Source organism: Odontesthes bonariensis, chromosome 9, assembly GCF_027942865.1.
Source record: "Odontesthes bonariensis isolate fOdoBon6 chromosome 9, fOdoBon6.hap1, whole genome shotgun sequence".
Lineage (NCBI taxonomy): Eukaryota > Metazoa > Chordata > Actinopteri > Atheriniformes > Atherinopsidae > Odontesthes > Odontesthes bonariensis.
This window is the reverse complement of record NC_134514.1, coordinates 28,146,049-29,219,464: the sequence shown is the minus strand read 5'-3', so window position 1 is coordinate 29,219,464 and position 1,073,416 is coordinate 28,146,049. Positions and strand designations below refer to the sequence as shown.

General features: G+C 41.5%; 27 protein-coding genes and 1 long non-coding RNA gene across 51 annotated transcripts; 15 read left to right on the top strand and 13 right to left on the bottom strand.

Annotated features, from left to right (window-relative positions):
- The first annotated feature begins 6,686 nt into the window (after window positions 1-6,686).
- Window positions 6,687-24,898, top strand: LOC142388558 (TRPM8 channel-associated factor homolog). The gene is made up of 11 exons (XM_075473960.1): window positions 6,687-7,397; window positions 8,679-8,895; window positions 9,168-9,453; window positions 9,672-9,967; window positions 11,221-11,395; window positions 11,569-11,660; window positions 12,093-12,303; window positions 14,020-14,256; window positions 16,395-16,618; window positions 18,015-18,128; window positions 24,125-24,898. The coding sequence occupies exons 1-11, from the start codon at window positions 6,754-6,756 to the stop codon at window positions 24,365-24,367; spliced, it is 2,739 nt and encodes a 912-aa protein (XP_075330075.1). The 5' UTR covers window positions 6,687-6,753; the 3' UTR covers window positions 24,368-24,898.
- A 461-nt stretch (window positions 24,899-25,359) lies between these two features.
- LOC142388713 (uncharacterized) lies at window positions 25,360-28,225 on the bottom strand. Its single transcript, XM_075474258.1, has 7 exons — window positions 28,177-28,225; window positions 26,748-26,850; window positions 26,300-26,530; window positions 26,127-26,198; window positions 25,849-25,957; window positions 25,688-25,748; window positions 25,360-25,478 (listed from the first exon to the last, which is right to left on the bottom strand). Exons 1-7 carry the CDS (start codon window positions 28,223-28,225, stop codon window positions 25,360-25,362), a joined length of 744 nt encoding a protein of 247 aa, XP_075330373.1.
- Window positions 28,226-28,331: 106 nt separating this feature from the next.
- Window positions 28,332-46,604, bottom strand: LOC142388557 (TRPM8 channel-associated factor homolog). Of its 3 annotated transcripts, none has more exons than XM_075473958.1 (15): window positions 46,515-46,604; window positions 44,706-44,789; window positions 44,492-44,584; window positions 40,161-44,347; window positions 39,251-39,968; window positions 36,807-37,023; window positions 36,345-36,636; window positions 34,445-34,746; window positions 34,133-34,307; window positions 32,952-33,046; window positions 32,240-32,450; window positions 31,690-31,926; window positions 29,523-29,746; window positions 29,322-29,435; window positions 28,332-29,154 (listed from the first exon to the last, which is right to left on the bottom strand). In XM_075473958.1, exons 5-15 carry the CDS (start codon window positions 39,895-39,897, stop codon window positions 28,912-28,914), a joined length of 2,757 nt encoding a protein of 918 aa, XP_075330073.1. In that variant the 5' UTR covers window positions 39,898-39,968; window positions 40,161-44,347; window positions 44,492-44,584; window positions 44,706-44,789; window positions 46,515-46,604; the 3' UTR covers window positions 28,332-28,911. The 3 variants fall into 3 exon arrangements, with proteins under 3 accessions (XP_075330073.1, XP_075330072.1, XP_075330074.1); XM_075473957.1 differs by lacking the exon at window positions 46,515-46,604 and having other exon boundaries at window positions 40,161-40,224; window positions 44,241-44,347; window positions 44,706-45,000; XM_075473959.1 differs by lacking the exons at window positions 44,492-44,584; window positions 44,706-44,789 and having other exon boundaries at window positions 40,161-40,224.
- A 1,744-nt stretch (window positions 46,605-48,348) lies between these two features.
- LOC142388556 (TRPM8 channel-associated factor homolog) lies at window positions 48,349-58,476 on the bottom strand. Its single transcript, XM_075473955.1, has 12 exons — window positions 58,102-58,476; window positions 57,192-57,909; window positions 56,418-56,634; window positions 55,956-56,247; window positions 54,050-54,351; window positions 53,738-53,912; window positions 52,526-52,620; window positions 51,814-52,024; window positions 51,278-51,514; window positions 49,714-49,937; window positions 49,442-49,555; window positions 48,349-49,280 (listed from the first exon to the last, which is right to left on the bottom strand). The coding sequence occupies exons 2-12, from the start codon at window positions 57,836-57,838 to the stop codon at window positions 49,038-49,040; spliced, it is 2,757 nt and encodes a 918-aa protein (XP_075330070.1). The 5' UTR covers window positions 57,839-57,909; window positions 58,102-58,476; the 3' UTR covers window positions 48,349-49,037.
- Window positions 58,477-59,492: 1,016 nt separating this feature from the next.
- Window positions 59,493-67,738, top strand: pnkp (polynucleotide kinase 3'-phosphatase). 2 transcript variants are annotated; one of them, XM_075473953.1, is made up of 17 exons: window positions 59,493-59,851; window positions 60,264-60,310; window positions 60,571-60,849; window positions 60,960-61,250; window positions 61,465-61,544; window positions 61,697-61,754; window positions 61,978-62,085; window positions 62,179-62,250; window positions 62,423-62,471; window positions 62,768-62,838; window positions 63,850-63,942; window positions 64,470-64,566; window positions 64,652-64,713; window positions 64,864-64,973; window positions 66,803-66,890; window positions 67,000-67,067; window positions 67,286-67,738. In XM_075473953.1, the coding sequence occupies exons 1-17, from the start codon at window positions 59,731-59,733 to the stop codon at window positions 67,404-67,406; spliced, it is 1,815 nt and encodes a 604-aa protein (XP_075330068.1). In that variant the 5' UTR covers window positions 59,493-59,730; the 3' UTR covers window positions 67,407-67,738. The 2 variants fall into 2 exon arrangements, with proteins under 2 accessions (XP_075330068.1, XP_075330069.1); XM_075473954.1 differs by lacking the exons at window positions 67,000-67,067; window positions 67,286-67,738 and having other exon boundaries at window positions 64,827-64,973.
- LOC142388553 (complement C2) lies at window positions 67,515-73,411 on the bottom strand. The gene is made up of 19 exons (XM_075473952.1): window positions 73,320-73,411; window positions 73,126-73,238; window positions 72,362-72,509; window positions 72,069-72,254; window positions 71,692-71,865; window positions 71,416-71,514; window positions 71,169-71,311; window positions 70,924-71,065; window positions 70,620-70,748; window positions 70,395-70,499; window positions 70,171-70,308; window positions 69,893-70,002; window positions 69,688-69,814; window positions 69,370-69,529; window positions 69,112-69,185; window positions 68,912-69,003; window positions 68,685-68,817; window positions 68,555-68,604; window positions 67,515-68,472 (listed from the first exon to the last, which is right to left on the bottom strand). The coding sequence occupies exons 1-19, from the start codon at window positions 73,369-73,371 to the stop codon at window positions 68,308-68,310; spliced, it is 2,340 nt and encodes a 779-aa protein (XP_075330067.1). The 5' UTR covers window positions 73,372-73,411; the 3' UTR covers window positions 67,515-68,307.
- A 1,040-nt stretch (window positions 73,412-74,451) lies between these two features.
- mfrp (membrane frizzled-related protein) lies at window positions 74,452-81,727 on the top strand. Its single transcript, XM_075474485.1, is given in 13 exon segments — window positions 74,452-74,505; window positions 77,042-77,150; window positions 77,314-77,445; window positions 78,187-78,425; window positions 78,428-78,666; window positions 79,012-79,142; window positions 79,226-79,351; window positions 79,450-79,526; window positions 79,620-79,768; window positions 79,889-80,019; window positions 80,536-80,670; window positions 80,931-81,058; window positions 81,182-81,727. Coding segments are annotated over 13 exon segments (1,875 nt in total). The 3' UTR covers window positions 81,407-81,727.
- A 252-nt stretch (window positions 81,728-81,979) lies between these two features.
- On the bottom strand, window positions 81,980-85,957 carry nudt8 (nudix hydrolase 8). The gene is made up of 5 exons (XM_075473951.1): window positions 85,518-85,957; window positions 83,999-84,865; window positions 83,518-83,650; window positions 83,021-83,098; window positions 81,980-82,663 (listed from the first exon to the last, which is right to left on the bottom strand). Exons 1-5 carry the CDS (start codon window positions 85,538-85,540, stop codon window positions 82,475-82,477), a joined length of 1,290 nt encoding a protein of 429 aa, XP_075330066.1. The 5' UTR covers window positions 85,541-85,957; the 3' UTR covers window positions 81,980-82,474.
- A 151-nt stretch (window positions 85,958-86,108) lies between these two features.
- On the top strand, window positions 86,109-90,485 carry ftr86 (finTRIM family, member 86). The gene is made up of 11 exons (XM_075474484.1): window positions 86,109-86,785; window positions 87,017-87,112; window positions 87,281-87,514; window positions 87,623-87,785; window positions 87,871-87,966; window positions 88,094-88,144; window positions 88,281-88,322; window positions 88,449-88,490; window positions 88,782-88,847; window positions 88,953-89,155; window positions 89,931-90,485. The coding sequence occupies exons 1-11, from the start codon at window positions 86,276-86,278 to the stop codon at window positions 90,264-90,266; spliced, it is 1,839 nt and encodes a 612-aa protein (XP_075330599.1). The 5' UTR covers window positions 86,109-86,275; the 3' UTR covers window positions 90,267-90,485.
- Window positions 90,486-92,091: 1,606 nt separating this feature from the next.
- Window positions 92,092-93,112, top strand: LOC142388712 (C1q-related factor-like). The gene is made up of 4 exons (XM_075474256.1): window positions 92,092-92,098; window positions 92,214-92,318; window positions 92,422-92,562; window positions 92,676-93,112. Exons 1-4 carry the CDS (start codon window positions 92,092-92,094, stop codon window positions 93,110-93,112), a joined length of 690 nt encoding a protein of 229 aa, XP_075330371.1.
- Window positions 93,113-100,626: 7,514 nt separating this feature from the next.
- On the top strand, window positions 100,627-102,216 carry LOC142388911 (complement C1q tumor necrosis factor-related protein 3-like). Its single transcript, XM_075474483.1, has 4 exons — window positions 100,627-100,668; window positions 100,995-101,102; window positions 101,185-101,331; window positions 101,432-102,216. Exons 1-4 carry the CDS (start codon window positions 100,662-100,664, stop codon window positions 101,860-101,862), a joined length of 693 nt encoding a protein of 230 aa, XP_075330598.1. The 5' UTR covers window positions 100,627-100,661; the 3' UTR covers window positions 101,863-102,216.
- A 14,059-nt stretch (window positions 102,217-116,275) lies between these two features.
- On the top strand, window positions 116,276-123,101 carry tagln (transgelin). 2 transcript variants are annotated; one of them, XM_075473949.1, is made up of 6 exons: window positions 116,276-116,402; window positions 120,617-120,659; window positions 121,499-121,687; window positions 121,788-121,959; window positions 122,078-122,180; window positions 122,297-123,101. In XM_075473949.1, the coding sequence occupies exons 2-6, from the start codon at window positions 120,648-120,650 to the stop codon at window positions 122,433-122,435; spliced, it is 615 nt and encodes a 204-aa protein (XP_075330064.1). In that variant the 5' UTR covers window positions 116,276-116,402; window positions 120,617-120,647; the 3' UTR covers window positions 122,436-123,101. The 2 variants fall into 2 exon arrangements, with proteins under 2 accessions (XP_075330064.1, XP_075330065.1); XM_075473950.1 differs by lacking the exon at window positions 120,617-120,659 and having other exon boundaries at window positions 116,290-116,402.
- Window positions 123,102-124,113: 1,012 nt separating this feature from the next.
- On the bottom strand, window positions 124,114-142,754 carry pcsk7 (proprotein convertase subtilisin/kexin type 7). The gene is made up of 17 exons (XM_075473948.1): window positions 142,641-142,754; window positions 141,295-141,602; window positions 140,617-140,859; window positions 138,826-138,960; window positions 138,180-138,345; window positions 137,965-138,055; window positions 137,736-137,790; window positions 137,442-137,580; window positions 137,224-137,324; window positions 134,836-135,003; window positions 133,500-133,604; window positions 133,245-133,347; window positions 130,411-130,567; window positions 130,135-130,229; window positions 129,898-130,000; window positions 125,825-125,942; window positions 124,114-125,338 (listed from the first exon to the last, which is right to left on the bottom strand). Exons 2-17 carry the CDS (start codon window positions 141,541-141,543, stop codon window positions 125,051-125,053), a joined length of 2,316 nt encoding a protein of 771 aa, XP_075330063.1. The 5' UTR covers window positions 141,544-141,602; window positions 142,641-142,754; the 3' UTR covers window positions 124,114-125,050.
- Window positions 142,755-144,079: 1,325 nt separating this feature from the next.
- Window positions 144,080-159,511, bottom strand: bace1 (beta-secretase 1). Its single transcript, XM_075473947.1, has 9 exons — window positions 158,596-159,511; window positions 155,471-155,559; window positions 155,145-155,361; window positions 151,771-151,908; window positions 151,552-151,686; window positions 151,348-151,449; window positions 147,638-147,787; window positions 145,717-145,888; window positions 144,080-145,598 (listed from the first exon to the last, which is right to left on the bottom strand). The coding sequence occupies exons 1-9, from the start codon at window positions 158,938-158,940 to the stop codon at window positions 145,360-145,362; spliced, it is 1,587 nt and encodes a 528-aa protein (XP_075330062.1). The 5' UTR covers window positions 158,941-159,511; the 3' UTR covers window positions 144,080-145,359.
- A 1,832-nt stretch (window positions 159,512-161,343) lies between these two features.
- On the bottom strand, window positions 161,344-163,695 carry LOC142388711 (T-box transcription factor TBX1-like). Its single transcript, XM_075474255.1, has 6 exons — window positions 163,656-163,695; window positions 163,158-163,284; window positions 162,942-163,043; window positions 161,794-161,965; window positions 161,532-161,687; window positions 161,344-161,415 (listed from the first exon to the last, which is right to left on the bottom strand). Exons 1-6 carry the CDS (start codon window positions 163,693-163,695, stop codon window positions 161,344-161,346), a joined length of 669 nt encoding a protein of 222 aa, XP_075330370.1.
- Window positions 163,696-164,747: 1,052 nt separating this feature from the next.
- LOC142388547 (apolipoprotein A-I-like) lies at window positions 164,748-447,198 on the bottom strand. 3 transcript variants are annotated; one of them, XM_075473942.1, is made up of 4 exons: window positions 447,194-447,198; window positions 165,963-166,016; window positions 165,733-165,877; window positions 164,748-165,591 (listed from the first exon to the last, which is right to left on the bottom strand). In XM_075473942.1, exons 2-4 carry the CDS (start codon window positions 166,003-166,005, stop codon window positions 164,988-164,990), a joined length of 792 nt encoding a protein of 263 aa, XP_075330057.1. In that variant the 5' UTR covers window positions 166,006-166,016; window positions 447,194-447,198; the 3' UTR covers window positions 164,748-164,987. The 3 variants fall into 3 exon arrangements, with proteins under 3 accessions (XP_075330057.1, XP_075330058.1, XP_075330056.1); XM_075473943.1 differs by lacking the exon at window positions 447,194-447,198 and adding an exon at window positions 297,065-297,068; XM_075473941.1 differs by lacking the exon at window positions 447,194-447,198 and adding an exon at window positions 166,655-166,682 and having other exon boundaries at window positions 165,963-166,014.
- Window positions 168,853-201,220, top strand: cep164 (centrosomal protein 164). 4 transcript variants are annotated; one of them, XM_075473927.1, is made up of 28 exons: window positions 168,853-168,934; window positions 183,566-183,649; window positions 184,004-184,115; window positions 184,695-184,920; window positions 185,955-186,119; window positions 186,237-186,371; window positions 186,454-186,534; window positions 187,370-187,474; window positions 189,324-190,445; window positions 191,025-191,078; window positions 191,157-191,299; window positions 191,512-192,039; window positions 192,264-192,395; window positions 192,721-192,916; window positions 193,550-193,627; window positions 193,750-193,872; window positions 194,835-194,978; window positions 195,091-195,174; window positions 195,249-195,317; window positions 195,427-195,686; window positions 195,860-196,036; window positions 197,685-197,862; window positions 197,981-198,088; window positions 198,952-199,054; window positions 199,482-199,862; window positions 199,948-200,020; window positions 200,134-200,253; window positions 200,512-201,220. In XM_075473927.1, the coding sequence occupies exons 2-28, from the start codon at window positions 183,571-183,573 to the stop codon at window positions 200,606-200,608; spliced, it is 5,073 nt and encodes a 1,690-aa protein (XP_075330042.1). In that variant the 5' UTR covers window positions 168,853-168,934; window positions 183,566-183,570; the 3' UTR covers window positions 200,609-201,220. The 4 variants fall into 4 exon arrangements, with proteins under 4 accessions (XP_075330042.1, XP_075330040.1, XP_075330041.1 ...); XM_075473925.1 differs by lacking the exon at window positions 168,853-168,934 and adding an exon at window positions 182,959-183,124; XM_075473926.1 differs by lacking the exon at window positions 168,853-168,934 and adding an exon at window positions 182,959-183,124 and having other exon boundaries at window positions 183,563-183,649.
- On the bottom strand, window positions 201,285-217,485 carry sidt2 (SID1 transmembrane family, member 2). 4 transcript variants are annotated; one of them, XM_075473929.1, is made up of 26 exons: window positions 216,641-217,485; window positions 216,426-216,547; window positions 215,322-215,486; window positions 215,151-215,196; window positions 213,916-214,017; window positions 213,504-213,587; window positions 213,181-213,346; window positions 211,806-211,899; window positions 210,492-210,550; window positions 210,221-210,247; window positions 209,401-209,439; window positions 209,240-209,317; window positions 208,625-208,740; window positions 208,443-208,516; window positions 207,508-207,574; window positions 207,314-207,387; window positions 207,072-207,195; window positions 206,720-206,837; window positions 203,949-204,085; window positions 203,726-203,834; window positions 203,174-203,250; window positions 202,956-203,002; window positions 202,759-202,864; window positions 202,461-202,571; window positions 202,263-202,376; window positions 201,285-202,061 (listed from the first exon to the last, which is right to left on the bottom strand). In XM_075473929.1, the coding sequence occupies exons 1-26, from the start codon at window positions 216,887-216,889 to the stop codon at window positions 201,999-202,001; spliced, it is 2,568 nt and encodes an 855-aa protein (XP_075330044.1). In that variant the 5' UTR covers window positions 216,890-217,485; the 3' UTR covers window positions 201,285-201,998. The 4 variants fall into 4 exon arrangements, with proteins under 4 accessions (XP_075330044.1, XP_075330046.1, XP_075330045.1 ...); XM_075473931.1 differs by lacking the exon at window positions 209,240-209,317; XM_075473930.1 differs by lacking the exon at window positions 210,221-210,247.
- Window positions 220,462-257,290, top strand: sik3 (SIK family kinase 3). Of its 3 annotated transcripts, none has more exons than XM_075473934.1 (26): window positions 220,462-220,789; window positions 236,034-236,150; window positions 237,790-237,853; window positions 238,281-238,442; window positions 238,531-238,655; window positions 238,775-238,898; window positions 240,627-240,745; window positions 241,087-241,197; window positions 241,287-241,418; window positions 241,952-242,029; window positions 242,506-242,615; window positions 243,038-243,194; window positions 243,288-243,437; window positions 243,532-243,605; window positions 244,433-244,567; window positions 245,602-245,743; window positions 249,240-249,359; window positions 249,640-249,698; window positions 249,847-249,956; window positions 250,538-250,704; window positions 250,801-250,928; window positions 251,663-252,432; window positions 252,594-252,748; window positions 252,905-253,034; window positions 253,116-253,242; window positions 253,859-257,290. In XM_075473934.1, the coding sequence occupies exons 1-25, from the start codon at window positions 220,499-220,501 to the stop codon at window positions 253,235-253,237; spliced, it is 3,852 nt and encodes a 1,283-aa protein (XP_075330049.1). In that variant the 5' UTR covers window positions 220,462-220,498; the 3' UTR covers window positions 253,238-253,242; window positions 253,859-257,290. The 3 variants fall into 3 exon arrangements, with proteins under 3 accessions (XP_075330049.1, XP_075330050.1, XP_075330048.1); XM_075473933.1 differs by having other exon boundaries at window positions 220,465-220,789; window positions 241,949-242,029; XM_075473935.1 differs by lacking the exon at window positions 244,433-244,567 and having other exon boundaries at window positions 241,949-242,029.
- On the top strand, window positions 261,663-272,906 carry tmem25 (transmembrane protein 25). Of its 4 annotated transcripts, XM_075473923.1 has the most exons (11): window positions 261,663-261,985; window positions 262,083-262,237; window positions 262,321-262,420; window positions 263,033-263,146; window positions 264,595-264,939; window positions 265,035-265,325; window positions 268,332-268,463; window positions 268,552-268,585; window positions 270,676-270,785; window positions 271,800-271,883; window positions 272,007-272,906. In XM_075473923.1, the coding sequence occupies exons 4-11, from the start codon at window positions 263,068-263,070 to the stop codon at window positions 272,078-272,080; spliced, it is 1,149 nt and encodes a 382-aa protein (XP_075330038.1). In that variant the 5' UTR covers window positions 261,663-261,985; window positions 262,083-262,237; window positions 262,321-262,420; window positions 263,033-263,067; the 3' UTR covers window positions 272,081-272,906. The 4 variants fall into 4 exon arrangements, with proteins under 4 accessions (XP_075330038.1, XP_075330039.1, XP_075330036.1 ...); XM_075473921.1 differs by lacking the exon at window positions 262,321-262,420 and having other exon boundaries at window positions 261,664-261,985; window positions 263,030-263,146; XM_075473922.1 differs by lacking the exon at window positions 262,321-262,420 and having other exon boundaries at window positions 261,664-261,985; window positions 272,007-272,905.
- Window positions 273,618-278,790, top strand: LOC142388910 (T-cell surface glycoprotein CD3 delta chain). 2 transcript variants are annotated; one of them, XM_075474481.1, is made up of 7 exons: window positions 273,618-273,706; window positions 274,074-274,132; window positions 274,974-274,994; window positions 275,123-275,332; window positions 275,484-275,627; window positions 278,223-278,287; window positions 278,383-278,790. In XM_075474481.1, exons 1-7 carry the CDS (start codon window positions 273,666-273,668, stop codon window positions 278,431-278,433), a joined length of 591 nt encoding a protein of 196 aa, XP_075330596.1. In that variant the 5' UTR covers window positions 273,618-273,665; the 3' UTR covers window positions 278,434-278,790. The 2 variants fall into 2 exon arrangements, with proteins under 2 accessions (XP_075330596.1, XP_075330597.1); XM_075474482.1 differs by having other exon boundaries at window positions 273,630-273,706; window positions 274,042-274,132.
- On the bottom strand, window positions 281,704-287,582 carry LOC142388909 (T-cell surface glycoprotein CD3 epsilon chain-like). The gene is made up of 5 exons (XM_075474480.1): window positions 287,321-287,582; window positions 286,652-286,843; window positions 286,432-286,575; window positions 286,239-286,291; window positions 281,704-283,813 (listed from the first exon to the last, which is right to left on the bottom strand). The coding sequence occupies exons 1-5, from the start codon at window positions 287,382-287,384 to the stop codon at window positions 283,751-283,753; spliced, it is 516 nt and encodes a 171-aa protein (XP_075330595.1). The 5' UTR covers window positions 287,385-287,582; the 3' UTR covers window positions 281,704-283,750.
- LOC142388548 (myelin protein zero-like protein 2) lies at window positions 290,649-321,967 on the top strand. Of its 3 annotated transcripts, XR_012770314.1 has the most exons (6): window positions 290,649-290,966; window positions 311,951-312,120; window positions 312,474-312,684; window positions 313,481-313,655; window positions 319,075-319,187; window positions 320,702-321,967. XR_012770314.1 is itself a non-coding variant. In XM_075473946.1 (5 exons), coding segments are annotated over exons 1-5 (612 nt in total). In that variant the 5' UTR covers window positions 290,649-290,911; the 3' UTR covers window positions 319,076-319,986. The 3 variants fall into 3 exon arrangements, 2 of the variants coding, with proteins under 2 accessions (XP_075330061.1, XP_075330060.1); XM_075473946.1 differs by lacking the exon at window positions 320,702-321,967 and having other exon boundaries at window positions 319,075-319,986; XM_075473945.1 differs by lacking the exons at window positions 319,075-319,187; window positions 320,702-321,967 and having other exon boundaries at window positions 290,653-290,966; window positions 313,481-318,805.
- mpzl3 (myelin protein zero-like 3) lies at window positions 323,101-338,982 on the top strand. The gene is made up of 6 exons (XM_075473920.1): window positions 323,101-323,310; window positions 328,653-328,819; window positions 334,960-335,173; window positions 336,007-336,163; window positions 338,043-338,097; window positions 338,321-338,982. Exons 1-6 carry the CDS (start codon window positions 323,241-323,243, stop codon window positions 338,402-338,404), a joined length of 747 nt encoding a protein of 248 aa, XP_075330035.1. The 5' UTR covers window positions 323,101-323,240; the 3' UTR covers window positions 338,405-338,982.
- Window positions 349,856-352,271, top strand: LOC142388709 (uncharacterized). The gene is given in 4 exon segments (XM_075474254.1): window positions 349,856-349,895; window positions 349,981-350,155; window positions 351,694-352,063; window positions 352,065-352,271. Coding segments are annotated over 4 exon segments (792 nt in total).
- On the top strand, window positions 356,355-368,775 carry gap43 (growth associated protein 43). The gene is made up of 3 exons (XM_075473919.1): window positions 356,355-356,654; window positions 363,241-363,895; window positions 367,490-368,775. Exons 1-3 carry the CDS (start codon window positions 356,625-356,627, stop codon window positions 367,567-367,569), a joined length of 765 nt encoding a protein of 254 aa, XP_075330034.1. The 5' UTR covers window positions 356,355-356,624; the 3' UTR covers window positions 367,570-368,775.
- On the bottom strand, window positions 379,499-380,787 carry LOC142388908 (uncharacterized). Its single transcript, XR_012770339.1, has 4 exons — window positions 380,507-380,787; window positions 380,380-380,427; window positions 380,199-380,276; window positions 379,499-380,053 (listed from the first exon to the last, which is right to left on the bottom strand). It is a non-coding gene; the product is annotated as an uncharacterized LOC142388908 (long non-coding RNA).
- Window positions 385,169-990,827, bottom strand: lsamp (limbic system associated membrane protein). Of its 4 annotated transcripts, XM_075473938.1 has the most exons (9): window positions 990,610-990,827; window positions 651,657-651,735; window positions 468,514-468,658; window positions 465,838-465,925; window positions 436,056-436,181; window positions 416,166-416,297; window positions 415,001-415,121; window positions 397,061-397,209; window positions 391,380-393,574 (listed from the first exon to the last, which is right to left on the bottom strand). In XM_075473938.1, the coding sequence occupies exons 1-9, from the start codon at window positions 990,671-990,673 to the stop codon at window positions 393,477-393,479; spliced, it is 1,002 nt and encodes a 333-aa protein (XP_075330053.1). In that variant the 5' UTR covers window positions 990,674-990,827; the 3' UTR covers window positions 391,380-393,476. The 4 variants fall into 4 exon arrangements, with proteins under 4 accessions (XP_075330054.1, XP_075330055.1, XP_075330053.1 ...); XM_075473939.1 differs by lacking the exons at window positions 391,380-393,574; window positions 990,610-990,827 and adding an exon at window positions 385,169-385,317 and having other exon boundaries at window positions 651,657-652,083; XM_075473940.1 differs by lacking the exons at window positions 391,380-393,574; window positions 990,610-990,827 and adding an exon at window positions 385,169-385,314 and having other exon boundaries at window positions 651,657-652,083.
- Between the last annotated feature and the right edge of the window lie 82,589 nt (window positions 990,828-1,073,416).

The following is a 1,073,416-nucleotide window of genomic DNA, read 5'->3' as shown; positions in this document are numbered from 1 at the left end:
TGAGGGTGGAATCAATAAGACTTTCAAGAAAACTCTGAAAAGTAAAATCCAGTTCTATAGGGGCACATTTTAAATATATGTTTATATCGTTTTATATCTGCGTAGAACTCTTTGGAGTTATCCGAGACCTCAGTATAAAGACATTTTGAGAAGAAAATTCAAATTCGTTCATGAATTGGCCACGGGAGTTATTATAATGCTCCCAGAGCATTAGCGACTAGTCTTCTTTAATCACCACAAAGAAAATATATCAACACAATAGCCCGACCAGCTGCTCACAGCCGTCTGCTTCACACACACATCTCACATCAGCTGTTGTTCGCCCAATTTTTATCTCAATTCAAACATTCGGCTCCTCTTGGCCCAAAATTTCTCAAACAATGTCAACAGCCCCCCTGCGCAGAGGAAAACAATGAAATGCTTACCGAATGCAGAATCCATACTTTCTCCTGTGTTCTTTTAATTTGTGGAAACTGGAAAGAGCCGTCAGCTGTGCACCACCAACAGAAATCCGCTGTTTAATGGTTAGGAAAAAATCCCACCTGCCGGCTTTCACAGCTGATGTCGGTTGTCGGGGCACAGAAGACACGCTCCGCCGGGCTCCAGATGCAAAATCTCACGAATTCGGGGTCACCATTATGTTGTGGAGAAAAGGAGTCGAATATGCGTCGGTCAGCCTTTCATTGGGGAAGTTTATTTGAACAGCCGTCACAGCAAATGTGCGTACAGAATGTTCACAAATCTCCAACGACCTCATTTTGCGACAACCTTTTATACGCAATGGCCAGGCCCCAATCTTCTTGGAGGCGCCGGGCTCTTGCCATTATCATAAACAAGCTCATTCTAACTATCAACAATATTCATATGAACCAGTCAACAAGGCACACGATGTAATTAGGCCATGTCATGACATTTCTCTCCCACATCTTACAGCCCGTTTTAGAGAGCCCAGTGAGCAGGCCGTTACAGCAGTCTAACCTGCTGGAGACAAACGCATGGATCAGTCTTTCTAAGTCTGGTTTATACACTATCCCTTTGATTCTGGCAATGTTTTTTAGATGGTAAAAAGCTGCTGATGTTACTGATTTAATGTGGCTGTTAAAGTTCAGGTCTGAGTCCAATATTACCCCGAGATTTCTAACTTGATAATTAGGTTTAGAGAGAGAGTCTCAAGGTGACTGATAACACTTTCTCTTTGTTTCTGTGGGCCACAGACAATGATTTCAGTTTTGTCTGAGTTTAGCTGGAGAAAATTGCTTTGCATCCACACACTGATCTGTTCGATGCAGTGAGACAATGGCCCTCATTTATCAAGCCGTCGTAGAAAGCATCGTAGATATGAGCGGAGAACTCGTCGTACGCAGAGGCTCAAGTGAGATTTACAGAACATGCGTACCACACCAATCCCATCGTAAGACCGAGCGGCTGTTGATAAATCCGGTGGCTGAAATCCATCGTAATGATCCTAACCACGCCTTCTACAAAAGGCCGCACCTCTAGAATTTGCGACATGGAAAGACGAAAGGCGGCAAAGAAACGCTGCCAACAGCGTTGACAGCTGGACCGGCTGTCAACAGCGTTGGTGATGTAAATCGCAGACCGGACGAGTTATGTATTTTCCCCTACTGTGATGGTCAATATAATGTGATAAACTCCAGATTAAATTAAATCTAAAATTGAACGATGTTTTACTTTTTCTCCAATAAGATCAGGAAGAAGTGGTCCGATATGAAATTGGCCACAAAAAAGGTTGCAGCTCTCCGACGCAGCATGTCACAAACGGGGGGGGGGGGGGGGGGAATCCAGGTTTGGATTTGAGTGCCTTGGAGGAGAGGGTGGCTGGCGTGATCGGAGCTACGTCCTCATCAGGCGTGCCAGGGAAACTTGACACTGATGCGCCCATGCTAGAGCTCGAGAATGGTAAGAATGACTGCACACCCAAGACGTTTAAATAAAACAGTTGCTTTAATTTTCAACACAAATGAGGTTCCTAATCAAACTAATATTTTTCATTCACAGATGAATCTGAAGTGGCATCCGGGCAACCTGACCCGCGCAACGAATACGCGGCCCGTCAACATCCGAAGCCTCTGCCTCTGCCTCTGCCCCCCGGTCTGCAGCATCACACCGGCCAGCCGTGTTAACCACAGAGGTCCTAGAAAGACAAACAGAGATGGTGTGGATGATGGCTTTAACACACACCATGCAATCTATCGACAGTACATTGAAAGACATAAATGAAACACTGAAGTCACAGAATAAATGCTGAAAGAAATCGTTGTTCTCCTTTCTTTTTTCCTTGAATAACAGAATGCTTACCGAAAGTCAGAATCGCTGAATACGTTCCTCTCTCCTCCTGAGCGCTCTTGGCTGTGCAGGCTGGTGGTAGGGATCTCTGGGTGCGGGGTCCTCTGGATGTACATCTGGAAATGGCACTCCATTTTTTTGGGCAATGTTATGGAGATCCCCGCATGCAATAATAATATTGCATACCTTTTCGGGCGTATAGGGTTCCCCCCGCAGCCGAGAGACAGATCCAGCTTTAGGAGCCCTATACACCTCTCCACAGTGGCACGCGTGCGCGAATGCGCAGTGTTAAAGCGCCTCTCCTGTTCGGTGTGAGGGTGCGCGGTTGAATAATGAGCCATCACTCTTCCAATTACGGAGTTGTACTTGTTTAATTTATTTAATTTGCGTTTATGTTTATATTTATGTTGAAGTCAAATAAAACATGGGCCTTCTTTAAAGTGATAAGTCTGTAATTTTAACCTAGGGATTTGTTGCGACTCCTAAGCACGCACTAGTGACGCTGCTGTATTGCAGTCACCGCAAGTCAAAATGGAAAAGTGCGTACACGGCCTCAGACCTGTCGTGGCGATTTCATCTTTCCTGCGCTCACGATGGATTTGATAAATGCCAACCTTTGCGCAGAAAAGAACGTACACACGACCTACGCACGTTTTTCGTCTTACGCAAGTTTGATAAATGAGGGCCAATATATCTACAGGTGACCAGGGTTTAAATCCCCTGCATGAAAGGTACTACCTCCAGTTGGGGTACTTAGGCAAACCCCCCTAATCCTGCCCGCCTACCAGTGTAACTCGCTTTGGATAGTCTGCCAAATGCATAAACATGAAGATGATTTTAAGGAGGTGGATGACAAATAGATACCATCCAAGACCCTTGACATCACCCATTAAAATGCTTCACTCATCAACCAGAGCAGAAACACCTGGGTCCCAGTTTTGGAACCATATCAGTCTTTATGCTTTTTTTTTTAACTTTGAAGGCACTGGGTCAAGAGCACTTGCAGAATTCAATTGTTGTAATTCTTCATTAAGTTCACAAATGCGAATGAGTGCAAAACTGGAAAGAGGCTGTCAGGCCATCTCTCCTGCTTAGTCAAAAATCTTCAGTCATCGCTGTGCCACTACCGGCTGCCCTCTTTGTTGCAATTCAGCATCAAGTAGATCCAGAACTTTAATGTAGAGTGTCCCGTAATAATCTGCTGCGCTCTTGAATGTGTGTTCAGGTTTCTCCACCATCCAGGCATTTCTGTAGCCTGTGCAACATGGGGGCATCTGTCAGGTCTTTGGTGTCCCCTACCACTTTCTTGTAGAACACAGCAAAAGCTTGATCTCACCTCCTTCGCTGATTTAAAACTTCAAGTCAAAGCCATGTTTTCTGGGCTTTTTGTAAACATACAGTATGTTTACAATCTGTATTCTGATCGTTGACAGCTGTTCAGTGGAACACAAACATATCAGCTCAAAGTGTAGGCCAAAGAATGTGCTGGAGAGGTAAAGGCTGTAACTATGCTGTTGAATACATTAGATTTAATGGTACAATAATATTAGTAACATAAGTTATTAGATTAGTCATAATGTATACAAAGGTTGTGAAGCAATATTTCAAAAAAGCATGTGCCATACTACTGTGACATGAGCTTGCATTTCCTTGTTCAATCATATTTTAAAGCACTACAATGTAACTTCTCAAAAAGTCCATTATGGAGCTCCCCCTACAGGCGTGGAGGTAATGTACGGTTACACTGTCGTAAATACAACACCCTTTCGCTTTCACGTTTCACTTTTGTTGACGAACCGGCGAGGAGTCAGAAGGTGCAAGCTATGACCGAGAATGTAAGAGTAATCAAATGTACCTGGGAGCATGAGAGGGGTCTATTTGTTTTTGCGGTAGGTGTACCAGAAAGCAAGTCGAAGTACCTCCGCTCAGCTTCCAGGCCGGTCCAGCAAAGTTACATAGCGCAGTTATTCCAACTCAGACCCCTGAAGGGCATAGGAGACAGGCCAATCGTAATATTAAAACTCATTCTAGCCGCACATTTTTTTTCAAGCTGTTCTTTTAAGGTAGAAATGTTACATATAATTGCTTTAAGGCACTTGTACATTTATTACAAGTGTGGGGAGGAAGATAAAAGGCATATTGTGGCAAACCCAGTCAAGCTGTGTGTGCCAAAAAAATAAAGAAGAAAAGAAGCTGTATGTTTAAGTGATGTTTACAAAAAAAGTTTAGTTTCTTTGATGGAACTTTTTCTCTGTTCCTTTTAAATATACAGACTTTATTCATTCAAATGAATTCTTATATGCATTGTATTGAGTGTTACCGTGTATAACCTGTAGATGACCTCCCGCATATCAGGTATAAGGTGTAGATACCCACCTGTTTATCTCTTTCCTCCTGAGGACGTTGTGTGGTCATTATGATGAAACCGCCACCTTATAAGTGTGGAGAGCAATATAAAAGGCATATTGTTCAATCATAATGTGTTTTACATTACTTTATGGAAAGCTATTCTCTGTTGAATGAAATTCAAATTGTAGACCAGGTGATGTGGAAGACTGACCACAAACTGCCAGCTAGTCAGATAGATACTGGAGTGTACAGTATTGACACCATATGTCTATGTCTACCATGTGTCTATACTGTAACTTCCAGCTGAGTGTCAAGCTGGGACACAATTTGTTGCAGGGATAAAAAAAACATTGTAAAACAAAAATTTTGGAGATACACTTGATATCAAGCATGTCCCATACTACTGTGACATGAGCTTGCATTTCCTTATCTTATCATATTTTAAGGCACTTCTACATGTATTACAAGTGTAAAGAGCAATATAAAAGGCATATTGTTCAATCTGTGACAAAGTGGGTGAGACCATTTGTCTCATTTATTAATACCATCTTTAGTTCACCATACTTGTTTGTTTTCAATCATTTTACTATCAGTAATCATCATTTTACAGATACAGACTATCCCGGGTTTGTTTATGTTTTGTATTATGTTTGGTTATATTTCATAGTTCAACATCTTTGGTTTAAATAAACACTGACAAGTATTGTTAAATTCAGTTATAATCTATTGAATTATATTTCCTTAGAAAAAGTTAAATGAACATTTAAGTGTGCTACTCACCATACCCACCATGTGCTCAGAGACAAAGGGAGGAAGTGCTGCAATATTTCTGCATGATTGGGGAGGTCATTGGACTAGTCCACATCAGGAAGGTGAGACACATTAGGTTGAGATATTATTTAGGTTTATTTGGTATTTAATTTTGTATGGTTAACATGTAGATGAAAAGATAAAACAGGTAATAGTGTTTTTACTGTAATTTGTATGAATTGTGACATGTGAAACAGTGAAAGTTGAAGTTAAAAGCCAGTGGAGTCACCTCCTCTGTTGGTACAACCAAGGAGGCAGTGCCCAGTGAGGTGAGGCTATTTAAGCAGTGGCCTTCTGTCTGTTGCAGGGAGGGGGAGTGCAACCATCTGATCGGGTGTAGCAATTTACACTTGATTTGATTTATTTTTTTGTTTAGTTCTATGTTGAGTTTTATTTAGTTCAACTAACTGTTCAGTTATATTTTTTGTTGTATATATACATTTTTTTTGCTACACGTGAAGCAGAAGGCACGTAAATAAACACCTTGTGGGGATTTTTTTTTTTTGGACAAACTGCCATGAATCTGCCTCCTACTTATGCCACTCTGGTCAGCTTCCCAACACAATCATAACTGTTTCTATATTAATTTATGGAAAGCTCTTCTCTGTTGAATGAAATTCAAACTGTGGATCAGGTGATGTGGAAGATTGACCACAAACTGCCAGGTAGTTAGTTATAAACTGGAGTGTGCTTAAGGTAGACACTGCCCTCCAAAATGCTCATGCTGGTAAGCCAGATAGAGCCTTATATGGTTACTCCACCTAGACAGGTGTGCAGAGGTGTGTCCAAGTATGTGTGTGATTTGAACATGCTCTACTGAACAGTTATTTGTAGAATCCAGCTTGTCTGATCTTTCTCCATCTATTCATTGGCTGATGACTGTAGTCCCTCCTCATCATGTCTTTCTCTTTTCCTTTAAATAGTGCCTCCTCACTTCCTCTGCAGCTTCTGTGCTTTCTCCTCTCTTCTTCTTTGTGATAGAGCTCTATTTGGGAAACTGCAGTGCCAAGACTGGCTTTACACTCAGGTAAAAGTAACTTTTTTGCTTTGATAAAATCAAAACTTTGAAAATGTTGTGACTTTAAAGATGTATAATAGATAGATGTGTAGATGTATAAAATATTTTATTTTAAGCTTTGCCAACTTTCTCTGTTCTACATACAACAGGACATCCTCACTGACACAATATACTTCCATATCCATCTTTAATCTCCATTTACATCCAGGAACCTTTCCAATATCCATTAAACTTCTCATCCCACCTTTAGAGCAGTGATTCCTCTCACCATGTCTCACCAACCAAGCCAGTCTCACCATGAAGAGGATTACAGGTTTCTGATGAGAGGCCTAAGAGAGCTGGACCTACGGGGAACCTCTGTTCCCTGTAACCTGGTGTTGAATGGAGAGCATGCCTTTCCTTTATTAATGAACAGCCATGGCCATGTTCTGATGGCTGCTTCGCGATACGGCAATGGAAGAATTGTGGCTGTGGGCCATGAGACCTACTTGTTTGCCTTTCCTGATCTAGTAGAGAATGCTCTAACCTGGCTGAGAGGGGAATCTGGAAATCCCAATGTGGGGCTGCAAAAACAACTAAAGAGAGTTGTTGATAACCTCAATACATCCACCTTCCAAATCCGTGTTGTGGAGGCCTTTAGTGAAAATCCAGGGGTTGGTGTTTATGTAACAAATGCCTACACCGTTGGTGAAGACCCAAGAGAGCTGGTGGCTTTTCTGAAAGCAGGAGGAGGGGTGCTGATAGGGGGACAAGCATGGAACTGGGCTGCACATAACCCTGCTGAAAACACAATCCTTAAGTTTCCAGGAAATAAAGTGGCAGGTGTGGCAGGGATCTACTTCTCTGCTGAACATGCAGCTGCAGAAAACCTGCCAATCTACCCTGACATCCCATCCACCTGGATGTCTTTAGAGTAAGCATATGCTTTTTTTCATTCCATTTTTCAGATTTTTCTTTTAGTCAGATAATTATACCTTGCTCTATCTTGTCCGTAAATCTTACCAATACACAAAACACTACAGAAGTATAACCATTATAATGTATGAATGTTGTTACATCGATATATAGGGTTAAAATGTAACATAAATGTTAAAATATAACATTCAAGTGCCAACATTTATTGTTCTTATGAAGTTACAAAGAAACCAAACAAGCCTTTGCTGAAAATCTTATTTCTGAAAACTGATACTGTGCATGAAAAAGGGTTTATTTTGAAATGATTCTTTATGCTTGGTCTCCCCTTTGGGTTTCTGCCTCCATCTTCTTACCATAATATAGGCAAGGCAAGGCAAGGCAAGGCAATTTTATTTATAGAAAACAATTCATACACAAGGCAATTCAAAGTGCTTCACAGCTACATAAAATCACAAGAAGGCAATAAAATCATTAAAAAGAAATAAAAAATATATATTGATAATAATAATAATAATAATAAAAATAAAAATTAAAAAAAAATTAAAAAACCATTAAAAATAATAATTAATTAATTTAAAAGTGAAGAGTGCAGATAAAATACTTTCAGGTGTCATATGCACAGCTAAATAGAACTGTTTTCAGCCTGGATTAAAACATTGGCAGAGTTGAGGCCTGTCTCACATCTTCTGGAAGACTGTTCCAGATTTTAGGGGCATAAAACTGAAACGCAGCCTCACCTTGTTTAGTCCTGACTCTGGGCACCAGCAGGAGACCCCTCCCTGAGGTTCTCAGAGCCCGAGTTGGTTCATATGGCTCTAACATGTCAGAGATGTACTTTGGCGCTTGACAATGAAGAGACTTGTACACAAGCAGAGCTGTTTTAAAGTTTATTCTCTGAGCGACAGGAAGCCAGTGCAGAGACCTGAGCACTGGACTAATATGGTCGTATTTCCTGGTTCTAGTCAGGACTCGAGCAGCAGCATTCTGGATGTACTGCAGCTGTCTTACAGCCCGTTTTAGAGAGCCCAGTGAGCAGGCCGTTACAGTAGTCTAACCTGCTGGAGACAAACGCATGGATCAGTCTCTCTAAGTCTGGTTTAGACACTATTCCTTTGATTCTGGCAATGTTTTTTAGATGGTAAAAAGCTGCTGATGTTACAGATTTAATGTGGCTGTTAAAGTTCAATTCTGAGTCCAATATTACCCCGAGATTTCTAACTTGATAGTTAGGTTTTAGACAGAGAGTCTCAAGGGGACTGATAACACTTTCTCTTTATAGCGTTGGGAAAAGTTTCAAGGAAGACCTGGAGTTCCTGCTCAAAGGGATTTCAGAGTTTGACCTGCAGGGAGATTTTGCAGCCTCTGACTCTCTGGTCCACGGCCCTCTAGCCTTCCCCATTGGTGTCACTGAGGAGCAATGTGTGTTCTTGGCAGGATCCTACTATGGGCGGGGGCGAGTCATTGTGGTTACGCATGAAACTCTTCTGGGATTTGAGGTGCATTTTGAGTTAGTTAAAAACACACGCCACAAATATTCACAATTTTAAGGAAGCAATGATGAAAATTCCTCTATCACTTATAAAATACATTGTTATAAATTGTTGATCTTTTGTAGATTAATATGTAGTTACTTTTGACATCTTTTATCTAGACTGTAACTTATAGGAACATTTTGTTGGTTATATAAATGGTGTGCTAAAAAACCTTTTTGTCCTCATAAAAATTGATGATATCCCCAAAGTATTAACCACTATTTTTTTTATTACAGACAATGGCATCATTTTGGAAGAATGCAATTCACTGGCTGGACCAAGGTCGAAATGGGGTCATTGGTTTTGTACCAGGAATGAAGATTTTATCCAATTTAGGTTTAGAGTGTGAGAAGACAGAGTTTAGGCAAGACCTGAGTGTGTTTGTGTGTGAGGCATACAGCGACAAACATGTAGAGGAAATCCAAAACTTTGTGGCAGAGGGAGGAGGGCTATTGGTTGGAGGACATGCCTGGTACTGGGCATCAACACACTTTGGGCAAAACCCATTGCAAGACTTCTCAGGTATGTTAATGAACCACAAGATTTGGAGATCCAGTATTAACCATCAGGCAGCCTCTCTGATACAATAACATAGGAATGCATGGTGTATGTCTACCTCTGCTGGATGTGAATGTACACTGGACACTTAAAAGGCAAAGGGTTTGTGCAAAGGGAGAGAAAAATGGTAAACATTGGGGACACAACACATGCAATGTCAAATTTTGTATTTCCTGTTTCAGGAAACAAGATCCTGAACAAAATGGGCTTGAGCTTGCTGCCGAACACAATTAAAAGAGATTCCTGCAAGCCTATTGAGCTGGGCCAAGCCACACTATTCCACTTTCGCCATCTTCTGCGTCGCTTCGCTCATCATGTCACTGAGGGCAAAGAACTTACCAAAGAAGAGGAGGAACGCCTTAAAAGACTGGGAAAAGAGTGTAGCAACTACTTGAACATGAAGGCTTACGATAGCTTCGCCTACACACAGGTTCTGTCCATCCTCACTGACATCTTGAAGAAGTTGGGCATACCACAGGTGGGCAACATGAAGTTTAGCAAATTAAGTTTCTTTTATTGTAAGTCTTCTAAATTTTGTGAGTCGCACACAAAAGACACATATGTGGGATATAAGTTATTTCAAGGCAATACTTGAAATAGGTATTTCTTAGCAATAATTGAGATATTGAGATTTATAATAAAATTTTAATAATGACAATATTTTAGTATATAAACTCATCTACAACAAATGCTGTCCATTAAGCTGTCAGACACCCAGCTGTGATTGTAGCTTATTTAGTTTGCATAAGTGGACATAATGTACAGAGAACGCAGCATTGAATAGTTAAACGCATCTTTTTTTATTGCCACACATTTCTCTGTGTTGAGTTGGGTGGAGTCCTTAAATGTTGAGCAGTGAATGTGTATCAATGTTAAGAAAATTTGTCAAGGAAACAACCAAAACAATGGATAAGAAACCTCTAGGAAGATGAGGGAAATCATCAGCAGTTGCACAGCAAAACATCTGGACAGTACCCTGTTGCATTTTTGATTATCACTGGGTTTGCCTTGAAGTACCTGATTTTGACCAGTATGATACCGTACAGATCAGAGAAAGAAAGATTTTCCTTTATGAATATTCTAGTAAAGATTCCAGGCTACTATAAGGCCAATCCTAGCCCTGAGTTTGGTCACATGTCAATGGTTTTTGTCCCCTTGAAGGTGTCATTGGCTCTTGTGTTGTGCAAAGATCTTGATCTTGATATTAGATACAGAATGGTTTTTGGTTTTTCCATACGCTGATCTGGTGATGACTGATAACTTAAATTTAAACAGTTTTTTTAACAGTGGATTGTGGTCTGAAGAGATGACATGAGAACACCTGAACAAAAGAATTGAAGCTTCCCACGATGCCTTAGTGTTTCTGTGGTTTAATTTAAACCATATGAGAAAATTAAACTTACCTTACAGGTACAATGCAGTTGTCCTGACTTGATGAAGTAGGAGTCACCAAACTAACACCAAAGTGTTAAGTTCTGCAAAAGCTGCAAAAGAAAATGGCTAAACTCAGTCTGTTTTATGCGTGTCTTTGCTGTACCAAATACCCTGTTAGAGTTTTGCATTTTCTACATTCAAGATAGTATATCAGGGATCAAATCAGCAGTCTTCCTAATGAAAGATGGCCACTGTGCCTACTGAGAAACAGTCACCTGTTTTTTTTTTATTACTTATCCAGTCTTAAACGGTTGGCATTCAATCAACTCGGCAACTTCATATGCTCTATATTTCAAGGTGAGTGAGCAGAACCCTGTGAACAGTCCCAAAGACCACCTGCTTCTCCGCGTGGCATCCGAAGTTTTCAATGTGTCCCTAAACCAGGATGCCCTGCTGCCCTACCTCATCAAAGATAACCCATCAATGCCGGTTGTCTACAACCAAAGGATCAAGATTAATGCCCAGACAACAGGTCAGTTCACACCAATGTGAACAAATAAGTGAATTACAAAATTCAGAATATGTCTCTGGATAGTGTGTTGTGTAAAAGTTGCAATGCATTACATTATCATGAGAAAATCAAATCTTTCCTCTGCCTGTTTTACATGCATGAATTTAATGTCTGTGGCTCTACTGGTGCAACAGAATACGAGTGGATCAGTACAGGTCTGTACCTCCCCCCTGGCATGAAGACCGACATATTCATACCTCCAAAGCTTCTTAACAAGAGATGGAAGGTACAGTACATCATTTCAAATGATAATTGTGATCCTGTCAACATTTAGCTCAGTCAGGCTGCTATGTCAAGTCCATTTTGTCAAGTATTCTATCAATAAAAAAAAGGGAGAAAATGGCTTGTAAGTTTTGGGGAAGTTGCCATGCTGGAAAGAAAAGTTCTTTCCTTAATACAAATGTCAAAATTAAATGCAGCGAAAATTTTTGCTGACATTAAAGGATTATCATTATTGTGCAGAGGTAACTTTTAAAATGAGGAAATTAAATGAAAATATCCCCAAAGTTTTAGTTTTATATTGACTAAAAATATACTAACTCACATACTATACATCAGTGTTTCAGTTCATCCCTGCATCATTACTCACTACACTTATGAGTAAGCCTGTCATACAGCGTTAGTACAAGTTGTAACATATAGTCTTTGTCTTCCACAGATCCAGATTGGCTGTCAGTCTGATAAACTGAAACATAAAGAGTTGAAGAGAGCGTCTTCTGTTTGTGAGCAGTTCCCCATAACCTCAGAGGTGATGCAGGTGTGGAACCTGTGGGGGGGGCTCATTTACCTGGTGGCTCCAGGTGATATCAAAGTGGACGAGGAAGAGGTCATTGTGCAGGTGGCTGTGTCTGCCCCTTACTACAAGTCTGGTAAGTGTGTGTCACTATCTGCTCACACTTTCGAAGGGTTTGTGCAGAGAATCAATTTTCTCATAAAAAAATATGTCAGGTTGGTGGTGTGGAAGGGTGGACACGGATGCGGACTTCAAAAATAAGGAAGATTTATTAATTCAAAAAACAAAAGAAGTCAAAAAAAGCGTGGCTGAGCCGGATATGAAAAATGAGACTGAGACAAAACCATGAATATAACTGTGACTAACGAAAACATAAGACTTGGCATTAAACATGAAAAACACTTAGCTTAATCGTGGCAACGTGGCATGAGAACTAACAACAACACAGATCCGGCAAAACTGACAGGGGAGGCAGGAAACTAATAGGGAGTGAGAGTGATTGGGGAGTGAGTGCAGCTGAGGGAAAAAACACAGGTGAAGTGAGTGAACTATTAAACAGAGTGCAGGGAAACTAAGGCATGACAAAAAACTAAAGATGGACTGAACACAAAAGCATAACCTAAAGATTAAAACTAAAAACAAGAGTCTCTGGGCGTGACAAAATATATAATATTAGGATATGAACATGGCCCTGTGATGGACTGGTGGCCTTTCCAGGGTGTACCCTGCCTCTTGCCCATTGACTGCTGGGATAGGCTCCAACCCCCCGCGTCCCGACCGACGGATTCAGCGGTATAGAAAATGGATGGATGGATGGATAGGATATGAACAACTTTATGATCGTATTAACAGATCAGTTGGTTTGTGGGAGAAATGTGTTGATGGGTACATAATGATCTCACATCCTCCATCCACCCTCCAATTCCCCCTGTTTTGTGAACAACCCCTTAACTTTTAGTTGCTATGATTACAAAACAGAATGAACCTGCATCTATGCATATAAGACAAACCTGTGTGTGTGTGTGTGTGTGTGAGAGAGAATTTGGGTTACTGTAATTTAGATTTTTTTGTCGTAAAGTGGGTGTTACTGACGTCCTCGTCGTGCTACTGCCACAGACAGCCCACAGACCTGCTGCCTATTTATTCATTCGGCTAAAATTCAAAATTAGTAACACCGCCAGGACAGTAGGTGGAGTAGCGTTTTTTTCAATGACAAGCCTACTATGATGAAAGCAAATTCACCGCCAGGACCTCTTCGAGTGGATTCATGCTTCTTCTTCTTGTAAATAGCCGGTATTTTGTCAGATTTTCAACACCTTGGGGGTCTAAACGACTACTTTCTCGCCTGAAAATGTTTCAAATGTTGCTAAAGTTATATATTTACAGAGTTTATAGCTTAAGGGAAATCAGCTTTTCAGGCTGGCTGATTTGGGCTCGGACAGGAGTGAAGTGCACTGTGTGTAAACGCTCTGCATACTTTCAGATCGATGAGTATGCCGTTTTCAAGTAGTAGGCGGTTTCGACCACAGCCAGTGGCTTGTGCTTGCGTCTAGCGTAAAGTTTAGAAAATTGAGGTGACACACGCAAGGGGGGGCTTGCAACCGTGCAAGGGCTTGCGTTGCGTCTTGCGTTGCGTCTTGCGTTGCGTCTTGCGTTGCGTCTTGCGTTACCGACTATAAACCAGGCTTAAGTTTCATCATATAAAGATATGATTACATCTTTGTCAGAAGGTATATTTCACAGGGAGATCATGTTGTACCCTTATCTTGCAAGTAATGGGGCTTTTGCTGAATAATAATAATGCTTAAAGACTCTGTTTTCATGACAACACTCCCCCTTTGGTTCGCTTTAGGCGTGACAACAGCGGATAACTGGTCCTTGCTGAGTGCAGCTCCTTCACCATGGGCAGAATTAGAGTTTGACAACATCATCCTCACTGTACCATCACATATTGTTCGTGAGCTTCAGTGTCCTCAAGAGGTGGAAAAACTCTGGAATGATATCATGAAGGGAGTTGCAGATCTGGCTGCTATACCGCACAAATTTGGCCGCAAAGAACGCATCGTAGCTGATGTGCAGATTTCTGCTGGTAAGTTTGGTTAACTGACACATCTACTGATATGCAAAAATAAAAGTTCTGCTTTGGCATTCAGTCTTGTACTCAGGGGCATTGAATCTTTAGCTGCATGTGTTTTGAAATGTCCAACAAGGGAGGTTTGCATGTGCTGAGTAGAATTGTTCAGTATGCTTGGAAGTCTCTTGAACATCTGCCACTAGTCTGTAGTTGAATCCCCAGATCACAAACTGCCTCCCTTCTCAGGTTGCTTTGTTGCTGCATCACAAAGCTGCATAAAGGCTTATATTATCCACTGATGCAACATAGTCCAACTGAAAAGGTTCTCAACCACCTCAATTATTTCATTGAATCTGGTCTTTTTTAAAAACAGTTTTCACATTCCTCGATTCAAGGTAAACACAAGAAACTTGTGCTAAAGAAAAAAATAAAAATAAAAAGGACCAGACTCAGTGAGTAATTCCCTATACTCCCTATATAGACCAGTGAGCAGTGCTGATCAACATATCATCAGGTGGGAACCTCCTTTCATCAGTGTTTCGTCTAGTTGGGCCCACGACACCTCCAGGAGGCTAGACAATGACCACTGGCGTCCCAGAGTCACCCCCTAATGCCAGCCATCACTGCTCCTCACACCACAACCACCATCTTATTTTTATATTTTTCTCCCACAGCCACAAGCTACCTCAGCCTCTTCACCAACTGCACACCAGTAACAGCGGGGTGGGGATGCAAACCGTAGTTCGGGTAGGGGGAGAAATTAAAGAGGTTAAAGGGGAACTGCGGTATTTTCAACATTAAGCCTCTTTTATGAGTCGTCTGCAATGTTTTAGAACCCCCCTCACCGCTTTTTTGACTTTTACTGCTGTCTCCGGTATTTGCCTAATTTTGATTCATCTTAACCTGCTTCAGAATGGCAAGTCATGTGCATGTCCTAAAAGGTCCGTAAAAGCACCATAAACGTCCATTTTCAAAATCATCAACTCACCGGAGTGGTTACTGGTGTGCAGTGGTAATCCAAATTAAATTTCGTTGCGAAATTTGTGAGCGGGGTTCTAAAACATTGCAGACGACTCATAAAAGAGGCTTAATGTTAAAAATACCGCAGTTCCCCTTTAAGATAAGTAGGAATGGGATTCAAACCCTGGTTCGGGTAGGGGGTAATGAAAGTAAAGAGGGTGCCAGAGGTGGAGGCAGGACAAGACACACTAGCAGATTCAGCAGACAAACTCACCTAAACAGTCCTATAATCAGCAAAAATGCCAGCAAAAACTAAGCCATACAACTGACCCAAAATGGCCGCCTGATTTCAAGAGGATCACATGGGCCAAACCCTCCACTTAAATATCCTGAATTTCTTCTTTGCTTCTTCCAAGAGTGTTTACCCTAAGTGCTCCCCCTGCTGGGCCCCCAGCTGCTATTGCTTCTTCTTACCCAAATCCACTGACTGGATTTTACTGCTTCATCTGACAGTTCTTTCACTATTTTCCTCACATTCTGTCCACTTACACCCAGCTCCCTCAACAATGAGACAACAGACTTTGCAACAAATCCTCTACATCCTACTTCCACTGGACATATCCTAACTTTCTCGGTTAATACATTTTGTCATCATTGCAAACTCATTGAATAATAATAATAATAATTTCAGAAGAGAATTCTGCAGATGACATGGCTGATATGTTCCTGAAGTCTGACAAATGAAGGGTGAAAACGAAGATCAATAAAATAGTGCTTTGTGATGCTCTCTATGAAGTTGATCTAAAAGTAGTTTGACAATAGATGGGAAAAGAACGGGTGGCAGTGTTTTGCAGTCTGAAAGAAACGGAAAAATATGTGAATGAGATCAGTTGTATTGGTCATTTGTTTTTACAAAATGATGCAACCAAATGGAACTTTAGAGCATGTGCAGAGAGCAACTAAATCCAATTGAGTCAAGTTGAGCCACATTATCTGGGTGTGAGTCAGGCTTTCAGAAGATCAGTTTTGTACAACTTGGGTCAGACTAACATATTTACATGCGTCTTAAAAGTCTGGGTTTGGTCTGACCAAGACATTTTTTTTATATAACTGGATAGATCATGTGGGAAAGAAGTTGTGGAGTTTCTCTATAGTGCCAAAAACAGGATTCATTATTTTTTTTCTCTATCCAGGTTGGATGCATTCAGGCTATCCCATCATGATGCACTCTTCTATAGCATCAGAGCTGGTCAGACCAGAAGATGCCAAGACCAAAAGTATCTGGGGAGAAATTCATGAACTGGGACACAACCAACAGAGAAGTTGCTGGGAGTTTCCACCACACACTACAGAGGCCACATGTAACCTGTGGTCAGTGTATGTGCACGAGGAGGTGCTGGGACTCAACAGGGAAAAGGTGGAGTCATTTATTTATTTATTCATTCCATCAAATTAGGAAAAATGTTATGTTTCACTTTATTCATTTCAACTATCATTCATACATTGTGAATTAAAAACTCATAATAATGAGTTCAATAATTTCCCTTTTTTTTAACGTAAAACAAAATAGAAGTCTGTGGGAGGGGTCGAAAAGTTGTCCAATACGGTCAGACAGAGAGCACAGCAGCAGATCCACCTCAGTTCAGCACAATTAAGATCACTGAACAATTAAGCATAGTTTTCTGGTTTTCTTTGGAAAAAAGCATCTGCTAAATACATACACATAAACAATTTGACTCAGATTTGGTAAATACAATAAAACTATGAAAATTCCGTTTTAGTGGGCTTGCAGCTACTTTTGGAAATTGCAGAGTAGGGAAGTTAAGATTAGATTAGGCTATTATGTTTTCATTTGATGACAAGATCTGTGGGAAAGCCAAATAACCCACCACTGCTGTACATATCTGCCTTTCAATATGGCTGCTGCAGTTCAGACTTTGGCAGCCTTGAAGGTATTTGTCACAAGTTACATATGGCCCAGTCATATTTCTGTCAGAAAAGTAACAGGATACTGATTCAAATATGAGGACCACACGTTCAGCTGTTCAGATGAATGGAAAGTCTGAATGGCGCTTCAGCGGGTATGGAAAATTTTGCAGATGTTCCATATTTTTCACCATCACAACCATAGGCATTTCTGAATGAAGCCAAAAATGATATTGATGTTGTAACCCACCTGGTGTGTGTTTCACCAATCCTGCAGGTATAGCCATCATCTAAGCTCCAAGAGGAGACAGGCATTAAAATGAAGCAGTAGAATACTTGAAATCCTTTGATCCTTTCCGTAATGACTCACGGGTCAGTAACTCTGTAGCGGTCGGATGACTTCTCCTTCAACCGTCAAAAATTATTCTAACGTAACCTTGCTAACGTTATACTTTTCAACAAGTGGTTAACTTTAGTCACCAAATAACAGCTGTCTGCTGACGCTGCTAAGCTCAACTTGTCACACTTATGTCCGTCTCTATCAATCTAGAAAAAACTCGTCTGTGCACTATAACTTTTATCTGTTACACCACTAGGTGGCAGCAGCAAAACTAAGAACATAGATATTTCAATACAGTACCAGAATGAGTGTTCAGACCACCTGGTTACAATGTCAATTAGTTCAGTGTTTGGATGACTTAATGCCATCGCTTTAACATATTGATGAAGTCTTTAATATTACATATCTCCTATCTTAAAAAATCCTAAGTGTCAATATGTGTTGCAACATATTGGAGACAAGTGTTTCTATTTATTTACCTGTAACTTTGATCACATCATGCACATCTGTTTCTTTTTAAAAGATTATTTAAATGTCCTTAATACAGGCTCATCCATCGATGACCTTAGAAGAACGTGAGCGCCGTGTAAAAAAGTACGTTCAGGAAGGCAGGAAGCTCAGCAACTGGAAGGTTTGGACTGCCCTGGAGACCTACATGCAGGTGAGAGAAAACATGTGTATTACATTCTGCATAGAAAACGTGCTGGGGTCTTCAGCCTGAATTATTACTGAAGTACTGCAGTACAAATGCAAAAAAAAGTAAAGTTAAAGCTGAAGTAGTCTTGTAGACAGCTGCAGATGAAAATATTTGCGTTTGGGGATCAGGACAAAAAAATGTTTAAAATTGGCCTCACCTTATCGGTTGGTCATCCCTGAGCTCTGTAGGTTAGCTATACTTTGTGAGCCTGAATTCTAGGCTAATACATTTCATGTTAGTATTGTAGTTTACAGCGTAGATAATACCACCTTTCTGTCATACAAATGTTAAAAACAAATTTAATCACTCTCCAATTTATATAATATTTACAGTTTAATCACACAGGAAAACCGGGACAACAGACTAGTCATGAAATTCTAACTTACAGAAGTAAAGTGCTTATAATAATGACGCCATGGTCCTTCCAGTTGGCCAAAATAGAAAAATAAAAATTTTAACAAAAAACACAGATCAAAGCACATACATATTTACATCAAGTGTTGAAAGTCCAATTCAGTTCCCCAATCATTTGAAATGCCAAGTTAATTTAAGACTCACATTTCCCCAGAATATGCATCACATTTCAGCTGAAATATCCAACAAATAGCTGAATTCCCTATCTGAAACAGCGGTTTCAAATAAGCTGTTTTAATATCTGTAGCTTTAAATTCAACTGAGCTGCTTCTGTCTACACCTCTTTCAGGAAAAGGTATTTTCCTGCCATTGATGTGCTAATAAAAGCAATTTAGCAGATCAGTAATGCCAATACATACCTCACTTTAAAATGCGTATTAAGTGTTTTGATAACAAGTGGACTTCCCTAATTACATCGGTTCACATTTGACATTGGAATGCATTCTGAGTAAGCTAGAGTTGGCCCACCTCCACAAAAATGCAATTGCCTTTGCATCGTTGCATGCCCGTCGTCTGATACTATTGAACTGGAAGGGGAAGAACCCTCCTGCCTATGTTCATTGGATTAGAGAGGTGATGTTGGGATTGGCTCTGGAAAAAATTAGTATACAGTACACGGGTTAGAGGACAAATATGACAGAACCTGGTCACAGTTCATAACTCATATCAAGAGCCTGCCTTTTGCCTGACTCCTTCTTTTTATTCATTAATGTATTTATTTTTCTTTCTTTCTCTTTGACTGCCGTCCTAGTCTTCTCGATGCCCATATTCTCACTGTTGGGACTTTTGTCTTTCTTCTTATGCCAGAGGTCCAGAATGTTGGTGTTATGACCATAATGATCAAAGGGACACTATGTAATAAATTAAAGGATAAGACCGTTTTTTTTACATTGGGCCCTTGATTTCACTTTATAACATGATGTTCTACTCACCCCTGCTTGTTGTTGGTCATTTGGAGCTGTTCCGAAGATATTCGAGAGGCGTCTGGCTGCTCTCTTGAGATATTCGGCCATGAAACGGTTTCCTATGGGCAAGCTTATACAGGCACAAACTATGCTGTTTATAATTTATTAATTACTGTACACTAGCACTGATAACGTGGAGGTGCGTCGCTTACTTAAAAAAATCCGGGTTACTAATTTTGAATTTTAGCCGAATGAATAAATAGGCAGCAGGTCTGTGGGCTGTCTGTGGCAGTAGCACCACGAGGACGTCAGTAACACCCACTTTACGACAAAAAAAATCAAAATTACAATAACCCGGATTTTTTTAAGTAAGCGACGCACCTCCACGTTATCAGTGCTAGTGTACAGTAATTAATAAATTATAAACAGCATAGTTTGTGCCTGTATAAGCTTGCCCATAGGAAACCGTTTCATGGCTGAATATCTCAAGATTGCAGCCAGACGCCTCTCGAATATCTTCGGAACAGCTCCAAATGACCAACAACAAGCAGGGGTGAGTAGAACATCATGTTATAATGTGAAATCAAGGGCCCAATGTCAAAAAACCGGTCTTATCCTTTAAGTCATTTATTAGCTCAAATCAACATATTCATTCATAAGTTAGTTTTCATTGGTGTAAAATGATCTCTGTCAAAAATCTCACTTATCCTCCTGAGTGAAGAATAACTTGTCTGTATCTACATAGAGCAGGTCATAGACATATTATAGGTAGACGCCCCTTTCGCCTCTGGGTCGCGTTAAATGTCGCCGCCATCTTGCTAGGGGGTCAGTTGCGTCAAGATCGCCGGTCTGTATCGGGGCAAGCTGTCAGTGTGTCGGTAAAAGAGCAGTTTGTCCGGGCTGAAATTGGCTCAGATGATGTGTTTCTGCTCAAGGAGCACATTCAGGACACACAGTTTGGTATAGACAACCACCACTTTTCACTGTTGTCATTGGTTGTGTCCACATTTCACAAACTTCAGGCTGCACCACATAGCCAAACTCAGTACACTGGAATTACAGAGTGGCAGCAGCCGAAAAAGGCTTAGCAAAACTATACTTTTTAAAGGGTTCTAGCTCCAAGATACAAGCCTAGACACAAGCTTATAAAAACAAATATATACATACATATTTAAATTATTATATTATATTTTATATTACTATATGTGTATTAGAATTAAACTATTGAAATATTATGGTATTTATTTATAATAGCAGCAGGTGTTTTGATGTTTGTTTACATTTGTCTTCTGTATCAGAAGTTTTTGTTTGGGAAATTAATTTTTATTGTCAATTGCACTGTTGCTTAGATGTGAAAATCTTATGAGCATGATTGTGTGTGTATATATATAGATATATCTATATATCTATCTATCTATATATATATATCTATATATATATATATACACACACACACATATGTTATTCCATCACACATAATACTGAGTCATTATATTATATTATGGTATTTATATTAGACGATTTAAATTTTTTGAGATATGTATACTTTACTGCTATAGAGATATAGAAAGCTGCAGCTGTTTTGATGTTTGTTCACCATTGTCTTTTTTTGTAATGTTGGTTTGTCAAATTACTGTTTATTGTCAATTGCACAGTTCAAGGTGGTTGCTCAATGCACATATTTGAAACGCAACTACAAAAAACAGACTGACTGCCAGTGTCTCACTATTTGATTTGTAGGCTATTTCTCTTAATGATGGTCAATACGTAGTAGCTAAAGAAGCACCATTTTGATAGTTTAGATTTGTGCACGAGCTGTGGGAGTACAAGAAAAGTGAGCGTCTATCAGCGATTATAGAGCTTGAAAGTCCCGCCTCCTTGACGTCATTCAACTTCCTCCCCTCGGGACCACGGAAGTGTAATAATTTGCAATTCAAGTCAATGACGGAGCCAAGACGGAATAAAACTATTTTTTGCGCTTGATGGAATTGAGTCTTGCATTTCACATATGTTGTGTAGGACATTTTTTTTATATTTTTTCATACCAGTAGTGTAACAGTTTAGCGGGCATAAGTGCTTCATTGTTAAGTTATTTTTCTGAGCATTTCTCGAACTACAGCATGTAGCGTTTGGCACGGAAAATAAACGTCATCACGTTTGGGCGCGCGGAGGAGTGGAAGAATGGCGCTGTCGTTGGCCAGTTTCACTCAGTTTTTCGAGGGCGAACGAAAACTTGTGAGCCGAGGAGAGAACCACTACCAGTCGGGGCACGTGGAGAGCTTCTGCTATGCTGGTGGTGATATGTCTGGCTTCGTCTATGCCAGCCAGCGAGACCGCCGGTATACAGTTAATGTGGGATCAGTGACGTAGCATATGCGACGCAATGTAGTCTTTTTACCCTAACTTTTTTTTACAACGTTTAACCAGGCACTCCTACGACAAATCGCCAATGTTTTTGCATGAACTCATCCATATTTAACCCCAGAACATCATGCGTGTACTGTAAAAAGGCATATAATGACTGGGAACAGAAGACATCATCCTGCCCATGTTAATAGATCCAGGCATGAGGTCCCATGGGGACGACGGAAGTAGGAAGAAGAAGCAAAAAAGGGGGCGGGACTTTCAAGCTCTATTATAGACATATGCACATGTGTGGAGGTCAGAGCCTAATTAGCGAGATTCAAAGATTCAAACATTGAGACAAATCTTTTGGGGGGGGTACTCCACATAGATCATACACCCTTGAATGTAAAAACGACTCAGTGAAATCGGTTGCAAAATGTAAGACAATCGTGATTTTTATCCAGAAAAAACGATGCAACTTGCGCTTGTTTGACAGACCTCTGGTCCAAATGACCCCCCTAGCAATATGGCGGCGACGTTTTACGTCACGGCAACGGGCTGAAGCAGTCAATGGGGCGTCTACCTATATTATGTCTATGGAGCAGGTAAGCTCTATGGAGGCTGCCATGTCCTTCCGCTCTATGAAAAATGACGAAGTGCCGAGAGAGACATAAAGCACTTCGAATCGCGATTTCCCCACCAGGCCTACAAGCAGAAATGACGTCATTGTGACGTCATTTCCGCCAAATGGCTTATTACAGCCGCTAATGCTAAATAGATTTTATTCCTTGGCACATATGTCTTTGTGTTCATTAGCTTTCTTTTTGTAAGTGCATCATCTTCTTCTTTTTATTATTATTCCTATGCTCCCCCTGGATATCTTTTTTTTGGCGTCATGCTCACATTTGTAAACTGTTATTTTGTTAATTTACTAATAAAGTTTTAAAAAAAAAAATGCTAAATAGATTTTATCTAGTAAATGATCCCACTAATAATGCATTGATTGTTACCAAACTTCTGCCGTAGTACACATAGGCTTTTAGCTCACAAAACGAGGCATTAGAAATTTTGTAAGTTTACCGGGAGTTTATTTACCGCTGCTAATGCTCCTATTGCTAACACAGGCTAATGCTAAAGCTGCGTCAACGTCACTTCCGGTAACTCCCGGAATATGACTAATTGCATTGCTTGCACACCAAAGGAGATGTTATGTTATCTGACATGTTATCTGTCATCTGTATTCATAGTGTTGTTGTATGTGTGTTATATAATCCTTTGTACTGTGTGTCTTGATTTCTTTTTGTTTGTATGGACCTTGAGTCTGAAGCTATAGCTTCTTGAATCTTGACACATTCCGCTTGCCGTAGTTCAAGAAGTTGCAGCGCACATTTGAAAACGTGAGGCGCTAGAGAGCAAATTCATTCAACTTTGCAAAATAAAATTGCACCACTAGATGGGGAAAGAAATGACATAGTGTCCCTTCAACATAGATTGGTTTGAGTCTTTTCTGTCTGTCTGTTTTTGTATTTATGTATATTTGTTTTCTTCTTTTGGTGCTCTGTTTGCACGTTTGATACGTGAGTGTTTTTGTGGCGAAGCCACCTGGATGGGGTGGAGGGTGGGGCGGGTTCACAACTTTTGTAAGAAATGCTTAACTAATGATGTCAATGTTTTCAATATGGAAAAATGATAAATAAAGTTGTAAAAAATAAGAAAAAAAGAATGCATCCTGAGTGACTCCTCGTGATCGAGTCACTTCCCCATTATATGCAAATATTCATCTACATAATTGCTGTATACAATGATAAAGATGTCAATGTCAGAGTCCTGCACCTCTCATAGGCAACCAGAACTGAGCCATTACCCACAGAACCTCAAAATCAAATCCTGACCAAGGGACGATAATTCTAAACAACCTAACTCATGATTCTACGTATGGGCTGTACAGTTACTTACTGGAACGTGATTTATTTTTACTTGTGCGATAGCCCATCAGCCAACTGTAAAATGAATGGCTAATAGTGCCAATGATGTTTCACTGACGGGAGGCAGTTGAGTCAGTGGTTGATGAATGTTGCCCAGGTCACATTAATGCAAATACTTAATACTCCCTTGGTGCATTCATGCCTGTACCCACAGTTATCAGACATGCGTTAATGCCTGATGTGAGTGGAACACACGTGCAAATGACTGTGTGAGAAAAAGAAGACCGTTGTTTCTAACTTTCTCTCTGAGTCGCAGCTATAAAAACTGTATGTTACATCTCTCTCTCTCTATCTGTCTTCTTTCTCGTAGCTTCAAAAGAAGTTTGGCTGGGATGCCTTTAAAAAGGTGTTTGCCGCCTACCATGACATGAGTAACTTTCCCAAGGACAACGAAGGAAAGATGAACTTGTATGCTGAGACTTTCTCTTACTCTGTGGAGATGAACCTGACTGGATTCTTTAGGGCCTGGGGCTGGCCCATAGAAACAGCGACCGAGCAGAAACTCTCCAACCTGCCTCCCTGGAGTGATCACCCCATGGTCCAGTATGACTGAACTCTAGAATAACCATAATGTGTATCCTTATCAAGAAATTGCATGCGTTTGATAATGATCTTCTGTTTAATGTTGCATATGAGATTAATGAAAAGGTGGAAATGTTCTTTGAGAGGGAAGTAACTTTGGAAAAGATTAAATAGTTTACTTCACAAACTTAAATTGCACAGAAAGAGATTGTTAAAAGAAAGATCTGCTGACTATGTCGATTTATTATACTCATAAAAATGTTCAATTTTTAACATCTAGTGACAGTGAAAATTGATATTTCCTACACTGCATAAAGTGGCAATTTTAAAGTGTAATTTTTCTAAGATTCTAGTTAAAATGGTTTGGAATTATATAGACTTTTCTTCTGCAATAAAAAGGGAAAGAGTAAAGAAATACAGGCAGACATCAATTAAGTTATGATAAAGCCAGTAAAGGAGAAATCTATGATTTATAATCTAGTCCCTGCTTAATGTTTTGTCTTTTTGTTTGATTTGACATATTACTGCTGTTTAATTCTATGTCAGTTCAATAAAACACTGGTATGAGGGCAGATGACTTCTCTTTGTGTAAGCAACTCATTTCACTTTACATGCGGTAATTTGACCTGTTGATATTACACACAGGGCCTACTGATTAACCTTGAATGTTTTACAGGAATTATAAATCAGGAATTAGCAGAAATGAATACAGTAAGGCCTGTATCATTTCCTAGATTAGTCTGACAGAATTGGTAAATTACCACTACCGTCATCTTAAAGAGAAAAACATGGCTGCTGCCCAGTAAATATTTACATAATACCAATGGTAAGGTCCCACATTATCAGTGTGGCCTACATCTGAAAACAGACAGGAAATGTTAGTGAGCTCACTGTTTGTGGACAAAAGTAAATCAAACTATGCAAGAATTTGTATGACATCTGTTTGACCTGAGATGACGAGGTGTTTCCCTCTTGTTGGCTTACCTATCTCTAGTAGAATAAAACGTAGCAAGTTTTCTGACATCACTCACGAACAACAGCTCTGCTGGTCTCAAAGATGTCCCTGTCGTTGTAGTGGAGCCATCGGTCTGAATGGTTATGCAGGGCCTCGTCCGGGTGCAATCCCTCGCTCGTGTAGTGTCCTAACACGAGAAAAATCTATGTTAATGGAAACTTATGAACTGCAGCCATGTTTCCATCCATCTTTAGAACAAATTTTGTCAAATGTTAAGTTGTTAAAATGGCTGGAGTCAATCTTAAACACACAAACTCTATGTACAATACAGATCATTATGTTAATATGGTGATTCCATATATGTTTAAGGTGTAAACTCATCAGAAGTTGACTAACCACTATTTACTGTGGAGCCGAGATGGTTGATGACACTAACCAGGCTGTACCGACCCTCAGCCTGAGAAGAATCACAGACAACAGTTAGCTTCACTCACACACAATCCTGACAACAACACATGTTTACTTTTTCTTTGCTCTGGGGTGTGTAAATGCTTTACCTGGCTGGAGGTCACCATCAGCTCATTGAAGATGATGATGGGGTCGTTCAGCTTCCTCATCTCCAGGTCCTCGGTGAACTTGAACCTCTTTAGGTGCAACATCAGGTATCTGTATCCAGGAAAGAGGACAGCAGTTAAAGGAAATTGCTGCAGATTTCATGGGTCGATAACAGATTATGCAAGCAGAAAAATGAACAAAAATGATGTGCCGACTGGATCTGCTGCAAAAAACACATCTAACAAGCTGTTTATGAGTATGTGTGTGCAGATGTCCTCACCCGCGGCAGGAGATCTGCTGAGTCTGTGAGCTGTATGCACTATCAGGAGAGTTGATATAGAACCTCACACCTCTACATAGACACAAACAGACACACACACAGTCAATATGAGTGTATGTGAACACTGTGTATGAACAGTTGTCTGCTAAAAAATCCTGCAGTTGTGAACTTACTTCTCATCTGGTTTCTGGCACACAGTAAAGTCATCAAATGTGACTTTTTTCATTGTGACGTTATCTATAATTTTAGTCTTTTTCGGCTCATCTACAGCTGCAGGCTTTTCTTCTTTGTTGGTGTTTTCCTGCACTGTGTCCTCTTCTTCTTTGGGACATTTCAGCTCCACCACTTGGCCACCTTGGGTAGATTTATCGGGCTGTTGTGTCCCATCTTTAGTTTTAACAGGACTACAGTGTGGAAGGAGAGGATTCATTTTGTTAGTATTTTCTACATATTCATGAACAACAGCAAAACCAAACTGGAGAATTCAAAAGAATCGTCATGTATGAGAAACGTTTGATCAGAGGAGTACACTCAGCACACAAACACAAACACAGGTTAAAACCCTCTGTAATCTAATATTTCCTGAAATGACCAGGATACAGACTTCCCTTAAGAGCAAACCTGCTGGATTTTCTTTTTCTGCAATAATCACGTAAAACACCAGGACCTGACCCAACAGCCTGGACAGCCAAGTAGACCTCCCTTTGGTGTTTTCTGTGGAGGTCTTAGCTGCTGGAGCTTCTGAAACAGCAATTCTGATCAAAGAAACACAGCTGGTCATTCTATCCATGTTTAAAACAAAAAGAATAGAAAAGAAAATGTTTCTTCAACAGTTTTTAGGTGTGTAAAGACACTGATGTAATTTGAAAATTTTGATTCTACAGTTGGCAACACAATAGTAATACTTAGCAAACATTTACAATAAAATACAGGTGTGCTGATCTATATAAACTATAATAGTAATAATCTTTCTTTGAATCTTTTTTTATCATTAACATCTAATCGGAGCTTATATAGCTGGATTATCGGATCAGAAAATGTTAAAAGATTCTTCTTAAATTGTGTCTCTTTCACAAATGATGGGAGGAAATATTGCAAAGTGCAACCTATGGTATAGCACTGCACAAAACGGCACAACCATAAATTGTATCGCAAACATCAATATCTACAACACTGTTGTCAGTGAAGTCAAAGAAATTTCACAATTTGTAGTCACTGAGGTCCAATCAGTGTATAAACAGCACATCGTGTCAATATATCAACAATAACCACAGCTTGTTTGTCTCAAACTAATCATGATGTCTGAAACCGTAAAACAGAGTTGATCTTTAAAATCAACATCACTCTGTCTTGACTCTTTGACAGTTCAGTTTGATTTTGGTTCATTTGCGCTAACATTGTTATTTATATCATTATTAGTAGTAATAGTAGCAGTAGTATTGCTATTAACATTATCATTACTGCCATGAGTCAGACTTTTTAAGTTTAATACAGTTAAAAGCTACACATTTATATATACACACATATATATATATATAAATATGTATATATATTTATATATATATATATATAAATATATATACAGGCCACATGACCTACAGGGCCAAAGGATATATTGCTAACATCCAGTGTCCTTACCAGAAACTCCAGAAATCCCTCAGATCTTCTTTGTCCTCAGCGCTCTTTTGATAAGAGGGACCTATTCAAATATTCGTGGACATAATGTCATCAGTTATCCACATAGAAGTGTTATATCAGTGTCATGACAATTTCACGTAATCCAAAATGGAGTCATGTTTGCAATGTTATGCAATTTGCAAAAGAAAACATAGGCATGTCACCTTTGCAAAGCCTTGAAAACACACTTTTGATCATGCGTGACAGTTTCACATAATGCAAAAACCATGTTACAATTTGAAAAGACACATGTAGGCATGCAATGATTTTGAATTTTTTTTAAATGTAGTCATTTTACTATTTTTCAGCCTTTACTGTGAAAAACTACATTGTGTGCTTGTGTTGTTGTGAGACCACAATAACAAGTTGTGACCTGCTGTGTTAACGTCAGTCTTCATCCTTTGGACGCAGACGACTGCCATGGGCTAAATTTGATTAATCGTACATGTGTCACTAACTATTGTCCTTGTGTGAGAACTGGATAAATAAAGAGAATTATTAGAAAGGTAAACAAATGTTTATTATGCATCTTTAGACAATAATCAAATGGAGCAGATATATCATGTAAACATTCAAACTGATTAATAGTACAATAGTTTAATAGTAACTATGTTTCTACAGAGTAGCATTTCTCTAAGAGCATCTACGTAATCATGACTCAGAACAAAAGCTTCCCTTTATCTCATGAATGACTTTAAACTGTTGTTATTAAGCTATATGACTCCCTACTGTCTCAGGTATGGTTAAAGTGAAAATATCAAGAACCTGTATCTTTAAGAGGGTACGGGATCAGTAGCACAAAACAAGTGGCTCCAGGAGAGAGCTTAATGCAAAAGAAATATAAGTACTGAATTTTCAGTTTAAGCATAGTCATGTGTTTCAATGTTATAGTTTTAAATGATGTATTTATTTATTCATGCCTTCTATGTCTTTGGTGAAATACAGTGCATATTTTGTGTTTCTCTTTTTCAAATAACGCGATAAATATGGTCAAAATGCAGCAAGAGAGAGCAAAATCATTTTACCAAATCTCTCATACTATAGTCCATGCCAAGAAACGGATTTTCCCAACAATGTGAGTGATCCTTAATCTGCAGAAGTCTGAGATTCAGTCATACTGGACCATGGGGTGATCACTCCAGGGAGGCAGGTTGAAGAGTTTCTGCTCGGTCGCTGTTTCTATGGGCCATCCCCAGGCTTTAAAGAATGTCGTCAGGTTCATCCCCACAGACTGAGAGAAAGTCTCAGCATACAGGTTCATCTTGCCTTTGTTGTCCCCGGGAAAGTTGCTCATCTTGTGGTAGGCAGCAAACACCTTCTTAAAGGCACCCCAGCCAAACTTATCCTGGAGCTACAGAAGAAAAAGAGAGAAATGTGAAAAATAAAGTCATCATTTCTTCAAAAAATGTTCTGTCTCATATGTTATCAGCACTAAAAGTCTTGTTTACACTACTTATGATTATGACAGTGTGTAATTCTGTTTTGACTCCAGTGAGGTCTGAGCACAGTTTCTCTCACCTGCATATATGTCTCCAGGGCCACCCACGTATCCCAGCCGCTGAGATTCCTGCCCCCCTTTGCATACTGCTTTGCTCGACTGTTTCGATTTTCCAGAGTCATAGCTGGATGAGCCTGCATGAACCACAATAAAATATCCTGATTGTGCATAATGTAATCCCACCGGTCACCGGTTTCACGGACATAAATGATATACTCTACCTTTGCCCTGTTGATCCCCAGCACCTCTTCATGCACATACACTGACCACAGGTTGCATGTACACTCTGTTGTGTGTCTTGGGAACTCCCAGCAGCCTCTTTGCTGGTTGTGTCCGAGCTCATGGATGGGGCCCCACAGGCCATTACTCCGAGCATGTTCAACACTGACCAGCTCAGCTGCTGAGGACTTGTGTGCCATGATAGGATAACCTGCATGCATCCAACCTGAACAGAAAAAAACAACGAAGCTAACAGTGGTTTATATATATATATAAAATTTCTCTGAATCAGTAGCTGTGGTACAGACATATAATGTGTATTAGCATGTGCTCATTGGTGTCATCAGATCACAGGACATGGTTCCAGCAATCCATATCCTTAGTTTGTTTGTCTCTGATGAGACAATGATAAACAAATTTGCTTTCGATGGTGTCAAGCATGTGTGGTGGTAAAAAGTGATTTGTACAAAGAAAAGTGCCCCATGCTTAAAGTCAAGCATAGTAGTGGGAGTGACATGGTTTGGGGCTGTATGGATGCCATCAACAGTAGGAAGCTGAATTTCACCAAAAGAAACATGCTTGTCAACATGTACTGTGACTACTGAAGCAGATCATGATACTCTCCATAGGATTTCAGTCAAATCTCACACACGTCTCTTTTAGCCTGGTGCAGACTCAAAATGTAAAATTTCAATGTAAGGCAAGGATGAAACGCACAACGATGACCTCCCTTTTAATGCCTTTTCATTTCATGACATTTCGGGCCAACACGGCCCATTCTCAGGGAGTTTAACATAGGGGTGTACTCACTTTTGCACCAGCATAATTTCACAAAAATGGACAAATATGTCATTTAAGTTATATTATTGACCTTTCTTTTCTGTTGTAAGCTGAACAGATGTTGTATTAAACTTACTCTATGCACGTTTTGGGAATAACTTGTGTGTGTATTAAAATATTGTTCAAAATGTTACTTTTCAACAGGGGTGTACTCATTTTCACTGTGCACTGTAACTTGATTGCTCTAAAATTTCTGGAAATGATATAATATGCAAAAATGCTAAAAACAGAGGTAGCATATAAACATACAGGCTTGGTGAAACTGACTGTAAATAGCTGTCTTTGTCTTAAATCTTAACAGATTGGTCCATGTGTGCAATGCCTGTCTCCCAGTAAGATTCAGGACAGAGAAAGAAGCCTCATTTAAGCGGGACTCTTATAAGGATAAGTGAATATAAAGCAGTATCCAGTCAAGTTAAAGAAGAAACTACACCCATTTTCAGTACTAAGGTTTATGTTTTGGGGTAATTGGTCCTTACCAGCTCTTAAAATCAGGTGAATACAACATATTATATGTTTTCAAGTACCAGACAGGTGCTGATGATGTACGTGATTAATTGATCATCACTTATTGTGAGTACCTCTATAAAAGCAGAAGAAAGACATCATCAATTAACTTAAAAGAAAAAAATGTTGATTACTATCAGTCTAGAGAGGGTTATAAGGCCTTCTCCAAACCATTTGGAGTCCGTTGTTGACGATTATGTCTAAATGCAACACATTGCACAGTGATGATTTGGGCTTGCTTTGCAGGTACAGGACCTCAGCACCTTGCAATCATTGACTATGCTAAAGCTTGGCTAAAAGTGGGTCATGCAATAAGACAATGATCCACAGCACAGCAGCAAATCTACGAGGTGTTGCAATGGTCCAGTCAACTTGACTGAAATGCTGTGAGGGGGGCCATCAGAGAGCTGTGAATAAACAAATGCCTACATAGCTCAATGTACTGAAGCACTATTGTAAAGAAAAGTGGAAAAATAAGCGAATATTTCTACACAATGATGTGTGAGTGATAACATCACACAGAAAATAATTACTTCAAGTGAGGTCTGTTAATCTGCAAGCTACTGAATCATGGGCTGCTCTTGTTTTTTTTTTTTACACATTGCTTCTGCATTTTGTAAAATAACACAAAGCAATAAGTTGTGTGTTTTTCTTTTGAAGTAGATATGACCCCATTTCAAGACCCGTAAAAAAGACCAGAAGAGTTTTTTGTTCTGCTCCAATATGTAAAAGCTAAGAAAAAAAAAAAAAAAAGATGGTGCTCCTTATTTTCCACATGACTGTGTATGCACTTCAGCATTTAAAAAAGCCAAACACCCTTACCATGAGAAATCTGCACATCTGCAACAAAGCGTTCTTTGCGTGGAAACCTGTGAGGTATGACAGCGAGGTCAGCAATGCCCCTCATCATGTCATTCCAGTGGGTCGCCAACGCATCGGGGTGGTCTAGGTTCCGCACTGCTTCTGATGGTACAGTGAGGATGATGTTGTCAAACTCCAACTCTGCCCAGGGTGAAGGAGCTGTGCGCAGCAATGACCAGTCGGCTGCTGTTGTCACACCTGCAAAGAACAAATGAAAGAAAATGAGCACTTTATCAATAAAAATATCAATATCACAATATCATTTCTTTCTTATAAGTTTCATTATGTGTTCAACAATTGCAGCCACAGACCTGTTCAGAGGTTTTAGATGTGGCGTTTTAGAGTAAAAGTTCAACTTATCAGGATCCTTTTGTGTTTTTTAAGAGCGGAGAAGCTTGCTTTAAATAACAAGACAACGTGTTCCCATGATACACTGCTCTAAATCCTCCATCACTAGCCAGAAAACCTACACTATAAACACAAACCACAATTCCATCCACCACACACTTGCCGGATTTATAATAGGGTGCAGGTACAGCCATCTGCACTATGACCTCCAACCCCCCTGCTTGTGTTTTGGGTGGGGCCACCAGGTAGATGAGTCCTCCCCACAGGTTCCACACCTGCACCATCTCTGAGGTAACAGGAAACCGCTCGTGCACGCGTGGAGCCCTCTTCAACTCTGCAGCATTCAGCTGATCTGTTTGGCAGCCGATCTGAATCTGCGGATGAAATTAAGTGTTACTGCTTTGGAAATATGGTTCATCCCATCTCCTATCTCCAATGGCTATCTCTCACAAAGATGCATTTCATTTGATCTGCTCCTTCAGACTGCCCAGTTTCCTTAAGTACAGGCATTTTGTGCTATAATAACTTCCATTTCCTGCTGGGAAGTTGTAAAAAATAGTTACGTTTAAGAGTTATTGTGCTTGTTCCTACAAAAAAGGCAATGCCCTGAGATCAGATGTTTCTTCTATAGTTTTATTTTCACAATCCCGTCAGTGTGATTTAACAATATTCTCAAATCTATGGCTCACACTAAGAAATGAAACAGGTATTCCCCTGAGAGCAGCTGCTACTGTGGCTCACACATTCTATACAAATCTGTAAGGATTGACTTTCTCAGCTGTGCTGGGAGGTGGGACTGGGACAGGGGTTTGCATTGGGGTACGACATCAGAAAAACAGCTGACACAATTACCATTTGATTTTTTTGGAAAGTACCTGCCATCCCTTGTTGGCTATCTCCGCTGGCATGGCCAAAAAGGTCTTCATACCAGGAGAGAGGTAGAGACCAGTACTGATCCACTCCTCCCCTCCTGACACACACAAACACATAAATACAGCACCAAAGTTATAGTCAGCAATGTTTACAAAGTCTTTTGGCATGTTGAGTGATATCATAACTAGGGCTGGGCGAGTTAACTCGTTATTATCGCGTTAACTCGTTAATTACTTAACGCCGATAAATATTTTCTCGCGCATTAACGCAGATTTTTTTTTTATCTAAAAAAATAAATAAAAACAAAACATTTTGGGGGGGGGGGGCTTTTGTGCATTTAATGGATAGGAAAGTTGAGAGAGACAGGAAGCAGGGGGCAGAAAGAGGGGGAACGACATGCAGCACAGGGCCATCCGATGTGGGACTCGAACTGGGGCCAGCTGCAGTGAGGACTAATGCCTCTTGTACATGGGGCGCCTGCTCAACCCACTACTCCACGGACCACCCCTGTTTTATTATTTATTTTTTTATTGTAAAACTCTGTTGCTCACAGGCTTTTATTTTGTAAAAGTCTGTTGCTGTCTGCTGCGGTACCGGAAAAGAAAGTAATCGGCGGATCCACCAAACATGGAGAAGGGTACGGAACTTTTACTCGGCCATTTTCATTTTAAAGTTCTTCCAGACGGCTGAGTCGACAGAACCAAAGTCATCTGTAAACACTGCCAAGTTGAATTGTCTTATCATCGTAGTAGTTCCAGTCTAAAATATCACTTAAAGGCAAAACACACAATTGATACCAGCAAGTCATTCAACGAAACAGACAGTGGAGTGAGGCTTCTACAGAAAAACTAGAACACTTCTGTAGAAGTGTGTTTGCACAACAAATGTTATGGCACTTTCATTCATATGGCAGTACATTTAAAATAAAACTAAATGCTAAAAGCTATACACTACATTTGAATTCATTTTTGGATTCTGCGTACAAATGCGATTAATCGTGATTAATCAGGGAAATCACGTGATTAATTATATTAAAAATTTTAATCGTTGCCCAGCCCTAATCATAACACATCTGGAACAAAACATACAGAATCCAATAGTGCATGACAAATATGTGAATGAGACAATCACTTGTGTGCAAATACAAGCTGAACTCATGTATTGCACTTAGAACTGATCTCACCTGCTGTGTTAACATGAATCTTGAGCCTTTGGTTGTAAACGACTGGCATTATTGGGTTATGCTTGATGAGGTAGGGCAGGAGTGCATCTGGGTTTGGGCAAACCTTATACACCTCTGACCCTACATTGAGAAGAAGGTGGTCTTTGGGACTGTTGACAGGGCAGCTGTCACTCACCTTGACAACAATAATGAAAAACAAACGAGTGGTTGGGGTATAATAGTTAATGTTCATCAGGTACAGCATGATGTGTTGGTACAGTTTTGTGCAGTCCTACGGGAATGTTTCAGTTTGATTTCTCACTGTCTACTCACCTGCGGCAGGCCCGACCTCTTCAAGATGTCTGTGAGTGTGGACACCACCTGGTTGTAGAAGCAGCAGTCATGAGCCTTCATTTTTAAGTAGGTAGCACAGTCGTTGCCCAGCTTTTTCAGACATTCCTCCTCATGTTGGCTGAGTTGATCACCTGCAGTCACGTGGCTTGCAAATCGGTGTAGAAGGTGGCGGAAGTGGTAGGTATCTTTGATGGCCTGGCTGGGAACAGGGGCTTTGTATATGCCTCCTGAAATTGTTGCACCCAATATGCTCAAGCCCATTTTGTTCAAGATTTTGTTCCCTGAAAGATATTGCAATCTTTAGTTGATTGCAGTTCTGTTACATATGTACACTGTGGCGTATTAACATGTCGATTTATGCTCCTTTGGTTTGTGGTAGCATAACACCACTTGAGCTGCTTGTATTTACTTGAGTGTGTCTTGCAGTTCCACTCCTGACCTATTGGTGTCCTCAGCACCATTCTGATATCCTCACCATCTTTTCTCTCCCTGAGCAGTTGACAAGATAAATTGACCTACCTTGTGTGGCTGCTGTATCTGCAGAAATCCCCCTTTTTAGAATGCTTTTTCTTTCTTATCTCCAGCCAGCCATCATCAATGGTGCCATTGTATGTTTTTTTTATTTTTTTATATAGTTTAGGTATGCAAATGTAAGTATGCTGTTATGCTTTTATGGTTATAGAAAAGCATAGCCCTTTGTGAATGCTCCTCTGAGCAATCATTAATCAGGCACAACTAACTACTTCTTAGGAACTGAAATGAAAACATTCTACTTCAGTCACATAAAGCACCACATTTAACCACTACCCTGAGATGCCACCTTCCTGGTACAATGGTTCCCTGGAACCATATAGTTCCCATCCAAAAGCATTCTGTGTTCCTGCTCAGAAACAGTTTGCCTAAGTTCATACCTCACTTTGGATAGTGAAGTAAGCGAGGTTTATAGCACGCCGTTGAACATGAAGCTTCTGATCAAAATTAGGAGAAATGCAGATTGGTTTTCCGTATAGCACCTGGCTCTTAGCCTGGCTGACGCGTCCACATCTCGATGAGATGGTGGTCTGGGAACTAGGTGTGCATTTTCTCGTATTTGAGGTGTGGTTTACAAATGCCTAGAGCCGTTTATTGGGCGCTACGAATGTCTATCAAATGGCGTCTGGTTCTTCCCATTCTGCATTGCGCGTGATTCATAGCCAGTTGTATCACTTATACCAGATGACGTATGCAGAGCAACAGAAATTCGACGAGGAAGAAGCAGAAAAAAAAAGTAAAATAAAAGTAAACTTGCGTTCTAAGCTACTTAAAACACTTTCTAAGGCTGCATCGAACGGTAACGTTGTGTCCGCTGCCATGTTGGATTAACACTCTACAAGCTTCGGTGTCGCGCATAGACGTCGTCATCGTCTTGCTGTCCCCCCCCCGTTCTGTGATTGGTTCCCTAACTCAGGCAAAAGTAAGGGCGGTGGTTTCCAGGCTTCCTTTGCAGTGTGAATGAAATCGCGCGCAAAGCAGCATGGGAATTCCCAGGCTACCTGGCTCTAAGAATTCTGAAGAAGTAGAGCTTACTTGGTGAGAAAAGGGGATTAGTCTCTTGTTGTGGACCCAGATTCTTTCCAGCCTTTTTTTCCCCTCACTCGGACGGCTTATTTCCTCTGTCTATTGCCTCCTCATGCCAACCTTTCCTTCACTCTCATTTATTTTAATTTTTTGTTAAAATGACATTTGAATCACTGACACCATTTCCATTTCTCGTAAGAATGCCAGGTAACCAAAGTCATGCAAGAATAAATAACATTACTGGTTTGAAAACAAGCCAGAACTACCATGAACATACTGGGAATCGATCTTGTGATCTCATCATTCCTTAACATTATCATACCTGAGAAATCAACTAATGGGTTTTGCCCATAATGCGTCTGTGCCCAGTACCAGGCATGTCCACCGATGAGCAGGCCTCCTCCCTCTGCTACAAAGTTTTGGATTTCTTCCACATGGTCCCCGCTGTACGCTTTGCAAACAAACACACTCAGGTCTTTCCTGAAGCCTGTTTTCTCACACTTCAGGCCCGACTTGCTGAGAATTTTGAGGGCATGATCAGGCACCACGCCAACGACCCCTCTGCGGCCTTCATCCAACCAGTGAATGGCATTGTTCCAGAATGGAGCCATCGCCTGTGATAAAAAGCATTTTTTTTGCAAGAAAAGTAGTTGTTTCCTCATCACCAAAAACTAAACATGAAACTAAATAAGTAGTGAAAGCACTTCTAATTACTGTCTTAATCATATCATATAATCAATGAACAAATTCTCACATAATTGTTTGAACTTAAACTCCAGAATACCTCATTCCCCATTAGTCCTTCATGTGTAACCACAATGACCCGTCCCTGCCCGTAGTACGCTCCAGCCAGGAATGCCCGTCTACTGTCTACGGTCCCAATGGGGAAGGCTAGTGGGCCATGGACCAGAACCTCAGAAGCTACGAGTCCATTGGGGATGTTAAACTCTGAAACTCCCTGGAGTAAGAACTCCAAGTCATCCTCAAAATCTTTCCCCATTCTGTATACAACAGAGAGAGACAGAGTGTAAAGAATTGAAGTAAAGGATCAGTCTCTCACTGTCATTAAATCTATTTTTCATCATTTCACCACATGATATTTCATTCTGATACTTATTTTTACAATAATAGTATCATTTGTTATATGCATGCATTACTGTAGCTGTAAAAGAAAGCACCACAATCATCTGTCATCATTTTTATCTTTAAAACTAATCTTAATAATAAAGCTTGATGTTATTTTCACACACAAATCTATGCAAAATATGTGAAATATATTGCGCTGGTTGTAAGTTGACATTTTTTCTATTCAATATATCATAGGGGGATTTCATCTGGAATAAGAAGGTCGTCATTTGGTGTGTTGTAAAAGAAATATTATAATTATAGGACAGGCTTAAAGTGGAAGTGGAAACCAAGAATGGCAGCTCAGGAGGCAGAAGCAACTCTTAGACATACAGAGATTGTGGGTAATGTGCAAATAGGCCGGGGAGGCTTGGGGCTTGGCCCAGGCAAACCGGTGTGGAGTAGTGCAGGTCCAAAGGAGAAGAGAAAGCTAGTTGTTGAGCAGATTCGTAGACAGGAGGAAATGTTAAGGGGTGCAAAGGCAGTGGCTCAGGCTAAGCAGGGACGGTGGTTGAATTGGGAAGGTGTAGAGAAGAAAAAGCTTAGTTGGAAAGAGCTGTGGAGTATGGATGAAAGGAGTATTAGATTTTTGATAGGGGCAACATATGATGTATTGCCAACTCCCCAGAACCTAAAACTCTAGGTAAATGGAGACCCACTATGTTCGTTATGTTCAGGTACTGCAACTCTAAAGGCATATTTTGTCAGGTTGTAAGGTTAGTCTGTCACAAGGCCGGTATACATTGCGACATGACCAAGTATTAAGAAGCTTAGCTGCACTGCAGGTATTGAAGATAAACGAAGGCAGGTAAACTTAGGAGGGTCCAAGGTGAAGAGAGTTGCAATTCAGTTTGTTCAAGAGGGGGAGAAAGTTAAAAAGACGATAAGGAGGCACGGCAGCTACGAGGATGCTTGTGATTGGGAGATGCAGGTAGATTTAGGAAATAAGCTTGTTGTTCCCCAGGAGATAGCCTCTACAAACCTAAGGCCTGATATAGTCTTGTGGTCTAGGAGTAGAATGAGAGTCTATTTCATAGAGCTGACTGTTCCTTGGGAGGAATTAGTAGCAGAAGCATATGAAAGGAAAAAGCTTAGATATGTAGAGTTGGGGGCAGAAGCAGAGCAGCGAGGATGGAAGGTTAGAATCTGTCCAGTGGAAGTAGGATGTAGAGGATTTGTTGCAAAGTCTGTTGTCTCATTGTTGAGGGAGCTGGGTGTAAGTGGACAGAGTGTGAGGAAAATAGTGCAGGAAATGTCAGATAAAGCACTAAAATCTAGCCAGTGGATTTGGATTAGAAGATGCAATAGCAGCTGGGGGCCCAGCAGGGGCAGCACTTAGGGTAAACAGACTTTTGAAAAAGCAAAGAAGTTCAAGCTATTTAAGTGGAGGGTTTGGCACATGTGATCCTTTTGAAACCAGGCGGCCATTTTGGGTGAGTTGGCTTGGAGTGAGTTGTATGGCTTAGTTTTGCTGGCATTTTTAGTGATTGTAGGACTGTTCAGGTGAGATTGTCTGCTGAATCTTCTAGTGTGTCTTGTCCTGCCTCCACCTCTGGCACCCTCTATATTTTCATTATCCCCTACCCGAACCAGGGTTTGAATCCCATTCCTGCTTTTCTTACTTCTTTTATTTCTTCCCCTACCCGAACCAGGGTTTGCATCCCCACCCCGCTGTGACTGGTGTGCAGTTGGTGAGAGGCTGAAGTAGATTATGGTGGTTGTGGTGTGAGGGGCAGTGTTGGCTGGCATTAGGGGGGTGACTCTGGGACGGCAGTGGTCATTGTCTAGCCTCCTGGAGGTGTCGTGGGCCCAACTAGACGAAACACTGATGAAAGGAGGTTCCCACCTGATGACCCCAATGATATGTTGGTCAGCACTGCTCACTGATCTATATAATAGGGAGTGTAGGGAATTATTCACTTAGTCTGGTCCTTTATTTTATTTTTATTTTCTTTAGCACAAGTTTCTTGTGTTTATATTGAATATAAGCATTATGCTTCAGCCTATGCCTTTTCAATCACTTTAAAATGCTATGATTTTTGTTTACTGTGTGACTGAATAAACAAACATATTATCATTATTAAATATAGAATGTCCACTTACACTATGGCCATCCAGGAAGATGGGATCTGTGGGTAGATAGGAAGGGTCTCTACCTCACCTGGGTGCTTAGAGAAGTAGATCCCTGCAACACCAGACACCTTGTTCCCTTCAAATTGATGCAAGGTGTTCTCCTTGGGGTGCTCTGCAGCCCAGCTCCACGCCTGCCCTGCAATCAGCACCCCTCCTCCTGCTTTCAGAAATGCCACCAGGTCTCTCGGGTCAGCGCCCACACTGTACGCATCTGTCACATACACGCCAACCCCAAGTTTGGTATTAAAGGCCCCAGCCACTTCTGCCTGGAAGTGGGATCTGCTGAGGTTTTCTGCGACCGCCTTCACGTTTTTGTGCACCCCTACAGAGACGTTGTCTGATCCGTCACCTCTCAGCCAGGTCAGAGCATTCTCTACCAGCGCAGGGAAAGCAGTAAGGTAGCCCTCATGACCCAGGACAACAATCCTTCCACAGCCGTACAGAGAGGCAGCCATCAGGACCTGCCCGCGGCTGTTCATCACCAAAGGAAAGGAATGGTCTCCGATCAGCACCAGGTCGCTGGGAACGCAGGGGCCGCGGAGGTCCAGCTCTCTCATGCCTCTCATTAAAGACATGTAGGCCCTTTCATGGTGGTTTTGGATTGGCTGGTTAGACATGGTGTGGGAGGAAAGTGGAGGGCCGAATGGTAGCCAAAGTGCTTTTAAAAGAATTAGTCAGTCAATCTGTCCTGCAGGAAGAGAAACAGAGAGCTGACACATTAAAACAGAAACGTAGTCCTGATGGCAAACATGACCACTGAATTATAACAACAGCATGTCAACAACAACTAGTTAAAAAGTACTCATTGATTGTCTTTAGAGATAAACACAACTTAAAAGCACAACTAAAACTTGAATTAAATTTGAACTAATTGTCTTACTGGTGGTGTCATATGACTGCTGCACAGCAATTTTCCAGACAAGCGATTCACAGAAGGAAGCTACCTGACGGGACAGAAGAAAGGATGTAAATGAGGGCAGGGAAGGGAGTGAGTTGCTGAGGGAAAATGACAATAAGAGGAGGGACTTCAGAGAGGACACACCCAGAGCCGGCCCAAGCCTCCATGGGGCCCTAGGCAAAATTTGATTTTGGGGCCCTCTATTTCTGCCAATAATATTGATTGTTGATCATTCACACACCTACTACAGTATAAATTTAATGCGCCTGACATGTCTTTACACATTTAAGGGGGTGGCCTAGGTAATAACATAAATAATACCAATGCAAACATACAAATATTACCAATGAATGATGTTCAGGGTGCCACATATGGTTTTTAATCTAAAAATGTAGCACATTCAGCTACAAGAGTGGCCTGAGGTTGATTTTCACAACATTCCAAATGATTAAAGCTTTGCGTTTACTGTAAAAGTGTCATCTGGTTTCCAAAAACTGCAACAGCAATGTGCAAAAAATTGTAGTGCAAGAACAACAATAAAGTGCAACAACAAATAAAATCACTTAAATATATAAAAATAATAACAAATTCAATTCAGTACAAAAACAGACAGAATTAAAATGTCAAGCAGATACTTCAATAATGATGTAAATGAACAGAGTTACCTGAAACCAGGTAACAAAAATGCAAAAGCTTTGGTTTTACTCTGCTCTTCCTCAATACTCCACCCACTCCTTAAAACCTGTGCTTCCTGGCTTTTCTGGAGGCAAAGTCATTTATGACATCACTGTAAGAAATCTGATGGCCAACTTTGTTGTTAATGCTTATCACTGTCAGTCCACTCAGTCTTTCTTGTGCCATGGAAGATCTCAAGTAGTTCTTTATTAATTTGAGCTTGGAAAACCTCCGCTCGACAGATGCAACAGTCACAGGGAGAGTGCTATCCGTGGAGCTACCCATAGATTTGGGCATAGGCGCCGTCTGCGTGGGTGCTTCGGAGCCCAGGCACCCACAGGCATTAATGAGCACCCACGGAAAAATCCAAGCATTGAAGTGACACAATCAACCATTATATAGTATAGCTCGTCAGGTGTCTGGAAACTGCACGCTGGCGCAATTGCGTTTTCCAACCGGCGGGGAATTTTTCTTGGTCGGGGCAAAACCGGGCTTTCCAAAGCCATGTCATCTGCTGCTGCTGTAGTGTTTTCCCAAAATTCACAGAATCCTTCCCGAATAGCCTTCAGATCACCTCTCAGTGTGTCAATCATTTCTCTTGCGCTCTGTGTGTGTAGCTGGCGCTTTTGGAGAGCGGCGTTGACCGCCTCCACGCGAGAGAAGAAAGTGAGCATGAGCCGCAAAGAAAAAAAAGTTCCAAACTTCTGCAAGTGCACGAGCAGGCCACTGGCTTTACCCCCTGCATCACCTTTTTCATTTGCGCTCAAGTCCTCTAGAAAGTCCATCAAAGCACTGTAGTTTGCAGTATTGGATTGTAAAGAGGCCGCCTTCACAGTCCAGCGAGTGGGGCAGAGAGGTCTCAGCGATGGTGCATCTGTACCCTGAAACTCCTTGAACCAAGCGAGTCGTTTTGGTGAATTTCTGATCAGTGTGATCAACTCGCGGATGAGAGACATGAAGTTTCTACATGCAGGGATACTTTGGGCGACGTCATGTACCATTAAATTCAGTAAATGTGCGGTGCAATGCACATACTGCGCCCGGGGCTCCTGCTCCAGCATGCGTGCATTTTAAGAAGACGTACTATGTATGACCAATAAAGAAGTATAAGAATCTGAGTGGATGCGGTCTCCGAGTCATGAGTATAAGTTTCAGTACTAGTTTCAGTTTGTATAAATATATTTTCAGTTCAATTCAGTGCATGTTGTAATTATGTCATCGGTTTTTAAGTCGCTTTGTAGAAAAGCGTTTGCCAACTGTAATGTAGGCCTAATTCCATTATCAATTTCAATTCAAATATAGGCTATTTTATTGTAAAATATTGATGTGACATCCGCAGGGAAAATAAATAGGATACATTTATTACACATACAAATAAAGTGACCAACTCATGAAACGGTTATATTATTGGAAAGCAAGGTTTTATGCAAACGGGTCTTTCTGTGGGTCGCGACCCCCAGTTGGGAACCACCAGCACCCACCGGCATAAACATAAGTCGGCGCCCTTGGATTTGGGTACAACTCACAGATCTCATTTTGAGACAGGTAAGTGAGCAGTTCAAATGGGTTCATCTGTGCTTTAGGGAGAACTGGAAGGTTCTCCATCTCTGTAGCCAGTGCACTCCCATCAATATCAGACTGTTCTCCAAAGGTGAGTTTGTCTCTGAGACGTTTACACTGGTCCTTTCTTGTCTGTGCATCAAGCTGGCCAAAGTTGGAAAGCACTCCAAAAATGCTTCTGACCCGTCCTAGGGATTGGAAGCGGTCCTCCAAAGACTGGATGGTACAGTCTACCACAGCATTGAAAAAGGATACTTCCAGTCTCTTCATCGCATCAGATTGTGGCTCATCAGGAATCTCATAGGCAAAGTGCCTTTTTGTGGTTCGCAGCCTCTTCTGTGTTCATTTGTTCACATGTCTCTTTTGCAGATTCTCTGCATCTTTGAAACCAGTTGCCCTGTAACTGATTCAATTTTCTTAGTTTTTCTGAATGAGGCCCACTGCAACATCCAACTGCATGTTGGCTGACTGAAGTAGTTTGCTTGTGGTGTTAATCTGGGAGAGAATGTCATACCAAACCACACAGCAAATATGAAATCTGAATGACCCGATTTCTTCAGCGAGCGAGTGGGTCTCAACTTTTACCATGGGGTCAGTAGTTTTTTCCCTAACTTCTAACAAAGCCTCTCTCACCTTTTCTGTTTGGTAGCGTAACGGTTCGATACTTTTAACCCGGCTTTCCCAGCGTGTTTCACTCCAAGACTTTACTGTGATGTTCACATGCTTCTTCAAGATGGTCCACCTTTGAGGGGAACCTGAGAAGACTTTGTATATTTTTTCCAGATTTCAAAAAAAGCAAGTGGCATCCATGGACACTTTAGCAGCATCTGCGACCACTAGATTTAGGCTATGGGCTCCACAAGGCACATAAAAAGCAAGTGGATTTCTTTTTGAAAGCCTTGCCTGCATGCCTTTATTTGCACCTTTCATATTTACACCATTGTCATAAGACTGTCCCCTACAGTCGTCAAAGGGGATGTTCAATTCTTCAAGCCTCTGAAGAATTAGTTCAGATAGGCCTTGACCAGTAGAGTCAGGAGATAGGAGAAACCCCAAGAAGTGCTCTTTTATTTCTGGTGTTTTTCCATGATTTACGGTGCACACAACAACAGACATCTGTTCTTGATGACTAACATCTGGGGTGCAATCCAGTATTATGGCATAGTATTTTGAATCTTTGATTTCAGACACCAATGTCTCCACTATTTTATCACTAACACAGGTTATCAACTCATTTTGAATCGTTTTCCCCAAGTATGTGATATGTTCTGCTCCACTGTCGATGCGTCTCACATGATCTCTCAACACAGGATCAAGTTTAGCTATCAGTTCCACTTCTTTTAGAAAGTTCCCATTGTTGGCCTGATGTAATGTGTCATCAGATCCCCTCAGTGCCAGGTTCCTTTCGGCTAGTGACTGGATAATACTGATTAAGCGTGTGAGAACATCTCTCCAGCGATTCTTTTCTGCCTCAAGTAGGCCCATTTCTGTCTCAATAGTTTTCCCCTTTGACAGACGCAAGACAAATTCCTTCCATTTCACCATGTTGCTGCAATGATCTTCACCATTTTCATGCTGTTTTAGCAGAGCACCTATGTTGACCCAATCCCGCTGTCCCTCAGTTGCCAATTTTAAGGACTTTTTTGAAAATACTTTACTGCAAAAGCAATAGACTGCGTCTCTACTTTTTGAATAAGTCAGGCAGCTCCGCTTTACTTTTTCCCCATTGACTAACTGTCTGTATGTATAGTGATAATGGAAACTTTGGCCATCATGCCTTTTGGGGAATGAAAAGTTCTCCTTAATAGGTGGTAGCCCTCTGATTACCTGCTCAGTCCTGTCTAAATCTGAGAGGAAAGAAGGCCACTCAGCTGGATCAACTGGCAGAGCTGATGATGATCCATGGTGCGAAGGGGACGTTGTGGTGGAAGTTGCTGAGGAAGTGACCAAAGAAATACAATGATTAAAAAAGAAAGACTGATAAGGACATGAAATTACAGTTTTGGACATAATTATTAATTTCTGAATGTTCTGCAGTACAATGAGCCATTATAAAAGGTGTTTTGCTGTTAACTTACCAGGTAAATCAGCTGTGGTTGCAGACACAGAGGGGACAGTGGGAACAGAGGATGGAGGTGCGAGACAAGGCTCCGTAGAGGATGGAGATGGACCTAAGATGAAATACATATACACACATATTAATGAGATACTTTCACTAAATTAATTTCCCTTCAGGTGTAATTCTTATACTTAGAAATTAAATGTACTGTGTAGTGCCAGTCTTTCCCTGACCTGATTCATTTCCCACAGTTGAGCCTGAGGATGTGGACTGGCACTGGGCTGATTCTGTGCCTCCAAAGTACTTTAACAGTGCTCCTGGGGAAGTTTCACATTATGAGTTGATGTAAAAAATGAAATAAAATGAAAAATAAAATGTTTATTTTACTCACATAAATTACCATGCTCTGCAGCAAACAATTTGAGCAACATCTGCCTATCAGCCTGATCCAAAAACATATTGCTTGCACTGCGCTTGCTAGCAAACAGATGTTTACTATCAAACATTAGCAAGAACTTGAAGCCAAAAAGGAAAAGAAAAAAAAAAAGGCGGGGGGGGTGTATATAGGGCTAACCCAACCCCACAAATACAAACACGTTACTGTAGTATGAATATTAAGCCATAACAGGCCAGTTGAAAGATAAATCTCTTTAGTTTTTAACTAGCTAGCTAATATGTTATCAACAGCTTCACAAATCTCTTTGACTAACATTCAATGACATGCAAACATACCTTTATCTTGGCGTTTTTTTCTCTTCTTCCTCTTTCTTTTCTCTGCTCCTGACGGATATGTCCTTTTTTGCGACATTGTTTTGCCCCACAACTACCTGCGCTTTGGATGCTCAGTGCACATTGCGCAGCAGGAGGCACATAACGGTAGTTGAGCTTTGACGTAAAACGGCAGTATGAATCATAGGCCTACATCACCAGCAGCACTAAAAATTTTTACTTTATTTTATTTTTACAATAATATATATTTGATCATACAGAAAGCATCACTCATACATGCAAAAAAAAAAAGAAATTATTATTATTTTTTTATTGCTTTTGGTGGCCCCCTACTGGCCGCGGGGCCCTAAGCAGGCGCTTAGTTCGCTTATGCCTTGGGCCGGCTCTGGACACACCAATGACAATGTGTTTGGAAAATTACACCAGTCTGTCAACATTCTCAGTTTGTGACTATTGTTCCAATAACGAAATAAGATTTAGGTACACCCTGACTTGAGACCGAATCCAATCCAATAAGACTGCCAATAGTGTAGACTGTAGTTGTAGATTATGTGAACATAAAAGAACTTGTAGTCTGTAAAATTAAGGATATCTTATGTTTCTTAAAAAATAGAGGTCAAAGAGGTCTTAGAAAATCCAAGATCGTTTTTTCTTTCTGTACTTTAGTTTGAAAATTAAAAAAAAAAAAAAAAAGAAAAAACAATGAACAGTTTCTAAGAAATTAAACCATAGAACCATTCAGCATACTCAAATGAGGCCAGTGCATCCATCAATTTTCTAATACACGTACAGCTTGTTATGTCACAGAAAGCACATATAGTTTGTTTTTCAGTTTGGTATATTTTACTGCTTACAGAATAAGCAATGACAAACAATTAGTTTCTGCCATGTGGTTCAATTGTATCGCGGTATTGTCGAGAACAACGCCACCCCTTTCAGTACTGCCAGTCTCTGCTATAATTTTCCATTTACTCTCGTCAGTTCGTCAGTTGCATAGGGCAGGCTATGTAATAACTGTTTGGTCAAACATTTTAAATGCCACTGTCCGCCTATAATGTACAAAATTGGTTCAAAACAATGACCACGCCTCCAAAAACGCGTTCAACTTTCACGTTCAGAAGTTAACAAGCAGTGTATTCATTTTGCTTTCCTTCGTCTAACATCTGTTTCATCATAAACTCACAGTGTTTAGTTCGGTCTCCAAACCGGCTAAGTTCACGAGCTAAAGAATTTCTAATTTCCTTCAACGTGTTTATTCGCATAAAGTATGTCATCTGACTGGGTGGGGACTAAAACAGTAGCGAGTGACTCACCTATACTGTCCAAACGTGAAATCCTTCCAACTAGTGATGTTACCTCCAACACCGAAGCTCCGAAGCACGCTTCAAACTCGACAGGGTAGTGGTGGGCAGTGAAGCAGTGGGCCGGAGCTTGCTTCATGTGACGTCACTGATGACGTTTGAATCACTTCTCTGCTTCATTCAGACCGAGTCAGCTAAATAAAACCATTAAAGGGATAGAGCTTCAACTTTGTTGTTCAACTTTTTATGGAAGAACAAAATGCATTACATAAAAAAATCCGTTGTCATAAACACATATGAGAATGGAGGACTTAATTTTTTGGACTTTGCTTCTTTGAACAACACTTTTAAAATCAATTGGATCAAACAATTTCTAAAAAACCCAATCATATTTTTTCTAAAATTGGTGGCCTAAAATTCCTCTTAGCATGTAACTATAACATAGGGAAAATTCATATTTGTCTTTCAAACTTTCATAAACAAGCACTACTTGGTCAATGATATACAAACACAATTTTTCACCACACCGTTACTCCATATGAAATAACAAAGATATACTTTATAAGAACAAATCAATATTCTTAAGGGAGTGGATCAACAATGATATAATTTGGGTCAAACAACTATTCAATAGCAATGGTAGCTTATTTTCTTATGAGGAGTTCCTTCAATTTTATGGAATACCCGTAACTCCAAAACAATTTGCCATCATCTTTGATGCAATCCCACATGGGGTAATAATATTATTTAAAAGCAACACATCTGCCTCTATACTTGATGCTCCCTTCACTGAGGTAACCAACTCACCAGTTGGGAAAATATGTTTTAACCCTTCTTCTAGCAAAAAGAAAATTTGTAAAATTCGTGCTCTTTTCCAATGTAATATCAGATCTGTTTCTCCTGTAATTTTTCACTGGAATAGTTGTGTAAATGATTTATGCTGGGATAAAATTTGGTGTCTTCCTCAAAAATTATTTTCAAAAATTCAAATTTGGTGATCTTGATCTGAAGTGTGGTAATACTGGCAGTATTAGTAATTTTTCATTAGTATGATAGTTTTTGCTTTTCAACATGCAGTATGCTTTGCTCTACTCCCTGACTGACAGGAAAGAGGTGTTTATGGTAGTGGAAGTGGTTGGTATCTTTGATAGGCTGGATAAGCACAGAGGGCTTATAGGAACTCTGCCAAACTGTCCAGCAGGCTCAAACTGATTTTGTTACAGCTCTTGTTCTCATAAAGACAGCTGGGTAATGGTGGGTTAACCCATATCAAACCATCCACGTTTTTACAATTTTCCCCATTTCAAATTTTATTTAGCTCTTTTTATTTCCCCTTTGGTAAAGATGAATCAGAATAATGGATGCATTTCTGATGCTGGAGCCATTGGGCTAATTAATCTATATAGTAGCAGCTACTTTTGAGAAGGGGTGGTGAAATGACATTCTTTTGCAGGAATTCAAGAACGAGTCTGGGGCTTCAAACAGGCCACTTTTACATTCATACTCATCATTTTGATTTGTGTAGATATGTACTTGGTCTATAAGGTTCTAGTTACAGTGCAACTCCTCAAAAGGAAAAGTCACAAGGAATAGATTTATATATAATACATTTTAAACATCCATTGCTCAGCAAATCCAAAAGGGTGTAGTAGGTTTACCTAATTAGATGACTTGGTTAGGATCAGCTGACTTTTTATTATGTCCCGATAAATAAAACCTTGGAATTGAAAGAGGGAGCACTTCATTTTTCATATAAAAGTATACATAGTTGTCTTTGTAAATTTGATTAATCGTACATGTGTCCCTAACTATTGTCCTTGTGTGAGAACTGGATAAATAAAGAGAATTATTAGAAAGGTAAACAAATGTTTATTATGCATCTTTGACAATAATCAAATGGAGCAGATATATCATATAAACATTTAAACTGATTAATAGTACAATAGTTTAATAGTAACTATGTTTCTACAGAGTAGCATTTCTCTAAGAGCATCTACGTAATCATGACTCAGAACAAAAGCTTCCCTTTATCTCATGAATGACTTTAAACTGTTGCTATGAAGCTATATGACTCCCTACTGTCTCAGGTATGGTTAAAGTGAAAATATCAAGAACCTGTATCTTTAAGAGGGTACGGGATCAGTAGCGCAAAACAAGTGGCTCCAGGAGAGAGCTTAAAGAAAAAGAAATATAAGTACTGAATTTTCAGTTTAAGCATAGTCATGTGTCCTGTTTTGAATAAAAGAAAACATTCTGAAATAAAATAAAACATTTTAACTTATGCATGTTGAATAGTATCTTGTATTTCAATGTTATAGTTTTAAATGATGTATTTATTTATCCATGCCTTCTATGTCTTTGGTGAAATACAGTGCATATTTTGTGTTTCTCTTTTTCAAATAATGCGATAAATATGGTCAAAATGCAGCAAGAGAGAGCAAAATCATTTTACCAAATCTCTCATACTATAATTCATGCCAAGAAACGGATTTTACCAACAATGTGAGTGATCCTTAATCTGCAGAAGTCTGAGATTCAGTCATACTGGACCATGGGGTGATCACTCCAGGGAGGCAGGTTGAAGAGTTTCTGCTCGGTCGCTGTTTCTATGGGCCATCCCCAGGCTTTAAAGAATGTCGTCAGGTTCATCCCCACAGACTGAGAGAAAGTCTCAGCATACAGGTTCATCTTGCCTTTGTTGTCCCCGGGAAAGTTGCTCATCTTGTGGTAGGCAGCAAACACCTTCTTAAAGGCACCCCAGCCAAACTTATCCTGGAGCTACAGAAGAAAAAGAGAGATAAATGTGAAAAATAAAGTCATCATTTTTTTCTAAATTTTTTCTGTTATCAGCACTAAAAGTCTTGTTTACATTACTTATGATTATGACAGTGTGTAATTCTGTTTTGACTCCAGTGAGGTCCGAGCACAGTTTCTCTCACCTGCATATATGTCTCCAGGGCCACCCACATGTCCCAGCCGCTGAGATTCCTGCCCTCCTTTGCATACTGCTTTGCTCGACTGTTTCGATTTTCCAGAGTCATAGCTGGATGAGCCTGCATGAACCACAATAAAATATCCTGATTGTGCATAATGTAATCCCAGCAGAAAGTGAAATATTTTGACACTATGGCGTATTGAGAAACACGTAACGAAATGACCTAAGACTGATGTTTTAGTCACCGGTTTCACGGACATAAATGATATACTCTACCATTGCCCTGTTGATCCCCAGCACCTCTTCATGCACATACACTGACCACAGGTTGCATGTACACTCTGTTGTGTGTGTTGGGAACTCCCAGCAGCTTCTTTGCTGGTTGTGTCCGAGCTCATGGATGGGGCCCCACAGGCCATTACTCCGAGCATGTTCAACACTGACCAGCTCAGCTGCTGAGGACTTGTGTGCCATGATAGGATAACCTGCATGCATCCAACCTGAACAGAAAAAAACAACGAAGCTAACAGTGGTTTATATATATATATATAAAATTTCTCTGAATCAGTAGCTGTGGTACAGACATATAATGTGTATTAGCATGTGCTACAACACTCGTAATTTTGGATGGATATCTTTAAACTCCAAGACATTATCATTCTGGGTCATTCTGCAGTTTACACCTGATATAACTTGATTGCTCTAAAATTTCTGGAAATGATATAATATGCAAAAATGCTAAAAACAGAGGTAGCATATAAACATACAGGCTTGGTGAAACTGACTGTAAATAGCTGTCTTTGTCTTAAATCTTAACAGATTGGTCCATGTGTGCAATGCCTGTCTCCCAGTAAGATTCAGGACAGAGAAAGAAGCCTCATTTAAGCGGGACTCTTATAAGGATAAGTGAATATAAAGCAGTATCCAGTCAAGTAAAAGAAGAAACTACACCCATTTTCAGTACTAAGGTTTATGTTTTGGGGTAATTGGTCCTTACCAGCTCTTAAAATCAGGTGAATACAACATATTATATGTTTTCAAGTACCAGACAGGTGCTGATGATGTACGTGATTAATTGATCATCACTTATTGTGAGTACCTCTATAAAAGCAGAAGAAAGACATCATCAATTAACTTAAAAGACAAAAATGTTGATTACTATCAGTCTAGAGAGGCTTATAAGGCCTTCTCCAAACCATTTGGAGTCCGTTGTTGACGATTATGTCAACACATTGCACGGTGATGATTTGGGCTTGCTTTGCAGGTACAGGACCTCAGCACCTTGCAATCATTGACTATGCTAAAGCTTGGCTAAAAGTGGGTCATGCAATAAGACAATGATCCCCAGCACAGCAGCAAATCTACGAGGTGTTGCAATGGTCCAGTCAACTTGACTGAAATGCTGTGAGGGGGACCATCAGAGAGCTGTGAATAAACAAATGCCTACATAGCTCAATGTACTGAAGCACTATTGTAAAGAAAAGTGGAAAAATAAGCGAATATATCTACACAACGATGTGTGAGACTGATAACGTCATACAGAAAATAATTACTTCAAGTGAGGTCTGTTAATCTGCAAGCTACTGAATCATGGGCTGCTCTTGTTTTTTTTTTTACACATTGCTTCTGCATTTTGTAAAATAACACAAAGCAATAAGTTGTGTGTTTTTCTTTTGAAGTAGATATGACCCCATTTCAAGACCCGTAAAAAAGACCAGAAGAGTTTTTTGTTCTGCTCCTATATGTAAAAGCTAAGAAAAAAAAAAAAAAAGATGGTGCTCCTTATTTTCCACATGACTGTGTATGCACTTCAGCATTTAAAAAAGCCAAACACCCTTACCATGAGAAATCTGCACATCTGCAACAAAGCGTTCTTTGCGTGGAAACCTGTGAGGTATGACAGCGAGGTCAGCAATGCCCCTCATCATGTCATTCCAGTGGGTCGCCAACGCATCGGGGTGGTCTAGGTTCCGCACTGCTTCTGATGGTACAGTGAGGATGATGTTGTCAAACTCCAACTCTGCCCAGGGTGAAGGAGCTGTGCGCAGCAATGACCAGTCGGCTGCTGTTGTCACACCTGCAAAGAACAAATGAAAGAAAATGAGCACTTTATCAATAAAAATATCAATATCACAATATCATTTCTTTCTTATAAGTTTCATTATGTGTTCAACAATTGCAGCCACAGACCTGTTCAGAGGTTTTAGAGTAAAAGTTCAACTTATCAGGATCCTTTTGTGTTTTTTAAGAGCGGAGAAGCTTGCTTTAAATAACAAGACAACGTGTTCCAATGATACACTGCTCTAAATCCTCCATCACTAGCCAGAAAACCTACACTATAAACACAAACCACAATTCCATCCACCACACACTTGCCGGATTTATAATAGGGTGCAGGTACAGCCATCTGCACTATGACCTCCAACCCCCCTGCTTGTGTTTCGGGTGGGGCCACCAGGTAGATGAGTCCTCCCCACAGGTTCCACACCTGCACCATCTCTGAGGTAACAGGAAACCGCTCGTGTACGCGTGGAGCCCTCTTCAACTCTGCAGCATTCAGCTGATCTGTTTGGCAGCCGATCTGAATCTGCGGATGAAATTAAGTGTTACTGCTTTGGAAATATGGTTCATCCCATCTCCTATCTCCAATGGCTATCTCTCACAAAGATGCATTTCATTTGATCTGCTCCTTCAGACTGCCCAGTTTCCTTAAGTACAGGCATTTTGTGCTATAATAACTTCCATTTCCTGCTGGGAAGTTGTAAAAAATAGTTACGTTTAAGAGTTATTGTGCTTGTTCCTACAAAAAAGGCAATGCCCTGAGATCAGATGTTTCTTCTATAGTTTTATTTTCACAATCCCGTCAGTGTGATTTAACAATATTCTCAAATCTATGGCTCACACTAAGAAATGAAACAGGTATTCCCCTGAGAGCAGCTGCTACTGTGGCTCACACATTCTATACAAATCTGTAAGGATTGACTTTCTCAGCTGTGCTGGGAGGTGGGACTGGGACAGGGGTTTGCATTGGGGTACGACATCAGAAAAACAGCTGACACAATTACCATTTGATTTTTTTGGAAAGTACCTGCCATCCCTTGTCGGCTATCTCCGCTGGCATGGCCAAAAAGGTCTTCATACCAGGAGAGAGGTAGAGACCAGTACTGATCCACTCCTCCCCTCCTGACACACACAAACACATAAATACAGCACCAAAGTTATAGTCAGCAATGTTTACAAAGTCTTTTGGCATGTTGAGTGATATCATAACTAGGGCTGGGCGAGTTAACTCATTATTATCGCATTATTACCGCAACTCGTTAATTACTTAACGCCGATAAATATTTTCTCGCGAATTAACGCAGATTTTTTTTTATTTAAAAAAATAAATAAAAACAAAACATTTTGGGGGGGGGGGCTTTTGTGCATTTAATGGATAGGAAAGTTGAGAGAGACAGGAAGCATGGGGCAGAAAGAGGGGGAACGACATGCAGCTCAGGGCCATCCGATGTGGGACTCGAACTGGGGCCAGCTGCAGCGAGGACTAATGCCTCTTGTACATGGGGCGCCTGCTCAACCCACTACTCCACGGACCACCCCTGTTTCATTATTTATTTTTTTATTGTAAAACTCTGTTGCTCACAGGCTTTTATTTTGTAAAAGTCTGTTGCTGTCTGCTGCGGAACCGGAAAAGAAAGTAATCGGCGGATCCACCAAACATGGAGAAGGGTACGGAACTTTTACTCGGCCATTTTCATTTTAAAGTTCTTCCAGACGGCAGAGTCGACAGAACCAAAGTCATCTGTAAACACTGCCAAGTTGAATTGTCTTATCATCGTAGTAGTTCCAGTCTAAAATATCACTTAAAGGCAAAACACACAATTGATACCAGCAAGTCATTCAACGAAACAGACAGTGGAGCGAGGCTTCTACAGAAAAACTAGATAAAAATGCTGATGTTTTTCTGTAGAAGCCTCTGTAGAAGTGTGTTTGCACAACAAATGTTATGGCACTTTCATTCATATGGCAGTACATTTAAAATAAAACTAAATGCTAAAAGCTATACACCACTTTTGAATTCATTTTTGGATTCTGCGTACAAATGCAATTAATCGTGATTAATCAGGGAAATCACGTGATTAATTATATTAAAAATTTTAATCGTTGCCCAGCCCTAATCATAACACATCTGGAACAAAACATACAGAATCCAATAGTGCATGACAAATATGTGAATGAGACAATCACTTGTGTGCAAATACAAGCTGAACTCATGTATTGCACTTAGAACTGATCTCACCTGCTGTGTTAACATGAATCTTGAGCCTTTGGTTGTAAACGACTGGCATTATTGGGTTATGCTTGATGAGGTAGGGCAGGAGTGCATCTGGGTTTGGGCAAACCTTATACACCTCTGACCCTACATTGAGAAGAAGGTGGTCTTTGGGACTGTTGACAGGGCAGCTGTCACTCACCTTGACAACAATAATGAAAAACAAACGAGTGGTTGGGGTATAATAGTTAATGTTCATCAGGTACAGCATGATGTGTTGGTACAGTTTTGTGCAGTCCTACGGGAATGTTTCAGTTTGATTTCTCACTGTCTACTCACCTGCGGCAGGCCCGACCTCTTCAAGATGTCTGTGAGTGTGGACACCACCTGGTTGTAGAAGCAGCAGTCATGAGCCTTCATTTTTAAGTAGGTAGCACAGTCGTTGCCCAGCTTTTTCAGACATTCCTCCTCATGTTGGCTGAGTTGATCACCTGCAGTCACGTGGCTTGCAAATCGGTGTAGAAGGTGGCGGAAGTGGTAGGTATCTTTGATGGCCTGGCTGGGAACAGGGGCTTTGTATATGCCTCCTGAAATTGTTGCACCCAATATGCTCAAGCCCATTTTGTTCAAGATTTTGTTCCCTGAAAGATATTGCAACCTTTAGTTGATTGCAGTTCTGTTACATATGTACACTGTGGCGTATTAACATGTCGGTTTATGCTCCTTTGGTTTGTGGTAGCATAACACCACTTGAGCTGCTTGTCTTTTCTTGAGTGTGTCTTGCAGTTCCACTCCTGACCTATTGGTGTCCTCAGCACCATTCTGATATCCTCACCATCTTTTCTCTCCCTGAGCAGTTGACAAGATAAATTGACCTACCTTGTGTGGCTGCTGTATCTGCAGAAATCCCCCTTTTTAGAATGCTTTTTCTTTCTTACCTCCAGCCAGCCATCATCAATGGTGCCATTGTATGTTTTTTTTTTTTTAAATATAGTTTAGGTATGCAAATGTAAGTATGCTGTTATGCTTTTATGGTTATAGAACAGCATAGCCCTTTGTGAATGCTCCTCTGAGCAATCATTAATCAGGCACAACTAACTACTTCTTAGGAACTGAAATGAAAACATTCTACTTCAGTCACATAAAGCACCACATTTAACCACTACCCTGAGATGCCACCTTCCTGGTACAATGGTTCCCTGGAACCATATAGTTCCCATCCAAAAGCATTCTGTGTTCCTGCTCAGAAACAGTTTGCCTAAGTTCATACCTCACTTTGGATAGTGAAGTAAGCGAGGTTTATAGCACGCCGTTGAACATGAAGCTTCTGATCAAAATTAGGAGAAATGCAGATTGGTTTTCCGTATAGCATCTGGCTCTTAGCCTGGCTGACGCGTCCACATCTCGATGAGATGGTGGTCTGGGAACTAGGTGTGCATTTTCTCGTATTTGAGGCGTGGTTTACAAATGCCTAGAGCCGTTTATTGGGCGCTACGAATGTCTATCAAATGGCGTCTGGTTCTTCCCATTCTGCATTGCGCGTGATTCATAGCCAGTTGTATCACTTATACCAGATGACGTATGCAGAGCAACAGAAATTCGATGAGGAAGAAGCAGAAAAAAAAAGTAAAATAAAAGTAAACTTGCGTTCTAAGCTACTTAAAACACTTTCTAAGGCTGCATCGAACGGTAACGTTGTGTCCGCTGCCATGTTGGATTAACACTCTACAAGCTTCGGTGTCGCGCATAGACGTCGTCATCGTCTTGCTGTCCCCCCCCGTTCTGTGATTGGTTCCCTAACTCAGGCAAAAATAAGGGCGGTGGTTTCCAGGCTGCCTTTGCAGTGTGAATGAAATCGCGCGCAAAGCAGCATGGGAATTCCCAGGCTACCTGGCTCTAAGAATTCTGAAGAAGTAGAGCTTACTTGGTGAGAAAAGGGGATTAGTCTCTTGTTGTGGACCCAGATTCTTTCCAGCCTTTTTTTCCCCTCACTCGGACGGCTTATTTCCTCTGTCTATTGCCTCCTCATGCCACCTTTCCTTCACTCTCATTTTTTTTTTTTTTTTTGTTAAAATGACATTTGAACATTTGTATCACTGACACCATTTCCATTTCTCGTAAGAATGCCAGGTAACCAAAGTCATGCAAGAATAAATAACATTACTGGTCCGAAAACAAGCCAGAACTACCATGAACATACTGGGAATCGATCTTGTGATCTCATCATTCCTTAACATTATCATACCTGAGAAATCAACTAATGGGTTTTGCCCATAATGCGTCTGTTCCCAGTACCAGGCATGTCCACCGATGAGCAGGCCTCCTCCCTCTGCTACAAAGTTTTGGATTTCTTCCGTATGGTCCCCACTGTACGCTGTGCAAACAAACACACTCAGGTCTTTCCTGAAGCCTGTTTTCTCACACTTCAGGCCCGACTTGCTGAGAATGTTGAGGGCATGATCAGGCACCACGCCAACGACTCCTCTTCGGCCTTCATCCAACCAGTGAATGGCATTGTTCCAGAATGGAGCCATCGCCTGTGATAAAAAGCATTTTTTTTGCAAGAAAAGTAGTTGTTTTCTCATCACCAAAAACTAAACATGAAACTAAATAAGTAGTGAAAGCACTTCTAATTACTGTCTTAATCATATCATATAATCAATGAACAAATTCTCACATAATTGTTTTAACTTAAACTCCAGAATACCTCATTCCCCATTAGTCCTTCATGTGTAACCACAATGACCCGTCCCTGCCCGTAGTACGCTCCAGCCAGGAATGCCCGTCTACTGTCTACGGTCCCAATGGGGAAGGCTAGTGGGCCATGGACCAGAACCTCAGAAGCTACGAGTCCATCGGGGATGTTAAACTCTGAAACCCCCTGGAGTAAGAACTCCAAGTCATCCTCAAAATCTTTCCCCATTCTGTATTTGAAGGGGGGAGGAGGATACAACAGAGACAGCCAGAGTGTAAAGAATTGAAGTAAAGGATCAGTCTCTCACTGTCATTAAATCTATTTTTCATCATTTCACCACATGATATTTCATTCTGATACTTATTTTTACAATAATAGTATCATTTGTTATATGCATGCATTACTGTAGCTGTAAAAGAAAGCACCACAATCATCTGTCATCATGAGTTAAAAGTTTTTTTTTTATCTTTAAAACTAATCTTAATAATAGAGCTTGATGTTATTTTCACACACAAATCTATGCAAAATATGTGAAATATATTGCGCTGGTTGTAAGTTGACATATTTTTTTTATATAATATATCATAGGGGGATTTCATCTGGAATAAGAAGGTCGTAATTTGGTGTGTTGTAAAAGAAATATTATAATTATAGGACAGGCTTAAATATAAACATTATGCTTCAGCCTATGCCTTTTCAATCACTTTAAAATGCTATGATTTTTGTTTACTGTGTGACTGAATAAACAAACATATTATCATTATTAAATATAGAATGTCCACTTACACTATGGCCATCCAGGAGGATGGGATCTGTGGGTAGATAGGAAGGGTCTCTACCTCACCTGGGTGCTTAGAGAAGTAGATCCCTGCAACACCAGACACCTTGTTCCCTTCAAATTGATGCAAGGTGTTCTCCTTGGGGTGCTCTGCAGCCCAGCTCCACGCCTGCCCTGCAATCAGCACCCCTCCTCCTGCTTTCAGAAATGCCACCAGGTCGCTCGGGTCAGCGCCCACACTGTACGCATCTGTCACATACACGCCAACCCCAAGTTTGGTACTAAAGGCCCCAGCCACTTCTGCCTGGAAGTGGGATCTGCTGAGATTTTCTGCGACCGCCTTGACGTTTTTGTGCACCCCTACGGAGACGTTGTCTGATCCGTCACCTCTCAGCCAGGTCAGAGCATTCTCTACCAGCGCAGGGAAAGCAGTAAGGTAGCCCTCATGACCCAGGACAACAATCCTTCCACAGCCGTACAGAGAGGCAGCCATCAGGACCTGCCCGCGGCTGTTCATCACCAAAGGAAAGGAATGGTCTCCGATCAGCACCAGGTCGCTGGGAACGCAGGGGCCGCGGAGGTCCAGCTCTCTCATGCCTCTCATTAAAGACATGTAGGCCCTTTCATGGTGGTTTTGGATTGGCTGGTCAGACATGGTGTGCGAGGAAAGTGGAGGGCCGAATGGTAGCCAAAGTGCTTTTAAAAGAATTAGTCAGTCAATCAGTCCTGCAGGAAGAGAAACAGAGAGCTGACATATTAAAACAGAAACGTAGTCCTGATGGCAAACATGACCACTGAATTATAACAACAGCATGTCAACAACAACTAGCTAAAAAGTACTCATTGATTGTCTTTAGAGATAAACACAACTTAAAAGCACAACTAAAACTTGAATTAAATTTGAACTAATTGTCTTACTGGTGGTGTCATATGACTGCTGCACGGCAATTTTCCAGACAAGCGATTCACAGAAGGAAGCTACCTGACGGGACAGAAGAAAGGATGTAAATGAGGGCAGGGAAGGGAGTGAGTTGCTGAGGGAAAATGACAATAAGAGGAGGGACTTCAGAGAGGACATACCAATGACAATGTGTTTGGAAAATTACACCAGTCTGTCAACATTCTCAGTTTGTGACTATTGTTCCAATAACAAAATAAGATTTAGGTACACCCTGACTTGAGACCGAATCCAATCCAATGAGACTGCCAATAGTGTAGACTGTAGTTGTAGATTATGTGAACATAAAAGAACTTGTAGTCTGTAAAATTAAGGATATCTTATGTTTCTTAAAAAATAGAGGTCAAAGAGGTCTTAGAAAATCCAAGATCGTTTTTTCTTTCTGTACTTTAGTTTGAACATTTAAAAAAAAAAGAAAATAAAAAACAATGAACAGTTTCTAAGAAATTAAACTTTTAGGGTGACCATACGTCCGTATTTCCCGGGACACGTCCGTATTTCACTTCCTGTCCCGGGCGTCCCGTGAAATACGGACATGTCCCGGGAAATACGGACGTATGGTCACCCTAAACCATAGAACCATTCAGCATACTCAAATGAGGCCAGTGCATCCATCAATTTTCTAATACACGTACAGCTTGTTATGTCACAGAAAGCACATATAGTTTGTTTTTCAGTTTGGTATATTTTACTGCTTACAGAATAACCAATGACAAACAATTAGTTTCGGCCATGTGGTTCAATTGTATCGCGGTATTGTCGAGAACAACGCCACCCCTTTCAGTACTGCCAGTCTCTGCTATAATTTTCCATTTACTCTCGTCAGTTCGTCAGTTGCATAGGGCAGGCTATGTAATAACTGTTTGGTCAAACATTTTAAATGACACTGTCCGCCTATAATGTACAAAATCGGTTCAAAACAATGACCACGCCTCCAAAAACGCGTTCAACTTTCACGTTCAGAAGTTAACAAGCAGTGTATTCATTTTGCTTTCGTTCGTCTAACATCTGTTTCATCATAGACTCACAGTGTTTAGTTCGGTCTCCAAACCGGCTAAGTTCATGAGCTAAAGAATTTCTAATTTCCTTCAACGTTTTATTCGCGTAAAGTATGTCATCTGACTGGGTGGGGACTAAAACAGTAGCGAGTGACTCACCTATACTGTCCAAACGTGAAATCCTTCCATACTAACGTCAATGCCATCTTGTAATAAAAATGTAAATGTAAAATATTTCAATATCAATATATCATAACGTCTGCTGTTGCATTTAAAACTATTACCCGGTAAAGTACGGAACCTTAAAGGAGAGCACAATTCTATTAGGACATATTTTTCTGATGCACCCCTTGTACAATGCAATACGTGCTCCCCTGTTTATAGCCACCAATTCGGTTTTTGTTTGGCCTGTAACGAATAATATTAGAACAAGGCTTGTTCTATTATTCTATTATTGTTCTATTAGTAGGCTATCAGAGCTTGTTCAACAAGCTCTGATACTAAGTTGTGTTAGTTACATTTGACGTCCACAACACAGAGTCAATCTTGCAAAAAATAGTTCTCAAACAGCGTTGAAAAGCTACAGCTAGAATGTCGTGCACGCTGGTGGGCGCGTCGGGAGCCCGGATTCCTCTGCAGGATGGACGAGCTGTGATTCTGGGCCGAGGTCCGGACACCGGAGTCGTCGACAAGAAATGTTCGAGGCACCAGGGTGAGGCGGAGTGCGACAGTAGTGTTGTTATTCGCGGTAACGAACCAACCTCGTCTCCAGACTCTTCTAGTCCCTAAGCTGTTTTGGTTCTTTCAGTCCCCCATGAGCTGGCTGGAACAACTGAACTTTTATTAGCAATTTGTGGAGAGGTACTCAAGAACGTCACTTTGTTTACCATTACGGCCACTCAAACGTAAAGACTGTGGGATTTTTTTGTTTGTTTGTTTGTTTGTTTGTTTTCTGGGTTTCGGGGTGGTGATAGTTTGATTTAAACTGTGTAAAAGTTTTGCTTTGATGAACTATAACCATCGTTATGGATATTTGTTGATTAATCTTAAAACGATTAGTGTGGGGGTGTACTTTATTTTGCACGTGACTGTTAGTCATTTGATACTTCTTGTCTGTTTTTCAGTGAAAGTGGTTGCTTGTTATGCAGACCAGGATGTAGTTGTTAGTCAGGTAAGAAAACACACACATTTAAGCTCAGCCCTTCGATATTATCAACTTCCAAGTGAAATGACAGTTTCCATTGCCAGGTTATGCTTGACTCAGCACTATGCCTCAAAGCAAACAATATACAATCAGTTGTGTCATTTTTTTTGAAAAGCTGATGTCAGCATACCTTTATGGTTTACTTGTAGACCCACCCTGGTTGTCGCACAGCCCCTTAACTATATTCTACAGTCCAAAGTCCACATATGTTATATTTCCCTCCACAGCTGGGTCCCAATCCCAGTTTCCTGGGTAGCGAGAGGCTGGGCCGCAGCCAGTCTGGTAAACTCACTCACGGAGGCACCCTCTACCTGGTAAACCAAAGTCATCCATTTACACTCAACTTCTCTCTGAGCTCCAATGGAACAGCCTCCAGCATGGCAAAAAGAGGACTAAAAGCCACAGATAAGACCAAAGCAGGGAAGAACGGGAAAGAGAAAGAGGCTCAGGCGAGTCCGACGCCCAAACGCAGCATAAAGGATTTCTTTGCCACCTCTCCCACAAAGGTAGAACTTAAAGTGGCGTGTTATCTACTTATTCCTTCGATGTTACAACAAATATGTTTATCCTGTGAGGCTAAAATGTGAGATGGTGTCCATGTTGTTTTTCTGTTTAGTTATCCAAAAGGAAGCTGAGCCCGGAGAGGGGCCACGCTGAGGTGAAGCGACAGAGAAGAGACGAGGAGGCTTTAGATAAAGGGATGGAAGAGGAGGATGAGGAGGAGAGACTGGCTGAGGAAAAGCTGAGGCACCTGCAGGAGTTTGCTGAAAAGTCTTTGACCGAGGAAAGTAAAGGCATCCAATCTTCAACCTCTTCATCTTTGACCAAGGCGTGTACGACGAGCAGCTGGCAGCACATCAGCAACCTGATGCTTTATACTGCTGCAGGTGTCAAAGCAAGTAACAAGGTGGGGGCTGTTTTAAATTAACAGCTAATGAAGAATAATCCTGGATATGGGACAGGACTGGGGCTGTTTTTTCCTCTGTCTGATTTCATTGAATGACACATTATTTTGGTGAAAATAAGACATTTAGGTACAGTTTTGTGTTTTGTACACATTCTTGCTATTGTGCGATTTGTTTATTTATTTTTTGGCTTATGTGGCTCCTTTCTGCCTCCAGATTGCTGGGTTTGACATTGATGGCTGCATCATCACTACCAAATCTGGCAAAGTATTTCCTACTGCACCAGATGACTGGAGGTATGCTCGCTGTTCTGAACTTTCTCTGTTAATTGTTAGCAGCTTCAACCTTTTTCAGTTCTCCATAATTGAATTTCTACCTCATCTGGCCTAATATCGATTGTTTCTTATGTGCACGGTTTGTTTTGACAGTCCTTGTGTTTAATTACCAGAATCCTGTATCCTGAGATTCAGCCCAGGTTGGCCAGCTTGCTAAAAAAAGGATATAAGGTGGGAACGAGCCAAATGGATGGTTAACCTTTAAATCCTATTGCAATTTTGGATTTGTCCATTTAGAAAGTTGTACTTAGATATTTTTTACCTCCAAGTAAATTCTTGCCCACATCCATCCTTCCTTAAGTTGGCTACAATCAATGATAAAGTTGTTGATGTTACGAATAAAGCTAAACATTATCATTGGATCTTCTTCCCTGATGTCTCCCTCCCTCTGTAGGTGGTGTTCTTCACCAACCAGATGGGGATCGCTAAAGGCAAACTGAGACCGGAAGTTTTCAAGTCCAAAGTGGAGGATGTCCTCGCCACACTACAGCTGCCTGTGCAGGTCGGTCATGTTGTGCTGGAGGCTGACTCTCATCACCTATTTAGACACTTGGCTTAAAGCAGCATTTGGATCCCCTCCATGTTTGTGTTGCAGGTGTTTGTAGCAACCGGTCCTGGTATTTACAGGAAACCAGTGATGGGAATGTGGAATCACTTGTGTGAGAAGGTGAGAAGAATTGCATGGGCACACACGCCCATGTCAATTAATAGCCACACCTCCAAGACCATACAATGAATTACCAGTTCTGCTGAGTCATAGAAAATACAATTTTGTTGTTTACTGTTGTACACACACATTTTCACTAATTGTTTATGTTTCATATATGTTTCCTGCACAGACTAATGATGGTGTGACTGTTGATAAGGCTCAGAGTTTTTATGTAGGAGGTAAGTGGTCTCGTGTGGTTTCACTGCCACATTATGAACTACCTTTTAAGTACAGGAGGCTGTGTGATATTACAGATATCAATCTGCATTTTGTAAAATACACTTCAAGTTCAGCTGTTTTTCACTTACTTGTAAAAACAAGCCCTGAGCGGTCCTTACTGATGAAAAAGCGCTTAAATTCTTTAAGTTGAATACATTGTTCGCTGTAAACCTAACTCAAGCAAGCAAGCTGACAACCTAACTGACAGCAAGCGTAACCATACACGCACAATATCTAACTTCACCTCTGTGTACAGATGCCGCTGGAAGGCCAGAAAATTGGGCTCCTGGAAAGAAAAAGAAGGATTTCTCCCGCAGTGACCGACTGGTAAGAGCCACAGTATTTACACTGCTTAACTGTGTCCCCCTGCTGCTCTGACTTATGTGTGTCAAGTTGTTGATAATGTCAATGAATACATCTTAAAGTGATAGTTCGGAGAAGATTCACCCTAGGGTCATTTGAACCGTGACATCCAGCCAAGTAGCCCACCCGAAGTTTTTTCGATATTGGCTGAACATCAGCTGAGTTACTGAGTTATCCCGAATAGCTTAGTACAAGGGTTAATGGAACCTGGCAGTATCTCCAAAATAACCACACTAAAATCACATGCCATGACACCAAACTTCTACAGTAGTACAAATATGGTCTGTACTCACAAAACGATGCATTTGGAAGTTTGAAAATAGTCCAGGAGTTTATTATTATCAACACAAGCCTGATAGCTTCTCTGCTGCTAAAGCTGCGTCAAAGTCACTTCCTTGATCTGGGAGCTTCAAAGTAAGATGAGGGTTGATCTACTACTGTAGACAACAAAGCAAGGCTGCTCAATTTCTCCATTGATAAAATAAATGCACAACTTTACAACATAAAAAATCATGTAGAATATAGCATATACTTTGTTGTCTACAGTAGTAGATCAACCCTCATCTTACTTTGAAGCTCCCAGATCAAGGAAGTGACATCGACGCAGCTTTAGCAGCAGAGAAGCTATCAGGCTTGTGTTGATAATAATAAACTCCTGGACTATGTACAAACTTCCAAATGCATCGTTTTGTGAGTACAGACCATATTTGTACAACTGTAGAAGTTTGGTGTCATGGCATGTGATTTTAGTGTGGTAATTTTGGAGATACTGCCAGGTTCCATTAGCGCTTGTACTAAGCTATTTGGGATAACTCAGTAACTCAGCTGATGTTCAGCCAAGATCGAAAAAACTTCGGGTGGGCTACTTGGCTGGATGTCACGGTTCAAATGACCCTAGGGTGAATCTACTCCGAACTATCACTTTAAGCATAAATTGAACAGAGAACAAAGCTTTCTTCCTGTTTGTCATTGCAGTTTGCCCTGAACATTGGACTGCAGTTCCACACCCCTGAGGAGTACTTTTTGGGTTGGAAGAGCGCCCCCTACAGTCTGCCTGAATTTGACCCTGTGAGTGGAGTGTCAGCCTTTCCCCATTGTTTTTCAAGGGTAGCCCCTGCCCTGCATGTTTGAGATGGTTCCTCACTCGACGTGCCTGTTTCAGTTCCAACCTCCCTGTACAGGCTTAAACATTAAACTCTCAAAGACTTGAGCTGCATCATAAGTGGAAATCTTGAGTTCATGGCCCTTGAAAATGAGTCAAATGGTGGTACGCAGCAACTGTTATTCTCTGTTTTCAGCTCCAGAATTAACCATAGTCATGTCTATGTGGAGCCTATCCCAGCTGCCATGGTGAGAGATGCGGGTACACCCTGAATGGGCCATAACTGCCCTCATACACTTGATAATTTGACAGCCTTCACACACTTTTGTGGACAATTCTCAAAGTCCAGGATATGAATCAGTGTTGCTGGAGCACATAAACGTCTACAACATCTAGGGCCAGGGTTAGGAAACCTTGGTCTGTAGTGTCTGAGAGTATATTTGGGATCTGCGTCTGTACTCTGTTAAAATTGACTCTTTATCTGAATTAATAGAGGAAACTTGCTACCAACGCCAGGCTGTATGACCCACCATCTGCCTCTCTCACCTCCTCTAAGACAGAAGTCATTGTTGCCGTGGGTTACCCTGCATGTAAGCAAAGCCCTATGCCACCTTTCTGGCCTCTCCTCCCGTCAACACCCTTCTGATCTTGATCCCTCTTCTTTTTTCTCCGCAGCTGGTAAATCCACTTTCTTCCACACCCACATTATTCCAAAGGGCTACGTCTATGTCAACAGGGTGAGAGCATTTTAAATGAACACACGTCTGTCAACCGAATGAGTAACGTCACAGAAAGTTTGGTTTCATGTACAACAGTGTTTTATATGATCCATAGGTTTGTTTGTTATCAGAATGCTAATGGGCTCCAGCTTTTTGTGTGTGCACCAGGACACACTCGGCTCCTGGCAGAACTGTGTGTCAGCATGCGAGCGAGCTCTGAGGGAGGGCCGCAGCGTCGCCGTAGATAACACCAACCCAGATCCAGAGTCTCGCAAACGGTAGTCATATCTTTATGTATTTGTCTGTGTAACCTTGCTTGTTTTACTAATCTCAATATACTTATGCTCCACGCCACTGGAAACGCCCTGTATGTACACGGGCTTCATATGAGTGAGTCATACATTGATGAAAATAATTACATGCAGACAGTTGAGTGTATTTGGAGGGTGTGTGTGTGTTTACTTTAAACTTGGATTCACTCACTTTTGTTTTTGGCTCCGTATAACTTTATTACTTCATGTGCTTGACAGACTGTAGTAAAATTCATTCTTGCGTTTTAAGTCAGCTGTTCCTAAAAATAAAAATGTATTTTATAAAAATATATATAGATATAGTAGTATTCTACAATGGAGTATTAGGGCCATATTAAAAAATAAATAAATAAAATAAAATTCGAGAATTAATTACAAGAATAAAGTCCTTATTAAATATGGCGAATGGCCCGCTGATGCATCCACCGATAACCTTGCAGTCGACCACTTCCAGCCTTTTCCGCCTCCATAAAAGCATCGATTTCCTCCAAGTCCGCCTGGTTCTTTCTGTGGAAAAGATGCATTTTCTTGCATATTCTTTCTAAAGTCCTGATACTTATGACAATGTGTTGCTGATGTGCCAAAAGATTAAGTATCTCCTTGTTTGCGAATCCTATACTAAAGTACAGTTCCACAAAATGCTCCACGGCCCTCATTTTAACAACTCTCCTCCTCTAAAACAACAGGTTAGAATATTTGCTTTGAATTTAATCTCGAAATTTATTCTCAAATTTTTCTTTTTAAATGTGGCCCTAATACTCCGTCGTAAGTATACCAACCTTTTGATTTATATATTTTTTTTATTTATACTTTTATGTTTTCAAAGAAGGTATGAAATTAGACAACACCATTTCTAAAGATATTATCTAAGGCTGTCGATGTCCCCTTTAAAGCTGCCTGTGTGTTTTTCTCCGGGCAGCGCAGCCTCACATCCACCTTTCCATCTGTGTTTCTTAGCAACAACCTAAGCTGGACTTGCTGATAACTTCTCCTCATTGTTACCAACTTAAAAGCTTTATCTTTAATAAAAAAAAAAAAAAAGCAAACCTCTTACATAAAGCTACTTCTTGGACAAAATGTGGCTGGATGTCATGGAAGAGTGTTGCCAGAAAAGCCCTGAGAGAACACACATGCCTTCTCCTTCATGTCTCAGCCAACAAAGCTGCAGCTCTCTTAACTAGGAATACTAAAACTCTTCCGAGTCGATGAGCAGTCACACTTCAAAGCAGATAGTTGACCCCCAAATACATTTGGCGAACCACTCACATTATTTTTTTATTATTATTATTTATTTTTTTTTACAAGCAGAAACGGTGAAATCTACAGCAGAGCTCAGTGAAACGTTTCAATTCAGCCCAGCACTCCTCTCTTTCTCTCATACACACACGTTTCATCGGTCCCCACCTTTAAGGCATTCTGTTGCTTCTAACGTAAAAATGAGGGAAAATTTGAGTAAAAACAGCGTTTTAACTTTATAACTTTTGTTATAAAACAAAGGTTTGTCCTATATCTTTGAATAATTGACAAAATCATTTAATTTAGTGCTTGTTACACCATACATGCACTGAGTTAAAACTGAACATGTAGCTCAGTTTGCATAAAATACTGGTATGTATCGTACATCACCATTCAGCCTAGAAATACCAAGACATTTCATTTTGGTTCATATCACCCAGCCCTAATGTGTTCTCATTTTACAGGGAGAAATAAAATATATACATATATATATATATTATATAACACTTTTTAGAATCATTGCAAGAATGCTGATAGATTTAAGTGTGTGTATTTTGCAGATATGTGGACGTGGCCAAGGCAGTGGGGGTATCTTGTCGCTGTTTTCACTTCTCGGCCTCTCTGGAGCAAGCCAAGCACACCAACAAAGTACGACTCACCTCTCCACACGCCGCCCCTTTTTACCCATGACGGGGTTTTATCCTGACGATGATGACGAGTGTTTTCTGTTTTTTTTCAATATGATTGTCGTCCTCAGTTCCGTGAAATGGTGCCGTCAGACAGCAAACACGCAAAGGTCAATGACATGGTTTTCTACAGCTACAAGTAAGTTAGGCTCACCCAGATTAATACTTGTGGGTTTTGTTTTTTTTTGCCAAAAAGCCCATATTTTTAAAAACAGAACTCAATACTTGGTTAGAATTTGTTGTTACGCCTTTGCTACTTGTTGAAATGAGAGTGTCACACTATGAGAGGGAACTTCAGAGGAATGCATTCCTGATTGTGCGCTGACTTCTGTGATCTGTCTCTGTCTCTCCGGATAGGAAACAGTTTGTGGCTCCTGCTCTTTCTGAGGGATTCTCTGAGATCCTCCACATCCACTTTGTTCCAAGCTTTAAAGACAGCCCGTCTGAAACTTTGTTCAGACAGTTCTCTGAGGGATGATTGAACACTTTTTTCTATGACAAAAAAGAAACATATGCAACGTCCCTTTAAAGTAAGTGACGGTTACTGGGCTGTCTGGTGCAGCGTTGCCGTGAAAACAGTTAAGACTTTAAAGTCAACAGGTTCTTTATTCTCAAAGTATTACAAAAAACAAGTAAGCATATTAAAATGAATGTACAGATTTAGTTGGATTAACCATGCTGTGTACACACTGAACAAACAGGAGTTTGGTGGAAATAACAAAGAAAAATTACTTTTTTACTGCTTGTACTGCACCTCAGATGTAAAAACCTATTGTCACCCAGTATTACAATAAAGCTCTGAAAATCTGATCAATGTAGCCGATTCGTGATTTGATGGAAAGATTCCAGTATTTTAGAAGTGCGTGATGATGTTGGATCACCATTGTGTTGGCCAGCGAATTCTTATCAGCCCAAAATGAACTTTAAAAGATGGATGAGGTCAAAGTTGCCATTGTTGTGGGCATTGTCAGGATTGTATGTGGTGGGAGACATAAGCCAGGTAGAGCAGGATGAAGTTTGTAATTCTATTTGAAAATGTAACTATTTATATCTGTATGTCTTAAAAGCAAGCAATGCATTTTATGTCTGCATCTGCCAGTGGTTATCATGAAAATAGTGGGCATGCTAACATGCAAAATACACTAGAGGACAGACTTGATGCACTAAGGTTGAAACAATATATGTTCGTCGATTGATCGCAGCACTTGCAATTATCCAAAATGAGTAAGTATCACATTTTTTTCCATGCTTACTACATTATATGGAAAGACAGAATCCCTCTTCTCCTTCCCTGTTGAAATTTGCATCAGATCAGTTATCGATTAGTAAGGCCTGAACTAGGCCAAACCCTGTGGGTGGACACAGGGTTCTGGACCTGCTCACTTGATCTCAGGCAGGAACTGTATCTCCTCACCTAGATGCTTCTTCAGCCACGGCATTATCTCGAAGAGGTCGATGTGAAAATCTCGAGCATTGGCATGTTTCTCAGCAGCCGAGTACTTCTTACTACACACATCTAAGGTGCCCCAGCTCACGACTCCCACCTGAGGAGAAAAGCCCGAAACATTTGAGTCGGACAGCACAGTTCATCATGGGGATATCAGAAATGAAAAGAGGCATCCAAACCTGAAAGAAGCGCTTTCTTTTCTGCAGAAACAGGGATCCACCAGAGTCTCCTACAAACATAAAGACGTGTAACTGTCATCAGAATCCCACATAGTTAAAGTGCCATGGCAGTAACACGTGGATTCCAGACCTTTGCAGGTGACGCCATCTTGGTATCCTTCTGTGCCCCCTGTGCAGAGGAATCTGTCAGGTACATACTCATCCAGAGTCACATCTGTGGGTTGTTTCAGTGTTTTCCTGGCCTTTTCAACACAGGCAGGCCTCTGCAGACAGACGCATAATGCATGGTAACATTATGTGTATTCAAACCGTGCATTTTTAACACATTACAGATGACAGGCATGAAAAGTGCCTCACCTGAGTTTGTGTGTGGATGTGTGTTGAATAGCGGTTAGTCGTCATATGGATGAAAAACGCAGGAATCACCCAGTGAGGTAATAGTTCCTTCCCTGTTCACACACAGACATTTTACTCCATGAGAGCTCCAGGAGTACTTGGAGATACCCTGCTTTACACCCGTGGTTTAATTTGTTAACGATAGGTTAAAGGACACATACTATGCTCCGCACAGGTAGAGTTGATTTTCCTCATGGCTCGTGAGGCTGGCATAGTACATGGCAAGCAGATGGGTCTGTTGGACAACATTGAGTAAACACAAGTGAAAAGGTTTGGTAGTTCTTTTCTAAGCCTTGTAAAGAACACATTCCACATGCACTTCTTTTAAATGGGCCAACTGATGATGCTCCTAACCTAGCTCTTCAGTCAGATGCGTCTCTGGTTGACATTTTAAGATCTTTTCTGTGATCTTATCTTACCTGGCTGTCCAGGACAGTGGGATACTGCTGTTTGTCTGTACCAGAGCCACATCGTAGTCATAGAACTCGGACACGTTTCTCTGACTAAGTGCGTTGATGTTGTAGTTGGGGTGCATGATCACCTTGTTGACTTTCACTTGTCTCTGACCCTTACCCTGACCTGGAACAAACGGGTAACACAAAGAAAGGAGTTCGATCGGGTTTTAGAAATAAAAACAAAACTGGACCCCATTTTGTCATGTGAGTATATTTTTCTCTTTCGCAGAGTTTGCATCTCCAGATTATTTTCCTTTTTTTTAATTCTTTTTTTATACTAACCAAGGGTTATGCTCAGCCCCGTTGAGACTCTGCCTGTGCTCTCTCTGGCAAAGCAGTGAGCAGCCGTCAGCACCCAATTCTGACTTACAATGGTTCCAGAACAGCTCTTTATAGATCCCCACTCAAGCTGTTGGGGAGGACAGAATTATTATGTGACACAACCCACTTTAAATTTATATTGTGCTTTCAGGTGCAAAGCTCTTACTGATTGCAGAGTCACGTGCCAGGGTGAGGTGTAGGCTTTTTCTGGATCGTCCTTATCTTTCCTGGAGATGTCCTCCTGAGCGATCCCACACATTGTTACAGTACTGTCACCTGTTGTATGAAAAAAATTACCACCGCGATAGTTACACTCTACTTCAATATGTAACTTTCAGAAAGTAAGAAATATAAAAAGATTTTTATTTGAAGCTAAAGCTAAAAAATAACGTGATCGATTTAGTGATTTCTGGGGTTTGAAGTTGAGAGAATGCTGCTACTCACTAATGATGCTGTTAAACACTTCTCCCAGTGTCTTGAAGTCTTTCAGAATGAAGACATGCTGCTCGCTAGTTTTCTGTGAGGCCAGAGAGTTCAACTCCTCTTTCTTCACTGTGTCTCCAACACCAAATACGTAGACATCTGAAAAATGCACGGACACAGTAACATTTACACTGGGCATGATAACTTTTGTTTGAATACTCCTAGATTAATTTTTATCATGTTACCTAGCATTTTCTCTTTAGTATGATCGAAGGGCTTGTTATCGTATTCCAGTGTGTTTCGGATCTGGGCCAGAGCACTCTGAGGCTTTGCCCCTGTGTTGGAGTAACCTGCAGGGAAAAAGATACAGTACAAGGTGGGGATTTATACTAAAGAAAAATGCATACAGGGCTACAACTTCATAACAGATTGTTTTGAGCATTTGTTTATGACTCTTCGTGAGTTTTTACCATCTGTTTCTATGATGATGATGTGCTGGGTCTCATTAAAATGGTTATTTGCGCTCTTGAAGAAACTGATCCTCTCCCAGACTTGATGCAGTGCAGAGTGGAGGTTAGTGCCTGTCTTACGCCCATGGCCTGCAGAGGAACAAGCACAAAGGATTGAATTCATGATCCATTTGATTACATATTTAAAACATTGAAGATTCATGATTCTGGTGAACTGCACTGATTCAGCCCATCTTGACGAGATTATACCCGACAGGATGAAAATACAAGGTTATTTAATGAAGGAGGAAAAGATGAGTCCTACTGTGGTAGTCGAATTCCATCAGGGCGTCTATGACTTCGTCGGCATCACCGCTTATGTATGTTTCTCTGATTTCTACAATGACTTTGACCTCGGTGGCAAATGACACCACGTGGAAATTCAGCTGTACGTCGTAGCTGTCGAGCTGGAGAGACAATGAAGGAGACCAGCTTCACTTTTACTGAAAGAGTAAGACCGATGGAATATCACACCAAAAGTCTTTTACACTGAGCTCCTTTGTTGCAGACCTTTCTGATCAGAGCAATAGTGGCATTCCTGGAGACTTCAAAGTCTTCCTTTTTAATGCTCCCTGATGTGTCCAGTAAAATGTAGACATTCATACGGCTGACTTCTCCCACACGAAAGGCTCGGCCAAACGAAGGGCCCTCTCCTTGCACACACATACACAAAGCAGAATATTCCATCTTTTTGCTGTTGATTTATGTTCATCTTTAAACAACTTTATGCATGTGGAACGTCGTGTTCTATACCCACTTTTCTTTTTGGCCTCAGGAGAGAAAACATCCATCAATCCGGCGAGTGATCCTGCCAAGGCTGCAGCCACAGAGCTTGGGGAGTCGAAGGTATTTGGGCCTACAATTAAGCACCAAAACATTGCGCATCAAGAACAATTAACCTTTCTGTTGCTGCAGGGGAAGCTGGTGATGATAAGTGGAAACTAGTTGAGAATTATTTGTTCTGATCAGTTCTATTTCTTTTGTAGAGGAAAGGATTATTTCTAAACTAGGTTAAAAAAATCATTTTAATCACCTTGGCACCGTGGTGCTGAGCCACTCCACTCTCTGTTCTCCAGGCAAACCCTTTCAGCTGACCCAAGTAGATGCAGACCAGCCTGACACCGGTAAGTCACCTTCTCTCCCATAAGAAACTGGCCGACTGACCTCTTGCCCCCCGGGGGGATACCAGGGTCATCACAGTCATCAGCTGTTTTAAAAAATGTAGGCTAATTTATTGCAAAAGATTACTATGTTGTTACTATAATATTTTGAGATGATATACAGAACCTTAACTAAACTAAATTAAACGTTTCTTAATTTATACTCTATTGCACAGATGTTTGATGTGAAAATATAGCTGTTGCATGCATTTATGCTTTGTTATGAGCAGCATTTGAATTGTTTCCTCACCGTGATCATCACAGATGGGAGCAGCTCCCGTCCACTCTCCAGAGAGAGTGCAGTTTCTCTGCTCCGACCCGGACAGGGTGAACCCGTCCCGGCAGGAGAAAGTCTGCATCATCCCAACACGAAACCACTGATTCCTGGGCCAGATGTCCCCATTGTCCAGCTGGAGCTGAGCCGGACACAACACGTCTGTATGCAAAGAGAGAAGTACGTACAGAAGATGGAGGATGTTATAGGATGCAGCAAAAAAAAAAAGAAAGACCGCAATAATCTGAAGCCATTTGCAAAAACATTACCTTTGCATGTGGCCGTGGACGTAAGCCTGCCACTAGATAATCTCATGGGCGACCACTCTCCATCAGCACCACAGACCCTGTAGCTGACGGGGGACGGATACTTCCCCGAGTCACAGTGATAGGTCAGCACGCTGCCCTCTAAGCCTCCCTATGGTAGAAAAAGATGTTGGAAAAAGTAACATGAAGTTGTCCAGTAAAGATATGCTAATGTTTCATTTTCCATGCCTTCTACTTCCTTTTTGTCGTTGTTGAATATGAACCTACAAAGTTAGCGTTGTTCATTTTTTTTATTTTTTTTATTTTTTTTTTTCCCTTGTCCTGTCCAGCATTATGGCAGCAGAATTGTAATCTGAATACCGTTTATGCTAAACACATTTGCTATGCCAAGGGAAGCTTTATGAATGTAAAGCTCCCCTTGACGCCCATCAACTCCTCATTTTTATTTATTTATTTTTGTTACAATATTTAACATGATATGATAATAGTGCCGAACCGGACCGGGGGACAGAGAGCGTTGTTCATTTTTACATACATGCTTTACACCAGTTTTAACAGTTTAACTGTAATTCACCACTTCAGAAATTTAACTCGTGTGCCCTTTCAGCTGGAATTCTCTTACATATAATTTCCAAATTAAGACACAATACATCAGAGACGGCGACACCTGAAAACTGAATAATGCATTCACTATTTAATGTGTCATGCTGGTGTAAAATGGGAGGCTTGTTGAAAAAGAAAAGTGGTGTTCCACATGTCATTTTTACCTGTGAATAGGTGACTTGTCCGCCTTTGATGCTCTCAGCAGTCGAGCAGTTTAGAGGCTGTGAATCCTCGTATGCTTCTTCCTCATAATCATAGTTGTACTCCTGCAGAGATACTGGAGTACAAAGGGTAAATGCACATGCATGTGGCAATAACCCATATAAACTTGACTAAAATCAAACGCAAAAACTCTTACCCCCCTGGATGGAGATGGACAGTAATATCCACAGAGTAGACTTAACACACATGACCAGATTCTACAGCAGCTGATTGTTGTTTCGGAGTGGCAGGAAACATAACATGAATTGACCTGCAGCTCGCTGCTTTATTTGATCAATGATTACCCAATGATTAAGAGATTGAGCAATTCAGGACAGCACACAGATTTACTGTCACACTTTCATTCTTGGTGAAGCTTCCTCTTTCCCCTGCACCAGGATTCTGTGAAGCATTATGTTTTTGTACTAAGTACTAACAAAAGTGGCCACATCTTTTATCACTCAACCACAACCTCGTGAGTGAGCTTCACATCTGAAAATTACATCGACATTTCTTGCTGGTCTTTCCCATTTCCCACACCAGACATCACAATACAAAATAAGAATAATACTAAAGGACTGTGCTGTGCTGTGCTGTGGTGACTGTGTGCCAATGTTCTTTGGTTCAAAGGGCCATGTGTGTGCGTGACTGCTGAAGTTTATTTTCAGTGGGTTTGTGCAACTGCTTACCCTGGCTTGGGAATGCAAGTGTGTTTCATTTAAACATTGTAGGCGCTTAAAAGATAATTATGGAGATTATGGAGACTTAACAAGGACCCTCACCTCCACCCCTTACCCCTTCTCTGTCCCTCCTCAAGAGGCTCAGTCCTCTCAGCTGACTCGGCTTTGCTCGGCACTGTGGAGGACCTTCTAAAACTCTTTTGTAACCGGTCACACACAATAAAAAAAAAAGCCCAAGAGAAACACAGATTGCAGCTGCCCATGCCAAACATGACGAAAGGACAACGAGCAGCAAGCATGGACATTTTCAGAACTGGAGACTAAATCCTTTGATGCAAATTATATTGTTTTTATTGTTCATTTTCACATGGATTACGTTGATGGATCTGCGACAAAGCATTGGGCTGTGTCGGAGGACTGAAGGCCAAAGGCTGTCCCAGCCACAGTGGAGGTTTACAGTCTGTGCAAAATGAACAATGATAAGAAAACTCAGGAAAATCTTTTTCAAACACCCTTGCAGAGAAACAGTTCTCTTCATAATATCCTCCCAGATGTTTTCATCAAATCATTGGGGCCTTTGAGAGGAGATCTTTCCCAGAGAGACTAAAAATGTCTGACCTAACTCAAGTCGCTGTATACTCAGACTCCTCAGACATTTACAAGGTAAGCAGGACAGTTTACAGCTGAATGATGTTCTTCGGTTAAGAATTGATAAACAAACGTTTTACGGGAAGAGCTCTCTTTAATGACAATTGAATACAATGAATTCAAAGACTTCTGGAACTCTCTTATGTGCTCAGGGCCTAAAGAGACTCGCCAGGGTGATCACAGTCCACCTCTTTGCAGCATAGCACATGGAGTTTTGTAATTAATTGGGGGGAGTGAAGACCTTAGCTGTCTTAAGCAATGCCGGTCGCAAGTTCTACCAGAAGTTGCAAATCGTATCAAATGTCAGGAAGCAGATGAAGTCTGTCCAGTTCTCATGGAGATGAACCTGGTGAAGTGCAGCCATGGTGGCTTTTATCCTGTTGTAACCTATTTCTGCAAAAAAAATGACTTTTAGTGGGGATTGATGATTAATTACTTGTTCACAGTTACTGTGACTAAAGCTAAATATTGATTCTGGTTTGCAGCACGTATTTTCAACAAGAAACTAACCCAGTGTGAACTGTAACTGTAGCTAATGTATGGCTTAGCATTCAAAGTTCGACAAAGTAACAGTGACCAATTACTCTTTATGCATTGATAGCATGCTTTTTGCACATATTACAACTCTTCTCTACCCATAAATTTAAAGGTGCAATTTCTAATGGGCACTTGTTTCTGTTCAATAACCCAGAAGCTACTTTCATCAGGTTTGTATATCAATTAATGAATCAAAATGATATTTAGATTTATTTAGAAGGAACAATATGAATATGAACAGTAATTTTATCCTGGTATACACAGTTAAGCTAATTTGAACCTAGATTGCGATGGATACTAGTCTTTAGTTCTCAACATCACCTGATGGCTGTGGAGGAGATGCTGTAGGCTGTGTGCACAGAAGCATGGCATGAGGATGGGGATTCATGCAAAGACTGAAAGGAAACCATTGCAACCGTTTTTTCGGTTTATCCTGGCCTCCAGTGGGTGCTAGTCGTGGGCCTCAGCTGAGGTGTATGTGTAAATCTTCCACCTGAGAATTTTTAGAGGAATGTTTTGTTTGTTTGTTAAGCCACTTAACACTGACTTATGAATGATTTGAATGTATATATAAAAGTCACCTAACTCTAGAGATGAACTAGTACTGTGTCTACACATAACAGCCTGACAAAGAACAAAATTCAAATGGCAAAGTTAAAGTTTGACTGACATTTATTAGTATTTTTGGCATCAAAAAAGGGATTTCCAAAGAGCTCTTTGCCAAAAAAAACTGGAATATCTTGGCATCTTGTGCAGTGGTACGTAATATTTAAGGAAACAAAACCTCAACAGAAATGGTTTCCATGGAACCATAGAGTTTCCCTTACATACTGTATTTTCATTTAGGTTTGAACCTATTTCCCGTTGTCCTTGCAATATAAAGGGAAGTACCAAAGAATCTGCTTCAACCTGTGGCATAGTAAGACTTTTATCACCGATGATTTCCCCGTACCTCAAGAAATTGTGCAAGGGATGACAGATATAAGTCACAAATATGTACACATAATTACATACGAAGGTTTGCTTAGACAGATAGCAAAAAGGGAGTAATTATTGGGGGGCATTTAGATTCAAAGGAGTCTGATAACTTTCTCAGGTGCTGGCAGATCAAACAAAAGGAAATATGTAGCAACTTAAAAAATGATACAATTTGAATGCTATGGTCATATTAGAATAGCCTGGGCGAAAGCCGACTGTTGACTTTGTCAAACAGTCTGGGAAAACCCAAGAGGAATCCGTTTCCATGGAGGGCGGGACCTTACCCAGCAACTTAAATTCATTGGAGTAACGGAGTTCCCTTAACCAATCATAATGTTTAGAAATGACGTTGGTTATGCGCCGAGGTTCATGCTTACTCTCGCGAGGCTCTAGCTCGCGAATCACGCTTCCCACATCCGCTTTCATTATACCGGTACCATTTGAGAAATCAAACTTTTCCCAAAGCCAGTTGGAAGGAGAGCTACGACATCCTTGCCACTAACAAAATTGACGAGGCATTCCTCTTGCTCTCGTTTTAATTGTGTAATGATCTCCAGAGTTGAGACAACTTCATGGATAGCTTCTAGCATTCTTCCGTGGCCATGTTTATTTCCACTGTGGTTGAACTACAATTATATGGACTACAATGGACTCCGCGCGTGAGTTCTGCGTCACGACTCGCAACTGTTTGCTGATTGGCAAAACACTGAGCGAACCGAGGTAGGGGGATTTGGCCAGACTATGTGCGGAGCCAAAATCTTTGGGTGGAAGTACGTAGGATGGCGTCGCCAGGCTAATATTAGAAGTGATTTGACTGTGAATTACTGTGTCCAGTAACCTTAGCAACAAGTAGCTACGGCCTCACCTCATAAAGCTGTTTCAGCTTTTTTTTTTAAGGCAGAAGAAAGATATTTCTCCATCAAAAAGTTACAACATACTAATGAGAAATAGAATTTAAATTAAATTGATTATTCATATATTTTCATTTTCATTTCCAGTTCTCTCCTTTTTTTCCCCCCTGTTCTGCTTTTCTCAGAATGTGTTCTGTAACCCTGCCTTCGAGCTGGAGGGGGAGCGAGAAGACAGGGTGGAGGGATTCAGGACATCTTCCTCCGCCCCTGAACCGATCAAACCACCGGCAGCTAGTGAGTCACCTTGTCCATTACATGCTTAATCATTGAAACAAATTCAGATTCAACTTTATGTCCAATTTGTCTTGCTATAAGTATAATCATATATAAACCTCCAATACAGTCATAATGACTGTATAAGGATTAATATGTATACATGTTTGTGTCTGTCATTCAGGCCTAAGCCGTGGTCTTTTGGGGTTGTATGTGATGCGTCTTCGGGGTCCAGGTTGGGGCTTGGTGGTGGTCTCTGCTGCCGCCCTGCTGCTGTTAGCCGCCCTTGGACTGGCGCTGGCCCTCATTCTCACACGTTAGTCCCTTTTTCACCACAACTCGGTGGTGTCCCAGTCAGTCACAGAATAGATTTTAAAAGCCTGCTGATGGTTTACAAATCCCAGAATGGTTTAGGCCCAAAATACATCTGTGATATGTTCAGAGAATATAAACCTAGCAGAGCTCTTAGATCCAAGGACTCAGGTTAGCTGGTCCAGTCCAGAGTCCAGAGTCCAGAGTAAACATGGAGAAGCAGCATTTAGCTGTTATGCTGCAAACAAGTGGAACAAACTGCCAGTGGAGATTAAACTTTCACCAAATGTAGACATTTTTAAATCCAGGTTAAAAACATTTCTTTTCTCATGTGTCTATGCATGACATCTGCACGCTATCTTTTAATTTATCTGGACTGTTGCTTGTTTTTAAATTCATTTAAATTATTTTATTTGTTTCTCTTTATATTCTTTTATGTATTTTTAATGCTTCTTACACTCCCTGATGCAATGCTTTTATTTTATGTGAAGCACTTTGAATTGTTTTGTACATGAAATGTGCTATACAAATAAATTTGATTTGATTTGATTTTGATTTGACTTGTTTGTAGTGATCAGGGATTTTATAAACCTAGATTGCTACTTACTGTTGAGTTACCTTTTGTGAGAAAATGTAGGACGGAAGCCATGTTTCAATCAGTGCACATGCTATTCACAGTGCATTAACAGTCATTTCTTGATCAAAGATTTCCTTCATTTCAAATAAGTCTGTGTTCCCTTTTCAGAGATTAAAGGCCAGGCAGTGGAAAATCAGTTCCTGCCAACAGGCACTCCAGACCTGCAGAGTGCAGGGAATGAAGCATCCCATACTTTACCAACAGTCCCTGCTAACAGAAGTGAAATAGACAGCACGGACACCCCACAGCCTGCAAACATCCCCCCATCTGAAACAAGCATGTCTATTCTAACCCAACAGAAGCGTTGCCCTTTTTTTCCGTGTTTATTTGTGTTTACCCCAGATAAAGTTTTGATTTCTGCCTCTCAGGTTGTGGAGGTGTTATGACTGACTCTGAAGGCAGTTTCAGTTCCCCAAACTACCCAGGCTCCTACCCCCCCAACTCACTGTGTGTGTGGGTGATCCGGGTCCCGCCCCCTAACTTGGTCCAGATACATGTTTCCTCTTTGACAGTGGAAGGACCATCACCATGTCTGTTTGACTGGCTGGAGGTGCAGGAACAGATTGAGCAGAGTTCTGTGATCACCAGGTCAGTCAGGTCCCAAGGAAGAAGGAAAAAGTTGCACACTACTAAGTCAAGAAACAGAGCAACATTATTTCAAACTGCTGGTAGATGGCGCTAAAGGTCTGTGCAAATATCAAAAACGCTCTTCCGCGTGCTAAGGCCTTGTTGAAAAAATGTCAGTTCATGTGAATACTTTGACCTTTATGCTTACTTACATTCTTGGAAAGTGAGGCAGGAAGACATAACCCCTGCCCACAAATCCTTTCAGGAATTTCAGATTTTTAATGTTCAGGCTTAAGGTTCAATCAAAGGCTGTCCTAGAGAGATGAATAAAAACAAAGGTTTTTCCAATAAACTTCTTTCCTGCAGGTTCTGTGGTAACGTTGCACCACCCACAGTCAACACAAACAGTAGCACAGCGTGGGTCACCTTCCACTCTGATGGCAGCATTGCAGGCAACGGCTTTGCTGCACAGTACAGAGCCATACTGCCTGGACACAGTCAGTATTCCTGCATTCAAAAGCACGTGAATGCTCATGTCCATTCGCTTCTGCGTGTAAGTATATGTCGTGTGTGTCCTCAGGGAGCTGCTCCAAAGAAGAGTTCATGTGTGACAGCGGGCGCTGTCTGCTGCCTGTGTCTTTGTGTGACGGTCATCCAAACTGTCACGACCAAACGGATGAGTCAAACTGCAGCCATAAGCACAAGGGTCAGAGAGAATTAGCTGTGCTGAAAACAATAACCCGAGCTTAAATGTGTCCTAGAAAAGAACACAAGAGTAACCTTGTGAACAATGCTGCTTCACAGGATGTGGTGGCCAGGAGTTTGGGCCAAATGGTTACCTTGAAAGTCCAAACCACCCAAGGCCGTACCCTCATCAACAGGTACAGTCCGAATCATTTGACACTATACCAAACGGGCAGGAAGAGAACAGTGACACTAATCTCTCTCTTTTTTTTTTTTGGTCTTTTCTTTAGCTGTGCATATGGCATTTATCCGTTGGCGAGGGCCAAGTCATTACACTAAGCTTCAAAAACTTCAGCTTGGAAACTCAGAACGTGTGTGAGTTTGACTATGTGGAGGTGCACGACAGCGCCAACACTGCAGCTGGAAGGGCTTTGGGGAGGTGAGATGTCCCGCAGTAATCCTCTCTCAATCATTCAAAATTTGTCTGTCGAGGGGTATCTCAGGAGAAATGTGTCTCTTTTTTAAGTGAGTTGTATAATAATATCATATTCTCTACCAGGTTTTGTGGTACCACCTTCCCACCAGACCTGACCTCCTCTGGCCCCCACATGACAGTGGTGTTTGTTGCTGATGAGGGAGTGGCTGACAGTGGCTTCAATGCAACATACCAAGCTGTTTCTCTGCAGGACAGTGAGTTATTGCGTTAGAAAACCTAGTTTGAGTGTATATGACTGTTAAATGAACTATTTTCCATGTGTCTGTTTCCATGTTTTTGAGAGGGTAGCTTGTTTAAGAAAAAAATCAATAAAAAAACAATGTACTGTGTATGTGATGTGTTTTGTAGGTGGATGTGGATAAAATAATGCACATTTGATTTGGATAAAAAGTATTACGTTTGGAGTGAGGAATATACTACATTCCAGCATCAGAACCTAATTCCATCTGTGAAACATGGTGGTAGTATAATCACAGTTTGGGGCTGTTTTGCTGTATCTCGACAAAAAGGAAACATTGGGTTTCTTTTTCTAACATGCCCTCACAAGTTATGATTTGGTGCTAAACAATAAAACTGAACTTATCTAAATCAAAAAGTGAACTGTCAGGATATCTCTCTCTGAGCTGAATTGCAAGAGAAAGTGGGTTATGTACCGACCGATGTATTTTAGCTTTCTATAAACGTATACTTAAATCTTCTATTTATTAAAGGGACATGTGGCCCCAACCAGTTCACCTGCAGTACAGGGGAGTGCCTTCAGCACCAGTGGCTGTGTGACGGATGGAATGACTGTCCCGACGGAGCTGATGAACAGGGCTGTGGCAACTCCACCTACCCTCCCTTCAGTGAGTCTGTTATCACTGACCTCGATCAGTTAGCGCAGCAGTTTTTGTCTCCACAGGAGGAATTTGCTGTTGATGTCAAGGACACCAGAAAGAGTGCAATTGCTCAGTGATTAATAAAGCTTTTCAGTTAAAAGAAAGGTTGAGCAAATAGTCCAACTGCAAATCATAAAGGTTATCGGTAATTTCTGATTACGTTTTGATTGAAATCCGTCAGTTATTTCAGTGACTAATCCATTTTTTTCCACTCAACACAAAACCAGCTTCGTCATGTGAATTTATAGAAGTGGAGATGTGCCTGGGCCTCAGCTATAACCTCACCTCATTCCCCAATATCTGGCTGTCCATTGCTGACCAGAGAGAAGCTGCCACACTCCTGCAACAGTATCGGGTAGAAGCTACCTTCGTAACTCGTCTTAAAATTCAATCCACAATAAGAACTTATTTGACACCCAGTTTCTTTTCATGTTAGACATCTACCCTCACACTCCTTTTTCTTGGTTTTGTTGCCCAGGTGCTAATGGAGCTGGCGTGCTTTAAGCCTCTGCAGAGGTTGGTGTGTGGGATGTTTCTTCCTCAGTGCAGCCCTCAGGGTGGCGTCCTCCAGCCATGCCGCTCAGTCTGCTCCTCTGCTGAGCATCAATGCAGCCAGGCCCTGGATCTGTTCTCCTTCAGCTGGCCCTTCAACTGTCACCTTCTTCCTGACTCACAAAACCCCATGGAGTGTTCACAGCCTTGAATATTTTACTGTAACTATGCGACAAGTCCCCAATGTGATAGTATGTGAAGAAATCACATCCAGTCCCACCCCATACTAGTTCTTTGAATTAGGGAAACACTTGGCCTGCTCAAAGGTCTGTACTGGAGACACGTGGAAACCACACTAAAACCAGCAGGTTTTCAAGCAAGCACATTTTTTAACACGTGTCCAGAATACTGTGGACACAAAGCAATTAATGGTGCAATTTCAAAATAGATATTTAGAGGTTAAAATGGTTCAGAGTTGTTGTACAAGTCCTCCCAACAAAGCAAACTGTTCAGTTTACAAGCTCAGAAAGAAATCGGAATGTTCTGGGGCACCGGGTTGTGCAACTGGTTGAGGCTGAAGCTCCTGAAGCAGCCTGTGGGCCTTTGTTGCACACCATTCCCCTTCTCTCCATCTGACCAGTTTCCTGTCAAGCTACTTTTAAAATAATAAAGGCCACTAATGCCTCAAAAATTCCTTTAAAAAGATGAAAAAGTTCACTGTAAATTGTCTTTTTGCACCATTTCTTCTCTTTACATCGACAATGTTGAATGAATGAACACTGAAAAAGTAACTAAAATACTTTTATTGCATTTTTCTTCCACACACACACCACATCATAATCATGTGCATCTGTTACTTCAGTGTTACCAGCAGTCTGGCTATGATCTGTAGTGAAATAAAATGGGGATGAACAGAATCACACTGGAAATCGTTATCCCTCACAGCTGTGTTTCATTGGCTTCACATGGGAAAATTTTACAAAGATGAATCCCAAGAAAGCCGTGGCGCAGAAGTTATCTAGTGACTCAGATATTTAAGCGAATAAACCAGTGAGAGCTGGAAATAAATGGAAGGATTTGCAATTCAAAAATAAAAAATGTCCATATAAGAATCAGCCATGTATTTTTCTGGATAATGGCCCTGTTAGTCGATTCGTTTCTAAGATGAATGAAATACTTTATTTATAGCGATTTCCAACGTGATTTTATCATACAAAGCCAGAATGCGTGTGTCACAGTAACGCTTAAGTCACTGCATGCCAAAAGGGTAATAACCGAGCTACTCTGGTGGTACAATTATTTTCAGGGTATGGTCCAGAGCGACTGCAGTCAAGCCCCACACTCGATGTTTCCCATTACAAAACACTGGCAGTGTGTATCCGTACTTGTCACCAGTGCGGAAGTGTGTGTAGCCCCGGTTCAGAGGGTTGCACAGGTGTGACAAGGACACGGTGAAGATCTCTTCTACCTGGAAAAGAAGCAATTTACTGGTTTTGTTCTACATTGAAAAATAAAAGTTCTGCCGTTATAATGATAGATAAAAAAAAAAAATAAAAAACTGGAAATGTCTTTAACCATCCCTCATATATAGAAATGTATACATTTAAATGTTTGTGTTGACATGGCAAAACAGAGAAAAGAAGTCCAAAGAGGAAATGTTGGTTCACCTCATCTGAATCACCAAGAGGTCAAAGAAAAAGAAAAAAAAAAAAAAAAAAGAATCAGACGTGACCGTGGTGTGAACTCACCACCATGTTCAAAAGAAAAAGAAAACTTTGTCAGAATTTAGCCCCTTTAACAGACAGAAAATGTGGGATGACTGTACCTCCTCAGGGTTTGGTTTGAAAGTCAAATCCTCTAGAGGACCAAGGTTAGCAAGCACAGGAGCAATCATCATTCCTGACTGGAGACACAATGTGTACAACAGGGACGGAAGAAGACATGATATTAAAAATACTCACATTTTTGAAAGTCCCTTTAAAAGATTGGCTGCTCCCATCTAATAATAATAATTTTAATCAATAACCGTTATCGAGGTCAATTTAATTTAAAACAATTGATATAAAAAATGTGGGTGTTTGGACTCATCTTCAGACTAAATGGACAATTTAACAAAATCACCCATGGTTTTTAGAATTTCTGATAAGAATTTCTAAATTTAAAAAAAATAAGATGTTCACATATGAATTAATAATAAAAAAGACTGTAAACCAACGCTGAAAGAAAAAGTAATGACAACAGGTTCAAACAGAATTAAAAAAAAAAAAAAAAAAAAAAAAAAAAAACTGCTGTGCAACTTAAAATAAAAACAGTCCAACTCACCATGTCCCTCTGAGGTTTCATGACGCCCCAAACCCTCTCATTTGCCACATCAACACCCAGCTCCTCCCGGGCTTCTCGCAAAGCTGTGGCCACCACATCTCTGTCAGATGGATCACTCTTTCCTCCAGCAAAGCTAGGAAAAATAATGGAAAGAATGACACATACAGTACTCTGATAAAATGGACTGTACTTGTTTAGCGCAATCTGACCACTCTCTGCGCTTTCACATGTCACATTCGCCCATTCACTCCTACAACACACTACACAGTGCCATTTGTTCTCATCCCACACATTCAGGCACCTATTGGACGCATAAGTAGGCAACGTGGGGTTCAGCGTATTGCCTAAGGACACTTAGACATGTGGCCCGGAGAAGCCTGGAGTCAAACCACAGACTTTCTGGTTCGCTGCTCTTCCTCCTGAACTACAGCCGCCCCGTAATCCCAAAAACATTGTAGCTCATTTAAAGCATTCCACTAACCTGACATCTCCTTTGTGCCTGCCCTTCAGTGTGCTGGAGCGCAGAGTGAAGAGAAATGCAGGATCCCCTTCGACAGTGCAGAGACAGACCAGGATGGATGCCCATCGCCCCTGGTTCTTTCCCTGCGTCTGACTTGCCCCTTTTCTCACCTTGTCCGTCTCATAGAGCTTCCAGTTCGGTCCCAGCCTCTGTCGACACCTGTTTTCATTCTTTGGGGATAGACAGTCTCTCAAAGTATCTGCTACATAAGGGGCAGCCTGATGAACATCTCTGGCTTGGTGAAAAGAGTGACTATGGGGTAGTGGTTTCCAATTAAACTTGTTTAAAATCCCAGGCTTATGTGCTGATAAACTGAAGGGACTAGCGGAGTGCCTTATGTGATATAAATGACTTTGTAGAAGGTTATATTGAGTCTTATCGATGCAACTGAATGGAGGCTGGCTAAATTCCAAAGGCCTTCTCCAGCGCTCAAGGAGAGTCCTGTTGATTAAGCAGTGCCAGAAAATGCTTAGAGGATTAGACACTTGTTTGGTTTTTGCAGAGACCTTAGGATGATGGTGATGGCTTAACGAAATGGCTTTGCATAAAAGGTTTTCAGAGAAAGCATCACTCAGCTGATGGTTGTCACAGTTAGAGCTGAAAGAAGACAGCGGAGTGGAATAGCTTACAGTCTTTGTGGATAACAATAATTCATCCTTGCTAGTGCCCTTCCGACTTATTTGTTCATATTTCCTTTCTTTTGCGTGTCTTGCCCCTTGCCATCCAGAACCTGTGTGCTCAAAGAAAGCAGAAAGGTGGGATTCTCTCGACAGCAACAATGATCTTAAGGAGCAAGACCAAGTCGAGGTTTGTGGCGCCCTAAACATCCTATGAAAAGAAACAGAAACATACGAAGACAGTGTGAAGGATTATTCACGTTAAAGATGCCCGTGCCTGATAAAGTGAGCAGTGAATAGACTTGGTAGGTCAAAACTCAGCTGATAGCACCTAAAATGTTCATTGAAACTCAATAATCCTTCCAACGACACCCCAACGTTAAAGTCAATTGTTGCACAAAATTGTTATGGACCAAAGAAAATAAATTCATCACATTAACAATACTTATGCAATCCTACAAACTTCAGCTGCCAACCTCTACTATAAGGCTAAAGTTTGTGGCTAAAGTCAAACTTTACTATTAGCTACAACTGCATGTTAACCAACTAAATGTACCTTCTAAACTTTAATAACAATGTATAAATTACATTCTTGCTTCTCAACAAACACTGGTTATGTACCATTCAAGATCTTTTGTTCCAAAACTAGCTCTGCTCCGGTTAATATGCACGCGAACTAACTGGCTAAGCTAGCCAAAAACTAGCATAATAGAGAGATAGCATGCAAGAGCCATTCGTAAATTAAAGCGCAAGCTTTTATTTGGTTGATGACGAGTATCTGACATTCCCAACAAGAAGTCAGAAAATGTACCAATGACCTACTTATAAAAGTAAAACGTGTTTTGAAAGCGGAAAAAGCTCACCTTGTGAGTGGTATTGGCGACATCTAGTCCCTCGCCCAACTAGCCGGCTGCCACTAATCAAAGCACGGTAGCTTCACGCGCGTCAGCACTGCCATCATTGCGCTGTATGGACAACAAAATAGCAAAGTAACATTTTTCCATTCAGCTTGTTTTGGTTTTTATGCAAATAAATTAAGGGTGCGCTTGGGACAAAACGTTCAAATTATTTAGGGATGAAGTCATTGGAAAAAAAAAATCCCCTGCTTATTACATCATGGGTTTTCAGGGGTGAAAAACTAGTTTGTCTCGTTTCAGACTTAGTCCTTTTCCTATCGGAGGTTGACTTAAAACAAGTGTTCATCACATTCTTAGTTATTAAAAAAAGCATAACAATTGACTGGTTCAAATTTCTAATCAAGTTTTGCAAAACATTTAGTTCAAACAGTTAATTAAAAGTTCCATCACGTTGCCATTAGTTGAAGAGACCAAGAAAACGGAAACTGGAAAACACCGACAACATTAAGAAAGAGAAAATCCTCACCACACCTGTTTTCCCAGCCCCACCCTGAGTCATGGGTGCTTGAGTATTTGAGCAGCACTGATTGGTGTGAACTGGTATTTCAACCTTCCGATCCTTGGGTGTCTCTTTGCTTTACATTTTTTTGGGCTGATCATTAGATCTACAACCTTCAACAGAATTGACTGAATTTAACTTTGTGGTTATCCATAAATCCAGGGCGGACCTTCAGAATATCAAGCTTCATTCTTCCCAGCGCTATATGGCTTCAGCTTGGCCCGAGGAGGACAGCTTTGCTTGCTCAGTATGTCTGGATACCCTGAAAGACCCTACCACTCTGCCCTGTGGGCACTCATACTGCTTGGTTTGTATCCAAAGGCACTGGGACAGAGGAGCCAGCAAGGGTGGATACAGCTGCCCACAGTGTAGGCACATCTTCAACCCTCGGCCCTCCCTGGCCAAGAGCACTGTGCTTGCAGAGGCCATGGAGAAGCTAAGAACCAACAGCCTCAAGACAAGCTCCTCCACAGTGGGCTCATCAGCTCCACCATCAATGCCTATCTATTTGGAGGTCCTGCCAGATATAGGGCCAAGAAAGGGAAGCGTTTACCCACAGCTTCCGTCAGTGGAACCCAGACCGTGCCCTCAACACAACCAACCCCTGAATCTGTTTTGCCATGAAGACAAGGAGTGTGTCTGTGAGGTGTGTTGCCAACATGGACACAAGGGTCACCATGTACTCAAACCACAAGAGGAAAGAAAAGAGAGACAGGTACGTAACTGACAAGGATAATTTTCATCTGTATAATCTCTTAAGTGTGATTTTTATTTTTTATTATTATTATTATTTTTATTTATTTATTTTATACAACTGGACATGCTTTGTATAAGGATTTTCTGCCAAAAATATTTTATACTGTCTATGGTCATAGGGCCTTACTGATCCACGATGCCCGTGGCCTCTTTAACCAATTAACAATTGTATGTTGTTGTGTATGTGCAGAAAGAGCTTGTTCAGATGCAGGTGGAGGTTCAGAGAAGAATCCATGAGACTGAGAGGAAGCTGAAGGAGCTCCCACATGCTGCTCGTCAACACAAAGTTAGTAGACCTTGCTGTTGCTTATTGTAGTGCTTTTTCTACTAAGTTTCCTTTTCTGTCGCCTTGCTTGTAGTTTAATTTAGGACATTAAACGAGACGAGGTGGCAGTCTTTGCACCGCCACCTCGTAAAATCCTCATTCTTTTCTTCCTCTCTACACTCGTTGTAGGCATTGGTGCAAGCTCTGGAGAAGGAGAGCTCAGATTTATTCTCTGAGCTAGTTAAGAGCTTGAATCTAACAGGCGCTCAAGTTGGTGAGCTCCTTAGCTCCCATGAGACTTCCTTAGGGAGCAATGCTGAGGGACAGATCCAGCAACTAGAGCAGGAAGAGGCACAGCTCCGTTGGAAAAGTGAAGAAGTGAGCCGGCTGGCTGACATGCAGGACGACATCTGCTTCTTGAAGGTAATGAGCATGAAGGGTGATGTTGCTAGAAGGTGATTACATTCCACTTCCACTGAAAGAGGAGTTTTAATAGTGAAACTAAAGTTGTTGTTTTTTTTCTTTTTCAAGAATTTTCTCCTTATGGAGCCGCTGGGTCAGACAGGTGTCACAGGAAAGTCTACACTTAGTCAGGAGGAAGAAGTGGTTGCCTCCATCCGCTCCGCCATGAAAGAACTACAAGAGTCAATACAGGACCTCTGCAAAGCCAGTGTGGCTAAGATTGTCAAGTTAGGTTAGAACTTCTCTTGTCTTCTCTAGTGTATATATATATTTTTTCTCCTCTTCTCCTCTCTTGATGGTTTCCTTTTTCTTTGTAGTGAATCTGGAGGCTGTGGCCTCAACACCCAATGTTATGACAGCAGCAGATATGACAGTAACTGATTACTCTGGTCAGGCCTCAGGACAAAATCCAGGTTTTCTAACTTCCTCCAGTGCAACACTGACACAACATAACTTCAAGCTGAGAATCAAAAGTTGTTGTGACAGAATAAAAGTGGACCCTCACCCATGTTTGTCTCAACTCATTCTGTGTTCTTATAGTGTACGAAGCCACAACTAACCCTCCACCTTTGCCACTACCAAGACCTCAAGGTAAGCTACCTTTATCAAGTTTTTATTAAAAAAAAAAAAAGAAAGTAATTCAAAGTATTTCCGTTGTCTTAGAACCACACCAGTTGAATTCCCAGAGTAAATATATCGCTTCATCTCATTAATGTTTTCTCCCCAGCTACTAGGCCTTCAGGGCCTCAAGGTTCTGAGCGTCATGAAGGTAAGGTTGGGAGTTCTCATAGCAGCACATTGAATATGTTTTGCTGATGGCAGATGCCATGGAGTGGAGATCCTTTGGTTTACTGTTCTGTTTTCTGCCTCTCTCCTAATCTCTATCGGTACGAAGCCTCAGCCCCCCCTCCTCCCGTCCCTTTTCTTCGACCTCAAGGTAAATGCAAAGACATTACGAAATGTTATCATACATACAGTAGATATAATCAGCTTCTTCCGTTTCCCATAAAAGCTGAAAGTCTGCTTTTGACAACTTTTGCTCTAAGACTAAAACCTGCACAGAAGTGCTTCCTCCCACAGAGGCAAAGCCCAACTGGCCTGTGACTGCTCTACTTCTTTGGGTGGTAGTACGAGGAATCACTCCCTGTAAAGTTGTGCCAAGGGTTAAACTTTACTTGTCCTGTTCATAACTGCAATTGTGCAATATTGTTTATTTTCACGCTATTAGCATCTGGAACGATGAGAGTTGGACTGGTGAATCCAGAGCCACAAGCTAGAGAAGAAATGCTAAAATGTAAGTCTATTACACTCCACAATATGAAGCCAAATGCAAAGAAGACCACTTGACTGAAGCCATTGTGATGTAGAGTTTTCACTCAAATGTATCTTTTTCCTTCAGTTCGCTTTGTACCTACCATGAATCCCAACACGGCGCATCATCACATTCTGTTATCGGGTGAAGGTCATAAGGCCAAGATGCGAGCTGAGAACCTGAACCCACCAGACCACCCTGAGCGCTTCAGCTACTGGAGACAAGTTCTCTGCAAAGAGCCCTTGGCTGGGAGTCCCTACTACTGGGAGGTGGAATGGACTGGCCAGAGGGTGAACCATTCTGGCACTTTTGGCCATATTTTCTATAGCACACAAGATTGACAGAAAAGTTGAAAGAGGGAGGAATGAGATGCAGTAAGCAAGAACTGTGCTGCTATTTAAGTTCATGTAGTTAGCCTGGCCCTAACCATTCAACTACTGAATCTCCCAGTATGAGCCTTAGATTTAGAAGGAATCTGTTTCGATTAGCTATGACCTGGATGTTCTTTTCCCCAGACAATTTCTAACGTTGCTTTGATCAAAAGAGACTAATATCTCATTAGATGGTCTGAACTTAAGTTGGTATGGATGGTCATAAGGCTATTAATGACTTTAGTTATCCCCTAGCTTTTCCCCTTGCTCCACTAATCTTCACTTTATCTAGAGTCTGGCATTGAGTGGCCGGATTGACATTAAATTAGCTCCAAATTGTGACTTTTGAGATCCCAAATACCTGAAAATCTGACATTTCTGTTAGCTGCTGCTGTGTTTTATATTTGCAGGCTAATACATTATAAACACTGTATCTTCTAAATAGCGCATAGAGAGTGTAGGTTTGCGTACTAATGTTGTTTTGCAATCTGTAAGGGCTACATGCATGACTTTTGAGTCTCATTTCTGGCATAAATGAGACAAAGTATAAACTTCTAAGAGTGGTCTTCTTTTTAGGTTAAAACAGTTCAGTTTTATACTTGCCTTTCAGTCATTTTCAACTATCGTGGCATGATTTGCTCACTTCCTTGCTTATTTTATTTGTTTTGTTTTGTTTTCCTGTCCCAACATGCAGATAACCATCGGTGTTGCTTACAAGGAAATGGAACGCAAGGGTTCCGATGACAAAAGCCGTCTGGGCCACAATGCTCAGTCCTGGACCCTGTACTGGTCTGGAACGGGCTTTGCCTTCTGGCACAATGGCCAGGAAAAACTGCTGGGCTCACCTAAGGCCAGTAGGATCGGCGTCTATCTGGACCAGCATGCAGGGATTCTGAACTTTTACGGCATCGCCAAGAATCAGGCTGTCTTAATTCATCAACACCAGACACAGTTCACCGGCTCACTCTACCCAGGATTCAGGTTTTGGGGAGGAGTAGGGGATAAACTCACTGTTTGCCAATTGGACTGAGTTTAGAATAAATGTTGGGCTGCTGGATTTTTTTTTTATTCAACCAGCTTCTGTGATTGTTAGCATATGAAAATTAAATTCTAATAATTCCATGAATTTTCTTCTTGTCCTATAACACAGAAACAAAAAGGTTCAGTGACATCTTGTTTCCATAATGTTCTTTGTACACAAAACTGCATTTGTGTAACATGAATTTTCTAAGTAAATAAAGGAGTATTAAGCACAAATTAGTTGGTAAAGTCTTTTTGTTCAACATTCTTAAGTGAGTGCCCTCCATATTTTGAGTGAATATGGAGGGCAGATGGTTCAGTCCTAATTTATCACACAGGTTCCCTGAACCTATTTATGCCTTCTAAAGAAAGCAAAAGAAAGCGCACTAACCGGGATGAAACTAAAACACCCATCTTTGAACTCGGACCTTATTTTAATGATGGGATAGGGTCACATTCTGTCCATGGGCATCCAGAAATGCAAAGGCACTCAAAACTACCTTTGTGGCCACATTTTGTCGTGATGACACTCAAGCAGACTTGACTCTGAACGACAGTCTGAGACTAAGAAATCTTGGATTTACATCACTTTTGACTTTTTTAAAACAAAACAAATGATTCCTGCTAAGAGCACATCCTTCTCCAACACCAGTACCGTCTTACACAATTTTCCTAAAAGTGCTCTAAAACTGTATTAAAATTTATTTGCCCATGCTCCAAGTCTCCACAACGTTTCACAATGTGAAATTTGTCTCTGTAGTTTTTACATGGTCTTGTTAATAAATGGTAACAGTTACATCCTTCCAGCTGTTCTCGACCTAGTGGGGAAGCAAACGAACAAATCAACGACATCCTCCCTAGCAGAGGTAACACTATCACTTCAGCCACATTATCACAGCTTGAAACCAGCTGATTGCATTTTTGATTCCCTACACCGAAGCGACCTGGTTGACTAAGGTTCCTTCTCCATTCTGCTGTAGTCATGGCTAACATGAGTTCTCCCATGTGATTTGGAACATTTGTCATTTGTCGTTCGTCCAACTGCTTCATTCTGAAAAAAGATGACAGTGATTATTTGTGTTCAGATTTATTTACATTCAAATTCTTGCTTTCCAACCCGTAAGAATCTAGCAGGAAGCTACTTTGTCTTTTCTCTCTTACTCCAAACATTCTTAAATGGGTGTCTTGCTTTGTGTTTCCTTGTAATCCAAAACTATTCATCCTGTCAGAGGGCAAAAATCTCACTTTACAAGGGGTGGCAACAGCTCGTTGTGTCTTGCCCTGATTAAAGATTCATGACAAATCAGATACAATAATTGCTAAGGACATAGTGGCTTTTAGCATTTTTGGGTGCCAAACACTTTATACCGAATGGGTGATTGAAATTAGAGACCTGTTCCACCGCTGTTATGACTGCAAAACTGAATACTTCTCAGCACTGCAAACATCCTTCAATCTTTGCTGCTCAGTGAAATACTGCATGCATTTGTAAACATGGAAAGATGATGTCCTTGTGTGCTGATGGGAACACGGAATCACACATACAACCTGTCCCAAAGGATAGATGATACCCGACCTATATTGACAACACAATGACATTGAGGGCGTGTTTGTGTGTCTGTGAAGCTCTGAAGTGATAAAGAAATGAGTTAGGGTACATATGAATGTAGGCACAGTGAGGGGCTAAAGGGGAAACAGGGAGGAGCAATTTGAAAGCGAGAAGAAAACAACTGCGGGGAAATACATATATATATAGAAAGAGCTGAAACACTTGACCCTGCATCAGTCTATCCCATCTTCTGCCTTTCATCAGTCCATCATCAGTCAACATCACCATGAGAGGTAAGATTTACATAGAAGAAAATGTTCTAAGATTGAGTTGGTAGAGTGAGATGATTGGAACCCTTGAGACGAATGGATGGTTTAGAGCTATATAACTCTTGTTTTCTTCTCCCAGCTTTTCTATTGCTGTGTCTTCTGGAGGTAACTTTCTCAAAGACTTTTGATTATGAGTGGGGTGGACCTGGAAGCAACACCGAAAATGCAGGTGCCAATACAGAAGGTGAGAGATCAAGAGCATCAGTCAGCTGAGCAACAAGACAAACTAAGTTTGCCTGCATACGAGTGCTTTTGCAACCGATTTATCTGTGTGTATGTGTGATCAGTTTGCCTTACAGATCAGACATCGTGTGGTTGCTGTCTGATGCAGCAGCAAATCCACAGGATGAAGACGTTTTTTAACGTGAGCCTCAATGAGCTGGAGAAGGATTTGATGAAAACAAAAAACCTCCTCAACAGTGTCAGAGGTGAGATACATACACAACCTACAATAGGGTGAAAATCAGTGAATCAAACTCCTCTCAACCATTAACAAGCGCAACTTCACAACCTCTCCATCTCTTTTCCTCTCCATCTCCAGCCAGCCGCAGTGCCTTCTCTGTCGCTCTGACCAATGACAACAGCATGACCTGCTTTGGCCCCTTCCGTGGTGAAGACAGAGTCATCATCTACAAACATGCCTTCATCAACCTGGGAGATGGTTACAACGTGGACACTGGTATCTTTACAGTTCCCCGCTCTGGTGTGTACAGCCTCGCCCTCACCGTCTACAGCGACGCTGGCTCTCCGGGCAGCAGCTTGGCTGCCTGCGCCAGCCTGCTTGTTAATGGTCAGGTGGTGGCAGGACCCAGTGAGAAAAATACGCAAGACCAAGAGGACAGTGCCACTATTGTCATAGCCCTGCACCTGAAGGCTGGAGACAAAGTAGTGGTCAACCTGCCCATTGGATGTTTCCTCTGTGATGACAGCAGCCACTATAACACTTTCACTGGGTTCTTGCTGTTTGCTACTGACTAAGCAAGAGAAAGGTCAAATAGGTGTTTCATGTCAACTGTCATCCTACCGATGACAGTCATGTCTTGTAGACCTAAATATCGTTGATTTTTCTTGCTTGATTTGTTTTAATTATGTGTCATTATTACCATTTCCAGTTTATATGAGTTATTTGTTATGTTTGAAAATCAAATTGAAATCTTTCTGTGCATATGCTACATCTGTATGTGTTCTTGGCTATCCTTACATGTGAAACATATTGTACAGAGAACTCTCCTGATCATCAACACCGATTTTATGTGATGGAAATATGTAGTCTCCAAAATGACAAGAAAAATAAATATGGAGAAAAAAACAGCATAGTGAGGTATTTTGATTTAATCTCTTTAAAAGCACATTGCAAAGTTAATTCATAACACTAACTTTATCAGTATTATACTTACTCCATTGATGACAAGGGAACAAATGACTTGAGCCTACTCAAAATCAGAAGTTTTCAATTAGCACTCTGAGCCAATGGGCTTGGTCGGATCATTACATCTGGTTGTATAATGACTTTTACATCCTCCTCATGCAATGTGAACAGTCGTGATGGATACACATTATTCCCAGGTCAGCAACTGCCTAGCTGTATGAATGCTGCTCTGTGATCAAGAATGTGGTGGTGCTGATGTAGCGGTAACACAGAACTTTCCAAATCCAGATGTGCTGGCGCGGTGATGCTGACACAGTGTGATCAGCTCCAGATAGAGCAGCGTCCTCTAGACTTGCCAAAATGGTTTCTCATCAACACGAGCATTTTCTAATTTTAGCTTCCTGCTATGGGTTACTCCAGCATCGTTTCCCATTTCATTGTTGCATTGGTTATTTTAGGACTACTCAGAATTTGGTAATATGCCATGTCATAAAACAGTACGTTCACAGACCAAACCTCAGTTTAATTTCCTGTGTATTAATTCTCAGTCTTTGGCTGCAGATAATTTCCTGCTATCTGCCATGTACCACCTGACAACAGTAGGTCTGTGTAAGCACACTTATGTTACGTTGAAACAGGGTGAATAATTCTGGAAAACATTATGTGTTGCATTCACTTACACCTGGCCATCTGAGATTCACCCAAGCTAAACAGCAGTTTACACTCCACTTGTTGGTGCTTTTTTTTTGTCATGGTATGTCCATGCATAAGAAATGCATGTTCAAAAACATAACTTAATATATAACTTAAGTAAATATGAGGTGGACAGTTTCACTTGTTTGTGAACTGCTGCTCTGAAGCCTGGCACGTGACATTTGTCTGGAACCATCTTATTCTTTTTGGAGCTAGACGTGACCACATTTGGACACGATGGTTGAGCTGTAGTGATACTTTACAGCTGACTGAACAAAAATGCATATCTCTAAGGACTAATATTTATTTTGCCATTCAAATGTTTTCTGAAAATCACCAGAATAGGCAATCAGAAAAAGTGATTGTGACTTTTGGTCAGCTTGTCATCATATTGACTTTGTATTAGCCACAATAAACCTCTCACCTTAGTTTCAGCGTGTAAGCAACATGTCATAAAGATAGAGCTTATCTGTTATCATGACATTAATGAATGATTTTCAGTTCATTTCAGCAACTGAATGTGACTGTACTGAAGTTACAACTGGGGAACTTTCATGCCTTCATTTTTCAAGTCCTCAATTATAGATTAAGCAAAAATGTGTGTTTGTGGCCATTACCAGAGGCCTCCTGTGTTAAAAACAATTGTGCAGGCAGTCGCTGCAGCAGCACCACAGTGTTGTGTGAATACAACATTGTGCCGCAATGGAGCAGTTGAGCAAAATAACACCACGTTGCTGGTGTGAGGTCAACCTTAGTATTTTATGAGAGATTTCAAAAAGGAAGTTTTTATTGGGGCAGGGAAAGATATTTTGACCATCCGTTTTTGTATGGGAGTAGTGTTAAGAAATTACGTTTAGGCGCGAGGTCAGTAAGGTCAATCTGCTTCCTGATGTCTTCCCCTTATTCCCCGATGTTTCACCAGTGGTGTTTTCACTTCTGCTTTCCTACACTGTCAAACTCTTTCGAGTCAGTCAGTCTGATATCCAGTTTAAATCTCTTCTGTTCTGTCATGTCCCTCTCCAGACTGACTTTTGCACAACCCGTATCTTCCTCATCTCCACCTCTTCTTCCTAATACTGCTCATCCACCACCAGTTTAAAGTCCTAGCCTACCCTCTCCTTTTATTCATGTCAGTACTCCATTAAGATGATGCATGAGTCTAATCACAGCACACAATTATTTCAAATTCCTCTCTTGTCCATAGGTAAATTTTGTGCCATCCTTTCAACATCTTATCTCCTTATTGAACTACAGTTAGAGGGTGATATTTCAATAAGTTCTGTTACCAAGATAAAGAGGCAGGTTCCAGTTAGAACCATAAAGTCTAGTTTATCATTACTAATAATTATATAGTTTATAGTAAAAAGCTTAACTGTCGAGGATGTAACATTAAAGGTATTACCTGGTTGAATCACTGAGGGTTTAATGTGCACATGAAAACCAGTGTAGTATTACAAAGAGCTTTGTCCTGCTGATAAAAGGCTGCTGCCATTCTTGGTGTTGTTGTCATAAGGGGATGTTGTGGTGCTCGTGGTTTAGGTGGGCAGTATGTTTCAAAGTAACATCCACATAAGAGGCAAGAAGCCAGTGTTTCTTAGCATCACACTGTAACCAATGTGCTGACTTCACCCGTAAGTGGTTTTGATGTTGTGACTGAATTTTTTTAAAGGAGCAATAGTCCAGAATTGATTGATTTTCTTCCCAGAAAGGGAAATACATTCTTAGGTGCTGTTTACACATACCCGGGTATTTTGAAAAACGAAGACTGTTAAGGATACCCAATCGACTTTGCAGCAAGTTCAAGTTTTAGTCATTCATTGCTTTATTCGCTGAACACAAGACAGGTTACAACAACTTTCCCGGGGTTACTCACTTCCGGGTGAAAACTTCCTTCAAAATAAAAGTATTGCCTATAAACACATGAGTAAAGGCGCTTTCTTTAACATTTCTTAACACCCCCACTCGTCTTTAACTCGATGGGTTTCTTGAGAACACATTTTAATGTACCTTTATGTACCAAACATATCTTTGACAAACCTTTTCAGTTTTAGCTTAGTAGCTGGTTTTGTCATTACATCAGCAAGCATGTTGTCTGTAGGACAATATTCCAGTTGTATTTTGCCACTGTTTACAATGTCTCTTGTGAAGTGGTACTTAATGTCTATGTCCTTACATCTTTGCCTGTTCACTGGGTTTTTGGCAAGTGCAATAGTACCTTGGTTATCTTCGTACACTTTTGTTTGTGCGTACTGATATTTGTCCATTCCTTTTGGCAGTTGTTTCAAATATATACATTCCTGTACAGCTGATGCTAAGGCAATGTATTCTGCTTCACATCTAGACAGTGCAACTGTCGGTTGTTTTCTTGACTTCCACGAAATTAGAGAGCTTCCTTCACTTAGACTGACACGATACCCTGTGATACTACGCCTGTCTGCTCTCTCTGAGGCCTAGTCTGCATCACTGTACACTTTTAGACCTAGTTTGTTGGTGTCATTTCTTTTGAAGCATAAACCTTGTTCTGATGTACCTTTAAAATACCTGAACACATGTTTTACTGTGCTCCAGTGTTCTTCAATTGGATTATCAAAATGCCGTGAAAGTTTACTGACGACAAAACTTATGTCTGGCCTTGTGCAAGTGGACAAGTATATCAAACTTCCCACTGCTTCTCTGTATTTTCTTGGATTTGTCATTTTTTCAGCATTTTCTGAATAGTCAAGTTTTGACTCACATGGGGTCTCTCTGGCCCGACAATCTCCCATTTCAAATCTTTTCAGTATTTTGTTCACATATCTCGTCTGTGACATGACAACTTGACCTTCTGTTTGTTCAAAATCAATTCCCAGAAAATGTCTGAGTCTTCCCATATCCTTCATTTCGAACTTTTCAGTTAGCATAGTTTTAACACTTGATAACACACTCTCATTGCTAGCTGATACACACAATTATCAGCAGGGTTCTGTGTAAAACCATCTCTTATCAAACATGAGTGTAGCATAGCATTCCAGTTTCTACCAGACTACTTAAGACCATAAAGAGATTTGTGCAGTTTACACACTAGCTTTTCACCTGTGTCTGACCATGTCTCGTAACCTTCTGGTTGATCAATGTAAAGTTCAAAGTCAATAGGTGCATGCACATATGCCGTCTTAACGTCCATCTGATGCAGCAGCAGATTCTCCTGCGCTGCCTTCTGCATAATGACCCTCACACTGGTCATATCAGCAGTAGGTGAGAATGTCTCTTCGTAGTCAGTTCCTTGTTTTTGACTGTAGCCCTTGGCTACGTATCTCGCCTTGTATTTTTCTGATCCATCAGTGTCATTTTTGAGTGCAAACATCCACTTACCCCCCACTGCACGTTTGCCTGGTGGAAGATGGGTAAGGCTGAATGTTTCATTCTCCTCCAGTGATTGCATCTCCTCGTTCATAGCGTTAATCCACTGCCGTGAGTTGGATGATGCAATGGCCTCCTTATAGGTATGAGGAATGTCACATACTGCTCTGCAACAGAAGTCAATACAAGTCTGAAATTTGTCTACCTCTTCTTCTGTTTCAAAGTCCTGTAGGTAAGTTGGTTTCTTTCTCGTCCTCTGTGTGTTCCGCCTTGTGCTCTCAGCGTCGTCTCCTTGCTGAGGCGTTTCAGTCTGTTTTGGAGAAATCTCAGAGACATCACTTGATGCATTTTCCTTGCTTTCAACAACCTTTTCTCCATTGTCACGACTCACTGGCTGTATCTCTCATTCGCAGTACTCAACATGTGCTTCAGATGTTTGGGTCTCTTTTTCATTTTCTGTTTTGGTTGTGAACTTCACTAACCTGTGTTTTTGGACTTTTTCTGTATCTGGATAGTACACAAGATAAGTTGGGCTATTCTTATCGTAGCCAATAAAAACACCTTGCTCACACCTGGAATCTAACTTCCCTTTCCCTTTCCCTTTGTAGGCAAAACAGATAGACCCGAACTTGTGTAGCTTGGAAACATCTGGTTTCACACCTGTAAACATCTCATATGGTGTTTTTCCTGTGCGCCAACTGTAGCACCTGTTTCTCACATACGTGGCTGTTTGTTACAGCATAGTTCCACAGTCTATCTGGTAGTTTACTCTCCAACAGTAAACATCTGCTCATGTCATAGAGTGTTCGCTAACCTTTCTCTGCTGTGCCATTTTGGTGTGGCGAATAGGGTACAGATTTTTCATGCCTTATCCTATTCTTGGTTAACAGTTCTTGAAAGTCTTTAGTTGTGAACTCCGTGCCGTTGTCTGAACGGATGCACTTGACTTCGCCATAAGGTGCTATGTCTGCCAAAAATCTTTCTGTGGCACGAACTGCATCACTTTTGGCCTTAAGAAAATAAACAAACATGGTACCTGTGTAGTCATCTGTGAAAGATTGTGCATATCTGTGTCCCTCTATGCTTAAGGTTCTCATGGGGCCTGCTAGATCAGTGTGTACTAGCTGTAGGGGTTTTGTGGCTTTTCTGTCTGGCTCCCTATTTCTACTCTGTGTGAACTTTCCTTTTGTACACACTTCACATATCTGAGTTGGCCTGACCACACTCCCCTTTATCACCATGCCTTTTACAACACCTTGTAGTCTCTGTACATCTTCATAATTGCAATGACCCATGATCTCATGCCAGGTTTGTAAGTCGTGGCACGCTTTACACTTATCAACATTTTGCTCCACAGTTGATAGATAATACAAATTACCACTTTCATGAATGTCAAACCTGCTGCCATCTTTTGTGATCATGTGACTGTTCTCTTTCTTGAAGGTGACCGTTGCTCCTCTGTTCTCTGCTCTTGCCACAGAGAAAATGTCCTGAGGGTATGAAGGCATGTAGAGTGCTTGACGAAGCTGCGCTCTGTGCTGTCGTCCGGTGCTGTCCAGGAGATGAATCACCGCTGTCCCTCTGCGTTGAGCGGTCCCTTTGCACTTAGTCTCATCTGCCAGCTCGACTGAGTGGAAGGTGTCGTCAAAGCTCATAAACTTGCTCACGTCGTTCACGATGTGGGAGGTCGCTCCTCCATCCACCATGATGCCTTTCATCTTTATGTTGTCCGCTGGTCTCTCAGTCTTTGTATGTTTCGCCATGAAGAGATGATCATCATCTCCTTCTTGCTCTTATAAACACATGAGTAAAGGCGCTTTCTTTAACATTTCTTAACACATAAGAGGCAAGAAGCCAGTGTTTCTTAGCATCACACTGTAACCAATGTGCTGACTTCACCCGTAAGTGGTTTTGATGTTGTGACTGAATTTTTTTAAAGGAGCAATAGTCCAGAATTGATTGATTTTCTTCCCAGAAAGGGAAATACATTCTTAGGTGCTGTTTACACATACCCGGGTATTTTGATAAACGAAGACCTTTCCCTTCGTTTGTCCCTTTCGTTTATACACAAACGGAGTTTTTTCCTCCGAAAACGAAGCTAAAAAAAAACTCCGGCAAAAGTGGAGATTTTTTAAAAACTCCGTTTAGCGTTTGTGTGTAAACTGGTTGAAAGAGACGAAAACGGAGTTTTCAGAATGGAATGCGGAGTTGTCGTCATAGTACAGAGCCCCGCCCCTATCCGCCATATTGGCAGGATGCTAGCGTGATTACGCCATTCATTGTTTATCTGGCAAGCATGGAGGTACTAGCAGCATTTCTGTTGTTGAGAGCTATACTCGCTTGTGTGATTTTGAAAATTACAGCAATACAATGTATTGAACAATAAAGACATTTTTCATGGCTTTAGCAGTTTTATAGTCCAGCGCAATGTGTAAAAGTAGCTCAGTCTAGCTATCAGTCCACACACATGAGCCTGGCGCCATATTTTCTTCTTGAAAAGGATCCGGAAGTTCTTCCTGTCAGCGGTTCTCTATTAGGCTTCTGATTGGCTTGTGTGGAATTCTCATTGTTCTAACACTGCCACCGTCAGGCTTGGCGTAATTTAACAGCTCCTGATAGCGTATCAATGTAGACGTGTTTTTTTTTTAAAACGAAGGTTGGAAAATATGCATTTATCAAAATACCCGGGTATGTGTAAACAGGACCTTATTCAACTCTAGCCCAAGTGATTGGAGCAGACACAATGCACAGCCTCTACAAAATCCTTCCAGTGTAATGGCTCATGTTTGGCTGCTTGTAAGAAACCTGAACCCACATGATGAAGTGCACCTCGTCTGAGTTGATAGATGATATCTGGGTGGTATCAACAATGCCCAGATGCTTTTGTGTCTGCTCATGTCTAATTGTTGGGAAATGAGAGCCCCTAGCGGTGAAGAAATACATCTTCAATTATAAAGGCAAATGGAAAGATGAAAAAAAAAACAAGGAGGGGCGATGTTTGCGGGGGGAAATAAAAAAAAAATGAGGTGACATGGGAGGAGCTCAGATAAACATATAAAGTCTGTGAATATCAGTCTGCGCATTTTCAGTCCTTCAGAAGCATTTTCACCATTTGCCAGCATCACCATGAGAGGTGAGACAAGACTTTGGAGAATCATCTTTTGAAGGAACACGGTTGAAGCTTCATTGACAAAAGATTTTTTTAGTTGAAAAGTCAGACAAGGTCCCAAGAATTCCAATGGAGTCTCTGTATTTCTATGGTATTTTTTGTATTTGATTGTGTTTTTTTATTTATTTAAGCTTGAAAGTCTTCAACTACTATTTAAGTGTGAAGGTCTTTTTTTGCAAAACAGCAGTAGTTCAGAGTGAGCCTGTTGTCTGAGAATAGCAAAGGTATCCATGTAAAATTTTTATTGTGATATACATACATTTGTACTTTTATTCCCCCCCTCCCACCAGCAATTGTACTACTGAGTCTGCTCCACGCAGTGTTTGGTCAGAAAATGGACTTTTCCTGGAACGGACCTGTCCAGATAATGCCGAGTGCGGACCCCAATCCCGGCCCAGGTGAGAGACTGTCTGTCCATTTTGTCAACAGTCTCCACATTCAGTCATCGTCAAACTGAAATGTTTCTGTTTGCATGTGCAGGTACAGCATGCCCCACTGACCAGGCAGCGTGTGGCTGCTGTGTCATGCAGACACAGTTAAACAGGATGGAGCAGTTCTTTAACTTCACCGTTGATGAATTGAGCAAGAGGCTAATGGAATCTAAGATGGAGCTCAACAACATGAGAGGTTAGTGACTCCAAAAGTCACACACAACCACAATCAAGTGCAGAACGTACACAAGATCCCCTTTTTCTGTTTCACTATTTCCTCTTCTTTGCCTCTCCAGCCTCCCGCAGTGCCTTCTCCGTCGCTCTGAACAATGACAAAAGCTTGAGCTGTCAAAACACCCTCAACAGTAACAGAGTCATCATCTATAAACATGTCTTTATCAACCTGGGAGATGGCTACAACGTGCAGACTGGCATCTTCACCGTCCCACGCTCTGGTGTGTACAGCCTCACCATCACAATCTATGTCTCTGGTCTGTCCGGTAGCACCCAGGTCACCTGCGCCAACCTCCTGGTTAATGGCAAAACGGTGGCTACTCTCTTTGAAAAAATTGGTCAGGACAATGAAGACAGCAACTCTGCAGTTGCAGCTGTGCAGCTGCAGGCTGGGGACCAGGTCGCTGTCAGCCTGCTCGAGGGAAGCGTCATCTGCGACAACAACAATCACTATAACACTTTCACTGGCTTCCTGCTTTTTGCTACTGATTAATAGTAGCTTGTAATGTTTGCCTCATGGTGACAAGATCTAAGTCAGTCGATGTGAACTTTTTATATTGTTTTAGCCCCTCATCTGTTGTACTTTCACTCATTCTTCGCAATATTTCCCTCCCTTGTTTTGTTCTTTGTAAACCACCATGAGTCACCTGTTCGCCTTGACATCGAGTTCTATGAGTTCTTCTTATTAGGTTTTGAGGAAAGCTTTGTAATCATCTAATCTGGTTTCCACACATGCATTATCTTAAAAAATGCCCTTTATGTCTTCTTATGTTTAATGTCTCGTTTGTACTCATGCATTTTCAGTAACTAAAATACTGTAACGTGTTATATGTGAAATCTCTCAAACCTTCCAAAAAAATAAAACAAATCTTTAAACAGCTGGCATTATAAGTCATTTTGTTTCAATCTGAATTAAAGCAAAGATCCGAGCCTGTTATTTACAGACAGAGTTGAATCTGATGAATTATTCCACGAGTCCATTAGTTATGCATGTTTGGTCAGTTTTGACAAAGTAACTATATTCCTTATGGAATATGAAAGGAATTTTCTTTTTTTTCCCCATCATTTTATTTAACTATTGTTTAACCAGAATAGAAACTCTTGGGATTAAAATCTCTTTCCCAAGTCTTGAATTTGTTTAGTGAGACTGGCTCCTAAAAATTCTGGCGATTTTGGAGCTGATTCTAAGCAGAGGGAGCATATCTAATTTCCTGTTTTTTTAATCAGTTCAGTGCAGGCATTGGGGATAGAAAAAAAGAACAATTCTTTGGAACAAAGATGATAACTTTCCAAACTTTTTCGAAGGATGTAGTTCCACAAATAAATTGGGAGCAGACAGCGAATAGCTGTTTAAGTTCAGATATGCCGGTGTTTTTGTCTACCGGAGGACAAAGCCAATCATCAAACCCAAGCATACAATGTGCAATAGTGTGTAAGTTTTAAGGTTTGGGATCATCCTTAGTGTTTCTTGGTAACCTGTTTCCAATCCAAATTAAGGACTGCAAAGATGCACTCATCGAAATAATGTCGTCATATTATGTAACAAGCACAAAAGTGAGACCTGACTTGAATCTAAAGTTTTAACTCAAAAGAGAGGAAATCATCAATTTGGATTCAAAACTATTTTGTATTAGAATGGACGTATATTGTCATACAAATGAAAAGATTAATTGTGTCTAAGACATATGTTGTTGAACACACCCCAAATGAAAGTATAAAGAAGACACTGCGAGGCCTAAATGAAAGGTAGGATATAAAGTGTATCTGCACATTTCCATCTTTCAAAGAGCTGTGTCATGAAATTACCCTGGCGCACTGGGAGAAGATTCATGAAGGTGCTGATGCAGTTAATCTGTCAATCTCACTGAAAACAGTAGTACGACCATGACAGCCAGAGCCAGCTCATTTGTGACTTTCTGCAGTCAAAACTTGAATTGTAGCCATCACGCCGCTCTTCACTCCCTGTCTACTGAAGAGACACTGACACCTTTTACCAGGCGACAGTTGATACCATGCCTGCATTGCCAACTAAGGTCCCAAGGGCGTGTGTCAGCTTCTGACTTGTTTCGGAAAGTGAGAGTGCCAACCCATGCCAGTTTTTTTCAGTTATAAAAGCAAGTAGGGTGGATCCATTCTAAAGAACAAAACAAGGTGGAGCAATGCTGTAGGAGGAGAAATGAAAGAGATATAACAAGGGAGGAGCTCTCAGATAACTATATATCCATGGCTCTTCCTTAACAGATCAGTCTTTCACATCTTCCATCCTTCCTAAGCTGTTATTACTAGAGTCAGCATGAGAGGTGAGACTCAATATATCTGCATACAAAACAGTCATCTGGTACAGAACTCTTTCAAGGTTCAGTAGCTAGAGTTTTTTTTCCTCTTTGCCCCACAGTTGTTGTGTTGCTGTGTCTGCTGCATGCAGCTTCTCCTAATAATCTGTATAGCTGGGAGGGACCAGGCCGAGTGGCACCGGATATTGACTTCGATTCGAGGAGTGGTGAGAAATTTTGGCTGCATAATCAGCATGTCTGTGTAAATTCTCATCTTCCCCGTTTATCTATGTGCCCTTGTGTTCAGCCTGCAGCACAGACCAGTCCTCTTGTGGCTGCTGCTTGATGGTGCAAAAAACTAACAGGCTGAAGACACACTTCGACACCAGCCTGACTGAGTTGGAGAACGAATTTGTAAAAACAAACCAAAGTCTCCACAATATCAAAGGTGGGTGGTGCATCCATCGGCTGCAGAGAGGAGACGTGGGCTGGAAAAGTTTCCCTCTTGCATTGACTTTCTTGTGTTAATGAGAGATCACTTATCATGTTATTACGTCCTAACCTGTTCCCCTTTGTATTTTCAGCCCGCCGCGTTGCCTTCACTGTCTCTCTGTACAGTAGTGTTAATTTCAAGTGTTACGGCCCATTTCCTGACGACAGGGCCATCATCTACAAACATGTCATCCTTAACTATGGTGGGGCCTACAATACAGACACTGGTATTTTCACTGTTCGCCACTCTGGTGTCTACAGCCTGGCCGTCACAGTCTACAGTGATGCTGGTTCTCCTGGTAACATGCTAGCCGCCTGCGCCAGTCTGAAGGTTAACGGCCAAGTAGTGGCCGGGGCCAGAGACCTCAACAGAAACGACCAACAGGACAGTGCCACTATTGTTGTTGCCCTGCACCTGAAAGTTGGAGAAAAAGTGTTTGTTGATTTAACCAAAGGCTGCTTCCTCTGTGATGACTTTAGCCATTATAATACTTTCAGTGCTTTTCTGCTTTATGTTACTGAATAATTTAGAGAGGTGGTTTTCATACCAACTCTTGGCCCACTAACTAGGATAGAGTCTGCTGGATAATGTCTCTCTGGTACCTTAAATGCTCTCCTCTCATCTCAGTTTGATCTTTCTGAGTAACAGCCTAATTCTAACTGCTTGAGCAGTTTGAAAGGCTTAACCATTTCAAAATATGTATGTTTATTCTGTAACAGCCGCGTTTTGTAGTAAAGATAATGACAAAAAGCCTAAATCCACACAACTGTAAAATGACATCAAATTGAAGATTTCAGACAAAGCATTTGGCTCTATTTTTGACATGTCATGTCTACACTGGATGAACTGATGACTACATCAAATTACTGAAATATAAACGTCACGCTGTGGTTTGCTTTTTGTGTAATGGTGATTTGTTTTTGTTTCTTGGTTAAATAAAGATTGTTGATTGATTACACATTTCTATATTTCTTGAGTTAATCACGTCTTTTACAGTTTTGATTATGATGTGTATTAACTTTAACTAAAGAATAACAAGGTTAAAGATAAACCATATAATCAATTACACGAGTTTCCTCATTTCCAAATATGAAACACGTCTTTTAAAGATATTAGTAAAATATCTTTAGTTATACATATATGTATATATAAATATAACTAGGAATTGCATTCCATAACTGATGGAGAATTTTAGCTTTTTTTCCTTTTAGATAAATCATACGTTCAAAGAAATGTTTTATGCTGAAAACACATGCAGCCCTACAATGGACTGGCAACCCATCCAGGGTGTAACCCACCTTTCGCCCAATGGCTGCTGGAATAGGCTCCAGCCCCCCCACAACCCTGAATTGGATTAAGCGGGAATAGAAAATGGATGAATGGAAAATGCACACTGTGCTATTTTGTGTGTGTATCTTTAATGCAAAAGTTAAAAAAAACAACCTCTCCCCACTGCAAAAAATGAATGAGACAAAAGAAAGGTGCAACCCATATATTTTCAGTCATATTCAGAGCTTTCCATTGTTCATCCATCAATTTTTGGAATGTCAGAGTGACAAGTAATGCTGTGCATTAAGCATCTGCTTTGAAGCCCCCTGAAGCTCCAACTGAAGGAATTACAATTACTATGGAGATGAAGACAAGAGACCTGTATGAAAGCCTTGCCAATCTTTCTCAAATGACCACATGAAACAGTCACAGCTGCCATTCTTCAACATCCTCTTATAAATCGTTCAGGTCCATCTTTTTATTATTCCCCATTTCTTCCACATTGATTGATAGCGTCTAAATTTAGCTCAACTATTAACATTTGCATAAGTTGATGGAAACACTATTATCATCAAGTTCAAATTTACATTAAACTTTCATCAGAACAGTTACTTTTGAGAAAAGTGAGTGTGAAATAAAGCAGAGAAAAATGTGCGGAGAGCTCAGAAGCTGGACAAGCCAATACCCATGTTTTAGCTTGTCAAACAATGTTTCTAACTAATGGCGATATAATGCAGAGCTGCATAACCGTAATATCTGAAAAGAAACATGCATGTCCCCTCACATTTTTCTTGTAGCCCCAATTTAAAAGTCTCAAAGACACACAGGAGCCATGTGCTGTGGATCAAATGCACCTGACTGAATAATCAACAGCAAGTGTGAGCACCTCTATAAAAGCCGACATTTTGGCATTTCCTGATCTGGAGCATTCAAGTTTGGAAACTTTTAAATCATCCACAAGTAGAAAACATACGAGACAGTTGGCAATCTTTTCACGAGTGGACGTCTCAGAGAGTTCACTCTAAGGTCAGAGTGGATTTATTTGGCTATAATGCACAGCACCATGTTTGGTGAAAACCTCATATCAAACAAACACCTTAAACCAAGCCTGCGGTGGAGGGCTGATGATTTGGGCCACAGGACCCGGATACTTTGCGGTCATCGAGTTGAACATGAACTTCTGCGTATATCAAAGACTCTTGAGTCAAACTTGAGGCCATCTTTCTGACAGCTTGGCTGAAACTGGGGGATGCAACTGGAGAACGATCCCAAGCACAGCCGCAGTTCTACAACAGAATGACTGAAAAAGAAACCAATTCTAATATTCAGACTTGAGCTGTATCGAAATGCTGTGGTGGGACCATAAGAGAGCTACTTATAAATGAATGCTCACAAACATTTCTTTAAATACTTACAAATTAAAAGCTTCATACATTCTCAAAGTAAGACTTATGTAGAACCGCCATTATCTTTAATTGAACAATTTACAGTTGACCATTTACAGGACAGGGGCCAATTATCAAAGTTATATAACATACATGGTTCGAAGAAAAGAAAGCTCATAGATTTTTGTTTGCGACAAGTCAAGAGAGTAATAGCCTTAAAGTGGAAAGATGTTCAGAGTCCTAATCCTACCCAGTGGTTAAAAGAGCTGTCCTCACCTAGCTTTGGAAAAGCTAACATACATTCTGAGAGGTAAAGTTGAGGAATTTAATGACATGTGGACACCCCTGAAGCAATGTTGAAAGGAAGAGTGGGCCTAAATGAAAGACCGTTAACATCATACAGTAAAAGTTATTGCTTCTAGAGTTGGTTCTACAAGCTATTGAATCATGGGGTGTTTTTAGTTTTTTTTTAACACTGCCTCTGCAAAATTTTCTTAAATAGATTGATAATAACACATTGTAATAAGTCATCTGAGGATGTGTTTATTTTGACACCTAATAATGACCAGATGATTTTTTTCTTTTCTTTTTTTCTTTACTGTGTTTTTATGTCCTCATGCTAAACTCACAAGACACAACATCATGTATTCCTTATTCTCTTCCATGTTTTTTCTTTGCATTTTCATTTGTCTTATCATTCTTACACAAACAACAGCTGGATCGGTTAAAAAATAAATAATGAGCAATGTTATAACTCAGAGAGCAGGCTTAAAGCCACTTTTCTAGCTTTTTCATCATCCAACACCTTTTTGCCTGCATATCGAATCATCTCAAACAGACCAATGTGCAGTAATTCAACTCTCTGGTTTGAAATCCCATCTGACGTCAGAGAATAGCACATCAAAGGTCAGTTTTATCACACGCTGTTATGTGATTACTCCGTTTTTGAGAGGATGTGTACAAACCAGACATAAACACCTAATACATCCTGGCCTCCATCGAGCTGATAAGGAGAGAAGAACATAAAAACAGGTCGGCTGATATTGGGACTTGTGGCTAACAAAAAAACTCAGACAATGCACTGCCCAGAGAAAGAGGACAACTTTAAAAGCAGCTGTCATACCAGGAAACACCCAGTTGTCTAAAGAACTGAAGGAACAACAAGCCAGGGAACAAATGACTGTCCTACTTCAGGTTATAAACTTTCATTCAAGTGACATTCAAATGATCGACTTTCTGTTGGAAACAGCAGCACCGCCAGGAATATCTGTTTCTCTTGAGACTTTGCCCAAGTGTTATGAGGTCTGCCTACCGGTTGGTTTTTGCCATAACTGAAAAGGCTCAAAATAAGACACAAAATGAACAAAAATTAAACCAAAAGATAACGACAAAGGGATGCAAAATGACCAAATAGATAAATACAAACAAAAAATTTATATAAATCTTATCTACACGGTTTGTGGTTGTTGTCTCTTTTAGTCTAACTGGGGGAGGCAGCCCCCCTTGTAGCCCCCCCCCCCGCCTACAATTATTCATTTTGATGCCGTTACCTGAAGATCAGTTTGATTTTTCTATCATCTTGAGAAACCAAAGCTTGTTTTTGTATGATAACAAGTTAATTTATCTTGTTTCCTTGAGATAACAAAATTTTACTCTTACTAATGATAATGAGAAAACAAGCTTTGGGATCTGGAGGTGATTATGGTGAGCCCCTGTGGTAACACCAATTTAGTGGTTCATAATTGCGGCCGTGACAGTTGGGGAGGATTACATTGATGAAATTACATCAAGGCACGCATGTGTAGTTCTGTTTGCTGCAGGTAGTTTGTCTGCTCTTGGGAACAGACAGTTGTGTCTATGGGCATTGAAAAGAGATGGTGGAGTAAAAAATAAAGTCAAAGGCCTTTTGGAGATGACGGTGTCTAAATGATTATTTTTTAAAAACTACAATGAAGGTTTGAGCAACCAAATACCACTGAAGCTACTTTGTTTTGCTCAAACAAGTGAGTCAATGAGAAGTTGGCTTCCTTTCACTCTGTCAGTTATAAACAAGATAAGATGGACTTTTTTTTTTTCTTTGGGACTTTTTCCAGAAAAAAACTTCCCCCACAACACCAGATCTTTTTATTGATATGGTTATGGTGTATGCCAGGTATCTATCACATATCCCTCCTCGTGATAAAAATACAATGAAAATGACTGTGTTTCCAACAAAATCTTGGGTGAAAGTGTTAATGGGAGCATGCAGTATCACTTAATTGTGCTTCAGCATGAGAACCAGGTAACAGCACATTGTTGTCAGATTCAGGCCTTTATTGATGGACAGATATAACTTTCCTGTCAGACTCTTTTGTGATCCTTACTGTAACTTATCACATCCCCCAGTCATGCTCTCTATATCGAAATTTCTAAGCAGCGTCTCAGCAGCAACCAGACACCACTGTCCTAATAAGGGGTATTATGGTGCAAACAATGGGGTGCTGAAAGGTGTCATGACATGACCCGTTGTTCTTTCACACCACAGAAAACCATCTACTGTAGCTACTAAATTACCAAGGACATATTCTGTCTCTTTGTGAGAGGGAACCTATGTGTTAAAGAGTGTGTGTATGTGTGTGTTTGTTTATGCACTTACACGTTAGGAGGTGGAGTTTGTGTGCTTTTACCTCGTTGTTGGGTGGATCACCTGAAGTCCATCAATAAGAGGCTACAACCCTCCCCTGCTTTAAAGTCTTAGTTTCACAAAGTTACCAGAGCTTGACTTAATCTTTCAGAACAAGGAGACAAAGGCACAAGAAACAGTAAGTTTTATTATTCTATCCTAACAAAAATCTCACAATTATACCCATTTAAAAAAAAATAACAATAATAATAATAATAACAACAGCTGACATTTAAATTGGTCACTTCGGCTTTTAACTTACCAGTACTAACCTTTCCTGAGCCATGATTATTTTCATGATGTAATCACACATTGCATGAAGATGTAGCTTGAAGCAAAGTCAATGTATTAATGCAAATTATTTTCTATCAAAGTCATCTGTATTATCCCTTCTTCATGAAATTATTTCACCATTTGCTTTTATTCAATAAACTATTTTACGTACTTTCTGCCAACTTGTACTAATCTATTTATGACCACAATAGTTAAAGTGCAAACAACAAAACCGGTATGTAGGTGTAAAGCTAAAATATTAACATTAAGCCTTCTTAGACATCCAGCAGACACAAAATGACACATGTGGGCTATACTACTCACCCTGTGAATATTTCAAATACATTATCAGCTCTTCTTTTGTCTGTGGTTTTAGTCAAGATACACTAGTTTGTTGGTTTGTTTTTAGCTCACTTAATATTTTCTTTCTCAGCAGACAACTTAGCTGAACTCGCACTGTTTGGCTAGTTTGTTTCTAATATTATTTCATTCTTAACGAAAGATTTTAAGCAGTACGCTGAAATCACTGACCAAGAGGTCAATTGTTAATCACCAAATTTATGCTTAAAGTGTGTTGTTGTTCTCCCTTCATACAATGTATTTGTGAAGAACTGACAGAGAGTGTACACATCAAAAATAGAATAATGCACATTTTTCAACAGATTTGATATCAACTAATGCTGCTTCTCTGTCAGTTTTCTAATGAACTATGAGCATATGTGGTCCAAGCACTTGAAATCAAAGATGTGTGAGATTTTTTTTTTTCAATATTATGGCGGTAAAACGTGAATGGATTTTTTTTCTTTTTTTCTTTTCAGATGGATGTATTACCCCTCTTGCTCCTGTCAGGGTCACTGTTTCTCTGTGGTCAAGCCCAGCCATCGACTGTTGAAATGCTGAAACAAGCTGCACGTATGCCATATAAATTGCCATATTTCATTCTTTTCATCTACTGTTCATCAAGTCGATAGATGCAATTATAAATGCCATATAGATGGTTTTTGTTGTCAGCTAGACATCTTCTTTGAATGCTTTGCAGCCAAAATACAACCTGTCATACATATACTCACTGGCAGCAACATCCTGCTTCAAATAGACACACATCTCCTTTCCCTCTCACCACTCCTGTATTTCATTCCAGTCCAGTGGAAGGGACCTCTGACCTGTGACAAGTGGGACTGCAATTGTACTTTCAATCGTCAGCGTGGCTGCTGCTGCGCAGCCAATGAGATGTATGAAATAGAAAACGAAACTTTCATGAGGATTAAATATTTGTGGTCCAAAATCATGACACTGAATGAGAGAGTGAAGACTCTCACAGGTAAACACCCTTTTTTAGAACATCAGAGATCGTTCGCTGATGCTGAGCATAGCTGTACAATAAATCCACCACTCTTATTCTCAGATGGCTTCAAGGTTGCCTTCAAGGCCTCCATGGATCCAAATGTCGCCAAAGCAATTCCTGGATATACCATGCGTTGCTTTGGTCCTTTCAATACGAATGTGCCAATCCCATACTCCTCTGTAACTCTTAACACTGGCAACGGATACAACCCATCATTGGGTAAGAAGAAACGCATAAAAGGAGTGCACTGAGTTGATTTATGCAAAATTTACCCTCCATCGTGTAAGAAACTCATCAATAATTATTCTCCTCCCTCTGTAGGTATCTTCACTGCCCCTTGTCCTGGTGTTTATGTGTTCTCCTTCACAGCATACTCATCTGTGGAACCGAATGAGCGCCTCTACCATAAAGTAAACTCACACATCAGAATACAGTTCACGGCTCACCCTGCAAGTTGATACGTTTGTGTCTTAATTATTGGTTTTGTTGTGTGTGTGTAGGTCCAGCTGATGAAGAATGGAATGGTGGAGGTCAGTGTGTGGGAGAACAATCGAGAGGATGGTGAGGATAGTGCCACTCAGGTAGGCCATGTACAGAATGATGAAAGTGTTCTTTGGCAGGATTTTGTGAAGGCCGTGTAGAAGATTTTTACCGTGTGTCTTTGTTGTCAGGTTGTGACCCTGGAGATGCAGCAAGGCGATCAGGTCTACCTGGAACTGATGTCTGGGAGGAAACTCTGTTCAAGTCTGCAATACAATCTCTTTACTGGTTACATAGTGTACCCCTACACTGATGAGTGAAACACCTGCTTGAGGCCAAGGCCAACCATTGATTGATTTAAGGAACAGGTTCCTTAAATCAATCGATTCATCCTTGTACAACTGAGAATAAAACATTTTAAATAAAACAACAAATCTCCCACCAGATGTATTTCTGGTATCTACTGTCAAAAGCATGAATGCAAGCAAAAAAGTTGCATGCTTGGTATTTATAATGATGAATATAAGCTTTGACCACAACTACACTGACAGTCTGTGCAAAGCAGAAGCTTGACATTGTTTTGATTTGGACTCAATAAAAGTTTATCTGAGAGGTGTTGGACTTTTATTTTAAATCCTGTACAAACACACATGTGCATCATCTATGGATGGAAATAGGTGGCAGTGGGTCATAACGCTGCTGGTGCAGTGAGCCGTGGACAGTATAACACTGTCAACAAGTACCTTTCATGGAGGCTCGCTACTAATGAATACAAACCACTGCCAGACTAAGTAAACTCCCATCTATTGAAGAAACCTATGTTGTACATACTTTACACACACATTAAACATGCAGACATGCCAGAAATTCCAACACACAACTTGTCTGAGGCGCAGGAAGTACTGGCTTGAAGACCCAGTTTGCAAATTGAATGGTATAGTTCCATATCATGAGAAGATTTCTAGTACTCCTCTCTGTCTTCTAGTTAGACACCAAATTTAGTTAATCTATAAAGATATGCTAACACACTCCTCTAACCATTGGTAAGAATTCTTATGGCATGAATTGTCACACATCCAACACTTTGTCTTGACACCAGCCACCCTTTTCCTCATCCATCCATCCATCCATCCATCCTCCTTTCTTCTTCTTACTCAAAATTCAATTCCTTCCTGTCCCTCCTCCCCCGTCTCATCCCTACCCTACCAATACCTCCTCATATCCATCAATCCACTTTTCCATCCACCGCTCCTTTTACAAGCTTCATCTAAGGGTCTAAAGTTGGCACAGGTCAATCTAACAGGCATACTGTTAATACTCATACTGTCTAATTCTATGACCTCTCAATACACTCGAGGAGTTGAAGAGTTGAAGAGGGACTTTGTAATAATCAAGTCTATAGTATTACGTCAAACTTGTTTCAACATACGAACCTTTTTATTCATCTACACATTTGATTTATTAATCTAAAAACAATATTCCGTCCTCATTTTCTGAAAAAACATATTCATAATGTCCAGTCAAAGACTGCTGGACCAGATGTTGAAAAACTGTCTCAGAGACATTTGGAGACTTTGGCTCTTCAGCTGTGGAGGACGTTTTCTGTAGGTCAATTTGTTTGGATCATACAAACCAGTGTTTGTTTTAATTATTTTTTAAAGAAATTAGTCGATGAAAAGAATGATTCAGTTAACTCATTATGTTCGATTGTGGCAGACTGACATGGGCTTAACGCTAAAAACATCCCTGTCACACATCAGTATAGAACAGGATCTAAACATAAACACAATGAAGACGGATAGGTAAAAGAAAGTGAAAAACTTGATTGCTTAAAGGGATGGTTCGGAGTAGATTCACCCTAGGGTCATTTGAACCGTGACATCCAGCCAAGTAGCCCACCCGAAGTTTTTCCGATCTTGGCTGAACATCAGCCGAGTTACCGAGTTATCCCGAATAGCTTAGTACAAGCGCTAACGGACCCTGGCAGTATCTCCAAAATTACCACACTAAAATCACATGCCATGACACCAAACTTCTACAGTAGTACAAATATGGTCTGTACTCACAAAACGATGCATTTGGAAGTTTGTACATAGTCCAGGAGTTTATTATTATCAACACAAGCCTAATAGCTTCTCTGCTGCTAAAGCTGCGTCGACGTCACTTCCTTGATCTGGGAGCTTCAAAGTAAGATGAGGGTTGATCTACTACTGTAGACAACAAAGTATATGCTATATTCTACATAAATTTTTATGTTGTAGAGTTGTGAATTTATTTTATCAATGGAGACATTGAGCAGCCTTGCTTTGTTGTCTACAGTAGTAGATCAACCCTCATCTTACTTTGAAGCTCCCAGCTCCCAGAAGTGACGTCGACGCAGCTTTAGCAGCAGAGAAGCTATTAGGCTTGTGTTGATAATAATAAACTCCTGGACTATTTTCAAACTTCCAAATGCATCGTTTTGTGAGTACAGACCATATTTGTACTACTGTAGAAGTTTGGTGTCATGGCATGTGATTTTAGTGTGGTAATTTTGGAGATACTGCCAGGGTCCGTTAGCGCTTGTACTAAGCTATTCGGGATAACTCGGTAACTCGGCTGATGTTCGGCCAAGATCGGAAAAACTTCGGGTGGGCTACTTGGCTGGATGTCACGGTTCAAATGACCCTAGGGTGAATCTACTCCGAACCATCCCTTTAAGCAAAGTCCATAAAAACACAAAATTGCAGGAGGGGGCATTTACAAAATGAATAAATAAATAGATATATAACAATTGCAAAAATGAAGATAAACAGGATTCTCTGGCCATGACAAGTGCCAAACTGGAGGAAAAAATACAAGTGAGGTAATCAGTAAGAGGAAACAGGTGTGTAGATAACTAACAGAGAACTGGCATGGTTGGTACCAAGCTACCTCTGGTGATTAGAAAGGCTAGAAAAAATAAATAAATAAACAGAAGCAATAAAAGCCTAACACAAAAACTAATGAACTAACAAAAACCTGAACCAAAAGCCGTAAAAATGTTACCCTACAAATAGATATGTATACAAAGGATCCCCTCTGCTTCTGACAAGGACTAAGGTTTTCCCAGACACCCACATTGGTTATATATGTTTGTCTCATTGACTGTCCGTTTAGAAGTCTTTCAATGTACTGCATATGCTAAATCAATCTCAATAAGTTTCCACTCAAATGCTAAAAAAACTGACTACAGACACTCTTTGGATGCAACATGAAGTACGTGTTGAATAGTGTCCAATGCATGAGTTTTATGACACTTGACAAAATGTACAAAAAACATTATGATGATTTGTGGCATATTCTTTTGAATTCTATCATCAATTATGGACTGTTTTTCTGTCAACAAAACTTTTGTTTTGACTTTTGTTCTTCCAGAGTTCAAAGGGGGGGGCTGGTCAACTTCTGCTTGCCAGCAGTTTAGCAATATTTGCATGTGCTTTGTTTTCAAAGGCTCATTAAAGTCAACAAATGTTAATAATTGAAATGCCAGCGTGATCATCCACATTCTTCATCAGGACCAGCTGTCTCAAAGCAAAACCTATCACACAAATACACGCTCAGTGAAATGCATGAGAATGTGTGCGGCAACATCTGGCTCTGCTCTTGTTCCAGCAGATAGGAGCGGGACTAAATGAGTGGACCATGGCAGTAAAACCTGAACATTACAGAGCCAGAAATGTGGGCAGTTCAAATGGAACTGTCAGTTATCTTTTTGTTGTTTGGTTTCTTTTCTTCTCATCTGCTCACAAGAGTTATATTTCAAAATACCTGTAAAGGCAGTTTTCTTAATGTAACGGAGTCATTTTAGTAAATGCTCATTATTCACATCAAAAACAAAATGTGGGAAGCACTTACACAGGATTTGGACATCAGTTTATGGTTATCTGCAGTTTAGGACTGAACATTAATATGTCGTTGCTAAGCTGTTATGGAAAATATTTCTGAAGACTGAAATCTGATACTTCTTTGTCCATGTAGAGCCCACTCATGTGTTGAATAGTGGTTACAAAGGAGTTTCTCATCCAGAATGTGATCCGTCCACTTTCAAACTTTCCACTAGGAGCAACTCATAAGCAAACGTTTAACATCACATAGTCGAATGGGGGTGTCATGACACAAGATGTTTGTAATGGAATGGAAGTGATAGAAATGTCATGAGTGGTAGTGGGGCAAACACACAGCACCCAGGACTTACATGGAGTTTTCTGTCTAAATGATGACTATTACTCCACCTCACTCCTCTCCTCATCATCCTTTCAGTACAATGGGACAAGATACTAACAACAACTCGTCTCTCTTCCCCACATCCAGTTAGCTATAAGTTTCTCTATTTTCTTTCCATTTTCTCTCTCTCCATCCCCCATCCTGCTGCGTTTCGCCATCTTGCAGCCACTTTGAACGAGGAGTGATGTGGTAAAAGTATTTGGAGAATTCTCTCTGACCAAACCAAAGCTGCCTGGCTGCCGTCTCTCTCCTCCACACAGAGACGCTCTACCCAAATAAGGCTGGGCAATTTTAACTTGACGCGAGGGTAAGAAACGCAACAGGCAGGGAGAGGGAGCTGCTGAAAGGCTGTTGCCTTATAAGGATGAAGTTTCCTTTTTTCCTTCCCCTCTCTCTCCTATTACTCCTCTGTGCTCCCTCCTTCCTCCACCCTCCCTCCGTCTCTCGGCAGACTAGTGAAGTCATCTTTTCTCTTCTGCTCCCTTTAAAGCCGGCATTTTTGGGAGGGAGGTCCTTGTGTAGCATATACAAACGCTCAGTCAAGCATCCCCTCTCGTCCCACACACTGCACCAGCAGCCAGCAGAGAACTCACCCCTTCCTTCACACCGTGAGTATACCTCTCATCTATTCCTCCATAAAGGATCAAATTCTCCAAAACCGGGTTTTGAGTTGGTGAAAGATGCTGTCATCTGCATTCCTGCAGACTGGTCTGCTTTCGGGCCTTCCTAAATTCTTACCAAACAACGTCTCTTTGAATCTTTTGTCTATGAAAATAAGGTGACATCTGCAGGATTTCAGTGACAAAGTTATCAAGGAGGCAACTGTGGGAACATACAGACAGCTGAGCTCAATATGAATCTAAACTCAGCGAGTTACACAGTCGAGTAATTTCAGAAGTTCTTTAACTCATCTTCTTTAAATTCAGTCGTTTAGGGTAACAGTTATAATTCACTTAAAACTCAGTCCCACTGAACACAATGTACCTGTTTTTGTTTTATTTCTGTTTTTAATACAGACTGTATTTTACACTGAGTCTAATTGCAGATAGCCCCTCTGCTTGATTTAAAAGTGATTCTGGTGTTATTTGAACAATTTTCCATGCAAAGACAGTACAGGAAGAAGTAGAGAAGAGAGCCACACTGTGCTGCAGATCTCTTCTTTGCACAAGCAAATGTTCCACTCCCATACATGGGCTATGGAAGCATATGGGCGAAATGGTACGAGCTGTATAAACACTTCCTAATGACGATATAGATGCACAGTGGAGGAGCGAAGTATAATGTTTTTTTACACGGAAATTTAAAACACACAAATCAAGTTTTGGGATCTTTTTAGAAACTACAGCTTGAAGCCCAATGGCTGCCTGAAGTATCTAAACTAAAGATAATTAGCGAATCATTAAATATGGCCGCACCCATGACTCCAGTAAAAGCAGGCCAGCAGCAGTAAATGGGAAGTACCAGTGGGCAGCTTGGTTTCTAAACAGCAGCAACAGGAGCAGATAACACTATCTACGGTGCCAATCCTGTGGTAGCACATAAACAAACCAGACGCACGGCTGATTATAAAACCAGGAACTAAACATGTCTGTGTAAGAGGGCTCCAAGTCGTCAAAGACAAATCAGCTCTGACAAACAGCAGTTATGTAGTTTGTCAGAATAATCAGAACCATGAAGGGCCTTGGCAGCAATTTGAGAAAATACTTTCTGAGCTAAAGTCTGGCAGCTCAGGCCAAAGCAGCAGTTTTATGAGCAGCTTTCAAAAACCAGAGCCACAGGACAAACGGAGCGCTGAGGGGGAAGCAGCAGTCTATGGGACAGCTTCCTTCAACCAGATGATTCAACTGATACAGCTAAACTGATAAGCTCGAGTATATCTTGCTATTTAGCTTTATTACACACAACACACAACACTGAACAAACTCATTCTGAGGAATCAAATGTTTACAGTGACCTTAATTTGCACAGCAAAAGTTTATTCATACCAAATCATTATTTGGTGGTTAGCTGGTTAACTGTAGAGGAGGCAAGCCTGCATGACGCCACTTCCCCACAGGCTGCCACAGTTGCCACAGCCCTCAAACTGGTTTCCTGTTCTGGCATTGGGCATATTACCATGGTAATAGACAAACAGAGCTGGAATAACACAAGAAGGGAGAATGCGGGGACAAAAGTGATGAAGTCATGTCAGTGGGATTCAGTACTCTGGGACTTTTGAAAGGAGGCACTTGAGGCTTATTTTCCCCCATCTGAATAACTGTGGTCTAACTAACTTAGCTTTTCTTTTTTTCTTTAAGTATGATATGGTTTAATCTGGATTTGTTTCATTACCTTTGTTTTTTTTTTTTGTTGGTCTTGAAACTACTTACGTGTAATTATGAATTAGATCTACCAGTGGCAGCAAACTGCTGTACATGCTGTACAGTACCAGCACTAGTAACAATAGTTCTCTCTGACCTGTTTTGATTGTCGAAATTTAAAAGATGTTAAAACACAAAAGATAGCAGGAGTATTTGCATAGATATATGCTGGTTTTGACGAAGTTGTGTTAATGGAAAAAGTGGAAGAGGAGAAGCGGAAAGACAGAACAGAAGCTTGTTTAGCTGATCATCCTGACTTACTGGATCCTTGGCGGGATCCCAAGCATAGCAAAAGGCCCCTGGATACTCATAAATACCAGTCATAGATACAAGGCCCTAACGGACTCCCTTAACCTCTAAAAATATTATGTGATCTTTGTATGGTTGTCATGCAGCACACGTTTCGTCTCTTCTCTTCCCTTCCTTTCCCTTGCCTTCCTTTCGCCTCTCTTCTCTTCTCTTCATTTCTCTTGACAAGACATGGTGCTGAGCTAGCAACAGAACTTTTATGTTCTTTTCCCTCCACAAAGGGTGTATTGTGTGCTATTTGCAATTGTGGTTCACAGAGTAGTTTATGAGGCTAACAACTGGAGGCCAGTGGAAAAAAAAAGACAATTTAGGAGCATACCAGAAAAACACATACTCTGTAACAATGATTACATAATGATTCAAGTCAGTGAGAATAGCCTGGTGTATAACGACCTGTGTGCGCTCAAGAAAGAGACTATGATAGAGTATCTAAACTTGCGGAATGTAAGTTAGTGTGTTGCCTAGTGCGTGTGTTTGGTTTCTGGTGGTCTGGAAAAGCACCACAGGGAATGCAAAAAGTATTAGACAGGGATGTTTGGTGGTAAGACACTGTGTACCAGCAGCAACCCATTAGAGTCTTTGGCACTCTCTACATCCAGTATGTCTTTTTACCTAACTTATCTAAAACTAATTGAAAGTTCCTCCAAATAAACGTTTCTCACTGTCTACTGAATGTCTAAACAGACAATAGTAACAAATTTGGTGTGACAATTCTAATGGGCCAAATCCAGTGGGCCGCTACTGTTTTTGCACAAGGCTGTATCCCTCAGGGCTGAGAAATGAAGCCCACTCAGAGGTGCCAAAAAATGCAGTTCCTCATATGGCAACTCAAAGAATGAGTCCGTCCACCAGATCCCCGTTAACCAAGGTGATGAAAAATTAATATATTCCAGCCTTGTTAGACCTCTAAAACTAGCATCCTCCATTCATGACATTACCACAAACTTATTAAAGTGATTTACTTCCCCAGTTGTTGTTTATTGTTTAAGGTTACAGAAGCAATGAGTAACCATTCCCTCAGCCGGCTCACTCACTTCTGTTGGTATTCATTGCTCATAGACGGTTATACTGTTTTTCATTTGATCATTTCAGGACTTAAACAAATTTAATGTGAACAATGTTAGTCGCATTGGTCAACAATGATTTCATCAGCCACTGACAGAAAATGAGCAGAGCTTGAGATTGTGTGTTTCAAGCTAGATTAACAACGTTTGCTGATGCTAAAGCAACAAAATATAGCTATCCGTGTTGACATCTGTCACAATTGTCTTCACATGATTATCAATCACAAATTCAAATTTGGATTCAATGACAGGGAAGATAATTATCAGGATTGATGTTTACATCAGTGAAGAAAAGCTAAAATGATCCTGCAGGTTCGATGCATGCTAGCTCATGTAAAGGGTGGCTGTTAGTCAATTTAAGTTTCTGTAAATGATAATGATACAATGAATCATATACAGTTGAAGGCATCTGATTTTATATCATAATCCCAAAAATTATTAGCATACCCAAAGCCATGCTACGGTAATGATCCATTTTTGGTTGTTTTCTGTTTTTGAGGGAAATGTATGAGATTAAATACTTTGTATCAACTAAAGGCTTGACAAAAAAAGCCTAAAGGCTTTGGAGAAAAAATAATTTCATTTATGACACTTAAAGACTACAAAAACCTAAAATGATTATGGCCAAATTATAAGCCTATGAATTACCTCTAATGGCCATGCCCATCTTTTACGTACTGTACAGAGTATGCTTTGTCTTCTTACAGGTTTAACATTTTGACATCTCGATTATATTTTAGAATACATTTAAATAAAATTGAATAAAGAAAAATAAAGGTTGAGTTCTCATGTATTGGTTTTACACTGCTTTATGTGCCTGCCCGTTGTTTGGAACATGAAACATTTGAAACATCACTGTTTTATAAGACCGATGTATCTCAAACTTGTCTGACTTTGCACCACTTTGTATTCTGTCACTTGATGCAATTGAAACCACATCCAACTGGAAAAAAGTTATTTGATGATGCTCACAAACATAAGTGCGCTGTTGCTCCTGGCAACGAATTCCTCATCCTGAGCCAGAATTGAGACTCCCAACAGTCAGCTCCTCAGTTTAACCTTTAACATCTTAACTGTGAACCTCCCCAGGAACAGGACGTTGACGTGACCTGACATCAAGATGGCAACAAAGGTTGGATGGTGCTGACAGCACGTTGATATGGGTTTTGCACTTGGCTGTTAGCCCAAAGGCAATAAAGAGGCATAAAAAAAATAATAATAAAAAAATGCTGGCAGTGTGTATGCGCTGACAGAGATCCAAAAGCCTAAAGGGAGAGAATGCATCCATAGGTTTGTGTGTATGTGAGTGTGTTAAAGGATCAGAATGCAGCTGGCTGATACAGAGCTCCCACTGTACACCATTTTGCCTCAGACATACTGTAGGTTCTGACAGGGCTGAATGGAGTGCATTAGGAGACACAACACTGTTAATGCAAGTGTTCTGGGAAAGGTAATCAAAGTGCTGAGCATTTCCGCTTATATACACGCTTCTGCCATGCATGTCGTCAGTGTTTGTGCAGTATACAGTATACAAACTGCGTGATGGAGTGTCTGTAGGTTTGTTTGACAGTAAGTATGCCTTCATAGAGATTGTTCACTCAAATGCACAGTTGTGCAAGTGCGCTTGCTGCAAGCTCCATCTGAATTATACTGTGTAAATTATAGCTCTTGTTTTTATTGCCTAAAAGCGACCATTAAGGACTAAAAAGTAATAATAGTAGGATCACAGTGTGCAAGAAAGGGAGAAAATAACTTACAATTAACACGTATGGGAAATTGTCATTATGGGAGATAATGATTACATCTGAATTGCCAATCATCACACTTACATTCTCATACAAATACGATAAACTTAAAGGAGATTGATAATTGGAGATTGATCTTTTTACTTTGATTCTCTGATTTATTTCTCTCATTTCTCCGTTCATCGCCTACATTTCAGTTCACCTCCCCACTTCTCTTCCCTCACAGAGTGTCGGTATGGCTAACAAAGGTCCATCCTATGGCATGAGCCGGCAGGTTCAGGATAAGATTGACAGCAAATATGACCCAGAACTGGAGCAGATCCTGGTGGAGTGGATCAGCCGTCAGTGTGTCTCTGGCGGAGAAAAGCCAGAGCCCGGCAAGATGGGCTTCCAGGCTTGGTTGAAAGACGGCTCTGTGAGTGCACTGACCCTGTTTGCGTAGATTGTGCTTTAAGCTTGATATTTAATATCTGTGCTTCTCCTCAATCTCCCTGTGTTTATTCTTGCCTTGCCAGATCCTGAGTGAACTTATTAACAGTTTGTTCCTTGGCGAGAAACCTGTGAAGAAGGTCCAGAAGCCGACCATGGCATTCAAGCAGATGGAACAGATCTCGCAGTTCCTCAACGCTGCAGAGAAGTATGGCGTCACCAAAACAGACATGTTCCAGACTGTGGACCTCTGGGAAGGTCAGAGTGATTTCTCCATCCACAGGCCTTGGTTGCTGAAGACATTTAATGGCTAGCATACAAGGCTTCGGTGGTATGAATGATCCTTAAATACTCTATACTGTATGTACTGGTACAGGGAAGGACCTGGCAGCAGTGCAGAGGACCCTGTCAGCCCTAGGCAGCTTGGCCGTCACCAAGGATGAAGGCACATACAACGGTGACCCTAACTGGTTCTTTAAGTGAGTGCATTAAAAACATACTGGATTAACATAATCTAGCAAGAATAAGCACTGTACAAACACGAGAGTGTTGCAAAACTTTCTTCCTGTGTGACTGTTTTAATGTTGTGTTGCAGGAAAGCACAAGAGAACAAGCGAGATTTCAGCGATGAGCAGATGAAGGCTGGCAAAAACGTGATTGGCTTACAGATGGGATCCAATAAGGGAGCAAGTCAGGAAGGGATGAGCTACGGAAGAGCCCGGCAGATCCTGTAAAATCACTGAGCCACAAATATTCGAAACCTCTTTAGCATCCCTTTTACCCAAAGTTTCAGAAAGCCCCTTATACCCTCCTAGAGCCTATAAACATCTAACTGGTCCACTATAACTCCCCTGTTTGCTTTAGATTTAAGAGATTTTCTAACAACTATGTTCCTTTCTAGTCTTAACACTCCTATGTCCATGCTTGTATTGGTGACCACTGCAGAGTCCACCCTGCTTTGCCTTCCTGCAGCAGGACCACCAGTACAACTGACTACCATAAGGCGCAATCGTAACCTTGAAAACGACCAAAGAATTAGGTGATGAACCAAATCACCGTGTAGCTCAAACCATTTATCTATTTGTTACTCGTACAAAGTTTGACGTACAGCTCCCATGTCACAGTTAACTGACCAGATAAATCTCCGATCTGTAACAGATGTCGGAATCATGGCATCTACTTCGTAGATTTTTCAAACATTGGAGCTGGAAACTGGTAAAAATATAAATTTGTTTACAAAACTTGCAGAGGAGATATTCATTCCAAAGTGACAAGCACAACCCCGCTGTGCCAATATTCTTTTTACAGCTATAGTAGCCTACCACTTACCACAATGCTAAGCCTGTGTCAGTGCCAATATTTTTGTACGTTGTCTTATTAAATAATGCCTTTGACATACATTTGTGAACTGTCTTGTGACTCTGGCTATTTCAGTCTTATCATATTGAGAAATTAGACAGGTGGAACGGATTGTAGCTATGCTACCTTGCAAAGTGGAAACATGTCTTCTTCTTATTAATATTTCAAAGTTCTTTTTTGTTGTTTTCTCAATCCAATGCATGGCCATATGTACAATGGAAATGTGAAAAATAATCATCTTTAATTGGAGTTGGGCTAAGGAGAAGGCATGTAAAAGCCCATGTATGGAGTAGGCGACAGTATCTTGTCACATTTTGATTAACACAGACACATGCAAGTATTGATTTAAGAGAGGAGAAACAAATGTGAATGTCTCCTTTAACTAAAAAATGTATGCTTTCTGAAAGCTCCACCAGAATCTTTTTAAATATAAAGGAGTTTACATTTGAAATTTGATGCTGGGTACCAAAAACATGCAGCTAGTCGCAGTGTAATTTTAGGGTTTCTTTTTGTTCTGCAGCCATGCTACGTGACTGGAAATGCTTATAGCATTGCCAGTACTTTACAAGCAGATACGTGTTGAAGCTAACAAATAGCATTCTCTCATGTCAACCTTCACAGTATTATTAGTGTCAGTTAATGAATGTTTGCATGGACACAGGCCAACTGAAATGGTTTCAGTTGTCATCTCAGATGCTGAATGTTAGCCTGGTAGCGTACACGTCATCTCGGGTTTCAAAGACTCATCCCATCTTCACAATCTCGGCTGAATCTTTGGCTGTGACGAGTATAAACCTATCAACCGTACATTATCATGTTAGCAACTCTGTGTCCGATTTTAGCATGTAGTTCAAGGCTAATTTAGTCTCCCAGGCTTGCTCAAGAAGTTGGCGGCCATGAGCGTTACCATGTAAAATGTTTTCTATTAAGATCTTGCATTTGGTGTTATACCGCAGACAGACGTGTTCATGCAATCAGACAAAATGTTATCGTTTCACAATGTGTGCTTGAGTGATGGTGGTGGAGAAAAAAGCAAAGGTATCTCGCAAGGTGTATCAGCAAAAGTCTTTGTTTTTATTCACCAGCTATTTTCATTGAAATCACCTGTGACTTGCACAGCAAAACACAGATTCCAGCTGCACCCACTTGGACAAAGAAAAATAAAATACGGCTCTTTACACATTCTTAAAAACACTTTGTAGAAATTGTTAACACACGTGGTAAACAGTACATCTGTACAGCAGGCACACATCGTTTATATATTATACTTTGTAAAAAAAAAATGCAAATTGAAAATCCCCCACTTGAAAATCCCTCTTCAAGTTTATGTCAGTAGTTGCTTGATAATCCACAGATAATAACCCCAGACTTAAAGATTGAATGCATAAAATGACAACTTGGAAAATAATTCTCATTCGAAAAACATCGGTACCCTCGCGAAAATTTCACTTATCACCCTTCAGTGGAAGACCTTGCATGTTTCAAGTACACATTCACAATGTATCCAATTAAGCTTTTAACTCAGATATTCTTTGGATACACTTTTGACAGAAGAGCCTGTCTGAACTTTAACACGTTCACATGTGCAATTATACTGGAAAATTAATCCCCATGCCCAACACCCACCTTTTACATAAACTTAACTGTTAAAAAAATGTCACACCCATGACTGAAAGAAATATCCTCACTTTATCCTCATCCTTATTTTTGTTGTTGTGAGGATAGTTGTTCAGGGAGAAGTGTACACATAGAGATACACAGTTCAAATAAATACAAGGACACTTGTCTGGGAAATAAAGGAGAGTACAAAGAGTCCCCTCTTCATTCAAGTTCACCTGCAGTCCACTCCAAGGCTACCACCCCCACCACCACCACTGGGATTCTGGTGGGATCAAAAGCAGTCTAGGAGTGAGGAGAGGAAGGAAAAAAGCCTGAGAAGTCCCATGGGCACAGTGAGTGAGAAGGTTTTGACCTCTTAACAGGCTCAGTGCTATGTTGCAAGCTGTTCTCCAGTGATGAGGGGCACTTTGGTGTCAGAGTCCAGCACTGCCTGCAGTTCCACTCCCGAGTCCTGCGCCTCTTCCTCCCCATATTCCTCTGCCTCTTCCCCCATCAATGCTTCCTCCACTCCTCTCCCTCGGCGCTCCCTCCTAGCTCTGCGACTTGCTCTTCTCCTGGGCAAGCACAGTAGGCCCCTGAGGTCCACATGGGCCAGGGTGACCTCGAGTGTGTAGTAGAGGGACCAGAAAAGAGCAAAGCATCCAAGCAACAGCAGGAACTGGCAGGGGAGAAGAAAAAAAAAAGAGATGTCACATTACAAATCTGGAAATCTGAATGCATAGATGGAAGCAAAAAGAGCTTAAAAAAAAAAAAAAAAAAAAAAAAAGATGCAGGTGTGTCTATCTCAACGTTTATTGTTCTGCCCTGATAAAGCCGAGGCAAATAATGATGATTAAGTTGATGATAGGGTACAAATATTAGAATAAAACCTCTCTAAACAGCTCGTGTCAGACTCTTAGTGGGGTTAAAATTGTTGTCTGGAACAACAACCATCACTCCAACAACCATCACTCCATTTTCAGACATCAGAGAGTTTATCAGACTCCCATGACTGACTGAATATCAATTCATTTTAAAACGTGGGTGAATAATGTCACAGCTGACAAGCTTTCAGTTTTTCCAAACAATAACGACTCGACTAACAATCTCGAGCGAAAAGAAATAAGCTATTCAGCGTGTCTGTGGGAGTGAGGCTCGCATTTACCTTGAGGTTGTTTGAGGTGAAAGGGCTGACGATCTCTGGAGGGATGTCTAAGCCTGGAGGGCAGGGCAGGGAGAAGCTGCTGTCCAAATATTTACCACTCATAGCCTCCTCCACCAGCCTGCCAATCAATAATAATAATAATAATAATAATAATAATAATAATACATTTTATTTATAACGCACTTTACATTTACAATAAAATCTCAAAGTGCTGCAATGGGATAAGAGACAAATATTAGGTTCAAAAGCAGGGACAGTAAAATGCAAATAAAATACACAAATAAAAGTAGTGAGTCCTTTAAATGCAAAAACGAAATAAATACAGGATAGAGCATTCAAAGGGAGATCATAAAAAAAACATTGGGTAAAAAGAAAGGTTTTCAGGCCTGTTTTAAAGTGTTCCACAGTCTGTGGAGCCCTCAGATGTGGAGGCAGAGCGTTCCACAGCCGAGGGGCAGCGCAGGAAAAGGCCCGGTCTCCCATGGTGCGGGAGCGAGTTCTGGGAGTGTGAAGAAGGTTGGTGTTGGAGGAACGGAGAGAAGGTCTTTTAAGTAAGATGGTGCATTACCATGCAGGCAGTGGAACGTGACCAGAGAGATTTTGTAAGTGATCCGGGCAGAGACGGGAAGCCAGTGAAGAGATTGGAGAACAGGGGTGATATGTTCATGTTTACGCACTCTCATCAGGATCCTGGCAGCACAGTTCTGAACATACTGTAATCTCTGTATGTTCTTGCCAGGAATCCCAACGAGAAGTGCGTTGCAACGGTCAAGTCTGGAGGAGACAAAAGCATGGACGAGCCTCTCTGCATCAGAAAGAGAGAGTAAGGGCCGGAGTTTTGCAATATGCCAACAAGTGGAACAAACTGCCAGTGGAGATTAAACTTTCACCAAATGTAGACATTTTTAAATCCAGGTTAAAGACACTTCTTTTCTCATGTGTCTATGCATGAAATATCTTTTAACTTATCTAGACTGTTGCCTGTTTTTAAATTCATTTAAATGATTTTATTTGTTTCTCTTTATATTCTTTTATGTATTTTTAATGCTTCTTGCACTCCCTGCTGCAATGCTTTTATTCTATGTAAAGCACTTTGAACTGTTTGTACATAAAATGTGCTATATAAATAAATTTGATTTGATTTGATTTGAATATTTCGGAGAAAATAACACCAAGATTGGTGACCATACTGGAAAGAGAAATGTTGTGGCCAGAGAAAGTAATGTTGAGAATTTTTTGTTGTTGAATTTGATGTAAAGTACCAATTTGAATCATTTCAGTTTTTGAACTGTTAAGATGGAGAAAATTTTGCTGCATCCATGCCTTTATCTCCTCCAGACAAGCTGTAAGTGTGGAGAGAGAGGGCAATTGGCAAGGTGAGGGGGCTGGCAATGATGAAGATGAAAGGGGTGGGGTCTCAGGCACATTGCTACCTAACTTAAGGTAAAGCTGAGTATCATTGGCATAGCAATGAAAAGAGACCCCATAGCTGCTGATAATGCGCCCAAGTGGGAACATAAATAGATTAAAAAGAAGAGGTCCAAGGACTGATCCTTGGGGCACACCACAGGAGACAGGATGGCTCAGTGATCTGGCAAGACCAATGGAGACAAATTCGGATCTGTCCATCAGGTATGATCGGAACCAGTCCAGGGCTGTGCCAGTGAGTCCTGCAAGGTGCTGTAGGCGGTGGAGAAGGATGTGTTGATCAACAGTGTCAAAGGCTGCTGACAAATCAAGAAGGATGAGAAGTAAAGAAGAGCCACGATCAGCAGTCATCAACAGGTCATTTGTGACCTGGACCAAAGCTGTTTCAGTACTATGGGCCGCACGGAAACCAGATTGAAATTTGTCCAGAATTCTATTGTCATGGAGGTGCTCTTGAATGTAAACTGAGACTAATTTCTCCAGAACCTGAGCGAGAAAGGGGAGGTTGGAGATGGGTCTGTAGTTTTCCAAGTCCTGGGGGTCCAGGGTAGATTTTTTAAGGAGGGGTTTGATTATGGCAGATTTCAAAGTGGGGGGAATGTGACAAGATTGAAGGGATGTATTTACTATGGTAGTGATGAGGGGACTGAGAGGCAATATGGGCCTTAACCAGGGCTGTTGGGAAGGGGTCAAGGGCACATGTAGAGGGTTTCATGGCCCTGACAGTGGCCTCAACTTCCTTCACATAGACCTCTTGAAACGAGCAAAAGGGGGGAGAGCTCCTGAGCCGTAAATTGGTAGTAGGGCTAAGTGCTGGGGGGAGAGTGATGAGGGCTGATCTGATTGTCTGGATCTTATTATGGAAAAAGGAAAGGAATTTATCACATATGTCATTAGTAGGGTCAATGATAGAAGCTGTTCGTGGCTGAAGGAGATGAGTGATAGAGGAAAAAAGTACTTTGGAGTTACCAGGGTTATCTGAGACAACAGATGAATAAAATAGTGATCGGGATTTCTTGAGAGACCTTGAATATATCGTTCGATGCTTCTGATAAGCTAGCTTGTGGACTAGCAGACCAGAGGCTAAAAAGCGTCTCTCGAGCACTCGACCAGCTGTCTTCATTTTCCTCAGCTCAGGGGTAAACCAGGGGGATGAGTGTGAAAAGGTAACTGTTCTCTCTCTAACAGGAGCATGATGGTCCAAGATGTTAGCAAGGCTGGTGTTATAAAAGTCAACTGCATTAATGGATACTGGAAGGGAGACAGGGATATGAATATTAAGGTCAGTAGCTAGAAGTTCAGAGTTGATCTTTTTCAGATTTCTAAAAGAAATCTTCCTCTTTGGATTGGTGGCACGGTCCAGAGAGGGAAGCTCCAAATAAACAACTTTGTGATCCGAGACTCCCATGTCATAAACAGAGAGATGTTGCACAGTTAAGGAGTTTGTGATGACAACATCCAGAGTATGTCCACGAGAGTGTGTTGGCAATTTGACATGTTGTTCCAAGTTCAAACAGTCCAGAAGATGAAGGAATACAGCTGCTTGATGATTGTTGGGAGTATCAACATGGATGTTGAGATCTCCAAGTATGAGTGTGTTGGAATTTGTGGAACAGAACATTGACAGAGTCTCAAACATCTCAGAGAAAAAGGAGGAACGAGGTTTGGGGGGCCTGTAGATGAGGAGCACTGTCATTGAATATGGTGGTTTGGAGCAGAAAGCCAAGCACTCGAAGGAGGACAGCTCAGGCAGAGTCACAGGAGAAAGGTCAAAATGATCTTTAAAAATGACAGCTAAGCCACCGCCACGACCTGAGCTCCGTGTTCTCTGGAGATATTTATGTCCAGGAGGACAGGCCTCATTGAGAGTAAAAAAGCTGTTTGGCTGATGCCAGGTCTCTGTAAGGCACATAATATCCAGATCCTTGTCCTGGATGTGCTCTTGGATGAGGCATACTTTATTTGGATTGGATATAAGGATTGCACATTGAAGAGTTTGATTTTAAGACGAGCCTCAGACATGTGTCTTCCAATAGGCCTGAGAAGTTTAAAGTCCACTCCGTGTTTATTATCCGGCGCCCAGAGATAAGTAGGATCAGCTGTAGTCGCGTGAGGACTACAAATCCGAAGAGCCGCAGCACTCTGATGACGTGAACGCTGTGCGCCAGAGCACACAGCTGACCAGATGACCGGCACGGATGACCCAGTCCGATGGATAATAAATTTTCTCCGGGAGCTTCTGTGAACATAGCGAGGTCGTCGTAACAGGCCCAGCCTTTTGATGATGGAGATGTCCAGGGGACCGTCAGACACGTTGCCGTTATTGAGGCTCAACAACTCCGCAGCCGAATAGCTTAGCATCATGCTAGCCGAGGAGGGAGATTCAGCGTCACACAGTGGCAACTGGATGTTGAAGTATAATGTCCCCCGAACGGTTAAACCAATAACCAGGAACGCAGCGAGGTTCAAAGACAGCAGAATGTGTATCGCACATAATAAAAACAAAACGCTGTCATTTCGACGGAGAAGCCAATGAACAGCCAATCAACTTGCAGAACACCCCCATCGGTCAGTGCACTGAACCACTCACAACCGCCGCAAACGCCGTACATAATAAAGGAGCTGAAAAATCGTTAGGTCCTTACGTCTGCCTGTCCTTTATGTCACTGCTGGTCATTGATGAACCATAGAGGGTCAGCTTCCACTGCTTCAGCAGTCCTGTAACTCCACACTGGTCCGACACGTCCTCTGCAGAAACAGATACGGGTCAGGGATGAATCACAATTCACAAGCTGGTCCTTCAAAACTCTTAGACAAAAGAAATCAGAAAAGTGTGAGTTTGTAACTATTGAGTGTGTCGGTGTGTGTTAACAGCGTCTTACTGTGGTCGGATATCTTGAGGGTGTACTGGCCTTCAGCTCTCTCTCCCCAGCAGCGCACAGTGGAGAAAGTCCAGTCCTGGTAGCCTGCAGCATCTCTGTTGGCACATAACACGACACACATATTATAAATTATAAATCTTTCCTGCAGGATTATGTGGTACAACAATTACTCTACTTGTGACATCATCATGAATCATTTTCCTCTCAGTTTGACCATCAACACTAGATTCATATGTTACTCAGCACGAGGCAATAGGCATGAAGATTTGCACATACCTGTCCATGGCTCGGCGAGCCCCGATGACCGATGTCATGCCGCTGGGACAGACCAACACTATCTCCACATTGCCACGGCAGGGATGGGTTATTGTCACGGTAACGGCCACATGCTCAAGCGTTTCCATTCCAGACTGTTTCAGGTCAGCAGCAGAGACTGGAAGAGACAAGAAGAAGCTGGGTCGCATTTTTCAAGATTCACCAAATAAGCACGAAGCCTTTTAAAAAGAAGAAAAAAAAACCTTCTCTACAATCCAGATTAGAATTTCATGTAAAAAATAATAAAAAACAGCTCATTTCATACATCTTAAAACTTTTACTATGATGAAATCAGCCTTTTTCTAATAACTGTCCTTATTATTTAGGTTCCTCTGTTCAAATTTGCATTCAAATAAATATCTTTTTACTTTACTTTATTTTACATTATGCAACAGAGAAAGAAACTAAGACATCCAGGAGACACTGAATTCAGTCTTCTATCACACTCTGGTTCTCTCCTTGAAACGGTTATCAGTGAGTCTTCTGACATCTGTCTGCCTTCTAAGTGCGAATGACGGGTCATTTCTCAGCGTTTCCTCGGCTCCGACTACTAATGAGCAGCATTGCTCCCTGACCATGTAGGGCTGTACATATCCTCCGGGCAGGGAGAGGCACAGAGAGACAAGGGGAGAGGCAGTGTAAACGGAGGTGTGGAAGGAGGGACGGAGAGACAAAGGACAAAGATGGAAGGCAAAGTTGGTAATATTGTGAAATTAAGGGAGAAAAGAAGGGAACAGGGGAGGACCGCAGGGAAATGAGCCCACACAGTGTGTGCTAATTTGGACACACACTGTAGAATTATTATTGGTTTTTTTTTCATTTTCACCTTCTGAAAGTTAATATGATTTCCCACGATTGGTCCGTTCTGGCACACTGTTCCCAATAACAATAAGAGTTTCTATGACCAACTACACCACTTGCCTAAACTCTGTGGAAGTGTTTTAAGGAGCAATAGCAGCCACTAATTGCTGCTACGAGCTGGCTAGAAAACTTTTCTGGCTCCAACGATGTCCCATTAAATAATAAGTCTTTGCAGTTTCCCCAAAAGTCATTGTGATATCATTGGCTAGACGGCCTCGTTCGATTCAGTGCGCTGAATTGAATTTTTAAAATAGTTCTCCAGTTGAACAGACATGTATTGAAGACGCACATTCTTATCCTATAAGCTACCAATCATCACTCTCCGGCTCCACCCTCTCACCCAAATATGGTGACTTCTGGCTCCAAAAAAGACCAACATGGAGACGACCAAACGCTCCAAACAAAAAACAAAGAAACAGGGGAAGACAAATATCATATTAATTGTATTAAGATACATTCACTATCATCAGCCAGTCTTTAGGATACCTAAGGAGGTCAGTAAACTAAAAATAAATAAATAAATAAAATAAAAAAATAAAAAAATAGGAGCCCCTACAAAATTTTACAAAAATTGTCAGTTGCTTTGATCACTGTCATTTCCATAATTTAACCAGCCAGTGAAAAGCCAGTGAAAAGTTGGACACGCCCACTAATTCAAAACTAATGGGTAGGTGCGTCTGAATAGGTTTATCTCTGATGTCCTTTTATTTCAAATTTCAGTAATTCCTGAACAACACTGTATGTCACACGGAACAACAGACCTGGACTGAATTCCTTTTGTGTAAACATATTTGGCCAATTCAGATTAGATGAAACTAATTCTGCACGTGATCTCGGAGCATAGCTTGCGCGCAAGAAGCAGCGCTTCTCTTAGCCGTGTATTTTTGTCTGCTTTTCTTTATCTTTTTTAAAAGCACAAGTACAGTCAAGTTCTTCCTCTTTCCCACTCTTCGGAGAGGACTGTGGTCTAAGATTTCTACGCGCATGAGAATCGAACGTCTCAGCAGATACGCACAAACACAAACCTTTCACTGAAATATCCGACCCACTTGTAGCTGAAAGCACAGACTCAACATTAGTGGAGACGATGTTCACATGGGAAGCAGAATAGCTGAGATGCTTAAGAGGCCGTGCATTAGCTCAAGAGGCAGCCAAAACACATAGAAACTACAACAAACACTGAGCAGGGTGACAAGCAAATCTGAACGCTGTCGGTTCTAAAAAGTCCCCCAGGGGGCTGCCCGAGACAGACTGAGGATAGATTTAAAGGAGAAAATGTGAAGTATAGACACCCGATGGGATTTATCTTCTTGAAAATATATCTAGACACACTTTGTGAGTCTGATCCATAACTATCGGAAAATTTGTCTAAACATGCAAAAAAACCACACACACACACACACACAAACACGCACGCACGCACGCACACGCACGCACACACACACACACTTGTCAGTAGCAGTGCTCCTAACCGCAATGAGGCCATGAAGGAGGGAAGATAAAGATCAAGGGAGGAGAGCAGAAAAGAAATGAAGGAGAAGGAAATGCTTCAGCTAGTATGAGGTCATCATCACCAGCATTTGTGAAAGAAAGTGTGAGGGGGACGGATTGCATTCACAGACTGTTGAATAAGAAAATAAGAGTGAGAAGTAAGAAGTGAATAAAGAACAAAAGCTACTAAGCAGAATTGTTAAGTTTTTTTCGGGGGGATAATAGGAACAAATTAGAAAATAAATCTCACCAAGGAAACTCACAAACAAGTGAACATTCCCTAATATGGACAAGTAGACTGAGGGACCAGGCAGGCAGGGAGGGAGGGAGGGAGGGAGGGAGGGACTCAGTTACATAGTGCAAGCAATGAGTAACCGTGACAAGCAACTGTCCACTACAGAGCAGGGCGAGCGAGGAAGGAGTAGATAAATGGAAATCATTACCATTCCAGGTACGGACCAGCTTTCTGGGATATGTTAGGATGGACGCCTCCTCCTTCATCGCTGAGCTCTGATAGGACACAAGGAAAGGAACCGACTCCCACACCTGAGGCAGACACCAGAGAGACAACAGATGACTGTGGGCGGACATGAGGTGGAGATTACGACATCGATTTCTGATATAACCCCGAGTTACTGATTAATTTAGCAACATCGTTAGTGAATTATTTTCCCATAGGAAAGGACAAGTCTGTGTACCTTGGCTGCATTAACAAGTCTCCATGCATTGAGCAGACCAAAGCCATGCTGGTGGCTGTGGTGAAAACCTGCTCCATTTACGCCCCAGTCAGCACTACTGTCACACTGTAAGTAAAAAGAAAAGATTATAGCAAAGCAAAGCCATGACACACGCAGCCAAGTCTACATTTACGTACGTGTCTAGCAATGTAAATTAACAAATAAAAGTAAATTATAATCCCTCACCACAAGGCTGTTACAGGAAATGAACACAGGAAACAAAGAGTTCATTAGGTAGTTGTAAAGGTGCTGGCAGGCAGATTTCATCACCTTTGAACACAGCCAGGCTATCTGCTTCCCTCTATTCATTCTTTAGTCATTACAGTTATATAATATGCTTCAATTTATGACAGATACAGTCATAATATTATATTCTAGAGTGACAATAACTGGGTAAAACTGATGTCCATGAGGTGAGGTGTGTAACATATGGGCGAAAATGCCCATTTCTTACGATTTGGCTCATCGGAGCCTCCCTGCCGTTCTCCCTTTTCTGCTCTGTTTGTTTTTTTTTTTAAAACCATCTCTACGGCACTATCTAAATATAGGCAAAAAAAACGCCGGAAAAATATCATTAAAACAGTTTCTGGCTTAGTTTTTGAAAGAATAGGACTTTTGTCCGATACAGACAGGATTTATAACTGTTTGAAAACAGAGAGTTAACCGTGAGCTAATCCCTGCAGATTTGTAGGTTTAAATTACTCGCTGTCATCGTAGTCTCTCTAGCTTTTGATCACTGCAGTTTTATACGGTCATAACAAGCACCAGCTTGCAAACTGCTGCCATCTCAGCCCTACTTGGCTCTCACAGGATTACAAGGTTGTCAAAGTGAGAACATCAACAAATGTAACTGTGCTTGACCAGTGAACCTTTCAGCAACGCAGCTGCATTCAGTTTCACGATGAAAAGTTTCAAATAACTGGGAAGCCAAAGTTGAAACACAGTAAGTGGACAATTTGAGCTGTTCTAAACAGTGTGTGTGTGTGTGTGTGTGCGCGCGCGCGCGCTTTTTCCGAGTCAGTTTGAGTCTATAGTCGCAGTGAAAGGTTCACACAAAGGTTGTCGCACACCCATCCAAGAAAATAATCACTTCCTATCACTGACCCTGTCCATTAAATTCAAAACTTTCAGGCGGTTAAAAGTAGTCATTTGAAGCCCTTTAGCACAACAAAAAAACTGGCTTTCAAGGGTTCATCCTGATTTTTTTTTTTTGATGAAATCCAATATATAGTGGAACTGTCCCCCAAAAAAACACCCCCGCCAAATATTGTGATGACTGACGTTTCACCGGGTTTACCTTGGTAGCAGTGAAGGCGATGATGTGCTGGACATCCCTCCAGCTGAGGCAGGGCCGGACCTCCAGCATGAGGGCCACCATTCCAGCTGCCAGGGGGGCTGCAGCAGATGTGCCAGTGTGGCCCTCAGTACAGCCCGTCCCATGCTGCATGGACCAGTCTGATGTCACCTGCGGAACAGGAGAAATGGCATTAGAAGTGCTAAGGTGGAGTCTTAATGTAAAATGTGCAGAAGTATGCATTAACACATTTGCTTTTCCAAAAACCTAACATGTTATATTCAAAAGAAGGGATCTAAACTTGAGATTTGGTGCATAAACTAGTGCCTGCATCATGAAGCCATCTTGAAAATATGACAGATTTGTGGACAGTGGACAGAGTTCAGCGCTGTTGGTGTGAGGTTAATATACTGCACTCACTGGGCTGAGGCCCTGACAGATTAATGAGAAAATGAAAACAGACCAGTGTGATTCTTTTCTGTGGATTCGTCTCTAATCACGAAGTGTTTGTGTTCTGGTGGGCAGTCAAATCCAGTCACATGCAAGGCAAACACGTCACAAGTTTTCCATGTTTACAGCCAAATGGTTCCCAGAGCGCTCTGTGTTTAAGATCCACATGTGGGCCTCTGCACACAGCTTCCAAACACTGTTCAGTGTTGTGCTTGTGCCGTTTCACCGAGAGGCAATGTAAAAAATTAGCTTGACACTGGTAGATTAAAAAGAAAATATATTGAGCAAGCAGTATTTTTCATCAACCAGGCAAAAAAAAAAAAAGCCTGTTAATATCATTGAGGCATCGTTTCATCTTTGAGAGAAATCCAATTGTGCTGCACAATGGAATATCTTCTAATTAACAAGCTGGTGTTCTACCAAACTCTGATCCCTCCCAACACTGTTCACCCTTTTTTTGGCAACTTCTGTAAAGTAATTTAAATGTAATACTTTCAAAAGCTTTTGGCTATGTTTTTTTTTTTTTTGCATACTGATAATAGAGCTTTTTTTACTTTTAAAATTAATTTTAAAAAAAACTTAAAAAAACTTTGCTTCATTATTCTTTTCTTTTTTAACATTCAGGGATTTTTTTTTTTTTTGGTTTTGTTTGAGGAGTACAAAAATGGACTGAAACAGAGCTGGGCGGGATAGCAACTTTTTAATACACTCCGGTATCTTTTTTACAAAGCAGGCATGGAATCAGACAACCAGTGTAGCAGATTGCCTTCACATTATTTACCTGCCAAACACAAAATCCTCGTGGAATTTGGTACTTGGACAGTTCATTTCAGACCCTGCGAAAGGCTAGCCAGCTTCATGCATGGCAGCTGTGTTCAAGCACCTCTGCACCTCATAAACATGTTGCCATGGTCCACATTCCCTTTGGTAACAGTCACAGAGTATTCAATTCACTCCTGGTCTCTCCTTAATCATCTTTGATGGATCCACCAGCCACTAAATTGATCTCAGTGAGAGCACGATGTACAACACTGAATTTCTGCTTTCCCCATCACTCCTCCAGATGTTACACATGTTCACTTTCAAAGAATAACACACCAACAGGCAGTGCTTACCAAGTACTTAGTCAGGGAGTGTACTGTGGCTTGGTGGTGGTTCAGTGGCCTGGTCCTGAGTAAGCTATTCTCCTGCAGGCGATGACATCTCCGGAACAAACTGCGTTACCACGGTGACACCCTCAAACATTGGCAAACAGAGTTCAGTGGCTTCAACAGGCCCTTACTTCTGTCATCATCAGCCATCTTCAGAACCACTCTTTCACAAGCTTTCAAACTAGTGCCCCCGACACTACAACACCTCTTTAGGTTTCACAAAGGGACATAAAGTAAACCGGTCTACATTTCATGTTGACAACTACGCCCTCTCAGTGTTCCAGCTTTTCAAATCCACAGAGGAAAAAAACCCACCAGATTTAAATCCTTTTCACAGCCATCAGGTATGCATCACAGATACTCTTTGTACTAACATGTACAGCATGTGTCACTGTGGAAAGTAAACCGAGCAGAACTGTCTCTACAGATGACTCTCTCGCCAATTCCCATTCAGCAGACACATTTGATAGTAGTTAAGGCTTGAATACCAGCTGTAATTACATGTCGTCTAACCCACGATGCCGTGGTTGGTTTTGACTGCACCAGCATGTTGGAGGGAATCTCAGACCAACTGTTTCGGCTATAACTTTCGTGATTAAAAAACAGAAAAACATCCCAGAAACTAAACTGGTCCTGTTTAGCTGAATTTAATTTCTGGGATGTGGTGCTGATTAAAAACACGTGCTGACATTATCATACCTAGATTTTCTCTGGTCTAAGGTTGCCCATCGTCGACAACTCGCGCATTCGCTACTCTCATCAGCCCCGAGTTTGTTTCAGTTAGACTTACAATGCTCCTCAGATCGTTCCTCCCGCTGCTGAAAGTCACAGCCAGCATGGACGCACACTCCTCTGCATAGAAGGGCATTCTGCCTTTCTCATTGACGGCTCCTGCAACAAGCACACACACAGTCAATTCTTGGAACGTATCCACGACCCAAAACACACATGAACTTGCAAAAACTTGCAAGCAAAAGAACTTGCGAGCACCTCGTCTCTTCGTCTTACCAACTGTGATCGTGTAGATGGAGTTGGCGTAACCGTCATAGTTGCAGTTGTCATTGTATTGACCTCCGTTGCCGCTGGCGACCACAAAGATACTCCCGAAGCCTCGTCTGCCTGCAATCACACCGTGTTGCAGTGCTGCCTGTGAGTGAAAATTAAAAAAAAAAAAAAAAAAAAAAAAAAAAATGGAGAAATTCATCAACTGAAAACCCCCTGCATGTGTTCTCTAATGTAATTGAGACATTGCAGTATACTGCCCTCTGCAGGACAAAGAGTGCAATTGCCAAACTGACTCACCTTGCCAAGGGGATGAGGTCCATCCACTGTGTGTCCGTCATCATCTGGACCCCAACTACAGGACACGACAGTTTACATCAGAATCTGAGAAACACTTGAATATTATGCATATTAAAGGGTAATGCTTAATAGCTAATTGCAAATAACTTTCCAGTCACATTTCATTGTTATAAAAGCCACATTTCGAATGGAAATACATCATCAAATCAGGTAGAAACACTCCTGCTACCTGCAGCTGTATATGTCATTGACTTGGTAGTGCTTGTTGAAGGCTATCGCCTCTAGGCTGTCTGTCAGCGGGCCATCCAGGACCCTGATACCTGGGCAGCAAGCAGAAAGATTAGTGCATCACAACACGAATGTTCCCAATGACTCAGCGTCTATATAGCAGGTTCTTAACTCAACCTTCCAGTTTTTCAAAAACAATGCAAAATTGGCTGTTACCTGCCACCTTGCTGCCATAGGCCACACCCACGGCACAGAAGCTGTTGTTGGGAACAGCTGCGATCTCTCCAGCACATCGAGTCCCGTGGTGGTTGTCGCCGTGCACATCTGAGTGAGGCATGGGGTCTGGGTCGTTGGAGTTGAGGTCATAACTGCCCTCTGGACTCTTAAAGAGGAGCATTTGCATCAATCGCACGGGTTTTGCGGTTTACTCTCCGTAAAACTTGATTTTGTGTTGGACAAAACGGGTTTAACTGGAAATGATTTTACTCCATCTAAACTCGAAGCAGTGAGGACACAATAAGAACAACACTAAACAAAATTAAATTAAAACCCGGAGAATTTCCAAACATCTGTGTCCTCTGTCCTGTGAGTCACCTTCTCTAACCTTCCCAGTGTGTTGCAATGTTCACAGCTACACTCACAATAGAGGCAGCCACAGCAGTTTTCAATCAACAATGGGTTTTGAAGCTCCACCATGACTTATAAAACCCACTGGCAGAGTCGACAAAGCACAATGTTTAATACACCCATGCGAATAATTAGGCCCTGTATTTTTCCAAAAGAATGAGGTCACGCCTAGATAACTAAACAGCCAAAAGAGAAGGAATAATCAATAAGAGTTGCCGTCGCAGTTATGACTTACATAGTTGAGGTGAATGTCCTGGTGGGTGTGTTCCACTCCGTCATCTACAACTACCACTGTGACTCCCTGACCAGTGATGTTCCGCTCCCACACTCCTGTCACGTTGATGTCCATATCTCTGTTGATGTCATTATGCTGCGAGAATAGATGGAGGAAGAAAAGGAAGAGTTAATGGAATGGGAGGTTAAATCCTCCCACTGGTTTATAGTAAAAGTAAACCATCAACAAGAAAAAAAAAAGAGAGTGTACGGTTAAGGAAAGGTCAAGGTGTGTCTAGGAGCACAGGTCTTTATTACGTGCAATGGCACAGAGATTAATGCCCAGATTAATGCCCGGATCACTGCAAGGCGGTTAACCTTGACATGGATGTTTTTGTGACCACAGCACACCTGCTCTAACCACAGGAGATTTAGAGCTGTTAAGCTTGTGAATCACTGTTAATAGGAAACGAGACAATCCATCGAGATCATGTAAACATGATTAAGATGAGAAATAGAGTCCCTGCTTACGGGAAGGAGAGCACAATTCGGCAGCGGTTGCTTGATTCTAAAATACGAAGCTAATTGAACGCAGCTTTGGTGATCACTTCAGTCAAATTTGGTTGTCGGACTTCATCTTCATCCACAGATATAAATTCAATTTAAAAACGGCACTCCACCTGCATCTTATTCTCAGCCTAGACAACAACGTTACTTTTCTTCTCTCTGGTAAGTTGCTCTGACAATGTTTCAAAAAACAAATGTCACAGCAGTTTAAAGAACTTTCAAATGAGACTGTCAAGACGTTTGGCGTGTTTGCTGACAATGATTAATTTAGAGAAGTCAAAGATGAGATGGGCCAGTTTCTTGGTTTACAGTGTAAACAAAGACGCTGGTATTGTCCAGTACAGTTTTATTATTTGCGTTCTGATGAACTCTCAGAAGTAGATTGACTTTGCCCTGAGCTAATGTGTTGTGGACATCCTCAAATCTCTTCTTTAGTGCCGTTATCAATCAGTACTTCTGTTCTTACTACACACTTCAGGTTCCCTATGTTTCCTACAGGTCAGTTCCGCCTTCGTGCATCTAGTCTGCTCACAAGATTTCCACTGCAATACTGTACTGTACCCCCCCCACGACCCGAACGACGGATTTAACGGGTATAGAAAATGGATGGATCGATGGATGGAAATGGTATCAATTTACAAAATTGGCCATCAATTATTTTACAAGGCCGATAAATGAATAAGTGCAGTAACATCTGCACTGTAGCTGCCGTGTCGTTTTGAAACAATGCTTTCAGTTACCTTTGAATGTGAATTTTATTTTTTTATTTTGTTGATACAAGCATTGTACCTCTACGTAAGCAGACTTAAACAATGATAAAGCAAGTGCAGTACTGTTGAATGTTTAAGTTGCATGTATTTCAAAATGATAAAAAGACACACAACAACATGATGTCACTGTCATATATTGGCCATGAATCATTCTACTGTAATTGAAAACGGCAAATGATAAAAAACAAACAAACAAAAAAAAAACATATCGGTTGACCTCAAGTTTGTACTGGTGCTGATAAATGTAAAGAGTCATTATTAAACTAGTAAATGGCACAAGAAAGTAAAACAAACTACGTGGTCAGACAGAAGTTACAAGAGTTCAGAGACTGCTGCCAGGATCAAATTATGTGTCTCTCTGGCCCCTGATCATTTAAACTAGCACTTAGAAAGGTGAACCAAGTCCAAACCGGCACAAACAGTCGTCCAGAACCGGCACCTCAAAGTAATCTAAAGTGGTAAGTTTACATCCTCACCAAATGCCACTGCTTTGGGTAGTTGGGGTCGTTGAAGGCCATTGATCTCTTTGAGCGGCTCAGCACTCTCTCCTTTGAGTACCACAGGACATGAGGATGGGCAGCTAGAACATCCCCTGGCTGGACTCTTCTTCTCCAGACACTTCCCGCAGATCCAGCATCAGGTTTTACAGAGCACAGCAAGTAATGGCCTTGGAGCTGTCCAATCTGGCCCTGGTTCTGTAGTCCAGCCTGCTCCGCTACCTGTAATGGACAGAATACTGATGATGAGCCTAAAAGAAAAACCTAAACCTAAAAAATAAATAAAAAAAAAAAGAGTGCTAAATCTACTTTTAATTCAAACGCTTTAGGTTTAATGCAAAGAGAAAAAGGCAATACAACTCAAATCGTGTCAACCAGCAACAAATAAATGTAGTTGCCTTTTTCGTGGGATAATGTTTCAGTCTGAAAAATTAGAAAGCCTTTGAAATTCTAATTCGACTTGCTACAGTAACAGAAAAAAAATGTACCAGTGCAGTGCTTTGATAAGATGGACAAAATGATACTGAAAATGTTGAAAATGAGTTTCCCTAAAGTTTCACCTTCAAGATAAAATGCACGAGGTGTTTTAGTAAGAAAACTGGAAATAAAAACCAACTGTTAGACCTATCGGACCGAGTATAAATGAAGTGCTATTACCCTGTTGGCCATCCCATCCAGCTGCTTAGAGCCCTCTTCCCCATCCTCTTTCTCATGATGCAAGTCAGCCTGGAGCCGGACTGCCCAGGACTGGCCCGGACTACAGGAGTGCGACGGCCAAGGTGAGGAATCGGACGAGAATGCGAAGGGAACAGAGGGGGTGACGGAGGGCAAAAGGCTGAGCAGCAAGAGGGTGACGGAGGACAGAAAGATGAGGAGGAGGAATGTGGGAAAATAGGGTGTTGCCATGGCAAAGAAGGGTTACACAGAGGGTCAACCAGGCAAACCCTCTTCATCTGAGCAGCAATCTGGACACAAGACAAGGAGAGACACAGAGACAAATATTTTATTAATGAGGGCTGTCTGAGAGCGAGTGTCTGGTTGCTTGTCACCTGTGTGCTGAATTCAGAGACAACTTAGCAAAATTACAGCATCACACTAAGTGGAGGCCTGCTCATAGGGCTGTGGTTAAAGCCCACAAACATTCCAGCATGTATTCCTGTGAAAATGCTTTGCCATGTGACTGCTATACTATTAACTCAAATAATAAAACGTACCACAGTCGTGTTTGAAAAGACATAATATGGACAATAAACAGGTACAGTGCACACAGAATATTACGCATGTTTATTTTAATGTTTAGGAAACTATATTAGGCAACCACACCTGCTGTGGAAGGCTATGCGACACTGATATTACGAACAATTCGTTCAAAAGGTGTTCTAGAACGTAAATGGTCCCAAAGCAACCCCTATTAGCGACCCAGCAGTTACATCTGTCCTCTGACCTCATTAATAATGGATGTAAACCCCCTGTACAACCATATCGGACACTCACGTAATACAGAACTGCTGCTCTCCCTTAACTAATTGGACTGTAGTATCAGTTAAGCTATATTAGTATCAGCACTGGCTTTAATTCCGGCAGCTCACAACAATCAACGTTTATCTCTTTTGTGCGCTAACATAACGTTAGCTCTCAGTTTTGCTGATTGTTTAGTTTTTGTCTAGCCCGTAAGCTAGCTTATTTGACAGCCAGTTAGGAGGACAGCTGGGAAAGCTTTGTCTTTTAATTAACCGCGTCTCTGTAATGATTAGTACACTCCACGTATTTACAAAAAAACCCAGCTTTATCATTTTCTCATTAAGAATTAACAGAAAAAATATCTCTACACGTGGAAGAAGTAGTGGAATAAGAGTTTCACCCGCAGCGCGGTTGTTGTCATAGCTTTTGTAAGCAAGCTAGTGTCCTGACGGTAATGCTTCAGATCGTTGTTAGATTACAAAACAAGGTCGAACCGATAAACAGACGTGATTGTTTATGGCGGTAATACAGTTACGTCTTACTTTTCCACTGAATTCTCTCCTCTCCTCGTTGGCTTGTGAATATTTTTGAGTAATATCGCTGAGTTTGTCATCTCATTTCCGTAACACGCGAGTGCCCAAAAACGTACTACGTCATTCACTGTAAACGTAGTGCGCGATCTTTGATTGGCCCAGAGCCACGACATAATGTCATACAGGTAAGGGCCATAATCAGAGCTATTGAGTAATCGGAGTATTGCTCTGGTCATAATAACAACAGCTTTGCTAGGCTGCATAGGAGACTGCCACAGAATATGAGGGGCGATATGCTTTGATTGGCGCGTGGAGTTAGGGTTAGAAGTAGATTGTGCCTTTGACCTCAATTAATAAAATCCAGAGCGAATCTAGCAGCAGGATTTTAGCAATTTATCTGAACTATGCTTGTGTTTCCATTTTAGAGCAACCTCAAATAAAAAAAAAACAATGACAACATATGACGTATGATACAGTGTTATTATTTATTCAGCAAAAACTAAGCCAAAATCCAGAAGCAGTGTGAGTAAAACTAAGTGTACCTCGTGATTCAAGGTGCCCAGATCCAGTTTGTATGAGCTGTTCATGTTGATATGCTGTTTTGTTGTTTTACCTAATTTTTTGGTGCTGTGTATTTTCATCAAACACCTCTAATTTGAACTTGTTTGTGCAAAGGGCATTGTCCCAGATGTCTTGTGGTTTGTTCAGATGCAACTTTGCATACCCAAACTGGGGAGGCATGTTCTTTTTATTGAAAAGAGGATTTCCACTTGCAACCCATCCAAACAAGCTGTATTTTTTTTCAGCCTTTTTTTAATTGTTCTGTCATCAACTTTTAACAGTTAACACGCTGAGGCCCATAGAGTTTGAGATGGAGCTCTTCAGTTTTTTGCTGTCTCCCTGAACATTGCCAGTTGTCTTGAATGTGTCCCACTTGGGAATAATCTCGCTCACTGTAGAATGATGGACTCCAAATTGTTAGGAAATGGCCTTCTGACCCTTTCCAGATTGATGAGTGGCGACAATTGCTTCTCAGATACAGATAAAGAAAAGATACAGATCAAGGAAAACAGTGATGGACTAGAGTCCTGTGCAGGTGGGCACGCTTTTTTTAAAACCTACATCCTGTCCCGTATCCTCCTCTGTAATGTACGTGTAACTGCCTGATCCATTTCTAACAACTTTATGAAGATACACTCATAAATGGACTGAAGAAATGACTTACTCTATGTGACTCTGTGGATCAGAGATATTGATCCATTTGAGAGCAGTAAATGAAATAGGAATGGTCATTTTTCTTTACTTGGTTTAACAAGCTTATTCCTAAAGTGACACATTATGAACTGATAACGGCTCATCCGTGCACTAAATAACCCCAAGGGTGTGATTAGGTCTTAATGGGAGGAATATTTCTCTGAGTTTAACATTTTTCCAGAAGAAATGAGACGTTTGTAAGAGTTACAATAAGTACTTTATTGATTCAACAGTGCTGCCAGAGCCTGACAGATAAATATTCAGTTCTGAGTTGATCTATTTACAGCTTGTTTAGAGACAACACAAACTGTCCCACACAGATGTATATAATGTTCTTCAGTGTATAACATACTTTGGGCTGGCTTCCTTGTCTAAGCATATATGGTCCCGTTAAAAGATGTGGTGAGTTAGGCTGTTTGCGTATGTGAGAGAGAAGCCCTATTAAGTCTTGGTTTGTGAACATGTAATGTGTCGTTACATGTGCAGATCACCAAATGGGTGCAGGAGTAGTTTGCGAGGATAAGCACTCTGTGTTCAGTGTCAGTGCGGATAAAAGATCTGTAATGCACACGTTTTATGTACAACACCATAGGTTTATGCGATCGGTATAAGAAGAAAAAGTGACATCTGATATTGACTGCCATCAGTCGCCTCCGTTTCACACCGAGCGAGACTGGTCTTAAACTGTAAATGCTCTGCAGTCACATATTCAATCAAATGGCCTCTTTATGCATACGTCGTTAGCTTGCAGAATTCTTCGCTGGCTGGCAGGTGCAATATAGGAGTCTTTTTGTAGATGCTGGGTCATTTCTCTCATTTTCATAAGTAACAACTTGATTTCCTTTAAACGTTCTAGTATAATCTTCACTTGCAATAACTGTGCACATGTACACACACACACGCGCACACACACACACACATGCACACACAACTTGCTTCATTCACTCGAAAAAGCCACAAATATATGAGCAACAAGCACACGCACCACAGCGGACCAGTACAATCTGACTCCCCATCTATGCGCTCGAGTCTAGCTTGCGCTTTTGATTTTAGTCGCGTTTGTAAAGTATCTGTTTGCTCTTAATTCACTCTGCAGTGCTTATTTTTATACAATTTTTAACAAAGAACAGATTTTTTTTGTTTGTCCGTTTTGCATTTTTGCCCACATTGATTCCTCTAGCCATGCTGATCTGCACAGGTAGCTTAAACAGGCAAAAGTGATGCTGACGGCAGCACCTTCCCCCTGCTTCTCCTTTAAGTTCATAATGGCTTTAGTCACCCTCGCAAACAACTCAAGGGCAGCAAGGCTCACTGTGTGTCAGCAGTTTCTATACTTTTTATAACATATACCTGAAGAATCTTTTCAGCTGACTTTGAAACAGCACCTTCATTTTGTAACATCCCTTTAAACACACGCCGTCTCGGCCCCTGCATTTCGAGCGTCCACGACTCCTGCCTCCGTTTTTCCTCCTCTTCACTTCAGGAGTGAAATGTCGTCTCCAAAGTCCCCGTGTGGGTGGAGGCAGCGGGCGAAGCGCCACTGGCACACCATGAGACAAAGAGGCAGCATGAAAAGTGCGCAGATTCCCGCCATGATGTAGGCGATGGTCATCAGAGTGGACTCGTCTGTCTGGGGGATGTTGTAGCCACAGTCTTCCAAGTCAACGCCGTGGAATGGGCCCTCCACAGAGGCGGTGCGGAACTCATCATGCACTACAAATGGAAAAAGAGGATTAAAGGCGTTTGAATGTCTCAATCTTTATTTTCTCTGTCTGTTTTGTTTGCACATTAAATCTGTTTCTACTTCTCCCTTTTTTCCCCTCTCACTCACCGTGGCAGGTGCTAACAGCGAAGCCGATGCGTTTCTTTTCACGGTCGAAGACAACGTAGAAGCCCTCCATGATGACCGCCCCCATCACCGTACCGGTGCTGGACTGAGACACGGCAAACTTATAGCAGTCCTCCTGAGCGGATGCCACATCCTCCACGGGCCGCAGGTATTGCTGCATAGTTAAAAGCGACAAACAAGAAAGCACAGAGAGAAATCCCAGGTGTGGATTCAGACACAAAATATCACAAGAAGGAACCAGGAAAGCACACATCTTTACCCACACAGTGCGACTTAATGCCCACAGTAACAACCCACCTCTCACTTAGACTGGTAGAGTCGAGCTCAATCAACTGTTGTAAAGTCTTGTGAGGAAGTACAAAGACTTTGTAAAGGTTTATGTGCATAATTTTATAGTTTGCAGTGTCACGATTCTTTGACATTTGAAGGACCTGGGGACCCCTGGTAGTATCGTTCCCTTCTGCAAGTTTCTTGTCTTCCACACACCTCTTATTTCCAATAGACTCACTTCTTGTTATCCTGTTATAGAAGCTATCTTCTTTTCATCTTCAGCATTAAAAAAAATAAATAAAATTCTGCTAATCAACTGAATCCATTCTCCGGAGACGTGTTCTTTTCATTATATTCCGCACTTTAATTTCTCTGTGAATACCTTTGCTCTGTGAGGCTTTTTTCTGTCAACAGTCCTCCATTTTCATGGCTTTTTTTTTTTTTTTAAATCCTGAGCCAAGTGAAGACGTCAAAAGAACAGAAAGTCGGTTTCACACTCTGGACAAGTCGCCATTCAATCCCAGAGGAAGGAGTTTCCTTTAAAACTGTACGTAACAAAACTAATATGCTAATCTCCCTGATGATATTGGGAGAAATGTGTCTTCTTTACCTTTAAGCCATGTAAAACAGTTCATATTCTTAAATACACTTTAATATTTTCTTACCAATCTTTGGCGTTTATATCATTGGGCATATCTTTTAAGTCTGGACAGAGAAGAGCTGTGCAGGAGACAATCTGTGGATCTCCTGTTTGTTTCCTTGCAACTAAACACAAACGCAGTCCTGGGTTGTGAGCCCCTGTACGCAGTCGTTAATATTCAACCTGAAACCACATGTGGCAGTGGCCCTGCCTTATGCACCACACTTTAAGGAAAGAAGGCACAGTGGAAAGTGGTGGTTGATTGCAGTGACGTATAACTGCCATAGAGACAATGTAGAAACAGTGATGTAGTTACACAGTTGTCCACTACAGAGCACTCACTGATTTCCGTTTGTAAACACAAACATGCCTATCAGCTGATACACTGTCAGGTCATTCCAACTTTTAAGCAGTGATTGCACGGTCTCGTTCACAAAACGCTTCTAGCTCATTGCTGCATTCATTTATTGTCTCTAAGTGCTCTATTATAAACCCTATTAAGTGTAAATGACCTTCTACAGAATTAAGAACAGAAGGCAAAAAACAGAGCAGTCTTTTTATTTTTTTTTATTTTGCTGGCTGCATGAAGACCACGAGCTTCGCACAGGTGCCGCGTTTAATGACTTTTCAGCGTTAGAAAACAGTAATTCTTTCAATTATCATCACAAACACAATTATCAATGTTATTTTTTTGCACGTTTACCTGATGAGGATCGTATGGAGGGAAAATTCAAATTTTGAAATGAACTTCTATATGAGCTAATATTTTTTTAATGAAATAGCAGTCTTACTTCCAACATTTAATACGTTTCCAGCCTTTTATTGTGATTAAAATGTTGGTTTACGACATTTGCAAATCATTGTGTTGTCTTTTTTTGGAATTAGAGGTGACCTGATTTCACATTACAAAATTGATGTCTACTGACTTGAAGACATTTCTGATCACCTGATTACACAATCCCACGCAGACTGAGAACCTGACACTGTAATTACCTGTGGTAGGATGGAGATCCTGAAGGACTGGTTGCGGTTTTCACTCATCAGATAGAGGGAAATGACTGGGAAGATGTGCCAGGGTGTAGTGCCGGCCTGCCAACATACCAGCTGCTCCCCCAGCCAGAACCCAGAGGGAAACTGCTCTGTCTGAAAGGCAGGGTCAGAGGGACAATCATTCATTCCTCTCATTACATATCAGGGTCAGATGTGGGGGGCTGCAGCTTGTCCAATAAATATGGGGAGAAATTCAGGTTGCCTAAAAAACATTCATCCCTTTCTTATTTTCTATAATTCTAAAGAGATTTTCGGGCACTGTTTGTAACGAATGTTGACAGGAAAAAAAAGGGGGAACCCAATCAAAAGAGAAGAAAGCAGCACTGATTCAATATATAATTATATATATTATTATATTATATATAATAGTATAATTCACAGCTGCGTGCTTTAAAGCAGACTGCAAGAAAGCTGGAGAGACAGTGGCGTTCCTCTAATTTAGAAGAGTCTCAGTTAGTCTGGAAAGATAGTTTAACAATGTATAAGAAAGCCCTTCGTAAAGCTAGAACTGCTTATTATTCATCATTGATAGATGAGAATAAGAATAATCCCAGGTTTCTTTTCAGCACTGTAGCCAGTCTGACTAAGAGTCCGAGCTCTGCTGAGCCAGTTATTCCTTTAACTCTCAGCAGTGATGATTTCATGAGCTTCTTTATTAATAAAATTGTTTCTATCAGAGAGAAGATTGATGGAGTCCTTCCCACTATTATTAGTGATGTATCATCAAGTACAGCAGCTTTAGAAGTATCTTTAGAACCTGATTTGTATTTAGACGGCTTCTGCCCAGTTGATCTCTCTGAACTAACAACAGCAATAGTCTCTTCTAAACCATCAACTTGTGTTTTAGACCCAATCCCAACCAGACTGTTCAAGGAGGTTTTCCCATTAATTGACACTTCCATATTGGATTTGATCAATCTGTCTTTGTTGACAGGATATGTACCTCAGACTTTTAAGGTTGCTGTAATTAAACCTTTACTTAAAAAACCTACTCTTGATTCAGAAGTGTTGGCTCATTATAGACCTATATCCAATCTTCCTTTTATGTCTAAAGTTCTTGAAAAAATAGTTGCAGCTCAGCTTTGTGATCATTTACACAGAAATAATTTGTTTGAAGAGTTTCAGTCAGGATTCAGAGTGCATCATAGCACAGAAACAGCACTGCTGAAAGTTACCAATGATCTCCTCTTAGCCTCTGATAGCGGACTTGTGTCTGTGCTTGTCCTGTTGGATCTCAGTGCTGCATTTGATACGGTCGATCACAGTATCTTATTACACAGACTTGAACATGTTATTGGGATTAAAGGAACTGCATTAGGCTGGTTTAAATCATATTTATCTGATAGATTTCAGTTTGTTCTTGTAAATGAAGAATCTTCCTCACACACCAGAGTAAGTCATGGAGTTCCCCAGGGTTCTGTGCTTGGACCGATTCTTTTTACTTTATACATGCTTCCATTAGGTAACATTATTAGACAGCATGGCATAAATTTCCATTGCTATGCTGATGATACTCAGCTGTACTTATCTATAAAACCAGATGAAACCAATAGGTTGGTCAGACTACAAGCATGTCTTAAAGACATAAAGACCTGGATGACTCAGAACTGTCTGCTGCTAAATTCAGACAAAACTGAAGTCGTTATCTTTGGACCTGAGCGTTTCAGGGAGAAATTGTCTAGCTATATAGTTACTCTAGATGGTATTTCCTTGGCTTCTAGTTCTACAGTGAGGAACCTTGGAGTTATTTTTGACCAGAACTTATCATTTGACTCGCATATAAAACAGGTTTCTAGGACTGCCTTCTTTCACCTTCGTAATATTGTTAAAATCAGGAACATCTTGTCTCAGAGTGATGCAGAAAAACTAATTCATGCATTTGTTACTTCAAGATTGGACTACTGTAATTCTTTATTATTGGGCTGTCCTACATATTCTCTGAAAAGCCTTCAGTTGATCCAAAATGCTGCAGCCAGAGTTCTGATGAGAACTAACAGGAGAGATCATATTTCTCCAGTTTTAGCTTCTCTTCATTGGCTCCCTGTTAAATTCAGAATAGAATTTAAGATTCTTCTCCTTACATATAAAACTCTTAATGACCGAGCTCCATCATATCTTAAAGATCTCATTGTAAGATATTTTCCTAACAGAGCACTTCGTTCCCAAACTGCAGGTTTACTTGAGGTTCCCAGAGTTTCTAAAAGTAGAATGGGAGGCAGAGCCTTCAGTTATCAGGCCCCTCAATTGTGGAATAAGCTGCCAGTAAATGTCCGGGAAGCAGACACCCTTTCCACTTTTAAGACCAGGCTTAAAACTTTCCTTTTTTATAAAGCTTATAGTTAGGTCTGTTGAATCTGATAGTGTGTCTGCTAGTGTGTCTTGTTCTGCCTCCACCTCTGGCACCCTCTATACTTTCATTACCCCCTACCCGAACCAGGGTTTGAATCCCATTCCCGCTTATCTTACCTCTTTTATTTCTCCCCCTACCCGAACCAGGGTTTGCATCCCCACCCCGCTGTGACTGGTGTGCAGTTGGTGAGAGGCTGAGGTAGCTTGTGGCTGTAAAAAGATGGTTGTTGTGGTGTGAGGAGCAGATCTATATAGGGAGTATAGGGAATTACTCACTGAGTCTGGTCCTTTACTTTATTTTATTATTTATTTTTTCGTTAGCACAAGTTTCTTGTGTTTACCTTGAATAGGGATGGCTCATGTGATCCTGAAACATCCCATAGTTAAGCTGCTATAGGCCTAGACTGCTGGGGGGCCTCATCTGACACACCTTTCCTCACTTTACTCTCTTTATGTATATGTGATATTATTGTGGTCATTAACTCGTGTTTCCCTGTTCCAACAGATATCCTTTGAATGGTGTTACAGTGCCGCCGTCGCGGTGCCCCCCCCCCCGCCCCCCCCCTCCCCCCCCCCCTTTTTCTGTCTTCTCAAACCCCAGCTGGTCGAGGCGGATGGCCACCCTTCCTGAGTCTGGTTCTGCCAGAGGTTTCTTCCTGTTAAAAGGGAGTCGTTTCTCTCCACAGTCGCCTCAGGCACGCCGCTCAGGCCGGGAGATTGGACCGAAAAACAAAAAGTTTTCAGTGCAATCTGTTGGTTTTCTTAGCTAGGAAATTGTTTTTGAATTGGCTCTATATGAACGAATTGGATTATTTTATGAATTATGATTATTATTAATTAATTGAATTCCAATTGGCTTGAATTGGACTTACTATCTAAGTGCCTTGAGATGACATTTGTTGTATTTGGCACTATATAAATAAAAATGAATTGAATATTCAAAGCACAGATACAAGACTTATCGTGTTGCCTCCCCTCGGGCCAGTTAAGCGTTTGTCCACAGTTTTCTTCTAGAAACGAAAGCAAGCTTTATGAGATAAAGGTGAAGTGCTTTCTGATGATGTCATCAAACAAACATTAGCACAATGGTGCTCTGCACTGCCATAAATGAGCAAAATGGAGCACTGCTGTGACTAGGCATTAATAATCAGGCTAATAAAAGGCGTTCATTGTCATCTGTATCATCTACCTTCATGAGACATGTCAGGGGATGGGTGTGGACTGGAGCAGCTAAACCAACACAAGAAAAAGAGAAACAGAAGATCGGAGGATTAGAGGGTGTCTGCAGTATCGCAAGGACTGACCGAGGATGCCGCTTCGATGGCCTTAACTGCAGCCTGGAAGACCTTTCTAGGCAGGCGAAGGTTGGTGGTGCCGCTGTCCACAATGCTCTTATCATAGTTGTACTGCAGAAGACAGTTAAAATGGTCACACGTTAAATGTCTGTTGCATAGCTTTTATCAACCACTAAATAAATATTTCTTACTGCTTGCAGTATCGACTCCTACCTCTTTGCAGTCCATGTTGAGGTCCTGTCCATTGACCTCAATCCGTACAATAATGACCTCATAGTACCACTCCCTGCGGATGGGAGTGTACCAGAGCTCTCCCACATGGAGTGACGAGTCCACTCCTCCGATGATCTAACGGCACAGAGAAAAATTAAATCCAGCGCTCGCTAATGCGCAACATTCGATGATTTGTGTGTGGGTGTGTCGTTGCGTCACCATGCTGCCGCCAACGGTAGAGCTGCCCAGGGAGTAGTTTTGGGTGAAGCCTGCACCACACAGCTGGAGAGAGAAGAGGTTGGGGACAGAAGTCTGCCGAACCAAAGAGTCAAAGAAAGGCTCCAGCGTCTCATCGGGCTGGAAGGCAGAGAGGGAAATACAGCGAGCAGAACAGCTGTTTGAGCGACCAAAGCAAACTCTCATTCTCTAAAAATATCCTCCTCCTCCTGTCAACAGATCAACTGCCAAATCACGCACAGTGGTGCCTGAGGGTTTGTAACCCAGTTAGAATGTTCTTTGCTTCAACATACACATGGCTGCAAAACATAGTGAGGCTGACATCTTACTGCAAAATCTACTGATATTATTTAGTATTCATTGTTCCATGGTTGAACTGGGAATTCTGAACTCCACACATGAAGTATTAATGCAGCAAAACAGGCCCAAACCATGACACTGCCTCCATCATGCTGCACAGATGGGATAGATGGGTTCTTATGTGGAAATTCTTTAAACATACCGTGTCGTGGTCTGTGTTTTGTTTGTATTTTTGTGCTTTATATATAAATAATGCCATGTTCTTTCAATATCTTCCAGTTAGATTAGGTTTAGCTTTAATGTGTTTACTTGGCTGTTGACTTGCTCCTGTCTGCTCAGTTAGTTTTTTTACTTGATCTGTAGTCCGGTTAACTTTACTTCTGGCTGTTTTTTGTCTATCCATTTCAGCTAGTTTTTCTCTTGCATTTGCCACACACCACGTCTTTGCTGATTACCATCTACCTGTTGAGTTAGGCTACTAACCGACTCCTCTTTCAGTCTATATTGTATCCATTATATATATATATGTCTCAGCCTTCATGTCAAGCTTGTTCTGTTGCTCCATTCTGAAATTTTTAACTCATGTTTTTGGACTACCTGCCAGTGTAGTGCCTTTTGGTTGTATCCTTCATTTCATTAAAGACTCTTGAGTTCTTTATCCACATGCACATTTTGTCTTTCTCCATGCAGCCTTGTCTTACACTCTTCTGCTCATCGACGAGTCTAGCGCTTGTGTGCAGTACCCAATGATAACAACACATTTAATTGTATTTTGTACTTGCAAACACCCCACACATTTTAAGATTGGGGATAGGGAGGTTCTTCTGACTTCCTTGTTGCAAATCAAACTTGGGGATCATTCGAGTTGAGCTTTCCTGTTAGGAACCTTGAAATTCACCCTAAATACTGATGTATAGGAGAGCTCTTCTTGCTCCGCTCATGCTCCCTCTCTCTTCTTTTTTTTTATTGTATAATTTCATATCTTAATGTTGCTGAAAGTGATCTAAAGTTTTAGTCCCTTAATAATGAAGTAGCCCAGAAATAATATTCAACACAACATTGTTCTACATCATGTTCACATATGGCTTCTTCTTTACTTGACAGAGCATTAACCTGCATCCGTGTTCACATACGATGATTTCTGGAAGTGTTCCTTAGTCCATGCAGGGATGTCGTGACAGAATCACGCTTTTTTTTTTAATACAGCGCTCTCTGAGGGCCACAAAATCACAAGCATACAATAATGAACATTCCTTGTGTACAGAGAAGTCTCCAGATTCTTTAAATCTTTTAATGGTATTTCACCCTGTAGATGATGGAATATTTAGAGTAGAGGTGCACCGAAATGAAAATTTGTGGCCGAAACCGAAACCGAATAATAATTAATCACTTGGCCGAATACCAAAACCGAAACCGAATATTACAGTTCAGTTAAGTTATCAAAAGTTAGATTTTTCACCATATTTAAATATTGCTTAAATCTATGCCTTACAATAAATGTTTAGACATGTTTTTCAAAGAAAATAAATGTTTATTTGAAATCTTCAAAAGTTATTACTAATAACTATAACTAATAACTAGAGATGTTTCATTAATTCCCATTTTCAATTCATTCAGGTTTTTTTTCATTCATTTCATACAACAAAAAATACAACATATTATAAAAGCGTTCCAACACAAAAATGTAAAAACATGCAATATAACAAATTATCTGAGTGTCCTTTTTGGCATAGAGTCTAGGTAGCCTGCTCCTTCAGGAACAGTGGCAGCATTTTTTGTAGTTTGTGTGTTTTGCCTTTAAGTGATATTTTAGACTGAAACTACTACGGTGAGAAGACAATTCAACTTGGCTGTAAATGCAGGAGTTTTTATTTTTAATTTATTTTGAAATACATGCTTTTACGTGGAAACAAGTAAAACAGGAAGTAGCGTCGGTTAGCTCCGAGAGCTTCACACAGAGCACCTGTAGCGTGATGTTAACTGCTAGTTTATTTTTATTTTATTACTCCATGCTTCGTGGTGTTTGCTGTAACTGTTTGAATGTGATGCAGAGGAGAAGTGTAAGTTAAAGAATCCTAGTTCTGACCGTGAAGATTGCCCCTGGGGAATGACTCTGCCGTTGGTTGAGAAGCAGCTAAAGTGGCCAGTATTACTTTGATTATTTATTGGTACCAGCGACAATGCTGAGAATGCTATTTCTTTAATGATTACAACAACTAATGTTGTACTTTATTTTGTTTACTTGAACATTTAGTTATACGGTGTTGATGTGGCGTTAATAAACATCTGTGAAAAGAACCGGAGTTTCGCATCCAATCAATGGGCGGCATATTGGCAGAGTTTACAGATGACTTTGGTTCTGTCGACTCCGCCGTCTGGAAGTGGATAATTTTGCGTCACCACTATTCGGCCTCCGATTCGGCCACTCATTTGGCTTTCGGCCAAAAGCCGAATGTGTTTTTTTTTTGCGTTTTCGGCCGAATATTTTCGGTTGCCGAATATTCGGTGCACCTCTAATTTAGAGTACTCTGAATTCAGCATTGGGGAACATTGAAGATGCAGTTTTCAGCAGACAGCAAAACCTCTGTCCACCTTTACTCCAGAGAGACTTGGCCTCTCTACGGTGCTCTCTTTTATACCCAGTCCCATTACTGGCCGGTTGCCACTTAACCTAATCAGCTTCAACATGTTCCTCCAGCTGTTTCTTTTACTTCTCACTTTTTTCAACCTTTTCTTGCAACCTTTTTGAGACGACTTGCTGTGCTCAGCTTCAAGATGAGCTCATGTTTTGTTATGAAACAGTAAAATGTCTCACTTTCAACATTTAGAATGATTTCTATCTTATATTGTGAATAAATTGGACTGAGACTTGAAAATCATTGCATTTTTTTTTTTTTTTTTTTTACATTTTATCCAGCCTCCAAACTTTTTTTGGAATCGAGGTTATAGTTTCAGGGTGTTGACTTTGGTGTTTTTTACATAATTAGCGCGAAATTGAGGTGATTTAAGAGAAGATTTTTCCCCAGAATTTGAAGAACCAAGTGATGTGACCTTACCCGTGCTATATCAGCATAAGCTAGTCCCAAGATTCCCTCCCAGTTAGACCCATTGATAAAAAAGCGATCTGACTGGGTGATTGCAGCGATGTTGGCGCGCAGCGTGGCGTTGGGGCCATGCGGCACAGATACCAAGTCGGTGCCCAGCTCCCCTTCCCAGCGACCCTGAGTGTAAGGAACGTACACACTCCTGCCAAGGTCACGATATGAACTGGAGCTGTGAACGGAGAGAGAGAAAAAAAGAGATTCACTTTCCTTGAGCATTTCTCTGTAAGCGGCTGTTCAACCAGTAAAGCTGCGTGTCTGACAATCGTGTCACTACTCACAGTGAACGATGGTAGTATCTACGCAGAAAGGGATGAGCAGCTGCCCCGACAGCAAAGTTGCTGCTCCCGGTGTCTACGAGGATATTCAACTAAGGACAGAGAGAACCAAAAAGAATTACCACTGTGTAGAAATGAGTGGGCAAATAAGACCCCTGCATCGGTCCCTGGAAAGCTACTTAAATCCGTATCTGTGCTTCATAGAGACGCAGAGTTGTTGCTGATGTCTTCCATTTTCTTTACTTTTCCGCAGTGGTTCGCTCTCACTTTTCAGTTTGGACCGCTCAGACATTCTCTACATCCGCTTCTCTTTTGTTGTAGTGCCCTGTAATACTTCTCCATGACCTAAATGTCCTTCTCGGTCCCTCTGTCTCCACACTAACCCTCCCCTCCTCTCAGGTTGCCCATTCTACCCCCCCCCCCCCCCCTTTACCCACCTCTCTCTCATCTTCTCCTCTTTTGTCTGCACTGCTATGTGAGTATCATATTTTGCTAAATCAGCGAAAACAGAAAGTGAATGTGTGAATGGAGCACAATGACAGACGGCTGTGAAAGATAAAAGCACCATTTATACCACACAATTGTTTAATTCATACTCTATAAATGTCAATTTACTATGCATTGTCCGCTGTGCTATATGTTACAGGCAGCTTTCATAAAAGTATTTCATTTCAGAGTCAAAAAAGGGGATCATGACATTGGTATTGAGGATAAACACAGTAGCATAAAAAACACAGGCAGCCACAAAGCCAAAGCACGCTGTTCAATAATGGATTGACTCTTAAAATACCCATAGAAGTGCTACTGTCTCAAGGGCCAGTGCTGCCGGCCCAGAATAAATCCTGGCTTTGTGTACTTCATTTTTCTTCCTAACACACACATACAGCATTCCCATAGCCGTAATACACACAACCTGCATAAGCTCTCTCTAAAAACACCACTACTTTCAGACATAATGCTGTGCACTCTGCGTTCCTCTCTTGGACAGAAATGTGCTGACTGTCCAGGATTGAGCCGTTTCTTTCACACACACACACACACACTCCGAGTCACGGCGCTCAGCAGTGAACGCGAATGCTAAAGGTTGCATCCTGACACACACTGCGACCTCACGTCTTTCCCTGCTCTGTTTTTTACTTCTCTCCGTCTTCCTGTCTTCTCTGGCAGAGAGCCCATCTGTTCCAGCCACTAAATTTGCCCTTCCTCCATCATTGTGTTGGAGAAGCTATCGGGTGGTTATCTCAACATATCTGAGCGTTACCATAACTGATCGAGGTCCTTTCTACAGAAATGGATCTGCTGAAAAAAACTAACCACAAGGCTTTTCATCACATTCTTATATGCTATTGGCATTCGAGACCATTTTGTCCTCACTTATCTGCTGAATCCCAGAGGAAAGTGCTCAGACATCATAATTTAGAAAAACTGGTGTCACATACAGTACGTCCAACAAGGATTTAGAAGTATTTCACTCTTCGAATTATGACAGTGTTTTGGTGTCGCCCGTACATTTTCTAAAACACAGAACTGTGCACAAGTCTTGAGTTTTGTTTGGCTTCCAAGGAGGTAAGCTTTCTTGTAGCCTTTTCAAGTGGTCTTGAACAACGGTTCTCTCCGTGATTTCTGAAGTTTTTTCTTTTTCTTTTCTATTAGAGAAAAGGAAAGCTTGTCTAAGAGGGTTCACGCCGTGAGGCAGTACCGTCAACAAAGATTAATATGCGGCGTAGACCTCTGACACTTATCCAATAAACTTGGATTTTCCTCATAACCGCATTCATATTGATTATCCTGAGTCGGGGTCGTGATCCTGGTAGGAGTCAGGCTTCCATGGACAATAGCAGAGATTGTTAGCCTGACACTATCGGGTCTATGAAAAAAAATTATAACAATATACATTGAAATGACAAAAGATACGTATAGAAAACGCCCTGCCTCACACAAGCTTAACAGATCTCATTTAGAGACATTAAGGTACATGAAACATGGGTCTGTAGAGTATGCTGTCTTTTTCTGGGGGTGGAAGCATCAGTGGCTCTCAGAGACAGACTGACACTTCCATCCTGCACCTAAAAGCCCTCTTTTCCCCTCATCATCTCTTTCTACAGTCTTTCCTTTTGTTTCCTAAGAAACACCCTGTCTAACTCCCACATCCGCCTTCTGTCCCACTTCTTCCTCCTCTTCCCAACACCCACTCTCCTCTCTTTAACGCTCTTTCATTCTCTTCGTCTCCTTCTCATTCACGCTCGCGCCGTTCCCCTCCTCCCGCTCTCCGCTCTCATTCATTTATGTGTTTCACTCTCAATCCCCTTCTCGCTCTCCTTCTCCTCTGCCGGCTCATCTCTGTCTGACTCTTCCTCTGCCGTCACCCTCTGTGTGCCACCCTGTGCCCCGCAGCTGCACCCAGCTGGCAGTGCTCACTCCGAAGAATTAATGGTTCCATTATCTGTCGCTTTCTTTCAGTCCTTTCTATCGCTCTCACAAACAGGCCATCAGTCTTTAAAGGGCTAGCCACAGTACTGGACAGTCAGGCACTATATTTCTATATGCATAAGTACTTTTCAGTCAAGTGACTTTTCAAAGAAAAATCCCTGAAAAAAACCTAGAACTTTACATTGAACTAACATCCCATCAAATGTCTATGTATCTTCTATTATCACAAAACTTCTACAAACCATTGAAGTGTGTATGTGCTGCGCATATATGCAGGCACACATCTATGCAAGTAACAATAGAATGAATGCAAAATTATATGTTTCTAATGTTAGATTGGCTATTTGGCTCAGTTTTCACTGATGGCTCCTTACAATCTTAAAAAGAAAAATTCGTATGTGCAGGGGTCTCTATTGGCAAGATTAAGTGTACCTGATATTTAATCAAATATTCCCGAGATTGTGGCACAATGTATTAAACTGAAATACACGGGGAGTGAAACGCCAAAGAATAAATGATCATTTTTGCAAGAGACAGAAAATAATGCTATAACTGACCAGCCTTAACACTGAAAGCCATCCCTAAATAAATACTTCATGGTGAAATGAATTGAATGTTGTTGTATACCTGCGTGCATGGGGCAAATAAGATCGCACATGTAGCACAAACACTAAACCGCAAGGGTGTTAAACCCTTACCTTCTGTGGAGGAGATCCCACGGCCATCTCCACGTAGTAGCCCTGACCGGACTTCCCCCGCAGGTTATCAATCATGGCCACAAAGCTGACACCGTCCGCTGCCGCTTCTCTCCGTCTGCGCGCGGGGACGCGTCCTTGTTTCAGGGCCAGAGCAGCAGCTCGTGCTGCACTGGCAGGTGGCAGCGGCGGCGGCTGCTCACCGCGAGCGCCGTGCCGCAGTGGCACGCGGATAACTTGAGACAGGCCCGAGGAGTTCGGTGCGGACTGTCCGCGGCTGAGCAGAAACAAAGCCGTCCATATAAATACACCCGTCAACCTGCGAAGCTGTAACAACGACTCCTCCATGGTGTTACACGGTCGATTTGTCTTTCTGTTCTGTTTAGTGTTGGCGCTCCCCTCAGTTTGACATCCAACCTGCAGCGGCAGAGGAATCGAGTTTAGGTAGTGATGATGCTAAAATGACGGCTAAAACCATGACGGCAGTTGACCCACAACACGAGGAGGGACGGAGTCACTTGATTTATTTTGTGTTGAATATACGGTGTGGGGAGAGCACCAACTTTTGACAATTACATTAGCCCCCTACAAAAGAGCTGACGGCAGAAATCAAATCGTCCTCACGATAACGACAAGCTCTCCTCGGTGACACGGATAATTGGAGGCGATGCACAAATCACAGGCTCTTCCTCCGCGCTCCGTCTATCAACTAACCGCCGGCCTGTGTCAGCTTCTCTGAGCATCTTGTTAAAACCACCAAAGCTTCCGTCGGAAGGCAGACTGCTCTTTATGCTTCCGTAATCCGCATCCTTCTTTTTACCGACCGGTTCATTCTGTTCTCCACTTCCCTGTCTTTCACCTCCTCCTCCACCTCCTCCATCAACCCCGCCGCATCCTTTGGGGCTGAGACGACGTGAGTTTCATTGCGGTCAAGTCAATTAAAAAAAAAAATTCAATTTCCGGTAAGGTTTTCAAAATTACATAGTAAAAAAAATAAATACCATAATGAATGCTGTTTTATCTCCTTTTGAGGCGTATTTAGAACAACGGCTTCGGGTGTCCATTTTAAAGACAGATATAAAGGTAGCACCCAACGCCAATGGCGCCTTTAGCCAAAAGTAAAAAGCTAATTCAAGCCAATATATTTGGCCGGTGATGGAACTAAAAAAGAACAGTTTGGGCAAACTGTATATGGTATATATTAGCGGCAAGTACTGTGTTAAAACAGATAATGTACCCAACACTGTTTTGGGTTTTTTTTTTCGTTTTTTTTTTTGTTGTTATTGTGAAGGCAACTCAGTCGTCAGTCGTCGCATCTTCATGTTAAAAACCTAGAGAAACACTGCATCATGGGTAATGAAGTTTTCACCACGATTCCTATTAGAACCGCGGTATTTGTAACTTCTCTCATCACATATAGACAGCCAGGTTCAGTAAACGCCTTTGCTGAACGGTTACTGTGACCTAAATGAAGCTGAGAGTGAGATTTTAGAACGTCGTTTTATTTTCTCAGACGTCAAACTAATGCATTTCAGTTGCACAAACGTTATAACCACATCAACATTCCATTTTCATGAATACATTTGGAGCCTATTTCCTCTCACTTACAGGTTTGTTGATAATCTGTTATACTTCACATCTGTGACTATGCAATGCTCTTAATTCTATTAATAAGTATGTAATGGTGTATTACCATTTAGTCCACATGATGGTTTTGATGGTAGGCCTACTCTTGCATAATTTAAAGGATCCATATAACTTAATTCCGCGAGGCCAACCACAAACTGTATTTACCACTAATACACGAGTAAATCTGTATAATATCAAAGAAGTTATTCAACATGCTGCTTTCACAGGTCCACTCTCTCAGGTCCACATGACCCTGCACAGTCCCAGTAAGAGGGGATATGGAGGAAGGAGGCAGATGTTAACAAAGTGTCCTCGTCTTTCCTCTGCATGTTGGGTCCCATGAAGTCTTTCCCGTGATGAAACGGCTCACACTGCTTCACCAACAGTGGAGAAGGGCCTTTCTCTCCTGTCGATGTAGAGGTAAATATTCAAACTCTTATTTTTGAGCATTGTCTTATCCCCTATTTGTTCAATGAAAATTTTAAGCCGACTGCTATTTCAAAAACATCAGATTTTACCAGTTCAGCTTCATAACATTTGAGAGTTGAATATTTAGACTGATATATGGCGAGCCACAGTCAAAGCTGTGCTGGATACACAAAAAAATGTCAGACTTTCCAAGCCTGTATATTCTGTTTCAGATTAGATGTGTTACATTGTGAAGTACTCACTGGTTGAAGTCTTTGAGCTGCAGTTTCTTGTCTCTCCAGGTTTGGAGGTGGAAGGCTCATCTCTGCCCTCTGGTGGACAACACACAGCAAGGGGGGCTACATTACCATCCCTACACACACGAAGGAACATCATCAGTTATGGAGTCACATAGAAATGGTAGACAACGGTACACATCCCTGTGCAAACGTTTTTAACAAAACAACTTTTCCTCTGAATCACCATAATCTGACAGGTTTGCCGCACATGGCCACCAATGAGCCATGAATTAACCTTCACAATTCACATCCAAAGGTCAAAGATTAGCTATCTCCGTGAGGTGCAGCCTTATCACCATTTACCAGCTGATAACAGCGAAAAAGATCACCATGCTCCTGTCATGCTTTCGTCTGTAATGTCCAGACAAAGATGTCATTCTTAAACAGGCAAACTGCTGTCACAAATGACAGACATTCACCATGCTTGCAGGTCGGTAGTCCTGAAGCCTTTGGCAAATGGGTTGCTCGCAATTTTCAGATGAGTAATCTGAAAGAGAGGAAGATGAAATGTTTAACACACAAATTGCATCTTAACTCCATAATAGTCAAAGCTGCAGAACTTCACATACATCATTTTGAAAACTTTTTTAGTTGTCAGCTTACCCTGTGGTTCTGATAAGCAGTGACAGCCATGAAATGTGTCTCAGGGAAGGAGAAAGAGCAGAAGTTTTTGTATGCATTTAAATGGCTATTAGGTGCTGGGTCCACATACACTACATGGAAGCGCGGCTGGTAGCGATGCATGGAGTTCAGTATCATCTGGCAAGGACGAAAAAGAAGGAAACACACTATCATGAATATACTTTTTTTTTTCAACCCTCACAAGTGAAAGCATGTAGGCGTCATACGAAAGTCAGACACTGACATGTCCATTGTCATCCAGCAGGTTGTTAGTGAGCTTGAGAGTGTCGAAGGACACAGTCTGCTTCATCCACTGGGCTCCCGGAGCCGGAGAGTCTGGGTGGAAATGCATCCTGCTTGGAGCCGCAACATCTGCCCGCCCCGCTACCAGCCAGGACGAGCTGTGGAATGCATATCTGATACACACAGGTGTGAAAAATGTTAAAGGTAAGATTCAGCATGCAGACGGTCAACTTCAGTTCTATCTCGGCAAAACTATATGTTACATCCCACAACCAAAGTGATATTAATATCTTTTGTCTTTTTTTTATATTAAGTAGGGTTGTGAGCAGTCAGTAGCCGGGTTTCAGTTGGCATTTTTTAATTCACATTTAAAAGATGTGAAAAAGAAATGGTCAATTGAAAAAAGAAAAAAAAATGTGATTACTGCGCAAATAAGTTTATACGCTGGTGTGAGGTGTTTTTTACCTGTCTGAAAAAAAGGACTTCATGTGCTTTAGGGTTATCAGACACTTTTGCAAAGATTAAAACAATAAACTCACGTGACAGAGTCAAAGGACCCTCCCACTGATTTGCTTTGACACAAAATTCCACTGGTCTAATTCCAAAAAATATCAACTGTAAGACAGTAATGAATAAAAAAGTCTGAATAAAAAGCACATGGACTTGCCATCTTTTAAAACTGACGTCCAGCGATGAGCCGTCCAACAAGTCTGACAGCGCTCCAGACAGGCTTAACTGATCTGTGGTCGGATATGTTGTGCAGCTAAGTTAACGAGGAGCAACAGAGATGTTCTCCGGTTGGGAAAATAGTAACAAATTAAACAGCTGTCCCTTTTGTTCTGGCAAAGGGTACAAGGTGTAATATCCCACATATGTAGCGTTCACTTAAACCGATCTTACTTTTTTCATTTGAGTTATTTTAGATATAGAAAAATTCACTCCTCTGCGGCCCTGTTCTGAGTACCTCTTAGCTTATCTCCCCCCCTGTCAGAATTCCTCTCTGAGTCTCCAAAGAGAAAGAGCGTTCTGATCGCTGCTTACTGTAGATAAGAGACTGACTACTCTTAACTGCTTCACACAATCTGACTTTCAAAGGAAAAAAGAGAAGAAGAGAGAACAGCACTGCATCTCTTGCTCTGTACGTCTGACCTGTATCTCTTGTCATCAAGGGGGATGAAGTCCATGAGCAGAACATATTCAGCAGAGGGATCCATCCCAGAGATTCGCACCTGGAATGTTGGAAACATTCTCCTGCAGTTTAAGAACATGTAAAAGTAAATTATTATAAAAGACACTTCAGAAAGTACAAAAATGACACGCAGGAAAATGCATTTGAGGAAAATGTAGATGTGAAGTTTCTGTCACCGTCCAGATTTTGTAACAATCATTTCTGTGCCCAGCTGGTTAAACTGCTGCCAAAGTGCCTGCATCTCCAGCTGAACCCTGACCCCACTGACTTGGGGGGCCTTGGCGTTCAACAATGCCCCCCCATCTGCACAACAGGGCAAAGATAGTTCACAGCTGTGAGAGAGCCCGAGACCTGAAAAGACAGACATGTTTGTACAACAGAATTTGCCAAATTATCGGTGCATGAATGCATAGTCAACAGAGCTCAGGTAGTTTTGAATACAAAGAAACCCACTTACCATTCATATTTTCAGACTCTTTAGGATTATTGATTGAATTGAATAGTTTAGCCGCTTCCTCTAATGTTTCTGTTAACCCGCAACTTTGCTTTGCAACATAGAACTGACAGCGAACATATTTCTCTCAGTCCAGAGGTCAGTGCTGTACATCCAGATCTTCGGAGTGGCTGTTTGTGGCCGGAGAACCAGCTGGTTTTATACACCATGAAACTCTCACTGGGGACCTTGATGCTGGCCTCATCCATTACAATCCTCATAGTGCCACTGACATTCACTAATCAGAGCTACACGCGTCTGCATGCATGCAAGCGCAAAAATAGTGAATACACAAGCGCGTGTGTGTGCACGCGCACAATGTTTTTGAAGCATCTAGAGATCTCAGCTCTATTGCCTATTATGTTTTGTAGCCTGAAGGCCTTAGTGGATTAACATTTAGCACATTAATAACATCCCAATAAGCTCAGTGTGACTGGGCGTGGACAGATGAGGACAGGAACAAACCGCTTTTTATTATTTGTAGACTTTTTACTGGGAGCAAATTTTCAGCACCACACTAATTGGAGAAGCATTTATTCATTAAGTCTCACCGTGACATAAATTTCCCATTTTGTTCAAAGATTGTATTCTGGTATATTTATAAAAAAAAACGACATACAGAGTTTGGACATATCTCCATTTGTTGTGAATGATGATGTCACAAAAAGTAAGAAACAAATAGTATGATATGCAGGTATGAAAATTCAAAGTTTTAAGGAGCAAACTGAGCTTTTTGAGGGGTGTGTGTACATGTGTGGTGCACATGTGTGGTGCACATGTGTGGTGTGTGTTTAGTCTCATGTGGCTCTGTGATGGGACGGTGTTGAAGGGCTGCAGCCTGAGGGATCCAAAGCTGCCTGACAAGCCTAAAGTTTGTCAATAGGTTGGTTCGTTCTCTAATCAACTCATTAATCACAGCTTTCATCATCACAGACAGAAATATCTCATATGGAATCCTCAAGTAGATCTGATTGTTTTAATGTTGTTTTTCCAGAGGACCTCAATGATGACCTCTCAAAATGCTGTGTCTCTTTGTGATATTTGCCGACTAAGTCAACAAATACTCTTACAAAGCTAAATGTGTGCTGTTACCCGTGAGAGGGGAATTTTTGTTCTCAAACCGTGTTATGTATTAAAACTTCAAATAGTAACTCGACACCACATCTGGCTTGAGATGGAGCAAACTTGGGTGTAATGGTCAAATGAAATGCTGCGTGTCACCTGTGTATGTTTTGTCCTTTCATGTAAAACAAAAAGATTTCAGAGAGCAGAATAGTATAAACAGTCAGATGTTTATTGAGCTGTATTTCATCAAAGCACAGGTTTCATAATTGCACAGAGATTGGAACATTTGTGGTAATTCACATACAAGTCATACACAAAATCTTAGCAGTTGGCATGTGACGAGTAAAGCATGTGTGTGCTGGCTATGTATGTGTCTCTGTGTGCGTGCTGTGTGCGGAGAACAGATATAGAACAGGAAGTTGAGGTTAGTGAAAAGAACAGAGAGAATTTAGTTCTTGGTGAAGGTTTCGGCGATGAGCGCAAAGATGGCTGTGAACTTATCCTTGATTTCCTCTGCAAGAGGTGTAATCTTCTCCCTCAGGCCTGACAGATCTTCAGCTTTTATGGACTGTGCCTGGCTGTAGGCCTGCTTCAGCTGCTCCTTGTATTCCTCGACGTAAGGAGTGGCCATCTGCTTCAGGGTCTCCAGGCGCTCAACCAGCTTGGTGCGCACAGATTCCACAATGGGCATCAGGGCATTTCTGGTCTCGTCGATGTTGGTGGCCATCTTCTGACGCAGCTCTGCCACAATGGGCTCCAGCTTGATCCTCAGAGCTTCCATGTCAGCGGACTGCTTGGCGTAGTACTCTTTGACGATGGGCTCCATGTGGGAACGGTACTCCTGCATGTGCTTTTCCAGGACATTCCTCAGAATGGCGCGCTTGGGCTCAAGGTCAGCCTTCAGTGCGTCGATGTCATTCATAATGGAGACACGCAAGTCAGCGGTGGCGTCGCTGATGGTGCTGACGACACTGTCTGTCATGGGAGAAACAGAGGTCTGCAGGGCCTTGATTTGAGTGTGCAAGTCCTCCAGGCGCTGAGACAGGGTGCCCCTAGGAGAAAGCAGAGGTGGAATGCACATCCATTTTATTTAAAGGTGTCTACAGAGCTGTAAAAAGTGACTACAGCGAAAATCTAAACAAACTATCAGGTAAAGAAAATGAGACTGGGTTCCAGAACTGAAATAGGCTTACTTGAGCTCCTGGTATGGAGTGTCATCGAGCTGGTCCAGTGCTTTGATGGCACCTTCCTTCACTTGAACCATGTACACATCCACAGCAGACCGAATCTGGGCCAGCTGGGAGGGTGCATCAGCCTGCAGGCTAGCGGCCTGAGAGCCTGAGATGAGAGAGGCGGAAAGAAAATGTTAAACTGTGGATTTACAGAAGCTTCACATGCGAAAAAAGCTGTATTCAGTACTCACCGACGGCCAGCAAAACGGCAAGAGCAAGAGCCAGGAATTTCATGATGGTGGTCTACAGAGGGAAATAGAGGAACCGTGTTACAGTTAATGCAGTAAACGGCTTAAAATGTACAGAGAAATCAATCAGTCTTGAATCTCCCACCTAAAGCAGATTTAAATGTCTTAAAAGTAAGGGTGTTTTACAACACACTCATCCCTGAATTGCCCCAAATGAGCTAACACTTAACATATGGCTGCCTAACGAAAGAACCTGTAATCTGGATAGATTAGTGAGACAGTTTAAGAAGATAAACTCTGACCTGCTTCATAATCTAGTTTAGGAGGTTTACAGTAAAACACAGTCACGGAATTAGTAAATCAGCTGTCTGGACTGGGAGACGTCTGAGCTCGGAAGCACTTGAGTTTACAGACATCTTCCTTAAATTGGAAGTAACCGTTGCTTGAAGCCAAAAAGCATTCTCTACAATTTATAAAGCTTAACGTCTTAAAGTTGCAAGTAAAATATTTGCTGCAGCTTTTCTTCCTCCCAGAAAAACACATTCACAAGTTCACAGCCTCGTCAAAGCTTACACAAAGTTTACTCTGGCAGATTAAAGGGAGAAAAAAAAGAAGTCGTCCAGCACTTCTTTTTTTCTGACTTCCACTCTAATGCCCAAGTTCCACTTTCAATCACAGCAAGTTGCTTGTCTTACCTGGTGGAGTTGGTGACGAGACTGAGCAACTTCAGCAGACGCAGACTTTTTATAGTGCCCCGGACGAGGGATGACTCTATGTGGGGAGGAGGAGGAGGAGTGGAGCTGTGTCTCCGTGGAGGTGGACCTCACCCTCCAGCCATCTCCCTCAGCAGGACGACGGGGTTGAGGGTTCAACGGTCACCTGCCGCGAAAAGATCAGTCACCACACATAGCAACACACGTCAGCAGACTGGGCCACAGATGGACTATTTACTGTACACGATCAGGGTCAGACACATACTGTAACTGTCACAGGAATGTTCCATTCAATCCTCCAAATGATTGTCTCTTACAGGAGAGCTTTTAAATTGTAGATTAAGGCCTTATTTTAATAATTCTGTAGCCAAGCTGTCACATGGACATAAAAACAAAAACCTGTGGTGCAGACTCATAGCCAGGGAGTTTGGGAAGTTAGAAAGGAACCTGTATACTTTTACAGTTTCCGTATTGCCTCAGTGAAGTTGTTTTGCAGGCTTGTGTTTTTCAGGAAAGCCTTATTTTTTGTGTATGTAGTTCTTTCAAATAGCTGCCAAGGAAAACAAGCAAGAGCAAATAGAAGAAGGCTTCGACTTGATGCAATCAACTCTCGGAAATGCAATACTTAGCAGCCCAAAGTAATCCAGTTGTGGATAACAAACACACACACAGTAATGATACAAATGTAATGTAATGCCCTGATTAAGAAAGTACCAAAAGAGATCTGACTCTTTTTTCGATAACAAAATTATTCAGTGTCGCATGTGTGATGATTAATAGGTCAAAGAGTGATGTGTGCTCTCCTGTTGTTTGTTGTCCTATAACCACTGGACTTTGTCATCGTGGCTTCATGTGATTTGAGCAATTGAAGGGATCACAGTTGATGGTCCCAAACAATACTTGTATATGCATTTATTGTACCGTAGTAACAATAATAACAATGATAATAATAACAATAATAATAATACCTTCTGTCAAGTAAACCCAGCCATCATGACCAACAGAACCACATGGATTGTCTCCTTATGTAAGATTTCAGGAAAATGCCTCCACAGTTAATCTTTGTGTGTTTATGTGCTGTAGTAAAAGCAAGCATCTGTGTGTCGGTTCAGAGAAACGTCTCTTTCTATGTATCCGGCCACAGCAGTCTTCAGAGTGAAAGCTATTGAGTCACAGTACAGGGTTACCAAGTGCAAGTTTAGTCACCGTGAGCACTCGTCTACCTTTGTTGCATAACTCCTAGTCTCTGATCAATAACTGCATTCAACTATAACATGTCCAGTGCATGCCTGTCCATATGCAACACATGGCACGAAGCTATACGTATTTTAAAAAAAGTTTATTACTGCACAATAATCTATAAACAAGAACTGTGTTAAAAGCCTCCAACAGCTCACAATGAATGAAATAGGCCATTTTTTAAGGAATCCTTTGATATGAGGAGTTTGGAATGCTTGGATTGACTACTGTTTGAAAATAGGGTAAATAGTTATTTCACTGTGTTGCCTTAAATTATTGTAACTTTGAAAGGCTGTTTGTTGGAATCAAGAGATTATAGTGTCAAATCAGTTGTGCCACATTCTGGAAATTTGCTTAGCTACTCTAAAAGTACTTGATTGTGCAAAAGTCTTGAGCCACCCCTCATTTCTTTATTTATAGCCAGGGAAATGGGAAATAGGTACATGGTTTAATTGGAACATGCACACGTGTACAAGGAAAGACGGTATATAAGGCAAAGCTATAGTTTGTACACTTATAACAAGCTTGAAAGTCAACACTAACAAGAACTAGTCTAGTTTGGAAATCTCAGGATCACATTTCTGCTTTTTGCAGATGATGTGGTTCTGTTGGCTTCTTCAAGCCATGACCTTCAGCTTGCATTGGAGTGTGAACCTTTTCAAAATAAAAACAAATGTAAAAAGATGGAATGCTCCCTCCGGGTCACAGATGAGTCTCTACCTCAAGTGGAAGAGTTTCAGTATTTTGGGTTCTTGAATGTTGGCAAGTTGGAGAGAGAGAGATGGACAGACAGATTGGGGTTTCATCAGCCGTAATGAGGCCAGTGCACTGGTCCTTTGTTGTGAAGAGGGAGCTGAGCTGAAAGACAAAGCTTTCGATTGATTAGTGCATTTTCTTTCCAGCCCCCGTCTGTGGTGATGAGATTTGCGACAGGCTGCTAGTAACAAAGTGCCTGGGGATTCTAACTAATTTGGTTCTTTTCTGTTTTGTGTAGACACAGCACTGGTTCATCTCAAGAGTTAGGTACGCTTTTTTATGCATAAATGATTCACAGATAAGTGTTATGTGGTGTTAGCCCGATTCTTTTATTGGAAGCCCAAGAACAAGCTGGAGAAATCGTAAGTTAAACAAAGTATTTATTCGTGGTCACATGTGAAGTTTAGCCGTGCTGAACTCGGAGAGACAGAGCCCTCGCAGGGCCTCCATCAGAGAGAGCCCAAATATCCGGACACATTTCATATTTATGTCCACCTTTATCTCACAGAGGTTGTACTTACACTCGACAAAGTATAATTGGACATTTGCTAGTGATATGAGCAGGCCATCCACCGTCTTTGTCGTGTTCTTTGGATGTGATAAACAATGTGTGTGTGTGAGTGTTGTTTCAGGCGTGTATCTACTATACCAGACCTATCTGACATACATTTCGTTTGTATGAGCAGAGTGTAAACGTACAAACTAGGAACATAGATTATTTAGTGAACTACAGAATATGAATACATAAAGTTTAAGAATAAAGCCAATATATAACATTTCCCCCCTTTTGGCATGATTTTATCATGTCAATTAAAATGAGGTAGGAGTGTTATATTCTGTATTGTGTCACCCCTGTTAGCGGCAGCCAACTTAGCAGGGCCCCAAACTGCAAGGCCGCGGCCACTTTAAGGTGCAGCACAACCAGAGAGGAGATTTTTGTCGTCATTATGTGAGCGTATTTTGGGCATTTCATTTAGAGAACACATCACCACAGCGACACAACATAAGACAACACATAACAAAGACAAAAGAAGACAAAAACACACACAGAATTTTGTTGGGAAAACTTGAGAAGTAATTAATTGCCGAACTCCTCCACTGTCGTTTCTGCTCCTGTGTTGCTCTCTGCTGCAGGACAGAAATGTTTGTGGTTAGATTTTATATTGGGAGCAGCACAGCATCAAGAAAGCAGCCATTTCTTCTCAAAGACTAACTGATTTACCTGTTTAGGATAAATATTGTCTGTCCTCTCTTAATTCAGCTCAGAGTGTTAAGAGACAATTTCAGCATAATCAGTTTAATTCTCACTTGTTACTTGCTACTAAATGTTCTTAAATTCTTACCAGTGGCTGTGTTTCGTGATGCTGAGCCGTCCACAAACAGTTCAGGATCAGCATCTAGTTTTTCTGCTCCAGTTGAATCAGAAACACTTCATGTGGTACCAACAGTGTGACATCAGAGCTGTTTCCAACATCACGTGATACCATAACGTGTTTTCATACAGATTAGAATTAGCAACATAGGTTTATTTTATTTGTTAGTTGATCTTAATTCATCCTTTATTTTTTATCTTTGAGGTGAGCGTTGTGGCCTTGTGCTGCTGACTTTTTCCTCCCAGTATGTGTGGCGTGTGTGTGTGTGTGTGTGTGTGTGTGTGTGTGTGTGTGTGTGTGTGTGAGTGTGCGTGTGTCTGTATGTGGCCTTGGGTTTCACTGCTTTGTTTGATCTGCTTCTTGAGTTGATGTAGGTGTTTAACAGGGTGAGGCTGAGGTCACCAATACTTTTCTTATAAACGGATTAATCTACCTTTTCCAATCAAACCACATATAGTTTAGGCCATTGTGAACAAAGAGGATGGGTTCGGGGCCACATACACACAGAATAATATCAAGAAATATTTATACATGTAGTCCTTGCATACACGTAGAGGCGTGATACTTGATACTAGAAATGTTTAAAATGTTCTAAAATTCACTACTTTTCTCAGTTTGTTAATACGGTTGAGTGGAATCTCTTTAACTGTAAACAGCATTTTATTTCTATTTCACCCATTCTATCCAATGCCATACTGTTTCATTCACTTATCATTTATCTGCAGGGTTAGAAACTGCTAATCATGTTGATATATTGTTTCTCTTGTACGGCTCTCTGGTCACTGTGGCTGTCATAAAAGCAAACCTTATCTTGTCATATGGTCTGACTGTATGATCTCAGTCCTGCTTCAGGTGGAAATCATAAAGTCTCAATTTGTAGAACGTTTTGTTCTGACAGTTTTCAGCAACTGAATGTCTTGTTTTAAACATTGTATTCTTCCTGGACAAACTCGACAAAGTATAATTGGACATTTGCTAGTGATATGAGCAGGCCATCCACCGTCTTTGTCGTGTTCTTTGGATGTGATAAACAATGTGTGTGTGTGAGTGTTGTTTCAGGCGTGTATCTACTATACCAGACCTATATGACATACATTTCGTTTGTATGAGCAGAGTGTAAACGTACAAACTAGGAACATAGATCATTTAGCGAACTACAGAATATGAATACATAAAGTCTAAGAATAAAGCCAATTTATAACATTTCCCCCCTTTTGGCATGATTTTATCATGTCAATTAAAATGAGGTAGGAGTGTTATATTCTGTATTGTTTCACCCCTGTTAGCGGCAGCCAACTTAGCAGGGCCCCAAACTGCAAGGCCGCGGCCACTTTAAGGTGCAGCACAACCAGAGAGGAGATCTTTGTCATCATCATGTGAGCGTCAATGTGTAAGCTGTTCTTCTTTGCGTTTATCAGCAGCAAGCAAGTCTTCATTGCACAGGCATGTGGAAATGATAAATATAATAAAACAATTCTAATGCGTTAGCAAAAACTTTTCTATCAGGAGTATTCCATCATTTTGCTCGGAACAGAACCTCTTTCCGAGAAGGTTAAGACCTTCATATCTCACTGATTATAACTCTGCAAATGAGCACATTTCTAATATCAAGTATCACGCCTCTACGTGTATGCAAGGACTACATGTATAAATATTTCTTGATATTATTCTGTGTGTATGTGGCCCCGAACCCATCCTCTTTGTTCATAATGGCCTAAACTATATGTGGTTTGAGCAGTGCCAAGCCCTCCTCACCCATACCTGCTCACAACACATAACAATAATTAACTAATGCTACAAAAAAATTCTAAACTATTGAAACTCAAACAGTGCTTAAGGCAATTAACATTACCAGCTGGCTCGTCCACTGTTTGCAGCGAATAGGAGTGAAAACCCGATGGCTGAACCGGGAAAAATTCTCCTATGGCCCCATTTCCACTTGGCGACCGACCACCTCATTACCTTTCAGTGTCTAAGGTCCCGCTCCGAACAGCCGAGTCACACCACTGACAGTGGACATAGTCATGATTGGCAATTTATACACTTAAAATTATTCCGAATTAACTAAATGATTAAACGAAAAGCATTATGGCACAAAACACAAAACAATACAGAACATTTAACCATGACATGTACTGACAATTTCTTTTTAAGTGAATATTTTTATGATGACCATGCGCCGAGTCGTGTAGTGCAGCTCAGTTTCTTCTGGTCCAATCCTGTCACTGCTTGGTGCTCGGTTCTCCTCATGGCTGAACATCAGTTCAGCATTCTGATCCGGAACTAATCTTGGAAGGCGAGGTTCCCAGCACTTCACTTCCATAAAGGGATCTTTACCACCCCTTCTCCCTAACTAATCTGCTTTTAGGACAATTCAGGAGAGAATTCAGATGTATTATGTTGACCGTGGTTGAAGATTGTGTGATTGTTCAACCATCATCTTGGCATGATGGGCACGGCCTTCCAGAATTTCAGATGGACTCCTTGTCCGTTGCTTGGCTGTGAGTCCCGTAGTGGTTCTGAATCTGTGGATTAATATTAGTAGGAGAACAAATCGTGCAGCACACCAGAGCAATTTGTCATTTGCACTGTATTTTATACTCAGGACATGTTTTTCTTGACAGGTTCAATCCTAGTGCCCAATTTTTCCTTATGTCCCCCAAACCAAAACAAAAACCACCAAACCAAATAAAATAAAATGAAATAAAATAAAATAAAATAACCCAAAACAAAACAACTGGCCAGTTGATATAACCCCTGTGTGCTCATATAACTCAATGCTGTGCAGCATTACTGCAGAATTCAGTACCATCAATTTCCTTTTGCTGTGGAAAAAACTTCAAATCATTTAGAGAACACATCACCACAGCGACACAACATAAGACAACACATAACAAAGACAAAAGAAGACAAAAACACACACAGAATTTTGTTGGGAAAACTTGAGAAGTAATTACAGTGGGGACAAAAAGTATTTAGTCAGTCACCAATTGTGCAAGTTCTCCCACTTAAAAAGATGAGAGAGGCCTGTAATTGACATCATAGGTAGATCTCAACTATGAGAGACATAATGAGAAAAAAAAAATTCAGAAAATCACATTGTCTGATTTTTAAAGAATTTATTTGCAAATAAGGGTGGAAAATAAGTATTTGGTCACCTACAAAAGTTAATCTCAATACTTTGTACTATATCCTTTGTTGGGAATGACAGAGGTCAAACGGTTTCTGTAAGTCTTCACAAGGTTGGCACACACCATTGCTGGAATGTTGGCCCATTCTTCCAAGCAGATCTCCTCTAAAGCAGTGATGTTCTGGGGCTGGCGGCGGGCAACACGGACTTTCAACTCCCTCCAAAGGTTTTCGATGGGGTTGAGATCTGGAGACTGGCTAGGCCACTCCAGGACCTTGAAATGCTTCTTACGAAGCCACGCCTTTGTTGCCCTGGCAGTGTGCTTGGGATCATTGTCATGCTGAAAGACCCAGCCACGTTTCATCTTCAATGCCCTTGCTGATGGAAGGAGGTTTGCACTCAAAATCTCACAAGACATGGCCCCATTCATTCTTCCATGTACACGGACCAGTCGTCCTGGTCCCTTTGCAGAGAAAGAGCCCCAAAGCATGATGTTGCCACCCCCATGCTTCACAGTTGATATGGTGTTCTTTGGATGCAACTCAGCATTCACTCTCCTCCAAACACGACGAGTTGTGTTTATACCAAACAGTTCTACTTTGGTTTCATCTGACCATATGACATTCTCCCAATACTCCTCTGGAACATCCAAATGCTCTCTAGCAATCTTCAGACGCGCCCGGATATGTACTGGCTTAAGCAGGGGGACACGTCTGGCACTGCAGGATCTGAGTCCCTGGCGGCGTAGTGTGTTACTGACGGTAGCCTTTGTAACTTTGATCCCAGCTTTCTGCAGGTCATTCACTAGGTCCCCCCGTGTGGTTCTGGGATTTTTGCTCACCATTCTTGTGATCATTCTGACCCCACGGGCTGAGATCTTGCGTGGAGCCCCTGATCGAGGGAGATTAGCAGTGGTCTTGTAGGTCTTCCATTTTCTGATTATCGCTCCCACAGTAGATTTCTTCACACCAAGCTGCTTGCCTATTGCAGATTCAGTCTTCCCAGCCTGGTGCAGGTCTATAATTCTGTTTCTGGTGTCCTTCGACAGCTCTTTGGTCTTCACCATAGTGGAACTTGGAGTGTGACTGTTTGAGGTTGTGGGCAGGTGTCTTTTATACTGTTAACGAGTTCAAACAAGTGCCATTGATACAGGTTATGAGTGGAGGACAGAGGAGCCTCTTAAGGAAGAAGTTACAGGTCTGTGACAGCCAGAAATCTTGCTTGTTTGTAGGTGACCAAATACTTATTTTCCACCCTTATTTGCAAATAAATTCTTTAAAAATCAGACAATGTGATTTTCGGAATTTTTTTTTCTCATTTTGTCTCTCATGGTTGAGGTCTACCTATGATGTCAATTACAGGCCTCTCTCATCTTTTTAAGTGGGAGAACTTGCACAATTGGTGACTGACTAAATACTTTTTTTCCCCACTGTAATTGCCAAACTCCTCCACTGCCGTTTCTGCTCCTGTGTTGCTCTCTGCTGCAGGACAGAAATGTTTGTGGTTAGATTTTATATTGGGAGCAGCACAGCATCAAGAAAGCAGCCATTTCTTCTCAAAGACTAACTGATTTACCTGTTTAGGATAAATATTGTCTGTCCTCTCTTAATTCAGATCAGAGTGTTAAGATACAATTTCAGCATAATCAGTTTAATTCTCACTTGTTACTTGCTACTAAATTTTCTTAAATTCTTACCAGTGGCTGTGTTTCGTGATGCTGAGCCGTCCACAAACAGTTTAGGATCAGCATCTAGTTTTTCTGCTCCAGTTGAATCAGAAACACTTCATGTGGTACCAACAGTGTGACATCAGAGCTGTTTCCAACATCACGTGATACCATAACATGTTTTCATACAGATTAGAATTAGCAACATAGGTTTATTTTATTTGTTAGTTGATCTTAATTCATCCTTTATTTTTTATCTTTGAGGTGAGCGTTGTGGCCTTGTGCTGCTGACTTTTTCCTCCCAGTATGTGTGGCGTGTGTGTGTGTGTGGGTGTATGTGTGAGTGTGCGTGTGTCTGTATGTGGCCTTGGGTTTCACTGCTTTGTTTTATCTGCTTCTTGAGTTGATGTAGGTGTTTAACAGGGTGAGGCTGAGGTCACAAAAACTTTTCTTATAAACGGATTAATCTACCTTTTCCAATCAGAGCGGCTCAGACCTCTAATTATTTAAAATTATCTAAAATTCACTCCTTTTCTCAGTTTGTTAATATGGTTGAGTGGAATCTCTTTAACTGTAAACAGCATTTTATTTCTATTTCACCCATTCTATCCAATGCCATACTGTTTCATTCACTTATCATTTATCTGCAGGGTTAGAAACTGCTAATCGTGTTGATATATTGTTTCTCTTGTACGGCTCTCTGGTCACTGTGGCTGTCATAAAAGCAAACCTTATCTTGTCATATGGTCTGACTGTCTGATCTCAGTCCTGCTTCAGGTGGAAATCATAAAGTCTCAATTTGTAGAACGTTTTGTTCTGACAGTTTTCAGCAACTGAATGTCTTGTTTTAAACATTGTATTCTTCCTGGATTTATTTTGGGCATTTCATTTAGAGAACACATCACCACAGCGACACAACATAAGACAACACATAACAAAGACAAAAGAAGACAAAAACACACGCAGAATTTTGTTGGGAAAACTTGAGAAGTAATTAATTGCCAAACTCCTCCACTGCCGTTTCTGCTCCTGTGTTGCTCTCTGCTGCAGGACAGAAATGTTTGTGGTTAGATTTTATATTGGGAGCAGCACAGCATCAAGAAAGCAGCCATTTCTTCTCAAAGACTAACTGATTTACCTGTTTAGGATAAATATTGTCTGTCCTCTCTTAATGCAGCTCAGAGTGTTAAGAGACAATTTCAGCATAATCAGTTTAATTCTCACTTGTTACTTGCTACTAAATGTTCTTAAATTCTTACCAGTGGCTGTGTTTCGTGATGCTGAGCCGTCCACAAACAGTTCAGGATCAGCATCTAGTTTTTCTGCTCCAGTTGAATCAGAAACACTTCATGTGGTACCAACAGTGTGACATCAGAGCTGTTTCCAACATCACATGATACCATAACATGTTTTCATACAGATTAGAATTAGCAACATAGGTTTATTTTAATGGTTAGTTGAACTTAATTCATCCTTTATTTTTTATCTTTGAGGTGAGCGTTGTGGCCTTGTGCTGCTGACTTTTTGGGTGGGTCAGCAGGTATGGGAGAGGAGGGCTTGGCACTGCTCAAACCACATATAGTTTAGGCCATTATGAACAAAGAGGATGGGTTCGGGGCCACATACACACAGAATAATATCAAGAAATATTTATACATGTAGTCCTTGCATACACGTAGAGGCGTGATACTTGATATTAGAAATGTGCTCATTTGCAGAGTTATAATCTGAGATATGAAGGTCTTAACCTTCTCGGAAAGAGGTTCTGTTCCGAGCAAAATGATGGAATACTCCTGATAGAAAAGTTTTTGCTAACGCATTAGAATTGTTTTATTATATTTATTATTCCCACATGCCTGTGCAATGAAGACTTGCTTGCTGCTGATAAACGCAAAGAAGAACAGCTTACACATTGACTCACATAATGATGACAAAGATCTCCTCTCTGGTTGTGCTGCAGTACGATTTGTCCACTCACTCGGCCTGTTTTGCTCAAACACAGAAGTCAGGTCATATACTGAGGGACCACCATTTGCAGCCCCTGATCTATTCATGTAGATAGGTTCAAATGGTGCTTCCTGTGATTGGGTTTCTTTTGACCGTGATTCAAATGTGTCAGTTATGTTGGACGGAGGCGTCTTATCTTCTTGTGTAGTAGGATGTGTCTCTGGAGAAGATAACGTCTTGACTGGCATTTGATGTGGTAGTTGTGCAGAGGACTGTCTCTGAATATAGAATTTAACTTTTACCAGAAATATTTCTGCTTTTTTCTGCCATCTAGTCAAGGTGTCAAATAATGCCGACCCCAAAGAGCCGGGTTTACATGTTTTCTACTCATTGATAATTTTTTGTGACATATTCAAATTTTTTCAAATGTGTTTATACTTTACGTATCAACATTCAATGTGACCATCAGACAGTAAATTTATACTTGGATTTTTAATGAGGACATCTTAATTCAGACAACTTAATTTAGCATGACCAATGTGCAGAAATTTCACATATATTTATATAAGAGGTTTTCTACTCACCTTATGTTCGGGCGCCTCAAATTGTCTGAAAAAAGGGTCCCCATCACCTCCAGCAGTCCTCCCTCGGACAGTCTGAGTCAGCCAATCCGGGTCCACGGCACCAAATTGTTAGCCCGATTCTTTTATTGGAAACCCAAGAACAAGCTGGAGAAATCTTAAGTTAAACAAAGTATTTATTCGTGGTCACATGTGAAGTTTAGCCGTGCTGAACTCGGAGAGACAGAGCCCTCGCAGGGCCTCCATCAGAGAGAGCCCCAATATCCGGACACATTTCATATTTATGTCCACCTTTATCTCACAGAGGTTGTACTTACACTCGACAAAGTATAATTGGACATTTGCTAGTGATATGAGCAGGCCATCCACCGTCTTTGTCGTGTTCTTTGGATGTGATAAACAATGTGTGTGTGTGAGTGTTGTTTCAGGCGTGTATCTACTATACCAGACCTATCTGACATACATTTCGTTTGTATGAGCAGAGTGTAAACGTACAAACTAGGAACATAGATTATTTAGTGAACTACAGAATATGAATACATAAAGTCTAAGAATAAAGCCAATTTATAACAGTGGCTTAACATACAAATAAGACATTCCTCTGAAAATATTCAGGTTCAAGGATTGAAAAAGAAGTCAGGGTCCAAAGAAAAACTTGGAAAGAACTCGAGAAACTCTTTTTGGGATTTTCTTATCTGCAGCAATTCCTCTAAACTCCTTTTGAGTTCACATGTTAGCATGCCATGTCTCCCCATTTTTCCATATGCTTTTCCTATTGATGGTTTGCCGTTGTGTCTTCTGACTACATTGAGTTTTCACAGCGATTTCAAGCTGACAAGACAGAGGAGTCACGTACCGCTGCCACGTTCACAGAGCTGTTATTGACTCTGTTATCAGCTCTGACACCAATTAGCAAAATACTGCAGACGAGCTGAAAATGTAATAATGGAACCGTTATGATAGATGATGTCATATCACGTAGAAACATCCGCATTTAAACTGTATAATACTAAAAAAAATACATAATGTGGGTGTGTGATTAGTTTACTGCTCTTTCAGTCATTTGACAAAGATGAGAATCAAAAACAGTTATTTTCTCAAGCACATTTTCTCAGCAGTTTCTTTGCCTAATATCATTGAAAAATACTGTTTTTGTCTCTAACCCATAAGAACCCTGACCGATTTTTCTACAAAGAAAAAGTACAGGGAAGATAAAACAGATCAAATGGACCACATAGATCACATTTCTAAAAAAAATGCCACCACCAAGTGTCAAAGATCTGTAATGTTACATATGTTTCATTGCCCATTGTTGATACATTCATTTTAGTATTAATCATTTGTTACACCTGTGTCACCATGGGTCCTTATAGAAGCAGCTTGACAATGCCCTTCGCTATTTTGTGACACTTGTCAGACAGAACATGTTAGTATTAAAAAAAAAAAAAAGGAAGAAAGAATAATCTTCTATAGCAGGCATCCACTTCACACAGCAAGCAGAGCAGATTACACCACAGTGTGTCATTGTGCAGTGGTCTTTAGGGCTTTTGCCCTGGCCTATGAGATAAGAGTGTTCTGCATACAGTATCGACTGTTCAGAGCTGCTGACCAAGAGTGAAACAGGCCTTGTCAGAAGAAAGACTCTTATCAGGGACAGCAACCTTTGAGACTGCTTGCATTGCTGTGCATTGATTCAGCATCCACGCTGTGTGTCGTGTCTATTGATCACTGCCCTCATAACCGCTATCAATAGGTCTTTAGATCTTCTAGCTTGTAGGGGAGCTGCTGATGCTGCATGTCTTTTACCAAAGTTCAATTTATAGGAGGGGCAAGAATGAGCAGAAAAATACATGAGAATTAGAGATAATACATACTACTCAAATAGAGCTCGGCAATGGTAGCAACAACATTGAGGTGAAACGAGTAATCTTGTTTTAATTTAAGACAGTGACACCAAATAGACACCATTTAGGACATTCTTATCTATGTAAAAGGTTGCGGTGGTTTCTTCTAGACGTGATTTGGTCTATCAGTGCTTGTTTAAGAAAAGTAACTTCTATCCTTATGATCAAGAACCCCATATAGAAACAGAACCAGGGTAATTGCCTGGAGCTGATACATATTTGATCAGCAAATCCACCATTTGATCAGGCACTGGCGGAGGTTCAAAGGTCACGTCATTGTTCCAGCTGCCCCCGTGATGAAGCACTGTTCCCAGACCAGCAGGGGAGGTTATCTCAGCTGTGCGCAACAGTGTGGCGGGCGCGCTCACTCATTTTCTCTGACACACACACTCCACTTCAGATTGCTATTACCCGTCTACTTAAGTGTAGTGTCGTGGTTTTGCAATGTCACACCTGCTGAGGTTACTTCAATACTTTAATACAGATATTTGGAGCGAAGCCCAGCTTGCAGAGTCTCACTGTAGGTTGCATTGCCCTGAGGGTTGTGCAGCTTGACAGCAAGACAATCCAACCCTGAACTCAGATAACCAAGCACAATTCAGATGATACAGAAGAGTTATTATTTAATCCTAAAATAAGTGACGCACTGAGCCCCTCAGAAATGCTCACATAATCAGAATAGTGAGGACACAGCTGGGAGTGTTCTATGGCAGCATACATGGAGTGAGTTGATCAGCAATTAGGAGCATTATCTGCTTGGTTTATGGGTCTCCGCGGCAATTTGCTTCACTTAAGCATGTTCCCTAGATACTGCAGTTTACCAAAGTGTGTTATCAAAAGTTAGGACTCACCAGCATTCAAAAGCCCTTTACTGATTAAATTGTTAATGTCTGACAGTGTGAAAAACATGCAGTGATCCTGAGAGATTACATTACATATCTCCTCAAGAATGGCACCCCAGAGGTAGTTTTAGAGCAATATTGTCTACTATCACATTCCCAAAGACCTGAATCCATTGCCCTCACATTAGTCATATTTATTTTGCAGCAGTGCGTAGGTGTTAAGCATCTAAGTTTCAAGGCCTGTTTGTAATTCTAAAGCATTGCCCAAGACATAGAGGCCATTCACCCTTATGCTAAAAACAAGCCACCCACATAATAGATAAACACGGGATGGGGAATTCACCATTCACCACGCATTTCATAGAAAGATTCATCTAGAAGTCAAGGTTTCCTAATCTGCCCTCTTGTGGTCAAAAAGTTGAGTAGCATTACATGTTTGAAACTATGGTCCTGCAACCGTTTTGTGCACTTACTGTGCCATGCAGAAAATTTATATAAATATATATATTTGTGTAAACTTGAGTAATCTTGCTCTACTCTCCTACGTTTCAGACAGAAATCAACATCAGCTTGATTAAGACAGAAGTCAGCAAGCTGATATCACATCAGTTCAATTTATATATATTTATATAGCACCAAATTACAACAAATGTCATCTCAAGGCACTTAAATAATATAGTTCAATTCAAGCCAATTGGAGTTCAACTCATTGTAATCATAATTCATTTCAAAAGCTAGCTAAGGATACCAACAGATTGCACCGAAACTTTTCTTCAGTCAAATCTCCCTTCCTGGCTGTAGGACTGGACAAATGCATCACTTAGCAACACAGTGTTAATGTAGCACCCTGCTGAGAGTGGCAAGCTTGGAGAGAGAGATTGCCATTTTACAAGCAGGATCCTAGCATTTAACCTCCCCTAAAATAGCGTGTGCACCATCATCCTTTCAAGCCTGATTTATGCTTCAGGCGCAAAGCCTCCAACGCTGAAAAGAAGTTTCGGTGCAATCTGTTGGTTTCCTTCACTCGGAAATTATTTTTAAATTGGCTCTATATGTATGAACTGGGCAAATTTTTTATTTAACGAATTGGATTTGATTGGATTGTGATTAGAATGAATTGGAATTTAGTTGGTTTGAATTGGAATGCAATGATATCTGTGGTGTGCAATAATCTTCCTTTAATAATTTTAATCTTTCTTTATACTTAAATTTATATATTATTTATTATTATCTCCATTATTACTATTATTACTATTTTCATTACTATTACTAGTATTCTAATATTATAACATTACTATTATTATTATTTTTATTATCATTATTATCTTTATACAGGTGCTGATGTTGGGTGTTTTCCACTGTTGTGTCCTTTGTACATTTCTGTATATAACAGTGCTGAGTGCGAGTGAGATGTAGATTTCAATTTCCCTGAGGGAACCTCCCAAAGGGATTAATAAACGGACATAAAAAATAAAACGGACCGCTACAGGAAATCTTTCCTGCCCACAGCCATCAGCATTTATAATAACTCTTTGATTTAATTGAGCTACATCAACATTTAATTTCCCTCTGGGATAAATAAAGTATTTTTTAATTGAATTGAATTGAATAAAGTCGTCTCTCTATCTATCTGGACTGTATCACTGAAGTGCCTCGAGATGACATTTGTTGTAATTTGGCACGATATAAATAAACCAATTGAAAGTTTCACACTGTATAAATATACTTGCAGCTACTGAGCTCTTTTAACATACATCTTTAAAAAAACTGTTCTTTCACCCACATGTCACAATAAAGTGTTCAGTGGTGTTTTCTTTTAAATCATTTATTTCCTTACAGTCATAGTGAATCAAGGAGAGGCATGGCAAATTGTTCATAGACTTTATTTTTTTTCAAGTTATATTAACATTATTAATCTTTATCGATCCATTTCTAAATTGTGAAGAGCAGAGGCATTGCCTCAGTCTCTAAGTAGAGTAAAGGCTATCTTTTTGATACAACGTGCTAAGTGAATGAGATATTACATCATGGCAGACTGTTGCCCAGTGAGGGAAATGGGAACATGATAATCAGAGAGAGAAAAAAACAAAACGGAACAAAACAATCACTGTCCTTCTTTTAAGTCAGAGGGCTATCGGGCAGTTGGTCCCTTTGTAATGTCTTACTCACTGGGCTCATTGTACCTCAGACAATAACTTGATGTTGTGTTTTATGCACAACAGAAATATCTGTGACACATGAAAATGTGCATCTCCATTAGCGGACTCATTTCACAGGGCTGCTGAACTGGCAGCTTCTTCGTTCCATTTCAGGTTTCCTAATTCACGAGGGAGAAAAGTAAGTGAAGTGCAGATGCATTAGGTCTACAGAAACTGTTTGTAAATCTGGATTTCAGAGGCCTCCTACAGCCTTGAGACCCTTTAAATCTCTTCAACCCAGTGAGGAATCAAAGAGTGGAAAATTCTCTACTGGCCCTTGTAAACTGTCAATGTAATAAGGACAGAAGTTGATGTAGCTGTTATTAGTGCTTTCAAAAGCAGTATAAAATTATGAGCACTTAAATTCATGTTTTGAACACATTGATCTGCATAACAGGTATAAGGAGGAAAAAATCCCATTTTACAAATAATATATTTCGTCATAGGTTATTTTTATCTTTCAATACCTCAATAAATGATTATACGGAAGATATGTTTGATCATTTATTTCCAACCAAATTAAAAAAAACAAAACATGGTTCATACAATCTATGTAACACAACACGCACTTTAGTGCTGCGTATTTCGGCGAATATTAGACTTCTGAGCACACGTAAAAGCATCACGGGGCTCAGCCAATCAGAGCCATGCCTCTCCATCGTCAACAGAAAACGAGCGTAGCGTCCTTGGAGATGATGTTTGAGGAGTAACTTTCGCATGTTTTCCCAGTTTGGATACATCATGCATGTTTTAATGAACTGAAAGCTAATCGGCTTGGATAGAAGCGCTAATGAGCAACTATTTAAAGTTTGGAAGGTAAATTTCTTGCAACGAATCACCTCTTCCCCAACTACTTAGCTTGCCGAGCTAACCTAAAGCTAACGTTCAAATTAGCTGAGATGCTACCGTTGATTAGCTTAGCCCACCCCTTTACCTTCTACTGTACACATCAATATCATTACAAATAATTGCACGTCGATATCGTTATTATTCTGACTGTAGAGATGCACAATTTCTCCCAGGCTCAAGAACGACCTCTCTTTTATTTTGTACAACAGACATGTTGGCTCATTTGTTAATCCCATTAGCTAATCTTAATTAGTGGATACGATGTTCACTTTAAAAAAAAAAAATAGTGTTGAAGTTTTCAATCGGGACTAGCGACGTCGTTGTTTAATTTCCTGCATCATGTTACAACATGCAGGCACGAATCATTTGCCAGTCACCCTGTTTACCTCCTCCCACTTGTCTCAGCAGTAACCATGACTGCAGCTGCTCTCATTGGAGACCAGCTGATCCTTGAAGAAGACTACGATGAGACCTACATTCCTTCTGAACAAGGTACGTTTGAGTCATAGTTATAGCTTATTGTGACATTGCAGGGATGTAATTGGATGATACAGGTGTATGCACTTTCAACTCGAGCAAAAAATATGCACCTGCATGGTCAACTTTACACTGATATGTTAATTATCAGTGTATTACACAGTAATACGGTGCAGTGTCATGTATTTGACACAGTGGATAAATGAAGATCCTTTTGTGACCAGATTTACAGAAAGTATGTGCTTCTCACTCTCTTTTAATGTGCCTTTAAATTCAGCTTCTACAGCTCTGTTTGCAACATCACGCTGCACATTTGAGAAGATACATTCATTAAGCTCCTCTCATATCTTCTTTTCCCCCTCTGGTCAGAGATCCACGAGTATGCACGTGAGATCGGCATCGACCCCGACAATGAGCCAGAGCTGCTGTGGCTGGCCAGGGAGGGCATTGTCGCCCCTTTGCCTCCAGAGTGGAAGCCTTGGTAAGCAAGGAGAGAGAAGCCGTAACCAAAGACAGGAGCTTTTTGAATTTCAGCTATGTTAGTACCACGGTGCATTTTCATGTCTTAGATATTCAACAAAGGCCCATTTTCTATGATCTACCTTCTTTTGACAACATAACTGGGGAGATATTAGCTACAGTGCAGCTGGCAATGTTATACCTCCAACCACACAACACACAATATGAGGAATTTTTAATACTTGTACACAGGAAAGTACAATCTTGAATGCATCTTAACAAAGCCTACCTTGCACTGATTATTAATCATGGACGAATCAAAGGAATAAGATTAGTTTTTTTGGCCATTTTAGCTGCAATCTGAAGCTTTGATTCTATGCCATGGAAAATTAAGTGCCTTTATTAGCACTTCATGTCCAAATTAAAGTGTTATTTATTATTGTTTATGTTCTCATAAATGTTTGAGATGTAGTTAGATGGAATTATGTATAATTTTGTGAAGTACGATCATCCATCTATCCATCTACTGCTATTTCCTTCTCGTGGCCTTTTTGAGGTACAGAAGTGACTCCCCCTTTCCTTCTTCCTCTTCCTCTTATAGCCAGGATGTGACGGGGGACATCTACTACTTCAACTTCTCCTCGGGCCAGTCCACCTGGGATCATCCCTGTGACGAGCACTACCGCAGCCTGGTGAGCCAGGAGCGTGAGCGTGCCCAGCTCACGGCCACTGCCGGGGGCGCAGGGGCTAAGAAGGACAAGAAGAAGAAGAAAGAGAAGAAGGAGAAGAAAGAGAAGAAGAAAAAGGAGCCACTGAAGACTCCAGCTGTGAGTGCTTACCTTTCTTCTTTTTTTTTCTTCGGGCTGAATACTGTTTGCTTTACAGAGGTTTTCCCTCCTGAAAATCCCAGTCTGATGTGATTGGTCAGCTCAGCTCCACAGGTCTGAGCTGGAACTGCCCACCATGGTTACAGATCTTTTTCCAAAAGCATTTGGGCAGAATGTCTGAAAATCTATGGCACATTATCTTATTTTTTTAAGTATCTTTTTTTTTTTATCAGAGGGCAAATTGATATGCATGATATGCTTTTTTGCCAAACAAGAACAAAATCCCCATGAAGTAACCTTACACGTGCTGACAATTTAAAAGACATCCAGCATTTTATGCAAACTGTCAGCGTGGCTGTGACACAAATATTAATAAGTTGGTTTTGGTCATTATAACTATAAATTAAGCCCAGAGCTAAGTACAGACAGACCAACTGCTTTAGTCTTTTAGTACTTCTGCTGAAATAAGGCACGCTCAGAGCAAAAAATGATGGAGGAAAAAAAACAACTTATCAAGCAACTCATATTCAAGTTTATTTCTTGGACTGTTTGTCTGTTTTACAGTCTGCCGTGAAAGCCCGCCATGTTTTCAAACATACCTCCGATCATTTCTGTTGATGCACTTGACGAATAAATATGTGACGAGACGGTTGGATGAATTAATGAAATGTTGCCAAATGAAAAGGAAACCTCGACGTTAGTGACGAGCTTTGAATTTAAACACATTTGTGGTTGAACTGCCTGTCATTTGTAAGATTATCGAGTCTTCAGAAATACCGTGACATGAGAATGTTTGCAATCAGGACTGCCATTTATACACAGCGATAAGTCGTCTACAGCAGCTTTCAAACCTGCCAAGAATAGCTACTTGTTTGCCTGGAGTTGTGATCATTGAGTGGGATGGTTGCTAGTTTGTTTTAAATGGTCAGGTCTACTTTTATGAATGGTTTGGAGCTATCCGGATCTTTCCATAAAGTGATCTGGCTGTCTTCACCTTAGTGCTCCCCTTACTGACTGTGCCTCTTTCCCTGAAGGCACTGAGCTCCTCTTTAGGGCCTTTATCGTCCCCATTTGCCAACTTGGCTCCTCTAAGAGGTCTGGATGCTCCTGGGCAAGGCCCTCTCCCTGGATCTGCTCCTTCTCTCCGGGGGCCCCTCGGCAGCTCTGGGGGGCTCGATCCCCTCAAGACATCCCTTCGGGTAAGAACCTAACAAGGCTTTATTGCGATGTGTCAGACCATATAATCTTCCTTTGAGTTTTACTTGTCTTAACAAGCCTTTGTGCTTTGTGTCATTATTACGTTTTTCTTTTTTCAGGGTCCTCGAAGCAGTGGGACATCCAGTGTTTTAGGCACGCGGCCAGAGGAGAAGGTGTCACTTACTTTGCGTGGTTTAGATGATGATGATGATGATGATGATGACAATGATGATGAAAAGATTTCAGAAAATGAGGTTGGTTTTTTTGCTTTCTGTTGCTTTCAGAAATACACTTTTAAGTCCTTATTAAACCAGACGTTGTCTTTTTTTTTTTTAGCCAAGTCCTCGTGGTTCAGACAGGCTTCTGAAGAACCTCCACCTGGACCTGGATGCTCTTGGAGGAGGTCTACAATATGAGGTAGACCGGTTAAGTTCTTTTTTCACAACAATGAGTGGGGTTACATGGCACTGAAAGGATCGGATTATTGGCTAAATTACAATAAGACTGAGTTATTAAGTTCATGTAGACACCTTAATCGGACAAGAAATTGGATCGGATCGGATTACTCACGATCGGATTAAGACCCCTCGGTTGAAAGTCAAAATAAACGTGCTTGTAGACGGGTGAAGCACGTGGTGAATTAGACTTTGCGTTCTGCGCATGCTCGAGATTTTGTCCCGGGGTCGTAAACCGGAAGTCGGAAGAGATGATATTACTGTTGTAGTCGCCGTCAGAAAGAAACAAACAACGAGATGGAGAATGCGCCGTTGTGCGTCGCGTTTGTGCAATTAGCAGTTCATCACAAACGAAATATAGGCGCCGTAGCTTCATCTTGCTCTTAGTTCGCCATTTTCTTGAATACCTGAGTTTGTTGTTGGTGGTGAAGCGGTCAACCGGAAGTGGGTCTATTAGCAATAGTTGAAATGGGTACAGCGCCACCTATAGTACCGGAGTATGACATGCTTTGTGCCTCTGATTTGATTCATTCACCGCCATATATCCAAGGATAATTACCAACTTAGTCTTATTGTAATTTAGCCAATAATCCGATCCTTTCAGTGTCATGTAACCCCACTGAATGATTCTTTATCATTTGTGTCATACTCACTGCTATCATGTGACTCCTGCCCTCTGTTAGATAGATTTGATTTCAGTTTGATGAAAAGTCCACCGTGCATTTCAGAAAAGGCTATCTTGCTTTTGTCAGCTCCAAGGGAGAGTTTTTAGTGTCCCGTGTGCTTGTTTCGTTCAGGACAGCGAAGCCAGCGGCGCAGCTCCAGCCGAGGAGAGGACGGAGCCAGAGTTGCAGGACTTGGCTCTGTCCGGAGAACACAGCCCTGAACGGCCTTCCCAGCAGGTAGAAACATGCACACACCTACACACAAAGCTGCCGTTCCTGCACGCCAAACTGCACCTCTGATGAGGCTGAAATTCCGCACACTTTTTTTTATCCTTAAGGTTTGTTCTTCTGGAAATAAAAGCTGATGATGTGTGGAATAACTGCGCAAAAATTGAATATTTACATATTTTTAATTTGAGAGTTAGTCCTAATTATCTGTGTGTCGTTGGCATTGTGGCCTTTTCTTGTTTTCTCATGGAACTGTGTTTTCTAAATCCTCTGAAATTCATTCTCTTGTGTCTCTTTGATCTTTAAACCTCTCCCTTTTTTTCACTGACCCACATTTGTCCATGCAGCTGCTGTGCTGCTGGGAGCTGTCCCATGGGCACGGCTGTTACTGTGTCTTCCTCGTTGTCCTGCTGTCCTCCTATTGTCACTGTTACTGCTTTGCTGTCTGAACCAAAATAACCCTGGCATGTGTCATCACCATCAAAACAATGAATTCTAGTCTTATCCACTTGTATACTTATTTATTTGCCTTAAGTGAGAACAGTACCGCTCCCTCTCATCATCACTGAGCAGACAGTTCGGAGTCTTTGTTCTAAACCGACAGAATTTTTCCACTCTGTATGGTTACATGCAGAGTTAAGTAGAGCTACAGTTACAGAAGTTTATCCAACGCCACCACACTGTGAACTGTGTGAGAAATCATATAAGACATTCTGCTGCTTTTATCAATCTACGCTGGAGATCATTGCACATGTAAGTGTAGCCAAGTTCACTGCACAGATGTCATCTTTTAGTTACTTGGGGGGGAAAAAAGGATTTTATCAGAGCAGAGCGACGGTGTGAACCGGGAGTTGACACATAGTCCTTTTGGGCTGGTTTTCAATCAAAATCTGACGTAATTAGTCATCCGACAAAAGAACCATAGAGATGCATGAGATGAGAGTGGCTATATTGGGAATTTGGCAATAATAGTCAATCGCTGCAAACCTCCAAACTTCATGTGGCCTTCAGATTAGCTCAAGCTAAGCTCAGCTGCATCCAAGCCATACATCACCAAGGACAATGCAAAGCGTCGGATGCAGTGGTGTAAAGCACGCCACCACTGGACTCCAACGTCAGTGTCTGATCTCAGGAATGCGCTTCTGGAAGAATGGTCAAAAATTCCAATAAACACACTCCTAAATCTCGTGGAAAGCTTGCCCAGAAAAGTTGAAGCTGTTTCAGCTGCAAAGGGTGGGCCGACCTCATATTAAACCCTATGGATTAAGATGGGATGCCACTTAAGTTCATGTGCATGTAAAGACAGATGAGCGAATACTTTTGGCAGTAGAGTGCATGTCCAATTCAGCGTGTACATGTCTGTAATTAGATCTCCAACCGCATTATCTGGGGGCATTAGTCCTGTGTCCGTTGTAGTAACACAGTAATTAGTTTCTTTTTCTAGCGTCACGTAGACATGATAACTGATTTAGGGGCACAGGCTCATTGCTGAAACAAGGAATTCAAGTTCATAAACAACCTGCTCAGATCGGCCCCCGTGTGTGCATGTATTTGTGTGTGAGGGGGATCCAGAACTAGCAAGGTGACATATTTATTCACATGTCCATTTTTTTTTTTTTTTAAATAAATTTTTGTGTGTTGGTTCTAACATATTTAGTGTCCGTCAAATGCATGATCTGTTGGTTTTGCTCGCAGCTGTTCCAAGAAAATCCCACCTCCATCATCTTTCAGAGGAGGTCACGATCTTTTTGTCTGCCCCCCCCCCCCAATCCCTTCTGTCCCCTGTGTCTCTGCACGCCCTCCTTTGCGCCTCTGTTTGCCAACGGATGGACTCTACTTCCTCTTATCCTTCACAAAGGACTCGTTGAAGGGTCGCCACATCAGCCTGTCACCCAAAGCGGGCGCCAGAAACCAAGTCAGTGAGGAGGGGGTGGGCGCTACCAACCCTGAATCTGAACACTTTGCCGAACAGTCAGAAGAGGAGGTAGCCGAGGAATTAAGTGAAGAGGAGGGAGGAGAGTTGCAAGATGTTCAGAAAGAGAAGGGAGATGATGGAAGGGGAGGAAAAGTAGAGGAGGCAGTGAGGGAGGCGAAAGAAGGGGGAGGAATTGAGCTGGAAGATGGGGAGGAAGCGGGCGAGAAAGACGATACGAGCCGAGAAGAGGGCGAGGAAAGGGAGGAAGATCAGAGTGGAAGTGAAGTGGCCAAAGAGAGGGAGAAAGAGGAGGGAGAGAGTGATGAGGTGGAAGAGGAGTGCTGTGTTGGGGAAGATGTGGAACAGGGTGAAGGGAAAAGTGAAGTATCACAAAGCAGGAAAGATGGCGACACAAAGAGGAGTAATGAGCAAGAGGAAAATGACAGTGATGAAGAGATAGAAAGATTTGTAGAAAGCCGGGATGATGAAAGCCGAGACGAAGGGGGGACTGTGGAGAGCAGTGAGGTTCGCAAGAATGAAACTGAAGAGAGGAAAGAGGTGCAAAATGTTGAACATGTTGAACATGGAAAATTTGAAGAGGAAGTCGTGGAAAGTTGCTTAGAAAGTGATGGAGAAGGAGAGAGCGAGGAGGAGGGGGAGGAAGAGCAGGACAAACTTGATAAAAGGATAGGAAAAACCCATGAAGGACAGAGGGAAAGTGAAAAGGAGGAGGTAGTGATAGATGGCAGAGAGCAAAGAGGGCAAGAGGAGGACGAAGAGGGTAAGAGTGATGAAGCTCTGGAGAGATGCTCCATAAGCCAAAGAAAACTGACAGAGTCTCAGGAGGAGGTGCTCGAGAGGTTTGTGCAGAGCGGAGGAGAAGAAACGTTAAAGGAGGGAGTGGAGATTGAAGATGACTCGGAAGGCCAGAATCCCAAAGAAGCATCGGAGAGTGAGGAAGAACTCATCGAGGTTTTCAAAAGGGGGCCGTCTCATGTCCAACCAGCCGAGCTGGATGTGAAGAAGCTTTGCCAAAAGACTGAAAGTCTCTCCCTCGCTGCAGAGGTAGGGTTCGGTGTTTGCTCTGCCTCCCTCCCCACCGTCCATGACCCCACGCCAACCCTGGCCCTGCCTGGTTTGTGCAAGCAGGTGCATGTAGCTCCCAGAGTCCGACTCCAGTGCCTTAGGGGCTTGCTGTGATTTCCCGTTTGGATGCCATCGCTCATGCAGTGGATGAAATTGATCATCGGACAATCTGTTTGAGCCCCTGAGGACTGGATTGGAAAGTTCCGATCCCTCCTCCCATTGACAGCACAAACTTTTCACAGCTTGTCTGCTTTTGGATTGGAGGTTAATTTTTTGAGCTATTTGACCAGACACAAGACTTATCTCCCGGCATCACCTTCCCACTGCCAGAGTCTGCTTGCTTTGGTGATAGAATGCTTTACTTTGTGGTTTTACAGCCTGCCTGTCTCCACACTGACCCTAGTTGTGTTTGCATGTAGGCCCTGCTTCAAACATACACCGTGTGCTTGTCTTTGATATAAGCAGCTTGCTTCCATGTTCAGCGTTTCTTGTATAGCTGCACATGCTGGTTTCACTTCAGAACTGTCGCTGAATCTTTTCATGTGTGTTTTATTGCAGGAGTCTGAAGCCAGTAAAAACATTGAGGAGACTTCTTCCTCTATAGATGTCAAGGTAATTTGATAATTTCTTGGTTCGTTCGTCTGTTGAATGTCAAACGCGTCCTAACGGTTCTTGTTTTGTCTCTGTAAGCTGTCGCAGAAGGTTCTCGACATTAACGACCTGTCTGGGACAATCAGTCCACTGGAGAAAGTGGGCAGAGGAGAAACACAAGAGGACAAGGAGGAAGAAAGGAATGATGATGGTGGAAAAGCAAAGGCTGATGCCAACAGGAGGTTGTTTGTTGTTTTGTTATTGTTAAAAACAACTAATTTGTTCCAATAAGGGAGGTTGCATCTACAAAACTGGATCTTGTGAATATGATCTGGTGCCAAACGTTTTTTTGTTTTACAGAACCCTGCTTTTTTCCCAGAAGAAACAATCTGCATTTTTTTTTTTTTTTCAGAATTTCTGAGCTGCTGTAACACTGCCTTCTCTTTCTCTTTAGCCAAATGCTGGTTGAAGACGAGGACAACCCTCCATTGCGTGAAGTTGACCGACTTGTCCTCCACCAGTCCAGCTCGTCACCCTCACTTTCCATCTCATCCCACTCGGAACAAGGTGTCCCCCATCAACAGAAAGCACAAAACCTCGATGTGTCCCTGGGCTTCCAGAGACCTGAAACCTCAAGGGGTCGGCCGGTCCGAACTTTGGATGCTCAACTTGAAGACACCAAACCCGCCTTAAAAAAACAGCAGAACCTGGGAGAAGAACCAAGCTGGAGAATCCAGGAAGAGAGGGAGAAGGAGGAGGATGTGAAGAGGGCAGAGAGAGAGGAGAGGAGACGGAGAGAAAGAGTGGAGGAGGAGGAGGAGGAGGAGAGGGTAAAGTTGGAGGCTGAACGAGAGGTTGGGGCGGACAGGGAGCGTATGCTGAAGGAAAAGCAGAAGAGGATGCGTCTATTGCAGGAGAAGCTGAGCAGAGAAGAGGAGGAAGAGGAAAGGAAACTGAGGGAGGAAAATGAGGAAAAACTGAGGTAGGAAAAACTGAGTGACTGTAGTCATCATTAAAAACACAGCATGACACCTTATTACAGCTTATCATGTCACAGAAGGCCATTTGACTCAAATACTACAACTTAACACAGTGCTGTCGATGTTGCTTACTTCCCGTTCTCATGATGGTCTTTTTGGGTGGAACTTCTTAAATGTATCTATGTTTAGAACAGTTTCTTAATGTGGGTGTTGTGTGTGTGACCAGGGCTCTTAAGGAGCATCTCCTGTCTAAGAGGAGAGAGGAGGAGGCGAGGCTGAATGAGGAGTCTGACAGAACTCTGAAGGAACTCGGAGAGTCGGTCAAGAAGGAGACGGAGGAGCAGCAACACAAACTCAGGTCAGATTAACTTGCATACAGTTAAGGATTATAAAACAAAAGATATGTGTTCGAGCAGTAGTTCTCAAAGTGGGCAAAAGCTATTTTTTTTTTAAAAATCAATGCATTTGAATCCATTTATCTGTTAGCTATACCCGTGTTATCTTGCTTACTCTGAGTGAGAAGCGGGCTGAACAGGTGCTGTCCACTGCAGGATTGTGTCACATCTACTTACACAAGGAGATATCAGTATAACCTTTCAAATACCCGGTGTAAATAAAACATGTACCAAAGTTAATCTCTTAATGCCCTTATTTTAATATCGGTGTCGTCCGCATGTGCTTAGGGAGGAGAGCGAGGTCATTCTAAAGGAGTTCCGCATCAGTCTGGAGGAGGAACGAGCGGCGGCACGTGACAGACTGGAGGCCCAGAAGAAGCAGGATGTTGAACGTCTGAAAGCGGAATCAGAAGAGGAGCTGCAAGCTGAGAAGAGGAGAATCGAGCGAGAGAACGAGGAGAAGCTGAACTCTCTGAAACAGGAGGTGACCGAGCGTGATGAATGATCTTATTCCAAACGAGATCGGGGTGTCCAGCATAAGCAAATAGTGCAATTGTTTTTGGGTTTTTTGTGGATGGCTACTAATATTTTGTTTCAGCGACTGGCAAAAGAATGTCAGTCCTTTTAACCGCTTGACCACTACTTCTGTCATGTTTTTAGCAAACAGCAGAATGAAGGTGTTATCAAGTTTTACAAACACATTCTAGGTTACAGATCTTGTCAATTTGTTATTCCCAGATAGATGTGATGAGGTCGCATTGTTTTGAGTTGATCTGAATGCTTTATGTTTCAAAACCTCAAATGTTCTATGTACAGTGTGTGAGCACATTTTGTTAATGTGATCTATTCTTGCAAATCCAACTGAAAGCTAGACAAGAACCAAACACTTGCTCTGTATCGATGGAGCACAGTGTCTCTGAACCGAAGAAAAGACACAAACACCCAAAAATCCATTAGATTAGGTGCTGGGCCAAGTGACAGTCAACATGGAAAAGAACAGCTGGACCATACCCATAGCAAAATATCTATCTGTTTTTTTTTTTTTTGTAGAGTGCCAGTGAACCTGAGGAACATGGATTAATGATCTGTTTGTGTTTTCAATATTTTCTGTGTAAAGGTCAGGAGCACAGAGCGGAGGAGGGAGCTGATGTTGAGTCCACGACCTGAGCAGCAGCTGTCAGAGTACCACCGAGAGGTTGGGGAACAAGCGCATTCAAAGTTTCACAATCCTCATGTGTATCTTTGTGTAAACACGTTCATGTGCAATTTCCATTTTTACTTTGAGATTTAAACCGACCCTTTTCTGCTGCTGCACAGCTGACCGATGTGCTGCAGGAAGTGCGAGACGAAGCGCAGCGCGATCACGAGAGGAAGCTGGAGCAGATGAGGGACGAGCACAGGAGGGAGATAAACAGCATCAGAGAGAAATACCTCGATGAGGTCCGAGACTGTTCTGGAATTAGCTTATGCCCAGTAATGCTGTTATAAAAAGTACAATCATAAAAACAGTAGAATGTGTTGAAGTGAAAGGATGTCTTTTTTTTTTTTGTTTAACCAGTCAGCATCATTAAACAGTTGAGGCAAAATATTAAATACTAATTAAAGTACCCATCCACTAAAAATGCATTTTTTTAACCTTGGAAGTGAAACCACGAAGTGGAAAAAGATCTGCTTTGTGATTGAGTAAAGCTGACTGGTAAATATGGACGATTGTCTTTGGGCAGCTGTCCTTTGAGCTCTTTATCTGTGCTTCTTTGCTATTCATCGGCTCATTCGCTTCCACCTCTTTGTTATGAAATTGATTGTTGTCGACCCTTGGACAACGACCAATGTTTGAGCTAACCTGCAGCCAATCAGGGTTTGATCACCATATAGCATCATGGTGTGCTTTTCTTGAGGCCGCTTTGTCTTGTTATCTGCATTGAAACAAATGGCCAGCTGCCAAGGGTTGAGAGCGATGCAGATGAATGCCTCTGAAAAAAATAAAAGAAGCCCTAAATGCATTTTGAGCAGTCAGCAAGACTACAAAGAAAATGGTTAGCTTTCATGCTATATACTATATTTACTATATATAGTAATAATGTGCCTCTAGGGTTAATGGGTACTACCCATCTGCTGAGAGAGGTGGATTTGAACCCCCTAAAACGGGTCATTGTGATAAGAGGTGTAATTGCATGGTGTAAAAAGTCATTGTTGTACTGTATCATTTGGCATTTTGACCAAAGCCTCTCCCAAACATGTCATTAAGGCCTCAGGATGTCCGCCAAAAAAAACAAACGTATTTCTCCTTTAAACATAGCTCTTTTTTTGTGCTGTTTGCCTTCAGATTTTTGTGTTCATTTTCTGTAGTCAAGCAGCATGCTAATTATCATTGATGGGAGTACTATGTGTTTGTGTTCCAGGAGACCGCCTTGAGTAGGCGCCTGCTGTCCACTCTGCAGGAGGACCAAGAGCGACTCCAAGCCTCACACACTGTCCAGCTAGAGAAACTCCGCTTGCAGCTCAATGCACGGATACAAAAGACTGAGCTGGCACACTCACGAAAGGTGAGTCATCCCCAAAGTGTTTCTTTTCTAGCTGTGATGTGTGATGTGCACAAAGTATTCAAACGATACGATAGCTGCTTCTAAAATGAACTTGTTTTACTCCGTCATGTAGGAATCGGAACTGCGGGCTCTGGCAGATCAATTGGAGCTGAGAGCAAAGGAGTTGAAGAGCCAGGAGGCCATGTTGCAGACCAAGGTTCGACTTCCATACCGTACGTCCTGTTAAAACCACAAAAACCACATGGACTTATCGTTTCTGTCTCCCATCAGGCAGCAGATCTGAAGAGGAAGAGGAGGAAGCTCGGACAAGAAGAGGAAGACGTTGACAGACAGATAGAGGTGCAAACTTTACACCCCCCCCACCCACCTTCAAGAGTTGATTACATTCACCTGTTTGACCATCTTTTAACCTTTCATTTCTCTGCTTGTATTGTTCGCGTGCGTTCAGGCTTTACCGCGACTGATCCAGGAGAGAGACTGCCTAAAGGAGGAGCTGCAGAGGATGCGAGAGGAGACGGCTCAAGCTCGAGAACTTATCCATAGGGCTAGGGAGGAGAGGAGCGAGGCAAAGGAGGAGGAGGAAAGGCTGAGGGAGGAGAGAGACAAAGCCAGGGAGGAGAGCAGGAGAGCCAAGGAGGACAAGGAGCGACTGGAGAGCAAGGTGGTGCTGCTGCAGGAGAGATGCGACCGTTTCAGCCGCAGAGTCAGGTAAAGTTTTCTTACACAGGACTGTGACGTCTTGTAAGAAGAGCTCATCTTTTCTATGTTCTGTATTTTCATTGTCATTGTTAATAGTATTTCAAATGTGTGACTCAGTCAGATGTGAGAAAAATTGGAAATTTCAAGGTGGCGCTGTGTCTTCTGCGGTTTCTTTTTGTCAGTGAACTGGAACAAGCTGAAGGAGAGAGCTCTCGCCCAAAAACAGAGCAGAGCAAAAAGAAGGCAGAAAAGGCAGCAGCACCCTCCAGTGACAAGATAAACTCATCGCTCCATATGGAGGACCTGGACGACCCACCGACGTCCTCCCCTGTCCCCGACAGCCACAGCAGCGTCGACGAGTAAGGAGACACAGAGGACACATTTTTGTGGCTATTTAGTATTTGATACAGTTTAGATTTTTGAGCAGTGCTCAGCTCTTAGAGGACTAGCTGTCATTCGGTGATTGCATGTGGAACTCCTCACCCTCAGGGAGCTGCAGATAACTGTGAAATGTCTGTGAAAGTAAAGCACTCTGCTATTCTTTTGTTTTTATTGGATCACATGGTAATTATGTTGGTACAATCCCAATTCCATAAAAAAAAAAAAAAATATGGGATACTGTGTCCAGTATCTGCAGAGTGAGGTGATTTGAACATCTGATAAACCAATATTTTATTCACAACGGAACACTGAAAACATATCAAATATTTAAAGGGAGACGTTTTACTGTTCCACGAAAAATATTAGCTCATCTTGAATTTACACGTCTCTGGAAAGTTGGGGCGGGGGGGAACAAAAGGCTGGAAAGGTAAGTGGTTCGGGAAAAAAAAAAGCAACTGGAGGAGCGTGTCACATTTCATTAACAGGTCAGTAACATGATTGAGGATGAAAAGAGAACCTTAGACTGGCAGAGTGTGTCAGAGGTAAAGATTGGCAAGGCTTAGCAATGTGCAAAAAAAATGCATCCATAGGTTCTGCGATCAAACAAATCAAAATGTGAAATTCTTTGTGGAAATCATGGACGCTGCCTTGGCCGATGGTCTCGACCCATCCTGAGTCTGATCCTGCTTAATTTGACTGCATCTTTAAAGTGCCTTGAGATTAATTTATAAATAAGAGAAGAAAGAGCGGGACCATCTGGCTTGTTATCAGGGCTGAGTTCAAAAGCCTGCATCTCTGATGAGGTTCTGATCAGAGAGGGCCTTTCATAGTTCGGAAAGATAATAAGAATACGAAAACGAAGCATTTGGCACATCGTGAAATGCGAAATGTAACAAAGTATGAACCAGGACTGTAGAGCAGTTCGAATTTTATATCAGACAAGAATGAGACAGCATTTCTCACTCAAAGGTCCAGCAACTGCCTCTCCAGTTTCCAGATGTTTACAGATCATCATTAAAAGAAGAGATGATGCTACATAGTGATAAACGTGTTCTTATTCTGAATCTTGCTGCCAACAAATTCAAGATGTGCAAGTACATTGTGATGAAATAGTAGAACGTCTTCTTTCAACTTTCAATGTTTTCTATGCTCTATTGTTTGTTAAACATTGTTTTTACGAGACTTGAAAATCATTACATGCTGTTTTTGTTTACATTGTAAGTTACCCTTTTGGGGCTTGTCGAATGGCTAATGTTAAAAGTACAATATCTTTGAGGCAAAAACAACAACAAAAAAAAAAAAAAAACAGCCTTTGGCCATCTCAACCGTGTCAGTCTGAGAACAGTAAAGAAGAAATGTCCATCGCCTACGTGCTACTGTTTGGTTTTGCTGGTTTGATTTACAGGATTCATGTCAGTGAAAAGTGATTGGAAGAAACTCCACTTCGGCTCTGACACGTGTAAAAAGCTGTGACAGTTGCACGATGACAGCTGGAGAGGCTAGCGGTAGCGTAGATATTAATCACTGTGAGCTAAAAGCGGAGGTGCTCTGATAGTGCTGACCTTACTGGCTGTTTTTAGTGCGTTTCTAACCAAAATTCCTATCTCCACACCTTCACGCGTCCAGGTTCCGGCGGTACATCTCCTCGCATGGTTCATCCATCCATAAAACTAAACTCTTCCTGGAGAGGGAGAGCAGCCGTCTGATGGAGAGACAGGCAGCTCTGCGGGCGGCCCAGACCAGCTCCTCTCAGGTCCCCGCTCTCGGAGGAGAGACCGCCGACATCATAAGAACCCTTCAGCAGGTACAGGGAGGGGTGGGGCCCACCTCTAGTAGAAGCTTAATTGACCTCATAATTGGCTAATTTTGGTTGATTTTTAAGAGAAGTACGTAATGTTGGTTGCTCTTCTTGGTTCTGTCAGGAGGCCAGATATGTGGCAGATTTACAGCGGACAGTTCAGAGAGGAAACTCTCTTTTGCGGAGGAAAGAGGAGCAGCTTCAACAGCTCGAGACCTCTATGGCTGAAGAGGTCAGGAGAAACCATTTGTGGGCTTTGGTGATATTAAACAAATGAAACAAATCAAAACTATAACTCGATAAACTCACCATATCCATGTTGCTTATTATGCCCCCTGGTTCTGCTGCAGTTTAAAGACAGCAGCTGTCTTAAGGTGCTTAACTTGGAATAGTCCCGTCACCGCAGGTCGAAGAGCACCTCTTGACACTAACATTGGGGATTTACTTGCAAAGCCAAGCGTCACAGCAGCCCTGTGGGTGCCTTTTGATTTTAAATTGTCACAGCGTTGGCTACAGTTGTGCGATGTATCCATCTGAGTCCTGCACATGCACAGCCTTCCAAGTGAATTTGTTGTCATGCTTAAAAGGCTGACAAAGACACCTTCAGAGGCCACCAAAAATGTGGTGTAATGTTACAGGACCTCGCAAGAATAGGACTGCATGTTCTCATATGCTGTGATACACTGTATGTTATGAACAAACACTCACCAACTGAGGCCGAACAGGAGAGCTGATCAGTTATTACTTATCAACCGTAACAACGAGGCTAATTCTGCCTCTGACTGACTAAAGCAAAGGTACAATTGTTAATTGCAGTTATTGGTATGACAGATAAGAGTCAGCTAAAATCAGTTGCAGTTTATAATCAGTTTTACAATAAAGCATGCTTCAGATACAACCATGAAATATATCTGAGTGGACTGGCAGCAGATCATGGATTTCCCTGAAGGAATGTAAAAAATTCTCTTTCAATACCAGTTCTGCACATTATGGGCATTTCAATGTCAACCACTTGATTCCATTTCATTAAATCCATCTGCGAATCTTATAAAATGTCCCTAATAACAGTCTCCCTCCGTGTTTTTCTCTATTCAGCTGATATTTGACGACTTCTCTCGGCTAGCTGGAGATAGGAAGGTGACCTTTGATGTGACCGAGTCAGACCTCAGTAGCACTGTGGAGCCACCAGATGGGACAGGTGACACACACGTTTGTCTTTTTACGAAGCAAAAGGAAACTCCCCCCTGGCTTAAGCATTGCAACTGCAGTTCCTTTAATTTAGGGGTTTTGGGAGATGAAAACAGAAATGTATATGTTTCCATAGTCGGTTAGTTAGTTGTGTGCTGCAGGTAAATCTCCATTGAAAGTATGTAGCTATAGCTATTAGCATTCTCCAAGTACCCTCCAGGAGCTGCCTGCCAAAGTCAGTACTGCTTTATTGTTGTAAAAAGGGATAATCATCAATTAAAAACCTGTACACCTCCTTTTCTCCCCACTTTTTACTATTGTTTTCATGTCTGTCCCCCTTGAGGCTCCTGCAAACTCTTTTGAGCCTCCCTGAGGCTACCCATTGTTCAACAACTTTAAATGCTATCCGTCATCTCTGCACGTCTCTCTTTCATCAGGAGGTCATCCCACTGTCCCGGCCAAAGTCCAGGAACTAGCCGTGTCCCTGCAGCAGATCTCGGGCCAGCTCAACACTGTCCTGAGTGCACTGGGTTCACTGGCTCAGTCGCAGAGCACCACACCCTACGCTGCGTTCCCTCTGCCTCCGCCTCAGCCTCACTCCGCTGCAGCTGCCACGTCTGTGCCAGTCATTCCCCAGATGCACAGCCTGGCTCACAGCTCCTCAGCCCCACCTCCTCCTTTGAGGCTCTCTGAGCCACTCTGGAACTTGGCACCTCAGAGCAGCTCTGCAGCCACCCCTCTTTTCAGCACCCCCATCAGCAGCGGCCTGAGAGCCTCAGACGACCTCATTCACAGCAGATGGAGCCAAATATTCCCTGGTATGTCAGTGTATTGGTGACACATCAGCCGCAGCACTAACTTAGACCCTGCTCTTGGTTCCTGAGCTGTTGTTCTGTTCTCCAGGAGCAGCTACTGATCCGGTGGCTTCCAGCACCGCAAGAACCACCTCAGCTTACCCCTCGTACACTCCTGTCAGGTAATGCAACCTGCAATTCATCTTGAATTATGATTCTGTTAGATGACATCTAACAAAACTTAATATTTAAATGTAAAAACAATAGTCTTAATGTATGTCTGTTTGTATCCAAGTGAGCATGCCCGCAGCCTGCGGTCCATTCAGAAGTCAGTGGAGGTGGATGGCCAGAGGCTCCAGGGGCTGATTGATGGCAACAAGAGGTGGCTGGAGATGCGCAAGAAAGACACCAGCATGTATCCTTCTGTCATACGCACCGAGTTTCATATCATTAAATGCACAAATCTGTTCGCAGATCAAATCCCTTTACTCTTACGGACGGCCTCCAGTCTTCACTCGCTCATTTTATTTTTCATGTTTTCTTAATATTGACTCAGTTTTCCCCACATTCCCCTTTTCTAATAACCAACACTGCTTCATGTCACTGCCATCTGTTGTCTAATTCGCCTCATTAGGCCACAGTGCGTGTCATCTTCTTTAACTCTGCCTGCCAGACCTCTGTTCACTCGATATCAGGCTCCTTCCTCCAAGAGCAGCCTGGTCCAGCTGGGTCTGGACGATAACAACCAGATCAGAGTCTATCATTACTGAGAACATGACTCACAGTTCCGGGCTGGAGCACCGGGACTCTCGACGAGGACTTTGGAGCATTAATTCAACATGTCAGCACTTTTTTTTTTTTTTTTTTTTTTAAAGCTTCCAGTGCAAAGATCTTGAGGGAAAAGTCCAGGCCCCCGTGCTATCATTGGAGGAAGAGATGACTGCAGAGGATATTGCTGTTCAGGGGCCCACATGTGACAAACGGCCAAGGACTTTGGTCCATTGATTATAGCTCTGTGCCAGACTCAGATCAAACAATTTCTTTTGCGAGATGGGAGTCTGCATTACGTAAACAAGTGTCCGACAATCACATGTCCTAAACTTGACCATGTGAGTAACAGCTGCGCAGAGCCAAAATTCAGTCGTTACATTTTGTATGCACGTGTGAATCTGGTAGAATCGATGCTTTTGTGAATAAGGCGAATCCACTTTTCTAACGTTTCTCTTCCACACTCCCTCAATGTTTACACAGCAGCGAGCTGCTGACTCAAACCCTTTTTTTGTGCGCACAATTGTGTAAAAAAAATGAAAAACAAAGAAAAAAAAAACTGTATTTTTCTACGAGATATTTTAATAATCTAATTTTATATATTCACCTACTCATTTCTCGTCAGTCTCGTTATTCACAGATGACTCTTTTTTTTTTTCCCACACTGGGGAACCTCACCGCTGAAAAGGGAATCTTTATTCAGTAACCGCTCTTTGCGGTGTTTGACAGAATCCATTTTTCATACAGAACAGTGCAAAAAATCCTTTCGCAGTCAGACACGAGGGCAGTCGAGTAAATACAATCATCATCGATATTTTCCAATGCGAAGGACGGCTAGCTCGAGGTCTCTGACCAATCAGAGCACAGTATGTGAATAACATGACTACAACATTGAAGGCCACTGATAGACTGGACAGGATTCATGTTCACACAATTATGTTTGTAAACACACACACCTGTACCAACAAACACGCACACACGTAGCATTCACACAGTAATTCCAAAATGCATTGTTGCCTCGTGGGTCAAAGATAATACAGACAATATAAAATAAGTTAATTTGGACATAGGTTGTTATCGTCTTCACCAGCAGCAAGTAAACATTGATTACAACAGTAACATCGATGATGGCAGCAAGAGGACAAAACACTTCAGCATCACTCAACGTCGATCCAGCTCTTGATTGGCACATAAGTGTCCTTACTGGTGATGGGAGGGGCTGCCGCCCCGTCCCTGCCCGGCCGTGAGAGGTGGAGACGTGCTTAACGACAGCCTGGAAAGAACGAGCTGCTGGCTGTGCTTTTTGAAAATATGAAGGATATGCAAACCAAGAGGAAAAGGGCGATAAGGCAGAGAGGACAAGCCGAGCTTCTCACAGACGATCTGACATTTCTAGAAGACGTAGATCTTGTCTCTCTGCACGGTGTCGAGGTCGTCATCCATGGTCAGAAGGACCTAATGGGGAACGGGAAAGGAGAGGATGTAGTACACAGCCTCAAGCAGATTCTCATGATTCCAGTAAGACACAATCATGTAGGCCTGTCCACTACTGTATCAGCTTTTAGAATTGACGCCATTTGTTTAAGCAAAACTGTTCTGTTTCTGATATGCCCGATGGCTAAATGTGATAAAAGACAAACATGATGAAGATCATACCAGGAAAGAGCCAAACATAGCGATGGACGACAGGAAGTGCCAAATGTCGTGGTCGTCAAAAAATGACAACAAGATACACTCCCTGTTGTGCTCACGAGACTCTGCTGGGGTTTTCTGGAAAGTCGGGAAACATTCATTCATTCCATATGAAGTGCAACACAATGCGAACATGTACTCTCTTTAGTGTTTGTTGCTGACCTGCCAGGTGCTGAGGCCCTGGAAGAAGAAATACAACGCAAAGCCCCAGACCACTGCGGTGAAGAGAATACACACCAACGGCACACACTTGATTCTCTCACCACTCCGCAGCTAAAACACACAAAGAGCACAATTAGCTGAAAATACACCAACCACTTTGGCTCCTATCTGAACCTAAATGCTTCCTTAAAAGGTACTGAAAACACACACACACACACACACACACACACACACACACACACACACACACACACACACACACACACACACACACACACACACACACACACACACACACCTTCATGATGATGTAAAAGGCAAAGTAGAGCAGCAGGTTGCAGATGGCGATGGCCAGCAGGTAGGAGGCAAAATCATTGGGCCTCTCTATGAGGCCATAGGCAGCCCTGCAGACCAAACACAGAGGGAGATAAATATGCAGGTTCTCCTTCTGTTATCATTTAAGTAGAGCTCTCAAAGAAGAAACGGTTTACTTACAGAGACCAGTTGACGATGTTCCCCATCACAAGCAGAACCATACGATCCTAACAGAGATACAGCAGGGAAAAGATCTCCATTAGAGGAGTAAGAGCTCAAGTAACCATCAACTCAGTTACTGACTGAATACTGGCACAAGCACAGAAAGGACACAGCTTTATAATTAATTATCCAACTTTATATCATGACAACTCTTCAATGTAATGGTGGTTACTCACAATGTACATGGGTCCACTGCACTGTCTGATGCAATCAGTGTAGATGACGTACACAATCCTGCGCATGATACCTGCGTCTGACGTGCAAAAACGCAGACATGTTGATGATGAGACTCCGAGAAACATTCTTATAAGCTGGTAGCAACCTAAACGTAATTCCTCACTGATTTCTATATAATCTAAAATTAACGCATGTTTTTATCAGTGTGTTAAGAACTGGACAAATCTAATGCAGTAGATGGCACAATGCAGCAACATTAGAAACTGATCAAATGATCCCAGACTGCTTTAACTGCAGTTTAGTGTTTGTCTGAAGTGAACAAACCCGCAACATGTCACAATAAAGTCCTACGTATGGCTTACTGAGAACCTCAACTGACCCGTTACACCTTTAAAGGAAAATATTTCATCAAGTACGTTGCGTTACATCACACCTACTGCGACAATACTTCACGAAGTTCAAAAGAGCTCCGCATAACGTTCCACTGTTCAAAAATTCTAATTTCACACAATCTTGACTGAAGCTCGCTTGGTTTCTGGCAGTGATCTTACCGAGCCTCCATCGGCCCATGTAGTAGAGCTGTGTGCTGAGGAGGAGCGTGGCCAGTATGTGGATCACTGAGAAAACGATCCAGAACACCATGTTTCCTCTACCGAACACCTGAAAAAACACACACCATAATCATTACCAAATGTACACATTTCTAACCATGAGCTGGGCCTGGTCTTTTGTGTGTGTGTGTGTGTGTGTGTGTGTGTGTGTGTGTGTGCGTACCACTCCCAGCACAGAAAAGAAGATGACACCAGCCAGGCAGGCGTAGGCAGTGTAAGCACTTGCATTGATGTCTGGGTGTCTCTTCTGGTACAGCTTCAACATACACAGACCAGCAATCATATACATGAAGGAGGTGTCTGCAAGGGAGGGAAATATAAAGACAAAAAGCATATGTAACTTTGATTCTTCAGTGAACATTAGGGAGAAAATGACTGCAAATTGTCGTCACTGAGATACAGGTCAACCTCTTCCATTTTTATGACATATTCTCAGCTTTAGTATTTTACTAAATCCACTGAACGCACCTCTTTAGCACAGTGGCAACAGAAAGAAAAAGTAGAGCACTGCGTTCTCTCTGTTTTGGCAAAACATTGTACGCGCAGCTTTCAGAGACTTGCCTACTTGGGCTACATTTACACTGTCAGTTAAATGTTACCCAATTCCGATTTTTTGCTCTCATGTGACACAGATCGGATATGTTTTTTGACCATGTAAATAGGACAAGGACGCGTGCATTCGGATATTTTGAGATCGGATACAGGCCTCCTTCGTATGTGGAAATTTATCAGATACGAATCGGATATGTGACAATGCGACTGCCGTGTAAACAGGCAGATCGGATATTCTTACACATTGCATTCCACACGTCAACCTCGGAGGACGGTCTGTAGCTCATCAGCTCGTGGAAGCTGTGTGTACCGATGCCACAACTCGTCTCGCACGACTTGGCAGAAGTTGTTTACAATCAGGCACACCGATGCGCTGCTAATGCCAAATAGGTGAGCCAATGTGCGATACCTGGACATGTTGCGAGCCACCAAAGAGCGACACCGACACGCATTTCCAGTGGAATCGCCTGACGAAATGTGGTGTCTTGGTAGGAGAAGAATGGGGACAAACTCTCGCACAGCATATCAAAAGTTTGTCGGCTCATTCTAAAATTGCTGACCCACTGCTCTTCATCAAAGCCCGCCACAACATTCTCCCACCAGTCCTGGGATCGGTCTCGCACCCAGACACTCCTCTGAACAGCTGAGGAGGCAATAATTGCAGCGTGTGCACAGGATGCAATAATGGCCCTTTTCCTCCTTCTCTGCCTTAACCTTGTAGCACCCACAGTTGCAGATATGCAATAAGCTTTTTATTTACATTACATTTTTGATTTTTTAAATTTACATACATTATTTACATTCATGTGTAATATTTTTTTACGTTACATTTTATGTGCCAACAGCAATCATTTTCTTGGGTGAGTGAATTACATTCTGCTTTGCGTAGGTCTGTTCTAGTTCGTTCTGGTCTCGTTTGTTGTGGTCTGCTTTGTCCACCTTTCACTATACCTTTTTTGCCAAACGATCTGCAGAGAATGACTTGGTTTTGTGAACAAAATTAATCAGGAAAGCCCACAGTTGCAAATATGCAACATTGCCTAAAATGATCAAAAATAGCCCAATTCCAAAAATTCCAAAAATATTGGTTTATTCCCACCCAAAAAGATGCAAGAAGAGCCAAAATGATTTTTTTCAATGATTATTCATATGCTTGGGTGCTACAAGGTTAAAATCCTGCCAATGTTGGGCGAACTTCTCATGTACCGCAACACTAGCATCACACCTATTTCAACGTCGTCCATTTGCCTCAGCAGTAGAGTTTGGTTAACACTTAAAGGATAAGACCGGTTTTTTGACATTGGGCCCTTGATTTCACATTATAACATGATGTTCTACTCACCCCTGCTTGTTGTTGGTCATTTGGAGCTGTTCCGAAGATATTCGAGAGGCGTCTGGCTGCTCTCTTGAGATATTCGGCCATGAAACGGTTTCCTATGGGCAAGCTTATACAGGCACAAACTATGCTGTTTATAATTTATTAATTACTCTACACTAGCACTGATAACGTGGAGGTGCGTCGCTTACTTAAAAAAATCCGGGTTATTGTCATTTTGATTTTTTTGTCGTAAAGTGGGTGTTACTGACGTCCTCGTCGTGCTACTGCCACAGACAGCCCACAGACCTGCTGCCTATTTATTCATTCGGCTAAAATTCAAAATTAGTAACCCGGATTTTTTTAAGTAAGCGACGCACCTCCACGTTATCAGTGCTAGTGTACAGTAATTAATAAATTATAAACAGCATAGTTTGTGCCTGTATAAACTTGCCCATAGGAAACCGTTTCATGGCCGAATATCTCAAGAGAGCAGCCAGACGCCTCTCGAATATCTTCGGAACAGCTCCAAATGACCAACAACAAGCAGGGGTGAGTAGAACATCATGTTATAATGTGAAATCAAGGGCCCAATGTCAAAAAAACGGTCTTATCCTTTAAGTAGGCATGCGCGATGTTTCAGGTGATAGGCAAGTGTAATCGTGTGAATAAGATTTGAGTCACATTATTAAAGTACGTGTAACCACACGTTAAAAAAATAAATAAAAATAAATCGGATTTAGGCAAAAAAAAAAATCAGATCTGGGCATCAAGACTTGCAGTGTAAATGTAGCCTTGTTGTACCTGTCTGCTGCCACTTGGGGGCAGTGTCAGAGATGTGAAACAACCTGGAATGTCTTTCTGTGCCACTGCTGGTGCTTTAGCTTTGCCCTTCCTCTCATCGGGAGTTGCTGCTATTGTCTACAACTGAAAGTTAATCTCACAGGACTGCAGACAAACCTGTCTCCATAGCTTCTGAACTGGTTTAATTCCTGTGACCTTTAATCTGCACGGGCTGTGGACTACAACCTTAAATCCACCATTTGTTGGAATGCAAGCAGCCTTACCGAACTGGAAGTTGGTGTAATTGGGGCAGACATGGTAACAGGCACTGAGCAAGCCCTCCATCATCAGAGCAGTTCCCATGGCATAAAACAAACCAAAGTGCTTTGGAATACCACACTCCTGAAGGTAGAAAACAGACGAGCACAATAAAAATCCCTTTACTACAGTCCAACACCGCATTAGGCAACAACGAAAACATAGTTTTCCCTGCCCGCTCGGATTTTTCTTAATCTTTTTTCCATAAATGACAACAGAAAGCGGTAATGATAAATATCACAGCAACAGACAGTGAAACATTGACTGGCGGACATGAGGTCCTTGTGCTGTACGTCTGTTAGTGTGCATGTGTCTCACCAGCGCATTGAGACTGTTGCGAACCAGGGCTCGATTGTGAATGATATCTCTCCTGAGAACGATAAGCAGGAAGAGGAGTCCCAGCATCACGTAACCAAGGTTACTGAGGATGTTGTTGAACGCACTGTGCACAGCAGGTGAGAATTCAATTAATCTTGACATGCTTTCACACCGGTATGTCACTGGCTACATTGCCGTTATAAAACCAACACTTTTATACTTGGATGCTGACTGGAGCCCACCTTAGAGCTCCGAGGGGGTGGGCACAGAGGAAGTTGTAATAGCAGATGTCCTGATTCCCTGTGACGTTGACAACCTTAAGAACAGAGATTCCCACAACATATTAAATTGTTGAAGGCCCTCTGGAACCATTTTCGACCCAATTTCAGCATCACCACACTTGATCAGATCACTGCTTACTTCCCCATCAGCTTACCGTCTGATAGGTGATGACCAGCTGGATGACTGGCAGCGCGTAGAACACAGCAATAGTAGCAATGTTCCTGAAGTGATGAAAAAGGACTTCATTAGATTCTCTAATCAGGAAGAATTCATAAACATTTATTACATCATGTGACTACAAAGGACACAGAGGATCTATTTAATTGGACAAAGAGGCCGTTTACACCCAGCATTAACAGATAACACGTGGAAGGATCTAAATGCGTCACTTTAAGCCTTTAATTAAAATCAGACTCCACGCTGGTCTCCGGTGACCACTTGTGACGGGATGTCACATCCTTGTTATATATGCAAATGAATATCAAGAGAAATCGTGCAGCAAACAGGACATCAATAGATAGGCTTAAGGGTCTTTAAAATCCTGAATTACACTAAATTAGATTCTGTTTCAGATCAGCCTGCGTCACATTTATTGATCAAATTTTGTCGACACATTTCCGTCGACTTTGTTGTGGAATAGATGCAATGTGTGCGAGATGTAAGAGGAGCGTGAAGCTGTGGTAAAGTGGTGTTACAGAGCTCAGTGTCGGCTCTGCCCTGCTGGCGAAAGTCTCACCGAAAACTTTTAAATCCTGGATCCAAACGAGGTGTTTTCAATGAATCTGCATCTGGACTGAAGTTTTCCTTGTTTTTTTTTTTTTTCTACATTGGAACATGAAAAAGAAAATCCTTGCAGAGATCCTGCAGCTTGTGTGAGGGCTCGTCGTGCGAGACGGTGGAACTTCAATGAATCTGTGTTGGACACAACATGTCCCGAGTGTGTTTACACCCCTACTGTTAAGAGTACAGCTTGTGATCAGATCACACGGGAATCATGTTTATACCAGGTGTAAAGGAATGTAATGTTATTAAATGACTTTAGCTGACTCCACTCCCTGATTTGGCCTTTTGTCACTCTCGGGTCCTTACCAGAAGTAGATTTGGTATTTCTTGCTGAGGATTCTCTTGTCTTTTCGGGCGAGATCAGACACACACAGGTATTTCTGCCATCGGGGGGGAAATGCGAGACAGGAAAATGTCATGCCGACATTTTGACATTTCAAATGAATCCGCGGCACGAATTTGTAGCGGCTGAAGTGGATGGGACATACCTTGGTGCGGACGATGTTCTTGTCTGAGTTGATGTCGTCCAATGTGTCGTAGTCATCCTCCTCGACAGAGCTCAGAGACTCCTGCCTGCTTCGAGCGACACTGTCCAACGATTGCTCTGATGACAGGAGCGGAGAAAAGAAGGGGCGGTTTCAGCTGATTTATAGAGGAAAAGCGACCAACGACGCGAACAGACAGACGGAGAGAATTGCAGGGGGATGCAAAGCTTGTCAAACTCTTAACGGCTTTCTGGACTGATTTGCGAATAATTGTCGGTACTCTGATCTTTGCGCGGCCAGTATCATTTTGCATTCCATTGCATTTTCAGATCATTCTCTTGACATTTTCATTTATGTGCGATTATGACAGTGCTGATTAGTTTTGCGGCAGATCTGCGGACTGATTCGAAACAGTGTGTGGCAGAGTGTCACCGATGCGGACGGCTATGTGGTGAAGGTGATTGAGGATTGGTCGGCGTTTGAAAGGCTCGAGTCCTAATGAACAAAGACACACAGGAAACCGGTGAGGCCACGGAGGTGCGAGCCAGGCTGTGGAGAGATGCTGCAGAGTGACTGTGGTGGGCCGGAGACAGTGAGGGTGTCTGTGCATGTTCGTACCCATGTATCCATAGTTGTTGTCAGTTGATGTGGCGCTGTCAGTGACGGCCTCTGAACTCAGTGTGCTGCCATTGTCAGCTGGAGGGGTGCGCAAATTGGTTAGTTAATTCAATCTGCACTTGAATTAGCCATTAACTGGAGCTAATCTTTTCTAAACTCACCAAAGGAGCCATATTCATACGGCGAGGCTGGAGTCTTGCCTGTTGAGAGAGCACACGAGATTCAAAAAGCCCAAATGAGTACACGTTGGCAACGTTTTGCACATTCAAACAAGCAACACTACAACCAACGCTATATATCAGAATCCTAACATTGCACACTACAACACTATTGCACGTGGACAGATCATTCATGAACACACAATGATGAGAGAAACACACACACATGCAGGGAGCCAATCGGGGTGGGGGGTGGGGGGGGGGGGGGGGGGGGTGGTGGCTGTGTTTTTTAGGCTGGAAAGAACAGTTTGCACACAAAACACGTGAAGGCTGAGGACGGTGAGGGGGCGTGCCGTGCAGAGCAGTGACTGCTGCAGTGGATTAAACTGCAGGAGTTCTGTGGTTTAAAATCAAATCATGTCAGCAAACTCTGCAGGGAGCAGGCGCACACCGAGAGGCGGCGAGCGCGAGCAAACACATTCATCTCATTTCCTGTCTTTGGGAGTTTTTGGAACTATAATGTCATTTAATGCTGCTGATATTATTCCAAAACTTTACTTAAGTCCAACAAACCGGTCATTTGTCAAACCTAAAGAGCACCCAGATGAGTTTGCATCGCTTTAAAAATGTAGGTCTTCCAACAGAGCTACATTTAAGTTGGTGCAAAGCCTACAAAGCACTGCGGCACTATTCATCTTCCTCTCCACAGAGATTGGGTTCTTTAACTCTAGTTCAAGCTACTGCACACAGAGCACCTGCAGACAAGCAAAACAATGTAAGAAAGGGCAGCTAGTGCACAAGAGGAGTAACTGTGTCATTATACCATCTCCGTTCTTCCCAAGAAGAGAGGCTGATGCACACATTAGCATGAGGGGGAGAGAGTCAAAGACACACATTCAGTAAACACAAATGTATTATGCTGCATAAAAAAAAAACTATCAGGAGACAGTGGTTATTATCCAGCTTGTTATGTACAATTTTACAACTCAATTATTTAACAGAGCACGATGGCAGATTTCTATTTTGATAATTATGCGATTACACTTCACGGAGACCCTGACGGGCCAGTCCAGCACAGCTGGTTGCCGGGTTACCTGTCTCAGCGGGTGACATGTCGGCAGGATTCTGAAACAGCTCTCTCCTCTTCTTCATTCTGCAGAGACGGAAAGGATGCACACGCTTAGTGTCGCTGCTGCAGTGCAGCGCGCGTTGGGATTCAGAGACCCAGCTAACACTTTCCAGTGAAAATATTTGAACAATGAAAACTTTGGATTTCGGCTTTTACATACAGTTTGAATACATTTGCTGTCTTCTTATTTTTTAGGTGCCACAACTAATGTTTTCGCCACTGGTTGGACAGAAAGTCTCATCAGCAGAAACGCTTTCTTACATGTTGTCTGAGCCACAGTGAGAAATAAAATAAATAACTAATAACTCGATTACAGTGGAGATCTAATTTGGAGAAAGATTAATGAATACACAAGTTTGAATTAAAATCCACGGTGTGTATGACACTGTTCTATAAAGGGAACTGCCTGTAACTTAAACACCTCTGTGCTTTTTACATGGAGCTTAGAGGTCATGTCAGCACTGGGTCTTCTGCATTTCTGCAGCACAGGTACTTAAGTCTGAAAACGTCTGTCCTTGCTGGAATGTCAGGGCTGCAGTGCTGATCACACAAAAACCCGCACAGACAGTTACAGGAAGCATCACCAGGTAACTCCATCCTAAAAGTGACTGTAATAAACATATCTCCCCCAGATCGCCGTTTAGCCGCTACACCAGAAGAGATCTGGACTTCCCATCAATGCTCTCAGCTTCATACAGTGCTTTAATAGTTCTGCTGCATGAAAAAGGGCAACGGCTTGCTTTAAACTGCGAGCTGACAGCGAGATGTTTGCAGGGACGAAACCTGCAGGCGGCTAAAGGCGGCTCGGTCGTACATTAGCATTGGTCTCGCCGTGTAGCTGTAAAAGAAGCCTTCTTCAAACTTTACCGACCTCTTCGCAAGCTCTGGATCAGTCTTTCCCCAGTTCAACAGAAAATCTCTGCACTATTCCTCGTAAGACCGGTATTACGACACGCGAAGTCGCGTAACGTCGACCGGAGCTCAGCTTCCATCTCAACACTCGGCTTTCAGTCACCTGGAGCAACTCAACTTGCAACCACATACCAGATTGGCACAAAAATGCATCCCAAAGGGCTTTCTAAGAGCAGAGATTCAGATTTCTAACTGGGATTATTTACATTATGATATATATTCTTTTCATTTTCTCCTATTAATTTCAGAATGTCCTTAAATTGGGGGGAAAAACAGCAGGGAAAAAAGCAGGAAAACTTAAAATTTCTCTCCAATTTTGTTCTCTGCTGGTGATAAATACTCGGCAGAGGAAATTTCAAAATCTTACCGTCTGTTTTCCACACATGCCACCGGCAGGGTGAGGATGTAGAACGAGAGGAAGATACCCATGCAGAACAGCATGCCAATCACATACTTCTCAGCTGTGGAGACAGATACATTCTTTCAGATAACAGATGACAGATATACTCTAATAAAACTTGTTGCCATGAAACTCAGCAGCAACATTGTCAACATTATTCGAGTGGTTTTCCCATTGTGGAGACGGAAGATTCTTACAGAGAGACCACACATGAGGCAGTTCTCTCTAAATAAGCCGAAAACCTGTTGTACCATTGTCACTGTGGAGTAAAATTAAGAAATAGAATGTTTTTCATTGATCCTGCACAGAGTCCAGGAGAAGCCTTGATGAAAACAAGAGCAGATGGCATCACTCCTGTTGGAATGATGATGTTCATTTTAAGGCATCAGCCGCTGCGCTCTGACAGCTGCTACTCCTGTATTTTAACACAAAGCGATGTCCGACAGCATAACCATTGGCCGTTCTTGGCAGATGATCAAACTGACACACAAGCAACACGAAATGATTAATGTTTAACTTCAATAACTTGATAATACGGTGCAGGAAGCTGTGCTTAACATAGATAAATATGAAAATATTCTGGTCCATTCTGTTGACTGTAAAGTAACTTCGTATGGGCTTTGGTCAGGTGCAAATATTTGAATCATCCTCAGCGAACACCAGCAGCTGGCTGATGGTGTTGATAAGCTGTGTGTGTCGTTGACATGCAGGCAGTGTGGCATCATAGAGCAAGGCGACCACTGTGGTAACAGAGTATGCTGCTGCATGTCACCTGGAAGCTGCAGTGTGCATTCCACACATAGGATGCAACTCCAAAAGGTGGGAGATATGCTGCCGCTACAGTGTCCAGTCCCTGCTCTCAAATGGTTTCCTGCCTTTGACACAAACCTCTTTCCACCAGGACGTGGTCCTTCGTATTGGTTAGCCAGAAACTCTGGGCTATGACACCAGAGAGAAATGTCTGACCATAAACATTTTAGAAAGCATAACTCAAAGGAACATTCAGCACTGCAACCAGTCTGCCTACACAATGACAGATGGTTACACTCAAACAACAGGCAGTAGATACAAGCTAAAAGTCACACAGGTCATGTATGAATTCAAGGCAGCGTTCTAATTGAGCCCATTTGCATCAGATTTGCATACTGAGGACAGCAGCCAGCCACTTTAACGCAGCATCGTCCAGAGGAAAGTGATTTGGTTCGGCAGAGCACGAACACTGAAACGCTGTGGAATCTGCATAAGCTAATAAAAGCAGACGAGGTCAAGATCGACCACTTTTTTGATCTTGGCCCTGCCGCGTACATGTCTGAGCTCGCCGTTAAGAATGCATGTGACTTACTACTGATGGCAGGAGACACCAGCACATCGAGGACCTTGGTGCGGTTGCCAGCATCAATCAGCTCGTCGGGTCGCAGAGGGTAAAATCGCAGCGGTCCGCCACACGCCTCGTCCTCCGTCTTAACCACCACCACCACGTAGAAACTGTTGCTAGGAAAGTCCTTCCTCTGGATTACAGGAAGAGACACAAAAAGATATGACTGTGTGATAATGCTATCTATACTCAAATTATATATCTATATATAGAGAGAGAGCTTTGTCACCATGGTTTGCAAAATGTTTTGTTTCTTAGCATAACGCACAACACTATGTGTGTGTAATTACCTGCACAGTGATGGCACCTTTTTTTGTCATAGTCTGGTACATCCCAAGGAAGGCCACATTGTTGTCAAGATCATAGACAGGGCACTGAAATGAAAAACGAGTAAATTAAACACACGACACGTTGACAGATCATATCCTTTACGAAATTTATGAGTGGGATACATAAAAAAAAAGGCATGGTTATATAAAAAAGCAACGAAACTGTATGAAGAGTAAAACAGCAGTTTAGTCTTCTCAGTACATCATAAAATTTTAAATGATTGCTCAGCAAGGAATCTGCTGCAGTGCCCTCTGCAGTGCCCTCCTGTGGCCTGAGCATGCTACTGCATTCTGACCACAGAACTGAGGGCAGGGGCCACCTGAGGACAGCAGAGGTCTGCATGTAGAGAGCATAAATCAGGCCCAACCGTACCTGGATGTCCTGAACTGACATAACAGAGCAGGGGAAGGTCATGTCTGAAGTGACTTTGACAATCACAGTGTCCACACCGTCTGGAAAGACATATTTAAAATACTGCCAGAAAAGACAAGAGAAAGAAAAAGACAAGGAGGTATTATCAAAGGGTGATCCACCTTAGATTGACAATAATAGGATTTTATACTGTGTAACTTTTACAACGTGTAAGCCTTGCGACCAATCAACTCTGTCATTTTAGAACCCCATAAACAGAGATTTTTGGAAAAGCTGATGACTGTTAAGGTTCATCAAGATGGGCAGAAATAAAGACTTTTAGAAACAATGACAAATTAAGTAGTGGGCGAAAACATTACACCAACATTATTTATCAGTGTTCGGGGTATTCCTCTCCCGCTCGCCTGGCTTCCTCTTGCAATGGATAATCCTCGCAGTTCTGCTCCAAAACAATGCCATTTTAGCCTTGATGACTCAGAGTCTAAGTTTCTTTCCTCCATGACTGCATTGTGCTCAAAGTATGGCTCCAGTCAAAGCAAATAAATCTATGGTCTTGTTTTTTTTTTCGTTTTTTTTTCCCTCTGCATTTCTAAACCACCAGCTTCCTGTTTACAAAGGCACATGCTCGCTCAGAGAATATACAGTAACTGTATCCCTTTAGGGGATTTTTACTAGAATTGGAAATTATAGCGCTGGTCTGACCCAAAATGTATTTGTTTTAGAGCTCTTTCTTGCAATGCAACTGTATCAGTGCGGGAGTCGCTTGTTTGCATATTTGCCGACAACACAAGCATGCAGGTTCAGACCCAACCACGCGTTTTCTGTTTTTCACCACTACCTTGTGCATCTATGATGAAAAAAAAACTGTTACACAATGAAATGAAAGCAGATAAACTAAACACTATGTACGGAAGCATTAATAGTTGTCACACTTATCGTATCTGAAAGGGAAAATAAAAGCCCTTTGAGTAAACAGGAGTTTTCTCGGAATCGCTGAAAAGCAGAACTTGCAGGGGGGAAATAGTTCAAGATGAAACAGAGGTTTCACCATTCTGAGCTAATGGGTAAAACTGGAAAATCCCTCCATTCTTACCATCCTGTTTTAAGTCTACTACATCCCCTCCAACCCCTGTGTCAACCTGTGTGCTGTGGACATTTCTGTGGTCAAACATTCTGGGTGTAAAGCGGCCCCTCCTATCGCAAACACACACAGCTGGATTATCCGGCCTGATTACCTGAGGTTGGGATGGCGATGCAGTGAAGCTGAACTTCTTGTTTGTCCTGTAATTAAGTTGAACATAACATATCAGGCACAGCAGTAAGTCACTATTTGTTGACTACAGCCGCATTAAACCAAGAACCCTGGCAGCTTCTGTAGAGTGCCTTTGGGTTATCATATCACTCACTGCAGGGTGAAACTGTCAACACGGCTGACTCTGAGCTGGAAGTTTGTACCCTGGCTGGACAGGGTAGACACGTCAACAAAGAAGTACTGAGTCTCAGAGGCGGCTCGGGTTGGAGGTTGGCACAATGTCCTGCCCACGTGTTTGTAAGGATACTGTCTCTGGTAGCTGCAGAGAGACGCACACACACAAAGCAAGGCCAAGGCCAAAAGAAAATGAGACAAAGAACAAAAGATAAGATTTAATCAAGTAGATCTAAACTTTTTAACTATTAGACATAGATAATATTGAGCTGTCTTATGAGAACCAATGCTGTCTTACAGCATGAATAGGCACCTTGAATGAAGGCAAAAATAGAAGCAATAACAACTTTGGATTTTCCTCTACTAAATCAATAACATAGGAATTCCAAAACTCCCCATGTGCCAGTGTTTCAGAATGTGATGATCTACACGGATAATTCACACTCAATCCTCTGTGGGCATGATCAGTGACAAGAAATGAACAAGAAACGTCTTTTACGACGCAAGTTCCTTGAGGCAATTTTGAGGAAGATCATCAGTTTTTACAGTAACAGCGCTTCCTGTAATCGACACTGATGGATCGCAGAGGAGGAACTGAAAGTCCAAGGTTCATTAGTGATATGCAAAAACATGCCTGACCCCAAGACAAAAAGTGCAAGACTATGACAGCAGATGTTGCACAACCACAGAGTCTACCTCAAAGTGTGGGAGTCAAAGATCACATCACAAACTGCTCAGGGCGTCAGTCAGTCACCTGATTAAGTCAGATTTAATAAACCGTGTGTTCTCTGACCACAAAGGTAGAATGCAGAGCATATTTAAGACTTCGTTTAGTCTAGTTTAGTATAGTTTGGGTCCTATTGTTTCTTCTAACGCGATATATGGAATTACCTTACTGTATACAACTGATCCTCACCCACTCGGCACACCAGCAGTTAGGGACAAGGGCCTTCTATGAAAATTCAGTTGGCAGAAACACGCCAATCTATTGTTGTGTCGATTCGTTTATTGATCCCTTTCAAATTATGTGGCTCAGTTTACATTTTGTTCAAAACGTTCCCATTTGTGAATGTGGCTTACTCACAGGCCTCTTAGAATGAGAGGGACTTGAAAAGACATCACCGCTTGCTTCTGCCGCACTACAAACAGAATAGGACTCTCCAACTGCTGCTGCAATACATCCACCGACACGCGGACACCCTCGGTCTGAAAGTCACAGACATTAACAAGGGACAAGACTGATTTTCAAAATGTCATTGAGTAGTCGTCGCGTTTTCTGGATCGATGAAGGAGACTCACCTTATTCCTGGAGATGGTGTGATTGAAAGCATAGATGGTCTGATTTCCACTTGTAACAGTGTCATTATAGGTCACGTCGAACTCTGCTTCTTTTTGGACAACATGGTTGGTCTCCCCCACCATGCCAGTGCCGCAGGCTAACTGGGTCGCGCATAACCAGAACAGGGCTGCCAACCCCGGTCGGATCCAACGAGGCGCGGGTTCACAGCTGTTTTTATGTCGAGATTTCCAACAACTCCTTAACACCATTGTGTTTGAGACCGTTTCACTCAGCTAAGAACTGATACCGTTATTCTAGCCTAAATGGCAACACGAATGAAAAAAAAAACTCCTCCCAGGAACCGATACACGGAGAGCAAGCTGGGTAGCTTTCCTGAGCCACTTTCACAAAAACAGCAGCTGCGAAACGACTGACAAGCTAAACAGGTAGCGAAATGTTTACATTTCCTACAGGCTTGATCTTCGCCCTGTCGGCAAACGTAATAAAGTCAGAGCTAGCAGTTATGCACCACACAAGTTTTAAAACAATGACACTTAATTCCCCTATCTGAAACGCCGAAGTCTCCAAGGCTGCTGACTAGCTGTGCTAACATTAGCTCTGCAGGTTAGGACGCTTGCAAAGCTGCTCCGTGGTTTATCGGAATTCGGTTCCAGCGTCGCAGACACTCTCGAAAAAAAAAAAGAACAATGTTCCCTTTTAATTCTGTCCGGCGTTGACGTTTGACTGGGTCTAAACATGAGACGCCAATGCGCTCAATAAATATTTCTTCGCCTGAAAGATGTTTACAATCCCCAAAAAATCTCTGCCATTTGCGCCTCCTCCACGATCAGACAGTAAACAGAACGCCGTGCGACGTCATGACGTCACCGCGGGGTCCACCAATAGAATCCATTTATCCAAAGGAAACCTGACATGCAATTTTTCATTTCAGCTGCTGTAAATTCAACAGGGTTCAAGATTCCTTCTGTGGTCAACGTACTCATGGTAAACTGCTGGAAAAGAGTTTTTAAATCTGAAGAGTTTTATTCCCTGGTTTAAAAAAAAACTTGTGAAAATATATAATGTCATCTCAGGACAAATTATTTAATCTTTTTGCAGCTGAGACCAAAATATAATTTTAAGTTTATGTGTTTTCGTGCATTATCTCTGTAAATTTTAGATCCATGTCTTTGGTATGAAAACACATCCCTAGCATTACTGACAGAGATGACTTAATAAAATTAACTTTTTTTTCCAGTTGCGTCTCCTGGCCGAAGTTAAAATGTTTTTAAGTCGTCATGACCATGAGAAAGCCATCCATGCCCTAATAAGTTCAAGGTTAGACTATTGCAATGCACTTTATGTTGGCGTCTCCCAGTCTTCTCTCAGTCGCCTTCAACCTGTGCAAAACCCTGCTGCCCGTCTTTTAACCAACACTAACAGATGTGTGCACATCACTCCTGTTCTTAACTCCCTCCATTGGCTTCCTGTCCTTTATAGAATTGATTTTAAACTTTTAATGTTTGTTTTTAAAGCTCTTAACGGCCTCGCCCCATCGTATTTATCTGAGCTTTTAACAGTCCGCAATGCTGGTAGAGCTCTGAGGTCAACAAATCAATTTTTGCAGGTCAAACTACAAACACTGGGGTGACCGAGCCTTTTCTGTCGCTGCCCCCAGGCTCTGGAATAAGCTCCCCGTCGAGTTGCGTCTTATTTCTGACCTGGACCTCTTCAAATCTAGGCTAAAAACCTACTTATTTAGGATTGCTTTTAATACCCAGTAGTATGAAGGCACTTTTATCTTATTTTATCTTAATCGATTTTGTTATATTTTTTTGCTTTCACTGTTCTTTTATTGTTTTTATTTGTTTTTACTTATTCTTCTCTTTATTTATTACCTACTGTAAAGCATTTAGTACATCGAAAGGATTGTCTGTAAAGGGCTGTATAAATAAAGTACATTTACATTGACATTTACATTTAATATAAACGATCAAGTTTATAAGACACACTCACAAAAGAGAAAAAAACATTGAAATTGACATCCCCTCCCCCTCAGTGTTCTGCCTGTCTGTCCGTCTCCAGTAGTCAGGTTAAGAGGCAGCAGGATGGACAGAAACTGATCATGGCTTCTGATCAAGATGGTTAAGATTAGCCGGAGTCAGAAGAAAGTTTCAGTGGTGTGAAAGATGTCCTGCCTTGTTCCTGTTCCCAAAAAAATCAAATCTATCTGTTTTAAATGACAACAGACCAGTTACTCTAACATGCCATTATCAGAGTCCTGGAGAAATTGTTAATAGCCCATCAAAGACAACATGTAAGCACTTTTCAGTTTACTGATCAGTTTACTTATCGCCCTTAGGTTGGAGTTGAAGATGCCATTATCTACTTGTTTCAACAAGCCAACTCTCATACACTCTGTACAGTGGGGAGCATGGCAAAATGGATGTTCTTTGAGTTCTCACATGTTTTTGAAAAGAATCACTCCATACTGCTATTTGAAAAGTTCCAAAACAGAGTTGGATGCCTCTATAAGCACCTGATAGACAGAACACAGTTTGAAAGACTGAATGAATGTGTGTGGATTGAATCAATTTCTGCCATGACTATTTGTAGTTTTCTTCTGTAATTGTTTTGCTCATTAATATACTGCAGTGGTATCATTTAGTTTTGCAGCTAAAATTGCAGGAGCCGATTAACCAGGGACTGCTCCCTCCTTTATTCTAACTTATTTGTGATCTCAGCTTTTCCGTGGTCAAGTTCCTCATTCAAAACACCATTTAGAAGCATTAACCGTTTCCTCAAAACTGGATTTCGATGCACACGTATTAGCTTCATGTTACTTCTGATCCATATGATTTTAGCTGATGGTGTCATCTAATAGTGCATTAGATTATAGACACAACAGTGAATGAGATATTCTAATACTAGCTAACATAAAGGGAACCTGCTTCTTTTGGAGGTTTGACAGTTCAAGCAACAGCCCATTTTGGGATCAAGTTGACTGCAGGAATTCCTTTCTACCACTAGGTGGTACTGTCTACAATCTGGTGAGAAACTTTCCACTGGAACAGGTAAAAAAAAATGTAACATGATATAATATCAGTGGTAAGTTCAGTTACTTTTGTGTTTAACTATTATTATAATTATTGTATTATCATTATTATTATCATTATCATCCAGAATGATCTCTTTGTAAAATTCCAACTGTCACTGCATTTTATGGAAACATGTTGTTCCTCCCTACCCATTTAGAATGTCAAAGCCATCTCTCTGGCTATGCTTAAAAAATGAACGCTTGAAACAAATTAATGTCCTTTTTTAAAATTATTATTTGTATTTAGTTTTGTAAGGTTATTGGGGGAAAAAAATACATCTGAATATCTCAACATAGTAGTAGTACATCGAATGAAAATGGCCATGATTTTGGATTGACCTCTTTTTTTGTATTACAGAATCCACAGCTATAAACAAAGATAAACACTTTGTAGTGTTAATAATTTGTAATGTCACTTATTCAGTGATGTGACGGAGTGATTGTTTTCCTTCGCTTGATTGGTTTAACTCTGACATGGTAATGTTAGCACGGAGTACATCTTTAAAGCCTCATGAACCTGTCTGATCATACATAGCGCAGCAGTTTTGTAAGGAATCACTGAATCATGGGAACCACAGTGATAATGCGCACTTCTCTGTCTCCAAGGCAACCACAATACGTTTCTGTGGATGAAGTCATTTGTTACGTTGATCGTTGCCGTGGTTACAACCTAGAGAGGGCGCTGCGGAGGAGCGTTTCACGTAAAATGACGCAGGGCGGGGGCGTGCCCGCGATGCGCGCTGCGCAAGGCTGCTTGTTGTTCCCGCAGAGAGGCGAGAAGATGGCGGCCGTGTCTAGCGGAGGTGCTGCTGGGTCCGCTGCGGCTGGGATTACGCACTCTGCCCGACCGACCCACGCAGGAATGGGCTCCCAGAACCGAGCCCAGACATCCTCCGGTATCAACCACTCAGGTCGTCAGAGCACGTCCAGTGGGTGCATCACCAATCCTGGCCACACTTCGGCCACCAGGCCCCCCCCTGCCCGAGTGGGCCACTATGAAATCGAGCGGACAATCGGCAAGGGAAATTTCGCGGTTGTTAAACTAGCCACACACATCATTACTAAAGAAAAGGTAAGACGGCTGGTGTCCGAACGTTAGAGGTGAACAATTGTAAGTTGTCACTGATTAATTTTAAGCCTTTTCGTCCATGTACTCGGGATGACGCTGGGGCCTCCTTGTACCGGAGAATCAACAGCCAGTCCGCTTTGGTGACACCGCTGTTGGGTATACTGGGGGTTCGTTCGACACGGAACATCACCTTCAACTGTTGGATACAAAAATATGACTCTCATATTATCTCATATGTATCTTATATATCCACTTGTAGTATAAAAAAGGTGAAAAGGCCTAAGGTTTAAGTGTGGCAGAGCGCAGAGGACGGAGAGAAGGGTATTGACGGAGATGAAAAAGAGGGGAGACAGCGATCTTGTTGTAGCTAGCTTAGCTTATGGGCTAATTAGCAAATTGGAAAGATTTAGTTATTGATAAGAGAAGTGATAAGGCACAAATTAAACAAGTTTTGAGCACTAGACTGAAGAACATTGAGTTGACAATGAACTTTTGTACTTTATGTGTAGCTGTGTATCCAAAATGTTTGATGAATAGAAATAGAAAAATACTTTATTCATCCCCCAGTGGGGGGAATTCAGAAATTTTATGGACGTAATTGAAATGTATCATTAATGTACGACCGACAACTATGGCAGAGTCAAAGATCGTATACTTGTTTTTTGTTTTTTAACTTTCTCAATATAGAATCTTCGTAGACGTACAGACAACTTTTCATACGTTTTTCGCCTTTGGAAAGTTACTTACGTCTTTTCAAGTTAAACCACGCTGGTTTTGTGGCATTTAGATGCTCTTGTTAAAAGCTAAATTACATCTTGACGACCCCCTCATTAAGAGAAATGCATTGATCTGGATTTATTTGTGGTTTCTGAGCTGCCACCACACACTTTTGAGTATACGCAGATGCTTTTGCATAGAGTGGGCGCTTGTTAGCAGTGTTCTGGGCGATTGGCTACACTGATGGGAACGTCCTATTGTAAACAAATGATAGTCATGCAAAAAACACCGTTCAGGAGCAGATGTCTTGCATTGGGGCTAGCTACAAGTCTGTTATTTTTTTGTGGTCTCCGATGGTAGTTTGGGTACTGGAATAGCTGGAGGACGTCCAAATATTCTGATATTCTGAGGCTTCATTTGCCCACGAGCAGCATTGTCATTGGTTAGAGAGGTAAATGTAATCAAAAAATTTTTTAGACGATAATGATTTAGAAAGCTCTTGTTGGTTCATTGGACAACAGAAGGATGAATGAGATTTCTAGTAGGAGACACTTTGACTCGCAGCTCAGTATAGTGTTCCGTCGTTTCTCTCTGACGGTTGCATGGCTACTGGGATCAGTATGCTCTCTTAAAGTCGATGTACAGCAGAACATTTAGAGCCAATAGGATTTACAGGAACCCACACGTACAGCAGGTATCTGCAGTGTACCGTACCTTTTTTTTTTTTTTTAGGTGATGTGAAACCATTAATTCAGATACCATAACTAGAGGAGATCCAGTTCCGCTGGATGTGTTGCTTCACCTCTGTGCCCCTTGTTGACATAGACACAGACTGGCAGACACAGGTCATTTGGATACTTTGCACCACATGATTGAGTGAACCTGCATTTTATAGTTTCATGAGGCCAAAATAAACTTGGATCAGTCAGCCATGGAGTGGTAAAGATGCTGCATGAGGGACTTCAACTGTGCTGATATGACTGTGGTAGGATTTAAAGACTAGTTGGAGTGGTACAAGGGTTCTCTGTGTCATATAAGAGCAATGGACAGACAGTAGCCGTCCACGTTGTTTTGTTTACTTGACTGGATGTGCGTTGTCGTGTATCTGTCTGCGACTGAGAGACAGGAAAAGGACCAAATGACTCTGACAGGATGAAAGAAAGGTCTTGTTTGTTGATGGTAGTTACAGACAGACCGAGTGAGCTCATGATTTACATGAACACGCATAGGGTTTCCAGCGTCCCCAGTTGCCTGTAAATATCAGATGAAAAAGAGTGTGTTTTAACATGCCTGTGGATATCATGAATATGGATATAATGATCACTCATCCGTTGAATTGTGCTCCGGAGCCTTATTTCATGGTCCAGGTTTTATAACGACCAATGAGAAATGCTGACTAGTCAAAAATAGCCCAACAGCTCTCGCTGTTGTTATATGGAGGTGGATGTTATCCTGCAGTGCAGTCACACAGAAGAGGACCTTGCATTTATGCTCAATCGCTTAGAGGCTTACAAAGGGATGGCCCCTTTCAATGCCTCATTTCCTCTCTGTTGATTTTGTCAACCCTCAAAAGGTTCAACAGGTAAATACATTTCCCCAGTGCATGCAATCATTTTATCTGTGACTTTTGATAATACTTTGGAGGGCTGTAGTGGTTGCCAACTCGACGGCAGTCTCACAAACTCTAATCGCTAATGGCAGATAACCAGTGGGCTGCATGTGGTTGTAGTAAAAGTGAAAGTTCATCTCACCCGGACAAACAAACAATCATAACAAGAGTTTTGATGCCGCCACAGGAGGTCCAGCTATGCCACACGTTGCTGCTGTCTAAGTAAGAGTCAGTTTATGTGTTCAGACTGCTCATAAAAGTTATTGTGCAAAATGCTGTTAATTACTCGCTTGTGACTTCGGCCAAATCCCCATTCTTCCCAGGGTACCCCTTTAGTTACATCACTACGACTCTTTGTTTGATCCCTAGAAGAAAAGCGGTGCCTCAACTTTGCGAATCAAAGGGGTGGGGCCAAGGGAGCGAATGGGTTTGGTTCCTTACTGTATCTGCTCACTTTACCTATTGCTTAACAATGTATGAATTTGGGGACTACACCATTGTTCATTTTAGTTACTTTCTATTAAGGCAGCTCTATTAAAGCTGCAGTTGGCAGGTTTTCAAAATTCCGAGTATACAACTTTCAGGTCCCTCCGCCAACCTCTAAAGCCTCTAGCATGGTTGCCGCGTCTGTCACGGCGGTGGCGGACCGTGACGTCAAAATGACGTTTCAGGCATGGCGCTTCCCTTGAAAAGACGGCGCAGCGCGTTGTCGTGCACCAGTCGATTTTTGTAACTTGGCGGCGCCGAGCACAACGAACCGGATGGACCGATGTGAGACCAGGCTCAGTGAGGAGGTGCGTTTGTACAGACAGCTGTACGAAACTGCAGTGAAACAGCACAGGGAGCACGTAAACTCCCAAATCTGGTGCACAGAGATGGGCAGAACTTTGGGGAAAGAGGGAGAGTTCTGTAAGAATGTGTGGAAGAAGCTACGGGACAGATACCTGAAGGCAAAGAAGAGGGCAGAGACTCAGGTGATGCCGGGGGCTTCAAACTTTCACCTCTATTAACTGAATTAAAAACTTAAAATGATCCGAAAACTGCAGCAGTATCATTAATTACAGTGTTCCTGCTTTTGACAGCGGCATTGTTTTCTTCTCCACTTTCGTGGTTGTAGAGTAGCGGTAACCTTCACGTAGCAGCGCCACCTCTGTGACGGAGAAAATTGCAACAACTGGCGCGCAACGACTTGCGCCACTATATAGGGTCCTATGGCGGGCACGAACTCGTGACGTCATCAACACCGCTCGCGCGAGCAGACGCAGCAACCATGCTAGAGCCTTAACAAGCTCCGAATCGCCCCCCAAACCCCTCCCCCTCTGTGGACGAGGTTGTGCACGTGAGTTCACACCAATGTGAGCGCACACAAGCTGGGGCAGACTCACGCTCAGCAGCGTGTGCACAAGCTGTGATTGACAGGTAGGATTCCTCCACCCTAACTTGATTGGTTAAAAACAGCCGGGAGCGCTCGGTTTTTGCAAGCATGATTACAGGCTTCAGAGGGAGCTACAGAATTCGTTACTTTTTCCTAAACAGCCTATTTAATATTCTACTTCCAGAATCCCATGACAGTTCAAGCTAATATGACTAAAAAAAAGTTGCCGACCGCAGCTTTAAGAAACAAATTGTTCTCTTTTTTGTTGTCAAAGATTAGTCGTCTAGATCACCCCACAAGAATAACGGTCAATTTATTAGTCATCCAGTTCTGTGACCAATTGGATTTAATAGACAAGTTTATATAATGTTACAGCATATGGAAAGTAGTGGTGTTTTTAAGGTTTCTTCTAAACCGATAAGTCGTGAACATCTGTCAGTCTTGTCATTTTGGTGCTTAAGGCATCTTTGGTGTTGTTGAACCCCATCTGCGCCTCTTCTGGGTCATTCAACATGTTGAACTGGTGTCAGAGAGAGAGAGAGAGAGAGAGAGAAAACTCAAACATCATATGGATAGTTCAAAACAATCCATGTGATGTTTTAGTTTAAATAGAAACAAGAACTAAACAATGTTTGTGTAAAAGTGAGGTCATTATTAGTGCAGTTGTTAGTATTTAGTATCGAACATAGCTAAGGCTTTTTGAGACGTGTGTTAACGGGTTTAGCGTTTCGACTTGTTTCAACTCAAAGTAACGCGAAACTGAGGATTTTCCGGCCTCAGTGGAAGTTATGTCAGCTGCTGTAAAGAAGAATTAGTTGCGTTAAGTAGCTTCAACATTACACTGACATTAAGGGTGTGTGAAATGGAGGAAGAATACAACAATTTATTGAAAAAAAATCTGTGGCAGCTTTCATAGCTTAGAATCTGTGGGGTTATTCAGACAAAGACTATTCCCCCCCAGATATTTAAACCACAGTATAACCCCCCACCCCCATCAAACACTTCACTTTGTAGAAACAACTGTGCCAGCACTCCACAGCTAAACTAAAGACCGGGTAGAAGACTCTGAATAAAGCTAGTCAAGTAGCCATTTCATGTTATTTGTTGGCCTCTAACTCATACATTTACATGTTGATCTGATTGCTTGTATAAATGCAGGACCTTGAGATCCATCTCATAGTTTACGTGTGAATTGTCATCGAATAGGCCCGCAAAGATTAACGCCTTTTTAAAGAGCTGCTCATTGGAAAAGTCCAAGGCCTGCGGATTGAATTCTTTGCCAGAACAAACCAGATCATTATTTTTTTTACTTTGAGAGTGTGACGTTACTTGCATTGTTAAACCCCATCATTTCGTTTGTTGATCTAGCCTGGCAAAAGACATATTTGTTTCTCATCAATGGCAGCTGGGATATGCTCCCTGCGACCCTGAACAGGATGTAGCTAGAATATGGAAAAATGAACAATTACATCAGAATCAACAAAACCTCCAATATTTGAGCATTCTAGCTCTCACATGTTTAGAAATAGTTTCTTGTTCACTTGTCATCTGGAAAACTGCTCTCTAGGTAAAGGGTCAGTTCCACTGGCGATGGTGAGACAAGCAGCTGTGATGCAACCAAAGTGTGGCAGATTTATCTTTGCTCTGGACTCTCACAATACCAATTTATCTTCAGGAGATGGGATGAGCACGCAAAATTAGCAAATGCACCGGACTGCTGTTATGGTTGCATATGAGTGTGCAGAGTATTAACCAAGAGGGTGTGATTAGTGCCCTGGTATGTAGTTGAAGGCACATGTTTGAAAGGCCTTGTCTTTTTGTTCCCTCAGCAACGTGAGCTGTGGTTGTGATTAAAAATCACAACTCTGTGCCTTCATCGTCGAGTGCCGCTTGTTGTCTGAGGCGACTGTGTGTTGCCAAGGCTCCTAGTTGGAGAAAGGTCGCTCCATTGAAGTCTTTTTGGTTGTCATGGTTTCAGTCGTGATGACAGTGGTGCCAGACCCCGACCGGCAGTTTTGAATGGATGCTCCTTGTCATTGGCTGAGCTCCTTTTTTTTTTTTTTTTGGTTTCGACAGGTTCAGACCTTTTACTCTTCTTCATCATTTAAATGGTCGCTTTGTGTCGCGGTTGATAAATGGCACAGCATGTCATGTTCTGACATATATCTGTTGGTGGAGGGGACAACCTTTCCCTCTTATCTACTGCCCTTCCCTTCCTGTATTCCTCCTTTTCCTCCCATGTGCTTTTTAGTAAGAAAAGGACAAACAAGAGGAAGAGGGCAAGCAGGATGGTGAGCATTAGGTAACGGTTCTAAAGCACTGAGTAATAGTTTCACTCACTCCTTCAGACATACTCACACTAAGCTCTCAAACAAACAGCAGCCCCTTTCTGTTTCTCAAAGGCACGCATACACATGGCCAAATGTGATTTCATTTTGGTGAGTAATATGACAAATGTTGGGTTGCTGCTTGGCATATCTTTCTGCCTGCTGGTCATATTCTGCTGCATCTCAGTCAATCTACAACCCTGTGGCGACAGAAGGGGAAGAACGCGTTCCTGTGTGTCTCAGTACATGACACGGACATGATGGAGGCCAGCGCAGGCTTTGTCAAGAAAATCGTATTGTGCTCCTCATGAACCATATTAGCACCTTTGTCTCTCCCGCTGGACTGTTGCCAGCAGGTGTATGCGTGCGTGTGTGTTTGTGCGTGCTAATTATCTGTCCTTTTAGTCATTTCCAAACATGGCGGTGCAGTCTGTTTCATTTAAAACCCATAACGCTGTGGCATCTGCCACAGTGCTGCTGGTAGCTGTCGATGCCCTTTTAATGAGAGATTTTATTAAAGTTGCTCTTGTCTTCATGGATCCACCAGTGCTATTGGTTGTGCTTATTTTTATCTATCAATTACACCTTTTTTTACCTTTCGTTGACTCTTGTTGCATCTAAAATTTGCTCATAGCTGCAACTATAGGACACTGATTAGTCTGACTTAGGGGTGCGCAATCTGACGATATAAAATCGTGACTGGCGAGGAAGAGTGGAGAATCGCAGGCGATCTACCAAATTAGAAAAACCGTATAGATCGCCTTTGCCAATCAGCGCAATGATTTTATTTTATTTTTTTTTTAATGCTGGTTCCCGCCGATGCGGCAGACGTAGGGCGTCCTTAACCTAACCGACCAATCATAGCGAACTGTGCGTCGTGACACTTTCTTACATGCCTCCATGTTGTGTTTGTAAAAACTTAGAAAACGCATGGACAGCCATGGCTGAAAGCCAAGCCGACGAGCTGGTGAAGAAGAGGAAATCCACCTCTGTAATTTGGAATTGGTTCGGGTTTTCTTCTACCCTAACCCACTGCTGCTGGTCCACATCAGGAATGGGAACAGCAGCAGCGGCACCATCCACAGCACATCCATAGCGGCGCACGGGAGAAACTCACGGCCAGCAGCAGCACTCTCGGGTCGGATGAGGAAACCGCTAGCTCGTAAGCCAACTACGGTGCAAGAGAAAAGGGATGCACCGCGACCGTGACAAACATGACACAGTTGAAAAGTATTCCTTTCGGGCGCTCTGGTGATGGCAGTGCGTGACTGTGGCTGCAGTAAATGAACATGCAGCGTTGCTCATCTGTTGCTAAATGGCATCATGAGGTGGAGTCAAGTCGTCATCAGTGGTTCGTTTTTCTATTTCCGGTTGCTTCACTCACACTGTGTCAGATGTCATTAATTAGATCATTATTTTTCATCTTGAATTGGGTTACAGTTGAATTACAATGTGTTGATTGCCAAATTCTTTATTTTACTCCTTAGCTCTTCTGTGGTTCAGCATGTCGACTTAACTCTACTGTAATTGGTCTTTTTTTTTTTTTTTTTTTTTTTGGATGGAAGATTGTGATAAAAAAATCAAAATCGTGATTTTATGCAAAAAAATCGTGATACAACATTTTTCGATATCGCCCACCCCTAGTCTGACTCAACTCTGAGGCGTTGTTTGATGAATTTTCTCGTGATCATGATCTCATGAGAATTCCGCCGCATCACAGGGTAACCTCAAACTTACCGCTGATTTCATGCCGTACAAATGAAGTACGTCACGATGTGCTGCCATGAGTGAGTTATAGAGGAAGTGTAGAGCTGACCTGTTCGGTTTTAATGTTCAAGATGTTTCTTGAGCATTATACAGTTAGTTTTTGCACAAATGGAAAGGATTATCCTTCTAAACGGTGATTTTTATATCGTGGAACCACAACTGGAGACAAAGTTGTATGTAAGCCTCAAAGACTACAGCTAGCCTTTCACACGAGTACTAGCATCCTGAGGTAGCTAGTGCATCTCAAAATGTAGATCTTTTATTTAATCATATCAATAGATCTTTTTTTTTTGTTGTTGTACTCTACAGTGTAGAGCTGGGTCAAATAGTCGACTTATTCGACGTCATAAATTGGTCGACATGAATAATTCGCGTTGATGCGTCGCAAATTATTATTATTTTTTTTTTTGGTTGAAGTCCCCGTTCACCTACTAGATGAACTCTCACTCCAGTCCAGCGGTGGCAGTAAATATGCACCAGAGTCGCCAATCGGTGTAGACGCCTTAGTTTAAAACGGAAGAAGAAGAATTCATAACGATGGCAGCGGCAAGCAGTAGTGGGAGCACTGAAGAGCATATAGCTAAAAAAAACACGCACACGGTCTTCCAAAGTCTGAGAATTTTTCACCCTTAACGCTGCTAACAATGTGGTTGTTTGCAGACTATGCTAATTTAATTTGGCGTACCACAGCAGTACATCAGCGATGCACGAACACTTGAAACGAAAGCACCCTGGACCTCTGTCAGGATGGCAGCAAAACACCGTAAGTTCTGTTGATTTCATTTATGTTAATTTATCAAGCAGTAACAGTAGTTGCAGTTGGCTAAACCAAAGATTCTCTCTGAATAAACGCTACGTTAGACTGTTGAGTTGTTGTCTAGTTATATTCCCGGCGTAAAATTTACATCTTTTAATTACGACTAGAGCAGGTCCCTTGTTTGCCTAGTTTATAGCTGTTAGCGCTACCAGTCCCGACATGTTTCTTCTGTTATCTATTTGCTAACACCGGACGGTGGATTTTATACTCTGCCATTATGTAGTTCTAGTCTACCTCCACTCCAACCGTCAAACTATATCTTGAATTCAACACACACACACACACACACACACACACACACACACACACACACACAAAGAGAGAGAGGAAGGAGTAGAAAAGTATTTGTTTAATTTTGGTATATTCCTCCTGGGTGACATTCATTTTGTTGTTAAATGCTGCATCTGGCACCGAAATGCATTATTTTTCAGTTTGCACAATATAAGTGCCATGTTTGCACAAAGAGAGAGGGAGGAAGGAGTAGTAGAGTTTGAAGAGTATTTTTTTTTTTTTTATATATATATATTCTTCCTGGGTGACTTATTATTTATTTTGTTAATTTGTGAGATGCTACATTTGGCATCAGAATGCATTATTTTGCAGTTTGCACAATATAAGTGCCATGTTTGCACAAAGAGAGAGGGAGGAAGGAGTAGTAGAGTTTGAAGAGTATTTTTTTTTTTTTTTTATATATTCCTCCTGGGTGACTTATTATTTATTTTGTTAATTTGTGAGATGCTACATTTGGCATCAGAATGCATTATTTTGCAGTTTGCACAATAGAAGTGCCATGTTTGCAAGAAAAAGTGGCATGTTTAAATAAAAATTGATATATTAACAACAGATGTCTTCATATCCATATTGTGTGAAAAGTTGTAATTGAAATAATCGGTAACTGAAAAAATAATTGTTAGATTAATCATAAAATTAGTCGTTAGATTAGTCGACTAATCGAAAAAATAATCTCTAGATTAATCGTTTGAAAAATAATCGTTTGGGACAGCTCTAATACAGTGACATGATTATCTCGACCAAGGTGTTTATGTATCAACCTAGGGGTGGGCGGTATGCACGGTATCATACCGTATGCGGTATTTTTCACCAACGGTAGAGATTTTTTTGGCATACCTTATACCGCAATAGCTCATGAGTCCGGCAGTAATGCAAAGTTTTGAACATCCGCTTGGATATGCCGGGCGACAGTAATCGCAAGACAAGGTAACACGAGTAATTTGTTTTACCACCTGCGGGCTAACCATGCTCCGGAATATGAAACAAGTCAAAGCCAGTGTTCTGTCGATTTCTCCTACTTGTCGAGATTTGCTACTTTGTGGTTTTGCGCATGCGCCGAGCCGATTTTCTAAGTTTCGTTTTCACGCCCATAATGTTTTGCTACCCTGCGTCTCAGCTGGTGTGTAACGGTAACATCCTCAAAATCCTGATTATTTTCTCTTTTGGAAGACATTCAAAGTAATAAAACACTTATCGTATTAACAAGCAGTTAGCTTAACATGCACAAATGGGGTGTCTGAAACATGACGCATATTTGAGCATGTTGAATAAGTGGAAGGCGCCTATGAAAGTTACGTTATCCAAGAGGCAGCGGCTTTTCTCTCACAGAGTTTATTCGAGGAAATTGACCTTTTCTTATTTTTTAAATATAAATATAACGTATATATTTTTTATATTTCCTGTGTTTTCTGTTTTGCACAATACATTTAATTCAATATTGCTGCAAACATCCTGATTGAAAGTGTTTATTTGGTGCTATGGTAACCACTGAGAAACTGTTCTGTTGTAATTTATATACAAAAGTACCATACCGCGATATATACCGTATACCGTCAGTGGCTCAAATTTTACCGGGGTATACATTTTAGGCCATACCACCCAGCCCTATATCAACCCATTAAATCTTAGGCATTAACCTGTTCAAAGCCAAGGCTCTGTGTCTAAAAGACTTCTATGAGGTTTTCTGCAAACCTTTAAAACCGCCCATTAAAACCTTTTTTCAAACCATTTCTCAGCCTTTGAAGAAGCTGGAAATATTATATACAACTTAGAGGATAAACTATCTCATATAGTAAATAGTCAACTTAGCTATTATTTTCATCCATATTTTAAACCGATAAATGTTTGAAGACCCGGCTTCAAGTGTTAAGATTCTGAAATGTTGTATAATCTCTGATGCAGTGAAGAAAACGTGGTACTTGGAACCAACTCATTTTTCTTGTTATTCCAGCAAGAAATTTTAGCAGAGAAATGGATTTGGTTTTTAAGCTGCTCTCCACAGCTCTTGTGTGGGAACAGTTTGGGTTTTAGCTGAATAAGCCGAGAGTCCATTAACGGACACAAAAGTCTATCCTTTTCTCTGCTGCTTCAAGCCTATATTGACGTGTATCGCTAGCTTCAACAGGTGTTGTGTTAAATGTGGTAACAGTTTGATGCACATGTCGTTTTAATTCCTGCTTCTGACTGTTTTATTTTCTCGCTCCACCATATATAAATCCTTTTGTTTGCATGTAATATTTTGTTAACATATAAGCTTTCCCTTTGCACCTTGCTCTAATGTTTGTAATTGTCAGAACTTCTTCATGAGTACTACTGATGGTTTGGCCTGAAAGACTAACCCAAAGTGTAAAGTGTGTGGGCTCTGCTGTGCACAAAGATGAACGTGCAATGTCCAGTTTATCCACATTGTAACGCGGCCCTGTCTTCTACTCTCAGCCTGAGTCATTTCCACACACACAACACACAGCAAGTAAAACAGCTCCGAGGGCACTGAACTGACTCATAGCGTCTGCACCGCCAGTTTGCGCATGTGCAACATGCAGTCGTAGTCGTACAGTTTGTGCTGACCTGACATGACCCTGTCACGTGTGTGACGCTATTTGATGTCTTGTAACTTTATATACACACACACACACACACACACACACACAAAGGCTTCAATTTATTATCATACCTGGCTGCGTTCAGTTGGCAAAGACTGCGTTTTCAGGCAGCCATGCTGAGCAGAGGTGTTTCTGAGCATGTGTGTGAGTCAGACCCAGTCACATGCTGATATGGGTTAAGCCTCAGCATTACACCCTCTGAGGGTGTTGTAATCTCCATCTCCTGCAGATGAAGGTTAACCTCATACGTTATATCACCCTACTATGATGTGTGAACATAAATAAGCACGCAAGATGCACTTTCACAGCTTCCCACTGTAGACGTTACGCCACAGCATCAGTTCTCTGTTTAGAATAATAAGTGAGCCACGGATGAATGTTGATGAAGTCCTAAAGGAAGGCAGTATGTTAATCATATACCAAATTATGTTTATAATAAAATACTGCCTCTTGGTGCTTAGTTAGTATTTGCAGAATCTAAACTGAATGACTCAACTTTCATTAATTTAGCAGGCTCTTTTATCAGAAGCAAGCTACAAGTCAGGAACACATTATGGCGTGTTTCCACTATCCAGTCCGGTACGGGTTGGGTCGTAACGGTTCGCTTATTTCAGTGTTTCCATTAGCACGAAAGCGTACTGTACCGTTACCATTTTTGTAACCCTTCTGCTTGGGGTACCTAGCACACAGGACCGGTTCCAGGCTCTGCTCTCCGTTGTTGGTGAGGAGGCTGTGCAGCGGGAGCTCGATGGCCCTGTGCGAAGCGAAAAAGTTTTCTAGCTGATTGCCGCAAAAATGGCAGAGAGTGGTTTCAACCGGACCAGTGTTCAGTGTTCAGCATTAAGCTGAAGAAGCTTGGAGGTGGTTCGAAATTATGGATGTTATTTGTTATTTGCTGTTATTTGCTATTTACGCTTCAGCACGCACTCCGCCCACCCCTGAGGGTCCCGATGTTAGCTCCAGTATCTTGAACAATGACACTTCGACACGTGGAATAGGGAAACCAGGGATCAAACTGGATTTTTCCACTTTGAAGTCTACTTTATCCCATGAGTCAAAGCTGCCTGCCAACTGTTTCTGATGTAGATGTAGGTCAAACAAACACTATAGGCTTTGTTGAGCCTAAATTATATATCCCATTGGATGTATTCACTTTTTTTTATTTTATTTTTTTCTCCAATATGTTGATTGATAACTGTTGTGATTTTTTTTTTTGTTAAACAAAAAAACCCCACACTGTAAACCTTTTCATTGTCAGGTGTTTTGTCAGGTAGATTTTGTATATTTTCATTGTTTAGCCTACATGGTGTGGCTGGTTTATGTGCGTGTGTTGAGTTAAATTACATGATACTGGAAAGCGCTTTAAAATTTGCTCTACCCACTTCATACCAAAATCTTTGGTGTTTTCTCTTCATTGCATTTCAAACCAATCAGTCAGACTGACAGATTAGATGTGTTTAGAAATACAGATTCGCTGTTGTGTGTTTTGAATGGCTGCTGGTTGAGTAAGAAGTTATGGGATCTCAGGACCAGTTGGTCAGTCCTTTTCACCAGAGTGAAATTAAACACTGTCCATCTAAGAGTGTTGACACAAATCATTTGAATATTAGGCTAGCATCGCACATTTTCAGACACTCATCAGGGTGCTGATGAGAGTGTTGGATTGGATTGTGCAAATAAAATGTGTCACAAAAAGTTGAGGTACAGATGGTGACAAGGAACGTTGGATTGTCAATTTCAGAAAGTAAATCCAGAGTAGACTACGCACACACTGGATATCTGTCATTAGAGTGGTGTAGGGTAAAGGCTGCAGCATGACTTGGAAAAGGTAACTCTGCTTTTGCAATCTAGTCACTTAGGAATGAGAGGCATGACACAGTTTATTGCCTTGTCTGACATGTAGCGATGCACCAAAAAAGATGGAGATATAGGTTTCCATAGAGGTACATAGCTGAAGTTGCTGGTGTTTCTTTACAGTCCACATCCTGTGATGTACAAGTATGATAACCGTATTGTGGTGCGTTGATATGCAGCGTCTCTCTTAGCCAGCTTGTTTGTTTACCACGTACATGCAGACGGACGCAAGTGTTGCTGTGTTATTAACTTGTGTCTAAGCAGATGACAAGCTCCCAGTAATCCATAGTCCTACTGGTCTGTGTATGGTGGATACATTTGTTGCTGTACTCTTGGAAATCACCTGAAACTGCTCTTTCAATCCCCCAATAAGAATGTGCTTGGAGTAATCGACAGCGGCTTAAAAACTACGATAATGCAATTTAAAGTATTAAAGTTTGCATGTATTTTACATTTTGACATTTACCCAAGTGATGAGCAACACAACTAACCAGTTCGCTTAGTTCACTTCACCACTGGTCTAACAAGACAAATGCCTGCTTACATTATAAAACCAATCTCTCTGTCACTGCAATAGGTATGTCTAAATGAAGCTGTCCAGAATATTCTTATGAATGTGATCAACAGCCCCAGTCTAAAGTTGTTTGCCCAAACCTTTGACCAGTTCTATATCTGAATGACTATAAAGAATCATAAAGGATGAATTGTCACTTTTTCTTTTAAAGTAAGAGCTCATCCGCAAAAATTGACAAAGTTGAGTAGTTTTCTAAGCTGTGCAAAGCACGAACTTTGGTAACCTGACATGAGTGTTTTTGTAAACGGCCACGTTTGGACATCATACTCTCCACCGGGGGACATGTTTTTCACCGTTTGTACAATACCCTTGAAGGGAAACTCACACAATGAGCTGGTTAATGTCACCGTTACTGCTCTGTGCTCTCTGGAGCCCCCTGTTCGCTCTTCCTCACTTCCCCTTCCTGTCTCCAACAGGAAGTTGGCCTTGACGGGCTTCAAATGGCCTCATCTTCTTCGTGTCTTTTCTCAGGAAAGGGAGAGCTCAGTGTGGCACTCCTTGGAATTGGATGGATCAGATGTGTACACGCTGCATGCCTTTCATTTTTTTTTTTTTTTTTTTTTTTTTTATATCCCCATTCCTCTGTAATCTATTTTTGGCAGAAGCTGTGTTTTGGGTCATCCTCATTAGCTTTGCTTGATTAAGTCATTAAAGTCGCCTACCCCGTTCTAAGTGGCGGAGCAAAGCTCCCGTCACACACTATCACAGTCCAAACCGCTGGAGCCATTGTGCAGGGCTCAGTAGTTATGTAACAGTTGTGTTCTCAGTCAAAGGTCACAGTTTAGGCCAGGTTACCAGAACAGGCTGGAATACCGATTTAAAAACGCTGTGTTTGACAAGACCGCGTGGGTAACCATGTCCTCGAGTACACTTATCTCCTCCTGTGCCTTGTTTTTTTTTTTTTGTTGTTGTTGTTTTTTTTGCTCAGCCACTCGCAGATAGTTGTGTTTATTACTTATTTTTGTGTTGGAGGATAACATTTCCCTCCTCAGAATTGAGTACATCTCGAGTGATTCCCTCACCTTCTTTGCTGGTTATTTTCTTGACACTTTATTCTTTTATGCTTATAGTGGCATCATAGTGATGATGCAGGGCAGTGGGACTGTGCCCTTGATTTGTTGTCTGTAATTTAAGCGTCAGCTTGAATACCACTAATGTGAATGTGCTGTGATAAACGTATTGCTTAGTGAATTCTTTCTTGTTTTGTCTCCTTTCTCTGCCTGCCCTCTGTACCCCCTTCTTCCTTCACCGTTTCCACCCTAATGTCTCTCTCTGGTCATTTTTCCATCCCTTCCTTGCCTCCATGTCTCCAGGTGGCTATAAAAATAGTGGATAAGACTCAACTGGATGATGAGAACCTGAAAAAGATTTTCAGAGAAGTGCAAATCATGAAGTTGCTGAAGCACCCCCACATCATCCGCCTCTACCAGGTACAATGCTCACCCACAGAACCAACAACGCGCTCTGCTCACATCTTATCCATGAGACCTGTGGCCCAGTAGGAGATGAACAAATAAGATAAATGTTGGTTTAGTGGTGTTTGATACTTCTTTGACTTTGGGAGTAACAGCACTAAGGGACATATTATTGGGGGTCCTAGCAGCGAAGCTGCAGGAACCAATTGTGTTAGTAGCTTTTCCTATTATTATTCATCCGTTTCTGCTGCAATTGAAGTCTATGGCAGCCCCATGAACGCTATGGTAAAAAGTTGTGAAATTTGGCACACGTAATCAGCCAAGTGCCAAAGCCAAAGTCAAAAATTTTCATAACCCAAGAGCTTACTCTCTAGCGCCACCAACACGTCAAAGTTCAAAGTGCATTCAGCCTAATAACTTTGGACTACTTGGTCCAAATTTAACAAATGAGGCATCTTTGGAATTCTTGGATCATGACGAGTCCAACGCACCCTATGACGTCAATTTGCGTATGCCTAGATTTTCCGCCATTTTGAATTTTACCAAAAAGCTTTAAAAAACATTTCAGGTCACAGAGAGTGTCCAATTTTCACGAAACTTGGCACATAGACTCTTAAGACCAAGCCGCACAAAAGTTATCGTGTGGAATTTTTAATTAGGCTTCCGTTTAACCATAAAAGCCAATCAAACTCGAGGTTGATGCCGCCAAACCGGAAGTGAGGCCATATCTTTGCAACCATTTGATGTTATGACGTCAAACTTATAACACAGACTCAAGACCGCTAAGGTAAGAGGCCCAAGAAGTTTGGTGACGTTTGGCCAATAGGTGGCGCTATATGTAGCAAAAATGCAATTTTGCTCATATCTTTGGACCCCTTGGTCCAAAATTCATAAATGAGGTACCAATGGAATCACTGGATAGAGAAGAGGATAACGCACCTGCGCCATCTTGGATTATCCGCCATTTTGAATTTAATCAAAAACTTTCAAAACACATTTTAGGCCAAGCAGATTGTCCAATCTCCACGGGACTTGGCACATAGAATCTTCAGACCAAGCCGCACATAAGTCATGATGTGGATTATTTTATTTCACTTCCGTTTAACCGCAGCAGCTAATCAAACTCTACGCCGACACGCGAACGGGACATTTGGCCGTATCTCTGCGATGCATTGATGTATCGATGCGAAACTTGGTGCATGGAATCACGACGCCTTCCTGAGCAGCCCAAGCCTTGCCTATTGGGCCATTCTGCTAGGACCCCCACATCGCTGCTTGCAGCTATATTATTATAAATGTACCTGGAAAATGTCTGTTTGTAGCCTGAATAAATCTGAGGGACTGTCTCGTGCAACTACAGTCTTCTGTCCCGTAGGCATCCTTTCATTAGACTCGTGAAAGTTTAATAGGGTTGTATTACTTATCATCCAGCTTGAAACAACCTCCAGAATTTTTTTTGCCATAAAACTTGACGTAAAGTCCTCCAACACAGATCGAACACTACAGTGAAGTGCATGTTCTATTTAAATCTCTTGTTTATATGCCAAACAGTGCTTACTCATACTGTTGTGTAACTGGTGAGCCGCCCATAACCGATGTTGGCCTGTCAGAGGGTCTGTGAGTCCTTGTTGTTCTCATTTGTTTATGTCTTTAGGTAATGGAGACAGAGAGGATGATCTATCTGGTAACGGAGTACGCTAGCGGTGGGGAGATATTCGGTAAGGGAATTCCCTGCTGTTGAAGTTAATTACTTTAGTCATTGCCACTCCCTCTGCTGTTTGTTTGTGTTTCCTTTTGGTTGTTGACTCATGTTTAGAACGGTCTTCTTCAGGGAAAAGGAAAATCAACTTAACTGCTTCTAATTAAAACTTTGTACACAATGTTGTCAAATAAATTCTCGGTTCACAATATTCCATTAACTATTGGAAAAATAGAACAGTGGCGCTTTCCCTGCTTCATGGTAAATTAAGTTTATTGGGGCAGATCCAAATGGAATCAAATGCTTCACAAGCTTTGGTCTCCTGGGAACAGCAGCCTCTCAGTTGAATTAAGCCCGGTGCCTAAGATGTTGCGTCTGTACTAGCGCATAGCAGAAGCAGTGTGCTCGACCTCCTCACATTTCCATATCGTACCCTGTGCGTGCAGACCACCTGGTGGCTCATGGGCGCATGGCAGAAAAGGACGCCAGGAAGAAGTTCAAGCAGATTGTGGCAGCAGTCCACTTCTGTCACTGCCGTAACATTGTCCACAGAGACCTGAAGGCCGAGAATCTGTTACTGGACCACAACCTCAACATCAAAATCGCAGGTGTGTTTATGTGGGTTTAAGCTTGTGGCGAGTGGGTCGTGTGTTCCTCTGTCAAGGGGATTGACACGATTCTTCCCTCTGCTTACAGATTTTGGCTTCAGCAACATGTTTTCTCGGGGCCAGCTGTTGAAGACTTGGTGTGGCAGCCCTCCCTATGCTGCTCCAGAGCTTTTTGAGGGCAAAGAGTATGATGGACCGAAAGTAGATATATGGGTAAGTTGAGTGACTGGCTCGGAACTTTCTAGCAGCACAAAACATGCAGTGTGTAAAGCTCCTGTAAAGCCCCTGATTAATGATTCAGTTGTTTGTTTATTTGCCTTTCCTCTGCACAGAGCTTAGGTGTGGTGTTATACGTGCTGGTGTGTGGCGCCTTACCCTTTGATGGCAGCACGCTACAAAATTTGCGAGCACGTGTCCTCAGTGGAAAGTTCCGCATCCCTTTCTTCATGTCCACAGGTAGGACCTTTTTTTTTTTTTTTTTTGTGTTCCTCATCCAGTGGATGAACAAATACAGTAAAAGCTGATCGAACGCATTGTTTATGATTTTTTTATGACGTTCATGATTGAAATTAATTGTAATTGTAATGAGCCACTGCTCTATACCGCAACACAGGAACAACTTTTAACAGCTGCCGTTCAAGCTGAAAAAGGATGACCAATAAATGTTTTAAAAGATAGTTTGAAATTTGAAAAGGAAGTCGGATAAGATACAAAGAGCATTGCAGTCTTGCTTTTTTTGTTTAGTAACTGTAAAGAATAGAGCAGGTACACATGTAGACTATACATATGGCAAATGTTTGTTTTGGAGCCATTACAGGGCTCCAAAGGAACTTGTACTAGTGCCTGAAACTTGAGGAGCTCCACGTAAACCGATTTCAACGCTAAACATTTCTGTTTTAAAAAAAAGAAAAAAAAGAAAAAAAAACTTGACTGCATTTCTTAGAATGCCTCGGTAATAATCAGACAATTAAAAGAAATACAAAACTGCCCTTTTACTTTAAAAAAAGTAAAGTAGAACTTTAACTAAAGAACCATGAAGATAAACGGTGCTTTGATGTTTTTATTTTTGTTTTTTGTTTTCCAAAAAGCATGCACTAACAAGTCTAACAAAGATTTTTTATTTATTTTTTTTTTTTTTTTAGTAAAGATCAAGAGGATTTATCATATATTTGTTAAGATTAAAAAAAAAAACATAAATGTATCGCATTACATGTTGATTTGAGTTACTTAGCTGACATTTCAATGCTTCTGACAATGAACTGCACACCTGTTGTGTCCTTTCTGTACGTTGGTTTCTCCTAAACTCCATTTCTGTGAAGGGCTTTGCCTAAATGTGACGCATGAAGTTAATGATTGGCAGATCCTTCTTCACATTGCCGTAGGATGTATTGAAATATGGCCATTGCAGTTCCTTCTTTCGACCGATCAGTACACTTCCGTTTTACAAATACAGCAGGCAGATGCGCTTCAGTTAAGTGCGTCGGTCCCTGAGTACTTTGTGCATTGTCTTGCTCTCAGAAAGAGTGTTTTCGTGTTTAAGGCTTGTGGTTTCGGTCAGACCTTCCAAATTCTACCACAAGTTGCATGAGTGCTTCATTTCAGGAGAGGAACTTTGAAGATTTTGACACAACGTTCCTCGTCCTGTTCTCATGAGATATGTGGGGGTGCTTTGCTGCAGGAGGATCTCAGTGATGTTTGCCTGAAAAATGAACAGATGAATTGTCTTTTCTAATTTCTATAGAGAGAGTGAAAGTAGACAGGAGGGCCAGACTGAAATGACAACCCGCGCCACTCTAGGTTGCCGGATATGTCAGGATTTTTAAGCTCTGCACTCGTACACCTTTATCTCATTTTGTCCTGCTGGTTCAGTGGATATATTGTGTTTACAATTATTTTAAAAAAACAAAACAACAACATCTAAAAACAAATAGAGGACGTATTTCCAAGTTGCACGGGTGCACTTCTTTTGAAAATTAAGTTGCATCATCTCAAAAAACGTTTGCCGTCTGAAGCTCTGTGTTTGGTTATTATTAAATACTTGCAGCTTCTTGGAAAGTTTGCCAAAATGTACTTGGACAATGCGGTTCAAGTGTTGTGAACGAATACTATAGTTGGTGTAATTTAAAGCTTCTAGTTTTCTTGTCTTTTCTAGAAATATGCCTGTGTGTTTGTGTCCTATTGCAGACTGTGAGTACTTAATTAGACACATGTTAGTGCTGGAGCCCAGCAGAAGGTTGACCATGGAGCAGATCTGTAAGAACAAGTGGATGAGACAAGGAGAGTCGGACCCAGAATTCGACAGGGTGAGACCTCTCTCTGAAGTACTCAACAAACCTCGATCCATTCTGCAGGCTCATTGCGTTTTTCTATCAAAGTTCGTTGCTGGAATTTTTGTCGGTAGAATTGTGATGCGGTCACAAAATAGTCTTCCCGCCAAATGATTTGTCAATTGCTAATAATGTAAGCGATGAGTTATTTTATGATTACTCTAAAAAGAAACCTGGTCTGTATAGAAAATAACATTTTGTAAGGTTTGCGTTGGAAAAACTAGCTTTGATCCGTTTTCTTTTGCTCGCCAGAAAGCGAATCACAGCATGTCTTCATCCGTCTCTTGTTTCTTAACCGTGTCTGTATTTTCTTCTAGTTGATAGCAGAGTGTGAGCAGGTGAAAACGGAGAGAGAGATAGAGCTCATCAATGAGCAGGTGCTGATAGCCATGTCCGAGATGGGCTTGGACAGAGAGCGCACACTTCAGGTTGGACAGCACATTTACGGGGACGCATTGCAGCCTTTAGTCCAACGCCACCAGCGAAACGTATGTTTGTTTTTCTTTTTTCTCTCCAGTCTCTACAAACGGATGCATACGATCACTACAGTGCCATTTACAGTCTGCTGGCTGAACGCCTCAAGAAACACAAGAACCTGCGCGTTGCCCCGCCCACGCCTCGCATTAGCTATCCTCTAAACGCTGTACAGGTGAGCTCTTTTCTGTTGGTGTCGTCATGAGAGATGACTGCTTTTACAGCCTGTAACAGTCCCGATGCAGTAGTTTAGATTTTACGGTTTCAGTAGCTGTAAAACATGGTTTCTATAGCTGGTGGATCACAGCAAGAGCTCATTACTCCCTACAGTTTAATCGTTAACCACATGGGGCGTATTTTACGGTTTGAGTTAATCTTCTAAAAGAAATCCTGTTGGGCATACGTTATTTATTTTAAGAGCCTCTTCATTTTAAGACGCCGGGATTTCTCATGACTTTCAGGAGTTTAGCTCACAGTGGTCATGTCCGTCCACCGAATGGAGTCAGTTGGTTTTAACCCACATATGTCAATCCAGCTTCTCTAAGAAGATTGTTTTGAAAGTAGTGCAATCCTCACATAACCTGTGTGTGTGTGTGTGTGTGTGTGTGTGTGTGTGTGTGTGTGTGTGTGTGTGTGTGTGTGTGTGTGTGTGTGTGTGTGTGTGTGTGTGTGTGTGCGTGCGTGTGTGTGTGTGTCCATACCCAGCAGACAGACCCACAAGGTAATCCGGTTAGCATGACCGTTCCCCACGTTCAGCTCATCAACCCAGAGAACCAAATTGTTGAGGTGAGTCAGCCACGGAATCCGCTTGCTTGTTTTATTCAGGGTCAGTGTGATCCAAAAGCAAGCGTGAAGAAGCCGGGACTTTTGCTCCCGACCGTGACTCTAACCCCTAACTGCTTCTTATTTAAAGTTTGCTTCTCTGCTCAGTGTTTGTACTTTGTTACTACTGTTTACTATTTTCGCGTAGACTGGAATCCAATCTCATAGGCTCTTATCAGTCACTTCCAATCACATATGCACACTCAGACATAACACACAGAGGCTCTGACTCACAAACCCTGAAACACAAGAATGCGTCAGATTACTGCATTGCAGCAGGGATTTTAATAGAAAGCATGAACTTTAAAGTGGATATATTCCAACTAGGATATCTTTGAAATTATTCTCTTTTTTATCTGACCACACTTGTACACAAGCATGCAACTTGCACTGTCAAAAGGCACTTCTAATGTCTTAATATGTGTGTGTTTGTTGTTTAGCCTGATGGCAGCATGGCCCTGGACAGTGATGAAGGGGAGGAGCCATCTCCTGAGGCCATGGCTCGCTACCTTTCAATGAGGCGGCACACTGTGGGGGTACCAGACCAAAGGTAACTTGGAAAACAACTCTGGCGATTTGCTGATAAATGTGTGGATGGACTTTTTTTTTCCTTTTTTTTTTGTTTTCCCCCCATGCTCGGTGAGGTTTGACTTGACACAGTGTATTCATTCACATGATCTAATATTTGAACAAAAGACTGAAGCACAAACTTATTTTTTTTAATACAGTTTCAAATGATATTGAATGTTGTTTTGTTAATGACTTAAAAAAAAAAAAAGTTAAACATGTTCAAAAGGAGTCAAACATGAGGGGCTAACAACCAGTTAATGGCTTGTGACAAAAACGAAAAGTTAGGCCACAGAAAGTGAGTGCATATTTGAGGGTGTGTTGATACACTGATGGTAGAGTTTCAGATTTAAGACACAAACAGTGACTGACTTCCATATTTCATCGTCCCTCCCTCCCCCACAGGACGGAGATGCAGGAGGACCTCCAAAAGCTTCCACCGGGTTTCCCCCGTGGTGCGTTGCCTCAGCCCCCCTTCCCCCAGCTTGCCCCCACTATGGGTCAGATGCACACACTCATGCCAACACAAAGCCTGCAGCCAACACAGCAGCTGGAGTACAAGGTACTGTCAGCTCGGACTGGATTATTACCTCTGAAAGCCAGCTTTTGTTCATTTTGACTGTGACCTGACGTCCTGCGTCCACTGGTCTTGCAGGAGCAATCACTGCTGCAGCCACCTACCCTGCAGCTGCTCAACGGCATGGGGCCCCTGGGTCGAAGAGCTTCCGACGGCGGGGCCAACATTCAGCTACACGCCCAGCTCCTGAAGAGGCCTCGAGGGCCATCGCCGCTCGTTGCCAGTCCGGTGAGGGTCTGGATTTCTTAATGTGCACACGCTGGTATTTCTCTTGTTTAGGTGGCGAATGAGCTTTGACCAGTAAAATGTTTGCCTCTCTCAGCATCCTATCCCTGTAGTGCCGCCGGTGGATGAGGAGGGTTCAGATGGAGAGCCAGACCAAGAGGCAGTGCAGAGGTAACCACGGGTGACGGTTTTGGTGACTGGGTACACATTACAGACGTGCTGTCCGAACCGGATTTGGCAGAAACCCCCCCCACCCCACCCCAGATAGGAAAAAAAAAAACAATGAGCAAATTAGCATCCTGAGTAAAGGGGTTGTGTTATGTAGTGGACAGTTATATACTTCTCTATGAAATCATTTTGAAAACCTGGAAGAGGTCCAGGTCAGGGCTTTTCAGCTGGTCCCTTCAGATGGCACGTTCTGTTGACTACGCCGGTGTCCTGGGTTGCTGGGAGTGAGTGCCTCTAGGCTGCTCTGCTTTTTCCCCTTGGGATGTGGCCACCGTGCTGTGGTGCTTATCCCATCTTTTCTCCTTTCTCCATCGCACACGTGCCTTCTGCCACCGTTCCAAACCGATTCTGCCATCAAATACAGCCCCTCTATCTCTCAAACTCTCTGACCCAAAGCTTCTTTTATCTCTCTCTTTTCAGTAAATGCCAAATTATTGTGTGGACGTTTTCACTCTTTTTCACACAGCTTTGCTAACTCTGAAGCTTGCAAAAAACAAAACAATGACCACAAAATGGCAACCGGTCCAGTCCTTAAATTGGAAGCTGGGAGGTTGTTTAATACCAATAAGCTACAGCATTCATCTGTGGTGTAATTTCATTTGATGTTTTCTGATTGGCTAAGATGATATGAATGATGGCACCTATTGGCAGAGGTGGGAAGGGGTGGGCCTTCCCCCCCTATCTCCATTAGCCAATGAGGACAGAGAGCTGACCAGCGCTGCTTCCTGTCTCCCACCCTCATCCCCGTCCTCCCCCTCCCTGCGGCCCAGGTACCTGGCGAACCGCTCCAAGCGGCACACGACGCACGCGCTCACGAGCACTTCGCATGGCGAGCCCTCGACAGAGTCACAGAGGCCCCAGGGCCCCCGCCAGAGGGGGGGCTGGGCCCCCGACACACACACCCGGTGAGGGGACACATCCGCTCTGAGCTGTATATGCACAAACACACTCACACACAAACTGTCAGATTCACACATTAAAAATGAGGGCATATGAAGCCCGATTTTGTCTTTTATCGTTCACTCACACACACAATATTTCTGTCGGTAATGGTGGTGGAGGTGCAGTTTGTAGCACAGGGCAGGCTTATCTCCACATCCCCAGTAAACCAGGATTCATAAGATTTCTCTTTCCACAAACTTGGAAAGAAGAGGTGTGTGACGGGTTCACAACCAAAATTCGGTAGGCCGTTGTTTTCCCTAAATCTCACTTTTTCTCCTCCTCAGTTTAGAAAGTCTTTGGAAACGGGTGTGTGTTGTCATGTTTTACAAACGGTTGTGTGTGAATACAGAAGGCAGCCTGAACCTGTGGTTTAAAATACATCTCAAATTCTGGCTGCTCTATTTGTTGTTTTGCTGCATTGCATCATATCCAATCCCAACATGCAAAGCGCTCATCACGCGTGCAGAAACATAGTTGTTGTTTGTGTGCCCTTTACTAACCAGCAAAAAGTAGCTTATCTCCTGAACTTTGCACATTAAGGGTAACTCGTGGAAAGAGCCTGATTTTTTTTTTTTTTTTTTTAAGGGAGGGAGGGGGGATTCAATAACCAATATTCAGTGTCATATATTGGCATATCGTATTCACATGGCATGTATTGCGGATAATGCACTCTTACCTCTGGCACCATTTGCAGGATGGCTGAAATGATTTACATTCATGCCTAGACTGTGTTATTCTGATTTAAATCACTTGTGTGAATTTTGGAGTCGGTTTTGCACATTTCCTGAATCACTGACAAGACACTTGAACTTTTGGTGCAGGTTCGAAGAGCTCATCTGTCCGTTTCTGTCTCTCATCTGTGTCTCCACGACCGAATGTGCGTGTTTGTGTGTCATTGTGCCTGGGTTACCTGTCACGTTTAAATGTGTGTGTGTGTGCGTGCGCGCGCTTTGTGTACACACTTGTTTGTGTCTGCACCCTGTGGTCCCCTTTTCAGATCCAGCTATAAGGACTGTAATACCCTTCATCTCCCCATGGAACGCTTCTCTCCTGTCAGACGGTTCTCTGACGGCGCCGCCACCATCCAGGCCTTCAAGGCTCATCTAGAGAACAGCAGCCTCATCAAGCAACTCAAGCAGGTGCACCTCTTGATTTAATGGAGGGGGGGGGGGGGGGGATTAGGGGTAAACATGGAACTCATTGTAATAAAACGAAAATAGCTGAATTCGTCTCGCTCAGCCAACACAGCGTTACTCATTGCGTGTTTGGTACATCCAGAACTGGGTGTTACTTGAATATTTTAACACAAATCATTTTAAGTGGTACATCTTGATTATACAGCAGCGACATAATGTGAATAGCCCTTTTTTTTGGCATCGTCCCACTTGGCTGGCTTTATGGAAAGGATGTCATTTCTGCCCTTTTTTCCTACTTTTCCTCTTGTTTTTGAAGAAAATAAAACGGCTAGCAAGCAGCAAAAATGAAACGATGAAAAAAATGAGGTGATGAAAATGCATCTGAATGAACAAAAACAAGGAGCAGTGAAGGGGGGGGGGAGAAAAAAAGGTCAATTACCAACTCGTTTGATTGATTTAAAGCTGATATGATGAAAAAAATAAAGCCACCCTTCATCGTTGACCCAGTTGTAACTTAATCATTTATTGTTTTGAAAAACAAAGTCTATCTGTTATCATTTCAGCACAGTGCCCGCAGGGGTAGAAGTAACAAGTCATGAAAAAGACCTACAGAAAAGAAATGATAGCGTATGTTTGTTAAAAATTGAAGTGATAAATAGCATTTGGTTTTGAACACAGTGGATAGTCACAGTACCCAGCTGACACTTACCGTTTACAGCATGCAATTATTGTCACTCCGAGGAAAAAAGCCGTTTGCTCGACACGCAACTTTTACTGTCTGCAGACAAGCATCATTGGAATGGGTAAATTGTAAAGAAATTGCTGCTTTTTTTTTTTTTTTTTTCTTTATCCATTTTCACTGTCCCATCCTATTTTTAAATTCACATGTATTTTTTTTCACCATTATTTTCATCATTTAATTTAGTTACCTCCCTTCATGCTCTGGAGGGTCGATACCGTCCCAGATCGATACCAATGACTCAACAATTACTTCTCCAGGTGCTGAGATCTCAGAAATGCTTTGCCCTCACTCACCCCTCTGGCTTTATTCCTTGGATGCTCGGAAACTTTTACTCTCTTGGGAATATGAACAAAGAGACCTGACACTGCAAAGCTGGGCTTTCGCAGGCCGGATTAACACTGACGCGCCCTCCCCTCTCTCCTCTCTCTCACCCCCGCTGCACAACAAAACCTGTGAAACTGTCGTGACATAAGCGCGACAAACCTCAATGTGAAATTTCTGTGCTCATCATCGTGAGATTCTTTGACACTTTTTGTTTGTGTTTCAATGAATTTCTAGTCGCCGTGAGTTGAAAATGAACAAACTACAGTTGTTGCCATTACCCATCTCTCACTGTTGGACCGTCAGGAGCAGCTGGTTTAGCAGCATCACATAGAGGATTTATTTCTGTCATTAGGACAGTGATGATATGCTAAGGCCAGAGCCGGGGATCAGAACATAACAGGACTTTTTCATCCATACGATCCATAAAATGAATGTTTTTTTTGTGTTAAAGCAACGGCATTCAGTCAAGGATTTATTTTTTTTGTGAATGTTTTTCATGATTTTATCCAAGCGTGCCGGTGGAAGTAATGGAAAGAGCTACGGTGTACACAATATTTGCATGAGATTGGACAGTGCATGAAGCGAGGTATAAGATAATTGTCTGTATAGAGTCATTTTTACTATTTATTGCAAAAAGAATTCACTTTTAGCTGCACTGCAGTACCGGTGTAGCTGTTATTAACTGCAACGCAACCTTTTACTTGATCCGAAGAAGCCGTCTCCACGGTTATGGCTGCTTGAGGAGCCACAGCACGACGCAAAACTATTAACGTTCTTACAGTTACAGTTCTTGTCATGACATGTGGTTTTGCTCGTTCATACCAAGCTAACAAACTCGGAGCATCGTGTTAGAGAAAACGTCGGTGGATGGGAGTAGTTGATAATTTTTTATATATAATCGTAGAATGGAAGCTGCAGACGCTGCCTCTTTTTAACGTTTTTGTATAAAACGACTTGGAGCTGCAGCTCATCATCATGTTGACATTTTGAACTGCACTGTTATTTATTTACATATTTGATAGAGAACAATCCGTGTGACTCTTCCGAGGAGTTGATCCTATGTTGAATTATCTCACAGATACTGTGGATGCCTGTTTGGTAATGTGACCGCAGCAGCTCAGACTTGTTTCAGGTATATGTTACTAAGCCTATTAAGGCTCCTTCTGTCCATCTGTCAAGTTGGACATCCCTCTCACTCAACACCTGACAGCGCCTCCTGGGGGTGGATCCCAAGGTATTCACAGGCCAGAATTGATGTACCTCTCGCTGGCTCGGGGTCTGCTCTGAGGTCTCCTCCCAGGTTGATGTGCTCGATGAATCTCCACAGGGAGGTGACCAGGAGGCATCCTAATCAGATGCCCCAAGCAATTCAGCTGACTTTTCTTGATGCCAACGAACATCAGCCCCTCCTCCTTGAGGCTGAGCCCAGCCACCCTCTAAAGAAAACTCATTTCAGCATTCTCATTCTTTCGGTCACCAACCAAATCTCATGACCAAATGGGATAGTTGGAAGGTAGATGGGCGAGTAAATGGAAAGCTCCTCCTTTCAGTTTTTGTGGTGATGAAAAAAAAAAAGGGAAGAAATGGGGGTTTTATTTGACTATTTCTGTCCTGTCTATATTCACCACTCAGCTTAGACTCAGTGTTGTGTACTTGTTAAGATTAGACCAGGCTACCAGACTGACTCTCAGACTTATGAAAACAACAAGCTGCTTCTTGAGACATCACATCATCTTCAGTGACCTTGCAATGAGATTACCTCACCCGCGAGGAGGGATAGGTAGGGAAAGGGATAATCATCATGTTTGCAGCAGGTGCTGCATCTTAGACCTGCTCTGACCTGCTGGGATTATCGTTACTTAAGTGTCACATGGGTTAATAAATTTAGAGGAGATACATGTGTCCAGCTGTCCAATGACCAACATCATTTACACATGACAGTCCTCAGAAAAGGCCGATTGTGTAGCAACATAAGAAACATGGAAACAAAGAAAACATGTCAGAAATTGCAATGACTTTCATCGTTGAAAAAGTTGTGCCTTTGTATTAGCAGCATAATTCATTTCGGGGTTCATTGTCATGAGGATTATTAGCCAAAGCATTAGCTTGATTTTAGAAGTGCACCCTCTCTCATCCTCTGGGTTACCAGTTAGTCAGCTGACACATGTAGCTCAACTTTTTGTTCCACTGGGAAATCTAAAATGGATTAGCATAGCCTCTGAATACTAAACGCCAATCATTTATTACACAAGGTTTGTTTCAGTTGTAACTGTGAGCAAGAAGCAATGCTGTTAACTGTTCATCAGGGTGACACCAGATACTAACCTGTAGCCTTTGTAAAATCACTATTTTTTTTTTTTTTTTGAAGTGTAACTACGTTCCGTGATTTGTTGTATATTAAATATTTGGGGTGCATGTATGTGTTTGTAATAGGAGTGTGAGCAGCTCCAAAAAATGTACGCTGCCCAGCAGGACGAGCGCTTCCTGGAGCACACTCAGCAGCAGCATATCCTGTACCAGCAAGAGCAACAAATCCTCCACCAGCAAATCCAGGTATTTGAAGCAAGACAAACGGCTCTGACAAAGTCGCCGGTTGGAAACTGCTACCTGATTAACTTACGGCTGTGAGGGGGGTGTTCTTAATATGCTATCTGAAAATGGAGTAGAAATTGTCAAAATGAGAGGCATTTTATAGCGAGAATTGCATTATTTTTCACATCGTAGGCTTCACAGAAATCATGGCACCTAAATCACCACATGTAGTCAGCTGCAGGTGTTCATGATTACGTTAGATACATGCTTTGAATTAGCTTTTATTTCTCTTTGTCGGCAGGGTCTATCTTTAGGCCACGGAGAGAGCCAGCCCAGTCACTTAACCCACCAGCTTCAGAGGTGAAAAAAAAAAACCACAAACACACACACATTGCTCATCATCTTTTGAACGGTGAACCCAATACTGTGGTGCAGCAGTACTAACTCAAGTGTTACATCATTGCTATGTGTCTTTTCTCCTCTCCCACTCTGGCCCGTCCTCCGTCAGGTTGCGTATCAAGCCCTCGAGCCCTCCACCAACACATCCCAGCAACCACCTCTTCAGACAACCCAATCAGAGTCCTCCGCCTGGTTCCGCAGGCTTAATGCAAGGGCACGGTTAGTGATGGCTCGAGTGCTGTATTGGTGTGGTGACTAATTAAGAAAGCAGTGATCAGTCACAGCTAACTGATCATTTCAAAATGTTACTGGACATTAAAGTAGAACCTTTAATGTCCAGTAACATTTTAGCTTGGCAGCTAATATTCACAGGTAATTACCCCTGAGCTCATCACATTATGTTTGTTGTTTTTAAACATTAATTAGAATCGTGATTAAGATGTGCTGGACATGCATCAAGGGTAAGAATATTAACAGTGTCTGGCCTTTATTATCTGGACACGAACACTTTTACTTTATATTAGTTTTAATAATGCAAGAAAATACATAGCGTGTGCTTCTCTTTTTTTTTTTTTCAAGTGCAAACATAGAAAACATTTTTGTTAATAACAAACTGTAATGGCATCATTAAATGGGGTGCCGGTGGGAATACATGAACCAACATGCACAGCTTTGAACCTGCTCTGGTTACACTTAATGGTTGGAAAATGAAATAAGTACATATTACGGAAAAAAAAAAAAAAGCTTAATTGCTCAAATAATTTTGGTGGGTGAAAGAGACTTTTCCTTTCTTGTCTTAGGGGGTCAGTCATCAGTGCAGTACCAGCATGGTGCCCCAGCGATGTATCAGGGACAGAGTGGCAGCCCACCTTCTACAGGCCTGCCTCGAGTCTCTCTGCCAACCAATCCGCAAGCGTCTGCCCGCCCCACCGTCCCAATGGGACAGGGTGTACCTCAACAGCAGCAGGTGACTGCAAAGCCCATCGCTTTTGTCTCTGTCGATGACGAAATAACATTTTTATTTAAAAGATAAGATGCCTTACATTCCATCTCGACTGTCCAGGTTACCATTCAGGTTCAGGAAGTGGAACTGGGAGGTGGGGCACAGAGACCGGGCGGCTTCTTGTCCACACCAGGGGGACACCGAGTCCTCGGGAAGCAGCTCAGTGCAGACAATGCTGAGACACACAGGTGACGACCCCTCCCTTCAATGCATCACACCGCCCCCTGGTGGCTGCCATCATAACCAATGGACTATCTTTGTGTCTTTTCTTTCCGCCTTACCATTTTATTTTTATTTTATCATTTAATCACCGCATGAGTCTGTTTACATTCATGCTTTTTTGTTGTTATCATTGCATGTTTACTAATCTGTTTGCTTTTCACATTCACTGATGTCTCAAAATAATGTGCTTTGCAACTTGAGACATGAATACTTTTGCTTAGGCCAGAGATTTTATATGTGGGGGAGCAGACATCAGAATGAACACATTGTTTTATGAGTTATATACAATGAATGCAAGTCCCTTATCATCTTTGTTGAGACGATACCATCAACAATTTTCCTCCTCACTGCATCAGGGTGAGTCTTTGATATACAACAGCTGTGTCCCAACAGGTGGGGTAGGATATCAGTGTCCTTGTGACCCCTGACGTTATCCTCCCATAAACAGTCCCTTGTAGCCAGGTCTTCCTTCACTGAGAAAATATGAAGCAATCTTAAGATACCGACATTTAAAAACTATCATTTGTCTTTACACCTCTCAGTGAACAGTTGAATCCTGGCTGGACTCGAGTGTTTGCTAGGCTGTGTGTGTTGCCCTGTTGGATTGTTGAAAACTAGATGACTTTTTGCAGTCTGTATAGGCCATTGAGGACATATTGACATTAGTAGCTAATTGTCCTCTGCCCTCCCTCCTGTTCAGTCGCAGTCTTGGCCGATTCACATCGGGCTATGACCAGGTTCAGTTCAATCCCCACCTCTTCTCTGGTGACGCTGCCTCCCGGGGGGCCTCCGGAGTGCTCGGCTCCTACAGCCCCTACCTGCAGGGAACCTCCCTTGAAGTCCCTGGCCTGGAAGGTTACCAGAGTGGGGCAGTGGGGACCAGCAGCTATGGGGCCCCCTCCACACTACAGCAGGCCCTACTCTCCCCAACTCCTTTGGACTACCGCCCCCCACAACAGCACGTCACCCCCACCCTCCAGGGCCTTCTGTCTCCCCGCCATTCTTTAACAGGCCACGCCGACCCCAGGTTGCCCTCCCAAGACCTGGCTGCCCTGTTGAAGAGACAAAGTCCGCGGCCATGCCCAGCACCCCCGACACCACCGAGCGGTGCACTGCAAGACTTTGGAGATATGCTGCTTCTCCGCCAGCTGAGCCAAGGAGACAGCCTGGAGCCACCTGCACCTCAGGTCACATCTGGGGGGCAACACTACCACCACCTCCTCCAAATCCGACCCCCGGAGGTCCAGCCGCAGCAGCACACTCCTCAGGCACCTTGTCCCAGCTTACCTCACTCGGAGAGCATGGAGGAAGACGAGGCGCCAGCTGGATACCACCACCCGCACGAGGGTCTGTTGGCCAAGGCAGGAGAAGGACATGAGCTACTTGGGCCTCCCCGAGGGGGCACCCCACCCTATAGCTCCCCTACACACAGGCACAGTGGTTACATAAGGAGTACTCCTGCTACTAGAGGTGAGATCTTTTTGCTCGGCTATTTTCAACCTTGCCACAATGATATGGAATTCACTTTTTTCTTCACTGAAATATATTTTGTTGGGCATTTTTGTTGCAGTTCTGCATTTAAAGGCTTTTAAGGTTCAATTCGGTGCAGTTTATTATTTACTTTCTTTCAGAATCTGAGCATGTAGAGTGCCGGCCCCAAGGACAGGCAATGGAAGTGCCTGATCACAATGGTGTGGGCTATCCTCGAGGTTCCCAGGGTGACGCCTACAGATCTCGAGGACAGCTACAGCGCCACCACACCATCTCGACCTGCGATGATGCCTATGTAAGTGAAAGTCTGCTTTTTTGATCTAGTTCTAGGTGAATCAAATACTAGAGAGTGTTACATTCCCAGGCCTATAAGTTCCTTATCAGATTTCCTGTATTCGACTTTTCGGTTTGTTTCCACGGGCTAAAACTGCTCCTCCTTCTTCCTGCTTAGGATCAGGCCGACCCCATGTCGGGGATGAGCCTCTTGGCCGGAAAGGCACTCAGCTCCGCTCGCATGTCAGACATTCTAAGCCAGACGTCGCTGACGGGAAGCCAGCAGCTGCACCAGCGGGAAGAGTCAGGTTGGTAGAGACATGCAAACATTGCAAACATTGTGCAAATTGTTTGTGTCAACCCCAGTACAAGATGTGTTTCACATGCAGTGTGCGACGTCGAAGGGGAGCTCCACGCGGCAGCCTGCTACCCCTCGTCCTGCACTAGTGATATGCTCCTCAGCTACAAGCCCCCTGACCTGCAGTACAGCATGGAGCAGGCTGGGGTCTAGCACAGGTATACACACACACAGAGCAACAGACTGGAAGAGTTTACTACTTGTTTTAATGGCACCGTCTTATTTCTGACCTGGGCCTCTTCAAATCTAGGCTAAAAACCTACTTATTTAGGATTGCTTTTAATACCCAGTAGTATGATGACACTTTTATCTTATTTTATCTTATTCGATTTTGTGTTATGTTATTGCTTTCACTGTTCTTTTATTGTTTTTATTTGTTTTTACTTATTCTTCTCTTTATTTATTACCTGCTGTAAAGCACTTTGGTACATTGTAACGATTATCTGTAAAGGGCTGTATAAATAAAATACATTTACATTTACATCTCAAAGTTCAGAAACTTGACATGAGAACGAAAATTGAGGCAGCAGACGTTAGAGTCCTGAGTCTCAAATGTGAATTAAGGTAAAAAAAAAACAAAAAAAAAACCCAACTCTGAATCCCAGAATTCCTGCATTGCAGCCGTACTGTTGCTGGATTTTTCCCACATCTGTCAAACAAGGATTTTGTTGACATTTGGGGGAAACCGTTTTCACATTTTTTTATTCCTGTTTTTGGGTACAATAATTGAAGTAAATCATTGTCATTGTCTTCTCTGCCTGTGTCTTCCTGTAGGAAGTGATGTATCCTGTGTGCATCGGTCCATATCGGCCACCCTGAGTTGTGTTGACTTGAATTGAGCAGCATCCCGCCAAAACCACCGTCGTCTGCCCAAGTGGGGGCGCTCTGTGTCCATCTGTCTGTCTCCATCTGTCCTTTGGAGGGCAGTCTGCGCAAGAGAGGGGGAGTCTGGGTGGGTGTAGACATTCATAAGGGTGGGGGTGGGGGGCTTCACAAGGTCAAAGTGCCAGCATTTTCTGCACAGACATCCAGCATTCTTTGCTGCTGGATTTCTCCTCTTCTCACCTCTCATCTTGAGTAGATTGGGGTTCCACTCCTCCCTCTTTCGACTCGACCTCTCCACTCCCCTCGCAAACCTGGCCCGCCTCAAACCACCCGCAGCCCTGACCTAAGCCTCCCCTTTCCACCCTAACCGTCGGCATATACTCATCATGTGCCTCACTGGTCAGCGCATTGATACAGTAACACTTTCAAGAACCTGGAGTCAACAACACAAAGAAACATAAACACTGCTGTTGCAAAGTATTTACATAAGGCTTGATTTTGTGTGTGTGTGTGTGTGTGTGTGTGTGTGTGTGTGTGTGTGTATGATTGAGAAGAAGGTGGAGGTGAGGGTAATGCTTCAGCCTCTCTGCCCGCTCCTGCTGTCCTGCAGCAGATGTTTCCGGAGCGAGCGGAAGTCTCCGCTCTGGTGGCACCTTTGGGTCGGGTGGCGGGTGTTATGGGTCAGGCTCCTAACTGGGCACCAAAATCGCTCTATCCAAAGATGGAGCTCAGTGACATCGCACAGGACAAACCAGCTTTTTTTTTTGTTTTGTTTTTATTTTTGTTCCGGCATCCTTTTCTTTTTAAAGATTTTTATTTTGAAATTCATTTTTACACTTAATGTCAACATCGGCATTATGGTCAATATGGTTACTCTTATTGTTATTACCGTTTTCTGTCAAAGAAGTTTTATTATAATGAATATTATTATTATTAAAGGAAAACAGTACTGTGTTGCAAGGAGGACAACGATGTTCTTTGATGACTTAAGTAATTCTGCACTTTCGGTTCAAGCTATCCTCTGCCGGTTTCCGCTACTCCTCGCAGTTCCTTGCCCCTCTTTCATTCTGTTGCCCTGCTTTCCAATTCCACCCTCCCCATCTTCTCCAACCCTTGATTTCCCCCCACCCTGTATTCTCCACCCTCATCTTTCCTGTCAGTACCAGTGTATTGCATTGTGGGTAGTTGTACCAGACATTTCCTCCTTTCCTTGTACAGTGATGCCATGTATAGAACGCTATTACACTTTTAATATCGAGTCTTTTTCTGTTTGGTTTTGTTTCTTTTTCTTCTCCTTTGGTCAGTTTTTGTTTTTAGCTGTCGGAGAGTCTTTCTTTTTTTTATTATTATTACTATTATTATTATTATTATTGGTATGGTTTATTGTTTGTGTTTTTGGATGTCTTTTAAAATGTTTTCCTTTTTGCTTCATTATTATTATTTTTTTGTGCTTTATGAATCTTGAGATTTCTAGCCAAAAGAGGGCAGAGAGAAGAGAGACGTCGCTCCTTCTGTCGTGAAAACGATTGTTCTTCTTTTAATATTACATTGAGACACTTGAATAAGAGGAGAGTAATTACTTTGCGTTGCTTTTTACAATATCATTTCAATTGATGTCGTGACTGTCATTCTTGTTGATGTTGGGCCTGTTTTCTGTTAAAGGGGTAGTTGTGGCAGGCTATACAGGGTCAGGCTTTGGGCTTCGTCTGGGTTGGTTCGGGTGCTACAGAGACTTGATACTCTTAAAAAAAGAAAGAATTTTTTTTTAAAAAAGACTAAAAAAAAAAAACAAGGGAATAACTTGTAAAATAGCTGACATATCATCCTGAACATCACAAGCAAGAAGACAGACAAAACCCACTTCTCTTTTTATGTATTTTTGCCATCTGCTGTGATCCTCCCTTCATCCTTTGCTACATCGGCTTCTGATCAGATGGCGCCTCGTGGACATTGCCCCTCCTCCCAGGCTAATTTTGCTACCTTTTGACAACCATTGAGGAAACTACAGCTACAATTCCCCCTCTCCCTTCTTTTGGTTTTCTTTGTTCTCACCTGATTTCTGCCCACTTCGTTCGACTCCAAACCCTGAGGGGAAGGTGGGAGGAGGCGACGGAAGCTTTTCGTGAACTGTCCTTGGCTCCTGTCGGCGTCGGGAAAAAAAACACCTGGACACGCCTCCAAACTGTAAAAGGGAAACATTTCAGGAGGCGACCATAGGAATGAAACATTTAGATTCTTAAAGGAATACTAGGTTGCGTTCAGAGCAGGGCAGGGTGTGCACACCTTAAACATGTCTTCCCCGGTCTGTGCCCTCTGCTGAAGCGCAGCCAGATGGAGGCTGCAGCACGCCGGGGACCACAGCAGAGGACTGAACCTCCCTTTTCCCCCCTCGTTTTTTCTTTTTCTTTTAATCGTTTGAGTTCTGTCTATTGTTAAACATACAGTACAGTTGGATATTGAATTATTACTTGGCCATCAAGAGACTGGTGCAAAGAATAAAGCCTCATTTATTTTGCTTGTAAAGGCCAGATAGCTCAATACTTGGCTGCACAGTTTGTATTCTGTAAGCTGTTTACGTCAGAGAGCTGTAGACGGTGTCCTGCTGCACTAGTGCTTTCCATTTGCAGCATGTCACTTATTTTATTCCAACTCTCACCCTTATTCTAACTCGATGCGGTTAGTATGTTCTCTAAAGTACGTAGTACGTAGAGGCACAAACAGTGGAGTTTAACTCTAATCTGGTGTGCAGTTTGTTCCTTCGCAAACTCAATTTCTGTCTCATCTGGTATAAGAAGCTGTCCTCCATTGCTAATTACATTGCATCAGCGTTCCCTTTGGCTCTCATTTCTTTCTCTTCCACGTCTTTCCTCCTCGTTTCCACATTGTTTACACCAAGCCAAAAGAGATTGGGAAGAGAAAGGATTTGACTTAAGGAAGACGAAAACGACTAACGGAGTGGCATGTTTCTCATCTCATGTCAGGATAGAAACTCAAATTACAAGCAGAGTCCATGTGTCATGTTGTGACCGGGGACAGTTTAAGGGAATGGAAAGCACTGCATGATTCAGAAATAATGGAGCAAGCTGCTTTAGACTCTGATCATACTGACCATTGTTTTGTTTTTTTAACCTTTCCCAACTCTTCCATCTCTGGCTTATATCTCTTCTCTCCATCCCAGCAAGCCAGCTCTTTCCACCCTGTTTTTCCGGTTCATTTTGTTTTCTATCGGTTCATTTTTGAATAAATTTTTTGTTGATGTTTTTATGTTAATTTCTGTTGACTACAAAAATACTAAAGTGCAACAACAATGATTAAAAATATCAACCAAACTGAGATGAATAAATAAATAAATATATATAAATAAAGAAATAATTTAAAACAGTTGACTTGTGTTTCTTTGTGCTATCAGCTACAGTCGCTTCAGGAAGTATTCAGTCCCCTTATCTGTTGTTCATTCTGTTGTCGTGTCCAGGACTGTTGTGCGATTTCCATGAATTCATGCCATGTGCTCTGAGTTAACGGGAAAAGCACATACCCTCAAAAACTCTCAATCCATGCATGTCTGATCTCAACCAGCGGTTGGAACATCAAACTCCACTTGCATGCAATTAAACTGGTTAGGGGGAAGAGTTAGTTCAGTGGCCTTGGAACCTAAAGTAACATGACAAGTGACTTGGATGCTCCCATTCCACATTCCCATAGGTCACAGTGAGAGGCCACTCAATCAATCCACGTGCCATCAAAATAAAGTAATTTCTCTGAGGTGGTGGTGCTGTTCATGCCCAACACTGCTACATGTAGTCCAACCAACAGCATCTATCTTGGTTGCATGAAATGCTTTTCCCATCCCAGCCAGAAACGCCCTCAGCATGATGCTGCCACCCCCATGCTTCACTGTAAGTATTATGTTGGCTTGTGCCGGGGTGCTGTATTCTATCCATTTAGAGTAAAGTTCGCATTACATTTCCCCGATGATTAATTTATAGAAAAATATGCAAGTTTAGTGTCTTTTAGAAGTGGTTAAAGTTTGACTCTATGAACTAAAAAGAATGTCATTTTCTGTGTCGACCACTGACCGGAATAACCGTGCATCACGTAAGATTTCCGATTGATTTAATCTACTCATTAAGGGTTAATGAGTATATGCCCCCGATCTGAATCAGAGTGGTGTTTTGTTGTTGGACTTCTGTGCTCGTCACGGACTGTCCATAACGAACACCATGTTCAGGCATAAGGGTGTCCATATGTGCACTTGGCACCAGGACACCCTAGGCCGCAGCTCGATAATCGACTTTGTGGTTGTATCGTCGGACTTGCGGCCGTATGTCCTGGACACTCGGGTGAAGAGAGGGGCGGAGCTGTCAACTGATCATCACCTGGTGGTGAGTTGGCTCCGCTGGTGGGGGAGGAAGCCGGTCAGACCTGGCAGGCCCAAACGTATTGAGAGGGTCTGTTGGGAACGGCTGGCGGCATCCCCTGTAAGGAGGAGTTTCAACTCCCACCTCCGGCAGAGCTTCAACCATGTCCCGGGGGAGGTGGGGGACATTGAGCCCGAATGGGCCATGTTCCGTGCCTCCATTGTTGAGGCGGCCGACCGGAGCTGTGGCCGTAAGGTGGTCGGTGCCTGTCGTGGCGGCAATCCCCGAACCCGCTGGTGGACCCCAGTGGTGAGGGAAGCCGTCAAGCTGAAGAAGGAGTCCTATCGGGCCTTTTCGGCCAGTGGGACTCTGGAAGCAGCTGATAGGTACCGACAGGCCAAGCGGAACGCAGCCTCGGCGGTTGCTGAGGCAAAAACTCGGGCTCGGGAGGAGTTCGGGGAGGCCATGGAGAACGACTTCCGGACGGCCTCGAGGAGATTCTGGTCCACCATCCGGCGGCTCAGGGGGGGAAAGCGGTGCACCGTCAACACCGTGTATGGTGAAGGCGGGGCTCTGCTGACTTCAACTAGGGACGTCGTGAGTCGGTGGGGGGAATACTTCGAGGGCCTCCTCAATCCTGACACGCCTTCCAATGAGGAAGCAGAGTTGGGGAGCTCGGACGTGGGGCTGAGGTTGCCGAGGTGGTCAAAAAACTCATCGGTGGCAAGGCCCCGGGGGTGGATGAGGTCCGTCCTGAGTTCCTCAAGGCTCTGGATGTTCTGGGGCTGTCTTGGTTGACACGCCTCTGCAGCATCGCGTGGACATCGGGGGCAGTGCCTCTGGACTGGCAGATCGGGGTGGTGGTCCCCCTCTTCTAAAAGGGGGACCGGAGGGTGTGTTCCAACTATAGGGGGATCACACTCCTCAGCCTCCCTGGTAAGGTCTTTTCCGGGGTACTGGAGAGGAGGATCCGCCGGATAGTCGAATCTCGGATTCAGGAGGTGCAGTGTGGTTTTCGTCCTGGCCGTGGAACAGTGGACCAGCTCTATACCCTCCGCAGGATCCTGGAGGGAGCATGGGAGTTCGCCCAACATGTGTTTTGTGGACTTGGAGAAGGCGTTTGACCGTGTCCCTCGGGGACTCTTGTGGGGGGTGCTCCGGGAGTATGGAGTGCCGGACTCCTTGATATGGGCTGTTCGGTCTCTGTATGACCGGTGTCAGAGTTTGGTCCGCATTGCCGGCAGTAAGTCGGACATGTTTCCTGTGAGGGTTGGACTCCGTCTGGGCTGCCCTTTGTCACCGATTCTGTTCATAATTTTTATGGACAGAATTTCTAGGCGCAGCCAGGGCGTTGAGGGGGTCCGGTTTGGCGACCTCAGAATCGGGTCTCTGCTTTTTGCGGACGATGTGGTTCTGTTGACGTCGTCGGGCCGTGACCTTCAGCTCTCACTGGAGCGGTTTGCAGCCGAGTGTGAAGCGGCTGGGATGAGAATCAGCACCTCCAAATCCGAGACCATGGTCTTCGGCCGGAAAAGGGTGGAATGCTCTCTCCGGGTCGGGAATGAGATCCTTCCCCAAGTGGAGGAGTTCAAGTATCTCGGGGTCTTGTTCACGAGTGAGAGACGAATGGAGCAGGAGATTGACAGGCGGATCGGTGCGGCGTCTGCAGTGATGCGGGCTCTGCACCGGCCCGTCGTGGTGAAGAAGGAGCTGAGCCAGAAGGCGAATCTCTCGATTTACCGGTCAATCTATGTTCCTACCCTCACCTATGGTCACGAGCTGTGGGTAGTGACCGAAAGAACGAGATCGCGATCGGGTCGCTCAAGCTGCTGCCCCCGCGACCCGATTCCCGGACCAGCGTAACATAATGGATGGATGGATGGAGTAGATGCCAGAATGCTGATTTTTGATCGTTGTTTCAAACGGAAAGACATTTTAGAGTGAAAAATTGGCGTTAATGCTTTTTTAACAAAGTCAAATTTGTTTGTATAGCACATTTCATGTACAAAACAATTCAAAGTGTTTTACATAAAATAAAAGCATTGCAGCCAGGAGTGGAAGATGCATTGAAAATACATAAAAGAATATAAAAAAAGAGAAAGAAAATAATTGAAATGATTAAAAACAAGCAACAGTCGAGATAAGTTAAAAGATACCGTGCAGATTTCATGCATAGACACATGAGAAAAGAAATGTTTTTAACCTTGATTTAAAAAAGTCCACTTTTGGTGAAAGTTTAATCTCCACTGGCAGTTTGTTCCACTTGTTTGTCTATAGCAGGATATTCCCAGTGCTGCTGTAACTAATACAAGCTGATATAAGATTAGATACTCCTTTGCTCTAGTTGGGATGTTTTTCTTCTTTTCATGAATTTCAACAAGAGTTTGGAAAGTCATTCTAAAGATTGGAAGATGCTAATAAGCTCTGGAGCAGTGTTTTGAGTCTGCATCTGTACATCTTTTAGCCTACAGAGATGAACGTAAACTTCCGGTTGCCTGAAAAGTTGGAAAAATTATGTGAATGTAGGTGAAATTGTTATACCTGTGTGTGATTGGGCCGACTTTCCCTGTCAATTTCATCCATTTTGCCACCAAAAGGTCAATGGTCTCCCCTTGTAATTGCACAAAAACTGCCTTAAACAGCTTCCAGTGCACACAGTAAAAATCTATATGTTTCTTAACTCCGTCTTGATGCTGTTCCAGAGATGACTAAAGTTAAGAAAAATGCAATAATTTTAAGAGGGAAAGCTAACGAGCATAACTAGCTGTTAGCCAGCCAAGTGTTTTCTTGGCAGAGAGGATCTTGGGACAGTTGTCTCATAGGAATTCTTCCTCAAAGACCCCAAACAATTATGATAGACTTGGAGTGAACAGGATAAACATTCGAAAAACAGTATGTCATGCACAACTAGACGTAAAAGCGTGTGATTTGAGGGTCTGGAGTAATGCTTTCTCTCTATATATCAGGTTTCAACCTGGCCTCACAGAGAGATGCCTGCCTTGTTTGCTTTGTGTGCCTTTTGGCTGCAGTGTTCTGCATGCTGCTGCTCTGGTCTGTATCGCTGCACTGCAGAGGCTTTTCAGTCTGAAGCAGCAGAGCTCAGACTTCTTCTGCATCCACGCAGATCATGGTGATACATTTGTAACATGTGAACTATAACATACCCCGATATAGACTGAATAATAGTTTACTCTCCTCATCAAACTCTTGACTGCGAAAGGCAAATTTACTTCTTTTTTTTTTGCATGGAGCTCTTTCTTTTCCTCTCACCTATATATCCTCCTCTCCCACACCAGCTGTTTCTCATCCCTCACAACCCTATGCCCACTCTCCCCATTCCTGCTTATCTCTCTATGTACAGCCTTTGCTCCTTTTCTCTATTGTCTTTCTTCTTCCTTTCCACCCCCCCTCCCCTCCTACTCTCTACTCTTCAGAACAGTGGCGACACCGCGACTGCCTGCGTCAGCCAGCCTCGCAAGCCCCTGCCAGCCAGTGAAAGCTTCGACTGGAGGTTGCCGTATCCTGCAGAGAGCCAACTGTTTTGTGTGTATATGTGTAAGCGTATGAGTGTACGCAGATGGGAGAGCAAGTGAGTAAGGGAAGACTGCCTCTCATCTCTCCGCTGTCATCACCCTACTTCACTCTCCCTCCTCTCCTCCTCTGCTGCCATGGAGCTACAGCAGGCTGAATCACAACGACATCTGCAAAAAGGGCTGAGGTAATACTCTGTGTTCGTCATAGAGGGCATATTTCTGTATTCAAATGCACAAATCTGCATGTACTCTGACAAAGCGCATATGTTTCTGTGTGTGTAGAGCTCTACTGCCAATCAGATTGCCCTGATTGCCAGCACAAAGCATCAAGCATCCTCAACCATGCATGTTTTCCAAGATTTTACAAGATCGCCTCTATGCAGAATGTAGGATTCCGTGTGCTTCATTGATTGCCGAGTTTGTGCTTTCTTAAAAAGGTACTCACACAGATCACATGACCCCCACAGCAAACAAGATCTTTCCCCTTTGACTGTTTTTGTGTGCACGTTGGTCTGAGCAGGCCTGCGAATGTTTTGTTTATCTGGTGATGGACGTAAGTCTGCAGATCAAAGGCTGGCGGTGAATTACTGAGGAGAGAGTGCCATGTCACTCTGTGAAGGGTAATGTGGGCTTTGTTTTTGCCTTTATTGCACAGCTTTGCTTTTTTTTTTTTTTTATTTCTTTCTTCTTCAGGCCTGCATCTCAATGTCATCCATCAGAACTTATGCCTGTATAGAGTGAATTCACAAGAGTCACAAACCAAAACCTGCGGCCTTATGTAGCTCCAGTGGACTTCAGCCATCTGGTTCCAAACTAGAAAAACAGATGGTATAGAAATGGAGATTTATTAGGGATACTTGTAAGGATTCTTCCTTCTAGTCAAAACCCAGTGTCCAACCTAATCACAGTGTACCTTGGCAACTAACAGCTGGATGCACAAATGCATTTATATACAACATTGCTTAAAATAATCAAAGTTTCCCTGTACAACATCATGATGCTGAGTTTTACTAATCTCAAATATGCCGTGCAATTAGATATCTCCAACTGGACACAAAACCTACACCTGGAGATAAATTTTGTTTCAACCAATGAAAAAATTGGTTGAAACAAAATTTATCTCCAGGTGTAGGTTTTGTGATTCGGGTCGAATGCACATTTAAATCTCTGTTACCATACAGCAAAGAGCATTTTCTTGATTAAGTGAGCTGTGTCATTTCTTGTCTAAGCAGGTAGATGCACGTGTGTGTGTCGTGCTTTGGCAACTATGAAGAGTGTGCGGCCGAGGACGTGGACATCAGGCTCTGCTGTTGTGTTCTTCAACACACTGGCCTTGTCCTGGACAGGTAAGATACACGGTAGCACTGACCTATTATGCACGTCCTTGATACGTGATTCTTTTGCTTTGTGACTGAAAATCTACTAAAAAGGATCTTGTTGGTGATCACACCGCACCAAAGGGAGTTTTTCTTTCTCACAATCTATTTTCAGTATGGATTTTCAAAGTAAATCAAAGTGAAACATAACCCAAACCTTTTTTTTTTGTGCCCCCTTTATTTTACAGTAGACTACCTCCAAAACTGGGTACAGGCCTTGGCTAACGTGGTAATATTGTGCTTAAAAGGTTTTCCAAATCAACTGTGGGCTCAGTTTTGCACAAAGTTGTCCTGATTATTTTTTGTTCCTGTCTGTACTATTCCTGAGCAGTGTTCAATTGTTGTATCTCTTTTTTCAAACTGTAATGCTACAGACCTAAATCCACTGTAAGCCTTGGCTAACTTGCAAGCTAAGTTGATGATAGGTGCGCTTGACTTGATGTGGCGCTTTGCAGTGCTGACTTGATATGTTGCATGATGGTCTTAAAGAAATGCATGCTGGTTCGAAATATTTACAACTTTCACCGGCACTGCAGAACATCACATAAAAGCCTTGCAGGAATGAATACGTTTCAGCCTGTACAGGTCAGGTGCTAAAGTTGCGCTTCTCTGTCTGCACTGGCTGTTAGGACAGAGGTGATTCCTCTTCTGGGAACACATTTGCTACACATACTGTCACCACACCAAACACTGTCATTTTCATTTCCAGCAGGAAAGATGTCAGAACAGTTTAGCTCAAAGATTAGAGATAAAGAAGTAATGTCTTCATTACATTACAGAAGTAACACGTGGTCCTGCAGCTATATAAAGTATGGGAAAAATCAGGTTTTGTCAAAACATGAAAGCGAGTTTACCTCTTCAAATAGCTTCCCCAAATAACAATGTGAATCTTTAAAGGAGCATAACATGGCCTCTTTAAACATAAACCAAGTCAGAACTGATTAGCTTAACTTAGCATCAAATACAAGGAGAAAGCTGTCAGAAAGTAACATTCTATTTGACTACCTCTGTTAACTAATTAACACATTTGCCTATATCTTTTTGTTGTATTCATAGAAATTAGAAATGCTTCCAGTTGGAATTATTTTATTTATTTATTTATTTTTAGGAGGCTGGAAAAAGATAAAAGCAGCTCTTTTGGCTCTGTTCTGATGTGTCTCTTAGTTGCCTAGAGATAAGTGCTGGTTGGAAGCTAAATGCTGAGCTACGCTAGCTGTTTTCCAGCCTTGGCGTAAGCTAAGCTAACTGGGTGCTGGTGCCAGCTCTTCAATTCATGGTAACAGACAGGCATTTCTGATATAACCATATACCTCTCTGAAAGTGATTATAATATATTCTTATAGTTGCTACTTTTACCTTAAATGTTTTAATTTGCCATATTTGCTCACATAGTTTAATTACATAATTGCCACACACAGGTGCAATTGAGACAGCCCCTAAAATTGACGGATGGCACCAGGCAGCAGTTACACTGCAGGAGAACATGACACACAGGTTCAACTGCCAATCAGATGGCTGGGATCCCCATGCCCCTCTTTTGCTCACCTGGTACCTGAATGGGGAGCAGCAAAGAAAGCCATCACCAAATCACGACCGTCTGGTGATGACGTCACAAAAAGATTCAGAGGTCATGAGACCAGGGACCAATCACAACAGCACCTTCTCTCTGCGGGCCAGGAAGTGGGACAGGGAGCTGGTGTGTGTCGCATCCAACCCCAGGACAGGAGAGAGCAACAATGCCACGGTCACACTCAATGTCCAGTGTGAGTGTGTGTGAATTCTTTTAGGGATGGTAAGTTCATCCATATCCTTTCAGTTGACAGGGTGAATAAAGCTACTCATCTCCTCTGTGTCCCAGTCCAACCAGAGATCCTCAGGGTAAATGCCCACTACAGTGAAACCTCAGATCCAGGCCTCTCTCTTGTCCTCTTCGCCTTGGTACGGTCCAATCCGCCTGCCACCATCACCTTTGTCGACCAGTCGGGCCAGTTGGTGGGCAACACGTCTGACTTCCTCCTCCTTGACTCTCGAAGCTACCCCTGGCTGACCAATCACACGCTGAAGGTCACACTGGGTAGCCTGTCGGGGAACATCTCGTTGAATGTCAGCAACAGTGTGGGAACAGTGCAGAGCAACCTCACACTGGCAGGTTAGCGATCATTAAAGAAAAAGTGATGCTTTAAAAAAAAATTTTTTTTGGTAAAAATTACCAGGGCCCTTCGAAGCAACGTTAATAGCACAGTTTACCATTTCAAGAAATGTGCTTATGCACTTCCTTGCTTAGAGTTATATGAGAAAATCAATTAATGCTAAACTAATTGGTACTTAACTTGGCCAGAATTTGGGCCAACGAGATTTTTATGCTGTTGGATTAAAATGTCTGCTGAGGACACTGACTGAGAACTTTCGACTGGTTCTGACATACTGAGCAAGCAAAGAAAACATAATTTAACTAAACCCCACAGCTGATGTGAAATGGGTTTGATGTGAAATCATAAACACATACCCTAAAGTAGATACTAAATATTTTCATCCCTTTCCAGCTGTGGACTAAGTTGCCAACATTATTAAACTAATCGCACAAGGCAACTCTCATTGCTGGACCTGTCCTTGGAACAACTTCCAGCAACGCTGCACCAGATGCCTTGACAATGGGAGAGGGGGAAAAAATTATGGAATCACCTTTTAAAAAGGCACGGAATTTTGCAGTCCAAATTTTTGTAACTGCATAGACTGAGAGCACTCACTATTAATGAGCCTGAGTCAGTCCTTATTCAGAAAAGCAACATACCAGACAACAAAGATCAGAATCTGAAGAACAACTAAGATGCTTGCTTTGAGGAGACATTTTGCAACAAAACCGCCTTTATCCACACCTTTATGATGTACTGTAGACCGGTTACATACTCGTAAATAGGTCCCAATTGGTTAGCACATGCGGATGCTGAAAACACGTATCCAGCATTAAAGGCTTTGCCCCTTATATTCATAGCATTATAATAGGGGTGGCGTCAAATTTGACCAAATATTCATGCATGCCCCGCAGCATCATGGAACAGCCCATAAACGTCTCAACCCAAAAAATAACAGTTTACCACCACAGTTTAGTACAACATGGTCATCAGTGTTTTCACAAAAGTTTTCAGGAATATGCTTAAAGGGATAGTTCGCCTCTTTTGACATAAAGCTGTATGACATCCCATATTAGCAATATCATTTATGAACATTTTGTTACCCCCTGCTGCGTCCTGTGAGCCGAGTTCCAGCCTCGTTTTGGCGTTGACGAGGGTAGTCTGGCTAGTTGGCTGCGGTCCCGAAAATAAAGCGTTTTGCTTCTCAAAACAATATGCGTTCAAAAGAGTAATACATTTGCATCACAAAATCGTTAGCCAGAAAAAGTCAGACCTCACAATCGCTTGGCGCTATTTTTGCCTCCGTTGATATCAATGCGTTCAGCCACCTAGCGATAGCCACACCTGTTACGGTGTTTACTGCTCGTAAGCAGGGGACTGCACGGTCTGCACTTCGGTCTAAACAGTTTACACAGCCTGTAGTGATACGAAGAGGAGAGAGAATAAGCGCCAAGCGATTGTGAGGTCTGACTTTTCTGGCTAACGATTTTGTGATGCAAATGAATTCAGCCGCGGCCGCTGTATTTGGGCAGGATAGGCAGAGAGCCCCGCCTGCCACACCCCCAACCTTTCCGAAATTAAAGATAAAATATTTAATTCAACTTCAATCACAGTGGGAATCGTATTACACCATATTGTAGCTTGTGACGGACTTTGCGAGTGGAATCTGTTTTTATTTTCGCTGAAATATAGCCTACCTCCAGTGTGGCTGCTTAACGTTAGATCTATTGCCACTGGCCAGGGCAGATGCCTGGCTGCCCTCAGCTAAGTCCGGCCCCGCCGCCCCTTCTTAGAACTTTCGAGCAAATTCTACCAATCAGAATCACTGTAGGCCCCTACGTAGCATAATATCATGTAACATTTAGCGCGCCTGTATAGATGCTATTGGGGCAGGTGTATGATCTGCCCTGATATGATGTATGACTTGCCCTGGACATGGAAAGAACTCAAAGGGTTTAAGAAATATATTACTCCGCCCATCTAGCCAGTGGGAACTTCAGTGCCGCCAAATTCCCCTACAAACTTGTTGGATAAAACGGATAACTATGTCGGATTTGATGAAGGTATTGGCTGAAAGCAGTAATCCGCCGGTGTTTTAACCATGGCTGCTAGCATCGAACTTGTACTCAATAGCGTTGAGTTTCTCTTGGAGAACTCATTTGAAAGACTAGATTTGGGAACAAAATTGGCTATTAAAAACCTCGGCCCCCATAAACCTGATATTAATATAGTTCAGCAAACAATGGATAAGGGTAGGTCTTTCAATCGGACATTTTCCCGTGCGTGGTATGACAAAAAGCCCTGGCTCTCTGGTTGTTCCAATAGGAATAAAATGTTCTGTTTCCCATGCTTGCGCATTAAAGTTTCCCTCTAATTGAAACGTAGGCAGTATTAATTCCTTTCACAAACTTTCTCTTCGCTCATTTTAATGGGGCTTTTGTGTTTGTTGTATGGCAGACTTTTATGTGAGTGCGCACATCCCCCCCTGCGTATGGTTGCATAGACTATTGGCCTAATTTTATGCTCCATAAAAGCTTGCATTTTGATAACGCAGATCATCTGCCCCGCCTATTTTCCAGACCACGAGCCACTACTGAATGAATTACTCTTTTGAACGCATATTGTTTTGAGAAGCAAAACGCTTTATTTTCGGGACCCTAGCAAACTAGCCGGACTACCTTCGTCAACGCCAAAACGAGGCAGGAACTCGGCTCACAGGACGCAGCAGGGGGTAAGTCAATGTTTAAAGTACAGTATTTCAAAGCAAATCCTTTTCTTTAATGCTTTAATTAGACTTTTGATAAATAGTTGTGTATAACCTCTTAAATTTCGTAACATTGTGACAAATACTTTTGGGTACCTATTAAGCAGTGAAGATAGTGTGTTAATTGGTGAAACTTACATGCACTAGAAGGTGTTATCATTGGACAACGGTTTTCTTGTTTCTAGTCTGTATGCTAACCTAACCTAAGCTAAGCTAAGCTAACCATTATTCCTTTAAATCTCCCTCCTTCTCTCTCCAGAGTTCCTCCAGTCTCGCGTGGAGGTGCCCATGCTGGGAATAGTGACTGGAGGTGCCATGGCCTTCATGGCCCTTCTCATCCTCAGTCTGATTGTTCTCTGCCTCATGCAAAAAAACAAGGGAAAGTCCTTTGGTGAGACCCCATGTGTGTGACTGCAGGATAAAATAATGTGTATAGAATACTTTACCAGACTAATACACTTCCATGTATTGCGTTTCAGATGAGCCAGTGGAGATTCTGATGACCAAGAAAAGGTAAATAGACTTGCGTCACGAGCAGGTAACACAGGCTAACGAGACTGGTGGAAATCCAGTTAGTAGGCAAAAAACTTTGTGAGATGTCAAGACTATATGTATTTTTTAATATAAAATAAGATCCTTGGAATTTTCTTTTCTTTCTCTCCAAGCGCAGAGTGACAGATTTATACCATATATGATTGTTACACCAACCTCAAACAATCCGACCTCAGCATATTTAAAGAAACAGATCAACATTATGAGAAAATACAGCTATATTCTCACTTGGAAAGAGCTTAACACAATCAGATGAGGGTATAATTCATGCCTGGCTTTCCGCTAATTTATAGAAATCACAACTAGAAGTAGAAAGATCTTTTACCACTAATACCCCCCCCCCCTACATAAAGATAGGACCAAAAATGACTTATCAAAAACTGAGAGAAACAGGAATAACTCCAGGTTTGTTTTCAACACTGCAGTTAGGCTGAGCTTTGATGAGCTAAGTACTCCATTATCTCTTAATAACAACGGATTTGTGGGCTGCTTTACAAATTTAATAAAAAAAATTAATAAAGATTTAAATAAATAGAATGTATTAGTTGGTAGAGCTTTTGAAATAGCAGACGGATCAGATTTATATTCGGATTGCTTCTCAACCATAAGTAGATCTCTATGAGCTCATTTAGATACTTGACGACATGTTGTAATTAAAATTCCATTTTACATTTGATCAATCTATCCTCATTAATGGGCTATGCACCACAGGCATTTAGATAGCATTATATTATTAAAAAACCTTATCTTGATTCACGTGCTCTGGCGAATCATAGACCCACATCCAACTTTCTCTTTATTTCTAGATTCACTGGTGGGCCAGTGATCTTCTTATAGCTCCAGACAACACACTCATATATAGTCAGTCCAGATGGCATTACTTTGGCTTCCAGTCATACTGCAAAGAATCTCCAAGTTGTTTTGACCAGTAAAGATCATTTAACTTTTATATGGGACAGATCTCTAGAGTCATCTTCTTTCAATATTGTCAAACTTGGGGCAATTCTGGCTTAAAGGGGAAGTTCGTTTTTTTAAACCTGGACCTTATTTCTGACATAAAATACGTTCATCTATTCACCGATAACAGTGAAAGTGAAAACATGAACGCGTACTATTGCACTGTTAGTTCAGACCTGCCGTGTTGTTGTTATTGGGGGCTATCGGGGGCTTATCGGGGGCTTTCTACCCACGCGCCTACTGGGATGACGTCAATAGTACGCGTTCATTCATTCATTCGTCTTAAAGTGTTGGTGAAATAATGACAGATAATGTCTTATTTAGAGGCTGTATTGTTGATGCCCTGTTCCCTCCCGTTATGTGGATATAAGCGGATCTAGAGTCATAAAGTCATACAGAAAAACTTCTTTTTTGTTACTTCTAAATTGCACTATTATTACTTCTTATCATCAGTTTGTCCCAAAAATGCCCTTAGAAGCTAAAGCTTTGAGATGATATCTATTTTGAATTGGTGCTACATAAATGGAATTGAATTCAAATGCTGAGAGACACTGCTAAGTCTGTACAGTAAAAATGTAGCCAATAGCTGGACTCTTGTTAGCTTAGGCCGGGTCAGGTTAGCAGGTAACTAATTCTCTGTCCTCTTAGTGGTGCCCCCGGCCAAATATTTTCAACCCAGATGAGAGAATTGTGCTATTTCTTTCACAAAAATGTTGTGCCTGTTCTTTAACCATCACATGGCAGATTAACACCACTCACACAGTGGGATTACTCAACACTGGGGGTTTTGGAAGTCTGTATTGTAACATGCCAATATGCTTGTAAGTCCTACATTACGCATGACAATATCCACCTATAAATTGTAGAAAACTAAAACTACTTTGCTATCTTTCTACCATTCCTCTCATATAATTTTTTTCCTTTATCTGACATCCCACCCACATTTAAGCATACTCTTATGGCCTGTGTTGTCTAATAGTTTCCACCATTAGCGCAGTGAAAGGAAACACCGATGAAAGCTAAAACTTTTATGTCCATCCAGATCAATAGCACCTCTGATCCAAGTCTGATATCTTTTTGTATAATTCCCACAGTGACTCAGCAAATCTGAAGACGGAGAAAGCAGATGAGACGCACATCCCCAGAGAGAACATGTCTCTGCCTTCCAACATGCAGCTCAACGACCTCGGTGCTTTGAGAAAAGGTAAGAGGCCCCCCATTTAACAAAAGGCAAAAACTTTTCAGCTCAGACCTGAATGGCTGCAGGGTGGACGCTTTTCCCAGCAACTGGAAATTTCAGTATTTGCATATTCAGAATGAAAAATGGAATGTTTTACACCATAATTGGTGTAAAATGTAAAGTGAGAAACTCCTGAAATAGAAAAATGTGACAAAGAAAACATAAGCCAGTCAGTAATCAGTTAATGCAGATATGTTCCTTGTTGTCTGGATTCAATGATTAGCTATTTTTGCCCCCTAGTGGGTTGATCCAGATAGACATTCTACCATAGCAATAAACACTTCATTAAAAATACATAAAACACTGTTTCTCAGACAAAACAGCCCGATAGATATTTTTTCCATTTTCAGTTTTTGCTCTGTGTTCTTCATGTTACCCCCTGCGTAGTCTTTCAAATAGAGGTTTAGAGTATATACGGCCTACATTTATATACATGTTTTATTGCCATTTTGTGCAGCATCTCCACACTTTTTTTTGGAACAGAGTTTTGGCACATAATTCTGTTTTTAACCATTTTTGTGTGGGCAGAACAATTGTAAAGATAAAGATTGTGTGCATAGCGTGAAGATTTGTATGCGTCATCTCTCGAAATGTACCCAGATAAACCAGACGTTTTGATTTTCTTGTTCCTGTAATTACCGCAAAATTACAAGCCTTTCGCAGAAACATATCATTGGAAACTGTTGACGCGTAAATATTCTTATACAATAAAGCACACCAGCATTCTCTAGCCGAGGCTGTAGATGGACGTGCGGAAAGATTCATGGCCTTTCAACTCTTTCAACAGCTTTCACTGCGAAATGGCTAAATGTTTCCAGTTCACGGCAGCTGGTTGGCTTCATCTGGCAGCAGCAAAAGCTTTAACATACAGTTATTATCATGAAATTGTATTTTCCCAAAACAGCTCCCCCAGGAAATATATCATTATGTCTCTGCTTTGCCCTTTGTGCTCCATCTTTCCCGCATCACTTCTTGTAGCCCGAGAGGCTGCCCAGCAAAACAGCGTGGGAGAAAAGAGAGAGGAAGAGGAGGAAGATCTGTCTTTAGCCTACGCAGCAAGGGGTCAGGGATGAACTCTTTGAACCTTCAGATTTTTAAATATCATTTATGTTTAAGTTTCAGGGCAGTGGAAATGCAGTGATTATTTATGCTTTTTTTTTTTTCCTTTTGCATGACGGTTCCCAGGTTTTGCCAGATATCCGATGGTGGGCTACATCTACAAGGTGAACAGCACAAGTAGTGAGGAGATCTGGCTCTGACTGACCTCAGTGTGACACACTCTGTATGTGCATGCATACCTACTTCTAACAACGCAGCTGTGTCTTAGAGACAACCCAGAGCAACTGCCACTCAGCCAGTTCAACCAATCGTCAGTTGCCTTCAAGCTGGAACCATCTCGTTTTGGAGGTCTTATCTGTTTCTGGACTTACCTGCAAAACTAAACAGTCAATGTTTTTTGTCATAAAGTGAATCAGGGGCTCAGGTGTTTGCACTGCTTGCATCTTATCTCATCAATGCGAAGAAAAGGCGTAATATTCCCTGTAACCATATGCTCATAATGTTGTCTCTCTTGTTGCATAAATGGAATGCATTCATAGTTCTATGCTAACCAGAATGTTACATGTTGACAAGTAATAACTGAATAAGATGGAGCATAATAATATGATATATAATTGTTTATGTCCATGTAACATGTCATATACTGTATATTTGTATGCATATGTATATGTGTATAAAGGGGAGCTCTAATAAAGATAGTAGAGATTGTATGCAAGTAAATGCTGAACATGCTGCAGTTTTGTCAGGCACCCACCAGGGGGCGCTGTGAAGTGGTTTTTGAGTTTGCAAATGTGGATCATTTGAATCGGGAGAGTGATGTGCGTTTTTCACATGATATTAACCTTGAGTGTTTGTTCTGTGGTGCTGAAAACATTACTGCATATGCTGAGGAAGAAATGAGACAGTTAGCTTTCTTTTTCTTTCTCAAGAGCAGGTGCAGGAGAGCAGTAATGTTTGACTCATGGTGTGTGTGTGAGAGTGTGTGTTTGTGTGTGTGAGTGTGTGTGCGTGTGCCAGGTGTTAGCCCTGGGTCACAGGTTGTTGTGGCTTTTCTTCAAACAGGAAGCAGAGTTGTGTTGTGGGAGCATCTCTTTGCCGTGCTGTAAAGGGAATAGCAGTCTGTCGCTCAAACCGGGGGGGAAAACATTTACAGCATACAGGGGAATTAAAATATTAATCCGAACACACACGCGTTCATCCCTTTGTTTTAGCAGATGGAGCTGCTCATTATGAGCACACATTTCCCAGAACAACTGCACAACAAACGGCAGTTGGTGTCAACACACCGATCAGTCATTTCAGCTAAAGCTGAGACTTTATTTCCACTGTCAATAAGATTTTCTTTTTAGGGGAAAAGACATAAATGATTAATAGAAAGTGGGAGGAAACAACAAGTGTCAGTGGTTTTGGTTTATCTGAACTCTTACGTCTTTTTACCGTGAGTCAGCAAGTGTTGGAACAGAGAATAATTAGGCTTTTCTGAAGAAAATGTGCCAGATTTGGCTATTCATTTCAAAATTGACTAGCAAAAGTAGTGATGGCAAAGTGTGGCAATACTCCTGGAGCAAAAGTAAAAGTTCAGTTCTGAAAGTGTTGCTGACAGAAATGCATTTGAATCTGTCATAGGTAAAAGACAAATCCACTCAGTTCGGTTGAAATGAACAAAGCCTGGTGGGACTGAAAACAAACCAATCACACTGACTTCCTCATCTCTCTCAAACATGAACGTGCACACACGCGTGCGCGTGCACACACTGAAACTCTTCGACAGCAGGCAGTAACTGGATGCTTTCACAGCCTAAGACACAGCAGTGCTTTGGTTCAAGGTCAGTACTTTTACGGAAAATTGACTCTGAAAATCGTTATTGTACTTCTGGCTCGTCCCAGGCTGTGCGTGTTCTTTACAAAATCTAAATACTTGCTCATTTCTTTATTAATTCCATTCTTCATTTGCATTTTTTTTTTTGCTTAAATAAATTAAACCCAGAGTTTAAAGTAAACCTAGAGTTTGTAATGTTGAGTAGATAAAATAATGATCTAACAACAGAAAACCAAAACACTGCCTTTCATCACCGGTTTGGGGTGTGATGAAAAGTCAAATAAAATGGTTGACATGAAGCAGAAAATGGCACCCTTCCGGTTTTCTGTATTATGTTTGCAGTGGTCTGAAGTGTTTCCTTCTGTCATCGGCAGAACAAAGAGGAGTCAATACACCATGAAATATCAGTTACTGCTGCTTTGGACACTGGCAGGTAGGCCACTTTCATCATTTTTGTCCTCTCTGACATTTTCAATCGATGAACAGGCTTTTACAGATTTATTCTCTTCTGTATGATCAACGTTCACTGGAAAATCAAATCCTTTTACTTTTACCAGTGCAACCCGTTAGATTCTACACTTACCCCGCAACAGTTATTTTTCTTATTTTCACAGATTAAACATTTGTCATTTCTATCTAAAGCACTTGAGAGAACAGATGCAGCTCAGGTTCAGGATCTCTTGGGTGAAAGTTTGATCTTCAGTCCGATTTATGTCCCATCCACAGGAAACAGGAAACAGCTCTTGTTAAACTCACTAATAATTCTCTATAGTATGTAAATAATATTGTTTGGTCTGCATACCATCAATATTCATAATCTTTTTGTGTCTTTCATCTACAAGCACCACCATTCTCACACATGTCCTAATTATAAACTGTGTTACGTATTCCATCTTTGTTCTCTCTAGCCTTTCTCTCGAGCTCAATCTGAACTTGTTCCACCACCTGCCCGGTTGACCATCACAGGAGCTTAAGCCTTAGGCCATGTCACTCTCACCTCTAGAACTTTGTCTCATCACACAACTGAAACATTTGTTCTCTTCTTCCCTTCAAATACTGGCTCCAAACACACCATTCACAGTCAAAATGCTTTACTCAGTCTGATTGTTTCAAAAAGCTACATCCACTTCGTTTTTTCCCTTTCGAGGTTTCCTAGAGTATGTAAAAATTCAATGCAGAGCAGTCTGTTAGTGTTATTGGTAATATGTAGGTGCGTGAATGGTGTGCCAATTTCATTAAATGTTGTCATGTTTCTTTTCAAATTTCTCCTGCAGCATTTGTCAGCTGTCAAGTCGGTAAGAACACTATTTTAACATTTAACTCGAGTTATTTGGCATTACTGACTTTACAATTGTTAACTATATGGCACAGGCGTATCATTTTCAATGTAATGTTTCTCTTTCCCTCCCTCCCTAAATAAAAGAAAAGAAAATAGAAATAAAAATGGACGACATTCCAGATGGAGTTAAGCTGTCTTGTACGGAAGGGAAGCAGATCTTCAAAGATCAAATTGAGGAGGCTAAAGACGAGATAGTATTACTTTACAGAGATGATAACACAGGAGAGTATACATGCACCACCAGCGCCTCCGATGGACAGACTGCGGGACCAAAAATCTTTGTGAAATATCGAAGTAAGCTTTTCTTTCAGAGACTTTATCCCTGCTTTTGCTGTTTGACTGGAAACCTTTGGCAGTTTGAGCCCATGGCGTTGTTTGAAAGTAACAACCCTCACGAAATGACTGAGCTCACTTGTATTTTAGTGTGTATGTGTCTTTCTTCCAGCGTGTGACAACTGCGTAGAACTGGACATGTCTTCGATTGCTGGCATAGCAGTGGGAGATGTGGTGGCCACCGTCGTGGTGGGAGTGGCCGTGTATCTCATCGCTCTTAAAGCTCGGTCTGGCCCAGTCCCCTCTAACAAGAAAAGTAATGTAAACTCTCTTTTTCTCTGTCTATCTACCATCCACCAGCAGCATCTTGCTTCCTTTGCACTACCCTCTGAATGACTCCTCTACTAACCCTCTGATGGAAATTGCACGTGAACTGGAGTCAACTTTTTTTGGGAATACATCCATATGGGATCAGAACAATTTGTACAAAATGTTGTTAGATTGCTCATACAAAGCAATGCAAATTAGTAATAAGACACGTTTTAGTGGCAGCACCTCACATAAACTGAGGTGCTCCTTCTGATCCTTGGACGACTCAGACCAATAAAGATCTGCTGTCAATGACCGATATTACATTTTATGCTAAATCATGCTGAGGAATTTCTTAAGGATTACTAATGGTTTGTACCATCAGTGTAAAGTGTTACCAGTAACTCGGATATGTCAGGTTTGCTGACTGTAGTTGAAGGCCGGTCATTAAAGATCAGTGTGTTGTGACAACTGTTCCAACTCAGGGGAGGAACTGTAACAGTCAGAGTTACTGTTAACTGTTATACTTGAAATTATTGTATTTTTTTATAGTTTTGTCAAAGTTTCGTTGACTTTAAAGGTTTCTGGAGGGTAAATATGAAGCTACCACTAGCTTAGCTTTGGACAAAAACTGAGGGCAAAGAAGCAAATTTCCTCGCTAACTTTATGTTCGTACATTCCTATTTGTTTAGTTTAGGAAAGTATCAAAATAACTTCTTTTTTTTCTTTTTCAGTTACCTCTCAATACATTTTCAATTCAATTCAATTCATTTTTATTTATATAGCGCCAAATACAACAAATGTCATCTCAAGGCACTTAGATAATAAAGTCAATTCAAGCCAATTGGTATTCAATTAATTGTAATCATAATTATTCATAAGATAATCCAATTCGTTCATATAGAGCCAATTCAAAAACAATTTCCTAGCTAAGAAAATCAACAGATTGCACTGAAAACTTTTTGTTTTTCGGTCCAATCTCTCGTCCTGAGCGTGCCTGAGGCGACTGTGGAGAGAAACGACTCCCTTTTAACAGGAAGAAACCTCTGGCAGAACCAGACTCAGGAAGGGTGGCCATCCGCCTCGACCAGCTGGGCTTTGAGAAGACAGATGGGGGGGAGGGGGCCGGAAGGCGGCACTGTAACACCATTCAAAGGATATCTGTTGGAACAGGGAAACACGAGTTAATGACCACAATAATGTCACATATACATAAAGAGAGTAAAGTGAGGAAAGGTGTGACAGATGAGGCCCCCCAGCAGTCTAGGCCTATAGCAGCTTAACTATGGGATGTTTCAGGATCACCTGAGCCATCCCTAACTATAAGCTTTATCAAAAAGGAAAGTTTTAAGCCTGGTCTTAAAAGTGGAAAGGGTGTCTGCTTCCCGGACATTTACTGGCATCTTATTCAACAATAGAGGGGCCTGATAACTGAAGGCTCTGCCTCCCATTCTACTTTTAGAAACTCTGGGAACCTCAAGTAAACCTGCAGTTTGGGAACGAAGAGCTCTGTTAGGAAAATATCTTACAATGAGATCTTTAAGATATGATGGAGCTCGGTCATTAAGAGCTTTATATGTGAGGAGAAGAATCTTAAATTCTCTTCTGAATTTAACAGGGAGCCAATGAAGAGAAGCTAAAACTGGAGAAATATGATCTCTCCTGTTAGTTCTCATCAAAACTCTGGCTGCAGCATTTTGGATCAACTGAAGGCTTTTCAGAGAATCTGTGGGACAGCCCAATAATAAAGAATTACAGTAGTCCAATCTTGAAGTAACATTTTGCATTCCCAAAGATGGGAATGCAAAATGTATGCCTGTTTTGTCTGGCAGAATGCCGTTATGTGTGGTAAAAATTCCCATGTATAGTTGCGGTAATGGTTTACTGAAAAAGATTAAACATCCTTCCACTTGGCAGAGGATTCACGAATGCAGCGGAGCTCATTCCGTGCCACAGATATTCATGAAACTGAACGTGTGTCTGGCAAATGTGGTGGCTGAGATGATGAAGGTTTGGTGATTGGCTGATCTTTTGAAAAAAGAAACATAGTATTGTTCAAATGAAGTGTTGATAATGATACATTTAGAGTGAGAGTCACAGCCACACTTCAGTCCGTTTGTTGATGTTAATGCATCACTGTCCTGTCTGCCGGCTGGCAAAGAAATCGAGAAGTCACTCTTTGAATCAACGGGTTTAGGGACATTATGTGCCATAGTCATGGCAAATCAAAACACAGCCGTGTGAGATCCTGAAACTGTAGTTTAATGTTAGCTGCATCGAGACAAACTTGTGTCACAGCGAAAAGTTTGATGTTCGATCACAGTTAGTGTCTTTTTGCTGCCGTCAAACATAACTTTTCCACGGTGAATCAGGGGGAAACAAAAAGCAAATTAGGATGAAGAGTTCTTTTTAGGCGCCGGAGGCAGCAGGTGACCTGCCAGCAAAATTACTGACTAAAAGAAGCAGCAACATAACAAAAACATGGGAATACCATTCACTTACAAATAAGTCAGAAGAGAAAAAAGACATAATCTATTAAGATATCTATTAGATAATGTTTTTTTTTCTTTGCCATAATGACGGTGTAAACTTTTATCCTCAGGGTCTGACAGAAAACCTCTGGTTGCTAATGAAGGCTACAGCAGATCGACCAGTACTGAATATCAGGTGAGCTCAAACCTAACCATCTCTCAAAGGGCGTTTGTGGTTTTCATACTTGAAAAATTTAATTTGAACTCTGTCCCTTCGCTTTTCTACCTCAGCCTCTTAGACTTAACCAGAGGAGAGATGAATATGATGTACTCAGACAGTAAAAGAAAGGGCGACTGTCCCCGTCCCCCGGCTGAAAACACGCTTGCGTCTCAAAGATCTGGATCCTTGTGTCTACATCGGGACCAAGCGCTCATTGTGTCTTTCTCATTTTGAAGCTCATCCCTGATGCCATTTGCTCTGCATGATACTGTAATTTGCAAAAGGATCTCTTGTCCATTGTTTTAATAACTGACCTGCTCTCTTTTAACCATTTTGTGATGACTCAGAGTTTATTGTAGTTTTGTTTGTAGCTCTTTTGTCATGATTATTAAAAAAAAGCAAACTTTGACACTCATGTTTCAAAATTACAAACTTGTAAATAGATAAACAAAACAATAAAACAGTGAAAACAATACAAATGTCTGTGCTGTGCGCTGATATGCTGCGTTGTGGTGCTGTGCATTATGACCAAACATCTCCACTTTGGTCTGATCAAAGGACATTGCTCCAGAAATCTTGTTTGTTCATATCCAACTTTGTCTCCTGCTTTTAAAGAGGCGCTCACACTTACTTGTGATCAATTAAGCAAGTGAAGCGAATTAGCAAGACCTAGCTGCTTCTAACCCCCTTAATCTACAGGAAGCAATAAGGGAGTGCTTAGTTTTTCACACACTGGCTCTGCAGTTTGTCTCAGTTTTTAGTAAATATTTAATGACACAGTGTTACACGTTTTGTATTTGGGCTAAATTATAATATTTTTTCACAACCTGGTAAAACTTTCAAATTGACAGAGGGTGTGCTTTCTTTTTCAAACGACTGTACACAGTAAAGTGTAACATTGGATTTAAAAGAAGATATCCAGTGGATATAACTTGATTTCAAAGAAGTGGTTATTAAAGCTAATCATAAGTAAGTCTTGCACTTTGGGGTAAAAAAGGTTACATGAATCAATGTAAAACAGATGAATACGTGAAGTTGGCAGAGGCAGGTCAGTGCAAAACGTTGTAGGCAACTATTTTTGACAACAAATCAAAGGTCATTCATATTATAGAACTTTGTACCGTGGAAGGTTAGTTGTGATTGAAAACACGAGAAAAAAGGTTTTAAAAGGACGGGTTTGTCGAGTGGTTGATCAGTCATTCATATGACTTATGAAAAAATTAAATAAATCATGTCAAACATAACAACTTAAACATGTCTGAAAGTGTCCCTCGTTCAGTTTCCTTTTTTTTTATAGCTTCTTGCTGATTTACTCTAATGAGTAAAGCAATAACAGAGGAAAAAAAACATCACCTCGACAGAGTAAGGTCAGTTTAGTATCACACTGCGGCTTTAAAATGGAAAATACATTTTCGTGAAACAGTACCTTTAATTTGCATAGACTTGATAGCCCTGAGTGATTTGTACAAACTCATGTAATTACAACATACTCTGATTTATCAATCTGTTTTAAGTTCTGAACACTTACTTTGTTCAAGTGCATTGTACTCACACAAGTTTAAAAAACTTCACTTTTTCATAGCAACAAGTTTACATACTTTCTTTTAAATTAAAATCATCTCATAACATTTTTAGAGTTGATGAGGGCGACGGAGCGTGACCTGTTTCAATCAATCAAGTGAAAAAAAGGATTGATGTGTGACTGAGTATGTTCATGCTAATCTGAACACTCCACTCAGCGTTTACTATTATGATCTATTGCTGCTGTTTGTCATTATTACTTCAATATCAGAGAAAATCTAACAGTGGTCTTGTCAAGTCTGTTTCACCAATGATACAATAATTAAACGCAAACCCCGATTCCAAAAAAGTTGGGACATTGTGAACCATGCACATAAAAAGCAAAAGATTTACAAATTTAATAAACCAAGAGTTCATTCACAAGAGAACATAGCATCAGATGTTGAAAATGAGACAGTTTGCAATTCCGTCTTGAATTTGATGGCAGCAACATATCTTATGTTTACCACCGTGTAGCATCACTTCTTTTAACAAGTCTGTGAAGGTCTGGAAACTGAGGAGGCCATCTGCTGGACCTGTGGGAGAAGAACGTCGTCCCATTCTAGTGTGATATAGGATTCTAGCCGCTCAACAATCCTGGGTCTTCTTTGTCCTATTTTGGGTTTCATGATGTGTCGAAAGTTTTGAACTGAAAGTTTTGAACCGCAGGCAGGCCAGTCCAGCACTCAGACTCTCATCGCATTCTGTTTTTATTCACTTTCTGCATAGCGGCCCACAGTTTTTGAATTGGCGTTGTAGAAGGAATGAGAGTGTGAAGACTTAGAATTACACAATAACTGTGAAAAAAAATAAATGAATAAAAAGAACACAAGTAAAGGTTAAAAAGACACGTGTTGAAACAGTACCAAAGATGAGAGGTAGGAAACTCAGAGGAGGACAGAATCTAGCTGATGTCAGATAATCTAATGGCTCACTTTCTTTGATCCGGGCTAGTCTTCTTCTCAGTGTTTTGCTGTAACAAAAGCTACCAGCTGCTGTTTTCGAGCGGAACTGAAGAAGAGAAGAGAGATCAAACAATGGAGCTTCAGAAAGCTCAGCTGAGAAACGCAACCCCGATCAACCCACACACACGCACGCGCGCACAAGATCACGAGAACGTTCAGCACAGATGTGTACATCCGTGCACGGATCTTCACTCGCACAGGCAGATGAGCAGATGTAGGTCTGTGTGTTGGAGCGGTTTGACTTAACCTATACGGATAGAAGAGCACCTTGTTCACACCCCCCCTGCCTCCCTCCACTTCTTTGCATCTCTCTCAAACAAACATACAGCAGATGTAAATGTAGATAACCGAGCACCAAGTGTGGGTGTGTTTCCACAAAACACTACGCTTGCATTATAATAGATGTATCAATCATTAATAATGTGCACCAAGAAGACCTATTACATCATGTTTCCTGCTTTCGCTTCCATCAGTACCATTAGCTACTAGGAACTACTATAGAACTAGTATACATTAGTTCCATCAGCTGTATTCAGTCACTGCTGGGAAAAAAACGCACAGGCTCAACAGAAAGCAAAAACACACGAGACACAACGTTTCCACTGCATATCTAACAGTAGTTATGAGCATTAACGCACTGGGAACTGTTGAAAAAATGTGCCTGATGTTTCCAGCAGCACAGAACGTCTCTCACACGAGAGAGACGAAGACTGAGAAAGAGGCGCTGGTGGTGACGGTGTGCTTTGGGGTTGGTGTGCTACGGATATGATCTGCGGGTTTGAGGCCACTTCACGAATCACACATTGCTGTACATCTGTTGAACCATCTCAGTCTTGTTTCCAATTGCATACAAAGAGGAAAGGAGAATGGGGTTGACTGCGGTTTATTTCATTAGTGACACATTGCAATTACAAGAAGACCAAAAAAATTTAAAGCGAAACGAGAAGGCGAGCTGATGCGAGGAGGCAAATGTTCGTGCGGGAGCATTTTACATGTCAGACAAAATAAAGTGTTATTTCAGCAATATAAGAAATCAGGACTTATAAAAGCACACATAACATAAAACCGATCTATGAGACTAAATGTAATTATGATTATACAAATGTAATCTTTATATATATATATATTTCCATGCAGCTGTAAATTTGACAGCACTTTCTGTTAGATTTTATATAAAGAAATCAGAATGCTCAAAGCGCTATGTATATACAATGTATACATACAGAATGTATCCTCAGAATCCACTTTACTTTACTGCCTCCTGGAAATGTAAGAAAATCCAATTGCTTCCATAAATTTCACTTTCATGCAACCATTTCTTATTTTTTTTGTGGATCTTTTTTGACAAACAAAATTTGTAAATACAGTTCAGTATTTATGCATTGCAGTAAAGCATCACCACTATATATGACTGAACCAGACAAAATAAAAAAAAATAAAATAAATGTCAATGTGAAGTCATGTCACATCAGCATGCAAATTTTTGCGTGTCATAAAATGACAAGTTACAAGCTTAAAATGTCTGCAAATGACACAAATAGACATAACTGAAGTGACTCGCTGTTTTAATACAATGCTATGATTTTACATGAAGAAGCATCGGAATCATTAAGGGAGCCTTTACGGCAGAGCAGTTGTTCTGGACTGTATTAAAGAAAATGATCCTGGATAATGAATGCATATTCCAGTGAAGCACTGCCTTTCTGATGGAGTCTCAATATCATGCAGAGAGCTTTGGTTTGTGTCTGAGATTTCTCTCACTGCGTTGAAAGACAACATCAAAAACACTCAATGTAATTTGGAAAATCTCTTCTTTTTAACTGTCATACACTGCAAAGCCAACTTTGATCACTTCAAGGCCGCCCTGGTTGTCGATATTCTCTTCAGTAGGAATAAATGTGGTGAATTTATGAGATTACCAAATCAGAAAATGCCTATGCTCAACATGAGACTGTCACAAATGGGATTTTGCACAAGTAGAAGATGCTAAAAATCATATAACGAGGAGGGACCAGATCAACAGTGGTGTCGCACCGTGGACCGTTATGTCAGACGGCCCCACCTGTTCGAATGCTGTCAGCAAACTTCTCACTTTTCTACTTCTTTGTCACTCACGGTTGGTTATGGAAAGAGAAAAAATAGATGGTCAGGGTTAAACATCCTTGGATACACGGCTACAGCTTGGCATTGCATTGCCTAAATGCTGCCGTGCACAGACCAACATGCAGTGTAAAATGGTGTCATCTCACTATTTCTGATTCTTTCATTGTGACACCATGTCTTAGACTAATGCACCTATTACCTGTTTTCTAGAGACACTGGGTTTCCAGTTTGTATACATGCTTAAATCACACAGGGTGGTATAAAGACTTGAACATTTGTTTGTTAAAAAAAACAGGCAAACCGTCAGAGATTAGGTGAAGATCAGAATCACTCCAATTTCTAATAATTCTAATCACATGATGATGTTGTGTTTGTGTGTGACTTTGACTCTACACACAAGTGTGTGGACGCACGACAAAGTTCGATGCTCCTGAATATAGAGAAGTTACCCCAGCCTAATTAGAACCGATCAAGAGAAACACATCGAAGCAATTTCACAGCCAGCTTTCCACAGGGACTTTTTTCTGAAAAAGCTGTCCCTCTTGCAGTTTTTCTGCATAACATTAACATTTAGTAAGCGTTGCAAATCAAATGGTGTTCAGTTACAGTACTGACGTGGCATCGTAATATCTGTACAAATGAAAACTAATTGTAGCAGAGGTAAATGAGAAATGGTGCTATTTGCTGTTGCTACCATAAACAAATCCATTTTTGCATGCTACAGGGAGCACGACTGATGCTGCTGTATGTCGTATATCCTTCATCGATGCTGCCTTTAAATCAGTGACCTGGTGGCTTTAGATGGCCCACTCTATCCCGTCCTGTTCACCACAGTTGAGTAAGTGTCCACTGTCCGAGTGTGAGGGTTGAGTTGCTGTGAAAAAACACAAGTAAGAGGTTTAACGTTGCAGTACTTGAATCCCAGTGCACATTAACAACTGCAAACCACAGTAACACTGTGTAACACTGATGCTGACCGGCATTAGTAAACCTGCTGACAGACTTTCTGCGTGTGATTTTTAATGCAGTAATTAATATATTTCTTTAAACTTAACAAAAAGCAATGATACTGGTAAGCCTTGTTGCTAGCACAATCCAAAATCTGAAAAAAAATTTGGGACGGTATGAAGAATGCAAAACAAATTAAATGCTTTTTTACTTTAATTCAATTGTACAGAATACAAACCCAAGACATTTTATGTTATGTCTCAAGGACTCCATTTAATTTATTCTTATACATCCATTCAGGCCTGTGACACCTGTTGCATAAAGTAGGGATGGGGGCAATCTCAGGCTAGTAATGAAGTACATATAGATAAGAATGTTATTCAAATCATGATGTTGATGATGCACCAAGTTGCGTCTGTAATAATGATTTGGTACTAAAGGCTGTATCCAGCCTTATACAGTGGAAATGTGCATTTTGGTCAGACCAATCAGTATTCAAGATGTTTTGTGGGAGAAATGGAGGCCATGTGTTCTGGATCAGAGATAAAAAGGACCGTCCAGACTGTTATAAACAATCTGCTGAAAGCCCGGCTCTGAGATGGTATGGGTTTCTATCAGAGCTCTTGGCTGTTAAACCTCTGTGATGGCAGCATTTATGCAGAAAAGTTCATTGAGATTTTAGAGCAACATATGCTGCCTTCAAGAACAAAGAGAATGCGAGATCACACTCTGCACATACTGAAGAGGCATGGCTGCGGGAGATGAGGGTATCGGTACTGGACTCTAGCCCACATGCAGTTCTGACCTCTCCCTTATAGAGAATGTGTGGAGGAATTTGAAATGAAAACTGTGACAACAACCCCGCATTGTTGCACTGCTTAAGACGTGTTTACAGAAAGATTGGCACAAAGCAGCACCTGAAATATCAGTTGCTTGGTGTCCTCAATGCATTTAAGTTTTGTAAGAAGGAACGACAATGTGACAAAGTAGCAAAGGCTTGACTGACTTTTTTTCTTTGTTGCAGGCCTCAAATGCAGAACTGGATGAATATAAACAAATGAAATAAAGTTGACAATAAAAAAACCATGGAACTACTTTGGTTCATACAGTCTGTAATGAATTTAAAAGAAAAAAAAAAGGGAAATGAGAGTCACCAGGGTTTTTTTTTTCTAATTGTTTTGCTTTTTTTTTTGTAACACCCCAACTTCTGATATGGGAGAGTAAAAGGATTCAGTTTTAACAGAGTGAATGAGAGATTGGTCAGCAGAACAGATTTTATACCTTTTTGTCAACAGATTTTAAAAATCCTCCTGCAATTATGGCAGAAATGGAGGATTTTATCTATAGATGCTGGAAGTCCAAACCTAATTTAACAATAAAAGACATTAAAGGGACAGTTCGCCTCTTTTGACATGAAGCTGTATGACATCCCATATTAGCAATATAATTTATGAACATTTTCTTACCCCCCGCTGCGTCCTGTGAGCCGAGTTCCAGGCGAGTTTTGGCGCTGACGAAGGTAGTCCGGCTAGTTGGCTGGGGCTAAACAAATAAAGCGTCTTGCTTCTCAAAACAATATGCGTTCAAAAGAGTAATACATTTGCCTCACAAAATTGTTTTGCATGAAAAAGTCAGACCTCGCATCGCTTGGCGCTATTTTTGCCTCCCTTGATATCAATGCGTCCATTCACCTAGCGATAGCTGCACCTGTTACGGTGTTTACTGCTCGGTCTGCTCTTCGGTCTGCACAGTTTACATTGGACGCATTGATATGAAGGGAGGCAAAAATAGTGCCAAGCGATGCGAGGTCTGACTTTTTCATGCAAAACAATTTTGTGATGCAAATGTATTAGTCTTTTGAACGCATATTATTTTGAGAAGCAAGACGCTTTATTTGTTTAGCCCCAGCCAATTAGCCGGACTACCTTTGTCAACGCCAAAACTCGCCTTCATAGGACGCAGCAGGGGTAAGTCAATGTTCATAAATGATATTGCTAATATGGGATGTCATACAGCTTCATGTCAAAAGAGGCGAACATCCCTTTAAGCGTTAATTTGGATTAACTTTTGGACTGAACGCTTTTCTTTGCTTCCAGTAATTCACCGAAGCTAAACTGTCCTTTCCCTCTCTGTGGCCGTGGCTCCATATCTGAAGGCCAAGCATGTAATGGTAGCGTAAATTTTTCTTATCAAACTTGACAAGCACGCAGTCGCGTTTCTCATTTGAACAATATGGAAGATTACTGCTGAGCTGATTTCAATGCACCCAGGGTAGGAGGATGAATTAAATGCAAAATGGTGCGTAAAATGAAACAGCGTTTTTGTAAAATGGATATTTTGACTACACATACCTCATAGTCACGAGATGGCACACTTGGAGGCTGGCTTCTTGATGGAGCAGGTGCTAGAGGATGTGGAAACAAAGAATATGAACAAACATGTATCAAGACTAAGAGGTGTGTAAGTACCTCAGTCCAAGGGGAATTAGGTTACCAAAACCAGGGCCGAAATGTATTGTAATATAACACTGCATTCCGTTCTTACGTTTGGAAAAGTGAGTCGGTTCATCTGAGCTTTTCTTCTTGGTGAACTTGAAGATTATAATCATCACAACTGCCGTCCCGATCACATCCACAAAGATGACTAACCCAAATATTTCAGCGTCCAGCTCAAAGCAGTTCTCACATGCTGGAGGACAAAGTCAGGCAGTATTAGCTCAGTAACTAACACAGGTGGAACTAATTTAAATGACGTCTTTACTCACCCTTTCCTTTCACGTAGAAATAATATTTCTTATTTCCCTCGGTGAAGTCTGGGTATTCACATTGGACTTTCATTTGACTTTTATATTCAAACGTATACGTTTTCCCTTCATGTTTGCTACCGTTTGAGAAATGGAAGGTCCCATTTTCTGGACAGGTCAGGGTGACTTCTTTTCTCCAGAATGTTACCCCTCCTTTAAACGCATGGACAGACATGAAGTTACTTTGATGTAATTGTTTCTTAACTAATGTCATAAAGGCTCCTCTTCCCCCGTAATTTCTCACAGAGAAAGGAGGACATTCTGAGAGCTTAGTCGAGGTGGGTCCCGATATCATACTTTGCTCTGTTTACTTATACTGCATCATGATAATTTAATGCAGTTGCATAAATTACAGTTTTCATTTAACAGCTTGCAAAAGATTGATAGAAACTGAAAGAAAAGTGCCAATACACAGCAGAAGAGAAGAAAGTGTTGTAAGAAAAATGTCCACGGCAAGCGAGTAGCAGCAGTACAGGAAATGGACAGATATGTCTTTGAAAATGCAATTAAATATCACGTTAAGCGACCCAATATGTAACATTCTTAATAAAAACCCCAGCACTATAACTTCTTTTTTCTTTTTACCTTAAAATACTTAGTAAATATAAAGCAGGTCTTTTACATGTTTACCTTGATCAGCCATCACGGTGGCGGTGAACATGAGGAGGACGACGAGCACGGCCTGAACACCCATTTCTAAAGACGACTCTCTGGTGTGGTCGCTGTGTTTCTAGATCTTTCCGTTGAATGGATCCAATTTGTGTGTGCCTCCTCCACGAGATTTAAGTTTCATCAAGGTGACTAAAAGATTGAAGGTAGAGCTGGAGATTCTCTCTCTGACTCTCCGTCTCACTAACGCTCACTCACACACTCACTGCACACACACACATGCACACACACACACACACACACCACACACCGAACCCCACAGGAAGAGTCGTTTCTTTTTTTCTTCTTTTTTTCTTCTTTTTTTCAAGATGAGCTCACAGTTGAACCTCAAAATGAAGTCAAAATGAAGTATGGTGAAATGAAAATCTCCTGTTGGCTTTCTTATGATTCCAGATGACAAACTCATGAACAACAGCTACCACGGCATAGATTAAATGACATACTGAGTTCTTTTTCATTGTAAGTGTAAAAAAGTACCACATTGCACATACATGCACTTCCTCTGTGCAAAATGTGAGTGCTGTGTGATCAATAGCAATGACTGTTTTGTATGATGTAATAAATTGAAAGTGTCCAAATAAACTAGTTTACATGGTTTTCCATAAATGACCTCTTGCAGCAGAATACAGTGCGATGTATCGATCAATAACTGAGCGTTAAAGAACACACAGATGTAACAGATTCTCACCCTTTAGAGAGAAAAAAAAAGATCCAATTGCACCATTATGAGCATAATACAACACTGAGCAAGGGGCGCAGACTGTGAGAAGTCTGCAATAACAAATATTAAAGGAGAGTGTTTAGCCTTTTATATTTACCATTACCAAGATAAACTTATCAATAATTCATCATTCATTATTGATACTCGATTTGTTGGTATTTGGTTTGCAAAGGTGTGAAAAATGATTGCTGTGGCTGAGGTGTCTCGGCTGCTCATAAACACTCATGTGAAAAAGAAACTACACACTCTTTCAGCTCGAAGGGTTTGTGTTCTCAGACATTAGGTCCATTAAGGCATTCAAATGAGGTAAATACCACCTCATGACAGATTAGAGTCTGCCATTTCTTTTCTTTCACAAAGACTAAGCCAAAATGCAGAAGCAGTTAAAACCGTGCTTCTGTTCACTGAGATCCGCAGGCGTTCGTTGATGCACAGCTCACTTAGGGTCTGATCGAGGCATTTTCAATCAGGCTGAGGTTTGGATAAAGACTGGACCATTGCAACCCCTTGATTAGTTTCTTTTTTAGCCATTCTGTTGAAAGGATGGCTTCATATTTGCACGTAAAATACAGAAGAGGTCATGGCTGACTCGGTTACTGCAAGGTGCAAAACACCCCCAAATCATCACCCCTCTACCACTATGCAGAGTTGATATAAGGTTTGTTTTTTGGCTCTCCCTAACCTCTTCACTTTTCTTTTTTTAATAGATGAGGCTTTCCCCTGTCAACCCTCCCAAACAAGTCTTAGTGTTGATCTAATTGTGCTGTCGTGAACTTTAACATTGAACATGGTGACTGAGGCCTGAGAGTCTGAGATGTGGCTCTCCGGTTTTTTGCAGCTTTTCCAAGCATCGCACGGTTTGACCTTGGGGTAAACATGCTGTGACGACCACCGCTGGGAAGATTGCCAACTGTCTTGAATGATTTACACTTGTGAACAATCTTTCTCACAGTTAAAAATGGCCTTATAACCCCTACCAGGGCGGCAACAATTGCTCTCTCTAAGATCACTGCTCATGTCTTTCCTCCTTGGCATCGTGTTAACACACACCTGAACACAGACCAGAAAACTGCCAACACTTCTGCTTTTAATAGAGGTGCTCACACTTGTGGACAATCAGCTGATCACTTTTATTTCATTCGCACCTGGCTACTACTTGCCCTTTTAATTCCGACACACTGAAGCCACTGATAAAGAGACAAGAGTTACTTAGTTCTAAACATTTGTGTGAGTAATTAGAATTTATGGAGTTAGAACGATTGATTCTAAAAGTCTCCTGCACTAATCAATCAAATCTGTGTCCATAGCATGGCATTTAGGCAGTTTGGTCCAGGTGGCCTGCAGCAGTTTTCTAGAAGGCCAGAAGTCAAACAGCCCACATGGAGGCTCTTTATAGATAGATGCATTTTTACATTTACACTGTATTGATCCCACGAGGAAAACAGTGCTCAACATAACCCACATGTTTCATGGCAAACCGGAGAGCCACTCAAACAAGCTTATTGAAGGCTATTTAAAACTGAGAGTCATTTACTGCTATCAGAGGACAACAGAAGGTAGTGTTGTGGGTCGTTTTGCTGATTCATCTGTATTCCCAGTTCATCATTATATGCCACAGCTCGTGAGCTCATGTTTGCAAGCCGACATGTAGTATAAATACTGTATATGAGAATTTTATAAATGTACAATATAATAATTAGACTTATAAAACATTTTTTTAATCAAAAATAATTGGAAAAACATTGCCATGACTGTAAATGTGTTTGCCATTCTACAGCCTTTTAATTAAGAAGAGAATCAAACCCCCAGCTTCAATAAAAACACGTTGCCTGTCAGCACTGGTGGTTCGCACCGCTCTGATTAAACTTGCAGAGTTAGTGCTCATCACAGTGCAGCTCTGCCCCCATCTGGCTCAACGCAGCAAAGCTCTACAGCTCACTCACAGCATAAGGATAAACTTCTCTCAGTTTTGCCGTGGAAAGAAAAAAAAAGTCGTTGAGCAATCACTGTCTGTATAGTACATGGGTGTCAACAAGAGGGAGGGACACAGATGGATGAGATATTGAAACTCGGATAACAAAAACCCAACATTAAATCCACTTTAACGCGATTTTTATTGTGAATGTCTGATCACACGTGTGTAAGAAAACGAACTTGATTAATCGAATTTGGCTTTGTATATTGAGGCTTAAGCAAAGATTGAACACATTTAGATTAAAAAAAGGGGGGAGGCAGGCGGTTTTCATTTCACAGTAATGATTGTATAATCATGTCACAGCCCTGCCCAGAGTATAATTAAATATGACATTAAAGGATTTAACAAGAACTTCTGTGGTCTCTTTAAGTGTGCCATGTCATAGCAAGCATTTCTTACTGTTGAATTAAACCACATAAGATTGACTCGTATTCATTTATGCCTACATCCCTTTATCCCGTTTAGAATTGGTGAGCAGTCCAGGCCATTGGTCAGGTTTGCGCAACAGCCTCTGGGCCAGCAGAACAGGTTGGATGACCGTCAAGTATTTGCCAGCTTTTGGTTTAACATATCAGACGGGGATAAGAGGGAGGTAAGGCAAGTAGACTACTTTGTTACTCCGCCCGAAATTGTGGTGGGAGGGTACTGAATTGAGATGTATGAGGGCAGCGGCGAGTTTGGACGCGTCTTTGGAGAAAAAAAAGGTGGAGGAGAGGAGTCGCCGTGACTTTTCTTTCTTTTTTGTTTCCATCCTTCCGAAAGGGGATCCACAGATTTACCTTCTCTGTGAGACGGCGAAGGAGTCTGTTTGGGTTTGTTGACTGTCGGGTCACGTATTCTGCTGAAAGTCCAATCAATGTGCGTAAAAGGGCTCTACTTCCTCACCGTCCTGTCTGGACTCGCAGCTTCAGGTGAGACCCCCCGGGTTTGGTGTGATCGAGAACGAAAATATGATTTTAATTGCATTCAGTGTGATTTCTCCACATTCATTTTTACGTCTGGTTTTTGGTTTTGTCTGTAAAAGCAATGTAAGTAATGTAAAAAACGAGTTTTAATGTTGTTTTTTTCTTTGAATATCTACACTATAAACTAGTTTTACGCCTGGATGTTCCAAAAGTTTACGTACAGACATGTCCCAGGAGTCTGTTATGTTTTAAGACATAACAGGAAGACCATTACAATAAGAAATGTTCAAAGTAAAGAGAAAACACTGATTGCATGTATATAGCGAAAGCTCCGCGGGGACCCCTAACCTCCATCTCGTCGTGCTATCGTGCGTCATCGGGAAGTGGAGAACTTGGCATTGTGGCACCGAGTGGGTCGTTTAAGAATTCCTGTAAACGCCGTAAAACAGTCTTAGTGGAAGCAATTTATGACAAACTAACGACTTTACAGTATTTACCGGCATCAGATGCCGGCTGTATTGTCTTTGTGGTTTCATGCAACCTCCTTTCCTGCCTCTTAAAGTGCATCCGTGCTTGCGTTCATGGAGACTATGAAGCGGCCAACTGGAAGCAGATAAGTCCACCTGCTTCCCGTTCGCGGGGGGCCAGGAAATGTCAGTTGGATCATAACAACTTGTCAAATAAACACTGGAGTAAACAGTAATGGAATCATACCCGTCTATTAAAGCCACTCACGTCAGAATGATGATGGCACGACTAATGGAACATGTTTTAATCGCATAAATTGGTGTATCAATGGCAATTCATTCAGCAGACACCAGGTTGTTTAACCTTGAAGTAATCTCTGTCCATCCCGGTTAAGTGGATTATATTGATTGAACATTTCCATCCACTGCCAGAGCACCATGCAGGGGTTCAGTGTAGTAGCAAGCTGCTTATGTTTACAGTGAGCATGTGCCTGCAGAGCACTCATTATACAGTCGGACTGAGCAGCAGGATGACTGAATATAATATTTGGACACAAGAACGATGGATCAATAAAACAGCATGTTCATGAGAAGCATGTTGGAACTGATTGCAGCTCAGCAGAATGATGAAACCAGACAACACACACACAACTCATTTTAATAAGACTTGTACTAAATTGCAAACTTGTATCCACAAAAAAATGGATTTAATCTCCCTTAACCATCAAGCATACAGATTCACTGACATGAAAACATGTGCCTGCTGCTGTTCTTGCGTACATTTAAAAAAAAAAAAAAGACATGTGGTTTTCATGCGTAGACTTGCAGCAAATGAGAAAGCCTTTTTTAAAAAAAGAAATGCATATGACATTAAGAGAGAATACTCTCACACTGCTCCTCCTGCTGTTTTGCACATTATCACAGCAAGTGTGGCAATGGTGAATGGCCATGATTGCTCTCAAAGACAAATGCACTCCCCTTTTGTGTATTTTTCTTTGATTGAATTCTCTGTATGCCAATCGGTGCCTGATTATTTGAGAGCAGCAAACATTAGTTTTAGGCCTCTTATGAGAGCATCCTGCTACCTTTGTGTTTTGGGGATGCCACGTTATTTGATTTTCACTTCATGATTATTATTGTGGCCAAATGCATCCACGATAATAATATTATCACAATATTGATAGAAAACTTCTAAAAAAGATACATTGCTATTTGGCTCATTCATCTTTGTTTTGACAGTTTACTCTCATTTCTTCTCTGTAACTGAATTTATCTCGAATAAGGTGTTAGGGAAGTTTAAAAACAACACAAAAATAAATCTGCTTTCTGTAATGTTACCTTTGTCTGCTGAGAGGAAATCACAGTATTATTGTATGTGTATTATCAACATAATGTTGATATTTCATTCTTTTATTATCATGATTATCATCAATGCCTGGTGTATTGTTACAGACATAGTATGTCGCCCACCCCGCCAACCCTAAGTTTCCATCCTAGACTGTTAGAAGTACACAGCATGTGAGAGGGAAGTTTTTTTTGGATCAAACTGCAATGCACCCAGTTCTACTGGAAGTAACTCACGGTTAACTGAAACTTGTTCTGCAAATTGAGTCGCAAAAATAGAATAAATGTGCAGCATAGCCGTTTTCATTCTCCCATTTCTGGCAGTGACTGCGTTCACACGAACCCTTTTTCATTTTAAGCATTAGCAACTTTCCACATCGTTTCCATGGTTATTCCATCATGGGCTCTGCCACTCTGCCTACTTGTCTTTCTTGATACAGCTCTTCCCATCTTCTGCTCTGGAAAGCCAATTATGGCAGATGTAATATTCATTCCTGCCGCACACAGGTGCAGGAATGTCAGAACTAAAGTGAAAAACATAGAGAATTACCAGTGCTGAGGGGCCGCTAGCATTTTGTGAACTTGTTTGGCGAGAACTTTTATGCAACTGACTTTGATTTACATGTTAAAGTCCTGCACTGCTGGTTTAAAGAATGCATAAACAATACACCATTGTAGCTGTTGCTGTTTTCCCCTGATAGGACGTTACAGTATTCTCCTGTTTTGAGCTGATGAAATTTTTCAGGGGGTAAAATGACATTTAAACTGTAATCATTTATCTTATCGTGGTCAGACTTCCTTTCCAAGCTTAGAGTTTGTAAGGAGAACATAACAGTAAACAGATTCTTTAAGCTCTTTATTGTTCTGTGCTGCTTTATGTCTTGTTCCTAAAAACATAGTTTGGTGCTCCAATTGTTCTTGTGTCTGATTACTTGGCAGAACCGACAACAAACAACCTCTTGATCAGTTTTTACAGCTTAAACCAGATTTGTCTGATATCTCTTACTTCTTCTCCAAATACGGATACCAGACTATAAGTCTTTATCAAACACTCGTATCCCTCTCTGTTGACAGTAACTCTGTATTTCTCATTTTGGTGCTATACTTTAATTCTTCTTGTCTTCCTCTTGACACTTTCCTCTTCAACCGAAAACATGAAGAGCTAACAGGCTGACATGTGCCGGCCTGCCCTGATTTTTAGGTTTAACACACACAGACACACAAACATGTGAACAAATGGCTGACTGCAGATTACCAGGCGCTCACACCGGATTGTTTAGGCTTCAGCTGAACTCTGTCAAGTTTACAGTGCACGAGCAGCTCCTTGTACCTGTTTACCGGGAAATAACGGTCGTCTCTCCCGAAGGCGTCACTAATCTCTCCACAATGACAGGTCAGCATAAGAAAACACGACTGTGGTTTTTGACACACCGTATTGTGTTGACATACCTAGAGGAGCGCCTGGCCTTTGAGTTGAGTTGGTAGAACAGCCCGGGGGTGTGTTGAGTTGACAATGACGTGTTCATATGCAAGGACACACCAATCCCAAACACAGAAGGCTTATTCAAGGCACATCTGCAAAGTGTTTCAAGCATAAGGCCGTGCTCTGCTCAGATATAAATAAACAGGGACCTGGAATTTATTCATCATAGAAAAAGGAAGAATGCTTGCAGGTTTAGCTAAGGTTTGGGTGTGTTTATCTGCGTCTTGGTAAAATGTGAAAACTGCATTTTTGTGAGGAAGATTTCCTCTTTTTGTCACCACTCTCTTACTCCCCCTCTTTTGGCTTCCAAATATTTAAAGTATCGGTAAACAAGTTGAGCTACAAGTTCAAACAAAATCTCCTGGGCCTTTACAGCATCTTACATAAGGATTCGTTTCCCTCAAAACGTCTCTGAGTCATCTGATCTGCAGGTAGCCAGTGCAAATTTTTCATCACTTGCCAACTGTTGAAAACTTTCTGACTGAATGCTGTGCAATCATGATATAATTTCCCAAGCTATCGGAGCCATTAATTTCCTTTCTTTGTTTAATATGATCGCATACTGGAGTCTGCATGTTCTCCACTGTATCCACTAATTGTTACTGAAAATGCAAAAAACAGAAAAGCTGCTTATTTAGCTTTTAGTCTACTTATTATGAACACGGCACTCAACGGTTTAAATACATGAGAGCACAAGTCGATGGGATCAGTTTCACAGTAAAAACTGTAAAATTTTACGATGCTTATAACTATTTTAGGCATATATTTAGACAGGGCTGTGATGGACTGGTGACCCGTCCAGGATGTACCCTGCCCCCCCGAGACCCTGAGTTGGATTAAGTGGGAATAGAAAAGGGATGGATGGATGAATATAGAGAGGTACTTATCACCCATGGCAACTTAGTAGAGTTTTCTAACCTGTGGTTAACAGAGAGAAATAGTTTGTTTTAACCCAAAGCAGGATTTCCCCCCCCCCCCCTAAACTTTACCAAGCAGTTTTCTTGCTTAAAGAGATGTTTTTTTTCTTTTGTTTTTAAAGTGGGGTTGTGCCGAGTATTTTGGATTAGCCAGTGTTTCACCTTCAGTAGACAGTGGTCAGAGTGCTCTTAGTTTGGTGATTCAGAACCGAATCCACCGAACCGAGCTAAGCTAAAAGCCACGAGAAAGCCAAGGGACCACGAGAAGAGCACATTTTTTTTTCCCTAAAATAAAAATAAAATAAATTATGATTCTGGCAAGGGCTATACCATAGAGTTTCACATCTTGTCATATTGTTACCATCAGATAGTTTTTACTTTGCATTACATTTACAGTCTGTGTTACTATCTGATGCAGAAGTGACGCAGTGTAAATTTCTGCAATATTTCAAAATGCTATCACACGTTTGAGCTGTTGTTTTAGTATTTTTTCTCATGGCTCTTTTTTGAGTAGCATTTAGCTTAGCTGGCCTGTCAAGAAACCTTATTATTGTAACTGAGCGCACTTCGGCCACTGCATAGGAAGACACTGGCAACTCATTAGTACTACCTTCAGCCCAACTTAGAAGTAGAAAATTAAAATGGTCTAGAAGCAAAAGAATCTATAAGGAATCCAGAAGAAAGGAAGGGAAAAAAGTGATATTACAGATCAACTGAAAACAAAATCTAGAAATAATAACCCTCTATTCATCTATTCATACTTTAACCAATCAGATAAAAAGAGCCCAGTTGGTAAATCAAACTGCTGCCGATGCTGAAAGAAGAGAACAAAAACATATTTTTCAATGAGAATAACCTTCATGGTTAGGGTTAGGACACTGATATAAATCATATTAGGCTAGAAAAACATCCACATCCACCCTTTACTTAAGAGCCCACCCTTAGCTGCAGGTATATGACATAAATCCTATGCCTCAGGTGCATAACTTGAAACCTGGAAAGATGGATTCTCTCATGACTATTGCACAGGAGATTCCTGCTGGCTTGCAACGGAATGATTTTAGACTTCGCACATAAACACTAAACTACAGTATGCTCCAAGCCACTGTAAGCAGTTGGTTCCTAACACCTGCAGAAGCGGAATCCCAGAAGCATGCAGCACTGAGTGAGCATGTTAATTAGCGTATTAATTCAACTTTTCAGCTCATGGAAACAATGTGTTATTTCCCTCTTTAAAAAGTCTGTCGGAACCACATAAGAAAGTAAAACTGTTTACACAGAGTAGGTGTCTTAGTGACAAGTAAACTGACCCTCATTTGGAAAATTGGCCCGCGTCCCTTTAAGGCAGCAAGCAAAGAGAAGAGGTCTGTACCTCCTCCACAATGTTGTTTCTCATAACTGTATATAGTGTCATTTGTGCAATTAATCATCTGCGCAGGAGCAGAGGTGGAAGTCACAGTGGGACTGGATCCACTCTGACTCATACCACTGTTGCAGAGCAAGTACGCATCTATATAATTCCACGGTAAATGTGTGAAGCTAAGGCAGTAATTTCTGAGTTTAATTGTTTGTTCAACAGAAGCCGGTGAGCTGAGCTGGATCGGAGCTCACACATTAGACCTCCTCCTCTCCCTCAGGAGTTTGTAATCCCGAGAAGAAGTTGTTGAGTCAGCCGCATGGTGGGAGTGTAAAGGGCTTGATGGATTAAACTCTTATCCTCACTCACCCACTTCACGTTTGCTCTGGACATTGTCGCTTGATGAATTACAATTGGTTTGGAGGAAGCAGGAGGAGGGGGGGAAAAGAGGAGAGGAAGAAAGTGTTGGAAAAAAGACGATGATGCTCGGCATGTGTTTAGACTGACCTTTAGAGTGTGCTCAGACAGATTTGTCCGGTGGAGTTCTTACATGGCCTTGAAGGAGGGCGAGAAAAGTAGGTTCAGCATAAAAATAGCAACACGTGACATTTTCAACAGTTCTAACTTTTTCTCCAGATGATAAAAGAGTTCAGATTTACTTTTCCAAACACTCAACGTCGAGTATGTCTCTTTGACAGTGATGCATTTTATACTTCAGCTGTACTTGAAGAAATAGGCACGAACACCTTCAAGTGCTCTTTTATGAGCCACACAAAATGGCTGAAGTATGAACATGTCTGAGTAAAACTATAGCTGATAGTTACACATGCGATTCCTAAAACCATTTACACATCTTCAACTGTATCCATTCTTGAGAGCCTCTTACAAAACAAGGGGACCTGGTTGTTTGTTGCTTGGCAGTTACAGTAAGAGAAAGTTCTGGTATGTTTAAACCTGGGTCCTATTTTCCAAACTTTTAGAGCCTAAATGCTTGATATGAGCAAACACTTTTAGAATTGGTCATTTTTTGAGAAAGAACGCTGAAAGAACGCACTGACAAATCCATTGTTATTACAATGTAACCCAAAAGGCCAACAACACAGAGACTATGATCAGAATCAGAATCAGAATCAGAATCACTTTATTAATCCCTTGCGGGAAATTCCTTTTCTGCAGTCCACTCGTTTACAGAAAAAAAAGATTAAGTCAGGAAATACAATAGAGCAAAATAAATATAATACAATAAGATAAAATAAGATAAAGTAAAGATAAAGCAAAATTACAACCCCATACAGTAAAATAAAATTACACCCCTCCCATATTAACAGTGTGTTACAACCCTTCCCATATAAACAGTGTAAAAATAAGATATAATAATAAGTTATACATATGATAATATGTATTCAAGGATTTGCATTTATGCAGATTTTCCTTTGTACAAACATGGGGCTTCTGAGTGAAAAGTATATCAGGCCATGCATTTTCAAGAATAATGTCAAGATCTGCTCCACAGTAAAATCTGTTCAAGCAACTGTGCCACACAAAGCCAGTGTAGCTGTCATTCATGTTGTGTACTGGATGTTTAAACTCTGTGTAGTTTCCAACAACTCCTCCAATCAAAACGATCAGATAGGTCGTTCGTCCATACCTTTAGATACAACCCATAACATCCTGTAAGGTACAACTAGTATTAACACCAGGCTGCTGAAACTGTCAATAGACAAAAACAGAAACGTACATCCAGCACGAGAAACCTCAGAAGGTCACTCATTGGTTTTTAGGTTTCCCACATGTCTCTATTAGAACTATGAAATAGTGTTTTATTATTTAGTTATTTCATTACTGAATCAACACGATTTAACAAAGGATAAAAATCTATGTTTGTAAAAGACATTTATCACAATCTGTAACTGGCAGATTTAGGTTTGCTCCCTGGAAGTGTATCCAGTAATATTTGCCTTTTTTGTCATTTTTTCCCTTCAGTTTGGAAATGAGGAAACATGAACCGTTATTTGTTTTCTTTTTTATCTTCTTGATATCGCTAAGCTCTGCTTTCCCAGTAACTTTACCCCACGTCTGTCTCTTTACTATCGCTCCCGAATACATTGCGGTTTTCCCTGCGACAATTCCTGTGAGATCACACAGAAGACTTGTGTTACATGTCAGATACGCATCTTTCTCTGTAGGAATCACATCCATAAAGTTGTCACCATTCGAATACCTCTGTGGAATTCTTTACCGATACATAATTTACTTGTAAAAGCGCTCTGCAGCACAGCTGCTTTGCCTTTACTGGTGACATTATTTCACTACTAGAGGGATTCCAAAGCTTTTTTTCTATAAAAAAAAAAATCACACTTTAAAAAAAATGGGAAAGGATCAAAATGCCATAAATACCATACATTTCTTTTAATTAAGCGTGCAAATGATAGCCAAGCCAAAGACAGTGTTTGTTTCGGCACACCTTTACACACAAGACTGACAGAAAATATATATTTCACAGTCATGCTCATCTCACGGGTTCCTTCCATTACGCCACTCAACACTCACCTGCCCCCTCAGATTGGTGTTGTCCACCTCTGTGAGCACACTGTTACCTGAACCTGCTTTTCCCAGCTCTCAGACCTGCCCCTCATGAAAGACAAGCCTTGTTAAAAACAGAGAAAACTATCCTGGCCTCACAAAGCTCTCACAAAATAGAAAAGAGACTCTTTGTAATCGCCTGAGCTCTTTGCCTGGGCTCTTTTATCCCGTCTTAAGTGTTTCCTCCAAAACCGGCACCGCTGAGTCAGGTTTCCTCCGGTGGTCCCTTTGTTTCTGAGCTATAATGAAGAAGGGAAAGGCACAAGCACACCGTGTAGGAAATAATGTATTGAAACCAGGTTCCTGATTCAGAGTGTTATACCAGGTGTTTGCTTTCTTCTGCAGTTTCAATTAAATTCAATTCATTTTTATTTATATAGCGCCAAATACAACAAATGTCATCTCAAGGCACTTAGATAGTAAGTCCAATTCAAGCTATTTTGTAATTGGAATTGGAATTCAATTAATTAATAATAATCTAATTCATAAAATAATCCAATTCGTTCATATAGAGCCAATTCAAAAACAATTTCCTAGCTAAGAAAACCAACAGATTGCACTGAAAACTTTTTGTTTTTCGGTCCAATCTCCCGGCCTGAGCGTGCCTGAGGCGACTGTGGAGAGAAACGACTCCCTTTTAACAGGAAGAAACCTCTGGCAGAACCAGACTCAGGAAGGGTGGCCATCCGCCTCGACCAGCTGGGGTTTGAGAAGACAGAAAGGGGGGGAGGGGGGGGGAGGGGAGGAGGGCCGCAGCGGCGGCGGCACTGTAACACCATTCAAAGGATATCTGTTGGAACAGGGAAACACGAGTTAATGACCACAATAATATCACATATACATAAAGAGAGTAAAGAGAGGAAAGGTGTGACAGATGAGGCCCCCCAGCAGTCTAGGCCTATAGCAGCTTAACTATGGGATGTTTCAGGATCACCTGAGCCATCCCTATTCAAGGTAAACACAAGAAACTTGTGCTAACGAAAAAATAAATAATAAAATAAAGGACCAGACTCAGTGAGTAATTCCCTATACTCCCTATATAGATCTGCTCCTCACACCGCAACAACCATCTTTTTACAGCCACAAGCTACCTCAGCCTCTCACCAACTGCACACCAGTCACAGCGGGGTGGGGATGCAAACCCTGGTTCGGGTAGGGGGAGAAATAAAAGAGGTAAGATAAGCGGGAATGGGATTCAAACCCTGGTTTGGGTAGGGGGTAATGAAAATATAGAAGGTGCCAGAGGTGGAGGCAGGACAAGACACACTAGCAGATACAGCAGACAAATTCACCTAAACAGTCCTATATTCACTAAAAATACCAGCAAAAACAAAGCCATACAACTCACTCTCACCAACTGCACACCAGTCACAGCGGGGTGGGGATGCAAACCCTGGTTCGGGTAGGGGGAGAAATAAAAGAGGTAAGATAAGCGGGAATGGGATTCAAACCCTGGTTCCGGTAGGGGGTAATGAAAGTATAGAGGGTGCCAGAGGTGGAGGCAGAACAAGACACACTAGCAGACACACTATCAGATTCAACAGACCTAACTATAAGCTTTATAAAAAAGGAAAGTTTTAAGCCTGGTCTTAAAAGTGGAAAGGATGTCTGCTTCCCGGACATTTACTGGCAGCTTATTCCACAATAGAGGGGCCTGATAACTGAAGGCTCTGCCTCCCATTCTACTTTTAGAAACTCTGGGAACCTCAAGTAAACCTGCAGTTTGGGAACGAAGTGCTCTGTTAGGAAAATATCTTACAATGAGATCTTTAAGATATGATGGAGCTCGGTTATTAAGAGCTTTATATGTAAGGAGAAGAATTTTAAATTCTATTCTGAATTTAACAGGGAGCCAATGAAGAGAAGCTAAAACTGGAGAAATATGATCTCTCCTGTTAGTTCTCATCAAAACTCTGGCTGCAGCATTTTGGATCAACTGAAGGCTTTTCAGAGAATCTGTGGGACAGCCCAATAATAAAGAATTACAGTAGTCCAATCTTGAAGTAACAAATGCATGGACTAGTTTTTCTGCATCACTCTGAGACAAGATGTTCCTGATTTTAACAATATTATGAAGATGAAAGAAGGCAGTCATAGAAACCTGTTTTATATGCGAGTCAAATGATAAGTTCTGGTCAAAAATAACTCCAAGGTTCCTCACTGTAGAACTAGAAGCCAAGGAAATACCATCTAGAGTAACTATATAGCTAGACAATTTCTCCCTGAAACGCTCAGGTCCAAAGATAACGACTTCAGTTTTGTCTGAATTTAGAAGCAGACAGTTCTGAGTCATCCAGGTCTTTATGTCTTTAAGACATGCTTGTAGTCTGACCAACCTATTGGTTTCATCTGGTTTTATAGATAAGTACAGCTGAGTATCATCAGCATAGCAATGGAAATTTATGCCATGCTGTCTAATAATGTTACCTAATGGAAGCATGTATAAAGTGAAAAGAATCGGTCCAAGCACAGAACCCTGGGGAACTCCATGACTTACTCTGGTGTGTGAGGAAGATTCTTCATTTACAAGAACAAGCTGAAATCTATCAGATAAATATGACTTAAACCAGCCTAATGCAGTTCCTTTAATCCGAATAACATGTTCAAGTCTCTGTAATAAGATACTGTGATCGACCGTATCAAATGCAGCACTGAGATCCAACAGGACGAGCACAGACACAAGTCCGCTATCAGAGGCTAAGAGGAGATCATTGGTAACTTTCAGCAGTGCAGTTTCTGTGCTATGATGCACTCTGAATCCTGACTGAAACTCTTCAAACAGATTATTTCTGTGTAAGTGATCACAAAGCTGAGCTGCAACTATTTTTTCAAGAACTTTAGACATAAAAGGGAGATTGGATATAGGTCTATAATGAGCCATATAGAGTATATAATGAGTAGAGAGTCAGGAGCCAACACGCTCCTGACTCTCTACTGCCCCCACGAATTCCTCTGGTATTGCTCCGTTTCGCCCGGAGCTCACCGGATTGCTAAGCTCTTGACCTACGGACAAACTGACGGATGAAACGACCCCCGGAACCGGGTGAAAGCGTCTGTTTCCGTATTTACCGTAGGGCATAAATGGGCCTTTAGACTACAACTCTGCATCCTGGTCTGAACCCTGGGTTGTCATGTTTTAGGGTGGCAAATAAATTGTTCCATATTTCTAGAAATGAGAGCTGCTCCTCCCAAAGTGGGATGGATGCCGTCTCTTCTCATCAGACTTGGTTTTCTCCAGAAAGATTGCCAATTATCTATGTAGCCCACGTTGTTTGCTGGACACCATCTAGACAACCAGCGATTGTAGGACGACATGCGGCTAAACATGTCATCACTGGTCAGATTTGGCAGGGGTCCAGAGAAAACTACGGAGTCCGACATTGTTTTGGCAAAATTACACACCGATGCAACATTAATTTTAGTGACCTCCGATTGGCGTAACCGGGTGTCATTAACGCCGACGTGAATAACTATTTTACCATATTTACGTTTATCCTTAGCCAGCAGTTTTAAATAGGATTCTATGTCGCCCGCTCTGGCCCCTGGAATGCATTTGACTATGGCCGCTGGTGTCTCTTAATGCCACGTTTCTGACTATGGAGCTGCCAATTACCAGGGTTTTTTCCTCAGCGGGTGTGTCGCTGAGTGGGGAAAATCTGTTTGAAGCGTGGACAGGTCGATGGTGAACAACGGGCTTGACTTTAGAGCTATGCCTCTTCCTGACAGTCACCCAGCCACGTTGTAATCCTGGCTGCTCAGGTTCTGCTAGGGGGAGGCTAATTGAGCTAGCTATGCTCGGTGGCTCCACACTGGCAAAAGGTTCCTGGCTCGCTATCGGTTGATTTTCAACAGTGGAGAGCCGAGCTTCCAATTCAGATAACCTCGCCTCCAAAACTACAAAAGACTACATTTGTTACATGTACCATTATCGCTAAAGGAGGCAGAGGAGTAACTAAACATCTGACACACGGAGCAAGTGAAAGCAGGAGAAGAGAACCGGTAGCCATGCTACGCTAGAGAACCAGACACATCTTTAAAAAGTGAGAATAAAGATCTGTAGGAGTGTGTTAGAACAGAACGGTAAGCTATAGAGTTTAACTATGCAAAATTGTGTAAGTTATAGATCGAAATAAAGTGATTAACAGTACTCCAAGCGGAGCAAGAAATTCCACAGTGCACAAGCAAGGTAACAGGAAGTGATGCAACACGTCTTACCGCAAAGCGTCACAGCGTCCGCCTGTCACCATTAAGGATCCAATTAACTCAGTTACTGTCCGAGACAAAGTTCAGACCTCAAGGCATTCAACATCATCTGACCATGGATGCTGCCATACTTTTTTACTAAATACCACCCCATTCACAAAGATATATATGAGCAGCCCTTAATTCCCCTGAACTTATCACATGAGAACATGTTTTGGGTTGTTTTGGGGAACATATTTAAAGCTATTCTGAGAAAATATCTGGAGCAGAATGTTATCTGAGCATTTCGTATAAGAGAAAGAGATCAATAAACAAGCTTGGCTCTATGCAGTGCTAACGCTACAATCATTCAGTCTGACAAGAGTGTTTGTTCGTCTGTTAGCTAGCAGTGATTAACTAAACTGCGATGGAAAGGCCAGTCATTTAGGCAGGAAGAATCCTTTTCGGGGCAGAGCATGCAAGATGATTTTCAGCTGCGACCGGGACACAATCAGAGTGTCCTGTTCAGCTGAAGTCTGGAACTCTTCAGTTACATACAAGTTCAGAGAAACGACTCGATTATCCTAAATCAGAGCAAAATAAAACTCTCTGTAGTACGTGTTATTCTGGAGTTTTTAACCTGGTATCTGCGGTGCACTGCACTGTTATCAATTTCATGTCAACGAGCAGCGATTGGTTTGCTGAGCATGGAGAGGCAAGATACCGTAACAATGGAGTTGGCTACAGCAACTTGAAGCGTGACAGTAGCAAATAAAGCACCCGGAAGCATCACAAGAAAGCTTCTGATGCCTCAGACACAGAGCAAATTCAATAAAGATAGATTACTGTCTATTGAGCAGTGATCCTGACAGTTTTTGTGTAATTACTCTCACTTCCTGAAGTTCCACAAAGGTAGTTTCTCCAGATACATTTGAAAAAGCTCAATATAGCAGCTTTCCATAACCTTAATCACTGACACTATGTTAGGAACTAAAACTCCCTTTTAGTCTGTTCAGAGCAGGATTATTTATGCCTCTTTTTCTGTTCTATGTTAAAGGGATGGAAAGTCATTGTTGTTGCTCCTTCAAGCTGTTAGCAGACCTATCCTGGCTTTAATGCAGCCCAAGAAAATTCTAAATGCTTCAAAGAGATGCCAGCATGCCGAAGCATTTTCCATCTATGCTTGAAATAGTAGTTGCAACCAGACTGCTCTCCAGCACTGACAGAGGGCTGTAGTTGCCAAAACTCCCCTGAATGACTCTCAGAACATGACAGGCGAAAGCCTGTGATTGGATAAAACAAACATTGAACCGTTTGGCCACAATTTCCAACTGCGAGCGCGGTGGAAACTAGGCACTGAATATCACTTCACTGTCCTTACAGTTGAGTTTCATAATGTTATGTGGAAATGCCACAGGCACAGGATTAGTAAGGATCATGGGAAAGATTGATGCAGAAAACAATGTATTCAAATCCTGATTGAGAGTCTTTCCAATGTGTGCACTATTTCAGATTGACCCAAAGGTTTACATTTCACCAAGACAACAACACCAAGCATATGCCACCATGAAAACACTGGAGGGACTCAGCGTTGAATCCAGTTGAGCTTCTTTGAGACCTAAAAATGCCAGCTCGGTCATCCTGGCTGACAGACCTGAACATTTCTGCCAAGAACAGTGGAAGAAACTTGCAATGAAGGGTGTGCCTCGCTTGTGGGACCATTCTCCAGAAAACTGAGGCTGTCATCGCTGCCAAAAGTGTTGTAACCAAGTACTAATTGTAGAGTCTGAGCACTTATGTAAATAAGATTTCTTTTTTAGAGCCTGAAAGAAACCTAAATGTGGAACACTTGGAAAAAGTCTGAAAACTTTTCATCTATGTAAAGCATGTATGGATGGGGTTATACACATTTGACACTAGCAGAAATATTATATGGATGGGGCAAAAACTACTGGGAATTGTTTTCAGTCTCTTTGGAAAGCTTTTTTACAGTCTTGGGATCACCGCCAAGCCAATCAAATTTAATCACACTCAAGTGGGCTTTGTTTGATTATTTTTGCAGTGGATTAAAGCATTTACTCCCATTTGGCTTCAGACAGACCAGTGGACCAATACAGTTTGTACCAAGTAGTGTTGACAGGTAGAAATAAGTGCATTAAAGGTTCAGCAAGTTTATTTTATTGTGATATATTGGACATATTGATAGATGTTATGGAATGATGCCAATCCTGTATACCAGAGGGAACTGGTGTGTGTGTGTATATGTCTGTATGTGGGAGCCTCTTGAGGCGTGCGCATACACACAATAATGCAGAGATTAACATTTTATGACCTGTTATAGTTATCCTTGATGCTGAATCTGTTCATGAATCCAAACATCTGGAGTTCATATAAGCAAAAGTATGTGCACACACACACACAACTTTTCCCCAGAGGTATGTGTTAGATAAGATATTGACCTGCGCTGATCCCATCTGGGAAATGCTTTAATTTCCACTGTAACAGTTTTTAGGAGGCAATCAGTCTGTGTCAACAAGCTTCGAACAAAGTCTCGTATTTTGTCTTTCCGACGACAAGGGAAGAGTGTAGTAGGTATCCTTCAACTGAGTGAAATACAGATTAGAGACTAAGACTGAATCAGGGGTTGACTGATGCTTTATGTGTCCTGTTTTCCTTTTATTTTGTGGAATTCTGCATGAGATAAAAACTCGGTCGAGGACATTTTAAGCATTTACTGTACCATATGAGGACTTATCATGCATATCAACTAACAAACGCGATTATTTTGTAGTTTTCCAAAAGTTTTTCGATGATATGTGTGCTTTTTGAATGAAACCTAAAAATCACCTCTTCTCTTTTAATCTGCAAGTGTCTGCAAAAAGTAAGTGATCAAGTTTGTAAAGAAACGAACAATCAAATACAAACTGCTGCAAGTAGGTCGACATAATTGCGATAAATGCATATATTTGTCTCTACTTTGGCCAAGCCCTTCTCTGCGGGCGAAATAACTCCAGCTCAATAAACTGTGAAAGCCCTCCCTGTGTCTCTGGATGCTGGGTGTGGTCAGCTCTGGCTGGGCAGGATATTCAGGCTTATGTGAGTGACCGCAGACTGGACAGAAAGACATGCAGGGATGCAGGACTCGACTTACAAACAAGCAAACAAACAAAAAGAACGATCCAAACTCTTACAGATATGCAATTATACAATGAATACATTTTCCATAATTTTGTTATCCTTTAACTCTAAAATCCATACACTCACCCATCATCTCAATCACCCTGCAGTTGTTTATCTCTCAAGATCACTTTCACTCTTCTATATATTTATCTCTTCTCTCTTTCTGTAAATGACTAAATATCTTCCCTCCTAATGGCTTCACTCATATAATGGTATGCCAATTAGAGCCCGCTAATGACCGATTAAAAAATGATCATGTACTTTTAGCTGCTAGGACAAATTAGTGCTGTCGTTCTGCTAATATCCATTCTGCCTTCAAAAAGGCCTTATTAACCTTAATTTTTAATCAGCTCCATTCACATCAAAGGACAAATTAGAAGAAAGGATTGTGATTTTTTTGTTGATTAGTGATGCTTATATGAATCCATGTGCTGTAAATAGACCTGGTTAAAGAGAGGAATGGGAAATGAGGTGTTATGGCTCGGAAGACCCGCTTTTTTCTCGTGACAGTTTGAGCATGATGAGTAATTTAAGATTTTAATTATTCGGTAGATGATGATAGCAACAGCATTATATTGCTCTCCTAATCCTCCATGCACTCACGGAAATAGGAGTGTCGAGGCAGAGGTGTTCAACTGTTGATACCGACCTCTCGGTAGCAAAAGTTAATAAAGCGATTAAACTCATTTTCTTTATATGTAAACAAGTCTTGGCTGCAGTAGCTGAAGCTACTCTAATGGTCCTGTCAGACTGTGCTACTGTGGTGCATTGGGCTAAGAGCTGATGTTAACATACTCGAGCTCATTATGAAATGTTAATATCCATCCATTAGGTATACCACTTCATCCTTTTGAGCAGGGGTTTTCAACGTTTTTCAGGCCAGGGACCCCCAAACTGATGGAGAGTTGGAGCAGGGACCCCCCTACTATTTATATGGCATACAATTGTGTTTTATATTTAATTAGGCCTAGTGCCGTGTATAAACATAGCTACTCTGTTATTGTACATTCAATACTAAGCTATTTAAATAATACTAAGGTTAATATATTCATGTTTTTATTTTAAACATGTGCAAGGTACAAGGTGGCCGTGCCACTGCCATTTATAAACAAACATCTTGCATACAACACTGGTCTATTCAAATAATCCACAGATTTTAACTTTAAACATGCATGTAGATGGGACAATGAATCCTCAAACCATCTGTTAATGGCATACGTTTGCACACAATTTGTGAGAAAAAACTGTTTGGAAAAAAAAAAGTTAAAAATCGTCTTATCAACCAAAGATTTCGCGACCCCCCCGCAGTACCTCCGCGGACCCCCTGTTGAAGACCTCTGCTTTAGAGGTTAGGAGGAAGCCCAAGCCAATCCCATCTGATTTTACAGGGTATCCTTGGACAGGATGCCAGTCCATCACATACTAAAGCCTACTCAGATATTTTGCTTTGAACTATATCAAATTGTTGACTTAATGATGATGCATGGTGAAATGTTAGAATCTCCGTCAAAGTTTGTTGCCATTCATATGCTATTGTCCAACTGAAACGTGACAAGAGGACAGAGAGCGTTAGTTTCACAGGTTTAGCCTGTTTCCATTGCATCACAAAGAAGGAAACTAGACAATGTCTCTCATCGTCAATCTAATGTTCCATGATTACTCACACGAAATATGTTCCTTTAATTACTGTACAATAGTGAGACAAATAGATCCTCGTGTTGCACCTTTAATGCAAATTGCAAGTTGGGTGTCAGTTTGTTTGTACAGGGCAGAGAGACGCGCAGCAGGTCAGACATTAAAATGACTCTGCCACATTGTGCGCTTAGAGATAATAATAAATGTAGGGTTATGTCCCGTGGCATTTAATACATTTTAAAGATATTTTGATCGAATAGTTAACAACACAAAATAATTGAGAGCAATAATAGCATATAGATTCAAGAGAAGTAAAGAAAGCAGAGTGAGGACAGGTGCCTAGGCATTAAGGGAGAATACCCAGCAATATAAACATACTTCAGCATAATTAAGGTGATGACTCAGGGTCGACAAAGCCAACCCTATATGTAAATATTATTCTATTTCTTAACTTAAAGAAAAAGTGTGAGTCTGTCTCTCAAGCCCATAATGGGAGTTGGTTCAACAAGAGGGGAGGCTGTTAACTGAAGGAATTCTCTCCCAGACTACTGAAATTCTCTGGAACATTTGAATCCGCTGAAGGCTTTTCAGGGGAAATATTTGGACCCTAACTGTAAGGAATTGTAATTGTCCAGACAAAACATAATAAATGCATGGGCTGATTATTTAGCAACAATCAAATGTTAAACATTCCTAATTTGACGGTATTGCATAGGTAAGAAAAGGCAGTCTAACTGTAGAGACTCGTTTCATGTGTATGTTAAAGTCCAAGGTCTCTCACAATATCGTTGAATTTGGATGTGTTCTCAACCGTGATTCAAACTCTTCAAACAGAAAATCTCCGTTTTATTCAATCATTTTAGAAGTAAAGGTGAGAATGGATATAAGTCTACACTTGGCAAACAATTCTAGATAAAGAGTGGGTTTTTTAAGTGAGTGTATGTGCTATGTGGTACATAGCCTTTCAATGAGGATAGATTGATCACACTCGATATGGAAGCATAAATCATGGGGAAAACTCCCCTTGCACAGTCTTGCTGGGATGGTTTCCAAAAGACAGGTTGAAGGTGTAGATGCAGCTGTTCTTGTCCTTAGCTCAAAGAGCTCAACCGGACAGAACTGCAGTGGGTTAACAAGGATGCCTTTTTGGCACCAATGTGTTTCAACTGCTTTCTGAAGAGGGCTATACCTTCTCTGTCAGAGGATAATCAATGTTGAGTGTTCTATGCACTGAGACTTTAGCATTGATAGCTAGATATGAATTTGTGTGGGTTTTGGCTTGTTTACTGAACAAAATAATAATGGAATTGTTTGTTTAAATGTGATTCCAGGATTTTCTGACAGGCACCGGCTATAATGAAATTTCTTCTCATATGCTGTGCAGTCAGATGACGTAAACCTGAAAGAACCTGAAAAAAAAAAGATCAGAGAACTTATAAGCAAACTTATGAGGAAATACTCTTAGCTGTTCACATTCTAATAAACCTGAAAAAGATCAATTGTAGGATGAAGAGAGGGTTTGTGTTTGTATTTGTATCTTGAGAAAAGCCAATTGAGACTAATGTAGAATTAAAGGCAGAATTTTAACGTCTACATGATAATTAAAGTCACCCATTATAGTGACTTTATCTGTAGTCAGCAGTGATTAAACTGAGTGAAAATGAGAATTCAGACAGAAACTGAAAATATTAATTACTCTGGGTCCTCTTTATCTTGGTCAATCCTCGCATCCCTACCTGGTGTCTCAGGCTTATTTTCTAGATTTTATGACAGACAGATGAAGACACACACACACACACACACCTACAATCAAAGCAGGGAGGCCATTATTGGAACCATTATTGGCTATACTGACACAGCCAGTGCAGATGCTATCTGCGTAATGAATATCCTAAACACAGGCAGTGTAATTAAGTGACTTCAGTGTGCTTGCACTCTCAGCCAGGTAGAAGAAAAAGCAAGAGAAGGCAGAGCAGAAGCCTCTTCATCCAACAATCTGTGCACATTTTAGAGGGATGGACATTTCTTACAATGTGTCCTTTGCCCGTATTGCTGACTTGTACACACAACTCCCAGATTTTATCTGGTTCATTTAAAACACATTAGGCTGTCAGAGTGCTGTTAGGGCCCTGCGATGAGAGAGAAGCCGGCTTATATCTAATGATGTGATGGAGCCCCGACTCCTCCCTGCCCACAGGAAACTCTCTCCAGCCTGATAAGAAAGCAGAGAACACTACTCAAGCAGCAAAGACACCCTCCCCGACATTTTCCCGGCAAGCTGCTGACTAAATGTTCACAGTTATTGTAATGCAGAGTTAACTGTATGGCTCAAAGTGTTTTCCTTCTTGGCTTTTGTCATTTTCAATCTCTGAGTCTCGATATATAAGATTGGCAAAAACCTCTCAAGTTACTTCACCTTTATTTGGAATGACAAAATGGAACTTAATCCACCCGTACATGATTTATAGTGATATATTATTTAAATTTAAACTGCTGTGATAGACATTATACTACATTTAGTAATTTAGTAGACACTTTTTTATCAAAGTGAGGAAAACATTCAAGCTTCAGTACTGTAAGAAATTCCAGCACAAGCATTAAGTGCTAAATCTCTTCAAAGGAACAGAGTAGAACAGATACAGAAGTGCTAAACAAGTGCAAGTTCGGCAGGTTAGAGTGTTAGAGATGTTAAGAGAGGAGGTGTTGTCTTCCGAAATGTGTTAAGAGATTATCGAAGGCATATGGGATGTACCTGTTCCAATAGCATTTTGCTTTTGTTGTAGCCGCTCCACCACAGTGGAGCCACAAGTTTGAAAAGTCTGGACGGAGACTGCCTTGAACTAGATGTTGTTTCTGAGCTCTTCTTCCAGACTGTTATGTCTCCAACAGTCTTTCATCAGGTTTTTCCTTTCTTCTGCATAGACTTCATATAGAGCATGCTTCTGACGACAAAGCAAGCCTCGTCTACCCTGAGCTCACTGCAGTATAGCTGTGCAGACATTTGGCCTGCTGTGCTCCTAGTTATCGACTTTAATAGGGCTAGACATGGCTGCCTATTATTAGAAGATATACAGCTCTCTCTATAAATAGCCCAGGTGATTTTGACTAGACAGCTCTCACATAAACTTCCTCAGGGAATTAGCACTCACACACATACACAGTTTGCTGCTGTAGAGAACAGTTGGATCTTTCGTCAAGAAGAAGACTGTGATCTCCAAGAGGGAGAGGTGCGATTATATAGCTCACCACGCATTGCTAACAAGCTGCCAGGCAGGAAGTCAGCTTTTAATATGGGTCTTCTAATATCCCTCTCCACTCTTCCAGATCATTCGCTTTTTCACATCTACTGTGCGGATGGATACAATCTATATCCAGGCAATATGCAGCAGACACTCAATAAGGTGCCGCCAATTTGTTTCACTGATCTGAAATCAGTTGGAATTCCAGCATGGAAGAAAGCAGATTTTTTAGAGATGGTTACTGGCTGATTAGAGATGCAATCTCTGTCAACCTCGGAAATACAGTGAGGTAGATATCTCAAAATATGTGTAGGATTTCTGTATGTTAGGTAAGCTTACTGCATGCATGAGATACATTTACATGATGACTTACAGTTACTGCTTCTTTAACGGTAGCACAGAGTAAGGGGGGGGGGGGGGGGGGGGGGGAGGGCAGTCACCGGGGGCAAACGCTGTACACATTCAGAAAGCTGTGATTCAGAGGGCATCTGTTGTATTGTATTGTTTTTTATAATGTTTAGCTATGTATGTTCTAATTTTGTTCTTCTGCATTCTGCCCAAGATGTAAACTCTGGTTCCACACTTTATGTTTGCTTGTTGTAGGTGTGCTGCAGGTCAGCGGGATGCGTATATACACGTCTGCGAATGTTGAGGCAGTCAACGGGACAGATGTTCGCCTAAAGTGCACATTTCAGAGTTCGTCTCCCATCATCCCCAATACTGTCGTCATATCCTGGACCTTTAGACCCCTTGGACCAGGCCGAGAGGAGTCGGTGAGTCCCTGTGTCTGCATGTGTGCAATAAAAAATTAGATCAAAAGCTCACATCTCCCTTGCTGTGTCAGGGAGCATCCACCCCCTCAGCCAGCTGAAAGAGCAGTTGGTGAGTCACGACACTTCCTGTAGAGTATCTATGTTTTCATACCTGTACTTGTGCATATTGAGAATAGACAGAATAAGAAGCAGCAGGTCTGGGTAAGTCTGGGCTCATAGCTTCAGGAATAAAATCCTTCCTTCCCCAACAGCAGCAGCATCAGTTTGATAACTTTTTTATCCAATCTGTGGCATTCAAATCTTTCATTGCCATTGTTGCTTCAACCAAATATACCCATCAATTTCACTTCTAGGTGTTCCACTACCAGCAGCGAGCATATCCTCCTGTGGAAGGCATCTTCAGGAAGCGCATTCTTTGGGATGGGAATATCGCGGGCTCTGATGCCTCCATCATAATTCGACAGGTCAAGTTTACCTACAACGGCACCTACATCTGTCAGGTGAAGAATCCACCTGACGTCCATGGTGCGGTGGGAGAGATTCGACTCCGTGTTGTCACTACAGGTCAGCAGACGGATTTTCTCACAATTTATTTCACCATATTATGTGAATTGCATGTTAATTTAAAGAGTATGAGAAACACAAGTCCAGCAAAGGTGACTTCCAAAAAGGAGAAAAGGATCTAAAACACAAGCACAAGAACACAGCTGAGATTGAGATTTACAGACTACTGTAAGGGTCAGGAAAACAGATATGAACCTATGAAGCTAATTAGTGTGAATCAGACAACCACAGCGTTTGTTTCAGTTATCCAGTCATTTCCTGGAAACTGGATTGCACAAGGATGTTCAGCCTGTTCAGCTAAGTCAGATTCCAATCATAAGGAACAGAAACACTCAATTCAAAGGGTACTATGAACTGTGTAGGGAAGAGCTTGACAACTGTTAATCACATAACATTAAGTTGAATGACAACAAAACAAAATGACAAAAAACAGGCAGATTTATTGTCATGTCATTCTTGATTGAGATTTTAAGAATGTTCAAAACTCCCAAAAATTCTCTAATACCTTTTGAAACAAGCTTGCTAACATTAAAACGAGTCTTTTAGCAAGATAAGGTATTTTGTCTGGAACTAACTGCAAAGTTTTTGCTTTTAGTGATAAAATTATTACAGCGGCAGTAATATTCATGTTAGGTAATTTGGTGATCAGCATTATTCATTGAGAAAGGGCTTTCTGGGTTTGGTGCTGCAGACCATGGAAACTACACATTTTGATGTTAGACAAAATGAAGAATTTTGCCATTTTTTGTCAGTATACTCAGTCCTCTTCATGCACGTGTCTCCCTGTCACTTACAGCCTCTTTCTCCGAACTTCTCCTTCTGACCTTGGCGATCGGAGGCGGTATCGCTGCTGTCGTCATCCTCCTCATCATCATTGTTTACTGCAGGAGATGCAAAAGGAGGCAGAGACAGAGACACCCGGAGGAATGTGAAGAGCCTCCCCGCAAAGAGAGAAAAGACCCCACTGCGTGGTAAGAGAAAGCAAAAGACAGCGGCATCGAGAAAGGAGCGGAGGAGTCACACACTATCTCTCTTGTTCACGGGGGGACTCTCGGGATCTGGGCATGTGGTGCTCCCTCTTGGGGCCAGGGGCTCTCTTCCTACTGGATACTTCACTTTCTTCCTTCTTCTCCACCTGGGGCTTTCGGATCCCAGATTTGGAAAAAATAACAGGCAGCTGTCATTAAGCAGAAATAAATGAAAAATGTGCCTTTGAATAGAAATCTATAGCTACTGAACTTTAGCCAGACTGCTGTATAACCTCTAATGTATCATGTGCCATTCAGTTTTGGAGAGAAACAACTGTTTTATCAGTTCATCTTTTCCTGTTCAGCTAAATGGGCTTCCAGACACATTTCCTGTTTAGAGTAAATGTTTTGATGATATAGATGTAGAACAATGGTGTATTCTTGCTGTTTACTTCCCTACTAATACGTTTGGAGACCCAAATGAACCGCTGCAGTGCAAGACAAATGTTTGGTATATTATTTCAAGAAACAACAGAAACATTGGAACAATGAAGTTTCCACAGAATCTTTTATTGATCGCTTCAAGAACAGGAACATTGTAAAACCCAACACAAAGCTCTAAGCAACCCTCATTTTGATGTTCCTATATGCCAGCTGTCTGATCCAATTTCTTGAGGTTTATCTGAATCTGCAGCATTCTGGTTTACGTTTCTCTTTTGTTTCACTACTGAAGTTATGTTACTGTATGTGACAGATCTATTGGCTGTTGTATGATAACGGATGTGCAATCACATAATCAAACCCAATGATGAGCACTTGTTGGAAACAGATGATGTTTACTGTATTTTGGTACAGTATTTTGCCAACACAAGCACAAAAATGTCTAATTTCAATCGATCGATTCAGTGTTTATGTCATTGTCAAAAATATCATTATTTACAGTTTCTAATGGTCTGTAGTCTGTTTCAAACAATAAGGTCAGAAACATCTTTTTGGGGCATGTGAGACTTCTTTCACTCTTTCTTGGGTTTTCAGATCTTTCTGTAAAAAGGTGCCGTAACCATAAAAACCTGTGGTGTCATAATCCCTTAAGCCTAAGGAGAAGCTGACAACTTTTTTTGGTTTCATCTCGGTGAATCTGTTTAATTCAGACTTCAAACTAAACCTTTTGTCCGATCATTTGGTGAAGTTAACCCTGATCAGATCAGTAAACAGATGAGATTTTGATCCAAACTTTGTACTCAACTTGGGATGACTGAGCCCAGTTTGATGCTAACCCTATGTCCCTTCTGCTGTGTGTTTGTGTCCGCTCGTCTTTGTCTGCCCCCGCCGTGTGTGGCTTATGCACATGCGTGACCATCAATGACTCATCAATGTGTCCCACATGAACGCATATCCCTGTGTGTATGTCTCCTTCTCCTGTCTGTGTGCGTGTGTGTGTGTCCCAGTCACCCATCAAGGGCCATCCACCCAGGGGCGTGGCACCAAATTTGGGGCCCCAGGAACAACCACTACCATGCATATTTGAACCAACATCGACCCTATGTTAGGCTTTTGGGACACTTGTATAGGCTAATAGTCATTATGAAAATAAATACATTTAAGACAAATATGGCTTCTATTTCACAATTATGTGGTAGCCAACAAAATGAGAGATTATTTTTTTAATTATTTGACTTCGGCTGCTATCAGGGCCGTAGCCAGGATTTAGGAATAGATGAGCTTCATGATGCGCGCGCTATGCGTGCGCCGAAATTTTTACAATATATATATATATATATATATATATTTTAAATTATATAGTTTTTAATATATAGCAGTGTTGCACATTGAGGCTAGTAGCAAAATAAACCATTATAATGTAACAAGAACCCATAGCTAAAAAGAACCTGATTATTTCCCAATGCAAGCCTATACAAATGTTTGGTACAAGCAAAGGCCATTTGGCCAGGCATAGAGTAAGGCTAACTAACCAATATAAAAAATAGAGTTAAATATAGATGGATAGATGCATATTGTAGGCTATAGCTGTTGCTAAACAACCTATAAAGATTTATGGGCTATATTGAATTCATTACTAAATTAGATGTGAAAAATTGTCTCCAGCCTACATAAATGTGCATTGCTATTACAAGGTGCTTCTCTGCTTCTTTATTCACGAACCATACATGACATCGATATAACAATCATATCATTCTAAAGAGCTCGAGCTGAGCTTTCCGTCAGTATATAGCAATCGCCGCTGCACTGCAGAGTGGCCGAGGAAATCGTTCGTCAAATTCGTCTAATTTTTCTATTACTGATTACTGCTATGCAGCTACTATGTTGACGGTACTTTTCTCACCGACTACGGAGCGCACACACGTGTTACACACCGTTGGAAAGGGCAGAAACAGACCTTTCAAATGGTACCACGCAGTCACACATTCACTAAAGTCATGTAAACACAAACGTCAATTGAAACGTGTATGCGAAAACCGAGATTAAATAAATAAATAAATAAAAAATCCCTGAAAATTACCGAGGTCCAGGCCTCGCTTTCCTCATAGCTGGCTACGGCTATGGCTGGTATCACAGTGGTATGCAACGGAATGTGAATGGGATAATCAGTTACTGTAGGCTGTAATTTTGACATTTGGGCTCACCTTTCTTGGGAAAGAAATCAGTAAGCAGTTGCTTTCCTTCATTTTGTCTCTCTTGCCTTTCTTTTCTTTTCTGAAAGCCTGATTTTTTTTTTTTTGGATGACATCTTTCATGTGCCGGCTGCTGGGTTTAATGCCTAATAATGAAGTGAGTGAAATTTATGGCGCATGTACAATCAAAAGTCCGCCAGAGGGCGGACTAAACCAATGCGCACTAATAATGGGGGTGTCTGAAATAGATTATAGCCTATTTGCAGGCTGGGATATACATTTCAACAGATGTATTTCCAGAGAACATTGGGTTTTTATAAATTACCAACATATATTGATATTATTTAAAAAATAATTTTTAAAAAACGAAAGAAGAAGAAAATTTCCCTTAGGGCCCCCCCTGTAGGCTGGACCCTGTGAATCAGTCTGACTTTTCCCCCTGTTCGACGCCGCTGCCTGCATCCACCTCTACCTATCAGAGACATCTCTAGAGATTGACAGTTCAGATGGCATGACCTCAGATCCCAGCCCTCCAGACTCGAGCTCCTTAGAGGAGGAGGGTCCTAGCTCAGATGACGACGGTGGGGACGACTCCGACTGAAGAGGTGGTGACAGAACAGAGAGAAAAAGGCACTGATGTGAAGTAAGCCAGGGAAAGAAGCCCAGGTGGCTTCCATGGATCCCACTCTTCTTCAAAGTAGTGGTTGCTGCTGTGACGAACACAAGCACACTGTTCAAGAATGTGAGGAAAACCTTTCCTAACAAGAACAGAGAAATTCAATCTTCTGATGCAAAGCAAGGCTTTGAAATTGGATCAGAGGTACAGTAACCTTACTGTTGAGTGGGATGAGAGGCGTTATTATGTGTTTAAGTTGGATAAGACTTGAATTAAACAACTGGGCTTATAAACCAAATGTCCTTGTAATCCTAAATATGACCTGGCTGCTATCTGGGATGGAAAAAGGGTTCTATTCTTTTCGATAACTGTCTGCTGGTTTAGACATGGATGTCATGTTTATGGTATGAAAGTCAATAGCCAAATCGGCAGGTAAGCTAGAGAATTCATTGAAGATATTGGGATATATGCAGGCAAACTGAAAAAGGTTTCGGCTGTCACGATGAGCCATCACAGATCTGTAGCCGACAGCCTTTGCAGTTTTTCTCCGTGAAACAGTCTTGAATCATGCGTGGGATCATCTTTCATGCAGTAGTTATTTTCTTACAGACAAAAGACGTTTAATAATGTAAGTCATGATTTTTTTTTTTCAGTTATGCACTCCATTATAAGAGATGGGCACTTAATTAAAAGGAGCTTTCACTCCCACATGTAAGCCAAGTTACTTTTACTGTGTCACAGCAAAGTCCTTGAGTAGAAAACAAAAAAAAGAGAAAGAATATTATGTTTCTGTCATTAAACCTTAAGGCCTAATTCTTGATCAGTGAGTAGGCAATCACACACAGGCACCTGCCCTGATAGCCATGTGGGAACATGCAGTCAGATCTGAAAACCCTTTGATTGTAAAATGTCCTTGAAAGACTGTTTCTCCTCTCCATGCGCATGTGAATGCATCTTTTCCACTAACAAATGATTGTAATGCCTCTTTTATCCTTGTATGGCAAAATATTTGACTAATGTTTGATATGTTTATAGATTTTATAGAATCTTTTGTGTTTTGTGTCCTTGTTTTTTTTAGATTTTGTCAGAAATATTTTATCACATTGTGCAAATCTGTCACGTTTGTATTTGTAATAGAGCTTTTATATAAAAAGAAAAAAAAAAGGCAAAACAAGATTTTCTAATAAAAATTACTTTAAGTCGATACCACATTGTCTTACGAAATTTCTCCACATAAAGGTGATGCAGGCAGAAACCGTTTGGCACGTGAAATAAATAATCTCACAAAAAACTTGTTGACATTGCTAATCTGTTATGTAAGAGGGTAATCTTGTTATACGGCATTTATTATGCATCATTACCTTTAATGCACCACCTCCAGTTGTGTGTTTACGGTGTGTCTGTCTGCAGAGCTCTTCAAATGTTTACCTGTAAACATTGCTGCAGTGGATGTCTGTTTAATTTGTTGGTTGGATGTGCTTACTGCTGCATTTGTTACTTCAGTCTTGGTTTGCCTGTTTGATGAATGTTCACTGTTCATGACCACGAATATGTTCCTCTTTGTGTGTGTGTGTGTGTGTGTGTGTGTGTTTGTGTGTGTGTATTGATCAAAGTCTGCCCCGTGGATGCAGCTTTAGTTACTAAGTGACAGAACTTGAGTGTGTGCATGGGTGTACAGAAGGTGGTTTTACTCACACTATAGGCAGAGCCGAGATGGACAAGAGACTGTTTATGCAAGCTAAAGGATTGCATTTTGCTATCGTGAAACCGTGGGTAATGAACTGATAAAACAACAATAAAATTGCTAGATTATATTGTATGTATCATCACAGCTTTCTTTAATATCTCTTTTTAGCAATTAATTTGGCAAGAACTGTGGCATATTGTTCAGTAATTACTTTTAAATGTGGAGATTTACATAAAGATTTTTTTATGGCAATACTCAGAAACAGTTTCACTTTCCATCCATCCATATTCTTGACTGCTTAATCCAATACAGCGCCGCAGGGGGGCTGGAGCCTATCCCAACTGCCATTGGGCGAGATGCAGGGTACGCCCTGGGCGGGTCACCAGTCAGTAGCAGGGCCACACAGAGACAAAGAACTATGCATGCTCACACTGACTCCTAGGCTTACTTTGAAGTAACCAATTAACCTGACATGCATGTATTTAGATAGTGGGAGGAAGCCAGAGTACCCAGAGAGAACCCACGCATACACCGGAAGAAGAACATGCAAACTCCATACAGAAAGGCCTTGACTGGGAATCGAACCAGGAATCCTGATGGTGAGGTGAGGTGATGGTGCAAGCCACCACACCACCGTATGACTTTCTCTGCAAATGTACCTTTTCTCAATTGATAGCATACTCTATTGTTGTATAAACTTAACCAATTAGTTTATAATATCTTACTTACTTTGCAATGCCTAAACATAACCAATCCCTTTTTAAACTTAGTAAATGAACTTTAATGCCAAAACCTTGTCAGCTACTTTTGAAATATAATCCTAGCCAGTTACTGTTTAATGCCCAAACCTAACCTGTGGGGAAATGTGGCGAAAATACTGGTCAGGTGAGTACAAACTTGGATCTATTCTTCAACAGTCATATATGTACTTTGAAATGCAGATTTTCTCACCCACTAAATGTGATAATCACGATTTAGCAAAAGCTTCATGAAATGCCTGGCAAATTTGCGCTCCAAGACATCACTCAATAGATTAAAGTTAGGGAGAGTTTCATGAACCTCTGTGAGAATCCATTGATAGACAAGAATGCAATGCAACACACTCATTGCTGAGAAAATAAGCTATTACTCCTTTCTTGTAACAGGTGTTGTATTCACGACCAAGCCATTCCACAAGATAAAAAACGAGGCAAGTGTTGGCAGTTAATCTCACATCTCTGTCAATGAGGCTCTTCCCAAAATCAATTGAGCGTCCACTTATTCCTTAATCCCTCCAACCTTGATGGTGTGGTGTTGCCTCTACACATTATCTATATATTGTACATGTCCTCCACTAATAGTGTGCATATGCAACATATTGTAACAACATATTGTTACTAATATGTAACAATCATGGCACAAGATTGTTAACTTCAATTCAAAAAGCATGAATCTGGTGTCTATGAGCTACTTTGTGGCAATGCTACAAAATGCCATGAAGACAGATAGATGTTCACAAAAAAACAATAATAAAATGTCTGATAAATGTATCAAAACATTGCAAAGGCTTTCTTAAAGAGCAAAGTTTTAGGCAGGGATTTGACAGCAGTTAAAGACTTGATGAGCCTGATTTGATTGGACAAAGAGTTCCATAACATGGGGGCTCTAATGGGAGAGGCCTGATCTCCCTTTGTAACAAACTGCGTTCTAGGAATAGTGCAAGAAGGCAAGCACAGGTGTGAAGTGTTCCTGGCTTTTCGCCCCAATAATGAGTCTGATTGCAGCATTTTGAACCAACTGGAGATGGTGAATTGGGACCCTGGCTGAGTATAACAAAGTACAGTTGTCAAGGTGAAAATAGATAAAATCTTGCATAACTTTTGACAAGTCACCACTTGAAAGAAGTTACCTGAATTATCAAATCAAATCAAATCAAATCAAATTTATTTATATAGCACATTTCATGTACAAACATGGGGCCCGCATTCCAGACCCTCCCTAAATATACTGAACAGAAAATCAATGAAAACCTGTTTAACTGTCCAAATTGACATGTCTGTATAGCATAGTTCTTAGTTTTTTAACGTGATTTAGAAAAGAATTGTCTAATACATATGTTTACTTTTAACTTTAGATGCAGTCATCACTGTTGCTGCCTCTCCAAACTTCCCCACGTCCTCCTGATGATTAAAGGGAACATGTGGTTGAAGAGGCTGATGGTTGTGTGTACTTTTTTGTTTTACTCTACAGCAGAGAAAGTTTTAACTTAACTTCTGGGAGAAATGTTCTCACCAAGTTCTTGTTCATGACTCACTAAATGTCTGACCATTCTCTAACACAATATGTTCATTATTGCAACACACATAAAACATTTATTCAAGGACCACAGTAACATGGGTTTTGTTTGAAAAGGGAAAGAATGGAAACTTGGGAACAAAGAAGAAAAACGGATTTTAGACCGTCATGAAAGTTTCTTACTTGTTCTTTTTTTCTTCTTCTCATTTTTCTGCATTCCACACCTTAGAGATGGGTGGTACCTGGCACAGTAATGTGGAGAGATACTAAATTCCTTTGCACATGCATACACACAAAAACTTGGGCATGGCATGACAAGTTGAACAAATGAAAGAAATGAAAGCTACCTTCCTGGTTTGGGATATATCACTCAATGTTAAAGCTAAACTGTAATATGGATTTAATGGATTAATCTAAAAGGTGGAGAGTCATCTTCATTCTCACTGAGTTGAACAAAGAAAGATCTCCTAACCGTTGAGAGTACTGTATGTGTTGCTCGCGTGTATTGGTGAGTAGCAAATGCAGGTTTTCATCAACTTCTCAGTGCATTTAAAGTGATAAAAAAGATTGTGAGACTCCCATGTTTTTGAGTGGTGGATAATGGTGACATGCACCGTCTGGCCCCAACAATTTGAAATCACCTTTATTAGCCCCCACCAGTGTTGACAACAGAAGAACAGGCCTCTTGTGCAGAGACGCCAGAAAGCCCGTGATCAGGGAGAGCTCTCATTGTGACTTTCAGGATTTCAGCTGAAACTGAGACCAAGTTACTGTAACCTCACAGAGAGCTCTTGTATTCACACACACAATACATCACACAATGTGATGGGATGTGTATGTGTGGGAACCTACCTAGGCAAGAGGCAAAAGACTGTACTCAAGCAGACTGTAAAGTATAGTTTAGAGAATATAGATGTGTGGAAAGCAGGTGCGGTGGTCAGCCCAAGGTAAATGCTGTAATCTTGCGTCAGCACAAAAAAGGATGCAGTATCCCTGTGCCACTGATAGATCAGTTACGTTGTGTTGTTAATAAATACATCAAATACATTGTACTTGTGAATGGCTGCAGGAGGAGGAAACATGTGACCTACGGGAAAAAAATAAATCTCTTCAATACACAAATCTTATTGTCCGTGCTTCTTAACGAAATTACTTTGATGGGTTTCTTTGTATATCAGATGTTATTCAAATGTGAAATCATATCATTTCTAAGTGTATGAATATAATATCTTAACAAGTTCATTACAGTGACTGTTCTTTAATTTGAATAGAATAACAGAGTAACAGAAAGAAAATCAGCTATTTACAGTTTGAGCTATTGCAGTCCACTGTGCAGTTTTACATTAAAAAAAAAGAGTCCATAAAAGCAGTCATTCGGTCATAATTCCTATAAGTACTAATGTATTAAAGGATACTATTGTTATGTTACAGCATATATCCTTTTTGTTTTCTTGTGTCTCATGAAATTATAGCAACTAATACAACTAAAGCATCACTTCTACTGTCAGACAGAAGGAAATGCTCCAAGATGAAGTGATGAACGAATGCAACTGACAATCCAGACCAAATAAAGACATCAGCTAAACTTCAAAAGGCCTCTGCAGAAACGCGTAACCGAGAGATAAAGCATTACACCCCAGAGAAACTGAACTAACAAAAGCTGGAAAAACAAATGCCTTATCCCATAAGACATCATTACATCAGTAAAGACAGATTGGAGACAGGGAAAAGCGGAGTAATTTGTCAATTTGAAATTCCAACGGGGTCCAAATAGAGCATCTGTGGTTTTTATATAGGGGCTGGCATGGGAGATAAGGCCTCCAGACATGGAATGAGTGCTTGAAAAGTGACCAGACAGTTTCACATGAAAAATATAGGTTTATTTTAGCTCCACAGCCTATTCCTGTTTTAAAAATGGTCTCACTTTAATCATCAGTATTTTATCTGGGAAATAAACGACCCAAATTGAGAAATATCTATCGATTAAGTGGGGTATGATCTCGATCAATGTTTAAGCAAATAGTAAATTAACAGTTGCATGCTGTACTTTGTGATGGCAGATGACTCATAGCCTACCTGTAAAACAACTATCCGATTAACTTCCGCACTCATTTAAGCTTTTCTGCCTCACCGTGAAATAAACACTATCGGTATATACGTATATGTTTATTAATCACTGTTCAACATAACTTCGCCGAAGTCCTACTCCTACTTCCGAACGCTCCACTTCCTGATACACCTGTTTGACAGGTACGATAGTCAGTCTGCTGGCGCTACGGAGACACTGAGTCATGGAAGCATAGACTATGGATGGAATTTTACCAAGTTTGACGTAACGGGAAGCATTTTTGAAAAAATATTTGTCTCTACATTTGATAATGCGTCGACTGGTCCCAGGATATACCGCCATGAATGTCGTTCTGCTGGTGTATTTGTTCGGCTGTTTCGGTGAGTAAACTGGGCAGGAGCTCGGCTGTCACGTCGCAGTGTTTCAACAGAAGCAGTCTCTGCCCATTATTTACTTAAACTTTGCTCTGGTAGGCATATTTTCTTCAGCAACATTAGCCGAGCCGTGTTGTACTCTTATTAAACGTTATTTATGACCTATTATGTCATTAGCCAACAGCTTTTTCAGACACAAAATGTGCCTAACTTTCATAGCCACCTGTTTTAAAGTCCGGGAGGGCAGGCCTGCTTGTAAAAAAAAAAATACCACAACACTGTAAATACTACGAAGCCAAACGCCGTTTATTTTCAGTCAGTAGACGTTGTCAACGTTGTTGTCAACTCCACCTCGAACGCTTTTTAAGCAACAACATGTCGAATATGAAAGCTGTTGTGAATACAGGAGGAGCTCATACTGTGATAGGCCTGGATAAGAGGCCTGGCTTGGAGGGTTCAGACAGAGCTGGTACTCAATAAGTCAAAATGAACGTCTTGTTTTTTTTTTTTTTTTTTTTTTTTTTTTTTTTTTTTTTTTACCAAGCAAGTCTGTTAAGACGCGAGCTTTGTTTTTAAAGGGGACAAACAAGAAATGGGATACCAACCCTCACCACCTTGTGCTACCACGGGCTTACTCAGGGCAGATAGCATGAAAGCCACAGTTATGTTTATGCAGGTAAACGCATAGATTTAGGGCAAAAAGAAAAGTGCTTACAAGAATGTGTATGGAAAAATGTAGCCTGCAGAGGTGGAATACAACAAAGAAGCCCTCACTCTTAATTAGCGTATTCACAGTTGGTACCAGTTTGGGCTACTTAAACTTCACTTTTCTTTTCATGACACTTTATACTCATACTTTGCTACATTTTGTTAGGGGTATTTGACTCCCCCCCCCCCCCCCCCCCCCCCCTCGCTGACAGTTTTAATGATTGGTTGGTTTAAACATGTTTGCATTAAAAGCTAACGAGGAATATTATGAATAAAATTTGCCAACAGCTCTTACAGTTTAAAGGGATAGTTCGCCTCTTTTTACATCAAGCTTTATGACATCCCATATTAGCAATATCATTTATGAACATTGACTTACCCCCTGCTGCGTCCTGTGAGCCGAGTTCCAGCCTCGTTTTGGCGTTGACGAAGGTAGTTCGGCTAGTTTGCTGGGGTCCCGAAAATAAAGCGTCTTGCTTCTCAAAACAATTTGCATTCAAAAGAGTAATACAAATGGCATCACAAAATCGTCCCTCCAGAAAAAGTCAGACCTCACAATCGCTTGGCGCTATTTCTCTCTCCTTCGTATCACTACGGGCTGTGTAAACTGTGCAGACCGAAGAGAAGACCGAGCAGTCCCCTGCTTCCGAGCAGTAAACACCGTAACAGGTGCGGCTATCGCTAGATGGCTGAAAGCATTGATTTCAAGGGAGGCAAAAATAGCGCCAAGCGATGTGAGGTCTTACTTTTTCTGGAGGGACGATTTTGTGATGCTGATATCATATCCTAATATGGGATGTCATACAGCTTCATGTCAAAAGAGGCGAACTATCCTTTTAATTAATGAGTCATGAAATAAAGTAGCGAAAGAGAAATGGATTCGGATAATGGATCTGAGTGGTTGGGAATGTGTCTCTCACTGATATCTGAAATGTTTTTTCTTTACAAACCAATAACACAATTAATCGACGGGAGAAATATTAAAGCGATTGATTTTGAATTAAAACGATTATTAGTAACTGTTAAAGGCCTACAGAAAGGTGATTTTTTTTTTTTGCACAAAACTGAAATGGCAGATCGATTCCTTATATACCATGGAATTATTTTATGATTTTAAAATAATTTTAGGTCCCTGGATAGTCCTGATTAGACCCAATAAACTATCACCACATTTGATTCGAATTTTGGCAAACCGACGACAGGTGCGTGACGTCACAAGTGCAATAAACAATAAACATGTCTGATACCAGTAGTTCTAGTAGCGAAGCCGGCAGTTTGCCAGACCTGGACAGCTTCTTCACGGCAAATTTCGATGTGTGCCGCGGGACGTCGCTTGGAAATATAAAACGTTGGGTTCAGTGCAGTTTTTATTGCAAGTAGATGTACGAAGTGCGTGTGTTGCCCTCAGCACCAGCAGCTCACACCACCGGGGACAGAGGAAGCAGAGAGACCTGCGGTCGGACAGGAATCCACCTGGCGGAGAGTGTGGAAATCAGCCGGCAGAGCGATCATGTCCACGTCGGGGCTCTTGATGATCGCTCTGCCGGCTGATTTCAGGGCAACCATCCCGCGGTGTGTCCGCTCTCCGCCAGGTGGATTCCCCCTGAGTGTCCGCACCGCAGGGAGCTGAACACGGCGGGATGGCTCCGGCTGATTTCACCAGAGAGGAGGCAGGCGGACAGGGAGGCACAGACACAAGACCGCGGGTCTCTCTGCTTCCTCTGTCCCCGCAACATTTGAAACTTTTCAGGTGAGAAAGTAGTCGTTTAGATCCCCAACGTGTTGAAAACCTGACAAAATACCGGCTGTTTACCATTTTGTTCCGACGAATTCGGCGCTGCTAAAGCTAGCCGCATTGAGCAACGCACTTCCGGTTATTTTGACAAAATAAAATACCCGTTGCCTTTTATCATAGGGAAAACAGGAAGTGAACCTACCCTCGTTGTAGCTAGCTTGAAACTGCCGTTTTGACAGGAAATGACGGTATGCCGGGTTGCCGCCGTCCTGCAGTGCTTCTGTCTTCTGACAAAGTCGCTAAATTGGCAACACGGCAGCCATGAAAAACCATGCACTTGTGACGTCACACGGATTTTCTAGGAGGTTTCCTAGCGGCAAATTCAAAATCGCAAATTTCATGCGTTTATGAAATGTTTTGGTGTAGAGTCCAATGATCATTATTGTTCCTCTGTGTATGTATTATCATTATGTATTGGGTGTAGTGTCAGCTTTCTGTAGGCCTTTAAGTGCAAATCGTGTTGAAACTGAGCTCTACCTTAACCAATTACAGCAGTGCCATCCTGTTTTATGTTCACATATGACCAATTTTACAATGTTCGATGATATAACAACTCTCAGTCGGAAATCAGTGAGCACTCTTTGTGTTTGTAATTGGAACATTTTCAGTGCAAGGATTTTACTTGTTACTGAGTGTATTGTTAAAAAAACAAAACAAACAGGTCTAAACATTTCCTCCACCACTGACAGCCAGTTTTCCCCAGCAGGGTCACACCGGGACACCGGCGAGTCGGCTACATGCCCATAATCTTGGTGTCAATACGACCACTGATGAGCTGTCAAGTTTCCTATCCAACCATAAATTACTAGATTGTCAACATCGATCATGTCCTCGAGTTGAAGAGTGCTTCCACTTTCAAGGCTCCTCTGCTGGATTTCCCCTTTAAAGGGGAACTCCGGGGCATTTGAAGCGCATTTCCATTGCTAGAGGTTGTCAAATACTGACGGTAGGACACAGACCGGTGCAAATCGGCGCTCCCTGTGAAGCGATTTCGCTGTTTGCGCAGCCTGTCATGCTAACCAAATACGTGGTGGCTAAGGGGCAAGAGCTAAACCTTCCACGTAAAACAACAACTTGCACACTGCAGAAACGTCACACCACTTTATAAACCATCCGACAATAAAGTCACAAGCCTTGCCATCAAAACCATATGCATGGTTCTTACATTACTGGCATGGGGACGTTACAAAACAACTTTATAAACAGCATGTCACTTACCTCTTGTCGGTAGGCGCGTGCATGTGAAAGCCCAAAAGAGTCAATGGACGATAATCCCATATACAAAACAATTATCTTCTCTAGAAAAACTGCGTTCAAGTATTTAAAACATTACAACAATACATGCTCAGTAATATTGTTGTAATGTTTTAAATACTTGAAGGCAGTTTTTCTAGAGAATATAATTGTTTTGTATATGGGATTATCGTCTATTGACTGTTTTGGGCTTTCACATGCGCGAGCGTACAAATAACCGGTAAGTGACATGCTGTTTATAAAGTTGTTTTGTAACGTCCCCATGCCAGTAATGTGAGAACCATGCATATGGTTTTGATGGTAAGGCTTGTGACTTTATTGTCGGATGGTTTATAAAGTGGTGTGACGTTTCTGCAGTCTGCAAGTTGTTGTTTTACGTGGAAGGTATAGCGCTTGCCCCGAGCCACCACGTATTTGGTTAGCATGACAGGCTGCGCAAACAGCGAAATCGCCGCACAAAGAGCGCCGATTTGCACCGGTCTGTGTCCTACCGTCAGTATTTGACAACCTCTAGCAATGGAAATGCGCTTCAAATGCCCCGGAGTTCCCCTTTAAGGGGCGGTTAGTTTTGTTTGTGTTGTCTACTTGCTCACCCCGAGGTCTTTGTAGATGAATCAAGTGGATATCCACAGATCTCTTTTGTCCCTTCGGGATTAGATAAACTGTCCTTATCGTGGCTTTTGGAGCCTGATGAAACCAGTGGTGTTAGCCTAAAATTGGTTTTATCTGCTGATTGCTGGCCTCGTTTCGCTCTCCCTCAGTCCTTTGAGACAAGTGAAATGGATAAGGATTCTGTCATTTGTTCACCAAAACAACAGTGTCAGTAATAGTTGAAGTGCAAATATTTACAGATTTCCATGAAAATGTTGTCTTAATTGCCAACTGGGGGTGGTCACACATGATAATAATACCTTTTTTGTTCACAGTGAGCAGGGTATAATTTCACTGGGCACCAGCAAACTCTGCAACATTTGTGATATTTTAGATTTGTGTTTTCCAGAAAAACCCTCAAATAGTTGCAAACAGCGCTTTTGTAATCGAAGCCATTTAGGTTCAGTTTCTTTGTTCGTGGACACGGTTGAGCAGCCTTCCAAATAGTATTAGTTGTGAACCGTGCAGGAGGAAATTCAAGGACTGAACTCCGCTTAATCTCTTGTCAAGTGAATAACAATGAAAACACACCTGGAGGGGCATGACGCCTCATCTGCAGCTAAAGGCCTTTGATTGACGGATGTAAAACAAGTCTGTCAAATCCAACACGAGGAGCAGGTGGGGAAACTCGTGTTGGAGTGTCATTCAGTGCCGTGTCTGCCAGGGAGACTCTGCTGTGCCGACACTTTCATGTCACCACAGTGTGAGCACATCTGTACATGCTATCTGTTTTTTTTCCCTTTTCTTTTGTTTTGTACTCAGTTTAAAGTAAGCGGGTATTGTCACTCACAATGTGTTCTCCTTTGTCGTCTTCTTTTTTTTTTTCTTCAATCCATTCCCTACGTAACTCATTACCATGTGAATCTCACATTACCCATTTTGCTGCTTCGCTCTCGACACTTCTAACGCTGCCACTTTCTCTTTTTCTTTCTTCCTCCAGCTCCCTCCCCGGTCTGCTCCATCACAGTGAGCACACCAGAAGAGCTCCATGCATCTAAAGGGGATGATATCACGATGTCCTGCACATTTTCCTCCACGAGTAGGCCAACCAGTAAGATGACTGTTGACTGGTCTTATAGACCCCAGACCGGAGGTCCACCACAGTCAGTGAGTATATCAAAATGACTGGGAGAAAAAGGCGTTTCAGGTGTTGAAATGATATATTGTGTATATGTAAATAATGATATATCTGAGCTGATGAGTCTCATTCTTGGCATTTACATTGACATAGACAATTATAAATGGTAAAGAGAACAAAAAAACAGACACTGGCTGTGTTCAAAACCGCATACTTCTCCTACTACTCCCACTACTCATACTAACTTTTTGAGTTAGTAAGCGAGTTTGAGTATGCGAGAAGTTCCCGGATACATACTAGATTGGCCGAAATGTTGAGCATGCAGCATGAGGTTACTACTTATACTCAAACTACCCAAAATGCAACGTAACGTGACGTCGCCGATCGTCATTTCCTGTCAAAACGGCAGTTTCAAGCTAGCTACAACGAGGGTAGGTTCACTTCCTATTTTCAAAACAAAAGCACCAATTGTATCGTAATGGCTTTCCCTATGATAAAAGGCAACGGGCATTTTATTTTGTGAAAATAACCGGAAGTGCGTTGCTCCGAATTTGTCGGAACAAAATTGTAAATAGCCGGTATTTTGTCAGATTTTCAACACGTTGGGGATCTAAACTACTACTTTCTCGCCTGAAAATGTTTCAAATGTTGCTAAAGTTTACAGAGTTTAGAGCTTAAGCGAAATCAGGCAGGAGCGAAATGCATTGTGGGTCTGATCGATGAGGATGCAGTTTGCAAGTATGCGGTTTCGAACACAGCCATAGTGCGGCTCTCCAGCTCAGTGTCAGTTTATTTGTTGCCATGTAAGTTGCCATTCGAAAGCGTTCAGCTACATTTGGTTGTCTCATGGAGGTGTCAAAGCAAGGCTCTATCATGACAATGAGTGTGGATGTAGTGTCCAATGATTATGATAATTAGGACTGATTAGTTGGCTAGTGGCTAGTTCTCTCAGCCCAATATGAGATCTGACAATATTTTCTGATGGCGGACTACGTCACACCAACCACAAACAATAAAAGAAACTAAATCCCCCACCCGATGGAGGGATATTTGTTCTTCTTCACAGAAATGGGGTTGTGTGACGTACTTTGGAGTAATCTGTGTCTTACCCGCAGTAAGCACGTTACCTTGTCACTACGCTTTCTGAATCGCAAACGTTTGTGTAGCAAGTTGCTCGTCAATGCATTTAAAAACTATATATAATAGTTGAATAATCCAGTGTTTCCCACAGATGTGAAGGCAATGTGTGGTGGTGGGCCACCGGGGGGGTAAAAAATTCTTCAAAATAATTCCTTCGTTAATAATTGGTCACACAGAACTTTATTGTATTAACCCATAAGAACCCAGACCCATTTCTACTTAAATTAAAATTAAGGGGGTTATAACACAGACTAAATAGACCACATAGAACCCATTTCAGATTTTTTTTTTCCAAAATACCACTCCCCCACTGTCAGAGATCTGTAATGTGACATATATATCATATTGGGAGTTAAGAACCTGGATAATTTCTCCATCAAGGAAAATTATGGGGGACGTAAGATGTGTGACACCTGTGTCACGGTGGGTAACACAGGTGCGGCTTATCTGCAGATTTTCACATCTTCATTGTAAACAAATGAATAGCATAGCTAATTACACTGGTCGGACTGTTCAGCTGTTTCAGACTGATACCTCCGGTTTAGGCTGCTCCTCATCCTCAACACGCACTTCTCTTTTTCAATCGCTGAAAAGATTTTTCAATACTCATCTGGATTGAAGCAGCAAACATTCAGTGTAAGAGTTTAAAAAACCTACTTTATTTGATTCACAGCTGCTAGTGTTTTGACCTCGACAAACCCAACTACATTTTTTTTTTTTTTTTTACGACAAACTTGCGACTAGTTAACTTTATAAAGAAGGCGTAATCGCTTGTTTGCTATGGGTCGGGACAGGACAACATTGTATTAAAAATATAAAATATTTTTATAGGACTTTTTAATGTGTGATTTTATAAAGGTGCACGTGATACCAACCTTTCGTGAATTTCGCCAGCAGTCTTCTTTCGGTTGAGCCAGAGCTATAGAGCTAATCTAAGCTAGCAAGCTTCCACGCTTCCAGGGAAGCACGGAGGGGAGGGGCTGTGTGTGTATGTAGGCTATGCTAGAGAGACGCGAGGGACAGAGAGACGGAGGGAGAGAAGGGAAAGGAAATGCAGCTTAACGAATACGAGTATTTTTTAAATAGCGTTAAAAAAAAAATAATAATAACGAAACGCAATATGTGGCGGCCGATGTTTAATCTGTGGCGCACCGCCACGAATTAGTCTATGTGTGGGAAACACTGTAATCAGTTGAAGAAGAAGTGATGTGGTTTGAATATCCACAGTGGAACGTTCGCTAGAGGTTCGAGCTGTTTTAAATGCTGCAAAATGTGCTTTTCTGGTGCTTTTCTCTGAACTGACAGTGCTCTGACTGCTGTTTCCTACTGAGCACAGTCACATACACAGCTGATTCCAGCTACAGTTCCAGCTTGACCGTACCGTTTAACTGAACCACCGTCCTTGTTCAAGTTTTGTACCAGTACTTGTACAAGTAACTGTCCCAATTGACAGAAAACTGAAAAATAACTATTAAAAATATGTTAATATACACTTGCTGCACCATGCTTTACTATTATTACAAAAAGATGCAAAAAGTTGGAACTTTGGAGCTTGTGCGGAGTGCTTAGGCCCGTTTGAGATACTATGCTGACATGTATACGTGCAGTTTAAAAGTCCGGTTTAGGTTGGATTTTGAAGTGTGAAGTACCTCAAACAACCCAGCTTGAAAAAAAAAAAAAAAAGCCTTAAATATCCCTTCAACCTTACTGATGCATACAATTAGCGTTTTATTTACGTTTATATCTACTGTGAACAGTTGAAAAGTTTGACATTTATTCATCTACAGTAAGTATCAGGTCTACTGTTGTCATTTCCTTTAGATTTTAAAAAGGCTCTTCTACAGGCTAGTGGGTAGCTTGTTTGAATATCTGCTTTCTTTATTTGCATTCCTGGCCAGCATGAGTTGGCTTCTGAACCTGCCTGTGCACCAGCTGTAATAGTAGTAGAAGATTTGTTAGCCCCACTGATGACGGAACGTCATCCGAGGCTTCCCCATTAAAACCCACCCGGCCGACCACCTTAATGCCCCTTCCTCCACGATGTTACTGCTGTCTTGTTTGAAATCCGTTCGGATGTAGGCTATCCACTCCAAGCCATAACTGCATTCGGACCATTCACCCTGCGCACAACTCCACAACCCTAACCCCTAACCCACTTTGGATGGGTTTCACTCACCAGTCCACTAAGAACGCACCACATAATTTAAGCAGTTCCATTGTGCTTGAAGATAGCCATCCAATGCGGTTCTCTGTAATTGCATTCTGAGTGTGGGAATCCATAGTGTGGTAGCTGCAACTCTCTGCCATCATTTCCTATAGGAGCACTCAGAGTTGAGTGCTTTGTAGTGTTTTGTGGTACTGCTGATATGGAGTGCTGTTGGTTAGGTCACTTAGTTGGAGTTCTCTGGTCTCAAAGAATTGTAGGAGTCATGTTGGATGGTCTCAGAGTGGGCCTGCATGTGTGTGTCAGTCAACACATTGCATAGTATTACCTTATAAAGCCACGCGCCAGCACCCACTTCTGCTTGAGCCCAACTAGCCTTTCCTCTTTACCGAACATCACTTTTCTGATACAACCCACAGATGGAACCGAGTCTGCAAGTTTCTAATTTCTTTTTTCTAAAACCTTCATTTACTTTCCATCCAATTTAATTAGTGGCTTTGACTGGTTTATTGGCCTATGTGTCCCTGGCTGTATATCAAGCTGGGGGAGACCATGAATAAGCATGTGAAAACCTCTATCAGAAAATATAATTTTGCTGCCAAAGCTTTAGTGTCAATCTGAATTGCTGCAGTGCTTCAGCGGCTTGCATAATTACCTCAGTCCTGATGAGAATTAATTTAGTAGATTGGAGACAAGAGGCTGAATGTTCAATCAAATATCTGTTGCAGATGATGATAATTGAAGTATTTGACAATTGAAATCTGCTGATAAAAGGTTTGTCAAGCCAGTAGCACATTTAGCCTAATATTTGTAGTGTAGGTGGTCCCAGCTGAAAACGGTATCCCATCCTTAGTCATGTTACAGTGCTTCTTGTGAATTTAACAGGACCTCTGGGTCCAATGTTTGTTTCCAGTCTGAGCAGACTCTACTCTCTCATGTAGGCCGAGCTCTGCCAAGTCCTTAAATGATCAAGAATAACAGTGCACAGGGATGGCTGGATTTATCTGTGCCAGGCCTGCAGCCACTCTCTCAGAACAATCCAGCTGGTAGACACACAGTTGTAAAACTATAAAAATGTATCAGTGTGTCTGTGATTGTTCAGGTTCAGTGTTTGCATTTACTTTTATGATGCCGCACACACTTATCTGTTTTCAGACTGCACCTAGTGTTTAACACGTTAAAGGGAGTAATGTTGTAAACTTCCCACTACGCAAACATGGTTGATCTCGATTGAAACAAGTCTTCAGCCGCCGCACAGTTGACTTATTTGCAGTAAAATGGGAAATACATGCCGTGCATTATCGATGTGCATGCTAACAGAAAAGGAACTGCAGTATACAAGGCAAAAAAACCAGAGATAATGCTATTCTTTCAATCGTGAAAGTCAGTATTTGGCATCACCACCTTTATTCTTTAATACAGTCTGAACCCTCTTTCTTGTCTTTTCTTCAAGGAATAGTTCACCAGGCTTCTTGAGGAGCATTCCAAAGCTCTTATTTGGATGTTGGTTTCTTTTTGCTCTGTTCTCTGTCAAGACGATCCCCCTTCTTCAATAATGTTGAGGTCCGGGCTCTGGGGAGGATAAACTTCCCACTTTGTCCAGTTTCCTCAAACCTTTATTCAGGGATAAACTGCACACGATATGCCAGATTTTCAGCTCGTAGCTCATTGAGAATCACCTTGTTGGTGAAATTGTTCAGGTTTATTTATATATATATTTTTTAACATATGATGTGTCTTTGCCTAAAAATGCTGCTTAAATTGTCTCTTTGCTTAGTTTTCTGTTATCTGTAGAGTTAGGTGAGTGTACATGACTGACTCATCACTAACCACTTTTGATAATTGTTTATATTTGTTTACTTTTGCTTAGTGGTGTGTCATAACAACTATTAAAACACAAATTCTACTCACTACTCTGCGTTTTTTTTTTCCTTTTTCGTGACGGTCGTCTCTTCTCCGCCCCCACATACATAACACACTCATGCTCTGGATGTCGTGTTCTGAAGAGGTCTGGGTCAGTGTGACGTGGGAGGAAAGAAGTGATGGAGTTTGTTGCTGAAAGCAAAAACTGACGCAGTAAATGTTTGTGGTACATTCTGTTTTTCGAGACATTTGCAAATCTTTGCACAAGCGTGAATGTGCTCTGCCTGCAGCTCTGGAGTTTTATTTATATTTCCAAGGTTGAACACAGAGCTCTTCTCATTAACATCAGCGTCAGCATTTGTTTCTACTTTCTCTTTGCACCTCTTAACCCTCATACCTGATTTAAAACACAACTTCATTTCTGAAAAGGGACATTTTTGTCCCCTTTTAAAACGACCTAAAAACATCATATGTTTTTTTCTTAGATCTTTTATTCCACTTCAGTTCTGATCATAACTACCAAGTTTTTAATTATTTTCAAAAAATGAACCCTTTAAATACTGGTTTAAATGATGTAAACGCCAATTTTTGTAAAAAAACAAACAAAAAAACACAAAAACTGCTATATTTTCAATATATAGAATGCAAAGGGGAATTGTTGAGCGGGGATAATTATGGTCTGGGATTTGTCAATGATCAGGAACAACATTGATTTTTAATTTTTTTGCTATGTCTGATTTTATAAAAAAGAAAGAAAAAAAAAAACTCCTTAATTTCTGAAAAGGGACATTTTTGTCCCCTTTTAAAACAACCTAAAAACATCATATATTAATATTTTTTTCCACTTTTCTTTTCATAAATCTTTTCTTCCACTTCAGTTCTGATCATAACCACCAAGTTTAAACACAATTATGCAACCCACTCCAATTGAACATGCCTGTTTTATACCCCAAAAAAAACTAATGTACCTGTATTTTTTTCCTGTCTCCCCTGTCCTGTCAGTTTTTCCACTTCTCCTCTCGGGCGTTTCCTCCAACTGATGGTCCTTTCGCCGGTCGAATTCGCTGGCAGGGAATCCCAGCGCGTGGGGTTGCCTCCATCTCCCTGATCAACGCCACTCTGACAGATAACGGGACCTACACGTGCTCAGTCAGAAACCCTCCTGACGTCCACGGGTCCCCGTCCTCACACACTGTTCTCACTGTCACACCCACGGGTAAGATCGCTCCTGTCGACAGCTGTCCATTCTGGATGTTTTAGTTGGGACAGCATTTTCAGCTTTAAAAATCAGGTTTATTCTTGTGCTTTAAAACTCTTCGAGGATCTGTTCTGACTTCGGCTTGAGCATTCCACAAGCAGGCAGATATTTTTGTAGATGGCAGGTTAATCCGAACATCTGCACGCTGTTGTGTCGGCCTGACATGATCTAAGCATTTTGGCTCCTACTCGTCAGGCTGTCTTAACTATGAGCTGTGTGTTGACAGCCGGGTGACATGACAGTCACTCATCAGTTTAAAGTGAACCAGTGATGTGTCGTAGACTTTAAGCTTGACACCACTCCCTTGTCAGTCTTCTTGCACCCGACAGCACTGCTGGAGTTCACCAACGTCTCGTTAGATTTTTCTTGAGAGCAGTTGCCCGGCAACTAAGAAGTTAGTGGTCCTCACAAAGAGAGGTCTTACACACAGAGAACCCCTGTTATGGGGAATTGTTATTCTTTCTGTTTTTTTTTTTTTTTTTTTACATTTAAATAAAGAACACATGTTTATTTGGGGGGTGTGAGATGTGCTTGTACATGGATTTTGTTGCCAAAGAATGGGCAAACTATTTCTAACTGGCTGCTGGGTCCACATAGATATTTATGGCACAGATGTGAGAGTCATATCAGTTATATCAACAACTAAGTAAATTTCTCAAAAAAAAGAGAGCTGCTGTATACACTGCATGTGCTGTATATACAAAGTGTAGATGTCATGGCGTCCAGTGCACGTGTGATCATAAACGCATTCATTTGTGCACGATGACCTTACATTCTCTCCCCCTCCTCAGCGCCCAGTCTTCGCTTCTCTGATGTCACGGCCCTCCTCGCCTTCATCCTCCTCCCCTCGGGTGTCGTCACCCTCTTCCTGATTCTACGGATGTTCTGTTCAGATGAAGAGCGTAACCAATCAAAGGCCTACAGATCACCCATAGAGGTCACAGAGGGGTGAGTAGATTTATTCCACTCGTCACGGCTGTGGCTCTCCTGGGAATAATGATGGTCGAGGCAGGCTTCAATGGTTATAGATTCAGCATCTGGATTGCTAATTTAATGAGGGTTAAACAAGAATTTAAGTTTGAGTTAAAGATTTGGCTTCAGGGGGGTCAGCAGACTGTAGGTGTGTGCTTTGAATGAGAATCGAGTCTGCAGTTGGCTGATCTACAGGTTAGTCTATAATGAAGCACTTTCTACACCCTGTGTCCCACCGGAGTTACTATTAATGAAAGCAGATGCTTAAAATGAATGCTTAAGCATTCCAATATTTGTTTCTAGTATTAAAGAATAGACGATTTATTTGTTTTGACTCTTCCATTGCATTTATATTTGTCTGATCTGAAGTACTATCAATATAATTTTTTTGTTTAAAGTCCTTTCTATACTTATAAAAGGGAAAAAGCTTTCCATAGCAAAAAGATTAGCTTATCTGAGCCTAAATAGTAGCTAAAAACAGTCCATCATCTGACAATCATAGACAGTGCAGACAAGATGGATGTAGCCGCCATGATCAGCCAGACTGCTGAATTTATGACCCAGAGATTGTTGTTTTTGACGTCGCCACTGTACATCGCCCATCACGCAAAGTGGCTCGGTCTAATAATGTATTACTTCTTTCTCTAGTTTAAACTCTTCATGAAGTGTGGAATTAGCAATAGAGACCTGGGCTCCATTGGCAAGAGTGGAGATCCTCCAAGCAAGCCTCATCAAACATTTCCCTTCCGAAGTGTCGACAGCACTCTACTGCCATTTTTATATCAAAAGAAGTGTGTTTAAGCAGGTTTCTCAGATGTCCGTTAAAAGCAATTTATTAAATACTTCCTTGTTACCAGTAGTAGTAGGTTTACCCGCTACAACACACATAACGTAGCAGAAACGTACTACTGCCTCCCAGGGGACGAGCCTGTAACTATGACTACATGAAGGAATGGCCTCGCACTGTATTCTAATGCCTGAAGGGAACAACAGTTTTCTAATAAGCACAAATCTCTGAAATAATTGGTCTAGTTTATTGTTTTGGATGCAGTGGGACTGAGAGTGAGCTGCCGACTGTTGTGCAGACAGTAAAATTGATCAGTGTTGTCTCTTTTTGTTGGTGAGTTGTTCCCATCAGCGTCAGAGATGGATGTTACAATTGGCGAATGTGTGTTTTTCTTTTGTTTGGCTTTAAGCTGTAGCATCACTTCCCAATCTACATGTGGAGGTATCCTTCAGCACGATGCTGAACCCAACATGGCACCCGATGTGTTTCTCACTTCAATTTGGATAAAAGCGTCTTTTTATTGAATGCAATCTAATCAAACATATTTGGGGAGAGTGCAGTCTCAAAGCTATTCTGTTGTGGGCTTAACAGAGTTGTTTTTAAGTGAAAGGTCCATGCAGACTGACTCGCTTTTGGCGCCAGCTGCAAGTTGCCATTCCAAGATATGCAGTTTTCAGAAATGGCTTCATTTTCATTTTCCTTCTAAATCTCATAAAAAAAAAAAAAAAAAAAAACAACAACTAAAATGCTAATTCTAGAGATACAGATTTGTTACCATTTGATAAAACTGGCCTTTCCTTGTTTCTTTATGTGATGCTAAGCTAACTGCCTGCTGCTTCAGCTTCATGTTGACTGGACTGAATGGATAAGAACAAGTTCTAGATTCAATTTTTGGTGTATATCAATAAATTTAAACAACCGGAGAGTCATTGAACGCCGTTTAAATGTTATTTACATTCTCACACACGCATCTGTTTGAAACATGCTAATAACAACACAGGCTTTTTCATCATCGTTGTGTTTATTGTCATTATTAACAATCTGTGATGTCCATTCTGCATCCATCAGAGAGGAGTACGTCATCCACCCACAGGCAGCCACATACTGTAAAGCTTGTCTGACGGTACAGTACACAATATTACATATTAAGCATGCTTGCTCTCAAGCCACAAATAACTTAATGTTTGCCAGATATATTTCACATGATTAATTTTGCATGCCCTGCATGGACCTGCGAGGACCTGAGCGTGTATACATTATTGATAACTTTCTTCTTCTGTGCAGTTTTAAGGTGTTCATGTGTTTGTAATCTCACTTTATCCGTTTTCTCTCCTGCTCTCTTCCAGGTCTCGGATGACGATGATGCCGAGAACTACAACCTTAAAAAGAGGCCTCCCACAGATGAAGGCTTTGTTGAATCTCAGTGCTAGAGAACCCTGGTGCTTTGGAGATGCAACTGCAGCCTGTGGACTCACTAGTGTCTGATATTAAATGGAATTCCTCACTGGATTTATATCTTCTTTGTCGCAGTTCATCACTCAGCCGCGTTGGGGGTGGAGTTTACTTTTTGTAGAAACGCCTTTCAAAAATGCTCCTGTGCTCTATTTGACGCCGTAAGATAATCAAATATTGGGTTTATGTTTGTTTCCTTTTTTGTTTTTGCAGACAAGCTCTTACAACAAAAACTGTGCACTTTTTTTATTCAAGTGTTGGTAAGATGTTTTCTGTTTGCATAACAGCACCAAAGCTGGTTCTGTTTGATCAGGTCCAAGCCCGTACATACAAACACAAGCAAGCAAAAGAGCGCTGTATATATATATATTTTTTTTCATTCTCATGATTTACACAATGTATTTCACTTTCTTATTGTAAAGGACGTGGATATAGTTTGTCTAATTTATTGCCTGTGTCAGAGTGACTGTATAAAATCTGTCTTTATTGAGCTGTAGTGGAACATTTTTGTTATGTCCTTGAGATTAGGAGAGAAAATAAATGATTTAATTTTGAATATTTGCTGTGGTCACTTCTAATATGCTGCCTGTACAGTACACTTGACGTGTTTCTGGTCCTCTGTGTATTACTGTGCCACGTCAGCAGTAACTGTGTGTGCCATCGTACTTGTCGGTGTATTTTGGGGATGCCTGTGTTCAGCTGTTGTCCGTGGTGTTTGTTGCCATTTCCTGCTATTTCCAGTCATATAGCAGGATACAGATTTTTCTGTTGATGAATTCTTCAGCAACATTTTTGCCAAAATAAATTTTTGATGAGAGGATTGTTTTTGGCTTTGATGAGAGGATGGATATTGCTGTGAAAAAGATGCATCAATTTTTATATAAGAACTAAAGTAACCAGAGGCTTCTTGATTAAAAACACACACAAATGTTGGGGAAGCTGAAAGAGCAAGGATGTTGTTGTTTTTTTCCCCAGTGCTCCCTTTTTGTTTGGTCTGCTGCACTGTTCATGAAGGGGGGGCCTCCTTTATATATCAATATTTTCAGATATCCCTCTAAAGCTCTGGCCAGGTCAGAGTCTCTTGAAGAGACCCAACTAACTGCATACAAATGAAAAGCACAAAAAAAAACTGCGCAAGTCTTCATTTTGTCTAATTTGCACACAGTGTTTGTCAGTCAGCTCACTCATGCCTTCTAGGTTTTAATAATTCACATGCAGCTATGGGGAAACAATTATCATTCCTGCTTCATCTGAACTACCATGGCAACCGCTTACTAGTGTCAGGAAGAAAAAAAAATGAAAAGAAAATACTCTATGGATTGGATTTTCAGGATAGACTAATCGTATCTCTCTCTCTCTAGAATCTAATGTTCTTGTCTCCACGGGCTAAAAAGATGTACAAGTAGTATCATCACTGTCACTTAAACGGAGAGATTTACTCTTCCAGCTTGGAAGCACCGAAAATCTGTTTTTCCAAACTCTCAAGTTGATGTTAATCGTTTGTTTTATGAACTTGAAATCTGTTGTTCGGCTGTGAGGACCATGCAGATCTTCCCCAGTGGGATTGCTGCACATTTCCCTTACTTATCCTAAATGTTAGGTATTTTTTTCTTTCTCTCAGTTGTATTGTTACTGGCTGTGAATCACAGCAACTGTTTGAACAAATCTTCACAGTGAAATATGAAATTCTTCTAAACGTTAGCACCCAGAGGAAGCCAGAACCGGTCGGCAAGGATGGGTGAAGCCCAAACATAAACAGAGGTTGGACAGAAGTTTAAAAACTTTCTACAATAGGGACAGATGTGACATTTCCAGAGTAAACGAAACAAACAAAGACAGGAAGCAGAATCCGATATACACAGACCCCACGGGCCTGTTTTGTGCAAAGTTGGTGTTGCCCACAATAACTAAAGAGGTTAATGATGTATTCATCTGTTACATTTTGACTTTTTTTGGGGGGGTGGGTATAATTAGTTTCCACTAAAATCTAAAGACTAAATAGACCAAAAAGCATGGGTGCATTTCGCTTATTATTTATTAAATTTACATTGAAAAAAGGTCAATAAAGGTTGAGATAGGGCGACTGGATTGAATGAATGGCCAGATATTTCACTTTAAATGGCAGGTTTTACTGTGCGTCTGTGATTTTATGTTGGCGTTTCTTTGGTTCCAGTCTGGATGAACCTTCCCTCTCTCTTGGAAGGTATTCGACTCGTACTTAATCATGATTGTCTTGAAGGAAGAGGAATCCGGAAGTTTAGAGCACGTGCGCTGTGTTGACGCGACGGATGCAAAAAAAAAAACAAACTTTGACCACAGTGATGTTTGAGTCTGCAGCCTAGTCTTATCCATATTTAGGAGATTTAATTATATGTCGTATATACTATTTCACAACAAACCTGCCAAGAAGGAGCAGACCACCAAAACTCACCACCAAACAAGAAGGGCAATAATCTGAGAGGTAACAAAGAGACCAAACCTGCCGCAGAAACTGAAAACCTGTGTCAGTTTTCCAGAGAGTTAAAGGGATAGTTCGCCTCTTTTGACATGAAGCTGTATGACGTCCCATATTAGCAATATCATTTATGAACATTGACTTACCCCACGCTGCGTCCTGTGAGCCGAGTTCCAGCCGAGTTTTGGCGTTGACGAGGGTAGTCCGGCTAGTTGACTGGGGCCACAAAAATAAAGCGTTTTGCTTCTCAAAATAATATGCGTTCAAAAGAGTAATACATTTGCATCACAAAATCGTCCCTCCAGAAAAAGTCAGACCTCACATCGCTAATATGGGATGTCATACAGCTTCATGTCAAAAGAGGCGAACTATCCCTTTAAGACTGGATACTTTCAATCTTGTCTTGTGTCCCAAAGTACGCATTAAGTTCAGTGATTTGTTCTTGAGTTTTGACATTTGCATTGGCATCCTAGTGGAAATTAATTGATCATAATAGATATGGTCGATTAGGTGCAATTGGCTTTTGCCTAAATATCCCAACGCAGCTTTCAAACGGCAGGTTACATGTGAATCTCTTCGCCTTTAACGCACACATTGACCTTTCATACTGCAAATGAGGAGCTTCATCACGGTCAGTCTTAAAGGACAGCGCTGCATCGTTAATGCACAACCCAGCAAACCGAATGTATTCAAACATCTGCAATTTGTGACATTTACTACTAAACAAGCACTGGTCTCATATGTACAGGAGCCTAAATTAGTTTACTTTTAAGTATTACTCCAACAAAACTACGAGTCATGGAAACTGCATAACTCCATTCTGCACGGTTTTCAACAAACACTGCAGCTTTAGTTAAGAGAGATTACAAAGAGCAGGACAGCTAACACTGCTTCGTGAGGAAGCACATTCAAACAACCCGGCATCGGGAGAGCATTTGTCAAAGTCTCGGGAGAAATTATAATGAAGGAGTTTCCATGCATTGTGAACTAGTTTTTCATTTTTTGGACTTAGCGTGAAACAATGCACTAATCACAAACATTACTGTCGTTGGGGTGAATGGCTGCCAAGTGTGAAGTGTTGCCAAAGCATACTTCTTGACTGTTTCTCAATACTGGCAGGACAGTGTGACATTATTGATTTCTGTGGTCAGGACAACAACAGATTCGGCTGCTCAGCGGAACAATCGAATAACTGGACACACATTAGCATACCAAGTGTTTCAGAGAAGGAGCAGCTTCTGCGGCCTGGCTTAGTTTCCAGTCTATTGCTGCCCGATCTGTTGCAATGGCAGATGATTGTTTTCAAAGGCCATCCCACACACTCTCGCTTTGTTTCTGCCGCTACCACAGCCCCGGCGTCAGCCTGATTTGGCTCTTGGGGATTCAGGTGTTTTGATACTTGTTTTTCCTCAACACAACCTCCATCATTTGCAATAGATTATGATCATGTTTTCCATTGCTCTCTCGAAGGATTTGTATCAGTGCTTCAGCTATGCGGATTTGAAATGATTAGCCACTTCATTCGAATCAGTGAGACGCAAATTGTCAACCGAATTAGCTTAAAATCTCTAGGTACATACCATAAAACATTAGTAGCATAGAGAATGATGGTCTCATAGGTCCTTTTGTTAAATGTGAATCAAATGTTCAATGAAGATAAACCGTCAAAGAGAAGGAAGAAAAACTGAAATTATTCACATGTGAGAGGCAGGAGCCAGTGAATTTTTGCTGCTGCAGATAAATTATGAATAAAGATGTTGTCAACTGTTCCTGGTCTATACTCCTAACTTCTTTGGATGGTAAAAGCCATGAGATACATTTCAGATAGTGTTCAAATAAATCAAAGTTTTTTTCACTCTTTTTTTCCTTAATGAAGATAAGTAGGCAATTTTTTTCTCCCAGAAGTTGACAACGTTTCCTGAGGTCTTAGTAAAATGTCTGAGAAATGTTTTTGTTAAAATACCACAAAAAAAATAGTACAGCATTCCCCTGTCAAGCCATGAATTTGCAGCTCTTTTCTTTACAAGTCTTTTTCCAGTCCAGAGTGAGCAACTCAATCCCACTCATCTATGAGGTGTATAGTGCATCCAGGACCGCTGACAGGTTTGGCTGGGCCCGGGACAAAATTCTCTGAAAACTCACGCTATTTTATTCATTTAGAGCTCATAAACTGCACATTTCATCAACCATTTTTCACTTGACCAAGGGAATCATGTTAAGGGTACTTTTATTTATCGCCAGACCCGCGTGTATGTCCGCTGAACTTTCTGAGAATGTTCGGGGAACAAGGCGGAGCCCATTCATCTGGCGAGTGTCAAGTTAAATCAGTCTAAACGAAAGTTACAGGTGTGACGGATATCCGAAACGCAGGATAAAATCATTAAAGATACGCTCAGCTGCTGTTTTTCCACTTTTATTTTTTGTTGGATAAGCTTGAGCAAACCGTGTGAAATGATCAACAACCACCAGGATGTACTCATAGCCACCACGGCTGGTCTCTAGGTGTAAATAGTCGATACACACCAACTCTAGTGGTGAACTTGATGTGATACTACCCATTGGGGCACGAACATGACTAACTGGCTTCTTTGATTTTATGCATGGACATTTCTTGGTGATATGGTCTTCAATCTCTCGAGCCATGAAAGGCCAATAGAACCTCTCTCTGGCGAGGTTCAGAACTTTTTCTGTGCCAACATGAGCCATCTCGTTATGAAGTTTCTTCAGGACAAGATCTTTGTATTTGGCAGGGAGAACCAACTGTTTTCTTTCATTTGCAAACCTGTAAAGGAGACCATTCTCTAAGACTAGCTTTCCCCATTCATGGAATAGCCTTCTTGCGGCAACACTTGCACCTTTTCGCATTTCATCAGTTAATGGTGTGCCAGCCTCTTTTAACTTAATGATTTCATTGATGGCTCCATCTGCACGTTGTGCCTCCACAAGTTCGTTGTGGCTTATTGCAGTTAACTGATCGAAGGAGGGAGATGAGTATGCTTGAGATGAGATGTTGAGAGCTGCCACCCAGGCTACATCTTTCTGTTTTGCTACCTTATTTCCATCCCATACAGCGCGAACTACATCTCCAGTACACTCTTTGGTACAGGACTCAGTGTAAGCTTCGATGTCTAAAGGGAGACGCGATAGCGTATCAGCATCTATGTTAGACTTTCCTGGTCTGTACTTTATATCAAACCTGAAATCTGAGAGTTGCCGAACCCACCGATGTCCTACAGCATTTAGCTTGGCTGTGGTCATGACGTAGGTCAGTGGATTGTTGTCTGTATATATTGTGAAGTGAGGTGCATAAAATAAGTAATCCCTAAACTTTTCACACACAGCCCACTTCAGGGCAAGGAACTCTAGTTTGCCACTATGCAGATGATAGTTTCGCTCAGCTGCAGTTAAAGTCCTAGACCCGTACCCAATAACTCTCAACTTGCCATCCTGGTGTTGATAAAGGATTGCGCCCAGCCCCTGGTCGGAAGCATCCGTGTGTAATACAAAAGGTGAGTCGAAGTTAGGGTATGCTGAAGAGCTTGAAGTACTTTGCGGACCCCTTCCACGTGGTCTTCAAATGTTTTTGCATAGCAAAGCACATCGTCAAGATATGGGAGACAGCACTCATCCCTCAAGGGACCTAACATCTCTTCCATACTCCGCTGGAAGGCTGCGGGGGCGTTAGAGAGGCCAAATGGGATACGAACCCATTCATACAGCCCCCATGGGGTAATGAATGCCGTGAGGTGCTGGGAATCTTTGGCAATAAAACCCTGATGGTAGGCTTTTCCTTGGTCAAGGATGCTGAACCAGGAATAGCCACCAAGGGTGTCCATCAAGTCTTGTATCCTAGGTAAGGGATGTCGATCAGGGATGGTCTTCTGATTCAAGAGACGATAATCTATGCAGAGGCGGAGAGTACCATCTTTTTTCCGGACACAGACCACTGGTGCAGCATACGAGGACTTCGATCTCACTATCCAACCTTTCATTAACAGGTCTTGTACATACTCTTTCACTTCTTTGAACAGTGGTTTGGGGACTGAGGAGTAGGCTCTCTGCACTGGAATCTCGTCCTTGAGGTTGATCGACATCTGTAAGCTAGGAATACATCCAATATCATGAGTGTCTCGTGCAAAAGCAGCTGACTCTTCCCACAACATTTGCTTGACTTTCACTTGTTCGTCATCACTCAGGTGGCTTAGGTCAACGGGAGGCTGCCAAGGGGCTGGAACAGTTTGAGCAGCAGGTGTTGTTGCGGCATTAACTACTACTCTAGGTTTTGACATTTCTAGTGGATTGGTCTCAATCACCCTAGCCACAGTCTGAACACTACCCAATACTGTCTTCCTTGGTATGGTGACAGAATGTTTTGTGTTATTTTTCACTGGTATGATGACATAAGGTCTCTTTGAAGCCTGTATTTCTAGTAAGCCCTCCCAGATCTCGAGCTCAGTGAAATGAGCACTGTTTTCATCGGGTTCAAACAAAAGGAGAGGGTCTGACTGATCTACAGCGGATGGGAATTGACACTTAACCCGGGCTACTTGTCCGGCTAAAACCACAGTGTCATAATTGCCAGTTCTTAACTGTCCCTTATACGTGGGGGGTTTGTCCGTCTGAATAAAATTCACTAGCAGCTCAACTTTCTCAGCAGGGACAGATATTGCATCGGAAAGAAGCGTGGTTAGGGCTGGAACAAGCTCTGCTGGTCTGTTCAGAATCACTTCCTCTAGCACGTTAAATCCAAGTAGTGGCTGTGCCAGTGGGATGCTACAAATGAGGAAAGGCATCATGATAGACTGGCTAAGAGCACCATTTCCACTGAAGCTGACTGCAATTAGGACCCAGCCATCAAAAGGAAGTGTTTCTCCGTTCACAGCACGGACTTCCAGTTCTTCTCTGTCATCAAATATTTCGCTGAGTGACCTAATGGGTGCGTCTGGTAAATACTTCTCTTTCCAGCTCCTGTCAATCATGCTCACCTGAGCTCCAGTGTCTAATAAAGCATTGACTGTCAAGCCGTTGAGGTCACATCGTGCAAGGGCTTTGTCTCCTATAAACTTGGCCAGGCGCCTACTTGTTTGGGTAGGTAGGGAAAGGGGGGATTCAGGATGGATTTGTTCATTGTTTTCTGTTTTTGTTCTCCGATTCACTAAACCTATCTTTGCACGACTCTCAGGACCCTCTACGATACACTCAGCACCACGGGACTGAACGTGAAACCGGTCACTGCTTGTCCCGTGGCAGAGACCGGCTCCAGTTTTCCTGACGCTTGGGCTTCTTCAGACAGCCCACTGCCCTGTGGCCGTCTTCACCACAATGAAAACAATGAGTACAACCTGGGCGGTTCTGTTCAATGCAATTAGCGCAGCTATACGATCTCGTTTTCTTTTGATCCACTTTAACTTGGCAATGGTGGCACGATTCTGGGTTCTGATTCTGCAGTGGTCGTTGTAAGAGTTCAAATATATTTATTAACTCCTCTACTTTCTCGGTTAGCTGTTGAAGCGCATCAGCCTGTGGCTGCTTATCTGGAGCATCTTTCTTTGTACTATTGCCCTGTACTGCCGCAACTTCAAGCTCTGTGCTATGCACGCTTACTTGTTTCTGCTTCACAACTGACCCTAAACGTCTTTGTCTCTCATTCTCAGTGTTCGTTATCTTCATCATTTGTTTTAGGATGGTCTCATCAGACACACTGCTATCTGAGAGTAATAGTTTCAGGTCTCTGCGAATGTCATTATGCTTATGACTGAGGCCCTGATATATCGTATGAAGGAAAATGTCTTGAACTGTGTTTGCATTGTATTTTACTTCTGTGTCAGCATATTTTGAAGCAAACAGGATCTTTTGTTTGAGGCCTATGACACGGTACAAGAACTGTTGTGGTGTTTCGCCATCATTCTGTTTTGTGCACATCAGCTCCTGGAAAAGTTCTGTGTTGCTTCGCCCACCTAAGTGAAATTGTAAAAAGCCTTTGAGCTCATCTACGGTCAAATCATCCTTGTGCATTAGCATGTCTTTAAAGTTTCCCGACTTGATAACTCTGAGAACACCTCTTAATATTTCAGCTTCACTGAATCGTTCTCTAACTCCCTCGTCGATTTGTCTGCATATATTGTTGTAGCTTAAGTCTGAGCTCTGATCACCGATCTGTCCACCTTAAATCTTGAACTCACGACGAAGCAGTGGAAGGTCTTGAAGGGGGTCGACTCGGTCATGTTTACCATATGAGTGTGGTCCAGATGTGTGATTGTTGTTAGATTGTGACATAGGTTGTACTGGTGTAGGTGTAAGTGTAGGTGATGATGTGGGGTTGTTTATGTATTGTAGGACTTTGTTGCTAAGCTCAGCGTAGCTAGAAAGCATGTCCTGTAGCTCTGTGTCAGTGTTCTGTGTGGTTTTGACAGCTGTATGTGTTATTGGAGGATTGGTAATTGGTGAAGAGGTACCTATGTTAACCGTAGCTGTGTGAGTTGTGTTAATGTTAGGGATACCGACTGTCACATTATCAATTGTCATTTGATCATTAACTGTGTTTGGCTGACCTAGTGTTACATTCTCAGCCAGAACTGGGGGTGACAAGACATTGTGCACAGTAACCTCTGTGCCTGCTTTCGATTGGACATCACGACTCTGTATGACATTATTCACAGTATCATTAAGTTCCAACAATATTGCCATACCTGAATCCTCAGATTCCACCAGAGTCTCACCGTTCATAAAAGCTAGAATGTGCTCAAAGCAGTTCTCTTCCTCGCCACGCTGAAGCATGGATGAATCTCTCCCCAGCACAGGACCAACACTCTGGGCGAGTTGGAAAAGTTCATCGGCTGTCAGGGTGAGCAGACTCTTCTTGATGCTCCACACCAAGCCTTTTCTCTCACCGTCCGCCATGGCTGCTTTTCCCTTTCCCCTCACCGTTGGCCGCTCCTCCTGGTAGCTCTTTCACCCGTGGCTTATGGTCTGGTCCTACGTGTGCACAGTCGTCGCCTCACAGGCACGCCTTCTAGTGGAAGCAGGGCCTGCACATCTGGGATGATGGGTGGTCGAGGTAGGTTATGTCTTTGTCATCAGGAGATGAAGGGACACACTGGCATCGTGGATGTAGCACCCAATCTTCCTCCAACTGCATGGGCTGAATAGGCGTCAACTCCCGGAACGCTTTAAACTGATGATTCGGGTTGTGCTTGTGGCCTGCGCATCAGCTGCCGCTCCCCGTACGGGCCACCAAAAATCTGTAACGGATACCGTAGCAACGGCACCGTAATGACAGATTGACTCCTGTAACACAGGAGAGAGATGAGGAGACGGTATTTCAAGTTCTCAAGCTTTCTACAGCAATTTTATTTACATCGTCCTCAACAAGACTCATTTTATGTTTCACATATTATATATTCAATGTCTTCTAAACATCACAATGTTTCAGTGTACATGTCCGTACAAAATCATATCAAATCAAATAATGTCAAATGAAAAGTTCACATACTCTTCATACTTGCATCCAATTTAATAAAATGAAATATATAAACAATGGTAATATTAACCAGCTAAATGTTCAGGATACTTATAAACTCCCATTCACAGTATTTTACCAGTATTAAGTCAATACAGTACTGCAGGGCATGTTCAGAACTAGATAAAATGTTTTATATCAACTCAAATCCCCTTTTTAACTTATACACATTCGTATAGGCCTATGAACTGAGTAGAAAACGATTTTAACTGATGGTGGAAAGCTAATATACAGTAGCTAACAAGTAGGCTACACTTAAAAATAGGTCATAAAACATTTCGGTGTGTACATGCACGTTGAAAGGTGTGTGTGTTGAGCTAATGACTCTTAATGATTTGCGCGCGCAAAATCAGACAGCGACTCTGTCGGCTTTTACTCTCTCATTACAACGTATCAGAAACAACATCAAAAACAGGTTCTAACAAAAATCACTTCACTAAATCAATTCACCTCTTTCCCAAACACATGTCTACCCGGCTAAATCATAGCTTTGTGATGTTTTTGTACCTTTACCCACCTGTAACACAGGAGAGAGATGAGGAGACGGTATTTCAAGTTCTCAAGCTTTCTACAGCAATGAAAACAACCCACAATGCGCGCAGCCAAACCCGTCCCTCAACTCTGCCCCCTGCTGGCCTGGAGTTCTAAATGCATGAACTCTGAGGATATTTTTCCCTCAAAATAAAATACAGTACAATAAAATACAGTACAATAAAATATATTGTATTTAGAGAACACCACAGTTCTTATTTCCCACCACACAAATGACACTTTTGTGGACGTCACACAGGCTACCCCAAAACGTCACGTTTATAACCCATTCGTTACATTCAACTCTATCTAAATGGCAATTTCACACGTTGCCATGTCTATACTGGCTTATTTTAAACAAAATAAGGTTAAACCAGAGCCGCGTTACATTGGCTGTCATTCAGCTGACTGGGGATGATTCTCAAATCAATTCAGCCTGATTGGCGTGCGTGCCTGAAACATTTGGACATATTTGCGGACTAATGCCTAATTCCGGTACGTTTTTGTGTTCATGTCTTGGTTTTTAGTTTTTGCCATTGCTTTTCCCCTAACGTCACTTACCAGTTCATTAGTTTCACTCACTTCACCTGTGTTTTTTCCCTCAGCTGCACTCACTCCCCAATCACTCTCACTCCCTATTTAGTCTCCAGTCTCCCCTCTCTGTTTGCGGGATCTTTGTTGCCATTCATGCCTGCCTTGTCTACTCACCCATGCTACCAGTTTTTGCCCATGATAAGTATTTATATATTCTATGCCATGCCTAGTGTTTTTGTTTGTTTTTCCTCAGCTACGTTTTTTGATTCCGGCTCAGCCGCGCTTTAAGTTTGAACCTTGTTTTTTGCTTTAAATAAATCCAGTTTTCTTTTCAAAGTCCGCATCCGTGTCCTCCATCCACCCCACCCTGATAGAAAGATCCCGCCAGACATGGACGCGGCGGACTTTGAGGCATTTTGGGAGCTGGCCGGTAATCTCTGGAGCTGCTCAGCACGGGAGAGCAGTTCTCAGGAGAAATACAAAGTGTCCAATTAATTTTTTTTATTATAAAACAGGTTCTCGAGACTTGGGAAGTGAATACATCTGGGAAGAGGCGTGGAGTGTACGGCGCGCTGCTGAGCTGGACATTTTCAGCATGGAGCCAGAAAAGGTAAGCGTGCTGTACACTCTCTCCCTCATCTCTCCAGCAGTCACAGAGGCCGAGGCCATAGAGCAGGCCCCAGCCACAGAGCAGGCCCCAGCCACAGAGCAGGCCCCAGCCACAGAGCAGGCCCCAGCCACAGAGGAGACCACAGAGCCTCAGAGGAGACCACAGAGCCTCAGAGGAGACCACAGAGCCTCAGAGGAGACCACAGAGCCTCAGAGCAGACCACACAGCCTCAGAGGACGCGGGGCCCGACTCGACCACAGGGCCAGACCAAGAGGCCACAGGGCCAGACCAAGCCACAGAGCCCATGGGGCCCTGGCCCATGGACACACATTTTCAAGCCCCTCCCTCCCACCCCCAGATGTTGGGGATGTCTGGGATCCATCCCTTAAGGGGGGGGGGGGCTCCCCCCTCGCCGTCGGAGGTCTGGGCGCCCAACAGACCACCGCCTTCTCCTGCCACGTCACCGGATGTCCGGCCGCCTGCCGGACAGTTTCCGGCTTCTTCTGCCACGTTGTCGGATGTCCAGCCACCTGCTGGACGGTCTCCGGCTCCGCCTGTTGCCACGTCATCGGAGGTCTGGGTGCCAACCAGACCACCGCCTCCTGCCACGTCGTCAGAGGTCTGGGTGCCAACCAGACTACTGCCTCCTGCTGCCATGCCGACGGATGTTTGGGTGCCAACCAGACCACCGCCTCCTCCTGCCACGTCGACGGATGTCTGGGTGCCAACCAGACCACCGTCTGTTCCTGCCACGCCGTCTGAGGTCTGGGCGTCCGCCAGACCACCCCCTGTTCTTGCCACGCCGTCTGAGGTCTGGGCGTCCGCCAGACCACCGCATGTTCCTGCCACGCCGTCTGAGGTCTGGGCGTCCGCCAGACCACCCCATGTTCCTGCCACGCCGTCTGAGGTCTGGGCATCCGCCAGACCACCGCCTCCTGCTGCCCGAAGCCGGTACCACAGCCGCATGCCAGTTTCTGGTCCCCCGCCTGACCGGCTTCGAGCCCCTCCCTCCCACCCTCAGACTTTTTAGGGTTGTCTGGGATCCACCCCTTGAGGAGGGGGGGGGGGGGGCTCTGTCACGCCCATGGACTCTCGTTTTTAGTTTTATGTTTTAGGTTACGTTTTTGTGTTCATGTTGGTTTTTAGTTTTTGCCCTTGCTTTTCCCCTCACATCACTTACCAGTTCATTAGTTTCACTCACTTCACCTGTGTTTTTTTTCCCTCAGCTGCACTCACTCCCCAATCACTCTCACTCCCTATTTAGTCTCCAGTCTCCCCTCTCTGTTTGCGGGATCTTTGCTGCCATTCATGCCTGCCTTGTCTACTCACCCATGCTACCAGTTTTTGCCCATGATAAGTATTTATATATTCTATGCCATGCCTAGTGTTTTTGTTTGTTTTTCCTCAGCTACGTTTTTTGATTCCGGCTCAGCCGCGCTTTTAAGTTTGAACCTTGTTTTTTGCTTTAAATAAATCCAGTTTTCCTTTGAAAGTCCGCATCCGTGTCCTCCATCCACCCCACCCTGATAGTTGACAGTGCATGTCAGAGCACAAACCAAGACATGAAGTCCAAGGAATTGTCTGTAGACCTCTGAGACTGGATTGTATCGAGGCACAGATCTGGAGAAGGTGACAGAAATTTTGCTGCCGCGTTGAAGATCCCAATGAGCACAGCGGCCACCATCATCCTTAATTGTAAGAAGTTTGGAACCACCAGGACTCTTCCTAGAGCTGGCCGCCCGTCCACTCTGAGCCATTGGGGTAGAAGGACTTTAGTCAGGGAGGTGACCAAGAACCCGATGGTCACTCTGACAGAACTCCATCATTGCTCTGTAGAGAGAGGAGCACCTTCCTGAAGGACAACCATTTCTGCAGCACTCCACCAACCAGGCCTGTAAGGTAGAGTGGCCTGACGGAAGCCACACCTGAGTAAAAGCCACATAACAGCCTGCCTGAAGTTTGCCGAAAGGCACCTAAAAGACTCAGACTATGAGAAATAAAATTCTCTGGCCTGAATGCCAAGCATTATGTCTGGAGGAAACCAGGCACTGATAATCACCTGGCTAATACCATCCCTACAGTGAAGTATGGTGGTGGCAGCATCATGCTGTGTGGATGTTTTTCAGTAGCAAGAACTGGGAGACTAGTCGAGGGAAAGATGAATGTAGCGATGCACAGAGACATCCTCGATGTTAACCTGCTTTAGGGAGCTCTGGGGCGAAGGTTCATCTTCCAACAGGACAACGACCCTCGGCACACAGCCAAGATTACAAAGCAGTGGCTTCGGGACATCTCTGTGAATGTCCTTGAGTGACTCTATGTAGAGGACAAAAGATGTATATGTAACAGTGTTTGTCCTGTTGCCAACATCGTCATACATCTAAACCCATTTGATCTTATTTGAAAGTTTCATCCGAGGAACTTTTGTAAAGGGTTGAAAAGAAGTCCACAGTTGGATGGTTTGAACACGTAAAGTGATCAACAGTCTTTTTAAAAAAAAAAAGATATCCAAGAAATTGGATGTGCCACATAATGATTTGCACAAATAAACCAGAGTCTCTTGATTGTTCAGCAATAAGTGCACTTCTGTTCCGCTACACAGTTTAGCTGTATGGCAATTTGAATGTCGATTAGTTCTATCTCCATCTTTGTTCTTTATGGATACATGATGTACTTACATGCAGCTACTTGGCTGTCCACCCTGCTTTCTGAGTGGATGTGAGAGCTGTCGTTTGATGTATTATTCCTCAGATTTGAATCTGAATATCTTTGGAGAGATCTGAAAATGGCCCATCCAACCTGATGGAGCTTGAGAGGCTCTGCAAAGAAGACAGGGGGAACTGCCCAAAAACAGATGTGCCAAGCTTGTAGCATCATACTAGAAAGACTTGAGGCTGTAATTGCTGCCAATGGTGCTTTAACAAAGTATTGAGCAAACACTGTGAATACTTATGTAATTTTTTTTTTTTTTTCATTTGTAATAAATTTGCAAAAGTTTCAAACAAACTTGTTTCACTTTATCATGCGTGTAGAATTTTGAGGTAAAAGATGAAATTAATCTATTTGAGACTAAGACTTTAACATAGGATACTGTGGGGGAAAAAAGTGGAGGGCTATACTTTTACATTTAGAGATGTCTGGAGCTACCATGGAAACAATAGTACAGTACATAAATTACAGTTTTAAGTCTTAAAGAATTCATATAAACGAGAGCATAAAGAACCTAACTTGGGAGCTCATACTACCACACGTACTAATAAATGACTGAAAAATAATTAATTGGCGATTTTTATTCTTAAATACCTACAAACTATGGGCTTAAATTGGTCTCAAAAACTGCAAATGCAGAGATGGTGATCTACAAATAAGCCTTGAGTTGCACACGTGTTTTGCTATTCACAAATACAAATTTTTCTATTTGTAACTTGTGTGTTGGTTTTTACAAATATGTGTATTTGTAAATATATAATTTTCCATTTGTGGAACACGTTCGTACTTTTGAGACATGCCTTAGTTTAACTGGCTACCGTAATAAGAGGTTGCGTCCAAGTCGTTACTGCTAATTAGCGATCTTCTTTCTTCGTCTTTCTTAAGCCGAGCCATAGATACATCATAGATTCATCAGTGAACAACAGTGCCATCTACTGGATGGTGCTTTGTGAATCACAAGCTATTTTTTTGTGGATCAGTGTGGATTTGCGGAAAGAATGTCTCAAAAATACGAACGTGTGATTGGTGATCCACAAAAACTGACTCACGATTCACAAACTGAATTTTCAGTTTCACAAATGGCTTTTTTTTTGCAAATGGAAAATGATTATTTACAAATACACACGTATTTGTAAAAACCAACACAAGTTACAAATAGGCAAAGGAAATGGCAATTTCAACACATTTCATTACATGTAAACCCAATCTGCTAAATATAGACAAACTGTTGAGCAGTGAAACAAAAGTGAGGGTAAGATAGGGTTTGGTTTTAGAGCAAAAATAACTATACACATGAGAACGCGCAGCACAGGTTCACATACAAATACACATACAAAGTTATTCATTCTAGGCTTGTCAGAAAAGGAATGTTTTGAGTTTAGCTTTGAATGTACACATAGTTATAATGGACCTCAGGTTAGAGGGTAGTTTGTTCCATAGATCTGGACCACAGTCACCGAAAACACCCTCTGCAGATTTGGATTGAATTCTGGGAATAACTACAAGACTGTTGCTTATATGAAATGCTTTTTGCCAAAGTTTATTTTTGCGGTAGCAGAGGGAATTGGAAATCAAATAGAAAATCTGATTTTTCCAACTTTCCTAGTCAGCGTATAAAAATCAAACAAAGTACTGATAATATTAGTATACATATACATAAAACATAAGCTCATTTCTTCACTGCTGATAAGAGTTTGCTGTTGATAGCAAAGCAAAAATTGAAAGAAGCCTGACTTCTCACTTACACCAAATAGCCTACAGCATGATTTGAATAATGAAACCTGGTGGAAATAGTTCTCTGACCAGTGTGATTTAGAAATCTAATGCAGAGCTGAACCACTCACTGAATGAGATGTTCTTAAACCAGGCGAGCCCAGACAGAGTCCCAGAGTTTGATAGTGATTTCAGACACCCAAATATATTTTCTCAAGCACCGAAAAAGGCTCTGACAAATCACTTGGACAGCAAGAAGTCATTTCCCTTCAGCAAACCACTTTTTGGCTATTTATTGCAGTGGAACAGCCCATTGGGGGACAGTGAACTGGCAGCTGTTCAGTATGAATGTGCATAAAGGTGCAAAAGTAAAGCGGGGCAGTGCTGAGAGAGCAAAGCACACTCAGCAGAACCCTCCATTATTACAGTGTCTGTGTCATTCGGCCTGCTATAGACCATGATTACACATAGTGATGATGTAGAGCTGCCAAGTAACGGTGTTAAGTGTTGCCTGAGTGGCAGCAGGGACCACCGGGAAGGCTGGGGTGCAGGTTAACGATTTTTTTTCTCAGAGGAACTGGATGTGGAATAATCCTGTGGGAGAAAAGAATAGCAGAGCCCACTGTCCATCCATGGCTCCGTCTATCCCCCCCTAGTCCTCCATCCCTCCCTCCATCCTCATTGTGTCTGCAGCATCTGCTGAAGCTTGCCGGTGTCGGAGCGGGGGTGGGGACTCCTCTGACACCACGGTATGTCTGTGTGTGTGTGTGTGTGTGTGTGTGTGTATTATGAAAGACAAATACAGAGTGTGGGTGTTTGCATGAGCATGTGCCTGCATGCCTCACTGTATGGTAATGGTTGTAATGGGGAGAGTGCATGCCCGGTGCTTGCTCATTAAACCAGAGTGTGTGCACAAGGGGGAGAAAAAGAGGGGGAGGGAGTGAGAAGCAGTTTGCCTCGCCTGCCTGTCTGCCACACCCGGCCTTCTTGCTTCCTCCTCCTTCCTTCGTTCTTCTTGCTTTCTGCCTCTCCCTCCCTCCCTCTCTCGCTCACACACACACACACACACACACACACACACACGCACACACACACACACATACACATACACATACACTCTCCTCCTCTGCTCTTCTAGTCTGGTGTTTCCATGAGAACAGAGAGCGCTGGGTATGCAGGGGGAGAGGGAGGGGGTGGTGGTGGTGGTTTGGTGGTGTGGGTGACGTGTCCTAAAAGCACAAAGTGTGTATGTGGTGCTCATCACTGCTCTCTTTCACACGTCTCTCCTGGCAAGAGCTGCTCCCGGCCGCGCCAGGAAACATGCGTTTGGCACCAGCGTGGTAATTTGGACTCTGAGCTCACAGGCGTATAATCTGAGACCCAGAGAGTCTTCCAGCTGTGACAGGGAGCCTGAGCAAGCAGAGGCCCCTTTTCTTTGGGAGCCACAAAAAAAAAGTGCTCCCTATAGGTGTGGAAGAGGGGGAAAGAAGACAGTGGGCTTTGCGGCAGTGTTGAGAGAAACTAAAACAAAGCGCAATATAAATAAATTGTCATGGCGATATATTGGATGGAGGCATCCAGCCAGTTATTAAGGGGCAGCCTTTTTTTTTTTTTTTTTTTAGGGTGGGGCCGCAGCTTTAGCTGGAGCCACGCTGAAAGGGAGGAGGAGGAGGAAGGCGAGAAGATGTAGAAGAGAGGAGTGCTGATCTAAAAGAGGTGGTGGTGGTGCGGTGTGTGTGTGTGTGTGTGTGTGTGTGTCGGGGGGTTCATCACTATGAGCGAGAAGCCGAAAAGAGGAGGGAAGAAAGGAGGAGAGAGAGATGGAGGGAGCGAGTGAGGGAGGGGTTTAAAGGGCGGGCTTGTAGTCATTGTCAGGCAGCGAGTAAGAGAGAGTTGCGCCTATCCAGACCGAGTGAAGAGCGTGTGTGTGCTAACTGGGATGAGTAAATGTGCCGGGCGGCTTAGCTGTTGATACAGCCAGAGAGAGAGTGAGACCGAGCGCGTGTGTGTGTGAGTGCACGAAAGCGAGAGGGTGCGCGCGCGAGAGAGAGGGCGAGAGAGAAGAAGTGAAAGGGAGGAAAAAAGGGAAGAAAGAAGCACAGACGAGAAAGGGAGGATACTACAACTATGCTGTGCTGCATAAGAAGAACCAAACCGGTAAACTGCTCTGCTTTGCTTTCTCACTACATTCAGACCTTTTTTTTTTTCTCATGACAAAACGATTCATCCCAAACTCTGAACTTTGTGACTGCTGCCTTGTAAATCAGATTGGGGGAGAGCTTGGTGAGAGATTAGAGGAAACGTTGGAGTGATTTGCTTTGACTCTGGGCCCTGCTTGTCTTCATAGAAATCTATCCACAAAGCCCAGACACGCCTAGTTAATGTGATTATCCCGCATGAATGGATGTTGCCACAATGCCTCTCAGACCTCACACTGCACTTGTGGAAAGGCACGAGACTGTAACTCGATGCTGGGCAGCTGGCTCTCTTATTGATTAAGCACTTGGAGAAAAAAAAAGTCAAAGATTATTGATAGGCACTTGATAGGTTGCGTGCTGTCCGTTATATCAGGGCTTGAAATACTCCTTGGTTTATTCGGGTGCTCTCCTGAACTCAGACCTCGGTGTTAATCATGCCATAAAATAACTGGACCAAACTGTGGAGATCTCCTCCTAATTGGTGCCTGTAGCATCTATTGTAAATGTGTTACCTTGAGCGGTGATGGGTGGCACAGTGAAGAAAATTTCCACAGTGGAGAAAAAAAAAAGGGTGGGGTACGGATTTAGTGAGTGGCACCATCATGTCAGTGGCCTTGTGGGAATAGAATGGGAATAAATGAGCATAAATGGATTATCACAGCCCTCCAGTTTTAAAAGTGGATGCTGTCAGTGGAGGGTTGTATGAAGTGTGTGCTCATTTAAAGGGTGTGAAAAGAGTGCTGTTGGGTACTTAATAATAACCAGTGTCCAGTCTCAGTGGGAGAGAGTAATAAGAAAAAAAAGGAAGGTGTTGCATAGAGAAGGAGATATCATTCAGTTTTTACTGCTTATCTTAGTGGTTCTGCATGTGATCAGGGCCAGGTTCCTGCTGCTATATGTCGAGCTGATTAGGATTTTATCAGACACATAACATGCTGGATTCCGATGGCACTTGATTGCTTTTTAAATGTCAGCCTGGGTGAGTCATATTAGCTCTGGCAAGAAGGAAAAGAAGCAAGGCTTGGCAGTTGGAAGTCATGCAGGAAGAGCAGGATGGAGGGAGAGAAGCGGGCAGGCGGAGAGGAGAGGAGGGGAGAGGAGGCAATGGGAAGCAGGGTGGAGCGTGGCTTGCTTCACGTGGAAGTGAATGGGGGTAGAGACGCGAGATCACGGAGAGGGAGCGGGAAAACAGAGGTGAAATAAGGATTGAGACGGGGGAGGGAGTCTGCATGTAAGGGGGGAGTTGGGGAGAGGCAGAGATGCTGCAAAGCAGAAAGGAAGAAAAAAAAAGGGGGGGGGGGGGCTGCATCTTGCATGAAATGAGGCGGTGAGGAACCTATAGGGGGTGATGGTTGGAGCAGGTGAGCAGGCGCAGAAGTGCGAGAGATCAGAGGGTGAAGAAACATGGAGGGACAGAAGCCGGCATGCTGCACACTGCGGCCATGTGGGTGAGGCGCTGGCTTTTCACGCGGAGCGCTGTCGCTGCATCGCGTGTGCACACCTCAAACCCGGGGGGGGGGGGGTATCTATCCTCCCGGCCCACAGCACCCATCCTCCTTCTCCTGTTTTTGCGCATTAAATGACCCAGACCGGCTTTGTAGTATTCACGGATGGATGAGCAAAGCGCGAGGTTTTCTGCCTTACATCATAATGTGGCTGTAGGTCTCGTCTTTGTGGAGTGTTAAGTGCTGTTGCAACACCTTCACTTTATAGGAGTGGCTACTGGCACCTCATTTAAATGTCCTCTGCAACCCCAGCCTCTTTATCTTCCCCCTGGCTTGTGCTTGCCTCAGCACTTTCTAAAATATCACAGAGAAGTTCCACTTTTAAGTCCAGGCCCTTCTCAAATCCAGGTCCTCCTACACCACCTCCCCTTATTAAACCCAGCTCTTCTACAACTCCATCCCAACTCCATCTGTACTACTCATTTGGGATCCTTCACCTACTGCCATGCCTTCATTTTCTAATATTTCTCATCCAGGCTTTAATTTCCCGCTACCTGAAATAAGATTATTTCTTCTTACTCTGTGGCCCACCATGCACCCAAAGCTCTTTCCAGGTTCCTGCATCCACCACCACCACTACCACCACCACCCATTCCCCTTTTCCTTTAGCATCTCTCCCTTCTCCTCTCTCCTATCCTTATCCCCGGCCCCCTATGAGATCAGTGGCGATTGCAGAGCCTTTGTTCAGGCGGAGAGCCTGTGTAATTGAATTAAAGGCTGCTTCAGAGGATGTAATGGGGCTGGCATATGGCTGTTATTAGTTGCTGCGGAGCATCTTTTCCCTGGCCGTCGAAAAAAAAAAAAAAAATGAACAAGCAGCTCGTCCTTTCACATCACTCAATCAATTCACCGTCAAAGGAGGGGAAGGGGTAGAGGAGGGGATGGCGGGTGTGGGCTGTGGCAGCCACCTGAGCCCCCCTCTTCTCATCTGCAGGAGATAGCCGGCTAAAAGGGTGTGGTGCTCCGCTGTGGCTGTGTGCATACGTTTCAGAGAGAGAGGGAGAGAGAGAGGGGAAGAATGAGTGGGTGGCAGCTTGCTCACTGAGAAAAAAAAGAGTGAAAGACATGGAGAATGGAGATATTGAGCAGTTGCAGACTGCAGCCTTTGCTCTTTGGTGTCTGGGTGGTTCTTGGAGAAAAAGTAGGGAGATATTGAAATCTTAAGAGAGTTTTTCCGGGAGAGAAGTGTGAGTGCAAGAAGTAAATGTACCACCTGCAGCGAGATGGAAATGATCTGTGGTAATGTGACAAATGTTGGAAGAGTTCATTTGCTTTAAACAAGCCAGTGGGCTATATAGTTTTTATTTGAATGTAGCCTACACGAATCTTTCAAAAATCACACTCGCAAGTGACTTAAAAGTAATGAAATTCATCTGTGGCAGCACCTGTTGGTTTGGAAATGAAAAAGCCTCTGCAAAGCTATGCTGTGGTTATAAAGACCTTTATTATCTCCACCCCCCTCTCGCTGCTGGCATTTGATTGGAGTCTGGGTGGAGCGGCAAGGTGAAAGGAGCATGAATTAATTAGAATGATAATCTGAAAGATAAATAAACCTAACATGATTGTATGCAGGTATTTTGCATTCGCCTAAGATGTGTGTCTGTGGTAATTCAGACAGCATCCACCTCAATGCTCCACTGTGCCCCCATCCCCCCCTAAAACAAGTCCCTAATGACTCTCGGTGAGGCAGTGGGAAGGTAGTGGATTGTCACTGTGTGTCACCATTGGGGGATGGGGATCTGTGTGGGTGCGTGCGTGTGGTTATGGGTATGACGGTAATGCCATTGACTCTGGGGTGTGGTTCTCACGACAGCCGGTGCCCACCCAAGGACAGAGGCGGGCAGGGAGAGAGTTGGAGAATTAGAGAGACTGCAGCTGATAGACGAGGCTCTGACAGACGCGTCCAGCCATCAGACGATGTGCCAAACGCACCTTACCCCCGGCCGTTATCTTTACAGACTAAACAAATAGAGAGGGTTGACCCTCTATTCAGATGAACTCAGTGCCATTGCACATTGATCTTCGACACGAAGGTGGCAGTCATCACTGGCCACCAGGGTGGTGTTCCAATTACAGCCATACAGCAAAGATTCCACATTTTTTGGGTTCAAATAAAAACGCTTTTGCAGTTGAGCAACTAGAATGGCTGTGTAGGTACACAAAGAAAGAAAAAAACTGCAGGCTAATTATTATAGAAAGTAGGCTTAATTTAATGAACCTGATAATGTAAATATATCGCCTAGCTGCAAATGGGTTGTTTAAACAGGCGCGCGAAGACTTGAAAAGAGTGTGTCTTGTGGTGCGCTGTATCTTCGGGTTGTGTTGCTGTATTTATGAATGGAAATGTGTGGCGCGCAGACAGCGAGGGGAACAGCGCCCGCAGGGTAGCTACGTGACCAGGGTTCAATTAAGAAGGCTCCAAGAGGCAGTTGGTTAAGCAGTGAGAATTATTTTCTCTGTTTCGATAACATATAGTAGCCAGTATGTCAGCCATTAATGAGCAGTAATCAGGTTGGTATGACAGGTCTGGTATGTCAGACTGCATAAGGAACATCACAGCACTTTTGAAAGGGTGTTGCGTGGAGTCATTCAGAGGATGATGTCACACCTGTGATGTCACTTCTTTTCTCCAAACACTGACATGAGATAATTTGGCACTCTGCTGATATTTGATTACATTCCCACTCATCCTTAAAGTAAATGACATCCCCCCAGTTGCAGTAATGATGTCATACCCCCATATTCTCAAACACCCTCATCAATCTGACTCACTGAATGCAGCCAGTAAGTAATTCTGTTTAACGTTAAGTGCTTGGGTCAAATTTTTGGCAATTGTAAGCACCCATGAGATCAGACTAATAAAAGCCCAATAAGTCACTGGAGGCTGGAATATATTTCTAAGAGGAGAGGGTGGGGCTTGAGCGCTTTGTCTGTCTCCAAGCTGCCCTGTCTAATAGGAGGAATCTTGCTTAAGTTTATTTTCACAATTAATCAATGGCGAATATTTTCACTCCACGTCTGAAGTGTAAATCACTACATTTGAGCAGCAGCGATAGGCTCCTGATAATCTGCCATCCCTCCCCCAGCCAACAGTGTCTTTTCTTTTCCTTTTAATATTGCATTGAACAAAATTGCTCGAGGAGGGTGGCGTATAATAAGAAGTGCCGGAGGGCCTGGGGCAGGATTTACACTCCCAACCCGGAGGGAATTAAGGTGGAAGAGGCAAATATGAGTAGAGTGACTGCACCTTGGCCTCGCTGGTTCAATATTGCGCTGACACGGTGACCCTGAAGAAGGCATGTTGGGTATGGGCCTCTGGCTCTTAAATCACGCCTCGCTGGTGTGATTTCTCACTCAGACAGCTGTCCAATTTCAACCTTATATCAGATAGAGTGACACTAACAGAAAATATCAGGAGAAAGGAGTAATGGGTGTCATGTTGTGGAAACCACTTCCACTCCGCTGCACTGACTTTAAACAACAAGCTGCTGCCCATTGACACAAACTGCTAACATTAACGCACAAACATACATATTACCCCTTTGAATCCCCCCTCCCCTTACCACACCCCGCCGGCTACCTTGCAACCGCTCCTTAGCTATGCCAATTGCTCTGGCCTGATTTATGAATTCCTACTGGCCCACTCCCATGAGGGGTCAGGTGCACTGCCAATCATGGTGACATATAGTCTTTCATAGAACCAACCAGCAGACGGGTCCGTGATGAGTTAGCACTCTGGTTGTCAAGGTAACCTTTGATGATTGGGAGGGGGGTGGCAGTGAATGCTGAGGAGACTAGCTGGCAGCTTGTTCATTAGCAGCCAGACATGGAGCTTCCACTGTACTCTGACTGAGGATAGAGACGGGTTCATAATTTGCACTTCTACTTTTGCCGTTTAGAGTTTTTTTTTTTTTTTTTTTACTATATCATTAGCGGAAAATACATTGAACACTAATGGATTCTGTGGGGAGGTTTTAAGTTACATTTAAGCCTAGTTATTTTCTAAATCTATTTCAGTGCCATTATCAAGGGGACAATATCAGCCTTATGCCCCGATTGAATTACTGCAATAAAGACCCAGTCGTTTGTCTTGCCTGAAATCTCAGAGTGTGTTTGATTCATTCTGTGGAGACAATCGGAGACACATCTTTATTTTCACAACTCACAATGGCAGTAAATCTCCTCTTTCTGTCACGTAAAATGATCGTTTAGATTCATGCTTCCAGCAGCCAGCGACTGGCTCCGGGCAAAGCTGTGATACCTGAGAGAGCAAAAACACTCAAACCCGTACAGTTTATACATTTTTTTCCTTCCATCTTAAATTTTGGGGGAAAAAACTGCTGCACAGGCTGCACGCTGCTTGGCATTTTTGTGTTGCTTCATTGTGCTCGCTCACATTCATTGAAGGCACACCTTTACAGTAAGGCTTTTTAATCACTTCACCAAAGAAGCACATATTTAATTTGTTTTATGAATACTTTTTTTGTTATTTTCAATGTATTGATTCATTTTGTTGTGCCACTTTCAGTGCTCATCATTCATTCCTTTATTTGATTTGATTTCTTTTCATTAGATTTATATGACTCATAACACAACCCAGTATTTGATGGACAGCTATGGATCCGGTTGCCAAAGGTAATATCATTGAATCCCTTTCAGCATTAAATTGTGATCTGTCCTATTCCTCTCCTTTTTCCTCATCCACTTACACGCCCTTAACTCCTCTCTGAACATGTCCTGAAACTCTAACCCAACCATTTCCAGCCTCTAACTCTCCCACTGTGGCTACAAATGCAGTTTATAAGTAAACATTTTTACCTTTTCCTGACTTCTGACCTTTAAGTTCATTACATTTGTGCAGTATGTAATGAATTTTGGTGCTATTATATGCCCAAATAAAAGTATGCCAGCATGATGTCATCGGATGATCACCCTCAATGAACCATCAAAGAGGAGAAACACTTAGCAACTTTTCAGTACAATCTGACCTATATCATTGCTTTCAGCTGTTAACCTGCTGCATTGTCTGTTGCCCACCAGGTGGAGAAGAATGAGGAGGCAGACCAGAAGATTGAACAGGATGGCACCGCCAACAAACCTGAGGACAAGGCCCACAAGGCTGCCACCAAAATACAAGCTAGCTTCCGTGGACACATAACTCGGAAAAAGATGAAAGATGGAGAGGAAGAGAAGGAAGGCGACAGCCCTGCTGCTGCAGATGAGGCAACGGAGGGAGGAGAGGAGACAAAGAAAGTGGAGGGAGAGGAGGCACCTGCCAAGCAGGAGGAAGCTGCAGGAGAGGAGGCCAAGAAGGAGGAGGAGGAGACAAACCAAGCCAAAAGCCCAGCGGCGGACAAGCCAGCTAACTCTCCGGCAGCTGCTGCTGCCTCTCCTGCAGGCGCTGCCACGTCTCCCGTAGCGGCAGCTCCAGCTGCTGCCTCTCCGGCGGCTGCCACAGCACCCTCCGAACCTCAGAAAGAGGAGTCCAAGGTGGATGAGAAAACCGAGGAGAAGCCCAAAGAGGTGGAGGCCCCAGTGGCAGCAGCCAAGAGTCCCACCACAGCCACAACTGAGGAGAAGAAAGAGGAAGAGAAGAGTGAAGAGAAGAAGGAGGAGGCCAGACAAGCCGACGTGCCTGCTGCTGTCAGTCCGACAGCTGAGAAGGAGGAGCCTAACCAAACAAAAGATAAACAAGGTACACAGATTACAGATGAGAACAAGCACGTTCTCAGGATCTCTGGATCAAACACTTAGGCGTGCACATGCTTACGAGGTCAAAAATAATTCCAGTCTCTTCCAACAATCAAAAGGCCATTACTCCCTGTAAATATCTAATAAAAAAGAGTTGGTAAGCTTTCACAAAGTCTGCTTGGCAGGGACCACAGGACATAACTGCTTGTTGAGTATTTGAGATTTAAAGATCTTTGGCAGGGCTCCACCATTTACTGGTTAACACAGAGACTCAGCTCAATGTTACATTAGACAGCCTTGTATCACAGCCTCTGCCTGATGGAAACTACTGATGAGGAAGAAATTAACACAGAAACGCGGGCGTAGAAATGAGGAGTACTGCACACCACAGTGTGATAGTGTTATCTTGGGAATGATCAGATTTATTGCTAAGAAGCAACGCTGTGTTGTTTGCCTAATGAGAAAGCAGCATATTTCACAAGAAGTTAAGGTAAGGTTGATGAACATCTCAAAGGGCTTCCTGTGACTTTGAGAATAGCAGAACTAACACAGTAGCCTTCTATTATCATTTCTTCAACGTGAAACACAAATAGTGGTGGAGATGTATGACTGCATAAAAACCTTTCTCACAAATCACAGCATGTCAAATATATGATGATAGTGTAAACTTCCAATATCAGCTAAAAGATTCCAAAACAAAGCACGATTTAATTTTCAGTTTACATGTAACTGAACAGAAACACAAAGTGATCCGGGATATTCTTGACACGAACTTGTATATCTGGTCCAAGGACTCTCAGACTGGGTCAGACAGGTGGTTAATGGAGCATGCTCACTGTAGAGCTGGGAAACACACACACCAACAAGAGAACTACACAGAAACTAGGTCACCTAGGCAGCACTGTCTCCCTGTTGTCATAGTTACCACCTCAATGGGATAGCTGGCCTGCATGGAGCGGAGTGGGTATAACAGGTGCTCTGATTTAAATGAATGATTAATGATCCTTACTGGTCAGGATCCACACTGAGGAAGTCTGCCATGAACAAACCCTACCTCACAAATAACTGCTAATTAAGAGTCCACCGCAGTATACTATTATATGCACAACAACACCAGGCTCTCCGGATCCAGAAGGACAGCATTTCTATCACTGGGATATGCCACCACAATAAAAAAACAAAAAACAAATGTCGTCTCAAGGCATTTTCAAGATATAGTCCAATTCAAGCTAATTACAGCCCAAATTATTGTAATCCAAATATAACCCAATTAGATGTAATTCATTTAAACCAAATGAGTCCAATTCATAAAATGCCTATTCATAAAAAGTTGTCTACCGAAGGAAACTAATAGATTGTGCTGAATCTTCTCTTTGAGTCAATCCTCTGCCCTGAGCACGCGTGAGGCAACAATGAAGAAACACCATTTTAACAGGAAGACCGCAGAACCACACTCAGAAAATGACGACAGAAAGTTGATTGACTGCAGGTCTTTTTTTAAAAAAGGTTTTTGGTCTCTCCAGCTGCAGAGAGGAATAAGATCTCCAACAGTTTCCATATTCAACCACGGAATTAGATAAGACTCAGTGGTAACATGCAGATGCTTTTCCAGAGATGTAATTAGCTGGATTTCCGTTCCCTAGTGACGCCAGTCTGATGCAACCTTTATAAAAACAACAAAAAAGAAATATAAATCACATGTGCTTTGGGTAACTAAGCTTTAAGTGAGTAAACAGGGCTGCGTAGTATAGCCAGTGGTTGTCATGGCGTATAAGAAGTAGTTGTTCTGATCAGAAACAAATCCCACAAAGGAAAAAAAAAAAAACAACGACAACTTCAGTGGACATTCACAAGAGGAAAATTGAGAGAACTCCTCTTTAGGAATTTCTTTAATCCTTTGTAAAACAGCGACCGGTCAGCTTGTGTGCCCGGAAAGAGCTGATAAGTGGTGTCATCTTTTCCAGGTCCTATTTGCAAAGTTGTCTCCATTCCCCCCTAATTTGCAACGAGTTTTCTTAAAAACAGGCACAAACCACCTCAGGCAAGCATATAAACCTTTTTTTGCTCATTAGTGGCAGTTCATTCAATTGTGGCCATTATCATTCATCTTTTCTTATTATCATCCTCCAAATGTGAATCAAAAACAGTAATGGAAACGCAGCTATACAGTATACTGAAAGAGCACAGAAGTGTTTCCGGATTTTGACCAACGTCTGGGACCTCTGCGTGCCCTGATTTAGGACTTCAACCAATAAACTGAGCTCAGGGATGCAGTTCCAAAGGGAGTTAAAAGGACACGTTGAAAGTTATCTGTCAGTAGTGAAAATGAATGTTGTCCTCATGGATGATCTTCTGTTCATATCTAAAGGCTAACGAGTACCTCACTCGTGATGGAGAAATATTTGATGTTTGACAAAGGTCTGATCTCGTAATGTCTGATCACATCTTATATTCTGGTGGATGGAAAATTATGCTGCCATCGGCAATCTTCACCAGCATGTCAGTCAGTAACAAAACTGGAGTGGATAAACTGGAACTGATGTCAGAGCACAAGAAGTTGACGGGCTTTTGCTCGGTAAATTGGATGAAATTGTGTTTCCTTGACACAGTGGCCGCATAGAGGGACATATTCAAATCTTTCACACTAGCTAACAAGCCAATTACCTCTTACCTGGAAGATCTGCTATGACTCACGCTGTCTTGGGTCACGCACACCGGCACATTAGTGCTGGCACTAACACAGACATGATTGCCCCACTTCTACCCCACACACACACACACCTCCACCCCCCTCTGTCTCCAATGCAATGATGTCATTCCAAGATGTTTTTTTTTCCTATTAAAAGAGTATGAGATCATCTGGGTGTGACATCACCTCACTGAGGGCACTTGAATAAAAGCACTGGTCTGAGACGATAGAAATCCAGAAATGCATGGTAAAGTAAATGATAAGTTTTGTTTTTTCGAAAACAAAACAATGTGTGACATATCCAGTTGGGCAGTATGACAAAAACAATTCATAGTAATCTTGGCAACGCGAGGCTCTGCGGTGTATTAATGGTCCTCATTAGGCACTTCCCACCTCTCTGTGAGCCACTGCTGGATGTTATTATAGTGCAGCACACTGTGGGCATCACACAGTATGAGATGTGACAGGCCGAGAAACTGCTGTTAGCATATTGTTCAACGGTTTGATGAGCCCAATAAGAGCTCTATGTGTCTTGATTATTATGTTGGATTTCGGACATTAGACTGCGTTTGTGGAGACGACATCCGGCAGAATCCACTTTTTCTGTGTTTTATGTTTGTCCTTTTTTTTTTATTCCTCAGAGGATAATATGAGATGAAATATTCAAAATATAAAAAACAGCAGATACATGAAATTTATTTGAAAAAATGTTATATCTCAATGCCTTACAAAGAGCCCTATAGTTCCAACTTAAAAATATAAGTCCCAGGTCTTACGTTTCTTCTTTTTTCTTCTCTTCCAAACCGTATTTCTGTTTTGTCACGCCCCCTTTTCCACCTACCTTACATTTGATTTTTCTTTCCTTGATCCCCATTTGTTCTCTGCCTTTCCCCCCCTCCTTCAACACAGATGCTGCAGAGGAGTCAAAAGCGGAAGAGGCCGCCCCAGCAGATGGGGCAGCGGAGGCTACCGAGTCCAAGGACGACTAAGGCAATGTCTAACCCCATGAAAGCAGAATTAAGAATATGAAGAATAACACAAAAATCTAAAAAGGTTGCTCTTTTTGCCTTCCCATTGAGAAGGCTGTCCGTTTCTATTTGTTTGTCATTTTTTGTGTGGCAATGATTTTCTCATGTTGGGGGAGTTTCCAGCGTGACGTTTTTTGGCTCAAGCTAATACTACGAGGAGGGGATGTTGGTGACGATGTTGATGATGAAATGATTGTTACTCTGATGACGATGACGAGGCGGAAGACTTCATTTGGTATATCTTCACTATTTAATGTATGTGAATCATATGATGTAGTGGCTGCTCCCAACTGGATGCTCACACGTTTGAAATGCATTGCCAATGCGTCGTACTTTATTTGCATTGCAATGCACTTTCTCTCGACACACGTTGCAAATGAAATCCGTTCTGCAAATGCACGCACAAAAACAAGCAGGTTTTGAAATGCAACTCCAGTTTTCAACACGGTACAAGTGTTTTGAGAACACAGCAAATAAGAAATGCACTGACACATCAGATGGATAACAGAATGTATAGTTAAATGTGTGACATATCCAGTTGGGCAGTTTTATCCTGAATCCATAAACAACATATAGGACAAGACTATTACTCTCCTTATTCTGCTTGAGTCACTCAAGCTTGGTTTATACCCCTTTTACAAACTGTCTACTTTTTCAGCAAAGGACCTGTTGCCATTTAAATCATATAAATAAACTATAGAAATTAACTATAGTATTAATGTAACTGACTCTTACATATAGCGATTTGTGTTCTGTCAAGCAAACGTGAGAACAGTAGCATGAACCATCGAACCTGATGCATGATGGGAACTCTCCCTATGAGAGGAACTTCTTCGCAGTCACAGAAACTTAAGAGGTGTGGCGGCTTCTTTTTGATGTCTTCAGTGTTGTTATGACAGTTTATATGAATTGGGAAAATACTCTTACACTGATGTTACAGGAAAAAAAAAAGAAAACGAGAAAAAAAAAACAAAAAAAAAACCTTCTAAGAAAAATCAAACAAGTGAGCGGAGAAAAAAATTCTTTTTCCTATGTTCCAGTGAGTGCAATGTCCAGTTTCAACCTTATTGAGGAGTTCAAACTTGTGAGAAAAAATATGACTAAAACAAAAATGGTTTCCATGTCTGTTTTCAAAAATAAAGCAAATGTGCCAATTACCATCACAAATTGTGGAGTTTGTTTAAAGCTGAGTTGAAATGGGATGTCACTTCAGAGGGAGGGTGGCATTTAGTTGCTTTAGTCATACAGAACTGCCCAGTAGGCTATAGATAAGTTCCATGCTTATACACGTCACTGGTTGATATCCAAGGGGCGCAAAACCACAGCTGACAGTTAAAAGACAATAAAACATTTCTTTAATATATGTAGCTTGTCATCTCTTGTAAATTAGTATGTACTTAGTCATGAAATAAATTCTGAATTAATCATATAATAACTTAAATGACAGAAAATGTTAGAAGACCACGTTTCTGACTAATCTTACCTGGCTTTTTTGTGTTTCCGCTTTCCTTATTCAATAGTATCAGCAGCTTGGTGGTAATGGTAGTTTCACCAAAATAAGTTACATAAGTTAAAAATGATAACAACAAGTTATTCTTGACAACCTGCCAAACAGAATTGAACAGAAATGACTTCACTGGATGCAAGGGACAGCTGGCCCAGTCTGGGGCGGTGACCGGCACTGACTACACTGTTAGCTCGGACCTCGCTGATTATGTTAATAAATGGTTAAATATGCAGAGAAATGACCAAATCCCGATGCTATTCCTGCAATCGAATGGTTCGAAATTTCCAGGCTTTGTCACTGAGAGGCTCAGTGTTTGTACAATGGGAAATCTGCTTACACAGAATATAATACAGTTAATAAATATTATTAACTGTGTAGCAATAAGAAATAAAGTCTTATGTCACAACATTATGAGACATAGAGAGAACTTGCTGCCTTTATAACTTGGAACCCCTGGCTGTATTCTTATCGGCCTGGATTTACAATCTTTTGCTCTTGACAAATGGGTGTGATTAAATTAAACAATTTTCTATCGCTCTTTTTTTTTTGCCGCTGGTACAGTTAACTTCATTCTAATCTCCATTTCAAGAGCTTGGCTCTACCAATCAAACTCCGTGACAAGGAGGTGGACTGACATTCCTCCAGCTGTCAGTTCCACCAATCAATTGGAGTGGGAGAGAGGGAATTGAACCTGCCAACCTTCTGGTTATTGGACTACTGACTCTAACCACTGAGCCACGGCCGCCCTCTGTATCCATTCCATCTGTACTTACATTTAAAAATACTTGATGTGAAATGATAGCCGTCACTTTGCCTAGTTTCCCCTTTGGCTAACAAGACTGTGTTTTCTAAGTTCGCAAGAATATCTCAGAAAATGTAGCTTAAGTTTCAACAAACAAATAGTACTACAGCAGAACGTTGGTCTGTTTCTTTGTGTCAAGCCTTCACTAAATAGTGTTGAGGTTGCAATACATTTTTAAGTATCAAAGTACATAAGTTTATAAGTACAAGTTCTTAGTTGCCATACATTTCCTTCAGACCCAGAACAAAGCAAAACATTTATATTCTTTAATATTATTGCATGGTCGTAGCTGACTTTGGACACACTAGCGGTATTATCTTATCACATATTTATAGAAGGCTTTAGTTCAGCCTTTAGTTCATTGAACTTTCATTGATGAGCAAGAACTTGTTACATGAGCTTGTCTGCACCGAGCCTGCTTAATAACTTCCACTCAATCTCTGAGGCTTTCTTTGATTAGTATTCTTTATGTCTCTCCTGTCGTCATATCCAGACAGAGGCTGATAATGATGATAGAAACAGTTCTGACAGACATGAACACAGACAGATTTATCATTGCACTAGCATCAGCTAACATGCAAGGTGCTAACATATGATGTTAAATGGTTACCTTGGTAGTGTGGATGTAGCTTGAAAAATGCAGTCTAGCCCCCCCCCCCCCCGACCAAAAGTCCACTCATTTCTATGACAATCACCGTAATCACCACAATCTCTGATGAATGTTAGAAATATGTGTAACATTTGGAGTGCAGTGCATGTATTGCGGTTCATATAACTTTCACTATCTTTTCAAAAACCTCCTTTAACTTACCCCTCACCCTACATTATATCTGAAATTCTGTCACAGTAATTCCATTAAGCTGAACACAAAAACTGCTCACATCCTCTTCCATTGCTAAAGTGGAATTGATCTATCCTGGCTGAACACAAGGGGGCATAAGCCGTGCATTACTGAGCGAACACATGTAAGTGGAAATGAGGCATAAAGCCCTCTTTTCTTTGATCGTGTGGCCCACATCTTTAACTGTGATTTTTACTCAGTCTTTAAGTTACTGAGTAAAAATGTCATAACCATGTGTAGATACAAGAAGTGAATGAGCTGGCTTACTCGAAAGGGCAGGATAGATTGTGCAGAAGCTTTTCTTAATCTTCCTCTGATAGTTCCACTGTGGCTACATTTTAATGTCAATCAGAAGTAAAGTAAACAAAAAAAGTACCATGAACTGCTAGCTGTATAAGAAATATACCAAGTGTACCTTTAATGTAGAGGCCTGCGCGGGACAGTATTTACAGTCCCGCGCCTGCCCGCTCCCGCATTGTGCACTCCCGCTCCCGCAAAAAGATAGGATTTTTAGTCCCGCTCCCGCCTGCACCTGTCATATTTTGTCCCGCTCCCGCCCGCAATTCCCGCATAATTCCGACGTTCGCGTTACTTCTCACGGAAGTTCTTGTCATTGGCAGTGGCGGCGCAAGGGGGACGCTAGGGGGCGCTATAGCTCCCCCTGGAAAAGTAATAGTACCCCCTGGAAATTTTTAGATTTTTCTCTTCTACTAATTTAATATTTTAAATATGCAGTTGTGGCAGTTTCTTCAAAAGACAAAAAAATATACTGTACTCTAATTTCAGTAAAAAAAACAAAACACATCACACAACCGGGAAGAAACTGAGAGGAACAGGCTGCAAATATGGATCGTTTTTTGCAACCAAAAGTTCCACGGATGGAATTTGAGAAGGATAAGAAGATAAGAAGATCTGTTAATCTGGATGAAGAAGATAAAGAAGATAAAGAAGAAGATGAAGAAGATAAACTGTGCAGTTATCCTTCCACTGATGCTGAGAATGCTAACAGTGTTAGCACGGGACAGCTAGAGGATCTAAGCAGAAGTGCTCAAGATGGACCAAGACGACCACTTCTGCAAAAATACCCATCTTGTTTGGAGTGCAATAGAGAAGTTTAAGCAAAGGCTGGCTCGATCAATGTAATACAGCCTGAGTAGCCTAAAGATGCCGTGTTTTGCTTTGCTTGTCGGCATTTTCTAAAAGGAAGACACAGATTCCACCTTGAGCCAGCATTTAGCGCTCTCGGCGCTAAATGCTGGCGGCAAGCAGCAGCGTCATTGAAGAGCCATCATAAAAGCGCAGGACACAAATTTGCAATGGAAGCATGGAGTGAATTCAAGTTAAAACAAACAAGTGGATCAAAACTCCCCAACATGCTCGACAAAAGGACATTCTGCGTTGGTTCAGGAGAACCGGAGGTACATGATGGGTGTTGTGGAAAGTTTGCGCTAGTCAGCTTGTCAGGGAATCGCTCAGCGCAGTCACAGTGAGAAAGAGGATTCAGCCAACAAAGGTAATATTCGTGAGATGCTTGATGTGATTGGAAAATTTTATCCCACTGTCCAAAAAAAGCTGACAATGAATCCATCTAATGCCAAGTATGTTCATCATGACATACAGAACGAAATATTTAATGTTATGGCTGAAATGATAAGAAAACAAATCAGCAACGAAGTGAAAGAAGCTCAACACTTTGCTATTTTGGTGGATGAAAGTAAAGATATCAGCAAAAAAAAAAAAATAAAAAAATTCTGTTATTGTTCGTTATTTGCAGCCAGATTCAGAGAAGATGGTGGAAGAATGTTTGCACTTCACCCCAGCAGAAGGATTAGATGCAGACTCACTTTTTGACAGCATCAAAATGACCCTCAGGTTGTAATATTGATATAAATGGCTGTGTCGGACAGTGCTATGACGGTGCTGCTGTTATGTCCGGGTGCAACAATGGAGTTCAAGAAAAGTTGAGAAAAGAGGTGCCGCAAGCTGTGTACATTCACTGCCATGCTCACAGGCTGAATCTCGTGTTAGTTGACTGTGTACATAATGTTGTTGTTGCAGCCGATTTTTTTTTTTAGATATTGCAAATGCTTTACACGTTTTTTTCTGGGTCTGTTGTTCATGATCTTTTTTTGAAGAAGCAGGAGGAGCTTGTGTCAGCTGGAGTGACACCCGCTGGGCGTGCCAGTATGATTCCATACGTGCTGTCTAAAAACTCTCCCAGCTGTTCTGGCTACGCTGCACGATGTTGTTCACCAGAAAAATGCTGAAAGGAGGACAGAGGCTAAAGCTCCCAGTGCACTTATACAGGGCTCCAGACTAACTTTTTGCATTAGTTGCACTGGTGCGCCTAACTCTTTCTTTTTTTTTTAGGTGCACCAGCACAAAATTTAGGTGCACCCACATTTTTCATTGCGTCGCCATTTACGCCAAAAGGTCACCTTTCTATTGTTCTCCTTTTATATAATGTGAATGATTTTTTTTAACAACAGTAAGGTGTAGAAAAAAGCTCGTCTTTATTTGAAACACAAAATATATAGAATATATATATATATATATATAATATATATATTTAAAGAATAAAGTGTTTAAAGTGCTACACAAACTAAAACATTAATCAAAATAAAACATTTCCATACTAAAGTGCTTGTGAACTGATCTTGTGCTTCTTAAAGTGCTTCAATTAACTGAAATTATACATGTCAGACTTAAATAAAATGTAAAATAACACATTTAAAAATAAAAAGATAAATAAAGAGTAAATGTGATTGTTGCCTCTATTGCGCTTTGTAGTTTAGTGATAGTGCCACCATCCCCTGCCAGCTTGAAGACTTCCCCACTGAGTGTAGCTGTCTGTGTGGGACATATAGCATAAACACGAATTGTGAGTAAGATATCATTACAGATATTTACACAGAGAGGTGCTGCGCTTGCGAAAGAAATGTATGTTTTCACCCGAGCAGCGTTAGGTGCACCAGTGCGATCTAGAATTTTTTTCAGTCGCACTCTTAAACATTTTGGTTGCATGTGCGACCTCTGGAGCCCTGCTTATAGATGAAAAGTTTGTTCTGCATCTTGTAATTTTTGAGGATATTTTCAGAACAACAAAATTCATGTCTGATCAGCTACAGTCTCCTAATTTAGATCTAGTAGCAGCAAATGACCTGGCTCATTCTGTAATAACTGCTATAACAGAAAAACGCACAGATGAAAAATGGGAGACACTCAGAAAAGAAGCAGAAGAACTTTGCTGCAACACAGGAATAGCAACAGAGACTGTACAGAAAAGACAGACTCAAACAGCTAAACATCTAGAGCAGGGGTCTTCAACGTTTTACAGGCCAGGGACCCCCAAACTGATGGAGAGTTGGAGCAGGGACCCCCCTACTATTTATATGGCATACAATTGTGTTTTATATTTAACGGGGCCTAGTGCCGTGTATAAACATAGGTCCTCTGTTATTGTACATTCAATACTAAGCTATTCAAATAATACACAGGTTAATATATTCATGTTTTTATTTTAAACATGTGCAAGGTACAGGGTGGCCGTGCCACTGCCATTTATAAACAAACATCTTGCATACAAAACTGAGCTATTCAAATAATCCACAGATTTTAACTTTAACCCTCTGGAGTCTAAGGCCTTTTCAGAGACTTTGAGGCAGTTGTCACCACCTTGACATTTTCAAGTATTTCAACTAACTGTAAACATCTATGCAAAAGTGACACATATGGTTGTATTCGGAAAAGCCTAACAAAAAACAATATGAGAGTGAAGTGAATGTAATACAAACAAGTTATATATAAATTGAGGGGAAACACAACTGTACAAAAAAACAAGTTTTAGAGGTCTTCAAACAGTGCAAGAAAACACACTATAAATATATCTAGCCAAGACTTTTGAAGGTTGAACCTTGTAAACAAAAGTGTTGGCTGCATAAAAGTAAAAAGTGCAGTCAGAAATGTTTTTTTTGTTTTCACACAAACTGTAAAAAAGTAATTCTGACTCCAGGCATTTTCTCTGAGAGTTGAATACAAATTAGATGGGTGTGTGTAACACCCCTGATTCCCCCCACCCCACCCCCCTGTCACTCTCCATGTAATAAATGTCTGTCACTGGCAGGACATTGCTGCCTTCCCCCTTTTTCTAAAGGCAGGATAAATTATCCTTTCAAACGGCACTTGGTTTGATTTTTTTAGACTCACTAGATTTGTTTAAAATACACATTTATTGTCAGTATTGCATCCCGAGTGACGTCACGCATGTGGCATCACTTTACGGCATGGTCAGTCCTAGCGCTGAGCTAGCAGAGAGGTGTTAGCTCAAATAGTTACAGATTTCAGCACAGCCCTTTTACATACTCTCTGACTAGCCTCTGGTTTAGCTTTGGTTGTTGTTAGCGGCACCAGGTTAGCACTCTGGCACAGTGGACGAGTGCCGTAAAGCAGCCGGTCGTAATCAGCCGTGCGTTATTTAGATTCCGTTAGCTAGATGCTAGCGGATACTGACTCGCAAATGCCAGACCTGTAAGAAAACAGAAAGCTATAACTCCCAGGTTATTGTACTTTCGATATAAATCCACATCCCTCTGTCAGAAATCACAGTATTATTTTCAGGTTTCAGCCGCTAGCGGGGACATTTTTTGAGTTATTAGCGCCAGCCCTATGGAAAATGGTCATTCTGCACTCGCTCGCCAGCGCCCCCAGAGAAAATCAACTGAACTGCAGCCAAATTTTTTATAATGGGGCGAATAGGAAGTGGAACGGCTGTCTGTAAAAGGGCTGTGCAGATGTGCTTTTCGAACATCACGAATGCTTTGCGGTACCACTGCTACCCGATGTGAGTCGCGCTGTGAGTTGCGCATGAGCACACCGTTGTGCAGAAGTAATCTCACGGTTGACACGAAACAATAACAATATAAGATTAGTACGACGCCGTTTGGTGCTATTGTCTACCATTAGCCTACCTGTTCTCTGCCGTGAATGATTCTTCATTACCACTACACACGCGCTGTCAAGCAGACTGGACTGAAAGTCTTATAAACACCATTGTTTTAAAACTTTAGGATTACACTAATCTATGTTGGGAGTCAAGCACAAGACCAACCAAGAGCTGAATGCGCATAGTCAATATTGAAATATAGTAGTAAAAAAAACAAAAAAACATTTTCATTTCAAAATTAGCCCTGCGATGGACTGGCGGCCTGTCCAGGGTGTACCCCGCCTCTCGCCCATTGACTGCTGGGATAGGCTCCAGCCCGCCCGCGACCCGATCGACGGATTCAGCGGTATAGATAATGGATGGATGGATGGATGGCATTTCAAAATTAAGGGGACATAAACAGTAGACTAACTGGTTTTATACAATTAATTTTGCAAAATATATACTAACTGGTTTTATATGATTACTTTTGCATACATTGGTGAATGACAAAAAAAAAAATAATAATAAAAAAAATATATATACACACACACACACACACACACACACACATACACACTCACTCTCTGTTCCAGCCACTCCATCCAAGGGCAGACAGTGGAGCACGTGGAAGTTTTTAGGTACCTGGGCACCGTCTAATGTCTGTGAGAAAGACCGGAGCCACACCAAAGACAATTTTCTGTTGTTGTGCCACCTGACATTTTTGGGGGCAATCTGTCTTTACTTCTGTATGCTACAAAAAAATAAAAATGAACGCTATTTGAAATTCCACTAACCGTTAAGTATTAACAAGTGTCTAACTTATGAAAACCTGGTGCATGTGTAACCAGGGGATGTTACACAGGTCAAAACTTTGACTATGCCAGTCTCATTAAGGGTGAGGCATCACTAGGGCTGCTGTACACAAACAATTTCCCCTGCAGGTTTGAAAGAACTTGAGGACACAGTTGTTGCAAAACATATACTTTCCTTTATTTTCTTCTTCTTGTATAAAACATTCTAAATGTGCAGAGTTGCAGAGAGGGCAGGCGATGTCACACCCATGGACTCACGGTTTTTAGTATCATGTTTTAGGTTATGTTTTTGTATCAGTTCATGTCTTAGTTCTCCCTGCACCCTGTTAATTACTTCACTCACTGCACCTGTTTATTCCCCTCAGCTGCACTCACTCCCCAATCACTCCCAGCCCTCTATTTAGTTTCCTGCATCCCCTGTCAGATCCTTGCCCCTGTCAGTACCTCTGTTAGCGTTCATGACCTGTCTGTCCCAACCTACCTGGCTAAAGCTAAGTATTTATTTATTCCATTCCATTCCATTCCATTCCATGCCATGCCTTGCCTTGAAAGTTCTTTGTTTGTTTTGTCCAGAGTTGCGTTTTTTTGAATCCGGCTTTGCAGCGCCTTTATTTTGAACTTTGTTTGCTTTGTTGTTAATAAATCCACCCTTTTTTTTGAAAGTCCGCATCCGTGTCCACCCTTCCATCCACCACAACCTGACAGAAGGATCTGACCAACATGGACGCGGCGGATTTCGAAGCTGCTTTGCGGCTGGCCGAGGACCTCTGTTCCTGCTTGGAGCAGAACAGCTCCTCTTGGAAGAAACTGGACGTGGCCAATAATATCATTGACTTTTTTTTAGAAAAGAAAGTTCTCCAGACCTGGGCTGCGGACCTGTCTCGTGTCTGGGGCAAGGCGAGGACTGTGCAGCGCGCTGCAACGCTGGACATCTTTGGCATGGAGCCACAGCAGGTAGCCGCACTGTACTCCTCCCCCCTCACCTGTTCAACCTCTCAGTCCACAGTTTCCAGAGACCCAGCAGCCACAACCGTCCCAGGGCCGGTCCCAGCCGTCCCAGAGCCGGTCCCAGCCGTCCCAGAGCCGGTCCCAGCCGTCCCAGAGCCGGTCCCAGCCGTCCCCGAGCCGTCCCCGGCCCCAGCCGTTCCCGAGCCGTCCCCGGCCCCAGCCGTTCCCGAGCCGTCCCCGGCCCCAGCCGTTCCCGAGCCGGCCCCAGCCGTTCCAGAGCCGGCCCCAGCCGTTCCAGAGCTGGCCCCAGAGCTGGTCCCAGCTATAGAGGCCTCCGGGCCTGACCCCGAACCCGACCGAGAGGCCTCCGGGCCTGACCCCGAACCCGACCGAGAGGCCTCCGGGCCTGACCACGAGCCTGACGGACTTCAGACTGTGGGGATGTCTGGGATCCATCCCTTGAAGGGGGGGCTCCCACCCCGCCGGATGGCTGGTCAACCGTGGGACGGTCCCCGGCGTCTCCTGCCTCCACGCCGACGGAAGTCTGGGCGTCCGCCAGACCACCGTCTCCTGCCTCCACGCCGACGGAAGTCTGGGCGTTCGCCGGACGACCGCCGTCTCCTGCCGCCACGCAGAGGGAAGTCTGGGTGCCAACCAGACCACCGCCTGCTGTCACGTCATCGGGGCTCCGGACGTCCGCCAGACCACCGCCTGTTCTTGCTGTGCCGTCTCCGGTCTGGGCGTCCGCCCGACCACCGCCTGTTCCTGCTGTGCCGTCTCCGGTCTGGGCGTCCGCCCGACCACCGCCTGTTCCTGCTGTGCCGTCTCCGGTCTGGGCGTCCGCCCGACCACCGCCTGTTCCTGCTGTGCCGTCTCCGGTCTGGGCGTCCGCCCGACCACTGCCTGTTCCTGCTGTGCCGTCTCCGGTCTGGGCGTCCGCCCGACCACTGCCTGTTCCTGCTGTGCCGTCTCCGGTCTGGGCGTCCGCCCGACCACTGCCTGTTCCTGCTGTGCCGTCTCCGGTCTGGGCGTCCGCCCGACCACTGCCTGTTCCTGCTGTGCCGTCTCCGGTCTGGGCGTCCGCCCGACCACTGCCTGTTCCTGCTGTGCCGTCTCCGGTCTGGGCGTCTGCCGGACCATCGCCTCCTGCTGCCCGAAGCCGGTATCACATACCCATTTCTAGTCCACAGCCTGACCGGCTTCGAGCCCCTCCCTCCCACCCTCGGATTCCTTAGGGGATGTCTGGGATCCACCCCTTGAGGGGGGGGCTCTGTCACACCCATGGACTCACGGTTTTTAGTTTCATGTTTTAGGTTATGTTTTTGTATCAGTTCATGTCTTAGTTCTCCCTGCACCCTGTTAATTACTTCACTCACTGCACCTGTTTATTCCCCTCAGCTGCACTCACTCCCCAATCACTCCCAGCCCTCTATTTAGTTTCCTGCATCCCCTGTCAGTTTTGTCAGATCCTTGCCCCTGTCAGTACCTCTGTTAGCGTTCATGACCTGTCTGTCCCAACCTACCTGGCTAAAGCTAAGTATTTATTTATTCCATTCCATGCCTTGCCTTGAAAGTTCTTTGTTTTTGTCCAGAGTTGCGTTTTTTTGAATCCGGCTTTGCCACGCCTTTATTTTGAACTTTGTTTGCTTTGTTGTTAATAAATCCACCCTTTTTTTGAAAGTCCGCATCCGTGTCCACCCTTCCATCCACCACAACCTGACAGGCGAGTAATAAAAGCAGTGCTACTCTGATATTAACATGTATAGTACACATTGCAAACTTGAAGCACAGCAAACAAAGAAAACTAAAACAAATAAGAAAATAAACAAACTGCAAACAAAGGAAATAAATAATTGCACACCTCTACACAGTAATCATAGCACACAGATGTTTACAGCACAAAGTTCGCAATGTAGAGGTATCATGCAACCATATTAAAAGCATACCATAACCATAAAAGCACAGCAAATAAAACAGACCCCTGACCCCTAAAAACACTTTGTACACAACGGGGCAGGGGAACTATAGCTTCACATTGATACATTGTGGACTATTGTAGTTTCATGCCAATTTGCTTACCATTGGCATATAAATAATGCCCCTCCCCCCCTTTCTGTCTTCTCAAACCCCAGCTGGTTGAGGCGGATGGCCACCCTTCCTGAGTCTGGTTCTGCCAGAGGTTTCTTCCTGTTAAAAGGGAGTCTTTTCTCTCCACAGTCGCCGCAGGCCGGGAGATTGGACCAAAAAACAAAAAGTTTTCAGTGCAATCTGTTGGTTTTCTTAGCTAGGAAATTGTTTTTGAATTGGCTCTATATGAACGAATTGGATTATTTTATGAATTATGATTATTATTAATTAATTGAATTCCAATTGGCTTGAATTGGACTTACTAAGTGCCTTGAGATGACATTTGTTGTATTTGGCGCTATATAAATAAAAATGAATTGAATTGAATTGAATCAACATGGTTAATTTGTAAATTGTTAAATAGGGCAGAAATGGGTCTGAAAGACTCAAATGTTCACTCAACACATAACAAGTAGTGATCCCCTCGGCCTGGTTGCCTGCTCCAAGCAGGAAAAAGTATGGCATCCCTTGAACGCACGTTGTCCTGTTTTTCGGGAATAATTTCACAGACAGAAATACACACTTACTGTCCTATGGGGCATTGATATGGATAGGTGCATAAACATTGTCAGAATTTCGGAGGAAGTGTATATATATAAACATACACATACTGCTGCAAAGACACTTACCGGCAGGTTAGACAGGGGGTCCGCATCCGCTTTCCATGTAGGGACAACGAACATGTCCACAATATGGACATCTTTTCCCTACTCAGAGACATACTGATAACCACTTCTAACAAAATACACCTTCATAACACATACACTAAAGATTTAGAAAGGTAAATAAATTAATCAAAACCAGATTTACATGCGTTAGAGCAGCCTCGCGCACCAACTTCAGACAGGCATTTCCAATCTAAAAAGAAAACAAAATCGTCATCCTTGCGGTCTAGTCATAATATAGGCTACCTAAATGATCGAAAGGTCATACTCACGGTCGAATCCATGCACCTGTTGAGACCCAAACTCCAGAAATCCTCACGGAGAAGGCAGACCTCTCCATCTTTGACGAGGAGTTCATTAGCTGGGCGGATGGTGTCCAGGACATATTTCAGCTACAATGCATGTCATACTCACAGTTATGGCAGGAGTAAGCCATAGTTAGGTCTGTTGAATCTGATAGTGTATCTGCTAGTGTGTCTTGTTCTGCCTCCACCTCTGGCACCCTCTATACTTTCATTACCCCCTACCCGAACCAGGGTTTGAATCCCATTCCCGCTTATCTTACCTCTTTTATTTCTCCCCCTACCCGAACCAGGGTTTGCATCCCCACCCCGCTGTGACTGGTGTGCAGTTGGTGAGAGGCTGAGGTAGCTTGTGGCTGTAAAAAGATGGTTGTTGTGGTGTGAGGAGCAGATCTATATAGGGAGTATAGGGAATTACTCACTGAGTCTGGTCCTTTATTTTATTATTTATTTTTTCGTTAGCACAAGTTTCTTGTGTTTACCTTGAATAGGGATGGCTCAGGTAATCCTGAAACATCCCATAGTTAAGCTACTATAGGCCTAGACTGCTGGGGGGCCTCATCTGTCACACCTTTCCTCACTTTACTCTCTTTATGTATATGTGATATTATTGTGGTCATTAACTCGTGTTTCCCTGTTCCAACAGATATCCTTTGAATGGTGTTACAGAGCCCCCCCTCCCCCCCTTTCTGTCTTCTCAAACCCCAGCTGGTCGAGGCGGATGGCCACCCTTCCTGAGTCTGGTTCTGCCAGAGGTTTCTTCCTGTTAAAAGGGAGTCGTTTCTCTCCACAGTCGCCTCAGGCACGCTCAGGCCGGGAGATTGGACCGAAAAACAAAAAGTTTTCAGTGCAATCTGTTGGTTTTCTTAGCTAGGAAATTGTTTTTGAATTGGCTCTATATGAACGAATTGGATTATTTTATGAATTATGATTATTATTAATTAATTGAATTCCAATTGGCTTGAATTGGACTTACTATCTAAGTGCCTTGAGATGACATTTGTTGTATTTGGCGCTATATAAATAAAAATGAATTGAATTGAATTAACACACAGCATGCCAGTACTATGGGTCAGTGACAAAAAAAAACATATTAATAATTAAATAATAATAAATAATCTTTTCAGAAGTCACTTGCCAGGGCATCCTGAAAAGGACCTGCGTCTTTGGCCCATTTGTCACCCAACCAGGCGTATCCATGGTCTTGCTTCAAGGAACAGGAATTGTAACCATGGTGGTCATGATAGACTGACAGCCTCTGACAATCGTGGCCTGCTAACATACCAACAAAACATTAATAAAAGAGAAATTAACTTTAATGTCATACAGATCACCTCCACAAATTAAGCTTCAAAAGATAAGATAACTCTTACTCTCCACTCGATGATATGGCTTGAGACGAGAGATATTGTGCTTTTGCCGTGTCCCCTTCTCTGTAGTGATTGTGGCAACACCTTTTCCCGACAGGCCTACAACTGTATATGGCCCTCTGTGGCGGGCAGACAGGCCTTCTGTGAGGGTCTTGTTCCTCGGGTTCTGCGACACCAGCACCTGATCACCAACACCAATTGGACGGACTGGCAATTTTTTGCCCTTGCGGGTGGCAAATCCCTTCATTTGGCGTTGCTGTGCCCTTTCAATGTTTTGCAACACCTAAAATACAGTAGTAGACATAATACAATAGTCATTGTAGGCCTGGCTAAAACACACCTATTCTGATCATCACCTATTGTCTTTAAGAACTGACCTTCTCGTTCACCGCTTTCATTTTATTGACCGCACTGTCAATGTCCTCCTCTGGATTGCCCAATTCAAAGTCTGTCAGGGGACAGGCGTTATGCACCTCGGGCAACACTGGATGGCGGTGGAACATCAGATAGAAAGGTGTATGCCTTGTGGATGCCTAGACACATAGCACATTTACATTAGGATTATAAATAGACAACAGGAAACAGAAAAAAGCTAGAACGAATAGCCACCTGTGAAGATGTGTTGATGCCATAGATGACAGCATCGAGGTGCAGATCCCAGTCATCATGAGCATCGTTCACATATTTCCTTAAGGCACGCTTGATGTTTTGGTTAGTCCGCTCATCCTTCACATTAATAAAAAGTGCAAATTAAAATGCAATAAATTATTTTTTTAAAGCATAAATTCCATGCACGGTATGTACAAAAAAAAAAAAACAATATATTTTTTATTACCTGGCCATTCGTCTGGGGGTGATAGGCACTGGAGACCGAATGCTTAATGTGGAGCATGTCAAAAATTCTCTCATTTAACTGTGGACAAATTATGTAAAAAAGATTATGGTTCAATGAATGATGAATGATTTCATTCATGGAGAAGTATGATGAGCCACAAGTTTGTAAATGGGCCAGAATGACAACAACTGAACTGGATTGAAGGCAGTTCTACTGATGCAGACACCAACACTGTTACTGATGTAAAAAGCTTCTCACCTCGTTTACAAACTCCTTCCCTTGGTCAGTTATAATTCTTTGGACCATACCGAACGTGTACATGATTTTTACAAGTGCTCGGCATACCTCCACCGCTGTCTTCGAAGGAAGAGGGGCGGCAGCAACCCACTTACTGTACAGGTCGGTCATGGACGTAATGTACTTATGTCCTCTTTCCGTTTCCTTCAGTGGACCAACAAGGTCCAGCCCGATGACGGTCCAGGGATCTGTAACCTGACAAAAATGCCTCATATTTATGTCACCTACGTTTTGCAGATGGATACATAAAAGTAACACACATTGTGTATGTTTTTTCTTGAAAGAATGCAAACCGCCTGCTTGAATTGAATAAAAACTCACTACCTTTATGGGATGCAGGGCTGGGGCATCCGTTTGGATGGGGTCATTGAGCTGACACTTGTGGCAGCATCTCACCTTAGGCAAATGATAACAACACATAGGAGACTTCTTTCCACTCACATTTTTACTGCGTGTGACGACAAAATCAGACACAATGAGGAACTAGGCATACAAGATGATATGAATAAAATTCTGAATAAAAGTAGGCTTCTTACTTACCCAGTTCTCGACGTCCTTTGCCTGGCCGTCCCAGAAATAGCCAGCAATAGTTTTGTTTCTAGTACCCCTTACACCTCTGTGGTTGCCAGACCCAGGGAGATTGTGGCACTCGTTAAGGACGGCAGTTTTTTCCGCGTCACTGGTCACCACCAGCCGCATGTACTGCCGCTTTGGTCCGACATAAAATATGCGACGATCTATTAAAACAAGAAAAATTATAGGCCTAACGAATTTAGACTTTTTGATAAGGCTTCGTGAGGTTAAGTCCTGATCGCGAATCATCTCCTTGGCTCGCTGCCAAGTGCTAGTCAGCACACTGACATTCTGACAAAACAACAGAGTAAAACAACAAAAAAGTCTTGATCGCACATCATCTCCTTGGCTCACTGTCGTGAACGCTGCCTTTATAAGTGCTAGTCAGCATCAAGCGACAGTTCTGACAAACATTGACATTCTGACAAAACAGAGTAAAACAACAAAATGTAATAACATGATTAATGACAGTAATAAATGCGCCTCCGCTTCCGAGAAAGTGGATAGGTAGGCTTATAATTGCTGACATAAATTAAGTTTATTATTTATATCTCGAGTAAGATTGAAAAAAATGTCAAGTCGGGAATGTGATGAAATTGGGCTTACCTTTCAGAACAAAGTTTTTCGATGCGCGGCGAACCTTCCATCTTTCCTCCTACCCCCAGAGGGGCAAAACTTGCCCCGTCTCTAAAAACGTTTTTACATTCTCATAAAACCGAGAGCCTTCCATCTTCTGTCAGGAGTCTGACCACAGATTCTCTCCTCCTACTCAACTAGGTCTGTGCTACTCAAATTAAGTAGCTGAGGTAAAACTGTCGTAAATACGCACCCGGATATCCGGAATACGCGCCCGGATATCCGGAGTACTCACATCGGGTAAGCACTCACGTCGGGTCGCTACAGGGTGTGTTCTCACCTGTGAATAGCCACTCAATCACCTGGTACTTTACATGTGAATAGCGATAGGTGTGGCCTAGGAGGCTGCTGCAGTCTGAGACTACAGAAAATCCAAAGATTTCTGTTCACTCTCTTTAAAAGGGCCACCTATATAATTTATTTAAATATATATATATTTGAAAACTAGAAGTTTCAAGGTTTTTAATGGTGTCACTTATATGTTTCAATGACAAAAACTCACAGAGTTACCGATGTGTTTTTGGAGATATGTAAAAAAATTTAGACTCCAGAGTGTTTGCATGTAGATGGGACAATGAATCCTCAAACCATCTGTGGATGGCACATGTTTGCACACAATTTGTGAGAAATAACTGTTTTGAAAAAAAAAAAAAATTTAAATGTTTATTTTTTTTTTTTAAAAATCGTCTAATCAACCAAAGATTTCGCGACCCCCCTGCAGTACCTCCGCGGACCCCCTGGGGGTCGCGGACCCCCTGTTGAAGACCTCTGATCTAGAGCACTTTATTGTGGATAAAGAAAGAAATATAGATAATAGAAAGAAAAGGTGCAGAGAGCATGGATGACCTAAATACAAAGTCATTCTATTCTGTTATAGACAGGATGCTAATGGAAATGAAAAAGTGTTTTTCTTCAGAAAGTAATGAAGTAGTGAAAGGTTTGCCCAAACCTGTTGGGTAAACCCCAAACACCCATCATTCCTTGACAAAAAATGGATACTTCCTATGGCCTGTCATTATGGAGTTGACGAGGAGAACTTGTCAGCTGAGCTCCACCAGGTTCGCCGGCTGCTGAAAAGGAAAGAAGAACAGGGACTTACAATCAACAACACACAAGACTTCCTATCTGTGATGCGGCCCTACAAAGATGCATTCCTGGACTTGTATAAGCTGATATCCATATCTTTGACTCTTCCAGTAACATCAGCTGTGAGCGCAGTTTTTCTTAATAATAATAATAATAATGCATTTTATTTGACAGCGCCTTTCAAAACACCCAAGGACACTTTACAACATTAAAAACACAAATACAACATTGGGAAAAAGAATAAATAAATAAATAAATAAATAAACAAAAAAAACAAACATAAAACCACAAATAAAAAACCTTTAAAGTGAGAAGGCTAACTTGAACAGATGAGTTTTCAGTTGTGTTTTGAAGAAGAGAAGAGAGTCGATATTACGGATGTCGGGAGGAAGAGCGCTCCAGAGTTGGGCAGCAGAGTGACAAAAGGCTCTTTTCCCCATGGTGCTGAGACGGACAAGAGGCACACTGAGTTGGATGGAAGAGGAAGAGCGAAGGGAACGTGAATAGGTTTGGATGTGCAGAAGATCAGACAGATAAGGAGGGGTGAGGTTATGAATTGCCTTGAATGTGCACAACAGGATTTTATATTGAATTCTAAATGAGACAGGAAGCCAATGAAGTTGCTGCAGAACTGGAGTGATGTGATGAAATGAGGCCGTTTTTGTAACGATGCGAGCAGCAGAGTTTTGAACCAGTTGAAGTTTACGGATGGATTTCAGAGGCAGATAAACAAGAAGAGAGTTCCAATAATTAATTCGAGAAATGACCAGACTGTGGACCAGGATGGAAGCAGAATGCAAGGAAAGAGATGGACGAAGTCGGTTGATGTTACGAAGGTGGAAATATGCAGACCGGGTAATATTATTAATATGAGAGGTAAAAGACAGAGTGCTGTCCAGAATGACACCCAGACTTTTGACCTGAGGGGTTGGAGAGACCACAGAGCTGTCAACGGTGATGGAGAAGTTATTGACTTTAGAGAGAGTTGATTTAGTGCCAATGAGTAGGAACTCAGTTTTATCACTGTTTAATTTAAGGAAGTTTGATGTGAACCATGACTTTATTTCTGCTAAGCAGGAAGTGAGGGAGGATGGAGGGAGCGAAGAATCAGGTGCAGTGGATAAGAAGAGCTGAGTGTCATCAGCAAAACAATGAAAGTGGATGTTAAATTTACGGAAAATATTCCCAAGGGGGAGAAGGTAGATGATAAAAAGGAGGGGTCCCAGGACAGAGCCCTGGGGCACACCAGAAACCACAGAGGATAGATGAGACTTGAATGATTTAAGCTGGATGAACTGAGTACGGCCAGAGAGATAAGACTGAAACCAGGCGAGGGGTGTGTGGGTGATACCAACGGAAGAAAGTCTATGGAGCAGGATTGAATGAGAGATTGTATCGAAGGCTGCACTGAGATCGAGGAGAATGAGAAGAGAAAGTAAACCTGAGTCTGCTGCCATGAGGAGGGTATTGGTGATTCTGAGGAGAGCAGATTCTGTGCTGTGACCAGGACGAAAACCGGACTGGAACTGTTCGTACAAACTATTCTTGGTTAAATGAAGATGGAGTTGAGATGCCACTGATTTTTCTAGAATTTTTTAGATGAATGGAAGGTTAGAAATCGGGCGGAGATTATTGAAATTGTTTGGATCCAATCCAGGTTTTTTGAGGATAGGAGTAACAACTGCAGTTTTGAAGGTAGAAGGTACAATTCCAGAAGAAAGAGAGGAGTGAATGATGGCAGAAACAATAGGTAGAACAATAGGTAGTTCTTGTTTGAGTCGTTTGAAGAACTACCTAAGAAACAGCAGCGGAGACAATCGAACAAGTGTCCTGGCACTTCTTGCTATCAATCCTTTAAGAACCAGGACCCTGGACAGTGACAGGATCATTGATGCTTTTGCCCTCAACCACAATAACAGGCGGATTGTCCTGTTATGAAGACCACTGATGGTGAGTGAATGATTTCAACCTTCTCTGACTTTGTAATGCATTCAGCATTGTGGACTGAAATTGTTGTAAAAGTTTGCATAGTAAAATCTATAAATATGGTAACTGTGTCATGTTTGTTTATGCTTTAAATTAATTGCAGAGTACCACATTATTCACTATCCACTGTATTGGTGACTGCTGATATCAGAGTTTTCAGTGCACCTGTGTGTGTGTGTGTGTGTGGCGGCTTGAGGAAAGAAACATGATCTTAGCTGCGCACACCACTATCCGATCCTTCACGTGGGGCATAGTGCAGGAGCGCATTAGAGCAATAGTCTGTCATACGCGTAATATGGGCTTCCCCTGTTTTAAAAGTCAGCAGCCGCCACTGCGTTACATTGATTTAAATGCAAACAAGTGGAATGAAAACAATATGTGTTATTAATTACCCTACCTTTTCTAAACCCAGAATGTTGAGAATGTAACATGTAATCCAATTATTATTTAAGTAGGTTAACCATGCCCTGTCCCTCGTCTCCCTTGTCTACCTCGTTGAGATGGATCGCGCTTTTGAACTTCTTTTAGTTAGGCTTTATTTCTTCTCAGTTGTTTTCAGCAACAGGAGATCAAAGTCTTGGCTTATGCATTCGCCAGTTTCTCTAATAATAATAATAATAATAGCCTAATAATAATAATAGTAGTAGTAGTTGTAGTAGTAATACGAGGAAGGGAAGACAGACAGACAGCGCGTAATTCCAAGTGGACATTTTGTTTATGTAGCCTATTGTTCAGCCATACAAAACATTTGGCTAACCCGGCATTTGTAAAGCATTCCTACTGTATAGCCTATGTGATAGACATAAATTAATAATTTATAGCTTTTATATTAAACATGTTTTTAGTTAGCGGCACTGCAGCTTATCACCGCTCCCGCACTGGGCACTCCCCCTCCCGCCCGCGCCCGCAATGAGCTTTCAAAATGTGTCCCGCGCCGCACTGCTTTGCGTTGGGTCCCTTTATGGAAATGTACATGGAGTTGATGCTGATCTGTAGAGACAACCATGGATCATAAAAAAATGACTAAAATGACTCTGACCTTGAGGTTATAGTCTTTGGCATTTCTGTCATTTAATGCCAACATCAATCAGACAAAGGCTTTGCGACGTTTCATGCCAATGAAGTTGGTTTGTGGAATACTGCGCACCCGAGAGGAGCATTTTACTGCCGTCTCCCTGGTTGCAACCACCCTTCTCATCTGCACTCAAATCTGCCACGATAGCCGAGCTCATAAAAAAAGGTTACCTTTTTAAATGTTGCCACTTCAACAACAACATTATGCTTAACTCCTCCTTCTTTTTAGTTTTTATTAAAGCTTTTTTTTTTGTCTGTGAGTGTGGAACAAAAGTGTGAAAAAGTTTGACTGTCGCTTCCAGGGTATAGAAACAGGAGCATCAGCGTTTACTAATCATATATACTTATGAGTTCTTCAATCTCTGCTCAAGGTAACTATATGTTTAACAGATATATACTTCTCAGGGCTTCCAAACCTCTGATCTTATCCTTTGCCTGGCAAGCGCCTGGCAATGATGTAGGGTAAAGATTTGAAATCTCCCTTCCTCAAAAATATGGTCTGTTGTGACACCTAGAGGTAAGGCTTGTTATTGCAGCTCTTCCCAAGCAGAATGGAGCACAGTGATGCAGTGTCTGTTACCATATAAGGTGGTGATAGCACCATTGAAATAGTCCAAATAAATCATAACGAGCTGAAATGATAAAACATTGTTTCATTTAGTGAGCACAGAAATGTCTTAAGACGAATGATATAACAATACATATATCATTTTATTTGCATGTTACATGGTGATCCACACAACAGTACCATTAGGATTCCGTGTGTTCTGAGCTATCCCATAAAAAGAACAAAAAAAAAAGATAATTGCGCCAACATCTCAAATCACAATCAAATACAGAACACTGACTTCGAACAACTTTATTTTGTAACATTTTCTCATATACCTTTAATACATTTAGTTTTTTTTTTTAAGAAACTCACTGCAATTTTCCTTATGCCATAATAAAGTAAAATAGAAAAAACTGGGGCAATATCTGCATCATTATCCATGATTGTATCCTATTTTCCCACGACAAAGGGAAGGGCAGTAGAAACTTTTTAAGGTTTTAAATTGCGTGGCTGTATAAACTTGACCTTATGGAATTTTTTGACATTACAACATTCTATTGTAGAAACGCCATTCTGTATATACAGACAAGAGGAGGAAAATAAAGAAGAATCTCAACTTAAAAAACGCAGGTTAATGCTGTAACCATTGCTTAAAGGAGGGTAAATAGTTTGCTGCTGAGCCAACCTTTTTTTGAATCTCACATGTACGTGACTTCAGCTCAGATAAATCATCATTAACAGAATTAGAGATTTCACACGACACATAGATAAGCCAGTTTTGTACAGCTAAGTGAGAGGCTGTACCTACAGTTTTCAGCAGATCCCCAGGCTGGTCTGCAGCAGTGGCTGCTGTGTTGGTATGTATGAGCAATGGGAAGACAGACATACCCCTTCTTCCCTCCTTTACAGATAAGACAGAGCTTCATGGCTTTTGCATCAGTGGTCTTATATAAATTAGTGCTTAGCAGCTGGTTCTAACCTGCATGGATGCACTTGGACATCCACATCTGTGAGTTCAGCCTCATGTCATCACCCAAATGGTTGAAAGCTCAAACAATAAATCAGTTTAGTATCCTTTAACCTTAGTTTCCTCACATTGCTTGCCTTTATGCAGCAATCTCGCATCCCAACAATGTGTCCGAGGACACTGTGAAGGTTCTTGACCCCGCTCTGGTAGAAGGTCAGTCTCCCTCAGCAAAAACCCAAACTAGCAAACGAACAAAGAAAAACAAATTTGATCTAAGTCTGCCCCATCTGCCAAAGGCTGGCCTTGCTCTGCCTTGAGATTTTTCTTTAATTTCTATTTTCAACTCAACAGTGCGGAGGGCGGAACTAGTTGAGTGGGCAGGCAGGCTGGGCACAGACTGCTCTCAAGCAAACAGGTCAAGAAGTACATTTTCACCACACCTCTGGTCACAGTAAGAAGTTGACTGTTGCTGGTACGAGACGGTACCAGAGACTGAAGGAGATACTGGTGTTGTAAGAAATGAACAAACAAAAAGGAAAAAAAGACAACAACAAAACCCATCAGGAGTCACTTGGAGTTCTATGTAATAAGTAACTTTAAAAAAAACATGTGCAAGGTGACAAAAGCATAAAAACAAGCAGCTTTTTTTTTTTAATCCCGTCTATACGGAAGCTGAGAGGGGCCATTTATTTATTGTGATGCCATTATCTCAAGATCAGAAATTTGTTACTCCGATTTCTCAAGATAACAAAGCTAGTTTTTGTGTGATAAAGGTAAGTTAGTCGACTTTTTGTATCATCGAGATCAGGACACATGGTTACCGGTTGTCATGAGAAAATTAGTTTTGGTTTCTCAAGACCACATGACAATTATGGTGAGCTTTAAAATGACTGGTTCCAACCTATTTTCACTGTTCATTATTGATGCCACGATCACAGGATCACCTTAAGTCAAGGTATGCTTGTGTAATTCTGTTTGCTGCACCAAGTTTAGTAAATGTCTTACAGTGACATCTGTGGGCATAGATATTAGCTCAACCAACTCTGCTTCGGCACTTCAGTTAGTAGATGCCTTTTAGGGAATCCCACTGTTTGTAGTTATGGGAAAAGGAACTTTACTTGGCCAAACTAACAAAACATTTCAACCTGTTAACTTCGGAAAATGAGCCCTGATAGCTCAGGATAACGACAAAATGACCCATTATCGCTACTAACGGTTATCTCAAGATTATGATATCAAAACGTTTTTTCAAGCAAGGTCTCTCTCAGCTTCTGTACATCCGAGCCTCAGAAATCCGACTGTAAGATACTGTTGGTGCTGTGACCAACAGAGCTGACACAAATGTATTTCATCTGTTGAACTACTCCAAACTGAGGGAAACCGCAACGACCTGCAGCTTTCAGCACCACTTCAGACGGCGACGCTTCACTGCCACACAACCACGCCCTCAAGAACATTTACTATGAAAACACTGGGAACAAGTCTTTTAATGCATGGCAAGGATGACATTAATTACACGTGTGTTTTACAGTACTTGTACTGTCCCTGCCTGGTTGTTTGAAAAGCGGAGACGTGAACACAAATCCGGTCAAGGAGTCCACAACCAGTCACCTCAACAGCAGGTCAAAACAGATTGTGGGGAAGAAAAAAAAAAAAAAAAAAAAAAAAGAGAAAAAGAAGCTCATCAACGGCTATATTTCCGAGCTTCTTCCTGTAGGAACGGCACGATTTTATAAATCATCAACATTCAAAGTATTCATTTGCCCATTATGTTCATACAGAAATAAATTTGGTGATCAGCCAAAGCATTTGCAAAGCCACGATGAGAAAAATAGTTGCGGGACATGTTACTTTATTAAAAATGGCCATCAGCACAGTGGCCTCGTAGGCCATAGAGAGGAATCACATCCAGTATTCATTAGGCTTAAACTCTGAATTCCAAGAATATGGAAAAACATTCTTTAAAACATCATGCCAGCCAGCATTTGTCTCATCTCGAAGGATTCGTACTTATATAATTGCACAGAAACTATGCTTTTTAATGCTTGGCCTTTCTCAAACTGTCCAATGGGAGACCAGGTGATAGAGCAGGCCCGCCACCTCAAAACATCTGCAGGGCATTACTCCTCAATAAAATGTCTATCCTATTTAGAAACATGGACACAGAAAATGTACTTTTTCATGTATAAGGACCTTTGATTAAAGTGTACAGTATAAATACAGACAACTAAAATGAATGAGGTAAAGACGGAAAAAAAAGCTTCAATATCAATATATTTTTTTCATACCATTTCATATTAAAACACATATTGTTTGAGAAAGAGAAAAACTAAAAGGTAAGTCATTCATTGGTGTCATACATTTTTTTTTTCATCCAAATTCCAGCTGTAGAGCGGAAGGATCCGAAAACTCATCAACTAAGAACATACACTGCAACAGTTTTCTGTTTCCTGGTGTTACAGTGGCACAACAGGTTGTCTTGTCATAGAGAAATACAAAATTTGACTATATGTACAGTACGCATCACTTTGAACTTACTGTGAATTTCTTTCTTAGTGAGTCCATTTGCAAAAAACAAAACAACAAAAAAAAAAGAAAGAGAAGAAAAAACTTGTTTCTTTTTCTGTTTTTGGAATAAAGGCGACGGAGTTGCAAAGCCACTGAATGAAGATGTAGGTATCTATCATGTGATAAACTAATTTCCTCTGAGGTTTATACTCTGCATGGTTTAGCTCAGTAGGATCAAGTTGATTCTTTCTCACTGCGTCCTCGATTTCTGGGCTCAACTGCAACAGCCGTCACTGACTGGGCAGCTATCCAGCTAATGCTCTATATCTGTGTTTCTGCCTAGAAGCATCAGATTATGGTTATACAGACATATATACCAAACTCTAATCTCATTACAAAATCATCTGCATCGGCTTCCCTTTTGATTTTTGTACGAGTTAGATTCAAATCTGTGTGTCTACTTTACAGATTTACAGATTCTTTGAGTGTTGCTCATTAATGCACTGGTTAAACACACTGTTAGATCTACACTTAAAGTTAACTTAATGCATCCGCGTGGATGAGAGGACATATAAGCCATGTCTTCAGTGTTCTAAAGACAGCTGATTGTTGGCATCCCCATGACTGCGGTGCCTCTGTTTTCAATTTCATGAAGAAAAAGAAAAAGAAATACATCAAATTCCAAGCCCGGTCCAGACCCGATGACGAGATATAGCAGAGACATAGAAGTGCATACAAATGAAAAAGAACAATACAATTCTTTAAAAGAGCACTGTTTGCTTGATCTGTCCTTAATTTCACTGTTTGTTTTGTTTTTTTTCTCTTGTTGTTCCTAAAACATTTTACTCATAACCCATCGCTTTTCATAATATCTGTAAGCAGTGCTCGAGAGCACAGAAGGTTTTCGTAACATGATGCAAACAGTCTGGGGGAGGGAGGCGGTCAAGTTGGTAATAAAGAAGCGATAAGGATGCCGGTGAGTCGGAGAGAAGGAGGAGGGGTGGAAGGAAGGAAGGCCGGGAGAGATGAGAAGAAGAGGAAACATGGGAAGAGTGCTATTAACACTTGAAGAAAAGGCAGGCGATGGAGGCCAGCAGGAGCCACAGTGATTGAGATACACAGGCAGAGCCATTGATGTCTCGACCTGTACCGGGTCCTGAAAGAAAGGCAAAGAGGAAGCAAAAGGTTGATATATGCAATGTCCGTCACTTTCGCTTTCGCGAGCCTGTATACACACATCCTTCTCTTATATCATGTAGTTTTCCTGTGGAGGGTTTTGGAGTTTCTGGAGTTTCTAATCTACACCCTGGACAGGTTGCAAGACAAACTATCGTCTGTGTCTTTGGACTGTGAGACATGTAAACCCAGTTTTCACCCTGAACCTCTTTACTGTGAAGAGACAGTGCTAACAAAGGCATCATTGTGCTGCCAAGCCTTCCGAACTAAAATGACTATTTTGAAGGTACAGTGAAGGAAAATGGCTTCAAATCCCATTTTGAGTTTGATGTCATATCTGTATTTTCAGTTCCCATGAGCCAGTATGCCACAGGCTTCGAGGGGTTTTTGGGGACATCTGTTGGCAATACAAGCTGATGCCAATTGATGCTTAAGAGTGCACAGAAGGTAAAAAGTAGGAAAACAGCCCGAAGGCTTTCTGTTCTGCAAGTGAAGAAAACACCTATAAACAACAGACAAAGATTTATTAAACACCTTCATCAGTTTGCAAACACAAATACAGCATTGAAGAGATGCTGGAAAGTGAGGAAGACTTTTAACCAGATGATAAAATTCCTTCTGTACGGCTGAAAGGCTGCAGAACACAAGAGAAAACAGCGAGCACCTCAGCAAAATAATCATAAAATCATCTGTCTGCGAGTACTTGAATTACGTGAATTACGTAAACCAATATAATTCACATAGTTTGTTTATTTTCATAAAATTTGATGTGATACTTTATTACAGTGTGTTGAGCTCTCACAGGAAAAATAAACCCAAAAATTAAAAATCAACAATATCTTATCGCAGGATCCAAATGGCACCAGTCTTTGAATATTCAAGAGTGTTTTAATTTTGGTCAAATCATCAGCGCCGTGGCAGCAGATGTTTTGCTTATGGGGCCGAGCTCTATTTGGCTGTGCCTCTGTGCCACATTTTCCTCATTTCTCAGCTTGAGACGGTTGGCAGAGACAACACGCAAATTTCTACAGAGTGCAGCCTCTGCAAGCCATGGCAAACACATGCTGATTGGTCTGTCTTACTAATGGTGCAGCTGTTAGTCGTGGAATGTTGTGTCTATGCCACACAGAGCCGTCTGCCTCAGCAGTAAGGGTTGTTCCATGAAAGTAAGTGCCATGAAATTCGAATGGAAATTCAAACCGTGGGTCAAACATCAATACTGTGCTTTCGAGCTTTAGCTCATGCAAAGCAATATAATCTCTCCATAATCTTAAGTCTGACAGGTGATAGGCTGAAACATTCGAATGTTAAAATGCATTTGAGTGTATTTCAGTTTTTAAAGAGATTCACGCTTTGATCTTATCTTAATGATTTCTTTTAATTGATACTGGTTTCATTTGCTTTTACTGAGTATCATCAGACAAGCTATAAGTCATTTCTCTTTATTAGTTTTCACCTAGATGAATGTACAATTATAGTAAAACAAATCTGCCTATAAATGCATTATACAGTATGTGTTAGACAATAGTTTCTTAGAAAGAGAGCTATGTTTCACTGAATCGTAGTATTGAGATAATGCCGTTTCAGTGGCTTTCTGTTCATTATTTTGAGGGTGGGTCTATAATCAGAGATTAATGATGCAGCAGGGTAATCATTCAGCCAACCCCAACTGTACTATAGTTGATACTAATAGGTCTGCTAGAATACATTTGTGTCAGAAGGGTCAATTGTACTAGATTGTATCTAGATGTGTATCTGACAGTTAGCTAGCTAACTAATCTGCCTTTATCAAGGAAATGTATCTTGTGTGGATATCAGAATTTGGCACGGCAGCTCTTAGAAACTGCTTTATACTCAGTGGATTGAACGGATAAGAATCTCTCACTGCGGTTCTAATGGTACAGTACGTGCACATGGCCTGCTGAGTGAGTCACTCACCATGGATTATTTTCTTTAGAACCACCATTGCGTTAAAGAGGTTAAAAGGCTGCCCACCTACTTCGAGACTCATCCTTAGAGGAATGAGTTTTCTCAATGAATTCACATTTGTGGAGAGCCACGGTGATAGGGAGGCGAGGATCACTGCCAACACTTGCCTCATTTTTCACCTGGTTGTTTTACAGACTTTCATCAGAGACAGGTGGGATTAAAAGATACACTGGTGCCATTTTGCATCTTGGCAGAACATATGTGCCATTTTGCATCTTGGCAGAACATATGTGCCATGCAACTTTATTGAGCAAACACTGATAATGATGATTATTTGTCTACATCTTGAAGGTGATCAAAATATTTCATTTGCGGGCTGTGGATTTTTTATTGGTTCAGTTAAAGAGAATTCAGCTTTGTTAGCCACATTACTGTGGGCTCATCTAAGATGGTTTGAGATCTGTCAATCAGTATCTTCAATGGAAGACATCTCTGAGCAAAGGGCACGGCTCATTTTTTCTTTTGGCTTGGTGATAAACAACATCTTTTTCTGTAAAGAGACAAACTAATAATGCCTATTTATTAATACTTTACTCGGATTTAAACTTCTTTGCTCTTGTTTGCACAGCTTGTGGAAATGAAAGTGGATTGGGACAACCTGGGAAAAAATGATATTCTCACATGTTTCTTTGTCCGTTTTTATTGTTCATGTTGTCCTTGTGTGTCTGCCTCTGTGCATTTATTTATCTCTTTTAGATGTGCTTGAGCTTTACCTCTTGTGTGACTGTGTGGTGGTGAAGAGGTCACGGACCACATTATATTCTTCAGACATTTATAGTCTGACAATCAATTATTTGTCCTTTACATATATCACTTGGAAGAGCAACCCATCCTCTCTTGTTCTCTCTGATATATATTTTTTGCTCAACTGAGGCTGTCATATTGGACTGAAAAAATATAAAATCCTCCGATGTGTGTGATTTACAACTTTCTGGGCGGTGTAAACAAAAATGACTTGACAAGACTTTGAGTTGACTTTGACAGTAGTTAAACCCTTTAAATCTTTCCATGCTTTCAGATGTCACCTTCCCTCTCGTGCCATATTTCTACGTTTCCACAAGAGTTCTGTTAAGTGACTCCCGTGCAGAGATAAGCTCATCCCAGTCGCCAAATGACTAACAGTGATACACAGAGCGGCTTTACTTCTCATCTTAGCTTCCAGTTGTTCAGCAGCAGAGCTTAAAGCGAAGCACAAAAAAAATATATAAAAAAAACTCCAGTGAGTTTCTTCCCTGCTGATTTTCAATGATTCAATGGGAAATTAGGTTAATGGAATTAACATTTCAAAGTCACTCAGTTTCACGTTGAAACTTGCAAGTTTTATATGGTGGCTTATTTCAACATGGTGTCGAGATAAAATTAGAATATTTCTGCCATTTTTTTATATGATAAGAATATTTTTTTTCCGCATACATATGTTTGTATATACAATTCTAACCTACTGTGTGCAGCTGGTGGCAGAAGCATAAATACTCACTATAGAGGAAAAGGCTGGCACTCTGGACACCCAATCGGTTTGAGGCCACACAGGTGTAGTTCCCATAGTCTTCTTCAGTGACATTGGCAATCATGAGAACAGTGGTAGTGCCAAGAATCTGGATATTGATGCCCTGGGTATTGGACAGCCTAAAGAGGAGAAACAGAGGGAGGTGGCAGAGGAATATAGTGAGAATCACAGGCCTTGAGTTACAGTGCAGTTACTGTAGGTAGAATAATAACAAAATGTTTTGCCAAAATAGAATGCACAGTTTGCCCTGTTTCTGATAATGTAGTCATAAGCCGCCTCTAAAGATAGAGCAGATTATCAGCCTTTCAGTCACATGTCACACAGGCTTCAGCTCTCTGTGAATGTGGTGTGAATACAGCTGCTACAGGACACATAACACCGAGTAAGTAACAGTTTATTTCTTTTAAAAAAAAGAGACGCCCTAAAAACACATAATCATAATCACCTCATATTCTATTTTTTTCTTTGCTGTATAAATCATAAATTATTTATATATAAATTATATTTTCTGAGATATCTTTACATGTGTTACTGTATATGAGAAGATCTTTTCGCTCAACCAATAACGGTTATATTTCATTAGGAATGATCCACTCTTGCAGGTAGTCATTTGCAAATGCAGTCGTCAGTGTCATGCCAACAAACTTAGTCAATAAAAGAATTAATGAGGTAATGTCATGATTACAAAAAAAATTGAGATAAACCGCTCCATTATCGGTTTGATACAAAGCAGGAAGCTTTTGGATAAAGCAGTGAGCAGGTTGGTTTTACCTCTCTGCCGTTACTTCTCCTTCTCATTTGGCTTTGAAAACAGAACCATTTGTCAGCAATGCAAAACAACTCAAGCTGAGTAAAAATGTGGAAGAAATGCAGAGTTTCATTGCAAAGTTCACACTTTCTTTGCCCTGGATCAACAGGGCATCTCATTAACATGAGAGGAGGCTGAAATTGTGAAAAGGGTGAAATCCAAATGATTATATTTGTGCAAATGGCCACGAGTTATGGATTTTTTTTCCTTTTTCTTTTCTTACGTTTTGATTTTGTAACACCTGTGACTATAAAGGGAAGGCATTTCACTTTACTACATGTCAGCTTCATGTTTGTGCCTTTTGCAGATAAGATGGGATAAGATGGTTACCTGAGAAGCTACGAAAAGGAGATTTTATATCCAGAATGTGTCATGGAAGAGAGTTGGAAGAAAAGTATCTTGTAAGGTACAGACATAATTCACAAGGTAATTAGCTTAACCTTTCTTAAAAGGTACAAAATCACTAAGCTCACTAAAGGTACATTGTGTACCTTTAGTGAGCAAAAAACAAAGACCATCTTTGTGCTTTAGTGGCCTTAAAAGAGCCATTTGAGAGAGACAGTAAGAAAGGTAGAGAAATTAATAAGATGCAGCAAAGGGCAGTTGGCTGGCTGTGACAAGCTCTCTCAGCCTCCTTATATGGGACCTTGTATTTCAGTACATTTTTAGCTTTAATAACATTTATATACAAGCAATTAAATACCTTTTTTAAAACTTCTATTTGATTTAATGGCAGGATACATTTTACTGCAAAGTGAGTTAGTTAAATACTTCCTCTTATCCTCTCCATTTTCTTTTTTTTTTCTTTTTGAACTAAGCATTTTGACTGTTTCATAGTTTATGCATTTTGGCATTCTTTGTTTTCCTTCAGCATTATATCTTTTACATTTATAGGTGTGGTGTGCTGGCTCGCGATATCGTCCAAATGTCAGCTGGGGCCCCTTTTTGTAGTGTTTGCATGGTCTCTCCAGTCCTGTGTGGGTTTTTGAAAGTGTGTGGTTTTGTGACAAAATAGAACAAAATGACTGGGTTGGGTGAGGAGTGACCTTGTGCAACTACTACCACAGCCCTAAAACTCAAAACGGAGGCCTTTTTTGGCTGATCAAGCTCGAGCAGGTTTTCACAAACTGCTCTGAGACTGTGTTGTATCGTAAACAAATAGGAATCCTCTTTTTTCCACTTTTGGATGAAATATTAGCATGCTATGGAGAACCTTAATGACCATCTGACAATCAATTATGCCAACCTTGAACCCAGTTTACAGCAAATGAATCAATAGAGTTTGCTGACTCAGACTGTATCACCCCATTGATGAACTCTTCCATACATCATCAATCCCTGATGAAACTCTTAATGAAAATGTACCCACAATGGATTCTGCTTGTTATGGGCTGATTGAGACCTTTCACATCTTGAATGAGGTAAAGTTCATTTAAGGCTCCGCGACTTAATCCCGTTTAAGTCTGGGTAATTGGTAATCGGAATTTGAGCAGGGGGAGCGAGAGGTTTGTGCTGACGCATGCTTGGCTGATAGAGCGTATTAACATAAAAAAGGAAACTCACATCATAGCAGAGCATAATTTGGCTTGCAGGGAAGTGGGGGAACTTGATAAAGTGCTGAGGTCCTTCCCACAGGGACACCTTGAGAAAACAGGCAAGCGCGTGTGTTGGAGTTTCAGAGCCAAAGAGAGAGACCAAAGAGAGGCCAAGTGCACAGACAGTGTCCCCACTCCATCTGAAAGCAAAACCCTGCCCACTGATAAGGCCAGCAGATATATCCTCCAGTGTCTTCATGAGAAGTGACTGCACTATTAAAAAGGCCCCTAAGTCCACCCAGATAATACAAGGCATTGCAGGGAGCTGGGACCAAGAGCTACTTTCAGGTTTCGGGGGGTTTGGCTTTAATAAAGCAGAAAACAGGAGAATAAAGAGCAGTGAACTGAATCTGTGGCCCCTAAGTGCTTCTTCTTGGTGTTTACGTAAACTGAGATAAAAGTTTCTGCTGCCTCGTTATACGCCGATGACCTGCTACTATAAGTCACAAATCCAGTAGGAGCCTGCCCCGCCATTATTTCACACTTTTGTAGATTCGGACGGTTTTCAGGATATAAAGTTAACGTTGCCAAGAGTGAATGTTATCCTGTCAATAAACTAGCGATGCAACTCTCCCAGTCAGACATCCCTTTCAAATTGAGCCCTTCGGGATTTAGGTATCTTGGGGTTAACATAGCCAGGTCGTTCAAATCTCTTTATTCTGAAAATTTCTCCCCCCTTTTAGCCGAGATTAAGGCAGACTTTCAAAAATGGGGTTCCCTTCCTCTCTTTGATTGGGAGAATAAATACTGTGAAGATGAATGTTCTGCCAAAATTTCTATTTCTTTTTCAATGTTTGCCTATATTTTTACCAAAAAGTTTTTTTTAAAACAGTTGACTCAACTATTTGTCATTTTTTGTGGAATGGCAAGATACCCAGAGTTAGACAAAAAGTACTTCAGAACTGTAAGTTCTATGGCGGCCTCTCTCTGCCAAATTTTCAATTCTACTACTGGGCTGCAAACATAGCTAAAATTATACTCTGGTCCAAGTCAATTGATGTACCTTGGTATCAGCTGGAAGCACAGTCGTGTCCCCCAGTCTCTCTTTCTGCTTTACTGACCGGCCCAACGACCGCTAACCCCTCTGGCCTTACCTTAAACCCTGTGGTTATTGCCACACTCAAGATTTGGTTTCAGTTTAGGAAACAGTTTAAATTTACTGCTCCCACAGCTTTAACCCCATTGTTAAAGAACCCTGTTTTTAAACCCGCGTTTACTGATTTTACTTTCTCCTTATGGCATGATAAGGGACTGAAATGTTTTGAGGATTTCTATAAAGAAGGGATCTTTTGTTCTTTCGCAGACCTGGTTACTCAATTCAATCTTCCACCCTCTCATCTTTTTAGATATTTCCAGGTGAGGAACTGTGCAAAATCCTTATTTCCCAACTTCCCTCATCTTCCACCGAAGCAGCCATGGGGTGAACTCTTACAAGTTAATCCTTCAAAAAGGTCTTTAATCTCAAAAGTTTACAATTCCATCCAATCTTACGATGATCATTTATCCACCAACACAAAGGAGACCTGGGAGCGTGAGCTGGGAGTGATTTTTGATCAAAGCTGGTGGGAATCCGTACTTAAAGTAATTCATAAAACCTCTGTTTGTTCCCGTTTGACCTTAATACAATTTAAAGTTTTATTTAGATGCTATTATTCGAAAACAAGGTTGGCACAGATTTTCCAAAATATGGTAGATGTCTGACAGATGCGGAGGCTCACCCTGCAACCTTACGCATATGTTTTTCTCTTGTCCAGCTCTTACGAATTTTCGGCAAATTTACTTCAGCACCATGTCCAAGGTACTCTCAAGGACTATTCACACTTCACCACACACTGGCATTTTTGGTCTTCCAGAAGACTATACCCTATACTCCGCTAAAGAATTGGAAGTAATAGCTTTTACCTCTGTAATAGCTAAACGCCACCTCCTTCTGAATTGGAAATCCAGAACAGCTCCATCCAGTACACAATGGATCAAAGAGACTGTCATTTTTGAAAGTAGAGAAAATTAGATATTCAAGTAGAAGAAACTTGAGCAAATTTTACAGTAAATGGCAACCATTTATGGATCTTTTTGCCTCAACACACCCCCCCCTCCCCCTTCTTTCTTCTTTTATTTATTTAATTTAATTTTTTTTTTATTATTTATGTAATTTATCTGTTATGTTTATGCGGACAGTTTAATCATCTCGTCGTAAATCCTTTTTCATTGTATTGTCTATTTGGCCTTTTTTTTTTTCTGCAATCGTTTGTTCTTAAAACATAAAAATATAATCTGTATCTGAGGGTGTATACAAACATGTTTAATGATCACACCATTGTATACCGCTATATGTAAGTGCCTATGTTACTCTTGTATACACACCAATAGAAAATATTAAAGATAAAAGTTTCTGCTGCCCACTTTTAACTTTTAATGTGTTGGCACTTGCAAATCTGCAGTCTCCAACTTCCCTAACTTGTGGTCTGAAGTTTATCCCTCAAATATCCCTGAGTGTCTGCCAGCTTCTTCATCTGGCATAATAGACTGGAACAGATCATCAGAGAAGTTGGCAGAAATTATGCTAGTCTACCTTTCATTGGAAGGGATGTTTTTTTAAGGGATCTCATCCTAACTTGATGCCTTTCGCCACAGGAAGAGGGCAGCAGAGCTCTACTGGATGCCTCCCAACAATTTCCTTCTGGTGCACAGAGCCACTGTGCTACGTTAAACCCTGGTTTGAAATTATTTGACCCCTCAATTTTGGGGAAAGCGTGCAGCGTGAGCGCAGGACTGCAGTCTATGGCCTGTACAAATGAAAGACCAGAGCAAATCATCAGATGGACAGATTTGATTCTGCAGCGTGCACAAGCATTGAAAGTAGGTTAACCCTGCCAGGGAAAGTGACAGGCTATGATTCAAGGCTGATGATAAATGTAATCAAGTGGAGAGTTCTGCTGAGACTTGTAACCTGGAGATGATTGAAAACGGTCTGGTGGTTGTGACAGCCATGTATGAGCTGACAAAACAACAAACATATATGTCTGTCACATTGGATGACAGCTCTATTTGGGCTTTTCCCTCTTTCGAAGCAGGCATGAACGTTTTTTAAGAGCTTCTTAAAAGAGCAGGAGAGAGAGAGACCAACCTTGGAAAACATTTGATTCTAATGGATTAAATATGAATGACTGGACAGTATTTAGCTGCGCACGCACTTTTCTGTAAGGATTAACATTACAGGGTAAGGACCCTACAAACAACTATAAGAAGAAAGTCACACATTATCTTCAAGACCTGGAAAAGGACCAAGTCATTGGCCACTTTCTACCACAGACTTTGCCCTGGGGAGGCCACACGGTCCATCTATGGACTTGCCAAGATAAACAAGGAGGGAGTCCCACTAGGACCCATTATCAGCAGCATCAACTCAGTCACATACAACATTGCCAAACACTCTGCCTCCATTTTAGCTCCCCTGGTAGGAAACACTCCCCATCATATACAGAACTCCACAGTGTTTGTGAAGAAGATCCAACATCTGAAACTGTCTCCAAGTAAAACCATTATGTCCTTTGATGTAACCAAACTTTTTACCTGCTCACTGATTTTAGCAGCAGTGGAGACGGCTGTCAGGAAATGGCTGCAGCAAGATGACTCACTGAACGACAGAGCCAACTTCACTCCTGATCAGATCTGTGTCCTGTTGAACCTTTGCCTCTCCACCACCTATTTCAAATACAATGAGTGTTTCTACAGACAGAAGCACGTCTGTGCTGTGGGATCTGCAGTGCCCCCCATTGAGGTTAACGTTTATATGGAGGAAGTGGAAAGCAAAGCGCTGACCTTATAAAAAGGAACAACACCAAGCCATTGGTTCAGATATGTGGACGACACCTGGGTCAAGATCAAAACTCAAGAGGCTTTCAGAGAGCACATCAAATTAGTGAACAGCAACATCATATTCACAAGGGAGAATCCAAAAGACTACAAACTGCCTCTTTTGGACTTTTCTGCGCACATTGAAGAGGATGGAAGTCTTAACAATGAGGCTTACAGGTAACCCACACATAGAGACCAGTATGTGCTTTTCGACTCACATCATCCACTAGAACAGCAGTCCCAACCGTTTTTGCGCCACGGACCAATTTAATGTCAGACAATATTTTCACGGACCGGCCTTTAAAGTGTGCCGGATAACTACAACAAAGTAAAATGATAGGCTTGTTTTTTAATGCAGGGTGCTTGGTCTCCAAGTGGCGAAGCAGTTTTGAACGCTTCATTGGCTCATTGGAGAGCCGCATATTATGCAGAGCGGGCTTTGTGCGTGGGAATCACCTGTCGCGATAAATCCATATTTTAAGTAAGTCTCCTTGTATTGTCTGTTAAAGGCAGCTTTCTTTTTCTTAGTGGTCATAGGCTCTTCTTCTGTCTCCTCACTGGGCCTTTTTCCCTTTGCAAAGAAACTTTCCAAAGACGTCTGTTTTTTACTCATTTTGCTAGCTTGTGGGTTTAATATTAGCGTTAATGTATCACGTGACCGAGACAAGCATCTTGACACGTGTGTAGCAGTCACAGTGCCGTGTGGATTAAGAGTTTTTCAAACTTTGACAAAACCAACATTCCTGTGGGGGATGTTTACGTATGTGGATATAAACCAGATCTTCATTTTCTTTCCACAAAGGAAAAAGAGACAGAAACTGCCTAATTTACAACTCTCTTAAGAGCTTTTGGGGAGTCGAACTCCAACAGACACTTGCCATAAAAATTGGAAAACTCGAATGAACAAAGAACTCACTCTTGGAAAAGTGGGACACTTACTATCTTATCTAGACCATAACTCGAAAGTTGACACTTTAACACCCCTTTTCACCAGCAAACCGACCAGATGGCTACACACGAACTGAGAAGACTCACTTTTAGTCGAATCTTAAAACTATATTAAATGTGTTTGATAACCGTGTACAATTTCTTTCAGGTTTCCAGCTTGATCACAAGACGCATATAGAAACAATTTGTACGATTCTGGCTTAAATATTGACAAAGAACTGATTTTGGTGGAAAACGCCCAACCTGCCTGATGGAACCACATTGCCCCCTAGTGGTCTGCAGTGTTGATTAGTTGAACATTTAAATCCCAGAGGACTCAGTAAAATGGACAAGATATATGCAACTATTAACTTCTAACGATGTCCCTTCGGTATCTATTTGGTATTTGTTTAGTGTCCCCATTGTTAACACAGAAAATGAACATTGTATGGCTCACTATTCATATGTCACGATTTCATAGATATTCATCTGAATTTTGAAAGTCATAATTGTCTTTATCATGTGTGTTATTTTGATGTCTTTATATTACAAGTCTATGTTATATCTTTAATCTGCATATCTTAACAAGATGTGGTGTTTTCAGAATCACTGAGACAAATGTTCTATGAGATGGGAGTAATGGAGAAATAAGAGTTCTCTTTGTCTAAATCCAGAAATCCCCATATAGCACAGATCACCTTACACAGACATGCACACAGTTCAAGCATGTCATTGGCTGAAAAAGTAGTGTAAGCCCCGCCTCCGAGAGTCAAAACCCGGAACCCGCGGAAAACACGCTCTCTAGTGCTCTCTGGCTCTCTAGTTCTCTCGTTTGCTGGCTCGCTTCAGGGGTCTTGTCTCTTCTTAGTTGTTTTCCAGAAGCACGCTCTTGTTTTCAGAGGGAGAACAATGGAGAATTGATCAGATGAGTTGCTCAGAGAGATTTGAAGAGCGCGGAAAGATGAGAGTATGAGCCGTGGAGAAGACGACGGAGGGGAGGAAGGAGAAGGACGGAGCAGGACCCAAAGAAAGACGAGGAAGACCCGAACAAAGAAACAGATTGAAATACTCTGAAGATGCACGTTTTACGTGTTTTTGTTCGTCCCTCGCCATCCCTGTCCTTCTACGTCGCACGTCCTAACCTCCGCTGTTTCACGCCATCATCACCTTTTCCTACCAAGAAAGCCAACTCCAAGCAACCTTTTATTAATCTTCTGTGAACTTAAGTTCACTTCATCAGAGAAGCAACGGACCCACTGACATCAGAAGATTCGATCATCTAACAGCAAAACCCTCAACACCATCGTCCCCGTTTCCCGGTGGAAAGGAGCAACGGAGAAGCTAAAAAGTCAGCCACGACAGCCAGGAAGGCCCAGAGAACGGAAGAGAAGTCCCCTCGGACCCCGCGTGGCCGCTGCCATGTTCCGACTAAACAGAACTTCAGCACAGTAAGACCGACCCGTTTTCACCTTAAAGTGGGTTTGATGGATGTCTCGAGGCTTTCACAGAATGATAAATTAATCCGAAATGTCAGTATTTAGCTTCAAATAGTCAGCCAACCCAAACTATTTGAATACATCCAGTATCTCTCCATTCCCCATATTTTATTTTATATTCACTAAGTGTTTTATATAATCACCCATATTCCATGCATCTCCTGTTTGTTTAAAGGTTCATGTCTAAGATCATATCATTGTAATAAACAGCTCATATATCTATATATATGTTATAATCACAGATTGTGTCGTATGCTTTCTTTACGTAATGTCTGTCCAACCAAACGAGAACTTCACGAAAGTAGCGAGATATGAGACTGAATATTAATTGAATATTAATCGAAAGATTAATTTAACACCTGGATCGTAAGATTTCAAACAGTTTTCCTACCTGACTGTGACTTAAATTAAGTCAAAACCTAGGTGGGTGGTGCCCTGAATTCGAGGTAAGGTTTATTTGAGACTGTAAGAACATCTCATAAATCCTTATATTTAATAGGTATATAAATACCCGGTAACGCTACACGTGTCAAGAGTGAAGGCTGATTTATGGTCGTCTACGGAGACCCTCCAGGAGAGGCTCTCCGTCACTTGCGTGCGTCGGCCAAAATTCCTACCTATCCATCGAGGCCACGGAGAACGCAAGGGTTGTGATTGGTCGGCTAACAACATAATTTCCGAAATCACTTTTCCGGTTAGTTAGTTCCTTCCTCTCACAACAACAACACCGGCATTTTTGAAAGAGTTTACTGTGTGCCCGTCAACATTTTTAAAAAATGGAGCAAATCGAGGAACGACTTATTGAAGAGGTCGCCATCATTCACTGTGAGGAGTGGAACGGAGCCGGAAGGTAAACAATCAATCAACGACTTTCACGATAGACGTCGCAAGATTGGGTCGTTTAACGTAGCGACGCCTACTGATCGGGAGGTGAATTGCCTTGCGTATCCGACATCCCGATGGAGAACTTCGAAAGGTTTAAAGCCTCTCCGTGACTATGGAGACGGATTGACGGATAGTGACGGAGAAGCATACTGAGGCCTTGAGTCGTAGACGGATGTAACGGAGAGAATTCGGTGATTTTTCAAAATAAAACATTGTTCAGACTCGGATAATAAATAAAACGGAAATAATATAAGTTATTTATTCTTTCTCTGCGGCCCGGTACCAAAGGACCCACGGATCAGGGGTTGGGGACCGCTGCATTAGAACACAAACTGGCTGTCATCAGAACGCTGCATCAGTGGGCTGATAGTGTACCTAACCACACCAGTAGAGACGCAAGAAAGAACAGCCACAAACATACTGTAATTCCACATGTGGCAGTCTCAGAGAAACTTAGAAGGGCCTTCTCCAAACATGACATTCCAGTGCACTTCAAACCCAAGAACACCCTCAGACAAAGACTGGTTCACCCAAAGGACAAAACACCCAATCGAAAACTAAGTGGTGTCATGTACGCAGTGCAGGGCAGTGAAGAGTATATAAGAGAGACCAACCAACAGCTCCACAAGCGCATGGCACAACATGGGAGAGCCACCTCTGCAGGTCAAGACTCAGCGCTGCACATACATCTCAAGGAAAAGGGACACTCTTTCGAGAACAGTAATGTACACATTCTGGACAGAGAAGACGGATGGTTTGAGAGAGGAGTCAAGGAAGCCATCTATGTTAAACTGGAAAAAACATCTTTGAACAGAGGAGGTGGTCTCAGGTATCACCTTCTCAGAACCTACAATGCAGTTCAAAATCATTCACACCTTGGATCCTGTCACTAAACTCGAGGTTTCAGGCAGGTAGACAATTCATTGGAGAGAATGGCTCGAACGACACGCATATTGGTCAGGGGGTTCAGTGACACATGTGACTGTAATGAGCCTCTCTGCTTATAAGCTGATACTCCCCACCATCTGGTTCAGAACTGAAGAAGCCTTTTTCGGATGAGAGGTGAAATGTTTTCAAGATCCAAGAAGAAGTCCAGTTGCCCTTGTTCAAGCTCTTATGATTACCATGACCTGGATGAACTGACAATCTTCATCAACATGATGAGCGGGAACAACCGGCACTGCATGATTTACTGGTTGATTTAAATTCCATCATGTACAGCCCACGAAAGAAAGACAAACAGAGCACAGAGCATGGAGAGTCACGATATCAAAGTAGTTCACGGGCTGCTCCTTTAACATCATGGCAAGCCTACTGCCGTGAATTGCATCTTTATGTGCTGTGAACTTTCAGATCCCTGAAAGTCAGAGATGCTATGATGTTATGATTCATTTATGTTTTAAAGCGTGAGTAGCTTTTTATCGCCTGAGGAGGTCCAAGACTTGATGAGGCTGACTGAAGGTGGATATGCACAGATGAAGGTGAGTTAAGCCTCTCTGCTCAGAGAGCCGCAGCCCAGTGTGTGTTCGCAAGCGTGTGCCAAGCAGTTTGTTTGAACTGTGGAGTGTTTTCTCCTTCGGTTTGATTTGTTTGAGCAGGCAAGAGTGAAGCTTTTGGAACCTCATGCCAGATAACTGGATCAAAAGTACCTGTCTTTCAATCATGTTCCAAGAGAGCAGCGGTGCCGTTTGTTTGTGGTAAAATCACCTTTAAATACTACCCTTAAGGTGGTAGTCTCAAACATAAGCTTTTCAAAAACTACCGTGATTGAGATAAACTATCAGCATCAAATAAAGTGAGACTTTGCTTAAATAATAATATATATAAGACTTTTGCTTGTGATAAAACAATGATGGAAAATGATGGAAAGAAGCTACTGTACTTTTGTACAGCTCAAATATACTTATAAAGATGGAGTAATTAGAAACATTGAAAGTACAGGTGATGGAGATGATGCACAGGGGAATCGTACATGCAGTCATAAGTGTCTGTCTCACCTGTAAGGGTGCAATCACATTAACAAGGAATTTGCACTGACACTGTCTGCCAACATGAAACCTCTGTGAAAATGACTTGTTCATGTTTAGAAGAGTTTCAGTTAATCCACTGATTTTGTGACATTATAAAGAAAGAAAAAACTTTGGAAATCTTTTTTTGAAAATATGTCTTTCCCGAAGATATAAACGTGTGCAAACCGATTCATTCTGTGCTTTCTTAACACTCGGTCTACCAGAATTCTGCAACTACTAGAATGACCATAGCAGTCAAAATGACTGCTATGGTCATTATTTGTATATAATTTGGATTATCATTAATAAATTGGTGGAATAGGTAAAAAACACAACAGGACACTAAATGAAAACTATAATGTCTGAGCTTCTTCCAGACACCAAGAGACATCACTCTCTGAACCTGCTCCTCTGTCCGATTCTTCCTCATCAAGGCTCTGAAGCTTGGCTAAAGCCTCCATAACTGTCATATCTTTCTACTTGTCATTTTTGTCTCTCTAGGGTTTAGAGTGAAATTATAACTAGGTTTTAGACTCACAAAGCATAAAAAACAAAGCGGACAGAGGACAAAAGAGCAGGACAAAAGAGCGGGAAAATTTAGCAAATAGTAAGATATGACACCCCATGTAAAAAGCATGCAGTCAATTTGACTGCTATGGTAATTCGAGGTAGTAACACTCAGATCTTTTTTGTAGTTTGAAATTTTAATGGTAAAACAATGTTAGAATAAAATATACACATATTTAGGAAAAGTCAGGGTCCTATTGGTACATAGTTTTTTTTTAAACAGAGTTATGACGTTGCAAATTTTGAAAGCAGTCAAAATGACTGCCTTGGTAGTTCGAGTGTTAAAGTGGAAGAGCAGAAGAAAACATGGACAAGAGGCATGACTGTATTGTTTAACCCGAACATCATGAATTCTGGAAAAAAGAAAAATTGGGATTTTTTTTTTATGTTTCTTCATCATGGAAACATCTGCAAACTCATAAAAAAATAAATGGAAAAAAACCATGCTATAATGAATCATTGTATAATTAAATAAGCATCCTTTATTCTGTCATTTGAGCCTTTGCTTTTCTGGAGGTCGACAGCAAATTTCACAGTGAAGGACATTCATATTGAGAACTACTCTTAGCACCAATGGTATCATTATCATTCTATTAACATTACATTTAATAAATATGTTTTAAACTAAATTACTTGTCATTTGCAAGGGTTTCAGATGACTATATTTGTAGAGTAGAAAACAAATGCAAACATTTGTAATTATTGAACTAATTAGCTCGAAGGCTACGGGGAACAGCGCTAACTAGCTACACATGTATTTAGATTTGAGGAGATTCATCTTCAGGAGCAAACATAACCACATAAACTTCTTAGATTCCAGGTACCCATTCCTTCCCCCAAGATTTTAGCCTTGACACGATGTCTTTTGTTTGTTACGAGAAGCAAAATCAGCGATCGACACTATGACTGGGGAATTCTGCTTTGAATCCGGGGAGTACCACCTACAGCCTAAGAGAGGCAAGATCAGACTGCCCATAGGTTCTAGTATGGATATGCTGTGAGGGAATAAAATGAGAAGCTAGTGAAAAGTACAAGGATAAATTAGCACAAGCTAAGCGGAGAAGCTAGTTGGTGTGTTTTTGCTAATTCTGAAGACAGCAGACCTGACATTTCCTGTTTCTGGCTATGACGGCACAAAAACAAAAATTCTGTCAGGCCTTCATGTCTAACTAAAAGCTTTTACACTACACTGGCAGTCAACACAATCATTAGAAATCATTTGATATGAAATGAATAGAAAATGTATTTTTTTCATTTAATTTGAGTTAATCTCATTTCATTTCATTTTGGGGCATTGCAGTGTGCCATTAAAAATACTAAATCTTTGCAGTCTTCCTTTTTAAGACAGCTGCTTCACAACTTTTACCCGATACAGCTAGTTCTTATCACCAAACTTATGATAAAGTCTATTACCGTTCCTATCATTCCTCTTGGAAACAATGTGAGTAGCTACAAGCGGGTATGTCCGTCAACCCGTAAGTTTACATTCTTAATGTAATTTGTCTTTGCCCCTCTCTTATTGACACTTCCTGCACTCAAGCAGTGGCTGAGATCAGTGGTCAGGAAGCAGGGACATCAGCATCACATTATCAGCTCATAACTTCATCAGGCCGAGGGTTCACATCATTATCCATTAGTTGCGTTTCTGATATTGTTGAAAGTGAATACTTTCCTATTCTGATACTTCCATTTTCATGCAGCCTTTTATAATGTAGACTCCTTTTCTTGAGAATAGCTCTTTGTTGCAGACATGTACGGCTGAGGTAATCATACCCCAATATTAGAACTGGTCATTTCATAAAAGGAGACGGAGGAGACAGTGTCAGCTGCTGGCTGGCAAAGATATGGGAGGGGTTAGATTAGCATATTCACAGAACCCAGTTCAATGAATGAGGAAAGAGTTATGGAATCATTTGAATGCCATGAGATAAATTAAATTCTATACAATTTTGATGAGTTTTTCAGGGAATATTAACAGCTAGACTGGGACTTTAAGACTATTCTTTTGACAAGTTAAATGACGATATCAAAAATGAGAGTTTGAAAACATGAAGAAAAAAAGCAATGAAATGAAGCAACCAGACAGAATTAGTTTACAGTAGATATATGTGTCCAGTGTTTCCTTATCTTTACACAAACTTTTTACTTGGGAAGATTTCCAACTGAAATGGTCGGTCAGCATCTATGTGGCAGACACGATAAGATCTGGTCAAATTCTGTACATTGGAGGGAGCTTAATGTTTTTTTTTTTTAATCTCCTTAAGCACAGGATCATTTTTCACAAAAGGAGAGGAGACAGTTCCATCCCACAACTCCTTACATCCACAATGTTAGACGCAGTGATAAGTTATCTTTATCCAGTCAGAACATAAGAGTCATATGAATAAATATGAGCATAGAAGGGCGAGTGTGAGCAAGCTATGAAAACAATGTTTTTCACTTTTTTCTATTTTTCTTTTTCTTTTTTATGAATTATTATCTTTAATAATGGGCTGCACGGTGGTGTGGTGGTTAGCACTGTCACCTCACAGCAAGAAGGTTCCAGGTTCAACACCCAGCTGGGGCCTTTCTGTGTGGAGTTTGCATGTTCTCCCCGTGTATGCGTGGGTTCTCTCCGGGTACTCCGGCTTCCTCCCACTGTCCAAAAAATCATGCATGTTGGGTTAATTGGCATCTCTAAATTGTCCTTATGAGTGAGTGTGAGCGTGTATGGTTGTTTGTCTCGTTTGTCTCTATGTGTGGCCCTGCGATGGACTGGCGGCCTGTCCAGGGTGTACCCCGCCTCACGCCCATTGACTGCTGGGATAGGCTCCAGGCCCCCCGCGACCCGACCGACGGATTCAGCGGTATAGATAATGGATGGAGTTAATATTAATACTACTATTCCTATTCCTACTATCTACTAGGAACTAATATATATATGATATATGTGTTTCTCATTTTTGAAAAAGTAAGCTGGAAATACTTTATTAAAAAAAGACAGATCATGGTAATTAATTAGCTTGAAAATCTTAGTTGTTAGCTAGTAATATACTCTAGTTGGCTACCTGTATCGGAAACAAAAACAACCCAACAAAACCAAGTGGTAAATCTGGCACTTTGAACTTCACATTCTGGATACAAAAGCTTGATAAGAGACATCAAATATGTAAATGCAGATTTCAGGGTGTTCACTGATAACCTCCGTGCTGGTGAGGTTAAACGAGTTAATCTAATTTTCACATGAGCAAGAAGTCACCTTAAGAAGAAAAGAAGACACAATACGCTACAGTGTATTAGCTTTGGTTCTTGGGAAAGAAGGTATGAAATTAACAAGCCAACCATGGATAAATGATATTTGCATGGTGCATTAACATCATCATCCAGGGAGAAAGAGCAGTAACACTTTCCACTGGCACAGGGGGAGTGGGGGGCACCACGAAGAGGCACAAAGTCAGAATCCTCCAGGGGACAAAACAACTGAGATAAATGGAGGATGAAAACAACAGATAATGCAAAAATATTTCAACAACTATTAATCTTTCTTTCCAAGCACTGGCAGGAAAAGCCTATTACTTCAGAGACCAGATCTCTGATAACACTTGTGACACCGCCCTAATATTTCCTCACAATCTCCAGTAAAGGTTTTACCGCTGCATTCTTGGCATGAGCAAAATCACATTTTCCATCGGGCTGCATTCCCAGAACACTAACACAGCTTGCTGCAGATGAAGAAATCTCTGGGGTCAATAACTAACAAGTGTTGAAATGAAGAGACTGGGTTGTCATTGCCTTTGAGCGCCGCGATCACGTTTCGATCCTTTTCAAGTGTTTTTCAGATACATGTATGACACTGAAATTGATAGCTTTCCAATAAACATCTGTGTCTGCTCTCATAATTTACTGTTTCACAGCAGACACTGTGCGGGAAGCTTGATTTCCGTTTCAGTGGAATTATTTGTGGTAGGAGAAATGGGGTTTTGAGATGTTCAGTGACTGCAGTTTATAAAATAATTGCACACAGGAGGATGGCCGATCTGTTCTCCTTTTTATCTCCTCAAAAGAATGTCAAAGAACCTTCCGCCGTCTTGCACGGTAACGTTCAATTCACAATGGAATGACAGCCCAGTGAGCGATTAAGTGGGTGATTAGTCATTATCAATCTACAATGATGATGTCATCTGAAGTGACAATGGGACCGCTGTAAGGGTAGATTTAACAAAAGACATCAAAGACATCCATTATAACCACGAGGTTAAGTGATACAAAGGATGCCTGGCACGGAGGGTAAAGTGATGAAGCTACTGTCACATTTGGAAGCTGAGGAGAAATTAACCAAAGACAAAGACAAAAAATAAATAGATGAAAAAAAAATCAACCTGTTAAACCACAGGCAGAGCTTCTGTTTAGACCACTTGCTCACAGACAGCTCGTACTGACCCATGGCTTTAATTGTCATGCTATTCATTAAATGTGGTGTAAACAGCAGAACTTCTTTAGACCTTTCATGCTTAAGTACAATGTACATGTAAATCTCATTATTTCCCCTAATCATTTTCCGTGCAACAGCATAAATCAACTTCGCTCCTTGCCTTGAGGCAAGCCGGATCAAGTTAATTCACAGTTACAGTGGCCTGCAAGAGTATTCACCCCCCTTGGAATTTTTCATGTTTTGTTGCCTCACAACCTGGACATAAAATGGATTATTTGAGAGCTTGCACCATTTCATTTACAGAACATGTCTACAACTTTAAAGATGTATTGTTTTTTTTAACGTGGAGCAAACAACAAATAGGACAAAATAACAGAAAACTTCAGCATGCATAACAATTCACCCCGCCTAAAGTCAGTACTTTGTAGAGCCACCTTTTGCAGCAATTACAGCTGCAAGTCGCTTTGGATAAGTCTTGACGAGCTTGTCATATCTTGCCACTGGGATTTTTGCCCATTCCTCAAGGCAAAACTGCTCTAGGCCATTCCGACGCATTTAAATGTTTGCCCTTAAACCACTCCAGTGTTGCTTTAGCACTATGCTTCGGGTCATTGTCCTGCTGGAAGGTGAACTTCCGTCGCAGTCTCAAATCACAGGCAGACTGACAGGTTTTGCTCAAGAACATCCCTGTATTTACCACCATCCATCTTTGCTCGACTTGGACCAGTTTTCCAGTCCCTGCTGCTGAAAAACATCCCCACAGCATGATGCTGCCACCACCATGCTTCACTGGGGGAATGGTGTTCTTAGACATAGCGTTTTCCTCGATGGCCGAAAAGTGAATACTTTTGCAAGGCACTGTATTTCTAAGACTTTGTCACATGGTCGACATCACATAGTTGCAACTAAATATCAATCAGCACAAATTACATTGTTTCAGGATGGAATTGTCGTGATGTGTGCAATAATTGTGTTGTGTTGTGAAGGTGGTTGATTATCATTAATCGTCAGTCCAACTGTCGATATGGTTGTTTGCTATGAGGGTGACTTGTGTTCCTCATAATAGGTTGTTTACTGTTCGTGTTATTGCTTTACATCAATATTTCAGCATGTATTTAAATCCTGATTTAGATGGGAAAGAACATTTAAAAAACAGCTTGCGTTCTGATCTTGCACCAGCATACGGTCCACCGTATCTATCCACAGTAATTGCCAATGTTCTTCAAGGTTATTTCACCATAAATCAGTTATTCATAGTTTGTCCAAACGTTATGCCATTTTCACAATTCTAAGCTTGAACTGTAATTGGTTTTCTAAGGCACAATCAAATGTGTGCAGATGGAACAAGCCTTACCTTTTCTCGTCTCTGTACCATTCGAACTCTGGCGTGGGTACAGCAACAGCCTCACACTGCAGCGTCCCCGTGCGGCCCACAGGAGTCTCTGAGCTCAGGGTTTTCTTGATTGTCGGAGGGTCTGCAAAATCCCAGAACATTGATCTAAGTCACAGTGCAATGTAAGGGATAGTCGTGTTTAAAGCATATATTCCTTCCTATTAAAAATGGATATACAGCATTTTGTGTTTTCTTTCAGTTTTTCTTTGAAATTAGATATTTTTTTCACAGACATCAATGGTAAATGTTTTTTATTTAATCTCTGTAATAAAAGCCAGTTAAAGATCAAGTATACTCAATAAGCTGGAAATGTTGCTCTATAAGCAACATATGCAACATTTATATAAGGAACATTTTCAAGTGTAGAATGTTTTCTTACAGTTGTAGCCCTTCCACCAGTCAGCAAATGCAAAATACATTATTGGGGCTCAAAATTAAAAAGACGCAGCACAAAATGATAAAATTAATCGAGTATATAGCATAAAAAAAAAACCACACATGTACATCCCAAATGGCCAAAATATGTCTGAAGTGGCGTTATGTTCCATCTTCCACCAAGAAACGCTTTAATAAATGTTCAAATATATTTCTTTCTGGCACTGAGATCTTGTTTTGTTCATACTTTGAGCAAACCGCTTTACTATGTGGGATTTATTCAAACAAAGTAGAATTTTAACATTTAAAGTTTTTGATGTCCCATGAGCTGCATGTACCCCTAAAAAGATGTAAGTGTCCTGTTTTAAAATTCTGAATATCACCTTACATGATGTAGTTTGTGAGAAAGGTCATGTGACAGGAAGTGATAGTTGCAGTCAGTACCAGAGATCATTCTCTTTCGACTAGGATTCATATTAAGCAGACTGAGAAGAAATCCGTAAGAGTCCCTCACTCCCAGCCTGGCTATACAGTACTTTACATGCTTCTCCCCTTAACCCTCTGGGTTCTGAGCCGTAATGACGTCATGCGCTCTGATCACGCCGGCGTGATCATAGACCTCAGTGGGTTAACTCCAGCCTTGACTTTATAGGCTTTTATCTCTTGAGAGATAAAATGTGTAACATAAAATGCTTGAAGAATAACGATTTGTGTTTCGTTCATGCTTGCACTGTATTCTGTTGCTACTTACAGTTGACAACCACGTTGACATATTTGACATCAGGCGTGGCGACGTCGTTGCTGGCCTTGCATTCATAACGACCAGCTTGGTTCCGCATGATGCCAATAATATCCAGATACTCTTCTCCATCTAGCGGCTCCGCTGCAGAGAGACAGGGAAATTAATTTGTCAGGTTTTCCATGCCACAGGAATCAATGCAACTGAATTCATTTTTCAACCCATGTCAGCTTGGAACGTTTTTTTTTGGAAAATTTGCCAAGCTGATTCATATGTAGGTCCTGCTCAAAGCTTCAAACTGCGGTCATCACATGCAGCATAAAATTTATGTGCTTTTTTCTCTCTCTCTTTGAAAAATTGTTGAAACGTTCAAACGTTTCACATGAAGGTGCCAGTGTGGTTGAAAATGAAGCAGTCATGTGATATGTGATATGTCTGTGCCCGCAGCAACAGCTACACTTGTTTAATGATGCACACCCTCTAATTGTCTCACTTTTAAGACATCATGTTGTAAACTACTTGCAAACACAGAGGCACTAAAGAGCTGGTGTAAAAAATGAAAAGAGGTTCAGAGAAGAGTTCAAACACTCTTGCCTACTTCTCGCCTACGCATACATCTCACCAGTTGCTAAATGCACGTATGCTTGAGGAATGGTTGGTTTCTCACAGTTAAAAAAAACATGTACATACCTCACAACTGCAAAGAACTTATATTCCAGAAAAGTATATTTAGTTCAGTTACTGTAACTTGGACTAAATGGCTGCATTTGATATTCAACAACTCGTAGGACAATTTGCTTTGCTTGAAAGCTTACAAGAGTAATGAGATCTGCACGTGTCAGAAAAGACTGAACAGAATGCAAGAAAACCACAAAGGCTATTTGAGGAATACCTGACTAATTGTTTAATAAGCATTCCAGCTAATTATGTATAAGTAACACAGAGGCTTGGCATCTAATTTAGAATGATCTGTGACTGTCTGTGGGGTTATGAACTGCACTTCCTCCTTTAGAACAACAGAAAACAGTAATTAGGTGAGAACCCATTATTCAAGTTATGATAATTAATTTATCTTCTGGATGTGTAACTTTATAACTATTAGACCGAGATATGCTAAATGCTTTGAGTTTGTGAACTATAAAACATTAGGAGAATTAATTTGACTTCAGTATCTATTCTAATTTCAGTTCCACCTGAGTGCAGCGACTTGATAAGTAATCATCTCCTCATGAACCAGCGTGCCAGCAGTGCAGATCTCTGGGTATTTCTCAAAAAGACACAATTATCTGCATTGAATGTGGGAGGGAATCTCTGCGGAGCCAGCAAATGTAATAACTGCTATAACATCGACCGATGCTTCCCTTAACCTAAGAAATATGGGATGATGGAATCTTGGTAGAGGAAATAAATTGAACAGAGAAGATCTCTGAGATGAGGGAGACAATATAACAACACTCTGTGTCAGTCGTGTCAGCTGTGGGCAAGTTCATATTTTGAGTACCAGCAGTATCACTCGGACAAAAGACTAGGCTTTTGTCAATTTTAGCTCCTGTTAACAACACCCTCAAAACATCAAATAAATGTCTTCAATTATCTACAAAATGGGAGAAAGAGAGAGAAGAGAGAGAAAAACACTAAGTAAATGATCACATCACTTTTGTGAAATAGATGGAGGTCATCTGATACAATTTCATTTCATGCAGATTGAAAGATCAGCGGGATCACGATCAAAGTCTAAAGCAAATCATATTTAGCCGTCCCTGAACAAACTGCCAGACAGACTAACATGGGGGTATGATTGAAAATCTGTTACCATGGAAATTTTATTGAAGTTTAATCAGCTCTTCAGTTCGGTGCTGGATAAAAAAAATGAAGAGGGTCAGGTGACTGTTACCATCAAAGAATGGAAATAGAAAGGATGGAAGAGAATTTAAATGGGAGATTAGAGGAGGTCACTGTGTTATCTAACCTGGTGTATATGAGGAGTAACTTGGAAATATGAAGATATTTTGTGTAAAGAAACAATAAATTGCATAGCAACACTTAAGGTGTTTGTCTGTTGAGAGTACAGCTTCCGGCATATGAAATGAGCGTGCTTCATGTTATCTACTTAATGAAGCATAATGAAGATAGATTTGTTAATCTTTTCCAAAAGAGAGTTGATTTGAGTGTATGTACAGTATTAGTGCATGAGCCCATGCTGTGAGTGGAGGCGTAATGTCTGCTTGGTGAGTATAAACCTTATTTGCATGAATTGGGGTGAAGAAAGATTTCCTTGAGGGTTTACGCTCACTGTGGGGACTGATGCAAAATTTGCACATTAGAAAAGCCCCCATGAATCCTGGCATTGCACCATAAATTACATTATATTATCCCAATTCTTAGCTGTTCTGGATAGAGGAGTGAGTCTAAGTCAGAAAGGAGAAAACCCCCTCGAGTAAGGCTGGGACAAAGAGTGAGCATATTTTATTAATATCCATATATTTTTCTCAAAAAGGCAGCCAATATCAGGAGGCCAATAAACCTATGAAAACAATGAATGGCAGAACTGTTCATCACTCTACGTTAAGTTGAGAAAACAGGATTTCTCATTAGTCAACTGATCACTGTATCTTGCTTGAGTTCCAAGTTAAAAAGTTTTTTTTTTTCTCATGAAGTAATTAATGTTCTTATTAGTGATAATATTTAAGAAGTAACATAGCATTGAGGAAACAATGTTGAAAACCTTGAAAAAATATTTTATATATTCCAAAAACAAGCATACACCTGACATTAAAACTAGCCTATTGGCTTAGCGATGGAGCAATCGCTAACTCACAGGTCCCGATTAGCAAGGAATTTGGTGAAAACAAGTTCAATTAAATTTGACCTGGTGGCGTCTGTATGCTATAGAAAATCATTTACGTCATTAAAGTCCATCATCTAAAAATTTTAATTAAAATTTTATTGCCCAGTATTTGTTGAGATTTAGCTACTGCCAGAGCCAAGCTGTTAGCATGGCTAAAATGCTATTTTACGGCGTGGATGGTCACAACGTGGGATGCCGCCGAAGAACATATGCGGAGAATACAACAGCACTATAATGTCCAAGTTGGAACTTCTTTCTCATGGCTTTCAGTTTGTTGGTCACCTGCGCCTTGCTGCGTGGGAAACCGCGCTCTCCCATCTTTCTCGCCAGCCCTTCCAGCAGAGGTCCATCTTTCACCGTCCCCGACATGTGGCGGTAAATAACGTCCTCTGCTCGGAGGCTGAGGAGTTTGCGGACCTCCTTGTCTCCCCAGTTGGCCATCTTGCAAAATGTCTTGAACTTGCAGAGTAGAACTTGAAGTGAAACTTGTCCTCACCTGTCGCTGTTGTTCTGATCAGCTGTCCATTCTGTCTTTTAAACTCCCCACGTCACGCCACGCCCACGTCCATCCCGCGTCAATTGCTTTCACATCAAATTCGGCTCGGCAAAAAGACTAGGGTCCGACGAGGGTCGAATGTCGAATCGAGTTGACACCCCAGCCCGCATCGTCAGTGTGAAAGGAACAGCGGACACACTAAATTCGCGAATTAAACGTGGGTTCTTCTTCAGTGTGAAAGGGGCGCCCCTTTCACACTGAGGAAGAACCCACGTTTAATTCACTGTTAACACTGATAAAAGGAGGTTCCCACCTGATGACCCCAATGACATGTTGGTCAACACTGCATAGGGATTATAGGGATCAGGAGGTTCTTTATTAGGTACTGAGCCAGTATTAGAAGGTTAATTGTTGAATTTAGGAAATTATTCACTGAGTCTGGTCCATTTTCTTTTGTAGCACAAGTTTCTACTTTGTACAAGTGTTTACTTTGAATTCTAAAGATAATTGATGTACATAAAATCATTCAGAGTCATCAGTCATTCAAAGTTTATGGATAAAAGCAAGTAATTCCTGGTGGAACTTATTGAGGTTTTATTATTTGACCAATCAACACCATATCTAAATCATGCCTCAAAGCCCTTAAAAACTTGTAGGTGCGTAAAATGAAAGTAAAAAAGGTGAAAAGCTTAAAACTGACGCATTTTAACACATCTGATGACAAGCACCTGATAATTGCTGGCTACCTGTCCTAAAGTGAGAAGAGACGTATTTTTTCACTCCTTTGGATTTTTGGACAGCGAAAACGCACAACCCACATGTCTTTTCATATCTTTCCAAAGAGCCATTGTGTGTTAAGTTTAAATGGGCATAGAGAAATTCCACTATTAAGACACCTCATTGTGTGTTTTATTTCACAGTCTCGCAAAATTGTTGTGAGATGAGAAAATGTGCAGGCAACAATCTGCAACTAATTAAATGAACAGTTGCCAAATGAATATAAAGTTTCAGTGGATACAGCGTGAATGCAAATGATGAATACTCAATTTTGCTTTTATGTCTGTAATGCAAAAGGTTATAATAGAAATAGTTTTTTTGACATTTGGAAAATAAAAAAAAACAATTGATTCTATTTTAATTATTATCTATTTATCAAAGTAGTAAATAAAACACTTGGAAAATACTGGGAAAACAAATCTCTTCTTTTATGACACCTTCATAAAACTTTCCAAATAAAGTGTTAATGATTAGAATCTCCTTAGAGAGTGACGGATGGAACTTGTTTTTTTTATCAAAATCCCTGAATGCTCTTCTTTGTTCTCAAAATATCCACCACCATCATGCCTTTGCAACATAGTTATATGGTAAGAAAAATACATGTGGCTGATATGCCAGATTATCAATGCCTGGCTGCCCAAGCAAATTCAGCCTGAGAGCAGATCATTTGATACATGCATAATTCTTAGAATAGAAATAGAAATAAAAAGGCATTTAGAAAATAGAAACCCAAAATGTAATGATAGGTAACTTTTGCTTCTGTTGAAGCCAGAACACATTGGAGCCAAAAAATGTGCGTCTAAACAGCTGCTTCTATTATTTTCTACTATAACCCAACAGTGGCTGTATATGAGACAGCACTCAACAACACGTTGTCACTTTGAAGTCATGAGTATCCACACAGAAGTGGAAACATTTCAATAGTAAACATTCTATTGTATACTGTATTGTACATCTATACCACAATTGGAATCTGCATTGTATTTTTGTAATTAAGGTATGACATGTAGGAATATTACAGTAGGATAAAGCTCTTTGTGGTAAAAAACAAACAAACAATGGGTATATGCCAGCCTACCAACTGTGTGGGCCGTTCAGCTGCTTCTGAGAAATAATATCAGTCAGTATGTTTAAATGCACAGTCGATTCAAGCTGTGGCTACAGCTTAACTCTGCCATTTAATTGGAACATGTCCCAGAATAAACAGGAGGAGATTTGCATTATTGACCCAAGTCCAACACCACAATGATGTGGAGTGTGTGAGAAAAAAAAATTGTGATTTAAACCCAAACTACATTATCTGGGTGTGTTGGTCTGGGTTTGGGAAGCTTGATTTTTAGCATTTTTATTACAATTTTGTTCAGACTAACTACTTAACAAGCTTTATCTTTATATTTATCAAAAAAAATAAATTCACAGAGGATTAACTGTTTTATCCTTTTAGAAGCCACTTGCTTTTCCCACATTTTTTAAGGTAAAAAAAACAAAAAAAAAACCCCCAGAACTTTTTCTTTTGGCTGCATCAAAAGAGAAACCAAATCTTCTCTTTTCTCACTCACATATTCACACATGTACACATCTGTGGGATATCTTCTTGCAATAGGAGGTTAGAGTTTGATTTCCTAGCCAAGCAGAAGTGCATTTGTTGCATGTCTTTTGCTTATATTTCAATGGTGCAAGTGTTTCTCTCTAACTTTTCTCCTGGTATTCTTAGATTTTGGAGCACTTTTATGTCAGTTGCCTTGAGCTACTCTAACAATAGAATTCACAATGGGGAGCTCAGAGAAAGGAGGTGGCAAAATGTCTGTTTTCTGCTCTAGAAGAGCAGTAACTGGAATAGAACCTCGCATATAGAGCATCCTCTCTTGTTATAAAGTTGAAGTTTCTTACAATATGTTCTACAGTGTGACAGCTGGAATGGAGCTCTCATTTTACAAAGTTAATGGTGTTTCATAAATTCCTCTGATTTTGTGCATGCAATATTTTCATATTCACTTTTGGAGGTTGGGTATCAACCTTTAAAATGAACCCATTTCCTGACAATCAGAGCAGACTTTACACAAAGCCTGCTAGAGTCCAAAACTAAACTACCCTATCTGAGTTAAAAGGCCGCTGAAAAGTAATATCTCTGATATATAACCTCTTAAAGTCAGATAGACGCAGATAAAAATCCAGATACTGTTACGGGGAATCCATGTAATAGCTGAGAATTACAGGAAACATCTTTCAGTAATTAGGTTGTACGGTAAGTACAACTGAACGATATTTCAGCACTATAGGCCCCAACAGCTTAGAAGTGAAATGAGGCACTTTAGCCAGCTCGTCTCCTTAGCCATTAACGTTTGAAAGCATTTGGAAATTTGCTTAGAAACTAGTTAAACAGTTAAAAGTTTGTGACTCTTTCAAGTTAATGGTATTTATTGCATTTTCTTACACTGCAGTGTATGTGCTTACACAAGCAGAATACATGTTGTACTTTTAATGAACAGGAAACTCAAAATTGATCTTTATACTGACATTGTCCACCATTCTCTCATTTACTATACAGGCCATTGCTGGCTACTCTAAAAAAAAAAAAACAACCATGCTTTTTTGACACAGTACAGAGTTTAAAGCCTTGAAGCCTTTGGGAAATGCAGCGGAAGGCGTTTTGGAGGAGATCTGGGAGGAGTTTGGCAGCCTGGAAGTAGAGATGCCTTCTGGACACTGATTTGCATGAACAACTAAGTCTTCCAAGTCACTTCAGGTGCTATGCAGAAGTGAGGAACGACTGGGGGAAGGGAGCACCAATGAACATTCTGTGGGTTAAAACATGATCACAGGCTCACGAAGGTTGGAGAGGGGACCGGGGAGGGTGACGGGGGGCAAGGTGGCATTCGCTCGTTTGCATATCCTCATGCATCATTTATCAGCATCCCTTTGCAACAGTGCAAAACATCACAATTTATTTTACAAATGCTAATCTATGTTAAGAAGCTGATTTGAGAATCTTCAGTCAAGTAGCATAAAAGATCCAGAGACATTTTGGTTCTTTTGTCTGCATGGATGTGAGTGTGTGTGCTGGTGTTAGAATACATGCACACACCGTTACTTTGGGCCCTCAATTCTTTGCCGTGCGTTTGATCATAAATGCGCACGTGTGCGGACAGTTGGCTGTCCTACCTTCAGGAGTCGCTCTGATTTAAATGATGGGTCTGCACGTAATTATAGAGTTCTGCTTTGATCAACGCATTCCTCGCGGTTGAGGTAATGAGAAGATGACGGGGATTAAAACACAAATTAATCGTTATCTCACTTTTGGCTTAATTGACAGTGTCCTGCCAAAACTGCTATGAAATGCAAATATCTATCTACAGGTTTTTAGATAAACGTTCTACGTTGGCAATAATCATCTTGGACTTTTCTGCTTTTTGGTAGGGAAAAAAAAAAGATTTTCTAATAAAAAATATCCTACATACTCTAAAATTAAACCACCAAATACACATATATAGATATATATTTATATGTATATATCTATATACGTACATGTGCTTTGTTTTGGCACCTAAATTCCTCTAATGTCTTATTCTTGCCAACAATACTGTATTACTACAAAGAAAACCCTACATGAGCTGTGTCTTTAGAGAAGTCTGGTGGACAAGAGCAGAACATCCACTTCTGTTCACAGGCCATTTGCTGCCACCGCTGCTGGCGTTGCAGAAATAACACAGGTGTCAGTGTAAAAAAAAACAAGAACACTGTTTATTTTGCCGCTTCTTGAGCTGAAGAAATGTTCCGCACGGCGGAGCTGTTTTTCCAAACATCATTCCTCTATTTATCACATTTTTTTTTTTATGATTCACTGTTTTTTATTTATGAACAAAATCCCAAGATGGGAAACAGGAGCATTACAAATCAGTGATCAACACCCACCCACCCCACCCCAACCTTAGATACACATCACATGACCCATTAGGTCATAAGCGAAATAAAAGAAAAGAAAAAGTTAAGTTACAGTTAACAGTAGTCAAGGCATGTATTTTTTACCTAATGCTATAATGACATCAAGTATCAAAATGTAGAAAGAGAAAAAAAAAATAAATAAATTAAAAAAAATAAATAAATAAAAATAAATAAATAAATAAATCAAAATAAATAAAAAAAAACACACAAAAGAAAGCATGTGAGACATCTCATTGTGCATGATTCTATTTATCACATTTTTAACTCTCTCCTTCTCTTGCCATGTCCCTTTGTTGCATGGGCTCCTCTCAGCGTCGCCTCACATTTCAGCTTTCTACGCGCTGCCTGGTTGTTTGTCCTAATAAGCGAGAGGTTTGAAAAGGAGATTAATTGGTGATAAAGCAAAATGGGGTTTAGCAATTGAATTCCCATGGAGGGGAGTTGGGTTGTCTGCCTTTTCTTCTACTCAGCTGATAAACGGATCTAGCCTATTGTTGTGGGACGCGGCTCCTCATTACAGTCTGGATAACTTCAATGCGTCTGTGTTTGCCATGGGAGGGGAGGCTTTGTGTTAAGCAATGAGAGCAAGGTCAGGCACAGAGTATCACTGCTTACCTCTCTATCCAGGTTTTTATCTGGCCCTTCCCCTTCTCTGCCATGCACGGCAACTCCCACATGTGCACACAGACACGTACACAAACATGGCCTCACTCGCACTCACAGCAACTGGACGCAAAATAGAGTGATGACTACGTCGCTGCATCTTTACATGTAAAACCTGAGGTCCAGCTTTAAAAGTAACTGTCTTCAGAAGGGTACTTGTAGACTAGAGGATGAAGTATACTCATACTTGTGATTAAATGGATTTGTTGCCAGTGGGCCAAGGACCCGGGCTCATGTGCACTCATTTCTCCACATGACCGTGAATCCATCATTTTTATTCAGTTACTAAGTTTAATAACTGCATAATTCCCAGAAAACCGCTGGACTTGTGCAATATGTCTTATCCGTTTTCCTACAGTGACAATGACAAATTGCATCTTTCCATGTCACACACATAGACCTATTTTACCGTGACCTATTTTAATATTTTTTATAGACTTGTCATTTTTAGTCTCGATTCAATTAAACTCATAAGGCCACGGAAACTGCAAAAACAGAGTAAAACAGCTTTCAAAAAGCTTCCCTTTACAGATTCACCTCTTAATGAATAGATTTTGACATGGTGAAAACACTGCTCTTGTGACTTTTCACGGAAATGGACTTCTGTCTTTGCATCCATAGAGGAAAATAGCCAATAGTAGTTGGAGTGATAGAAAAATGCCCAAACTGAAAAGAATCTTGCCGACCCTACTCATTCATATTGTTAGGTTGGACAAATAGTTTTGTCCGTATCTGGTTAGCTGTAACATCTTTGAATCTGTACAGATTTTGGTAATCTAGTCAGTGCTGCCATCCTTTGATGACACACACAGTTATTCATAGTTAAATTAAAAAGTTTTTTTAAGAGTTTGCAAAATACAACCCCCTTCTTTTCTTGTGAGCAATATTGTGATTTGACTGCTTGTGCAAAGGAAAATCTTCATATCCGTAGACAGAAGGAAAGTACGCTGCCATTTTACATTTCTATATAGATCTCTTGTGTAACTTTCCCCCATTTCGGAGCCCGGAAACTGTAACTCTCTCCACCGCAGGATGATGGCTGTAAAGGTAGGTGACTAAGAACCATCAACGCCTGTACCATCCAACGAGCAGCACTCCATCCTTCATACGAAATAATTACCGAAAGAAAAACAAAAACTACCAATTGGCCACGGTTAACCACTGTTACTATGCAATAGGAATATTTACAATATTATAACATTAGCACCACGATTATCAGTGTTAAATTGTCTGCATAACACAACTTTTTGCCATTGCCAGAATGATGAGAACCATCTGTTTGCAACTATTTTATAATTGACGACACACATTTTGAGAACTATTTGCTTTTTCTGGTCTTTCATGATTGAACTTTGAACATTGCTGGCATTTGTGTCCTCGTTTAGGCTTCAGAACAAGATGACTGTTTTTAAAGAAATGCAGGCTTTGATAATAATATTAACCACCCAGAATCTGTAATTATATCAGATGAAAAAAGTCAGTAGATTTGAAGGTCACGATGCTTTTAGTTGCCATAATTATGCTGGTTTCATACTGGAGTGACATTCATAAACACTCCCTACTAATGTGTCCTCCGTCTTTACAGCCAGCACAAACATCCAGGGGGGCACGCAAAGGTCAGCCCAGCTTGGGTCAAGTTCAACAAAGCAGACAGAAATTTTACAACACACCAAATGCACAGAGCAGGAGGGGGCAAGAGCGAAAGCTCTCCTAACACGAACACAGCATTAGTGCAATGTTATTCCATCAGGGGCCACTGGAGATCCGCAATCCTAATAGAAATACATTTTGGGGCAAGTCTCTGGAAAGTTGCTGAAGAGATGTATGCCATCCCTCCACAAGACATACTGAGCCTTCGTTTGTGCAGGAGAGTGCTATCCAACACATTACTTTCAGATCTCCCACAGGTGATCATTAGTGGGAGTGCTGCAGTCTGCAGAGGCCAAAATATACGATTCACGTCATTTAATAAGGACGGATTTGTTACATCTCTTCACTCATTTATTTATGATTGTTTTTGTCAATTTGTTACTTTTCTGTGCTGTACCATTATGACCACGTTTCCAACCCCAGTAGGGCAGACGAGTGGCTTGCTGGTGACAATAAAAAGAGATAGAAAGACAAAAAAAAAAGAGACAACTAAGAGACAACCATGTGTCTGCTTCTACTCCCTTAGCCTGAGCAGTGATTCAAGCCCCACACCCTCGAGCCTCGAGTTCATCTTCTTTACGGCACTGCCTTCCAGAGGGGCTGTGTGACTCTGGGCTTTTGGAAAAAAGTGCTTATGGGCAGAAATAGAAGTGCTGAGATTCTGCACAGTTGTGACTTCAAAAACAACTGTGATCTCCTGTGTTCGGGCTGCCCAGCGCTGACTGCACCTAATGAGGTTAGGCAGACACAGGGCAAGCTGTGCTGGTGGTGTTCTGTGACTGCAGACTGATTTCAGACCAGCTGCTGATGGTGCAGATTGTAAACAAACATGTGAGCGGTGACAGACAGCAGATCTGAGACCTGCTGAGAGACTGATAAGCCTCCCGCAGAGCCGGCGTTCCACTGCACGGTCGCACTCGCATGAACATGTAGGTGCAAACAGCTGGAGATGTGGAGCAGAGGGGGGGTTGACCTGCGTGACTCTGACATGGATCTGTCACTGCCTTACACTTCACCCCTATAATCAGCAGGCTTGTCAGCTACACTCTGTCTCTGACAGCTTGGCACATAATGATAAGTGTACATATGTGTGCGTGTATGCCTAATCTGCTCACCTCCCTCCAACACAACTGAGGCCTGAGTATCTGTACTCTTCCCTGCTCCTCTCCTTCCTCAGAAACAGAGATCTGTGCGCCAGTGTGAGCTGCTCTCTGCAGTCTTTCTCCCGAGCGCGAGTTGAGGTGCTGAGAGACTGTCATAGTCTACCGAAGGAAGTGATGGGTGCTTGATGGGAAGCGGAGGAGACAGAGAGAGAGTGAAAATAAGGGAGAGGAAGATGGAGCGACAACTGAAGATGGATAGGCAATGAGTTGCAGAATAGAATGAGGAGAGAGCTTTAAAGTCAAGGTGACAGTCGTAGGGAGACTTTCCTGAGCCAGGTCTTGGAGCACGCCTGACACTGCCGAGACCAGCGTAGGAGGGATGTCAAAGGCACTCAGCATCAAATCTCTAAAAGGCTACCCTGCCAAGCACCGTAATAAAAGGGTTATGACTTCAATATGCACCAGGATCATATAGCGCAGAAAAGTGGGCCGGAGTCCAAATCAATTCATTTGGACAGATGTCTTTGTTGCAATGAAAGTGTTGTGGTAGATTCATAGCTTCCCATTTACAGGTAGTTGATGGTATAATCCAGAACACCTTAAATGTGCGTCGCTCAAGGACGCCGTGACAATAAACACGGTGGACAGGTAAAAGTTTTGAGTTGCTCAAACTGGAGACATTTTGGTTTTGGTTTGGTAGCCGTTGGTCCATTCAGCCACCAGAGTGCAGCGCTGTAAACAGGCCGAGGGGCTTGAATTCAAATCCTCTGTGCATTGCTACTTTCACTGCAGCCTCCTCAGATGTCCAGATGTTTGTGTCTGTGCCTGAACGGATTCACAGTTCACTGTTGTTGCCCCCACCTGCGGCATCAAATGACTGACAATCTCTATTACACCAGAGGGGTGAGAGGATGCTGAATGCATAATTAAACGTTAATTAACAATTGGAGTTACTATAACTAATGATAAGAATGATTGCACATCCAATGAAAGTGGCCATTTACATACTAAAGAGTGTTCTACTTTTTCCTCTCTTGGTCTCCTGTCTTTCTCGCTTTTAATTATATTGTATTTTTTCCTTTCCCTTTCTTTCCGGAGGATAACATAATTTCCATTTCCTCCTCATAGCAGCACTACACAAGTCCTCCTTGTGACATGAAATACCACAGCCAGCCAGAGGCCGTGTATTTTTCATACTTGTCCGACTATTTGGTGGTCTGAGAGATGTGAATTCCTCGCTTGACCAGCAGCTTCCTCATTGTGCAAGACGAGGTGCCACCCTTCCCCTGGCTTCCAGCCACTCAGGACTTCCAGTCTACAACCTTTAGCAACTATTATAAGGGAGTTAAGGAAACAGAGCTGAACTCCAGCCGGGAGCCAGCCAGCTAAAAAAATCCTCACCCACATGCCTGCAGGTCGCAGCACACACATGCAGCACAACAATGTAAAGTTTGAACACGAGTACGGTGCCACAGACACAGATGTGAATACTGCCTCCTTCACACACACATATATGGGCTTGTGCAATGCTACTTGGGCTTTTTTAATTGCCATTTGCTCCTCTCATATCAGTGGAAATCTCATCATCTTTGCTCTCCTACCCTGTCCCCCGAATTCAGAGCAGCCTCTTACTGAAACCTGCAGGATGGTCCAACTCCACCCAAACCCACATTGTTTTTCATTTATCATGTTAATTTGGGACCAGTCCAGGGTGTATCCAGCCCTCTCGACCAATGAGACCAGGTAACTCAAACCAGAGAAAGAGGGCTAACTCTAGCCTGTTTCACAAAGAGAGGTAACTTAACCTCTCGGTCAGTTACCGTAGTAACAGACTCTATGAACCTAACCTGGTCGGGACCAGGTTTGACTCAAAAAACCTTGAGTTTCTCTCTGTCTCCGCCCTCTTTCAGCCACACACGCCATTTGATTTCCTCATTCATTCAGTCAGCAGAGCGAGTTTTGGCGTAGGCACAGTAAGAGACGACTTTTTTCAGGAACATGGCATGTCCTTTTGACAACGACCCCGTGGATGAAGGTGCAGCATTACTGCGCAGAGAATTTAATATTCGTCGGGTGATGGTTATCAGACCGCGCATAGATGTTTTAGCATTTCCAGACAATTATCTTTTTGAGCGGCACCATCAGAATTTTGTTGGGACAAAAGAAAAAAAGACATAAAAGACAAATAAATATTTGTATGAATAGGCTTAAAAAAGATATATATATAGGCCTATTATATTTTATAAAGGCACTTGTGTCTTGGGGTGGACTCCCTTCTAGGATTCCCTCAGCCACTGCCCTTCCAATATTCTGACTTAGGGCCAGCTCCTCTGCCTCCATTGGAGGTGACGGTGCTGGGCACCACCCGTTTTACGGGCATCTGCCTTCTTTCTGTTGGCTGAGTAGAAGACTGTGTTAGTTTAAATAGGCTTAATTATTTAACAGAACATGATATAGATGAGAAGACATAGTTTATGTTTGTGAAAACAGCATTATGTTGGGGATAAAACAACTGCACAGTCAAATAGCCACTAAATATTTACTTTACAGTGTAAAACATGATCAAAATGAGGTACCTCCATGCCGAGGTCTCACCTGTTTGAACATGTTTTTATATTTCATCTTATAACTGCTGCCAAGTGTGCTTCTCCCCCGCGGGATTGCACCTAAATGAAATAAATGAATGGGTTACCATTCAAGCAGTTTTCTCCTGTAATATTATTATGATTGCAAAGGACTACATTGAAACTTACGCTTTTGTAGCTGCAGCGGTGCACTTATTTCTAAAAACGTGTTGAAACTCGCCGGATAAGCGCATTAAGATTTCCAATTCGAGGTTGGTGAAAAACTTAGCCCACTTCTTCCCTGTTGCCATGGTGACTCGTCGAATCGGGGCTGATTGATGCTGACTTTTTAAAGTTGTGAAGCACGAGCAAAACTCAAGGTGAAACTACTCACAGTTGACTCAATTCACTCAAATTAGCGTTTCTGGAACCGAAAACTCAGAGTTTTCTATCTCAGAGTAAATCAACTCAGAGTTCAGGAATAGACTCAGAGTTTGTTGAACCTGCTTTGTGAAACGAACCCCTGGGATAGGCTCCATGAACTTTTTGATACCAAGTCCAAGAGCTAACCATACCCTACCTAAAGCTAGACGCTGTTTCCCACAGGTAAAATGTACCCAACACTGCTTCTGTGGACCACGTGTCCTCTCCTGCTGTCAGTGAGTGTGGTCAAAAGAACATATTTAATAAGAGAGATAAGAGATGGATGAATTGATTTTGCTTGTCCTGTGGTCTCTTGTAATCACATTAAAATGAATAGAGCTGATTACAGCCAATTCTTCTACTTTCAAATTCTCTAGCAACTTCTAGAGCAAATTTCATAGCAACTGTGGCACCTCTCACAGCAGGGTGCTGCCTTCCTAAGCCACAGCAAATCACAGATGAAAAATAAGTCTGGCACAGTGCTGTGGTTCAGGCTTGGTTAGATTCAAGTAAATAAATATGTAGGTGTAGGGAAAGACTGCAGTTCAAACTAAGCAGTTGAAGCTTTTTAAAGCCTCAAAACGTAAAAGTATATAAGTGACAGCAAAAACTACAACAAAACATAATTAGCTGTTTCTGAAAATTCAGTGATCTGCTTCATTTGGACTGTATCATTATGCTTTGCTCTGATTTAACTAGGAGTGACCAACCAACCCAATGATTGTCATCAGATTCTTATTCAAATGCTGCAGTTGTCCTGATTGGTACAATAACTTTGCCAACAACTCAATCCCAAAACTCTTGGGGCAACAAAGAGAAAAAATACTCATATGCCCAAAACTGTAACTGGTTTCATTCCACTTTTGATATATTTAGATTCTGCCTACACCGAGGAAGAGAGAAACACATTTTCAGTCCTCTGTGTGTCTTGTACCTGTAGCTAACCTGACAATAAAGGTGGCTTTGACCTTAATGCCTACCTTTATGTCCACGTAGGATCCCAAAAGTCATAAATGATTTGGAAACTAGAATGTCAATGATTTGGGGTTGGGAAAACTTCATGGATGCTGGTCTCCAGTCATAAATTCTTAGATTTTTCTAACTGGGCCTTTCTCACACATCCTGTCCAAGGTGTAACTGTTGAGCCTTCACTGCACACAACTCCAGACACAGATGCCGGTGTCACTCCTGCACTGACAGAGAACTCAGCCTCCACTTTTTTGGAAAGCCTGAATGAGGAAAGGTGAGCAACCACGGCATAACAAGGGCATTTGTTTTCTTCGCAATAGTGTGCAATCTCAGTGTGAGAAGGGCTAATGGCACCATAGTAATGCAACTATTGCTCATGCCAATATAAACGTAAGCTGAAAAGACATTTATAGTTTTGAGAGGTTAATATTCACACAGTTGTAATTCATCTGATACTTTTTCCACCTTAACAAGCACCTTTTGTCTATGCTTCGAAAAGTCAGCATCCACTCTCATAATTCAGAATGTCCTGCCTTGTTGTCTGGGTTCATGCTCTGCTCAGTCTCAACACAGCAGGTCCAAAACCTTTGCTTCGCAAATTTTTCCATCAGCTTTCCAATTCGGGGAAAGCCATGCTTTTCAACCCCATAATTCCTTCATTACAGATGCTCGGTTGTAGCTCAGTGAGGTGAAAGTAATAACCTATCTGACGTCCCCTTTCAATGACAAACACAAGCACAGTCTTTGATAGTCAAAATGTGCACTAAGTTTATCTTTCAAGCTCTCTGGCATTCCACTTTATCATTAATGAACCAAATATGTTGGTTATAATCTAACTAGTTTTGTTGTAACCAACCCAAAGAGTCAAGAATATTAGAATGATGGTGCAGTCCTGAGTGTTAGCTCGGATGGTCTCGTAGAAACAGATGACGGCATTAATCAATGGGGACACCCCAAGAAGGTCTGTTATTAACTATCCAATTAAAAACGCCTCAGGAACTTAAACAGGAGGCATAATTTATCACTCATGTAATTTGAAGTACCCCGTGATGGATTGGCGACTTGGGTGTACCCTATCTTTTGCCCAATGGAAGCTGGGATGGGCTTCAGCCCCCACAACCAAGAATAGGACAAATATTTCTAAAAACCCTTGAACAGTATTCCCTGTTGTGGATCATTTACTTTTACATTGGACATTGTGTTCCAGATTATAGGTTTTCTAAACTTGTTTGCAAGGTATAGATGAGCATCCCCTGCAAGATGGATATCCAACTCATATGAGTGTTTCCACATGCACAAGCAAACATCATTCTTAAATGTTGCCTTCACCAACTCACAAAAAGGAAGGAGGGTAGATGGAAGGGTGCTTTCCACAAGAAAGATGCTTTCAAAAGTGGCGTGCAAGGTTGACCTTCAGACACAATTTAGTTGATGAAACAATAACTGACTTTACGAAAACACTACTGTCACTTCCATGCTGGGCTTAGAGAACCAATGATTTTTCTTGGGTTTGAAATCAAATTTACTTTGTCAGGGCTAAAAAATAATCATGGTTGGGCCAATAGACGTTCTTTTCACAACACCACTGTCAAAGTAATGGGCGCCATTTTGTTGGTTGCCTTTGTGAAATGTCAACACTTTCTCACTCCCTGATTAGGTTTAGACGGAGAAGTCACCCGCTTGAGGTTAAAAGTCCTAACTAATTGGTTAGGTTTCAGAAAACATGATGGTTAGGACAAAAATACATTGTTTGTACTACACTACCATCACTATGCTACTTAACATTTAGTACTTGACATTTCACAAGCATTTGCTCTTATTATATCTCGAGGTCACACATTTTCTCATACATAATTATGGGTCATTTTTCCCTGCTTTGTTGTCATTCATCCTGCGGATTGTTATCTCATGTGGGCTGAGGAAGATGAGATTAAATTGGCTGCTGTCGCGCTTCTATTTTACTAATGATACATTCAATATGTCCACATGATAAGGTTTGGGTTAAGATAAAAAACGATAATTGAGGAATGTAAGCATGCAGTGGTTAGGAATAAAGAATAGTATAGTTTCTGAGGAGCCTCATACAGACAAAACTACATGTAATGTGAATGTGTTGTGGACTTTTTTTGTATTGTTTTAATGTTTGCTTGGCAGTATGAATGCCAGAGAGTTTTCACACATCAACGCATCTCAACATGTGCACAAATCAACAATCTGAATATGAATATTCATACGCTCAGGCAAGTGTGAACTTCTGCCAGACTTTTGGCACCTCGATCGCTGACACATACTCGTGTCGCAGTACATTCACTTGACTTAACTTAGAGGTTTTCTGTACTGATTGCAGAAAAACAAATAATGAAAAACATGGTGTGTACGGTCATCTTTTAATTCCATTACCTGTGAGGGACCGTGATGATGAACAAATGAGTAGTCTCAGTCCAGTGTAATGAGCTTTTAGTGCTAGCAAAGATCCCGTGACACTACTGTTCTGGTTGAATGGATGTTTGGACCGTGCACTGATGGATGCTTGATAACTTTGTTCAGACAGAACTCCACCAAGTACATGATTTTGACGATCCAGTGTTTTTTTTTCTTCCCCCCTTTCATCTCTCAAGATATTGGAAATTCTGCTTTTCAGTTGAAGATTGCCACTAAATCTGTCCATTACTGTATTGTGTGTTAAAGTATGGCAGTGGTGGTCTGACTCTGCTCTTCAAACAGCTTAAACAAAATTAGCAGAAGACTAAACTTGACACTTGAGTTGGACTGGTATTTTGTGCCTCATGAACATCTGTGTTCCCTGCAAACAGAGAGCCTCACAAGCTACGTGCAGCGGCGTTACAGACTAGGCGGGCGAAGACGTGAAGCGGTGAGATGACTGGCTGCCAGACATCATTATCTCTCCAAGCAGTTCCCTACACACTCCTGAGTTGCATTAGAATTATGGATTCCGCACAAAAAGACTCCCAACTAAACAACTACGAAAACAACTATAGAGCCATTGATTTCAAAGTACATTTGCTCCCATCTCAGGAGCCACATGTGTCCATGTCGATTTACAGGATTCAATCCTGCCAGGACGTTGAAGGGATTTTCCTTCAACCTCTTTGAATAAGTAAAGAACAAAGAATGTATTGTGGCCTACCCACGACTCCCTAAACAAAAAAAAGAGAAACTGAATTATGAAAAGGAAGGCTACCAAGAAAACAGAACTTACAGAGGTGTACATACTAATTCAGAGGCCATTCTAGCTTGAAGGTTGATATTCTATCCCTCTATAGACGTTTCTATCCATTTTCTAAGAACAAAAACTGTCCTAAATAACTAAGGGGCCTTATCAACATTAACTTTGTGAAACATCTGAACTTTGAGGACTGTGCATCAACTTCGTTAAAAAGAAAAATGGGCAAGAAGCTTTCACTTTTCACTACAGTTCAGGTGCACGCGGCTTGTAGGTTTAGGCAGAACAAATCATCCTACTTTTATGCATGTATGCAAAACAGGCAAACACACCGATCCAATTTGTTCAGCCTCCAGGTGCAGGAAACAGATGTATTTGATGAGACATGTCTGGGGTGCTCACAAAGTGATGCAGCAACTGATAAAGAGCCACAAATAGAGTGGCTTTCAATCAGCGCAAAGCTCTTATCAACGTGAGATTTTGTCAACTTGAGCATCTTCATCCATCAAGCGGGTAGAGACCCGCTTATCAGCAAATGGAGACATATATCTTTTCTGTGAAAGTGGGATTAAATCCCACAGCCGAGGTAACATATCTGCAGGATGTGCTTATATTTGAAATGATGCAACTACTTACACATGAAAACTTGTTCAAACTCATGCATCTATGCAGTATTTATGTGTTCACGTAAATACAACAAAACAATCATTTCTTTCCGTATTCACTGAAGAGGATGGGACATAAACAGTAAAGTGCTGGTTAATAAGCACAGTGAAGGTTAGAATCGAAGACCTAATTTGGCTCGATAGATTTATTTAAGGCTGTATAAATAACTTTTTATTTTTTAAATATTGACTATACAACCAATGTTTTACATGTACATGTATATGTACAAATAAATAAATAAGGTTTCACATGTTGTGAGGAGATAGTTATGTCAAGTTTCAACATAAAGATTTTTTTGTCAGGATTAGAAACTAGAGGAATCTTTATATGTTTTTAAATTGGATTTATAGATCTTTATCATTAAAGGACACTGGATATCCTACAGTTGCTGTGAAGAATGAGACAGTTTGAATGATGTGCAGTATTTGTATTAGGACTGTATGTTTAATTATTTTTTTGCACCAAAAACTCATGTTAAGTTACCTCAACATGACTATATATATATATTTTTGGGTTGCTGAGGTAACACTTTGAGCATTTCGATGGCGGTTTCTGGCACACTACCTGCCAAACATCCAGACTTGATTAATAATGAGCACTGATTGCACGATTCTTACCTGAAGGGTTAAGCAGCCTCCAATTGATTGCAGGGTCCGGCCTGCCGGTTGCCAAACAACTGAGCGTCACGTTGCTGCCCTCATTTACAATAATGTCTTCTGACACCTTGTAGATGTTGGCTGGAACTGCGGACAAAAGAGATTCAAGGTTGAGATTGCACTGATGGCAGAGTAATATATAATCTCATGGATATTTCACAGGTCACTCAGTGAAACACATTTTTCCTGAACAAAATGAGTATTTTCCAGTAGAAACTCTCCTCGTTGATAGCAAAAGCAGCTGCAGTTTCTTCTATATCATCCTCCATGCAAACTATAAAATGAGGATAAATGAGAACAAAAGCTTACTTTGACTCTCAGATGGAATGAGGAGTTGAGGAAAACTTTATAAAAACTTCATATTTATGCTGCTGCAGCCTTCAGGAGTACTTAACAGTAAACTTTCTCAAGCCAAAATCCAAATAGACAATCTAATCTCCTGCCCTGGGACCCGAGCTCATGAAAACAGATTGTTTCTCTTGTGATATGGGGGTCTACCAGACGCTTGGTGGTGATTCTGAGTTCAGACACTGACGCTGTCAGGAAGCAGGCTTTAATATGGAATTCAAAACTTATCGTGAAAGGTAGAATCCCCCGCATGTTTGTGTCTATGTGACACTGCTGTTCAAAGCAACCAGGAGCTGTTTGATCTTGACGCAACCCTTAATGATTAGCTTGCCTTGTGATCATCGTCTTCTCTGCACCCCCCACTGGCATCACTCCCATAAAAATAAACAGAAACCCCTAAGACAGGGAGCAGGCGTAGAAATGAAAAACTTCAGAGAAATTGTGAGAGTAAAGTCAGATTTGAAGCGAGTCGGTTTTTAAGACTATCATCCATCATGTGAGGTGCAGAGAACACAGATCACAGTTTTGACAAATCTTGGATGAGGTGGTTGGGATGGGTTAATGTGGATATTTGGCCAGAGAGACAAACCATGACTAACAGCTTTGGAATATGATGAATGTGCATCATACAACAAAAAGAAGTGTAACTCTCTTCAACACTTATAAGTGAACTTACTGTTCCAGTTTTAGGTATTGAATGCGCATGATGTTGTCATTTATTTGGGCTCAACGCAATTTAGGCCACATTGCTCTCACATAATCCTTTACTCATTTCCAACAGTTTATAGAAACATTAGTGTTTCTCAGGGCGCCATGTAGTTACCCTACCCTGCATAAATCAGTGTCTTATTAACCAGTAAAGAAGTCCAAAAGCCTGTAGTTGAAGGATGGAAAGACGGTGGCAGAATGCATCACTTGTTGTCCATCTGTTAGACCTGAGTTCAACCACTCTAAGCCCATTGATATATAATTAAACTTTACTGGAAAGGCAGCTTTCCTGTTCCATTCTTTTTTTTTTACTTTTGTTCTCACACATTTACTATGGTTACATGCACAGCTGAGTCAAGCTACAGTTATAGCTCAACATGGCCAATGTCCTTGTCCACGTGAACATGCCCGAGGGTGGAAACAAGTTATCATCCCAAGTTTGTCTGACTCAGCAATGCTGCGGCCTGTATGAGAAAATGTTCAAGACATTCTGACACTTCTGACTTTCTCTTTGGGAGATTATTGTACAGGTAGATATAGCTAAAATCACCGGCCAGACGTATTTCCATTACTTGAATGGTGATTTTTGTCTGATGATGCCATGGTTATGAAATCAGGATTTTATTTGAACGGGGCAATGGTCTGGAAATGCTTTAAGAGTTCAGGAGTTTATACATTGTCTTCATGGGATGGTTTTCTTTCTTAATTCCTGATGCTTTTAACTGCCTGACATAGCAGTAAAGAAATATGTAAATAGGAGCAGCTTTGTTGGGAATTTGGCTCTATTGTTATAAACTTATGGTTGAATGTTTGTACAAAAAGATATAAAAAAATATAATCGGTATTGTACAGTATGTATATATATATATATATATATATATATATATATATATACACATATATATATATAGAGAGAGAGATAGATAGATACTGAACGGTTTCTTTTAATCCAAATTTAAACTGATTTCCTTCATATATCCATATATCCAAATAAATCCATATGTATGTAGATAGCCATTACTATTTTGAAGTCTATGTTTGAGCATATTTATTAAATCCACAGATCTAAATTCAATCCCATAGACCCCACCCCCAGTTTGGAGAGTTTAAAAGCCTCTGCTTTGCTTTGCGTTATCGTAAGAAAGAGCTCTTTCTTCACATGGGTACATTAGCCACCAAGCATAACAGAGTGAGCACTTCCTGTGGTGGCTGACTAAGCTCAGCCTGCCAAAGACTATGATAATGGACTTTATTGAGTCCACCATCACCTCCTCCATCACCATTTAGTGAGATGCTGTCAATGCCAAGGACAAAGACAGATTGCAGCATTTTGCTCAATCTGTTTAGGAGATGATTGACTGTTATCTGTCATCTCTCCAGAACTTGTTTGCCTTCAGGACCCTGACGCCGGCAGGAAATATTGGTTTGACTTTTCCCGCAACGAGAACAAACACTTTGAGACAAAACCTCACACTACAAAAATATTTGGTCTAACTGTAGTTGTCCTTTAGGTCAAAGGACACAAACACATGACGTCATATCAACCCCCCTTTATGGGTCACTACAGCAACCCATTCTCATTCCGGTCAGTAAAATACTGCCATTTTGTTAGGGTGCTTAGGTTTCTCTGTGAGGCTAGCAATATATGTTTTGGCACTGGTACCCTGCCAGCAATAATACATTCTTACAGCAAACTCTCCAACGTTAATCTGGAGCAATAACGCATACACACAAATCTCATAAGCAGGCAGGAAAGGAGGTGACGGAATGTAATAGGACGAAGAATCATGAGATCTGAATTAATTTCGGGACAGTCATATTTCTCCACTTACTTTCTGTTTCCTTCTTACTCACAGTTGAATTTAGATTCATGCACTGGTCGGTTAGGTTTAGGCAATGCAATTTCATGGTAATATTCAGGCCCTAAAACTACTTAGCTAGCTTTCGGAAAGGGTTGTGTTTTGCTTTGAAATACAACGCATCTTAACGTTATTCGAGTGTGTTGGACAATGATGCAGCAAACACTGATTTTGCCATGTGATGCAGAAGGCTTCTGTCTCACTGATATATGACACAAAGGGCTCATAACAGAGCAGCAGTATGTGATGCAGTCGGAGTGAAAAGGGGCTGACATTGTGACATTTTTAGCAGTCCAACCTCATATCAACCACATATGAAAAAATGTGTTTTTAATCTATTCAGACCGAATGCGACATATAGGTAAAACTATTGTGATGTTTAGAGAGCATTACAGGTCTGAAGAGGTTAAAGATTAAGATGTCAGTTGCACCTTTATGAACAGTAACAGACTTTTTCCAACTCTCCACAATTGCTGTCAATTTGTCCATAAGCATAAAAACACATGAACTGCAGAACTACATCATGTGGGAATTCATATGCAATCTAAAGCTGATGGGACTTGTGTTGAATTGAAATAAAGCTGCCCCATTCCTCCATACAGACGGTGTTTTTCAAGAAACAATATTTCAATGTTTATTTCCCCTGCTAGGTTATTATTGAAGCCTTGTCCATGCACCACATCCCTAACAGCTCTACCACAACTAACATCTTTTTCTCTCTGTGTCTCTCTCTCTCTCTCACACACACACACACACACACACACACACACACACACACACACACACACACACACACACACACACACACACACACACACACACACACACAATCACAAGATCCCCCAGTAACTCATCTCTCTAATACCAACTGCCAAGACAGTCACAATCATGTCACCCAGCATTTTAAATGGAATCATCCCGATTCATTGCTGTAGTCAAATGGCCAAGCCAAAATGTAGAAGTGTTCTTCAGATAAGGTGAGATGGAATGGAGGATGTTGGGGTGGGGGCTCTCAATTGAGGTGACAAAGAACTCAATCCCCCCTCCCTTCCTTTTTATTTTTTAAAAACTTCAAAAACAATCAATGTGAACTTGATTGGGGAAGCTGATTGGTTGAGTCAGATGTGTGACTGAAGAATAAATACTCATCAGTGAAGATAGAAATGGATCAGAGGGGAAACAACTACTCATACAGTGATAATCTCATCACCTCTATAAATAGGAGGAGGAGGGGGGGGGGGGGGGCGTAAGGAGCGGAGATGAGAGGAGCAAAAAACAACAGGGGATATGTGCGAATGACATTTCAGCTCATGCAGGCCTGGTGTCCAGCTGTCAGAGATGAAGGGGGAGGACGGGTAAGAAAGGAGCGAGCAGTAAACAGGGGTCAACCTTCTAGGAATAGTGGTGGAAAGTGCATCTAGTTGAAAAACACTTCACATCTCCAGCTGCAGAGAGAAGGAAATCCATAGAGATGCAATGCACATTGTGCTAATGTTTACCCAATGGCGTACGCTAAAACCACCCATATTTGATTTCACAATCACTTCCAGTGCAGAAATTGCTCTGTGTTTAATACTCTTTTAACTCATCTGCATCATCCATTTCCATCCATAATCAAACAAAACAAGCAACTAGTGACAGTAGCATTTTACTTTCTCCTTAGCATATTTTCTCATAAAAAGAATCCAAAATAATAAATGGATAGATAAATAAATGAACATAAAAAACATGGCTTCCTGTCAGCTAATTATCTCCTACTGCCAGGTCTTCAAAAATAATAAATCTCTGATAAAAAATAAATACAATGACCTCGCTTTCAACTCTTCTCTTACTTAAAGCTTCAAAGACGAAAAAACCAAACAAGAAGAGTGAAATAGAGCCAGGAGAATCATAGAAGAGAAATGAAAGAGGAATGTCTGAGTGTTTTGCTGGTTTCTACCTCATCTGTGATTGTGAATAGTGAAGACAGGGAGCAGTAGAACGAGAGAAACAGAACTGCAGGCAGTTCCTTAGTCCATGTAATAAGATATTCAGCAAGAGGAGGATCAGTGGTGACAGGTATGCACCGGATAAACAATCAGGGTGAGTGCAGTTCATTGTCTATGTCCAAAGCTAGCTGTATCAAATATTTAATTGTATGCCTGTGTATGACCTCAAGCTCTCATTTGGTGTGGAGATGAGCAAAAACAATTCTATCTATCTCTACTGAGATGTCATTTTAGTACATTACCAATAAACGATGATGATGGCCTGAGGGTATATATGAAGAACTTTGATTTTAATAATGTAGTTCTTCTATAGCATGTGAAGCGTGCTGTGTCAAACATTATGCCAATCAGAAATACAAAGTCTGGCTGAGTTGGGAGGAACCAAGGAACCAAGAAACGTGATCTTTGACAGATCTTTCGGGCTGAGAGTCATTTTTATTGTAAATGAAACAATGAGGAGTTAGTACTGGGGGGAGAAGAGTTGGATATCCGCAGGTGTGGGAAGGACAGCCAGGGCTAAACTGCCACACCACACTGGGAACCGTGAACCCTAATGTCAAATCCATCATTACTTCTAAGTGGGCCGCCGGGAGTCTTCCAGTGGAGGTCTAAGAATGTCATTTAACTGCAGGAAGCCCGTTGCACAACAACAACCACTGCAAGTCACCTGATTTCTGGAAACGGCCTTCTGTGGCAAATGGGGGAACAAACGAGAGGACCGGACGGTGGCAGATACTGCCTCAGGAAATGCTGAAGGTTGAAGCCCTGGGTAAAGCCATGTGCGACAGACCAGTGACGCACCAGGCAGGGAGACCCTAGATATGATATATCCAGACAACAGGCAGGCTTTGATACCTGATGTCAATACTGCAGCGCTGCAAATTTGTAGTTATTGGAACCGTCCAAGTCATAGCGCAGCATTTCAGAATGAAAATGGTAGCGGCAAGCAAAAGACAAATAAATAAAAAAAAAAAAAGAATTACGAAGGCATCACTGTTGAGTGTTGCGGCAAAAGTGGATGTCAATCGCAGATGAGACAGAAACAAGCATAAATTATTGGAACAATATTTATTGGCCACAATTACAGCAAACTCTCTGTGAAAGAGCACTTCAAGATCATAAAACATCTAACTTGTTCTACTGCTGCCTGCACCTGCCCTACATCTCAATTTAAGACTTCAGGAACTTTCCCCCTCTCCTGCTCTGTATTCCTCCATCTCAGAACTCCATTTTCTTATAATAACAGCTGTTGTATTCTCTAATGTAACAAAAACCACACCAACAGTCCTCTTTGCTCCATTTGAAATGCAGGCGTATTGGCCATGAAATTAGTCTCTGAGCAAAAGCAGGAAAGGCAGCAGGTAATGCAGGATGAAACTTCGCCCACCTGGACTCTTTCAGATGGCTTTATATTCAAGCTAAACTGTTCATTACAATGCAAGGATTACTGTGCCAAAGTCCATTCCGGTCTTAAGAGACATACAAGAAACAGGATGCAACCAGGCAGCTTTGGGCTTTCCCTGTGGAATTCATTGTCGGCCAGTCATGGTGTGGTCTAAAACAACACAAATGACACATTTGAATCAGAGTCATAATGAAAGAACACTGCATCCCACAGTTTTCCCTCAGTTTAAAGGACTTTAACATCAAATTACACCTAATTTTACAGCGGTATGTCATTTATATTGTAAATGGTTTTGTGTTCAAATTTGACATGTTTTGTATTTCCCCCTTTGGGTTTAACATATAACCTCTGGTGGCTCTCAATGTGACATTTGTCGTAGTGATGTGGCAGCGAACACAAAAGGGGAGTTCTATTATGCTCAGCTAATTTGAGTCCATTAGAAGATAATCACGAGAAAGCATTCCAAGCTCTTTCGCTTTTAGCTTTTTTTCGCTTGCAAGCTTTAGTGCCAATTACCTGCTTTGTATAAAGAAACTCAGCTCAAACAGGTTGGCTGCTGTCAAAACTAAGAGAGAATTAAGTTGCTTTAAACAAGCACCCACTGTGGTTAAATGCAGGTGTGTGTTTGCGTCAATGCTTGTGGCAGCTTGTTTTAGGCCTTTTTGTGCATGTACACTTGAATTAATCTTCCTCTTTGGATTTGGCCATTTAAAATGAAGCTGAAGGAGGAGAAGCGGGTGAAATCCGTGCTTATGTAGACATTTTTGCTCTATCTGCTGGAAGAAATTTACACCTTTGCACATAATGCTACAAAATAAAAGCATTTTGAAAGTAATGAAAAAGGAAAAAAGTAATAAGAAGAAGATAAAGGCGAGAAAGGAACAAATTCTATTTATCACTGTAGCTAATCTTTAAATGTCTGCAGTGTGCTTCGGTTGATAAAAAAAAATCTCTAAGCCTGGTGGCTGAACTGCCGCTCTGCTGAATCACACACATGCACCCACCCACACACACACGCATGCTCACACACTAAGCACAGCCATTTTATACTGTGTTGCTTAGACTGTAAATCCCCATTACAATATGAGTCATTGTTAAAATCCGAGTTTGATCCCTTCAGTTATTCAAGTCGACATTGATACTCAATTGGATGGCAAGATAAATCTGCATTACATGAGTGGCACATGTACAAACTTGAACACACATGTTGCCTGTGCTGTCACATCTCCACACGCAAAACACAGGGACCCCGTTCTCATTGGATCAGGGTGTGTTTTCCGCAGTGACACATATACACTTCCTGTGAAGTGGGCTTATTCCTCCTGCAGGAGAAGAAAGTCATGCGACCTGGCAAAGCCACTGGGGCCCCTCCCTGCCCCCCCTCCCCCTACACACTCGTAGCTCTTGCAAATATTGAACAGAAGAGGGAAAGGTAGATGAGACAGGGGATGACAGGGAAGAAGGCGCCAGCTTTCCTACATTTCATATGTAGCCATCAGCACCAGCAACACTTTAAAAGCCAAGACACTTGGGAAACTTTCAAAGGAAGCACCGGATGTGAGACAGATGTTACGGCCTGCCGAAGGCGTCGATGGAAGCCAGGGAGGCAAAGGAGGCTCTTTCTATATTCTGTTCTTTTTTTTTTAAAGGAGAAACATTTTCCATGTTTGAGGCTATCACATCTTATAAGGAGATGTTTTTTCCCTCTATATTCCAAGTTTTTTATTTTTTTTTTCAATGTGGGACCCAAGAAGGGCAGCAACTCGTAAATCACATGAACATTTAATTGGTCCTTGCACCGACAAAGGGAAAACAGGGCTTGGAAGGTAGAAAGGTGTGATCGCAGTATTTGCTAACAAGGTCTCGCTTAGGCAGCCAGGAAGGGTCAAAGTGGAGAAAATGCAACCTGTCATATCTTATTTTCATAAAAGCACCTCATGGCAGCCCTTTCCCATTGGAAAATATGTATTCTCGATGAAGTGTAGTTTTTATCTCAACGAGGCCTTCATAAATCCATTGCCTCTTCTGGAACCAAAGCTATGCTTTAAGCTTAGCTTCCATAAAGTGTGGAGGACTTGTCAAAAAGGCAAGGCAGGTTCTAAATTAGAGGTCATAAGAAGATTTAGAGGTTCACTGTAACATCTAGCTGATGATAATGAGAAAAAAAAAAAAAAAGGCTAGACACGCAAAGTCCAGTGTTTGTTTTTTTTCTGCTTTCTAATACCACTCCCTGCCCTTTCCTCTCCCATTTTCAAAAACCATTCCTCATTATGTCATCTTGCCTACACAAGGGTCATTGGAGACCAGAAGCCTTTCCAAAACCCATATACCTATATGCGGCTGATTGTGAAACCAACATCACCTCTGCTTTCTTCTCTAAAAGCTTCTTCAAGTCTCCAACAGTACAGCTGGTTCAGCAAAACCACGGATCTTAATGAAGGCTGTTGTGCTGATCAGTTTGTTCTTTTCAGATTTTCCCTTCTTGCTTTCAGTATGATCTTTAGAATATCATTACAATTAATGTCATTAATTTTACCCTTAAATTAATACACTAATCATGCTCGCAGGATTTAAAGCCAATACAAACATCATTTGAAGATTGATTTGATTTTAGTCTTTTTCATCAAGGGAATAGAATGCAAATTTTGCTAAATTGTTATAAAGTTAATATGCAGGGGCTGTGTTTGTTTAGACTGAACAAGCTTTACAACATATTTTCTTCAATAGAAAATAAATATTTCTCTAAGAGAAACCTAAAGTAAATCTGGAAGTTCAAAGCCACAACTTACTGTTTCTTTGTTCACTCAAGCATTAAGAGGGGTCCACCAATTTGCAGCGTGACTTACTGTGGCATTCAGATGGCATTTCAGTGCAATTCCCCAGACCCTCAGAGGCCCTCAAAGATGTTCTGTGGAAGTCAAACTAGCAATCAGCACTTCCAAATCAATACCTGATTTCCCTCGATTTGCCACCATTTTATTAAAGTGCACTCCACAACGTGATGAGTAAGAGTGTTTATCTGTGTGGACGAGTGTGTGTGTGTGTGTGTGTGTGTGTCTGTGTCTGTGCGTGACCATTAGAACTTCAAATCTCTCTCCACACTAGAGTATGTGAGACTACGAGGTTAGTTAACATTAAAGGGGCAAAATTTATGGAAACTTTTGAATGTCTGCAGTCAGAACCAACCCACCAACTCGTAACAAAAGCACAACCGTTGCACTGAATAGATTTCACTCAGTGAGCTGTTCAGATTTGAATTCAAAACATTTGTCACAGAACAAGTTTAGTTGGCCTCCTCCCTCTTTATCTCCAAAAAACTTTAAGTTCAGATAAAGCTGTATTCACTGTACCACGGAAATGGGAAGCTGAAACTTTTTTGTTCTTGGATTTTGCTTTATTAACATCAAATCTCATTGGTTGTAGAACCCAATGCACTTAAAAAATAAATAAATAAATATATATATATATATATATATATATATATATATATATATTTATGTATTAGGGCTGGGCGAGTTAACTCGTTATTATCGCGTTAACTCGCTAATTATTTAACGCCGATAAATATTTTATCACACATTAACACAGGTTTTATTATTTTTTTATTGTTGTAAAAGTCTGTTGCTCTCTGCTGTGGAGCCAGAAAAGAAAGGAATTGGAGGATCCACCAAACATGGAGAAGGGTACGGAACTTTTACTCGGCCATTTTCATTTTAAAGTTCTTCCAGACAGTGGAGTCGACAGAACCAAAGTCATCTGTAAACACTGCCAAGTTGAATTGTCTTCTCACCGTAGTAGTTCCAGTCTAAAATATCACTTAAAGGCAAAACACACAATTGATACCAGCAAGTCATTCAAGGAAACAGACAGTGGAGCGAGGCTTCTACATAAAAACTACATAAAATTGCTGATGTTAAAAGTGTGTTTGCACAACAAATGTTATGGCACTTTCATTCATATGGCAGCACATTTAAAATAAAACTAAATGCTAAAAGCTATACACTACTTTTGAATTCATTTTTGGATTTTGGGTACAAATGCAATTAATCCATATTAATCAGGGAAATCATGTGATTAATTAGATTCAAATTTTTAATCGTTGCCCATATATATATATATATTTATATATATGAGCCAATAATGTTGTACTAGAACTTTTTCTTATGTTTTGTATCCCAATATGATTATTCATCCATCCAACTATCCATCCATTTTTCATACCTACTTCATCCAATGAGTCACCTGGGAGCTGGATCCTATCCCAGCCACCATTTGGCAGGAGGCATGTCGCCTTATCCTGACAAAGATATCTGACTTTTTAATTAGTGTTTTTTCATTTTTCACCAGCTGAAAGTTGGAATTTCTGATTTACGATTTGTCATTCAATGCACCCCGAATGCAGCATTGGTAACCCCTGTTTCAGAAACAAACCACGGTGAAATATTGTCCATTTAAGCAACAGCTCCTAATGTCAGCTGCTAAACACAGGAATTGAGTGACTGAGTTTTCAATGGTTATCGTTATTAATTGGCCGGAAGTCATTTAGTTCTGCAGTTCATGGTTTCACGACTTGGGCCAGTCAAAGATATGACTTGTGAGGAGAATGTGGCCACAGGAGGAATTGGGAATGTAAGTAGACTATAATTAACAGTCAAGTATCTTTCTATCAGTTTGGTGTTTGGTCTGAGCTCTCAGGGAATTTACTGTAAGCTCTCTTATTCCCTAATTATGCCCTCCAAAGGTTATTTACTAATAAAGATCTCAAGAAAGGCAGACCATGAGGAAGAGAAGGGTGGAGTTGTGTAGGTCACTCTGCACCAGTACAATGATTCGCTTGAACAGAGGTGTAAATTAATGGATAAAAAAGGAGCTGCTGCACTGTGTCTCTGTGTTATTTTGACCAAAGCACATCACAGATATTTAATTAGGACCCCAGGAAATTTTTGTCAGCTTGTGAAAAAAAAGGGCACGAGATGTTCTCTGTAACTGTGACATGCAACGAAGATTCTTTTTTTTAGTCTCATCACTCTAATAACTAAAGTCCTGTACACACTCTGCAGGAACAAAGAAATCTGTTGTTGAATGACAAAGAGTTTTTCTTGTGTGGCGTCCGACAACTATTGTGTGATCGGTCAGAAATTTGAAGTGGGTGTGGTTAAATGCGAAAAAGCAGAAATGTTGTCATTCCCACTTTTCCCCCTGGCGCGGAAGGTTATACAGTAATGGATAGTTTTCAGAATCAGCTGCCCGAGACGGTGAGGAGGTGCAAAAATCTATATAACACATCATGTACGGCATATAAAGATGTGCAAATGGATAATAATTTGTGGAAAAGATGACTGGCTGGCTATCCTCTAGTGAGCCCTCCAAATAAATAGTGAATTCTAAATCGGGTTAAGTGATTAAATGTGCGGACAACCGGAAGAGTGTCTAACTCTTTGTGAAATAGAGAAGTTGGAGGTGATCAGGTTCATCTTTGCAGGCATATTTCAAAGGCGGCAGCGTGTGCGTTCATGTGCCAGACTACATGCAGCACATGCAGCTCTATAGGGATGTCACTTTTGGCACTTACTACCGTGCTTGAAGTTAACAATGATAAACTAAGCCTCAGTAAAAATTCTTTTCCTGAGGGTTGTTTGATTTTGTCCTTATTTTAGTCTCGGCAAACAGTGTTCAGTATGTGCCTCTACAGTTAAATAAGAGCAGAAAGATCCCAGTCACTGTGGTATTACATTTCTCTACCATGAAGCTTTGAGTAAACAGTGTCACATTTTGAATTGGTTATTTTCTTGGGTTAAAAATAATTCTACGACAGATATGTTAATAACACCTTTAAGAAAAGACTGATGATCAACAGCTTCTTGGAAACTTAACACATTTAGCTCAAACCAGACCAACATGTCAGCATATTGCCTTAGTCTTCCTCAAAATAGCAGGTGCAACTTTACAAAGAGAATCTGAGAACAAAATGAAGTCTCAGCATAATTACTTTTGCTGGTAATTAGGTTTGCTTCAACATCAAAATGTAACGCCTAAGACATACATTTTGCCATGTATGAGGCACTTTATATGTGAGAAGTCTCATGCATCTATAACAAATGTCAAGACGAATATTCTTGAAGAGCAACATATTTCACATTATTTAATTCAAATTCTCTAACATTTCCCGATGTTTATTTGAACAGAAAAGGCCAACACGAACATGATGTCTTCCCCAGCGAAAAACATTAAAATCCCCCACCTACATTTGTTCTGTGTTGGTTGGAAGGACTTCTGTTTCAGACTAATTCTGACCAAGGATCCAATGCTAGGATCTGAGGAGTCTGGATGCTGCTTTTTAGAAGATTTCCATTGTGTGTTTGTCCTGCTGTAGAGGGGTCTCTGACACCAGGGGAAGTTTTTTTATATTAGGCAAGTGTGCTGGGTCTAAACCCACATACCCCAGCAGCATAAACGTCACCTGTCAGCCTCGGGGCTTCTAACATTGAGCTAAAAATAATAATAATAAAAAGACACTTTGATGGCTGAGAATCCGACATTTAATTTTATGGATATGCCTTCATCTTTCTGAGATGTGACACAGCAATAACCGGCTTACAACACTCCTTACTCTTGATCTACACAACACAGTAAGCACTTTAACGGTTTAGTGCCTGTGTGAGCACTATGCTGTTTGCAACACAGCACAAGTCTAGCCCAGGCTGTCAGAGGAAATTTCATGAGCTGGTTCTTTTCCTTCCTCAGTGAGGATAAGTGAGGATAAAGTGCTTGTTGGTAAATACAACCCAATATAAGCAAAATGGGGGGGCTGCACGTGGTGTGGTGGTTAGCACTGTCACCTCACAGCAAGAGGGTTCCAGGTTCAATCCCCGCCTTTCTGTGTGGAGTTTGTATGTTCTCCCTGTGTATGTGTGGGTTCTCTCCGGGTACTCCAGCTTCCTCCCACTGTCCAAAAACATGCATGTTAGGTTAATTGGTGTCAATAAATTGTCCCTAGGAGTGAGTCTAAGCGTGTGTGTGGTTGTGTGTCTCGTCTGTGTGACCCAGTCCAGGGTGTACCCCGCCTCCGCCTGATGACTGCTGGGATAGGCTCCAGCCCCCCCGCGACCCAACAGTTGGATTAAGCGTGTATAGAAAATGGATGGATGGCTGGATATAAGCAAAACAGAATTACATTTGAATTGATCAAATCAGGTTTGATCTTTGACCTTTGGTCTTTTCATTAAGTAACTGAGATAAATTTTTAGGTTTAGGATTCCCTAATTCCCTATTCTCTAAAGTTAAAATAAGGTCTATACAAGCGAGTCTGTCATATATTCGTCTAACCCAGTTGTACATTTCTAATTGAAAAAATAACAAGTTTACATCATCAGATCATTTTATAATCAGATATTGGTCAAAAAATGCTTCCGTAACAACTCCTAAGAGCCAGGAAGCATTTTTTTACCAATATCTGATTATAAAATGATCTGATGTTTTGGTCCTGTCCAAACCTTTCTGGCTTCTGGCGCCAAATTTTTGATACACTTGCAATGGTGCTTAAGATGGATTTCACTCCTGAGCCTTACACGGCCCTGTTTGGTTCCCCTCCACTTACAACACCTAATCTCCCTGTGACAAAGCGCCGGGTAATGGCCTTTACTACCCTATTGCCCAGACGCCTGATTTTGTTTAAGTGGAAACATGCTCTCCCCCCATCACACAACAGCTGGCTTAGGGAGGTCCTAACTCACATCAAACTAGAGAAGGTGAGATTCTCACTTGCGGGTTCTGGTAATGTTTTCAACAAAACCTGGCAGCCCTTTATTGAATATCTGGACAGAACTACTATTTACCCAGAAAGTGACTAGATGCCCCCCCCCCCCCTTCTTTTCTTGTTTCTTGTTTTTCTCTCTCCTTTTTCCGTGTTTTACTTTCGTTTCCTTAACTAACAGTGGGTGGGAAGGGACAATGGGTTACTAAAGTTCAGTCACTAAAGCCGTTCTGGCTTAAGTTAACCTGGTTGTTGTTTTTTCAGCATGACAATCCTCTTATTACCTTTTAATATGTCTACCTAGATACATATTATGTGTCAAGTACTGCTGTATATGAAAGAAAAATCCAATAAAAAGATTTGTAAAAAAAAAATAAATAAAATGATCTGATGATGTAAACTTGTTATATTGAGTTCAAATAAATACCGAATGTTCTAAATACTGTATATAGTGTTTTTATTCTTCAATCAGTTAATATAAACATATTTGATGTTAAAGATGTTATAGAACGTAACAGCGTTGTAGAACATAAAAAATAATGCCACAGTTACGTTGCTGAGTAACTAATTACTTTTACAATGTGGTAACTGAGTTACTAACTCAATTACTTTTTGGGAGCAGTAACTAGTAACTGTAACTAATTACTTTTTAAAAGTAACTTGACCAACACTGCTCACTTTCTAGTAAGAAAATCATACTGATGGATTAATGACTGAAAATCAAAGGGGCAATGGCTGTTTAGTGCCATCAAAAAGCCGCATCAGCCCAAAGTGCTGAGAAAGTCCTTGGCAGTTTGCACAACTTGCAGAGTGCGTTGGCTCGGTAATGTGAAAGTGATGGGCTGCCATTGTGTTAGTGTTGATTGGGTTCCAGATCTGTAGACTCTCATCCAGCTTGCTGAGAGAGGAGCTGTGAACAGCTGCTGGAGTGGGGAGCACCTGACACACTCAGCTGGAGACCACCACACGTTGCTCCACATATATGAGCACACACGCACCCACACAAAGCCTCTGACTGGGCACACAGCTGTTCTTGCTGCAGCAGCTGATGGGAGGGGTGTGTGTAGAACGCTGCGCTCTCCTTCCCCTGATTCTCCGTGGGTGTCACCGCTGCTGCGTTTCAACTTCCTCTTACATTAACTTGTTTTCTACTGAAAACATCTTCATTAGCACGCATATATTCATTTTGCATCCGTGTCTTCTACATGCATAATTATCACTCTGCCATTCACTTTCCCTGCTGCCTTTCCACCTTCTTCAATCTTAGATCATCACTGTCATTTTCCCCTCAGTCTCCTTTCTCCTGTGTTTCCTCTCTTCTCTCTGTTTCTATGCTTTGCCTTGAGCTGCAGTCTAATGAGCAAGTGGCATGAGTTGAGTGCTTCCTAGCTCTGACAAGAGATAACAAGCCCATATGTTATTTACTACAGTGGCCAGTGCTGCAGCCGGCCTATGCCAACTCTCAAAGACCCTCCATGGGAAAAAAAATATTTCCCATCAAATCTGGAGTTGCGCCATCAAAATGCTTGGGAGAGGCAACACTCAGTGACTTTACTGTTCTGTCGAGAAACCTTTGAGAACAACATGTTTTAGTGAAGAGTCATAAATATCCTCCCTGAGTGATCTTTTTTTTTTTTTCATTAGATAGATGTACACTTGGTTTCTCTGAGGGTCAGCGCGCATGTGTTTTTGAAGGACAACTATGAAATGGCCAACTGATACCAAGACAGTCTTTAAGTTTTTTCTCTCTCTAGAACTTTAATATAACTCTTGTAAAAAAATGTGCTAATTCAAGGCAGCCAGCCGAGAACACTTTAAAGAAAGCACGAGCAGCCTGCATCAACTTTAAACCCCCTATAGTAATCTCCACTTCTTAATTTTTGAAAAGCACGCCTCGATCAAAGAAGCATCCAACAAGACATATGCTTCATCACAGTCTTTAGCGCTCTGCTGCCACACTGAAAATTGCTATGTAAAGCACCGTATCAGCGCTGGCTACCATATGGTCCAACTAAATAGCTTGCCAGACATCTGGTGGGGCAGTGGGCACTGGGAGACGTAGCAGGCAAGTACACTCACTGGAAAACACTGAGGATGCGCATGAGTATATAATCGATGCAAAGCTCATGTCAGATGTCAGAGAATAAATTTCAAACCTCTTTGAAATTCTCTTGGCATAACTTCTTATTGTTATTTTTTTTTTTTTTTATTCTTTCGAGCATTCTCTCTCAGTTTCAACCGGGTGTCATACATGGATACAAGTCGAAGAGAGAGTAGATGTGAGAGGCTGTACTTCGAGACAGTAGTGCTTCATCATAAATGCTAACGGGGTCAATTCTGACATGTCAACCTTTAGCACGTTATTTTCACCAGGCTCCCCACCAGAGATTAACATGTCAGCATGCTACTTTGCTAATTGGCACTGAAACAAATTACAGCTGAGACTGATGGATTTCTCTCTCACGTACTCTCTTGTTATTTCTGACCCTGTCACACCAGCCTGCGTCAAATTTCCCACCGCCTTCTTGCCATCCACGGCACCTGACTTTTTTACACCCACATGCTCACCTGTCATGTGCGGTTGTCTGTCTTTGTGTTAGGGCTCTTATACACCAAACCAACGTCAAGAACAAGAGACAACAGCTGGTCCCCCCTGCTGTCTGTCCTCACACAGGGAATGTCAGGGAAAACAGTTGCTCTTGAACTTACTGCAAAGACAACCTCCAACTGTTGACTCCAAAGAACAACCTACGTGACAACTTTTCCATGCAAAATACATATACATATAAATATATAAAAATTATATATAATGTTTTACTATTCAACATGGTTCTAGCCCAGTTATATGTCTAGACTCAAAATTCTGCATTTGAATTTTAGCTTGAACCATGATCGTTTTCTAACCTTAACCCGGGTCACATTTTTGTCTAGACTCAACTAGGAAGTGACAAAAGTGCCCCCCCCACTCCCCATACGAAGAGTGTGTGGCTTCTTAAATGAAAGCCCTGAGAATAATGTCTGCTCTGAGGAGCAAACGGTCATATGGCTTGTATTAGACACAGACAGACCGGTGAGCTGTTCACCAGTCTATCTGCCTCTCGCCCTATGACAGATAGGATAAGCTCCAGCCAACTGTGACAATGAATAGGATAGATGAATGGATGGATGCTCATTGGTGTCATATTCCCTTATCAAGCCATAAAGGAATGGGACACAGGGTACAAATTCTACCATTGAAATTCCAGTTTGACCAGATTGCCTTATGTGAGGTACCTTTCCAGCCATTCTTTGCCAGAATTGTGTTGCTTTTTTTCCACCCATGTCTGGCTCAGGTTTTTCTACTCACCTGGGGCCAAAAGCACCCTGCCCATGGATCAACAAACATTGCAAGCAAGGCTAAAAAGAGAGAGCATGCTTCATTTGAGGAGGGCTTTTGCTTTATCTGACTGACAGCAGGAAGAAGAGGGAATTTGAAATCACAACCTCTCAGTGTGTGTTTAAAATGCCAGCTTGTCCTGAAAAAACACGACAAACAAAGTCCTTTCTCATATGGCTTTCTCCCTGTCATGGATAAATATCCTATCCTAGTGAAAGGGATGAATGGATGACAGCAGCAATTTATTAGACTTACCAGTTCAAAATGAGTAATTACTGCCAGATCATACTGAATGCACTCTTCAGTATTGCTGTCATATCTCTGCGTAGAGCCTTCCCGTGTTTGTACCTCTGCTCTCATTCAGCCCATGGTTGTAAAAGTAGGATAAACCCAAGAAGCAGGATTGACCTTGAGAGCAGCTGAGCTAAGGGGCAGAAAATTCACTTACGAAGACACACACTCAAACACACACACACACACACACTGCCTAACAAACTGGTGACCCTCAGTAATGTAGGGCACTAAAACAGGTGAACATAGGATGACATTATGTTAGGCCCTTAGCAGGGTGAAATGTTAAAAAACACAGTGCTGTAACAAAGCGTCACACATATCAACCAATATTGGACCAGTCCTGCATGTTATGGTGCAACTGACACACACTTACAAAACATGTACACACGCCTAACTTTATCCTTGCCCCTTCCAGAAACCGGTGAGGTCAATATGACTGTGCCACTCAATCTCATTTTCACAGGCAAGTGTGACGAGCACCGTGCCAAAGAGCTGTCCATCTATCTGACAGGCCCAGGTCACACAGACGATGGAAAAAAAGATGGAGGGAGAGGACACTGGCAGGTTCTGTACAAGTAATGGGGATGCATGTGGTGAGCAGAGGCAATAGAAAAGAAATAGTGGTCCTTTATATCAGAGATAAGTCCAGGGAGACACTGGCCAGAACTGATGGCCGCCTGATTCGTCTGTAAAATATGATACCGCTGGCTCACCTGTGGCCTCCGTCAATACCCCTACTGTCGTGCTTCCACGGGATGGTCTCATTTAAATGCATGGCAGCGCCTCTACCAGGCGGTATAAAAAAAGATTAAAGGAGACCGCTGTCCTTTATTTTATTTTATTTTTTCATTTTATTTTTAGTGATTCAGTCTGAGTAAGCCTCAGCAGCCCAGGGAGAAAAAAGGAATGGTAAATTGTTGCTTTCATTAAAACTTCAAGGAGTCAGTTTCATTATGAAGGTTCAAAGGCAGTGGAAAATGTGTGTGGCTTTTTTCTCTCACTCTCCTTCTCTGCCTAATCCAACTGGCTTGTAGCACCGAATAATGGCGGTCGTGAAGACTCCTGGTGGTAATCTTATACCCAGGGGGGTGTGGGGCGAGCTGGTGTGTATAGACTTGCGTCTAGTTGCAGGCCTGCTGACATGCTCACGTCAGGCATAATGAGGCATGGCACAGCTTATTGCTGGCCTTCACCAAGTCAGCCTGGTTTACTGTTGGCTTTGAAACAGCTCGAGCACTGGACTTCAATTTCTCATTTATATAAGGAATGTTCATAGGCTAAAAATAGGCTGCTATGATTTTTTTGAGAGATGTATATATATCAAATGCTTCAAATGCATTTAAAGCAGCACTGCTCTTTTCTAGCTTCTAGATTGATTTAGTCTCTGACAACAATTCCAGTCCACTTAGTTCAAAGTAACTTTAGTCGTTAGTTATCCCATGTTTTGACTGGTTGGTGTCATTCTTTAACTTAGCAGTGTTGTCATTGTTTCAACACTCTTATCTATGTCCATCTTTAAGCAGATTATATGGTGACATTGTTTTTACTCCAAAGATAGCTCAAGCAGGTAGCAGATTAAATCATTTCTCATTGCCAGTTTAACATGGTTCTACTGTTTTTCTTTAAATGTGGGTACGACTGCTACTACAAACTAATTAAGTCCTTTCCACCTTTCTGCGGGCTACAGTTTATTCAGAACTGGTCTAATGCCTTGCACTACCACCCAGGGGGCAAGCCTGCAACATTAATGAATAGCATTAAGATATTCTACAGAGTGTGTTGGAAACGCTTCTGATAAGGAAAACCTTTTGAGATTATTAGTCTAGTTTATTATGTTTGACAGTCTTGAGTATGTGTAAAATAATTTAATCCAATCTCTTTCATTCTGCGATTTGTTGCCGTCATTGTTAGGCTGTCCATTTGAGTCATTAAATTTGGTAAACGTGTGTTTATTTACAAAAAAAGTGAGCTGTGCCAAATTTCATAGCCCTGACTGTAGCCCCCTCATGAATGTATGCACCAATGCCGATCGGAGCCAGAGCAGATAAATCCCTGCAACTTGTTCAGTCATTTGACGCAGAACTAAAAGCCCATTGAACACTTTGACTCAAAACCCAGATGTTAGTGTTTTTGGACAGGTATAAAAATGTTCTTTTGCAAATGTGTGTGGACCCACCACTACTTTCCTCAGTTACAGTCCAGATTTAGACCATACATTTACTGGTAGAAATGTGTGGAAGACATGGATAAAAAAGCCTAATCCAAATTTACACTTTTCATCACCACTTGTGTCTTTGGATTGCAATGTCGCAACAAAGCTTGTGCATACAAAATGTTTGAACAGTAGACAGAATCTAGATTGTGTTTAGGTGCCCTATTCCATGGACTCCTTTGTGGCATGAAAACCCACATGCAGTAGCTTTCCCTTCATTGAGAAGATGAGAGCTGTGTAGCTTGGTAAAGACATTTTGTTCAAATGTTTGCTTTTTTCTTCTGGTGAGTGAAAGCTTCATTGATCTTTGAAGGTGAAATCCAGGAGAAAGAATCTTGTCGGAACTCTGTGGAACACGCAATTATGGGCATGTGGGTGTGATCATGGTTTGTAGCAGCAGAGCCAGACAGACTGCCGATATTGAGAATTATTGAAAGAAATTATAGATAACCTGATCCACTCTTACCCACTGCATCCCTTTCGTTCTCTAAGTTGCCCTCTGTCTGTCTGTCTATCTATCTCCCTCCCCTGTCCACAAAGCCCCATGGTTTGTCTGAGAGGAGGTAACAAAACACATTGGCAACAGGACAGATAAGTGGTGGAGTTTGTAAAAGGGAGTACAAGGGAGATGGGGGAGCAGGGGCAGAAGAAAAGATGAAGGAGTCAAGATGGGAAGAAGTGGAGAGGAAGAGAGTGGGTAGATGGCTGTACAGGAACCACTGAAAGGTTCTGATTGTCCCTTGATAATTTAAAAAAGGTCAGTTCTCTAAGTTGTTCAGACAGTACAGCAAAAGATATGCACAAACACAGAGACACTCTTTTGTGTGTGCACTCAGACACACCTGACCCCCTTGCGTTCGGGTGCTCTTTAGACTGACTGGGCTTCCTTTTAAGAGTTCAGCAGTTTGGCTCCTTAAATACCACTGCATTGTGAAAATGAAAGAAGGGATGGATGAGTGCTGAGGAGGAGACATTTGATGGTTTATATCTTTGGGTCAGAAATTCAATGATGCCTATTGGAGATAAAGGTCATTCCCGTTCGTTCACTGATTTAGAGCCGGTAACTGGGTTAAGGCTCATACAGTAAAAGCAGACCCTGGGGACATTGCCAGATACAAATCTCAAGTTGAAACAAAAACATGGTGCAGGAGCATATTGTTAAAATTGAAGAAAATTGGATTTTCTTTGATTTTACAAAAAACACTTAAACAGATGAGATTACATTTGTCTGATTTCAAGTTGTGACCGACAACATCCTGTTACTGCATCACTTCTGTCAAGTTATTTAGCTCTGCAACAAGCATCTGCAGGACATCAACATGTGCCACTTCTTAATGGACACAATGTATTGAAATAAGGGTCACAGCAGCAAGTGAGCAGCTGCTTGTGGGACAATTCAGATCTGTCATACTACTTTATAGATATATAGATATATTCCGTTCCAGGGACATTTATGACTGGTTCGTGCCATCTGTTTTGGAGGAAAGCAGCTTGCGAAGTGATTTGAGTGATAACTTTACAAATTCCCAAAAAGTTGGGATGCAAAATGTAAATAAAAACAGAATGCAATAATCAGCACATCTCATAAACCAATTATTTCCTGCTTACACAAGAACATATACAATATTGAAAAGGACTTTATGAAAATGTAACCTCACTATAAATTTGATGACGAAAACCATAACTCAGAAAGGCTGTGATGGAGGAAACAAAAATATGGAAAAGTAAGAACTGAACAGAAGCAACTGGAAGAATATATTGCAACTAATTATGTTAACTGGTCAGATACACGGTGGGGTATAAAAGAAGACCTTAGAGAGGCAGAATCTCCTGAAAACAAAGAACGATTTAGCCATTTACAAAAAAAACTGCAGCAACAAGTTGTGGAGGAATTTCAGAATTATTTTCTTCAACATAAAATTGCAAAGACCTTAAATATTCCATCATCTACAGTTCATGATATCATGAAAAAATTCAGAGAATCTGGAGACATCTCTGTGCACAGGGGACATGGCTGAACATCAACACAAAATTAGACTAATATAATCTCATCTTCAGGCCCTCAGGTGGCATTACATTGAAAACAGTTATGATTCTGTCACAGTAATGGACTCAGGAAAACGTCCAGTAGTCTTTGTCTGTGAACACAGAAGACATTGCCATCCATAAATGTAGTTTAAAGCTCTATCATCCAAAGAAGAAGCCACATGTGAACATGATCCAGTAATTACGCCATATTCTCTGGGACAAAGCTCATTTTGAATTAACTCTGTTCTGTGGTCATACAAATTCAAATTTGAAATTCTTTTTGGAAGCCATGGATGCTGCGTCCTCTGGACTAAAGAGGAGAGGGACCATCCGGATTGCAATCAGCGCTCACTTGAAAAGCCTCTGGTGGTAGAACACATACAGGTTTTTCAGAAGCTACAAAGCTCTGTGCTTCGAGATATTCTTAAATTAAAAGCAAAACAAATGAAAGCTTTGTACCTCAGCTTGAGATCAGATGAATTACAATTAGCACATTAATGACTTAAAGCATTTAATAAAAGGTCAGTTAAAATATAAAACTGCTGACTCTCGCTCAATTACAACATAATCAGATCAATGCTGATTTGAATCAACTGATTCAGCACTGTTGCCACCGAAGTAAAAAGGAAATGGAGGAAAAGCAAAAGGAAAGAAAAGGGACCAAGAAATCAGCTTGTTGTACGTGCTGAGAAATGCAGAATCTATGATATTGACAGGTTTACAGAACGACAGTGTGTAAAATAACCAAGACATCAGTGTGTGTACACGGACACACATATGCTCATGGAGCTCCAGGCAGAACTGTTACGACTCATTTAGTTTGGGATGCACACATAAAGAGAATGGACATTTGATTTACTTGTGGCTCGTGAAAGCACAAATGATTTGACACTCCGCACTACGAGTCGAATCACTCGCTCGTTGTAGTTACCATTATTTTCTTAACCTGTGAAACAGCTATGCCACATGAACCCCTAATATTGGATACATTCGTGAAAATCAGAGTTCAGTAAGCTGTAACGTTTCTGATTGGGGTCACCAGCCTATTGTCAGATTGTCAGTTAAAATGGAATAGAGGTTCCATCGCTGTGGGGGAATTACGAGTGGGCCTCATGAGATGAATGAATCACTCCACAGCCTTTGCATTTTATGAAGTCCATTTGCATAGCATATTGAGATTTGCTGAATGTGCTGAAGCAGTGCTGCTGTGTTGCATAAAGGATTGTACATAAGTCACTGAGGTGAAGATTTACTGTATATTTGGTGAATACGAGGCCCTCCCTACCACATTAGCAGCACTGTACTTATTGAACCAGCATGTTAAATGCTAACAATGACTGTGTATGCTAGATCTATATGTTGTTCACTGTGAAGTAAGTGTGAGAATACCAACGCTTGTCTTTTGTGCATTCATTAAAGCAAGGACCTCATAAGGGAGCCTCAAGACTAACAGTGTGAGGAGAAAAAAACCAACAGCTAATAAGGGCCAGAGAAACAGATTTTTATACTTTCCCTAGACACAGTCCAAGTTCAAGCCACGCTTATTAGTGTTTCAGACAGTCCTCCCGAAGACCGGAAAAATAACATGCACAGTTCAGTCTGAGAGGAGTGAAAGCGAAGACACCGTCGCCCTGAAACAAGTATTTAGTTAGAAAGTATGCTAAAAAATTGAATCAATGATGGTTTATTCGCATTCAAATGAAGTTCAGCTCCTTCACTGGATAAGTAGATGTTTGTCCTGATCACGGTTTTGAAGACAAAATGGAGGGAAATGGCATATTTAATTAAATTAATTGTACTTGTATGAATTTTTACGGTACAAATACCCTCTGGTGTTGATCCAAAGGCACATTCACATTAATCCACTGACACTGTCTTTATCTGTATCAACTCTGTAATCTATGAGGGGATGGAAATCTTTCACGCACGGGAACTAGAAGAATTAATTACTGGCTCAATGACACTAGCCACTCACTTTAAAATGAAGAGTTTTTGCATAAATGCAAAATTTTAAAACCCATATTTTAACATGATTCAGGCATTTTTTTAATTTTTTTTTTATCAATCTTGTGTGTTTTTTCATGCTCATCAATGTCTAACTCATTTGCTCCTATCTATATTTATCTCTTTGTCTGCTCCCAGGTGTAACTGCCAGGCCTGGGTGTAAAGGGGGGGGGGGGGGGGAGAGTCGGGTGGATTACAACTGGGCTGATTAAACATAAAAAAAACTAGTAATACAGAATTGGGAATAAGGTAAAATATTGTCCACAATTATTGCAACTCAGTAGATGTCTCCAGGCTCTATATAGTCCCATGTAAAAGAACTTTGTGGAAGTTTTAGCTCACTTAGAATGACAATGGCTGTAAAAGAATTCAAGTTTTATTATTTCAAATACTTTTCTAATCTGAGAAATGTTCTCCTGCCATTTGTCCTTTATGCAAGGAGTAGTATCACTTCTGACAGTCACAGAGTTTATATGGGCCACAGACAGGAAATTAATATTATGGATATCATTTACAAAGTACAGACTGTTCCCCTTCACTGGGACTGCTGTAAGATGCAGCATCTTAATGATTTCCTTGTGGATCAAATGGTCGACTACGGCTTAAGCTTCAAGCAAACTCAACAAAAACTGACATATCCAGGTATGCATGCATCAATATTAGGGCCGCAATGATGTGTGTATTTGTCCCAAAAAAACTGATCAAATATTGCAGAACTAAAGTTCACAAGTGTGGGGTTTGGTAGGTGACTATGTAGTGCTGTTTGGCATTTCACCGTAACTTCTCATAGTCGAAGCTTTTCCATCACATTTCAGCTGGGAGCCCCCGGCCCCGGAGCCCACAGAGCACACTGAGGCTAATGTCCGCAATTTCTTGTTGTGATTTTTCCAATCCACTGAGATCACCTGAGGACAATAATACCCATCAGACTTTTCAATCATGAAGTGGCTAGTTCCTCCTCTGCCAGAGCCACAGGATTTTAGAAATGTTTGATAAAATATGAAATGGAGACAATGGAAGCTGTTCCTCCTGAAAAGTGAACATTTCTACATTATGTTATAAGGTAGAGCACAAATATTTGCATGAAAGTTGTAAAAACAGGCTCTTAAAACATTCATCCATCCATGAAATTGCTAGATCCACCTCATCCAATGCAGGCCAGGAGGGTGGACATGCGAGCGCCTCGCAGTAAGTCCCCAGAAATCAGGAAAACTTCTTTCTGACAGTGTAAAGCTCGCTCTGAAAACGGTTCTTTATCAAAAAAGTTTTTTCATTTTGACCTTGTCTTCATCCCACTCCTTTCCAAGCTTATTTTTAATTTGCACAAATACTTAGCCGCTTGTTCTGTATATTATTTTTGCTTGGAATAAACTAAACGAAACGAAACCTATTTAACACATTGACTCCCAAGTCACGTAAAACTACGTTTTTACTGCCCATGCGTTGGCTCCCACATGGTAAAAATACGTTTTTACGTTTTTTTTATGGATTCTGAATCTATACATTCTAATGCACATTCTGTGTGATTTTTGTAATTATGTGATGAACAAAACTGACATAGATGGCAGTCAAAAACTGGTGTCATCATCTGGACATTTTGATCATTACGCCAATGGCTTTGCGTCAACTCAAGAACAATTTTGATAACGCTGCATTGATTGCTGTGCATTTCCGCATTTTGTCCAATCGCACGCGTCGGTTTCCAGAGGGTGACGGTAAAGTAACATAAACAAACAACAAGGAGAAGAAGACACGCGACAAGTCTAAGGAGGCGGTCTTATGAACAGGTTAGCTTTGCCACATGCGACACGACGCAAATCCTCTGACCCGGATATGTAAATATCTAAAGTGCGACAGGCTGAAAGAGCGCACCTTTCACAAAAGCCCCGATCTCAGTTTGTTGTTGATTTTGGTGGATACCCGCCTTGGTTTAGCTAAGGATAGCTCGCTAATGGCGGCACCTAGAGACACGCAGTTTTGACCCACAAAGAGTTTAAAGTCTCAGCTTTCAAACGGGCCATGTTTCAGTGGCCCTATCACATAATATGCTGTGACTGTACAAAAAACGTCAAACAAATGGTTTAGAACGCTGAGATTCTACGACATAATTCTGTAAAAACCGCCGGTATTCAATGTGTTAATTGCTTTTTCTGTAGGTAAAATGAATTAATCATGGGTATATTGAAGATTATCATGTTCATATAGCTGCAGTCCACACTCTTGTAGGTAGATTCAGCACGACCGGAAACAATTTGTGTCATGGAGATTTATGTCAGTGTTGTGAAGAAAGATGTCAAATACAATGAGGAAACAACATGTCAGGAACACCAAACGTTTGCTGTCCATCATCTCATATTTGACGTGTACCTATCCTGCCACTATTAGTGGCACTTTTTTTCTGTGAATATCTGGTACATCTTTATGAGGCACCGCTGCATTCAAGTAGCTTCCCAAATGCATCAGCAGACGGCTACAACTATCCCATAGTGAATCCTCTACACAGTGGGCCAATGAGAGAGTGGACAATCCGATATATAAGTTTGGGACTTGGAATATGTTGAATCATTTACAGTGGCGTCGCCAAAAGTGCATTGTTCAGCAAAACAAGACTGAAACAAAGAGGAAAGCAAGTGCTTCAGTGTCCGAGCAGCCTCCACCTTCAGATTCAGACTGTTCCAAAGTAATAATTAATGACCTTGTGACCTTACTGGGTAGTAGAAAATAATGGATTGAAGTGGGGGCTTCACTCTTCACTGTTGTGCCTGGCTGTACTAACAAGTACGAGTAGCAGTTCAGGAGTTATCAGCTGAAGTAATTCTGGCAGCTTGCCCCCCACACTTGTTTGTGAACTTCAAGGCTACAACAACTACTAAACTTAGAGTATAGAGGTCGGCTTCACTGGCGCACTGCAGACAGTTTCGTTATCTTTCATTCATTTTGTCCCACAGACACAGCATCACTTGAGAAGAAATCAATCCCCAGTGAGACGATGTTAGTGCTGTGTCTTAACAAATCAAACAAACAAAAAAAAAGAAAAGATTCTGTTGTTTTTCTTTAGTCTGCTGTACATAAATACTAACACAGAAATATGCAACAAAACCACATCATTTGTGCACTGTTAACACTTCTAATGGATGCACACACTTGCTTTGTCAAACACTTAGAAAATAAATCCTCTAATAACCTTGGCAAACATCAAAGTAAAACATTCGAATCAAAACCCTAACCTGAACTTCCCCTGAACTTGGCCATCAGCAAAAGAGTTCCATCTGTTTTTCATAAAAATGTAATTGGACCGGGGTGAAAAGCCTGCCATTACACCGAGACTCTTCGAATGTGCGGTGACCCTGCTGCCTGGTACCACTTGTATAAGGACTGCAAGTCCACCACTTTTTCATCCTCCACAAATTCACTTTGTCTGATCATTTGTTTTCCAATTACATCCCTGTCCCTGCTAGCAGAAAATTGTCAGCTTTGGTTATGTGAACCTGCTTTTGGGTCTGTAACCAGGGGCAGTGTTTGATGCTTGGACCATTTTCATACCCATTAAAAGATGAATGCAGGGTGAATTATTATCCTGCAGAGTTGATTGGGTTTTGTGGGGGTTGGTTCAGGTTTTTGCATGCTTAGCTATACTGGTCCCACACACAAAGACACTCTTATCTTCTCTAAACGACTAAAGACTTAAAGAAGGAGTGGATAAAACTAGACCAAAGCATAAGCTGAAGTTAAATGAGTGGTGGGGGTGTTCAGTTTCTGACTGAGATTTACAAGTCAATAAAGAGTCACAGTATTTGCTCACAGTAACACACTGACAGTGACTGCCAGAAACTTACTCTACCAGCAATACAACATCATCGAGATGAAGATGCAGAACCTAAAGGAAAAGATTACACCCACATACTGTATAGCAGGGGTATACGGCACATGAGCATAACAACGGCAGCAAAATTGAATGGGGTTTAGAGAGGCACAGCAAAGGACAAAATGGCTGAGAATGACAGGAGCGGAATCAATGTTTGGCCATAACTGTTGCATTAGCTGTGATAAATGAGGCTGCGGGCAGAAACTCTGGAAGTTGATGCAGGACATTCCAATAATCAAGCACTAAATAATAGGATGAAATGGATTCTGGGAAAGACGGACAGTTTGCTGCCATGGATGCCAGGAGAGCAGCATCAATTGACATATGGACCTTTGAAAATGATATTTATGGATGCTATCTTAAGTTCACAGCTGAAGCAGAAGTTCTTTTGTAGTCTGTTGTGTGTGGTAAGGTTATGTGGTGGTGGACACAAAAAACGACTTTGATTGATAGAAAAAGGTGGATTTCTTTCCCACAAGTTCTCCAACTGGGGCTGCACGGTGGTGTGGAGGTTAGCACCGTCGCCTCACAGCAAGAGGGTTTCTGCTTCTAACCCCTTCTAATCTTTTAACAACATGATTATGAAGTTAAAATTGGTTACAAAGTTAGGCTCTGTTTACATTAATTCATTTCACCATTTCTTCGTGTCGGCGTCTTGCAAACTATTTTAAATTTACACTGAAACGGGGATCGGCTGATTCGCTAGTCACCTGACTAATCAGCCATCACATCACATGATCGCCCTTGCATCTGGAGCATGAGCAACTGCTTTATATTAACAGATTTATCAGGGCTGCTCTGGACATTCGAAAGTTCTCGCGCCATTCTTCGGCGACAACAACTTGGTCCACGAAATTGTCCCACCATGCGCTGCTTCTTCCCGGTCTAACCCAACAGCGGCGCTCAATGTACGGCTTGCACTGCTGCTGTGGCTGGGTTCTCATTATAAAAGCCGAGTAGCTAGAGCTCAGCACTGCGTATCCCCGTTTCTCCCCGTTTATAACTGCTAAAATCAGCATCGTATGCGAATGCTTACGTGGGCTCCGGCGTATTTGAATCCTTCCACCTATGAAGTCGTATTCCAGTATTTTAATGTAAATGGACAGTGCATCCGCGATAGAAACGATATAGAAACAGATTAGTATAAACGGACCCTAAGGGTGGTGCTGACTGTCACAGCCCTGTAACAGTAATGTGCAAAGGTGTGAAGGGAAGGTGTGGGAGCCTGAACATGGTACCTTTTTGTCTTCCCTCTTAGGTACAAAAGTTGATGATGTTATAGAATTGTTTTCTTTTTAATCTCAGGAGCTAAATATAGTCTAAAAACACCCAGAAGAAGATTAATGGAATCCACAATCAATCAATCAATACCCTAAAGGCATTGGATCAAACCCTGAATCCCATTTTACGCTCCTTTTGATCATCATGTCTTCCTGTCATCTTTCCTGCTCTCTCCGTTCAGGAGAAATAACTTCCTCTCCTTTAAAAGGGAGGACGAGCAGCTTAAGGCTTCTTAAGTGCATTCTGGATTAATTTGAACTGGCACATAAAAGTTCTGTTTCTGGGGCCAGGCATACGTGTTCGCATAGCTTTTTGTGTTTTCACAACACACATTCACACATTTTCCTCGCCGAGTCCGTAGAAGGACACATCTCCACATTCAATAACAGAGAAGTGACACAGATGTCCGCAGCTTTTATGCTCGAACAAAATGAGTCTTGACACTCGTGAAATATCATTTAAAAGGGTGTAAAACAACAGTAACAGTAAATTATGGCTGATGAGTGGCGTAAGGAGTGTGTGTTTATTTTTTTCATTTTGGCAGACTTTTTTAGTATATCCTGCCAGCTGGTATACATAAGCAATGCTATGTTTATCCTTGGAACAGATGTCTGCAGCTTACCTTGTACAATGAGGTAGACCTGTGAGGTCTTGGGCTGCTGCTTAGTCTGTATGGAGCAGGTGTATGAGCCTTCATCATACACATCCACCTGAACGGAATAAAACAAAGTGTGAGTAAAATATTACTCAAAATATTACCAGAGACTTAATCACTTAGACAACATCATCTATTTTATCTTCGAATTGAGTTGTGTGGATAATCTTTTTACATTTAATCGGCCCAAGGGGAGTCAGTCCGGCTGAATTTGTGATGAGGAAAAGAATTGCAGTGGGAAAGATGATTCATTTATCAAAAACAACAATTGTTAATTTATAAATGGCATTTCAGTCAAGAAATTTGATCAATTCTGAGGGAATTTGGCCGACTGCACAAGATACACCTACGTGATCATTTAATTAACACAAACTTTCATCCACTTCTTAAGAAATAAAACAGACAAAAGACAATGTGCCAATGTGCCCTGATTAAAGAACAAGTTGAAACGCTGGACTTTAAAAATAGCTGATAGAATTCCACAAAAAAACAAATAAAAAACAATTCTTACATTAGCCCGATCCTGAGCACTTTAGAGGCAGCATCGCCTCAAAAGGAGACATTTCCTGCTGCGCCTTTGTGTCGGTAAAAGCGGCCAGGACGACTTTTGAGTCATAATGGGCACAAAAAAACAACAACAATCAAAGCGATTCTGCCAGTTTTCTGTTATTTCTGTAGTGGGATGCTTGTTTTCTATATCTCTGTTCCAGACCAAAGTAGGAATCTGACTTGCTGATTTTCCCGCGAGAGTGATTAACATGGATCGCATGACAAAAAATGAAACTAGCCCTTGTGAAATTGTGCGATGATCCAATAAGACAAAGTGTATGAGGCTAATTGGAGGTGGGAAAAGTGGGAAAAAATGGATAAAAATACATATAAATGCAGAAAAAAAACAACAGACGGGACAGAAATGAAGATGAATGATTAAGATGGCAGCTGGTTGGTCCAGGAAACTACAACTGCCGTCATCTGGTGGCACGCTGAGACGCCAAAGTGCATAAGTGGTCACATCTGAACCATTTTTTTTCATGCTTGTGTGAACTGTAAGGATGTTAAGTCTGAAGCCAGTTTTCCAGACTTCCAAAGATGGCTTCTCCATTAACCTGGATGAACCCCGAATGAATGAACATATACACTAACCTGGAGAATCGCGTATGGATTTTTAACAGGAGCAAACAAATGTGTCATGTTAGAAATAAAAATGTAATAGAAAAACTTTCACTCACTAAATGATTTACGTGATTGACACTTTTCAGACTAACTTGCCTTAATAGCAGCAGCATGTGTTGTTTTTATTGACTTTTGGAAAAAATATTCTTCACGCTACTTTTGTGCAGCGGAACCTTCAAGGGCCCACTTTTATGGAAGCACACACAGAGCCAGAGGAAGAAATCCTAGCTGAGCAAAGAAATTTCATGACCACCTTGGTGCTACTCTTTATCGCCGAGTGGAGTGGAGCTTTTTTGTGTTTATTGACATTCATAAAACATTGCTTTTGTTGACTAGACTCGTATGCACTCTTTGTATGACTGCTATTATTAAATATATTCTCCCAATTTCTACTTTTTTTTATTTGTTTGGGTTATTTTCCTCTAAATTTCACCGTCAATGCTCATCTGTCCCTTACCGTTGTTTTGGTAACACAACAACTGCTAAGAGAAAAATAAGTTTCAAACGAGCACACACTGTTCATTTGCGCTGTCTGCACAAATGACCCAGGTTTATTCTCACTCTGTTTCCAGACTTCTGATCTGTGATGCGCTATCAATCCTGGCTCCAACAGACAAATACATTTCCTCAAGGGTGGAGCAGTGATTTTAAATGTGGGGGTGTTACATGAGCGCCATTTCAAGCCCATAGACACGACGCTGAAGTTGGCATCCCATTCGCGATTAAAATGGATGGGCATAAAGGGCCATTTCACTGCATTTTTTTGCATTTTGATTGCCCTAAACTAGGTCCTGTATGGAACTACAACTGTTACACTGCTCAAATCTGGATGGAATTATTCTAAAGAGGCTGTAGATTCATTAAAACCTTGTTTGGGTTTTGTGAAACCTTTTTCGGATTTGTAAAAATGCAAAAGAGGGCCATTTTACTGCATTTTTTTTGCATTTTGATCACCCTGAACTGGGTCCTGTATGGAAACTACATTAGTTACACTGCTCAAATCTGGATGGAATTATTCTAAAGAGGGTACAGAGTCTTTAAAACACATTTTATGATTTGTTAAAACTTTATTTGGTCATTGAAAATTTAAAAAGGTGAAATCATCTTGCTGTAAAAGTGGGGGTGTCGAAACACCCCCATCCCCCACGGGTGCGACGCCCATGCATTTCCTAATATGTCAAAGTCATTTTTGAGAAATAATCTATGGTAGCCCGCATTTTTTTAGATTAATCTTCTCTTCCCGCCTCTTCCCTACATTCGTGCTTCGGAAAGCAATCAGAAAGTGATAAAGCAAAAAATAAGAACGATGTAAACTGTTTCTGTTCACTTCATTCAACACCACTTCAGATTAGCATGCCTCGACACCGAAAACATCTAGTTTCCTCGTGCTCTGAAAGTGTAACCATCTTCTCACTTCACCAGATGAATGAACAGCCCGCTCCAGCTTTTACCCAGAAAGGACACCGTTACCTTTTGTATGCGTAAGCTGTACTCCAGTTGCCCTTTGGTGACCAGGTCCACTCGGGGGTCCAGGGACCACTTGTCCTCGCCGGCAAAGATGATGTTGGATCGATTGAGCCAGGCCACCTTGGACACTTTGTCATCGACATAGCACCTGCGGTGACAACAAGACGGAGAGAGGTGAGGAGACAGAAACATAGCAGCTTGGCTCCTCATTAAGCAAAGCAAAAGGAAAAGTCACGATGAGTAATCTCATTTGGAAAACAACTTGTGGAGTTTTACGACATAAACAAATAACAGCAATTATGGAATCAAATTAAGTTGGCTGCATGGAAATCAGAGGCGCTTTAAGGTTCATACACACAACAACATCTTAAAACAAAGCTATTTGGGTAATTTGGAACACAGTAGAGCAATGCTGTATGATACTGCTGCTTTATAGTGATAGTTAACCTAATCAGACATTTCAGCACTCCATTTATCATGAGGTCTTAAACCCAAAGTTGAGCTTTAAGGCCTCCTTTTTTTTTTTCCTTACTCCCACCCAAGCCTTTTCCTGTTATAAAAAAGGACACCGGGTATCATCTTCTTTACTTCTTGCTGAATGTTGTCAGAGAATAACGCAAGGTAAGCTCAAGCTAAGAGACCCCGTGCAAAGGAGGAGTGGAGCCGAGCGTCTTCCTAAATGGATAAATGTAAATGTGAGGGGACGTCAGAATCAATGAGAATGGACATACGCTGTAATGCAAGTCGACAATGTATGCACTCCCTGAGCCTCGGCTGAGCACACTGCGTTGGATTGGGCTACAGGAAAGTTGACTGGTGAGGCAGTGGGGCAAGGTTGTCTTTAGCAGATGACCTCAAGTGAAGCACAAAAGTGGAAGTGCAGTCACCCCAGTCTGTTACCCAGCAGGAGTTGGATGTCAGATTTTCGAAGGTTTGTATTTGCAGCATGAAGTCCTGCTGATGCTTCTCCCGTCTGTGTGAAATAGTGGTAACTTGCTTGTAAACCTGTATTCCTCTTGACATCTAGCCCCCACTTCCCTAACTCTAAAGTGCTTATCTATCTATTTTAGTATAAAAAAAATCTTCAGGAGTACAATTAAAGGAGACAATTGTTTCCTATGATCGCAGAGCAATACAAGCATCTAGTTCCCAAAAAAACATCCATAATCCAAAGTAAACATCGAGAGTCTAAAAACAGAGCCTGACTCGCACATTCACATCCTTATTCCATCAATCGCTTCGTGACTCAGATATTTTTTCCTATGCTCTTTTTCGCTCTGAGCTGTAGCGTCTCCATGAATGATGCCGCCTTGTAGTGCATGATTCATACAAACTATTACAACTTTATATTTTCCCGAGGACCACTGGTCTTTCAAAGATACAAAAACCAATTGTGTAAAAAGGTCTACAAAAACGATAAGATTTCCCTGAACAGAACTGTGCTGTCGTACCCATAGCCTGCTACAGAGCATGCAGTCTGCTGTATGTCTGGGAAAGAAGAGATGAGTCTGACGTCATTTTGTTCATTTCATTCGCTTAAATTGAAGCCACCATGCGCTGATATTTTCCCTTACATGCAGCACTTTCCTTTAAACAGTGATTTCATTTTAATAAAAACACTGCTATCGACTGTTTAACAATCAAAACTTATCTGAGTTCATTTTCTACACGGCATGTTAATACTCTGCCTCCTGTGAACAAAGTGCTGCATATGTGTGGAGTAAATATATAGAAAGAGGCACTCTGTGAACGTGTGCGATGAGAGAATATGAAACACGCTGTCAAGCGCTTTAAAGAGCCTCCAGTGGAAGTAGATAAGGTTAAAAGGCAGCGTATAAGTGCAGACCATTTACTATTTACATAAGTGTAACCCATGGACCCACAGGGACATATCAAACAGCTTTTTAGGTGTTTGCAGTGGAGCGGAAAACTGCCCCGGATGACTGAACAGTTGCATCTTGTACCCTGGACTCCTACCGCAAAGTAACCAGGAAGTGAACAACAACAAAAAAAACAACAAGAAAGTGGAAGATGAAAAGGGCACTTGAAAAGAAACATGAAGTGAGGCATTAATTAAATTCTAGGGATCCAGATAAATCAGGGAAAAAGGCATGTAATTAAAATCCTTTTATTTGAGTAGATGGATGTGGATTTTCCTTTTTTTTTGTAACACCTGACTTGACGTTGATTTTGACAGGCAGGAGACAAAGGTTAATGCTAAACCAAGTAATTTAGGCGCTTGAATTAAACCTACTGTGAGTCAGGCATGTTTTCACTGACTGCTTTGAAGTGAATAAATGAGGCTGCATAGTTTGGATCGTTTCTTTTCCGAAAGGGGTGGCTGTAGTGGCTAGTGGTTCTATCTGTAGAAGAAGTAGTTGTTCTAACTGGAGAAAGAAGACAAAAGCTATGGTGGTCAGCAGCGAGAGAAAAATGGAGATCTCTTCCGGAGGAATTAATTTCATCTCCGAGTCACAGTTAATTTTTTGCCGGCTCAGACTGGAAACAGCTGGTGAGTCGTGTCATTTTAATTTTTGCCAGGCCAGACAGTTAGTTCAGATAGTTATTTACATTCCCCTAATGTGCATCAACTATCCTCTAAGCAGGCAAAAAACATCGCAAGCCAATTTATCTATACTGTATATACTGTGTGTGTATCCTTATGCCACTCATATATACATACACATATAATATTTTAAGCATTTCCATGAACCTTATAATGTGAATCAAAAACGGTTTTGGAAATCAATTACAAAACAATTACACTAAAAATTAAAGGTGAAATATACTTTTTAAATCCTGTAAAGGGACATAATTTTGTTGTAGTATAAAATGAATAAACAGTAAGCATTTATGATCTTGAAAAAACTTTATTATAAAAAGTTTATTTAAGGAAGTTCGAGAAAGGTACAAAACAAAATCTACGTTCTGCAGTTTCGCCGCACAAGCTTACAAAAATCTGATGGGGAAACCCGCCGCTTTGTGCTGAAGCAAGAGCGAATGCACTTTTTCCATTTTCTTTGAAAGTCACCTAACTGCTGCTTTTTGACTACTGGAAGTATAATTCAAAGACACCGCCATTGTTACTCAGACAGTTGTAAACACAGATACTCATCGTGCAATTAATATGCAAATACTGAATACTTTAAATGACTAAAGAGGTTCAGAGATTAGATTAAATATGTGTGCAAAGTGAGTGAATGAAAGTGGCAGTAATATAATTCAGCACAGAATAAAATTGCAAAGAAGCCAACGCTTTCAACTTTGAAAAAAAACTGCCGTGATGTCAACAGAAAAAAAGATTATGGGAAAAGAAGTCACTTAGCAGTGCTGCTAATCCAAAAATGGGTGCTTATCAAGATTTGAAACCTTGCCCCCATCATCATAATCAGTGTTTCTTCAGTTTTGAATGTGGTTGCACAAGGGCTGTATTACATAATACATAACTGTGCATGCAGTGTCACCTGCATGATGAAGAAGAAAATAAGAACTGGGTTGTTTTTTGTGTTTTGGCTGAACTCGTTCCTCCTGGTGAACCTTCAAACATTTACCTTGAACAGCACGAGTCCGCACAAGATGTTTTTACAGCGTGGGTCAGTGAGGCATTAAAAAACATGGATTCAGTTCATTGCTGCCTGGACTCCAACAAGAGTCTACATAGCTGTGCTTCCCGTCTCGGTCTCGGCGCAGACTTCATGTGCTGCAGCAACAAGAATGTGTTCAGACTGATCATTTGTCTTTTTCAAGTGATCGTGAGAGCATCAGCATGTGAGAGATGAAAGAATAGTGCCCATGACGATACGGCTACGAAAACAAAACAAAAAGAGAATGTATTCTCAGATACTATTTTCTCAAACCAAGCAGGAATGGACAACATTTCCTTTTGTTAATGCCTTATAAGGTGTTGTGATTACACGTAACCGAGCCAACCAGCAAATTGTCGCAGATGGCGTGTCAAAGACTTTGTGGCTTTTTCACAGAAAGACTTTTTTTATTTTGTTATTTTGGGGTTTTTTATGCCTTTAATGGACAGGACAGTTGGAGAGAGACAGGAAGCAGGGGGCAGAGAGAGGGGGAATGACATGCAGCAAAGGGCCGTCCGGTGCAGGACTTGAACCGGGGCCAGCTGCGGCAAGGACTGTAGCCTCTATACATGGGGTGCCTGCTGTACCCACTACGCCACCGACCACCCCACAGAAAGACTTGTGAATGACATTTGCGTAGATATGAAAATGTCATACTTCGTATTTCCCTTCCACGACAGAACATGTGCATTGTATGCCCAAAAGAAACAGGCATTAGGAAAATATACAATGAAAAGAAACCATCAGCTATGCATGACAAAGTCTGCTGTTGGAGCACCATAGCACATAAAATCCTACTTAGTGGCAGTGCATCACACAGATGAAAACAGTGTCAGTGCACAGCTGCCCGCATCATGGCGAATAAGAAAAGTACAACTTACATTACATGCACTCCCCCGGCTTTCTGATAAGCAGAGTCGTCTATTAAATCCTTTAGATTCAGCTGGCAAGCCTTTGGTCTCTTTTTGCCTCCTTCATTGCTCTCTTCTGAAACCGGCTTTTGTTTTTAGATTCTCATTTATAAGTTTCTGTCTCGCTGTGGGAGTGTTGCTGCGCAATCAAAAGCGTGTCTACAGATAACGTGAGCCAGCATTCAATGTGGTCTCATTTTGAACTTTAAATCATCCTTTAATCCTCATTAAAACTTACTTTATAATTGCAACATATGCAACACTTAATAGATTTTATGCTTGTGAATAATGAAAATGAAACTAAGTCCATTGACTGTCTCCTTATATGGGCCCCTGGTACCCCTATGCACAATCAAAACAGTTGCAATAGTTTGCTCTATTAGCTATCTAAAAAGTAGAGACTGTCTTCTGCAGAATCCCACATAGGCTGCTTCTGTACAGTACAGGACAGCAGTGCTAGTTAGATGAACAACCCACCATACCCCTGGGATCAGTGAGGTATAATAGTGTTATACAAATCCCTCACTACTAAATATTCCACAGTCAACTGTCAGTGGTCCAACAAAGTGGAAGCCATTGGGAATGACAGCAACTCAGCCCAGCGGATGCTGAGGCACATAGTGCGCAGAGGTCGACAACTTTCTGCAGAGTCGATCACTTCAGACCTCCAAACTTCACGTGTCCTTCAGATTAGCTCAAAACAGTGCGTAGACACTGGACAAAAAGGTCTAATATCCATAGCGATCCAACAGTATATGGGTTTACGTTTCTGCCACATATCCAAAATGTTTCCGGGGATATACAGGAAGATCTAATCTGCAACAGATCCTAGTAAATCCTCTGTATACACACCTGTGATAGATCCTTGTATTGGATATCTTCTGTATACATACATCATACATCAATATTTTTTTCTGCTTTTTTTAAATAAATCCTTTAAACAACTTACGTCCTGCTCATCAATACCTAACATTCAATCATTTTTTAAGATTAACCCTTTAAATGACAGTTTAATTGTTATTTCATGATTAAAGTTTAATTATTTAAATCAATTATTAACTAAAAACACAGAAAACATTAAATATTTTCTACAAAATAAATATTACACAAATGGGGCTTAAATATAGAGTCTTGGATATATCAAATATTTGATATCGTTAGTGTATTTTTTATGTAGTATCAAATACTCCCTCTGGTGACTTTCGTGGCCAAAACTGTTCCTTTGCCTTCATTAAAACTACATATTTTAATCTCACTGTAATTACAGTTTAAAACTATTTATTATTTAATGTCAGCATTTCATTGGGAAGAAAAGTAGTGATATTTGACATTTTTACTTGATTCCACCATATCCAGCTGTTTCCCCATTGTAGGCTGATGCAGGAAATCCTGGTATTTTTGATAGTTATATTATGGCATCATGGGACCACCAGGGGGTGCTAAAAGTGATCTCATTGCGTGCGTGTGAGAAATAATTTCTGATTATCAAATTGTTGATTTAGATGTTGATTAGGAACACATACACACACAAAGAAAAAATAATCTTGGTTTCCCCTGGAGGTCCCAAAGCTCCATAATATAATTCATGATATAACTCTCCATAATAAGGTCCCAAGAAGAAGCATCTGATACTACATAGTAATGACATCAAATCAATTTTGTTGCTAATATTTCGCATATCCTAGAGTTTAATCACCACCAAGGCCCACCCCCCATAATATTTATCTTATAGAAAATATTAAATGTTTTGTATAATTCTTAATAAATAACAAATCATTCAAATAATTAAACCGAGATTTTTTTTAAAGATTTGTTTTTATCAACAGAAGCTCTTACAGGATTTTTAATGTGCAGAGTAAGCAACTACAGTTTGTTACAGTGAGATAAGTTGTATTTACAGAAGGAACATGCATAAACGTATAACCTTACTGAAACACCATGCAAGGATGATTTTTGAAAATAAGAGAAAACAAGAAAAAATAATAACAATAATAAATAAAAACAAAACAAAAACATTTGATGAGCTTTTTCCAACCCACCCTCCTCCCTCATATGGCTCTCAGTTTCCCTTAATTTGTATAGAGGGATTATTAGTCTACGTCACTAACCCTTGTGGCAAATTCAATGGCACGTTTCCAAAGTTCTTCTATCATTGGGCAACTCATGGCTTCTAACCATAGCATGTGTGGAAGATCACCATCAGCCACTTTACATCTCTGGAAGAATAAACTGTGATTTTTAATTAAACTGTGAAACTACATACTGAACAAGTTTTATTGCCGCTTTGAAAGACAAGGTGCTGGACCCAACATCCCCCACCAGTCCCAGCAAAACCCGCCACTAACCCTTCCCCTGCACTACAGGAGCAGGGCATCTTTTCATGCTGCTCACCTCTAACGATCCCCCCCACCCCCACCACATCAACACCTCTCTCTGTCCTGTCTCTATTATTGTCTTTTCTCACCCGAATTCCTTGTATGTGCAAACTTACTTGGCAATAAAGACCCATTCTGTTTCTGAAATTGCTTATTTGTCAGAGATGCCAAATAAAAATAAGAAAATAACTCGAAGTAGCCAGTCGACTTCCAAGTCATGATCTTTGTTTATTAGAATGCTGAAAATATGGCTTGTTACATATTTTTCAGAGAAACAACAAATCTTATTCCTAAATCATTACAAAAAAGGTTGTGAAAAGAATAAAAGCTAATTCAGTCATGTTTCTAGGGAGCCACTGATCACACTGAAAACCTGAGTAGTCAACCTTGTTATCAATGGTTCTTGGAAAATCTTTTAAACATTTAGAACATCCCATTTTTGCCATGTGGCCTAGAAACCCTCTAGTCTTGCGAGATGCTGGAATATCACTTGACAAACACAGTAGAGCAGCTCTGTATTGTTGCTTTCCTAAAGCAGAAGCCCCTTCCACAGGTCATAAAGGTCACTGACAAGAGGGCCCAAGTAGGGATTAATATGCCTTTTAGGCTCGCATGGACCAGGAGTGATAATATGATAATATTCTCCTGCTTAAATCTCTCCTCACGAGCCAGATTTATTACAACGAGGTAACCTTCTGCTAAAAATGTAAGCAGTGCTGAGGATGCTATATTACTGTATACTGTATTGCAGTTAATTTAATTGGTTATTCAGCCCTCGCGCAGCAGGATTGTTCGAGGGGCTTGATTTCATTGGCTGCTTCCGCTAGCCAATCATACGCTGCTCTCCCGAGTTGTGTATTTTCCAGTTGAGTTCACGTCGAGTTGCACGTAAATCATGTCTGAGAAAACGACTCCTTGTCATTTCTTCAGACTCGGAGGACATCGACGAGATAAGTGTCAATGTTGGCGGACGACGGACAACTGAAACTCCCATATGTGGGTCTTCACAGCGAGACCAACGAGGACGGCGCCTCATTGGAGCCAGTGGCAGAGCCTGCAGTCCCGAGACTACGGGTATCACATCGGACGATATGTGGAAGTAAGTTGATGCTCGTTTTTTTAAGCCCTTAAATTGTTTCAGTTGTTAAAAAGATGCTGAGTTACTTGAGTTTAGCTTCGCAGACAAACTGAGTGATATAACATTTTCTGTGAAACTGCAGTTACTTTAATTACAACTGAGAGGCTAACGAATTGGAGATTTTAAACATTATTTCCCCCTCACAGCCAGAGGCGGCGCTGCATCAAGCCGAAACAATCAACAAAGAAAAAAAAAAACTTCTGATAGTCCACATAACAGCAAAACATGGAGCTGCATCAGATCGTTGTGGCCTTGGGTTGATCATATTTCTTTTAGAACGTTTGCCGAGTTCTTCCACGTCTGATGTTGCAAAACACAATTGAAAATGTTTCAGGGCACTGTCCAGTGTGCACCAAAAGATGGACAAGATGATGGAGATGATGACTGTGAAACTGGATGTGCTGACTGAGGCTGTTGAGGACATAAGAGGCCAGTTGGCGGCGGGAGCAGTAACAGCAGCAACTCCACAGCATATTCCTAAGGCCCTACCTGTAAGTTCTACACTAAGTCTTTTTTTGTTGTAGTCATAGATCTGTTTTATGATCTGATATAACGACTACCTATGAATTTTCATACACTATTACTTAAGTGTCAAAAGGTATTTAAGGTTTAAAAACATGCAGACACATGAAATGGAATATAGCATATTGCTCCTTGACAGGAAATTGCATTGTTAGAGCAGCATCACACCAGCAGGCACTAAGCACAATTGAACGAAACCAGGAGCCATACACAATATTGCACATGTGATATATTACGTGTTTGAACAACTGAAATTGCAGTTTGATATTATTAATATTGATATTCTGATGGCTGCTGGCAGGAATGACTTCCTGCTACATTCAGTTCTTCACGGGCGAGTTATCAATCAGACGTTCCCTGAGATCAAATATGTCCACAGCCACACAGATGCAAACAAAAACTTATTTAGATAGAAATATTAACCACTGTAATGAGGCTAGACTTATTTATTGATCTCCTCGCTTTGTCCACAGAAAGTTTCAAGCATTTATTTTTTTTTCTCTTATGATATAACTTTTCTTTTTTAGTGCGAGGTAAAAATGATCCACAAGAGTCTGTAGGATGGACACAAATACAGGAGAAATGAGAGGTAAGACCTCTAGAACCATTTAATAGTCTGTCATCTGATTACAAGATTGATGATCTATACTTTTTGCTCACCTTCAGTGGTTATTTAGTCATCAGACCATTTTCTGATGATGCTTTAGTCCATCTTGACTCAGACCCAAAAAGCCTTTTGTTATAAGTCATGTTTTCTGTTTTCTGAAATATAATCTGCAGGTTCACGTCTGAGCACAACAGCGCAGTCACAAACTCAGTCTCACGGACAGTTACAAATGGGGAGGAATACGACTCCTCTTTGATAAGAAGTAAGTTCTGATTTTAAAACTGGTTTAACCCTCAGAGGCCCTCGCTTTATTTTTTGTGCATTTTTCTTTTTTTCATTATGTTTGAAAAAGAGTATGGGCACAATAACACCGTCATGGTACATGAAGTAGTTTGTGAGAAAAAACAGGGCCTCATATGTGGAAGATGGGTCAGTGTTAGTAGATAAAAGTAGAAAGTTACCACTGTGCAACAAAGTGTGAGGCTCCTGTTTACTTCCATTAAAAGACAGACACTAAGTGTGAAATGCAACAGAACAATTAAGTTTGGATTGCAGGTTCAGGAAAACGTCGCGGTCCACACTACAGAGACTTCAGACTTTCCTGCACAGCCCTTTTCATTACAAATATTTCTCTCTCCAAAGAAAGTCTGACAATTGGTTGAAAAGGTCTGTCGCATATCGATATATGTCACTTTTTTTTGTTCATAGAAACCTGCAAACAGATACTTTGAGAACATAAAGAGGGAATCTAAGCTGACTGAGGAAGACAGAATGAAAGAGAATCGGAGGGCCAAAGCTCTCAACAACAGAAGGCACAGGGTGAGTTGACTAGCTTATGGATTGTTGACATGTTTTTTTTTTTTTTAAAGATCCTTAGAATGCAAAATAGATCTCTGATTTGCTTCTGTGTCACATTACAGTGTTGTAGATAGTCTTCAGTGTTATCTCTGGATACAATAACTGAAATATGTTGTGTGAACTGTGCATAAAGATGTAGTTTCTGGCAGTGCAGAAGAGGTACAAAAAACATGTTTTAATGCATTTTTTAATGTATACATTTTAAAAAGTATTCTCATTGGCATATGGCTGTCATCATTATCAAGAGTAATATCTAGCAAATGTTTTCCGTTTAAGCTTTTGAATTTGCGGCGATCCGTTGCTCGCTGCATTTTAACCGATGAGGAGTACAGATACCTTCAAGGGGTGCCTGCATGCCTGATGAGCGACGAGGAGACGGACACTGAACACAAAGAAACATGGAGAGTGTATCCGCCTAAATGGTGGGCAACGAAACTCTCAAACATTTTAGACAGGTGCCAGAGCAAACTCACCGAGCAACAAAAGAATTCCTGCAGGATGGTACACCGCAGAGTGCCCGGTGGCATGTGCAGCATGAGGCAGCCTCCAAGAGGCATCAACAACATTTATATGAAATGAAACTGTTTGTGTGTTAATAAAAAAAAATTCTTTAAATATTCTTGGTCTGTTTCTTATGTCTGATATATTTTCATTCGTATTTATGTGCAGTTATGTAGATGTGAAACACCTGATTTACTAGACGACTTTATAAACTGTTAATTTAATAATACTGATATTTCATAAATGCTTATTGAAATGGTAATGTGTTTATCGGTCCAGCTTGTGATTTGTACATCATGATGATGGTACAGACACAGAAATGAAAGACGTCCCAATTTATTTATGATTTGGATGTAGACAATTGACTGGGTGATCTTAAAATGTCTGACGAGGAACATCTTAGAAGATACGATCATTTAAGATGGTTAATACTTTTACATTAAGGCCTACATGCTATATTTCACAACTAATGAAGAGAACTAGTGCATCATCAGGGTTCCCACATGTGCCTAAATTAAAAATCCGTAAATATCCGGCGGGCATCCGTCACATATGGTTGTGAATTTGTGAACATGATGTGGCGAGAATGCAGAGAGATCTGAAGTAGGAACTGTGGGGGATCAAATATATATCTTGTATATTGTCCGTGACGTATACGGACATATCATCGCATCGGATAGTACCGTATCTTTGTGCTTTTAGTGCAGTGAGAGAGCTTCATGGAATGGGTTTCCATGGCCAAGGAGCTGCATCCACTACAAGCCATACATCACCGAGTGGAATGCAAAGCGTCGGATGCAGTGGTGAAAATCACGCAGCCACTGGACTCTAGAGCAGTGGAGGCGCGTTCTCTGGAGTGATGAATCACACTTTTCCAGGAGAACGGTACTTGTCTGACTGCATTGTGCTAAGTGTAAAGTTTGGTGGAGGGGGGATTATGGTGTGGGGTTGTTTTTAAGGAACTGGACTTGGCCCCTTAGTTCCAGTGAAATGAACTCTGAATGCTTCAGCATACCTGTTAACATGTGACCACATTCGTCATTACGTATTTCTAGTAAATACAATTACAAAAGCGGGAATAAAGACATATTTTCTTTCCGATGTGAGCAGTGAGTGATTTCCTCCGGACAAATGATATCAGTTTATCCCTGCATTACTCTTGTGAGCTCAGTAAAGTTGGCTGCGCCAACAATACCAAGAGATTTTGGAAAATTTCATGCAAAGTTAGCTGTTTTTTTAGGTAGCTGCTTATGAGCAAGGTGAAAACATAATCCAGGTTCCATTGTGTGTAAAAGCCTTGGTAATGAGACATGTCCACTCTAGCTTCCTTCGATTCTCAGAGTCTTGGGACAGCTGTCCAGATTTCAGGACAAACACTGTTTGCAGATCTCAAAAGAAGAATATAAAAAAAAAAAAAGTAGATGCACACCCAATTACATCCTGTGTCTGAGTCAGCCAAGTGAGTTTTAGCTCGCAGTATGAGTGTACAGCACTCATGCTGCGAGTGTTACTCTGCCAAAGCAAGCTCTTGGATAAATAAAGCTGTATATTTAGGCTCCGTGGAAAAAGATTAGCCTCAAATGACTTACAAATGAAACACAAATAGTATTAAATGAGTGCAAGTGTCTGTGTGTAATTTAGGGTACTAAACAATGCCCTTACCAATCCACACACAAACAAACACACAAAAAAACTTCACAATATGATATTGTTGTACTTCTAGATTTTTAGCTTCCAACTAATCAGGTCTGATGATTTTCCCATTTGAAAGAGTTTCTTTGTGCACTGAGGGATAAGCTTAAATTTGAGTGCTTCATTTGTGTCAGTCACAACATTTACTTTCACATCACTGCGCACAGGCTATACATTTTCCACAGTTTCTTTCGTTTCTGCGTTAGTAATTAAGCTAACGTTAGAGTTCTCTGTTATCAGAAAAAGAAAAGACTGAGCTGTGCATCATACTGTCACTTTTTAGTTTCAGTATGAAGTAGCAAGTACAATGCCCCAAAATCATGCTGCGTTTTTCCACAGTATTTCAACATGTAAAGAGAAGAACGTTAGCAACCCTTTAATCTACAATTAATGTGAAAATACTGTACACACCAGACGAAGGGAACGAATTGCTAATTGTAGCTACGACAAGCTAATTGTTAAATGGACCAATAGTTCAGCTAACGTGATGTTAGTCGAAGTCAACAAAGTTAGACATAAAAGTGACACAAATGTAAATGTTCAGAAAAAGATAGCTAGAGATTCTCTTTATATGAATTTTGAAGCTGTGCTGTTGACTGAAGTGTGATAAAATGACCCTAGCATACAGCTGCTTGTGGTAATTAAGCTAATGTTAGAGTTTTCCGTTATCAGAAAAAGAAGACTGAGCCGTGCACCATACTGTCAGACACACAGCTCATATGACCATACCTTTAGTTTGAGTACAGCACTTTAAAGGCCGAACCACCATTTGTATCTTAATAAAAAGGGGGCAAGCTACTCTGCCTACTTAGGTGAACATAATTTTTACACTGGAAGAACCTGTGAATCAACTGTCAGCCCATGGATCCCAGTTTTCTACCAGCACTTAAACATTAATAGCATATTCCACAGCTGTAGCTCTGTGCGAAGCAAAGACCATGAAAGTAGTTTCAAGACTCCACATGCAAATGTAATCTGGTGTGTGTCTATCGGGTGGTGCGCAAATATAAAGTAAACTTGGTCAAAGTAAAAACGATCAGACTCTGAAGTTGAAACTAAAAAAATTGTCAGTAGAATATTGACATTTATTTAGGTGAACATTTGTGAAGCTGTTTTATGTGTGTCCCAATACCTTGATGTTTGCATGATGAAATCTACACCCAAAATTGTACACAAATAATTGCTCACTCATACTTCATTTGCAGATGGTCTAATGCACAGTTGTGACCAATTTGAGACTGATTGTGACTGTGACTGGGGCACTTAATCACCCAAATCTTCCCAATAAACATCATCCCCTTTCAATTTGGGATCACTGTATGCTTCTTCATGTGGGTAAAAGTAATGAAGAGGATAAATAAACAATCAATGCATTGTGGTGTACAAGCCACAACACTCAGACTTCAGTCAGAGCTGTACTTTGCTGTGCCAATCCTTCTCATCTTCATCTTCCCATGCTTTTTCTCACTCTTTTCTCACCCAGGTCCTCTTCTACTTCCACAAGGTTTCCTCTCAGCTGTCATCTGCTCATCAATGCTCTGAAGCAGAGAACAGCATGGAACTGAAAATGGATGCATATCTAATGATATAAAGAACCCGTCTCTACTTACTCTTGCCCTTTGCTTCCTGTCAGCTGTAGAAATGCCCATACGCCCCGAGGGTCCAAGCAACCCTCTGCGCAGGCTGTAGAGCATTCTCAGTAGTATTTTATTTTTTTTGTTCTCACTAATGAGCAACTGTCCAGGAAGCGGAGAACTTCCAATCACTTGTCAGAGCAGTTGTCTGCCTGTAACTCTGCTTTCTGCTGAGCAGAGTAGCTGTCAAGGTGGGTCTTTGGCCTAGAATGAAAAACAAAACCTCGGCTGCCTTATGACTGGTCCGATCTCAGACGCATTCAACAAGTTGCTTGCAGCGATTTGAAATTGATTGGAAAAGAGAGCAGAAACAGAATATCAATCCCATTAATTGGTTGCAGACCTCACAATAATGCAGTATCTCAGTCTGATTTGGCCAGAGAGACTTTATTTATTTTAATATTTGGCAAAAGAATCTACCCTTTGAATTCCCAACGGCATCTCCATGTCCGCAGACCCCATGGAGAAAGTGCTACAGGTTCCACTAACATAAAAAAGCTAGGAAATGCCAGCAAATGTCAGCTGATGTCTGACAACAAAAACCCCAAGTAAATGCATTTCTGTCCAAGTTTGATTTTCGGGGTGGTTTTATTCACCCGCACAGAGACTTTATGCTGGGCCTGCTTGTGATGGATGCCTATGTTGCTTTCCTGCTCTGACTTACCCTGAGCTTTGTTGATAGATGCACTGCAGTGCTAGATTATACTCTTTTTCGGCCTGTTTTTTTTTTTTTTTTTCCTTCTTCTTCTGTGTGCTCTGCCAATATGAACTGGCCAATAGGCTATGGCTGACAGGGGACTGTGTGGGCTGACAGATGCCTGGGCCAGAGCTGCTGAGCTGGGCTTGTGTTGACAGGAGGGCTGGGCTGGATGGATCCCTGCTCCAGGGCTAGCCGTGGGGGAGGACCAAAGAGCAGACTGGAGCCGGGGAGTGAAACTGTAATGAGAGAAACGATGTGCCAAGACTGACAGAAGAGCCACACCACCCGCTATTTCATCAATACCCAGCTCTCCTCATCTAACCTCGCCTTTTCACACTTTTTTTTTTTTACCTCTCTGACATTTCTCCACTCTTAACAAAACACTTTTTTCCTATTCCCACTTTGTAACGCTTCTGCCTTGTTCTGCTCTCCACTCTTCTCAACCCTGTGCCTCCGGCTCTCTCCCGCCCACTCACCTTCCCCCCCCATTTATCCTCATGCTGACTGGGTGGCCCGTGTCACAAAGGTGCATCTGTGTGCTTGCATGTGCATGTGCGGGTAGGGATCTCTGTGAGTTTTGCAGCAAATACACCTCCTGCCGTTCGGAAAGAATCACAAATTCTTTCCCTGAAAGAACCAAACAACGTGTTTCAGCATATCAATAAAGATTAAAGGCGAAACTGCCAGTATCTGCTTGATCGAAATCTGCCCCACTCCAGCTTGGTGGGCAAGAACTACCCACTATGTTCCGCGCTTCTGCTCGTCTATGTGCGTTTGACGGGGGGACGTAACAAACAGGGGGATGGAGATGGAGAGATTTCCAATGAAGCCAGCTAAAGCGAACAGGCAGAGAGATAAAGGAAGCACCACAGAAGAAAGCAATTGGAAAGAAGCAAATGTAAAGCTGCATATCAAATTAAAGTCAGGTCATTCCTATATAGCCCTCAGAGCAATTTTTGCCCCAGATACTCACTGCAAAGCAGGTTAAATGTATTTCCAGTAAAGTCTGCACTTGTCCCCCTTTGACAAGGCTTAACAGAACAAAGCATTTATTAAAATACCTGGTGCGATGCTGTTTGGCTTTAAATAGTACTTGACATAAAAAAATCCAAAAAAAAAAAAAACTATACAGCAACACTTTCCTCATCCCACTGACACACCTGACAAACAGAAATCACTTAAGTGAAGTGACAAAGCGAGAGAGAATGAGTAAACAGTAGAAGCGCAGCAACACATTGTAAAGGTGGCTCTAATGTTCCCGTGCACGCAGGTGCGTCACTGTCGCCGCTGCGTTAATTGCCTATAAGCAGATAAAATCAATGTCATGCCCTCGCAAATTAGAGTTGACACGGCAAACAGGCCACATTAATTATTGTGATTTCAAAAGGCAGGTGTAAAGCGTTTAAAGCGTGTTTGTTAACGTTTTTTTTTTAGGTTTAATTAAGCCTTTTTGGTGAGGAATGATGAAGGAGATTCCAGGTATGAACTCCTATCATTCGCTGTTTTCACACATGAACACCGGGGGTAATTTTTCTTTTTTTAAGAGGAAGTGCAAACAACTTGGTCCTGACTTTTTCCTGCAGTGGGTGTTTGCACAAGCACATCACAGCGGGGAGCCTTCTGCTGGAGATGAGGCGCTCTAGAGCGTGCAGGAGGCAGCACGTAATGCAGAAATGACATGGTGGAAATTGCAGTATTTTCTTTCCAACTTACCCAAAGGAGTGGAGGGGGCTCCTTATTATGTTGATATGATTACTACATGTATCTCTATGTAGAGGTTTGTAGAAAGAACAAACTCACAAGCAGACACACAAACTCAGGTGCACAGCGGCAGCGAACAGGCCGAAATATTTGCAGATTGGTTCGTACATTGTTTCACCAACTGATGTTCTGGAGATTTTAAAGAGTTTGTTGTGAATGTCAGGTGCAAACTATTTAGTTCTAACTACCACCACTCCAAAAACATCTCTTGAACATTGCAGGAGTCTAGTGTGTGTGTGTGACAACAGCTATTACGAGTAATTTCAACTGGAGGAACCAAATAAAAAAAAAAAAAAGAAGCTTTTCTAGCTGTCAAAGCTATCTATTGTCTTTCTCTCTTTCTGTGCAAGTTAACGACAGAGCTGTTTTTCAAGCCTTTCACCTTCCAGGGACTATCCTTGCGTCAGTTAGTACCCTCATCATTCCTAACACCAAACCTTGAAGCCCATCCCTGGATGGAAGGCTCCACTTTTTTGATGGGAGCATATGAGAATACGGTTGATTTTTTTTCCCAACCCCCTTACATTGTGACAGATCCTCACTTAATTCTGACAGCATGAAGTTCCACCTGAGTTGGCATGCACCAGTGCTTAGAGCTAACCATTAATCAAGGCAAGAATGATTGTTTTGAGACCCAGCCGACCTCACTGGAGGAAATGATTAATCAAAAATGATTACAAACAAGTCTAGATTTTGCATGTCTGTGTGATTGGAATCCGTTTGGTGCAGGTGGGAAAAAAAACAATGGTTCCCAAAGCATCTGTGAGGCTCCCATGAAGCTGTGCTGTGGATGCACAAGATTTAAAACCTTCTCGGCAAACGTTCATCAGGAGAGGGCAGTGCCAGCGGAGAGCAACATCTACTTTATGATCATACTGTCAGCAGCCCTGATACCTAACCTGTCATTCTAGCTTTGCTTGAGACTGTTTGTCCACATTTTCAAGTCAACGCTACAACCCCACCATAGTTTTTTTTAATTTTTAGTTTTATTTTACGCAGGGCTGGAGTGTGAGGCAGCAGTGGCTGGACTTAACGAGCCCATGACAGATGGCGCCTCATTGAGACGTAGGCAGGAGGATCTATGGTGAGGGCAGGACGCTGCTATTCAATCCCAGAAGATGCACACTGCTTCCTCCCTCTGTCATATTTTCTCCTTTTGTCACTCTCATTCTCCTTTGTTTTTTTTTTAATGTTTTGTACCCTCTGTGCCTGTTTTTGCCCTTCTCCCTCTGTCTTCAATATTCATTCTTACCCCGTAATTTCACTCTATTGCCTCTCCATCTTATCCATTACTTCTTTCCGTCCCACTCTCCCGCTCACTCTCCTTTTCCTTTTGCCTCTTAGAAGTCCGCCATAAAGCGGGCCTGACAGCCCAGCGGAATTGTCCCCAAGTGTAAGTAGAACATGGACAAAATAATCATAGAAAAGCATGAGATGGCATATCTTGAAGGGCATTTCATCAGGATTTTCCTGTATCTGTATTCCTGTCAATGCAGTTTTGCTATTTTGTGTCGGTGAAAGAGCGCAAGTACAGGAAAGAGCGATATCATTACTAACAGGTGCAAATTATACTCATTACTCCACAATTACAGGCAGCAGAGTACCGACCTTTTTTGTCTATGCACTGCATTTCTTTCTTAAAACGCAAACCGCTCTAATTATTACAGGATGTCACATTGGGCCTCGTCTCCGAGTGTGACACCGCGCAACGCCTAACCCGTTTCTCTGCTCTCCCCATTTTCCTCTTATGTGATCCATCACCGTGTTCAGCTTTAGTGCATTATAAGCACAAAGAGGCAAATCAGTTGATGATTCAGTGCCAAGGAAGAAGCGCAGAGGCAAGGAAATAAATAAATAAATAAATAAAAAGGCTCTTAAAAGTGCTAAAACACCCCAGACCCGGCTGCTCTATACAGGCTGTGAAATTAATGCAGTCTCGTAAATTCTTCCTGGAATGAAATAGGCTTATTTGAATTTGTTGGCCAAGTACTTTATTTATGTTTCTTAAGAGAGCTTCTGATAATGTCCAAAGCAAAGTAAAACTACTAAGACCTGCACTATATCTTTAGTGAGGTTCCATGCACATACAGTAGAGCTCTGGCAAAGCTCAGGAAACCATGCAATCATAAGCCAGGAGCTTTGCAGCTTTTTCTTACTGAGCGGCTGTTTTATCCCGCAGTCGACATTTTGAACCAAAGGCACGTTTTAAATAATCACAAAGGTTAGCGCGTCTCATCACAATTTCCAATGTAAGATTTAGTTTTTCCACTCCCGACCGAGCCATACTCAGTTCGGCTGTGTGCACGAATGAGTCTAACCATCGCTCAACATCTCACAGTACCGCCGTCCTTGGCTTCGCCGTCATTGACTGCAGTATGTATGAGGGTGCTATGCTGTGGATTTTGTGAGAAAACATTGTGAGGCTTTCCACCACTTCTAACTGTGGGAGATCATTTCAATTCATATCATATCTTAACAGTGAATTAACCAATAGATATTCTACTTTTTGTTTTAGGCGAGTACCTGAAGGCATGTAAACAAGCCTGACATCCCAGGTTGCAGCAACTTTTATGGCTGCTCTTACTAAATCATAAACCTCTTGGAAGTATGACTTCAGGTATTCATTTCTTAGATACACACATACACAGAAACTCAGGTCCCTCTACAATGCCACAGGTCGCCTGCTCATGCAGGTCAAAATGATCTAGAATGACGTTCAAGGAAAATGCAAAGTCTCGTGGTCATCAACTGCAGGTGATATATGAAAATGGCATTCACGAAGGTAAAATTGTTGCATTGTGAAAATAATTTAATTTAGCCCTAATTTAGGCCCCCAAAGATGATTTTTTTCCAACCCTATCCAAGAAACTTTGATTTCGAACACCAAATTATGTTATTGCCTAAACCCAACCAGGAGGGTTTTTGTTTAGATTTTTGTCTTTTGTTTTGTCCTGCTCTGTATCTGTTAGCTTTACTTCCTGTTTTGTTTTGAAATGCTTTTACTGAGGTTACTCCTGTAAACTCTGCGTTCTGGCTAGTTTGAGTCACACCTGGCCTAAGCTGATCTCAACTGTTGTGCATTTGGGATTACTTCCCTGGGCTGATATAGCTCCCAGATTTTGTTATCATTTGCAAGACGCTCTTCTTAACAACCTGCTTTGTTCTTGCTCTGCTTCCTGTCTGAATCATTGTTTGGTTTTACATTGCTTCTTCTGTGTGAGGCCAGTCTTTGTTTTCTGCCTCTGCCCAGTTTTGCATTCATTTGGATTATTTGTCCTTCTTCTGCAACAAATCAGGAGACAGTAGTATAGATATTTTTAAGCTAAGTGAATGGATGCACAAATAAAACCAAGGATAGCACACCTGAATGCATGAAATGCTTTCATACACATGTGTGAGCAGAAGGTGCAGGGAGCAATTTCAGGGAGTTGTTATGCTATCCTGAGGTGAGACTTGTTGGCTAACAACAGCCCTAAAAAGGCTTTGTACTCACAGAAAAAAGCACAGACACATATAAAATCTTATTCTTACTTAATTGCGTTGCTCATACTTGCTTCTGAGAAGGGTGACAGAACAGGCCTGCTGTCGTTGATTACATCATTTTATGGTGCAGCCATGATAACAATAGAATATGTCACAGTCCCGACATGCATCGCTACAGTTATATAATTTTGTCATTTCCATGGGGTATAATTATAATTAGTTTTTTAACGGAGCCATTTGAGAACATGCTACATGAACTCAGCATGACTCCCGCCGCTTTTATACAGGGCTTTTCACAGCACTTAGCGCCAAGGATAACTCATCGCTCCAAGTGCTCCCTGGAGCCTCCACAAGGCTAACTAATGTTAACAACCGTTGCATGCCACAGAGGCCTTATGTATGAAAGGTTTCGACTCTGTCAGTTCAAACCTATTTTGTTAAAATGATTTTTAATTACTTATTTTATGCTGAGTGGAGTTTTTCCTGAAAGATCAGAGATGAAAGAAACCAGGGCCTTCATGTAGGCTTCTGTTGTTCTCAGAAGCCACGGCGCCCTAACGCAATCCTTCAAAAAAGGCAAGCTGTAAAAGAACCTGCCAGACTTTTCTCATCCAGAGCACACTGCAAGATGATAATGAAGTGTAAATCTATTGATTCATTGATTCAGTCATTAGATCATTCATGCGGTAAGGCTCAGCCCAAGAAGTGATATTAGGTTCTGCTTCAGAACTCATTGTTTTATGAGTTCTGTTAAGACCATAATTTAGTCTCAGCAGGGGAGCCACAAATAAATGCAAATAAACGATAACCTAATCTCTGACTTGAATTATTGTTAAACTGCGTGGCGGAAGCCTACGTGATAAACAAGCACCAGAAGATTTTGTTCAAAGACTCTTTTTTTCTTACAGTAAATGGACTGTACTTGTACAGCGCTTTAGAGCTGACTGCTCAGAGCGCTGTCATACGCATCAGCAGGCAACGTGGGGTTCAGTGTCGTGCCCGAGGACGCTTTGACACATGGGAGTCAAACCACCAACCTTCCGATTGGGAGGCAACCGCTATTCCACCTGAGCTACAGCCGCCCCAGTACATGTAGAAGTACTGACTCACCCTATTCTCTTGATTAAAAGTGAGAAATAACAGGCTCTGAGGTGTACTTTTATTATTGAAGAGCAAAATACCCTTTAAAGGACTATTTCACCAGCTTTTTGAATTTTGAAGTTTCTACAAATCCTATTGGCCAAGAATTGTTCTTGCGGCCAAAAAACCCCCAGTTCACTTAAAATAAGGTTACGTATAATTCATGTTTTGCTCTGAATCTGCTCTGTCTGCTGCCTCTTTTTATTCGTCAAGGTCACTAGTTACTGGCTCTTTTTGTCATGGCCATTACATGCAAGCCATTTTACTTCGTTACGCCCATCATGTGCTGATGGATACATCAAGGGATCGCCATCTTTTAAATATCACTGAGCAGTTTGGTCTTTGATTTGTTTTATTCAAATTTAAGACTAAATCTACAAATAAATAAAATATCACAAAAGGATGATTAAAAACAATTAGAAAAGCGGGAACTGCCTGTCATCTTTGCATGCAATACATTTACTCTCCAAACAATCCATTTTCCATTTTCCATGTAAATTGAAATTTTTTTTTTTATGTTGGAAAGGCATACTGTGAAGCAGAATTTGAGAAAAACAAGACAATTACCATCTGTTACTTTACAACCAGGGTTGTTGCATCTCCCTCTTAACATGAATCAGTACATATCCAGATACATGGGTGGCAAACCATTTTAGGACAGTATGATTTGGCTCAATTTGATGCCTACATATGAAAATATTTCCAAAAGGAATCATGAGCATTATTAGTACTTCACAGCACAGGAGGAAATGCATTCAAATTAATGGGGAATCTGGGGGACAAGTGGCTGAAAAAGCTTTTAACTGATGTTCTGCTAGCTTCGATCCCTGCCTCCATGCACAGACATAGTCATGGTGCAAACCCACTCTTACATTTACTCCCAGATTGATCTTGGAAACCCTGTACACCCCAAATAAAAACTAAAATAGCTAGTGTCTTGTCAAAATGTAAGATATAGAAGAGAGAAGCACAGATATTTTCATTAGGATGTGGCAGGTAAAAGTAGAAAGACATTGTGAAAGTGGGTACTGAAGTAAAGAATAGACTTATGGAAATTCTTGAGGTATTTCTGTCATGCATGAGAAAGACATTTTCTACAATGTGTAGTGAATCAAATATGCTAAAAGTATAAAGAGTAAAGGTCCAATGCAGAGCATAAAAACCTGGTGTGCTGCCAGGCCAACAGGTATAACCACCTGGCCAAAGGGGGGGAAAAAGAAGAAGAAACTTCTTTCTACAATTGGCTGGGAAGCATTTCCAGAGTCTTGTCAACAGTCATATAAGATTAATCTCAAGATGCAGATGATCTTTAGCAGTTTGGTCTTTGATTTATTTTACAAATAAATAAAATATCACAAAAGGATGATTAAAAAAGCATTAGAAAAGCGGGAACTGCCTGCCATCTTTGCAAGCAATACATTTACTCTCAAAACAATCCATTTTCCATTTACTGACTAATTGCTGTAGCTGTACTGGATTTGTTCGGCATCTTATTTTGCAACAAACCATCACATTTGATATGTTCTTATATTTTGTAGCAGTTGAGGCATTTTCTTAATACTGGGGCTTGAATGGACAGTGACGAGAAGAGAGAAACTAATGAAAAGACAGCAAATATTCATATTTTGCCCCATAACTGCAGTTTGGAATAAAAGGGCTTCTGCTCTGAAGCCCTGTCAAATGAGGCAGCTTGTATACCACAGCTCAATCAGCCTCATCTTTACACCGAGAGATAGTGGAAAGACGATTCTGGGCATGTGTTATCAAAACAGCCTGGGAACCTTCTATTAAATAGCACAAACACAGACCATCTAACAGATTCCCTTTTTAATTGCTTTTCTTCTGTGGAGACTGCGGAGAAAGGAGGGTTAGCGGCAGCAATGTGAGGCGGGAGGGATGGAGGGAGGGGCAGAGTTAGCCTTTTTCCTCAGAGCAACTGTTCCAGCAGATAATGCCAAGCAGCCCTGACAGAGAAAACAGATGAGAGGAAGCAGGAGGAAACAGGAGGCAGGAGAATGTGTTTTCCTGGGCATGAAATCATCCCTTACTTTTTCTCCCCACTGCTCATGTATGCTAGCAGGAGAGTAAAAGGTTGAAGCTAATATCCATGCAAAAATACTCAACTAACACTTGACAATAAACAAACAGGACAATGTAATTTCATCACAGTGCCAGTTTAATAACAAAGGAAACTGCCACTGTTGTAAAAGTCTGACTCAATACGGGAGGAAATTAGCTTCAGGCGCAAACACAGGTTAGAGAGGTTTTTTCAAAACCAAATGCCACACACTGTTTTGCCTTTAACATAAAATTGTTTATTACAGCAGAAAAGCAACCACAGTAGAAATCACCACTAAACACCATGTTGTTACTGATGAATGCCAGAGGCCTTTACCAAACATGTGCACAGAGCTGTACAGGCACCTTACAAAGACTTTACAAACTGCTCCATACAGTATGTGAGTTAATGAAAGCTGCTCTACTTCCTGCTGACCATATTACACAAATCATTTTGTATCTAAAACCCTAACATTGGGCCACATTCGTTCAAAAGTCTGCTCTCAGATTTAAAAAAAAAAAAAAAAAAACTTTGAATTGAAATCCATCAGACTAAAGGATTTTTAAATGGTTACATCTCAATGGCTGGTTTCTGCATTTGTAGTCATGTGAGGAAAAAAAGTTCTGGTTTAGTATGGGAGCATAAAAAAATGAAAACACCATCTGGTCATGGTTAAAATTCAATTTCAGATGACAACAGTTAACAAAAAAATGCACTGCAATGATCTCAGAGAAGCAAATTGTTGCTACTCATCAATCTGGGAAGGATTAAAAGGCCATTTCCAAACTATTTGGAGTGCATGACTCCAGAGTGAGAACGATTATTTAAAAGGGAAAACATTCAAGACAGCTGTCAATCTTATTAGGAGTGCACCAGCATGTTCCCCCCAAGGTCAGACCCATTGCACATTCAGAAACATAAAAAAAAAAAAAAAACAAGAGCTACATCTCAGGCATCAGCTTTCATGTTAAATGTTAAGGTTCATGACAGTAACATGAGGAAAAAAGCCTCCTGAATAAGTATGGCTTGTTTGGAAGGATTGCCAGGAGAAAGCCACAGAACATGGCAGCACAGCTTAGGTTTGAAAAGTTGGATGTGAGCAAACCATAAGACTTCTGGAACAATGTTCATCAAACAGAGAAGACCAAACGTCTCGTGAGAACCAAACTCTTAGGCTCATCAGCACTGACACCTCGTTCCACCTTTCAAGCAGGGTGGTGGAGGGGCGATGGTTTGGGATCATTTTGCAGCCACATGATCTGAGCACCTCACAGTCGACCATGAACTCCTCTGTATATCAAATCATTCTATAGCTTATTTAGAAGCTGCCAGAAAATGTCCGGGAAGCAGACACCCTTTCCACTTTTAAGACCAGGCTTAAAACTTTCCTTTTTGATAAAGCTTATAGTTAGGGATGGCTCAGGTGATCCTGAAACTTCCCATAGTTAAGCTGCTATAGGCCTAGACTGCTGGGGGGCCTCATCTGTCACACCTTTCCTCACTTTACTCTCTTTTTCCCCTGTTTAGTTTCTCAAATGATATTATGTACATGTGACATTATTGTGGTCATTAACTCGTGTCTCCCTGTTCCAACAAGTATCCTCTGAATGGTGTTACAGTGGTCCCCCCCCCCCCCCCCTCTTTCTGTCTTCTCAAAGCCCAGCTGGTGGAGGCGGATGGCCACCCTTCCTGAGTCTGGTTCTGCCAGAGGTTTCTTCCTGTTAAAAGGGAGTCGTTCCTTTCCACAGTCGCCTCAGTGGTGACTGAGGTGCAATCTGTTGGTTTCCTTAGCGAGGAAACTGTGTTTGAATTGGCTCTATATGAATGAATTAGATTATTTTAAAAATAATTATGATTACAATTAATTGATTTCCAATTGGCTTGAATTGGACTATACTATTGAAGTGCCTTGAGATGACATTTGTTGTATTTGGCGCTATATAAATAAAACTGAATTGAATTGAATTGAATAGCTAACGCTTGGGTAAAATTGGGTCAGGCCACAGGATAATGACCATAAGCACTGCAACAAATTATCAACAGAATGGTGGAAAAAGAAAAGAATCAAGGTCAAAGTCCAGACCTCACCCTCACTGAATGATGTGGCACTTCACACAGTGTTTCGGCTTAGTTTTAGTGAAATCAATAATGACACAGTGTGATGTGTCTATGCAACATGATCACACCCAGTAAGGACCGGATGATTAGAATCGAAAAATGGGTTAGGGCCACACTGTTCTACAACTGCAACAATCAGTCTAAGAACGAATAGAATGGAAGCCAGCGCTTACAAACACCTGTGTGTAATGAATTTGTTAATCCAGGAAAATTCCGCAGATCATAAATGTTTTATCTAAAGCCTGTATTACTTTCACATAGTCGTTCAACAAGAGGAGTAACAAAATACATAACTCATAGCAGTAGAGGCACCAAAAACCTCAGTCTGGTCACGCTGCAGACAGTTTGTCAGAGTGTGGCATGTAAGAGGTTTTCAGGGACAGGGATGAGATAATGAACTTATCTTTCCAGATCAGTAACATCACCTGCTTCGGTTGATTATATCGCAACCATCCAGGGCCATGTACCAGCGGGCTACTAGGCCACCATTACTGTTTGAAGCAATCTTAACTCAGAATGATTCTGATTTCCCCTCCGAGTCACTTGCTTTGGTGCTCGCACTCATATCAACTGGAAAACCCATTTTGCGGGGCCTCAGCCGAGCCAATTTCTATCTGTCACAGGTAGTGGGGAATTGACTGTGCAACATGTAGCATATCACTTTAAAGTGACAGTAAAATGGGAAATCACTTTGTGCCAGCCACATGCTCATGTCACTTTCCATAAGAAGCTTGTTCAGTCAAGTGGGAAAAGTCCTTAAAGCTAAACACTTTGTGGGGGAAAAGATAGCGAATCAGTGCCAAGCACTTTCCTGCCTTCCACCTGCTGAGGACACACAGTGGAAGACGAAAACGACCAACACGTGAGCAAACAAATGTTACATGAACTTTATCGTGGGCAAAAACTAATGGAAGAAAAAGTGACATTAACAGATTGTGGGGGCTGCACACACATATAATGGGCATAAAATATGTCCCCACAGAGAAGTGCATCTAACAAGCTAATCTAACAAGCAATCCAACATGTTTTCCGGGCAGAAAGAGGAGTTTGCCTTTTGATTACCTGTTCACTCATCGACCTGAAGATGAACTTGAGAAAAGTTTCTATATGGCTACCAAACCGCTGGCAGACAGTTCAATTCAACCCAGAGAAACAAGGCAGAGGCAGTATCGGCACTCTGGCTGCGCTCATGCCTGCCATGATGACAGGAAGGGGATTTTCTTGGAATTTCAGTTCGTCACAGAAGAATTCAGAGTAAATGAAGCTTGACAAGTGGCTATTGAAAAGTGGGAACAAAACTGTGATTGGTAGAGGCATTTAGCCACACTGATATAATTATACACAGCCCAGTTTTGGTTTTATTGTGAGCATTTGAGTCCGAGAAAATTTCCCCATGCTGACCATAAAGTACATTGTATTGTATCATAAATCTGTTCAATTTGATTGCTAATAAATGTGGAAACTGCAGTGTGACTGTCAGCTCTTCCCATCTCTTTGAAAACAATTCAACTGATCTACTTCTTGACTGGGGAGCATAAAATAGTCAACATAAAAGCACCTGTTGGAGTTGAATCAGAACTTGAGAAACCCATCGCGTATGGCGGCATTGCTCCCGAAAGACGACCGAGTACAGCCTTGATTGCGCGATTTCCTGTGGTGAAAAAGCTGGAGCTGAGAAACCCCATCAACGAGCGTTTACAGTGAGGGTGTATTTGACCCAGCAATACGATGCTCTGTACGCACTGCAAACTGGAAATGGCTTTACAGTATAAAGGCCATGGTCTTTGTAGTTCATTTTGTATGAAAGACTAAATGGATTGAAATAATGTGTGGCCCTTTAATTTCTCGCCCCGCAGCGATGCAATGAGACATTTGTCACGGATCATCTCGAATGAACATCCGTGTTTCATTTTGGCAGAGAGTAGATATGTGTAAGCTATAAACACTAAAGCTACTTCAAGGGAATCTGAAGTGAAGAACTAGTATAATATATATAATATATATATAATATAGAACAAGTAAAAAGGTGTACAGCGTATTTTCGATCGACATCAGGCCACTGACAAGCATGCTCTGTGTCTAAAATCATCCACTCATAAACTAATCCTTACTGACTGCTTATGGAGTCGTATGTAAAGAGATACAGTGGTGGGCTGCAGAGGCATGTCTTTTTATACATTAATAGTGATTTGAAAAAAGTCAGGATGCTGCACTGTTTTCGCATGAGTTGCTCATGCATCTGTGGGCATTTTGATGAGTTTTCGTCAAGCTTCTTGTGATAAAGGAGCAGCAGTGTGTGTGTGTGTGTGTGTGCACGTATGTGTGAGAGTGTAAAGGAAGCAAAGGAAAGAGGGGTTCAGGGGAAGAAGACAGATTGTGGTAGCATTGTAAAAGCAGGAAACGATAAGCATGTATTTGCATGTAAAAGGTTGCTGGCAAATGTTTCAGTGGGCTGTGTGGATGCGTTCATTAATATTCATGCGTGCAAGCTGTGGTAACTTTGCAGTGTGGGAGATGCCATGCGGCACTAAAGCGAGACACACAACAATCTTAAGGTGAACTCCACATACTTGAAAATGTCTGTGATGTATCTGATCGAGGGGGATGCTCCTTGCGACACAACCGCAGTATGTGTGAGTGTGTGTGTGTGCGTGTGTGTGTGTGTGTGTGTGTGTGCGTGTGTGTGTGTGTGTGTGTGCGTGTGTGTGCGTGTGTGTGTGAGAGACAGAGAGAGAGCATGCAGGTCATTAATCAACTGGACAGTGCTCTCCTTCAACTTCAGTTCAAAGTGAGAGGAGCAAGGAGTTCACACAAGTAAAAAATACATACATTTCTTTTTTTTTTGCTAAACCACGCCACTGGAAGCAGTCGGTTTATGCATCTGAAGGGATTCTTCTGAAGGGATTGAAGAGGGCCGAGAGAAGAGCTGGCTAAACACAATCGCACCATGAGCGGCTTTGTTATTTTTGAAAAAAAAACTGTGATGAAGTAGCTCTGTCTGAAATGTGAGTAGAATTTCACTCGATGAAGCACTTTTGATTTATGAGTCTTTTCCTCAGGCGAGTTTGACGTTATTTTAGTCAAAGCAGGACAGTTCAGACTGTACACCCGACTTAGCTCTCTTACATAGCAGAGTTGATGCGTTTGTTGTATTTTGCTGAACTTTATCAACATTTGAAAGAGTATCAATCCATAAACTAATAAAAGAAAATTTATTTTCAATTAAGCACTCCAACAAATCTTTGCTATTCATCATATTTCTGTTCACATGCTGGTGGCTGTTAGACCAAAACATTATTTAGGATTATCGTCCAAAAACTTTTATAGCTCTACTGCTAGGAAGCTGTGATGATCCTTGTCACATTTTTGTAGTTTATGTGTATCTTAAATCAAAACTGTATCCAGTGATTGCATACAAACAGAGGAGATGTAATTAGTTCGAGGGAACTGCTTTTTACAGTGCGCACACACTTATTCTTCATGATCTGTTTGGAAAAATAAGAGAACATGTAATACATGTATTTGTCCACACGTCCAATAAAGGCCCAGAAATTGTGAGATGTTTGCTTTGCCTTCTGTTTTGTATGGGGCAGCAGTAAAAAACGATGTGATGCAAATCTGTAACCACGCCTTTAACAATATTTATTCCTCTGCAGTTTAAGCAGAACGCCCAGGTTGAACTTTTTCTGGCATCCAGAGAAGATTTATTTCCGTTATGACAGCAGAGCAGTTGGCTGGCCAGTTGCTCGTCTCAGGTTAATGCACTGCAGTGGGCCTGTTTAGAATATTCCAGTATCAGGGGTGGGGACACTTTTGCTTATTTTAACAACTCCATCACACTGCACCCTGTAAATGTGACTACAAATCTACGGGAACTGTTTAACAGTCCAAATCTACTATTCAGTTCACCACTGTTTTTAACAGCTACACTGACTTCTCTAACCCTAATCATGTGTATTTCTCTCTAATCCTAACCATTTATCCAAACCATAGCTGTGTTCGCATACTTCTCTTACTACTCCTACTACTCCTACTAACTTTTTGAGTTAGTATGCGAGTTTAAGTATGGGAGAAGTTCCCGGATGCATATTAGATTCGCTGAAATGTTGGGCATACATCATGAGGTTACTACTCATACTCAAACTACCCAATATGCAACGTAACGTGACGTCGCCGATCGTCATTTCCTGTCAAAACGGCAGTTTCACGCTAGCTACAACGAGGGTAGCTTCACTTCCTGTTTTCAAAACAAAAGCTTTCCCTATGATAAAAGGCAACGGGTATTTTATTTTGTGAAAATAACCGGAAGTGCATTGCTCACTACGGCTAGCTTTAGTAGCGCCGAATTCGTCGGAACAAAATTGTAAATAGCAGGTATTTTGTCAGATTTTCGACACGTTGGGGATCTAAACGACTACTTTCTTGCCTGAAAATGTTTCAAATGTTGCTTAAGTTCAGAGTTTAGAGCTTAAGCGAAATCAGCTTCAGGCCGGCTGTTTCAGCTCGGGCAGAAGCGAAATGCATTATGGGTAAACACTCTGCATACTGTCTGCTCGATGAGTATGCAGTATGCAGTATGGAAATATGTAGAATGCGGTTTCGAACACAGCCCATGTATGTTCTATGCCAAACCCTAACCAACTGTGACTGACAACAGTAGAAGAGTGAAAAGGTGTTTGACAATCTTGGACTGGACGATGAGACAAACTCAGTTCTCCTGCATGACTCCCCATTTCCTAAGCGTTTTGGAACATCTGATAGATGTCACGCCCACAGGACTCTGCCCATGTTTTTAGTTTTCTTTATGTATTAATTCATGTCTTAGTTTTTAGTTTTGCCATTGTTTTCCCCCTCACTTCCATGTTCAGTTCATTAGTCTCACTCACTTCACCTGTGTTTTTCCCCTCAGCTGCAGTCACTCTCCAATCACTCCCAGCCCTCTATTTAGTTTCCAGTCTCCCCTGTCATTTTGTCGGATCTTTACCTTGTTCACCTACCTACCCACCCATGTTACCTGTGCGACCCATTTTATTCGTCACTTTCTTCAAGCTAAGTATTTATTCTATTCTATTCCATGCCATGCCAAGTCTTTTGTTTGTTTTCCACAGTTAAGTTTTTGAATCCAGCTCAGCTGCGCTTTTTGTTTGAACTTTGTTATTTTTGTGAAATAAATCCAGTTTTCTTTTGAAAGTCCGCATCCGTGTCCTACCTCACCACCCCAACCCTGACAATAGATGTGCAATATTAGACAGTTTCAACTAAAGCAGAACATAAGCACATTCAATTTTGTGAAGGAAAACATAGGCATGAAATGTTTCTTAAGACAGGTGTTCGTAATTTTGTGATTTCTGATCATGTGCAACATTTTCACATACTGCAAAAAAAAGCATGCTATGACGTCGAACGGAAAGACGAAGGCATTGAACAATTTTGAAGCCTAATAAGTAGAGGAGTTTTAAATATTCTATATTATGTGTTCACAAACTGCTGCGTTTTGCACTGTGGACCAGTGTAGTAAATGCACATTCTGGTGTGAGACTGCAGAGATATGTGAGATTGGAGAAAGCCAGTAACTAAATGGCATAGATGTGGAGTCGAGTGTGAGGACTTGGACTTGAGTCAGACTTGTAATGACTTCTGACTTGACTTGACAGAGTCACAAAGGACTTTAAACTCGACGCAGACTTTAACGTCAGTGACCTGCGACTTCACTTAAACTTGAGCCTTTTGACTTAAATACTTGAAATCTCACAGCAAACAAAAACTATTCTGTCTTTTAAAAAAAGAAAAGTTACTAATACCTTATTCAAATCCACTAACTCAAAATTCAAATCAATTAACTTTATTAATTTCCAGTCTGTTTACACTAACAACCCAGAGTTCCCAGATCCATCACAACATACAATGAAGTCACAAAAGAAATGTACTTTATTAAATATTTACCGCAACGTTACTGGATCCCAGTTGGGAAAAGTGAGACCTACGGTCATTTTGTTTGCTTAAACAAATTACCAAGTGGTTACCAAGAATCGAACTGCTGTATGCAGAACCTGAGGGTCGAAAGTTACTGAGGGGGGAGGCAACAACGTCCAACTTGGTTCGACATTTGAAGCTACATAAAGAACATTAAGTCAGGGTTGACTCGAGGGCAGTTAACGTTAACGGACTGTCCTTCAAAAGGATAAAAAGGAAAAATAAACAACCCCGTCGGTCATTTGCAGAAACTCCTGCCTATATTCACATTTCAAAAACCGTGACTTCTCGTGGTCACGTGAACAGCTGCAAAAGCAGTCTTACGTGGACACATTGCAACCAACAAAATGGGGTCCTATAATGTAACAAAGGTAATGTAAAATAATGTATTCAGACAAAATTATGATGTTTCCCGATCATAACCATGTACTTTTGATCTTTTAGGCCAGCTATACTAGATTTGTGTGCGAACGCGGACTGCTTTGGCCCAACAAGAAAAATGTAAGTCCTCCTATTGCTGCTTCCTCATGGGTAATTGCGTTTCTGTGAAGCAGCATCAACAAAAAGAGCAATGCTGCACATGGGCTCTTGGAAACAAGGCCGCAGACCAGTCTGTGCAGTCATGAAAAACTGCAGGGTACAGTACATCATGACACACAGAGTGACATTTCTGTCACGTGGAGCCCCACAACCCTGACTGAGTAGTGTGAGAGCTTAAACCTGACCAGGAAAATTAGTTCCCTAATCTTAACCATAGCCGCACTGTGTGAACGCCGTCTGAAACTGGAGGTTTAAAAAAAATGTTAACGTATCATGGTCTTGAGCTGGAGTCATAACGGTCCCACAACTGAGATCTGTGGCATACTGACAAAAACACTTAGCCTCTATTTGGAGGGCCCATGTGAGTTCTGCTTCCAGGTGGTGGCTTACATCTTGTATGAGGTGCTCATGTACAGGAAGCTCGTGTGAGTCACATTTAAAGTTATGAAAAAACAACATAGGAATTTGTGTGGGTTGGAGGACTTTTTTTGGCCTTTCAGCGCGCATCTTAAAGCTGCTACACAAGAACTTTTAATCACAGCGGAATATTCAGACTTTTCATAGCAGGAAAGACGAGGATTGCCTGCGGTCAATTCCTTTTAAAGCATCACAACAGAGAGCCAGAGTGCTCAATATGAAGAAATTGTAATTGAAAGAAAAACTGTGAGAATTTGAGCAATCAGTGTTGTTTTTAATAATACATGTGCTTTTCTTTCTATTTGCTGTCAAAACATCTTTTGTGAGGTCTCTATTTCCAGATATATCTCAGTTTGGCACCACTAAAGCCTGCCTAATTGTTTTGATCAAGTGTCTTTCTTCACTTGCATCCCACAATAAAGAAACACCAGAAAACAAACATAGAAAAAAGTGATCGTGACACAGACAGCAAGCAAAAATAAACAATGGGCTCTATTTACTTGCTAAGTTAACTAAGAGTTCATTATAAGAGTTTTGACACTGGCGAGCACAGTGTTGCTGCTGACTGTCTTGTTAGCATCTTCTGTGGCACAAAGACGTGGGAGCTATGATATGAGGCCAAGGTGACATCTATGCTTTTGTCAGTCAATAAAGTGCTTGCAGGACAAAATGAGCACTGTATGAGGAGAATTTCAAAGGGAATTCTGCACAGTTGGTGCAGGCAACAAGCTAACGGCCAAATTAGATTTGAGTTCAAGTCAAAAATCTAGCCAACACTGTAGGAAATGGTAGAGTAGAGCCAGAAAATAAGCTGTAGTTTCTGAGCTAGTCTGGCAACACATGAAGCTGCTCTGACAAAAAAAAGAAATAAGCCTAGAATAATAATCATCTAATAATGTTTTTAGATAGCCCAGCTCAATGGCACAACTCGAGCACAGTTTTTCTTATAGATATGTTTGATAGATATCTAAAGGCCTCCATGTTTCTTTAGTTATCCGGACTGACAGTAGAACAAAACACGTTAACCAAAAAGAAAGCCCTCGAATCCGAAAACAGATGGACTGTGTGCTCACATGTGGAAACACCCAAGGCTGTTGGCCTTCCTCTCTCTGCCCACAAAGAGAATAGCAAAGACTTAGCCTCACTTCAAAAAGTATCTTTAGGTACAAAGTTCTTCCTCTATCTTTAACTGCTTATGATTGCAGTTGCCTTCAGATTAGGTCTTGAGAAAATGTAGCCATTCTGCAAATGGCTACAAATGGCTTTCATGTTGCATTGAGTAATAATTTTGACTAATCATCTGATTCAAGAGTTATTCTCATAATCCAGGCATTAAACTCCCCCTCCAGGCATAGATTAAACCCCCGAGGCGCATCTCTGTTCACCATAATTACATATTTAGAAGGTTCCTTTTCCCATGAAAATAATCCTCTTAAAATAGCTCAGCTGAAATGCTTGATTTTTGTTTTTGCCTCAGCCCACTAAACACAAACGTTCCAAACTGATTGATCAGATTACATGATTAATAACTCTGCTGTGGGGTAGAGCTTCCAAATTGGTCTTTGTCTGTAAAAAAAAAAAAAGCTAAAAGAATGAATAGTACATGCCTATGTATGATGTGAAGGGAATCGCAACCTAGTTTTGCACCTTTTTTTCATATGAACTAATTTGAAGTAAGAGACATGGGAGAAAATAAATCTTTGCAGTGTAGCTGCAGCTCAGTGTGTCTGAGATATAGTACCAGAATAAAGTTGTGCATTGGCTTAATTCCCCCAAAATCATTAGGCAGAAAATAATGTTTTATTTCTCTAAGTCACTGTTTTCTTAATTGGTGTTCCTACTCCTCATTGATCCCAGACCTGCTTTGTTTTCAGACATTCTCTACCTCATTATCGGTATTAGTCTTTTCTCTTAAGTGTCACATTCCCTAGATCAGATAAAGATTCCTGTATTGTCGCTATACGTATTCATTGTACAGTGAAATTGGGGCTTTCGTTTCAGCAGACTAGCATATATACATTCTTACGTGCTTTCACTCATTCATTCCGCAGAACAGAAATAGTTTATATGAAAAATATAAAAACACACGTTACGCACCATGTTACCTCCACTAACAATAGTACTACTAGGACGAAATCCACGATGTACTATTGCATAGGCAGCATTGTACAGAATATTGCAGGAAAGGGGTGGTAAGTGGAGCTCATCAGGTACACTCACTGGGTTCAGTGTTCTGGTGGCCCGGGGGAAAAAAAATCTGTTTCTCAGCCTGGTTGTCCTGCTTTTCAAACACCTGTACCTCCTGCCTGAGGGCATTAGGTTGAACAGGCTGCTGTCATGGGTGAGGCGGGTCGGCAGAAATTTCCTTTGCTCTCCTGAGACACCGTGTGCTGGCGATGTCCTTCAGAGAGGGTAGGGGACAGCCGATGATCTTTTGTGCACTCTTAATGACCTTCCACAGGTTTTTCCTGTCGGCCACCGAGCAGTTGGCATACCGGGCCGTGATGCGGTAGGTGAGGTTGCTCTCGATGGTGCTGCGGTAGAAAGCCACCAACAGTTTCTTCTCCAGATGGCTCCTCCTCAGCATTCTAAGGAAGAGGAGTCTATTTTGGGCTTTTTGGACAGAAAATCCCTGATCCAGGCACAGGTGGAGCGTGGGTAGACTGATGTTAATCAGCTTGTCGACCAGGATTCCAGGAATGACGGTGTTGAACTGAGCTGTAATCTATGAACAGCATTCTGATGTAGTTTCCTGGCTGCTTGCGGTGGCTTGGTGCTGTGTGTAGGGCCGTGGCAGTGGTGTCTTCTGCCGATCTGTTTGCCCTGTAGGCAAACTGACGAGAGTCCAGGTTCTGTGGGAGGCAGGCCTTTATGTGCTGCAGGATGAGCCTCTCGAAGCATTTCATGACTACAGATGTTAGGGCGATGGGTCTGCAGCCATTGAGACACTTTGAGGCAGATGACTTTGGTTGCTGTCTTCAGGCATGGGGGGATGATGGCCTGTGAAAGTAAGAGGTTGATCATCCTGGTCAGGACTCCCACTAGCTGGTCAATGCACGCATGAAGTACTTTGCCAAGTACTTTCAGCACCTGCCTTACCTGATGTTCCTGGAGGATGAGGGAGCTGTGGCTGGTGGACTGAGGAGGCAGGTCAGCTGAGTCAGAAGTCATTTAATTCTTCTGCCAGCCAGGTATCAGCGGAGTTGGTGATGGGTGTGGAGCCTCTGTAGTTGGTGATGCTCTAAAGTCTCTGCCACACTCTGTCAGGTGTTCTTTCACCTTCCTTTTGTGAGCCTCTTTTTCAGCCTTGATGCCTCTCCACAGCTCTGCCCTTGCCTCACTGTATTGAGCTTTGTCCCGTGACCTCAAGGCTGAGTTCCGTTTCTTCAGGACAGTCCGGACATCTGAGGTCATCCAAGGTTTTTGGTTTGGATAGACCCGAATGCGTTTGTCCACTGTCGCGTCTCTGTGTACTCCTGAAGATCGAGGTGTTCAAAGATACTCCACTCAGTGCACTCAAGGCAATCTTGTAGCTGGGAGAGTGCTCCTTCAGGCCAGGCTTTAATGCATTTTATGGCAGGTTTGCTGGGACCAGACACAGTGATAAGTGATCTGACAGTCCCAGGTGGGGGATCAAGAGTTCAAGAGAAACAAAAAAAAGGGGAGAAGGAAGTGAATGATAAAGGGAAATGCTCACCAGCTGTGATTGTCTACTTTTAGACAAGCAAGACGAACAAAGATACTCACATCTCATCACAAAGCTGTAGATGTTTGTAATTCTCTGTGAGTTACTACACGCCACCCCTTTCAAATATAATCAATTACAGTAATTAATAAATTGGTTACAGCTGTCGCCCCTTCAGAGTTTATTTACCGCATTTCTGGTGCATTTCTCTCATCATTGCTCAACACATCATAGAAATTAAACTAAATTACAACTTAGTAGTTAAAGACCAAGTGCAAAATTGTTTTCGTGTATACACCAGCGAGTGAGGTCACTAATGTATTTTTTGAGGATGCTGCTTGATGCTTTGTTACAACCATGCGCACACACACACACCCTGGACATTCCAACATCATTAAACCAGTACAGTCTCCCCTCAGCTCAACAACTCTTCTGTAACTGCTTGGTCACATGGTCGCTGCTCCTCCTGTAAAAAAATCTAATGTAATAAGTGTTTGACTCAGTAGTCCGTGTGGTTTTATTGTATTTTTATTATTTATTTGCTTTGAATCGCACCTCTCAGGGTGTCATTACGTAAAAAAAACATTTGACAAACGAAAGAAAAAAGCCCTTTTTGTCTTGTTATGAAATGAAGCTGCGGTGGTTTGAAATGAGCTGATCTGTGAGTGTGGCGGAGTTTTTGCCATGGCCAACGGACTGGGATGGCGTACATCCTGCCTGCTCACGCTCTGCTTCTGCTGCACACTGTCCGTCTCACACCTCCACCCCCCTTTAACAACTGCCATTGATCTGTTGTGTGCTCTCACTTGCTGCTGTCTTTAAGTTACACTTCACAACAGTGAAGTATGAACAGCAAACTAAATTCCATTTTCTTTCTCCTTCTATTCTCAAGTATATGGGACTTTTGTGATAGAAATGTTTTTTTCATTCAATTTCTATCTGACCTTTCTGTTAACAGAACACTTATTGTGCCAAAGACGTTGAGTCTTAACAAAATAAGCAAAGATTTATATCAGCATTGCTGCTTGACATTACATTCTCACCAACTACTGCATGACGTGCACTCTATTTTTTTCTTTTTCACCACTGAAAGTTGAAGAATACAGGCATTCTTCATTTTCTATGGTCTTGTAAGTTCAGCAGCTCTTTTGAATGTTAATTTTATATTCGTAAAAAAAATAATTACAATATGCAATTTCCCATTTGGGATATTATTCAATTCAATTAAACTGAAAATCACATTCACACTCATATCTCTAATCCTCCAAAGTGAGCGTTCTATTCACGCATTACCATAACAACACCTCAGTCTCATACATCAACAAGCATTTAAGGCAAAAAAAAAAGCTTTTTATCACAGATCCCTGAGAGGGTAGTTCATACCCCGTGTTTCACTTACCTCCACATTTAAATGCAAAATTCAATTGAACATTCTCACAAAGTGCAGTTCGCTTATTGTCTGTCATGATATAAAAGTTACGGATAGCCGTAAGGCAGGAAGTTCATTCAGAACTTTCTGAGGCTTTTCGGAAAATGCTGAGAAAGAATGATTTATGGCAGACGGCGCCACAGCTGCATCTTCATTTCCCAACCCTCAAACTTACACCAAAGCCTCTGGGGGTTGTGAAATCCACTGTGCCTCTTTAACAAACTCTGTGAAGCGGCGCTGTAAAACGCTGAATCTTTTCTTATTATTTCTTTCAGTGACGTGACTGTAGGCGAACTGACCTTGAGAAAAAGTATTTCTTAAGAAGAGCTCCTCTCGTTATCAAGGAAAACAAACCCATCTGCCAAATAAACACTGCTTTGCACTTGAAATGCTTGCTTTATTGCAGGGTTAATGACTCCTCAGTTTTGCAGTTTGGGTAAATTTCTAAAAGATGCATAATCTTCTTAAGGTCACTGGAATTAAGAAATTTCTGCAGTTTTCTACCATGGCAGGGTGAAGATGCAGATGCTGAAAGTGTATTGGCTGAAAGCTCACAACACACAACATATTCAACATTAATGAATGGGGTCTTAAAGTGCGAATCGCAGCTTACCTTTATACTCTGTCTCCACGCATTTGTATTCAAGACTGCCACCAGTTAATTCATTCTCATGGGAATCCCGTAATATCTGATGGAAACTTCGCCTTTTTTGTTCTCGCCAAGGATTTTGCCTTGACGACGTTGAAAAATTGCAACTTTTGCGGCGAATTTTGAAGAAAGGCCCGCGCTGCGTGCCAGGAAGTAGAATTAATGAGTTGGCGAACGGGGCTGTGACTTTTTCCACAAGGGTTTGAAAATCTGTTCAAACTTGGTGGAAACTTCAACCTTCTTTAGCCCGTTCAAAATCAAAATTCCTATTCTGTAGGTGCTTCCGACCACAGAAAGCATAGATAAATACATCATACCATTAAAATAGTTTCTATTGTTTTCCAGCAGAGGGTGCTCTAGTTGGTAACTTCTAAAGTTATGATTGCTACATTTTAACACTGTAAATACTAAAGTAACCAACAAAGATGAGGCCATTTGTCATTTTTGTACAAAGCACTTGTTAACTTGCCAGCCAAGTGAGGCAGCAGAGGCTCCTCGTGTAGGCGAGATAACGACGGGTGTTCAGCATTGCCTGACTGCCCGATATTCGGCACAGTCGGGGAAGGAAGGCTGCTTGTGAGAGGCTTGTGAAATAGAGATAGAGTTTTTATGCAAAGATGTGAGGCCCTCTTTTTTTTTTAAAGTGACAGTCCTAGCTAATAGGTAAACAAGCTACTATTTAGAAAGACTGGCTGGTCTCTCAGTTTTCAAGCCGATGTGGAAAAACGTCATAATTGGATTTTGCCAACACTGGCGACGTCTTTAACAGTTCTGATTACAAACCAGGGAGACCAGCTCCCTTTGTATGTTTTGTCAGGGGAAATTCATACGCATAATCCTTAAAACTGGATGGAAGAATGATGCTAAAATTAGGCAGTTGCCAAATGTAACAGCGAAGATTTTATTCATTCAACAAGAAAGACACAAAAGATGCGTACTTAGGGATGTTAAACTCAGGCAAAGAGTCTTCTTCTTAAGCAAATTTTCATTATACAGAAGAATACTTTAATCTGCTATATCATTATGTACAGTCAGTGTTTTTTACTGTCCTCTCATCAAGTCTTTTTTGCCCTGTAGTTGTGCCACGTTAGAAATGTAAAGATATATGTCACAACTGTTCTGTTCTGACTGCAAGGGAATCAAGGCAAAGCCAAACACTGAATATGAGCATTCCAAAGACTCGGCTGAAAAGTTGATCCTTGGTCGACACACTATGAGCTCAGAGTGTACTCGGAAGTGACTTTGCCTGTGAAAGTTCAGCTTTAAAGTTGTCTGGAAGCGAGAGCTTGGGGTTTCGGGCACCCTGCCAGGTTGTCACCAGGAGTCAGGGGCTTTGTTCTGACAGTCGGGGACACAGACTGATGGTTGTAATCTCCTCACGAGTACACGCTCAGCTGGCCGATTCATTCAAAGAAAAACCATCCAGAGATAGAGAAGATACCTTTTATTTCTTTGTAGATGGGAAATGGGAAGCTTCATATTTATACAAATACAATTGCTTGTACAGTAAAGCTGTTGATGATGTCCATTTCGACAAAGAGTGGGCGGCAGCGGACGGGACGTAAATGGCCGATACTTTTTTGGGACGACAAATCCTTTTATCCAATTTACTTGTGCAGGATGGTGATTCAGTCTAATGGAATGTAACGCTGTGTGTGCTCACTGACATATAAAATAGAACACAATCTGAGACTCTAAAACGTTTTCCACTAATAGAATTATTTAATTTGCATTCAGCTCATCATGGCCAGAACAAGATGCAGTGAAAAGAGTATGAGGCTGAAATTCACAGTGGACTCACTAGCAACATCATGTTAGGTTTACATGCTAACTAACAGTTCCCTGTTACGTTTTTTACGGTAAAACCATGAACATTACAGTGTTTCCCACAGATGTGAAGGCAATGTGTGGTGGTAGGCCACTGGGGGGGGTAAAAAATGAAAATTCTTCAAAATAAAATATTTTTATAGGACTTTTTAATGTGTGATTTTATAAAGGTGCACGTGATACCAACCTTTCGTGAATTTCGCCAGCCGTCTTCTTTCGGTTGAGCCAGAGCTATAGAGCTAATCTAACGCGATGCTGAAGCTAGCAAGCTTCCAGGGAAGCACGGAGGGGAGGGGCTGTGTGTGTGTGTAGGCTATGCGAGAGAGAAGCGAGGGACAGAGAGACTGAATGAGAGCAGGGAAAGGAAATGCAGCTTAACGAATACGAGTATTTTTTAAAATAGCGTTAAAAAAAATAATAACGAAACGCAATATGTGGCGGCCGGTGTTGAATCTGTGGCGCACCGCCACGAATTAGTCTATGTGTGGGAAACACTGCATTATGTTCCTCTAAATGAAGTCATGTGGTTTTAGAACAATAAACTCCCACCTCTCAGCATTTCTGTGTGAGGTATGACTGTGTGTGTGTATGCCAATCATTGTAGGGACCCTCCAGATCCATCCAACACCACAAAGTTTTTCAGCTTGTTGTATTGGTTTCAGGACCCAACAACAGTCCCTTGCTGCAGCAGGCAGCGCTCTCTGACAAGGCTTTGCTGCGTAATCTGCGCTCTTACTCGTCAAGTAAAAAAAATGACAAAGGCTTCCCAGTGAGCTGTCGAACAGCTGAGGTGGCAGATATTTCCCCCGACCAAAGGCGTATGTTTTCCTGGAAAACAACTCCAACTAAACACTGCTCAATTTCTGCCGTATGGAACATTTATAAGAACTCAGCGTTTACAGCTTTCTGCGACACCAAACGTGTGAAAAAGAAAAAAAAATCAAATAATAGAGCTTCGACCAAATTGTGCTGATGCTTGCAGAGTACTGCTGGTGCTTCAGAAATATGCTGCAAAAGTACATTTTAAGTCTACCCGCCAACACTTAGTCAGAGTATTCCTTCATATGAGATCCACATGGTGAATAAGCAGCTGTGGAGAGCTGCATCCATCATATCTTCAAGTGCATGTGAGGTTCCTTTCTTTGAAACAGAGTGCTGTGACTGCAGATAGTGTGGGTCTTCTCTTTTAAAATGGCAGTGCTTTTGGGATAATCCGGAGTAAAATGCACTTTAGATCAATTTACAGGATGTTGGGAGTACATACGTTGAGTTGACATCAAAATCGTGTCATTCGAATGTGTTTTGAGAATTTCGATTTGACCGTTTTTAGCCAAAAGTCGTTGACACATGAAGATCTCGGGACACTTCAGTTTGGCTTTAGGGACCCTCTACTCACTACCACGTAAGTGTTATGTTGTTTGGAGCTGTAGAAGAGGTATAAAAATAGCGTTTTGTAGCGGTGACATGATATGCCCCCCTCACCTCCAGGCTAACGACTTTTGGCTAAAAACGGTCAAATCGAAATTCTCAAAACACATTCGAATGACATGATTTTGATGTCAACTCAACGTATGTACTCCCAACATCCCGTAAATTGATCTAAAGTGCATTTTACTCCGGATTATCCCAAAAGCATTTATTTGTGAACCCAAACATGCTAGAGATGTCCAGGGTTGTGCACCCCCGGAAAGAAAATCTTGTTCTTTAATAAATGGAATGGTAAATGGACTGTACTTGTATAGGGCCTTTCTAGTCTAGCTGACCACTCAAAGCGCTTTTAACACTACATGCCACATTCACCCATTCACTCATACAGCACGTCTTAGTCTATACATAGCTACGTGCTTCCTACTGCATTCACACACATTCATACACCGATGAATGCATCGGTAGGCAACGTGGGGTTCAGTGTTTTGCCCAAAGATGCTTCGACGAGTAACCAAGGGGAGCCAGAGTCGAACCACGACCTTTCCAGTTGTTGGCCAACTGCTCTTCCTCCTGAATTACAGAAACCTACAGTGACTTCTGGTAAATTTATGGAAAACTACTGTAGATAGACTGTACAAGATATAACCATTTACTTTCAGTTAATTACAACACTAAACAACAGCCCTCAAAATGAAAAAGATATAAGGATATTAGGAATGAGTGTGCAGTGCTTTGCCAAAGATGAAAACATGTTTAAAAGTGGAGCTAAAATGCTTGGTTTCAATTCAGCTGAGAAAAATATATATATACATTTAATAATTCTATTAAAACAAATACACAAATACAAATAAATGCGTGCCTTTTATTCAATTAAATTAGAGGCTTTTTTTGTTTTTTTTTTACAAAGCAAGCATTGTGATGAGGTGTTTCTGGGCATTTTCTGAGATTCAGAATCAGCAAATGAATGAAAACAGTCATAAGCTGCCGTCTGTCATGAAGTAATTGAGTTCCAGGCTCTTCCATTACGACAGCGAAATACTCCACTGGGCTAATATATTTTGCGATAATATATTCATGGGGGGCCTTTTTCATTGGAGAACATTTGAGGGAACATACATTTAGTATTGTTTCGATACTGCTGCTTCGGTACTGATGCAGTAAAACATCTTAATACTTCTTCCACCACTAAAATATTATGACTTAAAATCATGAGATTCACCTGACAGATTGATGCTGGACTATTGCCACTGACAGCTCTGCTGACAGATGCCATGTCCAGTCTACAGACTCGGGCCACACAGCTCAAAACAAAAAGAAAAGAAAAGAAACAAATGAAAAAGAAAAAAAAGCATTCCTCAGAGCACAAAGAACGGGATGATGCAAAAAACCTAAATACGACAATTCTTGTTGCAATCTCCTGGCACAAGCTGGCACAGCTTTAAAGTTAGGAAACGGAGCACAGTTGTGAGTACGGAAAGAGATCCAAGAATCTGCTTGCCAGTAATAGATGAGTGGGCAGAGATGTGAAAGACTGATGCTCGACGGTGAGCACTACCTCTGAACACGGTACAACAGGTCAGCAGACCAATTGCAAAAACACATTACTCCAACTGAAATCTGCTTAAACGGGCAAGCCGTCCTTGGAATGGTGTGAAACCTGTACAGCTTAAATGATAAGCCAAGCCATTACAAGAACTGCATGACTATGAGGGAACACATGACCGCTTTTTTTTGTATACTTCAGATAAACCTACTACTATACCGTCAAAATTGCTTTAAAAAAAAGTCCTAACACTAAAGCAGAGGCAAAGAGAATGACTTTGCAACTGTCAGTTGTCAGGCTTTAAAGCAACGCGTTCCTTGCGGTGCTGCTACACAGTTGCCCCTAAATGATCTTTTAAAACAGTATTCCAAGCAATGCTTCTGAATGATTTATCCTATTTCTTACATTTGGACTCTTCAGGTTAAAATCGCCTGCAGGTGTTCCTGTTCTTGGCATACACTTTCCATGTTGTGTATCTATTGTCAAGTTGTGTGTTTAAGTGTTACAAGAACTTTCTGATCTTGTGGCTTGGAGGGTTTCTGTTGGTTAATTAATGTTCATTTTCTCAGTTTTCTCGGTTCTCGGTTTTCTGACGTTTCTAGACTTCACATGCGGCTGCGAAGACACCGAGCGACCTGTGTTCCAGCTTGGAAGATTATCAGTCGTGAAGCTGTGCCTTTGAGACAGACCCAAATGAAAGTGTTCAACAGTGTGCTCATCGAAATACACAGTAGTCCAGTTAATAAATGAGCAATAAAGGCAAGGTCACGAAAAGACACACTTCAGAGACTTATCCAAGGCAGTGAATTAACGTGCCGCGAAGCCACCAGCAGAATCTGCGTTTTATGGAGCCGTGTCCTAAACCACAACTGAAAAGGATTTGAGACGGTGTCTGTGGACGCTGGTGATCTGAAGTCAAGCTCATTTAGATTTAAAGATTTACCACAGGCTGGCGGAAAAGAAATGAACCCATTTGTAAATTACTTAAAGGCAGGAGACTGCATTCGTAAATCTGTAGGTTTCCTTTGAAGTTGTTGAAAAGATGAATCCATAAAAAAACATTTAAATAAAGTGAGATATGGAGGGGGGGTAAATAAATAAAGAGGCAAGCACATCACTTTAATTCAATTTTGGGCTCTCTTGAGTAATTACAAAGAACAATGTCCTCGCATAGAGGGAAAGCAGTGGAAAGTAAGCAGCCTGGCAATCATCCCTGGAGTGCTTTTTCGGAGGTGAGCGGCACGGACACGGTTTCTCAGTGGGTGGAGACCATTACATGGCGATTGAACTAGTTGGAGCTGTGATGACACTGTCAGCTTTCCATGCCGGGATCTGCTCCCCAACTTCTCACAGAGAGAATAACTAATAACGGGCTTGTGTGGCTTTGAGCGAGACTGTGGGAGAAGCCAAGGAGAGCTTATTACCAAGAGTGCACAGTAGCGGGACATTTCTGGCATTCAGGTCCTTGGCTAATGAAGTGCATTGTCAGAGTGTACGCTTGTGTGGTGGTGTGTTGAGTGGAAAGTGCACTTTTTCAAACCACTGGATTGGATAGTGTATATTGTCGTACTCCTTTGTTTAGCTTTAAATCCCTGAGGTATGAGATTTAGAATTCTTTGTCACATAAGACCTCCTATCCATCCCAATATTTTCAGCCAAGACTGACCGACATTCATTTCATATTAATTTCACATTCATTTCATTCCTGTTTACACGTAACAGAGCATAGTTTGAGTCATGCTGATATCATCCCTATGCTATTGCAATGCCGGCACTCATCCAAGTCATTTAATGTATCCATACCGCTCAAAACACTGAGTTCTCCCCTGGTCCCAAAAACGTGTCCTCTTTTTACCTGCAGCCGTCCTGTTCTCCGCCATCTGTTGCTGCTGGAGCTTGATCATCTGACAGAAACAAGGAACAAATCCAAAACAAAGAAGCTGGCTTCCTCAGAAAGAAGTCATTAGTCGTTTATAATAGGTGGGCAAACCTATTTTCCAATGGGGCAGTCTGTGGCGTAGTGGGTACAGCAGGTCCCCCATGTATAAGAGGCTATAGTCCTCACTGCAGCTGGCCCCGGTTCTAGTCCCGCATCAAATGGCCCTTTGCTGCGTGTTGTTCCCCCTCTCTCTGCCCCTGCTTCCTGTCTCTATACACTGTCCCATCTAAAAAAGGCATAAAAAGTCCCCAAAATCAAACAAAAAAAAAACTAATTTCCAATCACACTGTAGTTCCGTCTGATATACGGTCGATGCCTTCTAGTGTTCAACTTTGAGAAAAGGCTTTTTTCCTTTTCCTGACTTCCCGTCAACAACAGGAGAGGCTACATTTAGCAGCTGCCCTGTCCAGTTTTACTTAAGATGCCCATAGAATTACTGCAACAGCTTCCCATTCTTTCAGTGCCGATGTAGGTTCAGTGACGCAATGACATTTTCAGTTGAGTGATTGCGATCGGTTTGACTGTAAAGCTGTTTGTCAGCCCAACAGCTACCTCGTTTATAAAATCTCATCCCGAAATCAAGCTCAAAGTTGTAATATTTCTAAATATATTGGAGGCAAATTCCAGTGGTAAAAAAATGAAAGGATGAGTTTCATACAACTGATTCCCATAGGAAGGCATGGACTTCCAGCTTACTCTCATCCGAACATGTGTCCTGTATGTGGAAACAAGGCATGAGGTGTATGCATGTCTACACATTGTGAGTGATATCAGCGCTCTCCACATAGCTTAATCCTAATCTTACTTGGTGTTAAATGGTGTTTGTTTACACAGCAGTTTCTTATTCTGAGTAAGGTATTAATCAGGTTAATATTGGAATATTGCTGTGCGTGTAAACTTTGCCATTGATAAATGACTGTAATCATAAATGCCATTTTACCTCATAGAACATCCACAACATCTGAGAGACATTCAATTACTGAGGCAGCCATTAAAAAGAGCTCCCAGAGTAGGTGACAGACTCATTTTCACACTTCCTCATGATTGTGCTATACTGTTGACGTACATCACTGAATTTATATTGTCCCATACTTGTGCTGCTGTCAAGCCGACTCTTGAGAAAACACTCGCAGTTGCCTGCCTTAAGGTAAAAGCCTGTTTATTCTGCAGGCAGTGACAGTGGAGCTTCAGCACAGCCCTCCCTCTACAAAACACGCAGAAACAGGCATAAAAACAGTGTTCGCCCTCTCTATTCAGCTCATTTATGTGGGAATGAAGTTAAGAAGCCGTGGTCTCCAAAACTGCACAAGTTGCCTGAGGTCTGCTCCGAAACAGGGGCGATCTTGAGCCCTCTGGTCTTGCAGGTATAAATGTGTGTAGTCATGCACTCCTCTGTGTCTGTGTGCTGGTGTGATGTTTTTGAGCGCTACGGGGCTTGTTATTCTGTCAGAGCAGACAGGGAGTCGGAAATGTCAGGATGCTTTCCAAAAGTCGACCAACTATGCGCCTGAGATTTCCAATCAGCTGAATCTGTGTGGCAATGTCATTAAACAAGGAAAGTGGAACTATATGCCCCCCGGGGTGTGTGTGTGTGTGTGTGTGTGTACTGGTACTTTTAAGAAGAGTGAGGTGACCATATAAGAGGCTGCTTTAATATGAAGAAACAGCTTTAATGAGGATCTAGCTGCTGGATGTTGATGGGAAAAGTTATCGGAGTGAACTGAAAGACCAGATGGATGTCGCTGCTTTGGTATCGACGGATAAACAGATGGATGCGAAGGCAAACAGATGACGGAGGAATGACATACGGATTCTCACTGAGATGAATGACGGGCCAATGATGGATGGAACTTTTGTCGTGTTGCTGTAAACGCGCGGGCGGGGACGCAACTCTTTGGCTCGCTACATCTGGCGTAGGTGCTGCGCAGGCAGCTGCTCATTCACCCATCTTCTGCATCTGACACAAGATGGACGAGCTACAGCAAACCTCCCCATTATTGCAAAGTTAGCGGTGTTACAAGCCAGTTTAGCTGAATGTATCTGCTTGGCCCTAATCAATAACGCTGGATGGTGTTGCTGACAGTGCAGGTGTCACAGGTGTATCGAATAAATGGAGCTTATGTGTTTCTGCATACATATTAGGTATTAATAAATGTAACGTGAGCGAGCGCATTCTGATATATTACAGCTTTTCCTTTAGATTTTTTTTTTTTATCCGACCACCAAACTGAGTGATCATTTGTGTATTGATTTGTGAGTGTGTACGTGTGTAAGACGCCGCATGAGGGTTGGAAGAGAGATTAAACTTTATCGACCCTTCTGGGGAAATTGTGTTATTCATTACACTGGCAGCGCTGAGTTAAAAATCAAAGAAGTGATTGATTTTGGTACAGAAAGAGACTGCACAGAGATGATCAAAAGAAAAGATGACGCTTGATCATTACAGGTGAATACAAAACAAGACTTCTATTCCAGTGATGTCGCTGTGAAAGTCTCCCATGGTCCATGTTTCAGATGGTCAGTTTGTCTTGGGTCCCATTTTATTTCTGTGGGTTCTCAGGTCTATTCAATTTAAACCATAATACACGATAAGGTTTTTCCACCAGAGCTGCTCCAGTGCTGGTTTGGAGCCAGAGCATATCTGGGCCAGAGCAAAACACAGCATGCTCAACTAAGTTGACATAACAAGTGGATAAGTCATGCTTACTGGATTAGAAAGACAGGAGTAAGAGAAAACTTGTTAAAAAAACTCTTGTTAAACAAGTTTTAAACTCTTGTTTAGCAACTTGTAATGTTTCATTAATGCGATGACAGCAATTGACTGTGAAATTGATGCCATTCAGGTCTATGACAGTATTTTGTGGCCAGATTTAGGATCAGGATTGATCGAGTTTACCTTTACTTGGTTGTGGACAGGTCCAGGCTTTAGAAAACATGGTCCAAGTCAGTATGGTTTCAAGAAGTGATGTTTTTAGGTAATTTTAGGTTCAGGTCAGCAAATATTCAGTGACAGGGAAATCGTTTAAAACTATGGAAATGAAAGCATTCTTTACCATTCTTACCAAATGTTAAACATTAGAGAATTCAACAAAAAATTAATAAATGACCTAAATTAGTCTTTGAATGGCTCACATTCTACTACACACACAAAACCCTTCACCAAGTACAGAGCTTACTGTACAATACATACAATGCAACTCAACTACTGGCAGATTGCTCAGATGACTGGTCAGAAGTTCAAGTGTGTCATGGTAGCGACCCTTGATTCACTAACCTTAAATCATAGATACGGTTAGAGCTGCCTCAAAGTGACATCACCACAAGCTTTGCACACTTCCCTCTGGAGCTCCTACAGGCTTAATTCTAAGGAGCTGAACTGAACCGAGCTGAACCGAGATCATTACTAATGAAATGAGGAGCAAAACGAAGCAAAAGTGCAAATCATAAAGCATGACAAATTTGCATGACAAATACAACGCTGAAGTGCTGAAGTACCCTTTAATGCCATTTCAAATCATATTTTTCATGAAATTTAAAAAAGAAAAACCTGTTCACGTAGTTGTAAACATTGAAATTCTCATTAAAGGTGTAAAGATGAACTGCTGGGTTTTTAAAACTCCCAAAACCGAATCAAACCGAATCGACACATAATTAAGTGAGAATTTATTTTTTTTTATCACCAAGGAGTATAGCTACAACAAGGCCCTTACGATGAAAAAAAACACACACGGTTCTCCACTTTCTCAGCTGCTGTATCTAAAAGCATGCAAGCATCTTTTTCTCTTCATAATCACTTGCTGATAGAGTCCCCCTGTGTTAGATTGGTAGCTGATATGTGAGCGCCACTGTCGACACGTCATGTGACCCGCTCAATTGTTGCCAGACTACAAACTCACCATGATGCATTCAATCTGTCTCTCTGGATCACTTCCAAATTTCCAATAGTTGGTCAATTGATTATTTCAATTTGAAATCATTTGTACTGCAACAGCTTTCATTTGGGATAATCTTTACCAATCATATGTTATTCTTATTACCGTATTCTAGACCTCGCCAAGTTTAGTCTAAGTTGTGGTTGGAAAAAGTCCTCTCTATCTATGTCTGCATGCTGTGAGCTGTTCTAGTGCTGTCAAGCTACCGCTCTGCTTAATCAGCGCTCCACAGACTTTTGTGTGCCTTCCTTCATACAAATCAAAATAATTCCTAAACATTAGATGTCGCGGAGCGATGTAAAGCGCATCAGTGTTGCTCGTTAGACAGGTTTTATTTTATGTTTTACCTTGCGAGCAACCATCGCGGACGTTAATCCAAGCAGGGGCATCCAGATGACATGCTGCTTAGATGCTCAGCATGGTAACGATGTGCAGCCACTTTCAAGTTTTCTCTGACAATGACGGGGCAAGTCTTACTTCGGCTCTATGAGAAATCTGCAGCAGAGCCTCATTCAAACAGATTTTATCTGTAGAATTGGATCATTGAATGGTTTATGACACATTTTATAAGCTTCAGAGGTCTGTGCACCAATTTTTATCTTTGATGTTAAAACTGGCTCCAGATTTGTATTAGCTCATCTTTACACCTCTGTGCTCTGAACAGTGCATTCATAAAATATCTATATAGCTATGAATGTGTGTGAGTGGTGAAAGCTGGATAGAGCTGGGCACTCATCACCAATAAAACTAAGCGAGTTGGGTTCAGATGAAAGCCATGCAGTCTCATCTGGGAGTCTACCCACCTAGAATCTGCCAACTGCGGATAGAAGGGTTTCAAGTATGGATATAAAAATCTTTGAGCATGGAAAACCTCTTGACAGAGTATAAGTCTCCCTGTGGTTCCCTAAAGCCATCATCTCCATCGTGACTTCCTCTGGCACACCCTTCTCCTCCCAGTAATCCTCCCCCACTTCTCAGCTGCTTCCTATCACATCCCTTTGTTGTCTTAATCATCACTCTTCTCTGGTGAATTCTCCTCCCTTCCTTCATCTCCCTCTTTGCCTCGCTGTGATGTTGGGCCTGTAGTCTGTGGACTTGTCAGAATAAACAAAACATCCTTCTATCCATCTTGCCACAGGCTATTCTCTTATCCCCATTAGACAGGACTCAGGGGAGAGAGGCCGCCAACAAACAAATGTTCCGCCCGCCCACAGACACCACAACACATTTGCATGGACACACACACACACACACAGAGAAACACATAAAAAAAACAGAAAACAAAAATAATCTTTAGTTTTGACATCCATTAAGTTATAAAAAGTTGATTTTGTGTACCTGATTCCAAAAATCTCCTCCCTACGCTCTGATTGTGTAACTTTGCGTCTTTGTTTGTGCTTTTTAATTAGCCGGCAGCATTATTTTTCTTTTCAAGGGTTCAATTTGAGGGTGCAATGAGCCACAGTTAAAACCAATAAGTGGACATTTTAATGTTTGTTCTGTTATACAAATATCAGCAGCATGGTTTCACGAGGCTGCTCCGTTGAACATGCCTCACTGTTGCCAACAGTTCAGACATCTGTTCAAAGCTGCTTTCTCATGGTTCCATTCCTTGGAACTCACTGGCTACTTTAATACATAAAGCACAGCACGGTGCAAAAGTTTGGAGTCTCGCGACGCCTCGTGTTTTTACATATTGCCAGAAGCATGGGAAATAGGCCTACAGCATTTCACTAAGATGTGCAAGACAACGTATCGGGCAAAAAAAAAAAACAGAAAAAAGAGTTTGTCGTTTTCTAATAAGCTTAAAAGTCAGTATTTGGTATGACCAAATTTATTCTTCAACACAGTCTGAACCCTCTTAGACAAGCTTTCTTGTCATCTCTTGAAGTAGTCTTCAGGAATAGTTCTCCAGGCTTCTTGAAGGATTAATCCAAAGCTCTTCTTTGGATGTCGGCTGCCTTTTGTTCTGTTCTCTGTCAAGATGATCCCACACTCTGGGGAGGATTCATCACTCCATAACACCTGTTGCCACTAACTTTCAGTCCAGTTTTTGTTCAGCCTTTTCTCCCTGTTTTCCTTGCTTTTTTAAAGCCACCCTTCCATGGAGACCATTCCTGAAGAGGCCTTATTAAACAGCAGATTGATCGACTAAAGGTCCAGATGCGTCTCTGAGGTCCTGTGTCAGGTCTTTGCTGCATTTTTTTCCCCCTGTTTGTGAAGGATGTCCCTTTAGATACTGTCCATCTTTCTATCTGCTGTAGCCACTCCTGCTTTTGTTCTCTTTTTGTCCAGTTTCCACAGTTATTTTTTCTTTTTGGTTTCAGGGACACTGCGGAACCATGCAGAGATAAACTGCACTGTTGGCTGATAGATCCTTCAAAATCCCTGGTTGCAAGAGTAATATTTTGTGTTTGTCAAACTGTGCAATCTTTGGCAATTCTTTTGTTAATGCAGCTAAAGACATGGAAACAGATGATGGGAGTTTGTGAAAGGCCGTTGGTAACCTTCAGAAAGCCGCAAGACCTATTGCTCAAGACCACTTTAAAAGATTCCAAAAAAATGTTGAGTCCTAAGGAGGGAAACATAATGAAATGAGGGACGGCTTAAGACTGTTGCACAGTACTGTAGATGTTTATCAAATGTAGCTATTACTAACAATATGAAACTGTGCAGACTTGTTCATATAGTACACTGACCTACATTATCAAACATCTAACAGGAATAGCTCATAAGCTTTGGAAAAGTTTCAGTCTTTGTTATATTCTTGCTCTTTTCTCCTGTGGGCGTGTGTACTTGACATCAATCAGACTTTACTTTTGGCAAGCTCGTGTTGGACCTCGGGATTTTCTTCCACTCTGTGCTTCGCTGCCGTTCTTTCTCTATCTCGCATGTATACACCCCCAAAACAGACGAGAGATTAAAGCATTAGGATTTTCAGCATCGAGGATTAGAACACGACATCAATGTTTGTTCTCAAAAGAAATGATTAAATAAAAACTCTGATCAACCAGAATGTCGCTCTGTTTGCTCTGCTAATGTGCTTCCATGTTTTTGTTAACTCTTCGTCACCTTGTACGACCCATGAAGAAGTCATATTGCCGATAATGGTTTGGACTCTTTTCTTTTTCCGCAGGCAAAGGTAAAAATGTTTATCCGAGCTTAAAAAATGTCTGCATGGCAGCGAGTGTGAGTGAGGATTCATAAGTACACACACACCTTCTTTCCTGCCCCAAAGGGCCCTATATGCATAAAGCTGACAATGGGCTGTCTGAAGGTGCCAGTGAACGACCGTCTCTCTTGTCTTTTCAGTGTGTATTCACCTATTTTCTAAGCCAATGAAACTTCTACCTTGTTGTTTTTATCTATGCAGTCTTCTGGTTACCCTTGTAACCATACCGGTTACCCTTGTCGATTATTGTAAATAGACTTCTCCCTCTGCCCACTTGCACAGGCTTCGATGGTATGTCAGTTGCCAGTTGGACGTGGTGTTTGCAATGTGTTCAAGTGCCTTTTCTTTGCTCAAACACTTTGCAGGGAGCCTTTTATTTGCCACGGGTTGTTGACCGCAGTTTGATATATAAAAGCCCTAAAAAGAACTTCTTGAAATCTCCGTCCGCGCTTGATCCCCTCCTTCCACTGGAAATACCTTTTTGAAAGGCCCCCCATGCCCGAGCATGCAGTGCAGGGAGTTGCGAGAGGTTTTCTTTTTTGAGTGGCCCCACTTCCAGCTTGTATCACTCCTTCTTCTTCACACACACCCCCACCTCACCCTCCTCCGAGCATGTGCGACGTACTGTAGCTTTGCTTCTAGCGCAGCGCAACTCGATGTGCGAGAGAGAAAAAAAAACTCTCCAGAGCAGCTTGTCTAAAGTGTTATCAACCTGAGACTTGTGATGACAAGAGGATGGGGTGACAGCGAGAGGGCAGAGGGGGCGTGGGTCGGGGGTGTGACGCGGCGGTTGATATTTCAATGTCAATCTGTCACTTATCCTTGAAGCTGGGGAAATTACATGTCTGTGTGTGTGTGTGTGTGTGTGTGTGTGTGTGTGCGTGTGTGCGTGTGTGTTTTTGGGGGATAAGACAGTGTAAGACTGAAAGTTACTGAAAGTTAAAAAAAGAACAGCAAAGTGCAAGCGACAGATGTCAGAGGAAAGTGCAAAGGAGGGGGGGGGGGGGGCAAGGGAATAGAAATTAGTCATTTGAAAGTCAACTAACAAGTGAGGGCTGTCACAGCATGTGAGTTATTGTGTGTCTTTGAACCAAATAAACCCACTTGATCAGACACAAAACAGTAGAAGATAGAGCTCCTGTTGTTGCCGACTGAGTCAAGTCATCCCAAGAAACCGTGGGCTCAACACTGAACAAAAGTGACTGTGTCTGCAGGTGAGGGGCGGTGGGCAGAAAGTAGCATGTGGGAATCCATAAGAGGGCCAAATCTCTATCCCCCTTAAAGGCATGGGTGAACTGATGGTGGAACAATATGATTACACACAGATGACAGAATTGTTCTTCCAAACATTGTTTACACGGTCTGTTTCCTGGATTAATACATCACTTGTCATTTAGAACACTATGCTTTATTTTCGACAAACAGATTGAAACTGGGTTTAGGGAAAAAGCTGAAGTTGGATAGCCACAACCTCTCACGTGCAGGAACGTACAGAGTTTGAAAATTGCAATACGGTTTAATGTTAACGCTGTCGATTCATCTGTGCAAGCAGCAGCTTATCTTTAAGCACTCAGGTCAAACTCCTGTCTTGAAGTGGCTTCAGCCCATTTCCATTCTCAAGACCTCAAACACTGCCATTTTGTCAAAGCCAGAAATGTCTCTGAGAAAGCACGTCGTGCTCCTCTGACATCCACGATTTTAAGTTTGGTTTCAATAGATGCTTTGCTAGGTTCAGGCAACACAATTTGCTGTGTTTATTTTTTTTTCAGTTTAGGAACCAAAGGCACTTGATTGGGTTTCAGAAAAGATTGTGGTCGGGTGTAAAATAAACTGATTCCCAAAATGAATGCAGCCCAAAATGACAACTGACAAGTTCTTTTTGACCAGATTATTTTGATGGTAATTTAATACAACTGTTAACCTAATTTAACAGACAACATGCAAACCCCATTATCTTACATTCATGTCAGGACTTCCTGTTTAAGTTTACATTTGTATTCCATTCCTTTGCAATTACACTGTGAACTAATCTTTCCCGAAATGCAAACCAAACACATGTTCTTTAAATTCTTACAATCTAGATTGTATATTCCATAAAATTATTTTATTTTCATTTTATAGCCTCACAGCGTGACCATTAGGCATCCTAGATGGTATAAAAAAATAATCTCTTATTGGTACAGCCTTTGCTGCCTTTGTGTAATCCAGTTCAAATAAATCTGGTATAATGTATAGAGTGTTGAGACGATTTAATTTAAAATGAACAATCCAGATAAAATAATATTAGGGTTGGAAATGACTTGCCATGGTTGTGGGTTAAGAGAGCTTTACAAATCTGCGAGTTGTCATTTTGTCCCAATCTCGAGCAGCGGACAGAACACCGCCAGGGTCTCACTGGGTTTCGTTCGTTCAGAACGAGGGCAGCCAATGACATGGTGGCAGTTCACATGACCGCACAACATCAAGGATTAGTGTGTAAGTAAACGGCTTAGGAGGTGTTTTGAGACCTGATGTCCAAGTGTCCAGCACAGGTCATTCTCAGCTGTATCTGCCTGGTACCAGACATTCAGGGGGAAAATGTCAACAGCCCAGAAAATCTTTTTCCTAAATCGAATAAAGTCTGGGTGATGGGATGTCAACGCTCAAAGTCTCATTAAATTACATCTAATTTACTTTTAGGTTTGGCTCGTTACTCATTTGAAACCGTATCTTGACAATTTGGTGAACTATATCTGAAGATATATCGCTTTAAGAGAGTACATATGCACTTCGATATTGATGTTTTTAGCACATTAAATGTCCTTTGTCACTTGTTATCAGTTACACAGATATGACTGCTCTCATATACATTATCCTGATTCAACTTTCTGTCATCAGACAGGACAGTGAGACAGAAAGGGCGACTCAAATGACTCGTTTGACAAGCAGTCACCGTTTTTTTTCCCTAAACGAATCGTCTGATAAAATCCCCTTTGACAACGTTTACATGGAAAATGACTCAGAGCATCATAGTTCACATGTGCAGCTCACAGCCAGGTGGCAGTTGCTCTGCTGAGCAGCAGGAGATGAAGTGAACAAAAGCGAGTGCGAGCGGTGCTCTTCTGGTGAAACTATTAAACGCTGCTCGGCCAGTGTTTGTCCGACGTGTCGCTACATTTACCGGCTGTTGATTTTTTGAAAAATACGCTCGACAGAGTTCCTAAGTTGGCAACAATGGGGGAAAGTTGTAAGCATGTGGAGCTCACCTTACTGCCGACAAATAGAGAAGGAAAAAAGTGCAGGCAGGGCTGTGGTGTGAGTGAGGAGAAATATACACACTGTCACGGCTATGCAGGGGGCAGTATCACATTATAATGGCATAAATGGCGCTGTCTGATTCTTATGTCTCCATTGAGAAAAGACCAATCTAAACTGCTAAGTTTGTAGACCACCTGCATTATTACTGTATTTCCAATTCGTCGAGAACAGTGTTGGTCAAGTTACTTTTAAAAAGTAATTAGTTACAGTTACTAGTTACTGCACCCAAAAAGTAATTGAGTTAGTAACTCAGTTACCGCATTGTAAAAGTAATTAGTTACTCAGCAAAGTAACTGTGGCGTTATTTTTTGTGTTCTATAATGCTGTTACGTTCTATAACATCTTTAACATCAAATATGTTTATATTAACTGATTGAATTCATTCAAGGTAAACACAAGAGACTTGTGCTAAAGGAAAAAAAAAATGGACCAGACTCAGTGAATATTTCCCTATACTCCCTATATAGAAGATATAAAAACACTACATACAGTAATTTAGAACATTCAGTATTTATTTGAACTCAATAGATTGCAGCCTGCCATATGATGCATAGAAGTAAATTAATAAATAAATTCTGACCCGAAAAATCGAGTGTTGTTTGTTTTCGAATGGCTCCGTCTCCTTCGCTGGGGCTCATGCTAGCTGCATTTGGGCTTGGGGTTGGGTTAGCAGCTGGGTTCCCTGGGCATAGCGTGCATGTTACATACACATTCTTGCCTTTTATCTCCACGAGTGAGAAGTAGTGCCGCCGATACTTTCAGTTGGAGAACGCTACCTTTGAACTTCCCTGGCTCGTCGCCATTGTCGCTGTCTTGTGTGTGTTTAGTAGTAGTTGTCAGCACGTGCAGTGAGACAGCGTGAGCAGGTCATCCGCCCACACAGCCAATCATCATCGCATTTGCAACGGTGTCATCATCCCCACCCCTGCTCTCTCCAGGCTGATGTGTAGCCGAAAGCCTACAACCAAATTGTAGTAACGCGCCACTTTATATTTTCAGTAACGATGGGACAAGTAATTAATTAGATTACTCCGTTTCTGGAAAAATAACGCTGTTATACTTAAACGCCGTTACACTTAAACGCCGTTACTCCCAACACTGGTCGAGAAACAAAGTCCTCCCACTGAGCTGAAGAGGCAGGTTAGAAGGCAACTGTTGGACTAGCGCCAAGCGATTGTGCGGTCTGACTTTTTCTGCATGAACGATTTTGTGATGCAAATGTATTATTCTTTTGAACGCATATTGTTTTGAGAAGCAAAACGCTTTATTTTTTAAGCCCCAGCCAACTAGCCGGACTACCTTCGTCAACGCCAAAACGAGGCTGGAACTCGGCTCACAGGACGCAGCAGGGGGTAAGTCAAATTTAATAAATGATATTGCTAATATGGGATGTCATACAGCTTCATGTCAAAAGAGGCGAACTATCCCTTTAAAGACATGGTTGGTAATCCTGTTCAGAAACACATTTTGTAATACTGGGTGAAATGGTGCGTCTATCCTGAGAGAAATCTATACAAGATGTATTTAGAAAAAGGGACGAAAATAATCAGACCTCTGTGGCAGCTGCAGGACTGAGAAAAAGCTGACAGAAAACCAATCAGATGCCTCTGCTTTCTGCCTACGCCCCCCTCTGTCGGCTCCCTGCTCCGTGTGCGCACGCGGTTCTACCGGCTTTGGATGAAGCACTGACGGAATGGGGAGGGGGGGGTGGAGCTTAGAGGAGGGGCCATTTTCGAATCTTGCTAGCTCTCTTGCTAGCTCTCTAGGATTACCTACCATAGCTTAAAGTCCTGTCTGGACTTTTCTATTCGTTATTGCTGTCAGTCACCATTGGATTAAGATTTTGCACCAAAATTGCTTAATTATGTGAAAGAATAGCTCATTCCTTGACACCTGCAGCGTTTTTACATCGTGTACTTATTAACACAACAGCAGGGGGTCATTTAGGTCGCTTTCTTATCAATGATCAGAATGAATAATAAGGTACCTTATGGCCAACTAATAGGTGCAATTTGGTCCATCTGACAAACTGATAAGAATGGATAATGGCTATTTAATGGGCTGATGACTTCCAGAGTAGGAGATGTGTCTGAGAGGTTTAAAATGGCTTGAAAAGTTGTTCTGCTTAAGTACTTTTAATCAATTCAGTTTTTATTGATATGGTGCCGAATCGCAACCAATGTCATCCCAAGGCACTTCAAAGATAACAGTCCAGTTCAGGCCAACTGCAATCCAATCCTTTGTAAAACAATCACAATCCAGTCAAATCAAATAAATTAAAATCCTAATTCCAAATCATACTATGAACCATGTTCAAAAAAGTTGCCAAGCTAAGGAAACCCACAGATTGCATCGAAACATCTTTTTGATTCAATCCTTCATTCTGAACATATTATAATAGCATCACACCTATTTGCATGAGATGGTAATAACCTTTAATACGGTCAAAAGTAGTGTAATTACATGCATAAATCAGAGTAAAAAGAAAAAAGTGAAATAGATGAGGGCGATTGACTTCAAGTCAAAGGGTAAGGTTTGGTTATTGGAACTGTGGTGCTGTTTTACTCCAGCATTTTATCTCTATATAAATATTGGCATTTTCACAGCCAAAGACAGCTTTAAGGCGTTTGTCTGAATTGACACATCCAAAGCAAAAATCTCTCGAAGATCCTACGGCACCACTAACTGTCACGGAAATGCACCTTCACCCCACATTAACATCCAATGGAAAGACACCTCTGGCAGGATCTCTTTAACTTTTTTGACCTGCAATTTATTTTGAGCACAAAAGTTAAACAGAAACAAGGCAAAAGGGTAAGAGCTACAGATTGATGAAACGAGAAATTCTATCTGTCTTTGTCTGCCAATGACTTCCAATTTTTTCGCCACCATTTTGGGGACCTGTTGTAGATCCCCGATCCGTCCCCACAGAGTTCCACGCAAAAGAGTGGATTCTTGCCCCGCAGAAACAGAAGAGCACATCCGATGGAAAGCCTCCAGCCTCAACGCCTTTCTAAGTTAATTGCAGACATAAATTAAGTCCTGGAAAACACAGCGCAGGTTCCTCTGTGTGATTGCTCTGCTGCTCGTTGCCAGTAGCGTGTTTTTGTTTGTGTGTGCGCAGAGGCGTGTGTGTGTGTGTCACACTCACACAAACATTAAGTGATGGTGGGATGGAAGGCACGTCCACGAGGCGATGGAAAACAGCTGTTCAATTTCACACTTCCTCTCACTCTCAGTCCACCTACACTCCCCTCACTTGTTCACTCTGCAGCTACAACCTCCCCTGCCGCCCCGCTGCTACCTCCATATCTGTCTGGACCTTATGTCTCCTTCTCCTTGCTGAATATACAATGCTGCCTTTCAGACAGCAGCCTTTTAGGATTTTCAAATGCACTCCGGTGACACACACACACACACACACATGGGCAGTAATACAGCTTGTACCATCCCAGACCGTTGGGCTGAGTCAACATTTCAATTATCTATCACACGTCTCCCACAGCACACACACCGTCCAGCAGGACGTTGTTGTCATCACATTAATAACAGCGATGAGCTATTGTTACTCCAGTCAGTGTTTTCCGACTAAAAATTGCACTTCATAAAGGCCGAAAATCATTACTTGTCATCAGACAGCAGGGCTCTTTTCTCTCCTTTTCCTTGTCCGTATGTCTCTGAGTCGTTCTTCTCTGTCGCATACACAAAAAGCAGATGTGAAAGCTTGTCTCAAGCTGAGCTATTCCACCAAAAACACAGGAGTCGTACTGAAATCAAGCTCAAGCGAGGTGACGCATATCATACAGTTGTGTTCTTATGTCCTCTTTTGTCGCACCGACACTACAGAAGCCCAAAGTACATTTGCTTCCACATGCTCTCGGGCATGTTTTCAATGTAAAATTCCCCAAAATGAAAAAAAAGCAAACAGGAGATCAGACCGTGACGTTTGTCAAGTTAATTCATGAAACAAACATTCAACATAGCCTCATTCTGAAAGTTTGACTGGTGCAATTACAATTAATTCATTTTAATTTACAATTAAAGCCTCTAATTACCTCTAATTACTCCCTCTTTTACAACTCATTTTCATCCTCAAGGTGGCATATACTAACTCAAGTTTTCCTTCCTCTGTACCCAATAAAGAAGCACCCTAACTCTTGATAATGAGCTCTTAACTGTCTCCATTTGTCTTCACGGCCCTAAGGTCTTTTAAAGGGGTAGTGGTGGATGAGGGAAGATGTAAATCTGTGGACGAATGTTTGAACCCATCCTGCACAGTCCCCCTCACTTCGCTCTTATTCATGAAACAAATTAATCATCCTTATAACGTGTTTTCTGCTCAGACTGGGCTGTGGTGCCCATGCAGTACCTGCTTTATCCTGCAGAGGGCCATGTGAGTCCATCCCAGCCGACAGGTAGTTTATCACAGAGCCAAACAGTCATGCATCCTCACAATCAAAGCCAATTTAGAAACACCAATTAACCTTTTGGAATTCTGGGGGAAAGTGGAGAGCAAATCTGGCACAGGCTCAGGATGAAAAGATTTCAACCCAGAAAAGACCGCATTGCCGCGCTGCCCACGAGTTCCATTTCCCAGAGATTTTTCTGAAAATTGGCGGCAATTAGTGCAAACACTTGAACGAAAAGCTTGTAACGGTAAATTACGATAAAACGGTACGAAAATATTTCTTCGTTTTTCTCTTTACCGCACACACCTGCTCTCACACTCACCTCACGGTTGTTCCCTGTGTCCAGCTCACGGTGTTTTCTTATCAGAAGATGGGAAAACAAAAGACAGAGAGTAACTTAGTTACCCTGAAGATGACCTCATTTACCTCGACATGACCTGCTCTCAATTGCAGCTCTCGGCTCTCGATGCAACAGATAAGCACTAACACTCGCGCGTGTGCTTATAAAGATGGAGAGACAGGCACACTGACAGCCTGGTTTCAGCTGAATTGTCTCCCCTCTAACAGGATTACAAAAGGCTTTTGCCTCAGAGGCAGTGACAGCAAATTTAACCTGCTCAGAGAGTGGGCACGGTGGGAGTAGCAAAGCGGAGACACACATGAACACATACGCGGGAACTGACATGCATTACTCATCTCTAACAATATAATTCTATTATTTTAACTGGGAGCGACTGCTTTAGTGATACCATGTGCTCGCATTTCTCATCCAATTCCCAGCTTGGCCTCGGTGAAATGAATGGCTGCAGAAAGTGGTCAGACACCAGACTCTCGCTAAACGGATCTACTGATTGAGGCTTAAGTCGGCCTCGGCCCAAAAATCTCATTATGCATCACACACCATGTAGAGTTTGCTTTTGTTGATTGGGCTCGGCTATCGGCAGTGGCACCAGGGCTGTCCATTAGGCAGGCTCATAGAAATGCATGAAAGGATCTGAAGTGTTTCCACACTCCTGTCTGTAGCTACTGTAGAAGCTCTGCCAGTAACGGCATCATAATCGAGGTTTATTGTTTGTTGAGTATAAAGATCAGGAGATGAGTCAGCACTGTCTCGGTCATGGTGGACAGATTGCAGATGAGTTGACAGAAAGACTTGTTCTTTAGTGGAATTTAAAGGGATAGTTTGCCTCTTTTGACATGAAGCTGTATGACATCCATCCATCCATTTTCTATACAGCTGAATCTGTTGTTCAGGGGCTGGAGCCTATCCCAGCAGTCAATGGGCAAGAGGCAGGGTACACCCTGGACAGGCTGCCAGTCCATCACAGGGCCACACAGAGACAAATGACCATACATGCTCACACTCACACTCACTCCTAATGACAATTTTAGAGACACCAATTAACTTAACATGCATGTTTTTGGACAGTGGAAGGAAGCCAGAATACCCAGAGAGAACCCACGCATACATGGGGAGAACATGCAAACTCCACAAAGAAAGGCCCCAGCCAGGAGTTGAACCTGGAACTTTCTTGCTATGAGGCGACGGTGCTAACCGCACACCACCGTGAAGCCCTGTTTGACATCCCATATTAGCAATATCATTTATGAATATTTTCTTGCTGCGTCCTGTGAGCCGAGTTCCAGCCTCGTAGTGGCATTGACAAAAGTAGTCCGACTAGTTGGCTGGGGCTTAAAAAATAAAGTATTTTGCTTCTCAAAACAATATGCGTTCAAAAGAGTAATACATTTGGATCACAAAATCGTTCTCTAGGAAAAAGTCAGACCTCACAATCGCTTGGCGATATTTTCTCTCCCTTATCAACGCCAAAACGAGGCTGGAACTTGGCTCACAATACGCAGCAGGGGGTAAGAAAATATTAATAAATGGTATAACTCGTATGGCATGTCATACAGCTTCATGTCAAAAGAGGCGAACTATCCCTTTAATGCAAGTCAACACACCTTTTTGTCCAGTCACTTCCTGAAATTATATCCTGATATCAGCGTTGTCAGCATCTTCAGGACCCTTTGGGTTCTTAGCTATGATGCCATGAGTCAAACGAGCTTGAAAGCCAATATCCAGTATGAGCACCTTTATTCACCTTTATTACTTAGAAAAGCATTCTGTGGTCTTCAGGCTTCTTGAAGGACATCCCAAAGCTCTTCTTTGTTCCTTTCTGTCAACATGATCTCACACTGCTGAAAATAATGTTGAGGTCCAGGATCTGGGGAGAACTGATCACTCCATAAGACCTGTCGCCACTTATATTCAGTCTATGGATGAAACCAAGGTCCAGATGCATGTCTCAGGTCCTGCGCTAGGTCTCTTCAAGATACTGTTCATCTGCTGTTAACAGTTTCTTAGGCCTATCATATTTCTAAGAGCCCACAGCTCCAATGGGCAGGCCCAAAGAAATGCATGAGGCATTTTTTTTTCCAGCTAATGAAATGGAACCAGATTATTTGTCTTTATGACATGGTGTCATTGGCAAATTTTCTTCAGATTAAAATTGGTTCTTTAATAAGGTGTTGTTTTTTTGCGCCTTTTCTATACAAGAAGGATTAATAGGTTAAGCGTTAAGTGTCTTGAATATAACTGAAAAGGAAAAATTAAAAATGGAAAAATAATCATCCCTCTAAAAGTGCCCAGACACAAACTGGAATGCTAATGTAGCTAATGAGCAGAGAAAAAGTTGAACATAAAGCCACCAGAACCATCGTTCACGATCACTTGAAAAGGTTACAGGGAAGTCTGGCTCCTTGGAAACAAAAAAAAATACATAGAAATAAGGTGTGGATTAAGATTAATAAACAGTCCTGTAAAACTGCCTGCAACCAGTGCCTCAAGGACGAGCTATTCATTCACATGACATAAAATCCCTTCCTTTAAAGTTTTCTCTCATCACTCTCTATGTATCTGAAGGGCTACACATGCATCTTTGTTTCCCTAACTTCACTAACAGTTTGGGGGTGGGGCTGCTGTGCCACTCAGGTGCCTACCGGTGTCAATTTCAAGACAGACTCCGACAGACATGACCAACCTAACGGGCCAGGATTCAACCTTACGTTCCCCGTGAGAGGTTTTAAAAATGTGTGATCCATGACAGCAGCGTTACATCATCTGAGGATTGCTTTGTTAGATCTCTTGTAAAGTGTCTGGCCCTTCCTTTTTCAAATGATGTCTTCCCTTTTATCTCTTCAGAGAAAGCCACATAATGTCTTGCACCGAGGAGGGTACCAAAGATATAAAAGTAACGAAGATGGGGAAAAAAAAAGGGGGCCGAATCTATGTAAATCACTTCAAAGACTGGTTTCCTTCGTGCTTTACGAAGATTCGTTTGACGAATTGGGTTTAAATATAGTCTTTCAGACGCTTGTTTATGCTGTGCAGAGATAAGGAGAACATTCCTCACGAGATCAACATAAACAGATTTGCATTCATTTGTTTGTCAAGCTAATTCACGGGAACAAGCAATGGAAACTCTTCGTCTGTTTCTAAAAGTCAACGTCTCTGTTTCGGACTGGAACAGCTGGTAGCTTGATATTCAGTTTCTGAATCAATTTTCTTACACGCAAAACACGTTTTTTTGTTTTGTTTTGACTGCTTAAGAAGGGCTTTAACTTTCCTGAATTGGAATTATTTTTTCTTCAATCTAAAAGGAGACATTCGACTAAATGAGTCACAAAAGTTTGAAAATTAAACAAATCCTCATTAATTTTCTTTTCTTTTCTTTTCTTTTGACCATATGCCTTATCTCTCCCATTAAGGTAAGAGAGAGTGCTCATGACTCATACCTCAAATGTGTAAATATTACAGATCCATGGAAATAATTATCTTAACACAACCAACAGACTGCATCACAGAAACTAGACTGAACATTTGACTTCCCATCTACGCACATTTAGATGAAACATTAGATTTCCGTTTATATGTTGTCATTTAGAAGGGGCTTTTATTCAAAGAGACTGTAATACAGTGAGGCACTCTTGCAGTAATATTCAAACCCTAATTTTCCAAAATAGTTGGGACACTGTTAAATTGTAAATGCAACAACTGGCAAATATCATAAATGTTCTAATCAAATCAAAAGCACATTTCATGTACAAAACAATTCAAAGTGCTTTACATAAAATAAAAGCATTGCAGCAGGGAGTGGAAGAAGCATTAAAAATACATAAAATAATATAAAGAGAAACAAATAAAATAATTGAAATTAATTTAAAAACAAGCAACAGTCCAGATAAATTAAAAGATATCGTGCAGATTTCATGCTTAGACACATGAGAAAAGAAATGTCTTTAACCTGGATTTAAAAATGTCTCCATTTGGTGAAAGTTTAATCTCCACTGGCAGTTTGTTCCACTTGTTGGCAGCATAACAGCTAAATGCTGCTTCTCCATGTTTAGTCTGGACTCTGGACTGGACCAGCTGACCTGAGTCCTTGGATCTAAGAGCTCTGCTGGGTTTATATTCTCTGAACATATCACAGATGTATTTAGAACATAGAAAACATACCAAATGTTTGAAAGTGACACATTTTTCTATTGTATGAAATATATTAGCTCATCTTAAATTTGATGACAGCGACACGAATAAAAAAAGTTGTGTTTACCTCTGTGTAGCATCCCCTCTTCTTTTCACAATAGTTTAAGATCTGAGGAGCCAGCTGCTGGACCTCTGTGAGAGGAAAGTTGTCCCATTTATGTCTGCTATAGAATTCTTGCTGCTCATAAGACTTATTTGTCATACTTTACATTTCACGATGCGCTAGATTGTTTCGGTTAGTGAAACGTCTGAACTGCAGGCAGGCCCGGCTAACATCCAAACTCCATCTTTATGGGAGCATATTTTGCACTCAAACCTGTATACACAGTACCTTCCGGCTCTGGCGGTGCCTTTCCAGATGTGCAAATTGCCAATTTCTTCGGCACTAATGCTTCCACATATACCGACAGAGATGCAGGCTTTTTGAACTCAGCACTTATACCAAACCAGCAGTTCCCATTCCTCTTTTGTCTGGTGGCGTGTCATCCATGATATCTTAAAATGTCAAATTTCGATTTTTTTTTCTGACCATTCTCCCACTTTGCCTCAGTCCATTTAAAATGAGCTTTGGCCTTGTAAATGTTTTCTCTTCCCTTCTTTTTATAGCTGTGCATTTCACGTATTCACATACAAACATGACTGTAAAATGGATGAAGACAGACTAACTGTTTGTGTATAACTCACAATCCAGTCATTGAATTCCAATCCGAAATATTGCTTTTAAGGTGACATTTTCTTGTCTAATACAAATAGTTTTAATAAAGTAAAAGTAATTATGTGTTTTATAGTTAAAGTGATACTCCGGAGTAGATTCAACCTGGGGTCATTTGAACCGTGATATTCAGCCAAGTAGCCCACCCGCAGTTTTTTCGATATTGGCTGAACATCAGCTGAGTTACTGAGTTATCCCGAATAGCTTCGTACAAGGGTTAATGGATCCTGGTCCGTATCTCCAAAATTACCACACTAAAATCACATGCCATGACACCAAACTTCTACAGTAGTACAAATATGGTCTGTACTCACAAAGCGATGCATTTGGAAGTTTGAAAATAGTCCAGGAGTTTATTATTATCAACAAAAGCCTGATAGCTTCTCTGCAGCTAAAGCTGCGTCGACGTCACTTCAGGGAGCTGGGAGCTTCAAAGTAAGATAAGGGTTGATCTACTACTGTAGACAACAAAGTATATGCTATATTCTACATGTTTTTTTTATGAATTTTTTATGTTGTAGAGTTGTGAAATTATTTTATCAATGGAGAAACTGAGCAGCCTCGCTTTGTTGTCTACAGTAGTAGATCAACCCTCATCTTACTTTGAAGCTCCCAGCTCCCTGAAGTGACGTCGACGCAGCTTTAGCAGCAGAGAAGCTATCAGGATTGTGTTGATAATAATAAACTCCTGGACTATTTTCAAACTTCCAAATGCATCGTTTTGTGAGTACAGACCATATTTGTATTACTGTAGAAGTTTGGTGTCATGGCATGTGATTTTAGTGTGGTAATTTTGGAGATACGGACCAGGATCCATTAACCCTTGTACGAAGCTATTCGGGATAACTCAGTAACTCAGCTGATGTTCAGCCAATATCGAAAAAACTGCGGGTGGGCTACTTGGCTGGATATCACGGTTCAAATGACCCCAGGTTGAATCTACTCCGGAGTATCACTTTAAGGGTTCATGCTAAATCCTACTAAATGTTACAACTATGCCACCTGCTGACATAAATTGGTGGACTTCCTGCATTGTCCCTTTACTACTCTGGTAATTAGAACCCAGGAAACAGCGAATACATTGTAGCCGCCTCCTGGCTGTGTAGGTTGTATTTGCGCCAAATGCATTTGCTACACGTTTTCTTGGGCAACTAGGCCCATGACCATGTATTTTCAACTTGTACAGCAAACCATTCAGAAGCGACTGTGGGGAAATGAGATCAGGTAGGTTTTCATCAAAGACAAACTCACAACTCACTGTCTCATTTACCAGAAATCTATTTATGCTACGTTGTCTTTATTCGGATCAGGCGCACACAAATGCCTGTACAATCAGGACTATCTGTCAGCAGTCTTGATATCATGGTTGAATAACACAATCTCTTTTGTAAAATATTTGGGAATGAGTTTCAAAGCCTGCCGGCTATATCTTGCAGTTCTACGGGATTACCGGTACATTTATTATATAAGTAAGCTGACATGTTAGGAGTATTTAGGTGGGTTATGCTCGAGAGATGTTGTGCGACCGGATCAGTTGGAAAACGATTTTTAATCTTTTTCAAAATGAAAAAAAAAAAAAAAATACACCCATAGGAAATCAGGGACAATCAAAAAAATTAAAAATCATTTGAATATGGATGTTGAGCTGAGCAAATTTGCATGCAGTCTCTCTCGGAAGAAATCCTTAGAGCTGCAACTGATGGTAAGCACAGAGCTTACTGGTACTCACTCGTACTGTAAGGTATCGGTCGATTTACAGTAAGATAAGATGCGACTTACGACCAGACATAGTACAACCAAATTCCTTAAATGGAGAGCAGACTGAATCGAGCAAGAAAGAGGTCAACTTCAACGATCGACAAAAGAAAAAAGAAAAACAGGAATGCAAATTGTGCCATGTAAAGGAAATGGTAACATCAAAGCGAAAAATATCAAAGGGAGAGCGTCATCTATTCCTGCAGGCGTATTAACATCAATATGAGAAACAAAGATAGCACCGCTGAAAGAGTGACTTTAGTCACTAGTGTGCTGACGCTGTTTAATGCAGCCCTCCTTTTTCCCAGGTTCCAACATGTTTATTTCCAAACGAAGATCGCCAGCACAGCGCGCATTTTGTTTGTTGTGGTGCCTTCTGATTGTGTTAATGATAGAAAATAATCAAAAACACGTACTTTTTGCCTGCTGCCTGTCTCTTTTCTACGGAAATATACCATAATCAGTGCAATTTTCTCCATTTTGCACCACAACAAAACACAGCCCATCTGGAGTAAACACGAATGTTTGCAAAATGTGTTAGTGGGTGGAATGTAATAAACCACTTCACTTTTCTAAAGCAACTTGTTAGCTTTTGAGGGCCTTTGTGAGACTACAATTATACACAACAGACCAAATCAAACTAAGCATTATGTATGTTAATTACCCCCCACTGTACAGTTGGCCATTGTCAAATATCACATGGTTGGCATGGAGATGAGGTGAAACCATCAACTATGCAGACTGATATGTCAGACTGGCAGACAAATACCTGCACACAAGCACACACGTTGGTAGAAAACACAATGGTCGACTGGAGTTTCAATTATTTAGAAGCAGTAGCTCTCACTCACGTTCAGCAAAGGCCCTGTCACACTGTTGCGTATGAGAGAAGCGTATGAGTTGCGTATGAAAATTAATCATACGCACGAAAAGTCCTTGAAAATAAAGAATGACAAGCGTATGAGTAGCATATGAACTGCGCATGCCCAGCGTACGTTTCAACGCGCCTATTGAGAATGAGGAGTCACGTGACTCCGGTCGGCCGGTCGGCCATGTTGGCAGAAGACGCTATTGGTTGCTAGGGGCAACGCCATTAACTCAGCAGCCTTTCCACATTGCTCCATTATTGCAGTAGACGACGCGCTATCAACATCTCTCGAGACATTGATCTCGATCCTGCCTCCCAAGAAGCAATCGTCGTTTGCCCGGGCCCTGGGTCGAGGAAAAGGCAAAAAAACACAAGAATCATTCTCACTCAAACCTGCTGAAATGCCTGATGCACCTGCGGCTGATGAGTTACATGCTTCTGAAAGATCAAGATCCCCAACTCCTCCTCCTGACCGCTCCCCTGTGAATCGTCGGTTGCCTGCCGCCTCCATCTCCGCCCGTCTGGCGGAGATGGAGGCGGCAGACGGGCGGAGGCTATAAATACGCTAGCTGTACGGTACACCTTCATGCCAACATATGGCAATTTATGTCCAGCGTTCTCGACCTATCAGTAACGTACCTATATCGTACCTTTAGCGTATTCAGCGTATGCCTATCGTATGCTTAGCATATTAACCATACGCACAAAAGTTTTGAGCATGTTCAAAAATTTATTTCTGCCTCAGCGTATGCCAACGTATGCCAGCGTGCTTGAAACGTATACAACCTATGCCTAACGTTCCCCTGGCGTATGTCAGCGTATACCAGCGTATGAGTGATAATTTTCATACGCTAGTGCCATACGCAACAGTGTGACAGGGCCATAATGGACAAACGAATACATACTGCACAAGCACACTCTCATCCCATCTTCCATCAAAATGACAAGAAACGAGTCATCATTTTGCTGCTTGATTTTTGTTATAGATCCTGTGAACGTGAAGGCTTGGAGCTGGGTGATGTATTCCAGCACCGAGGCTTCACAGCTCTCCTGGCTGCGTCCAGCCTCCCTCGCTGGTAGGCCACCGCCATCAATAGACCTGGGAGATGAAAGAGAGTGTTTGCACTGTGTCACGTCCGAGGCGGGACAGAGCCATCAGATCCAGGGCGGGAACAGGAAGCGGCAGAGACGCGCACGCACATGTGTCGAGAGACACACATCTGTCAGGCGGAGGGGTGGGAAAAATGTCAGATTTCAGAGAAGCTCAATTCTGGCAGCCGCTCTCACGTCACGACCTGGGACTGATACATGCCGTTCTCGCTTATAGATAAACATTCAACAGTCTATTTTTTTTTTCCCCGAGGACAAAAACTATTTGCAAAGCGAGGAACGCCTGCAGTGCATTTACACCCACGCCAGTTTCATATTTTTGGTTTCTGAAAACAACAAAGGGATTAATTATTGCTGAGCGTTTTTAGACGTCAGCCACAAGACTCTTTAATGACTCTTTAGATAATCACCATAACTTTAAACCTTTAAGAAATATCATGTGTCACACTGAGTTTCAAAATAATGTAAAAAAACAACTGGAAGATAACTGTGTGATGTTATCAGTCTCTCAGGTCATTGTAGAGGAATTTTGGAGCGTTCTTCTTTACAATGCTGCTTCACTTCATGAGGTTTGTAGGCCTTTGTTTCTACACAGATCTCTTAAAATCGCACCAGAGTATTCAATTCGAGTTGAAGACTTTGATTGGGTCATCGCAACCTTACACCTTTTAACCACTGCACCTTGATACTTTCCATTTTTTGACGTTCTTTTGTAGATTTGCTGTTGTGTTTGGGATCAGTGTCCTGATCTATGACCCAAATTCAGCCAATCTTTAGCTCACATTTGACTCTAGAACATTTTGGTATACTGGGGATTTCATGGTCAACTCAATGAGTGCAAGGTGCCCAAGTCCTGTGGTGGAAAGGGAAAAAAAAATCCAAATCAGTCCCCGGCATGAGCGTTGATATGAGGTCAAGGAGTTTGTTTTAGAAGTTTTGCGGTTCGTTCAGAACCAATTTTTATCAGGCCTAAGCTCTGAAGACGTTCTCCTTTAAAAGAGAACAGGCTTTCAGCCACGTCTTCCAAACAAGCCAAACTTGTTAAGACTGTCTCTAATTCCACTGATCCACATTTAACATGCTAACTGAGGCCTGTAGAGTCTGAGATGTAGCTTTTGTAATTTGGAGTGATCTTGCTGAAACACCCACTCCTGGGACACTTGTTTTAAATCCCCCCTTATGAATAATCTTTCACACTGTAGAATGATGCACTCCGAATCGTTTGGAATGGCCTTGTAACCCTTGCATCAACAGTTGCTTCTCTAAGATCATCGCTGATGTCTTTCCTCCTTGGCATTGTGTTCACACGCGCCTGAATGCTCCAGAACAGCAAACAGACAAAGCGTCTGCTTTTATAAAGGTGAACAAACGATCAGTGCATTTGATTAGCAGCACTCTGCTACTTCCCCTTCTTCTTATGACAAATCGTTAGATGTCATGGGTTGCCATTCATTTGAAGTTGTGTTTACTTCACATCTTTTTAATACGTCTTGGTTTGCAAGACCTTTGAATTGAAAGAGAGTGTGCTTTGTCTTCACAACGCTTTAAACTCTTTTTTTAATGGATGAGAATAACAATAAAACAAACAAGCCAATCTCAAACTGTGTGCCTCACCTTAGGCTTTCACGCTCGATGCATTTTCCTGCCGTTTTATTCTAGGATAATTGCTTTAAAGCAAAGCGAAGATTAATTCCCGTGCTTTTTCCTGCAGTATCTTAACGACACAATCATCGTGGCAATTATCAGAATTTTCTATTTTTACCTTTAAATGAGAACTCGATTTCCTCTGTGCCCAAAGTTGATATTTTGCTGTTTGTTTAAGAGTCCTGGAGCCAAATTTAACTGCAGCGTTCACTGGCAGACTTTTCCGGTAGACACGCTAGTTACAACCAACCAGCTGGGTTCAGATCCTCAGAGAGGCACTTTGCCAAGAGTCAATCTTGCTCCCATAAATTACTCATCGGGGTGTCATGTCTGTAAAATCCACAGCGTGTTCACTGTGTCATTCCTCTCTGGCTTACTTTGGACGGCAGTAATTCCAAAACACATCAGTAGAGCATTGTAGAGTTCCAGAGTTTGACTGAGAAACTTCAAACCCCCCCCCTTTTTATTTTGTTGTCAGGGAGGCAACATATCCTCCAACATATCAAGCGGCTGTTGGGTTTGAAAATGACAGATTGAACACAAACAAAATAGCTTCCCAGCCTACAGTCACGTCATCACAGAGTGCTCGATATTTCATCCCATGCAGTCAGGAGTCTCACGAGCATTACATTTTGGTGTCGTCTCATTCAGGTCGGGATCTTGGTAATCTCCAAGCTGTATCTGAGAAATAGCTGGATGCTATTCGCGGGTTCATTTCATGTCATGTTGTACGGCACACTCTGTAAAATGTCATACTACCAGGAATTAGCCTAATAAAAGCAGCATTACAGCAGCAGGGGCTTTAGTGTTTACTTTATGAGGGAATGGATGCATTTTATGAAACGATAAAAAAAAAAAGACTGACGCAGAAGAGGGAGCTTTTGTTTAAAAAAAAAAAACAGATACTAAAAAACAAGGCTGCCAGAATACTTTCATCTTGGCAGCGTATTATGTTATTATGCAATCCTTTGCAGCTGCCTCTCTGAGAACATTTCTGAAATCATGCATGGCTTTATTTTCAGAAGGAACGTCCACCGAACTGTGACACTGCAAAAATCGCTCTTTTGATGAACTTGGAACAAGTGAGCAAGATTGTCTACGGAGGCAGCAATCTCACTGTCTAGACAGAGAATCGCTCTGGTTGAATGAGGACTGTGCAGAAAACGCCGACACTACGACTCCTTTGGTTTTAAATCAACCCTGGGTCAGACAGAACCCACACACAAACACGGTCCTTTATCCGGAATGAACAGATGTTCACTTTTCTTTAAAGGTGCGAAAAGGGTTCCCACCCAAGTGGCTTCCTGGCCCGTGTACTTTAAGTACTGGTGAGTCGTGAGTGCTGAAGGAGATGTGGAAGAGGTCAAAAGGTGAGAGGGAAGCGCTTCAAATTGTACAGACATCCGTAATTACTTTGGCAAATTCATAGGCACGTATAATCCCCCAACACACACACACCGCAGTCAAATTCTGCCAGGTAAATCCCTCATTTTCTCCAACACGAGCTAGAGGTCACCCAGCCCACGGTTAGCCTGTCAGTGTGCATTATCTCAGCCGGAGCTCTGATGCTGCATCCAGCAGTTAGCTAGGTCGGCATTTTCAGAGCAGAGGAAACGCTGCTGCGTTTAGAGATGTGTGTAAAACACCGTTTCTTTGGACGGAAAAACTAACCGCTGCACTTTTGTAATGTTCTGCAAAAAAACTTCCACAAGTTTTCAGGTCTGGGTCGAGCTACGAGCTCCAAGCAGGAAGTGTTTTTGTTTTTCGGAGCCAGTCTGCATGTGTGCGCGATCTTTTGCTTCCATATGTTTCTTATGGCTTGTTTTCAGTGATGAGAGAACGACTGCCATGACTTCCCAATCAGCTGCTGTTTGTGGAAAGGGCCAAGCGGTGCACCTGCATCTGTTTAGTACGGTGACAGATCGCCGTGGCAGGGTCGGCCATCTTCCCTCTGCCTAGTTTCCGATGTGAAAATGCAACAGGTATGCGTGGGGGTGTGTAGCAGACTAATGCATCAGGCTGGGAGATGATTTGTTTAACGGAACGTACAATTTTAAAGCAGTTTTGATATGCTGGGAAAATAACGAACCAGCTCACGCTTACTCACAGACATGTATCTGCATAAACAGTGACACATTCATCCAAATCATTCCAATCAGTCAGAATAGCAACAGCAGACTTCCTTCACTAATAAATAGAAAAGATTGCTCTCTCGTTACTTGTTTCTCTCATTATTTTTGTGTGCGTGTGCAGGCCCAGGTACAAATGGAGCAAGACAACTGCAACCGATCTTTCATCCAGAAAAGATCTGCTCTCACAATCCCAGTGCAACAACTGAGCCATAAATAAATTCAGCCACTATTCTACTGTGCAATTAAACATCTTAAGCCACCCCTCATTACTTCATATTTTGCCTCCAAGGAGCCATCTTTAATGTTATCTTTTAAAGTGGAAGTAACACTTCTCCTGGCTTTCTGAAGGTCTTTTTTTAAAGTTTTTCTTTGGACAATGATTGCTTTTCTACTATTTTTTTCAGTCAGACCTTCAACAAGGCAATATTTTCATGTTTGCTGAGCTACCTAACACTAACATATGAATCCTTTAAGCATAAGAAAATAAATCTTAACTCTAGAGATTTGTGTCAAGACACAATTTTATACTCTATATTTTGACACAAAGACACATCATTTGTTCCCATTTCGAAGATGCATCCACGAAAAATAGCAAAAATAACATAGTTTGACAGACAGAAAATGGTACTTTTGCAGCAACGAGATGATTCCCAAAGAGCCATTAGTTGAAAACCTGACATGTTTTTGGCATAATGATTTCCTGAAACTAAACAAGTGGCGGACAAAAGGAGTTTCAGGCCCAAAAAAAATTCTACAGCAGATAAACAGTATCTGAAAGTGATGTCCTAAAGAAATCCAGCAAAGATTTGACACAGGACCTGAGAGATGCATCTGGACCTCAGTTGATCCATCTACTGTTCACTGAAGCCTCATCAGGAATGGTCTCCATGGAAGAATGGCTGTCAAGAAGCCATAAGGAAGGGAAACAGGAAGAAAAGGCTGAGGTATGCTAAATGACACAAGAAGTGGAGTGAAAATCAGTGGCAACAGGTCTTATGGAGGGATGAATCCTCCCCAGAGCCCGGACCTCAACATCACTGAAGCAGTGTGGGATCATCTTGAATGAGACCGAAACAAAAGGCAGCCCACATCCAAAGAAGAGCTTTGGGGTGTCCTTCAAGAAGCCTGGAGAACTATTCCGGCAGACTACTTATGGAAATTACAAGAAAGCTTATCTAACTAACCTTTATCTAGTTGATGAATAAAGGTGTCCAAGCCAAATACAGACTTTCAAGCTTGTTAGAATTGGACAAACTCTGTTTGAACACATTTCAGCAAAACACAGCACTTGTTTTCCTGACAAAATTTAAAGAGAGGGGTAGATTGTTACTGTTGCAGATTACGATTATGTTCAAAGGCAGTAAACACTAACTTACTTAAGTCAATAAATAAAACAAAACATCCAAAGAAGAGCTTTGAAATGTTCTTCCAAAAGCTCGGAGAACTGTTCCTTAAGACTTTGCTCTGCATTACATTACATTACATTACGGTTATTTTGCAGACGCTTTTATCCAAAGTGTGTTCCACATCGGTAGGCAAAAGAACTTCAGGTCACAAGAAATCATAAGTGCATTTCTGCACCTGCTATCAGACAGTTAAACTAAACACAAACCCATTTAAAAGATTATACTCAAAGGTTAGTGCTGTAGAGCAATAATTTACACTATGTGACTGAGAAGTTTGTGTCAGAGATGGCCCACACTGGTGAAAGCTGTGCAGCCGAGTGTCTGCCTGATAGGCCAGCTGTATGACAATCTGTCTAAATGATTGACTAACTCACCGATCGTCCAAGCGGTGAGAGAGCAGACTTGCCTCTGACCGATAGATTAACTGAGTGATATGCTGACTTAACTCAGCGGTTAATCGTTAGCTGACATAGAGCTGATTGGCAGGTGTTCCGTCAGAAGGTGGGTGGTCTGAGCAGGTGGTTGGGATGGGGATGAGACGGCTCATGAGTAGACGCACATGCTGCTGAGAACAGGGGGGGGGGGGCGCAGAGGAAATGGTGTGAAAGAGAGAGAGCCCCGTGTTTTGCAAAAGTCACTCCTGAAATCCAGTGTGTTTGTGTGGAACCGGGGCTTCCTGGGAAGGAATAGAGGCATAATAACCTTTAGCTGTCAGTGTGACACTTTGAGTTGTAGGGAAATGGCAGCCGGCACAGGTGGACTGTGTGTGATCACCCATAATCCTTTACCTCCATATAAACCCATGTTTCAGTTCTGAACTCCCCGAGCTGTTCTATCGGAACGGTCCGAGTGTCACAGTTCAGGAGAGTCCAAGCTGCACTGGCTGCCTGATACTGGGGGTTTTTGTGGCAACATCAAACTGGGCTCAGCTGGTCTCGACTGGCATTTTGACTGTTACAAACCATCAAAGCTGAATACATTTGCACCTGCCTGGCATGTGGGGTAAAAAAAGCACCTTCTCTTATTCTGTGATACCTGTGGCAGCCTGTGCTCAGCCAGCTAAATCGAGCTCACACCAGCTGGATGGAGAACTGAAAAAGGTGTTGATGACGTTCATCTAGAGAGAACCAGAGAAAGAGTTAAATCCAGTTGCTGCAGACGAGGTGACATTTACTGAAAACTGGCCCCGGGTAGCACTATTCTTTCACTATTTATGGCTACATAAGCGCATCAGAGAAGACTCTTACATATGAGATGCAGATGATTAAAATGTATATGTGCACAGTGCAAGATTTCAGGCAACATCTACATTTCAGGGCACAACCATTTAAAGATACTCACATGCTCATTGAAGGCTCTCATAACACAATGAACAGCAATTATTTCAGCAGTTAAAATAAAAATAAAAAGTGTCCTTTTAACATATGGTACTCAAAAGTACTATTTCCAAACAACATGGAGTCCATCATTCTACAGTGAGAAAGATTATTTACAGGTGGGAAACATTCAAGACAGAGTGGACCCCCCAGCAAGTTCACCCCAAGATCAGGCAAACTGTAAAACACCTAATAGCTACATCTCAGACTCCACAGGCCTCAGTTAGCATGTCCAATGTTAAAGTTCTTGAAAGGAAAATTAGAAAAAAACTGAGCAAGTATGGTGTGTTTGGAAGAGCTGAACAAAGCATGGCAACACAATTTAGGATTTCAAAGCTGCACCTGAGCGAACCACAAGACTGGTAGATCAATGTCCTTTGCAAAGATGAGGTCAAAGAGTAGAGATGTCTGGTGAAAACATCAGCACAACCAGCTCATGTCCGTTGGGGGAGGGGCGATGATTTGGGCAAGTTTTGCAGCCACGGGACGTAAGTGTCATGCAACAGGACAACGATCCCAAGCACAGCGGCCATTCTACAGCAGAATGACTGAAAAAGAAAAGAATCCAGGGGTTGAAATGATTCAGCCGAAGTCCAGATCTCAACCTGATTGAAATGCTGTGGTGGGACCTTAAGAGAGCTGTGCATTGACCAATGTCTGCAAACCTCAATGGACTGATACTGTAAGGAAGAGAGGGAGGAAATCCTTCATAATTATGTGAGAGACCGATAACATCTTGCAGAAAAAAAGAGTGCTTCAGGTTAGCGTAGTTCTATAAGTTATTGAATCATATCAAAATCATCGTTTTTCACACGCTGCTTCTGCATTTTGGCTTATTTTTTTTTTTTTTTAATAAATAATGCCACGGTGAGTGTCATGTCTTGTTGTTCTAGAGGGGAAATTGATCTCATTCTAAGAACTGGTAAGGACTGGATCATCTAAAAAAAACACATCATTACCATATCCTGATACAAAAAACCCCCCAAAAACTGCACATTTTATAACATTTAGTTTTGATTTTTGTTACTGTGTGATTGAGCATTTCCTCATTTTCACATACATGTGGCATATGAATAGTATCATGAATACAAATTCCAGTAATCCTGTCCCATTCTTTTCAACCAGCAACCAAAAAAACCAAAAAAACAGCAAAAAGTTATTAATCGGATCCGAGATTCCTCATAACAGCACAGTCATTACATTCCTTACACATCCATTTAACTCCAACTAGCAATACTGACTGCACATTTGTTGCCAAACTGTTTCATTGTAAAAACTTAATGAAAACCATCCATCTCCTTCGCAGTATTTGCCTGATCACTGTTGCCAACTGTAAATTTCTGTGGCAGTGAATTGAGGCTCCCTGCAGAAAAAGTGATAATGTACAACAAAGAGGCACATAAAAAAAGAAAGTGACGATATTTTATAAATATTGTTTCTAATTAAGACGACTTCAGGGAAGACGGTTGAGTAAAGGCTCACAGGGCGTTTAAAAAGTGAACATCATTGAGGCAATCGAGAGTGCGCTCACATCCTTTAGGCTGCTTCCATATGGTCCTGGAGTGACTTTAACAATTCATACTTCACCCATCTTACTTTGTCTTTCAGTAATGGCTCTCCGGAAGCAAAGCTGCGCTAATGATAATCTTGCCAGATGGCGTGAGGGGTAAAACAGTAGAGGCAGCTTTTTTTCCTTTTTTTTTTTTAAATCAAGAAAAAAAAGGGAAAAGGAAAGGGGGAAAAAACAAAACATGAATCTAATCTCCCACTAATGTTGAGAATCTTATGTAATCCTGCGAGATGGTGAGTCAATACAAACGCTTATCCACTACTCAACCCCCTCAAAGCCCGACAGTAACTGTTACCCCACAAAACATTTTAGCCTCCAATAAGCCTCTCCAACTACGATTCTGATCGTCTTCTACAATAACAGATAAGTCAAAATAAGCTCGCCTAAAAGGCAGCTTTACAAAATTAACATGTTATGTCTCTGGGGTAAAAACCTTGGATGAAGAAATTATTCATGAGAGTGTGTCCTCAGAAATGATCTCATCACATTTACATTAATAAGAACATGCTCATGGCAGAATTTAGTATCCGGCTGAAGGACACTGGTAAAGAAGATATTAATATAAAAATGCATGCATTTAACAGAGAAGTCTAGACTTAATGAACAACAATTTGCCGGCAGAAAAGAAAAATCCACAAGTCAACTCGTTACATTATTGCATTTTCTTTGCACTTGTCATTTTCCCTCAGACAATCTTCCTGCTATTTCGGAGGAATTGTGTAGTCTTCGGGGATTTATCCAGCATGCATGAATAGCTATTCATAAAAATATCATGAGGTTAGACACTAACAACATTGTGGCACTACATTATTCTTGCACACGAACAGCGATAACTTGCTCTGTTGCCATGGAAATAACAGCAAGCCATGGCAACTTGTATTTCTCGGAACGACAATTAGGTGTCTTTTTGGAGCTGCTTCGGACAATAGAGTTTCCAAAGACACTATTACACACTGCCACAAAGGCAAAAGAAGTGTTCCACAACGGCAAAAGAAGTGTTATTCAGCTTTAACACGTCCAAATTGGGACAAGCCTTGTTAGCCAATGAAAGTGTGAGACGTTTGTAAGGACTCTTTCACTGCACCACTCCCTTAAGAAACAGATTCGGTTTAATTCTGACTGTTTAAGTGGACCACAAAATGATAAAACCTGACTTCTTTTCCCTTCACTATCATCTCCCCAACTTTTCTCTCTTCCAATAAAAACTCCCTTCCAAAATGAAATCAGCCACTAAGCTTCCCAGGGACAACCTCATTAGAAGAGATGAGCAGAGAAGCAAACTTCCATCTGTCTCCCAGTCTACTAGTTTAATGAGCTTTTGCTGGTGTGCCTCACCGGCAGCATACCGAAGGATGTGTTCAGCATAACATGTTAGTTACACACAGAAGCTATCCGTATATTTTCACAAAATATATGAATATGGCATCATTAATCAAGGACAGGTCCTTGTCCTTTTCTCCAAGTCACGTTCCAGGTGGCCACGATGTGTAAATGGGAGTCACTGACCAGAGCTCACACGACCACATTAGTTCATTATTCCTTTAGCTCTAAAATCCATTTCAGAGCTTTGCTGCTGGTTTCATGCCAGTCACTCATCCAATAAATAAGATAGGCTAAGGACTTTGGCCACCTACTTGAAGAGATGTTGATTCAGAGATATAAATTAAAGGAGAAATATATATATATTTTTTAAAACAAGTTGGCGCAATTTCCTGCAGTCTCATTAAAATGTATCAGACATGCTTTGGTCAAAAAAATCTCCTGACTCAAGAACAACAGCCCCTCTCGTCTCTATTAAAACAACACGTCTCAGACCAGCCTGTTTTTTTCGGGGTGGGGAGAGGAGGTGAGGAGCCTCTAGCTCCACCTCCTACTCCGCCCTCCTTTACCTTGGGGACAGCGTCTCTCTTGAGACCGACGGTTTCTTGTTACCGTGGCAATAATGAAGCCAAGCCAGTGATAAAGAAACTTTGACGAACTGAACACAGCTGCCTCTAACAGAACTGCACAACCACAGGAGTTTGAACCGGAGTCAGAACTTAAACGAGAAGGTGCTCATATGTTGGCTAAGGATATACTGCAGTGCTGTGCAATAAAGTATTTAATATAATAATCCCACATATAACGATGCTATTTCTCCAGTGACACCAGTGAGCTCTCTCTATAGAGCACATATAGAAATATAAATATTCATATCTAAAGATATATTTACTTCATTGATCTTGAGGGAAATTGTTTGGCACTCGGGCGGAATGTTAGCAATAGTTGCCATTAAGCGAATGCTCTTTCATCAACAGTAATGGACCATGCAGGAGATGTGCAGAGCATAAATTGCAGTAATGCATATCTACCATTTCCTACCTCATTTAAATAACTAAAACATATCAAAGCCATTAAATAATCATATATGCAAACTGGCACCTTCCTTATAGACGTGCCAATATACTACGCATGTCATGTTAACATGTTGCACTGACGAGAGCCTCGCAATACACCTTTTCCCCAGAGCTGTGGCTTGTTAGAATTAAAGAATGTTATTGTTAAGCTAGAAGTCTTTAAAAAAAAAGTGAGTGATGGCATTACTAACAATGTTGATGTATTAGACATTAACAGCCGAAGTTTATTACTTCGTTAACCAAGTTGTTAGCATTTGCTAGTGCTAAATGTCATGAAAAATAAATGAATAAATGAAAGAAAATCTAATAACAAAATAAAAACTCATTAAAACGAACCGAGCCAAATTATTTCTCATATGCTTTCATTTTCCTTTGTTTGCAGAGAGCTGGAACTGAACCCTCTGTGAGGTATACACTTTCATGAGAGCAGCATTGAAGTGGTCAAAGTGAGTAAAACAGTCCAATGAAAAGTCATTGCTACACACACACACACACACACACACACACACACACACACACACACACACACGCAGTGTCTTACCGGGTGTTGCTGAGACATAACCTCAGGTATAAAGTATGTCCACAAGGATCTTATTTCCTCTGAGGCTGGGTTTAACGCAAGATGAACGTGGTTGAGTAACATTTCTGTGTGAAGCTGGTTTTATTGTTCTCGCAGGTTGAACCTGAGCAAGAAAATCAGGGCGGGGCTCAGAGGTCAAGGCCAAATAAAAGAGGAGAAGAGCAATTTCACGTTGAAAATCTGAATGGGTCGCTGAATATTTTCCAACCTTCGACGCACATAACAAAGAGCCACCTCTGTGTGTTGTGGAGGTGTTCAATTGGTAGTGACTTCAGACGGCTAAATATATGCTTTCGACAAAAAGAAAGCAATATTTTCACATTATGTACACTTTAAACCAAGCTAATGCTTTAAGAGTGCATTATCTTGGTGATTTGTTTACACAAACGGGGGCAAAAAGCTTAGAATTGCTCTTTTCATTGCTGCTGACAAAAAAGCTAAGAAAAGTAACACGATGGGGAGCCAGGCAATAGAGTGTATTAGTTTTCATCCTATGGACAGATATTCACCTAATCTGTATTAGTAGAGTGTTAATTAAACAAACACCGATTAACATCGACGTTTCAGAAAAAGGGCACTGCCATGGCCCTGGGATGAATCACCTTGCTACAGCCGGAGCATTCTTTGGTGCTGCTCATTGGATAAAAAGGTGTGTATGTGTGTCTAACTTAGAATAAGGCACACTGTAACATGCATGGGCATAAAGTGACCTGGTATAAAGTTGCTGGTATTGTGCAGTTACTTCCTTGACTCCTATACTGTGTCTGCTGGGGAAAAAATCCCAACTAATAAATATATATTAAATAATAGTGAATAAATTATTCACTATTTTTATTTTATTTTATTCTATTTTATTTGCTTGTTTTTACTTTAATTGTTTACATAGCTTTATAATGTATGCTGCTGCAACAAAATAATTTCCCTATTTGGGATGAATAAAGTACTTATCTATGTATCTATCTATCTATCTATCTATCTATCTATCTATCTATCTATCTATCTATCTATCTATAAGTTTAAATTTATTTTAAACGTCATTGCAGTTGAGTTGATCAAACGTGACGGGTTTATTTCAGAAAATAGAGACAGTGGAAAGTGACTAAATCTCCAGACCTAAACGACTGGCTGTGATGGTTTGGACCCCATCTTGTTAGTCCATTCTTGGGAAATTAAAAGGCTAAATTAAAAGGTGGGATGGGTTTTTTTTTGGACATAAAGCCTAAAGACTTCAGGAATAGTGTCGGTAACTCATTTGAGTTGTTTTTGCAGACTGAAATTTATGTCTGCATTGTTGTTGTTTGTCCATTTTGCATTCCATTTTGTTTTTATGTGCCATCACTGCATCTGTGCTAGGACCCTGAAGGGATGAGCCTTTTGTTTGATGGGTTATAAGCTGTGGCACATGCTCTGTTTTTCTGTTCAGTTCTGTAAAAAAAAAATGTGATAAAAGGAAAACACAACAAAACAACCTTATCCCATGATTCAAAATTCATGTTATCAACCACAGACTAATTTACACACAAGGGGACATTTTAGCCCCCACCTTCTCATAATTTCCCATCTTTCCAGTATTTGCACTTCCTGCAAGAGCTTTATTTCATGAAATCAAAACCCAAGGACTGCAGGCGAGCAGATATGCAAGGGGAATAAACCCTCAAATTCAAACTCATTTAAAAATCAATCAGGTCATCACCTCCGCCGCTTCTTCACGACACCTCTCTGGCTCTCTCTCACCCCAACGCGCACACCAGCCTGGCCACAAATGATCAGAGCCACCGAGCCATGCGAGTGTTAAAACGCAATAGGGAGGTAAGAAATGCATGAAATAAGAAAACGTAGGAAATATTTTTCAGGTGTTTATGTTTCAGTGAGCACAGGATATGCCACGGAGACATGATGTGCCGATGTTATTTCCTTCTGTTAGTGGAAACGGTGTGAAATGCAGTCTATTTCACAGGCCGCTGGGTGGAGTCGGGCCAAAACGGCACACATTTACTCTTTACTCACTCTCAATTAAACATTTCAATTTGCAAAGGAGCACAGGGTGATGGGCCCACATTTTACGACACCACACTGCACCAAGTGTGTGGGGGAGCTCTTGCGGGTGTTCCTTATCTGAGCTGATGTGCGGATTCACGGTCAGTGGCTGGAAATTTCGATTCGATTTCTGTCTATGAGAACAATGTGTGTAAAAAAATGAATGAGCAAACAATTATGTATGCATATGTGCACTATCACAGATGGCTGCTGTTGTTCTGCTGACTGGAGTCATTTCGTCTGGCAAACTTTTCTTTCACAGGAAAAGGTTTTCTGCTGGAGTAAAAACAAAGTGGCAAGACAATGATTTTAGCCTTGTTAAATGACACAAAAAAAGAACATGTAATTTAGATGATCCTATACTTTAGTCATCCATGATATCAAGTACAATTTATGACAATTTAGAGTAATTAATAGAAAAGAATAAAATATTTTCCGATTAATCTGTCAGTGGAACAACCTTCTAAACTTTGGTCTGAAACTTCACTTTCCTTATCAGTTAAGATTTGCCTACGTTTTCATTCACTGGTTAGATTCAGGCATGAAAAACTAATTAGGCAGGTTCAGCCATCAGAAAGTAATGGGTTAAGGTGTAGGGAATAAAAAAAAAAAAATAGATAAAATTTTTTTTGAAAAGTTTAGACATTACAAGGTAACTGGTTAGGTTTAGGTACAACAAACTAGGTGGTTAAGTTTAGGGAGTAACAAATAATTAGAAAGGTTAAGGCATCAAAAGTTATTGGTTATATGTATGTTTATAAGTTTATACAATATAAAATGGAGCGACGACAGCAAGCTAGTTCACACACTGCCTGCTTTTCAGCCCCTCCACTACCCCTGAATCCACCTGCAGGTTCCAGGGCACAAAACTTCACTCATCTCACATCTCAAAATCAAAAACATACGTACAAGAAGTAATATTCTTTAATAAAAATGAACGACTGAACTATTGGTCAGGTTTTGGCAATAAAACTATGTGGTTTGTTCAAAATCAAAGTTTGCATTAAAGCAGACTATTTCATAAAGTGCTGCATACAAATCTCTGATGCATAGATGACATGCCCTACATGCACCTCTTAAGCTTCATGTTGGGCTATTTTGGATGTTAATGCTGATTGAACAGTAGAAATAATGAGCAGTCCACTTTGCTTCGCGGTTGGAGCGGGGCTATATCGATCAGGTACAGAAACAGTCTGCCAGTCCACTAGAGTCCTTACAGGGCCAGCCAATCAGCATCAATGCCTCAGAGTGAGAAGTGGAAACATTCTATATCAGGCACACAGGGGACATATGAAGTGTGGAAGTGCACTGTTGGCTCTACTCCTTGGTAAAGTATAAACTTTATTTGAAGTGAATTCAAGAGCTGAGTGAATAAAGTCTTTAGTTTGCAAATTACTTTCTGCATGTCTGTGACAGCCTTGGAAAGTCACACGCATCACACGAGACAGCCACATGTGCAAAGGCAAATCTACATCACAAATATGACGTGTTAATTTGTAACACATAGTAAGTAATTCAAGTAATTGAAGTACATGGAAGAGGAAGTATGTTAACGAAGGACGATGAGGGATAAATGTATGAATAGAATAGTGTTAATTGTTATATTGTAATTCAATTAGTATATGGTATATATGGTATATATTTATTTATGGGAATAGTTATTTATTTAGATATTTAGCAAGTGTATATATGGCATATATTTATATAGGTGTATTGTAGTTAGGATATTTACAAACTGAAGAGTAGTTGAAAAGGGGTGGGAAACTAAAAAAGTATTGTACTTCTTCCCATTCGTTTTTCGAACAATGTGTGGTGTTGTGTTGTGTATTAGCACTTTATGTGATTTAATTTTTTATTTTTTTTAATTTCTCTTTTTCTTTCTTTTGTATGTCCAAATAGTTACATACATTTTCTTTTTTATACATGTTCAAAAATAAAAATATCAGTCAAGCAATCAATCAATTTTGCTGGTGAACTTCAGTCAAATCAAGCCATCTCGATATTCAAATCTCCATAGCTGCTGTGTCAAATGTGCGTTGAGTCTGGCACTGCTCTCGCTACACCACAAGTTGCAGGAAAAGTGCATCTTCAGATTGTGAATATTACAAGTATTTTAGATATGCCTTCAGCTATAGTCAGGTGCACTCTTGAGGCTTTTCTCCTCCTTTTTCTGAGGTGCATTAGCCCATTCCTATTTACTCTACAGCTCCTGAGAGACTGTGATAAAAAACATCTTCCTAAGCCCTCGAGTGCCTCAAAGATCTGAAATCCTGTTTTCTGTGGATGTATCGAGTCAGTAAAACTGTGTCTGTGTGTTTATGCGTGTGAGCCAAGGGGTGTTTACCAGACTCTCCTAAGTGCACACATACTAATGGCCTGAGCAAAGGTGTTCTGATTGAATGAACAGAGGGGCACCCTTTACTTCTTTCTTCCATAGTTCCATCTCTGTGTGATAACCACTTCACCATCCTCCCCGCTCCCATCTTCTTTACCTCATACATAATACATGGGGTGCTCACTCACCAGTTGCAACCTGGTGGATGCAGATGTAAAATTCACGGCTGGTGACTCGAAGAGCGAAAAAGGTGTATGGTCGCCCCTTCCCGTCACCTCCTGTGATGTGAATATTTCCTCTCCATTAGCAAGACGTCCCGCATCATAATGTACGCTCGCAAGCAAAGGTATGACTGTTTTTTGAAAAGCAAGCGAAGGCTGACTTAGTTTATGATGTTATGTTCCTTTGCAGGGTTGGGGAGACTTTGGATGTATGCGTGGGACTAAATTTGCATTTTCTTATACTAAAGATTACCTCAGGATCTAATTACCAATGAACAGAGAGCAATGAATCATGTTATTTCAAAGCAACATGCAGGTATACAAAGGGTGTAGCCTAAAGGGCGGATTATACTTCTGCGTCTGTCGTCTTGACGTGCTGCTTTGCTCTGGTCGCGAACCACTTTTCATGTTATGGTTCTGCAACCTCGGTCTGGAATTTTAAGGGACGCACAGCAGTTTCCCCTCGCGAGAATTTCGGTGGGCGGTGACGAGAACTTCGGCGGTGCCGGCGGAAGTGTTTATCTTTCAAAAAAAAAAAAAAAGTGTATGCAAGCTATGGATCTGGAGTTGCTCGACATCGAAGAAGAACAGCTTCTTTTATTGGAGTTGGCGAAAATACAAAGGAGGAAGCCACACAGACAACCGGAAAGGCACACCGAGGACCAATCACAGCCGCTTTTGTCTGCGCACTTCCGTTGGTGGTCTGCGTGCGTCCGACGTGTAGTCAGGATTTTTCTGAGGTGCACGACAACGCGCGCAGAGCCTCTGCGTGGGGGAGTGGTCAAGATTTTGACGCTCACAGAGGCTCTGCGTCCGAGCGTCAGAGGCTTTGCGTCTGAAGCATAAATCAGGCTTAAGGCCAAACGGGGGTCCTTAGGCACGGAATGCAGCTTCTGTGGGGGAGTTTTCAAGGTTTCTTAAAGGAGACATATTATTCCCTCTTGTGTCCCTTTTTTTTTAACAATTAACAATTTTTCTGAGGTCTTATTGATATGTCTGAGACAGGCTTTGGTGAAAATAGCTGTAGTTTTAAGGTCAGCCACTCGGCTCACTCTTGAAGACAGTTTCTAAACAGAAAGTGACCGTCTCTGACAGAACCGTGGAATTATAGCTACCGGAGAGGTTAAATCAACAGAGCTGCAACAAGGTAATGGTGAAGGGTTAGTTTCTGTATGTTTGGACCTTTGCTAAGGACAAACTGTCCTGCTCGCTGTGGCAAATTAAGGTGTCTTTACGTAGAGTTAACTGGCATCAAAACCTGAGCATCCGTTATTTTATTTAATGCAGTAAAGGCAAACATAACCAAGATATTCCTTCAGACCTACCAAAAAACTCTACACCCCCGCCCGACCACTTCACTCTGCGGCCACCAGGCGCCTGGCTACCCCGTCACTCAGCGGTCCCTGCGCACGATCGACACGGTCACGGCTTTTCTCTGTTCTGGCACCCCGATGGTGGAAGATCTCCCGACTGATGTCAGGACAGCTGAGTCGCTGCCCATCTTTCGCCGCAGGCTGAAAACCCATCTCTTCAGGAAACACTACCCTGATCCGCCCTCTTAGGACATCACCTGTTTCGTCCTAGTTCCTTACGCACTTATTTGTTTTCTAAATTGTCTTCCCATTTGTCTAGGTACCTAACTTACCGCACTTACTCTTGCACTAGTTATGCTCTTAGCTGTTTGGTTTTGGAAGGAAATGCACTTATGATTTCCTGTGACCTGAAGTTCTTTTGCCTACCGATGTGGAACACACTTATTGTAAGTCGCTTTGGATAAAAGCGTCTGCAAAATGACCGTAATGTAATGTAATGTAATGTAATGTCATGTAATGTAATGTAATGTAATGATGCACATGCACTGTCAATTACTGAGTTAAAATATTCTGCATATATTAACATCATTATATAATTGTACCTGGAGACCTACATCTTTTTCGGAAACATGCCGATGCTGTAACGTTAACACACGGTACACAGGGTTCAATGTGTCAAAAAGAGTGAGAAGAGGGCCGATGTTGTGTTGAAAACACGTACTCTTCAGCACAGCTGACAACCGAACATTTCCAGCAAAGCTGGTGGAGGTAAGTGGGCGGGGCTTAGGGGTCAAGGCTTAGCAGAGGAGATGGAGCATACTTACGAGTGACATTATTTCGAAAAGAAAAGCAGAGTGGCTCATTAAATGGGCAACTTTCAAACAAAGGGGCACAAAAAAATGTCAGGGTTTTTGTTTTTGCAAAAGTTTAGACTCGCTGGTGACTGCAGATACTCAAAGACATTTCAGTCTTAGTAGGCTACGTCCTTTAGTGTTTGACAAACAACGTGGATTTAATATCAAATGTGATCAAAGAACTTCCTCTGGTGCAGCAAATGGGCTAAACACCCCACCAAGGCCAAGTCAGAGTTAGGGGACAATAGAACGGTCACTTTTTTTCAAAAAGAAAGTTTGAGAAAATTGGAAATAAACTCGCAGCTCTTTGAATATATTCAAATGTGGTCCACAACTTCAGCTATATTCGCTTCACAGGAGATGTTAAATTCATCCAGTGGGTTGGCGATGCTTCCTGCAACACGGACAGCTGTTTGGCTTCCTCTCAGCTTTTTAATACAGATGAAGTCACCGCCACCTTCCCATGAAGCTGGAATGCAGCGAGCTCTGACTGACACATAAACATATGTGATCAGCAGTGTCCATCTGTCTGTGGTTAAAGCATTCAGTATCATCTTCATATCTTTTGAGAGGGGCTGTTGTTTTTTTGTTTTTTTCCTGTGAACGAGTTTACTTTTTGTGATGAGATTATAGTGCTTCAGTTCCATCATAAGACCCTGAAACCCTTCTCCCGAAACAATATTGAAGGGATATTCAACACCCGAGACTGAATCCCTTCAATAGGAGCTTCGCTGCCTCACTTGGATGGAAAGTTAGCATGTGAGTCCCCAGATTTGTTGTTGTAGACTAGAATAAGACAGCCGCATTCTACAAAGTCAACAAATAGCCTTATTTTTGTTCCTTACGATATGATTTACCACTTTTAAGATGATTTGGTGTCGTGATTGTTCTCTTGGGCTTTGCTTGCTGGGCAACACAGCAAACTAACCTGAGCTTGTTTTACTGAGATTCTATCAGGGTGAGCAACAGGTTAAACTGATATTAGGGCGCCCTCTGCTCTTTTGCAATGCAAACTGCTTCTAACGGTATCTTACAGGGTCATACAAACGGCAGTGTGAAGCACTGCGGGCTGTATGAAAAGGAGACAGCCCTTGTGGACTGGTGCACTGCACCAAAATACTTGTGAAACCAACTCTTTTAGGATCTGACCACAGAGAGAGGAGCCCTTTCTTTCATATAAGTTACTTAAAAAAAACAAAAAACCTTTGGATTCAACCTTGACTGATCAAATTCACTATTTTTTTCTACACTTAAAAATCTTCATTGGTTTGTCTTTAAAATGTGCTTAACAACAAGCTTTCTGTTGATGACTACAGGAACACGTCAAAGCGTTCTGAACAAAAAAAGCTGCAAACAATCTGCGGTCGTTGTCATATGTGAAGACCAGGAAACGTAAAAGCACTGGGCATCTAATTGCCCACGCTAACTTTCATGTAGCCTCATCAGTCAAGTAGGTGGAAATAATTAATTCCATCTGTCCACTATCGGAACAGGTTTACATATTTGATATGTGGGCTTCAGGAGTGGAGTCGCGGCCCTGGAGAGAGTCAGGCTCGACAAGCCTCAGCTCCACATGGCTGCATTTAATTAAGAGGGATGCTGTAGAGGATGTGGGGGTGGTGCTTATGTTAACTGATTTCCCTCTTTAATCAGTGCTAATCTCAAGTCATTTTCACAGCACAATGCCGACTCATTCATGAAGTCAAATTAATAAGTGTGGGATATAGTGTTGGCTGGCTCTGCTCGGCAGGGTATGGTATTGGCGTCCCATCTCCTCCTGTCTCTCGTTTCCCTGTTTTAGCTTCACCTCTGACGGGTGGGAGGTTCCCCACAAGAAATGGGGAAAGACAGACGTTATGACAGTATGTGCATGGTGAAAGAGAGAATTTGCTGCTTTCAAATTCACTGGATGTCTCATCTTCCATATGTGTACGTGGTGCTATGTTGTCCCTGTCCTGGAGAAGCAGCTAGTATCACATTTTGAAAAAGTAGAAGTTAGTGCATGCACGACACAGAGAATCAACAGGAGACAGGAAGTCTATTTGAAATAAGAGTTGGTTTTTAAAGAACAAGTTTTAAGTAGTATTATTAAAGTGAGTGATCTTTTGATTGCAATAAACTGAAAGCTGGGCTTATCCCTTGTGTCCAGGAGTTTAATTGAATGGGACAGCAGAGGGAGATGAAATGAAGTGGAGACAGGAGAGACTGTGGCTGCTTAAATAAGACATATTGGTCTGGGTAACTTTTAGGCCCCAGCCACGAGACCAACGAGCTTTGCTCCAATTTTGTCTGAAGAGCTCTCACACTATCCAAGCTCCCATCGCCATGCTTATGTGGGTGGAAAACAACAATGGTGTTGCTTTAGCCTTGTGATGAATGTAAAATAATTGCACGATTGTTGGTGAAGGTCAGGCAGCCAACGTAGACCATAGTAGAGGGTGATGTTGAGCCAGAGACAGACACGCTTTAAGCTGAAGCCAGATTTGCAGATTTGGATGTAGGATGGAGAGAAAATGGCAAAGGAAGTGTGTGGAAATGTGTGTGTGACAGAAAACGATAGAGAGGACAGACAGAACATCTGCAGGATTACGTAAGAATGCTCAGTCAGGGTTAAATGAGGCAGAGGCTGGGGGGCATTAGGTGGCACATCTTAGGAAACTGTGCATATATGGGGTGTTCATCATGTATGTATACTTACAGTCCTTCGTGTGGTAGTATAGACTGCAGTTATACTACCCCAAAGACATTTCCTTTGGACTATGACGTGTCCCGGTGCACTGTGGCATCAAGCATTATAAAAGCAACCGTTCTGATGATGGATTAGATGATCTATTTTGGGCCCTGTCCTGTCCCCTACTGTCTGCCCTGTATATTCGCAACATTGCTGCCCCCCTTGATGCTGATGCTATGTCTGCACTGATAATATACTATTGTAAGCCTCACAACTGAGGAATCTTTTTGAGCAATATATCTCTTGAAACAAGCAAATCTTCAGTTTTCAAAAGGAAAGCTTCACATGATGACCGGTTCTAGTACAAGTTTTAACAAGGGGGAAGTTAAGCCTCCCCGAAGTAAAAAAGGAAGTGAAAAAATATCCACTACTTAAGCTCGGGGTAGTCTCTGAGTACTCATTTTGTCTTGCACAAATGCAATTCACATATTAAAGAAGATCTACTGCTCCTCAGTGTGTCTTTTCAAGCGTGAGTACAGGTTGAAAATAATAAAAACCCTTCATCTATGGTTTTGTTTTTCTTTCCTGCTGTGACAAAGTAAGAAACAGTTTTTCTTTTAAAATGTGCTTTGCGCCTGTCTGGTCCCTTGGCAGCTGTTTTACAGGCATAATATTCTTTCAGTTTTGCTGGTTTCGCCTGACTGTTCTTTTACGTTCATTTTCCAGCCAACAACACGCCGCTTTTGCAATGACTAAAATCAGAAGACTCTTGTTCACTGTGGCTTGATTCCTGCAAGAATATGAAAAGTAGCCACAAACTAGACAGTACTGTATCCAGCCAAGGATACAGTACCGGCTCTTACTTCTGATAATCTGAACACAACGCAGTCTTTCTTTTCAAAACACTTTGGTTGGACTCCTTCAGTGATTTTGGGTTGAGAATACAATCTTCTCCTTTTGGCCAGAGCACTGTGGCTCAACCACGGCTGCAGACACACTGTACAATGCAGCACTTTGTCTTATCATTTTCTTGGCTGAATTACAAGTTAGCTTGCTGCATATGGTCTCAGTCCCCAGTTGATGAACACAGTACCACAGTATAATGAAAAACGACTACATTCTATTGACAAACTGTTAAGAAAATGTACGGTTGCTCTTCGAGGGGAAAACTTTTTTACAAAACTTGCAAAAAGCAGGTAAGCTAAACCAGTGAAAACCGAATAGATGATTTGGGCTCCCAAAACTTCTAATCCATATTTCAATTAAAAAAACATTAATAAGCAAAGCTACTTTGCCTTGTACTCCCTTTATGATCTCCGTGTACCCCTGTTAATAACACGGGATTAACGTCAAATATGTGACAACTTAAATACCACGACGGCGATGCCTTATTTCTGTACTCCACAGCCACTAAATACAGCAGTGCTGTTCACAATAAGTAAATTGACCTTTATAACTGGTGGAGGGCTCAATTGAAAGATGAACCTTTATTCCACAGAAACAAGCTTCTATTTAGAGAAACACTTGGGCAAAAACTGAATCCCACAAATCTAAGTAACACAAAGAAAGCAAACGCCATGCAGAAATAAACTAATAACCATAATACATAAAAAAAAAAAACTCAATATAAGATGGGATGCTAATTAAATTCGGATTACTTTTAGTTTTCCTTAGTTGGGTGGTAACTTTTAAAAGCTAAAAGTTGAGAAATGTGCTCAATATCCATCTGGTTTTGCATGCCAGATTGAAAAGACAGCGCTAACAATGTGCGAGGCTGAAGAAGCCTTATTTCTGTTGACACAAAGAAGCAACAGAGAGGGACTCCAGAGACTCTCTGATCCCACAAGGCAAACTGAATGAATAAGCATGTAATGCAATATCCACACATGGCATGTGCCCATGTGTGTGTTTGCTGAAGGTCATTCATGAGCCATCATCCTCGTAAATCCCCTGGTACTTCTCAAATACTCCAAAAAAACACAGCACCACGCACACATCGCAAAAAAACTGTTTCTGTGTTGACGCTGACAGCACAAAAGGCCTTAATCCTTCTACCTGTGACTTCTTACAAACAGGATTAGTTCCCGTTTCTCCACTAAATTCCCCCGGAAATACTGGTAAATCCAGGGCTGAGTGCTGATCCAAGAGCCATGGCCCTAACTCTCTGTTTCATGTCCCAAATATGCGGCTGCTCTTATCTAAATGAACAGCTCTGCTCCGGATGTGCAACACCTCCATTCCCAACTCGTTCCCGAAGCACGCTGCCATGTGGACAGACAAGCAGAGGCAAATACATCCATGATGAGGGGGAGCTCACATGAGCCAGTCAAATATGAAATCTATAACGCAGCATGGGTGCAAAAGGCAGAATGAAAACTAGTGTAGCACATCGGCTCAGCTTTTTGAACATCAATAATATGGGAGTAGTAACATCGATTCTGAATTACTCGTCAGCCGGAAACAGTTATAAATCTTTATCCTGAAAACATTTGTTTTTTAAAGAGCTGAAAAGTCAGCAAAGAAGCAGACATAAATGTAACGGCCGTGTTTCAAAAAACACTGCAGTGTGGAGGAGACAAAGGTCTCCGACATCTTCAGTCATATTGCTTTATATTGTTGAAATAAGTATAGCAAAATGAGTAAGTGATGTTTAAAACCCTCTGGGGTCTAAGGCCTTTTCATCTAAATTCTAGCCAACTCCTACATCCGATGCAACATGGATTTAGGGCACACCACTCAACAGAAACGGCAACTGTTCATTTTATTGAAAGAGTTAAGTCTTTAACCCTCTGGAGGCCTTTTCAGAGACTTTGAGGCAGTTGTCACCACCTTGACATTTTCAAGTATTTCAACTAACTGTAAACATCTATGCAAAAGTGACACAACTGTACAAAAAAACAAGTTTTAGAGGTCTTCAAACAGTGCAAGAAAACACACTATAAATATATCTAGCCAAGACTTTTGAAGGTTGAACCTTGTAAACAAAAGTGTTGGCTGCATAAAAGTAAAAAGTGCAGTCAGAAATGTTTTTTTGTTTTCACACAAACTGTAAAAAAGTAATTCTGACTCCAGGCATTTTCTCTGAGAGTTGAATACAAATTAGATGGGTGTGTAACACCCCTGATTTCCCCCACCCCACCCCCCTGTCACTCTCCATGTGATAATTGTCTGTCACTGGCAGGACATTGCTGCCTTCCCCCACATGCTGGCTGAATGGGGCGTGTTCTCACCTGTGAATAGCCACTCAATCACCTGGTACTTTACATGTGAATAGCGATAGGTGTGGCCTCGGAAGCTGCTGCAGTCTGAGACTACAGAAAATCCAAAGATTTCTGTTCACTCTCTTTAAAAAGGGCCAGCTATATAATTTATTTTAAAACATATATATTTGAAAACTAGAAGTTTCAAGGTTTTTAATGGTGTCACTTATATGTTTCAATGACAAAAACTCACAGAGTTACAGATGTGTTTTTGGAGATGTGTCAAAAATGCCCACCGGTGGGCTTTCGACCCCAGAGTGTTAACACTCTGAATTGTGGCTGATAGAAACACAAAACTAACGGCCCTCAAATCAACAGCCACTCACGGCAGCTATTTCATGATTAGTCACACAAGCAAGGTAAGTATTCATAAATGATGGGCATGATAGAAAACTGAGATGCAGTTTTCTTGCTGGTACTTATGACATGAATAAAAGGAAAAACATTGTTGGCCAAGGTTCCAGGAGAGCAACAGAAACATTTTAATATTTCCATATTGATGTCACAAAATAATTTTCTCTACTTAAAATGAAAGAAAAAACAACAACAACATTCTTTTCATAAGCCGCATGAACTGCAGGAACATTTTCAAGGAACCGGGCAGAAACCAGGGTCTTTCAGCAGATCATTTCCTGAGACAGATTTGCTTCAACTGTAGGAATTGGGGGCTAAAAAGGTCAGGGAGAGAAATTTCAGCTTCAAAAAGAGCCCTCGTATGGAGGTAGTACTTCATAGCTTTAGAGACTGCCCCGAAACCTGGATGTGGGGCTTGCAGAGCTGAACATTTATGATTGGTTGAGTGGATTTTTCTGTTTCAGTCATCTCAGGTTTATTAATCCCACGGCTTGTAAAATCTGTTCACTTTACGTTGTGCCAAAGGAATTCTTGTTACTGTTTGTAAACACAACATTCAAACTTGGACATTCATTTTTGAGCGCACCAGAACGATTGAGGAGACAGAGCTCAGATTGTTATAAAAAAAAAGAAGCAGTTGAATGAGAACAATGAAGCAGTCACCGCTGTTTCACAAAAGGTGTTGCTCTAAGACACAAGTAAAAACTCACCAAAACCCCATATAAGTGCGTGAAGACAGCTGGAATCTACCTCCTGGTTTTACAATGGGCTTAGTGAGCCAATGCCAAGACTCATTGCACCTCAGTGCACTTAATTTGTCGAATCTAACATCTAAACTGTAAACATCTAGATCCAGGGCTGAAATAAACTTTTAGCACCTCCAAAAAAAACCCCGGACTGTTAAAGCTCTGGGTACTGTTTGTCGAAATACACCAACAGCTTAGAAATATAACACAAAACAGTTTACAGGTGTACTAATAGCTGTATAATGCTTTCAGAGAAATGCTTACATTAGTCTAGCTGCTTGTCTGTACAGCACTGACCTACTTGTATTTTGTGCAAGTATAATAGAAAAAAATAATTAATCGTATCATGGATTGAAGTAGCAGCAGATAAGAAAGAAAAGTAAAATGGAAGTGCCTTAAAATGTAACTCAACAAGCTCTAACAGACATCCATTAAAACACAATCATAAATTTATATATACATATATATTGACCTTTTTTTTCATGCAAGTCTTAACATTACCTAAATCATTGCTTCTTATCAGTATGTTGGGAGTCTTTCTGAAAATAATTTAAGGCGCCTTAAAGGGAGGCATGTTGAAAAGTGTGACTGACTTAACTGACATCCTTTAAAGGATGGGAGTGATTAACAAGATGCTTCGGGGAAAAGTTCACTCAGTCAATGGGGAGCTAAAATTTTACGCATGCTATTTTGACATTTTTCTAAATACAATTTAGCAAAGATTGCTTGTTTGTCATATTCAGTTTTTTTGTCCACTTATGGCTTGTTCTTTGGTTAACTGGACCAGCAGTTCACTTAGGGATCATTCTGATTTCCAGGTTCTACTGCATGTAAATGTTGAGTAAAAGTAAAAAGGTTTCTAGTTTTAAAGTAATATCCCTGCTTTTAGCATTAAAATATAGATAGCTTCACCAGATACCTAGCTAGAGAGGCTAGATAGCTTTACTAGCAAGGTGAAGCAATCCACCCCCCCAAAAAAAGAATTATGAAGACTTCCAATTCGGTTGTGTCATTTTTCATAATATGAGTCTGTATGAATGTCCCTTTTCATGAAATTTTTCAAAAAATTCCAAGAACACGAATGTACTTGACTTCTCATGTTGTAATCGTGAGGGAACGACTTCCATTTGAGGGTGACATTGGTGGCAAAGAAAATTGCATTTAAAACTAGATGACAAGAGCCAAGTCAAGACTTGAATATGGTAATTCCCAATCAGTGCATTAAGTGACTCTGGTTAGAATACAACAGTGAAGTAGCATCCAGTATTTATTGAGAAATTTCAATGTGGACCAGTTACTGTGTCTGTCACGTCTGCTATCGTATCGTTATCATATTTTCTCACACGAGAAAAGTTTAAATATGCAGAAGGTCTGCTGGCTCTGGACATTGTCCCCCTTTAATCTTTTTTCTTGCCATCCCTGTGTGCTTTTTCCTTTAATATGTGAACTCCCTTTCTTTCTTTTTTTTAAATAATCAGTTACATCACAGGCCCGCCAACCTTTTCAGGCCTTTAGTCAGTGACTCAGGACAGAGAGGTAACATAATGAAGACTCTTTCCTGTTTCTGTGAAAGGTCACAAGAATTCCCTATCATTAACAAGCAGTGACACTACTTCTCTCAAAACGTGATAGCCAAGGGAAATTACAGCAGCATAGTGGTGAGAGACGCTGTCTGATCTCTCCCCACTCTCCCCCAGATTTTGTACTCCAACTATTGGTTTTTGAGTGATAAACACTTTCATCGCTTTTAAGAATCCCATCATCACATCAGAGAGAGTTGAAGGGACTACCTAAATGGATACAGCATGACACTTCAGGCTTGTAGCTGTCCACTTGGTCTGCCCCTTGGAAGAGAGATTTGAGAGGATTTGATAGCTTGTGACACATCAGCCAACAAACCCTTCACTGGACTTTTCTGGAGACTGTTCCCTGGTCCAAATGAGACACCAGTGATTATGAAGAGGATCTGGTGTGTGTTTAAGCATGACGGTATGCGTGTGCATGTCTGTCTTTGTGAATGTGCATAAGAGATGGCAGCAGGCAGCGCTGATTATAGTGCAATTCAAGAGCTAAAATTGCTCCGTGATTTGCGGGCTGTGACAGCAATCTCTTTCTCAAAGTCTGAAAGTTGTTTTCAGCAGCATATGAATATTCAATGAGATCCAGGAGTGCACATGGTGATTATGCAAATACAAGTTCACAGCCGGTCCTTTGCTATATGTTCATGTCAATGATGCAAACTGTGATTCACATTAATGTTCATCACAACTAAATGGTCTTGAGGGCACTTTTTCATTGTACACGCACGCACACACACACGCGCATGCGCACACACACACACACACAGACAAAATATGGATTGCTTCTCTTACCTGTATCAAGAAGTGTGCATCACATGGATCATTGACGAGGATCACAGATGCATAAGAAGCCCCCAAAAGACCACAGATGGAAAAAAGAGACAAAACAGACAAGGCTTTGTTAGATAAGTTGATAATTTAGTAGTTGTTGTGATCATTCTGTGGAAATACACATACAGTGAAAAATGGCTTCATATCACTGAGGTATTATTGATTTGCACCTTAATTCCAAGAGATTCTAAAGACTTGTGGGGGGGGGGAGTTTACCTCAGGGAGCTCTACTGTCATCTTTATCATTGTCATCGCAGCAGAAACAGTTTCTGCACCACCACCTCCACTGCTGACATAATCACAGCCACCGTGAGCGTCAATACTAACCCTGGCGACACTATTATCAATATCAAAAACAGTTTCTCCAGCACTGTAATCACAATCAATCTCAGAAACCCAACAACCCTTGGCTTGCAGTAGAAAGAAGACTACAAAAGCGAAAACTCTTTATCTGCTCAGAGTAGAAAAAAAAATACAAGATGAGGCAGAGGAAGAGGCAGAGGCAGAGTTGTCCATGAATTTTAAAGGAATTTTCCCTCTTTATGACAAAAAATAAATATGTATAGGTTGAATTTCTGGGGAACACATACATTCACCGTGGCATGCTGTCATAAACTATTTCAAATGTACTATCAGTGCAGCATACAGGTTAGATTCCCTTGTGCCTGCCACTTTTTCCTTGAACTACCTATAGTGCTGAGAAGAAAATCTATAGATTTGTTTTACACCTTTAGCTGTAAATGAATTCAATCAAGACAAATTTATCTTATGTGAAAATGAAAGTAATTCCCACTGCCGAACTATGTGTGACATGCAATCTCAAGATGAACAGCCTGCAAGACAGAGACAGCTCCATTCCACATTCAGGTTGGAGCCCAAGTGCTGGTATAGTCTGTTCTCTCAATGGTTGTAACCTTTCAACTTCTTCCACTTCTTATTTGCAGCTTCCCCCTGGGGCCTCACGAAGAGATAAAAAAAAAAAAAAACTGCTATAGATGACAGCACCCCCTCTCTGCTGCTGCTGCTGATTTTATGTTTCAGTGAGGAAAGGTCTGTGACAGATCTCTGCCGGTCCAGGGAGAGGTGCCGAGCTGTGCTATGGAGGTACAATGGTAGAGTATTGATTTGGAAGACAGAGGACTTGAAAAGCAGGAGTGTTCTTGGGGAAGGTCACGTATCCCTTTGTTCAACAATTAAGACCGGCCCACTCTGAAAAACAAGAGGTCCACGCACACACTTCACTTTCCAAGTACAAACATACTAGGACTTGATGCACAAACACACACAATCTCAGTAACCCTAGGCTTTTTCCAATAATGACAATCTCCAAACAGTAACCAAATAAAAAGGCAAGATGACTTTGCATTACGATATGTAATCTGCTTGGCTCCCTTGAGATCTACATATAATCAGAGAATGGCTCTAAGTTGACACGTCAAATTGATTGTTGATTTGATCACAATGTGCCCGCAGTCGCATCTGTGATATGAATTCATAAAGTGTCACTACGCTAATGGTGTGGCTTCATAGAATTGATGGTGTGTATTCAACCCGCAAATATAAGAATAAAGAGCGACTTCAATTAGAAGTAACACACCACGATGAAAGATCGGCCAGTCAACGTGAGATAAGAATGGACTCCCTTATTGTATGTTGTATTGACAATAAACTTGAATTGAATAGCGTCGTATAGAGAGTTCCACACAAATAATGAACAACTTTTCTCGTTACAACAGCCAAAAAATAATAATGCATTGCGATGGGAACAAGCATTACCCTATTCACCTCAGAAAACAGGGTCTCAAGACCATGAGTGAGTTGCGAAAAGGTTACTTCCTCTGACGCACTGAATGGGGAAGGTTAATGAGAAGGCCAGAGAGAGGCCGTGCCACAAAGCTGGCATTTAATTAGCTGTGCATTTATATATTGAGGGGTTATGGATGTGTAGTACTTTATTTCTATTCAAAGGTCTCTCTCTGTGATGCAGGCAGTTTTGACTCTGAGCTGTAAAGTGGAGGTTTTCAATGTCTTATTAATTGGTGACCAACATTCAATGTACTTATTGTAGACTATTCTGACACCAGGGAGAAAGAAAAATATATTTGAGTTAAAATTTTGAGATTAGATGGTTTGTCTTTCACTAGCAAAGTAGATTTGAATCTTCTGACAAGCAGCCTAAAAGAAATGTGAATTAGACATGCTTCTGGTTCGAAGCTGAAACATCTGGGCTACACGGTGTCGCCAGAGGATGGTGGTATAAGCCATAGACATAATATACGTAGACACCCCATGGCGGGCTGAAACGTAATCCAGCATCGCCACCATATTGGGGGGGTCTCCTCACTCTAGGTTAGCACCACAGTCAATTGGAGTTGACGGAGAGCGAGCAACTATGCTCGTATTTTGTGCAGTTTACGGTTGCAATAACCGGCGCAGTATTGATACCAGATCGCGTGGGATTACGCGCGCGGAAGTAAGATTGAACAATAATTTTGGTCATTTAAAAGATGAATTTTGGGAATAAGGCCGTAACATAGCATGTTGTGAAAAAAGTGGAGCGCTGTGAATACTTTCCGGATGCAGTGTATGTAAAAGAGTTCTGCTTTTTGTTGTTTCTAATCACCTTTCCCTATCTGCATTTTCCAAATTGTAATAAAAATGTTTGGTGGAAATCCATGTTCAGTTGTTTTAAAGGCCCAAGTTTACAGTCAATACTTATTTGAAGGGAAACTCAAAACTTTAGGTAAATTATATCTGCTAATTTCGCCTCTTTAAAAGGGACAGTTCGCCACTTTAAAGGGACAGTTCGCTTCTTTAAAGGGACAGTTCGCTTCTTTAAAGGGACAGTTCGCCACTTTAAAGGGACAGTTCGCTTCTTTAAAGGGACAGTTCGCCGCTTTAAAGGGACAGTTCGCCGCTTTAAAGGGACAGTTCGCCGCTTTAAAGGGACAGTTCGCTTCTTTAAAGGGACAGTTCGCCTCTTTAAAGGGACAGTTCGCCGCTTTAAAGGGACAGTTCGCCTCTTTAAAGGGACAGTTCACTTTAAAGGGACAGTTCACCTCTTTAAAGGGACAGTTCGCTTCTTTAAAGGGACAGTTTGCCTCTTTAAAGGGACAGTTCGCCGCTTTAAAGGGACAGTTCGCCTCTTTAAAGGGACAGTTGGCCGCTTTGAAGGGACACTTTGGCAGGCCCCTTCTAAATTTCTTCAGAAATTTTCTAGTATTGAAATTGTCGTCCTGTAAATGGATGTATCTAACTTTTCATATATATATATATATATATATATATATATATATATGTATATATATATATATATTGTGTGTGTACGTGCGAACAGGTGTGTAAGGTTAGTTCCATGAGAGAACAATTTTTATTCCATTTAAAATCACTTTATAAGATCTGCTTCAGCTGGTTATGTCCTCTTGTGTACCACACAGCTAACCTTAATTTCAGCATCATACTGTTTCAATTTGGTAGCAGGGATTGAAAGGGCTTTTTCATCTGCAGATAGTCTCAGATGGTCGTCTCACAGAAACACCACCTTTCTCAGCCAGTCAAGGTTTTAGCAGAAATTAGACCAGAATGAAAAGATCTTAGAGAGAACCTGCTGCACTTTGAGGTGTGTGGACCACGGTATAAGTTGTTGCACACTGGGATTTCAGAAATGCTCTTTCAGCAAAGAGATGAAAAGTGTTTCAGGGGAAAATTGAAACATTTCAGTTCAGATGGGATTTTTTCTCACGTCAAATGGGATCAATTATTTTCCAGGATCACTTTAATTTACACTCAAAACCATCTAAAACGCTCAGATCTGCCCCTCCGTATTTCGGCTCATGTCTTTCTTTCTATGCTTGATTTCTATCAGAGAATGTCCCAGCTGGGTGGGAGTTGTTTGTATTCCCCCTACAGAATGTGTGTTTGGTTCTGTCATCGATTGTTTGTGGCATTTTGCTCAACAGTCCGAAAGAGACGAGAAGTGTTCAAATTGCACATTTCATTCAACATGGAACGATGAGGCCGAGCATCTGAAGGCAACACCACCAGCACAAAGGCACACAAACACATGCGATCCCAATCAATCTGTCTGACAACCTCTACTAGGCATTATTGGACAGAGAAAAAAAGGAGAAGAAAATCAATAAGCCAGTGGCCACCCTGAAATAGTTGCTGCTGTACAGTCACATGTTGTTTCCACATGTGCGCCGAAACAATGAAGAAAAGAAATAGAAGAAAATACATGTAATGATGTTGGAAAGTCCAGAGGCGCTTGGCATTACACATTCACAAGAGCATCTTGTGTGATAATGATTTTTGGGTCACCCACTAAATTTGCGAGAAATGCAATTGCATGATTTTGAATATCTGGAAATATGGCTCAAAAATAGATGGAGATGAGCCTTCCTTCACGCAGCAGAGCAAAGAGGCTTGAATGAAAAGTGAATGGGGGTGTGGAGCAAGCAATTACCGCGTGAGGTCCCCTTGAGGCTAAACGCCCACTTGAAGATGTTTTGTCTGAAGCCATGTCCCATTGGTAGAGAGTAATATCCACGATAATGCCAGAACAGTGGGCACAGGATTGAAGGACATGGGACATCACAATTCAAGATTCTTAATTTTTTTTGTAGATATACAGTGACATTTGACATTGTTGGACAGCAGAATGTTTTAGGGGAAATGATATAATCACACAGTGTTCTAAACAAATCTGTGAGTTGCAGAACTGTGTGAACCATAAGGTTAATTCAAAGGTGAAATGAGACTCAGGTGTTATTATTTAAAGGGATGGCAAGTGTTACCCCCCATCGTGGAGCTGTATCAAGGGCAAACAAGAGATTCATTCGAATCTTCAGGATACCGAAGAACAATGGTGTTTTGTTTGCTGAAGAGAAGATAACACTGCATTTCCACATAAGACCCACATAACAAATGCAGTTGTAAATAGAAAAGTCTTATAAATTGAACCTGATGAAGGTTGCAAATTTGTGAGAAGAAAGAGTTGACGCAGACCTACAGCTGTCTGTAGTTTGTTCCACATATACGGTGCATAAAACAAAGAGCAGCTTCTCCGTGTTTAGTTCTCACTCTGGGAATAGAAAAAAAACCTGTTCCTGAGGACCTGAGATATCTTGAAGGTTCTTAAATCTGAGATGGAGTTTGGCCTCAAACCCTTTCAAGCATGACAAACCAACAGCAGTATATTAAAATGAATTCTGATAGCCAGTGTAGTAACATCAGGATTGGAGTGAACCATTTTTCCGGTCTTAGCGAGGACCCTAGCAGCAGCATTCTGATTCAGATGGATTCCTGTCTGACTGATCTTTTACTCAGACCAGTAAGTACTGTTGCAGTAATCAAGTCTATTGAAGATAAATGCATGGAAAAGATTCCTAAATCACTCTGACCCATTAGTTCTTTGATCTTGGAAATATGACTTGATATGGCTGTTGAAGTTCGGGTCCGAGTGCACAATAACACCCAGATTTCTGGCATGGGGAGAGCCAGAAGCACACTCAAGGCTGGACCACTTCGCCTCTGTTACTACCTTCCTTGCTGGCTCAGAGGCATATTGGTGGCAGATGAACTTTGACCCCCATTCTGCCATGCAACAAAGGCACATCGGTCGATAGGCATATGTGAAAGAGTCTACTAATGCATCAATAAATTCTGGAAACCATTTACCAGGAAATGACCCTGTGATGGACTGGCAATTCGTCCAGGGTGTACCCCGTATCCGAGCTGCCATTCCAGCCTCCCGGATTCGTCGCAATCGTGTACTGGATTAAGCAGGTATAGAAATTGGACGGATTTACAAGCAAATTTTAAAATCAGACATCATAAATTTTGTCCATGGACTAATTTCAAACAACCTATCATCCAGCAGGACAACACTCTACAGCACATAAGTTGTATTTTAAGAAGTTAAAACCAATTAAATAATATTTCCACAATGGTAATAACTCAAAAATCCTGACCTTAATTCAAAAGACGTAATGTGGAAGAACCTGAAGCGAGCAGCTCACGTGAAGAAACCCACCAACATCCATGGTTTGAAGCCATTCTGTACCGCGGAATGAGTTCCATTCCTCAGCTCTGTATATTCCTGCATGCTGGTAAACCTGGTCTGTCTCACCAGAAAAAGCCCAGTATGTATTTGCCCAAATGTTAAAAACACAATCCAGGGTTAGTAATTGTGAGGTTTCAAATTATGGTCCGGTTTTTTTAGTGCAGGGCTGCATCACGCTATGTGAAGGGAAGCGCAACCAGTGAGAATTAAACCACGTCGTCGTGGAATAACGTAGAATACCACGATTGTGTATTTTGTACAATGTTAACCTAACCATGTACATTAATTAGCAGCTGGGAACAAAGAAAATAACAATTAAGCTGAAAGGACAGGGGAAAATATTGAGCAAGGTGGTATCTAAACATGCAATCTTTCGCTTGAAATAAATAATGCCATATGCCCAGCCCCTCCTGGATCCTTAGGAGGCCCTTTTTGTACTCGTCAACAGTTTCTGTCTTCGACAGGAAACGTCATCATTAGCGTGACAGAAGCAGTTTCACAGTAGGAACATAGCAATCGCACATTACTTGAAGCTTCATATTGAAATTGCAATGTCTTATGATGATATTGTGATGTTTTCACCACCTGTCAGGAGATTGCATGTAATCCAAAGTTACTATCCAGTTGCATTATCCTGAATATCCTGAACCTAGAAGTGCGCACGTCTATGCTTAGAGATCTATACACAATTTTTTTGGGGGGTGCTCGGTGGTCAAGCGGTAAGAGCACGTACCACATTGGCGGTGCCAATTGCAGGTTGGAATTCTGACCGTGCTGGTCGTTCCCCAGTCTTTCTTTCTCTCAACTGTCCTGTCCATTAAAGGCAAAAATACCCCAGATGCTCCCACCAGAAAAACAATACACAAACTTGGATCATATTACCCGGTCAATTAGCAAATACAAGATATCCGTCTTCCTTTCTGTACTCTCTTTATCTACTTAGTTTGATGCAGATTTAGAAGAGTTCCATTCAATATTGTAGAACTGTGAAAGACAGTTTATCCACTATCATCAGGTGTGTGTTGTCTATGTTTTAAGTCAACTTTTTTTTTTACAATTTTCCAAGCATGTAAGTAAAAACACGGTCAAAGTTAAATAAAGGCTTTTCGATGTAGATTAAGGACTATGGTTCGTCAGCCATTAACCAAAACTCAAACAAATGTTCTTCCTGTCTCCATGAGGAGTACCGTAATGTCACTCTAATGATCACACTTTAAACAGGCAATGCATGTGAGTAAAGACAGATTGCTTACACTTTACGGAGCTTTGTGACTGGCAAGATGTATGCAAAATGAAAATGAGTCAATCAGGTAATGGTTCAGTAAAATTAATTGTTCATCAAACAAATATGAACTGATTAATTAGATACCGTATAATTCCCCATAATGAATGGATTAATGCTCTACCCAACTCTATGTAATTACTTTTCCGTACATGGATATTATGATATTATACTATGAAGTAACTGCGTCACATCCTGTGAAAAAATAAGTGTTTTCACTTGCATGGCAAGAAGTTTAAATAGTCAATTTGTTGTTGAAGGTGTTTTAGGACCAGTGTGTTATCACAATGAATCAAAGTGATAGAAGGCAAGAGATGAGGATGAGGTTTGGGGGGGCAGCGAGGAGGGTTGGTGGGGGGGGGGGTCAACCCTGGATGAGCATAACAAGAAGCAGCATCTTAAAGGTCATGACTGGACCTTGGGATTGGTTTTCCCACACACTCCTCTTCCCGTCTCTTCCTCCTTCTCTTCTCCTCAGTATGTGCCGCATCCTCCCCATACTGATCTTCTTAAGCCAATATTGGAAGTTGGAACGCATTAATGTTGGAAAGAAGAGTGAGGAGGTGAGTGAATTGGACACTGCAGGACACACACATTCTTAGCCGTGCACAGTAAACTGCACACTGTTTTGGTTGTTAGACTGTGTGAAAGCAAGCAGGGAGCAACCGATACAAGACTTTGCATTATTATCGCTACTGTGTCTCAACGCAGGGGCTCTAAACGGATTATGTTTGTGCGTGTTTTGTCCTGGCAGTGAGGAGGATGGTTGGTGAATATAAAGGAAGATTGTGAGGACATCAAGAAGTTTGTGGACGCATGCAACATTATAAATCTCTCCACTATAGGTAGGGAAGATAAGTGTAGAGGTTTAAGATGAGGAGTGAGCAATAGAGAGACATGAGGATTTGCAGATTGAGTCCACAAGGATCTGAGAGGTCGAGAGAAGTGACAGGAAAAAATAAGAAGGGAGAGCATGAAGGCATGTCCATTCCAACCGGCTTATCTGTTAGCTTCTCCCAGAAGAGGCAGGGAAAGGAGAGGAGAGGAGGAGGAAGAGTAAAGAGAGATGGAGGACGTGTGAGGAAAAAAAGCAAAACAAAGGCAGAGTCGGGCAAATGTGAAAAGAGGTGTTAGAAAGGGAAAACTAAAAATGGATTGTGATTGGAACAAGAGTGCAGGGGGCCTCCATGTGATATATTGGTTTCTAAAGGGTAACGATAACAGTGAAGGACCAAGGCCATGAAAAAGGACAAACGGAAATGTGGCAGTGGAGTTGGTGACTTCATCCAAACGCAACAAGAGGCCGAATGCAAGGAGCTTTAGCCAATTGTGAGGGACATCTGCTTTTCTGACACTTCTATCTCTGTCCTCACCACTGTTTAATAATACATCACCCTGCAGTGATCGATACAGCTACAAAAAAAAGAAAAAGAAATGCACAGGCTCATACCCCTTTTAGATTCTGCACCTTCACCTCACTCTAAGCCCAATGAGAAATGTGAAAAAAATGTGTGGTGGATCATTGGAAGATAAACATTTCTATTATTTCATCCACCGTTCCACCCTCTGTCTTTCAATATCAAAAATCAATCTCTCCCTTTTCAAATGGCGTGCATCGTCCAAATCGCACACAGGGGATGGAGAATGTTTCAGGCAGCTATTTACCAATCCTCATGGCAGTGTCCTCTGCAGCACCTACGCTTGCTTCTTTCCTGCCACACATACGGAGGTCAGAAGGAGAGCAGATTGAAATTCTAATTCTAGTCGTGAAACCATTTCTTGGAGGCGGAACGTTGTTTTGAAATTAGGATTTATCTCGAAGAACGTGTCCTATAGCAACAGATTTCATCTTCCATTACTCGTAGGATGACACCAAACCTAAAAGTTTATCAACGGGATGAATGTATTTGAAAAGAGATACCGTACAGCAAAAAGAAAGCAATTCTAGAGAATTCGGTTATAAAACCATAAATCCTTTAGTAGTGGCATTATTAGAGTTGATTAGATTAGTGTGAATACTAAGCTATGCATAGTTGGAAGGATGATAACAGTAATGTTGGTAAAGTCCTGTAATCTGTGATTGCTTAATGAGACGTGAATGATTTATAATTAACTCGAAACCTGAAGTGAGTATGTGTTAAGAGTTTTTTTTTTCTCACATCAAACGTGATATGAAGATGAAGTATTGACCTCAATATCTTCAGGTTTAGAGATGAAAATGACATCTCCAAGGGACGACCTGCAAACAACTGTTCGCAGTTGTCACAGGTATATTGTGATTTAGAACATACTTTTAAAGATGAGCTGATGGTAGCTACTTTTTGACCAGAATTTATAATTTGACTCGCATATAACACAGGTTTCTAGGACTGCCTTCTTTCATCTTCGTAACATTGTTAAAATTGGACTACTGTAATTCTTTATTATTGGGCTGTCCCACATATTCTCTGAAAAGCCTTCAGTTGATCCAAAATGCTGCAGCCAGAGTTTTGATGAGAACTAACAGGAGATCATATTTCTCCAGTTTTAGCTTCTCTTCATTGGCTCCCTGTTAAATTCAGAATAGAATTTAGGATTCTTCTCCTCACATATAAAGCTCTTAATGACCGAGCTCCATCATATCTTAAAGATCTCATTGTAAGATATTTTCCTAACAGAGCACTTCGTTCCCAAACTGCAGGTTTACTTGAGGTTCCCAGAGTTTCTAAAAGTAGAATGGGAGGCAGAGCCTTCAGTCATCAGGCCCCTCTCTTGTGGAATAAGCTGCCAGTAAATGTCCGGGAAGCAGACACCCTTTCCACTTTTAAGATCAGGCTTAAAACTTTCCTTTTTGTTAAAGCTTATAGTTAGGGATGGCTCAGGTGATCCTGAAACATCCCATAGTTAAGCTGCTATAGGCCCAGACTGCTAGGGGGCCTCATCTGTCACACCTTTCCTCACTTTACTCTCTTTTTCCCCTGTTTAATTTCTCAAATGATATTATGTACATGTGACATTATTGTGGTCATTAACTTGTGTCTCCCTGTTCCAACAGATATCCTTTGAATGGTGTTACAGTGGGTTTTTTCCCCTCTTTTCTGTCTTCTCAAACCCCAGCTGGTGGAGGCGGATGGCCACCCTTTCTGAGTCTGGTTCTGCCAGAGGTTTCTTCCTGTTAAAAGGGAGTCGTTCCTTTCCACAGTCGCCCCAGGCACGCTCAGGACGGGAGATTGGACCGAAAACAAGTTTCAGTGCAATCTGTTGGTTTCCTTAGCTAGGAAATTCATTTTGAATTGGCTCTATATGAATGAATTGGATTATTTTGTAAATAATTATGATTACAATGAATTGAATTCCAATTGGCTTGAATTGGACTTTATTATTTAAGTGCCTTGAGAGGACATTTGTTGTATTTGGCGCTATATAAATAAAACTGAATTGAATTGAATTGAATTGAATTGGACAGCTGACAGGCACAATATTGATGTTTTGAGAGGTCTAATTAAGGAATTTGAAGGCAGATTTGATTCTCTCAAGTTTTTGGTCCTTCAACTTTATCCAAGAGACGTCACTCGTCAGGCTTCTCCAAATCCCGAGACGGTTCTCCAGATGGTCCTCCTGGTGTCAAACGTCCTCGTCTCTTAGACTCAGGACCCGTCCGTAGTCCCCCGAATAATTCATATCGCTCTCCTGGCAGCGCCGCTGACACACCCCCCGCTCCCTTCTCCACACAGCTGAGCGGCAGCGAACTCACTTCCTCCAGAAATGCTAATGTGGCTAGATCAGCTAGCCCGGTGAATCGCCAGCTCCCACCGAAACTCTCCGTGTACGGCGACACTAGCAACAACAACCCCGACATTCTGGTTCTAGGGGATTCCATTGTAAGATTCGTGGACCTCCCTGGTGCCTTAACCTACTGCCTCTCTGGTGGCAAAGTTGCGGACTTTATTGAACTCACACCAACTTTGATAGATCTTCACCCCTCTGCACATACCATCATACTGCATTGTGGGACAAATGACGTCATGTCCCGGCAGTCAATCAAACTCCAGTACGAGATTGAATCTCTCGCAGTAACTATTGAGAGCCTGGGTAAACACTGCCTTTTTTCTGGTCCCATTCCCACCGCATCTAACAAACCTGAGCGCTTTAGCCGCCTTTTTAGCCTCCATGAATGGTTGAAATCCTTCTGTATAGCAACAGGCTATGGTTTTATCAGCAACTTTGATGCGTTTTGGATAAGACATAACCTGTACAAATCTGATAGCCTGCATCTTAACTCAAAAGGGATCAAGATGCTGACATCTAATTTCATAAACTATATTGCATTTAACTCTGTCTGACCAACAGCTCAGCATGACCCAATTGTCAGCCTATTACCCAATCTTAACAGAGAGGGTCCTGCTGACCATCATGTGTCTATCCAAGGAAATATATATTGCTCTCTACCTGCTCCCTCAAACTGTTTACTGTTTACTTCTCAAACTCCATCTCTTGGTCAACAAAGTGCTGCTCCCGACATCAGCTCCCCCCACTGGTCTCAGCCGACAATGACTCTCTCCCCAGTTTCTTTTCCTATTCAGACAATAATAAATCAAAGGGCTTTCCGTTCACGTCCCGTTGTCCGTGAGGGCTCTGACCCGCGATGGCTCCGCCCCCCTTGCCCAGGCTGTCGTTACAAACGGGGCTGCCCCTCTTAAGATGGCGCTGCTAAATGCCCGCTCTATTGCAAACAAAACCTTTGTACTGAATGATCTTTTTACCTCAAAAACCTTGGACTTTCTGTTTCTAACTGAGACTTGGCAGAGGCCTATGTATCAGGCCCATCTTATTGAACTATGCCCTCCTGATTATACGTTTATCTGCACTCCTAGGCCTTTGGGCAGGGGAGGAGGTCTTGTTGCAGTCTTTAAGAACTGCTTTCAGAGTTGGAGGGTTAGCACTGGTGTTTTCCCCACCTTCGAACTCCAGATAACTAAAGTCGGCCGCTTAAACCCTTTTTATTGCGTATTGATTTACCGTCCCCCCGGGTCAAATAGTTCTTTTATATCTGATTTCAGTGATTTTTTATCCTCCATCATAAGGCTGGACAGAGTTATTATGCTAGGTGATTTTAATATTCATGTTGATGATGCCTCCTGTAACTTTGCTGCTGACTTTCTTAATGTCACAGGATCTTTTAATTTTATTCAACACATGTCCGGTGCCACACATACAAAGGGGCACATGCTGGATCTCGTTTTTACGCATGGTCTAAACATTGACTCCATTTGTTCTGAGGAGATGCCCATCACTGATCACAACTGTCTATTTTTTAACTTATTTTTTGACATTGCTTGTCTGCCAACGAAACGCTTAACTCACTCCCGCATCTTAAATCATCTCTCTGCTGGAAAATTTTCAGCAGCATTTGAACCAAATACAGTGTTGCCTCATGATGCACATGTAGATTGCTTAGTTCAGTCCTTCAACTCACACTGCCTATCTGTGCTAGACTCTGTGGCCCCTATAAAATCTCGGCTCAGCTCCTCTGTCAAATCATCCCCCTGGTTAAACGATTCTATTCATTGTTTTCGGCGTAAATGTCGGAAGGCGGAGCGTCAATGGAAATCCACTGGCCTCCAAGCACATCGGCTCCTTTACAAAGATCTTCTAACTGAACTAAACAACAGGATCAAAGATGCGAGGGCTTCATACTTTGCCAATCTCATTGCAACTAGTAAACGCAATCCTAAAGTCCTATTTGACACCATTAACAACATTGACTCTCCTGCACCTCCTGATTTGCCTATTCTGTCAAATGAGGACTGCAATCGTTTCCTCTCCTTTTTTGTAGACAAAATAAAAAATATCAGGGATAGCATTATACCCTCCTCCGACCCCCTCTCCAGCCATCAATTTGGGCCATCGATTCTGGATGCCTTCACCCCGATTTCCCTGCAAGACCTCACTGATTTAGTCGGCAGCCTTAACTCCTCAACCAGTTCAGTTGATATCATACCTACATCTGTCCTCAAAAATACTCTTGAAGCTATTGGTCCAAGCCTAGTCACCATCATAAACAATTCCCTGTTATCAGGCTGTGTCCCAACTTACTTTAAACACGCAGTTGTCCAACCACTTCTGAAGAAAGCAAACCTTGATCCATCTGCTCCAAATAACTACAGGCCTATATCAAAACTGCCGTTCATTTAAAAAATTTTAGAGAAAGTTGCCAATCAGCTCACTGCAGTTCTGTCTGCCCATAACATTTTAGATAAATTTCAGTCTGGTTTCCGTCAGATGCATTCTACAGAAACAGCGCTTCTCAGAGTCACAAATGATTTACTGATGTCCTCTGATGTAGGTGAATGCTCTGTTCTGGTTTTGTTGGACCTTAGTGCAGTGTTCGACACTGTCGATCATAAAATTCTGATTGATAGGCTTGGACGGTGGGTTGGGGTCTCTGGGGCTGCCCTACAGTGGTTTTCCTCCTATCTCTCTGATAGGAATTTCTCTGTATCTGTTGGGCCTTTCACGTCAGAAAATACTCCTCTTTCCTGTGGCGTACCCCAAGGGTCTGTCTTGGGTCCATTGTTATTTGCTCTATACATGCTTCCATTAGGGCACATTATAAATAAATTCAGTGGTGTATCTTATCATTGCTATGCTGATGACATTCAGTTATATATCTCCTGCAATCCAGAAAACCAATCCAACTTTGCTGTTTTACAAGACTGTTTGGGTGCCATTAGTGAGTGGTTGGCAAATAACTTCCTCCAGCTGAACACTGAAAAAACAGAGGTTCTAATTATTGCACCTGAGAACTCAGCCCCCAAAATTGCCCAGAGTAATGGGTTTGTTTCATCAGCTGCTCAGTCAAAGCTAAAAAACCTTGGGGTTACCTTCGACCGAAGCATGCGCTTTGAGGAGCACATAAAATCACTAGCACGAAATTGTTCCTTCCAGCTCAGAAATATAGCAAAACTCAGGTCCATTGTGTCCCGGCCTGAGCTGGAGATGATTATTCATGCATTTGTGTCTAGATTATTGTAATTCACTTTTCACATGTCTCAACATATCATCTCTGAACCGTCTACAAATTATTCAAAACACTGCAGCCAGGTTACTGACTAGATCCAACAGGATTACTCACATCACACCCATTCTACTTTCCTTACACTGGCTGCCTATAAGGTTCAGGATCCAGTTTAAAATTCTTCTTATCACATACAAAGCCCTTAATCATCAGACACCCGGTTACATCTGTGACCTGATCCAACCCTATTACACAAACAGGTCTCTTAGGTCCTCAGACCAGAGCTTATTGACTGTCCCCCGCTCTTGTCTAAAGACAAAGGGTGATCGTGCCTTTGAGGTAGTGGCTCCAACTCTTTGGAACTCTCTTCCCCTATGTCTACGGTCTGCAACTTCTTTAGACATTTTCAAAAAGAATCTGAAGACCCACCTATTTAAAATAGCTTTTATCTGTTCTTAAAGTGCCCATCTGCTCTGTAGCCTCGTGCTTTTCTGCTATTACTGTGTTTTCTTATGTGTGTATATGATTTGTATATGAAATGTTGACTTGCATCGTATTGTGAAGCACTTTGTGAATTTTATTTTCTGTGAAAGGTGCTATACAAATAAATTTATTATTATTATTATTATTATTATTATTATTATTCACTTGGCGTCAGGAAATGCAAGCAACACAACACTTGGTAACATCCTTCAGATAATGAGGCGAGATTGTCTGTTGACGGGGACTGCACTGTAATGGATGCGTTTAAAGCAAGCAGGAAAACACACACATCTGCGTGTGAAGACAAGCGATGCAGATAGTTACCCCAACATTCAGAAGCCCCTTCTTTTGTCCCTTACTCTGCCCTTGAGCAGTGCTGCATGTTAGAGGGGATTTTCACGTCTCAACAAAACAAAAAGCAAGCGCAGATCATGTCTGTCAGACTCTCATCCCTGATGCACATCGGCCAGCTGTTGACTTTTTGGATGTTGTTATTAGTGAGACTGACAAGTGTGTGGAGAAAAATTACACATGAATGTGCCCACCGATTACTTCTCTGTATTCACAACTCGAGAAGTGATTTAGGCCCATGAAACAACAACTCCAATAAGCAACAGGGCCACAGCCAGGGCTTAATTTGAGGGGGAGCAAGCCGGAGCGCGCTCCGGAACCTCGGACGTTGGCTCCGCCAGCTAAAAAAATCAAATAATTAAACAAATAAATGAGAGTTTGTTCAGTGTCAATGTCTGGTTTTGATATCCGTCTTGCTGGTGATTTCTGTCATGAAACGAGATACTGAAAATATCTATATTATGGAAAAGGAGGGTGCACACTTCCGTTCTATTGGACAGTTAGCCAGAGAGTTTGTAAAGCGGCGGTGGTGTAGTGTTCGTAGCCTACGAGAAAATGCAAAAGAAGCAAGGAAGTTTGTTGATGTTTTTCAAACGACCCAAACGACCTAAGCTTGCAAAGGAATTTGTACTCTATCTGAATTTGATGTGACTATTGTTATTATGCCTACAATACATGCCCAGATTATTCTCGGTGTGGCGTACAGGGTTGCTCGAAAGCCCCCCCCCCCAGGCTTTTTTTTTCGCACCGGAGCCACTCATCCTCTAAGCTCCAGGACCTCCCACTTTACAAATTAAGCACTGGCCACAGCTGTGTGGACTTCCAAAGAAACGCAGCCACTGGTAGTAAAGCCGCACAGGTACCCACACAGGGATTTCTTAAAAAAGGGACTTTTATTTGCTCCCAGCTTCAAACTCCACCAGACTCCCTGGCTGTCCAGATAAGAAACGCAGACTCTGACGTAGCCTCATAAAGTTGTTATAGCTTGGACTGCCATCCCCATGTCTCTGTCTGTACTGCACTCCGGGGAGGTCCAAGCCTCTTCTTTGTGTCTCTTCAAATGACACATAGTGTAGGGATGGTGAGTTAGATTAGCACAAACTTTTTACACCACACAACACCTCAGAAAATACGAAGCACTTCAAGTACCACGGTTCTGACTGAGCTCACACACATGCACAACTACAAGCGAGTGCAGAAAAACTAAGAAAAATACCAGCATCCGTCCCCATTCTGTGTTTTGTTCACATGACGGCGAGTGACGACAAAGCTTTCTCACACGGACGTGTGGTCGTAAATGGAAGACGAAAGAGCCCAGCTTTGTCTGAAAACACAAGGTACTCGCCTTGTTACTGTGGTCAAATTTTCGAACGAGGGCTGACCTCTGAAAGCAGACTTTAGCGTTTCATCAGCCGTTCTATTAAATTCTCCAGCTTGACGGGTCTCTCAGTTAGTTGTTCGCTTTGGCCATTACAGGAGAATGCCTGTGGAGCCTGTGTGTGACAATGTTGGCCCTGACTCTATCATCAAGAGTTGGACTGTTGTCAGACGAAAAACTCCCCACAGCGGGGAAAGGTTTCCAACATCTATTTTCTTTTTTCTTATTTTGCTCTGTTCCATCAAAACATTGATGGAGAGTCACTTTAGTACCAGATTCAGTTCTTCATACTGCAGCAATAGTGAATAAGGTTATATAGTATTAAATTAACCTGAATTGATTGAATTAAACTGAACTGAATTAGCCTTTTAAAACCACTTACAACTGGGTAAAGCTTGCCGTACCCTCAGTGAGTCCCAGCCAAAGAAACACAGTCTGTAACCACACGAGGCTACAGCTCTAGTAATTAAAAGTATTACTGTGGCATTAAAGTAGTTTAAAACTGCCGCACCCTAAGAGTCCATTTGTATTATTTAGGGTAGTTAGTGAAGTCTAATGTTCTCTACACTGAACTTGAGCTTGAATAGATTCACAGCCCCAGTCATTTACACAATCCTCTAAAGTGATAACCTCAATTACTGCTTCTAAAGACTCACTCACACACACACACACACACACACAGCTGCAATGTAATGAGTGATGGAATTGAGAGCTAAGAGTTGAGATGATTATAAGAAATTAGAAGATAGAGATGGAGGAGGACACAGAAGCAGGCAGAGAGAAAGGGAGGGAGTTGTCTGTTTGAATTAAAGTGAGGTGGAAGGTCAGAGCGCAGGGGGGGGAAACTGATGATGGCACCGGAGACCTGAACTCAAGCACAACCTCTCTTTCTCTCCCCTTTTCACTTTTTTTTTCTGTCTCTGTGAGAGTGTGTCAATATTTAGCTCTCTCTGTGTCTTCCAAGCGTTTACTTTAATGTGAATTTCGCACTGTATCCAAAATATCCTCTCCTCCTTCCACATCTCACTCTGCAAATGCTCTCACCATTCAGGGGACAAATCGATTGTTCACGTATGGTAAGTGTGAGATGTGCAAGAGATACGTGCCCCCAACCCACAGAGGAGTAGCTCTGTGTCTTTTGGCCACAGTGGTGTATTTATAAAAGTTCCGTTGTGGTGAAGCTAGATAGCAAAGGACCAAAGGCTTAAGATGTGTTTTTTCCCTAAAAGCTTAAACTGACCGTATAAGTAATGGCTTAACTCTTCTTGAGTCATGCTGTCTGAACTGAGACAGTTTAAAACAACATATCATGCCACACTGTGGCTGTCTTCAAAAAGGGAAAAAAACAGTCTGTATTTTATAAGGAAACGTAGGTCCTTCAATGTAAGCCCCAAGATGTGGCATTTCTTCTATAAGTCTGAGGTGGAGATTGCAATCTGCTTTGAAGGCATTTGTTGGGGCAGGAGCAGAACCAGTGACTCAAAGAAACGTAGCAAACTGATAAAGAAGACTGGCTCTGTGCTGCTGACAGCTGTGAAGCTCCTGCAGCTGATGGTGCAAAGAATGCTGCACCCCCGCGACCTAACACAGTCGCAAAGTGTGTTCTGTCAGAGGCTTCTTCAGCTCCGCTCCAACACAGAAGGTTGCAGGGATCAAGAGGTCATTCCTGCCAGCAGCAGCAATAACCATGAACAGTGGCAGCTTGTGATAATTGTTAGGGGAGAAGGTTTTTTGTTTAAAATTTCATTTTCATTTTCATTTTAATTTCAAATAGTCTGGTGTCATTGAAAATACTATGATCAGAAGCGGCTTGCCTTATTAGAGCGATATATGACCCATGTGGATTCCAACTATGTGTGTGTCACATTTTTGGTTTCCGCTGAGATAAAGTGACAGTAAGTCTCACAAAGAGCGGCGCCCACTGGCCAAAAGCGATGGGATTCTTATTCCTCTTGCCTCAATAGATTTCTAATTAGGTGATCTGTTTTTTTGGATTTGGCCGACATTTCGTCCCAGGTTTTTTTTTTTTTAAAACACTGCTTCCCCATTGAGATTATGGAACAGACTAAAAAATATGGAACGGATACTGTTGCTTGATTTTTTTTGTTTTACGCCTGAAACAGACAGCAAATCCCACATCCACTGAAAAGAGACACTTTAATGTTAGGAAATGCTGTTACTTCTGAACTAAAGTGAGTCAATTTATGGTGGGATGGGATATCTAAAACTTGTATTTTGTCAATTTGTCTTCATGTCAGCATGCCAATTAAGAAATGTGACATGATGCCAGGAAGAAGAGGAGGTCGGAAGAAGGGATAAATATCCAGTTTATGCCACATTTTGAATCGAGGCGGCCACATCCTTAACTTTTCACCAGGTGCACCAACACAAACTGACAAATCTTACCATCCCTGCCGTCTTCTCTGCTGAAGAAGCAACACAAAGACAGAGACTGCAGTCCATACTGGGAGCCAAATAGCAGAGCCAAGCAAAATTCCAACAGGTATTGGATAGGTTGCCGCTAAATTTGGAACGGACATTGACTGTATGTCCAGGATGAATGCAGCTGACTATTGATCCTTTAACATGCATCTCTGGCTCATCCGTCGAGGTTGAGATTTCTTCTTTCTCACATTTATAGGTTGGGATGCCATTAAATGCAGCGCAGACATTTCTTGGGATGTCTTGTTAAGGATCAATCCTAAGAAGGTTTTGCTAATCCCAGTACTGTTCCCACAGTGCCATCATCTGACAACAAATTTGTTTTTCTCAAATACTTGATGACTGATTTAGCATCCCAACATTATCAATAACCTCGAAGTAAAACTGTTCTTAAAATACAAACTGACAGAGAGCTCAGGAAGAAAACAAACAAAAGAAATAAAAATCAGTAAACAGGCACATTACTTGTTGTGTGTGGTGTACTTGAAAATGTGATCGTGGCGTGAGTGCGTTGAGGCCATAGGCCCTCACCCGCATGTCCATCCAGGGCCACAGAAGTATGACTCTACTCTCGACCCGTGTTCCTGTTAATAGCTCCTCTGGTACAAAGGCAATGTGATTTTCACAGAAGAAACCAACACGGAGAATCCTGCTTTTAGGTACGTGCCCTCGGTCTAAAGGTTAAACTGTCTGCCTGCTCAAGCATGATGGTGCTTCAGGTAATGGCTACAATGATTTCACTGTAGGACGAAGGTTGCTGTGAGGCGGCTCTGTAAGAGTCCTCTGAGCAACAGCAACAATCAGACAACAAGTCTGTGTGTTTAAATGTGTATGTTACTGCTCATTTCTTCTACCTGATTTGACACAATGCGGCAGCAAACACACTCTTAGCGCATTTATCATTTAATATTTGTGGTGCAACAAATGATGAAAGCAAAAATACTAAATTAAATAAACCCCACAGATAGTAGCGTAAACATATCAGCTATCTGGAACCATGAGAAGAGAATAATTATCTGCTAAGGCTGTGTAATCTACCATCTGTTTTGTGTTATTTGAGCCTTTTTTATTTGTGATAACCAGCATGACTTTAAATATATTCTAGTATCAAGTGAGAATGCAGAAAATAAACCAAGTTTGGACAACGACTGCATGCTCGCTGTCCACTTGTGTACATAGATGGGATGTGAAAGTGAGTAAATGAAGTGGTGCAAATATAGGCTACCATCCACAAAACATAGCGTCCAAAACCAATAGAACCACTGATGACAACGCTGTATAGCTCCAGTTTATCATAGGAATCCATATCACGTAGCACCGTGTGAGCTTTGCCGTGGGAATGCCTGCGTCACAGGCCCAAAAATCTTCAAGATCCAACCACTTGTATTACTTTATCTTCATATTCCACTCAGCCTCTCCACATGCAGCTGTAACCTTCAGCACTCTTACATCCGTCAGTACACTGCTATTTCAGCTCCCAGTAACACGGCCACGTCTACCTTCTACCATCTAGTTTCTGTGGTTTCTCCGTCTTAACACTTGTCACTTTTGGCATAATCTCTTTAGAGTGCTTATATTTTTAGCACACTGTGTTTATGCACTGAAAAACATAGATAAAGATCCTTGTTAGGAAAACCTACTCTGAAGAAGGTCACCGGCTCATTTACGCGGGGGCCTCTTGAAGACACATCATAGGTGAGCGTCAATATCTCCTGTGACAGTTGGAGCAATTACAGTTCTTTGGGTGCTACAAATAGGTTTCAAACCTGATTATAAATGGGTGCTGAAGCTTTTGCATTCCTGTTGGTTTTACTCTAGCATAGTATAAAAGCTGGGCTCACCATCCAAAGCATCAAATCAAACCTACTCTCCCCTAAACTTGATATGAGCTACGCTAGCTTCAAGCCATGTCAACAAATCAAAGCTTTAGCCAGTGGACGGTCTAAGTTTGTTTTCAATGACTTGTATGGCCCATCTTCTTGTAGCTGTAAAAGTTAGCTTGCATCACTTGAATGCTTTTGAATGCTATGAGTGAAATCGTTATTTGTAAGTGAAAGTTCTCACTGTGCCAAATTCATTGCACACACACACACACACACGCACAAATGCTCACACACATTCTTATGGTCCTCGAAGGGGTTTTCTTCAGGTGATTCACATTCAAGAACGCTATTCTCTGATTTAGACTTAGCAAATGTGTGCCGATCAAGTTAAACACCGACACGGAGTAAAGCAGAGATACACACACACACACACACTTTATGTCAAGTTGCTAGGAAGAACTTGGCTGACATATGTAATGAGGAGAGAAGAGTCACAGTGGATGCACAACCTTGTCGAGCCAGCCCTCCCTAGAGTGGTATGACCCACATATCACCTGGCCACAAATCCAGAAAGCATTGTTCTGTTGCCTTAATAATATGTTTCCATCCTCCGCTTCCTATTTTTTTCACACTCCCTCCTTCTGTCTTCTTTTTTCTATTTCCACATGAAATAAAAATCGTGTGTACTTACTTCTTCAGTCTGCTCCATTTTTCCTCACAGTCTCTATGTCTGTGGCCCGCTGCACCCAGAAACCCACCCCACGTGCGCCTCTGTCCCACCTGCACCGCGTCCCTCCCCTTGTACTGAATAAATGTTTGCAGGGTTAAATTGGAACAAACAATTAATTCATTCCAGAGTGCACGGACCTCCGTGGGGTAATGGTGGAGGGGTGCAACTACTCCCTATCAATGCCTTAAGGGGCAGGGAAGCAGCAAGCTGACAGCTCAATCAATTTAAATCACAAGGCAGTGACTAATACTTAAACGGAAATGTGTGTGTTTGTGAGGCACATACACTGGGAAAAAAAAAATGCTCAAGTAGATATTAAAAATGTGCATTAATATTATGCAAAACACTCTTGTGAGAAGGATAATGAGAAAAATATGGCATTTGTGTTTGTACACGTACACACCCTCACACACACAAACACACGCATACAGACAGACAGACTGACACACACTAACTAAGAGGTGGATTTATTTTGCAAGGGGTAATAAATACACCCCTTAGGCTGCTTCTCCCGTCACCAGAAACGGTATATCTCTGGCTGTTTGACAGTGGATCAAACTCTAGCCCATTAGGAACACCTTTGGCCACCAGTGTCTGGTGTGTGTGTGTGTGTGTGTGTGTGTGTGTGTGTGTGTGTGTGTGTGTGTGTGTGTGTGTGTGTGCGTGAAAGAGGAGTGTGAGAGAACTTGAGAGACACAAACAGATATAGTCACAGAAAGAGAGAGCTCACGGTTCAGCCTTCAGCCAATGCAGTCTAAATGGCTCCTTGGGGAATCACAAAAGCGGAACAATCGATTTCAACAATGGATGGCTTAAAGAATTTTTAAGAGAAAGACCATAGTGTCCTCTCCTCTCTCCAACTTCAGTTGCTTCATGCTAACTGATTCCCCTCACTTATTAACTGATTCCTTTTGCTAAGAGGATGGTAATGAGAGCGACACCCTTGGAGCTGTAATGACTGCCTCCCATAGTGCTGCTCTATTTGCTGCACTTTGCTCGGACTATAATGATAGAGACAATGATTTGATGATTTCGTGAAATCTTCTAAAGTGGATCATGCTGATGCCCTGTTGTGATTATGTATTGGTACCAAAGTTCATGAGCAGTCTGCAAAAAAAAGAGTTTTTTGGTCTCACATCCACATTCTTATTTGAGTAAACCCGGAGCAGTTGCCTCTTTGCCATGTTGCCATCTGGTATCTGGGTGGAACGCATTGAAGTTTGTCACTTGTGTCAAACTACCGTGTCATAGGGGAAGCACACGTCCTTCCGGACTGAAATGTCAATGTGGCTGATGGTAGTCAGGTTAGTTCGACCATCTGTCACTCTCGCATTTTCTATTTCTTTGACTGTCTCACAAAAAAAAAAGTTTTCACAGGTGAACACATGCAAACTGGATAAGGTTAAAGCTTTCCATCGTTTACCGAAGATGATGCACGTGCACTCGATATCAGGTTGGATAGTTTACACCCTCTTGAAGTTTTCTGCAGGATAAACCGGATATTACAGAAGCCCAGAGTGGACGTGGTACGTATAAACTTTTCTTCGTTTTCTCGAGATAAAAATGGGTACACCTTTACCAGAAATACATATAAACACATATAAACAGGGGCGGACGGAGAAAAAGTGGCCTCGAAAAACCATCTGTAAATTAACTCGTTATCTCGAGAAAACGATCAAAAAAAGGTTTATACGTACCACGTCCACTCTGGGCTTCCATAGAGTATAGCTCATAGATAATAAAGGGCATTCAGATTTCCACCAGGGAAAGACTAGAAAACAAGGATTTGGCCAATAATGCTACAAAGATAACTACAGTAAATTGTTAAGTTTCAGATACATGGAGATAATTCAACTGTCTAAACATGTATTTTGTAACTGTAGACTGAACTATGTACATAAGTTTTAACTAGAATCACTCATGGGTGAGAGCACAGTGGAAAAGGAAGAAATTGCAAGGGAAATGGAAGAAGAAAAGCACCCTGACTGTTGAAAACACATGTGAATTACACAGGTTCAGTCTTAAACCAGAAAGGTCTGGGGATTAGCCTCCCACCATCCCCTCCTTCGCACTTGGAAGTGTTTGTGACCAAGTCGGGCGCTTGCAAAACGTGGAATGGCATTTATGGAGAGAGAGAGGAAGAAAAATATAGCTGTCGTACATTTTTTTGAGCCTTAACTATGAAACGCCCTGTTCCATCATGTGACTGGGTTTGTATTTGACTCACTGGTGATTGAAGCTGTTGGGGCTCTTGTACGTCAAACACATCTAAGGTACCAGGAGCGATGAGAGGCCCCCTACCGCGCATCCTCATGTCACCTGCGTCTCAGCAAACAAAGGCTAGCCCTTGAACAAATCAAGAAGACAACTCCCAACCACCTGCTGGGATGTACAATCTATGCATATGCGAAGACGACACAACTTGTTTGTAGAGACGTGGGGTGGCAGCATGTACGCTATACCGTGGGGGAAACTGGAAGACTGTGTAGAATACCTTTACGTTTAGTATCATGACAGCTGGTGTCTTAAATCAAGACGATCAGCTGGTCTTCGGTGTCTTCCCTCCACATGACCGTGTTGTTGTGAAAGTGTCGCTTGTTTAGGGCAAATGAAGATGACAAATGAGAAGAGACTGCGTGTGACACGTAGCTGTTTGCCTTCCTTTGTCGCTGCCGCCTCACTTTTCAGCTTCGGTCTCAAAAAAAAACCCTCCCATTATTGTAATCCACATCCACTATTACATTATTTAGTGGAAACATTTTTAATACATTTGTAATGATAGGATTAACTAATGCACTACACTGCAATTAGAACAATGTTATGCAAATATGATAACCCATGTTTCTGCATTTGGGGCAGTATTCAGTGTGCGCAGAGGACTGCTTAATCCTTGTGAATGAATTTGTCATGATTTGCATATATTCTAATTTTGTGTTAGTGCAGTTAGAAGCTGAATGATGGGGTTGCTGTTTTGTTTGATTTTTTTTTTTTTTTTGGTGGTGGTGGTTATTTTGTTTCATGTTAAGGAGGTGGCGATAAATCAGGAGGAAGGGCAGTCATCTGCCAAGCGGAAAGTCGGTGGTTAGACTCCGGGCTTCCCACACGTCGAAGTGTCCTAGGGCAAGACACTGAAGCCCACGCTGCCTGCCGATGCGTCCGTTGGAACGTGTGTGATGTAAAGAAAAGAAAAGGCCTGTGAAATTGCAGAGACTAAGACGTGCTGCGTGAGTGTGTGTGGATGGGGCTCGTGGTGTAAAGGCGCTTTGTTTGGTCTGCTACACTAGAGAAGCGCTACATAACCACAGTTCATTTACCATGTAGGGCGCTGCGAGGCTAAAATAAAAGACAATCACTGATAATGTGGGGGAAAAAAAGACTTTTTCTCCTCGTGACTTCAGCTTTCTTTTCACAATCACTTGTACTGAATTCACTGACTTCTGTCCTCACTTAGCTCATCATTCCACTTATGTATGAATTAAGTCATACTTTGAAACATTCGGTTTGTCTCCTGTTTCTACTTGTTTTTTTTTTTAATTGATTTGCGATGTGTCCTGCTGAGTTTGCTGAAACAGTCAGTGGAATACAACTACGCCAATATATAAATTACAAGGAAGAACCAGTTCGTAGAGCGAAAAATGGAAGAATGATACATTTTTCTAATGTCTTAATTAACATACGTCACTCTGAATCTGCTTGTAATCGTCTAAATGAATGTAAACTATTAGCCTCAGATGGTTATAAGTGTTTACTGGATTGTTTTTAATCTAATTATGGCTCAACCCCAATAAAGATGATCAGATAATCATTTATATGAGACGGTTTGTATAGCCTAAGTGCTGTCTAATTAGTGATTAGTGTGATCTGTATCTTGGTGCGCTGACACACAGATGCTTGAGCTTCAATTAAAGCGATAAAGGCCACCCAAACAGAATTAAAGTGCTCTGACTCTTTGACGTGGAACTTACAAAAACAGTTACATCCTGTATGGAGCATTGAAATCGACACCACAATTTCAACCATGCATAACTCTAAGCGGCTTTGGACTCTACTCATGCGTAAGGTCAACCCCAGCCAATTATAACGTTATTTCTGCTTGGTCAAACAATTTGGAATCTAATCTCATGGGTGTTATCTCAAAATCCACTTTATGAAGTATGGAGGGAGTCAGCCAGTGGAACGCTTATCCCTCCACTGCAGGCTGCACAGGTTGGAACAACTTCACAGACGATAAAACTGACGTGCCAGGGGAGGGCAGGAGAGATGATACCAGGATAATTTGCCTACAACGAAATAAATAAGTAAATTATAATCACATGACAAAAAGCTTCAGAATACCATCAGTCAGCCGTTGTCTAAGCCTCTCTGCCCTCCTCCTCTCCACCCCACAGGTCTTGTCAGGGAGCGCCTCGCAGATTGTCTAAGACGCCTCCGCTTAAGATGAAAGAACAATTAGTGTCAGAGAGCATCACTCTCTGCATCCTTTGACGCTCCACGAGGGCCATTATCGCGCATCAGTTTAAAGCGGACAGATGAACAAGGACGTTCTGGTGCGGTAAACATTGTTGAGGAAAACAAAAAAGAGCATACAGACATAGCAGGGAGAGGCTCTTAGTTTGGGGCTGCTGCACCCATCTGTGTCTGTTTAATGCACTGCACAAAGCCTGGATTGATGCCCCACCCACATTCTGCATTTGGAATGTTTCCCCACAACGTATTGTGCTGAATAACAAGCATGCCACGCACACTTCACACAAACTAATAATTGATGAAGTCTGTATTTTGATATTTTGGCTATAGGAACAGCGAGCCGGGATTGTTTCGCTGCTGGCTCGATATTAAATCGGCGTTTGCATGGGAACATAAAATGGAAAATGTCCTTGAAGTAAACTGGCCTCCCTGAGTAGAAAACTGGACAAAACCGCCTTCTTACTATATAAGTTGGTCAAAATGCAGAGCAGCAAGTCAATACCTCTGGAAGCATGGAACAGGAGGAATTGTGCTAACTCTAACAGGGCCATTAACTATTGATAACATTCGTATTGATCGAGAGGGGTAACTGTCTCAAAGTTTCTAAAAAGAAGTCACAAGGGGATACTGGAGGATAAGTATTCAATGACTAGCATGGGCTACGGTGATCATTAGTGCTATTATACTGGGGACATTACAGTGCGCCCTTAGCTGAGCTCACATTGCAATTGATAAAAAAAAAATTATTTTGGATTTACTGCTTTCCAAGGCGCCAAAGGTAATTAGCAGATCGGTTCATTTGGGGCCAGCCTCTCTTTAGCAAGTTCAATTTCGATAGCGATGAATGATGAAGCACACAAAAGGGGGATTTCTACAACTTTTGAGGATGAACATTTGCCACTCTGTTTGTTCGCTCGCTGTGAACCGCAATGCACAAACCTACCTCAGCTTTTCTATGCATACAAGAGAAAAGGTTAAACAAACTTTTCTTGCTGGACGGCCGGTACGCCATTGCGCTGGGTTAGGATAAGGATGTGGGTTTTTTTGCTGTGAGTATTTCAAGTGAAGTATAGTCACTTCTGCCGTCAGATGAAGTCCCAGAGGTCTAGTATGCAAATGATTGCTGAAGGTGCTTTTCTCGCAGTGCCTATAATGAGGACTGCCCATGAGAGCGCGCTTCGTAGCTGCGAGTATTTTCTACCGGTGTCAAAATGGAATCAGATCAGTTAATTAACTGTTACTTAAGGTATCATACATATTATAGCTGCTGCGTGATGTTCTCAGGAGATGAGATGACAGTATGGGACTAAAGCTCTCCCACTTGCCTGTCATGTCGTATCTTTCTTGCCTGTCTTTCTCTCCGGCTGCTTGGAAAAGACATCTTATTCCCTGCGCTCTGCAGTCCTCGTGCTCACCTACTGATGACCTGATGTGTATCAGGGGAAGGCACGTGTCTCCTGTAGTGCACGGGATTGAGCATGTTCTGAGACCTACCGTGTCCCCAACCGGATCCCACGACTCCTTGCTGGACAGTTTAAATTTCCGTTTGAACAACAAGGCCATGATCCCACTGCAGGCCTCTTCATGCAAGCAGGAACTGTTCTGTTCGTCAAACAGCAACACCAGTGAGTAAAAGGAAAAGGCTTCAGTTGCAAGATTTGCTGGCAAGAACATTACAATGGAATGAGAATGAGATGGGTTCCATTATTAAGGTTTATCCAGGTTTAAAATGAAGTCATGGTTTACCAACCCCTAAAAATTCTCCATTATACTACGTCTGAGCTATGAGCTGTTTTTAATGACTTAAAGACAGAAAAGGGCAAGAATCCTGCAGGTTGTGTGCGGTGTAGAATAACACTTCCCATCTCTGGTTGATGCAGACAGTCGAGTTAACTGTAAATGACAGCTGAAAGAGGTAAGCTCCCGAAGCTTTCCCTCTTCATAAAAGACCAAGTTGGCTCTGTGGGAATATTTTGGATCTAAAAAAAAGAAACCGACACCGACGGCTTGAAGGACGAGCTTTCGAAGAGTGGCTGTCATGAGAGGCTACGCAATACTATAAATGACTGTTTATCATGTGTGGGAGCACCACACATCACTTGTTACAAGACTCAAATTAATGACGTCTTAAAATGAACCATATTTGAGAGTTAGCTGTTTTGAAAGTTAGTTACTTTTGCTTTAGTAATTGTTTATTCATGTGCTGTACATACACATTTAATAGTGCTTCAAATATTCTGTTTTTTGTTAAAAAATAAAAATGATTCTGTGCAATGTTAAGAAGAAAAGAGCAAAACATAAGAGCTGTAATAAAACTGTAATATTTTGGCTTGGGATGCAAAAATACACGCCAACCTGTTATTGATATCTGCATATGTTTAGCTTGTTGACGACAGGCAGCATATAAGTAAAAAAGATAACATCAAACGATGGCAGAGGCCAAAATTTGACCACTGTGTCCTGGTTGAATTGCCTTGATTTTGCCCTGGAAGTGACAACATATATATACATATGGGTATCATATACACATATATATATATATATATGTATGTATGATACCCATTCATCTGAAAAAAGGTTTCCGTTTTAATGTGTACAGATATGCTGCACATTTCCTAAAATCTACACCCCCAAAATGTAGAATGAAGAATTGAGATAAATCTTGAGATAAGAATAAGATTTGTATTAATACCAGAGGCAGAGCAAATGCAAAAGCATGTGATCGGAGAAAGACACCGAGTACATTGATACTGACTCAAAGTGGAGTCATAGAGCGCTAACAAATGTGCACAAACTGGCGGCCTCTAAAATACGATGTGGGTTTACCGCTTTCCGCTGGAGCTGCAGAAACTTCCACAGACCTAAGAATGACCTACGCAAGTTTAAGAGGCAAGATGTTTCTGGGAAAATGTCTGCAGGCCTGCGAGAACACTGCTGATGCTGACCACCCTCAGAGCACTAATGTGGCAAAATGTTTGAGCCCATGAGCAAAAACTAAATTAACAGTAACAGGAATCTTAAATCACTCCTGCCAGTAAAAGTCCCTCGAGGGATGATGTTTGCTCGGCTGACAAGCAATGGGATTATCCTTCTATATTATACATGAGGTTATAAAACATTGATGCTCTTTTTTTCTTCTTCTTCTCTGAAGGATTGTGTATCATTCCAGTGAGTGTGTCTTAAGCTTTTTAAAGCTTTTTTTGCACAGCAGCCTTAGGCATGCCATTGATGTCAGCATCTTTGCAGGGGGGCCATTCTTATGCTGTTTCCAGTTGTGAGCAGAGCTGGAGATTTTTGCAGCGCTGACGCTGACGACTGACGTTTGCAGCCATCTTGAATTTCATTTGATGCGTTGATAGCTGATAGCTGTAGTGGCATATTCTCCCTGCTGACTCAGTAGGGCATATATATACTAAAACAAAAGCAGCCCTGTGTCTATAGGTTGTGGCACATGTCATATACAACGTATGAGTAATTCACATGCACGGTATTCAGTCGAAGAAAGACTTCTTTCACAGCTCCCTGACTGAAAGAGACAACCTGACACACTGGGTTCAGCAGATACAGAGCCTGACAGTGATAAAATGTGTCCTTCCTTCCTGTTCTCCTCGAACAATGGGGATGTTCAACTGATGATAAAGCCAGCTTGGTTTAAAGAAAAGAAAGAAAAAATAAGGAAGCATTTGATCGATGGATTGTGGTTCACGTGATGCTGGAACAGCCCACCATAATGGGGAGTTACATCGCCCCATAAAGTAGGGACGAGGTCGTTTCTTATCCGATTGTGGCTAATTTCAGAAACTTTGCTGGAAGAGGATCATCTAAGCTTGTAAATGTAGGATGAAGGCTACAGTTTTCCTGCAATTTTTTTGGCAAGTTGTTTGTCTGTGTTGGCTCTGTGACAGACTGACAACCTGTCCAGGGTCTACCCTGCCTCTCGCCAAACAGCAGCAGGGAAAGGCTTCGGGACCCCTGCGACCCAGAATTGGATAAAGCCGGTGGAGAAAATGAATGGATGGATAGCTATGGCATCTTTAAATGTAAATTAAAGATCTTTTCTTCTCCAGTAACTTGGTCATTGTGAGTAGAAATGATGTCACTGACTACAGAAAAGGCTGATGGTCATATAACTGTTTCAGCATTGGAATTAATTTATCGGGGGGGGGGGGGGGGACATTGGTACATTGGATGCTATATCACACATTTCAACCTTATAGACTAAGTCCACCTGTTCTGTAGGAAATATGCAGGAGATACTTTGGTCATTTTATCCTATCCCTTTAGGTACATCTGTCCATGACCATGTAAAAAATGAGGTGAGAAACCTTGATGAAGGCTGATTGTAGTGGAGAAAAGATTTGGCCCCTCCTAATGACAAGCCCCATGTCGGCTTCACGGTACTAGACACAGTATCTCCTCAGCTCACCACTACTCTGTTTATGTCACGTTCATTGGGTTTTCCCCAAGTTTTTAGTTCTGTGTTTTATCATGTTTTAGGTTATTTCATGTCTTAGTTTTCAAGTTCATGTTTAGTTAAGTTTTGCCATGTTTTGCCATTGTTTTTTCCTCAGTCCCTATGTTCAGGTCATTAGTTTCATTCACTTCACCTGTCCATTGTCATCAGCTGCACTCACTCACCAATCACCCTCCACAGTACTTAGTCTCCCGGTTTGTTCATGCTCATGGCCAGATCCTCACCCGTCACTGTCACAGTAAGTTGCCAAGTCAAGTCAAGTCAAGTCAAGCCAAGTCAAGCCAAGCCAAGCCAAGCCAAGCCAAGTCAAGTCCAGTTGAGTTAAAGTCAAGTCTTCTCTTTACTATAGTCATGTTTTGTTTCGTCCAAGTTTAGTTTTGGTATCCCTCTCAGCCACGATTTATGTTGCCCTTCTCTTTGTGGAAATAAACAAGTTTTGTTTTTGAAGTATCTGCATCCGTATCCTTCCACGCCTTGCACCCACCCCTACCTGACAGTTTATCCTCTTCACTTTGGGGACCCCTGCACAAAAACTCTCAGTCATAAGAATCTTCTAATACTGACGCAACTTAAATCATCGTGTGAGTTGCCCTAGTAAAAACTGCCCTAGTTGAAGGTGAACACTTTCGACCAATAAAAAGCACTTTCCATCTTTCTATAGCCCTGTCTACATACTGATGCACAAGTTGAGAAAAAGTAGGGTTGGTCCAGATAAAATTCCCTATGTATTATTTTGTTCCCAGTTGGACCCAGTTGGACCACATCATCAAATCTGTGTGAATGTTTATGTCAGCGTGGGATTTATACCGGCTGCTTTCTGGTTTGGATCTCCAACATATTCCACATGTGGTGTGGCAATGGGGTCCGAATCAACACACTGACCTAGGAAAGGGATGTTTCGGTTCAGCCCAGCATTGCTGTGTTGTTTCACACATTAAGCCGACATGAGTGATGAGCGAGCTGACGATAGCACAGAGTATGTTAGAGTGGGGCCGCCTGCCATGCCAGCTTGATGTGTGCAAGCACACACAAGGCAGGATCGTTTCGCCTCTGGTGCTACGTCCCCCATGGTCTCAGAGGTGTATCAGTGGTGAATCGACTGCAGCCACCCGTTCCGCCTCTTTACTTTCACACATGAAAGAAAGCACAGTGAAGGCGCATCGGTCCCAGCTTGAAAAGGCATATCTGAAAGAGGCTGATGTAAAGGCACTTCAGAACATCATTGGTCGGAGGCAAACTTAGATCCACAACTTGACAGTGGTGTGTAATATTTGCATGTTAAATGTGACGAAGAGTCCTTTTTTCACTATTTCACAAAATGCCATGTGACTGTGTTTCTTTATGCAGTCAGAAAATGCTGCAGCTATGCTGAGTCATTTAAAAAAAAAAAATCGGTCAATGGACTTCTGCTCAAGTCACCAGAATGGTTTGCATCTGCTGAAATACTGAGAGCTGCAAAGATTTACAAGCGCAGACATACAAATTTATCTCACAATCGGAAAAAATGATCCCAGACAGATCATTGACAGAAGGACTCATATTATGGTTAATTTTGATTGAGTCTTTCATAAGTGCGTCTGAAAACCTTGGAATACTTGTCTGTCCTTCTTTCATTAAGATTTGCATTCATAGTAGCTCATTTTAAGTCAGAATTATGAATAGATCAAAGATCAGATAGATAATCGGTTCAACCACAAAGTTAAAAGAGTAAAAGGATTCTTATCTTAAACAAATGATCACAATGGAAGAAGTTTTAGCAAGTCAGCGGCCACACACGTTACATTAAAGAGATTTCTGTGGGAACGGATGATGGACAGAATCTGCTCAGTTTCTCGTTAACCTTTACTGCCCACTTATACAAATTAAGTTAAATTCAAATTAACAAAGATGTCATCACATAATAGTTCTGCATTGTAGCAGCAATATGCTGGAAGTCGGGGAAAAAAGAAAACGGCACCTATTAAAACATTGTTTTTCACTGTGTGAGAGAGCTCCCCTCCATGTTCAGGACCATGTGTTTATCAAATAAATTTAGCATCCACTTTGGTTGATTAATACATTGCTTCATTTAGTTTGTTCAATTGAAGTATTTACCATGGTTTTGATTTGTTGTTCTGATTTCTGATTGTTTTTTTTCCCCCTCCAAGATCCACTTCCTGGTTGAGGATGGTGCTGAAACAAGCGCATGCACATGAATGCCCGTTGCTCCATCAGGTATGGGCAAAATGGTCAATACCTAGTAGGGTTTGGGATGGAAAGAAAAAGGAAGTAATGTATTCTGTTTCTCATTTATTATTTATTTTCATCCTGCCATTAAAATAGGGTTGAGGCTCAGTCTCCATCCCTAAAAACAGGAGAGGTGTTTCAGTTGGGTGAGAGAGAGACTACTGTGCTTAAACCAACAGATATTTTGACCAAAGTTTGTCTCGTACATTTCAGTCAGACCTCGGGAACTTGTGCCGACTTGTAAAAAAAAAAAAAAAAAGAAAAGGGGCATGCTATGTCACCTTTAAAGCTGTTTAATTCATTTAACCTTTTCTCTGGGGCTGGGAGTGACCACCCTTCTTGTTTTTCAGTGACTTATTTCTGTTTTGCATTGAGGCAATTTGCTTTAGGTAAAATGAAGAAAAAGTGAAAATCAGAGCTCTGAGCTACGTTGCTGGACTGTTAACACTTCATCTTTGATCTTCAATACCTGCCCAGACTGCTGGTCAACATCCTGATGAACAGGCTTAACGACTCAGCTGCGGTACTCTGTATCGCAATGGAAGGAGTATATCGATGATTGTATTTTAGATCATGTTGTAAACTCCACGACTTTCTTTTCATTTAGCAAAAATTGAGACTGGAGCTCATGCGCATATTACATTGCCATCCCAACATGCATCCCACAAAGCCTTTCAGTTCTCTGTTGTTGTGAGTCAGTGTATGTCCTCTCCAGCTCCAACACAGACATCCTTTGTGTCACTAAAGCCTCTTTGGTGTGCTCTCTTTCTCTGACACACGCACACACACATTCTCACCCCCAGCCAATGGATCTCTGCTATTCCTTCCTACATTTGCACAGGGAGGACATTCCATTCCTTGCATATTAATCACTTTATTCATCCACCAATGTAGCATGCCCAGTTAAGCCAACCATTAGTCCTTGTCCCCCCCTCCGCTCCTCTCCTCCAACTCTTCCCAGAGCAGGAAGAGACCATTGCCTGAGTCAAACAGGCTGTTATAATCTGGCCACTAATTATGAGACAGCATCACTACACTGACAGCAGCGGCTAGACCCTGAAACTCTCACTCACTCGTAGAGTCAAAATGATTATTTTTCAGTATTGACACTGACTGGCAGCATTCTTCTCCTCTTCCTTTACAACTGCTGCCTCTGAGGGGAACACAGGATACTCACTTCAGTGTGCAAAGTGACCTGGCTGAAACTGAGGCCTTCGTTCATGATTAATTCAACAGAATGAACTTGGCAGAGAGCTGCAGGTTGAGTGTTGATTGTTTCCAGAAGCAGAGGGAGTTATTGTTGTTTTTCTTGGTTGGCTTCCACTTAATCCTCTCAGCTGCAAGCAGAGGCGAGAACAAAGAGCCAATGATACAGCTGCAATAAATGCAATTGAACATGCACCCAAATTGGTCCTTAGTGATGTGGCTTTTTATTTGGCAGCTGGGACAAGAGACTTTAATGGCTTGGGTGGAGGCCAGCTTGGCGCTAAGATGGTCAGACAGTGGGACAGCGTGGCACCACTTAGCCTCTGTCAGTAATGCCCTGGACACCCCCATCCCTCGTCTCCATCACAGTGGTCTTGCTCCGCCATCCTTCACACTGCCCCTTTCTGTCTCCCCCACGCATACCACAAACACACAACAGGGTTGACGGCATTCTAAAAAAGGCGGGCGACGTGGAGTAGCGGGGAGTGAATAAGGTTGAAAGGATAAACTGAGGGGGGAAAAAAAGAGCTACACGTAATGGAGAGGGTGGACAGAGAAGGCGCCATGAAAGAGGAGGGAGTCTGGTGAAAAGCAGCAGAGAGACAGAAAACCAGCAGGAACCAGGACTGAAAAAAAAAAACATAAAGTTCAACGAACCACACCTTTTTTTCTTTTAATCCATGGACAAAAGGGCCAAGACGCTCTTTATGCCAGAGGAGATGTCTGGGCCACTGAATGAGAGCGTGCAGTGTATCCAATTCTTGACTCACCACAACACTGCTGCGTGACTTCTGAGCCAGTGAAGCATCCCTGTGAAATCTCCACTCACAAAAACACTAAAAAGTTGCCTTTTTTAATGTTTGAGTCTTTCAACTTTCTTATCTATACCAGCAGACGGTCTACTGGAAACAATCACTGTACGCATGTATTTCTTGTTTTGCTTGGGGGCTTACGACCGATTTTTGTTATTCTGTGCAATATTCACACTGACATAAAAGTATTCTTTGATATTCGTCTGTAAAGAAAGCATTCACTCGGCTCAGCATTGAGGATCACTGAGTAAAAATTTGCCCCTGCAAGTTTAGAGAAGACCAAACTCTTTCATCTTGAAGAACGAGCTCCATTCTGCACTGCTGATTCCCAAGATTCACAGATAAATGCTCGTAAATTCTTTTTAACTTCGTTCCACTCTCACTATTTACCTGTCTGTCTCTCACTCTTTCTTATTTTTATTTCTCATTTTCTTTGAGTTTCAAACGTTTTAAAAAGAGAAGATCGAATTCTAAGGACTCCTTCACACCGATTTCCTTGAGCCCCGATTGCAGACTCTTCTCTTACAATTACAAATCTTAAGTACTTTAGAGTACTCACATAGTTGTGATGTGACACAAAAAACTATGCAGATCAAATTTATACAATATAACTTAACCTTGGGAGGATGTTCAGGTATCAAAAGATTTAAGGCTGCCCTGCTCATCTCTAAAGTTTTTATTTGAGTTTCCTGCTTTCTTTCAAGTAGAAGTCTCAAACAATTGCCCGTTAAATACAGCCCAGTTTGCTAGCTGTGTTCAGAGTGTTCAGATTCTACCACTGTGCTTAGTAAATACTCAACGGACTTTTTCCTCATGTCCCTTCGTTTTTTTAAGAAAAAGATGTAAACAGATTTACAGATGTTAGATTTGATGGCTGGAGCCTATCCCAGCTGTCATTGGGTGAGAGGCAGGGTGCACCCTGGACAAGGTCACCAGTCCATCACAGTATCCTGTGAAACCAAACAAGATAAACGTGAACCTATGCAGTTCAATCTGTAAGTGAATCTGGATAAGTTGTTTCTTGTGTGTATGATGTTTCCTCCAGCTCATACTCATGTTTCCTCCAACTTCACTCAGAAAGACTCAGCATGAAAAGAAATAAAGACAGAAATACAATTTTTGAGGGAGTTGCAAACTAGTGAACTTATTAATACCTACAGCAGTAAACAGGGCCGTCATTTTCAGCTGTCAGCTCATTAAACGTACTTTGTGTAAACGTGATGCTTGGAATCCTGTTTGCTCTTCACAGCGGCAGCCTGCTGGGATTTAGTTTGACATGATGTCATAGCCATCAGATCATCAGACGCCTGTCACACAGAATATAGCTAATCATTCATAGAATCAGGAAATCGACCACTTTATAGAAGATTTTTCTCAATCCAGTGGTCCACAAAGCAATGTAACTACATTTCTAAACTTAAATTCGAGTTCCAATTCAAATCCAATCAGTTTTACACTCCCCTGGCTTCAACAGGGAACCTTGCACTTGAATTGTCGCTGCCAATGTGGACTGTGTATTCAGTCGTGCTCACTTTTATGTCGTTCCTCCATCAAATAGAAAGAAACTGAATATAATGCCAGCCCTGAGGTGGTGACAGACATAACTTATTGTTAAATAGGTCATCCTATGAACTGACCCACTGCACCAGCCAACCGCATGCAACAAGCCAGCCTTTAATCTACTTCAGCTAATGATAGAACCGTCTAATCAATAATAGCCTCATTGAGCGTCACCGAACTCCACTCGCAAGCACATACATACATAAATGTACAAGATACCTTTCTCTTTTATCTTTCTTGTACTCTCTTGCTCTTCCTCAGTTGCTCTTATGCCCTTTTTCTCATGTGAGGCGGGCGTATTAATTCAGACGGCCATTAAAGGGCCAAGATATAAAAGTGGGAACTCTCGGCTGAGCCAAATTCAAATGTTTTAATTGAGATGGGAGGGACACTCGAAGCAAGACGGATAGGAAGTCAATCTTCCAGTATTGGTCTTTTTGGAGCCACAAGAAGATGTGGAGCTACAGCAAATAGTGCATCTTGCCAGATCCGGGAACAAGTCCAAGAATCTGAAACTTTAATTCCTTGCCAGCAAAGTATTACCTCACCTTTATTACCTTTAATACTACTCCAATGTTCACGCCAGTGTTCAATTTAATTAAACCTAATCCATGTGGAAGGAAAATAATAACAAATAGGTACGGCCTTTGTGTCATTTAGCCAACCCACTCGAGGACTTAATGCTCAACAGGGGTAGTAATTAATTGGAGCCTAGAGGTTGAAAGGCCCAGGCCTATCGCATGAGGTCAATACGCCTGTCCTGTAATAAGCTGACATAGTTACGGCCGTAATTGGCTGGTGCAGTCAAGCGACAAGGGCAGGCTGGATGGAAGCGCTGACTGTGGAAAATTAGAGAGGATGGTTTAAGATTGATCACTGAAAACCTCTCCAACAGGCTCCTCCGCTCATAATAACCCACAAGGATTAGGATACGGCAGGCAGGCTAATCGGAGGAGAGGCAGTATAATTGCAGAGGCCATATCTCTCAGAGCCTTAGCTTTTTAAGCTCAGCCGTTCTTTTGTGAAGATGATGCCTTGTGGAAAAAAAAAAAAAGAAACAGGCAATGGACAAAGAAAACTTCATCTTGCATAACCGCTAATTTATCCCCAGGGCCAATATTCTCTTTGATGCTCACAAGCTAATTGAATGTGTCCCTGCAGATTATCATAGATAGGAAAGTGAACGGTGGATATACTGTACCCTTAAAAACTCAAGGCTCACCAAGGGCAGTAAACGAAAAACGTCAATTGTTGTGGCGAGAGCAAGGAGTGAAGACACGCTGTAAAACTCGGTCCATGCCCCCCCCGCCCCCCCATACGAGTAAAGATGACAGTATTGACAACCACGGCTGTTTCCTATTCGGCCCAATTGGCAGCGTGATTACCATATAAACAACCAACAAATTGTTACAAATGACGTGTTAAGTGGGAGCGCATAACGCAAGGTGGTGGACTGCACAAAATAAATTGAGAGCCGGAACTAGCATCTAAATCCAGATTGCTCTCAGTGGAATGAATGCTAAGAGGGTGAAGGGATGGTCCAATTAGGCAGAACAGAGAGATGGTAGAATAGAAGGCTGGGGGGTGATGAAGGATGGCATGGCTGTGCAAACCTGAGGAAAGCAAGAGGCGAGAGAAAGGAGGGGGGGGGGGGCGACTTCAACACACCCCGTGTCCTGTTTTTTTCTTTCCTTTTTTGCCTCGGTTTCTACATGCATGAACGCTTGCGTGAAGCTTGACTGTGTAATGCACCGACATCCACATATTGTACTGCTCTCATCCGGTGCTGATGTGAAAATCCACTCAACTCAACAGCAGTGAAAGCCCATCACTCATTTAAATAGAGCCTCTATACCTAATGTATCATATGAAATGCCTTTGAGAATCAAGAGTATGGCTTTGAAATACAAGTAATATGCGGTCCCGTCAGCTTCACGGATTGAGATGACACACACTGTATGCAACAGTTTGAAACACTGCTGCACTTTCCCAGTTCCTTTCCCAGTACCGACAGCCCTCCTTCCCACCAGCAGTCATACATCGTCATCTGGATGGATGACATTCACGTCAGGGCCTCGGTTACTATGTGAAATTCATGATTTAAACATAAATATATAGACTCTGTCAGGACAGCAGAACAGTAACATACACCCAACTGGCTTGGAGAATGTGTACATATATATATATATATATATATATATATATATATATATATATATATATTTAACTTGACAAATAGATTTATCTTTATGAGTTCCATTCAGCGCTTACCGTTGGCTGCATGTAATTTCCAAGGTTATGATGGAGAAAGAAAAAGAGCATCTCCTGCTGACATGCTGCTGCATTGGTTAACAGTAAGACTCAACACATCCTCTAGCACTGATGCTGTGTTTTTGTTTTTCCTCTAATAGCTCTGTTTTTCTCTCGCCATATATCAGATTAATTTAGCGCCTGGTATGCAGTCCTAGGCTATTCTGATTTAAATAACTAATGAAGCGCTTCTTGCTGCCAAGCAAGAGCATCTGCTCAAAGAGACGCAGAGTCAATTTTCATAAATTCGAAACAACCCTCGGGGAATCACAGAAGAAGGGAGGAAGAGGACGGATGAATGAGGAGGGGGTGAACGGGATAAACAGGGTTAATCTGTACAATAATGTACAGCTTCTGACAGTTATTGATCTTATGCTGTAATATAACGCAACACCAACGACACACAGCACATTATTTCGTATTCCATGTGGTTTCTAAAGCGTAAGGCTGCTGTGCTTTCTGGGTCTCTGCCACCTGAGGGTTTCTGTGAGCTTAGAAGTGTGAACTACTTCTTCCTACACATAAATTCTGAACTGATATGATGACTGATATGATCAAAAGCTAATTGGCTAAAGTAGAGGAAACCCATGTAAAGGTACTTTAGTTCAGGCACAAGAGGTAACAAATGAATGGATCCTAAAAGAAGGGAAATAATCCAATGTGTGGATTTAAATGCTAACTCTGACTGCCATCACATTAGCTTTTCATGCCAAAGTCTGTTATTACAGACAACCCACCTTACAAAATCTTAAAGGTGAACTCGTAGTACTCAATGGCACCTGCATAACATCAATGAGCATAGTATCCATCATCAATAATTCACAGCATTGGAAATGTCTAAATTAATAATGTTTGGTCTTTAAATCCTCCAATCACTTAGATTAACATGTGCATGACAGATATATCTTCAAGATAATGTTTTACATCTCAAAGAGGTTTGGTTGATTTTCAGTCTCAAGAGAAGAAAGTGAACTATTGACTATTGACAGTGATAATACAACCCTGGCCCTAAAAAAGTTGGGATATCTGTGTAGAATGTAAATAAAAACAGGGATCAATGATTTGCCTTTCTCTTAAAAACAATGGATTTCCCACAAAAGAACATAGAAAACACATTGAACGTTGATGGTGTGACATTTAGCTTTTTCATGGAAGATGCTGCCATCCAGCTCATCTTGAGTTGGATGGCAGCAACATTTTTCAGAAAGGTTGGCACGGTCCACGGAGGCAACAGAATGCAAGTGGTACTAAAAAGAAACAGCTGGAGGAACAGGTTGCAGCTCATTAGGTAAACTGACAACAGGTCTGTAAGATGATTGGGTATAAAAAGAGCACCCGAGAGAGGAAGAGTCAGACTCTCACCCAGAAGTGAAAAAAATTAGGGAAAAATGCAAAAAAAAAATTGATCAATTATGGAGAAAAGTCAGAGTAATGTTTGCCAATGTACCTTGTAAAGTCTTTCAAAATGCCATCATCTACAATACAGAATATCATCGAAAGATTCTAAGAAGCTGAATACATTTCTATGTGCAAGGCAGGCGGCACAAAAAAGAAATCAACATTGGATGCTGACGATCCTCTTGCCCTCGGGCTGCACTGCATTAAAAACAGGCACGGTTCCAACCATGGAAATCACTGCATGGGCTCAGGAACACTTCCAGAAATCATTGTCTATGAACACAGCTCACAGTACCATCCACAAACACAGGTTGAAGCTCTACCATGCACAGAAGCAGCCTCGTGTGAACCTGATCCGGAAACACCAACGGCTAGGGGCAAAGAGGAAAACTGTTCTGGGGTCATAATCATGCCAAACTGCAACCACAAGAACATCATATCGAATCAAGCGCAAAGGATTTGCTTGGATGCGGGGGGGGGGGCTTATTTTTAGAGTTGACTATATGCATGAATTCATCGATAGCATCGGTGTGTTTCACCATGCTCTGCATGAAAATCTACTTCCAATAAAGTATATGTTAAAAAAAAGTCAAGAAAACACTCAGTAAAATGTAACTTTATTGGATATCTCATGTCTGCATCGACCTGCAGTAATAACAATATTATTTCCTGATTAGAATCTGTTGCTTTGGGAAACAAAATAAACACCCTGTAAATGAAAAAAAAAAAAGACAGTCTAAAAAAACCTTTATCTTGAGAAATGCTTTTTCCATCTCAGAGACTTGCATAGCCGTGACCCAAGGCTAGATGTTTGTGCACAGCTCCAAAAGCCTCCTATATGCAGGCTGCGTCAGTGAGAAGCACATTACAGGAAGCCATGTTATAGAGTAATAAAATGTGGATCGATAACTTCACAGTCCCTCTTTTAAAATATATGTTCGGGGCGAAAGTTAATAAAATTCAAGAGCATACAACACAGAGGAGTGAGGTATATAAACTGATGCAACACTATGCTGAAATTCTTTTAATTGACACTAGAAACTGTAAAATAAATACAAACCTGGAGCATTGCGATAGTTGCAACATCTTTAGCAGATGAAAGTGACTCTAATGCACATCACTTTAGGACATCATTTATTTGGAGTACACATAAGGAGCATTTCTTGCCCATTGGAACTCTTAGTTTTCTTATCAATTGCAATAACTGTGCAGGTCCCGTGTTGGTTTAATAATGAGAACACCAGCTCGCTTTGTTTGTGACAGGTTTAGGAGAGTATTTCAATGCGAGGTGTTGAACTATTGGAATAAAATCGTTATCCTCTCTATTCCAAATAACAACCACTTCTGAAGTCAATGCCGTTTCACACCAAGGTGGTGCAGCTGTCAGTGAGCACTGGTGACAAATGTGAGTCAAAGCTCTGCCATCAAAGATAGCATTTATATCCAAAATCATTAGTGCATTCGCGCATTAGCGAAGACACCAGTGCCACCCAGAGGATGTGCTTTTCAGAGAAGGCTATGATTATCTTAGCACGACCATTCCCGACTGCACATATTACAGCAACATGCCTCTGTAGTGAAGGAGACCAGTTAGACCCAAACTATCGAGCAGCTTAAATCCTAAAACAAGCAAGGATGGGAAACAGCTTGCTTCCAAAACCACAGCATGTGGTCTTTTTATTTCCTGGACACTTGTGGAGTGCTGAAGAGCTGATATTTGCTCTTTAGCGATTCAGATGGTGGCCTTGGGCATCATCGACTGGGGGGCTCCTCAACCGCAAGTCAAATTGAACTCATCAGGTGTCAAAGCAGGAGGCGATCTCCGAGGTAACTTCAATGGAATCAAAACAAGGACGTGAAAGCCAATAGAGGATGACAAACAGAAGGAGAAGAGAGGGGACATATCCGGTCATCTCTGGCACGGTTTCAGGGTTGTGCTCTGCTTTTATCACGGTCCCGCTGTCACATGCACAATAAACATTTGAACTAAATAAGCTGTCAATATTGGTCGTTGCTTCTTGCTTCACTTTTAGGAGTGTGTACAAAGTTTGTGTTGCCATCCACATCCAACAAAAGACAGTTCAGAGTCAACAAGAAAATGGAAAGTTTTTTTTCATTTATTTCAAAGATAAGTTTATTCATTTTCCGCATGATTTTAATCACCATTATATTCATTTTCTTGCTAATTTTATTCCACCCTTTCAATCTGTAATAATTATCTACTACGTTAAGGAAAGGAGGCAATTATATGGAAATGGAATATCTGCATAATTGCACTTTTTCTATTGCGGTGGGTTTTAAGACATAAGGATGCATTTTCAAAAACTGGTTACTTTTCTACTTAAATTGAACAACTCATTGAGAACTTAACCTTAGATCTTTAGATGTGTATATATCTAAATGTGCCACCCAATTACATGTTTAAGAAAAACTAACATCAGTACGTTTCAGATCAATTACTCTATTTAGTTTTAAATTGATGTGAAGGTTTGTGGCAAATGGAACTTTCGAAAGCTATATGTCATGAGTAAATGTGTTATCTAGATGGAGTTTTTAGTATCACATCTCTTTTTCTCCTTTTCCTTAAAGGATCACATATAGTTTTTTGGTTGCTTGAGTTTAAAGTAGTAGCCTACACTGTAATATCTATTACAATATGTCAATTCTAGTTCTTGATTTCATGAAGCACCAGTGATGAGGCTCCAGAGCTGGTGCAACCAACACTGGAGTGTTAAAAGAGGAGCTGATGCAACGCATAGCAAAACGTGCTTCTGTCCAAACTGTTTTCAATGACATGTTGCTTGAATAAAATTCAAGGTATGCGTTGTGTTCTCAGTTAAATGGAATCGAAATGATTTGCAAGTCAGATGTGTGATCGTGTGTCGACTTGTGATAACACGAAGCTGCCTCTTGAGACAGCCGTAAACACTCAGCAGGAGATGGGATGGTTTGGTGGATAACCCGTAGACCTCCATGAGACAGACTGCCGGTGCAACTTCTGTTTCCCACGGTCCTGTTTTGCAGGGAAACACCGATTGCCACATCTTTGGCTGATTTTGATTTCAGACTTGCAGATCCTAATTCTGACCAATTGTGAGTTTCTTTCAAAGAACAATAATCAACCCCAGAATCCTTCTTGTAATAATGGTTTAAACTGAATATTAAGGGGTTTAAAAGAGAAATCCATGTGAAATATATGCCCAGAAATATCTACTTATCCCCCTGAACTCCAGCAGGCTACAGGGCCATTAATGTGCGAATGTGCGAACGGATCTTAAACCTTTTTTTGTCCTCTCAAGCATGTTTTTCTTAACAAACCCTGAAACACTTAAAACAAAGTGCTGCATTTGTAGTTTTGCAAAAGAAAAACCGATGTGCCAGATAACAAAAGCAGGAATGGAAAAAGAATCCTCATGAGTCGGGCATAGATGCTCAAAATACAAAGTTGTGCTTTGGAAATGCTATTGCATGTTAATACTTATGAGTCACGGTTCCTGTAACCATGTTTTCCAAATGTTTTCCAAAAGGGTCATATTACAAGTTTTCTTGTGGAACTGGGCTGTCATGACACACATTCGTCCCTACCCCATCTCCACCCCGCTGTTGAGTCCAAACAAATCTTTCAACATTCATGCATGGCATGTAAGTATATCATGAGACACAGTATTTTTTCCCATACTTCAAGCATAAGCTTAAACAGTGTGTGTGTGTGTGTGTGTGTGTGTGTGTGTGTGTGTGAGAGAGAAAGACAGTGATACTGAGTGAATGTGCGTCTGCATGTATCCAAATAGCAGGATGCAGTCCATCCTTATTGACACCGTTAAATGTGTGACAAACCAATTCATCTTCCATCTCCTGAAAGTCGTTTCATTACCACCATCCTCCTCAGAGTTCAGCCACCCTTCACAACCACTCACATCTTCATTGATTAGATCTCTTACGTCACCGGCAGCAAATCCTTTTCTCTCCTCACTGACGAAAAGAAATGTGGCGAACACACAGCAGCTATTGACACGTGGGGGAAACCATTCGCTTTGTGGATAATATATGGATGCTGCAATGCATATAGTGGTGTATTAATGCAAACTAAAACACAATGAGGAATGCCTATTGCTATCACCGACCATTTATTCTATAGTAGAAGGCTGTGGTTACATCAGAAAATAACACAGAAAATATTCAAAAGGAATTGATTGGATTGGGCTACAAAAGCAGCTTTGCACTTTACCACACCTTACTTTATGTTGACAGTTAGAGTTATTGCTGAACAGCATTAGATAAAGAAGCACAAGGGCGGTGGGATTTCACACCTTCCACACATTTCTTTTGTTTCTTTTTGCCGTAAAACTTAATCCATCAGAGATAGGACCTGCATTAGCAAGGTGCTTCAACACCTGCACCCCTCCCCCCAAATCTCCTGTTTCTTTCTCCCTTCACCGAGGGATGCTTTGATGCACTGAACTCAGTGAGATGTTTGGGATTTTTCTCCCCTCCCAAGATCAACAAGAACCGCACTTGCACAGTGCCACAGCATAAGGGAAACTATGTAAGAGCTGGGCTGGAATAAAAGGAAAGCAGTGCACATTTAGAACACTGGGTAATTAGGCTTTCTCTTCAAAGGCGTGTCTGACATTGTCACCCAGCAGGAAACCGAGATGCACACGGGCGGAGGTTGACACTGCTGGAAAACAGAGCATCAGAAACTGTGCGTCTATCTGTCCCTAAAAAGAAGCATTTTTTGCTTTACCAGTATGTCACCATTGTGAGCAGCTGCAACCTGATGTCCGGTGACGCCACTCATTCTTAAAAAACTTTTTTTTTTGGCCTCAAAAGGTGTCCAACATGCCTGTGTGTCTGTGTGCTCTTCCACACTTCCTGTTCATGCTCTAAAAAAGAAGCTCGTGCTGTAATTACTAGAGTTGGGTGGTTGAAGTTTCAGAATGCATATGTGGATATCTGCTTTTGAAGATTTTTATAGAAGTCTAAGCTACGTGTGAGTTAGCAGTTGTCTGTGCGTGCGCATTAAATAAGTACCTGTGAAGTCGAATCTCCAGTGGCACATTCCCCGGTACCCTGCGAAGTGGAAGTCTCCCCACCAATTATTGTTTATTTTTAAATTTGAATTAATACAACCCGGCATGGAGACAGATATCGCTGAACACTGAGTGGAAAAAACAACGCTACCTTGAAAGCTCTTCACACATTATGCTGCATGGAGGAGGCTTGCTGCGCAAATGAAATAAATAGAAATACGGGCTCGGTGTCTTTCAATGCATAATTGAGAATGCAGCTTCGTTGAATGGGGAACATTATTCGGAGGTGACAGAGTTGCTCATTTGCTCGTATGAGTAACACCTAGAAAGAGTCACAATGGACTAATGGGCTCATTAGTAAATCTCACAGCACCTGACTATTTGAAGTTACTCTTCATCTGTGAAAAGTGTGCGAGGATTAGGTAACAGCACTGGGCCAAAGTCTTGAGAGCCCCTTCATTTCTTTATATTTTGTTTCAAAAGAATCCGACTTTCTTGTAATTCTTTTAATTGGTCTTTAGCAATAGTTCTCCAGGCTTTCTGAAGGTTTTTATTCAGACTTTTGTTAGATTTTCTCTCATATTCAGTTCAGTTCTTGTACCATTTACAGGGGAACGTGTTTTTTTTGGTTAAGCTAATTACCACTGACCTTCATAACAAACAATTTAGAAGAAAAAACATTTAAAATGGTGTCTTAAAGCGCATTGTTAATGGCAGTCTGTCACAAAGACGCACATTTTTGTTCTGATTTAGTTGCTTCGAGGAGAAAATCCGATAATAAAAGAGTTTGAAAGACCAACAATGTGATTTTCAAAGAGCTACAAGCTGGAAACTTGTCATGTGTTGGCGTGTTGTACAGCAAAGATTAGCACAAAAAAACCTGTCTACAGCAGAGGAACTGGATCTGAAAGTGAATCCAGCAAATTCCTACCGCAGGACCTGAGAGACGCATCTGGACCTTCAGTTGATCCATCTACTGTTCACTCCTCAGAAACGGTTTCCAGTTAAGGGTGGCTGTCAAAAAGCCATTATTGAGAAAGCAGAACAAGGGGAAAAAAGCTGAGGTGTGCCAAATGATATAAGAACTGGACTGAAATTCAGTGGCAACAGGTGTTATGGAGGGATGAATCCTCCCCAGAGCCCGGACCACCACATTATGAAGCAGTGTGGGATCATCCTGACAGAGAACGGAACAAAAGGCAGCCGACATCCAAAGAAGAGCTTTGGGATGTCCTTCAAGAAGCCTGGAGAACTATTCCTGAACTTAAAGAAATGACAGAAAGCCTGTTTCAGAGGGTTCAGACTGTGTTGTGGTCAAACCAAGTATTGCCTGATATTACTCTCACGCTACGTCGAAGAGCTTCAGCCTGTATATGGGGTGCCCGCTCAACCAGTTGAGCTTCATGACACCGGCTCATGACTTTAGCCGCATTCGGACTGTAGGAACCTTTGGCAGTTCTAATAACCTTTTATTCCGCGGGGCCGTTTTCTCCCGCATTTGGACATACAGGAACTCAGGACCATCACCCTCAGTTCCTATAACCCTTTCAGCTCCTTCTCCGAGGCTGGGTCATTTCAGGGTTCTATAGGAACGCATCTGACGGAGGTGTTTGGTGGTTGGTAGTAGAGTAAGCAAGCAGACATCGTGAAAATTATAAACAGCCAGAGGACAGGTTTCAGTTCATTGCAAACATCAGTTTTTGTGATAAACATAAATAATTGAATATGCATAAATGAAAATGTTGGTAGGCTACTCGTGCCTCATGCCGTGCAGCATGCAGTGTGCATCTGTGGTGTGTGCATGAGCGAGTTGCCAGTGGCAACGTTTGAACGCTGACTCTCCGAACCAGCCGATTCAGAATCAGCACGGAAGATGCTGTGAGCCAAGTTGTGGAGTACCTACCTTGTTTTCTTAATAATAGCCAAAGTATCAGTTGCCAGTGAAAGCGCGGTCTTTTAATGTATGTTGTAGTATGCCTTCTAGACTTTCTTGAAGTCAGAATATAAAATTACGAAGTTTAATCACTGCATTCGCCAAGGAATGCATTGCAGCATGGGCTAGCAAGAAGAGCACAATATGGTAACAAACTTTGGAGGAAAGCAGCACCAAGAAGATATGATGCACACACAGACGCTACGAAGAAAACAAGGTAGGGGCATAGAGGTTTAATTTAATCATTATGTCCGCCGTGGCATCATTTTGATATCATGTCATGTCCTTCGCGTAGGGTTTTATTGTTGTCACTTTTACTATCGTAACACTACAGTTATGTCTCTGGCTAGTCTGGCTTTCGAAAGAGACAATGCGCACATTTCACGGTATCCAAACCTTTTGATCTGGTGGTAATTTATGACAGGGCTGCTGTAGTGATTTCTAACTTTGTAACTCAGTAATATGTTATTGAATTGACTACTGGTCTTGCTGATATTTTACAGTAGCCTATCTTCGCTCCATGTTGGTTTGCATTTAGCTCTGGTTAGCATAGTTGGGCTACTGTTCTGGTCACTCGAGTTTCTACTGTGTTATTAGTCAACTTCTTTCTCTCTCTGTATTGAGTTTAATGGGTGTTTATTCTGGTCGAAGAGTGCTTGTGCATTTGTTATGGTGCACCGCCATTAATGTGTATGTTTTATAATGGATTATGGTGGATAATGGTGCGCTGTCACCAATGTGTATTTACTGATTAGGGTGCGCCGTCTTGCGTTGGTCACTGGTCTCGGGCTTCGGGCGGGCTCGGACACAAATATTTTAATTAATGTCGGACTCGGGTCGGATTTGAGCACTTTTCTGTCGGTTGAGGGCCGGGCTCGGACAGAAAAATCGGGCCCCAGCCAGGCTCTAGTTGGTAGCTACGCCCCATGTCATGCTGTCACGGCTGAAATGTTTCCTCATACGACACGGACTCAACCGGCGGGTGTTTTATAAGTTAAACTTACACTTGTCTCCTTTGTCTGCGGCGCTCTGCTCTCCTTCCTTCATGAAACGAAGAAGTATCGCCTGCGCTCGATCCTTCGTCTCCTGACTCTCTCTGTGAGCTCTTCCAGCCTCGATATATTAGACGCCTGATGTGATCATCCATGATTAATATCACCATCATGCAGACCATGAACACGGTGGCCTCCCCGCTCTCCATATTAGCTTCTTGGTGGTGTTTTTTCTTCTCTCCTTACCACCGGGTTTTGTTTTGTTTTGTTGTTGAGTGTGGCGCTAAAGTAACACGTCACTGTCGCAGACAGTAGCGCCGCATCAGTCCCGACCTGGTCCCGACTCATGTGCGAATGCAGACTGAAACAGTTCCGCTGGGGAAGGACAGTTATCAGAACGAAATTCGAGGAGGACCGTTTTTAGAACGGCGTTCTTAGAACGGCTCTGTCCGAAAGCGGCTTTTGTCGCGGTACCATACCTATCACAGGGAAATGTCAGTTCTCTCTCAGTGCTCTTGTGTACTCTCTGGTACACGTGCTTGCCTCTCAGGCCACTAATCCTCTGATTAAGTCAACTTTTACCATGCGATTAGTGTCGTGTCTAAAACAATCAGTCTCTGAGGGAGAAACCGCAGCAGCACTGAACACTTTGTTCTTTTCAGGGCACAGCACATCCTGGTTCTTCACAAACAGGAAATAAAAAAAATAAACCACTGACTGTTTATTTATTCTATTTATCTCTCTGAAAGGCTTCACTGTCTTAATAAGTGGATTTCTAAGGATAAAGATGCAAAAACTGTTGATTCGCTGGAGTCTGTATTGGCCTCTAATGTGGAAGATTGCAGGGTTAGATGATGTTTAGATCAAGGGTTCTCTGGTGTCTGTAAAAAAAATAAGAGGCACTTGACAAGCCTTAAAAATGAAGATTTATTCTATTTGACAAGCTGTGTTGCTTGTTAAACTGTTCATTGGATTGTAATTGGGATTTAAACTCATCTCCTCTCTGCTTTCTCATTTGCATGTTTATTGCCTGTCAAAGATCCACAGCGCAGTACCTCAGTTTAAAGGGTCAATCAATGGTGCTCAAACAAACGGCGCTCCTCGCCACAGCCTAAACGGTGATGTCAAGGAAAGACAGCTTAAACCAATAGCAAAGTCACCGCAAAACAATGGAAGACATGTCATCCTTTTTATTCCGCACCCTGCTCGTCAAAGCCTGTCAACGTCAGCCACTGTGAGATTTGATCAACAACAGCAGTGTCCAGGATTAAAGTTTGTTTTGACGCTGGTGGCTTATGGACATGCAGATTTGTGACCTTGTCATTCCTTTCAGCTACACAGTTAGTGCTCCGAGGCCGTGTTCACATTATCAGCCACATTGTTCAATTCTGACTGAGTTCAGCTCAGAATTGACAGCTCACAATCATCATAACTCCAAGTGTCTTGTGCCTGACTTTTATGTGAACGTGGCCGCCCACTGAAACAACCCTAGTGCGCACGAGATGCTTTCTGCATGCATCGTTTTGTATCAACAACAGAAAACATCGTCTTTGTGAGACCACTAAGGAGATTAGCCACACAAACAACTGTGAAATGGAAGCTATCGCTAACACGGAGGCAAACAACCATACATCCCACTTCCTCCAAGTCTCAATTTAGAAACACTAATTAATCTAACACGCGTGTTTTTGTGCACATCTGCGGGGGGGAAGGCGGACTGAACCCACGCAGGCACAGGGAGAGCATCACGCAGAAAGACTTCAACTGGGTTTGAACCAGGAACCCATGTTAACTCAACACATACTGAGGATTTACAGAAAACAATTCAGTGTGTAACATGAATGCATCTCCATCAGATCATCAGCCTCACTGCTTGCCGTTTATTCGAATAACAGTCGATGAGAGCTGAATTATGACCCCATTATGTGTTATTGTTGCACCATGTATTAGTTACTGGGGCTACCACAGACTGTGACGCTCCATCAGTCGTATTTACAGTGTTTACGTGAACACGCAGCTCTCCAATCTAATGGTAATCAGTCTGATTAGAGATTCCAATGAACGTGTTCATATGGAGACTAAATACAGAGATTTGATAAGGCGTGTGCGTTTACGTGTCTCTATTTTTGATCAGTGAAAATCTCCTGAAAATCAAACGAAAGAGGAAAACATTGTTTTTCCACATTTAATTGATAAAAGAAGGGGAGCACAATGGAGAGAGTTTGTGCTCTGCATATGCCTCTCGGGCTACTGCTGCTACTGCTAATGAAGCAGCAAAGCATCTCCTGCCGTGTATAAACAGCGAGGGAGCAAACATGGGCCTCTGCGGCTTAGTTTAGTCTGTCTCAGTTCCAGGAAACTGTGGATAAAAGTCCAACATAAAGACTGGTGGGGAACAGTTTCTTTGCAGAATTTATGACCTGGAATCGGCAAAGTTTCAGGTTAATCCTTATCTTTTCTGGAGTTGTTCTAAAAAAACTCAAATTCATTTCGGATCAGTTTTGGGTTTTTTTGGCTGCAGGCGTGTTTCTTCCCTTGGGAAACCCACCGTGTCACCTGATCTGCACGTGTTTAAAGCTGGTGCATAAATGAACCAAAAGCTAAAAAATTTATTTCACCTTTTACATTTTTAATTGGACTTTTAATCTGAGTAAATATGGTTCATACGGTCAACAAAATCTTTCAACGGATCAGTTTTGAAATATTTCAGGAACCAGCTGAACTTGGAGCCGAAGCCGCAATTAGATGCTGATGGAAACATTTCAGGGAACATTCGATCACGAGGGCAACATAAAAAACTCCCCCGACTGTCTCCCGCTGCTATACTATTGAAGATAGATGCCGTGAAATCAGATTGTGTTGTCGGTTATCGCTGACAAACCTCCCCTGACCACAATAACATGAATTCATCTGTAATTGAAACCAGCTGCTGTGCGTCTGCTCTTTGAGTTTGAAATATCATGTGTCTTAAGTTCAACCCTTTCAAACATAAAAATAAAGCCAGTGTTGCCTACCGAATGAGATTATATGTGTGACTATCAGAGCACTGGATGGGGGTGGGAGGTTGAGTGGTTACATTACAGCAGTACCTTTTGCCCTTTAATAATTTGATTCATTGTAATTTACATTGCCACAGAATGCCTGGCAGCAGTCGTGTGATCCTTGTTCATTGCCAAGCACTGGACACACCGCGGTCAAGCAGTCAGCCGCCACGTTTTAGCCTGTATCCTTATCAGTAAGGCAGCGATACGAGCTCCCGTCTCTGTGCTTGATGTAGAGTGGAGCAGCAGAGAAGTTAATTAAGTTTTGTTCGGAGGTTGCTACATTTTTCCCTCTGGGTGATTTTTTTTTTTTGCAAAGAAGGTGTTAAACGGTTCTGAAAAGACCTCTAAAAGTTGCTAAAGCTAGTTGACGCCAACAGTGAGAGTTCGTACCACAACATCAAGTGTGTTTTCACCCGGCTCAGAGGGGGGTGGTCTTCTGTAGGCTACCGGCTATGTATGAGAAACAGAGGAGCGGGGGGCCGTACCGAAGCGCCGCATGCTGCTTTACGGGTCGCAGATTTCACGACTTTAAATTGTAGAAAATAAAAATAGGCAGGTGGCTTGACAAATGTATTTGGGCAAAAATATGATAAAGACTTGGGTGGCCCAGCCAAGCATCATCATTTTGTGGGAAATGAAACAAAAACAATGGGAAACTCCCCACGGTGCTGGCCCTGTGTGGCCTCTCAGTCATTTCTGTGATAAAGTTGGCACCTACGGAGTAACAACAAAAAGAAGATGGATGCTAAAAAAAGGAAGCGAGTTGATTTGAGGATGGAAAAATTAAGAATAGAGGTCGTGTCTCAGCGGGAAATCAGTATCTCACCACTGAAGCAAAGTTTGAAAACACTGTTTCTGGCATACAGCTTATTGTTTGCAGTGTATGGATACATAAAAAAAATAATCACACTGCAATATTAAAATGTCCCTTTGGGATTAATAAAGTATGTTTTCATTTAATTTGATTTCATTAATTTTTCATTTCATTTCATCCTCTCTTTATTACTACATCTCAGAGTAGTCGACTCCATTACAGTAGCAATATATTCCCAAGTCTCAGGTCAGCCAGCATGCACGCAGACATGTAAACCCGTTTTCAAAGAAATTGGACAAGGAAAATATACGCATACTCGATTTGAATAGAATTCCAGCGACATGTTTACAAAAGAAAATGGGAGAGGGGAAATCGTTCACATTTTTCCCAGTCTTTTATTTCCCTGGAAAAAATGTGAACGATAAAAAGAGAATACAACAAAAGGTGAAAAAAAAGAGAAGGAAATAATAAAACTTCCAGAGAGGCTTTCAAGTGTTTACGATGGATCAAAAAGAGAATTCTTAATGTGAAACTGCAGAGAACTTCAGTGACTTAGCGGCTTAATTGGAGAAAAAAAGTCCTACATTGTATGAACAAGATCCAAAAGCATTGCTGCTGTCTTTGGGCCCCAAGTGAAGCCAAGATGGACGAAAGCAGAGTGAAAAAACGGCCCTTTATCGTACAGGATAATGAACCATCATTGTCTTTTTTTATTTTCCCTCCCTGTCTCAACATTCTATAATGAGGGGTTGCATTAAACAAGAATGTAAAAGCATTCAAAACTATTACAACTGGTCCCCATTGCCAAACACTAAAGCTTTTCTGTTTTTTTTTTTTAACAGTATTACAACCCAATGGTGCAAATAACATTTCTCATTTTCAACGTTCTTTGTCTCCTGCTACTATTTTCAATTGAATACAGAGCTTCAATGGTTTACAAATGTTTACAATGTTTGAATTCATTCCTTATGTTCCAATTAAGAGTAAATGGATGATTAACTTCATGACATTGTTTAAGGTCATGTGGTAAATATAAGAACTAGTTTTGTTTTTGTGAGTCTAGTGGCACTTGCAGTAAGGCAGCAGCTTAACTTTGAATGATAACTCTTTTCGACGGTGTGCTGTGCACAAATGTGCGCTTGGCTGCATGTAGAGATCGAGCAAAAGACAAGAGGGGTGCTAATGTGAATATCTGGGCCAACGGTAATGAGTTCTTTTTTTTTTTTCCGGGCCTACGACACCAGCCACGCTGTGATCTATTTCTACATAGCCACTGGAAACTGCGTGCCAGCTTTGTCACATACGATATTCTCTACACATATTCATGAGATGTTTTGTGCATTTGTGAAGCTGAGAGCATCAGCGCGTGCCCAGTATGGTCCACATGGTAGGAATCCAGAATACCAGAAGTTTAAAAAGTTTAATATTCAATTGTCTTAATGGCATCTCCAAAGAGCTTGGGCTACTATATCTTTTTTGAAATCGAGCTCATTATCTCGAGCTAGTTTCATTGTGCGAAAACAATGGCACTCTGCTGGTAAACTAGCACAAACTTGCACAACACCACACCCACAAGCTAACCAGCCAACATGCCCCTAATCAATCTCATCTGTTGTGTGCACACATACTAACATTTACAATGCTTATGGGCATGCAGCTGATTAGCAGTAACCCAGTTCAGCACCATCCACCACATGTAGGTCACTGTAATCCAGAACCCCTGTGGTGCTAGTGATAGTGGAGGTGGTGTGTCTGTGTATGCGTGTGTGTGTGTGTGTGTGTGACGGCAGTATAATAGACCTGTAAAATACCTTCTAGGTTTCACACAGCACCCGTGCCAGGCCCCTTGCTGGGGCCCAGCTTGTAAGAATCAAATACCATTTGTATGGGCACAAAACCTTTATATAGCCATGGTTTTAAAATAGGATGCAATACTACATTATATAACTGAGTACCATGTTTGTTTGGTGTTTGCTGCTTGTGACAGTGAGATCAAAGCTTTACAACAGCAACACAGGATGTGGTGCGTTTTTTCAGTCAGTTGCATTTTCATGTGTTTTAAAAAACAAAGGATTTTTCTCCTCCATTACAGGTGCGCAGAAGGATCCGAAAAAAAGTCTGATTTCACTACATCTCACACCGGATACGGGAGTCTCACTGTGTAAACCTAAGCACGGCCTAGTGGGGTTCTGCCAGATGGCCAGAACACAGTGTTTACGGATCAAAACAACACCATTAATTTCTTTGAAGCTGCGGGCCAGCTGGATGTTGATCATAGTTGGCAGCAAGATGTTAAAAAGTGAAAGAAATCTGATGTTGGGGACAGGGAAGCTGGGTTTAAGCCACTGCTAAATAATGTATAAGTCCCATAGTTTAAGCATGAGCTGTGCAACATCCGTGCTTCCTTCGTGACAGTTTCAGCCATGATTTTTTTTTTTTTTCAGCGCCGCAGTCACGAGAAGTTTCATTTCCTTAGTACGTCGTGTCCCTCTGGTTGCAGAGATTGTCCATTCAATTTGTTTATGCTGTGCCCTGAGTGGACCTCAATGAAGTAGTGATGTCAAGAAAGAAAAACTTTGATGAATCGGTGAACCACTCCTCCCTTGAGTGCGGCAAGGCCCAGCTGAGCCAGAAAATAAAATAAGAAAGGAAAATTTGTACCCGAACCTAAGCGGGCTTAGAAATAGGAGCTCGTGTAATGAGATGGTCTAAAAGTTATCTCCCAGGGCAGGATAAAGATGAAGAACTGCTCTCGTACTGGAATCAATTAGACTAAAGAGGATTTCCACCCCCAAAACGGCTTTCATGCCGATGTGCAGATTTTTTTAATGACATACTAATTTAATCGAAGGGAGTGTTAGAACAACATGCAGGCCAAATATTAGACCCAAGACTGTTTTACCGGCCCAAACACTCGCAGAAACACCAAATCATTCCAACACAGAAAGATGATGAACCCCGCAGCAATGCAATGTTCTGACTAATTACCTTAATCTAAAGGAGACATTAGTTTGATTATGATATGTAAACGAGTAACATAATGTACATATTCCCATTAACATGTAATAAAGCATACTTAATAAGGACTTAAGCCCACATTTTGTCTCCCTACGCAATTAAAATGAGACAGAGAGACAAGGAGGATTAGCCTACTCGGGTCACGCCCTCGCCCCAAATGTGTCTTTGCCTTTCTCCTCAGAACTGATCTCTGCCATCAGCTTTGGCACATTATAATCACGAGGCAGGAGCAAGCCACCCTATGAATGAAATCAAAACAAAACCCTTAAACAAGATAATGGAATTCTAAAAAAAAAAGCACTAGCCAACTCTGGAGCCTCAAGTATGCATGTGCATGTTGCAAGATGCTGTAAAAACTTTACAACTTTAGGTAGAATATAATAGTGCAGTAGAGGTATATGTATCTCTACATAATGCAACTTAATTCAAAATACTCTATATATTAATGTGAACATTGCTTACGCCAAATAGGATCTGAACTCGATTCAGGTGGTCGGAAAATACTGTTAACATGGAGGTTAACATGGAGGTTTCTTATTCAGAGAAACGTCTTACCCAGCTTAATATGAGAATGTCTGTCTCGAATGCAGAGGTAAATCATTTAAACTCCAGGAAAGCATCTACCTGCTCTGCAAATATCTCTACTGGGAATTAAGCCTGAAAATCTGTTACTGTGCTAATGAATAATCCACTGCTGTTCTCTTCTTTATTCTTCATTGCACACCACAGGGGAAATTTAAGAACATAAATACACATGAGTGACAATTGAATGGGGAAAAAAATACAAAAGGAAAAAAAAACTGCATTAGTAAGAAATGTCTTACACTGCTTCAGCATACCTTACAATTGATCCTAGAGACAACAGGTTTATAACTTAAAGTTCAAATGAAAAGATTTCCAGCCATCAGTCCCATGTGTGGTCACTTGGAAAGATTGGATGGGTGCTGTGGACACTTTCTTGACTCTTGACAGGAGATCTGCCTTAAAGACAGGTTGAATCACCAAAATGAAATTTTTTTATAATAAAAACACTAAACAATCCAAAAAATACATAGGGCAATTATGAATTGTTTCAGTCAGGATTCAAAATGCATCGTAGCACAGAAACAGCACTGGTGAAAGTTACCAATGATATCCTCTTAGCCTCTGATAGCGGACTTGTGTCTGTGCTCGTCCTGTTGGATCTCAGTGCTGCATTTGATACGGTCGATCACAGTATTGTGTTACAGAGACTTTAACATCTTATTGGGATTAAAGAAACTGCATCAGACTGGTTTAAGTCATATTTATCTGATAGATTCCAGTTTGTTTTCATAAACGAAGAATCTTCCTCGCACACCAGAGTAAGTCATGGAGTTCCTCAGGGTTCTGTGCTTGTAGTCAGGTTCACTGTGTACAAAAATGTATTTTTGTGGGAATTTTTGGGGGATTTGTTGACCTATACATTTTTGGAATCTGCAGACCTTGGGGATTCCAAAAACCAATTTGCCACTTGAACAGACACCTGTATGGCGCCCGTTTTGAAATTCCAAAATGGCCACCATACAGGTGTCTGTTCAAGTGGCAAACACATCAGGAAAGAAATGTTTCATCGCCAAGATGAGAGCTCAGAACAATCTTGGATTGATTGTGCAGTGACACTTCCCTCTACAAGGACAACTAGACTGGAACCATCCCAGAACCATACCCCCCCCCAACAGCAAAGAGCAGATTTTTTTTAACCTGTCACCCAAGTGTGCAAGGCCTACTCACTAAAACAGCTCGAAGCATAGAAATAATCAAGTTTTCTCATTCTGTTCCCCAAAAGACGACAACATCGCCATCTGAGACACGTGCACTTACTTATGATTACATTGAATTGAATTCCAATTGGCTTGAATTGGACTTACTATCTAAGTGCCTTGAGATGACATTTGTTGTATTTGGCGCTATATAAATAAAAATGAATTGAATTGAATTGAATTACACATGTGTCAGGGGAGACAGAGCAACATATTATTTTCACTGATAATTGGCCATAAAAAAACTTGATCTTTGATCTAAACCCTTTTCAAACAAACAAATTTTCTTTGGATGACGTAAGAATCCCCCCCCCTCAAACTCCTTTCTGACCTACATTTCATAAGATGGAGAGGATCTGAACTTTCTGCATTGCATGTTTTTGCATGATTATAACTGACTGTGAAAATGCACTGACTGGAGAACCTACGCCAGCTTTAAAGAGCTAAAGAGCTAAACACAAAGACATCTGTGTGATGTGCATCCACCAATATAATGCATTGGAGGACATGACTGCGCCAACACACGCACACACCAAACAAACCTTTCTCTGTGAAATCAATAACAGTAAGTATCCTAGAGAGAAATATCATTGCACAAATAAAATACTTATGATGCACTGTGTAAATAGAGATTAATCAGATTAGAAGGATTGTGATAGCGGCCAGTGCATCTGGCAGCAAGCTTGGCCTGAGGGCACACACTGATCCAACAGTCAAATAATGCAGAAGCAGGTTTTGTCTGCAACCTGCCAGCTCTGCAATCAAAACGGAGACAGAAAATCGTCCGCACGAATGTGCCCTCCAATTGAGTTCTCTTTAAAATCCAACGTAGGAGATGTTGCAGGAAACACTTAAATAATGACTCTGTTCAAGTTGGATTCAGGCTGATTCTTGGAAGGAGAAAAAAAAAGGGGGAAACATCTTTTATTGATGTGTAGAACTCTCAAGCTAACCCTCATTTCAAAACATATTACCAAGAATATGGGAAACTGGCGCAATAGAAATACAGCATGTGGGACAAAACACAAGTTTGTACATTTCCAACAAGCTTAAAAGTCAATATTTTGTATGATCACCTCTGTTCAGCCCAGCCCGAACCCTCTTAGACCTTCTAAGGGTCGTTGAACTTTCTTAAAGTGGTCATTAGAAACAATTCTCCAAGCTTCCTTAAGGAAGCAACTTATGAAATGGGAACACAATACGTCTTGGCGACAGCATGCCGGTGACAAAGTGCTAAAAGATACAAGTCAAATTGGTTCTTTGTGAAGTTGTCTGTCATTGGTAAACACAACACCGGTTCATCCCTTGACTTAGCTGCTTTTTTATGCTTTATTGGTTCTTAGGTTAGTGCTAGGCCTATTTTAAAAACTGTCTGACATCTGTCTGACAGATAAAGCTTGACCAGAAAAATGCCCCCCACAGCACAGAACAGATTTTTTTAAACCTGTCACCCAAGTGTGCAAGGCCCACTCACTAAAACAGCTCGAGGCACAGAAATAATCAAGTGTTCTCATTCTGTTTTCCGAAAGACGACAAATTCGCTGTCTGAGACACAGACATTCCCTCAGAAGATGGCTGCGTGCTGCGGAGGACTGAAACTAAAATAATCTCAAATAAATGGATCAACCAATAGGTGAGAAGTTGAGCCAGTGACACACAAAAAAACTTATCCCCTTATGTGCAAATGAAGCAAAGATGCAAAGATGAAAACATGGGGAAATAATGAGCTTGCATAGGGGACATAACTGGGAAGTAAACTAATCTATAAAAAAAAAACTGGACCAATAATTAAATAATTAATTAAAACATATTGTAAAATGACTGTAAAATATATGAATAGAAGGGGTAGTCAGTGGCGTAGAGGTATAAGCAGGCACCCCATGTACAGAGGCTACAGTCCTCGCTGCAACTGGCCCTGGTTCGAGTCCCGCAGACTAAAAAAAAAGCATTTCAAATCATATGGATGTCGATGCATAATGATTTGCATCCTGTTTCCTTTGTCAGTGGAACATGACACACATCCCATATGATCAAAGCGTCTGTAAAGTCTTCTGTATGATTCAATGCTTGGCTTGTTTGACGGCAAACTGAAGGGCCTGATGCTCTCAGAATACACTCCAAATAATTATCCTGATAACAAACAAGCCTGAGCACAAACATAGTGCTTCCAGTGTGATGGGTGGTTGCTGTATATATGTACCTGTTGGGTGACTGTGCTGAACTAAGTAGTCTTAATTGGCGGCCCCCTTGCTGCTCAGCAGTGGGGTGTTGGAGGCTGAAACTCCCGCCTGTGTCAGACGTGGCTTTTCCTTGTGACTGATTATAATTACGGCCTACTCTGCAAATCCTGATATTCCTGGGTGGGCCAGTTAACATGCCAGGCGGAGGCTTAGATGACGGGGTAATGCACACCAATATGCTGCGAGCACACACAAAATGCACGTGAACACATAGGAAAAAGAACAGGACACAGTCATTTGTTCACACGCAGGCATTTCTTCTCCCAGCCCTGTCCTTCAATGGTGACTATGGGAGTTTGACTAAACCAGTTAATTAAGGAGAAGCACTGGCCTTCTGTGGAGGCAGCAGAGAATATAACATTGGAGAGGAGGAGGGGGACTGGAGGAAGAGAGGAAATGCAAAATGTAGAAACGGTGTGTCGAAAACTAAATTCATCCTTACTGCCTCAATAGGGATTAAGAGGGGTAAGTAGCCAGGTGTAGCTAATCAAATGGCAACCTTCCAAGGAGTGGCTGTCCCAGCATGTTTACCCCAAGGTCAGAAAGCGCAATCCTCAGAGAAAATGCAACAAACTCGTTAGCCGCAGCTCAAACGCGAGAGGCCTCAGTTAGCATGTTAAATGTTAAAGTTCCTGACAGTACAATTAGAATAATTTAGCACAAGTGGGACTTGTCTCGATGGGTTTCCAGGAAAGAACCTCTCCAAAAAGACATGGCAGTACAACTTTAGACCTGCATAGGTGCATCTCAACAAACCAAAAGACCTCTGGAACAGTGTCCTTAAGACAGATGAGACCAAAGTGGAGATGTTCGGCCATAATTTAGCAAAGACCAAACACACCAAATCTCAGCACAAACACTTCATACAGACTGTCAAGCACGGTGGTGGTGGGATGATGATTTGGTTTTGTTTTGCAGTCACATCGAGTCGACGATGTCTGTATACCAAACCATTCTAAAGTCAAGTGTGAGGCCATCTGTCTGAGAGGTTGACCTAAGTTGGGTCACGCAACAGGACAATGATCCCAAACACAACAACAAATCTACAAGGTGGCTAGATTGAGATCAAGAGAGAGGTGTTCAGAAACATGCAGCCTGGCAGAGAGAAGCCCTGGGAGCGTGAGGTGAGATCCGAGAATACATTACACAGTAGAGAGAAAAAAAAAGAGCAAATGGCAACTTCCACATGTGGAAAATGCATAGCTTGGAGCACGCTGACATTTCCTCCCACTCATTGATCAATCTCTTTCTTCTCTCACTCCCTCCTCATCTCTCCTCACTCTGCCTCTCATCATTCTCTCTTTGCCTAATCATATGAGGCTGATTTCCTTTCAAGTGCCAACTTGTGTGTCATAGACATAACTGGTAACACGCCTCTTTGTTCTCTGTAATGACATGGAACAAAGGTTGAGTGTATACATTATGGATCCCTGCATGCGGTGCACGAGTGGGGGTTTCAGTTTCTGCATCTGTAACCGAACCAAGACACCTGGAAGATGTTGGCAACAAGAACACCGACTATTCTGCTGTACTGAATGAGCCCTGTCCTCACTTGTTGGCTCTGCCCTGTAGCTAATGGGATTTTCTGTTGCTTTTAAGTGTTGCTGACAGTCCCATAGAAGTATAAGCCCTGAATGTTTCATTATTGTGGTGTTAAACATCAATTCATCCTACACACAATCATGAACGCTCACAAACATGCTCTTGAATATGCACTTTGAAATCTGATCAACCGTAACGTTAAACCCATTGGTGGTTTAAGTGAATAACTGACTATCTCATGACAATAGCGGGTGCCATGGGATGATGTCGATAAGACAACAAGTTTATTCTTGATGCTGAGCAAACAAATGGATCTGAGAAACTATGAAAAAAGACCACAGTGTTGAGACACAGCGTCTCCAAAACATCATGACTTGGGGGGTGTTCAGTGTTAGTGCTTTGAAAAGTTGCAAAAGGATAGGATAGCACAGTGATTTGCTAACATGATCATTAGTGTCCAAGACTCACTGATGCTCATGGTTGGCGAGAGCTGGCTCATGCTGTCTGATCCACCAGAGAAGCTACTTCAACATAAATGGCAAAAAATCTTTATGGCACAACGTGTCAGAACACGCTGTGCATCAACACTTGTAGAGTATAGGGAGGGTGTGATAGGGTTCCCAAAGCAACACCTTTAAAAAAGATGAAAGTGCCTGAAGGCATAACATGTGTCATAACTGGACCACTGACCAATGGAAGAAGCAAAACTGTTCTGATGTACCATTTAACGCTTGGTGCAAAGTAAAGAAATGGATCAGAATGAAAGAAACATGTGGTGCGTGTTATCCATCTTGAGACAAGGTGGCAGCAGGATGCGCTATAGTGGGCAGAGGAAGTGTGATGCTCAGAGGATCTGCTCTGCTGCAGCATTTATGTGCTACTTCAACACCTGGCACCTATGTTGCAGACCATATACACCCCCTGTGTGTGGTCCGGTGTCAGTATTCACTGATGGCATTGGCCTCCTTTAGGAAGACAACACACTTTTTCAAGCTTTTTAAAAAAAAAATGTAAATGTTGACAACGCTAAAATGCCCATATCTTAGTATAGCATCTCAATGATATGCCAGGAAAAAAAAGAAGAAAAAAAAGATCTAAAGATTTCTAAACTTCTTGACTTAAAGTCCCAGTCAAGCAGTAATTAATCCCCTAAAATCTACTCTGTGCTCATCCCTCCTCCAGAATTACAAGTTTTGCCATGAATATGCTAATTTGGCTCCATCCACTTCCCCGCCCGCCAGCAGATGACACTACCTGCCCCTGAACCAGAGTACATTTAAGTATAGGAGTGTATTTACTTTTCTATCACTTTCAACAATATTAAAAATGCACTACTTGTCAGCCGAGAGTTGATATTAGCAAATTTTTGCCTCCGATCTTTCGGCTAGCTCTGCTGAGTGCTAGCTCGGTAAGCTACTTAGCTAGCTCCCATGCAGTTCCTTGCTCCCCTTTGTTTCTACAGTCTTCTCTACCAAGCTTGTGCTAAATTATCCTCATAGCTAGAATTAGCTTCTAATTTCAGCGGTTCCTCACAGCCCGTGCAAATTAGCTGTAAAGCCTCACCCACATATAGTCAAAAGTGGCTCCTTTAATGTTCTCTGAGGGATATACGGCTGTTTGACCTCCACTGACGGAGACTGCAGGAGTTGTTTTGCAGATTCAAGCAGGCAAACCTCAGCTAGTTTCTGACAGCACACCTTCAGATATCTTCAGCAGCACAGCTTGACAGGAACATCAACATAACATTAGACGGGCACTTTTTATGTAGTGGCATTAGTAGACATACAGACACTTTACAGAAACATAGGGTAATGCTCAAAAACATCCAGTTGGACAAAAATGGAAGTGGCTCACTTCATTGCACACCACTTATTCGCCGATGCCGTCAGAAGCAGAAGGCATGTTCTCAGATACATGTCCCCAAGGTGCTGGCTCTTTTGTCTCAGCTGTGATAGTGTGTCTTGTCTCTTGTATCCTGTGATCTCTCCCTCTGTCTCTCTTCACAGCATAGTACAAACACAACATTTATCACTTTCTCACTGCACTCCATATGCTGGATTAACCGCACCCCTGAATCAGAGATAAGTCAGGCAGGAAGCTGTAGATCTTGCAACACGTCAAACTGCCTTCAGACTTGAGGAATCAATAGACTTCCCAATGACAGAATGGTTTGCTCAAAAGATTTTTCTTTCCTATTAACCTGCATAAGAAAGTTCAAGTTCTTTGATTTTTCTTTGACAAGCTTTCCATTAAATGACACAACTTTCTACTGTTTTGTTTTCGCCTGACTGTCAATAAAGTATGGTAGGAGCATAGTGTGAGGACTCGGAGTTTTCTTTAGGTTACAAGTCTTATATAATTCCTCCCAAAAAAAGAGAGGGCACTGACCTTAAATTGGACAACACCGGTCCTATCAGTTAGTTTCCAACTGTACTTTTGTACTAAATCCTGTATTTTTTTTGGGAAAAGTGACAAATTAATTAGATTTCTAAAACAAATGGTGTCAGATTGGGTATTTCTCCATTTTGATTGCTAAACTTTGTAGCAGAATGGTGCATACTTTAATTACACACCATGTCACCTCTGCAATAGACATCGAGGCCACAGGGAAAGCAAGCAAAGAACAACTGCATTAATGCTATAGTGAAGGTAAAATTTTAAATTTTCAATTTCCATGGGCTGAGTCTATATGTTCTCACAAGCTCGATAATAGTTTGGGAGTAAATGAATTGTCCCTAAACACGTCATTTATGCGGCTATTGTGAAAGTTTTGCTGACGTCCCTGAAGTGGGATTTGTGTCCTCTGTTTTGACCTTGTTGCAGAAAACAAGTCTCACAAGAAACTTTCAGGTGATGAATGATGGGAAAAAAAATACCCTGAGCAAGTCCATTCCAACACCAAACAAAGAAAAAAGTAAAGGCAGCATATTCAATCAAAAATGACATTAATGACAGCATCCCACTGCTAATGATAATTGGAAAAAGTTCATTACCATAATAAAAATGTAAATATGCTCCGAGAAGACTATTTATTCGCAGAAGCATCAGCCCTCCTACTCATGCATGTGATCATTATTTTCATTATTGTCTCACTCATTGCTGTAATTATTAGCGCATAACAAGCATCTTGCAGGTTCCTTTGCTTTACCATATACACGGCGTTTAAGTCTCAGAGGTACAGTCTCAGTGGCCAACGTGATCAAGCAAGACTTCTTACATATCAAACGGAAATCACAAGATGAGAATGTAGAGGAAAATGACTCTCATTGAAGCAAAAAGGAAAAGTAATTACAAAATGAAACGTGAGTATAGCTGCATAAATGATTGGTTATTTTGTCTGAGAATGCATCATTCTGTTATCAGTTCTCCCCGTTTCATTGGCACTGATCAGACCATTGCAGATCAGACCAGACTGTTACAGCTCTGCCCTTAGTGCTCGCTGACGTTTTTTCTTTGTAGTTTTGGCAGGAACATTTTAGGCGAGAGGGTTAGTTGAAGAGTTATTTGTTCCCACTGGCTGATGTTGTGAGTTTTTGAGTGACAGCTGAGCGGCCCGGACGCTGCTCAGTGAAGCCAGTGGAGTTGCTCAGTTTGCTTAGGTGGACACGCCACTTTGAGCAGCAGCAAAACTGAGCTATACTGACTTCCTACAAGGCTGAAATGATTGAGTAGGGATGACACTGTTTATCTGTACCTTTAATGCTTCGCTAAGTTTGAACTTTAAGTCAGGGGATAATTTGACCCACAAAGAATTCAACACGTTTTACTTTACCCTTACAAGATCGCCATAATCTTCAAATTTAGCATTTAAAAGATAACGAGCAAACCGAAATAAAACAAATTGAAATGAAACTACTTTCCAAAGCCACAGGGAGGCGCAGCAGAGGGGTGAGAGAGCCACATGCGGCTCGGGAGCCAACCCCTGGTCTGGTCGGGTGAACGGCGAGGCACAAAAACACCGTGTACCATACAGTATTGGCCTGTCTCCAGATACGCCAGTGCGTGCCGTAAATGGGCAGATTGGAGCTGCAGTGGGCCTAACCTCGGAGGAGCTAATTCATCAGTATTTCAAGTATCGTCCAACTACGAGGAACTATAAACACTGAGCTCAGCAAACCTCAGATGCAGTCCCAGGAAGGGCAGCTATGGGACTAGTATAGATACCAAGTTATCAAATGTTTCATGTAAAAGCTCACCTGTTTTATAAAGCTCGGCTTTACTGAAAAATAATACAATATCTGATCAATTATAGCGATTTAATACTTGTATGAATCCAATGTAGGTAGCTGGTTCATTATCTATCTACCTACCTATCTATCTATCTATCTATCTACCTATCTATCTATCTATCTATCTATCTATCTATCTATCTATCTATCTATCTAAGTTGAGAGACCGTTGGAACCCCCTAGGTTGCATGTTAAACCATTAATATCTCAAACCAAATGTTGTTTAAGAAATAACACAGATATGGTGCAAAGGGCCAAAGCCCCAGGGGAAAGCACTCTGCTCACTCCTGAGAAAAAACGAAGAAAAAAAACCCTGTGCAGCTGCCTTGTGTACGTCCTCAGCCTGGCCCCGTGTAAAGCTCCCAGAGAGCGGCAGCTCGGCTCGTTAGCAAAGGCACGCTTGTCACAATTTTAAGTTTGAATTGAGGCAGACGGATGAAGCTGATAATGAAATGTCACTGACGTAAAATCAAGAGGAAGCTATCGAAGAGGCGAGACGTTCACCAAGCTTTGCACCGACTATGAACACTTCGGTTTATTGAGAGCTGTATGGAGGAGAACCGCAGAGGTGACCCTATTTATGAATCCAGTATCTCAAGAAGTGAAATGTACAGTAAGCAGAGCACAGCTGAATACTTTAGGGCCAGTTTTGAAAATGCTGACTACCGGTACAGCAGAAATAGGAACGTTGCACAAACATGGCACATCTAGTTGCCGGACAATGAAATATGTCACAAAATAACCTCAGGACAAAATTCCCCCAGAAGAGCAGCTCTGGAGTGCGGGAGATAGAGGGAATATTTTTACATATTCCGTCACTCCACAGCCTCAACTAAAATGGCAGATTATTTAGTCCTTTTTGCCGAATGCACTCCCATTTATCATCCATGGTGAACAGAAAACGTAAGCCTCCACTCCGAGGCTAATCCACAGAGGATTGCACCTTTGGGCCATTAAGTGCCATTTGCATTAAGGGTGTCCTTTCTTTTATTTGCCAGACAGCAGTCATTCTGCGCAGCTGAACTTGCTGCATAATGTCTCAAAGCCACTTTATGTAACATGTACAAAAATCTGGGGGAAGCTGGTGCACTGCAATATTTGCATGCAGCACTCTCTTGTTATACAAAGCTTTGACAGGCACTGTTAGGAGAATGTTCCACTCACTAGGTGCAGTCGGTCGGTGAATATATCGTTCCCTTCCTGTGTCGCCTCTTCGACACGGGGCTTCAGTAAATATGGCCTTCGGTCTGAATTGGAATGAAAATAGGGGGATTTGTGTCAAATGCTTATCCGAGCATTTGACACAAGAGTCTTATTAATTTTTTTTCTGAATAAAGCAGAAGTAAAATCATGTTCCGAGATGATTTGTGAAAGGGAGCATCTTCGCAGAGGATCTGCACATACATCGCTGCTCCATCTGCACAATAACGACACATTCCCCCCGAGTGGCAAAAACATTCAACATGGCTGCTACTGCTCGTCGTAATGAATATCTTTGCATGTTTGATTTTTGATAACAACATCCTTGAGGAGATTTGACTTCCTATGATGCCTATTATTCAGTATTAACTGAGTGATTCAGCTCCCCTTCAAAAGGGAGAGGTGGTGTGGTTTGCAGAATTTATCAGAAATTCAGATCTTTAGATCGTTCAGATCATTAGATTTAAAGGTGCATTTTTTAATGTGGCACATACAAGTGGGATTTAAAGCATATCAACGTGTTTGGGCCACATCGTGCGACAGTAACCGAGTCAGTTCCGCATCAAGTCAATCTCAGTCAATCTCAACTCAGAATTAAATGTGGATAAAAGAGAAAATCCGTCATTTAAAAGTGAGTCGGGGGAAAGTTCCCAGAGACGGAGGTAGATTTCACACTTCAGACAGATCTTTTATGCATATGCAGATTTTTGAAAACATCTATTTAATTTTCTTATTATAGCGTTGAACAAAATTAACTCAACAGCTGAGATGGAGAGGCGCATTCCCGACGTGTTCTAAGAGCTGACCTGTGGACGTTAAAGTCAACAGTCTGGAAAAGACACCAGAAAATGGACCGATACCAAAACCTACTTTATGTGTATGAAGAAGCTACAATGACACCAATTAACGCAAACCTTAGTACAAATGAAGCTACATTTTTCCTTTGGCATTTTGTCCATGTGTATGATTAGTTTTTTTGTGGCATGAAAACCGAACAGAAATATACCCTCAAGAGATAAGAACACACAAAACTTTTGAGAAATGTCTTTGAAGGCTCTGAACCAAGCATAGTGCTTAAATAGGATGAGCAGCTTCCTTCCTCTGTCTTCTCTCTGTTTGAGGACACAAAAGAAGTCTGTTACTGCCATCTCTCTAAGGGACTGTGTATTTGTACTTCACAAACTGCGCCTCGACTTTGGGTCCACTGTTTACTTCTGGCACACCATATTGTGTCGTCTCAGTTAGAACTGTGAGAGAAGGCAATCGGGTCCACGTTCTCAAATTCCCAGAGTTAAGCAGCATGAAAGAAAAAAGGAGTACCCCTTAACTCTGATGAAACTCTGGAGCGTTTACAATGCTTACTTTTGGAAATGAATCCAGGTGATCAACAGGTCAAAATGCACTGCAGGATACAATGTAACTGTCCCATTTGGCATGTTGAGTGTGCCACACAACTCTTGGTACATCTTCTTCTTCTTCCTGTAGCAGGTCTCCCAGCTTGCACAGTTAAAGCCCGACAGTTGGTTCAGAATGGACATGTCACTCCATAACTCACTGTTTTCCCGCAGTTGCTTGAATAAAATTCAACTCATGCTTGCCAACACAGTGACTTTGTGACCATACAGGCTTATGCTCTTTTTAAACTGCTACAGGAACACTTTCTGCTTCGGTGTTCCATACTCACGAGCAGGGCTGGGACGATATGACAAAAAAACAATATCATCACAATGTTATTTTCTAAATTGATCAATCTCGATCCCGATATACTGAGTTTGCTGGTGCTGTAAATTTAGAAAATACACTAATAATGACGGCAACATAAAATTACGGAAGCCCAGAGCGGACGTGGTACGTACAAACTTTTTTTTGATGGTTTTCTCGAGATAACGAGTTAATTTACCGATGGTTTTTCGAGGCCACTTTTTCTCCCCAGTCCGCCCCTGTTTATATGTGTTTTATGTGTTCGCAATTTGTTTGTCTTGTAGAGATAACTTTCATATCAGCCCGCGTCATTTAAGGGGACGGCTGGCTCGACTGCAGCTCAATAGGCGTTTACACCTAAGTGATCCTGTTGATATAGTCAACTTCATCAGAGACCAGTTGAGGGGACCAGGCCATCTCCATGGTTACCGAATGATGCACTAGAGGTGCCGTTATCGTTTTCTCGAGATAAATAACTCGTTATCTCGAGAAAACGAAATGCTTGTCACACCAGCGGGATTTGCTTTGTGCATTTTCACAAGCAGAATTGTTACACAAACGCTCCACATTCCATGTGTGATTCATAGGTTACTTTATTCAGTTTTCAATGAAGGGGGGGTAAAAATGGGTACACCTTTGCCAGAAATACATATATACACATATAAACAGGGGCGGACTGGGGAGAAAAAGTGGCCTCGAAAACCATCGGTAAATTAACTCGTTATCTCGAGAAAACCATCAAAAAAAAGTTTATACGTACCATGTCCACTCTGGGCTTCCGTATAAAATAAATACAGTTTGTAAGGTATATGGCAGCGTAATCTCTTCGGTTTCCTTTTGTTTCACATGGGGAGGCAGCCACAGATGATGCAACACTGCTTTTCTGTTTGCACTGCAGGGATCGGTGCACCCATTTCCATGTTTTCTGCATCGTTGCTGAGGTGACACCTTTTCAGGTGATTAAACAGATCAGTCGTGTTTCCAGTTTTTTGGCGTTCACCAACCCGATGACAAAATTTGCATGCCGTATTCATCTGTTCATCGTCTTTTCTACTCAAAACCAAACCACTACCATTTTACTGACGATAACGCCAGCCGCTACGAACAGAGCAGTCTCTATCCAGACTGTCAAATTTAGGCTCCCTGGTGTTTGAAGGAGCTACCAAATTTAATCAGAGCAGGAGCATCCCTCTCTACCTTGAATAGTCTCTGAAACACTCGCGTCCTCTGAGAACAGCTCCTCTCCTAGCGCCTCTAAACACACATTGACACACACTTCTGCAACTCTGTGTTAGGCTTTACCTGCTGTGCTTCTACTGAATTCACGCTTCACGTGTAGTTCACTGCGGTTTTTTAAATGCACTGAAGCTCGAAGGCTTTTCCTGACTTGTAAGTCGCTTTGGATAAAGTTCATTAATGTAGATGTATATTGTCACAAATTTAAAAACCTTAGGCTCTGGTTAGCGACCACCATCTTATCTGTATTTGTATCTGTTTTATGTGCATGTCCCTTCTTTAACTGAGGTGGAGGTCTTTCATACGTAAACAGCCTTTTAGAACCGAGTACACCGCAGTGCTTTAACTAATGTATTTTAAGTGCTGAACACAAGGTAGCCTAATAATGAATTAATCAAGCCTCCAATGTACTCCTGAGTCAGACAGAGATCTTTACATGCCCACAGGTTTCAGCTGACAAGAAGGATTTGTTAAGGGGAAACGGTAACTCTTGGAAGAAAAAAAAAGTTGAGGCAGGTTTATGAACTGGAAGCTAACAGAATCAATATCTCAGCGGCTCACTTGGGAACTTGATTTGGAGCTAATCGAACACCGCAAAGAAAAAAGTAATTGAAAACAATGTTGTTCCACTGGATGAAAGACTAAACTGTAGTAAATGTGAATAATTAATCATGCACAATACAAGCAATGCTGAATTCTTGGCCTTGACTTCCTTCTTGCTAAAGAAAGCACTTAGTAATTTCTCCTTTTTTTTTTTTTGTGTTGAGGATGTACGACAAGCATGCCACGAAGTCATCTCCAATTTCATAAATGCTAAATGCTCAAGGGAAAACTCTAATTAATCTCCCTCACCTTTACCTCTGTGGCCTTTCGTGTTGTTTTCATTTGAAATGGAAATCAAAACTGAGGAGGATAATGAAAGTCAAATCATGCTTCCATGAAAGACCATTTACTGCGTTCCTCTGAAAGAAACCCACCGTAAATGTCGCAGGTGTCACTGACGTATAAAAGTACACGTAGCCCTGAGCTGTGAGCACATAATTAAGAATATCTTTGGAAATACAGTAGCAGCACACAAAAAAACACTTTCACACAGTCAAATGAAAGATACAAAAACAAAATGACACACTGACTAACACCCACACAATTAATACACTCAGCTTCATTTTTTTAGTGTTTGTATGACCAGGATTAACCAATTTATAATGGTTCCACTGGAGAAAGAGGGCCTCGCTGTTTGTAACATCAGAAATGCTATTACCTGTATAAAAAACACAACATTACTAAAACCTTTATTTATCTATTTAACTTTTTTTCCCCCTTTGTTTAGCCAGCACAGTCCCGCTGAGATAAGATCTCTACTTTCAGGGAGTCTCGGCCAAGAAGGCAGCGTAAGACGGAAATAACAACATGAAAGTTGATTTCAAGTGTCGGTCAAATATGACACAGGGGAGTTAAAACAACAAAAGAATGAAATCTATTGCTTCTGGTTATAACATGAACTAAATTCAACGCACCTTTACAAATATGTAAAGAGGGGAGAGTTTGTCAGCTGATGACATGTTGAAGGAGCCCACGGGGAAAAAACAGTTTTACCCGCCTCTGAGAACATTGTAGACCTTTATTGTAGACCTGCTGTCATTCTGTCCAGTGTGATACGGCAGAGGGCTTGAAATGTAAGTAGGACAATTTCCCCCCAAAAAAAGAAACAGCGACATTTGCAATTTTTCTTCCCAAGTTTATAGAAGGCCATCCGAAAGAGTTCCGCAAAGTTCAATGGTGAGTGCATGCATGAGCCTCTCTCTCTAGGTCGTCCTCAGACGAGCCTCCCATCGTTGCTTCCAGTCTTCCCGATTCTCCATACATCTTTTCAGTTCGCTGGTACTCTGGACTCCTGCGTCCTTCTTGAGTATGTCCACATATGTTAGTGTGGGACGTCCTCTTAACCGGCACCCACGTGATGGTTCCCACAGCACCAGTTTGCTGGCTGGCAGTTCTGGGTGCCTTTGGCAATGTCCTGCAAGTCCCATTCTCCTTACAGCAATCTTATCGCTCACCCTTGGTATTCCCTCATACAGGATTTCGTTGGTTACATGTGCACTCTTACTGATGTTAAACACTGCACGCAGCATCCTGGCATGAGCCTGCATTTGTAACAAAGCGTAAGGCAGCATGATACGCTGAATCTATTTTATTTTTAAAGTGGATGAAGATGCATGCATATGGATAATACCACCACAGAGAAAAACGAGCACTGTACTGTTGTCTTTGAGGCCAACGTTTTGGGTCTTGACCCGGAACAATGACCTGAAGCACACATCCAGCAACTAAATGTGATGTCTGATGTTTTAAAGTGACCATACTGAGCTTTGGCCCAGATCCCAATAAAAAAAACTTTGGACATAGATGAAATTTGCCATTGCAAAAAGGACTCCATATTTCTTCGTGACGCATTAAAGCAGATCACGGCAGAAATGTAAGACAAGTCATACTAATAGCAGCAAATAAGATCTAATACGGGCCCGTTACCTTCAGCCACTGAAATGAATAAAGGCCTCAATCTCTATTTGAAGAGTTATAGTACCTGGGGAAACCATGATCACTAAATATTCTGGACACAGGCTCAGCTCAGAGGGGACATTAGGATGGTGGACATGTGTTCTGTGCTCAGAAAGGTGAATTTGCTTCAGAGATGCTGCTTTAAAGTGTTTTCGATCACACTTGTTAAACAGAATGTTCCTCCTCGTCGGTTGTCCCACTAGCCTGGAATGTTACCCAAGGGTCCCTCCGCTTTTCCCGTTTACACACTTTCATAAGGACATATCATCTGCAAATACAACATTCATTATCCCAGCTGTACGAATGACACAGATCAACGCTCCCATGAATGAACAGTGGTTAAAAAAGTAACCGAGAGCAGATAGCGCTAAAGCTTCCTTGGGCTAAATTATACAGAATGAGAAACAGTCATATTAGACCCTCCAAAGCACACACCCTCTCCACAGAATAACCTTAGCTCAGTGTCCACAAATATCAAACCAGCAGTCAAAGAACTTGCTTTGTGACACAGTGAGATCTATCTCGACAGCTGTCGCACAATAAGTCAAAAGATCATAAACGTCAGCCAGGTGATCTGATTGCTTGGCACCTGCAGCTGGAAAATGTTGAACTATTGTGCACTTTCAAGCACCAGCTGCTCCATCAATGGGAGACAACTGATCCAGAATTCAATTCAGCAATGCGAGACGTTGCCTTCAAGGTGGATGAGAAGCGAGGCTGGCTGCGCCTGAGCAGCGCACCTGTGAATCCAGCCTAACGAGATTTTTCTTTTTCTTGATATTTCTAATTTGAAGAGGCACTGGTTTCAGACAATCTGCACACCGGTTGTGTCATGAGCAAAGCTGAGGCGGTACAGATCCTGATGGGATGAAGATATTTTTGACTTTTGTATCACAAAGTAAATGCCCTCTTAAAGGTGGGGTATGAGATGTTTTCTGGAGCATTTTTTATCATATTGTCTGAAAACCTCCTCACGACCCCATTGCACCCACTAAAATAGAATGTTTGGAAATAAATAATAATATTTTAGTCCATTGTAGAGGGTGTAACAAGAGGAAATGTCTGACCAATAGAAGTAATGATGAGAGTTACTTCTATTGGATTCTGACATGCCAATCAACCGTCAGCCCCCCCCCCCCTGCACGTTCACAGACTCGTGACTCGTTCATGTGTTTTGAAGGCGTGGTTTCGAGGAGTGGGCTGAAGGGAGAGGCAAGGTTGTGTATTTTCAAAAATATAGCTTGCAGGAACCGTTTTTCCAAGATTTTAGACCCCACCTTTAAGAGCTTTGTGATTTCACTGTGTCCTGAGTCCTTTCAAACCAAGTACATTTATTTGACGAGCAAATTTGAATCCTTCATCTCACAAAAAAAAAACATTACGCACTGACAACTTGTCCCTCACGCACGGCCTCGTGGTCCTTCAGTTTTCAACGCATTGGGTACCTCTTATTCACCAGTTTCTGTTGCACATGGAACTGTTTAACAGATTTTGCCAGTTATTCTTCTGCTGTGGAAAATGATGCACTGGCTACATCAATAGTGAAAGGGTGTCTAAAACTTAATTCCAGAGAGTTGGATTATGAAAAAGTAACATGAATCACAAAAGGAGATCATAAGGGAGGAGGTGGAAGGACACTCGACTCCTTGAAACTTCTATTTTACACTTCCTTCTTTGGTCTTTGTTCTGGCTACTAGTCTTGGTTTTGACTTCCTTCACTCTATAACTGTACTACTTCTTCACGCATTAAAGGGGAGGTATAAAAAAAATAAATAAATTCTGTGCTTGAGCCTATATATTTGAATGTCTGAAGTCACTACCAACTCAGAAATCTCAAAAAAAAACAAAAACGCAACCCTGGCATTTTGTTTTGGGCCCCATTTTTGTGAAAATGTCATTCAGCTGTTCGGATTTTCAGGAGAAACTTGTGCCGCTTTTCAAGTTAATCCGGCCCCCTTTTTTTTCCCTTTATCTCCGGCTAACTTCAACATCAACTTCAGATGATGCAGCATCAGTGGCTCATTTTTTGTTTTTTGCCTCAGTTATAAATCTCATCATTAGTTGTCACCGCTCGAGCAGACTAAAGCAGGGCTGGACTGACAGTCGGGCATACCGGGCATTTTCCCGGTGGGCCGACGCCCCTCGAGGGCCGGTGATGTAGTTTTTTTTTTTTTTGATTAATGTAAAAAAATAAAAAAATAAAAATTTACCGGCGGGCGGCCAACGATTTCATGTTGACGGGGCTAGTCCAATGAAATCTCTCAGCACCTCTTTGGCCCGCCCCTCCCCTCACCGTTGACACAGGTCATCAATCCTACCATTTGAGCTGAACGGACTAGGAGAGAACAGTCAAAAACCGAAATGGATAAACAACAGAAACGAAAGGGTGGTGCACAGAAGCTGCGAGATAAAAGGCTAAAAAGCCTACAAGCAGCAAAATGTGCGAAGCTTACTGACATGTTTGCAAGTGCTTTCACCACGACCACAGCACCGGGTGCAGGGCCATCCAGTGCAGGGCCAGGGCTGTCAACATCCTCAGCAGCCCCCAGTGCACGAGTGTAGAACAGTGTAGGCCAAACACAGAGGAAGAAGCTATCGAGGTGGATTCAGAGGAGAAGGAGGAGACAGACGCGACCCAGGGACAGATTGAGGAGGTCAGAATAGCCAGCCCGGTAAGAAGTAGGCTAATGTTAGGCGAAATGTTAGCAGAATGACAACATGTTTTTTTAATGGGAGGACTGAGGGCTCTCCGTGTGCGTGGAGACTTAAATTAGCTATTTATAGACATCTTCACTAAATCAGTATGGGGGGAATTGATCATGCTGAAATTATTACTTATTTTATCCAGTCAGGCTGGAACACGAATAAAAAACCTAGCCTGTTTTTTTGCACAACCTTGTTGGTTAGGAGGTGGTCACCGACTGTGAAGTGTGTGTGTGTGTGTGTGTGTGTGTGTGTGTGTGTTTGTGTGTCTGCGTGTGCGCGTTTCTGTCACAGAGATCATTCAGAGTCTTTATTTTCAACTAATACTATGAGTAGATTTACTTTATTTGAAGGTGTAAAAGTGACATGCACCTGTCATTAGCATTACAGTACTTAAACCATCATTAATGTAGGCAAGGCTTTAACGTATCTAGTGCCATTCCATTTTGTAGGCTTATGTAAAGTTGACTGGTGTGCAGATATTGCAAATACCCAATGACATCAGTCATAGATATCAAGTGTGTCATTAATGTTTATGACACTCTCATGTAGACACCAAAGTGTTCAGTGTTATTTTAGCTTGTGATAACCATAATAATAAAATACGAAATTAATATTCCTGCCTCGGTCATTTTCAACCCTCCGCTACATCAAACACAGACTGAGGAGTTGCCTTTCTGCCAGCAAACTGGAAGCCTTTATGTTGATGGCCACCGAGAAAGATGTTCTTGTGTCCCTTGATACTGACACAGTGGCAGAAAAGAGCGATTTAATGAAAAAACTGCTTTTGTAAGGTGAGGAGATTTATTTAAATGAATACATTTGTGTTAGGATTTAATTGCATTTTTCACAGAAAGTGATAAGATTACTCATGTGATCGTATAAATATTCATGGTGGGCCGCCATGGCCAAAAAATGTCCGGGCCATGTTTTGGTCCCAGTCCAGCCCTGGACTAAAGCTATGAGAGATCGAATCCAGGACTAGAGATCGAATGATTTTTGCACCCATAGTCTTGATATGGAGCCATTTTGTATTAAACAGCAGCCTGCAGTAATGACCATTGCGAGGTTACAGTAATGCTTAAATCTGTTTGCCAAATGCCATGAAAACTAAAAAAGGAGTTTGGTCTGGAACTACTTAAAAAAAAAAAAAATTAAAAAACACTCTTCCGGGTATAGTTGGCATTCCATAGCCCGACTATTTGTGACATGTATAATCCATCCATCCATCCATCCATTATCTTCCGCTGGTCCGGGGATCGGGTCGCGGGGGCAGCAGCTTGAGCAGAGAGACCCAGACGTCCCTGTCCCCGGCCACTTCCTCCAGCTCCTCTGGGGGGACCCCGAGGCGTTCCCAGGCCAGCCGAGAGACATAGTCTCTCCAACGTGTCCTGGGTCTTCCCCGGGGCCTCCTCCCAGTGGGACGGGCCCGGAACACCTCACCGGGGAGGCGTCCAGGAGGCATTCTCACAAGATGCCCGAGCCACCTCATCTGACTCCTCTCGATGCGGAGGAGCAGCGGTTCTACTCCGAGCCCCTCCCGGATGACCGAGCTTCTCACCCTATCTCTAAGGGAGAGCCCAGCCACCCTGCGGAGGAAACTCATTTCGGCCGCTTGTATTCGCGATCTCGTTCTTTCGGTCACTACCCACAGCTCGTGACCATAGGTGAGGGTAGGAACATAGATTGACCGGTAAATCGAGAGCTTCGCCTTCTGGCTCAGCTCCTTCTTCACCACGACGGGCCGGTGCAGAGCCCGCATCACTGCAGACGCCGCACCGATCCGTCTGTCAATCTCCTGCTCCATTCGTCCCTCACTCGTGAACAAGACCCCGAGATACTTGAACTCCTCCACTTGGGGAAGGATCTCATTCCCGACCCGGAGAGAGCATTCCACCCTTTTCCGGCCGAAGACCATGGTCTCGGATTTGGAGGTGCTGATGGTCATCCCAGCCGCTTCACACTCGGCTGCGAACCGCTCCAGTGAGAGCTGAAGGTCACGGCCCGACGACGCCAACAGAACCAAATCGTCCGCAAAAAGCAGAGACCCGATTCTGAGGTCGCCAAACCGGACCCCCTCAACGCCCTGGCTGCGCCTAGAAATTCTGTCCATAAAAATTATGAACAGAATCGGTGACAAAGGGCAGCCCTGACGGAGTCCAACCCTCACAGGAAACATGTCCGACTTACTGCCGGCAATGCGGACATGTATAATGATTTATAAAATGTTTTTTTCCCCCGTTTCATTCATTTAAACATTGCAGCGCTATAGAACTCAATAGCAAACTAAAAAAAAATAATAATAAAAGGGTGAAAGGCTGTGCCTGTATGTGTGACAGGAGAAGGCGTGCTGTCCATCGGAAAATGGTTGAATAATTCCTCTGGAAACCTGAATAGTGTTTTTTACTCGAAATGTACTGCCCTACACCAGGAATACTGCAGTTAGACGGAAACATTCTCACATTTAACAAAGAATACTCTGATCACGCAGCCTGCACACGGTTCTGTATGTATTGTCTCACTGCTCATTTAGTCACATTATTAGCAAAGCAGAGTGACCAGGCTGACAATAATGAAAACCCTCTCTGACGTTACGTATCACATGTAAACCCGTAATGTCGATACACATTATACTTTGCTGATGACATGCAAGCCATCTGCAAGTTCAGCGGGTGTCATTAGGTCAGTAAGCAGATTCTTTTTGTGCTGATTTTGTAAGAAATGAGGGGGTAGACAATGCGTGTGCTCATCCAGGACTATACTTACTGCAGACCTCTAATCTGCTTTAAAGCCGTGTGGATTTACAGCTGCAGGGACACTTAGTCATCACAGCTCAGAGCCACATGTTTCAGCTTCAATTTGAGTCCACCCTGACTGATGGAAAAATTTAAATGCACTTAACCTGTTTCAACAGTTGAACTGAGATGCGGCTCAATCATTTGTCCTATTTCAGAAGGGGAAAATATTCAAATTTCAATCCAAAGGCCAGCTTTATTTAAGACGGTAGTTAAACAACAGCAAACTGGCTGGTTGTAGGAGCGAGGGACATTTCCAGACAGCTCTGCATTTGTTTGTGGAATCAGTCATGACGACACAAAATTATTGATGCTTAACTTCTTAAAGATGAAAGTGCATCTATTCTGATTTTAAAAATTGCGTTTCAATGGTTCATTTTGGGATGGATTGCGCTTACAAAAAAAAAAAAAAAACCTCTTCGTAAATCCAGTAAAAAAAATCCTGATTAAAGACGTTTTCACTGGTTATATGAAAACGGGAACCAATATTACATTCCAGTCTTCAAATTTACTGTGACAGTTTATGGAAGAACACTTTTATCACATTTATCGTCCTACACCGGGTGGAAATGCCAGTATCTGGGTGGATGAAATCCTCTGTCGCAGTTGTAAACAAACCTCGGATGAAGGCGGGCCCGTGTTAAGCAGTATCTGGGATTAAAAACTTCTGATCACGGTCTAAGGAGCGCAGGCCGTTGCAATCACAGTGGGGGATCACTTCTGGCAGCAGAGTGACAAGAATCTAAAGTTTTTAATCCCAGATACAGCGGAACACATGCCTGCCAGAACACAGCTCGTTTATGCCGGGATTTCACTCACCAAGATGCTAAAATTAAAACGGCTGCACGGTGGTGTGGTGGTTAGCACCGTCGCCTCACAGCAAGAAGGTTCCAGGTTCAACACCCAGCTGGGGCCTTTCTGTGTGGAGTTTGCATGTTCTCCCCGTGTATGCGTGGGTTCTCTCCGGGTACTCCGGCTTCCTCCCACTGTCCAAAAAATCATGCATGTTAGGTTGATTGGTATCTCTAAATTGTCCTTAGGAGTGAGTGTGAGCGTGCATGGTTGTTTGTCTCGTATGTCTCTATGTGGCCCTGCGATGGACTGGCGGCCTGTCCAGGGTGTACCCCGCCTCTCGCCCATTGACTGCTGGGATAGGCTCCAGCCCACCCGCGACCCGATCGACGGATTCAGCGGTATAGATAATGGATGGATGGATGGATGGAAGATGCTAAAATTTAGACGCTAAATTAGAATTGTGGTAAAATAATCAAACCTACTTTCAGTTTTATACGAATACAAAATACTTTATTTGCCTCAATAATACAAAAGCAAGTACAAATACTGTACGTGTACAAACCAATCAGCCATTACGACCACCTAATGTTGCATAATGTTCAGTAGGTCGTCTTGATGCTGCCTGAAGGGCTTTGATCAGTCAGGGCTTAAACAAAGATCATCAGGGGGGGGTGTCCTTTAGCATCTGGTGCCAGGATGTTAGCAATAGACCCTTTGGGCCCTTTGGGTTGTGGGTTGGGGTCTTTGCAGGTTGCCTCACATAGATCCTATCAGATCCATCAGACTGGAGCCTATGGAATTCGAAGGATGCACAAACACCTCAGACTCCGTCATGTCCCTTAAACCCTTGGTAAGCTCTTCTTCGCGGGGTCCACTGCTGTTGGGGAAGAGCTGTTTGATGTGTGTTTTCCCGGTCGAACATTGCATTGTAACACAATAAGTAGTGTTACTCGCTTTACCTGTCAGCGTGGCTGATCGGTGTATAATCATCCAGTAAAGTGGAAAATAAAACCTCAACTTCCTGTTATGTACCACACAGCAAAGTACATGGATAATAATTACCTGAAACATAACCTGAGTCTGCTCCATCTTTTATTCCTGAGCCCAGTGAAGCTTTCTGAGCAGCAAGAATATTCTTCCAGTCCACTCAAACTGTCAGCAACTGTATGTAGCCCAAGGCAGTGGGAAATGTCTGAGTGGTTTAAATATACACTCAGACAAGGTCTTGTTTTCCCAATAAAAGCAAAGGTAAAGAGGGAAATGGAGTGGTATTGCTTTTAGGCAGATGTCCTGCTTTAATATTCAGTTGTATCAAAAGAAAAAAAGAAAAAGTCCAGCACTGAAACCCCTGTTGAGCTATTCACAAAAACATATTGCGAGCTCATAATAAAGAGCTCAGAGTGTCCTGCTGTGTTTTCTGAGGATGAAGCAGAAAACATCAAACTACGTTCTCAAAGCATAGCTGGCTGGGAGTCTCTGAAATACGCCCAGTCGTGATGAACTGTACTGGACCGCGAGCTTCAGAGGAGAGTGTCAGAACTCCACGTGAAAGGGCGTCATACTGTTTCTACAGACCAGTTTTCAGATCCTACTGACCGACATGAAAGCCTCTGGACGACTCAGATGCTTTCCAACAGACTTCAGAAAACTGAGCAGACAACGCGAGGCAACAGCCAAAATCCAGGTCTCCTCAAAGCTCCCTCCTCCCCACCTTCGCTCTGTCCCAAACCAAAACAAGGACAACACCGTAATGACCCAACTGGCAGCCGCTCAACTCAGCATCATGAGCGAAAATGAAATTGATTTGAAAATCCTGCGCCGACCCGGGCTGGAAGAGAGGGGATTATTGAGCCGATTCTCCTAATGCTGTGGCCATCCCCCACACTAATTCTACCCAACAATTCCTCTCTCCTCGCTCTGTTTGTGGCTATCTTTCCTGGTAGGGGCTCCTGGGCCCCTGGGTCCGAACCTTTCTTAACCTTTTTTCTTTAACTTCCTTAAACTCTAAAAATGAAAAGGTCGAACTCTGAACTGTTGATTGGTACAAAGAAATTAGAGAGCGCAGGGGCACCCTGGGGGCTGCACATCCCTCATCCTGTTTCACTTTTGCCCCTTGCCTGGAAACCACAATTTTAATCTGTTTTTCTTCCATTTGCCTTTGCTGTACAGCTTAAGTTTCAGCCTTTCTAAAGCTTTGTCCTGTCATTTCACATCAGACACTGGGTTTTCATCACGGTTTAATGTGACAGTAATTTGGATTACAAGTCATCTCCATGTAACTGTGGTGGAATTCGACGGTATTATTTTAACTTTTCATGACAGTGACCTCCGTTAGATAGATAGATAGATTTATTAAAGACTCGTAGTCCAGATCACATAGAAAAACAATCAATTATAAAAGTACGTAAAAAGAACATTCATAAAAAAATAAAAAAATAAAAATAATAAGAAGAATTATAGCCAGGGAGCTCAAAGCATTGCCGTTAGAATGAATCGGTGGTAAGTTCAGGTTGGTTCTCCAGGAGCTTTACAAACACCAGTCTCTTAATAGCTAGGTGGATCCACAGCACAGAAAGTAGCAATTTCACATCGGATGCTTGAGAATTGCACGTTCCCTCCACTTTCTGGGCTCCAAAACCACTGCATGCCCACGTCTGTCTTCTAAAATCCCGGCATACATTTCGAATCATGTGAAACTGTCACGCAGAATCGAAAACTGTGCATGCTACATGCAACATTGTTGCATGCCTACTTATTCCCTTGCCAATTGGACCATGCTTATGTTCCAAATTACCCTAAACCGTCACAAAAAAGGGCATGTTTCAACTATAAAATGTTCAAACACGTTTAAAAGGAAGTAAGAGAGGATGTTACACTGTGGACTGTCACATGGGGAAACTAGTTTGAGCCCCACCTGAATCAGTCTCATCAAAGGACTTTTAACGGTTCAAAATCTTTTTGTCAGGCGGATGTTGGTTCGGGTTGAAGATTAAAAAATACACATGGTTAGGGTTGGACAATATTAAATGCTCTTCTGGAGGTATGTATTGTGTTGCATGAAAGTTAAAAAAAAGCGAGGCAGATGAAAATAGTTCTATCTAAAAAAAACTCTGCTCCTTTCACTGTAAAACTGTTGTGTTTTGGGCACTTCATACCAATTTCACATTTTCCTGTGAGACTGGGCTGCAAACGCATCCACACAAAGATTCAAAGCATCACGTGACACTTGCACCAACTGTTAAACTCGCCTTTAACTCATTGTTGATCATTTGGACAGTAACAATCATTTAAGCCTCTTTTTTGACCTAAAGAATGTTCCACAGTCATGTAAAATGTGTTTTTGGTGATTATTATTTTCTCTTCTCTTTTCAGTGAATTCTAACATCATCCAAGGATATTTAGTTGATTAGATTCATGGCACTTGAAGCTGAGGTAGAATCAATTCACCACTACACACCTAAGTGTGACTGCACCTCCAGCAGCTACTCTGTATGATTCTGTCATCATCCCCTGTGCACACAGTAAATAAAAAAGGAGAAAAAAAAAGGGCACAAGATCAAATAGTTTCATGTTTCATGTTGCCGCTGCTGCTTTTGTCAAAGACACACCGACAACCCTCCTACCTGGTTTCAAACCTCATCTGTCATGTGCACTCACACACAGAGATACGCTCTGACTCTTCCTGCACAGATCAACTGTCTTTATGTTTGAAAAGTGACATCTGGTTGAGTGATAAAACTTCTTGGTTTTTGGATACTTGTTTGGATTGTAAGCAACGTTTATATTCATCAAATACACTGTGCTTTGTGTTCAAACACACTCCGTACGGCAAGTTCTGTTATTAAACTATTGTTACTTGAGGCTATTTTACACTTCCATCCCAGTACATTTGCCAAAACACACTGCACTATCTCCTCCACTGCAATTATTTTACTGATTTAGTGATGAACTGTATCTAAGAATGAATAAAGTTGGGGAGTTTATGCATCTAGGAGTCTTGTTCAGGAGTCGGTGTGGAATGGATGATGACGCTGTTGTGATTAAGAATGAACTGAGCTCAAAGGTAAAACTATCAGTTCATTTCAAATCAAATCAAATCAAATCAAATCAAATTTATTTGTATAGCACATTTCAACAATTGAAAGCAATTTAACAGATTAGATTCACCCAGCAAGTTGATTGTTTTCGATTCCTTCTTTTACTAACTAAAACAGGAATCCTACTGGGTCCCAGCTTGTTCTCAGAACAGCTGTCAGTAGTAGGACTACTATAGCAGGGACCCTGAACGCATCATGGCATGGTATCTTTGTTTTGAACTCTGGATGTTCTGCTGCTCCTTGAACATCCTGCACATCCTCTTGTGCCCTGCTCTGCCATTTGTCAATTTGTGTTCCAACACACGTCCACGGTCGTGAGCTGCGGTTACCGACAGAGAGAATGCCATAGCAAAGACAAGCAGCCAAAATGTGATTCCTCAAAAGTGTTTCAAGGGCTTACACCTTGGCAAGCTTCTCACCGGGTGTATTAAGAGTATCCACATCGGCTGCGGATGCTAAATTCTCTCAAAAATGCTAGAAACTTTCAAAAACTACAAGTAGGAGGCTCAGTCATCCGGGATTGATCCCGGAACACAGTCACAGCTCCTCCAAATGGAAAGGAGACAGCCGAGGTTCATGCATTTGATCAAGATGACCTCCGCACAACTCTCGGAGGAAGTGCAGGAGACCTCAAGACAGACCCGGGATTTGCTGGAGAGATTATAACACGTGGTTTGTCCGGTTAGGATTGTCTTTGTGTTGGCCTGGAAGAGTTGGAGGGGGATTGCAACCCCTGCAATCCAATCCAGAACTGGATGGGCGGACAATGAATAATGTAACAAGCTTTTAAGATACAGCACATTCTATGTAGTCTGACAAAAAAAGCAATGTTTGTGGTGGCGATCACATTTGACATGTCTTTGGTGAGCTCAGAGCTCCGGTAGTGATATTTTCCCGCCAATTCAACACCGTAAAAGAGCATCAACACTGTAAATGATCGGTAACCATTGCATTCATCCATCCTCATGCCGTTCCACATGTTCTGTGTCTGTCTCGTTTGCTTCCTGTGACCGAGACTGAAATTCTACTTTTAGAGTCTGCGTAACAGCTGATTCCCCTAAAGACAGCGTGAAGATTGACCATATGCTTTCCATGAGAAACGGAGCCACCTGGCATGCTGAAGAGGCGTACTGTATGACCAGTCTTCCTCACAGTGGGATATGCTGGGATCTGCAGCTGATTTGCTGCGTCTGAAAAGTCGTTGTTTCCATGTTGGGAAAACGCCTCTTCGGAGTGAGCTTAGGCACACATCAGCACCCAAAGATACAACCAGCAGAGTTCAATAGTTGAGGCGTTAATATTGCAAATGAAAACAACTTCTCAGGCTTTGCAAACTGTATTGGGGCTTGAATTAGGCTAACGCTGTGTCTTATGTAGTGTCAGAGCCTCTAGCAGATTTCACACACGATATTCGACAGACTCTGACTTAAATCAAAGGCTCTAGGGTAAGTTATGACAAAGATCCTTTGGGGCATAGCACAAGTGTAGAATCATCCTCCCTGAAAGTAACAAGCCAGGCAAGGAGTATTGTCACAGTGCAAATAATTGACCCAGAGGAGAGCAATCACTGGGACTGTGTCATCTATGTCTTAATACGCAATTGTCAATTATCAAGACTTCTCCTGACATTACCTCCCCCTTAAGGCCTTTACATAGAGACAAGCTCAGGAGGAAGAAAAAAAAAAAAAGCAATTAAATAGCAGACTATTGTGGAGCAGAAATGACTTAAAAAAGTGTGGAGACATTTTTATTTTTCCATCTCGACAGATTCTCAGTGCGTCTTGCTGAGACTGAGAACCAACTGATTTCACTTGTTGGCGTCATCCTTGTAAAAAGATGGGGAAAAAAAAGAAAATCAGGCGACGTAACCACGGGAGCTCGTTCTGAAGGGTCGTTTTCAGTGGCCTAAATCTTATGGGTCTGAACATGAGTGCTGGGAAACAGGCCTAGATTTAATATGCTGGGACTTCTGTTCATGCTTTCCAGGGGCAAATGTCATATCAAGCAGATACAAATTAGAGAAAAAAGAAGAAGACCTACCCCCACCCCCGAGGGCAACAAGACAGCTTGGGGACAAGACATCTTGTAAGACCCAGATAGTTGGTAATCTTTGAACTCAATGCAGAGCCACTTGGTCATTAACATCATGGCAAACTAGCGATGCTGTGTGCTTACTTAATTACTCCGTAGGAAAGCATGTTGCACAAGACCAACGGAAACCTTTTTAATTAAAACGGCTTAATCCCTCAGCCAACTGTACATCAGATTACCTATAATTTACTTTACACCGGTGGTGTGAAAATGTTCCCGGGAGTGAAACCACACCAACGCAGCGACTGTCTTCAAAAGAATAATCTCACACAGATTAACCTGTGGGTCACATGCTCAGTCAAAGGTTAAGAGTGTCTTAATCTATACATGTGACGCAGAGTTAAAGAAGAACGGGTCCTTTGAATTTTACTTACACAGAGACAGAGGAAAGGCAGGTGAAAATAGATGTAAATTTATTGCAGTTCCCAATGGACACCAAAAGTCATAAGAAATATCTATTTATTCTATCTGTTGTCTTGTTACAGGCTCTGAGAAAGCACACTTTCCAAAAGTCTTGAGCCACCCTTCATTTCTTCATATCTTGCCTCTAAGGAGCCTAGCTTTCTGGTAATCTTTAAAAGTAACCAATAATACAGTTCTCTGGGTTTTCTGAAGGTTATTGAAGTTTTTCTTTGGATATTTGCTGGTTTTTCACTCATTTTCACTTCATTTCTTGTTTTTGTTTTTTTTCTTTGATAAGCAACTTAACGCTGACCTCTGAATCATTAAAGTACAAAAAGGCACTTAACTCAAGGAACAAGTGTTGCGTGTCTACACATCACAGACGATCATTTTTAAAAAGAATCTTTAGGCTCCGTCTCAAAGACACATTATTTGTTCCCATTTGTTTAGTTGCGTCTACAAAAAAGCCCCAAAGATAACACAGTTTCACAGACTGTCAAGAAGCCATTCTTAGTAAAGAGAGACATGGGTAAAAAGGCTGAGGTGTGCAGAAAGGCATAAGAACTGGACTGAAAGTCAGTGGCAACAGGTCTGATGGAGGGATGAATCCTCCCCAGAGCCCGGACCTCAACATCACTGAAGCAGTGTGGGATCATCCTGACAGAGAACGGAACAAAAGGCAGCCGGCATCCAAAGAAGAGCTTTGGGATGTCCTTCAAGAAGCCTGCAGAACTATTCCTGAAGACTACTGCAAGAAAGCTTGTCTAAGATGGTTCAGGGTGTGTTGAAGGATAAAGTTGGTCAAACCGAATCATGACTTTCAAATTTGTTTGAACGGTACAAGCTGGGTTTGTGACTCTGTGTCACAGGTCTGTATGAGACTGAGCATGCCACAGACCCGCTGCAGGTAAAAACTGGCAGGTTTTTGCATCAGTCTTAAAATTCAGATGTTCTATAAGCTCTTCAGCAAAATATAATTCCGGGATAACGTCTGTTTTTCCTTAAACCAGAGAGAAAGGAAAGAGGGGGGGGGAAAAACAACACAATTTTCAAAAATAATGCACAGGATATTTTCTTGACATGGATTTATCTGCAGTCATTAAGCTTGAGTAGATAGTTCTGACACAGTGTTTCACTGTGAGTCACAACGGTGCAGCAAATCTGGAAGTTTCAAGCATGAAGAGGCTTTGCTTTCCTTATTTATTCAGCATGACACAGTTCCTGGCCCCTGGTAAAAATACATTTCCTTTCTCATTGTTGGAGCGAGGGCTCTGTCACAGCGGTTGTTTGGCCACATACTGTTTCCATACTCCGGCATCTCTCCTCTTCTGCCTCGAGTGTTAAGACTGCAGCCCTTGGCTCCACCGAGCCTTATTACGCCTGACCCCCCCCCCTCGTCACAAAAACCCAGCTTACAGAATCAGATACAGCATGTTGTTTGACAAATTACCCACCGACGGCCTCCCACCTCCACTAAAACTTTTTACATTTTAACACTCGTGGGTTTATTTTTCTTCCTCTCGCTCCCTCTGTATCTAACTTGTCAGGTGGAAACTGGGTGTGAGAAATGGTTGTGTTTTCCAACAGAGCCACGGGGGTCTGAGTTGCAGTTTATCGCTGCCTGACAGGAGATAAATAAAGGCCGCTCATCAATCCCGACGAGAAGCAACGCAAACATTGAATTAATTATGACACTGGCTATGTGATTACCACAAACGATTAGTCAAAACTGTTTAAGGTGGTGAAGAGGTGGGCTTTGGATCTGGGTGTTTTCTTGGATGGGGGGGGGGGGGGGGGGGTCAAAGTCTGTCATCACCTTCTGGGGAGCACAGGGGACCACACAGTTCAAATATAGTAAAGACAAAGTCAAGTGGATTTGGAAGGTGAAATAAATAGCTGTGACCCGAACAGTAACTGAGTCAATCAACTAATTTAATCAGCCGACACTTGGATCGATGACACCTGCTTCCAAGAAGGAATCCATTAAACTGATTCATTTCTGCTTGTTTGTGTGTGTGTGTGTGTGTATGTGAGGGTGGTTCTCTGTATGCAAGATGTGGACATGTTTAAGAAAAAATTTCCTAAATTGTGTGTTTTTTTCTTTCTGTGTGTGTGTGTGTGTGTCTGCAAGCGTTTTGACAGGCTGAGCTAAAGGTCTATCCCATAATTGCATTTCACATTCTCGCACTCATTAGGCCAGACTGGGGAGATGCACTGTAAATACCGCCTGAAAATGAACAGAGTAGGGAAAATCAATGCGGCTGACTGTTCTGTGCGCAGCCCATTATATCGGTGGATTTGCCCACATGTGCATTCCGTTTTAGAGGATGTGCTCGTGGTGGTGGTAGGGGGTGTGGGGGTATTTTAATGTTTACATTAAAAGAAAATATTCTTACACACCCCCCCCCCCCCCCCCACATTTTTTTTCAGCCTGTCACAAACACATGTCTGGGATCATGTGGGTGACATCTGCCCAGCAGCATCACAGTGGGCTATGACAAAGTTGACAGCTTATATTGTCTGAGAAGTGATTAAGTGGACTGTGAGGCTATTTGGACACACAAACTGACCAAACAGGATTTTGCCGGCTTGAGTTTCAAATTAAAGTGTCAGCAAAAAGAGAATCTTTGCAAACCCCCACATACCCCAGCGACCCCTCCCCAACACACACACGGATTGCAGTTCATTTATTCCAAATGCCAAATGACCCCAGAGGATACAAACAATTGCAAAGTTCTCAGCGCGGATCTGCCCTTCATCATCCTCTTATAAGTGTCTCAATCCACCGTCTTTTGCCATCAAACCGCGGACGTAAAAAGCATCTCTTGACACCGTGACGCACTTTGTTCGCCTCGTGAAGGGGTTCCTGAATCAAGTTATTAAAGCAGAAAACGGCGTCTGTAAAATACTGCTGCGGCTCTCTGTGCGTCACCGGAGGAGAGGCGTTTGCGCTCACACGAAATCCCTCCAAACATCATCATCCCTTCAAAAAACCAAGCTTCATAACATTAGAATGGCAGATTAGAGGCGAGACAATAAAGGAACTCTCTGCAAATCCCAGCAGGGACTTTGCTGATACATGATGGAGATCGCGATTTTTTTGCGATGACTGCCTGCTGAGATAAAAGTTCGAAGCAGATCAACTCAAATCCATTTATTTTCCCATTCCCACGAAGCCTGATCTCGTGTGGGGAACAAAAGTGTAAGGCAGTAGGAATCGACACAGAATAACACAGATGTATCTTTCTCAACTACCGGAGGAGGATGCTGCTGCTGCTGAGGGAGACGGGAGGAAAGTTGGAAGGTGAGTCCTACCTTATGATGGCTGTGTCGCCCTGGCGGATGGTGATGTTGTCGGTGGCCCGCTGCATATCCACACTCCGGACGGGGAATCCTGTGGGAATAAGACACAGCAGTCTGAAAAAAGAAGCCTGCAGTTGCCTCCAACACGATTTGCGTCCGACTTGCATTTTCTTTTCTTTCTTTTTTTAGAGCACAGAAGCGCGCGTTTCGGGAGCGATAGATCCAATAGTAATGGGGGGGAAAGGGGTGTAGAGAAAGGAGTAGTCCAGACTTCTGGTGGTAAAAACGTTCCAAAGCAGCCCGGAATGAATGGGTGAGTGAAATAGTTTTGGAACGAAAAAGTACGGGCGCTATAATAGTCCAGAGATGCGTAATACTGTCAGCGTAAAGGGACTGCACAGCCAGCAGCGGCGCGAGAGAGAGGCGGGCTTCTGTTCGGAGTCTGGAAAAGTCACTCCCCACCTCCACCTCCTCATCCTCCCTGTTTCTCGCACGCGCCCTCTCTCTCTCTCCCTCTCTCTTTCTCATATTATCCGGCCGTATGGCTGCGAAGCTCCTCTCATTGGTTGTCAGGACAACAGCACCACCTGAGGTTCCTTTCAGTGAGACACAGCTGAGTGAGGACTGAGAGAAGCAGTGTGAAGTAAGTTTGGAACCCGGGGAAATAGAGAAGTAATGAAAGGCGAAAGTTTATTTATCTTGAATATTTTTGATACAAGCATCTGGAATTGGGGTGAAAACCCTCTCCTCCTGACCACATGCTGTCTATGTGCATTTAACTACAAGCTTTTATCTCGCCCTAGAATAGACCCTACGATAAAGAGACTCTCCCAGTGGGAATCACCAGTGTCATTATCATTAGTCTTCAAACTAACTGTGTGTTCGAGGCATTTATTTACCCAGAGCAGAGGCTTCCAAGGCGTTTTCTTGCCCGGCAGATACGCATTTGTCCACAAACTCTATGGTGGATATACTCTGGAGTTAATCGTTGTTTAGTGCAGATTAACTTCAGTGTGAAGGTAGATAAGATTGAAGTGACATTGCACAGCTCGTGAACAGATGCCCTCTTGGATCTTTTTCCATTATTTGCTCATGATAAATATGAAATGCAAAGCGGATAGCTTTGAGAACAACTGATATAAGAGCTCCCAGTGGTCCCACAGTAAAACATAAACTAGTGAAGCAAAAAGTGAATCCACTGATTCTTCTCTATGGGCACCAGATCCATAACTGCATGGGGGAGCACATCGTCGCTCCGTTTCGTGAAATAGTGATGAGTTAAGGTTGTTGCGTAACATTTAAGTCAGAGAGCTTGGAGCATTCCAGTCAACACACACAAAAAATTGTTTTCCAACAATCACATTTTTATTCCAAGGTTACTTTGAAATGCCAATTGGAGGATTCAGTCTCTTTGCACTTTCAAGTGCTGTTTCCTCGCTGATCTGACGACTCGATTGAGGACAGGCATGAAAAACGACATACTTGGTCAGAAAAAGATCATTTGTGTTAAAACAGACACTCTAGTAATGTAACGAATCCAAATATTCTTTTCCGAGAGTATTGGCTGCCAAGTCCCATCCCCTTGGCTCAACACAAAAGTTGTGTTGAACACATGAATCAGAACTCCTACTGTAGTTGTGCTGAGTGGGATGATAGAAATACAGTATTTGTGTTCATCAGCACGACTACAAAGTTCTCTGTTTCGTGTTTACATTTCACAATTATCCAACAGGCTGGGCTGGATATGAACTGTTACATAGCCCCTTATAAGCTGATCAAAACCCTTCAATACCTGCACACACTCATTTTCACAGAGGGTGCTGCAGCTGGAGCTGAAAGAGTGGCCACGGCTTTTTTTTTTTTTTAAAATGAAGGTTCAGACACAAACAGCAACAAGTCGCAGACAAAAAGAAACATGATTGATCAATTTTACCATGTGTAAGACAGTCTGCAGAGCGCTGTAAGCCCTGCTGAGGGGGGCTGGAGTCTGCAGCGCATTCAAAAATAATATACCAGTCAAATGTTCAGAAACTGTGGTCCAAAACAGCCTGTGGGATACATTGTTATGCCATCCCTTAATACTGGCATAGTTACAAACATTGTCCCCTGAGAGGCAGTGGTATACTGGACCGGTTCTTCAGATCATTATGGGTGAACATGCAAGTACTGGCCAAGTGCAAAGATTTAATCAGCTTGCTTTATTTGCTGTACCAATGTTTAAAGAAAACAATCGTTTGTACGTCCCTTTTTGTGGAGTAAAAACATCATGATATTGCAGTCTGTTCTGTTGGCCCTGACAATGTCGCATTGCTCCTTTTTTAGACCAGAGCAAATCAAGTGGAAAGGAGAAGGAAAAGAAAAACACAAGAACAAAGAGCATAAGCCCTGCTGACCATAAGCAGGGCGAAGCTGAGATGTGAATGGCTTTCCCACACATAACCAGTTCTTGTCCACACAACTGTGACTGCCATGAGGCTGCAGCTTGGCATTTAATTACATCCACTTTCCCCCTAACCTAGGACACGAGTTTCAAAGGTTTGTGTCTCCTATGTCTTGTCCTTGTCAAGAAATGTGAATGCAGTCAGAGCCTCTAATTTCACCGCTTGCCAATCATGCTTCAGTTTAATTGACCATAATCTAGTGCTCATTTCAAGATGTGCTTAATGAACTGCAGAGTAAAAGTTTAGGCAGCATATTTAGCATTTTATATGATGCAGACCACACATTAATACTAATGTGAATGATTGCCATTCCATTTTTGTTTGTCAGATTTAGACCACTTGACTGCATATAGATATAGACACAGGGCATAATCTCGAGACTGTCCTCCTCTCCAAAATGACCCATTGGACCTATTGTTCATGTGGGAAATAAAAACAAAGAAATGTGTTTCAGCAACCTAATGGTCATGAGAGCAACTGCATGCATAGTGTAACAATGAGCTCCATTGATGACCAGTGCGGGTTTAGAAAGGATGCATCTCAGTCCTGATCACAATCATTTCTGATAGATGTGCAAACCTCTGCACGTCTTTTCCCTCCTCTTGAATTTGCTTTGAGAATATCAAATTATTTAAATTTTTGAGGTGGAGTTTGGAAAGAGATCCTAAGGTGTGCCAGTAAGTTTGATTACTGAGGTAGCAAACGGTTAACGGACTACTAGCCTTACAGTCAAATGGATCAATTTGTTTTGAACACAATCAATTGAAAGCTTTACCGTCGTATTTAGCCAACACTGGTATTCAAATAATTGAAAGCTGTGGAACAGATGGAGTTTTTACATCCTCCTTTCAACTTCTGCCACGAAAACAAAAAGTATTTCCTTATATTGAACACTAGAGGGCATAATCCGTGAATTACGGAATTAACCTTTTCATATGGAAACAAATTTAAGTTTTGCTTCAACATTTAATCTGGAACAAGCATACTGTAAATACTCGTGAAATCAAATGTCAAATAAAAAATACATCTGTGGTGTTAAATTCTCGAATAAAATAAGAAACAAAAATCTTATGCCTCTTTCTCTATTTGTACACTGAAAACAACTCATAAGATTTACTTAAAAACCCTTTGTAAGTATGATTTAAGTAATATTTAATGCTGCAATATTAAGTAACACTCACTTGCCAGTCTCAAGTAAATTTTACTTACCATAAAACATAACAGTTTTGAAGATATTAAGTAACATTTACTTAATCACATCAAAGTTTTAAGTTATATTTATTTAAACAAATTAAGTAAAGTCTACTTGTTTTTCATAGGCAGGAACATCATTTTACTCAAAATTTTAAGTAAATTTTATATATCTGTAGTATCTGCTGTTATGAAGTAATTTAATAGATTTTAACGATACACTTTCAGAGTAAAGTTTATGTAGTATTTCTAGGTTTATGTACATACAACTATTAAACATTTAAATTGTATGAAGAAACCTAAGTAAAACTTACTCTTCCCCCATAATTCATGTATTACGTTAATAAAATGTTTAATTTTACTTAAGAAGCTCTAGTTCTTACTGAATCTTAAAATTACAAGGTAGAAATTATGACAGTTACTCTAATAGAGTTTACTTCACCAAAAAGTCCCTTTTTTCAGTGTAGCCTTCTGAGTTCCATTTCAAGGGTAACCTGTTTTCACATGCTCATAATGATAATAATCACTTTTTTGTGAAGACATATTCAGCTAACCTGTCTAATCTGTCTAGAAAGCTCCTGTTTTCCACCTTTCGTTTGGTCGGGCCAGCTCTAATAGACATTTGGTTTTATCACGCGGGCCAAAAATAAGTACACTACGGACCAGATTTGACATCTACGCTTAGAGGATGCCTCTTTGGCTCATATCTAAGGATCTAAACTCATGACCAATTTGGTCATTTTGATAGGACTTAATGCAAAAAAGCCACACGATTTGAATAAGGATTTCAACAATATTGCTTTGAAGAAAAACATTCTGGTGTAAATACAACAGGACTTTAATTGCTCTGAGCATAAGCAGCCTGGTTGAAGCGGTGCAGGTGGATGTGGTCGAGGTGCGGAGGAGCTAATGTTGGGCCTAAAATGTTTTCAACAATAGATGCTCGCAAAGCTGCTCTGAGCTCGGCTCTCAGTAGACAGTGCCTTTTACCAATTCCTCAAAGCTTCGCAGGTTTAAGCTATCTTTGGAGATCACACAGTTTATGCAAAGGCATGTGCATGAAGACCACTTTAAATGTAGACAACTGGGTTATACAGAGGAGAGAAGAGGCACTCGTTTGCATACAGATTTATACAGCTATGACTCCTACATGCCTTTTAGCTACATTTTTAGTTAGATATTCTCTGAAGTCCTTTGAGTTATCGAGGAGATATGTGTATGTGTTTTAACTGAAAATCTTCCTTGTATGGCAGAAAGAACAGGGAGAGGGGGGGTGCTGAACATTAGAGGGATGGACTGTGGGTTATACGGTATATACATCCTCCTGTAGCGAACACCACATAAACAGCTAATAACACAGCACAATGAAAGTTAATACAGCAAAAGGAGTATTGCTCTTTAGACCTTAACATATTGTATATATGTGTGTATATATACTGTAGATACACATTTATTTATTCACATATTTTTCATTTATTTGATTTATTTGATACCATGATTCTTACACAAGCAATGATATTTTGTTTTGTGGTTAAAAATGTCCAAAAACGTACAAATATTATTGCTATTATTTTTGTTGCTTTTTTTTTCTTGTATGTACCTTATTGTTCTATGTTGTTCACCATTTGTAAATTAACAAAATATACAATAAACATATGTTTAAAAAAAAAAAATGTTTCCATCCTTCATTTGCGGCATTTGACAGCCAAATACTTTATAGATGCCACCATCAGATCAAAACCAGAACACCTTTATTATGGAATTTGTTTAATTGGTGAAATCCACTGCTCTATTCCCTCTGCTCCAGCTCCAAGTGCAGCAGTGCCAAACACCAGGGAGAAATGTTCAGGACTGTGGCAGTGCTAATGCATGATCCAGCTGGAGGAGAAATGCAAAATAATTGGCATTTTCCATGATGAGCAGCACAGCCTGAACAGATAAATGATGAAACAACTGCAGCAAAATGGAAATCTGATTATTTGAGGGAAAAGCGAGACACAATCTGCTATTCAATTCTGTTTCTCAGCTTTAAAAGTTGAAAGCAAGTAACACCCAAGGACGAAATTGCATTAGAATACAAAGATGGATGTAATGTAAGAGGAAATCATGTCAGATCACATGGCCTGACATGGTTAGTTAAGCTGATGTCAGTGTTCCACTCATCTATTAACACCTGATGCAACATAGGATTGTGCTGGTGCTCTCGTTTAAAGGCTGCTTTAGGTCTTAATTGGTCAAAGGCCGGATTCAAATACACAAATCTTTTTGATAGTGGTTAACAGTACACAAGAGGGCCTTTTTGCCATTTCTGACACCAGGTCTGCATCAAAGCGCAGCCACTGTGGAGTGGTTCCGTTCCTTCACATTATGAGGTGCCCTGACTTTCTCCCCATCTGATTAGGTGTAATGACTCTGGCACTGCAAAGCCGCAGGCTCTTGCAAATCAAAGCAGATGAACCAAGAAAAGAAAAAAGAAAATAGATGTTTGGTATAAATACAGAAAATCTTCTGCTGTTTGCTCTTCTGCTCTTCTGCTCTTTTTTTTTTTTTTTTTTTTTTAAATCCAACATCTGTGTATCCAAATAAAGACAAAGGAAAACCAAGGATTGGGTTAGTGACACAAAGACTGCATGACGAAAAGAGCTGCTAGGTTTATTTAGAAATTCAAGGAATCAATGACTCCTTGACTCCATGTTCCCTTCCAAATCGCCTGTAATCAAAAGAATAAGCAAAGCATTCAACAGTTTGAATGTATGAGTCAGCTGTCATTACAATCAAGATATGATTTGATGGTGTGCAGAAAAATCCAAAAAGAAAAACCACAAAACTCTCTTTTAGCCCACTTCATCGAAAATAGGAATGACTCATGATCACCAAGTCATACAGTCCAGTTAAATACATACTCTTTCAGGTGTTTACCATGTAAAAATACAGTATAACAACTGGTGTCAAGTTACAGAAAACTTTAAGTCAAATATACGACATCATGAAAACATTGGGTGATCTGACAGAGCAGATGAATCTCAAACTTAAACCAAAAGTCAAATCTAACTCGATGCCTTTCGAGCAGTTCATACGTCAGTTAAGCTAACTTTGGTTTTACCACTTTCTAATGAAGGCTTTTTAGCTGAAGAACGTAATTAATTCAGTGGCGGGAATTAGTTTACATGTTGGAACTAACAAACGATCAGTTTGCAGAAGCAGAGAGCACCACGGACAGCTCCCTCTGTGCAGGTATAAAACGGCGCCGTGAACACCGTTACACAAATGTAGCATCATGTCAGTGTTTAAGCAGACCAACATCACAGCTTAGTATAGACATGGTCTTTATGTAACTCGTTACAAGTTTCTCAGACCGTCCCTTCTTAACCTGCAGGTGCTTTCCAACAAATTCCAGAAAAAGAGCTTTTTTTTTTTACTATTCAACTATACCTCTGGTATGAAGCAAGGACAGGAAGTGCAATTAACTAAAATGAAAAAAGAAAAATAATTTGAAAATAAAACATGAAGTTAAACAAACAGATATAGAACACAATAATCCAAAAGCCAAAACTTTTTAGCAAGGAAAAAAAAACAACCAAACCGAGAGGCCGTGACGCTCTATTAGGGTTCAAGATATTGTATATTTAACCATCAAATTAAACTACAGGCAAAAAAATAGTGACAGAAAATATTCTGTGTTCATTGTTTCCTTTTGAAAGGACAATAAGGAACATCAGTACGGCTCATTTTATGCTTCTAACTTTAGAGTCTTGCACCATACAATGAATGCAACCGTACAAGGTGAAAAAATAAAAAAATAAAAAATCCAAGGTGACAACAACTGCTTTAAATTCCATATCATATCAAAATCTGAATAATCCTGAACTCACCATCACTCACCTGACAGTGAATTATACACCCTGATTTAAAATGTTCCGACACAACCTACAGTCTGTGACCCTAAGCTACAACAGTGAGGATTAAAGTATTTATTTTTTTCAGTGTCAGAAAAAAATTAAACCAGACAAGACAGATAAAAAGTAAGTCAAAAAGTAAGAAGAGTTACAAAATGTCCACTGCAATATAAACCTAACCAATTTCTGGTTCTTTTGCTCTTCTACATCCTGAAACTTCACAGTCACTTTCTTTATCTACATTGTCCCTGGGTCTGCGATCACTTCAGGATACAGTGCTGGAACCTATAATGTTCCATAATTACAAAAAGCCAGGGAATTCCCCACAAGCTAAGAAATCAGCCCATGAAAGAGTTAGATTCCTTCATTTTCTGGAATAGCACATTTTTTCAGGGAAAGGTTGATATTAGGAAGGTTTAAAATCCTTTCAGTATCATTGTCATTACAATACAATAGGCTTCAATGACTTAATAAGCACCTCGCTCTCTTATGCTGTTTGTGAAACTGAATGCAGCTAAGACTGAAGTTTTGTGAGAGGGAGTTTATCAAACTAAACAGGACAAATATTGAGACCATCTTTTTCAAATCAGTGTTAATCAACCCAGGTCAGATGATTATAACAACTTAACAAGTGGAAGGCAGGGTCACCATCGTGCTTTTGAATGACTGCTGTTTGTTTTTGCCTAAAACAAGCAGCACACCTGCTCTCTGTAAATTGCCAACACCTAATCATCAACAAGTTTGCTTGTTATGACCCCAAACTAATTATCTCTGGTCTTGGTAGATTGGGATCGGCACAGTGGAAGAAGATGGCAAGCAGCACTACTAACTCACATTTTTGCTCGTCACTAAATTGTGGCTCAGCAATGCTGGCCCCCAGCCCTCTGTGGTTCTGGATAAACTTTGGAAGGCATGCGACAGGAACTCCGATGGTGTAACAGTGCTGTCCTCCCAGCTTTCTCAGCATGTAGACGATCATTTTACCACGTACGGCACAGGTTACAAACTGCCTGCCTGGAGTTTGGAAGTAATGGATGTTTACAATTGTGACAGATTAATATGAAAAATCAAATTACATCATGGGAAGTCTAGGATCCTGTAACAGGACGGAATGCCAGGACTCATACATTGTGGCAAAATATTTGGACCAGCATGCGCAGCACAAGGGTTTACAATGGCAAACTAAGCATAAAAGACTTTTGTCCTCCCCAAAAGAGGCAATCTTATGTTTGTTCAAGAGGATGGATACAGTCAATGATTAACTGCAAAGAATGGGAAGCGTCTACGGTTGTGAGAGCAACTGCATGTGAAGGGTAAAAATGGCTACAATGACCATATTGTCCAGTTGGAAAAACAATGTTTCCTTTAGAGCTATGACTGTTTTCTAACCCAACTTAAGTTGTTTTGTGAACACAAGAGATTTTCAAAAGTCAACCAGACAGCGACTGCGTTTCATCATAACATGCTGTGTATACATGTAACCAAGACAACCAGCAAAATGGCATCCATAATGGTGACAGTCATTTTGTAAAAATGATGTATTGTTGACCCAACACTGATAATATTCTAACACTAACCAAGTAATATTTTTGTCTAAATACAGCCAGAAACTGACAAAAGTGTTTTAGTAGACTACTGTCATGGTAGTTTTGGAATATATGTTGGTATTACTTTCTCATCCCACAAAGGCCCATGGTTGGAAGTGGAGCACTTATATTAGCAGCTCCATCCAACCACCTCTCCTTCTTCCTCATGAAGACATGAAAAACGTAAGATCGACATCTGCTCTCATGAGGAAATGATATTATGAGTCTTCATACAACCGTTTCAATTTAAGGACTTGTTGGAACCATAGAGGTTTGTGCAGCTACAGGACTGCCATGAATTAGCTTTAGCTTGATGTCATATTTGCCCAGTGAAAGTTAGCACTTACGCTTGTTTGACAAGCATATAAACAGGCTGTATTTTTAAATTAATTACAAAAAGTTACATCTCAGCATAGATGCTCTATTAGTTACAAGCCACACAAAAAAGATAGAAGCCACACTTACTCTATCAACTTACCCCTTCGTCCTTGGTTTTTCTTGTTCTATTTTTGTCATTTCCCCTAGATGTCCTCAGTTGTCTCAGTCTTAGTTCACAGCATTCTTTCTGTAATTACTCACCTCCACTCATCAACCCTCCCAGTATTTATAGCTCTCTAGTCACCTCAGTCATTTGCCAAATCGTTGGTGCTGTTGTTGGAATCCTTTGTTTCCCAGCTTCCTGTTGTCAATCTTTCTGTCCGTCTGTCAGTCTATCGGTCAGTAAGCCCATTGTTACTGCTTTAGTTCTTTTATTGTAACTTCTTTCCATGGTTTGCAATCCTGCCCATGCAGTTCCCTGTTATTTCAATAAATCTACCGTTTATCGTATCCCCCGTCTTCCTTCTTTTCCATCAAGATTCAATCATGAAATGTAACATTGCTATTACCCCTGAATGAATTTGCTTTAGAATCTCACAAAGATTGGTACGTGGTTGCCAGATACCACATGTGTGTAAATGGTAGCATGATAACCCAAAAGATACAGATAAAAGTTGCAGTGGGAGGATATCTAGTAAAGTGGAGGTGGAGAAGTTGTGAATATAGCCACAAAAAAATCTTCTAGCTATCACCGAATGGCATCTGTTAAATTTGGGGAAATGAAACAAAAAAAAAAGGGTATCCAGGCAGCTCTGTCAAGAAGCAGGTACATCTGTATAAAAACTATTCATTTTGATAGCAAAGCCAACAATTTGCCAAAGGGAGTGTGCAGAATTCAATAAAAGAAAAAAAAATGTGCCAGTATAATTGTCAACAGGAAAGCCTCACAGCAGCAGAGGGAAGGTAGAGTGCTCACTTCCGGCAGCTCAGTCTTTATTGTTCCTGCCAGCAGTGAGAGTGCCCTGTCACAGCGACAGCAGCATCTCAGCTCCGTTTCGCCCTGTCATGACCATCGACATTTAGTGTGCCTCTGCTTTTTCCACCACTAAGGTTTTTCAATCCCAGTTCTCATAGCTGTTATTAAGCGATGTTGGCATGCTAAACACAGTGCATTTATCAAAGATGTTATATTTATGTCATAAAAAAACACTGGCAAACATCTACAGACAGTCTCTTATTAACACTTGAAGACATATCAATCCCACCAACTTGGCGGGTGGGGTTAACTTATCTCTGGCTATGATACAAGGTTTATTAGCTATTTGATACCATGACACCTCACTGGCGATGTGAACAATGTTCTACTGCAAGATAAAGCTTGATGTGGACATCAGTGTTTCATGTTCATACAGTGAAACAACATAATCAAGAGTTTTCAGGTTCCACAAAATTATTGTATACATAACTGGTGGTTTCTACGGAAGCCCACAGCGGACGTGGCACGTATAAACTTTTTTTTGATGGTTTTCTCGAGATAACGAGTTAATTTACCGATGGTTTTCGAGGCCACTTTTTCTCCCCAGTCCGCCCCTTTTTATATGTGTTTTATGTGTTCGCAATTTGTTTGTCTTGTAGAGATAACTTTCATATCAGCCCGCGTCATTTAAGGGGACGGGTGGCTCGACTGCAGCTCAATAGGCGTTTACACCTAAGTGATCCTGTTGATATAGTCAACTTCATCAGTGACCAGCTGAGGAGACCAGGCCGTCTCCATGGTTACCGAATGATGCACGAGAGTTGCCATTATCGTTTTCTCGAGATAACGAGATAAATAACTCGTTCTCGCGAGAAAACGAAATGCTTGTCACACCAGCGGGATTTGCTTTGTGCATTTTCACAAGCAGAATTGTTACACAAACGCTCCACATTCCATGTTTGATTCTTAGGCTACTTTATTCAGTTTTCAATTAAAGGGACGTAAAAATGGGTACACCTTTGCCAGAAATACACGTAAAACACATATAAACAGGGGCGGACTGGGGAGAAAAAGTGGCCTCGAAAACCATCGGTAAATTAACTCGTTATCTCGAGAAAACCATCCAAAAAAAGTTTATACGTACCACGTCCACTCTGGGCTTCCGTAGGTTTCCCTGCGGCAGTGAATCAATAAAGTATCGATATCAATATTGCATGTATCTGAACACAATAGCAATAACGAGGAGAAGTCAGTAGAAAGGAGAATAAAGGAGCAACTCTTACTAGTATGCACACTCACTCGAGCCTTCTTGATAAATGCTCTGGAATATGTGCTGCTACGTTAGCATATCATCTCACTTGCATGTTCTGGACGAGGCCGGCTGGAAAATCTCTGCAAGAAGTCAGGAGCGAACGTCGCCTACGCTTTGCATTTTCACACGCCACTGCTCAGGATGGTTTCCAGAACATTTCAGGACTCCAGAGCATGTGTAAGGATGGCTAAGCACAGGATGCTGAGGTAGGTCACTCAGACACTGGTACCCAAAACGTTGGAACTCTTCCTTTAACTTTCTGTTTTAAAGACAGCTGTTGATTCTTTAAACGCACAAAACACAGAGGGAATTCAGACTGATATGCCTGACTGTATGTGTTAATGATAGAGGAGCTTGTGTTTTTATCTTGAGGATGCGTTACATTTGGGAGCGTGTTTAAATGCATCATATCGTGAGTGTTTACTGAATCACGTGGCCAGCCAAGATTCACCGATCCGCACTTTTACCTCTCCAGGAGCCATTAGGTGTCATCTCGGTGTCATTATGACGCGCTGAGTCGACGGCACTCTTGTACAATTGAGTTCTCTCCTTAATCTTCAGAGTTGATTTCACCTCAGAATGTGCGTGGCTAAGATGCTCAAATATCTTCATTGTATTCAGTTTTAAAAGCATCAGCTGAAGTTAAGATGGGGACCAGGTCGCATGCTAAAAGACGCAAAGGTTTAAGATCCAAGTTATTTTTGAGGATCGCAGGAATGATTTATTTTAATGAAAAAATAATTAGCTAAACTCGTAGGTGCAGGATTTTTTATCAGGGCCAAGAGAGGCTGAAATCAGTTGGGGATGTTTGTTGTTTCTAAATGCTGTCTGTCATTTGGAAATCTCCTTACTGGTGAATTGTGTTCTAAGATGTTTTCTCATTTTTTTGGGTTAAAAAAAATCAATACGGCCTTATGAAACACAAACACCAGAACAGATTCAAAAAGAGGAGGCTCTATAATGGGATTCCGATTCTCCATCCACCTCCACTGCGCACCAGCTAACCCCTGCATGGAAACAAATGGCAGTCAGCTCTGTCGTGAGCTATAGAAGATCAATAAGCCACAATGAGCCACAGACTCCCCTTCAATCCAATTTTTTTTCTTTTCTTTTCTTTTTTTGTTTTTTTTTGTAATGCAGGCTGCATTAGTAAAACATGTCCATACACACAGATACTTGAACAAAAAAAACTCAGACAAGAGATAAAAAGAGAACCAGTTTTCTTTGTAAAGGAAAAAAACAAAACACAAAAAAACACATGCCTTGGCATTCCTCTCGAGAGCTGAGTCTTGGCAGCCGAATGCATGATAGGCTGGAAAGATGATTCCCAGCAACATACTCAGCAGTATATTGTATCACATATCAAAGCACTCACGCCATATACCCTACCTTGGCCCGAAGCCTCTTGCTTTCCATACCTCTTTCTTTCTGTCAGCAGAAATAGGAAATGAGGCAAAATTTTGGCTCAAAGCTTCCTGCATTGTACACGAGGCACTGAGGAGGAATACCTCGAAGTTAAATAGGGGAAAATAATACTGGAAAAATCAGCGCACACTTTTTTATGTTTCTTTTACATGTTTTTACATATTTTGCTAAAAGCACAAAATTGCTGGCAATGTACACTGCATTATCATAACTTATGATAACTACATTAGGATTTTCAAGTCACACACTGCAGAAGTTGCCGCGAACACAGAAAAAGAAGTTCTCCAAAGGCTGTTTGTCCTATGAGTCTTGGGGTGTTTGCGCAGATTAAACACAGTTCTGGTGTTGATTGCTTTGTGCGCACTTGTATAATCATTCACGTGTGAAGGAAAAAGAATGGCTGCTAAGGAGTGATTTCTTCATCGAGATACCAGATAGAATGTTCTATTTTTTCCTCAAATCTGTAAGTTTCAACACCTGCAATCACATCGAGACTTTTTCCAGTCGGTGCGTTTCCACTTCTTCTGACAAAAATGTGCCTCCGGTCTCCTCTTCTCTTTTCTTTTCGCCTCAAACTTTCCATCGACATGCCACTTTGCCCAAGGCTAAAGTTATATTCCCAAGCCACACTTCAAATATTTCGAGCTGCCTCACAAACAGCTAAAAAACACAAACCTGGACCCGAAGAGGTTAAACTTTTTCATTTATGACCATGAAATTGATTTCTCATGAGCTTAAAAGAGGAGATGTAACATGCTGCATGATGAATCGGAGAACTGGCACCGTTTCCAGCTCATTCACACTGAGCAACAGTTTCCAGCTTTGGAGCTGGGTCATTTCATTCAACACTTCAATACAACGTGTAATGGTCAGCAAAAAGCCTTCAGTCGCAGCCTTTGATGAGGCCGCATCTCATTCAGACGCGGACCTACTGATTCATGTGGCGGAAAATCAGCCAAAGCTTGATTGCAGGATTACAGGTCTATGATGATGATAATAACAACAATAATAATGATTGTAATGATAATAATGTATGTGTTTGCATAGACTATTTGATTTTAGAACATACTTATTTTAGCATGAGGCCCGTCCTCCTGGACAAAAAACAGAGCATCTGCACCTGCTGTCTATCACATGCTGATGCTAATGCTTGAGCGTGCTGTGGCTGGTGAGGCCACATATAGTGGGAGTCACAACACATCTGTAAATTGCTCGAGTCTGACCTCAACTTTCAGCACCACTGCATTATCCATCTCCCCTACTGGAGATGATTGTGCACTGCCCGGAGCCCCCCCACACAGCACCGCCTCAATTTTCTCGCCAAAGAATTTCTCTGAGTTAGCCCCGTAGGGTCATCCCTCCTCCTGCTATTCGGTTGTATCAGAGAGCTCAGGCACTGAGGGACCTTGCTGAGGATTGGTTTAGCTGCAGATATAATGTTCAAGGTAAAAACCTACAGGGCAACAAGATGAATTTCTTGCAGAAGCACAAGAATGTACACTGATGGATCGAAAGGGCCTGTCCTCGGGAACACAAAGCAATCCGCGGAGTCTGTGGAGGAGTAATTTCATGCAAACCATCACATGACCACCCCTCACACGAGTCGCTGTCTCTCTGCATCAGCTGAATATGATGGGCTGCCTTTCAAGAAGTGATGGATGACTAATTAAGACTTTGAGAGAACGCACTGCTACATACCAGATGACTCTCAGGCAATTTCACACCTTTGCTTCTAATTTATGTGGACAGTCCTAATTTCCGCAGAGTCTTCTAAAAAGACATTTGTTGACTAAAGAACGTTCTGGACATTTACATGCCTGTTACTTACTACGACCAAAAATACCAGATGATGGGAAGGTGGGGTCAGTGGAGGCGTTAAACCCCCAGCCCTCTCGTTGGAGATCACAACTTCAAAGCCTGACCTGCACAGTCGTTTCCAAAGTTCTTTTACTTATTTACTTTTGCTGTAATCCTTGAATTAAGCTGATTACTTCATTTCTACTTTGCTCCCACTCGCTAATGGTTATGGTTAAGAGCTAAAACAAACGTGGTTAGGGTTATTGTCCATAATTAGGGTTAAATGTACTAAAAGGTCATTCTATAGCACTGACACATCATCTACCAACACAGACTGCAAAATTCAGTTGGACTGGAGAAGGAGGATAGAGACCTGCCTCCCAAACATGGGACTATCAGGGTGGTCGGCGCATAGTGGGTTAAGCAGATGCCCCATGTTCAGAGGCTGCAGTCCTCACTGCAGCTGGCCCCGGTTCAAATCCTGCATCAGACAGCTCTTTGCTGCATGTCTTTCCCCCCCTCTCTGCTTCCTGTCTCTTTGAACTGTCATGTCCATTAAAGGCATAAAAGCCCCCCCAAAAAAACAAACATGGGACTATTATTTACCCCCCCCCCCATTTTTCCACTTGTTAATTACAATTTACGAGATTTTCTTCACATACAACAGAAGCTGCAGGACTGCAATTGCAAAGTGCCAGCGAAAGCATCATTCATAACATCTATGCCCAGAAAGAACAAGACGAGGAAATCAGGACAAACACTTCTGATTTTCTTTTCCTCAAAATTAATTTTTATTTCACATCTTCCTCACACTAAGCTGCTAGGTCCCCTGTAGGGTAATTCCTTTCTTATATGAACTAACACTGCCGTTTTCATGCTGTTCATATTCTTATCACTTATAGTTTGCAATAAACGACAAAAGACAATGGAATAATTCAGTGAGTGGTTACTATCTTTTTCATATACTTCTATACATCCCCAGAGCTGGTTTTCTTCTCTTTTACAGTTCAACTAGGAAACAAATGCAGTAGATAGACTGATTAAGCCACTTACTCTTACAGATTCAGCGCTTGCTAGAAGGCAGGTAAGATAAACGTTTACTTTCTGTTAGCAGCCACTTAACTGTATATAGTTATACATAACAATCCCTCATTTCAGATGACTTATTCTATGACAAATATCTGAATCCTGACTCCTGCTCTTTATTTGTTTGTTTTTTTATGGACAGTTGCTGCAGCCCCTCTGCCAGTCAAAATTAATCCTTTAACATAACCAATATGTGGACCCCTGAGTCAGAGACTCACAGAGATAAATTGGCCTAATACAAAACAAAACATAGCAAATTGTTAAGCCCTATCTACACATTCAGCTTATATGGTGAACCAGCAGTTGGAACTATCTCTGTTGGCTGTCACTGCCACTGCAGGCAAATGCTCTGGCTGCATCACAGCATCATTTCTGGCACAGGGGGGAAAACCCTCTGGCTGCTGTGTACTTCACTGAGTCAATCATAACTGACACAGAAGAGCTAAATAAAAACAGACATTAAACAGTCTTAGCTGAGAGAATGGGCAAACATCCACAAACAGCCATGTTAGACAGCAGATTGTATAAAGTGTTTGCCAAATGATCCGAGCAGGTCGGCCTTATTGTAAATTCCAAAGTCTTTGGTCATTTGAAGTGACTACATTGAAGATCAGAGGTTATCGCTTCCTGTAGCAAAGGGGAATGTGAAAACAGTAAACCGGGACAGAAAAGGGATTGAGGAACTGTGTGGGATGCGCAGGTAAGAGCTGACTTTAAAGGGATACAAGGTAGTTTAGCGGCAGTATAGCGATCTCTATTGGTCAAACTGAAATTCTACACTGTCGTAAAAATCCCCACCTGTACACATCCACTAACTAAACATCGTGGCGAATGCTGCTGTTGTGTTATTTAGTCAGTGCAGTTAGGTCATCTGATTCACAAGTGTAGACTGCCCACGTAAGATACTATAATCAGAGATTTTCTGTAGAGAGAACTCAAGATAATATGCTATAATCCTGTTGCTGGAGGAAGTGGCCGGGGACAGCTCGTCTGGGTTTCTCTGCTCAGGCTGCTGCCCCCGCGACCCGATCCCCGGACAAGCGGCAGATAATGGATGTATGGATGTATGGATGGACTGTTGCTGATCTTGAATGGGATTCTTCCCTCATCATGGTGTATTCGTGGAGTGATTCCTTTGTATTAGCAGACACTTACAAAAGTTACATCTGAGACAGATGTGCGCAGGCACTACCAACACACGCCGCAATAAACGCAAACTAGCTCTACACTATTCCGATTACAATCACAAATGAATCAATTTTCATTTGTAGATAACAATTCTTGTTCGGATCAAAACGCTATTCTTATTCTAATCAGGTCAGTCCGTGTATTTCTGAAGCTAGGCTACGTCTCGAACTCAGGAGGAATTAGAGCACCGTCATCACCTGTCTCTTTGCGATCTAAAACGCAGATCACTATGGTAGATGAACAAGATCACGCTTGGAGAAATTTCACAAAGATGGGAAGTGCCAACATCGAACGTTTCATATTCAGTCTGTGAAAGGCAGAATATGAAACGCTTGGTGTTGGCTCTTCAACGCAAGCGAACACATAGCCTACAACTACAGCTAGCATACAGTACCTAGCTAAGTGCCGTAAACACAAACGACTCTTCTCGCGCATCACGACACTTCAGAAGCGGGTCGCTCCTGCTGAAGTTACATATGGGATTTTCAGCATACAGACCCCTGTTGGGAGCGAGACAGGCTTCATTCGCTTACTATTGACTTGTTTAACCTTTGGTAAACTCCTGAAGGCTGTAATTTTAGGTGAAAATGCTACCTAGTGCCCCTTTAAGCATCGACTGACACTCAGTGAGTGAGGATAGGGTATAGTTATGTGGATAGAAAAACATCGTTCTCTGTCTGTCACTCCCTTAAGATTTCATTATATCTCACTGAAATGCAATGACTTCCTCTTGTACAAGTCAGTCGGGCTTGAAAACATTCACCATAAAGAGAAGGACATTAGTAGCCATGTTTCCATTACACCACTGAAGCAAATCCGGAGCCCATATTTTTGAAAAAGCCGCAAAAAAAGCCTGTGTAAATAAGACACATTTCCATGACTGGTTTCAAGTGAATGAAAAAGGCTACTTGGTGTCACAAGAGGTTGGCATTATAGGTAATGTAAAACAGGAAGCAAATGTAACTGATAAAAAAATATGAGTTTCCTACAATGTAAGACATGAAATGTCCAAAAAACAACGTTAAAACACAAAGATGAAGAAACAAGGCATACAGAATATCTAAACATGAGACACACAGAGTCCAACCAGGTGAGATGAACAAGCAAGAAAAAAACCGGCGTCCATTCCAGAAACAATGGGACAAATACAGCGACAGTTCAGTGCATGGCGACACAAATGTGTGTCACATGAAGATTTTCCTTCCAGTTCAGCAGGCAGTAAAATGCGTGGGGATTCCGGCTATTTACGAGCAGCACTTTAAACCCTAAAAGATTTCTTGGGATGTCGGTGTGAACAAATTCATTGTGCAAATCTAAGTGTTTTATACTCTCCTATTACAGGAGCCCCCAACTGAGACCGACTCACGTATCGATTCCACACTAGCCAGAGGCGCATCTTTGAAATGCAGCTGGCATCACCCTTAAAGTTTAGTCGTTCATTTCAGACTAGCAAAACCTGCTCTGCGATCGGTTGGTGGACAAGTGGAGATTCTGCTCTGAAAACGATGCAGCTCTTTGCCCACACCACAAAACAAGCACACAAACACAAAGCTCTCAGGGTAGTTTTTTTTTTTTTGTGCACTTTATAACTCCTCACCCCCTCCTCTCGTTTTACTCCATCCTTTTCTCATAATGCCTCTCTGTGTTGCACTTCCAGAGATGAATAATGTAGACCCCCTCATTGTTTTGGAATGAACGGGGCAATTCCCTGGATGAGCCTCTCTCTGAAGACTGGAGACCCACAGGCCTGCCTCCAGGCCCTCCCCTCTCATCTGCATTCTCCCTCTGTTCTCTTAATTAGGACGACGTGGACGCGAAGGCACAGTAATTGCATTTAGCTGTACTTTTTTTCATGCCTCCCTCACGACAAGTCCTTATCATCACCTTTACAACATTCCTTCCTCTGTTCTTTTTAAATCTTTTAGTTTCGTCTCTCATCATTTTCATTGCATCTTTTCTGGACCCATCATCTTCATCGTCGTCATAAACACGTTTTTCATCTACATTGTTTATAGCCGGGAACAGAGGCAATTGGATGTGGCAAAAGAGCAGAGTAAATAATTAAGGGAGAAAGAAATGCTGCAAGCCAGAAAAGTCAATAACAACCCAACATAAAACCCTACAACGACTTATTGCTTATTAGGTGTTGAAGGGGAACTGCTCGGGCCTCATTTCCTGTGATAATAGCCTTGTTTCACATCAAATACAATGCAATAAACCCAGAAACCTGCCTTGACAGAAATGAATCGGTCTTGCTGTCTTTCTCTCAGGCGAATTACGGGGTAAATGTGGGATGAAAAAGAATGACAAGCCTGAGGCCTCTGGGAACAGCAACACACAGCACCCAGGGGACCGTCACGGCTCTCCTAGAGTACATCAGCAAATGACAGAGCTTTAGACTCCGGGGAGCTTAAACAGAGCTCTCTTGTGTGTTTACGGTGGCCTGCTGGCAACATTAGGGTAATGCTGTCACATAAACAAACTTACTGTACCATGCCTGCGGTCATGTGTGGGGCACTTCATTAAAAAAAAAGTAGTGGCATTATTCATTTCGAAGAGACCTCCGCATCAGTACAGCTGAAGACCTTACACTGAGTACAGCGAGAAGAAAAAAGCCAAAATGAAACAAACCCAAGTTAGAGGAAAAACAGCCTTTTTGAAACCAATGTATGATTGACCAACCATTTTTTTTCACTAAAGAGTGATGCTCAGTCAGTAACAGGGCAAAATACCATTAAACACTTTTGTAACTTCCTGGTTGGCTTTTATTAAATAAGATGACTTCATTGGTCAACTATCACTGTACGGTTTTATTAAACTAACAACTTAAATCTAATAACTCCCTCCGTAAAGGGTGTTCTGAACTGATGAAACAGTGTCACACTCAAGCTCACACCTCCGATCACTGTATTTTTTGTGGTTTATTTTTGTATAAGCATTTATGCTTTCTATGCTATGCTGACTAGCACCTATACAGTAACCGTGCCGTTCGCCAGGTAATCAACTGAAAACGACACAAGTATAAAACAAAACCACAACATTAATTACACGAACATATTAGCCACTGTATAATCCGCATACATGAACATATATATGGTATTTAACGCAAGTTTTGATCACTTTTTATACATATATCTTAACTCACCAGCTCAGCTTCACCAGTCAAAACAACGACATCCATAAAAAGGAAGATCCGGCAAGTTACGACATCCCCCCCAAATAAAAACGGGGGTCAATTCTAACACAAGAGGTTGCTATGAAATCACCACAAATGGTAGAAAATAAACCGACATGTTTGAAAAACGGGAAAACATCACAAAATCACAGTTAGGGCTAAAAAAAACAAGAATCCTGTCTTAGCAACGCAGCAAATGTGCTGGCTTCATGCTTTTGGCTCCTGAATACATATGTACGTATGACAGAAAAGCAGTGATTGTATTTTAGTCTGTGCATGTTATGTCTTACAGCGGTCTCCATCGTATAAGGGAAGCTGTTCCTGTTAGCAAAGTCTGCCTCGAGCTGCTCGTGAACTTGTGACACGTGTCTGTTCCGTCATACCCAGAGCTGCTTATCAAAGCGTCTTGATTAGAAGTCTCAAAGGTGTCCTCTCCTGATGATGAAAGATTCACCCATAACAATAATCTTTTCAGCCACCATTAATTTCATGGACAACCTTTTTACACTTCACACGCAGTGGTAACTACTGGAGGCAGCGTAGTCTTTGAGCGTACAGTAATCATTCAACAGTCCCTCATTTTGACATATTTATTCCGTTAGCCTTGACTGAAAGTTGTGGCACAAACCCCAAAGGCTTTTGTTCCCGTTTCTCCTTCCCACTTCTCTGATCTTCTGCATAACTCCTCAGCCCTTCCTCTCGTTTTACTCGTTTTACATAGCATTCTAGAATGCGCTGTGAGGGTGGCAGCACGTTGGAGTAGCTCTGTACCTCACATTGAGATTTATTCTTTTTTCTAAATTTCATTCCTGTTTTTTCTTGGAAGAAATTGCATTTTTTGGACAACTGTTCCTTCCTGCCTTGGATGCTGTGCAGCTGGATTGATTTTTCCCAATCCTTTTGTATATTTTGCTCTTTTGTTATGATGCATAACCATAGCAACAGGGTGGTTTACAACAGGGAGCAGCTGATTAACATTGGAAAAGCAGAAATAATTCGACAACTGAAGCCAGAAATCCCACTGGAATTGAAAAGGAGGCGTCGTGGATGCAGAGCAGGAGCAAAAAGGAGAGAAAGAAAGAAGAAGTTCAAACCATCTCTGCCATCCGTCATCATGGGCAATGTAAGATCGTTAGCCAACAAGTTGGATGAACTTCTAGCCTTGACAAGGACTCAGCAAGAATATCGGGAATGTAGCATTATGTGTTTTACTGAGACATGGCTGCAGGATCATATCCCCGACTCCAGCGTCTCTCTGCCAGGCTTCCTGACTGTACGAGCAGATCGAGATTTAAAGAGTAGCAGGAAAAGGAAAGGGGGTGGATTGGCAGTGCTTGTCAACAACAGATGGTGTCACCCAGGACATGTTACTGTGAAGAGTCGTCTCTGCAGTCCTGACATTGAACTATTGGCAGTAAGTTTTCGTCCATATTATTTGCCAAGAGAGTTCACCAGTGTTGTTTTGGTGGCTGTTTACATTCCACCCTCAGCTGTTGCTGACACTGCATGTGATGTCATCAGGTCCGTTGTTGCTCAGATACAGACACAACACCCCAATTCTTTTGTGGCAATATCTGGTGATTTTAATCATGCCTCACTCTCTGCTACACTGCCAACTTTTCAACAGTTTGTCAGCTGCTCTACCAGAGAAAACAAGACATTGGATTTGTTTTACACAAATGTCAAGGATTCATACATTTCCAAATCAAGACCTCCCCTGGGTAAATCAGATCACAACCTTGTTTTTCTCTGTTCAGCATATAAACCCCTTGTCCAGAGACTACCTGTCACAAAAAGGACTGTTAGAAAGTGGTCACAGGAAGCTGAAGAAGCCTTACAGGGTTGTTTTGATGCAACCGATTGGATTTCTCTTTGTAAGCCACATGGAGAGGACATTAATGCCATGACTGAGTGTGTGACTGACTATATAAACTTCTGTGTGGACAACACCATCCCCACCAGAACAGTGAGATGCTTCCCTAATAACAAACCCTGGATCACCAGTGAGCTAAAGGAACTATTGAACGAGAAAAAAAGAGCCTTTAAGGAGCGAGACAGGGAGTTACTGAGGAGTATACAGAAGCAGCTCAAAGTCAAGATCAGAGAGAGCAAGGAGGTGTATAGAAAGAAGCTTGAGAGTAAACTGCAGAGGAACAATATCAGAGATGTGTGGTCAGGAATGAAGAAGATCACAGGCCTCAAACAGAGGGAGGATCGGATGGATGGAAGTCTGGACAGAGCAAATGAGCTGAACACATTCTTCAACAGGTTCAGTTCAGGAACAAGCTCACCATCCTCCCCTCCTGTTCCAAGCCAAAGAGACATCCCACCTTCCTCTGATCCACAGCTTTCCTGTAACATCTCCACCTCAGTCATGGATTCTTCTGCTTCCACTAGTTTGTCTTCAACCCAATCAGGAGATGCTGCTGTCCCCTTTGCCTCCCTCTCCCACTTTTCTGTTTCTAGAAGTCAGGTGAAGAGGCAGTTGGAGAGACTGAACTGGAACAAGGCTGCAGGTCCAGATGATGTCAGCCCCCGAGTCCTGAAGGCCTGTGCAGAGCAGCTCTGTGGGATTCTGCAACACCTTTTCAACCTTAGCTTGACCCAAGAGAAGGTACCACTGTTGTGGAAGACATCCTGTCTGGTTCCGGTACCAAAGAAAACTCATCCTTCAGACATCAATGACTACAGACCTGTTGCCCTGACATCCCACATCATGAAGGTCCTGGAGAGACTCCTGTTGACCCACCTGTGTAAGCAAACCAGCACATATCAGGACCCCCTGCAGTTTGCTTATCGCCATGGAGTTGGAGTTGAAGACGCTATCATACACCTGCTTCAACAAACCCACTGTCATCTGGACAAAGCAGGCAGCACTGTGAGGATCATGTTCTTTGATTTCTCCAGTGCATTTAACACAATCCAGCCTGATCTGCTTCGTCTGAAACTCCAGAAGACTCAGGTGGAGGCCTCAACAATCACCTGGATTAATGACTACCTGACAAACAGACCACAGTTTGTCAGACTGAAGAATTGTGTGTCTAACCAGGTGATCAGCAGCACAGGAGCACCACAGGGGACTGTACTCTCACCATTCCTTTTCACTCTGTACACTTCAGACTTCCAGTACAAGTCAGACTCCTGTCATCTACAGAAATATTCAGATGACTCTGCAGTTGTCGGGTGTATCAGAGATGGACAAGAAGCTGAGTACAGAGAGCTGGTGGACCGCTTTGTGGCATGGTGTGGGAACAATCATCTAATCTTGAATGTTAACAAAACAAAGGAGATGATTGTAGATTTCAGGAGAAACAGGGTCAGATCAAACCCTGTTTCCATCATGGGAGAAGAAGTGGAGGTGGTTGAGGAATATAAATACCTTGGTGTTCATGTGGACAACAGACTGGACTGGAGACACACCAGTGAAGCCATCTACAAGAAAGGACAGAGCAGACTGTACTTCTTGAGGAAGCTAAGGTCCTTCAAGGTTTGCAACAAGATGTTGCAGATATTCTACAAGTCTGTTGTCGAGAGCGTCATTTCCTCTTGCGTCATCTGTTGGGGCAGCAGCATCAGAACCAGGGACCTAAAAAGACTCAACAACCTGATAAAGAAGGCTGGTTCTGTTCTGGGGATGACTGTGGAACCTCTGGAGACAATAATGCAAAGAAGGATTTTGCATAAAATCAAGAGAATTATGGACAACCCTGAACATCCTCTCCATGAGACTGTTATCGGAAAACAGAGTCTCTTCAGTCAAAGGCTTCTTCAGTTTGGATGCAAAACGGACCGCTACAGGAAATCTTTCCTGCCCACAGCCATCAGCATCTATAATAACTCCTTGATTTAATTGAGCTACATCAACATTTAATTTCCCTCTGGGATAATAAAGTATTTTAGAATTTGAATTGAATTGAATTGAATCTTGGTGAACATTCCAAGTAAGTCGACAGTCTTGTCTTCAACTCTTCGGCTGCGCTTGGGTTCACATTAGATAGGACGAATAGAAACCATATTTACCCCAAAGGGCGAGGGGATCCATCGTATGTTAATACTACCCATAATGCATTGCATAATAAACAATGGCAGATTGTAAGTGGCAAAAACATACTTTTCTTTTGTGTTAAAATATTGTAACTATATCACCAAAGCCAATGTTAACCTTATCACCCACACAAGTCATATAATAGTCAGGGTTCCATTAAAGCTCATCCCGCAGAGTAAAACATCTCCTCGTGTCACGACAAGGCACCCTTTAAAAGCTCCGAGCTTGAGGAGGCAAAAATGCATTTGCAGCTGGCAGAACTTTGGGGAATTGTGCCGTCCCAAATTTTTTTAATGAACAAACTTGGTCAAAGACTGATTCACCACCAAGTCTATGCCTTAAGGTATCCAGGCGAAGCCTCGTCGGAGGTAAACTGGAAGGCAATTCCCGCGTCCAGCCTCAGATTTCTTTATGAGTGTGTTGAAACAACAAAGAGAAAGAAAAAAAAAACATTGTGTCATTTCAAATGGACTGTAAGGACAGTTTCTGCCTTTTGGTTCACTGATCTCTTTATCTTTATCAGCACATCTCAGGTTTATTATAACTGGGCCATACAGGAATGTTGTTACAGTATGTGAATGTAAATGTATACTTTTACTTTATTTATACAGCCCTTTATAGGAAATCCTTTCGGTGTACCAAGTGCTTTACAGCAGGTAATAAATAAAGAGAAGAAAAAGTAAAAACAAATAAAAACAATAAAAGAACAGTGAAAGCAATAAAATACAAAAAAATCGATTAAGATAAAATAAGATAAAAGTGTCATCATACTACTGGGTATTAAAAGCCATCCTAAATAAGTAGGTTTTTAGCCTAGATTTGAAGAGGCCCACGTCAGAAATAAGACTCGGCTCGACGGGGAGCTTATTCCAGAGCCTGGGGGCAGCGACAGAAAAAGGCTCGGTCACCCCAGTGTTTGTATTTTGACCTGGGCACTTCCAGCAAAAATTGATTTGTTGACCTCAGAGCTCTACCCGGATTGCGGACTGTTAAAAGCTCAGATAAATACGATGGGGCGAGGCCGTTAAGAGCTTTAAAAACAAACATTAAAAGTTTAAAATGAATTCTATAAAGGACAGGAAGCCAATGGAGGGAGTTAAGAACAGGAGTGATGTGCACACATCTGTTAGTGTTGGTTAAAAGACGGTTTATGTATCTTATTATGAATACGACAGCGAAAAGTCCCTGAAGCCGAGCCTTTAACACACTGGTGTTTGATGTGATGATGAGTCGCAGAGGCAGAAAAAAATCAACCCAAACCAAAATCCTATATGTTCTGACATACTTTCAACACAGCAGAGAAAAAACATACCAGTTTCTACAGATCCTTGAATTAATAGAAATTATAGTGACATGACACTGTTTTTTCAAGCTGTGTGTGTGCTCAAATCCCGAGTCTGACTCTTCAACAAGGGTGTCAAAAAGCACGCTTTTCACTTGTTAAGCTGACATTTTCACAAATTTATACAGAACTCTTGTCATTTCAGCATTCGGCATGAAAAGCAGGCTGTACCAAAGTAAAACGAGATGGAATGCAACAAATTTTGGGACTCCATATGACAATACAGCACACTCACACACGCTGGTGTTGGGGAGCATGTCAACCAGTCTCCAGCGAAGAAACGGGACATAATAATGTAGAGTTGTTTTTATGCTCCACGTATCTGTGCTGACCAGCCCAACAGACAACAGCCCACTGTTCTGGTTGGCTGGTCTGCTCGATGTGCACAATTTAGCTGTGCATACATTAGTGTTTGTCTGTTTTTTTTCCATAAATATACATGAGAAAAAAGAAAAAAAAGCTTCCCAATGCCCCATTCTTCTATCCACTTTCTCATCTCAGTACATGTCAGAGAATGCGGTGTCTTGACAGCCTTTTTGACCGAGACACCACTCTGCTCTCTGCTCGGTCCTGACAAAAATTTGCATTGGCTGTCATCCAGCCTGCCTGATCGTGCTGGAAATGGCCCCTCTCACAATGAAGAGCCCCAAGAAGAGCCTGATGATTTTTAATCATAAAATCATAAGCAGAGACAGTCAGGCAAAGTCGGTGGCCAGAAATATTACAGTACGTTTTAAACATGGGAGTTCAATGGGAGGAATGTACTGTAGGATCTCACCATACCCAACAAAAAAATCCTGATTCAGTTCTCAGGGTACCAAAAAAACAAAACAGTGGAATGGTAAAAAGTCTATGGACAGTCTTGGATTGGATGGGCCTTGAACCATGGCAGTTTGCCGTGTGACATCATCAACACCCTCTTGGGAAGGTTTTTGGAACAAGTTACAGTTGTACAACATCTTATTTGTATTAGTTTGAAGCAATGCAAAATGCAAGCATGTTACATTTTTCAAAGGAAAACATGGACTTGGAGTAGATGAACTATTTTGAGAATGTGTTCCAGGTTCACATGATACAAAATTTCAGCTCGTTACAATTAAAAAAGGAAGACACGGGCATGGAATGGTTTTGGAGCAAAAAAGTGTAGCAATTTAAAATTTTTTGACGTCTAAATGATGCAACTGGTACATATTGCTCCGCAGACCAGCGTAGATGTTGCATGTTCTGGTGTGAGACTTTGTTAAAAATGGAAGATTTCAGCAATATGGGTCAGATGATATAAAAGGAGGACTTTCTGCAGGTCTTTAGGATAGGAAACTGGAAACAATGCAGGGCCGATTCCAACTAAATTCAACACTGATTTAACGTATGTATTTTTAGATCTTTTGAGACTCCTTACTGTGAAGTCACTCTCTGGGCATTGATAAAACTGCTAAAAGCTAAAGTCAGTTCAATACAATTGCATATTGATATGTTTTTACTTCATCCTTAAACGTTGCTTGGATGTAACTCCACACTTTCATCTCTTTGATTATCCTAGGATCTCTGAACCTGCAGCTTAGCTCTTCTTCTCTGAATCTGTAACTCGTGAGGATCTTGATCCTCAAAAAACCGGATTTTCATCACAGACAGTGTTTAAAGGAGCCATGGCATGAAATTTTCACTTTTTAAGGTTGTTTAACATTAATATGAGTTCCTCTAGCCTGCCTGTGGTCCCCCAGTGGCTAAAAATGACGATAGACCTAAACGCTGCAATGGAAATTATTCTCCGCCTTTGGAAATGTGACCATGCAGGTGGCCTGATCGGGAAAGCTGCCTCATGTGACGTAGCGCCTCATGTGACGTCGAGGTTATTTCCCCCCAGAGCCCATATATGGCTAAGCCAAAACTGCCTTTCCCCGCCCACAGCTCTTTGGCCAGCTCATTGCGCTGTACATGGATGTAAAAAATCTGTTTAGAGCTCCTGCATCAGAACCTCTAAAGAGCCAGTGGACAGATTTTGTTTTTTCTGGGAAAGTGACGACAGAACCGAAGAGATTTGTGTACGTGTGCGCCAAACATTTCACCGACGAATGTTTCCAGAACTTGGGCCAATACCGAGCTGGCCTTGCCGAACAGCTGAAAATTAACCCTGGATCAGTACCAACTCTCTCGGACAACTAAGTAATTTAACGCTCTATAATTGTGTTGCTTTCCTGTGTATAGAGGGTGGGACGGGTGTGTCTCGACACACCCAGATTTTGATTCACTTGGATCCGTCCCCCTCACTTTTATGGAGAAAAACATCTCTGCTTTCTTTCTTCGCATTTTGCAATGTGCGAAATAGCGCCTCCCTGGACGCGTATGGGCTATGTGGCGAGAAACGGTATTACACTCCTGTATTCAATTGCATCCAGCCAGAACTGGCTTTCCCTTCAATCCGTCCCCCTCACTTTTATAAAAAAAACTAAAAAAAAACCTCTGCTTTCTTTCTTTGCTTAAGGCAAACCTCAAGGGGAAATCAAAAGATAAATTAACATTAGGTTTATTGCATGTCAGTGGATGCTTTGCAACAACTCACATAAAACCAAACAAAGACAGATATTAATATTCGGTTGTTGAGCTGGGTAGGCTACGTCGTCGTCTCGAGCCTGGTTGCCATAGTTACCCAGAACGCGTATGACAGGCATCAGTGGGACAGCTCCTAGTTAAGGACCCCATAACCTACCAACACGGCATGCATGATGAGACCAGCCAAACCGAAAAAGCAGAAAACTATTGCATCCTTTTTTCAAAAAGCATCAACTGTCAGTAAACTGTGCCATACATTATCATATCACCTTGCATTTTTTTTTTGGTAGTCTGTTGAGAGTAATGTCGCCGTGGAAGTAAAATCTTCTAGTAGGTCTAGAGACAGACAGTAAGAATAGAGGAAGAGAGGTGCCAATTTCACAAGGGGGAGGGGAGGGGGGAATAAACCTTTATGCATTTATTTGTTATCCGTTAAATCGTCCATTGCAGCTTTCTGGAGCTTTTTGGGGGTCTTTTGGAAATGTGTACTTGAATCCGTGATTATGCCAAGCCTAATGGTGTAAGTTGTTACAGTTTCAACCGCGATTGCTAACTTCATCATTTTAAACCGTGAACTGATATTTTAGTTACTAACACTCAGTCAGATATCATGACTGATATTAGCTGAACTGGACATGGACGGTAATATACAATAATTTAGATTGGCGCAATGTGTTCAATTTAAGGTGAATCAGTGTTAGTGTTTGACACAATTGTGTTGTTGTCATACATCACCTCCATTGAATTTGAATGACTGAGCCTGTTAGCTTGTTCAGAATCGAACCTTGTAGGCGTTACTAACCATTATAGACAAAAATGCACTACACAAAATAACATATATTCTATTATTTTAAGCTTATTAAAATAAAATGCTTGTACTGTGATGTTGGTTGACACGCTCAATTATGCAGACAGGAAGTTTGGCCCCCATAGCAACACATTATATTGGCATATCCCTATAGAGTCTTACAATCTCTAATAGAGATATGCCTTCTGGGACTGGTAGCCTCTGTGGTAGCCTGTAGGTATGCCCATGTTAAATTACTGTCAATGGCGCTAATGCCTTAAAGCAGTTATAATGTTTATGCTATGTTAAAATGTTATCATGGTCCTGGCCTGCAGGTAGTTCCTGAAGATGGCAGGTGAAACTGAAAGCGATCCACAGGAGGGTAGCAGCAGTAGTAGTGCATTAGGTCTACAGCTTGAAGAGGCAGAAGGGAGAGAGGGAGAAGAGGGAGGGACAGAAGAAAGAGCGAGAGAAGGAGGGTCAGAAGAAGGATGGACAGGAGACGGGACGGCAAGGCCAGAGGCAGATGGAGGAAAGGAAGAGGAGGTTGACATAATGACATACACAAAACCAAAGCAACCTGACCCTAAATTTGTGAAAAAGCAAGTGATGAAGGACCTTACTCTGTCATTCCAGAAAGCATGGTATGCAAAGCATCCCTGGCTGCATGTCAATCCTGGCATCGATGGTGTTCTGTGTTTTCAGTGCTCTAAATATTACACAAGTGGAAAACCAGCTCAAGCCAAGAGCATAGACCCAGCTTTTGTAAGCTCCGGCTTTAAAAACTGGAGAAGAGCTCTAGAAAAATTCTCTATCCAAGAGAAATCAGCTGGTCACAAAGTGGCTGTCACAACAGCTGCATATGAGAGCAAACCTGTCACCACAGAGTTGAGCAGTGCAGTCAGTGCGCAACAGACAGAAAGCAGAGAAAGCCTGTTAAAAATAATAGGGGGTGTTATGCTCCTGGCAAGGCAGGAAGTGGCCTTTAGGGGGCATGAACATCATCAAGGCAACCTTAACCAGTTCCTGAAATACAAAGCTGAAGGGGATCCAGCTTTTACAAGATGGTTGTCTGGAAAGAGGGTAGTGCACACATCTTGGGATTGCCAAAATGAGATGTTAGATTTGATGAGTACATCAATCATCAGGGAAATTGCACATGAGATACAGTCCCTCCCAGTTTTACAGTATGCTATCATAATGTATGGGACAAGGAATATCTCAGGTGTGGAGCAGGAGGCCCTGTGTCTACATTACGTGGACAAAGAGGCAACTTCAACAACAGGCGAAAATCTTGCCAGAATAATTTTGGATGTGCTGCTAAGATTGAATCTGCCAATATCGGGCCTTAGAGATCAGGCATATGATGGTGCTTCAAATATGTCTGGCCAATATGCAGGCGTACAGGCAGTCATACAAAGAAGCCAGCCCTTAGCACCATTTATACATTGTGGTGCACACTGTGCAAATTTGGTCACACAACAAGCTTGCACAGCCTCCCCTTTCATCAGAAATGCCCTTGACTGGGTACATGACCGTGGCACATTTTTTGGTCAGTCTGGCAAGCTGAAAGACCAATTTCTCCAAGTCTCTGTTGTCCAAGAGAGTTTAAGATGGAAAAGAAAGTCGGACCACTTTGAGGCAGTCTTTAAGGAAGCAGAGGATATGGTTGAGAAGCTGTCTCTGGAGCCCATTGCTTTACCTCGCACACATAGGCCCCTTAAGAGATATTCTGGGCCAGCACCTGCACACAGGCCTGCATCTGCTGTGGAGTTCCACAGAGTGGAGTTCTACCAAGTCCCGGACACAGTAGATACACAAATTACTGACAGGTTTATGCAACCAGGAATACAAGCACTGAAGGAATTGGAGGCCTTGTTGCTGACCCCCACTGCAAGCAATGTAGCAGAGAAATACCTTGAGCTGCAGTGGGAAGATTTGAAAGTTCAGTTAGCCATGTTCAAGAACAGGTACAGTTTCGAAACCACTACAGATGCTGCACAGATCTTAAAAGCAATGCCCGTTGAAGTTCGTGCCCTTTTTGAGCAAGTTGAGGCACTTGTCAGATTGTTAATGGTAGTGCCCGCATTTTCTGCTGAGGCAGAACGAAGTTTCAGTGGCTTGCGGAGGCTTAAAACGTGGTTGCGGTCCACCATGACCCAAAAAAGGCTGAATGGAATGGCAGTGTGCCACATCCATCAAGAAAGGCTGGACAATCTGAGCAGGAAAGACATTGCCCAACAGTATATTCAGGGCAGGGATCGGAGGAGAGAGGTTTTTGGCAGCAGCTTTGTCCCCCCCAGTTCCAAAAACCTATCTGCACCCCTGGTTACATAGCTTGTTACCACAAGAAATTGTCTGTATCGTTAGCTATGCAGCTAACAGCATAAGGTATAAGTGTGTAATGTTAGCAAGCTCTTATCTCTGCCAGCTGGGCTGTTGGAAGTGTTTGCATGCCCATGAGATGGTTAGCTCGCTCATTTTAGACCAAAACCCTGTACTTCAAGCTTCCTGAAGAACAATGAATCCGCAAATTCAGTGCATTTCATCAGGAAAATGATTCAATGAATCAAAACGGTCAGTCTGTCTGTGTTGTTAGCTCTGCAGCTAATAGCTCAGTCACTGTCGCTAAAGTAACGGTAAATAGCATGAGGTATGCGAGTGGACACCTCATTTACTGTAACGCAAGTGTTGTGTACTTATTTGTTGTTTTGATAGCCGTCCTGCTGTTGGTGTTATGGCGCGCACGATATCTGCCTTTCCCCTGATTGAAGTGACTCGCGCTACGTGCATCTTTGCAAACCAGAGCAATCAGATGAGAATGTCAAAATCCTCACTCCTTGATGTTTGACTGTGTTAGGAAAGTTGTTCACCAACTAGTTCGTCATATTGTCAAACTAAGCTCATTTCAACAGGTTTCGCTAGTTTTAGTCGCTAGTATCTTTGCCCCGCCTTTCTCCTCCTAATTTGCATTTAAAGCTGCAGACACTAAACAGCTCATTCTGAGGATCCTAAGGAAAGCTCATTTTTGGGACTGGCTGTAATTCTGCACCAAGGCAGAATTTTGGGGGAAAAAAACTCAGATTCAGTATTAGGGGACCACTAAAGCCTATACAAATATATAAAGGGCTCCATTTATTTTCATGCCATGGCTCCTTTAATGTAACAGGTGTGTATAAGCTTTTCACTGGCATTGCATATGGATGAGGCTAATATTAGAATTGGACAGCTAGAAGACAGTATCAAACTAAAACAGTCCAACGCTCCTCTCCATAAAGTCCAGCATCTGCTCTCCCGAGTTCCCAGACATTCACAGCCTGTTGTGTAAAGGAGATGGGATGCCAGACAGTGGTAAACATGTCCCTGCCCAACTTTTTGGAGATACATTTGCTGCCATCAAATGCAAGATTCATTTTTCATGAAACAGTAATATTTTTCATCCACAGCGATCCCGCTAACAGATTGGCTTTAGTTGAGCTCTTAATCCCACCAGCAGTGACTGATGACCCCATTACATTTCGCCACCAACACATGGAGACAGAGAGATTTAGATCAACATTTTGGTAAAAGGATACATCCACTCTGGTTTTGGTGCACATTGCTCATCAGTGAAGAATAAACTGAAGAGATGACAGCGTACACAGCATAGTCCCCGCATAGAAAATACAATGATTTTTCAAATTACTTTTTTAAAAGGGAAAAACATCTTTATAGGCATTTGACACGTTTGAACTTTTTTTTTCACTTTAGAATAATTGTGGCTCTGTGAGATAACCTTTGAAGACAGCCACTGCTGTGACAAATGGAAGAAAGGACGGATAGATGGAGGTCTCCTTCCTTCTATTTAGGTGTAGAGGAAAGTGTGGAAGGTCAGGGGGGAGTGGAGGTGACCTGATTCACGCAGACACATACACACTCCTACACATGCATCCACACCAACGATAATCCATCACTCTACTACTTGTCATCCCTAAAACCGCCGTAATGACCCATAGCGTCTGGCATGGTTGGAGCCAGAGGTGAGTCATGGAGTAGCAACACATACACATACGTGCATGCATGCACGGCCGCGTGAAAGCACACATTCAAAGCATCCCCGCGTGTCCATCTGCTGCTGCAGAAGCCTGCTGATACAAGTTCACAGCTAATATCATCTGAAATAAGTGTGGTGGACATCAACTGCAACTTCGGCTGCAAACTTTAGATTCGTGAGCTCATACGTTAAACTGCACTGATGTGAGTGCTGTTAAACTGAGCGCTAGGTTGCATTTATTTGTGAGATCTACTAGCATCCATGTTACATGCCAGGCATGTATGTCTGCGTGTGTGTTGTGTCTGTGTCTCTCCCCCCTCCCCTGTGTGTGTCTTTTAGGTACTTGCCGCAGAAATGCTGCTCACCTGTGCAAGCAGGCTCGGCTGCTCATTGGCTCTCTACCTCCCCAGCTGGCCTATGGTGACAAGGGAGAGGCCTTAAAATGGAGGACATCCCAGACATTTTGTCCCTTTTTGGTTTTTGCTTGTGCTATTGCTGTCCTCGTCTGGCTAAGTGGTGTCTCTGACTCGTAATTTGGACTGTATGTGGTGGGAGGTTTTGGGTCTAGGTAAGTTGGGGTACCCTTTACATTTTTGCATACACGTAGGTGAAAATTGTTACCTCACTAGGTTTATTGGTTGTGCCACTCCTGTACTGTTTTGAGATGTTCTTTTGCTAGAGAAGCCAGTTGGGCATTTTGTTTGTACTTTATTTTCTTCAGAGGTAGTTTAGGTAGGCCTCCTTTAGTTATATTAATTTAATTTGTTTTGGCACAATCTCTTTATCCCGTCCTACCCCACTTCAGTGTGTCTTTTTGTTTAAATAAACCACGTTGTTCACTTTCACTGAGACTTAGTTTATTTTATGGTTGTCGTGTTATTGTCTGCTGACTGGGTCACCAAGTGGACGTAACAAGTGGGGGCTCGTCCAAGATGTAACAATTCATAAAACGTGGCTTTGTCAGGTCACAGTTTTGCTTGACAGCCTGTCCATCACATTGCTTGTCTCTTTACCTTTGATGGATCTCCTAAAACTCATCAAATGTGCTTCCACAGAGTTCAAGTTCTAGTCATCCTGACTTGATACTAAGCAGTGATTGGCTCACTAAAGGTCTTTGCCACTTAATGCCCCACTAAGGGTGGACACTGAATTACTCATACATGAACAAACTAAATGCAATTATGGTCCAAAGTTTTAGGAGTGTAGCACATTTTTCTTCCTTTAGGATATACTGCCCCATAATGGATGGAAAACAACACAGTTTAAGTGCTAACTGTTAGCTTCAAGGATGTTGGCTTCATTGTTGGGTGAACAAATGTAGGATTCATGGGGGATATGCTTAAAAGGATACTTATTTCCCCAGTGAGTTCAGACTATGAATGTTAAAAACCCACAAGGCGAACCAGAGCGTGGACACTTAATCTTAAGTCTTAAAAGTTGCTTAACATTTAGCATTTTTTGAAAACTCTCATGAGGTCGTGATTAAGAGAGGACTCAACCACAGGTTAAGGATACTTTAATGACACTTACAAAAGAGCCACAGAGAGGGAAGTCCAAAACAAATATCTCGTGTGGAGCTGACGGAACATAAAACCGAGTCGGAAACAAAGGGCAGAAAACAAACCGGTAAAACAAAAAGAGGATCTGACACTGAAGAAAAGCTAGTAGTAAGCTGAACTAGAATACAGAATATGGAAATCTAAATGACAAGGACATTACAACAAGAAAAAAAAAGAAAAGAAAAAGCACAACAAGAACCATATAATTAACAGTCCAATCTGGAAATATCATTGCTGACATATTATTTTATTAATGTCACTGAGTGTGCACCGTATCTACAACTATGACACTGACGTTTTGGTTTCTCTGAGAAATTTGCTCAATGCTGTCATTCAAATTGCTCATTAAAATTCATTTTAAAGACATGCTATGCAACTTTTTCATGGTCATAAAATTGCTTGGCAATCATCAGTTTGCTTGGCTGACCCGTTCAGATGAAAACGGTGACATTTCCATCTCCATCTGGTGGCCCTAGCCCGAAACAGCGCTTGCAACTTTGCCTGTGGCGCCGCATGCTTTGTTTAGCTCTGGAAGTCTCGCGACACACTAGAGCCGAGAACTACTGCTTCACGGCAGGTCGTGAAGGGCTCTGAGCCGAGCCAGGTAGCCTGATAGACACACCCCCTCTCCATTAGCTGTCGACGGCTAAATTGAATGCGGTTAGCTTCTAGAGTTGTAATATAGTTTGTAATAGATATCGTGATGGCAGAACCACCGCTACTTGCCCGTCTGACCGCTGAGTCACCCAGAGCCAGCGATTCAGCGGTCAGACGGGCAAGTAGCGGATCCATGCCAACTCGGAGCTTTTTAAGTTTCGATTCTGTCTCGTGACTTGACGAGCGAGCGCCCAGTCGGCAGCTACAGTCGGCAGCTACAGTAGGCAGCTACAGGCAGCTACAGGCAGCTACAGGCTCGGTTAGCGTGGCTTCATGCATCTTGTACAGTCGTTGAAAAATAATCATTTAGTGATATAGGGAGGGCAAGATCATTCCATGTTGTTTACTTGTAGGTCTAAACTCAGCATTGCCTCACCTAATGCTACCACATTTGTCGCTGTGTAAATGCACACACTAGCTGTTGTGTCTGGCTTTCAGATAAAATGGCATTGAATTATTACTTGACAAAAATAAATGAATGAACTTGTAGCCGTAGGCTGCTCTTTGATTTATCAAAATGAATTGATAAATGGGACAAAAAAAAAGGCGAGGCGCATAGCCACTAAACGGCAGAAAGGGTTTTTTTTTTTTGGTTTTTTTTTAATAAGTGATTCAAGTGGTCCGTATAACTCGAATCCCCTCCTCGAAATGATCCAATCAGCCCGGATTGCCCAAAAGATTCGAGTTAAGCATCTCTACTTCTCCAACTCTCTGCCAGTGTCTTGAAAAATAAACCGTAAATTGCCTCTGGTGGGTTTACGACAGTCTGGCTAGACTGTCGCCTATTTTCTACGGAGCTCCCCCTACAGCTTTGGGGTTTGTATTGCATGGTAAACAAACCCCATATTACTGAGCCCTGCTTTAAAGCTGTAGCTCTGCAAAATCAAGCATTTTGTTATGTTTTTATTTGACACTTTGTAAATGGTGTAAAAACACTGCTTTAGTCAATCTCTTGATTGACTAAGATGGTGAGTCAGATGGTGCTGACCTAATTGCATAAGATTATCACTGTTTTGTGGACAGAAATGTGAGAATGTGACAGAAAAGGACACAAGACATTTTGTGTAAAAGGGGGGGAAAAAAAGACCATGGCATTTACAAAATTGTTGTACACCAAATTATATTCCGTCATGATTTGAGAGTGTTTTGATTGATCGGTTTGTTCACGGCAGCCTGCTCATGAGTGCTTACAATAAATGTGACATTTAAAACACAAAGGATGAAAAAATGTGAAAATGAAAGAAAAAATCTAATTATCCAGAATTGGCCCGTGCATCAGTTGTGAGTTTAATTCCCTCAAATGCATCAGTTCTTTACAATCTAATTAAACGTACGCACAATAACTGCAGCTTTGTTTCTTCTGTAACATTGATTCGGTCACCCAATTGTCACTCAATCGCTTTCAGGATAAGTACAAATTTAAAAACAACATAAAAAACACAAACATATCATGGATGGCAAGAAATCGTGTTACTTTATAGCTTCACAGTTTGATTTTTTAAATTCCACACGGGCGAGAGCACGTTTGCCAAAAAGCCTTGGACTACTGGGGAAGATACGGGATTAGATTAATAGTGTATCATGCTTTGGTCGAGTCCCTCTAAATTATGATCGAGCTGGAAATGAGTTTAATGGTTCCCCATGAAATTCTGCGTCTCTTCACAAAAATGCCTCAGCAGCTGCTTGACAGTTAACTCACACTGATGTGTCACTCTCTCATGCATTTGGCTTTCTGATAAACTTGTCCTGAGTTGTCCTGAGAGGATATGAGAAAGTGTGGAGACCGATTTCTCTGGTGTCGATTGCAATGCTGTCGAGACCCTCTGATGAACCAGAGACCCCATGGGAGGCGGACACTACAGCTGATGGACTTTAACTGCCTTACAATGAATAATACATAAGCTCCTCCAGTTCCTCTGCTCCCCTCAGACAGCTGCTGACTCACAGTAAGTAAACTACCTATAAGCAACTGTAAGCCGCTGCCTTTATGGTTTGAAATAACAAGTTCCCACTGAATCACTGACATTGTGTTAATACAATGATTATACCATAACAGCCTGACACTTCCCAACCGTGGCTGTATTTCAGTATTTACACATCTTAAAACTATCAGCGACCCGTTTCAGCTTAATGAGGACATAGTGACTTCTGCAGGCATTTTCCAACAGTTGAGTCCCTTGAAATTACTCTATAAAGTGCAAAAAATAACAAACTCTCAGATTACCTCCAACATGCTAAAATGAAACAAAAGGCTTAAGGACGATTCATTCAAAGGTTAAAAAAAGAAGAAAAAAAAGTAATTGTGTTGTTACTGGTTGTTTGTTCTTCTATTGTATGTAGAGTTCTTTGATTCAAGTCTATTTTCCCCAAGGGCTATGCAGGTAATGGTGAAAATACACTGGAGATAAAATATCCATGTGCACCATTCTGAGGTATACCACACGACAGAATAAAAAGACCAATCGTCTTCATATCAAAGCACTAAGCATGTTTACATGATGCTCGAAAATACATAAATAGAAAAATAAATTGACTAAAACACACACAGATATTGAGGTTTGGGTTCATATCACTCATGTGTGTTTACACTTAAAGGTGGGGTAGGGGATCTTTTTCTGGAACATTTTTTTACATATTGCTTGAAATACTCTTCACACCCCCATTGCAACCAATTAATTAAAAGTTTTGACACAAATATGAAAAGTTTTAGTGGCCTCTAGAACGTACAATCTAGGAAAAACACTATCCAATCATACTTCCCCCTGTGCGCGTACCCTGCTCCGTGAACGAATTACGTGTCCAGAAGCTTGGCAGGAAGCTAAACTAGAGCCAGCTTGGCTAGCACCTAGCATTATTAAAAGTATAGTTAGCATGTACTAAATACTAAATACTAAATACGGCAACGATCGATGCTTGCTCTCAGAACAGCGCTCGTGCACCTTCGTGCTCGTGCGCATTCATGTACTCTAGAGGCGTGCCTTCGGGGGGAAAGTGAAGAAAAGGGTTGGGACTTTTTACCTGTGTAAAATCCAGGATCTCCTACTCTACCTTTAACTAAGCTAAAATGGACCTTGGTGCTCCACACAAAATCCAAAGTTCTCTCTTTTTGTATTAAAAATAAAGAGTAATTGTATATTAATACAACCCCATTCCCAATAAAGCTGTTCTTATTCGCAGATTTACTGTTTCTTTTTGTCAGACAGCTACAGTACATGTATGAGAAACTATGACTGAAAAATAAGTTTATGTGTCAATCTGTGGTCGCTTAAAAGCAGGGCCGGTTTTTGCTATGGGCAATGTGGGCGACCGCCCATAGATTAGATTAGAAAGCTTTATTGTCATTGTGCAACAGACAAACTGTACACAACAAAATTACAGGGGGCTCCACCAGATGCTGGTCCTAATATAAATAAGAAATACGATATAAATACAAGTGCAAAAATACAAAATGAAATACAAATGGAAAAATACTTTCTTACATTCTTACACATTATTGCACAAAAGATTATTGCACAGGGGGTTCTGTGAGGGTTCACATGAGGTTTTGCATGTTGGGGGCGCTGGTGCATGTGTGCATTCAGGATGGCTATTTATTAGCCTCTTGCTAATATTTTAGCCGCGACTGTATTTGATTTTTAGTTTTGCTGAACTAGAATTAGAATTGAGGCATCATGTCATGCAACTAATTTCATCCATAGGCAACCTAGTCTAGTTTAACAATGTTAAAGGGATGGTTCGCCCAGGGCGTAAATCTAGCCAGGACCGCCTGTGCTAAAAAGCATCTCCAGACTGTCGCTCTGCTCTAATAAAGCACAAATTTTTTGGCAGCAGCATCATCTGACAATATCATCGTTGACTTAAAGACAACATATGTGCAGCAAAATTGGCTATACTTAAATGTACAATGACTAACCAAAGAAAATGTGAAAAATATCAGCTTGTCTTACATGTTTAATCACACAGTTCACAGCGTTCAACGTCGTACATACTTATGTACGTGCATGATTCCCATGCCTGAGTATACGTGCATGTCTATCTTTAACCACCAATCAGATCTCATACTGCAGTGATGGACTTTGTGCCTCATTCATGAAGGATGATGTATAAAGGCAGACTTGATCTTTCTGAGGTGACTGCCTTGCCCTGAGGGGGACTAATGCGGTTGTACAGAAAGCCTATTTTCAAGGACAAAATTAATAGATCCAAAATACTAAACCATCAAAGTTTGAAAGTCAGTCATATTTCACATGCCGCCCTTGTGAGCAAAGCTTGAATTTGAGAAAGTTTTTTAAAAATCTGACGGGAAAAACTTTGTCATTGTGCAGGTAACAGCCTGGGAGATGGAGAGGATGCCTTTTCTATCAGAAGGCAAATAAAGAACCACTGCGGATAAATGACTGGTATAAAGTAGCTGTTATCTGTTCATATTCTGTTAGGGTGTTGTCATCTAATAACTACAGTTTTACAGCATTTCGGCTAACTTCCATGGGTGATTGTTAGCTTCAAAGTCAGTGTTCCAATTTCTGTGGCTGTAAAAAGAAGATGAAGAATAAGCAGCAAATATTTCATTTTTTTTGGGTTTGTTGTCACCTTTTCTTTGAAGTTCAAAAATCAGTTTGAAAGTGAGGAAACTTTGAATGTCTTTGAATAATCCATTCAAATTTAAAATAGTAGTTTCTAAGTGCTTCACATCATAGGCTTTATGGACTGATGCTTCAAACCATTAGAAGTAGTTTGCCATAAGCTAAGGCAAGCTAATGCTATGTTAGCTAAGCTACTATGAATACAGAGAAAACTAGCAAGCAAAGCTGCCCTGAGAGAACAATCTCAATCCCAGGTAATCTGGGAAAGGCGGTATTTGGACGTGTTTTGAAATTTTCAACCATAAATTCTACAGCAATGGACAGGTATAAGGTGGTTTATCAACTCACATGCTAGCTTTCTATTCAAGTAAGTTAGCGAAGGCCCCACATCTGCCTGCTATTTGGTAAAGTCATCTACAGCATCACTATTGTGACAAAGAATTTATTTATTTCAAATTCACTTAGGAAAGCGTGACAGCCCAAGTTGTGAGACTTGCTTCCAAAAAAGTCGGCTCAAGTTGACAGAGGTACAGGGCTCTCAAGTTTTCAAGTTTGCTTGGAGTGAGATTCGGGCGGGGCAGGGGCCGGGCCGTGTGCGTGGGGGGGTTTCTTTCGGGTTTTTTTGGGGGGTGATCCCTTGCAGTATCCCATCGCCATAAACTAGCTACTTAAAGAACAAAGAAATTGTTTTATTTATACCAAAATCACAAATCTTCACTTTTACACTAAATTCTGCTATATTTTAAAATAAATTGTTTTAGGTATGCAAAGTCTTAACAAACAAAAAAACAGACAAATTAAATTAAGAAAAACAAACATAACCCCAAATGGGCCCCTTGAGCAGTCCCTCTCTGTGTGTGTTTGTTTATGAGTGTTGTTGTAAGTGTTTGTGGCAGATTTTGAAGCTTGATGACTGATATTGGGGGCTCCCATTTAAAGCACTGTGGCTCAATGTCAGCCATTTTCACAGTCATGATGGATGACAGAGTTCCATTCAGAAACAAAGTGTTCCTGGTCTTGGTTTTATTGAGCCCCACCATGGAAAAAACCCTCTCTGCATCAGCATTTCAGCGCGGCAGAACTAATACCAGTTTGGCAATTGTAGATAGCCTTATTGGGAATCTGTTCATACCAGTCACCTTTGAAAAAAATTAAGCACGGAAGCCTAATTACACCCCTACATATTTTTCATTTTTCATTAAGTTGCTCATGTCAAAGGGTGTGTGCTGAATATTTAAGTCTACTACTCCAACGAACACTTTAATCGGCAGGTATTGGTCTTTTACAAGGAGTAGGAAAACTATAGTAACTAATAAAAGATTCAAATAAATGAAGATATGACCTGCTGATGATCCTGACGGTTCTCTTCCACCTCCAGCTTGTCTACAACTTCTGCACGCATTCAGAGCATAATAGGTTATGTCCGCTGTGCATTCATGGGACGCGTGCTTGCAGCTGAAAGCTATTTCACACCCGGCAACAAGAAATTCTGTTTTCTGATTGGCTGAGAAATTCTATTTTGTGATTTGCCGATGGGTTGCTAAATCAAGACAGCTGTACCAGAGCTATAGTTCTGAGCTGTAAGAGCGCACAGTAACCTGCCATTGACTCGTTTATAGTATCGGCCATTAGAATTTCTGTGCGACGAAGTTGATCATTTCTCAGCGTGAGAAATGGCATGTGTGGCGTGTGAGCGTGTGAACTTGTTGAAATGCGTGTGTCTCACGCTCATTGCGTGAGACTTGAGAGCCCTGACTGTTCTTTTTGCCATATTGCCATGCTTGCTTTCTCTTTCTTAATAATTCATTATTGCTCTTGGTGTCTCTTTTCAACATGGTGAAGTTTAAGCAACAGGCTGGGATGCATTTTAATCCAAATTTGTGACTCTAAAGTTCAGTTCTGCCACTGTTAACTGGGCTATACATGAAAGGTCAGTCTTTTTTTTTTTTTTTAAACTAAAAAACCCCAGAAAGACGGTGTTAAGATTTGAAAAACATTAACTTTGATATTCTAAAGCATCAAGATGCCATAGCACTCTTTGCTGCTATTTTTACCACCGTGACATTTTAAAATACTGCAAAGAGTCCTCTAAGCCGGCATGTGTTCTCATTCAGCATGTGGGGTCTCACTGTGAAGTAGCGCTTCGTTTCTGCAGATAAGACATATTGTGACATGCTTCTCCAAATAAAGTGGCATTTTAAACATGACACAGAGCTGTCAAGCTCTCTACTCAAAACAAGGGCTTCAGAGAAAAGAATATATTCCATCCATCAACCGCAGAGCAACAGAAATTAAACATACTGTAGGTTTGATTTATGATACACACCGCTGTCATTCAAGAAAATAGGTCTCATCTAATCAGCTTTTTACATTTGATTAAATTTCACTTTTTTCACTCCCTGATTACTGTCCCCTACTTTTTTTAAACCTTTTTCTTTTTTAGGTTGAGCCACTAAGTCACCCGGTTAGGTTTGAGCACTGATAATTCATGGCAAAAAGGGATATTTTTTTTCTTTTTCTTTCGAAACTCAGCAGCAGTTCCAAAATAAGAACAACTTTTCATTATCTATCACAACTCAAAAATAAAAAAAAACTTCATACCAGTTTGAGCAGACGCCATATGGTGGAAAGTCCTATTTGATTCTCCTAAGTGAGAGCTCTCTGATCATTGCCCACTATGGTAAAGACACAACACTAACTACTCCTGTAGTTTACGCCATCCTATTTTGTAGAGAAAAAAAAAGAACCTAAAGAAAAAAAACGAACAAACAAACAAAATCTCCGTACAAGGTTAGGTAAAAATTTGGATCAATCTACCAGCAAAAGGCAGAAATGTGGTTCAAGTAGCAAAGAAACCTGAGTGTCATAACAAAAAATAAGTAAGCACAGAAATAACTAGATAAATAAATCACACGTTGTGTCCATTAGTATGAAAAAAAATGACTTTTGTTTCATGTCCCACAGTGATATTTCAATAGCTGGGGTTCTTTAGCCTCATACTTATTCTGGGCTTTTCTATCCATACCTCCATATATACAGAGAGAGCCAACAAGCTGCTGGTGTTGCATTACAATTCAAGACACTGGCTTATTTCCTGACTGAATCCAGCAACAAATCTAAGCTGTTGAGCAACATAAGCCATCTATCATTACTGCAAGCTGCATTCTGTTCTGATGTGATTAGGAATTCGTCCGGTGGTGGTTCGGTAGAAGTTAAGTTTGTGCTCCTTTGATGGCGAGTTGATTTACTGCCTCCAAAAAGGAACTTTTTGTATAACTTTGCCAGCATGCGCATTTGACTAGAATGGCTATGAAGGGAAAAACCAACCAATTAAATCAAACACACACGTCCATGCACAGCAATTCACATTATCAGTGCATTTCTGGTAAAAATGGCTGCGGTGAAATACTTGGAAAACACTAATTTTATTCCACATAGAGCTGCACAGCACAAAGACTAGCAATTATGAAGGTGCGAAATCAGTCCTGCATTCAGCAGCGAGCCTTTATCCATCAAAACATTTCATTTAGTGGCTTACCAATTAACTGCCTCCTCTAGATATTCAAACACTGAATTAAAAGTGCAACAATCAAAATATCCAAGCTGTATTAAACATTTCTGTCTGCCTGCATATCTTCAATCTTTAGAAAAATAACATTTTCCGAGCCAGCATCAGTTTATAAGGACTTGTGGAGCACTCAATGTGAGAGAGTTGCAAGAAGAAATTTGCGGCTCCAGTATGCTCACTGTACAAAGTATAATCACTTAACGACCACTGAGGTGTGAATCGTTACTTTAGATCTGAAAGGAAAGGAATAATTGACACTTGATTTGAACACTTCGGTAATGCTAAAGATCTCCTGTGAACACCTGCTTATGAATACCCAAACTTTTTTAAAAAGAGGTAAAAAAAAAGTCGAGCATGAAACTAAATTAAAACTAAATTATCCACTAACTCTATCCACTTCATCATTTTTAACTGCAAACAAGATTTGAAAATTCCAGGTCCAGTTCTGAATTTTAAGCACCTAGAAGACAAGTTTACTCTTACCTGGGATGTTATCGCTATGACAAACTGCGGAGGAAACTCAGGAGCAGGTCAGATTTCAAGGTAAAGAGATCAACACGTGGAAAAGCGCTGCCTCCTGCATCAATTCTCCTTAAGGTTTTTTAGAAAAGAAAAGAATGAAGAAAAAAAGTCATCAGCGCGTAGACAGCGGGTCAAAGATCGACCACGCTGTTCGACTTTCACTGAGAAATCTTTTCATTAGAGATATGTCAGCAAGAGGGAATGCTTATGTAGCCGAGAACAGAGATTACTTTGGAGCTTGTTCCCGGTCGTTCATAAAGATTTGGAACTATTTTCAAATGGTAAAATCAATGGACTATAACAGATTTCCCATTTTCTCTCACTGTAACAGCATTCAGCATATTAGACTCACAAAATGGTGTCAAATGATGTCTGCATGAGCAAATTTGTTTCAACATACTGCCAGAAACATGCAACTGTGATCGGTAATCTGCTGCGAACTCCACCTCTTTACACGAACGCGCTCGTAACCAGAGTCAGAAAACCTGGATTGAGAACAACTTTTCGACGCCGCGGTGTCACTAAGTGGGATTGATGATGTAAGGTTTAGTTAAAACCAGTTCAACGAGATATCCTGGAGGTGTTGAACCGGTTTGACAGTGAGATAAAATGACAGTAAGTCATTGAGCATATCAAAATGAATTTCTTTTGCCTGAATGTTCTATATTCTAAATACACGTGTTATGTATGACATCAGCAGTATAGAACTGACTTTGATACTTGTTAATTGGGACCGGATATAGAAACAAGTAGAGCCTATTCTGCATCACCAACTGAATGGATGGTTCCCATGGTAATGCAAACCTCATTATGTTGTCACTTCAAAGCTTGTGAAGTGTCAACAAGCTTTTTGGGGGGGCTTTTTATGCCTTTAATGGATAGGAGAGTTGGAGAGAGACAGGAAGCTGGGGGCAGAGAGAGGGGGAAGACATGCAGCAAAGGGCCATCTGGTGCGGGACTCGAACCGGGGCCAGCTGCAGCGAGGACTGTAGCCTCTGTACATGGGGCGGCTGCTTAACCCACTACGCCACCGACCACCCCTGGATGACTTTAAAAGTGTCAGTTATTTGACAATCCAACATTTATCAGACGTCAATCAAGCATTTTTAAGTTATCATAAGATCATACATCCACTTTCAAAATGTCTGCCTCGTGACGTTGAAAAGTTGCTTCAGACCGATTTTGCTCTCTGGGATACCATCAGGGCAGGAACTGGTGAAACTATGTTGCTTTTTTCCCCCATAGCATTCTATCCAAAGCTCTCAGCATAAACTGCTCTGAAGAAAGTCATGACCTCATAAACTACCAGGATGATCTACCCAGATTATAAAACAACTACCTTCAGGACACTGACAACTAGGATTTCCAGCTAAACAACGCTCGCTTACCCCCGGATCTTGCTGCGTAATAAACCTCTCTGAATGTTCCAAGCTGACTAGCTAGCTGACTAACTAGCTGACTAGCAAGCTTCCAAGACTTCTGCTTTTATAGAAACGGTCACATTAGCTGATGATCAATTAATCGAGCGCATTTGATGAGCAGAACTTGGCTGCTACTTTCACTCTTAACTCCTGTGGAAGCAGTGACTGTGCCCCTCAGCTTTTCACACACTGCCTCTGCATTTTGGCTTTGTTTTGTCCAATGAGTAATGAAAGAACAGTCCATCTGAGGCTTTACCCTCTATTAAGACGTCATGGTGACCAGGTGATTTTTTTTTTTTTGGGGGGGGAGTCCAGTCCTGAAACATAAAGCCTTAGAATTGAAAGAAGGGTGCACTTTTTTCACATGACCGTAATGCCAGCTCTCTTAAGAGAGATCGGTCGTGACACATCATCCCCGAGAGAGTTTAAACTTGCTCTCAAAGTCTTTGCGGTAGAGCCATTTTCTCTCCAGTTTTCGAGCTCCTCAGTAGATTGTAAATCTGCTCAGCAAAAACAGGCTTAATCCCCTCAAAAAGGAATTCAACACTTTGAGAAAGAACTTGAGCCATAGTAGGTGAGAATGACAAAAAAAAAAACTATCTCTTTCAGGAATGTATTTTCACCCTCTATGTGGTAAAGCAGCAAAGACTGCATTCAGATATCAAATTGAATAGAAAAGACAATGCTCCAACAAAAAAACCAGCACGAATCAAACAAGTTTTCAGGTGCTTAATTAATATGTGCCATAGAATCTCCTCGTCGCACTGGATTCTCCTCATGTTTGGCCAACATGCCACTCATATTTAATTCTCTTTGTTACAGTCGTCACAACTATTCTGAAGAGAAAAGAGACAAGGGGATGAAAAAGAACAAAGGCACATGCTGCTCCATAAATAATAAAAGTTAAAGTTAGTGAACTGCTTATTGAACACTTTTTTGAACACAGAGTTGAACTTTCCTAAAGAATGGCCAGTGTTTCATGACAGTTGGACGAACTGAAAGAAATGGATCTTCGAGGGTTTTATTTCTGCGGCTGAAAAAAAAAAAAGCTGCAAATTAAGCTCAGGTTTTAAATAAGTTGTCTTTCCAAACAGTGCTTAGAAGTCAGTCAGCTTAAGGCAACCGGCAGCCACTTTCCGCCGCCTGTACGGTATCTTCTTATGTCCGTAATCACCGGTGTTTGATCACAGCTGACAGCAACCATGCTGCTGTGCTTACTGTAGCTGAAATGACTAGATTCCTTGGATGTCAGTCTGCGTTCCTCATCATCGCTGTCTTGTCATTATTACCCTGCGTACTGACCCTCCTTGCTGGAACAGATGGAGACAGGAGCCACCTGTCTCACAGAGTGAGATGTAAAAGCCTGCGATCCCAACTCGGTTTGTGCTTTGCAAGACGCGACGCATCCACGGGAGAATTGAAAACATGAGTCAGCAGCTTTGTTTGATGATACGGGGGGTGTGGAATATGAAGCACTGCCTGCACGTGTGTGGAAATAGAAACACAATGAGAAGCACTTTGCAGAACCTCGAACAGATTAAAAAGTAGCTATATAAACGGAGACCATTAACCACTTTAATTGTGCCGCATTAACCGTGTCTTTTCCACAGAGTTGTTTATAGACCAATTTGAATGGAACAGCGACCGCTACAAAAGAACCCGGAGGCCCATTAGACATCCTACCAGATGAGCATGTTCTCATTTGAACAGCATAAAAGGTGGTTCCATACAGGGTGTTTTAAGCAGAACAAGAAGACATTTCTCTAACTGGGTTAATGAGGAGGCCAGTTCAGATGTACTGCCAGCACACAGCTGTCGACACCCAGCCGCCCTTTCCCACACTCGGACAAATTAACGTTACACAGAAACTGGGATCTGAATTCTTTCTGGAGCTCTGATGATTCAGAGGTGAATCATCATTCAAAGGTTCCCCGACACCGACCTGCTCTCAGCTGCAGCCGCACGTGAGGCCCAATCACAGGCCGCTGGAGTGAGGGAAAGAACCATTCTTCATCTCATGGCTGACCAGAACAAACCCCGATTTGTCCGTGCAAGTGTCGGTTCTTCTTCTCCTTCTTCTTCTCCTTTTCTTTGGCTGCGTGTGTCAGTTTCGTCACGAAGCTGTTATTTTCTGTTCCCTACTTGCTGTGAGTGTGAGCCCCGTGGAGCTCGACAGCATTTCGTTTCGATTAGGAGTTAGATTTTTTTTTCATCCAGTTATTGGTAATGTCTTGAAAACAATTCACTGTCAACATCCATCACATTTCTAACATTTCACATCCATTCTGTAAAATGTTTGGGTAACATTGACGAATTTATAGGTGACTGACAGGCACTGCCGTTCGCTCTTGTTTAATGGTGTTCTTTCCTCTTTAACATAAACTGTTTCCATTTCATTTGCAAACAGAAGCAGATTTCTGACTTTTTCTACGCGTCAGAATAATTAGGCTGTGTAGCGGTGTTGGCTCGTGGTGATGAAGGCTACATTTCCCATGACTGCAAGGAACTTGAATGGTCACAAACCAGGAACGGATCTTTGAGGGAGGAGACTCGAGGGAACTGGTGGCCTTGGTGCATGAAAGATAAATGCAGAAAGGCCTTCAGGAGTCCTTTTTAACCAGGTTTGTTGTGTTTATTCTTCCATGTCAGTGTGTTGGCCACGTTTAATCCACAGACGCAGAATCAGCTCGTTGATCTCGTGATCGGTTCATTATGTCAGAATGGATTCAGTTTACACACTTCCATCTGCGATGCTGGTGAAAGCCACCTCATAAAAGGCGTTAAGGCTTTTTTTTCGTAAAAAAATGGGCAGTTTTTTTCAGCCTATTTAAGTGGGCATTAACAAAGCAATCTACGTTTATTTATTTATACTGGTAGAATAATTTCTTGATAAAACTAAAGGGGCACATCCACCACTGCCAATGCTAATGCCAAATTTTGCAAATTTCAATGAAAATTGATCCGGATCAGCAGTAAAGCCGTATGGATTTTGTCACTTTTACCCTTCCATAAAGTTTCACAAATTCTCTTCTGGGAGAAAAAAAATCACCATCATTTCTTTCAAAATATTCGAGAATTAATATTGACAGTACCGACAAAGATAACCAGACATTTTTGCAGACGTATTCTATGATTCAAATGAATAACGAATCGGACTTGGTCACAGGATAAAGTCATCAAACCTGAAAGGGGTTTCAGAATAAGGGCCAATGGTTTCGCTTCTCTCTGCTGATGAAGTGTGATGTCATCATGTCAAGATCTAATCCTTGGGTTCCATGAAATGTGGTTCATGTTGTTTCAGCTGGAAGTTGATCTTGGCCTTTTGAAACAACGATCCCACAACAGACGCCTTTAAGAAGTGACTCAGCCTTCTGCTAAAAAAGGTTTCCGGCACCACCAGTCTGGTCTATCTGCACCTCTGGCTGCAGATAGACTAAATTGGCAACAACCAGTCTATAATCTCTCATTGAGTGGTGAGCTTGCTGTCAGTGATTCAGCTGTGATTTTTCTTATGATTAAAAGTGTGCTTGAAGGTAATGTGAGGCCATCTGTCTGAAAGCTGAGATTGAACGGTGAGTGGACCTTGCGACCATGCACCATGAATTGGTTTAGAAAGTTGAAATGGACAGTTATGGAAAGATTTGAACCAGAACCTACAGGAGGTTATTTCTGCTAAACGGGCTAGTTAAATGGCGTGCTTGCTTGTTCCACAGAACAGTCCATATATTGACATTTTTATTGATTAAATGACAGAGAAAGACAGTTTTCCCTGAGGTTGTTTGAAATATTCCATTTGTTCCTGCAGAAATAAGCGTTTTTTTTTTCCCTAAAACACTATCTGTATAACTACTTTCTGTACCTCTGCCTGAGCTCTCGCCTTGATGGAAGAATTACAGTTTTAGGCCGATCATGAAACCTTTCATGAGGGCGGTTTTAGTCCATTAATCTTCAAATTCAGACGCGATATCAAGTATAGTTAAAATGAATGAAAAGTGAGCAATCGAGTGCAAAAACATGGCACATGGCACTATTGTGCTCACTCAGCGCTTAAAGATTAATTTCCTGCCCTTGGTTGGTTTTACCAGAAATGTCAGTGTCACTGTGGTAAAGGTCTTTCTAAAAATGCCTCGCATTAAATCACCATCTCCAACTTCTCAACAAAGGCCACTGCTGCTCCACTGGGAGGGTTTCTTCTGATTTTCAGCTACTGCACCAAGCTTAGAAAAAAAAAAAAAGGTCTGAAAAATGCCGGGGGGAAATTAACGTTCCTATTACAGTGATGCTGTAATCAACCTAAGTTATACTTGAGCACAGTGGCCCTTAACATCCCCATACATGGAGGAATAACTGCGTCTGAATGTCTATAATTGGGTTATAGCAGCTACAATTGATGATGCCACAGTTATAGAATTTCTGAGAGGAAGACTTGAGTTTACAGCGGAAGAATGGATTAAAACATCAGTAACAATAATGATTGTGTTGCTCAAACCTATCGCAGGAGAGAGCGCGGTTGGGGGGGGGGGTGCCTTCTAATCTTCTGCAGAAATGTCATTAGTTTCAGTGCAGGGTTGCACAGCAAACACAAAGCGATGGAAGCAAATAAAGCTGTAAATAATCTATGGGACAGTGTGTTTCATGCAGCAGAAATCTATGAATTATGGCTTTGCTTTGAATCCTAATGCTTTCAGACGCCAGTCTGATTCCAAGTCTCACAGCTACAAAGAATATGCACTTGGAGATTTCAGAGATGTAAGTCGTCCGGAGAGGATTGGCTGGTGCGATTCATAGTTGGTGTGTCATATCTCTTGAGGAAATAGAATGCATGCCCTTTGCTATGGATTAATTTCGGCTGAGAAATAAATATATTTTCAGAGTGCTTCACATTATGAGATGTGAAGCTAGAGAGTCTTTGGGCTTGTGCACGTTCCGCTGCAAGTAAGGGAAGATTTATGGTGTTCATAGCAAAGGTAAAGTGATGTATGTTGCACATTAAGCAGTGTAATACAAAAAGGCATCAACCCACAGAATCCTAACATACAGAAGGAATAGGTGCATTGCAAGTAAAATTACTATTAAAGATCATTTGGAAATATTCAATCACTTTTACATTATAGTTCAATGGATCAGACTGCACAAACTGAACATTACTTTATAAAAAAAAAACACTGCTGGGCTGAAATTTTGGGTTTTAGAAAGTTGTTGCTCGAGAGATTATACGAGGTTACTTAAATCCATGTCTGACAATTTTATACACATGCAAAAGAATGCAAAGTAGATCTATTTACTCCTTCTTGACTTTGATGTTGCACACATGACAGTGGTGGACAGCTAAATTACTGTTGAGTTAGAGTTGCAGGATTTTAACTGTCAGAAATGTCTCCTTTGGGACCAAACCTCTAATATATTTCTTGCATTTCTACCTCCAGTTCTTTGCCCGGCACCACTTTAAACAAATGTGTCTTCTGGGTTCCACCAGAGTAAATAGAACAAAAAGAAAAGATAATTATCCCATTGTGGAAGCTGCATGCATGCATGCATTCAGGGGAGCATTCTGATTTCAAATGTGTTTCCCGTCCATGGAACTGTATATAATGGGAATTTGTCAATGGATTATGCTCTGATTGTGCTTCCCTGTGCAGAAGAGACAGACTGCATTAGAGTCAGAGTTATAGCAAAGTGGGGAGCCAGGGAGGGGGGGTTACATACAAGCATCATTTGTGTCTGCCATGTTATTATGTCCCCATTAGGTTCCTAATCAATTAGAGGGGGAGGGGACAGTGAGAGGAAGGTAGGAATGCTGTGTTGTTTACAAACCAAGTCTGTGTTCCCATCAGTTGCTCTGGACACGTCAGATCACAGAGAATTGAATAGGGATACATCAATAATCCATTTCATTTGAAAATTTTAAAAGCCAAGCAACAACGGGGACCTGCAAACCATCCAAACACTGAAAGGATTTACCTTGTTTCCACTTCCAAAGAAGCTAGACTGTCCTCTCATTCAACTGCCTCACGGCACACTCATCCTGCTGCCACCCTGCCCACTGCACTCCTCCCTCCCTGCAGCCAAATATCAAGACATCAACCAGCTCAGTGGCCAGCCTCATTTATTTATGGCCCGCCCATGAGACCCAGCTCCGCTCCGGTCTGATCCCCACTGCACACCCGCTCCCCTTCCCGGCCCGGCCGTCAACGCTCATCTATTTTCCAAGCTGTTTAAGAGTTCACCCTATTTGAAAGACAGCATCAAGCCCCGGCTTAGCCGCAGTCCTCGCTGACGCTCTCTGCATTTCAAAGCGGTCGGCTGGACAGCGATGTACAGAGAGAAAGCCTCTGGGATTTCTCCACACAAAGGTCCCCTTTAAACAAACTGGAGCAGCACATACTGGTGCACACAGTACGTGCGCAAACATACACTACGCTGTATACAAGCTACATGCACCCAAACATACGGAGATGCAGATGCACATCCTCTCTCTTCTCTCTGGTGGATTAGCTTGACCTGTTTTGTATCGACACTATCTGAACTTCCACTGTTGTGGGAAAAGCTTAATCTTCATGTCACTCCTCCCCCTCCCTAAGTTCCAACACACACACACACACGCAGAGAAATAGAAAAGAAAAGATCACACGGTGACACGTCAGTGTTCCCATAACGTCAGAGTCAGATACAGACTGGCAACCCATTTTTCACAACAGGTAAAGAGAACAGTAAATATATTTATGGAGCCTTCTATCTGCACCCCTGATTGCATGCATTTGACAAAAGCTAATGCAGGTCTCATATGAACAAGACTATAAATCATTTTAGACACAGGCGCCAGCAGATGTGTCATTGTCAGTGTCATCTTTTTGTCAGATTTAATGTGTTGTTTGCACAAAAGCCCAAAAACTGCTCCTTCTCTCTGTGAACTACAGTCTGATCAGAGTGATCATCACCAAGGGCATGCGATCTTTGGAATGTGCTTTCAAGTTTGCTTCAATAAATCTTTTAGTTTGTTCTTTATTACTTGAAAACAACGCCTTTTGTGTTTCCCATGTCAAACCACAAAAGACTCTCACAGACAACATCTTTGCTGTCGGTGTGACTTTGTAAACGCAGATGTTCGTGTCACAGACGATGTAGTCACGACGTCGCAGATTCCAGGTGAACAATCACAGCATAAGCAACCAAAGTGCAACTTCGCAGCAACAGAAAAGAGATAGTAGCAGATGTTACTTGAAAAATCTGCCTTCCAGAACCTTACAAACAGGACTATTCCAATTACAGCCATCATTTCAAGATGACGGGCTCAAATGATGCAAAGAGTAAAGGTGATTCTACTTCCCTTCTTTTCAGTTATTGTACTCTGACTGTCATCCAAGTCTAATCTCATTCCTTGGTTGCATCAATGAGACCATATCAGCAATGTGTCAATGACTGGCTTCTCATAAGCCAAGTGTCATTAACTAAAATTCTGTCAAAACACGAGACGTCTCAGAGATAAGCACAAGGTTCCTTTGACGTCACCACCGACAATTAGACTACAACAGAAAATTCTCCATCATTTGTGATGAAACAAGAAAATTCTCACAAGGAGGCCGCATGGGAGGTGCGGAAAACTTGCAGCAACCCTCCACCTTTTTAGACTTCTTTTGTCAGCACTTAGCTTTGGGAACTTTATTACTTGATAAAATTTTGGAAAAAGATTGTAGTTTGGTTTGAAATACATCGGAATGTAAAGCTGTTTTGTTTGCATCACATGGAAGTATACCATTTGACTAGGAGCATGTCAGATTTAAAAGGCTGGACATTTCTTTGGCAGAAATGTACAGATAGTATCAAATGAGACAATTGTAGATATTTAGTCATTGTGTTTTGTCAACTGACTTTTTGTTAAGTGATGTTGTTCGTCGTTTTCATTTAATAACCAGGATAATCATCCTAACTAATAACTCATATTTCATCATTTAGAGAACTACATTGTTCTTTGATGAAAGGCAACAATGTCCAGAAGAGCATTTTGAAACCAATTTTTCAGAATAGAAACATCGCATTTGTCGTGAAATAAGATAAAAGCAGAAAAACAGATTTTTGGAAAAGATCTGTAAAAATGGGCTAATGCCCTTTTCAACCCTGAATTCCATTAACCCATAGCTCATCTTTAATCAAGTCTAATCAAGATTTACACAATTATTAGGCAAGTCATACTTGTAAGGATTATATGTAGCCTATTAATGAACAACTACAGCACTTTTGGTCAGCAGCAACCACAGCCTGCCCAGACACTGTTAGGTGTAGCCTACTGTTTTCCTTCACTGTAAATCTCCCGTTTAAGAACTGCCCACAAGTTCTCAATTGGGTTCAGGTCAAGTGAGGAAGGGGGCCATGTCATATTTTATTTCATCTTTAAGACCTTTACTGGCTAGCCACACATTGGAGTACTTGGATACATGTGGTGGAGCCTTGTACTGCATTGAAACCACTGTCTTTTTTCAAATGTGCAGTCAACTTCCTGTACCACTGCTCTAAGAAAGTGTCTTCATAAAAACTGGCGGTAAGTTTGGGAGTTGATTTTGAGTCCATCTTCAACCCGAAAAGGTCCAACCAGCTCATCTTTAATAAAAACAGCCCATACCAGTACCCCACCTCCACCTTGCTGGCGTTTGAGTCGAAGTGGAACACTGTGCCCGTTACTGTTCCAGCCACGGGCCCATCCATCTGGTCCGTCAATAGTTACTCTCATTTCATCTGTCCATAAAACCTCTGAAGAATCTGTCTGCAGATATTTCTTGACCCAGTCTTGACGCTTCAGGTTATGTATCTTGTTCAGTGGTGGTCGGGTTTCAGCCTTCCTTGCCTTGGCCATGTCTCTGAGCACTGAACTTCTTTTACTTCTGGGTACTCCAGGTAGGCTGCAGTTATGCAATACGACAGCACTGGAAGATAATTGGTTCCTAGTAGCTTTGCATCTTTTTTTGCATTTCTTGCTATCCTGTTGACTATTTGCAACAAAACGTATGATGGTTCTGTGATCACACCCCAATATCTTAAAAATTTCAAGAGTGCTGCATCCCTCTGAGAGACTTTTTGTCATTTTTTTTCCGTCAGTTAAATCTTTTTTTGGCCCATTTTGCCTAAGGAAAAGAAGATGCCTAATAATTATGGGTGTTCACCTCCTTAGGTCACACCTTCCTTCATTACACAGATTCACATCACAAGCTATGGTTAAATCCATTAAGCATTCAAGTTCATACAGCTTGGAGTTACAAAATATGCATAAAAATGATGATATGGTCAACATACTCACTTGTTCTACATAATTGTTCACACAGTGTATATACTCAAAGAGTAGTGCTGTTTACCCTCACTGTAATATTGGATAGCACATCCCTATGTAGGTCAGGTCAAAGACCATGACTTAAGACAACCTAGAAATTCTCCTTGAAGATTTGAGCTTTAAAGGGTTAATGCCTCAAGCCATCCGTATGACCCAGGTCTGCCCTCAGTAGAAACCAGGCAGGATTACACTGCATTGCCACTTTAAAATTCACTTTTTATGACTCTCCAGTATATTGGCTGTGTGCTGTGATATATCATTTACCATCAATTTTGAAAATTAAGTCAGGCCAAGTCTGAAATTTTACAGCTGAAGGGAATTGCCATCAACCTTATGGCCTAAGAAATGAAAGAGACCCTGTGAGAGATAGACACACAGGTGGAGGGAAGAAGTGAAGGAAGCAGAGACATAGAAAGATAAAAGGAGGGACACATGATACAACCAGATTGTTAATGAGAGTCAGAGATAGAAGAGGTGAGGAGGGATGCCAAACAAGCTAAGGAAGAGCCAAATGTGCAAAAAGATCAAGTGACTGACATACAGTCCCCTTTCGTTGACTGTAGATCAAGTCAACGAAAAGAACGAGGCATTGGGAGGTGTATAAATTGGTAGACAGTAAGCATGTTCACGAGGAAAGAATATTGTGTGGAACAAGAGGAAAGAGAAAGATGGTTAAGGGGTTGCAAGGAAAGAGACATGCAATGCAGGCTGACACTAGCTAACCCTCTGGATCCAATCCCACTCCGATCACTCAGAAAAGCAGAGAGCTATTCTTTGATCCTGAGCACTTTGAACTTTCTGTCGGCCTTGTATTTTTACACCGATGAAGAAGAACAAAAGAGACAGAAAGAGAGAGAAAAAAAAAGCTTGAAAGCAAATAAACTAACAGTCTTTAGTTTACCTTCATCCCTTCCTTTTTTTGATATTTGGCATGTGATTTAGACTAAGGACTGAGAAATGTAAGTTAGCCGCTGGAGGGGTTGGAATGACGTGGGACAGAGAGCATGAAAGAGTGATCTGGTTAAAACGAAAGAGAAAGGAAGAGCACGAGATAGTACAAAAGAGAGAAGCAATTAGACAGCATTCTGTCCACACTAAATGGAGGCATAATTGAGCACAATCGTCTCCCTCAGCGTCCCTGGTGGACTTAACTATCCCTGTGTTCCTCTTACTGTATTTCTTTTATCTCCCCCCCTTGTTCTATCTCACTTCCCCTGCAACAATGAAATAATTTTTACAGGCAACAATACGGAGCTGATGATTACACAACTGCTATGTACCATGGGCGTAGACAATCCTGTGCCTTCTGTGTGCTACAGCACACATATATGCACACACATAGGCAGGAAGAAGGAAGGATGCGTGTGAGGCCCTTTCATTCATTTTAAGGCAAGTCCTGGTCATGGGGAGTCCTGCCATGGCCGACTGCAGCTTCCTCACTAGGCAGAGAGGAATACCAAGCATTCAAATCTCGTTAAGCAGACAATGCAAAATGCTAATGCAAGCATTTTGCTTGACAGAGGACTGCTGCAGTGAAGTCGTATAGAGAGTGACTGCAATAAACTTCAAGATAATAAGGGCTAATTAGAAAATGCTTGGCCTTGGTTGTTTGGTCCAACACACAAAGCTGCTGTGAAATGATTACTAATGGCTGACATCACAGGAAGCTATAGCTGCAAGTGCATTAGTATGGTACTCATAAATCTGCCCTGAGTCACTACTGCTTGGGGATAATATGACAAAGCATAAAATCTGAGCTGCACCTGTGGGATTCCTGCAGTGGTTTTAGTAACATCTTTTTTGTAGGATTAATGGAACGTGAACTCTCATGCTTGTTTCGTTTTTCTCCAAAAATAAGAAAATATTGATGCTTGATTTGTGACTGAATATATATATATATATATATATATATATATATACTAGGGCTGGGCGAGTTAACTCGTTATTATCGCGTTAACTTGTTTATTATTTACACCGATAAATATATATATTTTTTGGGGGGCTTTTTATGCCTTTATTATAGGACAGTGAAGAGAGACAGGAAGCAAGGGGAAGAGAGAGGGAAACAACACGCAGCAAAGGGCTGTCCGATGCGGGATTCGAACCGGGGCCAGCTGCACGAGGACTATAGCCTCTATACATGGAGCGTCTGCTGTACCCACTACGCCACAGACCGCCCCCCCGATAAATATTTTATCACGCATTAACGCAGGTTTTATTATTGTAAAAGTCTGTTGAATGCATCACATTCACACAGTTACAGCAAACACCATGAAGCATGGAATAATAAAATAAAAATAAACTAGCAGGTAACATCACCGTTACAGGTGCTCCTCGGTCTCGGTGTGAAGCTCACGGAGCTAACCGGCAATACTTCCTGTTTTACTTGTTTTAACATAAAAGCACATATTTCAAAATAAATTTTTAAAAAATCCCGCATTTACAGCCAAGTTGAATGGTCTTATCACCGTAATAGGTCTAAAATATCACTTCAAGGCAAAACACACGATTGATACCAGCAAGTCATTCAACGAAACAGACAGTGGAGCGAGGCTTCTACATAAAAACTACATAAAAATGCTGATGTTAAAAGTGTGTTTGCACAACAAATGTTATGGCACTTTCATTCAAATGGCAGCACATTTAAAACAAAACTAAATGCTAAAAGCTATACACTACTTTAGAATTCATTTTTGGATTTTGAGTACAAACAGCCCTAATATATACATTTCATATATTTGATTTACATGTATTATATACAGTACGTATGTATATATATTTGTTGAAATGTGTTGATCTAGTGTTGTGATGTTCAACATAATTTTTGGGCGTTTACATATGATGTAAAAGCTTGGTAGCATTCATTCAGAGTTCTATTAAAACAAAATCTTAATGGAAAATTAAGGTGCAGAGTCCAAAGAATTAGTACAAATCAATGTGTGAGAATAAATTATAGATTAGTCGTGATGAAGGCGCCAGCTGAATAGTGAGAAGACCACGATTGAGTTGTCATTATATATCAATTCATCATAAGAGGGTTCCGAGTTCGAATCCCGTCTGGGGCCTTTCTGTGTGGAGTTTGCATGTTCTCCCCGTGTATACGTGGGTTCTCTCCGGGTACTCCGGCTTCCTCCCCTCGCCCAAAAAGTTGCATGTCAGGTTAACTGGAGACTCTAAATTGTCCCTTGGAGTGAATGTGAGCGTGCGTGGTTGTTTGTCTCATTTGTCTCCATACGGTCCTGTGATGGACTGAAAACCCATCCAGAGTATACCCTGCCTCTCGCCCAATGACAGCTGGGATAGGCTCCAGCGCCCCCGCGACCCTGAGTTGGATTAAGTGGGTATTGAAAATGGATGGATGGATCAATTCATCATGAAGGGAAATGCATTTCTGTTTTAGCAATCTGATCTAACGCCAGAAGGTCCATCGAATCCGTAGAAGAAACCCCAGTCCGAGCTCCATCTCACACCGCACGTTCTGCAGGTCTTTTACTTTTCTCTTACTCACCAAAACAAAATATATTGTTAGAGTTAAAGAAGATTATATATTGTTGGGGGCTACAAACTTTACTATTTATGGAGTAGGTCAGACTGGCGGCCTGTCCAGGGTGTACCTTGCCTCTCGCCCGATGACCGCTGGGATAGGCTCCAGCCCCCCCGCGACCCGACCGACAGATTCAGCGGGTATAGAAAATGGATGGATGGATGGAATAGGTCAGTGGGCACAGCCTGTCACGTCACTATGACATCACCTTATGTCATGGAAACACGTGAATGCTATAACATGGTCCCATGTGATGTCAGTCACCACACACCGAGCTTTTACTCTTTTAAAGATACATAAAAGCTCACAATTTCTGTTTCAGAATTATTCCCCTCGTTCTTTCCTCTTAACCAGACTTTACTAGCTCTTTGTCTGAGAGTGTTTACGCACGCGTGTGTGAGAATCTATGGCCATCCATCACGCCAGGCTCTATACAGTGTGGTGCAGTCAACCACGGTGCAGAATAAGTTGCTGATAGATTGTGAGAAACAACATCTCACGGTGGTGGTGGATCCATGGAGAGAGCTACGAGCCTACGAATTGAAGAGAGCAGCAAGAGGAAGATATGGATGATGAATGGAGTGACAGGGCGTTGGTCCCAGTTTCCACAACAAGATGTGCAAGAAAGAAAGGGCTAACTCTGAGAGGAAAACTGCTATAAATGGCCGAAGAGAATTCCAAGACTACACACTATTTAAGTGTCATCTACATTGCATCATGCTACTACTGTGACAAAATGAGAATTATCATATTGTGACATCACACACGAGTTATCACAAGCAATAACATGAGTGTATATACATTCCTACATGGACAGGGCCAATTCATTCATCAAAACACGTCCTATTCCTAAAATCAGCGTTTAAAGCAATACTATATAACATTTCTACCTTAAAGGGGTAGTTCGCCATTTTGCACATTAAGCCCTGTTTTTAGGTAGTCTGGGGTGAATTATAGATGTTCTGATCACAATTTGGACATTTGGTGCTGAACGGAGCATTTAGGTATCCACTGCGGCAGCCCCCCCACCTTTGCATTGAGTCAATGACCACTCAAGCAAACAATCATAAAACGGCATTAAACTTTCGTTTGCAGAGACATGAAACTCACCGTGTGGTCTGTGGTGGACAGCAATACGTTGGCTCGAAAATCACCGCGAAATACGCTTTTTCGCGATTTTCGGGTCAATCGCAGCGAAATGTGCCTTCTAACAGTTGTTTTAGCATTTGGTGGACCTATTTTTCCGGACACCGTTGAATAGCAGCAGCAAGACATCCAGCCACTAGGTGGCGATAGTGCGTTGTTTGTGTACAATACAAATCAATGAAGACGGACAATAATGGTAATATAACTTCTCTGGAAGCGTATTTCGCGGTGATTTTCGAGCCAACGTATCGCTGTCCACCACAGACCACACGGTGAGTTTCATGTCTCTGCAAAAGAAAGTTTAATGCCGTTTTATGATTGTTTGCTTGAGTGGTCATTGACTCAATGCAAAGGTGGGGGGGCTGCCGCAGTGGATACCTAAATGCTCCGTTCAGCACCAAATGTCCAAATTGTGATCAGAACATCTATAATTCACCCCAGACTACCTAAAAACAGGGCTTAATGTGCAAAATGGCGAACTACCCCTTTAAAATAACAGCTTGAAAAAAATTGTGCGGCTAGAATGAGTTTTAATATTACGATTGGCCTGTCTCCTATGCCCTTCGGGGGCCTGAGTTGGAAAAACTGCGCTATGTAACTTTGCTGGAGCGGCCCGGTAGCGGCCCGGGAGCTGAGCGGAAGTACTTCGACTTGCTTTCTGGCACACCTACCGCAAAAACAAATAGACCCCTCTCACGCTCCCAGGTACATTTGATTACTCTTACCTTCTCGGTCGACATAGCTTGCACCTTCTGACTCCCGCCGGTTCGTCAACAAACGTGAAAAGTGAAAGTGAAAGGGTGTTGTATTTACGACAGTGTAACCGTACATTACCTCCAAGCCTGTAGGGGGAGCTCCAGAGTGGGCTTTTTCAGAAGTTACATTGTATCGCTTTAAATGTTTCCACTGCAGAGGAGCCGCACACCAGCAGAGCCACGCCAAGTATAGAGCTGCCATTTTCAGCTTAAATAGATCTCCACTGGAAGAAGTGTGTGGATACATTGCTTATGTAGTACGTGAGAAACTGAGCCACCGGGAACACCCTCAGAGACTGCAGAGATGCAGTTACACAAAGCAGCAGTATGCAGAGTGACGTGCAGCATCGTCCAACTGTTCATCTCAACAAAAGCCACAGTGTGAAGGCATAAACAAGGTCAGCGGGCACAGCTGGTCGACAGTGGTATCATTTAAAAAAAAAAAAGAATAAAAAGAATCCCTCTTTACTGCAGTCGCTTACTGAGACAACATCTCATTAGTAAACCTATAGAGGCAGCGGTGGAGAGCAGAGCCTGCTGTCAACAGGAGTTTCTTTATCCTGATTTTCTTGAAGTTTGTGGACAACTTTTTAAGTTTGGTTTATTTCCTTGAAGCTTCTGATGTCCTACTTTGGGAATTGAGGTGAGTGCACATGTGGTGGTACAGGTTCACAGTGTTTGCTTTCTGATTTGTGACCAGGGGATCTGGTACAGCGATGGCACATTTATAAAATAGGTCAGTCAAACGGTCTGACAGTTTGAATGCTACATACACATAAAAAAGACCAAACTTAATTAAAAAATAATCTCTTTAATTGTCCAGTGATTTCAACTGTCGTCATTCTTTTAATTTCTTATCTGTTTACAATTTGGGAAAAAAACAGCTTGTAATTGCAGGAACATAAGAAAATTGCAATGGATGTTCTATAGTTCAGATATTTTAACTAATGAAAAATATTCAGATGATGACAGTTAAAGAATAAGGTTAATTTCAAATCTTAAAAAGACCAAGCTTCAGAGAAATCGGTCCCTGTTCAAAAATAAAACTTTCCTTCTCCTGAGATATTATTCATAAAAAACCTTGAAAATGGAAACCAAAGCGTTTTGACTGTCTCTATTTCCTTAGATTTAATTTTCCATTGCACAGTATAGTATGGCTTGGGTTGTTAGCATTTAGTTTTCCACAAATGGAAAATACCACGTCGACATAGGGGGGATATTTTACTGTTGCCAACATCGACAACTGACATGTAATCTTGATATGGCATAAACAACAGAGCAATGGAGGAATTCCTGGTATGTGGTTGTGTGCTACAACAAGGAGGCAAACTTCAAATAAAAGAGTCTGGCAGCCCCACTAAAACTCACCAAAACCCACTGATTGCTCAAAGATGACGCAAAAGGTTAAGCTAACCTGGAAGCTCGTTAGCTTAACAAATCTTGTAAGTGAAAACCACTTACAAGTGCTGGAAGCTTCCAGGTTAGCTGGAAGCTAAGGTTGTTAGCTTACAATGGATTGCAGTTGAAGACTTGTTGTACTTGCTGAACACTGAAATGCCTTTAATAGTCCTTTGTGGCCACTATATGGAATCAACTATGATATACTGTGTGTGCATCTTTGTGGCAGATTGGTTCAGCTTGCTTGAAACTTGCTTGACTGAGTACCATAAAATGGAATGAAAAAACGGAGTAACTCTTGAGATAGAGGCTACAGAAAAGAAACCATCTTACTGTCCCACCAATGTCTTTTTTTCCCACAGCCTTCTGATCACCCTTTTCCCAAGGTGATTGTTATAATTGGCTTTGTTCTTAGACATCCCAGCCAGCATGTCCATATGGGGCCCATAAGGTTTAATTTTGGGCTGCAGATAAGGGTCCCATGTAGGTTTGTCCGCAGTTTCCACGGTGGCCTCACCTGTGTTTGCCCATATGGGTTTCAAAGTGCAACTTGAAGGGTTAGGGGTTAGGGTTACCCTAAGCCTTAAATTATTCCAAAGGCAATACAGATAAACACATCACACAAAGTAAAAGGATGTTCACATTCAAATTGGCTAAATGCAAAGTCCAACTAAAGCCACACAGCAACTTGAAACCCATATGGGCAAACACAGGTGGGGCCACCGAGAAACTGCGGACAAACCCACTTGGGACCCTTATCTGCAGCCCAAATTTAAACCTTATGGGCCCCACATGGACATGCTGGCTGGGATTATATATTGGTATTCTGTATTTTTCTGTATGTTCCTATTTTGTACTATCCACTCTGCTCATACTACGCAATGTGTGTCCTTGAATGGTCCAAGACTTTAAGATAGCATAACGGGACTAAATAACTGGGTCAGATAAAGCGTCTCTCTTTGGTCAGATAGGTCTGGTACATTAGATACACACCTAAAACAACACTTACACAAACATTGTTTATCACATCTGAAGAACATGACGAAGACGGTGCCCGGCCTGTTCATGCCACTAAAAACTGGCCAATCATACTCAGTCGAGTGTAAGTACAACCTTTCTCCAGCTTGTTCTGGGGCTTCCAATGAAAGAATCGGGCTAACATGATCAAAGGGCCAGTCACTCAGGAGAAGGTTTCAGAGTAAGCTGTCATTGGGATAGAACTCTAATAAGCAGTGAATCACGAAACTGAAAGGCGAGGGTTAAACCTTAAGTGTACTCGCTAAGCTAGGCCACTAATGCTAGTCTGCAGATCTCATTTAACAGAAGATGCCAAGTCACATTGCACATATTTTTCTTTTTTTCATTAAAATCATTTACTTTGGTGGAATGAGATCCCTCTGTAATATCTAACTATACCCCAAACAGGGTGACTTAAGTGCTGCTTGTACACAATGCCATGATATCAAGCTATCCAGGTGGCCACATCACAGGATACTTGTGCAGCGTTTTGAAAATGCACATCGCTCCACTTGTCAAAATGAAAGCCACAGATGGCATACAAATAGCCGTCCTGTTGTGTACACATGGATCAAGAGATTTATTGAACCATTCATGCTGCAGGCAGGAATGGATGGCGTGGAAAAACCTTTTGTGCTGTAAGTTGTTATGTTGTGAGTCTCAAATGGCTTTAAAATCAAATAAGTGCAGTATATAGGTAAATGCCAGCAAGGTCTAAGATTGCCAATAATATTTGTCAATAAGATGCGATCAAAGATGCAGACTTGAGATTCGATAAAAATATGTTGTGTAACTCCTTCGGCGTGCCCTCCGCTCACTTTGCACATGTCAGAAATTGAATGAACAGATGCAGGGAAACTAACATCTGCTGGTGGCAAACAAAACTCAAACAACACACTGCCAGTTCAATCTGGCAAGGTCACTGCCTGCTGGGGAGAAGGAAAAAGAATGTTCCTGTTAACACAAGTAGAGGCAGAAATGATGTGTCATTGTGGTGATGATGATGATTACTGACAGTGACCAGAGAAAAATGCTAAATTGAATAACTGAAATAACAGACGTATACTAGGGGTAATCAAAATCTATTCTTTGATGCATCAGGATTTGGACAAGGACGATTCAGAATCGATTTACAACGATCAAAACTCCATTTTCGAAACGTTAATTGATTATCTAATTTTGAGGATTGCAAAAGACGGAAGTCAGAAGGCCACAAGTGCAGTTATCCGGACAGTTTATTGCGAAGACATAACAGAGTCGTGAGGAGATGGCTGCTCGAGAAATACGACCAGCACCCTCTGCACTACAAGCCAGCATTTGGAATCACTTCTATGAATTTGAAGATAAAAATGACTTGAAACGAGCCACACTATATGCAAGCTGTGTAAAACTAAACTGAAATATTTTGGAAACACGACAGATCAGACTGACCAACGAGCGAGCGATGTCAAAGTTTCCGGAAAAGGCTAAGCGGATTATAACGCCTATTGCAAAGGATTTGGATTCAGTCGTTGAGAACAAATAAATAATCTTACTGCTCTTTGCTTTTTTTTTTTATCATTAAAAGCTGAATAATACAACTGAGGGTTGCAGAAGCTGCTGAGTGACTCTCACAGACTATGAAATGACTCTCTTCATAGAGTAATTGGTAAAGTTCCCATGATATTATCAAGGGAGGCACCAAGGAAGGCAGAGCCAGTTTAAAATTTTCAGAAGACGAAAACAAAACAGATTTCTGTATGATGACAATAAAGCATTATTTTGTTTGACTCTGTATTTTTGCTTTGGTCATGTGAAGGTGATTAAAATTGAAATGATTGAAATTACTATGTGAGATCTAACGAGTCACACAGGGAGGCTTAGAGGACCGGAACTCATATCTAAATACTGTGATTCATAGGAAGAGAGGCTGGCCTTCTCTTACTTTTTGCAACTAATTCAAGCGTTGCTGTACTAACCGTATTAGTGTAGCCTCCTGCGGCTAGTTTGAAGACAACTGAACTTACTCCAGAGGACTGCAGGTGCAGAAACATGTTCCTTCAATGTCAAAGTGAGACAAACAGCAGTCGTGGCACCCCAAGAAAAAAAAAAATCTTCTGTTGGTCTTTAATTTGGTTTTGATGAAAAAGCGGTTTGTTAATAAAATCAAACTCCTGAAACTGATGCTAGCTACACTTGTAGAAACTTATCTCAGCTGAGAGGTTGTTCTCCTGTTTAGAATAAGAGTGAAACCTGTCAGCTTCACTGCAGGCGTTCTAAAGATGGAGTTCTTCAACTTGTAAGTACGTAAGTCAGAATGTTTTCTCTTTCTTTGATGCATTACTTTTAATTCATAACTCCAGATTGAAATGCAGGGTTTAGTTGCTGCTGTTTGTGTGTAATATGTAATCTAACATTTAGATTTCCATGGTGGCCTCTCTTGCCTTTTATGGACAATTGTCTCCATCTCTTGTGATTGGTCAGCTCCCGGTGGCCTGATCAAAGATCAGATTCCACCTACAGCTCAACATCAACTCTGCTGCCATTCAAAGTCTTTATGCAACACAGAGGTAATATCACATCAACACTTCTATTGTTTTTCCAGGACATGACAAACACTATCAAAAACACCTACCAAACAGTGTTTTATTTGTTATTGCTTGTCCTTTACTGGTTTATAGTTGGTGTAGAGAGCAAGATGGGTTACGGAATTTAATTTCAGGGACTTTAAAAACAAAAGAGATAGTTTCATCCAAACCTTTTTTTTTCTTTAAATGTTAGTTGCGTAACATTCTAAACAGGGATACATTTTCTAAATAACACATTAAGAACAAGTGGAACAAACTGCCAGTGGAGATTCAACTTTCACCAAATGTAGACATTTTTAAATCCAGGTTAAAAACATTTCTTTTCTCATGTGTCTATGCATGAAATCTGCACGATATCTTTTAACTTATCTTGACTGTTGCTTGTTTTTAAATTCCTTTAAATGATTTTATTTATTTCTCTTTATATTATTTTGTGTATTTTTAATGCTTCCCTGCTGCAATGCTTTTAATTTATGTAAAGCACTTTGAATTGTTTGTACATGAAACTTTGAGTTACTATTTTCAATTAAATATTAAGTTTGAATAATGTATTCTACATATATTGTGTTTTTCTTTACATTCTATGCAGCATCTTTGTAAGAATTTTGGAGATCGCATGGCCTCAAGTTTCAAGTGTCTTATTATCCACTGCATTAAGCAGTTAAATGTATGAAAGAGGAGTGTAGCAACCAACCAGACGGACTTTCTTCTGAGTCCATGAAGTGTAGATGAGTCGGGCTGTTACGTACGCTTTCATCATTCTCTTAATCAGCACTCCAGCAGAAAGAGACACGCTTAGCTCCTCAGCTTCAGGGTTTCACCAACACATACATGTCATTGAGATTCTTACTATTGTTAGTTTCATTTTCCGTGGCACAAAGAGCAAAACAGTCTGTCACATTCTGTGCAACCTGGTCCGAATTAGACCGGCGGGTTAATTTGATCACCAGTGACAATGAAATGATGGCTTATTTTCTCATTTGGCTGTGACAGAGCCACTCTGGTGAATTAAAAATGCGCAGACTGTAGTGCAGTTAGCGACTGCTAGAATCAATCATTATTTGGCCTTGTTGGAAAACTGTGGTCCATCCATATGGGCCATGCCCATGGTCACTGTCTCCCAGCGGAGAGGATTTGGCTTTGTGTTGCTCCGCAGATGTTCTCCGCTTGCGTTTGCTGCTCCTGCTGATTGCATTACACTGCACAGTGACACGGGGGAGGAGAGGGGCTATCTTTGTCCTTCTCCCACACATGCACACACACACAGATACAAATCGGCATTATAAGCCCATCTGGTGAGCTTTCTGCCAATAGCAGACTTGTTAGGCGCCTTCTGACACCGTCTTCGCGGTGTGAAACACAGAGCGGCTACGCGGCTGCTGTGTTAAGCAGCTTCACTCATTCCACCACTTCTGGGATCAAAAGTCTATCAAGGAGTCATTGGTAAAACCTCGTAATCTAGACAAGATGACACGTTGGAAAGCTGTGATTTAAACCACAGGCTACTGAAATGGTTGCAAGTGATGCACCATACTTGGACGTTTAATGGTGGGAAGCCAGGATGTGTTGAGACACTGTCTGTAGCCATTAACATCAGGCCATACTACAGATTCATGTCAAGAAAAAATTATTTTTAGAAAATGCTTATACGATTTAATTTGAAATCACCCCATACAAACTTGTAGTGTAGTGTAAGGTGACATAAGGTGTAAGAAGTCTGCCAACCCGTACTGCTTTCCCAGCCTTTACTTCATACTGTTACATACCACCCACAGGAGGATCCTGTCATGTCCATGGGGTTTTCCCCATGTCTTTAGTTCTTTTGTGTTTTATCATGTGTTAGTTTACGTCACGTCTTAGTTTTAAGTTCATGTTTAGTTAAGTTTTGCCGCGCCACGCCAAGTTAGCTCATGCCATGTCAAGCCAAGTCTTTTGTTTTTTGTCACAGTCTAGTTTTGTTATCCGGCCTTCTGTTGCCTTTGTTTTGATAAATAAATCAGTTTGCTTTTTACCTCTGAAGTCCACATCCGTGTCCTGCCACCCCTTTACTGACAGATTCCCTGAATTAGAACCATTTAACATCTCAGATCAAAACAATCAAACACTGTAGATTTTTTTTTTTTGTCGACATCAAAGGGGCTCTGAAAACCATCTTGGGTTATCCAATCACAAGTGGACAGTGTTTATGTTTGTTGATACCTGCAATCAGTCCCCACATACATCCTGGATGACCTCTCGTGATTGCATCTCAGTTTCCTGCTCTGTTAATTAAACACGGTGCCTGCGACACAAAGTCGGCTGCAAGCTGAGCAACAAACAGGACATCAGCAAGACTACTGACGTTTTTGTACATTCCCAAATACATTCAGGAACTGAGCAAATACTCACTCAGACATTAACATGCTTCGGATTGGCTTGAGTCACTTTTATTGCCGAGTTATTTCTCAGAATGACATGGAGCTCTGTTATGTGACATGGAATATGAGAGAAAAAACATTGAATTCATTCCCACAAATTGCTGTTGCGTCATTTCCAACGAGACAGAAGTTCAGTTGGCACTGAAACTTTCTTGCCATGGTGATTTCAAAACACAGCCTTCCCTCTTCGGTTTTGTGTCCCACCTCACTTTAGAATGTAGGCGCTTTCACATTGTATCCAAAGGACACAATAGACAGCTTGAAGGCAAAAGAGTGCACGGCCTCCTTCTGCCGGGAACACGGCAAACCAAATTTTAAAAGTTTACTTGGATGAAAATCTGTAGAAAAAACATTATAAAAAAGCACAGAAGACAGATCTGTGGCTTTGGAGCTGGGTTCACAGCTGCTTTGTTCACTGTTCCCACAGAAATGAACATTGAAGGCTATAAGGAGGTTTTCTGTGAATAATTCATCCTGTGAGTTTTGTAATTCTCACAGGAATCTAATCCTCCGAATCCATGAGAGCAAGAAAACATTCTAGTGGTGGCTCAGCTACTTGCATGGAGTTGCGTCAGATAGGTAGGTGGCCCCGGAATATGCCCCCTATGTTCATTATTATCCTAAAAAGGCAGACAGAGGGGTCCTGGTCCACCACCGAATGTTGCCTGAGCGACTGGGGCTGAATGTGTACCCCATCCATATTGAATGTGTCCACTTGTGATCAGATCACCAAGATCATAGATGTCAAATCTGGCCCGCCGTGTAATTATATTTGGCCCAAGAGATAATACCAAATGTCTACTAGAGCTGGTAGACTGTGCACACACTGCTAATACTACAAATCCCAGAATGCTCTGCTGGTGCTTTGGAAATTGAACTCAATAGGCTACAAATAGAGAAAGGTGTAAGAAATGAATGCCAAAGATGTGTCTTTTATTTGACATTTGATTTCACATGTGTTTATAGTATGAAGCTATGCTTGTTCCAGATTAAATGTTTAAGCAAAACGTATGTTTGTTTCCACATGAAAACGTTCATCGTTATATCTGAGGAGAAGGGAAAAACCTCAAATATCAAGGCTGGGCCGCGACTTTAGTCCAGGTCTGAACAGCCTCCAAGCATTTGAATCAAATGGGCATTTCCAGCACATGTTGGACACTAAAAGCAAACTGAGAAAAATACGAAGTATTATTGGTGTATTATTGGTGGATTTAGCTTGTTTTTTTCCATGACTGTGTGTGCTGTATGATGCAGCAGCTGCAGGGCAGCAGAGTAAATTCTATCATCTTTATTTTCACTTTACAGAAAAACAGCAACATCCACGTGAAGCTGCTGACGGAGAGTCGGATAAAAGTCAAACTTAAGAAAAAACAAAGACTCCATATTAAGACCACCATAAAATTGTGATTTTTTTTTTAGCTTTTTCTTTAGCTTATTTGCTTGCATCTTTTGAGGAAGTTTTTGGAAGCATGATTCTGTTGCAGAGGCCATTTTATTTGAATCCCAATGCATTGTTCCCTCCACAAAAACATTCTGTCACAGAATGCGACATAAGCTCAAAGTATGATGCATCCTTTCCCGTGCTTAACAATTGTAGCGTTTTTTTTTTTTTTTCCCCCATTAAATTCTGCACTGCTCAATTTGGTCCAAGAACGACCTTCCAACACTTTTCTTGGTCCTATAGATCTTAATTTAAACCTACTGCTGACTCCTATTAACACAATGAACTGTGGAAGAGGCTTCTTGAAAATGATTCCTTTATTGTTTTCTAAAACCGTACAAAACATGTTGAGGAGTTAATGTTCCGTCCTCCCTTTTGAAGATCAGTTTGCCTCCCACTCACTTTCACAGTTAGAACAATTCTAAAGTCACATTTACTTGCCACTATAAATGCGCAGGGGAGTGAAAACAATGTGTCTTTCTGTGTGTGAGCAACGCATTGTGAACGGAGTGTGAAAACACCTCAGCTGAAAACACCTCTGTTGAAAGCCCCATGACACATGCAGTGGAAAGACAGAAATTAATCCAAGGCCCCTCAACGCAAGCGTGCACCTGCCTTTGTGAGAAAAGTCTGTCATTTATTCAGGAAGGCTCAGTAGCACGACAATCCATTCTGCTGTTGGACTTGGCCTCCACACTTTGGGGTGTTGACCAACTATGTCTCAAAGACATAATGTTGGTTGGATGTCTGCATGTTGAACGTGTCTCTGTGTGTCTCTGTGTACTCTCTTGAGTTGCACCGAGGAAAGATTTTTGAGGACGAAGGAGGTAAAGATCCAGTAAAAGATGGGAAGAAGAGCAAGAGAGCACTAAAGAACAGGAGCTTGGAGATCTATCCTCTGGACACTAAAGCGAGGGTATACTACCCCGTGCTCTCAACATGAACAAACCCATGCATGCGGTCACTTAAACAACTATTTTCCATCGTTTGCTACTTCCCGCATAAACTGACAGTACTGCTATTTACCACTGAATATCTAAGGAGAGACACAGTTCTGTGATTAAGATAAGATTAATGGGGGAACGATTGAGGGGGAGATTTAGATCACTTACAGAATAACTCTCTCATCAGCTGCCTCAAGCCCCATTAAGCCCGTGCCATTTTTACTTTTCACAGTTTTTCTTTTGTTCACACTTTTCGTCTTCTTCAGGAACCCCTTTTTTTCCGACGCCAAAGCCGTCCTCAGGCTGTAGCATTTAATATATTTATCAAATTTCCACAAAAGAAAAGCAAAGAGGGTGGTCATAGCTATTATTCTAAGATCTCAAAGGTTTCTCAATACGCTGGTTTGAAATTCATTTGACATATTGCAGCCAGGTTCAGTTTATTATGTTTCTACCGCTCGGACAAAATGCCTGCCCTGAAGCACTTTTTTTGCGACTGAATTTTGCGATAGCTAATATGTGCCATTCAGGCAGCCACCCAAGCAGCTGCATCTTATTGTTTTCTCAAAGTACGAATCAGATATTCTATAATTCGTTTCATCCACATTGTCTCAGGCAGCAGAAAGTTTAGTAAGTCACATTGCCTGATCAGATGCTCACTACGTCCGTCTCAGCGGTTAATACCCATTACCATGTGACCTTCACAGGTCCCCAGATATAAGGAGGCAGTGTGGGAGGTGTAATGAGCGGTAGAATGCTGATGTCAGTGCATGCAAATCTCTCATATTTTTCTCTTTCCATTGGAAAGGCAGCATCTGACAAAGCGCGCATACACACATACACAGTTTGTTCTTGTAGCAAAACTTGTTGCAAAACTGCGATCTACAACATCCAGTCAAACTAGTCTTCTATTTATACAGTCTGACGTTTTCAGACGTATTCCAGTTATTCAAATTAATTTGAAGAAAAAAAAAAAGGTCTTGTTGATTTGGTGACTTTCTCTAATGGCCACAACGTGATTGGGCCACTTCACCGGATCACCGTCTTTGTAACAGTACACATTCACTGGAGCGGAAACCAGTAATTAACCGAAGTGTGTCTGTGGATGTGTGAAAAAAAAAAAAAGTTTATTAAATCCGGATCTTATTAAGGCAGAGTGTCAGCCTGGGAATGCTTTAAAACACTGCAAGTTGACATCGTCTTAATGGGCTGATTTTCAATCACTTTTTCTGACACATCTCGCCGTCCGAGAAAGAAAAAAAGAAAAATCTTGACTTAAGTGGGAATTTGGCAACTTTATTGGAATATATACTTGAGCCTTACTGATTTAACAAACAAACGCAAACCTTGGAGCATGTGCAGAGTCAAGATGAGCACATACACACAGAAGTGATTTGAACACCATCCATACTATCTGGGTGTGTTAGTCCAGGTTTGAGAAGCTCACTTTTGTCTGACTCTGGTCAGACTAACATGCTTAGGCGCATTTCAAAGGTCTGATCTGGGTCAGACTAACACGATTTGTTTTTCATAGTGTCGTGTGAACCTGCTTAGTGCCTCATTTCCTCCACACACTACATTTGAAATTGGAAGACAAATGTTTATGGCTTCCTTTCTAATCGCATCGGTTGATTTTGCCTGTCATGGTTTGGGAGTTCTTCAGGTGCCTTTTGGCAATCTCCCTGCAAATAGTCGTGTGCCTTTTAAGGAGGGGTGATTTCAGTCTGCCCACTTACCATAAAGGCCTGATTGGTTTAGTTCAGCCCTGGTTGTTTCTCCCATCTCCATAAAGGAGCTCTGAATTTCATTCATAGCAACACTGGCTTGCTTTTCTGTATGACCAAACCCCTTTGTCCCTGATTACTCAGTTTGGCAGCCAGATATAAGAAGACCGGTGATGTTTTAGAGCATCTACCATTTCATAATGATGACTACGATGCAATTGGGTACTTGCAATGCTGCAGAGTTCTCATTGCATCCAACCCTAGATGGGGTTCTTGAACCAAATGAGTCTCACAAGTCCACCGTTAATCACCTGACATCGCGGCTTCCTCTCTGACATACATAATCTGTGAGGCCTTACGTAGACAGGTGTGTGGCTTCTTAATTAGGTCTCCTGGTTTTAAATATGGTGGCAGAATGGTTGTATATCTATTCTTTTAACAGAAATGAATCAAATAGTATATTTTTTACTGGCATCCGTTCTAGCACCAGATTAATTTTGCCTTTGGCAGTTGGTTGCTCAATAACTTCATCCCAGGCATATTTTGTAGATTATTGTTCAGCAAATTTAGTTATAAACTTAAGTTAACAAGGCCGGGCTTCACCTGCTGTGGGTGGAGATGTAGCAGGGCCATATTAAAATATTCATAGATCCATATTTACTGAATGAGATAGAAAATGTCAAGTCACATCCAGAACGATCTTAAAAGCAATCTTAAATTCTAGAGGAAAAAACTTCAAATGTACATTTTGGATGTGTGCAAATGAATCTTGACCTTCTTTGTCGTTTCTTCTTTCTGATGAAAACTCAGGGGAAGTATTCGAAGGAAGCCGGCTGGCGAAAAAGATTCCATTTATTACAAAAACCAAACGTGCCGACACAAAATGGTCCAACGAGTCTCAACAAAATAACACCTGGAGGGTTTTACAGTGTCATCAAAACAGGATCTTCTAACACAATAGTGTCGCGTCAAAGCTCTGAAGTAAAAACCCTAACAATGCAGGAAAAATGTGGTGATTTATAACTGTTGAGGAGGACTGGCTTTTAGTCTAGGTGAGAGTCGTGGGTATATGTGTTGAGTATGAATGAGCCAATGACAGCTGTGGTGTGGAGGAATGTTCAGCCAATGAGGAATTTGTTATTGCCCTCTCAAACTGCTATGCTATGCTTGCAGGCGCCATAGCGGGGAGCTGCTGCACCATGGCTTGGTGTCTGAGGGCGAATTCAGAAGAACAAAGGATGCATTCCAGGCTAATTAGGCGCAACTGTGAACCAAAGTGTCTTGGAGGGAGTTGTTTCTATGGTAAGGGTAAGAGGGATAGCTCTTACAGCTGGATGTTGCTAGCAAGCTGCAGGGGTTTCTCTTCAAACCAATGTAGGTGTCATTGCTCAGTTTACCTGTTGTCTGGGGGTATGCTGTGTGTCTGCCCACAAACGTGTACGTAGAAGGGGCTTTCTTTCAAATATATTGAGTGTCTTGGTCCGACCAGACTGTATGGCACCAAGGGCTGAAAAACCACCAAAATCCAACAGCCTTTTGAGGATTTATAACTGCCAGAGTGGGACTTTAAATCCTTACTCACTTTAGAGGTAATGCCCAACTAACATTTGTTCATTTCTCAAGCAATCCTTCAATTGTTTAATTATTACATCCTCTTGCTCTTTCATAGGAAAAAAGAAAATTATATTATTATACAAAGATATTAATTGAGCATTATTATTATAATTCCCAAACACCTAACATGGCAGCATTTGGAAACGATTTCATCTCCAGCATTCAAAAAGGAAACACATTGGAAACCATTAACGTGTCCATCAGTTTAATTCTAAAGGGTTTTTCTTCCAGTCAGAAACATGTGGGGGATGTGGATTTTATCAGACGGCTGCAGACTTGCTCTCAAACTGACTAATCACACAAGACTCGGAAGGAGTACTTAAGCTGGCGAAAGAGGGAGAGGAAAAGAAACATGGAACCAAATGGTAGAGGATAAAGGGAGGTGAGATTCTGAGTAAGATGTGAAGGTGATGATGGAAAAGATACGCTACAAGGGGCAGCAACGCCAAATGAGGAAAATAGAGGGGTGAGGAAAAAGGTGTTGAAAAAATACGCTTTCTTAAACAGATCTGTGAAGTCTGTGTAGAAATTCAAAATTTGCAGGGGCCTTAAGTCGGCTACTTGTTATAATAGATGCCAGGAACGAATGGTGGTGAGTGAGACACACGGAAGATAGTTCATTAAGTCAGCATATTAGTTGACATTGGACTTCATAAGGGTTGCAGTGTGTTACATTTAATATTCAGCAGTAATAAACACTTTGCAAGCTGATACTGATACATAAAATGCTCTTGTGACTTCTATTCACATTTAATCCACCCTCTGCTCTCCTGTGGGGTTTGGTGAATGCAGACTACAGCTAGGTATTCATGGCCCATCTTCGGTGTTATGTGGTCTCCAGCTCGAAATTTCTCATTAGTAAACACGCAGGGAGTAAGTCTCTGATTGTCTACTGAAACCAAAACAAAGGAGAGGAGAAATACTTCATAAATAGTCTCTCACCCATCAAGCTTGCGGCTATCTATCTAGCTTGTTGCTAGCTTCCATAGGACATTGAAATAAACTAGAACTGTATAAATTTGTGTTATCACAGTTTTAATTGGGGCTTTGCGGAGGCAGCAGATATGGTGGATGAATGTTTATGTTACAGGCTGATGACGAGCTTAAAAATGTTCAGTCTAAAGAGATTTCAACTGTCTAACTTCATTTTACAAAATGATGACATTCTGGACAAATGCGGCTGCATAGACTTGTTTGAAATGTAGCGAGTCAGTAATTCAGTTTTGTTTTGTTTATACCGCTGAGAGTGCGTTTGGCAGGGAGCACAGACACGTTCCCCTTTTCTGTGATGTGCGAGGAGAAAAATGAAGCCAAGTGAAGTCCTATTCCTTACATTCTGTATGAGAACAACCAGTCCTTATCCCTTTTCAAGGGTTCTGCTTGTCACGATATACAACAATAATTAGAAGGTGAGATGAAGTTTAGGAGACCTAAATCAGAACAAGAAACACGTTTTTTCAACGTTGTTAGCAACATCAGTGTATAATTTCAGTTATTTTTTATTTTCAGTCGGGTAAAAAGTGAACAAAAGAAAATAAAAAAACAACTTTGCTTAATTAGTGAGCTGGGTGATGCATTATTCACAGTCATGATTTGGAGAGGCCGAGTGAAGTCATTTTAAAACCTTTATAAATACTCAGCAGCTATGGGTTACTCTGCCTGGCACTCTGACAGTTTAAATAATTGATAACTGTGAAGGATGAGAAGGCTACATTAAGTTGGGAAAGTGATTTTCGGAAGCTTTTCCCCACAGTTTTGTATTATAATCAAGAAATGCTCGTCAACAAAAATGGTGAAGGTCAAGTTTCGGTCTGGAAGACGAGGGAACGTTCCAAAAGAACTGCTCCTTGTATTACTGGAACGGCAAATTCTGCTGCAAAACACCTTTAGGAAAGTAAAACATTCTGAAATGCTAATACACTTTTATTCAGTGCAGAGACGCCTGCAAATTCCAGATTGACAATGGTCAATAGCATTAAACATGTTGTCTTTCTTGTACCTTTTAGAAGGTATCTGCTGAGCTTCTTTTCTGTGAAGACGTCGACGTTCTACGCCAATATGGATGCTGAAAGGATTTCTGCTGGTAAATCTGGCACTTTTTAACATTTGTCGACATGCATTGCATAACCATGCCAACAGCAAAGCCGTTTTCATGTGGGAGCAACTGACTGAGTTCTCCAAAGCCTGGGAAATGCATGGATTAGGACCCTCAAATTTGGAGGAGTCGATGAGTAGATGTCACGGATGTAGGTCAGCAGGAAAACGGAGAGCAAGGAGAAAGAAGTTTGAACAATTTCTTCCTTTGACCAACAGAATTGTGAAATTACTGGTCAGAGCAGGAATATTGGAGATGCAGTATGTTGGGTTTCACTGACACATGGCAGCAGGAAACATGTTCCAAGCTCTCAAACCATACAGGTAGACAGAGAAGCAGAGAGAGCGGCACTGTGGGGGAGCGAACCGAACCCGGGATGAACTGAACTGTTGATCTGCTGAACTGTTAGCTGTGAGTCTCCTGCTTTCAGAGATGGGACCAAGTCACACATGTGCAAGTCTCAAGTAAGTCCCAAGTCTTAGCTTTCAAGTCCCAAGTAAGTCTCAAGTCTTAGCTTTCAAGTCTCAAGTAAGTCTCAAGTCTTAGCTTTCAAGTCTCAAGTAAGTCTCAAGTCTTAGCTTTCAAGTCCCAAGTAAGTCTCAAGTCTTAGCTTTCAAGTCTCAAGTAAGTCTCAAGTCTTAGCTTTCAAGTCTCTAGTAAGTTTTTCTTGGGCAAGTCAAGTCAAGTCAAGTCAAGTCAAGTCAAGTCAAGTCAAGTCAAGTCACCTTATTATTGCAATATTACCTGCAAAATCTGATCTTAATAAAGTGAAAAGACAAGATATAAGTAACTGTCCCCCACCCCCACCCCGTATCATATCAAGCTAACGTTAGCTAACTACCGACTAGGCTAACAGGATAATATTAGCTAATTTGACAAGCGCTTACTGGTCAGAATGGATCTTTAAATGAGAAACAAAGTTGGAAGTTGTCGTCTGGCTGTCCGAGATGTTGATGCCGCATGTCTTGCTCTGTGCTGTTCGTCTTTTGCCGTCAAAATGGTAATTACGAAAGCCGAAGACAATGGCTGTGTTCGAAACCGCTTACTTCTCCTACTACTCCCACTACTCATACTAACTCTAACTTTTTTTTAAGTTCCCAGATGCATACTAGATTCTCAAGCTAGCTACAACGAGGGTAGGTTCACTTCCTGTTTTCAAAACAAAAGCACCAATTGTATCGTAATGGCTTTCCCTATGATAAAAGGCAACGGGTATTTTATTTTGTGAAAATAACCGGAAGTGCGTTGGTCACTGCGGCTAGCTTTAGTAGCGCCGAATGCGTGGGAACAAAATTGTAAATAGCCGGTATTTTGTCAGATTTTCAACACGTTGGGGGTCTAAACGACTACTTTCTCGCCTGAAAATGTTTCAAATGTTGCTAACGTTTACAGAGTTTAGAGCTTAAGCGAAATCAGCTTTCAGGCCGGCTGATTTCGGCTCGGGCGGGAGCGAAATGCATTGTGGGTAAACGCTCTGCATACTGTCTGATCGATGAGTATGCAGTATGTAGTATGCAGTATGTAGTATGTAGTAGGCGATTTCGAACACAGACAATGACTCTCGGTCCCCCTCCTGCTGACATGTTGATCCTGCGCTCCTACCGGGTAATCCATATTGTTTTTTTTAATTATTAATTTTATATTCAAACTGAAAACATGACTTAAATAACTCTCGAGTCATTCAAGTCAAGTCAAGTGCCGAGTCTTCAACTTCCAAGTTTCGAGTCTTTTCTTTTTTGTCAAGTCAAGTCAAGAGTCATCAAAACAGCGACTCAAGTCGACTCGAGTCCAAGTCACAGTGACTCGAGTCCCCATCTCTGCCTGCTTTGTCTACAGAGAGAGTTCATGTTACCTGCTGATGCTGCACACAAAGTTATTGTTGCCGAGACAGGAATACTCCAGTGCATTCATGGTTATAATATGGATATAATCATGCCTTGCCCATTGCTGCATTTCAGCTTTCCATTGACATCGCCACAAAATCCTTCATCTTCCATTTTCTCTACCCGATTAATCCAAGTCAGGGATGCGGGGGGGGGAGCCTATTGCAGGTGCCATTGGGCAAAAGGACAAAATTCTGCAACAGATGTTTGCAAATGAATGACCATCTGAAGAATTGTGGAAGCAAGTCCTGTTGGATGTAGTAGAACTTTATGAAGGCAGTGAAAAGGTGCTTGTTTGAACAAGAAAAACTCAGAATTTCATGAAAAATGACTCCTCCTCAATTGTTAAGCACGGGGGTAGCAGTCATACTTTGGACTTTCTTTTTGACCTTGTTGAACAAGGGTTCTTTGACTTTGTCAAGGGGATTGTAACTTCAATTAAATGCCAAAGAAGTTATGGAAGCAGACATCACAGAACCTAAAATCCTGTGATGGAGAGAAAAAGACAAACTGTTGTACTCTCTGAAGGGGGTTTTACTAATGATGCATTTCCACTAGCTCGGCATGGCTCGGCACGGCTCGGTTTGGTTGTGTTTCCATTACAACCGAGTATCACTTTGTGCCTCCTCGACGTGGGCGGAGTCGTCGTAACACGGGTGCGCGAAACCTCCGTGACGTCATTTACAGGGCGCCGAGCAACGTGCAAATCCGGAAGACCAGAACAACAACAACAACATACGAGGAGGACAGCATGGAGGACATCGAGGCGCTCGTGTTGCTGCTCACCCTGTGGCTTTTTGTCGCACAGAAGGCAAGAGAAGAGAGCCAGACATTGTAGTCGGTCGTCGCGCGGTTATGACGCTTCCAGTGAAGACACTCATCGGCCAATCAGTGGAAGGCAGTCGGCTGACGTAACGTTTTAGTAATGCTTCGGCTGGCTTGGAACCAGGGCTGAGGTGATACCAAAAGTGTACCCGGTTGCAGGTACTGCGTGCTAGTGGAAACACGCAAATAGCGCGCCGTGTTGTGCCGTGCCGAAGCGAGCTAGTGGAAACGCGCCATAAGTAGTGATCACAACAGGAGAAAACAAATCAGTAATCCTGCTTGAAATAAGGAATAAACGTGACTTTATGTGACCCTTCATGTGTACGGAGAATATCGACACTTCTTTTAGGAGTACTGTGCATGGATTCCAAGACTGCATCGGGAAATTTTGAATAGCAAATGCTGCACACTTTGGTGACCGCGTCTCACCTCTTTCATCGGCAGATGCTGTTATAAGCCTGGCCTTGAACGAGCATGTGCTATGGGAGGTTGGTCGGGGGATGACGGTGATATCAAAATCTATTTTCCTTTCACTTCTGCCGTGCAGGGAGCTGAACTTCTCTTGACAACGCAACATGATTTTCAAATCGCATTCAGCAAGAGTTGGGAGAGATAAAGATTTGCTTTATTGCAGGTCCACAAGAGCTCAATTATACTCTTGCCTAGCATGAGTAGATGCTGAGTTTTCGCATTAACCTTGGCCACCTCTAATCTATATTCAGGTCTTATCTTGGCCTTTGAAGACACTGGGTTTGGCCTTATCATCCGGTGAGTGTTTTTTCTTATTTTCTTTTTTTTAATTTTGTTGGGTCACCATGAGCTGCAGTTGAATGTGGATTTTGAAGCACTTAGGATAAGATTCAAGGGATGAGGTGAACCTTTAGGTGGAGCCTGATGCAGCAATATGTTGGTTTTCCTGAATAGATGATACATTTCTATTCAGGAAAAGACGCACGAGCCATCTTCTCATGCGTCCTTTTCTTCATTCCAAATGGGAAGTAAACAGCCAAAGAGGTAAATAACTCATTAATTCAACTATTACTTTACTGCCTGCATGGAAAAAAAAAAGACAGTAGTCTATCAATATTTGACTCCTCGGGCTTCGATGGAAAAAGAAAGTATTGCCCAGGTCTATAGGTACCAATTAAAACAATGACCTAACGGCCTTTAAAAGTAATTACAGGTGCATAATGATTAAACAGGAGCCTCTTTGCCTCCTTCTGTGCTCAAAGATCAGGGCACATCAATAAAAGATGCACACACACCCAGAAAAAGACAGACACCTACACTCAGACACAGAGACAGGAATACACAGCCGGGCACACAATCAGAGCCTCCTTATCTTAATCTATGTAAGTACACGACCTCTATTGGCACAGCAGTCAGGAGCAGTGCGTGTCATTAGAGGAGTGGATCTTCCAAAGCAAAACCATGTTAACACAAATTCAATCCATATAGGGAAAGAAAAAAACTGCATTAAAAGAGTGATGAGAGAAAAAGTAGGACTTATATTTTGATGAGCAGTGTGATTCATCACTGAAACTGTGCGGAGTGGTTTTATTCAACACTGGGCATCCAACCAAGAAAACCTTCTACATATTGGACTTTCATCTGTGTATTTAATTCATTCCATAAATTTTTAGTTGTATCAGTTTTTAATTCTTTTACAAAATAGAAGTTTTAAACAATCACTTGTTAATCCCATATTTCCCCCCCAGCGTTTATGCCTTAATCACTTACATTTATTGTAACAAAAACACAACATAGCTCCATAGGTCATGTCTACTCGTGAGCATAGCTAAAGCAGCGCACCAGCACATCATAAGCACAGAGGAGTTACAATGTGCTGGGGCTCCACTTCGGCACTTACGCTCTGCAATTACAGTGAACTTCATCCATCTTCAACAATTTATGTGTTGTAGGAGATCCGCTTTAGTTTCTCTGCACAGCTTTTAATTCTACCAACCATCCAACCATCCATAACTCTGAGTAAAACCCCTTCATGTAAACTCTTTAATCGTATCTACCCAGCAACCGCTGCAGTCATAGAGCCAGAGAACCAGTAGAAATGACACAACTGCTATTGTTCCAGGTAATTATAATCATACATGCTTAATCATTATAATTGTCTTAATCCACTTGAATGGAAAAAGCAGCGAGAGGCTAAAATAAATGCTTTATTTTTTTCACTGCTTTCAACTGTTTAATGCGATCACAAACACGAACAACTTCACTGTAAATATAATGGAACAACTCAGACCACGCCAATATGACAAAACATGCACAACATTTTAGCTAACAGTCATAAGCTTTGATCATTTTCCAAGTGTGCGGCCGCTATCATTTAATCAGTGACTAACATACAAGCATTAGGTTTTAGACTTTAGGTTTAGACTTTAAAATGTGGAGTCTACCTTCTGGTCAACATTTGTCAGGTGGCACATGTGGTAGGGACAGATGGACAACCGGAAACTGAGAGAAACTGACCAGCGGAGTAGCCCCCGAAAGGTTTTATTGGTTCTGTCCCAGTACCAGACAGACACTCCATGACACCCTCTGATGTTTGTCCACACCCTGACTGGTGAAAGCTCCTTTGGCAGCTTGAGGAAGACGGATTACGTACAATTTATCCTAATTTCATGGCTACTCAGTGCATCAGTGTGACACTAATATACAGAAAAAAGAAGTTAGGAAAGAATAACAGTCCTCAGCTTGTTAACTGTCAAAGTCAGAGGGGAGCCCACGGTTTGAGTGCCCAGTCAGAGGGAGGTTTGGGAGCATTCCTGGTCGGCCACAAAATGCCTCCGCCACCTAATCCTCCCAAGATAAATATTTCACTTTCGGCACTTAGGACTTTGCACCATCAGGATTCTTAAATTGAAAAAGGTGGTTGAGATCACACAAACCGAATAGTTATTTTTCATTTGTGTTCATAACAAAGCTCCCAATCTTGCTTTTTTTAAAGCGGAAAAGGGGCGGCATCACGATACGATCAGGGGCTGAAAAGCTAAGATGTATAAAAAAATACAAATACATAAAATATATCTACATCAAACCTACATGAAATGTTCAGAGGCTTCTTATATTTACATTATGCATATAAAGGACAACAAAAATATTACCTGTAACCAGGATAAGATCTATTTGATTTAAACACACATAAATGATATCTGTTGCGCTGCAACTTTAATATATTCTAACAAGTTAAACGGTAAGTGAAAGCTATTCAATAAGTAGTTCAATAACTAACTTGAGTTGTTGGTGAGAGAAGCCTGTGGATGTTTCAGTTTGTAAAGAACAGGAAAAGGCTCCAAAGCACTAAGAGCTGAATGTGTACTGAAAGGAAAGACGGGAACAAATAAAGTTAAAGAAACCAGCACTCTGCTGCGACCGCTGTGAAGAAGCAGGGCTTGCAACTTGAACAGGATAACAAGAAATGAACTATTGTTCTACTTATCCAATATTCTCCCCATCGAAGAGATTCCACTCTCAGACTGAACGTCAGCACCACTCTGGTCTGTAATGACAGACTCATCACGGGCCAACGCATCGGCATCTAGGAATTGTTTTTCTGTCTAAATGTAGGGCTTTTGTGAGCAGTATTCAGTGGAAAGTATCTGTTTGGTTAGATGCTGGAGACAGGCGGTGGATTAAAAAAAAACAAGAACATTAAAGAGAAGCAGCAAATCATCCAATTTGAGAAATGAGATGGAGAATGAGATCTTTTTTGCTTGATTGATATGATTAAATGTTAACCTCAACAATCATTAGCCGATTAACTAATCTGCATAATTACTTTTTGCTGTAATCTTATTTAGCTCACTTAGGAAAAGATACACATTGTCTTGATATGGAGCTTTTTCCGTTCGTAAAGAAGCATTCCTGGTTTTTTTTTGGTTTGAACCTAACTCATGCTTTTATCCACTGAGTTTGTAATCAGGTGGAAATGACCCAAAACACCATGTGGACACGCACCATATTATGTGCCCACATGTGCGCGCATGCACACGCGACTACAGGCGCAATGGTACTTCACATCACCGTCAGATTTTCTATTCATGGTAATGCTGGCTTATGCTGGAACCCAATGGAGAGGAACAACGAGATTTTTGAATAAAGCTCAAATGGGGACATTTTCTCAGCTCATCGCACATAGATGTTTTCAGAGTGCAGCTGAAGGGGAATTAACTGCGCTGTCTTGCAGAAAAGAACTACTGTGTTGCCATAGATGCACCCCCCCCCCCCCAAAAAAAAACAAAAAACAAAAAAAAAAATCTTATGAATAGAAAGTAACAAGTAGTCCAATTTGTAACCATCAGGATTTGGTATTAATGGCCTCCCGAGGCCCTCGTAAAATGGACACATGAATCTCTGGTGAAGACACTTTTTTTTTTTTCCATCTCAGAAACTGCTTTCTATTCAGAGGCAACGCTTAGGTTGGATACTTATAGGGTCCAACTCATCCCAAATCGCCTGGGGAAATTAAAAATACAAACAAAATTGAAGCTGGGATAATAAGAGAACTGGCTTTTTCCCAAGTCCATCAAACCAAAAAAAAAAAAAACACACAAAAAACATGTGATTCTTACTCATAGAAGTGTGACGCATGCTCTCCCCCTCTTCTCACCTGTCAGGCCTTACACTGGTGATAACAAGGGTGTTTTCTTCAGTGTCGGCACGAAAAGATGACCTGTCACACAGCTAAAAAGCTATGTATCATAAATGGAGTGTCTACTTCTACTCTTCTGCCTTTCACTTGGATTTCCTCACTACTTTTGTGTTCAACTGTGTTGATCAAAGCGACCAAAACGCAGTAGCTTTCCGCATTATAAAACCTAAAGGCTGTTTTTACTACAGACTCACCTTCACTTCAGCCCTGGTTCGTCAGCCTGCTGCTGTCAGTAGACATCTAATGCCTTTTGTCTTGGAAAGAAAATCTTATTCATTCTCCCCTTGTTATTCGTGCATTAGGCGGCGTTGCTGCAAGACAGAAATAATTTGCCACTGATTACACTGTGATAACTTCAAAACGCACGGTTTGCGAGCTGGAGGGATGAAATGCTCCACGACGACGGCGTAAAATTGAAAGAACAATACACGGAGTTGGCATCCACCTGAGTGCACTGATCCAAGTCAGCCTGCGTGAACTGATGAGCTGGGGTTTGTTTGTGAGAGAGCGCCAAAGACTCCATTCAAAAGACTCAAGAGAACACGCACAACATTAACTACTGAAGACAGGAAGAAAGAAAGAGAGAAAGAAAGATTTGCTGCTTGAAAATGGTCATTGGCGTTGGGACCTGAAGTGTGTCCTTGTTTATTTATACTGATGAAGCATTGATTCACAGAGATGGGAATGAGTTTTTAGAAGGACCAACACGCTGGTTAACGCATGGTCCCAGCAGGCAAATATCACAACATAAAATTACCTGCTATAATGTTGCATTTTTTTTTCCTAAAAAGGAGCCAATAATGATGCTGATGAAGCAGCAGAGCCAATCAGGGAATTCATCAGCGTTGCTTGTGTTTTTCTTTTTTTCTTTCACACTGATGGAAGGAAGCCTCGTCTGCGGGTAAGTGTTTGCAAGAACCTTCTGTAAATGGAACGTATGGAGTTGTCTGAGGACAGATTTGGTCTATACGCGAAACAGTCGATCACACGGCAGTGACAGGATTGGACAGTTTCTGATTATATAAACGTGCACAGCTAAATCTATTAAGGGGCAATAAACTGTGTGCACATGTTCGAGTAAACTGTTAATGGCTGAAGTGGCATTTAATAATGACGCCGCTGAAAACTAATGAATGATTTTGACCTAAAAATGCAATTTACACAGTAAAAGTGCTCATCTCAGCTACTATAGGCAATACATCTTGATACTTAATTTCCAAGCCTTTCACGCGTTCCTTCCTCTCCTCATTGATGAGCTGCCTAAACTCTGCCTGTGTGTTGCCTGCTGTTATAATATGTGGGCTTGTTCCCATAGTTACTGATGATTGGAGCCTCATCTATTTCACTAACAAGACCTAACTTTGGTTCGAACAGCTCTGCAGGATTCTTCGGTGGGAGACAAATTAGCTTGAAGACTGAGAGCTGACACCAGAAAAGGGAGGCAGGCTCGGATCTTTTCATTCTCTGTTAGCTGGTCAATGTTGCCATGCACCTCTGGAAAATGGGTTTGCTTTTGCACTGTCTGATCAAACAAGAGCCAGATGCATGCATACGGAAAACCTTTGCCTACACACAAAGAAAGTGCACACTTAGCAGTGTTTTGACCAAGCATACACAATTTAACTCCGACAAGATGGGGCGAAGTCAAAGAAAGAAGACATATTTCAAATCTTAAAAAAAAAAAGAGAGAATTTCACAGAGACATAGAGACATATTTAATGCTATGAATAATACTCTGCATCTTGCTCTTGCATCAGAATAGCTGTTCTGGTGTGGTTGGGGGACCTCGCTATCGAAACTTTAAGAAGAGAGGAAGTATCTAGAGATTGCTTTGATTTTTCTGGTAAGAGATGATAAATAGCTCCACCCTAAATTTCATAGATTTTTTTTTATCCTGAGCTATGTGAGCAACTGCTTCAGCTGCAGCTGATGCCGTCCGTCTATGAGAGCTGATGGGCTTTTTTGGCCCGACGATTGTAATCCCAATTTCGTGTTTTACTCTGAACTAGCAGCGCTGATCACTTCTATTTCTTTTTCACTCATCAACTTTTGCTCTGATTCCAGATCTGATGAGTGCCTATATCACATTCAGCAAACCCGCTTTCCTAGTTGTTGTGCAAACAATATATTTACATGCAAATGATCAAGTCGGGGAGTATCTAAATCCATTCATGGCCAAAGACAATGGGGTATCAGACTTTGTGTGCGCATGTAATTTCATTATGATGTTGATCTATAACAGAGAACTGTGGGTATGAACTATGGGTGTTATACATCTGGGGAAAAGAATTGGTTTCTGCCCTTGTGCATGCACACAGTTTTAGTCATGATACTATACAGTTTTATGCATGTGGCCCTTGGACCGTGACTGGTTGGTGATAAAGTTAATACATTACAAGACAAATGAGATGTGTCACTGCACACATTTGTATTAATGCCCTGCCCCTCCCCCTAACTTGCTCCAGATCTACAGATATGTGGTGCTTTTTTTGTTTGTCTTCTGTAAAAATGAATCAATGCCAGTAAAAACCTCACCTATAGATTGTGATTTTTCTTAATATGTTTGAAAAAAGAAAGAAATTATAGAGCTAAACTTTATTGTCATATAATGTTTTGACTTTTTTGTCACTGGTCTAAAACATTTTGCTAAAGGATCCAGTTAAAATGACTTCAACAATTGTGACATTTTTCTCAGTTGCTCTTGGCACCTAATCATTATAAACCGTAAAGACTTGTAAATGGAGCTATTAGATTAATTAAAATGCGTTTCTTCAGGGTGACATGTTACAAAAAGAAAGGCTTACTGCTCATGGAGGGGACTCTTCAAAGTTTCACAACAGCTAATAATCTCTTAAAAACTCATTTCTGTTACTCCAAAATCTGTGTCATTTAGGTTTTTGCCACAAAAAAAGAGAAAAAAAATCATCCTCGACTTGAAATGGCTTTGAGGCTACACCTTTTTCCTTATTAAATTTATTTGATTAAGCTAATATGGTCCTGTCCAGTGATATCTGACACTGGCCCAAGATCTCATGCAAGTGGAAGTAGCAGAATGGCAATGTATTCACTTTGTATTGATTTTAACAATATTCTGAGATTGAAGTTCTGCTTTCAGAGACTCAAAAAAGGAAAATCTGTCATTTTTAGCAGTGTCAGCGCTGGAATTACGGGACCTGCTAAAGCGAAGAAAGGGAAGAAATTACAGGTGCTGTTAATTCCGTGTCACCTGTAATTCATCATGTCACCGAAATAAAGAAGAAATGATTTGATATGAAAATGGCTTAAAAATGTCTCGCCATGGCCAGGCGCTCAATGACTGCAACTAAAGCTGTGCGATCAGTTGTTAACTCATCGTGATGGCACTTTGATGCGGTGGTCCATGAGGGGCGTCTACTGGCATGTTGTCTGCCTGGGCTGATTCAGGTAGTGGGAGACCCTCGTTCATGGAAATATTGTGCAAAACGCAGCATGCCAATAATCTGGCATGCCTTCTCTGGGCTATAGAGCAGTTTGCCCCCCGCTGTATCGAGACACACCCACCTGGCCTTCAGCTCAGTGCGCTCCACAACGGCACGGGTGCTTTGATGCGTATATGTGTGCAGTCTTTTGTTTGGCAGTGCAGCCATGGCATGAAAGTCCCTCTTAATTTGTACTTGTTGGACAGCGGTGTATGGGAATTTGATGTACCATGGGTGATAAACTGATGAGAGTTTTGTTTTTGTTTTTTTTGGGCTTTCCATGCCTTCAACGAGAGGACAGCTGGAGAGAGACAGGAAGCAGGGGGCAGAGAGAGGGGAAAGACACGCAGCACAGTGCCGCTCGGCGTGGGAGTCGAACCCGGGCCAGCCGCAGCGAGGACCGTAGCCTCTGTACATGGGGCGGCCGCTCAACCCACCACACCACGACCACCCCTGATGAGAGTTTTGATGATCAAGGGGAGCGCACGACTCACAGAGGACTGGGACACACCCGATCTGTCTCCAATCTCTGAAAGGTTACCGTGGACAAAAATCCAAGGGTGGTGATGACCTGGACGTGTGGTGGAATTGGGTTTGATCAGTGTGTTTCTCTCTGGAGTTGTGGCTCTAGCAAGCTGCATATTTGCAGCAGCACAGTCCTGTGCAATTTAAATTGCGTTGTCAGCCATTTGTCTGTCTCCAAAAGGATATCTACACGGTCTCGGAACACACGCTCTCTTCCAATAGCCTGAGGCGCTAAGGCATCCAAAAGTAACAAGTCAGCGTTGGTTACACTTCGTATTGACCTTGTTATATACAGAGTCAAATTAACCTTCAATTAGTGCATAATTTAAGTCAAACAGAATAATGTCAGCATAATTATGGGGTATAATGTTTATATTTATTTATGATTGCTTCAAAGTAATTAAATATACAATCCATCAGTCAAGCAAACTTGATTCGAAAAACAGCGGACTATTTTACTTAACTCCTACAACAGGTCTGGATCACTTGTAAATTCTGTTCGTACCTAACAGTGCAAGTTCTCTTAAATCACTCGTACGCATGACTTAAGAACAAATCTGTTCGTATGAGTGGTTCTTGCATGAGGCCCAATGTTCTTTGTGGAACATTTGGGCTTTTTGACTGTGGAGAGCCTATTAGGTGCTGCTCGGCAGGTTCAAAGTAGAAATCCCCGGCCATAATTTTGCTCGCGGCAACACATAAATGAATAAATAAATCTATCTTTTGGACATGTTGGATTAGAGTTTGTTAAATTAGAGAAGGGGGACTTTAAGGGAAAATAATTAAAGCACTGCATCGCTGTGCCTTACAAAAAGCAAAAATGAATTCCAATTTAGCATACAACCACCAGGGTGAGTCAAAATAGATATTCCTGTTTCATCTGTAAAGTCTTGCTCATCTCCTGACAAAGAGAAAAATGAGTGGAAATGGTTTCTCACAAAGGACAAAGAAGCTACAAGATAAAAAAGCCCCAAACCATCTTTGTCATGTTGATCAAAAGTGACAGCTCTGTATTATGTTTGACTACATTCAGCCAGCTCCAACCTCACACCACCAGAAATAGGGAATATCAGTCTTCAGCTCTGATTTGAGGACAGCAGTCGAACCAAGCACACGGGAGCAGATGAAGGGTGAGAGTGATACGATGTGGCGTTAATTTCACCCAGCGGCGAAATTTACCACTTTTTATTCAATAATGCTCAGTCTTTCAGGGGACACAGCCATGCTAGCCAGCCGTTCAGAAAATAAGGGATTATCGAAGCACTGAACAGGCACTGTGTCGTCGAGATGCAGGGCGGGATGGAGGAGGGGAGAGGAGGGGAGAGCAGCGACTGCACCAGGATTGTTGGAGAGATAGCAGAGAAGATGGGCGTGAGGGTGAGCGGATGGATGAGACATGATCAGCGGGTAGTCACGGAGATATGGGGAAAGAGGAGAGCCAGGGAGACGCGGAGGAGAGGGCAAATTTATTCAGGTGAGGGCCACAAGAGCCAGCAGTGGAGATTTAAAATCCTCCCCCGTCTCACCCCATGCTAATGGAAAAGCATCAGTCATGAGTGGAGAGCCAGAGATAAATACATCACGGTGACTGCATGCCTCATGGCAACACTTTCTCCAGCAGTCAGAGGAGGATAGCGGTGGGGTGGGTGTAGTAGGTGGGTGCTGGTAATTGTAACCACACGCCTACATCTTTAGACGGCAGCAGTAGCCTCTCAGAAGAATCAGGGCATATTTCTGTCTACTCGGGCTTTCCACTCCAAAAAAGAATGTTCAAGCTTTTTAAGTTGAAAAAAATGACAAAAAAGAATCTGTTTGTGTTGATCTTCCTTCTGTTCCTCTCTTTTAAATCCCTAATGAGTTAATAAATAACACCATGTTTTTGGTTGTAGCTATTGCCCTCAGCCATCGTAGAGCATTTTTGTGTGTTTTAATATATATTGTTTTCCTTTTGGGATTGATGTGTTGCACACACATCTGACCACAGCAACATTTTTCCCTGTCATGTCTCAGTATTAAATCTCACGTCCAAATGTAAAACAAAAAATAACAATACATATTTTTTTCTGTGATGAAGGGTCGTAAATACAAGTGGAATGTTTTTAAAGATTTCTGTGAGCAAAAGTTAGAACCTCGTGTGAATCCGGAACATCGCATAAGGAGGCCACACAACAAAATTGGAATTCATCGTTTTGCTTTTACCTGCATTAATAGATTTTTGGTTTGTTTATCGCTTTAGGGCAGAAGAAACTTTCTGTTCTCCAAAAAAAAAAATGTAAGGCCAGTATTTATCTTGATCTTAACAAACTCCTTCAGCAGCTTTTGTCTGGTGTTTTGTGCGAGGTGTGTAATGTTAATTAGGATATTCATTTATTTATTTTATAAGGAACTAAGATACGTAAAACTAAACAGCTAAGAGTCCCGAAAACAACAGTGAACACTGCATATGTTTTGAAAAGATGTGTATGGTCATACCGAATTCTAAAAGCTTACAATTTAATGGTTTCAGCTGCGGGTCTAGTGTATTTTCAGAGAGACAAGGACCTATTTTTTATTCAGGAGTTGGTTCTAATTTTGACTTCAAAGTAAGAAGTACATTTTGGGCTAACCACCTGCAACATGTATGGCTTTTAATTTGTGAGAAAAAGTGCTTGTTGGGCAGAAACGCGCTCTCACAAGAATGATATTCTACTCGTGCACAGGCTTAACTGCAGTACATGCAACTTATGAATCTACATTAAGGCCTGTAGTAACTTGCAGATTTCGGGTTGTGAAATGCTCAGTCGGATCTTTACAGGATCTGAGCAGAACTATAACGCGCACCCTCTTATGAAGGGAGGGATGTAAACTGTGAGCAGGGGCTCTCTTTTGGCCCATTAGCCGAGCCATAAAGGAGCCAGGTCGGGCGAATAAATATGAAATGACTCTAGCTGGGCATTGGGGAGATAATAGTGGAGACAGGGTCTGGCAGGCTGATTCCTTCCACCATACATCAATTATCCTGTGCTGAACATTTGTCATTTGAATGGTTCTGTAGGATGGCAGGCTGTTATTAAAACTGTTTGGCTCAGAATCACAGGTTAATCACCCTCCACTCCAGGCTTTTCAGTGCCGTTTATGGTAAATTGTAAAACTACATTTATGTTCATTTATACGGGTCTAATTGTTGGTTGTTATTCAGAGGGATGGCTTGGGACAAGGGTGTATTTCTGGCAATATGGATATTTTTGACTAGACTAAGAATTGTTCTCTGAGAAGCTTTGGAAGGGATATTTAGTCAGGAAAAAATACAAAGAAAAATAACATTGAAAGCGTAAAAAAGGCTAAGCCTCTAGAAAATAAAAAAGCACCAACCCCCCCCCCGATTAATTACTCTTGTGTGGATATTATTGATTGAGCTTTAAAGTAATGCAAGATAATTTTGCAGTTTTTTACTCTTTGGCTCCCCCTTTTGGTTATTGGATGTAACACCATTTACATAAAAGAGTCCTTTGTGAGCAGAATTGTGTGGTGCAGGGCTGGAAACCGAAGTCGTGAACTGCGGTATCTCAGCCCCTGGGTGAACGAGGGCACTTTCAGACCTGGGAATGTGTATAACAAAGGTTCACAAACTTCTCAAATGTTGATTTAAGTTCTCTGTTACAAAGCGCGCCATCATTGAAGAGTACTGACCAAAGCCTTGAGCCACAGAAAAGTGCAGTAGTTTTTATAAATCAGGCAAAAGTAGCATTGGAGTCAATATTTGGTATGACTGTCTTTATTCTTCAACATAGCCTGGATCTTGGTTTTTTATTGATTTATTTGAGCAGTCTTCAGGCATAGTTCTCCAGGTTTCTTGAAGGACATTTCAAAACTCTTTGTTTGATATTTGCTGCCTATTGTTCTGTTGTATGTCAAGATGGTCCGGCCTCTGGGGGAATTCATCGCTCCATAACACCTGCAACCACGGTTTTTCAGTCCAATTCTTGTGTTCTTTGACATACGTCAGCCTTTCCCCAATTTCCCTTCCTTCAGTGTAGCTTCTTGGCTGCCATCCTTCCACGGAGACCATTTCTGATGAGGCTTCAGTAAACAACACGTGGATCAACTAAAGGTCCAGATGCATCTTTCAGTTATTGTGTCATGTCTTTCGCTGGATTTATTTTGTCTCTCAAGGATATCACTTTCAAATACTGTCGATCTGCTGTAGATGGTTGTTTTCTGGCATGCCACTTCTCCAGTCTCCTTAATTTTTCTAAGGACACACTGCACACCTATGCTGAGAAATCTCACATTTTCAGCTAATACTCTTCGGGAATCACCTTGTTGGTGCAAAAATACAATTTTACGTCTTTAAAACTGTTTTATGTTGGCACTTTTTGTTGACTGAACTGGAAAAAAAATGGTAACGGGTGAGTGATGCATCTTTGCAGGTTACTAGTAATGAAGTAAAAAAAAAAACATAAAGACACAAAACTGATAAATTGAGTTAGGTGCCTTATCTATGCTTGAAAGATTCATGGTTCAGAGTTACAAACAAAACAATAAATTCCTCTGAAAATGGTCATATACGTGGACTGGAAGAAAAATGAGTGGAAAAAGTAGCCAGTGAGCTTGGAAATACCCTCAGGTAGCCCAAAGAACTATTGATCAACTTTAAAAGACGGCAAGAAAGTCTGGCTTTCTTGGAAACAACGTATGAAGAAATGAGGGGATGCTCAAGATTTTGCAAAGTGCTGTAAATGTATCAGATATTTAATAAATCTATCATAAAGCACAGTTCTCTAAAACTATATCTGGCCTTTAGTGCTCATAAGCAGTCAGCACATGGTAATCCAAAGTTACTAAGCAAAGAACAGCTGGAACACCAAGCACCTGAAAAACAATAGAACGCACCGTCTGCACAGAGGCTGGGTTCACTAGTGACTAAACACACACGCAGCTGCAATGCTTACATAAGCAAGATTAACCAGGTTACGTAAAAAAAAAAAGTAAACGAGCACCATATTAACTGAGTTGACTCTTAAGATTATCCAGATTTGCATATCATTCATGCAATTAATCTGTGCGATGTATGTCCTCGCAAGGGCCTTGAATTAAAAAAAAATAAATCGCTGAATTTTCAGACCTTCAAACCTGTATTTGAAGAGTCCCTTTTTGCAGCAGCTGGTGGGACTGTGGGATTACACACAAACATCCAAAGTCACACACTCGCATCAGCAGAGGCTGGCGCATCACACAAAGGTGCTTCTTCCAACGTTCGGCCGACCGTTCCCTCACATACTCATGCATGAAGCCCGCTATCTGACCACATAATGGTAGTCTTTGTATCTATAAATAAGGGTTAAGAATTGCTGTAGGAACTATAAAGTTGGTTTGCATCAGTGGAGCTAGAAAACCGAAAGCATTGTAGCTTAACTAGGTGGCAAAATGGCAATGTTTTTGCAGCCCAATCACCTTTGTGTTTGGTAGCTGCCAAAACACTGAAAACCTCTTCAGCTAAACTGGTCTTTGGCTTGTGACTTCTGTGTGTGCGTGTGTGTGTGTGTGTGTGTGCGTGTGTGTGTGTGTGTGTGTGTGTGTGTGTGTGTGTGTGTGAGGGAAAGGCTGTGTGTACGTGCATGCCTGTAAAAGTAAGACCAGATCAAAGCGCTCCATGCTGCCCGTGTCCTGCCAACTTGGCAGCCTGATTATTTCACTTCCATCAGAGTTCAGAACGACAAAAAAAAGAAGGGGGAGGGGGGGGGGGTTGTGAAACGAGACGACAGAATAAAGGAGAGCTTGTGAAAAAGACATTGGCTGTATATGTAAAAGTGAGATTGATTCTTGTTTGAGAGGTGGGCTTTTTGGTGTTCTTTTAAGTTGTGGGTGGGGGGGGGGTGATGTGAGTGGCATATGATAGACACCAGAGCGCCACTGTGCTGTATGACGGGTCGGGCTGAGTCCTTCCTGCTCCTGTCAAATTTCAGTCTGAGTGGAACAGACAAATACATTAAAGGTTTGACAGAACACTATCAAAGCAGATCCGGGAAGAAAAGAGAAAAAAAAAAACAACACGTACATGGGAACACAAAGAAAAAAAGAAAAAAAAGCTAGAATAGCTACAAAAACAAGAAAAACACATTATGCTCTTTGCAAGATTAAAGCAGAAGCAAGCCTCTAAGGGTATCAGAGTTTCTGTGGGTAAAAAGCCACACAAGTTATGTCACAAAATCACAAGTCATGGGCAGGGTTGAAATAATTTAGAAAAAATAATTGAATTCAACAACACAATACATCATAATCCACCGACTATAACATCAAAACACTGAAAGATTAAATGACCAGCCTCCCTAAAAGCTTCAGGGCTCCTAGGCATACATCCTCTATGTCTATTGAACTCTGCTGGATGGCTAAACACAACACTTCCAAAAGAGTCTTTATTCCACACGGTTGTTTTCTCGATGGAGGCGCCGTCTAAAAGCTCCCTCAATCAAAATCTGCGATCCATAAGACACGTCCTGCTGACAGCTGATGAAAGGCTTCATCTACCAAAGACGAGCCGGGGCAAAATTATGACTCAGTCATAAAAGTAGAAGATCACCATATCACAAAATGACTGGAGCTACAGTCCATGTTTACAAACCAAGCAACTGGAATGTGGTACAGGATTGTGTGAAGTGCACTTCACAGTCTGTTTCAAAGAAAAGCAATTGTTGCCGTCTGTCAATCTTGAATTAGGCCATTTCCAAACCATTTGGAGTCCATCATTCTCCAGAGAGAAAGGTTAATTCACATGTGGAAAACATTCAAGACGGATGACAATCTTCCCAAGAATGGCGAACCCAGCAAGTTCAATCCAAGGTCAAACTGTTCAATGCTTAGAGAAAGTGGAAAAACTCGAGATTTCCATTTTAGGCTCAGTTAGCACATTAAATGTTAAAGTTCAACATTGGAAAAAGTCTGAACAAGCCTGGTTTGTCTGGAGGGGTTTCCAAGAGAAAGCCTCTTCTCCCTAAACAGAACATGGCAGCGCTGGTTTGCAAAGTTGCATCTGCAACCACATGACTTCTGAAACATTTTCATATACTGTTTTTCATTTCGACAGACAAAACCAAAGTGGGGATGTGCAGCTATAATGCAGAGCACCGCAGAAAGCCGCAGCAAACAGGCCATTTGGGCTTGTTTTGCAGCCACAGGATCTGGACACCTCGCAGTCATTGAGTTGACCGTGAACGTTGGGGATCAAAACAGGGAGCATCCCATTTGAGAGGCGACCACTCCACATCCTAAGCCACCGCGACAAGCTTTTTTTTACCTTCAAACTCTGAGGGGAGAGCGGCTTTAAGGTGGAAAGCAGAATGGTGAGAAACGGTAAGAGAAGCAGGCAGAACGAAGGGGGAGGAAAGAAAAGACAGCCTTGCACCTTGACTCCAATCATCGCCTGTTGTTTGCCAAGGGCCACTCTCTCCACTTCCTCTCAAATCCAAGGCTGACAAGGTCCATCCATGTGCGGATCAGCCTTTGGCCTCTTTCACATCCGCTCTCGCGCAGGTGATGACAAAACGTCGGCTGACGGCGAATGTTCAAAACACGTTTGACCCCACTCATTTCAGACTGCTGTTAGGGGCCGCTCTCGCACCCATAAGCGTTTGCATCCGAGACGACTCTCCACCAAAGTGTTAGCAGGCATTTCGGGCATTTTGGGAACGGGCCTCATTTAGTTTGCTGCTTTCACACTCAGTCGGGCCTTTTCGGGCTTGTCAGAGTGTTGATTAAATGCCATCCACGTGCAAACAATAGTCAATTCCCATCTGCAGTTCTATCAGAGGTGGAAAGAGTACTGAAAAATTGTAATTAAGTAAAAGTATCTTTACTTTGCTTAAATTCTACTCAGAGTAAAAGTAAAATTACCCATCTCAAAATTTACTTGAGTAAAAGTACAAAATTACTTTATTTAAAATGTAATTTGAGTAAAAGTTACTTAATTACTTTCAGTTTCTTAATGCAAAAAAGGATGAGTCATGAATCAAATTCAGTACAAGTTGTTTTAATCGATTTCGAAGTGTATTAAAGTGCACATCCACACTTGCAAAAGATCAACTGGGCTCAGGAACATACTCCCTCACAAGGACAGTCACAATTTGTACCATAAAGTGCAAACAATTTTCAGTCCTATTGTCCAACGGACAACACTATGATAAGAATAAAGAAATTTAAACTACAATCAAAGTATTAAAAAAAACAAAATGCACACAAAATTAAGTGCCCACAGGATACCACAAAACAAACTAAAATGCCACAGGATCCCACTATTCACAATAAAATGCCACAGGATCCCACACCTCAAAACAAAACTAAGGCTGTGGTTACGCGAAAACGTTTTTCACTGTAAACGATACTTTTTCTTATCGTTTCGCTGTCGCGGCCACACGGAGCCGGCGTTCCCACTACCCCAAAACGATAGTTTTTGAAAACGGGTTCCAGAGTGGGAAAGTTTGAAAACGGCCTCGTTTCGTTTCCATTGTTACAGCTAAAACGTTTTTGCGTCAGTCACACGTTGACGCTGGGAGCCAATTTTAACACTTCTCTATTGTCTCACAGCGTGGCGTGACACAGTGGCGTGTGTACTGCATCGTTTCATCGTTTTCATCCGTTTTCGTCTGGACCTGAGTCTTTACAGCAGCGCATTGTCGTGTGGTCGCAAGAATTTTCGTACCCGTTTTAAAAAAAAAACCTCGTTTCGTTTTCGTGTAGCCGTAGCCTAAATGCTCACAGGATCCCACAATTTTAAAGTAAGTGCTCACAGGATCCCACAATTTTAAAGTAAGTGCTCACCGGATCCCACTATACAAAATACAGTACCCACAGAATCCCACAAATCTGCCCATAATCTACAACTTTAGACCGGAAAAGCTCTTGTTCAATTTCAGCAGCAGCTGATTTTCGAAGTTTTTTTGCTGTAAGTCTTGCTCTCTTTGCTGTGAAGAGCAACCCGGCTGAACTAAAAAGCCTCTCACAGGCAGCTGAGGCTGGAAGGCCTGTGTTGAGTTTCAGAGACAGCTTCTTAATGTTTGGCTGATCACTAAAGCAGGTTTTTAAAATGTGAGGCGAGCTAGCTATTCCTTCATCTGCTTCGCTTGATCAGGGTGGAAAATAATAATATCATGAAGGCACATTGTGCTTACATGGGAAGCACAAAAAAGCAATAAATAAACCATTTGGGATGTAAGAGAGAAAAACACATGCGCTAACTTACCACCACATGCTTTCGTAAGTTTGAAGTCGATGTTCTGAAAGCCGAAAGCTCCGTTTTGGCTGGCAGGCACATCTTGCACTGCATAATCACATTATTTCCTTTTTTGTGCGTTTGAAAATGAATAATTTTTCTAAATTTGGCCACGGGTTTTTCTGGCTTTCGTCTCCTCCAGAATGTGTATCCCCTTCGTCTTTCCTCCTCCAAAGTGTCCACGTCTAGGTTAGCAACAGCCATCTTCCAAAGCGCATGTAGCCTACTAGATCCACCACACCAGATTATTTAACAATGGAAAGTGCGCGCGCAAGGCAAGGCCACGCAATTGACTTTCAGTTCCGGGACAGCTGTTTAAATTTCCGCCCGCATTTAATTTTTCACCATCATTTGTTTTACTCAGTAACGTGAGGGGTTTCAAATGTAGCGAAGTAAAAGTACTTGGGTCAAAATGTACTCGAGTAAAAGTAAAAATTACACATTTCAAAAACTACTCAGAAAATTACAAATTACTCATAAAAAGTACTCAATTACAGTAACGTGAGTAAATGTAATTCGTTACTTTCCACCCCTGAGTTCTATCTGCTCTCCAATGTCAGTGTGAAGTGGGAAGAGAGTTGAGTGGTGCGTTGACTCTAAATTGTGTTAGAAATGGCATCGTTAATTAAATATCTTGCATTATCAGATATATTTATGATATCGTGGTTCCTAAATATAGAAGTGTTGCTCTTTTAGTCCGATACAAACTTATTTGTATCAGTGTTTTGCTATGTTGTCGAACTAATTGAATTCTGTCATGTTGTAGGTAAATATTAAAGGGATAGTTCGCCTCTTTTGACATGAAGCTGTATGACATCCCATATTAGCCTTGTATCACTCAATGATTGCCCCCTGCCAATAGCCGCACCTGTTACAGTGTTTACAGCTCGGAAGCAGGGGACTGCTCGGTCTGCACTTTGGTCTGCACGGTCTACAAAGCAGTATCACGTATTTATACGAAGGTAGAGAGACAATAGTGCCAAGCGATTGTGAGGTCTGACTTTTCCTGGATGAGCGATTTGTGATGCAAATGTATTACTCTTTTGAACGCATGTTGTTTTGAGAAGCAAAACGCTTTATTTTTGTGGCCCCAGCCAACTAGCCGGACTACCTAAATCAACGCCAAAAAGAGGCTGGAACTCGGCTCACAGGACGCAGCGGGAGGTGAGAAAATGTTCATAAATGATATTGCTAGTATGGGATGTCATACAGCTTCATGTCAAAAGAGGTGAACTCTCCCTTTAACAAACACATGGACTGAGTGTTGAGTTAATGGTCTGTTTGTGCTGTTATTCTTCCTGTACAGAACTCGCATGGAATACACGGATGGATTACAGGTCAAACGGCCTTCAGCGGTAAGACACCCAGGGCTGCTACTCGATTAATTGTTAATTGTTTCATGGGCACAGTAATAAGGTTTGACTGCATTATGAAATCAGCAGTTTTGTCTAAGCTTCTCTTATCAGAACTGCGGGGGCGTGGGAGTTTGGTCATCATGTCCAAGATACTTTAATTCTAAACAGACAAAATGTGGAGAGCGAAAATGGGAACTCAAGCCTTTGCTTGGACGGTCCTTCCATCGGAATGGATCACATTCTCAACAGAAATAATCATCTGCTGGCTTACGAAAAACCCGCAAGGCCGTGTGATCTCAGAAGTTACAGCAAGTCGCTGCAGTTCTGATTAAGACAACAACTGAGAACTTTTAGATGATGGAGCACAGAGACTTTGACCTTCTGGAATTGCAAGTGAAGGGTAGGAACGGCACTGAGGTGGAACACTGGGCTCGTACAACTTGACAGGTCAGTGTCAGCCATAACCCATAACAGACAATGAAATAAGATGACCAACCGAGTGCATCAAGGGTGGCTGAAAAATCCCATCTAAAGCCTGACACATTCCTGTGTCTTTGTCTCTCCCTCCATGAACCAAACTCCTCTCTGTTCTCTGCACCGTGCGTGTGGTGGCTTGTGTGCTGTTTCTATTGATTAATTAGCCTCTCAGACTGCGCAGCTAATACTCATTGTGTTTGTTTTGCACCCCCACCCTCGAGTCTCACTGTGCATCCCCTGCCAGAACAGATGAAGACATTTCGCTCTCATATTCCAGATGAAATACATTCCTTCCTCCATAAATGCTTCTGTAACAGACAACCTGGGAAGATCATGTAGCCGCTTTCTCCTCCAAATCTTTGCCCAGAGGCAAGCCTCTGCCAAATTCCAACAAGTGCACCTCAGGGCTGAGAATCTTAAAGCTGCGGTCGGCAACTTTTTTTTAGTCATATTAGCTTGAACTGTCATGGGATTCTGGAAGTAGAATATTAAATAGGCTGTTTAGGAAAAATAACGAATTCTGTAGCTCCCTCTGAAGCCTGTAATCATGCTTGCAAAAACCGAGCGCTCCCGGCTGTTTTTAACCAATCACGTTAGGGTGGAGGAATCCTACCTGTCAATCACAGCTTGTGCACACGCTGCTGAGCGTGAGTCTGCCCCAGCTTGTGTGCGCTCACACTGGTGTGAACTCACGTGCACAACCTCGTCCACAGAGGGGGAGGGGTTTGGGGGGCGATTCGGAGCTTGTTAGAGGTTGGGGGAGGGACCTGAAAGTTGTATCAGTTCGAATTTTCCGACTTTAGACTCGGAGTTTTGAAAACCTGTCGACTGCAGCTTTAAAGGAGAAGTTTTTTTTTTTAAATCTGGACCTTATTTCTGGCATAAAATACATTCATCTACACTGGAAAAAATAGGTAAGAAAAAAAAACAAATACAAGAAGTTTTTGCTTGAAATAAGCAAAAAATATTAGCTTAAAAACCTCTTCAAATGTCAAAAAAAGCTTGTTTCATATGAAAGCCGACTCAAAACAATTTGTTTTGAAGACTTTTTCATTTAACAAGATATTCCAGATGTATTGTCTTCAAACAAGTCCCTATATCTGGCTGAAATAGTACTTGTTAGGCAGCTGTGTCTTATATTAAGTGTAATGAGATATTTTGACTAGAAATGAGACTACTATACTTGGTAAGACTTTGATTTTTTTCCAGTGTAGTCACCGATAACAGTTTGGTGAAAGTCGGCGTCCTTCGGACGCTATTTATATCCGCGTATGTCCATATAACGAGGGTGAATGGGGGCATCGGCCGATATGTTCACACAGACATAAGAAACACATTCTTTAAAAAGTTCCATTTACCCCCTGAAGTGAAGCTGCCAAGTATAAGAAAGCCTTCTGTTGCTTGTCAGCCTTGGAAATTGACTCTCTGAGGCCGTATCAGGGAGATGTGATGGATAACAGATCACCCTGTTATGTGTTTGTGCCTTAAAGGGAGCACACACACACACTCACACCCTGTGCACCTTGTATGAAACCACCACAGCCAGCCCCCTTGACAGTGCTTCTAACTTCCTAATGCACGTAAAAACCCCAGCAACATCAAGAACACTCCGTCAAAGATGACACTTAAAGAGACAGAAACAGACAGAAGAGTGCCGTTCTCTGTGTTAGGAGCAAGAGATCAGGCGGAAGGCATGCCCGTGCCTACCTGCATCCAGCACCAATCTGTCAGCCTTTAGAGTTCAGGGAAAGAGAGATTTCCCAAACTTTAGTGAAAGTGAAAATGGACCTGAAAAAGGCATATCTTTTCAAAATATTTGCTGGTTTCATCATCGGCGTGGGTTCATCGTGTCTGGTAGAAAGAAAGGCTGCAGTTAAAATGATCCTATTTCTTTCTTTCTGGCCTTGGTGGAATAAAAGTGGAGAGAACAGATTTGGCACTGCCGCAGAGGTAGAAGACCAATTGCCGTTGCAGGGCTATGAGTCTTCAGCACAAATACTTTAAATCAAACTACAGGGGCTCGGAATGTGGTAGTTGTCTATGAGGTCAGCAGCTTTAATCAAACATTGATTTATTCCTCACTGCTTGCTGTTTCTTGAGGGATATCAATAGCTCTTACAGATGGGACTCAAGAGGTCATCCTACACTGTATAACCTGAGAGCGAGGCAGGTATTTCAAGTGTTTAATAACCTAGAATCAGTCATTGCTACGATCCACAGAAAAGAATGCTTTTTGGAGACAGTATTGTCTCGAATAAGATGAGTATTTCTTAATCCGGTGCAGCCTTGATTGAATTACACACAACTTTGTGCAGCACAGCTGTGAAAGATGGTTTTGTGATTGATTATTTCGTTAAACATTATTCTAAACCGGTTCGGATGCCGTGTTGTTGAATGATTTCTGCTGGTGTTTTTTGCACTTTAAAAAAAAAAAGATCATCCGTTATGATGAGCAACCAAGTCAGGGGGGAAGTTTAGTCCGTGGAGGAGCAACAGATCAGGCTATTCAAAACCCAAAGACATGCCCTGGATAAGGGCTTCCCTGCACCAAACTGATACCTAGAACATTCCGTCACGTCACCGGCATGTGGGTTCGGTCCAACAGTCAAAAAGATCACCCCTTATCATCTTTTCCTGAGCTTATTTTCCGTGACCTCGGTGGAAAATGATGTGGTGTTTGGGAAAAAGCGGTAGGGGGGGAAAAAACTTTTTCCAGTATCAATATCTCAGCCTATGGAGCACCTACTAACACCAGACTTTCCAGTTATAAACTTAGCGGTATTCTGAAGATATTTACAGAAGGATTTGTCGATAAATCATTCTTGGCCTGATTTATGTGACATTATAATAAAAAAATATGGCGAAAATCAATGTTTTTTTTAGGCTATGGACAGTATATTTTAATTTCCTAGGAAATGAAAGCAGATATCCTGAAATCCCTCTGTAATTTTCTTTTCATTTTGTGTGTAAACAAAATAAAAAAAGAATTTTGCAACTGGCTTTTTCATATGTTCAGATCTATCTTCCGGAAATATATGCAAATGTGCGCATATTTAATGAGATAAATGCCTAATTTGCATAATTAAACATACCAATTTCTAAAACTTGTAATACGTTTTTTTTTCATACTTGTATAAGTAATCAACTGAGGAAGTTTCATGGTGATATCTATTATTTTAAAATATTACCCAATTCACCTGTAGTGTCTCGCCTTAATACCTGAGCATAGCTCTGAAAGTTGCGACAGCAAGGAGTAGAGGGACGGAAGAACCCCTTCTTTCACAAAGGGTGTGTATGCTATAGTAAAGGAGAAGGAAGTTTGAGGAAGTATCTGAGCATCGGAAGTCCCACTAAACGTGCTTGTAGACGGTGAAACACGTGGTGAATTAGACTTTAAGTTCTACGCAGGAGACGATATTACTGTTGTGGTCGCCGTCGGAAGGAAACAAACAACGCGATGGAGAATGCGCCGTTGTGCATCGCATTTGTGCAATAAGCAGCTCATCACGAATGAAATGTAGAGGGACGTAGCTTCATCTTGCTCTTCGTTTTTTTTCTCGAATGCCTGAGTTTGTTGTTGTTGGTAGTGGTGGTGAAGCGGTCAACCGGAAGTGGCTCTATTAGCAATAGTTGAAATGGGTACAGCGCCACCTATAGTACCGGAGTATGACATGCTTTGTGCCTATGATTCGATTCATTCACCGCCATATATCCAAGGATAATTACTTGCTCAACTCAAATAAGGAGCATAACCCAACTATAGCTATAATCGAATTAATCTCACCATGTAGACCCATTGAGTGTGAGGGAAGCCACGTATGACCCAGCAGCTCACTGCAACACTGTACAAGTAACAAAAGGGGAAGACTGTCTTTTTCTCGCTTCTCTATTTTCACCAAATGTAGACATTTTTAAATCCAGGTTAAAAACATTTCTTTTCTCATGTGTCTATGCATGAAATCTGCACGATATCTTTTAATTTATCTGGACTGTTGCTTGTTTTTAAATAAATTTAAATAATTTTATTTGTTTCTCTTGATATTCTTTTATGTATTTTTAATGCTCCTCCTACTCCCTGCTGCAATGCTTTTATTTTATTTAAAGCACTTTGAATGGTTTTGCACAAGAAATGTGCTATATAAATAAATTTGATTTGATTTGATTTGATCATTCGGGGCAAATTAAGTGGAATGAATGATCTGAGAATGAAAATGTAGAAGATGGTTAAAAAGAGACACAAATTCCGTTAGTTGGGGGAGGTCGGGAGATCAGCGACGTGAATGAGGCTCCTAAAGGGGCTGAGGGACACCCCCCCCCCTGCATTTAAAACAGATCCACAACTGATTATGCTCAATATATATTAATTGAATGTGTGAATATATTAGATTCTATTTTTCCCCAAGCATATGATATCAGTCATCATTGGAAAACCCATCTGACGCATGACATCAATGGTAATAGCTCACCTGACAAATAAAGTATATTCAGTTCAATTCAATAAGTGCCGCGAGTGTTTGTTCGACAGAAGACGGTTCAAAAGGTGAACAGAGACGGTACGTGAGACTTGTAGGTAGAGGTAGAGGTGCGCCAGGTCATCGTCCTGCATTCATTCTGCAGTCCACTCTTAATAAAACATTTAACCCACGCTTGTGTCAGCCCGTGGCTCCAAAAGTGAGAATAACTGAATTATAGTGATCCTGCAAAGGAAACGCACCCCCCATCCCTCCTATAATTTGCCAACCAACAATTTGTGCACATGAGGAGCAGTTATGCAACGCCTCTACAGTTTGCAAAGTCTAAGGATATGGATTAGAGGTCTGGATTGAATATGTATGTGTGTTTAAGGTTTCACAGCTCACTGTTATTCACCATTTACATTTAGAGGGAATAAACACGAGTTCCACAATGCACCGGGCTAAATAATCTATTCCAAATTAAATGTATGACAAGTGTGGTCGATTTATCCATCTCCATAAAACGCCCACGTCTTGTTATGTTCTTTTACATGATGGGAACGTGGGATTTCACCCCACTCTCTGTTAGCTGTCGGGCCTTTGTTTTCCTAAAACAGAGGCGCTCAGGCATGACCAACTCCTGTCCTCCGGTCTCCACCTAATCATCACTTCACTTCTTGACAAGGACACTCGTAAAAGTGTTGAATTATTCGACTCGGGTCAAATTGAGCTTTTCATCACTTCGTTGCTGAAGGATATTTCACAAATCCAAAGGCTGGTTGGTTTCACGTGCCGGACGACATTGACCCACAGGAAGCGTTATCCGTCCACGTTTTGGTTCAACAGAAATTTTTTTAAAAAGAAAAAGAAAGGAGCAGGATGATGGATGGATGGATCAGATGCGCCGGCGCTTCAGTGAAAGGTTGAGTCAAGAACTTGTTTGTTTTCCCTAGTTTCCCGCGCTGCCTGTGCGTGAGACGAATTCACCGGTGCTCGCAGGTGTGCGATGCTTGAGGGCGCAAACAATGTTTGACCTCTTCAGCTCACGACTGCTTTCATTTAAAGTGCTCTGCACAAAAAAAGGAACTCTGTTCAGGTATTAAAAAATATATTACCAAGGTTGTGTATCGGCTTAATCCAAATTCCAGGATAAAGAGGGACGTGAAAAACTGATTAGATTCTCTTCCGTTTTGTTTACTGGTCTGAATGACTGAATGTTTTCATGCTGGTATCAAAATTGCAGGATTCCAAAAAATAGAATAGAATAGAAAAATACTTTATTCATCACCCAATTGGGGAAAAATGCTTTGGGCCATATGATCTAAAAGAGCTCAAATTTCTGCAAAATAGGAGAAGAAAAGGGTTAGAGTACTTTGAAACTAGAAACAAACTTCAACAATGACGACATAGTTGTGCGTGCCAGAGGCACCCATGCATGCTCCTATGGGAGTGCACCTGTGCGTTTCTGCTCATTGCAGCGAGTACAGTTAAGCAGATGAGTCATCATTGCTCAAAGACTTGGTTGCTGTTGAAAACAATGAGTAAAAACACAGCCGCCAGCCTGGAATACAGATCTGGTACCACGTTGTTCACCATAATGACAGCTTTGTTGTTGTCACTTTCAGAGTTATGTACCCGACTCCCTGCTTTTGAGCTCTTGGAATTGTCGACTTTTAAATGTGGTTTTTAAAAGCACTTCATGGTTAAGGTTAGACATCATGGCTGGTGTTGAAGCAGATATATATGCGTGTGTATCACAGCAGATTCCTGACTGCCAAACCGTGTCCCCCCCGCTGGCTTAAAGCATAAAGTGAGTTGGACACACAAATCAGGCAGCCTATAGAGATAAACTACTCTGAACGTTGTGCTGGCTGACACAACAACCACAACAAAAGAAAACATTCTGTTTTATGGCTATTTGCCATTGTCTGTGACACCAGGCGGCCGGGGTATATAGCTTGACCTCCAATAAACACAAACAAGCATACAGGTAATGCGGCGTTGCAGAGCTATGAGAAGGAATCATTTGCTGTAATGTGTAACTGGCTATTTGCTGGAAGAAATAAACCTTGCGTTTGCTTGGGCTGTCAGCGTTCATCGGGCTGCGTTTGGTGTCACTGAGCTCCATCTCAGGTCAGGGAGGCAGTGCCTGGATCATAAATTGAGAGCCGGTTTATCTGTGCACCTTTCTGTTCCTTTCCAAACAAGCGAGTAATAAAGACAGTCGACTGGAATGTGGCGAATATCAGTTCTCATTGCAGAATCTATGAGAATCTGCCCATCTCTGTACTGCATGAAAGTGTTTGGCGCGTGTTAAAGTGGAGCGTTGTCTGTGCGGCTGAGAGACCGGCGTCACCAGGTCTCGTCATGAAACAAAAAGATGGAGGACCAGAGGCAACGGATCCAGGCCACTCATGTCGGAAACTGGACGGCTTTCAGGCAAGAACCACTTGGAGTTCGCCAAAAATCTGCGTCAGCTCAACAGTTCTTTCTGATGCAACCTGACAAAGTTCTGGGGGTTCGCCATACCAATCTCCCCCCCCCAACTTGGGCCGATTATATTGGATCCTCTCACGTGATGATTGATGAGAATGAACAAAAATCCAAAGACACATTCTCAAAATCTTGTGGCACGTCTTATTTACAGTCCCACTGATGAACTATTAAGCCTTTTACCAATTAAGCGCCAGTAGAGTTCATATAGACTTCTGCATGCATGAAACTCCAACAACTTTCAGTAGCTTGAAATCACAGCATTGTGCTTAATAGAAATGGAATTTTACAATACGAATACAAAATTCTGCGAGCAAACACATTTCTTAAAAAAATTCAGTGGACTGGCGCACGCACGCACACACACACACACACACCACAAGAAAGCATGACAGTCGTGCTGGTATGACCTTTAAAAACATGTTGTATTCATTCTGGCCATGTCAACGCTCAAATGTATTAGGGGGTGATATCACTGAATGTCATGTCATCCGAATTAATAAGAAAAAGAATGAGATCGAATGAAAAAAAGGCGGCGCGTAATCCAAAACTGAACACCTTTCCAAGTTCGAAGGGTAAAATTGCAAGAGTGCCTCCATAGTTAAGTTTCACGAAAAAAAAAAAAAGGCAAAGTAAAGATGAGAAAGGAAGATATTTTCTTTTCTTATTAGTTAAACTGGCTGCATCTTAATAGATCAGATAGGGACATGAAGGACCTTATTAGCAATTCTACTGCCACCCTCCATGAGGAGATCTTAGATAAGCCCCATCAATCAAACTCGACTGCCTCATTCAAAGGGATGGGAGACGTGGGCCTATCTGTTTATCAGCACTCCGTCTCTCAGATAAGCCCATAAACCCAGACGACATGGGAGAGAAGTTGACATCAGACAGACGAGGTTCTGCGAGCAGTGCCGCATTCCAAAGGAAGGGAGAGACATCTGCTGGCAACTGGCTGTCTTACAAGTGCAGACAGACCTGTCCTCCACATCAGCAGGGGCAGCTATTTCTCTGCTGCGTGCCTGCCTGTCTGCAAAGAAAGTTCATCATAAAAAGAGGCTTCCTAAAACTAAAAAGGGGACTCTTTTGCCAAAAGATCTACACGTTTTTTTTTTTCTTCCAAAGTTGAACGCCAGAGAAACAACTTCAAACAGAGATGACGATATCCAACAGATGCAGAATCCATAAATGATTTGTTTGTCACAAACAAGTCAACGCGCCGATGTCTGGCAGCAGACGCAGCCATCCCAGATGCCAGATTTCTCCAATCCTACAAAATGTTCTGGCCAACAAAAATATGTCGAATGGCGACAATCCCAGATGTGAATCACTGTCGACGCTTGCCAAGAGAGACGTGTCCACCAGATTTCAGCCCAAGAAAACGATGATAAGAAGAAAAGAGGATTATCTCAATCCGACAACATCCCCCACACAGAAGAAAATGGCATTTCGTGAAATAAGTAATAAAATTGCCCATTAAAAATGATTAAAGGTGCTCAAACAATGAAGGGCCTCTGCCTTGTGGTCTGTAAGATCTATTAGAATTTGGCTACTTATCTGAAAGTTCATATTTTCATCATAAAGTGCCAACTGTAGTTTCTTCAAGTTAAGCAATTCAGACTTTAGGCTTCATTAAAGACGTCTCTCTCTAAACTCTGAGAGTTTAACCAAATCTCACAACAGTTCACTGAACTCTTCATTAAACTCTTTGACATTTTATTTAACATTCTAATGGTAACTGGATTATACTTGTGTGGTGCTTTTCTATTCTAGTTGACCACTTAAGGCGCTTTTTCTCTGCATGTGAGGCAGCGTGGGGTTCGGTGTCTAAAGGCTGATTTATGGTCGCCTACGGAGAGCTACGGAGACGCTCTCCGTCGCTTCGTGCGTCGGCCAAAATCCCTATCTATCTATCCGTCGAGGAGACGGAGACTCGCGAGACCGTAAGGGTTGTGATTGGTCGGCTAACAACATCGTTTCCGGAATCACTTTTTCGGTTTAGCTCCTTCCTCTCAGAACAACAACACCGCCATTTTTGAAAGAGTTTACTGTGTGGCCGATCAAAATTATTTGCATTTCAAAATCAATAAGCTCCAACAAGAGTCTTTCACTCTCGGTCGCCATCGTTCACTGCCTACTGAATTGCCTTGCGTATCCGACAGCCCGACGGAGAACTTCGAAAGGACGGACTACAGAGACGGATTGACGGATAGCGACGGAGAAGCATACTGAGGCCTTTACCCAGGAACACTTCATGTCTGGTGCAGGGCAGCCAGATCACATGACCTGTTAGGAAGCCAGGCATGAACCACCGGCCCTCCATCGACTGCCTCGACTTCTGATTAAAAAAAACCAAACATCTGGGAGGTGAAACCTTCAGCTTCGATTGTAAATCTTGGTCTTCGCCCTCGTGTTTATGATTATTTACTTATTTTTAGATTGAAATCTTGGTGAGACCTGTGCATCGCTCCATGCTTCAAACGCCAAACGACCCGTAACGTTGCTCCGTGTCTCGATGCTTTGCAGGTCATTGATTTCCAGCTGCCTCTTCCGCAGGAAATGAAGGTAAAAACAACGGCGATATCGACAGACCTCAACTGAACTCTTCTGATTGTGTGTTAAACACCCACATATGCCCGCCCGCTGTGTTTACGCACAAAAACACATGTTGTTCTTTGTGAAGCGTTCGGATAGGCCCGAGCCACGGAACACGAACAACCTTTTCTCGTTATTTATGTGTTCAGCTCGTCAACCCTCCCGCCTTCATCTCCAGCTGCTCTTTGTTGTTTTCGCCGCCGCAGATACATGACCAGAAATCTGCAATTCACGGCCGTATGCCGCCGGCGTGACTCTTGAGAGAGGTCCATGTTTAAAATGACTGCATGCTGCGGCTGCCAAGCCTGCTCTGAGTGGAATTAATCAAAAGTGCCACACTGTTCCATCTGCCCTGCAAACATTGGCAATGGCAATCTTTTATACTTTTGGGGACACTATCAGAAAGCTGGACAAACATGAGCTTCGTGTCAGTAAAGATGCCTGTCAAGGTGCACAGAAGGCGGAATACATTCTTTTCTAATCGTTCTAACATGCAAAACATTCTAAATGAACAGGCCCTCATTTTCTTTTAACACTGCCTTCCACTCAACCGCAGCTATCTGTGCTAAGATGAGCTTGCGGTGATTAATAGGTGATAAATGAGGGTGAAGTCAAACTCCTGTGTTGTATGCAGATTTTTACACGACACTTAATTAGCTATGGGTTCAGGACACAACTGCCTCTCTTTCCCCACTTCTGTGACTGCCTGCTGTTGCTATAGAAACATCAAGAGAGTGAGGGAGAAAGGCGCCGACTGCAGCGGAGCTTGTTGCTGTGCGTGTGTGTGTGTGCGCCTGTGCTCGGGAGTACGAGTGTGACAGAGTGAGATTTCAGAGGAGATTGTTGAGCTGTGTCTAATGAGCAGAGTGTGTGCTCACACTCATCTGTGGAGTCAAGGCCGAAGCTTGCGGCAGGTCACATCTGACTGACGCTGGCGTTCTCTACTTATCTGCATAAACAAACACTCTTTTGCTGATATTTGTGCACTCTGTAAGCCTGAGAGTCTTATCTAACCACTCATAGTAAGACGCTTCTCAAAATCAAGGATGCTGCCTCGGTAGGACGGACCCTATTGTGTTGCGCCCTTGTTAGGCTTCCTAAAAAACGCTTAATGGAGCAACTGTTAAATAGCTTGTAGCTATTAACTGACTACCGAGCAGCCATTCATAATAGATAGATAGATAGATGGACACTTTATTAATCCCAAGGGAAATATCCAGTAGCTTATACAGACAGACACAGAATACACAATACAGTGATTACAAATCAGAATACAAAACAGAATACAAAATACCAACACTAGTGCAACACAACACACAACCACACACAACACAGCATACTAACATCGCAGATCACAGTTCACATACACAAAACAAGGAATGAACAAAACTGTACAAGAAGAGGAGTGGGATGCTTGTGCTGAATGTGTGGATAGTGCAAAAACAAAGTGTGTGCGCGATAAAGTGTGAGCAGTGCAAATGGGAGAGTGCATGATGATAGCAACGGCAGTTTATCTTTTTCTGTCTTTTGATGGAACACGTTACGATGCCATGAACCACTATGGTAAGAATAAAAAAGAACAAAATTCAAGTGGATGTGGTCACAACCTTCATCCGTCTCCTGTCTGCTCAGTCTCGAGCGGACGGATAAACAAAGTGGGCTCTGTGCAGAGGACTGTTCCGGAGACCCTGGAACTGATTATGCAAAGAGGAGCGTCCCTAAAGTCCCTAAAAATAATGGACAAAAGTGTGTATTCTCTGCACGACAGACTGATGTTCAGTCAGAGGTTTCTTCAGCTTCAGTGCAACAAAGAACGATATGGGAGGTCGTTTCTGCCCACAGCATTAACCGCAGTATGATTGCTGAATAACGACCGAAGGAGTGTTTAAAATTCTTCAAATGGACAAGATCCTACAGCCCTTTAATGTCCGCACTATCAAAAAAAAGCTACAGAAATCCGCTTCTTTGCATTTTTTTCTCAATTTCCTAACAAAAAAGGCCTCACATCAATCATTTTTAACATTACATACCTAAACTTAGAGGTAGAGATGGCCCACGCATGGTCTACTTGCACAGATTTTTACTGAGGTAGAGTAAAGTAACGGGTATGGGGGCTCAGAGGTGGTAGTGGGTTGTCCAATAACCTGAAGGTTGGCGGTTCGATTCACACTGTCACTGCTCAAAGATTGGTGACCTGACAGCTGGAGGGGTGGCAGTCCACCTCCTTGTACCCCCAAGATGGATTCATTTTGTGGATTTCGTGTATCTGCATGACAATAAAGTCTTAATCTTAAGGCTAAATGTGCTCGAGCAAAAAGCTGACGAGGCTTCGAGGGTTAAAGGATCCTTGACGTTGAAACTTCAGCAAGACTTTATGATGTGGCATTATAGAACCATAGATGTTACGAAATCTTGGTTAACTATAAAAAAGCATCAATGGTAATCGTAGATTTTTCCAAACACCCTAAAGGCAATCGGTTTAAGAACAAAGGAATCTAGACTTTGTTCTCTGCAGTCTCTGCGTTATCTTTAGTCCAGTTAAAGTACAGCGACGCATATGTTGCTGAATGACGTGCTAAACAGAGTAGAAATCATTTTTACGTTTTATACAGCGCGAGAATAGGCGTCGTATAAGGGAAAGTCTTACAAAAGGGAAAATGTTGTGTGGAAGTGGAAATTTTTTTTTCTTTTGTTTGTTTAGAAGCAGGGGCCGTGATCCTTAAATGAACTGTGCTTTCCACTCAGAGCGCTTTGACACAACAAACCACATTCACCCATTCACAGCACTTTTTAGCCTATGCAGTATGTTCCCCCCTGTCGTACACTCACTCAAACACCGCTGACTGCGTGTGAGGGCGTTTATGGCTCATTGTCTCGCCGAAGGACGTGTCAATATTTGGACTGAGGAGGGCAGGGATCGAACCACAGCAGCAGCCACCCCCTGAGAAAGGTTGTGACAAGCAAGAGAGAGCCTTACCGTGGAAAAGTGTGAAAATAAATTTGTGTTCTGGGTAGCTTTTCTTTTCCATTACTTGTATAATATAAGGGGGAGCAATGAAGTCAAATAAATAATCATACGTAATAAGTTTTAATGATGAGTGATAAAGAAGCTAAAGCCGGGTATGATTTGCTCATAATTTAAACACTACCAATGGTAATATATTCCAAATATCAAAAGTTCAAAATTGGAGGGCTGATATTCTATTCTCATTCTGAAACTATAACGCCAGTAACACATTTTTAAAAGAACAGCCGAGACAGGTATCACATCTCTGAAATCACAGAAATTTGTTCCCTTAACATTTTCCAAAGCAGCGTTTTTATTCCAATTTTAAAAAGACAGCGATATCTACTATGCTGAATTTTCTACATGCTTAGTTTGAGGATCCAGCGTGTGGGGATGATGCATTAACAACTTTCTGTTCAGCTGTTGCTTTTAACATCCTGACAAAGAAGAAAGAATGAAATAATGAAGCAAACGTGGCTCAGCCAACAAAGAGTTATGATTCCCTCTGAAGGATGGAAATGTCATCATGACTTCAGAAAGATCTGTAGTAATAGTAACCTTACCTGCTCATTGCACTGTTGACTTTATGGTCGAGTAAGCCCAATGTGCTTTTTCATTTCCAACGATAATGGAGGAAGCTAGCAAGCAAAACAATCCTAAGAGGATAATCGCAACATCAACGCACCGAGGAAGCGGTGTTTAGACGCATTTAGGGCTTTACACTTTGTATCATAAAGTAACGAACAAGACTTTGCACAAAGCAGCGGACAACTGTGATAAACTAAGTCAGCTGTGACCACCGCAGGGACATTAAGTATTCAATGCTGTCTCACTCCCGTCTGACTTTCGAACAGCACAGTTACATTTTGGCAGCCCTCCTGTCAGAAACCCGTCTTTGGCAGGTAAGACTGCAATATTCAAAGGTGAAGATGGTGTACGGAGCCCATCGGTGCAGTGTTACAACTTGATGAGCACCGGGTGCTTGTGGCCTGTATGTACCCAGCAGAAATGAAAGATGTGACAGAGGGCACTGCAAAGTTAAAGATGCAAGCCTGTGCCAGTGAAACACGAAGCATTTCCTCCTCTTTAGTTTTTAATGAAGGTGGCGGAGGTCGCTGACGGGTGCTTCTTACTTCCATTATCTACTCAAACCAGTCAAATAACTGACTCCACAATGACAATGACATTAAAAACCTGGCAAACAGTTTCCCAGCAGTCTGAAGCTGAAAACAACTGAATCCATACGTGTGTTATGGCATTTTGTGTTTGAAATAGCTTTTCCCCCTTTTATAATCGCTGTTGAATCAAAAGCTGACAGCTCAAAGAGGCAAATAGGGTGCACTTAAACTGCTGTCCACGGTTTCATCTTTCAAAATGTCTTTGAACTCACTGCGAGGGGAACGTCGGCCAGTGACACACGCACCGGCTCTTTGTTCATGCTGCAGAACCAATATGAACTCAAATGTGTCAAATGCCGTGGTGACTGTGTGAGTGAAGAGAGAGATGCTCTATTCTTTATCTTCAAGTCACACAACAGCACCCGATGCGATATAAGATTTGGCCTTAGTGTATGAAAGGGAGCAAAAGATGGATTACTATCAAGACCACAAATCTTTCAATGTTCACATTATTTCAGTGACATGCTAGGGCATAGTGACCATAAACAGCTGACTCAAATGTTCCACCTTTCTTTCAAGGTCACATTTCAATATCACAGTGTACATGTAACACTGTGCAAATATGTTGTAGTTTGAAAACTTGAATATTGTGTTTTATTTGCTCATATTAGTTCCAGTTTGAATACTTTAAAGCCCACCACTGGGTAGTGCAGTAAGGCAGAGTCACCACTAGATGCCAGCAGATCCCCATAGCTCACGCGTCTGCCTTGCGGTACATTTACTGTATGCCACTGGTGTTGGATTAGTTATGCATGTGAGTGTTTGAATGTTAGTTTGTGCCACTATCTTTATATTTTGTGCCTAATATGTCACAATCTAGCGTGATAAATGGGATCCACTCTGACTTTTTTTTTTAGGATTCTGCGTGTGTTTGCCTATGAGAGAAAATGAAAATTACAGAGAGGAAAACAGAGGCAGAGAGACAGAGATAAATAGATGGTGACTCCCACCATTAGTCATGGAAGACATCCTCATAACCAAACCGAAACATCATTACTGCATTCAACCAGCCAAACCTTAGCGCGCTTCACAGCCAGTCAGTGTTCTGCTACATGCTATTTGACACGTTAACTTGTAGGGGTGGTATCGGGATGATCTAAAAAATGCGCCAGTGTGTGAGTTCATCCACGACACAAACGGAAGACCGATGAGCAGCAACCGATGCGCCGAGTGTTGGAATACTCACACACTCAGCCCCTCCGCCCCCACCCACCCACAGACACACACCCCTTACACACACACAGCGAGTCCAAAATGATGGATATATCAGAGCAGTGTATGTGTCTTTCTAATTACATGCTGCATCCATCCCGTTCTCCTCTCATTAAATAATGACGTTTAATCTATGGCCCAGAGCCTCGTCCACAATAGCGTTGTGATAAGGGCAAATTAAACAATGCAAACCATTCAGCTCCGCCAAGAGCAAAGGTGATTCTGACTGGAGCCGTGGCTGTGCGTGCGCTGTGCATGCACTCGAGTGTCAGTCACACCACGGATCTAATAATACATTCTAATCAAAAGCGCTTTTCTAAATACTCAAAGACACTTTACATTAAAAACAACATCAAATCAGCAAAACAATATAAAACAGTCCACTAAAAACACGCTAGACTGAGGTTAAACATTAAAAGCAGTTTTAAAAAGGTGTGTTTTTGTCAGAGATTTGAAGGTGGGCGAGTCAGTACAGTCACGGATGTGTTTGGGGAGAGAGTTCCGAACCTGGGGCCTTCTCTGCTTGGTTCTTAATGGCAGACTGAGGAGGTTAGCATCAGATGAACGGAGGCTGCGGGACGGATTGTGGCGATGGAGCAAGTCAGTGAGGTAGGACGGGGCCTGGTTATGGAGGGCTTTGTGTGTGAGGAGGAGGATTTTGAGCTGAATACTCTGTGGAACTGGGAGCCAGCGGAGGTTCTGGAGGACAGGAGTGACGTGATCACTGTGGCTGCGGGTGAGTTTTGGATGCACTGTAGTTTATTTAAAGTTTTGGGTGGTGTTCCGTAGAGGATGCCGTTGCAGTAGTCAATTCTGGAAGAGATGAAGGCGTGGATGAGGGTTTCAGCAGCAGAGAAGGAGAGTGATGGGCGGAGTCGGGTAACGTTCTTTAGATGAAAGAAGGCAGTTCTGGTGATTTGGCTAATGTGATGGTCAATAGAGAGGTTTCTGTCAAAGATGACTCCAAGGTTGCGACTGTGACCGGATCAATACGGTTAATGAAATGAGAGTCGATCAGTTTCGACCTTGAGCTCAGAAAAGAGACATTTCTTAACTTCAGACGCTGAAATTAAAAAAAAAAAAGAAAAAAAAAAGGAAAATCACACATCGACCGGAAAGTTGGGATCCATATCTTTTTGCAACCACACACGTAACACAACTCTTTTCCAGACTTAAATCTGTGATTCATTATATTGCCAAAGGCAGTCTTTAAGTTCCTCCAGGCCCCTCGGAGAGAGACGGATGTCTTCTTAAAGTAATTTGTTGAACATTCTCAGCTATAGAATTGTCATCCAAGTTGCTAATATTAACCCCAAAAAACTCCTTTCTGAAGAAACAAACTCCTGGGATTGTTTTTTTTTTCTGTTCGTGCTGGAACGTGAAGCGTCAATGAGAAGAAGTCAGCTTGTCATCCTGAAAGAATTTTTCCAGCTTCGTGGTGTCGGGGAGACAATGATTTGTCCTCAGATTTCTGCTTACCGGCCAAGGTATTTCAATTTATTGAAAAAGGTTTGGCTCCATTTCCTCTGTGTTGGGCTGTCCAGGGTGTATCCTGCCTCTCCCCTGGTGGCATGTCAAAGATGAAAAAGACCATTTTGGCTGTTTTAAGATAAAGGTTGAAGCGTTTTTGGGTGAGTTGCATATCTGTTAAGGTGCCATTGGTGTAAAGGTAGACTTAGGATTTTTGGAGAGACATACTGTTGAGGTGACAGCTCTCTTCCCAGAGATCTGCGGTTAAATGAGCAGGACAAAGCCAGACCTCGAACAGCATGGCACCATGTATACAGGGCGCGTGTGCTGAACTGGCCTGCCTGTAGTCCGCTTATTGAAAACGCACGGAGCATTATGAGCGGGAGAATCCAGCAAGAGCAACGGGACGTTGAGCGGCTGAAGTTTTGTGTTCAGCAAGAATGGAAACAGATTGCGCTTGGAAAAGTCTGGCAGTTGGTATTCTTAGTTCACAAATGATTAAAATGGTAATTAAAACAAGGGAATGCCATTGTGTTTCGCTGGCATCCAATGGGAGATTTTCATTGTCTGAAAACAACGAGTTTGGTCAGTGTGGGTACTGAATAAAGGGTCAAAGTTACGGATAACAGATGTTCTTCCCAACTTTTCTGGAAACGGGGGTTTTCTCCATAATTCTGTCAACAAATGACACAAGAATAGCACTATAATTCAGGGGGGAGTAACAAAACTCATATTGTCCACTCTTTTTGCCTCCCATGCGGCTGTGTCAGGTTTGGGTGGTGCAAGGCGTAAAAGGACACGGACTTCAAAAAGCAAACTTGATTTATTATTCCAAAAAAACAAGGTTAACACTGAGCCGGATGACAATAACTAAACTGTGAGAAAACAAAACATCACTATGGCTGAGAAAAAACAAAGAACTTGACTTGACATGAAGGACATTGGCGGGTAGGATCTGGCAAACACAATGAGGAAACCTTGAAACTAAATACTGACTGAGTGATAGGTGAGTGACTGCAGCCGAGGGGAAAAACAGGTGATAGTGAACAGAATCTATGGGGAAAACATGGCTAAACTAAATACTAAATATGAGCTTGAAAACTGAAGACATGACAGAAAACTAAAGCATGGTAAAACTAAGAACTAAACAGGAACTAAAAACATTGCAAAAACCCCCATGGACGTGACAGGCTGTAACCATCATGTGGACATCCTATTTAATTCCATGGGAAATAACTTCATTCACCCTGTTATTATGCACAGAGAGCATCAGATGCATGAGCAGGTGTGCAGCTTCGGAAGCTGTGCATTGGTGGGACTTAATGTCTGACAAATGTTCTTGGTTGTCATTTTGCAGACAGGAAATTGCGCATAGATGAATAAATAAGTCGACGCAGCGGATAGATCTGCATCTTTCTGATTCCGGCGCCACGGCGTTGAAAGCTGCAAGCGCCGTCCACAACATATGGCGACGAATCGGTGGCAACATCAACAGTCAGGTGTGTGGGTTTAAACAAAACCAGGGCAGTTTAATGATGTGCAGCTCGACGCTAAGAGAAAAAGGCGAGTTCTGCTGAGCCCTGTGGGGGGGCTGCCAGGGTGAGGTCACCCAGCTGAATCTCCCACACACACACACACCCACACACACACATGGCAAAAACACACGGTATTGTCTGACCCTTCTTCTGAGGAGAGGAGAGCTGCAGCAGACACTTAGAAGGTTTGATGGAAAGCATCACGAATGCACACACTGTGCGCCGTTAAACACACAAAACCCACTGCGCTCCCATCAGCCATTTCCATCCTCACATTTTCATTTCTTTCTTTAGTCCCACAATCACCGACAGACATTTTAACGTTTTGTTTTTTTTAGCACATGGCCAGTGATTTGAGAATGAGCCTTCTTAGCAGCCTGTGTCAGCCACCCTGCGGAGGACAGTCTGAGCGCGAGGCTTCCAGCCGCCGCGTTGCATCAGCACGTCGCTGACATGCCAGGAGAGGAAACTGTGTTTGCTGCCATGGCTGAACGAACGCCATCAGAATTCATACACACACTGCGATGAAAGAGAATCTGACAGAGAAGAGCACTCTTGGATTTGTGGAATAGTACGTTAAAATCTGCGGGAAGCGGAATGTTATGGAGGGGTGTGAATTCAGTGGGTGTGTATGTGTGTGTGTGCTTTTCAAAGTACTCCTAAAAGTGATACTCCGGAGTAGATTCAACCTGGTGTCATTTGAACCGTGATATTCAGCCAAGTAGCCCACCCGCAGTTTTTTCGATATTGGCTGAACATCAGCTGAGTTACTGAGTTATCCCGAATAGCTTAGTACAAGGGTTAATGGATCCTGGTCCGTATCTCCAAAATTACCACACTAAAATCACATGCCATGACACCAAACTTCTACAGTAGTACAAATATGGTCTGTACTCACAAAGCGATGCATTTGGAAGTTTGAAAATAGTCCAGGAGTTTATTATTATCAACACAAGCCTGATAGCTTCTCTGCAGCTAAAGCTGCGTCAACGTCACTTCAGGGAGCTGGGAGCTTCAAAGTAAGATGAGGGTTGATCTACTACTGTAGACAACAAAGTATATGCTATATTCTACATGAATTTTTATGTTATAGAGTTGTGAAATTATTTTATCAATGGAGAAATTGAGCAGCCTCGCTTTGTTGTCTACAGTAGTAGATTAGAGTATGGCAACCCGACCGAAGCCTGACGGGCCGGGTCGGACTCGGACAAAAAATTAGAATGTCTTGTCGGACTCAGGTCGGGCTCGAAAGCAAGCAGACATCGTGAAAATTATGAACAGCCAGAGGACAGGTTTCAGTTCATTGCAAACATCAGTTTTTGTGATAAACATAAATAATTGAATATGCATAAATGAAAATGTTGGTAGGCTACTCGTGCCTCATGCCGTGCAGCATGCAGTGTGCATCTGTGGTGTGTGCATGAGCGAGTTGCCAGTGGCAACGTTTGAACGCCGACTCTCCGAACCAGCCGATTCAGAATCTGCACGGAAGATGCTGTGAGCCAAGTTGTGGAGTACCTACCTTGTTTTCTTAATAATAGCCAAAGTATCAGTTGCCAGTGAAAGCGCGGTCTTTTAATGTATGTTGTAGTATGCCTTCTAGGCTTTCTTGAAGTCAGAATATAAAATTACGAAGTTTAATCACTGCATTCGCCAAGGAATGCATTGCAGCATGGGCTAGCAAGAAGAGCACAATATGGTAACAAACTTTGGAGGAAAGCAGCACCAAGAAGATATGATGCTGTAGCAGTCACAGTGCCGTGTGGATTAAGAGTTTTTCAAACTTTGACAAAACCAACATTCCTGTGGGGGATGTTTACGTATGTGGATATAAACCAGATCTTCATTTTCTTTCCACAAAGGAAAAAGAGACAGAAACTGCCTAATTTACAACACCCTTAAGAGCTTTTGGGGAGTCGAACTCACTCTTGGAAAAGTGGGACACTTACTATCTTATCTAGACCATAACTCGAAAGTTGACACTTTAACAGATCAGACCGACCAGATGGCTACACACGAACTGAGAAGACTCACTTTTAGTCGAATCTTAAAACTATATTAAATGTGTTTGATAACCGTGTACAATTTCTTTCAGGTTTCCAGCTTGATCACAAGACGCATATAGAGACAATTTGTACGATTCTGGCTTAAATATTGACAAAGAACTGATTTTGGTGGAAAATGCCCAACCTGCCTGATGGAACCACATTGCCCCCTCGTGGTCTGCAGTGTTGATTAGTTGAACATTTAAATCCCAGAGGACTCAGTAAAATGGACAATATATGCAACTAGTAACTTCTAACGATGTCCCTTCGGTATCTATTTGGTATTTGTTTGGTGTCCCCATTGTTAACACAGAAAATGAACATTGTGTGACTCACCATTCATATGTCACGATTTCATAGATATTCATCTGAATTTTGAAAGTCATAATTGTCTTTATCATGTGTGTTATTTTGATGTCTTTATATTACAAGTCTATGTTATATCTTTAATCTGCATATCTTAACAAGATGTGGTGTTTTCAGAATCAACGAGACAAATGTTCTATGAGATGGGAGTAATGGAGAAATAAGAGTTTTCTTTGTCTCATCCAGAAATCCCCTATAGCACAGATCACCTTACAGAGACATGCACACAGTTCAAGCATGTCATTGGCTGAAAAAGTAGTGTAAGCCCCGCCTCCGAGAGTCAAAACCCGGAACCGCGGAAAACACACGCTCTCTCTTGCCTTCTTGCCTCTCTCGTTTCTTGCCTCTTGTTGTTTTCCAGAAGCACGCTCTTGTTTTCAGAGGGAGAACAATGGAGAATTGATCAGATGAGTTGCTCAGAGAGATTTGAAGAGCACGGAAAGATGAGAGTATGAGCCGTGGAGAAGACGACGGAGGGGAGGAAGGAGAAGGACGGAGCAGGACCCAAAGAAAGACGAAGAAGACCCGAACAAAGAAACAGATTGAAATACTCTGAAGATGCACGTTTTACGTGTTTTTGTTCGTCCCTCGCCATCCACGTCCTTCTACGTCGCACGTCCTAACCTCCGCTGTTTCACGCCATCATCACCTTTCCCTACCAAGAAAGCCAACTCCAAGCAACCTTTTATTAATCTTCTGTGAACTTAAGTTCACTTCATCAGAGAAGCAACGGACCCACTGACACTCAAAAGATTCGATCAGCTAACCACAGTCCTCGGCACCATCGTTTCGGTTTCCCGGTGAAAGAAGCAACTGAGAAGTCCGCTAAAGTCAGCCACCACAGCCAGGAAGGCCCAGAGAGCGGAAGAGAAATCCCCTCGGACCCCGCGTGGCCGCTGCCGTGGTCCGAACCGGCTAAGCACAGTAAGACCGACCCGTTTTCACCTTAAAGTGGGTTTGATGGATGTCTCGAGGCTTTCACAGAATGATAAATTAATCCGAAATGTCAGTATTTAGATTCAAATAGTCAGCCAACCCAAACTATTTGAATAAATCCAGTAACTCTCCATTCCCGTACTTTATTTTATATTCACTAAGCGTTTTATATAATCACCCATATTCCATGCATCTCCTGTTTGTTTAAAGGTTCATGTCTAAGATCATATCATTGTAATAAACAGCTCATATATCTATATATATGTTATAATCACAGATTGTGTCGTATGCTTTCTTTACGTAATGTCTGTCCAACCAAACGAGAACTTCACGAAAGTAGCGAGATATGAGACTGATTATTAATTGAATATTAATTTAACACCAGGATCGTAAGATTTCGAACAGTTTTCCTACCTGACTGTGACTTAAATTAAGTCAAAACCTAGGTTGGTGGTGCCCCTGAATTCGAGGTAAGGTTTATTTGAGACTGTAAGAACATCTCATAAATCCTTATATTTAATAGGTATATAAATACCCGGTAACGCTACAATGCACACACAGACGCTACGAAGAAAACAAGGTAGGGGCATAGAGGTTTAATTTAATCATTATGTCCGCCGTGGCATCATTTTGATATCATGTCATGTCCTTCGCGTAGGGTTTTATTGTTGTCACTTTTACTATCGTAACACTACAGTTATGTCTCTGGCTAGTCTGGCTTTCGAAAGAGACAATGCGCACATTTCACGGTATGCAAACCTTTTGATCTGGTGGTAAGTTATGACAGGGCTGCTGTAGTGATTTCTAACTTTGTAACTCAGTAATATGTTATTGAATTGACTACTGGTCTTGCTGATATTTTACAGTAGCCTATCTTCGCTCCATGTTGGTTTGCATTTAGCTCTGGTTAGCATAGTTGGGCTACTGTTCTGGTCACTCGAGTTTCTACTGTGTTATTAGTCAACTTCTTTCTCTCTCTGTATTGAGTTTAATGGGTGTTTATTCTGGTCGAAGAGTGCTTGTGCATTTGTTATGGTGCACCGCCATTAATGTGTATGTTTTATAATGGATTATGGTGGATAATGGTGCGCTGTCACCAATGTGTATTTACTGATTAGGGTGCGCCGTCTTGCGTTGGTCACTGGTCTCGGGCTTCGGGCGGGCTCGGACACAAATATTTTAATTAATGTCGGGCTCGGGTCGGATTTGAGCACTTTTCTGTCGGTTGAGGGCCGGGCTCGGACAGAAAAATCCGGCCCGAGCCAGGCTCTATAGTAGATCAACCCTCATCTTACTTTGAAGCTCCCAGCTCCCTGAAGTGACGTCGACGCAGCTTTAGCTGCAGAGAAGCTATCAGGCTTGTGTTGATAATAATAAACTCCTGGACTATTTTCAAACTTCCAAATGCATCGCTTTGTGAGTACAGACCATATTTGTACTACTGTAGAAGTTTGGTGTCATGGCATGTGATTTTAGTGTGGTAATTTTGGAGATACTGCCAGGTTCCATTAACGCTTGTACTAAGCTATTCGGGATAACTCAGTAACTCAGCTGATGTTCAGCCAATATCGAAAAAACTGCGGGTGGGCTACTTGGCTGGAAATCACGGTTCAAATGACCCCAGGTTGAATCTACTCCGGAGTATCACTTTAAGTGCGTGCAGAGACTGGAAACGGACTCACAGGGAGCTTCTCGCGGTCAAAATGTCACCGTGTCTCTGTTTGTGTGCGCACCAAATTGATGTGCTACAACATCAACTCTGAGATCCTCAAAATGGAAAAAAAAAAAAAAACATTTCTTCGGGGGCACTGACAGCACACAGATATCCAAACACATCCAGTTCATCATACATGAAGGAAATGCGCCTTCAAGATGCCTTTTCAGGGGATAAGATAGGTTCAGGTTTGACGTGTCCTTATCAAATCTTCCATGTTTCACTCACACGTTCTCGTATGCGGCGGGTGTCAGTGGAATGAGATCTTCGTGCCTGTAACCTTACAACGACCGAGCGAAGCGCCTTTTTTCTGTCTCGCCCTCTCCCCTCACACGCTGACGTGTTTATTGTTTTCTGCTCAGAAGCTCTGAAAATAACCCAACTAAAGGTTATTACTGTATGGGACAAAGGTGACAAACACGCTGGCCATATGGCTGTCACTTGGAGAGCTGCAATAACATTGGCAAGAACACAAAGTGGACACAGCTGGTCATTCTCAAAAAAAAAAAAAAAACGAAGAAAAAAACAACAGAAAAGAAAATAGATTGACTCTGAAATGAAAACATTTTGGGGCTATTGAGGCAACATATCCATCTAGGAGCAAAGGAAGACTAAATCTTTATCAGGATTTAGGATTCTTTAACCTGATATTTAGGATTCTTTAACCTGATATTTCGGATTCTTTAACCTGATATTTCTCCAAGGACAGCCACAATGAAACACAGTAGGAATACATCAACATATCTTTGTTTAAGTCTTTTAAGTCCCAATGAAACCAACGTTGAGGTCAATATTAGGTTTTCCAAACCCAGTCATGTAAATCCTCATTTACAATGTCAAGAATTTAAGGTGCTTCCGTGCCAGTGTGCTCTGGCTTTATTCTGGTTCTTATTTCCAATTGCACCCATTAAGATTTACTCGCAAAGACTTTAAACCTGATCCAGATGAGTACCACAAGAGAAACTCCGGCTTTTCATTTAAACCAGATCGTATTAAACAGAAAAATCTCCCTTGGGAAAAGCTCCGTATGTTCGGTCGCCACATGGCTGAAAGTTAGACAGATTTAGTAGAACTTTTTTCTCCCATGAACGGGGTTCTTCTTGTTGGCGGAGCTTTGACTGAACCTGTGTGACAAGCCATGATTTCAGCCCTTGTTTGTAGGTTGTCCAAACATCCATTCATACCTTGAAGCACTGATTTTCAGATAAGAAACCTATGAAACAACACAAACTTGGAGACAAGGAATGGATGTTTCCTAGTTTGAATATTTTCTTTACACTTTAAACAGTTAAGCACAGTATTACACACACTAAAACATAGATGCTTGGGAACTGGCTTCTCCCTAAGCACGCAGTTCAAACAGCCATTTCCTCATGAACTGTTTTATTGCAGTGCACGTGTGGGTGAGTGGTTTTACCTGATATCCGAGGTTCGAGCATGCAGAGGGTCCGTGACGGCGGAGATCAGAAGACAGCATCCGGAAAATAGAAAAACAGAGAGAGGGAAAAGGAAATTTAGCCAGAGGCACGAAGTATGAAACGGATCAAAACCGCTGACATTTCAGCAGATCTGACCACACTTTTGAGAAAATCATTACACATTATTTGACTAACTCTTTCAGTCCAGCCAACTCCGCTGCTGAAAGCTCTTTGTCTCCCCCGTATCAAACTAATTAGATGATTTCTCCAGTAGGACCAATGGCTGACAGATCCTGGACCATGCCAGGGTGAGATAGCGAGCGTGCCAGCTGAGTCTGGCACGGAGGCACGAGAGAGGCCGGCCTACGCTCAGGCCAGAGACGGGCTGAAGTGGCTTCAGCTTTGTTAATGAGAGCGTCTTCGTGCTCTCTGACCGCAGAGGAAAACGGAACAAATTCTTTTCCACATATTCGTAAAATAAGATGCTTTTGAAGGAAGGGTGAGAGCGTGGAAGGGGTCAGCGAGATGAGCTGCATTGTAGCCAATTCTGTCAATGAGGGCTTAATCAGGAACAGCTGCCTGTGTGTATCTGTGTGTGTGTGAGGATGAGGAATGAAAGTCAGTCTCTGCTCTGCACTGCCTCCACCTCTCACCGACTGGAAAACAAGTGAAAAATGCACAAAATGCTCCTTTTAGAGTGAAGGTGAACACAACTCTGGAGGCTGAATTAAGTGGAAAAGAGCGAGCGTGGGAGGAGCGGGGAGAGGCGGCGAGGGGAAAGCACGGGTATTAAAGTCACTCGTGGCTTTGCATTCGTTGAGCTTTGAGAAAAAAAAAATATGACAACAAACTGACAAAATAGGAACTTGTCAGGCCAAGCCAGTGCCGGGGAGAAGACAGAGCACAGCTACAAACACCGACGGGTGGTTCGGAGGGAGCAGCAAACAATCTCTACTTTGAGATATGTCAGAGCTGAGGAGCTGCTCCTGCCTGGAAGCCTCTAAGTCCTCTGCTTTACCTCAAACCATGGCGGGCAGCCATCCATGTGTAGCGGGTAATATCAGCGTGTGAGCGTGCTTACGTGTCTTTGTTGTAAATGCTGTGGCATTTAGCCATGCAGGGAGTCTCATCCTGTCAGCCGGGTGCTCGTGCTGAACGTGGCACATTTCTTAGAAGCTTGGAGATAAAAAAAAAAAAAAATCTATTTGATTAAGAAACATTCTTTTTTTTCCCCTTATTCTGTTCTTACCATCTCAAAACTCAAAAGCAGAGGCTTAAGCGAGGCACGTCTAAATCGCAGCATGCAAACAAACACAGTTAGAAATGTTTGTGTCCTCCATAAGGTGGGTCAGAAGGTATCCACAAACACGCACATGGACGTTGTCCCCATGATTAACAGTCAGCGCTCTCCTCCGCCCGGTGGGATGGCGCAGCGTGGGATCCCCCCCGCTGCGTGTCTCTAATCTGTTCTTTATCTCTCTGAGCTGTGCTTCCACGTCTATCCTTGGTTTTGTTCCCTGCTTCCCTGCCATGTCCACCATCCATCCTCACTCCCCTCTCTGTTCTTTTTGTATCTCACCTTCCAAACTGCACTGATGTCAAACATTTCCTCCCAATTCTTTGTTTTTGCTCTCCATGAACTCCACACAGGTCCGGCTCTCACCTCATACGTCTCCGTTCCAGTGACTCTTGGTTGGCTCTTTCTTGGTGAATGGGTCAACTTCCACCACTCAAGCGTGGACAAAATCCAATTCACACAGTCAATAGCTGACAAAACCTTAACTGACTGAGCCTCTCCTCTTCCCCTCCCTTCTCTTTTTTTCTCTTTGTCCCCTCTCTTCCTTCGCAGCAGTGATTACCTAAAGCCTCAACCCCGCCGTCTTTACTCAGTTGCATGGGAGGTTCATTACCACAGCGTTCCCGGGTAAAACCAGTAAGTTTATCAAGGCTCACCACTATTCATTTAAAAAAAGAAAAGAAAAGAAGATCGAATAAAGGAGCAGGTGGTAGATGAAATGAGGGGAAAATGCGGAAGAAGAGGCAAAAAGAGTGTCCTCAAGAAAGATTGCAGGCAATGTCAGAAAATAAAAAGAATTCCATTCATTTAAGCAACTAGATGAAACATAATAAACCATCTGGGCGCACAGTTTAGGAAAATAGGTAATGAATCATGCATGAGCTTGATCGGGATGTGGGAAAAGGATGTCAGTCTGTGCGCTTTTGCAAAAGTTCTGATGGATGCCAATTTCGCTAAATGGTTGACACCCCAACCCCAAGCCACAAAAAAAAGCAAACGTGAAAGCAAACATCTGTGCGGTTTTAATAAGATGGCTGAAAGGGACCCGTGAGCCCGGCCCTGGTTTGGGGGACAAGAGATGGAGGTGAGCCTGTTGGGAAAGAGAGTGGAACAGGACACGAGAAAAGCAGTTCCAGCAGCAGAGGACAGGCTGGGAGGCAGGGCAGGTGTTCAGCTTCAAATCACTCAGAGGACAAAACAGGAGCAGATACAGCCAGTTCTCACACTCAGGGGTTAAACTTCAGCAGTGTTTCTGAGATACACACAACCTGTCTGCTGGCATTAATGCAGCGATGCACCGTCTCACATTATATCTGATTCCATACTTACAACAAAGTGTATTTTAAGGAGTATATATATATATATATATATATTTTTTACGCTGACCTACTCTTTGTTCTGTTTCGGTACTAAAACTGTGTGTTGAGGGTTAGGGTCAGATGCTGGTTGTGTTTTAGGTACCTTCTCTTCTATTTAGCTGTGCATATGACACCTGAAAGTATTTTATCTGCACTCTTCACTTTTAAATTAATGAATTAATGATTATTTTTTATGTTTTTTTGGAATTATTTGATTGCCTTGTGATTTTATGTAGCTGTAGAGCACTTTGAATTGCCTTGTGTACGAATTGTGCTCTACAAATAAAATTGCCTTGCCTTGCCTCTCTCAAAGTTCACACTGAATAATCTCCATCAAACGCAAGTATACGCATCGCTTTGTTGATCCAACTAAAACCACGCTTATCAAACGTCACGTGAGTCCGATTCGTATCCCCCTGAAACCAAACTTTTTAAAATCAGACCGACACACACCGATAATGCAGTTGGTCCTTCACGCTCATGTTTAATGGGGCTCCAGTCGCTGTTCTGGGCTGCAAGCTATCATATAAATCTATGTTTTTTTTCTGTAAAAAGAAAAGATGCCTAACCCACCACTTTGCCGATTTGCCGCCAGCTGAATTGTTTACCGATGGTTTTGGTCAGCGACCTCACAGGTCAACCAGAAATAGTCCAATTCTTTCAAGGTGAAAGGGATCACATGGCCATCTATCACAGTGGAGACGAGCATTGTTTCATTTTAAGGCCAAGCCAATGCGCATGGGGCTTCTTCAGAGTGACACGGGGCTGAAAAACTTAAGTAAAGAACCAAGGGCCGATAGTTCACCTAATCTGAATAAAAGATGGCTGTGCTCCATGTCCATTTTTCACACATGGTCTAATTATACTGCAATTAATATTCGACTTTATGAATTTTCAAGCAGTGAATTCATATAGGTTAGATCAGGCAAAAAAAAAGGCCAACTAATAGGTCTTAACTCATGCAAAACACGAAGCCACATTACTGAAATAGATGAGTTTTCATTCCCTCGACTGGTCTGTTGGAAGGGTTGAGATTAGTGCTCTCATGAGGAGATTTTTTTTACTTAAAAAAAACATCCTAACAAACTTAATGCCTGTCACATTATCACTCCGGCTGGGCACGATACTCTGGTGGGTAATAAATCAAAGAAACACACCGAGCGCATAATGACAACTGGAGATTTGGAACTACTGACAGAGTTAATAACACTAGCGCTGAACTTGGCAAGACTGAGAACTCTTATTAGTCATGGAAAATAATAAGATGCTTGAGGAAATGATATTGGACTTCAATCTTGATAACAAAAAAAGAACGACAAATAAATAATAAATAAAATAAAAAAAGAAGGAACCCATTTAATTCCAGCTCCTAATGATGTGATTTGCCGCGTTTGACTGGTTTGCTATTTAATAAGATTCACTGATGTGCAAGCTAACTGACAAGCTGCCGTCAATAATCAACCAACAGTGTGTGCAGCCTAGGTGGGTATTAAGATTAAACGCGGATGGTGGCTGCTCATCATAATTTGTCAGATAAATAACTTTGACTGCAACTAAAAGAGAAACTTTGGAAACAGGATGCCTGCGCTCTCATCGCTCAATCTTAATTTGCTGCTGTCAGGATTTTGAAATGCCCCCATTTCATCAAAACATATTAAATGTCATTTGATAGCCAGTGTTCATAATTACATCTGATTGTTCATATGCATATCAAGATCTGCTGAGTGCATTAGAATATTAGCTGTCATCCAATTGACAGCATTAAAAATAGATTTCAAGGCTGGTGGTGCTTTGGCACGAAATAATGAACTCAATTTGTTAGACGATGGGCACGTCAGCCCTTGTTGCATAGACATCATGTGGCAGCAATCATGTACATGTATTTTAAATGAACGTTTACCAAATTCCGATAACTGTTGAGACCATCTTGGAGTTCACGTAAGCGTCTCGGAATGACAGCGTGGCAGAGCTTCAAAGGACTCCCGGTCATCAGCCTCTCCCACTTTTATCACCGCACTGACAGAGGTAACGCATTTATGGAGACTTAGTTGTGAAAGCAGCAATCTCAGTGACTGATTTCTCCTCGATGTTTGCGTGTCAACGACAGGTTAGGGATTTATTTACTGAAGCGGGAGTTTTAATGGTCCAAATTATGACTCCAACAGCACGAGTCGCACAAGGGGATGATGTAGTGTGTCAACAATCTGAGCAAAGCGGTGCTCCACCGCCCCGATTTTCAGAGCTAAACGAGTCAGCAGGCCGAGCGAAGAAGCTGAGTTCCACTTGAACCCGCGTTGTTTCCATGTGGAGGTTTTACTGAATGTGAGAGGGCTGATTATGGACTGACGGAGCCACAAAGACACTTCATAATCATTTCTAGCAACGGCCAGCAGGCAAACACTCATCACAAGGCCCCTTCACCTCGCTCTGACGAAGAGATGCATCCCGGTTCAGCTCAGTTGCATCAGGGAAGAGTTCTCAAGAAGAAATTACCTTGTGAGATGGAAGTGGATGCCTTAGCATGACAGGATTACTCAGGTATACTTCACAAAACTAACTGCAAAATCCTCCACATGCCGGAGAATTTCGGCCCAGTCTCTACATTTTTTTTAGCTTTGTTACATTTTGTGAAAAGATGATGGTGAAGCCCTTCAGAGAGCCATTCATCATTCAATGAAAAGTAATCTAAAATGAAGAAGCCGTGTATGAAAATCTGATCCGAACCCCTTCAGCAGGAATAACTTGAAGTAATTGTTCTCTATTTGATATTCTATGGCTTTGTTGTTGAGGAATCTTTTCTATATATTACAGAATTCATGGTCAACTAAATGACTACAAGGACAGGTCAGGCCCTGTGGCTGCAAAACAAGTCCAAATCATCAGCCCTCGACCGCTGTGCTTAACAGTTGGTGCGAAGTATTTGATCAGCATTTGAAATGCTGCCCATGAAAAAAAAACTCACTGAGGCCTGACAGTTGATTGGAAAAAGTCATTTCAGTCTCTGTCATGTAATGCACAATGCCATTAATGAATCATTAAAGGAAATTGATGTCTTAAAAACACCATTTAATGAGGTGAGCTGGTCAATTTCAATGATCATTTCAAAGGCTTAAAGCCATTAGCTTCATGTAGTCGCATTTTCAATTCGTTGTTGATTTAACTAATTTGATTCCGAAGGGGTAAGGAAATGACAAGATGATTGACAACATATATATATATATCTATACATAGTTGTTTTTCAACAATAGAAACCATAACGGAAACTTAGTTACTTCAATTCATGACAGAATAATCATTTAAAACAAACAAACATCATACTCAGAGTGATGAATTGGGCTCATATCTAATGGATAATACTGATTATTTGGTATGGTGTCCTGAGATTGCTTTTGTTATTAGTTGGCACCATATAGATAAACTGAACTGAGTTTAATTGAAAGCATGAACCTGAGACATAACCTTTTTCTCTCAATTATTTCGATTAGCTTCTTTTGACTTCTTCAGCTTTTATTTTTTGTAGAGTACAAAAATGTTTGTTTCAAGCTGCGTTCAATGGAATATAAGAATTGCAAAGAAAAGTAAAGGAGAGGTATGCGTCTTCGTTTGTGAGTTAATGTGGACGTTTACTTTAAAAGTCCTCAGATTACCCGCAGCGGCTTCCTTCCCTCGTCACCCCACACACACTCATTCTCTGGCCCTGCTCGACCCGCCAGCAGGAGGGACGTATCCTTTTGTTCCAGCCCAGCTCTTAAGATGCACCGCCGGTTGTCTTCCCACTACACTGATCGCAGAGACACTACCAGGCCACAGCTCGGCTCTCCTGATGATTGGGTCCTCGATGCAGCTGCTAATCTTCCAGGAATACAAAACAATTGCATAAGACCTCCCCTCGTAAGACAGACGCACCGCCACAACCGTGACTGCTGATTACACTCAGACTCATGCAACAGACACGGGCTGGGCATTAATCACATCGGTTTGCGCTAGGGATGCACCGATACTATAGGGATGGGCCGATACTATTCTAATATACTCGTACTCGTTAAAGTTAACCGATACCATGAACCGATACCATTTTATTGCATGAAGACCGCGAACAGAGGGTGGCTTGTCATTTTTTTTGTATTTTTTTAGATTGGCGGCTAGAGGAGATGTCGAGCTAATCAGGAACAGTGTGGTTAGGCTAGTGAGACCGAAACCTGTCTTCCAATTCGTTGCATTTTCTTTTGTGGTAGAAGTATCGGCATCAGTGCTCGGTATCGGCAAGTACTCAGATCCAAGTATCGGTATCATATCGGTTTGAAAAAAAGTGGTATCGCTGCATCCCTAGTTTGTGCAATATAATACCAGACATTCAGTGAACAGGAGTGTTCTCAACTCTTTCTCAATGGGCGACATCAGAATGTTAACAGGAGCCAAGCAGTAATCTAAAATTGTACATTCATACGACTTGTTTGTTTCATTGTTCAGGGTATCCTCTGTTGAAGTGATGCTAGTAATGCTTAAGAAGGACAAGGTCTTTCATGTAACTAACTATCCTGCCCTGTTACTCTGGCGCCTTCCTCACACATACAGCTGAGGACGGGGGCACAACACAGAAGGGTTTTTTGTCTAAGGTTCGCAGTGACAGATTCCATTTTGTTTCTCGGGTAGTGTTTATTCACTAAGAAATCCCTGATTGATAATCATTGTGACTAAACTTTATTAGATTTTATGATACTACCATAAAGGGGAGGCGCTTTGTGATCAGCGTGTATGTGTTGGCTACTGTGATGGCTGCTCGTCGTCATTCCTCAGATTCAAACCCTTATTGTCTGCTCTGCATACATCACATCGGTCCCAGACTGACATGAACATACCAAAAGACACTCAAGACCGAGATTAGATATTGGCTCTGCACTCTGGTGGTGCCCCTATCAATAATGATTCTTGGTAATGAGTTTACTGAATGTCAATAACTGTGTTTGGACACTTAGAAACTGCTTGGAAGTAAGACGACAAGTAAGACAACTCCTTGCAAATCCTGAGCAAAGATATATTCGGGTAGTAGTTTGGGGATTACCGGCAAAGACCCCAGAAATTGCACTAGTGAATGCTCAGGTTAAACTTCTTTGGCCAGTTGTTCCACATTTAGTTCAAATCAATCTGCTGCAACACCCATCCATCCATTTTCTACACCCGCCTAATCCAATTTAGGGCTTCGGGTCGCATATACATCACCGGGCCAACTGCAACATAAAATCTCAAAAATGTTGCATTACAACGTCTGTGTACAGCAGGAAACTAAAATGCAATTTGGAACCTCTTTTTCCTCAAAATTCCTTTATTTATTTTCATAGCATTATTGCAGCATGTACTTTAGAGCAGAGCAGCAATGCAGGAATATCCTTTAATTGGCTTGAAGCTCCTGGTCATAAAACATGACGTGGATTCCTTTTTTTTTTCCGAAAACAAATTGAATTCGGGAGCTGAGGCATATTGTTCTGCCATGCAGATGGTAAAAGGACTTTATTTTTGCAGCACTTTTCTAGTCTAATTGATCACTCAAAGCGCTTTTACACCACGAGCCAGATTCAGCCTTTTACACACACAAACTCATGCAGCACTTCTTAGTCTAAACAGAGTAACAAGCTTCACAGCGCTTTTTTCCCCCCTCTGTCGTACACGTTCCCCCTCTGGTGGACGCATCCGAGGCAACATGAGGTTCAGTGTCTTGCCCAAGGACACTTTGACATGTGGTCTGGGGATGCTGGGGATTAAACCATCGACCTTTCGATTTGACAGATGACCGCTCGTCCTCCTGAGCTACAACCGCCCCAGATATGGGCGAGAGAAACAGGCACCAGTGTGGAGGGCTCTGTTGTTTTCTTTTCACCCTATACACACCCAGATGTCGACGACGGCACAAACAACTATCATCTCCAGAATTTCTCCGTAATCACAGCCATTGTTTGCAACAAAGGGGGGCCAGCTCGGTTCTGGACTGACAATTTCTTCCATTTTCTTTTTTTTTTTTAAATTAAAATAAAAAGAACAGAGGGATGTAACAGAAATGTACATGGTATGTTGGGACATCAACATCTGGGTTTCTTTAAATAAAATATCAAATAAAATAAACAGGAGATAGGGCTGTCACGATAACAAATTTTGCTGGACGATAAATTGGCCAAGAAATTATTGCGATAATCGATAATATTGAATTTTTCGCGACTTTCAAACAATTTAATGACAATGGGATAAAAAAAAAAAATGCAATAAAAATGCGAATACACCCTTTTAAATATCAATAAATGTGATTTTATTAAAATAACACTGAAGAATTTCTTTTGGATACAGCGGATACAGATGTCCAGTTTGTGGTGGATTTATTTGGCTGTGGTTCTATAATAAAGATACAAATAACAATCAGTATGGAAACACCATACATAATGTACATAATAATATAACTCCGAAATATAAAGAACTGTAATCATCAATCATATACAATATAAGACTTATATATTGTAAACAATCACCTCACACAAGGATCACAGTAACACAGTGTGAGTTAGCTTATTAGCTGAACGGCAGCATGGATTAGCATTAGCTGTATCCACAGGTAAACAATACATTAAAGCGGCGCTATGCAATTTTCAGTAATACGGGGTTTGTTTACCATGCAATACACACCCCAAAGCTGTAGGGGGAGCTCCGTAGAAAATAAGGCGACATTCTAGCCAGACTGTCGTAAACCCACCAGAGGCAATTTACGGTTTATTTTTCAAGACACTGGCAGAGAGTTTTTTTTTTTTTTTTTTTTAAACTTTATTAGTAATTTAACAAAATATCAGTTTACAAATGTACTGGCAGAGAGTTGGAGAGCCGTCGACAGCTAATGGAGAGAGGGTGTGTCTTATCAGGCTACCTGGCTCGGCTCAGAGCCTTTTACGACCTGCCGTGAAGCAGTAGTTCTCGGCTCTCATGTCGCAAGACTTCCAGAGGTAAACAAAGCACGCGGCGCCACAGGCAAAGTTGCAAGCGCTGTTTCGGTCTAGGGCCACCAGATGGAGATAGAAATGTCACCGTTTTCATCAGAACGGGTCAGCCAAGCAATCTGATGATTGCCAAGCAATTTTATGACCATGAAAAAGTTGCATAGTTCCGCTTTAACACAACGTAGCATTCAAATTAGACAGTGAAACCTTATAAACTCACCTTCTGGCATTTACACTCAATAAACCCAGGATGTACAGGCGAATGTTAGGTGAAAACAGCAAAGGGAAAATTACAAGCTGTTCACTGCTGCATCGGGAGGAGAAACGAAACTTACAGCGACATCGTCTCACATTAGCCGCTTTCGGACTGTAGGAACCTTAGGCAGTTCTAATAACCTTTTAATCCGCGGGGCCGTTTTCTCCCGTGTTCAGACATACAAGAACTCGGGGCTATCTCCCTTAGTTCTTATAACCATTTAGCTCCTTCTCCGAGGTCGGGTCTTTTCATGGTTCTATAGAACGCATCTGACGGAGGTGTGTGGTGGTCGGTAGCTACGCCCCATGTCATGCTATCACGGCTGAAATGTTTCATCATACCACACAGACAGAACCGGCGGGTGTTTAATAAGTTAAACTTACACGTTGTCTCCTTTGTCTGCAGCACTCTGCTCTCCTTTCTTCCTTCATGAAATGAAAAAGTATCGTCTCCTGACTCTCTGTGAGCTCTTCCAGCCTCGATATTAGACGCCTGATGTGATCGTCCATGATTAATATCACCATCATGCAGACCATGAACACGGTGGCCTACCCGCTCTCCATATTAGCTTCTTTGTGGTGTTTTTTCTACTTTTACCGGTTTTGTTTTGTTTTGTTTTGTTGTTGAATGTGGCGCTAAACGGCTAACGGCTAAAGGGCCGTGTATACTCTCGCAGCAGTGTGTCGCAGTGAGCTTGTCGCAGACACGACAGAGTTATTTTTGATTTAAGCCTACTTTTGAAGCGCTGTCTGCGCTATGTTAATCCCACGCCACAACGCAAGAGGGACAATCACGAACAAGCTAGGATTGTGGGTGTTACGGTTACGGAGGTCATTCAACATCAATGGCGACTGGACGAATGCGCACTTTGATTGAGATGCAGCTGATCGATCTAGAAATAGAAGAAATATTGCTACTACTGGAGCTGGCAGAGAGGCGAAAGAATCGTCACGGTTAGCGTCACCATTAGCCGGTTAGCAAACCGGAAATACGCATAGTGTAGAGCGGATGTAGAGTTGACCAATCAGAGGCCTCCTTTCTCTCCTCCCTGCGGCGATGTCTGCGGCACTGTCTGCGGTGAGTTACAATTTTGGGGAGGTGCACCAGAGTGTCTGCGTAAGGAGGGGGGGGGGGGGGGGGGGGGCATGTCTGCGTTAACTGCGACACACACGCAAACGACCTGGTTTCCGACCATAAATCAGCCTTAAAACGTCACTGACGCAGACGGCTGCGCGCGGCGCAAAGTCCCGACTCATGTGCGAATGCAGACTGAAACAGTTCCGCTGGGGAAGGACAGTTATCAGAACGAAATTCGAGTAGGACGGTTCTGATAACTGCGTTCTTATAACTACTCTGTCCGAAAGCGGCTATACAGGTGCGGTACATTCAGGAACGTTGGAACGTCTATAGTGCGTTCACGAGCATTGAACGAATGAAAACTCACCGGAAAACACAAATGAATGGTGTTTAACTGGAAACAACCAAACAACATGGGCTTTCTAACAGCGGGAGTGGCGAGGAAACAAAGAATAGCGCAAAAAAAAAAAAAATAAATAAAAAATTTAAATAGACTTATCGTGGCCAGAAAAGTGATCGTGCTTGGAAAAAGTTATCGGACGATTTATTGACTTATTGGATATCGTGACAGGCCTAACAGGAGACCGAGCAACCTTTTCCTTAGACAATAGAGCTGTGAATCAGATTATGAGAAAAACTGAAACAAAACAAATAAATCCCAAGAATTAAAAAAATAAATAAAACAAACAAAAAGACAAAACACCGCCACAAAAACCAAATCTATCAATTTGTTAACTCCACGGAATCTGGCCGTGACTGTTGAACATAGGAGACCCATTCTGACCACAACTTAATAAATCTGTTCATTTGTAGGCGAAGTGAAAAAGTCATTTTTTCCATTATGTATACTTCATTAACTATATCCTTCCATTCCTCTATTGTGGGGGAGTCAGGCAGCAGCCCGTGCCTAGTGATGGTTTTTTTACAAACAGATATCAGAACACCAAATAAGTAATTGTTGAAGTGCCCTGGGTGAAAATAATCTTTCCCTAAAATAAAGATGCAAAACTGGAAAGGTATTTCCACATTAAATATACTTTCCAATATTTTGTGTATCTCTAACCAGAAATGTCTTATGACTGGACAATCCCAGAATATATGCCAGTGATTTGCTGGACTGACAATTTAATCAGAATCTGAGAGAACCCGTTGACGTTGCAACCCAAGAAAAATGGCGTTTTCAAAATTCCGACTGTCGTGGTTTTGTGTTGCCTTTTAATATGAGGAAAAAGAAGGTAGCCCTGAGACAAATGATGCCAGAGAATATTACCTATCCGTTCCTTATTTCCTCCCTCTCCTAGTGGAGGTCACAGGTTCCACAACAGGAAAAGAAAAGATATAAGGATCGCATAATGCGAGAGATTTAGCTCCGCAAACACTACAAATCATCTGTACTGCCTCTGAGCCGAGGAGGCATCTTAAACACAGTGATGTCTCCCCCACTCAGTTCAGTTAAAAACAAAGATGTAAACTAAAGGGAAGGCTAACCCTTCCAAACTTAAACTGCCTGTCAGACAGTAGTAATAGTGCAGCTGGAGGCTGTTAAAACCGGCCAAGGCTTATCAAATTGCTGTCTGAAGTCATGTATGTGTTTATGAGTTTCTTTCTTTGGACACCTGAAGCAAGTGACAGAAGTTTAGGCGTTCAAAACACAAGCCAGAAAAGCCTTCGGGGGAGAGAGAAAATGTAATCTCATCATGGCTGCTGATCTGTATCTGAGAGCAGGATTGGAAAAGATAAGGATATAATTTAGCTCCGGCAAAGTTCGCATAATGACACTGGCACAGTGAGGAAGTCAGTGAATCTCAATGATCTGAACTGAGCTGATAAGTGAGTCATTTTATTTAATGTTTAAGCCCACTGCACAAGTAAAATGGCAGACAATGCTTTGATTTCACAGTTCATATTCCCTATATTCTTTTATCAGGCTCAGGATAAAGTTCATCAGATTCAGACAGAGCTGTTTCGACTGGTGGAGATACTTTGATCTGCTCATCAGAATACTTCAGAGTCACTCATTAAGCCTGCATATTCGGTCTGCTGTGTGCTCAGTTTATCACAGCTGTGTTTGCAGCAAGTTTGATTCTTCAAAGAGCCAGAAGATGGGGGAGAAAAAGGTGAAAATGTGATCTTTCGAAAATGTTTGATAAATTATTCAGCGAGGAGCCGATCGAGAGGCGCCGTTAAATTAACTTTAACAAGCCGTTAATGTTTCTGTGTAAACTGTAGCTCGGGCAGAACGCTCTTGTGCGGATTTTCAGCCAGTGCATCTCCCAAGAAATAAACATGTCAGTCCTGTACTTTCAGCTGGGACCTCCACTCTGCTGGAAGAGCCGTTCTATGCCAAGAATGATTGAGAATCCACACAAGTTGATGACATACCCACAGCCTGCAGTTTCAGCGGTTCCCGCCCACCCAGCCAGCCTCACAAAGGAGCACCACTGCTGGAAAGTGAAGCACATAAAAGCCTGGCTTCTAATTTGCATTTAGAGAGTGTTGTGGCTGATTTCTTTTAGAGAATAGGAGAAAAAGCTACAAGTCATTTCACCTCGTGAACTCTGTCACCGAGTGCCCCCCGACAGAGAGAATAGTAACACAGAGGACTTTTCAGGGATGACAGACGGTCGGCTCTTGACAACTAAACTCATGTCAAGCCTGTCAACAGTCCTGACATGGAGAAATCAGTTTTCATCTCACATACACTCCAAGATAATTACACATCATTAACAAGGTAGAGGGCTTTAAATCTGTCCACACGGAAAAAAGGGTGCAATCCAAAAAAGGCACAAGTCAAGATAAAGGTTGAGGGCCGGGCAGATGAGCACAGTGCAGTAAGTTGGCACTTTGTGGAGCGCGACGACATTTACAGAGAAAGATTTATGCTTCTTTTGAGTTCGGCACTATCCCCACCTTAAAGACATGGTTGGTAATCCTGTTCAGAAACACATTTTGTAATACTGGGTGACATGGTCCGTCTATCCTGAGAGAAATCTATACAAGATGTATCTAGAAAAAGGGACGAAAATAATCAGACCTCTGTGCCAGCTGCAGGACTGAGAAAAAGCTGACCAATCCAAGATCAGCGGGACGCTGATCTTGGATTGGAGCGCCTACAAAAAAACAATCAGATGCCTCTGCTTTCTGCCTACGCCCCCCTCTGTCGGCTCCCTGCTCCGTGTGCGCACGCGGTTCTACCGGCTTTGGATGAAGCACTGACGGAATGGGGAGGGGGGGGTGGAGCTTAGATGAGGGGCCACTTTCGAATCTTGCTAGCTCTCTTGCTAGCTCTCTAGGATTACCTACCATAGCTTTAAGGTGTCAATTACCCAAAAATATATTTCCCTCAAAATGTAACTAAAGTCAAGACTTTAATTCCGAATAAATCAACTGAAGCATGAAATTGCTACACAAGGGTAGAGTAGATGATAAAAAACGCTATTGTGACTGATTAAAAAAGCTAAAGTAAGCTGACATGGCACATGTGGGTTCAAATGGCAATTGAGATTTTTGGCCAAGCAAACGACACGTTAGTTTGTCAGATGGCAAAGTCCATGACTTTTCAGATTTCCAGCTGCCAAAATGAGTCAAATACATTGGGTTGTCACCACAAATAAAAGCTACCACCTGCAGTAACTTCAGCTTTTTATTTAAATCATCTTATTATCATTTAATTAAACAAAATGTAAATCATTTTGACTTGTCGTGTTAATAGTAAAGCATATATGGTATATAGACCTTATCTGAAATCAGTACCCAACACCGCTCACAAACTCGTTTAAACTGTGTCGATGGGGCACATCATAGTCACATTCAGACTATCGAAGCGCTCACTGTGATTCAAGCTACAAAACTCAACTTTCAGCACCTTCATTTTTAATGTTAACCTTAAAATATGATCAGTTTTTTGGCAATGCTGGTTTTGTAGACCGTGGTTTCTGATTTTGTTGAAATATAACGCCTCAAACTGAGAGGTTTTTCAAATCAATTCGAAAGAATAGCCCAATAATTCACGTAATCTATTGACTCAGTTAAAAACAAAGATTATGACTGAACCTGTACTTGAATAACATCTTTAGATTTGTCCAACTTGGTAGGTGATCATTGTGCAGTAAGACACCAGAATTTAAAAGTTTGGACTAAATGGTTAACTCAAGTTCCCTCATATGAGCTTCACTGGCATGAATAACATCGCCATGCTGAGTATGATACAAATGTCTGCAGGGGTCCCAACTAATGATGAGATACATGTGATCCTGCTCCTGTTCTATACAGAAAACACTCGAACTGCACTTTTTTTTAATAGTAGCTTTAAAAAATGGATTTAATATGAACAAGAACAAAGAAACAATTTGCATGCTGTGAGTAAATAAATAAATGATGCATATTAAGCGTTAAACGATACAAACCCTGCAGAGCTGACTGCCATTCGATGACGGGATGATCAGAAAACTCAAACACAAACACATTTTTATTTATATTTCATCACATATGAGCGATGAGGTTTTATGCCAATTTATCAACAGTTTGAACTTTAAATACCTTAATCTAACATCAAATGCAGCCAGGTTTCCAGTTTCGCTCGCGATTTTGCATTCAAAAGAAGAGGATAATGAAAAAGAGAATGGAAGTACAAAAAAAAATATCAAAAAGGAAACTTTCACTCCTGGTAAAAAAAGAAAAAAGAAAATGATATGCTTAATGGGTATCGCCTGTTCAGTTGCTGGGTTTTAACTAGAAAACAACAAACTCATGTGACCGTCCACATGCAATATAATGAGGATATGATACCCCCGATATTCCCAGTGATCAAAGTCATTCTGGGAAACGAGCTCTTTCCATTTTCCTTTTGTGGATGTCCACCGCAGTTGTTTTTTCTTTTCTTTTTTTCTTCCACTTTTCACGGAGGAGGTTTGTTATAACATCGCTTTCTTAAAGATACATCATGACACTTAAAGCTGTCGTCGGCAGGTTTTCAAAATTCCGAGTCTAAAGTCGGAAAATTCAAACTGATACAACTTTCAGATCTGAGTTCACACCAGTGTGCGCGCACACAAGCTGGGGGCGGACTCACGCTCAGCATGGAAGACGTGGTTGGTGACTGTTCTGCTCAGATAATAGATAAATAATAAACCTAACGTGGTTAAAAACAGCCGGGAGCGCTCGATTTTTGCAAGCACGATTACAGGCTTTAGAGGGAGCTACAGAATTCGGGATTTTTCCTAAACAGCCTATTTACTATTCTACTTCCAGAATCCCATGACAGTTCACGCTAATATGACTAAAAAAAAGTTGCAGACGGCAGCTTTAAGCTATAAGTAAGAAAACTTATGTAAGCATCAAAGAACATATTAGCTAAAAGATAATAATCAGACATCCCCAGGAATAATGGGCATTTAAGTCGCACTGCAAATCACGCAAACAACGGGTAAAGCACAACATTCTGCCCTGATTTACAGCAGTTTTATTAAAATGCAATAAAAGGCCTAATCGCTGACATCATTACCTCCTTCAACAAGAAGGCAGGAGGCAGGGAGGAAAGGGCTCAGGGAAATTGATAGCCCAGCACAGCCACTTTTATGAACCAATGTAGACAACATTGGCAGACTGAAAAAAAGATGTCAGCCTTCCAAGGTGAGAGCCAAATGGAAAATGACAACGAACGAGGAAGAGGAATGGGTAACAAGGCTTCTTATGCAGCCAGAGCGCAGAGAGTCCCCACTCTGCTTGGGAAAGACAATAACATGATGCATGGGCCACGTTCTTCATCGCTCTCCACCTTCATTTAATACCACAGCCCCAATGTCACAGTGGCTCCCTCCCTCCTCCCATGCAGATACAGATTGATTGGTGATTTACCCGCAGATTTAAAGTGCCAGAGAGGGGATGATGCAGTTAAGAAACAACAGAGGAAGGGATGTTGCCTTTGCTGCTGACACCTGCTGTCTGTAAACACCCTGAATCACCGACGCGGGAGCAAAATTATGACTCAACGCTGATTTTGTGCGTCACTGTTGCATCTATTTTGATGCCTGTTGGCCTCATGAGTAAGTAAGACGTCTTGGTTCACAAATTCTCACTATCATGAAGGAGACGAATTTGAAGAAAATCCTCAATAATTCATCCAAAAGGGCCCCGAGTTTGCAGCAGGCTATTCATAGCCTCAGTCAGTCTGTCATTGTCAAGCCCGGCACATAAAAGGTAGCATGTACCAAAATAAAGTTGGCAGGAGACTGATAAAACGTATGAGATGAGATGAAGGCGATTCAGCTAAGCACAAACACTTAAGGACGTACATGAGGATCATAACGACGCTTTGTTGTTTCTGACAAGAGAAACTCTGCTTCACAAGCAATTGCCTTTAAAAAGTCAGGGTGTGTGAAGGAAAGAAAAGGAAAAGAACTCTGTTTAAAACTTTAATCTAAAAGAAAATGTGTTACATCACAGTTTAGAATGCGCCTTTGTCAAAAATCAGTATGGGCAACTTCTCTGATAAATAGAACAGGCCTCGGAACTTCTGGGTGACTCACCTTCAGTTAATAACACCACCGTGATGAATAAGATGCAAGAACATGAGAGAGCCGTCTCAGATCTATCTGCAGTTTGACAATTTAAACCACAAGGGCACAGAGCTATTGTTTATCACCATGTCCCACCCACAATTTCTTCCAACATTTGCCCTCCCCCTTCCACTTTTTCCCCCCTCACTCTTGTTTTTAGACATTGTTTTGCTTCTGCTTTGCCTCCTCTCTCGTTTTCTCTAATCACACTTTATCTCCCTTTCTCAACCCATTGTCTCCATCTACCTTCGCTCTGGCATCCTTTTATCAGGTCTAAACCACATTTCCACCACGCTTTCTTATTCAGGGAGATCATTTTCTCTTCAGATGCCAAGCTTTTGTGGAGGAAAAAGCACTTGTTCAAAATCAATTTTCACTACTATCTGTTATGTTCATTTTACTCCCTCCGTCCTCCACTCTTTCAGACCTTTTCTCAACCCATTGTTTTGTGCACGGAGTGATAAGGACACCGGAATCAGCTCCTTCATTTAACTCAGCAAGGACAGAGATGTGATGGCTATCTAAATACCTTATTATGCAAGGTGCATTTAGTTAAAGGTTTTGTTTAGAATCTCACAAAAGAGGAAATAATGACTTTGTGACTGAATGTGTTACAAAGTTATTATTCACCACCATGTGACTGTTGAGGTATTTTTTTACCCTGTGGCTTTTAAATGTTTACATATGCAATGAAAACATGCAGAATCGATGCTATACGGGCTTGGAAATGGAACGAGAACAGTGGCGAGGCTGCTGTGGAGAAAGCCCTGTGTCACTGCTCAGAAATGACAAGAATGAAATATTCACAGAGACAAAGTTGTCAAAATACTCAGAGCGGCGTTGAGTTGCGAGCGCGTCGGAAACGACAAGAAACAATTCAACAAACGCTCCAAATGTTTTTTAGCGCTCGCTCATCAATCGACACTTCAGCAGCTTTAAAGCCTCGACACCCACTGACACTTCAGCTGCTTTGGTCTCGCGCTCCTCAGCTGTCAGTTCAGCTGTTTTAGCAGTTGTTCGGCTACACTCTGAACTTGCAGGAGAAAGAAGGAAAAGTTAACCCATCATGTCTGAATGAGCTTCTACATCACCTGAGACTTCTCAGTCTAATGAAATATGTAGAAAAATCAGATTTTAAAAAAGACGAGCATGTGCTCTTACATCATATTTGGGGACCTTTTATACATTAGAGGGGCCCCCCAGATACGATGTAAGATGTTGCATGGAAGTACTAACTTCCAAATGGTGTCTTATATGCAAATGACAAACACTGTAACCAGTTTGTATGGCTTTTTTTGTTGGAACTGTAAGATCCATTTGAAAGCCCTTTCAAATATTATCGATTTTTTTCTTTTTTGTCAAGTCCAAAATCAGTAATCAGTTTGCAAGAATTAGTGTAACTGGCACTATTTATCGAATTACTGTTATTTATTTAGCAGTCAGATTCCCACAGGGATTTGTTAAAGGGGTCACATTCCAGGAAACTTTCTTCTGTGCTTGGGAGCATATATTTGGCTGTCTGAAGGGACCAGCAACTTAAATCTGAAAAAAGGAAACCATGGGACCGCCAAGGCTAGATTTGCAGCCTAATTATGTCAAATAAGCCAGCTAAGAGCAAAACTGTCCACCCACCTTACCTTTATCTCCACTTAAAGCATCATATATCATGCTGCACTTGTCGAAGTTTAGAAACGGGAAGCTGAAACTCTTTTGCTTTCGCTGTTTAATCTCTGCAATTAACAACATACTCTCATCAGCAGTTACTGCAATCAGCTTAAAAAGGGAAACAGCTAATAACGTTCTACATGATGAAATTTGACTTCTTGTTGCCATTTTTATCCCAGTTGGAAGATGGAAATTCCTAGTTCCCACTCGTCATGAAATAAGCAACAGAGGTTCTGCCGTTTTTGAAAAGAAATATTGATTGAATGTTGCCCACATAAGAAAAATATCATAATCAAAGCCTCTAAAAACAGAGGGGAATGGGCTGACAGTGATACCCAGTCTTACAACATGATTTGGAATTGTCCACCACTCACCAACTATCTTTTAGATTCCGTCTGTGTTCTTATTAGTGGGGCAGTACACAACAAAATAGTGCCTAGAAGCGGGATCACTACCAATTGACAAAACTGCAGTTGAGGAAAATATAAATATTACCAAATAAAATAGCTAGTCAAGTATTTTTCTATCAGTTTGGCATGTGGTCGTCTGAGCTCAATAGTTTTAAATGTGTGTTATTCAGAGTTCCCGGGTTGGTCTTTCATACAGTTTAGCCTGCAGCCCTTTTTATAAAAAGAAAATGAGTAATTGTCCACATGTGGAACTCATTGTCGTGCCACACCTGAAGGTTGTGCCATGCCACACAGGCATGTTAAAAAAGAAAAACTAACATTTAAATGTTACTGAACTGTAAAGCAAAGTTGCCCATCAACTCTGTCTAATATCTCCAGCGAACATGAAGAGTGAACCGTTTTAATTATCTCTCAACCCCAGACAGTTTGCATCCACTTTAGTGCTGTAGTTCATTTGATTTATGGCCGTGTTCACATATTTCTAGGCAGAGGTGAGGCAGTGTCAAGGAATTCCATCTCCGAAAGTTTAGGTTGTTCCTCCTTATAGAGACTATTTCTTCTTCCTGGAATGTCATGTGTCGCTCGCTGTGGGAGACATGAAGGCAGCCCTGTCACCTGCGGAAGCAGAGAATAAACTTCTGTTGTCAATCAGATCCTTACAGTGACACACCGAGACCACACACCTCCCTCGCATCTCACACCCCGCCCCCCCCCAGGAGAGTCGCTCTCCTCACCTCACTCCCAGAGCACCTCATCTTCAACTCATTGTTTATCTTCCTTATGCATCCTTCATTCTCTGAGAGCGGGCGCCCTCTCTTTTCACAACCTCTTCATACGAGCACCTTATCTTGTTTTGTTCTGCCCATTCCTGTGAAATTTTCCCTTCCGTGCCTCATTTACCAACAGTTTTCCTCTGTTGTCATCAGTTGTTTCACAAACAATCTCTTTTGTTTCGGTGGAAATATTCAGAAAGTGTTTCACATAATTCTTAAGATAGATAGATAGATAGATAGATAGATAGATAGATTATTGATCCCGAAAGAAATTCAAGCATCCAGTAGCAAGACTTAATAAAGCAATAAGAATTTTTATAAAATTATAAACACTTTAAAAACAATCTAAGAATTTAAAAAACTATTTAAAATTTTTTTCAAAAATATAAAGTGACCAGTGAAATAAGACGAAAGTGAAATATAAAGTGACCAGGAAATGGACTTTGTCACATTAGCTTAATTACTACAAACTACTGATGTGCTAAAGTATCAACGGTGGAGCATTTACAAAGTCTACCACAGTAACAATCACCTCTGAAATTCCGCTTCGTCTTCTCTGTAAGTAAACGGCACGATAAGCTCTCATCTCGTCGTTTCATTGTGCCTCGTGTGTCTTAACGGCTCAACCTCTTGACGACTCATACAAAAGGTCGGGAAGATTCTTGCACCTCTGCTGTTTCCCATTCCTAACCTCGCTGCTATTCCAGCTCCTCACCTCTCCAAATGATATTTTTGTCATTTCAATTCGCATTATTCAAATGATGTCATAAATATTTATGGCGGAGTTCTGAGATAGGAAGAAGGGAGAGCTGTGTGAGGGAGGCCAGCGGAGGCCTTTTACTCCCCCATCCCTGGTCATGGAAATTATTCAGTGCAACATCTGAATAGCAATCATTTGCCGCAAATGAGAGAGCCCCGGTGACAGGTAGCGAGAAAGGGGCATGGGGAGTTTTAATTGCAAATCTCCCAACATTTATCAAGCTAAATTCGCAAAATTCTCCAGCCTGGTCTCACTCTCATACCACGGCTGTTTCAGGCCCCGCTCGGCATCTGGCTCAGCTCCCTTGTTTGGTACTAATTACCCATCAGTGCTCATGTGAAAAGGGTATTCAAAGTGAAACGGCAACATTTTCCTGACACGAGCAAGTTGTTTTCGTTCCTTACAGCAAACCATGTGAAAATGTGACGAATAAAAGAAAAAAAAAATTCAGATTTCAGTGGAGTGAAATAATAGGAGGGAATCTGGAGCGGCGGCACCGTACGATGGCGGCATTTGATGCTCGTGGAATGAAGACAGGTTGAATTTACCTAAAACTTACCACGAAGATTTCAAACTTTCTGCATAAAATCGCAACTTTAACTGAAAGGAACAGACAGCCCTGCACTTTCTAGTAATTAGGAGGCTTGGACAAGAGCCATTATAAGGGATGTAGTCATGATCTGAGCCATGAGAGAGAAGTTTGCCAACTCAATTCTGCCCCGTGCTTATTGACTGTGACTTCTAGCAAAGGTGTAATTCATGTGGTTGGCTTTCCTGACAGATTACGAACCCCTTTAAATGAGCTTGGTTAAGGTTAAACTGGAAATTAAGCACACATTGACATATCACAGGTCTAATATAGACATGCTGAAATTTGACCAGCCAATACTTTCACATTTCCCAAGCATATTAAGCACCAGTGGTGGTTTATCTGTGCAGAAAATCTAAACAGATGAAATCTGAACCCCCCAATAGGGCTTGAATGATAATCTTTATGCTGCAGCTAGCCTCAGGATAAAAGGTTTATCATGTTTCAAATACAGCTAGTTATCATGACGGGTGGGAACTGGGAATTTTTTCAACTGCTTAGGCTTGGTCTTTAAATGAATACTAAAAGCCTTTTTACTGAAGTGTCAGGATCCTCTCAGGGACGGCAATGTCAGTCAATCTGTTAATCTGTCACTTGGTTTCACACAGAAAATCTTCAACCAGCCGCTAGATGGATTGCTATGAACTTTTGCAGACGTATTCATGGTCCACATAAAATAAATTCGAAAGACATTGAAAGTCCTTTGTCGTTTCCCACGGGAAGAGAAGCAGGGCTATTTTTTTTTTTTTTTTTTTTTTTTACTTTTTCAGTGGAATATTCCTTGAAAGGCTCAAAGGACTGGCGCAACATTTTGAAAAAGACATTGCCGGTTCAAAGAAAATGTATTCTAATGACTTCTTCAATCACAACAACAATGAGGCTGACAGTTTTTGTATTTTATTGAAGTGTTTAGACAACTGCTGAATGGGAAAAAGGCTCCAACTGTGGTAAATCTAACAGCTGTAGCATTTTCTTGTACAGCAATTAACAAATTCAATCAGGGCTCTATGACATGACTGTATTTACAAAGAGTCCCAGCGGTATTAAGTAGACATGCACTGATTGCAATTTTCTTTGGCCATTTCCCATTTCTGATTTATTTATTTTAAAGGCCCAATGGGTTGATTTCCACTTTGTACTGGATCCAGAACAAGTTAATAAAATCTAATGAGCAGACTGAGGAAAAACATGACCATTGGAATAAGATGGATTGCAGTTATTGGGCTTTATTGAATTAGGAGTTAATGGACAAACAGTTCTGTTGTGTCTAAATCCTCAGGATTCTCCCAGTACAGAGTCACGAGTCCAGCTGCCACCATGTTAATGAGAAGTGTGGCTCTGATCTGAAGACCACTAACAGTTTCCTCGACCAACACAAACACAGAAAAAGCTGCTCGCTTTCTGGACAATTCTCCATTTTTTTTGTCATGGATTATCACGGATGTTTCCCAGCAGAAATGCAGCACTGTTGTCACAGCGATGCCAGTAAATCAGAATGTGTTTGCTAGAATTAATCTCCTAAATGTTTGATGAGGGAGGCATTGAAGTTACTGAGGGCTCCACGCTGAAGTGTAAAACTACACATTTGGAGATTAATATATGTTTGTATATTAGTCTGCCAGTGTTGTCAGTGTCTCTCAGTGGGGAGGAGGAAACTAACAGAAAGGAACAGATTCATCAGAGGCAGTAACCTGCAGGAGATCTGGATGCTTTTCATCCATTCTTAAGGATTCATAGGCCTGCTGTGGAAATGACATGATTTGGGCTTCTCTTGGGTAACGTTTCAGGAAATTTGTTTCATGTTTCTGAACACACACCATGCATTTCAAATCTAAACTAATACAGCATGTTTTTGATTAGGTTAAAGATTTGCACCAACTTCATTAAATGCAGTTTTCCCACAGTTTGTGTCTCACATTGCAATATCCAATCATAATTACAACTCGATAGTAAAAAGTGTTTCATCGCTCCCGTCTTAGTCATAACACTGACTGCTATGTCCACATTCTATGGTATTTAAATCATCCATGTGACTTTTGTGGCTTTGCTTCTGAGAGGATCAATACTCCTCTAACAGCTCATTGCTTTTCGTGTGTCTCGCTTCCAGGCACAGTGCCAGCTCGATATCAGAACAGTGTAACAAACTGGATGACAGAGAGCACAGCACTGACTTCCTGCTAGAAAAGCCCTCATACCTGCCCGGCAAAAGGTTTTATTCAGTATGTTCCACAGCTTGGGCAGGACTTGAGAACACAATGTTGCCTGAACATGGATGGGATTTATGTGTCTGCAGTGTTTTTGTAGCAGTTACACATTATGTCGCTCTATCTTGCCCTGTGGAAAAACCACAGACATACTTTCTGACCTGATCATTGGAATTTCCTCACACATTAAAACTGAAAAAATGGATTTGCTTTTTGTGATGACAGTTTAACAGCAGATGTTTAGTTATTCATAAGCTTGAGTTAAGTTGTTTGATTTATGCACGGAGGCCTGTGCAGAAAGCCAGATTTGAACCTGCCTGATTTACAAAACCCATTCCCCCAAAGTTTGGGAAGTTTTCTACAGTCCAACAAATTATATCTGTAATTCATTGATTTGTTACGTTTGAATCTTTAAGAGACACGAGGACAAAGAAAAAGAAGAAAAAGTTTTCAGTGTATTGACTGACCAGTGTGATTTAATCCCAAAAACGTTAAAAGTTAACACTGTTCTGGAACTGTTCTACACTTATAATTCAACAAAGGTTTGGTTTTTCAGGCACGGATGAGTGGCTTCTCATTTTTTGCCCAAATCTGCCAAAGAATCATTGATCAGGTCAAGAAAAAATATTTCTCAATGAAAAAACTGCAAAGAAGTTCGGTCTTTTGACATCTACAGCGCAAAATTTTGGTAAAAGATTCAATGAGTCCGGGGAAATCTCAGTGCGTGCAGACCAAAGACAGAAACTATTGTTTGAAGTGCATGACCTTCAAGCCCTCAGGCAGCACCGCATAACAAATCATCAGACCACCATTAATCAATATAGCCACATGGGCTCGAAGGTACCTTGGAAAACCATTGTTATCTCACGCAGTCCTCCAGAAGTTCAACCTCAAATTGTATTACACAAAGAGGAAACCGTATTTCAGCTCTGCACAGATGCTCTGTCGAGCTCTCTGGACATTGAGCTCATCTCAGATGGACAGAAAAGGTGAATAAATGTTGTTGTTGTTGTATTCAGTAAGAATGGGAATAGATTCTTGTTAGAAAATCCCACCTATTAGTGTCCTCAGTTCCAAAACAATTTTAAAAAAGCAAATAAAAAGATGGGTGATGTAACACAATAGTAAAAATGCCCCACTCTCTATTTCCTTGAGTGTGCTGTTGGCGAGAAAAAAAATCTAGATTTAAATTCTACAAGTGTAGCACATTCTGCAAGTGTAGCACAGAGGTAGGTGTGGTAGAAATCTTCAGAAGTGGCCATCAATGGGTTAGGGTGTTGTTTCTGTAGCTTGGCAACAGCTTAGAACACAGTATCACACATAGCATCATCAGATATCACATGTAAACTCTCTGTCTCTCGCCGCAGTCACTGTCTACAAATACAGTCCTAAAGTTGAGTCGAGAGGTGTTAGAGCTGTTCCCCCAGCCATGTCTTGATGAAAAAAATGATATCGCCTTCCTGATACTCCCGCTGTGTCCTCATTAGGGGTCCAAACCTATCCGTTTTATCTGCCAGTGAACTCTCACTCCCCATGATGATCAAGGGAAGTAAGGGTTTAAACTTCCTCCTTCTTTAATCTCCCTTTTGTTTCTGTTCTGCATCCTAGACATCTCCTCTTCAACTCATCTTGATTTTGGGGTCTTATTCCAGGCATTTCTTGGGCTTTAGAAAGCTCAGTTAGCTGCTCCAACAGGTTACAACTTTACTGTTGCCATGGTTATGCATTATAAGAGATGTATGAAATTGCCAGGAGAAGTCTTTCCAGCAGTACAACATCCAAACCAGCATAGATACAATGAAGTTAATCAGTGAAGACACTGAAAATATATATTTTTTGTACTTGTGTCAGTTAAATAACTGTTCAAACCAATAAACTTAGCAATGTTAGTAATGTTTTTGCTTTATAAAATATTTTTATAAACTCTTCTGGAAATGGAGTTTGTATTGTCTTCCTTCAGTTACAGCAACTGAGGAAAATTGAGCAATTAGCATCATGCTATACTGCAAGTCTGCTGCAGACACATGCAATTAACATGATACTGACATTCAGTTGATTTCTGCTCAACATTTTACAGTCATGAAAGTGCTTAATTATGCGATGTATTACATTTAAAAGGAGGAGCCAGCGGGTCTACAACCTTTTTTCCTTAATCTCCATGAAAACTCAGGACGATCGAAAAATCGTCAGTGCGATAGCCAGAGCACCTTGTTACCGTGATTGTACATCATTCACACCCACTACACCGTAATCCTCCCAAACATTTCCATACCAATCATTGTTCAAATGAATAGAGGGGGACAACTTCAAATGCAAATTGTGGAGTCAGTGAATATTCACCTTGACAGCGAATGGCAGCATAATGGTCAGTTAATAAGACTGAATTTTCACACCCACACATTTTGTATCCCTGTGAAGCCATGCGTGGCCACAATCTTTCAGGTAGCTTTACAAATTCAGTCCCTCAGACTGACCTGTCATTGCTTTGCATTCTGTCAGGCATCTGCTATTGTCTGGGATTTTTTTAGCTGTCTGGCAGCCAGCTACCCTTGAGAGGTTTTACATGCCATTCTGCTGCCGGAGACGGTTTGGGTGTTAAGTTACCTTAAAATAAGTCTGTACATGGTGCTTTTGAGAAATCTATTGTTAAATTAACTGTCGGAACAGGAAATATGTATATTAGAGCTATAGTTGCAGTAGAATATAATGCAAAACTGTACCTGGAGGTTCAACGACGCACAATGTAACTTAAGCAGTAAAGCCACAGCGACCGAGATAAGATTGTTGATCGAGTAAGTTGAGCAACTTATTTAGGAAGCAGTTCTGTGTGGCTAATAACGAATCACTGGTATTGAGCTTGAGCGGAAACACAAATGTTAACTGTGCATAAATTCATGAAGGTACTTTATCTAAATGTAAGGCAGCTGGCCAGTTCCTCTGTGAACTCTTTGATCGAGGCATCTCTGGGGCAGTGTGCACATATTTATCACAAAGCAAATTTAAGACTTACAAGTCCCTCAATTATGAGTTGCATGTAAAAAGCAAGACCTCGATATACATTAGGTACAAATACAAAAAAAACTGCCAGTGCACAAAGTCCATCTATCCGTTATCTTCAGATTATCCAATGTCGGGTTGTGGGCAGCAGGAACAAGTCCAGGAGCGAAATCCAGACTCCCTACTCTCCAGCTCCTCCTGGGTGTTCCTGAGACGTTCCCAGGCCAAAAGGTTTAATCCCTCCAGCGAGTTGTGGGTCTGCCCCGGGGTCTATCCCATGGGAGGAAACCTAGAGGCATCCTAATTAGAACCACCTCAGCTGACTTTCGATGTGGAGTAGTAGCAGCTCTACTCCAAGTTCCCTCCAAATGTGCGAGCTCCTCGCAGTATGTCTAAGGCCGAGCCCAGCCACCCTCCAAAGGAAACTTATCTATACCGATTGTATAGCTATATATCTATACCGATCTCATTGCTTCAGCCATAGTCCAAATCTCATGACCATAGCTGAGGGTTGGAACGAAGATGGACCAGTAAATAAAGCTTTGCGTTTTGGCTCAGCACCTTCACCACAACGGACCGGAGCAGTGTCCTAATTCCTGCTGACGAAGCCCCCTCCGTCTGCCCATCTCTCGCTCTCTCGACTTGCGTCACTCACTAACAAGATCCTGTGCATTTCCTTGACTTTTTTCACATTATATGTGTAGCTCATTGTTGCAGTAAAGTTTATTTCTCTCTCCACTGCTCCTTACTTTTCTTTGACTGAAAAGGGGACATTTTTTACTGCTGGTGCATATATCGTGCTGAACAGCCAAACAACAACAGCAACAAAAAAAACAGTATCATACATCAGCTGTCGGCTACACTGATTTCTAAGATCTCCATCAGCCCTAGAAAAACCCATCTGTGTCGGCCTGTTATCGAATGTATAATAATACCAGCAACACCTTCTACACAAATGTCAAAAGAGAAGACGAACGCTCAACAGCAGGGGGAGGGACGATAAAAAGGAAAAAAATCAAATGAAAAGAGATGAGAAAAGTGTCCCTGTTCACCTTGGGCTCCACTTTAATATGAAGTTCCTTGTCCAATTAAGTAGCAAATCTTTTTCCCGACCCACAAATCTACCTCAAACACAGACCTCACCCCCGCAACACACACGCGTGACCTTTTCTCAAGCAAAAGCAAACAGATGCACGGATAAATACGAGAGTTTAAAGAGCAATCTCCTGTCTCCTGTTGTCTAATAGTGCACAGCAATATCTCCAAGTTTAAGTCTCTTAATATCAATGGCAATCGCTTGCCAGCGGAGTTATGCTGGCAGGAAAATGACTTCACTCGCACATCAGCCACCATCAGAGTGCCTAATTAAACTGCACAAAGAACTGCCATGCTCCAAGGTTTAGCTTTGCTCATCTGACAATGATCAGATTTGGTTGTCAGTAACTCAGCAAAGAGTGATTTTCTGCTGGAGAGCATGTGGCAGTTTCAAGCACTCAGTCAGGTACAAAACTAGGCATTTACAATATTAAGATTCATATTGCATTCAGTGAGCCTTTCTATTCAAAGGGCAACAAGGAAAATAAAGCTAGTCTTCACACTTTTCCGAGACACAAAAAAAAAAGGGGGAGAGACAGCTTCTCTGTGCATCCACACCTGTGTTCTCTATTCCCACGACACCGTTTTTTCCCACCGTTGATAGATGAGGTAGCTCTGCTTTCACAGAACTTAAGAGATGAACAGTAGTTCTCAGTCATGCAAAAACTGACGTGTGGGATTCTCATACAAAATATCCAGGCGCAGTTGGAGGCTCCTAGCTATTTTAAAGGGGAACTCCGGGGCATTTGAAGCGCAATCCTATTGCTAGAGGTTGTCAAATACTGACAGTAGGACACAGACTGGTGCAAATCGGCGCTCCCTGTGCGGCGATTGCGCTGTTTGCGCAGCCTGTCATGCTAGCCAAATACATGGTGGCCAAGGGGCAAATAATAAACCTTTATAAACAGCATGTCACTTACCTCTTGTCGGCATGCGCGCGCATGTGAAAGCCCAAAAGAGTCAATGGACGATACTCCCATATACAAAGCAATTATCTTCTCTAGAAAAACTGCGTTCAAGTATTTAAAACATTACAACAATATTACTGGGCATGTTTATAAAGTGGTGTGACGTTTCTGCAGTGTGCAAGTTGTTGTTTTACGTGGAAGGTTTATTATTTGCCCCTTGGCCACCACGTATTTGGCTAGCATGACAGGCTGCACAAACAGCGCAATCGCCGCACAGGGAGCGCCGATTTGCACCTGTCTGTGTCCTACTGTCAGTATTTGACAACCTCTCGCAATGGGATTGCGCTTCAAATGCCCCGAAGTTCCCCTTTATGTCTCTATATGTTTATATACACACACACAAACACAGACTCTAGTCCACAAATGTGTTCTTCGATTAAGCCACTTGTCACATTAGTATGTGATGTATCTCCCAAAACCTGAAGAGGACGTTGTTAATCCAGGCGAAGTCCAAGCCGGCATGGCTTCAATTCTATGTCTTTCGCTCATATTAATACTGAGGTTGCTGGAGGCATGTCCTGACCGAACTGAACATCTTGTTTGAAGGGCAGCGAGTACACCACTACACTAACCTGTAAGTTCGCACCAGTGGTAATTGGAACTCTCGGGGGGGGGGGGGGGGGGGGGGGGGGGGTTATGGTAACCAGGTTATGGTCAAGCCCTACACCCCCGCCCGACCACTTCGCTCTGCGGCCTCCAGGCGGCCGGCTGCCCCGTCACTCAGCGGTCCCTGCGCACGATCGACACGGTCACGGCTTTTCTCCGTTCTGGCACCCCGATGATGTAAGACAGTGACGCGCGGGTCGACGAAAAAACATCCTGCAACCGACCGCTTTTTCCACTAACCCGCCCGTTAACTCAGACCACAAGAAAAATTTATGAAAAAAAATGTTGACCCGACCCGCTTTTAAAAAAAGTAGCCAATGGTCTTGATGAACATCCTAGCATCATTGGCAACGCACAACGGACCTCATATAGCCTACCTGCATTCATTTTTAAGGTGTTAAAATTGTATTGCTTGTAAGTTTATGTTGACAAACTTGCCCCGCTTCAGCATTCAAAAGTTAAATTAGCGCTCAGCATCTAAAAGAATACAATAGAGGTAGCCTTCCCACAAAAATTGGCTATAGGCAACTTCGTCACATTGATGAATAATAAAAGCTCTCACATCACATGCACAATATATGTCTTTATTATTATGTACTTCTGACCACGTACGTCATCTCTGCGGAAGTTATTCAGCCAATAAAGTGTATTTATTTAATAGAACATTGTGTCTACTGTTTGAATTACAAACGTTTACCACTTTATGTTTTAATGTTTATCTCAAACGACAAAACGACCCGACCGATTGCAACCCAAATATCATTAAAAATATTTTTCTATGACCCGCAACTGCGGGTGACCGGGGATGCCCGCAGGCTTCGGGTCAGCCCACGCATCACTGGTGTAAGATCTCCCGACTGATGTCAGGACAGCTGAGTCGCTGCCCATCTTTCGCCGCAGGCTGAAAACCCACCTCTTCAGGAAACACTACCCTGATCCGCCCTCTTAGGATAGCACCTGCGCCGTCCTAGTTCCTTACGCACTTATTTGTTTCCTAAATTGTCTTTGTTTTTCTAAATTGTCTTCCCATTTGTCTAGGTACCTAACTTACCACACTTAGTCTAGCACTAGTTATGCTCTTAGCTGTTTGGTTTTGGAAGGAAATGCACATTTCTTGTGACCTGAAGTTCTTTTGCCTACCGATGTGGAACACACTTATTGTAAGTCGCTTTGGATAAAAGCGTCTGCAAAATGACCGTAATGTAATGTAATGTAAAAGGAGGGCGAGTGAGGAGTTTTGACAAGTCATACGATCTGAGGCCCAATTTAAACATCAGTGTCATTGTTTTTGGTAAGAAAACTGTCCTTTAAGTTAATCGCTGATACTTTCAGGTTCGTATGTCTTCACATGAAACGTAAATATGTTCGAAATCTTTTAGTTTACGTGTTTTTTTTGTTGTTTTTTTTTTTAGTTTTCTTATTCGTTGCATCATTTTTGAATGCGCCCTTATTTCACTACCAGTACATTAAACATGGCCGCTGTGACCTTTCACCAGTTTTCACATGTCACGCTTCATGTCACACAACACGAACCCTAGAAACACAGAAACTACTACATGCAGTGTGTAAGTTGGCTAACATGAGTTCATCTCTGCAGAACATCCATTTAGTATGCATCTTTGCAAGCTTTTAACTACTCTAATTATAATGTCCATCTATAGGAGGCCACTGATTTAGGAAAGTGGGTTAGATCAACAAACTCTATTGATTATCTGGGCTGCTGGCTAGCCTCGGCTTCAGTATAGACCAGCTAAAAGGCTTTTCTTTGCCCTTTTAACCTTGGAGAGGAAGAGGGAGACAGAGGCATCCCTGAGAGGACAGCAATCGACTTTTTGGGTTCACAAAACACTCAGAAAGAGAGAAAAAAATGCTCGCTGCAGCCAATGGCACAATCAGTGGCTACACATGCCCGCTGGTCACTTTTTTTTTTCACAGTGTACGCACATGTACCTGAGGTAGGCGGGACACTTTTTTCTAAGTAGATGCCGAAAATGAGACATGTTGGCTTTTATTATACATCACTGGCAAGAAGTATTAAGATCTCCAAATGTCATGTTCCTGAAACCATGTGGAGAAGATGGATGGTCTGGGACATGACACTTCAGCATATTGGTTAGTAAAAAATAGGCTGCAGAGTGAAAGACTTGCCTGCTCTATATTTATGCGTGTCCTCTGCGGAAATGAGGTAGAATTTTATTTTAGCAAGAGGTACGCCTCAGTTTTTTCAAAACTGAGTACATTACTTTGTAAAGATGTCCAATCTAAAGGAACATTCCACTAAATCGGACGTACTTCTTGGTCTCAGTCATGTGGGGTTACATCTGTTAATGCGGACTTTACCTGTGACTGGTACTGCCATGCTTTTTCTTTTCACCCTGCTCTGTGCAGACATGCAGGCCAAATACTGTATCTCGCCAATTTGTAAGTCAAAGTCACATGTGAAGACGAGCAATGTGAAGATCCCTGCGACAACGTACAAGACAAACAGTAAGAGTTCTGCACCACATTTGGACTGACTGTGTTGTCAGTAAAAGAAAAAAAAGCACTGCATATACTTAAAAGTACAGCAAATGTCACCTGTCACGCTCATCTCAAACAACAGCTGTAAACACGTCAACGACTTTAATGTTTGTCCATCTGTATGATCAATTTTCTTTCCTCTTATTCAAATAGTCTTTTGTCTCCTGCTTTTCTTCTATTTGTAAACTCCTGTTTTATCTTTATTTGCGCTGCCTGGGAAATTATCTTTTCTCACCTGCCTTGGGAGTACAGATGTAAATGAGAAATGTTGCTATAATCTAAACAAATCGTTTAAACATAAATCAGGTTTCTATTTATTTATTTGCATCCATCATTTATGTAGCCTGAACAAAGGCTGAAAACCGTCACTCACTTCATCTTTATCCTGCCTCTCCTGTGGCGTCCTTATTTTTCACCCTGCTGCTTTTCTCCAGCAGCGCTGCCACCCACGGTGAGAAGAAAAATACATCTATCCAGAAGTGTCATGTCACCAGGGAACAAACTCAATACTGAAAGTGTCCTTACGGGGGAATGTGTGAGGATGAAAAGTGAGTCTAAAACCCACAAGCTTGCAAGAAGAAGTAAAGCTAGTAATGTGCAACTTTAATGTATAAAAAGGTTTTTTTGTTTCTTGCGTTACACTTGGGCTGCTTCCTGTTTTTCAATGTTCCCGAAGGATGGGGGTGACATTTTGCTCTACTATCAAAGGCAACCAACATTTACAAAGAGCAGATGGTTCACAGTAAGATCGTCCTCCTTCTCCTCAGCATAAAGGTCTATGTGTCCACACACACACACACGCACACGCACACACACACATAAATGCAATAGTCTTTTATGGGGCAAAAGTCTGGATGAAAAAAAAAAAAAACACTGTTTGATTTCAACTAAACATTCAAACAAATTAGCCAAAGAAGCTTCTATTTCGATCTGATTTTCTTCAATTAAGGTCAAATGTATGACCCTCAGATACAGAGACTTAAAGAAACACTACACCACTTTTCAAGCTACAAAAAAAGCTCCACCATTAGGAACTGCGCGTCCGGGAAGGAAACCGAGACACCATTTGGATCTATGACTCTGAAACATGGGACTTCTAGACTTGTGAAATGTGAGCGAGAAATCTCCTGTTGATGAGAAACTTATTATAAAGTGAAAAAAAAAAAAGTCATTGCTATGAAACATGCTTTAACCCAAACTACAATCCATTCAAACTCTTACAAAGTAGTTTCAACCTGTGTTTGGCTTCCACACTTCTCTCCTGCAGTGCTTCTGAGGACGTTTCCAATCCACACACTTGTGTTCGCAAAGTGATGATGTCAATCCTTTGACATGTCATTAGGGTTTAAGAATTAATCTACACAGTTAGGGTTTGAAAAACATGGACTGCCACAGATTACTCAGACAGTTTTATACTTGCGGCTGCAGTCACGTGATGTGACCCTACCTGGCGCAAAACAAAAGAAACGTCACCATCTCACAATCGGACGTTTTTCAGGCGAGAGCTTTGATTCTTATAGCTGACCAGGACGTTTCTGCGACCAAAATCTACCGTCACACTTTTCCAGAAGGAGAAAAAAAAGGATCTCTTTTGTTTCAGAAGTGCTCTTGTGTCACTGGACTAAGCTACCTGATAGCTATCTGCTATCAGGTTGCAACCTGAGAATCAATTTCAAGTCCATATGGCACAATGATGGAATATATATATATATATATATATATATATATTGTTTTCTTTTAGTTGCAAACAAATAACAATGGATCTGTCAGGTTGTGGTGAAGGGAAGGACACGGATGCGGACTTATGAAAGAAAAACTGGATTTATTTACAAAAAAAAAAAAAAAATCAAAAAACTAATTACAAACCAAAGAACTTAACATGGCATGGATAAATAAATAAATAAATACTTAGCTTGAAAACACGACGTAAAACATGGGAAAACCTGGTAGCATGGCATGGATGACAAACAACATACAACAAAGATCCGGCAAACTGACAGGGGAGGCAGGAAACTAAATAGGGAGTGAGAGTGATTGGAGAGTGAGTGCAGCTGAGGGAAAAAACACAGGTGAAGTGAGTGAACTAATAAACAGAGTGCAGGGAAACTAAGACATGACTAAACTAAACATGGACTGAACAACAAAAGCATAACCTAAAACATGAAAACTAAAAACGAGTCCCTGGGCGTGACAGGATCCCCTTTTACTAAATGTCCAGCACCATTCAACAGTCATGTGTATGTGACAGAGTTTTTGATCGGTGGCAGACCAGCAAGCTAAAATGGTTTTATCCATCTGCAAGAGGGGCTTTCACTTTTATGGCAGATAAAAGCCTGAAATAATGGTCTTTTGTCTTGTCACACAGGTCTATGTCATTGAAAACAGTGACTTAGCCCGCTGCATCACTACTTAATCGACCAGACTTATAGAAACCAGCAAAGGTGACAGCTGTGAGACAGCTGTTAAAACCTCAGTGTAGTGACAGGAAACAAATTGTGCCTTGTCCTCTGGGAGAATACATATTGTTTTCAAAAGGAAGAGGATGAGGTTAAAAGCATTACCATCCACCTCTCAGCTTTGTCCCTCGTGGGCTTCTTTCACTTGTTCCCATTTGTCTTGTAATCAACAAGCCCTCCGAATGAAAAAAAATCAAAGAGGCGGTCTGTTCGTACCCTTAAAAAATGACCCGTAATGGTGTCCTGTCATGTGCCACCCCAACAAGCAACTCAGTCTCAGATGTATGTTTACAAAACAGAGCAACATTCATGTTTTCAACGTCCGTAAGTCTTTCCTTTAGTAAGCTATGTAATCCTTAGGAGGGGGTAGTGGTGCTGGGGTTGAGGGTTTCATTTTTTTCTAAACACAACCTTCACCCACATGGATGCAATTTTGCTCCACTTTACACAGAGCTGCTCTCACGACCACTACAGCTTCCGTATTCTTCAAACACAACTTTTTAAGGTTGTATCGGCGTGCGTCAGCATGCATCCCATGAGGTTACAACTGGACAGTCTCCTTGTCATAGTTCAAGTAAGGAAATGGTGAAAAAACAACTTCCTTGCAGTTTTGTCAGTTTGTAGGTTGGTGTGGATTCTCAGTCTTCCAGGTCACGGTGATCCAAAGAGCTTGAATAAGGGCAACTGGACCTTTTCTTGGATCTCGAAGACGTTTCGAAGGCTTCTTCAGGGCAGTATCTACGAAGAGCAGCACTTTAAGCTAACATCGGCACGCACCGTGGTAACGCCAACGTGATGACAATGGGTCCAAGTTTATGGTAATCAGGCAATGTTGACCAAATTCACAGTGCATATTAGTATGCAAGCAAACGCCAATAAACAGACAATATCAAGGATGTTTACAGGGACATAGTTCATTTAGCTAGTTATTCGCTAAAGTGTAAGATGAAAGAGGATGAAGATGATTTTCAGTTTCCTAAGAGGGAACCACAAAACTCAGTGCAAGATCCTATTTCACGAGAACAAACTCAACATCAACAATAAACACGACAACAAAGTCATTGGATTGATGGCACTTGGCAATTCTTTTTGCTCATAGTTTTAAGATTCATAAACATCTGTTTACATATATATATATATATATATATATATATATATATATTAAAAATAAGACAAGGTTAGGGTTAGGCATATTTAACGTTTCAAGGATTAAAACTTGACGAATACACCTATTAACAGGATTTGGAGATTGAATCCCCTACTGCTATCAGATGACACATTTGTAGAACTAATATCGAATCAGGTTCAGTTTTTTCTAGAAACAAATACCTCCCCTGAGATCTCACAAGCCACATTGTGGGAAACGCTGAAAGCATATATACAAGGGCAAATCATAGCATATGCGGCTACAGTCAAAAGGGAAAAAAGTTTTAAAATGACAGAGATTTCAAAACGCATTCTTGAAATTGACTCAATATATGCTCACTCCCCAGACTCAGGTCTCTATCGCTTGAGGCTCCAATCTGAATATAATCTTCTTTCCACTGAAGAGGCTGCATGCCTTATACTAAAATCTAGGCACAACGTATACGAACATGGGGATAAGGCGAGTAGATTATTAGCACGTCAAGTACGACAGGCAGCCGCATCACGCTCCATCACAAAGATCCAATCACACACAGGACAGCTCCTGACAGATCATAACGATATAAACAAAGCGTTTCAGGACTTCTATGTTAACCTTTACACATCAGAATGTGGAAACGATGACCTTTTGCATACCTTCTTTGATAACATTACTCTCCCAACTGCGTCAGAGGAACAAAATGAAAAACTGAATGCAGATATCTCAACCTCTGAGATAATTACAGCCATCAAATCAATGCAAAACAACAAATCCCCCGGTCCTGACGGATACACAGTTGAATTCTACAAAACGTTTTCCCACCAGTTGGCACCAGTTTTAAAAGCAATGTATAACGAAGCACTTTCCTCGGGGAGTTTACCTATGACACTGAGGCAGGCGTCCATCACACTGTGGGCAAAAAAGGATAAAGATCCATTAATGTGCACATCCTACAGACCTATCTCCTTGCTTAATGTCGATTTCAAAGTGCTTTCTAAAGTTTTGGCTAAGATTTTGGAAATTGTGGTCCCAGATGTGGTTTCACCCGACCAAACAGGCTTTGTCCTAGGAAGACATTCATACTCCAATTTAAGAAAACTTTTTAACATCATTCACTCAGCTGGATCAAAGTGCCCTGAAGTAGTAATTTCTCTTGACGCGGAGAAAGCCTTTGATCACGTAGAGTTTACATACCTATTCCTCACACTAAAAAAGTTTGGTTTTGGGGACGGATTTATATCTTGGAATAAGTTGCTTTATTCTTCACCGTTAGCATCTGTTGTTTCCAATAACATACATTCTTGTTACTTTAACCTAGGAAGAGGGACTAGACAAGGGTGGCCCCTCTCCCCGCTTTTATTTGCACTGGCTATTGAGCCCTTAGCAAAAGCCCTACGACTTAATAAGGACTTTAAAGGTGTACAGTGGAAGGGACAAAAGTATAAAGTTTCTCTGTACGCAGATTATTTACTTTTATATGTATCCGATCCAGAATCATCACTTCCCTCCATTTTGGATATCCTGAATAGATTTGGAGAAATATCTGGATATAAAGTAAATCTTCAAAAGAGTGAACTTCTACCTCTCAACTCCGTAGCAGCTGCACTACCTCCTACACTCTTCCCCTTTCGAATGGTGCGAGAGGACTTCAGATACCTAGGTATTGTAGTCACACTCAGCTTGTCAAACACCTTCACAAGGAATTTCACCTCTCTTTTAAAAAAGTGTAAACAGGATATGATGCGTTGGGCCTCATTACCACTATCATTAGCTGGACGAGTTAGTTTGATTAAAATGATAATACTGCCAAAATTTCTGTACTTGTTCCAAAATATCCCCATTCTAATTATTATTTTTTTTTTTAAACACTAGATAAATCCATTACACCTTTTATTTGGGGGAATAAACCAAGCCGAATTAGCAAGACCATGCTCCAGAGATCAAAGACTACAGGGAGACTAGCATTGCCTAATTTTCTTTTCTATTATTGGGCCTGTAATATTCAGAAGCTAATTCACTGGGTAAAAGACACACCCATGACTGACAGAGCAGATTGGGTGCAACTTGAACTTGCATCATGTCCCACACTCTCCTCGCTAGTCTTCTCTAGTCTACCTCTACTTGGCAGTAATTTGAGCCCAAATGTTATAGTTAATAACTCATTACGAATTTGGGCACAATTCAGAAGACACTTTGGGTTCCAGGCAGCTTCTCCTCTCTCCCCTGTTACATCCAATCATATGTTTGCACCATCTTGCACAGACCCTACATTTAATTCATGGTTCAATAAGGGGATAAAAACAATCAATAATCTGTATAAAGACGATATATTTGCATCTTTTGCTCAACTGGCCCAAACTTATGACTTACCTAAAACACATTTCTTTCGTTACCTCCAGATTAGAAGTTTTGTGGAGAAGACCTTTACGTCATTTCCTGAGAAACCACCAAAGACTCATTATGACTCCATATTTGAACTGAATTCAAACTCCAAAGGATTAATAGCACGAATGTGTGGATACATTAATAACATTAATCCTCATTCAACAGAACATTTAAAAAGGGCTTGGGACAATGACTTGGGAGTGACCATGACAAAAGACGACTGGGAGGCAGTTTTAGACCTAATACAGACATCATCTACATCTGCACTACATGGGTTGATTCAGCTTAAAGTGGTGCATAGGGTTCATTTCACCCAGGCCAGACTGCGAGAATTTATCCTAACGTTGAACCGTTTTGTCCTAGATGCAGAGGTCAACAAGCAGATTTTATACATATGTTTTGGCTATGCCCAAAACTTTCTTCTTTCTGGTAAGGTATTTTCAAAGCGTTTAGTGAGGTGTTTGGCATGCAGTTTAATCCCAACCCTATTAGTGCTGTTTTTGGATTAATACCAAAGGAATGCAGAGACCGTTTACCAAGCAAAGCCTACATAATCATAGCTCTCTCTACACTTCTTGCGAGGCGTTTGATTCTTATGAGATGGAAGCAACAGGCTCCCCCCTCCTTTACAAATTGGATCAAGGAGGTGTTGTACTTTCTGAAGTTGGAGCGCATTAAGTATACAATCAAAGGGTCTACACAAACTTTTGTTAAAACCTGGAGGCCTTTTTGGGACTATTACGACTCACTACAAGAACCTCTTGATGTAGAGTAATAATGCACTGATCCTCTCTATTTTATGATTGAGTGATTGAGAAAATTAAGGTAACACCCACCCCTACCTCTTTTTTTGTGTGCATGTTTGTTTGTTGTTGTTTTTTTTTCTCTTTCTCTATAAATGATGATAATGATTATGATTATTATTATTATTATTATTATTATTATTATTATTATTATTATTATTATTATTGTTACTGATAGTGACAGTATTATTATTATTATTATTATTACTACTATTATTGTTTCACTTGATTTTATATCTCTTATATGAATATATTCTATAATCTGTAGTCCTACAATGGGAGGGAGGGAGGGATTGGGAGATTTTATTTATTTGTTATACCATGTTTGTATGATTTGAATTGTTAAATGAGAACATTTATGAGACTTTTATGTTAAATATTTTGAAAAATCAATAAACACAATTAAAAAAAACATACAAAAAAAAAACTTGACGAATAAAGAAAGAGTTGAGGCCGGTACCACATGAAATCAATGTGTACATAAAGTGTTTGTTTTTTTTTAAATTTTCAAGCCTTCGTTATTAAACTTTACCGTGCTGTGAACAAATGCAGCTATTGTGAACAGCTATTGCACATTCGAACAGTGAGTCTGAGATGTATTGGCACAGGAAAGGTTAAGTGATCTGCAAAGTAATTAAGTTACCTCTGGTGGTGGCTAAAAATGTGTTTGTGAAGTTTCATCACCGTTTATTGCTCCATAGCACAATGGCACCATTATAGCTAAATATAACATGCTGTAGATGCAAAACTAAATGGGTAAAGACGCCAGTCTTAAAAAAGATTCAAAGGCTGTTGAGCCATATCTTTAAAACCTGTAATGTGTGTGCAGGCTGATGCTGCAGATCACAGGGGCTTTTTCCTTACAAACAGAGAGAGTTGTAATCATTTTTATTGCACCAGTATTGCATTTCCAAATCATTATTTTCTTGTGTGAGATCAAAGGGTTTCATAACGATCCAGTCAGCTGGAACTTTGCCTTTTACCCACTGCTGCTTGGGTTTATAAGGACTAAAAGTAATCAGCAGTTCAATGGCAGATTTTATTTGAGTTTTGAACATTTAGAGAGAAAAAAAATGCAAGTTGTATTGAATTATTGATACCTTTAGGGGGTCACTGGAAACCTCACAGGACTCCACAGCGCAATGAAATCTAATTTGACCAAGTACAAAATTGCCCACCTGCTTACACAGAAAGCCACTTCCACAATTGCAGCTATCTCCAAGCCTTTAAAATCCATTTGTAGAAATTTGGCCATCATATCAATTACTTTAGTGAAATAGAGGAGCATCTTTAGTAGCATAAACTCTCCTGCTTGTTAGGTATAGAGGTTCAAGCTCCCTTTGACTAAATTCCTGGGCTGACATTAACCTGATAAACCGATCCTATACATAGCTGATCATGAGAAATACGACCCTTGTGTGTTTCAGTTAATCAGTTGGATGTCTTTTCCTGAAAATGATCCTGACTATGTAACAGATTGGTGTTTTGTTGATGCAGATGTGTGCAGTAAATGCTTTTTTTTGTTTTCTTGGGTTACATGGAAATGATCTTGGTATGATTGATTGGCTGTTGTAGAGAGTCGTAATGTACTTTTGAAATCGGAATGGCAGCGCATCCGAAAGCGCCTACTCAGCAACTGTTTGTTCATTTTTCTTTTTCCTTGTGAATTTTGTTAACATTCCTTTCAGCCCAGAATGGACTCTCTGTCTCTGCATAATCAGTAGCGGTACAATAGCTGCATCCTGTTACTCACTGACAGTCTGCGAGCTTCTCCAGCCAGAGCCCATCAGGATGAGAGCTGAATCTCAATCGTCTGCTCCTCCTCGCACATCCAGAGAAACAAATAACTTGTAATCACGTCTGCCTCTTGTCTTTCTGCTTTTCTTTTTTTTTCCTTCTTCTTAGAGAAGAACCATTACAGGGAAATTGTCTGTGGGAGAGAAATCTGTTCCTCCAGTGCATTTAGATAAAGAGGTTTGGGAGCTCCCAGATGAGTCTGGTAAGGTATCTGTGTACTGACACACACACACACACACACACACACACACACACATATGTGGTTTTCTTGGAATTTGTAGTTTGTTACAAATTATGCCAAGGGCATATGACTCCTGCATTCTGTACTATAGAAAGATGAAAGTGCCGCCATGCCTAAAATCACCATGAAAATACTCTTCAGATTTAGAAGTTGAATCAGTAAAGTTGGGAAGACAGGAAGCTGCATTTCCTTGAATAAAAACGGTTATGAATAACCAAGACACACACACACACACACAAGCACACACTTTAGGTAATTTGTGTTTTTCTAATGCTGGGACACTTGTCGTAATTTCTGTCTCTTATATGTTTTCTCAATTGTAAAAAATGGCAGAATAATTCAAATGTAGAAGCTCGGGACACAGAGCAGTCGTCCTTTAATCGGAGAGATCTCAGGTTTGGCTAATTTCCCCAGTTCTACAAGTCTAAATATCTGTACTAACTCTCACATTTCCCACCACAGTCTTCCTCACTTGCAAGGGGATTTGAATAAAAGTGGGAAAGTGTAAAAGACAATTCTTAACTTTTGTTCAACATCTCGGTGAAAGCACAGAGAGACACTTGAACCTGTGACGGTGGGGCATCCGGAACAACAAACTCAAATTACTTCTCGCTACATTAATATGGAGCAAATTTACGTGACACGACTAAAGAAATTAAAAAGAGAAAAGCCCAGAGCAGGAAATTTAGAAAACATGCTACTCTGACCGAGATCAAAGCTCAAAATGCTGGACTAGCACACGTCCACTAGGATACGTCCACTAGGATACGTCCACTCGGATACGTCCACACCCCACTTCCTTATTTGGATAAGACAGTGGGGTTTCAAATTTTTCCTGAATGTATGAACTCAACTAGACTAAAATAGGACCAGGCACTTTTAGTAAAAAAAACAGCAGTCCATCCATCCATCCATCCATTTTCTATACCGCTGAATCCGTCGGTCGGGTCGCGGGGGGGCTGGAGCCTATCCCAGAGGTCAATGGGCGAGGGGCAGGGTACACCCTGGACAGGCCGCCAGTCCATCACAGAAAAACAGCAGTCTAAAGTTCATAATAATACAACCAAATTCCCAATAAAGCTGCTCTCATTCACATATCTTTCTGGGGTGCTTTTGTCAAAAGGCTACAAGCGTCAATAGCTGTGATTGAAAATCAGCCCATTCAGCCTATAAAGCGTTTTTTAGCCATTACTGTGCTGTAATAAAATCCTGATTTTACAACTGCAGCCTCGTGATAAATATCCCATTCAACAGACTTAAAAACAACATCTGTGCCGTGAATTCAGCTACACTTAAGCTGTTGGATGATCTCCCACAGAGAAATTTTTAAGTGTCAGCATGTCTAGAACATTTACGCACACAGTCAAGGGCACAGCTCTGACTGACATTTGACATTCTCTCATTTGAGGACAATTGAAAGCAGCCGCAAAGCAAGGGTCTGCAATCGGAGACAAAGCCATCATACCAGACAATGCTGCAAATGTGATCCACGCTGACAATTTGATGGAACAGCTGCACAGTAGCTATGTAGTATAAACACGCAATTAAGCTTCTCAAGAAGTTTTCAAAGTTGGAACTGTTGTTCTCCCACTCATCTGAGTCACTTCTTCCTTGTTCAAGCGTATTACTATGGCAGGCTCAAAGGGAGCAAAAACTACTAGGTTAACGTCGTGACCATTCGGTACAGAGCACCGAGAATGCTGGGACGAGTCCTGGAGCAGCAAGCGATTCCCTCACCTGCAGCAAAGAGGAATTAAAGCTACCTCTGCACTCCAGCAGAGGCTGCCACAGGAGGTGTGGTGAAAGCTCTTAAGCCACATTGGAAATGTCTGAGAAGTTCACAAAGTAGATCCATCATTGGGCCTGTGCTCACGGGGTAGCTGGAGGAGATCGGCAATGTCCTTCATCACTCCACAGTGCTGTATAAAACATGAACCTAAAGTAAGCTTACTTAGGTGCCTGGTGACGGCTGGTTAAAACAAACCAAAGCAAATGCATGAAACCATGCTCATAAGATAGGAAAGACAATACTTTACTAGCAAAAGCTCATTTAAGCCTTCCATGCTAAGATGTTTTACGAAAATTGAATGTGTGTGTGCCAGTCTATCTTTTTCGTATACAAGCAAAATCTGTCAAAATCGATATTGGCTTAGACCAAATCCGTATTTGAATCACATTGCGACCTTCAGGATTCAGGAAATCCGTGGCGATACTCAGCATTAATCTATACTTTACGACTGTGCCAGCTGAACTTGACGTGTGACTGGATTCCAATACAACCCTCTGCTCACAGGTTTGCAGCTGCACACCGAAGACCGAGGTAATTCTTATCTGCCGTGACCCCTGCAGCAGGAGCCAACCATCACTTCGTAGGTCTCTGATACTTATCCACAAAGAGTCAAGAAACGAATGTGCTATTGCTCTGTGCTGAGATTAAAGGCATTCTTGAAAGATTTGAGATGCATGGCATTGGGTTTTGGCTTCCATCCTGAAAGAAAAACTGGCAGAATCAGTAATTGGCTTGTTTATTGCAGGAAGATTTAGTTTCTGACTGTTCTGAACAATCTGATGAAAGCAGCTAATACTGGTATTTCAGTTTTATTGATATTCTTAATGTTGCAAATACTACTGGCACCAACTCCATCCCTCAACTGAATAAAACTGGCACACAGCACTGATGAGGAAATAAACAGATGATAGAAGCCAAGAATTGTGTCTCGTTTGCAGTTTGCACACTTTAAAAAGAAACACACGAAAACCCCCAAAGTCTGTTTGGGCTCATTTGAAGCTTCTGACACAACATCGTTATACAAGTTATGTGTTATAAAAGTGTGGAGAACAAAACATTTAAATATTTAAACTCATATTAATAAATAAAAGGGATAAAAAGCCAATACAAATACGGTACGTACAGTGTAGCAAGATATAAGAACAGTAACAAAAATAACAAGTTTCTGTCGAGCATTATGGACTTTATAGGAGTCATTATTTGCCAATGAGCACGTGCATAAAACCACTGCAAGTTTACAACCATGTCATTGTCAACTGCATTCTCTTGGACTGCAGAAGACAGGCAGACAGCTGAATGGATAGCTCCAGTGATCAAAACTGCAGCCTGTGAGCGGTGACAGTTGGAGAGTTTGAGGATAAATTTATGACATTAAGTTGACAGCTCGCACCAAAAATTCATGGGAGTCTACTACAGTTCCCTAGATATTACCAAACAAAGTGAGCCTCACTGTGGTGTCTTAGAAGGAAAAAGAAAAGTCAGGAGAGGAAGTGACAAAGTGACACACACCACTAGTGAAGTGTGTAATACTGTCCTGCATTGACTCAAATAGAACGGACACCTCACTACACAACTTTTCACCGAATGGAAACGCACTAATAAATGTTTATGATCATTAGTGACTAACGGTAAGAGCCAAAGCCATTGACATTTTATTTGGTTGCTTGGCAACATGCTGGGCCTTTGTGGAACCCTTGTGAGAGCAAATTAGAAGCTAGCAAACAACACAGCCATTATGCTATCAATCAAGACCGGAAAGTTATTGATTAGATACACATATAAGTGTAATTGCTTTTAGAAAAAACTGATATGTGGGTAGAATCTTGGCTGCCAGCATTGGTGCTTCGGTTTCCTCCTCCTACAATCAAAGGGCATTCGTGTTTGGGTAAACTGACCATAAGTATGACTGTGATCATGCATGGTTGTCTGTTTCTTTGTAGAACTACCTGTACAGAGTGTACAGGTAGTTCTACCTGCCTCTTGACTAAATACGGGTAATAAAAGCAAATGGATAGATAAATGTTTGTGCATTTATCTTCCAACTGGGGTATTTTGTCTAAAGTAGGTTGTGTGATAGTAGAATGAGCTTACTATATTTCTTTAATTAAAGGCCAGGATTCAATTAAAAGCATGGCCTCTTAGGGTGGCCAACATATTGGATGGAGCTGACACGAACAAATAGAGGCAAAACTCTAATACGGGCCGAGCCTGGAGAGGGACAGCGAGCGAAAAGACAAAATAAACATAATAGAAAGCATAACTTTCATTTTAATGTCCTAGCCAAAGACGAAAAATTTCAGTCTGTGACACTTTCATTTTGTGGATTTTGTTGTATGGGATTTAGCATTTGCATCACTATCCTTACTTTTAAACCACTTCAGATCAGTTCGATAGGCTGTTGCATACGACATGGATGCCTATCTTTCACAACAGAAGCCATGCTAAGAACGAGGGTGTTTTTATCCAATTAAAAAAGGGATCTTAAAGTCAAAAGCTTGTTTAGCTAACAGTTTGTTTGCCGGTTTGTCACTTTGTTGATTCAACTTTTTGCCACACAGTGTGGTCTTTTCTCCACGATCCACTGCAGAAGTTAAACGTCATCATCGTACTCGAGGCACATCCTGGAGGAAAAAAAACACAACACTTGTCCTGATTTTGGAGCTCACCATAGGAAAGAATGGGGACACTTGCATATGATCACACAGGTGCAAATATCTATTTTTGATTTTCTTTAGAGGTAATAAAGTATGGCATTTTAGAAGAAAATCCTCATGCAAGAACATTTTTGTATTTTTATTTTAAATTTCTCTTACTTTTTTCGTAAGAAGGTCTCCTACGAACACCACACGTCAGATTCAACAAACGCTCATAACTTCGGAAAAAGTGTGTAAATGACCTGCGTAAATGATGAATGCCACCCGTGCGTATTTAAGTGCACGTGCACAAGAGAGTGAATTTGCATACTCCACGCCCAAAATAATACCATATAAGGCTACGCTTCCTCTCGTGTTGAGTCATGAGAATGGCATCAAAGCGCAAAAATAACAACTTTACGGGCTCTGAGATATAAGTTCTGCTTTCAGAGATCCAAAAAAGCAATGTCAGCAGTGGAATTATGGGACCTGCTACAGCGAAGAAACGGGAAAAAATTACAGGTGTTGTTAATTGCCGTGCAATCAGTTGTTGCCTCATTGTGATGGCACTTTGATGGGGACTATGTTGTCTGTCTGGGCTGATTCAGGTAGTGGGAGACCCTCGTTCATGGCAATATATTGTGCAAAACGCAGCTGGCATGTCTTCTCTGGGCTATAGAGCAGTTCGCCCCACACTGTAACGAGACGCATCCTGGCCTTCAGCACACTAATAGTGCGCTCCACAACGGCACGGCTGCTTTGAAACATATGTGTGCAGTCTATTGCTTCCGATTATATTTGCAAGTCAAGCCATGGCATGAAAGTCCCTCTTAATTTGTACTTGTTGGACAGCGGTGTATGGGAATTTGACGTATCATGGGTGATAAACTTATGAGAGCTTAGATGACCAAGCGGAGCGCACGACTCACAAAGGACCGGGACACACCAGATCCAATCTCCCTCTGAAAGGTTGCCGTGGCCAAAAAGGGTGGTAAGGACCTGGACGTGTGGTGGAATTGGTTTGATCGGCGTGTTTCTCTCTGGTGTTGCATATTTGCAGCAGCACAGTCCTTGGCAATCTAAATCGCGACGTCAGCCATTCGTCTGTCTCCGCAAGGATATCTACCTGGTCTCGGAACACACGCTCTCTTCCAAGAGCCTGACACGCTTAGGCATCCAAAAGTAGAAAGTCAGCCGCTGGTTACACTTCCCATTGACCTTGTTATATACAGAGTCAAATTAACCTTCATCTAGTTCATAATTTAAGTCAAACTGTCCCATCCATGGGGTTTGCCCCATGTTTTTAGTTTTGTTTTATCATGTTTAAGGCTGTTTCATGTCTTGGTTTTTGAGTTCATGTTTTGTTTTAGCATTGCAATTGTTTTTCCCCTCAGTCCCCATGTTCTGATCATTAGTTCACTCACATCACCTGTATTCATTGTCCCCAGCTGCACTCATTCACCAATCACTCTCAGTTCACTATTTAGTTTCCAGGCTCCCCTTTCAGTTGGTGATTTCCTTTCCCCGATCTCACCATTCCTTTCAAGCCACGCCACGTCTTAAGATAAGTGTTTTTTTTTCATGTCATGCCAAATCTTTTGTTTTTCTTGTCACAGTTATATTCATGTCTTTGATCCCACAGTTTAGTGTTGTTATCCGGCTCAGTCGAGCCTTTTGTTAAACCCTGTCTTGTAAATAAACCATGTTTGCTTTTTACACCTCTGGAGTCCGCATCCGTGTCCTGCCAACCCACGCCTGACACAAACACAATGATGTCAACCTAATTATAGGGTATAATGTGTATATTTATCTATGATTGCTTCAAAGTAATTAAATATACAATCCATCAAGCAAATTTTTTTACAAAACTCCTACGACAGGTCTGTATCACTCGTAAATTTTGTTCGTACCTGAAAGAAAACTTAAAATACAAATAAATTGGTGAATCCGCAAATTCTCTTAAATCGCTCGTAAGCACGACTTAAGAACAAATATGTTTGTACAAACGGTTGTTGCATGAGGCCCATTGACAATTTGAAAGGATGGCCTGCCTCTATTGATGGGCCGGTACTCTCAGCTGTTCCAGTAAATATAGACAATCGGCAATACATTATCCACAGTCACTGTTTTATGCATAAATATCGACTTTAAATGTACAGTATTAGAATGTATCTTTAATTTCAGGAACAGATAGAAAGCAGTGCATTAAAACAATGAAAAAAGAACATAGTGAGGACAATCATTCACTTTCTTGATGCAGAACTTCCAGCTTATTCACAGTTTTGCTCACCTTACATGTGGCCTTATTCAGAAAACATCTGGACTTTATACTAGAAAGCTGGCGGAGTAAACAAAGAACAAAGTCCAGTCTGGCCGATTCAGACCTTGTTGTTCTTCAGCCCCTGCTAATAAAGCGTAGAAAACTTCAGAGCTGTGATGTGTGAGTAAAAAATATTTTACACTCTCTCATTCCTCGTCGCTTTCTCCCTCTCTGAAGAATGATCCTCTTATAGTGTGTAATTAGCATGCATAATTGCTTCAACATACAATGTAAGGAGCATGGATCTATGAAAGATTTATGAATATCTGAATTAATTTTGAGGAGCAGACTGTTGTAAACAGACAGCTATTAATACCAGATTACGAGTTGTAAATCTAACGTCTGGAGAGACGTGAGCAGTATCACCAAAATCCTGAAGAAAAGAGAACAAGAAAATTATATCATGCTTCCAAGCGTGAATAAAACTAACATACAGGCAGACACTGACAAAGTCGAATAAAATTCCACCAAGCCTCCTTCGGTACACTCTCGTAAACCCTCTGCTGCGGCCCAGCCTCTCTGACCAAAACGTCTTCACTTCTTCACTCGACTGAGTGACTGAAGCAGGTTTGATGAGATCTAGGGGGGTGGGGGGCGCTGAAGGGCATGCTCATGTCACCTCTATTAATCTGGGGTTCACAATAGCTTCCTGAAGACCAGTGGAGTGGATCATTGTAACAGAGCGGCTTCAAGCTCCAGCAAGGCCTGACATATCTATGCACCAACACACGAGGGGATTTATAGAGAAGGGGGGGGGGTTAACCAGCGTTGCGAGTTTCTAAATCCACAGTTTGCTTCAAACCACAGCCACGGTTATATTTTACCTTTCCCGTTATACAGTATAATAAAACTGGGTGATGAGTGTAAAATACATGAATCTGACAGACAGCAACACTAATTTCAATTCAGTTTATTTATATAGCGCCAAATTACAACAAATGTCATCTCGAGGCACTTAAGGACATGATTAACCAGCATATGAATACTTATGAATGCAAAATCCTGGAGTCACCCATTTCTTTATATATTGCCAGGAAAATAATAACTTTCCAGAGTTACAGCAATTCAATGAAACATATAAATGAAAATTGTTTAAAAAGGCAAAAACATAGTTTGTACAATTCAAACAAGCTTTTAAAGTAAAATATCTGGTTTGACCACCTTCCTTCTTCAAAACACAGCCTTAACCCTCATAGACAAGCTTTGTTTGTCATTTTTTTATGAACTCTCCAGGAATAGTTCTCCAGAATTCTTGATGGAACATTGAAACGATCTTATTTGGATGTTGGCTGCTGTTTGTTCCGTTCTCTGTCAAGATGACCCTGCACTGCTCCTTTAATGATGAGGTCCGGGCTCTGGAAAGGATTCATTACTCTATAAGACCTGTTGCAGCTGATTCTCAGTCCAGTCCTCGTGTATTTTGGTATACCTCAGCCTTTTCTCCCTGTTCCCCTTCAATAAGAATGCTGTCTTGACAGCCACCCTTCCTTGGAGACCATTTTCTAATGAGGCTTCAGGGAACAGTAGATGGATCAACTGAAGAGAGATGGCAAGTTTTCTGCTAACAGTTCTTTGTGAATAACCTTGTTGGTGCAAGAATACCATTTTATGTCAGTCAAACTGTGTTATGTTTGGTGTTTTTTTTTTAGTTTCAACCAAAGAAATGGGAATAGATTATGTGTCTGTGCAACTGGCTTGATAATGCCCACATTTTAGCATTCCAAAAGTCTTGGTAGTTTTTGGATGTTAGGGGATTTTTATTCCTCATTTTTTAGTATGCACGCCTTTTTTTGGGCACATAAAAGGTCTGCTGAAAAGTTAAAAAGCTCAACGTGAACACCAAACAAACTCTTCATTTGTAGTCCAGACTATACTGTTTTCCCTTTTTAAACTCCACTTTTGAGCAATAAGCTGACCAATCAGAGCACACTGGGCCTTTCAGGACAATGTTATAATCAAAATAGTGTTTTAGACAGAGGGTGAGTAGAGGTGCCGTTGAAATGTAGAATAACAAAACATAACTTTAATTAAAGGGAACCCCGACTGTGAGGACTAATAGGCATAAATATGCTTTGATGTTTGCCTTTTACTTGAATGTGTTGTTAAAAAAGAATTGTTATTTCTGTAAAAATCACAATTTATAACACATATTCTCACCCATGGGCGCAGCCGTTGTTTTACTAGCGCAATGCATGCTGGGTTGATGAGGTAAATGTGTTACTTTTGGCCCTGGACCGAGCTGAATTCGCTGTTTACTCCCTGGCTTTCAGGGACGACAAAACCACAATAATGTCAAATTGTGCTGCTTTAGGTGCAATTTTCAATCCAAGGGGAACAAGGGGAGTGATGTAAGGATACACCGCTTTCCAAGTGACAAGAGGAGGAAGGAGTGGGAAATTGATTGTGCGCGTGTACAACTTCCAAAGAACCCGCACCTGTGTTCTTGCCACTTCTCTCCAGATACATTTGATGCATTTAGCCGACCTACGCTGATAAAAGAGCTCACAGGTACTGCCGGTTATTGATGGAGACTAAAGCCAAATGCCGTGCCTACGATTTTTTTTTTTCATAGAGGACAATAATGTCTGGGTAGCCGGAATTCCTTTTAAAGCTTGTAAATCTATTCTAAGAGACCCCAGAAGTCAAATTCAAAATCTATAAATGAGCATACTGTGGACGGTTGAATTAAAGGTAATGTCCAGTGTTATCTAATTCCAAATCATCCTTTTGCAGACTGTGATGGCCACACCTGCAGCCACACAGTCGGTAACCCCACACACCAACACTTTTTCATTTTGAGTATACATATACACGTTTATTGTAGCACAAATATATGGGTTGTTTATTTTCATTTGATGATATCAAAATGCATTAGTTCAATTTGTAGCGCACACATTTAGTTAGCTTTTGTATGTTTAATTTAGTCAAATATTTAATTTGTTGTGCTTTCTTTTGTTGGTGCTGTGGGGGAGTACCTTGGACTGGGCTGAAACAAAGCACTCTGGCTGGTACACTCCAATCCCAGATTGATTGGGTGATACCATCTAGAGTTCCATGGGGGAGGACTATGGAGTCTTCATTCTAATTTTTGCATTGGTTCCCTTTGCTTTTGTGATTTGCTTATTTTGTTAACTTTGTTTATTTATTAGTCATTTAAGTAGATTCTTAAGCCAACTGTGTTTAGTTTCTTTTGTTAGTTAAATTTGTGGAGATGTTTCCCTTCCCTCTTTCCTCAGTGTGTCACTATGGTCTGATCAGCCAGTATTTAATGACGCTTTTCCACTAGCTCGCCACGGCTCGGTTTGGTTGTGTTTCTATTACACACGAGTATACTTCGTGCCTCCTCGACGTGGGCGGGGTCGTCATAACACGGCTGCTCGTGTTGCTGCTCACCCTGTGGCTTTTTGTCGCACAGAGGACAAGAGAAGAGAGCCATAGAACTCTCCTGGCCGCCAGACAAAACAGTATTGAAAAGTACAGGAGAGTTTTGTTACGAGCTTAAAAAAGACGACGTTTGGAGGTAAGCTAACGGTTGCTAACGCTAGTTTTTATTATCCGCATTATGACGCTTCCAGTGACGACACTCATTGCCCAATCAGTGGAAGGCAGTCGGCTGACGTCACGTTTTAGTAACGCTTCGGCCCGCTTGGAACCAGGGCTGAGGTGATACGGAAAATCGTCCCGGTTGCAGGTACGGCGTGCTAGTGGAAACACACAATAGCGCGCCGAAGCGAGCTAGTGGAAAAGCGCCATAAGTCCCCTTTGTTTGTTGTGTGTCAGGTCAGTTTTGTTTGTTTTTGAACCGTTAGCTTGAGGTTATGTCCTCGTGCTTGACCGGCTCGGTCCCTCACACAGACAAAGGTTGCTCAAAAAGCACTTCTGTTATTAACAGTTGCAGTAAGAAAACATGTGCCCAAGATTCAAATTCAACGTTAGCGGCGGCCAAGGAACCGTAAATGTATTAAATTAACATAAAAAAAGCCTGCTTTTTGTGAAACCCTCATTTCTTGTCTAAAAGTCCCCATTAGTTTTTAGGGAAATGGTCAATAGTTTAAAACCAGAGATTAAGTTGAAAAGGTGTTCAATATACACAGAATTCCATTGTAATCCTGACCTAAGAGGTTCGATAGCGTGCTCTAAATCATAGAGCAGGATGGAGGGAGCAGCTGATAGATCACCATCCTTCACTCAGACTCCAAAATGCACAAGATCACCGCCCAGAGTGGTGTAACAGTCTTGAAGATCGTGGGAAAAGAGTGCTGCAGACAGAATTTATGATGGAGTCAAGAGTCATTCAGTTTGAGCTCGGCAGTCATCTTCAGAGACAGAGATAACCCTGCAGCGAGTTGAAATGGCACCCTGCTGAAGATGCACAGCTTTACCCCCCACAGTCTAATGGGATTATCAATTCAGCTGCTTTGAATAAGAATCATATTATCTGTCAGGGCTTTAAGATATATTTCAACAAAGGCAAAAAAAAAAAAAAAAAAAATGTAGAATTTCAAACTGCTTCAAAGCAGGGTAACATTATGGGCAATGAGGATGTTTCCAAAAATAACACATGGCAAATTAAGTTCTGCCTCACTACTTACACCGTTCACATATTCATGAGGACGCTGTTTTTCCTGCAAGGGAAACCCAAGATAAGAGAAATGAATCACTCAATAATAAATCCAGGAACCTATTTGTGTGTGTGTGCATTTGTTCTTCACTTTTACTTAATTTTCCAGGCAATCCGCTTGGTGTGAAGGAAGTTGGGTAGGTTGCTATGGACCCGAGGAGGTGCAGTACCAATTTAGTACCGCTCTTCCGATAAAATTTGTCCACTGTTACTGTCACAATTACAGATTGCCTGCATGTCAGGATTCTCAGATTTAGAGAGCACTGGTGTTGTAGGTGAGCCACTCATTACCACGACAAAGATTGGACTTCTGTCGGCAGCCTCATTCAGACCCCAGCTCATAATTTGCAACGTCTGTCTGTTTGTTGTATCAGATAAGATTTGTCTGTGGAAACATGCTCAACTTCACATGGCATAAATCATTTTAACTGTCAGACCAAAACACCCAAAGCTAGATCTTGGCAGCTGGCTCATAAACAAGGAAGACACATGGATGATGCAGTCTACAGTCACAGGCGTAGCCTGGAAAGGGATGAGCCTGTGCTATACGACCTGAGGAAATGACTGTGTATGATGCTTGAGCAATATAAACTCATTACAAACCAAAGTGAAACTGAAAAAACGGGGTTTTACCTTTCAGGCATCTTATAAACCTTTTTTTTTTTTTATTATTATGATCAGACAATGCAGAACCCAATCTTATTCTTCTTTTCATGGATATCCTTTTAATGGAAGAATGTCGGAACATGCAATGAAAACTCAAATCAATGTATTTGTTTGAGCCTTTTTTCTGACAGATACAAGTTCAAAGAAAGCTCTAGTAACAAAAAAACACACAATAAAAGAAGATAAAAAAATCTCTTCTAACTACTTTTCAATCATTTGGGAACTTAGGTTCCATACTAGGTTTACATACTAAATGTTAGAGGTAATGGTGGAAAACTGTTTTAGCTGCTCAACAGTGTGTGGTTGTCTGATCTAAAGTAGAGAAAGTCACTTATTTTGTGGTTTTCATTTTTCACATAAAAGAGCAGAGATGAGCCTGCGATATGTGACTTTGTCCTTCCTTAACTCTTCCCACGCAGCCGTGCCTACATTGTTCCCGGTGGCATGACAGTTACTCATGCTGCTTCCATCCGATTTTGGCCTTTACGCACTGAGATCCCCTCCGGACTTTCAGAATCTTTTCACAACATTTTGCACAGTAAATGTTGAAAGGCAAATGTTCTTTGGAATTTTGCAATGAGAAACATACATTTTTCAGAACTCGCTGATGTTCTATGACCGAGTTTGGCACAAAGTGATGAACTGGAATGCATACTTGCTTGGAAAGACAAAGCCTTTGGTGGCTGTTCCTTTTATACCCAAGCCTGACACCCTTACCTGTCACCAATTCATCTGCTGACTGCACAATCTCCATTAATGGTGTTACTTGTTTATTCTACAGACTTGTAGCTGTTTTTCTTTGCCTCTCTCCCAACTTTAATAGAGTATTGCTGGTGTCAAAGTTTAGACTGTCTATATTTTCTAAAGACGAGCCAAGCATTGGTCATTAAGGACTCTAAAAAGCAATTATTTGGACTTGTGTCTGTCCAATAAAGATGAGTGATTAATAAAAATCACAGATTCAAGTTTTTATTGTATATGGAGAACATGTATGATTTGTTCTGGAAATTAGGTTTGTAGTTCATAGAGTGGGAGAAGTTGCTCTCTGACGTTGCTTGTTCAAACATGCATGGCAGCTGTACAACAGCAGAAGGACATATAAAGCTTGCAAACAGATGTGGGCTTCACATCACAATACAGCTGTTTGTCCACAAAGCAAATGGTCATTTACTGCCTTATTAAAGTTTAAAGTATTGTACATATTAACCCCATTTAACACCTGGAACATCTGTTTAAACAGATGAATGTAAATCATCTAATAATCAGATTGTCTGGCAATGCAGCAATGATGAGGAGGGATAGAGAGGCAAAGTTCTGAATTTGCATAAGACTGACCTTTATTTCCACTTGTAAGACAGTAGACAGCATGCAGCAATCAAATAGCTGTTAACTTGCACGAGGACTAAGTCAGACCCAGGTTATCCAAAAGTCCAGATTAGCCACAAACATTACATTTTTGATAGCTTTGTCAACACTCGTCTCCTTTCCTCTGTCCCATTCTCCAGCCATGTGATTTTGGAACAATATAAGTTGTGGAAACTTTAGAAACCCATTTATTCACTACTACTCCATTTAAATCCCCTACCACTTGATTAACACACAAATCAAGGATCTGTCGCATGTGAGAGATTTATCCCATCAACAGTGAGCTCAAGGCTCAAGGACAGCTTTTACTCTTTTACTCCGACACATAGCCACATAGTCATTTTCTCCAGACAGACTTATGTCAGGTCTTGGACGTTTTACTGCATCCGTTAGGCTACCAATTACATTGAGTTTGGGGAAATAGCAAAGTAAGTTTTTACAGTTCTTCAGCTGATAGCCTAGGCTTACTTTTCGCCCTTCCACTAAACTAAAAAGGCAACTTCACAAACTCTGTGTTCTGAAACACTTGTGGAGATCCCACTTGTTACTTCAATAAAGCGAGCTTCCAACACACTTCATTAGACTAATTGAGAACACCTAACGCCAAGCATAACTTTTTCTTCCCCTCGTTCGTTAATGTTGGTTCTCGTCATCTAGTTCAAGGTAATTCAAGCAGACATATAGAATATTCTAAAGGGTTTGCAAACCTTCCAGTGCAATTGAAATGCCATCAATACATAGCTCCGCTGTGTATTCATTTCACAATTATGAGAGAATACTGTATATATCGCCCTCCAAGGTGTAAACATGTGATGTGTTTGCAGTGTGCTAATGTGAGAAATTAAAATTCCAATGCAGGAAAAAAAAAAATCGAGTTTTCACTTTAAAGGGAAGTTGACAACGTAAAACGGTCATTATTCATATAAAGCAAATGACCGATACATTTCCATTCAGTTGGTATTAGAAGTTAATGTATTTTCATTTCTTCTTTTGCTCGTAGGCAACACTTGGAAGCCAGAGCTCTGTCTTTTGTGTGGTGGAAGCACTAAACTGTTGAGTCAGATCTCCTTCACCATGCAGACAGAAAAAACTCAGGGAAATACACGGTTTAGAAAATCCCATAAAAATAATCAACCATCCCCACTGAGGCAAAGCATTGTTTCTTTAGTATACACTGTGAGAGCACGGAGCATCGTTGTTGGGATTTTTACTGTTCTGTCACTTTATTGTAACTTTCTATTACCTATATATGAATGTGGTCAGGATTTATTAGTCCAGAAGGCGGGAGCTTTCATTTATGCTTCAATCAGATCCAGATATAAGCCAATGGAGTCCAGCGTCAAGTCTATCAAATATAAAACTTGTCCTAATAACTGCAAATGCAGTTTAAAAGAAAGAAAGGATTTCTATGGAAGCAATAAAGATGAATGTTTCTTACATACATCACTCACTTTTAGGTGTGAGATATTTTGTTGAGTTATTTGGTTTGACTTTCCCGGGCAGTTGACTGTTTTTTTTAATATATCTGTCAGAATGTCTGAGCACTGTATCTAATCCTTTAAACTTTCAGTGTGTACGATTAGGGGGGATCTACTGGCAGAAACACAACACAGTATTCACAAAGAATATGTTTTCGATAGTGTAGGTTTACATTAAACTGAGAATTATTTTTTTCTTCTCATCTTTGAGTGATCAGTTTACATCTACAGCTGACATCCTGTGGTTCTTCCATGTTCTACCCATAAGTTTGCATGCATTAACACAACAGCCAAATTAGGATCTGGTTGGAGATCCTCCAAAGTTAAGATTCTGGCTCAGCAAAATCCTACAAAAAGCAAACAGAAGATATTCAAAATTGAATGCAGGATGATCTAAAAAATCTCATCGATTGTGCCTTTCCGTAAGGATATTTCTGTTATGTTATATATTTTCATGTATATTTTCATATGCAGAGACATGAAGCTGGAACATAATACTAGCCATCAGTCATGTGATTAGTGTCACAGCTGCGCTAAGTGATTACTTTAAATAGTAGAGTGTGTTTATGCCATCCAGCAACATACTGGGAACATCTGTATTAATCATGTCACCCTGTTCTGAGTACAGGGAACCACCAGAAAGTCACTCGTACTCGAAGATCAACACTTCATTAGAACAAACTTTTGTATGCATGTTTCTACCTGTGTTATTTTTGGAATAGTTTGTTCGAAATAGTACACCTGTACTAATAGAATAATAAAAAAGAATTGCCTAATTTCAGAGTTAATACTCTAAACTGAGGATGGAAACACATAAAAGAAGAACAGCCCTTAAATGTCATGGAGTTGCCACTACTAAATAAAAGGCAAACCTATTTTTGTGAATTTTCTTACGTATTTTAAGTGCCCAACACTTCTTATATCCAATCATGGCCAACTAAAAATCTCAAAGAAACAAATAAAACCAGTTGTTTTGGTTAATTACACTGTTGTCCATGAAACTTCAGGGAAAAAAATGACAAAATAGTTGTACATAATGGCAACAAATTATAATGTCATTAGCTTCTGTTTATTTATTCAGTAAAACATTGCCATTTCATTGGGTCTATCAGCAGTTGTCATTGTTTATATGATAATTACTTTGTGACATCTAACGAGCAGCAAAGGAATGTCTAAAAAGCCAAACACTGCTTTGCCTCTTTTGCAAAGATTATTAGCTAATAAGAAGTTACTTCAGTTCATCTTCTGCTGGGTAGATTCTGTAACTATCAGATAATAATTCAGATGAGGCTAATCTCATCTTTATTCTAACCTTTCAGAATACATCTTCTTCAGATGTCGCTACACTAAAAACTTATCAGCATAGCCAGCAAAAGCTACATCAAGGGAACAAAATAAATGGAGGAGGACATACGGCTTTGCTTGCTTAACAAATAGAAATTTGGAATTCAACTTTAATATGAAAAATTACAGACCAAATCCTAAACCAAACATAATCCAGAAAACTACCGTTGAAGAATCGATCAAAGAGCTGTCAAAGGATGACAGGAAACGGATTGTAGACCTGCACATGGCTGTAATGGGCTACAAGACCATCTGCAAGAAGTTTGGTGAGAAGGTGACAACTGTTGGTGTAATTATTCGGGAATGGAAGACATAAAATGACCATCAATCGCCCTCAGTCTGGAGCTCCATGCAAGGCCTTGTTTAATGGGATGAGGATGATGATGAGAAAGGTGTGGGATCGTCCCAAAACCACACAGGAGGAGCTTGTTAATGATCTGAGGGGCAGTTGGGACCAGGAACACCATGTGTACCACACTACTCCGTAATGGAGTGAAATCTTGCAGCGTCCCCCTGTTCAAGAAGGCCCAAGCACAGTTCTAATTCAATTTGCATCTAAATGATTCAGAGAAGGCCAAGGAGAAAGTGCTGTGGTCAGATGAGACCAAAATTGAGCTCTTTGGCATCAACTCGACCTGTGTTTGAAAGAAGAAAAAGGGCACGTACGATCCAAAGAACAACATCCCCACTGCCAAGCATGTAGGTGGAACTTCTCTGCATTTAGGGGCCAAAGGACAGGTCCATGTAATCTAAAGTTCTTGGACAAGAACCTCCTTCCCTCAGCAAGAACGCTGAAGATGGGTCATAGATGGGTCTTCCAGCTTGACAATGACTCAAAACATTATACCAAAGCACCAAAGGAGTGACTAATAAATAAGCACATTAAGGTCATGGACTGGCCATGCCAGTCTCCAGACCCCCCTCCTATAGGAAATCTATGGAGGTAAGTGAGGGATTTGGAGAGTTTCTGTAAAGAGGAGTGGGCCAAAATCCCTCCTGAGATGTGTGTAAACCTGGTGACCAACTACAAGTAATGTTTTGCCGCTGTGCTTGCCAACAAGGGGTTCTCCACCAAGTACTAAATCATGTATTGCTTGGGGATCAAATACTTGTTTCAATCAATGACATGAAAATGATTAGAATAGATTTTTGGTTGATTTTCTGTCCCTCTCCACTGAAACGAAACAACCATAGAAAATTAGAGACTGCTCATTTCTTTGTAAATTCACCGAGGGATCAAACACGCACACGCACACACACACACACACACTATAGGCAGTTTGGCGATGTGCTCAAAGTCCTGAAACTGATGCTAAATAATCCAGTTTCAAGTGTCTCGGCAGAGAATCTCTTATTTAAAACAAATTCAAACATACCTGCAAAAAGGAAGATAATTTCCATTATATCCTCATTATATTCCTCCTGAGTCAGTTCTAATAAAAGAGTTTAAAAAAAAGGAGAGTGGACTTCTATAAGTAACTGATAATTCAGAGTGTTTTCCCCCCTCCATTACGTTGTGTTCCTTTCACATATTCAGACTGAAATGCTCGGATCACTTGCTTGTGCTCGTGTTGGAATGTAATCCATTGTTGGCATATTAAATGATGACTATTTCTGGCTTTTACTGACAATGGCATCTTCAAGGTACTGAGGTAATAGAGATAGTTTTGAGTCTTCAAGCCAGAATTATTCATGCATTGCTCTTAACATTACTTAGGTCCTTAGCTTCCAATCATTCTGACCCTGCTGTGGAATCCGCTTAGAAGAACTAGACTGTGTGTGCATGTGCATGCACGCATTTTAAGTAACCGACACCGCCTCCTGAATCAGTGTCAGTCTGCGTGATGCAGTTTTTTTTTATCTTTATCTTTTTCTTGGTTTGTCTTACTGACAGGATGAAATTGTTTTTTCCTTTTCTTCTTCATTTTTTTGCAGCCATTTTTTCATCAGCATAATGCATGCTTTCTGCCTTTTACCCACCATGAATATTCATGTTGAAGCAATGTAAAGACGGTATCTGCTCCAGTTAATGCACTAATGTATTTAACAATGTCATTAAGAGTCATTCAAGATGAGAGATTTTACTTTGAAAGTGCCTTGCTAGGCAATTACCAAACACTGATGAGATAATGGCTATGACTAAAACCTTGCTTCACTATGCAGATGCTTTAAAGCACAGAGCACGTTCCATCAGTCTACGGTTAGCCTAGTTCATCTGATCCAGTCTCTGCAAGGACTTGACGAATTTTGGAGCTAAAACTGTCAAAAGGTGTTTGCAAACGCAGTCCGTCAGCAGAACACAATTGATAACCGAGAATTAAATATCTAGACACTACAGAGGAAAGATGTGTATCTATCCAGTCCCGAATGTGAAATTCTAATCAGCATTTCCCAACTGTTTCAAAATCAGACGGAGTCTGAAGTTTCTCTCAAAGCCTGCTACTGTCACTCTCAAGCACTGGTTTCATTTCTGCTCTACTTGAGAGATTACACGTCTTCAAGGAGCATAAGGAAAAGCCCAAAGCCGAGCGTATTCTCTGAGGTCTGACCATAGCAAAGGCTTCGGCTTGGGTTTTGTAATCACTGTGATTCTGTCTCAGATACTCAAGATTACGAAAGCAAGAGTTAATGCCTGTGCCTTTCTTTTCCTTCTGTCTCTCGTGCTGCTCTAATTCTTAATGTTTTGTGAATTGATTTTGCCCCGACCAACAACACAAACGCTTGGGGAAGAAGGAAAAATAATCCAATTAAAGATATGAGGCACTGCAGCGAAAGCAGAGGGAAAAAACACAGCAAGAGGGGCAGAAATTGGAACGTGTTAAAAACAGGCTAATGGCAGTAAAGACAGGACAATTGTGCGAGTATTATCCAGTGACCTGTTTTATTTTTGTTTTGTTTTTTTAAAACAAAAGGGGACAAATTGTCTAAATTGGAGAGAAGTGATTGTCTCTACCTCGTAGTTGGGGCTGGGAGCTCACGACTGACGTGCAGTTTAGGTGGTGGACTGGAGCAGAATTGGATGAGGAGCAGACGGTTGGAAAGAAAGAATTAGACAACGTAGAGGGAAACAAAAAAAGAAATGAAAATGGACACGGAGATGGAAAGTGGCAGAAAGAAAGCGAGGAATGACACTGAGGAGCCAAGTGACAAAATGACAGATGGAAACACACAGCTTCACAGCGTGTTTCTGTCACAGCACAGAGAATGGTCAGTCCCTCAGAGATTCCCCCTCCGGTGAAGCAGATCACAGCTGTAGATGAGAATTAGTGTCTACACTGCATGAGCAGCTGGAGCTCAAGAGTAAAATGGAAAAGCTTACTTTTTTGTTTTTCTTGTATATTCATAGGGAAATCAGTTATGTCAGAAAGAAAATCAGGAATCTCGGATTTCCTCCAAATACACTGTGAATGCATATTTAGCAAAATACACAAACGACTACTGCTAAATATGCATCAGCCGATATCAGTGGTCCTAACGGCATTAATCTGCTGCTTCTAACTCTAAAGTTGCCTTGCCAGAGGGGGAATTCTACTGAAGAGACAGTTACCACACATGAGGATACCCCCAAACACAGTTTTAAATTAAAAAAAAGATCCTAATATGTCAGTACAATCACCCATATTTCCATAAAAGCTGGATTCCCTCACAGCGACAAATAATTAAAAGTGCATTTATGTAACACCGTCAAGCGTTTTGTATACCCGTTTTAAAGTTGCCCAGAGAGCCCCGACCTGCACAATATTGTCCTGAATTCATAAAACTAGGGCTGGGCAACAATTTAAAATTTTTTATCTAATTAAACACATGGTTTCCCTTATTAATCACGATTAATCGCATTTGTGCGCAAAATTCCCAAATTTATTCAAAAGTAGTGTGTAGCCTTTAGCATTTAGTTTTATTCTAAATGTACTGCCATATGAATGAAAGTGCCATAACATTTGTTGTGCAAGCACATTTTTATGTAGTTTTTATGTAGAAGCCTCGCTCCACTGTCTGTTTCCTTGAATGACTTGCTGGTATCAATCGTGTGTTTTGCCTTGAAGTGATATTTTAGACTGGAACTACTACGGTGATAAGACAATTCAACTTGGCTGTAAATGCAGGAGTTTTTTTTTTAAATTTATTTTGAAATACTTGCTTTTATGTTGAAACAAGTAAAACAGGAAGTGGCGCCGGTTAGCTGCATGAGCTTCACGCACAGACCGAGGAGCACCTGTAAAGGTGATGTTACCTGCTAGTTTATTTTTATTTTATTACTCCATGCTTCATGGTGTTTACTGTAACTGTGTGAATGTGATGCATTCAACAGACTTTTACAACAATAAAACCAGCGTTAATGCACAATAAAATCTTTATCGGCGTTAAATAATTAACGCGATAATAACGAGTTAACTCGCCCAGCCCTAATAAAAACATTCTTTTTTAACAGATGCAAGTGCAAAGAAAAGATTTTCAGTGTCTTAACCGTTCAACTTAATTATAAGTTGAGGACAGAAACCACAGCTGGATGATCCTGAAGCCTTCAGGCAAGAAATGTCTGGTTCGGCGTGTCAAAGACGAAAGAGGAACATCACAGCTGTTATCGGTGAAAGGCACAAAAGCCACAGCTTCTGATGCTATTGACGTGCATTAGTGTCCACGGCATGGGCAACTTGCGTACATAGGAAATAACCAGTGATGTAGAGGCATACATTCAACTTTTGGAGAGACATTGAGGCACTTTTCCCAGCACGTGAAATGAAATGAAAACATGACTTCTAAGAGGCTAGATTAATGCAAACAGCCAGCCGGCAGCCTGAAGACAATTAAAAATTGTTTTACAATCATTCCATCTGCATATAGACTGAAGAAACGTAATTTTTCGAACGCTAACAAGTGATCATTTCAGCTGGATTATTTCAGGCCGAGTTCTGCACAAACTCACACCAGCGTGGCTCCATTGACCCAGTGTGTGCTTGACAGTCTGCCTGTAGATAAGACCTGTCTCTTATTGAGACATACATATGTAGTGCATTATGAGGAGAAACACAATACGATGAAGTTGAACTCATTGAAGACATTGAAAGCCATGTCTTTGACAAATTGCCTGTGAAATAAAAGTTCAAACAAAACTGAAAACATCTGAAACCAATTTCAGACTTAACTTTTTTTTTGTGCAATTTTGCAAATGTCCCTATTTTTTGTGGAAGAATCCTATCCAAGTATGATCAGGTTTGAATGAATTCAAACCCAACAGAGTTTGGATTGAGTGTTCAAAGCATGGCTGAAAGGTGAAAATGGATAACTGAGTGCAGGTGCTCCTCTCCCACCTGCACATTCTGCACCATTCCCTGGGCACGTAAATGGGATTTCTTCTCAAACAAGCTTTTCAAGCCAACATGATTACAGGAGCTTTGATTTTCTTCACATCCTGCTGATTTAATTAGAAATCCTAATCAAACAACTTGGAATGACACGAATTGAAGCAGAAATCAAATCAAAGCCAACAGGATGGAAGTCTTGTTAGAAAGATGAGTAGGCAGGAAGCATCTTTAGCAAGCGCTCTTTGTGTGAGGGTGTGTGTGTGTGTGGGTTTCTGTTTGGTGCAACCTTACTTTTTTCTTCAGACTCAGTGATGGTGCTCCCCCTCTGGCACACAGTCACACGGATCAGCAGACACTCACACACAACCCTACGCTGCAGACATCACTCGCGCTAACACACAGAAGCCAAAGGTTGAAAGACATCCCCCTTACCTAAGAAAAAACACACAAAAGGAAAGTAAGAGTAAATGAACAACTGCAACGTGAACTGAAACGCTTCTTTTTTTCACGACCCACAGTAGAGAAAAGAAAAAAAAAATCATCAAACACGAAAGAAGCCAGCAACAGCTTCCAACTGAGGATAAAATGCCACGATTTAATTTACCATTTGATCACAGACATGGATCAAATGACATCGACAAAAACGAAAAAAGCAATAAAACTCAAATGTAAACAGATTAATTTGTCCCGCAGGGGACACTGACTCTGTGTCATGTTTTTGCCCGAAAAGGAATTATTCTGAAGTAATCTGGAGCAATAGAACAGTGTAGAGTAAATTTTGCAGCTTTTAGATCCACTTCAATGTATTTGTGACCTTTTTTTTTTCTTCTTTTTAATCAATCCGCATACAATACAGAAAAAAAACTAACATAAGTTGTTGAAGTTTTCTGTAATTTAATTTAAAGTGAATTATTGAAATATCCTATTTCAATTCACATTCAAACTATGTGTTCAACATTTGGTTACAGCAGCTCCGGCATCTGTGGCAGCCTCAAGACTTCTTCGGAGGGATTCTCCATGCTTGGCCCATCTTTCCTTTGGACTATTCTATTTTCCATCCTTTGTGGCAGAAACATTTGAACTTAACCGGGCTGAATGGAGAACATCTGTGCATGGCCATTTTCAGATCTCTGCGCACGCAATGCTGGATTCAGGTTGTTGAAACGTTAACCTTCGCTCCAGCCTGAGGTTCTGAGTACTCTGGAAAAGGTTTTCACTCAGGGGTTAAAAATTAAATCTTTGTTGGACTGATTACTTCTCACAGATTGGGAATCATCCAATAATTCCAGTGGGCTCTCATTTGCGATGTAGCGAATGATTTCTGTCAGGGCACACCACCATAAAGGCTAATTGGTGGATTACTGGACCATTATTATCCAAAGCTCCCGTCTCATTAAAGGAACTTACTGACAATTGACTGTTGGTTACCTGCCTGTTTAAGCCTCTTTGTCCCTGATTAGTCAGGTGCCTGAGGAGTTCGTCTGTCTTTCCCTGTAATCTGTGTCTTTACGTAGTCCTGTCTCACAGGGCTGTTAACCATTCTTTCAACCTCATGGATTGGTTCTAACTCTGACACATACCAGTTGTAAGAGCTTTAATAAAATAAAATGTGTGTTTGAGGTCTCTGTCCATGTTTAGTGAATTCAGTTGGACAGAAGTGGAGGTCAATAAAAGCATCTTAAAGACAACTGAAAAGGTAGGACACACCCAAAGTCAGTTTTAGATCAAAGAAAAGATGGGCAGACATTCAATATTCTGCAAAGAGCCATGTCTACAAACGTAGCATTGTCAGAATAATGTCCCTCAATGTAAAATTGCAAAGACTAGAATATTCCATCATCTACAGTTGATACATGGACTAGGGAATGGAATGCAGGAATGGGAAATAGATGGGCCCCGTGATGGACTGGAGACCCTTTCAGGGTATACCTCGCCTCTCGCCCAACGGATGGCAGGATGGGAAATAGATGGACGGATGGAGATTTGCAAATCATTGCATTCTGCTCTTATTTACAGTGTTCCATCTTTTTTGAAAATTTGGGTTGTATATTTTAAAGTTGGCCGGTGTGTTGCTGGGGAAAGGAGGAGATGAATTACTTATTAGATGCAGAGTTAAACTTTGTCTGGATGAGCAGTTTGAACGTTTAAGGGTCAAAGTGTTTTTGTTCCATTTCCACTTTAACAAAAACCAACTGCCTGGATGTGAGGCATTTGGGGACGATCAGTAAACTGCAGTCTTGCCACCCACCACCACCGGTAAATTTAAACCTGTGGGAAACACTGCAGAAAACCGTGGGCACAGTTATGATAAGAACGGCTGTCACCATGCGCCTCTTTCAGGGTTAGCGCTGCTGCTCCGGCTATCGTGTCGTGATTTGTGTTTATTAGCAGCAAAACACAACTGTCTGTGGGCGTCTGTTAACTTTTCACAACAACATACTGCTTGTTGGTGAAGTGTTTAGGAACTATCAGTGAACTGTGGAATTAGTCCTTAGTTAAAATATGAAGCATCTATGGGAGATTTGTCATTTCTACTTGGATATAACCTGTGTTAGAGATTTCCTGAAAAGGCAGTGCACAAGTTTTCTTCAAGTTTGACACAGTATAAAATGCACTTACTTAAATTTGTGACCTAATTGACATTATATGAAAATGTCATTCTCGTGTCATTTTAACAGAGAAGCGGAATCAACAAAAAAATGACAAAGTGCCAATCCACTGTTTCGTTAGCATGCTCTTTCCTACGAATAATTAGCATTAACATTTGGTGACGGTGTGCTTCTTCTGAAAAAGCAGTGCCTCAGCAGTTACTCACGTATTCATCGCTATTTGACATGTTCACATATGAAACTGAATACTTCACAGTAAACCTTGACTGTGGGGAATACTGTGATGCACAGCTAACATGCTAACGTGTAAAAGCTTGGCAGAGGACAGTCAACATTTAATTTTCGTTTATGTCGATCCATTAATCTATGCCTACATTGGCCTTCATATTTGTCCAAATGTTTTGAGTGGAAATAAAGATTAACAACATGAAATTTTAATTTTGTAAACATCAGATTTCACAATGTACCTCCTTGTAACATTTGCTACAGCTTCAAAGGATCTCGGTGAGCCATTTATTTCCTCAACTGCTTGCTTGCATTTCCCTAAGCACATTCCTCCTATTGGAATCAGTTCCCCTGGATGAATAATCTATGAGATAATGTCCTTAACACAAATGTGTTAAAGACACAATGACCATTCTTATTGCTGACAAAATTGGGGCAGGCATCTTAGGATGTAAAAATATTAAGCTACATATCGAATTTTCAGAACGACCTTTCACCGACCGCCTTTATAATTAAAAGCAAGCACCTGCCCACTTGTTTAAAATGAATGGGAAGCTATGTCCAGGCTTTTGCCTGGTACTCTTTCTATATATAAGAAAGGCAGCATTTAAAAGCACCTAAATCATTATATTCACACAGCAAGGCCCTTTATACCATGTTGTTGCAATAATTAGCCCAAACACCAAGTTCGAGCAAAGTGTGAAAAGGTTTGAGAGAGTGTTAATAGAAATGTTGCACACAAGGGAGGAATACAGTTCTCAGTGCTCAACCAGCCTCATGCCTGATGGCAGTTGTTCTTTCCATTGTACTTGAGCAACTGATTTACTGCTTCACAGAGTTCTCACTGTGGGAGAATGGACTGAGGGAAATCAATTCCAAACTTGACCCTGTGAGGTCAACAAATTGATCTGGTCTCCCCTCTTCCATCTGTTCTGTTACAAGATGTTGCCATAAACCACATCACCCATCTTTCTTTTATTTAAACGCCAAAAAGAATATGAAGTCAGCAGTTGATATGCTGCGCAGTCGTAGGTGATTCTAGGAATATACACCCTCTGCGCTGATGATGAAATGTGTCGCTTTAGCTTGGACAAATACATGCTACAAAACGTCTTTCTCTGTAAAAGGAACAAAAAGCGATAATAATTTATGTTGTGTGCCACCTTCCCCACCGCAATCATGCAGGAAGCTCAGTGACAAAGGAGGGGAATCAATCCTTAGGACTTGTCTCTTTATAAATGCCAGCTCTCTATCAGCGAGGCCGCTGTAGGTAAAGCCGACTGCGCACAGCACTGTCTCTGTCGAATGAAGCAGCTGTGGAGGCTTTCACACAGAGGCTGACAGCAGGAGCAGATTAACTGAAGAGGTTCACATCATTTCAGAGGTTCAACTGCAGGACCCGATTAATTTGTTTGCAAAAACCCTGCGAGAGCAATACCTGGACCTTTCGTATTTCAATGCCGAGAGTTTTATATCCAAACACGCTGGGACATTTTCTACAGTGCAGTGAGATATGCAATACGTTCCATTTTAGTTATTTAGCCGACTTTTATCCAAAGTGACTTACAAGTGGGAGGGCAACATTCAAGCCTCAGCGCAGTAAGAAACCTGGTCTATGCATCGAGTGCTTAAATGAAAGGGTAAAAGCAAAACAAGAGCAGAAGTGCAAGGAAGTGTAGGTTAGGTGCATTTGAGTGTTAAGGGAGGAGGTGCTCTCAGAAGAGAGACGCCCTTGCTCTGAGAGCCCTATTGTGGAACCACAAATGAGAAGTCTGGATTGAGGCTGCCTTTTGTGTATGAATGGCAGCAGACGGTGTTCCTGACGGGAATGAAGTGGTCATGAAGGGCTTTAAGATAGACGGGTGCAGACCCTGAAGTCAATCTGTAGGCAAGCATTAGTGCCATGAGTTTCTTTCAATTAAATTTAGTAAAAGAGTAAAAGAGTCCTTTCTTGTGTATCAAACACCAAGACGTGTGAGTTTCACCTGCTGGAAGAACACTGGAGTTAAAGTGGCAGGATACACATCATCAGTAAGTTCCTAAGAATATAAATTCCCAATTCAGAATTAAAAAGGACTTTGACGCTTAAACATCTAAAGTGTAACAAGATTCAGGAACTCTGGGGAAATTTGAGAGCTTAAAGGCCAAGGACGAAAACCACTGTTGGTGACATTTGAGCCCTCAGGCAACATTGCATCCATTAACATACAAGATAATATCTTGGAAAACTTGGAAAACAAATTGGTCTCCTTGGTTTAAAAAAGTTTAGAAAGAAGGCTGATGTAACCCAATGGTTAATTTGCTTCTATCCCCTGTGCATCAAATACAAGATTTGTTTAAATTTACTAAATGAAATGGAGCCGGTTAGTGAAGACACTGAAAATCGTTTCTTTGGATTGGTGTTTACCAGAGGTTGCATCAGGTTAAAACATTTAGGTCTTGGCTGCATTTTTAAAGGATTTCTCAGCTTTTCTATAAATGGGGTTGGTAGTTATCAGCATGGTAAAATTTCAGGGTGTATCTTTCCTGACATTAATGTACAATTACAATATGAGCGGAAGTGGATTATGTTTTTTTTTTTTTTTCTTTTTCTTTTTCTCCTTGTTTACATGACTAAGTTGTATTTAAAATAACACAACTCACTCAGGATTACCATCATTTTCAACATTTTCTATCCATAGCTCATTGTCAGTGTCTGCGATTCGTTGCCCTCGGTTCTTCCCGCATTTCAACACCGCGAGCAGATCTGGTGCAAGAGCGGACTTCTTAGTCACTAATCCGTTTCTTTACAAACACAATCAGTTTGTGCCAAAAGGTTACGGATTCTGCTCCACAAATAACGAAAAAGCAAAGGGAAACATATATGCAGATTGAATGCAATTTGAAATCACCAACATCACAAGCGTAGCACGTTAAGCTTAGTTTGTGAATGAGGCAGCGATTGATCGGGGTGGCTGATCCAAGTTCCACTTCAACACAGCACGGGGGACGTTGTCCAGTAGAGGCAGTGCTGCTGCTCTGACATGAGACTCTGCTAACAGGCAGAAAAACTGCTATTTCAATTGATACTACTTCCATTCTTTCACTGACGATCTGATTTTTGCACTAATGACTGTGATTTGGAAGCACTGTTGATTACCCATCCTGGATGATTAACATGAAGAAGCTGAAGAGGCGGCAATCAATTTCAAAAACAGGGTCCTTACCATAACACAAAAGAATGCAGAACATGTGTTTTAAAAAATAATAGGGATAACGCCAAAGAGGCACACACAAGTGTCCAGAAATTGCCAGAAATGCTTTAGAAATGGCATATAACATGTTTGAGATCTAATCAACCGAATAAAAATGTGAGATTAGGTCTGTTGTGGTAAATATAGAGGGGTGCTTATTGTCTTTACTGGACAGGGAGTGGATCGCAGCTGGAGGAGATGACCGGAGCCTCTGACATATGAGCCTCGTACACCGTAAGAGCAGCTTCAGAGGTGAAGAGGAGGTCAACACAGAGTTGACACAATGAGTTCCAGATCAAATTTGTCACAACTCAAAGGCAGCCGGTGTCACGCATTAGGGGAGGCTAGGACACAAGTATTGGACAGCTCTTGGACCTGAACAATGAACGGCAAAATGGCGCATGGCGTACTGTATAACTGTGTCAATAAAGTAAATTATCCGGTTATTCTTCTGATTTTATTTCTGCTCACATCACACCACACAACACGGTGACAGCTGAGTTGAATGAGGACCCAGAAGTCCCTTATTGAGTTTATTTTGGTTTCACTGCTGCTAAACTCTTTGGTAGCTTTAAGCTTTAACATGTGGTCGATCGTCTTTTATTTCACTCTGAAATTGCTTTCAAGTGTAACCATCAATTGAAAATTGAGAGAGCGGTGTCGGCTTAGCCTTGAGTTTTCTGCTCGTGTGAATAGTTAAGCAAGCAAATCAGTCATGACCAGATTTTCAAAAGGTAAAAAGTTAAAGATTACACTCGGGGGTCTAAGTTAAGTTTGTCAACACTTCTTATGGCAGCCAAGAGTCATTGGCTGTGTTCGAAACCGCATACTTCCCCCACTACTCCTACTACTCATACTAGCTTTTTGAGTTAGTATGCGAGTTTGAGTATGCGAGAAGTTTCCGGATGCATACTGGATTCGCCGAAATGTTGAGCATGCATCATGAGGTTAATCCTCATACTCAAACTGCCCAAGATGCAACATAACGTGACGTCGCCGATCGTCATTTCCTGTCAAATCGGCAGTTTCAAGCTAGCTACAACGAGGGTAGGTTCACTTCCTGTTTTCAAAACTAAAGCACCAATTGTATCGTAATGGCTTTCCCTATGATAAAAGGCAATGGGTATTTTATTTTGTGAAAATAACTGGAAGTGCGTCGCTCTCTACGGCTAGTTTTAGTAGCGCCGTATAGCCGGTATTTTGTCAGATTTCCAACACGTTGGGGATCTAAACGACTACTTTCTTGCCTGAAAATGTTTCAAATGTTGCTAAAGTTCAGAGTTTAGAGCTTAAGCGAAATCAGCTTCAGGCCGGCTGATTTCGGCTCTGGCTGGAGCGAAATGCATTGTGGGTAAACGCTCTGCATACTGTCTGATCGATGAGTATGCAGTGTGCAGTATGGAAGTATGCAGTTTGCAAGTATGTAGTATGTAGTATGCGGTTTTGAACACAGCCATTGACTTCAGTGTTTGGCAGATTTTCACCCATTCGCCCTCCACCCAAAAGGCTTGAAGCTCTTTGGTATCTCTAATATAGTTTTATGTAGTTAGAGTTATTCTATTCTGAGGTCTTCCCACAGACTTCTCGTAATATTTAGTGTTGTGATCTACAGATGGTGCAAGGTTTGCTTCGGAAATGTGATCACATTCATTTGAATGAATGCTTACCTTAAGCACTGAAATGTTGGGTTTTTCCTGGCACGGCATCGGTTGCAACATGAGTTCAAAGCAGGGTTGATATTCCCCAGTGCTTTATGCGTGCTGCCAAATATATACAGAGCTTTTTAAAGTGTTCACTTGCAAACTTCTGAAGCTGAATTTTGTAAATGGAACAGAGGGAAAGTCTTTCCCCCGATGACTCCTTGGTGTTGATAATATGTATGCCGTTGTGACAGCATAGTTGAAAAGTGCACCGCAAACCCACCTGGGATTGCTGTTATGAGCATTTCTCTCCTTTTCGTAATTCTCCAAGCCTCGACTTCAAAACCACTTTTTCTATTAACTCCAATTTCTTAAGTTGATTATACACTTAGTGTAACTCTATCTGAAAAAGCTTATCTAGATTTTCTTCTTTACATTCTATTTCTACTGCAATTTCATTTTATCTCTTTATATTCCATTTTAATAAAATTCTTGAAATTCCAGACTGGTGGAGTACTGGTGGCAGCTTGCTGTAGTAGCTTTGTATAAATATATCGCGTCTTGTTTGGATGCTGAGCTGCAGGAACGATTTCTGTTGGCAATTCTGGCACTTTTCTCCCGTCTGTTATGACGCATAAACATAACAACAGGAAAGTTTTTTTTTTTTTTTTTTATCTCGGAGGAGCTGACTGAGCTTTCCAAAGTCCAAGTAATGCCCGGAATTAAACCCCAAATCTAAGCAAGTTAAAGAGGCGACGTCTCGGAGGCAGAGCAGGAACAAAACTGAGAGAAATGAGGAGGAACTTTGAACTTCCCTGTGACATCATCAGTTAAATTGTTGCCAAGACACAAAACAACACCAAGATCCATTCACGACAATCTCTGAAGAAATCGACTTCACCTCTCTCTTTTTTCCAAAAGTTTGTCAACTGATTTTATGTTCATTTTTTCAATTTAATCTTTCTATCTGTAGCAACATATCTATAAAATTATCCAAAATATATCCATAATATAACTTCCCTTCAGCGATGATCAAAGTATACTGAACTGAACTGAAATTAATTTAATTTAATTTAATTTAATTTAATTTAATTTAATTTAAATAAAATAAAATAAATTGACTTAAATTGAATTTAGCTGAATTTAATTGGATTGGATGGAAATTAATCATAATTTTCTCTTGCTTTTGATAGGCATTGTTTTAATCATCACAGAAAGCAGCTTAGAGTATGGCTACTTTAAGCTTCCCAACTACTTGCAGAAGGTGATACAACATGGTTTCCTGGTTAGACCCAAGCACTAAAACTACTTTGTCAGGGTTAGAAATCAAAACTGAAAGCTAAAGGTTAGAAGCTATCATTATTTAGGCTAAAATACATGCATGCTATCATGAAGTTACTGTGTGCTGTAAGATAACAAAACGAGAATTTACCAAATTAACTAACAGGCCCAGCAGGTACTTCAATGGCAAGATTCTGCAGTGATAACACCTATAGGATGGTAATTAATTTTACAAAACAACTCCAAACCTCTTGAGGATTGTAAACTTGTTTGTGGTGCAATTTACATTTCAGTCACCAGGCTTGAAGGCCTTTGTAAACCACATCAGCAACTGGACATTTTTTTTAGTTACATTGTATTTTAGTTTCTCTTATTTAATACCGGAAAAAGACAAACTACTGTCGCCCTTATCACAGAGTTTGTCCTCTTGTGCAGGCGTGGATGATATGTCCTTGGTGGTCGTTGGTTGTGATCTTTGGGGTATGTTCAAATGCTACTTTCTGCCCATATGACAACAAGACAAGGTGACCAAGCAAGTGGCGTTTTTGTAACTGCTGGCTCCCAGCGTTGGCTTGGTGTCAGAGAGATGGCCTCTTGAAATAGTGGCCTGCGGATAACATGGAACCCAGCATCACACTTTGAGTGTCCAAGTCCATGGTCCCATTGAAATGCAGAGATAAAGCCGGGAAATATGTTTCATGAGCTTTCGTAAATTCCTACATTCCTACTCATGTATTTCACCACCAAAACCAAAAGCTAAGGCTACGTGTTTGGTTTTTCATGAGTCCGAGAAATGGCACACCTCCCACATAAATTTTCCTGAGAGATCTTAAGAGAGGGATGCAAAATTGCGGAATTTGATAGCGGCTTACATCCGGAACTGTACTACCACGATGGAGTCGCGCACATCCCAAGAGTGTCCCGTTGTGTTTCCTTGATCTTGACAAAGACGACTTGCAAAGACTTCAAAACCACAAAAAAAACTGACAATGAGGCGGTAAATTCGGAAAACAATAAAATAAGTCTGACATATGGTATTGAAATGCACCTCTGTGAGACACTTTTAAATTATACAGTGTGGAAGTTCTTGTCACAGACATTTATGGAAAGCTGTTAGAATACCTATAAAAACTGCTGCCGTGTCTATATTGTATCTTTTTGTGTATCCCAAGCCAAGAGCTCCTGAACAAAATTTCAATAAAGATAAAGATTCTTGATCTTGATCCTTGATATGAGTAGATGAGTCAAAGGATAAAACTGGCACCTCAAAATTACGCTTATCACCCCCCAATTGTTCAGCCGAACTTGACCTTTGATGGTCAGATACAGAATGAACAGCATGTTGATTGTTGTCATTGTTTTTTTTACAAATACTGAAATAAAAATAAAAAACATGTTCATAATGCCATTTTGCTAATTCTTATTTTTAAGTTAGATAAACTAAGATATGTTAAGTGTATTTATTTCAAATGAAGTAGTGCTCAATTACTTTGGCACAGTATATTAAGTTAATGTGACTTATTTTTATTGAGTTCCTGTCAACTTTATTAAAGTGGATTACACTAAGATTCCTCAAGTGCAATGTATAACGATTTTCAAGTGATGCCCACTTGTTTTGGCAAAATATGTTAAGTTAATGTGTCTCAAAGTATTTGAGTTGTAACAGCTTGCTTTCAATTTAACTATACTGAGATACAAACATACTGAGATACAACTTCAAACAAAGTACAGCTCACTTAAATATAATAAATTCACACTACTTCACACAATTAAGTTTGTTTACTTACTTTTCCCAAGGTAATCGGTTTCCTATTTTTCTTTAAGTAAAATCAACTTGTTAGAATTTACAGTGTATGTCTTTCTCTATACAGCTAATAGCAACTGCTGCCCTTACTGCCAATAGAAGAACCTATGTTAATGTTGAAGAATTAAAAGCCGGCTCTTAAGAGATTAAAGACATGGTTGGTAATCCTGTTCAGAAAGACATTTTGTAATACTGGGTGAAATGGTCCATGTATCCTGAGAGAAATCTATACAAGATGTATTTAGAAAAAGGGACGAAAATAATCAGACCTCTGTGGCAGCTGCAGGACTGAGAAAAAGCTGACCAATCCAAGATCAGCTGCCCGCTGATCTCGGATTGGAGCGCCTACAAAAAACCAATCAGATGCCTCTGCTTTCTGCCAACGCCCCCCTCTGTCGGCTCCCTGCTCCGTGTGCGCACGCGGTTCTACCAGAGAGCCTCTATTATGAGGAGAGGGAAAACTGGCGGCTATTTCCGGGTGGTACTGCACTCTAGGGGCGCCAACGAAGCAGTGCAATGCACGCCGAACTCTATGGTGGTACTATGAAATCCACCTTAGATGCAGCCATTGCTTTTGATAGAATTTTTTATATTTTTTCATTTTAATTTTCCTAAAGGCAGGATAAATTATCCTTTCAAACGGCACTTGGTTTGATTTTTTAGACTCACTAGATTTGTTTAAAATACACATTTATTGTCAGTATTGCATCCCGAGTGACGTCACGCATGTGGCATCACTTTACGGCATGGTCAGTCCTAGCGCTGAGCTAGCAGAGAGGTGTTAGCTCAAATAGTTACAGATTTCAGCACAGCCCTTTTACATACTCTCTGACTAGCCTCTGGTTTAGCTTTGGTTGTTGTTAGCGGCACCAGGTTAGCACTCTGGCACAGTGGACGAGTGCCGTAAAGCAGCCGGTCGTAATCAGCCGTGCGTTCTTCAGATTCCATTAGCTAGATGCTAGCGGATACTGACTCGCAAATGCCAGACCTGTAAGAAAACAGAAACCTGTAACTCCCAGGGTATTGTAATTTTGATATAAATCCACATCCCTCTGTCAGAAATCACAGTATTATTTTCAGGTTTCAGCCGCTAGCGGGGACATTTTTTGAGTTATTAGCGCCAGCCCTATGGAAAATGGTCATTCTGCACTCGCTCGCCAGCGCCCCCAGAGAAAATCAACTGAACTGCAGCCAAATTTTTTATAATGGGGCGAATAGGAAGTGGAACGGCTGTCTGTAAAAGGGCTGTGGTTCTACCGGCTTTGGATGAAGCACTGACGGAATGGGGAGGGGGGGGGGGGTGGAGCTTAGAGGAGGGGACACTTTCGAATCTTGCTAGCTCTCTTGCTAGCTCTCTAGGATTACCTACCATAGCTTTAAGGGTTCTCCTATACCAACAAGAGTTGACAATGAGAAAAAGCTAGAAAAATTATACATACAATAGGTTGAGTACTGTCTTCAGGCGTAGCCTTGGTTTCCATGGTTTTCGAAAAGCAAGTTCGACAAGACCAGCTGAACCTGCAGCTCCTCATGCACTGACTGCCACTAAGCAAAGAGTCACCTGGCCCTAACTCACATGTAGTGTCCCTCAGGGTGTCTCCTCCTCACCAGCTGGGATTTATCGCTTTGTTACGATTATAATGCATCAGTCCGTAGGTATAAAAGTTTTTTTGTTTGTTTGCATAAACAAGATAACCTTTATCTTAAACATTTTGTTAGACTCTCGCAATGTTGCTGCCAAGATCTAAGGCGAGTTAATCGGGGTTGAAAACTATGCCAAGATGAATCATGTGCCAAGAGCGGTCAGCTGTGCTCATGCTGATAGCAGGGGACACATTAAAGATAAAGAGCTGGTTGGAGTTTTGGAGCCGTGAGGCTATAAGGGCAGAATAAAGCTGTTTGATATTAATTCATTATGCTAATCTAGTTGCTTTATTCTCATAGCTGAGGTCCAAGTGTGAGGGTGTTATGTCAAACGTCTGTGTACGCATGTTAATTCTATGAATACAAATGTGCTCATAACATAAAGCATCCTTTGGGCACTTGTATTGGCTTGTTTTGCCTATATTTCCTGCTGAAGCTTTAATAAGTAAATAAATGAAACTGTGCCAGGAGAGGCAAAATCTTATATTTGATGATGTTTCATGGTGATTAGTGATCATAGAGTGCATGTAGAGAAAAGAGAGCACGTAAAAGAGAAAAACTTGAAAGGTGATACAGACTTGTCGATTTCAGGGCTGGTTATAAGTTTTTCAGAAATAGGACCTCAGTGAAATTGTTCAGAGACCCGGGTATTAATGTACATTTCTGACCCGTCATTCGTATTCAGTGTGTATCACATTAGAGAATAACCTCAAGGTTGTGCGTGTGTGGGTGTGAGTGAAAATCAGTGAGGATCGGAAAGCTTGGAGGCAGCAGAAATGGACAGATGACAGTCAGGTTGGGTTGAGACAGCTGATGAGATGAGACCGGAGAGACAATGAACCCACTGAACCCTACTTCAGCATGCCACTACCCACAGAGCCGAGGCCGAAAATGATCCACAGTCACAGTGAAAAGCAGCATCCAGGTCGTCGTTTAACCGATATTGCAAGGTTGTTCCGTTCGTTATGTGACACAATAAATCTATTGGTGCAAAAACAACAACAACATCGCCATGCAGCACATTTGCGAGTCTTTGCTTCGGGCACTGCCAAAAAACCCACCAAATATGATGAGAAATGTAATAGCAAATATATTTGTCCAGTGAAAATATGAAAAGTTGAAGGAGGGATGAGGAGGGAGGAGCTAAGAGCAAGAAGTTAACTCTTGAAGTGCATTATGGCAAGAAATATCATATCACATGATTTATAACTGAGGATTTTTACATTTGAACATTATTTATGTATTAATATCAAATCTGATATACTTAGAGCAGTTCGGGCAAACACTATATTATGGATTTCTATACCATTTCTCTTTAGACTCGCATGGATATTTATCATGTTAGCACTATATTTCCTCAACCAAGCGCAAATATGTTTCATGTTTCATGGTAGTAACCATCACAAATGTTTTTTCAGTTGAGAAAATTTTGAAGACAACCATCTTTTGCAAAAGTTAACCTGTGTAAAAAAGTCGCAATGTAGTGCTAGCTGAAGCTGCGAAAAGAAACTGCCTCACCCCAAACTCAGCGAGCAGCTGTTTCCTGACTTGAACAGTGGGTAGCTTGGCCCGGTCAGAATGAACCCTATCGTTAGCATTCACTGACCTCTCGATCACGGTTACATGCCGCCATTCCGACATGGGCCTCAAATTGTCGGAATGGTGACACCTAATTTTCCATCAAACGTCCTGTGATCCCGACACGTTTTTCCTCCCTTTGTGGCAATGGCGGTATGTTTTATTTTTTATAAACATCGACAATTCCTTTAATAGCCTATTAAAGGCTTTTTTTTTTTTTTTTGGAGGAACTCCACAACCTCACAAACCAACTATAATAAATTATTATTAAAATCCCCTGAAATTTCAAATATCAAAATACAGGTATTAATGTGTCAGTGACCTGTCACAGCAGCCAGCTGGAGTGGAGCTCTCCACAGAGTCCATGCATCTTTTGCACGCTGGCATCATTATACAACATTAATAATTGCAGTACAGACATCAATGACAGCTCACCTGTGTCGGACGACCCGGTGCTGTAAATAAAACCAATTTCATATATTAGGCTACCCAAAATGTATTATTATTATTTTTAAATCAATCAGTGAACAGTGTTTGTCGCTCCATTTTGTGTAATAAACTATTTGAATATCATAAATTTTTCTTTTGGAGTGCGTTTTGAAAAATACCACGAACTCATGCCATTGTCAGGATCTGACGGTATCCGACACACCTACATGGCACCTGTTGAACGCATACACCAGATTTATAGTGAAATAGTAACAACACGGATCCTGAGTTCATGAGTTCATCTCTTATTTTTATTTTTAAATAAGCCCCCATCCACCTGATCCTCCCCTCTGACTGTAGATTTGACCCGTAAATCATCATTCAGTATCAATTTAATATCATTCAAACATTACAAGCTTTGAAGAATAACAGGCAGAGAGAGAGGGCAGAGGCTTTAATTATGCTTTTAAAGACTGTATCACATCTGTACACGTCTTAAAACATGTCAAATGCATGAACAAAAAGAAGGGAGTGTTATCTGGCATGTCGAAATGGCGGGACGTTTTGGCGTGATGTCAGAATGGCGTGATGTCAGAATAGCGGAATGGCAGGATGTCGGAATAACGGGATTTCGGAATGGTGGGATGTCAGAATAGCGGGATGTCAGAATAGCGGAACGTTTGCATGTCAGAATGGCGGGATGGAAACCTGCAAGTATGACACACAAGTCGCATACAAATCAATAAATAAATAGAATTGTCTCATAAATAGCTTTAACAACTTTAGAAACTGAATCATAGCTAACAGCTAACATTGGGCTGCTAACATCAGCTAGCCTTTGCTCTGTATCCAAAGCTCTTTCAAATCCCACCTCACAAGTTGACGGATTGGTTTCTTAGATTTCTTAGATATGAAATTCTCTCTGTTTGAATTTTTGTTACCTTTGTTTTATGTTGGTTTTAAGACTGCAGCACTTAATCATGGTGTTGACGGCTCCTTGTGCTCATGTTGTCAACACCTCGGTGACCTTGACCAGAGCGAGGCTCACAATATGAGAGTGGCTTTGGAAATACAGGAATTACTGCAGCCAAAGCGGTACATTGCTACTGTATGTCTGACAGTGAAAGTACTCAGCTTGTTATACACTGGTGGCATTGCATAGCTCCACAGCTAAAAAAAAAAACTCATGGTCAAGCTCATGGGTCATTTCTAAATACATGCTTTTGTTCTAAGTTTTGGATGCTGCTTTTGTTTGGGGGTAGGACTAACAATTGGCATTTTCTTTTAGAATTTGACAATGAAAAAGATGATTATAGGCTACTAGTTTTTGCTCTTTTTTCCCCCCTTCATAATTGATGTTGGCAAAGCAATCATGTTGTTTTGAATAGATATACTATGGTGAATGAATTGCATCGCGTTAATATTGCAGTATTATTGTTGAGCCATCATTTGTTTTAGTAAAAAAAAGAAAAACTACAAGAAACCAGAACGGTCCCATCGTGGGATTTGGGAAACCAAACAGCTGAATCCCAAGCAAACACTTAAGGACATTCTCACAAAGACACTCGCTTCAAGAGGACAATAATGAGCACTAATTAGATTTTTGAGCAGGAACCATTTCAAAGAACATTAACTGAAGCTGACGCTTTTCACTTACTTAAAAATGCAAATGTAGCCGTGTAATACTCTTTGGGGCGACTGACCTATCATCTTTGGTGATGTAGCAACTTACAGAGACTACACACAGAGCAGAGCGGCCGCTGAAGAGGTCTCCATTACGGAAGAGAGTGTTTGAAAGACCCATTTCCTACAAAAAGTGAAGGACTCATGGGTGCAGAGCATGCATCAGACTGACAGAGAGCCACAGATGGAGGGCATGAGAGACAGAGAGGAATATAGATGCACTACCACTCAGGTCATGGGCACGTCAACAACACGCACACCCTGTCAGTGTATGTCCGATCAAACTAGCGATAAAAAAAATATATTCTTAGCAACCGAGACATTGAAGCTATTGTAGTCTTGCATGAGTTAAGCTCACGACAGCAACATCCACCCTTGTGATGAGTCAAAAACAGGAATTCTTTTCTTTCGAGCCCTGCAAGCAGCCAATCACGCAACACATGCAATGAGTCCGCCTAATTCCGCTGACTGTGTGTGTGTGTGTGTGTGTGTGTGTGTGTGTGTGTGTGTGTGTGTGTGTGTGTGTGTGTGTTTTCAGTGAATCAAACTCTCAGACACATGGACGTGTGTGCAACACACTGGAAGTAACACTATGAAACTCTGTGCGCTTTAAACCACAGAGGCAGAACTGTGCGGCCAGCAACATTCCAGAATATTTACATGTTCTCTGTGATTAGAGTGAAGCAACTTCTGTTTGACCTCTGATGAAGCTTACTGTTCACTGACGACCGCAGTCTAATTATGGGAATGATCCGAGTCAATCAGCACGCCTGGTTTGGACATATTGCAACCATAAACGCACAGTGGTGGTAACATGATGAGAACATTAAACCGTTAAACTGTTCAGTAAAAGAAAGCAGGACAGACTCCGTCTGTTTCCTCTTTTTTTTTGGTTACTTTTTACTTTTACAGTGGTCCCTAACATACTAAGGTGCTGTTTACACATACCCGGGTATTTTGATAAACGCATATTTTCTAACCTTCGTTTGCAAAAATAACTAGGTGCACACAGCCCCGTTTTAAAAAAAAACACGTCTACATTGATCAGCATAAATACGCTATCAAGAGCTGTTAAATTACGCCAAGCCTGACGGTGGCAGTGTTAGAACAATGAGAATTCCACACAAGCCAATCAGAAGCCTAATAGAGAACCGCTGACAGGAAGAACTTCCGGATCCTTTTCAAGAAGAAAGAATGGCGCCAGGTTAATGTGTGTGGACTGACAGCGAGACTGAGTTACTTTTAAACGTTGCGCTGGACTATAAAACTGCTAAAGCCCTGAAAAAATGTCAACAAGGCCATTTTCAAAATTTTCCCACCACATAGCAGTCCGTCCGGGTCTAACCCAGAATCCCCGTCGCTGGCGGTGGTATGGCCGGGCTCTGTCTGCCAAAAGAAGCTCCGCAATTGCTGCCCTCCGAGCCCTAATGCGTCTTTGTTGGTCAATACATTGTATGACTTTAATTTTCGAAAGCACACAAGCGAGTATAGCTCTTAAAAACAGAAATGCTGCTAGTACCTCCATGCTTGCCAGATAAACAATGGACGTCGGTCTTTTACCGCGAATATTGCCCAAAACTCAGTTTTTGTCTCTTTCAACCAGTTTATACACAAACGCTAAACAGAGTTTTTAAAAAATCTCCACTTTTGCCGGAGTTTTTTTTATGCCTCGTTTTCGGAGGAAAAAACTCTGTTTGTGTATAAACGAAAGGCACAAACGAAGGGAAAGGTCTTCGTTTATCAAAATACCCGGGTATGTGTAAACAGCACCTAAGTCTAATTGTCTCTACATTTACACGGAGTAGCACTTGATTACACATACTGCATTGGTTCAATCACATAAAGGACAGAACGTATTTCTTAGTGAAGTGATTTTTGGATTATAAAAGGATCTTACGTGAGGACACGGCTCTCTGACTGACATGCTGACTGAATCTAACTGAAGATTAACATGTCGGTGTCGTCCTGACTTGAAGACTCGCTGCACTTCTAATGACACATTTATCAAAGATTCCTGTCTTGCTTTGATATACAGATGACTAAATAAGATTTATATATGTATATGTATATCCAAAGGCCTTTGCTGTCATGTGTGAGCTTGCGTCGCCTGTTAAGAGTGGATCATTTTTTTGACAGCACAGGCAGGTGATCTCATTACAGCTGTAGCAGCAGAAAATGTTCTCAGCTTTGCTGCATCCATTCCGACGGGCTCTTCTCAAAGTGGCTGTTCAGCTTTGGGGTGCCAGCTGGCTCAAGCAGGGTGTTCCCTGTATGAAGTCCTGGTCGTTGCACGTCATATTTGATATATATTTGACATATATATATTTGATGACAGGACAAAATAAAACAGCTTGCAGAACGCAGTCTGGCTTGTGTGAGATGAAGGAAGCACTCTGGCTCGCTGCCGTGTGACGGCTACACAATCTGACCCCTCCTTCAGATGCACCGCCCACACGCTGGTGCATCGGGTCCAACTGAACAAGGTCTGAAATGCGCAAATCCTTTAACAGCTTCCTGTGGATGAAATCTAACAAAGGGAGAAAAAAGACTACAAGCATTTGTGAAAGTTGCTCCTTGCTCAGCTTTTTCTGGTATTCTGGTTTTAGTTTCTAATCCAAAAACAGCTGAGCGCACACTTTGCTGAATCACTTCCACGCATCATTACATAAAAAGCACTAAACGGAGGTTACTTTCCCGCTCTCTGATGGCTTCGCCTTCCAAACGGCAGGGATCAGGACCGTTGCACTTTATTGTCAGGTGACGCTGATGGGCCGGGGATTTTCTCTTTGTTCTTTTGTATGCGAGAAGAGGCAACCATGTTCCAACAGCTGAAAAGTTGGGGATCTTTTTTTCCTTTTTTCTACAGACAAAAATCGGATCTTTATTGAACAGATCCGGGCCCGAAGAAAAGGTTTTCAATGTATTCAATGACCTACTTCAGACCATTTAGAACACAAACTGATCTAAAGTTTGACGCCAGCAACGCGCTTAAGAAGCTGGGATGGAGGCACGCCTGGCATTACGTCCCTCTTCCTTTTAGTTCCACTTCTTTAATCATTTGGGAGCAGGGAGGCTAACTCTTGATAAAAACAGCATTTCAGCTGCCCAACAGTCTGCGGTTGTCGTTGTCTTATTCTCCTCCTCGTAATGCTCCATACATTTTTTTTTTCTTTTGTTACAAGGACACTGACCTGTCAAACACACAGACTGTGTCTGATAGCAGCCTTGATGCTCTTTCTCATCTTTGGCAAGCAGAATCAGATGTCAGTTTTTCCCTAAAGCAGCTGAAACACGGGCCCATCTGACCACAGAACCCTTTCTGTCCATCCCAGATGAGGTCGTGCCCCGAGAACTCGATGGTGTTTCTGCACAGTGTTGACATACAACTTCCTCCTAGTGCGAGTCGGTCTGAGGTTACTTTTCGGGATGCAGTGGTGGACTCGGTTGAGTGAGAATGTGTCTGTCGGGCACAATGTACCACAGATTTAACGAGACAGTCTCGTGTTCACGTCCTAAGAAAAGGAATGACCATCCTCTCTGGAGTGTACGGACTGCAAGTATACGGCATGCCACTGAAGTTTGAGAAACATGATGAGGGCTTAATGAGCTCCGGAGCTCAGCGCGGTTTGCTGCTCACAGTTTAAGCTTCAAACGTCGAGGACAAGGTCCCATCCTTCAGACCTCACAAACAAGAAGATCAGAACCAAAGTTGAAAAGCGAATTTTCCTATGAGCAGAATGCTGAATTCACTGCATCTCGTGACCTATTCAATGTTCTTTTCTAGGCATTTACATGAATCTTTGGTAGAGGTTTGATGTTTTTGAAGCCAACATAAGCTCGAAAATACCGCCCGATTTTCATTCACAACTTTCTTTATTAAAGGGTAATGGAAGCTTGTACGCATGTTTCCTCGTGTCCCTTCCATTGTGCTTACTATAAGAATATACATGCCCATTCTAAAGTTATGCCGTCGTTCAGAAATTGTGCGAAAGCGAGCAGTAGAAATAGGGGGAGTTTTACACATTTTTGGGAATTTTTGTGCTTGACATTGATAGCTATGAAGTGCTAGCCTGGGTGCCAGCCGAACTTAGCCCCAACCATAAAATTTTTGGTCGGGAAGTTCGGTCTGGCTCTGCTCAGTTGGGAAATCATTATACCCGACATGGAATCAGTCGACCCAATCAGATTGTCAGGGCAGGCTTTATACGATGATGGACAGATGATCAACAGGGACATTATCGACTACGTCACTAAAGAGCGCTTGGTTTGAATTCTGATTGGTTGCAGGTCTATCCAATTGAGCGAAGAGGCATTTTTTTCTCCTGGTTCGGTTGAAACACGCCCCATACTCAAAACTCTATTGAGCGGACTCACATTCATACTAGAATCATGAGTATGACGTAGTCAGGCTAATGAGGTGCCACCAGGGACATAAATCAGAATTAACTTCCATATACACATGTGAAATTAAACTCTTCCACATACTATACTCAAAACCTTGCACAAACACTAGTGAAAAGCTCTCACATAAACTAGTGAAAACATTTACCTCTTATATAACCTACTCAAAAGCTCTGATACACACTAGTAAATGCTCTCATACACACTAGTCAAATCTCTCATACAAACTAGTCATGGCTCTCTCATACACACTAGTAAGAGCTCTCATACACACTAGTAAAAGCTCTCATGCACACTAGTAAACTCTCTCATGCACACTAGTAAAAGCTCTCATGCACACTAGTGAAAGCTCTCATGCACACTAGTCAAAGCTCTCATACAAACTAGTAAAAGCTCTCATGCATACTAGTAAAAGCTCTCATACACACTAGTCAAGGCTCTCATACACACTAGTCAAAGCTCTCATACACACTAGTCAAAGCTCTCATACATATTAGTAAAAGCTCTCATACACACTAGTCAAAGCTCTCATACATACTAGTCAAAGCTCTCATACACACTAGTCAAAGCTCTCATACATACTAGTCAAAGCTCTCATACATACTAGTCAAAGCTCTCATACATACTAGTCAAAGCTCTAATACATACTAGTCAAAGCTCTCATAAAAACTAGTCAAAGCTCTCATACATACTAGTCAAAGCTCTCATAAAACCTAGTCAAAGCTCTCATACATACTAGTCAAAGCTCTCATAAAAACTAGTCAAAGCTCTCATACATACTAGTCAAAGCTCTCATAAAAACTAGTCAAAGCTCTCATACATACTAGTCAAAGCTCTCATAAAACCTAGTCAAAGCTCTCATACATACTAGTCAAAGCTCTCATAAAAACTAGTCAAAGCTCTCATACATACTAGTCAAAGCTCTAATACATACTAGTCAAAGCTCTCATAAAAACTAGTCAAAGCTCTCATACATACTAGTCAAAGCTCTCATACACACTAGTCAAAGCTCTCATAAATACTAGTCAAAGCTCTCATACATATTAGTAAAAACTCTCATACATATTAGTAAAAGCTCTCATACATACTAGTCAAAGCTCTCATACATACTAGTCAAAGCTCTCATAAAAACTAGTCAAAGCTCTAATACATACTAGTCAAAGCTCTCATAAAAACTAGTCAAAGCTCTCATACATACTAGTCAAAGCTCTCATACACACTAGTCAAAGCTCTCATAAATACTAGTCAAAGCTCTCATACATACTAGTCAAAGCTCTAATACATACTAGTCAAAGCTCTCATAAAAACTAGTCAAAGCTCTCATACATACTAGTCAAAGCTCTCATAAAACCTAGTCAAAGCTCTCATACATACTAGTCAAAGCTCTCATAAAAACTAGTCAAAGCTCTCATACATACTAGTCAAAGCTCTCATACATACTAGTCAAAGCTCTCATAAAAACTAGTCAAAGCTCTCATACATACTAGTCAAAGCTCTCATAAAACCTAGTCAAAGCTCTCATACATACTAGTCAAAGCTCTCATAAAAACTAGTCAAAGCTCTCATACATACTAGTCAAAGCTCTAATACATACTAGTCAAAGCTCTCATAAAAACTAGTCAAAGCTCTCATACATACTAGTCAAAGCTCTCATACACACTAGTCAAAGCTCTCATAAATACTAGTCAAAGCTCTCATACATATTAGTAAAAACTCTCATACATATTAGTAAAAGCTCTCATACATACTAGTCAAAGCTCTCATACATACTAGTCAAAGCTCTAATACATACTAGTCAAAGCTCTCATAAAAACTAGTCAAAGCTCTAATACATACTAGTCAAAGCTCTCATAAAAACTAGTCAAAGCTCTCATACATACTAGTCAAAGCTCTCATACACACTAGTCAAAGCTCTCATAAATACTAGTCAAAGCTCTCATACATACTAGTCAAAGCTCTAATACATACTAGTCAAAGCTCTCATAAAAACTAGTCAAAGCTCTCATACATACTAGTCAAAGCTCTCATAAAACCTAGTCAAAGCTCTCATACATACTAGTCAAAGCTCTCATAAAAACTAGTCAAAGCTCTCATACATACTAGTCAAAGCTCTCATACATACTAGTCAAAGCTCTCATAAAAACTAGTCAAAGCTCTCATAAAAACTAGTCAAAGCTCTCATACATACTAGTCAAAGCTCTCATAAAAACTAGTCAAAGCTCTCATACACACTAGTCAAAGCTCTCATACACACTAGTCAAAGCTCTCATAAATACTAGTCAAAGCTCTCATACATATTAGTAAAAGCTCTCATACATACTAGTCAAAGCTCTCATACATACTAGTCAAAGCTCTAATACATACTAATCAAAGCTCTCATAAAAACTAGTCAAAGCGCTCATACATACTAGTCAAAGCTCTCATAAAAACTAGTCAAAGCTCTCATACATACTAGTCAAAGCTCTCATACACACTAGTCAAAGCTCTCATACATACTAGTCAAAGCTCTAATACATACTAGTCAAAGCTCTCATAAAAACTAGTCAAAGCTCTCATACATACTAGTCAAAGCTCTCATACACACTAGTCAAAGCTCTCATAAAAACTAGTCAAAGCTCTCATACATACTAGTCAAAGCTCTCATAAAACCTAGTAAAAGCTGATTTATGTCCCTGGTGGCCCCTCATAGATAGCTGTCTGCTGACACCAGTGCTCAGGTTACAGGGTGGCATCTGTCTCACAGGCAGCACAGACTATGTCCAGATTGGTGGAGAGGTTATTACTTATTATCAACTGCTTCTCAAAAGGGAGAATTAAAACCCTGCTTTGCCTTTCTATATATCTCTTGCACTCTCTTTTGGCCTTTGGCTTCAGTTGAATTTTCTTTCTTTTTCCTCCATAAATGCCATCCCCCTCCCTCCTCTGCTTTATATACCAGTTCTTATGTTAATTCCAAGTTAAGTGCGTACATGTTCATCAACAGCAAATGTTTGGTTGTGATGCTTGTCAGAAACTGAATTGCTGGAGTTTGTTCTCAATACAAATTCGGTTGAACCAGCCCCCTCCAACGACCCAGCAGAACAGTGTCCTACATCCTTTCGCTGTGTGAGCCAACACCACACACCATGTGCATTCAGCAGGCAGGATTCAGAACTGTTGGCGTGACACGATCAACGCGCAGTCCTGAAGGAGCTTCGCTGCCTAGCTCTCATCTCCAAAGCTCTTCTCTCTTGAGGCCCTCCAGAAGGACCGCCACACAGCCTGCTAAAAACTGGGTTAGGCCAGAGAGCTTCTTTCTTTGTCGAGAATCGTCCTCATGCTCAGATCGGTGCCGCTTGTGTTTGTAACCTAATTCTACTGAATTATATAGTTAGAGGGATCTGGATATTTATATTTCAGCTCCTGCTGACTTTAGATTTTACAACCGCTAGTGCAGAATCATTCTCACAATTTTCTTCCCCGTCTCATTCATATCCATCATTCCTTTGAACTTTTCTGGGCACAGATAGTTGAGTGAAGCTGTTTTGTGAGCATCTCTCTCGATTCGGTTCTTTCTTTTGGCATTTTTACAACCCGATCTTGAGAGTGACATCATCTTGAGAGTTTTCTTCCTGGGAGGGTGGTCACGGTGCTATTTGAAGTACACAGTACATTTTCTGTCCCACTAAGAACATTTCTACGGTCTCCTACAAGAGAGAGCTCTGACCGCTGCCTACTGTAGATGGGGTACATACTACTCATAACTGCTTCACAAGATCCAAACTATACCCTGAGGGAATAGCTTTTATTCGAACTTCTTGATAATTCCCTGTGAGAGTTTGGCACAAAATGGTGTATGGCAACTTATCTTTGCTTGATTTTTGGCAGTGCTTCTTTTATGCCCTCGTTGTAGAATATCCCAAAACGATGTTGCTCATATCTTTTGTAAACTTTCTTTGCCCCTCTCTGTGTATATTGAAGTTGGTCAGTGGACAAACAATAATCCTTTATTTGTTCTTGTGTCTGCTTGAAAAATGAACAAATTTGCACGTTTGAATTATTTCCATTTTAGAAAATGTCCCAACTTTTCTGCAAATGAGCTTTGTGTATGACGAGGCAAGCGCATGAATCTAATTAAGAGTTGTGCCTTCTAAATGTACAGAATGTATGAACGCATACAGGGAATGCTCAGGTTCAGTCCAAGTCTATCAAATGTCAATAAAATGACTTAACGTTAAATTTGCTTCTTAAAATGCATCGCTTTTTCTCAAATGCTCTGCCCTTTTGTTTCTCTTTACCTCCCAGAGTCTGGGATCACACAGTTAAAACTGCAGGTTCTCCTTGTTCATACATTATGCATTACAAGCTGCTGAAGGTCAGACTCCTAAGCTCTCTAAATGTTCGGGCATACAGAACTGCAGGTGGAGGCAGGGCCTGGAAGACGGGTGGAACCATTGCTCCTACTCCCAGAGCTGTGTAGTTAAAGGGAGGCGAAAGACATCTCTGAAAGTCTATTTGGTCGTCCAGGGATGCTTGACCTTTATCCAAGCAACACGTTTCGACACATGCTCTTACTGAGGTCTTTTTTTCTTTTTTTTTTTTACAGAATGATATTGTCTGTACTGTAGATCACAAGTGCACATTCATCTCGCCAATAACTGCGTGATGCACGCAATAAATAGCCAGCTCAGACCAGCTGTTCACACAGAAAAGTACGAAATGACCAAAATCTCTTTAATATGGCATTACGGAGTAATGGTAGAGTAACGGCAAGAAATGTGTTGACATTATGAGCTAGTTTGATGGAAACAGTGCCAATGGAAGGCCACTCAGCAGCTCTGTCATTCTCGATCTACATATACCTCGAATAGATAACAAAGGGGACAGTGTGTGGGCGTCACAAGTGCCGGAGCGGCAACCAGAAGTCAGTGCTTTCATTCTAATGTGACACCAGTGTTCTGTTGCTTAAATATTCGGGGTTTTCACTGGATTATTCTGACCTTTTTGTTGCTTATTGGTGAGGTTTATGCATTAAAACTAGTCGGTAAGTTTATGGCACAGAGGGACACATTTACGAATAATTATTGCGGGGCTTTTAACGGCTGGCTGGTGAGATGTTTGGGCTAAGGACTGACTTCGGAGAAAAAAAATGAGCGGGGTGAGGCTTTTTGCAGAAACTGGTGAGTGGGGTGAGTGGGTGTGTGTGTGTGTGTGTGGGGGGGGGGGGGGGGGGGGGGGGTCACTTTGTAGGTGACTAATTAAGACTAATGCCCATATTAAAACATTTTAAATAGTTGTGTTTTCATGGCAATTCCACATAAATTAACTCCTTCACTGTTTCACACTTTCTCTTGAAAATTTGGGAGAGGTAAGAAATAAATAATCATTTTCAATTTTTATTTTTTTTAAATAGCTGTGTGGTTATGTTTCATCAATGTTCATCAAGTTTAACAATCACACACCTCTACAGCTGTAACATAAATCAACATGTGAGCAGAAGAGTTGGAGGCATTTTAAGCCAGAATGCTGCCTGATGCGGTTGTGATGGCGCTGTATGGGTTGCCATGCTTTTTCCAGAGCTGGCTGTGGGTTAACTGGGCTGTGCAAAATGTGAGTGGAAAATCTCAAACAGCTCACTCTTCTCCACTCGACAGGATGCAACCCGTCACCTGAGCAGGCGAAGATGTGGACACAATGACACACGCAGACAGGCACATTTCTCTGTCATCATACTCGTAATGTAAAACAGTTATAAACCAGTGGTCATAAAATCTCCACTTGATAAAAGCAGAGAGGCTGACAGGAGAACGAGAGGTATCTGACAGACAGCTGGAAAGTACTGGGATTGCTGAATGGATGGTGACTCATGTTACTGCTGCCTCTCGGGTAAGTTAAAACTGTTTAATTAGTCTGTTTATTTCTATTACAACATATTAAGCTGATATTTTGTGAGAGTCTCAGTCCTGTGCTGAGCTGAGCCATGTAAAAATAGAAGTGTGCAGATATATGCCTGTAAAACAGGAATGCTGACACTTCTGTGAAGGTAGGAGTCTATCTGAAGATTTGAGCCAGACAGAGAGTCATTTGCCCAGCGCAAAGCAACTTAATGCTTATCGAAACAAGAAACAAGCCATACTTCTGTAGCCTGATCATCAGCAGGTCATACATTTTTGCAAGCCCAAACCCACTCACACTGCCCTGTGTAGGCTGTGGTGGTGAGCTGGCTCTGTCTGTGTTTGAAAGTCTGCACAATTTCAATTCAATTCATTTTTATTTATATAGCACCAAATACAACAAATGTCATCTCAAGGCACTTAGGTAATAAAGTCCAATTCAAGCCAATTGGAATTCAATTAATTGCAATCATAATTATTCATAAAATAATCCAATTCGTTCATATAGAGCCAATTCAAAAACAATTTCCTAGCTAAGGAAACCAACAGATTGCCCTGAAACTTTTTTTTTTTTTTTTTGCACAATGTCTCGTTGCATTTTGAGTCTTGTTGAGTTCAAAATGCTCCACTCCCATTGGCTCATCCCTGTATTTCTGGCTTGATCTCATTAGCCAAGGTGGCCCCAAAATCATCTGATAAGGTCTGGGAAAAGATCCCACTTTCAGCCACCTGACCTCATGGGATAAGGCAACCGTTCAACTTTCTTTTTTTGGGGGGGTTCTGTACTCTGTTAAAACTGTTCATTCCAGTCTGAAGCCTTTCTCCAAACAGGTTGGGCTGCCGAGTATATCAAACGGAAAACTATTTCATGATTTCTACTTTGATGCCAGCAACAAGGCCTCCAATGTCAGATTGATCTTTTCAGTCATTTCCCAAATGTTTTCACTGGGTCAGTTGAACACCTGCATTCCTGCCACAGAGCCACGTTGGTTGTTGTAACACAGGCAGAATCTGGCTTGACATTCGTCTCGCTGAAATAAACAAGCCCTTCTCCAAATCACCCATCTGGACGGCAGCACATGTCGCTCCAAAACCTTTATCATTCAGAACAGTGCGGTATCTCTGGTTTGTATTATGATTTTCTTTGCTTGCATGGCACAGTTTTAACTTGAATTTGTGGGTGAACGACAAACTAATTTGATTGATAATGTCTTCAAAAGTGTCCCTGAGCCCAAGGAGTGATATCCACGAGATAATTCTATCTTTTTTCTGATGCCAAGCCTTTAGAGGCCTGGGTATCCTTGTTATTAAGTACTTCTTTATTTTTGCCTTTATTCTTTCGACAGATTTTATCTGGGTCTGTAAATGATAGATCCCCAAGAGCTCCCGAACGTCTCTACATTTTTTCCATCTATCTTTTTATCAGGCAGTTTATTAAGTAGAGAATTTTCAAAACATCTTGCTGGAATCAAAATCAAAATTACCATATCTTTGAAAACAACATCAGTGATACCTCTTTTTCAAGGCAATATAAGAATGGAAACAATAGTTATTTATTCACCTGACCTCTACGAGACACAGAGCCAGTGGGTGATTTAGCTTTGTTTGGGCAGAAGCTGTTTCTTTAATCTTCCCTTTCTTATATGTTCAATATTAACAAAGAGTTTGGCTTAAATGTCGATGGAGATCGGCCTCTGTTGGGCAAAGTATCACTGAATAAATGCATTTATCTTAAAAAAAAAAGCATATGTAGGAAGAGGGTTTTCTTTCATGGGTTCTACAGGTTAATTTCAGTTTGTTACGGATCCTCTAATCTTACGTGACCTTCAAGCTCTTTATGTTGACAACAGTTAAACAGCTGTTTTAATGGAAAAACAACGAAAATGGACAATTGCAATGACTTAATGTAATTTTCAATATTCTGTGCAGCACAAATTGTCCTACTGGGTATACTTAGGAGCTCAGGACATTGTGCCACAGCAGGTAATGACGGAACTTGCTGGGTGTTTCATTACTCCGAACAGGTTTGGACATGGCCGCGTTGGCCCGGCTCGGCACCTAGCCTGTTAGTCCTCGGCTGACAGAGTATACTGTTTACCTCAGTAGCCCAGACTTCTTTTATTACTGTGAGGACTAGAGGTGCACCGAATATTCGGCAACCGAAAATATTCGGCCGAAAACGCAAAAAAACCCACATTCGGCTTTCGGCCGAAAGCCAAATGAGTGGCCGAATCGGAGGCCAAATAGTTGTGACGCAAAATTATCCACTTCCAGACGGCGGAGTCGACAGAACCAAAGTCATCTGTAAACTCTGCCAATATGCCGCCCATTGATTCAATGCGAGACTCCGGTTCTTTTCAAAGATGTTTATTAACGCCACATCAACACCGTAGAACTAAATGTTCAAGTAAACAAAATAAAATACAACATTAGTTGTTGTAATCATTAAAGAAATAGCACTCTTAGCATTGTCGCTGGTACCAATAAATAATCAAAGTAATACTGGCCACTTTAGCTGCTTCTCAACCAACGGCAGAGTCATTCCCCAGGGGCAATCTTCACGGTCAGAACTAGGATTCTTTAACTTCCACTTCTTCTCTGCATCACATTCACACAGTTACAGCAAACACCACGAAGCATGGAGTAATAAAATAAAAATAAACTAGCAGGTAACATCACGCTACAGGTGCTCCTCGGTCTCTGTGTGAAGCTCTCGGAGCTAACCGGCGCTACTTCCTGTTTTTCTTGTTTCAACGTAAAAGCATGTATTTCAAAATACATTTTTAAAAAACTCCTGCATTTACAGCCAAGTTGAATTGTCTTCTCACCATAGTAGTTTCAGTCTAAAATATCACTTAAAGGCAAAACACACAAACTACAAAAAATGCTGCCACTGTTCCTGAAGGAGCAGGCTACCTAGACTCTATGCCAAAAAGGACACTCAGATAATTTGTTATATTGCATGTTTTTACATTTTTGTGTTGGAACGCTTTTATAATATGTTGTATTTTTTGTTGTTGTATGAAATGAATGAAAAAAAACCCAGAATGAATTGAAAATGGGAATTAATGAAACTTATCTCTAGTTATTAGTCATAGTTATTAATAATAACTTTTGAAGATTTCAAATAAACATTTATTTTCTTTGAAAAACATGCCTAAACATTTATTGCAAGGCGTAGATTCAAGCAATATTTAAAAATGGTGAAAAATCTAACTTTTGATAACTTAACTGAACTGTAATCAAGGGAGTAACTTTGATTTTGACATTGGTGGGGACACAAAAGTGCTCCACGATAGTTTTTTTTTTTTTTTTGCATTACCAATCATAAGTTAATGGCATGCAGATGCTGTTAACGAGCCATCCTAATGTTTAGGGAGTTGGTCTTTTAACCTGACGGGAGGGAGTTAACTGTTACGAGGGACAGATAGGAGTTTAAGACGTCTTGCTGAGCTGCGTTATGCGGAGGTCACACGGATCAGAACCACTGTTCAGGGGGGGTGGGGGGGTCTGGGTGGGCGGCAGAGGGAGGTGGGAGGGTGGGTGTCTCGGCCATGACTCTTATATCAGGGTTAGTCCTTTTATTGTCACACCTGGAGCAATAACTACCAACTTCAATAATGGTTAAGCTGTCCATATTGAGCTTTAATGTCCGGGGACTGAACGCCAAACTTAAAAGAGTGAAATGCCTAGACCTACTCCGTCGCAAGAATGTAGATGTAGCATTTATTCAAGAAACACACCTGAGGGCGGAGGATGTATCGCGCTTTCAAAATAAGCAATATAAAGTCGTGACTTCGGATTGTGGGAGTTCTAACTCTAGGGGGACAGTCATTTTGACCAAGAGGAGCTTGACATTAGAGGTGGAAAAGATTAATAAAGGGGCATCAGGTCGCATAGCATTTTTATGTACATCAATATATGGGAAAAAAGTAGCCTTTGTATCTGTATACGCACCAGCAGTTTTTGACCCCCTCTTTTTTCCTGAACTTACCAAGGTGCTGCTGTCCTTATTAGACTACGAACTGATTGTGGGAGGGGATATGAACGCAGTGTGCGACCTCAATTTAGACAGATCCACCTTGTCAGTTTCCCACACCCAGCGGGCAGCATCAGTTGCTCTCAATGCCATGATAGAGAATATTAACCTAGTTGATATGTGGCGCGTTCAGAACCATGGCATTAGAGATTATACATGCTTTTCCGCGTACCATAAATCGCATTCCAGAATCGACTACTTTCTGCTCTCTTCGAGTCTGAAAACAGGTGGAGACCCGATACAGGTGCTGCCAGCGACACTTTCTGATCATAACCCGCTGTTGATGACGATAGATATCAGTCACAGACTCAATAAAACACCTAGATGGCGCTTTAATACGTCACTTCTGCAGGATGAGGTATTTGTAACACAATTTAGGAAAAGAATTACAGAATTCGTAGCCAATAACATAGGCACAGTAGAGGATGCATCATATATATGGATGGCCACCAAGGGATGTATTAAGGACTTTACATCCTCTTATGCATCTCACCTTAAAAAAGAGAGAAGCCGCAGAATCTGCGAGTTAGAAAGGAAGTGTCATATGCTTGAAAAGCAGTTAAAGGGTAAATACGCTAAATCGACGGAAAAAGAACTGAGGGGGGTCAGGGTGGAGCTCAACGATCTGTTGAGGAGGCGAGCGGAATTCATCATGCACAGAACTAGGCAGAGCTATTACTTTAACGGAAGCAAACCAAGCAGGTTATTGGCGCTGAAACTGAAGCAAAACGAATCCAGAGCATCAATCAATACCATCAAAATGACTAATAATAAATTTACATCGGACCCAAAAGAGATAAATGTCACATTCCACTCTTTTTACAGGGAGTTGTACAAATCAACGTGTAATTTTGATTCAGAGAAATGTAAGCAATTTCTGAGCAGTCTGGATTTGCCCATGTTAGGGGAGCAGGAAGCAACAGATCTGGGTCGTCCCATATCCTTAAGGGAGCTGGAGACTGCGCTAAGGATGACAAATAAAGGAAAATCGCCGGGCCCAGACGGCATACCGCCAGAGCTCTTACTTCACTTCTGGGATATTTTGGGGCCAGTTATGCTGGGGTCGATCCAATCAGCTGTTGAAAAAGGTTCTTTCCCTACTCACACTAACGCTGCCCTGATTTCGCTAATCCCCAAAAAAGGGAAAGACAAAGCTGACTGCTCCAATTATAGACCGATTTCATTAATTGACTCAGACAAGAAGCTATATTCTAAGGTACTGGCGCTACGTTTGGAGAAATACATGGACAAACTAATTCATAAGGATCAGACTGGCTTCATGAAAGGGCGCCTAGCAGCGGACAATATCCGACGCCTAATACATGTGATTAATGAGACCCAACAATTAAAGACTCCATGCGCGATACTGTCTCTTGATGCCGAAAAGGCTTTTGACAGGCTCGAGTGGCAGTACCTGTGGGCGGTCCTGGAGAGATTTGGCCTAGGGAAAGGGTTTATCAACATGATTCGCGTTTTATATCTTAACCCCACGGCCATGGTGTCCACGAACGGTTTGCACTCGAGCCCCTTCCCCATCTTTCGTGGTACCCGACAGGGATGTGGCCTCTCGCCAAGTTTATTTATTCTCTCATTAGAACCACTAGCCCAACATATGAGGGAGGGCCAGGTCATTGCTCCTATTCGGATTAAAACCTCGTTACATGCCATATCGGCTTTTGCGGATGACGTACTTATTTACTTATCGGATATCGAAAAGTCAATACCCTCTCTGTTAACCACTTTTGAAGAGTTCAGAATGTTATCAGGTTATAAGATCAACTGGACGAAATCAGCTCTGATGCCCCTGAATGAACCCGCAAAAGCGATAGTTTTGCCTTATGACATTCCCATTACAGCAAAGATCACATACTTGGGCATCCAGATTCAGTCTTCACTGCATAATATAGTGAAAACAAACTATGAGAACATTTTTAAAGAGGTGGAACGTGACATAGCTGTATGGACTAAATTACCAGCTTCACTGCAAACGAGGATTGCCTCCGTCAAGATGAACGTGTTGCCTCGTCTCAACTTTGTTAGCATGATGGTTCCGCTCCCTCCTCCGGCGGGATATTGGAAGAGAGTTGACTCCCTGCTACGAAAATATATTTGGAATGGTGGGCATCCCAAAATTAAACTTTCCACCTTACAGCGATCAAAGCAAGAGGGGGGGCTGGCCTTCCCAAATTTTATGAGATTCCATCAGGCCTTTCAGCTACGCCCACTTAAGACTTGGCTTGACCGCTCCTCCCAGGTAGCTTGGAGAGATGTAGAGGAGGCACTAGTGTTTCCATACAAACTTGAAGGGATCTTATTTTCCGGACTAACTATCAACCAATGCATGTTACGCTTTGGGCCTGTCATTACAAACTCTATAAGAAATTTTAAGGTGATTGAGAAGAGTCTGGGAGGGAATTGGAAATGGCATCTGAAAACTCCACTGTGGGGTAACAAGAATATTATCTCGGGGAATAAGCCGTTTGAGTCAGCATCATGGTCCTCAAAGGGAGTGTATAGTCTCGGAGATGTATTTGACCCAGGGGGTATGCTTAGCTTCCAGACATTATGTGCTCGCTTTAACCTGCCAACGACATCTCACTTTTTATACCTCCAACTACGGTCGGCTCTTCGCGCCTATGGTGTGCGGACAGACTTTAAGCTGCAGACACACCCTGTAGTAGACTGGCTATCCACAGCGTACACTAGAGGACTCGTATCAGTTGTGTATTCACGACTTCAAACACACACACAGAAGAAGCTACCCCTGGCCAAGGCATGGTCTAGGGACTTGGCTGTTAGGGAGGAGGACATAAACTGGGAAAATGTCTGGGGGAACATATTTCGCGCGTCCAAGAACCCCAACCACCAGCTGATTCACTATAAGTTGTGTCAGAAGGCCTATTTGACACCACTTTTGAGATTTCATATGAAGTTGTCAACCAACCCGAACTGTGACTTATGCTCTTTGAACACACCGGGAACATTTAAACATATGGTATGGGACTGCCCAGAGGTTCATGGCTTTTGGAGGAAGGTAACAATGACTTTGTCCAATATGATCGACAAACCTGTACCTCTGGAGCCAACTCTCCTCTTGCTCAATGACGATTCACATTTGGGGCTGAATGAGAAACAACGCAAGGTTTGGTTGGCTGGCTTGACGGCTGCTAAGAAATTGATAATACAACGCTGGCTACCTCCCCACAAACTGTATACAAGAAAATGGCTGGAATACTTTCAGGATGTGGTCATGCTAGAACTGTCTACAGCACGGGTGAACAAAGCTAAAAGCTCTACACTGGATTCATGGAAGAGAGCCGCTGCAGCTATAACGAACCTGCTCAGCTCAGAATAAAGGTACCCAGAAGAACTGTAAGGCACTAAGCCGAGAGGGGAGGGGGGATGCCGCCGGGAGGGAGGGAGGGAGGGAGGGGTATGCTAAAAATGTTTGTACTATCCATTCTTGTCATGTGAATTTATAATCTCAATAAAATAATTGTTCACAAGGGAGTTGGTCTTTAAATCACAGGGTTGCAGGCTCAAATCCCACGATTAGGCTACCTCTGTTTACACCTGGAGTGACCTTGAGCAAAACAACTAACCCAACAATTCTCCAGAGACTGTAACCAATAATGTGTTCTTATAAGTCGCTTTGGATAAAAAAAAGTCAGCTAAGTGTTATGTAATGTTACTCATATAATGCAGTAAACTGCACATTTTTTAATCAACAAATTTAATGACTTTTAAGACCTTTTTAAGACCTCTAAGAATAAAAATTAAGACCATTACCACGGCAAAAAATATATATAAAAACTACACTCTAGGCTGTTCGGTGTTGAAAAAAAGTCCAGTGTGAAATGTGTGCTTCAGTGATACTGAATCTGTGTCAACATGATCGCATAAGATTTGAACGCACAAGGGAACACCACACACTACAGGACAATCGTGCCCAATTGTCACACCTCTGCGAAGGAGCGTGTTTTCGCTGCCATTTGTCTGTCTGTTTGTCTGAGGCTCTGAGCAAAATAAATCCATAATTGAACCTAATTTTCGAGTTATGTCTACTGTGCTTTTACAACTAGCAAAACAATTTTACTACCCAAGTTAACTTAAACCAGAACTTTGGACAACTCACGTGAAGCACAGACTGGTTTATGCAATAGTCAGCTGTCCATATATGGACAGTGACTTTGCATTGCATAAACCACACAACAAAATTTAATTTCCTTCGGGATTAATAAAGTATCTCCAATCTAATCAAATAAATAAAAACGAGCACAGACCGCTCATACAGTCAATGGCACGTACCCATAGAAAAAATACACACTCACCCACACATCACGCTCACAACCTGACTATCAGTAACCTACACAAACCCAGACACATAATGGCTCGGCGGCCAGCAATCGGATAAACCAATGAAGTAAATCAATCCTGTGAAAGAATGAAAACAAGTGAATGAAACCTGCACTCACCCATTATGAAGTTAACTCTGCACCTCCATAATCTTGCCCCTGCTCAGCCAACACCTTGACGTCGGGTATGGTTGGTAACGTAACTGCGGCTAGCATTAGCAACTAGGCTGCTAGGCTTGCTAAATCGGTAAGCATTAGGCAACTGAAGAAAGCTAGTCTTTTTAGCTACGTTATATTATCATCTTTCTTCTCGGCTATAAGTTAACCTTTGTTTACGGCCACTGGCCCTAACCTGACGCGCTAGCTGTCAAATCACCGGAAGTACTGGCGCACACACAAAACGTCAGCGGTCGCCATATTGTGCACAGAGCGATAGAAAATCGTCTCTCCAGACATATCTTTCTTTCATTTCGCCCAGATGAAATTTAATGCCACTCTTCGAAAATCGGCGAAATTTAAGACATTTTAAGACCTTAAAAAAAGTATTTTTTATTTAAGACTTTTTAATACTTTTTAAGGATCCGCGGAGACCCTGAGTAGGGGGCTGAATATTGGGAGGGACGTGACCCTAGCGTACGGTGTCCATTTTAGGACATCCTCAGACTCAGGTGTCAGACTCAGAAAAACCTCTGTCATCCTCAGATAAAACTGCCTCAGCTTCAGAAAAACCTCTGTCATCCTCAGATAAAACTGCCTCAGCTTCAGAAAAACCTCTGTCATCCTCAGATAAAACTGCCTCAGCTTCAGAAAAACCTCTGTCATCCTCAGATAAAACTGCATCAAACCTCAGAAAAACATCTCAAAGGAGTCAGGTCTCAGACAAAACGGCCTCAGACTGAGGTCTCAGACCAAACGGCCTCAGGTCTCAGACCAAACGGCATCAGGTCTCAGACCAAACGGCCTCAGAGCAAACGGCCTCAGACCAAACGGCATCAGGTCTCAGACCAAACAGCCTCAGAGCAAACGGCCTCAGACCAAACAGCCTCAGAGCAAACGGCCTCAGACCAAACGGCATCAGGTCTCAGACCAAACGGCATCAGACCAAACGGCATCAGGTCTCAGACCAAACGGCCTCAGACCAAACGGCCTCAGACCAAACGGCATCAGGTCTCAGACCAAACGGCATCAGACCAAACGGCATCAGGTCTCAGACCAAACGGCCTCAGACCAAACGGCATCAGACCAAACGGCATCAGACCAAACGGCATCAGGTCTCAGACCAAACGGCATCAGACCAAACGGCATCAGGTCTCAGACCAAACGGCCTCAGACCAAACGGCATCAGGTCTCAGACCAAACGGCATCAGACCAAACGGCATCAGGTCTCAGACCAAACGGCCTCAGACCAAACGGCATCAGGTCTCAAACCAAACGGTCTCAGACCAAACGGCCTCAGACCAAACGGCATCAGGTCTCAGACCAAACGGCATCAGACCAAACGGCATCAGGTCTCAGACCAAACGGCCTCAGACCAAACGGCATCAGGTCTCAAACCAAACGGTCTCAGACCAAACGGCCTCAGACCAAACGGCATCAGGTCTCAGACCAAACGGCCTCAGACCAAACGGCATCAGACCAAACGGTCTGAGATCTGATGCCGTTTGGTCTGAGACCTGATGCCGTTTGGTCTGAGACCTGAGGCCGTTTGGTCTGAGACCTGATGCCGTTTTTCCTGAGACCTGAGTCTGAGGCCGTTTTGTCTGAGACCTGACTCCTTTGAGATGTTTTTCTGAGGTTTGATGCAGTTTTATCTGAGGATGACAGAGGTTTTTCTGAAGCTGAGGCAGTTTTATCTGAGGATGACAGAGGTTTTTCTGAAGCTGAGGCAGTTTTATCTGAGGATGACAGAGGTTTTTCTGAAGCTGAGGCAGTTTTATCTGAGGATGACAGAGGTTTTTCTGAGTCTGACACCTGAGTCTGAGGATGTCCTAAAATGGACACCGTACTAGCGTCCCTACCCAAAATTACGCCCTTGACTGTAATATTCGGTTTCGGTTTTCGGCCAAGAGATTAATTATTATTCCGTTTCGGTTTCGGCCACAAATTTTCATTTCGGTGCACCTCTAGTGAGGACACATGGGTTCCTGTTTTAGATCATATACAGGTAATACATATAGGGAGCAATCCAAAGATGTAGATTACAGATTATATTTTTGTATATGGGCATCAAGGAGGGGGCCTATGATTTCTGTATTTGCGTGGGTTCTCTCCGGGTACTCCGGCTTCCACCCACCGCCCAAAAACATGCCTGTTAGGTTAATTGTAACAAATTCCATATAACACAGTCTCAATTATCATTGTAAAGCAGCAGATTTAAGCCTGTTGTGGTGGTGGAGACTTATGCTGTATTATTTTTAGAAACGAAGAAGGTGGACACATCAATGCCCTTCTAATGATGATTCACGAACCCACACACGCAGTTCTACACAATGCATTGTGTGGGGTGCAACACCCCTTTGATTCTTGATCTCTAAAGCTGCCTGACTCCGAGCAACAGTTAGTGCAGAGTGCCGGAGATTCGCTCATTTTTCTTTTTTTTTTTCTTCTTCAAACTAATTGAACCAAAGAGTAACTGACTTCAGAGTTTGTGAAAAAGAGTAGAATCTGTCGCAGAGCCAGCACGGCACTAAACAAGTCGGGCGGGAAAATAGTGGACCAAAACTGTCCATTATGAGGACAGTTTAATATGGTACCAGGCAGAGCAATATATTGCTAAATTGGTTTTGCATTTTAAGTGAAAGATGCATGAATGAAAGAGACAAGAAAAGGAAGCGAGGAAGAGAGGTTAAAGAAGGGAGTTTCACACAGTGAATGACTGATTAAAATGACATTCAAGGTGTCAGATGTTGTGCTGTGGGGAGATTTCATATCCTCCCCTCTCAGACACTGTCGCTAATGGATAAGATTCATAAGCCTAATTTAGTCCACTGGACCCCTGAAATGATATTTTAGATGGCTGAGCCAAAGTTAAGCAGAGGGAAGGGAGGAGTGAGGGTTTTTTTTTTCCTTTTACAGCTGAGAGGTAGAATTTATTTTTGTACTCAATTTATTCACTGCAGAAATAGAAGTCTATACTTGGTATAAATGTATGGGGGGGGGTCGACAACCTACATGCTTGGCTTGAATGATTTCTATTTCTAGTAAAACATATCGAGCATAGTAAGAGCCAACTCAAGGACTAACATTAATGCCATGTCCTTGCTCCTCTTTGTTACTACGGACAACAGTAAGTGTACTCAGGGTCAGGTACTGTACGGACACACCAAGCTTAACACTGGTGCGATGTAGTTTAATAGAGTTCGATACAAGTATAAAAATGCCACTGGAGAAAAGATCACATATCCAACGGACTGAAACAAACTGTCGGACGTGGTTTTGTAACCTATGTTTACATTTGTTGTGTTTACCCCGACACAAAATCTGTTCATGCCAAACCCAGTGAATCTGAGTATTTCCCCACAAAACTGGGCTCAATTCCTTTACTTACAGCAGCTGCAGTCGTGAACGCCTCCGTTTCTCTGCCACTGCCATCACATAATCACGCCATGCATCTGTTAATGTGTTAAACCCATCCACTTCATGTAAACTTTGTTAAAACATCCCATTAGCGCCTCTACTGTGACAGCGGTGGCAGGTAAGAGAGGATTGGCGAGACGGGAGACTGAATCACGGCACAATTATGTCGCTGATTCAGGCTGGGCGTTCCAGTGAAGGACTGGCGATCTGTCCAGGGTGCGCCCCGCCTCTCGCCTAAGTAGCAGCTGGATGGGCTCCACCCCCCCGCCAACCTGAACTGAATAAAGAGGATATAGAAAATGGATAGGTGGATTCCTAACTGTAGAAGCCTTGCAGCAGAACACTGAATTGTAACAAGATGATCAGTGTTAAACATATCTCATGAGAGGATTAAATCTTATGATGGATTCTCTGCCTATTATGTCTCAAGTTAAGATCTTTTAATCCCCTAAGAACTCATCTGTGTTTTTAAAAATTGCAAATTTAAAAGTTTCTGCCATGAAAAACCTCTAAGGGCCTTAGAATAGCTTGGGTATGACTGCTTTTTCCTCATTAAGTGAATAGGAATCTATGACAATGGTAATCAGTGTCTGTTTATGCTATGCTTTGCATAGCACTTATAATATTGGGGTAATTGTTGTGGAGGCTTATTAATAATTCACGATTGTAGACTGGCTTCTCTGTTTTGTAATCGCAAAGTGCGCGTCTGTCAGGACACAGTCTATAAAGCCCTGTTTCCACTGTCAGAACAGTTTGGATCACTTCGTATCGGTACGGTGCGGGTCGGGTCGCTTTGGGGTCAGCTTTGCGTTCCCACTGTACAAAGGGGACCCTCAGGGGTGGGCGGAGTGCGTGCCGAAGCGTAAATAGCATCCACAATTTCGAACAACCTCAAGTGTTTTTGGTCCATGCCGCTCCTGCTGTTAAAATGTTTTAACCAGAGGGCAACTGTCAGAACAAAAAGCTAAATTATACAGTGTCACATGAAAGAAGAAGTATGAGAATGGTAATGTATTCAATTTCTACAATATTAGAAATGCACCTCCGACCAGTCGGCCGTCTAAAAGTTCGCTCGAAGACCTAGCTTGTGCTAACCTTTCCTCTAGCTTGCCTTAGCTTTCCATGTTATCGTGTCTTCGGAGAACAGTCAAAAACTCACCAACTTATCCCGATTGGTTCTTCCAATATCAATCAATCGTTCAATTTTTATTTGTGTAGCACTTTTCAGTCGCACAAAGTGCTTTACATAAGCAATAAAAAAAGGAAAGGTACAATGAAATAGCCACACCTCTCTACTCACCCATATACCCATCCAAGTCCCCAAACCTCATGCAAATACATCGACTCTCGCATGAACACAAACATCGGTGTGGGTGTGCAATGGTACTCGCAGAAAGCGCTATTTTAACCGCAGAGGTCAGCCCTGGGAAAAAAAATAGTAGCACTGGAAGTATGGTAAACAGTAAGAATGGGATAAAAAAAAAAATGGTTGTAAAAACAATAAGAATAGATAATAGAATATATATATAAAACTCCATAAAAATGAAACAATCATTCTAAAGGCAAAGAGATTAAAATATAGAAGTAAATAAATAAAACTAAATATGAAGACTTGGTCGAATTAAGGTAGGCTAAAAGTGGCATAAGATAGTAAATATAAATAAGATTCTATTTAGCATAAATGCATCGAGAAATAATTGAATGCAAGTAAATATTCTAAAGTATATAAATATATTAGATTAAATACCATTTAAAACATTTAACAGCCTTTAACACCAGTAAAAGAATCTTAAAAATCTACCCGGAAACACATAGGAGGCAAATGCAGAGATTTTAAAACTAAACTATGTAGAACACATGAGCCGTGTGACCTCATCTTTCTGACACTAAGTGGTGCTCCACAGATCCAGCACAGAGATCCTCAAATCCTGGTGGTTCATCGTGCTCATGACATGTAACATCGCACACATTAAAAAACATTAAAAAAAAAAACACGAAACGGAACAAAAAACCTCAGCAATTCGATTTTCATCGGAAAGAGGCTTTAAATACGTGGTACAGATGGAGGTCACGAGGCAAAAACATGGATGGTTACAGTGTGCTGAGGAGAAGGCCCGCAAACATCCACAGACACACTTAACACACAGACACACGGCATGGTTAATCCTGATCTGTGTGTCAGCTGGCATTTTCTATTCTAGAGGGAAATGGTCTGTGACAGACATTACTGCAGCACACACATTCTGAATGAGAAAGAAGTCCCTGTTTCTTCACTGAAGAGACTCTCAAGGTTAGACTGCACTATTACATAGATAGATAGATAGATAGATAGATTTTTTGACACTACATCAAACAATAACACATGCTGTTGAAGACTGCTCATCAGTAGATTTCTTGCTATTGCATAAGAAAAGAGAAGGGGTTTTGGGAAGGAGTGACTTCCTCGTCGTTATAACAAACCTTGCATTTTAATGTGCACGAGTGATGTAAGACCACGCATGAGAGTCCAGCAGACATGCCTTTCCTGAGCTCCAACAGAATGTGAATCTAACAACCCGAAGATCCATTATCCAGGATTTTTGTTTTTTCCTAGCTGTACGACAATATTAAACCCACAGAAAGACAACAGTCCCGAGTCCCCGAGGTGCAGGTGGTAAACATTTACAGTAAAGTGACGCAAAGCAGGTATGAAGTGAGATTTAATGAGAGGCTCTTGGCATAATCCTGCATGAGCATCACGACACCCTTTTCATCTTTAGTATCTTCAATTCGACTAAAAAGTGATGAAACCTTAATTTTAGTGTACATCTGCCACATACTCAAATTTAATTACGAATATGTAGAAGCCGCTGCCAAGTCACAGCGCTGCCATCAGCAGAGCACTAAAAACACAACACCAACACATGCTGCGTGTTAACTAGGTGTTTACAGTATGTTTGTCTGCATCCACCGCCACGCCGATACATAAATCACTGCCGGGGAACAGTAGGAGGAGATGCCTCCGGATCGAAGTAAAAACACCATACTCTGAAATGAACGAAGGTGCATTTCGAGGAGCTGATAATGTGCACTGTACCATCACTTACTGATCATTTCCCACAGGAGTTATGTGTTGCATTTGAGGCGGTAAGATATGATCGCCATGTGACTGTTCGCTTGTTCTCTTTGGGAATTATTCTCGTGTTTCATCAACGTCACATAGGCTATTGGATTTAAGTTTCGACTTTCGTTAAATTATGCGGTACGAACAGCAACCAAGCGGGAATCGAAGAGGAGATTTAACCCTTCGCAACGCTGAAAGCAAACATTTGGTCAGGGCATCCCTGCACTTACTAATCCACCTACACAACACTGTTTGGCTCCGACACTTCCATCTCCGATTCCCTATCTTGTAGTCACACCACACGGAATTAAGACTGACCAGTGAGATAACGTTACCACGTGGTGTTGAGATCCAGACAGTGCCACTCCACAGACTTTTTACGGTCCAGAAAGTGTAAACGACTGTCTGAGGAAGAAGTAATGCAGTGTAAAAATCTACAAGATAGCTCTTAATCTGACTGCCATGAAGGAATTAGTGACTTCCTCGTCGTTATAACAAACTTTGCATTCGTTAGTTTGAGAGTGAAGCATCCAGTGCTCAAAAAAAAATCTAATTTAATATGGCTGCATTTCAATTTGATGAATACATTGACATTAATTGATATTAATCTTTGTATTTGTGTCTATGCGATAGCATTAAATAACACAGATGATGTATAATCAGTTATATCCATTCTAACTAATAAGGAACAGCAACTAACAGTTAAAATCTCAGTATTCCTGTGGCTAACCACTGAGGCTCTTTAATGCTGCAGCAACTATCACCTCCATGTCTTCCTTTGATCCACCCATGCTGCCTTCACCGCCTATTTGTCATTCACCACATTTTGCATAAAATAATAGCGCAACGCCATGCAGGTGGAAGGGTAGCCTTTTGATCCTGTTGATTAGAGGAACTATCTTCCTCATAGTTGATTCTCTGGTTTAAAGAAGAAGAAAAAAAATCCAATTTCTCTGAATCAAATACAAACATCTAAATGTGATAACTGAAGTGTGTTAAAGAGCATTCATATTAGGCAACAAATCTCTGCAGTTAGGCACTGCAGCCTGCATGATTGAATCTCCATGGTCACTGGTTTTAAAGTCAGTGTGTATTTAATACGACATCACTTGGCAATTTCACACTACACAGCTCCGCTCTGTGTTTGTAATAGTGTGTGTTTGAAATGTTCCAACACTCACTATTGGTCCCCCTTCGCAGTTCATGCAGGCTGAGCTCTTAATCCAGGCTCCAAAACCGTGTGGTTCTGGATGTATGTAATATCTATTTACTTCTGGGGGCTGCACGGTGGTGTGGTGGTTAGCACTGTCGCCTCACAGTGAAAGAGGGTCCCAGATTTGATTTCCGGCTTGGGCCTTTCTGCGTGGAGTCTGCATGTTCTCCATGGTATGCGTGGGTTCTCTCCGGGTACTCTGATTTCCTCCCACCACCCAAAAACATGCATGTTGGGCTAATTTGCGACTCTAAATTGTCCCTAGGAGTGAGTGTTATGGAAGTTTTTCTGTGCCATCAGAGTTTGAATATGAATTTCTAATATTGAATTTTTACATCATCAAAATCAGACTTTGAATTTGAAAAACCAACAGTGTAAAAAAAAAAAAAAAAAAAAAAAAGTCAGTGTAAAAAAATTCAACATCTAAAAATTCAGTGGAAAAAAATAGAATTCAGTGGAAAAAGAACCAGATCCAAACTTTCGGGTAAACAGGGAGAAGCAATCGATCCCTGTCTCAATTCATCCAACGGCAGCCAATCAAGTTACGCTCCATTGGACAGATCAGCCATTTCCACCAACGCGGTTGATGGTGCTTCGGTGAGTGAGTTTACTTTATTTGCCATTTGTGTTAGTAAAATTGAGTAATAGATATTACTAATATCTATTGAGCTGATCTGTCCAATGCTGCGTAACTTGATTGGCTGCCGTTGGATGAATTGAGACAGGGATCGATTGCTTCTCCCTGTTTACCTGGATGTTGAGTCTGGTTCTTTTTCCACTGAATTTTTTGAAGTTTAATTTTTTTCCATTAAATTTTTTTCCACTGAATTTTTAGATGTTGAATTTTTACACTGATTTTTGTTTTTAGAAATTGATTTTTTTTTTTACACTGTTGGTTTTTCAAATTCAAAGTCTGATTTTGATGCTGTAAAAATTCAATATTAGAAATTCGTATTCAAACTCTCTGTGTGACCTGTGATGGACTGGGGACATGTCCAAGGTGTACGCCGCCCCTGCCCAAGACAGCTGGGACAGAAAGTGGAACTATGTCTGGAAAAATAACTATTTTAGGTTAGGTAGTTTGTGCCAAAGGTTTTGACTTAATTTGTTTCCCTTCAAATGTTTCCATGGTCTATTGGGTCTGTCCGTCTTTCGTGGGGGCAAAATGGAGAGATGTTTAAAGTATGCCGATGACACCGAGCACCCACAACAAAGATTATGACCATTAAACATCGCATCTTAAGCTTAGTCTTTACACATTCCTTTATGTCTTTGAATTTGACTGTCCAGTCTGTATCAAGTCTTCTTGCTGCTGATATGTTGCCATATTGGTGATATCTCATGTTTAATGTGACGTAAATCAATGAGAGGAACGGCTTCAGCTTTGTATGCCTAATCACCTGAATGCAAGCCTTTATTGTGCATGCTGTGGATTAACTCTTCCATTCTGTTAGATTTTTCGCTTGGTGGATGTTTGGACATTTGAAACAGCGCTTTTGTCCCAGGGAACATAAAAGATTTCAGAAATCCACTTCACGAGGCCCATTATCGTGAATACAAACCTAATAACAACATTTAAAATGAACAAAGGCAGCGCTAGTGTTGTGGTTTAGAGCCGGGCTTCTGTTACTGCAAGTCAGTTAAGAAGGAGCACAATGCAGCTATAATAAGATGTACTGCGTATGAAAAACTGGGGTCAAGTTGGGACGCAACCGTGAGAAACACAACCATGGCTTGGTGTGACAACAGTCAGTATAAGGCAGCAGTGCTGGGGCTGGGCCCTTAGAAAGAAATCGGTCTGACAACACCGTAAATCACACAATCCAATGCGCTGCTGAGCAGAGGAAAACAAATACATTGACATTCTCAGTATATAAGACAGTCGGGTGGACACATTAATATATCATGAAGACAAATCGTAGTCAATGAATTCCCCACGTCACCTGTTTATTTGCTGGACATGTGTGATATAATGCAATCCGATATAACAGCACAGCAATAAATCCGGTGACCATGAAGCTTTTGCTTGTTTTGCGGATACTTTGCCAGCGAGGGGTTCATTCAACTCCATTATGTTCTCTCCACTTCTTAGGCTTCTATAATTATTCTTTGAATTAGATCTTATGGATTTACTCTTGACAAAGAGGCTCGAATATTCTGCCCTTATATTTTTTTCACTATCACTGTGATACATTTGATCATGTCTCTGACTCCAAAACAGAATTTGGGACAGAGCCTTCGTGATCTGCTCTCTCTTGAACTAAGATAGCTGGGAGGCTCCAACAGCACAATTCAATCTGCAAACTGTATCCACAGAGAATACATGTATGATTATATTTGACAGTGCATTTAAATTAAGAATTTATGTCACAGAGTTGAGTCGATGACCTCATGATGGGCCTTTGAGAAATACAAAATATGATAACTGAGTATGTAGAACATAATGTAACAAGAAGGCCTAAATGGCTCATCTTGTGAGGTATGCCGTGCACTTCCAAAGGATGATGTTTTGCTTAAGAACAAATTACGCGCAGAGTAGGATTGTCTTACTTGTTAGAGGTCTGAAATCAGGCGAAGAGTGCTAAATCTGTCACAAACCGCCGCCCTCCAGTGCTGTGAAGAAATCCTGAGCCACTCCTCATTCCATTGTTTTTTTGTTCCAAAGAGCCAGACCTCTTATAATAATTCAAAGTGATGTTGTAACTTTCCGAAGGTCTCCAATTGTTTTTCTTTGGGCACTATCTGCTTTTTCCACACATTTTCAGTCTAGTTGTTATATCTCACCTCTTTAAGCTACATGACTGTGACTCAGTCAACAATAAAAAGGCACCTAAGTCAATGAATTAACTAGCGTTATGTCTCCACATAACAGACAACTTTTTGGACATGGCCCGTTTGACTCGGCTGGGCACTGGACCCTTTAGTCCTTTTCTGACTCAGCATCCTGTTTACCTTCACTTTCTTTATTACTCACAGCAAGAGGGTTCCTGGTTTGATTCTTGGCTGGGGCCTTTCTGTGTTTGCATGTTGTCCCTCTACAGCTGGGATAGGCTCCAAGGCTTTTCAAGAAGCCATTCTTAAGGAAGGGAAACGGGGAGAAAAGGCTGAGGTGTGCCAAATGACACAAGGAGTGGACTGAAAATCAATAACAACAGGTCTTATGGAGGGATGAATCCTCCTCAGACCTCAACATTATTGAAGCAGTGTGGGATCATCCTGACGGAGAAAGGAACAAAAGGCAGCCGACATCCAAAGAAGAGCTTTGGATTAATCCTTCAAGAAGCCTGAAGAACTATCCCTGAGGACGACTTAAAGAAATGACAAGAAAACTTATCCAAGAGGGTTCAGACTGGGTAGAAGAATAAATGTGCTCATATCAAATACTGACTACCAGGCTTGTCTTTTTGTCCTTGACTGTATGTCACATTTATGTTTGCACATGTTTTCCATTTTCCTGGCAACATATAAAGACACGAGGAATGGCTCAATATTTTTATAAGGTACCGTGTTTGATCACTGAAATCTTTAGGAAACATTCGGAAAATGAAGAGAAACAAACAAACAAACCGAGAAAAATAGTCCTTTTCGCACTACATAAACTCTCCTCACATGACACCTCTTCATTTCCAAGTCACATAAAGCTGAACCGGTGCTGTAAAAAGTGATATGTTTGTACAACTGCAATCTGCTGGTGAGTGGGTCCAGCTTGCCTGTCTGTTGCTCTGCATGTTAACCACTGTTACAACCAGAGACCACGGAGGGAAAAGCAGGCATCATTATGCCGCCTGACGGCATCCACCTGTGATGATGGGATGTGATGACATGAAGGAAAAGTGCCGTAAAAGACATCTATTCCCCGACACAAACAGAACACAGAGATGTTTCACCCCAGTAAACCGTAATCTCAACTTCATCATATTCATCATCACCTCAAGAGACCGAGAGACACGGGCAAGTAAAAAACGCAGAAAACAAATGTAAGTACAACACAGAGAGAAAAAATACTTTCATCATTTCCCTGACAGCTGGCTTGGGGACCTTTAGTGAAATCCCTCTCGCAATCTTTTCTTCTCTGTCAGACAGAGCCAAATAGCCGTGCATCTATCCCAGTGGAAACCATATAACCCAGGAACACACAGCGCGCAGGCCTGAATTGGGTCCATGGAGCTTAACGCAAAATATTGCTTCTTTCACCCAGTGGAGAAATTGAGGACAGCAGCTATAGGCCTGATTTGGATGAGAGACAATGGATTGAAATCTGTTATTTCTATCTGTGCTTTAGTGACCCCTCGGTCTACCTGCTTGAAAGACCTCACGCCTTCCCATCACCAACTCCCGAATGAGGCTGGATCCTCCTCTACAAACAGAATAGCAACACTGTTTTGAAGGTAAAGAGGAATGAAAACCAACGTCAAGTTTGGCTGAGCAGCGGCACGTTTTCCACGGAGGCGGAAACGGGCTCATTAACTTGTTTCATGCCTCACCGGCTCTCCAAAGACAGCAGAAGCTAATCAGAATTTTGAACGTGTTGTCAAAGAAAAGCAGCAGTCCAAACCTTTAGATTTGTTCTGCATAATAACGCACAAGAGAGGCGAATCAAACGCTTCTCAGACTTACCTATTAGTGAGTGACAGCAGGTGAATGAGTTATATTGCATTCTGTTTTTTTCTTTTTTTTGAGTCACGTGGCCCTTGTGGCTCGAGAACATTTGTGCAAATGTTTGCGGTCAACAGGCCATGAAGCCAAGCGAAGCGCTCCAAACAATTCGAAGAGATAAAGTGTTGACACGAGGGACACCACAGATGAAAAAAAAAGAAAGTGGTACAGCAAAAACCGACAAACTGAATGGAGGAAGAGTTGCTTTTGTTTCTTGGAAGGGGAAAAGTTTCATGTTAGCGTTCTGATTTCTGAAGCCAACATGCCTAAGACCCTAGCTAATGACTGAATTAGCAATGCATGTACTTTCACAGTCACACCTCTGAAAAATGGGTAAAAGATACCGTTGTTGACTCAAAGGAATTAGTGCGGCCACTTCATTTGACACTGGGAAACTCTAGACATCATTAACCCATTTGAAATAAAAAAATATATGCTCTGCAAGTGCTTCATAGTGCTCTTGGTTATGTATTAACATAAACGAGCAAACTTGGTAAGATATCTAATTGGTGGGAGAATCTGGGGATCTTCAAATACCCCAAATTCGTCACTTTTAAACCAGCTAGCTATATTCGAAAAGAGTACGGATGTTACGAACGTAGTTAGCTCAAAAATTGAGGAAAGTGTAAAGATTGAGGATGCTAACAAAATCCAAAACATATCAAGAACAGACTATGAAGAAGAGAATGATGTGTAGATCAAAAACTGAATAGTTGAAAAAAATACATTTTCTTAGATGAAATGATATTTCATAGAAATAATCTGTTGCCAATAATGAGGACAACAACTTTACAAAAACGAAATTACGATATGCAACTTTTCCAAACATAATTTGGATAAATGTTGCTAAAGCAGACAAGAATGTGAACTGAAACTGAGGTTGTGATACCGCAGTTCACGGTTTCTAGCAACACACAGCACCGTTTTGCTTGACAGTGACAAATTTCAGTGCATGGCTATGCATTTGCAGGGCTTACACGCAGATTTCTTTTTAAGACAGTCGGTATTACGTCCCATGATTGTAGGTGGAGCCAAAGAGCAAGAAATTCGCTTAATTCTCCGGTGCAGCTTTAAACCTACACCGAACAGTCAGCCAAAAAGTCTGATAAATCCAACAAAGTACAAACAATTTGAAGAGATGAAGTGACACAGAACAGCTATCAAATTCCGAACCAAATTGTCAATTTTACCTGCACAATATTGTATTATGAGGGTAAAATGAGGGTTATTAGCTCTTCACAGAAGAAAGAGCTAAAAAATTGTCCATAGACAAAAGAAAATGAATTTGAATGCGCAACTAAAGTTTCTTTTGCTCCCCAAGTCTTAAAGGGCCATCTAGTACTAAGCAAGTCTGTTGGATAACGTGAGAAGACTGTATTATCAGTTGTCATTTTTTTCATCTCAGTGAAGATGACTTTGGATGGGGGTAGATATTTATTTGCATGCCGGTAGCATAATTCACATCCAAAAGAATAATTACCCTCCTTTCACCAATGAAAAGAGATATGACATTGCCCTTACTTTGCCTTAGTAGTTTAGTTTTTCCAGAATTTTCTGTCATATTTTCATCACTCACCCATCGTCTCATATTTCATCTCAGTGCTGCTGTCCTCTTTTTCTCTGCTCGGCTGTCCTTCTGAATATAGTTAGACAATGCTGATGATGCTTAGACTCTTATCTGCTGAGGCATTATTACAATGGCATTTCAAAGCACCATTTTCAGTTTGTCCATTACATTGCCGTGCGTACTGAAATACTACAGTTAAAGAGAGAGATTGCACTGTTTTTTGAAGAACAGGCCTGAAGCATCAAATCTTTCAGTTGTCCTCCAGTTAAGTCCTGCTCACAGGACCCTCTCTCTGTGGTGCCGCTTGTCTGAACAGTGAAACAATGAAACAATGTGGATGAATAAATGTTGATAAGAGCTAATGGCACCAAACTATTGGTTTTATACATTCAGAAGTCTTTGGTTATCTGTTTAAAAAAGCCAACATGCCTTTGCTTGTATTTAAAAAACACACTGGCATTGAGGCTATTATATTTGAGACTGATTAGTGTGCTGACAACCGTGTCATAACCAAAAACGTACACTTGTAATGCATCACGAGGTTTCATCATTAACACGCTTATGTTCATGATTCTGCATAAACAGCTAACAGTTGAATATCCCGGACCCAGATCCTCTCCTTCAGAGTGACATCTCCAGGATTACACCATCTGTTCCTAACAAGCACTGCAATACCCCCGCCTTAAGCTGGATTTACAGTTGACGCGTTGCTCACGGCGCAGTCGACCCGTGACGCCAAAATGACGTTTCAGGCCTGGCGCTTGCCTTGAAAAGACGGCGCAGTGCGTTGTCGTGCACCAGTCGATTTTTGATGGACCAATGTGAGACCAGGCTCAGTCAGGAGGTGCGTTTGTACAGCACCTGTACGAAACCGCAGTGAAACAGCACAGGGAACACGTAAACTCCCAAAACTCGTGCACAGAGATTGGCAGAACTTTGGGGAAAGAGGGAGAGTTCTGTAAGAATGTGTGGAAGAAGCTACGGGACAGATGCGTGAAGGCAAAGAAGAGGGCAGAGACTCCAAGTGGTGATGCCGGGGGCTTCAGACCTTCACCTCTATTGAATGAATTGTCTTGGCTCACGAACTTCGTGAAACACAGAAACACACAAAGCATTTCATCTTCTAGATACTGCAGCAGTATCATTGATGACAGTGTTCCAGCTCTTGACAGTGGCATAGTTTTCTTCCCGACTTTCTTTGTTGTAGAGTAGCGGTAACCTTCACGTAGCAGCGACACCTCTGTGACGGAGAAAATTGCAACTACTGGCGCATCGACTTGCGCCACCATATATAGCCGGCACAAAATCGTGACGTCATCAACACAGCTCGCGCTAGCAGATGCGGCAACCATGCTAGAGTCTTTAGCCATTCCTTTTTATGTCTCTGTCTCCCTCTATGGTCTGAAAGGTGGTATATGCTCCTCGGTCGTGTCTTGGTGAAACATATAGGACTGTAGTAAGTTGTGATTGACCGCTAAACCTATGTAGAAGCAGTATTCATTCTGGAGGGTGATGACGACACAACAATAACTGCAGTTATTGTTGTGACTCACAAAAAGATATGAGAATGACCTTGAGTTCTGTCAAATGAGTACAATGATAGACACCAATGACACTTACACGAGTGCTCCAGGTTCGTACATTTCATCTGCTGGCCATCTTGCATTGCCCATGAATATCGAGGAAAGAGTAGTTTTTAAACTTCCTCCATCTCTTTTTTTTTAATCTTACTCCTTTCCAACATACATTGTGCTTCTCCACCAACTCCTCTCGGATGCAAGGCCTTTTCTCAGGCAGTAGCTTAATCAGCTACTCCCATTTGTAAACAACTCTTCAATTGGCATGGCAACTTAACATTACAAATGTTTAAAAGTGTCAGAAGTGGAAAGAGAAATCACTCAAGCGGCACAGCGGCACCAGCGCAGGTAAAAAGAAAACTGCTCAAAAATCTGTGTTTTGCAATTAGGAAAAAGCAAACAAATACAAAATGCACAAAATATGGTCAGAGTTGCTGCAACTTGTTGCCACTATGGTGAGGCACAGTCCAGAGCAGAAATGGCAAGTGAACCGACTAAAGCACAGAAAGAAAAGTGATTTAAAGAGAAAAGAGAAAAGAAAAAACAAGATGAAAGATTTTTAAAAAGAGATAAGGTGCAATACTCCAGACTAAACATGGAGAAGCAGCATTTAGCTGTTATACTGCAAACAAGTGGAACAAACTGCCAGTGGAGATTAAACTTTCACCAAATGTAGACATTTTTAAATCCAGGTTAAAAACATTTCTTTTGCATGAAATCTGCACGATATTGTTGAATTTATCTAGACTGTTGCTTGTTCCACGACAGGTGTGAATTTGTACATAATCCGCGATACCGAAGACACGACAGGTGCATGGTATCTTTTACTGTTGCTTGTTTTTAATTCATTTTAATTATTTTATTTGTTTCTCTTTATATTATTTTATGTATTTTTAATCCTTCTTCCACACGCATATCCAAATGACGAGGACAACCCTAAAACAAAGAAAACAATCCATAAATCACTTCATAAAGTACTAGAAGCTTAAAAGTGTGATAAATTAATAACCTTATAAAGTCACAGATAAACATGGGGAGGTCTGATGTGACTAAAACCACTGGGCTGGTGTTGTTAGCGACAGACCTAAAAAGTACTTTATTCAGCACAGAGAGAAACAACAAGGGAAATTAAAGCTGCAAAGTCATTAGTACTAGAGTGTAACAGCTGCACAGCATGGCCACATTTACTGTAAATGAAACAGTGCAGCATCACAGCATCAAAAAGGGAAAATTCCTGAGTAGATGTGGAGCATTGATAGCATTCGATCGATTAGGTTCCTCTGCTTTGTGATTTTTGCCTCACACTTGACGGAGAGTTGCATAGCTCTGCACTCATGAAGCGGAAGGAAAAAAAGTCCTCTCTCTGCAAGACACTACACAAGAATCTGTGATGTCTAGCGTGTAATTCATACTGAAAAGACAGCTCAATGCCACAGCCACAGCTCAGTAATAAGCAACCGACATGCATCTGTCACCGTGAAGATTGGGTCATGAACCCATTACCTGAGTCCTAATTGAGAATGGTGAATAAAGAGCACGGAACGAAAATGGAGGGAAAGAGAGTAAGGATCGCCGCATTTTGTTCACCACCTCCACAGACCTCTCGTTACGGTCATTTCATCTGTTTACAACACACCACAGCTAAACATTGCGGGACATAGATTGCCATTAGCTCATTTTAAAATTTATGTTTACTACATATAACAGTTATGTCAGGCTTTGTAAAAAAAAAAAAATAATGCAATTGGTCCCAATATGATTAAGAAGAGAGATTAAGAATTACTTTGAATGTGTATTTGTCTGATAAAAAGAAAAAAAAATAGACATTAAAGCTGCATCTCAGTAAGGAACTATTTCTTTATGCAAATATATGTATATATATATATATATATTTATATATATATATATTTACCCCAGAGATTAATAAATACAGCATGCTCAGTGACACACAATGCTGAGCCGTAAGTAAATGATTGCAGTTATGCAAACTACAGACCAATAACAATGACTCATGGCTCTCCTGACAAGGTCAGTGAGAACACATCTCCCCCTATCGTTCTGGTAGAGACAAGCTGTTGGCTGTGAGTGTTTCCATCTGTCACTTTGCTGTTGCAATTCCTCCATTTTCTTCTGTATGTAGCAGTATACTCTTTGTAGTCCCGCTTCTTCACTTTGGGTAGTAACAAATCCGTTATATTAAAAATACTTGGAATTTCTTCATGTGAACTGACTGCAACGTAGGCCTTTAAAAATGTTACTGCTCATTTGGATGGATGGCTGTGACTGGGATTTCTTTTAAGATCCACAGGATGTGAGGATTCGTATCCCCTCGCAGCACAACCAACAATAGCGAATGCCCGCTGGGACATGGAGTCACCGGCACCACACACACACTGTGACATAAGGTCCTCAGACAGACATAAAAAGAAAAGAAAAGGAAAGACTTGAGAGGGATCGAGTGACTGACCAAAGTATGTCTGATGCCACAACGCTGTTAGAAATATGTTCTCTACATGTAAGAAAAGTTAGTATATTTCAGAATAGCTGAGTACACCGCACAGATGTTGTCTTTTAGTTACTTGCATGGCGAAAATTAGGATTTTATAAGAGCGGAGCAACTGTCTGGAAATGCTTTACTCAAGCGCAAGTTGACAAATAGTCTCAATCCGCTGATTTTCATGAATAATACAATAATAAAAGCTGCTGTCTTTTACATGTTTTGTATTATGTTTATAAAGTTGTTTTGTAACGTCCCCATGCCAGTAATGTGAGAACCATGCATATGGTTTTGATGGTAAGGCTTGTGACTTTATTGTCGGATGGTTTATAAAGTGGTGTGACGTTTCTGCAGTGTGCAAGTTGTTGTTTTACGTGGAAGGGTTAGCGCTTGCCCCTAGCCACCACGTATTAGCCTCGCATGACAGGCTGCGCGAACAGCGCGATCTCCACACAGGGAGCGCAGACTTGCACCTGTCTGTGTCCTACCGTCAGTATTTGACAACCTTTGGCAATGGGATTGCGCTTCAAATGCCCCGGAGTTCCCCTTTAATCCGATCGCGAGTAACTCGATTCGACCCAATTTCTTGTCAGATTAAGGCGTCTACATGCACTTAATAACTCAATCTTATTGTAATTTAGCCAATTATCTGATCCTTTCAGTGCCATGTAACCCCACTGACTGTTTTGAGGGTTTATATCAAATCGATTCACCTACTGGATGACTCTATACTGTACTCAGTAGAGCAGCATGCTGCTTGCAGGGCGAGAGATAAGGCTGCCAAATACACTCTGTCCACTCTGTTCCACAAGACATTGCACTTCCACATTATGCCTGCTTTGCTTCGTGCAGTGATGAGGGCCGCAAAACAGCTGAATCAGATGCATTGTTGGCTTGTACAATACACACCGTTTTACTGTTATTTACAGCACCTGTAACATACGCTGGCATACACCAACACTTAGAACTGGACGCTCGTATCCTCTGATCATGACAATCTTACCTCGGAGTACTTTTTTTCCACTGAGGTAATGAACTTATAAACAGTGAACACCTGTCGGGTCCTAAATGCTTCCATGTGGTTGCTAAAGAGGTCATTGGATTTATTAGTGAGGTAAAAGAGCGACATCCTACGTTCCCATAGGATGAACTGTTTTGTAAGGAGAGACGGGTACAATTTGTCATCCCCTGGGTTCTGGCTGCCTCCGAGCGCAGGAACGTCATTCCAAGTTTTCTGAGCCAAACGCATGTTACCACCGTCAGGACAAACACGTTCCATATGGCCGCACTTGTTGAGAAACCTCTCCCCGTCCTTCCTGCGGCGTCACTGTCACCGCTCGCATCCTTCGCTCATAACGTCAGCCTGCAAAACCTATAAAGCCTGTGTGCACGCTTCACCTGCATTACATCCCCACCCCAACACTGCATCAGTGTGCTTTGACTGAAATCTGAGGGAGAACATGCAGCTTTGTTTTTTCTCGACTGGGTATCTTATACAAATGAGATTCTGCCAAATATGGACTCATGAACTCACACTTGAATTAAATTACTGCACTGTAGTCCTCTGATGCAATTATTCTGTCTATGCATGAAATCTGCACGGTATCTTTTAACTTATCTAGACTGTTGCTTGTTTTCAAATTCATTGAAATTATTTTATTTGTTTCTCTTTATATTCTTTTATGTATTTTTAATCCTTCTTCCACTCCCTGCTGCAATGCTTTTATTTTATGTGAAAGCACTTTGAATTGTTTGTACATGAACTGTGCTATACAAATCAATTTGATTTTGATTTTATTTATTTATTTAAAAAAAATATGTATTTGATTCAAAAGTGATGGCAGCACATGAGTCCAAATTTAACAAATGATGCGGGGAAAAACGTTTTTAGGTGCCTGTGTCTGTAGCAAACATTCTCAGTGTCAAGCTAATCAAATATACGACATCACTAAAGAATTATGCTGTGTTGTGACTTTTTTTTTTTTTTTTTTCCCTCAACCGAAACAAATTCAACACAACATTACATCAAACGCGAGGCTGGCCATCTCACGGCAGTAAATTTGTATGTTTGTGCGAGTGTGCCTTCTGTAAAATGAAAGCCATTTCTGATCCCAGCGCCGCTTTGATGAAACATGAGCTCTACAGGGTCCACAGCCTCCAGAGCCGAGCAACGACTGACACACTTTCTGCCTCTGAGAGCTCATTTGGCACTGCGGAGCATGCATGTCCCAACGGTGCAAAGTCACCAGGGGCAGCCCACTGTGGTATCTGTGTCTGGGTGCACGTGTTTTCTGTGCATATGAGAGAAAATGAATAGGAAGACCCAGAAATGTAACAATCCTATTTGAACTGGAAGCCCGTAAGTAAAGCGCTCTCGTGTTTCCTGACATCCGATAACCACGCTGTTTAGATCGCGGCAGCCTCAAATAAAAAGAAGGGAAATTATTTATTGCAAAAATATTATGGAGATGTATTAAGAGGGAAAAAGATTGAAAATCACTAAGCTGGGTACCAGATAATGCAGCAAAGAAAACAATTGATGTAAAATATGAGAGCGACTTACAGCTACAAATTAGTAGTTCCAATTAATAAAATAAAACCCGAACAAGTCTTGGTGTCAACCAAAGGACTCGTCAATTTGTTGTTTCCATGGGTCTGCTTTCAAGGCCATAAAATCATCCGACATCTCACCACGAGTTCAGGAAGAGAAACCATGAAAAAGAAAATAAGAAAATGTCAGCAGACGGAGGAGATAAGGATGTGTGACCATCTAATTTAAACCCACCAGGGGAACCTTTCTTCCTCGGTGAAATTAGTAAATCAGTCACTCTCTCACTCTTTCTCAGAGCTGAAGAGGGACGTTGCTCCTTAATTAGTGGATCCTCAGATCTAGAAGACTGCTCTGGTGAGTTATTAGGAAAGTCATAATGGACATCATCAAAACATCAAAGACTCAATCAGTCCCTCTTGATTACAAAAATGAATTTGCTGAGTATCTCTTAGAGGACGCGTCGGCAGTTTGGAGTGCAAGAAGACTAAAATCAAATGCATGTTTCCCCACGTTCTTAAAAAGAAACTCCTGATTCAAACAGGCTTTAAGCCCTCCTCTGCACCCTTCAAAGGGACACGGGTAGTGCTGTTTACTTATGTATGCATGTATAAATGGAGTTATTTAGCCACAGAGAATGGCTAAATTGGATTACGATCAAACCTGCTCAAATGGCAAAGCCGTTTAGTGTCTTTAGGAGAGAGGGTGGGACAAAGCACCAGGTAGGCAGTACACTGTAAGTGTCTGTTTGAAGACAAGCCATGATGTTTTTCTATCCCAAACCAAGTAGGTTTTTTTCTGCCTAATGTTTTTTCCTGCTCCGACCCAAGTGTTTCAAATTAATGGTGGACCTCGTTAGCTTGCAAGCGAGCTCAGCAAAAGCTCGGTTGGATGTGTTGTGGCCGAAATTTGGGCTTTTTATTTTTAAGCCACGAGACCTGGACACCTCGCAGTTAAAGAGTCAATCATGAACTCCTCTGTACCTCTGTTGTGGCTAATCAGGAGGACCAGGACAATTCCCGGTGGGCCGGTCTGATGTTGGGGCCGCATGGGCCGATGTTCTCTTCTTCTTTTTTTGGGGGGGCCGGTGTTCAGTCATGGCAGTGGGTTAATTACTTGCTGCTACCGCTGTCCCTGGACCACCTTCACAGGCAGCTCTCGATTTATCTTATTTTTTTGCAGACGCATCCTGCCGGAACACGTCAGTGCACTCGGTCAGTGGTGTTTGAAAGATGGAAAGTGGAAAGATCAGGGGTGGCGCGGAGAAGGCTAGAATTGGAATTGGAGAGGAGGAAAGCTCTGGAAACAAAAATTGGCAACCTTTTCACTAAAACGCGGTTTGTAACGTCAAATGAGGAAGATGCAACGGGTAAGGCAATATATTGAACTTTGCGTGACGTTGTGGCATATAACGTGACGTTGGATCATTTAAATAATAGTATGATGCGACGCCATATAACTGGGAAACTTTGTCTTGTAGCCCCTCAGTCAGAAGATACAGCACCAAGCACCAGCCATGAGCCCACAAGTCCAGAGTGGGCAGGCAGGATTGAGTGAATATTATTAGAATTAACATATTGAAAAGTATGATGTAGACCTGCTCTATGAAAAGTGCCCTGAGATGCTTGATGATTCAGCACTATCAATGAAACTGACCTGAATTGATCAGAAGGCTTTGTGAAAAAGGGGACATTTGTGTTGAGAATTATGACCATTTTTAAAATGTGATTTAGTGTCAGAAGCAGAGGAGCCAGTAGTGATGAGGGGAATGTGTGTGTGAACAAGCAAGCATTAGTTCCAATATAACCACTTTCTATGCCCAAACGATAGTAGTGACCCGTTATTTTTTTTATCATAAAAAGTAAGATATAAATACACAAAGCCCACAATTGAAAGAGAATAGGATAAAAGTAATATGAAATAAACCTGCATATTTTGCCATTGAAAATATCTTAATTGGTTAAGTCAAAATGTGTTTTTCATTTCAAATGTAAAGTTATAATTACATGATTTCAATAATAGGTTATGATCTAAAGTAGGCTGGTCTGAGGCATGAAACGCCAGGGCTGAAAATGAGTCCCACTCCAGCCCGGCTGTACACCCACATACTCAAAGATACAAATGAGAGGCCACCTGTCTGACAACCATAAAGAGCCCAACCACAGCAGCAAATCAACCACAGAGTGTCTGAAAAAGAGAAGAATAAAGGTCCGTTCGAAGTTCAGACCTCAACTTGGTGGAAATTCTGTGGCGGGACCTTAAGACAGCTGTGTATAAGCAAATGGCTACAACCCGTGGTGAATGGAAGCAACTCTTTCAAGAAGAGGGGGCCAAACTTCCTCCACAACGATAAGAGAGACTGATAACATCATACAGAAAACATATCTTTCAAGTTAAAGGTGGTTCTAAAAGCTATTGAATGAGGGGATGTGATTTGTTCTTCACAAACTGCTTCTTTATTTTGGCTTAGTTTATTACTTTCCACTACAGGTGGAAATTAGCACATGTTGCTACAACCTGGCACAAGGCATCGCTCCTCTCAAGATTAATGCTTTTGTGCATTGTCCCTGTTTTAAATGAATAAATAATAACATAGTGTATTATGCCTGAGGTTCCATTTAATTCATTTCAAGACATGGCAAAAACTAGATGATCGCATATTATGTCCTGACATGTAAACCTTACCTGATTGGTTCAGAGCATTGACTCAATAGATCAAGGTTCATGTTGCTTTTACAAATTTCTCTCAGACTGCATTGTATGATTACACTACAATAATCAATAATAACGCCAGGGCACACCCTCAGCTGCAGATGGTTCGGGTAAGTCACTATACCAGCTAATTCTGTCAGGGTGTGGTGTAGGGAGGACACGGATGCGGACTTTCAAAAAGTAAAGGTAAATTTATTAACAAAAAAAACAAACAAACAAAGTTTAAACTAAGGCCGCGGCAAAGCCGGATTCTAAAAACGTTGCTATAAACAAAACAAGAAAAAGGACATGGCATGGAATAAATACTTAGCTTTGACGAAAACGTGGGAATCGTGGCATGGGTTACAAACTGACATAAGATAGATAAGGAACCAACAAACAGACAGGGGAGACCGGAAACTAAATAGAGGGCTGGGAGTGATTGGAGAGTGAGTGCAGCTGGAGACGTGAGGTGAGGGGAATAAACTAATTACCTGGGTGAGGGAAGTGAAGGGAAAACCAAGGCAAAACTAAACATGGACTGAAAACAAACATAACCTAAACATGAAAACCAAAAACGTGAGTCTCTGGACGTGACAGAGCCCCCCCCTCAAGGGGTGGATCCCAGACATCCCATAAAAGTCCAAGGGTGGGAGGGAGGGGCTCGAAGCCGGTCGGGGAACCAGAAACGGGCGTGGTACCGGCTTCGGGCAGCAGGAGGCAGTGGTCTGGCGGACGCCCAGACAGCAGACAACGTGACAGGCGGAGGTCTGACGGACGCCCAGACATCCCGTGGCGTGGCGGCAGGTGGAGGCGGTGGTCTGGCGGGCGGCCAGACATCCCGTGGCGTGGCAGCAGGAGGCGGTGGTCTGGCGGGCGGCCAGACTTCCGTCGGCGTGGCGGCAGGGGTCCGGCGGACGCCCGGACCCCCGATGACGTGGCAGCAGGCGGTGATCCGGCGGACGCCCGGACCCCCGATGACGTGGCAGCAGGCGGTGATCCGGCGGACGCCTGGGCCCCCGATGACGTGGCAGCAGGCGGTGATCCGGCGGACGCCCGGACCCCCGATGACGTGGCAGCAGGCGGTGATCCGGCGGACGCCCGGACCCCCGATGACGTGGCAGCAGGCGGTGATCCGGCGGGAGGAGCCGGGGACCGTCCCAAGGTCGGACGGATCTCCGACGGGGGGGGAGCCCCCCCTTCAAGGGATGGATCCCAGACATCCCCAAAGTCTGGGGGTGGGAGGGAGGGGCTCGAACCGGTGAGTCCATGTCGGGCTCTGCCGCCTTATGGTCAGGCCCTGTGGCCTTATGGTCAGGCCCTGTGGCCTCGTGGTCAGGCCCTGTGGCCTCGTGGTCAGGCCCTGTGGCCTCTTGGTCAGGCCCTGTGGCCTCGTGGTCAGGCCCTGTGGCCTCGTGGTCAGGCCCTAAAGCCTCTGGGACGGCTGGGGCCGGGGCCAGCTCTGGGACGGCTGGGGCCGGGGCCAGCTCTGGGACGGCTGGGGCCGGGGCCAGCTCTGGGACGGCTGGGGCCGGGGCCAGCTCTGGGACGGCTGGGGCCGGGGCCAGCTCTGGGACGGCTGGGGCCGGGGCCAGCTCTGGGACGGCTGGGGCCGGGGCCAGCTCTGGGACGGCTGGGGCCGGGGCCAGCTCTGGGACGGCTGAGTCTCTGGTGACTGTGGCTGAGGAGAAGCTGTACAGCATGGTTACCTGGTGTGGCTCCAAGCCGAAAATATCCTGGGTTGCTGAGCGCTGCACGCTCATGACCTCCGCCCAGATGTCTGCCACATCCGGCAAGTGCTGGAGGACCTGTTTCTTTAAAAAGAAGTCCACCAGGTCATCAGCCACGTTCAGTTGTTGCCAGGCGGTGTCGTCCCGTGCCAAGCAGCCCCAGAACCTCCCGACCAGCTTCCAAAAAGCGTTCTCGTCCGCCGCGTCCATTTCTGGTTGGTTCCTTCTGTCAGGGTGTGGTGTAGGGAGGACACGGATGCGGACTTTCAAAAAGTAAAGGTAAATTTATTAACAAAAAAAAAAAAAAACAAAGTTTAAACTAAGGCCGCGGCAAAGCCGGATTCTAAAAACGTTGCTATAAACAAAACAAGAAAAAGGACATGGCATGGAATAAATACTTAGCTTTGACGAAAACGTGGGAATCGTGGCATGGGTTACAAACTGACATAAGATAGATAAGGAACCAACAAACAGACAGGGGAGACCGGAAACTAAATAGAGGGCTGGGAGTGATTGGAGAGTGAGTGCAGCTGGAGACCATGGACAGGTGAGGGGAATAAACTAATTACCTGGGTGAGGGAAGTGAAGGGAAAACTAAGGCAAAACTAAACATGGACTGAAAACAAACATAACCTAAACATGAAAACCAAAAACGTGAGTCTCTGGACGTGACAAATTCACTTCTCAACAACTGTTGCCCAGACATTTTGTAGTTGTAAGGAGTGAGCACAACACAGAAGCTACCAAATTCTCACACCGTATTGATGTATAGTTCGCTTATACAATATCTGATAGAGTACAAGGACCAGTGATTTAAGTCCTGCATGGGCTTAAGTACGGTTTCTTGGGCTGTGTTCATTGGAGCAGTAAAGGCCTGTCAGTGCGGCTACTGCAGACACATTCATAACCCCATCAATGCAAACACATGTAGCAGTAATCAGAGCAATAACTATAAAGATAAACACATTATAGCTTGTCGGGGCGCCAGCAGCGCCAAAGCTCAAAGCCCGTGGCTGTATGCTCTCACAGAGCGAGAAAGTAGTCTGACAGCAGCTGCTTTATATGTATGTGGCAGGGTCCTTGGTATGCATTCTGGGAATGCCATGGTGACATTTAGGATCCCCATAATTAGAATTTTCTGTGGTGAGAATGCTTTAAATACACTCAGCGGCCACTTTCTTAGGTACACCTGTTTAATTGCTTGTTAACACAAATAGCGAATCAGCTAATCGCATGGCCGCAACTCAGAGCATTTAAGCATGTAGAGGTGGTCAAGAAAACTTGCTGTGATTTCGAACGGGGCGTGGTTGTTGGTGCCAGACGCGCTGGTCTGAGTATTTAAGAAACTGCTGATCTACTGGGATCAACCCTTAAACCTTATATTTAACTTTACAATGCAAAAGGCAAGCTGTGAGGCACAGAATATGTTCAGTCTGATGCCCTGTAACCATGGGGAAGGTGGGGGGGTTTCATCATTTTCAAATGTTGGATTGTGTACTGATAATGACTTTACTTTAAAAAGTCTTATCAAGAGCAACCAGCACATTGATAAAAAAAAACAAAAAAAAACAAAGCTGATTGAACACCACTCTGAATCAGCTTAGTCCTGAGTGCTGAAGGCCTGAAAAGAACAACCAAGCCTTTGATGTGTTAGGTTTTAGGGTTAGACCGGTGAACATCAGAACCCTAACCCTACCCCCTAAAAAAAGGATAGTTCGCGTCTTTTGACATGAAGCTGTATGACATCCCATCCTATCAATATCATTTATTAAATTTGACACTGCGTGCTGTGTAGACCGTGCAGACCGAAGTGCAGACTGAGCAGTCCCCTGCTTCCCTTCCGAGCAGTAAACACCGTAACAGGTGCAGCTGTCGGCAGGTGGCTGCATGCATTGATATGAAGGGAGAGAAAATAGCACCGAGCGATTGTGAGGTCTGACTTTTTCTGGCTGGATGATTTTGTGATGCAAATGTATTACTCTTCTGAACACATATTGTTTTGAGAAGCAAAACGCTTTATTTTTGTGGCCCCAGCCAACTAGCCGGACTACCTTCGTCAACGCCAAAACGAGGCTGGAACAGCTTCATGTCAAAAGAGGCAAACTATCCCTTTAAGATCAGGAAGCTTGCATTATCACTATTCTGATCCTGATGCACAAACTACCTTTTACGCATTTATCCCGTACACCCAATCAGCTCAAACATTCACAGTTTTACACTAAGCAGAGACGAAAAAAAAAAAACAACAACCTTTGAACCACAAGCTCCACAGAGTCCTGAAGGCATTTAGAGGCAGACGCATAATTATATTCATCGAAGGTGAAGGCAGATTGTGATTGTTTCATTCTTTAACATGGCCGTGGGCTGTACTCATCCAAACAAGGACTATGTGTCCTACTTTACCAAAACAGAGCACTCACACCATCGGTGCTTTAGAACTGTGATTACGAAATGCCTCACAGGAGCGATTTTAAGGAAAATTACAAGCTTACAAAATCATCCCTCTGTTTATAATTGTCGCCGTCCTCATGAGGGTATAATGATGTTTTTTTCCACTCTAATAATCTGAGTGAGAGCCCAATAAGGACACGTAAACACCACAATCAAGCCAGACAGTGTCATGTTGATGGGATCCTCTCAACAGTGGTTACAGAAAAAGAAAAGAGCAGAAAATTACGGAGTTTCAATGACATAAACTAGTTGAGTCACTTCTGTTTGCCGCTGAACCAATAATAAGGCAGAGTGTCTCTGAATATTTGGTGCTGAGGATGCAAGTAGGATAACACACAAGAAATCTGTGAAAATATTGCATGCAAGTTTAACAGCAGCCACCACATTCCATATGACTTAAAAGTAGGGCTGGGCAAGTTAACTCATTATTATCGCGTTAACTCGTTAATTATTTAACGCCAATAAATATCTTATGGCGCTTTAACGTTTTTTTTTTAATTTAAAAATAAATAAATAGTAAATATTTTGGGGACTTTTGTGCCTTTAATTAATAGGAAAGTTCAGAGAGACAGGAAGCAGGGGGCAGAGAGAGGGGGAACAACACGCAGCACAGGGCCGTCCGATACGGGACTCAAAACGGGGCCAGCTGCAGCGAGGACTATAGCCGCTTGTACATGGGGCGCCTGCTCAACCCACTACGCCACAGACCACCTTTGTTTTATAATATATTTTATTATTATTAAAGTCTGTTGCTCACAGGCTTTTATTTTGTAAAAGTCTGCTGCTGTCTGCAGCGGAACCGGAAAAGAAAGTAATCGGCGGATCCACCAAACATGGAGAACTTTTACTCGGCCATTTTCATTTTAAAGTTCTTCCAGACGGCGGAGTCGACAGAACCAAAGTCATCTGTAAACACTGCCAAGTTGAATTGTCTTCTCACCGTAGTAGTTCCAGTCTAAAATATCACTTAAAGGCAAAACACACGATTGATACCAGCAAGTCATTCAAGGAAACAGACAGTGGAGCGAGGCTTCTACATAAAAACTACAGAAAGATGCTGATGTTAAAAGTGTGTTTGCACAGCAAATGTTATGGCACTTTCATTCATATGGCAGTACATTTAAAATAAACTAAATGCTAAAAGCTATACACTACTTTTGGATTCATTTTTGGATTTTGCGTACAAATGCAATTAATCCATATTAATCAGGGAAATCATGTGATTAATTAGATAAAAAATTTTAATCGTTGCCCAGCCCTACTTAAAAGACAATAACTTCTAATAGAGTGGGGACCCTAATAATCATGGGAAATCCCAACCTGACCCCAGCACAAGCTAACACGTCAGTTCCCTCAATCAAGCCTGAGGAGACTAAAACTCCAAAGTCATTATCATCACAACATTTTCCCTGATGTTAAACATCTGGTTTCTCAAAATAGCCGAGCAGGCACGCATTTCAAGTCGGAGAGGGAGGGGTTAGTTGTGCTTTTGATCGGGGTGAATGAACTCATTCTGGAGAAAGAATGAACTCAACAGCTCTGCAGCATCAACAACTAAAGTTGTTGATCCGAAAAAATGTTCCAGGAATAAGCGTTGCGCCATAACACATTATCAAATGAACGACGTGCCAGTGCATTACTGATTAAAGACAGAACTCTGGGCTGGTTGTTTGACTTAGCAGAAAAGTAATTGCATCCAGCTTGACCCTTCAGACTCCAGATGATCAACAGTGATCTCACTTCGATAGCACATGTGTAAAAACCCAAACCAATACAAAAAGTATCACAAAGTGTGAGAAATGGCCCAAGCTTCGTAAGTACAGCATAACAGAGAGTTTGGACCCAGCGATTCTGTTGTGTTCCATGGCTTCCTTTCTTTATTTTCCAACACTTCCACTCACAGGCTTCAGCTTATCACAGCTTGCTCCAGGTTTAGCTTCTCTTCATTAGCTCCCTGTTAAATTCAGAAGAGAATTTAAGATTCTTCTCCTTACATATAAAGCTCTTAATGACCGAGCTCCATCATATCTTAAAGATCTCATTGTAAGATATTTTCCTAACAGAGCACTTCGTTCCCAAACTGCAGGTTTACTTGAGGTTCCCAGAGTTTCTAAAAGTAGAATGGGAGGCAGAGCCTTCAGTTATCAGGCCCCTCTCTTGTGGAATAAGCTGCCAGTAAATGTCCGGGAAGCAGACACCCTTTCCACTTTTAAGACCAGGCTTAAAACTTTCCTTTTTGATAAAGCTTATAGTTAGGGATGGCTCAGGTGATCCTGAAACATCCCATAGTTAAGCTGCTATAGGCCCAGACTGCTGGGGGGCCTCATCTGTCACACCTTTCCTCACGTTACTCTCTCTTTCCCCTGTTTAATTTCTCAAATGATATTTTGTACATGTGACATTATTGTGGTCGTTAACTTGTGTCTCCCTGTTCCAACAGGTATCCTTTGAATGGTGTTACAGTGGGTTTTTCCCCCCCTTTCTGTCTTCTCAAACCCCAGCTGGTGGAGGCGGATGGCCACCCTTCCTGAGTCTGGTTCTGCCAGAGGTTTCTTCCTGTTAAAAGGGAGTCGTTCCTTTCCACAGCCGCCCCAGGCACGCTCAGGACGGGACATTGGACTGAAGACAAGTTTCAGTGCAATCTGTTGGTTTCCTTAGTGAGGAAATTGTTTTTGAATTGGCTTTATTTGAATTAATTGGATTATTTTATAAATAATTATGATTACAATGAATTGAATTCCAATTGGCTTGAATTGGACTTTATTATTTAAGTGCCTTGAGAGGACATTTGTTGTATTTGGCGCTATATAAATAAAAAAAGAGAAAAAAGAAAAAGAAAAAGGAGAGCTCTGTCTCCACAATGTCCCTGTTGCTCATCTTTGAAAACCTGTATCCGGTCAACCAACATGGCTAAAATCATCTTGACATACATCTGACCAAAACATCAGAGTCCGCCGCCTTCGTTCGAGAAGACCACAGCAAGCAGAGCAGCAGGGTCCTGTTGTCTCTCACGTCCATTCTGTAAGTTATTTCTGCTTGTTTTCTCAATTTTTCTCAGTCAATATGTAAGAATTGTCATACTAACCACAAAATAAACTTACTTTACCAAAATACATGTCAACACAGAAATCGAGTGTTAACAGAAGCTTACTTCCGCTGCCTCGTCCCATGTAAGGCTAAATTGTGCTTCGGCTTCCTCACTATTGTTCTCCACAGCATCCCTGTGAGGTGCTGCGGCCATTGAGCAGCAATCACAGGCAACCTGCCAGAGTAGAAAGGTGCCACAAGCAGGTCAGAACCTCACAAGCTGTGGAGAGCCGTCATTGGTTTATTTATAAGTCAAATACCTTCAAGTCTGCTGCCACTTCAAGCACAATTTAACCGACATGGGGCTTCAATATGATCAATACCTTCCCCAGTCCAATTTCTAATTAGCAACCTTTCCGTGTCTGGTGGTGTTTGAGGGCAAGCACCACTTACCACTGTGCCTTGGCAAATAAAGAACTCACTCATATTGTTGTTAATGCTTGAATGATCATGTCATCCCTTTTCACGTGTCAGATTTTAAACTGTGCATTTTTTCGTGGATGTGATGAAACTGCAGAAGGGGAGGCTGAACTTTTAGCGGCTAACAATAAAGCAGAACTTCAATAGCAGTCAGCCAAGGGAAACAGCGTGAGTGAGTGAGTGATAGCTGCCTTTGTAAGGTGACAATGAATATAACATATCGCCCCAGAGAGAAGCTAAATGGCAGAAGTATAAGCTGGCCCGGTGACGCCGCCGCACTGTTCCTGGTTGCATTTTGGGATGAATTATGTTCGTCTTTGTGTCTGTAGTTCCCTTTGGAAAGTCTGGTGGCTCAGGTACAATTGATAAAACACTAAAGGTCTACAAAGGGCTATCCCTTGAAAGGTTTACAAGACAGATTTCTGGCAAAAGAAAAGATGAAGTCCTTCATGCCAAACGCTGTTTAAAAGGCCACTTATTTAGACAGGCTGCTGTTTGATGCAGCCGTTCAAAATGTTCTTTTCTCATCTCGGCTAAAATTCCCTTCCTGCTTTCCTGTAGATTCTGATTATGTCAACGCTCACACGGAAAATAATTCAGCTGTGGTGGGAAATACAAAATACAAAACAGGCCGAGAAATAAAGCAGCCAACGTCACTTTGGGCTTTTTAACCTCTCTCAGCGTTGGCAGCAAGTCATTCTGCTCACCAGGTGCAGTGCTGCTTAATAAACAGCTGCATACAGAATGCCTCACTTACTGCGCGAACCAGACAGTGGCAGAAAAACAATCTACACAGGATAAATGTATTAATGTAGTTACTCTAATGGGTGGTTTATTCATTCGTGTTACCTTCTTCACAGACCACGTACTGCATTGCTTATTAAGATAAACTGAGAGTTTTTTTTTTTCTCGCCGAAAGGCGGTTTGTAATTTATTCCCCTGTAATTAGTCTGCTCTTTAAATGCACTTCGAAAAACAAGTAAGCCCAGTGATGAATTAACAGCCAGCCTTGTTAGAGAAAGACGGAGCTGGGAGCGCTACCGTGTGCTCGCTGTGCTGTTCGAGGAAAAAAAAAACACGGCTGAGACACGTGACAGTGTCTAGTCCAATTGAATGACAAGTCAAACAGGTCTGAGGGAAGACTGAAGCAGATTGCAGGCAGTACGATCTCATACGGAATGTTTACAGCTTTTTGTATTACCCAGAAATTAAACAAGTGGCCCACTTTTGATTTAAAAGAAAAGAAAAAAGAACAAATTTAAGTCTAAACACAACCCGCCCACGTTCCATGTACCAGCTGGGCTCAACCCTGATAGTCATGTAAAATCCCAACCTGACCCCTGCACAAGCCAACACGTCAGTTCCTTAAATCAAGCCTGAGGAGAAAAACTCTAAAGTCATTATCATCACATCATTTTCCCTGATGCGAAACATCTGGTATCTCAAAATAGCCGAGCAGGCACGCATTTCAAGTCGGAGAGGGAGGGGTTAGTTGTGCTTTTGGTGGGGGTGAATGAACTCATTCTGGAAGAAAGAATGAACTCAACAGCTCTGCAGCATCAACAACTAAAGTTGTTGACCAGAAAAAGGAGAAATGTTCCAGGAACAAGTGGTGTGAAAAAAACAAAAATAAAACAACAAGGCTGTAACAAGGCTTTAGGCCACGTTACAAAAATGCTTAGCTATACAGAAAATTAGATGCCTAGCGGAGGTGGAGGTTGCTATAGCACCATTTGGGTCTAAATGATGCTATGAAAGGCTTTAATCTATCGATAAACTTCATAAATAGTGCTGTACACAGAAAACAAAAATAAATCAATCAATATCTGGTCTGACCAATCTCTGTCTCAATAGAAACTGAGCCAGCTCTCCCTGGTACACTTGCACACAATTGTTCAAGGTAACTGCCTGGTAGATTGTTTTAGCAGCTTGGATAGCTGCCACAATTCTCCCCTGATCACTTCATCACATCGAGACTCTTACCATATGCTGCAGGACTCCTTGCTTTTCCCTTCTTTTTTGTGCTGCACATGCTCTACAGCCCTGAAATTTGAGCTCATTTGTAAATGCCCAAGAGTCTGACGAGGGATTTTAAAAGAACTCCAAATTATTGGAAACAAACCATTCCACTATAAAGAAAAGCTACAGGTAGTGTAGCTTTCATATGACCACGTTCATGTGCGATTTGTCCACGAGTGGCCGTGCTAGCTGATTCAATCCAAAAGCAAGCAATTTGAAAAGAGCAAATTTGATCAAAAGAATCGAAGAATCTCTTAGAAATATTGGAATTTTATGACAGGATCAAGTTTTAGCTGCATCAGAGGTATGTCAGCAGAAAATACTTCAATTTCTGAAAATAACAGGAAAGCAGCCGATTGGATTCATGTACTTTACATAGATTCCAGGAAAATGAATCTCATTCTGACTGCGAAGCACGGTGGTGGAAATGTCATGGTTTGGGATCGAGTCGCTGCCTCAGGAATCAGACAGTTTAAAGTCACTGTTTCAATGGTAGATTCTGCATCATCTCAAAGAGCAGTTGAGGGTAACGTGACGTCCATTTGTTCAGAAACTGACGTCAAACCAGGCTTCTGTCAAGATAACAATTCTCAACCAAAACCAAGGAATGGTTCAAAAAGAGCAACTGCAAGGTTATACAGTATATTACCCTGGTCAAAGGCCTATACATTTATATCATACAGTTCCTGGTAGAAAATTCTCCAACATCTTCACATCATAGCAACTGTTCTAGGCGAGCGGCCCAAAATGAAACCAACCTGATCTGAGGTCAAGATGGGCAGCTGCAAAACATCTGGAACAAATAACTTCTGCCAAAGGAGGAAAAGCCGTTTTAAGAGGACGAGAACATGGATTGATGTTTTTGTTCATGATTGCTCATGTGTTATGCTATGTTGAGGTTTAAATAGGATAAAATGTTGGCTTTTTTTTATATTTCTGTCACATTTTTTCTTTACCCCATATTACTATAGCTCTTCATGACTCTGGCTATATTTCTGAGGTCACTGTCAAATTGCAGAATTAATTTGAAACCAACAAATTGGTTCCCGATGACATTACGGGATGGATAAAGATCTACACTCTTCGACATTTTTGGGGAAAAAAAAGACTGAAGTGGTTCACTGCACATGAGATTCCGTGTCGTTCTGTGGCTACACTGTAGAGGATGGAGGACGGTCACAAAAACAGCCTTTTAGAGGAAGACAAAGCAGCTCAGCCAGGTTCACAAACCCATGCAGAAAATCCCATTTGTTATGGTCCTTTAATAATCTCAGATGGATCTCTTGGCAGTGACTAGCATTGCCATAAAAGCTGAATTAACTGCTGATGGCTGCTGCGTGCAGTTTGCCTGCAGTCACCTGCAGCTCGGTGAACAGTGAGCTGATGGACTGGAGATAAAGTCAAAACGAGTTAGAGGAGAATCCCTGTCTGCCTTAGTGTGACCAACAAAATTAAAAAAAAAAAAAAAAAAAAAGAGAAAAATGATATGGTGCATAAATGAAGCGCTTCAATGGGTTTCACATGCAGAAAGTCCAAAGAACTTCAACCGTTCTCAGAGATGGAATTTCAAACACGGTGAGTGAGTCATTGTGGAACATGAAATGTAATCCATTTCCATTGGATTCCATTGAAGTAAGCCTGGTGAGGGAATCATCACTTTTGATTTGGTCAGCACAGCAGCTAACGGTGATTTATTTCTGGCCTATGTCGTGGAGTGTGGTTGGGCTAACAGGGTCAGGGTCTGTAGCAGGAGGATGGAGCCCAACAGTTATGTAACACTCCAGTGCGTTTTGGTCCAAAACTATGGCTCAGTGCACATGAACATTTGTTTTCACAGATGTTTAATATCCTAATGTGTATTGAAAAAAAACATAAAAAAGCACATTTTTGACACAAGGGAGAAATTCTAAAAGTAATTACTTCACGATTTGGACTCAAACCGGAGAGCAGAAACTGAATTAGCTTAGCTTAAGGTTAGCATAAGTATAAGATCAGATCGGTGATTGCCTGGGAAAATCAACATGTCTATGAAATACTAAATATAAACTTAGACATCCTTTTGGTCAACACAGCAATACCTGTACAGCATAAAAGCTTTGTGCTTCATGATTCAACTCACACAGCAGCTTGTTCAGCTGTGCATCGTTTAATCTTAACATGGACACCAGAACCGGAGTATCACTCCAAACATTTATATTGCATGACATCTTATTAAAATATGATGAATGACTGTTCGAATGTTAAAGTGATTCTGGCCAATATAGTATTCTATAAGTGGATACATACCAGCCCTACTGTTGCATGATATGTGGCGTAAGTGTGTTTGCCACAGTTCAAAGTGAAAAAAAAAGGTTGGCCGGTCTTAGTGGAGATAGGTAGTTATCTGTACGCATACAAATGTAGTGTTTTACCGTACGAATTCCTGACAGCTGATTTATTACAACATGGGCAAAGCTTGAGACACCGTGGATATACCTTTTGTTATTCACTCGGTCTTTGGTTTAGGCAATGCAAGCTGATTGATAAGGTTCTGAAATAAGGGGAAAATCCATGTGCTGAGCAGGGTTTTTCATTGTAATCACCACTCATTCTGTACTTAGCCACTATTGATCCATTTTTTAATATCACATCTGCTCATTCTTTGAGGGAATTACTGAAGGGAGTTTACTCGACCTCTCCTTTTTTATTGATTTCTTTGGAGCTGGGTTGTCTTGATGAGTGGCAGGCAACAATCAGATTAATAGCAGAGACCGTAATCTTCCGAATTTACCATTTATGAAACATTAACTGCAATTACGGGGGAGAAAAAAAAAAAAAAAAAAAAAAAAAAAAAAAAAAAAAAATCGATAGTTTTCACTTGATTTGAATTTAGATCGAACGACTTCGGACAACGCTGCAAATGGAGACACCATAAAAGGCTTTTGGCTTTACATCCAATATTGTTTGTTTTGATGACAGCAGTTCTGAGCACTTTTGCCCCCGTTCCTCCTCCAACAAGCAACAAATAAGACCCAGGATCAGCATCACATCTTAACAAAAACATACTTCCAGAAACATTCAGAATTGAATGATGTTTTTTATGTTGACATGTGTCATGTCCATGGGTATTTTCCCCATGTTTTTAGTTCTGTGTTGTATCATGTTTTAGGTTATTTCGTGTCTTAGTTTTTAAGTTCACGTTTAGTTAAAGGGATCGCAGCTCTCATTTCTAGAAATATGGATGAATTTATTTGCCACCCTAAAACATGACAACCCAGGGCTCAGACCAGGATGCAGAGTTGTAGTCTTACACACTTCTCTGCAGCTTCCCACCTACTGCTACCCACCCAATCGAACACAAAAGGAGCAAATCCTCTTGTGCAAAAAGAAATTATTAAAACAAAAACTTTAACTGAACAAAAACATCAAACTATTAAATGTGGTTTGCTGAATATCAGATCTCTCCTTTCGAAGTCTCTGTTAGTGAATGAGTTGATTTGTGATCATCATATTGATATATTTTGTCTTACAGAAACCTGGCTGCAGCAGGAGGATCATGTTAGCATTAATGAAGCAACTCCCTCTGACTGTTTAAATGTTCACGTTCCTCGAACCATAGGCAGAGGAGGAGGAGTGGCAGCTATCTTCAGATCAGGGTTACAAATCAGTCCCAGACCCAAGATTAGTTTGAGCTCTTTTGAATCTCTGATTCTCAGTTTTTCCCACGCAAAGTGGAAATCACAGAAACCTCTTGTGTTTGTTGTTGTGTATCGTCCACCTGGCCCTTATTCTGAGTTTGTGTCTCTGAATTCTCAGAGTTTTTATCCCAGTTAGTGCTGAGTACAGATAAAGTCATTGTAGTGGGTGACTTTAATATTCATGTAGATGTTGAAAATGACAGCCTGAAAATGAACTTTAATTCTATATTGGACTCTATTGGATTTTCTCAGAGTGTACACAGACCGGCTCACTGCCTTAATCATACCCTTGATCTTGTGCTGACTTATGGCATTGAGAGTGAACAGTTAACAGTGTTCCCTCATAACCCTGTCTTATCTGACCATTTTCTGATAACCTTTGAGTTTACATTACTTGACTATACAGTTTCTGAGAAGAAATTTACGTATAGAAGGTGTCTATCAGAGGATGCTGTAACCAGATTTAAAGAATTAATTCCATCATCCTTTTCTTCACTGCCATGTGCAGATATGACAGAGGACGACTACCTAAACTTTACTCCAGCAACACTTGACTCTCTTGTTGACAGCACTATAGTTTCAATGCGTACAGCACTGAACAATGTTGCCCCTCTGAAAAGGAAGGTAATCAGTCAGAAGAGGTTGGCTCCTTGGTATAATTCACAGCTGCGTGCTTTAAAGCAGACTGCAAGAAAGCTGGAGAGACAGTGGCGTTCCTCTAATTTAGAAGAGTCTCAGTTAGTCTGGAAAGATAGTTTAACAATGTATAAGAAAGCCCTTCGTAAAGCTAGAACTGCTTATTATTCATCATTGATAGAAGAGAATAAGAACAATCCCAGGTTTCTTTTCAGCACTGTAGCCAGTCTGACTAAGAGTCCGAGCTCTGCTGAGCCAGTTATTCCTTTAACTCTCAGCAGTGATGATTTCATGAGCTTCTTTATTAATAAAATTGTTTCTATCAGAGAGAAGATTGATGGAGTCCTTCCCACTATTATCAGTGATGTATCATCAAGTACAGCAGCTTTAGAAGTATCTTTAGAACCTGATTTGTATTTAGACGGCTTCTGCCCAGTTGATCTCTCTGAACTAACAACAGCAATAGTCTCTTCTAAACCATCAACTTATGTTTTAGACCCAATCCCAACCAGACTGTTCAAGGAGGTTTTCCCATTAATTGACACTTCCATATTGGATTTGATCAATCTGTCTTTGTTGACAGGATATGTACCTCAGACTTTTAAGGTTGCTGTAATTAAACCTTTACTTAAAAAACCTACTCTTGATTCAGAAGTGTTGGCTCATTATAGACCTATATCCAATCTCCCTTTTATGTCTAAAGTTCTTGAAAAAATAGTTGCAGCTCAGCTTTGTGATCACTTACACAGAAATAATCTGTTTGAAGAGTTTCAGTCAGGATTCAGAGTGCATCATAGCACAGAAACTGCACTGCTGAAAGTTACCAATGATCTCCTCTTAGCCTCTGATAGCGGACTTGTGTCTGTGCTTGTCCTGTTGGATCTCAGTGCTGCATTTGATACGGTCGATCACAGTATCTTATTACACAGACTTGAACATGTTATTGGGATTAAAGGAACTGCATTAGGCTGGTTTAAGTCATATTTATCTGATAGATTTCAGTTTGTTCTTGTAAATGAAGAATCTTCCTCACACACCAGAGTAAGTCATGGAGTTCCCCAGGGTTCTGTGCTTGGACCGATTCTTTTCACTTTATACATGCTTCCATTAGGTAACACTATTAGACAGCATGGCATAAATTTCCATTGCTATGCTGATGATACTCAGCTGTACTTATCTATAAAACCAGATGAACCCAATAGGTTGGTCAGACTACAAGCATGTCTTAAAGGCATAAAGACCTGGATGACTCAGAACTGTCTGCTGCTAAATTCAGACAAAACTGAAGTCGTTATCTTTGGACCTGAGCGTTTCAGGGAGAAATTGTCTAGCTATATAGTTACTCTAGATGGTATTTCCTTGGCTTCTAGTTCTACAGTGAGGAACCTTGGAGTTATTTTTGACCAGAACTTATCATTTGACTCGCATATAAAACAGGTTTCTAGGACTGCCTTCTTTCACCTTCGTAATATTGTTAAAATCAGGAACATCTTGTCTCAGAGTGATGCAGAAAAACTAATTCATGCATTTGTTACTTCAAGATTGGACTACTGTAATTCTTTATTATTGGGCTGTCCCACATATTCTCTGAAAAGCCTTCAGTTGATCCAAAATGCTGCAGCCAGAGTTCTGATGAGAACTAACAGCAGAGATCATATTTCTCCAGTTTTAGCTTCTCTTCATTGGCTCCCTGTTAAATTCAGAATAGAATTTAAGATTCTTCTCCTTACATATAAAGCTCTTAATAACCGAGCTCCATCATATCTTAAAGATCTCACTGTCACTGTTTTCCTAACAGAGCACTTTGTTCCCAAACTGCAGGTTTACTTGAGGTTCCCAGAGTTTCTAAAAGTAGAATGGGAGGCAGAACCTTCAGTTATCAGGCCCCTCTATTGTGGAATAAGCTGCCAGTAAATGTCCGGGAAGCAGACACCCTTTCCACTTTTAAGACCAGGCTTAAAACTTTCCTTTTTTGATAAAGCTTATAGTTAGGTCTGCTGAATCTGCTAGTGTGTCTTGTCCTGCCTCCACCTCTGGCACCCTCTATACTTTCATTACCCCCTACCCGAACCAGGGTTTGAATCCCATTCCCGCTTATCTTACCTCTTTTATTTCTCCCCCTACCCGAACCAGGGTTTGCATCCCCACCCCGCTGTGACTGGTGTGCAGTTGGTGAGAGTGAGTTGTATGGCTTTGTTTTTGCTGGTATTTTTAGTGATTATAGGACTGTTTAGGTGAGTTTGTCTGCTGTATCTGCTAGTGTGTCTTTGTCCTGCCTCCACCTCTGGCACCCTCTATACTTTCATTACCCCCTACCCGAACCAGGGTTTGAATCCCAATCCCTCTTATCTTACCTCTTTTATTTCTCCCCCTACCCGAACCAGGGTTTGCATCCCCACCCCGCTGTGACTGGTGTGCAGTTGGTGAGAGGCTGAGGTAGCTTGTGGCTGTAAAAAGATGGTTGTTGCGGTGTGAGGAGCAGATCTATATAGGGAGTATAGGGAATTACTCATTGAGTCTGGTCCTTTATTTATTTATTTTTTCGTTAGCACAAGTTTCTTGTGTTTACCTTGAATAGGGATGGCTCAGGTAATCCTGAAACATCCCATAGTTAAGCTGCTATAGGCCTAAACTGCTGGGGGGCCTCATCTGTCACACCTTTCCTCTCTTTACTCTCTTTATGTATATGTGATATTATTGTGGTCATTAACTCGTGTTTCCCTGTTCCAACAGATATCCTTTGAATGGTGTTACAGTGCCGCCGCCGCTGCGGCCCTCCCCCCCTCCCCCCCTTTCTGTCTTCTCAAACCCCAGCTGGTCGAGGCGGATGGCCACCCTTCCTGAGTCTGGTTCTGCCAGAGGTTTCTTCCTGTTAAAAGGGAGTCGTTTCTCTCCACAGTCGCCTCAGCACCTTCTCACACAGACTGCTTCAGCTCCGCTGTCGAAGGGACAGATACAGGAAATCTTTCCTGCCACATGCCATCACCCTGTACAATAACAGTTAAGTGTCATTATGGTATCTCAATACCATAACTGCATAACCGCACAACTGCATTGTTGCACTTTGATGTACATATATTTTTATTTATTTATTTTATATTTTATTTTATTTTATTTCTATTCTTATTCTTATTCTTATTTTTACTGTCTGTACGCTGCTAATGCAAAATAATTTCCCAGCTGGGATGAATAAAGTAGTTCTATTCTATTCTATTCTATTCTATGAAGCTGTATGACATCCCATATTAGCAATATCATGAAGAGAGGCAAAAATAGCGCCAAGCGATGTGAGGTCTGACTTTTTCTAGAGGGAGGATTTTGTGATGCTATTTGTATTACTATTTTGAACGCAAATTGTTTTGAGAAGCAAGACGCTTTATTTTTGGGACCCCAGCAAACTAGCCGGACTACCTTCATCAACGCCAAAACGAGGCAGGAACTCGGCTAACAGGACGCAGCAGGGGGTAAGTCAATGTTCATAAATGATATTGCTAATATGGGATGCCATACAGCTTCATGTCAAAAGAGGTGAACTATGCCTTTAAGTTTTGCCATTGTTTTTCCCTCACTCCCCATGTTCAGGTCATTAGTTTCACTCACGTGCTACGACCATATTAGTCCAGTGCTCAGGTCTCTGCACTGGCTTCCTGTCGCTCAGAGAATAGACTTTAAAACAGCTCTGCTTGTGTACAAGTCTCTGCATGGTCAAGCGCCAAAGCACATCTCTGACATGTTAGAGCCATATTAACCAACTGGGACTCTGAGAACCTCAGGGAGGGGTCTCCTGCTGGTGCCCAGAGTCAGGACTAAACAAGGTGAGGCCGCGTTTCAGTTTTATGCTCCTAACATCTGGAACAGTCTTCCAGAAGATGTGAGACAGGCCTCAACTCTGACAATGTTTAAATCCAGGCTGAAAACAGTTCTGTTTAGCTGTGCCTATGACACCTGAAAGTATTTTATCTGCACTCTTCACTTTTAAATTCATTAATTAATTTTTGGAATGATTATATTGCCTTCTTTTGATTTAAAGTAGCTGTAAAGCACTTTGAATTGCCTTGTGTACGAATTGTGCTCTACAAAATTACCTTGCCTTGCCATTACCCTTCTGTTTTTATTTATACTCTGCATGGAATCCCCACATTTCTTTTGGAAACAAAGTTAGAGAATGAACACAATAAGTACAACAATGAATTCAGATGTGTCAGTGGTTAATAGGTTATCACCATTATGCGGACTATAACTAAACTGGCAGTTGCATTTCCGCGCTTCAAAAATTGTCATTCAGAAATTTTTGAAGCAAAATAACCTGCACACCGCAGTGCATGACAGCCGAGTGCCTTTGTTGAAACCAAACTAAAATCCATGGAATTCTCTGCGTTTTTTGATATCTCGACATGAAAAGCTGCAGATACTCAGCATCTTAACATCTCTGGAGGATTCTGATCCTGACACATCCATTTCCACCCACTCTGCAAAACAGCTCACTGAAACTACAGCGGAAACATATGGACGATGAAAGAAAAGAGGGAAAGATGAAAGCTTTGGCACAATTCTCACGTCCCGTTTGATCGCGAAAAAAAAATCTTCAAAATTCAAGGTCACCGGATTAAACGAGCGGCAAAAAAAATTGCACCCGAGTCATCTTAGTCATAGGTGAGGAGCTATTTACCACTCACTTTCACTCGTTTTTAGCAGTGAGATCATGAAAAACACAAACTGTGGCTGAAAGGAAAAGACTGCAAGCTCAGGTTGAGCTGTCAAAAGATGCTTCCAATATTCAAAACGAAAAACGAGAAATAAAACGAAGCACATGAAGTTGTAGAGATAGGTTGGTACCCAGGGTTGGGGAGTAACGGATTACATGTAACGGCGTTACGGTAAAAGGATACAAAATAAAAGTAACTGTAATCCGTTACAGTACAAGCAAAAAAGATGTACTCAGATTACAGTTACATTCAGTGAGAATGGGGGTTACTTAACAGGATTACAATTTGTGCGAGGTTGCAGTGACAGAAGTACAGAGCGGCAGGGTCGGACTGGGGAAAAAAAAAAAAAATCGGCCCTGGCAATTTTCCCCGGGACCAGCCCCCCCTCAGTATTAATTAGTATCTCCAATCTAATTAAATAAAAAAAAAAAAAAAACGAGCACAGACCGCTCATACAGTCAATGGCATGTACCCATAGAAAAAATACACTCACACACACATCACACAACCTGACTATCGGCTAACAACCATGATCAGTAACCTACACAAACCCAGACACATAATGGCTCGGCGGCCAGCAATCGGATAAACCAATGAAGTGAATCAATCCTGTGAAAGAATGAAAACAAGTGAATGAAACCTGCACTCACCCATTATGAAGTTAACTCTGCCAGCCCCAGCTCTTGCCCCTGCTCAGCCAACTCCTTGACGTCGGGTATGGTTGCTAACGTTACGGCGGCTAGCATTAGCAACGAGGCTGCTAGGCTTGCTAAATCGGTAAGCATTAGGCTACTGAAGAAAGCTAGTCTTTTTAGCTACGTTATATTATCATCTTTCTTCTCGGCTATAAGTTAACCTTTGTTTACGGCCACTGGCCCTAACCTGACGCGCTAGCTGTCAAATCACCGGAAGTTTTCACCGGAAGTACTGGCGCACACACACAAGCAAGGGTGTGCAAAGAAAAATAAAATGTGACGTAAAAGTCTTACTTTGCTTATTTATTACTAAAGTAGAGCACTTCATTGTCATTGCACATGTATTAATGAAATGCAGTTTGGCATCTTATCAAGTGTAACGCGTGCAGATGTATAGCATGCAGTATTTAGAGATAAAATGCAGTTATTTACAGCTAGTGTAAGGAAAGATGGTTAATAGATATGTGCAGAATAGATCAATTACCTAGAGAAATGCATGTATGTGCAGAGAATGTATAATGTAGTTATGGCAGTACAATGAAAAGAAAAATAGCATGGTATAAATAAATGTGATAAATACAGATGGAATCATACAGATAATATACAGATTATCCTATACCATAAATAGGTAAAAGTAATCCAAAAGTAATCCAAAAGTAATTAGTTACATTACTTTTTTTAAGTAATCCAAAAAGTTACACTACAATTACATTTTAAACAAGGTAACTTGTAACTGTAACGGATTACATTTTTAAAGTAACTTCCCCAACACTGTTGGTACCACATTCCAAACCGAACAACGGTTTTGTTGCGCATGCCCCCCCCTCAGTTTATCTTGAGGTTTTTCCACAGAGATTGATTGTGTTTGAAATGTTCGTTCACATTCCCCTCCTTTTGCCATCATTTCGCACGTTCATATTTCAGGCCCAGAGCAAAAGAACAAAGTGTTCATTGCTATTTGCCTATGGCAACGCTGGCGAGGCAGAAACAAAGTAAAGGTTAGATGGAATCCCATTAAACTAATGTGATGAAAAATATAATTTGCAGTTAAAGTCAGTGCAGAAGAGACTGCTGATTGTCAGGGAAACGTCCATTCTTGTTCCGTAATGGAGTGGAACCTGCGGTGGTCACTGGTCACGGGGATGAAATGTAAATGTTTCTATCATGCATTATTCATGACACTATATTGACACTTGTGTCTTTTGAGTTTGCTTTCAAGGCTGATTTTTATACATTCCCAGGTCCACAGTTTCAAGAGGGACGTCGTGTAACTACAAGAACATCAGGAATCTGTCTGCAATGATTGATTTTGTCCTGCGGAAATGACTCGGTTGTTTTTTTCCGATGTGATAATCAACTTTTCAATGCATGAGTTAAATATAAGTTTTTTTAAAAAAAAAAAACAGTCCACAGGAAGCAGGAACAAATCGAATATAGCAATCACTATATAAGACAGCAACAACAGAGCACGGTGTGACAAACCGAACACGCTAAGTTACAAGTTGAACCCTGGGCTCTGATTCACCTTCCTTGGAGTGGCTTGATGGAGAACCCAAATACAAGATTGTTTCTCTTCTCAGCTCCAGGCATTTAATCTCCAAACCACCCACCATAGCTGCCATCACTCTACTCTAATTTGCTTCCAGTAAACATCTTCTCTCAGTCAGGGCTCTGACTTTTTTTTTTTTCCATGCCTGGTTTCCTTGGGCTGTTTGTTTCTCCTGTAAGAATGCATTTGAAAGGAAGCTTCCTGTGAATTTATTAACAAAGGTTGTCTGTTCAACCGAAGCACAGTCTGCCGTAATGCCTGCGAGACTGAACCAAGTGGAAGTTGAATTCTTGATCACGCTTTTGCGATTGAATCTCCACCCCACTGCAGGACAAATAAAGGCACCAGCCAAATTTATTGCAACTTGTGTTGGTTTAGCAGTCGATTTGTCTTTTCATTTTTTTTTTTTGCTTGACTAGCAGGAGGCACAGATTTGATCCTCGGCCAGATTTGATTTCTGGCTGAAAAGCTAAAGAATGCAGCCAAGTGCCGTCAGAATAGCCAAGCAGCTGACAGCATGCTGGCTGTGATTTGTCGTTTGTTGCCGGTTCAAATGCCCATCAGTTCACTTCTGTTCTGCCTACGAGGTCTGAGATGCACTCCCATACTCCAACGTGCAGCTGATAGCAGTCAACACTATGCTGGCTGCCTAAGGCCGAGGATATATGTGATCTTAAGGACACCTCTGTGTGGCTATGATTGCCTCCTCGCGTACCCTTTGTATTTTGGAACGTCTGTTGTGCACCTCCTCAGTAATTCGAAGGCAACTTGTCTTGTTGTCTTTTTTATAAGGGCTAAAAAATAGTAATTTGTAGAAATGTGTGTTTAAAAAAACGTATAACTATTTCATGAAACGTAACTGTAGAAATCCAGAAATAAAATAGTCATTCTGAGCAGTACAAACATTATTTTTCCCGAACACATCCGTTTATGTTACACAGGGAAAGTGGTCTTTCTTCTAACGCGGTCTACAGTGTTGTTCTTTTTTTTTAAGCTCTTTGTTTTATGGCAATTCCAAACAGTGGACAGCTGATGCTCAGATATTAGGCTCCGTTTAATGTCCTCTTAAATACTTCAACAGTAACAACCACCTCTATTCTTTATATTCTGATCTGTGAACGCTAACTTTACAGGAATGTGAACATATAGTTAGCAATCGTTAGCTACAGCCAAAGTACACAGGCTGGTAACTGATCGATTAAAGTGGACAAAGAAGCAGGTTTCTAACGTAAATGCAAGGATTTGCAGCTAGACTTAGATTTCTTGGAATATCCATAGCTTGGTACCATGGTAAATATAGCTTTTTCTGCTTTTTCTTGCAATGACCTAGACTAAAACCTAGAAAAACAACGTTCTACATCCTTATTTGTCATATGAATCAGCCTAAGATATAGCTCTGCACTTAAACTCTGAAGTTCACAATGTAAGCTTCAGGGATAGCGAAGACAATTAATCGGTCCATGGCCATGGTCCATTTTTTAGTATCTCAAAAGCCACTGAATGAGTTGAAACATAATTTTGTAGAGATATTCAAGGATTACAGAGAATTAACCACTTCAGTCTGCTGTTATGGTCTTTATGGCCACCATGAAATACAGCACCACTGCATCTATAGACTCTTTCCCAAGCTCGTACTTTTCTGCTTTCCGCCATCCCTCCACAGTCTTGGCTCATTTAGATCACCAAAGCGACACAAGCCTCTATCAACTACACAAAATGATTGTCTCTTTGGGAAGATAACAGTGATTCTCTTCCTGCCTACTGTCCTGGGAATTGACCGGTCAGAACCTCAATTAACTTTGACAGGGCAGCTGACTGCGACCTCCGCGACTCCCGTTATGATAACAAGTAATACCGCACTACAGGCAGAAACAGTGCTGTTTCAGAGAGCAGAGATACGGTCACTGCTGTTGGGACAAGTGCACGGTGGCTCCATCATTACTACAATACATGTGGTATTACAAGTGGAAGCATTTATTCATGGTTTCCCCTATGGGAATAGGGGAAAGAAGTATCTAATCTATCATTTTTTCTGTCTAAAACTGTATTTTTTACAGATACATTTTATCACGTTCGTAGATTTGATAAATTAGCAGGTCTGTGAAACACAGTTTTTCCAAGTCAAGATCTGTCCATTCTTGCTAAACTTGATATGTATTGAAGAACCACCACATATCAACTGATCACTTGCCATTGACCATAAAGGGTGGAAACTATACACTATAAAAGATAATTCAATGTCTGAGCAGTGCTACTTGTGTGCTGGACATTACCACGATTCTGAAATGAAAATGAAATGATAAAAAAAAGACTTTAGGAATCCCAAAGAGAAATGCTAATGTATGGGTATGAGGAGCTGGTGCAACTGGTTAGTATGTTAATTTCAGTCGATACCTATGCAGCTCAAGGGCTTCGTGTTTTGCTCTTCGTTTTTGTTTTTTTATTTTTTTTAATGGACACACCATTTCTGTATTTCTCTTTGGAGGTCACATTTTCACATTTACATTGCCCCGAGTGGAGGGAGCTACAATGCTGCCATATTGCAAGGACACACTGATATACCCATGCCTTCAAACATTGTCACACAACAACAAACCGTTTTACAGATAACCCTGGTGTGGACAGTTGGCTGCTGTGAGAACTGGTTGGCTCTCAGGTTGAGCCCCGCACTGGGAAGACAAATTTCGCGGGAGCTTGCGATTTTTAAGATTGCCGCGGGCGTAGAGTGGCCGGCTAAAAATAGACAGCAGGTTCCAAGATTGTTGGTGGGAGGGAAGAGTGCAACTGAGGTTGGTAAAGAAAAATAAAGGCTGGAGAGTATGAAACTAAAGAATAGAAGGGAAAATCAGATTTGGGTAAAAGCTTTAAAATGGGTGCTTTTTTTGTAACTGTGCAGGTCATCAGGTCTGGACATCTGATTAGTTTTTGGCGTCAGTTTACACAAAGATTATGTGACTCAAAGCTGAGAGATTTTTGTTGAATACGTTTTTATTCATACAGCCCTTGTTTTACTGAAATAAAACGTTCAGTGCATAGAAACTACGGGCAGGATTGGAACCCTAAACCACTTCTTTACCTATGCATACGGTATAATCCTGAACCCTTAAAGACAAATAACAAATGTGAAAGTAGTTCAACGAAAAGACTGATGTCTTATGACACTCATGGACGAGTTGATCAATTAAAGAAGTTAAACAGTTTTTTTTGGGGGGGGGTGTTTGGTGTCTTAATCTGAGCCAAAGAGTGCAACCCTGGCAAGCAGGTGAGGGGTCTACAAACAGTGCTGTATTTAAGATTGTAGAACATTGATTTGCTGTGTGTCAGCATTACAAGAACAAGAAGATGCAATAGTTACCATGTTACAGGTAAGAAGGTTCATGCTTGTGTTGCAGGTAATTTACAGGCTCCTGGTTTCCAACTAGCTTGCGACGAGACAAATTTGTGCTGCTCCTGCCAAGCTGCTTGGGTCATTATTGAAATGAGATGGTGGCACCAGTGTTTGCACATCAGAGCTCTTTCAGGAACTCACCCACAGAACTGGACACTCCCATCAGCACTCTTTAGGATTTGCAAACACAAGCTAATTTGCCCGGGTTAGTAAATCTGGGCCTTAAAGGGATACAAGATAGTTTAGCGGCAGTATAGCGATCTCTTTTGGTCAAACTGAAATTCTACACTGTCGTAAAAATGCCCACTTTTGTATTATACACATCCACTAACTAAACATTGTGGCGAATACTGCCGTTGTGTTATTTAGTCAGTGCAGTTAGGTCATCTGATTCACAAGTGTAGACTGCCCACGTAAGATACTATAATCAGAGATTTTCTGAAGAGAGAACTCAAGATAATATGCTATAATCCTGTTGCTGGAGGAAGTGGCCGGGGACAGGGACGTCTGGGTTTCTCTGCTCAGGCTGCTGCCCCCGCGACCCGATCCCCGGACAAGCGGAATATGATGGATGTATGGATGTATGGATGGACTGTTGCTGATCTTGAATGGGCTTCTTCCCTCATCATGGTGTATTCGTGGAGTGATTCCTTTGTATTAGCAGACACTTACAAAAGTTACATCTTAGACAGATGCGCGCAGGCACTACCAACATACAACTCTGTCCCCGGTGGTGTGAGCTGCTGCTGCTGAGGGAAACACACGCACCCACAGCACTTCGTACATCTACTCGCAATAAAAATTGCACTGAACCCAACGTTTTATTGCCTTCACCACTCAACAACCATACTAATAGCGGCAGCCAGGAAAACCCATGGCACCTGTGACGTCACACGGAAGCCCCGCCCCCAGTCTGGAATTCCAGGAAGGATTTCCAAGCGGCAAATTCAAAATCGCAAATTTCATGCGTTTATGAAATATTTTGGTGTAGAGTCCAATGATCATTATTGTTCCTCTGTGTATGTATTATGATTATGCATTGGGTGTAGTGTCAGCTTTCTGTAGGCCTTTAATATAATGTTACAGCTGTTCCAACTCCACATTCTGTGGATTGTTTTAGTCATTGTGAACTGCGTTATCTCTCTGATGAGCAGGAGTTTAGTTTGTCATTTAAAACTACAAATGAAATCCAATGCAAAAAAAAAAGAAAGGAAATTTCTAACTAGATGACACTATGGCAGTGTTCGAAACCGCATACTACATACTACATACTTGCAAACTGCATACTCCCATTCTGCATACGGCATACTCTTCGATCAGACAGTATGCAGAGTGTTTACCCACAATGCATTTCGCTCCTGCCCGAGCCGAAATCAGCCGGCCTGAAGCTGATTTCGCTTAAGCTCTAAACTCTGTAAACTTTAGCAACATTTGAAACATTTTCAGACGAGAAAGTAGTCGTTTAGATCCCCAACGTGTTGAAAATCTAACAAAATACCGGCTATTTACAATTTTGTTCCGACGAATTGTAGTCCGGGAAATACTAAAGCTAGCCGCAGTGAGCAACGCACTTCCGGTTCTTTTCACAAAATAAAATACCCGTTGCCTTTTATCATAGGGAAAGCCATTACGATACAATTGGTGCTTTTGTTTTGAAAACAGGAAGTGAAGCTACCCTCGTTGTAGCTAGCTTGAAACTGCCGTTTTGACAGGAAATGACGATCGGCGACGTCACGTTATGTTACATCTCGGGTAGTTTGAGTACAAGTAGTAACCTCATGATGCATACCCAACATTTCGGCGAATCTAGTATGCATCCGGGAACTTCTCGCTTATTCAAACTCACTTACTAACTCAAAAAGTTAGTTTAGTAGTGGGAGTAGTAGGAGAAGTATGCGGTTTCGAACACAGCCATTATGGAAGCAGAAATGAAAGTCCTGTCACCAGCATCAGTAACCTCCATCAACACGGTAAACAAGAGTAATGAAACAGACTGACAAGATGCCAGAGGGAGAGATACATTTCAGTCAGAGTGGCCTTTTAAGTGTTCTACCCTCGCAGCAGCTTGGCCATCACACACTATTACATCTTAGGTTTGTCTCTATTGAATACGATAAAAGTCAATGAATGTTACTATAGCAGATACTGCACTTAGAAGCAAAAATGGTGTTCTCATGTTTGATAACTGCATAATCATATCTCATTACTTTTATTATTAAAAAAAAGAACTTTAATCTACCGTATTATTAAAACTGTACTAAACAATATTTTTCTATGAAGAAATGTAACGTGTAATCAGTCTGTGATGAGCTACAACAAACCAAACCAGGAAACTCTTACCCTACCCGCCACGCCAGCTCCGCAATTTCTTTGAATTTTTCCAGCTCATCATTCTGGATAAATGATACGACTCACAGTTTTAGTTTGCTTTCGCCATAACTTAGCGCGACGTCAGCTCTGGGCATGGGAGACGGCTGATTATATGAATGCAAAACTCAACACAAAGCAGCATTCAGAAGTTAACGGGCCTCGTGTTTGGCTCAGAAAAAGATGAAATAAGAGGCATCGTAGTGGACACGACTAAAACAAATGCGGCTTCCAGCCTCTGATAGCTTTGCCAACTTTATGGGGTAATAATACTCTGGGTCTGATACGTTAACAGGTTTTCCAACTGTTCCCAAGCGGTGAAGGGATTTTATTAAACACATCAATCAGTTTATTAAATTCGAACGCATAGATTGGGTCTTGCCAAGACAGATGAAGGATGTCTTTTTCCCACCAGCTATAGTGTACTTGCTGCTTGTTCTTTAAATAATTAATGCAATCGCTATCTGGATTCTGACCATCCTCTGTGACATTGATTAGGGACATTTGTTTTGGAACCTGAATGAATAATCTTGGGATATTGTCAAAAAGGGAGGCCGCTGGGAAAGATTTATTGTTTGGATGGTTACGTACATATGTCAAGACAGCCAGATGATGGGTCATTTCAAAGGATTCATTCTATCACTAAAATCAATGATCGAGAGTTGTTTCATTCCTAAATCAGCATTTCTGTCATTGTCCATTTTCACCAAACATGGGCGTGATGTGAGGCCCTGTGCAAAGCTTAGGTTAAGAGTATGTTGAAAGAAAGAGCCAACTTGTTTTGTGAATTAATTAGTTAATGAATGTTTGCGTGTGTTCACTCTCACTTTACTGCTCTTCTTTCACGGACGTCCAATCGTTACCCCTGAAGACTTGAGACGCCCCAATCAGCCTCGCGTGTGCAGGAGAGAGAGCGCGACGTTGTGAATGCGTTGAAAATCAATTTCAATTCATGGAAAAAACTGCACAACAATGCAGAGACATACACAGTTTCGAATCGACAGACACCACGCTGCCAATTAAAAGTCTCTCAGCAGCTGGGTGACTGGTGTAAAACCAGAGAATCCCGTGTGTGTCGGCGTGTATTTGTCTGATGCCGCTGCTCCTCCGGCAACATTGGCTCCACACTGTTTCTGTTTATTCAGAATTTGTTGTTTTTTCCCGGTCTCACATAAAGTAAGATGGACCAGCGCTGCTTTATTAATATGGTAATTAACACATAAATATGCAGTCTCCTCGAATGTCATTCTCCAACAGCCTGCATACATTCTCAGTGCCAATTTGTGTTTGCTTTTTATTTCTGAAAGCGACTGTGTGAGTCATTATGGTGAGACTCAGGGAGCAGGAAACAGAAGTTATCAGACAGGATATAAATATGACAAAAGTTAGGTGTTATGCCATACTGAGGAATCAGTTTACTATCTATCTTAGATGCTTTGAAATGGCTTTGGATCTCACAGAAAACCAGGGGAAATGATAACACCTTCAGCATTTAGAATTTCGTATCAACAGCATGTGCCATTTATCGCAGCTGGAAACAATAAATCGTCACATTTTGATCATTGTACTTTTCCAGAGCAGCTAGCAGACAGCATAGTAATGGCAGAGAAGGAGCAACATCAAGCATTCTGCCGGAGGAAAAAACAAAAAAGGAAGACCGTACACGATGGCTACAGCTCCGGGAATCACATCGACCAAGAAGTGATATCATGGCTGCCATATTTCTACCGGTTTGTTTAGTTGTTTCCATTACTGTATAGTCATATATGTATTCCATTTGTTTTGAAGCTGACTGACCTAAACCTTAATATAAATTGCAAACTTATGCTATGTGCAGGTCACCTGGGACTAACCTGGATCTCTTCCTTCTAGAAGACTCCCAGTCTATTGATGTTCCAGCTTTGATGTGTTTTTGATTCACACCACTGCCCATGTTGTTCTGAATAGGATATCCAGAATATGAAATTCAAAACTCTTCTTGGATCCTTTTCCCCAGAATGTTCATCCACAACCAAATCACAGACACACTCTCTGCCTTGCCTCATCAAGGCTGGATGAATTTATCATGACAGTACAATTTGAAATTGAATTGAAAAGTACTGAACAAGTGTGGCTTGTTTAAAAAGTTGTGCGTAGAAAGCATCTTCTCACCAAAAAGAACATTGCAACAGGGGGTTAGGTTTGAAAATTGCATCTGAACAAACTTTAAGACATCTATAAATCAATGTCCTCTGGACAGACGTGACCAAAGCCTATCAGCACAAACAACTTATACCGACTGTCAACTGTCAAGCACGGTGGTGGAAGAGTAATTATTTGGGCTTGTTTTTCTGCCATAGAATCTGGGAACCTGTTCAACAGCTAAAGCTTGGCTGATACTGGGTGATCACGCAGCAGGTCAATTACCCAAAGAACAGCAGCAATGACCAAGACGAGGTCCAAACCTAAACCCCTTAGAAAAGCTGAGGCGAGACCTTAAGAGAGCTGTAGATAAGTTAATGTGAACAACAAGTCCCAATGAACCAACCAATGTGTAAAGAGTAAAAGTATGGGCCAAAATTCATCATGGGATGCAATTAGTTTTTCACACGCTGCTTCAGCATTTTGGCTCAGTGTTTATTCACTGCACGATGACACAGTGTAATTTGTCATGATTCAGTGTTCATCCAAGGTTAAATTGACCTAATCTTAAAATCCTCAAAAGCACAAGATGGTCTTTATTTTTTCTGAACTAAAACCACCTGAGACCTAAATCATTAGACTCAAAATATTCTGTGCTTTCATAGTCAAACGACCATACAGATACATACATAATATTTCCCACTAATAAGCATAACGGATTCATGTTACTAGTTAATTTGGCACTATTTCAGAGCTAAGATTGTCACCTGTCAAACTGATCACTTCAACCTGTCAATGGAGAGCCAGAACAACGTTAACTCTGGTCATTTGTAGCTGAAGGACATGGTTCATAAGAAGCTGGCTCTAAAAAAAAGACATGAAAAGCCACAAAATCCTAAAAAGGTATGACACCCAATGGGATTCTTCTGTCAAAGAAAACCAATTTTGTGGCAGAAGTCTTATTAACACTTGATTAACCGTGAAAGTGGTCTAATTCAAACCAAATCCTTTCTGGAAAGCCATTTGTTTATGTTCCACCATGGACTCCATGGACAGACTGTGATAACACAGTGTGAATCACCTTCGGTCACTCCTATTTTTTTTCCCAAGTATGAAAACTTATCTTGTCCAACAATGCAGCTCTTTCGTTGGAGCATAAGGGCTTCCAAACGGTTTTTTATGAAGCCAACACTTAAAGCCACGAAACAAATGCAGAGCTTGTTTGGTTTCAGCCGAAAGCGATTCAGCATTATTTGGTTTCACATTAGACCGGTGAAGCAAAGAAAAGCAAATATTCCCGAATCTAGTTGATTCTTTAATTATTTACATACTTATCTATTCATTTATGTCTACCGGAGCCCGCACAGTCTGAATGTTGATGAATTCCAATCTGATACTTCAACCAACTGAGGAGTCAGTGGACTGCAGACATTAACATTTGACCAGAAATTGGGTTTTCTGACATTCACACGCACCCTCATTTCAACGCTGGGAAAATTCACTGAGGGCATATAAAACCCTGGACGCCTGGTTGGACTTCAAGTCCACATTTGACAGCAAAAGTAAGTGAAAAAGGATTCCAATGCATATTTTGGTTTTATATGAAAAATTTTGAATATGGAGAAAAGTCTAATACAGAATCCACTTTTTAGCCCACATTATCCTGTGTGAACACAGACATGGGACAGTTAAACAAAAAGTCTCGGAGGCATACCCTTTCCTTGCTTATCCAACTTTTTAAATCAGCTTTTTCGCCCATAAAGGGCGGTTTATGGTCGGAAACCAGGTCGTCTGCGTGTGTGTCGCAGTTAACGCAGACATGCCCCCCCCCCCCCCCCCTTACGCAGACACTCTGGTGCACCTCCCCAAAATTGTAACTCACCGCAGACAGTGCCGCAGATATCGTCGCAGGGGGGAGAGAAAGGAGGCCTCTGATTGGTCAACTCTACATCCGCTCTACACTATGCGTATTTCCGGTTTGCTAACCGGCTAATGGTGACGCTAACCGAGCTAACCGTGACGATTCTTTCGCCTCTCTGCCAGCTCCAGTAGTAGCAATATTTCTTCTATTTCTAGATCGATCAGCTGCATCTCAATTAAAGTGCGCATTCGTCCAGTCGCCATTGTTGTTGAATGACCTCCGTAACCGGAAGAGAAACACGCCACCCACCACACCCACAATCCTAGCTTGTTCGTGATTGTCCCTCTTGCGTTGTGGCGTGGAATTAACATAGTGCAGACCGCGCTTCAAAATTGGGCATAAATCAAAAATAACTGCGTCATGTCTGCGACAAGCTCACTGCAACATACTGATGCGAGAGTATACACGGCCCTTTACTCCCTTAGCTTACAACGCTGGCCCTTTCAAACCCTTTAACAACCGATGGGAGCTGTTTCTGTTGTTTCATAATGCTCCAAGTGTTTGAAAAGAGTGAACAGTCTGGACGGCAGGCAGGCCAGTTCAGCACCCAGACTCATTCACCATTAAGCCATGTTGTAGCTAGGGCTGAGCATTTTTATCGATACTGCCATATATATCGATATTTCGTTTCCCGATAAAGTATCGATTTTTCAGCCGCGAGTATCACTTTTTTTTTTTCTTTTTTCTTTTTAAAGCAAACTTTATTGAAAAGTCAGACGTTACAGTTAGTGAACACACAGAACATTAAGGTAATACAATACAATGCCAGGTGGTCACATTACACAAATAAGTGATAAATTAGTTCATAAAAATGTTGTATAAAGTGCATAGCTCTCACGTTTGTGACATGTTCGTTTGTTTCTGTTTGTCTAGCTGTGTTGTCCTTCCGGTTCAAAGGTGGGACCACCAGTCCAATCAGCAACGATTCATGTCAAATCACACTGTCCCTTTTTCCCCCCCAGAAAATGATGTAAGTGTATCGTATTGAATCGTATCGTATCGTATCGAATCAAATCGTATCAAATCAAATCGTATCAAATCAAATCGTATCGTTGGCTGAATATCGTGTATCGTATCGTGAGATTAGTGTATCGCTACAGCCCTAGTTGTAGCTATATGTGTACAGTGTGGTTCGGTCTTGCCGGCTAAAGTCAGACGGTAGGCTGGCAGGCTGATTATGTTGCTCCAAAGTCTCCGGTGCATCATGATAGCGTTCAAAGTTCTGAAAAGGAATTACACATTCGATTCTTCAGGGGAGGACAGGTTCCGTCTTCACCTCAGCGGTTCTTGAAGGAGCTCAGGACCACAGGATGTTTTCGTTTTCTGTATCCACGTCAGAGTCCAGGCGATGATTTCCACTGCAACACTGTGGAAATCTGTGACCCGAAATATCAAAGCAATCTTTCACAGAATGTTTTGACCTTTCTCGATATGGGGGTCGTGTCTCGGCTCACTCGCTTTGTGACGCGTGGAACGGAGTCCGAGTTTAATCTGGACCAAAAGCATCGTTAGACTTCGAAGCATTTCGGGGTATTTTGTTAAAACACAGAATCTGCAACTTCGGAGGTTCGGCAAAGACGTGCATGAGCGCACGTGGGCGTGTAGCTTCTCTGTGAATACAAGAGCCTCATTAAAAAGGACGCTTTTCGAGAAGAACTGAAAAACCTCCCACTCACAGGTTCTTGATTTGTCTCCGTCCCTGGGTCTGAATCCCTGGATGTGGTGGGTAAACACATCTCCACCACATTATTTAAAGGATTGAAAAAAAAAGAAAAAGAGAAGTAATGCTCAACCTCTCCACCTCCTCCCCCTCTCTGACTCGCACAGCTCATGACAGCCTCAAGTGTGGATGTGGAGCTCGACAGCAGAAGCCTTTTAACTTTATTAAACTGTCACACCAACATTCTTCATACAGCTCGCAGACATCAAGGGGGTTTAACGTGGACGTTGGGAACCAGAGAGGTTGAGCCGAGCACTAAACCTCTCACACAGCCTCTCCTGGTTCACCTTCTCTCCCTCTCTGTGACATGTGATCAGACGTCTGGGGCTTGTTAGAAGTTATTGCTGCTGTTTAACACCAGAAATATTCAAACGTCTCTCAGACACAAGGCACGATTCAAAATACTTTGCTTAAAATGGGAATCGGTGGTCTTTTTCGGGACTTTTTTAAAATAGATGTCTCTCTTTATTATTATTATTATTATTTATTATTATTTTTTTAAATTTTAGTATTATTATTGTTTTATATTATATAACTGTTGTATGTCTTTTAATTTATTCATGTATTTTATTATTTTAATTTTTCTGTACAGCACTTTGGTCAACTGAGGTTGTTGTAAAGTGCTTTATAAATAAAATTGGATTGGATTTATTGTCGATATCTTTTTACAGACATTTCTCATTTGAACACATAACAAATGAGCACACAGCTAATGTGAGCCACGTGCAAAAATAGGAGTGGAGAGTCTTGCCCCTGGATGCCCCCCTTTCCTTTTTTAACATTCGATTTACTCAAAGGCCTGCCGGCGCGTCTTAAAGCTGCCATCGGCAGGTTTTCAAAATTGCGAGTCTAAAGTCGGAAAATTCGAACTGATACAACTTTCAGGTCCCTCCCCCAACCTCCAACAAGCTCCGAATTGCCCCCCAAACCCCTACCCCTCTGTGGACGAGGTTGTGCACGTGAGTTCACACCAGTGTGCGCGCACACAAGCTGGGGCAGACTCACGCCACAGCCCCTTTACAGACAGCCGTTCCACTTCCTATTCGCCCCATTATAAAAAATTTGGCTGCAGTTCAGTTGATTTTCTCTGGGGGCGCTGGCGAGCGAGTGCAGAATGACCATTTTCCATAGGGCTGGCGCTAATAACTCAAAAAATGTCCCCGCTAGCGGCTGAAACCTGAAAATAATACTGTGATTTCTGACAGAGGGATGTGGATTTATATCGAAAGTACAATAACCTGGGAGTAATAGCTTTCTGTTTTCTTACAGGTCTGGCATTTGCGAGTCAGTATCTGCTAGCATCTAGCTAACGGAATCTGAAGAACGCACGGCTGATTACGACCGGCTGCTTTACGGCACTCGTCCACTGTGCCAGAGTGCTAACCTGGTGCCGCTAACAACAACCAAAGCTAAACCAGAGGCTAGTCAGAGAGTATGTAAAAGGGCTGTGCTGAAATCTGTAACTATTTGAGCCAACACCTCTCTGCTAGCTCAGCGCTAGGACTGACCATGCCGTAAAGTGATGCCACATGCGTGACGTCACTCTGGATTTGATACTGACAATAAATGTGTATTTTAAACAAATCTAGTGAGTCTAAAAAATCAAACCAAGTGCCGTTTGAAAGGATAATTTATCCTGCCTTTGGGAAAATTAAAATGAAAAAATATAAAAAATTATATCCAAAGCAATGGCTGGATCTAAGGTGGATTTCATAGTACCACCATAGAGTTTGGCGTGCTCTGCACTGCTTCGTTGGCGCCCCTAGAGTGCAGTACCACCCGGAAATAGCCGCCAGTTTTCCCTCTCCTCATAATAGAGACTCTCTGCTCACGCTCAGCAGCGTGTGCACAAGCTGTGATTGACAGGTAGGATTCCTCCACCCTAACGTGATTGGTTAAAAACAGCCGGGAGCGCTCGGTTTTTGCAAGCATGATTACAGGCTTCAGAGGGAGCTACAGAATTCGGGATTTTTCCTAAACAGCCTATTTAATATTCTACTTCCAGAATCCCATGACAGTTCAAGCTAATATGACTAAAAAAAAGTTGCCGACGGCAGCTTTAATAAAGGGGAAATAGAAACGCTTGTAAGTGATAATTGTTGTGTGTTAAATGACAAATCAATAAGTTTGGATTGTAATTTACTCTCATGGGGAACTGCTCCTACTGCTGGTAGGTGGGGTTTGCCCGTGTGCACACTGAAAAAGTTCTTTCATTTTATCTTATTTGCATTTAACAGTTCCAACATTTGTTTGCGGACGCGCTGGTCGGGAAAAAGAACAAGCAGTTGTTTGACGGGCTCTTTGTTTCTTTACGTCGCGGCCTCTTTTGTTGTATTGTGCGACTCGAGGGAGCGGAATGTTTCCCCCCCAAATTAAACTACCCAGCAGTTTATACAAGTGCAGTCAAACGGATGAGGCGAAATTGGCCAGTTTGATCATCTTTCAGGGGTCTACAATAAGAAAGATCAATCAGTAAGTACTGAGGGGAGCTTCTTTTTCTTTGCTCTTGGTACTTGGTGTCTGTTATGGCGACCCTGCGTAAAAAATATCACAACACACCAACACAAGACCATGACAGACATTTGGTTGACAATCGCGACACGGCGGAGAAACGCTGGCAAGATGAACTGTAAACTGAGCAAATGTTGTTTTGGCGTTTGGCAAAGAAAAACAAGCTCAACTGGCAATTATTTGTAATTTCAATCAAAACATCTGTTAATAGAAGATAAGCGGAGTCTTCATTTACATGGCATTTAAAGTCTGCGTGTGCATGTGCTCTGTATATTTTCCTGCTTCTTGTCCTTTGCTATTCACATTTTAGTGTTCGTTGCACAGCAGCCCAAACAAAGCCTCGGTTCAGATTGCCTGCGCGAGGAATACGCTTCGTGCGGTCCTTTCAGGGAGGAAAGGCATCATTCACTCAAACACTGATGCTTGAGGGTGTGAATAAAAAAAACACTAGTTTGAGTCAACTAATATTTCCTGGTCTGAGCCCCAAAAAAAGCTCACGTGACCGAGTGGCGTTTCTCTCCCCACCCCCCAGATATGATATAATATCCCAAATATTCCCAGAGATGAAGGTAATTCTTGAATCAAATCAAATCAAATTTATTTATATAGCACATTTCATGTACAAACATTTCAAAGTGCTTTACATAAAATAAAAGCATTGCAGCAGGGAATGGAAGAAGCATTAAAAATACATAAAAGAATATAAAGAGAAACAAATAAAATAATTTAAATGAATTTAAAAACAGTCCAGATAAATGAAAAGATATCGTGCAGATTTCATGCATAGACACATGAGAAAAGAAATGTTTTTAACCTGGATTTAAAAATGTCTACATCTGGTGAAAGTTTAATCTCCACTGGCAGTTTGTTCCACTTGTTTGCAGCATAACAGCTAAATGCTGCTTCTCCATGTTTAGTCTGGACTCTGGACTGGACCAGCTGACCTGAGTCCTTGGATCTAAGAGCTCTGCTGGCTTTATATTCTCTGAACATATCACAGATGCATTTTGGGCCTAAACCGTTCTGGGATTTGTAAACCATCAGCACAGAAAGTAACTTCCAGGCTGGGGGGCGGGGCACAAATGATCTGATGTTTGACGGAGGAGTTCTGTTAGTGTTTGAATGTATCAGTCGGTGAAATCTGCAGGCTCGCTGACACTGACAGTGTCAAATGGGGATGTGGCTGAGAATTAGCAGCCGTTCCACTAGAGATTAAACTGAGGACTGTTAGCACCCTGTTCAACCTTATTGCTTCTTCAAAAATCTTAGCCAACATAAAACCCCAGTTCAAGAATCCTCCACCTACACCTGCTGCCCGCCGTGTCTTCCTCGCCCGACTGGATTCCTCTGTGTTTCCTGAGCTGACTGAACAGCAAAGCAGAGACCTCATTTGCTCCCCCCGAGGGTTTAGCTGTCGAGCCTCTACAGACTTGTTAGAGCGTTCGCATCTCCTGTCAGATCAAGTTCTCCCTCCAGATTAAGACCACCGAGCATGTTGGCCAATGTCAGCCATGTCTAAGTGTGTTTCTGATGTGCAGTTTAGATGCTTTCCTTGGCCCTGTCAAGCAGTGACATCACCCCCATCTCATCGCTCAGCTGCCGTAGAGAAACAGCGACACGCCTCACACATGATGCAACGTTTTTTCAATGGTTGAACAGTTTTAGGCGGGCGTTTCGATTAAAACTTTAGCTGTGTGTGAAAAGTGTGAAAAGTGCTGTGTGAAAGTTTTCTGAAGGTCTTCCAGAGTTTTTCTGAGGACACAGGCTGCTTTTTTTTCACTTATTTTTAGCCCAGTCCTTGTTCCTGACCATTTTCAGAGGAAGGTTTTTTTTTTTGCTGAGCCATTAAACACTAACCTATGAATTGTGTAAGCTTAAAAAAAAAAAAAAAGGCATGAGAAAGTGTTGTGTCCACATTCAACAAAATACTTAGCAAAGGAAAAGGATCTCTTGGCACTTTGTTACCAGCAGCCTCTGATACTGTTGTGAAAAATGCCCAAAAAAGGTGATAAACTTGGTATATCTCAGCACGGTGTGCAGTGTGCCCTTTAGAAACTCGGAGGAAGCTGACATGTGGAGGACGAAAGAAGACCTGGCAGGCCTTAAAAGCTACCTACGGCAGATGAACAGTTAAATCCAGCAAATGCCTAACATGGGACTTGAGATGCATCTGGCGCTTACGGAGCCGTTACGAAGGCAGGGAAACAAGGCGATAAGGCTGAAGTATGCCAAGTGACACCAGAAGTGGAGTGAAAATCAGTGGCAACAGGTGTTATGGAGGGAGGAATCCTCCCCAGAGCCCGGACCTCAACTTTATTGAAGCAGTGTGGGATCATCTTGACAGAGAACAGAACAAAAGGCAGCCAACATCCAAAGAAGAGCTTTGGGCTGTCCTTCAAGAAGCCTGGAGAACTATTCCTGCAGACTCCTTAAAGGAGGTTCAGGCTTTGAAGAAAAAGTTGCTTCTACTACAAACTGACTTTTGAGCTTGGCAGAATCACAGAAAAGTTTTGACTCGTTGGCTGTCGCGCCATTTCTGCCACTTTCACGTGTTGAAGGACCAGATACTTTCCATTTTCATGGCAGTACAAAGGAATGATAGTCGGCTCAAGAATTCTGCTCACTGCAGCATGAGAGAGAGTTTCAATTACAGCACTTACAAGCCGTTTGCCTCTTTATTTCTTATTGTTTTTTAATCAGTTTTGCTCTGTTCTCCAGGAGAAAGCTGCGTATTCAACACAAAAGGCAATGGGACATCCATCCCTTGTTTTTGAGGCACTCCCAGCACACAGAATGATTCTTACGGGGGATGAACAGCGACATAAACATGGCAGAAACGCACACCCCACTTCTTGTTTACATTAACTATATCGCCACGCATTGACCAGCATTCGCACAACAGCTTGCATGCATGTACCTCGCTGCTGTCCAGAATAAAACAGGCTGCTTGACCAACATTTAAAAGAAGTCACAGCTGCGCAAAAGTCTGACCTCTCTCCGTGAATAATGACAAGATGCTCCTGAGCTGCTGAGGGACCAGACAAATATTTATCTTAGCTTTTTGGAAAATAAGGCTCTGCTGTGCGGCTATTATTGTATTATGTTTATGCCACGAGCTGCTCCCTCAACGGGGCAGCTGAACCTCATGACTGCAGTTCATCACACAAACCCACCATATGGCTGTCACTGCGTGAGGTGAAATAACACAAGCAAGCAACAACGGGTCAAAGTCAACACAGTCCAGTGTGGGAGGAGGCTGGTGGGACGGCGGTGACTCAGTGACAGGAAACGACTCTTATTAACTCACGGTCCACCTTTAAAGCACAGCAGCGGGGCCAACGCGCAGCTGTGCGCCTTTAAAGCTCCCACATAGCTGCCTACGTGTTCTGCAAAGGAACCAGTTGTGTTTTTACCTGCATTTCAAGACCCACGGGTGAAGGGTGAAGGCGTGGAGCAGGTCAGGAAACGGCGTCGCGGAGAAAAAAACAAACAAAAACAGACAAAGAGAAACAGTCAAATTAGCGATCAGTCACAAACATGAAGTGGAGCATCCTGATGTCGGCACACAAACATTTGAACGCAAGTTTTAAAAAAGTTCACTCTCCTCTCACCCTCCTCACTCTTTGCTTTTAAGGGGAGGTGCACAATATCAGCAATCGACTGCAGGGTGGGCAAAGTGACAGGGTCAGGATAATCTGATGCAAATTGATCATGCCACAATTATCCCAGCCAGCATGTCCATGTGGGGCCTATAAGGTTTAATTTTGGGCTGCAGATAAGGGTCCCATGTAGGTTTGTCCGCAGTTTCCACGGTGGCCTCACCTGTGTTTGCCCATATGGGTTTCAAAGTGGAACTTGAAGGGTTAGGGGTTAGGGTTACCCTAACCCTTAAATCATTCCAAAGGCAATACAGATAAACATATCACACAAAGTAAAAGAATGTTCACATTCAAATTGGCTAAATGCAAAGTCCAACTAAAGCCACACAGCAGCTGAGTAAAAGTTCCGTACCCTTCTCCGTGTTTGGTGAATCCGCCAATTACTTTCTTTTCCGGTTTCGCAGCAGACAGCAACAGACTTTTACAAATTAGATGATAGTAAACCAATCCTTTCCCAGGTTCCAATGAGAATTCCTCTCCCCCTGCATTTATCCATTTAACATAGAACATCTCATTGATGCCAAAGAATTGAAAGTGAAATCCGTCTGCCCCAGTTTTCCTTTAGCTCTCTTGGTAAAAAAACAAAACAACGACAACAACAACAGTATTTTCCAGAAGCAAAACACTCTCACTTTGACACGCACTTCATTTACAACACAACCGTTTCTGTCCAAGCTGTCCGCAGTCAAACAAAGTCCAGTCTGTTTTCTTCCAATCTCATAGCTGTCTCTGCGCCCCAATCCTCTCTGTGCAGAAATACAGATGCTGTACCTGGAGGAACCATCGCATACAATAGCTGACTAATGAGACATCTCTGGGGGGCTTCTGCACCTGTTGCGGGGGCCACCGCAATAAAACAAAAAAACACTCTTGGTTCATAAAGTCTGAATGGAAATGATGAAGAGTTGCAGCAACCCTGTCAAAATAGAATAATCAGCAGTAATTAATCATCCTTCATTTGTCGCATTACATTGGGCGCATGGCGTGAGCGGCTTTATTGTGTGCCTATTTTAGGACTGTAAATGAAGGTAAATGAATCACGGTTAAAAAGGGTTTTTTTTCTCTTTCCTGTTTTTTCAAAAGTCTAAATCTCTGCGCAACCCTCGTGGGGACGTGACGGTGTTGAAAGGTTCTATTTGCTTTAAATGTCAGATGCGCCGAAGAGCGCTTCGTTTTGCCCCGCTTTGGAACATCCCAACCGCCACACGTTGTCAAACGAGCCTTCAATACGCCAACCTGAGCGGAGCTTCTGGGGATTCTTGGCTCAGTAAATCGCACTCATGCACGCGCACTTTAAACACCTTCAATTGGACTGTGAGAAAAAAATCCAAAGGAAAGAACAAAGGCCTTATTTCATTGGTTCACTGTCTACATTCATCCCCGTTAAAATGGATACCCACAAACACCTTTAAAATGCAATTAAACTGTATTTATGTGTGACCAACAGTTTCCAAATATCTCCAGAAGGAGGCTGGGATAGCTTGGAGGGGGTAGCCTGTAAAAAGATATCACTGCTTCTAAATGTATCTCAGTATTATCTCAAATCAAGCATGTTAAGATTTACCTGGAAGAGTTTGTACGTTTGGGCATCATTTGTTATAATTTGTTATTTGAAGGTTTTCCACACAGATGTGTCTGACAGCTGTGGTCTTCAGCGTCTCAGCTTCACAGTTCCCGATGTGTTGTATCGGTACCATTGTTAATGGTGAAGCACTCCTCTGCTGCTTTCATGGTGGCAGGCAAACAGCTTGGTGCAAACTATTCAGTCTTTTTTATCCATTCTTTAACGATGTCAAAAGTTGAAAACCATTGTTTCTTTGTTAGCGTAAATGTTGGGTTTTAAGGCATCTTTTGATATAGTATGTAGAGTAGGATTCCAACAGTTTTATATCCTCTGCTCGAGTATATGAATGTCCTGTTCTGGTAACCCACTTCTCCCAGTATGTGCTGATCCAAGCTCTGATGGAACTGACTAATCAGAGCACTGTCCGATTAAACAAGGTCCCATTTCGAATGCCTTGACCCGGATTAAAACCACTGATCTTCTAAGAGCGCTAACTATCCCATAGTTAAGCTGCTATAGGCCTAGACTGCTGGGGGAGCTCATCTGTCACACCTTTCCTCACGTTACTCTCTCTTTCCCCTGTTTAATTTCTCAAATGATATTATGTACATGTGACATTATTGTGGTCATTAACTCGTGTTTCCCTGTTCCAACAGATATCCTTTGAATGGTGTTACAGTGGGTTTTTTCCCCCTCTTTTCTGTCTTCTCAAAGCTCAGCTGGTCGAGGCGGATGGCCACCCTTCCTGAGTCTGGTTCTGCCAGAGGTTTCTTCCTGTTAAAAGGGAGTCGTTCCTTTCCACAGTCGCCTCAGGCACGCTCAGAACGGGAGATTGGACCGAAGACAAGTTTCGGTGCAATCTGTTGGTTTCCTTAGCTGGGAAATTGTTTTTGAATTGGCTCTATATGAATGAATTGGATTATTTTGTAAATAATTATGATTAAAATGAATTATGCTACTAGCTCTTTTGATTTCCAGGGATGTTCCATCAGACATCAAACATTTCCATATGCACGCACAGCTTTAGCTCAGAGTGGAATGCAACTGAAGCAGCCAGTCTATACCTGTATAGATGTGTGTTTAAATTGAAATGGCATTGTATGGAATTCACGCATGCCTCACGAAGCCACTCTGATGCCTCCACCTGACAACGGACACACGTGCCTACACGTTTCTGAAGAGAGACAGAGATGCCCATCAGGTTTGCCAATGATGTTTGTGTAATTTCCTCCTCGCTCAAGTTTTGATCTGATCTGCCGTCGAAATCAATCAAAAGTGAGCAGGTTCTCTCTCAGTGGGGGGACCGAGTTAATGGTAGTCAGACGAGAGGGGAAACGGTGAATGATTGACTCACAGACTAATATCGGTGCTGTCACACTGTCAAGTTATTTCACATTTCTTCCCTCAAGATTGAAGTCATTGGGCTGTGCTGATCTGAGCTCAACTGATTATGACCATGACTGAACACTGATGCCTGAGCTCAGGTATTTTGGATCTGGCGCGGGCCGTCTGCATTCTCCGGCTTTTGTATGCTAATATGGTTCATTTTCACCCTGACGCACTTCCTTATCTTAAGTGACGAGCAGGAAAGGTGAGAGGAACCCACACCTGGAGCCCTCTAAGCTGTGAAGGACTTCTTGTACGGAGCTTTAACTCCCAGTATACATTCACATGCACTGCACTTTTCATAAATGCCTCCAAGGATGCCGACCCGGCGTGTAAAGGACAGTGATGGGACGGAAATGGGGAGTTGGACTAAATGACCGGATAACTTTCGATCAGTGGCTTTTAAATGAAGAGGACACAAAGGATAGGACTCCCATGGATAACCAATACAGTGGAAATGACATCAGTCTAATTCACCTTTAACAAGTTTAACCACTGCTTTAAAGTGTTTGGATCTCTGGCCACAGTTTGAGTCACAGCTTCCTTTCCCATTAATGTGCTGTAACTGAGCAAACCGGAACTCAAATGTTCCAATTCACAGTATTTTCACTGTTTATCACAAGCAGCAGTAATTACCCTACCGTTTTGTTACAGGCAAACTCATTAGAAGTTTCTATTACAGCTATTTTCTTGATAAAAAAACAAAGCGAAACAGAGTTTTCACTCTGCATGCAGGAAATCGGCAGATCTTTTTTCACCGAAAGCTTTTATGAGTGCAGAGCCCACAGAGACCATCCGTCGTCTTATCATTTCTAACTAGGGCTGGGCAACGATTAAAATTTTTAATCTATTTAATCACAGGATTTCCCTGATTAATCACGATTAATCGCATTTGTACGCAAAATCCAAAAATGAATTCAAACGTAGTGTATAGCTTTTAGCATTTAGTTTTATTTTAAATGTACTGCCATATGAATGAAAGTGCCATAACATTTGTTGTGCAAACACACTTTTAACATCAGCATTTTTATGTAGTTTTTCTGTAGAAGCCTCGCTCCACTGTCTGTTTCCTTGAATGACTTGCTCAGTTGTGTGTTTTGCCTTTAAGTGATATTTTAGACTGGAACTACTACGCTGAGAAGACAATTCAACTTGGCAGTGTTTACAGATGACTTTGGTTCTGTCGACTCCGCCGTCTGGAAGAACTTTAAAATGAAAATGGCCGAGTAAAAGTTCCGTACCCTTCTCCATGTTTGGTGGATCCGCAAATTACTTTCTTTTCTGGTTCCGCAGCTGGTTCCCCCTCTCTCGGCCCCCTGCTTCCTGTCTCTCAGAACTTTCCTATTCAATAAAGGCACAATAGCCCTCAAAATATTATTTATTTTTAATTAAAAAATAATAATAATAATTTAAAAAAACATGCGTAAATGCATGATAAAATATTCATCGGTGTTGAATAATTAATGCGTTAACCCGATAATAACGAGTTAACTTGCCCAGCGCTATTTGAAACGGTTTTCAATTACAATCTAAAAAGTTGACTTTGACAACTTCTTCCATGAAGCTTTAGATGCATTGAGGGTTAAGAAAATGTGAGCCTAAATACGAACCGCGGTCCAGTACATAGTTCTCCTTCAACCTCTCTTTTTCCACCTCCTCATTACTCATTTCCATTCACTTTGTTGTAGTCATGCACACAAACACCCACCGATCCTTCTCGGCGAGCCCACGCCACTGTGGGACTGCTTTGAAACTTCCCAGAGCTCCCAGTAGGATGCCGTTATCCAGCCTACTGGGCCCAGATTACACGCAGAGCCTGCTCATAACAACCAGAGGAAGAATTTCAAATCAATCACAACCTAATAAAAATGGGAGAGATTCAGGTGGACTGGAAAATTAGGATGACAGTAACGAGCAGCTCATGACACAGAGTGGATAGATATAGAAAAATAAACAGGTAATCTACCCATCACTCTATTTAGTGGACAAGTGCTTAAGGATCCATGTGAACCACGATGTCATTAAAACACATAATTTACCATTGAACGAATGTGTGTACTAGTCACAAGGGAAACTAGGCATCAGAGTTAAAGATTAAGTATTTTTTTTCAAGGTTTGTTCTGCTCAAGAATACTTTCACCTCCATTTTCAAGGACATCAACCCATTGTTGCAAACAGTAGCAGCTGTCGCCAATCATAGAATCTATTTTCATGAATCACTATGCATTCAGCTATTCTTGACAACACTGTACGTCGAGTATTAGAATGAAAAGGTAAAATACCATGAATTGATCTTTCTTATCCATTCATCGTCTTGATTCAGCTACTGTTGTATGTTGAGTTGGCAGCCAAGTTCTTTTTGTAAGAGCTTATTTCTTGTGCATTCTGTTTTGCTTGGTGCTCTTAGTTTTGGTCACACAACCAAGACACAGTTGTATAGTCAAAATTCCTAAGTTATTTTCATTGACCTCATTGGAAAATATAATGAGGTTAAGGAAAGATGGCAAAAGAAAATTGCAACATCTGTCCAGCGTTTGTTATTGACAGATTAACAGTTGTAATACAGCAAGCGTTTGTTAAGTTGAGCTAAGCTGATTTCACCTGTCCTGTCTTTCTCAACTTTGAAGGCCTTTTCCCATTTGCTTTCCAAGCCAGGACTGATCTTGATACGCCTCTGAGCCAGCTAGGGAAGTAGAGCTATGTTTGTAAGGGCAGGCTAGCGCCGGGGAACTCACCATATCAACAATGCTGTTGTGACTCAGCTGATTCCGCGACACTGGCTTACTGTGTGTCATCACACACTGATGCGTGGCTGACCCTCTACTCTGTGTGAATTACGAACAGGACGAACAGTGTGGGGGCAGAAATTCACTGTCTGTCACTGCCACTCTGGAAAATAGTGTAAGATGTAATTCATACTCTTTGAATAGCTTTTCGTCCATTGATCCGTCTGAGTTGATGTCAACAGTTAGAGCTTCTAAGTCATCATTATGTCTGCTGGATCCCATAACAACTGAAGCATCTGATCAACTTTTCTGTACTTTATCAAATCAATTGATCTCTCTTAATGGGCTGTGAACCAAAGGGCTCATATCAGGTTAGAGCTCTAATAGGGCAGCTCTAATCAAGCCACTGTTGAAAAAGCTACTCTTGATCCTGAAATCTTATCCAATTAAAGAGCTATATCTAACTTGAAAAAATAGTCCTTTAGCAGATCATTACAGATAAGAAATTTCAGTCTGGTTTTTGGATACACCATAGCACTGAAACTGTATTAATTAAAGTCACAAATGACCTTATCATGGCCTCTGATAATGGTTTTGTCTCTTTGTTGGTCCTGTTTGATCTCAGTGTAGATTTTGATACCTTTGACTATAGCATTTTATTACGTAGACTTGAATATTTTATTGGGATCACGGGTATTGCTTTGGACCGGTGTAGGTCATATCTATCTCATGGATTCCATTTTGTACATGTAAATGCCCTTTTCTCTCCTTGTACCAGAGTATATTATGGTGTTTCACAACATTCTGGATTTGGACCAATTCTGTTCTTTGTATACATGTTAAATTTGGTCAGTATTATCAAGAATCACATTCTAAATTTTCATTGCTATGAAGATGACACCCAGTTGTATGTATCAATGAAGCCTCGCGATAAAAACCAGTTACTGAAACTGCCGACCCAAAACCAACGATAAAAAAACTGGTCCATGCATTCATTACTTCTAGGCTTGACTACTCATCTCATTATTCCCTCTCGCCCCACAAGATCACTTCACTCATTCTGCATTCTGGTCTACTTGTTGTTCCCAGAATTATTAAGACTAAATAATTGGGAGGCAGAGCTTTTTGTTTCCAGGCTCCCCTCCTGTGGAACCAACCACCCGCTTGGCTGCCGAACACTCACAAGCCTCTTTGAAAGAGCCTATTCTTAATTATTGATATGTTTTAAAGTGCCGGTGATCTATTTGTTGTTTATATACCTGCGTTTTCTTTTAGACCCTTAGAGTTATTTATACACAAACTCGTGAATTCATTGTTTTACCTCTTGCTTTTATTGCCACTTTAATTCCTCTCATGAATGATCTCGAGTTTTCTTACATTTTGTTTTTGCCGTGGCTGTTTTGTGTTGATTTTGTTTTTAAGGCAAGGCAAGGCAAGTTTATTTGTATAGCACATTTCAACAACAAGGTGATTCAAAGTGCTTTACAGATACATTAAAACAGTAGAAATAAAAAGCACGATTCAAAATTTAAACAAAAAAGAAAGAAATAAGAACAATAGATAAAATCAGATATAATCAGTAGTTAAAATATTAAGTTTTGAAACTCGAGCTTCCGATTTGGAGCTTTATTCAAATGCAGCTGAAAATAGGTGTCTTCAACCTGGACTTAAATACACTTTTCACTTTCAAATACGTGTTTCAGCTGATCTGAGGCTTTCTGGGAGTTTGTTCCAGACAAACTCTTCTTTACCTTGTAAAGAACTTTGTGGTTACACTTGAGGACATCTTTTTTTTTTTCATTGATAAGCTGTATCTGACACTTGAAAAGGGCTTTAGTGAATAATAAGCTTGGAGGCTGGGTGGTCATTCCTCAATTAGAAGGTTATTGTTTGTTCCATCCCCAAATCCTATGATCTACATGTCAAAGCATCATGGCGTGAGATCGTTACACAAATCTTTCCCTCAATGTCTTCCACACTTGACGCTTTGGATAGAAGCGTCTGCTAAATGACTGAGATAAATCATCTTCAAACTCTGAGTATTGCTGACATCTACTCGGTACTTTGGGTTATGACATTATCCAGAGGAGCGCAAAATGTTCCTTGTTTGTACCCCTGTTAAGCAAAATGGTATAAAGACTTGGGGCTTCTCTTCTTCCGTAAAAAAAAATCCGACTGAATTTTTAGAGCAGCATCTTAGCAACCACTATCTGGAACGAACACTCCCCAGCAATGGTCTGTGGCCCACCGATTGATTATTGCACACAATTTAAGGAGGCCTTGTTGAAGTTCATAGAGAAAACAAATGAGCTGTGAGCGGCCACAGACATTGTGTGGGGAGTGTGGGGAAAATGATATGAGGCAGAAATGCAATAACTTTAACAAGAAACAGGAGACAGCAGCTGTGAATTGCTCTTTTAAACAAAGACAAACAAAACAAATTACTTTTTGGGAGTTAAGGTTTCACTGTGCTCCAAGCTCCACTGGATTAAACGTCGTAGATTATGGCTGGCTATGCAATTTATCAAAGATAGATTTTATGTTTAACTTGAAGAGAAGTCGAAAAAGAAGATGGCACTCTGTGAGGATAAAGCTCAGATTCCTTTAGAGAGGGAAGATGAAATGAATCCTCTGGCGCAGAGAGAAGACCGGCGGCTGATCTGTGTTAGTCAGCCATGACGCTGCCTTCTTTATCCCACCACGCAGCTGCTGTTACACACAAACATCATCTAAGTGAACACTCCCCCTATCATTTTTACACTGCCAGCGGCTCTCATTAAGCCCGTGCACATGCAACTCTCTCCTCAGTCCAAGCTCTTCCGGGGTTTCGGCCTGAGGGTTTTTTAAGTAAGACACTGACATCCCGCATCTACTGAAGTCTGATAACCCAGACATAAACCTTCAGGCTAACGCGATAACAAGACTAAAACAGGTGTCTCAAGATCTGCTGTACGGAGAACCGGGGAGAGTGCAGCCTAATCCAAACAACTCCCCCTCACACACAAAATCCCAAACATCATAGACTTCATTAATTGATTCTTCAGCGTCCTCGTCTCACTTTTCAAAGACTCACAGCCTAAATATTGCACAGAGGATTTACTGTCGCATTGACACCGAGGCAAGGCTTCCTTTCTGGGTTTCCCTTATTGGTTTGAAACAGAAGAAGAGGCACATTCTTGAAAGACACCTGTTTTTGCATTACTGCCTGAGACATTACGGAATTGCGCAGTTTGGCTCCTTGCACAGAAGTGCAGTCACATTGAGAATGACAACACGTACAAACGGTCTCTATTTTCCACTCCCAGAAGGAGGGGCTGTACTTTCAAAGCATTATGTGGCAGCTGCCCCCTGCCTCCTCGGAACTACCTTAAAGCGATACAATGTAACTTCTCAAAAAGCCCACTCTGGAGCTCCCCCTACAGGCTTGGAGGTAATGTACGGTTACACTGTCGTAAATACAACACCCTTTCACTTTCACTTTTCACGTTTGTTGACGAACCGTCGAGGAGTTAGAAGGTGCAAGCTATGTCGACCAAGAAGGTAAGAGTAATCAAATGTACCTGGGAGCGTGAGAGGGGTCTATTTGTTTTTGCGGTAGGTGTGCCAGAAAGCAAGTCGAAGTACTTCCGCTCAGCTCCTGGGCCGCTCCAGCAAAGTTACATAGCGCAGTTTTTCCAACTCAGACCCCCGAAGGGCATAGGAGACAGGCCAATCGTAATATTAAAACTCATTCTAGCCACACAAATTTTTTCAAGCTGTTATTTTAAGGTAGAAATGTTACATAGTATTGCTTTAACGGCAAAACAATGCGCTAAGCATTTCCTGCACTCCGCTTCCTGCCCAAATTAAATATTTACGTCATACAGCGACATCTTTCAAGTCCAGTTATCTTAAAACAGGCCACCTCTACAAAAGAGCGTGTTTGCCATTTTGGAATTTAGCTATTGCCAATTTGTGGCACCAACAGATGGAGATTTCTTCTGCAGCTGAAGTCTTTCAGAGGAACGGCTCCCAATACCACACTGCTCAGTGGTATGGCGAGATATCCCCGGCGTTTCAGCTTTACTATCGTGCAACAGGAATGCTGACAGGTAACGAAAAATGAGCTGATCTTGAGGGCTGGCTTTCACTGATATTTCCTCGTGACCCACATCCCATTAATTCATGCTTCTACAGCAAAGGAGAGACCCTTTTCATAGCCATTATCAGGCTGAAAAAATAATCCCACACAGACACCCAGAGGTCTGTCTTATTCTTGACATACCTGGGTGAGCTACAGAGATCACTGTGCACCAGGTGCTAGCTTCATTTCTAGTCGTCGCTCTTTTGGATATGAAAGGGACAAAGCAATCTGCACTGGCAAGGCTGGAAATAAGGTTCCAGGAATGTTACGCAGAATGCACCGAGGGGCAACGGCAAAAGGCAAATATACCACTCACGTCGCTGCTGTGAACATAACACCAGCCCCTATAGTTACCACTGACTTATTGTTGATTTGATCAAAGGTGGCACGGTGAAAGGAGCAGGCCTTTTTTTTTTTTTCTTCGCACTCCAGTTGCAGTCAAATATCAGCGGAGCTGCTCAGAAATTCATTTCAGTCAAACGGACTTGCAGTCTGCCCAGAGAGCTGGATTGAAGCAGACATTGATTGAGGCACCACAAGCCTAGATAACATCCATCCCAGATGCTACCTTTCAGCAATAGTCAGCCTCCCACATCTTACATACAATGCCCTTCAGTCAGGGAAGAGATACAAGAGGCAACCTTCGAATGTAGAGCGCATTGGAACCGTATCTGCCTTTTAAAAGGGGAGAAAAGTCTTTTTTTATTTTTATTCTTTTATGAACTCGCTCATTACAAGTTTTGAAATGGTGCAAGGCATCTGTCCAAGGTGAGTTTACTAGAATATCAAGCTGTCAGTTATGGACAGATAATCTATTAGCAAGCCTTGTAAGGACATGATCTGGGGAAAGGGTTTTAAATTATTAAAAATGCAGAGGTTATCAGCTTAACTGGAAGAGTCAGCAGAAGCTGCGATGGTTCCTGCACCATGGAAGGGCCAATTTATTGTTTCTCCAGTCAGTGGTTCACATAAAAAAAAAAAAGGTTCTCCGGACATCCGCTGAGGGTCCAACAGGGACACTCCTCATTCACTCATTCTTATGAGGAGCTCTGTAATCAGGACAAGTGTGCAAAAACACCCCACCTACAGAGTTTGTCTCTCTTGCTGTGGATCGTAGAGAGTAGCTGATTTTTATGAGTGCGATGGACTGGTATTTTCTTGTCTTTGATATGCACGTGGTGAGTGACGTGTGGTTCAGCTGGTTTTTTTCTTACTCCTCAACCCTGTCCACCCATATTAGAGCACGGCTTCTATTTTTCTCAACTAATGTAATCCCGGCACCTTTTTGAGGAGTAACAGCCTGTAAACTGTAGAATTGAACACAGCTCTATTCATTCACGCATGCGAGGCAGACACTGCGAGTTGGTTTTAAGTGCGCACTTACTGTACCATATGGGGGTGTAGCAGAGAGCTTTTATCCAAAGGAGGGCTTTAAATTGACACAATTCAAACTACTCTCGACGGTTTAGAGTTTGTCTCCAGAAGTCGCGCTGGTGTCTGGTAGCAGCATCGGATTACTAAGAGCACTAATGGCAAAACACAAAAGTTTCAGAGAGCCTATCCGTGAACAATTGCAGAACCATTAGAGGGTTTCACCATCCAGATCAGATGAAATTAGTCTCCTCTAAAGCAGAGATTAGTTTGTCCCGGATGCAGAAATGTAATTCTACATCTCTACAAAATAAGACGAGTGAATGCGCCTCGCTAATGAACATAATCCAATGTTCTACGATGAAATGTCTAACTGATATTTGTTTCAATTACACAAAGTGAGAAGTTCACAATACTTTCAACTCATCAGCTCAGTCCGTGTTCTATGATATGTCGATAATTAACACAAAAAAAACACAAACTTCTGTTTCTCAGACACTTTCCAATAAATCAACCTGGTCTGTTCAAATGGAACTCTGGTTGAGTTAAAGCCTAGGTTAAAAGCATTTCCACCTCCGTCACACTGATAATTGACAATAATTGCAGACTCTTCACCGAACTAATGCAGATAAACTTTCACCCAGCATCCAAAAGCCGAAGCCAAATTGAGAGAAATGATTAACAAGGCTTTTGTGTTGCCAAACTACAGAGTTTCTGTTCGCTTTTTCAGTTTCGTCATAATTCCCCACCTCTGCACGCTCGTGGAGTCTGAAATGCAAATTAGATAGAGGAGACACACTTCTGGCAGTTTCTGCAAACCATTTATTGCCAAGGAGGGGAAAGAGAGACAACTTTCATCGACACGATTCATCGTGGGATGAGAGGAGAAAAAGCAGCAACACTTCATAATATCTCCAAAGGATGACTCACCAAACTGACAGCTTAATAAATAACATCAAGGTCTAATACTTCCGTCTGAGCTCATTACAGATGATATTATGATATACCTCAGTTGGTCCACAGTGAAAGAAATTTCACAGCAAAGGCCTCAAAAATAATACGGTTACTACAAATTGCTCATTGTGCTCCGAAAACAAACACAGCTTTGGTCTCCTTTCATCATCTCGCTGGTGGTAACTCTGAGGTCAGACGGGGTGGAAGGAGGCAGTGATCACAGCTCTTTGCAGATTAACATCAGGGTTTGGGAATCAAAAGTCAACTAACAGGAATTAAAAAGGAGATAACCGGCACCAGTTTCAATCTTTTCTTTTCAAAGTCTTTTTATTGTTTTTTAAGCAGGTATTGAGAGATGTACAGGATAGTCTTTAAAGGTAGTAACAGAGTTGCGTATTTAAACCCACCCCTCCCCCACGCAAAAAACAAACAAACAGACACACAAGCAAATAAACAAATAAACAAACAAAAAAATATATATACACATGTATGTATATATGTAAGTAATACAGTACTAGTACACAAATGACTGCAGAGTGGCATGTAAACACACACTACAAGAACACAGCAAGGCAGCTGCTTTAAGGCACCACAGTTCCATTTTTGGGAGCCTGGTCTGTGCGTCTTACTAAGTACTGAAACGTCAAGGGCAGCATTGGAACTATCAGGGGTCAGTTATTACATCAAGTCTTTGAAAATAGGCAAGAAGCGGTCCCCATATCCTATAAAACGTTTGTTCTGACTTACGAATAGAGGATCGCATCTTTTCTAGCTTTAGGCAAGACATGAGGTCCTGTAACCATTGGGAGTGTGTGGGAAGGAAAGCTCCTTTCCACCTGAGCAAAATTGACCTGCGGGACCAGAAGAAGTGCAAACGATAGGGCAGCACGTCTGGTTTTAGGCGGTCTCCCCACTTTCATGACACCAAAAAGAGTGGATCAGGTTCTATGGCAGACCAGTTTCAATCTGTCTGATCAGGTAATGAGCACACTTATAGAACGGTCATGGATAGAAGGACGCTTTCGTGTTTATACGAAAATGAAGAGTTTGAATGCTCAGTGTTTTTTTTCCTTTTGGAATCGAAACAAGGGATCGATTGGAATCGGAATGGATATGAAGAATCAAAATCGCAGTTGATGTGCCCCAGTGTGCAGGAGACTGCCGGTTCGATACTCGTCCTGTGCAAATGTTCGACAGTTGAGCCGCATTTCCACTATGCAGTCCGTACGGTATGGGTCGGTTCGGAACGGTTCGCTTATTTCAGGGTTTCCATTACCACGAAAGCGTACCAGTCCCATGGAACCCGTTACCATTTTTGTAACCCTTCTGCTTGGGGTACCTAGCACACAGGACCGGTTCCAGGCTCTGCTCTCCGTTGTTGGTTAGGAGGCTGTGCAGCGGGAGCTCGATGGCGCTGTGCGAAACAAAAAAGTTTTCCAGCTGATTGCCACAAAAAGAGAGTGGTTTCAACCGGACCGCGAGCCAGTGTCGCATTAAGCTGACGAAGCTTCGAGGTGGTTCGAAATTATGGATGTTATTTGTTATTTGCTGTTATTTGCTATTTACGCTTCGGCACGCACTCCGCCGACCCCTGAGGGTCCCCTTTGTACAGTGGGAACGCAAAGCTGACCCCAAAGCAACCCGACCCGTACCGGACTGTATAGTGGAAATAAGGCTTTGTTGTGCTTTTCTTCTTCGTCTTACAAAATACACAGTGAGACAGCCTTTAAATTATTCATTCACGTGACCGCTGCGTGACAAAAAAGAACAGCTCAGCGATACCATAAGGTCGCAGGATTTCCAACCATGCTTCATTCCAGATGTACATATTAAAGTGTTCTGAAGAAGGCTGGGCTGAATACTCCCATTTAGCAGATCCTTTGTTTAAACGCACTCATAGAGCCCCTGTCGTTCTGCGTTAATGTTGGCTGTATGGATTTAATATTAATGGTTACTTATAGAATATAAGTCATCAATCATTTCTCAGTTTAGGCTGTGAATTAGACACACAAGAGTCAACTGTAGCTTTATAAGTGCTGGAGCCACAAATGATTGGCGACAATCGGCTTAAGGCTCAGCAGAGTCAGCAGCTCATACCGCTTCTTTTTCCAATGCCAATGAGAAATTAGTGTGCTTACTGCACATGTTCAGTATGCATATTAATAGCTCTGAGACAGGTAGGAACTGTGTGCACTTGACATCAGATACCATCGGTATGAGGAACGTTTCCTGAGTGAGACCTAACGACTCCATTTCCAGCTCTCACGGAGGCAAGTAGCTCGTTCAACAAAGCTTTCTGTTTCAAGGAAAGAAAAATACAGCCGGGAGCTTTTAAACACAGAGTGCAGGAGAAAATAGCACACATATTAAAATCAAAAAGGAGTAGTCCTAATTCTAAGTGCTGCTACGCTACAGTTCCTCGTTACATGCTCCACTGACCTTCAGAAACAGCTGCGATTCTCAACGGTTTTCAATCTCAGCTTCACTCGGCAGTTGAGGCACGGTATCAGTGATTGGTATTGATTACTGAGAAATGGCTCCCTGTTGGACCAGAACAACTGCCATCTTTACACTAAGTAACAAAGTGGTTACACATGTAGTATGACAAAGATGTAGGACGAGAAAAAAATTCCTCAGAGGTGGTAGGTGTAAACGCTTAATTACTCCCAACTCTTTGGACAAGCGTCCTCGCATCAAGTTTAAAAAAGAAACAACCTGCCACAACAGCCACTTTGAATATTCAAATGATTAATTCCGAGGCTCTGACATGAGGCTAACTGAGCAATAAAATGTGCGAATTAAGGCCGACGATGGCAATGGGAAAAATCCGAATAGCTCAGCTGTCAGCTCCACAGTGGCTGGTTGTATTTCAAACTGCCGCAGTCACTGTGCCACTCCGGGATTTTACCTTTAAGACAGATTAGAGCTATTTGCCCCCCTACTGTTCCCATCCTGGCCTATCCCACCACGACAAGCTGGCCCTTGTCCTTGGCCATTGCCACTAGCTGTTGATGCCAGTTACCTGTAGCTGCTTCTGTGGTCGGAATCTTTGTGCCAGCCAGATGAGTAACCTCCAGTGATACAGCAGTGTGTGTGTGTGTGTGTGTGTGTGTGTGTGTGCAACCTTGGCAGGAGATTGTGTTACACTGCTCTCCCCTGGTGCCCCGTCTGCTGCATCAACCCTCAACTATTTGAGGGTCATGTCCAACTCTGGAATGAAAAACTTGTGGAGAGTGAATATTTGCTGTTGCACCTGAACTACGTGTGAATTAAAGGTGTATCGACCGCAGCTCTGCTGTCCTACTCTAACCGTAGGCTGCATTGCGTTGCTTTCCTCTAACTCGGGGATGTACGATGATGTAATTAGCTGTCTCTTTCTCTTATAGCTGAATGCTAAATGAAGTAAGGTGAAGAGTATGCCGGTGACTAGCTTCGTTCTCCGATTGTGGCCTGTTTGTTTCCTTACAAGAATTCTCAGTTTAAGAGGTTATTATTTCATTTATCTATTTTCATTCCAGGGTACGACTCCCCCCCCCCCCCCCCCCCCCCCCCCCCCAAATTCCCCTGATTTATTCTGGTTTGCAATTTCATGCCTCGTACTCTGCTTTAACCACCCGCCGCCGCTGAAATGCCTGAAATATTTCCTCAGTGGTCACTATACATTAAACACACACACCCACCAACACACACACACAAAAACAAAAAAAACAAAACAAGTACGAGCCAGTAGAAGTGCTGTTCTTTCATGCTAATGGTCAGCGTGATTTTGAGAAATAACGTCGAGTAAGACGGCAAACAGCGTCCTTCTAAATCATATGAAAAGAATCATAATGCGGTGCGGCATGGCTGAGCAGCGACTGCAGGGGCTAAAAAGGAATATGCAGAATACAAATTATAGCAGATATAAGTGAGGTTCGTGAATCTACAGTAGCCTTTACAGAGTAAAAACACGTGTAAATTCGGATGCCTCTATGTTTCGACACTCACTCCTCACAACATGCGAAGCCCTCAGGCTGCTGGAAGCTGCCAATGAGTCAGGAACAATAGGGTGCTGGATTTCTCTCACTGTGCGTGCATTTCACATTAGACTGTTTCACCGCCTCCCACCTCTCAGCCCCCCCACCCAATGTTAATGTGGACTCTACCTCCCACATTCCCTGTCTCCAGCCCTGCTCGCTCTCCATTAGGGAGCTGGCAGATGTGATCAGGTGATGCTGTACTTGACTCATTTCCTGTGGGAATCGATGGCAACATTTAATCAAATGGCTGGAAGCTAATGGCTTTAGTGGGGGGCTTGGGGGTGGGGCACAGAGCACAGTGGCTCAGGCCAGTATCGGACAGGGAGATGAGTGAGGGTGTCCGTCCCTCCTTTTGAAAGCGCTCGAAGGGCATCCTCATAGCGAATGTTCAGCATTGGTGACAAACTCCTGTTTCGGATTCACATTTGAAATAGGCAAGGCATCTTTATTTATATAGCGCATTTCATACCACAGGCAACTCAATGTGCTTTACATAAAGACAAGGCATTTAAAAGAACAGAAAAACAAGCAATTCAAAGAGAATTAAAAAAAATAGAATAAAAATTAAAACACAGTTAAAAGCAATCAAAGAAGAGGGGAAAAAGAAAAATATAAACACAACCATAAGCACACCGAAAGAGAAATGTTTTTAACCTGGATTTAAAAGTGCTTACAGTTGGGGCTGATTTCAGTTCTGCTGGTAGTTTGTTGCAGTTGTGAGCAGCAAAACAGCTAAAAGCTGCTTCACCGGGTCTAGTTTGAACTCTGGGCTCCACTATCAGTAGAGATCAGTCAGTAGATCTCAGAGCTCTGCTGGGTTTATACTCTGCTAGCATGTCATTCATGTATTCTGGACCTAAACCATTCCGTGATCTGTAGACGAGCAGCAGAACTTTAAAATCTATTCTGTATCTGACCGGGAGCCAATGTAAAGACTTGAGAACTGGGGTGATGTGATGTGATCTCTTTGTTCTGGTTAAAACTCGGGCTGCAGCGTTCTGAATGAGCTGCAGCTGTTTGAGACTCTTTTGGGGGAGTCCAGTCAGAAGACCATTACAGTAGTCAAGTCTTTTGGAGATGAAAGCATGAATCAGCTTCTCCTGATCTGTTTGGGACATGAAACCCTTCATTCTGGATATGTTCTTAAGCTGATAAAAGGCTGATTTGGTGACTGATTTGATATGATTGTTGAAGGTCAGGTCTGAGTCTATCAGCACGATAAGGTTCCGGACTTGGTCTTTAGTTTCTAGAGACAGTGACTCAAGATGTTTACTGACAGCAAACCTCTTCTCTTTGTTGCCAAACACAATGACCTCATTTTTTTCTTGATTTAACTGAAGTAAAATGGATGCTCAAATGAAGCAGGCCCAACAAAGTTCTTTAGTTACTTTAGTTACTTATTAGTTGTACATGGTAAACTAACTCGTTTATATGTTACTGTAATCATGAGAAAAATATATTCGCGCCTCCATTTTTCTAATTTGTATTTCATGCTCAGATTAAGAGCTGAAGCCACAGAAAATGTTCAAAACTCCAATTTCCAAATTCTGCCAATTTTGGTATTCGTGCCTATTTATGTTCAAGTGGACATCTCGAATCACAGTGCATGGCTGCATTTCCCCCTAAAAGACCACTTGTGATCGGATCTCAGTTTCTGTAGGCAGCCAAACATCTGGCCCTCCAAAACAGGACGTCTGCTAAATCACTAATAAAGTCAGTGACCTCAATGACAGAGTCATTCAGATATTAACGGAGCTCAGATTTGAAGCACAACATTAGCTGGTTTTTGTTTTGTTTTTAATCGGTTCTTTCACAGATCTGGTATGAGAGAAGTGAATGAAGCAAACAGGAAGTGGAACCGTTTCAGAGCTCAGTATCAGCACACCTCTGCTGACACACACACACACACACACACACACTGAGGCATCCAACGTATTTCTCCCTCCGAAGCCCAACACTGAGCTCTGCTGGGGCTGCACTACGCATCAAAAATATCACATGCACATCATGATGTTGCACCTTGCATGATTCGACAACATTACGCAGCCCTGAGTTCTCCTGAACTGAAACACCAACTCTAAGGAAAAAAAAAATCCAGAGGTTGCTAAACATGTGGGACAACAACGCAGAACTGACAGGAGAGATCCAGAGCTCACAGCGGCTTTCTTCACTCGGTACGTTTACGTGACACTACAAAGAAAAATCAAGAGCTCTGTTCGTCCGGTTTAAACTGGACTTTTACAATGCAAGTGAAAATGTGACTCTGACTGAAATCACACAAAATTAAACTTCTCAAAGCCAGTCGGGAGTCAAATTACTGCTGCTTGTATACGCTCAACGAGACTCGATCTGGTACTCGCGCTTCACGCAGGATAACCGAAAGGGATAGCATACATCTTTTGGTAAAAACAGTAGAGCATAAGCGTACACTAGCACAGTCAAATCCCCAATAAAGCTGCCCTCAGTCACATATTTTTCTGTTCCCTTAATAGACTTTATGTCACTTTGCTGTCACTGGAAGCATTTCCAGACTGTCGCTCTGATCTAACCAAAATCCTGATTTTTTTTTTTCAACTATAGCATCACCTGACCAACAATAATCACCATTCTAGTAACTTAAAGTCATCCAGACTACGTTTTCTCTGATCGAGAAAGCTAGAATCAGCGGAATGTCGTGAGCACTGTCTCACACTTTCCACCGTGTCGTGGCATCAGACGTGCTTCTGTCAACGAAACAACTCCCCTCCAGGAAGTTGTCCCACGTCTGTATTCAGCGATTTCCGTTTGTGATCAGATGATCCAGGAAACGTGTCAGCGCCAGGCCTGTACCGTCTCATCGATCAGGGACATTTGAATCCGTTAAAATCATGGGGTGAAGCTCCTGCATTGTTAGAAAAAGGCTCTCCGTTGTAGTTTTGTGGTGCCAAGCTCTGACCCTTGGCACAATCCTCTCTTTATTTATCGGAAAAAAATGTGAAATTTGTCCCTCTTTAACTCACGGAATTGATTTCCGCAAGAAGAACGTTCGCAAACATGTCCGGAAAGTTACCGCCTGGTATGGGAATCATACGGTGTTCCTGAAGTGCAAATCACAACGGCAAATCAAAAAACACAACAGCAAAAGAGAAAACACAACGGCAAATCAAAAAACACAACGGCAAAAGAGAAAACACAACAGCAAATCAAAAAACACAACAGCAAATCAAAAATCACAACGGCAAAAGAGAAAACACAACGACAAATCAAAAATCACAACGGCAAAAGAGAAAAGACAACAGCAAATCAAAAAACACAACGGCAAAAGAGAAAAGACAACAGCAAATCAAAAAACACAACAGCAAATCAAAAAACACAACAGCAAATCAAAAATCACAACGGCAAAAGAGAAAACACAACAGCAAATCAAAAAACACAACGGCAAAAGAGAAAACACAACACCAAATCAAAAAACACAACAGCAAATCAAAAAACACAACAGCAAATCAAAAATCACAACGGCAAAAGAGAAAACACAACGGCAAATCAAAAAACACAACGGCAAAAGAGAAAACACAACGGCAAATCAAAAAACACAACGGCAAAAGAGAAAACACAACAGCAAATCAAAAAACACAACGGCAAAAGAGAAAACACAACAGCAAATCAAAAAACACAACGGCAAAAGAGAAAACACAACACCAAATCAAAAAACACAACGGCAAAAGAGAAAACACAACAGCAAATCAAAAAACACAACGGCAAAAGAGAAAACACAACACCAAATCAAAAAACACAACGGCAAAAGAGAAAACACAACAGCAAATCAAAAAACACAACGGCAAAAGAGAAAACACAACAGCAAATCAAAAAACACAACGGCAAAAGAGAAAACACAACAGCAAATCAAAAAACACAACGGCAAAAGAGAAAACACAACAGCAAATCAAAAAACACAACGGCAAAAGAGAAAACACAACACCAAATCAAAAATCACAACGGCAAAAGAGAAAACACAACGACAAATCAAAAATCACAACGGCAAAAGAGAAAAGACAACAGCAAATCAAAAAACACAACGGCAAAAGAGAAAAGACAACAGCAAATCAAAAAACACAACGGCAAAAGAGAAAACACAACAGCAAATCAAAAAACACAACGGCAAAAGAGAAAACACAACAGCAAATCAAAAAACACAACGGCAAAAGAGAAAACACAACACCAAATCAAAAAACACAACAGCAAATCAAAAAACACAACAGCAAATCAAAAATCACAACGGCAAAAGAGAAAACACAACGGCAAATCAAAAAACACAACGGCAAAAGAGAAAACACAACGGCAAATCAAAAAACACAACGGCAAAAGAGAAAACACAACAGCAAATCAAAAAACACAACAGCAAATCAAAAAACACAACAGCAAATCAAAAATCACAACAGCAAAAGAGAAAACACAACAGCAAATCAAAAAACACAACGGCAAAAGAGAAAACACAACACCAAATCAAAAAACACAACAGCAAATCAAAAAACACAACAGCAAATCAAAAAACACAACAGCAAATCAAAAATCACAACAGCAAAAGAGAAAACACAACAGCAAATCAAAAAACACAACGGCAAAAGAGAAAACACAACAGCAAATCAAAAAACACAACAGCAAATCAAAAAACACAACAGCAAATCAAAAATCACAACGGCAAAAGAGAAAACACAACGGCAAATCAAAAAACACAACGGCAAAAGAGAAAACACAACAGCAAAAGATAAACGACGACGACATTAACCAAAACGGAAAAGGAAGGTACCCTGGGGCGACATGAATCGTCGCTGATTGGACTGGTGCTGGTCCGTGCTTTAAACCGGAAAGACTATGGTTAACATTTTTTCAGTATATGAGCGCTGCTAGTGACAACGTACGCGCTGCTACGAAAGAGTATTTTGATGCAAATATCCCGCCTTACATGCTGATTTATCTCTCGATGTTGACAAAAAGATCTCAAAAGATGTTGAAAAGATGTTATTAAACTTTATATGGAGGAACAAAAACCACCATATTAAAAAATCAGTAATAATGAACTCATGTGATAATGATGGCCTTAACTTTTTAGACTTTTACACTTTAAATAATTTTATATCAACCAATAACTTCATGCAAAATTTTCTCTACATTAGGAGGCCTAAGTGTCTTTTTACTTTGTAATTAAAATGTTGAAAAAAATCCCCTCAAAACTAGCCTACTGTCATAAACAGATGCTTCTTTCTTGGTCATTGACCTACAAACATTTTTCCCCACATAGATACTACATATGGAACAATATTGGTATGAAGTTCCAAATTGAAGATGGGTCCTTTATAAGAATAATAAAAGAGTATTATTTCCGTTTTGGTTAATGTCGTTGTTGTTTCTCTTTTGCTGTTGTGTTTTCTCTTTTGCTGTTGTGATTTGCACTTCAGGGCCACCGTAGAAACAGCATCTCAGTTATACCACGATTCAGCAAGAATGATTCACGGTAACTTCCGTCCGAAACTGCGCAGCATCAGGAGTTAGCGTTACCCACTGAGCAGGATGCACTTGTGGTAGCTGTTTCAGCACAGTCTCGGTACTTGTAATGGGACAAAAAGAAGATGTGTCATTCTTTTATGTTCTCTTTTCTTTAATGAGATCTGTTTTCGTACAGAAAGTAGGACAAATTGTTGCAACAAGAGATTGTTTGACTGACAACACCGCTTTAAATAAGAGAAACGTTACATTTACAAGTTCACCATTTGAATCACGAATTAAGGAAATTGTCAGAGACAAAAAACAAAACTTGAAACTTTCCTTGTTCTTTTGCCACAATTGATTGTCAGTGTCAAAGTAGAAAAATGTAGAAATGAATAAAATCCGTCCTTTTACGGACAGCCGAGCAGGTCTGTGTAGAAGCCATTATTCTTGTTTTTAACAGATGCTTCACTCTTGCAGCGCTGCCAACATTCCGCCATTGGCAGGAGTAAAGTTTAGAAGTCAAAGTGTATTATCTGTTGATGACTAAACTGTGCATTTAATATTCAGAGTATAATAGCAGCAAGATGTTTCAGCATCCCATTGTTTTTTGTATTTTTTTGCTTTGCTTTTTCAACAGTACTCAGTGTCCTTTTGTTCAAAAAGGATGACGTGCAGTGGGGTAATAAAAGGAACATTAAGATTCCAGGAACAGTCTTAATTTATCTAAATGTGCAGCAATGTGGCACCATTTTATTTACTATGAATAGAAATATAGGCTTAAATTATAAAAGCATGGAGCATCCTTTTATTACTCTTCCATTCCAGCAAAGTGTCACAGTTTAAGTTAAAATTAGCCCCAAAAAGTAGGCGAGAGTCAGATCAGCACTTGTAATGGCTCTCATGTCTCTTCTGAAGACGTCGTTCCAGGCACTTGGCAAACATACTTTGTGTTTTCGTACAAGCTCTTTCAGACTAGAGTGGTTGCATAGTTAGATGAGATGCAAGGTCAGATGCTAGAAGACTGGTGATTTTCTTTTCTATTTGGAGATCAGAGTTTGAGTTATATTGACATGTATAATTTCATAAAAGGAAAACTCACAACTAACAGGCCTCAATTGTACTCTGGTGGAGACAACAAACCTGCATAACCTCATTCATCCTGGTCAAAACTAGGGCACAACGCAGATGGCATTAAGGAAAAGTCATTGAATCAACATACTGAACTGAGGCCTTTGAGTGCGGGCAGGACTCTATCGTCTTTGATGGTAGATAAGTCAGAAGGAAGAAGATGAGAACCAAGATCAAACATGAAGCAAATATACTCTCCAAAAGCTGCAATGCTGCTGCAGGATTGGTTGGGGTGGACATGTAGGCACATCAGCAGACCAGGGGCCTCATGTACAAAGACTTGCGTGGATTTCCTACTGAAACATGGCGTACGCTCAAACCCAAATGACCTCCAACGTCGGATGTATGAATCTGTGCGCACGCATCAATCCAAGCACATTTCGTTTGTACATCCCAATCAACGTGGAATTGAGCGCACATGTCGGAGCACCAAACTCCTCCCTGTCCACGCCCCTACTTAAATACTCAAATCATATTTAAATGAGCCCTGCACCTGCGATTCCCCTCTCTGTACAGTGAGAAAATAAAGAAAAAAGACTGAATAAGACGGGGAAAAAGAAGAACTTCACGGAAAGCGAGAAATGGAGGTCCGAAAAAAATGTGTTCTTTGACACGCTGTCCTCCGGCATAAGCAGCAAACGCAAGAGGAGTGGGTGGGAGAGCCTGAGGCTGTCAATGCTGTGGGGTCTGAGAAAACACACAAGCAGAGGTGAAGAAGAAGTGGTCCCACATTAAGGTGGATGTGAAGCGGAGACTGGCTGCCCACCGCCGCAGTGTGGCAAAAACAGGCGGGTGGGGGGGTGACCGACTCTGTTTGAACAGAGAGTCGGCGCAACTATGGGTGACACTGTTCTATCTGGGGTGGTGGGAGCTCATGTGGGTGACTCTGATTACCCCCAAGCTAAATACCGATGTTTTTGTGTAACTCACAACAACGTGTTCATACAGTAACGCGCAGAAGTGCGCTGGGGAAAAGGTGAGGTTGATTGAGACATTTCACACTTTACGCACAGGGTTATTAACATTTGCCCACAGAGAAAGATCTTAAACTGAAGTTTAACCAGCAAAAAACAGCAAGAAACTAACTTTAACCACCGACTGTGATGCTGTGAAGACGGGATAGAAATTGGGGGCGCACATACTCAATGCGCGTCACGGGGAATAATATTAGGACTATTACAAGAATCAGCACCTCCAAATCTGAGACCATGGTCCTCAGCCGGAAAAGGGTGGAATGCTCTCTCCGGGTCGGGAATGAGATCCTTCCCCAAGTGGAGGAGTTCAAGTATCTCGGGGTCTTGTTCACGAGTGAGGGACGAAGGGAGCAGGAGATTGACAGGTGGATCGGTGCGGCGTCTGCAGTGATGCGGGCTCTGCACCGGCCCGTCGTGGTGAAGAAGGAGCTGAGCCAGAAGGTGAAGCTCTCGATTTACCGGTCAATCTATGTTCCTACCCTCACCTATGGTCACGAGCTGTGGGTAGTGACCGAAAGAACGAGATCGCGAATACAAGCGACCGAAATGAGTTTCCTCCGCAGGGTGTCTGGGCTCTCCCTTAGAGATAGGGTGAGAAGCTCGGTCATCCGGGAGGGGCTCAGAGTAGAACCGCTGCTCCTCCGCATCGAGAGGAGTCAGATGAGGTGGCTCGGGCATCTGGTTAGGATGCCTCCTGGACGCCTCCCCGGTGAGGTGTTCCCAGCCCGTCCCACTGGGAGGAGGCCCCGGGGAAGACCCAGGACACGTTGGAGAGACTATGTCTCTCGGCTGGCCTGGGAACGCCTCGGGGTCCCCCCAGAAGAGCTGGAGGAAATGGCCGGGGACAGGGACGTCTGGGTTTCTCTGCTTAGGCTGCTGCCCCCGCGACCCGATCCCCGGACAAGCGGTAGATAATGGATGGATGGATGGATATTACAAGAATAAAGTTACTCACCAAGAAGCCAACCATCATGCACAGTGCCACCCAACGTAGTCTGTTCCCAACGATGCTGTTACTCAGAATGTATGAATTGTGCGTTGAACCAGGGCACCTCGCCACAATGTTGGTTATTTGCATTTACGCATCACATATGATCTGTACATCGATCGAATGAAAATGTTTCCTGTTAACATACAAATTCATCATGTGATGGCGCTTTTATAGCAATGTGTGTGCAGTCGATAGCTCCGATTACAAAATCGGCTCTCGCTTCAAATTGAGCTTTAATGTTTGCGCTGCTTTTATATCCACTCGTGTAAATGGAGACACATGGGTGTATTAATTGTTTATCAGTATTAATTGTTCATGTGTCTCAGATGTGCACATCACTGTCTGAGGACTAATTGTTTTCACATTTATTTATTATAACAGTTTCCCAACATCACCTTAGGTGTCGCCAAAGAATCAACAGCTGCAGAAACGTGCGTACGCCAGCCCTGAAGCTGCCGTGAGGCACCGCACATTTCCATGGTCTTTTCGTTCTTGATACATCTGATCGTTGACGTGAAAAGGTGCGTACGCCACTATTTTGTGTGTACGCACCCTTTATACATGAGGCCCCAGGGCTGTCATTTCGTCTTTGAAGAACATCTGCCTGAATGTGGGGAAACGTCAAACATTGTAAAAAATTATGTTATTGCTTCAGACGATGGACTAGATTATCGAAACGGATGTATCACAGTGTTAGAAGTTCTTTGCTTTGTCATCCAACAGAGGGCACTCTAGTGCCAGCTTAGCTGAATGCATGCCCTGGTAACCTCCAAGTAAAGCAAGCTACGAATTTTGTTGCGTTGCAACAAAAACAGAAGAACTTAGCAAGAAAGAGGAAAGGAAAAACACCACATTAAGTAATCTAAGAAGCAGTGTGCATTAAATCTTTTGGCTTTTACACCATCTATGGTATAGTACATTACATTACGGTCATTTTGCAGACGCTTTCATCCAAAGCGACTTACAAGGTAGGCAACATGGGGTTCAGTGTCTTGCCCAAGGACACTTCGACATGTAGCCCGGGGAAGCCGAGGGTCGAACCACCGACCTTCCGATTGGTGGGCGACTGCTCTTCCTCCTGAGCTACAGCCGCCCCAATAGTATAAAATATAAGGCAGCTTTGTACAAAGAGGCAATTAACAACAACAAATCGGCAGGCTCAGATGCTAGCTTTTAGGTTCTATGCGTTATCAGACTTCTTGCTTTTCAGTACAGTCAGCTACAGCAGGACCTTTGTCAGAGGCTCATAAAAACAGCCTTTTAAGCTTCTCTCCATTGTACTGTGCTGCTACAGTGGGCTTTTTCAGAAATTTATAAAGGGAATTGAAACACTTCAAAAAAATCCCCAACTGCACTCTCTGAGGAAATAGCATGCACGATCACCAAATGCAATTGGTGGTTGAAACAATGGATGTAAGGCACTTCTCTGTTTAACTTATTTTGTATAAGCTTCTGGATGCCTCCCCCTCATCCCGACATGACGCTGGCTCCGTCATAACACTGACGAAGAATTTTGTTTGCGTCAAGACCAGCATTTGGCAGTTCATCAAGCACAACATTGGTGAGTGACTAGGCATCACACTTGTTCGTTGTCTGCATTGATAACAGCCTCTCTTGCATTTTGTAGTCCTTGTCCATATAACGGACAACTATAGATACATTTTCACTGCCTGTCGGGTCTTTGGTTGCATCCACCTTGAGTGTAAACCATGACTCACCAACATCTTTAACAATTTGCTCTGTTACGATCGTGTTCATCGGTTCAACGATGTGATTTTGAATATCATGTGATGTGTAAGTTGTGTTTTTTGGAATTGTACTGAAAGCCTTTGCAAGCTCTTGGTTTTGCCTCAGCGTGTAATCAAACAGTGAGAGAAACAAGTCCGCTTCGACTGAATCCACTTCACCCCTCAGTGGTAGTTTGTTTGAGACAAGAAATTCAATTACGTCTACAATTGCAGACACATACAGGCGGTTTCGCGAAAGCTGATGAGAGTTAACCATGGTTGAAATTTCACTGCCTGTGTTGTATCGTATTTCCTTCTCTTTCCAGCTAGCCATGCATGCTAGATGCTCTTGGCTGTCACTGTGCCCGCTAAATCCCTTTCCCTTATCATTAGCGTGCTTCCAATTAGCATACCCAGTTCTTGTGAAAACGGAGTCACTCCCTCTAAATTTCCTGCAGGGAAAACAAAAGGCTGCATCTGCTTGCTGCGAATATTCAAGCCAGTCTCCCTCTTTGTACCAATTAGCCGAAAATGACCGTTTACCGTCATTATTACGCTGTTGTTTCTTGGGAAACTGCCATTTGCGAATGTCCATCCTCCTGAATTAAAATATAGCTGCCATCTTGAGCTTCGTTCGTTGCTGTTTGTGGCGGGATGATGCACTGACGTCTGACGGCATAACGTATCACGCTATGATTCGAAGAACGCTTGAAGTTCAAGGACAACTGGAAACTCGGAATTTGGAATTGCACAACTATTTTTTATTTTTTTTTACCCAGGCTGTTCATTTTGATTTGAACAAGTCAGTGGAGTTTTCTGTTGTTTTTAACACATCATAGACTAAAAACTATTTTTTTTAAAAAGAAAATACTACATTTTGACTGAGGGGGCAGGACAGTCCGCGTGAGGGGGGCCCCCCTCTTGATGCCGGGACTGAGCGATATCAACCCGCTGCCCCATAATGGTGAAACAGGTTAACTACAGCACTAAAGATGAAGATAAACTGCCCGTATGATCGAGCGTTTAGAACGCCCGTAGGCAAAGCTCTCTATGTTTAGGGCTTCAAGGTCAGCGAGATCGTAACGGTGGCCGAGGTGTGCGTGGAAGGGCCGCAGGGGCGGTCTGAATGGCGCTGGAAATAAATCTGTCAAACATAATGACAACTGTTTTGCTTTTTTTTACTTCTGATGAAGTGCACCAGGGTTGGATTAGACACTTTGATGAGCCTGTTGGCTATCAAGGAGACCGGTATGAGACAAATGCTGAGCCTTCTGACATTGTTTTGTCCCCTCTGCCTAACTGATGATTTCTGGACACTGAGAACAAATTAAACTAACAGATGTGAATACATTTCTTCACCAACAAGGCTATCAACACTATAGCCAAAATCAAGATCTGATATAAACACTTTTTACTTTTCTTAGTAACACGCCATTCACCGATTTTCTTGTTGTTTTTATGGGGATAAAATAACAACAAAAAAAAACATGGGAAAAAGATCAGAACTCGGAAACGGATCTTTGTTCAAAGTCGTCTAGATGAACTGAGAAAGGATCACAAAAAGTAGAAAAAGAAAACACTTTAAATGTGTTCAGTTTTTGCAAGAAGTTGTGCAATCCGTCACGCCTGCATAAACTTCGGGTCACACTGAATATTCTTCTCACTAACAGTATCCCTTTCAAGCTACAGCCTTCTGAAAGCTTGAATTGGAAGGTTTACTTTTTGAAGAAAACCCAGTGCTCTGAGGGTTAAATCGGTCTTTGTTAATGATGATTTCGCTGGAGCCAACCAGCAGTTAAATCATTAGGTGTAAACAGAGAGACGAGACAACCTTCACACCACCCCTAACAGAAGACAGATGGGATCAAAAAGAACAGGGGGAGAGGAACGAGGAGAAGAGGGAGCATGAGAGATAATAACAGATGGGGTAAACTCCCCCGGATCACTGTGATCCGCAAAAAGTTTCCCGTTCAATCAAATTTATATTTCTTGTGACCTTAAATTGTGCCTTCTCTCTCTACCATCAGTCATCAGTCTGAAGTGCTGAGGTGAAGTTCCTAAACAAAACACGATGTGCTCGGGTGTGAGTGAACCTGCCAGACAATAAGTCAAATAAAAAGTCCTGTAACTGACAGCTTTCTTAGATTTGCCAAGTAAAAGGTATTCAAATGTGCTGATATCAACAATATCTTATCAATCGTGACCTTTTTTAAGCAGGATTTTAATTCTTCATTAACTTTTTTTCCTTTTTTGTGGGACAGTTTAACCCCAACTATAATTTCATGACTGTCCCAACCTTATTTGTTTCTATTTGAATAGGACTAAAGATGTCTGATGGTCTTTTAGCTTTAACACATTGATGGTAAAACAATATGTAACCAATCGTGACATTTTATGAGCAGGGTTTAAATTCTTCATTCCCTTTACATTTTCTTTTGGGTGACAGTCTAACCCCAACTATAATTTCATGACTGTCCCAACCTTATTGTATCTATTTAAATAGGACTAAAGATGTCTGATGGTCCTTTAGCTTTAACGAGTCAATGGTACGACTCCAAGTTTGTGCCTACTCGCCTCCTCTTTCCACCATAATTCAGTCAATCACCCAGAAATCTTAATTGATGTCTCAATTCCGACGGCACCTGGAGGAGACGATAGAGAGGATGTACAAGTATGTCTCTTTTAGAGGCGGCAGGATGTGAGGAGAGGATTCAAGAAATGAGAGAAGACAAAGAATGAGCCAAAATATAACAAATGAGGACTAAAAATTGAAATTCGTATTGTATGATTTGGCAATCAGCCCACTGTATTGGACGAAATCACTCTCTGTGCAGCTGTCTTGTTTAAACTTTGAAAAGAATGCTGCCTTCTTCAACCTACTTACTAGACTAGAAAGGCGTAAAGGGCAGCGGGAGGGGATAGTAAACCCTGACGGGGGGGTGATTTTAAAGGAGATCAATGGCTGCCGAAAGGTAATTTGCACAAGTTTGAGGCAGGCTTTAACATGGAACAATGGTTCTGATCAGGCCAATTTCTTTCCATTTAGAGATCTGATGTCTGTAGATGATGTGAAAATCACTGAGCCTGGAGCTTCAGGGGCAGGGATATTATTTACTGATTCATGTCATCCAATTGGATACCATTCCAAACCACAGCTAAATCAGTTCTTAGAACATGAACTGCAGTTGACCGCAAATCCATGGACCTCTATATGACCATGAATTAGTGTTTATTATTAGCGAATGGGGGTCCAGTTGAGTTAATCGACTGCTTTTGAAGACTGATCTAGTTGCTATTGACCCCAATAAATGGAAGCAGAACAGTGCTGCCCTGTCAGCACCTTTTCTGTGCTCAGAAAGCAATATGTTGTTCAATCATTTTATCCAACAAAGTTCTGAGGAACGTCCCACAGACACTACCACAGTACAACTAATAAAAGCTTTTCAAAAGGGGAGGGGGGGGGGGGGCATCATCCGACCTTCTGTGTAACCGTGAAGTTTGTACTGTGGGATCAAATATTTCATGAACTGGCTGCCCAGCTGGCTTCAGGAGTCAGTCACTCTGTGTGCCCATCTGGCTGCCTGATAGTTCAATGATCAAAAAAAAAATAGAAGGAAAGAAAGAAAACAGACATTACTGACAATGCTAGCATAAAGGCTGTGAATGATGTGCAGATGAATGCCACTACAGATGAGTGAGAGAGGGGAGCGGCGGTAATTTTGCTCCGAGCACAACTGATTCACTCCAGCTTCAGCATGCTCAGAATATCAATTTTCTGCTTTTTTTCAGTCGATAGGAATTCACTTTGGTCCAAAATTTAGGATAAAACCGAACAGGCAGACAAGGACAAAGCCTGCAACGAAATAACAGAAAACGTGTCGCCCACACAGACTAAATAACCCGAAGAGTTCCCTTCCCACTTAATCCACACATAGATGTGGTTTTTTTTTCTTGAGTTGTGTGAATATAAATATCTTCCTTGATACTCCACTTCATGATCGGAAGCATTCAACGCTCCCCCTCCAGCATACTTTATCTGCGTGAGTATTATTTCTTTGCATCTGCTTTCATAATTATGCTAATTTCTCAATCAAAGAGACTGAAGGGGATAATTTACCTCCACTTCCTTTTAGCTAAATGGCTACGAAGGCGCACAGATACACGACCATTTTTTTTTCATCAAATCAGCCTTGAGAGCAAGAACTCTGCGCAGCCAGCAGAAAAAGGTCAGAAGGTATTTTCACGTGTGGTATTTGAATTAAAAAGCTAATGCTGTGCCAGTGAAACTACATCACCAAAACTCAGGAGACTCAGGTCTCAGGAGTGGCCAAATCAACAGTACCCTGTGAGCTTGGCACCACAAAAAAAAAGCTCCAACATCCACAGAAGACAACGGTGGTGGAAGATCACAGGATCCTTTTCATGATTTGAATGGAAAACAAAAACAAAAGAAGAAATATTCACAACGCCCAATCGAGCGAAGAACATCTCTCCGAGATCGAGGCGTATCATAATCCTTCAGAATGCTTCAAGAGAGGAATTTGTATCACGTAGAACAGAAGATGAGAGGAACGACCGCATTAGATGTGCTCTGCGCGGAATTCTTAAGTGTATAATGATATACTATCTGCTCAAACTGCCGTGCCTACAGTTTTACCCCGAGTCTGTATGAATGTGAGTGTGCGTGTGCTCAAAATACTGGGAAAAACATACCGGCATGCCAAAATAAAATACAAATCAAACAGAAACGCCTTATTTGGCATCCATCCACTGTGCATCCGCCAATCTCTACACCTAAGCTCCGGTGGTGATTAAAAAAAAAAAAAAGGAGGGAATTACAACACAGGTGTTGTTGTTTTTTAAATCAAAACACTTTGTTTTATTATGAGCAAAACCCGTCAGGGAGTTGTTGATGACCCAAATGCAGATAGGCAAGATACACGTTTAAATACAATAGAACAAAAAGACTGACCTTAACAAAGAAGGACAGTTAAGGCCCAGCAGCAATAAAAACGTCAGGTAGCACAAACTAGAATCCGAAAGATTCAAACCCCAAAAAGCTAAAGATTGAGTCCAATCTAAAAGAAAGAAACACAGATGGAAACCGTGACGAGAACACAGTCAAATCCAATCCCTGCTGCCACTTATTAGATCAATACGGTTGCTATCTATATCCCGTTTCATATGGGACTGAAAGGAATGCCAAGATTAATCATGTTGTGTGCCGAGTGGTCGTTCGGCTGTGCTAATGCTGATAGCAGGGGACATATTTAAGATAAAGAGTTGTTTGGAGCTCTGTTGCTATGAGGCTCTGCTTACGGGAAGAGGCATTTGATTTTAATTTGTTATGCTAACTTAGCTGCTGTATTCCAACAGTGAAGGCCCCGGTGAAGGGAGAGAGAGAGGGAGAGATGGAGGGGACACTGCAGGTGCAAGTACCAGCACTGAACTTTTAGCCAAATGACCTTAATCGTTTTTCACTTCCACAATATCACATGAGGGGGAAGCTGCAGTGAGTGAGAAGTCCACAGGTAAGTGTGAGGCTGTTAAACTGACAGCTCATATCACTATTACTGTAAAGTTCCAAACTGTCACACCGAGGCATTAGACCGCTGAAGCTCTCATGAGTGAGAGTTTAAGACGGATGATTGGCAGCTCGAAGGCAGCTGAAATGGACAGATGAAACTCGGGTTGAGGACTGACAGTTTATATGAAAACCGGCCCAACAGGAGACCACGGAGACCATCAGTGAACTGAGCTCGACCTAACTGTGGCGTTCAACCAGGTACCGTGCCAACTTGTTAAAGAGTCCAACTGAATACCAGAGGCACAGCTGTCATTCAGCTTGTTTTTAAAGCTTCATTAGTTTCTCATGTGACCCGAGAAAACGCTTACTATAGAACAGAAACATCACTGGAGTTTGCAGGGATGCTCCACAGATGATTTCAATATTTCTTTGGACAAATCGCGATGGGGCTGACGTTGGCTGCCACAATAGCTTATTTTCAAAAAGCCCTTATAGTGGCTAAAAGCATTCCCCATACCAATGTCATCGCAAAAATAATAAACAAATGCAACCAGATTTTTTAATTGCAAGAGAGGATGGATGAATTTCAAACTTTTTGAAATGTTTTGCTTCTATCAGCTAAGATCAAATTGTCCATTCGTCCATCCCTTATCATCCCTCTCCAGCTCCTCCTGGGGGGTTGCGAGGCGTTGCCAGGCCAGAAGGGATATATGTAATCCCTCCAACGAGCTCCGTCTACGTAGACCCTCCCGGAGACGCTTTCCGTAGCTTGCGTGCGTCGGCCAAAATTTCTATCTATCCGTCGAGGCGACGGAGACCACAAGGGTTGTGATTGGTCGGCTAATTTTACAACATCATTTCCGGAATCACTTTTCCGGTTTAGCGCCTTCCTCTCAGAGCAACAACACCGCCATTTTTGAAAGAGTTTACTGTGTGCCAGTCAACATTTGGTCAAAATTATTTGCATTTCAAAATCAATAAGCTCCAACTCCAGCCAACCTATTTCAGCCACTTGTGTCCGTGATGTCATTCTTTCGGTCACCACCCCGATTTCGTCACCATAGGTGAGGGTTGGGACAAAGATGGACCGGTAAATTGAAACCTTCGCCTTCCGGCTCAGCTCTGTCTTCACCACAACGGACCAGCGCAGCGCCCTCATTACTACTGACGAAGTCGCAATCCAACGGTCAACCTCTCGCTCCAACCTGCCATCACTCGTGAATAAGATCCAGAGATAATTTAACTCCTCCACCTGAGGCAGTGACTCATTCCCCAACCTGGACACAGCATTCCACCTTTTTTCCATTTGAGAACCGAGGCCTCTGATTTGGAAAAGCTGACTGGCGCTGAAGGTCACGGCTTAAAGAAGCCAACAGAACCACATCATCCACAAAGAGAGAAACATGAGACCCCGAGGTCCCCAAACCAGATGCCATCCTCTCCCCGACTACGCCTCAAGATCCTGTCAATGAAAATCACTGACAGGATGGGTGACAAGGGGCAGCCCTGGCTGAGTCCAACACACATTGTAAACAAGTTCGACCTCGTGCCAAGAATGAGGACACAGCTCTTGCTGTGGCTGTACAGGGACCGGATAGCCACTCTGGTACCCCATACTCCCGCAGCATCAAATCATGGTATCGCGACAAGCATCAAGCATCATGCTATAAGCTCAAAATCCTTTACCCATACTTCAGATTTGTTTCTATTTTGACAAACAGCCCACCATTAAAACATTATTCAAGTGTTGAGGCAAGACTGTAAAGTGGAGAGTACCACCAACTAAAAACCACATTAATTATATCCTCAAGCCAAACAATGTCTAATTAACTACTTAGCTGTTGATCTTTCAATATCGACCTTTTCTCGTTGCTCACCAAGTTGTTGAATTGCTTCACATTGTTCACCTTGTGTGAAGGAAAAAATGAATAAATCGCAGTCTGAGAAACGTGTCACGGGAGGCTCAACCATTTATAGCAACAAAAGGTTACACAGCTGCGTTTGACTGATGAAGCCCCGCTCTCGAGGAATCTCCAGCATGAATCAAAACAGCATTTGAAAGACGCTGCCAGGAGCAATAAGGCTCTACTGGGGGTGTACGAGGGATAACAGAGCACGTGCATATCCTGGAGAAGAGATTCATGCAGTTCACAAAGCAGGGGATGCCAGTGCAAATGCAATTGATAATAATTTGAAGCAGATTGTAAGGGAGCGGGAAAGCATACCTGAAGAGTGCAGAAGTAATAAGGGACAACAGTAGGAGTGCCGTGAATGGACTGCAGTGGATTGGGTTGTGCTGGAGTTACACACATACTGCACACATGTAGAGACGTGTCTGGCAAGGTGCCATGAAAGTCCCTCAGCAGGTGCTTCTACACCAAACTGAGCCACGCAGCGTCGCAGATGTTATACTCACAGTCACAGAAACATAAGGCAGAGCTGATGAGTACATAAGTAAACTATTGTTATTGTAATCCGGAGAAAGAGTGTGTTTACATGAATGGAATCTGATCATCCAATTTTGAAGCTCGTCGAGCTATTCTCACAGCGATTTACCCCAACAAACCCAAAAACACTCATCAGATTCTAATAATCCTAACCACTATACGTCTATAACCACTCGGTCACTGTTTGATACGAGCGATGCACCAAAAAGGACAGGTGCAAGAGAATCAGAAATCGTCTATGTTTCTTGGTTTGGACGGGTAAGGGTTGAGTGATACATTTCCAACAAGGGGAGGGCTGCCTGCATGACAGTGAACAATCATTAGATATGAGAAATAAAAAAAAAAAAACAACTGACATGGTTATTGACCGTGAAGCACGGGCCAGTTTTTCCAGTTTTAAAGTTCACAAAGGTTTATAAAAGTTGCAGTATTAAAACCACTTAAAGGTAGGGTAGGAGATCCTGGATTTTGAGTCTAGCGAAGCTGCATTTTGAAAATACACAGATCAAAAGTCCCCACCCTTTTCTTCACTTTCCCCCCGAAGGCACGCCTCTAGAGTACATGAACACGCACGAGCACGAAGGTGCACGAGCTCTGTTCTGACAGCAAGCATCGATCATTGCCGTATTTAGTATTTAGTATTTAGTATATGCTAACTATACGTTTAATAATGCTAGGTGCTAGCCAAGCTGGCTCTAGTTTAGCTTCCTGCCAAGCTTCTGGACGCGTAATTCGTTCACGGAGCAGGGTACGCGCACAGGGGGAAGGAGGGGGAGGGAGGAGCAGATTGCAGTTTGATAGACGGCATCAGAATCCAATCATTGTTAACGGTCTGTTCAGTATGATTGGATAGTGTTTTTCCTAGATTGTATGTTCTAGAGGCCACTAAAACTTTTCATATTAGTGTCAAAACTTTTAATTAATTGGTTGCAATGGGGGTGTGAAGAGTATTTCAAGCAACATGTAAAAAAAATGCTCCAGAAAAAGAACTCCTACCCTACCTTTAAGTTCTCAGTTACACAGCTACTGTGGTACAAGTTGTTTTTTGACTCAAAAAGGCGGAAAAACTGCCCCCACCTAGAGTTGGAGGAAGCACCTGATTGAGGTACCAAAAAACACAGACGACTATAATGGCTCGGAGGGGGGCGGCAATCCAACATTGTGGACATGACAGTAAAGAGTGGCTGCCATGGGACTGTCATGAATGTTAGTTTTAGCGTGTTTTATGTTCCTGGTTGGTCTTTAGTTTTTGCCATGTTTTCCTCAGCTTCTTCAGCCCTGCCATCAGCTTCACCCACGTCACCTGTGTTTCTCCCCTCAGCCGCACTCAATCACTAATCACCCTAACCACCCACTAATGAACCCAGTCTCCAGGTTTATTCATAGTCTCAGTTTAGGTTTCTTTTGCATTCCGGCTCAGCCGCGCATTTTGTTTGGAATAAATCAAATCTTCATTCGGGTCCTTCATCACCACCACGCCTTCACCATTCTGACAGAAAAAAAAAAAACTTGACTTGGATTTAACATGAACAAACATGATAAAACTAACAGACATGACAGGTACCATGGGGGCATCACCCGTCACTCTTTGCCAAATTCACTGTGACGCCGTCTTGAAATAAACGTTTGCACCTAGCTACGAAAGTAAAATGAATAGCCTACTGTAGACCCGCTGCTGAGACAGACTGCGAGGTTAATTAACTAACTAATGTCTGCTAGCTGTCCCCCAAACACTACTTTACAGAAAGGAGAAGTTCGGAGAAGTACGGATTTTCTGTAAAATAAGTACAGATCCATAGTAAACTCCAGTTTGTGTCACTTCTGTACCATAAAATCTTCGGCTGTTGTGTTCATCTTTTGAAAATCAGCCTGCAGGCTCCGGTATTTTTTGACGACCGTTTTTGTTGTGCACAAAAAGGGAACGTGTGTGTTCGGAGTCGATACACTCTCCGGTGCTCTCTTTGTCCTCTTGTGTACGTGAGCATCAAAATTGACATATTCGAATCGATATCATAGCATTATGTGATTATCATTCCAAACAGCAACAGCTGACATAACAGATGTACCATTTGTGCTTCTTCTTGTCATCCAGTATAATACACATTGCAGAGCTTCACTCGTTCCATCTACTCTTTCAGTTGTTTTAGAATAAAACTGTGCTCAGTGGAAAAGTTGAGAGATGTTTTTCATCGAGGACATTTCCAAATCACTCATTTTATAACTGTAATTATAGTACCGCAGGACCGTGAAACCCTGCTATTTTTGCTAAAGGTCAGAATTTCAAACCACCCTCATCCGCAGCAAACACAGCACTGTAAGCCAAGCCACGACTAGCACAAGAGGAACCAACCCTAAAAATGAGTTGATCAATCTGTTTTTTTTTTTTACATCAGAGCCTGCCATGTTCTGGGATGAATATGTGACCACATAAAATGCTGTTTAATTAGATAGATATGAGTGCCAAGTCCCAGACCAGCAAAGTGTATTTCAACAAGATCAAAGACTTGACGTGTACAATCTAAGCAACAACTTCTGCATCAGAGATGAGGATTTAAAGTCTGCAATTGTCCATTATGAGCTTCGTTATGCATCATCCATACAGCTTTCGCTCATGTGGACAGTTTGGATGAGGACAACTTAGGCCGTAAAATGTGGTCAGACATGAAACTGATCGGTCTTCTAAGCACTAATGCTTAGTTTTTTTTTTAAATATTTTCATTTATGTGTTACTTCTGCTTTTTTTTCTAACATACCTTCCTTCAATGGACGTCACCTCCCAAGTGCTCTTAACTGTTGACATTATTCTTTTTTTATTCTGAGTTTTCCAGGTTTTTCTCTGTTTTTACTTTAATAAATCAAATTCTCGTTGTGCCTGGGTTTTTGGTGTTTTTTCTCCTGTGCATGTTCTTTTCATTCGTCTATCTCTCTCAGTATTTAGTTTCAGGTGGAGGCGGTTCAGGGGTGGCTCCACGCTGGCACACCTGCAGACAATCAGACATCACCATAAAAAGCTGCCAGATGATTCTGCATGTTCGGTCTGAGCCACTGAATCTAAAGAAGATTCCAGTTCACAGTTTTCCTCTGCGTATTAATAGTAATACTTTGCCTTTCTGTGTTTTTTATAGACCGCAGTGTGTCCGTGAGCATCACCCCAGCCACCTGCAGCTCGTGGAGGTTTTCCTTAGTTGCAGGTGAGGTTTATCCATAAGGGCGATCAGGCGACGCACCACCAAAAAGACAAAAAATCTGATTTTTCCATAACGTAGTGGTTGTGACAGTTCTATACACTTTCAGCCGCTCTGTTTGTCACTGTCCAATCAGCGTAAGGCCGTGCTCCAGGAGGTACCGCCCCTTCGGGGTGATTTCGGTCAGTTTGAAAATCGCCCCAAGTGCTCCCATAGACTCGATCTAAAATAATTTTTTATCAAATTTCTAAAGGTTCCGGGAGGGCTTGCCCCAATGTGCTTTCCTCATACGTAACGTGAAGATAGCTAGCGTAGCCACCACGCACTAGAGTGTACGGCAGGCCTATTCGAGTAGCGGCCCGCTTGAAATTTTTTGTGGCCCGCGAGACTGCCAGTAAATAACAGTGTGTGATGTGGGAAAATTATTACATCAACAACGGTCTGATCTGATCTGGATCTAACTCTTAACTATCGTGATGCGTAGCCTCTCGATATCACAGCGCTGCTCTGCAGTTGCCTGGGCTCAAGGGTGAAAGAGGTCGGCACCAGCATGGAGCTCTCAAAATCGAAGACACGGAAAATTGGCTTGGAAAAACGCCAATTCCAGAGCGAATGGACAGACAATTTTTGATTTTTTTGCTAGCTTGTTAGACTTTCTGACGGCAAATACGTTTCTGCCATTTGTGGTCACTAAGAGTACTGCACTTAATTTTCTCTGTATTAATCCTATAAGTGCTTATTTCTCACTTATATTATCCTGACATTACTTGCTACTTTGCAGTAACTGGGTTTCTTGTCACATTAATGTTACTTGGTGCAATTATATTACTGTATATATATTGTTAATGTAACTTGATGTGTATTTTGATATTACTGCTGTATATTCTGTACATACGTTAGTACAATGTAGAATTTGTCTGTACAGTTTCTAATTACTCCTTTTCTGTATATGTTTATTTTACAGAAACCACACACACACGCACTGTACTTTATTTACCACCATACATTGGATATGTATCTGGAACCTACTTTGATGCCTGAATGTCAATAAATCTCTCAATATCACCTGAAGTCGCAGCTGTTCTCTAACCGGAGCACATAGTCAGTGAGGGGGAGACTAGCCATCAACGTACACGTCCGTCACACTCGCTGTCATTGATGAAGTGGTTGTTGATGAAAAAGTAAAGAAAAGCGTCACCTCATCCATTAAGAAATTGCCTCTCTTGGACACATCAACTCTTGAGAGAGTGGAATTACTCGCAAATGATGTTTCAAGGAAGCTTTTTGGATAACCTAAAAAAAACTGATGTTATGAGCATCGCTGTGGATGAATCAACCGACGGTGATCTGAAAAACACCATGGACACTGTCATGAACATTGTGAATTTCATCCGTTCAACCTCCAGCCTACAAAACCCTTCTTTTCCGTATGATGCTTGCCGACATGTTTGTGGAACACACGGACTTGCTTGTTCATAACGATGTCAGGTGGCTTAGCAAGGGAAATGTTTTGCTTCTGTGAGCTCCACCAGGAGATTGTCTCTTTTCTTTGCGTGAGTAAACGCAAGCGGGCAGCACACCTCCTGGAGCGCATGTTGGATGAACAGTTCACGGCAGAAGTGAACTTTCTGTGTGACATTTTCAAACACTTGAACACCCTGAATCTTGGACTGCAGGGACGAGAAAAGTCTATTGCTGATTTGGTTGAGGAGCTTTGTGCTTTCAAAACAAGGCTAACCATTTTCACAACAGACTTAACGGCAACAGGATCGCTGCACTTTCCACGACTGCGTGGATTCATGAACACAGCACCTGAGGCACGGGTAACGCCCATCATGAAAGATTTCATGACAAAACTGAATGAGAACTTTACTGAGAGATTCCAAGGGTTCAACATTCCCATTGAGGTATTGCACTTTGCTCGTGACCCCTTTTCTATCAAAGCTGAGGCAGACTTTTGTGCAAAAGTAAAAGAGGTAATGTCTTCTATTGATGAGAGTATCTTTCAGTTGGAAATGGTTGATGTGCAATCCTCCTTTGCTTCAATACTGCACTTGCAGTCTGAGGGTGCAGAGAGCTTTTGGTCTAACCATGTTAACCAATACCAGTACCCCACAATGAGGAAAGTGGCCTTGTTAATACTGACAATGTTTGGGTCCACTTATACATGTGAGTCTAGCTTTTCTCATTGTGTAATGTCATTTTTCCCACTAACCTGAACAGGCTCAAAATGACAGCAGTGTGATATATGCTAATGGTAATGTCTTTTATTGATGATAGCATCTCTCAGATTTAAAAGATTTGTGTGTAATTCTCCTTTGCATTAAATAAGCACTTGCAGTCTGAGGGAGAACTTTTGGTCTAACCATGACATGTTAACCAATATCAGTCTCTCTGACAACAGTTATGTTTTATGTTAATTATTTTGACTGTGGGTATGGACCTGCTATGTTTGGAATTGTTTAATTGTTTTCTAACCTCATGTTATGTTGTGAACAGTCGCATTTCTGGTTTCACAGCTTTGTTTTGTTCATCTTGAGTGTAGCATTTATATACATATGGACCTTGGTTTTAAAAGCTCCTTATGTGAAAGTATTAAAGTGGAAAAAATGGAAAAATATTCCGTGCGGCCCACAAACTCCCAGTGATATTCATATTTGGCCCACTTGCTATTGAAGTTGAATAGCCCCGGTGTATGGTAACTCAATTGTTTCATTGAAAGAAATCACTTTAAGTAGGCGTAGCAATATGGATAAATTGGTAACCAAACAATCAGGACCTCCTAGAACAAATTTAAATATAAAACTAATTTCTACTAAGGGAGGGAAATCATATAACCAAGGATTTTCGCAGAGCTGGTAAGAGCGGAAAACTTGGCTAACGGTTGGCCAGCCAACGCTTCATTCTGCTTCTTTTTTTCTTGGGCTTTTTATGCCTTTAAGGATAGGACAGTGTGCGAGAGACAGGGGGCAGGGAGATGGGGAGGACACGCAGCAGGGGGCCGCTCGGTGCGGGAGTCGAACCGGGGCCCGCTGCATCGAGGACTAAGCCTCTGTACATGTGGCGGCTGCTTAACCCACTACGCCACCGACCGCCCCCGTTCTGTTTCTTTAATGTAAATACTGGTGGTGTCTTTGATTAACAACAGAGAATGTGACTTTTTGTAATGGGAAATAAATGCTAATATAAAGTCAAGAGCTGTAAATAAATACTAATAATGTTTTTAACTTGTATCTGGTCCCTGTCTTATTTAATGGTGAAGCAGATAACTCTCTCCATGTTCAAAGGTATTTAAAGGTAAACTGATTACCTACTCGTATGTGGCAAAAGAGGCTAAAGGGAAAATCTTTATCTCGCAATCTAGTGCTTATATGAAGTATTGGTAATGTGAGTCAACCAGAAAAAAAAAAAAAAATTTGTGACAGCTGACTTGCTACTTATTAATTTACCCATTGAACGAGTCACTTTAGTCATCATCACTACTATTGCCTGTGAAATTTGTCAGGAGCCGCCACAGCTTAGTTGTTGCTTGGATCTCCCCAGCCGTTGGCTGTAAGTTTTCAGTTTGCATCTTTTTCCAATCAGAGCTTGAATTTATTTATCATTGGACTAACAACCAATCTCTCACTTTTTTTTTTTTTGGACTTTAATCTCCCCTGGTGTAATTGTCTCCTACTTGTGGGTCCAGCCTCCTTACATTCGTAACAATTCTAACATTCTAACAAGAATTGAATTAACACTTTCTTCATTGTCATTATATCACTCTGGATTCCGACAGTCAGAACCCGGCAAGGCTTTTTCATCCCTTCAACTATTTAGCGTCACTGCCGCAAGACAGCTCAGGGCAGAAAGCCGGACGGCAGACCCCCGAAAATGGCAAATTATCAAGCACAAAAGTCAAAAAGAACAGGTCTTTTTGCAGACTAATCACATCAGCAGAAGTAGAGTTATGCTGAAAAGGCGACACAGTGTCTGTACTGTTGCTGTACATCATCCTGCCATTACTGTATAATTGCACAGCAATCAGCCAGTCTCTAATCTAATTCTGAAGCTTCTCCTCACCGAAGTCCATTAGGCAGAAGATGGTGGTTGGTGGAGACCAGTGACCAAAGAGGGAGGAAGGTGTTCTATAAAGCATCCCAAAGGTGGCGCCAATCTGAATGTAGAATACTTTTATTGAAAGTTTAAATGTATCTGTTTCCCGTTAATTTTTTTCACCACAGGCTCAACTTTTGTACAATTTCCTCTGCAAAGGGAGCTCATTTCACCAGTGAAGGTCTAAGTTGTGGAAACGTCCCACACCTGCTGATAACTGCAGAGTAACTCAATTCAAAAGCCCCAGCGCTGTGACCGAGCTCAATGATGAAAATGGTGGGTGAGCTGTTATTGTGTGATGAAGCTTCCAGGTCTCATTTACCTAATTAGTTTTCCACTGTAGTCGTTGGAAGCACAATGATCTGTTTACCGTTTCAATGAATTCTGTGCTTTGATTAAAAAAAAAAGAAAAGAAAAAGAAAAAAGGTTGTCAGCCAAAAGTGACACCCTCTGTATCGGGAAAATCATGACACGCTCATTTTGAAGTTCTGATGCCGATCCGAGCATGTAAGGTGGCGAGAGGGGGCGTGGAGGAGGATGGCATTATTACATGATGCCACTGAAACCAATGCATTTATACACACACGGTAACGCAAGAGTATCATTTACTGCAGCAAACAATGAGAGGCTTCTGCGGTGAGAGGCTTCTGAGCTCTCAGAGGAGTCATCATGAGCACCGGCTGCTGATGTGCAACCCACAGGAGAGGTAACAAAAGAGATGCACTCCATTTCTTCCAAATACAGACAACGATGCTTTCAAAACCTCACTCAACAAATTACGCCGATAAGGCGAAATCAGCCAAGCGTTACTCCTCCCGGCTGAATCCATTTCATTACACTGGATTTGACAACAACATGCATCATCTACCTCCTCCACGTCACAGGCCGAACTCTGACCTCTAACACACCACAGCGGTTTAAAGCAACATCATTAGAAAATACGTCTTCTTAGGGTAAAAAAAAAAATAAGCCCCATTTTATTGAAATAAAAATGAAACGAGAAGCTTAACGAGCACAGCACACTAAGTTAACAAGAACTTTACTGAGGTTCTGAAAGTACAGGACTGACCTGGAGCGACGAGTGTTGGTGGTTTCAATCGAACAGGCTGCTGAGTCGTTGTTCCCCCTGAGATACGATGTCCCACTCTTTCCCTGACCAACAAACACATTATCAAGGGCGAACACAGGCTGATAATGGTCAGAGAATCCTTGGAATTTCCGAAATTCAGTTCGCATTCATGTGGAAATTAGTTACTAGTTACTCCAGATAAAAGTCTAGGTTTTTCATAATAAAAAAAACACTCCGTCACTGTGATATGTGGGCTTCCCATCTGCCCATCACTCAACACAGTGACAAGTAATCTCCAGAGACATTTTCTTCGCCGCGCATTGAATTTGCTTTACTGTTGGACGTTGGCCTGCCGCTTGCGGGGCTGCCTTTATCGGGTGATTGCAAGGGCTTTTTTTGTTTATATTTATTACTTGTGTGTTGGCGTGTGTGTGTGATCTGGCTCCAGTTTCAAGTATTGGCAATGCCCTCGAAAAGGCTTTTCTTGAGACACTGCCTGGTCGATCATAGCTCCCTGAGGATGAAATAATCTAGAAGCTAGTTCTGCAAAATATGTGAGGAAAGGTGCAGTGCATAAATTACAAACCTTGCAAAGTTTTAGTGCAGTGCTATAAAGTATGAAGGGGCTACCTACACTGATCAGCCAAAAACAAATAAATAAAACAAATGCGTAGTTAATGTGAGAAAACACGTCATTTTTAGCCAGCAAAATGCCAAAAGTAAATGTTAGATGATGGGGTTTGTTAGCTGTTAACAATGCCGTGTTCTTTTTTTACAAACCACAAATCTCTAATGGCAAATAAGGGGGAATAACTCAGATTATGTCAGAACAATGCAATGCAACGCAAGCCATGCTGTTTAATAACACAGGTGAGGAGGGATGAGAGTCGTTGTAGTTTGACCAAACTGAGATCATCACACATCTTCATCATTTGAAATCACACAGTCATTACCATACAGTGGAGAGTCGAAGCTAATGTGAAATAAGCTAATCAAATTGAAAAGACCTTTCTGGTGGATATAGCAGTAGCTACCATTTTCCAGTAAAGGATAGATCTGACCCATCCATCAAAGCAGCCAATGCCCTTAATAATGAATAACCTAATATAATGCAAACGGGTTCATTAATGAACTCGGTTTACTGCTGGAATCAGGAGAGGTGCAAGTCAGCCGTGCAAGCTAATTACATGAATTGAAAAATGAATGAAAGGAAAAAAATTCAAATTCAGATTCCTAATTGCCAGAAGTGATTTACAAATGGTACAATATCGGGGTCTACTGGGGCCTTTTCTCAGAAAGTAACACAGGCCCAGTCGTGTCATCATTTATGGTAGTAGTTATCCATACACTGCAAAAGAGAGCAGAACAGGAGAACATGGCGGAGAAATGAGCCATGTTAAAAAGTAAGTGAACATTTAACTGTTTGACGGCCAAAACCAAGGTACAAAGTAGACGACGCAGTTTTGTACCCGGGGCTGTGCATCCACATAGGAAAAGCTGAAGGCGAAAGTATTGTCTGCGGGGGAGAGGATGCACACACTTCTGCTTCAGAGTGTGGGATGTTGAACCCAGAGGCGAAAATTCTAAAAGTCAACCGGCCCGTTTACGGCAGCTGACACGCTGTAGTCTGTCAGTAGAGAAAGCTTCCCTAAACGCCGGCTGCTCCACAGGGTACCTCGCAACTCTGTTGTAAACCAAATGAACCAAAGGGCAAGTCCGATACTGGGTTCAGTCTTTGATCAGAGTCAGAAGAGAACTGTTCACCGAGCGAGACGCAGCTCCCAGCGAATTAGTGAGGGGGAATTACTGAACTGGCGACACTTAAAAAGCAAACGTAAGATGATGAAGAGTAGAAAAAAAGATCTGCCGAAACAGGCGATGTCTACATCAGCTGAAGGATAATACTCCTGACTCACAATATAGCAGTAGCGAACCGTGAGCACTACGGCTGGGCCTTCACCTCAGCCCTCATTGCTGAAGAAAAAAGAAATCATTGCGGGAAAAAAGACTATCAAGCTAGCCACAACATTGGTCTCGTCTTCCGCAATTCTGTCTCAACCGCTCCACTCTGCACGCTTTTCTTCTTCTTCTTCTTGGGTTATTATGGCGGTTGGCAGCTTAACGGAAAAGGCGCATTACCGCCACCTGCTGGACTGGGGTGTGGATGCAAGAGAGCCTACTCTAATGCTAGACTGGGGCTGCACGCTTTTCGGACTTCACGAAGGCCTACGATCATTTTTTTTTTTTTGTCCCACCCACTTCAAATCAAACCGTGATTGGTCAATTTTCCCATCACTGTCCAAACCAAAACACATAGCTTGGCCTTCCCCGAGATGCGTGAAGTCCTAACCAATTAATGAGCCGGTTAATCTTGCTTCAATAGAGATGGACGATTCTGATTGGATAGTATGTTTCAGGACAGTAACCCTTTCATTGCCGATGTGAATTTGACAGTAAAGTTAACTTTGGAACATAGATTAGCGAGAATGTAGTATTAAATGTATTGTATTAAATTAAATGAGAGTGATTGAGTTTTTTTTATGTATACATATATTATTATTTAATACTAATATGTTTTTGTTCTGAATTTTTTAAGGCCTTCTCTGAAGGCGTAGAAGGCCCTGAGGGTTCCCCTCTGCAATATAGTGTTCACTGAAAAAAAGGGCTCGGTCAGGAATAAGGTTAGCCAGTGCTTCATAATTATGCGTTGGATATTCACAGTTGAGAGTCGGATAAACAAACACCGTCAGGGTAGTGCACATCAAATCAGGGATCGTGTATGGTATGAATTTACTGATTTTGGTTGAGAACATGTAATTAAAGGGATAGTTCGCCTCTTTCGACATGAAGCTGTATGACATCCCATATTAGCAATATAATTTTTTTTTTGTGCTTTTGTGCCTTATGGTTCCGGTTTCCGACCGACCCTGTCAATTTACGTGCGACCCAAATTATTTTATGAGCTTGGGGAAAAAAAAAAAAAAAAAAAAAAAAAAAATACATTTTTTTTTTTTAATGCAAACTATAACTACGTTTTTGTACAGCACCTCTTCATCCTGTACAAGGATGAGCGCATGCTCTCGGGAAAACAACGACTTCACGTGAGATCTGCATGCAGACTGGGTCGGTAGCGCGTGTTATATCGTTGCGGGAGAAAGATGGATATATGCGTGGTCTCCATTGTTTCTCCATGCAATAGCGTGACAAACAAAATTGTAAGATTGGGTAGGAAATCTTTCGAAAATGTCCTTGAAGAAGTCAAGCAGTGCACTTGTTCATTTGTGTCGGCAGCCTGTGTTCAGTCGATTTCTCCTACTTGTCGAGAATTGCTACTTTGTGGTTTTGCGCATGCGCCGAGCCGAATTTCTAAGTTTCATTTTCACGCCCATAATGTTTTGCAAAAAATAAGATATTTTTCATATCATACTATCATCATCATTTTTATGAATATATATAGGCTACATAATATATAAAAAAATATTTCAATTGTTTTGTGTTAGGCAGAATAGTAGAAGCAGGCAGTAATGTTGGACAACAGGGCTATGAGTCGCAGAACACCAGAGTGACACTTTAACTAAACTATTACATTTATTTATGAAATATTGCTTGAAATGTCTTCAATGCCAATGGTCCAGGTTGTATCGACTACATATGTTGTTCATATAAAAATGTGTGTGTGTGTGTAACATGCTGGGAGTATCCATTGCTGCTGTAATAAAAAATAAATTAAAAAAATCTACCTATCACTCGCTGCCACTGGAAAAATAAATAAATAAATAAATAAATAAAATAAATTCCCTACCTACCCATGACATCAACTGACAACCAACAGGAACCAAACTTTTTTTTTTTTTAGGCCTAATGGATAGGAAAGTTCAGAGAGACAGGAAGCAGGGGGCAGAGAGAGGGGGAACAACACGCAGCACAGGGCCGTCCGATGCAGGACATGAACCGGGGCCAGCTGCAGCGAGGACTATAGCCTCTTGTATATTGGGCGCCTGCTCAACTCACTATGCCACAGACCACCCCAGCAATATCATTAATGACCATTTTCTTACCCCCTGCTGCGTCCTGTGAGCCGAGTTCCGGCCTCGTTTTGGCCTTGACGAAGGTAGTCCGGCTAGTTGGCTGGGGTTTAAAAAATAAAGCGTTTTGCTTCTCAAAACAATATGCGTTCAAAAGAGTAATACATTTGCATCACAAAATCATTCTCCAGGAAAAAGTCAGACCTCACTATCGCTTGGCGCTATTTTCTCTCCCTTCGTATCACTGCGCGCTGCCGCTTACCGATAGCCGCACCTGTTACGGTGTTTACTGCTCGGTCTGCACTTCGGTCTGCACGGTCTCCGCAGCATGCATTGATATGAAGGGAGAGAAAATAGCACCAAGCGATTGTGAGGTCTGACTTTTTCCTGCACAACGATTTTGTGATGCAAATGTATTACTCTTTTGAACACATATTGTTTTGAGAAGCAAAACGCTTTATTTTGGCGGCCCTAGCCAACTACCTTCGTCAATGCCAAGACGAGTTCCTCGGCTCACAGGACGCAGCAGGGGGTAAGAAAATAGTCTTAAATTATATTGCTAATATGGGATGTCATTCAGCTTCATGTCAAAAGAGGCGAACTATCCCTTTAACATCTCCACCCATCACAATGACATAAAACATTTTTTGTATTGTACAGATATTTGGACCTACGAAAGCCTACCACATTTCAAAAGCTTAACAAGTTTATGGTTCAGACCCAAGTTTCAAACATTGTTCCTGTGCATGTTTTTTTTTTTAATTATTTTATCAAATCCTGCCACTCGGGTAGAAAAGGACAAGCTGCGTTACAGTTGAGATGTCCGAGGAGTATAAGCATTCTCGAGAGGTAAGAAAATCACAAGAACGCGCTGTGAATGTTAGCTGAAGTTAGCAGGAGCTAGCTGTAGCCAGCATTTCCACCCTCTGCCTGGCTCCAAGCAGCAAGGCATGATGGGCTCATGTTCACTAACGCATTGTACATCCTCTGTTCCCTACTTAAGGAGTACCGTGTGATGAGATTGCAGCGCACTATTTAGCTTTTCAAATGTTTAAGTTGTCATTTCAAACAGTCCTACAAAATGGCTGACTAACTGTGCCAAAGGAGAGGACAAAGCAAGAAAGCCTTAAAGAGACAGGAGCTCAAATAGAGCGTTTCAGACGGAAAGTGGCAGGAGCTGCAGCAGTGATGTCCAGTATGAGAAAAAAACTATCTGTGCATCATATTAAAACATGTTGGACCGAATCGTAAGATAAAAGCATGACATTGTAAATAAGCCAAATTATGGCTCTTTAAAACTGCATATTCGCCCTCAAACTACCAGTAAAGACATATTTGAAACTGGGTTGACTCTCAAATGATTTGTTTCATGAGTTTGATCAGTTATGACTTAAAAGTTAGTGCGTGTTCCCCAAAGGTCACGGTGTTGTACACTAAATCAGCTATAAAGGCAGAAATAATTTCCTCAAACACAACATGTACACGCATGTCACTATGATGTGTTCTAGAAGAAATGCACACGAGAGCGCACACAAATGTGGGTCTAATTTAGTGTTCGTGTCCAGTTTGATGAGAAAAAAAAACACATTTTGCCTCCAGGCTGGATTATTGTTATCGACATGTTCTGTCCAGTGAATTCCACTGGCACAGCGATGCCCACGCAAAATGCAGCTCTCGGGCGTGAGATGATGTGTTCATCTGCGTGAGATGATGTGTTCATCTTGATGCAACAGAAACCAAGGCCTTAAAAAATAACATACTTAGGCTACGACGGCGAGCAGATAAATCAATAAAGAAAAAGTAATCATGGACGTACAGAAGAAGCTTTGTTTTTTTTCCCCTTGCAACAGTCTGACAGATCATTTCAATGACAATCTATATTCCCTTTTGCTGTGCACGTCAGTGATGCGGTGCCTCGTCCATATTAATACCCACAGGATTTTACTGCCGTCATCAGCCTCTAACCCGTCCTCTGCAACGAGTGAGTTGACGGAAAAGTTAATGGAGTTTTTGATTAGAGGCTCCAATGTATATGACTGAGTTCATTCATGCTCCTTTTTCTCCCAACAGGGAAAGCACCAACTTGTGATTAATGGGGTCAATTTATCAACAATTGCCACACATCAATACAGTAGTTATAGTAGTTCCATCAACCTCAACAGCACTATTTTTTTTTTATCCTATTCTTCTGTCTTATACGAGTGTGTGTTCCTCAGCAGACGGACATTATTACGCTGCTCGACAGCCTCTTTCTGTGGAGATGGGTACACTCATCCGGGATGAAGGAGGGCTATAAAAGGCAACTTTTAACTCGCACACACCATGAACAGCACGCATGCATCCTTCACTCATCTGCGACACAGTCTGTGATCCTGTCTTCTTTTCGTTGACGTCCACAGAGTTCAGTTTCAGTGTCCTGGCCACGCTAAGGCTTTCCTCCAGGGACTCATCCTTTAACCGAGGCCTCACTACGGTCCTTCTTATCCGCGTTGAGCTGCGCTCGAATCTCTGTGTGTACGCCCAGTATCGCTCAAAGAGCACTCCAAACAAAATCAAATCTGGCACGTATGCGCGGGGAAAATGTCAGGAATCCAAGTGAAACTAATCACTGCATTTGGCTTTGATCACAACAGCGAGTGCAGAGCATCCAGCAAATATTCACAGCAATTTCCACACAGACCTCTTCACACGCTTTGCCTCCCAATTTATGTCCAGCTTGAAAGATTCTTTTCCATTACGGCTGCCGAGCTTCTCAATCTGATGTTGGCTGTCATTACATAACCAGATATTCTGTTTATAAAGTGTTTCAAAAAATCTTCAGCAGTTCACCGGAATTTGTGATTATTTCACACTCTGTCATCGATAAAATACCACTAGATTCAGTACTCTTGTCTTAATGCAATTATTAACAAGGGGGAGAAAAAAACCTCAATCTTTACTCAAAGGGGTTCCCTCAAATGGGAACCAACCTGCATAAAGCGGCATCAGACCTTTTTTTTTTTTCTCTCAAAAGGATTACCTGTTTGAATGAAGTATTAATTGAAACCGGATAGGGCGATGTGGGATTTAATGGGTAAACACTTAAGCAGGGCAAAAAGCACTAATCTGGTAATCCTATAATACAGTTTCACCTCAGATTTTTATTGACACTGGAGCGCGCAGAAAGGAACATACAGTGGCTTGGTTTAAAGCCACGGTAAGCAGCTCTGTCGGCACGTTGTCGGTCGCTGAAAAACGTACACGGATGAGAAAATCAATCAAAGAAATGTTCTGTTTATTTAACAGATTAAAGAGGGATTTCTTTTTCTGTTGTTCCGGCTGGCGTTGTTGTTGTTGTTGTTGTTGTTATGTTCATGAAGACGTATGGTGGCCATTAGATGTCTTATAAATATATTATGCACTTTGTAAGGCGAATTAGGGCTGATAAAGTCTTTAGGATACTTTAGGAAATCTATGATGTCAGTGTGTTCGTGTCTCTCCCTCGCAATTGGCATTTTTTATATTTGGAACCGAGTCAGTTGCTTGTTTCAGCAGCTAAAGTTAGTAAAGGCAATGAAAATAGAATGGAAGCAGGCACCTACTCAATCATTTGTAGATCTCATTTTTTTTTATCATAAATCTAGGGACAAGTATCAGTCAGGAAAATGTTCTTTCCGTAGAGTATGACAAAAATAGATCACACAGTTGTTACAGGCTAAAAAACTACAACAACTACAATTACAGTTCGATCGAGAAAAGCCACGATGGATCACATAGCACATGCAAAGTCCAGATGGAAAGTCCACAACCAACAGCTCAAACCAGTAGCCTTTTTATTGCAAGTCAACAGTGCGTGCCTACGGAAGCCCAGAGCGAACTTGGTACGTCTAAACTTTTTTTTTTTGGTTTTGTCGAGATAACGAGTTAATTTACCGATGGTTTTCGAGGCCACTTTTTCTCCCCAGTCCACCCCTGTTTATATGTGTTTTACGTGTATTTCTGGCAATGGTGTACCCATTTTTACCCCCCTTTCATTGAAAACTGAATAAAGTAGCCTATGAATCAAACATGGAATGTGGAGCGTTTGTGTAACAATTCTGCTTGTGAAAATGCACAAAGCAAATCCCGCTGGTGTGACAAGCATTTGAAGAATGGAATCAGGTTTAACAGGTTATCGTAAGATAACGAGTTATTTATCTCGTTATCTCGAGAAAACGATAATGGCACCTCTCGTGCATCATTCGGTAACCATGGAGACGGCCTGGTCCCCTCAGCCGGTCACTGATGAAGTCGACTATATCAGCAGGATCACTGAGGTGTAAACGCCTGTTGAGCTGCAGTCGAGCCAGCCGTCTCCTTAAATGACGCGGGCTGATATGAAAGTTATCTCTACAAGACAAACAAATTGCAGTTTCAGCCTGTTAGACTTCGACAGAAGTAAAATCTGATGCATTGATTTATGTCAGGTTCTCCAAAATCTGACATTTTCAGCTTGAGTTCGTTCTTGAAAAGGCTTTAAGAACACTGAGAAACCGATCATGAGCACTCAAGAAAAGATAGTCATCTCGTGATCTCGAAAACCATCGGTAAATTAACTCATTCTAATTATATAATAGATAATTATGTCGTGATCGTTTTCTCGAGATAACGACAAAATGATCTCGTTATCTCGATAAAACCATAAAAAAAAGTTTATATGTATCACGTCCGCTCTGGGCTTCCGTAGCGTGCCGAGGGTATGATTATTCGCCCATTGTTGTTTATGTGCACAGTTGATTCGAGCTACAGTTACAGACTTGGCCATTCAATTGGACCACCGTCATTGTCCCACTTTGCATGCACGGGAGCAGAATCGAGATATCAACAGAAGTGTCTGATGCTGCGTTCCGTAGGAGAAACATTTCACAGAGGGAGATCTTCATACCTGTAACTATAGCTAACTCTAAGGTATTCAAACTGGGCTCTTTTTTTTTGATGATGCTGTCGTCGTAAGATCAGGATTTATTAGAGCAGAGCGACGGTCTGAAAACATAACAAGCAATCCTAACGGGTTGATTTTTTTTTAAATCCCAATGTCTGACACGATAAACTATCTGATGAAAGAAACGTTTGGCTGCATCCAGAAACACTTTCACTTTACCCTTTTGACAAAAAGATGTAAAAAGTTGGAACTTTGGTGAATGTGAACTATTTGAGGCTATTTGAGGCTATTTGAGTCGAGTAATAATCCGAACTCCAGTGCCACTATCTTGTGGTGCTTGTCTGGCTTTTTGAAGTTCGACTTTGTGTGATTTCAGTCAGACTAACATGTTGAGCAATGTTGCGTTTATGCTCGCACCAACACAATGATTTGGCTCTTTCAAGTGTCAACAGTGTAAACATGCTCGGTGATTACACTGTGCCTTTAAGCCAAGGACATTTAGCTGCAGCTCTATTTCTGTAACTCGTGGACGACTTTCATGAGACGTGCACCTTTTGAAACCCTTATTTCTACGTGCTTTTGGCTCTGATGAAATTATTTTTAACTTAAAACTTCATGTTAACAGATTGATTAATACAGACAGCGTCTTTGTGATAGCTGCTGTGTGTTTGTGTGTGTGTGTGTGTGCCTTTCTCTCGCTCTCTCATGCTCTCATGCTTCCCCAGTGCATGAATGCTGTGTGCATGCGGTAGAAGACGGCAAGATCAATTTTTTCAAAAAGGTGTTGCCGTATTTGCTCTCTGTCCCAAAACAATTAAAAGCGATATCAACATAATGCTGATCAGTAGAATTGGTATCAATTCTGGTATCAATATATGTATCCAGTGCCTTCCCTATGTAACTCAGTACCGCTGCTCAAATGAACGTCTCATCAACCTCAGCCCTGTTTAGAAGCGGTTTGCATTGATCTACTGAAAGTCTGGGATTGCTGTTTCAGGTCTGCGTTTTTTTTGTTTTTTTTGTCCAAGTACTTGAATACCGTCCAATGACATTAAATTCGAATCTAATCAGATCCATCTTGTGATAATCTTGACTCTCACCGGCTGTTCTTCACCTGTCGTGAAAAACAAGTCTTTTTCATCCACGGCACTCTAAAGTCATGTGCACAAAAATTAACTCCCACTGTGCGCCCACATAGGGAATATGATCTCACTCGAGATCTGGCTAAAAAAAAAGTGTGGGTGCCTATGATAAAACTACCGAGAGAGCGAGCAGGAATCACGTGTTTTTAATTGTTTCGCTCACATTAGGAGGGAGGGATGTATGTATCAGATTTCACAAATTCGGCAAAAAATTATCTAATTAATGTGATCCCAATGCAAGCAGTAGAGCACTGTACGGAGGTCTTAAGCCACACCTCGTTTTCTTCATGTTTGGCTTTCAAAGGAAATTTCTTGTAATCTCTTAGTGCCCTTGAGCAGTAACTCTCCATGGTTTCTGAAGGTCTTTCAAAGATTTTACAGTATTCTCAGTTCAGCTCTTATACCCGATCGTTTTCAGAAGAACACGTGTTTTTCATCTTTTGTTAAACAACTTTACACCGACTTATGAATGGGGGGAAAAAGGCACCTACACGTAACAGACAGCTTGAGTCCTGACAATACAATAGGAAATTAGAGGCTGTTCAAAACGTTTGCATATTACTGTGTTTGCCACTGTGTATACTTTGCGTTGTGCGTTCCCTTCCCTCCATCTAATGTTTGCTGGACCTGTTAAAGCACTTGCCAGACTCAGCAAGCACGTATGTTTCCAACGCCAGATTCTCTGTAGTCTCAGGGCTGGGTGACAAATGAATTCAGTCAATTCATCAAATTTCTGGTTCAAAGTCTATTTTAAAGGGAAAAACGACATTCTTTCCCTCTTCTTCTACCACAACATTATAAAAGAGGTACCTTTTCATCAGTCAAAATGACAAGTTTGACATTAGATATGTTCAATGTATATTTACATTTATGAATTGAGCTTGAAGGTGTGTTTAAACAGCCACTCTTTCAGCTTAAAGGGAAATTCAGTTAAATTCATTCATCCACAAAGTGAAAATAACTTCTGTTAAGTCTATTGCTCAGATAGAGTGAAACTTTACTTTTGGTGGGGAATAAATCTGAGATTATCATTTTTGGTCAACTCGGTGACCTAACTCAACACTGTACATATTGTCCGTTACAAACAAGACAGCCACCTCTGAAGCCCACAAATCTCTGCATAATCTCTCTTTGACAAGCTTTACTCACTGAGTCCTTTTATCCGGAATTTAATTTGGCTGTAGAGTGCAGGTAGAGCTGTTTCTGCTGGGATTGGTCTGCCCACGCAGCAGTGCCAAGAACGGCTGGCGAAATCTCGGGTTATCTCCAGCCAGACATGTTGGTAGATCCTTATCTCTGAAAGCTGCCCCACATTTGGTGATTCTCCTCCCTCTCTCAGAGATGGAGCACACAATATTGACGACCGCTCATCAACTTCTCACTGACCCAGTCAGTCCGGCTGTGTTCCTCGAGGTTGCACATTTTTTTTGGATAGAACGAAAACCGGCTTATGTGTGGTTCCTCGTGTGGAGGCAGATTTTACAAACTGTGTGCGTGCGTTTCATCTGGTTTATGCATTCCAGTTTCGCCAAAGTGAGCCTAAATGCCCGCTTTCAGGCGTCTTTCTCTGCTATATCACCCAAATAAATCAAAAGTAATGTTAGCATAACACTGGAGCCACAAGTTTTTTCTTCTTGTTCTTCATCTTTGGCGTTTTTTACCGCAGTTGAATGTACCGTAATGACACATGCCTGCAAGACGAATTGCATTCATCAATCAAAAACGTGACTGTGGGTCATATAGTCATTTAAGGATGCAAGACCCTGAGATGCGTCTTCATAAACATCAGATCAATAACAGATGAATCATCAAATCGAACTGAATCGTAACGCCAGCAAAGATTGAATGAAAACGGACGTCCCTCACTGTTCCAATGCAAATGCAGGCAAATCCAGGCAAATCCAAACCACTGGCTGCTTTTGGTACCTCAGCAGTGCTCGGGTAAGTAAACAAAGAGGCAGGACAAAATACTCAAAATCCAATTGTCCTCTTCTGAAAGATAATCAGCTGCCAAGCGTCATTAAAGCTCCTGAAAACCTCATTTCTTGTGTTGTTTTGGTGTGATGAATGACTTCCTAGAGCGTCTCTCTTTATTAAACAGAAACACGAACAAATCCCCCTGCAGTCGTCTGTTTGAACGGCAACAGAAATGTTTTGGATATTTATAAAGGGAGCTCATTTTTTTCTTTATTTTTACTCAATTATCTCTTTTTTTGTTTGTTTTTTTCCCACTTGCTCATTTCAGTGGAGAAAATGAATGAGTATCCAAACCCAGTAATGATGATAAAACACGATCCACGCTTAAGCAGCTGGCCTTGTTAGAGCGCGATAGAGAGAGTGGAGCAGTGATTTACCTGTGTGATTAAAGTTGATGCTCAGTAGAGGATAAATACTTGTTAACTAAAGACTGCATTTCACATCAAATGACAATTTTTTGGCCACTTTTTAAACTGTGGTCCTTCATTCGTTGGCTGCACTTTCAAAATCTGGCAGCGATCAGGGACACCATCCAAATCAGTTGAGGTGTGGGCAGATGACAAGTTTAAAGTGACACCGACTCGGCCTACAGTTAAAGAGTTTACGGTCTGTAAATGGTCCCAGTATCGACAGAGGCACAAACGATCAAACAAACAAAGGAAACCATCAAAATTACTGGAGCCGTTAAGAAACAGGGAAGGGAGGACAAAGTGGGGGAAAAAAAGTAGAAAAAAAAGGTGCAATCAAAAGCTGATAAGTAGGGAGAGGGGAAGAAAAAAGGGGGATTTATGTTTGGACTAATGAGAGGAAGATTACACGAGAGACAACTTATCAAGAACTGAGAGAGGGAGTGATGGGAATCTTAACTATAGCACTTTCATCCAATTCTATTTTGTTTCCTCTCTCCCAGCTGAGGTTTTGTGGGCCATAAATGTGTTAGAAAATAAGAAAATAAAAATGCTTTAAGCCAGCTCGGTTGGCATAAAGATTTTTATTTTCATTTCATATGGGCGCCTCGGAGCAATTTGCTGGGCTCTACCCAACGTTACTGCTTTGTATTTATACAGTAATAATTACGGATGTGCCAGTTGCTGGGTTCAAATTGCTGTTGTTAATTTTTCAGTTAGGACATATAATTATGACAATCTGGACCAATTTAAAGGAAAAAAACATCAACAGAAATCCACGAATGTGCAAGAAAAAAAGGTTTATATGCTTAAAGAAGATGTCATATGCATTATGAGGAATGGAGACATTCTTTTTTTTTAGCAAATCTCCAGTCTGAACTGGCTAAGATGGTTGAACCTCGTTTTTGCCCCTAAAACCAGTTAACAGAAATATTCTTTTGCATTTCTTTTCTGCAGCTTTTCAAAGATTGCTTCAGATTGGATCCGCAGGTGAACCAAAACCTGATTATTGTCGAGCGATGAAAGTGCCCTCTGGGTGCTCCGGAAAACAAACAACAGGTGAATGTAGACAGCATCAAGTGCATGATGTGAGAACGCAAGTTCCTTCATTCACACCACAATAAAGATGGATGGATGGATGTTATGGGACTGTATTCGACCAAACCTGTCACCAATGGCCAAAGTGACACCTTTGACAAAAAAAAATTGACCTGTTTCCTGGTAATAAATCACGTCTATAATGAAATAGACATGTATGGTGCTGTAGCACTTTTGAGGTGTGGCTCTCTGTTTGACAAATCGGTTGCATGCAAACCTTCTTCTAATTCCACCTCTCACCCTTGAGTGTTTTAGCAGTGTTTTTCTTTGTTACACTGATCCACTCTTTTGGCTCACAAAAGAGCAGCTTGTTTTGCAACTGCGAACGTCGGAGTCTTCCACAGTTCTTCCATTATCACTTTCTGCTGACAGTTACATCACAAAGGTGGGCAGGAGAGAAGACGTCAAAGCCAATTCCCCTTTTCCTATCTCTATCACCTCCCTGGGCTCACAAAAAAAGGTCTCACTCCTGTTCCAAACAGCACGCCTCTTTCTCATCCTCTGGCACCCACACGAATCACATCCACCTGGCGCGCGCACACTCCGCACTTTTCGGGCTCCTTGCCAGCACGAGAGCCAAAAAGAATCCGACGGGTTAAAAGTGACTGATCCAAACTCCAATGTATTTGCCATTGTGGAAGTGAAGTGTTTTTCCAGCAGGCTTGGAGCAAGAATTAAGACACTGGTGCACATTCACACTTTACACTGTCCTCCTAAAGAAGTAGTTATCAGCCCAGCAGCATCCACATGTTACTGTAACAACTCTGCTGAGAGGAGTCAGCTGCGCCAGCCTCTCACACTCCGCTACGCTTACTGTACCATCAACTTTATTCCGACCAAACAGCCCTCCTGTAACCTCAGGGTGACCACTGCACAACTCTCAGCCATGTCAGGTGTTTTCTGGGAGGAAAGTCACTTGACATACCTTCGTATACCTCGAGTCAGCATCAGACCGGAGGTGTTATTTTTCCTCTAAATCCCGGCGTTTCCTTGTGGAAAACGTTACGGGTTGTGAAATAAAAAATAAAAAAAAAGAATGAAACGATTTCCTTGCCTTGAAATCCAAAGACGAAAACGACGCCGGTGATCCACGCGGTGTGTATCCAGAAGTAACCCATGGTTATCCTTGTCCTCAGGTGCAAATTGCTCCGCGCTCCAGCAGACCGAGCTCCGTCTCCGGCGGTTAAGTTTCCAGTAGCGCGAGCGCCGCGGATGAAGCCGAGCGGAGGGAGAAATCCCAGTCTGAGAGGGGCTGGTGAAACACGGGAGCCGAAGTGTCCACCACTGCTTTCTGGGCTGCTTTCACACGGACGTTAGCGACCCCTACCGAAAATCTTACCGACACATGAAGTGTGTGCGTTTGTGTCTGAGTGTGAGTGTGTGTGTGCGTGGGTTTCCTCTCGCGTGTATGCAGTGAATCGACTCTGTTTTCAACTAGAGCCGCAGTTCGGGACTGAGAAATGTGGGTTAAATCCGCACATTTAATTCAGCGCCACACCATGACAAACAGGGTTTGCAGCAGACACTGATGATGGAAGTGTTTGCAACAAGAGATTCCCTTCCCTGTATTTTCTCCCAGTTTAAGCCACCTACATATATCTTTATCATTGTAACCACATGAATGAGGTTACCCCCCCCCTCAGAAATGTAACAGCTCTGTTCTTTCTATAAGTGGTCTCCAAATATTTTAAGAAGAGTCCACCCCTTATTAAGAAGGAACACCCCTCCCCTGCCTATAAGGTCTGTGTTGGAAACAACCTCTCAGGTACTGAAAGGATTCTGTCATGACAGAAAATATTGGGATGCATACATGAAAAAGTGCCCAAAATCATGAGCATCTGTTACTCTAAAGCGGAAAAAAAATTTGGGACAGCCTGGGGCCTCTGTAAGCAACAAGACAATGGGCACAATGGCGGAGAACCAGAGTTTCTTTGTGGAGATGGCAGAACTTTATCGAAGTACAGACATTAATCAGACCTCCATAGTGCAGTGGCCTGACAGCTCAAAACAAACAAACAAAAAGCAGATAATTGCCACAGGGGGTTTGCCAGATAAAAAAAAAAAAGTTCACCTGAACACCTTTCACACTGCAAGAAACCGGATCTCTTGATCTGAATTAAGGAAAATTTAAGAAATCTCTAAATCAGGCATCACTTCATTAACACCATCCCTGTGGTCAAACACGGTGGTCACAGCATCATAACATGGAGATGTTTTTTTTTTCTTCTGTGAAACAAACTGTGAGACCAGTCAGCATGGAGGCAATTATTATTATCCCGGCATGATTGATGCTCCCAACCCATCTTCGCTGAGGCTGAATGTTTCCCACAGAACAACCGGATAACCTGAAAGCCAGCCTTGTAACAAGCAAACCGAAAGCAACCATCGACTTTACAGCCCCTTTAAAGGGATAGTTCGCCTCTTTTGACATGAAGCTGTATGACATCCCATATTAGCAATATCATTTATGAACATTGACTTACCCCCCGCTGCGTCCTGTGAGCCGAGTTCCAGGCAAGTTTTGGCGTCCACGAAGCTAGTCCGGCTAGTTGGCTGGGGCTTGAAAAATAAAGCGTCTTGCTTCTCAAAAAAATATGCGTTCAAAAGAATAATACATTTGCATCACAAAATCGTTCTCGATGAAAAAGTCAGACCTCACTTCGCTTGGCGCTATTTTTGCCTCCCTTGATATCAATGCGTCAAGCCACCTAGCGATAGCCGCACCTGTTACTGTGTTTACTGCTCGGAAGCAGGGGACTGCACGGTCTGCTCTTCGGTCTGCACAGTTTACATTGGACGCATTGATATCAAAGGAGGCAAAAATAGCATATTTTTTTGAGAAGCAAGACGCTTTATTTTTCAAGCCCCTGCCAACTAGCCGGACTAGCTTCGTGGACGCCAAAACTCGGCTGGAACTCCGCTCACAGGACGCAGCAGGGGGTAAGTCAATGTTCATAAATGATATTGCTAATATGGGATGTCATGCAGTTTCATGTCAAAAGAGGCGAACTATCCCTTTAAGCGACTGCCTTTGCTGTCGTGGAGCATTATGGGTAGATCGATGAGGGGGAAAAATTAATCTAAGCCAGGTTACGATTAGTCTGAAACATAGCAGCGGTTGTAAGAACAATAACAGATATTTTCTTCTCATTAGAAATTGGTATCGGCTATTAGAACTTTGCATCTGTCACCTTCACCCTTTGAAAAGTAATGGTCCGTGAATCAGCTCTAAATCGAATACGTGCATATGATGAAATAGAGCCAGTAGTTTTCATATAAGATACATTTCTAAATCTGTACGTCACACAATTCAGAGGCATACCCACTTGTATATATATTACAAAATGACACCGAATCAAGTGGGCCTAATTGATATTTTTTTTGTGTATTTGTGTGCTCGGCTTTGTTGCCTTTTATCTTCCATTTGTAAAGCTTCCACCCACAGGATCCCACTGCACTGGCGGACTTTAATAGTTTATTTACATTCCCCACCTGTTTCCATCTCGCTGCTCATTTGTACTTTAGACTGAGAGGAGGAGAATGCCGTTTTCATTTTAACATGCCAGCAGCGAGGGGAACACAGGAAAGGTTGGGGAAAAAAAGCACTGAAAAATACAGTCTGCTGTCAGTCAGAGGAGCAAGTGCATAAAATGTCAGAAACATGTCAAGTTTAGTCTTTTTTGCCTTCGAAACATGTTCACTTAGATGGATGAAATGTATATAGACTCCATGTTTTCATACATTATTCATGGGGCTTCCGTGGTATTAGAGTTCTCTGCGGATGTGGATCAGAAAGAGTTCAGTTTTCTTTAAGTTCAGTATTCCTGAAAGGCTCGGAGCAGATTCTTTTGTTTGAGCCCCCCCAGTTCGGTTCTCACACTGTAATCACAGTCCATCTCTCAGCTTGTTGTCTGAATTATACAGTATGCACAGTGTGAACACAGAATGCAAAGTAAGAAGAAAGAGAAGTTGATATTTTTGAACTATGGCTCCGTGCAGCAGACTTCATGAATATATGCAAAGCTTCCCGCAGACTGCAATTTGTAATGACTAATTCTATGGCAGATGGTAGGATGAGATATCACATCAGTTAGTGTCATCAATATCTTTGCACAAGACTAAGTGTTGCCAATGCTGGAAGGAGACAATGACTTTTAATCATGCAAGAATCAAGGCAAAAAGGGCAGTTCATTTTGAGTTGTAGTTCAAATTGTAAATGCAGACCATTTCTCTCACAGATGCACAGTCAGAAAAATAAGTCCTCATTTCACCTGTTAGCGAGGAAAATTCAGACTCATTCCACAGAGTGCAGTCCGCTTATGTTTTATACCAAACACTAGGGTCAAAGTCTGACCTCTAAGTATTTTGATTCATAATTAATTTTCAGCACACTGTGTTTCTGTCCTCCAGCAAACCGTAGTATGTCAGAGATTGTCTGGGAGAATTCTTCTGGCTACACATGCTCACTCCCAACCGCTTGATGAAGAGAGCTTGCTGTCAATGTCTCTTCAGGTGTCCTTCTTATCTGCTGCACTGGCCTCACTATTATTAGCTCCTGAAATCAAGCCAGTGTCCAGTAAGCTCATTTACATGGCACTAGAAAAAGGGAGTTATTGTGTGTGCTAGACCATTAAAATGCACGTAAACATGTTAGTCCAAACAAAATTGTACAAATTTGAGTTTCTCAAAGCCGGACTAATACACCAAGATAATGTGGTTGATTTTGAATCACTCCTGCATGTATGGGATCTGCACATACTCCACATTTATGTATTTTTCTGAAAACAATAAATCAAAAGTGTATATTAATACAGCTCAATCTCAATAACAGCCCGTTAAGACTAATTGTCAACTCCTGTAACTAATTTCCAGAGTGTAACTCTGCTCTAATAAAATTCGGATTTGGTTACATTTCAACTAACTTAAACTCATCTGTTTGGTGAATTTGGCTACACTTACATGTACAATGATCTCCACCAGAGAAAATTAGAGGCGGCAGATTGCCTTCAAATGCTTTTTTCTCACAGTCCACAGCATCGCGACGAAACATACTCAATTTAATCACTCAATTCCGCTCCAGAGCATGTTTACTCGGGCAAGGACGGTGCTCCGGTTAAATGGCCTTGTCGAGGCATAACTGTTGCTCTACTTAGCTGTGCATGTAACAATGTTGACGGTCCTCATAAGGAGGTCAGATTGGATTGGAATGTATCTATTGCAAAATAAATATTTTTCACCTTTTTAAAGTTGCTCTTAAATTCAAATCGCTGCCTGCTTATCTTTGGAAATGAAAACTACTTGCTCAGGATTGGAGATCTGGCATTTGTTTTGAGTTGTAAGCACCAAAGATACTTTTTAGGGATAAGCAACATAACTTACAGGTTGGGTTTAGGAAAAAAAAAAAAATCACGATTGGGGATTAAAATATACCATTTTACTGCGCAACAACTTCTCTTACACTTCTAAGGTGACTCATAATGTGTCACACGGGTGACAATACCCTGTATGTTAAAATAGATGCGATAGGGTATCCTGGCTATTGAGTTTCTGACCAAGCTTACAAGTTGGAAGTGAAACTGGGTTGCCTCTGGTGCTATAGTATGCTCTAGCATAACGTTTTAATTATCAACCAACACCTCTCAGACTGAAGACAGAAAGAATATGAAACAATGGGGGAAAATTGAAGATGGAGACAGGGTAATAAAAAGGTCACAAATTCCATTTAAAAATGGTAGAAAGGTAGATACTTTGCACTCTGATGCTAAGGACTCCTGGAGCTCCAGTTCCTACTTTGCTCTGCTGTTGGTCTCTGTCCTAAATAAAAAGCTTCTCTGTCTATTTCTGGTGACTCCATCCCAGTGGTTTCCATCGCAGCAGACCCGCAGACGATTACCTACATCTCTAGTGAGAGCATTTGATTTATGACTGTTTTGCGCTTATTATACTTGAGATCCCTGCTGCAACGCAGCGGCTCTCAACAGGCACAGAAAAGCTCTCAGAGCTTCCCTTCAGATATTGGGGGTTCATAACTTTGGTTCCAACGGAGCCGACTGACTGCAAAGCAAAGCATCGCTTACTGGTTCAGATCTAGTTCAAGTATTTTGGACTCACTGGGCCTTTGCTCCCCAAAGACGCCAGAAAGTTATTTCCAACAGAGGCAGTCTTAAGTATTTGGGCAGATAGATGAGAGGTGGATTTATAGCTACAATAATAAAGTTAATTAGGAGTTAACAGATTCTACACATTTGTTATGAGAACTTGTACATATGGCTTGCATGCAACCTCTGATTAAGCCCGCACATCAGCTGCATCAAACCTTAATGAAAAGTCAAGACTAGAGCTGCTCGCCTGAGGATTCCCCTGTTGCATCTCTTCATACGTCCACATGTCAACATCCGTGAGCACGTTTGAATGTGATGCATAACATTTTCCTTTTCAGACGTTTGTTTACGTTGCACTCTGTCATTCATCCCCGTGTCTAATATATAATGAACTATCCATACACTTTTTATCAGATGGATTCATAATTTTCACTCTGGAAGCATGGGTGCAGTGCTGGAAGAACGCATCAGAACTCCCCTTTGCTCCCGTTTTTTCCTCAGGTGACTAAATGACCTTGGACAATCTAGTTGAAATTCACAAACACAATTGTACTCTAATCCAGTCATCACAAGAAATAAAGAGCTGTGCCAAAGTCACGAGCCACTACTCATTAATCACCAATGATCTATATTCTTATTATTTCCAACACAGCCTGAACCCTCTGAGACAAGCCTCCTTGTCATGTCTTTAAGGAGTCTTCAGGAGTAGTTCTCCAGGCTTCTTGAAGGACATCCCAAAGCTCTTCTTTGGATGTTGGCTGCCTTTTCTTTCATTCTATGTCAAGATGATCTGTTTCAGAACTGTTAAAAGTCTGAGCTCAGGGGAGGACTCATCGCTCCATAAGACCTGTCGCAACTGATTATCAGTTCTTTTCTTGTAATTTGTCAAACATCAGCCTTTTCTCCCTGTTTCCCTTCCTTAATGGTATCCATCCTTACATGGATAACATTTCTGATGAGGCTTCAGTGAACAGTGGATGGATCAATCTGAGGACCACAAGGAGAGATGCATGAGGTGCATCTGGCCCTTTATGTTTATTAGGAGGTCATTTTCAGATCCGGTTTTTCTACTCTTGTCTTGTCCTCGACTTATCCAGTGTCTCCATCTTTTTTAGAACACAGTGCACACCACACAAAGACATGTACAGCTTTCATCTTAGGTGTTTCTTGTAGATGCAACCAAAGAAATTGACATCATTGTGATAGATATCTTGTTACAATGTTGTCTTTTATGTCAAGACACAGAACTGGTTCATCCCTTCATTTCGGTGCCTTTTTTATATGTAAATGATTCTCAGGTCACTTTTAAGTGGCTGAAGAAACAAACAAAAAACAAAAAGAAACCCATTCCTGTAGAAATGGGCAGGTATTTGGACTGGACTGAAAAACAGCCGGCACCAAAAGAAAAATTAGGAGAGACCTTCAGAAAACCTGGAGACCAATTGTTTGAGACCACTTTGAAAGATTACAAGAAAGCCTGTCTTCTTGGAAGAAAAACTGAAAATTGAAGTGTGGCAGTGCTCTGAAGTGCTCTGTTTGTCACACAAGAAAGCTAATAAAAACAAATGTAACACTCAAAGTTAATGTTAAGACATGCAAAGGTGGCCCATTGATTCACAATAACTCATGGGCTGGATTACTTGATAAACAATGTTCCACCTTAAAGTTGGAAGTGGTTAATGGGCACATTTTCAGAGTCTTTCAAAGAATATAAGTAGCAAAGTGCCTTTCCTGAACTTACAGTAGCAGTCACATCTTAGTCATATTTCAACACGCAAGTGTTGCTTTCAGTCTTTTTTTGCATGGATCTCTTCCGGCTTGTTTGAGTATTTTTTAATTTTATGATTATGAAAACACTTTGAGCCTCAACTTAGAAACCCGACTGAAGTGAGCTGAATTTCTCTCCTTGAATAACTTCACGCTTACATGAAAGAAACAGTGACGTCCTCAGAAGAGTCAGTAGATAGGGGGGTCCTTTTAGCTCAAAAACTAAGCAGAAAAAAATTATATTGATGATGTAATTTAGCCACTGGCGGTCTAAAAAATTCCCTCTGATATAAAGACGCTTTTAAGAGCGTCAGAGACACAACTGAACAAAGTGATTGTGTGAGTTGTGAGACAGCATTGGCTAATATAAAGATAATTTCACATTTTCTATTTATCTTTTCAACCAAAATATTCTCAATGGGAAGCATAATGTAAGTGTGTAATGTGCCTGCTGCCTTAGGTGTGTTTCAGACTTTGACATATAGCCCTGCAGCCATGTTAGGAGGGTTCACAGATCATTTATTCATCCCATCGATATTTCCGATTTGTAGCAGTGAAGTCATATTTTGACTGGATTGTTTATATACACTATAATACGTGGGTGTAGTATTTATCGCATGTTTTTTTTGTCCATCTTTGTACCCTCATCAAGCTGAGCCCATGCCATAGTTTCCTTGTCCTAATCTTGTTTTCCAATAGAGGTTGATGAAAAGTGTTAACTAACTGATGGATTACCAGAAAACTCCAAGACCGCAATCTCCAACATGTCACTTGCATAACTGGGCCACACTTGCAGAACTTGTACATTCATTGTGATATCGCTCCACTGAAGCAACTTGACGGTACCCATTATTCTCCAAATAAGCTGACATTTAGCACAAGGTTAACAGTGGATAGTGGGAATTGATACTGAAAGATAAGAAGAAGAAGCTGCAAAATCTTGAAACGCGAGAAAAGATTGAATCTATAAAGAAATAAAAGAGCAACGTGCCACACCAGAGTAAGTCATGGAGTTCCTCAGGGTTCTGTGCTTGGACCGATTCTTTTCACTTTATACATGCTTCCATTAGGTAATATTATTAGAGAGCATGGCATAAATTTCCATTGCTATGCTGATGATACTCAGCTGTACTTATCTATAAAACCAGATGAACCCAATAGGTTGGTCAGACTACAAGCATGTCTTAAAGACATAAAGACCTGGATGACTCAGAACTGTCTGCTTCTAAATTCAGACAAAACTGAAGTCGTTATCTTTGGACCTGAGCGTTTCAGGGAGAAATTGTCTAGCTATATAGTTACTCTAGATGGTATTTCCTTGGCTTCTAGTTCTACAGTGAGGAACCTTGGAGTTATTTTTCACCAGAACTTATCTATTGACTCGCATATAAAACAGGTTTCTAGGACTGCCTTCTTTCATCTTCGTAATATTGTTAAAATCAGGAACATCTTGTCTCAGAGTGATGCAGAAAAACTAGTCCAGATTGGACTACTGTAATTCTTTATTATTGGTCTGTCCCACATATTCTCTGAAAAGCCTTCAGTCGATCCAAAATGCTGCAGCCAGAGCTCTGATGAGAACTAATAGGAGAGATCATATTTCTCCAGGTTTAGCTTCTCTTCATTGGCTCCCTGTTAAATTCAGAATATAATTTAAGATTCTTCTCCTTACATATAAAGCTCTTAATGACCGAGCTCCATCATATCTTAAAGATCTCATTGTAAGATATTTTCCTAACAGAGCACTTTGTTCCCAAACTGCAGGTTTACTTGAGGTTCCCAGAGTTTCTAAAAGTAGAATGGGAGGCAGAGCCTTCAGTTATCAGGCCCCTCTCTTGTGGAATAAGCTGCCAGTAAATGTCCGGGAAGCAGACACCCTTTCCACTTTTAAGACCAGGCTTAAAACTTTCCTTTTTTGATAAAGCTTATAGTTAGGGATGGCTCAGGTGATCCTGAAACATCCCATAGTTAAGCTGCTATAGGCCTAGACTGCTGGGGGGCCTCATCTGTCACACCTTTCCTCACTTTACTCTCTTTATGTATATGTGACATTATTGTGGTCATTAACTCGTGTTTCCCTGTTCCAACAGATATCCTTTGAATGGTGTTACAGTGGGTTTTTTCCCCCCTTTCTGTCTTCTCAAACCCCAGCTGGTCGAGGCGGATGGCCACCCTTCCTGAGTCTGGTTCTGCCAGAGGTTTCTTCCTGTTAAAAGGGAGTCGTTCCTTTCCACAGTCGCCTCAGGTACGCTCAAGACGAGAGATTGGACCGAAAAAGAAAAAGTTTTCAGTGCAATCTGTTGGTTTCCTTAGCTAGGAAATTGTTTTTGAATTGGCTCTATATGAACGAATTGGATTATTTTATGAATAATTATGATTACAATTAATTAAATTCCAATTGGCTTGAATTGGACTTATTATCTAAGTGCCTTGAGATGACATTTGTTGTATTTGGCGCTATATAAATAAAAATGAATTGAATTGAGTTGAATTGTACTATCGCACTGGTGCTGAAAAGGAGCACAGAGGAGGAGGTAGCGAAGCCTCTGCTGATCTCTTGTTTCTTGTCATAGCAACCACACATTTGCTCATTGCTAATCATAGGAGCTGTTCTCAGACTTAATTCCACTAATTGCTTTAAATATTTTTCATTAATGTCACCGTTCTCGGTAACCAGTGGAGCTGAGTAACTCCCCTGTGAGCTGTATAACAAGCTGCTGGTCAGGTCTGATAATTCAGACGTTACCTTCAACTCCTACTAAAACCCGTAGTCTGGCTTAGGAAAAAGTAAAAAAAATACGTGAATATTACTGAATATAAACAGAGAGAAAAATGAGGCAGTTCAACTTCAATCTAGCCATCGCATTTGCTTTCAACAGTTGAGTTAAATCCTTCATCAACTGCAGCTGGAGAAACAACAAATGTGAAATGCGTTGGTGGGAAATGCTGAATGTTACTTCTGACATGCTGAAACTGAACGCTTCACACAGAAAAGAAAAGTATCTCCAGCTGGGAAAAAAAAAGAGTAAAGAACAGAGGAGAGAGTGGGAGGACAGAGACGAAAGAGTACTCTTTCCTCCAAACCTCACTGATGACTCAGCACTGACAAAGAAACACGACCGAAACTTCTGAGTATGGAAATGAGTGGAGCAACGGTGATTCAGCATGTTTAGTTTAAGGCGTCGCACGCTTTTCTGAAGTGTCCTGTCAATAGAAGAAGGTATGGAAGGGTACACGTTACGTTTCCCCTCGCAGATTTGGTGTATATAGATTTGAAAGCTTGGTACTTGATCAGGTAGACATTACATAATGCTGAAAGAAATGGCTTTCTTTTTGTTCTTGTTTTTTTGGCAACCCTCCCATTTTGCCTACCCTGAGCTGTTTATACCTCACCTAAATTGACTCTTTTGTCATACATGACACTGCCTGGATTAAATCCACTTCAAACACAATCAATACAAGACAAAACCCCGTCTGGGAGAGCCTGTCCTCCCTTCTCGTTGTGTCCTTTTTGTTCCCTCAGCCCCACAGTCGATGAACTGGGCGGACACCAGGCTTCTGCATCTTGTTTCCAACACCAACGAGTGACAAGGGATGCCTCTGCATGTACCCCTTGCGAACCGATCGAAGACCCGCCTCAGGATACATTGTGGACAATCAAAATAGGTACTAGTTATTGTTTCTTTTATACTGTTTTAACTGAGCAAAGTCGAGAGGTAAATTGAATATCTTTGAACCGTTTCTTTACCTTTCAGTGGCTCACAAAGAAAGAGATTTATGCATGATGCTGACGGCTACAAATACATATATAGGCAATGATGAAAATAATTATGGTCTCACATGGGCAAACAGCATCAGTGTAAGTATATTGAGGGACTCTTTACTGATAATAAACAGATAACCCTCTAATGCAGCAGTCTTTTCTGTTTGGGAGAGTGGAATCAGCATAGCTCAGCTCATCAGCTTATTTAACCTTTGGCCTGAGTGCAGCCTCGGCTGAGTTGAAATACAACCCTCTGCATACTGTTGGCTCATTGCGATATTATTTACTGCACTATCAGCAGCACACTAGTGCACACTGGGCTTCAGTTAAGAGGAATAAAAGAAACGTTGTAGAAGGAACAGGAGGAGAGAAGAGGAAACCTAGGAGTGGGAAGTAAATACCTAATCCCAGTTCCTCCCCTTGGTCCTAACTCTCCATTTTTGCAAGTCGTGTTTTCTTTTGGAGATGAAGGATTAGTGGTTATTTAGGGATTCAAAAGGCCCCCCATCATCAAAAATTAAGTAGCCAATGAACACTGCCCCCTGATCTCTAGACGAAAGGGCGCACCGTAACCCCACAAAAAGGTTTCGGTAGTGTCAAAGAGGGGACTGAGATTGGACTAAAGATGGACAAATACTGTAGTGGGAGCCATTGAAATGACAACTGCACATATGATAGTGTTATAAATTGGCTTTATTCTTAGACTTTATGTATTCATATTATGTAGTTCTCTAGATAATCTATGTTCCTAGTTTGTATGTTACACTCTGCTCATACAACGCAAATGTATGTCCAGCACTTTAAGATGACGTAGCGGGATAAAATAACTGGGTCAGATAAAGCGGCTCTTTGGACAGATAGGTCTGGTGCAATAGATACACGCCTGAAACAACACTCACACACACACATCGCTTATCACATCCAAAGAACATGACAAAGACGGTGGATGGCCTGCTCACATCATGAGTAAATGTTCAATGATGCGTTGTCAAGTGTAGGTACAACCTCTGAGATAAAGGTGAACATAAATATGAAATGTTTCCGGATCTCGGGACTTGGTCGGACGGATTTCATGCGAGAACTCTGTCCCTCCAAGTCCAGCGCTGATACTTGACCTGTGACCTCCAATAAATACTTTGTTTAACTTAAGACTGCTCCAACTGGTTCTTGGGCTTCCAATATAAAGAATCGGATTTAACAGCTGGTGCCGCGACCCCGTGAATTGGACTGACTCCGAGGAAGGACTGCCGGAGCTGATTGAGGGGGTCACTTTGTTCAGACAATTCGAGGCGCTCGAGAAAAAAAGGTGAGCAGAAAAACCTCTTATATATGAATATGAGAGGGGGAATGTTATAAATTGGAATGCTTCCAATATAAAGAATCGGATTTAACAATAGCAACTCGCCAATGAGCACTTGATGTGATTTCAGTGTTGCATCTTGTAGCTCTTATTTAGCCATGCATGTGTCCAGCTAAATGTAGCCCACTTTTAGCCCCAGCAGTTTAGCTCTTATTACTAGATTTATATTTCATGCAAACAACTATAAATGTGTTTGATACCAAACTTAAATCTGAAAACCTAAATGCTAAAATACTGGGATTTCAGTGTTGAGTTTTCTTTAAAAACTGGTTGATTTGAGGCCTGGATATACATGATCTTTTTAAGCAAGTTCTCAGTCACCGAAAATCCAGCTTTGTCACTTTGTTGAGTCGTGAGTTGAAAGAGAGACTGCGTTGGCTGATATGAAGATAGCTTTCAGTCTCATACTTCTCTGGTGGTTAGAATGTATATGGAAGCATAGAGCCGTATGCTGCTAACAAGGTGCTTCCAGGACATCATAAAGGGGACAGTTGAATATAAACTGTCATCATTCAGTATGATTTAAGAATTACAACTTGAACTATTCCATAGACAGAATGTTCTCCATTATTGGCAATGTGATATGGTGATTCTGTATTGATGTCTAAATGGCTGTTCAGCTCAGTGAGTTACCAGAAGTGCATGTAAAGTGATAGCTGTTGAGTTGGGCAAGTTTGACACAAAATGCAAATCCTTGTAAAATACGGGCTAAGATCTTATGTTATGCAAATGTTTAAACACGTTTGAATAGGCCAAGACATCGACTAAACTTTTACTTTCGTGCCGACTTTGGCCTGTGGACCGATTTTATTCACCATTTATCTTTTCAAGCAAAAAAATTTTTAAAAGACTGTTTGATTTGTTGGCTGGATGTAGAGGAAGTTCTCGGTGGGCAAAATCATAGCGATGCTGTCAATGCGTCAGAAACACACAATCACTTTGTTCAGTTGTGAGTTGTGAGACAGCGTTGGCTAATATGAAGATAATTTCAAATTTTCTCAATAGGGAGCATAACGATGAAAAAGAGTTGGCGAAACTTGAACTTGTCTTTCATAGTATTGTAGAATTTATATTATGTAAGAACGGTATTTCTTTGTAGTACTAAAAAGGATTTTATTTTATCTCAAACACACACACCCACGCGCATCATCCATCAAATCAAATTGTAAGGTGATTTAATGCTTATTTTATCCATCAGGAACGGTCATCAGTTCTGAGTCTGCTGGGTTCCAGCACTTATCAGCTATGCAGATGCGTTGTACTGTAATAGGATCAGACAGGTGAGGATACATGCAGAAACACAACCGCTCTGAGAGTCGCTGAGCTGGAAACGGCTCAGTCACCCGCTAAATTGACGCGGTGAAAACTAAAAGAGAAACAAACACATTCACAAGGTGCATTCAGTAGCCTCAGGTGGACTCTTGGTTATAAAAAAGTATTGACGGAAAGTTTTCTCGCTTACACTTTGATCTACCTTCTTTGCTGAGGCTCGACCCACCTCCTTTCCTCCAGCCTCCACTTTTTTTGTGAGCACATGAAACCCACAAACGTTCAACGCAAATGAAAATCCATACGTCATCAAATGGCCATGTAAGATGAAAAAGGCATGTAGGCATTCCTACATGCTACTTAATCCGAGCACATGTTAGTACACAGAAGCACTCTTTCTCAGTCCAACACACGCACACCTTCCTACAGGCTTTCCACAGTGCTGCCCTCTGCGGAATCACTTGTTGCTACTTTATTTCTCTAATTTTATGCAAATATCACAGTGTTAATTAATATCTGTGAAATGCACTCACATTCACACACACACACACACATACACTGCACATCCGTCAATACTTTTTGTTGTGTATGAGCCAGTGAAATGTGGAGGCGACCGTCACAGTGACTGATTTCTACTCTCTGGTTCCACTCAGCTGCCTGTCACCGACTCTTCATGTATAAGTGCCGGGGGGGGGGGTTTAGAAATCTATTTACAGAAACCAGGTCTTGTAACGGTCCTTACGATCACCAACATTGGGAAACTTATTACCGATGAAGAAGAGTGCCAACAATCTGGATCTGCCAGAATCTTCAAAGCTCTTAGAAACAGACACATCTACAAGCTGAGCGATGAAGGTCTTTTCCACTCAATCTGCGTCCATCAAAAAGTTCCATTTGGGGCTTTTAGTAAATGCGAGAGGACTTATCATGCAGGGGGATGCAGAAGCACTTTACCGCTCTTTCCACCAGCCACCGGTGGAAAATTAAATCTGATTTCAGGCTGAAATGCCTGTACACAAGCAGGTAAGCAAGCATGAATAGCTGAGGAATAAAAAACCCACCCACTTACTCACACACATATACACACAGTTATCTAAAGCGAGAAATGATCTCGCCGGAACACAACTGTGACAAATCAAACTGTATCCATCATGGTGTGTCCGTGTAACATCAAGTGCTGAAACGTAGAGGAGTTTGGTGTTGTTGGAAGAGTCACAGATGTTAAAATGACAAAAGAAAAATGGATTGTGAATGGTTAGTGTGTGTGTGTGTGTGTGTGTGTGTGTTTGTGTGCACTGTTTGTGCTATTGGGCAATACAATAATTGTTGATTCATCATAATATTTCATTTCATCTACTAACTTGAAAAATACATATGTCTCAGACCTCCACACATAGACTGACTGTATATAATCACCTCAAAGGAACAAGATGAAACCGGAGGAGTCAACCTTTGTTTAGGCACTGACAACTAGAGGTCACCTCTGAAATTTCTTTGGAAGTGGAAACGACATGATCTATTTTTTCTTTTAAATCAAGTTCTGTTTTTCTGGAAAAGGGCTGCTTTTTTAAAATGCTTTGAGAAAGCCCTCCAATCGAAATGACCCTACAGGTCATGTGATTATCCGTGAAAGTGTGACCCATCATGCCGGTTTGTAAAATACCCACCCAACAAGAAGCTGAAGGGCGATAAGACTCATAAGAGTGTCCAAGCAGACCTCCTTTTGTAGCTTCCTTATATGCAAGTTAGATAGCGTAGTTACGCGCGGTGCTTACAGTCATTTAGTTCCGAAGGCAGATGTGTCGGACCACATGTCTCCTGTTATACCCTCAATTTTGTAACCGTGTCAAAAAAAGTATAGTACAAAGAATGTAACTTTTGTTCTCAAAAAACATAAAATGGCAACACATTTTATGTCTACTGGGTTGGTAAATTTAGTCAAAGCAGAGATATTTATAATAATTATATTTATAAGCACTTTGGATCGCCTTGTTGCTGAAAAGTGCTATATAAATAAATGTCACTTCACTTCATATAATTTTGTCAGGTAGTCAACTGGTGATATTTCATTCAGTATTTCAAAGTTATGTATGATAACTTGGAAAAAATAGATAAAAGAGAGCAGCCTTATTGGAAATCGTTTTGTGGTAAAATAACTCAAATCAAATCAAATTTATTTGTATAGCACATTTCATGTACATCAAAATACAGCATTTCAGAGCTGAGCAAACAATTGAGGATACATGCAGAAACACAACCGCTCTGAGAGTCGCTGAGCTGGAAACGGCTCAGTCACCCGCTAAATTGACACGGTGAAAACCAAAAGAGAAACAAACACATTCACAAGGTGCATTCAGTAGCCTCAGGTGGACTCTGGGTTATAAAAAAGTATTGACGGAAGGACAGAAACTAACGTGTGGAGCTAACACAGCGTATTAGTAGACTGGCTGGTTAGGTTTAGACACTAAAACCACTTGGTTGGATTTAAGAGAAGGTAGTGGTTAGATTTAAGAATACACTGCTTCAGAAGGTTAATCAGCTGATGATGCTGATGAAGCTAAAACAAACCCTTTTTACTTAATTTTGTGAGCTGAAGAGGCAGCAGAGGGGAGAGGTGGGGCTATTTTGAATATTTAAAGGTCCATCCATCCATCCATCCATCATCTTCCGCTGGTCCGGGGATCGGGTCGCGGGGGCAGCAGCTTGAGCAAAGAGACCCAGACGTCCCTTTTAACCTATTTAAAGGTCCAAATATTAAATGTGTCAAAAGTTTGTAGTTACAAATAAGCTGTTTTAAGGCATAACGGGTTTATTCTAATTGTAAAATTTCTGTATATGTAATACTAGTTAACCAATTTCAGGCTTACAAAGGCATAAACACCACTATGTTTGTCCCAATATAGGAAGAACAACTGGTGTGCTGTCGCTGCCTCGTATGACGTTGCTTCAAAGAAATCAAACACATCACTCGATCAAAAACGTGTAGAAAGGCTACTGGAAAGCTCTCCAACAACAGAAAGCGCTATCACCAAAGGAGTAGGTGGGACACATGAAATAAAAGTAGACTGTGGGATGTGGGATACTAAGGAAAAGGTCCCTGCTTTCTGGAAGCTCTGGTTGATGAACATTTTCCAATAAGTTTTATTGCTTTTCAGATTAAAGGACAACTGACACACTCTAGTACACCAGTTACAGATCAGTTAGCATCCTGCTAACATAGATTGTGATTAAGCCACTCACTTTTGTAGCCATCTCACACGGAGAAGGAAAGTGACTGAAAGAGGCGCCACTGCCGACACTGTGCAGGACAAATCCCTGTTAGGTTAAATCAGCTTGTCACGGTTACGTATTAGCATGCGGATAGCTGAGCTGTAATGTCAAGCAGCTGAGCAAATAAGGTCTTACTTGACAGCAAATACTGCATGAAATAGCAGTGTGTAGGGCAGAGGAATAAAATGATGCAAGTAACATAACAGTATTTCAGAAAGTTTAAAACCCTTGGGAGAGTTATTGAGTGTTAATGGAACTCATAGTATAAAGACAAAATCAGACACTTGATGTGGGATGTACAAGTTGATACTGGGTGCTAGCTAAAGTCAAATTGACGTTTGACTTTAAAACTTCTGTAATGGAAATTGAAGTTGGATTCATTTTTTTTTCTCACAAGATAGATAACAGCTTGTGATCTGATTTTTTGATCTGTCCCATTTCTTTTGTTTATATTTAAAGTAGTGCTTTGTGGGTGTCAAAGCGAAATGATTTGTTGACATGGACGTGACTATGATATCTGTTGACCCTGCCTACAGACAGCAGTATTCAGCCGAGAGAGAGAGAGAGACACATTTTCAGATGGAAAAGCTTCAAATCCAAGGCATAACTGAGTAGCAGTTATATTACAGATGGTTGCATTTCATAGCATTGCTATTGTGTGGGTTAAATTGATCGTGTTTACAGTAAAAGACTTCAGTTTTGTTCCTTTCACTTGTATTGATATGAAAAGCTACAACATGTGTGTTCAGGGTATTCAGGTAAGTCTTGTAAACATCTTATAAATGAATGGCCATAATTACCAGTCAGAAGGAAAACATGTAAAATGACAACAAAAAAAAACTGTTGTTTGCATGAGTGCACATGTGTCAGGTGCTCAAAAGAGTATGGAGAGGAAGTTCTTTCTTTGTCCTGTTGTCTTACTATCTGTGAATAAAGTCTGCCTGGTTGTAGGCCAGGCTAAAGTGAAGTTAATGCATCGTTATCCAAAGTGCAAACCACATAGTTTGTGTGTAGTTTCGGTGTCTAAAGGTTAAAAACATTTCTTTTCTCATGTGTCTTTGTATGAAATCTGCACGATATATTTGAATTTATCTGGACTGTTGCTTGTTTTTAAATTCATTTAAATTATTTTATTTGTTTCTCTTTATATTCTTTTATGTATTTTTAATGTTTCTTCCACTCCCTGCTGCAATGCTTTTATTTTATGTAAATCACTTTCAATTGTTTTGTACATGAAATGTAGCCTGGGAATTCCCATGCTGCTTTGCGCTCGATTTCATTCTCACTGCAAAGTCAGCCTGAAAACCACCGCCCTTATTTTTGTTAGACAACAAAGTATATGCTATATTCTACATGAATTTTTATGTTGTAGAGTTGTGAATTTATTTTATCAATGGAGAAATTGAGCAGCCTTGCTTTGTTGTCTACAGTAGCAGATCAACCCTCATCTTACTTTGAAGCTCCCAGATCAAGGAAGTGACGTCGACGCAGCTTTAGCAGCAGAGAAGCTATCAGGCTTGTGTTGATAATAATAAACTCCTGGACTATGTACAAACTTCCAAATGCATCATTTTGTGAGTACAGACCATATTTGTACTACTGTAGAAGTTTGGTGTCATGGCATGTGATTTTAGTGTGGTAATTTTGGAGATACTGCCAGGGTCCGTTAGCGCTTGTACTAAGCTATTCGGAATAACCAGAGAGTTTCTATTGTATGAGGGCTGTGGAATAACTCAGTAACTCGGCTGATGTTCAGCAAATATCGGAAAAACTTGGCTGGATGTCACGGTTCAAATGACCCTAGGGTGAATCTACTCCGAACCATCATTTTAAGTAGCTTAGAGCGCAAGTTTACTTTTATTTTACTTTTTTTTGTTCTTCTTCCTCGTCGAATTTCTGTTGTCATCTGGTATAAGTGATACAATTGGCTATGAATCGTGCGCAAAGCAGCATGGAAAGAACCAGACGCCATTTGATAGACAATACGACAAAATGCCTCAAATACGACAAAATGCACACCTAGTTCCCAGACCACCATCTCATCGAGATTGTGGACGCGTCAGCCAGGCTACATGAAATGTGCTATACAAATAGATTTGATTTGAATCTAAACAGGAAAACTTACTGCCTGTCAGGTTGTGGTGTGGGGAAGGACACGGATGCGGACTTCAAAATAGAAAACTGAGTTTATTCACAAAAACAAAGTACAAACAAAAAGCACGGCAGAGCCGGATTCAAAAACTTGACTGTGGATAAATACTTGGAAAAACAAAACAAAACAAAACAAAGGACTTAACATGGCATGGATTAATAAATACTTAACTTGGCAGGGATCGTGGAACATGGATTACAAGGCAGGTGAGACATGTAAGACAAGAGACGAAAAAGATCCAACAAACTGACAGGGGAGGCAGGAAACTAAATAGGGAGTGAGTGATTTGAGGACAAGGTGCAGCTGGTGGGGAATAAACAGGTGCCGTGAATGAACTAATGGAAAAACCAAAAACTCAAAACCAAGACATGAAACACAAAAATGTAACTTAAAACATGATAACTAAAAACATGAGTCCATGGGCGTGACACTGCCAAACTTAACCAAGTGGTTTTGATGCCTAAACCTTTCGAACTTCTTAATTCCAGTGTCATATTTTTAAAATCTTGTTACTTGCGACCAACTGTGCCATTACTTATGCCATTGCCATGGTGCTTCAGTGCAGTCTGGCTAAACTAGTTTACAATTAGCAGGTTCTATCTGCCTTGTAAGGGATTTCGAGTCCTTGTTGTTTGAAGAAGTTTCATGGCTCTTCCCAGCACAGACTACTATGTAAAGATACTTAGGAAAGAGCAAAGGACCTCTGACAAGCAGAGAAAGAGTGAAAAAACATGGAGGATTCTGGGGTTTTGTCAGGAGTGTAACTCTGTGTTATAGGTTGATGGTTTCAGGAGTTAAGTGAGTAATGCAACGTTAAACTTTTATAATATCAGTGTATCAGTTTTCTATTAAGAATTTCTGCATTTCTTCATTTCTTGTGTCTTTAGTCATACCATTCACAAATTCTCCATGCAGCTTTTCTCTTGCATAATGTGCTTCATAAATGCCTCATAAGCACCCGTAGCTCCCAGCAGTACAGATGACAAATGCCTTTCATCATGACACATTTTGCGCCATGCCATGGTAGGATAGACAAGTTTATTTTTATTATTTTTTGGGGGGCTTTTTATGCCTTTATTATATAGGACAGTGTAGAGAGACAGGAAGCAGGGGGCAGAGAGAGGGGGAACAAAACGCAGCAAAGGGCCGTCCGATGCGGGATTCAAACCTGGGCCAGCTGCAGCGAGGACTTTAGCCTATAGCCTTACATGGGGCGTCTGCTGCACCCACTACGCCACAGACCGCCCCAGGACAGACAAGTTTAAAAGATTCAACTAAAAAATAGAGACTGCCGTCCTCCCCAAAACAAAACATTTGTTTGTGCTGGCAGATACGACCACTGATCACTTCCAAAAAATATCTAAAAAGAGTATTTTTAGAATATTCTATGAGGAAACCAGCAAAACCAAGTAACTCCATGCACCCGCTGGATTAAAAAAAAAAAAAAGATCTGCAAATGAAATCTGCTCTGATGTGGAAAAGCTCACATCAGTGATGTTTTTCCTCTGCTGCTCGTTGGGGCAGCACTTTACAGCGCATCATATTTTCCCAAACACATTGAAAAGGATGAACAAACAACGTATATGACCAATTAGGTTGGAGGACTCACTTAGAATATGGCATTTCATTTAATTCCACTGTTCTAGTGTTGTGCATGGGGGCTCCCTGTCTTGCCTTTAATGGAAGTGAGCCATCGAAGACAAAATTTGTCTCACGTCTTCTCTCGCTCCGACAACACAACATGTCTGCGGTGAAAACATGTATTTTATGCAACTTTACAGGACCCAGCTCAATCTCAGAGCCTACCTTTCTGACAGCAAACTGAGCTGCAGGCTATATATTAGCTTGGCCACTTCCACTGCTGTAAACATTCAGCAGCTCAGCATGGCCACTCATTAGAGACGACAACTGCTATTTCATTTTTACTGATAGAAAAAAGAAAATAGCGCATCGTGCAGACAGCAAAAGGAAAGTTACAGTTAATTCATGATATGTGAAAGACTGACGGTACTGCAGATGCGGGTGCAGAAAAACAAAATAATTGAGATAAGAGTTGACACCCACAGTTTATGTTGGTCAAGGTTTTGCCATTAGCAATATACAAACAGTCAAAGTAGTCGATGCGCACACACAAAGTAAGTGAGAAAGCAATTACTCTCTGTGTGGAATTGAACAAATGCAGTTGTACAGTCTAACCTGTTTCAGCGTTTGTTTCAGTGTGAGGTTTTCTCTGTAAGACATGTCAATCTGGTACAGTCAGCCACAACACTGAACAATCTGTGATAAGAAGGATAACACAGTTTTCCACACGGGAGGCTAAAAAACGGGAGGCTGCCAAAATAATTAATACCAGAAGGGGGGAAAATGTCTCATATCATTATGTCTCATATTCTTCATTAAATGGATTTTTTTGGTTGAAAAAGGTGTGGAAACTGAAGTAATTACTTCACTTCTTTAGGATTTCCGAGTGCTTTCTCTTTGCAGAATCTATACTAATGTTCACAGTGCAAAACAAAACATTCCAACACTTTCTGGGCTAGAAATGGCTCCATGCCCACGTCTGCTTTTCAAAATCATGACATACCATCGTTAATGATGTGAAATTGCCTAGTGTACTCAAAAACTGTAAAACTTCTTCTTTTTTAAGGCATCAAGCAAGTAGGATGCGGTGGAAGAGAACACAAACCCAAAAGGGAACTGAGTTTAAATCCTATGTGACTCTACATTGTCCAAATACATTTCACTCTTTCGATCTGGATCTGGACTGGATAAAAAAACATTAATGGTCAGGTTTGGATTCCATGAACAATGTGTTTGGGGTTAGGATTAAGAACACAAGATGAAGCTTAGATATGAATACAAATACTGCTCGTATCATGTCACTGGAGCGCTTTCATATTGAAAACAGCAGGCAGGCATGTCAAAGTTTCTGTGCCTTTGCTGTGACAATACTGTATTTTAGACACATAGACCAAAACAAATTCTTAAAAAAAAAGATTACATTGAAAATTTAGGACCCAAAGCAGAACTCAATGCAGTAAATGTGAACACACCCGTGATACCCAAGTTTGACAACATGCGATTTCCAATTACTACTATGAACGTGTTTATCTGATGTGGTTATTAATGACCACTTGCCACTTGCAGACATAGACACAGCCAATTGGTAAAAGACTGGGACACTGTATCATGGCTCCAAATGGAAAATAATTACTTAAGGAGGAGGAACGTTTTATTGTGGCTTTTATCGCAAAGATGGAAAAAGGAGAAAGGTGACCAGCTTAAAATCAGAGGTGACACACGGCTGCAGCAGCAATCGTGAGGTGCAAAACAAGCAGTGGTTACAATCAGAGCTGCAGTGCTGGTTCTCCTAAAGTGATGTCAGAGATGTTACTTGCACAATGCAGCACAGAATCTAAGGCAGGTAAGTGCTTTAGATGCAGCTTATAAGTTATCAACGGAAATCAGAGTTTCTGGGTCTGTTCAGATGGTGGGAATCTGTGAACAGCATCTGGGAAGAATGAAAGAAAAATATCTTGTTTGTCTTTTAGCACAAAAATGAAAGATTATTCTATGTTAAAGAACATGAAAGTGGGCCTGATGTAAATGTGCTGCGCAATTTTGAGTTTAAGACGGAGACTTGATGGCAAATGTCTCATTTGTCTCTGTGTGGCATTGTGATGGACTGGCGATCCTTCCAGGGTGTACCCTGCCTCTTGCCCAATGACAGCTAGGCTTGGCCAGGCTCGGCTCCAGTGCCCCCGCGACCCTAAATTGGATTAAGTGGGTATAGCAAATGGATGGATGGTCTCAGAATTCTTGGAGTCTGGGCTTCACCTTTCCTCTAACATTCCACACCAGTAAGACTCGACAGTCATTGACAGTGAATTATTCCCGGTACATCACCGGATTATCTCCTTCTATCATTCATGGATTTAGCATACCTCTCCTCTCCTTCAGTGACACTGAACTGTTCTCCAGATTATAACAAATATCTCACTGTTCAACTCAGGTTGAAGCGATTTTGAATGATTCAACCTGCTATTAATTGTTATTAGACAGGTTTATTGTTGACTGTTTACTCATAAATGATTTGCTTTTAACTGAATGTGTTAGTGTGCCGTGTGAGGCATGAATCAGGGCGGCTCCAGACAGTTACAGGGGAGGCTTACTGAATGTAGGTGGGGAAATATTGCATTAGTTATCTAAAGAATAGCTTGTTTATGATGTGGTTGGACAGCTGAAATGCATTTGTTCTGGAGGGGGGATTGACTGTTTTTTTTTTTTTTAGTTGGGTACTTATGAATGCCTTAAGACAGGCCATTTATGTAGTCAAGCGTTGTCTGGATGTGCCAATCAGCAATATGGTGTTTTTCTTGGCTCATTAGCTGTGTGTTTAGTGTGTATGGGATTACAGATATTTAGAAATTCAAAGTGAAAAGGTGAATTGACACTTGAATCCTCTATCAGACAAGAAAGGGAGAATGTTCCCTCCCCTAAAGGTCCAACAGCTGGTGTCTTCAGCAGACGTTCACAGACTGTTGTTTAAAAAAGAGGGGCTGCGACACAGAGGTAAACTGAGATGTATTGCTGACAAAGAATTCAAGGTGAGCTAATTTAATAAAATATATATTCTAATATATGATAATAATATGATAATATGTAAGCATAACAATAATAGTACTCTTGAATGGCGCCACACTAATGGCAGCATGCTGCAGTAGCTCTGGACATTTTGTGTCTTTCTTGCATCTCCTTTATATTTTCTAATGAACTTTTTTCTTCGGAAACAGATTTTTGGAAAGAGGTTTTCTATGTTGGTTCAGATGATGTGCTGCTGGAATGATTTCTGCTGGCAGCTCTGGCACTTTTTTTTTTACTTCTGTTACCATGCATCACCATGGCAATGGGAAAATTGTTTGCACGTGGGAGCAGTTGACTGAGCTTTCCGAAGCCCAAGTAAAGCCTGGAGTAAGACCCCCAAATCCAGTTGAGTTAAGAGAGATGTCTGAGAAATTCAGAGCAGGAACAGAACGGAGAAGAATGAGATGAGAGAAGATATTCCTGTTACCAGAATGGAAAAGACAGGAGAATTTAAAATCACTTTGAAACTTCACATTAAACGCAACAAAAACAAGACAAAGAATCACAGCATTCAGTTCATTTATCAATGGGAAATGAAATAGTTACAGTAAATGTCAGTGTATGTAGTTGAGTGATGTATTTTGACTGATGAATCATCTCATCATGTAACATTTTCAGGCCTAATTATTTGTAGGTAAATTAGGGGAAGAACTGCAGGCTGTGGGACACATCAGCAGCTTCCTCAACATTAATTTGAGACACACTGCTTGTTGGAAAGCAGTCAAAATTGGCAACAAATCCTGCAACAGGGAGTGAGCTGGCATGTGGAGTACATAGCAGGGAGGTGAAAAACAGCCTCTGAGTGCAGCAGACATATTTCCATCTTCACAAGAATATCTGCATGATAGAGAAAGATAATACAATATTATCCACACAGGAAACATAACGCAGTTTGAATGGCGTTAAAGAACTGAATTGGATTTGCAGCTTTTCAAGTTTAACAAGTAAATGTTAATGCCATGGTTACTGCATCAGCTTGGTTTACTTCACTTCTAAAACAGTTTGTGTGACACTTTCATATAATTATGCTTTCTTGGAGGCAACAGCAAGCCAGTAAAGAAATTGATCTCCAAAAAAAAAAAACTGCATGTTGTCAAATCAGATGCTTTTTCTTTTTTTTTTCAATTGAATTGTAATTGTAATAATAGTAATATTATTTCTTGTAAATCAGTGTGAGGGGTGATGGAATTAAAACCCAAATATAGAAATTAAGCCCACAGCCCTATCTTCACAAATGAGAGGTTGAAGAAACACAAAACATAAAAGCAGGAACAAACAGGTCTTTACTTAGAATGGAGATAATCTCGATGAGAACAACACAAAATGAAGAGTATGTGCACAGAATGAGTAAATGACTGATTAAAGCCTGGTGCAGATGGAAGGGACAGAAAAGTTTGGAAGTAAAAAAAACACTAAATCACATGTGAAGTCAATTCAGGGGGTAAAAGTAAAAAAATAAGGGGGGATCCAACACAAAATAAAGCACAAATTAAGCTGGAAGCAACGCATACGAGAGAAAAAAGATGTATGTTAGAACCATTAAAATGTCCTCTCTTCCTCCAACCCGCCACAAATTATACACAGACATTGTATTACAGAAGAAGAAACAGGTTTTATGTGGTAAGGCTTTTCTGTGCTGGAGAGACAATAAGCAGATACACTATTCACCTCTTCATCATTTTGCACATAAAATTATGATTTAAAAAAAAAAAAACAGAAACTGACACGTTCAATATTTCATTGACTTTCTTTTTTTTTTGATCACCTCCCTTTGCTTTGCTCATCCAAGTATAATGGGCCACATTCACTGTGTGTGCACTCCAGTCGGGCCAAACTGAGCCATTGGTTGGATTCATTCATACAGCTAAACACACAGAAACTGTAACAAATCAATCTTATCCCACTGCCAGGCCCACAGGTCCACCCCTTATTGGCTACAGTTTGCTTACACAATTGATTTAGCATACTAGCAAGTTACATTTGCAAACAAACTAAGCCATTTACACCCATTAATTGCCATCATTACTCTGAAAACTGCAACTATTATATTAGTATATCATTATGCAAAGTTTCTCATTGCATTTACTGTAAATATTGGATATGTGATTAAGTACAGAGGCCTCATTCTCCTGGGTGGAACTGAAGTGCAAATGCTCAGTGAGCAGCACTAATTACATGTAATCCTAAAGAACCCTGGGGTGGCAGCATTAGAGAGGTAAAACAAAGCCTGAGTGAAGAGTCTGCACAAGACGGACTGCAGTAGAGTTTCTACTTGAAAATGTGGGTTTTTGGATGAATATGACCTGACATATCATGTGCTCTGCTGTGCAGGATGTCGATACATTTTCCAACAATAGCTGAAAACAACATCAGCGAGGTGAGAACTTGAGATGGCCGTTCTAAACCATGTGCTCAAACTGCGTCTGATAGGTGACTATGCTCAATCTGTAGAACAAGTAGCAATGACAGAAGGTTTGACAGTTATTTGTTCTGTCAAAGATGCTAAGTTCTTTGACAAAGGAAGTCATGGAATGGGTGCAGCAACACAGTCATCATACTGCCACCGCGGTGTGAGAATGGGCACAACCGATGCCCCAAACGAACACCGGATAGGGGAGGTAGACACGCGTATGTGTAGTTAATAGCAACTTCAATTTTACTCTAATTTGACCTTCAAACTACCAGCTAATCTCAGAGGTTCACACAGATACATAATATTGAATCAATAAAGAAATTGACAAGTATATATCTATATATAGATATATATAGTATACATATATAATTGTATACTATATATAATAATAATAATAATAATAATAATAATAATAATAATAATAAATTTTATTTATAAGGCACTTTACATTTACAATAAAATCTCATATATATGTACATATAGATATCTATATGTACATATATATACATATATAGTTTGTTTAGCTTAATCATCTTTCATGATTTATGTGGAAATTTGATGATGGTTTTACATTTTTTACGCAGAATTGAAGAAAATTGTAAATGTTTCACAAATTTGTATGGATTCCCATTATGCAATAATACAAAAATACTATGAACTAATTCACACTGGCTCAGAGGTTAGAGTGGGTCGTCCAATAACTGGAAGGTCAATGGTTCAATTCCCACTCTCGCAGCTCAAAAAAGATTGATGGACTGACAGCTGGAGCTCCTTGCCACGGCTGAGGTGCCCTTGAGCAAGGCACCCTCACCCCCATGCTCCCCGGGGGCTGTGATTGGCTGCCCACTGCTCCAGTGTGGCATCTGTCACCATGAGTGTGGGACTGTGTGCCTGTGTGTTTAACAGGTGCCATCCTGAATGGGTCAAATGCGGAGGAGTCATTTTGTGTTAACATTTGTGTGTACATGACAATAAAGTAATCTTAATCTTAAATGCAACCAAAATAATCAGAATTCTGTTTAAGGTCTATATACTGTAGTTAATGCCCCCTTTGAAGCACACATATAACAGGTGAGAAACACAAAGTTGGCCTGTCTGCACCAAGCTAATACACATTCCCATTCAACTAATTCTAACATCATAAACACTCTCTTGGCTAGATAGTTGTGAAGGTGCAATTAGCTCTTGATTATCGTTATTTATAGAGAGTGGTAGCAGATTATATTCTTGGAGCATGTCGTATGAAAGGCTGAGATGAAAAAGGAGCACCTGCTCCTGAATTTTGAACAGCTTTTTATTTTTGGATAAAAGTGACATTGTCAATTGTCTGTCATGACCTACAAGACATTACATTTCAAACATTTTTTTTCCATCTTTTCCTCTTTGTTTTTACCTCTCTACTCTGCACTGCAGCTTTTTATCTCACTTAATTCCCCCACCCTCCCTCACCGTCGGATGCTCTCTTTGTCTTATTTGATATGGTGTAAACCACAATTACGCAACAATATTTAGACGCGTCGAGCAGTTTCTCCTCGGAAGCTTTGACTCACGACGACAACAAAATAAAAAAAAAAAATGTAAAAAAAAAAGGAAATCAATTTCCGCTTTTACAGTTCTGTGTGTGGAGGTCATTAATTTATTTTTCGGCTTCTACTTTTATTTCCTTTTGTGCTTTGGGCGATAAGGAAGCTTGCCTCAGCTCCTTTCAGAAGGTTGGACATAAAAAAAAAACCAACAGCTTTACTTTGGGGAAGCTGATTTGTATCTTAAAAAAAGAAATTGTTGCTTTTATATATTTTTAACTTCAAATCAAATCAAATCAAAAGTTAAACTTAAACTTAAAAGTGCCGAGGCCGTTAGCTTTTTGGAACGTGAGTACATGTATGCTTTGTTGCCACAAAATGTATATTATGAAAGCTTTCGACGCTGATTTGAAAGAAATTTCAGGAGGTGACATTCCTTTGTCTTTGCACTTTGTTTAAAAAAATAGACTTAGGATTTTCTGATAACAGTAATGTTTAATTTCATTCAAGATTCAGCCCTCTGTCATAGAATCAAAGAATAACAAGCAAAAGAAAATGGGGAAAATTGATGAACACGTGCAACTGTGCAGGCGTTTTTTTTTTCTTCTCTGACGTCCTCACGAGTGAAATGGTTTGTGTGGAATACTTTCTTCTCAAGCTCTTTTTGGGGTATCCAAACACATCTGCAGTATCATTTTTTTTCTTTTTTCTTTTTCCTTTTTTCCTTGATGTTTGTTACCAAACAGAAATTATATAGAGTGGAGCCGCTGAATCACTCTGTTTTTCGAAATTGTTCCCTGAAAAGGCTGAAGAGGGAACGGCTGTGCTCTCAGGGAGACCTATACAAAACAAACAGCGGTTGATGCACTGATCCAGGGATAAATGTTTACTTACACAGTGTAGCGTTACCGGGTATTTATATACCTATTAAATATAAGGATTTATGAGATGTTCTTACAGTCTCAAATAAACCTTACCTCGAATTTAGGGGCACCACCAACCTAGGTTTTGACTTAATTTTAAGTCACAGTCCGGTCGGAAAACTGTTCGAAATCTTACGATCCTGGTGTTAAATTAATATTCAATTAATATTCAGTCTCATATCTCGCTACTTTCGTGAAGTTCTCGTTTGGTTGGACAGACATTACGTAAAGAAAGCATACGACACAATCTGTGATTATAACATATATATAGATATATGGGCTGTTTATTACAATGATATGATCTTAGACATGAACCTTTAAACAAACAGGAGATGCATGGAATATGGGTGATTATATAAAACACTTAGTGAATATAAAATAAAATATGGGGAATGGGAAAATACTGGATTTATTCAAATAGTTTGGGTTGGCTGACTATTTGAATCTAAATACTGTACTGACATTTCGGATTAATTTATCATTCTGTGAAAGCCTCGAGACATCCATCAAACCCACTTTAAGGTGAAAACGGGTCGGTCTTACTGTGCTGAAGTTCTGTTCAGTCGGTTCGGACCAATGGTAGCGGCCACGCGGGGTCCGAGGGGATTTCTCTTCCGCTCTCTGGGCCTTCCTGGCTGTGGTGGCTGACCCTTTTAGCGTCTCAGTTGCTTCTTTCACCGGGAAACGGGGACGATGGTGTCGAGGGCTTTACTGTGGGATGATCAAATCCATCGTTGTGTCAGAGTTGGTCCGTTGCTGCTTTCTCTGATGAAGTGAACTTAAGTTCACAGAGGATTAATAAAAGGTTGCTTGGAGTTGGCTTTCTTGGTAGGAAAAGGTGATGATGGCGTGAAACAGCGGAGGTTAGGACGTGGATGGCGAGGGACGAACACAAACACGTAAAACGTGCATCTTCAGAGTATTTCAATCTGTTTCTTTGTTCGGATCTTTCTTTCTCGTCTCCGGGGTCTCACTGGGTTCTGGAGGGTCTCCTCCGGTCGTCCGCTGCATCGTTATCCACACGTCCTTCCGCTCTCTCCTGAGATTATGGAAAACTCCCAAACTCCGGCGAGCTCTTCTCTTCTGCTTAAACCATTTCTAAAAGTCTATGAGCAGCTGTTTTCTGCTCAAATTTCCTTCTGAAACTCTGGGTTGGAACCCTTCTGGAACAAGATCCAGAGCACCAGAGGGCAAGCGCAGGCGCCTGAAGCGAGCCAGAGAACACGAGCGCCAGAGGGCAAGAAAAGCAAGAGAGCAAGAGCCTGTGTTTTCCGCTGTTCCGGGTTTTGACTCTCGGAGGCGGGGCTTACACTACTTTTTCAGCCAATGACATGCTTGAACTGTGTGCATGTCTCTGTAAGGTGATCTGTGCTAGGGGGATTTCTGGATTTAGACAAAGAATTCTGTGTTTCTCCATTACTCCCATCTCATAGAACATTTGTCTCGGTGATTCTGAAAACACCACATCTTGTTAAGATATGCAGATTAAAGATATAACATAGACTTGTAATACAAAGACATCAAAATAACACACATGATAAAGACAATTATGACTTTCAAAATTCAGGTGAATATCTATGAAATCGTGACATATGAATATTGAATTACACAATGCTAATTTCTGTGTTAACAATGGGGACACTAAACAAATACCAAATAGATACCGAAGGGACATCGTTAGAAGTTACTAGCTGCATAATTGTCCATTTTACTGAGTCCTTTATATGTTCAACTAATCAACACTGCAGACCACTAGGGGGCAATGTGGTTCCATCAGGCAGGTTGGGCATTTTCCACCAAAATCAGTTCTTTGTCAATATTTAAGCCAGAATCGTACAAATTGTCTCTATATGCGTCTTGTGATCAAGCTGGAAACCTGAAAGAAATTGTACACGGTTATCAAACACATTTAATATAGTTTAAGATTTGACTACAAGTGAGTCTTCTCAGTTCGTATGTATAGCCATCTGGTCGGATTCCTGGTGAAAAGGGGTGTTAAAGTGTCAACTTTCGAGTTATGGTCTAGATAAGATAGTAAGTCTCCCACTTTTCCAAGAGTGAGTTCGACTCCCCAAAAGCTCTTAAGGGTGTTGTAAATTAGGCAGTTTCTGTCTCTTTTTCCTTTGTGGAGAGAAAATGAAGATCTGGTTTATATCCACATACGTAAACATCCCCCACAGGAATGTTGGTTTTGTCAAAGTTTGAAAAACTCTTAATCCACACGGCACTGTGACTGTTACAACAGACAGAATTTTTGCTCCTATGTGAGCTGTAGCGCAAAAACATAAAGAAACGCAAGGTGGATAAGCCTGCCCCTGTTTTTATGTAAGTACAGAGAATTACAAGTGCGTCACTACCTTGAAAGGGTCATAGATTGTATGAACTTTAATACACAGAATACATTCTTTGAATGTGACCCTTTGGTCTGCTCCATAGTCTTGTATGTCAAGAAGGGGTGTAGCCTTATCTTGTGAATGGTAAGCTAAAATGGATAAAGAAAAGGGATCTTTGAATAGAAAAACTCTGCCGGATGGTTCTCTCGACAAGGTCAAAGGTATCTGCCGTTGCTGTTGATGTGAAGTGAGTTATCAGTGGAGTACGTGGAATCTTGAACATCACTTGATAGCACAATACACAGCTGATGCAGAGATTGCCAATCCCTCTTGCCAAAGGTAGACCGTGCTGATTAGTTAGCAGTGAAGATCCCTGCAAACTTTCATTGGCGGTACGTAAATGGGTGGCGAAAGTCTGCAGGCCGATTTAACGGAACGATGTTCTGGACAGTGTTTGTCAGGACAATTTGTTTTAGATTGTTGCAAGAATAAATCTAGTATCCGAATGCACAAAACAAGCATTTTTTTTCTACTCCTTTGTTGATAAGAGGAATAAAAAATTGAGTAAAAATATATTTCACATGGACCACCATCACACTGATGAGAAGGAGTGAATATAGCTAATGATACCATCTCCAAATGTGAGACTATTGGAGTCAGATATTTTTGAGCTGGTTGAAAAGCACTTTTAGGCACATCCTCATTAATTACATTGGATGAATCAATCAATGCATCAATTATTTTCCATAAAGACAATAAATATAGTCACAAATGCAACAGTTCCTAGATGTGAGTGTGCAGTGTTTGGAAACCTTTGTGGAAATGCCCTTTGTTGCATTTCTGAGAGGTTATTTGGGAAAATAAAACAAAAACTTACTATTTAAACCGTTGTGCTGCAGTTTAAATGTCAGAGCTTACAGTCACTGGTGAGGGAAGCCACCTTTTAAGAAATCAATGATAGTAATAAAATTAAAGGCACTCAATGTTTGAAAGGTTCAGTGGAAAGCATTTGCAAATTTATGTTAATATATTGACCTTTATCAGTGGATTTAGCCTGTAAGTGAGGCAACTGTGATGGCGCCTTAAACTTTGTTCTGAAACATGGTTCCTCTGGTTGAAAAAATAAGTCTGACTATATAAATGATGCTCGAGAAAAAACCCCACTGCTCAGTTGATCAGTTGATATCATTAGCATGACATGTACATATCAGCCATAACATTATGAATATCTAGCTGATACTGAGGTCCTCTTCATGCTGCTCGAAGTGTTCTGACCAGTCGGGGTTTTAGCCAAGAACATTTGTGACTGTCCTGGAGTTTATGTCACTGGGACATTAGTAATAAATCCTTTGGGCCCGATGGGTTTTGGGATGGGGTCTATGTAAATTAGGTGCATTTCCCACAGATGCCATCATATCTAACCAGACCTTACTAAGCAGTTTTTGCAAGTCCACGAGCCACAGCTTTGGAAGGCTGCCAATGTGGGTAGAAAGTGTCAAAGCACATTTATTTGAATGTCATGTTGCAGTTTTTCAGAGACACATTTGGCTGAGGAAAGTACATAATACTCATGACTTTGGTTTCCAGAAATGTAAAATGGTGACATGATTCTTAAGAGACTGGACAGCCTACAAAGCACAACAGTTTGGTGTTTTTTAAATTTTAGGGAAATAAAATCTCACCTGAATTCTGTCCCTGCACTGCGTTATGTACTCCAGCAGTAAATGTCCGTATATAAGAGGTCGAAATTCATTAAATAGTTACCCAAACAATACTTTGTGTATACTAAGGTTCTAGGGGGTTATCTTCGCAGAGACTTATAATATTAACGTTCATGATCACAGCACTCCAAAGGGTTATGTACCAGAACATATTACCTCTAAGTCTATTCAAGAACTCTTCTTTTTTTCCACTGCCTTTCCTCCAGGACAGCATAGCAGATTGTCATTTTGAAACTGCATCACAGCCTGTGCCAGTCTTGCATATCACCTTTGGGACAGATTACAACTCTTTGATCCCCCACTGTTCCCATTCTGGCTTCTCCTGCTGTGACAGGCTGCTCCTTGTCCTTGGCCATGGCCAGAGGCTACAAATGGCAGTCAGTTGGGTGAGTAGTGGAATTTTTTTATGCCAGGCAGGGGAATGCCCTCTGGCAATGTGGAATATGGAAGTGAACATGTATGTGTGTAGCTGTATAGTTACACATGCATATTTGACAAAACATTGAACAAATTCAGGAGAATACCTACATTTTATTATAATTTTATTACTGTAACTAGTAAGCTTCACAAATACCATGTTCGATGCCAGATTTAAGGAAATCAAAAGAAAAGGGAAGCATGCTTTGAGGATCCCTGATAAAACACAATTAGACGACATACACAGTCCTGTGTTGAGTTTTGACTGAAATCAGGAAAAAGTATGTGAATTTCAAGGTGAAAGAGGATGTTCTAACTAATTCAAAATAACCATTTTCTTCCAACTGCGTTTTCATTTTCTTGAATGACTGTGACCCTCAGCTGTCCAACAAAAGGAGCTAACAGCAAGAGGCAACAGATGGTTGTCAGAGAGCGGTCCATTTTTTCTGCATATTGGTTTGTACATAGGCACAGATACACAATGCATTAATTCATACCCTCATTAATTTATACTCCAAATAATTATCATAGCTTTTTGCTTTTGCTACCTGCACAGAACACAAATATTCACAAACACAACATGAAGCTAGAAGGCGGTTTTAAAAAATTTGTCGACTTTGAACAGATGTATAGAATGGTGAACAACTTTAACGAGTGTGGAGTTAAATTCAATCAAGTACTAATTCCACACAAAGTCAGTACTTCTTGCTAGCCATGGCTATATTCACTTTTTGGTTTAACCCAGAAATTCCCAAACAGCTTTCATCATCTTCTTGGTTGTCTCCTTCAGCCGGCATACACAGTTGACTGACTGCTTGAATCAACTGGAGGTACGGAGGTGCTGCTCCTCTTTCAGAGTTAAAGGGGAGAGGAGGGGTTGAAAAAAAAGTCTTACTCTATAGCACACAATCTGAGGGATTTCTGCATTCTGTGTCTGAAAAAGTCATAAAAAAAAAGTGGGTTTTGAAACCATAAAGCGGACCATGCCTGTGTTGACATCTGGGTGACCGGTGACACTAAACCTCAAAGATAAGAGGGCAAAAAACGCACAAGATGGAAGACAGAAACGACGCAGAAAATCTCACAATCAAACCAACCAATACTTATTTCATTATACTTTGACCAAGTGAATCTGACTTTAGGAATTGTTTTCAAACTGAAACATGATCAATTCACAGCATTTGTGATATTGAAAAACCGCACATACAAGCAGCGTGTGGTCAGCCTGTCAGCGGGTGATGCAGTTCTGTTCCGCTCTCCTGGCTTCCTGCTGTGCCTCTGTTAACCTCTCTGTGCACTTCTGAAGCCTCTCATGACAATATGGCAAAACCCACAACACAGCCAGCGTGACCTTTATCATCACAGCGGCAGAGCCTGTCCACACATAGGCACAGCGACGTGTGCGAGAAAGTTGGAGAGAGCAAGTGTCATTGTTGTTGTTTATGTTCTCAGTATGAGTCTAATTAAAGTTTAATTCAGTGTAGAATACAACCGTATAATCCAAGCGCACAACAGCCGGCTCTATTTACAACCTCTCTGACAGGCGAGAGGCAAGAATAATACAATGCAGAAAAGAAGCTTTATTAGTGCCACAGGACACTACCTCACCACAAGCTTTCTCAAGCGTCTTTTGTTCATTGAATTTATTATGCATCTTTAACAGTGCTGTCGTTCAACACCTCAGACCCAAAACATATTGATATTGTTAACTAGATAGATAGATAGAAAGCTTTATTGTCATTGTGCAACAGACAAACTGTACACAACAAAATTACAGGGGGCTCCACCAGATGCTGGTCCTAATATAAACAAGAAATAAAACCACAATATAAATACAAGTGCAAAAATACAAAATGAAATACAAATGGAAAAATACTTTCTTACATTCTTAAACATTATTGCACAGGGGGTTCTGTGAGGGTGAGGTTATTACACATGAGGTTTTGCATGTTGGGGGCGCTGGTGCATTCAGGATGGTGATGGCTTTTGGAAAGAAACTGTTCTTGAGTCTGTTTGTCTTGGCTCTGGTGCACCTGTAGCGTCTGCCAGAGGGAAGCAAGTCAAACAGGTGGTGGGCGGGATTGGTGATGTCTTTGATGATGTTCCGCGCTCTGGTGAGGCAGCGAGATGTGTATACGTCATTGATGGAAGGAAGGGGGCAGCCCACAATCCTCTGCGCTGTCTTTATCACTCTCTGGAGCTTTAACCGGTCTGCCCCGGTGCAGAGGGAGAACCACACCGAGGTGCAGTAGGTCAGGATGCTCTCGATAGAGGAACGGTAGAAGGTTAGCAGCAGCTTCTGGTTGATGTTGTTCTTCCTGAGCACTCTCAGAAAGTGCAGACGCTGTTGAGCCTTCTTGACGACAGCCTTGGTGTTGGCGGACCAGGACAGGTCAGCAGAGATGGTGGTGCCCAGGAAGGTGAAGATGCGCATCTGCTCTGTGCTTCCTGAAGTCCAGGATGATCTCCTTAGTCTTTGTGGTGTTCAGAGCCAGGTTGTTTGCTGCACACCAGCTAGACAATCTCCTCTCTGTAGGCGGACTCATCTCCTCCTGAGATCAGCCCCACTACAGTCGTGTCATCAGCAAACTTCACGATTGTGTTGCTGCTGTGGGCCGGTCTGCAGTCGGAGGTGTAGAGGTTGTAGAGGAGGGGGCTCAGCACACACCCCTGTGGGGAGCCCGTACAGAGTGTTCGGGTGGAGGAGAGGTAGGGACCAAGTTGAACTGTTTGGGCCCGGTTCGCGAGGAAGGCCTCTATCCAGCTGCGGGTGAGTGGGAGAAGTCCGAGGTCAGACAGCTTGCTATCCAGAATGTCAGGGATGATGGTATTAAAAGCTGAGCTGAAGTCTATGAAGAGCATCCTGACGTAGCTCTCTCGGTGTTCCAGGTGGTTCAGCGCGGTGTGAAGAGCGATAGCTATGGCATCCTCAGTGGATCGGTTTGCTCTGTAGGCAAACTGGTAGGGGTCAAAGGAGGGGGGGAGGTAGGCTTGAATGTGTGTGAGGACCAGCCGTTCCAGGCACTTAGTGATGATGGGTGTCAGTGGGGCGGTAATCATTAAGGCTGGTCATTGGTGTTTTCTTGGGGACGGGATGATGATGGCAGACTTCAGGCAGGCTGGGATGGAGCCCTGTGCAAGGGAGAGATTGAAGATAGTGGTGAAGACCTGTGTGAGCTGATCCGCACAGGCTCTAAGTACTTTCCCAGGAACCCCATCAGGTCCGGTGGCTTTCCTGGGATTGACTTTGCGGAGCTCCCGTTTCACATCCTGTGCCTGCACAGTGTATGTGTGGGAGCTGGGGGTGGGTGGGTGGGATTTGGGGTTGTAGTGGTGTGGCTGCAGATTTATGGGTTGGGATCTCGAAGCGTCCGAAGAAGGTGTTCAGCTCCTCTGCTAGTAGATCGCTTGAGTCCACAGCCATGTTGCTTCGCCCTCTGAAGTTAGTAATCTCCTGGATGCTCTGCCACATCTGCCGTGGATTGTGGTTAGCGAGATGATCCTCTATTTTGCGTTTGTAGTCCTGTCTGGCTTTTGTAATTCCTTTTTTCAGGTTGGCTCTGGCAGCACTGTACAGTCCTGTATTGTTCGACCTGAAGGCGGTGTTGCGGTCCTTGAGGAGCATCCTAACCTGGCTGGTCATCCAGGGCTTCTGGTTGGGGAAAATCCGGATGCATTTATCCACTGTGACATTCCCCATGCAGAACTTGATGTAGGATAGCACAGCCTCTGTGTTTGCAGCCAGGTCCTGGTGTTCAAAGATACTCCACTCAGTGTCAGCAAAGCAGTCCTGGAGCTGGAAAAGTGCATCCTCAGGCCATGTAGTGATGGTCTTAGTCAGAGGAGTGGAGCTTCTTCTGAGGGGGATATATGCTGGGGTGAGGAGCAGAGAGAGGTGGTCTGACTGACCTAAGTGTGGGAGTGGTATGGCTCTGTATGCTTGTTTAATGTTAGTGTAGACATGATCTAATGTATTTCTCCCTCTGGTCGGACACTTAACATACTGGTAGAATTTAGGCATGGCAGACTTCAGGTTAGCCTGGTTAAAGTCGCCTGCAATAATGTGGACGCCGTCGGGGTGGACCTGCTGGAGTTTGTTAATAGTGCCTGATAGGACCGAGAGAGCTATGCTAACGATAGCATTTGGTGGTATGTATACAGCTGTGATTAGCATGACTGTGCGCTCTCTTGGTAGGTAAAAGGGACGGCATCTAATGGTTATGCACTCTATGTCCGGTGAACAGTGTTTATGTATGGTAGAAATGTCACTGGCCCAGTTATCGTGTGTATAGACCGCGACCTCTACTATTGGATCTCGATGACAAAATTATACAGCTCAAATCTCTTATTTGATTTAGTCAAACAACATGCATGAAAAGGGGATGTCCTTGATTTACATTTTGTTCTTATAACCACAGACTATTACGAGACAAACAAGCAGCTGAAGTGCTTTTCAGACATCATCACTGGCTTCACTGGCGCTCCAACAGTGTTTTTAATGGGAGCTGCCACTCTAACACTAACAATATACAGTATATATATATATATATTTTCCCAGCATGTGGCCACTATAGAACCTCTTCACTGCTGATTTTAACATATCAAAGCAGGAAACACCCAGGTGGTTATCATGCAGGGTACATGAAGCATAATGGCTTATATGCTTTAAGCTACACATTCCATTCATCCTTCAGCCGCGTCTGTTGTAACAACAAGACAACAGCGGAGGACGACGCCCTGTGTGCTCATGCTGAATGTCTCTGTTGCCCGAACATCAGATAGAGTGTTACCTTTATCTCCAAGTGTCAAATGCTGCTCTGAAATAGTGTCCGGGCATGTGTGTTTACTGTTGAGGTCAAGGGGTTATCTGAGTGGTTAAAAGCAGGGCTTCTGATAAACTGTCCTTCATTTTCTTGTGACAGATGTACCTCTTTGTCATCAGCATGCACAGTGGAGGCAAGAAGAAAGTGGACATGGCAACAACCGAGGTCTACCGACTGTCTGGACAGTAAAATGCCCGTTAGGGTTGAACAAGACAATAAAACATAACATAAGCTACAGTTTTCTTTCAGCCAGCGATGACTGGCTGTCACCAATCACCACCAATGCTAACATGTGCGCTCAGATCCAGTTTGGGAAAATGTTCATTAATTAGATGCAGGGAAGACAGTCTATTGCTGAAATGATCATTTCCAACAATAAGTCCTACAATCAAAATGACCGAATAGGTTATTTGTTTATACCAGAGATACTCATTGCGCAGCTCGCGAGCCACATGTGGCTCCTCAAGCTTTAATTGGTGGCATAGTAGATTATAACAATATGGTAACAATAAAAATACATTTTTACAGCGAATACTGCACAGTATTAAGTATTTTCATTAAGTTAGCATTTTTGTAGTATTAAGTATTTCTTTTAAGTATTAATTAAGGCTTAATGGTGTTTCCTAAAGGGGGCACTATTAAACCTGGCAACGCAGCCCGCTTAAACCACCGTCACACATGACCGCAGTACACGCTAGCTCCTTTAGCCAGCGCGAGATGCAGGCACAATGGATCGGTTTTTAATTAAAAAAGGGCAGAAACCAGCATGCGCGTCGAGAGACCTGGTCATTCGGGGCTTCAGCCCCGAATCTCTGGGCTTCAGCCCCGAATCTCTCTGGACTGACATAAAGAAAAATATGTATAATAAGAAGAAGAAGAAGAACGAAGAAGAAGAAAAAGAAGGAGAGCTCCGTCACGGGACCACACTTTGAGCGGTGATAGACTACCGCGGCGCTGCTGTCATCATGCAACTTTGTAACCAGCTCAGACCGCAGGATTCTGACATGCCCAAATATGGACATGTGTTGATTCATTTTGTCGCGAAAATAACAAATAAAGGTTTCCCATCATGCAGAAGGGGTTTATTCTACATTGGTTTGCCATTTTGTCTGAGGGTGACATTGAAAGTAATAGCCTAAGATGGACATCAGGAATTTTTTCAGGGGAAAGGGGGCAGAGAGACAAGTGGAGGCTGAGAGCGTTACGCCTACTGAGAGCGTTTCAATCGCAGGTTCGTGAAAAGCATCTGTGACAAATGAATAGCTTTTGATCATTCAATAGACTGGCTTGTCAACTAGCTAGGCCACCTCACTTTTTTTAGAGGACATATGAATTGCAAGAAAATATACTTACGTTTTGGAGCTAATATTCCTCACCACCACAATTCATTTCCCAAAGAACAGCCAGGGGATGCTGACAGATGGACAGTTTACGGCAGTGTTTTGGGGCTAACTAGTCTAGTCTACCTCATACTTTTCTATCAGTGAACGCTAGCCAAGCTAAAGGTGATAGCCTAGATGCCGCGTTCAACCTTGACTTCACTAACACGAAATAAACGAAGTGAAGGGATGTGGCACGTCAACATAACTCAAAGCTAAATGACGTTTTTAAATTGCTGCTTCCAAAACGGTGGTATAGTGACATAGGCCCGCCCGTCCAACGTCCGTACGTTGTGGACATTGGCAAAACATGATTTTATCCTACTTTGGCTTTGAGTCACCATCAGAGCATTGGCATTAGCGTAGCCCAATGCCTAGGCTCTCTCCACCTGCTCTGAGGAGGAGTGAGTGGGGTGGGGGCGGCGGGGGCGGGGGCGGCGGGGGCGCCAGACCAGCGATTTCTTCTCCTGCCTGGGGTTGAACGGAGGTTGATTTTACTCTATCTCGCCACCTCCTGGCCAGAAAAACTGCCGGTCCGGCGCTATCAGTTAGCCTGCTAATTCTGCAGTAAAACTCAGCTATGCTGCATATAAACTTTGGTTAGGACATGCCAGTAGGATTATTTTTGCACACTCTTATGGTATGTATAGGTGTTTTTTGTATGCAATACACTTCAAAATGACATAAAAATGGCACATTGTGCCTTTAATAGGAGGGTTTCACTTGACGTCACTTCCGTATTTTTCTACCCAGGTGGTGGGCAGCCTGAGCTGGAGCCCATTGAAAACACTGTGTTTTGTCTGCCACTTTTTGCCCAAAATACCTCAGTTTTGTGCTGTTTTTGGATGTAGCAATCGGTCTAACCGAGAGAAAGGAAAGGGTTACTATCGGGTACCGAAGGTAATCGCCCATAGAGGTGAGAAATGGAAAAAAACTCACAGAACAACACCGCAAAAAGTGGATAGTTAACCTACGTTTACAGACTGGAGGAGCTGAATTTGCAAATGCTCGTGTCTGCGGTGACCACTTTTCAAAGGTATGTGGGAAATCTAACAGTTTTGTAGTAGTGCAGTAAAGTATTATGTTGCTAAATGCCAATCAACAGTAATGTAATACGGGCTACGTTTGAGCTTTGTTTTGAAGGCTGCCCCAGCGCGTTGTTAGCTACTGTCAGTGGACTGGGCTCCGACGGTCAAGCTGGGTTACCAAAACACAGAGCTAAGACACCGTCATCGGTGTTTCATGCGATCTCTGAGAGTGGTTGATCTACACAAAACAAATTTGTCACGTCGTCACAATCTTCACGTTTCAGTAGTATCCACAAAGTGCTTAAGTGCTAACAGCGCACATTAGCTCCCAGGTTCTTGACAACAGAATCGCTCGCTCTCTCTCTTGTGCATTAGGCTAACAAAGACACAATGTCAGCATTTGGATATATGGATCTCGGCATTTTATCAAAACATGAATGCCAACATTCACAGCTCGTCATTCAACATGTTAAGCAGCTGGTCATGAACTGTGTTAAATTTTCATTTTAACAGCCCCTTTTTTTTTTTTAAAATCCCGGGGGAAAAACCCCCTGACCCCCGTTAAAAATTATTTTCATGTCTGGGCTACAGCCCCGAATGTTTGCTCAAGCTACAGACGCCCCTGGAAACCAGCATAAAACCCATGCCCATCTTGAATGTCTCACTATGATTACAACAACAAACTACAAATACAACATGAAGAAAGTCAAGGACATGCACGCCAACTTCCGCTCATCCAAGTATGTAGGTTCAATATAAACAAGAAATTTGTGCTAAAGAAAATAAAAAATAAGATACAATAAAGAACCAGACTCAGTGAATAATTCCCTATACTCCCTATTATATAGATCAGTGAGCAGTGCTGACCAACATATCATTGGGGTCATCAGGTGGGAACCTCCTTTCATCAGTGTTTCGTCTAGTTGGGCCCACGACACCTCCAGGAGGCTAGACAATGACCACTGGCGTCCCAGAGTCACCCCCCTAATGCCAGCCAACACTGCCCCTCACACCACAACCATCATAATCTACCTCAGCCTCTCACCAACTGCACACCAGTCACAGTGGGGTGGGGATGCAAACCCTGGTTCGGGTAGGGGAAGAAATAAAAGAGGTAAGAAAAGCAGGAATGGGATTCAAACCCTGGTTTGAGGAGGGGGTAATGAAAATATAAAGGGTGCCAGTGGTGGAAGCAGGACAAAAGGTTTTGTCCTATATTTACAAGGTAAACAGTCTTAATTGAAAATGTATTGGCTGTGTTGTTTCTTTGTTTGTGGGATGTTTTATATGTAGAAATGCATATTTGCAAAAGGGGACTTTAGCATGTTGTCGTAAAAGTGGCTCTTCCGTGGCTCTTGTGAAAAAAATAATGAGTATCATTGGTTTATACCCTTAAATCTGATCCATAGGGGGGTTATCTTACCCTAACTAATGCTCCTACACAACACATCCCAGGGTGGAAACATCCCTTCGTGGTAAATCTGTCCATTTTTGTCACTGGACTTCTTTTAATATCACAGTTGTCAATTTGACACTTCAGATGAAGTTGCTGTCATAAAGTTGTCCGGAAGTTGCAAATTCTTTTAACATAATTGTATGTCCCGTGTTTTTGAGAGGAGGACAGTTAAACACATGTAATAAGGTTTAGAATTCTGTAAATGTTTGTGGAAAATGGAGAATATGTCTCGCATTCGTATAACAATCAAGCATACTTGTGAAAGCGACACAAACATCTCTTAACTTGCCTTGTTTCACTTGACACCACACGTCCTTGTCAAAATCCACACACAAAGTGAACATAGTGCTCTACATTGACATTTAATGGAATAATTCACTATTATAAAATACTGTATCAGCCCATCTGTCGTTTATGTGTATTAAAAAAATCCGTTTTACAATTACGATAAACCTGAATCAAACATACATGCAGTTCCCCCCGTGCCCACACGACAACGAAGATGTCCAAGTATTAGGAACTTAGTAACATCACACTACTTCAGGAAAAGGTATTGGCATTCAGACAGCCTTGCCCTCTCGGTGAAGCACAGAGCAAAGAAGAAATAAAATGTGTGTCTGAAGATGGTAAAAATGGTGAAAGTGTGGCAGAGTAAAATGAATATGCTACTGCAACTGTTGTATTTCCAGATGGTACAAATGTAAAAATCCTACCTGGGGAAATACAAAACCAGTGGCATTGGCAACTTTGGCATTGAGCTTTAAGGCATTTAATATGAAATATGGAACTGAAATGAAAGCACCGGAGCCTCGTTCACAGGTGGACCTACTAATGGACAGGACTAGCCAGCTCCCAATGTATTTTGGAAACAATATGAATGTAGCTGTGCTTTATAACTTTACAGTGGATATTAACAGCATTTTGTATGAACAAATGCTGGCAGGATATAGTAGGTAAACACCAAATCCGAGGTGACAGACAGCACAGGTTTGCAGTTTTTGTTTGAGAACATAGCTAGCATCTCTCACAACACTGACATATTTGCACATCCCTGATCACACAAACACAGTGACTGCAGCTGTAACTGTATAATGATTTTCAGTATATAAAAAAGCACAATACATTCAAAGCTATCATATATGCCAGAACTAGAGCTAAATAAGGGCCATTTTAGAGCCCCATTGATGTAGCCTGCATGCAAATGTTTCAGAATGGAGCAACATTACGTTTTATGTTTGGACTGAACAAATTAAGATTAGAATGTTTGCTCTACATATTCTATTAATGAATAATTTCTCAAATTTTGTCTTATGAATTACTATATACTGATACCAATATACTACTTAAATTACGGATACTTATTAAAGGGAAAGTAAGCCATTAGTTGCCTTCTTCAAGTACCCTTAAAAGTGTGCTATCTGTGATGTAAATTTTTTTTCAGTTGGCAGCCTTACTGTTGGACTGCAGTATGCAATTGTTTTCATGAACTCTACAACTCTACTTTATTATTCTGGCTGCAATGACATCTTCCCACATCAGTGCATAAGCAGGTGAAGTTTCTGGGTCCAGATAAATGAAAATCCTGACCCTCAAGCAAATATCGGGTATTACTTCTGCACACTATTGTTTACACATCATCCTATGCTAATCTGCTCTCTTTACACACAATGCCCCACACATAATCTTAACAAGATAGACCTTTATTTGACATTTGTCAGACTTGCAATACATGATGACATGGATACCCAAAATTTGAAAATAATCAGACATGCTGTTGTAAATCTTACAAATTACAAATGTGAAGAACCCTCTGATAGAACTGTGCTGAATAGCAGTCACTCATTTCCCAAGATTGCGGTCATGGCAAAAATAATTTAGGGCTTCACCTTCTTTGCATTTCAAGCATCACTTTGTATATAATGAAAGCACGCAGGAGTGAAAATCCATCTTTCTCTCTTATTTAGAAGGTGTCAGAGCTTATATCAGCTGAGAAGAGAAAATGTTGTGTTTGTCCAAGTGAGATTGCACATCAGAGTGGATGTCAAAGGTTAGCAATGCTAACATTTAAAGAGGAATCCATGGAAGACCTGTCCAAACACAAATCACAAGCTAGAAATAAGCAAAACTGCAACTGGTTTGATTTGCCAGAGTCTGCATGGCTAAAAAACTAAAAGTATGAAAAGCATTCAAACAAGGAAAGTCTACAAGGCTTTTTTGCGATATTACTTTAGGTATCAGCACAATATTTACTAAAATAAGTTCCTCTTTGGTGTGTCATATGTTAACTTGGCATCACGCATAGTCCATAAAGGTGCTGGTTGCCTAGTAAAAAGAATATATTTTAGCCCTAACTGTGATTGTTTTCTAACCCCTAACCAAGTAATGTTATTTCCAAAAGTCAACCTTAAAGTGACAAAAGTGTTTTAGTAGTGCCGTTGGGTTACTGACTGAGCAAAAGTACAATTGAAAAACCCACTGTAATGTGTTGGTCTTGAGCATGCATTCTGAAAGACTGAAAAACATCCTCCAATATCCTTGTCAGGATTTTGTGGCTCCTTAAAGAAGAGACTTGAAAGTGATGTCTGTTCTGATGTGGAAACACTCGAGAGTCATATTATTCTCCTGCCACTTGTAAGGGTGGTACTTACAGGAAGCCAATAGGATTTGGATTTAAGGAAGAAATTATCTACATATTCGTTCTGATTTGGAGGACTTAGTGATACATCTTAAAGAAGTGTTCCCCTTGAAACAAATGACGCTTTGGTGAAAGTTCAATACGAGAGACCTGATCCATTTTGTTCACTTCTTTTCATAATCCTTACCTACAGCCTACACCAGTGATACTCACTATTTTTTTCACAAGAGCCACATTGGCAGAACAAAATCAAGGGATCAGCCACTTTTACGACAACATACCCTTTTGCAAATATGCATTTCTACATATAAAACATCCCACAAAAAAAGAAACAACACAGCCAATACATTTTCAATTAAGACCATATTTGCCCTAAAGTGATACTCCGGAGTAGATTCAACCTGGGGTCATTTGAACCGTGATATCCAGCCAAGTAGCCCACCCGCAGTTTTTTTTATATTGGCTGAACATCAGCTGAGTTACTGAGTTATCCCGAATAGCTTCGTACAAGGGTTAATGGATCCTGGGTCATATCTTCAAAATTACAACACTAAAAACTCATGCCATGACACCAAACTTCTACAGTGGTACAAATATGGTCTGTACTCACCAAACGATGCATTTGGAAGTTTGAAAATAGTCCAGGAGTTTATTATTATCAACACAAGTCTGATAGCTTCTCTGCAGCTAAAGCTGCGTCGACGTCACTTCAGGGAGCTTCAAAGTAAGATGAGGGTTGATCTACTACTATCGACAACAAAGCAAGGCTGCTCAATTTCTCCATTGATAAAATAATTTCACAACTCTACAACATAAAAAATTCATAAAAAAACATGTAGAATGTAGCATATACTTTGTTGTCTACAGTAGTAGATCAACCCTCATCTTACTTTGAAGCTCCCAGCTCTCTGAAGTGACGTCGACGCAGCTTTAGCTGCAGAGAAGCTATCAGGCTTGTGTTGATAACAATAAACTGATGTTCAGCCAATATCGAAAAAACTGCGGGTGAGCTTCTTGGCTGGATATCACGGTTCAAATGACCCCAGGTTGAATCTACTCCGGAGTATCACTTTAATACTGGGATGAGCGGAACCTGGCATGCATGTCCTTGACTTTCTTCATGTTGTATTTGTAGTTTGTTGTTGTAATCATAGTGAGACATTTAAAGGTGGGATATGAGATAAGCTATATTTTTGAAAATACACAACCTTGCCTCTCCCTTCAGCCCACTCCTCGAAACCACGCCTTCAAAACACATGAACGAGTCACGAGTCTGTGAACGAGCAGGCGGAGGGATGAGGGGGGCTGACAGTTGATTGGCATGTCAGAATCCAATAGAAGTAACTCTCATCATTACTTCTATTGGTCAGACATTTCCTCTTGCTACACCCTCTACACCCTCTTTTTTTCCAAACATTCTATTTTAGTGGGTGTAATGGGGTCGTGAGGAGGTTTTCAGACAATATGATAAAAAATGCTCCAGAAAACATCTCATACCCCACCTTTAAGATGAGCATGGTTTTTGTGCTGGTTTTTGCCCTTTTTAATTAAAAACCGACCCATTGTGCCTGCATCTCGCGCTGGCTAAAGGAGCTAGCGTGCACTGCGGTCATGTTTGACGGTGGTTTAAGCAGGCTGCGTTGCCAGGTTTAACAGTGCCCCCTTTAGGAAACACCATTAAGCCTTAATTAATACTTAATAAAAATACTTAATACTACAAAAACGCAAATTTAACAAAAATAAAATCTTCCACATCAACTATAATTTTATTGCTTTGGTGCAATAGCCTTCCTTTGCACACCAAACATTTTCTTATTATTGTTCATCAAAAAACACAATTTATTTCATCTCTCCTATTGGAAGTATGAACAATAATCTTAGCCGATAGATTCCATCTTCAAGCATATTTCTGTATGTTGAAGTAAATGTATTTTGTAAGACTCTGTAAGACTCACAGACTATTCAGTTTAATATTCATGAAACCACCTTGTGTTGGACATGTGGACAAATGACTGGACTTTACCAAGCCATCAGTTTAGTGTAATCAGATCTACAAACAAACACATGGTCAAACTACTAAAATAAAAGAAACCCCTTAGCTGTGCTCTCCTTGTTTTAGGAGTAATACAACTTTAACATGAGCAGCACTGACTTGAGTGGTTCTAAAGTGTCGGAAACAGGTTCAGCATGTTTTCGAATATGGAATTTGAGGACGACCGCGTGTGCTTGAGACAAAATACCTACAGGAAAGGATTCTCATTATGTGATTAATCTGCTAGGATAATGAACAATTAATTCAAACTGCTTGAGCTAATTATGAGGCACTGTGTCTGGCTCATTTAAAGGTCTTTGATGTGTCACAGTCATTGTGATTGTAATGATGAGAAGAAAGAGAAGCCCGTTTCTTTTCTGCATATTAAATAATTCCTTGTAAATATAATCTTATCCAAAGCTCTCCATTCCGTTGCTACCTCAACAATCTTATCCTTGCGTTTGTGAATTATTTCATTCTCGCAAATGTAATTACTAACTAATATTCTGATCCCCTAATGTAGCTGCTTCTGACTGAAAGATGAAAGCCAAGTCAAGAATTCAATCAAAGCTTTTGTAAATCATCTCTTACTGCCCCCTAGTTTTTCTATTATCATTCCTCTGTCTTTCTCTAACAACTGAGGGCCAATCAAGTATAGAAGTAAAGAGTAGGGCTGGGCAACAGTTAAAATTTTTAATCTGATTAATCACAGGATTTCCCTGATTAATCACAATTAATCGCATTTGTACGCAAAATCCAAAAATGAATTCAAACGTAGTGTATAGCTTTTAGCATTTAGTTTTATTTTAAATGTGCTGCCATATGAATGAAAGTGCCATAACATTTGTTGTGCAAACACACTTATAACATCAGCATTTTTATGTAGTTTTTATGTAGAAGCCTCGCTCCACTGTCTGTTTCCTTGAACGACTCACTGGTATAAATTGTGTGTTTTGCCTTTAAGTAATATTTTAGACTGGAACTACGACGGTGATAAGACAATTCAACTTGGCTGTGTTTACAGATGACTTTGGTTCTGTTGACTCCGCCGTCTGGAAGAACTTTAAAATGAAAATGGCTGAGTAAAAGTTCCATACCCTTTTCCATGTTTGGTGGATCCACCGATTACTTTCTTTTCCGGTTCCGCAGCAGACAGCAACAGACTTTTACAATAATAAAATAAATAGTAAAACAAGGGTGGTCTGTGGCATAGTGGGTTGAGCAGGCGCCCCATGTACAAGAGGCTATAGTCCCTCTTGGCCCTGTACTGCATGTCGTTCCCCCTCTCTCTGCCCCCTACTTCCTGTCTCTCTGAACTTTCATATCCATTAAAGCAATACTATGTAACATTTCTACCTTAAAATAACAGCTTGAAAAAAATTGTGCAGCTAGAATGAGTTTTAATATTACAATTGGCCTGTCTCCTATGCCCTTCGGGGGTCTGAGTTGGAAAAACTGCGCTATGTAACTTTGCTGGACCGGCCCAGGAGCTGAGCGGAAGTACTTCGACTTGCTTTCTGGCACACCTACCGCAAAAACAAATAGACCCCTCTCACGCTCCCAGGTACATTTGATTACTCTTACCTTCTCGGTCGACATAGCTTGCACCTTCTGACTCCTCGCTGGTTCGTCAACAAACGTGAAAGCGAAAGGGTGTTGTATTTACGACAGTGTAACCGTACATTACCTCCAAGCCTGTAGGGGGAGCTCCATAATGGGCTTTTTGAGAAGTTACATTGTATTGCTTTAAAGGCACAAAAGCCCAAAAAGTAAAAAAAAAAAAAAATTTAAATGTAAAACTAAATTAACAAATAAAATCTGCGTTAATGCGCGATAAAATATTTATCGCCGTTAAATAATTAATGAGTTAACGCGATAATAACGAGTTAACTCGCCCAGCCCTAGTAAAGAGAGAATATCCTGGATCGCATAGGTGGATAAATAAACTAACCCAACCAACCAATCAAATCCCTTTTCAGAAAATCAGAAAGTACATCTATTCTTGGGCAGGAGACTTGACAGAGCAGCTCTCCCTTGAAATGCCAGGTCCATCACAGTGAGGCTGTAGGTGAGGATTATTAAACACAGCACAGCCTGTGGTGACTGTACCAACCGTGGAGCCGTTCACACAGATGTTGAGTGGAAGAGGCAGATTAACGGAAGAGGTTGTTCATGTTCTTCATCAGCTTCAGAGGAAAAATTCCATTTTCCACAACCTGTTGCAATACATTAGTACATTAGGTCAATCAAATTTTGTTTTTTAATCGCAAAGTGCTTATTTCTATTACGGCATTTAAGGGTTTTCTTTTTTTTAATGTAATCTCTCTTCATCTTATATCTGTCTATAAATACATCTGGTAAGTAGTGGCTTTTGTTTGGTAAGTTACCAGATTTGTGATGGTCAGCCAAAGAAAAGTAAGCTGTGTAGGATTACCTCAGGAATGGCAGGCCCTGTCGCAGTAGAATAAGCGTCTACCTTTTTTTCTTCAAGAGCAGGAATTACAAAAGGATCCAAGTTTTTACACATTGGCACATTCAGGTTATTTTAGTTCCATCCTCCCATTTCAGTATCTATGTCACACCAAATCAAAGCATTTTGATATCAAGCAATTAGCAGCCTGCTCTCACAGTTACACATCAATTGACCGCAAGGATTTAACACTGCATCATGTGATGGTGGCACACCATGTAATGGAATCGCAGGCTTGATGTAATTGCCTCTCAGTTGTGAGCCAACCCTGTGAGCAGTCCTGCTTGACTGTCATCCACCCAAGCCTTTCTACCCAAATCCTGCTTTTGGGTTCTTTCCTCTGCGACCCATTACACTGGTACCTCAGAAAAAAACACAACATACTTGTCAAACAACAAAGTGTCTTCAGTCAGAGGCTTCTTCAGGTACAGGGAGTCATTCCTGCCCACAGCCCACTCTGTGCCAGGGAACGGTAGTCCCTGAAATGCATGATGCCTCTTCCTTTTATTAAATCTGATATGCATAGATACTTAAGCTACTTGATCGGGTTTGGGAATAGTTTATGATTTAGGCAGCTTTGACTTTGAGCAGTCAGTTCTTCACTGAGCCTAGTTGCTGATATGAGTTAGGGCGTGTGGGATTTCTTTTATTTTCTTTGCATTCTACTTCATTCTTTGCCTATTAATCTCTTGGTTTATCATGATTTCCTAACTTTATCTATCTGACCATTATCATTGCTTTGGATTTCTGTCTATGTTCTGGTTTAGTTTTTTTTTAGTTATTTGGTTTAATCTTTGTTTCATTGGTTCATTTTCTATTTGAGTTATTTTGTTTCAACTTTATTCTTGATGTATTCTGTTTTAGCTTTCACTCGTCTTTGCTAGATTCTGTTCTATTCTTGTTTTTGTCAGTCGAGTTTGTATTCTTGTATTGTTTGTATTGTCATTCTTTCTTTCTGTATGGTTCTCCTGTCTGGCTGCTTTGCTGTGCTGGATTTTTTGTTTTCACACTTTTACTATCTCCTTAGTTTAGTCAATGAAGACTTTTTTTGGTTCAGCCTTAGGTTCGACTCCTGCAGCTCTCAGTTTAGGTCCCCCTCTGGCTCCTCTACCATGGACCACAACAGTTGGTAATGTTCCAGCTCAGTCTTTTGGAAAGACTTGACACAAAACGCTTGTACAGGTTTTTCTTATTTTTCTGCTCCATCCAGCACTACTTTGAAATTGATGTACTTCAGCTGAATGTCTTGTTTTAGCCAAGGGAGCAGGGCCAGCCAGTATTCAAAGAAAATAATATTCCAATGCAATGCCTTTTTTACAGCCTTTGTTTTGATGCAAGTCATGTTTTCTGAATCTTACCTAAGTAGTTTGTAATGTTTAAAAGAAAGATTAAAAACATTGGCTGAATCGTAAAAAAAAAGACATTTCAAAGTGAAGTTATTTTAGACCATCAGTGGTTGGGATGACATGCTTGGTTATCCATACCCCGACCCCTCAACTTCCAGATGTGCTGCAACTGTACTTTTGTGAGTATTTGATGAATGGAGATGACAGTGTGTTCTTTTATGAAATAATTTTAATGAGCAGTAAAAAAAAAAAACATTAAAAAAATCGCATATGTCAATCTGTGTCCTCACAAATATTCACATTTCGCTGTGAGACGGCTGAATTTTCACACATTGGGATGTTTCACAGCATTCTGCAGTCTTAGAGGCTCAGGGCTGTTTTACACACCGAGACCAAGCTGATAATTTCAAATCTAAATGTTACACGGGGAGTTTTTATTTAATCAATTAATTCCACACCTCTGAACTATCTACTCTGAATTCTTCATAGTCTGCCTTTTTTTGCAGCTATGTCCACATTATTGAACTAAATTAAAAAGCCTTCTGCGTGGTCATGAGTGTCTAGAAATATCCACTTTTTCAAATCGCACAATGCTAGGCTTTATTCTGCTCTAAAATTCAATCCTTTCAATGTTATTACATCGCATTTGGCTGTTCTTTAAAATGTGTCATGGAGAATTCAGAGTTTTGCAACTTGATGATATGTTTGGAAGAGCTGAACTTTTTTGACTCTACGGGACTACATAAAACCTTCCATTCCACCTCAGGAATGGTCACTTAGTTGAATAAGAAAGATAACTGCTCATTCTTTATGCTTTAAGGTTAAAAGTCAGATTTTTGCTCTGCATTAATATGCTTTACCAAACTAAATTCATGGAATTTAGTTTGAATTTAGTAGAATACCTTAACACTCTTTTCTGCTCATTCCATGTCATCACTAAACACAATGGGGATGCTCTACTGCTCAATCAAAATGCTACAGATTAGTTGCTCATCAAACTACTGATGTATCATTGATAGAACTAAACGAAATGTAGAGCGTTGACTGAGATCCACCTGACACTGACTGAAAGAGTAAATGCACAACTACCTCTCTCCTAAAGTCCACACACATTCAATTTCTACTCTGTCTACATGTGTAGCGCAGTGAACTGACCTATAGCGGCTTGTGTTTCAGTGCAGTGTATTGATATCTACAGTTAGATGTCTAAGTGAAACTTTTCTGAAATTAAAGCAAATGAAATTAAATAAATTGCGGAGAGGAGAGAAGTTGTGGTCTTTACTTTTCATTTAAAATCAAACATAAGAAAAGAGGACAAGCAAGAGCTAGAGACAGCTAGCCTTGGATTAAAAAAAGCATCTGGTGTTGCCCCTGCCTGTTCTGTGTTCTATATTTGGAGTGACACTGAGAGCCCAAGAGTCACGAACACTGACAGCTTCAGGGAAAAATGACATTGCTGCTCTACATGTAGAGAATAAGTGTACACAGTTCTAGTCAGGCTGGGAGAAACAGGAGCATGAGGTCCAAGGAGGACGTCGGCTCTGTGGTGTATGCATTCACACAAGTGCTTCAGGTGTGAACGTCTGAAAAAAAAGTAGGTTGATCTATGATTAGAAAATCCAAGTGTTGGCTCTCAGTTTTTCCATTTGCAGGTTTCTCATTTTAATGGAGAAACAACAAGACACTGACGGAGCAAAATGCTGTGAGTCATCTGTCATCCTTGTGGACAGTGATTTAACTCCATAGAATTCATATGACAAAAAGCAGCATATTTAAATAGGCTTTTCAGGCACAGACACAGCTGTAAAAAAGCAGCAGAATAGATCCTTTCCTCTTGCCAGTATTGGTGTCTTTATCCTCAATGTGATGAGGGCTACGATGTACTGAGAAGCACCACTATCACATAGAAGGCAAGACTAACTTTGACAGCATGAAGGGATGGGATTACGCTGTGTCCTGCATGCTGTGTTGAGCAACAGTTTCTGATAAGCACAACTTTCCGAGATAATTAGCTTATCATTTTTAATTAGACCGTGGACGTCCGCCACACACAGCAGGACTTTGGCTGGTTTCACATTGGACGCAGTGTGCACCGTGTTCGCTGCAGGGAAAGAGTGCGAGGAAGGGGAAAAGTGTGACCCAACGCAATTCCGAGTTTGGCGCCAATTGCTTGGCAACTGAAAAGATATCCAGAGAGTAGCTAGCTTTTCGGAGACAGAGTGTATCTGCTAAGCTGTCAGAGGAAACCAGTGGCATTACTATTACTAATGAGGAGAAAGAGGCAGCAGTTTGGTGTTGAGGCTCATCCAGGAGCTACACCTGTACTGTGACCACTTCCAGGTCTATCAAGCTGAGGAATTTGACAGGCTTTTGGGAAGAGTTGCACCAAGACACATGAAAATGAGAACCAGCTTGAGGCTCCCAATCAACAGATTCTCTATGATCAGACACGTCAAGGTGTATTAACAAAGACACCTTGACCGAGTTGACCTTGTTGTGAACTTCAACACAGCGAACACGAACGGCATGTGCAAACTTGACCTGCGCTCAGTTTGGTGTAGCGGAGATGTGTTCTCATGTTGCGCAAAAAACAGACGGTCATAGCAGCTTAAGCTGTCTTCTACAGATTAAATTGATTAATCTTGTCTCTTTTTGTCCACGACCTCTTTGCTTTCTTCTTGTCACTTTCTGGGCTTCCATTTGGGACATATGGTCAGAAAAGGTGTGCTTCTCAAAAGAAAAAAAACGCTGTGCCCATTCTTACTGCCCCCGCCACAGCCCCTCTCATTGATAATTTGCCTGTGCATCTAAGAGTTACATTCCCATTGATGGTACTATTGTAGAGTCATTTGAGGTGAGTCTGAATGCCAATTAAACATTTTCCAATTCCAACACTCAAACGTTAGAGGTTAGAAGATACGAGTGTGTTTTTTGACGAGTAAAAAAGGGGCTTTAGTGAAGAAATTATACCAATTACATATTAAAACACAAGTTATATCAAACAAACAGCTTAACACTGTTTGCTGAAACGATCATTTATCCGTCACTAAATACACAATGCCATTGTCTTTAGACCAAAGAAGAGTGGCTAAAACTAAACAACACTGAGGCCAAGGCTTTACACCTAAACATGTCACACCATACTGTTGCTTTACTGAGATACAAATGTTTTTACGCATATTCTTTATCAAACACTCAAAAGTTGAACTTCTACTATGGTCAACAAGTAACCTGTAAAAAATAGCTTGTCAGTATCTCATCTCTGCCAGGTCGACGATGAAAATAATGAAATATTCACCCTGATCATCAAAACAGGAAAGGCAATTTCAAAGCGTTCAGCCTAAAAATAAATAAATAAATAAATAAATAAAATAAAAAAATTCTGAAAATGAATACAGTTCAAACCTTGACGGTTAAAGCTGCGGTCAGCAACTTTTTTTTAGTCATATTAGCTTGAACTGTCATGGGATTCTGGAAGTAGAATATTAAATAGGCTGTTTAGGAAAAATAACGAAATCTGTAGCTCCCTCTGAAGCCTGTAATCATGCTTGCAAAAACCGAGCGCTCCCGGCTGTTTTTAACCAATCAAGTTAGGGTGGAGGAATCCTACCTGTCAATCACAGCTTGTGCACACGCTGCTGAGCGTGAGTCTGCCCCAGCTTGTGTGCGCGCACACTGGTGTGAACTCACGTGCACACCCTCGTCCACAGAGGGGGAGGGGTTTGGGGGGCGATTCGGAGCTTGTTAGAGGTTGGGGGAGGGACCTGAAAGTTGTATCAGTTCGAATTTTCCGACTTTAGACTCGGAATTTTGAAAACCTGCCGACTGCAGCTTTAAAAGATGTCAGACTCAGTGAAGCAGAGCCTTAGAAGCTCTTCATCTTTCAAATCTGCAGCCACGATGAGAAGACCAGGCCACTTGGATGAACAAACTACAACATATGACGTGTGAATATCCCTTTCTTCCTCACCTCAGCAGTAGAAATGCACAATGATCTCTGGGACACTGACGCATACTTTCCCCCATTGTTGGGTGAGCTGACTTCCCATCAGCCAGAGTCTGGCCTATAAAAAATGTGCTACATTCATATCACAGGGTCAAAGGTTTTAATGCGATTGGATGGTGGAGCAGATGGCTGTCTGGCTGCATTACTTGGTAGATATAAAAGAAGGGGGAAGCTGGGACATCTGAAATCTGGAAACATACCGGTCTTAACACACAGGCAGTCAGATTTTGAATGTGAGTTTCATTACACTGTACATATAATAAGGTGTGGATAAGAATATTCATACAAATGAGAAAATAATCTACATGAGGTGATTGCTTCATGAAGCTCCATTAAGCCACCAACAAATAAATTCTGTCTTATTGAAAAGCACCAAAAACACATTTTGATCACAAAGCGTGAAAATATAGATTTTGTAGATAGTATGAGAAAAAAAGAGGATTCACTCTTATTTTCTTAATTAAACTGACCTCAACAAAGCCTCTCAACAGGCTGTGACATTATATTGGAGTCAAGACTGCCTTAAAGGGATAGTTCGCCTCTCAAAACAATATGCGTTCAAAAGAGTAATACATTTGCATCACAAAATCGTTCTCCATGAAAAAGTCAGACCTCACAATCGCTTGGCGCAATTTTCTCTCCCTTCGTATCACTGCGTGCAGCCACCTACCGACAGCTGCGCCTGTTACGGTGTTTACTGCTCAGTCTGCACTTCGGTCTGCACGGTCTACACAGCACGCAGTGATACGAAGAGTGATTACTCTTTTGAACGCATATAGTTTTGAGAAGCAAAACACTTTATTTTTGTGGCCCCAGCCAACTAGCCGGACAACCTTCGTCAACGCCAAAACGAGGCTGGAACTCGGCTCACAGGACGCAGTAGGGGTAAGAAAATGTTCATAAATAATATTGCTAGTATGGGATGTCATACAGCTTCATGTCAAAAGAGGCGAACTATCCCTTTAACCAAGACCAAGTCGATACCAAGACCAGTGAGAACTGATTTACCCCCTCAGCTGCCCTGCCCAGAACGTCTACATGCCTGTGTTAGTGCCCCTTGAGAAAAGCTGACAAAATAAAAGGTTGATTTTAGGTCTGTTAAGCTGAAATGAATTTAGCAAATTTTCTTCTGGGTAACGCTCAAAACGCACAAGCCCTTTCAGATTTGACAGGGTAAAAAGTTAAACTGACCAGTTCCCATGTGGTCTTAAATTAAGTCTGCGAATGGCCTAACAACAAGCAGATTTTTCAAAGAAGTGTTTGTGTGGCTTTAAATCAGCTGATTAAACTGACTATTATACATCAGCTACACGTGCTTCATGTGGCCGGTCCCATTTTGGTTCATCATAAGCACAAACGTAAGTCAGTGAGACAAATTTGTCACCATAAGCCTTGTCTAAGTTTTTCTTCAATTTTTTCCCTCTTGTAGTTGAAGTGTGTGAAATACTTAGAAGTGGGCATCTTACCTGGAGTAAAGAGGGGTCAGAGGATCTCAGCTCAGAGAGGCAAGGAAGTGGGCTGAGCAGGGAGCTACACTAACAGCTGCTCTAAGCAGTAACAAGAGATGAGCGAATTATAGCTAAATGCTATATTGTTGAGTTTTACACTGGATCACTTTGGTATTAGATGGTTTTCTTTTTCACAATATGTGTCAACCAATGAAACGTCACCAGAACTGCACCGTCATCGGTCAATAACAGCTACTACTTCGGTGAAACACTACTGGTGCAAAAAGCATCTCCTTAGCGCCGCGTGGTGCATGGGTTGCAAGATACTCAAGTGATATGCACAGATATAATAACATACAATAGATAGTAAACACTTACTGAATTAACCACTTTAAATGGCTGATACTGAGCTCGATCAAGGTAACAAAGGCAAAAGCTGTGTCTGAAATCCCGAGAAAAGGTTTTAAGTTGAAGTTTTTGACTTGAAGTTTTCAACTGAAGATTGATTCAGGAAACCAACAAGTCCTTAGATGAAGAGGTGGTGGTGGAACTCCTCACTCCTCCATTTTGTAGTTTACCACAGAGAGAAGCACTTGCATAAAAGACCTCATCCACAGACATCATCTGGAATAAATTGCATGCGATCTTAGTCAAATGTTATGGGAATATACTGAGACTGGCAACTTTAGATTGAAAATGGGCCATAAAGTGGTCCCCTACGTTATATTGGAAAGTTATGCCTTGGAGTATTTACCTAATGCCTATATTTGATCACTTGCAGACAGCCGGCACAAACAACATTACATTGGAATAAAAGGAAAATGATGGATTGCAACTATCTCTACCAAAATGCGACAATGATGGGGTTGAGGGTGTGGAAGGGTGGACACGCATGCGGACTTCCAAAAAAAGGTAGATTTATTAATTCACAAAACAAAAGAAGTCAAAACAAAGCGCGGCTGAGCCGGATATAAAAAATGAGACTGAGACCAAACCATGAATATAACTGTGACTAACGAAAACAAAAGTCTTGACATGAGACATGAAAAACACTTAGCTTAGTCGTGGACACGTGGCATGACATCTAACAGCAACAACAACAACAGCAACAAAGATCCGGCAAAACTGAAAGGGGAGGCAGGAAACTAAATAGGGAGTGAGAGTGATTGGGGAGTGAGTGCAGCTGAGGGAAAAAACACAGGTGAAGTGAGTGAACTAATAAACAGAGTGCAGGGAAACTAAAATGGCAAAAACTAAACATGGAGTGACACACAAACATCACCTAAAACATGAAACTAAAAACGTGAGTCCATGGGTGTGACAACAGTAAGTAGGAGTATTTCTGTTTCAGTCAATACGATTGCTAAATTACACTAGGGTATGTTTCTCGTCTCCAAACTTATCTATTTTTTTTCATCTATTTTTTGTTAGAAGTTTAATAATGTATGAAACACATGGGTACATCAATGCAATTGCAGTGGGATGTAAAGAACATTACTGAACAATTGCAGTTTATTACAGTTTAATAAGCTACTGAAGTTCTTTTTTTTTTAAAAAAGCCTTTTGTTAAAAAGTGTGAGCTAATAATGCTCAACCAGAGACGCTGCAAAATTATATGATTTTCTTAAGACAAGGTTAATGGTGTTCTGCTGGATGTGTTTTCTATGAATTGTTTCCAATACTCGTAATAACTGCATAAAAACATCCGGTTTAATTTCATTTGCTTTGAGTGAATGAGTCTTGCTGAATTTCCTGACCCAATGGGAGGAATTTTCATTTCATTGTTAGGGAGGCAATAGACAGAAACATTTCTCAAGAGCAAACAGTAAGAGGGACGCTGTTGCTGGCAGCAGGTTTACCATCATTCAGCATGCTCCTGTCTCTTGTGCTACAATTTCAAAGGCTTTTTCCTTGACTCCGATCTTTTCACCTGTCTTGTTCAAGTCTTGTCTTGTCGTTTATTTTTTTGACCTGGCTATCTGACAAAAAACACACTATTCATCTGAAGATTCTGTCCGAGAAATATCATCTACACTCACAGGTTTGGGAACCAATGGTCCAAGTACAAGTCTGGCTTCTTTTTAAGAAATCAAACGGCTGAAAGATTAGTCAGAAATCTGGTTAGTTTAGATTATTCAGGTGATGGAAACACACCGTGCCTCCACTAACATGCGCAAGCCTGTGATTAGCATAACCACTTTGGAATAACTTTCATTTGTTTGTGTAAAATAAAAAAAGTCAGCTTCACAATAATGTATTGAGAAGGTCAACTCTGTTTTTTTTCACAAAATTTCGTCCTCCTCTTTATTTCCAACTGTGTCCTCACCATAACTGCCAAAAGAAACGAAATGTCCTTTTGGCCTTGCAAAATGAAACAACTGTTACATACTTAATAAAGCTGTGTGCTGAAGTGAAAGTCATTATTCACACTTCATTTTCCAAAAGACCCAGATAGTGCTCGGCGAGAGCCTTTATCCCCTCCACAATAAAACCTCATCTCATGCGTCATCAAAAAAAACTGCGTGAGACTTCTTTCACTCGTGGTTAAAGCAATTACCCACCACAGAGAATTGGTGGGCAAAACCTTGCCGGGCTGTGGGGCATGTTCATGTCAATCCATTTACAGGTAGGAAATCAGTGATAGTTCACTTTAGTTCAACCATATTTCAACTTTAAAAACCACAAGGATGACATGGAGACAGTGCAGTCAGCACATGTTAGAATGCAAATCCTTCTGCTTTGTACGTAAACTGCCTCGACAACATCAACTATAAAATATTAAGACATCAGTTTTTCCACCTACAGTATCTCCTGCTTAGATTCTAATGTTTTTCATATTCTTTCAAGATTCCCTTTATTTATTTATACTTGTGTCCATTGTGGAGCCCCAGGTTGATATACCAAAGCCAGCCCAAGAGCAATGCATTTTCATCTGTTCACACGCTGATCGCATGCCACATACTCGTCAGACGCAGTCCTCCAGACACTCCTCAGCATAGACCGGTCTTGACTTCTACATATTATATGTTGGCGAGAGTGTGCAACCTTTGACAGATTGTCAAAAACAGTCAGGCATCGACTGAGAGAGTACGATGGAGCAGAAGGCATTGCTAGTCTGAAGATAACAGGGAACTCCCTCAGATCAGACCAAGGTGCGACTCCTCTGCTGTCAAACAATCAAGGAACAGGCTGTTTTGGATGTTAACACGGCACCAGCTGCTGTTCACAGGGATGACATCCACCACAGCATGAAGCTCTCCACATCCATCTGGCATTCAGCTATAAGAAGAACAAATCCATACAACAAAGACGACTTGTCTGTCAGTACAAGAGGAAAATGCTAACATTAAGAAACAGGGTGGGCCTATGATGCTTGATGTAGTGTAATGTGGAATCAAATCAGTATTTGTCAACACCTAGCTGTCTGGTGGTGTGTTTTTGCCTACATTAATGGACACCAGTAGCCTTTATCTGGTAAATTATCTAATTCCAAACTCAAACTGGAAAAGCCTGAGTTTCTCTGGCCAATATGTGAGTCACTTTTGATTCCAGCAGATCAGATGTTGAGCTACGTATCTGGAAACCACCATTAACGCTGGCATTCATTATAAAAGTTGACAGGAGAGAGGAAGTGAATCAAACAGATGTTTCCCGCTACGCTGTCGCTAAGTTTTCTTTTTTTCTTTGCAGGGTGTTTTTTTGTCTTAATGATTAGAACTACCGTCTGTAAAGCCAACACTTACCACACAATGCGCCTGTACCACAAACCTCCATTTTCATATGAAATGTTGTAAATATTGTAGCAATACAATCTCACAGCATGCGCAATAATAATGAAGCAGGTCCAAAACTGCTACACATATATTGTACACTACAGCATTTTTGAAAGATGAACAACACTATCTATTACACATTTTTACATGTGAGATGGGCTGTATGTGAGAGCGGAAAATTCCTCGCTTGTGACATGAACCACGGACCAGGCCTTTTAGCTTTTTTCTTTTCATTTTCCAGCTGCTGGAAACAGAGAAAGGGCGGCCTCCACTTCCGCTGCACAGAAACAAAAACCTACAGTCAGTAATTGTCAGAATGGTGGGGTGCGAGGCGTGGAAGGACACAGATGCGGACTTCAAAGGTAGAAGCAAACTGATTTATTATTCAAAACAAGGTCAACAAAGCACGGCTGAGCCGGATAAAAAACTAAACTGTGACAAAACAAAACATGACTAAAGCTATGAAAAAACAAGGAACATGCTATGCTATGCTATGCTATGCTATGCTATGCTATGCTATGCTATGCTATGCTATGCTATGCTATGCCATGCCCGTGGTGAAGGGTGTAAGGATCTCACAAAGTAAATGAGGAAACCTGGAAACTAAATACTGACTGGGTGATTGGTGAATGAGTGCAGCTGATGAGAAACTACAGGTGTAGTGAATGAAGGTGATGGATGAGCAACATAAACTGTGGGGAAAACATGGCTAAACTAAATACTGGACTGAACTAAGAAACTAAGGCATGGGAGAAAACTAAAACATGGCAAGACTTGGTACTAAACATGAACTTGAAAACTAAGACATGACAAACTAAAACATGGTGAAACTAAGGACAAAAAACAGGGCAAAAAAACCCATGTTCGTGACAGTAATAATACCATTTCATTCAAATCGCCAGTCTTGTTTCCAAACCTACAATGCTTGAACTTTTGAGATGCTCAGAGTACCAATGAGGCTGGGTTTTTATTCTGGTTTTTGCTTTGCCTTGAATGTTAGAGGCAAAAGAGGCAGGTAGAATAATGTATAAGAATATTGAATATTATTTGAATCGACTTACAGGGCTGATGAGACCATTTTCACATAACATTGATTATTTCTGGATTGAATAGCGGTGGCAGAGCAAATTTTGAAACCGAAAGAGGTTCATTCATTTTACATTTCATTCTGTAGCTTATTGTGGGATAAACTTTTGGTAAAAATGATTATTTCTGGGATCCAAACAACAGCTTTTTAATGCTTTGGTTGGTGGTGCGATATGACAGCTGCTAGTGCATGTAGTGTATATCTAACATGAGGCATTAATTACACATATTATTTTCTGCTTCATACCAAATGATTGATTGAACAGAACACCGGCTTTTGTTTGATACTTGTTTGTCAGTCCTCCCATGGCTCCCGTCTGCAAGCATGCAGGGTGTGCGATGCATGGAGAGATCATAAAGAAAAAGCATTTTTTTGTGTCAGCTGAAGGATCCAAATTCAACGTCAGTGCTCCTTTATCAATCTCAAAACGTGAGTTATGAAGGTCAACAACCTATTTATGTTTATTCAGTCAAAAACAAATAAGAAGCAGAGAATTTTGTGGTAAATAATGCAGCCTTTTCAGATGGAAATCTCCTGTCTTTGTCTGCTGAAATGCAGACCACAGAGGAGCTGGCCTGTCTCACCCCTCATCTTCTACACTGGATTCTGTTTTCTCTGTTCTCTGCTGGCTGCCACCCTCCACACCAACCTCTCCCGCTTTCATTATTGAAAATATTTCCTGTCTCCTGCTCATCTCCTATTCTGCCCTCTGAAATTTGTACATATGACTGCCTTCACAATGCCCCAATCCCAACTCCCTTTGCCTCTACTACTTTTTTCTCAACATAAACTGTTTAGCATCTCCAAAGGTATGGCTGCATTAGGGCATTTGGAACTGGAAACTCACTGGCACATACAGCTTTTAAAACATATGCTCTCATCCAGATAACACATTTTCCAGGGAAGTCCTTGTATGTTTCAGCAAGACAATGCCAAACCACATACCGCATCAATTCCAACAACATGGCTTCATGGTAGACGAGTACTGGACTGACCTGCCTGAAGCCCAGAATTTTCATCAAAGAAAACATTTGGTAAATCGTGAAATCGAGGATTGATATACAGCCAGAATCCTTTTTAAAACAAAAGAATGGGAAGACGTTCCTCTCCCAAATCCCAAAGAACTGGTCTCCTCAGTTCTCAGATGTTTACAGACTGTTGTTAAAAGAAGATGGAAATCTACACAGTGGTAAACTTGACCCTTTCTCAACTTTTTGAGAAATGACGCTGCAATCAAATTCAAGATGAGCTATAAAAAGTTTCATGAAATAGAAACATTTCTCACTGTCAGCATTTGATTGGTTTTTGATGTTCTATTGTCCACAAAGTATTAATCTATTAGATTTGCATATCATAACATTACTTTTTATTTACATTTTGCACAAGTTACACTATGTGAGTGTCATCCGTCAAAATGGTGTTTGCATGTTAGACATTTTTGATTTTGAGACCAATTTCCCAATCGCTTTCATTTGTCCGGTTCGATTTTAGATTGTGCCTTGCTCCCATGTCGTACCAGATGTGATGATATGCACACAGCTGTAAAATGCTAACCAGCATGTTGATCCTCATAAGAGTGTCGGTGGTGTCTTCGGCTGTCTATGGTGCACAAAATCTCATGTGGAAATTCCATTTGCATATATTGTCTATAACATAAGCACTCCTGTGTTTTTTTCTTGCTCGGGACATTCCTACCTAAATCAATAGGTGTTGTGTAGATATGATGCAAAAATGCCCTGCTTTCTGTTTGCCTCAATCCCCTCCAAAGGAAAATGCAAACGGTTATGGATCAGTATCTGAGTGACTTTTAACTATTCCACTGAGGCATTAGCAGGGTATTGGAGCAAAGTGTCTCAGCTTGATTCCCGCTCTCTGAAGTTGTTATTCAAAACGCATGGTATCAGTTAATTTGTGATAAGAGTCAGAATGCAGTGGGGTGACCAGCCTTCCGAGCTTTTTTTGATTAGATCACTGATTATCTACTGATTACAGCCAATCTCCCAGTTCCATCAGACAAGAGTTATAACCTCCATAATTGAATAAGTGTGTGTGCACATTTGGGTGTTTTTTTTTTTTTTCAGTATGTTATTCACATCATGATCAGCAAAAAAATCTAAGTCTGGTGTTGGAATTTATATTTGCACAGGAATGCAGCTGATTAGGGCTTTGCAACAACTGGGAATGCAGCTTTTAGCAATCTGGAACCTTCCCACACATCACATCAAAAGCTGCGTTCCAAGCTCCAAAAATGCTGTTTAGTTCAAGGGTGATGCAGATATATGTGTGTACATGTGTGCCATGCACTCAGACGGAGGCTAAGAAATGAGAGATGCAACAAAATAACCGTAGGCCACCGAAATACCTGCAGATGCACTCACACTGTGGGATATTGTCAGCTTTGATGCCTATATAAGGCAGCCTTGTTTGGTATATAGAGTGTCTGACATAAAGTTCAGACTGTTATTAAAAAAATACCAGGAGTTCTTCGAAGAAACAACTGTTAGGAAAAATGGAGGATGTTCGGGAATATAAAGCACTTTGCAGAGACGTGGGAAGTTGAAGTCAGAGTTGAGTGTGCTGTGAAAGAAAACATTATATCGAATGCTAGGAAACAATAATGAATTGTGTTCCACTTCCAGTGGATAAAGTTTTCAGAAAACAATTTATTCTGTGTGAGCCACGTCGGTGGTGATAGAACAGGGCATGTCATGATTCTGAAAACACACACAAACACGTAGGAGAACGCGAACGAGTGTCACACCCATGGACTCACGTTTTTAGTTTCATGTTTTAGGTTATGTTTTTCTCAGCTGCACTCACTCTCCAATCACTCTCACTCCCTATTTAGTTTACAGTCTCCCCTTTCAGTTTGCCGGATCTTTGTCTACCTACCTGACCCGTTGCCATTCATGCCTGCCTTGTCGTCTCACCCATGCTACCAGTTTTGTCCAAAGTTAAGTACTTATTTATTCCATGCCATGTCCTTTTGTTTGTTTCTCCCCCTTCATGCCATGCCACGACGTATCTTCCCAAGTTAAGTATTTATTTTTTGCTATGCCAAGAGTTTTTGTTTGTTCTTCAGTTACGTTTTTTTGCCGCGCCTTTAGTTTGAACTTTGTTTGTTTTTGCTTTAATAAACCAAGCCCCTTTTTTTGAAGTCCGCATCCGTGTCCTTCCCTACACCACATCCTGACAACGAGCAACTTTTAATGAATCTGAACAGGGCTTAAACTGACCACACTCCAAAACCCAACTCCTCACAGTCACTCAAAGTGTTGCTCTCTTTCGAAAGCATTTCATGCCATCAGAGGTGTGACAGAAATAAGAAATAATGTCACTCACTCTCTACCTTATAAAACAAGAACCTGCGAGACAGCCAGCGAGCTCCACAATCATCCACCGCCACCATTGCAATTCTAAAACAGTGAACATACAAATCACCTGAAATTTCTTAGCGTAACTAACAGCTCTGGTAAGAAAGGAAAACTCATCTGTAAAATAACATTATTTGATGTAACCATGCACTAGCCTTTGGAAGGTCAGTAAAATAGATGCCACCACCCACTATATGCATTGCTGTCCATGGTTCTAAAAAGAGAAAACCAACAAACAAACAAAAAACACCCACGTGCGTTGGACACATTGAGCCAAGATGTACTCTTAACCATTCTAATAACTTACATATGGTCCATCCAGCACATGACATGTTGGCTGGACTTAAGAGATGTGGTCACGTACATCTCTCTCTCTCTTTATCATTATTTTTTATCATGTATCTATTAATGTTTTTCTTAATCCATCAGGGTCGCGTGGGCTGTGTCATTGAGCGAGAGGCGGGATACACCCTGGACAGGTCACCAGTCCATCACAGGGCCACACAGAGACTAACAACCAGCCACGCTCACACTCCTATTTAGAGTCACCAATTAACCCAACGTGCATGTTTTTGGGCGGTGGGAGGAAGCCAGAGTACCCGGAGAGAACCCACGCATACACGGGGAGAACATGCAAACTCCACAAAGAAAAGGCGCCAGCCGGGATTTGAACCCGAGACCCTTTTGCCGTGAGGCGACGGTGATAACCACCACCGTCACCGTGCAGCCTATTATTTTCATCATTATTACTATAATTATTATCATTATTGCTATTGTTATTTTTGGAATAGAAGGAAGGCTCAGCCACATCTCAAAAAACAAGAGCAACATGTGTCCTATTTCAGCTCAACGCAGCCGTCAAAACATCTCATTAGTGCTTTGGGATTGTATGATTAAGGACTTCGAGAGATGCAACAAGACCGGGAAGACAGAGTTTAGTGACAACAAGCCTTCCCCTCTCCATCTTTCTGTCTCTGCGTCTCTCACTGTGAACTGATGAAGCAAACAAATCACTCATTAAAATTACAAAGTTTAATTTATCCTGATTAATTGGATGAGTCCTTTAGAAAAGGGCATCCATGTTACCCTGATGAAGAGTGAAATACCAGGTTACAAGCTGCTGTCAGCTCGGGAATAGCAGCTTAGTATAAAGGCCATACACTGTCTGCAGGCAAATTAGACCCTATATGTTTAAGAGGAGACATTACAGGGGGAAATCGTAACATTTTACGGGGTGGGTGAGTCAGTTTGCACTATTTTTCTAGAATAAAATGTCCGGCACCACAGCAAAAATGTTATACCACCAGCAAAACTCCGGCAGTTCTTCTTTGACTTTGTTTATTAGTTTGTCGCCGAAGTGCGGCACTTAATACTGTCTAGTTGGTATCTTTTAACACTGCTCTAATGTATCAAATAATCACCTTCAACCACACTGTGAGGTCATAAATCTGTCACAACAAATTCTACAATAGATGATGTGATTACCTTTGAGGCGTCCAAATTGTGTCAAAGTTGGAGTCTTCAAAAAACCTGTGACAAAAGCTTGCTGGCACCATGATTGTTTTGTCACCATATATTCCCACTTGCTCTTAAAGCTGCAGTCTGCAACTCTTTTTCAAGCATAATGCCTGGAACTGTCCGGGGATTCTGAAAGTAGTACATTAAATACCCCAATACAAAAAAAAAATGAGTTCTCTAGGTCCCCTATATGTCCCGCTAGGTCCCTCCAAAGCCAGCAGGTTTGTTTACAAAATTGCAGACCGGACCGGTAAAAGGTAACCAATCAGGTTACGAGCTGGGCTCTGCTGCCTGTCAATCACCGATTGTGCACGCGAGATACAAGGTAGGCTCGTCCCCACGCTTATTTATCTAGACTATTGAACTTCATTACGGGCTAGTCTACTTACTGTGTCTTCCATGATCGCAAATGACAGGTGAGTTGATGAATGAGGAGTCGTGTAAGCGCATCTGGCGTGCACGTCTACGTGCACGAGTTCTCATGTGTTTTGATGGGGCGGGACAGGAAGTTGAATAACTTTTTATTTTTCGGTTAAAAAATAAGCATTTCTTGCATTTTGCGACTACGGAGGTCACCGTTTTCAACTTCAAGCGTTCTGATAGATCATGTAAACTCTTAAAATGCCAAAAAGTAGGACTTTACGTATGACAACAACAAATCCTGCAGACTGCAGCTTTAAGCTACCTTTTATATGTGGAGACCTTGAATTTTAACTTCTGAATAATACTTTTATAGTGTTAACTGTAGGATCAGCCTCTAAAATCCCACCTCTGTCTATTTGTTACTCTTTTTATTATCAAATGCTGAACATTTCTGTACACTGAAAGCTACAACACAGCTCCAAAGAGTTTCAAAATGAAAATGACTCGTTATTATCAATATAGTGAAAGTCTTATAATAAGTGTTTACTTAAATCATTTAAAAAAAAAAGGGTGATTATAGTTTGACACAATGTTGGCTCGCAATACTGGCTCAAATAGCAGCTCTTACATTTGGTGGCATGATTCACTCAGTAAGGTCCATCATCTGTCTCCTTTTTTCCTTGTTCATCTCATCCCTTCTCTGTTATATTTGGATGCTTTTAGATGAAGAAAACAAAAACTAACCAGGCAACAATAAGTAGTAGGCAATTAGCAAAGACAACAGGAGGACAGTCCCTATGAGACGGTGCTCTTGTCCCAGCATGCAACAGGGTGTGGCACCTTTCTCGGCATGACGTCTCACCAGTTGAGTGTTCTTGTAAAATCCAAACGTTTTCCATATGATTGATTTGATGATGTACTGTAAACGATTGGTGGTCGGACACTGTATTTGTGTTTAGTAACTGTGAGCTGGGTATCTGACGCCTGAGCTCTGAGCTACACTGATAAAATGGTATGATTTATACAGGCTTTGCATCTCTAAAAGCTATTATTTATAAAGTTCTCATATGAATGCACCTAGGGAGCTCAGTTAGTCTCCTCCTAGCTCCTCCCCCTGCTCAGGTGCAGCATATAAGGCTTCACCTGGCCCACTTTCATCAGCTTTCCCTTGCTGGTCTCTGAGGGTGGCTTCCCTGTTGATTTGTTAGGTTTGGTTTTCTTTTCTTTTGGCCTTATTTGCACCTTTTTGATCTTTTGAGCGTTTTTGTTTTTACCTTGGCCGGTTTTTCCTGTCTTGTTTATTTGTGTGTGGGTTTGAGATATTGTTTATCTACCAATTGGATTGTTGGCTTTGTTTGCTCTGTTGGGTTTGTCTCCAGGTGGGAGGCTAGGCACAGTGGTGAGGACCTCACATCTGCATGCAAGTGGGCACTGGGGCACTTTCTATTGCATATTGTGTGTTTGCTTTGTAGTGTTGCACCCAGGCTAGTGCAGAGGAGAACTTGCCCAGTATTCTGCCTCCCTCTGAGGCCCCAGCCCACTGATTTTAGTCTTCTGTTATAATTATGAAGATTTTGTCTTGTAGTTGGTGATTTTAGTTCATTTATGTGAATAAAATTACCTTTCTTGTATCTTATGTCTGCATTTTCTTCTTTCCAGTGGCTTTTATCCCTCGTTTCGTCTAGGTTTAGTTTTGATTACTGGTAGTATTATTTCAATATACCTATTTTCTCATTTAAACCTAATGTCTCTGCCTTCTCAGTCCTGAACTGTGTGTTTGTTCCACCACTCTTTGTCACATTCTTAAAGCATTTTTGTATTTTCACTCTTAAGCATACACTAATATCCATTAATGCCAAAAGTCGTGTCTGCCAGACTTGAGTCGCATTACTTGTCTCGAGTCACGCTTAAGTCGCACAAAGACTTGAGACTTGCCTTGGACTGTTTCTAGTTAAAGTTTATAAAAGAATTGATAATAAAAAGTACTTTGCTGCATTTGATTGCACTGCTTCCAAAGAGAAACTGTCCAAGAAAATCAGATATTGAAATAAAAGACAAAAGATCCTTATTTGAAAAACACAGTCAACTAGGGAAGAGGGTCCCTAGGGGGGTGGGGGGGGGGGGGTTATAACTCTTGTACAGTCACAGCATATTATGTGATAGGGCCACTGAAACATGGCCCGTTTGAAAGCTGAGACTTTAAACTCTTTGTGGGTCAAAACTGCGTGTCTCTAGGTGCCGCCATTAGCGAGCTATCCTTAGCTAAACCAAAGCGGGTATCCACCAAAATCAACAACAAACTGAGATATCGGGGCTTTTGTGAAAGGTGCGCTCTTTCAGCCTGTCGCACTTTAGATATTTACATATCCGGGTCAGAGGATTTGCGTCGTGTCGCATGTGGCAAAGCTAACCTGTTCATAAGACCGCCTCCTTAGACTTGTCGCGTGTCTTCTTCTCCTTGTTGTTTGTTTATGTTACTTTACCGCCACCCTCTGGAAACCGACACGTACGATTAGACAGAATGCGGAAATGTACAACAATCAATGCAGCGTTATCAAAATTGTTCTTGAGTTGACGCAAAGCCATTGGCGTAATGATCAAAATGTCCAGATGATGACACCAGTTTTTGACTGCCATCTATGTCAGTTCTGTTCATCACATAATTACAAAAATCACACAGAATGTGCATTAGAATGTATAGATTCAGAATCCATTAAAAAAAACAAAAAACGTGAAAACGTATTTTTACCATGTGGGAGCCAACGCATGGGCAGTAAAAACGTAGTTTTACGTGACTTGGGAGTCAATGTGTTAAGGTTTTAGCCAGTTTTCCTCTTCACATCCTGCTGCACCGTTGATCAATCGCTGTGTCGCCTCTTGTCTCTATTCCATTAGCAAACATTCACATTTCCTTTTAGAGCTCATGCACTTACAGTCTGGAGAGCATCATTACTTACTGCTGACATTTAATTACAAAAGTAGTCGGGGAAGAAGGCACAGAAAAGACACATCCACATTAATCCTCTCCTGACTGACTCTTTATTTTTTTTTTTTTCCCCCTCATGTCAATGATCAGCAGTTCTCTTATCAGCTTAAGAGCAGAATCGCCAGATGTACATCGCCTAATGCATTCCATCTTGGTAAAACATGCTAAGCTTAACAAATGTGTAGGTAACACTTCGGTCTAATCATCCAAGCCAGCTTAGTGCTGTGAATGTGATTCTGAGTGTTGTTGAGTCACTTGTTCCATGTCATGTAAAAAAAAAGCTCAAAGCAACGCCCGGGAATCGGCGCGTCCAATCATATCAACGACAGCCCTCATCCTGCTGCAAGAAAACATACCGTAAGGTTTTTTTTCCTCTTTTTTTAAAAAACACAACACATGCTGCATTAAAATGTGACGGGTGATTAGTCATCCAAGCGGAGCCAGGATGTGTGAAGGTGTGTCTGTTTTTACAGAAGCTGCCAATATTAAAGCAGGTGGAGTCGAAGTCAGGATCCAGTGTGAGCAGGCAGAATAACGAAACATCTTTGAGTTAGAGAACAGACATCTCTCAGAGACCGTGGGAAGATATACAGCAGGCCGTGGACGTGTGCATCTATTTCAAAAAGGCTTCCCTGCTGTCCCTAAATGTAAACAGCATGGTTAACCTGCTGTTTTCCTTCTGCTGTAGCGACACTCGACTTGACACTGAGTGATCGGCTGCAAGTTAACTCACCTAAAGTAAATCTGCCGGGTGAAGCAGGAGGTCATTAAGTGTGAAGCTGTTTGTGTGAGAAGACAATGTGTGTGTGTATTGCGCAGGCATGAATGTAAACATGTCAGTCATCACTATTTAAGCAGTGTCAGTGAAATATATGGACGCTTGTGTCTTCCATTACACGGTGTTCACCATCGATCATTTGTCATATTGGATTCGCACAGGTATGCTGCTTATTCATTTACATTCCGCCCCCATTTCACATTGCTCATTTATTTTACATGTAGTTTAGACCCAGGAGAGATGTACGATAGAGATGCAATGCGTGAAGTGGTGGAATTAACACTAAAGTTCAACTGACTCATCTCAAACATAGGAGCAGAAGTACACTGTTCCGTCACAGTCCGAGTGATTTCTGCACATACACTCATGCTTCCTTATTTATCAGGTGTAACAAGGGATGGACATCGACTCCCAGCCTGCAGCCTAACGCAATTTATATTCCAACACAGCGCTGTCTCATCTCTCTAATCTTATACGGCAGCATTATACAAGTCAGTTCGGCAGTGCTGAATATGAAAACTTGGCACAGAAACAATAATGTGGGGGAAAATATTTCTAGTTGAAGTCCCTCAGAGATACCATGTTGTACTGTTACAACGCACATCTGAACAGTTGAGGTATTCCAAAACTAATTTCTTTTACATATAGTAATGGCCACCTTTGGGCTCTGCGACCTGTTCATTGCAGTCATAATGTAAGCTTTTAGTTGGAGTAAAACATTATGAAAAGACATTATCTAACACATTTTGTTTCAAACGACATGCTTTTTATTTCCCATCATAGTAGTTGGTAGCTCTGCCAAGTGATAAATGGGCCAATATCAATGACATAAGCATGCTGGATTTTCCCTTCATAAAGACATATTCTCCTATTGGGAACACCTTCAAATCTCCTTTCAGTGTTTTGATGTTTTCACCAACCCTACTTTCATTTTCATACAGTATAATAGGTACATTTGCAGCAGAATCACAACAAAAGCTCAGAGATTGTGAGATGGTACCATGTTTTAGATGATATGTCATATTTAAGCTATTCGTTTCAGCTGCTTGCTGTTTTGCATCAAATAAACAGTGCCATAAAATGGCATGGAAGGTGTGATCAAATCACTGGTCTAAATGTTATGGTAGAAGGCGGCATTTACACAGCGCTTTTCCAGTCCTGTTGAGCACTTTTGCACTACAAGGTAATTTACCTATTCACACACATATGTATAGTGCTACTTATACAATCTCACATGCTATGCAATGCTGATTTTCTCTATACTTCACACACCACACTTTTGATGCAAAGTAGGGTTCAGTGTCTTGCCTAAGAACACCTTTACATGTGAACTATTGAAACTCAATAGTCCACATGTCATACCACTGATGAGCATGAACATGCTCTTCCTCCTGAGCTACAGCAGTCCACCTCACAAAAACCCTGCAACCATATATATCCAGAGAAATGTATTCATACACAGATGGAGAAGGTTGTCATAAGACAATAATGAAAAATAAATAAATAATTGAATTGAATTATGGTCAGTGTATCCGTTGTGGACAGATGGTGATATTGATGTACTGAACCAAAACTAAATACCAGAGGATGTATTTTTTTTCCCAATCCTCTGCGGAATTAAACACACAGTTGACTCATCACACTCCCTCATTAGGCACCAAAATCTAATTATACTCTATACGGTTCAGTCCACTCGTCTCTTAGACTGAACAGGTTCAAAGCTTCTGACCTTGCATAATTAATTTGCAACCCAGAGTGTTGCTGTCTTCAGACTAAATTAAAGTACATCAGTATGAAAAACTGTGAAGAATCCAGATCTGCTTCTCCTTCTTTTCAAAACTTGCAACAATTTCATGAAAAGAACAACAGTGATCGTAAAATTTTCCAACCCCGAATGAAAGCACATTTGTTATCCAAACATATAAACTCAACCACCCACAATCTTTTGTTTGCCCATCAGCTCTTCTTTCTTCAGGAAACTTGATGGATCACTCAATTCTTTGTCACGGACCCTCACACAGACATTTTGGTCTTGTAAAAAAATACTGTAAGACAAAGTAGTTTTAGCACTAACAGCAGCACCACTGAGTGTTTAATTATTACAATTGTGTAAGACAAAACTCGCTGATTATGTTGTAAAGTTTGACCAATTTGAGATGGAGTTAGTATGGGATTGGTTTATGAATGAAAATAATTTCTTTAATCTTTCAGGAAAATGTTTCATATATAAATATACCATCATGTTAACCAAAGATTCAATATTCAAGTCCCAGAACATTTAGCTTTCCATTACTCTGTGGACTTCACACAAGGCTATCCTGCACAATGATCAGCACCATGGACAGAGACAGCAGGGGGTAGATTTATGGCTGAATAGTCGGAATAAGTCTGAAGCAGCTATGCCAGTCACAGTGACACCAGTTGAAAGCATGGAAATCACATTAAGGTGTAGAAGCAGATGGTGTGACTTTTTACAATTAACGCAGCAGTTATGCTGTCATAACTCTCTCTCTATCTTCTATTGTAAATGGTCACGTTGTATTGGAGTTGAGAGGATGGGAGACTTCCTGGAAATCAGTAAACCAGCCACAAATGAAACAGTGTTTCCAGGTCAAATCTGCGTCTCCTACTCCCTTCTTTGTCCTGCTGTTAAAATGTGTCTGTATGACTTTGAAGTTGTTTCCCCTCAAGGGAGCAAACATGTGGTAACATTGGAGACAACATGGTGAGCGCAACACACGGCTAAAGTTTAATTTTCTCCACAAATTGGATTTCATTAAAATGTGTTATTGCAGTGAAAGAGTTTTCTCCTCCACAGGAACTGACTGTATAGCTGTTAAAGTTAAAGGTATGTTACGAGTCTGCTGTTGCTTTTCACACCACAGATTTCGTTGTGTGGACCTTTTCACTTGCCTTCTCTTGTGTTGTTGACTTGAAGATTTGAACAGACATTCTGAGATTAGGGCAGGAGTAAAGATCACGCCCTCATATCACACGTCACCATCCATCACAGCAGTCAAACATACTGTTGCAGCAGGGTGACTGGGTGACAAAGGGCTTCAGGCAGACATATGGTAGTAAGTATGAAGTAATCTGAGTGTTAGCTGGCAGTCAACAGGAAGCAGAGAAAGTGACTGTGGCTGTGAATCCGAAATGTTTCAGCATACAGAAGAATTTGTATGAAAGATGTGTATTGAAAAAATGACTGAGCGAAATCCAAGCAGCATAATTTCTTCAGGGGAAAGAAATTCAGTTCAATTTGGTTTTATTTATATAGCATCAAATCACAAAAATTTAACCTCAAGGCGCTACAAAGATACTGCCAAACTCAAGCCAATTACATTGCATTTAATTTTAATCCAATCATAATCCAATCAATTCCAATTTATTAAATTCCAAATTAATCAATGAATGAATGGAAGTAGACAAAGTCACCTTTTAACATTGTCATGTAAATGTAAATGTTTTTTATTTATACAGCCCTTTACAGACAATCCTTACGATGTACCAAAGTGCTTTACAGCAGGTAATAAATAAAGAGAAGAATAAGTAAAAACAAATAAAAACAATAAAAAAACAGTGAAAGCAATAAAATACAACAAAATCAAATAAGGTAAAAAAAGATAAAAGTGTCATCATACTACTGGCTATTAAAAGCAATCCTAAATAAGTAGGTTTTTAGCCTAGATTTGAAGAGGCCCAGGTCAGAAATAAGACGCAGCTCGATGGGGAGCTCATTCCAGAGCCTGGGGGCAGCGACAGAAAAGGCTCGGTCACCCCAGTGTTTGTAGTTTGACCTGCGCACTTCCAGCAGAAACTGATCTGTTGACCTCAGAGCTCTACCAAGATTGCGGACTGTTAAAAGCTCAGATAAATACGATGGGGCGAGGCCGTTAAGAGCTTTAAAAACAAACATTAAAAGTTTAAAATCAATTCTATAAAGGACAGGAAGCCAATGGAGGGAGTTAAGAACAGGAGTGATGTGCACACATCTGTTAGTGTTGGTTAAAAGACGGGCAGCAGCGTTTTGCACAGGTTGAAGGCGACTGAGAGAAGACTGGGAGACGCCAACATAAAGTGCATTGCAATAGTCTAACCTTGAACTTATTAGGGCATGGATGGCTTTCTAAAGGTCATGACGACTTAAAAACATTTTAACTTTGGCCAGGAGACGTAACTGGAAAAAAATTGTCCTGACGACATTGTTAATTTGTTTGTCCAACCTCCGATGAGTTGAGTCATGGCAAAAGCTGTGATAGTGCTGTCAGAGAATTATCAGTAAGTTAATAAGATATATATTTTGCAGTGCAAATTGTAAAAAAAACTTTGTAATATTGTGATTTGTGGCCAGGTGAATCCATGTTTCAGCTGCTTTTTGGGGGGAAAAAATCTGAGATGGTATTGGGGTGCATCAGTGCATGGCATGGCTGACTTGCCTATGTGTGGGAGTACCACCGGACAGAGGCATATACTGGAAGTTTGGAGAGGCGTATGTTACCATCAAGACAAAGTCTTTCACTGAAATGTCACTGATTATTTCAGCAGTACAATACCAGACCTCGTTCAGCTTGATTTACAACAGCACGGCTTCATAGGAACTGAGTGTGTGTTGCCTGGTCTGCCTGTGGTCAAGAAATGGAAAAGTTATTGTGGAACACAATGGCAAACATGCCCCTTATTAACTGTGTTTTGTGAGCAAGAAGGTTTTCACATTCTAATACTGTCATTTCTAAATACAATTTGTCTATGAACGACAAGAAAAGGTTCAAACTAAATATCCAAGGATGAAGTTTTCATGACATTTTAGAAAATGTCTTCATACTTTTCTGGCTCGTGTTTTTTTTGGATGGAATTTTTTAGCATAACTGAATGCAGAATTATGTGATTGATTTTTTTCCTTTTCTTAAAATTTCTATCAAGGCCATTGTGTGTAAAATAGTCATAAAGTACAAGCCACGGCCAACAAAAGTAAAATATTGAACATATTGGACTCAGATTGCTCCAGCTGACCAAGAGAACTATCTTAACAAGACAGCAATGTGGCCGGGTGGCCCTCATTTAAAGTGAAGGCTACAGTCATTTTTAATACACCCGCTATAATCAGGTAAACCTACAAACTAACTACACCTGGGTAGAGACCGGAAGCTTCCTGAGTGAAAGTAAAAGTTGTTTCCAGCTTCAACAATCAGGTGATTGAATGTTTTTAAATAATGAACAATTATCGGAATCCGCTGCTCTGCAAAGGGTTTAAGAGTCAGTGTCAGAAAGGGCTGGAGACAAGCAAGGTAAAAAGGTCCAACGAAAAATCATTTTGAACCAATAAAGGCAGACTGAAGACAGACAGACTGCTGCAATAACTCAACAACACAAGAACTACATATGAGTGGATTTCTTCCAGTCAAGTCATGATGTGTGATGTCAAATCCTCAGGTTCTGAGTTTTTTCTTTAACATCTCCTGCAAAGCAGCGCGTCTGCAAAGCCCAGCTGGTTAGCTGCAAATTCCATAAAAAATCTTGTTTCAGCTCTGTCAGGCAAACATTTTTTTTGAGCAGATTATAAATAAACCTTTCAGCCAAGAGACTTATATACATGCATCGTGGAATAAATGTTTTGCTATCTGTCTGGTTCTACAGTTTGTACAACTGTATCTGGTCCAATGATTTGAAAAAAAAAAAGACACGGCTGGTAATGCTGGATTTTAGAATAACATGGGGAAAAAGGAATTGGTATTTGTTCATTTAGCATCTGATGAAATGTCTTTTTTTGTTTTCAAGATTATACAAAGTAAATATGCAAAGGCAAACAGCAATGTGCCAGACATTTATTTGGGACTTTTTAGAGGAGAAAAAGTAAACGAGTTGGGTTGATAAATCAACTGTGAGATCATTTACTCCATAAACCGTGATCAGAAAGGAAACTATTTCTTTCAAACGAACAAACCTTGAAATGTTGTGTGAAACTTGTCTATGAGTTTGCACATATGTGCTCACACACACACACACACACACACACACACACACACACACACACACACACACACACACACACACACACACACACACACACACACACTTATGCCACTTAAACTAAATACACTATTACATGTGTGACTCTGTGCTCAGTAGGTTTCTCAACATGCTTTACCCTTACTTTGTGAAACAACACCATGCCCCTTGAGAACCTAGACTGTAATGCTGTCATGCTGGACATGACACTGTGGCATATTAGCCATATTGTCACGTGAAATAAGTTTATGAGGAGAATCCTAAGTAAATGCAGTTGAAGCAGAAAAAAAGACAATCAGCAACAATCCAACAGTTAATTCAACTAGGTTCACAGCAAACATTTCTGTCAAAAGCATGTTGATTTTAAATGTTCTGGATATGTGTTTAGACATCTGAGACTCATCATGAACTAAAAAGCCACAAAATGATGGAGGGAAATTTAGACAGAGTGCTTAAAGAATACAGCTGCAAAAGAGCCTTTCAATGGCCTTTTGTTAAACCCTAAAAACATCTCCAGCACCTTGCCATTAGTGACATGGATGGTTCTGAATACAGATTGGATGAGAGCCAAGCGGCGAGAAGCCGCTGCTCTCTGCTGAGGAGCTCGACAAAGCTTCGCTGAGAGCTCAGATTCAGAGGGGAGAACACACTTGAAAGACCTCATCCTCTGCAGACATCATGAGGCGGACTGAAGAGGAGAATACTTGTGTCCCATCTGCCAGGCCCACACAATCATCCAGTACATGCGCACGTGAAAGATTCTGTTGGATGTGGGTCCCTCACCAATGTTGTTTAAAGGGATAGTTCGCCTCTTTTGAAGCTGTATGACATCCCATATTAGCAACATCATTTATTAAATTTGACTTATCCCCTGCTGCGTCCTGTGAGCCGAGTTCCAGCCTCGTTTTGGCGTTGACGAAGGTAGTCCGGCTAGTTGGCTGGGGCCACAAAAATAAAGCATTTTGCTTCTCAAAATAATTTGTGTTCAAAAGAGTAATACATTTGCATCACAAAATCGTTCATCCAGAAAAAGTCAGACCTCGCTTGGCGCTATTTTCTCTCCCTTTGTATCACTCCGCGATTGCCACCTGCCATTAGCCACACCTGTTACGGTGTTTACTGCTCAGAAGCAGGGGACTGCTCGGTCTGCACTTCGGTCTGCACGGTCTACACAGCCCGTAGTGATACGAAGGTAGAGAGAAAATAGCGCCAAGCGATTGTGAGGTCTGACTTTTTCTGGATGAACGATTTTGTGATGCAAATGTATTACTCTTTTGAACGCATTTTGTTTTTGAGAAGCCAGCCAACTAGCCGGACTACCTTTGTCAACGCCAAAACGAGGCCGGAACTCGGCTCACAGGACGCAGTGGGGGGGGTAAGTCAAATTTAATAAATGATATTGCTAATATGGGATGTCATACAGCTTCATGTCAAAAGAGGCGAACTATCCCTTTAAGACAAAGTTCATCTTTGATTACTTTTGTTCGTTTTATTCAATACAGTAAAGAACAGTAAAATAAAAAAATGAGGACTTTTTGTGTTTGTTAAAATCAACAAAGGTTTAATTGGCACACCATGGCTTTTAAAAAAAAAAATAGTACAATGGAGTAATATACTGTATTTAGTACCAGTTGGAAGTCTGGACACACCTATTCACTCAAAACTCATAATTTTTACTGTGTCTGTGAGGAATTCTGTTGAAAAGTAAATGTGATTGAAAACAAGAAGAAATGACAAAGGAGTTTCATTAAAAACTGGCTTCAAAATGCAGAATCAAATATACTTTCATGAATAACATAAATGATAGCTTGTGTTTGTTTGTATAGATGATATTTAGGTGAACACCAGAGTGTGTTTGTCCTATAAAATAGCTGGCTCCCAAGGCAGTGTCCACATGACCTAATAGGAATCATGATCCATTAAAATTCAAATCTATGCTATAACGATGTACATTTAGCATCTTCAACTATGTTTTTTATGACACGTAGACCTAACCCATGTGCATTAATTCTAACCCTCATCACGTACTTTTAACTTAGCATAAAAGGAAGCATTCGGGAGTTTGGTAGGAGATAGAATAATGCATGAATTACGTAGGACGAGAGTCATACTTACAATCTCTTGCATCAAGGTTCACAGATTTGGGCATTTTGCCATTCCCTCCTTCATCCATTTAAACATTTTTGGCCAAATGAACACTAGAAAGACTAGGACAGTATGCAATGACACAGCAGGATGTATCGAGCTAAGCCACTTCCGCATGGTAATGTAGTAAAGCTTATCTCAAAGCAAATGTAACAGTGTAAAACAACAGTGAATGTGTAATTTCCTTCTTGTTTTTTTTTTGTGAAAGTGCAACATTTAGCACCGTGGGCCACTGCAGCCATTTCATGCTCTGTGATGACATCACCACTGCCCTACACTATGCAGAGAATGGCGTTCCCACCTCTGTACAGTGACCGGGATACTTTCAGGACTTTCTTATCTTCAACTAAAAAAGAAAAAATAAGGAGAGAAAAAATTTATTTCCTTGTCAAAAACTTCAAATTATGTCTTACATAATAGACACAAAATCTTTTTTTTTCTTTTTTCTATGTTGATCTTGAGTGGTGAAATCTAATTCAACAGCACTCTCAAAAGTAAGGGCCAACTTTGAAATGATGTGTTTACAAAGAGTAGTGGGCAGTATTCTTTTGCAATATGACTATTTACACTCAATACATTCCTTGATAACCATATTATGAAAAAAATACAGATATATTATAATAGGCTTATGATAAGACTGCCATCACATCGGATGAGGGGTGGGGGATACCCTAGACAGGTCACCGATCCATCGCAAAACCAACATGGTGGCAAATGAGACAAACAACCACATGCTCACACTCAGCATTAAACCTAACATGCATGTTTTTGGACATTATGAGGAAGCTGTACCCAGAGAAAACTCCCACTGGCATGGTAAACATGCAAACTCCACATAGAAAACCCCCAGCAGAGCTCTGAACCAGGAACCATGCCCAGTTTGAGAATGCTCCTACCTCATGGAGATTAATATATGAATGTGAACGTTAAACAAGAATGACTCATTGGTCCAACTCATCTACATTTTATTCGGCTCATCTGACTCCACAGCAGTTCTTTGAAATTAGTCCATCGCAAATTAGAAAATGAGTTAATTTTTTCCAGCTCGTGACCCACTCATCAAAGATGCATGGATTAGATTGCATGGAACAAAACAGAGTAAGACGGCACAAACCAGTGTCAGGCTAATCTCCCACTCACACTCACACGGATCAAGACAGCAGAATAAATGAATCTGCCCTACTGATTCACAATAGGTTAAACAGATAACATTTGAAGGAGTCATGGAAGGTATTGTTACCTCTGAAAGACCAGAATAGGTTGGGACTAGATATCCAGAAAACCGTGTTAACATTCAAGTAGGTACTTATGTGGGGAATAAAAGAGAGAGCAGTTCTGCAATGTGAGAGGAGAAATGGAGGGCGTTGAAGAAGAGGGATGCATCAATAGTGTTCAGACGGCTGAGAATCTCTACACTCTACAAAGAAAGAAGCATTTCTGAATCATCTGTTATCTTCTAAATGGCTGCATTTTGCCACAGCTACAGCACTGCAGTGGAACACTATAGTCACATTAAGGAATACAAATCTGAATAAGAATACATGCGTTGTGTAAGTGTATTAAGGAGACATTGTCAAAAGATGACTGTCTTGCTTGATGTTCCCCTCAGTTTTTCTTCTTTGCCACCTTTCTTTACATTCCCTTCAATCCTTTTATCCGTCTTTCCCTGCCCAATCTCCTCCATGCCTCCTCTGCCATCATCTCTTTATCAGGTCAAACCACGTCTCCACCATATCCACGCACTGTTTATTCAGCAAGACCATTTAGTCTCTCGATGCCAAGCTTTTGTCAAATAAAAGCACTCGCTTAGATCCATTGCAACAACTTCCTCATCTTTAATGCATGTCTCTTTCCATTCATTCACTTCTTTTTGGCCTCCTAACTTATTGTCTGTGTGATAAGGAAAATGGATTCAGCTCCCTTGAGGGGGTGAAAAAGAGCCGTTGAAATGTGATTAGTATCTAAGAGAAACATATTTCTTGAACCAGGCTCTTGACTGTAAGATGCTGAGGAATATGGAGCATACTCTCATGTACCTGTGAGACCATATAGCAACAACCCTCCACCACTGAACTGATACATGCAGAAATAACACAAAATCCAATAAATGCAAAGGTCTTTAACAATATTTGCATAACTTCAGAGAACAAGACATTGACTCTGACAGCAAAACGTACAATTAAGCTAACCTTTAAAGGAATAGTCGGTGTTTCTCAAAGTCAAGGGGAGATCCTTGAAAGGAAAAGATGCCACAAATGATGAAATCTCATTGAAGGGCCGTGTCGAAGTCAAGGGTCCTTTTAAAAACTTTGTCCTTCGTTGGTTGAAATTTGAAAGCTGTTTCGGTGCATTCTCACTGTTCTCAAAAGACCTGCAATGCTTTGCACACATTAAAGACGGAGCAGAAAGAAGATGCACCAAAGTAAATGTTTTTTTGGTTTTCACTGTATTTCTTGCAGTCATAAAGTTAAAGTAAAGCATCTTAATGCGTTCCATCAAAGGACAGCAAAGTTATAAATTGTCAATGTAAATGGTTGTTAGGTAGCCAGTTAACAGCTCAGACCGATGCGACTTGGATGATCCCGTCTTACCAAGAAGCATCACTGACCTTGTGTGTTACAGTCACTGATGTCAAGCTGGAGATGGCTGCCATCTCAGATATCCGCCAACTAGCTAACAACAAACTGAATCAATATTGGATCGAGGAGTCAAGGAAAACAAACAAAAGGTCATTTCAAAGACCTTTTGAGATTCATCAGCTATAACCATCTAGGAAAAGCCACACTAATGGTGATTCTTGTTTTCTGCCCAAACCTGTCCTGAGTTTGCTTGTGAAGTCTTTTGTTTAAAGAAAACCACGACGTCCTCATAAGAGGAGGGGCTGATGGTGTCAGCAAAGATTTGCTCTATCAACAGAACATCACTTTACGAAAACACGAATACAGGCATTGACATTATTTCGTTAGTGTTAGAAAAAGATAATAGTTATGCGTTAAATACATTCATTTGACAATGGTATTGTCACAGTTATGGACGCCCTTTTGCTGGTTGCTTTGGTTACATAGAAACAACATGTTCCCATGGAAGTTGTTGCTCTCTGGTTGGCTTCAGAAGATAAATATCTTCCTTTTGTTGTGGTTAATAAACCAAACTACTTGGTTAAGGTAAGAAAATAATCATAGTTGAGACTAAAAAAACCTTCTGAAAAACGCGTCTTGGAGGACATTTTTATCCTTTACTTACAGTTGCTCTTGAGACCACTAGAAGGCGCTTTTTTTTTTTTACATCGTTATTGTCCATCTCTGTCTACATAAACAAACACCAAAAGTCCATGCCTCTTCTTGGATTATGTAATAGCATGATCCTCAGTTTCTCAAATGCGTCCCCTTAAACTTCTAAACAACTTTCAATACTCTTCTTCTATGGTGCTTTTCTGACAATAATATGCCCATTCTTCCCGTTAGAAGGACTAGCTGCACATATAAACAGATATATATGGTTGGTTCTAAAGTGAAAAAACTGTTTATTCAGCAAAGCCATTAGATACACAGTTTCTTCTCATAGACTGTAGATCATAATGGGTTTATTTTCATCCCCTTAATGACGGTAGATTGTGAAAATGTGACTGTGTAAGTCGATACTTCAGTACACACACACACACATACATACAGAGTCTCAGAGCAAATCTTATTTACATTCTCCTGAATCCAAATTATCTGCGCCGTGTTTTTGGTAAATTACCATATAAATAACTGCCACTGCTTATCAAGATTTGTTTAAGAAGCCAGAACAGAGTGACAGTTACACAGACAAAGACAAAAACTGAGAGGAAAAGAGAGTGTGAAGACCTCTCACTCTCCTTCTTAAGTGTTCGACTGACTAATCATTCCTTTTCCTATTTTCTTTGACTTGTACTTATTTGTGATGGGCGTCTGTTCGCATGTTCATTCTTCGCCCAATAAAAGGTTGGCTTTTGGATTCCCGATGACAAACATAAATGACCACGAATTCATCTCTGTACCGCCACAATACTGTCATTATCTCACACACTCGTTCTGAGAGAAGTGAAACACACAGCAGCTGCCTGCGTTACCTGTGGGAGGCTGTGGAGCCACAGGTAGCAAACATGGGGATGAGCTCATAGCTGAAAACTGTCCCTTTGATCAAAACAAGGCTTTACAATCGTGAGGAACTTGGGTTTCACAGTTTGTTTACAGTCCTGATTGGTTTTGAAGCTGCCTCTGCAGCCACAATTACACTAACCTTGTCTTTGTGTATTTATAATGAGAAATATGTGAAGCCGCATAATTATAATGTTTTGATATAACTTTTTTTTTTCTTTAATAGTCTTCTCCAGGTGGCCAAATATAATTACGAAAACGAGGACAGAATTTTCCAGAGGTGGTCTTATTTTCTGTGGCTGTATACAACTCAGCTTCCCCATTTTTTCCCATCAAACTGGAAGGGCTCAGAGTCCTTTTCTTGCTTTAAATGGTGGAGGTGAAAACACAAACAGTAAAAATTACGACACTTTTTATTCATTCAGGGCTCCATAATGTTTGGGACAATTGGCTTCCCAGGTGTTTGTGATTACTCAGGTGTATTTCATTGCTTCATTAGTGCAGGGATGAGATACCCTGGCTTGCTTCTACAATTAAGACTGTAGGTGACATTGTTCCACGTGAGGAGAGAAGCTTTGCCAATGAAAGTCAAGGAACATATTATGAGGCTTAAAAAAAGAATGAAACCAAAATGTAGCCATGAGCTCTGTGATCACAAAAGGACTGGTGGGCCAAGGAATACCTGCACTGCTGCTTGCTTGCTTTTAAAATTGCAAAAAATACCTTAAGATCCTTTCCATCCATTTGGGTAATAATTGAGTAATACTTTAAAGACACAGACCTTATCTGAGCGGATCTGTGTAACATTTGGGATTTGGTTTTAAAGTGTTCGTCACCACAGTAGGTCTGAACAGTTTAGGAAAGATGTTTTGGCTCCATTGTTTTTGTACGCTCGTCTACCTGAGGTCCACCTGAGGTCCACCTGAAGTCCACCTGAAGTAATTGTACCGTGCACAATACAGTGTGCATGATTACAACAAATAATGTTTTGTATTTAAATGACATTCTGTGATAGTCATTCGTGGCTTTTGTCCAAAATTCAAATTCCGGAAGAAAATATCCCCCACAGGCCAGAGGAGCTCAAATATCGCTTTGAATTCTTAAAAACACAGAGAATAAATCTTAACAATGATAAATAATGTGCATTGAACTGGGTCGACATAGAAAGCTAATGCGGGCTTGCACTTGAAGCCGCCCACAGTGACTTATTGTTGTATCTTTTCAGATCAGAGGTTTAATTAACATGTCTCTTTGTCTTATTATTTGCAAATAACGAGCGCAGGTGAAGCATACACATTGGATAAACTTTTCATTATGCTTTAAGACACTGTTGGCATTTATCTGCCGCCAAAGGGAGTCTTTACACTGTCAGAGCAAGTACAGAGTGCAATTGTTCAAAGCACACTGAGAGAACCAAGAGGCGGCGCTCGG

Excerpts from the sequence above, each read along its gene's own strand:
- LOC142388909 (XM_075474480.1), bottom strand. The coding sequence starts at position 287,384 with ATGGGTGTTCAGGCCGTGCTCGTCGTCCTCCTCATGTTCACCGCCACC. Across the intron at positions 286,292-286,431 it reads ACCGACTCACTTTTCCAAAC|CACCTGCTCCATCAAGAAGC; the intron begins GTAAGAACGGAA and ends CACATCCTCTAG. Across the intron at positions 283,814-286,238 it reads TGCCATCTCGTGACTATGAG|CAACTCAACCCTCACACTCG; the intron begins GTATGTGTAGTC and ends GTTTTTTCACAG.
- mpzl3 (XM_075473920.1), top strand. The coding sequence starts at position 323,241 with ATGCGTCGACTGGTCCCAGGATATACCGCCATGAATGTCGTTCTGCTG. Across the intron at positions 336,164-338,042 it reads CCCATAGAGGTCACAGAGGG|AGAGGAGTACGTCATCCACC; the intron begins GTGAGTAGATTT and ends TGCATCCATCAG. Across the intron at positions 338,098-338,320 it reads ACTGTAAAGCTTGTCTGACG|GTCTCGGATGACGATGATGC; the intron begins GTACAGTACACA and ends GCTCTCTTCCAG.
- cep164 (XM_075473927.1), top strand. The coding sequence starts at position 183,571 with ATGACTGCAGCTGCTCTCATTGGAGACCAGCTGATCCTTGAAGAAGAC. Across the intron at positions 193,628-193,749 it reads TGTCAGAGTACCACCGAGAG|CTGACCGATGTGCTGCAGGA; the intron begins GTTGGGGAACAA and ends GCTGCTGCACAG. Across the intron at positions 195,687-195,859 it reads CGTTTCAGCCGCAGAGTCAG|TGAACTGGAACAAGCTGAAG; the intron begins GTAAAGTTTTCT and ends TCTTTTTGTCAG.
- ftr86 (XM_075474484.1), top strand. The coding sequence starts at position 86,276 with ATGGCTTCAGCTTGGCCCGAGGAGGACAGCTTTGCTTGCTCAGTATGT. Across the intron at positions 87,786-87,870 it reads GGCTAAGATTGTCAAGTTAG|TGAATCTGGAGGCTGTGGCC; the intron begins GTTAGAACTTCT and ends TTTTCTTTGTAG. Across the intron at positions 88,323-88,448 it reads AGGTTCTGAGCGTCATGAAG|CCTCAGCCCCCCCTCCTCCC; the intron begins GTAAGGTTGGGA and ends ATCGGTACGAAG.
- LOC142388713 (XM_075474258.1), bottom strand. The coding sequence starts at position 28,225 with ATGGCAGTCGTCTGCGTCCAAAGGATGAAGACTGACGTTAACACAGCA. Across the intron at positions 25,958-26,126 it reads CAGCAGATCTCCTGCCGCGG|ATACCTGATGTTGCACCTAA; the intron begins GTGAGGACATCT and ends TCCTGGATACAG. Across the intron at positions 25,479-25,687 it reads CGGCTCCACAGTAAATAGTG|GACACTACACGAGCGAGGGA; the intron begins GTTAGTCAACTT and ends TTCTCGTGTTAG.
- sik3 (XM_075473933.1), top strand. The coding sequence starts at position 220,499 with ATGGCGGCCGTGTCTAGCGGAGGTGCTGCTGGGTCCGCTGCGGCTGGG. Across the intron at positions 220,790-236,033 it reads ACATCATTACTAAAGAAAAG|GTGGCTATAAAAATAGTGGA; the intron begins GTAAGACGGCTG and ends CCATGTCTCCAG. Across the intron at positions 250,929-251,662 it reads GACAATGCTGAGACACACAG|TCGCAGTCTTGGCCGATTCA; the intron begins GTGACGACCCCT and ends CCTCCTGTTCAG.
- nudt8 (XM_075473951.1), bottom strand. The coding sequence starts at position 85,540 with ATGTCGCCAATACCACTCACAAG. Across the intron at positions 84,866-85,517 it reads TCGCCAATACCACTCACAAG|GATGTTTAGGGCGCCACAAA; the intron begins GTGAGCTTTTTC and ends TTCTTTTCATAG. Across the intron at positions 83,651-83,998 it reads AGGCACAAAGGAGATGTCAG|CTTTGCTGGAGGAAAGAGTG; the intron begins GTTAGTGGAATG and ends TATTTTTCCTAG.
- tmem25 (XM_075473924.1), top strand. The coding sequence starts at position 263,068 with ATGAAGAGTGTGCGGCCGAGGACGTGGACATCAGGCTCTGCTGTTGTG. Across the intron at positions 268,586-270,675 it reads ATTCTGATGACCAAGAAAAG|TGACTCAGCAAATCTGAAGA; the intron begins GTAAATAGACTT and ends TAATTCCCACAG. Across the intron at positions 271,884-272,006 it reads TTTAGCCTACGCAGCAAGGG|GTTTTGCCAGATATCCGATG; the intron begins GTCAGGGATGAA and ends GACGGTTCCCAG.
- tagln (XM_075473949.1), top strand. Across the intron at positions 121,960-122,077 it reads GACTGTGGACCTCTGGGAAG|GGAAGGACCTGGCAGCAGTG; the intron begins GTCAGAGTGATT and ends GTACTGGTACAG. Across the intron at positions 122,181-122,296 it reads GACCCTAACTGGTTCTTTAA|GAAAGCACAAGAGAACAAGC; the intron begins GTGAGTGCATTA and ends GTTGTGTTGCAG.
- LOC142388557 (XM_075473958.1), bottom strand. The coding sequence starts at position 39,897 with ATGTCTAACCAGCCAATCCAAAACCACCATGAAAGGGCCTACATGTCT. Across the intron at positions 34,308-34,444 it reads AGAGGTCGGGCCTGCCGCAG|GTGAGTGACAGCTGCCCTGT; the intron begins GTGAGTAGACAG and ends ATTGTTGTCAAG. Across the intron at positions 33,047-34,132 it reads GATTCATGTTAACACAGCAG|GAGGGGAGGAGTGGATCAGT; the intron begins GTGAGATCAGTT and ends TGTGTGTGTCAG.
- LOC142388712 (XM_075474256.1), top strand. Across the intron at positions 92,319-92,421 it reads TGCAGGTGCCAATACAGAAG|TTTGCCTTACAGATCAGACA; the intron begins GTGAGAGATCAA and ends ATGTGTGATCAG. Across the intron at positions 92,563-92,675 it reads CCTCCTCAACAGTGTCAGAG|CCAGCCGCAGTGCCTTCTCT; the intron begins GTGAGATACATA and ends CTCCATCTCCAG.
- LOC142388910 (XM_075474481.1), top strand. The coding sequence starts at position 273,666 with ATGCTTTCACAGCCTAAGACACAGCAGTGCTTTGGTTCAAG. Across the intron at positions 275,333-275,483 it reads AATCTTTGTGAAATATCGAA|CGTGTGACAACTGCGTAGAA; the intron begins GTAAGCTTTTCT and ends TCTTTCTTCCAG. Across the intron at positions 275,628-278,222 it reads AGTCCCCTCTAACAAGAAAA|GGTCTGACAGAAAACCTCTG; the intron begins GTAATGTAAACT and ends TTTTATCCTCAG.
- LOC142388547 (XM_075473942.1), bottom strand. The coding sequence starts at position 166,005 with ATGAAATTCCTGGCTCTTGCTCTTGCCGTTTTGCTGGCCGTCG. Across the intron at positions 165,878-165,962 it reads TGCCGTTTTGCTGGCCGTCG|GCTCTCAGGCCGCTAGCCTG; the intron begins GTGAGTACTGAA and ends CTCTCATCTCAG. Across the intron at positions 165,592-165,732 it reads ACTCCATACCAGGAGCTCAA|GGGCACCCTGTCTCAGCGCC; the intron begins GTAAGCCTATTT and ends GCTTTCTCCTAG.
- LOC142388711 (XM_075474255.1), bottom strand. The coding sequence starts at position 163,695 with ATGAGGATTGTAATGGATGAGGCCAGCATCAAGGTCCCCA. Across the intron at positions 163,044-163,157 it reads ATTGTTACAAAATCTGGACG|GAGAATGTTTCCAACATTCC; the intron begins GTGACAGAAACT and ends CTTAAACTGCAG. Across the intron at positions 161,688-161,793 it reads TGCTGGATGACAATGGACAT|ATGATACTGAACTCCATGCA; the intron begins GTCAGTGTCTGA and ends CGTCCTTGCCAG.
- lsamp (XM_075473937.1), bottom strand. The coding sequence starts at position 651,811 with ATGCAAGTCGGACGCAAATCGTGTTGGAGGCAACTGCAGGCTTCTTTT. Across the intron at positions 436,182-465,837 it reads GGTCTACCTCATTGTACAAG|TTCCAGCCAACATCTACAAG; the intron begins GTAAGCTGCAGA and ends TTTTGTCCGCAG. Across the intron at positions 416,298-436,055 it reads GAGGCTGCTTAACCCTTCAG|CGGAGCCGCTAGATGGAGAA; the intron begins GTAAGAATCGTG and ends GTCTCTCTGCAG.
- LOC142388911 (XM_075474483.1), top strand. Across the intron at positions 101,103-101,184 it reads GGACCCCAATCCCGGCCCAG|GTACAGCATGCCCCACTGAC; the intron begins GTGAGAGACTGT and ends TTGCATGTGCAG. Across the intron at positions 101,332-101,431 it reads GGAGCTCAACAACATGAGAG|CCTCCCGCAGTGCCTTCTCC; the intron begins GTTAGTGACTCC and ends TTGCCTCTCCAG.
- LOC142388553 (XM_075473952.1), bottom strand. The coding sequence starts at position 73,371 with ATGTGTGTTAAGTCTACTCTGTGGATATTACTGTCCATCTCCATCCAG. Across the intron at positions 71,066-71,168 it reads CTATTGCTCTGATCAGAAAG|CTCGACAGCTACGACGTACA; the intron begins GTCTGCAACAAA and ends TTGTCTCTCCAG. Across the intron at positions 70,500-70,619 it reads CATCATCATAGAAACAGATG|GTTACTCCAACACAGGGGCA; the intron begins GTAAAAACTCAC and ends TTTTCCCTGCAG.
- LOC142388556 (XM_075473955.1), bottom strand. The coding sequence starts at position 57,838 with ATGTCTGACCAGCCAATCCAAAACCACCATGAAAGGGCCTACATGTCT. Across the intron at positions 52,025-52,525 it reads TAGCCGACAAGGGATGGCAG|ATTCAGATCGGCTGCCAAAC; the intron begins GTACTTTCCAAA and ends TTTCATCCGCAG. Across the intron at positions 49,281-49,441 it reads CCCTGGAGACATATATGCAG|CTCCAGGATAAGTTTGGCTG; the intron begins GTGAGAGAAACT and ends TTTCTTCTGTAG.
- bace1 (XM_075473947.1), bottom strand. The coding sequence starts at position 158,940 with ATGGAGGAGTCGTTGTTACAGCTTCGCAGGTTGACGGGTGTATTTATA. Across the intron at positions 151,687-151,770 it reads CTACCGTTGGCGGCAGCATG|ATCATCGGAGGAGTGGACTC; the intron begins GTGACGCAACGA and ends CTGTGCCGTTAG. Across the intron at positions 145,599-145,716 it reads CGCTGTTAGCACCTGCCACG|TGCATGATGAGTTCCGCACC; the intron begins GTGAGTGAGAGG and ends TTCCATTTGTAG.
- gap43 (XM_075473919.1), top strand. The coding sequence starts at position 356,625 with ATGCTGTGCTGCATAAGAAGAACCAAACCG. Across the intron at positions 356,655-363,240 it reads GCATAAGAAGAACCAAACCG|GTGGAGAAGAATGAGGAGGC; the intron begins GTAAACTGCTCT and ends GTTGCCCACCAG. Across the intron at positions 363,896-367,489 it reads CCAAACAAAAGATAAACAAG|ATGCTGCAGAGGAGTCAAAA; the intron begins GTACACAGATTA and ends CCTTCAACACAG.
- LOC142388548 (XM_075473945.1), top strand. The coding sequence starts at position 290,912 with ATGTGCGTAAAAGGGCTCTACTTCCTCACCGTCCTGTCTGGACTCGCA. Across the intron at positions 290,967-311,950 it reads GTCTGGACTCGCAGCTTCAG|GTGTGCTGCAGGTCAGCGGG; the intron begins GTGAGACCCCCC and ends TGCTTGTTGTAG. Across the intron at positions 312,121-312,473 it reads GACCAGGCCGAGAGGAGTCG|GTGTTCCACTACCAGCAGCG; the intron begins GTGAGTCCCTGT and ends TTTCACTTCTAG.
- sidt2 (XM_075473929.1), bottom strand. The coding sequence starts at position 216,889 with ATGGTGTTAAGGAGTTGTTGGAAATCTCGACATAAAAACAGCTGTGAA. Across the intron at positions 203,251-203,725 it reads CATGGGCCGATGGAGGCTCG|ACGCAGGTATCATGCGCAGG; the intron begins GTAAGATCACTG and ends TTTGCACGTCAG. Across the intron at positions 202,865-202,955 it reads AACATCGTCAACTGGTCTCT|GGCTGCCTATGGCCTCATAG; the intron begins GTAAGTAAACCG and ends TTTGGTCTGCAG.
- LOC142388558 (XM_075473960.1), top strand. The coding sequence starts at position 6,754 with ATGTCTCACCAACCAAGCCAGTCTCACCATGAAGAGGATTACAGGTTT. Across the intron at positions 9,454-9,671 it reads CCCATTGCAAGACTTCTCAG|GAAACAAGATCCTGAACAAA; the intron begins GTATGTTAATGA and ends TTCCTGTTTCAG. Across the intron at positions 9,968-11,220 it reads AGAAGTTGGGCATACCACAG|GTGAGTGAGCAGAACCCTGT; the intron begins GTGGGCAACATG and ends CTATATTTCAAG.
- pcsk7 (XM_075473948.1), bottom strand. The coding sequence starts at position 141,543 with ATGGCAACACCCTATTTTCCCACATTCCTCCTCCTCATCTTTCTGTCC. Across the intron at positions 133,348-133,499 it reads GACTTGTTAATGCAGCCAAG|GTGTGGGAGTCGGTTCCTTT; the intron begins GTACACAGACTT and ends TGTCTGCCTCAG. Across the intron at positions 130,001-130,134 it reads CCTCAAGATATCCGACCACA|AGGACGTGTCGGACCAGTGT; the intron begins GTAAGACGCTGT and ends CTGTTTCTGCAG.
- pnkp (XM_075473953.1), top strand. The coding sequence starts at position 59,731 with ATGTCGTGCACGCTGGTGGGCGCGTCGGGAGCCCGGATTCCTCTGCAG. Across the intron at positions 59,852-60,263 it reads GAAATGTTCGAGGCACCAGG|TGAAAGTGGTTGCTTGTTAT; the intron begins GTGAGGCGGAGT and ends TCTGTTTTTCAG. Across the intron at positions 60,311-60,570 it reads AGGATGTAGTTGTTAGTCAG|CTGGGTCCCAATCCCAGTTT; the intron begins GTAAGAAAACAC and ends TTCCCTCCACAG.